This window comes from Hesperophylax consimilis, chromosome 27 (assembly GCF_061612785.1).
Source record: "Hesperophylax consimilis isolate HC1 chromosome 27, BYU_Hcon_1.0, whole genome shotgun sequence".
Taxonomy (NCBI): Eukaryota; Metazoa; Arthropoda; class Insecta; order Trichoptera; family Limnephilidae; genus Hesperophylax; species Hesperophylax consimilis.
In genome coordinates, this window is record NC_142862.1 from 15,232,859 (window position 1) to 16,386,291 (window position 1,153,433).

Consider the following 1,153,433-nt stretch of genomic DNA (forward strand, 5'->3'; position numbering starts at 1 on the left):
TGGGCGGTGGATGACGAAATTAGAACGTCTGAGGAAAGCATGGCACGATCAAGCTAATCAAACAATAATAATAATAATAATTGGATGACTTGTATAGCGCCGTTTTTGTGCAAAATCACATCAAGGGCGCTGTACAAACTTATAATACATTTCTGCAGTGATCTATGTTATTACTTTTTCTAACTATTTATGGAGAAAATATACAGTACAATACTTACCTGGTAGGTCACTTAATAAACATTATCTAATTGTTTATTGGCGAAATTTAGATACAGGATTTAGGACTTAATTGTAAAATTGAATATAACTGGGCTTTTTCTTAGGAATGGTATATTAAATTTAAGGGTACGACAGCTTAAAAATGTAAGTTTTTAGTTTAGACCTGAATTCTGTTGGTCTTGTTATGGATCTTAGTTCCGGAGGGAGTTTATTCCAAGCCTTCGGCCAAGATACTCCGAAAGCGCGATCACCAAACTTAGTATTTGGCTTGCTCTTAGGTTCTATCAGTCTGCCTACAGTGATGATGTTTCTGATCTAAGAGTTGAAAATACTTGAGTATGATCATCTCAAGAGTCAGAATAACATAAGAGTCGGTATCTACCTGTGTTTGAGACTTGGAGGAAATGATACGAAGTATATACAGATTTGTGTGGAAATCTATCCTCTCGGCCTACTCCTGTACTATAACTATAAACGGTGTGATGGTTGGTTAGTAAGTTGTACTGTGGAAGGCACGTATGGGTATCGCCGCTCCGTAAAACATTCATTGGGTAACCAATACCTCCGTCGTGGGTTACCCCAAGTAGTTCGCTACGATTAGTAACTTAGCAGGGGTGTCAGGTTTTATGGGGTGAGGTTGGTGTGGGTCTCAACAGCAGATGCGTCCGTCCACCAACTGCCGGCCGGATCGGGAAAGAACGGTTGAGGGAGACACTTTGACCTCTCCAGCCGGACTCTCTCGACCCCAACACCTTGCAGAGGTGATTTATATGTCCGTGACTCCTGGATACACTTACTCATGGATTCTTAACCACACCTCTTTTCCTTCCCAAAACTAGTTTTCCTTCTCAAAACTAGTTTTCCTTCCTTTCCTTAAAAATTCTCTCTATACCTATAGCTGAACATCCCCAGTGATTTGACGTTCAGAGCAAATACTGTTCTTAAGGCCTCCCATGTGGAGTTAATGTAAAAAGAAAAATAAAATACACAGAATAAAGAAGAACAATAGAAATGCATATATAGATTTGAATGGAAACGAATATCGCCACTGACTTAGTATCTTTTGGATCTAGCCCATTTAGCAAGCCTTCTGTCACTCTATCACTTACTTACCTGTAATATTATTTAATACCTGTAATATTATTAACTTCCAGAGGGCTTTTACATGTAGGTGGTAAAATTTTGATGACAGACAATTTTGAAACATAAGAAAAAAATAATAAAAATAAAATTACATTATAAAGAACATGCAAGAAACAAAAATAAAAAAATAAATAAAAAGAACAAGAACATAAATAAAAAATACAACGATATGACTGGTTTACAAAAAAACAACTTCTACTTAGGAATAGTGTTGGAATAAATCTTTTACGTAATCCACAAAATTTGTGGCGATGCCATACGTAGTAATGCAAAATCATGTGTTTTTGGTTTGAAAATTTGGTCGCCTAGAAATGTTTCAGATGTTTTAATTAAATACTGCGAGTAGAATACATCTTGGCCTTTGAAATAATCGAGTATTTTTTAGATAAGTCTTTTTATAGGTAAGCCTAGAAAAAAATTATGTAAAGGCCTATGAAAACTACTTTAAAGTTCAAAATCTCCTGCTTACGAACCCATTTTCGGTTACGATTTTATTGTATAATGTGGCAAATTAAGTTATTTACAAAATGATCGAAAAAAAATTAAATATTTATCCCTGAACATCCACAAAATAAAATAAAAGGCACTTTTTGTCCATGTTTTTTTCTTGCATAAATTAAAACAGGCGGATTGTATTAAGCGGGAATTTAAAACTTATCGCCATCTATGTAAGGGTTGTTATTGATAGCGGCTCAATTTTAAATATTAAGCGACGTAGTGCATCGCCATAAGTTAAAATTAAATATATCGACATCACCTAAGTATTGGTTTTCCATGGTGTGAAACCGTTGTATTGGGGAATTGGGCTTATGTGTGCTGCAGTGGAATAGTGTATTTTGTCGTGTTTTTATTGTCGAAATTCGTAAGTTTATGAGTTGCAGAAGTTTGCAAAAGTCGAATTTAGAGTTTAGAATATTGAATAAAATAGTTCAGTCGTTTATTTTACGCCTGTCTTCCAATGTGTGTATTCTTAAGATTATTTAATAAGAAATGATATTGTAAGTCTTTAAGTGGGATATTTAATTTAGAAATTTATAAAACGTAGAATTTTCTTTTGGAATTCGCTCAATGTTATTAATGTGAATTTTGTAAGAGGGAGACCAAACTACTGAGTATCTGAGCTATCTTATATCGCCATCCCATTTGAATTTTATAATGAAAACGAAACACAGTTCTACATAATGAGATTTATGCTGAAAATCCTCAGACTTTTGGATCTCGAAACACGCCCACATGGCAGTTATATTCTCTCATGTACGAGTATGTGTCTTTTGTATAATACTATTGAATTTGGCTGTACAAAAATCTTTACAGTCTTGTATATTTTAAAAAGCAAATGTTAGCATTCTACTAACATGACAGGTCATGGATAACATAATGTTAATGTGAATGTGAATGATTATTATTTACTATGTATTCTCTTTTTTTCATCATTATCTTGATATTTTATTTTTCTTATGTCTCCTTATATTTTTTTTTTTTTGTTTTTCTCATTATTTTTGATTATTGTAAAATAAATAGTGAACTTTACAATATGTGAACATTTACTCTCTTTACCAGATTCATCTTATAACATATTAATAATCAATAATAATTAATTAGATAGTTTTCTCACTAGAACAAACTGTGATGTGGTAATTTTAGTGTGCCCAAGTATTATCAATTTTAGTGTTCCCAATAATATCAATTTTAGTGTGCCAATGTAATATCAATTTTAGTGTGCCCCAGTAATATCAATTTTAGTGTATTATTTAGGACAAACTGTGATGTGGGATTTTAGTGTGCCCAAGTATTATCAATTTTAGTGTGCCCAATAATATCAATTTTAGTGTGCCAATGTAATATCAATTTTAGTGTGCCCAAGGAATATCAATTTTAGTGTATTATTTAGGACAAACTGTGATGTGGAAATTTTAGTGTGCCCAAGTATTATCAATTTTAGTGTTCCAATGTAGGTAATATCAATTTTAGTGTATCCAAGTAATATCAATTTTAGTGTGCCAATGTAATATCAATTTTAGTGTGCCTAAGTAATATCAATTTTAGTGTGCCCAAGTAATATCTATTTTAGTGTGCCCAAGTAATATCTATTTTAGTGTGCCCAAGTAATATCAATTTTAGTGTGCCCAAGTAATATGAATTGTTCCTTACTTCTTCTGAAGTCGATCAAACGTTTTCAAATATTGAACATCTTTCTTCAACAGTCTATTAGTCATAAGATCTTCATAAAGCTGGCGAAATAAGTTTTCTTTAACATCGGTTCTTGGAACAATTGAGCAATTTAAATATACTGAAAACAGTTTGGTAGGTATCTCTCATCGCTAATGATGGAAATCATAATCCCTACGAGATGGAAATAGTCGTGTTGATCTAAATATATCAAACTGACATCGCTTTACAAATTAAACAACGAATCAAAGTTTACTGTTCGTCCATACGGATATGAGAGAAGCATATCTTCCATAAAGTTCAGCTCTGAACTCTGAGACATCTTCATACAACAGGCGAGATATTTTTTGGTTCATTTCCTTGCCCAGATCATTACGTTCTAGCACACAATAATAGTTATCGATGGATAGATTGAATAATGAAGACGGTGATATTCCGCTGATCTAATCTAACCTTTTGTGATCTAATCTAGTCTCCTTCAACGGGAGCAATCTTCCGAACAGGCCTTCCATTGATATGCTTGGTGTAACTATAAGTGACCAGCTCAGGTATGGGGGCTCCATCGAAGCCAGAGTAAAGCTGGCCTCTCAGAAGCTGGGTGTACTGTACAGGGCCCGCAGATACTTTAATAGTACACAACTGCTGACCCTGTACAAATCGCAAGTGCGCCCTACTGTCGAAATTGGCAGCCATCTCTGGTCCGGAGCCCCTAAATACCTGAAAAAACCCTTGACTCTATGCAAAAACGGGCGGTCCGTTTGATAGATTCCCCAATCTTAACAAACGGACTGCAATCTTTAGAGCTCAGGCGTCAGGTAGGTATGCTGTCCTTGTTCTATCGGTATTACAATGGAAGATGCTCTGAGGAACTAGCGTCATTGATCCCTTCGGCACCGGTGCGTAGTCGGGATACACGCCAAACGCGCGCCCAACATTTGTACACGGTTGACATTTGTCACATGAGAACGGGTCGCTTCTACGATTCGTTCTTAAGTTCAACAGCTCGGCTGTGGAACGAACTGCCGGCCTCTGTGTTTCCTCCCTCCTACAACATGGGACTCTTCAAGACCCATGTTCACTCCTTCCTCTCCACAAAAAGACCCTCCACACAGCATCCCCAAAGATGACATAGGCCCTGAGGGAAATTATTTTCTTCAGGGCCTCCTGTGTGGAGTTAATTAAAAAAAAAAAAAAATCAAACCACGAAACTAGGTACCCCATAAAATGATCTGCAACCCTTCCCTTGAAAAAAGATTGGCAAGAATTTTATTTAATAAATCAAGTAGTATAGTACAAAATTTTTCAGACTCGCAACATACGTCAATCGATTTTGGTTGCCATATTTCCATTGATAGCTGGGAGTATTTTGTGCGGAATTAACATTGAAAAATCAGTTTCCCTTCCTTTTCTTTACAATACGTTTAACACAACATTCATAAAACCTCTAGGCCAGGAGACACCAATTACTTTCATTAGGGGTTCGTTTTTTTTAAATACATGACCGTCGTGGTCCGGAAGGGAAAAAGCCTAACAAACTCTCACCCTCCCCGGCTTAACAATTGAAATAATAAAGTGTAATATTTAAATATGTGTAGATACAATATCAATGAACGAATGAAACGAATGGGTTCTGGAACATTATTTTATTAAATAATAAACAAATGTTAGGAAAAAAATGAAGTTTAATTATAAAAATTACATTTTTTGCCTTGGACTATCCGTCTGAAGTTTGGACTAAAGTTTGTGCAAGCTATTGTTGTTAAATCTTGGAGATGTTCATCGTTAGGTCTGCTCCGGAATTTATTTTTAATGTAGTTCATCTTGTAAAATGTTGCTTCACAAACATACGTTGACCCAAACAAAGTGAGAAGTTTCAAGGTTATTTCTTTTAATTCTGGGTATTTATTACAATAAACAAATTTTATCCAAAACTCTTGACAAGAAACTTCCTGTTTTTGGTGTTTTAAAACTGCATTTTCTTGGAAATCGATCATTTCCATCTGGAGAGCAGCTTTATTACTCCTGAAAATATTTGCAGCTTCATTCATCACCGGGATGCAGTGAGTAATTGTTACTAAGGATTTCGACGACATTTTCAATTTTCTTAAAATCTATTTTGTGCGGACTTGTTAACACAAGGTCCGCACAAAATAGGTCGGCGTTCCGGATCCGGACCGCGGTCTGCCATTTGGTGACCCTTGCTCTAGGCCAGAGGTCCCCAAACTTTTTTGCCCCGTAGACCACTTGCCAAATATATTTTTTCCGTAGACCCCCTGCCTGCCGAATATTGAATATTCCTAAAACTATAACGTCCCTTGTGATAATCATTTATTTTTTTCGTAAAAAGATTCCCTTCCCTCGCCTGCCCTACAACTGGGTGACGATATAGTTCCTCTGTTTTTGCGTTGTGAAGACAGGGGCGCCCTTGTGATGTATTACACCAAATGAATAGCGCTTATTCCGATCAGTTCTTCGTGTCATATGAGATCCGATTCTTCAAAATTCCATTTCCACAGTCAAAATGTCCTCAAACTTAGTTTTGAAGTCTGTATGAAGTACATTTAAATGTTGAACGTCATCATTACCCTGGACGTTTTTATTAGTATTACGCAAACTGTGTTATTTATGTTAGGTGTATTGTGTCATATACGGAACTCTCGGAAAATATTGAGTTTAGGTAAATGGGGGTCCGTTCGTATGTACCCCCATTTGAATCTCGTGGACCCCCAATATTTTTTCTCGCTGACATAAACCCCCAGCAAGCCGATATCGACCCCTCGGGGTCCATATAGACCACTTTGGGAACCTCTGCTCTAGGCCTTGTGTATATTCGAGTATTTCTATAAATATGTCGAAAGTTGAGCGATCAAAGATAACCGAAGGTTGTCTTCTTCTTTTTCTTTAAAATACGCTCCACACAGCATCCCAAAACCTTCCTGTAGAAATGTCGATATAAAAAATACATTACAAAATTTTATCTTTTATTTTTAATGTGAGTAGGTACCGCACAAGAGTTCCAACTACTCACAACCTACTGGAGTAAGTGAACTATGGTATCCCCGATATTGGGTAGGAATGTTAGGTAGGAATTGAAATACGAATAATTTGACCAGATTTTTAATAAATTACTAATATGTTATCAGTAAGATTTGAACCCGTGGTGTCCGGAATCGTAGTAGAGGATCGTAACCTTTTAACTAAGGATTCCTTCGGCTGATATTATGATGTTAATAATATAAAGATTTATTCGATAAAAGCGATTAAAATCCGTGAAAACATTTCATTAGTTCTGGGAAGTGTCCCCAATAGAGTGGAATCTGCAAATATCCATCAGGCCATGTCAGTTGTCATCACATTCCTTAATCGGCCATAAGTCTAGCTACCGAAGCTTTTATCGTCTTATCGTCAGATCATTATTGCTTAATTATTTTGAGAATTTCGTCACTGCCCTGTGAGCTCGTCTGCTCTCTGCTCCTTCTATTGGTAATTAATAGTATTCATGTGTGTGTATATGTTTGTGTATGTTTGTGGTGTGTGTATGTTTGTGGTGTGTGTATGTTTGTGTGTGTGTGTAAAAAAAATCATCATCGGTTAGAATAAACTATTGCCAATTTTAGGGAGAATAGAAACAATTATTCCGCACAGAGTTTTGCGCGTCGTGTCGCCTTGCCATACTTGCTAGGCAAGAGTCGGTTTTACCCCACTAGGTGCTTTACAAATAAGTTTGCCTAGAGATGATTCACATCAAAAATACTACTGTTCCCAAAACTTTACTTCATTTTTATTTATTTTCATCGGCCGTATTCTCAAGCCTCCTCCGGTAGTTGTTTGGTTTCGGATTCCTTCTTGTTGGAATGAATACGGATAATTTAACAAAAGTCTGTCAAAATACTGTTAATCTATTAAAAATATGGTCAAATTATTAATTTTCTTGTTTAACTGGACTGCAGGCCTTCAGCGAGAATGAATTGACAGAGTTCGAGATTAGAATCAGTAAAAATTTAATGTTTTATGAGGACGGCGGAACACATGTTGATACAAATATTGATATTGATATTGGCATTCTGATATTGTCGCTTTCCGTTATGATATTTATATGTAAGTCCGTCCTCTAGGCCTACTCCTGCGGGGAAACGGCTTGATTGTTAGTTAGTTAGTTCGCTAGTAGTTCCGTGAACTCTGGCGGCGTAAAAAGGTACTGTACAACACGGCTACCACCTTGGGTTAATATTGATATTGCCCGGGGACGGAACACGCAAACAAATTTATTTTCAAGTCACTAGAATTAAAACGGAACCATTACCAGGGAGTACCTTAATAGGAGTAATTCACCGAATGGGGCTAAAAAATCTTATTGCAGTAAAACTGCGCTCTACAAATGTTATCTTATCATTAATCATACAAATCGATCCTTTATTCTTTTATTAATTTGTGAGTTGTTTACAATATGAAACAAGCAAGAACTATGTACTTGGGTTGCTTGAGGAGTGAAATTTACAATAATGTTGTGTTTTTATGACACCGTAAATAAGAAAAAAACTATCAAAATCCGGTTAAAACGGGATTGCAGGCCGTTTCCTGTTAAAATTTGAGTACATTCCTAATATATCGCAACACGTATTCATGCACGTGCAGTTGCGGAAATATTAGGATTTTTAGAACACGTGTTCCGATATCGTGATGATATATTCCATTTAAAAAAAAAGATTATTATGAAACCTATTAATTCTTAAGTTAAGGACCTGCAATCCCGTTTTAACTGGATAACGAATAATTTAAAGAGATTCTTAATAAATTATCAACATTCAATATTTGTAATTTTTCTCCGTATTTAATTAAACATGTTGACCGGGCAACTCAGGACAGAGGCTATTCAACGCACTTCAACACGTACTTGAAAAGTGATTAAAAGACATGAAAAGTTATATAAAGTCATGAAAAGTGATATAAAGTCATGAAAAGTGATATAAAGTTAGAAAAAGTCAGGAAAATTGATGAAAAAAGCTTGGTTAAATAGATTACATTATGTTCGGTTATTATCCATTAAAAATACGGATAGTAAATGATTTATTTTTTTTTTTTCTTTATTGTTTTCGTGTTTAATTCGTAGAACTACATTTAATTTTTTTTTCAATTTAATTAAAACCAAATTTCACTATACATTATATATTAAGCACCAAATTTCACTATACATTATATATTATTATATATTAAGTTCTGCAAGTATTTTTTAGAATTGTTATTATTACAGCTGTTTCGGCTTTCAAGGCCATTTTCAAACTGTCCATTTTCCAGGCCATTTTCATTTTCATTTTTTTAGGCCATTTTCATACAGTTTGAAAAAGGCCTTGAAAGCCGAAACAGCTGTAACAATAACAAAAACCAAAAAATACTTGCAGAACTTAATAATTTTATTATTAAAATTGATTTTAATTAAATTTAAAAAAAATTATAATTTTATGAACTTTTTAATTACAATGAATATTATTCGAAGAATGCAATGACGCGATGTAGGAGGAATTTTATCGAAAAATTTACTACAATTATGACTATTAATATTGTTAAATATGATATTTATGATCCGGGTCATCTAAATTTCTAATCAAATTTCAATAGGAGGTGATCAAATAAATAAATATTACTACAAATATAACGAATATATTCCAATACCGTTAATTATCAGAGTACACACTCATGGCGAATCGGTATTTTTTGTAATATAATAGCAAAATTATTATTTCATTAGCGCAAACCCGTTAAAAATCACGGGGTATTATGTTAGTAAATCGAGTTAATTAGTAAATAACGCTTTATTGGAAATGAAAAACGTGCAGAATACTGAAAAATCACAAATTCAGATAATCAGATAAAAAACGTATTTAAATAAATATATTATAATCATCAAATGACACTTCAATTCAAAACAACCAGAACGAGATTACCACCGCGGAGAGACCCCACAACATACAACTACAACCTACAACCACAACCTACAAATACAACCTACAACTACATCCTTCAAATACAACCTACAACTACACCCTACAACTACAGTCTACAACTACAGACTACAACATACAAATACAGCCTACAACTACAGACTATAACCACAACCTAGATCTACAACCTACAACTACAACCTACAACTACAACCTACAACCACAACCTACAAATACAACCTACAACTACATCCTTCAAATACAACCTACAACTACACCCTACAACTACAGTCTACAACTACAGACTACAACATACAAATACAGCCTACAACTACAGACTATAACCACAACCTAGATCTACAACCTACAACTACAACCTACAACTACAACCTACAACTACAACCTACAACTACACCCTACACTACAAGCTACAACCTACAACTACAGACTACAACCTATAAATACAGCCTATAGCTACAACCTTCAACTACAAGCTATTGCTACAACTTACAACTACAACCTACAACTACAATCCATAACTACAATAGTATATTTAATTATGAACATCACGGTTCTACAGCCCAGGGTCGGACGTAGAATTTGCCCCCCCCCCCCCCCCCAACACTGGTCGCGGTCCCTCTCCAATCGTCTCCTGACCTTACTTCTTGCCATCCTGCTTACAATCCTCTGAAATCTTAAAATAAAGATTAACCTTTAATTCAATAGTATTATTTACATGAATCGATATCAATGAACAACCTTCAAGGGTGAGAGCCAAATTAAAAACATAAAATTTAAAGTTCCTGACTTATTTCTTACGAAGAACTCTATTTTAATTGGAATACATTATTTAAATTGCGGTAATATCCAATAGTGGCAATAAAGCATCTCCGACGCTAATTCCAATGACTAGGGTCCAAAATACCAGGTGTTTGGTTTTTGGACAGTTCATCAGTATTTGATTTCAGAGACTTATGTTATTGCTGTATGTCCGTCCGGTTTGTGACTTATGGTTGATTATACTGGGAATATATTTATTTATTATTTATCAATAAACTATATAGTTGTTTCGTTAAATACATGTATTTGAATTTCTCTTTTGTTTCTGGGTAGGAATTAATGATTCAATGCAAATGCAAAGGCACATCAACTATATTGCCCCAAAATTGTTCAATTCTTTACCCAATTCCATCAACATGTGTCAAAACCTGAACTTATATAAGAAAAATGTTAAAAGTTGGATAAGAAATAATTTCGAAGCGAGTAACTTTTTTCTATAATTTAAGCTATCTGTTTCTAAATAACTAAAATACCACATGTCTTTCTGTAAATTGAAGATTAATTTCTGTAAATCAAAGAAATATACATGCATCTATGTTTTATGTGTGTGTGTGTGTGTGTGTGTGTGTGTGTGTGTGTGTGTGTGTGTGAGGGTGTGTGTGTGTGTGTGTGAGGGTGTGTGTGTGTGTGTTTCTGTAAAAAAAAATCACATTGATCTCTATAGATACTTTTTAGAAGTTTAAAAAAATATATATTTTAAACACCACTGTTTTATCCTTACACTAAAGGTCGGTCCTAACCGATCGGCATTTGGCGAGGTTATTGGAGTTTTCGACTCCAGTTTCTGGGTAGTATGGTTCAATGCTAGAAAAACAAAAATTCAGTTTTAAATGAAATTTTAATGTAGATATTATAGTATCTGGATTACGAATTATTTTAATAATTTCTTAATAAATGAGCATAAAATAAATAGTAATAGTAAGTTTTCTCCGTGCAGATCTTCACTTATACCAGAGGTTCCCAAACCTTTTTGACCCGTAGACCACTTGCCAATTTTTTTTTCCGTAGACCCCCTGCCTGCCGAATATTGAATTTTCCTAAAACTATTAACGTCCCATGTGATAATCATTTATTTTTTTCGTAAAAAGATTCCCTTCCCTTGCCTGCCCTACAACCGGGTGGCGATATAGTTCCTCTGTTTTTGCATTGTGCAGACAAGGGCGCCCTTGTGAGGTATTACATCAAATGAAAATGGAGCGAGATAAGCAACGAGAATTTCTTTCTGTAGCTGGCCCTACAGAACTCCCCCTTAAGTTCTATGTTAGCGCTTATTCCGATCAGTTCTTCTTATCATATGATATCCGATTATTCAACATTCCATTTCCACAGTCAAAATGTCATAAAACTTAGTTTTGAAGTCTGTGTGAAGTACATCTAAATGTTGAACGTCATTATTACCCTGGACGTTTTTCAAAAACAAGTTGGGGAACTAGGAAAATTCGCGGCTTCCAATATGCAATATTTTGGTTCAATATATTAATTCTGACGAGAACGGGAAAGTAAACTCTATTTATATACCTCAATAAACAACTTTACGATATATAAACAAACAAATATCAAATAAGTAATTTCTCCGTCTTTTATTAATATTACGTAAACTGTGTTATTTGTGTTAGGTGTAATGTGTCATTTACGGAACTCCTAAATATTGAGTTGAGGTAAATGGGGGTCCGCTCGTATTTACCCCCATTTGAATCGTGGACCCCCAAATCTTTTTTTCGCTGACATAGACCCCCAGCAAGCCAATATCGACCCCTGGGGATCCATATAGACCACTTTGGAAACCTCTGACTTCTACTGTCATGATAATGTACGACCATACAACTCGGAAAAAACGAAATTCATACGTTTTATATTCATAACTATTTAATATTTTTATGCATAAATGCTCTGACTCAGCTACCTGTTATTGCTATAAATTAGAATGCGTAAGAACGGTATAAAATATCTAGGTATTATTGACAAATTCCTGAGATTGGAAGGACACATAGATCTAGTCACAACAAAGGTTAAAAAGCATACGCACATGTTCAGGCGAATTAGAAATATTTTACGTAAAAAGAACTGAAACTCATTTACGCCATGTGTGGATCACTACTAGACTACGCATCCTTAGGGTGGGTGGGGGTGCAAAAACGTTTGTGCAAAAAAAAGCGATTCAGCGACCAGCCTCAGCTTCGAAATATCTACATTTGTAAATTACTGTAATGTGTTCATATATTCAATAAAAAAGTCTCAAATATGCACTTACATATATTTGTACAAATTTTGATATAAACTAATTTTTATTTTTATTTTTTTATTTTTTTTTAACAAAATAGGTAGACCAACAAAGCTGTCACATGCCAGCTTGTCTGCAGGATCCACCGAATCAAATATCTTAAGTCTATGTCTGCAACATATAAAAATATAACTTATAAAATTATGTACATTATCTAATATATCTCATTATCTAGTATAAAACAATATCTAACGATAACGAATGTTCATGATCCTCTTTCCCGTATTTTCCACCGTATTTTATCCTAGTCCCTACTTCAGTCAGTCAGGGCTGGCCCTAGCAGGCACAATTGGAGAAGACGGCTCCGGGCGCCGAATTGCCAAGGCGCCAAGGCGCTGATAAATATTATTGATTAGTGATCACCTACCTATGCGTCCACCGGTTTTGATAAGGGGCGCCAAAATTAAACTCGCGCCAGGCTCCGTTTAGCTCAGGGAGTTAGTTTACCTGTAAACTCCAGATAGAGAAATCTCTTCAGTGTTCGTGACGGTGATATCATCGCGCGATAGTATTCTGCTTCTAAAAACTAATTTTCCTATCATTTTTTTCGAGGACAACAATTGAAAAATCTTATCCAGATGAGTATGCTTCGATGTGTAAGAAAAAACAAAGATTTTACGAATTGTATACGGGAAAATGTGCAAATAAATAAAAAATAACAAAACGACAATTGAAAAACTGTGCTGCAAAATACGGTAGCATTGAATTGGTATATGAAACTCACGAGAAATCGTGGTATCAATTTTATTGCAATAAACAAATCATTCATTATTAATGGTGAGATTTCATTGAAATAAAACACTTCCCAAATAGGTACCTAACTACTTCTCAATAATGTTTATTGGATTTTAGAATAACTACTACCATCCATTTACTTTCATCGATACTTGGTCATGTCTACGACCTGTTTCTAAATTAAATATTAAATTTCGATGACATGACGTTTATTTGAAATGATAGATTTCATCATTTATTTTAAGTATTATTTTCTTAGAAAAATGGTGCTGATGTTTACGTATACCATTAAGCCATTCTTAAAAACCATTGCATTTTAACACTGTGAAAAACATTTTAATTGAAAGATTGCAATTTTTTATTGATATGTGACAAAATTCTTCATGAATGTAATGATTTTATATATATTTTTTTAAAAGTTACGTACAGTCTTCCAAAGTAACGAAAACACGACTAAGTGAATATTTTTTAAAAATGGTAACTTATGATCACATATTTTTGTTGTTGTCCCTCTCTAAATAAATATCCTCTCTTCTATCAAGCCTTATCTAACATTGCCTCCCCTCCATTCAACATCTTTTCTCTTCTAAGTCTGAATTATAATAAATATTATATTAATTAATTATCAATTAATAATTACCATAAAGTGGTATTAAAAACAATGTTACTATATTCTAATTATTATAATTATGTATATCAACAAAATATTTTATATAAATTCACCTTCTCTCTCAATAATTTGAATCGATAGTTTAGAACACCCTTGAAAGGTGAAAGCTAGAAGCATTTGGAAAAAAGTGATTACTACCCTAATTATAAGTGCTTTCTATACAAATTTGAATGGGAACAAATGTACCATTTAGTCCAAAGGTATATAACTATAATATTTCCATCCCATTTGAGTATCGTAAACACAGTTTTTTATAGGAAATTTAAGCCTCGATTAGGCAAATATTTGCATCATGAAAAATGCCCACAAGGCACTTCTTGCGGTTTTTTATTCTGTTATGGGTGAGAAAGTTTATTCTGGATGAGAAAGTCATACTGTATGAAAGTAAATGATTCTAACACATTTTCGAATTTGAACTATTAATTGGCACGTTGAAACGTTGGTTAAAGAAGGAGGTAGCGCAACACGGCATGATACCCCAAAAATAAATCACTATAATACTTTGAGCCCTGAAAATCTAAAATCAAATTGAATTATTGTGTCGTTAATGATAACTCCTAACGGTTCTCATATATTTCATTTAATATATGAATACTGCCCAAGAGTCCCAACTGCTCCCAGCCGTCTGGAGCCAGTGAGACTATGGCATCCCATTTGGGGTATGTTGTGAGGCTGAAGGGAGAGGGGAGGGGAAGGAGATGGGGAAATTGACGATGGGGGACGGCTTATGCCATTTCATGGTGGTCTCACGCCAGGGCGATACTGAGAGTATCTTCCGCTTTGAAATAATAAAGAATATCCTTTGGAGGATTGGTTTACATCGCCAGTTTAAATGGATTGATGGCTAAATGATTCTGCGGTTCTCCAAATCCGCAGAATCCGAGGTTGCGTGATTAATTTTAGTGTGAAATAACGAGAATTTGGATAATTCTAATTTAGTTTTTTATTTTAACAAAACTCACTTATAATAATTTTACGAAACAAATAATCGCGTATGATAGAGGAGGTTTAGCGTCAACCCGACGGCAAGACTGCTGAAGACAGAATAGTATTATTTACCGTGCGAAGTATCGCGCGCAGGTTTGCAATGATACCAGCCTCACAAGAATGTGGATAAAAATAATGTTAACAATTATTTTACAAGCAATAATTATTCGCCTGAAACACTCATCCACATTGAAAAATCTCCTGATAAAAGATACATGACGCTAACGGGACTCGAACCCGTGTCCCTTCGATTTCCGGTCGACAGCTCTGACCACTGAGCTATGGCGGCTTATCTCTTACCCGCGAAATTATTCAATATATACTAGTGTTTCATTCAACAATTACTGCTTGTTACATTTTTCACCTGAAAACAACCAACTTTATTTTATATGAGAAAGGCATTGTAAGTGCTAACTCTCTCTTATACTTGAACTTGTCAAATATTAATTATTATTTTTTTGAGTCCCGTTGGCGTCATGTATCTTTTATCAGGAGATTTTTCAATGTGGATGAGTATATATTGAATAATTTCGCGGGTAAGAGATAAGCCGCCATAGCTCAGTGGTCAGAGCTGTCGACCGGAAATCGAAGGGACACGGGTTCGAGTCCCGTTGGCGTCATGTATCTTTTAACAGGAGATTTTTCAATGTGGATGAGTGTTTCAGGCGAATAATCATTGCTTGTAAAATAATTGTTACCCTTTGTGCTATGCATAAAAAATCTTGTCTTAAAAACATTATTTTACCAAAAAAATAATAAAAATAATGTTGTTGTTATTTTCGGGAGATGCAAACTCCCTATAATTTACCCCATAATCCTAATACCAATAAGAAATCAGACAAGATAATTTGTTTACCGTACCCTAACAAGCAATAATCATTGTGTGTAATTTGATGTCTAGTGCTTGGTGCATATGTTTTTTTAGTGCATTTATGTGCACAAGTTATCAATTTTGTAATAAATTATTGTGATGTCTGAATGTAACTTACATTATTTCAAAAAGGAACAATCAAAATATTAAACCTACCTGCGACAAAATGAAATCATTTAAACCACATAAGTTGTTTCGCCTGATTTTTTAATAATGTAACTACTCCTTACCAACGGTCCTTAAGTTAATTAATTTAGACTGCGCGAGCCTGACTGCCTTTCCTGAACAACGCACTTTTTTGGACACCCAACTGATTTTGGATTGTAAAAAACCACCATGCCAGATTGTTTGAGTCGGCCATTTTATTCAACGTTTCGTAAAACTGATGTTTTCCATCTTCAATCTTATTATTTTGACGATTAATCTTCTCGGTGTAACGCTTCTATTGGACGGTCACCGCAGAGCAGGATTACCTTCAAATTTATTCCTAATTAATTATTATTGTGTCAAAGTGAATTTCAAACAAATTTAAAAAATGAAAAATACCGCCCTTGACACTTCGCATATAGACGACCTGCAAGTAGGCAAACCTACGCTTGAAATGGATCACACCTAATTTAAATGAACAATGAACTCTAGACCATGGTAAGCTTGTGTGGATTCAGAAAAATGAGATCGGCTGGATATGTGGAAAGATATAATATAATGTATCTTTATCTACAGATACATACACAATATCCTCGCGAACTATAAGGTCTCCCCGGTGAGTGTACCTTGACCTCAAGAAAAATCGATGACATTGTTGCAAACTTTATTTAGAGTCATGAGTTTTCTAACTTACTCAAAAAAACGACCTTAAAAATACCATCAGAACAGCTTTGTTTAAGGCGATGAAATACGTAGTAGTGCAAAATCATGTGTTTTTGGTTTGAAAATTTGGTCGCCTAGAAATGTTTCAGATGGTATAATTAAATACTGCGAGTAGAATACATCTTGGCCTTTGAAATGATCGAGAATTTTTTAGATAAGTCTTTTTATAAGCACAGAAAAAAATAATGTATAAGGCCTATGAAAACTGCTTTAAAGTTCAAAATCTCCCACTTACAAACCCATTTTCGGTTATAATTTTATTGTATTATGTGGCAAATTAAGTTATTTATAAAATGATCGGGAAAAAAATAAATATTTGTGCCTGAACATCCACAAAATAAAATAAAAGGCACTTTTTGGCCATGTTTTTTTCTTGCATAAATCAAAACAGGCGGATGGTGTTAAGCGGGAATTTAAACCTTATCGCCATCTACGTAATGGTTGTTATTGATAGCGGCTCAATTTGAAATATTACACGACGTAGTGCATCGCCTTAACGATTTATTCCACATTAGCTGGACGCGTACAAAAGCTGGTGTCAGGGATCCATGCATATTCATCAAATAAATGTATGAAATAAATCAAAAGAATTTGTCATCAAAACCTGAATGATTTCGACATATTCTATCATACATGCAGTACTCTTAGTAGATAAATGAAAGCTATTTTACTATGAAAAAAACATCCACTTACTTTGTTTATTTGTACATACAGTGTGTACTTTTCTAATCTCTCTCTGTCATTTTTTAATTACAAAATTTTACCTTTGAACTTCTAAAAAACAATATTTTTTCAGATTTATTTATATACATTTTGCACTATTCCTCATTTTTAAATATTTTTTTTCTCTTTAAATTTGTAAAAAATATATATTTATAAAGGTTTATTTATCCGTCGCTAGTAAACGTATTAAAATTTGTAGTTATTTAGTGATAAATTTAAGATGTCCACTTATTCTCTATACGTATTTCCCTCCATTGGTATTATGGACAGTGAGGAATGCATATGGTAGTTAGTCTCAGATTTTTTGCACCAAAATAAATCCTGACTTTTAGCATTCCGTAATGAAATCAGAAAACTTATCAATCAAATTCATCATTTAGAATTTTATATATAAATACCAAGTGAGTGAAAATATTTCTGTCCTACAATTTAAGTACATTCAGAACATTTAATAGAGTTTTAGGGTTCTAAAAAGTTGCTGGAATAGTCATTTTAAAACTTAGAACGCGTAAGAATTTATTTTGTATTTTTTTTTATAGCTTGAACATAAATATTGTAATGATGTTTTATATTGTCTTGTTAACTGTTGACTGTAACTGTGTTTTCTCATTAAGTTATTAAAATCATGGGACTCCTGGCAGATGTGAAACATAGAAATTGATATTAATTTAAGGAAGTGAAACCAAAGTAAACAAGTCTTCATGTTTTTTGAAAATATAACAATTATAATATTATTATTAAAATGTAATTTAGAATAGATCTTTTGTCAATTTTAATGAGAATAAGAAAGAATATAATGCACAGAGTTGCCACAATTAATATTAATTAAAAGGAAACTGGTGGAAGATGCTTGGAGCAGGACGGAAGGACTGATAAGTGGAGGCGGATGGAAAAATAATTAGTGGAAGAATGACAATTAGTAGAAAAAAGAGAATTAGTGGAATAAAGAAAATTAGAGGAAGAAAGAAATTAGTGCGAAACCCACCCCGGGATGTAGCGCAGTGAACTTACTTTCCTATTCACATTAAGGCGATGCCATACGTAGTAATGCAAAATCATGTGTTATTGGTTTAAAAATTTGGTAGCCTAGAAATGTTTCAGATGCTTTAATTAAATACTACGAGTAGAATACATGTTGGTCTTTGAAACAATACAGTATTTTTAGATAAGTATTTTTATAAACCTAGAAAAAAACAATTCTCGCATTTTCTCAGTTCTATACAAGTTCATAGACTTGAATGACTTCAATATTTGTGATTTCCTATTCCCGTATAGATTTCCCATAAAATTATAACCATCTCCCTTAACTTTAACGGCAAATAGCACTCTCTTTAGGGTGAATTGCCTAATACAAAAAAAATAATAATGTATAAGACCTATGAAAACTGCTTTAAAGTTCAAAATCTCCTTCCTTACGAACCCATTTTCGGTTATAATTTAATCGTATAATGTGGAATATTAAGTTATTTATAAAATGATCGTAAAAAAATTAAATATTAAAATATGCCTGAACATCCAAAAAATTAAATCAAAGGCACTTTTTGGCCATGTTTTTTTCTTGCATAAATCAAAACAGGCGGATGGTGTTAAACGGGAATTTAAACCTTATCGCCATCCACGCAAGGGTTGTTATTGATAGCGGCTCAATTTAAAATATTACACGACGTAGTGCATCGCCCTAAATTTTTATCACAAATAAAACATCTTTAATTCTCGTTGGTAGTCATTTCCATATTGCGAATTTAGTTAAGGCGTTCAACGCTTAATTTCGTTTTGTAAATTCTAATTCAATTGTTGTGCTCACTTCCTACCACAGTTCCCTACTTTGTCAATATTAATAAAACAATTAAATGTGATTTGCCTTAGATGTTTTTTGATTTAAATGTAGAGGAGCATGTACATTTTTTTTCTTTTAGGTACCTATACAATAGGTTAATATTACTTTAATATTGAGACGAAGACCATCCAATTTCAACAATAATTACATAATACCCGTTCCAGAATTTCCCACTCTTACAATGATGATATTTAATACATTTAATACCTACTTTTACCAATGCATACTAGTGTTAAGTAATGTGGTTTTCACAAGGGTTAGTGTTTTAAACTTTTCCACCCATCGAATCGCTTATTTTTTATACGTTTTGTTATGACTATTAAGAAAAAAATCCGTTATTTCCCAAGCTTAAAATTGGTACAGCATTTTCTCCCGACTGTTTCTAGGTAACGTAAATAAATTATCCATAGGATAATAGTGAAGATTAGATTATCTTAGAGACTTCGGGTACTATCCCTATTTATACCCATCAGCCTTCCTTTCCGGAATGCTAGGTATCGATAGTCTTGTCAACAGGAGGAAAGCTGCGTTGCTGATGATGGCCTATAACTTGTTGAACGGTCACATCAACAATCCAGAAATTTTGAATAAAATTTTATTTTACGTCCCTGATAACTTCGCAAGAGCGCGTAGACACAAACCATTCATTCTTCCGAGATGTAGGACTAACTTACCATCAGCAATGCCTCTCGGAAGAATGATAGGCCTTCTAAACTCACTAGCCTCTGACATCGACATTTTCCACCTGCACATCACTAAATTTAAATTGCTAATTAGGCAATTATGATTGTATAATGTATCTTTGTTAATGGATATTTTTATTCTGTAAATATACATGTAAAATATAAATAAATAAATAAAATAAATAAATAAATAATGTATATTAATAGAAAACTCGGATAACTTATCCAATATACAGCCCATAGCAACAGCGGGTTTGAGTATGCCGAATCGTAAACACGTACTTTGTAAATAAATTATCGTAAATCGAAAATCATCATATGGAGAAGCTATCAAGGGGATGGCGAAATACCCCTTAATGTAAGTAATACAAGAATACCAGATGCAATATTGTTAGTTAATTTTAGTAATTTTACCGGGTAGAAATTTTTTTTTACCGTAAACAACTTTTCCCACATTTTTTTGTTTACCAAATCCAAATTAGCCGCATTCAGACCGGGGTTAAAAGATTTGACTTCGATACATTTAGACTTTGGGAGTCGCCGCTCGGTCATTCGCACGAACGTTAGGCGCTTTTTGCTACACGCCTGACTGTCATTTACATTTAGAGTATAAAATACTCGTTTTTATCGAGCGGACGAAGAGCTGAAGTACCAAAACGATCCAAATCCGTATTGATTTCCTTACAAACGAGCTTAATTTTAAAACATCAGCCGTTGGTCAAAGATGCAGCCCTTCACCCAAGTCAAGAAACTTGCAGAATCTCTTGTAGGAGATCCATAGTACTAGCAGAATCTCTAGTGGGAGATCCATAGTACTAGCAGATTCTTTAGTGGGAGATCCATAGTGCTAGCAGAATCTCAAGTCGAAGATCCATAGTACCAGCAATATATCTAGTGGGAGATCCATAGAACAGGCAGAATCCTTAGAACGATAGAGGGCGATTAATAATATCAGCAGAATTTCTATTGGGAGATCTACAGGACTAGCAAAATTTCTATTGGGTGACCCATAGTACCAGCAGAATACCTAGTGCGAGATCCATAGTACTAGCAGAAACTATAGTGGGAAATTTGTTCTTGGTCGAATTAAATACATAACGGTGGCGAAAGCTATCGCGCTGATGAAAGATCATCATTCAGATTTGAAAATTTACTTAAAATGGCAATAGCCGTGTTTGTGACCAGATCTGAATACACAGGTAATTCCCAACTTCCCAATATCCTCCCTTCTCCCTTCAACCATATCCTTCATCCACAAATTATTGGAGTAGTCCAACTTGCTCCGGACAGTTGAGAGCAGTTGAAACTTGTGTGCAGTATTCACAAAAGTCATTAAAAATTGCATAGAAATCGAGTCATGTTTTGCTCGACCTCCTTTGTTTTCTATTTTGAAACATCAACCAGGTAAGAAATAATCTTGGAACAAAATCTGAGGCTGCTTAGTAGTTATAGCGAAGTCCTCTAGATAGACAGCTGTGGCTGCATTCTCGTATTCAATATCAATATGCACTTCACCCAAATCGCAGGGAACAACTCCCGTGTAAACACTACTGAAAAAGAAACTAGGATCATAAAAGAAAACACATCACACAAGAAATTCGTAATCTGAATAAGGTATATTTTTTATTATACCAGTTAATCTTCTGCATTCAAATTATTATTATTAGGACGGGTTGTTTCGGAGAATCTGAACAATTCATCAAATTTCAACGTTCATTTTCAAGTTCTGTGAAAGATTTTTTCAAGATATTTTTTTATTTCAGTTTTGTCAAGCAACTAGCCTACAATGATATAAAAACAGAACTTGAATAAGTCTTTCACAGAACCCGAAAATGAACGTTGAAATTTGATGAATTGTTCAAATTCTCCGAAACAACCCGTCCTTTAGTGTTGTGTTGGTTTTTGGGGTGTGTTGGCTTACTCCTCCTTCAAAGACTATTTATGATACCTTGATTAAGATTCAACACCTTCTGAGGTCTGCAAGAATAATGATTTAAAAAAAAAAACAGAATATAAGTTTACAAATAAAGCTGCTCTGAATGCGATAAGTTCAGGGCCGACCCTACTCGGACGCAATTGGAGCCATCTGCTCCGGTCGCCGAGTTGCCTAGGCGCCGAGGCGCTGATAATATCTAACACCTAACATTTATGACACATTGCCTTTGAGATTATTTTTCATAAAAACAGCGCTATACAAAAATACAAACCTTCCAAATATTAAAGATTGCTATTTGGTATTGATCAATGCCAGACGCCGTTTCGCTCAGGGTCGCCCCTGGGTAGGATATAATATGAAGCCCATTTAGAAACGACAATAATAGAAAGGCCATTTGAATTTGTAATAATCCTTCGGCCTTCGGCACGAATGCTCTCCACTATCTGCGGTCCTTGCTTAATCTTCATATCTTCGACCTTTCCGTCTTGCTCCAAACTTCTTCCTTGATCTGTCTCTAGGTTGCTTCCACGGTGGCACCCACTTCTTTGTGGCTTTTGGTGAATTCATTTGAATATGTAGTTACAGTAAACAAGGAAAATTCGCAAAAAATTTGCAAAATTTGGTCATTTATTTGAACTTTTCCCGTATAAAATTGCTGGAACACAACAATGTGTCATGCTCGACAAATAACAAAGGCGATAGAAATTTACAAGCACCCAATCAACATTAAAGGAGACGACACTAAACTTCTCTGTATCCATTAAGTTAATATACTATACCCATGTTTATGAATTATAATGAATTAATTATGGAACAATACAAATTAATTACTTACTTTTAAGTAGGTAGGTAAAGGTAAAATAGTGAATTGAATTCATCCAACATTGGCGCAACTTCAAACGCAGGGAGAGGCATGGGATGGACCGCCACATCAAACATTTGCGCAACTTCAAACGCACGGATAGGCATAAGATGGACCGCCACATCAAACATAATCTTACCATTCACTTGATCTTGCCATCTCTTCTTTGGACTTCCCCGACTTCTCCAATCATTCACATTCTTCTTAGACTCCTTTTTTCGTTCCGCTCTACTTGCCTAAACCATCTAAACGTCCCTTTCTTTCTTACTCTTTATGCTTAACATCAGCCTTGAATTATTTGCTTTTCTCCACATTTTTCTCACTTAATTCAAAGAAACAAAAATTCATATTTACAGGAAACAATTAGATATATTATTATCTTTAATTATTGAAGATAATATTAAAAACTATCAAAACGAAAAATGTGGAACAAACAAATCTGAAAAAGCTTCTAGGAATTGAACTTTAACTTTGAACGGGGGATAATCACGATGAGTTAATCCGACCGATACATGTATCGTACACCCTAAAGAAATCATGACAGACATAATACTGCTGTTTTTGAGGGTAGTTACAGCTGATAATCGTCCAAAATTTGAGGGTAGTTGCAGCTGATCATCATCAAAACTTTGAGGGTAGTTACAGCTGATCATCATCAAAACTTTGAGGGTAGTTACAGCTGATCATCATCAAAACTTTGAGAGCAGTTACAGCTGATCATCATCAAAACTTTGTGGGGTAGTTACAGCTGATCATCATCATAACTTTGGGGGGATAGTTACAACTGATCATCATCAAAACTTTGAGGGTAGTTACAGCTGATCATCATCAAAACTTTGAGGGTAGTTACAGCTGATCATCATCAAAACTTTAAGGGCAGTTACAGCTGATCATCATCAAAATTTTGAGGGTAGTTACAGCTAATCATCGTCAAAACTTTGAGGGTAGTTACAGTTGATCAACGTCAAAACATTGAGGGTAGTTACAGCTAGCTGATCATAATCAAAACTTTGAGGGTAGTTACATCGAGTAAGAAGAATCGACTGGTTGGCGACTGCACATGAAGAAAAATTAGTATGGTTGATTTATTGAAATCCTGTCAAAAACTTGATGGAAATCCATTTCCTAATAAATTATTAGTCTATTCAGGATATATCGGGACACGTGTTCATGCAGGTGTCCTTTTCCTAATAAAAACTTTTACTTAATATTACAATTATTAGAATTTTTGTGGTTGGCAAGATGCCGACATCCTAATAAAATATTCATGTTTTACCGACAGTTGGTTAGGAAACCTGTCATTTCATTCGCTGAAGGCCTGCAATCCCGTTTTTAACAAGAATACGAATAATTTGACCAGATTTTTAATAAATAATCAATTTTTTATATCAGTAAGTTTTCTCAGTACGCACTCATAATTGATAGAATTTACAGTGTTTGCGTTTGTGAATATATTATGTTATTTGAATATAATATGCTAAATTTTAATATTGGTTATTTGATTAATTTAATTTAATATTTTAATTTAAATAAAAATATATATTTGTATGTTTTTTTACGTTAACTCCACACAGGAGGCCTCCAGGAAAATAATTCCACTCAAGGCCTATGTCATCTTTGGGGATGCTGTGTGGAGGGTCTTCTTAGGAAAGGATGGATGGGAAGTTCTGGGAAGGAAAAATGTACGAGGGGTGGGTAGGAGTGACGGACGTACGAATCCATCCCACTGCTGATGTTCCGAGTGGTCAAAAGGACTTCCTCAACCAGTCTCTCTCTATTCGTCACCAAGTCCCGGATAAACCTCACCCATTGAACCCAGGCTCCTCTGCTAAGTTATCAAACCTAACGAACCACTTGGGGTGACCTTGAGGTGTTAGTTATCGAATAAATAGTACCCATAACTACCTCAAAAATTGTAAATAAAATATATATTATATTAGAGGTACCTGACAACCAGCTGCTTTCCGGGAGAAATCGGAATGTATAGCTGAGCAGTGACCCTATTATCAATAGAATAAATGTATGTAATATTCTAAAATTCATTTATTTTCATACTACTCGAGCGATTTTTGGAATATTTTACCAGTTTGCAAAAAAAGTTTGAACGATCGTCTGCGACAATGTACCAAGTTTATATAACCTAAAATATAAAATAAGCCGTGAAATATAGGTGGATTAATTGACTTTAAACTGCATTAAGCAGTTTCACATGTTTGCATAATATGGTATTATTTATACAATATGTTTAAGGCGATGCCATACGTAGTAATGCAAAATCATGTGTTTTTGGTTTGAAAATTTGCTGGCCTAGAAATGTCACAGATGCTTTAATTAAATACTGCGAGTAGAATACATCTTGGCCTTTGAAATAATAGAGTATTTTTTAGATAAATCTTTTTATAAGCTCAGAAAAAAATAATGTATAAGGCCTATGAAAACTGCTTTAAAGTTCAAAATCTCCTACTTACGAACCCATTTTTGGTTATGATTTTATTTTATAATGTGTCAAACTAAGTTATTTATAAAATGATTGGAAAAAAATTGAATATTTTTGCCTGAACATCAATAAAATAAAATAAAAGGCACTTTTGACCATGTTTTTTTCTTGCATAAATCAAAACAGGCGGATGGTGTTAAGCGGCAATTTAAACCTTATCGCCATCTACTTAAGGGTTATTATTGATAGCGGCTCAATTTAAAATATTACACGACGTAGTGCATCGCCTTAATGTAATATATATGTAAAGGAATATGTAATAATAAGTACCTACCTAGAAATGCCTAGGATTCCTTTGTGTTTGAATTATGAATTTTTATTTTATTTTATACGCTTTTCAAATGTCATTGATGTGTTGTCTTGGTTACACATTAAACAGAATTATTGTTTCGTCGCTATGTGGCTGACAGTTGAGTGATTGAAGTATTTAATATACTTTAAATGTCGTTTCTTTGTATTTCAGAGCAACATATGGTTTGATTTGTCTGGATTGCGCATAATTTTTCACTTGACCGAATCATTTTCTCTTTCAAATTTATTAAATATTACAATTTAAGGTTTTTGTCAATAAGTTATATTACTTTTAAAATATTATTAAAATTTTGAATAGCTACATCAAAAATAGACAAAATCTCTCCAATGGATGTTGCAAGATGGCCCCCAACGCATAGTTTGAATTGGCGCATCTCAGCACAAAAAGCATAATTAGCCAGGCAGAAATGGCCGGCTGGTTTAATATGTGGAATCACGTCGAAGATGAAGAATCCTGGCAGCCTGGTTCGTCTCCCGGGGAGGGCGGGCCGGGGGAGGGGCAAGGGGAAGGTGGGGTTGGTGGCTCAGGAGGGGTTTTTGTATCGGCGAATTTAGTCGTCTCAGCGGGACCGCATTTCCACGGGAAAGGGGTGGGGAACCTTTTAAAGATTTACATTTATTTTAGATTATAAAAATCCACAATAAATTTACTCTCCTCACAGGGAAAGTACAATTTATAAAAATGGTATTTTTCATGGTTACATGAATAGCTTAGTAGAACTAAGCGCACAAACAGACTGACGCAGATAGCGACTTTATTTTATACTATTTAGAGATTAAAATATGATACATTGGCGTTTTTGTAATTATTAGTATTAAAAATAGATAACTACGTATTGTTTACAATTTTCAAGTCTAATCTGACTTCTTTCATTTGGCATTGTTCATCGTAGTGAACATTAGAACTTAGATGCTGTATAACGTAACATTGGCAATGTTCACTATGGTAAACATTGTTTTTCTGAAAATCTGAAAATGTCAGATTTTTTTTCTATTTTTCCTCTACTTATTTTTGTCCCAGAAATACAATTAAATAGTATCATTAAAATTTCATTTTTGACATCCTTGCCAAATTAAAGGTCAATGGAGGACTGAACATCTAATTGTTCATTAAAAAAGTTCTCCAAAGCAGTCTATAATGGAGCTCATATACCAACCCTGATATATGATGGATGAAACTTGCAGAGGAAGTTGTCTGAATGCTGTGGAAATGAGATCCCTGAGGCGTATGTTAGTTAAAACGCTTAGATGGTTTGGACATGTACAGCGGATGAACAAAGAAAATAACGTGATGGGCGGTTTACACGATTGCTTTTCCAGTTTTCATATCTGTCGTCTTTTCATGTGAATTCAGAATGAAAAATGACGTACCGATCTTCGTACAGATTAAGATGGAAGACATTATTATTTAACATCTGTCTTTGTTCATTGTTTTACGTAACTGTATAATGTTTCGTGTTTATTTCGTTTTATAAATTGGTACCTATCTGAATTATTATTTAAAATAATTTAATAGCTATTATAGTAATTTATATATTTAAAACTGATCGTAAACATGCATTAGGACGGGTTGCTTCAGAAAATTTCAACAATTCATTAAAAATTTCAAAAATTCATTGAAAATTTCAACAATTCATTCAACATTTCAACAATTCATTTAATATTTCAACAATTCATTCAACATTTCAACAATTCATTAAAAATTTAAACAATTCATTCAATATTTCAACAATTCATTAAAAATTTCAAAAATTCATTAAAAATTTCAACAATTCATTCAAAATTTCAACAATTCGTTCAAAATTTCAACAATTCATTCAAAATTTCAACAATTCATTCAATATTTCAACAATTAGTTCAAAATTTCAACAATTCATTCAAAATTTCAACAATTCGTTCAAAATTTCAACAATTCATTCAAAATTTCAACAATTCGTTCTAAATTTCAACAATTTATTCAACATTCAATCAAGATTAAAATTCAAGGTTTTTAAAATTTCCATGCTAGTTCTGTTGTTATTTCATAATGGGCCGGTTATTTCATAGTTCTTGGATTATATTTTTCAAATTCTGTAAAACAACCCGTCCTTAGTGTTCGGCATTGTGAATTTGGCGTGTATTATTGATGATCTGTTGACAGCAGCGCAAAAGACAAATCAAATGACAGATGCAAGCATCAAATTGCAACATGGTTATGTATATTTTTTCCGATTTAGTACCGTCCGAAATTATTATTTCTTCTGTAATGGAAACTGTTTGTATGAAATCGTAAGTATAAAAATAATGATTGTGCAAAGTAAAGATTTCGTTACCGATATAGTTTCCATGTGGGAATCAGTATGAAAAAGCGTCGTGTAACACGTTTATAAGGAGAGTGTGCCAAGATTACCATTACCCGCGGAAAACTTTGTGTTAGTTAGTTAGTTATAAATTTGTTCGTATCAAAGAAACGAAACTTACAATGTTGTGCACCTGTGCCCGTGCACCAAATTTCCGACATCACTCATAACAATACCGACAAAAACTGCCATGCATATTTTAGGACTGAGTGGGAACTCGGAGACGCGCAGCACTCGGAATAACCGCTATTCGGACCTAGTCCCCGAGGAAGAGCGCTCCAAACAGGTCCCAGCACCCTGTATATAAGACTATTTATTTATATTGATCAATTTTTTTATTACATAAACTCCACACATATAAAAATCTATACGCCGAAGAAACCAACCAAATAAATCATATTTTTTTCATACAGTCAAAACTAACCTTGGGAAAAATAGCCAATTCGCCATATACCTACAAATGTCTCCAAAAAACTGAAATCTCTTGATCAACGACGAAGTTTTAGGTTCCTACTAATGGTTGATAAGATAATTCACCATTTTATTGATAGCCCGTACATTTTACAGAGTTTAAATTTCAGCTATTCATTAAGGCCCTGTAGTAAGCGTTGAAAGACGGGAGAAATGTAAATACTTCAAAGTGGTGAAGTATTTTTTGTCTATGAAGAAGAATTTTTGCCGAATATGCTGATTTAAAACTAAAAACTTTTTTATTTGAGTTATCTTGAAAAAGCGACTTAAAAATTTTGGCCCCGAGTATTGCATTTGTGCCCATAAGAATGATGATATTTCCACAAATGCTATTTTCTGCAGATATTGTTGATGATTCAACTTCAGACCATCATTTTCAGAACGGATCCATAATTTCAATCCATTCGGTTTTATAGATCCTGAGAAGACGGCTTTAGAAAGTTCGAACCCAAGTCTTGCTTTTGTGCCCGTAAGTAACATGATATTTCTAAAAAATGCTATTTTCTGCAGATTTTGTCATTGATTCAACTCTAGACTATAATTTTCAGTAAGTATCTAAAATTTCAGTCCATTCGGTTTTATAGATCCTGCGAAAACGGCCTTTAAAGTTCTAACCCAAGTCTTGCTGTGACAGTGATAATATTTCCAAAAATGCTATTTTCTGCAGATATTGTTATCTATTCAACTTTAAACAATAATTCTCAGTACGGATCCAAAGTGAGAAAGAAATTTCAGTCCATTTGGTTGTATAGTTCCTGGTAAAATGGCTGTTAAAGTTCGAACCCAAGTTTTGCATTTGTGGCCGTAAGAAACATGATATTTCCACAAATACTATTTTCTGCAGATATTGTCATCGATTCAATTTAAGACCATAATTCTAAGTACGTATCTAAAATTACAATCCTTTCGCTTTTATACATCCTGCGAAAACAGCCGTTAAAGTTCGAACCCATGTCTTGCATTTGTGGCCGTGAAAATTATGAAATTTCCACAAATGCTATTTTTCTGCAGATTTTTCATTGATTCAACTTCAGACCATAATTCTCAGTATGTTTTCGAAATTTCGATCTATTCGGTTATATAGTTCCTGGGAAAATTGCAGTTAAAGTTCGAACCCAAGTTTTGCATTTGTGGCCGTAAGAAACATGATATTTCCATAAATGCTATTTTCTGCAGATATTGTCATAGATTCAATATCAGCCAATAATTTTTATCACGTAATGGATACGTATCCACAATTTCAGTTCTAAATGGCTACGTAGATCCTGAAAAAACAGCCCTTAAAGTTCGAACCCAAGTCTTGCATTTGTGCACGTTAGAAACATGATATTTCCACAAATTCTATCTTCTGCAGACTTTTTCATTGATTGAAATTAAGACCATAAATTTTAATACGTATCTAAAATTACAATCCATTCGGTTTAATACATCCTGCGAAAATGGCTGTTAAAGTTCGAACCCAAATCTTGCATTTATGTCCGTAAGAAAAATATTTCCACAAATGCTATTTTCTGGGGATATTGTCATTGATTCAACTTCAGACCTTAATTTTCTGTTAGAGAAAATCTTCTCAACTCTCCAATCTTTCCCAATTATAAAGCCTGAATTACACCTGCCGAGCTCTCGGCCCGGTGCTCGGATGATGTGATCAGTACAGTATGGTACGATAACGGACGAGTGATTAAGTTGAGACAGTGGATATAATCATAATAAATTATAATAATAATAAATTGTTTTATAAAAATCCCTACATAAGTATGTACTCCAACTAGATGCTGATTAACAAATGTATCATTTATTATTATTATTTATTATTTTCTATCTTTTTCACAATGTCATTTAATGTAGTGAAATATTTAATGTATCAAAAAATATGTAAACATTTTTAATGTATCAAATACGTCTGTCTCGACACAGGTTTATCCTAGTGAGACAGACATCGAAAAAAAAACCTGTAAAAGAAACTTTATATTGATAATAAAAAAATAAAATAAAAATAAAAAAAATCCAGTCCTAATGACTCGGTCGAGTAATAATTCCCTTCACCTGCATACTCAACTCGGCGTTTCACTCGTTCGCCACTCTCCATAATTTTTCTACTTTCATACTTGGCACCTAATCTCAACGAACTGACTCGCCCACTATCTCTTCTACATGAGGTAGTTCTACCGAGTAACAAGGCGAGTGACGCGGCCAAGCACTCAGCAGGTGTAATTCAGCCTTTTATAGAATAAATTTTTATAGAAAAGATTTTAAAATTACATTTACAATTTTGTAAATTTTCTTTTTATCGTCTACTTTACAGTTTTCATTTTATGGCTTGAAGGATTTTACCAAACCACAGTCGATAAATAACTTAAGGCGATGCCATACGTAGTAATGCAAAATCATGTGTTTTTGGTTTGAAAATTTGGTCGCCTAGAAATGTTTCAGATGCTTTAATTAAATACTGCTAGTAGAATACATCTTGGCCTTTGAAATAATCGAGTATTTTTTAGATAAATCTTTTTATAAGGCCAGAGAAAAATAATGTATAAGGCCTATGAAAACTGCTTTAAAGTTCAAAATCTCCTACTTACGAACCCATTTTCGGTTATGATTTTATTGTATAATGTGGCAAATTAAGTGATTTATAAAATGATCGAAAAAAAATATATATTTATGCCTGAACATCCACAAAATAAAATAAAAGGCACTTTTTGGCCATGTTTTTTTCGTGCATAAATCCAAACAGGCGGATGGTGTTAAGCGGGAATTTAAACCTTATCGCCATCTACTTAAGGGTTATTATTGATAGCGGCTCAATTTAAAATATTACACGACGTAGTGCATCGCCTTAATACCTATGGTTACCCACTGGTCAGCTATTCTGGTCAGTTTATTGACCCGTATTAATTTGGCAATCGATGATAAGTTCAGATGCCAACTAAACACTACAATTTAGAATGCCAGGCGGTCTGTCGATCCGTCACTTAAGTAAATGTCAATCGACTATACAGCATATAAATTCGATGACTGTAGTTAAACTATCTCACCAAATGTCTCAAGTGGCCTTACAAATGAACATCTTTTAAATTTGACATTTTTGATAAACATCGATTACTGTAGTGTAAATGGTTATATTTTAGTAAGAGGGTGGGTATAGTATAATTTATGATTAACGAATACTTATTATGGAATACTAATAAGTAGAGAGCCTCAGTGGTCGAGGGGTAAGCTAAGATCTCGACTAGCAAGCAGAAAGTCGCGGGTTCAAATCCCGACATACGCAAGTAAATTTTATTTGATTAAATTGTGTTATTTCACAAATTACTCAATATTTCTAATAAAATATAGTATATTTGCGGTAGATACTCTAGTATCGCCCTGGTGTAAGACCACCATTCAGAATTGAAACGTTGTTTTAAATAGCTTTGGCCGTGTTTGGTGACCAGATCTGAATAGCCAGTCAATTCCCCAACTTCCTCCTTCATATTTCCTTCCCCGCCCCTCTACCTTCAGCCTTACAATAGACCCCAACTGGGGATACCATAATCGCACCGGTTGGGAGCGATTGGGACTTTTGTGATGTTTCACAAAAAAAAAATAACCAAAACATAGCTAAAGTTTATAAATCTAATAGGGACTTTTTTTGTAAACATTATCTACCACTTAATACGAAACTAAACAAAAAGAGATCTAATAAGATACAGCATTATAAAGGTTTTTGTCACATTTTTTTTCTTTCATATCAAAATGAAAATTAAGAAATTTTGACAGTTTTCTTTTCATAGAAGTAGGTATTTAAAATCATCCTGTACGTTAAATTAATAGTACACAACTGCTGCCCTGTACAAGGTGTCAGTGCACCCCACTATTTAATATGGCAGCCACCTCTGGTCTGGAGCCCCAAAATACCTGAAAAACCGTAGACTCTGTGCATGTTTCCTCCTTCCTACAAAATGGGTTTCTTCAACACCCATGTTCAATCTTTACTCTCCTCAAAAAGTCCCACCACACACTATCCCCAAATATCACAAAGGCATTGAAATAAATATTTTTTGTAATATACAGGGTTTTCCAATAAGAGGTGTTATTTTGAACTGCCCGCTATTTCGGTAGATGTTACTTTTGAAGCTGTCATTTTTTGACATTCGACAAGTAAAAACTACGTTTTTAATTAAAATGGCACGATACACGCTTCAACAATGCATTGAAATTATTAAAATTCACTTGAGTGAATCAAATGCAAATCATCTTGAGTGATGAGGTCCATATCCACCTCGGTGACTTCGTCAACAAGCAAAATTGTCGCATCTGGGGCTCGGAAAACCCAAGAGTTATTGCTGAAAAACCTCTATATCCTCAACGTGTGCGTTTATGGTCCGGCGGAGTTATTGGACCTTACTTTTTCGAAAATGAGTCTGGAGCAACAGTTACGGTGAATGGATTGCGCTATCGAGAGATGATTAATGATTTTTTATGGCCGGAATTGGATGGTATTAATCTGGACAACGTTTACTTTCAACAAGACGGCGCTACGTGTCACACAAGCAACGAAAACATTGGTCTTTTACGATTGAATATCAAAATAACATATCTTGTTGGAAAACCCTGTATAATAGTTAATGTAAAAAGAACGTTTATTGTAAACTTTTAGATGTAAAGAGAAAGTTTGGTGATGCCTCTTTCTAAATCTGTTTATGTAATATGTTTGACCATAACACAAAAAGTGATAAAATCGTTTTTTATAAAGACGTGTCATTTGGTGACAGATATAGCGCCACGTGGTTTATGAGATAAGTTGCAAACTATTCCAAAGCCAGTGGGACTATTTACCACTAAGCTATTATTTACTACATTTAAGGTACCTTGTGAAGCTGAGGGGGGAGAAGGGAGAGGAAGGTTAGAGAGAACTTGCCTATTCAATCATTTCAACGTTCGCCATAGCAAAGTTCAAATCTGATTAGTTGGCGTTTACCAGGGCATATTGAGAGTATCCACTTTGTAACCTGACGAAAAAACTATGTATTATTTCATAACTTATTACAAAAAAACTATGTATTGTTTCATAACTTATTACAAAAAAAACTTTGTAATATTTCATAATTTATTACAAAAAACTATGAAGCGTTCAAAAATAAGAAGACGATGATTTCGATGGGAGATATGTAAACATCCCAATATATAAAAAAATAATAATGATTCAAAGAATACTGTGAAATTATTTAATAAAACACCAATCGTTTAAAATAGAGCGAAAATCTCTCGATAAATGCCTAAGTTGCATTTAAAGATACACTGAGATTATATTCATACCTATAACATATAAAAAAAACAGTACAAAATTTTGAATCGAGGACTTTCGAATTCCCTACTTTCTTACAACCCTATTTTCTTCAGTCATATTTAACTGTATCATACTTTGAAAAAGAACTACCAGCATTATCTTCATTTTTTTAACTCGTATTTTTATTGGTTGCTATCTTTAAGCACGATCGTAAGATTCATCTCGAACTAAATGCAATCTAGATAGTGTCTTGGATAAATACATTTAATGTGTGACACCTATTGACTTTTCTGCAGGTCTAGATGGAAAATTTAATTTTTTAATTACTTAATGAGTAAACCCTCAAATTGTAATATTTAACTATTGAAGATAACATGAGCGATTTTCCAACGAAAATTTGAAACAGATAAATCAGAAAAAACAACGATCGCATCTAGGACTTGAACCCAGGTTTTTGAGAATCGCTAATATTATCTTCAGTTATTAAATATTACAATTTTTTTGTTTAACTCATTAAGTTTTTCAAAAATAGAAAAAAAAATAAAATTATTTTCGAAGCATACTTTTTCTACGGAATTTCATATAATTACTGTTTATAATGTATTTAAAACCATTCATATATAATTTTTTAGAAACTTCAAAACTTAAAGTTGATATATCTTATATATCGGTATAAATTCGTAATGTGGGGGCAATAACGCTGGTTCGACAAGTGGCTGAGTTTACAAATGCGTCTGGTTCCCAGTAATGCGTCGCGGGTGCAAGCGATATCTTTCGCGTATAAAGATCTTAGTAGGAAGAATTCAAACACTTTTAAAAAAAAAAAAATTTATAGTGAATACCTCACAAGAGTCCCAACTGCTCCCGTCTGGAGCCAGTGAGACTATGGCATCCCCAATTGGGGGATGTTGTGAGGCTGAAGGTAAGTGGGGAAGGGAAAGAGGAAGGTGGGGAAGTACCTGGCTATTCAGATCTAGTCACTAAACACGGCTAAAGCCATTTGGAGCAACGTTTCAATTCTGAATGGTGGTCTTACACCAGGGCGATACTGGTAGTATCTTCCACTCTGGAACGTGCCGCAAATATACTATATATTATTTTTAATTAATTAATTGTGAAATAACACAAATTAATCAAATAAAATTTATTGCGCACGCCGGGTTCGAACCCGCGACCTTCGGAATGGCAGTCCAATGCGTTACCACTGGACTATGCCGGCCGTCATGTCGGAAATGTTTGTCTTTCATTTAAAAACAAAATCTAAAATCCACAATATAACAATAAATTTAAATTATTTATTCCAAGAAATCACAACTTGCCATTAAAATCCTTTTATGAAGATTTAGCTAGAAGGCTTATAAAATAATTGATTAATAACCGATTAATGCTTATGGGCAGTTACTGAATAATAATATGCTATATATTGCAGAAGATTAGCAGAGGGGAATATCGTGTTTCCATTAAAACGACACAAATGGCTTTCCAGCAGTTTTTTAACGATGGGATTATCGGTATTTTATGCCTGTTTACGATGAACCCTAATGTGTTTTTACCACCAAGCTTAGAATGAGGTTCATGGAGGAACGACGAAAGCACAGATATATAATTATTTAGTCAATTTTAAATGGGACATTTAAATAAACAATATTTGCGAAATACTAACATCGATTGTGGGTAGATTATACAAACTGAAGTGTTTCGTTCCTGTGAATATTTAAAAAATCATTTATCTATCACTTGACGACTTTATTGTAAAACTAACTTAAATTACCTACAATCAGTACAAAACTAAATGGTTAAATTAATAGTTTCAAAACATATTTTTTCACAGAGACGAAACATTTCTAGAAATATCTTGCCTGTGCAGGCCTTAGTATGGGAAAAAATATTGATTCAGCATATATCTGAATTTGAATATAAAAATACATTGGAACATGAACACAACAGAATTCAGAAATATTAAAAAAATTAACGTGTTCAGCATTATAAAACAGTACTCAAAAAATGCACTACTCAATTTTAAAGAAAAATATGAGTACCTTGCTGAATAACACACCTACACTACAAGGACGAAATCCTCAAATCTATTAAACATTCCAAAATTAAATACATCTTTCGTCCAGAAAATCCACTATTTCCATGCTATAAAAATATTTAATGCCCTTCCTATTGAAATTAAAAACACCATGGATATAGAAAAGTTTAAAAAAGACATCAAATTATGGCTAACTAAACATGAAGATGAGGAAATCATTAAATTTATGAAGCAACCCCAACGCAACCTACAGACAACTAACATAAATACTTTTTGCTTAATTTTTTTTATATTGTGTGGGAACCACCAAATTAGAAGATGAGGAAATCATGATCAACACAAATACAACAAATTACATCACTTTATATCTATATTTTACCTAATATAGTACCTATCTTTTTTACTTTACTTTATATTGCCTTTAAAACTAAAAATAAAGTAAAAAATAAATTGAAAAAAAAGAAAGAATAAAGGTATGCTTGTTTCAAAATATAACAATAAATACGGAACATAAAAATTTGAAAATTCCCAAATAGATTCAGGTATATGCTGAAAACATGACTCATAAGTAGAAATACTTTATATTAATCATCACAATCAATCAATAGTTGTTATTTATAAGCAAGTAGATTTTGTGTTATTTTAGACCAGAGGTTCCCAAACTTTTTTTCCCCGTAGACCACTTGCCAAATTTTTTTTTTCCATTGACCCCCTGCCTGCCGAATATTGAATTTTCCTAAAACTATTAACGTCCCATGTGATAATCATTTATTTTTTTCGTAAAAAGATTCCCTTCCCTTGCCTGCCCAACAACCGGGTGGCGGTATAGTTCCTCTGTCTTTACACTGTACAGACAGGGGCCCCCTTGTGAGGTATTACACCAAATGAAAATGAAGCAGGATAAAGCAACGGGAATTTCTTTCTGTAGCTGGCCCTACAGAACTGCCCCTTAAGTTCTTTGTCAGTGCTTATTCCGGTCAGTTCTTCTTGTCACATGATATCCGATTCTTCAAGGTTCCATTTCCATAGTTAAAATGTCCTAAAACTTAGTTATGGAGTGCATTAAAATGTTGAACGTCATTATTACCCTGGACGTTTTTCAAAAACAAGTTGGGGAACTAAGAAAATTCGCGGCTTCCAATGTGCAATGTTTTGCTTGAATATATTAATTCTGACGAGAAAAGGAACATAGACTCTATTTATATACCTCAATTAACAACTTTACGAAATATAAAAATACAAATATCAAATAAGTAATTTCTCAGTCTATTATATTTGTGTTAGGTCTATTGTGTCATTTACGGAACTCCTAAATGTTGACTTGAGGTAAATGGGGGTCGGCTCGTATGTACCCCCATTTGAATCTCGTCGACCCCCAAATTTTTTTCTCGCTGACATAGACCCCCAGCAAGCCGATATCGACCCCTGGGGGTCCATATAAACCACTTTGGGAACCTCTGTTTTAGACTATTAATAATATGAATATTTTAGTATAAGTAACAACAATATTGTGTATATTTACGTCCTGTCGACAAACTTAATTGTGGTTTAACTTTAAAGAACAAATAGAAAAAAGGATTTCAATGAATGAAATGGGTTTTTGGAATGATCATAACAACAAAACTATAAAAACAGCCCTTCATAAGAACAATATATGTACAATCTTCTACTATTTATATAAAGAAGAGTGTCTGTGGCAGGTGGACGGACATCAGGCGGGCGGATAACGATGAAATTTTGCGCACTTGGCCTTCAAAATAAAAGGAAGTTCAGTGTCTACATCTGATTTCGAAATAACCTGTGTAAATCCCGGACAATGCCGGGAACTTCAGCATGTATATAATACAAGGAAGAGTATCCCGGTGTGGATTTATTTTTAAACAAATCTACAGTTTTATTCCGAAATTGATGAAATTTTACACAATTGACCTTCAAAACAGGAGGAAGGTAAATATTTACATAAGATTTTTAAAAAAACACCCGACACCTTTTTCACACCTCTTAAAGCAGAATTTCAATACTTCTAGATGAAATTTTCCACACTTGACCTACAAAATAAAGGGAAAATTATTACTGTCCACATCTGATTTCGAAAAATGATAAAAAAAAATTCCCGAATCTACGCGGAGAAAAATGACTGTATGACCATTTCCTACTAAAATATTAGTCATTAAGAAAAAACATGAACACGTTTTCACGCAGGTATTCTTGTCCGAATTAATGTAATTTGAAAGAACATTCGTTCCGACTTCCTCATAATATAGTCGTGCTTTACTGATGGTTTTTTATGAAATTTGATAAATCATTCTCCATAGGCCACCAGTCCCGTTTTTAACAGGAAAACGAATAATTTGACCAGATTTTTTATTCTTATCAATATTTCTAATCATTACGTTTTCTACGTGTATAATCTTTTTTTAGTTGTCAAATTAATTAGACCGGTTAGTAGCCGGTAGAGTATTGCAAAGCTATTGTAATCTGGTAAACGGGATTGCAGGCCCTTAACAAATAACGTAGGTCTCCCGATGAACTTTTGGTAACTATTATCTCCGTGTCGGAACACGTGTTCAAATTCTAATATTATCGCATTTAGTCATTATACAGGGTTTTCCAATAAGAGGTGTTATTTTGAATAGCCCGCTATTTCAGTAGATGTTACTTTTGAAGCTGTCATTTTTTGACATTTGACAAGTAGAAACTACGCCATTAATAAAAATGGAACGATACACGCTCCAACAACGCATTTAAATTATTAAAATTCACTTGAGTGAATCAAATGCAAACTTGAGTGATGAGGCCCATTTCCACCTCGGTGGCTTCGTCAACAAGCAAAATTGTCGCATCTGGGGCTCAGAAAACCCAAGAGTTATTGTTGAAAAGCCTTTTTATCACAGACATAGGAATTAATATACGAGAAGATAATGGCGAGGGGTAAAATCAACTGTTGAAGAACGAAGGGCGTAAGGCTGACTGTGATTCGTCAATAAATCAATCTGACAGTAAATAGGCATCTCGCATTATAATATCACCATTTACTTCTTAAAAGTAAAATCTGCTTTTGAATGAATAGACATTTTTACATGGGAGCGCAAATTACTCGCCACGTTATGAACAAATTTGCGAAGTCCAAATTCGGCAAAAAAATTCGGTTCTATTTTCAGAGTCGAATATTTCGTTTAAGTATTTAGTTAAGACACTTTTATAAATGTTCATAATTTACTTCCCAGCAACCAACCAGCTTTGTGTTTCGCGTCCAGACGTTTCTCGATGTGATAGTATATGTTTCTAAAACTGATCTATATTATACGATGTGAATATGCTTAAAATAAAGTAAAATAATGCTTTTATATGGAATGTAATACGACAATTGGGTTTATTCTCTTTTTCACATCTATTTTTACAAGTTTTCATAGTACAAGTCAACATTTTGTCGTGTTATTTCGTAAAATGAACCGATGATGCCTCGACCATAGTTCGCACAAGAATGATGACGTCACGTTTTCAAATTTCACTTGAGGCCATACGCGAGCCCAGCCGGCTCCAATGGAACCGGTATGGGGAGTGGGGATAATAAGCTTTTAATCACTTAGGGCAGGTCTACTAATATTCATATGTATATGCTTTTTATCCCCAACGTGTGACTTTTTTGTGCGGTTTATGGTCCGGCGGAGTTATTGGACCTTGCTTTTTCGAAAATGAGGCTGGAGCAACTGTTACGGTGAATGGATTGCGCTATCGAGAGATGATTAATGATTTTTTATGGCGGGAATTGGAGGGTATTGATTTGGACAACGTTTACTTTCAACAAGATGGCGCTACGTGCCACACAAGCAACGAAACCATTGATCTTTTACGATTGAATATCAAAATAACACCTCTTATTGGAAAACCTTGTATATTATCAAGGCAAATATAGGTGCATTAACACGTGCTTCGATATATATCGTCTTTACTAAAAAAATGCCCGCAATTCTGTTTTTAATCTGATTACCAATAATTTGAAAAGATTCTCAATAAATTAGCAATACTTATTTTTCACCGTGTAGAGCTATATGATATATTATGGATGATTACAAATACAAGAAAAGGAGAGAAAAAAAATTACTTCTTTTCATTTTTGAATGTACTTGTAAAATAATTCTTGTTTTTAAATGAAGTGATCGATCTATATGATATGATATATTATGGATGATTACAAATACAAGAAAAGGAGAGAAAAAAATAAAAAAAATACAAAACAAAACTTTACGAGAAAATTACTTCTTTTCATTTTTGAATGTACTTGTAAAATAATTCTTCTTTTTAAATGAAGTGATCGATCGTAGATCACTAAAATAAAATTTTAGTAGTTCACAAAAACCTAAAAAATTGGATAAATGGATATCTATTGAGAAAGATTCTTTATTTTTTTGTGTCCACAAAAATTTTCCTGTTAATTGTATTTTTTTCAAAAGTTTCATTTTTATTAATTTCCCTAGTCCATTTCTGATAATCAGGGACGGACTGGTCACCGCCGTTTCACTAGTTCATACATGTATTTTTTTAAATCGATTTACATAATTCTGTTTGTTTCCAATAAACTAAAATTTAAAAATAATATTATGAAGTAAGAAATACTAAGTGATTTTTTATGACTAATACGTTTTTGCTTTTTTTGTTGCATAAGCACTTTACCACCACTGAAAAAATAAACCGATCAATTTCACTTATTATTCCTGGGTGTACATTGTTAGATAACATTTCTTGAGATTTTCTGTTATGTTTAACACGGAGAATCTTATCAGGTAAGTACTAAATTTGTTTAAAAGCGGAAAATAATTCTTGAAATTTTGATTTTAGGTATCAAATTCTTACTGCTATTTCACAGAACACATAAACTTTGTATTGCAGATCTCGTCTACGCATTCTTACTGCAATAATTAATTGTGTGTGCTGCAATATAGATGCATGCAATTTGGTCCATATAAAGGGGAACAGCAGTCATGCCATAGCGAAGATTGCTTCGGAGTCCATGTGTGCTTTTTCTGCAATCAATTAGGCATTCCCCGATGGCCTAATGCCCCTTGGAGAATGCCGCCTGATCGGCTGCCCTTGCTTGTTGCATTGTATGCTGGTTTGTGAGTTTGTCTTACGGCAGAGCAGGCTGGGTTGTATTACATTTTCCAGGTATTGAAGGATATTAACAAAGATTGCTTACAGCAATCAATTAGTCATTTCCTGATGACCTAATCGGCTGCCATTGCTTCTTACAGGTTTTGCTGGTTTACAATAGGCCAGATTATAATATTACATTATCTAGGTATTGATTGTGTTGAGGTTTCTCAATTTTTTACTGCATTCAATTAGTCATTCCCCGATGACCTAGTGCCCCTTAGAGAATGCCGCCTGATCGGCTGCCATAGCTTGTTACATGCTGATTTGTGTGTTTATCTTACGGCAGAGCAGGCTGCGGCTGGATAATAATATTACATTATCTAGGTATTAATTGATTTGAGTTTTCTCAAATCATTCACCGACGACCTAATGCTCTTTGGAGAATAACGCCTGATCGGCTGCCTTTTCTTGCTACATTATATGATTGCTTGTGTCTTTGTCTTATAGCATAGCAAGTTGAGGGTAGGTTATTGTTATGTCTGCATTTATCATGCAGACTTCGGTGTTGGAAACTCTTTGAAATTAGTATAAGGTTCTTATTATAATTGTGTTTATTTGCATTACAATAAAAAGGTCTGGATTAAACTACACTGTTCATTACCCGAGGGTAGGTAATTCTCTGGCTCCTGAGGAGCTTGCTCTCTGACAATATAATCTCACAAGTACCTGTTACACCCTACCGACATCTGACGGACTCTGGAGTAAGCTTTATGACTAGAACCATCTACCGATTAAATACCCAACCTTATTACCATACATCACAATTATAATGTTAAATTATCTAGGTATTGATTGCTTTGAGGTTTCTCAATAAGGAATTGCAGTAAAGAACTGCAAACAATTAGTAATTCCCCGATGACTTAAGGTTAAACGCAACGCTCGTTGTATTCTACGTGTTCACAGATGGCGTTTATTAATTAATTTAGTTTAAATACGCTTTTGCAAGGTATTGCTTTACAATATTAAGACAAATCATTTGTTTGCGCCCGTATATACGCAATATGAATATGAATCAATAGTTTTGTTCGTTTAAAGACTTAATTCTTTCGAGAAAGGCACACAAATACAATATTTTACCGATAATTCAATCCAATATTGTATTTGTATGCCTTTCTCGATAGAATTGAGTTTTTATATGGACAAAACTATTTATTCATATTCATATTGCGTATATGAGGGCGCAAACAAATAATTTGTGTTAATACTGTAAAGCAATACCTTGCAAAAGTGTATTTAAACAAAATTAATTAATTAACGCCATCTGTGAACACGTAGAATACAACGAGCGTTGCGTTTAACCTTAAGGCGATGCACTACATCGTGTAATATTTTAAATTGAGCCGCTATCAATAATAACCCTTAAGTAGATGGCGATAAGGTTCAAATTCCCGCTTAACACCATCAGCCTGTTTTGATTTATGCAAGAAAAAAACATGACCAAAAAGTGCCTTTTATTTTATTTTGTGGATGTTCAGGCATTAATATTTAATTTTTTTTCGATCATTTTATAAATAACTTAATTTGCCACATTATACAATAAAATCATAACCGAAAATGGGTTCGTAAATAGGATATGTTGAACTTTAAAGCAGTTTTCATAGACCTTATACATTATTTTTTCTGGGCTTATAAAAAGACTTATCTAAAAAATACTCGATCGTTTCAAAGGCCAGGATGTATTCTACTAGCAGTATTTAATCATCTGAAACATTTCTAGGCAACCAAATTTTCAAACCAAAAACCCATGATTTTGCATTACTACATATGGCATCGCCTTAATATTACATTGTAAGCAAGTTTGAATGTTTGTCTTATGGTTGTTTACATTCCATAAATATAGTTTTACCAGGACGATGATGTTGAAATATTAACGTTTTTGTAAAATTCAGTGTTTCGCCAAAGCGTGATGTAGATTAAGCTCCTACCATTCCCAGAAGCTTTATCGGTCGTTTGCCAAACAAATAAATGAATTCAACCTAAATTTATTTGCTTTCTTTTGTACGAAATCTTCCATTCTTTGCACGACGCCTATTATAAGTCTAGTTTCTGATTTCTTCCAAACAATCTTATTGACTATTCCACGAAGTGAAACTGTCAAAAGCCTAAGCTTGGGATAATCCTGAATAATATCCGCTGGTGTAAATAAATAGATAAATATATTTTCCATTATCGGAACACGCTTGATGGACATTTTGTCGCTAACATCGTCGGATAAGCAGCGAACAAAGAAAGATCTTTTAGAAAAGTATTTTTTGTTTTCAAACGCAAATTTTGAAAGCTTCTGTATTCTCTTTTCAAATGTGGATTATATAAATGCATCCTGTGTTTTTTTTGTTCGTTTAGGGTATATTCATAAAGTAATACAAATTATTGTATTTAAAATGTTTGTATGCTCCTCGTTTAATTTATTTTTAAGATTACAATTTGTTTGTGTGTGCGAGAGTTATATTATATAGGTAAGAATAACAAAGAGTTAATTTTTGGTAAACACGTGCGCGTGTATTTACATAGAGCTACAATTAGAGGCTACTACGTCTAAACTTGTTCCACTATTAGAACGCGATAAGCGGTGCGCGTAGACCGGATTCGGTAGTTTAAATCAGAGCGTTGGAGAGTTGGAGGTCAGTTGGAGGTACTACACAAGCGGAACCATCCAAATGTAATAGATTAATCAAAGACTATATATTGCAAAATTTTAGTTAATATCTCAAAAGGTTTATTAATTAAGCAATCAAAACGAAGAAAAGGGTGGGTTTGAAGGGGAGGTATGTATTAAGTATGTTAGAGGGAACGCGCTAACATTTAAAAAAATATATATGATTAATAGGCGAAGTGAAAATTTTTATCAAAACATTACTTATTTAAAATAGAGTAAAAATCTCTTTGGACAAATATCTTAAGTAGTGTTTAAAAAAACGATGTGAATTTTTTCACACATATAACATGTTAAATAACAGAACCAAATGTGTTTTTTTCATAAATTTCGGAGTAAATTTTCAAATTTTTTCTGTCGAGTGAAATTCACAGAATAACTTTTTTGGCTATAAAACATATATATTTTGAGAAAACTTTAAACTTTGCTTTAAAGTTTTTTTACATTAGCTCGACGTACGAGGCTTCGAGGATTTTAATTTCCCTAAGAGCATTTTTTATATTTTGGGATGCTGTGTGAAGGGTCTGTTTAGGGAAGGGAAGGAGAGAAAGTTCTGTGAAGGAAAAAGGTATGAGGGGTGGATAGGAATCTGGGGGTCAGTGTGTCCAGGAGTGACGGACTACGAATCCATTCTTTCAACCTCGGTGCAAGGCGATGGGTCTAGAAAGTCCGGCCATTGAGGTCAAAAGCCTTCCCTCAACCAGTCTCTCGTCTCGATCCGGCCCGCCAGGCGTATCCACAGCCCAGACCGAAACTAACTTCTCCCCCATGATCCCGGGCACCCCTGCTAAATCAACAAACGAAGGTTACCACTTGGAGTGGCCCTTGGCAGAGGTGTTAGTTATCCAATAGTTAAACAAGGCGGCGCCGGCGGGACCCATACCCGCCTCCCTAATTCCCACTTCCCTGGTCAAGGAAAATATGTTAAATAATAGTACGAATATAAATACGAGTACAGTTATTCTTGATTCCTGACGGCCTCACCTATCCTAAGGCAGCGATAATTAGTGCATCTTTTCTTCAGTCCATTTCACTTTATAACCTGTTGTTAAACAATATAATCATTTGTAATTGTACACAAATATTTAGGGGTTGGTTCAGGTACCTGTAACAGATTTATGTCTGTGATTTATGACCATTGGACCAATGGTTGTATTATTGTGGAGTCGTTACGAATATGAATTATGACCTACAATATCTAAATTTACAATTCACTTCCAACATAATTCAAAACATTTAGGTTAGAAAAAAAAACAAGAAACTGCCTGCAATATTCCTAAAGTATACTTTTTGTTTACTTACTTGTAAGATAAATGTCTTTTGTTGAAATTTTTTCAATCTGTTTACAATTTCATTTTTTATTTTTATTTAATTATTGAAGACAATATTAGCGATTCTTAAACGAAAATCTGAAACAGAAAAATCATAAAAAGATACGGTCACACCTAGGACTCGAACCCAGGACTCTTGCCTTGCCGGGGCGCTGTCTAGATTGCATTTAGTTCGAGTTGAATCTTACGATCATACATAAAGATAGTTGCCAATAAAAATATGCGGTGAGAAAAATGATGGCAATGTCGGTAGTTCTATTTCGAAGTATGATACAGTTAAATATGACCGAAGGAGATAGGGTCTCATTAGCTCAGTTGGTAGAGCGGTGCCCCGGCAAGGCAAGAGTCCTGGGTTTGAGTCCTAGATGTGACCGTATCTTTTTCTGATTTTTCTGTTTAAGATTTTCGTTTAAAAATCATCTATATTGTCTTCAATAATTAAATATTACAATTTGAGATTTTACTCACTAAGTTATTCCAAAACACAGGGTAATTACCCTTGAACATTTTTTATATTTTATAGTATTGAAATTTGTGAAAAATATATATTTTTTTTAATTTACTGGCTTATTAACGGAGTTGAACTAACGAAGCTCTTAGAATTGAAAGAAGTTGTGTACGCAGCGAGTCAAATCCGTTAGGGCCAATGACACTACATTGATTCGGGCTTGGAGAAACTTGTTCACATAATAAGTTGGGAATAAAGACCTCATTAACTAATTAACTCATTTTTAGTGTCAAAAAGTAGATGTGGACTGCCAATACATATTTAGTTTAGTATTTCAATTAAACATTGTCAATTTATTAACATTTTATGTAGCTGAATGACGTTTGACGTTTCGGAATGACAATTCCTTAACAATACCTCCCATGTTTCCAGAGCATATCGATTTCTTATTTATTGCTTTATCAATACGGGAAAATAATTATTGTGGATACATTCACCATAATACGGGCATTTGCCTAGTTTGGGGTATGAATAAAAAAATTAAAAAATTCTAATGAAAGAAGATGAAGGCAAAAAAATCAGTGAAATAAAATACGAAAATGAACTCAATAAAATATTTTAGAAGTTGTATATAAAAAGGCACCGAAAATATTTACAGCATTGAAAATGGATATTGATTTCGGAAAAAAATTGGATAGCGATAAAAAACCTAATGTAACTATTAAAGTTTCATAAACTTGCAAAACTTTCAAAGTTTTCTTTTCTTAGAAGTTTAAATAAAATAAACCCACACATATAATTTCCTTGAATCACTGACTGCACTGATAGACTATGCATCTATGCAAAATAAGGAAGTCATTTTATGTGGGGACATAAATATTAATACTTTGGATTTAAGTAATGTGAAAACTGAAAAATATATCTCACTTTTGGATTTTGATGGTTTGGAGCTAATCATAATTTCACCTACAAGAGTTTTTACTGCCATTTCAAGCCATTTTGATCATTTATGAAAATCTAAATTTTGAACCATAGGGAGCTAGCTGTCTTCACTGCTAATATAACTTATCATGGTGCAATATCGCTGAGATTTATGAGCTTTAGGCCAAAGAAAATAACCAATGATAATGAAAAAATAAAAACCGTCGTAGATAACAATCAATATCAAATTAAAGGAGGAATCGTGGCATTCAGTCCTGTCATCACTAAATGACATTAAAAATGCATGTGGAAAGTTCTTCGTGGTAGTAATGTAAAAAAAATCTATTCCTTTGTCCTAAATTAATCGCATAATTATTGCACTTTTCATCTTTGTTCTGATTATTAGCAAAATATGTTATTTCACATGGTCACCATAGGTGTTTACTACATTATTGACATGGGCTCCTTCAGATTAATCATGCAACAATATTGTACTTTAAATATACTTTGTGTTATTTTTATTATTTTGTAGAGTTATCAACCTTAACTCAGGCTGGTCCTAGTGAGGTTAATAATTAAAATTTTAACTTTGATACCGTATGTAAGGAAATAATAAATAAATAAAAAATATCGATCTGCAACAGTGGGACTAAAATAAACGGTATATTGGACGCTAAACCGTACTATTCCTTTGTGGTCTTGGACAGAAATGATAAACAATAGGTAGGTATATTGGATGCTTCGCCGTGCTATTCCTTTGTGGTCTTGGACATAAATTATAAATAATAGGTATATTGGACGCTTCACCGTTCTGTTCCTTTGTGATCTTGGACAGAAATGATAAACAATAGGTATATTGGACGCTTCACCGTACTGTTCCTTTGTGGTCGTAGACATGATAAACAATAGGTATATTGCATACTTCGCTACACTGTTCTTTTGTGGTCTTGGACATAAATGATAAACAATAGGTATATTGGATGCTTCGCCGTGCTGTTCCTTTGTGATCTTGGACATAAATTATAAACAATAAGTATATTGGAAGCTTCACCGTTCTGTTCTTTTGTGGGCTTGGACATAAATTATAAACTATAAGTATATTGGACGCTTCACCATTCTGTCCCTTTGTGATCTTGGACAGAAATGACTTGAAAAACATGTACCGTTGGTACTAAACCGGAGACTAGAGATAGCAAATAGTTGGCACACGTGCCAAACGTGCCCGCGGCACACAGAAGAATTCTAATTAGACGCAAGTGAAAGTATAATTGCGTTCCATGTATTTAAAAATAAATTGACTAACTCACTTACCACTGAGCTGCTTTCCCGTACGTGAAGGCAGAGATAATAAACCGCCACACACTCCTTGCGTCGATAACATTCAAATCTACATTTTCTCATACACACTCTTCTGTTATTCCAACTCTTGAAACCCAATTCGACTCTGTTTTGATTAAACACTTCAAGCCACATTTTTTGAGAATGTTACTTTTCAGTGTTTTTCATAAAGAAAGAATAGTCTTCAAAGTACAACTTGGTGAAGTAATTTTTGCAGCTTAAAGCATTTTCAATACTAAACTAAATTTATGATTAAATTTTTTTTACGTTTTTTTCGTTAAAACCCAACTAATCCCTTAAATCTTTCATAACAAACAGAATTGAAATATTTAAAACAAAATTTAGAAAAAAAATAATTACTTTCACATAATCTTCAAGATTTTAATTAGTTTTGTAAATATTCTTCTTTATCGTCTCCTGTAAAGTTATCATTTTTGGGGTTGATTTTTTTTACCAAACAATTTGTTGATGCCACATCATTCTCGGCCATCCTCCACTTATTTTACCATTAATTTAAGCGTTAGATATCCTCCTGATCATTATTACTAGGGGCATCTGGAGGGGGGATGTGATTATTATTATTTTAATATTATGAGTATATTACCTGGCTATTCAGTTCTGGTCACTAAATTCGGTGAAAGCCCCATTTCGATTTCGAATGGCGGAAAATTCAAATATTTTTTTCAAAATATAAATTTGCTAAAAGCGTTCTACGAAAGCTCAAAATGTTTGATTTAATTTTTACTTTATGTGAATAATATTAAAATATTTTTCTTCTAACACAATCAATTCCAATTTCAAAAATCAAATCAAATCCCAGTTCTAAAGTTAATTTAACCCGAGTTACATATAGACACAGAGACACACTACCGAAATTATTATTTTCAATAATAATACAATTTTTTATGTAGTATAAAGGTACCATATAATATTTCCAAGGATTATACTTAACACGAATAGTTTAACGACAGAAATGCGCTTTTCAGAATTTATTAATGGTTTTTGTCGCAACTATTGTTCGGTATAGATCGCCAAAGACCGACCGCGCGTCCGGTTGATTTACGAGGTGCGTCCTAAAAGATATGACTGTTTTCCCAAATCCGAATATTTATAACCTCGGCGGCAGTCTCTCCGGCCGCCCCTCGGAATAATTACCTTAAAGTTTAGACCTACGCGAGGGTCGTCTGATAGTTTCCCGAGAACTCTACGTCACCGGCTGATTCATGGGGACTGCACAGGGCGAGAGGGGTGTTCTAATAAATACATGAAATATTTATTTGACTTGAATTATTTGTTATTACAAAAAATATCAGGCTCGGTCCGTCCATACATGCTGTGGATGCTCCCCATCCCTTGCCTTTTAGAGAAAAAAGATTTGGACTTGTAGCCGTAAACACCAATACTGCAATTTAAATATTTGAATATTTCTACAGCGACCTTAATGTGATTTTTTTTAACAAAAACGGCGCTGTAAAAAATCATACAAATATTATTATTATAAGACATCGTGCATAGTATTGTCCCGTTTCTGTGTACGCACAAAGAACGACACGATACAAACAGCGCGGGCGAGTCTAAATACACATACATTCTCAAATACTGTGAAACGCGTAAAACACACGGGCTTGAATTTGAGTCGAATTCATATTTAATATTATTAAACTGCGAAATACTTTTTAATCATAATTTAAATAAATAAAAAAGAATCCCAAAATTCTTGAGATTCTGAAAACCCGCAACTCGAGGAATTCTCCGTAAATTGGCAACCCAGATGTGGATGTTGTAGACAGTGTAGACCATATATATTACTCACGTAGACTGGTTTGATAAAACTCCGGGTTCAATCGTACCCACCAAACGGTGTGTTTAACGAGATGGTATTTTATTCGTTTTTAAATGCCGATTTACAAATTCTACGCATTAAAATAATACTTATGTTTTCAGAAACAGCGTTTGTTGATCTATATGAATATATTATTTTAAGCCATAATATTTTTCACGTCAGTTCCTTATTTTGCCACATGCCTGGCTGAGTTTCACTTGATGTTGGAGATTGCGATGGAAATTGTAAAGCAAAACACAAATCTTTAATATGTTACAAACATTCTTATTTTATTTTGTTTAATATATATAAATGGGTACTGTGATGTTATATAAGTACATATGGTTACAAAATATATTTATAATCGCAATCTCACCAAAGAAGAAACTGGTTCTTGTGCTTGGTGAGCGAGTTACACTAATTATAATGAAAACAGAATAACATGCAATGCATGTTATGCAATAGGTTAGTATATTCATATAAAAGGAACAATTGAAACTTCTGGGTTATCTATATGTGTAGTTGTACATATATAGTGTTCTGTTCTGCAGTATTAATTATTGGGCAATTAAGAGAGTAATTAAGAACATCTAAATACAGTGGAGATGAATATAGATTGATCATAAATATAAATAAAGGAAAAAACAAATCAATTAGTTTAATTACCCAGTTAGTAGAGAAATATTCAAGGTCCAACTAGGGAGGTAGACAATTTACTAATGCTTAAAATAATAAAGGCACCTACAGTATTATTTTTTTTTTAAATCCAGCGTACTACTAATATATGTATTAGAAATATTGGACAGCAAATGAATAAGTGAAAATATATAGAAAATAGCAATAGAATATAAAAAATAATAATAATCATCGGCAAAATAATCAATCAGTTAAACTTTGTTTTTCAAATTAAGAATAGCTTTTTTCACTTTTTATTAGAACGGGTAAATCGTTAAATAGCTTTGGGCTTAGGTATTTGTAATGGTCCTGTAATTTATTATATGGTAAATGAAAAAAAAACTTTGTTTTAAACCATTTTATTTGAGTTATATAGATCGAGCGGTTTCGGTTATATAAATATAATGTTTACATATATTTCCATTGTCCTGCGGAAGGTTGAGTGCAACCGAAACCGGTCCACCTATATAACTCAAATAGAGTGATTTAAAACAAAATCATTTATATAATGTCAAGCCACAAAGTGTTTGCTTTCTTCGATAATTATTCTATGATTTAGTGCATGTATTATTTATTTCTCATTCGAATTTTATATCGAAATGATAGCATTTTTGGTAATTTCGACACAATTTTATTTGTTTTAAAGTTCCTTGTTTGCATTTTGATCTTTAATATTGGAAATAATCCCTGAAAACAAAACTTATAGAGCACAGCTGATTACGGAGGCCATTGAAATTAATAAAAATCCCGTAAATATTAATAGAGACGATGGAGCTAAGCTTATACCTCTCCTTAAGCTTATTCTTGGTATCCGGTAATTGACGGCTACACCAGAACTAAACGAAGAAAAACACTTTGAAAATTTATACGTTAATGTTAGCTCAGAGGGTTGAAGCTGGCAACACGGTATCACATCCTTATACATAAGCTCACATTTCACCACAACCTCAAATAACACATCGGTCCTTATGATAGACACTGCAATGCTATCCTAAACGTTGGCTAAAGAAGGAGGAGAAGCAACACGGCATAACACCCAAAAACAAATAGCAAAAATCTTAATTATATTCTTGTTGTTAGTATATTGCTAGGTGAAAGTATATATTTAGCTGAAAGTGTCTATCCAAATTTTTTCTTCTCTAAATTTCGTTGGAATGATTTTCTTTACCTGCTTTTAAAACTCAATCCTTGAAAATGTACTGATATATATGTTTTTAATATGATAATAATGGACGGTTCATAAGAGCCTTTACTTCCGTTTTCTTCTGATTGTTTAAATGTTTGCATTATATTTATTAAATCTTAAAATTAGCATTTCGTTCAAGTGCTTCCAATAGAGAATAGAAAAAATATATATGCTGAACAAACATGGTGTCCTATTTACTCTTAACACGACCCTCGTCCAACAGTTGAAATGATTCATATCCCGTATTGAAAGTGCTACCAGGATACAAAATGCGACACTTTTCTGCCCATAATACTGCTTAACCTCGCTTTATGTCCGCTACCTGCGCTAGTGGAATGTCATAACGCACTTTTTTACTCATTTTAGAAAAGAAATACTTACCTAGAATTTTGCAAAACTTGGTGACAGTCTGTCCTTATTGCTAAAGTAGAAAAAATGGTTAACAGCTTGGAAGGTATAAGGTGTTTTATGGTGGTTTATCTTTGTGGGTGAATCATATATCACTAACGTTACGTATTTCCTTATTTACAAGGAGATATACAATTCTAAAAACTTGTCGCCATATCCCTGTTCCTTTTTTACGTTTATTACGAAATTGAGTCATGTTTTTAACTGGTGGTCGGTAAAAATGTGTCACAAAATAGATTTTTTTTGTGGAGGCAATCGCACCCGAGTGAGATACAGTTTCGGTAAAAGTAATATCAATCTTCAATAACTCGATCAAAGTAGCTATAGCGCCGTCATCTTTGTCTCATTTTAAATAGGAAGGATGAAATTTTATACCATAATGCACACAGTTAATCCTCGATTTTCGACATTCCGGATTCGACACGTGTCCATAATCATATCTCCAAGACTAATCATCCGACTAGAATGAACGAAGGAAGTATAGTGTAAGAAGAGTTTATATGTTTAGTTTATAAATTTATATGTTATAGTTTATAAACACTGGTCTGAGGCCTTCGACTCTTAGATCAGCAACATCAGCAGCTGTAGGCAGACTGATGGAACCTAAGCGCAAGCCAAATACTAAGTATGGTGATCGCGCTTTCGGAGCATCTGCTCCAAAGGCTTGGAATAAACTCCCTCCGGAACTAATATCCATGACAAGTCCAACAGAATTCAGGTCTAAACTAAAAACTTACCTTTTTATATATTTTATATACCATTCCTGAGAGAAAGTAGAGTTATATCCAATTTTCCAACTACGTCTTAAATCCTGTATCTAAATTTCGCTAATAAACAATTAGTTAATGTTACAATTTGAGATTAACACTTAATAGTGTTAATCTCAAGTGACCTACCAGGTAAGTATTGTACTGTATATATATTTTTATTTTTTTATTTATTCATTTAGATTTTACACACAGTACAATATGACACAAGATATAATTAAAATATTTTGTGATTATTGATTATTGTACCTTATCAGGTCGAAATTATTGGTTCCTTACTAGGCAAATTGCCCGTTCCAAGAAACCAAAAAATATGTGAAAGTAAGTGTGTGATTTGTCTATGTCTATAATATATCTCATTAATGTTTTAATTTGTGATGTTTAATCGTTACAATCTTATGATAGAGTCAAACTTGAGCTGTTGTGTATGTTTCAATTGTGTATGAGCAATAATTAGAATAATGGAAGATATATATAGTGTGTGATTAGTCTATTTCTATTTATTACGTGACGTTTTTTAACATTTTTTTTCAGATTCTCCTCTGCCCAGTCCAATCAACCATTTAGTTATTACTGGGCCTATGTATGAAATATTACAAGTTTTTATGTTTAATTCAGGGGGGATTTTATTGTACAATTTAGGTCCCAAGTATGTGTGTGTCTTTTGATACTTTGCCGTATTGCTCGTTGGGATCATAGATGGTAAGGTCATATCTTCATACATAGTTAGTAATAACGTAGATCATTGTAGAAATGTATTATATATTTGTACAGCGCCCTTGAAGCGATTTTGCACAAAAACGGCGCTATACAAATCATCCAAATTTTATTATTATTTCAATTCATCCTGGGCTCCAAGCTTTAACGTCCAAAAACTCACTAAAAACGAATGTGCAGTTCTGCCACGAATACAGGCAATTTTAGCGCGCGGATGTTGATTTCGTTGCTGCTGAGATGAATTTTAATGGAGTGCTGAAATGAATAATGAATTGGTAAATGAAGTAAGGAGGGTGTGCCAAGACATAGTTGTGTGGCGATCTATACTCTCTGCCTACCATTACGGGGAAACGGTTAGCTAGGCGTAATGGTTAGCTAGTTAGGTCTTGATCAACGTGGTAAACTTTAGTTTTTTCGTTTTGACTTTTATTTCTTTTATTCCTTCTAAACTTTTCGAGTATAAGCTTCGATGCATTTTAAAATCGAAATTTTTATCGACCAGTTAGAGCTAATATTAATCCCCTGGCGACTGATTTTTCATAAAATTCCGACTTCAGTAATTCACTTAATCGAGAAGGAAAGCTAAAATTAAAACAAAAATTTAAACACCCACAAAAATTGACTTTAAATAATGTGATGTAGATTCACCAGTTTCCCGCTTGTACTACTTTTTTTCCGGACACCGTGTACGAATAAAAGTGTTTGTTGGATTTGATTTTTATACAGGTTTTCCAATAAGAGGTGTTATTTTAAATAGCCCGCTATTTCGGTAGATGTTACTTTTGAAGCTGTCAATTTTTGACATTTGACAATTAGAAACTACGCCATTTATAAAAATGGAATGATACACGCTTCAACAACGCATTGAAATTATTAAAATTCACTTGAGTGAATCAAATGCAAATCATGTTTGAGTGTTGAGGCCCATTTCCACCTAGGTGGCTTCGTCAAAAAGCAAAATTGTCGCATTTGGTGCTCAGTTATTGATGAAAAGCCTCTCTATCCTCAACGTGTGACTGTTTGGTGCGGTTTATGATCTGGCGGAGTCATTGGACCTTACTTTTTCGAAAATGAGGCTGGAGCAACAGTTACGGTGAATGGATTTCTATCAAGAGATGATTAATATTTTTTTATGGCCGGAATCGGATGATATTGATCTTGACAACGTTTAATTTCAACAAGACAGCGCTACGTTGCACACAAGCAACGAAACCATTGATCTTTTACGATTGAATATCAAAATAACACCTCTTATTGTAAAACCCTGTACAAACAGTTTTATTCCGGAATCATTGAAACTTAGCACACTTGAACACAAGAGGAAGGTCTATATGAGATTTGGAAAAACCACCCCCATCCCCTTTTTCCACCCCTAAAAGCAGAATTAATCATGGACAACGCCGGGTACCTCAGCTAGTCTGAAATAAAATTATAAGTTCGAACATATCAATAAATTATTATACGAAATCGCGATGTTCTCGAGTCGGAAGCAATGTGTTCGCATCAAATTTTTTATTGCATGTAACTGTGACTTGAAATTTTTCTAAAGATCCGATGTCATATCGAGGCGATGGGAAGCGATCCGGGGATTTGTACGATAAGGACCAGTGCGAGATCGGGAGGACATAAGGCGGGAGGTGGAGGGTAGAAGATGTCGGGTACGGGAATAAAGGACAATGACAACAATAGGCAGTGGGATAAAGATATCGCTGCCAGGAGCGCATGATTTACTGGGAGATTTTATCTGACAGACCGAATGGTCTGATACAAACAAAAAACTGGGGAGATTTTATGTCTTAGCTTTCTCACACGAAAAAAATAACTTCGTGAAACTTTTCGTTTATCTGCATGCAGAAAAATTACAAATATAGAATATGGCTAATATATTGAGATTTTCTTCGAATTAGTCGTAATCTGATTAAAAACGTAATTGCAGGCCCTTAACGAATGAATTCATAGGTTTTCTAAAAAACTTTTAGTAAAATACGTATGTTTTATCACGGTTAATAAAAAATGAAATGTAGGTGGTGAAGAAACTGGACTAGCTGCTGGAGCGAGAAAGTGCACCGCGCCCACCAACAGTGCCAGCACGAGGTTCGTCATCCGTCCATGTATGTGTCTGCTGCTAATAAAGCGCTGACACAATATCCTCACATAGATAACAGACCTTGGCAGCACCGCTGTTACGTTCGGCGAGTCCATCATTCATCTCCATGTAATCTTGTGCCTGATGATTGTGTTATTTAGTGGTGCATTGTGCCCGCAATAAAAAGCGACGGTCGGGATAATAAATTAACCTGGTCTTAGCGAAACACTTGTTAGGGCCTTCCGAGTTTTTGACAATTCCGTTGAAAAGATCTGGCGTACCTACAGTTACCGATTCTCGTCACATGTTTATTGGACGAGGATCGTATATTCTTGGGATTCATAGGATTCTTGCTACAGAGTCTCCATCCACTATCTTCGTCGAATGTCACAGCGGTGCTGCCAAGGGCTGGTATCTATGAGAGAATATTGTGTCAGCGCTTTATTAGCAGCAGACACATACATGGACGGATGACGAACCTTGTGCTGGCACTGTTGGTGGGCGCGGTGCACTCTCTCGCTCCAGCAGCTGGTCCAGTTTCCTCACCACCTAAGACTCTTGATGCAGAGTCTCCATCTTCTATCTTCGTGTCACCTGTTCCTGTACTTCATTTTATTTAACTCAAATTCAATTTATTTTTGTAATATTTATATTTTTTGTAATAGCTGCATCAACTGTAAAGCGCCCCTGAGGTGATATCTCACAATTGCGACACTATACAAATTGTCCAATAAATAAATAAATGGCACAGTAAGAACATAGATCTATGGTATTCAGATCAGACCACATCTAACCGTCGTCCGTGTTCAGTAACCTTACTTTCACAATCGACGGTCTTCTAAACCCTGGAGCAATATTGACAGTAACATCATTATGACTGCTGGGTTTTGTTCTCTGCTATATTTAGCAGTACTTAACCAGGGCCATATTTAACATCTGTAGACCCCAAGATTGTTTTAGTGTGGGCCCTACCGTGCGCCTAGGGGGTAATTTATAACCTCTAGTTATCACTCCCGGAAATATTTTTTAATTTAATCTGCAAAAATCGCAATCAGAGCAATTTTATAACAAAAAAATTAAAATGCAGAAAATTTTATCATACCTTATTTAGAAAGAAGTAAAACAAAGAAATAATAAATAAATACAAGCAACAGAGCGGCTTATCAAAAACTATTCTCATATCTTGGTCCTAAAATATATTAAAAAAATCCCCTCACAGCTGAAACTGTGTGAATCGTCATCCTTCGGTCCAAAAATAACAAAATGGTTATTAGATCTAGGCAGGACTGATTCCGAAATATTACTAAAAAATGTAATCTGATAATTATTTATCACGAAAGCCTAGTTGTATCTTCGCTTTTACATACTTATTTTCTCTATTCTTAAATCCTGTATTCCTTTAGGATAATGTTAAACCTATTAATTTGACTGTCCTAAAACGAGAATCCTTCCTAGTTGGACATTCAAAATGTAATGTAATGAATATTATAAAAAATAAAAAAAAAAACAATTAGATTAAAAAAATCAGCCTCGTAAAAATCAATGTTTTTTTTACCATAATAAAATTAGTATGATCAAGGATTTAATCTTCCTACTCAGGACCTGGAGTCGAAAACTCTACCAACAGAGCCAAATACTGATCGGGTAGGACCGACATTTATTTCGTATATTAACTGCTGTAGGCATCAGATTTCAGAGAAATGTGTACATGATTGCCACTAAATGTTTATAGAATGCATTGGCAATAAAGTGGGCTAATTTACGCTTCTAAATTTTTGCATTCGTTGATTCATTACTTAAGACAAAGATGAAAATTAAATAGATGTATTGAAAAATGTATAAGTTGCTCGGATTTGAATTTAGAAAAAAAATCTTCAGTGTGTTCTTTATATTAGGTATATTATATAATCCGAGCAGCATTTATTGAAATACCCGTCAAACACATTTAGATCGCTTTCTATTAGACGGAGTTTCGAGAAAGCTTACTATCCACATGCACCCGTGGGTACAGTGTAGCAGGTATCGTATTAATCATGGTGACATATTTTCGATTCAGGAACGCACCAGCTCGCCGCGTGCTCGGCCATTTGTACAATTTGAATGTGTGACACCCGTTGCTACGACTTCGAAACCCTCTCTACCTTACGCTACGGCTACTGCGGTTGCACACATCTTCCGGGACACAGGACAAGAATAGGAAAAAACAAACGTTTATAATGTATTTATTCTGCAACATGATTTTGCATTTTGGGGGTGATTCATGAAACTGTGGTAGATTATAGATTCCTGACGGTGTGGTGAGGGGTCCGTTATACAGGGTTTTCCAACAACAGGTGTTATTTTGAATAGCCTACTATTTCGGTAGATGTTACTTTTGAAGCTGTCATTTTTTGACATTTGACAAGTAGAAACTACGCCATTAATAAAAATGGAACGATGCACGCTTTAACAACGCATTGAAATTATTCAAATTCACTTGAGTGAATCAAATGCAAATCATCTTGAGTGATGAGGCCCATTTCCACCTCAAAATTGTCGCATCTGGGGCTCGAAAAACCCAAGAATTATTGTTGAAAAGCCTCTTTCCCCTCCCCTCAACGTGTGACTGTTTGGTGCGGTTTATGGTCCGGCGGAGTCATTGGACCTTACTTTTTTTTAAATGAGGCTGGAGCAACAGTTACGGTGAATGGATTGTGCTATCGAGAGATGATTAATGATTTTTTATGGCCAGAATTGGATGGTGCTAATCTGAACAACGTTTACTTTCAACGAGACGGCGCTACGTGCCACACGAGCAACGAAACTATTGATCTTTTACGATTGAATATCAAAATAACACCTCTTATTGGAAAACCCTGTATTATTGCTATTTGATACATTCGTCTGTATGAGAGGTTATAACGAAGCTAAGAAAGGGAAGAAAAAAGAAAGAGGAAGGTCAGGAAACACCTGGCTATTCAGATCTAATCACGAAACACGACTATCGCCATTTCAAGCAACACAACGTGTCGATTCTTGAGTAGGTACTTCCTACTCGTCCTGATACCATAGCTCCGTCAGAAATCCTGGTCGTCGGAAGCAGCAAAAACTGTCAAACTGTGAGCTCTGGCATCATGAAATTTAGAAAAGTTTATCTGCCTGAAATTTCCGGAACGATTCAACATTTATTAGCTTGTAGTGTTATATATTTATTAGATAACAAACACCTCTGCAACAGGTCACCAAAAGTGATTCCGCTACGTTTTGTGACCTCGCAGGAGTGGCCGGGTTACTGCGTCGCGGGTCAAATCGAGAGAGACTGGTTTGATGAAAACCTTTTGAACTCTCCAGCCTGACTCTCTCGACCCATCGCCTTTTCACCGCAGTGGGATGGATGGATTAATACATTCGTTACTATTTCATACCCACCCACAACATACCTCAATTGAGGATGCCATAGTCTCACAGAGTCCAGACGGTTGGGAGCAGTTAGGACTCTTGTGTTTCACGAATAAAAAAAAATAAAAAAACTTTTAAAAAAATTTCCAAATTGGTCACGTTTTATTTTTCCTGACATCACGTAAATGTTATTTTACGTAGGTACAAAGTTGACAACCTGTGTATGTGTACAATTACAACAAACATCGTTCTTACATTGCACTAAAGTTATTGCCGGAGCGGTGTATAGTCAATACAGTCCATGTCTTCGTCACGGTGCTTAGAAGTACCTTTAACCGCATTCAGTTGCTCAGAGTCCTGTATAGAGGGTTCCTTGAACCAGAGGTACCTAACCGTGTCCAACTTTTCAAAATGGACTGTAAACACGACCCACCTAGAAGAGTTGGCTGCAGGGATTTTTACTCTGCGGATATCGAATAATATTTTATCCTTGCCGTATCACTAAAACCGAAATTACGGACCACCAAACAACTCATTGCTTCATCTACATTCATACATCGTCTCGTACATAGCTTTCTGTTATTCTGACTATTGACATGGGGCGACTCAAGTATTTGGTAATGATAATAATAATAATTTGACGATTTATATATCGCCGTTTTGTACAAAATCACCTCTAGGGCACTGTAGATTTCTTATATTCTTCTTACAATCCTTTCATCGTTCATTCATTCTACGTGCCCAAATCATGTAAGCGTCTATTACTTACGCATCTTACGCATTACTCATTACGTTGCCTTACATTTTTTGCGTAAGTCTTCAGAATACATGGTACAGGAAAATGTCTTAAATGCAACTTAAGTTCCTTTGTAAAGTTAGCCCTGATGGAACAGAAGTGTGATTCGAGTTCTACTTAAGGACAAGGAATAATTGTCCTTAACCTTAAAATTATCGAGTTTTTCGCTGTCTTCCTAGAGAACTTGTTTTGCATTTAACGAAAAAATCGTTAATTTTAATATAAAGTACAATTAATTTTCCAAAAACGTAACCGGAGTCAGTGATAAAGTCTTTAAATATAATGTTAAGGACAATTCCTTACCCTTAAGTAGAATCGGAATCGCCCTTTAAAATCGTTAATTTTAAGGTTAAGGACAATTCCTTACCCTTAAGTAAAATCGAAATCGCCCCTTAAAATCGTTAATTTTAAGGTTAAGCAAAATTTCTTACCCTTTAGTAGAATCGGAATAGCCCCTTTAAAATGTAAATTAATTAAAATTCCTCATCCTTAAGTAGAACTGGAATCGCCCCTTAAGGTTAAGGACAATTCCCTTTCCTTAAGTTTTATTTATTTATTTTTTTATTATTTAATAAATGTTTATATATTACATTTTTAGACATATTTTTAACTACCATACTAGGCTAATGCCCGTGTTATAGTAGAACTGAAAGAAAAGGTAGAATACTAATACGCCTCTGTGACATCTTTATTGTGTATTTTCTGCTTTTCTTCAGTAAAGCCATTCATGTTTTTCCGCATTGTAGTCAAACGCACTTAATTCTAGTAGTGCCCCATTCGGAAGGTTTATTTGCGTTGAAATGGAAACCAAACATTCACACCATCTGAGGCTTTTGATTTATAATATACCTATGCAAGAACTGTTGATATTTTCCTCGTCAGGTTCGTGGATACGGAAGAAGAAACAAGAAATTATTGGATGACATTATTTAAATTTACAGTTTAAAATCAAAAGTTCTTCAAACAACACAACAATGACGTAAGGCCTCCGTGGTTGAGAGGTAAGGCTCTCTACTAGCAAGCCGGAGGTTGCGGGTTTAAATCCCAGCGTGCGCAAATAAATTTTATGTAATTAATTTGTGATATTTCACAATTTATTTACTAAAATTAATATATGGTACATTTGCGGCACGTTCCAGAGTGGTAGAGACCATCATTCATTGCTTGAAATGGCTTTAACCGTGTTTGGTAACCAGATCTGAATTTTCAGAATCTTCCCCACTTCCATATCTACTTCCCTTTCCACTTCCCTCAGCCTCACAACATACCCCAATTGGGGATGCTGTAGTCCCACTAGCTCCAGACGACTAGGAGCATTCAAGCATTTGTATTAAAATAAAAATTAATAAAAAATGTAGATCATAAATGAATTAAACTCAAATCAATAATAAACAGCCTTACTAATAAACTTTTCTTTTACACAACAGATAAACAATCTTTCATGGTACACAATTTTTTTTTAATTACTTTATTAGTACGGATGTAATATACGCTACCCTAGGTACACGATGCCGTAGTCTCACTGGCTCCTTCGATCGGGAGCCAAAAAATATAGTATTTATTATAAAAAAAATTTAAAAACAAAAAAAAACGTTGCCACTAACTCGATTTTTGATGACACATGTTTTCCAGATCTGGACAACTTTCCAGATCTTGGGAATTTTTCAGTATCTAGGGATATTTTGCAGATCTAGGGAACTTTTCAAGATCTAGGGAACTTTTACAGATGCAGGGAACTTTTCCATATCTAGGGAACTTTTCCAGATCTAGGGAACTTTTCCAGATCTAGGGACCTTTTCCAGATCTAAGGAACTTTTCAGGATCTAGGGAACTCTTCGAGATCTAGGGAACTTTTCCAGATCTAGGGAACTTTTCAAGATCTAGGGAACTTTTCCTGATCTAGGGAACTTTACCAGGTCTAGGGAGATTTTCCAGATGTACGTTAATTTCCCTGGAAAACTCATCTCTTCTCAGCGGGCGCATCTAATAACTTCTATATTCCAAACTAAATCCATGAAATACGCCACTTCCTATAGGCTTTATGTAATGTTAATATTCAAGGTTTCTACTTTCATAAAATCATAACAATAGAAGGACATTCAGCTGGAATCTGACTACGAGACATTCACATTCCTCGACAGATCCCAAGGGCCTAACTTCGGTTATTTTACCTGTACACAAAGCACGAAATAGGCCCAGAAATGATATATCACTTTTATTATCATTTTATTTTTGTCCTCATAGCAGATCGGGTCCTTTTACCAAGACAGAGATTGACAACCTGTTGTTCGTGAAAATTGATTATTTAATAAAAATGTTTTAACACTACTTTATTTCATATATAAAACTGATATTTATCTATGTATAAAAAAAATAATTCATTTTTTGTTTGTCCCAAACTCAAACTGGACTGTTTTACTGAAAATTTTGTTCTTATTAGTGTTTATTAGAAGTGTTCATTTATTTATTGTTTATTTGTGGAAAAGAGTGATTCCAATAACATTTTCAAATATTTACAATTGATTATTTAGTATATTAATCTATTATATAGGTACATTTATTAAATCAGTTGCGAAGGATCCTCGTATTAAAAAAATACTCACTCTAATCTTGAATTCATTATAGTTTTACTGAAACATCTCTATCTCTGAAGGAAATTGGTTTTAAAAAGTTAAGAGAGTGGTTTTAGTGGTAGGAGAAGTCAGGGTCGCGCGAGGAAGACTGGACGCATTATATCTGCGCTGGAATGAGAACCGGAGTAGAATAAAAGTCGATAAAATTCAGTTGTTTTAATAGTAACAATGTGGTATACAGTAGTGAAGGGTACCAAAAGTTATATAAGGGGATCAAGTGAAATAAAAACTTATAAAAAGTTGACTTTTCAATTCTTCAGAATAATATTATTTCCACCTTCAAAATAAACCCAGTTTTCAGGAATTAGAATTCACAACCTCACAACTCCAAACCATTCATAACCCCGAGGAACGCTGTGTACATCTCAGCTAGTATATTATAAAACCAACTTAATACCAGAAAACCACGGCGTTTCACATACTTTTAACACTTCATACAGTGAATTTAATTTATTCAACTCAGCGCCTCACAATTTCAAACATAAAATAAATAAATATTAATAATCACACAATACATATTACTCTATACAGATTTTATCCATCCTCTTCCCCCTCACCATTGTAACCCTATGCATACATTGATGAAGGCGATTTCTGAATTTTCAGCCGCATTTTGGCACATCTCGACGGATATAGCAGCGATTTCCTCCCGAATTGTGAAGCCGATGTTTAAAAATATTTTCCTTTAGGTAGATTCGTTGTGTGGTGACGAAAGAACGGTCATGTTCTAGAAACGTGCGGACGGTGAGGCCCCGGTGTTGTCCGGACCAAACAATGGCAACAACTGAAAATGGCACGACCCTCCCGACACAATCAGGCCCCTCGCCGGTTCCTCCCCCACCACACGAGATATATCCGTCCCTCAAAATGCGCTGTCTGTTTTGCTGCTCCCCCTATATATATTTTATAGACCGATCCCTACGGATGAAAGTTATTTATATTTAAGATTAATAAAAACAGTAAGTTACCATTAAAATATTTTATGTAAAATGCTTTAAAAAATTTCTAGACGATGAATTTCAAAATTCAAAAAAATATTTATTGCACAAAAAGAGTACATCCTATTTCTTCCAGCTAACCCAACAAATACACATTATATTACATAACCCAACAATTACATGTTCAAATGTATGTAAATAAAAAATAAAAAAACAGAGGTATTTAATTTATGTAAGGTATTCATTTAAGGTGTAGTGACATTTGTTTAAAAGAAATGTTTTTTAAATTTAAGTATGTCGGTTATTTGTTTGATGCTACGTAGAAGGTTGTTATATACTTTAATGGCCATGTAGTGTGGTCCTTTTTGAAATATAGTTTTGTTTGCTTTTGGGATTAATAAGTTTTCTGTGAACCTTGTAAAAAATTAGTATTTTTAATTATTTTTTTTTAAGTAACTTCCCGAGAGATTAATTTTAGTAACGCGTCCGTTAGAAATAATTAAAGTAAGCCCCACGAAAGATAAATTTTCTAGACCTGCTTGATTAAATAGTAGGATATACAAAATATTTTATTTTCATATACATAGGCATTTCTTCTTTTTTTAAATGGTTGTCGACCCATGTCCGTAGTAATACATCAAGCAACAATGACAATTCTAGTGAACACCTAATCCTGACGTCTGGGACTTGACTGGATCTGCCTGGTTCTCTTTTCGCCCTCCTTTCATCCCCGACCCTTTGTCCACTCTATCTGCCCAGTACCTACCTACATATTATACAGAAACACCTCCGCGGGGCCGGCTCAAAGGTGCCTCGGATTATTATATCCACCGGGTGGTTACAAATAATGTTGTAACAATTTAACTTTTTTACTGACATTATTTGGAGTAAAAAATGTTTATGAAACTTTGGTCTCCGGTGACTTTTTTGATGTTTTTTTTTCTTTTTTTTTAATATTTTTAATTTTTCCATCTCGTCACACTGCCGAGTAACCAACCTCACATTGATCCTAGCCATCCAATTATACCTGATTTTTATGCTTTTGGTTGAAAGCGAAAATGACACCGGAGTTCAAAATTTGATTTTAATTTTTTACTCCAAATAACCAGTCAGAAATCACTGGTTAAAGTTAGTCAAATATGTCCCTTAATACCCTGAATTCAAAAAAAAATAATATTAAATAGTTAAAATTACATTCTTTAAAAGATAAGGAAATTTTTTGTTTTTATTAAAAAAAATCATTTTATTGCGATAAAAATGATTTTTAATCAACATTTAATGAATAATCCCGAGTAAATACAGAAAACTGTTTGATATAAAAATGTTTTGATTAGTTTTTATTTTCTGATTACAATTCTGCCGACTGATTTTTGCTGATGTTAATTTACTAACTATCAAAATATATATATTTGTGCTAATTACGCAACTTCATATTTATCTACATTATACATGAAGTATACAGCTTCATGTTTACTTACATTATACACGAATTACAGCTTCATGTTTATGTACATTATACACGAAGTACAGCTTCATGCTTATCTACATTATACATGAAGTACAGCTTCATGTTTATTTACATTATACCCGAAGTACAGCTTCATGTGTGTCTACATTATACACGAAGTACAGTTTTATGTTTATTTACTTTATACGCGAAGTATAGCTTCACGTTTATCTACATTATACACGAAGTACAGCTTCATATTTATCTACATAATACACGAAGTACAGCTTGATATAAACAATATTTAAAACGAATTATTTTTTTAACGGTAATATTGTTTGTATTCACCCAGTGCTCGGTAAACGGAAGGCATAAATCACCGCTTATTTGTGTTCCTGTAACAAAGTTGACTATACCTGGAGACAAACATTTATTGTCCCATCAACCTTCAGGACTCTTTGCTAAATAATCTGCGCCAAATACACAATGGGCTGACAGACCGATTCTTCCGCTCGCTGGGACTTTGTTACACTTCTCTCAATGAAGGCGAGGCATACTGAATAGGATTAAGAAGGTGGCTCTTGCATAATGGCAAATTTCACGGACGTGTGCATTTTTATGTTATTTAAGGGTAAGCCAAAAGAGAGCAGACTTTTATAGAAACGCATGCGGTTCCTGTGTGTAATACAAAATTTTTACCTTTGGATGTAACTAACTTGCCAAATAATTATCACACCGTCATCCCGTAGACCGCCGCAAAATTTAGTTTTTTTTAAAATAACTCCACACAGAAGGTCCTGAGGAAAATAATTTCCCTGTGCCATTTTTAGGCGTACTGTGTGGATCAAAAATATAATTTAGGAAGGGGAGGAACGTATGAGGGGTGGATAGGATTCCAGTGTGTTCAGGAGTGACGTATGGGTTAGGTCGAGATAGTCCAGTTGTTCTAAGAGTCTCCCTCAACAGGCCTCTCCGATCCGACCCGCCACGCATCCGACACCAAGACAAACCTCACCATGCACGGGCACCTCCGCGACGTCTAGCTTGCAACTTGGAGTGACCTATGGCAGAGGTATTGGTTATAAAAATAATGGTTACCCGGGCGGCGGCACCCATACCTGCCTCACAAATTGAAACCTTTCACACACTCCTTGATTCATTCACGTGCATGCATCGTCTCATACACACTATTCGGTTATTCTGACTCTTGACTTGATCCGACTCAAGTATTTGATTCCTTTGTCTACCGTGTCTTCCTCGAGCGTCTCCGACTTCTATTCCATTCACTTCAGCGTCATATATTAATTATTTTGGCACTCCCGTCTCCATTCATCCGCTCCGCATATCCAAACCAGCTAATTGTCCTTTTCTTAAGCTTGTTCACTAAGCTTTCTTTGGCCTTGCATTTTTTTCGTATCTCACTTATGAAAACTGTTCAAAATCAAAAATATTACACTATTCAAATATAGAATAAAAATAATCATTCTGTAATGCTGCGTATACAATTTCAAGCCAAAACGCGAGCCGAGCCTCGAATTATCGAAAAGAAACGAGACAACAGCAAGCGACGTTTTGAACCATTTGCTGTTGCTTGAAATATCCCTTTTTTTGATTTGAATATGAAATTTTCTTAACACAAACACATTAAAATCAGTTCTAATTTTTAAAATGTAACACACATGAATACATGTGCAATAATGCCGCAGAATGTTTTCTTTGAGATCTCAACCTTTGTCTTCCCGAATTATAAAATATCGAATATCAAATAAAAATCATCATAAAAAAGTCGTGAACAATAATTTTTGTACCTTCGATCACTGATAAACAGCAAGTTTTTGTAATAAAATGTCAAAAATGTGCATCCGTTGTATTTGCATTAGATTACCGACGTTTCGGCCCCGTTTACTCCATCCTCACAAAGAAGCAGGACGTGAATGGCGCAAGTAGACAATGGGACCTATTTGTATTCCCCATTTCTACAGATGTCCAAACTTACCGAAATAAAACTAAATGTTGGAGACGAAGTCACACTACTTTCTCATAGTTAAAAATTAAGTAATAAATGATTTCTTTTGTATTAATCTAAAGGCCAGCACTGTGATATTAAATGATAATTAAAATAATTATTGGATTATTTCTATAGATAAATTTAGGTAGGAAAATCACTTCAAGCGCACTTTACAACTAAATTTATTTAACCCGTAGCTGATCGCAACTTGTAACTAATAATCTACTAAATAAAAATGTAAATTTTTAATTTTATTGAAGACAATATCTTGGATGTGTCAAGAAAAAAAAAATTAAAATTAAAAAAAAAAAAAAAATTAAAAATTATAATAAAAAATTAAAACCTCAATTGATAGTACAATTAGAGGTTTTACTCGTTAAGTTAATCCAAAAAAAAAAATTTGATGTTCGTTTGTTCAAAATCTTAAATCACCGATTGCTTTGAATTTTTGACACAATTTTGCGTTCGAATACGCGTGTGTTTTTACATACTTATGTTATATAGATGAAACCTGTGACAGGTAAAAGCTTTTTTAAAAAAACAGCGCCATCTAATGGACTTAAAAGCAACACGTGATATTGTTTATTTATCTGCACAGACAAAATGCGCCACAGAAACGCGTGGCGCAGTACAACTAGCTTATTATATTGGTTTTAAAATGTTCAAAAAACTCTGGAAGCTCTGAAAGTCTTCCAGTTTTGCGTGGGTTATGTCTCAATGTTCTGAAGTTCAAATTTGAGTACGTAGGTAATAAAATATTATTATAGACATAAAATAGACCAAAGGTACCATTTGACTTTGTTAAATCTATTCTAGAAAATGATCAGAAATTCCATACTAGCTGAGAGTGGTGATTTTGGATTATCCATATCGTGGCTTTTGTCATAGATCACCTTCTTATAATCCATCTATGTATGTATTATGTACTTTATTTGATTAAATATAATAGTGTTTCTATTAATCTCTACACAGGAATTCCCTAGTAAGATGAGCAGCGGAAGATTCTATTGTAATATACCATTTTATGAATGAATGAATAATAATAATAATAATAAAATAATAATAATAGTAAAAAAATTTAATATTAATTAATTTTTAATTTAATATTACCATTCGTTATTTTGGCTACTGGCATTATACCTAGCTCTCTCATTAAAATTTTAGGCGTATTAGATCTATCAAAAAATTTATATATAAAGATGCAAAAGTCGGTAATTTTGAATATATGTAGGATAACGAAAGATTTTTTAAATATTTATGTTGAGGGATCAGTAGGATTTATAGGCCCTGTTAGGAGTTCTACCGAGCCGAACCCTCTGATATGAAAATATCTGGAGTCGGTGAATTATTTTCTCATTTGATCTCTGGTGAGTTGACGTGTTGTTCTTGTATTGTTTTGTATTTATTTTGCTTATATAATGCACTTACATAATGTTGATTGACTAGATGATCATTTGTGGAAAAGTGTGTGGAAGGGTTTAGTTTTTCCTGTGGGGAAGATTTAACCCGGACAATAAAATCGGAAGTTAAATTTTTTTTTTTTTTTAAATAAAAAATGTATGTTTACTTAAAACTCGCACGAAACAAACGTGAAAATATACAGGATGGTAAAAAACATCGATAATGGGACATTTTTTCACCTGAATCTCCCTCAACAAAAGAACGCATTTGTAGGTTTGGTAGAATCGTTTTTTTCTACGCGCTCCTTCCATTTGTAATAATAAGTTGTTCCATGTTTAAATAATAGAACGCAATCCGGAATCGCATCGTTCACAGTTCACGGTTTTGAATTTCAAAATTGGAATTGTTAACATTCGATTTTGAATTCGATCTTTTCAAAAAAAAAGAAAGAAAGTGGATATTTCGGGGAGTTATTCTCGGAACATGCGACCTCCTTGGTTTTTTGGTTAAAATAATTTTAAAAAAATATTCATTTGATTAAGTACCATCGCTGACCCATGAAAAATCACAGGATATTTTTATTAAAAACAAATTTTAATTAACTTCACAGGGGAGCCTCTGATGAAAATAATTTCCTTCTGGGCTTATTTCATCTGTGTGGATGCTGTGTGGAGGGTCTTTTTGAGGTAAAACGAATATAGGGTCTTGAATAGATCCATGTTGTAGGAGGGATAAAATACAGAGGCCCGCAAATCATTCCACAGCCGAAGTGTTAAATTCAAGATTGGGTCGTAGAAACGATCCATTCGCATGTGACAAATGTCAACAGACAAATGCTGATGGGCGCGCTGTTGGGGAGTTTCCCGACTATGCACCGGTACCGAAGGCATCAATGACGCTAGTTCCTCGGAGCATCTTCCACTGAAATACTGGTAGAACAAGGACAGCATTCCCATCAACTTGTGCTCTAAAGATTCAAACCCGTTTAAAGGGGAATCTATCAAACAGACCGTTCGTTTATTGATTTTTCCTAGATTATCAGGCTCCAGATCAGAAGTGTTCAAATGAACCAAATTCAGCTGTGTAGGATTTGTGAAGATTTTTCAGGTTCCAGGTCAGAAATGTTTACCAAATTCAGCTGTGTAGGATTTGCGAAGATTTTCCAGGCTCCGATCAGAGCTGGCTACTAAATTCAGCTGTGTAGGATTTGTGAAGATTTTTCAGGTTCCAGGTCAGAAGTGTTTACCAAATTCAGCTGTGTAGGATTTGCGAAGATTTTCCAGGCTCCGATCAGAGCTGGCTACTAAATTCAGCTGTGTAGGATTTGTGAAGATTTTTCAGGCTCCAGATCAGAAGTGTTTACTAAATTCAGCTGTGTAGGATTTGTGAAGATTTTTCAGGCTCCAGATCAGAAGTGTTCACGAAATTCAGCTGTGTAGGTATTTTGAATATTTTTCAGAGGTAGCTACCAAATTCAACTGTGTAAGATTTGTAAAGATTTTCCAGGCTCCAGATCAGAGGTGGCTACCAAATTCAGCTGTGTAGGATTTTTGAAGCTGAAAGTATTCATAAAATATTTGACTCAAGATGAAAAACTAATATTTTCGATTTCCTTTTTAATATAATTATGTTTTTTGTTGACAAATTAAAGAGAAGATCAGAAAATTACCCTTCGGATGAACACTTTTAGTAAATCTTGATAATTAGGAAACAACGCAATAATAATTTCAAGAAATTAAAAATGAAAAAAGCGCACACCCTTGAAAAACAAGATCTCTGATTTTATTTTTAAAATTAACCTAAGAAAATGTAACAAAAGAAATACATGTTTTAAATATGTTCTATATATAGAATTAAAATAATTTTCTGGTGAAAAAGTATATGATAGGTATATATAAAAAAACACACTTAAATTCACTACAAAGTCGAGTTCATTGGACCAGAATTACAATGACTTACAGACAAAAACAGAAATAAAATGAGTATTTTTGAGTTTTTCACTGGGGTTGTATTATGCGGTGAAATGAATTGTGAAAGCGAAGAGGGAGAAGTTACTCACACAACATATTAATATTATATCTAAAGTAGTGTTTTTTTTTTTAATTTTACTAACTTATTTTTTGTGGAAGAGAGCGAATCCAGTCTACAATGGATTTCTGATAACACCTCTTATGTTTTGTATTGAGGTACCTACGGAATTGACAGAGGAAGGCATTAGAAAATCAATGAATGTGTATGAATAATGTGTTTTTACTCCCAAAAAATTAAAAGTAGTTAGTGGGGTAGTTAAAATTTTGTACATTAAATATTTGGTGTATAAAATTTTCAAAAAGTCCTACATTACTCAATTTTACACACTTCCGTAACTCTTCCGCATTATGCCAGAAATCCGCAAAAATGTACAAATAATAATATTTATAAATATATTTATAATATAAATATTATTTGATTTGAATATGATTTGATTATAAAATAATATGATTTCTTCATATTTTATGTTCTAGAAACCCTTTTATTCCAAAGTGTCATTTAACCAGTGGACTGCCCGAAGGGTCTCCAGAGAACATGCGAACATTCTAAATTATCTTTGTTAGAATAATTTGCGATGCGATTTTGACCTTAATGCTTCGAAAAATGTATGAAAAACTAATTCAGCATCGTTTGGCCGTACAAAACTTCCACTAGGTATTTTATTTTTTTTATGTCTTGCTAGAGCAATCCCGATGAGTTACAAAACTCATTGTAGGACGAGAGGGACTTACAATACATAGATGGGAGTTACTAGGTACAATTTTACATTTGTATTTTGATATCAAAATCATAAGTTTCACATACAAAACAGTACAAAAATATCATAATTATAAGTTTCACATACAAAACAGTACACATATAGAAGGGAGAAAAGTAGAACAAACAAGAAGAAACAAAAAAAGAAACAGACAGGGATATACACATAAGCACAGAGCCAAGGTAGGATTTTAGAAAAAGGTACTTACCCACTAATACATTGGTAAATAGAGATTATGCTCGATTACAAATACAGGGGATAGAAAAAAAGAGAGAAAGAAACAAAACAAAGTACAACACAACAAAAATTACTTATTTCCGTTTTATATGTTTTTCAAAAATACTCTTTTAAGGACTTACGTACTTTGAATTTTTGGATTATGCTGGCTGTTTTTATACTTATCTGGAAGAGAGTTATAGAGTGTGCAGGCAATATAGTTAAGAGATTAAGTTTCCATTTTTAATTTTTATGAATGACTCCTGTATGAAAGCTTAAAAAATATTTCTTTTTATGGTCTGGCCTATAGATACATCAATGTCTGGCATTAATGGGTTAAACTTATAAATCTTCTTACAATATGCAAGTTTTATAAACAGAAACTTTTTAGCTTTTTGAAGAAACTTCCTCTCAATTCTACAATAATTTATATATTAGCGTCACTCGAAAAAACCGCGATCTTTCAGATCTTTGAATTATTTTAGCGACCTTTTTCTATATATTTATTTAATATATATAAGTGGGTACAGGATATAATATGAGTACATAAAAAATATAATTACATTACAAAATATATTTATGTTCGCAATCTCACCAATGAAGAAACTGGTTCTTGTGCTTGGTGAGAGAGTTACACTAATTATAAGAAAAATAGAATATCATTATGCTATAAATAAGTATATATATGATAGGAACAATATATAAAGAGACAAAACCTAAATACAGTGGAGATGAGTATAGACTGATAATAAATATCAATGAAGGAAAAAACAGGCAGTTATTTAGTTAATTATTTCTGAAAGAATAACTTCAGTTTTAGTAACTCAATAATAACTCAATTTATCACACATTTATCTGTAGAAACAGAGACTCATATTACATAACCGCTGATTTTGTCAGATCTTCCAAATTTTCTAGCGACCCTTTTCCCCAATATATCGATCAAAATCGCACATGTAACACTTGTTACAATAATGCCACATGTGCATTAGCAACACCGCGCGGCGCTTTCTACCAAATGTCTCTATTTTGTCAGCGTGTACGCACGTTGGGAGCGTGTCCGTGGCGCGGCCGGTGGGGTTCGGGCGTGGGGGGGAGAGCGGGGGAGCTAGTATCGCTAAATGGTGACGTTTATTGAATACTGATAGCCGAGACACGACGCAAACGTGTCCAGTGTGTTTTCGGCGGGGAGGTGAGGGCGAAACGAACCAGGGGTGAATTTAAATGTACAAATATCTGAGCCTCAATTTGATACACCCTATTAAGGGTTTGGGTTCATATTACCTCCAAGCGTATCACAGTAGGTCTGAAAATGAGTTAACATCAATTTCAACCAGCTAACAACCTCAATGCGTTTATTAGAGGTTGACAAGGAGTCAGTCTCGATGTCAAAGAGTCAGTCTCAATGTCAAAGGGTTAAATGTTAATCATCTCCATTAATTGATCTGAATTTTCTCCACTGACTCCAGTACCAGTCCCGGGGCTCTCAATCCTGCTCAAATATTCTTATATGCAGACTACAGTTCATCTGTTCATCGTCGTTGGACCCTTCAAAATCTAACGATGATTTTATACCCAATAACTTTCCGGACTAATACTCATATGTTAGTTTCTCTAATTATCTACTGAGAAACTCCAAGGCTCTAAAAAGAAATGTTGTGACTGAAATGACCACCGCGCAAAGAGATATCTTTCTGCATGATAGAAAGACCAACGAGTGGATAAGGAGCGAGTCTAAGATGGCCTACATAATAATAACAACCTCAAATTGAACTATTGTGGGCATATGGCGCAAGCAATGGTGTTTTTCTCTAAAATTCGTTTGTGCAGTTCAATTCACAATAAAAAAGGACACGAGAAAAACTTGTATAATAATTTTTCCAACTTTAAACAGCGCGCCATTCAAATTCCGTGCTAAAAAAATACACCCATCCAAATGATACTTGTACTACTCAAAAGCGAGTCCGAAATAAATCCCAAATCCTATAGGTGCGTTATAAATATGGTACCTAAGGGACCTTGCGTCACATTTCTTAGGTTCATACAAAACATACTAGTGGCGCCAGAGTGTTAGACCAGCAAATCTCGGGAATCTACTAGCTTCCTGAGTGCGCAGCACCTATGCCATTTGTTAACACCATTTTTTTTAAATTTTAATCTCAGATTGAACTCCCAATGAGGTAGACCACGAGCCATCACAGGACACAAGTAACAGGTGACCATTTGAACCATAATATCATTATAAATATATATAAAGAACACAATTTTAAACTTTTTTCCACTTGTTTTTATTTGACCGTGACCGGTTTCAGCCTGTTAGGGCCATCTTCAGACTGGTACCATTTTTGTCTTAACCTAGGGTTTATATACATAGGCAAATTACATTGAGGGGAGGGGTTAACATAGTAGGTTGGTTTGAATTATGAGGGGTTTTTCGTGAAATATGATATTTCCCAAATCAGTATTGTTATTAAAATCAAATGAATTTATCTTGATCACGGTCAAATAAAAACAAGTGGAAAAAAATTTAAAATTGTGTTCTTTATATATATTTATAATGGAATTCCACCACGAAATAACAGTTTCAAATATTAAAATATCATAATATCATTGGCTTAAGTCATTGATTTTAGCGTGCAGGTTGACGATATGTAGCGAACTTCAGGCTTTGGATGGATCGGCAAGATCGCCCAACCTGGAAAAAATTGAGAGAGGTCTACATTCAAAGCTGAACGCCAGATGACTCTTGAAAAAGAATAAGAATATTCTTCTGTTGATATCCTGGTTTATGTTGTTTTGTGGCGAGAAAAGAGTTCCAATGTAAAAAACTTTAATTTTCCCATTTTGCAATATTTGATGAGAATTATTTACATTTTACCCAGGTCGCTGCGTGTTCCCGTTATTCCTTGCAACATTCAGCACGAAACCGCGGGTCCCATACGGCACAAAAACTGGCCCCTCCGTCTGCCTGCCTGCCGGTAGAATGCGAGGAACATTGTTGTTCACATTTGAATGCCTTTAGCCTCCCCGGACTTTTGGTGCCCGGGGAATATATTCGCGACAATTGCCGTGCGAGAGGTACACCGAGAGGGTGGAACGCCGAGATACATTATTTGTAAATAAGGAAATGGGTGACACTATTGAAATTAGTATAATATGAAAAGGATTCAGGTGTTTTTTTTTTTTTTTTTTTTTTGTAATTATTTTTTATTTTTAATAATATGTTTACATGGTGCTATGTTTCATTTTACATCTTGTATTTTTTTACTACTCTTCCATTGAAAGCATTTGCTTGTGTATGGAAGGGGAGTGTACAAAAATGTTGTTGTTAGTTGGTACTTAAATAATTCTTTTTACATAAATGTATGTTTGCTGTAGTATTTTTTTTGATAGTAGTGAAGGATAATATATTAATTTATTAAATTTAAAAAAGAAAGGAAGTTATGGAAAACTAAGGATATTTGTGAGATTAATTAAGTGACAGTAGTTTTTTTTTTCAGAATATTTTTAAAATGTCTCTTGACAGAGAGCAGTATTCGGGTTTTATCATTAATGCTTCTGATTTCTTCTGGTAGACGATTGAAAAAAGTTCTTCCCTGGTAAGTATAATGATGTTGTGAAAAAGACGTATTTAGTTTTGGGCATAGAAAAACATGTCTAAGTCGCGTTCTGTTTTCATTTAAAAATTGATATTTATCTTTTTCTTTTATAATTTGGATTAATGAGTTTTTAATATATAGGTCTTTAAATGTAGGTACTTGAAATTCTTCAAACAGGCGTTCTGTTGGGTAGTCAAAGGATTTTTTTAATATAATTTTAATAATTGTTCTTTGTATAATTTCAATTGGAAGAAGGTTACATTTATACGCGGATCCCCAACTAATAATAGCGTATTGTAAAGTGGATTGAACTAAGGCATAGTAAATTAAATATAGATTTTTTATCGACAGAAAGTTTCTAATTCTTAAAAATATATATATTAATTTTCTAATTTTGTTTACTACTTGACATATTTGTTCCTTCCATTTCAGATTTTTATCAATAATTACTCCTAGATATTTAATTTTATTTGTTGTTTTTAGTACTGTACAGTTTGATTTGCAATAGTTTTGGCTGTGAATTTTAGTATTATTATGTATGACAATGTTAAAATTTTTAGGAGTATCATTTGTATGGATTGCAAATGGAATTACAAATGTCTTTTCTTTATTAAGTGACAGTAAATTAGTGTCGAAAAAATTCTTGAGCGTGTTGATGTCTTCTGTGGCCTTTAATTCTACATTTTCCCAATTCGTATCACTTATTATTAATACTGTATCATCGGCGTATGACGTAATTTGACCATGTAAGGGTTGAAAAAAAATATCGTTTACATATATAGTAAATAGAATTGGTCCAAGCACTGTACCTTGGGGGATTCCAAAGCTTGTAATCTCTTGATCACTATTAACACGATTGATTTTTACTACTTGAGGACGGTTTTTTAAGTAGTCGGTGATCCATTTAATTGCGTTGCCTTTTATGCCAATATTATTCAATTTTTTTAATAACATCTCATGGGATATGCTATCGAATGCCTTTCTAAGGTCAATAAATATACCCGCACATTTTTTACCTTTATCTAATGATTCGTAAATGTATGAAGTTACGTTAGCAATAGCATCTTGTGTGCTGAGTGATTTTATAAAGCCAAACTGGTTTTTGTGTAATATTTTATTATTATCTAGAAAATTTACCAATTGTTTTTTTACTATTTTTTCAAAGATCTTTCCTATATTAGAAATTAGACATATTGGGCGATAATTCGTTGCTTGATGTGGATCTCCAGATTTGTAAATAGGTGAGATTATTGTGGTTTTGTAGTTCATTGGAAAAATTCCATTTGTTAAACTTAAGTTTATTAAATGAGTGATAGGTTTTATTAAGTGAGGTTTCATAGTTTTTAACATGTGTGTCGTAATAGAATCAAAACCGGGGGACGAACCTCCTTTCATATTTTCTATTATTTTCGAGATTTCACATTCTGTTGTTGTTTCAAACATTGAAAGTATATTACGTTTCTGTATATTTTTATTTTTATGGTTTTCTTGGTTTGAAGGCTTATGAATATTTTTCGCAAGATTTTTCCCAACATTTGCAAAGAAGGAATTAAATATGTTTGCACATTGTTTAGGCTGTATATTGGCATCTATAATTTTTTTATCGTGTTCAATGTACTTAATGTTTTCTGTTTTTTTTTGTATTTTCTATGGCGAAATTAACAGTTTTCCACATTTGTTTATGGTTATTTTCTGAAGATAATATTTTATTTTTAAAATACTCTTCTTTACTTTTTTTAATATAAGATGTTAATTTATTTTTATATTTTTTATAGAAAATATATGCTTTTTCATCTCGGGGATTTTTTAAAGTTATTTTGTAAAGTTTTTCTTTATTTCTGATAGATATAATAAGTCCTTTGGTAATCCAAGGTTTTAAACATCTTAATTTTGATTTTATGTATGTTGTTATCTCAGTTGTCGAATTTTTAATGTGTTGTGACATAATATTTTCGAAGTTAGTCGAACAAATTTCAGTATCATCACTGTTTAAAACATTATTCCAATCTTCCTTTTTTAATTTTTCAGAGAGAATAGTCATATCTATTGTTGATTTTTTGGTTATTAAATTATGTTTTTTATGTTTAATATTATTATTATACAGAAGTAAGCATGAGTGATGATCAGTTATGTTAGTTTTCCAAACAATTGATTTTATTTTGTGAAGATCTTTAATGTTTACATTTGTCCAAATGTGGTCTAAACAAGATGGAGTATGTTCTTTTATTTCCCTAGTATTTTTATTTATGCAAGATATAAAATTTTGTTCAGTCATACAATTGATGTATTCATTTTTGTTATTATTTTCTATTTTTTCATTAATATTAACGTTAAAATCTCCTACGACAAAACAAAGTTTATTTTTTAATTTTAATAATATGTATTTGAGGTCATTAATAAATGTAATAATACTCGAGCCATGCGTTCTATAGATAGCTATTAGATGGTATATGGATTTGCCGAGTTTGAAATGTACTTCGATGCAGTTTACTAAGTGTATTGGATGTTCTATTATGTTAACAATACTAAATTTATTGCTTGCAAATATTATTATTCCCGAATTTTTATTGATGTCTACTTTGGTAGAAATATAGTTGTACTCAGGTAAGTGATAAGGCGGTGACTCAGCGTTCGTAAATGTTTCGGATAACACTATAAAGTCCGGTTTTTTAATTAAATTATTTATTTTTAGAATTAATTCATTTAAATTTTTTTGAATTGAACGGATGTTTATGTGCATAATAATTATATCATTGATGTTTTTAGAAATAATTTTGTTACACGAATCGGTACATATACATTCATATTCTTGAATTTTAATATTTAAATCTAATTCGTTACTTAAGAAATCATCCATTTAATGCATTTTCGGTTGTATTTTACAAAATTATTTAAAAGATTTTTATTCAATGTCGTAGTTAATTCTTTCTTTGGCTAATTTAAGCATGTAAGATCGGAACTTACATGTTTCGCTGTTTGTTCGGTGGTCTACTTCATTCATTTTACTGTTCAAGGAGTTTATTTCTTTCTTCTTGTTAGCTGAGTTGCAGTTAGCGCATTTGGGTGGCAGTTCCAGGGATTTACACTCGGAGATGGGATGATCTTCTGAACAGTGCTTGCATGTTGGTTTATTCATTCTATTGTAGCATTTTTGTGCTGTGTGTCCAAATCTTTGACAGTGGAAACATTGGGTAAGAGGATTGCAGTCTTCTACATAGATTCTCATGAATCCTAGATGAATTTTTTTTTTATTAATAAGATGTAGTCTCATTTCGGGATTTGTTTGTAGTATTAAGTTTTTGCTGTTAGTTTTTTTGTTTGTAATGATGGCCTTAACTTGTAATATTTCTTTATCTTGGTATTTTTCACATATCATTTTGATGTCGTTGTTTTGTTCAATGATGTCTTCTAAGAATTCTTTTTCGGTATAGTCTTTGTCAAGACCTTTGAATATTACGCATGGATCCGTTTTCAGAAGTACCTCCGCTATTATGGTTTTGTCGACTTCATTTATCTTATCTTTTAATTTTTTTGCGTCTTCTTTTTCTGGGCATGTTATTATAAGGTTTTTTTTTGTTTTTTTAATTTCGCATACTCGAATTCCCAACTGCGATATTTTAATCTTTTGTATTTTCTCTTTTATTTTTTCAGTGTCTTCTTCTTTTAAGCTTTTAATTATTATAGGAAATCGTTTTTCTTGCGTTTGTGATATTAAGTTTTTTACTGCAGAAGAGTATGAAAAAGGGTATTTTTGTGCTTGGTTTTTTTCTTGAATATCACACTTTTCTTGTAATTTAGCTAATTCTATTGCCATGTGCGATATCATTTCCATGATGTTATTTATTTCTTTCATCATTTTTGATTTGGTTTCTTTGGTAAGTTTATTTTCTTCGATGATTGTATGTAAGTCACTTATGTTTTGTTTCGCCTTTGTTATGAAGGCATGCGGATCAACCGCTTCCTCCATTTTTCCAGGTTAAAAAAATATATTTTCCGTAAATTTATGTATTTATATAATTTGTCTTGGATTGAAGGTGTTATTTTATTTATTCACCGCTTACGGCGCTCACTCGCGTCCAACACCGTTGGAGGTTTGGGCGACACCGAAACTACGTTCTATGGAAACCGAAGATATGTACCACAAGTTTGACAAGATAAGGAAATGGGTGGATGCATAGAAACTGGAGATATTCACTACTAGTGGTATGAAATGATATGATAAGGATTTAGGTGGTCCTATAGAAACCGAAGGTATTCACTACAAGTTTGACAAGATAAGAAAATGGCTGGTTTCATAGAAACTGAAGATATTCAATACTAGTGGTATGATATGATATGATAAGGATTCAGGTGATTCTATGGAAACCGAAGATATTCACTACTAGTGGTATGATAATTCTATGGAAACCGAAGATTTTCACTAATAGTAGTATGATATGATATGATTAGGGTTCAGGTGATTCTATGGAAGATGATTCTACCGAAGATATTCACTACAAGCTTGACATGATAAGGAAATATGTAGGTGGTACAATAGAAACTCTTATTCATTACAAATTTGAGATGATAATGATACCGGTGATTATGTGGAAATCTTACACATTAAATAAAATATTAATAAGAAACAGGTCACTGTGAAAACTGAAGATTTTTGCTACTGCTTTGACATGTTTTTGAATATTCTATCCCAAAATGTAAAAACAATTCTTCTTATACTGGAGGAGAGCTGGTGAACCTGAAAGTAGGATGCTGAAGTTATTCATTAAGTCGACGTCATCGGGAGTCACTTGGTCCACCACAGATGTGGCTCCAGGAAACCGAAGAAGAATACTTGCTTCTACGCCATGTTTTGTGATCATATCAACATAAGGATCATCTAGAATATGCGCAGCGACTATAATGTCAATAAATTAATAATATGGATACAAGGGCTTAGTCAAAAAGAATGTCTCTTGTGAAAATCCAAACTCAAGTTAACATTTAATACAGTGAACGAGGTGCTTCAACGTTTGTTTTGTATCCAACGTATTTCATATGGGCATGCAATATATTAATTTGTGAACCATTATTGAATATCATAATAGATTTGGAGTGTCTGAAAAAGCAGTAAAGTCATAACTTGACATGGTTGTGGTCGAAGGTAAGGCTCTCGACCAATAATCCGAAGGTTGCGCGTTCAAAACCCGCGTACACAAGTAAATTTTGTTTGATTATTTTGTATTTTTTCACAATTTATTCGTTTAAAATAATATATTGTATTTTGCGGCACGTTCCATTGTGGAAGATACTCTCAGAATCACCCTAGACCACCTTTTAAAATTAAAACGTTGGTTTAAATGGCTTTAGTCGCGTTTGGTGGCAAGATTTGAATAACAAGGTACTTCCCCACCTTCTTTTAGCCCACCTCTTTCTCCTACCCTATACTTTCAGCCTCACAACATACCCCAATTGGGGATGCCATAGTCCGTCCGTTTCCTACTTCCTTCTGCCTCACACGATTTCCCAAAGGAGGGATACCGTAGATCCACTGAATCCGGACAGTTGGGTATACGCTTTGCTAAGCGGTATGACAAAAAATTAAAAATATGCATTTGACGAACAGAAGATGGGCAGTAAACAGTTATTATTCATGTCGATCTTCTGTTCGTCAAAATATGCATTTGACGAACAGAAGATGGACAGGAACAATTATCGTACCTACATCATCTCTGCCTCCACTATCTGATAGAGGTGTGGTATTTGTAATTACGAAAATATTCATCTGAAAAAGAAAGTATTATTTACCGTTTGGTGAGGAGAAACGACTGAAAATCGTGGAAAATATTTAGGTAACATATTTTTTATATGTAACATTTTGTGAATTGATTTTCGTTTTAACTAGCGCTGAACCAAGAAAAAACACGGCATATTATAATTGTAGGATTTGTAAAGCTAACGGTATTTATAAAAAAATATTTGCCTTTCAAAATATCTTTCGAATGAACGAAAATTATTTGAAGAAAATTTAAAACAAACGAAATACACATTTAAAATTTAAACACACGAAATTCTAAGTAAGAAAAATATTTTTATACCTACTTTATTTGTCTGAATCGTTCCCACTATCAGTTCCAATTTTTAAAGTCAATGCAAACCCCAATTCTAGATTTCACTAAACTGGAGTTACACAGAGACACACAACCTAAATGCTTATTTTTCTATCTCTTCCATTGACTCCATCAACAGCCCTCCCTTCTGAAATACAACTCACAATTATATAAAAAATATATTTACTATCGATTCTTATGAACTAATTTCATGTTTGATTAATAATTTATATTAATTTGATGGCACAGTTTTTAGTTATTTTGATTTTTTGTAAACTAAACACTTAAACACTCTAAAATTTAAACCTGTTAAAAAACAGATTTTGGACATGTGTGATACCGTTAGGAGTAATTTAGTAGGTTTAATTCTCTCCACATTAATTCTGGATACATGATATTCACGCCTACGTGATTTGGTCATGACACCCTGTAATAGACAGTTCTATCGTACTATGCATTAATAGTACAAGTCAAAAACTCTGATGTACCTTTATTGGGTGATGGAATAACAAATGCCTATTTCCAAATTAAATATATTTGTGAGATTTTTTATTTTGATAGATTAAAAAAGAGAATTATCATTTTTTTAATTCAATCTATCAAAATAAAAATGATTTTAATCTTAAATTTCATTTTTGACTTGATAATTATTTCAATAGTACAGTGGTAATTATACATTACATTACGTATCGTACATATCCACATGTTTACAAAAATACTAATTTCGGTTACCGACTCAAATTTGGCTTGAATTTGTGCCATTTTCAAAATTGGAACTGGTTATGTGACGAATTCAGACAAATAAGTACGTATGCTACAGATGTTTTTACTAGAAAATTTTCTTTATATTCTGTTTTAAATGTATGAAAGTATTTGTTGAGATTAATGTTGACAAGTAAAGTCAGATTATCCAATAAGGTGCAGTGGTATTTGTTTAAAATAAATGTTTTTAGTGATGATTTAAATTATCGGTTATTTGTTTGATGCTACGTGGAAGGTTGTTATGTGGCCATGTAGTGTGGTCATAGACATATGAATATTAGTAGACCTGCCCTAAGTGATTAAAAGCGTATTATCCCCACTCCCCATACCGGTTCCATTGGAGCCGGCTGGGCTCGCGTATGGCCTCAAGTGAAATTTGAAAACGTGACGTCATCATTCTTGTGCGAACTATGCTCGAGGCATCATCGGTTCATTTTACGAAATAACACGGCAAAATGTTGACTTGTGATATGAAAACTTGTAAAAATAGATGTGAAAAAGAGAATAAACCCAATTGTCGTATTACATTCCATAAGTAAGCATTATTTTACTTTATTTTAAGCTTATTGACACCGTATTATATGGATCAGTTTTAGAAACATATACTATCACATCACAATGTAGCGATTCTCAAGTGTGCTCATCGTTGTTTACTGGGGTAAGTAAATTATGAAACATTTGTAAAAGTGTCTTAACTAAATACTCTGAAACTAACTACGACTCTGCAAACAGAAGAAATTTACTTTGCCGAATTTGAACTTCACAAATTAGTTCATAACGTGGCGAGTAATTTGCGCTCCCATGTAAAAATGTCTATTCATTCAAAAGCAGATTTTACTTTTAAGAAGTAAATGGTGATATTATAATGCGAGATGCCTATTTACTGTCAGATTGATTTATTGACGAATCACAGTCAGCTTCACCCCCTTCGTTCTTCAACAGTTGATTTTACCCCTCGCCATTATCTTCTCGTCTATTAATTCCTATGTCTGTGGTAGTTAGTTATTCTTACGACTTGTAGGTACCATGTCAGGTTTTTGTAAGTATCTACGCTGCGTAAATAAGAAAACCCATGCAACCCATTAGTATGGTGGTTTTACAGAATTTATGATATTCACAACTAAATTAAGGTTAAACGTAACGTTCGTTATAATCTACACGTTCATAGACAGCGCTAATTTAATTATTTTAAGAAAATATACTTTTTGCTAGTTATGCTTTAAAATATTATTATATATAATAAATATACAAGAAAGACATACAAATACATTATTGGATTATACCATCGGTACGATATTGTATTTATATGCCTGTCTTGAAATACTTGCGTTTTTGTGCGTATGACTGCTTTTTGTGCGTATGTACTGGCGTACACAAATAATTCCTCTTAAGGCGATGCCATACGTAGTAATGCAAAATCATGTGTTTTTGGTTTGAAAATTTGGTCGCCTACAAATGTTTCAGATGCTTTAATTAAATACTGCGAGTAGAATACATTTTGGCCATTGAAATAATCGAGTATTCTTTAGATAAGTCTTTTTATAAGCCCAGAAAAAAATAATGTATAAGTCCTATGAAAACTGCTTTAAAGTTCAAAATCTCCTATTTACGAACCCATTTTCGGTTATGATTTTATTGTATAATGTAGCAAATTAAGTTATTTATAAAATGATCGAAAAAAAAAATTAAATATTTATGCCTGAACATCCACAAAATAAAATAAAAGGCACTTTGTGGCCATGTTTTTTTCTTGCATAAATCAAAACAGGCGGATGGTGTTAAGCAGGAATTTAAACCTTATCGCCATCTGCGTAAGGGTTGTTTTTGATAGCGGCTCAATTTAAAATATTACACGACGTAGTGCATCGCCTTAATATTTCAATACATAAATTGTGAGTGTGTGTTTTCATAAATTAATTAAATTTACGCCATTTTTGAACGCGTAGATTATAACGTGCGTTACGTTTACCTCGATGCAAAACGACTAATTTTATATTACTCATTGATTTTCACTGTCAATTTAACTAGGGGTAAATTCGCATTAATGATGACTACTTGTAGCGTTAATATAAGAAGACTTCTACAAAAAATGTTATTCATCTCTACATAATATTATGTAAGTATCAATTAATATAAAGGAGAGTGTCTGTGGTGGGCGGGCGGCTTCATGGCGGACACCGGACGAGCGGCGTTTGTTTGATTTTATACAAATCAACAGTTTTATTCGGAGATTAACGAAATTTCGCGTACTTGACTTTCAACACAAGAAAAAGGCGACAGTCTAAGTTTGACTTAGACAGTCGACTTTGTTTAAAACTTTGTTCAAAACTCTGTTTAAAGCTCTGACAAAGCCGGGGCACCTAGTATGCAAATAAAAATAACTTCAAAAACGAGAATTTTCTTTTATACCTACATTTTAATATTTTAATAACATACCTCAATAATATTAATAACTTATGAAATTATTCGTTTTCCTATTAAAAACAGGACTGGAGACCTATAACCAATGAATTAAAAAAAATTCATAACAAACTATCAGTAAGGCACGAATATGTTATGAGGAAGTCGGAACACGTGTTCTTAAAAATAATTATATTTTTGCATCTCGTCCATTATATTTATTCGGACAATGCCGCCTGCGTGAACACGTGTTCACATATATTCCGAATTACTTATATTTTACTATTTTAATAATTTTAGGGAAATTCGATATTCGGCAGGCAGGGGGTCTACGGAAAAAAATATATTTGGCAAGTGGTCTACGGGGCAAAAAAGTTTGGGAACCTCTGCACTAGGCGAACCTGAATTAAGCCAAAGTTTTGAGAAAAAATAATTAATACACTCTCTGTGGTTTGCCAATATCACATATAATTTTAATATAAAATCTTTTTCAATGTGATACCGCTTTAGACTCCCAACTGCTGCGTCTGGAGTCAGTGAAAATATGGCATACCCAATTGAAGTATCGAGTGAGGCTGAAGATAATAGGGAGGGGAAGGAGATTGGGAAGAGGAAGGTGGGGGAGTACCTAGCTAGCAGGTTAAATCAGGTCACCAAACATAGTCAAAGCTATTTCAAACAACGTTTCAATTCTGAATGGTTGTCTTACACCAGGGCCAGACTGAGAGTATCTGCAACCCTGGAACGTGCGTCAAATATACGATGTATATTGTTTTACCTGAGTAATTTGTGAAATTTCACAAATTAATCAAATAAAATTTACTTGCGCACGCCGAATTGAACCCGCGACCATCGACTTGCTAGTCGTGAGCCTTTATTTACTAGTACCGCATTAATCATCGCCCAACATTCAATAATTTTTTTCGAAATTTAATTCAATTTAATAATTTCCTAGACTTGGGTGAGTTCACTAGTAAGTTGACGATTTTAAATTGATTAAAAGTTTTTATTTGTCTTGTTTCGTCGAATAAGTATTGAATAGTTTAGGTAATAAAATAAAATATTATTTCCTAGCTCTCTCATTTAAAATTTAGACGTATTAGATCTGTCAAAGAATTTATTTATAAAAATGCAAAAATCAAAAGTCATTTTAAATACATGTAGATTTTTTAAATATTTATATTGAGGGATCAGTAGCATTCAGTTAGTTAGTTTCTCTGCTATGAAAATATCTGGAGTCGGTGAATTATTTTCCCATTTGATCTCTGGTGGGTTGACGTGTTGTTCTTGTTTTGTTTTGTATTCATTATGCTTATATAATGCACTTACATAATATGGATTGACTAGATCATCATTTGTGGAAAGTGTGTGGAAGGGTTAGTTTTTCCTGTGGGGAAGATTTAACCCGGACATAAAGTCGGAAAAAAAAATTATATATATAGACCGATCCCCAAGGATGTGAGTTATTTATATTTAAGATCAATAAAAACAGTACGTTAGCATTAAAATATTTTTGAGAAAACGCTTTGAAAGTTTTATAAAATGTTTTTCTGCTATAAAATTATCGCAAGATTTTATATTTCTAATTCGATTTTGAATTAGTAACTTGCCGAAGGATTCCTCTAGAAACATCTGAGATTTTAGTAATAAGTTCATCAGACATAATTAAAATAAACCCATATTTTACAAGCAATAATTATTCGCCTGAAACACTCATCCACATTGAAAAATCTCCTGATAAAAGATACATGACGCCAACGGGACCTCGAACCCGTGTCCCTTCGATTTCCGGTCGACAGCTCTGAGCTATGGCGGCTAGTGCTTCTTTCAACAATTACTGCTTGTTACATTTTTTCACCTGAAAACAACCAACTTTATTTTATATGAGAAAGGCATTGTAAGTGCTAACTCTCTCACTAGATGGCGTCGAGACAAATTGTCTACATTTTTTGGTGAAGATACTAGAACTTGTCAAATATTAATTATTATTTTTTTGGTAAACTAATGTTTAAGACAAGATTTTTTATGCATAGCACAAAGGGTAACAATTATTTTATAAGCAATAATTATTAGCCTGAAACACTCATCCACATTGAAAAATCTCCTAAGGATCTCCTGGGAGATTTTTCAATGTGGATGAGTGTTTCAGGCGAATAATTATTTATTGTAAAATAATTGTTACCCTTTGTGTTATGCATAAAAAATCTTGTCTTAAACATTAGTTTACCAAAAAAATAATAAAATAAACCCCACGGAAAGATCATTTTTCTAGGCCTGTCAGGGCAAATTCGATCGTATGTCCATCCATTACTATAAGCCGCGCCTCGACTATTGTTTTCACATGACTTCATCACTTGTGTCGTTAAGATTCCAACTATATTTTAGAAATTTGCTAGGTCAAATTGAACCGTAGGTCTATCCAATATACAGGGTTTTTTGTGCATGACTTCTTCACTTATGTCGTTAAGTTTCCGACTTTATTTTAGGGTCTCGTCTTAATGTAAGAATAATAATAATAATAATAACATGGCATTTATATAGCGCAGTTTAGTGTTATTTCACTTCAAGTGTGCTTAACTACTCTAACATATAACAAACTTAAAAAATTGTAATTCAGTATTACTGGTTCTTAAAATTATTCCTACAGTGTGCCTTACCCAATACAGATCTAATATTATAACACAAAATATACTGTTTATACAAAGTGATGAGAAAACTTAGAATAACAATGATAGCAGGACAGGACGAAACAAAAATATTAAAACTAAAACATAATATAAAACAGGAGGCAGTTTGTGACCAGAAATGAGAATTTTCTGAGCAGACACTTAAAAAAGGTACAATAAGGAGACAACAGAAACCAAACAATTACCGAAGAATACATCATGTAAAACATTTTTATGAATCATCATAGGTAGTATAAGGAAACCTATTTACTTAGTATATATATTTGTTATTTTTACTGTTGGTTTCACTGAAAATGTTTTTGCATCACAGATCACCGCTTGTACAGTAATGACACTATAGTTTGATTGTTCTACTATACAATTGAAATGTTGCTTGAAGTGGCTTTAGCCATGTTTGGTGACCAGACTTGAATAGCCAGGAATTTTCCGACCTTTCTCTTCCCCACATCCTTTCTGTCCCCACTACCTTCAGCCTCACCATATACCCCATTTGGGGACGCCATAGTCTCACTGGCTCCATTGCAGACGTTTGGTAGCAGTTGGGACTCTTTGCAATAATTACATAAAAGAAAAAAAAAAGAAATTCAATTGGAATAGTTTGATCAATTTTCCCTAAGTAACGAAAAATTAAACCTAATTCATACACAACTAAATATATACTACAGGGTTTTCCAATAAGAGGTGTTATTTTGAATAGCCCGCTATTTCGGTAGATGTTACTTTTGAAGCTGTCATTTTTTAGCATTTGACAAGTAAAAACTACGTCATTAATAAAAATTGAACAATACACGCTTCAACAACGCATTGAAATTATTAAAATTCACTTGAGTGAATCAAATGCAAATCATCTTGAGTGATGAGGCCAATTTCCACCTCGGTGGCTTCGTAATCAAGCAAAATTGTCGCATCTGGTGCTCGGAAAACCCAAGAGTTATTGATGAAAAGCCTCTTTATTCTTAACGTGTGACTTTTTGGTGCGGTTTATGGTCCGGTGGACTCATTGGACCTTACTTTTTCGAAAATGAGGCTGGAGCAACAGTTACGGTGAATAGATCGCTATCGAGAGATGATTAATGATTATTTATGGCCGGAATTGGATGTTATTAATCTGGACAACGTTTACTTTCAACAAGACGGCGCAACGTGCCACACAAGAAACGAAACCATTGATTTTTTACGATTGAATATCAAAATAACACCTCTTATTGGAAAATCCTGTATGAGAGGAAATAAGATTTTTTTGTATGTTTGTTTAGTAACCAGTGGCGTAGCTGTAGCATTAACCAGGAAGATTGGTTTGACCCTGGTGGAGAGGCAAGAGTGAAGGTGGGATTAGAAAAAGTATTTATACATTTTTAAAAAAGGTGTAATACTTTTACTTAAATCCGTAATCTATGTATATTACGCTCCTAGTTGTCTTTCGGCAGGTGGACCGGACTCCAGCCACTGAGCTACCAACGCAACCTTCTAACCCTCCTGTCTCATACACCAAGTGGTAGATACTCTCAGTATAGCCCCCCACCACCACCCACACACCAAACACCAGATATGAATAGAAATAGGTATTTTGCAAACCTTCCTCTTGCCCATCTCCTTACCCATCCACAATAAGGGAAGGGGGGGAGGAGTTTAGTGGGTTCAACTGGCGCCGGTGAGTTTGGACTCATGGTATTCAGATAAAAGAAAACGCTCCCGGTCTTTCAAAATGATGAAATTGTCGCTTTTTTATTACCTCCCCTTGTTTTGTGACGAAACCTGCCAAAAACTTTCGTCTACTGATCTCCTTATCCTCCAACTCCTTTTAGCCTCGCGATGATGTTTCCTGATTCGGGATATCATAGTCCTTCTAGCTCCAGGCTATTTGAACTATTGTGCAGCTCCTGAGCCTTCCTTGAAAAACATCCCACCTGCCCTCAGGCCTCCCCACTTGCTAGTCTTACATTTCCCTCTCCTGGTCAAGTTCCCTCTGCCTATAATTCGACCAGATATTATTTATTGGTTGCGAGCAAGTCCATCCGAAAGCGGCGCTGGCTGCACCCAGTTTCGGCATCAGGCATCAGGCATCCGGGGTCCGGCGTCCAGAATTCAGCCAGCCGATGCCCGATGGCCAGCCACATAATCGAAACAGACATTAAGCACTCTCGCGCATAGCGGACGGGTAATTAAAAACGGCGGAATCTCGCCGTCGACTTTCTGCCGGGCGCGTTTTTTCCCCGCACGGGAATGGAGGCCGAACCCGCAGCATCTTCGTCCCTTGTCGGCCCGGCGTTCCGGGAACCGACAAATGACGACCGTCCGCCGAATGCCTGTTCGGCCTGTTCGGGTATGTCCGGAATGTCAATTTACAGAGTATCTCGGCTTCGTCGAATGCTTGTTGGTTCTAGTTCATCAAATCTGGCTTGTCAAATGCGTCGCTACTTGTTAACAGAACTATCCCAAACAACAATTACATTACATTTACTAATGAAGACCCGACCCACTCTCAGAAAGCTTCTTGGTTTTGTAGGATGCTTGCCGCTTCTAGTTTGTCAAATCAGATTGTCTATCAAATGCGTCGCTACTAAATTGTTGACAGAACTATCCCAAATAACAATTACATTACGTTTTCTTCTGAAGACCCGAACCAGTCACAAAGGCATTTTGAGTTTGTCGGATGCTTGTAGCTCCTAGTTCATCAAATCAGGCGCGTCAAATGCGTTGCTACTTGTTAACAGAACTATCCAAAACAACCATTACATTACGTTTACTTATGAAGAATCGAACCAGTCACAAAGGCATCTTAGGTTTGTCGGATACTTGCTGTTTCTAGTTAATCAAATCAGGCTCGCCAAATTCGTCGATATCTGTTAACAGAACTATTACATTACGTTTACTTATGAAGATTCGAACGAGTCACAAAGGCATTTTGGGTTTGTCAGATGCTTGCTGCTTCTAGTTAATCAAATCATACTCTCCAAATGCGTAGCTATCTGTTAACAGAAATATCTCACACAACCATTACATAACGTTTACTTCTGAAGACCCAAACCAGTCACACAGGCTCGTTTGGTTTATCGGATGCTTTTTGATTTTAGTTCAATAAATTAGGTTCGCCAAATGCATCTTTACTTGTTGACAGAACTATTCCAAACAACCATTACATTACATTTACTTATGAAGAACCGAACCAGTCACAAAGGTATCACGGGTTTGTCGGATGCTTGCTCCTTCTGGTTCAATAAATCAAGCTCGTCAAATGCGTCCCTACTTGTTGACAGAACTATTCCCTACAATTTTATTCCATTAATTATTTATTTATTAACGGACCATGTCTAATTTCAATAAAAATACATATTACACGAAGTTAATACACAGTGAAATATTACAATACAGGAGCTATGACAAAATAGGGCACAAAAACAATAAAGATAATGGTCAAGTCAATAAAGGAACAAGGTTTTGATGGAGTTCACGACTTCTGTCACATTAAAAAATTGAAAGGGCCTGACTTGAGTTAATAAGCTTATTTTTTAATACATTTACAAGCACAAGTCTTTGTCAGTATCATTGGCTTTGTCGGATGATGACTGATTCTTTCTTCTAGTTCATCAAGTTCTTCAAAATGCACAACTTTGATGAATGTGCTTCAAAATGTTAATAAACTCTCTCCATCTTCTTTGTTTTCATTTAAATTAAGCATTTTGTCTTTTAATGCGGACACGTCACAAAGCTCAGAAAAATATAACAAGCCCCTGGCCACGCCAAGTTTGGGGTAGATCAGAGATGGGCAAACTTTTTAAGGAAAGGGCCAGATAAAATAAAAAAATATCTAGGCGGGCCGGAAAAAAAATTTAATAAAATAATTTTTTATAAGTGATATAAGTACTTTATTTTTTAATTCTTACATCATGCATAATATTGAGTACATTTATATGCTAAAATGGTAAAAAAGTTAAAAAAAATGATTATTCTTTAGAAGAGTATGAAGGCGTATGTGACAGATGAAACTGTGGCTGAGTTTCTAAAAGTTTATCATAATCTGGTAAAAACTGGGATGAGCTGATTCGCAGTAGTGAAGCTAAATGGTGGTCAGTCAATCGGTTTCTAGCACTGTTTTTGCGAAGCTTCATAGTAGAAAACACCTGTTCACAGATGTAGGAAGATGCAAACATCGCAATTATCTTCTGAGCGTGAGATTTCAGGTTTGGGAAACTTGATTTTGACAGGGCCTTGTAGAACTCAATTTTGGAAACGTTGAGAAACAGTTGCTTCAATGCAGTGTTACATTGCAACTCAATCAATTCGAGCTGCAATTCTGGTTTGACTGATTCACAATCCATATTAAATGGCATGCTAAAAATGTCCAGGTCCTGTTCTATAACTTTGAAGTCTTGGAATCTTCGTTCAAATTCTTCATAAAGATATTTCACGCATTTCTCATAGTTCTTAATTTGGTCCTCCCTAACTGCAATAGTTTTTAGTCTTGGAAAATGGGTAAAGTCTTTCTTGACTAGTTGTTTAGAAAATAGATTCAATTTCATTTTGAAACTTCTGATATGACCCCAAATATTATTGATTAATTGATTTCTTCCCTGGAGTTTAAGGTTCAATTTATTGATGTGACTGAGAAGATCTGTAAAAAATGCAGTCTGAAAGCCATACAATATCTTTCATATGCATTCGCCATGCTACCGAACTGCAAAGCGCGAGGTTGTGTGCAAACTAACATTAGATGCAATAATACCGTACTTAAAACACAATGAGAAGGAAACCGTTAAGTATTCTATTCTATCTACGTAGAAAATACATTTTGTTCAATTGGTAAATTGTGGTAGGGTTATTCAAAACAATGTCGCGGGCCGGATTGACTAGCCTGGCGGGCCGGACTTGGCCCGCGGGCCGTACTTTGCCCATCACTGGGGTAGATGAAGCGTTTAGGATTGAATTAAAATCTAAAATCATTCTGTGTTTCAGGATCCAGAACATCTGAAGGCATACTGATTGATCCATGTTAACCTCTGCGTCTTTCTCATCAACTATATTATACTAGTGGACTCCGCATGGCTTCACTATTGCTAATGTCTTTCCCGGACGTCTTCGGCTTCTTCCACCATCTACCACTGTACAACACAATGTTAATTTTGATTTTAATTTGACTTCTTATCTCATTCCGGTACAGAGATATTGCGTTAAGTATTCCTCGGGCGTCACCGACTTCTTTTACCATTCAAACCACTCTCTAAACAGCCCTGCCACAAATAAAAACAAACTTTGAAATTTTCAGCGATATCGGTTGACTACATTTTGAAATTAGCGAGCGCAAACATACGCAGACTGAATTTTTATGTATTAAGAAGACTCTTCTATCTTCGTCGAACGTCACAGCAGCGCTGCCAAGGTGTGTTATATATGTGAGGATATTGTGTCAGCGCTTTATTAGCAGCAGACACATACCTGGATGAATGACGAACCTTGTGTTGGCACTGTTGGTGGACTCTCTCGTTGCAGCTGCTGGTCCAGTTTCTTCACCACCTAGGATTCTTGCTGCAGAGTCTCCATCTTCTATCTTCATGTCACCTGTTTCTGTTCTTCATTCTACTTCACTTAACTTCACTTTATTTTGATAATATTTATATTTTTTGCAATACCTGCATCAACTGTAAAGCGCCTCTGAGGTGACAACTCACAAAAGCGGCGCTATAAAAATTGTCCAATTATTATTATTATTATAGCGGTGTTTCAAAGGAACATCTCAGTGATCTCTTAGATCTTCAGCTTCTCACATGATCGTAAGAGAAAATCTTAGATAATCCGTTCATCACCAGTGGCCTTTTGTTAATTCATGCCTTTCTTAATATCATCGCTCTGTTTGTTTAAACGACTGCTTTTCATAACTATTTGATGACGCGATGAGAAAAACCTTGGCGGTCTCCCTTGGGTAGATTTTAAATGCTTGTAAATGGGGCGAGCTAAATTTACCTCTACCAGAAGGCTACGGCGACGATAGAACGAGATAATGATGTTAAGATGGTATGATAGAACCAAGAGTTTTTTCTTTCTCCTCTTTGGTTTGAACCCACGACTTTTGGATTCATAGTCGAGAGCCTCACTCCTCGACCACGAAAGCCGTCAAAATATTAGTCTAATGAATAGGTACAAAGTTTAATCTGCACATAAAAAAAAAAACTCGGACGATAAACACAAATGAGACAACTGTTACAAATCCGGACAGGAATATGGCGAGCCTACGTAAGTGCGTCGTTATTTGTTTAGCCAGGAAGGCTTGGATATTAAATAAATAATATGACTTCGTTAGTGACGTCGGTGTAATGTTTTCTTAATTGCGTTCAATTGTCCGTATGACGGACGGTTCTCGCTTCAAACCTTCAAATATAAGGACAACGGCTATAAAAAACAGAATAAAGAACGCCTGTATGATGTTGATATAAAAACCCGTTTCATAAATATATATTATTTACTAAACGATTTTGAATAAAACCATCTGGTTTACCTGTCATAAGACGATATGGTTATTTGAAGGGGTGATCACTAAGCAGACTATAAATAAAAAATATGCAGAGTGTTCGGAAACGAAGGGTACAATTAGAAAACTGGTGAATCGAACATCATATTTGTGAGTCGATTTTGTGGTGAAACTTTTTTTTATAAATGTGCCGAAAAGTGGAATACCGTTAATAGGCACATTTTATTTTAAAAATACTTTTAAGGCGAAGCTTAATGCCATATCACTATTTTGACTAATCTTTATAACGAATTGGTTTACATTGTGAATACCAAAATATATACTTTATATAAATTGAAAGTTTTCCTATCGTTTCGTTTGAGTAGAATACAAATAAAATAAAATAACTCAATAAAAAATATAAATGTCAACTGCTAAAAAAATATTTATTTCATTAGAAATGTATGAGCGCATAAAGAAAACATGTTTTTAAAAATACAGTTTTATAGCTAAGATTATCTGTGACAGTTTCTCTTGATTAACTTTTTTGCTTTCTTATAAAATTATTTACAAAATAAATAAAAACCAGTTTTGTTCTTGAAATCGAACGTTTCTAGACTCCGTTTGTCAAGCGATTTTAATGCCTATTACCTACAATATAAGGTATACCAAGAATAAACACATTTTCGGCTTGTAGCTTCCTCTTAATCAGTTAGCTGACAATGAGAAATAAAGCATTTTATGAGCTTAAGATTGGACTTTTTGATCGATCGATGTCGAAATTTATATACATTTATGTCAAATTTGAAAAAAACTTTCCGCGGTTTTTGCAAAACAGTTTCATGGCTTCTCTACGTGATTTAGAATAACCCGTTTTTCGTTTGTGCCACTAGTTTCCGGATACCGCGTATTTGGAAATACTTAACTTGATTGCCTGTGGGGTTTTATTTTATTTTTTAATCTCATCTGGCTGGGGCCAATGATGACATCCCCAATCGGGGTGTGTTGTGTGGATTAAGAGGATGGGTAGAGGTATTAGAAGAAGAAGAGGAAGGTGAGGAAGTACCTGGCTATTCACATCTGGTCACCAAGCAAAGCTTCGATCATGAATATTGCTTATTCACCAGTGCGATTTTGACAGAATGTCCTTCTCTGAAATGTTGCAAATTTACCCACAGCACAATATTTTTTGAATAATTGAAAGTGAAATTACACAAATAACACGTCGGAATTCGAATCCATCATCTCCGGATTCGTGATCGAGGACCTTACCTCGGAAGGAAGAAGAAGATTGGCTTTACACCAAACACAGTAGTTAATCAAAAACCTCAATGTCAAAAAGCGATCCCTTGCAGTAAAGTAAAAATTGTTTATTGAGAAACCGGACCTTACTTTGCAGTTGGGGTTTGCAAAACGCGCACTTTTTTCGAATCCCGCGGGATTGCGGGTTAAAATTTAGAAATTTCGCGAGGAATTAAGGGGTATTAAATTGAAATAATGCCAATATTTCATAAAAATTCTTTTATTATTTTACTTAACTAACTATCACGCCTTTTCCAGCAGGAGTAGACAGAGAGGACGGACCGCCAAACAATTCGGTCTTGGCCATCGCGTCTTGTCTCATTCACATTCATCTCTTCTATTATTCTGACTCTTGACATGGCCCGACTTAAGTATGTGATTCACATGGTCGTGCCATGTCTTCCTCGGGCGTCCCTGACTTCTGTTACCATTCACATTTTTGTAATATATTCTCACCTTTGATACTAGTATATTATAAAAAGTACATTGAAAATGTAATACACATGGTAAGTCATTTTAAGAAGACTTTTTGTTTTAATCATCTTTGGTACTAGTAATATTATGAAAAGATATCGAAGTATAATTGGTGGGATTACTCTGATTGCCTCCGTTCTCAAAAAGGGACATCTCTTTCTTCAAAACCGATTCCGGGACTTGAAGTTTCCTTTCCTTATACCATCTAGTTCAGTTCCTCTTTTATTCTCTAAGATTGACCAATGCTTATTTAATTCATTATTACTCTCAGCTTCTTCCCCTCCCCACTACGTTCAGTCTACACGGAGAAAACTTACTGATATAAAATATTTGTTAAAAATCGGTACAAATCATTCGTTCTCCTGTAAAAAACGAGACTAAAGGCCTATAACGAATCGTTTGACAAATTTAATTTTTAAAAAAATATCAATAAAGCACCAATATGTTATGATGAAGTTGGAACACGTGTTCTTTAAAATAATAATATTTTCGCATCTCGTGCTTTGTATTTATTTGGACTAGGCCATCTGCATTGAACACGTGTTCAGATATATTCTGAATGATTAATATTGTATTAGGAAATTCACTTAGAAGTATTCACACAAAAAAAATATAAATAAATATTCAATTTTCCGCAACACGCAAGCACCCGCAAATCAAAACAGCATGTTTTAAATGAAAATGATTTTTTTTTAAATTTCATTTCCACAATCCCGCAAATCATCATGTATTGCTGAAATCTCAAATTCCAGGCCTCCTTTCACTTTCAAAGTGAACAAACTAGTCCGTCCTCTGCAACCGCAATCATTATTAGTATATGGGGAAGTAGATGAGAAAGAGGATGGTTGGGAAGTACCTGGCCATTCAGATCAGATCACCAAATAAATCTAGGATGCCATCGCAAACATCTATCAAAAAACCAATCCATCGCGTGAATAAAGTGAGTGGTGTAAATTTAAATTTGTTTCTGTATCCAAGAGTCGTCGCAGACATCATTAATGTCGCTTAGATTAGGGATTAAAATAACTAAGGCGATGCACTACGTCGTGTAATATTTTAAATTGAGCCGCTATCAATAACAACCCTTACGTAGATGGCGATAAGGTTTAAATTCCCGCTTAACACCATCCGCCTGTTTTGATTTATGCGTGAAAAAAACATGGCCGAAAAGTGCCTTTTATTTTATTTTGTGGATGTTCAGGCATAAATATTTAATTTTTTTTCGATAATTTTATAAATAACTTATTTTTTCACATTATTCAATAAAATCATAACCGAAAATGGGTTTGTAAATAGGAGATTTTGAAGTTTAAAGCAGTTTTCATAGGCATTAACATTATTTTTTTCTGGGCTTATAAAAAGACTTATCTAAAAAATGCTCGATTATTTCAAAGACCAAGATGTATTCTACTCGCAGTATTTAATTAAAGCATCTGAAATATTTCTAGGCAACCAAATTTTCAAACCAAAAACACATGATTTTGCATTACTACGTATGGCATCGCCTTAAGATCATTTACAAATCAAATAAAACATACTTAGTTTGTTTTTTAACCTTTAAAAAAGTCATTGAAGAAGAATATAATTAAGAAACAGAACAAGACCATGTAAATAAAAATCGGATGTATATATCCAAAACACTATCTAGGTTACAAGCCAATTCTGTAGAAATTTATAATCATTCACAAAGATTGCTGCCAAAAATATCGAGAAAATTAGTTGCAATATGATATTATTAATTCTGAATTTGAAATGTGAGATCGTATTAAAATTAGATCTCAATGGTCGAATAGTTTATGACGTTATCCCAGTATGACAGTGATCCTGGGTTCGATTCCCAATTGAGACCGTTATCTTTTTATGTTTCTATCTGTTTCATGTTTCGTTTAAATTTAATGGTGTTAACTTCTTTTTCAATAATATAGGTATTACGTTGATGAATATTACCCTCAAAACCCTCTTTAATTGTAACAATTCTAAGACTGAGCATTTCAAACACTCGCTTGTACCTAGATTACATGAAATTAGTAATAGGTACGCAGATGTAGCGGATCTGTTTAACTGCACAGAAGCTAGGTACAAAAATGCTTTAATATCATATCTTTTAAATCATGACCAATAAAATGTAAGTCTACTCATAATTACGTAAAAAGTCAAATAAATATGTATATAAAATTAACTGCCTGGGGCAACTGAGGAAACTTGGGTTAGTAAAAATAGTCAATAAGGTGAACCAACAGCTCGGCACTTACCTACTTTCAACCAAAACCTGAAAATAAATGCATAATAATATCTTTATTTAGGAAAGTTTACACATTACAACTATACATACATATTATGGTGTACATTGATTTGTAACTTTTATATTTAAGGTTATAAAATTAACAGAAAAATACAAACATAATATTGTGAAGGTAAAAAGAAAATAAAAGTACAGTTGAGGTTTCTCAAATACCGCCTCACTAGGCTAGCCTGTGTTGAGGCAGAATTTTTCGTGTTAGTTCCTAATACCTTTGAACATACCTATACTTGTATTAAGATGTTTTCGCTCAATAATGTGGTGACTCCAATAACTGCGAATTTGGGTGAATGCACCGGTGAAGGCCCTATTCTTATTTTTGATCCAAATTTTTACATTATCTTTGAATTTTTTTGTGAATCACATTTTTATGCTGTCTGGAAGAATGTTGTAGAGTCTTGTTGCAAAGTATTTAAAGTTTCGTTGACCAAACGTAGTATGTGTTATCGGTAATTGTAATAAGATTTTGTTGTTGCTTCGAGTACATCGTGTATTTGAACTTCTTTCGTAGTAATTATGTATATTTGAGTACAGATGAGTAAGGATAGTTTTTACATATAGCTGCCGAACATCAAACGCATTAATAATATCAAAAATTAGATTCGAGTCTGTAATTATAGGTAGCCTTAGAATTATTTTTAAAATTGTTTTCTGAGCCTTTATGATTGGGTCTAGTGCAGATGAAGTGCCGCCTCCCCATGCTATGATACCATACTCAATAATAGATTGGCAGACTGCAAAATAAAACATTTTCAAGTGTTGAAAGCCGAGAAAGTTTCGTATGATTCTGAAAAAGTGCAAGGTTTTTCTTATTTTAACTATTGCAATATATTATATCATTTATCTATACTATCATATATTTCAATCAATACTAATCTAACCAAGTCTACCTTTTTATATCCATCTAGAGTTTCTGTTAAGGCGATGCACTACGTCGTATTATATTTTAAATTGAGCCGCTATCAATAATAACCCTTACGTAGATGGCGATAAGGTTTAAATTCCCGCTTAACACCATCCGCCTGTTTTGATTTATGTAAGAAAAAAACATGGCCAAAAAGTGTCTTTTATTTTATTTTGTGGATGTTCAGGCATAAATATTAAAAAAAAATTCTATCATTTTATAAATAACTTAATTTTGAACATTACACAATAAAATCATAACCAAAAATGGGTTTGTAAGTAGGAGATTTTGAAGTTTAAAGCAGTTTTCATAGGCCTTATACATTATTTTTTTCTGGACTTATAAAAAGACTTATCTAAAAAATACTCGATCATTTCAAAGGCCAAGATGTATCCTACTCGCAGTATTTAATTTAAGCATCTGAAACATTTCTAGGCGACCAAATTTTCAAACTAAAACACACATGATTTTGCATTACTACGTATGGCATCGCCTTAATTGTATATTTTTTGATGTCACTGTTTATAATTTACTGTATATGGTATATTTTTTACCGTTGATATTAAAATAAATAAATAAATAAAATTTATTAAAAAAAATATATTCCACTTAACTAAATTGATGTTTAAAAACGTTAAAAAAATTTCACCCACTTTTCTTCTAACTTGTTAACTTTCAATAGAGGGGATAACAGAAAATCTATTTTAGACTTAAACCCATTGAAAAACCTGTCCGTTCCGTGGATAAAGTAAGAAGTGTAAATTGAAAAACCAGGCCTTACCTAGAAGAGGTGTCGTTGCAGGCTTCTTTAATGTTGCTAGTGGGAACGAACTTAAGAACTAAGCTCACTTATAAAGCGAGGAAAAACTAGTCCGTCCTCTGCAACGCAATCATTATTATTATTGTCACAAGTAAGCAGTTACTTCACCTTGGCATTTGTCGCGACGCTTATATATATGACTGAGGATGCAGCACAGTAATGAAAATTTATAATGAAAATTATTTTTATAGTGCACTGAAGAAAAAAGCAAATAAAAGTGTGTTGTAGCCGTGTCCTTCTGCCCGAAATAAACTTATTTTTCCTTAATTAATCAAACATTTTCAAATAACGACCTACCTTGTTGAGTTGTTACAATCCTTGACTATAAATCCCGAAGTTACGTGTTCAAATCTCGGCGTAAAACATATTAATTTGAAAATATAATATATATTATATTTGCGGCAAGTTTCTAAACCAGGGAAAAAAGGTGTCTTTTTAAGACTAGAAAATACATTAAAATAAAGCAGAATCTTAGTGACGTTAAGTGAATAAAAATATGCGACGCGCTGCCCTGGAATATTGGACAGACCTGCGGTTAAATTTGCCTTCTCAAATCTCTAAAATATAGTGAGAATCTTAACGACATAAGTATTGAAGTCGTGTAAAAACAATAATCTGTGCGTGGCGCATACGGTCGACTTTGCCCCAGCAGGCCTAGAAAATCTATATTTCTAAATAATTAATTTAAATCGATATTACTAAAATCTAAAATGTTTCTAGAGGGATCCTTCGAGAAGTTACTAATTCATCGTCTGGAAAAAATATGAGAATATAAAAATCTGTTGCTTACAGCTAATTTTATAGTTGAAAAGGGTATTATAAAATGTTTAAACCGTTTTACACAAAATATTTTAATGGTAAGGTTTTGTTTTTATTAATCTTAATCATATATCGGTAACGATCTCTCTAGAAACATTTGAGATTTTAGTAATACGTTCATCAGAAATAATAAAATCGAGCAAACCCCTATTCTTAGAGTCTTAGAACTCTGGCATTTGGACCATTGTAGTTCAAAAAGTCTTCAGAAAGTTATAGACTTCTTGTGTATTTCCGCTTTGCAATAAAATCCCAATAAATGGAATTTTTCTGAACACATCTGGAAACTAAAATCAGTTTTTCAAATGTGATGAAATAAGCCTTCAAATTTATTTTTAGAAATAAACATATAATTGTTGAAATATGTAAACTTTTAAATAAAACATTTTTTTTAAATGGCTCACCTTACGTTTTTCATCTAAACACTGAACTTAAATTACGGAAAAAAATACACATATTTTTAGACTCATGTGTAGGGATTTTCCAATAAGAGGTGTTATTTTGATATTCAATCGTAAAAAATCAATGGTTTCGTTGCGTGTGTGGCACGTAGCGCCGTCTTGTTGAAAGTAAACGTTGTCCAGATCAATACCATCCAATTCCGGCCATAAAAAATCATTAATCATCTCTCGATAGCGCAATCCATTCACTATTACTGTTGCTCCATCCTCATTTTCAAAAAAGTAAGGTCCTATGACTCCGCTGGACCATAAACTGCACCAAACAGTCACACGTTGAGGATAGAGAGGTTTTTCAACAATAACTATTGGGTTTTCCGAGCCCCGGATGTGAAAATTTTGCTTGTTGACGAAGCCACCGAGGTGGAAATGGGCCTCATCACTCAAGATGATTTGCATTTGATTCACTCAAGTGAATTTTAATAATTTCAATGCGTTGTTGAAGCGTGTATCGTTCCATTTTTATTAATGGCGTAGTTTCTACTTGTCAAATGTCCAAAAATGACAGCTTCAAAAGTAACATCTACCGAAATATGGGGCTATTCAAAATAACACCTCTTATTGGAAAACCCTGTATTATAAACATTAGGTTACCTCACTTTTTTGTCGTTGGATATAAAAAAAAATATAAAAAACATTTTTATAAATTTCAGAAAAAATTATGAAACTTTTTTGCGGTCTGAACCATTGATTTAATAGACGTGCACATTTCAATTCCTATATATACTTCAGGATTTAAATATAATGTTTTCTCTTTCTAACACCGTTTACATCATATTTCTCACAATGATAGTAAGGGAGACACAATGATTTTTATTATACCAAAAGCGAACAAATTGCCTCTACGGGTAATCTATGAAATTCGTACGTTCTGTAAATTTCTAAATTCCATGAAAAGTTACAATAAGTTCAAGCACAGTGTGATTTATTTATTTGTACACTTTCAAGGGTAGGACTAATTCGCGTGTTTTTTTCGTTTTGCAGAGTGTTAAATAACCTATTATTATGAAAATGATTCTCTTTTTTATATTGAAATTTCCCAATCCTCTATAATTGTTTACTTTTCAGAATGATAGATTGGAGTCATTGTTGTATCTAGTTGTCTGTAATAAGTCTTTACTGAAGGCTAGAGGGGTAATTATTAAACCTTTCATTATTTTCTGTTGGTAAAGAGAGAACACTCAAGAATTGTTAATTATAAAGATTAACATCAAAATAAATTAAATTAAAAAAAAAAGATTTTGACTTAAATATTTTATTCATACAAATACTTTTCAATCAAGAATTTCATTTATATCATCTTGATTTTGATTTCTTGATGATTACATCAACATTTTTTTTTCAGTTAGCAAAATTTTTTATTTTGTAACTTTCCATGTAAAGAACTTAAATTTACAGGTTGCGCATAACCTGATTTACATGTCTCTAGGTGGGAACTCAACGCATTAGTTCACTAGGCTACATCTAAATATTAAATCTGTACAGGAATAAAAGTTCAAAGCAACAATATGTTTAATTAAATGAATATAACCAACTTTATTTTACAAACTGTCTATTTATTTATATAAATAAAAAAGTAAATGTTTGCGTGTGTTTTTATATAACTATACTATATAGATGTCATCTGTGACAGGTACAAAATCCTTTTTTAAAACACAGCGCCATATTTTGGACAAAAATTGTTTTTTGCAAAAACAGCGCAATCTGTTGGACGTTAAAGCAAAACGCGCTCTTGTTTCTCTATCTGCACAGACAGACTGAGCCACAGCAATGCGTGACAGAGTGCAGCATGTTTTTAATAAAAAATATAAGACACACTAATAGACAAATAATAAAAATAATTGCTTAATTTGTACAGCGCCGTTTTTTGTGAAAAATCACCTCAAGGACGCTGATATAAGCACTATAGATTTAAACATAGGAATAGGGAAATTAATGAATTATTATGGTAAAAAATTATTACATGAAATAAATAAAATTATATAGAATTATTGAATTAATATCATAAAAAACTTTAATAAATTAAAACAACAGAATCAAAGTCAAACTTAATTTAAAATGGCACCACAAAGTAATTTTGCAACTATTGAAGAAGCAACAATATTTTGTTAGGGAAAATTCATAGCACGTTCCTTGTAGGCATGTTTTTTTTCCATTTCTTCTAATGAAATACATCCACAATCACCTGCTATAATTACCCTTCCCTCTCCCGCTGGGTTTTACCGACCATGACGACTGTGTTAATACCAATAATGGTGTGAAATCAAATCATGTATTCCCCATACATTGTGCCTATGTAGGTATACTTCCTATCCCCTTGGTTATAATACACATCCTGCCAGTCCTACCTTTATAATGGAACTTTCGAATTAGGCGATGTTTTTTCATAATGATTCCCATATGAAAACTATATCGGGACCCATATACCAATAAGAACTAGTCGATTCAAATTTTTTTTTAATTGAAACAAAAATATCAGGAGTGAGTAATTTAGATTCTCCCTTATACCTAGATTGCATGCAATTGGCAATGTTTTCTCAGAAGTAGTAGATGTGTTCAACTACACGGAATATAGTTACAAGAAGGCTATAATAACATACCTCAAACACAATAATCAGTGTCAGGAATGATAATATTCTTCAGCATTGCTCCTATATCACATTTTACTAAATCTAAACTATTTCCTTCAGATATCTTATAGTAACATAATATGTATTATTTTATTAAAAATTATTATTTCTTATCCATAAGTATTATTGAATCACTGACAGCCCTGAATTGTTAATGCCAAGTTGGGATGCCTACTCAGCTATTCCAAGTACAATTTTGTAGGTAAACTCACTACTGACTATTATCAAAGGTAAACTCACTACTGACTATTATCAAAGGTAAACTCACTACTGACTATTATCAAAGGTAAACTCACTACTGACTATTATCAAAGACAACTCACACTTCGACTTATGACAGGTCTTACACAAGCCTAGTATAAATTAGTTCAACTTTTGTTACACTGGTATATATTTCTTTTGAATTATGCATTGTCTTACTGCACTTATATGAATAACTGCATCACTTGCAATAGTGTCTTTGTGTATACATTAATTGTTCTTTAATTTATTGCTATTATTATCCTGTTTACCACTCTACGCTTATAATTCGATTTTAACTGTATTGTAAAAGCCATTTTATGGCGTATCATAAAAAAAAACTTTATATCATCATTATTTGCATACTTGCGATTTAATACAGATAGTTGCCATTATGCCTGGTGTAAGACCAACATTCAAAATTGAAACGTTCCATGAAATGGCTTCGACCATGTTTGATGACCAGATCTGAAAATCCAGGTAATTCCCAACCTTCCTCTTACCCGTCTCCTTCCCGTCTCCACTACCTTCAGCCAAACAGATGCCATTGTCTCACTAGCTCCGGACGGTTGGGAGCAGTTGGGACTCTTGTGCGGTTTAACGTAAAAAAAAAGAATATATTTTTTTTAATTGGTTAAATCTTCCCCACAGGAAAAACTAAACCCTTCCACACACTTTTCCAAAAATTATCATCTAGTCAATCCACATTATGCAAATACATTATATAAGCATAATAAATACAAAACAATGCAAGAACAACACGTCAACTCACCAGAGATCAAATGGGAAAATAATTCACCGACTCCAGATATTTTCATATCAGAGGGTTTGGCTCGGTAGAACTTCTAATTGGACCTATAAATCCTACTGATCCCTCAACATAAATATTTAAAAAAATTTGATAGATCTAATACGCCTAAATTTTTAATGAGAGAACTAGGTATAATGCCAGTAGCCGAAATAACAAATGGTAAATTAAAAAATTATTAAATTAAATTATTATTAAATTATTAATTATTTAATTTAATTAATTATTTAATTAAGTTAAATATTTATATGATAATTTAATTAAGAAAATTGGTTAAGGACTGATGTATGAAAGGAGATTTGGAGGGTAGTTTGAGTGTAGAATGAATGGGTGTTAATATTGAAATGTATTAATTATTTAAATGCGTTATTCAAAGTGTCTGTCATTTACTTTTAATTAGTCAAAAAAAAGTATCTTGAAATGCATGCAATATTCCCAACACCAAACTGTAATACACGTTTAAAATAAAAATAAAACACATATAATAGTCTTTTTTAATAAATATTTTAAATACAAAACGAAATAAACACGCATTATTTCCACATAATAGAGTAACGTAAAACAATGACAGGCGAAAGAAATCGAACAAATCGAGCGAAAAAAATTGAACAAGTCTCTTTTTCCGTCACGAATCACAAATTTGGGATTGTTGATTGACTGTGGGATTGACTGATACAATGAAAATGACGTCACTAAAAATAGAGCTTTTTTATTCATATTATTTTTGATCACGTCTATTTATTATTTAGAGCAAAAAAGAGACAACAAGCATAATATGTGGGAAGTTATTCAGTTTTTTTTTTAAATTTTTTTACGGTTTGATCTTTCCAAAAAATTGCACCAGAAGTAAGAAAAACATGACCTTACTTTGAGCTCAAGGACACGCCAATAACACACTTTAGGTATATTTAATTCAATGGCTTAAAATATGACCATTCACACTTATTATATAGGGTTGTTATTCAGGGTGTTATTTTGATATTCAATCGTAAAAGATCAATGGTTTCGTTGCTTGTGTGGCACGTAGCACCATCTTATTGAAAGTAAACGTTGTCCAGATCAATACCATCCAATTCCGGAGATAAAAAATCTGTAATCATCTCTCGATAGCGCAATCCATTCACCGTAACTGTTGCTCCAGCCTCATTTTCTAAAAAGTAAGGTCCAATGATTCCGCCGGACCATAAACCGCACCAAACATTCACACGTTGAGGATAGAGAGGCTTTTCAACAATAACTCTTGGGTTTTTCGAGCCCCAGATGCGACAATTTTGGTTGTTGACGAAGCCACCGAGGTGGAAATGGGCCTCATCACTCAAGATGATTTGCATTTGATTCACTCAAGTGAATTTTAATAATTTAAATGCGTTGTTGAAGCGTGTATCGTTCCATTTTTATCAATAACGTAGTTTTTACTTGCCAAATGTCAAAAAATGACAACTTCAAAAGTAATATCTACCGAAATAGCGGGCTATTCAAAATAACACCTCTTATTGGAAAATATTATAGATGTGAAATAATAAAAATCTATTGATTTTAGTATATGTATATTGTACAGTTTTTTTTTTTCTCGATTAACGAATAATTCATAAAACACATTTTTTTATCTAAAAGTCCCCGCACGCCACTGTCAGCGCTTACAGTGGTTAGACGCGGCCGCTGCATAGTTAACGCTGCATAGTTGAGAATGTGGCCCCGAGTTAATTTCGCGGAAAAGGCGAAGGAAAAAGTAGCTCCCGTCGCGAAAAAAATCTCAACTAACCTACCCACTAGTATGAAGGCCTAACCCGCCACTGGCAGAAGGGGTACTTAACCGAGAGGACATTACTTAGCATTTTACTTTATAACCAATAGACTTCACGCAATCTTGATTATTCCGACTCGTCGCAACGCTCATGCGCTCTGGCGGGATAAAATGGTACTATGAAACACGGCTACCATCTTCACAGGATTAACCAAAGACGGATAACACAAACAATTTTACAGAAAGATGGGTTTGGTTGTTGAAGTGTTGAAGTTAAAATTGGTCGGTTTCACAAAAAAATATAAATTTAACCTACAAATCACCTAGAGCAATAACTGCTATAAGCTGGAAATCCATCATTAATTTGGTTGGCGAATATGTGTACCGGCGCCCCGGGAACCATTTATTGGATAACCAACATCTCTGCTGTAGCTCACGCTTAAGTCCTAGGTTCAATTTCTAGATGCAAATGTATCTTTTTCTGATTTTTCCGTTTTCAAATTTTCCTCGTATCAATACATAGTCTTCTGTTATTCTGATTCTAGTATAGAGCCGGCTCATGTGAGCGATTTGAATAACTGTGTTCACAGAGCGTCATATATATTCTCCTGGCGCTCCTCTCTTCGTTCATCCGCTCTACATATCCAAACCATCTAAGCGTCACTTTCTTAGTCATATTCATTATGCTTTTATTTTATTTCACAAGGTCCCAACTGCTCTCAACCATCTGGAGCCAGCAAGACTATAGCATACCCAAGTTGAGGGAAAAGTAAGGTGGGGCATTACCTGGCTATTCAGATCTGGTCACCAAATACGGCTAAAGCCATTTCAAGTAATGTTACAATTCTGAAAGGTGGTCTTACACCAGGGCGATACTGACAGTATCTTCCACTCTGGAACATGTCGCAAGTATAGTGCATATTATTTTTATGAAACAACAAAATTATTTAAACAAATAAAATTTACTTGCGCAAGCTAGGAATTGAACTTGCGACCTTCAGATTGGTAGTCAAGAGTGTCGACTACGAAGGTCGTCTTACGGAGGACGCTTACATCAGCCTTGCATTGTTTTCGGATCTCAACATATGTAACACGGTTTGTACATGCTTTTAACATATCATATGCCTCGGGACCTCATTTTCACAGCATTCAGTCTCTTTTCTTCCTTCCTCTGCCAGTTCCGTGCCTCACTGCTATAGTACAGGGTTTTCCAATACGAGGTGTTATTTTGAATAGCCCGCTATTTCGGTAGATGTTACTTTTGAAGCTGTCATTTTTTGACATTTGACAAGTAAAAACATTAATAAAAAAAGGAACGATAAACGCTTCAACAACGCATTGAAATTATTAAAATTCACTTGAGTGAATCAAATGCAAATCATCTTGAGTGATGAGGCCCATTTCCACCTCGGTGGCTTCGTCAACAAGCAAAATTGTCGCATCTGGGGCTCGGAAAATCCAAGAGATATTGTTGAAAAGCCTCTTTATCTTCAACGTGTGACTTTTGGTGCAGTTTATGGTCCGGCGGAGTCATTGGACCTTACTTTTTTGAAAATGAGGCTGGAGCAACAGTTACGGTGAATGGATCGCTATCGAGAGATGATTAATGATTTTTTATGATTTTATTGATCTGAACAACGTTTACTTTCAACAAGTCGGCGCTACGTGCCACACAAGCAACGAAACCATTGATCTTTTACGTTTGAATATCAAAATAACACCTCTTATTGGAATACCCTGTACATCAGAGCTGCAGGTGTATCAGCACTCCATTGGGAACTGTTGACTTTTATCAGCGACTAACTCAAATAACATACCGTAAGTATTAAGCTTTAAAATTAAAATAGAAAATACTAGGTGACGTGTACCCGGCGTGGCTCGGAAACTTTTCTCTACTTTCTATAAATATAATATGCATGTATTATATATACAGGGTGTCCGGAAACTCGTAGTACAAGCGGGAAACTGGTGAATCTACATCACATTTGGAGTCGATTTTGTAGTATATTTTTTTTTATTTGAGCTTTCGTTATCGAGTAAATCGAGTTTGAAGTTGATTTTTTTTTTTTTTTTTTTTTTTTTTTTAATCAAATTCTTATAAATTATTACTGAAGATCAAAGTACCCAACTAATTAAAACTATTTGAAAGTAAAACAAATGAAGAAACTCGGATTTGAAGCATTATTTTGAAATCACCCTTCATTTAACCCGGTGTAATCATAAAATATTTCTGCTCTGCAGGGTTAAAACATCTGTTATTCAACCCTAAACACCAGAAAAAACTTTAACCCTAAAATAGCCGAAAAATATTTTTTTTTGAAAATGCTCAAATCAAAAAACTTTATGTTTTTTTGGGTTCCCCATGTGGTGTAGATTCTCCAGTTTCCCGCTTGTACTACGAGTTTCCGGACACCGTGTATAAACCTTCGAGAAAAAATCTCTAAATGATAATGAAATAATGAAATGTCAAAATCCATTACGTAATAAACTAAGGAACTATGCGCACAAACAGACAGACACGGATGGCGACTTTATTTTATTCTATTTAGCGATTATTTAGCAAAAAAAATTCACAATTTGCTTTTTCAAATATTATGCAAAAAGGGATAGCAAAATTTTTCGTACCCATTGACCCCTCGAATTCACCAAGAATAACGACACTCGTTAAGGGTTATATTCGTCTATGCCATAAACGGACGGGTTCTCTTCCGCTACCGAGAAATCAATAAGCAGCCAACAAGCAACACTCGGCCATAATTACACAAAAATATTTCCCGACAATAATTAACCGGCAGTTCGCACATTATTTCTCACAATTTGTAATTCATTATTATGCGGAATAAGAAGAAATGATACCTAATTAAGTGTTATTACGTGCTTTTTAAAGCCGACGATATTATGAAGTTGGAGAGAGAGCTTGGAAATGTGAACTTTATAGAGGAACCAGAAGAAAATCAGAAAATCACCTTGGTGCAAGATGAAGAAAATAGAATTACTGTCATATGATTTGGGATTTTAGTTTCCGTCACTGTCCATAGATGGCTCTGGTAACAAAGTAAGTAACTAGTCGGTAAAGTAGATAGCTTTTTTTTTAAAAAACTGAACGAGTAAAACGATAAAATGTAATATTCAATTATTGAAGAATCAAACGAAAATCTAAAACAGAAAAAATCAGAAACATATACAGTCTCATCTAGGACTTGAACCCAGGGCCTTCGCCTTGCCTGCACACTGTTGTTATAAATAAAGATATTTGACGGCCGGCGTGGTCTAGTGGTATACGCTTTTGACTACAGATCCGAAGGTCGCGGGTTCGAACCCGGCGTGCGCAAATAAATTTTATTTGATTAATTTGTGTTATTTCACAATTAATTAATTTAAAAATAATATATAGTATATTTGCGGCGTGCTAAATACCCTGGCCGTGCAATACACTCGTCACCATTATAACGATTGCTTAGATTTAAAATATTGTCATCAATTATAATATTGAGAAAACTGAAACTGAAAGTTTGCAAACCTTTGAAAATTATATTTTGTGACATAAAAATAAGTTTTCATTTTCATATTAAAATATCTGACTGTGATTAATACAAATATTTTGACATCAACTTTCATTTGGCATAAAGATAAATAAGTATATTGTTTTTGAGATATAATATCTATGCACATAAAACATTGCCTAAAGGATTTACATTTTACACTATTTTCATACGTTCAAACAGGGTGGGGCAAAAGTAATGTCATAATGTGAATGTGCCATATGCTCTCGACTAGGAATCCGTAAGTAGCGGTTTCAAACCCCGGCGAGCACAAGTAAATTTTATTTGTTTAATTTTTGTTATTTCACAACTTATGTGTGGTAAAACCATGTATGATCGCGTGAGTAATGTGGAGATTCGCAGAGTGCAAGGCTGATTTAAGCGTAATGAGTAAGATTAAGAATGGGGCGCTTAGATGGTTTAGGCATATAGAGCGAATGAGCGAAGAAAAGAGTGTAAAATATATGACGCAAATGTGAATGGTAGCAGAAGTCGGGGACGCCCGAGGAAGACATGGCACGACTAAGTGAATCAGATACTTGAGTCGGGCCATGTCAAGAGTCAGAATAATAGAAGAGTATGTATGAGACGATGTATGTGCCGAGACCGAGTTATGTGGCGGTCAGTCCTATCTGCCTACCCCTGCGTTGAAATGGCGTGATGGTTAGCTAGTTAATTAGTTCACAACTTATTCATTTTAAATAACTATAAAGTACATTTGCAGCTCATTCCAGAGTGTGAGATACTCTTAGCATCGCTCTGGTATAAGACAACCATTCAGAAATGAAACGTCGCTTGAAATGGCTTAATCCGTGTTTGGTGACCAGATCTGATTATCCAGGTACTTTCCCACCTTCCTATTCCCCATCTTCTTCCTCTCCCACTACCTTCAGCCTCACAACACACCCCCATTGGGGATGCCATAGTCTCATTAGAGCCTAAAAAGAACAATGATCAAACGATGACGAAGAAAAACTGGACCATGCAAACGAATCTAAAAATTGTTTTTATTAGGGAAATGTCTGCAGTTTGAAGATTATCTTGATATTGGAGATAATAGCAGATAGGCAAGAGATAAATATCAAAGAGCAATAGGTGATAGTAGCAGAAGAATAAGGAGAAACTATTTTTAAAAAGCTTGCAATAATAAACAAACTAGTTCCCATGGACCACGACATTGACGACAACTATCCAGTAATAACTTGGTTCTACCAGCAAGCAACCAGCACAGGAGGTATGGTATGGCATACGGCATACCGCGACATGAGCTGCGCTATCCCCTGCCCGGCTCGCAGAAGAGGCATAGGTAGTTTTACCTAATATGAAGCGCCAATTACCTGCCCGTAGAGCGCGGTAGACCGACCGGTGAGCGGTGTCCGGTGTTGGCTACTCGGTCAAATTCTAGGAAATGCTGCCTTGGTAGGATGAGACTTGAAGTCTAGAGGATGGCGCAGAAATACTAATACTAGTGATGGTCACATGTAATCAAAATCAATTGATTCATGCATCTCCATCTTAAATATAATTTCTTAGGCATTCGATTAATTTGGTTAATATAAAAGTGATTTATTTTGGGAAATATTTCTGAAACGGAGAACATTACGGGAATTTTAATATAAACGCTCAACCACGAAGGTTTTTAGATTCACAGACAGTTTCAACTTTTTTCCCAATCTGCATGGTGAAAAAAATACAAATTAGTACCCCGTCACACGTTGCAGTGGCTCAGTCTTTCTGTGCAGATAGAGACACAAGAGCGCGTGTTGCTTTTACATCCAACAGATAGCGTTTGTGTTCATAGCAGATGTTTGTCTAACAAACTTTTTTTTTTCAAAAAAGCATGTTTTTACCTATCACAGGAGTAACATCGATATAACATAGGTATATAAAAACACACGCGTATTCAAATGCAACGTTGTATGAAAATTCTGCTTTAAAAGGCGAAAAAAGGGGGTTGGGTGGTTATTCTAAATATCCAGTATACAGAGAACTTCCTCTTTTTTTGAAGGTCAAGTGTGCAAAATTTCATCAATTTTTGAATAAAAGTGCAGATGTGTATAAAAATCAAATCCACACCTCCACTATAGACGCTATTCTTTATATATATGTAGAAAGATATTATGAATGTATATTGTTATAGATAAATAACAAATTCAAACAGTTAACACAACTTGGCCAGCCTGTACATTTCAGAGTTTAAGTCATAAACAGAAGCTTTTCTCTGAACGTTGTTCCAGTACTCAAGTACGAAGTCAGTTCAAAAACCCGATCGACATTACAACCAACCTAGCATTTTTCCAATGATTCCAAGTTATGGCAATAATTATAACTCCTCAGGCTCATTTGTTTGGTTTTGGGAACAAAAAGCTATTACCGTACAGTCAATTTGTTCGCTTTTAGAAACAACCATTCTCATAGAAATCATTATGTCTTCCTTACCGCTGTAATTATTTATTTATTAATTTTCGGGAAATCGATAGTTTACATCATAAGTATTGTATAGCTAAAATAAAACCAATTATGGATTTCCTCCTTGTGACTTTACCTCTACTGAGACAGCATAATATGGAATAAGTAAATTAAATTTGTGAGAAAGGAATATGAATTAAAAAATTTATACAAAACAAAAGTTTATATAAAACGAAAAATTTACAAAACAATACATTTATAGTCGTGGAGAGAGGTTGTAGATATAAATCAAATCATAATAGAGATATAAACAAAAGAGGCATAAACACTATTAGATACTATACACAAACCATCAGAGAAATATTATAGACCTCTTGTATTTGGTAAGTTCGCAACTGAAAATATCAACCTTGGATAATAATAATAAAAGTTTAGAAATATAAACTACACCGTGTTCTTTTCTAGAAAGGTTCTTTTTTAAGAAAAGGAAGGGAAGGTAAAAGGTATGAGCGTTATATAGGAATCTAGGGATCAGCGTGTCCAGGAGAGACGGACATATGAATATATACCTCTCACTGCGGCACAAGGCGATGGGTCGAGAGACCAGTTGGAGAGGTCGAAGGGACTCCCCAAACCAGCCTCTCCCGATCTGGCACCCCACTCAGCAGGTGGGCTGGCGCATCCTCCTATGGCATAGGAGTTGGTTATCCAATAAATGGTTCCCGGGGCGGCGGTATCCAAACACGTCTCCCAAATTAAAGTTTAACACATTTATGAAAAAAAAAAACTTTTTTATATTCACGAAATTTGTTTTATTTATGAAGACCGACCGGTTTCGCTTAACACGAGCAACATCAGGGTAGAAATAAAACTAATCAAAAAATACATTGTGTTTCCTTATTTATCTCACTAAAAATACTGTAAATTGTAGATCATGTGGGATATACTCTCAGTATACCTCTGGTGAAGGACCATCATTCACAATTGAAACATTGCTTGAAATCATTTTAGACGAGTTTGTTGAACAGATCTGAAAATCCAGGTAATTCCCAAACTTCCTCTACTTTATCTCATTCCCTTCCCTTTTTTACATTAGCTCCACAAAGGAGATTCTTGGAATCTGGAAAGGAAAGGAGGCCTATGTCATCTTTGGGGATGCTTGGTGGAAAGTCTTTTTAAGGAAAGAGTGAAAGTTCTGGGAAGGAAACAGGTTTGAGTGATGGGTAAGGAATCTGGAGGTAAGTGTGTCCAGAAGTGGCGGACCTATGAATCCATTTCTCCAAGGTAATGGATCCATAGATTTCCGCTGGAAAGTTCAAGAGGTATCCCTCAACCAGTATCTCTTGCCGCCAAGACGGAGACAAACCTCACCCTACAAACCCGGACACCTCTACTAAGTCATCAAATGTGGCGGACCACTAGGGGTGACCTGGGGCAGAGATGTTGATTGGGAAAATGACAATGTCTGTAAGTAAATGTAACAGAATACATCAATAATAACATAACTATTTAAAAAAAACTAAATCAAATACTACTAATACTATGATTAACAACAAATCCAAATAATAACACCTGATATTGTAAATAGAACAAAGCTTCAAATATATAAGCAAGTATGTAGATTGTACATTTGTATGTGCATACAATTATTCATTTTTGTTGCAAACCAGGAAAACTGAAAACAGGAAAATAATTTACTCGTAAGTTATGTACTAATATTATAAAAAGAAGAATTAAAAAAAAATTGAATTAAAAAAGAGTGAATTTTAAAGTGAAGAGACCGGGGTATCTATTCCAGAGTCTCTACCACGGATTACTCGCTATGCGCCATCTACGAACGAAAATCTCTACGACTTTTGTCATAAGTTCTATATTTATACATTCTTGAATGTCGCACGGTTGAAGAGATGGCTGTGTTGGCAACCCTGTGAATATTGTCTATGTTTCTGGTGTGTTTTTTAGGTTTCTATGGAGTTAATTTGAAATGTCAAAAACAAACCGTTGCCGCGTCGTTCTGTCAACGTTTTTATTTGCTACCGCACTTTTTCTGAAATGAATGGCGGTGGTGGATACATATCGAAATGCCAGAAAAATGGTTAAAACAACTTCGCAGAACTAAACGAATCCGACACCAACTTCGAAAAGCGCGCGGGAAACGATCTTTTTTTGTATAAGGCAATTCACCAGGATGCAATGAGATTTTGACAGTTTTGCCGATCTCTACTGCTTCGACCCACTCGTTGTTTAAGTCGAATGAATTTTGACGTATGGTGTGTACTTTCGGTGAGACTCAAGAATAACAAACTCTACCAGTGTATGTACTTTCGGCGGAAATTGCGAGCAATCGAGACTGGGAATAGATACCCAGATCATTGATGCATTATACTAGATTAGCCCCGTCTAGTTAAATTCATTTAAAAAATAACGCCTTGTAGCGTACGTCACAAATATGGAGATGAACTTAACAACCCAACTCTGTTTAAACTCCTTGTACAAGCGTTCAAACTCGTAAGCAAAACCACGGAGAATTTGTTGTCAGAGGTGTTGTAATATGGACATAATTCAAATTTAAATATTTGGAACTCGGTTATTTTTGTGATTGAAAAAATGAACTTGCCCAGCATAGCTGAGAAGCAAAATAGACCAGCAAAAGGTAAAACGCAATGCGCAGTGCCCATTTCGCATTGCGACATAATGCGTGGGCCTTTTCATAAATGTGCATGTGAACCAAACCAAAATTGTGTTGGGGTTATTTGTAAATGAATATGCCGTGTCTAGTCTAGTCTAGTCTAATTTAGTCTATGGACCAGATAGAAGAATTATTTTCGACTTGACTTCGAACTAAAGAAGAATTTAAGATTTTTAATGTTAAGTTTTTAAAGTCTCTGCCATTACGAAGAATGAAGCCAAGTCAAGTGAGAAAGAAAATTACATTTGGAAAAAAAAATTATGCCAAGATCATTAATTTTATTTACAGATGTGAGAGAAACATTGTTTTCTTATATTGAAAGTTGATTTATTCTAAAATAACTTATTATTTGGAATTTAAAAATGTTTATATAAAGTTTGTTAAGTTTGCACCAATCTGGTACTTTATTTGAATGTGAATACAATAATTTTAAGTTTTTAGAGCTTTAGATCGTCGGCGTAAAGCTACACTTTAACATTATTATCAGATACAGTAACGATATCATAAGTATCGGACCTAATTGCGACCACCTGTGGCCATAAATTTGTATGAGAGGTTAGAACTATTTCTTACTTGTAGAATTCCAATAATTTTTAAATACAGGATTTAATTTTTAAGTATTTACAATAATTCAGTGATACAAACATTTCATAAAATATAGTCCCACTAGGACACTCTTCTTGCCTCATTCACATTCATACGTCATCTCACACATATTTTTCTGTTATTCTGACTCTTGACGTGGCCCGACTCAAGTATCTGGTTCACTTGTTCACTTGATGCGTTGGTGAAATTTATTTATATTCTAGGGGGGTAAGTTTTAGGTTCTAGATAATTTTGAATTTTAGAGAAATTTCACCAGATTTATTTATTTTATTTGTGGTATTACAAATAGGTGTATAGTTACCTATGTCCTAATACAATTCTTATTACACATTATCAAAAACGGAATTACTACACATGTATGTATAAAAAACAGGTTTTTATAATAAATCAATATCATATTTCATAATTTTATTTTTTTTATGTTTTCTTATAATTTTATTTCTTCTGGTAATTCGCCGAATATCTTCATTACTCGTACATCAACGACTTTTAAATATGTTTTTTTCTGAAGGACAGTCTTATTATATTTCTTTTCTCAGTTTCGCGTGAATGTTTGTGTTGCCGGTTTTCATTTTTTCTTAGACATTCAATTGATATATCGTCATTAATTATTTTGACTGCAAAATTTAATTTGAAAAAATTCCTATATTTTGTGTTTTTCCCTTTTCCCTATAAAAGTTTTTCTCCCTAGATGTAGGGTAATTTACCATGATATTCCATCAATGCTCACCACTCGAATGTCCGAATGTGAGTGTGCCGTCGCGCGGATCGGCTCCGTGGACAGATCCGCCGAACAGATCCGTGTGTGAATTCTCCGCTACATCACATCCTTCATGCAATTGGTACCCTTGCAAGCTAATCACAAAAAAGTTTGTAATTAATGTAATTATACATGGAAATTGTAATTAAAAGTAACGACACATTTGGTACAGAAATTTTATCGACGTTAATTATTCGGTTAGTTATTTAGCTAAGTGACTTCTGTTTGGTAAGTAGGTAGTTAACAGGTACAAGAATTAATGTATTAATGTTGTTTGCCTTCTGTTTATTAAGACACAAGCTATTGAATGATGCCACTCATCACATTATAATGGCGGCTCGTCCCGAGACAGTTTTTGCGCGTTCTTAATGAAATGCTGAAATATCGCCAGCCAAAGTTACTCGACACTCTGAGGGACAGGTAAGTTTTGGGATGTTCCTTCCGCAGTTTTAGGAAAATACTGGAATAACTAACTAACTTACTAACTGTCACGCCGTTTCACCGCGGGGCTAGGCAGAGAAGACGAACCGCCAAAAAAACTCAGTCTTGCCTCATTCACATTCTTACGTCGTCTCATACATATTCTTCTGTTATTCTGACTCTTAACATGGCCTGACTCAAGTATCTGTTTCACTTAATCGTGCCTTGTCTTCTTCGGACGTCAGCGACTTCTTCTTTTGTTTATTGTTTATTGAGGTACTTTAAGTAGGTTCATAGTTATCTATGTCCTAATACAATCCTTATATACATATACATATAACTATAGTAACACATTTAAAATTAATCAATCACATATTTTCGTAATTTAATTTTAAATGTTTTTATGTTTTCTTCTGATTTTATTTCTTCTGGTAGCTCTCCAAATATCTTCAACGCTCCGTACATCAATGACTTTTGACTCTGTGTTTTTTTCCTGTAGGGGAGTCTCAATTTATTTCTTTTCCTCGTCTCATGTGTGTGTTTGTTCTGTAGTTTATCAATTTTTCTTAGGAATTCACTAGACGTATGGCCATTGATTATCATGCAGATTAAAAATATGGTATTAAAGTAAATAATTTGTTTAAATGACAAGATATTTGACTCCTTCAACATGTTTTTAATTTTTGTGTATCTATTTTTCTTCAATATGGTTCTAATTGCTCTATTTTGTACCATTCACGTTTGCGTCATATATTATCCTTACACTCCTTTCTTCTTTCATTCGCTCTACATGCCCAAACCACATAAGCCTCTCTTTACTCATTAGGCTAACAACGGCCTCGCATCATATCTCACACGTGGTTTTATCACAAATGCTCCTCAGGGATCTCATTTCTACAATATTAAGTCTACTTGTACCCTTCTATGCCTCACTTCCATACATCGGGGTAGGTAACAGAACTCCATTACTCCCTACTGGAAATAATGTAACAAATGTGTATTTGAGAATGTAACATTGACAAAAAGGCTTGAACTTTTTGACTTTGGTTCAAGATCGTGGCCTCAAATTCCGCTGTTAAAATATATTTTTAACATTATTTTTTTGGTAAACTAATGTTTAAGATAAGATTTTTTATGCATAGCACAAAGGGTAACAATTATTTTATAAGCAATAATTATTAGCCTGAAACACTCATGTATCTTTTATCAGGAGATTTTTCAATGTGGATGAGTGTTTCAGGCTAATGTTTAAGACAAGATTTTTTATGCATAGCACAAAGGGTAACAATTATTTTATATGCAATAATTATTAGCCTGAAACACTCATGTATCTTTTATCAGGAGATTTTTCAATGTGAATGAGTGTTTCAGGCTAATAATTATTGCTTATAAAATATTTTTAACAGATTATAATTTATTTTTTTGAAATAATTTATATTGGTAATGAAACCAGGAGTCATTTCCAATTATTCGTGTTTGATGTTGAATATCAACTATTTTTTAAATTTTAAATTAAAAATTATGCCAGAGTACCTACTTATATATCTATGCATTAGAATTAATGATTGAATTACCCTTGAATGATTTATTTTTCATATTTTTAATTCTTTAAAATAAATACGGCTTAATGCATTTGGACCATCCAGCTTCTGTGTCCATTAATAACTCCACTGATTAGGTATGCAAGTGGAGATATGTATTGCTGGCAGTGACTGGTCCTCTGTATATGGCCCGCTGCTTTGTCTGAAGCTGTTTTGCTTGTCCCGAGACCCGACCCTCAGCCGGACGGTTATAACCAACATAATAATTGAACAATTAAATGTTGATCGCCGTCAAACTTCAAATTAATCCTCTTTGTTGTAATTTTTTTTATTTTAATACTGCACAAAAGTCCTAACTCTGGTCCTAAGGAGTGGAAGATACTATCAGTATTGCCCTGGTGAAAAACCTTCATCCAGAATCGAAACGCTACTTAAGGCGATGCCATACGTGGTAATGCAAAATCATGTGTTTTTCGATTGAAAATTTGGTCGCCTAGAAATGTTTCAGATGCTTTAATTAAATACTGCGAGTAGAATACATCTTGGCCTTTGAAATAATCGAGTCTTTTTTAGATAACTCTTTTTATAAGCCCAGAAAAAATTAATGTAAATGCCTATGAAAACTGCTTTAAAGTTCAAAATCTCCCACTAAAAAAACGTTTTTTTTTTTTTTTTTTTAAATATTATAAGAAAAAAAAAATTAAGTTTTAGTAGTATACATTTATATTAAATTTACTCAATAGTAATTTATTATTTTATTTGTATTCTACTCAAGCAAAACCTTCAATTTATCTAAAGCATATTTTTGGTATTCATAAATGAACACCAATTCGTTATAAGGATTAACCAAAATAGTGATTTAGCAATAGCTTTGCCTTAAAATAGCTTTGGCCGTGTTTGGTGACCAGGTCTGATTAGCCAGATACTTCCATAACTTCCTCTTCTCAATATCGTTCTCCAGCCCATCACCTACGACTATGTTTAAGTATTAACTATGTATGAGGTTGAACTATGTACGAGTATATGTATGAAACATGTATAAGTATCAACTATGTATAAGTATGAACTATGTATAAGTATTAACTATGTATAAGTATTAACAATTTATAAGTATTAACTATGTATAAGTATTAACTATGAATATGTATGAGTATTAATTACGCATAGGTTTAAATATGTATGTATGACTATGTATAAGTATAAACTATGAATATGTATTAATTATAAGTATATGTATTTCTTTATTTTTTATTTATTTATTTATTGCATCTCACTATACATAAAACTTTTTTTTTCACATAAAAATCAACCTCACTAGGACTAAGCCTAAGGCGATGCACTACGTCGTGTAATATTTTTAATCGAGCCGCTATCAATAACAACCCTTACGTAGATGGCGATAAGGTTTAAATTCCCACTTAACACCATCTGCCTGTTTTGATTTATGCAAGAAAAAAACATGGCCAAAAAGTGCCTTTTATTTTATTTTGTGGATGTTCAGGGATGAATATTTTTTTTTCGATCATTTTATAAATAACTTAATTTTCCACATTATACAATAAAATCGTAACCGAAAATGGGTTTGTAAGTAGGAGATTTTGAACTTTAAAGCAGTTTTCATAGGCTTGTACACTATTTTTTTCTGGGCTTATAAAAAGACTTATCTGAAAAATACTCGATTATTTCAAAGGCCAAGATGTATTCTACTCGCAGTATTTAATTAAAGCATTTGAAACATTTCTAGGCGACCAAATTTTCAAACCAAAAACACATGATTTTGAATTACTACGTATTGCATCGCCTTAACAATTTACATTTGAGTCAAGCAAACATAAGAGTAATTACAAACATAAAGTAATTCTACATACAAACACAAAATATTTCAAAATTAAAGAAAAAATAAGTATTAGATGTGTTACCAGATGGGTATTAACTATGCATAAGTATTAACTATGTATAATGTATAATTATTCATAATATGTAAAAGCCCCTAAAGAGGGCGTTAATACAAAAAAAAAATGCGGGGAACGCATTGTGTAAAACGAACATTCTCTGGAACGTGCCGCAAATATAATATTTACTATCAATTACATGTGGAATAACATAGGTAATTACACATTTAATGTAGAAATATCATTTGTAAATCGGTAAAAGTCAAACTTATAGAAATTGCTCGTGTATGTTCAGTGTACATAAGAGTTTCAAGAGTTGTGCCAAATCTTTGTGACACTCTTTGTGAAGTTAGAAATTCCCTCCAGGTCGTCAGCCTGTCTCATTTGAGGGCCACCTCTGCGCCGCACCTCGAACCTATCACGATTAATTGCAATAAAATTCAACATTCAAAATTTGCTTTTCAATGGAAAGCATCCACTTAAATTTGATTTATAAAGGTATCCAGCTCAAAATCATTTTAGGCATATTGACCCACCTAGGTTTAAAATTATTATTGTGAATAATTCAAATTCATGTTCAAGCAGCCAAATAAAATAGAATAAAGAAAAAAGTTACAATAATAATAAGCATCGTCATAAATATAAATAATTTGCTTGGGAACGTATGCTCTTGCATTGTTAAAAACGAATAAAAATGAGACTTAACCCTTTGAATGTCCAGGATTTTCGATTGGCGTAATTATTATGACATAAGTGAAATCTCTAATGTAAAGACGAAATAATATATTAAAATGAAACCAGAATCTTAAGGACATAAGTGAAGCAGCCGTGCACAAAAATATGCGACGCGCGGCCCTTGTGTATTGGACAGACCTCCGGTTGAATTTGCACTATCTAAAATGCCCTATGTAAAAGATATTAATGTATTTGACAATAATCTGAACTTGACTCGACTCACTTCAAACGTAGTCAAACTATTTCTACCTAGTATAAATTATTATTAACAAAATTTTGATACGTTATTATTAATATTATAGGTGATTTGGAGGATTTTGGCAGATTAGTTTTTTAAAATAGATTATAGGTTCTGCATTGTAGGTAAAAAGCCCTTTAAACGTTTAAATAAAATAAAATTAAAAAAATTAAAAATGCATTTCTTTATTTTTTTTGCAATACACACTGTTGACGCAACTATTAATCTTCCATTAACATTGTCCTTGCAATTTTTCCCATCCTATTTTACCTACAAGTACCTGTCAGTATCTGACTATACCCACGCGTGTGTTTGACATTTTACAACAATAAAAGTGAATGTCAAACCAGTTTATTCATGATGATTTTATTGATATGGACTCAGGGTAGAAGGCCTGTGCAGAATCTCCTGTGAAGGATACCAATCATCAACATCTTTGAAGAACATCAAAGTGGTAAGTCGGATTCCTTCCTTACTCCATGTTCACCACCTCCAACCAATAGTTGTGTCAACTTCAAAGTTCACAAATAATATTTTTCACTCTTGATTTGCCTATTGTGATCACACAAACGTAATTTTTTTATTTATTTTTTATTACCATTATATAAATTTCAATAATAATAATAATAATAATAATTGGATAATTTGTAGAGCGCCGTTTTTGTGAAAAATCACCTCAAGGGCGCTGTACAATTTATTTCCTAGGATCTACATTTGTTATTTAGAAAAGATACCAAAACATACTTACCTGGCAAGTCACTTCCAACAAACACACTTATATTAAAAAGTTTATGCTTATAAAAGATAGAACTGCACGCAGAGGACACTATATCAAAAAACACTGGTCGTCGCATGATCTTAAGTCTGCTATAGTTTTTATTTTAATTTAAATGTATTTTAACTGTCAAGGGTTCTTTAAAGTTAGTGTGATAATAACTGAACAAGTATATTTATTTTATGCTTTATTTTTTTCAGTTTAATTTATAATCAATATATAAAAGCCCAATATGACATGTACATAAATAATTAATAATCGTAATAATCGACTAATCGTTAATCGTTTCCTGGCTTGCAGAGGGTTAAAAAAGGCGGCAGTGCGAATTCTTAGAGGCAGCAAAAAGGCTTCTATATGAATATTGAGGTCGATTGTGTCAGGTGATATTGTTTATGGGGAACCCTAGAGAGGTCTCGTGCTGTTAAACGCCGAGGTCTGGACAGGAGGGTTTCTCGAGGCGTCCGTAGCCTTACCCACCATATTCAATGTCTCCAAAGGTGGATATTGTTATTAAAATATTATATTGTGCAAGGTTAAATAATCAACTTTGATCATCAAGATCTGCAGTATTTTTGAATTGTATAAATTGTTAAATATATAAACAGGTAAAAAATTTGAAGCCACCTAAATTTTAAAAACTATCCACCTGTTTCGGAAAAGGTTACCAACTACCATTTCATCTTCAGAACAATATTTAAAAAAATGCTATTTTCAATTTTGTTCTGAAGATTGAAGGATAGATACTTCCGAAACCGGTCGAGATATATTTAAAATTAAATGATAAACTTGACATGCAAAGAATGACTCATATAAGATACGAATAAAAACAACATTCAAAAAACAGATCATGACCAAATAATATGTTAGATTATATATGTTTAAGTAAGGTTAGGTTTGTTCCTTCTTTATCTTGACTTTGTCAGTGTTCTATTTTGTCTCAGTTATGTTTGATTTTCTAACCCTAATTATCACAGTTATGTTTTTTTCTTGTAACCCTAAATGTCACAGTTCGGTTTTGTCATAGTTCGTTTGTCACAGGTCGGTTTTGTCACAGTTCTGTTTTATCTTGTAGTCCTAAATTTCACTGTTCCGTTTTGTCTTTTAACCTTAATTATCATAGTTCTGTTTTGTCTTATAACCCTTATTGTCACTCTGTTTTTTTTTTATAACCATAACTGTCACTGTTCTGTTTTATCTTGTAACCATAATTTTCACAGTTCTGTTTTGTGTTGAAACCCTAATTGCCACGGTTCTGTTTTGTCTTGTAACTCTACTTGTCACAGTTCTGTTTCGTCGTGTGACCCTACTGCAATAGTGCAATGCAATTCATGCATACATTAAAAAAGCTACAAAAGTCAAACTGTTCCAGCAACCTTGGAAATGTGATATATGAGCCTGTTTGTTGTTTCTAAGCAAAGCAACGTTTTATTATTATTGTATGGTGCGTGCGGATCGGGGCAGCAGAAATAGCATGGAGGGCTTAGCATTGCGCATATGAACCGAATGTGTTATGACTTCACTTGCAAGGAATGACTCAGAATGTCACGCATATTTATTTATTTATTAACGGACATCGTCCAAATTACAAAATAATAACACTAATACAGTAAAATTAAAAATACAGGAGTAGACAACGGTACATGAAAGCGAAGAATTATGGCAGATATAATAAAAGAAAATAAAGTGACAAGTCGAATCAAGTCAAGACTACGCCCTGGGTCAGGACCACAGGAAACTTATAATATTCCGTCAATTGTTTAGCGACTGGCAAAAATTGTTCAGACTTATCCCAAAAAAGTTAAGGTTTTGACACATTAGTCTACACATTCTGGACAATGGTGAATAGTATCCATAATTTGTCGAATGATGGTTGAGGAAGAGCAGTTCATTATTTCCAAGTCTGTGCGAGGGGATATTGAAGGGAATGAGTTGCAGTAGAGTAGGTGAATCAATAATACCTTTTATAATTTTGAAGAAGCAAATGAGGTCATTTCTTTCATGACGGATTTCCAAAGGAGAGAGGTTTAGAGTTAGTTCAATTTCATCATATGAGTATTTGCCTTTTTCTAATCCTAGCCTCCTAGCAATCCCTCTTAAGAACCGATGTTGAACAGATTCATTGCATATTATCTAAATTCACATTGAGCGATGTTGCATTATGTTTTTTTTATAAAAGGTATTATAATTTTTGCAATCTTCGTGCTCGATTTATTATTATTTTTGTTCTATTAGTACATTAGAAGTGTTTTTTTTTATAAAATATTATTTAGTAATGTAAGCCTCATTGGGTGCTTTACCTGTGCCGAGGACCCCATTTTACAATTGTATGTGACAAATTATGTATGTAAATAAAATGGACTGTTTTGAAATTACGTTTAATTAAACGAATTTAAAGGAAATATTGAGAAATAAAGTAATATAAATAAACTCTATAACAAAATCCCGAAGGAAATTGCTGTGATAGAAAATATTAATAAGTTCAAAAATGAATTAAGAAAATATGTCTATCTCAATTATTAATGTTTCTTTTTTTTGTGACTTTATTGAAATATTTAAAGAAAGATTATGTTTGCCAAACAATGTACATGTTTATATGTTTATAAAACTATTAGCACACACGAAGATGTGAGCTAACTTAAGATTAATAAATAAATAAAATAAATTATAAAAATAAAATAATTAAGGCAGTTATAAAACTAAGCAATTTGTTTATTGGTCCGGTTGTGTAAAATATGTGTACTATGTAGGCATTTTTTTTGCTGTATAGCCTTTTTTTATTTTTTTTTATTATGGCGATGTACTACGTCGTGTAATATTTTAAATTGAGCCGCTATCAATAATAACCCTTACCTAGATGGCGATAAGGTTTAAATTCTCGCTCAACACCATCCGCCTGGTTTGATTTATCCATGAAAAAAACATGGCCAAAAAGTGCCTTTTATTTTATTTTGTGGATGTTCAATAAATATTTAATTATTTTTCGATCATTTTATAAATAACTTAATTTGCCACACTATACAATAAAATCATAACCGAAAATGGGTTCGTAAGTAGGAGATTTTGAACTTTAAAGCAGTTTTCATAGGCCTTTACATTTTTTTTCTGGGCTTATAAAAAGACTTATCTAAAAAATACTCGATTATTTCAAAGGTCAAGATGTATTCTACTCGCAGTATTTAATTAAAGCATCTGAAACATTTCTAGGCGACCAAATTTTCAAACCAAAAACACCTGATTTTGCATTACTACGTATGGGGCATCGCCTTAATGTTACTTTGTGTTTGTTGAAATTTTGTTTTTTGGTCAAAAATGTACTGTAGTAGTGTTTTTAAGTATATTTGACGTTCTAGTAAATCAAACGTGTTGAATATTTCGTCAGTGACATTCATTCCGTGGTTTTATTTAAGTATTATCTTTATTTATTGGACAATTTGTACAGCGCCGCTTTTGTGAGATATCACCTCAGGGGCGTTTTACAATTGATGTAAAAATATGAATATTACAAAAATAAAGTGAAGTTAAGTTAAGTAAAATGAAGTACAGGAACAGGTGACACGAAGATAGAAGATGGAGACTCTGCAGCACGAATCCTAGGTGGTGAGGAAACTGGACCAGCTGCTGCAGCGAAAGATTCCACCGCGTCCATCAACAGTGCCAGCACGAAGTTCGTCATCCGTCCAGGTACTTTATGATGGTTATTTGTGTAATTTGGATATGATCGATATCTGAGTTAGTTGCTCCTCCCCAAGCAATTATACCGCATTCTATAATGGATTGGCAAAGTGCATAATATATTGTTTTCGTTGATTTCAGGAAAATGTCCATTGTTTTGAGGAGTTTATGCGTGACCTGTTTGATATGATGTGTCCATCTGAGGTTGTGGTCTATTATGATTACTAGTTATTTTACTTGGTCAGTTTTTTCTAGAGTAGGGCAATCGCAGATGTTGATGTCTTTGCAATCATGTGTTTTTATGGTTTTTTGTTTTATTTTTTGGTTGTCTTCTGGTATTTATAAAGTACGATGTGAATTTCGTTTTCGATATGTTTAGTATAAGTAAGTTTGTAGTAAGCCACGTTTTTACTTGCGTGATTTCCAATTTCTCTATATTAGATTAGCATTTTTATTAAGAACGTGAGGTCCAGGGATCGTAGGTTCAAATTCCAGAGTGCGAAAAAAAAATTATTCAACTTATTCGTGTTACTTCACAATTAAAATTTAATTCAACTTATTCGTGTTATTTTACAGTTAAAATTTAATTCAACTTATTCGTGTTATTTCACAATTAAAATTTAAATAAAACTATCTAACTACATCACGGCAGAGTAAGGCAGAGAGGATAGATGGCCACATGACTCTGTCTCGTTACACACTCCTTACTACATTGCTCTTCTGTTATTCTGACTCTTGACAAGACCGGACTCAAGTACGAGTATTTTAGTATACACGGTGTCCAGAAACACGTAACACATGCGAGAAACTACATCACATTTGTACATTTGTTTGATACTTTCCGGTTCGGTTCATGACGGTGGCGTCATAAGATACTACCTTTTTCTTCCAGAGTTCGCATGGTGAATTCTACTACGAGCTGTCAAATCGAAATAATCAATATTATGGTACCTACACGGAGAAAAACTACTTGAATATTGCTATTTTATTACGAATCTCAAATTATTCGTAATCCGGTTAAAAACGGGATTGCAGACCCTTGACGAATGAAATTATAGGTTTCCTAATAAACTTGTGTTATCACGATGTCGGAACACATGATCGTAAAAATTCTAATATTTTAGCATTTTGTTATCGTATATTATCAAGAAAAATGCAGTTCCATAAACACGTGCTGATGTAATCGGATGTATTACGAATTTAATAAAATTTTATCAGAAAACGGCCTGCAATACCGTTTTCAACCGGATTTTCAATAATTTGAAGATCTTTTTAATTATTAGCAATAATCATTTTTCTCCGTGAAAGTGCCCGAAGAAAGTTTGAAAAAAATATTGTCATTGAGATGGTGACATTTCTTTGGACAAATTGTAAAATTCCTTATTTGAAATTAAAAAGAGTAAAGTACCAACATACAAACCTTATGATTTCAAAGAAAATTTTGGTTTGATTTATTAAATAAGAGAAAGTTAGAAACATGATTTTATAGTCTTCACAGAGCTACTAATAGTTAGTTAGTGATTTTTTTCCATAGAAAGCAAATCCGTAATTTCACAATCAAAACAAGTTAGTTTTTATATTGCGGCGCGGAGGCTACAAGAAATTATCTTAAAACTCACAAAAATAAAATCACAAAGAAATCAAATTTTTTTGTTTCGTCGAAGTTGTCGGAATTCCGTCAATATTTAAACCCTTCCATTAAGTAGGCACCATAATAATATGTATTTCCAATAAATCATTAATCATCCGATTATAAGGCCTTGGGACTGTTAGAGCTATCCCACAAAAAGGACGGCATCAATTTGAAGGATATAACTCCGAAACAGCGGGTTGCTTTTTTTACCCTTCATTTAGGACCGACAAAGAGTTATGACTATTCCTGGATATGTCACAGAGACTTAAAAAATTGAAACCGTTTTTTAAAAAAAGAATGGTTGTCATTTTATTTCAAATTGAAACCGTTTGAAAAAAACGGTTGTCATTTTTTTAGGTTGTTGATCTTGATTTAGATTATTGTTTGATCGTGTGTTTTGAATTATCCATTTTTCGATCTTTAGGGCGGAAATGTTCGCATTTTTGTGGCTACGTTTGTGGTTTAATATTTATTAAAATAATTCTTGTCTGATTTATGTAGCACCATTTTTGTAAGTTTTTTTATTATAAAATTGCTATCCTTTTTATGCATAAATCTAGGTATGTACGTATTTGCGCAATCAATGAGTGTTTATTATGAAGCATCGGCCAGTGGTAGATATCCTCAGATCGCCCTGGCCAAAGACCACCATTTAGAATATAACGTGCTCGAAATTAAATTACTGTATTTAGTGACCAACCCAACACAGTGACAGTCCCAACCTTGCCCTTACCCCTGTCCTTCCTGTCCTCCGTCATCAATCTCATAACACATCCCAATTGGGAATGCCGTAGTCCCGCTGGCTTCGGTAGATTGGGAATTTTTTAATGTCCACATAATAAATAAATAAATAATATAGGAATTACTGTCTTTCTAGACGCTGTATCCAAAGTCGACTATACGAGTAGATTACCTTAGGCCTAAGCGCTTGATGGATTTCGAAGTGTCAAGTGATCAAGTCAGTGTCATCGAGCAATTTTGTGAATTTTGTGAATGTAGGCATATTTAAACAACAAAGCATATCTTAGACGAATGTATATGTAGTAAAGCTGAAGGTAGTGAGGAGCGAAAGGAGATGGGAAGAGGAAGGTGAGGGAGTAACTGGATATTCAGATGTAGTCATTAAACACGTATAAACCCATTTCAAGCAACGTTTCAATTCTGAATGGTGGTTTTACACCGGGGCGATACTGAGAGTATCTTCCACTCTGGAACTTACGGCAAGTAATGTATTCATGAAATAAAACAAATTAATCAAATAAAATTTACTTGCGCACGCCGGGATTTGAAACCGCGACCTTCGGCTTGCTAGTCGAGAACCTTACTCCTCGACTACAGAGGCCGTCAAATTACCTTGTCGGAAAACACAACAATATTATTTGCACCACTTAATTTATCAATGTGATGTAAATAATAATTTACAGTTTAATTTTCTTGCTCTTAAAATCTTCAATAATTTAACAATTATAAATAATATAAAGTCAATAGTTATAGCGCAGATTCAAGAAGGTGTTTGTGGATATTTTAATGAGTGAATATGACAGTGTTAATAATAGTCTGTTTCTCGAACTTTGTCTGTGGAAAGCAACGGAAAAGACAAATGACAGATGCTTTTACGTGATCTATGGTTATTTTCTAGGTGTTGACATTTTTTGACAATTAAGTACCGCCCCAAATTATTATTTCGTCTCTAATGGCATCTGGCAACTATCTAGGTATGAAAATAATGATCATGTAAAGTAAAGACTTTTCTTATGTGTCCCGAAATAATTCCTATTTACCGGATCTGTGTGAAAAAAAGCATCGTGTTAAACGCATATTATAATGGTTCATGACCGATCGCCTTTGTTTTTATTATCTTTGATGCCTGTCTATTGAGGAGTTAATTGCTCTCCATAGCAAGGAACAGTCTGGAGTTATCTCAGGTGGCTCCCAACCACCAGTGATTGAGAGGAAATTCAAGGAGGTGAAAAACTGCATTTAATATACGTGCAACTCCACCGGTGCTTCCTCTTATAGCACAATAATGTATTTGATTAACCCTCCGCCACTCGAGAGCGTGAATGCGGTTGGCCGTCCCACTCTCTCACCTCTCTGCACTCCTCCCGCATCTGCCTACCCGGTAGGAGAGTAGGCAGGAGGTAGGAGGGGACTAGCAGCCCCGAACACGGGGTCCTTTGTATAATCGTACGGTAGACCACTGCGCCACAATACGTAATTATTTTAAGGAAAATCGTATTTTTTGTAAGCCACTAAAAAGCACGTAAAAGACGAAAGATTTGCAATAAGGAAGTTGAGTGAAAAATATTTTGACTAATAAAAAATATGTTCATTTAGATCAAAAAATATCGATTCTAAATATATAAATATATTTCTATATTATTATTCTTAGAATTAGTTAAACGTTCTTGAAAAAGCATTCAATAGCAATAGAATATATACGCTCCACGATTGGTCGAAAGAATTCTGACGTCACATGTGTCGTGACTCGTACGTACAACGGATCACCTATGGTGCATCTCTTTCTATTACATGAGAGATGGTCGGTTTAGATGAGAGAGGTGTATAGGCCAAACGTTTATTTGGGGTTGTCAAATATATGTACGTATTTGTTGTTATTATTATATGAAATGGATTTCTAAAGATACATATTCGTATAGTGCTTTATAATAATATGTTGTTTATTGCATAACTTAGAAGTTTTTATTATTATACATGTCACATAACATGTGATACACTTCAGGCCGCCGGCCGCCCAGAAAAGTTTCACAGTGAACTGGGCTGTAAACCGTTATTTTACTTTTGGTCTTTACTTTTCTGCGCGGTGGTCCTGAATTCGCGCGGGGCACGTCAACAAATACCGTACCGGGCGGGAAAAGCAAATATTCTAACTTAAAATATTAATTTAACTATGAAATCTTAATCAATTTTTTTTTTTTTTTAAATAACATCAATTCTAATAGACAGTTAACATTGTTAAAAAAATTACTGGAATTCCTTGTTGAAGAATTAAATTTTTTTCCATACAAATTTTTTTAGCGACGTGGTTCTTACAGTTTGAATGACGTCACACCACACCCCGCCTATTACCGCTCGGATTCCGCTCGTTTTGGCGGGCTTAATAAAATTCAAACTTTGAGAATTAATTTAACTATGAAAACAAACTTTAAAAAAAAAAAAAAAATACTCGTATTTAAGTTTGAATGCGAACATTGATAAAAAAAAATAAAAAAAATGGACTCAACTTCCTTATTGGAAAAATATAAGGTTTTAAATTTTAAAAAATCAATGCATGAAAACTAACGATGCTTCTTAAATTTTTACTTATATTAGAAAATCACAACAGAAATATGTTATTTCTACGACCACAACATCGATATTGCACGGAGAAAAAGTTGTATTGCTGATTTATTAAAAATCTCGTCAAATTATTGGTAATCCGGTTAAAAAAAGAACTGCAGGCAGCTTTCTGATAAACTTTTTAGTAAATTCGTAACAATAGCGAAACATGTGTTAATGTACTTTTGTTTAATATATTATGCTGACAAACTACATAAGTTGTTTAGCGGGTTTAAATGTGAATAAATAAAAAAAAAAAAAAAAAAAAAAAAAAAATAAAATAAAATAAAATAAAATAAAATGATGCGAAAATGTTAGGATTTTTATAAATTTGTTATACATATATTTGTTGTATTTTATTTTATTACAAAAATATCAGAAAGCCTGTCAATTCATTCGTTAAGGGCCTGAAATCCCGTTTTTATCGGAATAACGAAAAATTTGAAGAGATTCTTAATAAATTAGCAATATTTTCTATCAGTAAGTTTTCTCAGTGTGTCCAAAAATTAAATTATGTTGGGTTATTTTGCGTGTTACGTTTCTTTCTTACAACTGTCACAACTGTAACGCTGTGCGAAACGTTTCCTAAAGAAGGAGAAAGCGCAACACGGTATAATAACACAAAGATTCATCAAGATAATATTTTTGGCCGTGAAAATTTCAAAAAAATTAAAATATAGTTGAAATGTTTAAATAATCATGTCCTAGTATTGTGTTGTAAATATTTGCAAGCGTTAAAAAATTATCATGAATTATCAATGAAAAATATTTATTTATATTTTTATTTGGCAATAAAAAGGGAAAAATTCTACTCGTAAAGTTTTACGAATTAGGAATTAGGGGTCCGTAGTTAAGCAAAAAAATATTGCAACAATTCCGAGCAATTTATTTTCAAGAAAATAAATAGAATAATAACAAGTGGAATATTCGTACGCTGATTTGTTTGTGTTCTTTTGTCGGAATGAAGGAAATGAGTAATTTCGTTTGCACACAGAAATGTTGTTGATATATTTCGGTGCGCTAACGGCTTATCGTAAACTATTATTAAAAAAAAATTTGAGAAAACATCGACGCACAGGTCCAACTAGTTAAATTGTTCGGACTTGATCGTCTTTTTGTCGTATCGGAATTAATCGAGTTGGTTAGCTCACTGCCTATACAAATATTTCTAGCCCTTTGACTCCTCCAGGTCCGGATAAAAAAATAAAATACATATTTTTTAGTGATTAAAAATAGATTCGGTACTTAATAAAGATAATTGAAAGAATTTCGATCATTTTTGTCAGGTTTATGTATTGTTTCTTTGCAATTATTACGGAAGTAACCTCATTCGTATCATCATCATCAGCCTTAATATACTGCTGCGTGAATGCCTTTCCCAAACAGGAGTAGGTACTCTCGATGATTATAAAAAACAATCAAACATAGCGAAGTAACGGATAACTTTACAATATTTTAAAAACTCCTTCTTAAACGTGGAAGACGTTGAATTTTTTTATTTATTTAATAAATATTTAAACGATGATGCATTACATTTTCTTTTGACTATCACACTAAGCTAATGCCCGTGTTGTGGTATTCATAAGAATGATTTAGTACTTAGCTATTAACCCGCTACTCAGTATCTCAGCTACCGACCGATTGGGGAAATTACTCTTATTATTATCGAAGAACCCGTGAATGCAATCTGTTAAATTGAAAATGCTTTGACTAGTTTATAGTTAGTGATAACATAGATAATTGCAGAAATGTATTAATAAAAATAATAAAAAAAAAATCACCTCAAGGGCACTGTACAATTTATTATATATTTATACAGCGCCCTTGAGGTGATTTTGCACGAAATCGGCGGTATTAAATAAACGTAAAATATATTATCGTGGAGGTTCAACCATGGTTCAATTTACCACAGAATAGAGTAAAACAACAATGGTAAAAAGTAGATCTCAGAACAGGTATACTACAGGGTTTTCCAATAAGAGGTGTTATTTGAATTGCCCGCTATTTCGGTAGATTTTACTTTTGAAGCTGTCATTTTTTGACATTTGACAAGCAGAAATTACGCCATTAATAAAAATGGAACGATACACGCTTCAATAACGCATTGAAATTATTAAAATTCACTCGAGTGAATCAAATCTTGAGTGATGATTCCCATTTCCACCTCGGTGGCTTCGTCAACAAGCAAAATTGTCGCATCTGGGGCTCGGAAAACCCAAGAGTTATTGTTGAAAAGCCTCTTTATCCTCAACGTGTGACTGTTTGGTGCGGTTTATGGTCCTTCATTAAATTGTGAAATAACACAAAATCATGAAAAAAAAAATTACTTTCGCACGCCGGGTTTTGAACCCACAACCTCTGGCTTGCTAGTCAAGAACTTTACCCCTCGACCACGGAGGCCGTTTATTCTGTTAATTAACATATTATTTTAACTAACATGTTTTCATCATCGAATGCAAAAATGCTTTTATATATAACATTATCCAAAAAATTAATAAATAAATAAATAGAAATATTTTATTCCAGGCTTCCAGGGGTATACATTTGTTCGTTTTTTACGCTTGTATTTATGTACTCAAGTGATGTCGGGGAGATTCTTTATCTAGCCGAGACCGAGGACCGTGGCGCATTCGTGGCATTTCTCGGCCCCGGCCCTAAACTGGCCCGGCCGGCATGGACACTCCAGGGCCCGAGTGCGGGACTAGGGCCCAGGACTTGAAAAGGCTTGACTAGGTCGAATAAGGAACTACAATCTCTAGTGCATTTAAGTTAGGGCTGCCACGCGACGAATTTAATATTTGTTATTTTATCATTGTATTTTCAACATGATCTAGATTTATAAGACGAGAGTTAATGATAATAATAAGTGTAAATAAATAAATAATAATTAATTACGAACCAAATTCATTTTTAGAAAAACAATTTTATAAAATATATTATGATAAAACTATACTAACAGACCGAACGATTAGTCATAATAGACCCGATATAGTTTTACAAGACAAAATTAAAAAAATAACTTATATCATTGATGTCGCTATTCCAAATTCCTGTAATATTCAAAAATCTGCTAATGAAAAAATAAGAAAATACACAGATTTAGGAAATGAAATAAAAATAATTTGGCATTCTCAGACTATAAAAATATTACGATTCGTTATTTCTGCTACTGGCATTATACCTAGCTCTCTCATTAAAAATGTAGGCGTATTAGATCTATCAAAAAATTTGTATATAAAAATGCAAAAATCAGTCATTTTAAATACATGCAGGATAACGAAAGATTTTTTAAATATTTATGTTGAGGGATCAGTAGGATTTATAGGTCCTGTTAGAAGTTCTACCGAGCCGAACCCTCTAATATGAAAATATCTGGAGTCGGTGAATTATTTTTCCATTTGATTTCTGGTGAGTTGACGTGTTGTTCTTGTATTTTTTGTATTTATTTTACTTATATAATGCACTTCCATAATGTTGATTGACTAGATTTATCATTTGTGGAAAAGTGTGTGGAAGGGTTTAGTTTTTCCTATGGGAAAGATTTAACCCGGACATAAAATCGGATGAAATATTATCTTTTTTTTTTTACAATTAGAAATTATGATATTTTCACTGGGATCTCCCGTGCTGAGGATTTCATTTACATATTATTAAAATTTAGTCGTATGGAAAATATAAAGTAATTATAAATTTATTAAACAGTGTTTTTTTTCTGAAATAATATAAACATTATATTTACATGGTGTTTTTTTGTTCAGTTGAGTGGTTTGGTCTGTATTTGGTGTCATATTATCTATTTCTGATCTCCCTACTTTGTATCCAGCTATTATTTGAGATTCTAAAGTCAAAGTATTGATTATGAGGTTTGAATGAGAGTGGGATTTTGCTGTAGAGTTTTATTACCATAGTATCGGAAGCTTTTTTGTCTGAATGTTGTATTTGTAGTTTCTTGTTGGATATATTTTTGACCCTGAAATTTATGTTTCTAATATATGTATTAGGTAGTTGTTATTTCGTGTGTTTTGTATTTATTAATGTAAAAGAGTATTGTTTTAGAATAGAGTTGTTTATGTAAGTTTCAGTTGTTGACAATAATGGATAACACCGTAATAATATGAAGATATTAAGAGGAATATTAATCATTAAAACCTAACCTCATGTAGACGTTCTTAGATTACTTTCACCATTTTTTTACCGCAATATCAAAATGTACATCGGATCTTGCTAATGACGGAATCATGTCAGCTGTTTTTTTAACAATATTCGATAGCTGGAATAAGTCTAGCTTGTTATGATTAGTATTTGTTAAGCCCCCTATAGACCACTCAATTTCTTTGATTCAACCATTTTATGTCAACCGTTGAGTTTTATGTACATTCTACGCGATGGTTGGTTCAATTTCGTCAGCCTCCTGTTTTTTTTTATAAAAAAAACGTAAATTTGCAATCACTTGTTAACAGTGATTATCGTTAACTTCTAACTCGAAAAGAAAAAGACAAACGTGGGCAAAAAAAAGCTCATGGAACGGAAACAAATCAGTCACGGGATAGTAAAAAGAATGATAATTTAGTCATTACATCATTTTTTATATGTTTTTTTTGTATATGTTTGTAAATAATTTGTATGTTTTTCTAATCTGTTTGTAAATAATAAAATTAGCTAGCGTTTCATTCATTGCATCATTTTGGATGCATTTGGCTTGAGTTATTTGTTTAACTAGTATAGTGCCGTTTTTATAAAAAAAAACCACCTCAAGGGCACTGCATAATTTATTACAAATTCAAAGTTTCTATCTTATTTTATTATTTACAAACAAATCCATAAAAACATACATATTATTTACAAACATATGCAGAAAAAACATACCTGGTTGGTAACTTCAGATAAACACACTTTTATTAAAAAAAGTTTACGACTTTGCACGCAGAGGACATTAAAGTTAAAACACTGGACATTGATTTTACATTTGCTGTTTAAGGCGATGCCGTACGTAGTAATGCAAAATCATGTGTTTTTGGTTTGAAAATTTGGTCGCCTAGAAATGTTTCAGATGCTTTTATTAAATACTGCGAGTAGAATACATCTTGACCTTTGAAATAATAGAGCATTTTTTAGAAAAGTCTTTTTATAAGCCCAGAAAAAAATTATGTATAAGGCCTATGAAAACTGTTTTAAAGTTAAAAATCTCCTACTAACGAACCCATTTTCGGTTATGATTTTATTGTATATTGTGGCAAATTAAGTTATTTATAAAATGATCAAAAAAAAAAATATTTATGCCTGAACATCCACAAAATAAAATAAAAGGCACTTTTTGGCCATGTTTTTTTCTTGCATAAATCAAAGCAGGCGGATGGTGTTAAGCGGGAATTTAAACCTTATCGCCATCTACTTAAGGGTTGTTATTGATAGCGGCTCAATTTAAAATATTGCACGACGTAGTGCATCGCCTTTACCCTCCAATACTAATGTTATTAAACTTATTAGAAGATTAGTGGCAAAAATATGGTTGATATTTTTTTAAAAGACTCGTATGTAAGATTGGCTTATAAGAGCAATTTAAATACCGTTACTTTATTGAATAAAAAAAGAGTTTTTCTTTAAAATCCAGAACATAAACTTTGAGTTTTTGTTTATCAATATTTGCAAGGTACGTTAATACAATAACATAATAATCCAGTGTCTCAGATTATAAATAAAACATATTAACCTTTACGAGAGTGTAACCACTCGTGTCTAATGGGGGAATTATAAAAAATATATAATTAGTTATAGTGAAGTGAAAGAGAATATAAAAAGACAAAATAGTAACATAATAATGTAAAGTTAATTTAATGTAAAACTAATATATGTATTAAATAATAGCATAAGAAAAGTAATGTGATATAAAGTGATGCTAATAATTATTTAAATTATTTTAAGTAATATTGTTTATTTTATTTTTAAATCTATTATAAGCAGGTTCTAATCTCAACTCTGTCGCTAGTTGAAGTACGTGTAGTGCACTAGTTCTTAGGTAATTAGTGTTGTGCAAAACTGGTATGCATTAATGGAGTGCACAAGTGACCCCTTTTGTTTTGCCTATCTCAAAATGCACCATGGCATTACGACTACGATAATCATATTATATCATAATTATACTTGCAAGTTAATTGTGGCAACCCTGTCGGAGGCTGCATCGAGTATGGACCCACAGCGGAGAGGGCTTAGATCAATAAGGGACTGATTAAGCAATGTGGAGGCTTAAATTAAATGGGATATCAGTCAGGACTAAAATGTTTGGGAAATGAAGATTAAAATAAGTATTAGGGGGACAATATTATTAGTCAAACTTGCCTTAAGGCTAAGTGGGGCTTTTAAATAGTACATACATTTACATATTTGTATATAAACTAGCACAGACTCGTGAAAAATCGCGAATTATCCACAAATCAGTTCAAATTTTTAAAAAGGCAATTAAAATATTTTTATGTTAAAAATAATATACTATAGGCAGATGTATCGCAGGCTATCTCCTGTCTGAATTCTCCAAACAAACGAATCCGATTTCGAAAAATTATGTTACGGACGATCTGAATTCTCGAAAAATAAGTTCCAATTTTGAAAATGACAATTTAAATTATTTTCAGTCACCCCAATCGAAATTAGTATTTTAATAAAGATTATCATTGTTACCAATTGAGGAAAGGGATAGACTCGGAGCAGTTAAGATAGTCGTCTTCGGATCCTATGGGATATTGATGATCAGCCGGAAAAACCCAGCGGAACTGCGTTTGTAACAGTCACGTATATCAACACTAACTTGAAAAAACTAACCCCATTTAAATAAAAACAACCTAACCTAACTTATCCATTAAAAATGACTTCTTGTTGCCCTACTAATGTCTTATACCGCTCAATCAATTACGGAATAATCTACATTACTATCTAAACATGTAATCTCTCGGAATTAATGTTACACTGTTTGACACACATCCTTCTAAGTGAACCCATTTGGATCAGAGGCAATCTAAATACATACGTTTTATTATTATATTAAACACGGTGGACCCATGCCTAAGCCTTGTGGTACACCCAAGTAAGCCAACCCGAATTTCAAGAACTGGTAAGTGACATTTTTGAGATGTGTTTAACTGGTATATTAGTGTGTATTGTACTGGTATGTATTGACTAACGGAGGAGAGAAAAATTCTAACCTAACCTAACATAACCTTCCCAAAGAAAGTTTTACTGACAGGATGAATCTTTGCTTATCTGTGTCCTAAACTGTGCGAAAGTTGTTTGTTAAATTTTAGGTACGAATTTGTTATAGGTATCATACCAAATATAGAACAGATTCTTTGCTTGCTTGCAAAATACTATTTATCGGTAACATTCCATATTCCTTTTCAAAGAACCAACTTAATCTTCTCTCAACATCTTGGCGAATATTATCATCTATTATAACATCCACTATAGTGGCAAGATTACGGAAATATTTTGCGATAACTTTTTAATTTTCATTTCCCTTACAAAATTCTTGAACCTTAAAGCAAACTTTAACTTGACTTAAATTCCAGCGACAAAATTTTTTCAAAACATCGGACAAAAACAAAAACATTTGTTCGGGGTCACAATTTGGTTCAATATTTATGGTAATATTGCGCTGGAGATCCGCATTTTCTCAAACTTTATCGTCTCTTGTTTTCTGTTTTGATGCTGATGTTGTTGTTGATGTTGTTTAAATAACTACTTCTTGTTTATGTTTACATATTATCGTATACCGTTATTGGACGGTGGGTATATGTAATTTCTTTGTATTTTTTGTGTTAATCCAATGACTGTTGTGTACATTGATAAACTAAAATAAAAATAAAATTATTTATTAGGTAAGTTTTTAGATTTTCACGGCCAAAAGCATTTTTGTTGTTTGTTTTTGGGATGTGTTATGCCGTGTTGCGCTAACTCCTTCTTTAGCCGACGTTTCGGACAGCGTTGCAGTGTCCATCATCAGGGCAGATCCGGTAGATCCGAAGATGTATTCTTTTTTTTCTTGTTCTTCACACATCTTCGGATCTACCGGATCTGCCCTGATGATGGACACTGCAACGCTGTCCGAAACGTCGGCTAAAGAAGGAGTTAGCGCAACACGGCATAACACCCCAAAAACAAACAAACAAACAAAATAAATGATTTATTATTTAAGTAAAGTGTGCGACCTATAAAGTAAGGTTAGGTTGGGTAATGTTTAGTCAGGGTTAGAATCGGTTTGTGTTAGGTGTCGCCTTAGAATAGACTTATGGTCGTTCAGTTCATTCATTCATTCATTCATTCATCGTGAATTTTGGGGGTATTCGAGGGAGTTTAATGGGAAAAAGATGAACAAATTCGCTTCAATGCCTACCTACATAATATACGAGTGGAGAGGGAAGGACATTTATATCTGGTCACCGAACATGGTAAACTCCTTTTTAGAGCGACGCGGTATCTGCCACTCTGAAATGGCACATAATGCAAGGTAACTGGATAAAACAGAACGGTGGAAATACAGAACATGGTAAAATAATAGGTTTGACAAGGTTCACGCGCCAATCAACCGAGCGACTCAACTGATTAACGATTCTGCATTGACCATCGACATTTCCACCGTCACTTACAGACAGTTCAGCAACTATCTTTTGACATATGTCACAAAATAGTAAAACTTCCCCCCATTACCTTTTATACTTCCATGTATCTCAAATTTGTGATCTTCTTTGTAATATATTGGTACATAACCGTTTTATGGATACCATAAAAAATATATATATTATAATGCGAAATGAAACTACACGTGCGAAAATCGCGATTTTGAGTTAAAAATGCAGAAACATTCGTCAGTTCACCAGCTTCGTCGTGTAAGACAACCACAGCTGATTTTTGTCTAATTTCACCGTTATCATTAAGATAATACAATAATTGCACAATTATTATATTATGTATTAATTCAAAAAGTATTGTTTCTAAGAAAATGTATCAATAAAGCCTGATTACAGAAAAAAACAACTATGTTTTGTTTGATTTTTTACAAATACATATTTGAATACATTTACCTTTACCTTAGAACGGGGTACCCCAGTAAGGTCACATTGTTTTCAACAGTTGTAAAAAAATAATTTAATAAAAATTTCACCGTTTTTCAAGGCATGTACTTTTGTTTTGCATTGCATTATCTGGGTATATTTAACAAAAATTCCTCTCAAATTCCCATCTTGAATTCAAATTCTTTCCCAGTGCACCGCAAAATCCGATATTGTTTAGTTTCGTGTTTCACTCAATTAGGGTGAATTATTCCAGGTAATCACAAGGTATCGACATGTTCACATATCCCCGGCTAAACGCCGCATACCGCGTTATGGCGCAGCCCCCCAGGTCGGTAGATTGGTGGGATGGTAGGTCGGTAGATTGGTATGTGTGCCGGGAGGGGATCCCTGACGATATGGTGGAGTCTTTTGTTGTAACATATGACTGGAATGCACCCGGCAAAGTTGTCATAAGTAGATACCTGCCTCTTAACCTCTTAGAGCAGCGATACCAAAACTTGTACATTCTAAATTATTTCTACATTTTATATCATATGATATCATATTTTCTATGAGATTAATGGGGAGAGACCAAAACATATTTTATCGTAATTATTAAGATTAAGAAAGGAACACTTTATTTATTTATATTTCATAGTTTGTTAAGGTATTTGTTCAACGAAGTTGTTGCCTAATTTTTATTTTTATGAAAATATATTATTTTAAATGAGTTAATAACGACAATAAGACTAGTTTCTCGATGTCTCAAAAATGGCGAAGATATGTATTGAGAACATTTGGTAAAACGAATTAAAATGGTGTCTCATGACGTCAGACGAGACAAGATGCTATTTATAATTTTAAAAAATTCAATATGTCCTCTTTGTCCACATTAACTATATTGGCCCAAAATTGTTTAATTCCTTGTCGAGTTCCATCAAGATGTGCCAAAACCTAAACTCGTATAAAATAAATTTCAAAAGCTGGGTAAAAAAGTATCTGGAAGTGAGAGATTTTTTTCTATAAATTATACTACGAATATGATACCTATATATGATAATATTACCTAAATCTAAATTTTAAAAAAAATTCTAACGTCTTTTTAAACTGTTTTTTTTATTAAATACGCAAAATAACTATATGTACTTTATTTTTTTTTCTTTATTCATATTTTTTTTTTCATTTAAACCATAGATAATGTAACCACCACTGTTTTGAATACATACCTTATAATGCCGACGCACAGGCTTTGCCTTTGTGGGATTTTTTCGTTACTGCCTAATATTTTGTATAATTTATATATGTACCTATATGTATCAAAAAAATTTCCAATAAAAACAAAAAAAATAAAAAAATATATGAAATTTCGATAACCAATACTACCTACAATTATGTCCTTGCGAAACGTAACAGAGAAGCAACTTTTTTTCTGCCTTGCCTACTTATATTTTTTAGCTAAAAGAGGAGAGCAAGTCGTACATATTAATCGTTTTAGAAAATTGGATATTTTTCACAGCTAACTCTAAAATTTTTTTACAGTGTGTTCTTTTTTTAATTCACAGTGTTCACGCAATATATATATGGGATTGATAGGTACGCATTCGCAAAGACTTGAGGTGGATAGGAAATCTCAAAATCCTGCAACAACCTACCCAATGTACCCATCCCAAAATGTCACCATGACTTCGTTTGTTGATGCAAGATGTCAATAAAGAGCTCTACGGAGCTTAGAATAAAATAGTGGCTCAGACAGGGAGGATTGATGACCGTGGAATAAATTAACCACAACCATGGAATAAATTATTGTGTTGCGTAGGGCTTATTCCAGCAACTTATATAGTGGGGTCACACAGGATTTTTCTTTTCTAAAGTCGAGTAACAAGTACGAAACATGCTGTATACAAGCAATGCATTTGTGTGACTACATATATTTATTATACGATCGATTATTAATATGAGAGTATGGAGTATGGTATGGAATGTATCGGGAGCATCTCCTATCCTCTTCCTATTTTCCTCTTCCTCTCCCCTTCCTTTAACACCAAATTAATTTTAAGATATTAAAACTTCATTTCCAATGAATTTTAACATAAGAAACTTCTGTGGCTTGACTTCAGTCAACTTGTATATTTATATCTATCATTGTATATTATTCTTGACTTAGTTATATATTGTATATTATAGTTATACATTGTATATTATAGTTGACTTCAGTCAACTTGTATATTTATATCTATCATTGTATATTATATAAAAGCTGTTTGTTTCTTACAAAATAAAATAAATAAATTATATACTTACCTTAATAATTCGTAACTCACATTGGTAAAATCAATCTTTTATTTCTTTATTTATTTATTTACGCCCTAATGGGCTTTTACAAAAGAAGTTAAACCGACTGTAACAAGAAAATTCTCCAACAATCGTCTTAATTTAACTACGTTTGCTACATCCGATATCCGCCCTCATCATATATTTCCGATCAATAGTCGAGTGGACAAACGCGTCGGTTTCCCATCCTGGCGTTGCCAAACCTCTGCAAGTCCTTCATCATCGCACAATGCAGTAACAGTTTTCAGCTTATCATATTGGAAGCAAGAGGAATTCTAAGCATTATCCCTGGAACGTTTTTCTTTATTAACTTAATGTAATAAAATATCATATTGCAATAAATATCCATAGTTTGGAAAGTGCTGCAACATAACATGAAGTTTGTCATACAAAATATAATTTTATATGCGCGTTGGGACGGCCACAACACACTGATCACCAAACAGAACTATACTTCTGAACTTAAAAAAAACTATCATAAAAAACACAACACAAAAAATATTAAAAAAATGTTAAATATACGAAAGATTTGGATAAGGGTTCGAGTCATCGCTAGGCGACTAATACACAAATACAAAATACCCAAACCACATAGAGTGCTTGTTCACGAGTAGAGATCACACAATTTCATCTTAGAGCATGTAGTTTTTACGATGTTGAAATTGTTACTTGTAAGTTACTAGACCCTTTTAGTGCCGTAAGTGCTTGTCTTGTTTACAAAGATTGCATAGTTGTTATGTTAGGACACGTAGTTGTGTGGTGTTGTAGTGATACCCTTTGGAAAGAGACAGAGGATCATTCATACGATTCCAGTTGTGGGATCTCTATTGAAATCGCTCAGGTAGTTTTATTTGAGTCGGATGGTTTTTCAATACTGTTTTCTTATATCTTACCAATTATTATTATTAATGAGAATAAAAAAATATTTTTATTGAAAAATCACCTCAAGGGGGTTTCAAAGATTAACTAGTATAAAAAAACTCAATATCTCTTTAATAATTCTTAAACTATAACAAGTCCATTCTCGTGCGTTAACGAAGGGGCTCGCTTGTGGTCCGGTATGTCTCCCAGCTGTGATGCTAATTCTTATGGACACACTCCATTGAAATATTGGTATAAGAAACACAGTATTCCCTCTAGTATTTAACGATGTTTCAAAGATTGCAGTTCGTCCGTTAAAATTTTCCAACCCAGCACAGAGCAAAGATTTATTTTCATAATGTATCCAAGGATCTAACGGAGCAGGTATTATAATGTATTTAATATTATGTATAGTATATTCCTCGATCTCGCACAAGAGTCTCAACTGCTCTCAACCGTATATGGCGTGGCGTACCCAATTGGGGTACATTTATACTGTGAAGCTGAAGCGATTGCGAATCGGAAGAACATGGGAAAGTGGAACGTGGGGACGTTCTTGGCTCTTCTGATCTAGTCACCAAACACACCTAAAGCCATTTCAAGCAAGGTCTCAATTTTGAATTTTTGTCTTTCACTAGATCGATACTTACTCTCTAGAACTGAGACTGAACTGAAGCTTCGACGGAGTCTCCGCACTTGAGCAACAATGTTAGGTTAGTATGGTGTAATATTTTATTGACTGAGCGCAGCAAAGTCCGGGTTTCACTCAACCCTTTGGCATTTTATCTTTTGTAAATTTGATTGTTACGATCCGGTTCCGGTTCAAGATGGTCGCTGTGTTTGGATACTGCGTTCACACAAGCATTCTACCAGTTGTCTAATCAGTATAATCGATATTATGGTTGCAAGAAAATTGCCACTGAGTCTGTAACATTTCTTTGTATAAATTGTATTATTCCTTATTTGAATAACATTAAATATTTATGGATTACAAATAAGTAGGTAGGTTTTAATTACCTACTTATAAATCTTATGATTTCAGAAGAAATTTTGGTTTTGATTTATTAAATATGATAAAATTAGAAACATATTTTTTGGACGCGAGGCTTAGTTTTCACAGAACTACTAGTATTAAAATGTAATACAATAGATAATATTTTTACTAAATACTATAAAAAAATAATAAAACTAAAACTTACCATTTAAATAGCTAATCAGTTAAGAAACAGATTGAAAAAAACGGCACCATACCATTCATTCAAGTCTGTATATCAGAGACGCATTGTTAGATAGTCTTATTAAGGACGCTTGAGCGAGGAATTATCCCAGATTGTCTCTAAATGAGTAGGCAGAAAAGCCAGGTCCAATCTGCCGAGTTGGTGATTATGCTGATCATTCTACGACTCGACGAAAGACTCCATCATTTTCGACCTCGAAATGACTAATTCAATTAATGTTTTGACGAATAGTTCTTTTAAACGTAGGTGGTGACGTAATTGATACACGAAAGTTAAATTACTTTTTTTCGATGTGAAGCACATATTAATTAATTAATTTACTGAAAAATTTGTATAGCGCCGCTTTTGTGAGATCACCTCAGGGGCGCTTTACAATTGGTGCAGGTATTACAAAAAATATAAATATTACAAAAATAAAATTAAGTTAAGTAAAATGAAGAACGGGAACAGGTGATACGAATATAGAAAATGGAGACTCTGCGGCAAGAATCATAGGTGGTGAAGAAACTGGACCAGCTGCTGCAGCGAAAGAGTCCACCGCGTCCACCAACAGTGCCAGCACGAGGTTCGTCATCCGTCCAGGTATGTGTCTGCTGCTAATAAAGGACTGAAACAATATCCTCACATAGACACCACACCTTGGCAGCACCGCTGTGACGTTCGAAGATAGAATATGGAGACTCTGCAGCAAGAAACCTAGGTGGTGATGAAACTGAACCCTTTATGATGTGACAATATAATTTAAAATAAAACAATTATTTTATAAACACCACTTTCATTTTTTATACTAAATGCCTACGTATCGCTACAAATTGTAGATTCATCAAGACGTAATAGGTGCATGTTCTACTAAAATCTAATACAACCTCCTCCACTGGACAATCATTATACGATGGCAACACTAAACTGGCGAATCTGTTTAAGAAGTATCAAACGTCAACCGGCTATGCAAAAATTAAAAATACTAACTTTGAAATACATTGGCATTCCGCATGTACTTTTTGACACTAAAAATCGAGTTAAGAGGAAGCTACAAGCCAAAAATGTGTAAAATTCTTGGTATACCTTATATTGTAGGTAATGGGCATTAAAATCGCTTGACAAAAGGAGTCTAGAAACGTTCGATATCAAGCACAAAACTGTTTTTTATTTATTTTGTAAATAATTTTATAAAAAAGCATAAAAGTTAATCAAGTGAAACTGTCAGAGATAATCTTACCTATAATACTGTATTTTTTTAAAGTTGTTTCCTTTACGCGTTCATACATTTATATTGAAAAAATATTTATTTTAATAGTTTACATTTATATTTTTTATTGGGTAATTTATGTTTCATTTGTATTCTACTCAAGCGAAACCATAGGAAAACCTTCAATTTATCTAAAGCATAATTTTTGGTATCCATAATTCGTTATAAAGATTAATCAAAATAGTGATGTAGCATTAAGCTTCTCCTTAATTAGTTAATGAGGTCTTTAGTCACAACTAGTGATATTTTAACAACTTTGTTTCTCCAAGCTGGAACGGAATCAATTGATCTCGTACACTGTTTCTTTCAATTCTAAGAGCTTGGTTAGTTCATCTCCGCTCATTATAAGCCAGTTATTTTGATTAACGAATGACATAATTTAAAAAAATTGTGTACATTGACAGGTAAACGAAGTTTATCTGATACCTTGGTGGCCGCGCTAGAAGCGACGGCTTTTGTCCACCGGCTGTCGAAAACACATGCTGACCGTGCTAATATCATGCAAATATCGCTAACTGACCTTAGAAGACCGATTTAGTCAACATCGTATTGATAAATGGTTTTATCGATCGACCGTGCTATACACTTACCCTGATCGGCATTAGGTAAAAAAAATAATAGTGATGTTCACAAAGTTATTATTTTGTTTCAAATTTAAACAAAATTTAACTTTTCACAGTACATACTTTGTTAGATACAAAATCTAAAGTTTCGAGAAAAATGTTCAATTCTTGAGTTGAGGCTGGGATGAGTCATATGCCAAAGTTAAATGTGGATTAACTTTGAGAAAGAGGTTATAATGCGGGGAGGGAAAGGTAAACCCAAATCGGTAGAAGAATAATTGATGAAGGATGGGAAGGAGTGGGAGTGGGGGAGTTTAATATCGAATTTCAAGGTTAAGTGCGAAAATTTCTAATATTTAAAAATTAATTCTGGTGGACCTGTATGTGAGTTTTGCTAGTAGCTCCGCAATTGCCTCGATTTTATGGTAGTTTGCACCAAAAATTGCTCTTAGCGTACTAAAATATATTTTATTTGTTTAGCAAGGAAATACATAATGTTATCTTAATATTATTCTAGCTTGTCGTTTAGTCACTTGCAAATATGTTTATTTTGCAAGTGACTAAACGACAAGACAAGTGAACCAATGTACTTGAGTCAGGTCATGTCAAGAGTCAGATTAACAAAAGAGTATGTATGTACGAGACGATGTATGAATGTGACCGAAGCAAAGAATGTGTGCCAAGACCGAGATGTTAGAATGTCCATCCGCTCTGCCTGCCCCTGCGGATAAACGGCGTGATGGTTATTTACTTAGATAGTTAGTTGCATAATACATATGACTGTGAAAAATTTTATGCTATTATCACGGAGAAAAATTAATAAAGCTGATTTATTGGAAATCTCTTCAAATTATTAGTCATCCTGTTAAAAACGGGACTGCAAGCCGCTTCTTGAAAAGTGTTGGTAAATTCGCAATAATTTCGGAACACGTGTTCGTCCACTTGCGTCGGTCTTAATAATAGATATATCATAGCGAAAGGCATAACGTGACAAAATATTGGATTGCTTAAAGTTTATCAGGATACCTGTCGATTTATTCGTTATTGGCCTACAATCCCGTTTTTAACAGGAATACAAATAATTGGATGAGATTTTTAATGAATTAGCAATATTTTTATCAGGATGTTTTCTTCGTGTACTAGACATATTAGTCTGTAAATAAAAGAGTGACTAGATTCTTATAGCCAGTGTACTCAGCACCTCCCTCTAGCACTTTATCCAACACGCCCCTCTCCACACCTTTCATTATGTACTGTCTGTACTGTGTAGGTACAAGTGCAAATAATCCGAAAGCTTCAGTCGTTCCGGCCAATTGTAAACTGAGGTGTCTGCAATTTATTTTACTAATAAACATTGTGTGCTTAGCTCTTTTGGCGAAAGACTTGAGTTAATGCTTTAGGCCAGTACCGGTTTGTTACGTATTCGTTCTAAAAGGCTAATTTAAGGTGGGTACTATTTATATTGTTGATAACATCGATATATTTACTCTAGATATGGCGTGTCATATAAATTCGGTCGAATAATTCGGCCAACCAACGAGTCATTTTATAACCAAACTCCCCATATGATTTCGTCGTCTCGCTTCGAAAGGGTTATATCTTGGGAGAAAAATTTTATCCTCACAGACCAACAAAAGATAAAAAACAATTCTTCTTATCTGCGAATCCTGCGAAATAATGTGCTTTTTTTGGCTACATGTTTTTGTAGCCCAATTTTTGGAACAAATAGTTTTGGTTTCGGTGTCATTTTCAACATCCACACGCCCTGTCTAGACTATGTTGGTCGATGGTTGATAACCCTTCTAATAAAAACTATACCCAATTTTTGTACCTACTCATTTATAAATACATCTATTTGAAATGAATGAATAAATAATTGAATGAAGTGGAATCTTAGATGTGGAAATTAACCTACTTCGCTCTATTTTTGCCATTTATCTTCTAATAAATGCTATAGAGTCTCCATCTTCTATCTTCGTGTTACCTGTTTCTCTTCTTTATTTTACTTAACTTAACTTCACTTTATTTTTGTAATATTTATATTTTTTGTATTACCTGCATCAACTGAAAAGCGCCCCTGAGGTTATATCTCACAAAAGCGGCGCTATACAAATTGTCCAATAAATTAATTAATTAATTAATCAATAGCAACGAAAAATCAATTTCTGCGTCCGAAGTTGTAAACTTTTTAATAAGATTGCATGTATCTGAAATAACCTTTCAGGTAAGTATGTTTTTCTGTTTCTGTTTTAAAATAAAAAAATCAGAAAGGGCCTAGGAATTGTGATTAAATTGTTCATCACCCTTGGGGTAATTTTTCACAAAAACGGCGCCATACAAATTATCCAATTCTTATTATTATTATAAACTGGAAAAAATGTGTTTGATGTAAGTGTAGAAATTACCTTTCTGTTCCAACAAGCATCACAACGACATGTTAAAAAGTATTCTCGTATCTTGGATAAAAAATATACAATAAAATCCATTCACAACTGAAACTGCGTGAATTGTCATCTTTAAGTTCAAAAATGGCAAAATGGTTGATAGATTTAGGCAGGCCGGGTTCAGAAACATTATTAAAAAATATCGTCTGATAATTTATTATGAGTGCCTGTTGCATCCGAAACTGTTTTCGAGTTATATCTTGAGATGAACATAAATTACTGTAAATTAATTTAAAACTATACGAAATGAATAATGTTTGTTGGAATTGGGTGATCATATTTATAGGGATGAAACAAGCTATGGAAAGAAGGAAAAACACTATGACTTACGAAGAAGCAACAGACAACACAACATAATTTATAAGAATTCCACCGCGATACCTCGAGGTAATTGTCACCACAAAACAACGAATGAAAACTTAAGCCATATTAAGCACTTCCAATACTTCCTTATTTTCAAAGATTATGTAAACGATAACCACAAACAACCTGCTTTCAGTACTTTAAAACTTCTTCTGTTTTTTTCCAAACAAATGCACTCGAATTTCAGTGTTCTAAATTTCAAATCCCTTTCGAGCAAGGTGATGATTGGAGATAGGTAGGAACTGGATAAATGACATTCCAGTAGGAACTATATATATTCTCATTTTAAAACCAAATAGTACCTATTTGTATCTTCGCTTTTAATTATTTTCATATATTTCGCTCTAATCGCCCTTGGTATATTTAGTAAATCAATTTATATAATACAAATTATTTTTGTAAATTTTATATTACGTATTAAACAACGGAAATTAATGCCAACAGTCAATGCTGCCGAGTTAAACTAATGTTGAACATGTTTTTTTAATGAAAAATTAATGTTTATAATTTAAGATTTTATGCAGAGCACAAAGGATAACAAATTATTATAAGCATTAATTCCCGTCGGCGACATTTATTTTTACTCGGGAGATATTTTCAATTTGTGTGGATATTTCAGGCGAGTAATTAATGCTTATAATAATATTGACTATGCCATAATGTATTCACGCCTGTATTGCTGCTATCCTCAACGTACTACCTGTTATTTTATTACATGTCATTTTGCACATATACAATATCCTATTACATTTTTTGGCCTGATATGTTACTTTTAAATTTTCTGTATTTACAAAATCTGATATAAAACCATGGAAATGCATACCTATGTCCAATTTTTCCTACTTACTTTGAGAGCTTATGCCAATTCGCAAAAAAGGTATAAAGACTGCCTCTGTCGTCTAGCAAAGCCTCTTCACTGACCCAGAGGTCACGGGTTCAATCCACAAGGAAGTTCAAGGACATCTTGCTTAAGTATGTGTGCGTTATGTCCAGTGGGGTAGGCAATTCAACAAACCGTTGCTAAACTAGATTGTAGTTATGATGAAAAAAAATTATAATATTATAAATTATTACTTACATAAAACTTTCACAATTTGTAAAATTTTCTATTTATTTTCTTATAAATGATGACTATGGCATAATTATAATGAGCCATTTACACGATGCTTTTTTTGACCAGTTTCCGAATATATTGGATCGGCTTTTTATATGGATTTGGGGTTTTATGTTGGTGGATTGGATTATTTTTGTACAGTTTTAGATGGCGTAAATAATAATTCTCTTCTATGTAATTTTTAAATAATGAGAAACACATAAGTTTTTTTTAAATTTTACATTAAATACTTTTAAGGCGATGCCATACGTAGTAATGCAAAATCATGTGTTTTTGTTTGAAAAATTTGGTCGCCTACAAATGTTTCACGTGCTTTAATTAAATACTGCGAGTAGAATACATCTTGGCCTTTGAAATAATCGAGTATTTTTAAGTCATTTTATAAGCCCAGAAAAAATAATGTATAAGGCCTATGAAAACTGCTTTAAAGTTCAAAATCTCCTACTTACGAACCTATTTTCGGTTATGATTTTATTGTTTGGTGTGGCAAATTAAGTTATTTATAAAATGATAGAAAAAAATAAAAATATTTATGCCTTAACATCCACAAAATAAAATAAAAGGCACTTTTTGGCCATGATTTTTTCTTGCATAAATCAAAACAGGCGGATAGTGTTAAGCGGGAATTTTAACCTTATCACCATCTACGTAAGGGTTGTTATTGATAGCGGCTCAATTTAAAATATTACACGACATAGTGCATCGCCTTAAAATATAGTAATATTTATTTATTTAACTGCAATCAAATCACAAATGTATAACAAAAACCAAATATTGGGAATCAACAAAGACACTGCCTACGTGTGATTGATGTAACCAAAAGTTAACATGTTGAAAATAAGATGGTGTAAAGCAATTTATTTTCATATGGGTACCGTCGTATTTTCGGTACGGGGACCGGTATAAGAAAAAAGCTTCGTGTAAAATCGCCCATTTCTCTTTAGCTTAGTGAATAGGTCTATCATACTATGAATCCAACTATTCATAACCGGTTAGTGATTAAGTTGACAAATGCGAGCATTTACCACTCAGGAGTCGTGAGTTCGATACATCCACAAGCTGGGTCCTCCATCACTACACAAGTAACATCTTCCACCTATTATAATCATGGTAACAGAGGTATTTAAAGTGTTATGATCCGGGAACGTTAAAAAATATTTTAACGTATGCAATTTTTTTAGAGCAATTAATGTGAAAAATGTACCCACTAAAAATATTATTAAAATGGATCGCAAGCTGGCATATTTACACATGGTATTAGAATTTATTTTTTAATTTCAAAAGGAATCAAATCTGCCAGGATTCAGCATCTTAACCACAACTCCACGGAGAAATCGCGGCATTACTGTCGCAATTCAAGCCCACTTACAAAACACACTGAACTAAACATTCGTAGAAGTGTAAATGTCTGCCATAGGTCACCTCAAGTTTGGTGATTTAGCATTCTTAGATTCTTTTAAATTCCTACCCAATCCTCATTTATTTTACCTTCTCAGTACTTCCTCTCCTTCCTTTCCTTAAAAAAGACCCTCCACACAGCATCCCAAAAGATGACATAAGGCCTTGAGGGAAATTATTTTTTGAAATTAACTTAATTTAGTCCAAGAAAGAATTTAGATGGGTATTTGAAAATGTTTCAAATAAAAAAAAATGTAATGTAAATGTAATATAATAAAATGTCCTATGTTTTTGAAAGGAAAATTTTGAGGCGCATCTTCGCACCGGTTCTAGAAAATGGATTTTGGCGCAGACGTTATAACAATGAGCTCTATACTCTGTTTAAGGAGCTAAACGTCACAAAGTTCATAAAACTGGGAAGACTTCGGTGGCTAGGTCATGTGGAGAGAATGACCGAGCATCAAGAACCAAAGTCCCTGCTGAGCTCAAGACCGATAGGGAGAAGGAGCCTGGGAAGGCCAAGGTTAAGATGGAGCGACAAGGTCCTCAAAGATTTGTCTGCCTTGGAGCTTCGAAACTGGAGAGAGCTGGCGCGGGACCGAGATGAGTGGAGGAAGACTCTTGAGGAGGCCAAGACCCACCAGGGGTTGTAGAGCCAAAAGTGATGATGATGATTTGAAAATGTTTCATCAATTTCAGCAATAAGGAAAAATCGAACTCACTTCTGACACAGACTGATCCGTACTCACTATGTATCGTATTGGTGAAAGACCACCGTTCATTAAAAAATAAATATGACCTTAACCGTGTTTGGTGACCAGATCTGATTAGCCAGGTACTTCCTAACCTTTGTCGTTCCCATATTCTTACCCTCTCCGCTCCCTTCAGTCTCACAATACATCCCAAAGAGGATGCCATAGTCCCAATGGCTCCGGACAGCGGGACTGGTACGGTATTCAAATAAAAATCCGTACATATTTGAAAACGTTTTATCATTTTCAGCAAAATTTAGAAGAAAAAAACTTATTTCGGTCGCACTGACACGCCCAAATCCCACTTTTATCGCTTCATATCTCCATTGACAAAACCCAAACTACCAAATTTAATAATATTGTTTCTCGTATTATTTTATGATTCCAGTAATGGCGTATAACTTTTGAGGGTCAAAAATGTATTTTTTCACTGGTTATTATTATTATTATTATTATTTTGAGGACCCGACATTAATTGTCATGTGTCCTATCCACGGGGTCCCGGATGACAAATGAAGCAATCTGAAATACCGGGGGGCGGTGTGATGTCATGTGACCAACTGAGAGCCTAGCGGGACCCCGAGGGATCCCGAATTACCTCCAGGGGAAGGCAGGGGAGGTTTTACCCACATTACTGGCAGGGGTAATTAATCAGACTAGAGGGACCGACCCTAAGAGGATTCCTAAGAAGTATGTCACTAGATTATAATAACCTTAATATCATCTTCACACAGGAAAGGCATAATTTTGCTGACTACCGATAACTACAGAATTTGGAATTTTACAAGTATGTTATTTGCGAGGCGGGAATGGGTAACAATGAATAACAATTCTTATATATAGGTCACCCCAATAAAACTGCTTTACTACGTTTGGTGGCTAAGCAGGTGGTGCCTGGGTTCGTGTTCCAGGTTTATCCAGGTCTTGTTGGCGTGCTGGTTCTGACCTATTGACCAATCCCGCCGGACTCTCTCGACTCAACGCCTTGCACCACAGTGGGAGGGATGGATTCATACATGACTCATGGGCACAAGATTCCTACCCAACCCTCATACCTTTTTCCTTCCCAGAACTTACACACCTTCATTTATATTAAAAAAATACCCTCAATACAGCATCCCCAAAGATGACATAGGCTCTGAGGAAAATTATTTTTCTTAGGATCTCTTGTTTGGAGTTATTTTTAAAATTAAAAAAAGTGTTATGGTTGGCAAATTTCTAAAAATATTTAAAAAATGATCGATATTTTCAGCTGGTGTAAGACTATCGTCCAGGTAAAACCCAACCTTCCTCTTTCCCAACTTCTCCATTCTCGCTGAGTATACCATAGTTCCACCGGCTCGAATGAGTTAAAACTCTTGTGCGGTAGTTACATAAAAAATGACATTATTATTATAAAGCTATGAAAATTAGAAGTACCCACACAATAAGAAATAATTTAAGTTTAATAAAATGTCGTATTCATTTTAAATCAACCGAAATTTGATAAATGCCTCCACCTTCTGAAATGATAAGATAACTTGTAAAGGATGATGAAGAATGGTGACATTTTGTGTTATTTGTCCATCCATTGTGCCGTGTCTATTGTAAAGACACTGGCGACGCACAGAGGTACGAAACGCAACCTTAGCTGGACGAAATTTATTTATTATTTACATTAGATTCAGAAAATTATAAGTGAAATAATTAATATTGGATATATGCGCAATGTATATACAATAATATGATAAGTGCAATGTGAGTCGATGATAAGCTGCATTTAATTAGGTTTGATACTTATGACACATTAACATTAGTTTCTAACTAGGCAGTGCCTGTTTGTCGCTCTAAGAAACTAATCACGATGTGCTAGGTTACATTTTACTTGAATATTGTTTGTTGTTCGGTAATATCAAATTTAAAACTATATTTTGTTGATTTATTTAATATTTATTTAAAAAACATGACATTTTTCAAAGTAACAATTTTTTATGGAAATATCCAAAACCGCATAAATATGAAGAAGGTTTGAAGTTCAACATTTCTATGATAAAAGAGCGTTTTTTGTATTGGTTTTCCTAAAAATTCACTAATGTTTTTATTGAATGCCCTTAAGGCTTTTACCAACATAATACATATAATACATATCAGCTGGTACAATAAATACTCATCATGATAAAAATATAATACAGAAATACATATCAGTTTCTTTTACAACAATTTTTTGTTTGTTTGATGAGAACGGTGAGAATGGAGAGGTTTGAATAAACCGAAAAGTCTATATATATTATATGTATTGGCAGTTATTTTTCGTTAATGGTGAGAGATATTAATAGTTAGTGCTACGGTTGTCATAGTGGAACAGGTGGGGGAGTCAAATACAATTAACAGGGACACGGATATTTTATAATACTTAACATTTGAGGGCAGTTGATGAAATTATTCAGTAATTTAAAAAAACATAAAAATAACAATAAACCGATAGAAGTATGACATGATTTGATTAATATGATGGTGATTTATTTTTGGATTAAAACGCAGTGTTTTGCTACTTTCTTAACGTTACATATCTGCCCTGATGATGGACACTAAAAATAAAATTCAAACTACGTTTTAGGCATGTCTTTATGCTTTAAGTGAGCACATTTTTAGGGTAAAATTTATCAAATTTTCTCCAGAGCAGATAATCTATGGCGTAGTCTGTTTTTCACCTAATATGACAAAGGCATAAATTTGCTCCTTCTGTTTTCACCCCAAATTGGTTTGGATTATAATTCTGGCAATATTAACGAAGCTTTTGTGGTTTATTTACCCAGTCCTATCTAAGAAATATTCCTCTCCGTGTTTTGGTGGCTCTCATCGACTCGAAACGTGCAGTTCTCTTCGAATTCTCATCTCCATTTTTATGTGATCTATTCCCGTCTTTCTCCAAGCATCCGACGGTGCTGTGCTTTTGTACACCTACTTTCATCGTCATGGTCATCGAAAATTGTTGCTATTTTAATTACGCGCGGATGTTTTTTTGGGAACGCTTAACATTTTTTCACTCGGGTACTAACCGGTTCTTGTATCATTCTATCAACCGGTGAGTGGCAAAGTTGGCATCTCTTCTGTTTCCCGTTCATGCATCCTGAGTTCAATTCCTCGGCTGTCTAAGTCCTTCATAATGTCACAAGCAATACTTTCCGCTTATTGTGACGGTAGTCAATGAAATTATTTAAATAATCATGCTAATCGAACAAAAATGTAGAACCGCTAACAAAAAGGATTTTCACATCGTTTGTACGAATAAAACAGTTACACGTGAACAGCCCGCTAAAGTATGTTCACCAAGTGTTGTATCTGTTACATATCTTCCTCTATTAATCCGTCTATGGTGAGTGGTAAGAGATTTTCAAATATTGTCAGTATTTTTATTTCTTATAGAACAAAAAAAAATGAATATAAGTGATTTTTTTTTTTTTTTTTTTTTTTCCAAAACAGTCAAATAAAGTCTTCCACATGCCATCACTGGTCACTTAGCCAAGTAACCGCCTAAACCTTCACCGACTTTAATTGTCCAATACCTACTGATTTTTAATATGTTTTTAGTAGAAAAAATAAACACCAAAAATGTTACCAGAGATCATGATTTCATTTTCCTTTTTTACTCCAAATAATGAAAGGAGTCACTGGTTAAAAGTTTAAGGTTTAAGACCTTCTATGTCATCGAATCAACTCTTTGTCAAAGCCGTATTTTTGGCCAGCTCTTGTCGCTATCCGGACTAATGTGCGACGGCCCATTCTCGTCTTTGCCAAAACACGAAACACCAAACACAGCATCTCGTGTCCGTGGACCAGCCTCTGGGACATCTTGTTTATGAGACAAGAGGCAAAATAATATTTGTTTTACGTCAGTGGATTCGTTTCTATTAACATAATTCACAAATAAATCATCAGAGCAACAAAGAAACACCAAAACGCAGCAAAGTGGAATATCGCATTGAATGGAGGAAGATAAAGATTGTTTTACAAGATATGTAAACACACACACTTATATTCGTACTTGTTTTTTTGTGTCAACTTTACACACGAATCTTTTTTCTCTGGACCAGTTAGTCTATGCCAACCATATTATATAGAATTTTAATCAAATAATAAATAAAGGCAATAAATATATTGCTAATAACTTATTATAAGCAATAATTAGTCGCCTGTAATATCAATACAAATTGAAAATAAATGCCGCCGACGGGAATTGAACCGGCACCTTCTGATATCCGGTCAGACGCTCTGAACCACTGAGCCACGTCGGCTTATTTCCAAACCTTGTCTTATAAACATTAGTTTATCATAAAAAAAAATAGTAAAAATATATTGCTTACCAAAATTCGTTTTTACACCCTAAACACTTAAAACGACAAAAAACACCAAAAAAAGAAACATTTACCAAAAAGCGCACGTATAAAATAGTAAATCGGCATCGCAAATAAAGAAGTGAACCAGATATTATATTAGATTAACAAAGGCGTGATATTTAGATAACATTTCAGATTAAGTTTGGGTTCAAATTTTTTAAAACGTTTACTACTTGTGAGAAAACGTTGTGATTTTTGGTGACCGGTACTTTATTTGACTAACGTTAACTTAAATACTCGTATATAAGTAACGTTTTAGTATAAATGGGGTGTCAAATTTTGGTGAAAATTTACCCATTTTGGGTAAAAAACGTATTTTTGGATGTAATTTTAATCCATTTGATAAGCATTTAAACATAGGCCATAAATAAATTCGGACTTTTTTTGTTGTTTTAAAGCGGAGATGGTTTACACGTAGTTCCCGTGAGCACTTAGGCCATAGGCCCATTGTGCTATCTTCCATTTTACCTCAATCCTTTAACAACAACCCAGTCCCTTTAATAAAGTCCACCAGGGTTGTTATTGGGAGTGGGGCTATGTCTTCTGGTTCTACTGTATGTCTCCCCAGGTATCTGAGCCTAGTTCCCACCAGGGCAGGACATTGGCACCAAAGGTGAATTGGAGTCTCTTCATCCTCTTCACATTTCCTGCATCTATTGGTGTTTTCTACTCCCAATATCTGCATGTGTCTCCTGAGATGGACTTAATAACCAACAATCTTCACAGGCGCTTTTTTAATTGCAACTTTTTGCTTGGTAGCTGCATGGACAGATGTGTAGATTTTTCACTCTGACGTCATAGGTTCGCTAGCAAAATGTTTCACATATTTTGATGGTGGAACGAGGTTGGTAGTTTGTCCATTATTTCGAGATGCAACTTTACAAAGGCCATTAAAAAATATGTATATATACAATAAATTTAGAAACATGTTTTAAAACATCTGTCTTTAATATGTTATACTTGCTGCAAGAGTTTGGGGTCACTTTAGTGCCTGTCATGTCTTGGGGAAGCTCTGTGAAAGGGTTTCTAAGTAGAGAAAGGAGTTCATCGTGGTTTTGGAGAGACCATTCCACAGCCAAACTATTATTATAAGGCACAAGAACGAGTTGTTTGTGTGCGGCAAGAATCAATCCAATACAAATTTTTGCGTATCGTTGTGTGAAAGTGTTGACGGTATTAATAACACTCTTCGCAGCACTTTCCGTTGAAACACAGGTAGAACAAAGTAGGAGATGAATAAAAGATGAAATCTTAAATGTTGTGCTTTTGAATGAACTATGTAACAAACCATCACGTCATTTATCCGCAGGGGTGGGCAGAAAGAATGAACTCTGTTTTAAAACTCTTTCCTTCGTTCACATTCATTCATCGTCTCATACATACTCTTATGTTATTCTGACTTCGACATGTACCGCTCAAGGAATTTGATTTACTTGACTGTCTTATGTTTTCCTCAGGCGTCCCCGACTTCTACTATTGTAGGCTTTCGCATTAACATAATTGATTAATACTGGTATTACATTCAGGAACTGTATAAACCTATGTTAGAACTATCAATAAACGCTTAATATTCAGTGACTTGTCTTACAAATTAGTCACCTCGGCATTCGAAACCTTGACCTTTCAGGGTAGCACTCAATCTCCTTCCACTGAACCAAAATGTCACAAGAAACAAGGATGTGTTTACGTAGTCTTTATTATTAGACAAGATAAAATATATATGGAAAACACGAACACATTTGACGAATGATGAACTCAAATCAACTTTATCGAACGTCTAATTCAAATGCCAGTGTTATAATGTATCCAGAGCAGACTAAAATTATATTAATGATTTTTTTGCCTCGTGGAAACGGCCGCGATCTGAAATTTTAAGAGATGCCACTATCTCCATGTTTCTTTGCAATGGCAATAAAAATAAGGAAGAATTACGTCAGGGGAGTTTTGGTTTATTGGTTTTAATCATTTTCCAAAAAACTCATACGTGTTCAGTATCGATAAGGTTATCATTTTTTGATATTTTAAGTCATAATTGTAATGTTTCGTGTTTGTTTACAAGTTCGATAGTATTTTAAAAAAATACTGTGATATAAAGTATAATATTTCGTTTAATGAACAAACTGGTGTGTATTACGGTTAGAATGGAAGATACTTTTATATAAAGTATAATATTACGTTTAATGTACAAACTTGTGTGTATTACTGTTAGAATGGAAGATAATTATATATAAAATATAATATTACGTTTAATGTAGAAACTGGTGTGTATTGCGGTTAGAATCATGTATTGTTTCATAGTACTTTCACACAAACGGAGTATTGAATTCCGAAAGTCTAAACTTAAAGGAAAAAGAATGGAAGATTATTTAGAATCTAGAGCTTGTATACCCTTTTTTACACCATTCTTTCACATCCGTACATTGATCAGAGACATACATTACCATTTATTATATATTCTCCGATCTACGTTCATTACAATAATAATATACACGGGAATTTCATTTTGGAGTAACCCTTTTTTATAAAGTGATCACCGCACAAAAGTCCCAACTATTCCCAACCGTCAGTAATGCCATGGCACAAAAAGGGCCTGACGGTAGTGGGGAAGGGAAATAGATGGGGAAGACACAAACAAAACACGGCAAAAGCCATTTAAAGCAACGTTTCAATTCTGAATGGTGTTCTTACACTAGGGCGATACTGAGAGTTCTTCCACTCTGGAACGTACCGCAAATATACGACCTATGTATTATTTTCAATGAGTAAATTGTGGAATAACAAATAACTACAAATGAATAAAATAATAACATTATTTTTTAATTTGTAAATATTTGCACACGCCGGGATTCGAATCCGTGACCTCCGGATTGCTAGTCGAAAGCCTAACACGTAGAACACGGAGGCCACTTGAATCTAAATGAAAAAAAAAACTTCTGCGAGAATCCTCTGTCGTTGCAGATAAATAATTGATTGCAAAAACCCGCATTTATTACAACTAGCTGACGGGTACCCGGCGTTACTCGACTCTCCTCAACTTTCTATCAATATAATACGCAGGTATTATATATGTAAACCTTTTGGAAGAAATTTTCTAAATGATAGTGAAAACCTTATCAAAATCCGTTGTGTAGTATAGAAGAACCAAGCGCACAAACAGACAGACACGGATGGCGACTTTATTTTAGTATAATAGAGATTACTCGATGGCACCAAATGTCCAAACTCACCAAGTCAATCTATAATTTTTTTATCGTTGACCTATTTCAATTAATGATGTGCTGCCTCACCACAGTTAAATGATCTTCGTTTTCCACTTAGGCATAATTTACAAGAAATTCACATATTTTATGATGCACATTATAAAATGGTGACACAAAACAAATTGCACGGCAAAATCCTAGAATAAAATCAATGATAATAAGAACGAAACTGGATATTTTGACACATTGCAACATTAATGGCTGGAAGCCGATTTATATGAACGTCCATTCTCTTAAATTCAGTTTCGTGTTGCTGTTTTGACAACAGCCTGCATTAAATTATTCAATAAATAACACTTTATTAAGGCGATGCCATACGTAGTAATGCAAAATCATGTGTTTTTGGTTTGAAAATTTGGTCGCCTAGAAATGTTTCAGATGCTTTAATTAAATACTGCGAGTAGAACACATCTTGGCCTTTGAAATAGTCGAGTATTTTTTAGATAAGATTTTTTATAAGCCCAGAAAAAAATAATGTACAAGGCCTATGAAAACTGCTTTAAAGTTCAAAATCTCCTACTTACGAACCCATTTTCGGTTATGATTTTATTGTATAGTGTGGCAAATTAAGTTATTTATAAAATTATGGAAAAAAATTAAATATTTATGCCTGAACATCCACAAAATAAAATAAAAGGCACTTTTTGGCCATGTTTTTTTCTTGCATAAATTATAACAGGCGAATGGTGTTAAGCGGGAATTTAAGCCTTATCGCCATCTACGTAAGGGTTGTTATTGATAGCGGCTCAATTTTAAATATTACACGACGGAGTGCATCGCCTTAAACATTTGCATTCACAAAATAATATTCTCCGTAGATTTGGCGCCTTCTGAAACCATTTTTTTGAACGAAAGAAAAATGTTCCTTTTGTAAATATTAAAAAAAAATTGTACTACCAGAATTATAAATGGTAAATGTTGGTTGTAAAAAGATTGAGGACTTATTTAGTATGGTAATTGAACCCACTGGGAATTAACCTTATGCATTTGTCTACTTAGGTACTAACGAGTGTTGTAAAATAAGTAGAATATAATTCATTAGGAATAAAATATAAATAAACTGTCTTCGTCGAACGTCACAGCGGTGCTACCAAGGTTTGTTATCTATGTGAGGATGTTGTGTCAGCGCTCTTTATTGGCAGCAGACACATGTCAGCGCTATATTGGCGGCAGACACATACCTGAACGGATGACGAACCTCGTGTTGGCACAGTTGGTCTAAATAACAAATGTAGATCCTAGGAAATAAATTGTACAGCGCCCTTGAGGTGATTTTTCACAAAAACGGCGCTCGACAAATTATCCAATTATTATTATTATTTGAGACAAATTATCACCATTTTTCAAAATCAAAGGTTTCTTCATCAAAAAACAAAGCATACTGAAAATTAAGACAGAATAATAGACAAATAAGTACCTAGCAATATAGACACAATATGGTAATACGCGGTGGGGTGGTAATTAATTAGTTAATATTGTAAAAAACAAAAGCAATTTGGGAGGCGGGCTTGGGTACCGCCGCCCCGGGAACCATTTATTGGATAACCAATACCTCTGCCATAGGTAACCCCAAGTGATTAGCTACTTTTGGTGATTTAGCAGGGCTGTCCGAGTCCATCGGGTGAGGTGTGTTAAGGATACGCCTGCCCACCAACTGCGTGTCGTGCCAGATCGAGAGAGGTTGGTTTGGGGAGACCCTTTGATCTACCCAACTGGTCTCTCGACCCATCGCCTTGCACAACAGCGGGAGGGATATATTCATATGCCCATCACTGGCAGACACACTGATACCTAGATTCCTGCCCAACCCTCATACCGTTTACCTTCCCTGAACTTCCTTTCCTTAAAAAAGACCCTCCACAGAGCGTCCTAAAAGATGATAATAATAATAAAAGCAATAAAACTTGGATGACTTGTATAGCGCCGTTTTTGTGCAAAAACACCTCAAGGGCGCTGTACAAACTTGATATAAACCTATCAACTGTACAAACTGTACAAACCTATCGCTGTACAAACTTGATATAAACCTATCAACTGTACAAACCTATCGCTGTACAAACTTGATGATATAAACCTATCAACCATCTCAGTTGAACCAACTTTTCGCTTTACACCTAATAATATGCAATTGTTTCTTTTGTAAACTTTTGTGCAATTGTTTTTTTTATTTTATTTTATTTTTTTTATTTTTTTTATTTATTTTATTTATTTTATTTATTTTATTTATTTTATTTATTTTATTTATTTTATTTATTTTATTTATTTTATTTATTTTATTTATTTTATTTATTTTATTTATTTTATTTATTTTATTTATTTTATTTATTTTATTTATTTTATTTATTTTATTTATTTTATTTATTTTATTTATTTTATTAAATTTATTTATTTTATTTATTTTATTTATTTTATTAAATTTATTTATTTGATTTATTTATTCATTTAGATTTACACACAGTACAATATGATACAAGATATAATTAAACTATTTTGTGATTATTGATTATTGTGCCTTATCAGGTCGAAATTATTGGTTCCTAACTAGGCAAATTGCCCGTTCTAAGAAACCAAAAAAGATGTGAAAGTAAGTGTGTGATTTGTCTATGTCTATAATATATCTCATTAATGTTTTAATTTGTGATGCTTAATCGTTACAATCTTATGATAGAGTCGAACTTGAGCTGTTGTGTATGTTTCAATTGTGTATGAGCAATAATTAGAATAATGTAAGATATATATAGTGTGTGATTAGTCTACGCATCCCCCGATTGTTACGGCTTAAGCCATTTAAAACAATTTTTCCATTCTGAATTATGTTATTTAAGCAGGTCGACACTGACAGTATCAAACATTTTGAAACGTGTCACAAGTACATGTTCCGCGGTCGAGGGGTAAGTGAAATCCCGGAGTGTGCAAGTAAATTTCACCTGACCATTTCGTGTTGTTTTCATAATTCATCCATTAAAAATAACATATTGTACACTTTCGGCACGCCCCAGAGTGGAAGATACTCTCAGTATCGCCCTGGTGTAAGACCACCATTCAGAATTGAAACGTTGCTTTAAATTTCTTTAGCCGTGTTTGGTGACCAGATCTGAATAGCCAAATACTTCCCCACCTTCCTCTTCCCCATCTCTCATCACGAGGTTCGTCATCCGTCCATGTATGTGTCTGCTGCTAATAAAACGCTGACACAATATCCTCTCATAGATACCAGACCTTGGCAGCACCGCTGTGACTTTCGACGAAGATAGAGGATGGAGACTCTGCAGCAAGAATCCTAGGTGGTGAGGAAACTGGACCAGCTGCTGCAGCGAAAGAGTGCACCGCATTCACCAACAGTGTCAGTACTATCAATTATAAAACGAAAATCGACAGTTTTGTTCAGAGTGTGAGGAAAAAAATCTGAAATCTATAAATATATCTGAAATCTATAAAATATATTTTCAAATGTACACACGGTGTCAAATGGTTAAGAATAGCTGATGCAATTTTTACTTACAAAAAAATAACATCATTTTGCAAGCAGAAAATTTACGTAATAATATATTCATCAAATTAATTTATCAATCGTTTAGATTCATCAGACTGACCCTGTCAGCATCGGACATTAACTATAAGTACCCGCATAGTACCAGATCTGTCTTACCGATTGTTGCGGCTCTTGACATTAAGTGGCTCAAGTATTTAGTTGACTTAATTGTGCCATTCATAACTTGGGCAAATAATAGAAGAATGATATCATAATGAACTCAGCTCTCGGCACCGGAGACTTAGGGCCAGTTGTTCCACAAAACTTGAACAATTTATCAAATTTCAAATTTAATATCTGTTAAAATTGTTTGATTCATTTTGGGTTATTATGCCACGTTTCTCCTTCTTTGACCAACGTTTTCGACAGCGTTACATATTCCATCATCAGGACAGATGTGTAGATTTCGGTGAAATGCGTTTATATACGTAAGAAGATATTCCGTTTTGCGCACGTTAATTCCCTTAGGGCCAGTATTTTAGTATAATAATTAATAAAAATAATATGGTTTTCGGCGTTTAGTTTTGGTGTAACCTTCAAACACCAAATAGCAAAAACAAAAAGCTTAGTCCCGTCATCTCTATTAATATAATGGGTTTTGTGGATTTCAATTGCCTCCATAATCAGGCTTGTTCGGTGCGTTTTGGGTCTTCCCAAGACTTCATGAACAAATCCAAAGTAATGGCCGGTTTTAAAAGTGCTCGACAATTGGCCATTGTGCCTACGTTCTGTGAAAGTTTTATTCAAGTTATGTTATTATTCCATTATGGACCAGTTCTTTCACAGAACTTGAATAACAACGAAACATGAATATTACTTTGAAATTTGATCAATTGTTCGAGTTCTGTGAAACAACTGGCCCTTAGTATCTCAGAACTGTGGGCTTGTGACTTATATAACGAACTTCATAATGTAGTTTAGTGCAAGTGTTCACGAATTTAATTTATTGAACTCCATATATAATTTATTTCTAAAAAAGAAATCATTACGTGTATTTGATTATGAAGTAGCGAAATCCAGTTAGCTCTGGTGTCATTGGTGAAATTTGTTTAGATTCTTTTGTTTGTATTTTCTAGGTCAAGATATCTATAATTCTAATGAGATATGGAGCTCTCAAATATAAAAAAATGAAGACGATTTTGGTGTTGTGATCAGTTGTAGTTAGGTACCCCTATTCCATATCTACATTTTTTTCTTTTAAATAAATAAAATGTAAAAATAAAAATTTTCATGTTGCTAAAATTAAATATACAAATTTCAGTTGTTTCTACATGTGTGTGTTGGTAAGTAATTCCTGAGACATGAGACGAACTATAACGTAGGCAGAAAAAATATAATATATCTAATCTAATATAATTATCTGAAATGCGTATTTCTTTTGTTCAAATGATACTTAGATGAATTATGAGAGTGATTGTACGTTACTGAAACAACGCGCTTGATTTTCACTGAACTAGGCTCAGTTGACATACTTATAAAAATCCAAGGGTTTTCCAATAAGAGGTGTTATTTTGATATTCAATCGTAAAATATCAATGGTTTTGTTGCTTGTGCAGCACGTAGCGCCGTCTTGTTAATAGTAAACGTTGTCCAGATCAATACAATCCAATTTCGGCCATAAAAAATCATTAATCATCTCTCGATAACGCAATCCATTCACCGTAACTGTTGCTTCAGCCAAATTTTCGAAAAAGTAAGGTTCAATGCCTCCGCCGGACCATAAACCGCACCAAACAATCACACGTTAAAGATAGAGAGGCTTTTCAACAATAACTCTTGGGTTATTGTTGAAAAACCTCTTGTTGACGAATCCACCGAGGTGTGAATGGGCCTCATCACTCAAGATGATTTGCATTTGATTCACTCAAGTGAATTTTTATAATTTCAATGCGCTGCTGAAGCGTGTATCGTTCCATTTTTATGAATGACGTAGTTTCTACTCATCAAATGTCAAAAAATGACAGCTTCAAAAGTAACATCTACCGAAATAGCGGGCTATTCAAAATAACACCTCTTATTGGAAAACCCTGTATATGCGACGACAAGTATTCGAACAAAAAAACAAATGACAAATGCTATGGGCTTCTTTTTTCAAAAATCTCCATAAAAGTGTTTCAATATTAAACAGTGCCATTTTCAGTGTCATCAGTGAATTTTCTAATTTACAAACATTCGACAGGTAAATTTCTATATATTTTTTATAAATACTTATATCATTATCACATACCAATATTTTCACGGGTCTGCGCTAGTATTAATATAAATTCTTTCCTTATATCGTCATCCTTTATATCGGCGGGAAATACATTTCGGTAAGTGACGTGTTATATGTTACTGTCCGTAAGACTTAGAATCCACAATTCCAAAACTTTAAGCCCACTTATACGACTGTACCTTCCTTCGAGTTTGACATCTTTCAAATAAAATCAATTGAAATAAAGATATTTTGGATATCCAATTGTTTTATTTAGTATAACCTCCCGGGGTGCACAGTGGCAGTCATTATATCGATGGAAGGTCCTTAAAACGTTTTTTAGCAGGTTTTCAGTAAACAAGAAGTCGTTTTGCATGAAATTCTTCTTTCATTTTTATGTGACATCTTCAGTAAAGCTTTATACAGAAATTCTTAAAATCCTGTGTTATGGGCGTTTCTTTTTCCATACCGATTACCATATGGAATCTATATGGTAAACCCATATGAAAAATACTTACTTAACCCAATAATTTTTTTAATTAAATTTCAATACACTTAACATATTTTTAATTACATAACAATAAATTATAAAGATAAGAGATAATTAATAATTTTATTCTTAGTTCTCCTCACTAGATGTTTGTGTGCTGAATCGGAATAGGTTTTGTTTAATTATGTATTGTTTGTTTCAGATCCCATTACTTTTTTTTGAATGTTGTATAATTCCCCTTCGTTGATTTCTTTAAGCCAGGTTTTCATTGTTTTTTTAATCATTTGCATTATTCTTTTTATATATTGCTATTGGGATTCAATTATAGAGCTAAAGGTATTTAGAGTTACTTTATCCAAAAGCAGTTTTAAATATGAATGTGTGTTTTCTTAGTTTTCTTTGATTTTGACTATGTTTGACAAAAGCTTCATTTGTATAGTATTTCATAGTTACCATTGGCAACACTTTGGACATAACGAAACGTCACAAGAAAACACATGTCATTTGTCTTGGCCATTACCGTCAAATCATCAATATTGAACAGTAATACACGTTCACAATCAGTAATAATTACATATCGTAGTTTTTTGGCAATGTTTTCAATAAACATGGAAAATTTTTGCATAATATCGTTACGTAAAACAATGACAAATTACATATGTCAAATAATGCCCGCCATCCTTAAGCTCTAGGAAAATCTGTAGCAAAATAGAACATGTCCTTTTTCGAGAAGATAACCCACATGAAATTTTGATAAAATCGTTGTAAAAAGCATCGTGTAAAACGTCCATAAGAAAAGACCGTACTTTCATATACGATACAGATTTCAAAAGACTCGAAATATTGATGTCATGAAGTGATTTTATTGGTCGTGAAGTTAAAACTCAAAATAAACACTAACCCATAACTAATTAACTAAGTAACTGGAGTGAATTAACCTTCGCACAACTGTGTCTTATTATATACTTCCTGCTTTATTCGCATTCATAATTCGTTATACTTCAATTTTACTTTGGGAGGCAATTACGGGTACAGCCGCCCCGAGAACCATTTATTAGATAACCAACACCTCTGCCATACTATTAGGTCACCCCAAGTGGTACGAAAAACGAATTATTTCACAACCACCTGAAGCTGGTGGCACTACGTCACCCTCAATTGAGGGGGACGTTGTGAGGCAGATGGATTAGTTTTCAGGTACTTAAGACCTCCGAACTACACACCAGAGACAGCTGAAATACTAATACCGGGGCGCACTTTCTCGATATTATATTTATATTACATCTTTATTTTTAATATTCATAAAATCTTCATTACCTATACCTCACAGCTTATCCTTACCTTTTCTTTGTGATTTCTCGAGGTGATATTTCCCAAGAATGGTGCTATATAAATTACCGACCTGTTAAATAAAAAAATTTGGTAATATTTTTAATGGTGGTGAGTAGAGTATAGAAAAAATATTCACAAATTATCTTTGTGTACATAATTAAAACACGAGATATTTTTTATTTTCTTTTATTAAAATTTTTTGAAGCCCAATGTACAATTTTATAAATAAACATAAAACATGAATTACTAACGACAAAATATTTAGAAAATATACATTTAATTTAACTGCTTATCAGTTCCATCCACAAAACAATAATATTTCTGACAAAATAATAACAATAAATTTTATTTTTTCTAAAAACCAGATTTCTCACAATAATTTTGACTAAAAATTTGACATACAAATTATATTTTTACACAATTTACAACAATTAAAAAATACATATATTTTACATTTGCACACATATGTGTAATACCATTATAAGTAATCAATAAATTGAATTTATTATAAATTAGATTATTTCAATGAGAAAAAGATTCTTAGACATTTCAAATGTAATATTTTACAACTTAGGCACCTATTTTTTGTATATCTATTGTACATTACATGTGTTATATCTTCCTTACATTAATATATGACACATTCTTAATATAATGTATATGATTTAGATATTAATATCTATTTAGTTTGTACATAAATAGTAAAATAACATCTAGAAGGAGTATAATTTATTCAAGTTTTAGAATGTTTGTGTTTGAATTTTGTTAAAATATCAATGATTTAATGGATTTTATCCACCCACGACTTGTCAAGTTGTTTTAAGAAATTTTCAGTGTGACTAAACCATTGTCATAACATCCTATAGCAATAAACCTTTTTATTTTAATAAAAAAGACAAAATTAAATACATTTCTAAACGTATTTGCTATTATTCAAGAACACAGCTAGTCTCAATATCATTAAAAAGTTTGTAATATCATCTGCTAACCTAGATTCGTTCATCCCGATATATAATTACTGATTTTTATGTTAACTTCACACAAAAGTTGCTTAGAGCCAGAGGATTTATGTAACCCACTATAGCAGTATATTGTGAAGCTTAAGGTGACATAACGGAGGCTGACGAACGTATTAATAAAATCTCAAATGTTTCTAGAGAGATACCTGCGGATGTAAGTTATTCATATTTAAGATTAATACAAATACCATTAAAATATTTTATGTAAAACGGTTTGATAAATTTATAAAACGTTTTTCACTACAAAATTAGCGGTAAACAACAGATTTATGATAATAAAACAATTATTATTAAAATGTACACAAAGAAATACATTACCAATAAAAAATTCACCATCATTCATTGATTCAATGCCAATTTTAGTGAGAATAGAAGCAAATACCGCACAGAGTTTTGGCGGCCACGCGGAAAGAATTTAGCGTCGTTCCGTGCAAAAGCGTCTTGCCACGCTTACGCGAGAGTCGGTATCACCCCCCTAGGCGCGCCAAAAGATGTTTCACACCAAAATAAAGAAGAAACAGAATTGAATCTAAAAGCATCTCGTGCAGTGCTGCGGCAAGGGTGTAAAAATATGTCAGACAAATTCGACAACAGTGGGCATACCGATGTACCTGTGAAAATGCAATGTTGGGAGGAAGAAGGCTGCGAGGGAAGAAGGTAAGAAGCAAGAAGGGCACCTGATATTATAACAGGCGGTATAGAAACTTGGACCCCTCACGGCGGACTCACGTACCGTACAATTTTACGGGAATATTATGCAAATTTTAATATTTTTTATGTCTACCCGATACACCTGCTGTCTTTTTTCGCTTTTTTCGTATTAAAAAAGCGACTTTAATCCGAGGAAACATAATCGTTACGATGCTAAATAAATACTTGCGCGGAGCGGCGATAAAAAAATAATCTATTACTGGTTGCCAAACATCAATTCCCCCAACTTTTGACAAATTAATTATTAGAAGTTTAGAAGTGATTATTAACCATTAGCAAACACATTTCGAGAGGTTTTAATCGGATAATGACGTACTTAACCGCGTCACATCATTTTATGGCAAAATTCCTTTATGCCTGTGGAATCTCATCACATCTTTAGCGGTAGCTAGGGGCATATTACGGTTATGGTGTGTAACAGAAGTCACCACTCTTTTAGCGAGGACATTAACTCGAATTAATCGACCACGTTGCAACATAAAGATTATCGATACACGATTCAAACATTCTAATACGCGGATGAAACGTGTCGAGATAACATGGAAAATTGATGAAAATATCTGAAACCTACACCCAAAAGGAGAATAATTGAAAACAAGATTTTTAGCATAATATTAACATAATTGATCAACTTACTAAATTCGCATAGAATTCGCTTCGAATCGAATCTTTGCTTAGAAACAATCTTACAGATGAATCGTTGCCTCGCACACAAAATGAATGAAAGAAGAAATAAGTGCAAGAAGAATATATGACTGTGAATGTAGGTAGAAGTCGATGATTCCCGAAGACCATTGCACGATCAAGTGAAATACTTGAGTCGAGTCATGCCAAGAGTCAGAATAACAGAAGAGTACGTACGAGACGATGTATGAAAGTGAATAAAGCAAGGATATTGTAACAGTTCTATTTGTCACGCCTGCAACTTTATAAGAAAGAACTGATACTGGATTTCGGCTGGCCACAAACACTTACACTAGGTTGTTTGCGCCACTCAGTTGTTGTTAAATTAAAAGAAGAAGAAGTTTTGACCGGAACCGTGAGAACGGATACCAGTATATCTTTTGCTGTTAGTTACCTTTCCAAAAATGTAATCATTACAATTTATTGAGTTGAAGCAAATTTCTGAGATTTCTCTATCTGAGTGAGCATGACTACTGCCTACTTGTCTCTCTATCCTGCTGATTTTCTCTTAGGTAAGCTCGGAACGAACCGTGGGTCAGAAGTGATGTCCACATAGCTTCAAATTTCTTCAGACTAATTCGCGGATGGTTTGAAAAGTCGGTTATCATGAAGAGTATCCATTTCTATATTCCCGATAGTTATAGACTGTTTAACTTTCGGCTTGCAGGGCTAACTTGCCAATGGTCTAATCTTGCTGTTAAATGAAATCAGTTCGGATATTGACATACTTATCCTCAATGAAGCTGAATTTAAACGGAATACTTTGTTGGTGCTCGTGTAAAACCAGCTTTTTATATTTCTATTGGTTTGTATAGGTACTTATTTTTTTATGTACTAGGTATGTAGGTATACTGATTACCAATGTTTGATAAAGCAATATCTTTAAAAAGCACTAAAATTGACAAATTTTGTTATGTTTCAGATTAAATAACTGTTCGTATGAAGCAGATACTTTGGGATGTGACATTATAATTTAAAATAAAAGAACAACTAAGTGAACACCACTTTTATTTTTTATACTTAATGCCAACTGGGTTTCGCAACAACCGTAGCTTCTTCAGGGTATATAACAGTATTATATGATGATGCTATGGTTGTAGCTAAACCCGGTCGGCATTGAGTATAAATAATAAAAGTGGTGTTTACTAAGTTTTTATTTTATTTTAAATTAAAATAATTTAATTGAATAGGGACGTTAAGATGGTCAATTAGTTATTTGAAACATATTATTATCTTTACGTAACTTTATGTGGCTATTTTCAATCGGAAGTACCAGTATCCATACTAGAAGTGCGAAAACATTGGTTCCCAAGTCTTCTACAGTGGAATGTCAAATACCTACTCGTAGAAGTATTAGTGACAATGGGTTATTATATTATAGGTAGTAATGTGATTTATTGGTAAACTGTGGGAATGTGGTAACCCTAGGGGAATGCTGACATTCTCTGACATAACAAAACTCATTTGTAATAAATTCCTTAATGGAGTTACCGCGTTCTTACGCGTTATAAAAAGCGCGTAAGATCGCAGCTTGATCGAGCTTATTGACACTTTATCAGTCTCTTTGTTGATCGCGGATAAAATAGCAACACTTGTCTTTCTAGAATGGTGTAGAAAATACAGTTTTTCTCGACCTTATTGTCAATTTGTCAATCTCTTTCTTGACTACAGACAAAATAAGAAAATATATTGAACCTGTTCACTCTGGTATGGTAGATACTTATAGAAATAGCAATATGCTCGAGCTTTTTGTCTATATCTTTATTGACCACGGATAAAATAAATAACAAACTTTGGAAGAGAACAGTGCAAAAAACGCTCCTTCATTCCATAAATGTTTTTTTGATCACTGATAATAAAAACAAAAACCGGATGGTTAATGTTGAAAAATTATTCGTTAGGATTCAATGCGAATTTGTCAACCTTTTTGCTGACCACGGATAAAATAACAATAAAATGATCTAAATCGGAATGGAAAACATTGTTTGTTGCGACTCTTCGCCAATTTATCAAGTAAAATACACACTTTCCTTGAGAGTATTGCTATTTCATCAAAAATCATCCTTTTTGCTGGCCACGGACAAAGCAACAATCACTGAATTAAGTACGGTTTACACATTTAGTCTGAAGTCAAATTTCGTCAATATTTTTTGCTGATCCCGGATAAAACAACAATCACTCTATGAAGTTCAGTTTCAGCAACACATTTACTTTGAAGATATAGTAATTTCGTCAATATTTTTGCTGACCCCGGATAAAACAACAATCACTGTATAGTACAGTTTCAGCAACACATTTACTTTCAAGATATAGTAATTTCGTCAATATTTTTGCTCACCCCGAATAAAACAACAATCATTGTATACAGTACATTTTCAGCAACACATTTACTTTCAAGATATAGTAATTTCGTCAATATTTTTAATGACCACGGACAAAATAACAATCACTCTATAAAATACAGTGTAAACAACATATTTTGCCTGAACTTACTACCTCCATTTTTCCAACATTTTTAATGACCACGAATAAAACCGCAAATACTAAACAAAGTTAATTGCAAACAGCACATTAAATTAAGCATGAACTTCTTGCCATTTTGTCAATTTTATTTTTGCTAAAGAATGATAAACCACCATTAATTATCATATACAGAACATCGTTTGGCTATATACTTTGCTATAGTTAAATGCCAATTATTTAATATTTTGTTGAGCAAGTACAGCATAACAATGATTTGAAATGAGTGTAGTAAAACTATAAACGACATAGAAAGTCAATGCACGGCCGTGTAAGAAAACTAGCGAAACAACTCTAACCCCTTTCAAAGAATAATAATGGCTTAAAGTGAAAGAAGCCATTAAACGTGAAAACAGCGCCTTCATTCGCTATATTAAAAGCTCTACAACAATAGGTAATGAAAAGACTGAGTGACGTATTTTATTGACAGGAACGTAGGCAGACATATATTATTGTGTGGTACTATAAACTAGGATTACCCGAAGCGTTTTGCCCACAGGGAGACATGTTAGAAAGATGCTGTCACTGGACCCACATCGTATAGATTTCTTCTGAACTGCACGAAGCACCAACTATATCACAAGTTCTCAAAGTGGTCTATATGGATACCCTGGAATCGATTGCGACTTGCTCGCTGGTGATGTCAGCGAGAAAAAAAATGGGGGTCCACGAGATTCAAACGGGGGTACACTTAAATGGACCCCCATCTACATCAAGTCACCATCAACATTGAGGCGTTCCGTAAATGACAAATACACCTAACGCAGATTTCTCTACATAATAGAAATTACTTATTTGATTCTAGCTGACGTGGACCCGGCGTTGTTGGGAGTTATCCTTAGGGGATATACATATAAGATCGTGAAATTTTTGTATGTCTTTTTAAGATATATAATTCCGTACTACATTATTTTGTTATAACTCATAAGGTTTAGCAAGCGTTAGCAATGTAAGCACCCAAACATTTTTTTACGACTTGATTACAAAACTTCGAATTTTCTCTACTTTCTCTAAATATAACAATCATGTATTATATGCATCCACCTTCCGGAAGAAATTGTCTAAATGATAATAAAAACCATAATCCGTTTCGTAGTTTAGAAGATCTAAGCGCACAAACAGACATACGCGGATAGTGACTTTGTTTTATACTATTTAGAGATTTCAAAAATTGTTTACTGTTGACTTTCCTTTTCTAGCAGGAATAAATTTTTAAATTTTTATTTAAAAAAAAATTAAATTTGAAAGACGTTTCCCAGCTCCCCAACGTGTCATTAACCGACGTCAAAGATGGTAACGTTTTAGCCTAAGTTCATAATTTAAATGCACTTCATACAGACTTCCAAACTAGGTTGACTACGGAAATACCGCACTGGATTATCGATCCACACCATGACATTGAAGAATCCAATTTCATATGACAAGAACTGGTCAGAATAAGCACTAAATAAGAACATTAGGAGCAGTTCAGAAAGAGGTATTAGCAGTTCTAACTTTAGAAATAATACTTGCTTTTAGAAGCAAGAAAGATTTTGATAGCTTTTCCATCTTCATACCTAGTGGAAAGGGGTCTTAGTGCGGTAGCCAATATTCTTACAAAAAACACATTTGACATGAATCTTTTAGTAAAATTTAATAGTAGGCAGACAGTGGTCTACGGAGAAAAATCGGCAAGTGGTTTACGTGGCAAAAAATAATTGGGAACCTCTGATCTATAATCATCTCATTACATAGGGGAGGTTGTTAGTTTGTTTGTTGATGGTAACAAAACATTTTGAGAGGAGTTTGCGGGACACGAAAAAAGATAAAGGATACATAAACATTATGACTTCTATGTATTGATTCTGTTGTGTTAATTTATAAAAGTTTTTGTTTAATACATAAATGTAATAGTTACCTGTTTCATAATTAAAAATAGTTATTTGTATAGTAATAACAATATATAATTAATCACCGCTCATTGTAATATTTTTGTCCATGAGGAGATAAATGAGTATATAAAACTGATTTTTAAGAATCTTTTCAAATTATTGAAAATCCGGTTAAAAACCAAATTGCAGGCCATTTGCTGATAAACTTTTAGTGCATTCGTAATAATATCGGAGCACGTCTTCATATAATGACGACATGCAAAAATGTTAGAATTTTAATAATAAATTGATATGTTATTAAAAGTGTATCAGGAAAATTCATTCTTGGAGGGTCTGCAATCCAATTTTTAACAGGATTATGAATAATTAGAAGATATTCTTAATAAATTTGTAATATTTTTTTATCATTAATTTTTCTATTTTTAGAAGAAACCAATGGTTTTGAAATATATCGATTAATTTGATTAAATCGTGGTGTATACAAAGTTATTTATTTTATTTAAAGTAACATTATCACGTCTGTGATCTCTCCCTGCTATGCAATGATGTGGAAGTGTTCAAAGACAGCTTCTTTTAACAGGAGCGCCTGTGATCTCTTCATTGAAATTGAAATTCATTAAAGTCACTTAAATATTAATAAATATGACGGACTGATAATTGACGGCTACACCAAAACTAAACGCAAAAACCCATCTTAAATTATAACGTATTACCAGCTCTCAGAGGATTGAAGTTCGCGACACGGTAACACATCTATAAACATAAGCACACACACTTCACGACAACCTTTACACATCTGCCCAGATGATGGACCCTGTAATGCTGCTAAAAACGTAGGCTTATGGAGGTAGTGCAACACGGCATAAATAACCCAAAAATATAACACTTTTGGACGTGAAGATCTCAAATCATATCTAATTGTTGTTAAATTCATTATATCAGCTAAAGTGTAAATAAAATTTCACGTTAAAAATTAATCAAAAACTTATTTTTCTATGCTCTTTTCGCCTTTTATGTGGGTAGATTAGTGTGATTTAGTAGACGCTTATTTCAAGTGCAGCAACCTCACCAAGGTTCACTATTTAATTTAGCAAACACAATTCTCTAGTTTTACGATGTACGCTGTTAAATTTAATGTAAGTACGCGGGTTCTACGTCAGGGTAATTTATACACCGAGACGTTGTTTAAAAACCGCAAGAACTTAGACAGGAATAGAGGTGTCACAAAGTAACAAGCAGACCGTGGTAGATACTCTCAGTAACACTCAGGTGAGAGACCACCATTTAGTACTGAAATCTTTTGTTTAAAGAAAGACAAACTATCCAAGGTTACGAAACACCTGACAATATATATTTTAAAAAACCTACGTCCACTGGCCGTTTAAAGTTGAAATCTTGCTTGATCAGGTGTGAATAGGATTTCGCCAACCTTCCCCTGCTTTTTTCTCTTCGTTGAGTCTTACAATACACCCCAAATTGTGAAAAACATAATCCCAATAGCTCCAGTTAGTTGAGTACGAAAAAATTGCGTTTCAAAACATGTGTATTACTTTTAAATCATGTATATTGATGTTAAAACATGTTTATTACTGTTGAAACATGTGTATTACAGTCAAATAATGTCTATTACGGTTAAAACATGTATTTTACTGTTAAAACATTGATTCTTTTATTGATGTTATTGATGAAAAATCACGGTAAATGCGGCAAAGAATAACAAAAGAAGTGCATTGTGGGTATTTTTCGTTATCTAAATGATTGCCCAATTTGGGCCTATGTTTCCATTCTCTATACTAATCTACGATTTCAGGCGAGTTTAAGTGAGACAGAACGCTGGGCGATTGGGCTAAATGGAACATTTCTAGTTTTCTGTGTTTTAAGGCAGCAAATGACGGAGGGTAGCTTTTGACTTGAGGGTCACTTTTAATTAATTCCGACGAATTCATAACCATAAAATCTTCTTTTTTAGATAGCGTGTATTCTTGAAATAAAATACAATTTTATAAATAAGTTACAATTTTGAAATGACAATAAAAGTATTACAACTATTATAATAGGTGTCTTCACATAATAAACTTATTTAATCTAAATTTTGAAATGACACATATATTTGTTTAAATATACGACAATTTCAAGAAAATTAGTATTTTTAATGATAATAAAAATACACCTTCAATTTCTTGTCGACTTTTATGCGTTTCGCATTACGCGCACGCAATTGAAAACAACCGCAATTTTTAGTTAAAAATGCAGCAAATTTCCTTGAATTCAACAACTTTGTTTTGTAAATATCTGCTATTTATCTTATTTCACCGTTATTTTAAAATATGTTTCTTTGCAATTATTACAAATTTAATGTACTTTAAATATAAAACGTATATTTCATTATTTTTTTTTGTAAAAAATAAAAACTCTTTTATACTGATTACAAAAAGAATCTGTATATTGCATTTTTTAGATTTTTGCCAAATATTTGAAAATTCGTCAAATAATCTCCAGAACTGAAGTACATGAGAAATGCAGATACATTTATTTAGTTACATGAGCGATTAGATCAGCTATAGTTGACGGCAAAATCGTGGAGTAACCAAGTAAATCTGACACGGATGAAGAACGAGTTGCGTCACGTGCGACATTTCAACGGTTTTAAAACGAAACAAAAAAATGGCGGTTTTACTTCTTAAGTGTTTAACAGCGGCGTTACTTTTCACACTCATTTATAACACAAATTGTTTTGTCTCTTTCATTGGTGCCGTTGTCGTTATTGTCAAATACCAACACATTCCGTGAGCCAGGGGAGATTAGAAGAAATAAATATCGATCGTGACACTAAAATTCATCAAATTATAAGTGATGTTATTATGGATTATATTAAAATTATGTAATGGGTCGATTTTTTTCTTTCTGAAACGGTCATCCAAACTAGCAAACAATTATTTGTCAAACTTTTACAAATCAACATTGAATCGAAGATCTAAGCCATAGATTGCAAATATTCGAAATTACAGCTCTGCCACACTAAAATTAATCTTTTTTTTGTTGTTATTTGTTTTGGGGTGTTATGCCATGTTACGCTTACTCCTTCTATAGCCTGTTAGGTCGGTAATTGACGGCTACACCAAAGCATAAATTTAACTAAAACCAAATTTAAATTTTACTGTAAAACCAGCTCGTAGAGTAGTGAGCTGGCAACACAATTCATTATTAACTAGCAAGCAATGACGTGCAGTCCACAATGGCTGAAAATCAGGGCCTGTCCTAAGAGAAACGAACCATTAAATAACTGTAGAATTTTTTATCAAGATCGTTTTTTTTGTAAATTTGTGAATATTTTTACTATTATATATTTTTTTGTCATAATCCTTCTATAGTGATATAGAACGTAAGTCAGTAAATCGGTCATTTTAAAGTATTTATTGCACAAATCATGTACAAACTTGAATAAACACACTTCGTCTACCTTTCCAGTATCCTTACATAGGTACAATCCTTAAAGTAAATGGGATATATTCTAGTTATATCTATACACTGAGATATGTACAGATTACATTAAATTAATACCTATATAATGTTACGCATATTAATTACAACTTGTATGTACAGAGTTCTAAGTACAAATAATACTAATACGACATTTTTTCCTTCTATCATACAATCCAAAAATTCTTTACATATCACATACATTTTAAAAACATTACAAACAATTGCGTTTAATGACTAATACCTAGTAACAAATTGCTTGTTTTTTGGAGCTTAATATTGTAATTATCGTATGGAAAATATTAACGTAATTACCTTCGTGATGTTAGAATAAAATTATTAGAAAATCTTTCCATATTTATCTTTATTAATGAGTTCATGTAGATTTGTGTCCAGAAGCTGTAAATATTCAGTTGTTATCTAAGAAGATTAATTGTTTCGGCTTTACGTAAGTAGGTTCTTCATATATCACGTGAGATTTGAACCTATCTGAAAAAATTCAGAGAAAAATGCTTCCTGAGTTAATATACCTTTTTCTATGTATAATTTAGAAATTAAATAACATTAAAATGTCCACATTGTTAAGTGACTCACTGATCTCAATTTTCGCATATTTTATTAAGTGCAGGCCTGTTTTTTTAAGTTACAACACAACACGTTAAGTTTAAAGTAACAAACCTATTTATTGTACAGTTCTATCGTCCGAACTGTTCCTCGCACCTTTTGATCTGTGAAGCCACCCGCGCTATCCTTTCGTTCAGAATTTTGACACTTTTTTCGGGGAGAGGGGGAAGAACATCCAACACTCCAGAATTGTTGTTTTCTTTAAACATCGTGTTTAGGATATGCCCAACTTTCCCAGAGTTATGCAGCTTTCTTATGATGTCAGCAGTAGATTTCCTGAACACGCACAGATTGTCCAAAAGAAGCGTGTGGTAAACTTCGTACTTTCCTAGCAATCTGTATCCATGTAAAAGACCAGACTCATTGTCGAGGAAGAGTAAAAGATTCGTGTCAACTTTTCTAGCCAAATTGTGCGCTGGCGCGTCCATTATATTAACATTCCACTGGAAATTGTATAGATTATTCACAATCCTATCCAAGTTTGCAGTTAGATAATCGAAAATAATCAGATCTGACCACTGAGCGAGCTCCACAAATGTGTTTAAAAGATCGTTGCCGATTTTAGCCTTCACCTGCTCGATGACTTGGCTTTTTTGCTTCTCGGGCAGCTCGTCCACTATTATGGCGAGCAGTTGTTTTTCTTCGTCTATGCTATTACCGCTCAGTTCTTCTTTTAATTTGTCACCTACGAAGAAACGTTCGGTCAATTTTTTTAGCAAAAGATCGCCGTTTTTCTTGGACGAAATGTCGTTTTGATCGCTTCCTCTTTTCACGATATTCAGCACGTCAAACTTGTTTAAATGTCGCTCCGAAGGTTTAAAAACTGCAGGGATATGGGCTGATTCGAGGTTTGGTATGTATTTAGTCATGACAACGGGACGGTTAGAATTCCACTGCGCCGAGCCTATATCGGTGGCTATATTTTTCCACAAAGGATCTGTCAGATTCACAATGCTCACTAGGGAAGGTGCGAGATTGGGAAGTTGTAATGTTTGAGCTAAGTAAAAACTGAATAGCTCCCCTTGAATCTGGTCAGTGTTCTGTCTGTACCTCACACAGGCTTGTCTCCCGTCTTCAAAAGTCACCAGACGATTCTGCATTCGACCGCACCCCGTTTCCATTTTTATCGCTGAAGTAGTCTTTATATAATTCACCCAGTTGTCATTGCTGCTTGGTCCATAACCATGTGGCAAAGACTTTTCCACTTTCGCTCCCCAATAAATATTATTGTGTAATAGTGTATTGTCACCGTTACTGGTATTGCTAGATTCTTGAGGTTTGGAATTAGCCTCGAGATTGCTTTCGAGAATTTTCTTTCCAAATTCCACAAAGAAGTTTCCCGTCTCGTTAGTTCGTCCCATATCTAGATATTTCAAAAGCGTGCTTTTAGTATTGATATCGTCGCTTATATTTTCGTATTTTGAGTCTTCGATTCCATTCACCATATCCTCTACGAACGACACACTCGAGAATATCTTTGGCTTGTTGAGCTTAGTATTTTTTGGTTTGGCTAAATAAGTTTTGCTTCGAGCTTTGTAGTTGTGGATAGTCGGGAAGAAGATTTTATTTCTAGTATATTCTAACTTTCCTGTTGGAGGGAGGAACACTCTTTCGGAAGCATTTAGATTCTCTTTGTCGTCATCATTAACGTCGTCTATTGTAAAGCCGGAAATGTAGTCACGACTTCCTGAAGTTTTATTGATTACAACTTCCTTCGACAAATGTTCGTCTTGAACGATAGCATCTTTGGTCAAATACAAGAGGGGGATTATTATTCCTAAGATAATTCCTAAGCCAAATGCTATGGAGACACTGAGCAAACACCAGTGCCTGTAGGAAGAGGTTGATCTTCTAAACCCAGAGGTTATGAGAGATGTTTTACTAAGTCTTGTACTATCACTTTGCTGGCTGATGATGTCCTGGCAGGATTCACTAATGGTGCTCTGTTTCTCCAGTTTCCTTTGCGTGTAAGGACTGTCTTCTATCCTCGACTCTTCGTCGCAGCATCTCAATCTGGACGAGAAGTATTCATTGAAGGATTCTACGTTTTTGTATTGAGGTTCTTCAAAGTTATTGTAATTTTTTGGAGTCCAATCCGTGTTTATTATGTCTCTATGGCAGGCTTCTGCAAAAAGGTGCATTTTGTCATTCTGTCCCAGAATTTTCGATATCTGTTCCTCGTCTGACATCACTGTGACAGTTGTGTGATGATCGTCTTCGAAATTTCCGTTGTTTTCCATGATGATATTTGGGATAATTTTCAATTTGTGTTGAGAAATTCTTTTCGATTCCATCCAATGTGTCGAATGGGGCAGCAGGATCTGAAAAGAAGGAAAATAAAAATTGTTAATTTAAATGGATGATACATTTGGGGATGTAAATCACTGTGAAAAAATGTTGGCACGTTCACATAATATGGGTAGGCATATTTAAAATAAAGTCACAATCATCCAGGATTAGGAAACGCATACTTCAGTACCGAAGTCGTAGATGATATTTGAATAATTGAATGACAGTATGCTATATTAATTTCGCTTATCAACCAGCTTCTCTCATAAAGTTATAAATAAACACACAACATAGACAACACATCCCTGCTAACTACGGTATAGTGAACCCTGTTATCGACTGGTAGCGCAGGATACCAATTAAAGAGCTTATTTTAATTTCGCTTGTAAATCAACTTGCATTATTTATTGGTGTATTAATGAACTCGTAATAGTCTACCACAAAAAACCGCACAATGATAAAGTAGGCTTTAGATTGACTAAGAACTATGTTGCAACTTTACCTAATCCATGCGAGAATTTTTTTTCTTCCGGTGTGTACCTACGTTGTCGTCATCAGTTTTCTATCAAATCGGTATAATAAAACACTGATACTCATGATCTGTGAAAACCTGACGTATTTGTCCACTCATACCACAATATTATTCCAACCTTTAATATGATTTTATTCAAACTTTGAACAATTCATTATATTTCAAAGTTGATTTTCAAGTTCTGTGAAGGTTCTATTCAAGCTCTGGTATTATATAAATATGAACCAGTTGCTTCATATAACTACAATAAAAACAGAACTTTAATATAATTTTCACAGATCTTTAATGAATTGTTTAAATTCTGAGAATCGACTGGTCCTTAAAGTCCTTGTTGTGTGCCTTGAAGAAGTTATCATTTGTTACTTGTTTGTTAACTGGGCGAGAATGCGTTGGTTCCCTTAACTGTTAACCGATTAGACCGTAATGAACTCTGCTATCAATGACACAATTGAAAGAACTTACATTATATATTTGTACGTTTAGTTTAATAGTATTATTAGTCTTGGATTAATGAATGAACCTCCACGTTATCTCTCGTCCGCAACACCTCCCCGCTAATGCTAATCATTAGCTAATGAGACCCGGCTAACGAACTAATGGCACGCGGCGTGTGGATTGAATAAGAGCGAGCAGACAGCGAAGGCTAACGAATGTAGGCCCCGCCCATTCCCTCCCACCAGCACCACTGGAGCCACCACTGCAACCCGTCCCACCGGTGAGGGGGGCGAACCCGAACTCCGTACGGAGGAAGAGGACGATCAAATTTAATAATAGCGGTTATTATTATTTCGCGGAGTTTAAAACTCGTTGAAATAACGGCACACCGTCAACGGTGCACTGAGCAGAATGTCGATCGCGATATAATTTTTTCACATTCCTTCATTTATTATCTATTTGTCTCATTTCTCTTTTTTATTTGATTTCTTTTAAATGCTTTCATTTACTATATCATTTTATTTCTTTTTTATTTTTTTTCGAATTTCCTCATAAATTAAGATAAAAACGTTAAATGTCCACCACCTCGGAACTGGCTCAACCTGGTGAGGTGATTTATACCAAATGTTAAAACTGTATTTCTAGTTACTTATGTAACTATACATTTTTTAATTAATAAACAATAAAAATTGATACTCAGCGTGATGGGCATATTATTTTGAACTATATACACGTCGATTTATTAAGTTTTTATAACAGATATTAATTCAAATTGATGCCTAAGTGATTAGAAATGAAATTCCAATGTAATATTAAATGAAAATTACCTCTACAATAGTTTCCGAACAATAAAAAAAATGAAAACCATAATAAGATGTGTATGATTTGAATAACGCCATTTTTGTGAAAAATCACCGTTATCAATCGTATACAATTACATTTTTCTATCGATTTGGATGTTTTATTTCCTAATTACCTTATAATGAAACAATTAAAATGACAACTGTAGTGGAAAAATATTTGTAATTCCTTTTTTTAAACGCTTCGTAATACAAAGTGGGCAAAAATAACATCATACTGTGAATGTGCCATAATTTTTGCAAATAGCGTTAAATGTCATTGTGCTTTGATATTTATGTTGTAGACAAATAGAGAATTAGTTGACAACAATCAATGGAGCGATACACACATGAATAACGTGGAATTATTGTTACTGCTTATTTGACTAATTTCCGGTCTGTTGTATTAACGCAGCTTGAATTTCGTAGTCGTTTTTCTCGCCGTCCTGCACCATGCGCGCGAACAATTAATCGTCTGGCTGAACGTCTTGTGCAAACCTTCCCGTGAAAACAAAGGCCAATTTTTTTCGTTTATAACAAAATAGCAGCTAATCAACATTATTACATTACTTTTGCACAAATATTTGAACATAATATTTATTGTGGCAGATTTCTACCAACCAAACTGTCATATATTTTTAACATCGTAAAAATGATCAAATTCTGTCCGATAAGAAATTATGCAATCAAAAGAATTTAGCAAATACCAATAAGAAATTAACTTAACTTAACTTAAATGAGGTTGGGCTCTTAACCGTTTGGTAATGAAAGTCATCAGAGGGAGTCTTGATTGAAATAAAACATTTATTTCAATTTAATAAATCATACTATTAGGACAGCTACACGGAGAAAAATGTCCGTGTTAAAAAAGTGTTAGGATGCTAATTTCCTGATACATTATTAGTAACATCGAAAACACGTGTTTTTTTCCTTATACATGTCATGACTGGATGTGACAATATCAGTACGTCAATATCAATATCAATATTTGTCAGAACATGTGTTCCGCCGTCCTCATAAAACATTCGCTTTTAACTGATACTTTATTAGGAACTATCAATTCATTCGATAGATGCCTGCAGTCCAGTTTTTAACAGCAAAGTGAATAATTTAACAAAATTTTTAATAAATTAACAGTATTTCATATCAGTAAGTTAGTTATGGCTGGTTTTGAGGATCGCATTGTTAGTCCGGACGGACTTTACGGTTCGAATCTAATACATCAATTTGGCCGGCGCAATCCTAATAGTTTGAGTCTATATCATTAAAATTACAAGGGTGAGACCGATAGTTATAGCGCTACACCCGCCCATTACATAAATAATAGCGTAAGTGTTACACACCGAACCCTCAAATTAGGCATTTGGAAAGATCTTCTCACCGTGGTTGAGTATTCAATAATATCTAACTAACTAACTATCTCGCCGTTTCTCCGCAGGGATAGGCAGAGAGGATAAACAGCCACACAACGCTGTTTGGACATGCACTCAAATTGTTTCATTCACATTCATACACCGTCTCATACATATTCTTCAGTTATTTTATTAACTAATTATTTGCCCCGTTTTCCCCTAGAGCCTACACGGAGAAAAATGAATAAATTGTACACATGTATTGCTAATTAATTAAGAATCTCTTCAAATTATTGGTAATTACCGGTTAAAATCAGTATTACAGGCCCTTAACGAATGAATTGATAGGTTTCCCTGTTAAAATAAGTAATCCTGTTAAAAACAGTATTACAGGCCCTTGACGAATGAATTGATAGGTTTCCCTGTTAAAATAAGTAATCCTGTTAAAAACAGTATTACAGGCCCTTAACGAATGAATTGATAGGTTTCCCTGTTAAAATAAGTAATCCTGTTAAAAACAGTATTACAGGCCCTTAACGAATGAATTGATAGGTTTCCCTGTTAAAATAAGTAATCCTGTTAAAAACAGTATTACAGGCCCTTAACGAATGAATTGATAGGTTTCCCTGTTAAAATAAGTAATCCTGTTAAAAACAGTATTACAGGCCCTTAACGAATGAATTGATAGATTTCCCTGTTAAAATAGGTAATCCTGTTAAAAACAGTATTACAGGGCCTTATCGAATGAATTAATAGGTTTCCTGATAAAGTTTTAGTTAAATATAGTATCACGATGACGGAAAACGTATTCATAATAAAGGCGTATGAACAGGTGTTCCGATAAAATAGGAATTTATTAAAAGTTTGTCAGGAAACAGCCTGCAATCCCATTTTCAACCAGATAACCAATAATTTGAAGAGATTCTAAATAAATTAGTGATACTCATTTATCTCCGTGTATCTACCATTCTAGTGTCTAGGGGAACTAACTTATTCAATATACTTCGAACGTGAACTATAGTAAATCCACATATGTTGAAAGTGGTTAACTTATGTTCCTAAAAAATATATTCATGGACATGTTTTATGCTACGAAAGCTATGACATCTGCTTATCATAACGTGTCAATCAACTTAACTGCTTGATGATTCTGCATTGACCATCGACAATTTCAATGTCACTTACAGACAGTTCAACGACTATCTTTTGAAGCGCGTCACAGTAAAACTGCCTCGTGACCTTTTTATACTTACGTGTACCTTAAATTTGTAATCTTTTCCATAATATATTGATGCACAACCTCCATAGATTAATAAAATAAAAATTAAATTACTGATTTAAAATTATCAATGCCACTACTTTTTAGAGAATGGTTAACCAAGTGATGGTTATGTCGTTGAGTGACAATAGACGTTCCGCAAATCTTGCAATACTTGTTGGGCTGGATGGGTTGTTTCAAAGAATTTTAACAATTCATCAATTTTCAATGTTGATTTTAAAGTTCTGTCAATGTTCTACTCAAGTTTTGTTATTATTAATGGCCAGTTTCAGAAAATTGAAATAATAAAAGTACTTGATTAGAATCTTCACAGAACTTGAAATTAAACTTTGAAATTTGATGAATTGTTCAAATTCTGTGAAATAACCCTCCTTAGTTTCAATATAGAGCAGAACTCTACTGATATCCCATTCCTCTTAGAATGCTATGGCTTTTATTTGCATGAAAACTTCAGCTGTAGTTGTCGCTACAACTTTTTCCAAGATACCATATGGCAGAACTGATGTTCTAACACAGCATGACATGACAAGAGAAATGGTGCTACTGATTAGCGAAATTTATAAATAGGGTACTGTAAATAAACAACCTTAATTAATTTCAAAAGAACCGAAAAAATAAAACCATGAACAGATAACGGAAACATCAAGCACAATCTCTCACATATTGTTCAACGAATTCACTGAATTCGATGCACTTTTTCATATGGCCAAATTTCTAGGTTACTGTGCTAAAACTTTGTGTTTCATATTCGGATAGTTGGGCTCTTTGTAAATGAACAAAAGATTGAAAAAAATATCACCTACATACTTCCGTGCAAACGAGAGATAAGAAAAGAACTGATGGTCTTTTCTACAAAGATTGTAATAAATTTTCAATATTCTTTTTCTATATGACACTATACTGCGACTGCTCGGAGCCGGTACCACCTCCAGAATTAATTGGTTCCACGGCAAATCACAACAGTAGCAATTCAACACACTTTTGAAAAGTGACATAAAGTCGTTAAAAGTGATATACATTGTCTATCCCATACCTAACCTACTTAAAATATTTATCTTTCATCACTTTTCAAGACTGACTCTATATCATTTTTCGAGGGTGTGTTGAATTGCCACTGTCCTGAATTGGCCGGTTACCAATCAATCCGATATATTCAGTGGTGTGTAGTTATTGTTTTCAGATTTTCACAATACGTTTCCTTGATAAGTCAACACAACGACAATTCACCACGCCTTTAAAAAGTGATATATATCATCAAAAGCGATGATAAAAAACTAACCTACGTAACCATAGTGGTATGGAAAGGAGATGGGGGAAAGGAAGGTGGGCCATTTCTTGGGATGAATTATATTAATTTGGACACAACTACAAAGCACTATGTAAATAAAAACTATGAGGGTATTACCACATTTTTTATTCTAAAAAATTAAGAAAAATATTACGATAGTGAAGGTATTTTTATTTTATTTTTATGTTGGTAAATAAAATTTCTATAACGATTTACAAAGTGCCATTTTATTTTTATTCGTGAAATCGGTGGCGTTGAACTTGTTCTTACTAACTTCATACGTATATAACGTTGTAACCAGTTGGAACCGTTTTGGAATGTGCGGTTTTGATCGTTTTTAAAAATCAATAATTATGAATGAAATATTAACATTGAACATTTTCAGTACAAATTTCAGAGTACGATTATTAAACGTTAATCTATCACACATTGTTTTACAACGGTATTCAAAGTTTGTGAAAATGCTCAATTACAAACATACGCCTGTAAAATTATGTAATTCAAAAATCAAATGGATGAGATATTGTATTTAATTTTAAACATCCAATGTAATCAATGATAAATCAATAACTGGTAAACATTACGTAAACAGGAAATAGATTCATGATGGACATCCACTCAATTGTGATATTAAAAAAACACTATGATATGACTGTACAACTCTTTCCTAGGGTCAACTAAAGTCAAGTATGACAACGGCTCACTTCATACGGTGACGTGTTTAAATTCCCATTTTTTTAAAGTAGGTATAGACAGCAACTTTACTGTCCCCATAGATAAAAAGACCCTCACTAACAAACGTGTTTTAAATTTTACACAACAACTGATAAACAACATTTTCGATACATAGATGGTTATTATGCAGTTTATCAGTTTTGTAAAATTTAAACCACGTGTATTATTACAGCTGATAGTATTTATATTGATTTAGGCTTCATGTGAACGGGTCGTTTCTCCGATTTGTTTTGTGTAAGTCGGCTCGCATGCAGAAAGAGCTATCAGCATCAATTTTCTTCCGTCATATAATGAAGACCTCTCCAAGACCCGCATTAATAAAACCCTATCGAGTGGCCTTACGTTAACCTCCCTAACAACACTGCGAAACTGGTTGCCGATATGGTTTCCCCATATTTACACCGTATAGTTAGTTAGGCGGAACATTAAAATTATTTAAAAAAAAAAAAAATTACCTGTCCTAGTGGTAGAAGATTCTAAAATATTGATGGCTCTCCACATCAGCATATCAAATTCTTGTAAAGTATTGCGCATTCTATGATTCAATCGAAGTTATAATTCACAAGTCAGATCACAATCAGAAAACAGCTCTACCGCCCATTCAATAATTTCATAACATTCGCAATTTGGGAGGCGGATATGGGTACCCCCGCCCCGAGAACCATTTATTGGCCAACCAACACCTCTGCTATGCCATAGGTCACCTCAAGTTCATCGCTACGTTTGGTGACTTAGCAGGAGTGACCGGGTTCATGGGGTGAGGTCCGTCTATGCATTGGTGGCGGCTGCGTCCACCCACCTACTGGTTAAGGGAGACTCTTTGACCTCTCCACCAGGGCTCTATCTACCCATCGGCCTGCATCGCAGTGGAAGAAATGGATTCGTACGTCAATCACTCCTGGACACACTGACCCCAGATTCCTACTCAACCATCATACCTGTCACCTTCCCGTAACTTCCTTTCCCTTATTTGTCTTAAAAGACACTCCACACAACATCACCAAAGATGACATTAAAAAAATAATTAAATTAGGCGTCGGCAAGATATTACACAGGAGTGATTTTAACGTACATAACACGTGGAGAGAATTATTACACCTACTGGAATTAAGCATTTAAAAAAACGGTTTTTTTAATTGGATCAAATTTAGAGTGTTAAAATCCACGCCAAATAAATAAAAAGTGAAAAACATAATAAAAATTAGGTTTGGTTAGGCTTTTTTTACACTTATAATTCAGTAGATAATCACCATGAGTAATTTCGTTCCTGTGTAATTTTGTCAGTGTAGTTTTAGTATGTGAAATAGGCGCGTGTGTAAACGGAGAAAAATTATTTGTAATTTATTAAGAATGTCTTCGAATTTTTGGTAATCCGGTTAAAAGCAGGATTTCAAACCTTTAACGAATGAATCAGGTTTCCTAATAAACTTTTTTTTCCTAATAATACATTATGGTTAGAGGCCTCCAATCCCGTTATTAACCGGATTATCAATAATTTGAAGAGATTCTGAATATATTAGCGATACTCATTTTTCTCCGTGTAATTTCGTCATGTAACTATTCAATAGTTTTAATTCATATTTGCTAAATTAAAAATTTATTTGCTATTTACGCGTATAATATTATAAGGGCAGTAGGAGGAAATCAAATATTGTCATATTATTGACATATTATTATTATTATTATTATTATTCATATTATTATCATATTATTGAATGTTTGTCTGTATTCAAACATAGTAATAACATGTTTTTATAACAAGAAAAAATATTGCAAAATATTTAATAATGCAGGTTCGGGGTTCGAATTCTGGACCCTAAGGTCACTAGACCGCTTCACCACGGAGACTCTCATTCTCCATAATTAAATGCCCGGTGAGTCTGTTTTGAAAATTAATTGAATTGGCTACACTACGTAGCCACTACCAACCTGAGAACAGTGGTGACCAACCTGAGACATGCGAACCTTTTTAGAAACGTTCAACCGTTCAGACTAATTTGTTCGCTTTTGGAAACATCTCATGTAGGTTTCATAGATATCGCTGGCTCCCTTACTGTGATGATGAGAAATATTATCTAAATGTTAGAAAGAGAAAAAACCACGCTTTATATTCAAATCTAGAAGTTACCAAATGAAAAACTAACTCGAAATAAAACTGTACGATATCATTGTTTTCGACCGCAATTTGAGAAAAAAATATAAAATTCGTGTAAAAAAGACAGGTGACAATAACGTTTTTAATATCATTTTTCTAATGAAATGTGTTTTTTATTTTTTTCGCGTTTTCAATTATTTTAATTCTTGTTTAAATATCTCAATTTTTTTTGGTCATTTTTAACAATAAAATTTGAAAGTATGTTTCATTACCTACCTAAAACAGTTTTTCGGATACGTTCAGAAATATTCCATTTATTTGGATTTTGTTGCAAGGCAAAAATACTCTTAACTTCTGGCAGAATATTAAAAAAAAAGTGCTAATAAACCTTGTTTTATGTTTCTAAACACAAAAAACCCTGGAATAGTAAGGTTTATCAAGTAGATTGATTCTGGGCAGACACTTTGAAGGAAATCGAAATCGAAAATCCCGAAATCTTGCATGGATCTTTTAATGAATCTCGAAAAACATACAAAACATTGTAGTCTCTTATTAAAGTAAATTATAATGAACGTGAACGTTCTATATTATACGAGGGTAGGAATCATGCTCTGAACTTGACCTTGGTTACAGTGGTATTTTTCATGATTCTGTAGTTCTCTGTAGCTCTGAAATAATACTACAAGTGCCATCTGTGTTTTACACAGCTAACTGACATCCAATAAATAACTGTATTATGGGGGTATTTCACCATTATCTTGATAGCTTATAATAGGGTAATGTATCTTAATAAATAATTAAACAAATGCTCTCGATATTCGAGTACCGAATAGTAAGCACGGACTTTCTAGATGATACTCCTTAATCTAGTATGATTTTTATAAAGCAGAAATTTGAAGCATAAAACCTTCGAAAAGCTAATCAGTCATGAAGATTTAAATATGAAATAATTCAGCCACTAACAAAGACAAGAAGCAGTGAAATTTGTTGTTCATTTGTCTACATATGAACTTTTAAAAGATTTTAAACGAGATAATTACAATTCAGCTCGTTAAACTAGTTAATCTAGTATCATTTTTATAATACAGAAATTTGATTAATGAATAATTAAACGAATGCTCTCGATATTCGAATGCCGAATAGTAAGCACGGACTTACTACATGATACTAGATTAAGGAGTATTTCACCACCTCAAGATTTTCTTGAAATACTTCTTAATCTAGTATAATTTTTATAAAGCTGAAATTTGAGGAAAAAAACCTTCGAAAAGCGAATCAGTCATGAAGATTTAAATATGAAATAATTCAGACACTAACAAAGACAAGAAGCAGTGGAATTTGTTGTACATTTGTCTACATATGAACTTTTAAAAGATTTTAAACGAGATATTTACAATTCAGCTCGTTAAACTAATTAATGAAATTTACGTAAAATTAATGTTTCCTATTTTTCTTCACTGGATTTATCATACCCATTGATCTAAATATATAAATATTTACACCATATATTTGTTTTAAAAAAATAATGGTAAAAATACACATTGTTCGCATGCCGAAAGTTTCGGATCCCTTCTATACATCATCATGCACACGATTACACACCTTAGGCGATCACGACTACTTTCGCCCTCCACATCCGATGCGTTTAACCTTTGCTCTTGCCCTGAAGCCACCGAAGGGTCCCGGGCGTTTATATGGTCCTAATCACCGGTTGATATATTAAGTTATAATCGTTATTGGTCCTTCTTTTGTGTACGTATCCTTTTATTTCTCATACAAAATTATATGCGCAAGTAATATTAAGGGACCAACGCACTCTGTTCCCTTTTTTCTATATTTATAATGTGTACTAGGATGACAGTTACAATTCTGCTGATGTAATGACGTCGGAAACGATGTGAAATTCGTGCTCGTATAATTATTTCACCGTATAGTTGTCCAAACATCTCAGCGTTCCAGATTATGTTGTACTTGTAAATAAATAGTTTTATAAGAAATTATATGTTATACAGGGTACCCGGGAGAAAAGTGTTCAAGTTAACGCTCTACCATCATGTAAAATCAGCTCCCGAAGTTAGCGCACTTTACCCCCGGACACACTGTATATGTATTGATAAAGTTTTGACAGTGTATAATAAATTTAACTCAAAATTCCGCCTCAATACTGGTTTGCCATAGATAAAGATCAGACAGAGATGTGCAACGTTGCCACTCTTCACTCCCATCGTTAATCATTTTTACTACGTATAGATTAATTTTAATAAATTATAATTACTCCATGCCATATTACACAAAATACTGTAATTACCATCTAATAATTTCTTGTTAGTATTAACTTAGTAAAGCACATCAGTTAATATTAACATGGTAAGGCACATAAGTTAGTATTAACTTGGTAAGGCACATCAGTTACTATTAACTTGGTAAGGCACATCAGTTAGTGTTAACTTGGTAAGACACATCAGTTCGTATTAACTTGGTAAGGCACATCAGTTAGTATTAACTTGGTAAGTCACATCAGTTAGTATTAAGTTAGTAAAGCACATCAGTTAATATTAACAAGGTAAGGCACATCAGTTAATATTAAAATGGTGAGGCACATCAGTTAGTATTAACTTGGTAAGACACATCAGTAAGTATTAACCTAGTAAAGCACATCAGTTAATATTAACATGGTAAGGCACATCAGTTAGTATTAACTTGGTAAGGCACATCAGTTAGTATTAATTTGGTAAGGCACATCAGTTTAAAAAAAAACTTACTCTCTACTCTTTACTCACTTTTAATTTGTACTGTTCGTGAAATGTAATATATTTTCACTGAAGAAACTAGTTGTTTAACGTATTATTATTATCATATAACGTAGTATTATCGATTATACGATATTATTTTATATTTCTCAGTATTTGCTCAGTTATAACTTCTCTGACCACCCTGTTGTATAACTGTAAGTAATTTTCTTTAAAAAACATAAGTTTGTGAGTAAAAAACTAACTTTAAGAACGATGATATATGTAATCTATAATACTAAAATTAACAACACACAGTCAAGATCGCCCTTAATGGGACGATTTCGACGGCCTTCGTGGTCGAGTGGTAAGGCTCTCGATTAGCAAACTGGAGGTAGCGGATTCAAATCTCGGCGAGTTGTGTCATTTCACAATTTATTAATTCATGGTAATATCCCAGTATTGCCCTTCAGAGAATCATGTAATCATCACTGCGCTCTACCCTGAGATACCTTTTACATTATAACCACGGACTAAAAAACCCTGGACGGAGCTATTCGAGAACAATTTTAAGTCGCGGAGTGAGGCGGAAGATGTATGAAAAATACCAAAAACATTTAATGACATATCCATTTCTTGTCTCGTCAAAAATCAAAAACAAAACAGAAGCCGTTACAACTGCATTAACAAAACAAAAATCAAATAATAATAGTTCATTACCGATTAGGCACCGCTTTGAGTACAAATCAGTTCAAAAGTAGTCATACAAGATGGCTGCCAGGCAATTTCCTCTCACCCTAGATTAGGGTTATTAGGCTTCAATGTCATTTATACAAAAGTAGTCATACAAGATGGCTGCCAGGCAATTTCCCCTCACCCTAGATTAGGGTTATTAGGCTTCAATGTCATTTATACAAAAGTAGTCATACAAGATGGCTGCCAGGCAATTTCCCCTCACCCTAGATTAGGGTTATTAGGCTTCAATGCCATTTATACAATATCGCACTAATGCTCTGTCCAGGGTTTTAGGTCCATGATTATTACGTTATTTAATAATTATAATATTTCCGCTTACCCTGGCATGGACAGAGCGTGATTAAAACTTAAATAAAGTTAATTAATTCTGTCCAAAAAGCGTGTTATTTAGTTTAGAAATAGCATTGAAATACACGGAAGCAGTCACGAAATAGTAAAACCCATTCATCGTGAAAAAACTGCTTCATTCACTAAATAGTGTTTTTGGTCTGGCCAGAAGAAAGATACAGAGATTCTGGGATGATGGGAGGTGACTTGCAGATTCATAGATTGTAGAAATGTAAGTACTGCAGGATCGTTACGAAAGTTTTACTCAATCTATCAATATTTTCGTTAATTATTCCAAAAGGATATAAGTATTGTTTAAGGCGATGCACTACGTAGTAATTCAAAATCATGTGTTTTTGGTTTGAAAATTTGGTCGCTTAGAAATGTTTCAGATGCTTTCATTAAATACTGCGAGCAGAACACATCCTTGCCTTTAAATGAATCGAGTATTTTTTAGATAAATCTTTTTATAAGCCCAGAAAAAAATAATGTATTAGGCCTATGAAAAATGCTTTAAAGTTCAAAATCTCCGACTTACGTACCCATTTTCGGTTATGGTTTTATTGCATAATGTGGCGAATTGAGTTATTTATAAAATAATCGAAAAACATTCAAATATTTGTGCTTACACATCCACAAAATAAAATAAAAGGCACTTTTTGGCCATGTTTTTTTCTTGCATAAATCAAAACAGGTGGATGGTGTTAAGGGGGAATTTAAGCCTTATCGCCATCTACGTAAGGGTTGTTATTGATAGCTGCTCGATTCAAAACATTACACGACGTAGTGCATCGCCTTAATGTAATTCACTAACTATCACGCCGTTTGCCTGAAAGGGTAGAAATAGGGGTCGAATCGCCAAACAATCTTGGCACACACTCCTTGCCTCATTCACATTCATACATCGTCTCATAAATACACTTCTATTATTCTGACTCTTGACACGGCCGGACTCAAGTAATATACTTTCTTAATCTTACTCATTACGCTTACTATAATATACTCTATATTTCTCAAACGGTCATATATGATTTTACCCCACATACGCCACAGTGATCTCATTTCTACAGCTTTCAGTCTTATAGCATTTTCAAAATCATTTTTTTTAATTCTTCAATCAGTTTTTATGCAACGGTTCGTTGGTATAGTTAAGCTAGTTTTAACCTCTCGAGTGCAGACAAAACAATATCATCAAATATTCCCGCTTGACATTCAATTTCAAATAAATTAGCTGTTTTTTAACGTATTCAAATTTAAATACTATCATTAAACATAGAAGAAAGATTCTTTGTGTATCAAATGCACCAACACAAACAATCCAACATTGACATGATGGCCTCTCGACTAGCAAGCTGGAGGACACGGGTTCAAATCCCGGCGAACGCAAGTCAATTACATTTGATTAATATATGTTATTTCACCATTTACTCATTTAAAATAATAATATTTGCGGCATGTTCCAGATTGGAAGATAGTTCAAGCATCGCCCTGGTGTAAGATCACAGTTCAGAATTGAAACATTGCTTGAAATGGCTTTGCCTTGTTTGGTAACCAAATCTGATTAGCCAGGTACTTCTCACCTTCCTCTTCCCCATCTCCTTCCCCTCCCCACTACCATCAGTGTACCGGCAGTTGGGACAAATATATATTTGTAACAAATTTGTTTTGAATTTAAGGGTCATTTTCAAAATTGGAACAAATTTTCGATAAAGTGGGAATCCACCATAATATTTAAAAAAAATGGAATTATAATATCCCATGATTTTTCATGTTCTGTGACAGATTCTTAAATTTTAATTTATTAATCATAATATATAACTTTTTCATCATTTGGAAGTGAATACATAACAAGTAGATACACAATCCCGGAGTCCATAAAGTGGAAGGGGTTTCAGATTATATGAAAAACGGTCTACGATTCGCGTTCAGTTCCTCAGCGAACACTATTCGTGATTCCATCGTAATTGGTGGATATACTGTAAAGAAAGCGGAAGATGATGATGTTACACTTCTATCTAACTCTTGGGGAGTAAATTGTGTTGTTCTATGAAAGTTGAAGTCACCAGTTAAACCGTAAGTACGAGTATTTACAACAGAAGAAAACGTTCTCGAAAAATTATATTTTTTCTTCGTTGAGATCATAAAATAGAAAAAAAACACCAAGTTATATGCAATAAAATACAGGGTTTTCAATAAGAGGTGTTATTTTGATATTCAATCGTAAAAGATCAATGGTTTCGTTGCTTGTGTGGCACGTAGCGCCGTTTTGTTGAAAGCAAACGTTGTCCAGATCAATACCATCCAATTTCGGCCATGAAAAATTATTAATCATCTCTTGATAGCGCAATCCATTCACCGTAACTGTTGCTCCAGCCTCATTTTCGAAAAAGTAAGGTCCAATGACTCCGCCGGATCATAAAGCGCACCAAACAGTCTCACGTTGAGGATAGAGAGGCTTTTCAACAATAACTCTTGGGTTTTCCGAGCCCCAGATGCGACAATTTTGCTTGTTGACGAAGCCACCGAGGTGGAAATGGGCCTCATCACTCAAGAGAATTTTAATAATTTCAACGCGTTGTTGAAGCGTGTATCGTTCCATTTTTACTAATGGCATAGTTTCTACTTGTCAAATGTCAAAAAATGACAGCTTCAAAAGTAACATCTACCGAAATAGCGGGCTATTCAAAATAACACCTCTTATTGGAAAACCCTATAAATACTTACATGTAAATAAATACAAAATATTTGATCAATAATTTCATCCACATGGCCGAAGCCCGTAGCAAGCTCCCGAATAGCAAGTAGGTTAATAAATGCATACTTGAACGTTGATGCAACATCACTTTGTGTTAATAATATGACATTAATTAAGTTCTGAATGAAAAAACGTGCTTGGCTAGGCTGACAAAACGGAAGAGAGTTTATTATATATCATAGACAAATTAAGTTCTGTATAATAATAATAAATAATATAATAATAATAATTGGATGACTTGTATAGCGCCGTTTTTGTTCAAAATCACCTCAAGGGCGCTGTACAAACTTATAATACATTTCTACAGTGATCTATGTTATTACTTAACTATTGATGGAGATAATGTACAGTACAATACTTACCTGGTAGGTCACTTGAGATTAACACTTAATTAACATTATCTAATTGTTTATTAGCGAAATTTAGATACAGGATTTAGGACATAATTGGAAAATTGAATATAACTGGACTTTCTCTTAGGAATGGTATATTTAATTTAAGGGTACGACAGCTTTTCCGAATAAATATAATGGACGAAATGCGAAAGTATTATTATTTTTATGAACACGTGTTCCGACTTCCTCATAACATATTCGTGCCTTATAAGAGTTTGTTATGAAATGTCAAATCATTTGTCCTAGGCCTCTAGTCCCGTTTTTAACAGGAAAACGAATAAATTGACCAGATATCTACGAGTAATAAATCAACAATATTTCATAGCAGTAAGATTTCTCTGCGTAGTTCACGATGAAAATGAGCGATTTTCAGACAAAGTTTGGCTGACGAAATATAGCACTTCCAATTATTTAAAAATCGGTAATTATTATTTGATGTCTTAGGACAGGCGCGAATAAATGTTTTTATTAGATGGTTTATAATTATTGATTAATATATTTTGATCTGGCAAAAAAATTATAAATAATCTCTGCAAAGCTTTTCCGTAAAAAAAGTTAGATTTTTAAAAAATCACTAGCCAATTTTTTAAATAATAAAAAAAAACTTAATTCCAAAATAACACTATGTATACCTAAAGAAATTTGAAATTCCTACATCTAAATTAAATAGACGCAAGTTTTTAACAAGTTTTTCGGTAAAGTTGTAAAGTTCCAACAATTAGACACCGACGATCGGGAAAGCAGGAAACCCGTCAAAAAACTAAATAGATACCGATTCTTTACAGAACCATCCAACGTAATCATGTCACCACTTAGTAGCGGGTACCTTACTTAGCGAGTAACCCGTGATTAAGTCATCAGATACCTGTTAGTAGGTAATCTGACAGGACCGTAAACCTAAACACGCCTCCGAATTAGCCTGAGTCTATAATTTATATATTATTTATGGTTCTAATAGGCCCCATTAGGCCAACTACTACCAGATCAGTTAGTGGTTAGATTAGGACAATCAGTCATATTACAATCACAACCTAATCTTGAGTTGAGTTGAGTTGAGTAAATAATCGGTTAATGGTTTGTATCGCTATTTGTATACGATGATTGTCTTGTTAACCTACAAATAACATTTTTTTAATTCATGTTTTTGCTCTGAGCTACTTGGACTATAAGATCCCTATTTGGGGTATGTTGTATAGTAAAACGGAGTGCGGGGGGGAGATGACGATGAAGAGGAAGGTTGGGAAAGAGATGGTTATTTAAATCTGGTTTATGGTTCTAACAGACCCGTTAGGCCTGTTAGTGATTTTGACTGTTAGTGATCAGTCAAATTACATTCATAACCTAATCGTTGAGTAAATTTTTTATTTTTTATTTATACATCTTAGGAAAAGTTGACAGCAAATCTTTAATTATACAATAATACAATAATAATATAATTAATTATGCCAATTATTAACTTTCCACTGATGAATAGTTAATGGTAAGGTGTACAATGTCATAGAGATGTTGTCTTAAATTAATTTCTTGTTTAGTTAGAAAATATTAAAACAAAGGATGGTGGTGGGGAGGAGGGGGATATAGGATAAGGATTAAGAGGCAAAGGACGGGAATATATAGGAATTGAACTTCTAGTCAGTGTTTTGTTGATTATTGAGTTTTTGTTTTATGTCGCGTAAAGTCGAGTTAAAAATGTCAATATGGTAATAATTTAAGTTAAAAGAATGTGTGGATCTGTAGATAAATGAGTTGTGTTTGGAATTGGTCTTACAATGAGGGAGATTAAAAGTAAACGACTGTCTGCTGTTGCCATTGGGAACATGGAATAATAGGCGTTGAAGAAGATCAGGACTATCGATTAAATTGTGTGTAATTTTAAATAACATTACCGAATCTGCTATATTTCTTCGGAAAGTTAACGTCTATATATTGAAAAACTTTGCAGAGTCTTCATTACTAATATGAGATCGAAAAGAGCGGAAATTAAGGTACCTTAAAAATCTATTTTGAACACTTTCAATTCTATTTTTATGTATTACATAACCTGGGTTCCACACTTGTGATGCGTATTCAAGGATACTACGAACCTATGAGAAAGATTTGTAAATGAGTTATAGTTGATACGGTGTCCATGTTTGTATAATTATATATTTAATTCCATTTACGCAAATTCATAATATATAACAAAAATGTAAAAGGAGCAAACGAAATGCAAAGAAACGATTATTTTTATAGGTTTAAAGAGAGTGAAAGACAAAGTTATTTTTACGTGGTCTGCTGAAATTGCTAACATGATTAGCTCAGATATAAAAGTTAGAAGGAATGAATTGAAAACACAAGTACTAATACGATCCATGGCGTATAAACACATAACAAGAATTTCAACTGCCTGGATTCACTGGTATTATGGTATCCCCAATTGGAGTATGTTGAGACGAAAGGGAGTGGTGAGCGGAAAAAGATAGCGAAAAGGAAGGTAAGGAAGTATCTGGCTATTCAGATATTGAAACTAAATATGGTTAAAGTCATTTCAAGCAAGGTTACGATTATGAATGGTGGTCTGGTCAGGACGATACGTAAAGTATCTTCTACTCTGGGTAGGAAATCTTGTAGTAGGTACCTAAAAGATATCAATGTTTAATTTCAAAATTGCGATGATCTTTGTAATTTTGACTGTGCAATCTGCTGTATTTGATAGATGAACTGTTTACCATTTTTCTGTCCTTACGTAGGTGAAATTCAATGTACGCCATATAATATCGTCAGGGATATAAGTCAAATTTTGAGGCTTTGCAATATGGACTTGTAGAAGAAAGCTAAAGGTATTAAGTAATAATTAATCATACAATCAATAATTATTGAAGAGGTAAAGGAAAACTGTATGTCTTGATCATAAACGGAGAAAAAAGATCCCGTTGAAAAATATTATTATTTCATTCAAAATATATCGAAATCACGTGTTCTTTTCCTAACAGATACCATGACAGAGTGCGACAATATCAATAGCATGTCAATGTATACGCCGTCTTCATAAAACATTCGCTTTTGACTGATACTTTGTCAGAATCTCTTTTAAATCATTCGTTATATGCATGCAGTCCCTTTTTTAACAGGAATACGAATAATTTTACCAGATTTTTAATAAAACAACAGTATTTCATAACAGAGTATCTTCGATAGTGAACAATCTTCAATCGTCAAGATTTATTGTGAGAAATACTACCTACATTTTGAGGGAAAACGTGTCGGAAGTTCGAATTCGTAAATAATAAAAATTTAGAAACAAGAGAAACTGAGCTGGATTGGGTTGAGTTTGCATTGCAGAAGACATTAAAAAAACTATAACAACAACAAAAAATCTGAAACAAAATTGTTTTTGATGAACAGGTGAATGCATCAACAGATGAATACATCAACAGACCGTAAACGAATGCAATAATTAGGTGCATGGCAATGGCTTGACAAGTGGTATTTCATAATCTCGCTTAATCTTTTAAGGACAATTTTAATGTGAACACTGCACAATAGTCCCAATGCTTCCAAAAGTCAGTGAGACTATGGCAGTCCCAGTCAGAGTATATTGCGAGGCTGAAAGTATTGAAAATTGAAAGAAAATGAGGTTGTACCTGGCTAGTAAGATATGGACACGAAACACGACTAAAGCCATTTCAAGCAAACTTTTAATTCTAATCGGTGGTCTTTTACTAGGGAGATACTGAGAGTCTCTTCCGCTCTGAACATATTTAATTTCAGCGAGATTCAACTACATATAGACAAAATTATATTTATTCTAAAACTCGTTATTGTCGATATGTACATACATCAAAATAATTTCATGAAATGCTATTGTAATCCCACCCATTATAACGCCGGCGTTTGCGACGTCTACCCATAATAAATTCATAATTTTTAATGTCACATTATATAATATCACTTGATAAAGCTTACCTCAAGTTCAGTCCAAGCGGTGGTCCGGCGATCCGGTAAACGAACACATCGGTAGTTGTAAGTTTACAAGGTGGTTTTACAATGACAAATAGCTACTGAAATGTCACCGTTCCGTTGCCCGTTGAATGTCCCAAGTCACGACAATTAACGACCGAAGTCACAACAAATAAAACAATCTGTTTACTGCGGCACAACACTACTCACAGACTGTGTACTAACGTCAAGTTCAAGAGTTATAACTTTAATTAATCAGTTATTTGGTTTATCGCAGCAATAAGCTCACTTAAATTAGTTAACTTGTATGTTTTAGGAATGTTAATTGATATTGCGATACGTCTTGATATCATCAGATAATATATAATATTGTAGGTACTCGCGTTAAGTATTACGAAATACAGTTAAAATGTTTGAGGTGATTTTAGCTGCAATGTCGGACGTAGAATGTCGAATATTCCAGTAAAAAGACAGCTTAAAGCAGTGGTAAGTGGCTGTTCAATCAGCCTTGATATCGCGGGCAGCGTATGTTATAATATTGGTGGAGTGAGCTCGGTATCGGATCCAATCTATGATATTTTCTTCAAGCATCGCCTTTAATGCTCCTCCCCGCGGCGAGTTCTGCCAACCGGTATCACCCGCAAATTTACCAAACTCTTGGCTTTTTGTTATCTTTTTTGGATACGGCACAGCCCTTCTTTCAATCGATGGCCGATCACAAGGAACACAACTCAAATATTCGCCAACAAACTCCAGCGGGTATTTTGAATATTGCTTTCAAAACTCTGCGGGATATTTTCATAAATTATGCCGGACGTTTCGGTGCAATATTTATAATGTTATTTCTTTACGCTATTTTACCGCACTCCTCTTCAATTTCTTTTAGATATGGGTACATTTATATTGACACACTTTTACATTTGCGTTATTTAGTGTAAGTTTATGAGTCTAACAATGTCAGTTTTAAAACAATTTTAGGTATGTCAGAGTTGTTATTAATATTAAAACTTTCATTATTTTGCAATTGTCACATAGGTATTTGTTCAATAGTCTCACACACGATTTAAACAATTAAAAATCCAAGTTTTTAAAGGCACATTCCCCGATAGTCCAGTGAAGTATTACACAATTACAAACCGCCAGAAACTTTGTCAATGTGATTAAAATCACAATTATTTTTAAACTGTCCGGCGGAGTGACGATCTCGACTACTGTCATCCATAAAACTCACGGCGTTTAATTAATTTAAAGTCACACTATTAAAAAGCTCCGGAACGGAGATATCACTACTAGTTTTTTGTAGAAAATAATGAACCAACGGACGCGGGAGACTTTAACAGAATCTCAGTAAGAAAATTCCCGAGAAACTAACAAAACTAGGCAGCGCGGGTTTAGGACCAAACGAACGTCCATCCTCCATAAAGGTCGGGACGGTATTGAAGAAATGAAAGAATGACAATCATAGAACCTGAGGTGAGTCTAGCCCGAGCGCCTCCAAAACGCCCTCCAGCAATTTACCACCTCATCGCGCGGCATTTTCAAAGCCTCCGATAGTTCACGACAGGCTTCTCGGCATACCTGTTATAAAGTAGATCCTTTTTACTAATCGGCACAACTTGAATGAATTGGAATGCAAGGCATTACGTGTGCGGGGATCGCATCATACTAAAAGGACCAATGTATGACACGGTGTTTCGAATCACATCATTACTCCATTTTATCTGGAGACTTCATTATTTTAATATTTATTTTTTATGATTAATATATTTTGTAATTTTTCAGTTTCATAAGGTGCAGTGCAGTAGCGTTTATTGCATTATGTTAAAATCAAAAGCATGGTACATGGGCAAACACATATACAGTGAAAAATAGTTATTCTATAGAAAAAACATCAATGGCAATGATCCGGGTGTATGAAAAATGGATTGTCAATCAGACGGACTACCCTCTTAGGTTTATCAAGTATTGTGGGGCTCCAGCCTAGAGGTGGCTCCCAAATTCAATTGCTGAGCGTATTTGAGATTTGTATATGGTTAGCAGCTATATATTGAAGAATCTGCAATATATACAAGACACCCAGTTTTGCAATAATATTTTCCATGATTTGAATAGTTTCCAGCTAATTGTTTAACTATAAATCATAAACAGTGACATCAGAATGTATAAAATTAACAGATACTCTAGAGTCCTAGATGGATATAAAAGTACGAGATTCAAGTACATACAAAACTGCATGCAAAACATGAAAAAAGTAGTCTTAGGTTAAATTAGTATTGATTGCAAAGATATGATAGTATAGCCTTCTTGTACCTACATTCCATGCAGTTAAATAGATCCGCCAGCTCTGTTTATCTATTACTAACTTCGTGCAATCTAGGTACAAGCGAGGGTTTAATCCTTCACAAGCGTCGGATATAATCCTTCTATTGAGATAATAAATTTAATTTAAATGTAATTATTATAACTGAGTTATTATTATTATTATGCTATTGTAGCCTTCTTGTACTTGTACATCAGTGTTGCCTACTGCATGCAATCTAGGTACAAGCGATTATCTAAATGTAGTCTTGTTGGTATGTGGAAGGTGATAGACTCAATAAATCAGGGCTGTCTATAATTCTAATAATAATTTTAAAAATTAAAGTCAAGTCGTTATTATTATTAATTATGGTTAGAGAAAGGTAGGTACTGGATAAATGTCCAGATATCCAAAGGGGAGATATCCAGAGTTCACCCCAGGCAAAAGCAACTTGAGAGTCTGTGCGAGGAGGTACTGGACGTACTGTAGACAGAGGTCACTGAAATAGCGCAGAACAGGGATACCCCGGGGCGCCTTGTCGAAGCGATGTTGATGATCTCGATGATATCATTGAATAAGATATATTTATTTTTGGAAATATAATCCATCTCACAGCGCGATAAATCCAAAGTCGTGTCGATTACATTCTTTAAAATCCTTCGCATTTGTACTAAAATTCACATTTAAACAAAAATGTATATTGTATATATTTTACCAATTTCCTTTTCCCACTATGCCACGGTGTAATCCATGTTATCTATCTGAAGTCTAATGTAACGAACGACAAAACATACAAAATGAATTTATGAGAAATCCTTATGGAAGTAAATAAAAAGAATCAACTAAAATGTCTGTCATATGATAAATATTTCCCTATTTGATGGCGGGCTCTCAGAATAGTCATAATATCGGACTGGTGACTGGTTACTGGTTACAACCGACCAGTCTAGTGTTCTTTGGGTTACCTCCTGAAAACTTCTGTGCTCCCGAGATTATTTATAAATTAGACTTTTATTTTCTCTTCGAAATCAAAAATACTGTCGGTGCGTGAAGTGAAATATTCCCTGCGTGAAGTGGAGTGAACTTCAATTTGTTTTGAAATTTAAAAAATTGGAGTTGACTGTAAATTAAGACACTTGATTAACTAGGTACCTACCTATAATCAAAATTATTATTTTAGGGCGGGTTGTTTCGGAGAATTTGAACAATTCATCAAATTTCAACGTTCATTTTCGGGTTCTGGGAAAGTTCTATTCAAGTTCTGTTATTATATCATTATAGGCTAGTTGCTTGACAAAACTGAAATAAAAACAGAACTTGAAAAAATCTTTCACAGAACTTGAAAATGAACGTTGAAATTTGATGAATTGTTCAAATTCTCCGAAACAACCCGTCCTTAGTTTTTTTTTATTTTTAGAGTTAATAATTCTATTCTTAAAATGTGTATTTCTTCGTGAAAGTTTTTTAAACTTTACTAACGGTATTCATTTTTGATCTAATGAAAAGTTAACAATGATTGTTTTTTAAAAAGGCGTTCAATGATCCTGACGCAAATCAGCTTTCAACTTACAACTTAATATTCCGTGAATTTTCTGCGCTAGTTAATTATTAATTACCGGTTTATTATTATTGTTAAATTATATATTTTACTTGTGATAACGCACGTGTGTGATATTTTCAAAATTGGCATGTGCTATTTGTTAAAATCATAACATTACGTAAAGATTTATTTTCAGACAACAATTTTTATTCTTTGTTTGTTCTTATTTTATTTTTAATCTGTAAAGCTGTCTTTTTATGTAGAGCCGCACAAGAGTCCCAACTGCTACCAACAGTCTGGAGCGTGAGACTATGGCATCTCCAATTTGAGTATGTGAGGCTGAGGCTCTTGTGTGTGGGGAGGGGAAGGAGATGTGGAGGAAGAAGGTGGGGAAGTACCTGGCTCTTCATATCTGGTCACCAAACCTGAATTGTGGTCTTACACCAGGGCGATACTGAGAGTATCTTCCAGTCTAGAACGTGCCGCAAATATACTATATATTATTTTAAATAAAAAAATTGTGAAAAACCACAAACACGACCAAGGAGGCGGTCTAAACTGTATTGTCTTTAGAAATTGTAGAATTTCTCAGTTTTAATCTTAGCAAGTTAAGTTACATTTTTTTCAATGTTAGGTTAGGTTATACACCAAAATCACGTGATATTATTTTAGTAAATCTAGTTAGATAGAACCTAAAAAATCACGAAATCCGACTTTAATTTCAAAGATAAACCTTAAGAAATGTAAGCGAGAATAATTTTCTGGTAAAAAAAATATTGCATTATTATGGGAAATTTATATAAAAGAAATCACGCAAAAAATATTTTCCTCGATTTATTGCGTTATTAAAATCAGTTTCAATTTCTGAAAAATGACAATTTTAAATTCAGAGCAAATCCGAGTTCTAAAGTTCATTGAACCAGAGTTACAGACAGACGCCAGTAATAAAATATCAATTTATGACTAAAAAACCCGATCGGGTTCACCCTGCTAACACTAGACAGCCACTTCACAGCCAACACTAGACCAGTCTAAAGATGCCTGTTATAAATTCATACAAAAGTTGATTTCCAACAGAAATGTTTAATAAATGGCAACAATTGTATGTGTTTGTAATTTGGAATATTCCGATATGTAGTTTAGTAAAACTTGTATCATCTGTCATTATTTCTACATCACCAGCTCATCACAGTCTTTGGGACCTACAGGTGTTAAAACTAATATTCTTAAATATGTAAGTCTATTTGAATTTTGTTTTTTTTTTTTAAATTGAATTAATGTAAATCTTGGAAGCGAAAATTATCACTTTTCCCGACATCCGATTAAGCTGAAACTCGGCAGATTGACTCATTGTTGATGATGATGCATTCTATTAACTTTTGGTGGCAATCACATACACACACGCGGACATTACAGCATTTAATACATGTCGGTCCTATTCAATCGGCATTTGGCGCAGTTGTGAGCGCGTTTGACCGTCAGTCTCAGTCAAACCAAAAAAGTCTCATAAATTGGCTACTTGCCGGCCCAAGAGAAGGTGCAACTAGGTTGAAAATTGAAAATAGATGTATTACAATAAAAAAGCAGTTTTTTTACCGTTGGCTTAACGTAGTCTAGTATAAACATCGGTTACTAAATTTTTAAATTTCAATTTATACTTTCAATACTTATTACATAATAACAAATAACTAATACTATACAGGATATCCCAAAACTATTGTTAACCCTTGAAGGGCTGACAGGCCAACTCATGACCGACTAGAATTTCATAATATGACTTAAGTAAAATGACTTCAGTTTAATCGACACATTGTCGAGTGCCACTGATACAAAATTCCACATTCTAAGATTGAAATATAATATTTTTGTGTTTACTATACATATTGTTGGCAGGTAACTGGTTTATCCCTTTTGTGAATTATTCCTCACCCAATCAGTTCCAATTTTGATAATCACACATTCAAAACAAATTTGAGTTCATTGAAACAGAGTTTCACAGGACAGACACAAAACCGAAATTAGTATCTTTATAAATAAAAATGTAAACGTTCGTTTGTTCAAAATCTTAAATGTCCGAAAGTTCTTGATTGAAATTGTTGATTGCTTTGAAATTTCGACACAACGTGTGTGTTTTCATACACCTATATTATATAGATGTTTTTTAAACAGCGCCATTTGTTGGACGTAAAAGCAACATGCGCGATTGTTAGCAGACCAAGCCACAGCAAGGCATGGCGGGGTACTACAAATCAATAAAAATCGACAATTAAATCCAAGGTAATTAATCAAGTATACTTTCCAATTTTATTGGAAAGAAAGTATTAGACACCGGAATGGGTTTGCGTGGAAACAATAACATTTTATTGACTCATTTCTCTACTAACTTTCTAAGCACCTGATCATTTTTCAATTAATTACATGTTTCGGATGATGATATAAACACATCACCTATTATCAATCTATTTTCTCTCTGTATAAATAAAAACGTAAATGTTCGTTTGCTCAAAATCTTAAATCTCCGAAAGTTCTTCGTCGAACGCTTTGAAATTTTGTCACAACTTTGCATTCGAATACGCGTGTGTTTTTATTTCCCTATATTATATAGATAGGTGTAAAAACAACACGCGCTATTGTTTCTCTATCTGCACAGATAGATTCAACCACAGCAATGCGTGGCGGAGTACAGCTAGTACTGTTCATAAAAACAGCTGAAAGTGGGGTTCAGCGAGTTATTAATAAAAATACTAATTTCAGTTGTAACTCTGTGTCTCTAAATGAATATTCAGAATCTCTTTAAATTATTGGTAATTCGGTGAAAAATGGGACTGCAAGCTGTTCCCCATACTTTTAGTATATTCCTAATATATCGGAACACGTGTTCATGCACGTGCATTTGCTTTGATAAGATATAATTTATTATTTATATACTGATGAAATGCCATATATTTGGATTTTCATGAACAACTGTTCCGACATCGTGATAATAGTTGAAGAGATTCTTAATAAATTAGAAACACCTACTCATTTTCTCCGTGTAGGAATTGCTTTGATTTTCAGAATTTGAACTGACTGACTAACCAATATATATTCTAATAATTCTGTTTTTGAATGTTTCTATGTTTCTTTGTTGTTTTTGAGTCGGCGAGACTATGTCATCCCTTATGGGATGTTGGTGAGGAGGGGAAAGAAATGAGAAAAAGGATTACACCAGGGCACTCTGGAAAAAATGCAAAATACAGTTATAATTTTTTGATTAATAAATTGTGAAATAACAAAATAAAATAAAGTTGCGCACGCCCCACGCTTTAATCCGCGATTGCTAGTCGAGAGCTTTACTTTAAATTCTACTGGTGCGCACGCCCCACGCTTCAACCCGCGATTGCTAGACGAGAGCTTTACTTGGCTTTATCACATCATATCAAACTGACTCCATATATACTGACTTCAGTAAAGCATTTGATAAAGTAAACCACAGAATCTTAATACGTAAATTAAAATTGTTGGGAGTGAGAGGGAGCATGTTTGAATGGTTTAAGAGTTATCTGTTGGGAAGGTACTTAGCGGTAAAGGTTGATTCATTCACTTCTTACAAATTTGCGGCATCAAGTGGAGTACCGCAGGGATCTCATCTGGGCCCAATATTATTTTGTTTGTTCATCAATAACATATTAAATATTTTTTAGCAAAGTCAAAGTTCTGTTATTTGCCGATGATTTGAAGATCTACAGAATAATTAAAGATGATAATGATCGCGCTATTTTGCAGTCGAATCTGAATAAACTATTTGTTTGGTGTTCAGAAAATGATTTGCAACTAAATATTAGTAAATGCCAGATTATTAGTTTTTACAAAGGTAAAAATCCTCTTCATTTTTCTTATTTCATTAATGGCGCTAATCTTCTTCGAGTTTCACAGATTCTAGATCTCGGTATCTTATTCCACGAAAGTCTACAGTTTAACTTACACATCGATGAAACTACTAACGATGCAATGAGAATGCTCGGTTTTATTTTGAGAATGGGGGCAAAGTTTAAAAATGTGTTAATTTTAAAACATTTATATTGCTCATTAGTACGAAGTAAAATAGAATATAATTCAACAGTATGGTCACCGTTCTACAAAGTCCATTCTCAAGCCTTAGAAAAGGTACAAAATAAATTTCTTCGATACATCAATTTTAAAATGAATATGTCCATCGAATTTATAAATTATAATAACTTACGTACCGAAACCAGACTTCTCAAACTATCGGATAGAAGAGTTCTAACTGATATATTATTTTTATTCAAAATTATCAAATCTCTCATTGACAGCCCTGAATTATTGGAATTAATTTATATGAATGTACCTGCCAGACAAACTCGAAGCATAGACACTTTTAAATGTAACAATAACCTCAATACTAACTACTCTTTGTACTCACCAATTCCAAGAATTCATCACTGCGCAAACAAATATTGTAAACTTATCGACATATTTGGTGTTAATAACTTTGAGAGTTTCAAAAGGCAACTAATTTTAGACCTTTTTGCTAGTTATTAACTTGTAATATTTATTAGCTTTAAAAAAAAAGGTCTAGCCTTCATACTTTGATGTACTTTACCATATTATTTTCTAATTACCTTATGAGTAAATTATATTTAACTATTTTATCCATGTACATGTTACACTTATATACATATACTGTCAACTTACTATGTAAAAGCCCGATAGGGCGTTAATAAATAATAAATAAATAAATAAATAAATTCTACTAGTGCGCACGCCCCACGCTTCAACCCGCGATTGCTAGTCGAGATCTTTACTTTCAATTCTACTAGTGCGCACGCCCCACGCTTCAACCCGCGATTGCTAGACGAGAGCTTTACTTTCAATTCTACTAGTGCGCACGCCCCACGCTTCAACCCGCGATTGCTAGACGAGAGCTTTACTTTCAATTCTACTAGTGCGCACGCCCCACGCTTCAACCCGCGATTGCTAGTCGAGAGCTTTACTTTCAATTCTACTAGTGCGCACGCCCCACGCTTCAACCCGCGATTGCTAGACGAGAGCTTTACTTTCAATTCTACTAGTGCGCACGCCCCACGCTTCAACCCGCGATTGCTAGTCAAGATCTTTACTTTCAATTCTACTAGTGCGCACGCCCCACGCTTCAACCCGCGATTGCTAGTCGAGATCTTTACTTTCAATTCTACTAGTGCGCACGCCCCACGCTTCAACCCGCGATTGCTAGACGAGAGCTTTACTTTCAATTCTACTAGTGCGCACGCCCCACGCTTCAACCCGCGATTGCTAGACGAGAGCTTTACTTTCAATTCTACTAGTGCGCACGCCCCACGCTTCAACCCGCGATTGCTAGTCGAGATCTTTACTTTCAATTCTACTAGTGCGCACGCCCCACGCTTCAACCCGCGATTGCTAGTCGAGATCTTTACTTTCAATTCTACTAGTGCGCACGCCCCACGCTTCAACCCGCGATTGCTAGTCGAGATCTTTACTTTCAATTCTACTAGTGCGCACGCCCCACGCTTCAACCCGCGATTGCTAGACGAGAGCTTTACTTTCAATTCTACTAGTGCGCACGCCCCACGCTTCAACCCGCGATTGCTAGACGAGAGCTTTACTTTCAATTCTACTAGTGCGCACGCCCCACGCTTCAACCCGCGATTGCTAGTCGAGAGCTTTACTTTCAATTCTACTAGTGCGCACGCCCCACGCTTCAACCCGCGATTGCTAGACGAGAGCTTTACTTTCAATTCTACTAGTGCGCACGCCCCACGCTTCAACCCGCGATTGCTAGACGAGAGCTTTACTTTCAATTCTACTAGTGCGCACGCCCCACGCTTCAACCCGCGATTGCTAGTCGAGAGCTTTACTTTCAATTCTACTAGTGCGCACGCCCCACGCTTCAACCCGCGATTGCTAGTCGAGATCTTTACTTTCAATTCTACTAGTGCGCACGCCCCACGCTTCAACCCGCGATTGCTAGACGAGAGCTTTACTTTCAATTCTACTAGTGCGCACGCCCCACGCTTCAACCCGCGATTGCTAGACGAGAGCTTTACTTTCAATTCTACTAGTGCGCACGCCCCACGCTTCAACCCGCGATTGCTAGTCGAGAGCTTTACTTTCAATTCTACTAGTGCGCACGCCCCACGCTTCAACCCGCGATTGCTAGACGAGAGCTTTACTTTCAATTCTACTAGTGCGCACGCCCCACGCTTCAACCCGCGATTGCTAGACGAGAGCTTTACTTTCAATTCTACTAGTGCGCACGCCCCACGCTTCAACCCGCGATTGCTAGACGAGAGCTTTACTTTCAATTCTACTAGTGCGCACGCCCCACGCTTCAACCCGCGATTGCTAGTCGAGAGCTTTACTTTCAATTCTACTAGTGCGCACGCCCCACGCTTCAACCCGCGATTGCTAGACGAGAGCTTTACTTTCAATTCTACTAGTGCGCACGCCCCACGCTTCAACCCGCGATTGCTAGACGAGAGCTTTACTTTCAATTCTACTAGTGCGCACGCCCCACGCTTCAACCCGCGATTGCTAGTCGAGAGCTTTACTTTCAATTCTACTAGTGCGCACGCCCCACGCTTCAACCCGCGATTGCTAGTCGAGAGCTTTACTTTCAATTCTACTAGTGCGCACGCCCCACGCTTCAACCCGCGATTGCTAGACGAGAGCTTTACTTTCAATTCTACTAGTGCGCACGCCCCACGCTTCAACCCGCGATTGCTAGTCGAGAGCTTTACTTTCAATTCTACTAGTGCGCACGCCCCACGCTTCAACCCGCGATTGCTAGTCGAGAGCTTTACTTTCAAACTAGTGCGCACGCCCCACGCTTCAACCCGCGATTGCTAGACGAGAGCTTTACTTTCAATTCTACTAGTGCGCACGCCCCACGCTTCAACCCGCGATTGCTAGACGAGAGCTTTACTTTCAATTCTACTAGTGCGCACGCCCCACGCTTCAACCCGCGATTGCTAGACGAGAGCTTTACTTTCAATTCTACTAGTGCGCACGCCCCACGCTTCAACCCGCGATTGCTAGTCGAGAGCTTTACTTTCAATTCTACTAGTGCGCACGCCCCACGCTTCAACCCGCGATTGCTAGTCGAGAGCTTTACTTTCAAACTAGTGCGCACGCCCCACGCTTCAACCCGCGATCGCTAGTCGAGAGCTTTACTTTCAATTCTACTAGTGCGCACGCCCCACGCTTCAACCCGCGATCGCTAGTCGAGAGCTTTACTTTCAATTCTACTAGTGCGCACGCCCCACGCTTCAACCCGCGATCGCTAGTCGAGAGCTTTACTTTCAATTCTACTAGTGCGCACGCCCCACGCTTCAACCCGCGATTGCTAGTCGAGAGCTTTACTTTCAATTCTACTAGTGCGCACGCCGAAGGCACCATAGCTTTACCTTATCACTATTCTACTAGTTGTCGTGTACCCGGTATTGCTCGGGGTTTAAATGGTTTTGAGGTTATGAATTCTAGCGTACCTAAAAAGTAACTTGGTGCTTTTTTTAAATTTCTGAACGTCCTCAAAATTATCAATGTTTTGTTTTTGAAAGGCAATGTATCCGGGAGCAAATATTTTATTAACGCTTTCAATTTTTATGGCCTCCGCGGTCGAGGGGTAAGGTTCTCGAATAGCAAGCTGGAGGTGATTATTTTTCGCCTTTTCACAAATTACTCATTTAAAATAATATAAAGTATAATTGGGACACGTTCCAGAGTGGAAGATACTCTCAATATCGTTTTGGTGTAAGACCACCATTCAAATTTGAAACGTTGCTTGAAATGTGTTTATCCGTGTTTGGTGACCAGATCTGAATATCCAGGTAATTCCCCACCTTCCTCCCTCCATCTCCTTCCCCTCCTCAAAACTTTCAACCTCACAACATACCTAAATTGTTATGCCATAGTCTCACTGGCTCCAGACGGTTGGTAACAGTTGGGAATCTTATGCAGTGTCAAATAAAAATAAAATTAAAAAAGCTCCATAAATCCTATAATTATAATATCCCATGAATTTAATGGGTATATGCTATTACTGTGGTAATTTTAGCAGATGTTTCAATGGTCTAAAAACACATTCAACATATTACAACATCAGATATACCCAGCCTCGAACTGTTCCATTTGCTCCTCCAGCCTCTCAAATACAGTTTGAAAACTTTTAATATAAACATAATACAAGTCGACTAAATCAATACAATGTTTATTCTCCAATATCATGTTGGAAAAGCTGTCACACTGTCTTGCAGCCTCCCAAATAGTTTGAAATTTTTTTTAAATAAACATAAGTCGACTAAATCAATAAAAAAAAGAATTTCAACAGTCTCAAAACACATTCAACGTGTTAGAAAAGCTGTCACAGTCCTGCAGCCTATCAAATACAGTTTGAAAACTTAAAACATATAATAATTCAAGTCGACTAAACCAATACAATTTATTTTCCAATAGTCTTAAACCACATTCAACGTCTTACAACATAATTACAACTGTCTACGGGGCCCTGAGACAAACGACGCCTGGCGCTGGTAGAAACTTCAAAGGCTTTATCTTAGGTTTTAAGTATTACCAGCGCCTTGGCTCCTCGACTCATTGGCAAGTCGGCGCCTGTAGCGGACTCCTATATTTGCGCCTGCACAGGGCCGGCCCTGCCTGCGTAGCCTATGAATTTCCTATTTGCTCCTACAGTCTCCCAAATATAGCTTGAAAAACTTTTAATCAAAATATCCAAGTGGACTTGAAGCACAATTTTTATCTTCCAGTGGTCTCAAAACACATTCAACATGTTACAACATAAGATAAACCTAACCTAACCAAGGACTAACCCATTTGATCTCGCAGCCTCTCAAATACAGTGCAAGTGCGTTTTATTATAAAAATAATACAAGTCGACTAAATCAGCGTAATGTTTATCTTCCAGTGGTCTCAAAACACATTCAACATGTTACAACATAAGATATACCCAACCGAACCTAGGACTATCCCATTTGATCTCGAAGCCTCTCAAATACAGTGCAAGTGCGTTTTAATATAAAAATAGTAAAAGTCGACTAAATCAGCATAATTTTTATCTTACAGTGGTCTCAAAACACATTCAACATGTTACAACATAAGATATACCCAATCGAACCTAAGACTCTTCCATTTGATCTCGCGGCCTCTCATATACAGTCTAAATCAATAGAATATTTATTTTTTGGTAGTCTTTAAAACACCTCCAACGGATATTTAATTTCATTTTTCACTATTTTCATGAATAAAATAACCCAGAAAACGTTGGAGAAGCAATGTTTCAGTCTTGCAGTCTGAAAAACAGTTTGAAAACCTATTTATATAAAAATAATACAAGTTGACTAAATCAACATAATGTTTATCTTACGGTAGCCTCAGAACATCTCCGACGTGTTGCGACATAAGATATAACCTAGAACGGCCCCAGTTGCTTTATCACTGCGATCGTTTTTGAAAATGATGTCAATTTGTAGCGGAGTGATGTTGCCTTCATGTCAAGGGGATTTCGCTTCGTCTTATGTCGTGAACCTTCTAAACGGACACCCAATAAAGTACGCGTTTACCCAAAAACTGGACGAGCGCGTTTTTTAGTGCAGCGAGCCCCGACAGGGGCGGCGCGTGGAGGCTCATCGCATTCTTCACTTTGAACTAAAATATAATACACAGTTATTATTATTTTTCACTCTTCAAGCCTCTGGCATATTTATCTAAAGATGCTGTCAGAAAGTCAGAGAATTTGAATTGTTGAACTTATCCGTAAACTAAAATCTATTTTTGAAAAGTGATTAAATACACTTTCAAATTTAATTTTTAAAATAAACATATATAAAATAAAATTTTAAAATTTTTAATGCAAACATAAAAAAGTTTTAAAATTGTTCACCTTACGTTTTTTCGAGTAAAAACACTGAACTAAAATTTTATTTTTATTTTTTTATTATCAATATAAAGTTTCTTTTACAGGTTTTTTTTTCGATGTCTGTCTCACTAGGATAAACCTGTGTCGAGACAGACGTATTTGATACATTAAAAATGTTTACATATTTTTTGATACATTAAATATTTCACTACATTAAATGACATTGTGAAAAAGATAGAAAATAATAAATAATAATAATAAATGATACATTTGTTAATCAGCATCTAGTTGGAGTACATACTTATGTAGGGATTTTTATAAAAAAATTTATCATGGATCTGTCTTGGCTGATGATCCAAGATTTGATGTCTGTTTTATATTTCAGAAAAAAATCGTTCAGTCTAATGGCTAGTGGGAGAGCATTATATAGCCTTGTTGCAAAATATCTAAAGTTTCTCTGGCCAAAAGTTGTTTTAGCGAAAGGGATTTGTAAGAAATTATGTCCTTTTGTTCTAGTATCACGAGCAGTTTGGATATTGTCAAAAGTAGTTTTGTGTTTGAAGAGGTATGTTAGTATGTTTTTGGCATAAAGTTGCCTAATGTCCATAACACAGATTTTCCTAAAGATTTCATCCGAACTGCTTGTGATTGGTAGTTTGAGGATAATCTTTATTATAAGTTTCTGAGCTTTAGATATTGGATCAATGGCGGCAGCGTTTGCTCCTCCCCATGCTATGATACCATACTCTATTAAAGATTGACAAAGTGCATAGTAGATTGTTTTGAGCTGGCTTAGGTTGAGAAAGTTGCGAGTTTGTCTAAAAAAATAAATGAATTTTCTAAGTTTGTTTGCTGTAGAGGTTATATGTTCTTTCCACTTTAAATTGCTATCAAAAATAATACCTAAGTATTTAATTTTAGTTACCTGTTCTAAATAAGGGCAATCACATATTATCGGATTTGTCAGGTTTCAAGCACAAATTTTAATTTGATTTTCTGGGTTTCTTAAGGAAGGATTAATACTAAATTCAATGTATTTAGTTTTGGTCACATTCATTGTTAGTGTATTATTGTTTAACCATCTTTTAACCACAGTTATGCCCCTGTTAGCTTTTATGTATACATAATTCCAATTGCTTGATTTGAAGAGGAGAATCGTATCATCAGCGAAACTTACAATTTTGGCATCTATTTGAAGATTACATAGTTCATTTATGTATATTAAGAACAGGGTAGGACCTAAAACACTTCCTTGAGGCACGCCGTAGCTAATTGATAATTGATTGCTATTGCAGTTGTTGATTTTCACACTTTGCTTTCGGTTTGACAGGTAATCGCTAATAATAGTAAGTTCATCACCATTTATACCAATATAAGATAGTTTTTGTAAAAGTTTAGAGTGAGAGATAGTATCGAATGCTTTGCACAGGTCTAAGAATATTGATATGCATTTTGATCCCTTGTCTAAGTTTTCATTTATAAAATCGGTAACTGTTGCCAGGGCTTCGGAGGTGCCTTTATTTTTCCTGAATCCAAACTGGTTGAGTGATAGTATGTTATTTTGTTCAAGGTATTCAATTAGTTGATTATTAATAGTTTTTTCAAAGACTTTAGATAGTGAATTTAGTAATGTAATTGGACGATAGTTCGTTATGTCCGCTCTAGAGCCTCCTTTATGTATTGGGATTATGATTCCGTGTTTTAGATTGTCGGGGAATCGGCCTTTTAGGATGCTTAGGTTAATAAGATTTGTTAAGGGAGTGGTTATTTCTGATACAAGTTTTTTTAAGGCAATATTTGATATATCGTCTAAGCCAGTTGAAGACGAGTTTTTTAATGAGTTTATGATCAATCTAGTATCTTCATTTGAAATTTGTTTTAGACTAAAATGCAAGTTGTTGGGCAAATTTGTATTACAGCTTAGTGAACTGGAGTTGGTATGGTTTACATCGATATTTTTTGCGAGTTGTTCACCTATTTTTGAGAAGTATTTATTTGCATGATTAACAATAATATTGGGATTACTAGAAAAACTAAATATTTTATCATTTACTTTTAGTTGTTTTAAGTCATTCGTAGGATTAGGTTGAGAGTGGGTGGCTTCTTTAAGTGTTTTCCAAAGTTTTTTAGGATCATTATTACAGTTTTCTATTTTCTGTTTGTAATATATCTCTTTAGCCTTTCTTATTATTTGGGTACAAATGTTTCTATATCTTTTATAAAAGTTTCGAAGTTGTATATCATAAGGATTGTTAATAACGTTTTTGTGGAGTTTGTTACGTTTACGGATAGATTTAATAATAGTGTGGTTAATCCATGGCTTAATTGGTAAAATATTATTTGGTATATGTTTTATAATTATGTTTGTATGTTCGTTAATGGTAGTCTGTAAGTAATTGATAAAGTACGTCCAGGCGTCTTCTGGATTTATAATGTTAAGTAATTCTGACCATGATTTACTCATCAGAGATTGACGAACACAATCATAATTGATTTGAATGATTTTTTTCTTATTTGTTGTGTTTTTATGTTTGTCTTTTCTGTTGCATGTTTGTATGGAAAGAATAGTGGTGTAGTGGTCGGTAAGTGTAGATTCATATACAATAGATATTACTGGGCAGTTGGATTTGACCATGATGTGGTCGATGCATGAAATGGAGTCTAATGTAGCACGTGTGGGAGTGTTTATGGTGCTTTGGAATCCATGGTAAGTGAGCGTATTTAAGTATTCTTGGCACTGAGGATGTTCGTTTGTGGGCAGAATATTTATGTTGAGGTCACCAGCAATAATACAATTTTTAATATTACATAATTCAGTTAAACAGTTATTAATTGATTTTAGGAATGGTGAAATATTATAAGAGGATGGAGAACGGTATATTGCTAAGATACATGTGTCATTTTTGAGAGTTATTTGCAAACAGTTTGCACCGCTGACTTGGATTTCCTTGACAGATAAACCAATCAGGTCAGTTCTGGTATAGACAACAACTCCATCATTTTGTTTAGTATGTATTGAAGTGCTGTAGTGATCATACCCTTTCAAAATTTTAGGAGCATAATTTTTTGGTATCCAGCATTCAGTAAGAATAATTATATGAAAAGAGGTTCCAATATTATCAAGTTGTAGCAAGAATTCGTCAAAATTCTTGGAAATTGATCTAATATTTTGCTGTAAGATTTGAAGAGAGGATGAGTGTGTTTGTAGTACATTTTTACAGAATTTAGGATTTGACGTCCTATAATTGGTAATACATTCCATTTTTAATAATATCCATTACAGTAAGGGTTTTCTCTAGAATTAAAAATCTACAATACCATTTTTTTAATGTCACTTTCATGTTTGACTTGAATGATTTTTTCCCCCGGACCCTTACGAACGAGTAATTTATTGGCTTTAAACCACACAAATTCGAATTTTGTTTCTTTAGCCTTTTGTTTTGCTTTCCACAGCAATTCCTTATAGTAAGGCGTAAGCACTTCACTAATATAAATAGGTGATTTTGGGTTAAGTATTTTGGCTGTATTTTTGAAAGATAAGACCATATCTCTCGTTTTCTGGTTGTAGAAATTAACTTGCAGTTTATCGGGGGCGTTAGTTCTGCGGTCCTGGGTCCTGGTCACAAGGCGTAGATCCTGCTGCAACAATGGCATACCAAGGGAATTGGCTACCCGAAGAACGGCTTCAGCTGGTTGTTCTCCCGGCCGCAATTCAACACCCGCCATTTCCACACAGTCGCAGAGATTATTTTGTTCCATAGTGGCTAGTCTGGTTTCCAGGCTTGAAATTCTTAAGTCATTCTTTATATTTATTTCACGTAAGGATTGTGTATCTTTTTGTAGGTCTTGTAGTACTTTAAAATTTGATAACAGATCTTCATATTGATTACTTATAAATTCGTTGCTTCTCTTCAGTTCCTTAATTTCGTCTTAATTACTGATAACAAATATAAAAAAAAATTAGACAAATAAATTATAAACATTGCTGTCACGTCACTTTTTATCATTTTATTAGTGGTAACAGTGGTGATAGTGGTTGTGTTAACGTGGGTTAGTGGTAATAGAGTTAAGTTATGTTGGTGGTAACAGTGGTTGTGTTAAAGTGGGTTAGTGGTAACACAGTTAAGTTGTGTTAGTGGTAACAGTGGTGCTAGTGGTTGTGTTAAAGTGGGTTAATGGTAACACATTTAAGTTGTGTTAGTGGTAACAGTGGGTTGGTGATAACGAAATTCGTATAAATTGTTCGTCTCCGTATGACCTAAACAGTTTCGAACACCTAAACAGCTTTTACAATAATAATAAACTCAAAACAACCAGAACCATATAGTGGAAACAAAAAAAAAATCAGATAAAAAGAATTAAAGAACAAAAAGGCAATATTAAAATAAATTTATATATTAAATAAGTACCACAGTAAAACATAATACACTATACCATTACAAATACATACATCAATTTATACAACCGTACCTCATAGAAGGTACTATAATTACCATTTTATTTTATTCAATTATTGAAGACAATATCAGCTATTCCTAAACGAAAATCTGAAGCAGAAGAATCAGAAAAAGATTCGGTCACATCTAGGACTCGAACCCAGTACCCTTGCCTTGCCGGGGCACTGTTCTACCAACTGAGCTAATGGGACCCTATCTCCTTTGGTCATATTTAACTGTATCATACTTCAAATAAGAACTACAAACATTGTCTTTATTTTTTCTCACCACACATTTTTATTAGCAACTATCTTTATGTAAGTGCTCCGGCAAGGCAAGAGTCCTGGGTTCGAGTCCTATATGTGGCCGTATCTTTTTCTGATTTTTCTGTTTCAGATTTTCTTTTAGGAATCGCTATTACTGTCTTCAATAATTAAATATTACAATTTGAGGTCTTACTCACTAAGTTATTCCAAAAAATATTTTTTTTATTTTATGTTACTATTACATGTTTTACTAATATTTTTTTCATATTTAGTTTATCAGTTCAACGTTATTTCATGCTTTAAAAACTTTCTGTATAATTGATAGCTGAAAAGGTATAGGTATATTATGTCCTTATAATCCATGTAAAATCCCTTCTGGGCGTAAAACCAAGTAAAATAAAAATATCAAATCATGTTTTAAAATAAATTAATTATAAATTGTATCTAATAAAAAAACTTAATAAATTATTTTATTCAAATTATTTTAATAAAATTGGAGTTTTTCAAATTGAACACAATATCAATAAACAGACAGTGTGAGTATCGAACGAGAAATCAAAATGACAATGTGACGCCAGAAAATAGCTTTCAATGTCCGTAGTAAGTTTGAGTGCATGTTCTAGTGAAGGTGCTAAGTAGAATCTTTGAAGCCATACAACAAAACGGTTTCTGACAAGACGAGGTATACCAATGAATGTTAAAGGTGAATTGTATGAAGAGCCGTCAATAAAAATATATGTAAAACTGGGGCAGCTCACCTATAACCTATTGTAATATAAAATGAGAAACACTAGAAGGAAGATAAAGAGCAAAGACAAATAGGACAAAATATGCATTGGGTAATGGGCAAGATAACGTTAAGACATATATAAATACCTGAACATGAAACAAGGTTTTGGTGCAGTTCGTGAAATACATAAATAAATAAATGTATTATTATTTAGTGTGGGAGCGTAGGTTCGGATCCTACCGGCTGCGCCAATATAATTTAATATTTTGTGTGAGGGAAGTATCTTGGATAGGAACAGGTCTTCATTGATGACAGTGTGTTCTAATAATATAGTCGTTTATTAAATTGGTACACCACCTAAGGAATACTATTATTGCGGACTAATGTCTAACTTGGATGATGGTATTGAAAGAGGCTGAGTGAAATCGCACTACTCTGTATTATGAAGGCTCACCTATTGTCGTCTCACTCTATACTAGGTAAATCTTTCTATCCCCATAAGTCACACCAAGATAAAATATTACGAAAAGTTTAATTGCGAAAATATATACAAAAAACCACTAGAGTTCGCAAACTAATTCAAGACCTTGAATTTAATTTAATTCTTGACAATGGGGAGTAAATGTTATATCAATAGAGATTGACAAAGAGTCATTATTTCCTAAATTATGGGAAAATATTAAACTGGATGAACTGCAACAAGGAGATGACCACCGAAGAGGCTTATCACCAAAAATGCTAATTTCGGTTGTGGGTGTGTCTGTGATTGTAACTGTTTCAATGATCATTTTCATCATCTTCAAAATTGGAACTAATGGTGTCAAAAATTCAGACAAACTATATAACGTACCTTATTAATTACTTATAACATTAAAGAGTTGCTGTTGTAAATATATATTTTAAATATCATTCTACAGAAATTGTATTCGTTCTGATGTGCTCTTTACATAAACTCCCAGCTTCACCAAACCTGCAACTATAATATCCCGTGATATTTCGCTGGTCTACGAAAGTTTGTAATAAGCCTACAGACATGATAAATCGGAGGAAGACAGCATGAGACCATTAGAAGACTAGACTATACCTAGAGTCAATAAGAAAAATAAATTCAAATTTTAAAAAAATGCCTTTATAACGATTTTATTAAATCGGATGATGAAACCACGAGCCTCCTATGCGCTGAGTTATTTTCATTAGCGAAATAACGACAAATTAATATGCAGAGACGGTCGACATTGATCCTTATTGACAGGGGGAATAAATGTCATATTGGCAAAGCCTCAATCATGTATTTTGTCACTTTTTACTACGGCGCTCTCGGCAAAGTGACCGTTTAGTAAAAAGAGGTAGCGCCAATAGAAAAATTTGTCATGTTTCGGGTAGGGAAAACGAAGACACTTTATTAAAAGTATAAAAATTATTATATTCATATTAAGATGACGTTCTTTTTAAACTAAGTCTCCTTTTTTATGCATTATTTAACTGGCATAAAAGGGTGTATAAATTGGTGAAAATAGAGAAGTATTTTAAAGATTTTTGATGAATCTGAGACCAAACTATCCTCGTTGATATTATATCTAGTTACTTAGTTCAGGGTGAAAGCAAAGTGCCAAGCTCCAGGAAACATATTACTCACCAAACAATTCTTGCCTACGTGTATTTTTACAAGCACTTCCTTTTTTAGGAATGACCAACGAAATCGGAAGGAAATTTAACCAGCCCTGGACCACGCGTGGTACAGTTTTTCATGTGTAGTCAAAATAATGTTCAAATTATAAAACAGTTTCATCTGAAATAGAGGCGGGGACAATAATGAGTCACAAAGTCATGTTCAGAGAGGCAAATGGCGCCTGAAGCGGCTTGTATTTTGGCGCCTTTTGCACAGAGATAACTTACTGATATGAAATACTGTTAATTTATTTTAAAAATCTGACAAATTGTTCCTTTTTTTCCTGTTAAAAATGGGACTGCAGATCTATTACGAATGAATTGAAAGAGTTCCTGACAAAGTATCATTCAAAAGCGGATGTTTTATGAGGACAGCAGGACACGTGTTCATACAAATACTGATATTGATATTGACATACTGATATTGTCGCATTCCGTCATGATATCTATAAGGAAAAGAACACATTTCCTCGATATATTCTGAATGACTAATATTTTATCAAGAAGTTCGCATGCGTCAATTTTTTAATGAGATCTTTTTCTCCGTGTGAAATCTAAATAAATGCTTATACAGGGTTTTCCAATAAGAGGTGTTATTTTGATATTCAATCATAAAACATCAATGGTTTCGTTGCTTGTGTGGCACGTAGCACCGTCTTGTTGAAAGTAAACGTTGTCCAGATCAATATTATCCAATTCCGGCCATAAAAAATATTGATCATCTCTCGATAGCGCAATCCATTCACCGTAACTGTTGCTCCAGCCTGATTTTCGAAAAAGTAAGGTCCAATGACTCCGCCGGACCATAAACCGCACCAAACTTGAGAATAGAGAGGCTTTTCAACAATAACTCTTGGGTTTTGCGAGCCCCAGATGCGACAATTTTGCTTGTTGACGAAGCCACCGAGGTGGAAATGGGCCTCATCACTCAAGATGATTAGCATTTGATTCACTCAAGTGAATTTTGATAATTTCAATGCGTTGTTGAAGCGTGTATCGTTCCATTTTTATCAATGGCGTAGTTTCTACTTGTCAAATGTCAAAAAACGACAGCTTCAAAAATAACATCTACCGAAATAACGGGCTATTCAAAGTAACACTTCTTACTGGAAAACCCTGTATTATTACTTTGATTACTGCTAGATCTTCTTGTGTTTTTCTATTCTTTTATCATTCAAACAATCTTTTTTATCAAAGCCGTACAACAGTCTCAACTGTCCAGAGCCAGTGGGACTATGGCTTCCCTGATAGGGGTACTTTATGTAGCGAATGCGAGTGGAGATAATAATGAGATGAGGAAGTCGTAGGGTGTAGTTAGTACTTGACTGTTCAGATCTGGTCACCAAATACGGCTTAACGTTTCGAATCTAAAAGGCGATCTCTTAAATATAGTATCGTTCTTAGTACGCCATGTTCTTGCACAGTTGTATCTCTCCTTGTGTTTTCCTGCATTACATCGTTCTTCTTTTTATTGAAAAAATTAAGAACAACCTTGCCTGAATTCAAGCCCTGATTGTTAGATACATGCACCTACACTGTAAATAATTTATATTTATAAAATATTTCAGTGTTTCTTTCAGATTTCACGACCCAATACTGCACTAGAAGATCGGTCAGTAGCCGAGTTAAAAATGCGTCAGGTTCCCACCAAGGCTAAGCTCTGCTAGCTAAATTCTCCATCATCGCATGAGCAACATTTTCCGCTTATAATGATGAGAGTAGAAATAATTCAAATATTGTACGGTTATTCGTAATATAATTCAATTATAAAAACAATGATTTAAAAACCGATCCCCTGTATTATGTTAAAATGTTACAAAAAATATGTATCTTCCAGTTTTCGCCAAAAATGTCCACCTTTGTATCGTCCGGTCTCCCTCCGACACAGCCGGCCCGTGCGGGGTAAAGGGGGATGGGATATAATGCATTCAATTTGAGATAACCCTAAAATGACCGAACGAAAATTATAACTGCAGTTTTTTTTTACAGTGTTATATTTTTATTTTCATGTTCAACGTTAACGTCCGCTTCCTTTATTTAATAATAGATTAGGTGTAGAATTACAGAAGTAGATGCATAACTACCTAACCTTCTGGGAAGAATGTTTATTTCTGTAAAACTAATAACCAAGACGTATGTTTGTTATTAGTGTTACAGAAAAATAACTAGGAATGTAACAATACTAATATGTACGTCGGAAGGTGAAGATAAATTATATTTTCATTTATTTTTTAAGGTTTTTTTCCAAAAGTGATAAAATTAAATTAGGTTTATTTATCACATATGTAAATTGTTTTTTATGATGTTTTTTTGAAAACCTAAGAACCTTTCTTAGGTTCATAGTTTGGATTTAATAAGAAAAGATAAAATAACCTTTAAACTTTTACTTCAATAACAATGGCCGCCAAGTGAACAATCAGTTTTAACGAAATAACTACCTATTAAAAATCATTATTTTCCATTTTCGGTTACAGAAATGGTTGCTTCTCGTTGTCATCAAAGTATTTTAACATAAAATTTGTCTATTAACCGTATCCCACTTTTTTTATATTTACAAATAACCGAATAACTGATGGAAAAAGCAAAAACAAACAAACACGGCGCAGAAAATATAAAGAAATAAAATATTTTACATGCTTTCCAGACCACGCTATAAGGGCGCTATATTCTCGGTCCCATTGGGATTGTACGGCGAGTCATATGCTAAAATAGGCCAAGCCATGATCAGAGATGTGCAAAATGGGTACCCAAAACCATTTGAAATGCAAAATGGAAATGGGTCAAAACTTTTCCATTTGAAAATGCAAAATGCAAAATGGTTTTTAGAAAAGCATTTCAAATGCAAAATGCAAAATACCTATTTTCAAAATGCATTGAAAATGCATAATGGTTTCTCAGGTCAAACAATTAAAATAATTACAGAAGTTTTAAACAATTTTGCCATTTAATAATGGACATCAATGTAGAACAAACATATTACATGATATTTAATCCAAAGACACCACGACTACAGATTATGAAACCACAAAAAAATTGCGCGGGACTAATGTTGCCAACGTAAAAACATAAAACTGCTTTCTAACATTTAATATTACAGCGTCATGGCCATGTTCAGTATTTGAATCGGTATTTTTTGTAATGGTATCACTCAATTGCCAGGGCTCCTACCAGGGAGCAACTTGACAAATGTAAATTATCTCTCATAGCGAGGTTGAGGACCGACTGATATTTGGGGCTTATGAAAAAAAGATGAGTGGAGATAGTAGGAAGAATGTTGGAAATAAGCATTTAAAATGGAAAATGCATTGAGAAAAGCATTTAAAATGCAAAATGCAAAATGGTTTTTAGAAAAGCATTTAAAATGCAAAATGGAAAATACCCATTTTGCATTGTGCATTTACATTTGAAATGGATTTATTTGAAATAAAACACATCTCTGGCCATGATGCGTACAGCGTAATCTGTCAGCCCCATTGATGTGTATTTCCCCAAACGTGCAAAATAATCGTTCGGAAGTAACAAATTTAATATCTGTATTCCGCAGCCAACCCCAGCTAAATAAATGCAACAAAAACGTGCGACACAAAAAAGTTCGGTCATTTGCGGGTTAATCTCAAACAGGATCATACTTGCATTCCTACAGACATTCCTCTGGACAGGAGGGTTGGGGTATATGGGACCCCGACTGCTCTGCCGCCCAGAGGTGGCTCGTCCCCGTCAACACACTGTACCCGCGGTATACAGTCTGTCAACAAATAGTAGGCAAAAATGGAGGACACGGCGATCATTTAAATGGTCTTAAATGGCAACACCAAGAGATAGTTGAAAGAAAGAAAAAGACTTTAAAAAAGCACTTGTTCAAGTGAATATTTTTCACGTCAATATCAAACGGTGTTCAGAAATTGGTGGGACTTCCTAAAAAGAGATGATTCCACATCATATTCTAAGTAAGTTTAATGTGTTAACTTGTTATTTTGAACACAATGTTAACTAACCAACTAACTAACTAACCATCACGCCGTTTCCCCGCAGGGGTAGGCAGAGAGGACGGACCGCCAAACAACTCGGTATTGGCACACACTCCTTTCCTCATTCACATTCATACATTACATCGTTTCATACATACTCTTCTATTATTCTGACTCTTGACATGGACCAACTCAAATATCTGATTCACTTGGTCGTGCCATGTCTTCCTCGGGCGTCTCCGACTTCTGCTACCATTCACATTTGCATCGTATATTCTTCGCTCATTCGCTCTACATGCCCAAATCATCACAATGTTATCATTTGTATTTTAGAAATGTACTTACCTTTGATATCAAATTACAAAAAAACAATGTGGAAGAACCCCGCTAATAAATGGATTTAGCTTTATTAATTCAAAAAATGATTTATTATGTCGGGGAGACGGAAAAATACGCACTTTTAATTTTAATTTCGTTTATTAAGTCACTTACGCGATATGTCAATTAGTATGCGGCGCCGTTATAGTCGCAGCCGACGGCGACTTTGTTCATATCAAGAGTTGGATTATATTCATAATATCGTATTAGAATTAAATCACAAACCAGTCTATACAAACCTAGCGTAGCCCACAAACTACTTGAAAACTGGGATATAACTCTAAAGGGGACGCGAGCAGGCGTTATTAAAGGTTCCCCAACATTTATAGTAACTTTTAGTAATAATATAACTAAATTCAAATATTAATTCAAAGTAAACATTCCATATTTACCGTGAAGCGGAATTCGTAACCTTTACCCCCCGCTGTTTTGGCATTAAAAAAAAACGTTAAGAAAAATGTATTATTGTGTTTTCACGTAAATGTTAATCTGTCAGATTGAAAAGCAACTTATTTGAATCTAGTATAGTTAGTTCGGTCTTACTCTGTGTTGCTAAATATTAAAAAAAATAGTTCCATTTTTAAAAAAATTCTATAATTTGTTGAAATATTGTTAGTAGGTACCTCATATATCGGATACCTTCCTCTGGCAATATCCTCTTGGCGTCATTCTGACAAAGGCGCCTATTACGAACTGCTTTTTGGCTATGGTCATATAAAATTGTTTTGGGGTACGCAGTCTGTAGTAGGCATATAATTGATACGAACACATTACTCAATGGAGTTCTACAAATTAAATCTGATAAAACTTTAAAAAATGCTTTTAATAATTTGTATGGTGTTTTTATTTTGTTCAAATGCATTATTTTTTTCATATTATTTAAAGGAATGGTTGTTTTAAATAAAGCATTAAAGAAAATTTGCTTAGGTACCTATACCTACCACTGCCACTAACCACTTCCTCCTGACGTGATACTGACGAATGTGCTTGTTATAAGTGACTTCTGCAATGCAGTATAACGCATTGAGTAAAGTAAGTTAGTGACCAACATTGTTGATATATTATAAATCGAAGATCTATTGATGTTATAAATTGAAAAAATCTTAAATACTCTTCTGTTTCCCTAAATTCCATACTCATTATCATTCATCTGTTAATTTTCAAAGTTCCTTCAAAAGTTGCATATTTGAAAACTGATGTACGTACTTGAATCATTTTTTTGTTATTTTCCATACTAGGTACCTATTGATGTTTGTATTTAGTCAATGTAGGTACCGCAACATGTACCGTATGATAATGTTTTTCTTTTCCACCATTACGGCGCGAATACATTTGCGAGCCGAAAGCAGCAAAGGGCACAAAACGCCGCTTGCGGTTGCTTCGTTCCTTTCCTATAATTTGAGGCTCCGCTCGCGTTTCGACTCGCAAATTTATACGAAGCATTAGGTAAATTTAGAACTTTTTTCTTCATGTGATGGCTAGGTGGTGATGGTGGTTTCAAAAAAAAAATTTTAAGTAAACTTGCCGTAAAACATTATATAGATTTGTAGGAAAAGTGGGTATGTTGATTGGTTACCTACAGATTGGTAGATTCTTGATATAAGTTTACAAATTTTCATTCAAAAGACTGACGGATTCTGATAGATTATGATGCAGATGGAATACGATATATAGATATTTTATAATAATCATTTGTTTTTTACAGATGCATGTTTTTAAAACAGCAGGACTGGGAGGATACTGACATTCCAGTCTATCATATTACGTGAGATCTAAACAGAGAGGGAAAAAAAGAAAATTATGATTTCCTGATAAGTTTAGATAAATAGTTTTTCGTCCCATTTCAAAGCTTTTCTAAATATATCGATACACCGCCTTTAATATTGTATATTGATGAATGTACATTGTGAACATCGCACAGTTCCAACTGCACAGAGCCGGTGTACGCAAGTAAATTGATTAATTTTTGTTATTTCACAATTAATATAAAATAATGCATAGTATATTTGCAGCGCGTTCTAGAGTGGAAGATACTCTCATAGCTCTCTGGTGTAATTTTTTTTTATGGTTTTAGCCATGTTTGGTAGCCAGATCTTGAATAGCCGGGTGCTTCTCCACCTTGCGGTATTTTTTTTTTTTTTTTAATTCCTTTATTTTTCCCAATTTTTACATTAATTACATACAATATTATATAAATCAATAAGAATAATGGGAACCCACTAAGGCGCAGCCTGTGCGTGGGTAATATATTTAAGTTATTATTTTATTGTACCTAGAAATAAATAAATTGTGGGCATATAAAATAAAAACAAGATTACATTTTGTATAAGCGTTTTGTATAAAAAGTGTTTATAATAGTGTATAGTGAAGTTATAAGTGTTTATTGTAATATATGTAATATATGGTGAATATTTTATGAGAAACATAAATTGATACAAATTAAATAAAAAAAAGTTTCAACTGCTGTATCGAAAAGCCATAATTTTAATTCTTTTAAATATTGAGGAAGTTTAGTAATCACTTGAATATTTTTCGGTAAAATATTGAAAGTACGAGGTCCAATGAAACTGCAGTGTGTTTGCATTTGTTTTGTGTTCGTTTGGGGAGTATAAAATACATTATTATTTCTAATGTTGGTTCTGTTTTCATTTATTTCGAATTTATTTTTGTTTTTAAAGATGTATTTCATAGTTTGCAAAATAAATAGTTTACGGAGACAGAATAGTTTAGATTCTTTGTATAACTCATCCGTTGAAAATGTTCTTTTCCGACTATACATAACTTTGATGATATAATTTTGAATTATTTGTAAAGGTTTGATATGTGCATTAACCTTCCAGCGGGCGCGTTGAGAAATTTCCCTTGAGCGGGCGCTTGTCGTAAATTTTACGTCATCTAGTTTTCTCCATGTAAGTGGTGTTTTCTTTATACAAATGTTAGGGAATTTCCTTAAGGTTATGAAAAATCATAATAGGCAGTACTTAAAAAAAATTATTTGATTTTCTTTAAAAAAAACGAAGCAACACTCTAAACGTGTTAGTATTTAAAAACAATTTATCTAGTCAGAATCAATATTCCCTTCCTTACAAATATTACAAACCACCTCACCTGAAGAATGGTTCTTGCATGTAAAGGACTGACAACGGCAACACTTCATTGATGCTGAGGATCTTTTCTTATCCAGTGCACATAACCGGCAAACACCGCATTTTGGAAAGCTTCTGTTTTCTTCTTCTGTTATCGGTTCAACTGCCCGACCGTAATTAACTTTGAGAAAAGCACTTATATCTTGGGGTAAATGTTTGACATTTGATTTGATTTGAATTGACTCTAGCATAGCTCGAAGCTCGATGCTTACGACTAAGTGGTAAGAGTGGGGGAAGCGATATGGCGCGTCTGTCGTAAATTTTACGACAGCGCGCCCGCTGGAAGGTTAAGCGCACCGCCCCATCCTATTATTCCGTATATGAGTGAAGATTGCACCAAAGAAAAATAAATAATTTTCAGTTTTTCAACATTGAGCACTTCTTTTAGTCTGTAAAATGTGTATGTAAGATATCTTAATTTACAGACGGTATTATTAATTTGTGACTGCTAATTTAATTTTGTATCAATAACAATACCTAAATATTTAATCTTTTCAACTTGAAATTCGCATTGAAATAAATCCAATCTGGAGTCTACAAGAGAATATTACCAGAGTCTTAGCAGAATCTGTTGGAGACACCTTTGTACGGATTATAATTGTTGTTCTAATTAATTCCGATAGATTCCAATAAAATTCTTAATAATGCTCACATACTTTGATGGATTTCAATAAACTACTAGAGGGACAACCGGATCAAAATGGAAAACTGCTCCGGTTCGTAAGATAGGTAGGTATAGTCCATAGTCCTCCGGTTCGTCAATTCATCTGACAACTGCATTCTTCTCATTACTTCTCAAATGGTTACTGAAACTAAGTCTTACCGGAACAATTTGGAATATTTGTCCGGTTCATGATTTACACCGTCCTTTCGACTACCCTTAAAAATTTCCCAGGGATCAGATTGAGCCGGATCAAACTAGAACACTTTCGTGAAATCCATAGTTCATACTGATCCGGTTCGTAATTTTTCAGTCCTTAGTTTCCACTGAATCAAAACGAAATAGTGCTCATTGCTCCGGTTCGTGAAGTCTAAAGTTCATTGTTGGGAAGTAAGAGCTTCATAGATGCTCGCACAGATGGCAGTGCATAGAGCTTGCGTGGAAGTCCGCAAGATGGAGCCAGTGGCCAGTAGTCGCCAGGGCCAGTGGCAAAGCTCTCAGAAAAACTAACTGTTTCAGATTCCAATTAGCAAGCTTCTAGTTAGGTCAACTATCGACTCACCATTATAATACGTGGAGTATTAATACATCCCTGATTAATCTAAAAGAACCATTTAATTGTAAACTCCTTCCAAGACGAGTTGGAGACTTGTTAGTACGAACACAACATACTGATTTTGTTTTTAATTTATTGAGGGCGTGGATTCAACTCCGGTTCACACAATCCATGAGATTTTGATTTCAAGCTGCTAAAAAAATAGCATTTGATGTTAGCACCCGTAAGAAAATATCACATTTATTTCAAAACACAGCATTATGGAAGTTTCCGACTTTGTAAGTAGGTTAGTATCTCCATGTTCTCATTTCAAACCCTTTCTAAATATTTGGGTACACCACCTTCAATATATATTTTTATGTGAATTTCGCACAGTCAGCTGTCCAAATCCAGTAGGACTATGATATCCCCAATCGGGGCATGTGAGAGGATGAAAGGAGGAGGTACGGAAGAGGAACATGTGGTAGTGGTGACTATTCATATCTTGTCACTAAACACGGCTAAAGCCATTGCAAGCAACGCTTTATTATTTCAGCAGTGCGATACCACTCTTGAATTAGTTCCACTGACTTGTCCCACGTATGTATTTTTTGACTTAACCTGCTTTCTCTCATCTATCTGTGATGCAAAATTAAAATTAAATAAAAATATACATACATAATAATTGTCAGTCATTTTATTACCCATTGAATATAATTTAAGAATGAAATTACATATTTTAATAATTACATTAATTATTATTTTACAGTTAAGTGGAATAATATAATTATATCAATATTATTTATCACTAGAACATTTACACACCTACATACATTTAAATTTAAAAATATGAAGGACGGGTTATTTCACAGAATTTGAACAATTCGTCAAATATCAAAGTTAATATTCAAGTTCTGTTATTATTCCGCAATGGGCCGGTTGTTTCACAGTACTCTGATAATAACAGAAATTGAATAGAACTTTCACAAAACTTAAATATTAACTTTGAAATTAGATGATTTGTTCAAATTCTGTGAAATAACCCGTCCTAAGTATCGTTTAAACAAATACTCTGTGAATATACTTAAGAATAAAGCATATAATTTCGAATGTTGTGTTGAAAGTTACGACTAAATTTGGGACATTTTACGAACAAATCGACAAATTTTCGAACGTATTGGCTATGAATTTCGTAAAGAGGTGTCATTTTTAAATACCTTAATTTATTTAAGAATGTAAATCTTGGAAGCGGAAATTAATCAACTTCCCGATAGCAAAATGCATCACTAGACCAGTCTGAAGATGCCTTTTACAAATTCATACTAAAGTTAATTTCCAACAGACATTATTAATAAATCTAATTTGGGCTTAATGGATAATTTTGAAAACCCAAATATTTTATGTGTTCGGAATTTGGAATATTCCGTTGGGTAATTTTATAACACTTATATTATCTGCCATTATTTCTACATTACCAGCCGATCGCTATTTTTGGGATCTACAGAATTATACAACCTATATTTTTAAATATGTATGTCTATTTGAATTTCAATTTTGTTATCGGTAATGAATTAATGCAAATCTTGGAAGAGGAAATTGACTCACTTCCCTACATCCGATCGAACTGAAACTCGGCAAATTGACTCGTTGTCGATGACAATGCATTATACGCATTTCTATGAAAGTACAGCAAGTTATACGAAATGAATGTAGGTCCTACCCACAGACATATGAATATATAGACTAGAAATTAAAGGTGAGGGGTAAAATCAACTGTTGAAGAACGAAGGAGGTAAAGCTGACTGTGATTCGTCAATAAATCAATCTGACAGTATATAGGCATCTCGCATTATAATATCACCATTTAGTTAATATTAATATCACCAAAAGTAAAATCTGCTTTTGAATGAATAGACATTTTTACATGGGAGCGCAAATTACTCGCCACGTTATGAACAAATTTGCGAAGTCCAAATTCGGCAAAAAAAAATTCTTCTATTTTCAGAGTCGAATATTTTGTTTACGTATTTAGTTAAGACACTTTTATAAGTGTTCATAATTTACTTCCCAGTAACAACGATGCGCACACTTGAGAATCGCTACATTCGACCAATGTTGGCTCGATGTGATAGTATATGTTTCTACAACTGATTCATATATTATACGACGTGAATAAGCTTAAAATGATGCTTACATATGGAATGTAATACGACAATTGGGTTTATTCTCTTTTTCACATCTATTTTTAAAAGTTTTCATATCACAAGCCACTATTTTGCCGTGTTATTTCATAAAATTCCTCGACCATAGCTCGACGCTAGTTCGAACAAGAATGATGACGTCACATTCTCAAGATTCACGGGAAGCCATACGCGAGCCCAGCCGGCTCCAACGGAACCGGTATGGGGAGTGGGGAATAATACGTTTTTAATCACTTAGGGCAGGTCTACTAATATTCATATGTCTATGGTCCTACCCAATCGGCATTTGGCGAGGTTGTTAACGCGACTGACTTCAATCCCTGTGAAGAAAAGTGCAATTCTCAGCCAAACTAAAAATTAGGATATTTTTTAATGTTTTATTAGACATTTAAAATATATTTTTAAAATATATTGGTTAATTTTTGAATAACACAATAATAATGAATATTTTCAAATCAAAATGTTTAGAGATATCCAACTTTGGCATACGGGGGGGGGGGGAGGGGGTTAAATTTGGTTCATATTCAAAACAAAATATTCCATCTCAATTTTGGTTTATGTCACACCTGAATCAAATCCGTTACACTTATTATGGCTTACACCCGCTTATGGAATGTTCGCATTAGTGCATACTTGAGCCATTTTTGGTTGTTAATGCATATTTGAGCCATTTTTGGTCATTAATGCACATTTGAGCCATTTTTGGTCATTAATTTATATTTGAGCCATTTTTGGTCGTTAATGCAAAATTTTAGCCATATTGGTCATTAATGCATATTTGAGCCATTTTTGGTCGTTAATGCAAATTTTAGCCATATTGGTCATTAATGCATATTTGAGCCATTTTTGGTCGTTAATGCAAATTTTAGCCATATTGGTCATTAATGCATATTTGAGCCATTTTTGGTCGTTAATGCATATTTGAGCCATTTTTGGTCGTTAATGCATATTTGAGCCATTTTGGTCGTTAATTCATATTTGAGCCATATTGGTCATTAATGCATATTTGAGCCATTTTTGGTCGTTAATGCATATTTGAGTCATTTTTGGCCAATAATGCATATTTGAGCCATTTTTGGCCGATAATGCACATTTAAGCCTTTTTTCATCAAATGCGTAATTCATCCACTTTATTCTTCAAACTATGAGCTGTTCAAATGGGAAATGGTGGATTTTTTGTCTTTCTGAAGAAACGGGCTATTTTTGGAAACAGTTTTTTTTCGGCAATTCAGATATTTCTTTATTTCAAATAAGATTTCTAGTAGAGATGGCCGATGGCCGGATTTGAATTAACTGTTTTTATTTTAATTTTCTTAAAGTCTTTTTGATTTTGGCTTCTGACAATCATTTAAAGAAGATTATGTTGTACTTTGTGGATTGGAAATTTTAATAAATCAACAACATTAATCACATAGATAACAGTTCGATCTCCAGTGTTATTTATCGTACAGAGTGAAAATTTTGTTTTGTTTCGTACTAACGGGTAAGAACCGACCTACATTTCTTATTATGCAAATAAAATTTAATATTTTTTGTTTGTTTTACCGTTTACAGTGGGGCTTTATAAATTATGTTGATTATTTAATTTGAATCACAGAAGTAAAATATGGGAACCATTATTGCTGTGAATTTATAATTAATAATATTATTATTTGGTGTTACCTAAAATTATTGAAAATATTAGTCGCACAAGCTTTCTTTAAAGCACAGTTTTTAGTTGTGTTTAGTTGCAACAATACTGTTTATTCATTAGTTAAGCATTGTTTGCATGGATTTATTTGGATGGATAATGATTGATAGTAATAAATTATTTATAACGATTGCCATAACATACACACATACCTACTGCGGTCTTTGACAGATGATTTCAGAATTAATTACTTCTTATTTTTCAAGAAAGGTTAGCATAGTTATTTTTAATGTGAATACCGCGCGAAAGTCCCAACTGCTTTCTACCTTCTGGAACCGGTGGGACTATGGCATCCCCAATTGGGGTACACGGAGAAAAATGATTGAAAAATTTAAAAAAATTGCTAATTTATTAAAAATCTCTTCAAGTTAAAAACGGGATTACATGCCTTTAACGAATGAATTCATGTTTCATAATAAACTTATAGTACATTTCGAATGCCTTATCACAATAATATTTACTTTGGTTCCATGATAACTTAACACAGTGACAATTCAACACACTTTTAAAAAGTGATACAAAGTCATTAGTAACGATGAAAAAAAAAAAAAAATTTAACCTAACCTAACCTAATTAACCCAGTTAATAAAGTTTTTGTTTCATCACTTTCCATGACTTTATATAACTTTTTAAAGATGTGATGAATTATCATTGTGATGATTTATTCGGTCACCATTTACTTTATATGACGATATAACATTATCCGATATTGTATAAATGAATTCAAAATGTACTAAAATCTTATCAGGCAACATGTTAAATTAATTCGTTAAAGGCCTGCAATCCCATTTTTAACCAGATTTTAATTTGAAGAGATTTTAAGTAAATTAGCAATATTCATTTTCTGTATATGTTGTGAGGATGAAGAGACTGGGGAAGGGAAGAAGATGAAGAAAAAAAAATACCTGACTATTCAAATCTCGTCACCAAACATTTCATCCCAAGCAACGTTTCGATTATGAATGGAGTTTTTTCACCGGGCCGACACTGAACATCACATATACAAATGTATGAAATTTTGTGTTTATTTAAATTTTCCAAAAATCTCAACACATTCTAAACTTATCTTAGGTGATTTTAAATTAAATTCATTTTAATGTAACTCATAAACCAAGGAAGCTACAATGCTCGTACCTGATTGTTACAAATAATTTTACAAGAAATATAGAGACAGAAATGTTGCTCTAATATATCACAAGTTTAAAGAAATATTTAGAATGTAGAAATATGTTGGAATAAACAATAAATAAAGTTTTCCTTCTGATAAATTGACATGTGTTAATCTGAAAGTTCAAAATAAAGTATTTTGAACTCGATTAACTTTTCAATTCGTCAAACTAAATACATACAAAATAAATAAAATGATTGCTAACTATTTATTACAAATTTATACTTATGAATAACTCAAATATTATTGCTGTAAATATGATTAATGTTTCTTTAACCCTTTCAAACCATATTTATATTTGATAATACATAGATATTCAAAACCTTTTCCTCCCTATATAATGAATAAAAAATGGCAGTTTACGTTTTCTAACTACCCACTATTTTTTCATTGAATTCTGGCTACTCATTAGCCATTAATGTTTATATTTTGACAGATGATTTTTTGTTTTACCTCCATTTCAGCACCATATAAATGTTTTTTTAAAGGTAAGGTATGAAGGTACTGTTTAAATTCGTAAAATTTTGATTTATTTTTGATACAGTATGTTATATGATTTGTCAATTAACTGCAAAACACCGTCTGAGACCTAATGTTTTTTTTGTTGGTAAAGTTAATGAATTCCGCTACACTCATGCATTTTTTTGTTTAATAACACTTGATGTCAACTTAATTATTACTGGAAACTACTATTTAAGTTGGGGGAGATGGAAAAACACGCAAAAATAGGTTATTAGGTTGTTACTTTGGGTTATTTTAATAATTTATGCATATTTCCTAACTTTCAAACTTAACTTTGAGAAAAAATTGAACTTTCATGCATCTCTTACCATCTCCCCGAAATAAATAGTTATTTCTTGTAGTAATTAAGTAAGTAATATTAAGTGTGAATTCGCTAACTTTACCTTTCGAATAATTCTATAAAGTTTCACCAAATGTGTTTTACTACTGCCAGTTTTAATTTGGGTCTGAAAGGGTTAAATACGAAGATTGGGAAGAGGATATGGTTCAGGAATATGTAATTAGTAAACGCCAGCGTTACATTTTCACGATCAATATATTTTACATGTATATAATTAATAACAATAGTAATTAGTACCATATTATGACAAAGTTAATAAATTAATTATTATTTCACATTCACGCTACTAAACATTCGCAACTTGCAAACCGACATTTTTTCTACATTAATTCACGGTCAGTCTAATAATGGAATATTTATCATTAGGTACACCAAATTATTATTGTGAAATGCTCTCTCTTGTATTGCTTCTTTACAATCTTTATTGTGGTGTGAATCAATCAATCTGAATTACATATAGGTGATGCATTAGCAACACAAACAATTCAAATTGCATGTATTAGTAACTCAGTCAGTCCAAGGTGGTGATTAGTAACGCAATCAATCCCCACTTAATGAAATAGTAACATTACAATTCCAAATCGGATGAATTAGTATCACAATCAACGCCAATCAATTGAAATAGCAACACAACACTCCGAAAGTACCAGCCACACTAACAATTGAAATTGCATTTTTTAATAGCTCAATCAATCCAACACTAATAAATTAGTAGCACTATCAATCTGCACTTGATGAAATAGTAGCATCACCAATCCAAATTGGATTAATTAGTGAAACAACAATCAATGCAAATTGATTGTGTCACCAATTAATAACAAATGAAATAGTAACACAACACAATCTAAAAGTGATGTAACAGCAACAAAAACATGTGTTATTAGCTCAATCAATCCGAAGGTGAAGAATTAGAAGCACAATCAATCTACACTTTATGAAGTAGAAAAATCACTAATTCAAACAGGATGCAATTGAATCGCAATCAATACTAATTTTTTTTTTTTGTTTTTTTTTTATATATACTCCACACAGGAGGCCCTGAAGAAAATAATTTCCCTCGGGGCCTATGTCATCTTTGGGGATGCTGTTTGGAGGGTCTTTTTTTGGAGAGGAAGGAGTGAACATGGGTCTTGAAGAGTCCCATGTTGTAGGAGGGAGGAAACACAGAGGCCGGCAGTTCGTTCCACAGCCGAGCTGTTGAACTTAAGAACGAATCGATTGAACTTAAGAACGAATCGATTGAACTTAAGAACGAAACGAACGAATTGATTGGAATAGTAAAACAACACCCCGAAAGTAAATGCATCGGCAACACAAACAACTCAACTTCCATGATTCAGTAGCTGCATCAATCCAAAGGTGATGAATTAGTAACACAATCAATCTGCACTTGATAAAATTGAAACATTATTTCCACAAATGGGATGAATTAGTATCACAATCAAACAAGAAAGAAATTGACTGCACAATCATAACATCAGTTTTTCACAATCGGCTTATTTCAATAAAAAATCCACACAGTTTTAATATAAACATTATTTTTTATTAATATGGCATGGATTAATACATTGAGCGTGACTCACTATATTCAATAATTACCCTTTTGAGTTTCTAAATAACTAAAATGCGAAGCTTTGCAGAGAATAAATGCTTTAAAAAATAATTATTGAGCAAAACGTTTGGTCTCGTAAGATGGATGAAATTTAAAATTTTTTTTATTCAAATATTCATTTTATTTTTGTCCTTGCCGAACAGCAAGTCACGCCCATATTGTTATCAGTAATTATTTTTATAACAGCAATAAATAAATAGTTATTATCAGCAGAGAATTCACAACACTATTGCAAGAACTATTTGTGACTTACGCGCTGAACAGATAATACCGAGAACCGCGATCTCATAAAAATCGTCGTCCACCCAAAGCGGAAATAATCTGACCTTCTGACAGAATACGCCAGAGGCCTGAGAGGAGCTAAGACTTTTCGAATCCTAGGCTATCCTAAAAATAAATTCGGACGCACGGACAAGCCCACAGGGCACTTCTACGGGTTTATCTGTGCAATGCGTTTAATTTTTTTCTATATAATAATTTGTCAGTGTTCCTGTCTACCTCTGGGTAGGCAGAGATGATAGAGTTCCACATGCGTGCACGTTTATTTGTTAAATATATTGATTACGAGACAGTTGTAAACTCTCGTGCATTCATCTTTGATTGACTATTAAACATTAAATTGTGCATTTTATTATTGAATAATGATTAAGATAAATACAAAATAAATATTTTTCTTGTAAATACATCATGTTTGTCAGTAGAGTGTAAAAGAATATTATCATATTATTATTGTAAGTATAATTATTTCAAGAAACCAAAGATCAATTCCTCATTCAACATGTAGTTTGCAATTCACCGTTTACGGACGCTTTAAGTTACTTTTTAGGATATAACTGCCGGGTATGTTTATTGTCAGCATGATTCTGATTTCGTAAGTCATAGTTTTAACCTGCACGTGGGGGCCTAGCAAGGTAATATCGATAATGAAACGTAATGGATACGACAAATTAAGTGCAACGAACGTGCGACTCAAGTCTTGTATGAGAGAGATGGCATGATGCAGATTGTTAATTGCCATCCTAATGTCATAGTAAAAACTGAATGAAAAGGGCCATTACAGTGAGCTAGTAAAAAGGAGTTTTCATAGCTCCTGAGCTAGTGATGGAAATGACGATAAGCTGAAAAATGTTACACTGACCTACAGATTCTGAACAGAAAAGATTAATTGCTAATTTCATGATGCCAGAGCTCACCGGTCTAGAGAGTTATGACGAGAAAAATGCACAGCTTTTATGTTTTTAATTAAATATTTATTTACAGTACAAAAACACGTAGGTTAAAATAATTCAGTTATTAAAATCAGAATTTTGCTGATAAATACAATATTGTCATTGCGCTTGCAAAAACGGCTATGTCCTGAATTTCAGCTAAAACGTTTTATACGCCAAAAATTTCTAAAAAAAGTCAAGGAATCTGGCCCAATCTCCGCTATGTGCATCAGTTTAGCTGTTATCGCACAGTACTCATTCAAACTTTGTTTTTCGATGCATTTGAATACAAAACTGCAAAGTTATTTACTTCCCCTGGGAAAATTTGATAAAACTCAAGTAGGTGGTCTTGCAAGCGTAACGACAATATCTAGTAAGGCAGAATTTTTTGAATTTTAGATTTTCATAAAATATTATGTGTTTTATCGACTCTTTATGCGTAAATAACTTTCGACGGAATATTAAATTTACAAATATAATTCCTGTAATAATTCTGATGCATTAAAAAAATCATACCAGTAATATTTCTGTATCTCAGACAAAGATACAGAATACAAATGATTCACCCAAAAATGACTACATATCGATAAGTCTGGTAAGTATGAAAACTTTACTACCAAGACATCCTTTACTACCTACCAAAGTTAAAAGTAAAAAAAATTTCAAGATGTCAACTATTTTTATAGATGTTTGGAATTTGTAAACTGATTACTAGGGTAAAAGTCATCAATCCGTGAGCCCAAATAGTTTTATTGTGATGGGCTTACCTTGTGTATTCTATATCTATGCATTTACCAAGAATACATACACATTGCAACTATTAGTGACACATACATTTTATATTTCGTTGTTAGTGACATTTCCATATTGAAAGCATAAATTGTTAAATTAGTGTCTTAAAACCAAAATGAGTAGAATATTAATAGTTTTTTTTAATGGCAAAGCTTATAAAAGACAATATACATTAGATAATAATTAGTTTTGACAATTCCTTAGTAAAAGTTTTAATATCTTTGTTACTCAACCTAATCTAAGAAAGACGTAATCCTTGCGTTTTGGCTTTGCTTAGACCACTAACACATTATTTTCTACTGACGATATCCACTAACGCACTTACAATGTGAAAGATTCGATATTATAATTATTTGTTCTTTAGAAGAACAGTCACAAACAAAATTATTAATCACTAAGATTTTTTTAATGATTTTTCATTTCAACGAATCACAAATGTGGACAATTTTTGTCAAATTTTCTCAACACAACAAACAAAAGTTGCTGTATTCAATAATATTTGTTATAAATTTTTTTTTATTTTGAAATAAGTTTTTCAACCAGATTTAAAAATTGAATCAGTGTAAAGGGAATTCTTCATAATATTATTTTGTTTACCATTATTTAGTAAGTGGATTATTTAATTAATAATTACATAAGACCATTTTCAAAATGCAAACAAAATTATTATGTAGAATTCACGAAACAGAAATGATTCACTTTTTCTACAAGTTACACAAATTTTTTTCTAACCACGATTTCACATACTATTTATATTAAAAAATCACATATTCTTCTAAACATACACAAAACATTTATGACACTTTCCGATTTAAATTGTATTAATTATTGTTAAAAAAAAGAAAAAAAAAAAAACAGGACACGTACCATAAAAATGCAAAATCTTTAAATATCGCTACAACGATTTTTCTTCCAATCCTGTTTCCGTCACAACATTACAACAATAAAAAACAATATAATACACAAAGAAAAAAACAAGTGTCAATAATCACGGTAACGTTGCATAATTATGTAACTTACAGGTAACGATAAAAAAATTACACGCATATCGAAAGTCTTTGATTACATGCACTAAAATGTGATTTCCACCATTTTAAAAGCAAATTCCTACATTTGTAAGTGGGTCACACCAACTCAGAAATGTTTTCCTGCACTTAAAAGTAAATCAACCAATATAATAGTGATGTCTCGCCAACATAAGTGGTTTCCACTAATTTAAAATTGAGTTTTGTGCACTTTGTGTGATGTTTTGCCAATGTTAAGTGGTTTACAAGTGTGCAAGATGCACTTAAATGCGTTTTTACATCTTTTTAAAAGATAATAAGAAAACCTTCTTTGAATTTGAAAGTGGTTCTTACACATCAAAAAGTGGTTTCAACACACTTATACAAAATTTCGTCACAATTGAAAATGGTGTCACTTAAACAGAAAACTTAACGGCATTTTCAGAATCGAAAATGGTTATGCACTACACACTAGCGTGGCTTTGTTACACCAGTTCCACTAAGTCTAATATGACACTTGGCAGCGACTGTCCGGGGAGCGGGGTGCGTACTAGCTGTCCTGGGCAGAGGCGTATGCGCCGGTGTTGTTGGAGCCCAACTTGTTCACTATGTTGTAGAGGAGGTCAGAGTACTTGTCCATGACGCACAGTTCTCCATTGGTTGCCGGGAGGGCTGGAAAAAAGGAGTATTATTAATGATATGTCGTTACTGACAACGTTAGTTATTTGTCAACGTTCCTGAGCACGACTGCAGATTCAAATGCACGAGTGTTAACAAATAACCGAACATCTTCTTGGCTTGCACCTGACTTTGAAACCTACTGGTGAAGATTGGCCTGGCATTAGCTGATACTGAAGACAGTTGAAGTGGGTTTGTTCTGACTTAACCCCTCCTCGTTGTGTTTCCTTTACTGTCATGGTGAAAAACATGATCTAAACGGTATTAGAAAGAGAAAACACCACGATTTATTTTCAAATCTAGAAGTTAACTACAGAAGAATTAGAATGTACACTTTATAAAACCAAAGGTACCGACCGCAATTTGAAAAAAATGTATGAAACTTTGCGAAATTTTTAGTGAAACAACAAAAAAAATTAAGTTTGAATTTGAATTAAGTTAAATAAAAAGGAAAGTGTTAGTATTCCAAAAATTATATGTTTATCTCTAAATAGTAAGAAACAAAGTCACTATCCGCGTCTGTCTGTTTGTGCGCTTAGTTCTTCTAAACTATGCAACAGAGTTCTTCCGGAAGGTTTATATATATATAATGCATGGATATTATATTTATTGAAAGTAGAGAAAAGTCTAGCAACGCCGGGTACACGTCAGCTAGTCTTTAAATCTATATCATCATCTTTCAAAAACAGCTTTTAGTTTTCAGATACATTAAGAAATATTCCATTTATTTGGATTTTATTGCAAAGAGGAAATACTCCGACCTTCTGACAGAATATGCCAGAGGTCTGAGGGATTAATGTACCTTTGCTGACCAGCTGGTCCAGTGTCCGGGACATAGAGTTGATGGGCAGCGAGGCGTGCTCGCTGTTGCCGTTGTCGTCCTCCAGCGAGGAGACCAAGCTGTCCATGCCCCCGTTGGGACGGCTACGCCCCGTGGCCTGTGATAGCATCTTCTGCGCCTCCACCATGGCCGACTCCAGACCTGAGAATTCAGATAGCCAATTTGGAAACATTCAGATACGATACACATAATAAATACACAGGGTGAAAAGGTAGTGTCAACAGGGAGAGATTCAATAAAATATACTTATACATACAGTAGAACCCCGTTAATTCGAAAAAACGCGTAATTCGAAATTTTCACCAGAAAAATATCCACAGAAAATTTTTTTCATACAAAATGGTTTTTTAATTCGAAATTCGTTAATTCGTAATTTATTTTTGATGTCTGCTGGATTTCGAATTAACGAGGTTCTACTGTAACAACAACAATGCAAAGCTAATTGAATATCACTCAGGACAAAACAATTCATTGCATCCCACATAATACTAATTTTATAGAGGACCAGAATATTTATTATAGATTTGTACCAGAATACGACGAGTAATACGCTAAGTGTAAGACGAAACTTTGTTTATGATATTTATTTTTAGGTAGAATAAAACGCTACCCGAGTTAAAGAATGTTAGGTAGAGCAATGAAATTTATCAGTAGCCGTTGCGATCTTTCGTGGGTTTTGCCTGAATATTGTGAAATGAAAGTTGTAGTATATAAAAGTATGATGTAATAAACACTGTGGGCTAGATTAATACTAGCTATATAACGTGAAATTTTATGAGTGGTTACCGTGCAGCATGTCGGCATTATCGGAGAACTTGTCCAAGTGACTCTGGTCGCGCGGGCTGTCAGAAAGGGTGCTGTACATCTGCACGATCTTGGCGGTGAGGCGCGTCAGCTGCTGGGCCAACTGCTGGCACGCCATCGGAGTCACTGCAACACAGACAAACAGACGGAACGGATTTTTTAATTCGTACATCATAAAATAAATTATAAAAATATAGCGCCAAATCATCCATAAATTAGTTGAAAAATTGTATAATAAATAAGATTGGGAATAAATGCACGCAAGAAGAAGATGGAAAAAAAACACATGCCATGGATATAAAATTGAAAAATTTAATAGCCCTCCATACTAGTGACCAAATTTTTGTAAAAGTATTGCTTGCTTTTATAACAATTTTACTACAAATTGCAAAAAAATCGAAAATGTTATGTAATATTGAAACATTTTTCTATAATTTTCATGTTTTAACCCTTTCAGACCGTTTGTGTATTTAAAAATAAATATAATTCTGAATTTTTTCTTCCCTATCTACAGGGAGGAAAACAAAATTGGCAGTTTTCGTTTTTCAATTGGCTTTGCATTTTCTTTTTGTGATTTTTTTAAAAATGCATTTCTTGTGATCTTCTTTATTCTTTGGCTAAATAATATCTTATACATTGAACATCTCAATATTTACCTGATTAAATTGACTATTTAGTCAAATCACAATCTAAATTGGTTGAATGAATTCAAATTTAAACATGGAAATCGAAATTGAAAGAAAAATGAGTTAATGTTTTTTTTGGCGTGTTATCGCTTAGATCTTCAATTAAATATTAGATAGTGTTATTAATTTTATCATGTGAATACCGTAAAAGAGGGACAACTGCTTCCCGCCGTCCGGAGGCTTAACATCCCCAATTGGGGTATGTTGCGAGGCTGAAGGAAGTGGGGAAGGGAAGGACACGGGGAAGAGGAAGGTTAAGAAGTACCTGGCTACTCAGATTTGGTCATAAAACGTGGTTAAAGCCATTTCAAGCAACGTTTCGATGGTGGTATTTCACCAAGGCTGTACTCAAATTATCTAGAATTCTGAAACTCAACAGTAAAATACATGAATGATTGAATCTTAGATTACACAGTACTTTAACAAGAATTCTGTCACTAGGGTGGAGGCTCGGTAACACATAAAATCACTGTCCAGAGAAGGGCATGCCCCACCACCAACCTTGTCCAGTGCTGGGGTCCAGGGCCGCATTCCCTCCTATGGACGGAGCTGAATGCTTCCTGGACGGAGCCGTCAGCCGATGGGTCACCTCTCGGGCCTTGGACGAGAGATCTCTCTCGCTGCCGCTCCGACCTACACGGGGAGAAGAGGGTTAATGGAAGATGAAGTGATGAAGACATGCTGTGTTAGATACATTTGACAGATACATTTAAAGGGTGATAGGTACTTGACGAGAGAATTATAGATATGAACTTTGATATTACCGGTTAGTAGCCGAGAAGACGAGTCCTCTATCATTGCACAAATAACATTTCCTCACTACAAATACAATTCTATATTGTTTTCTTTCAAAGAATATATATTTTTTGCTATTATATTTTATAATGTTTTGGTTTATTAAATAAATGAGATATTTCGAAGTAAGTAAGACAATTAATAGGCCGTGATTGACATGTATATTGAGTTTACTGCATGTGATGTTAGTCCTTATTTCAGAAGCGAGGATTGAGTTAACCCAGAGTTAATAGGCCGTGATTGACAGGTATATTGAGTTTGCTGCATGTGATGTTAGTCCTAATTTCAGAAGCGAGGATTGAGTTAACCCAGAGTTAATAGGCCGTGATTGACAGGTATATTGAGTTTACTGCATGTGATGTTAGTCCTAATTTCAGAAGCGAGGATTGAGTTAACCCAGAGTTAATAGGCCGTGATTGACAGGTATATTGAGTTTACTGCATGTGATGTTAGTCCTAATTTCAGAAGCGAGGATTGAGTTAACCCAGAGTTAATAGGCCGTGATTGACAGGTATATTGAGTTTACTGCATGTGATGTTAGTCCTAATTTCAGAAGCGAGGATTGAGTTAACCCAGAGTTAATAGGCCGTGATTGACAGGTATATTGAGTTTGCTGCATGTGATGTTAGTCCTAATTTCATAAGCGAGCATTGAGTTAACCCAGAGTTTCTCAAAATTAGCCCGCTCTTAAAAGATATTTCTAATAACATCTAACAGGTTGTTTCATTTTGTTTTTCTAACCTTGTTGTTTTTTTTTTAAGTTACATTGTAAAATAAAACAAAAATAATTAAAAAAAAAAAAACAAAAAAAAACGTCAACATAGTTTTTTTTTTTTTTAATTATTTTTTTTGCTTTCACCCATTAGGGGTGATGATCTTGCCCTAATATGGCCATCATAGGAAATGTTGAAGAAATACAACAACAAAAAAAAATTTCAATATCAAGTAGGTACCAGTCACCCTGAAAACAGAAGAAGACCGAAGTATAAAAGATTATTTCCAAGGTTGCCATGCAAATGAAAACAAAAACACAATACTTTTGTAAGGTTAACGCCTCAAGTTAAAGGTCTCCTTGATTAGCATATTATATAGTAGAAAATATTTGGTCAATTTCATCCGAAGTAAGATAAAATTAACCTTACTTCGGGCACACAGACACTCCCACAATACACTTCCACAGGTTTATCTCTTCAGTGATTGTTATGGATTCTGAACACGGGTTCAGAAGATATTTAAGATTCAAATGACCATCCCAAGCACAAATCATACACCAACTTTCCTGCATTACCACCAAATATTATAACTATTCCATGTACAGAAGGAACGTACACATGACTATTATTTTTAATTCAATATGAACCTGTTAACCCCTGGGTACTTTTGAGATTTTGTCATCAAGTTACTTTAGAAGATCTGTCAGATTCACGATTTATTTAGAAATATTTCCGTTTGACGTTGATTTTCAAAAAGATCCGCTGTTTTTTAATGTATCCCAAAATGGAATACCGTTTTTGAAAGCAGATAAAAGACTCTTTCAGATTATAATATTATAAATTGATTATAATATATGAATTAAAATTTCGATTTAAAATACAGAATATTTTTTCCAATATTTTTGTCACTTAAAAATAGTGTTCTTGTAAACTGTAAAAATAACTTGATACAAAACTAAAAACACATTTAATTACACAAACGAATTATAAAGGATATTGTCAGTACATTTTTTTTCATTTCATATAAAAGAAATTAATAAAAAATACACAAAGTTTAACAAATATTTCGCAACGTGAAAGCAATGGCGGTCGATGACTTGGATTTTTAAGATTCATTTGACGATGGAATTTATATGATTTATATATGATTGACTTTTAAATGCAAATACGAAGCGTGTTGTTGCCACTTTCGAACACTGCTTGAATCATGTACCTCCAATAGTACAAAAGGAGAAGTATCAGCTTTTGCTGTAAAGTACACGAAAATACTCCATTGCTGTCAGTGATCTGTTTGCAAAAGGACACTATGCAGATTCAAGACTTTAATGACGTTTTTAGACTTATTTGAGGTGGAGCACACATGGTGTTCAATTTGTAATATATATTCAAACACCTTTGTGAATTATGTGTATGTTCCCCCCATGCATAGATTTAATATAAGATGTAGATATGATTTAGTACTAACCCACAGCCCTCCGCTCGCCCTGTGCGTCCACGATGGAGCGGGGAGGTCTTGGGGGCACGGCGGGTTTACCGCTGCCACCCCCCCGACCTTCCGCCGCTCCTGCCTCCTCAGAACTGGAATCTTCTTGACCCACGGTGGAGAGATTCACTGCAAGTAATGGCAATTAATGGTTATTAAGTGTTGAGGATTATGTAATTACTTTAGATGGAAATACCATGGCGCGAGTCAAGGAGCCTTTTGCACACATCAAACCTTTTGAACAAAAGTGTTTAAAAGTCACTTAAATTTAGTGTACGGTAAAGTACCCAATATCTGGTACACTAACTTTTTGTTATTTATTAATGATGTTTTATATATTTTCGATGATGTTCATGTCCTAATGTTTGCAGATGATCTAAAATTATTCAAGGCAATAAGACATGTTAATGATTGCCATATATTGTCAAATAACTTGTCCAAACATTTTATATGGTGTCAAGAAAATAACTTGCAACCTAACATAAACAAATGTCAAATTAGAAGGTTTTATCAAATAAGGAATTCTATAATTTTTGGTTATTCTATTAGTGATATGTATATCATTAGTTTCTGTCTCTGAAATCAATGACTTGGGTATATGGTTTGATATGAAACTCAATTTTATAAATCATATCCAACAAAACTTATAAAATTTTGGGCTTTATTTTAAGATTATCTAATGATTTTCACAATATCTACACTATCAAAACATTGTATATGTCACTAGTAAGGATTCATATTGAGTATAATTTCACAGTTTGGTCTACAAATTATGAAGTTCATTCGCACACCATTGAAAGAATCCAAAATAAATACTTAGATATGTAAATTTTAGAATAGGTATTCCTAGAGAATGCCTAGATTACGGCTACCTTGATTATTCATTACATTTATTAAAATTATCCGAATGAAGAATTATTTGTGATTTAATGTGTTTGTTTAAAATTATTAATTCGTTATTGAATGCCCCCTTATTTCATTCCATGTTCCTAGCAGGACAGTTACAAGACAGTACCTACCATACTATTGTAGCAATTCTTCTACAACTTTGCAGTACTACGCGCCTATGAGACGAATCCATATACTCCGATGTTGTAGATATATTTAGATCAACAATATTCCGATATAAGTTCTCTTTATTACATTTTATGACTTCAAATAGAACTGTTTCATTTGGTGAAATTTAAACCATTATAAACAAAACAGAGTAATGACTCTGGATGTGCAAAATGTACTTGATCGATTTTTGTATCTAATTATCAAATGATATTTATTTTTTGTACTTAGGTATTAAATTTCTGCATTATTTTAACTGTATTATGTCTGTAAAATCCCTACGGGTGTTCAATAAATAAATAAATAAATTAATTAAAGAAAAACAAAAACATTACATGGTGATTAACCACTTATGGACCACGCCCGAGTATACTCGGGTGGCCAGAATTCGGAATTCATACTAAAGAAATTTTTAAATTATTTTTTCACACTATGCACCACCAAATCAATATTCAGTCCCATTTTGGGCCCAAAATGGCTTTTATATGAGGATATATATTTTGAGTAAATAAAATTCATTGATAAAAAAAAAGTGTTTTAAAAAAAAGAGATTTCCATTTTTAATTTTTAAATGATTACTGAAGGGGTTAAAATGAATAATAATAATAAATTTGTCTAATGACAAAATAATACATTTTTAAATGCCACGGAAATAACAAAATATAATAAATAATAAAAATTACACATTATTTTTATTTTAGAAAATGTGTTGTTTATGACACTGATAACTGGCATGACCAAATTCACTCCCAGATTCACTCACTGGCCAGATTTAGAGAAGATGTAACAAAAACACAACCACTCTTTTATAAAATCTGCTATTATCATAACTTGGGGGTAGATGGCGCCATTTTACAAATAAGACAGTGTTAAAAAACATATTGTAATATGGAGGCCTATTATACAGTTTTTATTGAAGACCTGCCACTTATTGGAGCCCTGTCAAGTTTTGGGTTCACCACCTTAACTAGGTACTCATCAATGTTACTTTATTAAGACAGTAACTTCCTGCAACCGATGGTATACTTTATAAACTAAAAATTTGTAAGTATGATATTGATTAAACGTTGAATATAAATTACCTGAGCTGTATGCTGGTTGCACCCCTCTCCGCCTGGCTGCAGCCGGTGCCACCTTGTTCTGTGAGCTGATGGTGGGGCGCATCAGACCCCCGCCACCACCGCCACCCCCTCCTCCTCCTCCCGCTCGCAGGTTGCTCCGCCCATTCATCCCGACGCCTGCTTCTGACTCCGAATCACTCTGGAATAACAGATTCACAATTATGTCAAACAAGCCTTTTATATTTTGCCTTATTCTCAGTATGGCCCTGGCAAAAACCACCAATCATAATCTAAACATTTCTTGATATGGCTTGTTTCATTACCAGATCTGAATAGCAAGAAACTCCTCACCTTCCTCTTCACCATCTGCTTCCCCTCCCCACCCCCTTCGGTCTCATACATACACAATTTGGAATGTTATAAACCCTCTAGCTCTGGGGAGTTGGAAGGCTTGCGCGGTATTCACATAATTCATTAACCCTTTAAATATTAGGAAACCAAATTCATATGATATTTGGGACCAAATTTGGTCATATGCATAAAATTCAAGTCATGTTTCACTTAATCCCCTCTGTTTTCTATATATTTTAACTTCTATCACATAAGAAATTGAGTTTGAACAAAATCAGCGTTCACCTTAGTGGTTATTGTTGGGACTCTTGTGCAGTGTTCACATATTTATATATTGATTTTCGGAAAATCAACAGTTTACATTTTTTTCAGTTTGTACATAAGTATTATATAGCCAAAATAAAACCAATTATGGATTTCCTCCTTGTGACTTTACCTCTACCTAGACAGCATAATAAGGAATAAGTAAATTAAATATAGAATTGTAACCAGCCATGGACTCAAGAATCTAATGAAGCATGAAGCCATCATAAGATTCCGTGGGTTTCTAAAGCTGCAACAGGCTGTCCATATTAATAAATATACCATAAGTATACAAAATAGGGTTTAAAACTGCCTATATTCAAATCAAGAATCAGAGAAACGAACCTGGTTGAGAACTCCGACGCTGCTGCTTCTCGTCATATTAGATGAGAATTGCTTGGAATGTCTTCCCGTTTGTGTTCTGGATCCTGACAGCTTGCTGTTACTGCCACCTATTGACGATTTGCCTGAAGCCGCTACAACATTAATAAATAAATTCCTTACAATTTGCACTTTGTCATTTTCAAGACTACTCATAAAGGTATAAAATTAGTATAATATCGTTGTGTGGCATGCAATAACACGAAAATGATGTGAAACAAATTGTTCAGGAGAAAGAAAAACCACAACACATTATGCAGTATTGTCAAAAAATGACCAACTTTTTAAAAATAAAAATATTCGGCATTTTGTGGATGAACATCTCTAGAGAAAATGATTTCAGAAAGAAAGGCATTAAAAATCACTTTTGGAAATTTGTCACATTCATGGAATTACACACTTAACAACGATATTGTATACTGTATTTACAGACATATAAAAGTTCACAACAATTTAAGAATTCTGAAAAAAAAATCTGAAGCCCATTTACCACCTTCATAAAATGCATAAAATAATAGCAGTAAGCTCTCATCAAATTCTACCAAACAGATACATTTAAATCAGAATTAAAAATTGCAAAATACTACGCATAAAAACCATAATATAATATAGGAGCTAATAAAATCTATGCGTAAGATAATACCCATTAAGAATAGTTGTTAATTATTTGGCAAAAACGAACTACAACACTACTTATAACAAATTATAATGTATATTCAGTCACAATACAAGGTAAATCTTTAAACATAATGCTGATACTATATATATAAATAAAAATGTTAATTTTTGTTTGTTCAAAATCTTAAATCTCCAAAAGTTCTTTACGGATTGCTTTGAAATTTTATTTTTATATAGATGTCACCTGTGCCATGTAAAAAACATGCTTTTTAGAAAAATAGCGCCATCCGTTGGACCATCATGCTTTTTTTAAAAACAGCGCTATCTGTTGGAGGTAAAAGCAACACACGCTACTGTTTCTCTGTCTGCACAGACAGACTGAGCCACAGCAATGCGTGGCGGAGTACACCTAGTGCTAATATAAAACTGTTGAAAATGTATAGATTTTATAAAAACCAACACGGCACTTAATTTAAAACTCATTCGAAATGCAATGATGTGACAAAATGTTGTTACAGATTTACATAGTTGAACACACTTGGTATTTATAGGAATTAAAAATAATTGACAGCTCTGCGCAGATATCCCTCGTGGTCTTCTTGTTTTTAAATATATCTGTCAATATCTTTTATATTATGTATAATATGTAAATGTTTCCACTTAAAGATCGGAACTGTGAGTCTTTTAGCACAGTCTAGGTATGCCTAAAGGTGGGGCTAAAGTCGAAGACTAACTTGTAACATTTGACTGTAATGTAATGAGTTACAACAAATCAGCACAGTTTAGACTAGTGAGCTCCGCGAAAACAATGAAAATCAGACCACTGTCGAACCAAGCATTCAAAATGAAGATTCGTGACTTTAATGTAACAAGCACGCATCAAAAGTAACGTTAAAAATAAAAGAAACAAGTTAGTTGCCGCCTCACAGGGTTAAGTGCAATAAAACCAGACTTTTTGTTTGATGTTTTGTGTATTCAATAAAGTGCCGTAATGTAAGAAACACGCATCGTTAAGTTACAAGTATATAAAACAAGTTTTCGCCTGAGAGGGTTAAGAGCAATAAAATCATATTTTTTTGTGCAATGGTTGTTGAGGGTGTGTGCTGCGTTTATAACATCTGATAGCTTTAAAATTACTTCACAGCGGGCGTAGGTGACACTGAAAAATAAATAAGTTTTGATACTAACCCAAGCTCGTTCTCGGCGAAGGGCTGGGTTTGAAAGCCAGATCCGAAAGTGAAATGGCTCGCCTCAGGCCAGAATTCTCATCGTCTATCAGAGAGTTAAAGTCGTTTGGGGCCAATCGGTTCCTTGATCCTTTTCCACACCACCAAATACGAACACAAGCGTGCAGCATGCCAGGGATGAGGATCAAACCAAGAGTTTTTAGAAAATTAACCAATTTTTTTTTGCCATTTTTGGTTGTTTTTAGTTTTCGTCGATTGTTTTTGGTCGGTATCCAAATTGATTATGTTAGGTTGGTGTTGTTAACGTTGGTGCGCGGTGGATGGATATGATGGAAAGAAAAGAAAAAAAACAACATTTTACAACATTTCTAATAAAAAATAGCAAAACTCGTTATTATAGCTCGACCACCAACAAAAAAAAGGTCTGTTATGTCCGTGTCACGTTGCAACTTATATTGTGTGTTTTTCCGATTTCAAATTTAGATTACAAAATCAAGCACGACTTTCATAGATAATAGAAACAAAGAGAGATGTGGCATGAAAGAGTGCCGACTGGCTTCAAGCTATGACCAAACTGAACGGATTATCAAAGCGGGGGATCCAATCAAAGTTATATGGTGTTCAGGTAGAAACAAAGGCGGGACGCCGCTATGCATAGATGCGATTTACAGTAGTATGGTTGAACAATGTTGGCAAAAGTAATGGTTCATGGCTCATCTTCCGTATTTCTATTATCTATAGGATACGCCATGAACGTCGTACATTGTATAACAAACTAGGACTCGTAGATGCAAGTGCTTTGGATTCCGTCGGTGAATCTTGTCATTTCTATACAAAATAACCGCATAGCAAGAACCGTGGACTTTTGTTTGCTAGTAGTCGAGCTGTAGTGGGCAATAACTACTATTCATTGATATAGAATATGCTAGATGAACCCTCTGAGTAATAAATCAATTTGAATTGAGCTCAATGATATCCCCTTTGTTGTCATAAAGTGTCGATGATCTTAAGAAAAAAAAATTGACCATCTATCCATTTCTTCATCGTCGTACGTATCTATCAATTTTTTAACTTATAATTCTATTTGGAATACCTTCGATGTTTTTATTTTTACTTTTAAATCACTTTAAATTATTATTATTTCACTTATCAGATTCATTTCACCCATAGACATATGAATATTAGTAGACCTGCCCTAAGTGATTAAAAGCGTATTATCCCCACTCCCCATACCGGTTTCATTGAGCCGGCTGGGCTCGCATATGGCCTCAAGTGAAATTTGAAAACGTGACGTCATCATTCTTGTGCGAACTATGGTCGAGGCATCATCGGTTCATTTTACGAAATAAAACGGCAAAATGTTGACTTGTGATATGAAAACTTGTAAAAATAGATGTGAAAAAGAGAATAAACCCAATTGTCGTATTACATTCCATAAGTAAGCATTATTTTACTTTATTTTAAGCTTATTCACACCGTATTATATGGATCAGTTTTAGAAACATATACTATCACATAACAATGTAGCGATTCTCAAGTGTGCTCATCGTTGTTTACTGGGGTAAGTAAATTATGAGACATTTGTAAAAGTGTCTTAACTAAATACTCTGAAACTAACTACGACTCTGAAAATAGAAGCTGCCTTACTTTGCCGAATTTGGACTTCGCAAATTAGTTCATAACGTGGCGAGTAATTTGCGCTCCCATGTAAAAATGTCTATTCATTCAAAAGCAGATTTTACTTTTAAGAAGTAAATGGTGATATTATAATGCGAGATGCCTATTTACTGTCAGATTGATTTATTGACGAATCACAGTCAGCCTTACTCCCTTCGTTCTTCAACAGTTGATTTTACCCCTCGCCATTATCTTCTCCTCTATTAATTCCTATGTCTGTGATTTCACCCTTCTGCAGACATCTTGAGTCTAGTACATTTTAGACTTTATTTCAAAGGCAATCATTCCCGGTTGATATTGAATTGGCAACGTCATTTTTATAAATAAATTTTATTTTTACAGCAGTAATAGGGTACTAAAAGACACCTCTAGTTATTCTATATCAATCAATGTGACTACAATTATTTGAAAGCAGTAGAAAAAATACTTTCAGTACACATTACTTGCAAAATAATGTTATTGTCAATAAAATTACAGAAAAATATCTGCTACATATATAAATAATTTAACAGCATATAAAATAAATGTTTATACCCATGCAGAAATATTTTACACAAATAATGTCATTTGCGGAGTTACAGTACCTTTTTGCACACTCTACATGTGAGGAGTCCTTTTTCAAAGAATAAATTAAAGAAAATCAAGTATAAAAGTGCGTGTCTTCATGAAATCTATTACATATAAGTAAAATGGTGAACATTTACCAGAAATCTTTTAAATAATGACTAAATAAATATAATGAATCTGTGTTCATTTTATACTGATTGTTTTGTGCGATACTTCCTTCAAATTGTTAAGCTATCGTTTCAGACACCCTTGTAGCTTCCGTCATCAGGGCAAATTGAGAATAGAGAACAAGAAGGAAAGCGCACTCAAACACGGCAAACATAAATCCCTTGACTCCCAATAGGCCTCTTGCATCCCATTTTTTTATTTTATTTTCCGGTTTAGGCAAATATTCTAAGACATTCTGTATTTTTTTTTTTTTTTTAATCGTATTTTTGAAACCATGGCGATTTTTTGAAAATTTTAATCCGAAAAATCGGACCATTTTTTCATAAACCGGAAAGACGGAACATAATTTATGGGTGCGAAAACAAAATAATTACATAGCCCAAAAACATTTAAAAAAAAAACGACGCATTTCACACGAATGGCAGAGGAGAATAACGAGGCATACCAAAAATATTACATCTCATAAATATTTTTTTCCTTGAACCTTCTTATTGATCATTAATCCTTATTAATTTATTTAAAGTTTTATTCCAGCAGTACTGGGAGGATATTGCAATCTCAGTCTGCCATATTAAATGAGATGACATATAATATAAATATACTTATACACAATATTATAGGATTGATGAATATATACGATTATAATGTTCAGTCACTTAATCCAAATATTTTACAATAAAACCTAATGTACATAAAATTAAATGAATTAAAGGGGAAGGTTTATCAACAATATGAAATATATAAACAAGTATAAAGAAGGTTCTCATAAAATATATTTAGTTGGTCGAAGTACCTATATATTCTATATGTACCAAGGTTGGTTTTTGTTTTTGCAATGAGACTATTTTTAACAGCTGCACATTCTAGTTATATAACATATAACTTGATATTGTACCTCTTGTTTGATACTATCCAAATGTTGCGATTTAAATTATTCTTGTACTCATAAACTCATAATAATATATTATTAAATTTGATTTTGTTAAAATCAGGACCATCACCATTATACTTCTAAGACAGCCGCCACGGAAGGATAATCTGTACGATTTTCACATCATAACATCTGTCACTTCTGAATAATATCTGTCATGTCAAAACGAAGTACTTCCAATTCTAACGCTGCGTTTTGTTACTGTTTTGTTATTTAATTAAACATGGATTCGTGTAGTAACCGTAGGATCCGAGATCGTAAAAATAATTATAAATATTGTATGGTTCCTTTGTGCCCAAATACTTCGGCGACTACTAAGGAAAAAAGATTTTTCGTTGTACCGCGAATTTCAGCAATTAGAAAACAATGGTGTATTGCAATTCATAGGTCCAGTCAATTGGGTGAACTGTCAAATAAAACCGTACGATATGTCTGTGAAGATCATTTTAATGTAAGTATATTTTTTACAATATTATTGTTTGAACACAATATTTAAAAAATACATATTTTTCTTTGTTGCATGCTTCACGAATAGTTTGCTGTACAGTACAGTAGGTTGAGTAGGTGGGTCTATTACCTAGTGACAACAAGCCTACACACATTACAATATTGTTACACTTTTGCAGGCTATTCTCAAATGAAGATACTTATTATATTTGCATTGTTAAGTTTGTATTGAATAAATACAATGTCTCTTGATAAGTTGTATTTTTATTTTCAGTTAAGCGTGGATGCTCGGAAATGGCCCCAACATCTAAGTAAAAGGGTGCTTTTAAAAAAAGGAACCATTCCTCATAAATTTGAATGTCAAATTGGAGCTGATGGGCGAGATCTACTCAATGTGGTGGATCAGCATCCAAGCTCATCTAAAGGCGGTGAAGTGTTTGTTGCAAGTCTCGAGCCAATGTCTCCTTGCCTGTCTGATGTGGATGAGTCTGTGCCACAACAGATCATCAATCAACCTCAAGACTACGTTGAACTGGAAGTGTCGTTTCCTCTCGAGAAGCCTCAATGCTCTGGACTCCAAATACTTCAACAACATGTGGATGGACCACAAGATACATCAAGCTCCGAAGAAAACTTTCACATGTTGATAGTTGAGAACGCAACTGATTCGAAAGCCATTCAATGCAATTTGAAAAAGAAATTCAAAAGTAAATTGACAAATACAGGAAAAGAACACAGTAGGGGTCCAATCGAGTGTTTAACTACTCGTGACGTAAGTACTTCTCCTGTGAAGCATAATAAAAATACCAAGAATGTACAACTAAAGCATGTCACTCTTCAGCCAGACAGTTCTGCCTCGGAATCGGCATCTGGTTCAGAATACTCCCAACAAGCTACGTCAGATTCGTACGTTGATAGTAGTTCAAATAGTGATTTCAAAAGTCTGTCATTGAAATTAACTCTGCAGCATATTGAAAACAAACCAAAGCTGTATTTAGGAATCCTTAAAGATTTTTATTGGATTGTTAAAACCCTAGCACTCCTTGAAAATATAAACATTTTAAATGTTTTAATCGTTTTAAAAAAAATTAAATTAAACTCTAGTTTCAGCATTTTAGGTGATGAATTTGGCCTTTCTGAGGCTCAAGCTTCAAGAATCTTTAAGCAAAGTTTACCGAAGTTATCTCGTCATCTTGCAGAACTGGTATTTTGGCCTAAGTCAGAAGCAATAGAAGCCTTACTACCAATTCCATTCAGAGCAAGATACAAACATGTCGTATCAATCATAGACTGTTTTGAAATTCAGATAGAGAAGCCATCAAATCCACTGCAGCAGGCACTAACTTGGTCAGAATATAAAAAATGCAATACACTCAAGTACCTAATATCAATCACTCCTGATGGCTTTATTAACTTCATTTCAAAGGGCTTTGGTGGACGTACTACAGATATGATGATTGTGGAAAAGTGCGGCTTCTTGGACAACTTGTCTGAAGGCATGTCGGTAATGGCAGATAGAGGTTTTAAGCAACTAGCTACTATTTTAGAAGGCAAACATTGTCAACTTGTGCGTCCACCAAGTGTTGTTACAGGTGTAAATAGCACTAAAAGAGAGGTGAAGTTATCCAAGCAAATAGCAGCCCTGCGTATACACGTTGAACGTGTAATAAGCCGGCTCAGAGAGTATAATATTCTAAAGCCACATTCTTGTATAGACTTCCATTTGACTCAACAAGTTGACCATATTGTTATGATTGCATGTGGACTCATAAATCTACAAAAACCAATAATTTGATCATATTAGTCTTATTAATATTATTAGTCTTTTAGTGTTTTGTGCTCTACGCTAATGTTTAGTTTAAAATGTTATGTGCGCTTCATTATCATATAAACTTTAACTTGAATATAAATATTCATAATATGTACCAGTGTAATTTTGTTTATCCTTCATGTAATGTATATAGAATAAGTCTAAAGTGTATAATATTATGTAATTATAGCGCCAGTATGTGTTTTTTATAAAAACATATGTTGGAGCTTTTACTTAGAGTTTATAGGCAATGAAGCCACCAAAAGGGATAATATCAAATACTGTAGAATAATTTATGTATAACACCTTCAACTTCTTACATTTACCATACATTCTGATTATGCTATACTAGCGCCTCCTAGCCCCGTGACTTCTGTGGGTTGGTTTTTTTTAATGCATGTTATTTGAAATGTTTTCTTTATTTTACGTTAATAAATTATATAAGTCGAAAATAAAATATTTAGTAACCTACATACGACCTTACTGTTCTTATGCTCACACGTAAAAAGAATATTAAAGCCCGCCATTAGGTTTGTTTGTATTGTCCCGAAGAAATGCAACATGCTACACTAGCGCCATCTAGCGGCCAGCGTTACCAGTCAGTGCAAGTACTGACTATAATAATGCTTCCAATATTTTACTGAGAGTGGATTGATTGCTATTCATTCATTACGCCTTACTTTTACATCAAGTTTATATAAATACAGTTGTGTTGTAGCAAAGTGATCATGTTCCACTTTTTAATACATTTCTATTTGTGTTAGAATTTCCACTTTGTAATCATTTTCTTACTTCCAATAATAAATACAAAAAAAATCTATGCGATAATACAATAACATGTGTACGTATTATCAAATAAATACTAGGTATAAATGTAAAAATATGTCTTATGTAAACTTTTTGTTTTTGTTTTTCTGTCACTTTATACAAATACATATTATACTATGGTGGATGGGATGAAAATAATATGATGCTATTGTACATAATCAATATAATCATGTATTATTATGAATAAAGAAGCGAGTGTAGTGCAGTAAATACGTGATTTATTTCAAATAATGTATACCTATACATTTTTTTTAAGTACAGGAAATATAGCTCTGGACCAAAACAGCATGGCTTTATTAATAGCTTCGACACAGAATTCTTCATCGTAATCGATGTGGAAAACATTTATTTTGCCAGATGATTCAAAGTTGGGTTCAGCAACACAAAACACTCCCTTGAATTTGTTCAGTACAAACATTTGTATTTGCATTTGTGCATAATACTTTCTGGCAACAACACCCTCAAAAAAGTAATTTTTCATTGTACTATGTTTGACTGGACACTTGACCTCAACAATATAATCATCAGTGACTGCATCCGGGGAGCCACCGATAATTGGTAATTTGCAACTGATTTTGAAACCACATTCTTTATATTTGTGTCCCAGTTGGTTTGCTAGTACCTTTAACACCAAAGGTTCTAAAAGCCGACCTCGTTGCATAGCCTTTGTGTCTGGAATCTTGGCTGCCCCTAAGATGACTTCAGTCAATGTTCCATCCAATGTTTTGCAGTTAGCTGCCTCGTATAGTTTGGATGCAGTAATTCTGCCATATCGCATTTCGTACCATAACGGGCAGTTAGCCTGCTTTCTTGTTAATGAAAAAACTTCCTCGAAGATATTTGGAGGAATATTTAGATCACATGTAATAAAATTGATGAAATCTGTAGCACTTGTATTGTGCAGGTTTCGTGTTTTCTTAAAAGCAGAAATCATCCTGTGCATGGACAAACAGTCAGTGGGCTTCGGATCCATGTAAAGTTGAGTCAGTTGGCATCGAAGCCCCTCCTTAAGACTCCTTTGGAGTACTGCTGCCAGGAAATCTCCATTACCTTTTTCCACGCTTTTTACTGCGTTCTTGCCAACTTGGGATGCCAGAATGAACTTTTGGGAGGTTCCGACACACGATAACTTTGATTTTCTCCAATAACAGTCGACAGATGTCGACGCTGGTTCTTCACTTCTCCTATGGAGCCATGTTAGAAATGCCAGTGCATGTTTACAGCCACCTGAAAGCAAAATGTTCCAAATATAAATTATTTGTCAACAGGTAGCTGGCAGAGACCCTCGCAATGATTCTGTGTTTGTTACATCACACAAGAGTTTGCTCTTCCCCACATCTCCATAGGGTAGAAGAGTGTAGAGGTTAGAGGAGAGAAACATATTTTACAATATAGCGACATACAGTTCAACTAACCTCTAGAAGCTGCACAGTCTTGACATTCTAAGACTTGTATTTCATCTTCCATCTCATCACACAAAAGTACAACAGAGTATGCTTTTTGGCGGACACGGTGCTCGGGGGTTATTTTTGCTTTCACTGTGCAGATAGGACCTTCTCTTTTTACCTGCACATACCCGATAGCATTATCACCATAACTTTCACGTGCAGACCTTTAAAATATATAATAATAACACGTTGAAAACAAAAGACAGTTGCATATAACTGAATGTTAACAATTGTCTTAATAATAATAATTGATGGAAACATAATATATAAGTACATATTAAATGTTGTCAAAATATATAACATAATATTCGTATATTAGAAGATACAGAAAAAATACTAACCTTTTTGTTTTGACATTTCTAATTTCGCTTCCAATGAAATTCATATTATTACTTAGAAAAGTAGCCATCATAAATGAATCTATGTTCGGCAAATTGTCAGACTGACCCTGAACAAAACCTACTTCAATCATTTCCAAATAATATATGCTTAATTTCTCAACAAAGTTAGCGGACTACAATACAAACAGCCAAACCCCAAACAAGTGTCAATATTCAAATTCACAAGTCGCCGGAAATCAAGGTGTTGCCATATAAAAAAAATAATCAGTGTGGAATTTTACAAAAATTAATTCAATAATATTGGAGACGGAACATTTTCAAGTGGTGACGTCACAAGCCAAAAATAACAGATTTATTTATTTTATTTAAAAAAAACTATACATTTCAAAATTTTTTGAGTAACATTTTCGTAATCTTAGTAGAGAAATCTATCCACTCATTTTTTTCCAAGTCATTAGAAAATCCTTGCAAGTGGCCTATTGAAAAACTTTGTTTATAATTATTTTGCATACTTCAAAAGATTCCACGGTAATGGCGTTTGTGAAAAAACTAATGATGAAACAGTAATTGGCGCAAAGAAGCAATGAATGATGAAGATTGAAGTGGTAAGCCACAATACACTAACTACTGTGGAACTGTGAGTATCAAACCAATTTCCAATCCCTTATAATAATCTATTACTTTTTACCTAAACTAATAATATTTGTAGCCATCTTCAAATTATTATAAGTCATTACATTTGGAAAAATGTTCACATCAATAATTAACTATTAACCATGCTATCGAAGCAGTTGAAAGAATTTCAGTAAATTAACAACACAACATCATATTTCATCGCATCTTTGAAAAAACTCCATTGAGAATGTAATTGTAGCTCCCTTCAATCTTCATTAAAAAGCTGTGGAATTATCATAAAAAACACCTACGGTGAAGAAAAATTTTGTAAAAATTATACACATCCAATAAAAACTTTTTTAAATTAATAAAAAGCTGCATCAAATAATAATCCGACCAGGCGAAGATGAAATAATAAGACGAACACTGAACATGTATCTATCTCTATCGAACATGCCTCATGCCTGCCAACCTTGTATAGAAACCGGCTTGAGAGAGAGGGACGGCTGCTGCAGGGAAAGCTTCCTTGCCAAAGCGCTGTTTGAAGATCCAATACTCTTCCCAAATGAATCGGAAGCTATTATAGGTTTTGTATGAACAGCCGGAACTTCGGAAACCGGGGTTTTAATATGGAAACCGGTTATTCTTCCTCTGTCGAACTTATTACGAAATAAACTAGAAATTTTGGACGGTTTTTTACTGTCGGCTCCGCCGCAGTATTTCGATGCGTAGAACAATCTTTTTGGGGAATTTGTACAGCTAGAACTCGTAGTAGACGATTCGTAATTTTCACTGTCGATATGAATGTCTGTTTTCGGTATGACGGTGATATTATAAACACGCTGTTTCAAATCCTTAGTTTTATCGCAATACTTGTCCATTTTGTGTTCAGCTGCGTTATTCAAAACTTCCGCTGTTCTTTTCGAATCGATTTCCATGTGACAATATCCGACGGTCACATAGTTTTCTACGTTATCTTCTGGCTTGATGTTTGAAACTTCCTCTGTCGGGACTTCGGTGTCGGGAAAGTTAACATCTTCCAAACATGAAGCCAGGTTGACATTCTCTGTGTCCAGCACGTCGGGTAAACTGAGATTTCTTTTGATGGATTTTTTGGCACTGTTATCTTCTTTGTCGCTTTCAAAATCATCATAAGTTAAACTGAAGAAGTCGGAAGCATCGAGAGTTCCTTTGGTCTGATGCTTCGAAGCCAATTTCTCAAAATTTCTAGATAAAATTTTCACAGTGCCTTTCCCATCACTGAAGTTCGCTTTCAAGGGTCTCATGCGGCATTCTTTCAAGAAGTTTTCATGAAGAATTTTCTTTTCTTCCAATTCAACCAGTTTATTAATGATGTCGATCTTTCTTTCAATGTCTTTATACATGTTTATGTCTTCCGGCCGCACAACAGAACCGAGACTCAAGTGTTCTTCACTCTCTGTATAACTGTGGGAAGCGTTCAGGCCGCTACCAGATGGTATTTCTCCATCTTTCGGCGAAGTCTTCAAAAACGGCATATTTTTATTAGATACACTATTTTTCGGGTGATTATTTGCCACTAGATTACTGTTGTTCGAATCAAACTTAGGACTATCAGTGTAGCTATCGTAATTCAAAGAATCCTTTGCGAAATTATCATGGGAGCGCTCATCCAGTACGTTGTCGAGAGAATCAAGGCTAAAATCAGACGCTCTATCGGATCTTTTGGGCGTGTATTCCAAACTGTCCATTTGGATTTCAGATTTATTATCCGAAACTTCTTTCTCACTGACGTAAACATGAAAAGTCTTTTCTTCCGCCTCTCCATTGTTCAATACTTTCTTCTCAATCTGAGAAACCAGAGTGTTAGAATTCTTCAATTGAAGTCCATCTATTTTAGCTCTAACCGTTGCTCCGAGGCCAGAATCCAAATTAGGATATTTTTCCATACAACTCTTGATTCGATTTCTGTTGGTCAGCTTCACGGAGGAGGTCCGTTTGACAGGCTTAGGTGGTTTATGTGGCACAAAGTCTACAACTTGTTTTCCATTGATGTTTTTGTTCCCCAATCCCGAGTTTCTCTCCAAGCTCTTGGTAGCAATGGCTTTCCCAGCTGGCTTGTGATGGCAATTATTATTCGCCTGCCGGTTGTTTTGGCTCTTTTCCATCTTTGTTTGGGCATGCTTTCTAATCTGGCTCTCAAACTTTTCCAAATTCTTTTGCACGTGGGACTTTTCCGTGATTCGTCTAGGAACGGGTTTCATCGAAGTGGCCGGCTCCATGAGTACCTCAAAGCTGCAGCTCTGGGACTTGCTGACACACTTAGTCTCCATGCCCTCTACAGAACAAACGTATTTATATTTATCTTCGCAGTCTGTTGATAGAGACTTCCTCTGATTATTTTTATACTCCTCATTTTTACTTTTCATGCTTGGTATTTCATCAGATCTTTTAGTAGTGGTTTGACCGTATTCTCTAATTTCTTTCCCATCAAAGTAGTAGGCGATATTCCTTTTCTGCGATGGGCATTCAATTGAGGAATCCTGTAAGCTTATAGACCTGGTGACAGCTTTGTGTGGTTCTTTTTCTTTTTGAATGTGAAATCCACTTGTCACATTTGCTTGCGTAGAAGCTACAACACTTCTCGGACTGTATCCCGTTCCTTCATTTTGCCTAAAACTGTTGTAATACATGTAAGTACCATGAGTGGTATTATTGTTAGGACTTGAGCCGTAGCTTTTGGAGGTATTTTCAAATTCGTAGCAACTCTGACTCGATTTCGGGATACATATTCCCGTTGGGTTTCCTGAAGCGATTTCCGGTCTCCTCACATGTTTTCTGTGTTCGAATAACATTTCTAAAGGAGCGCTCTTAGTGTACTCTGAATCGTCAGAAAGTATACTTTCCAAAGAGTTGCAATTAGTTTTAGACATCATTTGGTTATCGCTATCAGAGTGAAGCAGATCGTCCGATAAGACAGATTCTTGACTTCCACATGCCTTCATAAGCTGCCTTTGATTAAGGAAGAAGCTGGCACTGCTGTGTCGATGCTTCTCTAGATATGCTGCCTCCGTTTCGTAGCATAAATTCTCAAAAGAACAATTTTGCGAACTGTCTAACAATTGTTTGTCGCAAATCTTTCGTTGGGCAAACGCATTCTGATCACCGTATTTCATGAATATTTCATGAGACACACTCGAGCAGTTAGAATTCTCATCGCTCATAACTGATTCGTTAGATCTAGTAACGCATCGCTTAGTAAGAACGCTGTAGCAGCGTTGCATATTGTTATTCCTGCTATTGTTCAGCTGTTCTTGGCTAACGCTGGAGTAATAAGCATCTGCATATTCGTCCAAATTGGACGGCATGTTCTTAGGCAGAGTTAAACTCTTTTGCTGACGTTCGTAAGTCATCTGTATCGGGAAGTTGGTATTTTGAGCAATATAGTTGGCATTGCTCTCGTCGAGCCCGGCATATATTTCATAATCAGAAACACATCTTCTCGTGATGGATGAAACTATGGGATTATTTTTATGATGTTTTTTGCAAACTTTTTTCGATAAGACTTTATTTTTTCCCGCCTCTTGACTCAGACTGCAATCTTCCAAAGAATCTGAAGAGAAGTTACCGTCATCTTTATCGGCAAGTAAATTAGTAACTTCAATTACTTCTTCTTCTTTCTTAGTGCCAAACTTGTCAAACATTTTAGTATCTACTTTGTAATCGGACGCCCCGCTGCTCGGTTCATAATCATCCAAATCTCCATACTTCTTGGTGATTTCGGCAATCATCTTTTCTGTGTCGCTTTTGATGGAATCCACCAGGCTTTTGCCATTATCTTTCATAAGGTGAGAATTCGTATCAAAGTCCATGAAGTAGCTCATAGAATTTCTTTTCCTGACATCCTTTGCTGTCTGACTTCTAGTGAAAGTGGATTTCCCATCCAGAGTCTTAGTGTCTCTGCTGTTGGTTTCCAAGATTTGAGTCGAATCTCCCCATTTGCATTCTTCAGATACTGGGGAAACGGGACATGATTTATAATTCTTTAAAATACTTCTAGATTTATTTTGATGACCTTTATTCCCAGCTGTGGGAACTTTTAAATTATTTTGATTATCCAGAGTCGTACTGTTAAGATTCAAAGTGAAATTTCTAGATGGTGCCGGTTTATTACAAGTATTCGCATTGGGAAACAAGCGATCGAATACTTTTCCACAGTTGTTTTCTTCTTGCTGATTCGAAGAACGATCAAAATCCACCGTAAAAGCGTAGCCTCTATTGACTTTGGGAATATACTGGGAGTCTTTATTGGGATTATTATGACCTTGCACTTCACCGCTCCTGGTAGAATGATAATGATAAACGTTTGCATTAGATCGCCCTGCTTTATCGAATTGATCGTGTCGTTTATCTGCATTCGTTTTGTCGAATTGTTCGTGTCTTTTTCGTATGAATTCGGACGCAGTACAATTCAGATCGTCCAACTTCAACGTGTAATGTCTGTGGTTCATATTGGCTGGAATATCATATGGATTTTTATGCAGATCGTTATCTGGAATACTGTATGGGTTTTTGTGTTGTTTATTGTCGCAAGTGTTCGAAGTTCGATGGTTTTTATTACCGTCGGCAGTTAAACTATCGTAAAACTTTTCACTCGGTTGGTTGGTATTAAAGGGCCCGACGTTTTGGCTATGGTACGGTTGGTTTGGTAGATTTCTACTATTATTGTTAGAGGAAGCTTGAAGAATGTTAGTCGGACGGTTTTCTGGGGAAGGAAGAACCCAAAACCAGAATATGTTAGTACAGAGAAAACACCAAATCCTTAGCCACCAAATAACAAGGCACAGAAAATAGGATTATATAATACTGTATTAAAGCAAATATCCGTATAATTTTAATTCACAGACAAATATTAAGAAATTAATTTGTTTTATATAAACTGAAGCTCTTTGTTAACTCTCTATTTAATAATAGCAAAATTTACTTAATTTGTAATAATTTGTTCTTTAAAAATAAAACTATTTGTTTGATACTGGTAATTTGTGAAAAAGTGCAAAAGTGCAACAAATATTCTAACGCTTTGCTTTGTCTCTTTTAATATTCCAGACCATAATATTGCCCTTTACAATATTAAAATGACACAAATAAAATAAAATGATACACCTGATTAAAATAAAATGGTATATGAATAAAGTAAAACGGTATTTGAATGATGTGAAAATGTTGTGTGAATAATGTCAAATAATAATAAAAAAAGAAAACAGTACATGAATAACATAAGTAAATATTTGAACGAAAAACGGTATATGGTTAAAGTAAAATAGTATACGGATGGGGTTAAACGGTATATGAACAAAATAAAACGGTACATGGTAAGATAAATGGTAATGGCATAAAACAAAGTAAGAAAAATTAAAAATAGCGTATTCACCTGAAGTAGCATAACCCCTGCTATTGTTGGAGGCGAGGTTTTGTGAAATGGGCCTCTGCCTTGAAGCAGGAGGCCTAGAGTCGGTTTCACGGTCACCATTTCGATAGCTCAGATCCATTGTGGACTGGCTCGCTTTTAACTTTGATCGATAGCCCACCTGGAGAAGAAAATTATTTTAGAAAATGGCAATTGTTCTTTTTTGTGCCCTAAATAAATTGGCTATTTATTTGCATAAAAAATATTTCAGCTATTTTTTTCGCTTTTTTACCAAAATTTATAAAACTTATTGTGGGTTACATTTTATGTATATGACTCCCTCTCTCTCTAAAATATATCAATTTTTTAAGAGCAAAGAAGGGCGATTAGTCTGATTGATTGTATATCTAATGCACAGACGAAATGTAGGCACGCTAAGCCTGCTTTATAGGTATTTTAATAATAACTAAAGAAATTGGTTGCTTTATAATTTTTTTCATTTTTGACAAATATTCCAAAAGGAGCCAGTTACAACAATAACCAGTTTCTCAGATAAATAATGTCGAAGGTTCCAGTGACAGCAAAGGAACCGGTTTCTTGTAACAGGGACAGAAATATCAACCATCTCTATTACTTACACACCAAACAACTTTCATTGGCTCTGCCGTTTTGATAGTTCGTACAGTTTGGTCGTAGCTCGGCGACATTCAGCATGCAAACATGCTATAACTCTTTCTGTGTCTATTATCCCACATGAACAAATCCCTTCTTCCTTCCTTTACCAGTCTAACAATGTTGCTAACCAAATGGCGACGTAGTTCCCTGGATTGTACACAATACAGACAGGTGTGCTCCTATTATGATCACATAAAAATATCAATCAAATTAAAACTTACGCTTTCCAACTGTTTTTTCGTCTCTTCAATTCTTCTCGCCAACTCCTGTCTTCTGTTCACCGCGCCGGGATCGTTCAGACTCTGTTTTGCTGCACTAATAAGTGCCGCATTTCTCGGTGGCACTACCGGCGCTCTTCCAACACTGCCGCCGGTGTTACTGTTGTTGGTGTTACTGGTGTTTGTGGTGTTGGTTGCTGATGAGGTGTTGTTGTTGGCAGTGGACGTCCGGTTGTTGGGACTCTTGGTGTTTTGGACAGCGTGTGGTGACGTCTTGTGGTGTTGGGAGCTGATCGAAGTGTTGCCTGCGAAAATAAATTACGTAAATTTTATAGACTTATGATAACGTAATGGTTATTTTTAATAATAAATTTTGTCCAGCAAACCTTGGATATAAAATTCTATTTATTTGTGCTTTGAAAAAATGTTGATCAATGACCGGTAAGGTTAAGTTAGGTCAGTCCAAAGTGTCGAGTTTCCACCTAGACGTCATTGGTTCAATCCTCTAGCCATGTCCTCCATCATTGCACAAGCAATATTTTGCGCAGATAATGATGTGAGTACGGAGAAATCAAATGTTGTATGGTTATTCGGTTATTGGGAATGTTTGTCTTTCTCATTTTATGCCTAGTTTGTAACAAATGCAACAATTTTGTCTCTCATAATTAACAATTATTACAAGGGACAAAAATGATTGTCTCAGAGTGTTTTTCTGGCTGCAGACTTAAAATAAGAGAGGGAACCAGAAGACGAAAAAATGTTAATTCTCTAAGTGTAGATTTGCAGGTCAAAATTGACAGAAATAAGTGGAATATATTATTTTACCTCCCGGGTTTTCCAGTTCCGCACCGCTTAGACTCTCAAAGGCAGATTTGAGGAAGCTGGTCCTTTGTGCGATCCTCTCCAGAGACTCACAGCTTCCAGACAGAGGGTTCCTGTCTCCATTGTCGCCGCTGGGAGTGGAAACCTGCCAGATTGACAAGGGATGATTAATATAGGAGTTTAACAATAACAATACGGTGATTATTAAAGGCCTACAGTTTGATAGGCAATGAATATTACATGCTGGCATGATGTTCGAAAAGGAAAGTATTGTACTAGTTTACACCAATAGATTGACAAGCTAAAATAATAAGATACTAATTCCACAAGGAAATATATTAACACATATTGGAAAAGGATAAGGGTTAGTTCGCAACCACAGTTTGAAAGGGAATTTTAGTTTAGGCTAAAGGTTTAATAGGTTAATGTAAATCAAAAAAATAATAATAAATCACATTTGATTTATCAAGAAAGAAAATAAGTCATTATGGTCATATTATAATATCTGTCCTTAATTGATTTAATAAATATAAAGCATACGATTTGAAGTAATGAAAACAAAAGAAATGGTTTAACTGAAATACAAACATAACATGATATGAATTTCTAGAGAAAATTAAAAGTTTAAGTGGATATTTGTGTTATGAAAGAAAAATAAAAATAAAATAATACCATCAAGTGAATCTGAGGAAAAATCCACATCTTGTGTTGGTGCAAACGGAAATAAAACAAAAAGAAAATAAATACTTCAAAAACAAAAAAATTAAATGAGGGGTATACAATCAAAACTGCCACTACCCACCAATGCAAAATGTTCAGCATTTAAAAAAATATATTTGCAAATTTCCATTAAACATTTTTGGAGATTTTTTTTTTTAATAACCTGACATAATTTTAAAAACTCGTACTACCAGTAAGAAGAAAATGTTGCTTGTGTTGTAATGGAGGACCTAGCCAGCCGAAGAATTGAATACACAATGCCTGGGTGGGACCCAAACGCGATGTCAACTGAGCCACCGAACAGGGAGAAGGTTTTAGATTCGCATTTTGAGATTTGTTTCTGCTCTAAAACCAAATGTATTTTGAGATTTGTTTCTGCTCTAAAACCAAATGTATTTTTAGATTTTTTCTGCTCTAAAACCAAATGTATTTTGAGATTCGTTTCTGCTCTAAAACCATATATATTTTGAGATTTGTTTCTGCTCAAAAACCAAATGAATTTTGAACAGTGAAGGTTTTGCAGTTCTTTTTTTAACCTGAACATTTGTTAGAGTAGCGGTTTAGTACTTTGACCAGCATGGCGGCCATATGGGATTTGCGAAGTATTACTTACACGTTTTCTGGCACGTGATTAGTGCATTTCGAGAGTGGTGAAGTTTTTTGAACCTTGCCAAAAGTGGAAGAGACGCGGTTTCGCATTTGACCACCGTTTTAAAAGTCTTTTTCTTTGGTTTAAAGATTGGACGGTGTAGACTGTGTAGAGTTGAATGTGAAATATAGATTACTATGTAATCAATCATTAGGTCAAAATGAACAAAGTGTGGATATTGGCAGTTTTGCTTTTATACTCCTCAAATAATAAAATAGAGTTGGGCACAAAAATAAATTCAACATTCATTCGTCTCCCCATAAAAGTACAACTGAAAGACGGCTCAGATTCATAAGAGTCATGTTGAGGAATCTGAAGACATGACACAATGACAAACCTTGTTAATTCCTCAGGCCTGAGGTGTATTCTGTCGGAAAGTCAAAGTATTTCAGATTTGCAATAAAATCTAAATAAATGTCAAAATAAAAGTTAAAGAGTCAATTTTGTGGCAATTTTTTTTTTATTTAAGCTTCTGTTTTCTAGTAAATTGACTCCCAAAATTGGAATTTTTTAGGTCAAATTTAAAAAACTCAGTCGCTAGGGATTAATATCAGCTATATTGTATTTGAAAATGCATTGAATCATTGACCCTACCCCAAAAGTTTTTAACCCTTTAATTAATGATTAACATGATAAAAGAATAGGTAAGGTTTTCTTCAATGTTTTATTCGTCATGAACTGATTTTGATAGACGTGTCGTCAGGGATGGTTTTCCGTTAGTGGATCTATTGTGCAGTAAGTTGATAGGTTAGATTAGATTGTAGGTGGTTACCTATATCGCCGGCAGTGGCAATAATAATAATAATAATAATAAACAAAAGTCTCACCTCATCGTCATCCTCGTCAGAGTCTTGGCCGGAGCCGCTGACGGAGGTTGCGGAGACGGTCACCAGGGGGATGATGGGCAGAGCAGGTTTCTTGGCCTTACGTTGGGACTGACGTAATTCATCCACATCCATTGCATTCACCGTGTATTCACTGGAAATTATAATATAAGACATATTATTAGCTTTCTGGAAAATATTATGTCCTTTTGGAATACCAATTTACTTATCAATTTAAAAGGTAAGAAAATAGTAATACCGGGCATTTCAATTAAAAGAGGAATTTTTCAAGGAGACTCATTGAGTCCTCTTTGGTTTTGTTTAGCATTGAATCCTCTATCTAAAATGTTAATTAAAAGCAAGTTTGGAATAAAAGTTAAGGGTAATACAAGGGAGAGTAGTACAATTTCGCATTTATTATATATGGATGACATAAAATTATTTTCGAATTCTGAACAAAATTTAGAGAAAATGATCGAGGTAGTTAAAAACTTTTCAGATGATATCAAAATGACTTTTGGTTTAGATAAATGTAGAACGATCCATATAGAGAAAGGCAAAATTGTAGATGGGGACGAGAGTATATTTAGAAATTTCCAAATTACTAGTATGAAAAGGGATGAGGTTTATAAGTATTTAGGATACCCACAATCAAATAGATTAGACCATAGTAGTATTAAAAATGATATTAGGATTAAATTTCAAACTAGGATCAGGAAAATTTTAAAATGCAATCTATCTGCTAAAAATTTAGTAAAAGCAATAAATACTTGGGCAATACCTCTATTAACGTACTCATTTGGCATAATTAAATGGTCTAATACAGATTTAGATAACTTAGAAAGATTAATTAGAACTACGCTAACAAAGTTTAATTGCCATCATCCAAATTCAGCTATAGAACGAGTTAATTTACCTAGAAATTTAGGAGGTAGAGGTATAGTCAAAATAACTTCTTTGAAACATAATCAGGTAGAAATGCTAAGAACTTTTTTCCATAGGAAAGCTCATAGCTCAGAAATGCACAAAATAATTTGCAAGGCAGATAGAAATATTACACCTTTAAATTTATACGATGAGAATGCCAACATTTTTATAAATCCCAACCAGGAATTATTAGATTCCTGGTCAAATAAAATTTTACACGCAAAACACTTCAATTATCTCAACCAAACGTATGTTGACAAAATTTCGTCAAACAAATGGTTGAGTATTGGAGAGTTGAGCGCAGAAATAGAAGGATTTATGCTTGCCATTCAGGATAGAGTCATTAATACTAAAAATTATAGAAAGCATATAATCAAAGATACAAATCAAATTGATGATTTGTGTAGAAAATGTTTGGCTTTTCCGGAAACTATTGAACATATTATATCGGGATGTTCTATATTAGCACCGTCCGAGTATACATTTAGGCACAATCAAGTTTTAAAAATAATTCACCAAGATTTGGTAATTAAACATAACTTGATTGACTGCCGTAATGTAGTACCATATTATGAATACGAACCAAATTCATTTTTAGAAAACGAATTTTATAAAATATATTATGATAAAACTATACTAACAGACCGAGCGATTAGTCATAATAGACCCGATATAGTTTTACATGACAAAATTAAAAAAATAACTTATATCATTGATGTCGCTATTCCAAATTCCTGTAATATTCAAAAATCTGTTAGTGAAAAAATAAGAAAATACACAGATTTAGGAAATGAAATAAAAAGAATTTGGCATTCTCAGACTATAAAAATATTACCATTCGTTATTTCGGCTACTGGCATTATACCTAGCTCTCTAATTAAAAATTTAGGCGTATTAGATCTATCAAAAAAATTATATATAAAGATGCAAAAGTCGGTCATTTTGAATACATGTAGGATAACAAAAGATTTTTTAAATATTTATGTTGAGGGATCAGTAGGATTTATAGGCCCTGTTAGAAGTTCTACCGAGCCGAACCCTCTGATATGAAAATATCTGGAGACGGTGAATTATTTTCCCATTTGATCTCTGGTGATTTGACGTGTTGTTCTTGTATTGTTTTGTATTTATTTTGCTTATATAATGCACTTACATAATGTTGATTGACTAGATGATCATTTGTGGAAAAGTGAGTGGAAGGGTTAAGTTTTTCCTTTGGGGAAGACTTAACCCGGACAACTAAATCGGAAGTTTAAAAAAAAAATACATAATACACGTCTTCTTCTCGTCTAGCGGATAAGCTGAGTGCTACAGGCAAGATTCTGGATCCAGAACGCCCTATCTCCATAAGTTTATCTGTGACTGGCAGATCATAAACATTTTCAGCTCCTCATGTGGTAACAATTTCTCCTAACATCTAGGGTTTCAAGAAATCCACAGTGGATTTGCGAGTAGCTCACCATACTCGCCCCTATTTATGGTATTTTTACCCTTAAAAAATACTCCCAGCATACTTAAATATATTTTATTCGCTTGGCAAGGAAATAATGTATCTTAATATCATTCTAGCTTGTTCTTCCGTCACTTGCAAAAAATCTGTTACTCAACAATTATTGACAATATACGTAATAATACATAACCTGACCATATGTTCCGTATTGAATATGACCGTCCTGTTGTGGTTATCATTTTCTTACGAGGTTCTAAATAGCCTCCAACCAAAAATATGTTAATTTAAATAATATTTATAATTACCTAGGTGTCATTTCATCATTATTATCAGGGTAATAGATGATCCTATCGGACGCCTGCGTGTTGTGATCTGAAGATGATGTTCTCTCGCCGTCCGAAATGTCCTCAATGTCGCCATCGTGCTCCGTTGACTCGTGATCCTGAAAATTTACAAAACAATTTAGTTATTGTCATTAAAAAAACATAACTGGAGAAGGAGAGAAGTGAAATGTCAAATTGCATGTTCTCAAAAGATATTAAAAATATTGTGTTTAAATTGTATTTTGTTATAATATCTGTCAAAAGATCACAAGAAAAAATGGCACTTTTATTCATTTTACAGTTATTATTACAATATGTTGCCTGAAAATAAGTCACCTCTGTTTATTATAAAGCAATGTTACAAAACATCTGTAACTAGTAGTTCTGTGAACAGTTGATCTTGTGTAACGTTAATTATTCCGATTTTACATAACGCTCATAAGAACTTTGGCAGAGTAAAAGGGTACTATCCAACAAGCTACCATCTTGGCAGGATTGATCGAACACGAAACTAAAATGCAAATGCGACAGACGAAAAGCAAAGCTCTCAAGTTAAAACAGGGCTTGGTTACACTCAATTAAACTTGGTTAAACTTAAAAAACCTACATGTTCATAAAGCATATTGGTAACCAGATAAAACAGAACATGATAAAAAAGATTAGGTTAGGTTTGTTATTTTTCGTTGTTTTTCTCCACTTTTCCTCAATATTCTGTTTTGTCATGGAACCATGCATATTGTATACATCACTGTTGTATATTACGTGTATGTGAATGCACGGTTACTTATATGCAACTAAGCATGGCTTACCTCATACTTAAAACTGCCGAGAGAGGAATCGTCCGTGTGGTGTCTGATTCGGTCCAAGCGTCGGGATATTTTGGGGGCATTTGACACATTCTGGATTTTTCAAAAATGAAATAAAAACATAAAATAAAAACAGGAAATTATAAAACAATCATGCGATGAGATGAAAATGGTAGTTATGGGACTTTGGACAGTTGAAAACCAAAACAAATATACAAGTAACAATTGTAATAGGCTGTTTTCCCTGGGGAAATTACATATTTTTTAAATAAGTAAGCATAAATATAAAAAGTTTGTTGCAATGTTAAGAGAATGCAAGTCTTTTGCATGCATCTCGCAATTTAACAAATTCAATATTAATTTGTATTCATCATTGACCTTTCATTTCAGCTTTTTGTTTCATATCAAACAAAAAATATAGCATCTTGTATTATTTCTTGTAAGTTTTCTGCTTTGGACAGTCAGATATCCAGTTTACAGTTAAGATTACAAGCGTCAATCACAATTAAATGAGTCATACACTAAGGACAGATTGTTTCACAGAATTTGAACAATTCATCAGATTTCAAAGTTAATTTTAAAGTTCTGTGAAAGTTCTTTTCAAGTTCTGTTAATATTTATGTTTCGTGAAATAACTGACCCATAATGAAATATTAACAGAACTTGAATTGAGCTTTCACAAAACTTCCCGTCCTTAGTAAACTAGATATTTTTTCTTATTACATTAATTAATGAAGATAATGGTTATGTGTTGTTATTCAGATTGAAAATATATCATGCTTTTAACAAGGATAGAGAAATCATTATAATCGTTCTTTTTTTTTTTTTTAGGAGAGTTATTTAAATTTTTAAGCTATCAAAGTTGTTAATCAGTAAGTTATTAAAATTATTGCAAATTCATGCAGTAAATTTCATAAAATGTGTAGCAATTAATTCAACCCAAAATATCCATACCATTACCTGCACATAAATCTTCAAAAAATTCACACATTTTTGGTCAAATTAACACCACGAAAAATTTTTCAATTTTTTTGGTTTATTGCAATCTTTTGTGACAAGAACCCAAAAGTCAATTAATTTAAGACTACATATTTTTTGCCATGAAATCTAAAATCCCACTTTTTTACTTTACCAAACCACCATCCACACATAAAACAGCCTTCTAACTTCTAGAGTAAGACACTCAATAAAAAATGGTCCCTTCAAATACCTACCGAATCTATAAAAAAACATCTATGTAATTAAGTAAGGAAACAACAAAATATTTACTTCCAATATTTTGTGAATATATCCAATTCCGCTAATCAAGCAAATTAACAGTCACTTTCTCTGTCCCGGTTGCACTGTGCTAAAGAAAACCTCTTCTATTGAAACGGTTACAACTTTCAACCAATCAACAATCAAAAGAATAATAATTAATAAATCACTAAGGTCTAGTTGTTTCAAACTTTTGTCACATTTGACAACGTCACAATTCATTGATCAGCGCAATTTTTGCTATTTGAATGATCCCTGATAAACACCAATTCTACCGCATTTCAGATTTAATAAAATTGTTATTAGCTGAAAAACATTACAGAATGACCGTTGTGTTTGTTAGCTGATCACAATTTGTTCAAAACCTGAAACGCACTCTAAATGTAAAAAAAAAAACAAAATGGCACCAGTCGATGAATTATTATTGTGACAATGTCAAATGTGAATAAAGTTTGAAGCAAACCAACCTAAATAAACCAAATGTGTAGAAATTCATCACGAAGAAAACAGCGGACCCTTAAAAACTAAAGAAAGGGTATAGCTGGGTTGACAACTTTATCCATTGAGTACGAAATAGTATACCGATAATGTATAAAATAAAAATAAAAGCTTTGGAATAGTACATGCTTTAGGGAAGTAGTTGAATTAGTCATATTAAGGTGGCAAATGGCTAAGGTAAATCTTAGGGAAATATAAGAATTATTCATATTAGTATTACAATTAATCCAAATTGCTATAGGAAACCTTAGGTAAATAGTTATATCGCTCATTTTAGTAAGATCAACATCAAAAACTGCTACGGGAAATAGATACATTATTCATATTAGACAACCACCCCAAATTTCTATGGGAACCCTGAGGCACATAGTTGAATTATTCACATTAGCATTATATATACCCCAAATTGCTATGAGAAATCTTAGGGAAATAGTTGAATTACTCATATTAGCATTATACAGGGTGTCCGGAAACTCGTAGTACAAGCGGGAAACTGGTGAATCTACATCACATTTGGAGTCGATTTTGTAGTATATTTTTTTTTTTATTTGAGCTTTCGTTATCGAGTAAATCGAGTTTGAAGTTGATTTTTTTTTTTTTTTTTTTTTTTAATCAAATTCTTATAAATTATTACTGAAGATCAAAGTACCCAACTAATTAAAACTATTTGAAAGTAAAACAAATGAAGAAACTCGGATTTGAAGCATTATTTTGAAATCACCCTTCATTTAACCCGGTGTAATCATAAAATATTTCTGCTCTGCAGGGTTAAAACATCTGTTATTCAACCCTAAACACCAGAAAAAACTTTAACCCTAAAATAGCCGAAAAATATTTTTTTTTGGTTTTTTTTTTTTTTTGAAAATGCTCAAATCAAAAAACTTTATGTTTTTTTGGGTTCCCCATGTGGTGTAGATTCTCCAGTTTCCCGCTTGTACTACGAGTTTCCGGACACCGTGTATATGCCCCAAATTGCTATGAGAAATCTTAGGGAAATAGTTGAATTACTCATATTAGCATTATATATGCCCCAAATTGCTATGAGAAATCTTAGGGAAATAGTTGAATTACACATATTAGCATTATATATGCCCCAAATTGCTATGAGAAATCTTAGGGAAATAGTTGAATTACTCATATTAGCATTATATGCCCCAAATTGCTATGAGAAATCTTAGGGAAATAGTTGAATTACTCATATTAGCATTATATATGCCCCAAATTGCTATGAGAAATCTTAGGGAAATAGATAAATTATTCTATAAGCATGATAAATTACCCCAAATTGCTATGGGAAATCGCCGATCAAAAACTCTATATGAATTTTTTTAATACAACATGCATAAAAGCGATGCAAAACACAACACAGGCAACTAAAAAAACTAGAACCTCATTGTAATCTCTCTCGGCGGGAATCTTGGCATGTTGGTCTTCCATCCACGCATAGTATGCACTCTCCTCCGCCAACGCGATGTTGCGCATTATGGCCACTTTGGGGCTCGGGCGCAGGGGGGAGTAAGGGGAGCGAAATTGTGGTTTAGGTTCTGGCGATCGCTTCATGTCATTTAGCATTGAAAGATTGAGGGATCTCGGCCTTTCAAGCCTACGGTGAGGATTCAATCTTAACTGTTTTCAATTAATCCAATGTTCATTTTTTAGGTCATCGCGATTTATCAGATCATTTCCAGTTTTTATATTATTATTTCAAGTTTTCATAATATCATCATAATTTACGATTTCCAGCATACGAATTTTTGTGATTTATCATTTCCAGTTTATGGATTTTTTTAATTTATCCAATTCCAGTTTATGGATATCATGATTTATCAATTCCAGTTTTTGCATTGATTTTCGTTTTTGGAATGACATGAATTATCATTTCCAGTTATAGGATTATCATGATGAATCAATAATCACAATTTTCAGTTTGACACGATTTACGTTTATCAGTTTTTGGATCATTGTTTCCAGTTTTAGATTTTCATGATTTATCATTTCCAGATTTTGGATAATTATGATTTATCATTTCCAGATTTTGGATCATTATGATTTATCATTCCAGTAGTTGGATTATCATTTTTAATTATTTATTGACGAATTTATCATTTATAAAGCAGGATATTTCAGTAATAAAATTATTAAAATGTTGTTATTTTGAATGTAGCACATTTTTGTGGTGGGCAGAGTAGCGAGTGTTTTGTAGTATTGTCGTTAGTGTAATTTTTCAGCAAATTTGAAGAACCATCACCATTGTAAACAGAAGATTAGGTAAAGAAAAAATAAAAAGAACAAATAAACAAAAATGATTGTGTTAAATAAAGAAATATGGAAAAAAAATGGATATTGTACATTTTTTTTTAAATAACTGCTTTTACTGTTTGTAATGCAAAAGTTGTACATACTAATAAAGTATAGTGAAACCATTTTTTTTTTTACTTTATTAAAGTTTCACTAAGAATTAACACTTGAAAAAATAGACAGTCTGTTATAGTGATGTATTTTGGTATATTATTTTTCTTCTTTAGTCAATGTTTCAAATAGAGTTATGTCCATTGCCAATCTGCCCTCATGATGAACAGTGCAATGCTGTCCGAAACGTCGGCTAAAGAAGGAAGAATAATATTACAAAAATAAAACACTATAATACTTTTGGCCATCAAAATCTCTCTAATCATTCTGAAGGTTGTACAATATCCGTTTTTAATGCAAATACAATTATTATTAAATGAATTATTTACAACTGGATTAGGTATTGAAAATCTAAAAACCATCACAAAAAATAGAAACCCTCAATTTAAACATCATAAACAAAATAAAAAACAAAATGCTGTTTTTCTCAGATTTACAGGCATGTATGAAGAGAAGTAAAAAAAAAATATTGTTTTAAAATGTGTATAGGAACTTTACAAGGAAAAACTTAGCTAAAACCATATTTGAAATAAAAAAGGATTTTTTCTGCTTATGTCACTTTAGAGTTCTTCAAAGGTCAGAAAAGAAAGAAAGGAAACAAAAAATAATATTAATTTGGTTAAAAAAAGTGTACCTGTTTGTTGTTGATTTCAATCATGTTCTGTTTGGGTTCAGAATAAATACGAGTGTCCGTTCCACTGTCCAGTGAAGAGTCCTTAGAGCCGTCCGATTCCATCGGCCGTTCTGGAAAATAATAAAAAAACATGTTAGATTGTTCTTTTATCCATATCTCAATAAAACGGTTATTCACCAAAACGGTGGAGAACAAAAAACGTTACAATAAACGAGAAATGATAACAAATAGTGGAAGTCACTAAGTCGGTCTCGGCCCACACACTCCTTGCTTCATTCACATTCATACACCGACTCATACAAAAATACTTAACTAACTTACTCCCCATGAAAGGGGAGGTTCACATAGGTTCAGCTGAAAAACCAAAACCAAGTCTCCAAGTGAAATATTTAAATTTTATTTTTGGAATAACTTAATGAGTAAAACCTCAAATTGTAATATTTAATTATTGAAGACAATACATATTAGCTATTCCTAAACGAAAATTTGAAACAGAAAAATCAGAAAAAGATACATAAAGATAGCAGCCAATAAAAATGTGCGGTGAGAAAATGAAAATGTTGGTAGTTCTTATTCGAAGTATGATACAGTTAAATATGACCGAAGGAGATAGGGTCGCATTAGCTCAGTTGGTAGAGCGGTGCCCCGGCAAGGCAAGAGCCCTGGGATCACGTCCTAAATGTGACCGTATCTTTTTCTGATTTTTCTGTTTCAAATTTTCATTTAGGAATAGCTAATATTGTCATCAATAATGAAATATTTAACAGTGTTTTATTCAGTTCCTTTCCCAGTTTAAAATCAGTTTTGCCTAGTAGTAGATTCATGTGTCAATTCAGATTTAGAATTAAATTCTTTTCTGCAATTGACTTAGGACGGGTTGTTTCGGAGAATTTGAACAATTCATCAAATTTCAACGTTCATTTTCGGGTTCTGTGAAAGACTTATTCAAGTTCTGTTTTTATATCATTGTAGGCTAGTTGCTTGACAAAACTGAAATAAAAACAGAACTTGAAAAAATCTTTCACAGAACTTGAAATTGAATGAATTGTTCAGATTCTCCGAAACAACCCGTCCTTAGCTTCACTTCATTAATCGCTACGCTCCTCGCGACTGATTATGTGACAAATTGTGTCCGGGGCCCCCTATCGTGAATACAGTATCTGTACAGACTTTCTGAACGTCTCGTACAGAATTATTAATGAACAAAAGTATTTTGGTACATACTTTATCACTTTTCTGATATGTTTATGTACTTATTATCAATTATTTTAAAAGCAATAATTATTAGCCTGAAACACACATCCACATTGAAAAATCTCCTGATAAAAGATACATGACGCCAACGGGACGTCATGTATCTTTATTCTATCGGTTGGCGTCATGTATCTTTTATCAGGAGATTTTTCAATGTGGATGAGTGTTTCAGGCTAATAATTATTGCTTATAAAATAATTGTTACCCTTTGTGCTATGCATAAAAAAATCTTGTCTTAAACATTAGTTTACCAAAAAAATAATAATTACTTATTATCAGTTCCAAGATTGAAAATTAAAAGATAATTATACTTGAATAATTTTAGGCATTACTCAGGAATATCATTACATCACCCATGCACCGACAATGGGAATATGTTTGATAGTTCCAGGGATTAATTTGAAATGGGCTTCTAAGGTAAAAAAGTGAAGTATTTGTGTTAATAATGAAGATATATACCTGGCTCCATGTAATAGTCGGCCCGGTAGTCATTCTTCTCAGCTCGGACGGCCCACTTGCCGCGCACCACTGCCTGGGGCGGGCTGGGGGCTCCGAGGGAGCTGGCCTCGCCCCCGATGGTCTTCTGCGCCCACGGTGGGAGACGCCCCAGACTAAAAAGTAAAAAAAAAAAAATTAAAACATACAACGCGGAAAAGTTACGTGGTTTATCAAATTCTACAGTCTTCTTTCTGAACATCGATGCTACAACCCTCCTACATACATCGTTCTGATGTTTACATTTAGATTTATAAATAAAGGGACAATATTATAATAATACAGAAGGACGCCTTGGTCTCAAGCTGTAATTCGCTCAGAGTTTGAAATTATAAGAGAATATTTGATTCTGTATCAAAAACAGGAAATGGTTCCAAAATTACAAAACAGAAAGTTACTACTCAATGCTCTATTGATAAATCAAAATGACTACAGAGACATCTATTGACAATCTGTTATCTTAAAATCTTGATATCATAGTTTAAAACCTTTTTTACCAAAACCATTTGTACAGAACTTTAAAATTATACATAGATTATTATGCGTAAAGCAACTTAAGCTACTTTAGGACAAAAACAGGCAAGAAACGTAATAGCCTACGCAGCTATTACAAAACAAAGGCTTTCGCAACTCTCGACTTGGATGAGCTAAATCTCTTCACCTTGTTTGCTTGCTGGATTGTGTAAAATCTAAGCAAAAAACATTTTTTACTAAAACTACTATGTTGTATTTACAAATATATCTTCGTCAAGATTCATCGTTATAATTGTGTATGTAGTTCTAAAAAATTAGTTTAATTCGGTAGGAAGTTAAAAATTAATCAACTCGTTATATACGGAAGCCAATGCAGTTGTCATACAGAATACACTGTGGTATCCGGCTGACCCGAGCGTTCATTTCGTAGATTAGTGTTGGATAACTTACTCGAGCGGTGGTATAGCCACCTTGGAGGGTGTGTCCCTGGTGGCCAGCACCAGAGGATCCTCGGCGATCGAGGGGCCCAGCGTGGAGATGGGGGATCCAGCACGGTCGCTCTCGCTGTCCAGCGCTACTCCGTTTGAACTGGGAGGCCTTCTGGGGAACAAAAGGCAATCAATGCTATCAATAACAGAGAAATGTTTTGTACATAGTTTTTACTCAATATCAAAAAAATTAAATAGACCCCTCACAATACTCATACAAAATAAATACTAAAATTAGTATGGGAAACTAGTATTTGTTTTTAGTACTGACCTTCCCTGCCTTATGGCCTGCTGAGCCAGCCTGGCTCTCATGGTCACCACCATGTCATGGGGGACTCTCCACACAAAGATACAGCCATCTCCGGAGGCAGAGATGAGATGCTGACAATCTGCCGTGAACCTGAAGGTACAAATAACAGAACATGAAAGGTGAAGGTTTTTTTTTTTTAAGATAAAGACAAGACTGTTTTGGTTGCACTTGGAGCAACATGCTTTTTTACTTACTTTCATTTTCATATAAGCCACTTTGCGTCGCTATTTAAAAACTTTAAAACGACTGCAGCGCCCATCAATTTTTGTCTAATATTAAATGTCAGACTGTAAATGATTTGAAAATTGCAAAAAACATTAATTTTTCAATAAATTGACAGTGATGCTAAATCAACTGGTAGAACAAGGATGAAAGTAGACTGAATGCTGTAGAAATGAGATCTCTGAGGTGTATGTGTAGTTAAACAATGTATGATAACAAATATTTCTCAAATAAAATTGTATACAACAAGGACATACACAAACATAAAACAAGGACGTGCAATGAAATCAGGCTACCAAAAAAGGACAAGGCGAATACTCAGAATAGTATACTATATAAAGGGATGAAATGCTATAGTGTGCTTAACTTAAAGTCTGCACCAATTGGAAGGTTCAAGGTGTTGTGTAGGAGCCACATCAAGCAGGAGAAAATATAGCATATATGCATGTAACAATTAATTAGTAATTTGTAACCTTAAATGTACAAATTACTAAAATAAATTAATAAATAAAATGAGGAGATCCGGAAAGAATGCAAGGCTGATGTAGGCGTAATGGTTAAGATTAAAAAAGGGGTGCTTAGATGTTTTGGGCATGTAGAGAGGATGAATAAAGAAAGGAGTGTAAGGAGAAAATAATATGATGCATAAGTTAATAAGTCGGGGACGCCAGAGGAAGACATGGCAAGCTCAAGCGAATCAAAAATTTGAGTCAGGTCATGGCAAGAGTCAGAATAACAGAAGAGTATGTATGAGATGGAGTGTGTCTATCCTCTCTGCTTACCCCTGCGGTGAAAAACCGCGATATTTAGTTAGCTAGTTTATGTTTGCAGTTTGTTTTTATTTTTCTTCACTCTGTTCTGCTTTGTCACGGAACCTCTTTCAAGCCTACCTCAGTCCGGTGACCAGCTCGGAGTGGCCGTACATGGTGGCCATACACTCCCCGGAGTAATAGTCGTAGACGCTCAGGGACTTGTTGGTGCAGGACGTGGCCACGTAGATGCCGCTACGGTCCAACACCACCTACCAAATACACATCAAAATATATTAGTAAAATGATAATAATAAATTTCTTTGGTAAAGGTTACGAATTCCGCTTCACTCTTAATACGCAATATTTCACTTTCAAATAAATGGATTTAGCTTTATTAATTCAAAACATGATTTATTATGTTGGGGGAGACGGAAAAATAAGCACTTTTAATTTTAATTTCGTTTATTAAGTCACTTACGCGATATGTCACACGAGATTTCAAAGAAACAAAATAATGTGACATTTGCCGGAAATACCACAACTAGTTATTTACCTAGCCAGTGCGCGGGTTAGGTACAGTACCTACCTACTAACTAATTCAGTTAAAGAAAATAAAATCTTGAAAATATTAAATTAATATATATATAACCTAACCTAATCTAACTGTGATTTTCTATAGCAAAAAATGCCCCTTTAATAACGCCTGCTCGCGTCCCCTTTAGAGTTACATCCCAGTTTTCAAATAGTATGTGGGCTACGCTAGGTTTGTATAGACTGGTTTGTGATTTAATTCTAATACCTATTTTCCATGTTCTAACCTAACCTAACCTAAACGGAATACGTTTAATCACATTTTATTCTATTTGTTTGTTATTCGGGTTATTTTATTTAATTATCTGTTGATTATTTGTTATAAATAATACATTGACTTACATATTAATATGGATTAATTATACACGATGATATTATTTATTTAATATGGCAATACTAATTTTTTTGGTTGGCAGCAATATCTATGAAATATTTTGTAGGTATGAATTACGATATTATGAATATAATCCAACTCTTGATATGAACATAGTCGCTTTCGGCGGCGCCGCATACTAATTGACATATCGCGTAAGTGACTTAATAAACGAAATTAAAATTAAAAGTGCGTACATTACCGTCTCCCCCGACATAATAAATCATGTTTTGAATTAATAAAGCTAAATCCATTTATTTGAAAGGGAAATATTGCGTATTAAGAGTGAAGCGGAATAGGAGAAAATTAATATTTCTTTGTCTTATACATAACAAATGACAAAAATTTAACACTTGCAAATAAAATGGAGAGATGTACATATCGTCGCATTAATTCGTAGACTGCGTAACTCCAAATTTTTCGAAAATACGTTTTTAATGCCATCTGGTGTTAAAATTAGACCCGCATCGACTAGTAAAACTCGAAAATTTAAAAAAAAATTAACCTTTTAGATAAACACAAATTAGAAAACTGCGTAAAATTATGGTGCCATTTTTACTCGCCAATACTTCGTAACTCCTTAATTCAGTATTGGCCGGTGAGCCGTGCACGCTTGTTGTGTTTTTGACTGAGGAAATTTATTTACGGTGTAATAGTTTTACCGTGAAATTAACTGAGATAAGTTGATTAATCAATTTTGAACATTTTATAACCTTAATTTTAATTGTGAAGTCACGAATAGTGTTTTGTATCTGTAGTCTAAACTGACGTCTTCTGCACCGTGTGACGCTCTGCCGTAGCTCTCTTGTTAAATGTGCCTCTGCGGTTTCGTAAATACCTAATAGGTCCTTGTTCTGTGATTATCTCTTCTTCAAGGTCACCATCTCTTTGCAAGTGGATCTCCTCCTGATGCATATCCGGATCCGGTTCTTCACTGTCCTCTTCAAACAAACCCAAAATATTTACGGTGGAACGTGCGGCAATTCCATCTCGTCTCTCCTCAGACACAGTCCGTTCTCTGTCAGGCATCTTCCGCGGGTCAAGCACATGTCTTGGTATGCCATCTACTTCGATGTTGTTGACTGAAGTAAGTCCTGTCACCCTTCCATGCACGATGTGCATCTCCCATCTACTGGTTTAACCGCAAGAAGATCGCCCACTTAGAGCTCAGTCAATACTTCCTCTTCTTTATTCACTTGCGCAGAAGGGTGTCTCCACGAGTGTGAAGTGTGAACTATACTAGACAGCGCAATACCTCGATCATCCTGACTTTTTGCAGCCAAAGATTGTACTGAAACACTGCCTGCAGGGGATCGCTTCCACTTCCGGCTGCAGTTCTCTTTATTGTTTGATGATGTCGTTCAACTATACCGTTTCCAGCTGGTCGGTATGCCGCGCAAAATCTTTGACGAACATTCCATCTCTTACACTTATCTGTAACACTGTAGGAACAAAATGCAGTACCATTGTCCATGAGAACTACTTTGGGCGGGCCTCTTTCCCGAAACACTTCTTCCAAATGTCTGATAATCGAAGCTGCATTATCTGACTCGATTTCCCGCCACACGGCAAATCTACTTGGACCGCAATCGATAAATGTGAGTAAACATTTCCTACCGAAATGAGTAACATCAACTGCCAAGCGACTCCAGGTTGTCACAACATTAAGATTACCCGCTTCATGGGATGATGGTGGAGGGTCAATTGTCCTGCATTGTACGCAGGAACGCACGCATCTATCGACGTCCTTTCTTCTCGCCTCGGGATCGACCAGCCGGGCAAGATGAAGCGTTCACTTTACTCCAAAGTGATGCTGAGCATGAAGAGTTTCTACGCTTAAAGCACATGTTTGCTCACCAGTTCCACTTTCAAGTCTCTCCCACCTATCTTCACACTCTGAGGAGTCTCTTTCACAACGTTTCCTGTCATGGCTACTCTTTGCCCGGGTCTTGCAAACCCTAGTAAGTACATCAGTTTTATTTCTACAGGACAACAAGGGTGATCGACAATGTAAGATCAAATTCTTCTACAATCTCCTTCATCAACTCCAAGCGTCACTCAACGATCATCTCTGACACGACTACTCCCGGTCAGTGTAGATCTCACCCAGCACAAAACCGTCGCCGAATCTGTAATGATCTCCAGAGTTTGAAGATTTCACTTGAGAGTCAGATTTAATCCCTTAAGGAAGGAAAAGTACCAGCATTTACAACACTTAAAACAGACATTAGAAAAGGATTACCACTCCTTTAACGATAACCTTCCGCATCATTAAAATCATTAAAATGCATCTAAATAGACTGCCTCGACATACACATACATTGTTGTGTTTTATTTTGTAAATGTAAAATTCCTATCTCCCAAATTTTCCGCTAGGTTGTTCATAAAACTGTTCGCAGAAAAGTATGTATCTTTTGTAAAATGCGTATCTCCATTCTCGGTTTTTACGTAAACTTCCTAACTCCGATTTGAAATAGAAAGCCTTAACTTGCAAAAGTTTAATGATTGAAAATAAATTTCCAAATATATTATATGTTCGAAACATAAATAAAAAGAATAAGCCGTCTTTAATTTTTTCTCACTACGAGGTTTTTTGTGCCTCCTGTAAAATTTTACATTTGGGAGTTACGCATTCTACGAATTAATGCGACGATATACTTTAGGCACGCATAACAAAAAAATTTGGGGAGTGGTGAAAATCGCGTCAATGAAGAAAGACCATTTCAAGAATCAACAGGACATTTTGAATCTCTCCTCACTGACGCAAAATATACTGTCATCAGAAGAGATTTGGTTCGGGAGCAATATACTCCTCACCACCGGAAAAAACATTGGCGGGTAAATGTTATAGACAGGGAGATAGAATAATCTATGATGACGCTGTTTAAGATAGTCATCAGGAAAATAGACTTGCACGCTTCAAAATAGCCGAGTAGTCAATACAGCAGTCTGATAAGAGGGTGGTGGAAAGCCTTCCCTTCTGAGGTGCAAGGAATGAAGTTCGAGCATGCCCAGAAGAAATAAATAATAGTTGCTGAAACAATCTGCAAAAAATGGAGACTAAAAGGAAGAAAGTTACTAGAGTGTAGATATCTTCAACTTTCATTTTCTCCATCTTCTTCCCTTCCCCATTTGGTACGTACAAACTGACCAGGACTGCCGTCCGGTTATTCAGTTAGTTCATTGTTAGACATTACCTTGATGAGGCTACCCTCGTCCCCCAGGCTGGCCCGGAAGGTCTTGGTGTGGCGACCAGAGCGCGTGTTGTACACACGAACGGCGCGGTCTTGACACGCGGCCAGCACGTGACGCCCGCCCGCATCCACCTCCATGTCGTACAGGGTGCTACGCGCGGAGCAGTTGTGACCGCGCACAAACTGGCCGGGACCGCCGCCTGGAGACTGGAAGCATAATAAACAAAAACGTTTTTAGATATTTACTTACAGGTAAAGAGAATTTTTAGAATAGAACAAATAAGAACCAGATTCTTGGGAAATTATTATGAAACATAAGATTCAAGAGATGCCCAAAAGTTGAGGGGAACAAACTAACGTCAGCTGTCGGTGGGGTGGTCTTGGGCGCCTACCTTTCGGTGATTTGCGAATTAATGTAACCCACAGTCTACAGGCAACTCGCATTGCAGTTATGCTGCTAAAGCAAGTATTTTAGTCTTCGATAATGGCGCACAAATTATCCGCATCCCTAGCCGTAACTAAAAATCCCAGATTGGGTGCAAAAGGTTTTAATTATTAACAAAAAACGAATATTTTGTCAGAGTAAATAGTTTTCCCTTTCGTAATTATCATATAATTTACTCACCGCACTAAATTACCACCACTTTGTATTTTACTTCGCTATACTTACGCTATACGCTACGGGCGGTCCGTTTGATAGATTCCCCAATCTTAACAAACGGACTGCAATCTTTAAAGCACAGGCATCAGGTAGGTATGCTGTCCTTGTTCTATCGGTATTACAATGGAAGATGCTCTTAGGAACTAGCGTCATTGATCCCTTCGGCACCGGTGCGTAGTCGGGATACACGCCAAACGCGCGCCCAACATTTGTACACGGTTGACATTTGTCACATGAGAACGGGTCGCTTCTACGATTCGTTCTTAGGTTCAACAGCTCGGCTGTGGAACGAACTGCCGGCCTCTGTGTTTCCTCCCTCCTACAACTTGGGACTCTTCAAGACCCATGTTCACTCCTTCCTCTCCACAAAAATACCCACCACACAGCATCCCCAAATATGACATAGGCCCTGAGGGAAATTATTTTCTTCAGGGCCTCCTGTGTGGAGTTAATATAAAAAAAAAAAATTTAAAAAAAATTTTAAAAAATACTTAAGTTTTTATAGTATAAGTGTCACTTACTGACGCCTTAAAATCTGTTCAAACTTAATAAGCTTAAAGTGAAGTAAAATAACGCTTACCTGTGGAACGAAATGCAATATTTGTAATTACTGTCATTACGATTTATACACAATTTGAATGCATTAGAAACCATAATTACTGAGTTATTCCGTAAATATTCTGATGTACGTAAGCCGGGAGTTAAAAGATATAAAGATTATAAGACATATTTTATTCAATAAATGTGCAAACCCCGCTGAAGCCAAAATTTGGCCTCAGGGCGGCTCTATTTTGAAAGAGATTAACTTATATGTCCCAGACAAGTATACTCGTGGAAGGTCCCATACCCTTTTTTATGCTCCAAAAGCGAGGACTTCTGCCTATCAGAACGCCCCAGTCAACAGAGCGACTGAACTGCTCAACGAGTCTGCATTGACCATCGACATTTTTAACGTAACCTACAGGCAGTTTAACAATTATCTTTTGACGTATGTCACAAAGTAGTGAAACTGACCTTTTTATGTGTTTTGCTATACTTTTTGTCTAATTTGTAATCTTCTCCATAATGTATTGGTGAATAACCGTTTTACGGAGAACATGAAAAATAAATAAATAAATAAATAAATTTATTCTGACGTAGGCATTGAGGGCTCCCTCCATGTGAGGAGAGTGGGAATAATGGACAAGGAGGTATACATGAACGGGATTGAAGCACGGAGTGGTCAGAACGGAGGTATGGTTATTGAGTTAGTTCACCTCCTGCAGTGTCCGGAACAGAATGGTCTTGTCAGCCCCACAGGAGACCATCTGCAGGCTGTTTTCACTGGTGAGGAATCTGACAGCGGTGATGGAGGAAGAGTGGTCATCTAGGGTCTGCATGAAGTTGTAGTCCTGCAAAAAGATTCATAATACATAAAATTATGTAAACGTTTTGTGCTTGTGGTGCACCGAAAAAATATATTATAATAGGTGTCGCAGCCAGAGTTGACATAAATACAATATGTACTGGCACAGATGTATTTTTTTTATTTATAAATAAAAAAAATTACAATTATGGTGATTTTCTCAACTACCATACTAGGCTCATGCCTGTATTATGATTTATGTAAGTACTAAGTAAATAATATTTTGTAGAAGCAAATAAGAAAAATTAAGGGCAAGGGACATATTATAGAAAGAAAAAAAAATACATATAAAAATAATGATTAAACTAGATGATAAATATATATTTCAAAGAAAATAGCAATAATACACATATAGCGCCCTTGAGGTGATTTCTCACGAAAACGGCGCTATATAAATTAGCCAAATATTAAATATTATTATATATATCAGGTAACATATAATTTGCATTGCTGGCATACAGCGTGTTTCAAACTCTTTATTCAACTGACAAACTACATAAGTAGTTTAGCAGGTTTAAATGTTAATAAATAAAAATAAATATGCACAACTCAAAAAAAAAAAAAAAACAACTTCTTGCACACGCTATTCCTTATATGTAGGTTTTACTGCATTAAGCCTGTGACAGACCACGCTATATTGTCGTGGCTTGGTCTATTTCAGCATATCGTAGTGTATGTCGAGCGATGTGCTAAAATAGACCAACCCATGATGCGTAAAGCGTAATGTGTCACCTACCTTATACAAACATATATATTTACATATTTGTTTTATTCACATATAGATATTACAATAATACAGTTCATATTATAAAATAACCAAATATGAATTGAATGTAGAATCTGTCGTCTACCGTATTTAGATAGCGGGTCGCTCTCCCCATGAGCAAACTAGAATACAGATTTTTACAACTGCTCGACAAGTCAACAAGTTGTGGTGACATTCCCGAGTATGAGACTCTGGCACAAATAGGTAAATTTGTGCCAGAATCTCACTGTTCGATGCGTGTCTGTTAAAAAATATTTTATAAGTTACCTCGTCCACATGAAACACGTGAATCAGTCGGTCCCGGGAGGCGGACGCGAGCAGCCGCTTGCCGTTGCCCTCGCAGTATTCGAGGCAGAGCACTTCGGCATTGTGAGCCTCGAGACGGCACATCTCGCGCATGCTGTTCAGGTCGTGAATGCGCACATTGCCGGCACGGTCACCTGACGCCAGATGCGTACCATCGCATGATACTCGTATGCATCTGGTGAAATAAACAATATTAATTAATATGACACAATGTGAGAGACAAGTTCCTCATTGCACTTTACTGAAAGGCCCTCAATAGCTGATTCGTTTTTCAACTCTACGGAACGGACGCTCGAGTCAGATGACAACCGACTTATATTTTGAATGGTGCAAAGAATAATTACCTGACTCCATTTTTCCCATCGTATGATACAGGTTTGTCCTTTTCTCCAGCAGAAGAGAGGTCAACATCCCTCAGATAGGTGAGTTCGGGATCCATGTACAATACTCTTTGTAATTCCTGCAAAAGAAAGCATTCAATAATAATTATAGATTGGATTATTTATATGCATTTGTAAATTAACGTATGCAAAGCCCTGTCTCAGCAATTTTATTCTTCAAATAAGAGCTAAACACGTGATCTTTATATTTTGCAGTAATTCTGTAATAGAAATGGTTGATTTTCCTGTTCCGGTTATTCTGTCCTGGCGCTATCACTCGATTGCCGAATATCGCTGGTTTCTTTTACAAGTTTTTACCAAAAAATATTTTAGAGGAATCAGTTCCTTCCCCAGAGATTCGCTAGCCGTAGACACTAGCGATCTGCTTATTAATTGAGTAATGTTAAGTTAGGTTAAGTTCAACCAACAATAATATGATGAAGATACTCACGTCGCTGTAGATGTTAGCGCTCTGCTTGTTGGTAGGCAGCGTCCAGACCCGCACGGTGTCGTCGCTGGAGCAGGTGAGGAAGGACCCCGAAGGCAATGGGAGGACGGGGTCCCCCGGGTCCCCATTGCTTTCGGGGGGCACCTCCACGCCCCAGATGCAGGCAGAGTGGTACAGCGACGAGTGAGACTTGCCAACCTGGAAGATGACACTAAATATTATTACACGCAAAGTCTGAACTGTGTAGATTCTGCAATTTAATTCAAATACTGAACCTAATACAAAACAAATTGAATTAATTTTACAACACAGGACTTTGCAACCAAATCTATCCCATCAAGCGACACAATGTGTGTGTTTTAGCGAAACTTCAAGGATCACTTATGGGACATCCGCATAGATACAATTAAAAAAAAATAGCTCTACCTTAAAACCCTTTTTGTAACAGTGGTACTCGCCGTATGTAACCAACAGAATCCATCTAAATGCTTTCTTTTTTTAAGAGTTCCAACTGAACGAAGTCAGTGGAATTACGGCATTCCCAATTGGGGTACGTTGTGTGCAACCCAACCTTTGATACAGTGACCGGTCGGTGGCCGAGTTGACATCGCGTTTGGGTCTCACCCAGGCGTAGTGTGTTCAATTCCTCGGCTGGCTAAGTCCTCCATCACAACACAAGCAACATTTTCAGCTTACTGTGTTGATAGTAGGAGATTTTTAACAAGCGATCGCTCAAAACCTTTTTGCAAACTTGGCATTATCTTGGCAAATCACTCGAGTGGATAATACAACTCTATGAAAAAAATATGGGACTTGACAAGAACGCAATGTGCAAATGCCCATATTATAATGGTCTCTCTTACCCTCTTGATGTCTCTCACGTCCCACACGTACAGACTGTGATCGTTGTACACCACCGTCAGCCGCTGGTGGTTCTCATCGTAGGTCAGGGCGATGGCATCTGGGTACTTGGCATTGGCGGGATGGCTGAACATGTGACTGAAACATTACAAAGCAAAATCTTACAAACAATGTGTAACGGTAGGATAGACGCTGTAAGGGTCAGTATCGTAGGTCAAGGCGATGGCATCTGAGTACTTGGGATTGGCGGGATGGCTGAACATGTGACTGAAATTTTAGGGTACGTATACATTTGCGAATTGAAACGCAAACCGTACCACGAATTACGGGAAAGGAACGAATCAACTGCAAGCGGCGATTCGCGCCATTTGCGGTTGCTTAGTTTCTTTCCCATAAGTTGAGGTTTAGTTGGATGTATACGTAGCATAACAAAGCAAAATGTTACAAACAATGTATAACCGTAGAATAATAGGAGTAAGGGTCACCATTGTAATGTATAGATTATAATCAATATCTATCCATCCAATAATCCGATCAGCTAATTTGATAAGCTAATTAATATCAATATCATCAGAAGTTATTATAATGAAAGATACACCGAGAAACCAGTGTCATTGATCTGTTTAGCAACGGTACAAAGTTGAGAAACACGCTAAACGTGTCCCCAAAATTTTTACACGGATGACACATGAGAACGGTTCGCCTCTATGACTCGTTTTTGGGTTTTTTAACTGTTCGACAGTGAAATGATTTGCTGGCCTCTCCTAAAATGAGCGTGGGAAAATCCAAAACCAAACGTAAGGAAATCTCCAGAGCTCAAGATATTTTTTTGTAAATGTCTTGACGCTCCAGTGGTTCGCCAACGTTTCGGACAGTGTTACAGCGGCCATCATCAATGCAGTGTTTATGTATGTACACAGCTTGACGACTACACCTAAACTAAACGCCGAAAACCACATTAATTTAACTAATTATTTTACTGAAAAACTGATCTTAAGAGGGTAAACGCGCGCAATACGGTATCACTTCTACATACACAAATAAACAATTTAAACATCTACCTTGATAATGGATACTGTAAAGCTGTACGAAACGTTGGATAAAAAAGGAGGAATGAATGGGCTTCTCGTGTGGATATTTCTTTTAAAAAAATTGAATGTTAAAGGAATCTAAGCGAGAATAGGCTGTGATGGTCACAGAGTTATTTATACAGCTTTACTCTGTACTCATTACTATCCTGTATTCTACGTTACCTGATATTGAGCCCCTGGCTGACGTCCACGCCCAGGTAGTGCGTGCGCGGCAATGTGGTCACAAACTGAAGTGTGGAGGGGCTGAAGCAGCGCACTATGCCGTCCGCGCAGCCCACGAAGATGTAGTTCGTGCCCAGAGACATGCAATTCGCTGACGGGGTCTGGAATGCACGCACAAAACATGTATTATGTTCAGCGGTTTTCGGAAACAGTCTACAATAGTTGTACCGGACGTGTCCAGAGTGAACACCGATCTTTTTTAAATTATGTCATAAGAAAATAAACGTATAGGTCACTAATGTATTATCAATTTACTTTTCTTATTTTCTTTTACGCATACACAACTTATATCATCAATGACTGAATTTATCCGGTTAATGGAATAATGGTACCTGCCAAAGAGGTTCAACGCACTCAAATGCGGGACTATTATGAGGAATTAGGGTACCTTCTGAAGCCAAAATCTGACAAAGCATAGATATACATAGTTATTAGGCATAGTATTAACCCCCAAATATAATTGACTCACCCTAAGTTCCACCCACTTGTCTAGAAGGCGACGGTTGTTGAATTCGCAGAGCAGGCCAGAGCGTGTGATGGCATATGTGCTGTCGGCGCACGCCCCGCGACCGCACGCTACGTCGCAGAAGTCGTTGTTGCGCTGCTCGCCCAGAATAGCCGAGCGACCCATCAGGGGAACGGGTTCTTTGTACTGCAAAAGAAAACAAATGCACATGTAGATATAAGCAGAGGTGACTGCTACCTTATGGGAAAGAGAACCCTTTAATAGTGAAAATTTTAAGACACCAATAGTTTATTAAAGCGGACACGGTATACAGATAGTCCCACGAGCACTCAGTCCAGGGGCCCATTTTGATATTTCCCATTTCACCTCATTCCTTTGAGATTGCTTTCAGGTCCCTGTTTTCTCACCCGGACAACAAACTTTAGACTAATATTATGGAATTAAAATTTTTCATTATTATAGCCACACCGTGTAACACCGATTTTAGAAAAAATTATGGTAGATTATGCAAGGATATGATTGACTCACGGTTCTGACTGAATAATATTGTACATGAAATTTGGCACAAATAAATTTTTCTTAATATTTATATATATATTTTTTAAATTGCTAAAAGTGCATGTTACTTCTGCAAAGTTAAATTTCATTTTATTTTGATTTAAAATCTTATAAATGGCTTCGTCGATATGTAAATTTCAAAATATTTAAAAAAAGAAGTGTTCAAATATAACAACAAGTTTGACTATCAAATTGTTTTAGTATATAATATTACTTCCTGAACATAGTTTGAGGTTGATGTGAAAAATATTGTTAAAGTTGTACTCTTTTTCAATTGAACCACAGTGGTTCAATTGAATCAATTTTTTCTAGACTTCCTTGATTGGCGTAAGGATGTTTTTACTGTTATATGGTAAGCATTCATCCAACCAGCGAATTGCAAATTAAATAATCGCTGATGTTGGCACCACAATATTCATGTTGCAAAAGATTTTAGTGATTTAAAAAAATATGCAGATATGTATGTTTATGAGGTCCGCAAAAACTATTGCAATACTGATAAAATCTTTTTCACCCACTACAAATACAGTGTTGTTTTTTAAATACATCTATTTGAATTTTACTTCTGTTTTACGGAATGAATGAATGAATGCACATCTTGGAAGCAAAAATTAACCCACTTTCTGACATCCGATCGAGATGCAGCAGGTAGGTTCGTTGTCGTTGACAATGCATTCTATCAACTTTTGGTGGCAATCACATACACACACTTGGACATTTACGCATTACGCTGAAATTGGATAACATTACAGCAGTTAATATACAAAATAAATGTGGGTGCGAACCGATCAGCATTTAGCGAGGAAGGTTCAGTTTGATAAGTTTGTATTTTTTCACAATTTACTCATTTAAAATAATATATAGCATATTTGCATATATAAGTTCCAGAGTGGAAGATACTCTCAGTATCGCCCAGGTGTAAGACCACCATTTAAAATTGAAAAGTTGCTTGAAATGGCTTTGGCCGTGTTTGTTGACCAGATCCGAATAGCCAGGTACTTCCCCACCTTCCTCTTCACCATCTCATTCTCCTCCCCACTACGTTCAATCTCACAACATACCCCAATTAGGGTAGCCATTGCCTCCAGCTGGTTGGAAATTGTAGGACTCTTTTACGGTATTCAAATAAAAACAATATTTTTTAAAACCACAAACCAAACAAAAAAATTATTTAAAAGACTTAGGACGGGTTGTTTTGCACAATTTGAAAGATGATTTTCAAGTTCTGTGAAGGTTCTATTCGAGTTCTATTTTTATATCTCTTTAATAGGACGTATCTGTAAAACTCACAATGCCTTACGAGATCTAGATATTTTCAAGTGTAACTTGAAAACATATAAAATGCAACTTACTAAACTGATAACTTATTTTTTTACTATGTGAAATAATCCTATCATCTTAGTTTATTTTATTGTTTTTATTATAATCATGCGAAAACTGTATTACATACTACTAACTGTCTTTAATTTTTTTATAACATTTTGTAATTCTTTATAATGTTTATTCTCTATATTTCTTTGTCATTTATAAATATATTGTATAGGTGCAAATATTGCATCAACGACTAGAATTAATTTAACATTATTGGTAAAAAAATTAAAAAAATAGAATCATTATTTGCCTGTTGATTCACAAAACTGAAATGATCAAAGAACTTGAATAGAACCTTCACAGAACTTGAAAATCAACTTTTAAATTTGATGAATTGTTCAAATACTCTGAAACAACCTGTCCTTAATTTTTAAATGGTTGATTTTTACTCAAAATTAAATTGTAAAATCAAATAAAATTCTACCAACAAACTGTTATGTTTTCTCGGTCTTATAAACATGAATATTTTGTTAGAAAACGCTTCGAATTTTACGACTTTTCGCATAACTATCTCTAGTAGAAAATGCGCAGTTATTATTGCCATAAAAATGATTTCGAAAATTGATTGGCTGTCACGTCGTTACCTGCTGTTTTACTATTCATTGGTTTACGACGCAGGCTATGGCAGTATCTTGAATGTTTATGACAGAAACCATGCCATGATAAGTGGAAGATATTATTATTATGACATCATGTGATACGGAAGAAGAAATTAATAAAAGTGGAAATTTAAAATGTTTACTTTTGATTGCTTCCGTAGAGTATCGAGTAATACATGTTATTTAAAATATACAAAAAAATTAACCAATAACATTGACTGGAAGGAGATGGGCAAGATGAAGATCATGTTGAACCTTAGTATTCTCTCAGGAATCACACTGTCTAGAGGACCTTTCTTAACCCCTCTGGCTATTATGTCTGAAGATCAGAGTAATTCGGCTTTGCGATAAAATCAAAATGAAATGGAATATTTCTGAATGTATCCGAAAACTAAAAACTGTTTATGAAAGGTGATGAAATACCCTTTCAAATCTTATTATTAGAATTTAACCATAGACATATGAATATTAGTAGACCTGCCCTAAGTGATTAAAAGCGTATTATCCCCACTCCCCATACCAGTTCCATTGGAGCCGGCTGGGCTCGCGTATGGCCTCAAGTGAAATTTGAAAACGTGACGTCATCATTCTTGTGCGAACTATGGTCGAGGCATCATCGGTTCATTTTACGAAATAACACGGCAAAATGTTGACTTGTGATATGAAAACTTGTAAAAATAGATGTGAAAAAGAGAATAAACCCAATTGTCGTATTACATTCCATAAGTAAGCATTATTTTAAGCTTATTCACACCGTATTATATGGATCAGTTTTAGAAACATATACTATCACATCACAATGTAGCGATTCTCAAGTGTGCTCATCGTTGTTTACTGGGGTAAGTAAATTATGAAACATTTGTAAAAGTGTCTTAACTAAATACTCTGAAATTAACTACGACTCTGCAAACAGAAGAAATTTACTTTGCCGAATTTGGACTTCGCAAATTAGTTCATAACGTGGCGAGTCATTTGCGCTCCCATGTAAAAATGTCTATTCATTCAAAAGCAGATTTTACTTTTAAGAACTAAATGGTGATATTATAATGCGAGATGCCTATTTACTGTCAGATTGATTTATTGACGAATCACAGTCAGCTTAACCCCCTTCGTTCTTCAACAGTTGATTTTACCCCTCGCCATTATCTTCTCGTCTATTAATTCCTATGTCTGTGAATTTAACTGATAATGAAAAAACACACCTTTTATTAGACAATTTTTATTATAAACATTAGTCGCCTCATTATTTTTTTTGGTTTCATATAAAAATATAAGTTTCATAAATTTTTCTTAAATTGCAGTCGGAACCTTTGGCTTCATAGAGGTGTAAATACATTTGAATTATTATGTGGTTAAGGTCGCGTAATAAGCGTTCACAGATGGTTTGAAAGGGTGATATGTAAATACGAATACGAATGTAAAGCGAGCTAATATTAAAAAACGATGATAATTAAGAGAAAATGGTGAAAATATTTAATAAATCAATAATAGAGCAAAAATCTCTTGACAAATGCTTTAGTTGCATTTAAAGATTCACTGTGAATTTTTTCATGCCTATAACATATTAAATAACAAAACAAAACGTGTTTTTAATAATTTTCAGAGCTTACTTTGCGATTTTTTTCTATCGAGGGAATTTCGGCATAGCAAATATATAGATATTATTTTGAAGAGTTAACAAGAAACTTGTTATAAATCGGTAGAAATTGGGTATGCGGTGGCTTAACTTCTAGATTTGAACATAAAGCATGATGTTTTCTCTTTCTAACACCATTATATCATATTTCTAACCATGACAGTAAGGGAGGTACAATGATTTCTATGAGACCATATAAGCTGTTCCAAAAAGCGAATAAATTAGCCTGACGGGTTAAGCCTATTGACACAAAACTCAAAGATAATTAACCCATTGAAAACACACTGCACTATCCCAAAGGCCTATCTACACACTGCACTATCCGAAAGTCCCATCTACACACTGCACTATCCCAAAGGCCTATCTACACACTGCACTATCCGAAAGTCCCATCTACACACTGCACTATCCCAAAGGCCTATCTACACACTGCACTATCCGAAAGTCCCATCTACACACCGCACTATCCCAAAGGCCTATCTACACACTGCACTATCCCAAAGGCCCATCTACACACTGCACTATCCCAAAGGCCTATCTACACACTGCACTATCCCAAAGGCCCATCTACACACTGCACTATCCCAAAGGCTTATCTACACACTGCATTATCCCAAAGGCCTCTCTACACAATGCACTATCCCAAAGGCCTATTTATACACTCCACTATCTACCAGAATTTTTAAATACAATTTGTACAAATGCACAGGCCATCCTCAAGATAGGGCCGGCCCTAACGGCGCCTGGCGCTAGTAAAATTTTGGAGCCCTTTGCTAAAACCAGTAGACGCCTAGGTAGGTGAGCACTGTAATCAGTAATATTCGGATGATTTGAATTTTTGTGTAGTGCCGTTTTCTAGTCTCAAGGCTGATGCATTAGAACTGTCAAGTGTTAGGTATTATCAGTACCTTGGAAATTCAGCGCCCGGAGTGGACTGCTCCAATTGCACCCACATAGGGCCGGCCCTGCCTCATGATACCTATTACATAATATAGGATTGTCAAGTCGTCTAAAAACCACACCACAGAGGCTAAGGACGGGTTGTTTCGGAGAATTTGAACAATTCATCAAATTTCAACGTTCATTTCCGGGTTCTGTAAAAGTCCAATTCAAGTTCTGTTATTATATCATTATAGGCTAGTTGCTTGACAAAACTGAAATTAAAACAGAACTTGAAAAAATCTTTCACAGAACTGGAAAATGAACGTTGAAATTTGATGAATTGTTCAAATTCTCCGAAACAACCCATCCTTATACATCTGGTGGAATGTGAATTTTCCACTAGCTATAAAAACAGTAAACATTTTACATGTTGTATAATTTCTTGTGGTGTTAAAAAAAATCTTAATTAAGGCGATGCACTACGTCGTGTAATATTTTAAATTGAGCCGCTATCAATAACAACCCTTACGTAGATGGCGATAAGGTTTAAATTCCCTCTTAACACCATCCGCCTGTTTTGATTTATGCAAGAAAAAAACATTGCCAAAAAGTGCCTCTTATTTTATTTTGTGGATGTTCAGGCATAAATATTTAATTTCTTTTCGATCATTTTATAAATAACTTAATTTGCCACACTATACAATAAAATCATAACCGAAAATGGGTTCGTGAGTAGGAGAATTTGAACTTTAAAGCAGTTTTCATAGGCCTTTGCATTATTTTTTTCTGGGCTCATATAAAGACTTATCTAAAAAATACTCGATTATTTCAAAGGCCAAGATGTATTCTACTCGCAGTATTTAATTAAAGCATCTGAAACATTTCTAGGCGACCAAATTTTCAAACCAAAAACACTTTTTGAAGAAAACTGATCATTTTAAATATTATTTTTTCATGTAAAATCATTTAGAGATAAACGATTAGCAAATCCACTATGCAAATTCAACTGGTTTGGACGCTTGGAAGAATTTACATAACGATCTCTGATTCGATAATTAACGGAGTCTCCGTATAATAAAATAAAACCTTCCTGATCAAATGTACACTCTCATACGCAAAGACGGTCACGTAACCATTGGAATATTTTCACACTAATAACATGTTAAATCTACAACGTCCTATATAAAATTTATGCTCCTTGAAAATTATTCAGAAAGTAAATTTATTTAAAAAATTCTGATGCAAATGCGTATTTAAAAATATGTTATGAAAACTTGACTAAAATGCATAATAAGTACGGTACTATGTGTCATATTAAATAGTTTAATAAGTAAGGTACTAGCTATCATAAAGACCTCAACAGAGTTGTTTTCCCCCCATATTGCAGCCATGTTACCTAACAAAAATATTTTCAACTCAATCAAAATAAAATCTATTTATCGTACAACCAATATTTAAAATCATGATGAAAGAGAAAGGGGCCTTTTTGGCCCGGAGCTCTTAATGCCAATATTTCAAAAGTCAAAAGTCAACAGAGTTGTGGCAACTATTGGTAGGGTTAAAGATTTGGAGGGCTAAAAGCATATACCCAGTAGGGTGTATCGATTTTTAACTTTTTTTTTGTTTTCAAATTCCAAGTTGAAAAAAAGTTGCTACTAGGTACCACAACTTACCACAAAAAAATTTGGATTTTTAAAAAAATTTTTAGGTCTCCCGCACAAGGCCCAAAGTTTTAATTTTTTTCAAAAAAATTTCAAATTTTTTTAAAATTAAAAAAAATAAAATCGTGACTTTTGTGTTTATTCTAAGTTAAAAAACAGTAATATTAGGGAATAAAAATAAATAGGTAGTTTAAACTTAAAAAAAAAAATGTTTTTTATTTGTACACAAAATTACAAAATTTCATCAAAATTAACAAACTTTAGGGCTTGTGCGGGAGACCTAAAATCCATTTTTTATAAAAAAAAATCGTTTCTTACTTATTTTTATGCCCTAATATTACTGTTTTTTAACTTGGAATAAACACAAAAGTTACGATTTTATTTTTTTAAATTAAAAAAAAAATGATATTTTTTGAAAAAAGTTAAAACTTTAGGCCTTGTGCGGGAGACCTAAACATTTTTTTAAAAATCCAAAACTTTTTGTGGTAAGTTGTGGTACCTAGTAGCAACTTTTTTTCAACTTGGAATTTGAAAACAAACAAAAAAGTTAAAAATCGATACACCCTAATACCCAGCAATGTATAGAGTAAGGGTAAAGAAGAAAAAGAATGGCTGAAATTAAAATTATCAATACTAGTTATAACAGATACTGTGCTGGTATCTTTAAATCCCTGGGGATTGCAGGATTTAGATACTAAAAATGAAGAAAAAGCAAAACCAAACGAAAAAGAAGATAAAAAATGGAATAATGAAGAAACTAACCAGAAACGAAGAAAAGAGTAGGGTTTTTAAATCCAGTAATCCTGCAGGATTTGTGTTTGATCCCACAGTTTGCGGGACTGCGAGATTCAAAAAAATTAAATTTACACAAAAAACATGGTGTTTATATTTATAAGCAGTGGTAAATCTTTAACAATGAAAGAGGAACTGAACTTCTTGTTAAGAAGAGGGGATAGAGCCGCATCTCAAGATCGGAAACTTCAAGAGCTGGAATCGATTTGGAAGAAAGAGACGCCCCTTTTTGAGAATGGAGGTGTCAAAAGGAGATACCTTCAGTTAGCCTTTTTTATGATAATCCCACCAACTACCGTGGAAGCAGAGAGAACGTTTTCTGTTGGTGGGCTTTTGTGCACAAATGTCCGTTCATTGGGTGACAGGAATCTCAACAGTCTACGTTTTTACCATCTTATTTGTTTTTATCAAAGTCTTCGAATAGTTATTATGTTACCTTTTCCAATATCTTCGAATAATGTTACTATTATTAAAGAATGTTGGAATTTTCAATTTAATACCCCTTAAGGGGGGGTCTAGGGTTTTAAAATTTTATTTTTTGCATTTTTTAAAAATAAATGCTTAATATGTTAAGAATATTGGGTTCAAATTTCAAGTTGATTGGAGCAAAATTGACGAAGTTACGAGTATTTTTATACCTGTCGGATTTTAACCCCTACCCGACCATACGTATAAGCCGAGCAGAGCAGGAAGCTGAGAGACAAACTAAAGAAGGCAGGATTCGTCGTAGACAGGAGCAAAAAGGTGCTTTAGACATCATGGATGATAGCAACATCCTTTATGGACCTGGCATTGATGATTCAGTGTGAGGTAAGCCGATAAAATTTGCTTATAAACGTTTAATACCAGATTTTTTAGTGTTCAAAACTTTAAAGCGTTTTTCCCACAACTCACGTTTTCAAAGTCGGTGCCCGTCATAACTTCAAAACTACTGCACCGATCCTTTTGAAATTTTGAAAACTATTTCTGTACATAATTTACGAGGTAACACTGGAGAGTTTTTTTTAAAATTTGTTAATAATTATTATTTTACAATAACAAATTAGCCGATTTTTTTCACTAAAAATAGCGTTTTTCCCTTCAAAGTGTTCCAAAAAAGTGAAAAATTAAAATTTCGAAAAACCCTCCCAGCGTTACCTGGGAAAAACTATTATCTAACGAATGAACTTTAATTTTTTGATTTCAGATGACCCAGCACCGAGTTATGAGGGGCACCGCCATTCTACTTTTTTTTGAGACGCGTCCGAATAATTGCTGCCATTGCCGTATTTTTTAATATTTCTCCGTGAAAATTTTATACAATATTTTTAAAATGTCATACTTTACTGTACTATTAGATTTAATAAAGAGATTTTAACTGTGTTGTCACAAAAAATTCACAAAAAAATGCCTTTTTTCGTACGAATTAACCCTAGCCCCCCCTTAATAAAAATCCCGCAAATCCTCTAAATTCTGTCTAAATTCTAAGTAAAGACTTCTAAATTATATCCCGCAATCCCGTGGGATTCGAAAAAGGTGCGGGATTTGCATACCCTAGAATAGAGTAAACAGCAAGAATATGACAAAGAATAACTAAAATATGATGCAGAAACAAAACAAGAATACGCAATAAGAACATAATGAAGGAAAAATAGATAATAAATGTAAGTAAAAACGAAACGAATGAAAACAAGGAGAAAAAAATTAAGAGCAAGAACGTGATACCAAAGAATAATTAGAAAATGATACTGAAGAAGAAACAGCAAGTGAAGATGAAGAAAATGATGACTAAGAAGACAATGCTAAATAAGAAGACGACGAGAAGTAACTAAACTAGAAAAAGAGACCAACCTTTGCGCCTCTGGAGTACTCCAGGTACCAGAACTTGACGTGCCGATTGCCCACGGTGACGAAGTAGCCGCCGGACTCGGCGAAGCTGACCGCCTTCACCTTGGACGACACCTTGTTGGAGGCGAGCTTCAGGCCGGCGCGCCACTCCCACACGTTGACGATCATGTCGTGCTGCGAGCCCACGGAGACCAGGTACTTGGAGTTCACGGAGAAGGACTGCAACAGAAAGATGTCACATTATTAAAACAGTCAGAGCAACAAGAAGATGATGGTAGCTAGAAACCTATTTGGAACAGGGTGAAGACCAAGTAGTAACAGACCAGATTGAGATAACTGAATGCATCAACTTCACATTAAATGATAATTAAAAACCTGTAATGTACAGTTTGTTGAATAAGTTGGATATTTTTTACGTCAATTAAGAGAGATTCTAAGTGAGAAATCCTTTTGATGCAACGGAATCTCTAACTAGCTGAGATAGAATGTACTAAATTCGTCACAATTTTTTGGTGCACATGACAGAAAGTCATTCATCTTCAGTAAAAACAATGTTAGGGTCAGAACTGTATACTGAATACAAGCATTAATTTGTCGATTTGAGTAAAAGGTTAAACCATCAGCAACCGTTTGCATCCATATATCCCTCGGTAGTCGGCAATACATACAGAGGTAACCGGACAAAACAGAACATGGAAAAATAACATAGATTATGTTAGGTTTGTTGTTTATATTTTTTCTCCACTTTTCTTCAATGCTCTGCTTTGTCACTATTCTATTTTGTCATGGAACCGCAAGCCACAGCCTGGCTGTGTCGCAAATCTGGCTGACAAGATCAAATCAGGTGAATGGTGATAGCTGAATCGATGAAACTTGCTGTCTGCAACAAAAACAATGTTGGGACCAGAACCGATCCCAGTGGGACGCCAGCCACCATTAATAATTGGCAGCTTGCTGAAAAGGCCACATAGGTAACGGTGATTTCTGAGTCTTACCACGCAGTTGACGCCGTACTTGTGCGAGGGGAACTCTGCCAGCTGCGAGCCCCCGGCGGCCTGCTCCTGCAGGTCCCAGATGCGCACGCAGGGCGCGTGGCCGCACTCCCCCGTGGCGAGGTAGCGCCCGCAGCCCGAGAAAGCCACGCATGTGATGGTCTTGCGGGAGGCATTGAGGATGTGGCTTTGCCGGTTTTTGCGCGTATTGTACAGCACCACGGTGCAACTGAAACAGAACGAAAGCACAAGTTAATTAGGCTGAAGTAGTAAACTTATATTCGTATAAACACGGAAGATAGAAGCCTCTGAAATGTAAATACATATTTGTATATGTGCATTTTCAAAATACCCTGGATATATAGGTTCTACAAATTAGAAGTTTTTCGTTGAATGATAAGAATTATTGTGAAATTGTAATATGTAGCTATAAAACTAAGAAATCTCCAATACCTTGGCCATAAAGCAAGCGGCGGCGCACAGTGGGCTGAAAATCGCCTTTCATAGACATAGAGACTTGAATTTTCAAGGGTATTTTTTTGGCTAGAAATGGATTCTGCTGATCATTACTATGCTATAAAATGCAGTACGAAGCAATTGCGTGTACAAATGAAGGAGTTATAATTTTTTTAAGAAAAATTTGTATGGCGCCGACATTAAAAATGAGGCTATATCTGAAATCATAAGGTTGGCCGTTCTATCCTTACACACAGATAATACTACTATTTATTTGTATTTTTTTGACATACTTCATATTGTGGCGCAAGGTGCGATTTAAAAAAAAAATCCTCAAAGTTGAAAAAAACCCTTTTTAATGTTGATGATTCATTTTAATGCTTAAACGCTTTTAGGCTTGCAGTGTAAATAAAATATTGTAAACTAGACAAAGCATACTCATATGTAAAGCATTTAAGCATTAAAATGAATCTTCAACATAAAAAAGTTTTTTTTTCAACTTTGAGGATTTAAAAAAAAAAAATCACAAGTTTCGCCACAATACGAAGTATGTCAAAAAAATACAAATAAATAGTAGTATATTTGTGTGTAAGGATATAATGGTCAACCTTATGATTCCAGAGATAGCCTCATTTTTAATGTCAGTTCAATACAAATTTTTCTTAAAAAAATGATGACTCCTTCATTTGTACACGCAATTGCTTCATACAAAATTTTATAGCATATTAATGATCAGCAGAATCCATTTCTAGCCAAAAAAAATACACTTGAAAATTCAAGTCTCTATGTCTATGAAAGACGATTTTCAGCCCACTGTGCACAGTGTTTTGGCTTGCAGTGTAAATAAAATATTGTAAACTAGGCAAAGCATACTCATATGTAAAGCATTTAAGCATTAAAATGAATCATCCACAAAAAAAAGTTTTTTTTCCACTTTATGGATTTAAAAAAAAAAAATCGCACCTTGCGCCACAATATGAAGTATGTAAAAAAAATACAAATAAATAGTAGTATTATCTGTGTGTAAGGATAGAACGGCCAACCTTATGATTCCAGAGATAGCCTCATTTTTAATGTCAGCGCCATACAAATTTTTCTTAAAAAAATTATAACTCCTTCATTTGTACACACAATTGCTTCGTACGACATTTTATAGCATAGTAATGATCAGCAGAATCCATTTCTAGCCAAAAAAAATACCCTTGAAAATTCAAGTCTCTATGTCTATGAAAGGCTATTTTCAGCCCACTGTGCGGCGTTTCGCGCCACTTGCGTTTGCTTCGTTTCTTTCTTATAAGTTGAGGTTCAGTTCGGCAGTTCGGCTCGCGGATGTATACAAAGAATAAAGTTATGCAAATCTTGCAATACTTAGTTTTAATATAGTGCACAACTCTAAGTCCTTTCCTCCTGGAATGATATGGCTTATACGCGCCTGAAAACTTCAGCCATAGTCGTCGCCAAGACATGTTCAATGTACCACACGGCAGAACAGATGTTCTAACACAGCATGACATGACAACAGGAATGGTGATAGTGAATGAAAAACAGCAGATATATTTAATTACTCTTTTAAAAACATTAAAAACTTCCCAAAAAAATTATAATAATTTTAAAATAAGAAATCTTGTAAGGTTCAAATGGAACAAATAAATCAATGGTTGATATATTTGTCGTACAATGAATTTAAAAAATAGGTAATTAACGAAAAATACAAGATTTACCCGTTGAAAGAGAAGATTGATGGAAAACGTTGTAGAGGAAAATAATTCATGGCGGGTTCCGCAGAATTGTTTCGTGCAGCAGCCTGTAGGGGGATGAAAGCCAACCTTCGATAGCAGCAGAAGGCACCAGAAGAAGTTAAACTAAAAAGCCTACTTTAAGCATACCGCTGATGATAGATTCAATTTAATCGTGATTTTTAACCCACAACCTCCAGGTCCAAAGTCAAGGAACTCGCCAATTTACCACGGAGGCCGTCAAACCAATCAATTATCATATTATTTTCAAAGACTTATCTACATACCAATTAGCAAAGCATCAAAAACCCATATAACATGTAGGTAGTTAGGTACGTCAATTTGTACGTCTTAAGATATGATGTATCACCTGAATATATTTATATTATAAAGTTGGTTCCATATTTACGCCGAGGTAAACATCATTATCTCGGTAATGGGCGACCCTCAATTTTCCTTGCTTCTAAAAATAAAATACCACCAGTGATGTACAACCTTTAAAAGTGCCAATTTTTATTACATTCTTTCCCGTTTCTATGCATTTAAAAAAAAAATCGTCTTCGTGGAGTTTTTTGGGGAGAAGATACTGCATCGTAATTTCTAGAAATAAATTTTTTCGTAAATATTCTTGAAAATCTTTTTATTCGTAAGTTTAGTGAGAAAACTAATTCAAATTGGGAAATAAAATAGTTAAGAAAAAATCTTAACAAAATTCCTCAGCCAGGGTTCTCAAAATAGAATTAAAAAGGGTGTTAAGGGAAGTATTTGACTTACTTAAACGAGTGATTCCTGACAGTATTTGGAGTAAAAAATTAAAATTTGGTCTCCGGTGACTTTTTTAATGTTTTTTTTTCTTCAAAACCAATTGGCAAAAAATTTGTTCCACGTGGCATCACTGGTCACATAGCCGGGTAACCACCCGACACCTCACCCCTACCCTAATTTTCCAATACCTACTGATTTTTTACTGACCAAAATCACATTAACATTTTTTACTCCAAATAATATCAGGAATCACTGGATTATTTAATACATTATATTACGTCCCTCGACACCTTGTATAATATATTTTAATTATTTAGCCAAGTAGGCTGTATGAAATGGGCCCGCGGGCCTCACGAAGTGCGCTTGTGAGCCGCATGAAGCCCGCGGGCCGTGAGTTGAGCATCACTGCCTAAGATTATAGTTGGTAGCAAGCGACCGTATTATGACTTTGTGAAACAACCTCAGATATGTTTCTAAGCTTCTTTTAAAAATTAGGCGCTGAGCCAGAATGAAGAATGCGTCGAAAATTGAATTAATTAATATTTCACGATGTACGAGTATAATGGCCCTCCATGTTAGCGACCAAAATTTTTTGTAAAAGTTTTCCTATTGAATAGACGATCTACAAATAGCAAACAAAATCGGAAAAAATATGTCATTCTATCATAAATACGTAAAAACACGTGCGTGGATTTCATTTTTATACAGTACAGTTTTATTCCGAGATTGATGAAATTTTTCACACTTGACCTTCAAAACAAGAGGAAGGTCACTGTATACATAATATTTCAAAAAAACCACCCACACCCCCTTCTCCCACCCCTTAAAACAGAATTTAGATATTTGGCGATGAAATTTCGCACAGTTGACGTTCAAATTAAGAGAAAAATTACTATCTACATCTGAATTCGAAAAACTCTGTGTGAAGTCCGGGCAAAGCCGGGTACTAAATATATCACAAAAAAATTACTAATTCCCTGGGGACAACGGTATTTTAGGAAAAGCGCAATTAAAAATTTAACACGAAAATCGACAGAAAAATGTATTTTTAGGTATAGTGGTCACAGAGAGAGGTCGTACGTAAGTCACACGGAGAAAAACGAGTATGGCTGATTTATTGAAATCCTGCTAACAAGGTGATGGCAATCAACTTCCTGATTAAAATATTAGTCCATTCAGAATATATCGGAACACGTGAACACATGTAGATGCACTTTTCCTGATAAATATGATGACGAAATGCCACATTATTAGAATTTTTATGAAGACGCGTTCAGCCGTCCTCATAACACATACGCGTTTTACTGATGCTTTGTTAGGATATCTGTCAAATTCATTCGTTAAAGGCCTGCAGTCCCGTTTTTAACAGGAATACGAGTAATTTGACCAGATTTTTAATAAATTAGCAATATTTTATATCAGTAAGTTTTCTACGTGCATAGACGATCGTCCCGTTCCTTCTCACGCGAAACGAAAGAAGATATTACAATAATGACGTCACGTACGACCTCTCCCTGGGAACGATGATATTATTTTCGTTAACGTTATGAAAATCGTTTTTATTACACCCACATTAGTATTCCATGAAGATTATATATTTTTAAAATAAATAATGAAACGAGATTCAAAATCATTTAAACAAATTTACAACTTTAAACAGGTTTTTGGTTTTGATAAAAATGCGCCCAAGTATAATTAAGCAATTTACCTAAAAAATTACAGGAAATATTCGGCTTACAGATGTCCTCGAACCTAAGTACACATTAGTTTTCTTGCGAAATCCTGTTTTCATCGCATTATCAACTCTCAGCAATTTAGATAAATTCACGTAAATAATGCCCGTCTGCTCATGCCCATTTACGGCATTATGTAGGAATGAAAAGATTGGTAGGGCAAAGGAGATGGGCAAGAGGAAGGTTGGGGTACCCGTAGATCCAGATCTGTTCTAACTAAATACGGTTAAGGCGATGCCATACGTAGTAATGCAAAATCAAGTGTTTTTGGTTTGAAAATTTGGTCGCCTAGAAATGTTTCAGATGCTTTAATTAAATACTGCGAGTAGAATACATCTTGGCCTTTGAAATAATCGAGCATTTTTTAGATAAGTCTTTTTATAAGCCCAGAAAAAAATAATGTATAGGCCTATGAAAATTGTTTTAAAGTTCAAAATCTCCTATTTACGAACCCATTTTCGGTTATGGTTTTATTGTTTAATGTGGCAAATTAAGTTATTTATAAAATGATCGAAAAAAATTTAAATATTTATGCCTGAACATCCATAAAATAAAATAAAAGGCACTTTTTGGCCATGTTTTTTTCTTGCATAAATTAAAACAGGCGGATGGTGTTAAGCGGGAATTTAAACCTTATCGCCATCTACGTAGGGAATGTTATTGATAGCGGCTCAATTTAAAATATTATACGACGTAGTGCATCGCCTTAAAGATATTTCAAGCAACGTTTCTATATTGAATGGTGGTCTAACACCAGGGCGATATAGAGAGTACGATGTACATTTTATTGAGAATTATTGTTTATAGATGAATTATACGTAAAATAACGCATGTGGTCCCTGTCCCAGATAGGACAAGATGATATAACGCATGTAAATTTAATTTATTTGCGCACGCCGGGTTTTGAACCCGCAACCCGCTGATCCTGATCCAATGATATAAGCCAAATACTAAGTTTGGTGATCGCGCTTTTGGAGTATCTGGGCCGAAGACTTGGAATAAACTCCCATAGGAACTAAGATCCATAACAAGTCCCGCAGAATTCAGGTCTAAACTAAAAACTTACATTTTTAAGCTGTCGTACCCTTAAATTAAATATACCATTCCTGAGAGAAAGTCCAGTTATATTCAATTTTCCGATTATGTCCTAAATCCTGTATCTAAATTTCGCTAATAAACAATTAGATAATGTTAATTAAGTGTTAATCTCAAGTGACCTACCAGGTAAGTATGGTACTGTATATTATCTCCATAAATAGTTAGTAATAACATAGATCACTGTAGAAATGTATTATAAATTTGTACAGCGCCCTTGAGGTGATTTTGCACAAAAACGGCGCTATACAAGTCATCCAATTATTATTATTATTATTATTAAGGATCCGTAGTAGGCATTAAAAAATACGAAGAATATGGTTTGAAAGGGATTTAAAAATCATGATAAAGCCCCGCATACCCAATTTCTACCGCTCTATAACAAGTTTCTCTTTAACTCCTTATGTTTTTAAGTTCCAAAAAAAAAGTTATTTTTTAAGATAATATCTATACATTTGTTACACCGAAAAGTTAATTATATGAAATTCCCTCAGTAAAAAATGGCAAATTAAGATATGAAAATTATTAAAAACACGTTTTGTTCTATTATTTAATATGTTATAGGTATGAAAAAAAATACAGTGTGTGGCAAGCCTACGCACGACGTAAGTGAAACTTTTAGTATTCTTCTCTCTCTCTTTTCATTTCATTCTATTTATATTTATTTTTCACATATTTATAAGTAGCATGTGATAAAAAAAAATTAAAAGTTATAAAAATATGGGATTCGAACCCGGGTCCTGCATAACGAGAGTCGCGCGCTCTGCCTCTAGACCGCGAAGCTGAGTTTGGAGAGCGACCTAAAAAAGGTATATAATATTGACTAGGCTCCTATAGCGAAATGATCACGGTTTTTCATGACGGTCATGAGTTGGTTTTACTCCTGTCCTCGAAATTGCATAACGCGCGTAAAGAAGTTTCACTTCAAAAATTCAGTTTATCTTTAAACGCAACTAAAGCATTTGTCGAGAAATTTTTGCTCTATTTTAAACGAATCGTGTTTTATTGAATATTTTCACCATTTTCGCTTAATTATTATCGTTTTTTTTATATTAACTTGCTCGTATTTACATATCTCCATTACAAACAAACAAAGTGAATATTTACATAACATGTTTATTAGAATATTTGTATAATATGTTAAATAACAGAAAAAAAGTGTTTTTAATAATTTTCGGAGCATACTTTTTCTATTGGAGGAATTTCATATAATTATCGTTTCGACTCTACAAATGAATGTATAGATGATATTATCTTCAAATAACATATATTTTTTAGGAACTTACAAACTTCAAGAGAAATATATGTTTAAAGTTGCTCAATACATTAATTATATAAGCGTGAAATTGCCGTAAACGTTACAAGGTTATCATTGCGTATTACATTATTTATTGCAGATGGTTCAAGAAGTCGGGGGTGTTTGCGGAAGAAACCGGCATCGCTAATTGAAACCAATAATAATTGTTAAATACAGTAATGTCAAGATCGACAATAAATTGTTAAACGATGTAACTCTAAAACAGTCCAGTATTCTGCATAGGGTCTTGTATGAAAAACCGGTTCTGATTTTAATTATCTTCACGTGTCTGTTCCACAGTTGGTTTCCAAGGATATCCGGAAACCCTTTGATGAGTTATTGTGAACAGCGCACAAGAGTCTTAAATGTTCGGAGCCAGTGGGACTATGGCATAACTATTTGGAGTATATACTAGTCCCAGTGAAAGGTCGTGCGTGACGTCATCGTTCTGGCATCTTATTGAATCTAATCATTGGAAAGTACCTGGCTAAATATATTTTGTCACCAAACACGGTTAAGGCCATTTCAAGCTGTCTTTCACTTAATAAAAATTGAAAACTAGTCCATCGATGCCAATATCAAACCTTGATATTTAGTTCCGTATATCTAAAAATCACGAATCTTCAAATGCATCGAAATACATTATCAAAAATATGCTCATTTCGGTTGTCTGTGATGCGCGTTACTTACTCCAGCGTGACATCTAGTTCAATGAACTCAAATTTGTTTTGAACTTAAGTGTCATTTTCAAAATTGGAACTGACTGTGGGAAAATTCTAGACAAGCGACAAAACCGTTCTACGCGTCTGTCTGTTTGTGCGCTTAGTTCTTCTAAATTAAACAACGGATTTTGATATGGTTTTCTCTATCATGTAGAGAATTTCTTTCGGAAGGCTTATAGGTATATATAATACATGAATATTTTATTTATAGAAAGTAGAGAAAAGTTGAGTAACGCCGGGAATACGTCAGTTAGTTATTTCCCTTTTAGCTAATTAACCTTTTCAAAATTGGAAGTCAAGAATTCAGGCTATCAAGGGGCTGCGATAGTCAGAAAACAAATATGTGTATGTAATCCGATTTCCATTTTTTTTCTTTTGTTTCGTTCTATTTTTAAAAGTTATCGCATTCGTAGTCTGTATTTAAGAGACGGGCAATCTGTCATTGCGCAAGATATACGCAAAGAGATTACATTTTACACGCAATAAACGTGATGCGGCAAAGTCGGCGCCATTGTGATGACGAAATGATAATAATGAATAATGACTAAATTCACCAAGGTCACAATGTGTCAAAAGAAATTATTAATATTTTCGACTAGGCGGTGTCAGGTGCTAGTTCGATTCTCGAAAAAAATGGTTTAATTTAATTAATATCCAAAATAAAACCACAAGTTAATCGCTACGTTTGGTGACTTAGCAGGAGTGTTCGGGTTCATATGAGCCTTGACAAGGTATTACACACCTTCTGTGTGGCGGGCCGGATCGGAAAATGCCAGTTGATGTAGACCTTTTGACCTCTCTAGCTGGATTCTCTCGACCCATCGCCTTGCAACGCAGTGGGAAGGATTGATTCATACGTTTATTACTCCTGGATATCCCCAGATTCCTAACCACCTCTCATATTTTGTTCCTTCCCAGAACTTCCTAATCGGTAGATGGCGGTAGACATAAAGCCTATGCCAGGACCCGCCAGATGACGCTAGTGTATAGCAGGTACTAGCGATAGATATTATCGGCAAGCCAAGCATCTTCGCGCTCAGAGATTTACCTACCCTCGGGTAACGAATAGTTGTAGCTAGCCAGACACTTATTGTAACGTAAATAAACAGTATTATATTAAGAACCCTTTACTGATTATAAGAGTTCCCAACACCCGAAGTCTGCTTAAAGAAAGGCAGATATAACAAGATCGGAACATGATGTATGCAAGCAATGCATCTGTGTGAGCACTGCGTTTGTATCAACTCTGGGGGCCAAAGCCAATATTATGACATCCACATTCGAATACAACGATCCTTTGATCAATGAAATGAAAAATAATCTCATATTCAAAAATGAATTCTTCAAAGAACGCAATTAAGTTGGTACTAATAAAGCATACAGATCATAATCGTATGCAACAAACCAGTGCACTTCCTTCTATTGTGTTCTGTGACGAAGGACATCGCTGAAAGTGTTAATTACAAATAATCTTAGATTGTCTATACTCAATAGCAGGGGCGCGAAACCTTTTGAATCCACGAAATGCAATAACGTGCTTGTTCTTATAAATTATTGCTAAAACGATTAAACTGTGATAAAAATACACTGAAAAACAATGAAGAATAGCTTCCCCCCCACGTTTTCAATGTGTACTGGAAAATTGATAAATAATCAAAGTGAATCGATTCATGATAGATTACGGTCACATCCAAATTATTAAATGTAATCGAATCGATATCATTAAAATCCTGTAAAAAATGATGGCAAGCCATTTCCTAATAAAATATTAGTCCATTCAGAATATATCGGAACACGTAATCATGCAGCTGGGCTTTTCCTGATAAATATAATGAAGAAATGCGACAACATTAGAATTTTATGAACACGTGTTCCGACATCCTCATAAAACATTCGTGTTTTGCTGGTAGTTTCTTAAGAAATCTGTCGATTCATTCGTTAAAGACCTGCAGTACCGTTTTTAACAGGAATACGAATAATAATTTTACCAGATTTTTCATAAGTTAATTTAATGAAATTTTGTGTTCGTTTTCGTTTATTTAAATTACTTTTCTTAATGTGCTTTTAGTGTTACTTAAGACGATCAATTTCAGACAGCAAAATTATAAAAAAATTAAATGATTATTACTTTTGTATAAATGATAACGTTTAATATTGAAATTGAAACAGTTTTGGAAATAATCCATTAAAATATCCCAAGGTCCTGTTCAAAATGTTGTCATCTACCTTGTTCCTGAAACTTCCTAAAACTATCTACCTACGCCAGTAATTGCACAGACATATTATTGTAACACACGTGTCATATGGTTTATCAAAATATTATCGTTGCAAAACTAAGATCATATTGCATCTCTCGCATATTCGCCTTTGAACTCAAATCAATTTTTAAATCATGCATTCATGTGAGTGTAGTTTCGTGGTTTAGTGCCATCCATTACAAAATTGAGGTGTGCATCTACAAATTTTAAGTGATCCATGCGATGGGATTTTTCAAGAAACAACAATCAAAATGTAAAGCTTTATACATCTCTCCCCATTTTCCCAGTGATTTTAACCCGAACGAATTAACTTCTATTTTTATTTACAGTCCATTTAACCGGCAAATGAAGCAAGTTTGATCAGAACGCCTAAATTTATTAGAATTAAGTAAATTTAGAAAAAATGAAACAACTCGAAAAACCGAAACACAATCAAGGAATCAACGAAATCGTGCAAAAGATTTCACACCCCTGACCAACACCGATAGTTTTGAATAATAAGGTCTAGGTTAGGAGAAAACCCACGCCGAAATCAGAGGACGACTAGTCTCACAGACGATAATAACTAATAACACACAGTATATGGAGTAAGGTCAGAATGGTAGATGATGTACGCGAAATATGGAGATGTACATTGCATATATAGGAGATGCTCAGTACGGTCTGTCATTGTAAACAAAATGGACGGCGCTGTGATCGCTTAAATGGTGTTAAATGACAACACGTAGATGGTTGAAAGGAAAAATAATATACATTTAAAAAGACCTTATTCTGTAGTTTCTCCCACAGGGCCTATTTCATCTTTGGGGATACTGTGTGGAGGGTCTTTTTAGGAAAGAAAGGATGGGAAGTTCTGGGAAAGAAAGAGGTACTAGGGTGGTTAGGAATCTGGGGTCAGTATGACGGAATACATCGCTCCTAAAGCGGTGCAACGCAAGAGTCCGCCTGGAGAGGTCAAAAGGAAGGCCTCCCTCAACCAGTCACTCGATCCGGCCCGCCACGCAGCCGGTGGGTAGACGCAACCGCCGCCATCCCGCGGAAAAACTTCACTCCATGAACCCGGGCATCCCTGCTAAGTCACCAAATATGGCGAACCACTTGGGGTGACTTATGACAGAGGTGTTGATTATCCAAAAAAAATGGTTCCCGATGCAGCAGTACGCATACCCGCCTCCCAAATTCATGTTTATAAATTGCATGGAAAAACCATTTTTTGTGTTTTTTAAATATTTCCCGATGTTCTGGAAAGTATTACGCTTTACGCTCCGATAACTTCAGCAGAGCTAGACAGCACAGGCTTTTTATTTTTCCAAGAGTCAAAACCAACCTACCTATGATTATGCCTTTTGGGAGAATGACTACACTCAAAAAACCTTTCTTCTGAGGTCAACAGTTTTCAGTTAAACTTTAGTGACTTCAAGATTGCAATAAATGTTTTTTGAACTCAAGGCTGCCTCTACCGAAGTTAGTAATGAAATGATTTTAATCGTAAATTTTGTGAAATGTAATCGAATTCACTGTTTTCACAATAAATAAAAAAAATATATATTTTCAAAGATACCATTTATTAGATGATTAGCTGACGTGTACCCGGTGTTCCTCGACTTTTCTGTAATTTAAATGAATATAATATCCATGTATTATACAGGGTTTAAGAGGTGTTATTTTGAATAGCCCGCTATTTCGGTAGATGTTACTTTTGAAGCTGTCATTTTTGACATTTGACAAGTAGAAACTACGCCATTAATAAAAATGGAACGATACACTTAAAAATGGAACGCATTGAAATTCTTAAAATTCACTTGAGTGAATCAAATGCAAATCATCTTGAGTGATGAGGCCCATTTCCACCTCGGTGGCTTCGTCAAAAAGCAAAATTGTCGCATCTGGGGCTCGGAAAACCCAAGAGTTATTGTTGAAAAGCCTCTCTATCTTCAACGTGTGACTGTTTGGTGCGATTTATGGTCCGGCGGAGTCATTGGACCTTACTTTTTCGAAAATGAGGCTGGAACAACAGTTACGGTGAATGGATAGCGCTATCGAGAGATGATTAATGATTTTTTATGGCCGGAATTGGATGGTATTGATCTGGACAACGTTTACTTTCAACAAGACGGCGCTACGTGCCACACAAGCAGCGAAACCATTGATCTTTTACGATTGAATATTAAAATAACACCTCTTATTGGAAAACCTGTACTTACGTAAAAACTGATTAAATGTAAACTGTCGATTTCCCGAAAATGAATAAATAAATAAATAAACAGACAGATCAAATAAAAGCGCACTTATAGTAATTACAAAACAAATAATAAAAAATTAAGTGGGGACAAACTGAGTTATGCTATTTTTCCTGTTTATTGTAAATATGTCTAATTCTAAAGTCGAACATAGCCCCACATTTTAATCTACTATATTTTGTTCTAAAATCTTTGTTGCCGTAGTAATGAAAAATGTATAGATTTATTTTATTCAATTTTTAGAATTTATTGACGGACTGTACATACGTGACGCGGTGAGTGTTGATGTGTGATGATGATTTACCAGTATTACTGTTGCAGAACTAGATTAATTGCGTGTGATATCATCGCTATTATTTGTTGCTAAATCCTCTACTTACGATTATTTGTTTACAGTTGATTGAGTGTGGTTACTTCATCGGATCTACAATCGACACAGCTATTGTGTTTGAGACGATTATGTTATGTTAAAGAAAGATTAAACAGATTATATAATTAAATTTTAATTTTAAAAGTACTACTTTTCAGGAACATTTTTCGTTTCACAAACGTTCGGAGCCAGAGGGACTGTGCAATCTCCAATTGGAGTATTTAAACCGTTCGAGTGCCAAAAAATTCATACAGTTGCTTGTAAAATGCCACCAAAAAAACATTATTTTTTATGAAACTATATATTTTTTTAAAACCCCATAAATTCTTTGAATTTTCAAGGATTTCGATGATTTTTTCGGTGTTTTATTAAAGAATATTGGTTTAGAATCACGCGGAGGAGGATCCCGAAGTCCAGGCGTTTCGAAAAAATGAGAATTTTACGTACAGACGTACGCGCGAATCAGAACACGACTGACGCAATCGACGGAAATCGACGATCGGCAATCTTCGTTAAAACACGAATCGACGAAAGTCGACGATTGGCAATCAAACGGTTAAGGCTGAAGGGAGTGTGAATGGGAAGGAAAGTTGGAAATTACCTGGCTGTTCAGATCTGGTCACAAACACGACTAAAGCCGTTTCAAGTAGTGTTTCGATTCTGAATGATGGTCTTTCATCGGGGCGATATCTACTGTAAAGTACCTACCTATATACCATACAGGGTGTTACGAGACGTACTTGACTTACATGAATTAGCGATTCCTGACTTTATTTGGAAAAAAAATGTAGTATCCAGTGCCTTTTTTTAATTCACCTATTTGAATTTAAATTTTGTTTTCGTGAATAAATGAATGCAAATCTTGGAAGTGGAAAATAACTCACTTCCCGACATCCGATCGAGCTGAAACTCGACAGATAGACTCGTTGTCGATGACAATGCATTGAAATGCGTATATGTCAGCGTGTATGTACGTGATTGACATCAAATAAGTTGATAGAATGGACTGTCGTCGACAACGAGTCATTTGCCGAGTTTCAACTCGATCGGATGTTGTGAAGTGGGTTAATTTTCGCTTCCAAGATTTGCATTCATTCATACCCGAAAAAAAAAGTTAAATTCAAATAGATTTATTTAAAAATACATCATCTTGCACGCGGAAAACATTGTACGCACTAACTCTTAATTAATAGAAATTTAAATCATACGCAAAACCAAGCATGAAAATTAGAACTACATTTTTATGTAGACAGTACCTAGTAGTTTATTTGTCTTAATTTACTGTTGATAAATTGGACCCAGCATGGAAGCGAATTGGCTCTTTTCATGCTTCGACTGTAACGCCGCGTGCTGTAAAGTATTTACATACTTGAAACTATTTAATAAAAAAAAAACTGTGCAGAATTAGATACTATTAAGCAGAAAATAGATGATAAAATAAACGTCTCTAGTTAGTAATTAACTGCTAAATAAAGAGAAAATTAGCTTTTAGTCTTGCGTAACAGTCAAAATTGCTAGTGTTTGGCGTCGCATTATCTCTACCTTTGCTAAATAGAAGTTTATTTCATATTTGTAATAAGCATTTACTTTGTGGCTCGTCATAATTTATAAAAAAATATATAAATTTGTTTTAGACCACCTTAATTTTAATTGCACTCTACCGGTTTCGGAAGCACCCTTCCTTCGTCAGGAGAATATTAAAACTAACCTATGATACAAAATATTGACAGATATATACACAAAAAAATATAATTTAGGAGTTTGAGTGGGAGGTTAACAAAGGGGGACGGGAAATTGCGGGAATTCCGGCAATAACAGAGCAGTTTACTGGAAATATATCTAAAATGGGACTGAGACGCGATAGTGAATTTGTTTTATACTATTTACAGATGAATTAAATGTAAAAGTATCATAAATAAATGTCAATCTCGAAAGGTATAAAATGTCAAAAAATTAGGAATCAAAAGTTTTTCAAAGTATATTTCACAAATATTCTTGCCATTTCTGCAATCATCCGTGCATTCCGTTTCTATTTTTGTTTGCCCTGCAACGTGAGTTTCTGCAGCTGAACCGGAAGCAGTACTTCCGGTGATAACGAAAGGAGGCTTTAATTCAACCCGTACGGCCTTACCGTTTACCTCGGTCTAATTATTCTCAACTGTGATAAGATCGGAGCGAATTTACCTTTGGTATTTTGTGACCTTTGCGAATTTAAAACACACATAACTGCAATTTATTATTGTCCCTAAGGGTATTAAGTATTTACAGTGAAAATAAAACACACGTTACATCAGTTGAAGATTCATTCCGAATCAAAACGTTGCTTGAAATGGCATTATTAGTTTTGGTGACCAGATCTGAAGAACCAGATTCTTCCCAGCCTTCCACTTTCCATATCTTTCCATTCCTCAACTTTTAACCTCACAACACACCCCATCAATTGGGGATGCCATAGTCCCACTAGCTCAGGCCAGTCGGTAGCAGTTGGTTAGGATTCATGTGCGGTACTCATATAAAAATCTAAATAAAAACTGTTCGATATGTCGATCCAAATTAAAATCACTATCGCTAGAAAAATTCTATTAATTTCCGCTCCTTAATACACTTTCTGCAACGTGACCGGTTATAATTTTCCCAGTAGATATGTCCATATTTAAAATTTTCCTTACCAAAATGTCTTCAGGCAAAACAATCTCTGCCAAAATGTTCCTAGTTATTGGTAGCCCAGTGGAAAGATGTCAAATAGATAACCCAATAATAATCAATAAATCGGCTGTTCGTCGTCACTAAACGAGGCGAAATTTTTATTTATTTCGTGAAATCCCGAAGTATAGGATAGAAGGATAGGTTTATGCTGAGTTTGCTGACTGACTGTGCCAATATGACTTTTTACTAATTTCTAATTGGGAACATTTTTACTGAAAACATTTGAATTGGGGACACTTTTACTGGAAACTTTTGAATTGGGGACACTTTTACTGGGAACATTTTGACAGGGATCATTGTTACCAGGAACGTTATTACCTGGAACCTTTCTATAAGCCTTTGACTAAAAAAAAAGCCCTGGGTGCCTTTATATGCAGCGCTTCGCAGATGTTCGCAGAGGAAAGGGTGCATGGATTCGCTACTTTGATTCACCACAGAGCAGTCGGGACGAGTCAGCGCTACCGGAATTCGGAAAACACTCTCGTCCAGGCCGTCGCCCAGGTGCAGGGCGCGCTCCTACACCACAAATGGAGAATTTCCCACAAGCCATCGTAGTAAAAGTACTATGTTAACAATTTTATTTGACAAATATTCAATTTTATACCATGCAATCATCATGCAATTAATTTATATGTATGCTTTTATAGTATTGCGCTCAGTGCTTTTCATTTGAATTAAATAAACATTATTATTATTTACTGGACAAATTTGGATTTCAAGCACTTTTTACTATCAATCTGAACAGTGGATACCCAGTTGTGTCCAGGGACTAATTTAGATATAAAAGCAAACAAATATTTGAGGTTAATTTCAATATCACCAATGAATTTTACCGATCAATTTCTTCTTCTTTTAAGCAGTAACTTCTACTCTCTGCGGCGTGACATATAAAGGTAAAACAGCGTGAAGACATGCAACATTTAACTAAGCAAGACATTATTATCTTCTCATGTCGCGTGACTATTCAAATACGTATGATGATTTCAATTTTTAAAACTGTTTTATATTGTTGGTGGAATTCCACCGTGATAAATTATTATCATTGTTTTAAAAAGGGGAAATTTTAATTATGTAAATGGCAACACCATGGGCAGTTTCGGGCAATAAATGAGGGCGGTTTCGATATCGGTCAAAAATTGGCCGAAACTTCAGCTCAGTCGAAACCTGCGTTCTTGATGTCTATTTTCACTTTTGGCTTAATCAGGCCCCCCGTATATGCCTCTAGATTAACGTTAATATTATTTTGAAAGAAGCCTTAAACTTCAAAGCTTAGAATATTTTATTTTTATTTTTAGGTAACTTTTTCGTTTTAATTATTAGCTATCGTATTGCTTCTGTCTAACATAAAGGCCATTGAAAACTAGACCGACTTGTTTACAATAGTTAGTAGTTCTAAGATATTTGTATTTTTTTAAATTCCTAGTTATAGTACCTACAGCATACATTAAAGTACTGTTACATAACAACGAACCAAAAAGCGCTAAAATTAAACCAATTAAATTCATTTTACTGTGCATTTTCTATGAATTTCACTTTCGTTTTCGTAAATTTCAGCATCTGGTCGGAATAAAACTCAGCAGATTAGTGGCAAACATACACATACGCGGACATTTCTCAGAAATTGGATGACATTATTAACAATGAGTTTATTAACTCCTGGGAGTACAATGCTTTATATAATATACTATATTCTGTATTGTATACTTTTAATAAAAAAAAAATTAAAAAATACAGAAGTTGATACACGATATAAACATTGGTCCTACCCGATCGGCATTCGGCGAGGTTGTTGGCGCGGTTGCCTCCAGTCCCTGGGAAGGAAGGTAAAATCCCCAGTCAAACCAAGTTTGACTGTTTTAGTTTAAGAGCGAGCCCCTGTCAAACCAAAAAAAATCGAGAAAGAAATTGGCTACTAGCACTACGTCGAAAATTGAAAATAGATGTATTATAGTAATAAAAAACGGGTTGAATTTTTTTATCACATTTATAAATAAGTTTTGGTTTCGGTTTCAGCCGAAACTAGAACAGAAGCCGAAATGCAGTTTCGGTTTCGGCTGAACATCGTGTTTCGGTCACTAGCAACCATCCCTATGTGCTGCGAGTAGATAATAAATATCGCATGCAGGATCTCCGGGATTACCGGGACAGGCGTCTTCGGGATAGGTCCCAATGGTCGAGTGGGTTAAGACACCTGTCCCGTTAAGAGGAAGCTACAAGCCAAAAATGTGTATATTCTTGCTATACCTTATATCGTAGGTAATGGGCATTAAAATCGCTTGACAAACGGAGTCTAGAAACGTTCGATTTCAAACAAAATGGTTTTTATCACAGACATAGGAATTAATAGACGAGAAGATAATGGCGAGGGGTAAAATCAACTGTTGAAGAACGAAGGGCGTAAGGCTGACTGTGATTCGTCAATAAATCAATCTGACAGTAAATAGGCATCTCGCATTATAATATCACCATTTACTTCTTAAAAGTAAAATCTGCTTTGGAATGAATAGACATTTTTACATGGGAGCGCAAATTACTCGCAACGTTATGAACAAATTTGCGAAGTCCAAATTCGGCAAAAAAATTCGGTTGTATTTTCAGAGTCGAATATTTCGTTTAAGTATTTAGTTAAGACACTTTTATAAATGTTCATAATTTACTTCCCAGCAACCAACCAGCTTTGTGTTTCGCGTCCAGACGTTTCTCGATATGATAGTATAATATGTTTCTAAAACTGATCTATATTATACGATGTGAATATGCTTAAAATAAAGTAAAATAATGCTTATATATGGAATGTAATACGACAATTGGGTTTATTCTCTTTTTCACATCTATTTTTACAAGTTTTCATAGTACAAGTCAACATTTTGCCGTGTTATTTCGTAAAATGAACTGATGATGCCTCGACCATAGTTCGCACAAGAATGATGACGTCACGTTTTCAAATTTCACTTGAGGCCATACGCCAGCCCAGCCGGTTCCAATGGAACCGGTATGGGGAGTGGGGATAATACGCTTTTAATCACTTAGGGCAGGTCTACTAATATTCATATGTCTATGGTTTTTATTTATTTTCTAAATAATTTTATAAGAAAGCAAAAAAGTTAATCAAGTGAAACTGTCACAGATAATCTTAGCTATAATACTGTATTTTTTAAATGTTGTTTCCTTTATACGTTCATACATTTCTATCGAAAAAAAATATATTTAAGTAGATTGCATTTATATTTTTAATGAGTAATTTGTTTTTTATTTGTATTCTACTCAAGCAAAGCGATAGGAAAACTTAAAATTTATCTAAAGCATATTTTTTGGTATTCATAATGTGCACCAATTCGTTATAAAGATTAATAAAAATAGTGATTTGGCATTAAGCTTCGCCTTAAGGCGATGCCATACGTAGTAATGCAAAATCATGTGTTTTTGGTTTGAAAATTTGGTCGCCTAGAAATGTTTCAGATGCTTTAATTAAATACTGCGAGTAGAATACATCTTGGCCTTTGAAATAATCGAGTATTTTTTAGATAAGTCTTTTTATAAGCCCAGAAAAAAATAATGTATAAGCCTATGAAAATTGTTTTAAAGTTCAAAATCTCCTATTTACGAACCCATTTTCGGTTATTGGTTTTATTCTTTTTATAAGCCCAGAAAAAAATAATGTATAGGCCTATGAAAACTGCTTTAAAATTCAAAATCTCCTACTTACGAACCCATTTTCGCTTATGATTTTCTTGTATAATGTGGCAAATTAAGTTATTTAGAAAATGTTAGGAAAAAAATTCAAAATTTATCCCTGAACATCCACAAAATAAAATAAAAGGCACTTTTTGGCCATGTTTTTTTCTTGCATAAATCAAAACAGGCGGATGGTGTTAAGCGGGAATTTAAACCTTATCGCCATCTACGTAAGGGTTGTTATTGATAGCGGCTCAATTTAAAATATTACACGACGTAGTGCATCGCCTTAAGACAGTTTTTTTTGTCTGCGTCTTGTTCTATTTCATGCTTCGTTTAGATATATTAGTATTATCATCTTCTTTAATGATATACTACATTGATGAGTATAACCTACAAAATAAGTTATTTTTTTAAGTTGTTCCTGAAGGAGTCATTTACCCTTACCAATGTGTCAAAATATGATCGACGATCAAGCTATCTTTTATGAATTAACCGCTAATGCGCGGGTAGGGCGTCCTCAATACGGGAAAAACCACCATCAAAGCGAACGATGAAAACGTAAAAGGGAAGCGATTTTTCTCCTGTGATCGCATCGACGATATAAATTAATATAACGACGGGTTGTCGTAAAAGGAATACACTCCCGGTGTTAGGAGTGACGTGGGACGTCCATTAGGTTTTTAAAGGTAGGTAGGTACTAGGGGAAATATGGCGTTCGTAGTGGATTAAAATATAGGGTTTTCCAATAAGAGGTGTTATTTTGAATAGCCCGCTATTTCGGTAGATGTTACTTTTGAAGCTGTCATTTTTTGACATTTGACAAGTAGAAACTACGCCATTAATAAAAATAGAACGATACACGCTTCAACAACGCATTGAAATTATTAAAATTTACTTGAGTGAATCAAATGCAAATCATCTTGAGTGATGAGGCCTATTTCCACCTCGGTGGCTTCGTCAACGAGCAAAATTGTCGCATCTGGGGCTCGGAAAACCCAAGAGTTATTGTTGAAATGCCCCTCTATCTTCAACGTGTGACTGTTTGGTACGGTTTATGGTCCGGCGGAGTCATTGGACCTTACTTTTTTCGAAAATGAGGCTGGAGCAACAGTTACAGTGAATGGATCGCTATTGAGAGATGATTCATGATTTTTTATGGCCGGAATTGGATGGTATTGATCTGGACAACGTTTCACTTTCAACAAGACGGCGCTACGTGCCACACAAGCAACGAAACCATTGATCTTTTACGGAAATAATATCAAAATAACACCTCTTATTGGAAAACCCTGTATTACATTTTCAAAGAAAGCAAACACTCTGCGGCTTGACATTATAATTAAATATGTCTATTTTATTTGACTGACCGTAGCGAAGTTCTGTTTTAATTCGATCATATGAATTTTCATCTGTTTGTTTGATTGTTACGTTCCGGTTTCGGTTTAAGATGGTGGCCTTTTTCACGGTTCAAAAAAAAATTATTATTTCAAATGTGAAATCGTCGTGTTTATTAATTAAGTAGGTAGGTACCTACTAAAAAAGTTTGGTTTTGATTTAAAATAAGTGACAATAGATAACTTTTTTGGACGCGAGGTCTAGTACTGTTCATAGAATTACTAGTTAGGTATATTATTGTCTTCAAGAAGGTTGGGTCTAACCGAAACTAGTTGGTACATAATATTTATGCACGTACTTACTAACAAAATGGTTTAAAACAAAATATCGTCTTGTTGTGATTAATTTTTGAGTCATTATGCCGTGTTGGCCTTTCTCCTTCTTTAGCCAACATTTCGGACGGCGTTACAGTATGCATCTTCAGGGCAGGTCGTGAGACTGAAGAGAGCGGGGAATAAAAGGGTTGGGTTGGGTTAGCTTAGGTTAGGATCTTTAAATCTAGTCACCAAACACGGATAAAGCCATTTCAAGTAACTTTTCGATGCGAAATGGTTATCATTCACCAGGGAGATACTGAGAGTATCTAACACTCTGGAAAATTAATGTCAGATTTCTACTTAAGGCCCCGTAGTAAGCGTTCAGAGATGGTTTGAAAGGGAGATATGTAAATACGAATGTTAGAGGGAGCGCACTAATAAAAAAACAATGAAGCGAAAATGGTGAAAATATTTAATAAAACACTACTCGTTTGAAATAGAGCAAACATCCTTCTACAAATTCTTTAGTAGCATTTAATGATACACTGTGATTTTTTCATGCCTATAACATATTAAATAACAGAACAAAACGTGTTTTTAATGATTTACATTGCGATTTTTTTCTATCGAATAACAAATGTGTAGATATTATCTTAAAAAAATAACATATATGTTTTTTAGAACTTAGAAACTTAAAAAGTTTAAGAGAAACTTGTTATAAATCGGTAGAAATTGGGAATACGGGGGCTTAATTTAATAACTACACCTGTTTTCTGACGGTATGTACTCGTACATATGAAACTTTAAAATAATCCAACAATATATTTTTATCATAACTCTGTTAATAACTTTTATTTGCCTGTAAACTAAATAAACATCTCTGTATTCAGTGGCACTTTTCCCGCATAAATAAAAACAAAATTATTTTTTAAATACACTATCCATAGTACAGAAGTGAAGGTAAATTAAATGGGGTGGTTTAACTACAGGGGTGCAGTCCTTCGGGGTGCGGCAGGACTTTGAACTCAGTACTCGCCTAACTAGCTGTCTAAAATCAACCCCCTGTAAAAAAATAGACTATCCACCGATGCAATAAGAGGGATAGGTAAAAATAGGTTATTCACTTATGTATGAGTCACGATATGAACAAGGAGGGTAGGATTTTATATCAGACTGAAATGAAAAATGCTGCTCCTGATTACTATCGATAAAAGTACGATGGCAAGGTAGACGCAAGGGTCAACGATTTGTTTAGGGGTGGTAAAGCTAGCCTGTACTTTAAATATGGGAAGACATATTTTTTTTAAACACTGAAAAAATAATATTATTTATTTATAAGTACATGTTACATGATTAATAGAGCACCATACCAGGCAGCTGCCTGTTTCATGGTGACCAATGGAGGAACAGTTAGTTTGAATTTAAGTCTAGTATAAACATATTTTGGTAGACTATAATTTTTTTTTTTGAAAATTGGTACACAATGTTTTCAATAACTCACACAAAATTGCCAAAGTTTTCTAAAAAATAAACACAAATATATAAAGTGCGTACACATACACGCGCACATAAATACATACATACATATATGCATATACATATAGATACATACATACACACGCATACATATACTTACATACATGTATCTTCTTCCTCACACATGTAAACAATATATACACCTCTATCTGAGTATGAGAAGCAGGTTACCGACACTATCACACTCACTCATCAAGAAGTCCTCAAGCGCCTTCCTGAAACTGTCATATTTGGCAATTGACTTTATTTCTATTGGTAAATAAATTATTGAAGATTTTAGGAGCAAGAAAATTAAAGTGTGACTGTGCCATTGAGGTTCTTGTTGCTGGAATAATATAGTTGGATTGGTTGGAATATCTTGAGTTATAGGTTGATTCAAAAATATTTTTTTTCGTATGTTTGAATTTGTAGTAGGAGGATATGTGTTTGATGTATAGGGTTTTCATATCGATTACTTTGAAGTCCTTAAATAAGTCCTTCGTGGGGTGAATGCAGTGTACTTTGCAGATTTTCCACATAATCAATTTCCATAGTATATTCATGGAGAAAAATGACTATTGCTAATTTATAAAGAATATCTTCAAATTATTGGTAATCTGGTAAAAAACGTGTTTGCAGGCCTTACGAATGAATTAACAGGTTTTATGATAAACTTTTAGTAAATTACGAATTATTATCATTATGTCGGAACACGTGTTCATGAAAATTTGAAAATTTTTGCAAGGCAAAACAAGGCGATTTGTGTAAGGCCGGGAGGTCAAGAAGATCGAATTGATATCATTTTTTATATGTATTTTTAATTGTCAATTTATTTATTTTTTATTTCGACATTAACAGTACGTATACACACTTAAAATGTCTTGGTAATTTCGTCCGAAGAGAAAATAATTGTGCTTAATCCTTAGTAATGATGTAGGTATGAGTGATAATAACAAAAAATACTAAACAGGAGGAAGAAAGTGTGTGGAGAGATGAAGAGAAAAAAATTAAGTACCCGAAAGCTCACGAATTGTAATCGACTATTAATAAAAGTTTAATGAAAAATGAAGTGCAAATACTTAACGGTTTGGGTGCCAATCGTCGATTTTCGTCGATTCGTGTTTTAGCGAAGATTGCCGATCGTCGATTTCCGTCGATTGCGTCAGTCGTGTTCTGATTCGCGCGTACGTCTGTACGTAAAATTCTCATTTTTCCGAAACGCCTGGACTTCGGGATCCTCCTCCGCGTGATTCTAAACCAATATTCTTTAATAAAACACCGAAAAATTCATCGAAATCCTTGAAAATTCAAAGAATTTATGGGGTTTTAAAAAAATATATAGTTTCATAAAAAATAATGTTTTTTTGGTGGCATTTTACAAGCAACTGTATGAATTTTTTTGGCACTCAAACGGTTAAAAAAGAATTTATCACGGCCAGAGACTATGTTCACACCGGTTGGGGAATATTGTGTGGTTGAAGGGATTGGGGAAGGTAAGGAGATGGAAAGAACAAATTTGGGAAGTATCTACCTCTAGCTATTTAGATCTGGTCACAAAATACGGCTAAACCATTTCAAGCAAGGTTTAAATTCTGAATGGTTGTCTTTCACCGGGACGTTACTGCCAGTGTAGTGCGATCAAGAAAATATGCCATATCAAGTCAACCAAAACCACTCTTGGTCTGAACATATTTGTACTGTAAGTAATCAAAACTATTCTGTACCTACTCGAATGGTGCTTAAAAGCGGTTATCGAAATGGATTGTTTAACCCTTAAATGCATGATTTATTAATTTTTCTGGAAAAAATATATTTTGTAGATATTTGCATGCATATGCAAGGAAATATAAAGATTTTTTTTTTTGTAATTTTTAATGATATTTGATAAAAAAAAAATGTTGCAGATTTACAACACCATGTATTTAATAAAAAATAATATAAACAATTTACGTATGAAAAAAAAATAAAAAACCTAAAAAAATTTCTCAAAACTAATAAGTGTACCGGAAAATACGAGTTATTACATATAAGTATTGTATTATTGTATCTACTTACCTAAGAAAATCAAAATAATAACAGCAAAACCAAACTGTAATTCTAACCTCCAACCAATTTTCGAGAATCTTCAGTTTGTTAAAGAAAAAGTGACATTTGACATTCGCGAAAGAAAAAAAGGTGATGCCACTCGATAAAATATATTACCGTGAACATAAAAATTCTAAAACGGCATGCATTAAGTATACACCAAAGAGTTAAAGGTGGTTTGAACGGTATGTTGCAGTTTTGCAACAGTATGCATTTAAGGGTTAAGTCTCTCCGCACAGAGGGAGAATGTCGAAAATTCGAAGGTGTTGCAACTAACTAAGCCTAATAAAATGGTGTTCAATTTTATTCCAATATGTTAAGTTTTTTTTAAACTCTTTCGGCCACATTGTTAAGAAATTACATTACATCGACCCCGTATCTCTTTCCAGTGCTAAGATAAAGGGTAATAACGAAACCTATATATATAAAAACATCCAAATGTATAAAAGATTAGGTATATATAGTAAATGGTGTATTACTCACCCAGCCGGGTAGGCCACAATGTCCGAGTTGGGGTCCGAGCAGAGCGCCGCATTGCTGGTAACGGTGAGGCCGAGGACAGTCTCTAGCTTGATCTGTAACAAATGACAAACACCACTGTTAGTAAGTACAATCTTCCTCCCCCTCCCCACTTCTTTCAGCCACACAACATTTCCCAACCCCGTGATTACATCTTCCATCTGCGGGCAGTAATTTCATCTCACCGGGAATCACATAAAATATAAAGCGATAACACGATATGCGAACAATTAAATTATGTTAGAAGAAGTCGGGACACCCGAGGAAGACACGGCACGATCGAGTGATTCAAACACAAAAGAGAATGAAGCGAGGAGTGTGTGCCGAGGCATAGTTGTGTGGCGGTTCATTCCCTCTGCCTATCTAAGGGCCCGTTAACACTTCCGTTTTCAAATCGGAGGCGGGTCCCGTTTTAAAATCGGATGGTTTACGGCCCTGTTCACACTTCCGTTTTAAAAACGGATCCGTTTTAAAACCGGATCATACTCTACGAAAACAAATAATTGTCGATTCAACCGAAACATTTTATTTGCTAATTCTTCAGTAATGGTGCGCAATGGACGACGATGAAGCTCTTGTTGTCATGTGGTACTTATTAAAAAGAAGAAAAAAAAAAGGGAAAAGAAAATTTTGGGTGCACCCAATTATAGCTGAAAGATTTTCTGTAGGAATTTTCCAAGTGTTAATTGAGAAGTGATGAACTAGAGTTCTTTAATTATTTTAGAATAATAATGATTGGATTATTTATATAGCGCCGTTTTCACCGTGAGAAAATCACCTCGAGGGCGCTTAATGGCTGAAGAGAATGTCTATCACTTCCTTTAACCATCTACTGGAATGAGTTTCAGAGAGCTTAACATATCAAAATACAAAATTGAGAGAGTGCATTTGTCCTGAAGAAAAGCTATCGATATTTTAAAGTAAAAAAACAATAACAACTCAAATACTTTTTATTATGTGTTTATTAAACTAATACGCTCTTCCGTGCATAGTGCATCTCATTAAAGCTTTAAAATTTAAAAAAAGTAAGCTTTGATAAATTTTGATGTACAAAAGTTGGGTACACCAAGTGTATTGTTTTTATTCAGTTAAAAATAAAATATTACTATACTCTTTCTTCGATCAGTGGTATTAAATTATCGGGATTTATTTCCTTATCCATTATTGTAGTTTTGATTTATTTACATAACCAAATACAAGCACGCAGCGTCCCTGCTTCCTTGCGACTGGGAGCGGGCGGGGAGGGGTCGGGGTGTGGCGGGGACTCTGCCGGAACGACTGGACGACAAGTGTGAACAGCTCCATACAACACTATGAGCGAGCGTGTTCCGACACGATTTGAAAACGGACGCGCTGCGCTGGCGATCCATCCGACAAAAAATGTCGGATCCGTTTTCAAATCGTGTCGGACAAGTGTGAACATAGGAAAACCTTCAATTTATCTAAAGCATATTTTTTTGTATTCATAATGTACACCAATTCGTTATAAAGATTAATCAAAATAGTACTACTCGCAGTAAATTACAGCATATAAAATATTTTCAAGCGATCAATTATTCAAACCAAAAACACATGATTTTGCATTACTTCTTAGTGGAATAAAATAAAGTAATAAAACGTCATTGCTTAAAAGTTGCGACCAACAATAAACATATTTATTTACATTTACTGTACAGTTTTTACTACGATAAATATTAATATTTATTTTTCATTTGGTCTATTCATTTACATTTGGAAACCTCCATAACGCAATAAATCACAAAGAAAATAGAATAATAAATCAAGTAATAAAACCCGTGTATTTGGTTATTTACGTACAATAATTTCTAATTATTAAATTAGCGTTGAAGGCAATTATTATTCTATTAAAAATATGTACCCAAACGTGTTAGCGTTGAATTTATTATTCTTCCCGTTATAATTAATAATAATGGTTAAAAATTGTAATAAATTTGCATGATATTTGATAAAGAAAAGATCTAGGTATGCTAATAAATATTTTAAAATTCGTCTAAATTAGATGGGCAACATGGATTTACATACGGTAACGGTAGCAGTATATATATATTTTTTTTTGTACGAAATTTTGGTAATTTATTAATAATAATAGTATAAAATAAAGTCGCTATCCGCGTCTGTCTGTTTGTTCGCTTAGTAACTAAGTTATCTAAACCGCTTACAGTACTATTCAACCGCCTCTTGTTCCTTGGATATTTTCCAAGCCGCTGGAAATCGAGCTTCATTACACCTATCCTCAAAAAAGGAGACGACACTGACATAACCAATTATCGCCCCATTTGTATACAGTCAGTACTTTCTAAACTTTTTGAATCAATGGTCCTTGATGAAATCTATCCCAAATTAATAAAACTAATCGACCAAAAACAACACGGTTTTATCAAAGGTAGATCAACCGCAACTAACGTAACAATATTTCAAAACTTTATATTAGAATCTTTTGCAAAAAATAAACAAGTCGACTGCATATATACAGACTTTTCAAAAGCATTCGACAAAGTATCCCATAAACTACTAACCCGAAAACTATTTGCCCTAGGAGTAAGAGACAACATGCTAAAATGGTTCACTAGCTATTTAACTAATCGTAAACTATTTGTTAAAATAAAATCTTTGCTATCGAAAGCTTTCTGTGCGACCAGTGGCCTACCGCAAGGTAGTCACCTTGGTCCCGTTTTGTTTCTCATTTTCATTAACGATATAACAAATTGCTTCGACGATGTCGAGGTATTGCTCTTTGCTGATGACATCAAGCTATACAAAAAAATAACTGATGTAAATCATTGCCAAATACTACAATCAAATATTGATAAGTTTAAAGATTGGTGCGTACAAAATAATCTGTTTTTAAATGTAGACAAATGCAAAACCCTGACTTTCTGCAGAAATAAAAATCCTGTTTTATTTGAATATTCCATTAACAATACAGCTTTAGAAAGAGTCACGGAAATGAGAGATCTCGGAATTATTTTGGATGAAAAACTAAGTTTCGCCAATCATATCCACCAAATTGTAAACAAAGGCATGAAAACACTAGGCTTCGTATTAAGAACAACTAAAAACTTTAACTCCATACAAGCCATTAAACTGTTATACATATCTCTAGTTAGAAGCATAATTGAATACAACTCAGTAGTTTGGTCTCCCTCTTACAAAATTCACATTAATAACATTGAGCGAATACAAAAAAAATTTCTGCGTTTTATAAATTTTAAATTAAATATCCCACTAGAAGACTTACAATATCATTTCTTATTAAACACTCTAAAAATACACACACTGGAAGACAGGCGTAAAATAAACGATTTAACTTTTTTATTCAAGATTCTAAACTCTAAATTCGACTGTTGCAAACTTCTGCAACTCATAAACTTACGAATACCTACAATAACAACACGACAAAATACACTATTCTACTGCAACACACATAAGCGAAATTACATTGCGAACTCCCCAATACAACGGTTTCACACTATGGGAAACCAATACTTAGGTGATGTCGATATATTTAACATTAACTTTGCGAATTTTGTGGATTATGTAAAAGACCTATTTCAATACTATTCCTAAATGGAAGTTATATTTTTGTAAACCAGTCAAATCGCTGTATTTTTTAATTTATGTTCTTGATATTTTTAATTTTGTTTCTCGCATATACTTATGTAATTTTATTTTTATTATTTCTTTCTTTTCTTTCTTATGTTTCAATACTGTCATTAAATTTGTACCACCCACATGTAAAAGCCCTCTGGGCGTTAAATAAATAAATAAATAAAAAAAATAAATAAATAAATAAAAAAGTCTTAAACTAAGGCCTTAGTTCGTCTGTACGTAACGAATATTGATAGGAGTATGCACTATCATTTAGAGAATTTCTTCCGGAAGGTTTACGTATATAATACATGCATATTATACTTTTAGAAAGTAGAAAAACGTCGATGTTTTATAATCAAGTCGTAAAAATATTTTTTCGAGCACTACATTGCTAATGCTGGCTAAACCTTATGAGATACATCAAAATAATGTACTACGAAATTTTACACTTTAAAAAGGCCTACAGAAAAGTATGCAGTCTATCTCCTACATAGGGATAAACCCTGGCAACGCCGGATACACGTCAGCAAGTTAATAATAATGTAATGATCGAGACAAACAAATACAGGGTTTTCCAATAAGAGGTGTTATTTTGATATTAAATCGTAAAAGATCAATGGTTTCGTTGCTTGTGTGGCACGTAGCGCCGTCTTGTTGAAAGTGAAACGTTGTCCAGATCAATACCATCTCATTCCGGCCATAAAAAATCATTAATCATCTCTCGATAGCGCAATCCATTCACCGTAACTGTTGCTTCAGCCTCATTTTCAAAAAAGTAAGGTCCATTGACTCCGCCGGACCATAAACCGCCCAAACAGTCACACGTTGAGGATAGAGAGGCTTTTCAACAATAACTCTTGGATTTTCCGAGCCCCAGATGCGACAATTTTGCTTGTTGACGAAGCCACCGAGGTGGAAATGGGCCTCATCACTCAAGATGATTTGCATTTGATTCACTAAAGTGAATTTTAATAATTTCAATGCGTTGTTGAAGCGTGTATCGTTCCATTTTTATTAATGGCGCAGTTTCTACTTGTCAAATGTCAAAAAATGACAGCTTCAAAAGTAACATTTACCAAAATAGCGGGCTATTCAAAAAACACCTCTTATTGGAAAACCCTGTATTTAAAACCGATTGTTTCAATGAGGTAGGCATGTAGTTATAACGTTTTATGGCTTTTTACCTAATTAAAGTGTATATTTTGTCCGTGGGTGATATATTTTGATAGAATACACGGAAACTCTATTATTTACAATTCCTTGCCTCGCGCAGACAACACAACCAATCTGAGGGCGTGATTATTATTAAAGAAGGGGTAAGAACAAAAATACTTTTGGCTTTCATATTCCTATTGTTCGCCAGCGTATCCCTAAGGATTGATAATAAATAGCTATTCCGGGAAACTAATTATGGTAGATTATTGACCATTTCAATAAATATATAAAACACATTATCTGGTAAGACTGAAAAATTTACATTAACACATTTTGCAAAAAAAAAACAGATAATTTATTACGAAAATAGAATCAGCTGGCGCAAGGCGAAATTTTAGCGTCGGATCGTAAATTAAGAAGTTGATGGACAGCAAAGCCCGTCTTGCGTAATTCATTCCCGGCATGTCTTTTCAAGTATATATCATCATATAGATATTCATCAGTGTAAATTTTAAACATAATATTTTAGAAAAATAATTGACAGTGGAAACGCATTTACTTTATAAATCAATAAACCAAAAGTACAAATGAAGATCAAACATTTAATTTAAGTATTTTTCTGCTTGTCCCATAACTTTTGCCAAGGTCATAATCGAAATAAAATAAGACCCGCGAGTCACCATACATCACTCGTATATAACAATTATCTGCAATAAAAGCAAAATCTTATAGAAACGCCCTCGGAATGGTTTCTGTGGGTATTTTATAACTTTGATTGACTATGTTAGCATAAGCTTCCATGCATTGGAAATTCTCATTACGTATACATTTAACTGATTTACGTAATAAAAATCAAACCTATTCATTAAATTAACGAACTGGCAATTGGATGAATCGTGTTCGAATCACACAGCTGACCTGCTAACTCTATTCTACACGAGTTTTTTTTACTGAATTAAAAGTACATTATTAAGTTTATTACCTTTGCGATGCATTAAATTTTGTTAATACTACGAATCCAATAATTCTTAACATCAGTCCGACAGATTCTCGCTTAAAAGGATAAACGTCTATGACTTCCTGCCTAACTAATCTTCATAAATAGTTGACAAACAGCAACAATAAGAAAAAAACTCTCAAATCGTTAAGAGGAAGCTACAAGCCAAAAATGTGTATATTCTTGGTATACCTTATATTGTAGGTAATAGGCATTAAAATCGCTTGACAAACGGAGTCTAGAAACGTTCGATTTCCAGCACAAAACTGGTTTTTATTTATTTTGTAAATAATTTTATAAGAAAGCATAAAAGTTAGTCAAGTGAAACTGTCACAGAAAACCTAAGCTATAATTCTGTATTTTTGTAAAGTTGTTTTCTTTACGCGTTCATACATTTCTATTGAAAAAATATTTTTTTTAGTAGTTTACATTTATAATGCTTATCGAGTAATTTATTTTTTATTTGTATTCTACTCAAGCGAAACGATAGGAAAATCTTCAATTTATCTAAAGCATATTTTTTTGTATTCATAATGTACACCAAATCGTTATAAAGATTAATCAAAATAATGATTTAGCATTAAGCTTCGCCTTAACAATTGAGATGCTGAAGCCGTTAAGCCTGGTCTGCTGTGATAAAATGTTTTCAAAATACATGCATACACAAATGTTTTTGTTTTTCATGGGCCTCGGAAAGCAAAAACAATGTGCATGCTTACACACATGCGTATGGCCACGCCCCAATTTTTCATGTTTGTGCAAACATTTTGTTCAATGTATGAACAAACAATGAGACCTGGCTGTTGGGATAAGAAATTTTTTTTTAGCAATAACATTTTTCCATTTTTTCTAACAGCTACCTATTTACAAATTTTTTAAATTTGACAAAAAATACTATACCTATTTACTCGAAAACGAAAGAGCGAATCTAAAAATGTATTTCACAAAAACGAGTCCAAATGCGATACAGATTCACCAGTTACCCGCTTGACTACGAGGTTCTAGAGACAGTGTATCTTTTTTCTATTTTCATATACTAATATTATTAATAATAAATATCACAAACGTAAAGCTTTAACAAGTTCATTAGAGACACAGTTTAAGTTTCGACTTGCGGAATTCAAAATACTAAGTTTGTGCGAAAGCACTAAAAAACGATAAAATAAAAAATGGCGCTTTTTAAAAGAAAATATGAAACAGAAAAAAGATACGTTTACGATGATAATATATTACAATTTGAGGGTTTACTCATTAAGTTATCCCAAAATTAGATAAAATTATAATTTAAACGTTTATATGTTGGTTGGGAACTGCCCCGAACGCTAGCTGAGCGGTGTGTGAACGAAGCTAATTGCATGTGACTAATTAAACTTGTATTTTTCGTTCCTCATAATATGAATAAGACTGTAATCTGTACAGTAATGTTAACAATAATTATAAGTACGATTAGGTCTCGCTCTTTGCCCGAGGTAATTGCGGAGCAGGCAATCAAAAATTCATTAGAAAATTATTACAACTTAATAAAACTAATCGAGATGATTTAACGCAGAAGGCTCGACCAGGGCAACTCATTTCCACAAGGCTAGATTATTATTATATCCAGGGGTATTAAAATCGTTTAAAAAAAGATTAGTTAAATACGGATAAAATAAACATTTTCATAATCGAAACAATTTATTCGGACGACCTCTGTGGCTGAGGGGTTAAGCCCCCGCATTCCCAAATCTACATTTTATAAAATATTTCTCTTTACCTCTTTAAGTTTGTAGGTTCCAAAAAACGTTATTTTTAAAGATAATATCAATACATTTGTGAATATGTAATATTATATGAAAAATTCCCTCGATAGAAAAAAATCGCAAAGGAAGCTCCGAAAATTATTAAAAACACGTTTTTTCTGATAATATATGTAATATGTTATAGGTACGAAAAAATTAACAGTGTATCTTTAAATGCAACTAAAACCTTTATCGAGAGATTTTTGCTCTATTTCTCTTTCAAACGTTCGAACCATTCTCGCATAATTATTATTGTTTTTTTTTAAATTAGCGCGCTCCATCTAACATTCGTATTTACATATCTTCCTTTCAAACAATCTTTGAACGCTTACTAGGGGCCCTAAGATCTTTATCTCTGGATATAGTGGTCGCAAGTTCGAAACCCGACGTAAGCAAAAATTGCGTTGTTCTCAGATTATTAAAATAAAATAATATATGATGTAGTAGGTATATTTGTGGTATATTTCAGAGCGGCAATTTGGGGGGCGGTTAAGGGTATCGCCGCCCCGGCAACCTTTTATTGGATAACCAACACCTCTGCCATAGGTCACCCCGACTGGTACGCTACGTTTGGTGACTTCAGCAGGGGTGAAGATTGTCTAGGTCTTGGCGGCGAACGCGTCTGCCCACCTGCTTTGTGGCAGATTTGGAGAGACTAGTACAGGGAGATCTTTTAACTCTCTCGACCCATCGCCTTGGGAGAGATGAATTCAAATGTCCGTCACTTCTGGACACACTGACCCCTAGACTCCTACCCGCCCCTCATACATTTGTTCTTCCCAGAACTTCCTCTCCTTCCTTTCCTTAAATCTTCCTGCTTAAATCTCTTTATCCTTTTTTTTCATTCTATAGTTTTGCTGCACCATCAAGTTCTTGTCATCATATTTAGTTTCTTCTTCAACGTTATATTTACTGTCATCGTCTTCTTGCACTTCATTCTCTGTTTCTTCTTCAGTATCATTTTCTAATTATTCTTTTTTATCATGTTTTTGCTCTTCACTCTTTTCTCCTTGTTTTCTTTAGTTTCGTCTTTACTTACATTTACATCATCTAATTTGCCTTCATTATTTTTTGTAGTGTTGCTGCGTACACTTGTTTTGTTTCTGCATTGTATAAATGTAAGCTAATGTGAATAAAAATTAAATGTGGGTGTGTTAAATGTTTCGTGAAAAAATTCAAATGGGATGGCGATATACGATTTCGGTAAGTGTGAGAGAAACAAAACGCGTGCTAAATGGGCTAGGACCAAAATGTAAAAGGTAAAGTAAGTAAGTGGCGACATTTGTTTCCATTCTAATCTACATGGAAAGCATTTTTACGGTATTTTCTTTATTCGTTGTCCTGGAAAAATACCATCTGTGTTTAGTGACCAAATCTGAATAGCCGGACTCTTACCGGATATAAACTCGGGGTGGTAACTACTAGTAATATTACTGTAATGAATTGATAATAAAACTTTTAAAATATCCTCCACTCCGCATCTCCAAACATGTCTTTAAAGTGGTCGTTAGCCTGGTGGAAGACCACAATTCACAACCTCACCATAGGTAGAGCATTTATTGCATTGTGGCTTTTTTACGGTAAACATGTTAGATTTATTAAGGCGATGCATTACGTCGCGTAATATTTTAAATTGAGCCGCTATCAATAACAACCCTTACGTAGATGGCGATAAGGTTTAAATTCCCGCTTAACACCATCCGCCTGTTTTGATTTATGCAAGAAAAAAACATGGACAAAAAGTGCCTTTTATTTTATTTTGTTGATGTTCAGGCATAAATATATATTTTTTTAGATCATTTTATAAATCACTTAATTTGCCACACTATACAATAAAATCATAACCGAAAATGGGTTCGTAAGTAGGAGATTTTGAACTTTAAAGCAGTTTTCAATGGCCTTATAAATTTTTTTTTCTGGGCTTATAAAAAGGCTTATCTAAAAAATACTCGATTATTTCAAAGGCCAAGATGTATTCTACTCGCAGTATTTAATTAAAGCATCTGAAACATTTCTAGGCGACCAAATTTTCAAACCAAAAACACATGATTTTGCATTACTACGTATGGCATCGCCTTAAAATTGTTTCATGACTCGGTAAAGAAGTTAAATGAGAATGCAAAATGTTAGAATTATTAATAAACAATTTCAACGTAAAGCGGAGAGTGTACGTTTCTGAATGAGGCCGTCGGGAAACGGGTCACATAATCTCATCCCTTCACAATTCTACGACCCGACCCCCGGAGGCATGAACCATATTGCAATACTTCTACTCAGACTTCAATCCGGGATGTGCGAGGAAATGGATAACTGAAGTCGGGTTATGTGACAAAAATAAGATGCCAAAATTCGACATACTGATTTTTATACGTTATTTATCCATGCGGGCTAGAAAATCAAGGACAAAAAATATTGTCAAATTTTTTGTTAGGTTTTTTTCTTTTAGTTATCCAGTAATGTTGGCCTCACTGGGTGGCTTACCCGTGCTGAGGCCTTCATTTATAATATAAAAAATATATTCTACATAATACAAAAAAGATAAAATAATACATTTAAAATATAATGTTGTGTGTTTATGAGTGATGTATGTTTTATATTGGTTTTGTGTGTTACGTGTAGGTTTTTTAATTTTAAGTTATCAAATTTTGGTAATATTGTCTTTTTTGTTCTTTAATCCATTTTGTAATTTTGTGTCTGAATTTATTTTTGCTTTCCTCAATTTTAATTTCAAGTGTACGAATACAACGTGTCTTGTATTTTTAAAAGGTCATTGAAGATATGTCGTAATTTTTCAAGTTAACTAACATACTGTAGGTAAATTTCTTCTTTTGAAAAGCAATGATTCAGAGGCAAATATTTTTTTTATTTATATTATTATCGAATGTTGTCAGCACACGTTGGGCCAACGCGATGGCCCAGCGTGTGCAGGCCCACTTCAAAGGTACTAACATCAAAGGATCTTGGCACCAAGCCGCTAAAAGCGTTCACACGTGGGTTGGCGTCAATGTTTGCCGAATGCGGAGACTGAACGTGTACTAGGGACTTAATAAAATTAAAAACTGAATGCCTCCATTTTACAATACCTCAAATCCTCCATCGCTCAAGTGTTGACGTCAGAGGTGATATTTTACATTAAACGGATAGAGGGGGTTATTCGCTTTAAATTCGTACACGGACTACAAATTGGGTCAGATTTTCTGCAGCCCGGTTTATGTGGGCCAGGGAATGGTGCAGCGATGCACTGTGTGATGGGCTTGAGCGATTCGTGATGCAATCGTCTAATAAATCGATGGATTGATAAGAGGTTTGACAGGGATGGGCCACGGGGCAAGGACCGGGCCATTCAGCGAGGGCGTTCGTATTCGAAGTGTGATACAGTTAAGTAAGCTTAATGCTAAATCACTATTTTGATTAATATTTATAACAAATTGGTGTACATTATGAATACCAAAACATATGCTTTAGATAAATTGAAGGTTTTCCTATCGTTTCGCTTGTAATACAAATAAAAAAATAAATTACTCATAAAAAATATAAAAATAAACTACTAACAAAAATATTTTTTCAATAGAAATGTATGAACGCGTAAAGGGAACAACTTTAAAAAAACAGTATTACCTATAGCTAAGATTATCTGTGACAGTTTCACTTGATTAACTTTTTTGCTTTCTTATAAAATTATTTACAAAACAAATAAAAACCAGTTTTATGCTTGAAATCGAACGTTTCTAGACTCCGTTTGTCAAGCGATTTTAATGCCTATTATCTACAATATATGTTATACCAAGAATATACACATTTTTGGATTGTAGCTTCCTCTTAAATACATATGACCGAAGGAAATAGAGGAAATAGAGCAGCGCCCCGGCAAAGCGAAGGTCTTGGGTTCAAGTTCGACCATACCTTTTTCTTTTTCAAATTGTCTTCAACGATTAAATATTACAATTTGAGATTTTACTCAACAAGTTATTACAATCATAAAAGAAGAACATTTCACATCACGCACCGACAACCGAAACGATTATTTTGAATTATTTTCGTAGGGAGCAATCACTTTTATTTGAATGAGAATACCTCATCAACTGCTCCTAACCGTCTGAAGCCAGTGACAGAATAATACTCCCAATTATCGGGGTATGTTGTGGGACCAGTGGCGGCCGGTGGTCAAAATATATGGGGGTTCACCGGATTACAACATTAAGTCATAAAATAAATTAAATAAAGGTACGTACCTATTTATAAAGAAGTTCTATTCTCTGCTCCTTTTGTTTAGCGAAGACCTCTATCAATGCTTAACACTGATAGTGCGTTCAGTCTGTCCTGGCTCAACGTGTTTAAAAAAGATTTTATTCTTTTTAACGTTGAGAAACATCTTTAGCTTTCAACTGAGGTCATTCCAAAGGTCATGAATGGTGCACAAAAGTTTTAGTAATTTCACAGTCTCGGGAAAGTCTTCTAATAAACAAGTAGGTACTATAAAAAATTTGTAAAATTGATAAAGCGCCGTTAGCTTTTGAAAAATCGTCGCGGGCGTAAATTGCACAGAGTTCACTTTTACTGAACTTTATTTAGGAAGTCATACGTTTTAAACGTCACATTGAAATCATGTTCTGGGAAATTTGACCTGTATCGATTTTTATTAAATAGCTCATTATGGTGTTTAACTTAGGCACGGTAGCCTGAATTCAATTGCATTCTGATGTCAACTTTTCCTAAAACCTTTAAGCTCAAAACTTTTTGTAAATGTAAATGACAAGAATTATGTTTTTAGATTTTTTAAGAAAGGTGAGTTACATCAGTAACACCGCTGATTGTCCAAACTGAATCAACATCGTAAATTAAACACGTAAAACAAAATAAACTATTCAATTGATCACATGCACAGAGCTACGAAGCTTTGTTATACATTGTTTTGTCAAATGATCGCGTAAACTTCTTCGATCCAGATTTTCACTCTTGTTTTATTATCAGTTCAGATTTTAGGTGGACCGGCATTTTTTATTATCACTTTGTTTTCAAAACTCGACCTAGTGTACTTAATGTATTTCACATTCTTAATTTATACTTTGAACAAACACAAAAGTAATCATAAATTAGTATAACCTGCAATTGATATACCTTATTAATAATTGATATACAAGATCGATATAACCTGCAATTAAACTTAAAAACTTTCGCAGAGTAAGATTTTTTTTAATTCAACAGACCGTGCCCGGCAACGGCGAGTACCTACTGACTAAACTGATAATAAGTAATCTGACCATCACTCATCTCTTAATGACAAATTTTATCTTAAATGCTTGTATCGAAGAAGCGAAACATTCCCTGAAAATAGCAGATGGTAAATTAAAACCACGATATCGACAATAACATTAAACATACGCGTTTTAATTTAACTTTCTACTGAATAAACCGTTCCTTCTGATGTGGTGGTAAAACCCCGAACGCCGTCCAAGATATGGTATTATTTGCAAAGAATAGTATGAACTGGTATGTACCCACGCTTTCGACTGTTCCACAGAATATGCGACAAAGCAGTTAAATTTTGGATCGCAATCGAAAACGAACTGCTACGAACATAGGAACAAGTCAAAGTCGGTCTGCAAGTTAAGCGCGCTTAATAAGTAGGTACCTTTTGAATGAGATATTATAACCGAACCGAGTTTCGTATTGTGATTAGTCATGTCGGAAATCTTTTTGGTTGTTCGGCGCTCGGGAGCACATATTAGCTGGCCGCCACTGTGTGGGACTGAAGGTAGTAGGGAAAGGAAGGTTATGAAGTATTGGGCTACTCAGATTTGATCACCATACACGGCCAAATCATTTAAAGCAACGCATCGATTCTGAATGGTAGTCAGTATTTTACCAGGGCATAGCCAGAAATAAAACCATCACTACATGTTGACAATAATAAGGTCTAACTCAATTCATAAGACCGCTAGCCGAGTGTCCTGCCCACCTTCACGTCTATCGATCAACTAGAATATGAATTCTTACGGTTGATATTGATATACATATAGATTTGTAGAAAAACATGACAGTTGTTGTTCTAGTAATGCGTAAAATAAACAATATTTTCAGCAATCGGAAATATGTAATCCCTTCTTCTAAGCTAAACCCGCGCACAGTCGGATTGTATAATTTTCACATTTTCGAAAATATTTCATTCGTAGACAAAATAATACAGCATAATAATATCTGCGATCAGGTCCGCCTACCCAAAATCTTGTAGAAAAATAACAAAGTTGTAAAATTGTATTATGGTCGTTTTACACGATCGTATTTTTCGTTTAGTTTCCATATAGGTCTTCTTTTTATATGGATTCGGGATGAAAAAAATTAAATGATGATGTGTTCTTTTGGTATCGATTTTTGTACATTTTAAGATGTCGGTCATTATTTGATATCTGCCGTCTGTCATTGTTTTACGTAACTATTTTATGTGGAAATGTTACATTGTTTATTTAATTTTATACCAATATATATTCTAAGTATATAAATAAGAGTGTCCATGGCGGGCGGGCGGCGTGGATTTGGTTTTTTTACAAATCTACATTTTTATTCTGATATAGATGAAATTTTGCACACTTGATCTTCAAAACAAAACGAAGGTCCCTGTCTACATCTGATTTTGAAAAGCTCTGTGTAATGCTCGGGTAACGCCGGGGTCTTCGGCTAGTATATATTTTTAGAAAAAAAGAGTGTTTATGGCGGGAGGGCGGTGCGGATTTAATTTTTACAAATCTATGGTTTTATTCTGAAAGTGACAAAATTTTGCACACTTGACCTTCACGTCTGATATCGAATTGTGAAAAAGCCCGGGCAAGATTTTATCAAAAATATTAATAAAAATACTATAACATTACAAGAAGTGTTTATTACTGATGTGAATGTGTGCTACTGTTCGGTATTGTGAATTTCGCGGATATTTTTGATGATTTGTTGAGAGCAACGGCAAAGGCAAACGACAGATGCTTTCACGTGATCTATGGTTTTCTTCAATGTGTTGTCATTTTTTCAAAGATTTAGTACCGTCCCAAAATACCCTTCTCTAATAGCAAAATTATCTTCATGAAATCTTAAGTATGAAAATAAAGATAGCGGAAACTGTAAAGCAAAGACATAGTTTCCATGTGAGAATCGGTATGAAAAAAGCATCGTGTAAAACGTCCATAATGTTTGTTTGTTAGGGCCAACGTAAACACATTTGATTTATTTATCGTTCTGGTGAAGATATCTTGTTTTACTGACAAGTCTTTGTAAAGACTTCACGTTGTGCATTCATTAACATTAATATGAAATTATCTGACGATACACATCTATCTGATATCGCCGTGTGAGGTATTTACTAAGCACATGGAACTTCTTATTTTCTCAATATTAAAAACAATTAAAATAACCATTAATTCGTTGCTATAGAAAAAGATACCAGGGTATATAATACTACGGTCGATAACTTGTCATCGAGAGTTCAGTTTTTTGCGCATATTACAAAGATATTATGTAGCATTTATTATCATAATAATGTATATTACCCACACCAAGCCCATTGCAGCTTTATCGGTAATTCATACCTTACCATTGTGGTAATGCTAATAATGAATTAAATGCCATGAAAATCGCGCTGGGTTTGGCTCCAAAAAAATTCACTCCTTGCCTTTTAACTCTCAGGGTCACAAATCTCAGTTAAATAAACACGCACATATTCACCCCACACTAGAAAAAATAAGAATTCCATTCTACATTCCAATTAATTAATTGATACACATAGTAGAAGGTTTTGGGGCGCTATATAAATAAATAATACATTTCTACAGTGATCTATGTTATTACTTATTACTAACTATTTATGGAGATAATATACAGTACAATACTTACATGGTTGGTGACTTGAGATACAACACTTAATTAAAATTAACTAATTGTTTATTAGCGAAATTTAGATACAGGATTTAGGACATAATTGGAAAATTGGATATAACTGGACTTTCTCTCAGGAATGGTATATTTAATTTAAGGGTATGACAGCTTAAAAAGGTAAGTTTTTAGTTTAGACCTGAATTCTGTTGGACTTGTTATGGATCTTAGTTCCGGAGGGAGTTTATTCCAAGCCTTCGGCCCAGATACTCCGAAAGCGCGATCACCCAACTTAGGACGGGTTGTTTCGGAGAATTTGAACAATTCATCAAATTTCAACATCCACTTTCAAGCTCTGTGAAAGACTTTTTCAAGTTCTGTTTTTAGTTCAGTTCTGTCAAGCAACTAGCCTATAATGATATAATAACAGAACTTTAATAGGACTTTCACAGAACTTGAAAATGAACGTTGAAATTTGATGAATTGTTCAAATTCTCCGAAACAACTCGTCCTTAGTATTTGGCTTGCGCTTAGGTTCCATCAGTCTGCCTACAGCTGGTGATGTTGCTGATCTTCAAACTATTGGTTACCTATGTTGAAACACGTGTTCATGAAAATTCTTCATGATATAATGCAAATGCATGTGCATATTATCAATGTACGTGCATTTGCATAGATTAATTAGAAAAAATAAAATTTGCACATTTATGATACCAAAATTTCCAACTGCAAAATAAAAAAAAGTTAACTTTAAAATTCAGATTTTTTTAAAATTATTTTTATATGAAACGACAAAAAGTGAGGTTATAATAATGTTTGTAATACAATTGTCTATTAAAATGCGTATGTTTTATTATATTTTTTGATGATAAATTTTAGTTACAAAAAAAAAGGTAAACTATTTAAATTTCTCTTTTTATGTTTGCATTAAAGTTTTTAAAATTTCACAAATTTTGCGTTTAATTAATTTTAAAGCGTATTTCGTCACCTTTCAAAAACAGCTTTTAGTTTTCAGATACGTTCAGAAATATTCCATTTATTTGGATTTTAATTGCAAAGCGGAAATACTCCGACCTTCTAACAGAATATGCCAGAGGCCTGAGGGGTTAATATTTTTCACAAAAAACGGAACCATGCAAATTATCCAAATATTATTATTATCATGCCCGAAATTGGGGACGCCATAGTCCCACTGGCTTCGGGCAGTTGGGAACCTTGACTAACATTGAGACTCGAGTGAGTAATTGTAATTATTTCAAAAATCATCAAAACATACAATAGTCTCTGCCACACGTACACTTCGGAGCGGCGTGGAGCGGCGGTACCACGCGCCACTCCAGGCCGCCGCGCAGAAAAGTAAAATCCGAAAGTAAGGCAACGGTTTACAGCGCAGTCCATTTTGAGATTTATGCACTACGGCCTGCCGTCCGAATTATACGTGTGGCAGAGCCTATTATGTATTCATTAGAAAAACTTTAGCTAGAAAAAATGTTACTGTAGCAGCCGGAATTGGAGCTTCTGTTTTGTCGGCCCGAGAATAGACAATACGAATTGAATAAAATGTAGCAACATTAATAAGGTAGCCAATAATGAAAACCAGACTTGATAAATTATTTAAACTAAAATTCATTTAGCCAAGTCGTACTTTGTGAATAATTATATCCACCAGGCTATGTTATGTATCTCGCTATTAATAATCAGCCGTTAAGATACGTTTTCATTGAATACGTCTGATTAATTAGTGGAGAGGTTCATTGCAAATGAAACGCAGTTCCAGTAATGAGCGTTTGTTCAATTAAGAAATGTAAAGGAAAAATAACGCATAGTAAAGGTGAAAAAAACGGAAGAAGAATGTAAATTATTATTGAAAGGTGAATAAAAAATCCTGGCTGTTAAAAGTGAAGAATTAAGAAAATAAATATTACGATCAATTTAAGCCTTTAAAAATTGTAATGTGCAGGTAGACACCTACAAAACAATGTTTTGTTAATTAGTAGATAGGTGCCTACGAACAAATTTGTTAAAACTAGTACGTAGGTAACTACACACAAACAAAAAAAACTGGTAGGTAGGCACCTATTTACACCCCATTTTTTTAAAACTAGTAGGTAAGTACTTACACCTACAAAAAAATTGTAGGTAGGTACATACACCTACAAAACAATAAAAAAAACTAGAAGGTAGGTACTTACAACTACAAAACAATTTTTTTTAATCTAGTAGGTACCTATAAAATATAGTTAAAACGGAGAAAAATGAGTTATCCTAATTTACTAAAAATCTCTTCTTTTTTGGTAATCCGGCTAAAAACTGTAAACCTCGGGCGAGGGGTAAAGCTCTCGACTAACAAGCCTGAGGTCGCGTGTTCAAATCCCGGCGTGCGCAAGTAAATTTAATTTCACAACATACCCCGATTGGCGATGCCATAGTCTCAATGGCTGTTGGATGACGGTTGGGAACAGTTGAGACTCTTGGGCGGTTTCACACACAAAAAAAAATCAAAATTGAGCTCACTTCGGACGCACGGACACGCCCACATCACACTTCTACCGGTTTTCTTTTCCTTATTATCGACTGTTAAAATACAAAGCAACATCAATAATTTGATGGGCCGTTAATATAAAAGACACGAGTGGGAGACAAATCACTTTAGTATCGAAACGTTTATTTTATCACACGGCGATTTGCATTCGTCGGATTTATTGCAAAATCACAGTCGACCAGCGAATTCTGAATAATTTATTGCGCCGCAGGCAAAGTTATAATTACAATCGCTACCCCCGCGAATGTCGACATGAATAACATGGCCCCTGGTAATGCTTTATTGCCAGCCTGATTCTTGATGTATTACAATGTCTGCCAACGTCTTCATTACGATTTTGGTAGCAGAAAAATGTATTAAGTATTATATGTTTTATCTATTTTTGAAAATTGAATGTTGGTCAATTCAAAACAAAATGTAAATTATTATAAAAATGATGAAATTTATGAAGACAGAGTAGACACAAAAATACCATGAAGATAAACAATTTTTAAAAACGTGTGGCTAAGCAAACATGAAGAAGGGAAAATTATAAAAATTATGAAGACATCACAAGTATAACACCAACGTAATCTATATTCCGATTTGGAACAGGAATCCCTAGTGAGGAAGATGTAAATATTTGGTTATAACGATCACGGCAATAGCGAGTTCACGGCTATAGTGAGTAATTAATAATAATAATAATATCTTTATTTAGGAAAGTTTACACATTACAACTATAAATACATATTAGGGTGTACATTGATTTGTAACTTTTATTTTTAAGGTTATAAAATTAACAGAAAAATACAAACATAATATTGTGAAGGTAAAAAGAAAATAAAAGTACAGTTGAGGTTTCTCAAATACCGCCTCACTAGGCTAGCCTGTGTTGAGGCAGAATTATTCGTGTTAGTTCTTAATCCCTTTGAACTTACCTATACTTGTATTAAGATGTATTCGCTCAATAATGTGGTGACTTCAATAACTTAGAATTTGGGTAAATGCACCGGTGAAGGCCCTATTCTTATTTTTGAGACAAGTTTTTACATTATCTTTGAAATTTTAGTTCAGGCTTATCTTCATATAATTGTTGACCGTTATAAAGACGTCGATTCTGTCAACACAATTTCTGAATACATGAATGGGTCGTTGGGTCTAAAAAAACGAGTAGGAATTATTCTCGAAGTATGAAGTAACAAACAAAGAGGCGGCATAGCGTGACGGTTAGTTGCCCGGCGCACAACGGTGGCTGACAGGATTTTCTATCCCGTTAGCGACAGAAACATATTTCTTATAGAACCTGTGTAAAATTGTCAGCTATGTAAAACATTGCTATCCATCAGTCACTATGTAAAATTGTCATAAAATCTGCGAAAGTCATGCGAAATTTGAGATTTGCAAATTTGTTCCCTTTTTACGTCTTCTTTTGTATTACAACTCATCGTCAATTTTGTTTTAAAAACCAGTAAATATGTTTATGAATGTACCTAGTTACTTGTACCTACATCCCTGCACGGGGTAAATTTATGATAGTGATGCACAACTTTTTCAGCAGAGCTTTGTATATTTTGAAGCAGGCCGTAATCTACAAGTGGATTTTTTTTTGTTTTCGTTGAGGGGGAGAATATATTTAAGGTATCTGTTGATTTTTGTTTAATTTCGTGTAATGCAAACAACCAGTTCAATTTAGGATATGCAGCGTAAATTAACCAAAAATCTATAAAAAAATGTTCTCAGCCAGGGTTTCAGGAATTAACCCAAACATTTGTTCTCTATAGCCAAGCGGGCTGTATTAAATTGACATGCGGGCTGCAAAAACTGGGCCGCTGATTGTGCATCAATGGTTTGTGACAAGTAAAATTTTACAGCCGAAAAGCAAAACAATCCGGCAAGCTAGTTATTTATGACAAGCAGGATTTTACAAGGGGTACAATATGCACAAGCTAGTGATAATAAAATGGACCATTGATAGGTAGCGACGATATTTATAATGCATTGATTGTTTTGAGGAAGAAATCGAGAAACATGAAAGCCAAATTTTTAAAACAATCATTGATAATAAATTTGAGTAATAAAAGTGTATTTTTATAATTTGGTTTTTTAATAGTGTTTTTTTTTTTAATATCTACTCGTATTTTGAAAATATATGTACATTTGCGAATATATTGACAGTAGAGGCAGGTAGGTAGGTACACACGACTGTAATATAATTATACTTAATACTGTAACACATTATATAAATATGGAATATATTTTTTGAAGATTATTGAAAAACTGGCGAAACCGGGTAGTAAAGCTAGTTAGTTTATGAAACGAATATTCTAGGGGCAAGAGCAAAACCTCAGTACAACCATTGATGTCTGAATTTGTTAGCGTAAATAATTTTAAACTTCGGCCTCGTTCCTTTGATGATATGATAAAATCAAAGCGTGTGGGAAGAATAATATTGAACACCTGTAATAATTAATAATGTAACGTTCTTATGCAGAAATAAAAAAAAATAGTTCGAGACAAAAGAGAATACAAAAAAACGTTGACGAACTTAACCAATCCACTATGTAAAGTAGAAGAGACTACAAGATACGTTCGAGGAACTCAGTTGATGGCACGTCCAAAAGAAAGAACAATAAATACATATCAGACTGTACTGTCAGACAGACTGTCGCTGAACATATTCGATGGAGAGGCACATCTGTATTAAACCAAGTGACTTCCGATGCCATCGGCTGGCTGAATAACCCCAGCATCACCAAATATCTCCTACCTTACGAAAAAGAACAGCTTAGGCTGGATGCATATCAAAAACAAGTTGAGAAGAAAGATTCAGATTGGAGGACCTTCTGTGGCTTCTTTAGAGACTGTAACTTTAAATATAGGCATACATAATGACATTTCTAAACAAATTATTGGCAAAGTTGTTCAAAATGCGTATTTGTCTAAAATAGCTTCAATCAAATACGTAGAAAATACGTTTTTTAAATCGGTAGAAATATGACTTTTAGAAGGTATTTTTTGGCGAGAATTTCAAGCTTTTGTACAGAATTGTAGCGTAAGTTCATAACTAATAACCAACATACTCATAATTTTGATCGAAATTTAAAATCAAAAGAAACGAAAAAAGACTAGAAGAATTATGGTGGAACCAAGAAAAGAAAATAATATGTGTAAAGGTAAAAAACGCTTCTACGTATCCACACTTCGTACGAGTCCATTTTGGCAAAATTTTTCTGGATCCACGGTGAGGATTACACTGATGATAGGAGAGAGCACCAGAAGAAGAAGAGAAAAAGAGGAAAAATGACAAAAATAATCTATAAAACCCATCAAACAATCCGTCTGCCACTCGGTAGTTGTTGTTAAAAAGCTTAGTGTTCTACCACTCCACATTCTTTAGCCTTCCAAAAAGAAAAATACTATTTCAGATACCAGAGACCGACCTCCTGACCAAAATTGCCGAATGCAAATAGTCCAGCGGTTAATGTAAATATCTGTGTCAAATTTTGAATTCACATTCATAGCGTGTCTCAACCGCATACAATTTGGTCATGTCTTTTGTTTGTCTCAAAATAACAACTGCTGTTTAAATGTGTTGTTCATTTTGTTGATTACCAACTTTCAGAGAAGTAAACAGCTCTCAGGAGCAAATGGACGCTTTCCCAAGTAAGGGACCCTATAATAGTTGAATAATCTTGATACGTATCTCTAGAAATCGCGACCAATTCAGTTTATTCATATATTCAGTCCGCTATTCAGAATCCAGGTTACCGACTGTCTTTGGACATAGATATTCCTTAATTTTATTTCCATATTTGTGGATTCTTGGTCTAGGATACTAATGGTACGTAATACATCTACACTTCAACTGCAATCTCAAATAATAACGCTACCATTTAAGCAAAACGAATTGATGAATGATTCAATCATATTTCCGTCTTGTTTTTCATTTAAGGCGCGCACATAATTGACCAGTTTGAAATACGGAAGAAACCATAAAGAAAAATATTTTAAAAAAACACTCACAATTGCATAAAAGGAATCTAGCTTCACGGTCAGTCGAATAATGTGTGTTTTTTGCAGTAATGATGGCGGAGTTAGGAGTGACAATCGTTCCCTCATTCGCATTAGCGAGGTGGTCAAATTGCCCTGTGGGACGAACAACTCGTAACAATGATTTATTTTTAAGTTATTCTCAAAAATGTTATTATTCAGCGTTGGCTAACGCCGTTTGGTTTTGAATTTGCATCGACATATGGTCGGTCCCGGGTAAAATGTTATATTTCGACGGATAAAATATTTACATAGGACGAAAATACTCTAACACATAAAGGTATTACAGGTGTAATCCCCTTGGATATGTCAAATCTAGAACAAAGATAGGGTGGTAGTGGTAACCGGAGGCTTTTCGGTAGAGGTCTGACAAATCCGTTTTAATTTTTTTAATTTATCCGACAAATACGATTAAAAAAACGAGCAGTTGATAGCAAGACGATAAATATTATTTTACCAGCCCATTTTGAAAAGAAAAAGGTTCATCAACTCTGTTCTAGAAGAAATACTAGACTAACTTTTACAGCGCCACATCTGTGCAATATCACTTCAGGGGCATTTAAAGATGACGAAAAAGAAGACTTAGGAATTACCACAAATTGAATTGTTGTATTATATTCATTTATTGCTAACTAAAGATAAATCTATACTTTAAAACTTCATAGCTAATTCGAGAGTGTTCGCTGATAGATAACTGATATTCTGTTTTAACCTCATCTCTCTTCGAATCGAATCATTCATTATCTGCCAAAAATTCATACAGAGTGAACCGATAAAAAAATCACTTCAGTTAATAAATAATACGCCTGCCAATCGATAAGGTTTGGCCATCCGTTACAACCGGACACAATACATAGATCGGTCGGTATTCCCACGATCTAACCATAAATAATAATAGGTGTACTAAATAAACAAATTATAATCATTCAAAGAATCTATTAGGATTATAACAAGACGTACCTATTTAGAATTTGAATTTGTAAGTGGGTCGGATAAGTATGTATCGCAAAGGTAGCCGTTAAAAAGTATAACGTAAGATAAAACAATGGCAAAAAAAAAAACATATTTTATTACATTTATGGCAAGCATAGATTTTGGAGTACGACTACCTATTGGTGGAATGGATATTAGATGTTGGGTATACAGGGTGTTAAGGGACATACTTGACTTGCTTATTTGACCAGTGATTTCTGATATTAAAAAAATAATATTATGCGAAACTGCACAATAGTCCCAACTGCTGCCAACCGTTTGGAGCCAGTGAGACTGGCACCCGCAATCGTGGTATTGTTTGAGGCTGCAGGTATTGGGGAGGGGAAGGAGATAGGGAAGAGGAAGCTGGGGAAATACCTGGCCATTCAGATCTAGTCATCAAACACAAAAAGCAACGTTTTGATTCTGAATGGTGGTCTTACACCAGGGCGGAACCCAGAGATTTTCCTAAATGGTACGTGCCACAAATATACTATGTATAGTATATATCATTTTAATTGAGTAATTTGTGAAATATCACTAATCAATCTAATAAAATTTACTTGCGCACGCCGGGATTTGAAAAATAGCCGGCAGATGTGAAACATCGAAATTGATTTTTATTGAAGGAAGTGAAAATGCAAGTAAACAACTCTCCATATTTTTTATAGTAAAACCAATTATTTTATTATTATTAATTTTAATTGTATATATTACATTTTAAATTCATCATTATTTAGAATAAATTCATTTCCAAATTTAGTGAGACTAGAAGCAAATGTACTGCACAGAGTTTTGGCGGCCGGGCGGAAAGAGCAGACGAGTCACGAGGCTGGCCGAATGAAGCGTCGATCCGTGCATGAGCGTCGTCCCATCTTGCCACCTATGTCTACCACCTTTTACCCCCCTATGCGTGCCAAAATATGTTTTACATCGAAAATGTTTTTGAAATTTAGGTCTCCGGTGACTTTTTTGATAGTTATTTTTTTCTTCATTTTTTTTAAAGAAAGAAAAAATTTCTTCCACACGTTGTCACTGGACACTCAGCCAAGGAACGATCAATCTGCGGGAATCACCGGTTAAAGTAGGTCAACACATCCCTTAACACGCTGTATATGTAAGTATGTGTTTTTTAGGACAGCCTTATGAGATCATAATATATAAGTATTATCATAACATTGACTATGAAGTAGTAACAACCGATGTGGGGAACTGTGTTACAAATTATACATGTATTTTTGATGTGTTGGCAATATTTCAATTTGGACAGCAATAGATGAAAGGAAAATATATGGCACGAAAGTAATGGGTGTTTTACACGATGATTTTTTTCATCCAGTTTCCACGTGGGTTCTCTTTTCGTATGTATTCAGCATAAAAACGGACGTTTTCTATTTTGGCACCGATTTTGATAGCGGACATTACTTGACATGTTTTATGTAACTATATTATGTGGAAATGTTACACAGGCAAATTACTTCATGTGATCTATGTTTATGTTCGAGGGGTTGGCATTTTTTTACGATTTGGTACCGATCCAAAATATTATCTCTTCCCTAATAAAACCTATGTGAATGAAATATTAAGGATGAAAATAATGATAGTGTAAAGAAAAGATTTTTCATATGGGTCACGATTTGTCCATATGGGGTATGAAAAAGAAGCATGGTAAAAATGCCCAGGTGAAAACAAGTGAATCAAACGCCATACAACAGAGTGCAAAAAACAATGCAATTAAAAAAAAAGGTTTATAAACAAATTGTGAATAAGGCACAAGAGGTACTAGAGACAACTGATTACCTTAATTGTATGTCGTGAAGGATAAAGAGAGTGGTACGGGAAGGTTAAGAATTACTTTAAACGACTTTAGCCTTGTTTATTGATCAAATCTGAAAAGCCTAAAAGTACCTGGCTCTCTACCCTTATCCACCCCTTCCATTTCCAAAATCGGTGATACATAAACCCACTGGCCAGGACAAGAATATCGTGGGTGTCACAAAAAGATATAAAAGGTTATTTAGTCAGGTTCAAAGAAAGAAAAAAAACATTAATGAACTAACAATAAACTTGTATTTCTGTCTAAAAAGCACACGTAATTACAAGTATCTTCACGTGCCTTCGGGTAGCATGTTCGGCGATAATTTAAGAAGAAAACTAAATAAATTATCATCGTAGAGTTCAATACATCCTTCTTTGAAATTTATGTGGACCAAGGCACCGAGGCTAATAATTATTTCACTTCCACTCCACTAGATCTGGCTCGTCCGGTGATAAAATACCAGTGGCGTGCATTGCTTCATAACCAAAGGTTAAGCTGTGTACACATATATATTATATTTATAGAAAGTAGAGAAAATTCGATCAACGCCGGGTACACGTAATCTAGTTAAATGTAATTTGATAATGACAATAAAATAACAGTCATCTTCCGCTGACTGTTGAAGCCAACTGAATAAATAAGAGTACAAGTGCCTCACCCATTTGCATATTAATAACGTGTATTGTATTTGATTGGCTTATCTATTTAAGATAATTCATGTACCAATCATTCAAAATTTTCGTACGTTTTAGACTTGTTTGAAATTATTTTTTTAATGATCAACTAATGTTTATAATACAAGGTTTTATGCAAAGCATAAAGGATAACAAATAATTATAAGCAATAATTAGTCACCTGAAATATCAATACAAATTGAAAATATCTCCCGAGTAAAAATAAATGCCGCCAACGGGAAATTAACCCGTACCTTCTGATGTCCGGTCAGGTGCTCTGAAACCACTGAGCTATGTCGGCTTATTTCCAACCCGCCAAATAATTGGATATGTGCTAGTATCAATCAACATATTGATATTTCAGGCGACTAATTATTGCTTATAATTGTTTGTTTGAAATTATTCATCTTGAGAGAATGCTTATTTTTTCTTTAACTCAACGGTTTATAATTGGTAAAAAGTCCTTCGTATTAATAATAAAATATAATAAAACCTATTTTTAAACTTGCATTCCACTTTTTATTTCCATCTTAAGACTGGTACAAAATGTACCAGTTTTATTAATTTATCTTTATATTACTATCATTTAAAGGTTTGTCATTTATTTATTTATTGATTTTGGGTGTTCCGTAAATACATAAGATTTTTTTAAGTGATCCACTTTACTTTCATCTTCTAAAATATAGAAAAGGATGTACGTATATCCCAACCGCAATATTATGGCATTAAAGGTGTAGAATCTAAGTGCTAGCAACTAAAAGTTTTTTTAATAAAAATAATTATTATCAGGGTGCAAATTAAGTATTAATTTGCGCCCTGATGATTTTTGAGCTAAACGAAACCAGTCGGTCAATAAATTAATACAAAATCGTGGTTTTAAATAAAATAACTGTTTTATTTTTATTAAATATGTCTGACCACAAAGTGATTGCTTTCACAGAATTATTAAATAAAAAATCGCTTTATATTAGTCGCATTTTTTTGTCATCTTTTCTTAGGTTAGGCACGGCTTTTCAGCAATGAACTGTACGCCACTGTAAATTACGCTCAAAACTATTCCTCTACTTGGCTTGCGGTTGGGTTAGTGGGTTTCTATTCTAGTAGTCCTAAAACAAAATCTTAAGTCTGTATTCTGCGGTTTTAGACTTCTTGGTTCCGATGTCTAGGCATAAATTATATAGACCAATGGTTCGAGCCATGCTTAATGAGCAATGCTCGTTTTTATTGTGAGATTTGTGACTTAACCACAACCATCGAGACGATTGGGACGTCCAATAGATATAAATTGACCAAAAAATCTGATTCTCACGGCCCGCTAGGGTAAAATTTTTGTAGAAACTTCCAATGTCCACAATCGGGGCAGATATTATGTACTCGAACAAAATATTGTCAGACGGGTTTTCAAACTTTGACAAAGGCTAAAACATTGGTGATATGTGGCGAAAATATGAATAGTAAATTTTTTATTAAAAAAAAATGTTACCAGACAGCAAAGTGCACATAACATTTTTTACTCCAAATGTGCCAAGGAATAGCTGGTTAAAGTTTGTCGGGTACCTGCCGATACACCCTGTATATATTTTCTTCAAATGTATTTTGAATATTTCTTTGTGTTATAAAATGGAGGCCTCAGCGCGGGTAAGCCACCCAGTGCGGCCAACATTAATAAATTGTACTAAGAAATGTAAAATATTGTACCAAAATAAATAAATATTATTTGGTCAAATTATATAGCACCGTTTTCGTGAAAAATTACCTCAAGGGCGTTGAAATTGTTAACACATATTCCTTTTCTACCTTATACCCATTCTTGTTTGTCATTTACCTTTGTATATTTATATAATAATAATTCTAAAGTGTTGGAATACTAGAGTACCTCAAGATGAGATGAATATAATGAGGTCATATGATTAGAATAACAAGGATAATGGACCACTCGGGAAGCTGTAAACATCATCATCTCCTGACATCATCCAGTTCTTGCACCCACGTGTAACCAGTCACCAATCACCCCGTGTCATTATCATTATCTCGCTTTTTAAAACTGATTTTCTCAACCAACCGATACCAGTGGCGCGCATTGTTATATAATCATATGTACTCGGTGCGTAGTTTTTCATGTTCGGAAAATCAACACACCGTCAAAAAGTCGCGGCGATTTGAAACAAAAAAAATAATGTGAAATCGCACAAGAGTTATCAACTGCTCCCAACCGTCTGGAACCAGTGAGACTATGGTATCCCAAATTAGGGTATGTTGTGAGACTGAAGGTAGTGTGGAGGGGAAGGAGGTAAGGAAGACGAAGGTGGGGAAGTACCTGGCTTTTCAGATCTAGTCACCAAGCACGGCCAAAGTCATCTCAAGCAACGTTTCAATTCTGAATTATTTATTTATTTATATATACGCCTAAAAAGGCTTTTAAAAGGCTTAAGTGATACGTGATGCAGTACAATAAGAGAATATGTATTATACAGGAGATATTGACAGTAAATAGATGTAATCCATTTTAAAGAAGGTAAAAAAATACACACTTGTAAAATTGTGATTACAAGTATAATGAGCAAATATTAAAAAAATATGAAGCAATATTAGTAAAATGTAAGAGTAACATAAAGTAAAAAAGAAATTACAACAACACTACATATAAGACACATCATTAAAACTAATTTACCAACGCTACTCTAATTTGTAGGATTCAACAAAGTGTTGGTGTAGATTATGCTTAATTCTATATATGGAGTCAATAAATAAATCAATAGCACCCCCATACTTGTTGCCCAGATCATGCATCCTATTGGTCAGTGAGTGTGTCTGATAGTTAGTCGAGTATGTATTACAGAAGAATGTTATATTTTGTCTTGTATTCCTAGTAGGCACATGTAATAGTGGCAAGGCACATGTTTAATAGTGGCAAGGATGGCAGGACTATCAATTAAGTTGTTAATGACTCTGTGTAACACAACCAGGTCTGAAATAATTCTCCTGTCAGACAGTGTTATTATGGTCTTACACCAGGGCGATACTGACAGTATCTTCCACTCTGATGAAAAAACTAACCTTTAAACCAAACCTAACACAACCTATTTAACCTAGTTCATTTTTCATCACTTCACATCACTTTACATCACTTTTCAAAAGTCTTCATTAGGGTAGGCACAACTTTTCTCCCATCATGGACTGCTCGCCACTAACCGATACACTTAAGAACAAGAAATAATCCGATAGAAGTGTATTGTGGGTTTGTCTGTGATGCCGAAATAGAATAACTGATCAAACAGCACCGAAAAATTATTTTATCAAACTAACAGTAAATTTCTAAGCACTGCCTGTAGCCCAGGAGTCGAAAAGCCTTATTTAAATTGGCGACAGCAGTTTTCTTTCAAATTTTCAGCACCATTAATTTTCTAAATGTTGCTTGAAATGGCTCTAGTCGCGTTTAGTGAACAGATCTGAGGCACGTCGCAACCAACACACCCCATCTGTACTCTTTACTACCAAGCCCATATCGAAAGCATCGAAAAAAACACAAATTATAAACTATAATTGCACTTTTCAAATTACAATCCATCAATTTCGTGTATAATTCACGACGTTATTTTTTTATCAAATCTTATTACTTAAAATTCTGAATAATGACCTGGACTCTCCAGAGCTTACCAATTTAATAAAAAATCATATTCCATCAAGATCAACACGATAAACCAAAGATATTAGACGAACGAGATATGCTATGTTGGCCGCCGGACCGTAGGCGGAGTAGGTACTACCTAATTAGGGTACTTTGAATACTATCGGGACGTGTACGCACAGAAATCTGTTCTATGTATTAGTGCGGATACCTTAGCGTAAGCGAAGGTGTGCAGTAGTATTGGTGAACAAAACCGGCGACACTGGGCAAAACAATTGCACACAGTATAAACTGCTCATAGCACATCTCGTTCTTCTAATATCTTTGCGATAAACCAATATCATTTGTTAGAACAATAGAAAAAAATCATATTCCATCAAGATCAACACGATAAACCAATATCATTTGTTAGAACAATAGAAAAAAATCTTTAAAAAAAAAAATTTTTTTACTTAAAAAAGAAAGACAAACATTTCCGGGTTACGAATAACCTAACAGTATTTGAAAATCTCCTACTACCACCACAATAAGCAGAACATGTTGATTGTATCGTGGTGGAGGATTTAGCCAGCTAAGGAATTGAACTCACGACGCCCGGGTGGGACTTACACGCGATGCCAACTTAGCCGCTAACCATTCAAAAATATATAAGATATTTTTTCAACAATAGCGTTCAGAAATATCGAACAGAATTAACGCGTACGATTGTAAATTAATACGTAAGTATGGAATGTATCTCCAAAAATGATCCTATATTCCTCTTCCTCTCCCGCTTATCTAAAATTAGTTTTAGGTAACAATAAAACACCATGTTTAAACAATTTTAGCATAAGAAACTTTTTTGGCTTGGTTTCAATTAACTTAACATCTATATTTGTATTATATGTATAATTTCTAACTGCAATGTACTTACTACAACTCGTAATACATATAATATTAATTAATTATAAATAACTACAATAATGTAATGTACACTCCTCTACCAAATAAAAGCTAAAGCTTTTATTGAAGAGTGGTATTCGAATCTCTATATATGTAGAAACTCTATGTATATACGATTTTATATGCATTTACTTAACTTCTTTAATAAAAAATAAATAAAAATGCAGTTTGTTTCTTACAAATAAATACAGGAATAAATACATTATGGGATTCTATACTCCCACGGGGTCCGGGTAGTTAGGTCTCTTATGTGGTATTCACAGAAAAAATATATATTACAAAACGTCACTTTGCAATCAATATAACATTAATTATTATACAAATAGATGACGTCTTTGTGAAGTCATTCTTTTCCACTTTAAAACTGTCAAAACATAATAAATTTCATTGATTGATTCGCAAATGGTTTCCAAAGGATTGTCCGATCAATCATGTCGACCGTGACCCTGAGCGCAATGAGCAGGGGCGTGTCAAGCCACACCCCAATCAATCATCACGACTACAGTCAAGATACCAATAATACCAATAATGGCGGATTGGTCTGACAGCGAAAATTATGACAAATGTTCTACGGGTCGCTTGATATTATGATCGCCGACATAATTGATCGGAGCAATGCTAATTCAGAGAGACAAATCATAATGTAACAGAATCAGTTAATATCAATTTCATAAGTGGACGATTGGGTTTCATGACAGTACGTAATGCGGCAAGCGTGAATATTTTTATTTGGCACTAGCCGAAATCCCCGGCGTTGCCCGTTCTTTACACAGAAATCCCGAAAGAAAATTTAAAACTATTTATTTTAACCTTTCTGATAGAGAGAAGATTACCTTTGATAAATTAGGGATGGAATTTTTTAATAAAACGTCACGTCGTCATTTTAGTCCAGTTATACGTCATAATCAGACGTGTATTTATTTTTAAATATACCTACGTTAAAAACTAAATTATTAATTTAAACTAAACGATGGCGCGGGTTTCGCCGAGGTCAAAACTGGGTTTTATTTAACATCGCTGTGGCAACCCATCGATATATCAAAAATTAAAAACTACCCGACCTTTTGCAAGGAATTTCACTAAATTGACAGGATCATTTAACGACAAAACGAAAACCAACGAACATCGCCGTTTTCGTGAAAAATCACCTCAATGGCGCTGTAATGTAGATTATCGGTGTTTCCTGCGTAACTCTGATTGAATGAACTTAAATTTCCTTTGAACTTAAGTATCATTGCCAAAAGTGGAACTGAATGTGTGATAAATTTAGACAAGCGATAAAGTAATAATAGTAATAATAACACAAATGCCCTGATGATGGACACTGCAATGCTGTCCGAAACGTTGGCTAAAGAAGGAGTTAGCGCAACACGGCATAACACCCCAAAAACAAATAACAAAAATACTTTTGGCCGTGAAAATCTTAAATCATATTTAAGCGATAAAGTACTTACTTATTTTATAATATTTTAACAGAAAATTATTTTAATTGTAATTTTCGAAATTGGAACTGACTTTTCACGAATTCAGATTATCACGTGATTTTTCAATAACACAAGGGCTGATATTTTCAATTTGGAGCTTTATTTGATATTTTTTAACTACAGCAAAGGGCGAGTGGAAGATATTTTTGGAAAACGATCGTTACAAAAATTCGATTGAATGCCTAAAGAAGGTATTGAAATCAAAGCCAAATTTAAAAGCTTGATAAGACAACAGTGCTTTCATTCATCCAAAGACAAAGGACTGAATAGATAACGACCTGAAGACGAATTCGAGTGTAAGGAGGAAGGATCAATCTAATAATACAATAAGGAGCGAATGCGTGGTCCTGTAGCCAAGTGTTATTGACGTCTTCGCTCTTGACACGAAATCCTCTCGCGGCTCATCAAAGGCTTATGGCTCAGCCAACGCAAAAATTAAACCGTGATATTCAAGGATGAGATGGCATGATTTGGTAATACCAACAATGCTGGTACTTCTCGGAAATGCGGTCAAAAAACTCTAGCGTTCTGATCTCCTCGGTATTATGGACTCCTGGTATAGGTATCGCAGTAGTATAGGTATCGCAGTGGTACAGATATTGCAGCGAATGTTGAACAGAGCACTCACACACAGTTAGTTGCGTTGCTTGCATACGGCATTTTTTAAGAAATTTTCAAATCTTTTTGGAGTTAAGAGCTGTATGTAAATTAATATATATGTATACAAATATTCAGTTCGCCGAGTAATACTGGAACCGTTGTTTTAGACTAGAACAATTCTATTTTCGAAGTGCTTTCGGAGGACTGTAGTATTTCAGCATTTTGTAAGTAGGTAAATACTTTTATTAAATTGGCACTATTAACTCAATTTCGTTAAAAATGTGACTTACGGACTTTCGGCTCGAAGGTGCAGATAATACTCAGTGCAATCTATTTACTGCGTTATTACAAGACAACATGTAACATTTTTCTGCAATACATACACAACCAACTATCAGACACAATAGGATGCATGATCGGGGTAATAAGTTTAGGAGTACTATTGTTATATTTACGATTCCATTTATAGATTTTAGCTTAATCTAAATTAGCTCTTAGCTGAAGTCCCACAAATTATAGTAGCGAAGGTAATGTAGTTTTAGTGATTTGTCTTGTAGTATTGTTTTAGTTTCTTTGTTATTTTGGTTCCATGATAACTCCTCCAAATGACAATTCGACACACCTTTCATGGGTGATATAATGTCATTAAAAGTGATGAAACAAAAACTAGGTTAAATAAGTTACATATGTAACTATACAAAAACTAGATTAAATAGGTTACATATGTAACTATATAAAAACTAGATTAAATAGGTTACATATGTAATCTATTTAACCTAGTTTTTGTTTTAACACTTTTTATAGGTGTGTTGAATTGTTATTTTGATGAGTTATCCTGTCACCGTTTTCGATATATCATTAGGGGTATATACTGTTCTCATAATCTATAGCTGGGCGTAAAATCAAATTAAATTAAATTTTTAAGCTCAACCTTCTGTTTTGTCTATAATTTAACGGCCTCCGTGGTCGAGGGGAAAGGCTCTTGACTAGCAAGCCGAAGTTCGCGTGTTCAAATCCCGGCACGACCAAATAAATTTTATTTGATTAATTTGTGTTGTTTCACAATTTATTCATTCAGAATAATATGTAGTATACTAGCGGCACGTTCCAGAGTGGAAGATACTCTCAGTATCGCCCTGGTGTAAGACCGCTGTTTAGAATTGAAACTTAGCTTGAAATGGCTTTAGCCGTGTTTGGTGACCAGATCTGAATAGCCAGGTACTCCCCATCTCCTTCCCCTTCCCCTCCCCACTAACATCAGCCTAACAACATACTCCAATTGGGGATTTCATAGTCTCACTGGCTGGGAGCGGTTGGTACTTTTGTGCGGATTGCAATTTAAAAAAATTAATTCGTTAGGGTATAATCTAATGCAGATATGGAGTCACAATGTCTATAATTTGTACTTGCCATAATAGAAACAACATGCCTGCTTATTGACATCAAACCAGGCGCTCAGATTTAGTTCCTCATTCTCAACTTCAATGTTGATAGTAACGAGGTATGCAGCAGTGGTAATGCATGGAATGGATACCGGTTTCGCCTTTTAAGGTGTTTCTCAAGTGGGGCGCAACTCTCGAGTTACAGAAGGCGGACTCACAGTCAAACGGAATGGTACTAATGGAAGACGATGGATTCTAGGTAGAGAGAGATTTCAACGGTGTCAAATTCCACGAACTTTAGCTTTGCACATTTTCTGGAGCTACTCTGATTTAAGGCGAAACTCAATGCCAAATCACTATTTTGATTAATCTTTATAAGGAATTTGTGTACATTATGAATACCAAAAAAATATGTTTTAGATAAATTGAAGGTTTTCCTAGGGTTTCGCTTGAGTAGAATACAAATAAAATAATAAATTACTCAGTAAAAAATATAAATGAAAACTAATAAAAAAAAATTTTGTAATAGAAATATATGAACGCATAAAAGAAACAACTTAAAAAAAATACAGTATTATAGCTAAGATTATCTGTGACAGTTTCATTTTATGAACTTTTTGCTTTCTTATGAAATTATTTACAAAATAAATAAAAACCAGTTTTGTGCTTGAAATCGAAAGTTTCTAGACTTCGTTTGTCAAGCGATTTTAATGCATATTACCTACAATATAAGGAATATCAATAATATACACATTTTTGGCTTGTAGCTTCCTCTTAAGATATATATTTTTTTTATGATTTTTAGGACTAAACGTACATACGCCTAGCGTCAAAAACGTGCTGTATTAGCAAATTGTAGAAGATTATGTACGAGACTATGTATGAATGTGAATGAGGCTAGAAGTGTGTGCCAAGACCGAGTTGTTTGGTCCGTCCTCTCTGCCTACCCCTGCGGAAAACGGCGTGATGATTAGTTAGTTAGTTTGTAGTAATGGTGTACCGAATGTCAGTTTGAGTCCATGATACCGCACTAGAAGACTAGGAAGACTCACTAGGTTAATTAACTCCCTTCCAGCTAACTTGGATATTTTCCATATGTACGACTTTAAGCGCGAAATATTGTATTTGTTTTAACTGTATACTTTTGTATAATTTTTTTTCCATATTTTGTTTACCGCTTTTGCATATGTTTTAACTGTATACTTATGTATGAAATTTTCTTCCATAATTTGTTTACCGCTTTTGCAATGTATTGGTTTTTGTACTGTTTTTGCAAATAAATAAAATATATTACTAGAGTCTCGACTGCTCCCAAACGCCTGGAGCCAGTGAGACTATGGCATCCCCAATTTTGGTATGTTTTGAGGCTGAAGGTAATGGGGAGGGGAAGGAGATGGGGAAGAGGAAGGTAGGTGAGTACCTGGCTGTTCAAATCTGGTCACCAAACACGACTAAAGCCATTTGAAGCAACGTTTCAATTCTGAATGGTGATCTTACACCAGGGCGATACTGAGAATATCTTCAACTCTGGAACGTCCCGCAAATATACTATATATTATTTCAAATGAATAAATTGTAAAATAACACAAATTCATCAAAATAAAAATTGTTTGCGCACGCCGGGATTTGAAACCGCGACCTCCGGCTTGCTAGTCGAGAGCCTTACCCCTCGACCACGGATGCCGAGGCTTGTTGGATACAGTCATTAGATGGGTACGAATAATACCTTCTTCACGGTGCTTTGGACGTCGCATACCTTATACCGTGTTACAAAGTTGTTAAAATTCGTAAAAATACCTTTATTAAAGAAATACAAACATTCCAAGTCTACAAATAAAATAACTATATTTGAATTCCTCCGACTTCATTATAAGTCCTTATATGTTAAAAACGTTGCCCGTGCAATGAATAAGTGAATAAGGTCTTATGTACCTAGCTTCAATCATCCGCTAGCTAAATCCTGCATCATTGCACAAGCAAACATTTTCCACTTGTAACAAATGTCACACCCTAATACAATCATTATAATTTACCCAATTTCCGTAAAGCTTGTCTTTATTTTAAATTTAAAAACTATGATTTTTTTTACGTTTATTTTGATGTACGCAAATTTTTTCATACATCTAGTAGGAAAAATGCATTTCACAATAAAGCCTTATAACAATAAAGTCTAGTAAAACAATAAATATTCTTTGTAAGTACACACATCATAAACTATTACACATATTCAGCACATTTAATAATATATAGAAGTGCCAAAATGTGTGGCTTCCTTTACGGCTTTTGGAAGGATATTAAATAGTTTTAGTACTTTGTAAAGTACGCTGTTGTGTATGCAGGTAATTTTAGTTTTTAAATCTCGACAACGGCTCGTAGGATAATTGTGAACATTTTCATGTATATAATACATATAAGTTGGCGGATATTTAGGTTGCACGTTATATTTAAACTTGTACATATTCATGATACCTATACCATGCTCTTCAGACACATAAGACGAGACAATACCCTAAAATAAAGCCAAAATCTTAACGACGTAAGTGAAGCAGGCGTGCACAAAAATATGCGATGCCCGCCCCGGGTGTACTGGACAGACCTGCGGTCGATTTTGCCCAATCAAATCTCTAAAATAAAGTGGGAATCTTAACGACATAAGTGATAAAGTCATGTAAACACAATATTCGGCGAATGGCCCGGCGTAATCGACGGACTTACGGTCTACTTTTCCCTAGCAGGTTTAAAAAATCGATCTTTCCATGGGGTTTATTTTAATTATTCCTGAAGAACGTTTAACCAAAATCTCAAATGCTTCTAGAGGGATGCCTCGGGAAGTTACTAATTCATCGTCTAGAAAAATAAAAGCTGGTACTTACGGCTAATTTTACAGTTGAAAAACGTTTTACAAAATTTTAAAACCGTTTTACTTCAAATATTTTAATGGTAAGGTCCTGTTTTTATTAATCTTAATAATAAATAACTTACATCCGTAGAGATCCCTCTATAAACATTTGAGAATTTAGTAATACGTTCATCAGAAATAATTTAAATGTGAGCGTCGAGCAAATCCCCCTTATTAGAATCTCATGACACCTTAAAAAGCATTCATTTTGTGAACGACATTAAAAGTGTTTTAAAACCATCACAGACGACAGTAATTGTCGTGAGAATTTTTTAAAAGGAGCAATGTAAAATCTTCACAATTATTTTCGAATATCTACCCATGTGAATGAATCATTGCAAAAAACCTGCTCCAGAAATGAATCAGATCTGGCATTTACTTTAGCTACCCATTCAAGCCGAGGCATCGAACTGCATCGAACCGGGTCTTATTAAATCCGCAGACATCATTCACGTTGTCTCGTGCGGTAAAATAAACACCAAACCGCTTTTGCGGAATGCAACTGACACATGGGTCGCAAGGACGTAGCATAATGTAATATGCATGCACTGGGGAAGTACGATCCAACGGAATATGGTCAACAAGGTATTTCAACAAAGACACGAGGAAAGGTTGCCTTATTTCATATTCCGCTTCCTCTATCTGGGAATCCTTCACTCGTCTGTTTACCATACTTCCGGGGTGTATTACTTAATTTCTCAAAACAAATAAAATATATTATAAATTTAGAAAGCCCATTAAAAATGATAAAATTTTCTAAAATCTAAGATTAGAGAACATAAATCACTAGGACGGGTAGTTACAGAAAATTTGAACAATTCATCAAATTTCAAAGATAATTTTAAAGAGCTGTGAAAGTCCTGTCGAAGTTATTATATCAACATTGCCAGTTGGTTTATAAAACTGAAATAATAATAGAACTTTCACAGTCTTTGAAAATGAACTGTGAAATTTTATGAATTGTTCAAATTCTATGAAACAACCCATCCTTATAGTTTTCTTACAAGAATAACGCACAAGATTCTCAACTGCTACCAAACGTCTGGAGTCAGTGAGACTATGGCATCCCCAATTAGGGTTTCATGTGAGGCTAAAGGTAGTGAGAAGGGGAAGGAGATGGGGACGAGGAAGGCGGGGGAATACCTGGCTATTCAGATCTGGTCACCAAATAAGACTAAAGCCATTTCAAGCAACCAGGGCGATACTGAGAGTATCTTCCACTCAGGAACGTGCAGCAAATATACTGTACATTATTTTGGATGAATTAATTGTGAAAAAATACAAATTTACTTGCGCACTTCAGATTGCTAGTCGAGATCCTTAACTCTCGACCACGGAGGCCGTCAATAAAATAGCATATCCAATAACATGCTAACTGCACTGTTTTCAGTATTAAGTCCTCCGCGTGCAAAACAGTATATCTAAAATAATCAAATACATGTAATTGTAACTGTGTTCATCGAAAGTGATATGCCAGATAAGAGTATGGTCAATTATCCCAACCAACATGATAAATCCGAAAAAGTGTTTGTTTGTTTGTTTGTTTGTTTGTTTGTCCTTCTTTCACGTCACGACGGAGCGACCGATTGACGTGATTTTGCATAGGGATAGTTGGAAGACTGGGAAGTGACGTAGGAATATTTTTCACCCGGAAAAATATTTCATTCCTATGGGAAAATATTTTGTACAGTAATTTTTCAGAGCGAAGCCGCGGGTTAAAGCTAGTAAATATGTATAATATACATGGTTTTACTTATACAATCACGTAGAATCACCCTTCTAAGTTAGCGCACTTTACCTCCGGACACCCTGTATAATAATAATATGTAAGTAGTGTAGGAGGAAGGAATGCTTTAATTTGCATTACAAATATTTTTACTTGAAAATATTTTATACAACTGGTATCACTGCTAGAGCCAGTAGCTATAGCCTAGTAGCTGCTAACCGTAACTGGCATTCATTCTGTATCTAGCGTCCAAACCCCGCGGTTACTACTACTATTCCCCACCGTCGTTACACCGCAAGTTCCGTGTGAACCCTCTGTAAAAAATATTCTCGCAATAAATTTATCGTAATCATCATCTCCACAGCAAAAACTGGACACCGATTTACGGATTAGGAAGTTCTTTAAATATATTCCAACCTCTATGATGACAATAAACCTTTCTACAGTAGTATAGTATTATTTATGAATTGGTGGATGCAACAAAATCTATGGAATTAGTAGTATCCATGTAAAACCTATAAACATATTTATAATGATAACATGCGTGGGGTATCTCAGTGACCCCTTGTTTTGAATCTTGGCATGTCGAAGGTTAAAACAAAGTATGTGTATAAATCTTCAACAATATATGGTTAAGTTGGTTTGTATGAATTTAAGAAGTTTCTCCTCAAACCAAGAGAACATGTTATATAAATGATTGTTAATTATGCATTTACCTCATAAGCCGGTGTGTTGAGGCTGTCCTTGATAGCCGGAACGCTGTTCTTCGGAGCGATCAGCATATCTGCTTACTCTTGTGGAGACGTCCTACGGGTTAGGCATCGGTGACGCCACAAATGAACTTCACCAGTACGTTCAGTAACGCCACAAACACTTAATCGTTTTATTATAATATATGATAGTAAAATCACTATTTTAATTTATTTTTTTAATCGATCACATTATTTTATTGCATGAATAAGATTAACACTTTCGTAACAATAAAAAATTGACGTTTTTATTTTTTGGTTACTTTAGATTGCTTGCTTGGTCTAAACAAAATTACAATATATTTATTCACATTTTATTTATGATCGACGTCACCACCCATTCATAGAGAAAAACTATACGCTATTATATCGAATCTTACGGAAACATTAGAGTATCCTTTCTTTAGTTCATAGAATACCTGCAAAATTTCACTCTGCTGGAAAAATACCATTTAGAACCCACACATTGTTAGAAGCGGTTTCACGAACGTTTGGTTACTAACAGCGTAAGAAACCTCCCATCAGATATCAAACCAGCATTTTACAAGAACAGTACTGGTAAATTTTTAATGAACGGGAAGGATAAAGAGGTCAGTTTAGGCCACTCAGGAATTTACTTCAATGTAGTGATTGCCCCGCATTTTATAGCGGAAAAACGTCGCCTCATACTTACTTATACCCGCGTGTCAAAGAGAACCGAAAATGTTTAACCACTCCAGCGTTTTAGGGTCATATATGACCGGACGTCCATATAGGTATTTTTATCTTCTTTTCGTTAAAAAGAGAAATAATAATTCTTTCCAGTTTGTCTCAGATATTCATACGTATGAAACAAAATTAGGTGTCTTTGAACGCGAAATTCAAATGATTCATAAACTCAAAAATCTAATTGGGCATGAGGCCATTGTAAAATTCTGTGGGTTACAAAGACTGTGATACGCCGAACATGTTGTAAGAATGCTAGATGACATGACACAAAACAAATCACGACCAAGTGGGTGCTACAGTGGAAGCAATCCAGAGGCAGACCGAGGAAGAGGTGAACTGACTTCATGAAAGAGAGCAGAACGGAAACGAATGAAGAATGGAGGCGAATGGCAAAGAATCGCAGTCAGTAGAGAGCTATTAATAAGGAACTATGGTGAAAAATATTATTTCTTAAAATATATATAAAGATATACTCACACTGATCAACAAACGCCGATTCTGAATACATAAGTTTTATTTTATAATTATACGTTATCATATCGTGATTTCAAAACAGAAAGAGACTTACTAATGATTGGTCGGTGGGTTCTGAGAGAACTTACACTGCTACCTCATGGGTCGGCCAACCATACAACAAATTATTTAAAAAAACATTTTTTTTTTTTTTAAACTTCCTAATAATTTTAATTAGGATTTGTTGATTTCATTCCAAGTCTAGTAGCCTAGGCTTTGAAAAATGCAAACTTTGAAACTTATTTTAACAATGAAATCATTATTTGTAAAAAAAAAATTATACTTATAGTTGTACCTATTAAAGTTATAAGGTGAACAATAAAAAAAAATACTGTAATTCCTTATTGCGGAAGAGGTCATATCAAACAAGACAAGATTAACATGGAGACGAGACAGGAATGACGAGTGTAATTATGTAACGAAAGGCGAAGTTATAGGTCGCTAACCCGCAGAATCAACCGAATCAATTTTCAAAAGACATCTAAATTATTGTCAACACTCAAAACTAACAGTAAAAAAATGTTAATGCTTTACCAAGGGAGGAACGTGCCATGATTATCACGATCCTCAGCTATGAGGCACTACCATAATGACTAAAATAGACGATTATCACCAATGCACGACGATATAAATACTTGAACCGAATTTTAATCACGATCATCGCCAGGCTTATAAAAATAGTAATTACAATATTAATCAGTTGATTAAAACGGGCAGCGTTTAAACAAGCGTTGGATTCGTGGGCGTACCCGGATGACAGAATGCGTGTAGAGATTGCGCAATGAGCAACTCGCCGGCTAGGAGTTATACACATCTGCCAATAGTGAAAGTAGTACATTGTTATAATAAACGCTGTTAGATCTACTACTACTTCTAAACTGCGCGGAGGATGACGATAATGGACCCGCTGATGCGCAGCCTCCCAGCGGTGAGGTAACACACAAGTACGTTTGAGACGCCTGCATATGAAATTTACATGGATTCATTCAAGTTCTTCTAAAGCGGTCAGCTGTTAGGCAATCGTACACTTGCAGGTGTATGTAAATGTTGGCTCAACGAAATGCTCTATTTTATAATATTATATTCTGTAAGAGCTTGCGAGGATTTTGTTCTACAATTTTCAGTGTTTTGACGGTCCTTCACACTATCACACCAAAGTCTTATAATTGTAAAGATTTGCACGAGGGGATACATGGATGTGAATTAAGCAAAGAGTATGTGTCGAGACCAAGTCATGTAGCAGTCTATCCTATCTAACTACCTTTGCGAAGAAACGGTTTAATGATTTAAAAGGTTTTTTGTATGTTTATGTTGTGAGTTACGGTTGCCAGCTCAAATTATTGCAGAAATGTGTTAGAATTTATTATCTAACTGTTTTGTCGTGAGCTTTATGGTTTATTAAACACTGTGCATCTACCTACTGCATAATCGAGGAAACAAACGGCATCCATTTTAAATCAACACGTAACAATACATGAGAAGTTTAGTGCGTTTCCCAATGACCACCATTCCGGTAATACAAACTAATCTAATTAGACGTTAAAGTGAATACTATTTATGTGAGAAGACCCAAACAATGACAACGCCAAGACAATGAACGTCGTATTGCAAAATAAAGTATACAAAATTCTCGAGAGGTACGGAATTCCAGAAATAGCTTAATTAGGTGCAAAGTATTATATGGTCGCCTTTAATAGTTCTGGTATTTTATTAAAAATAGTGTGTGTTTTACTACCCGGTTTCATCCGAGTTTTAACAAGCTTTTTACGAAATATTCTACTTATTGAAACGATGTATAAGTAAACAATTTGACGACTTGCCATTTTTTTAAGCAAAATTGACAATTCAAAGCTCCACAACTGAAGGTAGAAACGACATTGCGAGCTGCCAATGGTGGGGTTAACTCGGCTTTTAAGTGTTTTTATTGCTTCAGAACAATCAGATGTTCTGCTCTTTAGTTAAGATAATATTAAATATTAAAGGAGTCCAACTAACGAACCTTGAGGCATCCATCAACCAGAATTCATACGGATAAAAAAAACCTGCTGATAGCTACATTGTTTCTTAAATTAACGGTGGAGTCTTATCTCTTTAAATTGACCAATATCAATTTTGTACATGTTTGATTCCTTTCACCTTAGACGGTTCTGAAGCAACGTAACAATGGTAATAGTTTTAGTTACCAAAGCAATACTGGACCATAAAGGTCAGGTTGCACTTTAACGATGGCGTTGGCATTTTATGATCTAATAATGATTTATACTTTCACTTGGATATGCGAAAAGCGAACAATAAACGGTTTATTAAATCCGTCAGCTTCGCTACCCGGTTTCGCATCGGAGTAAGTAGCCAAATCTATTAGCGGATTTCAACTTTGCAACCTCAAAACAATCGCGTTGATCTAGAAAAAGAATAAGCGGATAAAAATTTCAAAACGCCAGAGCTCACCGTTCGTAGGTTTTTGCTGCTTCTGAGAATTTCGTTCAATTGTAAAATAATTATATTATGGTGGTCTTACACCAGGGCTGAGAGTAGTCTTACTGAGAGTATATTCCACTCTAAAACGTGACGCAAGTGTATTATATATTATTTGAATTGCTATTCGAGAGCCATACCCTTCAACCCCGGAGGCCTAAAAGCACAGACATAGGAATTAATAGACGAGAAGATAATGGCGAGGGGTAAAATCAACTGTTGAAGAACGAAGGGGGTGAAGCTGACTGTGATTCGTCAATAAATCAATCTGACAGTAAATAGGCATCTCGCATTATAATATCACCATTTACTTCTTAAAAGTAAAATCTGCTTTTGAATGAATAGACATTTTTACATGGGAGCGCAAATTACTCGCCACGTTATGAACTAATTTGCGAAGTCCAAATTCGGCAAAGTAAATTTCTTCTGTTTGCAGAGTCGTAGTTAGTTTCAGAGTATTTAGTTAAGACACTTTTACAAATGTTTCATAATTTACTTACCCCAGTAAACAACGATGAGCACACTTGAGAATCGCTACATTGTGATGTGATAGTATATGTTTCTAAAACTGATCCATATAATACGGTGTGAATAAGCTTAAAATAAAGTAAAATAATGCTTACTTATGGAATATAATACGACAATTGGGTTTATTCTCTTTTTCACATCTATTTTTACAAGTTTTCATATCACAAGTCAACATTTTGCCGTGTTATTTCGTAAAATGAACCGATGATGCCTCGACCATAGTTCGCACAAGAATGATGACGTCACGTTTTCAAATTTCACTTGAGGCCATACGCGAGCACAGCCGGCTCCAATGGAATCGGTATGGGGAGTGGGGATAATACGCTTTTAATCACTTAGGGCAGGTCTACTAATATTCATATGTCTATGCCTAAAAGCAACTAATCGTGGAATCCAAGCGACGAGTCCGTAACGCAACAAGAAAAATTTGAACACTAAAATCATAAGTGTTTTGCAGCATTTGATCTGCAATAAACTCGACCAGTCAACAGTAGCAACGATCGGCGAACACAAAGCCGGGTTCAGACTGCGGAACCGCAACAGCAACAAGATGACCGTAGATAACAAACGCCAAGTGCTTGTACTATATTATATATATACAGTATACCGTCGAGTCAATCGTAAAACATCTCTTTCTTCACGGTTCTTGCCTGTACCTATTACAAAGCACAGTAATTCCTCTTTAGAGGATGTTAAAAGAGAGACATAAACTTCTTGAGGTTAATATTTTGTTTCATGGAAGGTTCGCTGTGACCTCTCTTTCTGTTAAATATCTCCTTTATAAGAAAGAAAGAGGGAATTAAAAAATTAATCCGTCAAAAAAGGATTTTTACCGCAATTCATCTATTTTCATTTTTCGACTTAGTTCCGCTCTTGTGTCGCCTAGTATTAATTTCGAAGATTTCTTTTTGTTGTTGGTTTGACTAATTATTGAACCTTCCTTCCCGGGGACTGGAGACAACCGAGCTAATAACTACGACAATCTCGATTGGGTAGCTTATATCTTAATTTATTTCGTGCACTAACTGCTGTAAGTTTTCCAATTTCAGAGTAATGTCGCGTATATGTCCACGTGTGTATTTTATTTTAATTTTAGCGACAGTATAAAACATCGTATGTATACAAAATATTATAATGAATTTGAATATATAAAAAAAAAAAAAAAAGAATTTATGATTAGTAAGTGTATTTCTCAGTTCTTCAAATCTTAGACAGTTCGTATGGGTACTTTGTTATGATGCAGGGCTAGACTCCTTTTGTTTTAATATTTTATTCATTAATTTATTCTGCATCATCACATTTATCCTCGCCGATTCTCTAACCTAGTTAGGAACTGGGCGATTGTCGCGGGTATTGGTTTTGGTAAAATTTCGAATCATAATTTAAAATTTAAAATCTGTACCGGGCGGAAACAGAAAAAAAAACAAAAAAAAACACTTCCTTGCCTGCAGAGAAACCAGAGGGTGGGCCTGATCTCTCGGCAGACGACAGTCACAGTTTTCCGGAGTGAAATTGTTTGGGAATGGTTTCCCTTTAATCGGAGTGGCGAAGTCTAATTTTATACGCGGAGATTGCATAATAAAATCGTATAAATGTTGTAAAATACGAAGTTCCATAGTGGAATTAGTTCCGTGGCTCGTTCGAATATTGTAACCACGCGGCATCATGAATCGCAAACGGAGTCAGACGTGTGATCTGCTTGAATCCGACCCATCCTTTATGGGATGAAGAAGCCAGTGGCTTAAAATATTGTGCCAGGTTCCCGGAAACCTAAGTATAGTATTCTTTCTCGCGGTTTGGCACTACGCCGACCGCATTTTCACCGGGGCCGTAGGGAGGCCTATTTTTCCTTACATAAAGGGAATCCTCGCCAGGATACACGGATGCGACCGCGGGCACCAGATTCCTCTTCCTCAGTCGCCAGATTACCAGTTTCCTGCCACGGACAGTCGCCAGGAGGCGGAACTGACTCTTCCTCTTGCTCCGTCTGGAGCCCCCTGGAGCTCAGCCTGATGAGGTGCTGCTCCAGCTCGAGTAGGATGTTACTTAATTAGCTAGATAGATAAAGCGTGGTCGGAACCTTGGGGGTAAGCTTATATCTAACTTTTATTATATTGTTTTCGTTATAACTCACACGGTAGAGTGTATAGACTTATATTGTATTCGAAATAATATACATTAATGTTACTCTAAACCTTCTTTCCTTGACTCTAAATTACACATTGTAACCTGACACATTTCTGGTTGCGAACCCAACCCCCTGAGAACCCTGGGATCACAAACATTCATGTGGGTATCTAACCCTCAAGAATTGGCGCTTCCAGTACTGGATAAAGTTTGTGATTCCACATTCATTATTATAACCTAAAATGTCTGGTGAGTATTGTAGGCTGCACGTAGCAAGTAACCATAGCAACTACTCTACGTAGCAACTTTCAGCATGGTCTTTATGATTCCTTTTTCAATTGTTTTCAGGTTATTTATGTACTTATGTAGATATAGCAGATCCCCAATCTATAACTCTATATTCGAGTCGAGAATTACATAATTCGTTTTAGTCCTTTTTCATGTCCTTTTCATTGACTACATTTCTTAGATTTTTAAAGAAATATATTAGGCTTGTGAGTTTTTTCGTGATAATAAGCGTGAATGCCACCAAAAGTTGATATAATACATTGTCATCTACAACCATTTTCCGCCGAGATTCTTCAGTTTCAGTTTTCGATGGTGGGAAGTGGTTTTTTTCACTTCCAAGATTCATTAATTCATTTAATTTCTACCAGTTAAATTTCAGACATGCTGACACCACCGAATTCAGAAAAGCAATGACCTAACCGTCTGAGGGGAAAGAAACTGACCCAGCCGCAGTGGTGGGAATAATCGATTTCACTACTATACACTAAGCAGACGTGTGTTATATTGTACTCCTCAAAAATCTCCGAAGAATCTTCTTTCAAAGGATTTTGCTCTACAAAATTTGAAAAGCTTCTTAACACCCAAAAGCCACCGGACTTCTTCGGGTTTGAAAACTTTGAGATAATCGTAATAAGCAGAAGAATGCATTATTTCATAAGAACGCCACGAATTTATGCATTATTTCAACAATACCAAAAAAGGGCATCCGATGCCAGCTACTTCATGGAATCATAACTCCGCATTAACGTTAATCGCTACCAGCGGACTAATCGTTTTAAATGCTGCTTTTTATAGGGAAATTTTAATATTATTTTTTATCACTTTCACGGGCGCTTTCTTTCTCTCTCTGATAATGTCTCGGATGTGAACAATGGAAAATGGAAACAGTCGTAAAAATCAACTGAAAAGATAAACAATATTTTGTGCAAATCATTGTTGAATTGTCTTGCGTGAATCTTTTTACGTGACTCACTAAAAGCTCGCGAACAATTTTCAGCTAGCATCGTCGTTTCCATTACCAGCTACAGCGCTTTGAAATATTCAATATTTGAATGTCAAGAAAATAAGACAAGACATTATTTTGTTTGTTATATATTCTGCACAAGAAGATTTTGAAAAAATGACAAAACTCTAGTCAAGTCAGGTAGGGATTATTCAATATTGCTAACACTATCTGATACTTTCTGATAAATTTCTTTTGCATAATTTTTAATTATTCAAACAATATGAATTAGAAAACACATAAAAAAGGTGCGGATACGACCTAAATACGAACTCCAATTTTGCTACCGGACCCAGCTTATAGTTTATTATTAAAAATTTCCTGAAAATGACAAACATTGTTTCGATTTAGAAAAAGAAGCCAGAACATAAACAGAACAGAAGGACGAAGAAGAAAGATGTAGAAGAAAGATGTGGAAGAAAGATGTAGCAGAAGGAACACCGAGAACGGATTTAATGACAATAACCTCCGAGAGGAGACTTAAATGATAATAATAAAATAGATTAGGAATAATGAAGTCGCTGTGAACCCAACCCAGTGAATCCGGAGATGAAGAACGAACAGACAAAAGAATCAGAGGGAGGAATGCGTAGAGAGCACGGGAGATTAGTCAACCGAACAACCGCTTTAACACGGTGCACAAAATTGCTCCGTTCACGGACGGTGGAGACGATTATGTGGTTTGGTAGTAAGACTGCAGCAAACAAGAGAAATACGTTAACTTGATTCAGAATATATTCTGCTCTTAGGATTGCCAGACTATGTTAACAGAGAATAATTTTGATACGCTTTCATCCTGGACATTTATTTGACTGTCAAAAATGTTCTTATAATAAGCGTTATTGATACACTTTCAGCATTATTAGTACACTTTCAACCGGGCCATTTACTTTATGTCAGAAATGTTGTGGATAAAGCATTTCAGGTGAGCTTACATCCGAGTCATTTACTGGACTGTCAGAAGTTGCTATTAGAATAAGCATTATTGGTACACTTTCATCCGAGTCATCCACATATTAAGTAACGTTTTACAGCTGTTTTGACTTCTTCAATGACATAAAAAACTTGTTTCACGATGAGTACTCGATGATGTATGACATTGAAATTAGCAAGACTCAAGATGACTAGGTACATAAATTATCAAAATTTGTTAGGTTGTTTCCCAAATATTGACACAATTTGATATGAATATAGATATTCAAGGTCAATAGAAACATTTTCGTTGATTTTTAGGGTGTTAAGTTGTTTCTTTGCCATGTCCTTCTTTACGGGAGGGTCCAACGATTCGGACACAACAAGGCTGGCCAAAACGTTGGCCAATTTGGTTTAATTAATTAATTTAACGCAATATGTAAAAAAATGTATTGTTCTTGATGGTTCTTCCCGGTTTCGAACTTTTATCAACCCTTTCCAATTATTCCAATTTAATTTCTCAATCGATCACCTCCAGATATCACAGTAGCAAAGATACCGTTCACTCTTTGGATTGTATTGTTAGTTTTTGCATAGCTTGTTTCGCTTCATAGAACCTTGGTATTTTACCAACTCTTACTCAAATAGTTGACGCCCAAATCACAAGACCACTATCCATTATTTCAGCAGTTATTTCTGTTCCTCGTGTCATGCTTGAGGGGCGATATTTCTGCTGCGGTGCTGTTTTGTGATTGGTGCCTTTGAATATCATTAGTACGGTTTTACAGATATTTCAGATAAGTTTGATTGATAACTTGGAAAAGTACGGAATAATTAAATAATAGAGTTAGCGTTGCAGTTTTTCACCGAGAAAGTTTTTTCATCTGATTTTCTTAAGTCAGCATGTTCTTCTGTTTATCCACATACAAATTTTCATGTTTCATCTTCCCAATAATAATTATCAAATATATGGTATGTTGGCTCTTTGCTTTTATGATCTGTACATTGTATATGCATATTCACTGTCCCTTTCCTTTCGTTCTGTTGATGAGCAAATGTTTCTGAAGAAACATCCATTATTTTTTATAACTCTCGATTAAAACATATTTAATTTAATTAATAAGTTTATAATTATTTTTCAATGTTTTTAGTTTTGCGATCACATCGTAACAACGGTACTTGATTAAGACATAGATAGATCTTTAAAAATCTGTAACGTTTCTAATATGCCTCTGTAAAAATTATTTTTAAAAATAAACCAATTTGTAGAAATGGATGGAAGGCATAATAAAAAACAAATTCGTGAACAGAATGGAGTGAAAAAACGAAAATTTAAGAAGAAAGGAATGTTTTCTAAGACTAAAATAGAACTTTAGACAACAACTACTGTAATCTCTGTTGAGGTTGAGATATTATTGAAAAACTAAAAATAAATAATTATGATCTGGCAAAAATGATTGCTTCATACACGAATTACAGTCTTAATGGTCTTAAGTGATCCAAATTTGGCCTGAAATATTAAGCAGCGAATCTCAATCAGAATTGCAGATTAGTTTTTCTTTTATTTTAATTTTAATACCACACAAGTCTTCCAAATGTCCGGAGCCAGTGAGCCTGCTTTAGGAGTGTGAGCACAAGTGTGATGCCCGCTTCTGGTAAACCGATAATCACTATATTTCCCTAAAGAGTCTTCAGGAGTTTCTCCCCTAGAAGGTTCATTATAACGTATATTCATTATGTGACAGCCATGTGATAGTGAGTTAAACTGCCCTAGCTATCCTTATTATTTTTTACTTTTGTTTCTCTTTGGATCCGTTGTTTTAATATATTTATATATTTGTTATTGAGTGTATAGATGTGTATGTACTAATAAAAGCTGTATAAGGGGACACTAGAAGGTCTAGAGTCGTTCATAATAATTGTAAATGTAGCTTCGTTTTATTTGAAAAAATTCTTGACGTATACGACGAAGGCGGTAAACAATCCGTTTCCTTAAACCGTCGTTAAAAAAGTGGTGGGGCCCCTCCAATGCCCAGAGCCAGTGAAACAACTTTATCTCAATTTAGATTTTAATGGCTGAAGGACTAGACGAAAGGGGAGGAAGAAGAGGAAAGTTGGGAAGAACCAGTTTTTTTCAGATCTGGTCACTCTGCCAAAGCCTTAAATGTTAAGTGAATACCGCACAACAGTCCCTAACGTTCGAAGCCAGTGAGACTATGTCATCTCCAATCGGAGTATGTTGTGGAGCTGGGGGGAGTGGGGAAGCGAAGGAGACGAAAGAGCGGAAGTTGGGGAAGAACCTACTTAAATATTTAAATTTGATCACCAAGCCATTTCAAGCAACAATTCTGGATTATGATCTTTTAACATGGCGGTACTGAGAGTATCTACCACTAATACCATGAATATAATGTGGTGATGTGCAATCTTTGGGTTCAAAGTCAGGGATCTTACCGCTCTGTACAGGAGGCAGTTAATTCAAAATTCAAAAACCGAATTATCAAATGGTTCAGACATTTACTTGGCATTCAATATTTATTCATTCAAAGCCGTGTGTGGTAATTCTGAAATCTTTTTAAATCTCCATATAAACACGCAAACCACAATTTTAGAACCTTTTAGGCATGATTTTGCAGTTTTAGGATAAAATGCGATACAAGCAAGGAAGCAAGCAAAATGAAGATACTTAATCAAAAGGTATCAAACTACACATAGACTCAAAGATCAAGGCACTTAAACAAAAGGATTTTTTGACTAGGGACCATGACATATTATTCAAACTTTGCTATTCGGAGAACAATTCAGAGCTTTTATAGTCACGATTCGTTCTAAATACGTGATCGCTTTTTGGCTTAGGTTGCCAATTCACCTGCCAATGTAAGGTACAGCGCTATGTCTCTTGTCTAAGTACAAACATGAATCTTTAAATTGACGAAAAAAATATTGAAACCCCGATGATATTTCTATTTGTCTGTTGTTCTGTTACGGTTTTTGTATTTTTTTTGTCTTGTTCAACACCTGTTATTAAAATTATCTAAAGTTGTCGATTTTAGAAACACTGTAAGTTTGTGTATATCACCCTAAAGTATAAGTACCCCCAAAACTGTTTTCGGCAAAAGCGTGCCTTTACCGGGGAGGAAATATAAAGTCTACACAGCGTTTTATATTAACCGCACACAGGAGGCCCTGAGAAAAATAATGTTCTTCGGGACCTTAGAGGTTCTTTTTAAGGAAAGGAGGGAGAGGAAGTTCTGGGAAGGAAAAATGTATGAGGGGTTGGAAGGAAACTAGAGAGCAGTGTGTCCAGGAGTGACGGACGAATGATCTATCTTTCCCGCTGCGTCGCAGGGCGATGGGTTGAGAGAGACCAGTTGGAGAGGTCAAAGGGTCTCCCCAAACCAGCCTCTCCCAATCTGGCTTGCCACGCAGATAGTGATTGGGCAAGCGCATCCTGAACACACCTCACCCGATGAACCCGGGCACCCCTGCTAAATCACCAAACGTAGGGAACCACTTGGGTGTTGGTTATCCAATAAATAGTTCCCGGGACATCGGTACCCAAACCCGCCTCCCAAATTGAAAGTTCAATTTTATTTAGTTCTAGTTGTCAACGGAGTTGTGCAACTTAATTATCAATGAATAGAATCAAAATGTGATAATAATCTCTTAATATCTTAATGTCATAATGGAGGGTATGACCGAGGGGACCAACTCTAGTACCTGGAGGACCTGCTGGTGGACGTGCGCTGCTCATCATATGCAGAAGTCAAAAGAGCCGCACAAGACAGGGAAGAATGGAAGAGGAGATTAGATGAAATTGCTGCAAACCAATCCCAGGATTGAAACCAGAGAGAGAGAGAATCAAAATGAACAATTATTTATCGCGCCAGAGCTCACCGTTCAAGAATGTTTTTTGCTTCAAAAACCACAAACAAAAGCCAGGTTTTCCGAGGTGCACAGATGAGGTGTGCAGGGTCACCGAAGGAGAAAAAACGTTTTATTAAATTTGTTTCGAAGAATGGTTCCACGGTCAGAGATTTTTTTCCAAAAATAATGGGCGGCGGAACAAAGTGGCTAATAAAGAATTCAGAGGTCCGAGATAATATTTGGATGATTTACACAGCGCTGTTTTTGCTTAAGGACGCTAAAATAAACTAAACCACTCCAAAAGCAAGCATGCAACCAAAAACATTCGTCTTATAGAACAGAGCAGTCTAGTTTCAACCCACTCGCTCCTTATTTGTTAAGACAAAGTGAATTTTTCACGTATGACCAACAGAGAAAGAGATACAAGTTTAAAATGGAAGCGGCCAAATTAGATAGAAGATAAATGATAATAACGTAGTGCTAGTCCAGATATGCTTCCTTGGAGTACACCGCTTCTGTAATCAGACAGACAAATAGTTTCCCTGGCTCCTAATTACTACGCTAATTTAACACGCCGTGCACTTATTTGTAAAGGTGCACTTTTGTATGATAACCAATGCATATTTTTTTATCTAGTTGCATTGAGTAATTATTAGATGTTAACATTGATTAATGAATAACAATGAATTGAATAATGCAGATAAAATGAGATCTCTGAGGGTGTTCTACGAATGAGGAGAATTCAAGGCCCATGTAAACGTAATGAATAAGATTTAAAGGGACACTACTTCCTAAGATGGTTTTGATAAAGACACACTGAGCCAACGTACGCGACGTAGGCAACGCGTTATACATCTAGACAACTCACGATCCTATCCTCCTCATGCAACGCCGAATTGCGCTATCTAGATCGACGTGGAACGTGTGAAAGAAATATGGTGGCAGTGAAAGGCCTTCCAACGAGGTGATTTGACGTTTGAGGTTATGTTTGTTTTGAAGTTTGGAGTTTTTGAAATTTTTTGCTCGTTTTGTTATTAAAATGAGAGATGAACAACTAGCAGATTTAGAAAAACGCAACGATGTGATTTATAATGTAAAATCCATTAAATATCTACATATTTGCGTTGTCTGCCTAAGACAAGTGTGCACGTCGGACTGGGAACGTAGTATTGCATACGTTGCGTACGTTGGCCCAGCGCGTCTTACCTTCATGCACGGTTATAAGGTAGCAATAATAAATAATTAGATAAACCGATAGAAGCACGTTGTGGGCGTGTTCGTGTTCCCGAAGTAAGGTCAATTTGTCTTTACTTCTGGCGAAAATTATAAATTTTTTTTTTTTAATTTTTGTACTAGTATTTAATTGGGAATATTATATTACATCAGACAAAAAGGTGTTCAAAGAGCATACTCATACATAAAAAAATTAAGATTTTATTTTATTTGGATTTGGGACATTTGGGAGTGAAAGATACTCTCAGAACCGCCCTAATGTAAGAACATCATTGCAACGTTGCTTGAAATGGCTTTGGCCGTGATTGGTACCAGATCTGAATATCCAGATACTTCCCCACCTTCCTCTCTCCCCATCTCCTTCCCCTCCCCAGTACCTTCAGCCTCACAACATACCCAATTGGAGATGCCATAGTCTCACTGGCTCCAGATAGTTGGGAGCAGTTTATTATGCATTTTCACATAAAAAAATTTAAAAAATTAGAACGCGTGTAAGTGTCCAAAAAGGTTTTAGATCGTTTTCACCGAAAAATATAACTAGGTTTGTTAAAATAACCAAGTCGAGAAAGTGCTGTAGGTAAATGATAAAAAATAATCTTTAATAGGATTACCTATATTCGTAATTCGTCTATTTCGCTTCAACGCGTTCGAAGCCACAGCTCGGCGTAAGAAACAATAAACCACTAATTTTCACAAAACAACTTGTTTTAAAATCTGACAAAGCCATTCTGAATTCGTCAGCATTTTGTAGTTGAATCGAATTATTTTAGCAACTGCACTCACCAAACTATTACCTTGGTATACAAATATTATTTGTGAAGCAATTCGGTACCTACTTATTTTAAATAGTTTCCCTTTCAAGCTACCATTTAATTATAAAAATCAAAAGGTGACATCTTAATAAAAAAAACCTGAACGAATATTAATTATTGGTTTACTAGATATTTATAATACTAAAGTGTTTAAAACTGTTATATTTTAGAAGCCAACTTGATTACAATTCTCTCGTCTGGAACCCACATTACAATATTCATGTACAAGCTATTGAAAGAATACTAAATAAATTCCTACGTTTTAAAATGGATATTCCAGCAATTTTGTTGAACCAAAACTCTTTTTAATCATATGTTAATGCTTAAATTGTCGGACAGAAGGATTTTCAATGACTTGGTATTTCATTATAAAATTATAAATTATGCAGTTGATAGTCTAGAATTGATTGCATTGATAAGCTTTCGAATTCCTAGAAGTCATATAATACTTGAAGTCGGGATTTATTTCAATGCAGAAATTCTGGGACTAACTACCATATTTATTCCTCATTGCCCAGAATACTTATGGAGGGAAATAATTATACTGAGTCAGTTGACAACTTTAATTTATCAATTATAAAATACAAAAGATTATTACTGAGGCAGTTTAGTTATGCATAATAAATACAGTATAATTTTTATTATTTATATGCATAAGCCCCTAAAAAGGACGTTAATTAATAAATAATTATAATTACAGGTGTAGTACGGTATTTATGTACAAGTCACAGTCTGACAAGAAACCACAAAGGTATGTTCGAGAAAGTGGTTACAACTCAACTTATGGAGAGGCCAAATCGAAAGCGGAGATAAAGAATTAATGATCGAACAGGGGGAAAGAAGATGGATGAAGATCAATCAGATAAACGGAAGGTCAGTAGAGAGAGAGAGAACGAAGTGTTTAGAGACTGCGGTAGGTTCATAGATAATTGAAACAAGGGAGATGGGCCATGAACCATGTTGGTAAACCACGGCACAGCTGTGCAACATCGTTCACCCATACTACGAGGGTGGTCTGAAAAGTTTCCGACCTAACAATGAAACAAGAATTTTTTTCTTAAGTTTTTTATTTTCTACATATTCTCATTGTAACTCTGCACATTTCACCCAGCGATGCTCCCATCTCTCTAACCCGTCCAAATAGTAATCAGCGTTTTCCAACAGCTCGATACTCATTTTTTTTCCATTTTCATAAAAACACACACATCGACTCACTCAAACGACTATCAACTAAAACTGCGAGGCCGAAACTTTGGTGAGTAACTGTCAAAAGATGCACAACTACATTCACTAGCTTTTATTGATGAGTACCGCCATCTTTGCGTTGAGGTCGGAAACTTTTCAGACCACCCTCGTACTGCGATTGGCATCTATGCACAGCGGGGGACTTTGTTTTTACTCATATCTTCACAAAACTCATAACGTTCATTGGCTCCGCCGCTTTGATAGTGCGTGCAGTTTGGTAGTAGCTCGGGGACAGTTGGCACGCTTCCATGCCATATATCCCACTATGTTAATCTTTTAGTATAGCTAGACATAATACATAATACGAATTAATTATTCAATAAGTCTTTGAATATTGTTTACACATCGCCTTTTAAGCATTATTTTCTTTTTGTATGTAAATACTCCTCCCATAAACACGAGCTACAGGAACTCGCCTTATTGAGTAATAAAATAATTAGGAAAAAACATCATACAATTTTGCATAGTGTTATAATTAGAAATGTTATATTATTTTGTAATAAATAAATAAATATATTTTTTAATAACACTTCGATTCAACTTATAAAAGACAATTACCTATTTGCATCGGAGGAGATGGAAAATACTGCATTAAAGTTCCATAATCTGTTAAAGTTTCAAAATGTCACGATCTTTAACAGTTCGGCCATGTTTTTTTCTTGTTTAAAGTATTCTTATTGAACGTGGCCAGCGATTCTAAAAGTTTACCCCCTTGTTTCTATTATCGATGTCCGAAACTGTTGTATGTTATACAAACTTTTATCCATGTTTCAAAAGAGGTATAAAAAACTGCCGTAGACAGTGCAAACATTAAACAAGGCCAAAAAAGTACGACTGAACATGAACCATAGTGATACTAGTAGTTCTGTGAACAGTACACTTCGAGTAATAATTAAATATTAAGTTATTAAAAAAATATACTTTTCTATTCGTTACGTACTAACCTACCTACTGTTCTGTTGTACTAATATTATTGTTGATTTTATGTACTCACCTAATTTATAAACAAATGTACACTATGCACACTTACCACGTATGTTTTAGTTAAGATTGCAAATTTCTTACAATAAATATAATATATATTATTATTATAAATGTCTATAAAGGAAAGTTCCCACGAATAGATTTTACAAAAAACGTTACCTACCTAACTACACTGCCTATCTAAAAAACGAATAAAAATTTGCCGACAAATACTCCACAACTCTACATTAATTCACCGGCCAAGAATGATGCACGAAACGAGAAAAAAACACAATAAAAACAAAACGTGGAAACGAGAGCGGGACCGGTCGACCTTCGAAGGAATTTGTACGGCTTGGAGTTTCTTGTAGCGGGTGGTGCAGTAGGGAGGAATTCCACCTGGGGAAACAGGTTACAAGCAGTGGCGGTTTTCTGTAGAATGCGTTTGTGCAGTGAACACCCATTTAAAAATGAGATTATGAGACAAACTTGCGTTAAAATTCTGTCTCTAAAATCGACGCGAAGGAAAAATGCGGACACACAGTAACCCTATATTCCCATGCTGTGCGTTATAGAATCAACACAAAATACTACTTACAAAAAAAAACCCAAACAATATAATCTCCCTGACGGTGAAATCTTACGTACGCCAAAACAAGACGATCGCCTGATTAAAGTCACTACAAATACTTTGATTTTCTCAAAAAATATGATCTTCAAAATTACCCCCTTGCTTATAAACGCGGTGTAAATATTTAAATAGTGAAAAATTTACTCATTGCCATGGCGTTTTGATTAAAACGGTCTTAAACCAGGCTCAAGGCCGGCTCTACCACACAAGGTTGAACGAGCTTGTAAGAATCTAATTAGTAAAACGGTTAGTATATAACCGTCGAATAGCTATATGATTTGTACGTATATATCTTCTCTGATTGGTATTATAATGTTAATAAAATAAACCACATTTCTTGCACACCCTACACTTTGTCATGCTAAGCTGTAGCTTATTCTAACACGAGGATTACCAGCGTCACTTGAAGGGACTCCCCCGACAGACTACCTTGTCTCTCCGTGTCTCCTGTTTGGCATTTTGGGAACTTCGCATTAGCCCACCTGTAATACCTTCAACTAATACCTGTCGTGCCGACTGTGCGCCTTCAGGTGTGAAGGAACGACGACTTGCTAAATATCTGCTTTACATCGTTAAAACCTACAACTGTTCATTTGCTAGCTTTCACGTTTGAGGTAAATTAGCTTGTGTTTGACTGCCAACTGCTATATTATGAAACATACTAATTTCGGTTGTCGGTGCATGAGTGCGTGATTTTGAAATGATATTCCTGCGTAATGAGTAAAATTATTCAAGTTCAACAAAATCTTAATTTTTAAAATTAGTTTGCTGTGAAGTATAAATCATATCGGACAAGCGATAAAGAAGGTACCAAAATTATTCTATTCATTAATAATTCATAGAAAATGTGTTTTTATTTTGCTTAAATTAATGTTTGACAGATCTAAATCTGAATCACTAATGATTTTTAAGTTTACTAACGGTGTTCATTCGAAACGTAATCAAAATTTTCAGCTTCACAAATACTACGATTATGGTATTTAGCGTAATGCAAAGTTTTTAGAATAACCGTAAAAACTTTTGGAATAGCAAGACAAGAGAATATTTTTCGGTGTGAAGCTTTGCAAGGACACCACTGTCGGAAGTGTATAAAAATGCACCGATGCACACAATTCTAAGTAAAGGTGTTGTTGCACCAACTATAGTAGTGCTAACTATGGGTATAATCAGTAAAGAAACGAAACACGAGAAAAAACAACAGGAAAAGGCATATTAAAAAGCACGAAGCCCAATTTTAATCAAGATATTTGAATATCCAATAATGAATTCTACAAGGTTTCAAAATCAGTTCTTTCCACACAAATTAGATAGATGGAGTTGGAATCATTACAATAGAGAACAAAGAAGAGTAAGAGAATAGGCAAGGTGTATACAAAACTTGTAGGAAAATAATTTATACTAAAGTAACTAAATGAACGATCTATCTTTTCGATAAGCAAAAAAAACATTTAAATTCAACGAAATAATAGACAGTCTGTTTCGGTTCTAACAATGCAAGGCCGTCATTGTCCGGACGATGCAAGAAAGTTGTCGAATCAAACCGGATGACTAAAACATCAATACTACAATAGACTGCATGCTGTCGAAATGAGATCACTTGAGTGGTATATATTTATAAGTTTCGCCCCGGTGAAAAATCACCATTCAGAATCGAAACGTTGTTTAAAATGGCTATAACCGTGTTTTAGCCTCACAACACCTTGGGACACGTTGGGAGAAGTTTCCTGTGCTATATTCGCATAAAAAAGGTCTCCAATCTTGGTTTCGCATCAAAAGGAGCGCGAAATACAAGATTACCTGGATTTGCAGGCTTTTAAAATGACGTAACTCCCACAGTACGTGAACAAGAAAAACTGCTCAGAAAAAAAAAGAAATTCTCTCATTTTTCAAATCGCTTTAATGTTGAACTCTCGATGATTTAGATACGGAACCGCCACTGCTACAAGGTGAAGACTGTTCTGATGATAGGCGAAATATTTAAGCCTAGACACATTACGATATACGCATCAACGCTTATTTGAGAGTGGCCTATACATATATATGGAGTCACACTACGCTATAATCTTCCTCGGGAGAAGGGGTCAGATCAATTGGGGAACTGCCGCGGAATATCATTATAGCACTTATAGCACAGAATCTGTTAGGTGTGACGGGTCTGAATGGGATTGTATGCCAAGCGATATGGTGTTATAAAAAACGGATTTATGCGTATAGCGTAATCTGTCGCCACTCTAAAACCAACATGATTAAAATTCGTAAAGTTAAAAACAACAGTAAATAATGCTTTGTACATTTCTTGGCCCAACTTGTTTTAATTGCCATACAAATAATACTCCATACAAATAATAACGACTTCTGCCTAACACGCACTCCAGATACAGGTTTCTCCATAAAAGATCAGCCATTAACTAACAACCAAATGATTGTGTCTTTCACTAAACAGAATAGCCCGAGGGGACGCTCCGTCACTTTCTCTTCATCCTTTCTACGACCTTTCGATTCAGCGGCGTGAACCCAGTCTGCTCATGCGCTGTTGTTAAACTTGATCTTGTCCGGAGAGTGAAACCGGAATAGGTGTGATTGATACAGCCCCTTGATCACGACATGATAAAGCGTGGCGTATTCAGACAATCTAACAGTTAGGCCTGCAATAAGAAACTTGAATGAAAAATTATTATTTAAATAGATCAACTAACGCTGATTTTCTAAATATATAGTTTTTATTATATATTATTGTACGAACAATTTATAAAACGTCATTTAAAAACGATTAAAACCGAAAGAGATTTAAACGCCCTGTGATTGGTCGGTGGGTTCTGACACCGCAATCTCACGGGTCGGACATATTTGTGCAAAGTTACGTTGCGTAGACTCGCACATGGGTTACCATTGCGGTACACAAATTATTTCAAAATCTTATTAAACATTTAAATTGGGTTTTTTTTAAATTTCATACGACCTTAATGTTAACCGATAAAACCGAGGTACGTTTGACGTCACGTGAACTCCATCAGATTTCGATCGTTTCGAGACCCTTAAGCTGGGTCCAGACATGTTCTTTTCTCCGTACCGTACCTCCGTTTCGTATCAGCGTCGCGATCAAGAACGCTAGTTTGGACGCCCGTTCGGTACGGTACGGTGGTACGGCGTCTCGATACGGATAGAGGTACGCTCCGATCCATCGCGAGTCGGTTTTTCGACCCGTTCAAAGGCGATACGGTACGGGTCTGCACCAGTCTGGACGTGTTCGCGGCGTTTTACATCTTTCTCTGTTTTTGAACAATTCTAACTCCCACCAACGTCGCCTTTTTTGTTTTTTTTTTCGTTATATTATTGTGAATAACAATGAAGGACGCGCAAGCAATCGTCAGATTCTCAAACACTTCCGCAGTCGACGACATGGTGGGAGGAAATGAACACGCGATGATCGCAGCGACGTTACGGAGATACGGGCTCTTGATCGCGACGCGGATACGAAACGGAGGTACGGTACGGACAAAAGATGATGCGTCCAGAGTTTTTGGATCGCGACGCTGGTACGAAACGGAGGTACGGTACGGAGAAAAGAACATGTCTGGACCCAGCTTTAGAATTTCCTAAGCTGTGCCGAGGATATTTTTGAGTAAAGAAAGTAGTGAAGGAAGGTAACACAAAAGCAAACCTTTCCACAGCTGACCTGTTAAGCGTAAAAACGACGCGTTGCACAATCAACTACAAATATATCAACCATGCACAGTTGCCTCAGAGTCTTTTGGCCATTCTTGGGGATACTGTGCAGGGGTCTAATTAAGGAAGAAAGGAGTGAACTTTGGTCTTGAAGAGACTCATGATAAAAGTAAATCTATTAATAAAGAAGAATGTCTGTGGCGTGCGGGCGGTAACGTGGCGGAAAAAAGGCGGACGGCGTGGGTTTGATTTCTACAAATCAACAGTTTTATTCCGAGGTAGATGAAATTTTGCACACTTGACACATAAAACAATAGGAAGGTCACTGTCACATCTGATTTGAAAAACTATGTGTAAAACTAGAGCAACGTCGGGGACTTAGCTAGTCATTCCACAAAAACGACAAGTTTTAATGCAACTACCAAAATGTCAGTTGCCTCAGAGCCTTTTTGCCACATTTGGAGATGTGGTGAGGGGTCTTTTTAGGGAAAGAAAGGAATGAACCTAGGCTTTGAAAACTCCCATGTCGTAGAAGGAAGTAAATATACAAAAGAGATTCATTGCACAGCCAAATCTGTTGAACGTAAAAAAACACACATATAACAAAAATGACAACCATGTGCCAATGAGTTCAATGGCGCTATTTCTCCGGAGTGCCTTTCATCAAATTACCGCAAGAAAAACAGAACGTTTCGACCTCATGTATAGCACATATATTTCCGCCCGTCATGTTTTTACCTACATACAATTCATATTTCTGTCCAAGTCTGTTTGTTTCTCAGGTATCCATGGATTTAGGGGCAGAGATTTTTAGACACTGTTTCCAAAACGAATAAATAATTACAGCCTTACTAAAAAAACGTGTTGTAAATATTACCCAGCGCGTAAGATCAGACAGTGAAAAACTTATTACCATGGTGTTTGTTTGATTAAAACGGACTTAAACCAGGCTCGAGGCCGACTTCACCACACGAACGTTGAACGGACGTGTAAGAATAGAATTAGTAAAACTGTTAGTGTTTTATGTTTGTGGTAGGTATTCACTTAAATTATCGCCCTTGTGAAAGACTATCATTCAGAATCGAAACGTTGCTTGAAATGGCTTTAACCAGATCTGGATGGTCAGGCACTTCCCAATCATCCTCTTCACTATCTCCTTCCCCTCTACACTCTAATTAGCCTCACAACATACCTCTATTGGCGATGCCTTAGACATACTGGCTCTAAACAGCAAACATTGCACATTGATGGTTACACGGAGAAAACTTACTGATATAAAATATTGTTAATTTATTAGAATATCTCAAATTATTCGTAATACGGTAATAAACAGGATTGCAGGCCTTTAACGTATAAATTGATAGGTTTCCTAATAAATTTACTCTCCCAATAAAGTAAAACACGAATGCGTTAAAAATAAAACATAAAAATTCGAATGTTTTCGCATTTCGTTATTGTACGAGGCGTATCCAGAAAGTAAGTGTACTGAATTTTTGTAGGTTACAAATGATTTTATTGAAACAGAAAAATTACATGGTTACCGTAGTACATATGTAAGCTATTTTTCGACATAGTCGCCATTCCTCTCAATGCAGGTGGTGAAGCGGGGTATCAACTTTTTGATGCCTTCCTCGAAGTAGTTTCCCGCCAACCCCTTCGTCCACTTCTCCACCTCCCCCTTTACCTCCTCGTCGGTTGAAAACCTTTTTCCACCCATGTACAGCTTCAGGGAGGTAAAGAGATAAACATCTGAAGGTGCTAGGTCAGGGGAATGCGCAGGGTGGTTTAGGACATCCCATTTAAACGAAGCAAGCAGTTCCTTCGTTGCGCTGGCCGTGTGTGGTCTGGCATTGTTGTGCAGCAGGCTGACTCCCTTTGTCAGCATGCCTCTCCTCTTGTTTTGAATCGCCTTCCGCAATTTTTTTAGGGTCTCACAGTATCTTGCAGAGTTGATGGTCTCCCCTTGAGGCAGATATTCAATCAAAATTATGCCTTGATAGTCCCAAAACACGGATGCCATAATTTTCTTGGCTGAAATTGTGGTTTTGAACTTTTTGGCGGAGGGTGAAGAGGTGAGAACTATTTTTAAACTCGCGATACCACTTGTACATACTCGTACGATTCATAGCTTTATCACCATATGCAGTTTTCACCAAATTATAAACCTCAAACGGAGGTTTTCCCTTCCAAACGAGATAACGGATGACGCCGCGTATTTCGCACTTGGCGGGAGATTGGATTGACATTTTTCACGAAACGTGTTGTCGCGTTGACACTTCTCAACGTACTGACCTTGAACCGGTCTCGTTGCGGAGGGGAAGAGTCAGGCTACACGTAAGTATAGCCAACATGTCGAAAATAAAATTCATTCGGTCGTGAGAGCCTCAGTACACTTACTTTCTGGATACGCCTCGTATATTAATCAGGTGTTCCGATATATTATGAAAGTACTAAAAAGTTTATTATGAAACGGTCTTCAATCCCGTTTTAAACAAGATTTTAATAAATCAGCAATACTCATTTTTCTCCGTGTAGGTACTCGCATAATACATGAAAGATTTCGCGAACAGGTTAAAAATTCTACTTCAGAATATTCCAGCCATATAAATTCGTGTACCAAATCACCTACTCACATCCGTTTCTCCGAAATTGATCACATTTGGTCTCGCCTTTTGTAAGAGCCAACTTGGCCTGTATAAAGTGTAAACATGCGGCCAACTACGCACCCACGTGAGTAAAGACCATTCTATGCTAATTGCATTTCCGAAAACTTGAAACCAAAAGACAGATGGCAGTCGGAATTATTATTGACAAATAATAGAGTTGCGGCCACTCCTCCATTTTTATCTTGCTCTTATACGGAAGAGAGAAAATGAGATAAAACAATACACCATAAAAAGGTTCACGAAAATAAGAAAGATTCGTCGACAAGTCCGACAAGGTGCAATTTGAACATCCGAGGAGCGCGTTTCCGGTGCATGATCTGCATTTAGGGTAGTTCGCACAGACCAGCGCAAATATATCAAATTTAAAAAATCTATTTGTGATCCCTACCGCTTTGCGCGGATAGCATACCAATACTGTACATCAAAGCTACAAGAAAGAAGAAGCGGAAAAAAGGCGAAGGTGTAGTTAGTAATTGTTTAAATATTAAAGGAGGTTAATCCTTAATTATTAACACATATAGCTTAGGTGACAGGTACGCAATTTATGAAGGATAACACATTCGAAAGAATTCGTAGCTAAACTTAAAACCTTAATATCTATAAATGGTAGAAATGTACACCCAAATTGCATAGCAATGCTAGCCGGTTAGCACTTACCTAAAGACACTTCTCTAAATATTATAAAATAAAGTCGCTTTCCACGTCTGTCCGTTTGTGCGCTTAGATCTTCTAAACCACGCAATTGATTTTGATAAAATTTTTACTATCATTTAGATAATTTCTTCCGGAAGGTTTACATATATACATGCATATTATACTTATAGTTTATAGCTTATATTTGTTATCAAGTCGTAGCAAAATATTTTCGGGCGCTTACATTGCTAACGCTGGATAATCCTTTCGAGATACATCAAAATAATGTTCTATGGAATTGTATATCTTGAAAAGGCCTACAGAAAAGTCCGCGATGGTATATGTCTATCTCCCATGGATAACCCCCGGAAACGCCGGGTACAAGTCAGATAGTCTAATATAAAATGTTAATAGTTGCATGCACTAGTGTGCAAATACGTCGAGCACTGTACAAAAATATCTTTCACACCCCGCAACATTGTGAATAACTCAATACGTATTTTTAAGCTTTTTAAGGCCATTTTTATAAATAATTAGATTGAGCCTGGTAAGTCATATATGTACAGCGCCATTGAGGTGATTTTCAACAATAACGTCGCTATACAAACTATCCGATAATAATATTATTATTATTATTAGGTATTGCAAACTGAATATTACGCTCTTTGGCGACAGTAAGATGGTGGGTTTGAATCAAACGTATTTAGTGGCCGTAAATTTTTGTTACATCACAGAATTTATTAGACCAAAACCCACAATAGATTTATTTTGCAATAAACATAGATATTTTTTTTAATTATCGAGTTAATATTTACCTAGATTTAAACGAAAATTTGATACAGTAAAATACACGGTCGCATCTAAGACTCGACCAACTGAGCTCTACTAACGGGACCCTATTTCCTTCGGTCAAATTTAACTGTATCATACTTCGAATAAGAACTACCAACATTATCTTCATTTTCTCACTTCACATTTTGATTGGCTGCTATTATTATGTGCGATCTCAAGATTCAACTCGAACTAAATGCAATCTAGATAATGTCTTGAATACATAAATCCTATTTTATTTTAATGAGCGACATCTATTGACTTTTCTGCAAGTCCATCCTTTCTTCTATCAAGGCTTATCTAAAATTGCCTTTCCTCCATTCAACATCTCATCTCTTCTAAGTCTGAAATCGACTCCAATCTTCTATATAATATTGAAATTTGCCAATTCCAACAAAAAATATATTTAAATTCACCTTCCCTCTCTCAATAATTTGAAACGATGGCCTAGAACCGAACCCTTGAAAGGTGAAAGCTTGAAACAATTGAGGAAAAAAAAAACTTGATTAAAACATCAAATTGTTTTTTTTCCGACATTATGTCCGGGTTAAATCTTCCCCACAGGAAAAACTAAACCCTTCCACGCAGTTTTCCACAAACGATCATCTAGTCAATCCACATTATGTAAGTGCATTATATAAGCATAATAAATACAAAAAAATACAAGAACAACACGTCAACTCACCAGAGATCAAATGGGAAAATAATTCACCTACTCCAGATATTTTCATATCAGAGGGTTCGACTCGGTAGAACTCCTAATTGGACCTATAAATCCTACTGATTCCTCAATATAAATATTTAAAAAATCTTTCGTTATCCTATTTAATATTACAATTTGAAGTTTTATTAATATTATTTGTTTACCTACGAATTCTACGCAGAGACATGCGGGACCAGTAGTCAAAGTCACCCGTTTAGTGACCACTAAACATAGAAAAGCCATTATCAAACACCTTGGCATAATAACCAAACGGCAATAGATTACAATAATATTGATTTATCGAAGGTTGCACAAATTCTAGTATTTTTATGCTGGCATATGGTGGTTTTGATTTTGCTTGTGTTCCCGGCGCCACACATATAAACCTTCGCGCGAGACCAAAAAATGGTGAATTGGTATATTTGGTGATTGGTAAATTGCACAAGGTATGCACGACCTTTAAAAAACACATTTCTAAACGCACACTCTTTTGCTCTATGCGCTCCGTGGGCGAAGTCGAGTTATTTGTTTGTTTAACAGTTCCAAACCGAGATGGTTGTGATGGAGTCTAAAATCAACAATTTAAGAATAAAGGTTTTGTATAGCGTGTTATGTTTATTTATTTTTTTAATTTAATGTACTTAAATATAAATTAATAATGATATTTGAGTTTTTATTTATTATTGTGACAGTTTCGATTTTTATGATGCCTAAAATGTTTTACTGAAAGTAGCGTATTGTGACAGTAGCTTCTCTATTCTGTAAGGTACTAAATCTGTTTTCCCCACATGAAATAATAATGTTTTCTTAATTGTTTAATAATGACGTGACCGTGACTTTTATAAATCATAAAAATGGAAATTGGGTGGGGATAAATAAGTCGTCACAAGGTGGACTAACCAAATTTTAAAAATGGCCCTGAAAGCCGAAAGAGCTGTCCCAACAATAAAAAACTTAACTTAGTAACATTTTGTGTGTGTATTCAAAAATAAGTTAGGCGACACATTACGCTATACACATCATGGCTTGGCCTATTTTCAAATTCAAAAAAATATTTATTGCACAAAAACACAAAGTACAAGGGGTATAGCTTATAGGTTACATCCTATTTCTTCCAGCTGACCCAACAAATACACATTATATTACATAACCCAACAATTACATTATTTCAGCGTATCGCTCACCATACACTACCAATGGGAATGTATGGCGAGCGATATGGTGAAATAGGCCAAGCCACGCAAATATAGCGTGGTCTGTTACAGGCGTAAATGTGAAAAAATACCAAAAATCATGACAAAGTAGGTGCCCCAGTAGAAGCGACCCAGAGGAAGCATAAGGAAGAGGGGGTTTCAGTGCGTGGACGATGATTATAGCAGTACGGGAAGGTCTGAGTGAGGACTGGAGGCGTGTAGCGAGTAAACACAGGAAGTGGAGCCCATTTGTGGCCAAATCCTGCGAGAAAAAATCTTCCAATATTCCTCATTCTTTTCTCACTTCACTCTCCTAATTTAGTCACAAAAAATGACATAAAGATCTACTAGCTCCGGACAGGGAGCCTCTTGTGCTGTGTAAAAGATCTGCATAGCTTTTCTGCCTAATTTAATTTTTAATTTAAAGACTACGCTCAAAGCACGCATCATTGTTTGAATAGAGAATTTAGAATCACAGCGTCGCAGTGAAGAATTACAGATACTACTGTATCTATCTGTAATTCTTACTGTATCTGTAGATACTTCTTCATACGTAAAATAAGTATTTTAACAGGCCGTACAATAAACTAACACTATTTAACATTCTGTAGCCGAGAAGTTAGAGTTAAGTATTTCGTTGTGTAATTGGGAATTTTATCTACAGCGTGAAGCCCACTCTTTTCGTAGGCAAATAGTGCAGCTCTTACATAATCCATGTTGGGCTAAGATAAAGCTGTCTATGTCAACATAATATATGTGGACATAGATTTTATATATACTGTGTCTTTTGTTTAAAAAAAATTCAGACACCGAAGAAAAGGATCACGCGAGAAGAACTTTTCATCGACGAACGCCATCATGTTTTTGGATAATAGAAAGCGGAAAATCTGCGACAACAGGTGAAATTTTAAACCGCTTTTGTAATGTTAGCATTCATGTGGTGTTCTCCACATACAAATGGTTCCAGCGGCTTCGGTCAAACTCAAGCATATTGTAGATAAGTTAGAGTGATAGATAGATACTCGAAAGAGTTTAACCGTGCTTAGTGACCAGATCTGAATAGCCAGGTACTTTCTGACCTTCCTCTTCCCTATCTTCTTAGCCTCACAACATACTCCATACGGGGATTCCATACTTCCGCTGGCTTCAAACGGGGATTCATACTCCAAATGGGAATTGTATACTTCCACTGGCTCCGGACATCTGGGATCAATAATTGGGACTCTTGTTCGCCTTCACAATTTAAAAAAAGTCGAAAATATGTTAAAAACTGACAAATTTTACGTAAAAAAACCTCGCTTTGGCTATAGCGAAATATGACCTATTAAAATTCTTGGTAGGCAAACTTGAAACGAACTTGAAGAATTTCCAAACCGGTCAAACTTAAGGTCGATTTTTCTCGCCAAATTCACACCTCATAAACTTAAGCAAATATTATGTAGTACTAAAATACATAAAATACAATATAAGCATAGGCGTACAAGTATAAGATATTTTTTGACAAACATTATTCTGCAAGGACATCCACACGCCTAGTTACATAGATACACATACATTAGCTATTTTATGGAGAAAACAAGATGTAAACACTTAATTTTATCTAAATTCTTGAGTGTTCAAGAGGTACCCACCTTATTATATCATTAAGAAAATATGAAGCAATGATTGGCTCGTCTATTAAATTGGATGTTTATGAGTAGCACATGCATTACCTACATATGGAAACATGTTTCCGAAATGACTAGAAACTTTTGAACATTTAACCCGTACTACTTACTACACGTACTTTCATCACATTTGTTCAGTTTGCGATGTTTTCTGTGTATTTCAAATCCGCTATATTCATCGTATTTTTTTTTAATTTTCCATAAAAACAAATACTGTTTTATAAATTGAGTCGTTTAATTTCTATACCCGCTATATCAACTTTCATTGATTCGGAGGAAACCGCAAAAAACTGTCACATCTCTAGCGTACGTAAGTAAATGCATTAAAAAATTTTATATAATGAATTGGAGTAATAAAATTTCGAAAAGCATTTATTTTTCTATATATGTCTAGCAATAATTAAGTAATTTCGATAAATAAAATGGATATAGCGGATTTTGATACTCACTTCGTGATTTTGAAAGTCAACTGAGGCGACATGGCGGGTTTAGAAACTCACGCGTAGATCATTTTGACACACTAGCGTGGCGTCAGAGCGGCGGCCATATTGTATTTTGGCAAAATAACTGCTTGTGATTCGTTGAATCCGATATAGCGGGTTTTGATAGTGACTTTCTGTATGATATAGCGGATTTGGTTTCTCACTCAGTTTTAACATGGTTTTTGGTCATGATAAGGAGGGTTTTGAAACTCAATTTTAGGCTCCTCTTGTTGCTCGCAAAAATGTGAACAAGATGTCATACTCAGATCATTTTGTCAAAAAATCGGATATAGCGGATATAGAAATTATAGGATTCAATTAGAAAAAATATATTGCGTTTAAAATAAATAAATATTACTATTTCTAAATAATTGAATTTTAATATCAAACGTCCAAAATGTTGTCAAAAACGCTAACCACACTTTTAGTTATTTTTTTACTCCAATCATAGAAAAATTGAGAGAACTAAGTTCATATTAAAAAAAGAACTAATTTTTAAAGTTAAACCGATTATTATGATAGCGGCGCGAAACATGAATTATTCAATTTGGATATTTTTAGGATTTAATTAATGGATTCCAAAATAAATAAATGAGGCAAACAGGAAAGAATTATTATGTCTCTTTTTAGTATGAAAAAATTAAGTATTTCCACAAGATAGAAAAATATATAAAAATACTTTCATAACATATTGACGCCCGGTCATATATGACCCTCAAACGCTAAAGGGGTTAAAAACAATTGAGCATCAAGAAGAAGAAGAGAAAGTATATATTAACATTATTTATTTCTCCATCACATATTGTTTACGACAATAAAGTCGTTGACAATGAGGTAGGAAATGTTTAATTGCATGTATATCAAACTAGGGACATATTCTAAATCTTAATTCTTTACTCGAACTCCCCATATTGCAGCCATGTTTCATCGCAAATAATTCATAATTCATCACAAAACCTAAATTACATCTATTTTTCAACAACCTATTATATTGAATCGTGGTGAAAGAGAAAGGGGCGTTTTTGGCCCGGAGCTCTGTATGCCATTATTTCAAAAAGTCAACTTTAAATGCTACCTTCTACACAAGCTGCTAGGTGTTTCGATGTCGACAAACAACAATAATTAAAAATTTAGTCCCCGACAACTTCCACCATTCACTTTCAAGATAAGAATTTAACAAATTACCAGATCAAATCATGTTTCTACGTCACAACATGAAGGCTAACAGGCATTTTTCATAAACGACCCAATTGAGACGGGACTAAATAAAGTCGGAATCTTATCGACGTAAGGGAAGAAGCTATGGACAAAAATATGCGACGCACGGTACTAGTGTATTGGACAGACGGTTGAATTTGCCCTAGCAAATCTCTAAAATAAAGTGATGAAGTCGTGTAAAAAAAAATATTAAGCGAGCGGCCCGGAGTGAAGGACGTGCCTACGGTCGAATTTGCTCTAGCAGACCTGGAAAATTGATCTTTCCGTGGGGTTTATTTTAATTATTTCTAATGAACGTATTACTAAAATCTGAGATGTTTCTAGACGAATACCTCGGGAAGTTACTAATTCATCGTCTGGAAAAATAAAATCTGGCGCTTACCACTAATTTCATAGTTGAAAAACGTTTTACAAAATTTTCGAACCATTTTACATAAAATATATTTTAATGGTAGGGTACTGTCATTATTAATCGTAAATGTAAATAACTAACATCCGTAAGTATCATTCTAAAAAAACATAAATGTTATCGTTACGAATTCTTCTAAAATAATTAAAATGTGGGCCTCGAGCAAATCCTCGTTATTAGAGTCTTGTGTCGCCTTGATACCGTGTAAAACTAATGCTGCCAAATGACGAATCGTGGGAAATGAACAAAGCAACCGCAAGCGGCGGCTCGAGAGTGTATACGCAGCATAACAGAAAGAGATGTTCCAACGGAGCTCTCAGTGGCAGGCTTTTTCAATCAACCAATCATAAAGGTTACTTTCGATGCCAAGAAAAGTTTCGCCGCTTTGGACATTTGAGCACAAGAGTCTGTCTCTCCGTAGCTCTCTATTAATTTATATTATTTCATTAATACATATTTAGCTATATATTTCCCGTATAGAGAGGGTGTTTCAATTAAAAATTGAGGCTCTCCAGTGCAAAAGGGATTCTCATGTCAATCACAAGTTTTAATTTTTCTAAAACTACATACAGCAAATCAGATTATTTATTTACGCTTCAAATTATATTCCACTCCCACTCCGTAAGTTATGTAATCGTACACAGTATCTGGAAACAAATCGTACAATCCGGAAACTTGGGAATCTACAGCACAGAGAATAAAAATGCATTTTTTTGGGCAACTACATTCTACACTTCGACACATTTTTCAAGAAATTAAACAGATGATATTATACCTCACATTCATTAATCTAATGCATTGTACATATAGTTTTGTGAGCGATGGGTGGATGCAATCTGTTGGCCATAAGATGATAATAGTTAAAGACTGTCTATAGGAAGTAATAAGAAAGATCACTGTAGACATATACTATATTTATTTATTTAATATTTGTATGTTTTTTACAATAAATATACAATTATACATATTATACAGTGTTATCAAGGTAAATAATAATAGCTTTTCCTCACCATAAAGAGACAAGGCTCTTGTGTTTGGTGAGTGAATCCTAGCTCAATTATATGGAATCATGTAAGTAAGTAAATAATATATTTGCAAAACCAAAGGGATAAGTAAGAAATAGGCAAGATTTATCAATAATACAGTTTCAAGATTTGAAGGAAATAATAATAAGAGTAAGATATGGACTTTTATAGTAGTTTTAGGTAATTTTTTAATTTTATTTTAAATTCCTGAATATCTTCAATATTTTTTAGATATAATGGAAGGATGTTAAAATATGTTATACCTAGATAGAGATAGGTATTTTGTGTGTGCTTTGTATTAATATAACTAATATAACTACTTATACAGCGCCATTGAGGGGGTTTTGCAAAAAAACTAAAAAATAATATTCCAACTTCAGACTCGATTTACTCGAAAACAAAAGCTCAAATCAATAAATGTTAAAACAAAAAAACCGACTTGAAATGTGATGTAGATTCATCAGTTTCCCGCTTTATCTACTACGAATTTCCGGACACGGTGTATAACTGGACCACCCACCAAGCTGCAGTCCTAAAAAAACCAAGAAACTGATCAACGTCAAATAAATGTTTATTAGTTCCGGAAAAATCGGATCGGTCGGTTGTAACAAGTAATAACTAAACGGGGTCAACGCACCATGGCACTTTATCTTCAGTACTAACTACAGTTTAACCTCTTCTGTCATTATCTCCTGACAGTTATTCAAACTAACTGTGATGGATTGTTTATTAGAATGTGACCTTAGCTCTTTCTTCGGTTTGTGAATTTGTGAATTAAATCACGTTATTAAAAAAAATGTGAAAGATCTCTCATTATCGTTTTGGTAAGAAACCACCATTCAGAATCGAAGCTTTTCATGAAATGACTTTAGTTATGTTATGAATATATGAATAGTTAGATACTTCCCATCCCCACTCTTCCCTTCTCCACCCCTCCGGTCAAACTAGCATCACAATACTGCCCGTGGTTTTTAAGTGTGATTTTGACAAAAAAATTACATTTACAAATGTTAATTTTGGAAATAACTAACATATTATTTTGTATTCCTCATCGCCCAGAATACGTAATTCAATGTATCACTAAAAAATTTAAAAATTCAGTTACGCATAAAAAGAAGAAAAAAAACTGTATATTTTTTACTTTTTTACCCTAAAAAGGCGTTAATAAATAAATAGCTTTTTTTTAAGTTGACAACCAATATTTAAAAGTAACTTCCATATAATAAAAATAATGAAATCTATGCCACTTTCTCTATAAACTTTCTGCTGATATTAAATAATATAAGTGTGATTTTACAAATTTAATATGTTATTTTATTACAAGAAATGTTGAGGGGGTGAGAGGGGTGGGAGGGATATAGGTTTAGGATAAAGGGGGTGACAGATTACGCTATAAGCGTTTAATATAACTCCATATTGCTCGCCATACAATCCCATACAGACCTGTTACACGTAAAAAGATAACGTGCTATAAGTGTGGGCGTGGCGACGAAATGCGCTGTGATCTGCTAGCCAGGCTATATTTGAAAATTATGAGACCCCTTCTCCTACTTACGTCAGGAGAAGGGGTCAGATGTAATTAAATTCGGAGAGTCGTAATTAAGCGGCTCTCATCTGTCAAGGTGACAGATCCCATACAAATAAATGATATTCCACGGCAGTCTCCCAATTGATCTGACCCCATCTCCTAGGGAGGATTATAGCGTAGGTTGACAGCCCAACATATAATACGTAATGTGTCTAAGGCTTTAAGGGACAAAGGACGGGAGTAGATGGGAAGGTAGATTTAGTTGTTTAGTTATGGCGCGATTGTGTGATGAACTTTCGCCTTAAGTCCCGTAGAGTCGAGTAAAAGGTTATCATAGTAATTTAAGTTAAATTAACCCACAGCGTTTGAGGGTCATATATGACCGGGCGTCCTAAGTACCGTAGAATCAAGTAAAAGATGACAATCTCATAGTAATTTAAGTTAAATTAACCCCCACAGCGTTTGAGGGTCATATATGACCGGGCGTCCTAAGTCCCGTAGAGTCAAGTAAAAGATGAAAATCTTAAAGTAAATTAATGTGTACGAGTACATGTAATAACCGATACAATGCTTAAAAGTTTCGTAGATAACTGATAAACTGTGAATCTAGAGGTCAGGGGTTCAAACCCCAGTGAGTATACGGAGAAAACTTACCGATATAAAATATTGTTAATTTATTAAAAATCTGGTCAAATTATTCGTTTTCCTGTTAAAAACTGATACCGCAGGCCTTTAACGAATGAATTAGCAGATTTCATAAGAAACTATCAGTAAACCAAGAATATGTCATGAGGAAGTCGGAACATGTGTTCTTAAAAACAAAAATCGCATTTCGTCCATTACATTAACTAGGACAAGGCCATCTGCATGAACAAGTGTTCAGATATATTCTGAATGACTAATATTTTACTAGGAAATGGGCATTCAGTCACATTTTTAACATTATTTGATAAATCATTCGTACTAATCTCCGTGTATAATTCCTTCCGCACCCTGAAATTTTCTAAAAGCTAGTGTGCATTATTATATGTTACTCGCACAAAGATCTTAAGGAACTTCGATTGACTTTAGGTTAGGTTAGGTTTACTTTTGAATTCTCTTGGCTGTGAATCTTGAAGTTAAGAATGAAATCTTAAATTGAATTGAATAATATGAATATTTCGTCGATTTCCGTTCCTTCCGGCGGAAGTGTCCGGCCAGTGTCGCTTCCGCTCGGAGTGAATGACCTGCACTTCCGGCAGCCGAAGCTTGGGTTGGGCACCGGGCACTTCACCATGGCACCATGGAAGGCAGGTTTGCCTGATTCTTCAATGTCAAGGTCCGGAACCATCGGCCCGAGGAAAAAGCTTTCACGCTTCGAGAATTCACTTTAAAGTAATTATTGTTGAACAAATTTCAAATCGATTTGGATTCAATAACCTGTCTTGTTTTTAAAAAGAAATACCAACATTCCTGAGTTAGGGATAACCTGACAATATTTTAATGCCTCTTATTGCCATCATAGATCTATGTTGAAAATTTAAATTTTGCAATGATGAAGGACTTAGCTAGAAGATTGAACCCGCCAAGCATAGATGGGAACCCGACGCTTTCGACCGCTTGTCTAACCTATCTTAATTTGCACAACAACATTAAAAAAAAGATTTTACAATACAAGACGGAAAATAGTAGAAAAGGAATAAAAACATTAATTTTATATTATACTAGATTCTGAAATACGAATGGAAATACCACTGAAGAAATAGGCCGGCATATTTCGTTATGATATATTATCAAGGCAAGTGCGAAAATATTCGGATTTTCATGAGCACGTGTTCCGACAGCGTGATAATACATTCGTAATTTACTATAAGTTTATCAGGAAACCTGTTAATTCGTTCGTTAAAGCTTGCGATCCCATTTTAACAGCATTGCCAATAATTTGAAGAGATTCCTTAATAAATTAGCAATACCTACAAATTTTTCTCCGTGTATGGCACATATTTTACAAGTATCAGTCGCGCAATAAATAAATAAGTCGAAGAGAACAGAAGTAGTTTGTTCTATTAAAATAATAGATTTATCAACAATATCCAAGGAATGGAAATATTGCAAGTCTCGAATATACGGATTCCTGTGCCCTGTAAGTCCGAAGTGGCAGACTACTTAACATATATTGTTGCCTTGATCAGGTCGTACCTTTGAGAGATCCACTATAACCTCTTTTTATGTTTAATATTTTAAGGTATTTTACCCATGAGAAATAGAAAGAGGTTCCAACGGAGCTATCGCTGATACTCCTGTATCCTAAACGCATCATAAGTAGATATTAATGGGAAGTTATGCGTGTGTCCGTTCGTTGATGTTACATAGAAAACAAACGATTTTCGCGGAGAAACCAGAAATTTTTATTAATTATAACGTATTATATCTATGATACGAAAAAGAAAATTTGTATAAATTGATGTCGACGAAAGAAAATATTCAAAGGATGGAGAAGGGATTAAAACAGCCAAATTAAATGCCATTGAGTAATAATTACTGGTACCTAGTACATATCTAGGTACTTACTACCGCAGAGAGTGAGATTAGGGTTTGCAATCCCGCAATACCGTATCCCGCAATCCCGCGGGATTTCAGCAATATAACAGATTTGCGGGATTTTGAAGGGCGGGATCGAAAAAAAAACTGAATTTAAACGAAAACAGGCTGTTTTGATTTGCATACGCTTGCGAGTAGCAATATTAGCAGTGCCAATATTTGACAATGAAAGATAAACAAATCTTTATGCTGGGAAGAGAGCATAGAACCGCATCTCAAGCTCGGAAACTTCAGACGTACATAGAATCTATTTTGATAAACCAGATGTCATTTTATCAACTCGAGCGATTTTTGGCATATTATGGCAAATTTACAAAAAAAAATGAGTGATCGCTTGTCATATTGTGTCAAATTTATAGAACATAAAAATCGAATCTAATATATATTATGAAAAGAAACCCTTTCTTCACAAACTGCCACTGAAACCCACCGGTGGTACCTTGGTGTCACATCGAAAGTAAGAGAGTTTGGTGGGGGTGGCTGAGGGTTGGTGGGAGTGGTTGACGAAAATATGTTTTTTTATGGAAAGGCCGAAAAGTTTTCTAAAATGACTTATTGATATTGATCCCAAATAATTCAAAATATTTATGAAATGTTGCTTTATTTCAATTGAACACCCCTAGTTAAAATCCGCGCGGTATTGCTAAATCCTATCCCGCGGGATTTGAAAAAACGTGCGGGATTTGTAAATCCTAAGTGATATGGTAATAGAATAGAATTTTGGTTTTTCCTACACTATTAAAATTATTTCAGTGTTCGAACTGCACAGTGTAGAATCACTCTCCAGGCTTTTAAGTCAATGTATGTGCAAACCCACGTTGGAACACAAATTCCTAGAATAATATTAAGTAAGTCGATGTGAACATCGGTGATAAAACGATGGCATCTTAAATTAACATACAAAGAAGATAGTGTTAATTTATAACACTGGACGCATTAACAAAATGTTAAAAACACGAGAACAAAGCACACGTTTCAAGCGATTAGGAGCAAAATAATTGAATGTAAAGTTTTACATTATTCTGAGCAAAGTTGCCTAGAACAGAAAGGTAAGAAATGGTATTCATTTAGAGTCAAATAAGTTTAGATTGATTAATGAAATAAACAGTGGCTCTGTCGTCATCACATTTTCAGTAGTTCTGTGCAAAATTGCATCGAAGAACAGTCGAGGTACCTCCCCACTTTCACAAAGGTGCGATTTAAGGAAACATTTTTATTTTAAAGAAAAAAGCTACTTTTTAAATTTGAAAATTAAAATCATGAAATTTTTAAGAAAAAATCATCATTTTAAATAAGTGACTTGAATATAAATCAATATTCTTGATATATTGCGCGTATATCCTTCGAAAACGAAAAAATGGTCAGTATCTTATCTTTATTAACAAAAGCTATAAAGCAGTCTGATCTTGGGAAATAAAAGGCACGTTATGCAAATATTCACGAAATCACAATGACCGTAGCGCCAATCCATATTTATCGAATTTGATGTTGCAAGATGTTCAGAAAGCAACTATCCCATCTTAACAGCTCGATTCTGTAAAAGGTGCGTATAAACACGCGAGCCGAACTGCCGATTTGAACCACGTTTGCTTGGTTCCATTCTCGTAATTCGCGGCTCGGCACGCGATTTTTTTCTCGTGCAGCATAATATTATAACCGCCGATGCTCAAAGTTTCGGGCATGTAGAAAGCAGTATTTATGACGCGGAAGTGAATGTAATAAGCGGTCGGGGACGCCCGAGAAAAACGTCGCAATGTGCACATTAGTAAGACCGCGTCGAGAGTCAGAATAACAGAAGACTATGATCTAATGTTGTGAGGCGGTTCATCATCTCTGCCGACCCCTTAGGAGAACGGCGTGATGTTTACTTAGTTACAACCATCTATGAAGATGGCCTTCGTGTTGTAATGCGCTACACACTAGATGACATATAATAATTCTAAGGCCAATGCGCAACTAGGATCATTTATAACAGGAAAATAAGCAAATTAAGTCAATACATTGTAAAATTTCACATTCGCTGGCAGATACATTTATTTGAACAAATTTGATGTTTTACCTTTTCCGTTTATCACGTCAGACAATGCTAAAACAAACAAAAAAATACGAAATATAGGGCGAGTCCAAAAATATTTAACTAACTAACTATCACACCGTTTCCCCCTCCTTCCCTTCCTCGCAATTTTCAGCCTTATAACACATCCCAATTGTGGATGCCATTGTCTCACTGGCACCAGGGACCAATTGGGACTCTTTTGCGGTATTCACATAAAAAATTAATATATATATATTCTCCTTAAACTCTTCGTTAATTGACTCTGCATCCCCAAACAATTTAAGCGTCTCTTTCTTGATCTTACTCATTACGCTTACACATAAAATATCAAAATTATTAATATTGATACATTGTACATAGCCGTTGTAAGGAGTGAGTTTAGTGTGGCCGTTATTATCATCACAATCTCTAGCCTCTGTTAAGTATGTTGTTGTCTCCGGAACACCCTGCAGATTATCAACACCGTGGGCGGGGCGTTTCTCCATAGAGAGCACCTTCAGCACTCCAGAGTGGGCAGGCCGCCCAAATCAAACCGATTCCGCTGATGACTTCAGAACCGTGTCCCCGGACCGGCGAGGGCCAAGAGTTTTTATGGCACCGGGTGGTAAGGAAGACCTTTCACACAGCTTCAACAAAGATCACGTAGGCCCCAATGTATTCTAAATATTAATTAGAGCACCTTGCATTCAAATATCAACAGAAAAGACACAGCAGACCAATATTTTTTTTTACATTTGTAAACTATTTTTTTTTCTTTATTAAATAATTAAATAATTAATCAATTTACAGAGTATAATCATTAATGTTAACTAAAATAATTCATAAAATTAGTTTACACTGCTTTTGATTTTTTAATGTTTCTCTTCTATAGAGCATCAAGATGAAGAATATTTTATTGTTTGTAATTATGGTTTAAGGAAATATTAATATTAAAATTTATAATCAATTAAAAAGATAGTTTCATCATTTCGGTATTTTTACATTGAACTTTTCTTTAATCTCATTTAGTAGGTGTTAATCGTTTTCGATTGTTCTGATATTTTCGGGTAGGCTGTTGAAGTATTTTTTTCCCTAGATATATGTAATGATGTTGAGCAAAATTGGTGTTAAATTTTTGTGTTGGAAATATATGTTTTTGACGAGTACGACATTCAGTTAAAAAGCTGTGATTTTGTTTTTCTTTTATTATTTGAATTATCATGTTTTTTCAGATCTAAGATTTAAGATCATTAAATTTTTTTTTGTATTAGGCAATTCACCTTAAAAAGAGTGCTATGTGTAAAATACTTCTTCAACAATTAGGTGTGTTGGATAATCTCTTGGTTTTTTCAATGTTATTTTTATAATTAAACGTTGTACAACTGTTTATCAGTGCTCGATGATTGAAAAAAAACGAGTTATGGTATAGGATAGGTAATCAAGATAACATAAGAAGCTATGAGTAGAAATTTGAATGATCATTTGTTGGTTTGTTTTGTTTACATATCAAGAGTAAGGATTTCTCAAAACCATCTTCATCCACTTTTCCCTAAGATAAATTTGCAAATAATCAAAATAATGAAACTAATATTCGAACAGATATCGAAGCATACACGGAGAAAAATGAATACTGCTGAATTATTGAAATCTATTTCCTGTTAAAATATCAATTTCTTCTGAATATATCGGAACACGTGTTCATGCAGGTATCATTTTCCTGATAAACATAATTACGAATACGTGTTACGCCGTCCTCATAACACATTCGCGTTTTACTGATATTTTGTTAGGAAATCTGTCAATTCTTTGGTTAAAGGTCTGCACTCCCGTTTTCAACAGGAATACGAATTTTTTGACCAGATTTTTAATAATTTAGCAATATTTTATATCAGTAAGTATTAGTACTTACACAGATGCATTGATTGTATAACGCATATTTAAAGACGTTGAAAAATAAGAAAAGATTTAAAAAAAACAACACAAGTTTTTACAAACTTTTATAATTCGAAATCATTGACCATCGTATACGCTTGTTGTCTTTTTCTCGCTAATCACTATAACAGTAGAGTAAGCAAGGCAACGAGCTGTTTCTCACTGACGTTTGGCAAGGACATCACTGACAAAAGTGAACACATAATGCACTAATAATAATGAACATAAATGTAAACTATTGCACAAAATTATAAATGTACCATAAAAAATATACTCACTGTTATTTTTTTTCCAAATGTACACTCCTCTTCCATCCAAATGATTCTTATGGGAGAGCAGTATAAATCATAAGATACCAAATAACCCACTGCAAAGCCGGAAAAAAGTTACATTAACAAAATAAAAAAAATACTATCCTAAGTATGTGTTGTTCGGGTCAAATTTAATTGCGCGACCTACACGCGATTCACAAAAATACTGAACACCCTGTAGAAAAGTGACTCAACTTCCAATTCGTGTAATATTTATTTACAATAAAAAATTGCGCAGTTCCAAGCAATAAATTTTATTGATTACAGATTATAGATTATGCAGTCGAACTTGAAACTAATGCGACTTTATAGAAAATTTCACACGTTTGTTTATTTTTACGGATGTTTTATGACAAAATAACAAGGATTTTATAATAAACTTGAAACAGGATTTACTTATTCGGAATAAGAATTTTTTTCGAACCACGTGGGTTTATTTTTGTTGCGCAGTTCATTGATGATTGCATTCTCGGGATATTAATGGTAAAGTTCGCGCTAGGATTTAATGGCTTTATTAAATAACATGTAATTAAAAATTTCACAATTTACTGCACACTTTTTAAGGAGGTCGATAATAATTATAGTTTAATTGCTTGAATGGCCGTAAAAATTATAATATTTTTTTACAGTATATATTAAACAAATTATACAATGGAAAATGATGCAGTGCGACACGTATAACAGCAGCAGATATCTCCCAGTATCGCCCTTTTCTGTGTGTATGTGTGAGGATGAATGTTGTGGGGAGGGGAAGGACTTAGGAGAGAGGGGTGGGGAAGTACCTAAATATTCATATCTGGTCACCAAACACGGCCAAATCCATTTAAAGCAACGCTTCAATTCTGAGTGGTGAACTTACACCAGAGCGATACTGCAAGTATATTCATCTCCGATCACTTCCACACAAACACCGAACACGGCTAAAGTCTTTACAAGCAACATTTCGATCCTGAAATTCAGCACACCTTGAAGAAGATATTATGCAAAGAAATCTTATCTATATAACAGACAATCCTATAAACCTGTTAAAAATGCGTTTCTTAACACAAACTACGTAGATTTAATCTTATTTTGCCTTGTTTTAATAACGAAGTTAATTTTTGTGTAACTTATTGCTTTTATTTAAAGTTTTTTGCGATTGTGTTAAGATATATATAAAGACATTTAAAAAAATTAATGCAAAAACGTACACGCTCAGATACGTACGTTTTTATAATTAATGAATGAATAAAAACAAGTATAAATCATGCTAACTTGAATTATAAGGTGGACGAAAACACCGAAATTCAGAAAGGCAATCGATACCATCATTCATACATTAAAACCAAAGATAATAGCAATAAGGGAGATGGGCCATGAACCATTGAAAACCTAGCACACAGCGCGATTCGCTAACATCGTTCGCCTGATATGTTTGTTTTTTAATAATTTATGATCGACTTTTTATTAATTGTACGAATAACCGTATACAATTACAAGATTCGATTTTACTTGTTCCATATTACATGAATACTAGCGCAGACCTGCGAAAAATCAGGGGATGTTTTAATTGTTAAGATTAAACCTAAGAAAATTAAACAAAAGAAACACACATTTCAAGTATAGAATTTTTGTATAAATAATTTCTGATAAAAAATTTACATTACTGTAGGTAGGTAGGTACCTACTGGGTAAGGTAGGTAGATAAGTGGTAAAGAAACGTATACCAAAACAAATATGGAAAAAATATTACAGGTAGGTAATTTATAGATATTTTGATTTATTACAATCAGTACCAAATTTGAAAATGACACTGGAATTCAAAGCTCATTTCCAGAGTTCATTAAACCAGAGTTACAGACAGACACACAAATAAAAATAGTGTTTTTGAAATTTTGAAATTCTTATTTTTTTAATGCTATTCTTTACAATTTTAAATGAGTATCTTTCCATAACGGTGACTACCATGTTTTCATAGATCCGTAATTAAAACTGTGTCCGAAAGATAACATGAATTTTATCAGCATTTTATGTACATTTTTTTTGTTTTGATAGAATATACAACCTAGGTAGGTAACTCAACTTAACTGCCGACTTTAGATCTAATTTTAATGAATTTGTTTTTTTTCTACTTAATTGTGTAATCTAATAGTTACCAACTTTTTTATCTGAATAACGTCTTATAAAGACGACATCATGGAAGAAACGCGATGATGAAGCATTTTGAGAACATAAAATTAATGTTTGGTACTTAATCTACACCGTATTATGTAATAATCGCCTCAAAATGAAAAAGACACAAGTGTAATAAAATAGTTTTGAAATCGCCTACAAAATGTATAACTTCAAGGTTTCCATGATAACTCAACACACCTTTAAAAAGTGACATAAACTCATTAAAAGCGATGAAAACATATAAACCTTACCCATGTTACCTATTTAATCTAGTTTTTGTTCCATCACTTTTCATGACTTTACATCACTTTTTAAAGATGTGTTGAATTGTCATTATAATGTGTTGAGTTACCGGTTACCATCTTCAAGACCCAATTTCAATCTTGCCATTCCTCAAAAACACCCCTCGACACAGCATGTCCAAAGATGAAGTAGTATTTCTCTCGGGGCTTCCAGGGCCAAAATATTTTGTCGTTCACATTGTAGGATAACCGGGCAACGCAGGACAGTAGCAACTCAACGCACTTTTGAAAAGTGATATAAAGTCATGGAAAGTGATAGAACAAAAACAAGGTTAGGTTTACGGGATTTTATCTTCGGGACATCACTTTTGATAACTTTATATCACTTTTCAAAAGTGTGTTGAATTACCACTATCCTGAGTTGCCATGGAACCCATTGTAGATAAATTAAGTATGCATATCTTCAGATCTCAACAGAAAATGTTAATAATACATTATAATTAAATACGGTGTTGCCATAGAAAAAAATATAAAAATAATTATCGCCATATTACTCCATCTCTAATTATGAATATTTTTTTTACATTAAGGCGATGCCATACGTAGTAATGCAAAATCATGTGTTTTTGGTTTGAAAATTTGGTCGCCAAAAAATGTTTCAGATGCTTTAATTAAATACTGCGAGTAGAATACATCCTGGCCTTTGAAATGATCGAGTGTTTTTTAGATAAATCTTTTTATAAGACCAGAAAAAAATAATGTATAAGGCCTATGAAAACTGCTTTAAAGTTCAAAATCTCCTTCTTACGAACCCATTTTCGGTTATGATTTTATTGTATAATGTGGCAAATTAAGTTATTTAAAAATGATCGAAAAAAATTAAATATTGTAATATAAATTAATAACTGAACATCCACAAAATAAAATAAAAGGCACTTTTAGGCCATGTTTTTTACTTGCATAAATCAAAACAGGCGGATAGTGTTAAGCGGGAATTTAAACCTTATCGCCATCTACGCAAGGGTTGTTATTTATAGCGGCTCAGTTTAAAATATTACATGACGTAGTGCATCGCCTTAACTCAAAAAACACAGAAGGCCCAGAGGAAAATAATTTCCCACAGGGCCTACGTCATCTCTGGGGATGCTGCGTGAATGTTCTATGGAGAGGAAGGAGTGAACTATGTTGTAGGAGAGAGGAAACACAGAGACCGGCAAATCGTTCTACGGCCGAGCTGTTGAACTCAAGAACTAGTCGTAGAAGCGACCCGTTCTCACTTGACAAATGTCAACGGTGTACATATGTTGGGCGCGAATAATAATAATACAAATTTATTAAAATAAGTCATTTATAATGGAGCTATTTCAGATTTTAGAATATTAGTTTTTGTGTGTGATTTTCTTTGAAAAAATGTATTATTGTTTACGTAACACAGTTTGTTTGCGGCTTGAGCAAGGTCACAAAGATTGCGCATGGCGAACGAGCAGTAGGTGCTTCACGGTGTAATCAAATAGCGATACGCCCATTGCTATAACAAACACATACATACGGCTTGAAGGTTAAAATACATAATATAATATTATGTATATGAAATAATTTACACAAAATTGTCTCATTTGAATATTACAATTTGGAAGAAAAAAACTTAAGGCAAAAATTAGTATTTTTAATTATTATTTTCATGCGTGTATAAATGATGACGTTTTTATATTAGTGTAATTTAACTAGCGCAGATCCGCGAAAAACAACGCGATATTAAATTTGTAGGATATGTAAAGGTCATTGTCATTGTCTTTCAAAAACAAACATTGTCAATTTTCTTAATAACATAACTAGCGGAAGTCTCCGGCGATGCCCGGGCTTCAACCCGATTTTTTTGAAATCAGATGGAGACCTCGACCTTCCTCTCGTTTTGAAGGTCAAGTGTGCAAAATTGCATCAACCTCTGACTAAAAGTGTAGTAGTAACTGTAGTAAAACTGTGTAAAAATCAAATCCAAATAAATATAAATAAAAAATTATTGTAAGCAAAAACTATTCGCCCGAAACTACAATGAAAATTGAAAAAATCTTCCGAGAAAGAATAAATGCTGCCCACTGCTGCTCTAACCATTAAGTTACTAGTATTATTCATTCAACAATATTAATCGCTTATTACATTTTTTCGCCTGAAAACAACAACTTTATTTTTTGTAGGAAAGGCTTCGTTAGTGCTCATAATCTCCCCCTAGGTGGCGTCGAGACATATTATATCTACATTTATTGGTGAAATATCTTGAAATCAAATATTACTATTTTTGTTTATTAGACAATGTTGTTATTCTTTATGCTATGCATAAAATCCTGTCTTATAAACACTACTTTATCAATAAAAAAATTATATATAAGATTAAAATATATAATATTACATTTTTGTTTACAAATAGAGAGACCTCAGAAATGAACCCTTCAAGTTTTGAATTGAATCACAGATACAATATTGTTTTTGTGTGGCTTTCTTGAAAAGTTGAGTTTATAGACGGACAACATTATGTATTCGTATTACGTACTAAGCATAACTTGCAAAAAGTATTTTTTTGTAAAATAATTAAATTACTCTTACCAAATCTCAGGGGGCCTACTCTGTATCTTTCGGGTTGACAAATCGGTAAGTTCGTGGTTTAACCTTTCCTTGCCGGTGCTGTCAACTGAGTGAACATCGTCTCTAATTAATAAAACATCTCTGAAAATATACTAAACACAGGGTTCAAATTTGTTGGTATTCCTCCGCATAAATATTTACCGAGTGTGTATCACCGGAGGAGTGGAATTTTTAACACCGTAAGGGAAAGATTAATACGGGTTTGTGACTTGGCTAAACCGGCAGCAGGAAAGTTTCGAAAGATACAGAGTAGGCCCCCAGGCGTTCTATTTCCACTCATTCTATAGAGGGCATTATGGCGTTTGAAGTTTGAATGCATTCCCTTGTAATAATTTCGTAACATCAAAACTAGATCTAGGGGCCTACTCTTTATCTTTCGGCTTAACAAACCAGTAAGTTCGTGGTTTAACCTTTCATTGACTCGTCTCTAATTACTAAAATACCTCTATAAATATCGCTATTAAATTACCCTTAAGGCGATGCACTACGTCGTGTAATATTTTTAATTCAGCCGCTATCAAAAACAACCCTTACGTAGATGGCGATAAGGTTTAAATTCCCGCTTAAAACCATCCGCCTGTTTTGATTAATGCAAGAAAAAAACATGGCCAAAAAGTTCCTTTTATTTTATTTTGTGGATGTTCAGGCATACATATTTATCATTTTATAAATAACTTAATTTGCCACATTATATAATAAAATCATAACCGAAAATGGGTTCGTAAGTAGGAAATTTTGAACTTTAAAGCAGTTTTCATGGCCCTTACCTTATTTTTTTCTGGGATTATAAAAAGAGTTATCCAAAAAATACTCGATTATTTCAAAGGCCAAGATGTATTCTACTCGCAGTATTTAATTAAAGCATCTGAAACTTTCTAGGCGACCAAATTTTCAAACCAAAAACACATGATTTTGCATTACTACGTATGGCATCGCTTTAACAAATCTCTGGCGTTACATTTCCACTCATTCTATAGAGGGCATTATGGCGTTTGAAGTTTGAATGCATTCCCTTATAATACTAAACATACCATTGTAAATATACTAAACACAGAGTATATATTTTTTAGGAATTCCCCCAAAATACATTAAATAATTACAATATATAAATATTCACCGGAGCACGAGGAATTTTTTAAGACCGTAAGGAAAGGGTTTATACTGGTTTGTGACGTGGCTAACCTGGCAGCACGGACGTTTTGAAAGATACAAACTAGGCCCCCTGCTTGACATTTGAAACTCGACACCGACCATCTTATGACATTAATATGACTTATGACACAATCTTCGCTCGTCCCGACACTTGTGACAAGAGAATAAGAGATGTGACAGACAAAGAGGAGGAGGTGTGGATTACATTGGTCACACGGAGCGTTGCGAACGACTTTCCGACCGTAGCTTGGGGCCAGTAATTGATACAGACAAAAATAAGTAGGATTATGTAGAAGTAAACTAGTTACTTACGCAATAAATAAATATAAAACAAACAAATTACCAGTGTTTGAACGAAAAATACTTCGAAAGTAAAAGGAAGTACCTGGCTATTCAGATCTGGCCTTTTCAATCCACGTTTTAATTCTGAGTGGTGGTCTTACACCAGGGCGATACTGAGAGTAACTTCCACTCTGGAACGCGCAGCAAATATACTACATATTATCATTAATTAATCAATTGTGAAGTATTGGTTTCACACTATAGTAAACCAATACTTAGGTGATGTCGATAAATTTAATATTAACTTTGCGAATTTTGTGGATCACGTAAAAGATTTATTCCAACACTATTCCTAAATAGAAGTTGTATTTTTGTAAACCATTAAAATCGCTGTATTTTTTATTTGTTGTTTTTCTTGTTTTTTTTTTTGTTTCTTGCATATATTTTTTAATGTTTAATTATTTTTATTATTTCTTTCTTACGTTTCAATATTGTCACCTACATGTAAAAGCCCTTTGGCCGTTAAATACACAAATAAATGAAACAAATAAATAAACACTGTTTGCTTCTTGCAAACAAATAAATACATCTTCAGAATGGTACAATTTTAAATAAATCTATAGTACGTTTATCATCTATCTACGTAGCTTAGAAATGATAGTTATTGGTTTTATGCTTCACGTATAATGATGAATATGATGATGATGATATCAATATCTTTAGGACCAATTAACACAAAATAAGAACTTTTATTAGTGATAGAATTCTGTAACAACTTGACCCTACTGGAAACGCTCGTAAAATAACGTGATCACCTGATATATTTAAGTTTGCTGTTGAAATCAAAATACCTGAGCGATTTTCTCATGAATAAACTCGAATATTGATCGAAATAAGAATATAATCACGTAAGCAGGCACTTTAGATGCATTTACTTGCATAACAGCGACGCAAGAACGTGAATACACAATATAGACGGAACAAATCGACCTTACCGCCCACCTAGGAATATCTGCATACGTTTATCTCGTTGTGAACGAATCCATAACGCAAATAATAATTGTAATATTATGACGTGTGTTGCAACGAATTGAAATAAATTGTGCTTGTTAAAAATGTTCCACTTAAGGCGATGCCATACGTAGTAATGCAAAATAATGTGTTTTTGGTTTGAAAATTTGGTCGCCTAGAAATGTTTCAGATGCTTTAATTAAATACTGCGAGTAGAATACATCTTGGCTTTTGAAATAATCGAGTATTTTTAGATAAGTCTTTTTATAAGCCCAGAAAAAATAACGTAAAGGCCTATGAAAACTGCTTTAAAGTTAAAAATCTCCTACTTACGAACCCATTTTCGGTTATGGTTTTATTGTATAATGTGACAAATTAAGTTATTTATAAAATGATCGAAAAAAATTAAATGTTTATGCCTGAACATACACAAAATAAAATAAAAGGCACTTTTTGGCCATGTTTTTTTCTTGCATAAATCAAAACAGGAGGATGGTGTTAAGCGGGAATTTAAACCTTATCGCTATATGCGTAAGGGTTGTTATTTAAAATATTACACGACGTAATGCATCGCCTTAACTAGGAATTTTAATCGTCATTGTTTTACGTTACTACACGGAAAAAAATGTGTACGGCTTTTTTTTATCAAGATACTGTTAAAAATTTGACAGCATGACCATTTTCTAACAAAAATATCAGTCAGTCAGAATATAACTGAACACGTATTCACGCAGGTGTCCTTGTCCGAATAAATATACTGGACGAGATTCTAAAATATTATTATTTTTAAGAACACGTGTTACTTCCTCATAATATACTCATGCTTTACTGATAGTTTGTTTTAAATTTTTCAAATCATTCGTTATAGGCCACCAGTCCCATTTTTAACAGGAAAACGAATAATTTGACCATATATTTAATGATTTAACTATATTTCATATCGGTACGTTTTCTTCGTGTACAGAAAAAAAAACTTTCAAAACAAGGTAAACAAAAGATGGCCTAAATTGTAGGTTTACCAAGTTCGGTAAAATTGTTTTATAATCGAAAGTCGAAAGTCAGCGCTTTAATCACCACCCCACGGAGAGTATCATTATTAGTAATCGGATCCTAAACCGCAGCTTTACGAGTGAAAGAGATTAAACCGCGAGACAGTTATTCCGTTGTGGATAAGTGGTGACCGACAGACTTACCTGTACAGATAGGTACCTATCTACTTCAGGTTACTCGAAGTTGTCTGTTGCATCCTTCTACTATTTAGTAATGGGGTCATAAGTGCGAGTCGATGTAATGGTACGTATACATTTGCGAACTTAGACGCGAACTGAGTCACGAATTAAGGGAAAGGAACGACGCAACTGCAAGCGGCGTTTCGCGCTATTTGCGGTTGCTTTGTTCCTTTCTCAGAGTTGAGGTTTAGTTCGGCAGTTCGGCTGGCGTATGTATACATAGCATAATACCTATAAACTTTTTAACATTCGTGCTCGCACGATTCTCACTAAGAACAATGTTTACTATACATTATTTATAGCCCTTACTTCCGCCAACGAAGCGGAACTAAACGGAGTTGTTGATATAAAAGGAGAAGTGTTGAGTTGAATGAATGAATTTCCTGGTCTCAGCATCCAACTTGTTTTGTGCACTTTTACTTATTTACTCGTAACAATGCTTTGATCGGATCAAGAGATTTTTTTTTATTCCTTTGCATTCTAAGTAGGTACAGCCAGCTTTGAAATCAAGGCAATACTCACTCGAGCGATTTTTGTTTACAAAAAGTTTTGAACTATCGCTTGCAATAATATGCCATTTATATAGAACCTAAAAATATGGGATAGGCAGCGAAATCTAGGAGGATTCATTAACTTTAAACTAGAGTTTAATGTTTCCATATTACAATTTTGATGAATTAATTAATTAAATAATATGGTAAATGTATCTGAAACTTCCGGCAACGAACAAAAAAAAACATTGGCAAAAACTCTTGAAAGCTATTTCCTCAGCAGTTTTATTAATGACTGACACATTCTTTCTTTGGAACTCCAAAATAATTTCTGCGTTTGTATGTATTTATTTTTCTTGTCTTTAATCTAATGTTGTTTTCCCGAAATGAGTTTTGTAAACTCACTAGGAATAATACATTTTAAATTTGTTATCATTTTGTAATGTATTATCTTGTAATAAATTAATAAAATGAAATAAATTTTTAAAATGGTAATTAAAATAATTTTCTGTTTAAAATATTATTGTAGGCAGGTACTTTATCTCTTCTCTGAATTCTCCAAAACAAAGATTCCAATTTTTTAAATGAAACTTAAATTCAAAGCAAAATTTCTAAAGTTTATTGAGCTGCGGTGGCAGTCACAAGCGAAATTGATATTTTTAATTAATTAATTCTGTATTATTTATCGTAGTTTTCGGGGCACACGAATTTTTATTTGAAACATCATTTACATCGGTGATATGGACGTGAATAATTGAGTAGTTATTTTCCATTCAAGTATAAAATAAACTCGCTATCCGCGTCTGTCTGTTTGTGCGCTTAGTTCTTCTAAACTACGCAACAGATTTTGATAGGGTCTTCACTATCATTTAGAGAATTTCTTCTGGAAGGTTTATATATTTAATAAATGCATATTATATTTATAGAAAGTAGAGAAAAGTCGAGCAACGCCGGGTAAAAGTTAATTTATAATTTTCCATTCAAGTATAAAATAAACTCGCTATCCGCGTCTGTCTGTTTGTGCGCTTAGTTCTTCTAAACTACGCAACAGATTTTGATAGGGTCTTCACTATCATTTAGAGAATTTCTTCTGGAAGGTTTATATATTTAATAAATGCATATTATATTTATAGAAAGTAGAGAAAAGTCGAGCAACGCCGGGTAAAAGTTAATTTATAATTTTCCATTCAAGTATAAAATAAACTCGCTATCCGCGTCTGTCTGTTTGTGCGCTTAGTTCTTCTAAACTACGCAACAGATTTTGATAGGGTCTTCACTATCATTAGAGAATTTCTTCTGGAAGGTTTATATATTTAATAAATGCATATTATATTTATAGAAAGTAGAGAAAAGTCGAGCAACGCCGGGTAAAAGTTAATTTATAATTCATAAGCGCTAAATGCCGTATAACGAAGAAAGGTATTTGGCGAAAACAAATTAAAATACGGACTTGGCCTAGTAATAAAGCTGTGACGAAGATGTAACGAATGATTATCGGTTGAAACTATCATTGAACTCTCAAGGTCAATGCAATCAAATGAATTATTATTACGTGTCTAACACTTTTGCATAAAATGACACAATAATGATCCAATCTTGCCTAACCTCTGACCCTTGTTAGATATGAATGTTTTAAAACAGTGGCCTTTCGTGTAGATTGTGGATCTGCGTGATCATGATACAAAGCAAAGCATTCAGTAAATTAAACAAACCCTTGCAAAGTTGATTCAAAACTACATTAAATCAATATGTTAACACGAACCTAATGTATGTTTTGTGCAAATGAGACGATTAAAATTCAAAATTTTGTTAATATGTTTCCATTTATGTTGGTAACTTCTCCTATCGGAGGTTTACTATCATCGGGGCAAGCATCACCCTGCAGAAGACCGCCCAGAACAACTGGACAGCAGAACTACACTGAGAAAACTTACTGCCATGAAATATTGTTAATTTATTCAAAATCCGGTAACATTATTAATTTTCCTGTTAAGGCGATGCACTACGTCGTGTAATATTTTAAATCGAGTCGCTATCAATAACACCCCTTACGTAGATGGCGATAAGGTTTAAATTCCCGCTTAACACCATCCGCCTGTTGTGATTTATGCAACAAAAAAACATGGCCAAAAAGTGTTTTTTATTTTATTTTGTGGATGTTCAGGCATAAATATTTAATTTTTTTCCGATCATTTTATAACTAACTTAATTTGCCACATTATACAATAAAATCATAACCGAAAATGGGTTCGTAAGTAGGAGATTTTGAACTTTAAAGCAGTTTTCATGGAACTTATACATTATTTTTTTCTGGGCTTATAAAAAGACTTAATCTAAAAAATACTCAATTATTTCAAAGGCCAAGATGTATTCTACTCGCAGTATTTAATTAAAGCATCTGAAACATTTCTAGGCGACCAAATTTTCAAACCAAAAACACATGATTTTGCATTACTACGTAGTGCATCGCCTTAAAACGGGACTGGAGACCAAATAACGAATGACTTGGCAAATTTCATAACAAAATAACATTACAGCACGAAGCGCCTATATAATTCAGATTTCAAAATCTTCCATGTTAATGTTTGGTTTTGTGTCCAAATTACGTGCCTTACAGAAAATATAACAACGAACCAATACGATTCAAAATATAATGGTACAGGTACACAATCATCGATTTTCCTCATCATAATTAATGTCACGTAGTCATTAATTAAACATAAGGCAGATGAGTCTCTGAGGCGTCATACGAGTATAAATAAAATGAATTATGTACCAAGGTCACCGCGGTGAGATGATCTATCTCAGTGGACTAAACTTATTGATGACTGCATCTAGTTTTTTCTATTAAGACATCAATTTTCCATAATGCAATGCGAAAATACTACACCAGGAGCGTAACGTTACTGATATAAATAATAATAACATGGCATTTATATAGCGCAGTTTAGTGTCATTTCACTTCAAGTGCGCTTAACTATAACAAACTTAAAAATGGTAATTCAGTATTAGTGGTTCTTAAAGTCATTCCTAAGTGTGCCTTACCCAATACAGATCTAATATTATAGCACTAAATACACTGTTTATACAAAGTGATGACAAAACTTAGAATAGCAATAACAGCAGGACAGGACAAAACATGAATATTAAAACTAAAACATAATATAAAACAGGAGGTAGTTTGTGCTCAGAAATGAGAATCTTCTGAGCAGACATTTTAACAAGGTACAATAAGGAGACAACCGAAACCAAACAATTACTGGAAGTTTTATGTAAGATTTTTAAATAATTTTGTTTTTAAAGCCCGTTTAAAATCTGGAGATTAGTAAGAGCTGAGGGAAGTCTATTCCAGATGAGCGGGACTGTCACACTAAAAGAACGATCATAGTAAACGGCTCGATTTGACTTAGAAAGTTCGATTAGACGATTACTAACATCTAGATCTGCTGACCTTAGAGTAAGCTGTCCATTGCTTAAGTTTTGTCGGACACATAGTTCCGAAATATAAGCTGGCGCCATTCCTTCCAATGCTTTGAAGGTCATTAAGCAGATCTAAAACTCTATTCTTTCAGGGCATCGAAGCCAGTGAAGGCGATCCCTTAGAAGTGGGGTTATACGACAATACTTAGATTCACCAAAAATCATTATCGCCGCAGCATTAAAAACTGACTGGATTCTATTGATTTGTTTCTGAGGTAGGCCGGCATAATATGCACTATTGCAATAGTCCATACGTGAGACGACGAACGAATTTATGAGTGACTTTGCTCCATCAGAGGGAAGGCATCTCGTGATTGATTAACTGTTACTGTATCTAATAGAATTAGCTCTGAAAGGAGACTTGCAGTGCTTAAATATGTGTAACAACCATCAATGTCTTATAAGGTAAATCCAAAGAGTATGGGGTAAATCAATATCAGTTGGGCTAAGCCCAGTTTCCAAATAATTAAACAAATAGTTTGTCACAAAAAAAAACAATTAAAGATAGTTCATCAGTTACAACAAAGTTGATTGAAATAATAGATTATTACAATAGAATGTTGATCGTGTACATATGCATTGATATACAACGGAAATAAATAAAATAATGCAATCTTATTCGAGTTCAAAATTAATGGCTAGATGCGTAGGTACATAACACTGCGAACTGAGCCATTGATTAAGTAGGACAGACATTTAATTCGTTCATTAACAGATGTAATGTCATCCAATTTCAGAGAAATGCGTATATCTTCGCGCGTGTATGCGTAATTGCCACCAAAAGTTGATATAGTGCATTGTCATTGACAATGAGTCTATCTGGGGAGTTTTTGCTCGATCGGAAGTCGGGAAGCGGGTTAATTTCCACCTCATTCATACATTCAAGCAAGAAAACAAAAGTGAAATTCAAACACGTGTATATAAACTGCACGGAGAAAACTTACTAATATGAAATACAATTTATTAAAAATTTGGTAAAATTATTCGGTTTTTTGAATTGAAGAGTTCCTAACAAAGTATCAGTCAAAAGCGAATGTTTTATGAGAACGGCGAAACACGTGTTCATATAAATACTGATATTATCGCATTCCGTCATGATATATATTAGGAAAAGAATACGTGTTCGCGATATATTCTAAATGAATAATATTTCATCAGAAAATTTGGTATGCTGTTACTTTTTTAACAGGATTATTTTTCTCCGTGTAGATAGAGTGAGGTATCTTTTAGTGGTTTAATTCGTGCTGAATCGAATGAGATTACTCCCAAGTAGATAGTATCAATATTTATTAAGATAAGACAGGTTTTTGGTAAAAAAAAATGAAAATAACAAGGGTTTTAACATTTAACCCCCTGGAGGGTTATTCCACCGCTTTATTTTGGGCGTAAGTCGTAGTGGAAAACAATCGTAAAACTTATATGTATAATATTATTACGCTTTATAATAATTAATCATTATTTATCATAGAAATAGAAAATTAGTACATACGTTCTAAGATAAATACTATGCGGTTGGGTACCATCCTCGCAGTGTACGTGTTTACAAACCATTGCTGGTACACATAATAACATTAAAGTGAGCCATTGTCTTGGATTAGTAATTAAAACTTAGTATTTACGATGGAAAAGTGCCCACATAAAAGCGGCTGTAAAAACGCATGGTAAAGGCAGAATTTCAATTTACGACAGTAGTTTTGTCACAAACTTCATGTTCCAAAATGGTTTTGCCGTACGGCGTCAGAGATGTGTATACGTAGTTGGGTTTTTAAGTTTCAACTTCAACAGTTCTTTTATAAAATAACAGAGGGCGCCACTTCCGCCTACAACAATCAAAACTGTACAGGCATTTAGATACTAATACTATTAGATAATTTATTTTTTTCTTTGTTAAAACAGCATGTCATCTGTCCAAAAAAATTCCCTATATAAGCTTCATCTATAGCTATTACCTTTCTAAATAAGAAATAAAAACATGATAAAATAATAATATATCATAAAAATCCTAGTTATTACCTACCATTCTAAATAAGAAGTAAGATATATTTTTTTTATTTTTCAAACGTTGACTGACGAAGAACTCCATCAGCAAAGGATTTTCAAAAGAGGGGTCCTACTTGATGTCTCATATCTCCAATATTTAAAAAAATAATTCGTCAATATTTCATATTATTCATAAAACTACTATGTATATTTGTAAAATAATCATATAATAATAATAATAATATTTGAATGATTTGTATAGCGCAGTTTTTTTATGGAAAATTACCTCAAGGCCTTTAAATTTATAAAATAAAGTCGCTATCCGGGTCCGTCTGTTTATGCGCTTAGTTCTTCTAGACTACGCAACGGATTTTGATAGGGTGCTCATCTTTTAGAGAATTTCTTCCGAAAGATTTATATTATTTTATTATAAAATTAGTGTAACCAAATCTGTGAATTATGAACAATTCAAAAAGTTAATTAAGTCCCTAAAATTGGATAATGATATATTGAACCCCTAATTTTCTTACACTTACTCAATCTGTAAAAAAATATATATTTTTTAATAATAATTTTAAGTCTTTAAAAAATATTTTTCTAATTTGTGTACCTGATATATTGTACCCTTAATTTTCTTACGCTTACTTAATCTGTAATAAGATATATTATTTTAATTGTCTTTAAAAAAACTATTTTTCTAATTTGTGTACCTGATATATTGTACCCTTAATTTCCTAACGCTTACTTCATCTGTAAAAAGATATATTATTTTAATTATCTTTAAAAACACACTTTTCTAATTTGTGTACCTATGTTAATATTATGTTTGTATTTACATCATAAGTTTTTGATTATTGTTTAAAAAAATCATTAGAACTAAAGGTAAATACTCCTCCCATAAACACGAGCTCCTGGAGCTCAACTTATAGAGTAGTAGAATAATAACGAAAAAAATATATATATAAGTCTGTATATTGTTATCATTTGTAATGTAAAATAATTTACAAGTAATAAATAAATAAATAAATAAAATAATATATATATAACTCATGCATGTTATAATTAATGAAAGTAGAGAAAAGTCAATGTTTTATAAATCAAGTCGTAAAAAATATATTTTCGGACGCTTACATTGCTAACGCTGGCTAAACCTTATGAGGTGCATCAAATAATGCACTATGGAATTGAATATCTTAAAAAGGTCTACCAATTTAACGTCATTTTATGTTGTATTTAAAAGCTGTGTTAATATTTATTTTTATACCTATTTTTCCAACGTTTAAAAATATTCCAAAACACTGTAGGTATACTATAATACATATCGAGCCATAATCGGCAGAACAGCGTAAGCGACAATTTGTAAATTATACAGGAGAAGGTTTTTTTTAATTAACTTTCTTAATTGATTCCAAAAAGGATTTAGGTTAATCAAGATTAATAATTTTTGGTTACTGCCTGTATGAAATGAAAATACTTTTTATTTAAATGCCTCCAGTTGTCGAGATAGTGGCGGTAACGCTGTTTTGCCTGTAACCCTAACAGATTTTTTCCCTCTCAAATGTCGCTTACGCTATTTGGAGTAGATTTAAAAAAAAAATTTATCATGCAATAGGCCATAAGTAACTACTAATAAAAAACATATATATTTTTAAATTAATATTCTTTTAATTATCTTGCTTGTACTTTACAGGGAAAATTAAGAAAAATTGTTATTTTCTAAAAACAATAAAAATAAAAATGTTATTTCCAAAACAATAAAAATAAAACAAAAATATTTTAACAAATAATAAACATAAGAGATACAACGTACATATTTTTATAATAGCACTTATATCGGCAATTTTTCAAAACTTTGTTGGTTTGAGCCACATTTTTCAAAACTATTCACATGTCTTCCTGGTCGGATTCAGGTAAGGTATCTTCCACTGTGGATCCATGTGGCAGTTCCAAAAATTCATGCCTCATCCTCTCAGGAATAATACCTTTCTCGCAGAGACCTTTAAGATCCCTATACTTGATCTCCGATATTGGCAATTTAGCACTGTACAGTGTTGGTGGCAGCGATTGAAGTATCGCGGCACTTGATCGGGCTCTGATTGTATTGTCCAGGTCTAAGAGCTCAATCTTACTCTCATTGACCCGGAATTCTGCATGTGACACAACAATGATTGCATTGGAAATTATGGTGGGCTATTCTGATGGAGCCCAAATCACCCTGCGCCTGATGAAAGTTTCAATTGTCGCATGAATGGAATCGACCGGCATCATGGTGTGACCTGGTAACGTATTTCTAAAGATTCAATGAAACGTTGCATTTTTCATGAAATAAGAGAGCATAGTTAACATTGCTCGGTTCTTATTTTGACCAGCGCAGCTATCACAGTACAATAAAATCTTGGAGTTCTTCCTCGCTTTTTCAATCATTTCCAAATATTTGTACATTATTGTGCAGATTTCATTACAGCCACGCTTGCCATCAGTTTCACCCCATAGAAAGCAATATCCATTCTTCGTTCCACTTTCGTAGATACTCTCATTATAGTATGCGTATTTTCGACTATAATACAACTTTACGCTTTCTCCATGGGGAGTGGTTAGCACCTTCTCGAGGTCAAAACTTGCGCACAAAATATCATTATCATTTTTGCTTTTAGCCTGATCATTAATGAAGATCTCTTTGCATTTTTCCTTTTCGCTGAGGTGACTTTTGTAAATATCCATTTCAGTTTGCTGAAGCTTCTCGTCACCGGACAAATTTTTCACTTTCTCACATAAAGAACACTTGTCCTTTTTAGGTAAATGAAAACCCAAGTTAAAATTCGTATTAAATATTTTTCTAAAAATATTCAGACTCACTATGTTACTATGCCCAGATTCATCTAATGAATTAACATTTTCAATGTATATTTTATACACAGTTTTCACATTACGCAAATCGGCAGGGAGATATCTTTTCGAAGATTTATTTCGACAGTAGTGAGATGGAACAGCGGGCAATTGTGTAATAAACTTTATTACCATGTCCTTTTTTTCTTGGTCCGTTTTGGTTCGTGCTTTCCTCTCATATCGGCTTTAGAAAAATTATTTTCTAAAATATTATTGCATGCATGCCTGATAGTCATTTGCCCGATGTCAAGAGTTTTCAAAGTTAATTGCTGACATACTTGAACTCTTTTCCTGTTCCAATTTATGAAATATTTATATGATGTGTTTCTTCTGCTATAATTTTTAGCCCTTTTTCTTTTGATTGGCTGTTTGTTTATACACAAAAGAAGCCAGTCCCTCTGCCGCTGGTTCCTGGCCATGCCCCAATAAAATGCATGTATTTTAAGGTGATCTTCTTCACTGAATTGAATGGCACAATTGTTGCCACATTTTTTATTTAAACACGGATTTGGTTTAACACTTTTGTGCTGTCCAGTAAATTTTTCTCCTCTCCTTCGCACTCTCTTTACTAATTTTGATTTCCTTAACCCAGCATATCCAATAGATAAATGTGGACCAATAACACTGCCAATAAGTAAGCTTTCATCGCATAATTTCTGCATCTGCATAATCGGAATCAGGCTTCCAAGACTCTTCTGATGGCTCGAAATCTAAGAATAATTCAGTATCGGAGAATTGAACAATTGGACTTAAATGTGCTGTTGCTGAAGTGTTCCCATCACAAACATCTATTTTCTGATTATGGGGCTCTTCGTCAATACATAAAATTGTTCTTAAATTATTATCGGGGGGTTCCAGAATATCCATCGAATCACTTTCGCTATCAGTGTAATCTACTAGATGGACGCTAACTGACAAAACTGGAACATTCTCTACCGCTAGGCGTAAGAACGTAACCGACCATATTGTCGCTTACGCTATCAAATGACGTCGGTTGCGCTGTTTTGCTCGCTTACAAGATTTGTAAGGAAGTTCATACGCTAAAAGGCACAGGTACCAAAAAAGCGTCAGGCGTAAGATAGAACTGTTATATTTTTTTCGCATACGTATTAGGTAACAGTGAACGGCTTTCGTTAAAAATCGTAATTTGACAAAAAACGTCGCTTACGCTGTTCTGCCGATTATGGCTCGATATAACAAAATTAAATGCACCATAGTAATGTTATTGTTTTAATTTTTATAAACACGTGACAACTTTTTATAGCATGATTTTTGTAAACACCTCTCCAGGGGCGCTTTAGAAACCTAGAAAATAAGTTTAAAACATAGATAATATTTATAAAGACAATTAAGATAAAAATGTTCACCTAACCTATCTTAAAGATGGTAGGTACGTATGTATTATTATTTATCTACGGATATTATTTTCTTAAAAGTGTAAAATATTGCATCTTGCTAATATCATATTGACATTGTTTACCACTATTTTCAATAAATAATTTATCAACGCGTTTCAAGCTAAAGGTTTCTTTATCAGGATACAAAGTATGCTGAAAATTAAGATATATAAGAATAGACGAATAAGTATTCACAAATAGGTACCATAAAAAGTACCACAAGTAGACAAAAATATTAACTATCACGCTGTTTCCTCGCAGGGGTATACAAAGAGGACGGATCGCTCTTATTCTTCTGTTATTCATGGCCCAACTCAAGCATCTGTTCACTTGATCGTGCCATGTCTTCCTAGGGCGCCCCCGATTTCTTCTACCATTCACATTCGTGTCATATATTATCTTTACACTCCTTTCTTCGTTTATTCGCTCTACATGCCCAAACCATCTAAGCATCCCTTTCTTAATCTCACTTACCCATACAATTTTTTTTTTTTTTTATATACCTTACGAGTAAATTATTTTCCCGTTTTCAGTGTTACTGGTTTGCAACAAAAATGAATAATTGTATGCATATACGAATGTACATACCTACTTACTTTATATTTGAAACTTTGCTTTATTTACAATATCAGGTGTTATTATTTGGATTTCATGTTAATCTTAGTATTAGCATTTGATTTATATTTTTTGTAAATAGTTATGCTATTATCCATGTATTATGTTACACTTACATATATATATATAAATTGTCAATTCCTCTGTTAATGCCCGATGGGGCGAAAATGAATACTAAATAAATCAATGCGAATCTCCGAATTACTCACGATCATACATGGTTTCATCATCCTACGCCACAGGGATCTTAAGTCCACCGCGTTCAGTCTACTTTCATCCTTCCTCTGCCAATTCCATGCATCACTGCCATACATCAGGGTAGGTATCAGTACTCCATTTTGGACTGATAGCTTAGCTTCTTTGGACACTTTTTTTCAGTTCGTTCTTTCCTCCATTAATGGAGTTACCTACATTTACCCTTCTTTCAGTATGTCTATTAGTCTTTAAATCTCTCGGAAGCATACTTCCCAAATTCACAAACTCATTCCCCTGCTCAAGTATTCACCATTAAAAACATTATGATGTTTTTAATCATCACATTAAATATGTTTCATTAATTTTTCTATCAAAACGAATTAAATCACAATTGTAACACATTGTCCTTAAAAATCTCAACAGGTGTCAATTTAAAATAAATTACATCGCAGACTTGTTTCATTTGACATCCCCACGAATAACTTACCTTTTTGGGTGAGACATAACAACATACTCAAAGAATCCACACCGTCAATGAATAATCAACGAAGAAATTAATACTGAATTCAGTCGACGGGCATAACCTTAAAGCAGGGTCGATCTAATGCTAAGACCACGACAAATTATTGTTATTATTGTAAACGGGCGGTGACATCAACGGAATAATTATCATTTTACACCAGCTTCAAGCTTTAGACCAGGCTGTATTATTACAATGCAGTTGGACCAAAGACGAAAATCAGACAAGATGAGCTCTACACATGTAAACAATCCAGATTCAAAAGCACGCTAACGTAGGTAGATTGAAATTATGATACATATTTATTTATACTAAACTGCATTGTTAATTTATTTTAATGTTTATGTTGCCCTGACAATGTTACGATAGTAAATGATGAAACTTATCGACATTGTATGTGTAATTTAAACATTGATCCAAACAAAGCAAAATTTTTAAACGCAGTGGATCATAAAATGTATAATTTTAATACTCAGATAAGATATCGCTAATTTTGATTTTGAACTAGATTCGCATTCCCATTAGGGATTGATTGTAAGAGAGGATAAAGAAAAGGAAATGAGCAAGAGGATGGTTCTTCTGACCCAGGGAAACTCTCGGAATACCATTTTGGGGAGTGTTGTAAGAATTAAGGTAATTCGGAGAAAGAAGAAAAGGAAGGTTGGCTACTCGGATCTCGTCTCTAGCATGGCAAAAGTCATTTCAAGAAACGTTGGTAATAGTGCCGAATTCCGTTGCAAGCTTAATGTTTAAAAACTTGATTTCAACTTAATTACTACAAGAAACAACTATTTATTTCGGGGATATAGAACAACATGCACGAAATAGATTATTCGGTTTTTAGTTTGGCTTATTTGAATATTATTTGCGTATTTCCTAGCGTTCTTGTGAGAAACGTCAGATGATAGAAAGAAATAAAAAAAAAATGCTTGTCGCACGAGAAATTTAGTAAGTTGATCGAGATAAATTGAACCCAAATGCATCCCCGACATAAATAGTTGTTTCTTGTAGAAATTATGTTAAAACTAATTGATGTTTTTTTGCGTATTTCATGCAACGAAATTCAACCAATTCTCCAGCAAATTTAAACGACCTCTCAGGGTATAATATATTTTAACTCTACACCTAAGTTAAATACGCCATACAAGAAAACAATACCCACGCTTAGTTTCGAACCCAAGACCTCTGGATCCAAAGACTAGGAGGGTACAACTCTACAACGAAGGTCATTGGTTCAAAGAAACAGCGAGCGACCATAAGTGACAGAGAAAATCGAAACATTTTGACAACCCACACATCAATTATCGAATGACGCTTTAAACTTAGTCTAGTGTCGTAATAACCAGACTAATCGATTTTAAATCAGTAATGCACAGTGCGAAAGCTCATCTTGCTCGATTATATCGACGTCCAGAAGTAATAATATGCACGTTTCAAACACAGACACAAAGTAGGCTTATGGTGCCACAAAACCACTGTAAAAGCTGAACACTAACGTATATACAATAAACAACAGTAACACAAACCGTAGTACTAAAAATTCAACACTAGTACAAGTTACAAGTCGAACAACTCAAAAACTGTGAAGGAAAAACACTGCACAAACCGTCGTAGTTATAAATTATTAACTGTTCGCTGTATTCAAATTTTTCAAAAATTAATGTTCTATTCTGAATTTGAATTTGAAAACATTCGATTATAAGACGGGCACGATCTAGCCAACCCAGCGTTAGGCCGCGACTGGTCTGCCATTGATAATGTTTATTAAAATGAACCAGGCCGCGGCTAGCGGCGATGTCAGTAAATAGCCCACTCGACGGAAAGGTCATTATCTTATTATTTAAATTTGTAAGATTTTTGTTTGTATTAGAAAATTAATACGTCATTTAAAGAAAATAATGAGAAAATATAAAGAGGTACAAATCGAAACTAGCAGGTAGCTTTTTTTGTAGCTGAAATAATTTAAGACATCTAAAAAATAATTACAATTAAATAGCCTAAAAGTCGATGCATATTTCAGCATAAATAAATAGGCAGTTTAAAGCAAAGCAATACGCAGGCAAGTACATCATAAATATTACATAAATGTTTTCGTTTGCAAAACAGATTCTGAATTAGATAAAAAAAGGTCAATTAATATTCCTTGGGAAGACTAGTCAACAGCCAGAACTATTATATATGTAAATTTAATACACGATAGAAAAAAATAAAGAATTTCTTGCCAATTATCCATCTACAAAATTAAAGCAGAAAATATGATTGAATATCTCGGGCAAAATAATCTCGAAATACAGGGTTTTGTATAAGAGGTATTATTTTGATATTCAATCGTAAAAGATCAATGGTTTCGTTGCTTGTGTGGCACGTAGCGCCGTTTTGTTAAAAGTAAACGTTGTCCAGATCAATACCATCCAATTCCGGCCATAAAAAAATATTAATCATCTCTCGATAGCGATCCATTCACCGTAACTGTTGCTCCAGCCTCATTTTAGAAAAAGTAAGGTCCATTGACTCCGCCGGACCATAGACCGCACCAAACAGTCACACGTTGACGATAGAGAGGCTTTTCAACAATAACTCTTAGGTTTTCCGAGCCCCAGATGCGACAATTTTGCTTGTTGACGAAGCCACCGAGGTGGAAATGGGCCTCATCACTCAAGATGATTTGCATTTGATTCACTCAAGTGAATTTTAATAATTTCAATGCGTTGTTGAAGCGTATATCGTTCCATTTTTTATTAACGGCGTAGTTTCTACTTGTCAAATGATAAAAAATGACAGCTTCAAAAGTAAAATCTACCGAAATAGCGGGCTATTCAAAATAACACCTCATATTGGAAAACCCTGTAGTATAAAATAAAGTCGCTATCTGTCTGTTTGTGCGCTTAGCTCTTCTAAACTACGCAACGAATTTTGATAGGATTTTCACTATCATTTGTTCTTTAAGGTTTGTGTATATAATGCATGCATGTTATATTTATAGAAAGTAGAGAAAAGTATGGGTTTATCATAGAATTCAAAACCTCAAACTACTCCAAATCATTCACAACCCCGAGCAACGCTGGGTCCACGCCAGCTAGTAATAAATACAAATTTTGCCTGAGTATGTTTGTGCTCGCAAAACTCGAAAAGCATTCGACTGATATCGCTAAAAAATTCAAAGTTTGTTTTTATTAGTGCCAGGAGTGTTTGGAGTGTGTTTTCAATGGTATAAGTCGGGGACGCCCGAGGAATACAACGCAATATCTCTGCACCATAATGAGATACGGAGTCGAAATAAAAGTCGATGTAATGTAGTTTTTTAGTAGTAACATTGTGGTATGCAGTAGTGAATGGTGGAAGAAGTCAGAGACGCTCCGAGAAAGACATTAGTAATGGCGAAGCACTGCAGGATCCACTAGTAAGAAATAAAGAAGCATAAAAAAATACCAAAGGCTTAAAATAACTAAGTAACCATCACGCCGTCTCTCCGCAAGGATATACAGAGAGGACAGACCGTCACACAAATCTGTCTTGGCACAATCATAGCTTCATTACACCCATACATATTCTTCTTATTGTTTTGACTTTTGATTTTTGTCCCAAACAAAAATAATTACAGCAATTTAATATAAAATTCTATATCCCCTTTTGCAAGGTGCCCCTATTCTATCATCGGTCACCTGTCCCATGCTCGCAGCAAAGCTGCGCCCGGTTGCCGCGCGAGTGCGAGCGGGACGACGCTATGCACCCGGATAGCGGCATCCCCGTCCAACCCGTTAGATATCGTAGCATACCTGTATTCCATAGAAAAATAATCATACAACCTGACGACATTAGCTGCCCGTATGTATGGTGTGCATGTACGTTAGGGTGGGCCGTTTACGCACGGAGGTTGCTGTTTTGAGATGTCGTTATTTTAGTTACTAAAACCGGATAAGAGTCCCAATCTTCTGCAGCCAGCAGGACAATGGCATCTCTAAATAAGTATGTTGTTATACTGATAGTAGTGTAGAGGGGAAAGAAATTCAGGGAGATGTATAGGTCGGTTGGAGTGTACATGACTATTTAGATCTGGTCACCTAACACGACTATTGCCTTTTAATTTTGTTTGTTTTTATTATATTCTATTACTTATTACTAGTGCAGACTCGTGAAAAGTCCCGGGATGGTCAGAATTCTTGAGAAATCAATTTTCTGTTAAGATATATTATAGGTAGGTACTTCATCGCTTAAAGGAATTCTTGACAGAATCAGTTTCAATTTTGAAAATGACAATTAAATTCAAAACAGATCCGAGTTAATTTATTTTATGTGAATACCGCACAAATCTCAACCGTCTGGAGCCAATGAGACTATGGCATCCTCAATTGGGGTATGTTGTTAGGCTGATGGTAGCGGGGAGGGAAAGGAGATGAGGAAAATGGGGGAGTACCTGGCTATTCAGATCTGGTCACCAAACACGGCTAAAGACATTCCAAGCAACATTTCGATTCTGAATGGTGGTCTTTCACCAGGGCAGTTCAAACCATCGTTCATCTTACCCATCTCTCTTGCACTCCAAACGGGTATGCCTTTTCCCACTCGCTCCGGGCATTTGGGTCTCTTTAAACTTTTGACATTCGAATCCGTGGTCTGAAACTTAGCCAAAAGTTGTAGGTATGAAATATTTTATCACTTACACTCTCCTGATATTGTATATCCCCATCCCATTTGAATATCGTAAACACAGTTTTGTATCGGAAAATTTATGCCTCGATTGGGCAAATATTTGAAACACGCACACAAGGCACTCCTTGTGTTATTCTTTATTATATGTTAATATGTTAATACGTTATTCATTCGGAAGTGCAACTTTTGAGTCACTTGACGACGTATCCAAATTTGAAAAAGTTTTTGACGTTCCATCCTAATGTACGAGTATGTGTAGATACCTATTACAAAGCAATGTGTGATTCGTCAAGTGTGTGTGTGTGTCACATTATCTCTGGTAAAGAACGGCAGTGCTGTCTATTTGAAGAGTTTAAGGTAGGTACCTAAAAATGAAATATGTATATAAAAGAGAAGAATCATAATTAATTCGGTAAGTAAGTACTATTTTTAGATTTTCATCTTTCGAAATGGATCCTAGGTGAAAAGGGTGTCGGGAAGAGGGAAGACTTATGTAGAATAGCGTTTCGTTTTTAATGCTACACGGAGAAAAATGAGCAACACTGATTTATTAAAAATCTCTTCACATTATTGGTAATCCTGTTAAAAACGGGACTGCAAGCCGCTTCCTGATAAAGTTAAGTAAATTCGTAATAATATCGGAACACGCCTGCATTTGTGTTAATAACATATCATGACGAAATGCAAACAAGTTTTTTATGAACAATTGTTTGGACATCGTGACAAAACATTGATATTTTACGTAATTTTTTTCAGGATATCTATCAATTCATTCGTTGATGGCCTACAATCCCGTTTTTATGTGAGTTTTCGCCGTATTCAATAGATAAACAGGTTCTCATGATGTCTAACAGTCAGGCGGTTTTGCAAAATGTAGAGTAGAGCGAAGACGCAGAATTCCAAAACTTTAACCTCATCTTCAGTCAGTAAAAATTTACAAGAATTTGATCGCTAGTGTGGGGGGCGGGTTAAGGCGATGCACTACGTCGTGTAATATTTTAAATTGAGCCGCTATCAATGACACCCCTTACGTAGATGACGATAAGGTTTAAATTCCCGCTTAACACCATCCGCCTGTTTTGATTTATGCAAGAAAAAAAAACATGGCCAAAAAGTGCCTTTTATTTTATTTTGTGGATGTTCAGGCATAAATATTTAATTTTTTTTCGATCATTTTATAAATAACTTAATTTTCCACATTATACAAAAAAAATCATAACGGAAAATGGGTTCGTAAGTAAGAGATTTTGAACTTTAAAGCAGTTTTCATTGACCTTTACATTATTTTTTCTGGGCTTATAAAAAGACTTATCTAAAAAATACTCGATTATTTCAAAGGCCAAGATGTATTCTACTCGCAGTATTTAATTAACGCATCTGAAACATTTCTAGGCGACCAAATTTTAAAACCAAAAACACATGATTTTGCGTTACTACGTATGGCATCGCCTTAATGATTTTTAGCTGCGTCAAAACCACGATCAGCTGTTTTTGAACATCTCTGGATTTTAAAAAGTGACCCAGGCTTGGTAGACTTGAAGCGAAAAGTTACTAGATAGGCAGGTGATAAATATATACGCTATATTTTTTGTAGCAGCGACGTAGCAATAGCAAACGCATGGCCGAAGGAGGCCCTTAAACACTAACCGTCTTACTCATTAGATTCTTACACGCCTGTTCAACTTTGGTGTGGTAAAGCTGGCCTCGAGCCTGGTTTAAGACCGTTTTACCCAAACAAACACCATGGTAGTAAGTCAAGTTGTTCACTGTTCTGACTACGCGCCGCGTAATATTTACACCACGTTTTTAGTAAGAGTGTTATCATTTATCAAATATTATTTAAATATATAAATTGAATCGTAATATTGTGCGTTGTTTGATTGTATATCTACATAATTATTGTCTTAAGCTAACGAACCCTAAGAATCCATCCACCCACGGCGCTGAAATTCATTGCTTTATAAATGTATAGGTACACTAATAGAATGAACCGAAAACAACATTTCCTAGTGCACGCCGGGATTTGAACCTGCGACCTCCGGCTTGCTAGTCGAGAGTCTTACCCCTCGAACGAAGTATTTATCTTGAACTTAGGTGCCTTCTGAATTGCCTTTAAAATAACATGTATAATTTTAATAATTATAGATTATTCGAGCGAAAAGTTCTAGAAAAAAATAAAATCAATTTATTAAACAAAAAATTGCTAAATGTTCCCCTTCTCCTTTTTTACATATAATTCTTACCCCCTCTCTGTTTTCTGCCTCCCCCTCATTCGTTTTTCCTCTTCTATATTTCCTATACATAATTTAGTAATAATTTTAGAATGTTTTTTTTATGAATCCGGTTAGTTTATATACTCAATTAAGCGGTGTTCAAACAAAGTTTAAAATTCTAAAAAGCAATAATTGTTGAACATGAATTATTTGGCGGGTTGGGAATAAGCCGACGTAGCTTAGTGGTTCAGGGCACCTGACCAGCAATCATAAGGAAGCGGGTTCAATTCCCGTCGGCGGCATTACTTTTATCTCTTTTACAATTTATATAGGTGTTTGGAGCTAATAATTATTGCTTAAAAATAAAGTTATTTTATTCAAATTATAATTATATATAACCACAAAGTGATTGCTACCAGTATAAGTTTAAATTGATTATATGGTACCTATTTCATAGAGGAAACCTTAGGACATTTTCCAAACTACCCGTATAGAATTTACAGGTAGGTACTACACTACACTATTTGTAGTATAGCTTGTATTACAAATTTATAAAGGGGCGTTTAGCGCCATTTTTAGTGCTTGCCCGAATTTTACCAGCGGGCTAGGAAATCGACCGCCCATTCATATCAGTGAATCAAGCTGCTGCCACACGCAAAGCTCACATCAACAGATAATATAAAGCACAATAGCGCTCGCCATACAATCCCATACAGACCCGACACACGTAAAAAGATAACGCGCTATAAGTGTGGTTCTGAACTTCGCTAACCGAATTTATTTTACGTAACCGCTCCCGACGCGATATTTGAAAAGTTATGCGTCCCCCTCTCCGCCGTAAAAAGGAGAGGGGGTCATTTTAATTACGGAGCTACCAACTAAGTTCCGTGTTCCCTTTGACAGCCATGACATAAGCAGCCTAATAATGCATTTCTTATGTTAGCTCATATCGTCATGTGTGCTAGTAAATTTAGAAACATAAAAAAAACTTTATTTGGCAAACATACTTAACATATATTTAAAATATAAATATAATCAATATTTGAATTTGAAGTAAACAAATTTTCGCCCTTTCAAAATTAATCATATTTTTAACTCAGTATGTTTATATGGTAATATCATTCGGTTTTTTGATAAAGTTGGACGGCCTGATACCTACATAGAGAAGCTTCTAGTTTGTTCGTTTGTTGATTGTTTTCAATTGTTTTCCTGGGTAATCTGGTTTGCTCTCGTCAGCTCTCGTGCTCTCTTCTCGTTCCCTGCCCTGGTGTTGGTCCTTGCCGCCTTTGCCTTCGACATTTTTGGAAATCGACGTGAGCTTATTTTACAATAATTTATTATATGTCGCTTTCGTCGATCGGCGTGCGAACTGCGAATTTCCTGATTCGACGGAGAGGTTATGTCAGGTTATGTGAAAATGCGCTATTTACGCGCAGATTGTTTAAAATCTAAAAAGTTTATAAATAGCATTTATAATTATATAGTTGGCGGCATCATCATCTGAGGATGAGCTGTCCAACAGATCCAGCAATAGGCGACAAGTATCATCCATTTCGAAAACGTGCTCAAGCTGTCAGTAAGTAAAGTTGTCACTTTGACAGATGAAATTATGTTCCTCGGCCGCTCTCGAATTCAACTGACCCCCTCTCCTACCATAGGAAGAAATATTTGATAGCGTCGTGTGTCGTTAGAAAAGATGATGCGCTGTACATTAACTTTTGATGTGAGCTTTGCGTGTGGCAGCAGCTTTAAGTGGCATATTATATCCATACCTTGGCAATGCATTATTGATGCAGTCCTCGAGATGTATCGGACCGTTATTGCAAGAATTATTGGTAGGAAGCCAACTGGCTGGGAAACCAGACACACCAATACCTACCGTGCTACGGTAAACGGTACACAAGGTGTGACTCTTCTAGTAGCCACTGTACACTGTACAATTACAGTGAGGTGTAAAGATTTATTATAATTTATATTAAATTAATAATTGTAAAATAAATTAAATTCATGAGATTATTTTTTACCAAAACTGTCATCGATTTTCGAGGGTCATTTTATACAGTTTCTGTATTGAGATAACGTCTCAACAGCCATTTAAAATATATATAGACATGTTTGGTTTTACATACTTTGATAGCTCCAGAATAAATGAATAATGTGTGTTGTAAAGTCGTCAAAGTAGAGTTCCATGGATTTTTTTTAATTTGAAGACAATCATTGATTCCTAAACACATATAACCGGAAACAAAGTGAATCGCCTACGGCGCTTACTTTTAACCTTCCAAGCTGAGACATCGAACTCGTGTTTAGAATGTTGTGCATTTAAAAATATAATATACTCGTAGAATAATAGGTATAACGTAGTTTGTGGCAATACAATCTATTTCATTTTATTGTACTTTGAAAGAAATACTTGATGAGTTAGCGACTTTATTTTATAGGGTGAACGCTCCTATAGTCAGCCTGTGCCTATTGTCAGCCTCTTTCATAATTTCGTGAAATAATAAGAAAAATGTGCACTCTATCACCATCTATGAGAATGTTCACGCACTAGTAACTAATGAACCAAACATGGTTTCAAAATGGCGGCTCTAACTTATTTTCTGTCCCTATATTCGACCGTTGCTTTCAAACAAGTGAAGACCTGTCAGACATTCTCCCGCGCGCCATAATAAATTTGCAGTTGACCACGGTTTCAAAGTAAGTTTAAAAACCCTGAATTTTATTAATATTGTTGAGTTAAGTGTTATTTTATGTTTCTGTGATTATTTTGCCTTGTTTTCAAGCATTCAAATTATGTTTATGATGTTTGATTTTTGCAATGTTGTGGTGGTTGACTTTAGGAACAAATTTTGTTAGAGCATCCTAAAGTCAGCCGGGGGGCTGTCCTTAGGCCATGTGTAGGTTATTTCAAATATGGAATCTAAGTGTGCAGTAGTGTTCTCTATCTTTACAATGTGATCTTACATACACAAATAAATGCATTAAAATAAAAACACCAAAGGTCAGCCGCCTCATTTTGTTTTGGGGTAGACGTGGCTGACTTTAGGAACTTAATGATCCAAATGTCAGCCATCAACGTGCTAATACACTTTATGGCATGGTGAATGATTTAATGTTGTATTTGAATTCTAGGTAGGTATTCATAAAAACGAAATTCAACATGCCGAAAGAGAAGATCGTCAAACCAAAGGGATATAAAAAACCCCTTCTACAATACGACCGAAGCAAAATTGAAGATGCTCTCCGAGCAATAAGGGGAGATCAAATTAGCATCAGAGAAGCCAGCAGAAAATATGGAGTTCCCAGGGGAACTCTACAAGATCGTCTCCACGGCAGAGTTCCTGATAAAACAAATATGGGTAGAGATACCACATTAACTAAAGAGGAAGAAGAGTCTTTGGTGCAATGGTTATCCGAATTGGCCAAATGTGGATTTTCAAGAAAGAAGGATGATCTTTTATACACAGTTCAAAAAATTATGAAGGATGACAAACGCCCAAACCCCTTCACAAATGATAGACCGGGAAGAAAATGGTACGACCTATTTATTAAGAGACATCCAATCTTGAATGAGCGTGTCCCGGAAGGTATAAGTAAGGGTAGAGCGGTTGTTACTGAAGAGTACATACGCAAATGGTTTAATGATCTCAAAAAGTATTTAAGTGACATCAATGCTATAGATCTTTTGGAAGACCCGAGAATAATACTTAATGGCGATGAAACCAGTTTTAGTGTTTGCCCTAAAACTGGAAAAGTTATCGCACCAAAAGGCTGGAAAAATGTATACGAAATTCAAGCCGGGAATGAAAAAGAAACTATAACGGTATTGTTAGTTTTCACAGCTGCAGGTGACACCTTACAACCGATGGTCGTCTTTCCATATGTTCGACCACCGCGAGATGTAATACAAAGTATGCCCGATGAGTGGTTTCTTGGTCGTTCGGAGACTGGTTGGATGAGGAGTGAAATATTCTTTGAATACGTAGCCAATGCAGTGAATTCTTGGTTGGAGAAAAACTCTGTTCCAAAACCAGTACTCTTGTTAGTAGATGGGCATAAATCCCACCTTACTCTTGAGCTGAGCAAATTCTGCAATGATAATCAAATAATTCTCTATTCATTACCCCCAAACACGACTCACTTGATGCAACCAGCTGGCGTCAGCGTTTTCCGGCCTCTTAAAGTCGAATGGCGAAAAACTATTAGAGAATGGCAAGGAAATTCGGAAAATTATAATTCAGTCTTGTCTAAGAGCACCTTTTGTCCATTACTGAACAAAGTGCTACAAAAAGATATGACAGATATTATTAAGAATGGATTTAGAAAATGTGGGCTGTTCCCTTTTAACCCGGATGCCGTTAACTACACTAAGTGTATTCAAAATACATTAGAGCGTGCGGAAAATACCAACAGAATTGAACAATTAACCACTCCAAAAGATGCGGTTACTTTTAACAGACAAGAAATAATAACAGCACAAAACGTCATCAAAAGCATAAAAAAACAATTAGAGGATGAGAACATAGATGCACTCCGTGTTATCGAAATTATCGAAGCTTCTTTTACTGAAGCAGACAATCGTGTTGTCACTATTGGAAACTACGTTTTAAATTCCAAAGGTGTTCTGGAACCAGATGCTGACCCTCAACCCTCAACTTCAGGCTATGAAGCAAATGAATTACAAATTAGTGATTGCATAGTAAATTGCGACCAAGAAGATGCTCAAAATAATTTATTTTTGTCTATTCCTGATGATGATTTTGAATCACTGGACATGACAAATCATTCCAATTTCTCTTTCCACTCAAGCCCTACCTTAATTATTACTAAGTCTGTAAATACACCACTGCCGGTGCCTGCAACAACACCTTTGTCGTGCGTAACCAACAAAATTAAAAGCGGAATATCTCCCTCCTTCAGCAATCACTTGTTCACTCCAAAATGTTTGCAATTTGGAAAAAGAAAATTGAAACCAGGAGAACCAATGCCGATGGCAATTTCGTCTGATGCTTGGAAGAATTACATGGCCAAAAAAGAAGATATAAAACAGGCACTAGTAAAAAAGAGGATTGAAAGGCAAGAAGCAATAAAAAAAAGAAAAGAAGAACAGGCTACAAAAATAGAAGAACTAACGAAAAGAAGGAAAGAACAAATGAAACGAAAAGCAAACACTGACAAATACAAGAACCTAGGACGAAAGACTGGAGAAACCAATAAGAAATTAAATGTAACATCTACTCAATCTAAAATTTCAAGCACTGGATGTGAAGAAGAATTACACAGTGATGTAGTAGATGATGATCTGAAAAAATCTAAAATTTCATGCACTGGATGTGAAGAAGAATTAATCAGTGATGTAGAAGACGATGATCTGAAAAATGTTGGTTGTGACATCTGTCCAAGATGGTATCACCTCAAGTGTACCCAAAAACACCTTATGCGAAAGTTGCTTCTAAAGAATTTACTTGCCCTATTTGTCTGCTTACTATGTAGATATAAATAAAATTGCTACTATTGAATACCTATTTTTTCAATTTCACGTCATATGTAATAATTTAAAACCCTCAGCCGTCGACTAGGCTGACTTTAGGAACTCGAAAGGCTGGAGATAGGCACATGGTGGCTGACTTTGGGTGATTTTGGCATTTAATTTTTGAAAGGCTTTTAAATCATTTTCATTGAAACAAATACATTTCCAATAATGATAAGTGAATAGTCTGTTCTTTGAACTATAATAAGGTGTAATTGTTAGAAACTTAAACGCTATTTACTACTTTTTAAACTGTAATAAATCAAGTAAATATCTTAAGAGGCTGACCTTTGGGACATTCACCCTACTATGAGTATTTAGAGATATACACAGAAGCCATCTTGTCTCGTTTTGTATGCCGTCCTAGTAGAGCTTGCTATAGAGTGGTGTTCATTTCAAGTATAATGTCGAACCACAAAGAGATTGATATTTATGTGACGACCTTGCAAGTTCTATGGGTTCTTCTCTTATTCTATTTAATACACACTAGCGTACGTAATATGATTCTGCCAATAAAGCCATATTATGCAAATATTGTCAATCTTCCTAGCAACGTTTTGTGATTTGATTTGCAAAGAAAATATAATATTGAAGACTGCTTGCAAATTTCAAAAGACGCCCTTTGAAAACTTTTCAAAATAGTTTCTGCCTGTTTGCACGAGGTTTTGCATAATTAAACACGGGGACTTCGAGACAGGAAACGACGGCGTATCCTTTAGGAGATGAATACATAATAACTTTGTGCTGGGACGACGGGATATAAAAGGTTTATTAATGACTTTCGACATTATTAAAAATTGCATTCGGCTTCGACGTCAGACCATAATTGGTTTGACGTTAATAATGCGATACAGGAACTTAATTCGTACCTACCAAAAGAAGTTAAATTATTTCAAAATCATACATTGGAATGGGTCAGAAACAGAGGTGTGATTTTAAATATTACCAAGTACTGGTGGACCAATGCTTTGCTATTGCTAATGTCTATCTCAGGTGTCTCCAAATTCCTTCGCTATTCATTACTGTATACTACAATGTTATTGTTAAACATTGTATCGACTCCATATCTCATTCCTGTGGATGTGTCAAATCACTATTTTGATTAATCTTTATAACGAATTGGTATACATTATGAATACCAAAAAATATGCTTTAGATAAATTGAAGGTTTTCCTATCGTTTCGCTTGAGTAGAATACAAATAAAAAAATAAATTACTCAATAAAAAATATAAATGAAAAATACTAAAAAAAATATTTTTTCAATTAATATGTGTGAACGCATAACAACTTTTAAAAAATACAGTTTTATAGCTAAGATTATCTGTTACAGTTTCAGTTGATTAAATTTTTTGCTTTCCTTTAAAATTATTTACAAAATACATAAGAAAAACAGTTTTGTGCTTGAAATCGAACGTTTTTGGACTCCATTTGTCAAGTGATTTTAATGCCTACAATATAAGGTACACCAAGAATATATACATTTTTGGCTTGTAGCTTCCTCTTAAGTATTCCTCGGGCGTCCCCGAATTCACTTTGAAATTTTCAGCGTAATCGGCCTAGCAGTTTTTGAGTCTATATGGCACAAAAATAAGAACCTTGCCTTTTATATACGTACAATATTTGGGTATATGCTTACTGAACATTAGGTACCTACAACTAGATTTAGACCACTTAGATTTGATAAAAAATGTGGTACAAAATTGTCCAAAAATGCGAAGCTGATGTATGGAAGTGGCAGTGGAAGGAAGAAAGCAGAATGAATGCAGTAGAAATGAGACCCTGAGGCGTATGTGTTGTAAAACCTTGTACGACTGCGTGATAAGTTTGAAGATTCGAAAAAAATGTAAGCGTAATGAGTAAGATTAAGCTTAGAATCTAAGGCTTAGATGGTTTTGGCATGTAGAGCGAATGAACGGAATAAGGAGTTTTAAGAGAATTATGAATGAAATCGCGAATATGAATGGTAGAAGTCGTGGACGCCCGAGGAAGGCACGACATGATCAAGTGAATCAGATACTTGAGTCGGGCCATGTCAAGTGTAGATAAAACAAGAGTATGTACGAATGTGAATGAGTGTGTGTGCCAAAACTGAGTTATTATTAGCTGCCTAACTCTGCGGAGAAACGGCATGATGGTTAGTTGGTACCAAAGATATTAGAAGAACGAGATATGCTATGTTGGCCGCCGGACCGTAGGCGGAGTACTACCTAATTAGGGTACTTTGAATACTATCGGGACGTGTACGCACAGAAATCTGTTCTATGTATTAGTGCCAACTGAAACGATACGTCATTAGCGTAAGCGAAGGTATGCAGTAGTATTGGTGAACAAAACCGGCGACACTGGGCAAAACAATTCCACACACTATGAACTGCTCATAGCACATTTCGTTCTTCTAATATCTTTGGTTGGTACATTACAAAAAATTGTATTGTTATTTAATTTTTTGTTAGTTAGACAAATGATTTATCGAAAAGAACGTTGTTCAAAATTGAGAATGCAGACTATCCCGTGATTTTATGAGCAGCAGAAGACAATAGAAAATACCCCACCTTCAATGAGGAATGAGGAGGCACCCACAGATTGGGAACATAGTTCTTTGTTGTTCCATTTACGTTTCTTTCTAGCTATCAATAGCTTGGAATCTGTCAACTGCAGAATGAATGGCTCTTAAAGTTGCAACAAGATGTCTATCACAACAATCCCTGCTTATAAGTCCTTAAGCATACATTTCTACGTCTTTCTATCTGAACCATTGTTTCTCGGAGTACCTACCTTAGAAAACTTAATCGTGACAACAACTACCTTTTAATTTTTTTTTATATGATAACTCTACAAGAGTTACTACTACTAGTACCTGGAGTCATAGGAACCATGGCTGTGTGGAAATGAAGTAGACGAGGAAATACATAACAATTTATATTTATGAATTGTGTCATTTCACATTTATTCGTTTATAATAATATACAGTGTATTTGCGGCACGTTCCAGAACGGAAGATACCCTCAAAATCGCCTTAAGAGGAAGCTACAAGCCAAAAATGTTTATATTCTTGATATACCTTATAGTGTAGATAATAGGCATTAAAATCGCTTGACAAACGGAGTCTAGAAACGTTCGATTTCAGGCAAAAACCTGATTTTTATTTATTTCGTAAATAATTTTATAAGAAAACAAAAAAGTTAGTCAAGTGAAACTGTCACAGACAATCTTAGCTATAATACTGATTTTTTTAAAAGTTGATTCCTTTACGCGTTCATACATTTCTATTGAAACATTTTTTTTTTGTAGTTTACATTTATATTTTTAATTGAGTAATTTATTTTTTTATTTGTATTTTACTCAAGCGAAACGATAGGAAAACCTTCAATTAATCTAAAGCATATTTTTTGGTATTCATAATGGAAAACAATTCATTATAAAGATTAATCAAAATAGTGATTTAGCAAGCTTCGCCTTAATAATAATGATTGGATTATTTGTATAACGCCGTTTTCATGAGAAAATCACCTCAAGGGCTTGGTGTAATACCTCCATTCAAAATTGAAACGTTGCTTGAAATGGCTTTGGCCGTGTTTGGTGACCAGATCTGAATAGCCAGGTACTTCTCAACCTTCATCTTACCCATCTAATTCCCCTCCCCAATACCTTCAGCCTCACAACATACCCCAATTGGGGATGCCATAGTCTCACTGGCTCCAGACGGACTGCGGTTTCACATTTAACAAAATTTAAAAAAGAGGTACATTAATGTGTGAAATCATCGGCATCCGGCCGGCTGCCGCCTCAGCAATCTTAAGGAGTACATCATGACAACAAGTCGGTTGGCGAAGAGTCCAATTAAACTGTTTTGATTAGCGTTTACTTGGGGGGGGTGACGTCACATTTTGCTACACATAAATAAAGTCATTTCAAACTACATACTAAGGACGGGTTTTTTTCACAGAATATGAACATTTCATCAAATTTCAATGTTAATATTCAAGTTCTGTTTAAGTCCCATTTAAGTTCTGATATTTATTTAGGACGGGTTGTTTCGTAGAATCTGAACAATTCATCAAATTTCAACGTTCATTTTCAAGTTCTGTGAAAGATTTTTTCAAGTTCTGTTTTTATTTCAGTTTTGTCAAACAACTAGCCTACAATGATATAAAAACAGAACTTGAATAAGTCTTTCACAGAACCCGAAAATGAACGTTGAAATTTGATGAATTGTTCAAATTCTCCGAAACAACCCGTCCTTATTTAGTCACGCCATGAAGGCTTATTCATGTATACAATGTTTAAAGTAAGCTGATCAGGTGTACATGTGTACAATAATGAGTGTATATTAAATATTACAATACTAGTTAACGTTGAGAGCTGTTGTACATTCGAGTAATAGTAAAAACTAATAACAAGAGTGCAAGACTCGCAATTAAATAATAATAGAACTTTAACTTTACTTTGAAATATTATGAATCTTTCAAATTCTGTTAAACAAACCGTCCTAAGAGAAATTAAAACGAGTTTCAAACATACCTAGCTACAAAAAAAATTATTTACATATTATTTTATTTTATGGAATAACTTATTTGCCAACGGAGTTGTTCCCAGTTTCGAAGCTTGCGCTTTATTTTTCAATTTATTTACAAAAACTTTAATGCCTGAGAAAGTCCTTCGGATTGGATAATAAAGACTAATAACTAATAACATTATGAAAATAATATTAATTAATGTGTGAAAGAAATTCAAACAACGCCACATTGTCTGTGTGGAAAATAAAGACGAGAGTGGGAACAAAATAAAATAACAAATTGTTTATGATTACATATTCTACCCCAGAAGCTCCGTCGTCTATCGAATTAAAAATTAGTATGCTAGTCGCCGGTACAGTTGCATAAAGACTCGCTGACCATACGTGGTGACTGCCTGCCTTTTAAAATCTGCTCGGGCCACTTAGAAGTGTGTTGTGGACGTATCCAAGTGCCTAAAGTAAGATCAATGTATGCTTACTTCTTGTGGAATTAATTAATTAATTGATCAAATAATATCCAAAATTCACTCATGAACAGTTACATAGATCTATCCAAATTGATAGGCTTGCGTTAGCATCAAATCTGGGTATCTTTTCGACGAGCTGGACGCAAACCACATGACCATATTTTTGGAACCAGGAGGATTCGAGAATGCTTTGAATAAACTACGACGTTAGTCGTACAGTGACCGCCGAAGAGCGCACATTGAAATTATCAAACCCTGCGCAGAAAAGTAAAGTTCTCTAAAGTTAGACAAAGGTATGCAGCGCAGCACATTGTGGGACTTTTCTATGCAGAATCTGAATGTTCGTTTTTAAACGAACCGCCTACGGTGGCTAAACATGAGGGAGGTGGGTAAATTATAACTTATCGAACTTTTGTTTGACCAATTTGGGATTTGGAGGTAAGTTTTTTTACACAGCCAGCAATTTGCGAGCCATTGTAAAAATGACCTGTAATTCGTAATCAGATTTTATTTTCAAGAACTTATTAATGATATTACAATGCGAGTTGCCTGTCGATTCATTCATTAGACGAGAGAGGGAGACGGTCACTGAGCCTCCCGCGATCCTCGCAACTAGGTTTGTTCCTCTTTCCCTGATTGCTTGGTCCATCCATTAGAATGATTGTGAGCAGTTATCAATTTCATTGGGCTGTTTGTTGCCAGGGAGTTGTATGTTAACTGGCAACACCAGTTTCTTTCCAAATCGATCGTATAAAAATCACACTTCTTGGGATTATAGGTTCAGTAGACGGGTCATACATACCTGGTATCTGCCTAGTATGTTTTAAATTCAGTTCTGGCTGGAGAACTCCAGAACGAGAATTTTAGAGTTTTATAGAAATATTTACATAAATGGTAGTTATTATATTATTACTATTATAGTTTTGTGCCCGTCGAAGAAAAGTAGTACCTTAACAAACAAAGCAAATATGAAGGTGCTATATATAAAAAAACTTTGGTAAATCGATATTTCGATTTAAAATATTCCACTGATAGTGCTGCCAATGGGTATCACTGCTTTTTTACAGTTTCATTGCGCGACCGATCGATATTTGTCAAATCAACAAGATAGTTAACTAAGTCCGCGATCTCCGTCAACTACATACTATCGTAATACGTTCCTAATCTTGGGGGTCGGGAGGTTTAAAAACTTCTAATACTGCTGTATTACAGCCGGTATACGCGTGAATAAGGTGTGAAAAAATTCACAATGTTTCTTTATAGGCTACTTACTTTAGAAGTTTGTCGAGAGATTCTACATTAAGGAAGTTATGCTTTATTAAATATATTATGATCTAATAACTCCCGATGCCGTCGACTGGCTAAATAACCTCAGCATCCCATTTTAACATCCGCAAAATCTCCTCAACCGAATATGAAGAAGCTTATCAAGCTGTAAGTATATTCCTATATTCATCCATGTTCTTAACAGAAATTCTTGATTTAAGCACCTTAGAAGTCCGCAGAAAAGTATTATTATGCAAACATTTTTAAAGTTAATCTCTAGAACACTAAATCCACCCATTTTGAAAGCAAATTCATATTATGTGCCTAACAAGTACACTCGTGGCAGATCCCATGCACTTTTTATGCTTCGAAAGCGAAGACTTCTGCCCATCGGAAGGCGACAATCAACTGAGCGTTGAACATCGACATTTTCAACGAACTTACAGAAAGTTCAGCAACTATTTATTTACTTATTTATCAACGCAGATTATAGCGGCTTTTACAAAAGAATAAAAATTGTTTTACATATGAATACAGAATATACATAGATAAAAAAAAATATAAATATAAAATATATAAAAGAGAACAATAGAAATAGTAGTATCAACATAAAAAAGTACAATGAGTAGGTTATTATAAATACAATACAACATGTTATAAAACCCGGATATTATGTAATGAGTGTTAAGAAATTAATACTTTAAAACTGTATTTGATTATAGTCAATCTGAGAAGCGCTGACGGACAGTTTTAATTAAGTAGTGTTTGTATGAGGTTAAACTAGCAATGTTTATGGGTTCATCCAAAACATATTTATTTCCAAGTACATGCAGGCGATTCATTATGGAATTGAGTTCAGCGTTAGATCCTGTATTGTTGCAATGATAGGGTAATTTGAAACGAACTGATCGACTAGGTACATGGAAACATATTAACGAAAGAAGTTCAGTTTCAAGTTCAACTATCTTTTGACACATGTCACAAAAGGGTAAAACTGCCCCAATGACCTTTATAAAAAGGTTACGGGGGGCAGATTGGCAAATTTGAGGTGAGTATAAACTTAACTCAAATTTGCAATCTTCTCCATGCACTGGTGTATAATCGTTTTATGAAGAACATGAAAAAATATACACAATATATTATCTTCTTTTATGATTCTAATCACGGCAGTTAATAATTCCCGCTAGGTGTCCCCTATTTAAAATAACTCCCAGGTAACACAAACGATAACCCGCGAGATAATAACACATAATTGCCCACAATCACGTGGTCGCTCTTCACCGCCGGACTTTTAACTTTGCCGCCTCTGAGATCAGAAGGCCGAGGGAGCCATATGGCTTTTAATTATCACCAATCAAAATGTTACTTTAAGGTAGTGCGACATCCTTTCTTGCGAGAATCATACAAAATTACTTTTTACTAAAAATATACCTATTTGAAGACATGGTTCAACAAAACCCAGTATTCACGTACAAACACGTCCTGCAGAACATGACATCACAGGTCAGCTGGACAGATTTTGCAATCGGGCTCGGATTCTCCAATCCAGGCCGCTCGCAATCGCCGTCGAAAGTACATACATTGGTCGGCGTTCTTATTCTTGAGTCTCGTCAAAATTACATACTTACATACGCCAAACGTCAAAAGTCATTCTACCCGTGGGTTGAACCACTCGTTGTTCGAGTGGAATGACTTCGTCGAGAATCGAGACCGTGATCCATCCACACGTACAGAAATGCTCCTGTGACGTCGTACTCGGTCGGACACGTCCGTAAGTGAGTACTAGGCTAAAGTCCCCAGTTTAATATTGGGTGCTGATACCAAACCCTGATATATGGCAGTAAGGAACGGAACAGAAAAGATGAAAGTAGATTGAATGCTGCAGAAATGAAATCCCTGAGGCGTATGTGTGTTTAAAACCATGTATAACAGTGTTACGAGTGTAGAGATCCGGAAAAATGCAAGGCTGGTGTTAATGGCTGGTAATGAATAATAATATAAAGAAAAGGGGCACTTTTTTTACGGGGTTCAGATATGTAGAGCGGGTGAACGAAGAAAGGGGTGTAAGAAGAACACATGGCGCGATTGTGAATGGTAAAAAATGTCGTGGAGGAAGAGCAGCACGACCAAGTAAAATAACACAAGTGTATGCATGAGACGATGATCGGAAACAAGGACGACTAGACTACAGGTCTGGGCGCATGACCGCAAAATTACTGTCTAAACCGCCATCATTGATCGTTACACGGAGAAAAATGATCCTGTTAAAAAAGTGATAGCATGCCAATTTCCTGATAAAATATTAGTCATTCAGAATATATCGAAAAAAAGTGTTCTTTCCTAATAAACATCATGACAGAACGCGACAAAATCAGTATTTGTATGAACATGTGTTCCGCCGTCCTCATAAAACATTCGCTTTAACTGATGCGTTGTTAAGAACTCTATTAATTCATTCGTTAAAGGCCTGCAGTCCCGATTTTCAACGGGTCTTTAAATTCTTTTTAAGAAAACGAATAATTTTACTAGATTTTTTAATAAATAAACAGTATTTTATATCAGAAAGTTTTATCCGTATAATTAAACTTCACTGTACAAAATGGTTTCATTTATTTAATATTCTTGCAGTAATACAACACACAAATCAATAAGTTGTCAACAACAACAACAATCATGTCAAATGTCAACAACAATCCATTTGCAAACTCGTTGCTCGATGGCACTGACTTGATAACGTGACACTTCAAAACCTGCACCCACTCTAGTCGGCCTTGGCATGTGTACGAATGACAAAAGAAGCGAAGAATCTTCATCTAACCCTTCGGGGAAACTGCGCAGGCGTGACAGTCAGTAACTTTTTTGTTGTTGTTTATAATTCGTTTTACAGTGTTTCACATTCAATAGGACCTGAGAACGCTTGGAGCGCGAAATAGTATCTCGAACAGACGATGTTTTTCAAACAATGCCACTATGCCTTTAAGCGCAACCTTCTCATTATTCGTCTCAGGAATGCAGGTGAAAACGGCCATAACGACTGCATTTAACATAATTAATGCCTTCCGACATAAAGCCTGCTGGCTTGAGCTCCACCCAGTCCGACTGCCCACGTGCAAGTAATGCAAACAGGCACGTGTCATTATCGCAGTAAGCCCAAATGACATGGGCGAATCACATATTGAAGTAAGTTCAAAATAAAACATGTAATACAATACTGCAAAGAGTCAACTGATAGGAACCAGTATAACGGTCAAAATCACTAAAGGTTGTTGGCTCGGGAGCACGTCGGAACTGAGTCCATAATCATCATCTCAATAATTAACCTAGAATGAATTTGAACGTATTGCGAAATGTTAATTCAAACGAAGATCAAAGCGTAAATCCGGACATATTTAGCAAAAGCCACCCAGAACCCAAAATTTCGTGAATCTCTTGTTTCAACATATACTTACATTTATATTGTTGCATTCCTTATGTTGCTGTACTATTCTCTGTAATTTAGTATGTGAATGGCACATGTTGTGCCGTATATGTGAAAATACATAAATAAATAAACTTTATTGTCTTTTGTTTTACATTTAAGTATTGTTATTGGACAGTTGGTATTTATAATTTGTTATTTCTTTGTATTCTTTTTGGTATCCCCTATCTTTTGTGTACAAACTGAAATACAACAGCATATTTTGTGTATAAACTGAAATAATCTTGTGTATAAACTGAAATAAAACCGCATTTTTTAAATTCTTAAATTTGATCCCCTAAACTGCAAACGCAGTAGTCAGCAGGTCATGTTCATAATATTAATTATAACACTAAAACACACATATAATGAGAAGCCACAATATAGAAAATAGATACAGAAGAATAACATTTCAAGGGACTACAATACAAAGACATAAAACGCAGATAGATATAACACAGTCAATATCCTCAAAGCCATTCACACCCTCAAAGGCATACAACATACTTAGGACAAGTTGTTTTGAAGAATTTGAACAATTCTTCAAATTTCAAACTTAATTTTCAAGTTCTGTGTTATTATTTCAGTTCTGTCAAGCAACTAGCATGTAATGATATAATAACAGAACTAGAAAATGAACGTTGAAATATGATGAATTGTTCAAATTCTCCGAAACAACCTGTCCTTAAACACTCTCATGGGCAAATTTATACAATTGAAAATTTTTCTCTTTTACTCGAAAATATATCGATTCAATGTAATAATGTTGCATATTCGTCAAATATCTTTTATTTAACATCTCGATTGACTTAAGTAAAAATTCAGATGTTCATAATATGTAAATAAGAACACAGAAAACGATAGAAAATTGCACCTAGTAAGGTTGTAGGTCGTTATAAAATCTTTGATAGATAAACATGACAATTTATAAGATAGACAAACATTCAACATTATTTGACTTCCTTTTATTACCATCATTATAAGCTGAAAACTTTGCTTGCACAATGATGATAAACTTAACAAGCAAGGTTAATCCGCGAGGATGGGACAGATGTTTTAAACCTAACGACATTACAAACAATGCATTTAAACCACTCGAAATCATAAGCTTACAATTTCAGAATAGAAAAGCAGTAAAAAGGCGATTTAAATTGGGCCTACACGCCATAAACAACAACAACTACCAAGAAAATAATATTACAAACCCAAATTGTAATTATTGTTCCTCGACAAATGGTCTCTTCTGCAACACAACACACAACAACTAAACAACATCCATTACGAATGACCCACAGCCCTAAATTCGTCATTCGACCTAAAGGAACAATGTTAACTGAGTTTACAAACTAAACCCATAACATCGCATTGGGCCTCTTCTGTGCACTTGCAACTATTGGCCTGTCTTAGATAAATTCAAGTGAAGAAATGCAATAAAAAGAAAACAAATTGAAATTTTGGGTCGTGACGGCACCATAAATAATTTAAAAAATATACTTTTTTACATTTGACACAAAAGATCATTTTCGCTATTAAAAAAAGTGATTTTGACGATTTTAACCAGGGCGCTAGTTGCTAATCGCAGAATGATTTTAATATTTTATTAACAAAACTAACTAACCATCACACCGTTTGCCCGGAGGGGTGGGCAGAGAGGGTAGACCGCCACACAACTCTGTCTTAGCATACACTCCTTGCTACATTCATGTGACGTCGCATGCCTACATAACTTATACTGATTCTTCACAAGACTCAACTCAAGTATTTGGTTCGCTTGGTCGTGCCATGTCATTGAAGTAATTTGACAAACTTTTTATAGTTTACTAGTGGATCCCCCGCAATGCTTCGCTATTGCTAATGTCTTTCTCCGGCGCCTCCAACTTCTTCCACCATTCACTACTGTATGCCACAATGTTACTGTTAAAAAACTACATTATATCGAGTTTAATTCGACTTTGTATGTCATTCCGGTGCAAAGATATTGCGTAAATTATTATATTATTCATATTGCGTTATTTCTCGGGCGTCCCCCTTCTTCTATCATTAAAACATCTCTAAACACTCCTTGCAATAATGACAACAAGCTTTGAAATTTTCAGCGATATCGCTCGACTACTATTCGAGTTTCGCGAGCCAAACATAGCCATGCTAAATTTGTATATATTAAGATTAGAAACCAGTTAGAATTTGACTCAACCATTTAGAATGCATTTTATAATAAGATGTCCTGCCACAGACCGCCTTCTGTGCAGGGAAGTTAAAATTTGTGGTTATATGTATTTTTGGATGAGAAATTTGAAAAAAAACGCCATGTTTTAATAAAATTTTACAAATTCAAAAAATTCATCAAAAAACATAATTTTGTAAAATAAAATGGCTACAATATAAAAATCAGACCACTACCAGATGACGTGTAAAGAATAAAGTTAAATCTGTGTCGCACGTCGTTCCATTTTCAATAGGTGACACACTTTCAGTAAGTTGCAGATAAGCGCTGCATTATCTTTATCGGTTAATTACTAAACTAAAAAATACCAGTTATCGTATATATTACGTAAAACTATTAAGTAAATTATGTACTAAACCTAGTATAAACAAAAACGGATGATTTTATGTACAAATAAAATAACAAATTATTATAAGCAATAGTTAGTCGTCCGGGAAATATAATAAGCAGTAATTGTGGATTGAAGTACCTATTAGTACATATTGAATTATTTGGCGTGTTAAAAATAAGCCGGCGTAGCTCAGTGGTCCAGAGCACCTGACCGGACATCAGAAGGTGCGGGTTCATTTCCCGTCGGCGGCTTTTATTTTTACTCGGGAGATATTTTCAATTTGTATGGATATTTCAGGCGACTAATTATTGCTTATTTGTTATCCTTTGTGCTATGCATAAAAAACCTTGTCTTATAAACATTAGTTTATCATTAAAAAAAATAAAAACAAAATGCTTAAGGGAGGTGAATTGATGGTTTTTGGTTTACTACGGATTGAGAATTATATTAGAAACATCGATTTATGTCATCAACCACTGAAAAGCTAAACATATAGATATAGATATCACAATATCAATGATGAGGTAAGTTCGATTGCTTTTGTCTCACAGTATTCCACGATTAAGGGTACCGTAGTCACACTACGTGGTGTCACAAAATATATTTATTTATAAATCAAATTCATTACATTTCTATTTTTCCTAGAGAAAGAAACACAAAAAGAAACTTTCGAAGAGGGAATGCATGCAAAACTAAATCTGTACTAACTAACCTCATGAATGATACTTACACCTAAACACCAAGAAAACAAACTAATTCAACATTGCCATTTTCGGCATCGATTCACAATTCCAAAAAGTAAAAATAAGTTTACAACAACTTTTGGCAGTACCCTACAAATGTAAAAACCAGTTTACAAGCTGATAGAACCAACCGCAGGTTCAATATCAGAGGGAAAGCGAAAACAGATAAAAAAGCATTGTTATTTGGTCCGAACCGGATCGAGCACAGTGCGGCCGACAAAAGCGGAGATAAATTAATGTCCCTTAGGACAGATATTTCGTCCACTGTGCGGCAGGTGACAGCGTCTGTCAAAATCAGATGTTTTGTATAATACAAGATAATTTGCGAGGGCAAATAATTATTTTATGAACCCATATTGTGTTATTAGACAAAAAAAATTGTAGCACATTTGCGGCACGTTCTAGAGTGGTAGAGTCTCTCAGTATTGCCCTCGTAAAATACCACAATTCAGAATTTAAACTTTGCTTGAAATGGCTTTAGCTGTGTTTGGGAACCAGATCTGAATAAACAGATACTACAAACCTTCATCTTCCTTTTCCCCGTGTCATTCAGCCTCACAACATACCAATTCAGTGACAAATGGTGAAAAAATATTGATGCTTGAGAGAAAGAAAAAATAATCAAGTATCAAAGCTTCATGGCTTTTTGACAGTTTCGTTGGCAGAGAAAAGCAGACAGAAAAGGCTGAACAAATTTCATAACGACAAACATTGTTAGTTTCGAAGAGCTGTTTATCATTACGCCAGTAGTCCGGGCTTGGTAAACGTGAAATCAATATTATGTAATGCTTCCAATGGAAGAGAAGTATAAATAATAAGATACAAAACAACCCATTGTAAAACGTGGATATTGTGTACAATTTTTTATTATTTTTTTTTATTTATTGACGCCCTATTGGGCTTTTAAGTACATAAAAATTACAAAATTTCATTTTTAAAAACAGTATAAAACAAACAATAGAAAATCGAAATAAAATATAATGATTTCTCATACATTATTTACATTTAAAAAGTGGTGGACTAATTTGGCCTTAAATGTTTTGAAGTTTAAATTAAATATGTCAGCGACATCACTAAGTTCATTGCCCAACCTATGTATTCTTTCTAACACAGAATTCGTAGGGAAGTTATTGTTGTAGAATAAAATATTCCGTCTAGTATATTTTGGAGGTATATGTAAAGATAGCAAGTTTATAGTGTCAGGGCAGTCTAACCTTGAATGAACAATTTTATATAATAAAAGGAGATCAAATATTTTTCGCCTTTCAGATAATTTCGATAAGTTAAGTTTACTGCGTAAATTGACATAATTGATTTCAATAAAATTTTGAATTTAAATAAAATTAATTAATATTAAATAAAATTAATTAATAAATTTTGAAATTAATAAAACGTAAAAATTTATTTTGAATTTTTTCAATTTGTAAACAATGAGAGTTGAAATGAGGACACCAAATGGTTGCATTGTATTCAACCTGACTTCTAACCAGAGACGTGTAAAGTAATTTTATAGTTTTTATGTTATTAAAGTCTTTAGCGATTCTGAGAATAAATCCAAGCATTTGTAATCCCTTACTGGTTAATTCCTATGTCTGTGCTGGTAATGCTATTAATAATAATAATTGGATAATTTGTAGAGCGCCGTTTTTGTGAAAAATCACCTCAAGGGATGATTCAAGAAGCGTAATTTGGAGTCAAAGATAACTCCAAGGTCATTGAATTCAAAAACTCTTTTTTATTTTATTAATAAAATTTAAAAATTTGAATCAATTTTTTTATATTATATAGATGTCACTTGTAACGGGTAAAAACATGTTTAAAAAAAAAAACAGCGCCATCTGTTGGACGTAAAAGCGTTTCTCTATCTGCACAGACAGACTGAACCACAAAAACGCGTGACGGGGTACAGCTAGTCTTAAATAAATATAAAAATATATAAAAATAAAAAGTAAGTTAACATTACACTGGTGGTACTTTTATTTCATGGAAGGTTCATTATATTTTAAGTTATGACAGTAGACGAGATCGTATAATATAATATCTTATGATAAAACAATTCGACAATGTTCTTATTATAACAATATAATACTATTTTATTCCCTATAATAAATACATATCTTTATTATAAGAGAATAAAATAGTATTATATTGTATTTTCTTATAATAAATAGTATTATATTGTTTTAATAAGAACATTGTCGAATTGTTTTATCATACGATATTATAAAACAATTCGACAATGTTCTTATTATAACAATATAATACTATTTTATTCCCTATAATAAATACATATCTTTAAGGAAATCCGGCGTAGGTGTTTCGCAGGCGCCAAATAAACCATTACTGCATACTATAAAAATAATAGTAGTTATGTACAATAGGAAATAAAAAAAGGAGCCACGATGACGCGCTGACTGTCTTGATTCAACAACGTCTTCTTCATAAGCATTCTTACGACCTTATTCAAGAACTAATCATCATAATTCATGAGATGCAACCTATTATCCTACATGGCTGTACAAAGATCGATACTTCAATAATGTATCAACAATGATGAATCGATTCATTTTGAAGTCTTCAGAAACATCATTCGCTAACCACAAATCGATTCATTAATTGAACGCAAAAAATATAAAATCACTCACCACAAATCAATTCGTTACTTTGAACGTAAAAACATAATATATAAATCCTATACCACAAACCGACTTAAAGAAATCCACAGTTGATTCGATTAATTCACTTTGATATAAATAAATACACAATAATTCGTTCACAGTGTATCGATTCATTTTGATTTTATTCAACTGATAAACAAGGAAAGTGTATTCCCTGCGGAAACGATGATATGCAATACGGGTATAAGAATCCTGGGATTTGCGCTAAGCAATTCAATTATCGAAACACCGTTTATTTATTTTTTTTAATTTTAGAAAAAATCACGATAAAGAAAGTATTTACTACATCGATTTTTAAATCGTTTTAGAAACGCCCCCTTTATATACGCCCGTGGTATCAGCACTCCATTGTGGACTGCTGGCTTCGTTTTATAACAATTTATAATTAGCGCCACTCACGTTCAGACCTCCAGCATTTCTTGTAAACATATTTTACAATTCACCAACTCATCCACCTAGTCCATTCCTATTCACTCCCATAGCCGCCGTGCCCACATGATGCACAGATGGGGCCTTGCAGAGTCGGCGATGTGTGAATGTGGTGCGGTGCAGACCACCGAACATGTGGTCAACGAATGCCCGCCCCATTCATTCCCCGGCGGGATTGATGAGGTTCACATGGCGACGCCTGAGGCCCAAAATCCCTCTGATTCCCCCACCATACGAAAGAAGAAGAAGATTCCTATTCAGAATTCACAACTACGTTGCACACTGTTTTCGTAATAATAATAATAATAACAACATAGCATTTATATAGCGCAGTTTAGTGTCATTTCACTTCAAGTACGCTTAACTATACAAACTTAAAAACGGTAATTTAGTATTAGTGGTCATGTTCTTAAAATTATTCCTACAGTGTGCCTTACCCAACACAGATCTAATATTATTACACTAAATCTACAGTTTATACAAAAGCGATGACAAAACAAAGAATAACAATAACAGCAGGACAGGACAACACAAGAACATGAAAACTAAAATGTAATATAAAACAGGAGGCAGTTTATGCTCAGAAATGAGAATCTTCTGAGCAGACATTTAAAAGAGGTACAATAAGGAGGCAACCGAAATCAAACAATTACTCTCCATAAATAAATTTTACAAGATGCATTGCGTAAGAACGAATCGTTCGAGCTCGAATCATTCTCACTATACCTATCATACAAATGGGAAGTAAAATATATCAGCTTCCTTCTCATTATATCCATGTAAGTAAGTCTATTGCTTCTGTTTACATCACATTCTTTGAATATCTACACCAAGTGCATAACTGTGAGCCTAAGCGATTATAGCCTTCCTTATAAACGCATCATTTTAGAAAACTGGTGTCCATAAACGGCTAGGAACATCCTTTTAAGAATGAAACAATCATAAATTAAACTGGAGTTGTTGCTGTATGCCGTATTCAAATAGGATATCCTTAATTGTAGATTAATACGTAATAGTCAGCTACGTCGTACCTTCTTCCAGATTATTCAATTACTAGTTTGATGCGCAATAATCAAGCTTAAGTTCCCCGCATAACCAATTTCTACTGATTTATAACAAGTTTCTCGTTAACTCTAAATTGTTAAGTTCCAAAAAAAAAACATTTTTCAAGATTCTAAACATTTATTATGCCGAAACGTTAACTATATGAAATTCCTTCGATAGAAAAAAAACGCAAAAGTAAGCTCCGAAAATTATTAAAAACACGTTTTATTCTTTTATTTAAAAAGTTATAGGCATGAAATAATGCACAGTGTATTTTTACAAAAACTTTTTACTTTTAGTAAAAATCCTTCTGTCCGACAATTTAAGTATATTCAGATCATTTAAGGGTGTGTAGTTTAACAAAACTGCTGAAATCCCATTTTAAAACTTATAAATCGTAAGAATTTATTTTGTAACCTTTTCCATCAAAACCTCCTAGATCGTAAGGCCGGGACACTCATTCAAAGCAGCCTCCTAACTTATATGAGATTCTACCAAAAAAATCGTTTTAAATTTATTCTTATTGATTAAAACGTTTTAAAATGCTTTAGTTAATTTTTTTTGGAGGATCCCATATAAGTTAGGAGGCTGATTTTATTCAGTGTCCTGGCCTTGTGATCTAGGAGGTTTTGATTCCAGACTGGAGAATTGTAATCAAGTTGACTTCTAACAAATGTAAAATTTAACTAACTATCTAACCATCACGCCGTTTCGAGAGGACGGACCGCCAAACAACTCGGTCTTGGCACACACTCCTTGCCTCATTCACATTCATACATAGTCTCATACGTACTATTCTATTATTCTGACTCTTGACATGGCCCGACTCAAGTATCTAATTCGCTAGATCGTGCCACGTCTTCCTCGGGTGCCCAAGACTTCTTGCAAGATAAATTATTTACATTCAAATGCCCAAAATATCAAATACTTTTATACACAAAGTTGAATGGTGCAGTCTTCTGATCAAAAAACGCTGTTTCTTATATATCGTTGATATGTTTTCAATGACATATTAAAAATGCAAGTATAGAGTAAATAACTAATTCAATTGATTGATTTATGTCAGTAATTTCAATACCAAATAAGGAAAAATTAGCTAAGCTGTCTAATCGTATCTGTCCATAACCAGTTTCTTAGTAATAAATCTATCATATTTCTGGAAGTAATAATAATTAACACACGTCAATCGACAAGGTGACAAGGTGGAAATATGAATTAATTACTAAGCAATCTAACTGAAATTAATTATAACAATTAAAAGAAACCTAACCTCAAAATAGGTTCTCGTTGATTTGAACTAAAACAATGAGACATAAAAATATGATGACATCTGACAGCTATGTTGGAAAAACGTTTAACACAAAGCTGGACTATCTGTCTATATATTATACTAGCTGGAGTCCAATAAAATCCACGCCGCCCGCCTCGACACTCTACATATTTGACCGGTCGGTGGCTGAGTTGACATCGCGTTTGGGTCCCACCCAGGCGTAGTGTGTTCCATTCCTCGGCTGGCTAAGTCCTCCATCATCCAACATTTTCCGCTCAATGTGGTGGTAGTAGAAGATTTTCAAATAGTGTCAGGTTAGCTGCTCTATATATACAAATGAGGGTGTACCGGTGTGGCTTTGTCTTTTAAACAAATCTACAGTTTTATAAATTTTCACACGTAGAAAACAATTTATATTATAATAATTAGAAGAAAATAACTTTTTTTTTAACACAACACATTGTATATATTTTCAGTATATAAATCCTACCAGTTTCGGTTATATATGTTTTTATAAAAACCTGACCCTGTTCAAGGTGAACCGAAACAGGTTGGTTTTATATTTTATTTTATAAGTGGTGTTAAAAACTACAGTTTTATTCCAAGATTGATGAAATTTTACACAATTGACCTTCAAAACAGGAGGAAGGTCATAGTCTACACGCGATTTCCAAAATCCACCCCACACTCCCTTTTCCCACTACTTAAAGCAGAATTTAGATACTACTTCTTGATGAAATTTTGCACAGTTGACATTCCAACTGAGAGGAAAATTACTGTCTACATCTGATTTTTAAAAACCTTTTTAAAACCCAGGCAACGCCGGGGACTTTAGCTAGTTCTAATACACAAAAATATACATTCACTTAGAATAAAAGATAAAAAATTACGAATACAGATTACATAAGTTTTATTGTGCATGGTTATTGGAATAATATAATATATAAAATAATAATATTAATAAATCGATGTTGAAAAATTATTAAGAAATCGACAAATCAAAACGCCCCTTACGTCATTCGAACCCCGCGGGCAGCGCTATTGCGTAGCATTGTTGATAGATTGACGACTATTGTGACGTCATCTAGTTTAAAATCGGGTATTGAGATTGTATCACTGCAAACCAGACCCGTTTACACTAGGCTCCAGAAATACACATCGGTACTCATGGTATTAGAAAAGTACGTATTTGAGAAAATAAATACATATGCAGGAAGTTAGGCGTTTGACAGGACATAGGATGCTGGCGTAATATTTGTTCATCAAATTTGCAATATACATTACATAGTTGCAAAAAATTGTCCTTATCTGTCGCATAATAGTGACAAAACAACAGGAAACCATTGATTATATGTATAAATAGAGTCTACATTCCTTACAAAATCAGTGTAAAATATTGTATCCGTGCGGCAAGTAGGAAGGGGGGTGTGGCAACTGTCGACGTCGCCCGAATCCTGCGGACCGAGAACGAGCTCAACGAACGGATTCGCCAGTGACCGCCCGCCACGCCACAACCGGAGCGTTTGGGTTACGGGCGGGCTAACTTCAAGTGATCCTTGAGTTTTTTTAAACATTAAACAGTTAATTTACACGACTACTGATTATAATAAAAACCCTATTTACCTATGAAAGGTTATACCACCTATCTTTTCGAGTACGACTTGTGCAGTTTCTCAGCGTGCATGTCGGCATTTTGAAGATATCGTCGAAGACCTGTGCCCGGCGAGCGCTTGTAGGGTTGTAACTGACTGAAACCCGTGGTATCTCAGAGCGGACGATTATTTACATGAATCAGCTGTAAAATATAATTCAGAACAATCTGTCAATATTTAAAAAATGTCTCATGATTCCTAATCCTTTTGTGTGATTATATTTTACGACTCTGAAGAATTGAATGCTTTCTTTTTTACTGAATACCTGCCGTAAAACAACATCATATTTGTTTTTTTGACTCAACCTGATACAAAGCAACGAAAACAAAAAAAATAGTGTCAATTTTAGCGATGACTACATGCCACAATAATTTTATTTTTTACAAAACCGATGATACACAAAAGAGATCACACATGTATTAAGATAAGGTATCGTTGTAAATTTATTTTAAACATTCAAATGCTAACAACATACACACTAGTTGTCTCTTTCTCGCCTTATAACATTGGCCAACCGGGTGGAAATGTAATATTACATAATATAGTCTTTACAATATTACACTGTACAGACAGGTCGGTCTTGTAAGGTGTCATATAAACAAATAATAATAAGTAAGGGTAAATAAGGTTAAATACTGTTTCTCAGTGACGTTTCGCAAGTTAGAGTCACTCAGAGATGGTATGCTATTTTTTTTATTTCCCTAGATTTGAGATCAAAATTTCCATAGAATATTTTTTATTTCCTCATAATTTTGACCTTTTGTAGTTAACATTTCAGAATTTCCCTAGATATTTGTGCTTTTTCCCTAAACATGTTTTATTTTCTCCTCGATTTAGGGAAATATCACTAGACACATATTTCATAATTTCCCTAGATATTTGTGCTTTTTACCTAAACATGTTTTATTTTCTCCTCGATCTAGGGAAATATCCCTAGACACATCACTCAACTCAACTCTATTTGCTCGACCTATAACTACCTAATACTAAATTAAATTCTAATCGACAAAGTATTGTTTGTTCAAAAACCTATAAAATAGAAATACAACATAATGACATCGTAACGAAGGTACAACGTGACACTGACGACAGTTGTACGGTCGACAACGTGAGGAATACAAAATAAAAATTAAAAAATAAAAAGTAATAGCTTCGTTCGTTAGCCCTCCTTTGGCAGCCTGCAAAATTAAATGTGTCAGCTGTAGAATGAAGATTACTTTATTATATCTTTGGTCGAAATCACATCCATAGAAACACCCTAATAAAATAAACACCTAAATAATAATTGAAATAAAAAAACATTTTTGTTTATTATTTAAAAAGTTTCACTCACCCGATCAGAGATGGCGACCTCCGTATTCCCGCGCTTTAGTCCGGGAGGCCTTATCACCTTGCTTGCCGGAGCGGCCGCCAGCGGTGCCGTCGTATATCCGGTCGGTATAAACCCCGCCTCCATTTCTTAGGTATGTTTCTTCGCTAGACAGAGGGAGACGGCACTACTCTGCTGCACGCGAGTGAGCGGGACGGCGACATAACGGATAAAAAAGGAACTAAATTTATAATGGTCACTTTGAAAGCATTTTTATGAAATTTCAATAGATGTCACTAATGATCAAATTCATTCAAAATTCACGAGCTAGTTTGACAGATTGTTTAATTTTTTCACTGTTTATATGAAATTATTTGTTTGAGGCTTATTTTTAAATGTAAAAACACTGCACTTTGATTTAAAAGCTTATTAATCTTTCACGTACACTTCTTTTTAAAGTCACCTTTCACTTTTATTTTCACTTTCCGATATTATGATGGACCGATCTTGTAGCAAATCAAGTTTTTCTCGTCACTGGAATCAAAGATTATTTATTGAATTTACACAATTCACTTTCAATATTATTATTTCGAATATTATAAGGGTTAGTCGGCGCAGTATTGTGTTTGTGTGTGTATTATCGAGTTGAGAGAACTTGTATTTGTGTCGGCATAAATATTTACCTATATCGTAATAATAGCATGTCATGTCGGTTGCCTTGCGTTCGATCACATTTTAATTTGTTTACGATGTGTTTTGAGTTTACACACCTGAGGAGAGCATGAGCTAATAGATAACGGACAAATAAAATTAATATGCATGTATGTAAAAGAAAACAAACACAAAAAAATGTAATGGCACCAATTACTCATAACGGTAATTCAAGGTTTATCTAGGATTTTTTATCGTTTTTCAGGCTATTTACGACATTTATTTTTATGAAAATTGTCGTTGTTTTTGTATTAGGGCCCCTAGCACTAGCACATTTAAGGTTTTATCGACAATATTTTTCATTTTTCTCATTATCGGTAACGACTGCAGATCGCAAACGAAAATCAACATTCTGTTTAATTTAATCGCCGTGAACCACATAGTTTGTTCGTTGGCGGTTTGCGATCTGCGGTCGTGCTCAGGAGGGTTAACCATAAATAAACCACCCGTGTTAACAAATAACCAACATTATAATCAACCTAATCTACCTTAATCAACATTGTCTAAAACGTGTATCGATTTTGTCGGCAGCTTATCGACAGCGAAAATCAAGTCAATCGCCGTGAACGATAGTTTTTTTCCGTTGGCGGTTTGCGATCTGCGGTCGTGCACGATAGTGTTAACAAATAACCAATATTGTCGATAAAGAGTTTATTGATATTGTCGGCAGCTTATCGACTACAAAGCGCAAACGAACAAACAAGTGCTAAAGTGGGATAAATTGAGCATATTTGCATGTGCATAAAGTGTCCGTTGTTTTTGTTCGTTGGCGATCTGCAGTCGTGCTCAGGATCATTGATAAATAGCCGAAATTTTCGATAAAACCTTATATGTTGATGGCCACGGAAAATAGGTTTAAAAATTATATATTCTTACCCGTACCACTGGTATTTTAATAAATAATAAAATTTGGATGATTTATACAGAGCTGTTTTGTAAATAAAAATCCCCTTAGGGAAGTTCATCTGTGATCAAACTAGAAAATACAGAGAATAAGTATTGTGATTGTTCCAACAAAGCCTACGTCTAGGGATTTATTTTTTGCGTTGGTATACTCATCGGTGGCAAACAATGCTACCGACTGCAAAGTTAGCCGCGTCAAGCTGTCACTTTAACTGCATCTAATTTGAGTTTGGAACAAAAATATGATAACATGGTACAGGTTAAACGCAACGCTCGTTGTATTCTACGTGTTCACAGATGGCGTTAATTAATTAATTTTGTTTAAATACGCTTTTGCAAGGTATTGCTTTACAATATTAAGACAAATCATTTGTTTGCGCCCGTATATACGCAATATGAATATGAATCAATAGTTTTGTTCGTTTAAAGACTTAATTCTTTCGAGAAAGGCACACAAATACAATATTTTACCGATGATTCAATCCAATATTGTATTTGTATGCCTTTCTCGATAGAATTGAGTTTTTATATGGACAAAACTATTTATTCATATTCATATTGCGTATATGAGGGCGCAAACAAATAATTTGTCTTAATACTGTAAAGCAATACCTTGCAAAAGCGTATTTAAACAAAATTAATTAATTAACGCCATCTGTGAACACGTAGAATACAACGAGCGTTGCGTTTAACCTTAATATTATCAAACAAAGAACCGCGGTCATACGCTTATCTAGTCACTTCTTATCGGTTCGAGATTTAACCTTTTTTCCCATCTCTACTGTTGATATTATATGACTAGATTATTCAGAGTTTGACTGTTGCATTGAAATTAAATTAATAAGTTGGCGTTCGTTGCTTCGAAAAAAAATGGTTTGATTTTTTAAATCGTTAAAATCAAAACGGTCAGAATTTGACAATAACGCAATGACCGATACTGGTCCCGAACACAACACTTCTATAACAAACGTTGGCCGGTGTGACGTCATAGACGTGATAAATCGACAAAATATGCATAATTTTAATCGCTGCAGAAATGTTATTCGTAAACGTAAAAATATATATTTTTTAAATGAGATAAATATTTAAAATAGTATCACTGGGTCCGTGCAGTTCGGACTCCTGAACAGTTTTATTTTTTTATTTCTTACTTTCAATAGGCCCACCCAGTGAATTCCATATCATCTGTTGACATATCTTTTGTTGACACTACGTAATGTGGCTGCGTTGCTGATAAGAATTTTTAATAGTCTATTGTTAAGCCGACAGTGATAAGAGGGGATAAAGCATTTCGTCGGTAGCCGCAGAGTTTAAATTCAAACGTGATTATGTAACTGAACCAGTTCAACGACCAACGCAGGAATATTAATTTGATATTATGAGCAATAATTATTAGCCGGAAAAAGAAATAAATACAAATTGAAAAAATCTTACAAGAAAAAATAAATGCCGCCGACGGGAATTGAAACCGCACCATTCTCATTGCCGGTCAGGTGCACTGAGCCACTGTGCTACGTTGGCTTATTTTAACCGTCAAATTAATCAATAAATACTAGTATTTTATTCAACAATGCTTGCTTATTCCTTGTCTTGTAGACATATATTTATCTTTAATAAAAAAATGTTAGTTTGTATCTATTAATTTTTAGCATAAATCTCTTCAAAAGCGCTGCCTGTATTTTCTCACGAAGAAAAGGCCACCTAGTATACACTCGAATAAGTATAAGGCGGTGCACTTCGTAAAAGTCCTCGAAACTAGAAAAAAATAACGTACTCTTTGTGACGCTGTTGGCGATATTACCACGACGTCCGCCTGTTACCGGTTTATGCAACAAAAAAAACATCTCCAGAAAGCTTGTTTTATTCTATTTTGTAAAGCGAGTATTAAAAATGATTTCCGGTCACACTCTTAACAACTCAATGTGTAACATTATACAATAAAACAAATCCGAAAAAAGTTTCGATATTTCACTTCAAAACATTTTTACAGGTATTTTATTTTTTTTTGACTGGCAAAAAAAATTCAGGCTTAAAACAAAAGCCAAGGTGTGACAATTCCACTCGCTGTATTTAATTGAGACATCTACAATGTTTCTGGTAGATCAAATTTTCACACAAAACATACGTTGCATTGTATCGCCTTACCGAATTTCTATTATAATTATGAAATCCTCATTCATTTTGGGCCTATCAGGGTTAACATGTTAGCTTTATTATGAAATATTTTAAATATTAAGCTTGTTCAGTGGAAAAGTGACACCAAAAGTACCTGACCACGAACTGATATTTCAATAATAAGCACAAAAATACACGCGAACTATTTAAAAACACGTAATACGGACTAGGTACTACTAGGTCAAAGGCTGCCTTTACACTCGTTAATAAAATTTACAAACCTATGTAAGTTTTTCATAAGTTACTAACAGGAGCGTTTATACTATATGCATCCAACTTATGTTAATTAATGCTCACGGAAGTTGTTCGGAAGTTTGACTTACGGAATTGCTCACAGCGACCGCTAAAACCCGTATTTGGAGTAAGATGGCTTCCTGTCAACAACGGGGATTGTCGAAAGGAAGCCATCTTAAAACCGGGTACCGCCGCCCCTGGAACCATTCATTGGATAAGCAGCACCTCTGCCATAGGTCACCACGAGTGGTCCGCTACGTTTGGTGATTTAGCAGGAGTGCCCAGGTTCATCGGGCACCACTGTGCAAAAATTCTATTCCAAAGTGTTGGAATAGAAGTCAGCTTGAAAGAAACCATTATATACACGTTTTTGTTCCGTTGACGGTGGAATTGAATGGAATTCTTTAATTTATCTGAATGACAGCAGCTGAATTCGAATTCAAATGAGTCATGTTTCAACAGAAATATTGAGATAATTAGAAAGGATTGGACCGATAATTAATAACAAGGATGCTCATTTTTAGAAAATAAATCATATCTCTTCGGTTTTTGGAATCTTCCGTTTACGTTTTCTTAAGTTTCTAGTGCTTATTTGAGTTTCATCTAATGTTATTTTTTATATTGTTTTCGGGAGAAAATAACGTGCATTATCCAATTATTCTAATCAGATTTTAGCTCATATAATAAAAATGCTAGTTTTTATAGAAAAATAAATTCTTCGAAAACCTATCTATTAATTTTTTATATCTCGCATCGGCGCGTTTAGGTACCATTTCTTATGGTAAGCGTCCCAACTTATCAAACTGATTTCATAAGCTGCGAGAAGGCTGTAAGTTCACGCAAACCTGTTGGAAAGATTATACCTGTCAAAATCTTAGGCCTCTTATGACTACTGTAACTCGCTATAAATTACAGTAAGAGACTTTTTAGTGTCGTTTATATTGGTAATTTTGTCACAAGTCTCTTACGTAAAAAACTTACGTGTGTAAAGGCAGCTTTACACTATGAACATTGATTTTCGCAAATGGGGCGAGGTAACTATTAACTATGTGTATGCACTAGTATTCGAGTGTCTAACGTGCTTTGCAATAAATGAATATAAAAAACAGCGTGATCGTGGCAAAAGGGAATTGTCCATATTTAAAAAAAAATTCAACTGTGTCAAAAATAACTACTCGTAAATACTAACAAAAATAATATACTGACTAATACGTGACTGGTTGAGGCGTAGTGCTGTTTTATCTCAAACGTTTTGTATTTCGTCTGTCTGTAAATTTGTTTGTACGTTACGTTTCCGTTTCAAGGTGCTGGAGCGTTTTCATGGTTCAGTAAAGATTATTTTTTTAAATGTGAAATCGTGTTTTTTATTTTGACTTTCTTACTGGCATTTTTTTTCAATATTATATGCCAGAAGTTTGAAAATAGAATTGTCACTGAGATAGTGACGTATTTTTGGAGAAATTGCATAATTACGTGCTTGAAATTTTAAAAGATTTAACATACAAAACATGGTTTACAATTAATCAGGCAAGTATTTAAGTACCTACTTACGGATCTTTTGGATGTGATTTATTAAATAAGAGAAAATACGAAACATGCATTTTGCAGGCGAGGTCTCTCATGTTAACAACATTCATAAATCAGTAGTTCCTACCCGAATTCGCCCGAGTTTCAAACGATTTTTCTTACTTAACAATAGATAAATAGGAACCGACAATGCCAAATATCCTGACTTTTTGACAGATAATTTAATATAAAAACTTCACATCTGATAATGGAAATGTGAGCAGAAAATAATTGAGATAAACTAGAAATTTCAAACAGATAAGGCTGTGCAAAGTTCATGACTCCATAACCCATTCTAGAGGATATTATGAACGCACACATTTCAAACGCGAATTGTCTCAAAATTATTGCTTCTAAAAATAATATACGGTTAGCTTAATGCCAAATCACTATTTTGATTGATCTTTATAACGAATTGGTGAACATTATGAATACCAAAAGATATGTTTTAGATAAATTGAAGGTTTTCCTATCGTTTCGCTTGAGTAGAATACAAATAAAAAAATAAATTACTCAAAAAAAACAACTTTAAAAAATACAGTATTATAGCTAAGATTATCTGTGACAGTTTCACTTGATAAACTTTTTTGCTTTCTTATAAAATTATTTACAAAATCAATAAAAACCAGTGTTTTGCTTGAAATAGAACGTTTCTAGACTCCGTTTGTCAAGCGATTTTAATGATACTCAATCATTGATTTAGTCTATGTACTCAATAAAAAATTTAAATGTAAACTACTCAATATAATAGTTTTTCAATAAAAATGTATGAACGCCTAAAGGAAACAACATTTTAAAAATACAGTATTATAGCTAAGATTATCTGTGACAGTTTCACTTGATTAACTTTTTTGCTTTCTTATAAAATAAATAAAAACCAGTTTTGTACTTGAAATTGAACGTTTCTAGACTCCGTTTGTCAAGCGATTTTAGTGCCTATTACATATAATATAAGGTATACCAAGAATATACACATTTTTGGCTTGTAGCTTCCTCTTAAAACCTAAGGGCAAAATTTGATTAAAAATCACGAGATATTTTCGTAGTTCGCATTCGACAGATAACGCAGAAAAGACTACAGAAGAGAACTGTACCAATCTATTTCTAAATAATGATTCGTAATCATCCATCTAATCATACGCTGTAGAGGGAAACTGTGGTCCGATCCATCACAGGGAGATAAACATCCAAATCTGAAACAAGAGAAAAGGTTTTATTAGATACAAAATTTAAACGCTGTTTGCTTTATCAAACACAACACATTTTTTTTGCAGATAGCGCAAGTTTTGCTTTTTTTACATTAGTACCACACAGAAGGCCCCGATCTAACAGGACCGGTGACCACTTAACTCATCAAAATGTCAATTCAACGATCAACCTTTAAAAAGTGATATCAAGTCATGAAAAGTGATATTAAGTCATGAAAAGTGATATAAAGTTATGAAAAGTGATGAAACCAAACCCAGGTTAAATAGCTTAGGTTTATAGGTTAGTTTTTCACCGCTTTTAATGACTTTATATCGCCTTTTAAAAGTGTGTTGAATTTTCACTTTGTTTGAGTTATCACGGAACCGTCATATTTTAAATGTATTTATTAATAAATTCATCATAAACACATCTGCCCTTATGATGGACACTGTAATGCTATCCGAAACGTTGGCTCAGACAACTAACACGGCATAATACCCCAAAATTAAATCGCTATAAATTAATTTTTGTGATTTTCTACCATACTAGGCTCATGCCCGTATTATCGTAGTCGTATATGATTTAAATTATAATGTAAAAAATAATAAAACATAAGCATATATTTCACCACAACCTTAGATTCAGAGATGTGCAAAATGGGTACACAAAACCATTTGAAATGCAAAATGGAAATGGGTCAAAACTTTTCCATTTGAAAATGCAAAATGCAAAATGGTTTTTAGAAAAGCATTTCAAATGCAAAATGCAAAATACCTATTTTCAAAATGCATTGAAAATGCAAAATGGTTTCTCAGGTCAACAATTTTGTCATTTAATAATGTACATCAATGTAGAACAAACATATTACATAGTGGTAAATCCAAAAACACCACGACTACAGATTATGAAACCACAAAAAATTTGCGCGGGACTAATGTTGCCAACGTAAAAACATAGAAACTGCTATCCAACATTTAATATTACAGCGTCGTGGCCCAATGTTCAGTATTTGAATCAGTATTTTTTGTAATGGTATCACTCAATTGCCAGGGCTCCTACCAGGGAGCAACTTGACAAATGTAAATTATCTCTCATAGCGAGGTTGAGGACCGACTGATATTTGGGGCTTATGAAAAAAAGATGAGTGGCGATAGTGGGAAGAATGTTGCAAAAAAGCATTTAAAATGGAAAATGCATTGAGAAAAGCATTTAAAATGCAAAATGGTTTTTAGAAAAGCATTTAAAATGCAAAATGGAAAATACCCATTTTGCATTTTGCATTTCCATTTGAAATGGATTTATTTGAAATAAAGCACATCTCTGCTTAGATTACACATCTGCCCTGATGATGGACACTGCAGTGCTGTCCGAAACGTTGGCTAAAGAAGGAGGTAGCGCAACACGGCATAATACCCCAAAAACAAATCACTATAAAACTTTTGGCCGTGAAAATCTCATACCTATTAAAATACGTGTCAAATTATACCAATTATTTTATATAAGACAAAAATTTGAATGCAGTTTAATCATGGTTGGTCTAGCCTAGTCATTCCCATACATCATTCATTCAGATATTTTCGGGCAGGCTGTTGAAGTATTTTTTCCTTAGATATATCTTAGGTATATGATGTTGAGTAAAAGTGGTGTTACATTTTTGTGTTGGAAATATATTTATGCTTTTGACGAGTACGACTTTCAGTTAAAAAGCTGCGATTTTGTTTTTCTTTTATTATTTGAGTTATTATGTTTTTTTGGACAAGATCATTAAATTTTAATACTTTAAATTCTTCAAACATTAGTAAAGTTAGTAGAGTTAGAATGTTAGTAAAGTCGTGAAAATCTCGAAACATTCAAATTATCTGCCGATAATTTTGTGGGGAATAAATTATTACGAAATTCCATAGCCACCCCCCACCCAATGGATTTTGTGGGGAGTCGGAGAATTAGTGTCTTCTCTGAAATTCGCTAGACCCCCCCACACCCCACGGATTAAAAAATATTAATAATACATATTAATATTGTGGGAACCCAGTACTGAGCAATTAACAAAGCCGGAGTCTACCCAAAACAGAAAAATCGGCACGTGGTCTACGGAAAAAAAAGCTTGGGGACCTCTGGTCGCTCTGGATGACAAGAATAGACTTTATGGTAACATTTTCAAATTCAAATTTAGTTTTAAAAAATTGTAAAAAGTTAGAGTATAATTTTTTTTAAACAGTGTTAGGAAGTCATGTATTCTTTTAAAAAAGCTCATCCCTTTTCAATTTTATCCAATATTGAACACGGATAGTAAACAGGGATAAAGTATTATTTGAGTTTATATCGTTGTATATTTTAGGAGCGATGAACCAGAATTGTCGCTGAGCGAATGCGGTTGCATACCAGAGGTGGCCAAACCCATCAGTGATGTAGGTACCACTTGCGATCTGTATAGGGCCAGCCGCCGTGTACTATTTAAGTATCTGCGGGCATTTTACAGTACAGAATACCCAGCTTCTGAGAGGCTAACTTTCTATATCTTTGATGGAGCCCATGTGCCAGAGCTGGTCACTTTGGATACAGCGAGCATGTCAATAGAAGGTTAGTTGGGAAGATTGCTTCGGTTGAAGAGAGAAGATTATCAAATCGATACCTTTATGGGGGTGACAGATTAAGCTATAAGTTCAAAGCGTTTTATATAACTCTATATTCCTCGCCATACAATACCAGGCAGACCTGTCACACCAAAAAAGATGATGTGTTATAAGTGTGTGTGTGTGTGTGTGTGAGGGTGTGTGTGTGTGTGTGTGTGTGTGTGTGTGGCGACGATATGCGCCGTGATCTGCTAACCAGGCTATATTTGAAAATTATGCAACACCCTCTCCTACCATAACAATTTACAGAGCGCCGTAATTACGCGGCTGTCATCTGTCAAAGTGACAGATCCCACACAAAAAAATGATATTCCGCGGCAGTTCCCCAATTGATCAGATCTCCTCTCTTGAGGAAGATTATGACGTAGTGTGTCACCCCAACATATAATACGTATATGCCACTCCCAAATTATGCGCGCATAATATAGCGTAATGTGTCTAAGGCTGAAGTCGTAACATCGTAAGTATATAAGCTAATTAATGTTCATAGGGATGTGGATCGTGAAAGATTTGTTATTCTGAAATACGGGTTGCATTACTGCAAAGTTTGAATACCCCGTATAATAATTAGAAATGGATGCAGTGAGTCACCTAGAGCTAGAACGAGATTAACAGCATTTTGAAAGTCAATATCTCTGGTGGTGAGTGCAACAATCCCGCGACATTGAGGGGCATACGCCATCAGATCAGGTACAAGTTCTGTGTTCTGTAGCAACTCTTGAAAAACTGGTCAGCAGGCAGATATTGTCTGCAATCTATGTGTTTAGACATTGCTAACTTTTACCTAGACAGTTTTATGTAACAATTCGTTTAGTACAATACCTACTGGGCCAATGTCAGATTTGTATATCGTTCTGAAATAAAGTTTTTTTTTATCGATATCTGGGTGTAAAAAACGCCGAGACAATATTTAGATTACGTACATTAGATATGTCATAGTTTCATCAATCTAGAGCACCTGACAGGTATTCTTAGATTTCAAATAAGAAATGTTTTAGAGTATTTTCCGTACCTAAATCAAATTAACAAAAACTGACATAGGCACATCTATATTACTTCCCACACATACAAGATGGAATATATTATTTCACAACAATAACTTAGAATTCTGTTATGGAGAGGGTACATAGGTTGGGCAATGAATTTATGGATGTCGCTGATATTTTCGGTTTATATATAGACACTTTCAAAGCCAAATTACTTCAGCACTTTTTTTAAGTTAGTGTGATTATAAAACTTTTCAAGTTTGTTACCTTTTGTGCTTTATTTATTTTTATTTGTGACTAGCAGAGACAAGGGGCTGTAAGACGTAAGAATATACGAGAATAAACGAGACAAGCGAAGATGCGAGAAGATGCAAATATATGTAAGGAGATAGGCGAGCCAAGAAGACGCAAGAAGAGCCAACAGAAACTGGAAGGAGCAAGAAGAGACGAGATAAACCAGGAAGAGCCAAAAAGAGGCAAGGAAATGTAAAGGAAAATGTAAAAAAAGTGCAAGGAAATGGGCAAGAAGATCGAAGACATAAAAAAATGTAAAATAAAAAAACTTTAAATTGTTGGATAATCTTGGAGTCGGTTTTTTAAGAATTATTTTAATGAGTCTTCTTTGAACTTCTTCCAGTGGGGCTAATATGCTCCTCCCCATTCTATTAGTCTGTATTGGCTAATTGATGGGCTAGCGCATACTAAACCTTCTGTAGCATTGGTTTTTGAAGGATATTTCTCAATTTAAGGAAAATGTGGTAAATTTTACGTATTTAAAAAAAATATTTTGTTCAATATGTTCTGTCCATTCAATGTGTTTATCTACTAGTAAGCCTAAATATTTAATGACATTCTTTTTTGTCAGTATTGAGCATTTTTTGCCAATTCTTATCCTAATCTTGCGTAATAGAGATCGTTAATTAAAGTTACATAGTTTATAGGCTAATGTGAACAACAGTTTTGGAGGATTTTAGGATTTGGAGGATATTGGCAGATCATCTATTTTTATTTCAAATTCCATGTTACCTACGTTTCGTAAACTCTTTATGTTACCTATATTTTGTTAACCTATGCATTGTTAAATATTATATTTCATGTAATCTGTATATTCTTATATATTATGTAAACTCTTTATTTTTATTGTATTTAAAAAAATTGCATTGTATGTAAAAGCCCCATGGGCGTTTCAATGAAATAAATAAATTTTGGTGAGTTGCAATTGTCAGAATATTTTATACGATATGAATAATAATTTTCGAATTTATTGTTGAAAGGTTTTGTCCGTTAGTGTGAGTTTAAGGATAGGTAATTGTCACCCAACCATTGTTTTAACCCGTTTATTTCTACATTTGGGCTTCGATGTGCTTCTTCCCAGGTTTTTTTTAGGTGCACCGCTTATCGCGTTCTAATAATTCAATCTGATTTATTTTATCTACACTCGTGTAGAACAAACATTCGAAAAAATTCCCCAATTCCTCGCATAAGTGCACAATATAATACAAAATGTTACAGCATTGACATGTTTGGTAATAACCTAAAGAAATATCGATATGAAGTAATGCGTACGATCGATTATTAATATGAGAGTATGGGGGTATTTCACTATCTCTGATTATGTTCTGACCAAGCACTAATCTGCGGAATAGTCATTTTTTCGTTTTCACTATATCTGAATAACGCTAACGCTCGGGTTAAAGTTAGATTTGACTAATCAGTGCTCGAACTTCACGTTAGGCGCTATTCCTCGAATCAAAGATGGCGTCAAAACATTCCGAGTTTAACAGCTGAGAAGTGAGTCGAATTTTGTAGAATGAATTTGAATGCTTGTATGATCCATCCTGAATTATTTGATTGTGTTCAAAATAAGAAACAATGTATTAATTCGACACGAATCTATCTAAAATGACCTGATAATCAACATAACATAACCAAACAAATGCACACTTCGCGGTGTACGGACTGTGACGCATGACAGCCGTGGCAGTAGATGGAATAACTGCAAACATTTTGCGATGTTGCCAGACTATTTCGAGTGTTATCTATCCGGAAGCTAGAAACAATGGTGAAACGGTCGCCGTTGAATAACGAAGTTATTCTGATCTTTAAATCCAGCCAACGGATAGCTAGTCAGATATTTAGCCCGACATAGTGAAATACCCCCTATGGAATGTATCGGGCATCTCCTATCTTCATATTTTCCTCTTCCTCTCCCCTTTCTTTAACACCAAATTAATTTTAAGATATTAAAACTTCATTTCCAATGAACTTTAGCATAAGAAACTTCTGTGGCTTGACTTCAGTTAACTTATATATTTATATCTATCGTTGTATATTATGTAAAAGCTGTTTGTTTCTTACAAAATAAATAAATAAATAAATAATAGTAAAACAAGTTTCGACGGGATATTAGTTTGCAATAGCTCCTCAAATTGTAGCTCTATGGGATAACATGGACCCAATGCCTTCGTTGTAAAATATATTTTAGAATATAATTCAGATTTACGTAAAAGCCAGGCCAGGCGATAAAGCTGTAAAAACGGATTTCCAATTATTTCAATAAACCACTTTGATAGGCTGAATCCGATTTTATTACCTAATTTAAATATGTAGTATAAACTAGCAGACGGGTGGTACTTAAATTTATGGCGGAATATAAAATATAGATTTTTAAAATAAATTTTACAATTTTTGCGCATCGCTAAATATCCTCCGTTACGGTCGAATAATTTTATTGTACCACTAGCTGACGTGTACCCTATGTTGCTCGGGGACCTTTTTAAGATTTACAATTAATTATTTAATTATTTTGATGTATCTCGTAAGGTTTTGCCAGCGTTAGCAATGTATGCGTCAGATTTTTTTTTACGACTTGATTACAAAATATCGACTTTTCTCTACTTTCTATAAATATAATGATAATATATTAATAATACACATGAGCAATTATGTACCTAAATATTATATTTTGCAAAAAAATGTATGTATTAATGTAACTATGATCTATATTAAAATAATAAAAAAAAAATAAAAATAAAAAAAATATATATATATTTCTATAAACCTTCCGGAAGAAATTCTTTGAATGATAGTGAAAACTCTATCAAAATCCGTAGTTTAGAAGAACTAAGCGAACAAACAGACAGACGCGGATAGTGACTTTTTTAATACTATTTCTATTTGATTGGGTTTGCTCGAAGTTCATATTTTAACTAATTCCGGCGACTTCGTAACGGTAATATATATAATATGTAGATATATTTAGACCGATCCCTAGTGATGTAATTTATTTTTATTTAAGATTAATAAAAACAGTACAATTAAAATATTTTCTTTAAAACGTTGAAAATTTTATAAAACACTTTTCAACTATAAAGTTAGCGGAAAACACCAGATTTTATTTTTCTAGACGATGATTTAGTAACTCCCCGAGGGATTCTCTAGAAACATTTGAAATTTTTATCTGAAAAACGTTCATCAGAAATTATTAAAATAAACTCTACGGAAAGATAAATTTCCTAGGCCCGCTAGGGCAAATTCGACCGTAGGTCCGTCCATTACGCCCGGCCGCGCGCCGAATATTGGTTTTACACGACTTCATCACTTGTGTCGTTAAGATTCCCACTTTATTTTAGAGATTTGATAGGAAAAATTCAACCGTCGGTATGTTCAATCAAAACCTCCTAGATTACAAGGCCGGGACACTGAATAGAAACAGCTTCCTAACTTGTATGGGAACCTCCAAAAAATGTATTTTCGTATAATTTTTTTAAAATTAACTAAAACATTTAAATTTTTTTTAATAAATACGAATAAATTGAATAAAAAATTTTAAACGAAAATTTTTGCAGAATCTCGTACAAGTTAGGAGCTGCTTTGAATGAGTGTCCCGGCCTTGTGATCTAGGAGGTTTTGGTCCAATACACCAGGGCCGCGCTTGGAATATATTGTGCATGGTCTCTTCACTTACATCGTTAGGATTCCGACTTTATTTTGGTGTATTGTCACTTCTTAAATTTACGTAGCAAAAAAAGTAGTTTGGGTCGAAATTTGTAATAATTGCAAACCGCGTTTGTATGTTTTATATAAAACTAGTTCGGAAATTTTCCTCCTGTTTAGAAGGTCAAGCGTGAAAACTTTCATCAATCGCGGAATAAAACTGTTGATTAGTATACAAATAAAATCCACGCTGCGCGCCCGGTGCCCGTGAAAATTGCAAAACATTACAATTGAATATGTGAAGAAACAATAAATAAATAACATTTCACCAAAAACTACCACCAGAATTGCCTAAGAAATCATTAAAAATCAAAAAATTTTATGGTATATAGATAAAACAAATAAAATGTATTTTTAAATCAAATTTTATGCTCTTTCCAATTGTTGCGCATCGCTAAATATCCCCCGTTACGGTCAAAGAATTTTATTGAATCATTTCTATTTGTTTGACAGGGTTTGCTCTAGGCTCACATTTTAATTAATTCCGATGTAATAATTAAAATATTTTTTTAACAGGTCAGGCGTACTAGCCGTACCTTTAAAAAAAATACAATTTGAGAATTTTAAAACGAAATTTTGTGTGAAAAACGAGCGTGTCCCTCTTAATACTTACCTGGATTAATATATCACGTGGCGTCAAAGAAAAAATATAAAAATTTTTTAGGCTTCTTCATAAAACCATAATATCCATTTGGCCATTAATCAAAATACATTCTCCAGTGCAGCATCGGGATGTTGAACGGCACAAAGAAATCATTTCATTTTTAATCTGTTCAAGATTAATTAACATAATTGATTAAAAACATGTAGATAAGTCATGCAGTACGCAACTCAATGCGATTGTGAGAAAGAAACAATGAACGATTGTCACGTTCATCTACAAAAGGCCTTGGAGATAAGAATGATATTATAAGCTGGGTTAATTGCTTAACTTAAAGGTTTTAATAAAGTATATTTAGGCCCGGTATATCAGTCGGTCCGTATCCTCGCTATATGACACAATCCTCACTCAAATTTAAGCGGGCTAAATCGGCCGCTTTTAAGCCTTGGTAAGCCGCAAAATACTTCTTATTTTATACGTCGAGGCGCTAGTAGTAATAAATGTCAAATATGACGTTTACGTGATTAATTACGTACTCCATCTCACCGAAAAATATGTAAATTGCCTGATTTTACCAGTATGGACTATTATATTCACCGAGCGATGAGGGATGTTATTAATTGATAATCATATTTTCAGGAATAGTGACTCCATCAAACAAATAATATTTAAAATTCAAACAGCACTATGCTGATTGAAGTAGGGAACTTTATCAAAAAATCAACTCGCTAATTAATCCTGTCTGAAACATTCGACATTTCGAAAACTCTCGATCTTCCGATGACAGTAGAGAGCACAGATGTACCACTCACGTAGACATTAATTTGGTGTAACATAGAAAAATTAAGCACATTTGTTTATTAAAATCAAAGACAACACGTGTTACTGATATCTAGGCTTCCGACCTGTATACGGATTACGTTCAAAGCCTCGCTAAGCTCGACATTCCAACCAAGCCTAGCTTTAAATCAAGCGATATACAGGGGCCTATGCCGTACGAGGGGCCGGTGGTGGAAAGATTTTTCAGTCACGAAGAGAGTGTTTTTTATGTCATTAAATGATAGTGGCGTTCATAGTGTTTAGTGACCTCAATTAGGTACTTTTCAATCAACCTTATCCCTGTCTCCTGTACTGACTATTAACATACCCCAATTGGCGATGTCAAGGTCCCAAAGACTATTTTAAGTAAATAAAAGTATATTAAGGTTACTCAAACGTCAATAAATAGTTTATAAGACGGCATTAGAATTGTCATTTTCAAACGAAACAGCTTATTATCGTTATTCATTTTAAAGTTATTATGGCCTGTTTGGCTTCCTCCTTCGGACAGATTGTAAATTGTTATGATATACCAAGAACTTGACGGTTTCACCAAAACTAAACACCATAAACCACATTCAATTTCTGATAACTTCTACTAACATAAACTTATTACTATGTAGTATTCTTATTATATTTATTTTATATATTGTTTTATTCTCTTTTCGTCTTTATTGCTTCATTAAGTTCACTTCTTGTAATATCTATTCTTTTCTTTTCTTATCATTATATTGTTAGTTGGTATATGTATATACTATTATATTATAGAGGGTCAAATTAAAGTAAGTATAATGTAGTTTCTTAATAGTAACAATGAGGCCGCAAAAGGTTAAATTTTAGTTAAAAAAATGAAACGCACTGTGAAAAATGGAACACCATTTTATTCAGCTTAGTTGCAACACTTTCGAATTATTGACATTCCCCTCCTCTTCAGAGGTAGTATCATATAAACAATCCCATTTCGACATCAACGTTTAAGCACCGTACGAGTAGATTAATAGTAAAATTTGGCTTATTTGTATAGCGCTGTTTTATCGTGAAAAATCACTATTAAGGGCGCTGCATAAATAAATACATATTTACATAATAGTGTAGTGAACATAATGCAGTGTGTGCCAAGACCGAGGTGCTTAAATTTTTTTTATACGAATATCGCAATTGCTCCCAACCATCTGGAGCCAGTGAGACTATGGCATCCCCAAAATGGGGTATGTTGTAAGGCTGTAGGTTGTTAGGAAGGAAAGGATGTAGGGAAGATGATGGCGATGGTGAGGAATGACGAATTTATGGAAAAGAGTTTTAAGAGGACATTAGACGTCAAAATAATATCAGTTATGGGCGTTTTTAGTGGGCGCGGCTATAGCCCTTAGAGTAATACTATAGCCCAAAACATTTCGTTTACGCCCCGCGTTGGTCAAAATTTCGCACAGTGTGACATAGTTTGATTTCACACGGACAAGTTTTATAATTATAAATTTAAAATGATAATAATAATTTTCATTATTGTTGGCATTAGTTAATGAATTGCATAATTTGCATGGTGTTTTGAAAATCGTGGTATCTACATACAGTATATAATCATCTGCAGTATGCAAGGCATCCCAAATAATCATAAATCACAAATACTTTTTTGTTATTATTTTTTTTCTTGATAGAACAATCCCGATGAGTTAAAAAACTCACTGTAGGACGGGAGGAACTTACAATACATAGGTGGGAGTAATTAGGTACAATTTTACATTGGTATTTTGATATCAAAATTATAAGTTTCACATACGAAACAGTACAAAAATAGAAAAATAAAATATTTTTAATAATAAAACTTTGACATAGAAAATAGTTCGTACATTACAGTTTTTTTACATCTCAGATTTTAGATTTTATTTCTTGCTAGAGCAATCCCGATGAGTTACAGAACTCATTGTAGGACGAGAGGAATTTACAATACATAGGTGGGATTTAATGGGTAAAATTTTATGTCAGTATTTCGATATCAAAAAACCTTCACCGTCCAATGCTTTGTTTTTCTTTTGAAATGGAAAAAATATGTCATCGGAAACCAAAATGAATGTACTTCTTATACTCCAAATTGAATAAGCTCAGGAATCGCTGGAAGTTTATCGAGTGCGTATACATTAGCGTGGAGCGACATTGCAAAAATCAAATCTCGGTATTGTAATAGCTGCCAAAAGATGCTTCATGTCATTCATATTCTCGTAAAAATACTTAAAAAAATCTAAACTTATGTCTTCATTCAACACCCTAGCGATTTCGTAACGTAAAAAACGTAAATTTAGCCTTTTTTTCCCAAAATCTGAGTACAGTCTCAAAAATATAAAATAATATCCATTATTTTCAATTGCATTTACCTTATTGAACATTACATGTTTTATAAAAAAAAAAAACACTGCATAAATTGCAGTTAAACTAGTGAGTTTGTGAGCGCTGTGGAGGTGGGGGGGATAATTTCGCTCCTATTGTTTCGTCGCAGAAACTAGATGCGACTTGCATCTAGTTTCGTTTCGGTTACCGCTGACCGTAGACGTGTTAGAATCCTTGTCCGATTAAATTTTAACACATATAAATGTTGTGAAAATGAATGCAAATTACACGAGAAGCAAAATTTTATGTCCAATATTCGGGGCACCAACTGAAATGAACTCTCAAGTGTTACCTACTGTCTCAGAAGTGATTAAACATTATTTGTTCTTACGATATGAGCGTAATCTTAACTCCACAAAAAAACCGTCAGTATTCGAAATAAAAAGTGTTATATCTGCAATTGTTGAAGGAATTTAGAAGCGCGCATCTATTCCCATTGTTTCACACAATTGAGTGATGAAACTGATCCAAGATCATTATAACGAATACTTAAAACTTAAAAATTGGCCAAAAAAAAGTGTCTTAAAATTGTCATAAAATCAAAATGAATAAACTTTTCGATATTGCTTCATGCAAATGTAACAATATGAATATGTCTTCCTGCGAAAAGACGCGCAAGGTACCCACCAAAGAACAAGCATTCCTTGAAGACCAAAGATCCTCGAGAAAAATGATGCTGGGAGCAATAGACACCGACACAACAAAAAAATTGCATCGGAAAATGAGGATGCAAGCTCGTTTATCTGAACTTGCTTCGAAGGTCAGCTCATCTACAGCATCAGCGACAAAACCACGTCAACCCTTTTTTGATGAAAACCAATCATTTTCTTCACATTCTTCGCAACCTCCAGAAAATTCCCGTATGATGTTAAAACTCCCCACTTTGGCCAGAATCTGCGATCAGTATGGTTTGTCAGACAGGTCGGCATCAGCTGTTGCAAGTGCTACATTACAAGATTTTGGCATGGTAACCGAAGACGACTCTAAAATGGTGATTGATAGGAGCAAACTCAGACGAGCTAGACAAACGTGTCGCACTTCTTTAATAAAAACATGGCAGATGTCGTCGGAGTCAACAAAAATTCGAAGTCTATATTTCGATGGAAGGAAGGATAAAACACTGTCTCAGGAAAAAATAGGGGATAGATATCATCGGAGAACGATTTCAGAAGAACATTATTCCATTTTATCTGAGCCGGGGTCTCAATATGTTGGACATGTTACACCATCATCAGGAACTGGCAAAAACATGGCAAAGAGCATGTTACACCATTTTAAAATGAACGGTTTTAATTTGAATGATTTATCAGCGATTGGATGTGATGGGACTGCTGTCAATACAGGCAAAAAAAATGGAACTATTAGATTCATGGAATTGGAATTAGGTCATCCGTTACAATGGTTTATCTGTCAGCTGCATGCAAACGAACTTCCCCTTCGCCACTTGTTTCAACAATGGTGCTACAACAGGTCCTAAAGGGTTTTCAGGACCTATTGGAAAACTTCTTTCAAGCAGCTCTAAAAACACCGTTATAAATTATTCACCAATACACTTTGAGATGCACAAACTCAACGCAGAGGAATTGTAAAATTTGAGCACGGACCAAAAATACTTGTACGAAATATGTTTTGCAGTTACAACAGGTCACTGCCCACCAAATTTAGCAAACCGTCATCCAGGTAGTATTTGTCACTCACGCTGGTTGACGACAGCAAACTCAATACTTCGATTATATATAGGAACAACTAACCCTTCAGTGAACCTAAAAATTCTTTCTGAATATGTTGTTAAAGCATATGCTCCGACATGGTTTGAGATAAAGAGGCACCCGTCGTGTAAAGATGGGGCATTACATGTTTTTACTATAATAAAACTCACCCGATATTTGAGCACCGATCTACGAGATATAATTAATCCAGTAATTCAAAGAAACGCCTATTTTTGCCACCCGGAAAATCTGCTACTATCCATGATAATGGATGACAACCTTATTGTAAGATAATTGGGTTTGAGACGAATATTAAAGGCGCGAGATAGATGTCCGAGTCCATCTGTTGTTAGAGACTTTATTATTCCAACAATAAACTTTTCAGCAAGTAAATATTACGATATTATCAACTGGCAGGAATGCGAAGTTACACCGCCACCGATACTATCCAAAATCAGTAATGACGACCTAGTCAAAATGATAAATAATTTCGGTGAAGAAAAGGACAGTATTGAATTTCCCAGATTTCCCTGCCACACTCAAGCAGTCGAGAGGTGCATCAAATTAGTTACCCAGGCATCGTTGTCTACAGTTGGGCCTGAAGCAAGAGATGGATTCATTCGGGCGACAATAAAATCTAGGCATATAATGCCCGAATTTCACACCAAATCTCATTTCAAAACACAATAAATATTATAAAACTTCGATAATGTTTAAAAAAATTCTCTTTGTTAAAGTATTTTATTTAATAAAAAAACATGTTTCTCAAAAACACGGAAAAAACAATAAAAAATCAATAATCCTCTTCAAAAAACCAAAAATAGACCCCGCCTTGAAACTATGGTAATTTTATTTTTATTTTCACATGTGTTATGCACTTTATTAGCTATAAAACCCCTAATAAAATTGTATTTTTGCTATGAATATCGCTTGTTTATAATGCTTGGCAGAGTTTTCAGCGACTTTTTTCATACAATTTTTTTCTAAATATAAATGTGCTGGTTGTTGAATAAAGGAATGTTTCGATCGAGTTGATTTTTTTAGACGAAAGAGGTGTTATATAAAGGCAACTTTTTTTTGCTATTACAGTACTGGCATCTTTAAAAAAAAAAGTCCCATACAACGTCACTCCACCCTAGTATACATGTATATACCTACATATTTAAAGATATATAAAATTAATTAAGCTGTCATTTTACAATTATGTTCTGTAGAGAATTTAGCCCAAAAATTTACTCTTAAGTGTTTATTTATGTAGTACCGTCTCAATTCCGTTAAGCATTTTCCTTGGTGCCGTCATTTTGTTCGGGATAAAACTCATTTTGTCTTCTGTTTTCCCATATTTAACTGAAACGTACGTATATATTAGCCAAGAGATTTATTATAAATTGGTTAAATTTTACCTTAAATTTGAAAATCATTTCAACGTAAGTAAGTGCAGTAACTTAGGGAGATAATTGTACAATTCTATCTACAACAAATGATCTAATAATCTAAACTTAAAAGATGAATAACTCTTTTTAATATTCGAATGACTTTAGGTACTTTATAGGTAACATATGTAGGATTGTTTTATGGAAAAAAAACTTTCGAATTTCCAAAATTTTATACCGGTCACTTTGTATAATACCTTATACTAGGGCAGACCCAGTTAATTCTTTATAAATCTGTTTGCATTTTAAAGTAAAGCAATTTTTGGTTAAAATATTATATTAGGTATATATGGCATGTCTGAGTTCTTCACAATCAGTTCCAATTTTTCTGTGCCCAAAAATTGGTGTGACTGAAACCCAAATAATATAATTTATATGTAAAAAGAAACTACATTGTTTATAATTATTATATTTGAAATACTTTTTATATGAAATAAGTTTTACTTGATAATCATTTTTAGGTGTTACAATTACAAATAAAAATCGCACATAACAGCGGAACTTTTTATTCAAAAAAATATTTAAGGTAATATTTAAATATTAAAATAAAGAAACTTAAGAATTAAAAAAACTTCTACCAAATAAACTGTTTTCATATTTTTTTAACAATGTCCAAATTTATCTGAAACATGACCACTGTGCACATTTTAAGTATAAACAATTGAAAAAAAGTAATGTTTTCTTTTATATTGGTGAAACATACAAAAAACCTTTACTCACTTGAGGAAAATTATAAAAAACAGAAAATTTCACTAATAGAATTAAAAGTAATCGTTTGATTAAATAAATAAATACGTAAAAGAAATCACCGTACATTCGGGCCGGAACAAAGACGACCTTTCCGGCTTGAGCTCTGGCCGACACTGGCCTGGAACGGTCTAAGTACTTCAGCACCTGCACACGAATACAGTTGCGTGCGTTACAGTATTAAAGTACTTACGGCTGTGTTTCCTTTAGCGGTATAGAAATTGGAAATTTCAGAGTGTTATATTTTGATTAATTCTTATGAATACATTAATAAAATCTCTAAAGTTTCTAGAGGGATTCGTCGGGAAGTTACTAATTCATCGTCTACAAAAATAAAATCTGGTGCTTGCCGCTTATCTTACAACATTTTACAATTAATAAAATGTACATACCTTTTTCCATAACATATTTAATGATAAGGTCCTGTTTTTATTAATCTTATATATAAATAACTTGCATCCCTTCGAATCCCTCTAGAAACATTTAACATTTTAGTAATAAGCTCATCAGAAATAATTAAAATGTGAACGTCGGGCAAATCCCCGTTATCAGGGTATTGTGTCACCTTAAGGTGAGTCTTTTGTTTGAATCTGCTAGCAACCTATATCGGTTGAATAACACTCTACCACCAGGTTTTATATTACTTGCACTTGTCACCTGTAATCTATATGTACTAGCATAGAAATAAATAATATTGACAAAATCTCTTCGTTTTCATTTTTATTTCATCGATGCATGCAAGTCAGATCAGACTAATCTTATCCAAAGATAATATGAAAATGTATCTATATATATTCATGGTCAAGCCGTTATAAGATGATAATGGCGAGCCTTATAGATCTGCAGTCAACGCGCGCCTTAGGATTGTCTCCAAATGCACGTCCTGTTAATATTCTAATATGATCATTGATGTATTTTTAGTCTATGAATATGATCCTTGCGTGGTGGTAAAACCGTATAGTACACCTCTATCATGTTACTGTTTTAATTTTCAACTCGACCAATTTGCATTTCGTTTGAATGTAAACTTGTTTGTACGTTCCGTTTCGAGATGGTGGCCGTTTTAATGGCTCAGCAAAGATTTTTTAAATACATCTAAGTTTTTGAATTATCGACTCCAGTCCCTGGGAAGGAAGGTTTAATCCTCAGTCAAACCAAGATTATATATATTCTTTATGTTTTAAAAGATGATTTTAAAATAGATGCATTGTAGTAAAAAAACTTTGTATTTTATGGGTAATCGTGAAATTGTCTATTTATTTGTACTTTATTATTCGCATTTTTATAGAACTAGGAATCGAACCCCGGATCTCTTGTCTTCAAAGTAAGTAAAAAAGAAAAAGTAGTTCCTGAATATTCATTTAGACTTTTGAAAAGTCAAGGAATCCCATATAAATAAAAATCAAATATGTTTATCCGAGACACTATTTAGGTTACGAACAAATTTTATATGAAACTTTGTTTCTATTTAAAAAGATAGATGCCAAAAATATGGGAAAAAATAGTTGCAAGCTGATATTATTAATTCTGAATTTGAAATATGAGATCGACAAATATGACACTTAATAAATATGTCCCAATGGTCAAGTAGGTTAAGACGCCTCTCCCGGTAAGATCCTGGGTTCGATTCGTAGTTGTGACTGTAATCTTTTAATTTATGTGTGTTGTTCTGTTTCATGTAGTTTTATTAGTATTATCTTCTTCTTCAATGATAAAATAACTATTGATTAAATTTTTTTACATTTTTATGTAAAAAAAAAAGATTTACAAGATTATTATTGCAATCAATTTACAATAATTAATCGATTGTAAGAATGAGATTATTGAATGAATAATTTCATTTGAAGTGATGCATATATTATGTTCATGTTGATCCAAAAATAGTGATGCAGGAAAAATTTAATTCGAAACAATGACCTTTACAAGGATAACTTGTTGTGACCACTTGAATGAGTCACGGTGCGGTTCTAACAGGGACGGGCGAAAAATCAATATAATCATTACCTAAGTGAAAACCTATTATTGGTTAAATAATGAACACTTACTACACCATACCTTGTAATTATTATAACTGTTGGTTTTCCAAATAAAATAAAAATAAATAAAATTTGATTATGCATTTGATGTTGAATAAGCAAGACGGACAAAGTGACCTCATAATTTCATGAAGAGATAATGTGGATTTGAGAGTCCAAAAAATCAAGCGAACATAAAAAACATTAAAAAAAAATAATACATCTATTTTTAACTTTCGTGAAATTCGTCGAAATGAGGTTGTGTGCGTGTGTGCCACCGAAATCTTTGATAGAATGCATTGTCAGCGACAACGAGACAATGTGTCGAGTTTCAGCTCGATTGGATGTCGGGAACTGGGTTAATTTCCACTAGATGCAATCACGCGGACATACACGCATTTATCTGAAATAGGATGACATTACAGTCGTTAATATACGAAATAAATGTCGGTCCTACTCGATCGGCGTTTATTATTAGTAAATAGCTGTACCCCACCACGCATTGCCGTGGCTCAGGCTGTCTGTGCAGATAGAGAAACAATAGCGCATGTTGCTTTTACATCCAAAACGTTTTTCAAAAAAAGCATAATCTCTTACTTGTCACAGGAGACATCTATATAATATAGGTATATAAAAACACGCTTAATCGAATGCAACGTTTTGTCAAAATTTCAAAGCAATCGTTAAAGAACTATCGGAGATTTAAGATATATAAGATTTAAGAGATTTTGAAGAAATCAACATAAACATTTTTATTTATATAGATAGATAGATGGATAGACTATGACAGTAAAAATAAAAGATCTATTAAATGAATTTCGTAAATTTCAAAAGGTTTGAGTTAATCGATATATAATCCTATCAAAAGAAAATATCTGTTTTAAAAAATTATAACAAAGTCGATACTTACGAAAAAACGATCATTGCGAAATGGATAACTTGATTTAGTATCTGAATGCAAATTTCTCGTCCTTGTTGCACAAAATACCAGCTGATAATTTCTCAACACGTGGGAAGATATAATTTATGTGGGCACGTGGAATAAGTTAAAATCATAGGAATGCACTTCTTTGCAATACAGTATTAGAATTATCGCCAAAAAACTGGAAAAGCTTGATAGAAGCTGGCCATATCAATGTGGGATACCAACGTTTAAAAGTGGAGGATCAGTCACCATTGGTCCAATGCTATAAATGTATGGGTTTCGGACACACCCAATTGTTCTGCAAGGAAGAAACGGCCTGTGTTCACTGCGGGGGCAACCACAAATTCGAGGCCTGCCCTAACAAAAAAGAGCAGCCTACATGTGCCAACTGTAATAATGTAAGTCATAAAAAAAAAAAAAAAAAAAAGTAGGGATAACGCGTTATCATTCCTTTCCCAAATCAAGATAGATTTTACATACGAAATACGTGTTTTACTGTGCAACACTGCTCAAGTAAGAAGTAAAAATGAGTGGGACAAATAATGTTGTTAGTGTAAACAAACCGAGGGTTTATCATCAAATTTGAATACCATTATCAATGTACCCATACTCATGTAAACAACAAACATTGTTGAACAACCCAAGACGGTAGATATAACCCTTTGTTTAAAATTATCAATTAAAAAAATGATTGCTTATTTAGAGTACAGCTGTCAGAAACGTTTTTTTCTTTGTTTATGTAAATAATATTACTGGCCGGGTCAGACCACTTCTTGACGAGTTGAGTCAATAATCAATTTGGTTTATTTTTTCATATAAATGATGTGTCTATCTCTTGATTTAACGTTCTTCCACAGCAGGGTTTGAAGTATTCGAATTCGGCGATTCAATTGAAGGTCTTGTATGTCGGGTACCAATAATTTAGGTAGGTTATTCGTATTTACAGACATCATTGTATGATCAATATCCATGAAAATCGACCAAGCAAAACGAAATATCAAAATCATCCCAATGGCGAAGGTCAGACGAAACGATTGATTTTTATTTTTGTGGATTCCGCACAAGAGTTCTTCTAACCAATGACATTATAAAAATAAATGACACATTATATTTATACTAATCAAACAAATAATGTAGCAACGCCCATGAAAAGAACAGAATACGTGCGTACGAATGAAATAGCTATACGAACGAGCCGCTAAAGTATGTCCAATGGACCTTTTTTACAATTGCTATGTAATATGTCATCCTTGGGGATGCTGTGTGACCAATATTTGGTCGATGGAATTGTATTGAAATTACCAGAGATGTGCAAAATGGTACCCAAAACCATTTGATATTCTAAATGGAAATGGGTCAAAACTTTTCCATTTGAAAATGCAAAATGCAAAATGGTTTTTAGAAAAGCATTTCAAATGCAAAATGCAAAATACCTATTTTCAAAATGCATTGAAAATGCAAAATGTTTTCTCAGGTCAAACAATAATAATTATAGAATGTTTAAACAATTTTGTCATTTAATAATGGACATCAATGTAGAACAAACATATTACATGATGGTAAATCCAAAAACACCACGACTACAGATTATGAAACCACAAAAAAATTGCGCGGGACTAATGTTTCCAACGTAAAAACATAGAAACTGCTATCTAACATTTAATATTACAGCGTCATGGCCATGTTCAGTATTTAAATCAGTATTTTTTGTAATGGTATCACTCAATTGCCAGGGCTCCTACCAGGGAGCAACTTGACAAATGTAAATTATCTCTCATAGCGAGGTTGAGGACCGACTGATATTTGGGGCTTATGAAAAAAATATGAGTGGACAAAGTAGGAAGAATGTTGCAAAAAAGCATTTAAAATGGAAAATGCATTGAGAAAAGCATTTAAAATGCAAAATGGAAAATGCCCATTTTGCATTTCCATTTGAAATGGATTTATTTGAAATAAAGCACATCTCTGGAAATTACTCATAATAAACGGAGAAAAATGAGTATGGCTGACTTATTTAAATGCTGTCAAAAATGTGATTGCAAAACATTTCCTAGTAAAATATTAGTCTGTTCAGAACACGTGTACATTCAGTTGTCCTTTTCCTTACAAACATAATGACGCAATATTACAAGATTAGAAATTTTACGAACACGTGTTCCGACATCCTAATAAAATATTAATGTTTTACCGACAGTTTATTAGGCAACCTTTTATTATTTATTTTTTGGTTTAAGGCCTGCAGTACAGTTTTAACAGGAATATGAATAATTTGACAAAATTTTTAATAAATAAGCAATATTTTAGATCAATAAGTCTTCTCGTCGCATGCGGGTCGTCTTGCAATCGATATCTCGATCGATGTTTTCGTATTTACTTTGTAATTAATTTAGAAATATAATGGAAATATCAAATGAGTAATAAAATTAATTGCTTTTAATCGAGATCATTATAACCTTACTTTTATTACTAAATAATATCCCGCAGTGAAATATATTAGTATAAATGTACGTATATAATATGTATAAGTATAACAGAAGTTTGATTCGAGGTGAGACTCGTATTGTAATATTCAATGATCAAGGTAGCTGACAGAATAACTTACAAAAAGTAATTCAGTAATGTTCATAAATCTCGAGGTGTCATTATAGCATGCGATCAACCGAGACATTTATTATGACAATAATAATTTGAGTAAACACGAGGTGTCGTCGATGTAAAATCGAATAATCGTATTTTGCAGCTCGGAGTTATGAATTCTGTTTCGGTGTTTTGATATTATTTTAAAAGAAATGCATTTATTATACAAAAACGATGAAATTACAATTTATTGGTGTGCCAATTAACAAATATACTCACTTTTAGCAGTCTACGTGGAGGATAACAAAAAAATTTATTCTAAAAACCTAATAAAGAAGTTTTTTTATAAATTGTAGATTTTCTAATGTAGATATACTAACTTAGTTGAGTCTTTTTCGTACTTTTATTTCCACAACGTGCGTGTATGAAAGTATGAAAAAGACTCGTTACGATGCGAGCTAAGCTAAACTAAGTTAGTACTGGCTTAGCTTCCTCCCCGGTGGATATTGCGCTTATAATCTAATCTAATATATATTATAAAAAGGAACCCGTGTTTCCCTACCCGCCTAATTTTGTAGTGGTTATGGTGGTAGATAGCCCTTGGTGTCACATCGAAAGTAAGAGAGTTTGGTGGGGGTGGCTGAGCGTGGATGGTAGTGGGTGACGAAAATGTGCTTTGTTATGGGAAGGCCGCGAATGCTTCAGATTATTTCAGAATGGGCCCGCTGACCGTGTTGGTGAGTCTAGAAGGTCCCAGAGAGTTCAGGAAGGTTCTCGAATGGTCTTGAAAGTTCTGCAAAGAGCAAATTCATAAAGGTTCTATAAGGTTCCAAACTGAGTAGAGGAGTGTCTCCTGTGTGAAATTGTTAAAAAAAATTACCAATCAAAATTACGAAACCACAAAGACGTTGCAGAAGTGATATTATATTCAATTTAAAATCTGCGAATTAACTCTTTTTCCAATAAACATTTCAGGTGTAGTTGTAGTGTAGTAAATTCGTTTACAACATTGCCACTTGGTGAGATCAAAAGTTCTAGTGGAAAATCCGCAAACAGAAAGGCGGTTTCGCTTGACCAACAGCTAGTTATTTTGGGGTTATGTCTGCTAAAAGCCATATTAAAAAACGTGTTATCGAAGCGAACCGTCGCTAATCTTCGGATCGGCGAACTGAAGTCGAAACCGTTGATGAAATTATTAAGAGTTCATTATTAGAGACGCATTGTGGGCATGCTGAATTTGTTCTACGGGTATTTTAATGGAGTCTGTTTTAAGGAGCTAGCAGCATTAATCCTCGGTGCACCGGTGCACGTGCGTGAAACTCTACGTAGGTACATGAGCGTACATTAACACCCGTTCGCAGTCGATGTTGGCTTCATGAGAACGGGCCGCTTCTTCTACTCGTTATTGTGTGAAGACTCGTATGTGGAACGAGCTACCGGCATCTGTTTTTCCTCCTTCATATAACCCATGGATCTTTAAAATTCGCATTAATAAATTCCTTCCTAGAGCCCCTACATTACTCTGCCTCACAATGCTGCCCAAACTGGTGGCGGCATAGCTCTCCTACCCTTACACTGTATAGACAGGGACGCTCTTGTGAGGTGTAACATAACAAAAAAATGATCGTTATCATGACAGTACCTACAACAAAAAATAATTTAGAAGAACTACCACAGTCCATGAAATGGTGCGTCCATACTCCAGATTGCTTCGTATAATTCCATCGAACATGTCCTCATCTTGAACATGTTAGTGTCATTTGGTCGCCTTTCTATGCTGTCCAGTGGTCACATCACATCGACACCGTACAACATCGCTTCTTGTGAAGAATGCGATGAAATTGAGAAAAAATTTGAAAATACCACAGACATAGGAATTAATAGACGAGAAGATAATGGCGAGGGGTAAAATCAACTGTTGAAGAACGAAGGGGGTTAAGCTGACTGTGATTCGTCAATAAATCAATCTGACAGTAAATAGGCATCTCGCATTATAATATCACCATTTAGTTCTTAAAAGTAAAATCTGCTTTTGAATGAATAGACATTTTTACATGGGAGCGCAAATTACTCGCCACGTTATGAACTAATTTGCGAAGTCCAAATTCGGCAAAGTAAATTTCTTCTGTTTGCAGAGTCGTAGTTAGTTTCAGAGTATTTAGTTAAGACACTTTTACAAATGTTTCATAATTTACTTACCCCAGTAAACAACGATGAGCACACTTGAGAATCGCTACATTGTGATGTGATAGTATATGTTTCTAAAACTGATCCATATAATACGGTGTGAATAAGCTTAAAATAAAGTAAAATAATGCTTACTTATGGAATGTAATACGACAATTGGGTTTATTCTCTTTTTCACATCTATTTTTACAAGTTTTCATATCACAAGTCAACATTTTGCCGTGTTATTTCGTAAAATGAACCGATGATGCCTCGACCATAGTTCGCACAAGAATGATGACGTCACGTTTTCAAATTTCACTTGAGGCCATACGCGAGCCCAGCCGGCTCCAATGGAACCGGTATGGGGAGTGGGGATAATACGCTTTTAATCACTTAGGGCAGGTCTACTAATATTCATATGTCTATGACCACATACAAACTTTATTTTACTCTGTTTCCGTGTTTTACGGATTAATTATATTTTCAACAGAGTACATCACAGTGACACTGTGTTTAATGTTGTGATATATTTACCTAATAATAAATATAGTGTCATTACACTGAGGCCCTTATTATTTTACTAGATAGCGTGTACCCGGCGTTGCTGGGTTATCCTCAGGAGATAGACATATACAATCGCGGACTTTTTAATATATACAATCGCGGACTTTTTAATATATACAATCGCGGACTTTTTAAGATATACAATTCCGTAGTAAATTATTTTGATGTATCTCGTAAGGTTTAGCCAGCGTTAGCAATGTAAGCGCCCGAAAAAATATTTTTTACGACTTGATTACAAAACATCGACTTTTCTCTACTTTCTAAAAACATAATATGCAAGTATTATATATTTAAACCTTCCGGAAGAAATTCTCTGAATGATGGAGAAAACCTTATCAAAATCTTTGGGTAGTTTAAAAGAACTTAACGCACAAACAGACAGACGCGGATAGCGACTTTATTTTATACCATTTAGAGATAAAAATAAATTATATTTTTTTTGTGAAAATCTTGCTTGAATAACATAAAAATTGAATAAATTTATGACCCACGTAAAGCAAAACGACGACAAACAACGTTTTTTTATAAACCATTTTGATCATGCAAAAACTCCAAAACTCTGATCGCCTATTCTAAAAATCTATGTTTTTGATAAAGTGACTCCATTATTATAAAGGTGCGATATTTTATTTTAAATTATTTAAATATACTTAACATATCCTGACGGCCTCCGTAGTCGAGGGGAAAGGCTCTAGACTAGTAAGCTGGAGGTCGCGGGTTCAAATCACGGCGTGCGCAAGTAAATTTTATTTGATAAATATTACATTTTTCTATTTAAAAATAATATATGTAAAGTATATTTGCTCTTCACAGAAAAGACGCGCTAATAATATGTTCGAGTTATTGAACCACAACCAAGTCCAGACTCGTTTTGATCAGCTCATAAAATTAGCCTTGTCTCCAGCGGACCGGTAGACTTGTATTTAATTGGTCCTCGCCAATAAAACAATGAGACGATTAGACACAATAAATGCAATGAGACGGGTTGAGCGATGATATTGGGACAATGGACCGACGATTAGTTGGGTTGATGTCGCGGCGGAAGGAGGCTTAAAGAGGGCTGTATTGTACCAAAAGGGAGGCACTTGGATGATGAAATAAGGACTTGCGGGAATTTATTATAGATGTTCCAGACAATGAAGCACCATAATAATATTTTTTTATTCCAGAAAGTATGCAGGGGTAGTGTAATACAAGAATATTTGACGGTATACTGTATCCAAGGGAACTCCATCTAGACCAGCGGTCGGGGAACCGGGGTAAATTACCCCAAATGGGGTAAAAATGTTTTTTTTTGGGGTAATAAGGAAATTTTTCTAGTTTGCTATTTCATAAACGTGTTAGTATTTTAACAAACTTAATCAATTCAGGTGTGTGCGTGAGAAGTAAGAGACCCGGCTATTTCGTGAATTATGTCAGGACGGTGAAACTGAATATACGGACCTACTTTATTATACAGAAGTAAGGTGGCTCTCTCGCGGAAATGTTCTCAATCGAATATGGGCTCTCAAAAGCGAACTCGAAATTTTTATGTTTAATCAAAATAATATTCTCGCAGATAAGTTTAAAAACCCCTCGTGGGTTGCACATCTTGGATATTTAACTGACATATTTGAGAAAATAAATATATAGAACAACGAATTGCGAAGAAAAAATATCAATATCATTTCAGCCAGCGAAATACTGTAAGCGTTTGGATTAAAGCTTCAATATTGGAGACAGAAGAAAGCAAAACAGAACAAGCTAGCTTCTTTTTCAAAGTAGCTTTGTTTTTGGAAGACTGTGAAAATATAACTTTTGATGACATCAAGGATACAGTTATAAAACATCTTACCAAACTCTGAGAGCGGTTCTCTGACTACTTTCCAGATCTTGATATACATACTTTCAATTGGGTTGTAGATCCTTTTAAATGTGAAATTGCTAACATACCAGAAGAACCTCCGGGTTTGGCAGAAACAATACTTGAACTTCGATCTAATACTGAAGAACGTATTCAATTTGAGAGCAAAGCCAATCGGTCGTCTTTATGGATGTCAAAAGCTACGAAGGCTTTCAAAATTGCACATGAGGAGGCGGTAAAAAAGTTGATGTCATTTGCAACAACCTATCTTTGTGAACAAGGCTTTTCCACTCTAATGAACTCTAATAAATGTAATCGATTAAACGCCGAAGACTGTATTCAAATTGCTCTTACATCAAAAAGTCCCAATTTTGAAGTAATTGTATCAAGCATGAAGCAAAATCATTTCTCCAAAAACTGAAAGGGAAACCTGAAAATCTGAATTTTTGTTTGATCCAATTTGAGAATTTTATTTTGTTTGTCTATTGCATACTTACTATTTTCATGTCACTTTTTTTTTATTTTCCGTGTAAGTTAATTCAATAAATAATGTTTATTTAAATATACATTGATTGTCTTCTTTTCAAAATGGGGGGAAGGGGTAATATCGACTTACGAAAAAATATTTTGGGGTAATGGTTAAAAAAGTTCCCCGATCGCTGATCTAGACAGCCATGGCAGTGATGATGGTATTCTTGGATTGGCGTAGTCTGCGCCATAAGCCATAATGTCATATGCAATATGCGGTGGGGGAGAAGTATTTTTATTTTTTTTCATTATTCAGTGAATTGTTTATTACAGTAATTGAGAATGTTTAGACCACCAAGCTAGGCACATGCCCGTGTTGTGGTGATTGATTATATATAAGCACATAAAAATAATATATCAAGCAAGAAATATAGCAGAAATGTAGAAAGTATACAATATAAAAGAAAATAATGAGTATAGATTTAAGAGAATAATTTGAAAGAATTAATGAAAAATTGAAATATAGATGAATTTAAAAAGAATAAAAAAGTATAGAATATAAAACATAATAATGAGTATAAAATTTAAAAGAATATAAGAAGTTAATGACTTTTTATTTATTTTTATTTATTTTATATTATAGAAACAAACAGTACATGATTTACAGAGATGAAACAATATACAGGAATAAGATACTTCATGTTGTGTACCTATGATATGTTTCCTTGGAATGTCTGCTAAGTGGTATGTTTATTCCTTAATTACCAGGTGACTTGTGTAGTTTATAGGTGTGTGTGTGACGTGTGTAATGTATATGTGAGTGTTTGTGTGTGTGTCTATATGTATGCGCATTGAATTCTTTAAATTAATGACATGATGCCACGTTTGAATTTGGGCAGTGAATCCGAAAAAATGTCAATGTTAGAGTTAAGACAAATATTATTTAGAGTATGAAGAGCTCGGTTAATTGTCGAATTATATGCTGCATTTGTTTTATAATTTAGCGTGTGGAATAGCACTGTATGTCGTGTACGTCTCAAAGGTATGTTAAAATTAATAAGGGACAGAAGTTCAGTACAGTCAATCTCATTGTTTAAAATTCTGTGTATAAATATTGAGTCAGCTACTGCTCGTCTTCGCTGCAAAGTTTCAAATGTACACTCAAAATTATTGTTGAATCTGTGGGTAATATATTTTATAAATTTGTTTTGGATTCGTTCTATACTATCTATGTAAAGTTTATATTGCGGATTCCAAATAGGCGATGCATATTCCAGTGTACTTCTGACCAGTGGCGGCTCGTGACTTTTGGGTGTACTAGAGTGCTAATACTTTAAAAAAACGGCATTTCTGATGTTGTTAGAGCTGAAAACGATTTTTATTTTTTTTTCGAAAATCGATTTTTTGTATGAAGATTTTCAGGAAATTTCAGTATAGCCGTGCGCCGCACGGCATTCCTGAAAATCTTCATACAAAAAATCAATTTTTCGAAAAAAAATAAAAAATCATTTTCAGCTACAACAACATCAATAATGCCATTTTTTGTAATATTAGCACTCTAGTAACCCAAAAGTCACGAGCCGCCACTGCTTCTGACTAATGCGAAATATAACATTACAATTGTACGCGGATTATTGAATATTTTACTTACACGTAGCACGAAACCAAGCATTTTATATGACCTATTAACGATAGAGTCAATGTGCTTATTAAATATAAGTTTGCTATCAAGGTAAACGCCGAGGTCTTTACATTCCGTTTTAGAGATGACAGGTTCATTGTTGAGTGAATATGAGTACTTAATTACGAGTTTGTTTCTGGTGAATGTAATAGTGTGACATTTAGAAACGTTTATATCTAGACAGTTAACTTTACAATACTTGCAAAGCCTATCTAGGTCACTCTGTAACGCTTCGCAGTCAGAAAGAGAACGAATAACTTTGAATATTTTCATGTCGTCGGCATAAAGTTCATATTTGGAATTTTGAAAACATGATCCAATGTCATTTATATAAATGTTGAACATTAGCGGACCTAGGTGGGACCCTTGAAGGACACCAGATTTTACCTCGATAGATTTTGAGAAGACACCGTTGATTAAGATTACTTGATTACGGTTACTAATGTAAGATTTGATCCATCTAAGTAGGTCACCGTGTATACCAAATAAGACAAGCTTTTTCAAAAGAATTGAGTGTATTACGCGATCGAAAGCCTTAGAGAAGTCTGTGTACATAGTATCAACCTGCTCTTTGTCATCCATCTTGCTATGCAAGAAGTTAATGAAAAGGGCCAGGTTGGATGTCGTAGACCGACCTCTCATGAATCCGTGCTGATTCGGTGTAATTATTGTGGAAATAGCCGAGTATAATTGATCAAAGACAATTTTTTCTAGAACTTTACTTAAAATAGGAAGTTGGGAAATTGGACGGTAGTTTTTAACGTTTTTTTTTTTTTTTTGACGGTAGTTTTTAACTTAAAAAATAAATATATATTTATATAAAACATCAAAATGAGTATGTATTACTAGGTAAGCAAATTAGAAAATATGTTAACTGTTATATAGGTATGTTGTATGTGCGAGTTACAGTGACATAATTATGCGGATAAATTATTCTTCAGCATTCACTCTGCTAATAATACTAGAGTGAAAAAATTATTGTCACAATATTGTTCTTAACATATACTGAAGCGATTCTAAGTACGTGCTACGTAGTACGTATCAGTGGTGTCAAACATTTTTTGATAATTAATGTAAAAAATAATTATTCTTTCTGCTAAATAAATAAATACATTTTTTTTTCTATACCAATAGATTTATACGTTTCTTAAAGAAAGTGCTTTGAAAGAGTTCACTCATACCTGCAGGAGAAGCGGAATGGTTGGCGATAGACGTTACTGTGGGTGACTTAGTTTATGCCAATGGAATCCAGTATGGTGTAGTATACACAACAGTCTACCCACAATTCTGATGTAAGTGCATACGGATATGCAAGAAACATACACCTATATGAACCTACAGCACCTATCTTCTGGTTGCGATTTACAAAGCCTGTTTCATTCTAGTCAGTGACGATTGATGTATGAGATATTTATATAAGACGTGAAAAGAAAAAATTGGTTGCACCTTTTTACCTCCAATTGATCTCCAACGCTTTAACTAAAACTACCGAAATCTAATAGTGATTAAAGAGATACATGCACGCAATAGCGCCTCCAATTGTATAACTAACTCTATGGTAATATCAGCTGTTGCTTGTGTAAAATCATTTATAGAGCCTAAACCATTTCAGTCACGGTGATGACTTTATTATAGGCGTTATTTGTTAACGGTCTCCGTGGTCAAATCACGGCGTGCGCAAGTAAATTTTATTTGATTGATTAGTGTTATTTCACAATTTACTCATTTAAACTAATAAGTATATTTGCGGCACGTACCAGAGCGGAAGATACCACCATTCAGAATTCAAACGTTGCTTGAAATGGCTTTGGCCATGTTTGGTGACCAGATCTGAATAGCCAGGTAGTTCCCAACCTTCATCTTCCCCATCTTCTTCCACTCCCAACTAACTTCAGCCTCACAACATACCCCAATTGGGGATACCATAGTCTCACTGGTAAATTATTTAATTTAGTTATTTGTGCATTAAAATTAACAAATTACTGATTAAAACTAACATTACATTTTGATTCTTACAATCGTAGTGTAGTAGATGAGGTTATTTATTTCCAGCGGCGTATTATAATTATACCTTTCTTGAATAAACTGTTTTGCGTATCGGCTTTGTCCTTTTTTGGAAGTCTGATTTCACTGCATTCCTTATTGTGTTATGTCTGTACACTGTACATGTCCCTTTGAAAACCTATACCATTTGTGAGGAAAAAAAATGCATGAAAATCAGTATTTCAAATACCATTAGAAGTACATTTTCCGTATATAAGACTATTGTCGGTGTATAGTCGGACAATATTGGATCGAAATATTTTTTGTAAGAATAAAAGAAGAAACATAAGATAATCTCCAATAACTTTGCGAAAATAACTTTAATAATAACAATAACTTTCACTTCGGTTGCAAGTTTTATACAGACAAGTCTCAAAAAAAATTGTACATTTTTCACATGTCGTTTGGCTCGAATACCCGGGTATCTAAATATCCAGGAGATAGGAGTGAATACTCTAAAGATCATTAACTTATTAATTGAGACGTGCATAATCAATGACAAATCAGAGGTCAGGTAGAGATACCGCCTTGGAATAACACACAAAAAACGTTAATGGGATAAAACGAAAATACTTGAAAAACTCGTTTCTTACAACACTCTGAATATTAATTTTAGCGAAAATAATCTTGAGGTGACACAAGACTCTAATAAAAGGGTTTGCTTGAGGCTCACATTTCATTTAATTTCGACGAATCGTTACGATAATATATATTTTCATATAGATACTTACGGATGTAAGTTATTTATATTTAAGAATAATAAAAACAGTACCTTACCATTAAAATAATTTATGTAAAACAGTTTGAAATTTTTTTTAAATGTTTTTTAACTATAAAATTAGCGGTAAACATTCGATAATTCGTTCATCAGAAATAATTCAAATAAACCCCACGGAAAGAACGATTTTCTAGGCCCGCTAGGGCAAAGTCGCCCGCAGATCTGTCCATTAGGTCGGGCCGCGCGGCGAATTTTTTTTACACGACTTCATCACTTATGTTGTTAAGATTCCCAACTTATTTTCGAGATTTGCCAGGGCAAATTCAACCGAAGGTCTGTCCAAAACACTATGACCGCGCTTCGCATATGTTTGTGCACGGCTTCTTCACTTACGTCGTTAAGATTTCGACTACATTTGAGGGTATTGTCCCATCAACCTAAACTCAGTAAAAGTCTCGCAAAAAATTATTATAAAGGTAATACTTAAAAAAACTGTACTTTTCCAACAAAATTGCTTTTTAAATTGTTTCCAGTACCAAATATTGGTGATATATTTAAGCTAACTTCCATTATAAAAATGTGTAAAGAAAAAAATAACACAGAATATCAAGAATTTTACAAACTGATGAGAAATGGAAATCAATTTATTACGCCAATCTTTAAAACAACTCAAATGCAAAACCATCATATTTACCAACCATAAAAAACTAAATAATCTCCCTTCCGAATTGCGCTGTATTACGAACCAACAAGAACAAATAAATAAAATCAAACTTTTTTTCCAAAAAAAAAAATTATAGTAAAAAAATATATATTTATAGTAAAAAATTTATAGTAAAAAAATATATATATATTATTATATATAGTTTACATTTAAGGATCTAAGTAAGAAACGTGGCTCCCTTATCAGGCACAAGAGCTCCTCTTTTCTGATAAGGTATACATGACCAATTATGAACCTAAATATTATATTTTGCAAAATATTTATAATACTTTTTACACGAACATTATTTTTAAACTTAAGATTTCACACAGGTCGTTGCCATTAGAGAAGAAATAATACTTATAACTATAAATCACATGAAAACATCTGTCCATAGCCTTTGCCGTTAACAAATCATCAAAAATAAAGTGAAATTCACAATACCTAAATTGTAACACACGTTTACAATCAGTAATAAACACATGTTGTTAAAGTATTTTTTATCAATATTTTAAATATACACGAAATAAGTGTGTTATATTTTCACAAAATAACATAGTTATGTAAACCAATGACGGACGACAGAAAATTTCCGCCATCTTAAACTGTGTGAAAAAGCCAAGCCAAGTGGAAAACGCACATTAATCCTTATTTCAACGTTACCCCGTTGGGATAGCGATATAGATCGCATTGCGTTGAAAAAGCTAAAATATTGTAACATTAAAGCTACATAAAAAGCAAACAATACGACGTGGGCCGATTTTTTATTATTTAAAAGTGAATTAAAAATAAAAAGGTATGTTTAAAGTAAACGCGTAAATATTGGACATTTTTGAATTATTTAAAAATACGAGTTATTGGTTATTCCACCGTTGCAAAACAAAATCGCTTCTCGTAAGCAAAACGATAAAAATAAATCAATATCGTATCAAAACATTCCAAACGATAACCTTGCGTTCTAACGCAATATGATAATATTGCGTTAGAACGGTGATATTGGCGATAGCCAATAACAATTTTAAAAACAAGACAAGTGAGACAAGGAACAGACTAATTGCGTTTGTTAGCATTATTTTTTTTTATTTTAAGCTAGCTGGAGTTTCCCGCGTTGCCCGGGCTATACGAAGAGTAATTTTATCTTATTTTGAAAGTCAAGTATGCAATATTATAAAAAAATCTTCTTTAAGGGGTGGGAAAAGGGGATGGGGGTGGTTTTTCTAAACTGTTTTCATCTTGCTTTGAAGGTTAAGTTTGCAAAATTTCATCAATTTTGGAATAAAACTGTAGATTTGCATAAAAAAACAAAGTTATGCCGCCACAGACATTCTTATTTATATATACTATAGATAGATAATTAGATATAAAATAGATGGATATTTTCCGTTAATTCGCAAATATTTTTTATTTTCCTAAAAAATCACGAAAATTCGGCATTTTTTTTCCGTCAACATTTCATAATTAAAAACAAAAAGCTCTCTCCATCGTACGACATATGTATAGGGTTGCCATCCGTCCCGATATATCGGGACTGTCACCTTTATTGAGCTATCTGTCCCGACGTCCCGACAAAAGCCTTAAATGTCCCGATTGAAATTACGCAATGAAAATTTTAATTTTCCGTGCGTCCCATAGCCCAGAGACTGTGGAATCGATTTTACAGTGTCAAGTCAATTATAACATGACTTGTACAGAGTTCTACAATTATGTTAAAAGGTACCCAGAATTGTTGAGAAAAGCGAAATCTTCTGAAAAGTATGGCCAGCCAAGTACTTCTGCTAGTACCAATTAAAGTAACCTATAAAACAAAATATTTACTTACTTATTATAAAATAAAGAAATTGTTTAAGTATTACAAAATTTTTATTTGTTCCATCCTGAAACGTCCCGACGAGACCCTGGCCGAATATGGCAACCCTACAAAATGTACCTACCTACCTATATCCCGTGATTTTAAACTAGATGGAGGAGGGAACAGGGGCCGGAGTCTGTTTACAAGTTTGTTTTTAGGGTTCCAAGAGGGAACTTAGTAATCCTCTAGGAACACATTGCACTGTATTTCAAGCTGAGATGGAGGCCAACTTAGCTTGTACACAGGAGAACATACGTATCGCGTACAGGAATAAGAACATAGGCATATGCTCTCATTGATAGCCAGGCAGCCCTAATGGCACTGGAAAGTAACCGATGCGACTCCAGCTGGTGATGGAATGCAAGACCATTCTTGAAGAACTTGCTACCATCAAAAAAATAACCCTGATCTGGGTACCAGGACATAGCAAGGAAAGGGGCGAAAGAACCACTTGCAGGATCCAAGCCGGTCGTAGAAGTAGCAGCTTGCTACACCGAAATACATATTGAAAGGTGGGTTAAATCCCGGCACTGGGTGGAATGGGAAAGGGCACCCGGAATGAGGCAATCATAAGTACTCATAAATGGACCAGACACAAGGCGAACCAGACAACTACTCAATATGGACAGAAACTCACTGAGGGGACTGGTAGGACTACTAACGGGACACTGCCATCTCAGGAGACACATACAGTTGTTGGGAGTGGAAAACACCAACAGATGCAGGAAATGTGAAGAGGATGAAGAGACTCCAATTCACTTTTGGTGCCAATATACCGCTCTGTTGGGGCCAAGGCTCAGATACATGGAAAGACACATTGCAGAACCAAAAGACATAGCCACGTATCCAATGACAACCCTGGTGAACTTTATAACAGCAGCCGGATTACTGTTAAAGGAATGAGGTAAAATGGGAGGTGGCCCAATAGGCCTATGGCCTAAGTGCTCACGGGAACCTTATGTCAACCGTCTAGTATATAAAAAATATTTTAAAAACTAGTAGTCCTGTGAAATGTTAGTAAATCTCACTATCAAAAAAATATGTTTCTAATTGTTTTGTTATTTAATAAATCAAAACCAAAACTTTCTCTGAAATCATAAGATTTCTAAGTACCTAGTTAAATACCAACCTTTTTAATATTATTATATATCCTTTTTAAAAATAAGTAATAATAAAATTTGTCCAAAGACACGACACTATCCCAATGACAGTTCTTCAAAATATTTAATAATACACTATCTAACTATCTAGCCACATAGGCAATGTTAGCCATCTAGTCAAAGTAAGGCTTGCTTGAATAATAAAGTGGACGCAGTTCCTAGATTTTGAAACGGAATTTTACAAATAAATTTACAGACAGACGAAATGCAAAACGGTCTAGTTAAAACAGGACAAACAGTCAAAAAGGTCATTCAGTTTAGTTACGTATTTTAGGCAAAGGCCGTTACTTCAGTTAGGGCAAGTGCTTCGTCGTGCTCTAAAGGGTGCTATCGGTAAATTCTGACACAAAACTCAGTCGCACAGTGGTAAAATTAATTAACTGGATATTTTTCAAATTACTAACCTTGCGGGTGAATTATCAACGTGACGCCGACGGGTGCATGAACCTACCGGTAAAGACATAAATTGAGAATATAATTGAAAAAAGTCGAAGTACAACAGAGCGTGTAGTAAAATTAATGCAAATTTATGAATTCTGCAAAATATTTACTTCCGAAATACATAGATTTACTTGGATATTGCATAATGCAACGGAGAATAATATTTAGTTAATTTAATGCGATCAACGGTTTGAGTATATTATAATATCTTAACCCTTGGGATGCCAGTGGTAAAATTCCAATCGCCCGCAGTGCGCCGGCTGACACTATTTTCGTTATAACTTCATACTTACTATATAAATATATATATTAGTATTTTAGTAGCCTGCTATTACTGCTAATGCTTTATTTATACGTCCGTTGATATTGAATATATAAATAAATAAACATACTTGTTTTGCGGAAAATTTTGTTTTTGTAAATTGTATCGTCTACCAGATGTGTTTATATATTAAAAAAAAATGTCTATCCTATGTAGATACCCCAGGAAAGCTACTTATATTTAGAGATTTTTTTCTTTAATTAACTATCACGTCGTTTCTTCGCAGGGGTAGGCACAGAGGACAGACCGGCAAATAACTCGGTCTTGGCACACAATTCTTGCTTCATTCAATTCCATACATACTCTTCTGTTATTCCTACTCTTGACATGAGCCGACTCAATTATATGGTTCACTCGATCGGGGGATCATCTTCCACGGGCGTCCCTGAATTCTTCTACCTTTCAAATTCACGTCATGTTATTCCTTCTTTCGTTCATCGCTCTGCATGCCCAAACCATATAAATGCCTCTTTCTTAATCTTACCCATTACGCTTACATCAGCCTTGCATTCTTTGCGAATCTCCCCATTTCTTACACGATCATACATGGTTTTACTACACACTCAGGGATATTTCGACAGCATTCAGTCAACGTTATAAAAAAATATTATACATATAATAATGACTTTTGAAAATGGGAATTATGAAATTGGACACAAATTTTTTGACGAACTTTTTCACAGATAAAATAAACATATTTGTAAGTGACGAAACAAAAAGCTAGAATAATATAAATACACATTGTATTGCCAAGCGAATAAAATATATTTCATTATGCTAGGAGCATTTTTTAAGGTTCAAAAATACAAGCAAATCCGTGGTGGATTTCCTGGCACACTAGGGGTTAATCACTGAAGCAAAAATACATCAAATTGGGCGTCGAAAAAAATATGAATATCAGTTCTAGGTTTAGAGTGTATAATTGGTTTTATATAAAGTATTACGTACAATAGCGTCTATATAATACGAAAATCACGCTAGACTAATGTAAGAAAGGGAAGCTGCACACGTAGAGAGATATAACACGTTATTATTTTATAAGATAACATTATGTTTTAAATCGTACACTCAGATGCGTGAATTCAACCAAAATGAACCCCAAAGTGTTTAAAGCGCAAGCGATTCTGTTAACTTTTTATGCAATTTCTCATGGCATAAAGGTTTAAATTGCATATCAAAAAATTCCAGCTAGGGCGAAATTCCAATGCCACCAGCGCACGATCGGTTTGTCAGCGTGAAAAAATTCTTGTCACTCGTGCACAAACGGTTTTCTAGAGGTCAAAGCATTTTTTATACGCCTGATTATTTTTTTTTCAGCTTTAAAAAAAAGGCAAAGATGTGTTCTACCTGCAGTATTTAATCAAAGCATCTATAATATATCTATGCGATAAAAATTTCAAATCAAAACACCGTGTTTTTGCATTTTGACATCGTGTAAAATGTGTACATTATTATAAATAATAATAAGGGAAGCATATTAAAAGCAATTAGGACAGAGCGTTGAAAAAAAATATCTGAGGTGATTTTCACAAAAATAGATCCATACAAATCATTCAAACATTATTATTAGTATTAATCTGGTCTGTTCTAATTTTACAAAGACAAGGTGCGACACTTCGGTCCGATGATCTTCCAATTTGAATCAATAACAGTCATTGTAATCGTCTTATTGTTCGTGACGATCCCCAGAACATTAGTCCACTTCCAAGAACAATCATTATTTCAATTTTATTTTTACTGCTCTAAATTACATTATTGTTGTATTATTTATCATTTGTATTGTATAAACGTCCATAAGATTTATAAATTCAATAGTAATGCAGCGATCACACGAGGACAGTACAATACTGTTTTGTCCCACTGTCCTAGTGTCAACAGTAGTTTGGAAGACATTGGAGGGGACCCACCCTTTCCCAACGGCTGTGTGAGGAAACTGATTGTTAACCTCCTTAGCCGCACACGTCAGGACTCTAATTTTTTTTGTAAAATAGGATACATTTATTTTAAAACTATTCTAGACCCTCCAATGTCCCTGCATGCATGATTGTTAGTACGAAATAATGAATGCATACTTACATTAATAGTAACACAAAATAAGAACACATCAGAGATGTGTTCGCCTGATAGTTTGGCATCTAAAATTAAATAATAAAGAAGGAGAACAATATTTACAAGTATGATTGAAACATAAAAATATACAAGCCGCGTATCGAGGGCAGTTTGGAAGACAGAACAATGAACCAAGACACTGTCACAGGGATAGACGGGAAGCTATCTCCGCAGGATAGTGTCTTACCCCCATCACCGCGCCCGGCCGCCTTGTTCGCGTGTAAACGCGTTTTGACAAAACAGTCGGACAATAGCCAGCCGCTCCGCGCGTACGTATCTCGGCTCTCGTATTTCGGCTTTAAAATGTGGCGTAAATGAAACACAACAATACATCTTGGTATAAAAGACCGATAGAAAGATAATATTGTTCGTGAACTCGCTCGTAATGCGCGTCGTCGTATATCCATTTTGACAGCGTTCCGCGTTTGAACTAAGGTAGAATTTTTTAATTGTCCCATTGTCCTGCCCTGCGGGTTCGAGTCCGTTCACGGAGCAGGGCAAAGAACTATTGTATTGTCTTCAGTAATGTCCTCGTGTGATCCCAGCATAAATAACATGTTCCCTTCAACAGTTTCCCGGAGCCACATCTGAACTTAACCAAGTGAAGGACGATTCCAAATACACCTAAGGATAATAAGAATTTGTAATTTACCTTAAAACCAGAGATGTGCAAAATGGGTACCCAAAACCATTTGAAGTGCAAAATGGAAATGGGTCAAAACTTTTCCATTTGAAAATGCAAAATGGTTTTTAGAAAAGCATTTCAAATGCAAAATGCAAAATACCTATTTTCAAAATGCAAAATGGTTTCTCAGGTCAAACAATCAAAATAATTATAGAATTTTTAAACAATTTTGTCATTTAATAATGGACATCAATGTAGAACAAACATATTACATGATGGTAAATCCAAAAACACCACGACAACAGATTATGAAACCACAAAAAATTTGCGCGGGACTAATGTTGCCAACGTAAAAACATAGAAACTGCTATCTAACATTTAATATTACAGCGTCATGGCCCCATGTTCAGTATTTGAATCAGTATTTTTTGTAATGGTATCACTCAATTGCCAGGGCTCCTGCCAGGGAGCAACTTGACAAATGTAAATTATCTAGCGAGGTTGAGGACCGACTGATATTTGGGGCTTATGAAAAAAAGATGAGTAGAGATAGTAGGAAGAATGTTGCAAAAAAGCATTTAAAATGGAAAATGCATTGAGAAATGCATTTAAAATGCAAAATGGTTTTTAGAAAAGCATTTAAAATGCAAAATGGAAAATACCCATTTTGCATTTCCATTTGAAATGGATTTATTTGAAATAAAGCACATCTCTGCTTAAAACGAACGACTTTTTCGCTGTCATCCGAGTTAACCGAAAATGCAATTGTTCATTTTAAGGATAACAGTTCCTTGTCCTTAAGTAGAACAGGAATAGCCATTCAGATGAACTAGATTGGTCGAATATCCTAAGCATACCATTATGAATGACGTCCACCAAACGAGAAGAAGAATAAACAAACCTAAGGATAACAGTTCCTTATCCTTAAGGCGTATTAACCAGCGACCGAGAATTCGAATTTCGTCAAAAGACAGTCTCACGATCGGAAGTTTTTTAGAACGAGACAGAAATACCATATTCATTCCACTGCCAGCCGTATACTCCGCGCGGCGGTCGAAACCTACAGCATGGTTCCGATGAAATAACAATTATTGTGTTTGAATTTTCGGTTGTAGCTTTCTTCCTAATAAGTAGTTACATACATATTTGTAAATTATACGTCGGAGTGCGTAAACATAAATAAATACAAATGTAGTGCGTTGACATAGTAGGTACAAAATAGGTAGGTATTTGAATAAACTTTTTTTTTTAATTTTTCAAATATTTTTATTCACTTGTTTTTTTTTAAATTTTATTTTACATAGGTTTTACAAAAGTGATTAACATTAAGTTTGATTGTAAAAAATCTCTCGTCTTACATATTTATCCGTTTGTAAGATAGGTATTACCAGTAAGTTTTATTTCTAATACTTAAAGTAATTATATCAAAATAACCTTGTTTTTTTTCTTCTAAAACAAGAAGCTCAATTCACAATATGACATTATTAAACTGACAAAAAGTAACACTAAAAATACTAAATATGTTGAATTATACCAATGTAATAGGGAATTGGACAATAGAATAGAAATTATTAACAAAAACATGATTTGAATCGCACATCACGATTCAAAACCGTAATTTGACGGGAATCATATACGCATAGACTAGAATGCGGCATTGCCTGCTCTTTTGTAGCCAGTTAAATATATTTATATGAGGAAGATTTCGAAACAGAAATTGTACAGCTTAATGTGTAACTAAGAACATTTTATTACAAATAAGTTTACATGGAAATGGAATTAATCTCCTTCGAAGTACTGTGCTTGACTAGAGATATACTTATCCCAACGTTGAATCCATGACTGGAAACATTTTACCACGAGTTACCCGACACCGTGTGTACAAGGTACTGTTGCATACGTGTTGCTCGCGCAACGTCGGGTAGTAAATTATGGTTTATGATTATCGCGGTAATTACAGTTGAATCGGTCACCGTAATATACCATGCATTTCCCGACACCATAATAATAATAATAATTGGATGACTTGTATAGCGCCGTTTTTGTGCAAAATCACCTCAAGGGCGCTGAAATCACCTCAAGGGCGCTGGTATACAAGGGTATGGTTTTGTGCGTGTAACTCGCGTAATGCCGGGAATTATTGATATTTTATAATTACCGCGATATTCACGGTTTCAGTCACCGTAATTTCACCACGAGTTTCCCGACACCGTGTACACGTGGTAATGTTGCATGCGCGTAAATCGCGCAACACCGGGTAATAAATGCTTGTTTATAATTACCGCGGTAATTAGAGTTGAATCGGTCACAGTAATATACTACGCGTTTCCCGACACCATGTATACAAGGGTATGGTTTTGTGCGTGTAACTCGCGTAACGCCGGGAATAATTGCTAGTTTATAAATACCCCGATATTGACGGTTTCGGTCACCATAATATCCATGATTCACAATATATTGTAGGTATTACCTATTTATATAATAAAATAATAATAATATTAATGTAAATTACACATACCGACGGAATTTTAGAGACAATATTTACTTCAGAATCACAACCATTCGTCGGTAGGTGATTATTTTCCCTGAAAATTAAACAACACAAAATTATCGCTAAATGTTATAAAAAATATATGCGTATTTTGACTGATTCGTTTGAACGACCCTGTAGCATATAGAGTACGTACAATGTACAAGGATAATTAAATATGACTAACCCTTTTTTTTCTGCAAATATTTCTCCCATGTACGTTTTTGATGACGAAATTTTTGTTTTCTTATAAAAATTTTGTCCGATAGTATTTTTCTCCTCATTTTTAAACGAGGAATTTCGTTAAAATGTTATCAAGTAGACTGGCGTGGAATAGACGTCTGCTCGCCGCGCTGTCGCAGCGGGGAATGATAAAATTTCGGCTTGCGCCGAGGTAATCAGAAACAACGAACAAACAATAAACGCGAATCGAAATTAATTACTATTATATACTTTAAGAATATATTTCTTGGTCATAAATTATTTTTAATGTTTCAATAATATCATAGTAAATTATTTTTGTAAAAAGATCTCAACTATACCAATTTGTAAGGTCATAAATAAATAGTCAAATTGAGGGATTTTCGTCACAAAACGCGTCCTCGGATTTATTTATTAGTAATTTTATTTGAAATAAAAACAAAATTCTTATACATATATATGATAGATAATTTATTGATTGTTTATACTGTATTATTATATGATTTGAAATATTTGTTGTATGATACAACTTCGCCTTTGAAAATGCAACAAATCTGCATATCGTCCAACGGTAACACTTTATTATGGTATGAAAATAATATCATTTTCTAAAATTTTACAACTTACTTTACAAGATAAAATAACGATCTTTCGAAATCAATTTGTGTTTTTTTCTAGAAAAGTGTCCATACGTCTAAAAGTGACCTCAAAAATGCCAAATTTCAGGTCAAGTCTACCTATTTCGCCTTAAGTAGAACAGGAATAGCCATTCAGATGAACTAGATTGGTCGAATATCCTAAGCATCCCATTATGAATGACGTCCACCAAACGAGAAGAAGAATAAACAAACCATCACCACGCGGAAATAAATAATAACATGCCTTTTTTTTCACGTGGATTTTCTTCTTCTTGAATAATACGTTTGAAATGCGCTGTATGCAAGAAATGCATCTATTGGAGTACTGTGTTCGATTTAACTCTGATTGCGAAACATACAAAATGGTTTTTTTTAAATTATAAATGAGTTTGTGTGCGATATTAAAACTTTTTTTCTTATTCAAGAATAATAAATCGTTTTTTTACCAACTGATGGTACTTTAAAAGTATCACAATAATCACAGTTTCTAAAACATTTGTCTAATGAAATACGTGCGTTTTAATACATTTTTTCGTTAACAGTAATTCTAGTTACAAAAAACGAAAGGTGAGCCATTTTAACTTCTTTTGTGTTCGATTTCAAAATTTTAATACATAAAAAATTAAATGCTTATTTGTAGTAATAAAATTTTGAAAGCGTATGTTATATAGCGAATACGTTCAGATAGGCCAGTGCAATTAGCGCCAAAAAGGTTCAATCGTAATTATTCCGGCAGTCCCAATTTTTTTTTATGTTTTATAAACTGATCCCCTGATTTAAAATCTGAGTTTCCGACCTTGGCGCACCTGTGCTAAAACAGCCATGTGCATTTCAGTCGGTTTTTTTAAACCAGCTGAAATCGCGCCAAAATCTAGTTTTTCCCAAATATCTCATTTCCAATGCCAATTTCGGCTAAAGTAGCTTAACAAATATAGTAGAACATATAAATACCTACAACTTTTGTGAATGAATTTTCTTTTATCTCTAATAGGTACCGAGGTAGAAAGTCATAAAAGTGCATATTTTTTTGAAAAAACAAGTTTTTTGGGCGACTAGGTTTGGTTTTTTTGTAAATACCTCGTTTCCAGTACAATTTTGTGAAAAAATTATTGATACTAATTTTGTAGAAAATAAAATTTCATAAAAGAAATAGGTATATGATTTATGTTTTTTATCTCAATTACATATCCATGCTCTAATCCAACAAAACCAGACCAAAAATTGAAACAGAGGTAAAGTGTTTTAAACTTGGCATCCCTAGATTTTATTTTTCTTTAACATCACGATAACGATCTGAAAAGTTTGAGAATCACAAGATTTCGCAGCAAAAAAACTTCGCGTACGTACATCTCTGGTAACAAACCTTTTCTTGCTCTTCCATCTACGGTCACGCCGCATCCGGTCGACGCAACCCGCACTATCCGTCTATTGTTCCAAACTCCCGACTTGCAACAATACTACCGATTTGCATTTTAACACGGCGGAGATTCTCGTTACGAAATGATTCTTTAGATAAGACGTTCTACAATTTTTTTTTCTGATAACAAAAGGTAACAGTGACCCTGGGATTGAAGAGTTAATTTTCACTGTGGCCTCTTATATAGGCAAATGACTATGAGACGTTACATTTCTCTTTCAAAATCCGGTGAAGCGAAGCTTTTGTTGACATGAATAGATTAATTTGTATTTTATGTAATTGTGGACACGTCAAACTATGAAACGAAAACAAAAAAATGTCAAAAGTGATCGCTAAAGACAGACAACCAATTACCTGCACAACCAAATACTAAATCGACCGCCGTACGCCGGCTGACACTATTTCGTAATAACTAATTTGCAAAATGGTGTTTTGTATATGTGAGTTTTTGTGTGTGTGTCTGTTTGTATGCGCATTGAGTAGTTTAAATTATTGACATGATGTCACGTTTGAATTTGGGCAGTGAATTCGAAAACATGTCGATGTTAGAGTTAAGACAAATATTATTTAGAGTATGAAGAACTCGGTTAATTGGCGAATTATATGCTGCATTTGTTTTATAATTAAGCGTGTGGAATAGCACTGTATGTCGTGTGCGTCTCAAAGGTAAGTTAAAGTTAATAAGGGACAGAAGTTCGGTACAGTAAATGTCATTCTTTAAAATTCTGTGTATAAATATTGAGTTAGCTACTGCTCATCTTCGCTGCAAAGTTTCAAATGTACACTCAAAGTTATTGTTGAATTTGTAGGTAATATATTTTATAAATTTGTTTTGGATACGTTCTGTACTATCTATGTAAAGTTTATACTGTGGATTCCAAATAGGCGATGCAATTGTACCGTCTTATCAGATAATGTGTGAACATATTTATAAAACCACTAGCTGATACACGCCACGTGTTGCTGAAGCTCAGTCTGTCAATGCAGATAGAGGAACAATAGCGCGTATTGCTTTAACGTCCAACAGATTTTTTTTTTAAACATGTTTTTACCTATCACAGGTGACATCTATGTAATACAGGTATATAAAAACGCGCGTATTCGAATGCAGCGTCGTATTAAAATTTCAAAGAATCGGCGAAGAACTTTTGGAGATTTACGATTTTGAACAAACGAACATTTACATTTATGTAGATAGATATATAAATCCACTTGTACCATTTCAGTCATATTATGGCATGTTTGGAAAATGTCTTGAGCGATCGCTTGGACATTATGTGCCAAATTTATAGAACAAAAAGTATGAGATAAATGGTGAAATAAATGTAGGTAGATTCCTTGGCTTTAAAAGCGCTTACTGCACAATTCTTACGTTTCTATATAAATATTTTAATGAGGCTATTTGGCTATAGCTACTTTTATTCGGAGAAACGTTTTTTTTCTCAGTAATGTTATAAAAAATATAATATAACGAAGTATAATATTAGAGTTTTCCTGTAGGTATATAAATTCAATGCTACGGCTTTTGAAAATCGGAACTATGACATTTTTGCCAAGCGTTTTTTCACAAATAAAATAAACATATTTGTAAGTGACGATACGGCAAGATAGAATAGTATTAAGACAGATTATTTCCTTGCCAAGCGAATATTTTAGTATGTTAGGAGTATGTTTTAAGTTTCAAAACACCATATAATCGAGGCACGTCCAGTTAGCAAATCTTCGGTGGACTTCTTGGTACACTAGGGGTTAAGGCAATAATTAAAACAAATAGAAAAATTCTAAATCAAGAAAGGTCCTACACATTTACGAAAGTATGTGTATAACATTTCCTTACTGCAGCATACATTTCGAACGGTTTAAATTATCGGTCATTGGATGTCATTAGTAAACAAAAAAAAGTAGTAAATCGGGACTTTTTTGTGTGAGTAAAAAAATTTAAAGAAAGTGATTTGCGTTGATAAATGAAAATGATAAATTATTATCATAAAAAAAATTATGGTCACCATACAGTTGTAAGCCTTTGATTTTTTCAAAAAATAAATAAGAATTCTTAATATTATCTTCGAATTTTTTAAACAACTTACGGGAGTTTTGATAGTAAAATTCATAAAGCATTCACGCTAATTTTAGAAAATATAAGCCATTTTTCATCAATATCAAAAAGACAGGTTCTTTCCTATTTTCTCGCCCTCCCACACCACCTTCAGCCTCACCACATGCCCCAATTGAGGATGCTATGGTCTCACTGGCTCCAGGCGGTTGGGAGCAACAACTCTTGTTCCGTATTCACGTTTAAAAAAAACTTTAACTTTAACTCTTCTCCCTCAACTGTTTTAATAAAATAACAATTAAATAATACATTCCATTCGTTACTTCAAATTTACCCTAAATTGTTTTCATAATGTCACAATTAAATAATACATTCCATTCGTTACTTCAAATTTACCCTAAATTGTTTTCATAATGTCACAATTAGATAATACATTCAATTCGTTACTTCCCATCAAAGCATCTTCTCCCTCAACTGTTTTAATAATATCACAATTAGATAATTCAATCAATTCGTCACTTCCCATCAAAGCATCTTCTCCCTCAACTGTTTTAATAATATCACAATTAGATAATTCAATCAATTCGTCACTTCTCATCAAAGCATTTTATCCCTCAATTGTTTTCATAAAATCACCATTATTCGGGAGTCATATCTACGCAATGACATAATTACAAAAAAAGCTCTCATACAAATCACCGTGAGAACTTTCATAGGTCAAAAGGTGTATAATGCAAGTAAAATAAGTACCTATATAACACAATTAAACATTCCTTGACAAATAAAACGCTACTGTAAGATTTGTGCACTGACCTGCAACTGTTATGCAATATGAAAAGTTAATTTATTCAGCACAGTTACGACTTACTGAAGTTATTAAAATGTACCATAATACTGGAAGACGGTCTCGGACTTATTATGAATTCTGGCGCAATGGTATCACCAGAGGAGGCGGAATCTCAGAGTGTATACATTAAAATATCAAGCCGTAAAAAATAAAAATAATCTATTTTTAGTATTTCAAAATATTTTTTTTTTTCCTTTGACTGAGGATTGTACCTTCCTCCTCAAGGACTGACTAAAATTAGTGAACACCGCTGTTACTTAAGCCCCAGCATACCCAATTTCTACCGATTTATAACAAATTTCTTTTTAAGTTTTTAAGTTCTAAAAAAATATGTTATTTTTGAAGATAATATCTATACTTTTGTTATGCCGAACCTGACGGTTCGGTATAATTATATGGAATTCCTTTGATAGAAAAAATCGCAAAGTAAGCTCCGAAAATTGTTAAAAACACTTTTTTTTTTCGTTTTTTTTTTGTTTTTGGGGTGTTATGCCGTGTTTCGCTAACTTACGAACAGAAAAAAACGTCAAATATGATTTAAAATTTTCACGGCCAAAAGTATTTTTGTTATTTGTTTTTGGGGTGTTATGCCGTGTTTCGCTAACTCCTTCTTTAGCCAACGTTTCGGACAGCATTGCAGTGTCCATCATCAAAAATAACACATCTGCCCTGATGATGGACACTGCAATGCTTACCGAAACGTTGGCTAAAGAAGGAGTTAGCGAAACACGGCATAAAACCCCAAAAACAAATAACAAAAATACTTTTGGCCGTGAAAATTTTAAATCATATTTGACGTTTTTTTCTGTTATTTAATATGTTATAGGCATGATAAAATTCACAGTGTATGTTTAAATGCAAATAAAGCATCTGTCGAGAGATTTTTGCTCTATTTCAAACGAGTCGTGTTTTATAATATTTTCGCTTAATTATTATCGTTTTTTTTATTATTAGCGCACTCCCTCTAACATTTGTATTTACATATCTCCCTTTCAAACCATCTTTGAACGCTTACTACAGGGTCTCAACGTATTCCAATAATCGATTTGTTCATATCGTGTATGACTTTTGTCGATCTGGCTTGTACTTCATGGTTTTCTGTGCGTCGGTCGCTTGCAGTATATGTAGGTGAAATTAACCATATTAAATTAAAAAAATAATGAGGGAACTTTTCGATAGCACCTCGGTCGAATAGCTCAATGCACTTGAAAGTTTGTTATAAGCGCGCCGTTACCTCACAGCGGGCGAGTGGTGCTCCGCCCGCCATTATTGCCATCGGAAATAAAGTTGGGGGTTCAATACCCGGAACGACGCACTTCACTAAGTACGAGGAATGCATCCAAGCATTCGCCAAATCTCTTATTTTTTATTGTTTCAACACAAAACAAATTTATATTTATAATTATTTCTGAAGCAAGCCTTTCTTTTTATGTTCCAACTGCTCCCAACCGTCGAGAGCCAGTGAGACTTTGGCATTCCCAATTGAAGTATGTTATGAGGCTGAAGGTAGAGAAGGAAATGGGGGCGATGAAGGTGGGAAGTACATGGCTATTCAGTTATGATCACCAAACACGGCCAAAGCCATTTCAAGCAACGTTTCAATTCTGAATAATGATCTTTCACCAGAGCAATACTGAAGGTAAGGTATCTTCTACTATTTTCGGTATATTAGGTGAGAATATTTTTTCTCAAAATTTCAGCTAACATTGTCATTTCCATCGTGCTAGCTTCGGAGCTTCGAAATATCAGTAAAAAAAATAGGACAATGCGATTTATTTATTGTCATGGCCTCATATTTTTTTTAACTGTTTGACAAGAAAAGTGTTAAAATATCGAATAATTAATTCGGAAATCTGAAAATGAATAAAATGAAACCATTCTGATGATTATATCATCAACCTATTATTATATTAATTAAGTGTGGTTTTAAAATAGGGTAAAAAATGGAATAATTACACATAAACATTACCGGTTACGGTTAAAAACAGTACTTACGTAGGGGCAAGTAATCAAGTTTTAAACAAAAAAACTGTGAGAACTTTAAATTTCATGTTCTTTTTAATTACCCACATACCCATGGGTAAAGAGTTACTAACGTACTTAATGTTTATGCGTACATAATTGGGTATTTTCGCCAAAAACAATATAATGCATGGTAAACTTCAGGTCCATGGGAAAAGTGATGAAATATGTTCGTTTAAACATAATGTTGGTCTAGATCTGAGATTAACTGTGGATTAATTTATCGATGCATAGGTTCACAGGTACACCACCAAAGGTAGATAAACCAATATAAGTTTCTTGTGGGCGAGTTCGAGTGTCAGAAGTATGGGTATTTTTTCCTTACCACTACTGCCTAGCCGAAAGGTATAATAAATACGTAAATTGTGGAGCGTTTTTTTTCCTTCAAAACTCAATTAAATTTAAGATATTAAAACTTTATTTCCAATGAACTTTAGCATAAGAAATTTCTGTGGCTTGACTTCAGTTCACTTGTATATTTATCATTGTATATTTTGTAAAAGCTGTTTGTTTCTAACAAATAAATTATTTTATTAAATGAGCATTTGTTTACTATGTCATTTTTCAGGATGCTCTGTGGAGAGTATTTTAGGAGAGGAAGAAGTGAACACGGATTTTGAAGAGACCCGTGTACCTATAGAATTTACATATAAATCATTTTAGTATTGCTTGAATTAGCAGTATACTAATTGACGTTCAGGGCCATTTTTGAGTGGTGAATCTCAAAGTTACACATAGCATCTCCCATAGAGTTGCCGAATATTGTTATTCTGTTCAAAATTATGATGTAATTACTTGATAAATACCTTCACACGGCCGTTGGCGTCGGCGACACGGTATTTGATTTTACGACTTCGAATATGATTGTAGCCGCTTTTATGGAAATTCCTCACATAACAGTAGTGAATAAGAAAACAGAGCACCAACGACACAAAGGATTGGATTATATAAGAGAAGCAGATGAAGAACGTAGAACCATTCAAATTTAGTAAAATTAAGCGGCGTGGACTCTTTGTAAGTTTTAAGTTAAAATCGACGTTAACAATCACGTATATTTATTTGAATAAATAAATGATAATTCAAACATACTAAGGAAGGGTTGTTTCGGGGAATTTGAACAATTCATCAAATTTCAACGTTCGTTTTCGGGATCTGTGAAAGTCCTATTCAAGTTCTGTTACTATATCATTACAAGCTAGTTGCTTGAAAGAACTGAAATAAAAACAGAACTTCAAAAAATCTTTCGCAGAACTTGAAAATGAATGTTGAAATTTGACGAATTGTTCAAATTCTCCGAAACAACCGGTCCTAAGATTCCAAAATGATAAATATTTGTATTTGTTTCTCTTTAAAAACACCAACCCCTTAAAATCGCTTTTTTATAATCAATATGTATGTTAAATTTAATACCCGACTCCACCTGAGTTTCAACTCATTATTTTTTCCCAATTGAAAAAAAAAAGTGAAACGAACAAAATGGCGTCGTCTTTCATATTTTATTTTTGAAAGAGCATTTTTCTAACAATGTTGCACTAGAAGCGGATTCCCGTTCTTTACCATTGGCTAGGAACATGTCCTTAGTCCAACAGAATTCAGGTCTACACTAAATACTTACCTTTTTAAGCTGTCATACCCGTAAATTAAATATACCATTCCTGAGAGAATGTCCAGTTATATCCAATTTTTCAATTATGTCCTAAATCCTGTATCTAAATTTAGCTATAAAAACAATTAGTTAATGTTAATTAAGCGTTAATCTCAAGTGACCTACCGGGTAAGTATTGTACTGTAAATTATCTCCACATACAGGGTGTATCGGCACGTACCCGACAAACTTTAACCAGCTTTTCCTTAGCACATTTGGAGTAAAAAATGTTATGGGCACTTTGCTGTCCGGTAACATTTTTTTTTCAATTAAAAACAAAAAATGATTAAAAAAATCCACACTCCGTCACTGTCATTGGCATTGTTTCGCGTGTTCAACAGCTGTTATTAGCAAGTGTGTCAAAAAGCGTGTTCGCTCTTTCATACACACTAAATAATAATAGCTAAAAATGAGACGAATGGTGCCATGCCATTTCGTTGTGATCGTAAAAGCGCGCTAATGTAGGTACGTACGTATATTATTCAACGAAACTCGAATAAAATATTGCCAGGTGGGTTTTCAAACTTTGACAAACGATAAAACAGTGGTGACATGTGGTGAAAATTTGATAAATACATTTTTTATAAAAAAAAATGTTACCGGACAGCAAAGTGCCAATAACATTTTTTGCTCAAAATGTGCTAAGGAATAGCTGGTTAAAGTTTGTCGGGTACGTGCCGATACACCCTGTATAATTAGTAATAACATAGATCACTGTAGAAATGTATTATAAATTTATACAGCGCCCTTGATGTGATTTTGCCCAAAAACGGCGCTATATAAATCATCCAATTATTATTATTAGTGTACCTATCCATCTTATTTTGGCTTTTGCATAGACCGGAGACCATATCTCACTCGCTCTGGTTTGTGGAAATGCGCGGGGTAGGTATATCGGATACATTGTCCTTGAGCAGGGATGGAAAACTAGAAGCCGCCTCATGGTGCAGAAAAAAAATATAAAAAAACTATAGTGCATCTATTTTCAAATGTCTCTCAAAACTTAAAAAATGGTGTGTGTGAGGATTGAAGCTTCCTACGCAGGAACTGGCGTCGACAACTTTACCAACATCGCCAAATGCCGATCGGGTACGACCGACATTTATTCGTATATTAACTGCAGTAAGGTCATCCGATTTCAGGGAAATGCATATATACGTCCGCGTGAGTGTATGTGACTGCCACCAAAAGTTGATAAAATGCTTCGTCATCGACAAAGAGCCTATCTGCCGAATTTCAGAGCGATCGGATATCAGGAATTGAATTCAAAGACTATTCAAAAAATATGTTTGATAAACTTCCTTACAAAATTGAATTCAATCCATATCCTCAATATAATTTACATCACTTCAAAGGCCTCAACGATCGTAACAGTTTTGCATACGATAAAATGAACGATACACACCGTGGTTGGTTACGCTGGTTACTAGATTTCTATTTACATTCGCCATTTTTTTACAATAAATATTCTCGTACCTCTGTTCACGCCATGAGAGTTGCTAACTCCCATGTGTCAGCGACCTGTCATCATTATAAACATATTTTACCACCAGTTAACGGGCCTCCACAATAGTGAATACTGCACGACTGGTCAGGGATATGGGAAAGATGAAGGTTGTTATTAGAAGTAATACCGAATAAGAATCCCAACTGTCTAAAGCAGTCATTTCCAAAGTGGTTTACATCGACCCCCAGGGGTATCTTTTTATCTGTAATGTTTATATTTTCATTCATAATTATTGATTTGAATAACCGCACATTCCGAAACGGTTCCAACTAGCTACTACGTCATCATGACATAGAAACCGCCAATGTCTGGTAAGACGACTGTCACCAACGTTGACAAAATTCATACAATAATTCGATTAAAAAGCCAAACTATCAAAACGTCTCTGACGTCATTCGACCGTATTTGCAGCGCCATTGCGAGGTTCTATAGAATAAAGCAACACAAGCAACGAAACCATTGATCTTTTACGATTGAATATCAAAATAACACCTCTTATTGGAAAACCCTGTAGTATTACTTAGGAGGTACATGTAATGGAATGTATACATTTGCGAACCGAAACGCGAACCGAGCCACGAATTACGGGAAAGGAACGAAGCAACTGCACTTGACGTTTCGCGCTATTTGCGGTTGTTTCGTCCATTTTCTAAGGATAAGGTTCAGTGCGGCAGTTCGGATCGCGCATGTATACGTAGTATAATGAAAACGTATTTTAAACGTCAGGGCAGTCAAATCTTGAAACAATTTTTGTACAATAAAAGATGATCAAACATTTTCCACCTTTCAGATAATTCGATGAATTGAGTTTAATTCGTAAATTCACATAATATATTTCATTTTTAGGAATAATTTTTCAAATTAATAAAGCGTAAAAAAATTAAAATGATGAGACCAAATGCATGAATTATATTTTTATGTATGGTTAACGTTTGTTTGTCTTAGTTGTGTAAAATTTATATTTATCTAAAGGCTATATGTCTTTTGTTGAAAAGCCTCTCTATCCTCAACGTGTGACTGTCTGGTGCGGTTTATGGTCCACCATTTTGAAAATGAGGCTGGAGCAACAGTTACGGTGAATGGATCGCTATCGAGAGATGATTAATGATTTTTTATGGCCGGAATTGGATGGTATTGATTTGGACAACGTTTACTTTCAACAAGACGGCGCTACGTGCCACACAAGCAACGAAACCATTGATCTTTTACGATTGAATATCAAAATAACACCTCTTATTGGAAAACCCTGTATAATATATTTTATGAGAATTATGCTTTCTCGTAACTATTAATTTAGTATAGAAGTCAGTTTAATTTAAAATTACACTAAATACGTAGCGCTTGTGGTGAACGCACAGAATACACGTAATCTTTATAAAGGCAGTCAGAAAAGGGGTCCCCCAGTTACCTGAATGCATGGGAACTCGGTTACCTAGTGCACCCATCAAACAATAGGGTTATGTGCAATACATGTGTTATCAGTCAACGCAGTCGGTAAAATAAATACTTACAGCCGTACTAAAAAACGTGGTGTAAATATTACACGGCGCGTAAGGTTAACATAGTGAAAAACTTGGCTGATTACCATGACGTTTGTTTGGTTAAAACGGTCTTAAACCAGGCTTTACCACACCAACGTTGAACGGGCGTGTAAGAATCTAATTAGTAAGACAGATAGTACGTAAGTTCATAAGTCTTCTCTAAGACAGGTTAACCAATTATTTAGAAGTTTCCCATCAAATGGCCGAATAACGGGAAACTATTATTGGGTAAGTGCGTTGCTGGCCTCCGTGGTAGCGGGATAAGGTCCTTTACTACGAATACGGAGGTCGCGGGTTCGAATACCAGCGTGCGAAAGTTTATTTATTTAAATTATGTTATTTCCATAGACATTCAAAAATTGATAGACCAGCCAATCAGGGAAAGGGGAGCAAATCAAGTACGCGGAGCGCGATAGGCGGCGCACGTGACCACTTTTCTTTCTTTGATTTGTTAAGAAATGTATCTGACAGTATACTCCTACATAGTATATCTCGAAAAAAATACGATAAGGTATTTTTATGTCGACTAATAAATTTTCTATAACGATTTAAAATGTGCCATTTTCGATTCGCCACCAAAACGACATGTCATAATGACGTTGTAGCCAGTTGGAACCGTTTCGGAATGTGTGGTTTCAGATCGTTTTGAAATCAATAATAATGAATGAAAATATCAAATGACACATTTTTAGTACGATAATCATAAACAGAAGAATAAACTTAAATTCTTCCACACAGTTTTAACGATATTCAATTATATTAGTTTGTGAAAATACGCCATTGAGGTTGGCGACACATTACGCTACACGCATCATGGGTTGGCCAAATTCAGTGTATCCAATGCGAAATCCTGAAATAGGCCAAGCCACGCGAAAATAGCGCGTTTATAGCGTGGTCTATCACGCTACGTTTTAATTTTTAGCATACGATAATATTATAGTCTTGCAAATAATGCATACATTTATTATTATTATTATTGTGGTAGATGGTAGAAGGAGCGTGCTGGGAATGCAAAGTACTGCCCAGTGATAGGACAAGATAGATGATTGAACCCAGAAGCCGCTAACCTACGGCGAACACGCGACCACTAATATCTAATACCCATCATTCCGTCAAACGACATGTCTTCAATCACTGTACCGTTGGATTTCACCATTGAATATTACCATTTATGTTACCATTACTGAAAGGAAAATAACAAAGATCCGAGTTGCGGTATTTCGTGCGACGTGACAAGAACTGTCAACCAGAAAAAGAAAAGTAAAAAATAAAGAAATAATGGTCACGGAGCTCAAAGGCAAAAATTAAACCATCGTAAAGGCCGAATCTACATTGCGGATTTTTACAAATATTACATTAAATTTGCGTGGGTGCCTAATAAAGAAGTTAAAAGCTTATACCGAAGGTCAATGTCCTTAATCAAATAAATATGTTGTAGAAAATCAAGCGGTATATAATTTTTTGTTGTTGTTTATTATCACTTATTCTAAATCACTATTATAATAATCAGTTTATTATAAATCACTATAATTGTTTATTCTTGGTTTGATCTTCCTCCCCAAGGACATAAGCCAAGAACGCCAACACTTAAGCCAAATTCTAATAGCAACAACATTTATTTCGGTGACCGCGTATGTCATCAAAATGACAATTCAACACACCTCCAAAAAATGATATAAAGTCATGAAAATTGATGAAACAAAAATTAGGTTAAATATGTTACATAAGTAACTATTAAACCTAGTTTTTGTTTTTATGAAACAAAAATTAGGTTAAATATGTTACATGAGTAACTATTAAACCTAGTTTTTGTTTCATCACTTTTACTGACTCTATATCACTTTTTTAAGGTGTGTTGAATTTTCATTTTGATGAAATATCAGGGAACCATTTATTTCATACATTAACCGCTGTAATTTTTTATTTATTATTTAATAGGTGACATTATATTTATAATGTAACCCATTTTTTGTGCACGAGTGCATTGTCATTGACAACGAGTCTATCTGTCGAGTTTCAGCTCGATCGGATGCCGAGAAGTGGGTTAATTTCCACTTGATTCATTCAATCAAGAAAACAAAATAGATGTAATTAAAAATAGAGATTTCTTAAAATCAAACTGAGCGCTCAGGTTTGTAATACATACTTCAATACAGAATGTAAAATGAAATAAATAAAATTGTTCGTTCAATAAATAATTTAATTATGTAAAATTCCGATGTATAAAATAATGGAAATTTTATAAAGGAAGATAATTAGAATATATTTTCTCTCATTGGAGGTTTAAAATCAAACAATAAATAAAGGAGTTGAAAAAAGATAGCGGGAGTATGCAGGAAACCATTTTCAACTTCAACGCCATTGTGCAAATTTAATTGAGAAGAGTTGTTGGTGAACATACCTCAGCCCAAAAACGTAGCGAATCACCTAGAGTGACCTACGGCAGAGATGATGGTTATCCAATAAATGGCTCCCGATACTTTGTCGAAATTATCTCAGCTTTTACTGTCAGGTATTTCTAGATCAACACAAATACATTCAGGTAGCAATGCAACTGTCATCAACCATAAAATATATATTTCAATTTCAGTGATCATTTCACAGAGTTAGAACTTACTATATTCTATAAGATTTGAGGAAATACCATAATGTCTACCGGGCAACGTCGGGTAATTTACAGCTACCTACTCATCAAACGTGGAAACGACCCATAAGCAACAATCAACATTTACAAAAATCTGTAAAACCATCCGAACGAAGTAATAATAAACGGTTAGTTTCTGATGTTTTCTGTTCAATTATCTAATATCTAATTGCTCGTGTCTGGTGTATGACAGTGATGGATTATTTTAACGGAACATGATTACAGTTATTATATAACTATTTTCCAGAAAAATGTTACTTTTTAGGAAACGGTTGGCGAAAACATTAAAATCTATTTTTAGCTTGTACAGTTAAATTTATAATAGATTTCAGAATGAGAATTGTTAGTTATAAATTTTAACCTTCTTAAAAATATTGTACTGTTAAATCAATGTTTATTACGCAGAAGCTCGTGAAGAGACATAGAGCTATCCATATCGACAACCAAGCAGAATCGGTACGACAAACTAAGCTGTCGATATTAGTTTACCAATTTTGCTAGCATGCCCAGCTTTGCTTAACATATCACAAGTAACATAATGTTATCAATCTCGGTAAAAACATCACTCTATGATCGCAACACAATTTGGTGGGCGGGTTTGGCTACCGCCGCCCCGGAATTATTTATTAGATAACCAACACCTCCTCCATAGGTCACCCCAAGTGGTTCGCTACGTTTGGCGATTTAGCAGGGGTGCCCGGATTCATCGGGATGCCCACCTGCTGTGAGGCGTACCAGATCGAGAGAGGCTGGTTTGGGGAGCCCTTTTGATCTCTCCAACTGGTCTCATGACCCATCGCCTTTGTGGGAGGGATATTCATATGTCTGTCACTCCTGGACACACTGATTCCTAAATTCCTACACAACCCTCATAATTTTTACCTTCCTAGAACTTCGTCTCCTTCCTTTCCTTAATGAAGACCCTCCACAAATCATCCCAAAATATGACATAGGCCCTGAAGGAAATTATTTTCCTCAAGGCCTTCATGTGGGGTTAGTATTAAAAAAAATTAAAACATTTTACCTGTGGGGTCAAAGGAATGTTTCGAAATGTCAAAGTTGAACGAGATGTTCTGCTTGTAACAGAAGGGTACCCGGCGTTGCTAGGGGTTATCCTTAGGAGGTAGACATATACCATCGCGGAATTTTCTGTAGTGCTTTTTAAGATATACAATTCCGTATGGTTAATACATACATATGGTTTAGCTAGCGTTAGCAACGCGTAAAAAATATTTTCGGGCGCTTACATTGGTGCTAACGCTGCTAATCTAAAAAGGTCTAACAAACTCAAAATTTCATCACAAAATATATATTAAGTCCCCGAGCAACGCTGGATACAGCTATATCAGCTAGTTTAAAAATAATCGTAAAAAAATATTGCGAAAAATCTGTCACAGTTAATTTTAAAAGTTTATTTTTTTAAATTTGCAAAGATAACTTATTTATATTTTTTTACAGTGAATATTGAATATTGGTATACACATGTTAGAACACAGTTGATTAACGAAGGCGCCTAACACAATTCATCACATCGTTGTCATTGTTCCGTTTCACGAATATTATATTATTTATGTTATTTTTAATAATAAGACCAAAAATTCCAAAAGAAAAGTAGGTCAGCCATGATTTGTATAAAAATGCACTGCGTTTGAACAGACAAATGCAATTGCATAAATCTAAATACATTGCGACAGTAGAACAATGGGTCTTATTTTTATTGTTTTATATAATCACGAACCATGAGTTAAGACTGAAAATTTAACATATTTTGTTGCAGCAAAATGGTTAAAAAAACTTTATTAAAAATAGGAACCAACATATTTGTACATACTCGTGACAGATAACGCTTTCATGCCCAGACAGTCCGAACAACGCACGTGTGCCATTCCTAACTAGCCAATTAATTAATTATTGACATATTTAATTATTTATAAAGCCTTTTATATGGAAATAATGTAGCCATAGGTCACCCCAAGTGGTTGTCTGCATTTGGTGATTCAGTAGTGTTGCCCGAGTTCATGGGATGAGGTTTGTCTTAGAGGCGGATGTGTTTGCCCACCTACCGCGTGACGGGTTAGATCGGGAGAGACTTGTTAAGGCGAAAATTAATGCCAAATCACTATTTTGATTAATCTTTATAACGAATTGGTGTACATTATGAATATCAAAAAATATGTTTTAGATAAATTGAAGGTTTTCCTATCGTTTCGCTTGAGTGAAATACAAATAAACAAATATATTACTCAATAAAAAAATATTAGTGTAAACTACTAAAAAAAACATTTTTTCAATAGAAATGTATGAACGCGTAAAGGAAACAACTTTAAAAAAATACAGTATTATAGCTAAGATTATCTGTGACAGTTTCACTTGATTAACTTTTTGCTTTCATATAAAATTATTTACAAAATAAATAAAAACCGCTTTTGTGCTTGAAATCGAACGTTTCTAGACTCCGTTTGTCAAGGGATTTTAATGCCTATTACCTACAATATAAGGTATACCAAGAATATCGAAATTTTTGGCTTGTAGCTTCCTTTACCTTTTGGGAGACCTTTTGACCTCTCCAGCCAGACACTCGCTCGACCTATAGACCCCCAGATTACTACTGACCCCTCATACCCTTTTCCTTTCCCAGAACTTCTTCTCTTTCATTTCCCTAAAAGACCCTCCAAATACCATCCCCAAAATGTCATAGGCCGCGAGGGAATTATTTTTCATCAGGGCTTCCTGTGTATATTTAATGTAAAAAATATATTTTGTATTTTATTAGTAATAAATTGAAAATGTCCACTGACTCGGCATACTTATGACCCTCCATTCGTATTCTGGCCAGTGAGAAGCACATTATACTATGGTAGTTAGCCCCGGAATTTATGCACATAAATAAATCACGACTTCTAGTATGTATTACATAATGGAATCCGAAAGTTTATTAGTGCAAGCGATTCTAGACTATCAAAATCATAATTTAAAATTTTATCAATTGCCAATTCTTCTTAAAATTTAAGCATATTCAGATAATTTTAAAAGAGTGTTATAGTTGAACAAAATTCTTGGAATATACATTTTAAAACTGAGAAACTAAAAATATATATTTTTTGTTTATTTATAAATAAATATTTAAGCCGTCAAAATGATAAAATAACGTGAACTAAACTTTCCCATCTCCTTTCCCTCCCCTCTACATTCAGCATCACAACATCCCACAAATAAATGCCACAGTCTCACTAACTCCAGACACTAGGGAGCAGTTGGGACTCTTATGCGGTTTCACATAAAAATATATATTTGTGACTATAATAAAATTTTCGGAGGTAGTGCATCACCCCAAAAAATAAATCATTATAATACTTTTGGCCGTGAAAATCTCAAATCATATCTAACTGAACCAAATGTTTGCGCAAACAAAAAATGGGGGCGTGGCTGGCTGTGCACAGATCTGTACGAAGATGCTATGTTTGGTTCAATGTTTGTGCAAACATGTCTCTCAGGAGACACGGCTTCAGCTGTATTCGGTATTCAGCTATACACAGAGTTATGAGTTATTAGCAAACAATATGCAATACAACTCCAACGTCCATATTCATTTGCATATTTCTGTCAGATTATACCTTATAATAATACTTTGTCGAAAATCTTGAATTTGTCGTAAAATACTTCTTTTCTGAAAAACTCCGTTTTAATGCATCGGAATGACAGTAAAAGCAATAAATTCTACTAGGCCCAAGAACAAACTAATAAATGCTGTTGATTCTTATTGTTCGGAAAGTTAGATACAAAAGATTTTTTTGTCGCGAAATTTTAGGAATTATATGTAACGGAAACATCTAGATTGCATCAAACGTAGATCTCAACAAAAAGCGCTGAATTATCTACATGCAGTGTTTGAAAAAAGACAATATTACCAAAATTTCATAACATAAATAATAAATCCTATACGTAACACACAAAACTAATAATAAATATACCGATTTTTTACTTACTCTTTCATTTTATGTCTTTTTATTTAAATTTTATTTTACTTTAATTTTAAATCTAAATTTTTAGTTTAAATTTATCTTAATTTTATGTTTTTTTTTCATCAATATTTTTTGTGCTATAAAATGCAGGCCTCAGCACGGGTAAGAAACCCAGTGAGGCCAATATTACTAAATTGTAATAAAAAATGTAAAATATTGTACAAAAAAAAAATAATAATAAAGAAAGTGCGTAAAACTGTCCAAAGAAGCGAAGCTAGTAGTCCACAATCCTAATATATGGCAGTGAGGCGTGTAACTGGCAGAGGAAGGATGAAAGTAGGCTGAATGCTGTAGAAATGAGATCCCTGAGGCGTATGTGTTGTAAAACCATGTATGATCGTGTGAGAAATGTGGAGGTCCACAAAGAATGCAAGAGTAAGATTAAAAAATGGACTCTAAGATGGCTTGGGCATGTAGAGCGAATGAGCGAAGAAAGGAGTGTGATGAGAATATATGACGCAAATCTCGGGGACCGCCCGAGGAGGACATGGCACGATCGAGTGAATCAAACACTTGAGCCAGGCCATGTCAAGAGTCAGAACAACAGAATAGTATATATGAGACGATGTATGAATGTGAATGAGGCAAGGAGTGTGTGCCAAGACCGAGTTGTTTGGAGGTCCGTCCCCTCTGCATACCCCAGCGGAGAAACGGCGTGATGTTTATTTAGTTAACTGCTTAAAGCATGCCTATCGCCCATCAAATAATATAAAATCCCCCCTTTCAATTCTTTACTCCCCACAAAGTACTTAAATCGCCCACTGGTGGGCGATAATGCCCAAGTGGCGAATCACTGCACTAAACCAATACATCAGTGATTCATTAGTATAGAATCTCAAAAAGTCAAAAAAACTCTACATTTCTAAGGTTGTTTTGCACATTTGCTTCTCGGTCGGTATCCTTTTAGAGTTGTTTGGCGAGATTATTTATTGTATTGGTTCCCGAGTTAGTTCATCCATTACCTAAAATCTATATAACAAGTGACTAACCTTGGCAGACATAAAACGAATAAGATTGGTCAACGCTGAAAAGAGTAATCTCATATCAAAGTGAAAAAACTATTGAAGGGGGATTGTTTTCCGTAGCGCGTTTTAATCTAAATCGGGGAATAAAATAGGGGGTTCCAAGATAATTCAACACACCTTTAAAAAGTGATATTAAGTCATTAAAAGCGATGAAAAAACTAACCTGAATACCTAATTTAAGTAACCTATTTAAACTAGTATTTGTATCATCACTTTTTATGACTTTCTATCACTTTTTAAAGGGGTGTTGAATTGTCATTTTGGCGAGGTATCCGGTCACGAAAATGAGGTTCAAGGCACCAGGTGCAGGTACACCAGGGCGAAGCAAACATGGAGGGTCGCATTGAAAATTTACGTCTAATAATAGGTCGCTAAATAAAATATAATTGTTTCGATAGACGAGCGTCAAACTTGATTACGAGGTCAGCGAGAATGCATTGAAAGGGGGAATAATTTACAGCGGTATAAAATGAGGGATGAAGGATCGGCATTGAAGGTTACACCCGCCCTGTCCCACCCCGGTATAGGTGACTTATGGTCACCCCTTCGGAGTTCTCGCATGAATCTAATTTTTGAATAAACGGCTCTACAAAGTATATAAATGAAGCTAGACCTTCAATGTCCCCGCATACGGTGTTAGGAAGCGGTATGCGAGCGCTTACAGGTATTAATCCAAGGACAACACAGAACAATGAGCATCAAACAATCAAGTAACAAGTGTCAGGCAAATAGTTGGTGGAGGGAACCCACACTCCAGTACCTGTAAGCACAAAAAAGAACAAAGTGAAATAATAGAGTGACGGGGGAGTTTCGCCGAGCCACGTCTGGCAGTCCTGTTGAGAGATTGGTGGTGGTTGGGGTGACTGGTGCAGGTCAGGACTTCCACACCCCTTAGCCGACCACCCGGTGGTGCCCTGAAGATAAGTATGGGAAAAAGAGGGATAAACCCTAAAGAACCTAGGGGAAAGAAGCGTCAGGAGGTCGGAGGCAGGGTGGAGGTTACCCCAATCCGCACAGTCACCCCTCTGACCACCAACGCTCCTCAGGGGTGGCGCAGGTGATTGGCGGAGTCCCCCGGTAAAAAAAAGGAAATAAAAGAAGCTCCAGCAAAGTATGCGGGGACGAGGCCCGTTGTCCAACCCCTATTGGGGAGAAGTAAACAATACAAGACAAACAACGGAGTTCAGTTCTAGCCTGTAAACTCGTTGCCGTTACTGAAAAAAGAAAAGAAAAAAAACATATAAAAGAAGAGAAAAGAAAAGAGAAAAGGAAAACAATAAACAATCCAAAAGTGCCAAAAAAAACAAAGTTGAAAGTGTAAAAATAAAATCTGCATAGTCTGTAAAGAGGACAGCATGTGAAGTATAAGATAACAAAAAAGTAAAACATAAGAAAAGAAAACTGAAAATAAGAAGAAAAATAAGAGACAAGTTATTTAAAAGAAATGTAAGCGAAAGAAAAATCATCTGCAGCAGCTGGTACAGTAAGGAAAGAAAAATAATAAAAATAAGAAGAACAGAATAGCATAAACAATAATCGGAGATTTGTAAAAGAATTAGTCATGGAGCAGGAGCAATACACCAGGGGTTCTCAGTTATCACGCTAGTCAGCGACTCTAAGCTCAGACCATCTCTCAACCCAGATCCTAGTAAACTTCCTCAGACATTCGAAATTAACTCTGTTAGAAACAAGATCGGTGTTCCACACCGGTCTAATGGGGACATTCAGACCGTCTATCATTTCGTCTCTGGCATCCTTCAAGATCTCACAGTGCCACAGAATGTGCTCGGCCGACTGGTAAGATCTGTCCTCTATATCGACACCGATCTGTCCTCTATATGACGGATCGGCAATTCCTCATTCAAAAGAATTTGCAACTTGCGTATAACCCCTCAAGCTTCGGGAGGACATTACTAGCCACAAACCTCATATTCGACGCCGGAAAGGCGAAAGGGCGTAAGGCGTTAACTCATTTTTGACAAAATTGTCGCTTATTCCCTTTTGCCTTTCCGGTGTCGATATAGAGGACAGATCTGACCGGGGCGTCATAGATCGTAATTTTTTTTCTATAATGTGTAGGTAGATATGTGATTTGTTCGTCGTTGGAAAGATAAATGATTATTATTCTTCTCACTTTGTCTCCATGATTAAAATCAAGGATAAAATCAAAAAAAAAGGTCAAAATTGTATGATTACAAATTGGCGGGATTTTTTCATTGACATTTAAAAGCAAAAAAAGTATTTATATATTTTTATTATTTAAAAGGGATAAAAAGTGAAATGACAGTTTTCTTACTAATTCCCTAAATAAAAGGATTGTGTTTTCTATATATATAAAATTCTTTCAAAATTATGGACGTTTCGAGTCAAAATGTTCCGGTAAGTTTTTTGTTTACATTTTCATGTTTGATATTAAAATATTATGTTTTAGAAATATAAACGTTCATTTCAAATATAATTTTATATAGTTTCTAAAATAGTATTTCTTTTTTCAACTTCAAAAATAAGAAATATGTATCACATTTAAGATACCTCGAGAGAATTCTGAAATTCAATGAAATTTCACCGTGTCGTCGGGACTTGGGACTTGTAGGTAAAAATCTTTTAAATCCTGGAGGGTAAATTAACTTAACTTTCAATTTAGAAAAATGATTGAAGAGTAATTTACGAGTTTTTTTTGAGTGGCGTAAATTTTTGATCAGCGAGCCCAATTTTTGTCTTTTAAAAAAGTCATCAAATTGGGACTCTTCCTGGTTATTCTATTTCATTGTCTTTTACCACAGCGGTATTCGCGAAGTCTTAGTAATTTGTCTTTTAGGGTTCCGGCACACCGCGAATCTCGAATTGTGACTTTAGGAATGATGAAAGAGTCATATAGTCCAAGTGGATCCAAGTTATATTAGTTGTGGCACATTTTACGATATTCGAACATCATGCATGCAACGTGATCATTGCGTCAACTGGTTTAATGATAATATTGACGGCCTCCGTAGAGAGGTAAGGCTCTCGACTAGCAAGCTGGAGGTCGTGTTATTTTACAAATTACTCATTAAAAATAATACATAGTATATTTGCGGCACGGAGTGGAAGATACTCTCAGTAATAATAACTTTGCTCTCCTTAATAACTTTGCTTAAAATGGCTGTGGCTGTGTTTGGTAACCAGATCTGAATAGCCAGCTACTTCCCCACCTTCCTCTTCCCCATCTCCTTCCCCTATCCAGTACTTTCAGCTTCACAACATACCCCAATAAGGGATGCCATACTGTCACTGGCTAGAGACGGTTGGGAGCAGTTGAGACTCAGAATTATTTATTTTTTCACCTTTTTTTTATTTTTTGCTAACAGTCAAAAAGTAAAAGAAGTAGAAAAAAGTAATTTTTTTTCTCAATATATCATTATAATGGAATTCCACCACGAATAAATTGTCAGCATCAAAAAATATAAATATTAAAAACTTGTTGAACCCTCTCTTGTAAATGTTGAGAACTTTGGAGGCAGATCATTCAACGCACTTGGTTCATATTTTGTAAATGGCCTACCATTAAATGACAACTTACATTCACTTGAAAAAGCCCCCTTTGGAAAAAAAAACTACCTAATACAATAATCTACGTAAAGCGCTTTTGGTGTGATTCAACCCCCAAACAGTGCTTTATAAAGGTGACCTATTATTATTGATACGCATTTAAACAAAAAAACTTACAATTCCTCAATTTAACCAGTTTTTTTACAAATGACCACAGGCAAAATCAATATGGTCTAACTATGTAAACCACTGAAAACATAGTTCCTAAGAAAACGGATGTCGTAAATTTACAAATATATTTTTTTAATAAATAATATATTTTTTTAATTGTCAGTTTAGAAAAATAGACCTTATTTCGGGCTCACAATCACGCCAACAACACATTTCTGTCTGTTCATTACTTCAGAGAACAAAGCCTAGTCACTTACATCGATTTGCTGCATCCACTCCAGTAACATAACTCAATCAAAATCATTTTGTCTTTTAAAGTCTTTTGTTCCGAGTGACGTGATTCCTTTGTTTGTTGTTTTTATTCCGTTCCTTCTGTTGATTGTTTCTTTAAGTATTCCTGTGGTTTTATTTAGCGTTGTTTAAGCCGCTCATCTGCCTCTATTTCCGTCTGTCTAATGTCTGAATCGGCCGCACCGAGCTCCGCTAAGCGAAATTTAATTACCCCCAGACACTGAATTGGATAATCTCTAGAAATGTGATTTATTTCGATTTGAAAGAAAACTGATGACGCCAAATTAAATAGGAACTATCAACTCCCAGGTCCCGGACAGGCCAATGAAATTGATTATCTGACCAAGGAGAGAATTTCGATACGATACTATTGTACCACATCAGCCAGGAGTACTCTTGTCCCGGTGCGACCGGTACACCAGGGGGCACTGGAGTTTAATCGACCTTTCAACATGGCAACCCAATAAGCTAATATTGAAATTTAGGATGGGCAGGATTAAAGGAACTGATTGAGTGTTATTTTTTTTCTTCATATCTTTCATCTTCTTGCCTCTTTATGGTTCTTCCTGGTCCTTCTTGTCTCTTCTTGGCCTCTTCTTACATCTCCTAGCCTCTTTTTGGCTCTTTTTGCCTATTCTTGTCTCGTATTTGACTCTTCTTGGTTCACCTTGGCTTTTCTTGCATCTTATCGCCTTTTAGTTCCTCTCTTCTCTGATCTTGTTTCTTTTTGACTCTTTTTGCCTATTCTTGTCCCGTATTGCCTCTTCTTGGCTCACCTTTGCTCTTCTTGCATCTTATCGCCTTCTGGTTCCTCTCTTCTCGGATCTTGTTTCTTTTTGTCTCTTCCTGACTTTTCTCATAATTTCTTGCTTCTTAAAACAAAGGGCCAAAAGGGCCCCTGATATAAAAAAAAAAATACGGAGAGCAACCTAAACACGTCGTATCGACTAATATTTGAATGCCAATTTCAGCCGAAGTAAGGAAACAATGAGCTTACTTCAGGCACACGGACACTCCCATAACACACTTCTATCGGTTTATCTATTCAGTGTCCACAGTACACAGTTTATTTTAGGGCTTTAATTAGTAGTTTGCAGTTTTGACTGTTGTGAATGGTTTATTCCGCCTGCTTATCTTAAATGCATCTCAAGATGTGCACATGGTTCATAAATAATCCGCATCAAGCGAATAGCCATTGGTCCAATAGCTAGCCACTATTTTAAATCACTGGATACAATAATATATGTAGTATAAAACCAGCGATTTACGCAATGTTACGGTACAAAGTCCGGTTAGTACAGCTGAGTGTATAAATGTGTCGGGTTCCCACTATGCTAGCTAAGTCCTCCATCTTTGCACAAGCAAACTTTTCCGCCTATAATGATGGAAGTAGGAGAAATTATTATTCGTAACTCGTAACCGGGATCTCGTAATCTTCAAAATCTAATCTAACAATCTTTAAATTTGAAACTCGTAATATTAAAAAAACATTACACAAAAACACGTGAAAAATCAGGAGATATTATAATTGTAGAATTTGTGAATATTAGCTTATATTTAAAAAAAAACTATATTTGCTTCAGGATCATCGCTTTCAAAAAAATGTACCTTTAGAATGTAAGTAAACTTATAAAATTACGACTTTTATTCAATGGCATTATAAAAATACGAGACACGTTAAATTCGGTGACCGGATAAATCATCACATATTTAAAAAGTTATATAAAGTCATGGAAAGTGATGAAACAAAAAAATTATTAACTGGATTAAGTAGGTTAGGTTAGGTTAGCTTAAAAAAAAACATCGTTTCTAATGACTTTATATCACTTTTTAAAAGTGTTTTGAACTGTCACTGTGTTGAGTTATCATGGAACCATATTTTATATATAATCAACCACCACAACACGGGTATGTGCCTAGCTTGGTGGTCTAAACATTCTCAATGACTATAAAGTCATGGAAAGTGATGAAACAGAAACGTTATTAACTGGGTTATGTAGGTTAGGTTAGGTTAGGTTTGGTTAAAAAAATAATTTTTTCATCGTTTCTAATGACTTTATATCACTTTTTAAAAGTGTGTTGAATTGTCACTGTGTTGAGTTATCATCGAACCGTTAAATTCATACTAAAGATGTAGAACCGCTTATGAAAAGGATAGCCATTCAAAGAATATGAGTACGAATGAAATGTCTGCATGGACGGTCAGCTCAAGTATGTCCACTGGACCTATTTTAGTAAAACCACGCATGCTATATCAGTGACGTATCTTCACTCTATTAATAAATTCATCTAAGCATCTGTTAAACAATTAAAGAAAGAAAAACACACATTACAAATAAAAAATTACACTTTAATAAAATAATTTTTATAGTATTTGCTTATCAGTTTCAATTGGGAAAATTAGAAATTCATTCATTCATTCATTCAACGCATTACGCAGGAATATCATCACATCACATACTCATGCACCGACAACCGAAATTAGTAGGTATTATTAACAATAACACTCGTTTTTCAGCAAGGTTGTGTATATCAGAACTACATATTAAGTTTCGCAATAGTGTTGACCCTTGAGAAGCAATTCGGTAGAAAATAATAGTACCTATTCTACAGCATGGGGCAAAAGTAATCACACTATTGGAAAACGCTATAACTTTTTCAAATGGCGCCAAATGTCACTTCGGTTTTGACATTTGTGAAGTAAACAAACGCAGAATACAAATCGACAAGACATGAATCGGTTTACCAAAAAAAAACAAATTTCACAAGCAGTACCAAAAATAATCATTAAAAAAAATTACAGCAAAAGAACATCGGGTGATTACTTTTGCCCCACCCTGTATATAGGGATTGAAAGCCACTTTTGAATAATGCGCATACATTCTGATAGTTTGTTCGGAAATCTGTCAATTCATTCGTAAGGCCTGCGATCCCGTTTTTAACGGGAATACAAACAATTTGACCAGATTTTATAAATTAGCGAAAATTTATATCAGTAAGTTTTCTACGTGTAATTTAATAAATTGACGCCACGTCAAAACCGGACCTTTCTTCAAATGAATTCTACAAAACGATTGTTCGATTTCCCACTTCAGGCCTCATTCAGACTTGGCAAAAAGTGTAGCTTGGCGTCTTTTTATGGTCAATAAAATGTCTCAATTGGCACGAAGCGCTACTATTGGACAGCGGCAAAAAATGCTGTCTTTTAACAAACGGTCGTAGGTAGAGTGTGAACACAGCATAATCACCAAAAGTTCAACGTGTTCTACTTATTTAAAGAGTTCATAAAACCAAAGACGTGCTGTTATTCTTTCCGATTTCTGATATTCGCGATTTTCGGAAAACGAATTTTGGTGACCGAAAATTTAATTTATCTAATTTCTGTTTGTTGTGGTTGAAAATCCAAACAAAGAACCAAACTGCTCATATTAAAGCCAAATTAAGACCAGTAGTCATCTACGTTCGTAAGAGGTAATGTTCGACTAAATATTAGTTTTATTAGTATTTTTAGTTCATGTAAATAACGAATAGATAATCATAATTTAGGAATATGCCTAATTATTCCCAATATCTTATGCGTATATAAATATCGAGGATTATTTAAAAACTAGTGTGAAAAAGACGTCACAACTTTGTTGTATTTTATGTTTATTTTTTAAATCTTTTTTATTTATGTTATACTGTTGTTTTCTATTTAATTTATGATCTTGAAAAAGCCTAGTAGTGCGATTCTGAAGCGACCCAGGGTACTGGTTACGTACCATTTCCAAGAAGCACTAACATACAAAAACGTTATATGTCCCGCCAACTTACAAAATAATATTTAATAAGAAAAAGAGTTGAGACAAGTATATTATACTAGTCGCAACTCTTTTTCTTTTTATTATTTCAAAAGGATTTGTATTACTAATATTCTATACAAGATTTTAGCTCCGTTTTGGTTCTCTAACACCTAACCTCATTTGAGGATTGGAGCGGGTGGGAAGGACTGAAGTTCGAGGTCTGGAGTTGAAAGGAGAGAGCATTTGTGGAGAAGACCAAATCGAAACCAGAGATCTTATAAAATATCCAATCGATGTATGTTTTAATCAGATTAACCACGAAATATTGGGAAACCCTGCTTAGAAAGTCAATTTGGGATTCCATACAAATCGTGCAAAATTCGGTTTTGCAATAACTTTCAATTAGATAACTGAGAAATGTGACTCTTTTACCATCTGGCATTCTCGCCTCATCTCTCGAGACTTAGATTGATGACGAAAGGGAAGAAAAGTACATAGGTGCAAACGCGTTTAGTCGTCTCTTAATTACTTCCTTCTCAGAAGACGGTCGACAAAGAATCGTTGTGGTTAGCAGAAGGAAAATTATCCAAGTCTTTACACAAAAGTGTTTATCGAAACAGCTTTGTCAACAAAGGAAGGCAGTCGATTGGTACGTTGGTAATACTCTTGTGCGGTATTCATATAAAAATCTGGATAGTCTAGTGTAGTGTAACAAATAACATGTAGTCTATTTATTGCAATAAAAATATTGGCGGAATTTTTAATCACTGATTTCATCAGAAGGCCGAAGCAATCCAAGTTAAACTAACTAAACACAACATTCATTTTTCAGAAGGGCACAAAATAACAATAATATCATTTCATACGCTGATCAATTCCTCGGGTCAATTTATTAAATGCATATTAGCAAAAAAAATAATCAATATGTTACAATTACGAACTATCTACCCCTGCCGTGTTTAATGCTGCGTCTGTTTATGTGGAAACCCGATGCATTTGTCCACTCAGCTACTAACTGATCTGTTAGGAACGTAACACCCTAGCCAGGAGCACTATTGTCCCCGTGGGACCGGGGCACGGCATTTTTAGCATTTAAAATACGTGCTCTGAGAAATGAAAAGCACATTAGATAGTATAAATAAATGGTAGTATTTACGTAGACAAGTTGACAGAAATGCAGATATCGTTAATTTAATACACCAACAGTAGCTTTTGTAGTAGTTTTTGTAGCTACAAAAAAGCGCTTATGCAAGCATTTTTCAACGGGCGCCAAAAATCATAATTAGCGCACATTCTGTGAGCTTATTATACTCTATTTATAATACTCACTGCTAAATTATTCAACACAACAATAGCATTTACTTTGCTTCAAACATTACCCCTTAAAAAAGTTATAGTGAAATTATACAACTCAAAAACAGCATTTCCTTTGCGTAAAACTTTACCACGATCAAACGTTATAACTAAATTATACAACACAACAACAGCATTTTCATTGTCCCTTTTAAATTTTACCCCTTACAAAAGTTATAGCTATATTACTATACTAATATTCTTAATTTAAAAACAAAAATTACGTAACCGATGCATAGAAACTAACTCGTGCGTTTTATGTATGTATATAAGTTTATCTAATTCGTAAAATTAGAACGGAATCACGCACTGCTTACACTGGTGGCGATAATGTTCAAATTGTCACTTGACCCTGGCCTCCGTTTCGATTTATGCAAAAAAAACGCTAAAATCGCATGCTTTATTTTATTTTATGAAGCTTGGGCACAAAACACGTTAAAATGTTTTTTCAATGTCAAGGAGTATTAAAAAGACGATACTTATAGAATAAACGCAAATCTGAAAAAGGGTTCGTAATTCGTAAGTAGAAGATTTTTACGGGCCTTTTGTCTACCCTTATAGACTTTAAAAAATGCACGCTTAAGGAGAAGCTTAATGCTAAATCACTATTTTAATTAATCTTTATAACAAATTGGTGTACATTATGAATACCAAAAATATGCTTCAGATAAATTGAAGGTTTTCCTATCGTTTCGCTTGAATAAAATACAAATAAAAAAATAAATTACTCAATAAAAAATATAAATGTAAACTACTAAAAAAAACATTTTTTCAATAGAAATGTATGAACGCGTAAAGGAAACAACTTTTTAAAAAATACAGTTTTATAGCTAAAATTATCTGTGACAGTTTCACTTGATTAACTTTTTTGCTTTCTTATAAAATTATTTAGAAAATAAATAAAAACCAGTTTTGTTCTTGAAATCGAACGTTTCTAGACTGCGTTTGTCAAGCGATTTTAATGCCTATTACCTACAATATAAGGTACATCAAGAATATACACATTTTTGGCTTGTAGCTTCCACTTAAATAGAGCAAAACTTATGTTATGATTTACTTGCTGTATTTAATTGAAGCATCTATAATATTTCCAGGCGCTAAAATTTAAAAAAAAATTCTAAAAACACATTATACTTTTGTATTATTTATGTATTTCTATTTTTCTCCATTATGCAAATTTGAGGTTAGACCACTCTTTTGCTAGTGCCCTCACTGCTTTTTAATTTTTTTAATGTGAATACCGCACAATAGTCCCAACTAGAGCAAGTGAGGTTATAGCATCCCCAATAAATTGTGGTATGTTGTGAGGCTGAAGGTAGCGGGGAGGGGAAGAGGAAGGTAGGAAGTACTTGGCTATTCAGATGTAGTCACCGTTAAATCCATTTCAAGCAACGTTTCAATCTCGAAAGGTATCTTTCACTCTGGAACGTATCGCAAATCTACCTTATATTATTTTAAACGGTTTACTTGTGAAATATCACAAATCATCAAATAAAAATACTTGTGCATGCCGGGATTTGATCCAGCGACCTCCGGATTGCTAGTCGAGTGCCTTACCCCCTGACCACGGAAGCTTTCGTTGCTGGTAATATGTTAGTAAATGCTAGTCGTGTCCTTAACATGTCTTATTTTTATAAACAGCGTTCCAGGCTGCAGGGAAACAGAACGAACACAAAAATAAACTAACCGAACGCTGCAGTACATATTATCCTGCACACTTGTAGCGCACATAATATCAAAATTGTTACAGTGTGTCAATAAATTCTATGATTTTAATAAAATGGAATTAAAATTTGTCATTACTGAGATAAAACTGATTTTAGAACAAATTATAATAGTTTCAAATATGAGGTTATGTTTGACTTTCGAATCTGACAGATGGGGGTAAACAGGAAAAATTACAATGCCGAAAGTGCTAGCTTCTTCTTGATTTAAGGCGAAGCTTAATGCTAAATCACTATTTGGATTAATCTTTATAACGAATTGGTGTACATTATGAATACAAAAAATATGCTTTAGATAAATTGAAGGTTGTAATATCGCTTCGCTTGAGTAGAATACAAATAAATAAAAAAAATTACTCAATAAAAAAGTGTAAATATAAACTACAAAAAAAAACATTTTTTCAATAGAAATGTATGAACGCGTTAAGGAAACAACTTTAAAAAATACAATATTACAGCTAAGATTATCTGTGACAGTTTGTCAAGCGATTTTAATGCCTATTACCTACAATATAAGGTAAACCAAGAATATACACATTTTTGGCTTCTAGTTTCCTCTTAACATCACAATCAATCACACTAATTTCGATTGTCTGTACTGTGCGTTAGTTTGTCCGGTGTGAAGCCTGGTTCAATGAACTATAACTATCTTTGAAGATAAGAATTGGAAAAGATTGTAAGAAGAATTCAAAGAATTCAAAAGTACCAATAGATAATACAATATTTTAAAAATGATTGATGAAATTAATGAAAATTAGTTTATTGCCATTTTTAAAATTGGAACTGATTTGTCAGGAAATCAGACCATCCCGTGATCTTTCATATGTACCTACATAACAATATATAAATACAAAAAATAATAATAAGCGTTAAAAATAACGACTTCATGTATTAAATGTCCTTAGAACATGATTTAGAATCTTCTCTTTTCAAATCCGACTAATTTCTGAACGCCGTTTGACAATGATGTGAAAAATACTTGGAACACAGTGCATTTTTAATGTTTCATTAGTTCTCCGTGGTGTTACCATAATCATTTAAAAGACTTCAGCGTCCTCCATTTTTTAATAATTATTTGTTGACAGACTGTACATGCGTAATATCTTGAACACGGTGCATAAGAAGTGTCTAAATATCCAGTACATTGCAGGCAGCAACAGTTAATAATATGATGATCTTGGCAGTGATGCAAGTATGCGACATTTCGCGTTAGACAACGTCTTGTGGTTCTATTCGTTTTGATCCTTTTTGGTGTGTTGTTTGGTTATTCTGTTTTCCAAAACAACCGGGTGACGAACTACGACTTTGTGCAGAGTTGAATAAGGAGCATCGGCAAAAAAGTTTTTTTAATATTTTAGACCAGATCTGAATAGACGGGTATATCTCGACCTTCCACTTATTCTTCCCCTCCCCCAAATCTAAATACAAACTATACTATTTTTTAATTAGCTGATCCAAATTTAATTTGATATCTGAAACAATGAAAGTATCAATAAAAAAAATTAAATTAAATAATAAGTAAAATAAAAAATAAAAAATTTAGGCGTATTAGATCTATCAACAAAATTTATATTTAAAAATGCAAAAATCAGTCATTTTAAATACATGTAGGATAACGAAAGATTTTTTAAATATTTATGCTGAGGGATCAGTAGGATTTATAGGCCCTGTTAGAAGTTCTACCGAGCCGAACCCTCTGATATGAAAATATCTGGAGTCGGTGAATTATTTTCCCATTTGATCTCTGGTGAGTTGACGTGTTGTTCTTGTATTGTTTTGTATTTATTTTGCTTATATAATGTTGATTGACTGGATGATCATTTGTGGAAAAGTGTGTGGAAGGGTTTAGTTTTTCCTATGGGGAAAATTTAACGCGGACATAAAATCGGAAAAGATTAAATAATAATCAATTTTCAAAGTTGATTTGCACTGTGGAGGTTCTATTAAAGTTCTATTATTATATCATTGTTGGCCCAGTGGCTTCACAAAACTGAAAGAATAACAGAGCTTGAATAGAACCTTCACAGAAAATTTGTGAATTGTTCTAATTCTGTAAATCACAACCTCTCCTTAGTAAGCACCACTATTACTTTTATACATAATGCGGAACGGATTTAGCTACAACCGTAGATTAAACTCACCTTTGTAAAAAGGTTAGTTTAGCTCTGAATGCTGTCAAGTCTGTGATCATTCTTTGTTGTGATACCACAAACAGTTCTCCAACTCGTCGTGGAAGAAGATTTTAAAGAATAGGTTCTTTATATTAAATCAGGGATTTATTCAATACTTCGCGTATTACAATAGTGACTCGATAGTCGACCTAACTAGGAGCTGGCTAAATGAGATCTAAAAACACCAAGTTTGTCTGGAAGCAGCCTAACTGTCCCTAGCGACTACTGACTACTAGCTGCCATCTTGCGGACTTCCAAGCAAGCTCTTTGCACTGCCCTCTATGAGTGCATCTGTGAAGCTCTTAGCTAACTCACTTCCCAACATTCTTAAATCAAGTGGGAGTCTATTCCAGGCTTTAGGTCCTGACACTCCGAATGCAAGCTCACCGAATTTAGTATCTGGTACCTACCACATACATATAACACATTTTTTTCTACAGGGTTTTCCAATAAGAGGTGTTATTTTGATATTCAATAGTAAAAGATCAATGGTTTTGTTGCTTGTGTGGCACGTAGCGCCGTCTTGTTGAAAGTAAACGTTGTCCAGATCAATACCATACAATTCCGGCCATAAAAAATCATATTAATCATCTCTCGATAGCGCAATCTATTCACCGTAACTGTTGCTCCAGCCTCATTTTCGAAAAAGTAAGGTCAGATGACTTCGCCGAACTATAAAACGCACCAAACAGTCACACGTTGAGAATAGAGAGGCTTTTCAACAATAACTCTTGGGTTTTCCGAGCCCCAGATGCGACAATTTTGCTTGTTGACGAAGCCACCGAGGTGGAAATGGGCCTCATCACTCAAGATGATTTTCATTTGATTCACTCAAGTGAATTTTAATAATTTCAATGCGTTGTTGAAGCGTGTATCGTTCCGTTTTTATTAATGGCATAGTTTCTACTTGTCAAATGTAAAAAAATGACAGCTTCAAAAGTAACGTCTACCGAAATAGCGGGCTATTCAAAATAACACCTCGTATTGGAAAACTGTGTATAGTAAAAAAAAAGTTTTAAAAAAGTAAGCAACATTTTCCACTTCTAACGATGATACCTACCTAGTAATATGAAATCAAATATTGCCAGGTAATTCTTTATTCGTAATCTGAAATGTTTATCTTTCTTCATAAAACCATTTCCCAAGGTCGCAAGTTCACTCTGACACAGTAAAATGAGATTTGATTGTGCGCATCGGGGAGTGACTTAGCACTCACGGTTTCCATCACAATTGACTCACCATTCGTGCTCCAGTTGCCACAGTGTGACGACGCGGGAGTGGCGTGCCACTACCACCTTCCTCTTCTGAACTCTTGGCAGAGGGAATATTACTAACAATTGATTCATTGTTAGCCAATCTCACGTTTTCGAGTAACAGTTTACAATGAAACGGCGTTACCGGGTTACGCGAATTTGACATACATAATGAATGATAACACTTGGCTAAATTATACAGCACCATTTTGGTGAAATATCAAATCAAGGTTTTCACCTGTTTCTGGACACCGATAGCAAAAATAACCATAAACTTATTTTTTATGTGAATACTGTCCAGGGATTATTGTCCTGTATTGCCAGTGGAACTATGGCATCCCCAATTGGGGTATGTTGTAAGGCTTAAGGGAGTAGAAAGTAAAGGATATGGTGGAGAGGAAGGTTGGGAGGTACTTGGCTAAACAGATCTGTTCACCAAACACGGTTTAAGCCACTATTGTGACGTCATCTGGTTAAAAGCGTTTTTACACTTCAAATCAGGTTCGTTTTCTTAGGACGTGTTGTTTGTTTCAAAGAATTCGAACAATTCATCAAATTTCAAAGTTGATTTTTAAGTTCTGTGAAGGTTCTATTCAAGTTCCGTTATTACATAATTATTGGACATTAGTTTCACAAAACTGAAATAGTAACAGAACTTGAATAGAATCTTCACAAAAATTGAAAATCCACTTTGAAATTTGATGAATTGTTCAAATTATGTGAAACAAACCGTCATTTAGAGACGACTTTCAAAATAATATCATTTAAGCTAAAAGGTGTGTGACTAAATGGAGTAGAGACATCGATGAGATTTACAAAGAATATCTATAACAAACCTATTGATAAGATAACAAAACTAACATGATTATTATATTCCAATTTGTAAGATTACGGAGAAAAATAGATCATTGAAGTTTTCATTTGCAGAATCAGATAACTGAGAATGTATTAAAATTCTTTGAAACGGAATTTTTTTTTTTGGGGTGGAGCCCCGCAATACTTGATAAACCTACTTAATTCTGTGCAAAGGAGGGCGGTCCGTTTGATTGACAATCCATTGTTTACATACCGATTGCTATCTCTAATGCACAGACGCAATGTGGGCATGCTGAGTCTGTTCTACAGGTATTTTAATGGAGCCTGCTGTAATGAGCTAGCAGCAATGATCCCCGGTGCACCAGTGCACGTGCGTGATATTTGACGTTCATACCCGTTGATGTTGGTTTCATGAGAACGGGTCGCCTTTTCGACTAGTTTTTGTTTAAGACGGGTCGTATGTGGTTCTCTTTTTGCTCCTCTTTCCTTTAATCCGGGCCTCTACAAGACCCACTTTAATAAATCCCTTCCTACATCCCCTACCTTAACTCGCCTCACAACGCTGCCCAACCGGGTGGCGACATGGCTCCCCCGCCTTTACACTATACCGACAGCAGAAAAAGAAATCAGGACAAAAATATGAGGTATTATCTTCTTTTTTGTGATTTACATGATTTTTATGATCGCAAGATTCAACCCGAACTAAATGCAATCTAGACAGCGTCTTTGGATAAACATTTCTAATTTTAATTTTAATGTGCGACATCTATTGACTTTTCTGCAAGTCTAGGATTTTTGTGTATTATTTGCGATCATACAAATAAAGTCGCCAATAAAAATGTGCGGTGAGAAAAATGAAGGCAATGTTGGTAGTTCTTATTCGAAGTTTTATATAGTTAAATATGACCGAAGGGGATAGGGTCCCATTAGCCCAGTTGGTAGAGCGGTGCCCCGGAAAAGGTAAAGGTCCTGGGTTGGAGTCCTAAATGCAACCGTATCTTTTTATGATTTTTCGGTTTCAGATTTTTGTTTAAGAATCCCTAATATTGTCTTCAATAATTAAATATTACAATTTGAGGTTTTACTCACTAAGTTATTCCAAAAAATAAATAATTAATATCTTATATTTGGAAACATAATAAATGTACATTTATTGTAGCGCTCAATAGAAAGGAATTTTGAAGCCGAAAAGTTCCACATTGATGGATTATATTTAGATAAGACATGAATCGTAAATCTAGATTCCACTTAATTTAACTTCAATTGACCTCCAACTCTCGTAACGCTTTAACTTAAACTACTGAATCCGGTCTACGCGCACCGATAATCGCGTTTTAACAGCAGAACACGTTTCGACATGATATTACGTAGTACCTACGTAAACGGAGAGAAATCGATTATTGCCCTCACGATAAATTGACAGGCCGTATTAATAATTAATTAATTAACAATGTTTTATCGATTTACCTTGATAATGACGATACTAAGAATTTCATTGTAATGCAAAAAAATATACTGATTTTAATGAACAAGTGTTCCGACATCGTGATAATATGTTCTTAATTTACTAAAAGTGTATGAGGAAACCTGTTAATTCACTCGTAAGACCTGCAATTCCGTTTTTAACTGGAATTATCAATGATTTAAAGAGATTCTAATTGTGAAGCTCTATGCACTAACCCTAATTCAAGACAAATATTTCATGATGCCGGAGCTCACCAACTGAGAGTTTTTTCTGCTTTAAAATAAAGATAATCATCGTTAGTCCGGTTCGATTTATGTGATCATTCGTTTCACACTCGCTGATTTTATCGTAATTCAGATGCAGTCGTGCAAATTTCATGTCGCCAAAACTTACCATTTCCTGATTTGTTGCAAAGTTAAGATAACCAACCACCGTTAGTCAGGTTCGATTTGTTGTATACAATTATTCGTATTGCGGCGTGCGTATTTCCTTTTTCGTGTTCAATATGGGGCAGTCCGGCAGTACTGCCTCGAAACACGCACGGGTTTGTTACACTAATTCTCTTTCTAAACTCCAGTACTGCCTCATATTGAACACGGAAAAAGAAATAAGCTTGCGGCGTTCCCACAAGCCGACTTAATCTTATATATAACACTCAACCACTGACCGGTCAGTGGTTGGAGTGGGCATAGCGCTTGGGTCTCACCCGAGCGTCGCGCGTTCGATTCCTCGGCTGGCTAAGTCCTCCATCACAACACAAGCAACATTTTCGGCTTTCTGTGGTGGTAGTAGGAGATTTTCAAACATTGTTGGGTTATTCGTAACCCGGGAATGTTTGTCTTTCTTTAAAAAAAAAAAAAAAAATAAAATAAAATAAAAAAAATATGAAGAAAATAATAATACTAATAATTAAATAAAAAATACACAGATTTAGGAAATGAGATTAAAAGAATTTGGCATTCTCAGACTATAAAAATATTACCATTTGTTATTTCGGCTACTGGCATTATACCTAGCTCCCTCATTCAAAATTTAGGCGTATTAGATCTATCAAAGAATTTATATATAAATATGCAAAAATCAGTCATTTTAAATACATGTAGAATTACGATAGATTTTTTAAATATTTATATTGAGGGATCAATAGGATTTATAGGTCCAGTTAGGAGTTCTACCGAGCCGAACCTTCTGATATGAAAATATCAGGAGTCGATGAATTATTTTCCGAATTGATCTCTGGTGAGTTGACGTGTTGTTCTTGTATCGTTTTGTATTTATTATGCTTATATAATGCACTTGCATAATGTGGATTGAATAGATGATCATTTGTGGAAAAGTGTGTGGAAGGGTTTAGTTTTTCCTATGGGGAATATTTAATCCGGACATAAAGTCAGAAATTTAAATTTAAAAAAAAAAAGAAAATACACAGATTTAGGAAATGTGATTAAAAGAATATGGCATTCTCAGAATATAAAAATATTACCATTTGTTATTTCGACTACTGGCATTATACCTAGCTCATTCAAAATTTAGGCGTATTAGATCTGTCAAAGAATTAATATATAAAAATGCAAAAATCAGTCATTTTAAATACATGTAGGATTACGAAAGATTTTTTAAATATTTATATTGAGGGATCAGTAGGATTTATAGTTCCGGTTAGGAGTTCTACCGAGCCGAACCCTCTGATATGAAAATATCTGGAGTCGATGAATTATTTTCCGAATTGATCTCTGGTGAGTTGACGTGTTGTTCTTGTATTGTTTTGTATTTATCATGCTTATATAATGCACTTGCATAATGTTGATTGACTAGATGATCATTTGTGGAAAATTGTGTGGAAGGGTTTAGTTTTTCCTGTGGGGAAGATTTAACTCGGACATAAAGTCGAAAAATAATAAAAAAAAAAAAAAAAATAGTAAAAGATAATGTTCATTCTGCATTTAAAATATAAGATCGACAATAATTAGATACCGGTAAAACAGAGATCCAGGGTTCGATTCCCAGTTGAGACCGTTACCTTTGTATTTTTCTGTGTCTTGTTCTGTTTCATGTTTCATATAGATTTTTTACCTTTTTTGTTTTTTCTGTGTTTTACTCTGTTTCATGTTTCATATAGATTTTTTAATATTATCTTCTTCTTCAATGATATATATTACATTGATGGGTAGAATCTTCAAAATTTATTAAGAGAGTTAGTTAGTTAGTTAAGTTAGTTCAATAAAATTGATTAAATATTATTTCAGATGTTAGGCAGGTACCTACTACCGTCAGATTTCGGCGGTCAAGCACCCCGATTTATAATCAAATTCGTACTGGCAACTACTGGCAATGTGCAAGAGACGAGAGCCATTCTCATTCAAGCGAGACGGATATACATTAATCACATCTCTTATAGTCGAGTTCAGTAGTACCTACTTGGTTACTTGAAATAATTGCGAGATTCACACTAAATTTATGCTATGCTATAATATTATATCGGTTGGTTGGCGATTTTGGTACAAACCACCTCAATCCAGGCCAGGACACTGAAACACGTTGGCCTCTTATTTAAATAAGATAGATTTATTATTTGTTAATGTAGGTAGAATTCGTAACATAATTCTGAGGATCTAATTAATATCAATAAGATTCAAATAATTTGATTCGGTGTCATTTGAACTATTAACTGTTTTATAATCACACTGGTACCCGGGTTCGACCGAGTTCCAAACAAAACCTTTTACAGGGTGCAGGGATATTAAAATCCAAATAGCATTCAAATGCAAATGGTAGCAGAATCGGGGGCGCCTACAGACATAGGAATTAATAGACGAGAAGATAATGGCGAGGGGTAAAATCAACTGTTGAAGAACGAAGGGAGTGAAGCTGACTGTGATTCGTCAATAAATCAATCTGACAGTAAATAGGCATCTCGCATTATAATATCACCATTTACTTCTTAAAAGTAAAATCTGCTTTTGAATGAATAGACATTTTTACATGGGAGCGCAATTTACTCGCCACGTTATGAACAAATTTGCGAAGTCCAAATTCGCCAAAAAAATTCGGTTCTATTTTCAGAGTCGAATATTTCGTTTAAGTATTTAGTTAAGACACTTTTATAAATGTTCATAATTAACTTCCCAGCAACCAACCAGATTTGTGTTTCGCGTCCAGACGTTTCTCGATGTGATAGTAACAACTGATTCATATTATACGATGTGAATATGCTTAAAATAAAGTAAAATAATGTTTATATATGGAATGTAATACGACAATTGGGTTTATTCTCTTTTTCACATCTTTTTTTACAAGTTTTCATAGTACAAGTCAACATTTTGCCGTGTTATTTCGTAAAATGAACCGATGATGCCTCGACCATAGTTCGCACAAGAATGATGACGTCACGTTTTCAAATTTCACTTGAGGCCATACGCGAGCACAGCCGGCTCCAATGGAACCGGTATGGGGAGTGGGGATAATACGCTTTTAATCACTTAGGGCAGGTCTACTAATATTCATATGTCTATGGGGGCGCCACACAGTGGCCTGAAAATCGCCTTTCATAGACATAGAGACTTGAATTTTCAATTCAATGCTTTGCATATGAGTAGGCTTGCAGTGTTAAAATATTGTTAACTATACAAAGCATACAAGATGCATTTAAGCATTAAAATGAATCATCAACATTAAAAAGTTTTTTTTCAACTTTGAGGATTTTAAAAAAAAAAAATTCAAGTTGCGCCACAATACGAAGTATGTCAAAAAAATACAAATAAATAGTAGTATATCTATGTGTAAGGATAGAATGGCCAACCTTATGATTCCAGAGATAACCTCATTTTTAATGTCAGTGCCATACAATTTTTTCATTTTCACTGTGCGCCATGGAGAAGACATGGCATGATCAAGTGAATTAAATACTTGAGTCGGGCCATGTCAGGAGTCAGAATAATAGAAGAGTATTTATGAGACAAGGTATGAATGTGAATGAGGCAAGAAGGATGTGTAGTTAGTTAGTTATGTCTTTTAAGCAGTTAAATTTATATTTCAAGGCTCCATAGCTCTCGATGAAAATGACTTTGCGAGTTGAAAACAGTTCAAATCACATCCAGAAAATCCAGACTGAAAAAAATTGTGCTAATTGTATAACTTGATTATAGAAAACCGAAAAATAACAGAAAACGAAAATAACAGAAATAAGAGAATTTAACAAAAATAACAGAAAAATTCGGTACCCCTGTAGATCTCTAAGGTCCATTGTAAAATATATACAGATAACAAGTGTAAATCAAAATCTACAGAAAATTTACTTAGGTTATTGTTGCATTTCCGATTATTTGTGATTTATACCTCCGAACGGGGTCGCGAAACGTAATAATGGGGATGCTAAAAAAAAATAGTACCAATCCATTTTTTTTAGTACCAAGTAATTTTCCCTGACAAGTAATTAGACAGGGCTTTACAAGTTATGGATCGTAACTGAAAAAGATAAATCACTGCTATTAAAAAAAATCCCTGATGAAGTTACTACCATAATATTATGTATCTACATATCTACGTGGCTTTTCCGCATTGACAGCCATAAAAACTAAATAAACAACCGGATTTGAGAGTGGCTATTTCTAATATATAACCAAGAATCAATGTTTTGACTCAAAGTGTGCAGACACACACACTAATTATGCACCTAATTTGATTGAATAAAATGTATGTTTTCCTGTCCCCCCTCCCATTATTAAAAAAAATTGTATGAAATAATAGAAAAAAACACTGCTAGAACTAGTTGTTTCCTTGACATCGACCTGAACCAATCTTTACGTACCCTGTAAATATGACGATTTTTTTCTGGGATTGCTGAACAGATTGCGGACTGGTGGCTTAGATCAAAATACTACACTATACTACAAATTAATTTTGCATTCAAAGTATTTGCAAAAGGCATAACTTTGTGGCTCGCCATAATTTACAATATAAACACATTAATATGTTTTTGACCACTTCATTTTAATTAATTCAACCGGTTTAAAAGTACACTTTCTTCATCATTTCAAAATAACTTATAAGAATACTGACAGAGATATATATTTTTTCTAGGTGTTGAATTGGAATGTGAGCAAAGGGGAAGGGGTACTTAAGGGATTTCTGGGAAGAATAGGGCGGTTTAGTGGAAAATGTCCTAATATACTTTTGACATATTTTTTAACGCAAAAACAGTAAAAAAATTAAAGTCTCATACCGATGGTTTTTTATCGTGTAAACTGTAATTAACAATTAACATGAAACTAAAAAACACATTTACTCAGGCAAAAAAGTACCATCGCTTCAATTTTTTTTTGTTCCATATAAAAATATTTATTAAAAAATTACCTGTACCCCACCACGCGTTGCTGTGGCTCAGTCAGTCTGTGCAGATAGATAAACAACATATCTTGTTGCTATTACGTCCAACAGTTGGCGCTGGTATTTAAAATAATGTTTTTACCTGTCACAGGTGACATCTATATAATTAAAGGTATATAAAAACACAGGCGTATTCGAATGCAAAGTTGTGTCAAAATTTCAAAGCAATCGGTGAAGAACTTTTGGAGATTTACAATTTTCAACAAACGAACATTTATATTTTTATTTATATAGATTTGAAAGCCTTGACAAATATTTTTCAAACTAGCTGACGTTTACCCGGCGTTGCTCTACTTTTCTCTACTTTCAATGAATATAATATCCGTGTATTATATATATAAACCACAGACATAGGAATTAATAGACGAGAAGATAATGGCGAGGGGTAAAATCAACTGTTGAAGAACGAAGGGAGTGAAGCTGACTGTGATTCGTCAATAAATCAATCTGACAGTAAATAGGCATCTCGCATTATAATATCACCATTTACTTCTTAAAAGTAAAATCTGCTTTTGAATGAATAGACATTTTTACATGGGAGCGCAAATTACTCGCCACGTTATGAACTAATTTGCGAAGTCCAAATTCGGCAAAGTAAATTTCTTCTGTTTGCAGAGTCGTAGTTAGTTTCAGAGTATTTATTTATTTATTGATTGGATGATTTGTATAGCGCCGCTTTTGTGAGATATCACCTCAGGGGCGCTTTGTTAAGACACTTTTACAAATGTTTCATAATTTACTTACCCCAGTAAACAACGATGAGCACACTTGAGAATCGCTACATTGTGATGTGATAGTATATGTTTCTAAAACTGATCCATATAATACGGTGTGAATAAGCTTAAAATAAAGTAAAATAATGCTTACTTATGGAATGTAATACGACAATTGGGTTTATTCTCTTTTTCACATCTATTTTTACAAGTTTTCATATCACAAGTCAACATTTTGCCGTGTTATTTCGTAAAATGAACCGATGATGCCTCGACCATAGTTCGCACAAGAATGATGACGTCACGTTTTCAAATTTCACTTGAGGCCATACGCGAGCCCAGCCGGCTCCAATGGAACCGGTATGGGGAGTGGGGATAATACGCTTTTAATCACTTAGGGCAGGTCTACTAATATTCATATGTCTATGATATAAACCTTCCGGAAGAAATACTCTAAATGATAGTAAAAATCCTATCAAACTCCGTTGCATAGTTTGGAAGAACTAAGCGCACAAACAGACAGACGCGGATGGTGACTTAGTTTTATACTATTTAGAGATGCTGTTTCATAGAATTAAACTGTTTTAATCATATAACTCACCGTTAAAACAGAATGAGATTGCATAACTTTTCTGAGAACGTGTCAGACTGGGAGATGTATATCCCAAAAATCTCTACGGGGGTTGTAATTGCTTATGAAGAATATCTCCGATAGTAAAATAAATATTAAAAAAAAAACATTGCTTATGTGGAGGGCAGTAAATATGCCAGCATAATCAAACCAAAATGTTTAAAATATACGACTAAAAACAAAGCAAAACAAACAAATTCAATAAAAAGCATGTGCACACTAGGTGACTCAACAGAAGGTGTAAAAATAAAACTATCAACAGTAAATAATGAAGGTAAGTTTGTTCAATACGCACGGCTGATACGGGACCATTTTCAGGTGTGTATTTCATAGGTAATATACCTACGTAGCCAAGAAACGTCATTATTATTTCCGATTATCGGCTGATTACGCATAAGAAATAAGGTAGATTTCAAGGTTGAATTTCTTCAATAACTTCATAGTTATTAAAGGTATCGCAGTCAAAGTTGACACGAATACAGGTAGGTAGTCACACAGATGCATTGCTTGCATACATCATGTATTGTTTCAAGCTTATTATTTGACTTTAAAAAAAAGAAAATTCCGGTTAAATTTTTCATTTTTAGCACCTATAGCTCAGACCCGTGAAAAATCGCGGATATTTTAATTAAAATTTTGAAAAAGACAATTAAAATGATTTTATAAAAATATTATATCATAGGTAAGTACCCACTTTATCGGTCCAATTTTAAATATGACACTCAAATCCAGAGCAAATCCGAGTTATAGAGTTTAATGAATCAAAGTTACAGACAGACACAACCGAAATATTATTATGATAAAAATGAATATGCTGTATTTCCACAAAGCTCATTTAAAGATGTTATTTTCCTCGCAAACTAATAGTAGTAAAATTTTTAAATTTGACATTTCGAAATGTTGAAAAGAAAAAATATATATACCATGCATTTTATATATGATATATTGGTATATTTTTTAACAACATTTTAAATGGAGGGTCAATCTAACTGTCGCCAAATTCTAATTTGTTTGCGAGGAATGTATGTACCAAAATATTATAAATTTAGCTGATACCCTACATTAATGGTTGTTCATCAGTGGTGTAAAATTTAAAACACGTTTATTAGTAAGGGGTTTAGTGAGAAGGTCTGAACAGATAGGCGCCTTCCGTTTTCTCCACTAATCCTTGACAGTAAATCTTGTAGTTCTAACTACAACATGACAGTTTTGGTCATACTCTGGTAAAGAAACGATTTATTTTTAGTCCGGAATTGTAGCTGCTCGGGCGTGCGCCGCTGGCTGCATATTCATTATTAGTTTATATAATCATTATTAATTTATTAACGCCATTTTAAGGAATTTTACATATGAATAGTAAAAAATAAACAGTATCTCTAAATACAGGGTTTTCCAATAAGAGGTGTTATTTTGATATTCAAAGAAAAATGCCATTTTTTAATATAAATGATCGAATGTTTATTTCATTATAAAGAGGAAGGTATGCCGTTAATAGTGAAAAATAACATCAGTCAAGTGACCACCACGACCACGCCTACAGGATCATATCCTTTTCACGAAATTTTTTCATAACCAAATCGCAAAGTGGCTGCCTTATGTCCTCGATAGCCTCACGAATTCCATCTTTGAGGTCTTGAATCGACGCTGGGCTGTTGGCGTAGACCTTCTCTTTCACGTGGCCCCAAAGGAAGAAGTTGCAAGGTGTTAAATCACAAGATCTCACGTGATCACCTCTTCGAGAGATAACACGGTCCGGAAACTTTTCCCGTAAAAGATCAATGGTTTCATTGGTTGTGTGGCACGTAGCGCCGTCTTGTTGAAAGCAAACGTAGTCCAGATCAATACCATCCAATTCCGGCCATAAAAAAATCATTAATCATCTCTCGATAGCGCAATCACCAATTTCACCTCTTATTGGAAAACCCTGTATATAAAACATGTTTATTATATTTATAGAACGTAGATAAAAGTCTAGCAACGCCGGGTGCATGCCAGCTAGTTTATCATACATAACTGATCTGCTAAGTAATAAATTGAAGATATCCACCGACATAATTATACATTATTTGCCTCTATTAATATTCGGGGCAGTGAGGAATACGTTAAGCATCGATGACACGGGGCTAGTTTACAAGCTACAAGCCAGCGAGTTCGCTAGCAGCTTGTAAACTAGCCCCGTGTCATCGGCTTTTTTACAATCTGCTAGTTGACTATCCGATTGTAAAAAAGCAGCGAGTAAAATAGAAAGACGGGCTAATTTACTCGCCATTCGCTGGCGTGTTGGCTTATAACCCTTTCAGACCCTGTACTCACTTTTGTGAGGGTAAGTTACTGATTTAATTTCTGATGGTGCAATGCTTCTATGGGTGTGTGACCAGTCTCGATCGTTTGTGAGCATGGCTGGGTACTTGAAAAATATTTTTTAATTGGGTAAAATTTCTATGCGGTGGCAACACCAGGATTCTTTTGTTGCACTTTTATGACAGTTCGATAAAGTCTTGTCGGTCTCCCTGTTTTTGCTCATAACTTTGCTTTTATTCAATTTCTTTAAATTGTTATTGAAGTTATCGTTGGTCAAGAGTGTAGTAAACAATAGTGTAGCTCTATTACAAGTTAAAAGTGTATTTTGTATTGATTAGATACATTTGAATTTTACAACTCACGTTTGTGAGCTCTGGTTCTCTACCCTGCCAATGTAAGTAATGTATGGGATAAGATATTTGTATTCATTAAATAAAATGCCTTTGTTTTTACTGTGTTTTTATGATTTGTATTTTATTTACAGACCATGGAGAATCTTATAAATGATCCAGATGCCATTACTGACTTGCTTATGAACGGAAATGAATCAGATATTGAGTTATTTAGCGATGATGATAACGAAGATGAATGGACCCCACAAAATAGAACCGTAAGCAGTTCATCTGATTCTGAGCCATACGAAGAACCGGATAATCAACCACCAGCACAAAGAAACTACCAGTGGAGGAAAAGATCTTTTGTGAGAAAGACAACAACACCAACATTGAAAGTACCATCTCAAGTAATATCACCAGTCGCATTCTTTGAGAGGTATTTTACGCAGGAGCTTTTTGAGCTGGGAGCGAAACACACTGCACAATATTATTTAAATAAAACTGGAAACATACTGAAAACTTCTGCTTCTGAAATAAAAAAGTTTTTTGGTATAAATGCCCTGATTGGCTGTATTAAATTTCCGAGGATCAAGCTATATTGGCATTCTCGATTTCGATTTGATCCGATTGCATCAGCAATGAGTCGTGACAGATTTTTTATGTTCCGCGTCAATTTACACTTCGTTGACACATTTGCTGAAAATGCAGGCCATGCTAATAATATTTTTTGGAAAATTGATCCAGTGATAAAAGCAGTGAGAGACAGATGTCTTTCTGTTGAGAGAGACTTTGGGTTTTACTCAATTGACGAGCAAATGATACCATTTCTAGGAAGATGTGCCGTTCGCCAATTTGTAAGAAACAAACCTCGTCCAACCGGACTGAAAAATTTCGTAATGACTGGTTCCAATGGAACAGTGTTGGATTTCGAGATATACCAAGGTGCGAATACACCATTACCCGATCGAACATTAGGTCTAGGTCCTGCAATAATTTTGCGACTTGTTTCAACTCTGCCAGAAGAAAGCTCTGTCTTATTTGATCGTTATTTCACAACAATGCCTTTATTTGATAAACTCAAGGAGAAAAAAAATTATGGCACAGGCACCCTTATGCCTAACAGATTTAAAGGCTTCAAGTTTACCCCAGATAAACAAATGAAGAGAGGGGATTTTGAAGAAATATGCCGATCAGATGATGCTGTTTCTATTGTGAAATGGAAAGACAACAAATCTATTCTAATGGCATCTTCCTTTGTAGGTAGTACGCCCAGTACGCAAGTTGAAAGATGGGATAAAACTGAAAAAAAACACATACAAGTTCAGTGCCCAGCTGTTGTAAAACTATACAATGAAAAAATGGGTGGAGTCGATAGTTGTGATCAAAGTCTGGAATGTTACAGGACTTGGGTCAAGACAAAGAAATGGACGTTAAAAGTAATTATTCATATGTTTGACTTAGCTATCGTAAATAGCTGGAATGAGTACAGAAGAGTTTGCAACGAAAATAATTACAGAAAAAAAGATATACTGGACCTGCTGGATTTTAGGCTGACGATTGGAGAGTATTTGCTTGGAGGACTGCCACCCAAACGAAAGTTTGATGCAGATGCTGAAACGAGCACCCAAACAATACAGTCACCTTCAAAAAGATACCAACCAGCTGCAATTCCATTTGAAGACAAGAGGTACGACGGGTATGAGCACTGGCCCATTGTCGAATCTCTCAAAGCTCCAAGGTGTTGCAGACTGGAGGGATGTTCAAAGCGATCTCGCACCAAATGTATAAAATGTGATGTCTACTTATGCCTATCAAAAGATGTCAACTGTTTCTTAAAGTTTCATCGCAAATAATCATTGATTTTTGATAACTTACTTCGAATATTTTGTTAAACCAGTATCTCTTTTTGGAAATTGTTGAGACCCAGTACTCACAATTGTGAGTATGGCTTTTCCAAGAAAAATTGATTAATAAAAAATATTAAAAAAATCTTTTTTTCTTTTTTTGTTACCCATAATCACATTACTACAACGAAAAACTAAAAATTGTTTGTCAACTAGGCTCGGGTCTGAAAGGGATAAGCTAGTTAACTAGCCGTGTGTCATCATCGCTGCTAGTAACTAGTTGCGAGTATCTTTGCGTTTTGGCAGTCAGCAAAAAATGTCAACGGAAGTAGTTCGCGCGGCAGTAGTTATCTTAGCTTATGCTATCAAGAAGGATTTACAACGAAAACTTGGATTTTTCAATGTTATTTATTTCTTGTCTGTATACGTCTTTTATTGATTTTATTTTTGTCTTCAGTTGCTTCACATCCATACCGACAGTTAGATGTTTTTCGTTAAGTTTAATTAAGAGGTATTTGAAAATTTCATCCTTTACTTTTGTGTTACAATACTCTTTGTCTTTTATATTCCATAAAATAGGGTATTGTTCGTAGATGTTGAGAAACTCTGTAATATCACGCGTGTTCCACTTCATTTTTCAACTTAAAAAAATAAACGATAGAATGCAAACAACACGTCACGCAAAATAACACGTGATTCCAACTCGCTAGCTAGTTCGCTACTGAGCGAGTGGAAAGTTTTGTGTGTCATCGACACTCGCTAATTCGCTTACTCGCTAGCTTGTAGACTCGTCGACTAGCAGCTCGTAAACTAGCTCCGTGTCATCCACAGACATAGGAATTAAGTGTCATCGATGCTTTATGGTAGTTAGACCCAGAATTTCTGCACTAAAATAAATCTCGACTTCTAGTATTACGAGATCACTGCATAAATGGTTTTTTTTTTGTTTTTGTTTCGTCTTCATTTCTTTCACAAACTTTGCTAATAACAATGCAGATTTAAATTGTTTTTTTCTTGTTTATTTTTCTATATTGTACTATGAGTGTTAATAACAATCATGTACATAAATGGCACTTGTGCCGTTAATTCTAAATAAATAAATTATGTAGTGGAATCCGAAAGCTTATCAATATAATCAATTTATGTATTGGAATCCGAAAGCTTATCAATGGAATCAATTTATCAAATGCATAATTTAGGACGGGTTGTTTCACAGAATTTTAACTATTCATCAAATTTCAAAGGTGATCTTCCAGGTTCCGTGAAAGTTCTGTTTTTATTGAACTTGAATAGAACCACAGAATTTGAATTTTAACTTTGAAATTTGATGAATTGTTCAAACTCTGCGAAACAACCCGTCCTTAGAATTTTATATAAAAGTACCAAGTCAGTTAACATTCTGCTGTTGGACAATATAAGCATATTCATATCGGACGGTCTCCGTGGTTGAAGGGTAAGGCTCTCGACTAACAATCCGGAAGTCGTGAGTTCAAATCCCGGCGTGCGCAAGTAAATTTTATTTGATTAATTTCATCTCGCAATTTATTAATTAAAAATTGCATAAATAATATCTGTGACACCTTCACGAATTGAAGATACTATCAGTTTATGCTTAAAATGGCTTTAGTCATGTTTGGTGACCAGATCTGAATACTGACACTTGCACTTCTCCACACCTTCATCTTTCCCATATCCTTCCCCTCCCCCCCACCTTCAAGCCTCACAACATATCCCAATTAGAAGATGCCATAATCTCACAAGCTAACATTTTTTTAAAAAAAGAGTGTAACCATAGACATATGAATATTAGTAGACCTGCCCTAAGTGATTAAAAGCGTATTATCCTCACTCCCCATACCGGTTCCATTGGAGCCGGCTGGGCTCGCGTATGGCCTCAAGTGAAATTTGAAAACGTGACGTCATCATTCTTGTGCGAACTATGGTCGAGGCATCATCGGTTCATTTTACGAAATAACACGGCAAAATGTTGACTTGTACTATGAAAACTTGTAAAAATAGATGTGAAAAAGAGAATAAACCCAATTGTCGTATTACATTCCATATATAAGCATTATTTTACTTTATTTTAAGCATATTCACATCGTATAATATAGATCAGTTTTAGAAACATATTATATACTATCACATCGAGAAACGTCTGGACGCGAAACACAAAGCTGGTTGTTTGCTGGGAAGTAAATTATGCACATTTATAAAAGTGTCTTAACTAAATACTTAAACGAAATATTCGACTCTGAAAATAGAACCGAATTTTTTTGCCGAATTTGGACTTCGCAAATTTGTTCATAACGTGGCGAGTAATTTGCGCTCCCATGTAAAAATGTCTATTCATTCAAATGCAGGTTTTACTTTTGAGAAGTAAATGGTGATATTATAATGCGAGATGCCTATTTACTGTTAGATTGATTTATTGACGAATCACAGTCAGCTTCACTCCCTTCGTTCTTCAACAGTTGATTTTACCCCTCGCCATTATCTTCTCGTCTATTAATTCCTATGTCTGTGAGTGTAACAAAATTGTAATGTGATAAAAATAACACAGTGACGTTGGAAAATTATAAACGATTCGTTGCATTAATTGGTTACGAAATTGCTTATCAAATAATAACATGGTGCCGATGACGGCAACACAGAAAAATCAATAAAAAATATTTTTCTTTCATTATTACCGTTTGACGTACATAAAACAAACATTATTATTAAATACTAGTGGATCCCGCAATGCTTCGCATTTGCTAATGTTTTTCTCCGACTGACTTTTTCCACCATTCACTACTGTATACCACAATATTACTAACTACATTACATCGTCTTTAATTCGACTCCATATCTCATTTCAGTGCAGAGATATTGCGTATTTCCACTATCCAAACTACTCTCTAAACTTCTAAACACTTCTGGCACTAATAAGAACATACTTTGAAATTTTCAGCGATATCTGTCGACTACTTTTCGAGTTCTGCGAGCACAATCATAAACAGGCTGATTTTAATATATATATATATATATACAAAGAACATTATAATGTATACGCGATGACTATTGGCTAACTTACAATCACGACGTTTCACCCACATTGAACGGCAGAGGATAGACCGTCATACAACTTTATATTGGCACACTACTTTATATTGGCACACTAATTTATATGGGCACACTACTTTATATTACACATAACTTTATATTGGCACAATAATTTATATTGGCATACAACTTTATATTGGCACACTACTTTATATTGGCATGCACCTTTATATTGGCATACAACTTTATATTGGCACACAACTTTATCAAAAAAAATACTTTAGCCAAAAAAAATACCCTTGAAAATTCAAGTCTCTATGTCTATGAAAGTCGATTTTCAGCCCACTGTGCGACGCCGCCGTCGATATAAATATGCGCTCCGCATGCCAAAACCATCTAAGCGTCCCTTTCTTAATCTTACTCACTAAGCTCACATCCGCACTTCATTTTTTCCTAGATCTCCACATTTGTAAAAGAGATCACATTTCTACAGCATTCAGTTCAGTCTACTGTGTAACTGTTCACGGTCATTTTTTTACATCTCCACACAGGATGATGCCACGAGGAAAATAATTTCCCTCGAGGGCTATGATGTCATCTTTAGGGATGCTTTGTGGAGGGTCTTCTTGGGGAGAGAAATAAGAGAATGTTATGAGAACATGTTCTAGGAGGGAGGAAACACAAAGTCCGGAAAACCCTTCCACAGCCGAGCTCATAAATAAACTAGCCGAGCTGTTGAACTCAAGAAAAAATGGTAGAAAGATCCGTTCTCTAGTGACAAATAATGTCAAACGTAAACAAACGAATAATAATCATTTCACTTACCTACAGATGCAGATACAGATCCACAACTGTATTGTGGATAGCTAACAGCAAATGTATAAGCAGGATAAATTATTATTGCTTTCGTCAAAATAATTTCATAAAATTCACTTGTGAAGCAGTTTTTTTATTTATTTATTGAAAATCCATTGAAAAAAAATTGAAAATCATCAAATTACAAAAAAATATATTTTCAATTCCAGACAAACGATAAAATACGTACATTTGTATAACATATATTATTTTACATTTACAATTCGATTATTTGTATTCTATATTTGAAAAGAATACTTTTTGATTCTGTACAAACAAAATTTCAAAATCAGTTTTCATCTTGCAAGTCAAGTTGCATTCCGTGATTTTTCACGGGTAACAACTAGTAATATAATTGTGTATATATATGTGAGTGTGTTGTATAATTTTAAGTTCGAAGACAATGGCGTAAATAATATAATTAATATAAAACTGATAACTTGATAACGAATTGTTATCTATAAATCTGTAGTATTTATCCCACAGTGACATGTTGATAAACGTCAAAATAACAAAAACCTCTTGATTATGAAAATTCATGTAAATAACAGATGAAAAAAAACAAAATATTATAAGCAAAAGTATGTACACACCTGATTATTTGAATACTGCCAGTGGATAGGGTGTCGAAAAATAATTTGATTTGTATTATTTTATCGACCGTCATAATTTACATCTGCGCTTGGACAATAAAACATTTCACACCGTTTTAGACGCACCAAATACTAAACTAATCCTACTTTATTAAGTGAGCTACCTGTCGTTATCACAACCAATAAAATAACACACGGATTCGGATATAATGAAAGGGTAGCAGCCCGTCTACGTTTTAAAATATTAAATAAACAAAGAATGGCCGGGAACACTTGACGGACACAATTCTCAGACACTTGTTTTAGATTATTGAGCACTACATTTAAGGTAACTTACACTTTATAATCAGTAAACCACAAAACAATAGCTTAAATCACTGGACGCGAATAACTATCGATAAACGCGACTTCGCGACAGTTGACTTGACGGATGGAGATTTAACCATAGACTAAATGACAATGTAGATAAGTCGTCTGTTCAAATAAAAATTGCAGATTATCCGATTCAGTCTAGTGATGTCCCTAATCGGAACATTTTGAAAATCTAAATATTTAGAAAATGTATACATTCTAATCGAAACATCACAGTAATCGAATGAATCCCTCGGAATTCAGCGGGAGCAAATCCCAAAACCAATATTTTTCATTACTAGCAATGATTTGTTTTCATTAATGTTCTATCAACAATGCAGCACATTGTTATTATTTTTTTTTAATAAGCAAATAATACGAAACCAAGATACGAAAGTATCGATTTGTCCACGAACATTAAATTATATAAAATATATATTATTTATAACACATATTTTTTATAATATACTAATTTAGTAAGGTGGTAAATCATAAAAAAATTAAATATCTAGATTGTTTAAATAGCTAAACAAAATGATCGATTGTGCCCATCACTAATCCACTCTTCCACAATCTAAGGCTGGCCGCATACATACGTTTTCCGTATTCGATTTCCGAATTCGTTTTCCGTATTCGGAATTCCGTGAGACTAGCGCAAACGTTCGTTTTTCTTCATTCGGAATGTATAAACGTCAGGTACCAGTGTTGCCAACAAGGGCGATATATCGCCATTTAGGCTACTCAGAGCGAGAATCGGCGTCGAAAAAATCTAAAAGGCGACTGGTCGCCAATTAAGCTACTTCAAAAACATCAAATTTAAACATGTCCCGAAATTCTCTAGCCACCCCCCCCCCCCACGAAATTTTTATTTTTACGTAAAAACATCAATTTTAAACATGTCCCACCTAACAGCAAATTCGGCTACTTTACGCTACCTTATGTATGAGAAACGGCGATATTAGGTCAAGATCCGTTGGCAACACTGTATTACGAACGGAAATTTCCGTACGTTTGCGTCGGCACAAACAAACTGTATGCAATAGCTGCGTTCCACATGACGTCATTAGGTTTTTTCCATTCGGTTTCTCCGAACGCGCCGGCTCGCATTCGGAACGTGCGTAAGGAATTTGTTCCGTTCGGAACTAAAACGAACGTGTGCGGCAGTTAATGTATTTTCTACTGATTCCGTGCATTCGGATGTCCGAATACGGAAAACGAATTCGGAAATCGAATACGAAAAACGTATGTATGCGGCCAGCCTAAACATCTATAAAGAAGAATGAAGCGCAACACGACATAATAACATAAAATGTATCACCATAACAGGCATCCAGTATTTTTATATCAGTAAAGTATAGAAATAATTATTTTCATTATAAATTGCTAGGACAGCCCTACATTTTTAATGTCAGTTTCTTCGAAAATATTGTGTAGATTTGTGGATACAAATAGTACATTTAATAAAAATTAAAAGTTCCTTTCATTCTATGGAATCGCAAACACACGACTTTTGGACGCAAGGTTATGGTTTCACAGAAAAACTAGTTAATATTTATGTAAAACTACTGTCTTTACGCAACTTCGGTTGAACGGATTTTTTAATAATAATGTGTAGAATATGTAGCCTTTTTAGGCGTGTAAATAAATAAATATTATTTCACCTGGAATATAATCGATACTTGCGATAAATGCCGATTAAGGATCGATTATCATCGGTATTCCCTAGCTGTTAATATTCCATAGATAAGCATCAAGCCGCCGCTCCGCGATCCGTGTTCTTTTTGGCTTTACGATTCTAGATGTGGTTGTCAAATTACTCTCGTTAAAATAAAATATTTTCAGCGCATAGTTTGAGTTTAGAGCGTGATTATCGGTTCCCAGTCACTAAGCAAACGTGTAAAAATGACGGAAGAAATAGGAGACATTGTAAGTACCAGTATTTATTGAGTATTTCAACATCGGTTATTCGTAATCTATGTTCGGCTTTGTACACAGTTCATGGCTTGTACGCTGATTATACAAATCAATTAACACGGTAATATGGCCGACATAAGTGCACTGCATACATATTCCTTCCGTTAAATCAAGAGATTTAATATGAGGACTAGTTATTTGTTGTTAGTTATTTCTGTTCTTCTCCCTCCTTGTGTGTAATAACATAAATATTATCATAAAAACATTTTTTGTATTCTGCATCAAAATCATAAAGTAGCAGGAGCGTCAATGTGCATTTGTATTAACCCATCTGCATAGGTAAATTCTAAAAAATATATTATTTAATGAGTAGTTTTAGGCAAATTTATTTTCAACTATTAAGCTGGTATTCAGTTCGTAATAGTCAATTTAGGTTATGTTACATTAATAATATTTGCGAATGTATTTCATTTGAATTAGAAATTTTATTTTAATGAACTAAATTTGAATAAATATTTAAAATGGTCAACTTTTAGGATTGCTGGCCACGCAATCTCAACAAACATGTATATTTTTAATACATATTGATTCAACTTTACTATATAAGACAACTATTTGCTTTTGGGGGAATGGAAAATACTGTATTAAAAATTAAAATTACTAAAAAGCCAAAAAATTTCCACTAATATATCAACTTTCCTAACATTTTCTTTTACCTTTATGTTGCATTTTTTTCAATCTATTTTACTTAAAAATATATACAAACTTGGAAACTTGAAATATCCCTGCAAAACCCCTGCGAGCAAATAAAATAAATAATTTCATTTGTTTATTGGGTCCTGCCACCAATCAGGTTCTTCCAAGTGTGCCTTTTCATTGTCACCTTCAGTCACTGAAGATATAAACCGATATAACTGTGTCCTTTCCACTTGGACCATTTAAAAAAAGACTTTTGTTAAAGATATATGATTCTTTTACGTGACGTTTGTTCCCAGGACTGGGGCAACGAGAGACTATCGCGTGCCCAGCGTCAGGTGGAGACCAACCCGTACGATGTAGACTCCTGGTCCCTGCTGGTGCGGGAGTCCAGCGGGAGGACCATCGGCGAGGTGCGGGGGCTCTACGAGGCTCTGGTCAGCGCTTTTCCCTCCACCGGCAGATACTGGAAGATGTATATTGAGCAGGAGGTACGTTTATAGGTTTATTTTTAAGATGATTTTGCTGTTTTTGTTTGTTTATGATGATTGGTTGATGCTGTTTATGATGATTGGTTCATTTTATTTTCCTCTTAGCATTTCTACTATCCTAATAAATTGCCTACACATCATTACCTTACGTATAAGCATGAGACGATGTGTGAATTAGGGTGAGGAGGGGTGTGAGTGGTGCGGCAGTCGGTCCCAGAAGAGTCAAGAAGAGGTGAGAATATGCATAAAGATGCTAGAGGATCCGGGGCGTGCCAAAAAGATCCAAGCAGTGCCAAGGCAAGCCAAGGAATGCCAAGGAAGGGCGAGAAGAGCTCAACATTGGAGGTTGCCCACCACTTTCCCACGGCGTTTTAAAGATGGTTTCCTCCTTCACCGACAACAAGACTTTATTTATAAAATGACTGCGAGAAGAGTCAAGACGAATCAATAAGAGCCAAGAAGGGGTGAGAAGATACAAGAACAGCCAATAAGGGCCAAGAAGATTCAAGAAGAGCCGAGGCAAGCCAAGAATAAACAAGAAGAGCCAAGGCGAACCAATGAGACCAGAAGAGCCAAGGGGGCCAGAAGATACAAGAAGAGACAAGAAAGACCAAGAAGAACCATAAAGAGGCAAGAAGATGAAAGATATGAAGAAAAAAACAACACTCATTCAGATCCTTTTTTTCCTGCCTATCCTAAATTCCAATATTGGCTTATTAGGTTGCCATGTATACCGGCCGATACTTGACGATATTTCGGCCTCTTTCCAAGAGTTTTCTTCAATCGTTAATACTGTATCATCCGCATAAGATATAATCTTTCCGATGATTGGGAGTTCAAAAAGTTCATTTACATATATGAATAGTATTGGGCCCAACACAGTTCCTTGTGGGATTCCAAAGTAATTTTTTTCTGTATCACTTAACTCGTTATTTACTTTCACTTGCTGGGTTCTTTGATATAGATAAGTATTTATCCACGATTTAGCTTTGTCAGTTATTCCTAAATTATTTACTTTGTTGATTAATTTTGATTGAAGTGAAACACTGTCAAAAGCTTTACGGAGGTCAATTAATATACTTAAGCATTTTTTCCCTTTATCCAATGCTTTATAAATAACTCTAGTTAATTCCGCTATTGCGTCTTGCATGCTCAATTTTTCTCTGAAACCGTATTGGCTGGGGTTAATACATTTTTTGTTTTCCATGTAATCTACAATTTGTTTCTTTATTACTCTGTTGTATATTTTAGCTACATTGGATGTTAATTGGATATTTGCCCGATAGCAAATGGTTCACATTGCCGACAATCTTACACAGATGGCGCCATAAAAAATATTTGTAGGAAATTCCCGCCCCTTTGTTTGTTACTACTTACTTTGACAATAATTCTTGAATAATTTAAAACTACTTTTCAGACCCATTCACGTATTCAGAAATTGTGTTGACAAAATTATTTGCTCGGTATATCAGGGAATCGACCTCTTTATAACAGTCAACAACTATATGAAGATAAGCCTGAACCAAAATATGGTTTTGTAATTGCTCATTATAGCCGTGAACTCGCTATTGCCGTGATCGTTATAACCAAGTTCCACTGTATAAAAAATTAAAGACTTTGGTCGAGTTTGATTGAACACAAAAATAAAATTTTAAAATACTAAAATGGCTACTGCCTACACTAGTAGCTAAAATCCAATAAAAATAGCACAACAAGCCAGTTATACCAGCAATGGATAGGCAGAAAAATTCTTAAATCTGTGTATTTTCATATTTAAAACGGTCCGAAAGGGTTAATAAGAACCAAAACCTTAAAATTTTTTAAAACAAAGTGTTTTCAAGCTGCCAAATATTTGCTCTGCATCATTTCCCATATTGCATTGTCAGCATTTAGCAACATTAGATCACAATCTTGCCAATGAGCAATAATGTGGTCACAACCACTGTTTTGCAAGATTGTTATATAAAATATTTTGTCAAAAACGAAAACACAAACAATTAGTTGGCAAGGTTGACAACTGTATACACACAGCCTTGAGTAGAGTTGTTTAATTTCATTAATTATTGTCTTATCAAACATCTTTACCAGTTTTATTAATGTCCAATTATCATTTTATCAGTGACGTAAGATGTTTTGTATATTCTACCATCTCTATTATACTAAAATAAAGTCGCTATCCGCGTCTGTCTGTTTGTGCGCTTAGTTCTTATAAACGCAATGGATTTTGATAGGGTTTCACTATCATTTAGAGAATTTCTTCATGTATATTGTATTGTATTTATAGAAAGTAGAAAAAAGTCAAGCAATGCCGGATACACGTCGGCTAGTTTAATACTATTGGCAAAAATTGATTGTGCTGCAATCGCTTAAAAGGTTTTACATGGCAACACAAAGATGGCTCATAGGTAGAGATGGCAAAATTTCGTTTTAACTAAAAACGCGAAAAAATATTTATGTTTCGAAAATAGGGAATTTATAAGTTTTCTTTGCGTTTCAAGGCATTTGAAAGTGTTTCCAGTGATTTCTATTTCGCGAATTAACGCGAAAAACGTGATTTTGGCCGTATTTCAGCTAAATTATTCTATTTAGCGAAATAGGCACGAATTTCCCGAAAATACCGGGTATTAAAATAATATGTGAGAATTTCAAAAAAACGATATTTACATTAAGATTTTTTATAATTTTATTACTATTTTATGTGTAAATATTAAATATTTTTGTACTGTAGGCTAAAATTGCTTTTTGACATTACACAAATTATGCGAAATAAATTACGCCTATTGATGTTAATCGCAATCTGCATTTGTTGTGTTTTTGTTTGACCCGTACTTAGAGTTTCCTTCCTTATTAATTTAATATTAAAATTAATTATTTATAATCTTTCACATGGAAATACTTGCAAATGAAGGTTAAACATATATTTTACCAAAAATACTTAAAATATGCGCTAAAAACATTCAGGAAATAAATTTTTTTCTATTTTGTTACAAAACGCTAAATTATGCCTCAAATTGCTAAATTTCCAATCGTTAATGCTAAAAAATCTGAAAATTAATGCTAAATTTTGCCATCTCTACTCATAGGAAAATGAATGCAATTTTAGTATCACAATGGTCCAAGTGCTAATTTTTTCTATTTTTTTTTACCAGTGTTCAGAAATTCCGTGTGGATAATTTATATATCCAGACAAATTTATGTTTAAGCTTTTTTTATTATTTAATGCTTTGCAAGAAAGATAATTATTTTGAAAGGATTTTTTTTGTATTTCTAAAACGAATGTATCAAATTAGTAATGTCTTTTTTTTTTTTTTTTAATTTTCATTGCCAAATTCGAATGTGAAGAACAAATTTCAAATACAAAGTGAGTAGCTTGGTGTTGCCATAGTAATATTTTATTATTATTATTTTTTTTAATTTTTGTAAAAAAATTATAATAATAGAAACAAATATTTAAGTCGGGAGAGATGTAAAATTTGCACAAAATAGGTTATTAGGTTCTTAATTTGGGTTATTTAAATCATTCAAGCATATTTTTTAACCTTCAAACCTAACTTTGATTGAGAAAAATGGAACTTTAATGCATCATTTAAAAAAAAAAAAATTTTAAGAAATAAATTAATTGCATATAAAATATTATTTACATTAGTTTTCTACATATTAAGAGATTTGCATACTACTCTTACACAGAAGCGTCAGCTTGTGTTTGGAAGATGAGTGTACAGTACATTATTGTAGTTATTTGTAAGTAATTAATAATATTATAAGTATTCGTTGTAGTAAGTACATTAAAAAATATTTATATTACATATTTTGTAGATGTGATATAAATGTAAGTAATATTTTATATACAGGGTGTATCGGCACATACCCGACAAACTTTAACCAGCTATTCCTTAGCATATTTGGAGTAAAAAATCTTATGTGCACTTTGCTGTCCGGTAACGTTTTTTTTTAATAAAAAAATTATTATTCATACTTTCACCACATGTCACCACTGTTTTATCCTTTGTCAAAGTTTGAAAACCCATCTGGCAATATTTTATTCGAATTCCGTTGAATAATGCACGTGTGCACCTATATTGGCGCACTTTTACAATCACAACGAAAGGGGTGCTTATAACAGCTGTTGAACACGAAAAGCAATCCCAATGACAGTGATGTAGTGTGGAAATTTTTAATTTTTTTGTTTTTAATTGAAAAAAAAATGCTACCGGACAGCAAAGTGCCCATAACATTTTTTACTCCAAATGTGCTAAGGAATAGCTGGTTAAAGTTTGTCTGGTTAGTGCCGATACACCCTGTATAGAAAATGAGTGATATCGGTTATTTTTAAAAGCATTTTACCATCTCCCCCGACATAAATATACTAGTCCCAGCGAAAGATTGTGCATACATTCCAGTATCTTCTGATTTTTTTATTTTCAAACAATACGTGCGAGAAGGAAGAGGATGAACATCGATGACATCTGTACGAGCTCTGGCTGGGCCTAGTTTAATAATTTTTCGTAATAATAAAGATAAATCCAAGTATTTAATAAATAAATTTTCAGTATTAAGCGTGAGGCGGAATTTATTGTTATTTTTTTCTAGTACAGCTTATCGCAACATTAGTAATAAGCTAGTCACTAGTCGTTACCATGATTGATGATGTTTGTTTGAATAATGGAGTTTTTTTTAAGCTAATTTGTCAGGTGATGTATAAATTAGTATTGATGCTTTTAAATATTAATGGTCATCAAAGTTTTTATGTCATTTTCATATTTGATGCAGTAATTTTGCATTTTCATGATGAATATTATAATTATTATTACACTTTGAACACTTCATAATAGACAGGTTCTTTTCTGTGTTCTTTTTTTGCCTTTTTATTTAGTTTCCACACTATTTACAAAAAAAAAATTACAAACTTAACGTAAATATAAAATAGGTTTTACACAAAGTTTTTACACCAACTCTTTTTTTTGTTATTGAACAATATGTCGCAGTTGATGTTGACTGATGTTTTTGTGTAAGACGACTTCTATGTTGAGCGAACTATTGGCATCTGTTTTCCCCCCTTCATATAATGCAGACCTCAGAGGAAGCTACAAGCAAAAAATGTTTATATTCTTGGTATACCTTATATTGTAGGTAATAGGCATTAAAATCGCTTGACAAACGGAGTCTAGAAACGTTCGATTTCAAGCACAAAACTGGTTTTTATTTATTTTGTAAATAATTTTATAAGAAAGCAAAAAAATTAATCAAGTGAAACTGTCACAGATAATCTTAGCTACACATAATACTGTATTTTTTAAAAGTTGTTTCCTTTAAGCGTTCATAATTTCTGTTGGAAAAATATTTTTTTTATCATTTTATTTTTTATTTTTTTATTGAATGATGTATTTTTTATTTGTATTCTACTCAAGCAAAACGAGAGGAAAACCTTCGATTGTCTAAAGCATATTTTTTCGTATTCATAATGTACACCAATTCTTTTTAAAGATTAATCAAAATAGTGATTTGGCTTTAAGCTTCGCCTTAATCTCCATCTCTAATCTCCAGACCCGCATTAATAAATCCCTTCCTACAGCCCCTACCTTAACCCGCCTCACAGTACAGTCCATGCTAGCTTTTTGTTTGACAAGCCCCCAAGAAGGCTTTGAAGCAGAGAATGGATGGTTACCCCGAGAAGATTTCCTCTTGGTAAATATTTATATGTTATAACCTAGTCGAATTTAATGTTTCAAAGACTCAATCATGTCCGATTATGTTTAAAAGGGATCTAGTCTCCTTCAACGGAAGCAATTCTAAATCTGGTTCTTGAACATCTGTACAGGTTCACAATGTCTTTTTATCTAATTATTCTTTTTAAATAATATGAATACTTTCATAAAGTGATGTGAAGATATCATTTTAATTTAATAAGGAATATATACTAAGGTAACTACTGTAAAATGTAGAAACAAATTTATTAATTTGGAGTTGTGGGAGAATTTCTTCTCATGACAACTTATTTTTTGTTGTTGTTTTTTTGTTTTTAAGTTATGTTTTAATTTTATTATTTAATTTAAAATGTTGGTCTACAAATTAAACTTGATAACAGTAAAAAAAAATTTTTTTAATGATTTTATTTGTTTTGCTTTTTTTTTTCAAAAGCATCATTTTTTCCTATTATGTTTTCAAAGGACAATATTATATGCTTTTAATAAAGTCTTACAGATGATTTACTTTGGTACTGTAGTTTTCTTTTTTAAATGTTCTATAATACATGGTTTTTTGTCCTTCAAAACATGGTAAAACATGCCTTTTTTACCCCTGAAACACGGTTTTTTATTTTTGGGATATTTCATCACTGAAACCACCGTGCTCCATGTAGGTCCTCAAATTGTTTTGGTTATTTTGGGATATGGCATCACTGAAACCACCATGCTCCGTGTAGGTCCTCAAATTGTTTTGGTTATTTTGGGACATGGCATCACTGAAACCACCATGCTCCGTGTAGGTCCTCAAATTGTTTTGGTTATTTTGGGACATGGCATCACTGAAACCACCGTGCTCCGTGTAGGTCCTCAAATTGTTTTGGTTATTTTGGGACATGGCATCACTGAAACCACCATGCTCCGTGTAGGTCCTCAAATTGTTTTGGTTATTTTGGAATGTATGTTAAATTTGAATTTATCTTTCTTTCAGATGAAAGCCAGAAATTTTGAACGAGTTGAAAAGGTTAGTTGTAATTTTAATGTTACTCTTATAAACCCCTGTTAATTATTTTTTCAAACCCAATTTGAATTTTTTTTTCTTTGCAATGTAATAAAGTTTTCATTTTAATTTACTCCGTGAAAAGTACTCTTGATATTATATTAAAATGTAATAATTATAATTGCAAATTCAAAGGGACTTCACCACCTCTAAGGAAACTGCCGATTAGTGCTACTTGTCGAGTAGCATATGTTATCTGTTTCACCGTCGCTGAGTAACACTGCCCTTCAAGTAAATGTCTGTTTTTACAGTCATGTTAATCCTGTGATTAAAGTTCTTTGATAAAGTAGTTACTTAACACTTTACCCAGGGGTGGTGGATTACCCTCCTAATTGAATAAATCTTCACTTTGGTTGGGTTCTTTGTGTTTTAATTTATAAATTATTAAAAAAAATCACTTTGCTCTGAAAATTTTTAACAGATTTTTGCAAAACCAAAGCATTTTATATAATAAAATATTTATTTTTATGTAAGGTATACTTGTTGGTAGTAAACAATCTGTGATATTATATTTTAACTAACTGAAATGACTTTTTCCAGCATTTATGAGCCAGCCCTCCATATTTGTATATGTATCTTATTTATTTTACAAAAAAAAACATCAGAGTACAACGTGAAATCCTATTGACGTATTGAAAAATTTCTCCCTGATGTTAAAAATGTCCTAAAATAAATGAAAAAATACATTTAATTTGTTTTTATGCAAAACATCTATAAACGTGTTATCAAACTTTGAAAATAAAATTTTGCATTGCTTGTTTTAAAACATTTCAAAATTAGTAGAAAAGAATGATAAATTGATTTTACAAAAACGCTAATGCAAAATTATACTTTTGAAGTTTTCTTTTACCCTGAGTGAGATTGTATATTAAATAAAATGTGAAAATATTTAATTATTTATTTGTGCGATTGATCATTTTGTAGGTAGTAATTATTATGGTATCAAATCTATATCTATCCTGATAGTTCCTTTGTCAATATATTGTTACCAACCCAGAAGTAGACTGAATGCTGTAGAAATGAGATACCTGAGGTATACGTGTGGTAGTACCATGTTTGAACATGTTACGGTAAATGTGGAGATTTAGAAAGATTGTAAGTCTGAAGAAAGTGTAGTGGATGGTATAAGAAGTAAGGGTCATCCGAGAAAGACATGGCAGGACCAAGTGAATCAATTGAACCAAGTGAAGTCTTGTCATGTCAGACTGTAACTGGGCATCTTCGCCAAAGTCTGTACATGTTTTTATGCTTTCGATTACGTTACTTTTACGTTTTATTTTTAAGTTAAAAGGACGTTAAAAAATAAATAAATATGGTCACAGAATGGAACTAATGGATTCTATATCACAAATTTTAAGTGTGATTTTTTCAATGTTGCACGAAATTTATGTTAAAAATGTATATTTTCGAAAAATATATTATGTAAGCTATTTAAGAAACCACCAAATTAATCTTACACACCTAAAATCAATTAAAAAAATTTGATTTTGTTTCATTGAATGTAGAAATGCGCATTGTAAAAACACGCTACCTTATGCTCTAAATAATTAATTAAAAATGTATACAGTTTCGACAGTTGTTGTATTTAACTTACTCAATAAAATAAATTTGTTAAAAATATATAATTTTCCAATATTCCATAATATGTAACTATGAAAATTCCAATCGAAATCGTCGGACATTTCAAAAACACAATGTACAAACTTTGACGAAAATTAACTGTACATAATAATATAAGTTATAAGACAGGAAACAGTGGACTGAATGACCGCAGATAAGAGAACAGTTTGTGTAAAATGCAATATTATAATCAGTGCTAACATAGTCGTTCAAAATTGTAGCTCGTGTCTCGATAGGTATTGGATTAGTCATTGTTATGATATGGAGCCTCTGGATGTCCTTCCTATCCTACAGTACTTCAGTGACCTTGTTAGTTGCCTCGTATTTGCGAAGTATGAGATTTGGCAAGGCTGATAAGGACATTGAAAGAATGATGTATGAAAGAAAATCCATTAATGGAAGACTGAACTAGTCCTGGGTCGATTGTGAACTATCTGATCATTTTAACACGATTACTTTCTAAAACAAAATTCGATCATTTAATGAACTTGATAAACGACCATAGATGTATAAATTTTGTAGACCGGGCGTCTCGAATCTCGTTCTTGCCACAGAGATGGTTTGTACCTAATATCAGTAAACCTTCCCACCACAGGGAACGTGCTTCAAAAGTGATTGTTTGAAGAGTTGCATATAACTGTACAGAGTTGTATAGCTATATAAAGAGTTGTATAACTTTATAAAGAGTTGTATTACTGTATAGCTGTACATCTATATGAAGAGTTGTGTAACTGTATAGCTGTGTATCTCTATAAAGAGTTGTATAACTGTATAGTTGTATAACCGTATAGTTGTATATCTTTATAATTGTATAACTTTATAGTTGTATAACTAAGAGTAGTATAAGTTTCATATAATAAGTGCACCAGTCTACGGTAACTGTAATCTAGAAGTGTCAGTCCATTTCAAATTAACCATTTCTATTTCGACTTGAGACACCCGATCTACACGATTTATACGATCCGATTGGTACTTTTGACTTCAAAGATCAGATACTTTCGACCCAATCACTTCGCCAGTGGGTCGGGATCGACCAGGTTTCTGTAAAATGATTGATCAACCCAGCTGTAGACTGAACATGTTAGTCAGTAATACTAATAATAAGTTGTCCAATGTAGCAAAGTTATGAATCCACATCGGAGTGCTTATACCAACCAGAGAGGAAGGATGAAAGTTGACTGAATGCTGTAGAAATGAAAACTATGTGTGTGGTAAAACCAAGTATGACTGTGTTATGCTGCGTATACATGTGTAAACCAAAGCGCGAGCTGAACCATGAATTATGTGAAAGGAAAGAAGCAACCCCACACAGCATTTCATGCCGTTTGAGGCTTTTTCGTTCCTTCCCTATAATTTGTGGTTCGGCACGCGCTTCGTAATGTATACGTAGCATTACAAATGTGGAGATTACGATCAGATCACTAGAGGCCGGGAATTCACAGACTGCTATAAGCAATTGTTATTCGAAATACACAAACTCCTGTTGTTTTGCAAGGGTTTTCTTCTATGAGAACTGCAAATCGCTATGCAGTTACAGGTTGAAGCTGTCAATATCGACTGCCTGAAGCAGTTTGTGTATTCCCAGTCTAAATGGTCTACATCACAGAATAAAGAAGAACACAAGAAATGCCATATGGACGTGTTTCGTGATCCAAATATTTGGCCAATCAGGCCTTAAATTTCCAATACAAAACTGTGTATACGAAATTCAAATGGGATGGAGATCTACGATGTCAGGCGAGTGTAAGTGAGATAGAGTTTGTGCTAAATGGAACATTTGTTTCCATTCAAATTTGTATGGAAGGCACAGTTTTCTTCTTTATTCTATGGCCTACATCTACTTTGGAAAAACCCTTCAAAGTCATGTAACGAGAAGTGTTGGGTATCAGTGTATCAATATTGATGATGTTACTTAACTATACAACCCAAAAATCAGCCAGAATAAAACTAATAAAGCCATGAAAAGTTTGCGTTAATAATCCATAAATGTTTTTGATAGCAAGGCACTAAACTAAGCCATTAACCATTTTAAAAAAAGTACTCCAAACCAACAAGGTATGGTCAAATAATATCCTATTAGTAGATTGCCTAAGCTTTTGAAGAATACCGCTGAACTCCACTAGTGGTTTCAGTTGAAATGAAATATCCTTATTGACATGATTGCTGGTGGGTTTTGCTAATATCATTTATATATAAATGATCATTTAAAAGTATAAACATGATAATAATCAAACGCTGAAACCATATCATTTAACAGACAAATTATATTCATTAAGGTACGGACACACATGCTCATAAATAAACATGCTTAAAACTAGCTCTTCTACTGTACGCATTTTCTTCTGTTAAGCATACTCCATGCTCAAAGCAATCAATTTAACAGACATGCTATTTAAACACTGGCTCCCTGCCAAAATGCAAGCTTTTGACCATAGATATTCAAATTGATAGACCGCCCAGTCAGGGAAAGGGGAACAAACCAAGTATGGCGGAGCACGGGATGTCGCTTGACCGTCTCCCTTTCTGTGATTTGTCAATAGATGAATCTGACACTACACGAGCAACTCACATTTTAATATCACTATCCAGTCTTCGAAAAAAAATATACTTGTGAAAAACTAGACCTTTTTTTAATGGCGTGTACGAATCAAACAAATCTACAAATCTTAACTAAAAAAAGTTCAGGCTTGTTTTCAAAATTGAATATTTTGTTGCACTATTTAGTTATATACTTTTAAAAATGTGTTATAATTTACCCACCTCACTCATTTTTAGCGTCACTACGCCAGGCGGTTAATTTAAAATCGAGCATTCAGATTCTGCGAAGAAAAGTCCTACAGTGTAATGCTCTGTAAATCTTTGCCTTACTATAGCGATTCTGCGCATGGGTTGGTTATTTCAATCTGCGCTCTTTGGCGGTCAATGTACGACTGATGTCGTAGTACAGGGTTTTCCAATAAGAGGTGTTATTTTGATATTCAATCGTAAAAGATCAATGGTTTCGTTGCTTGTGTGGCACGTAGCGCCGTCTTGTTGAAAGTAAACGTTGTCCAGATCAATACCATCCAATTCCGGCCATAAAAAATCATCTCTCGATAGCGCAATCCATTCACTGTTGCTCCAGCCTCATTTTCGAAAAAGTAAGGTCCAATGACTCCGCCGGACCATAAACCGCACCAAACAGTCACACGTTGAAGATAGAGAGGCTTTTCAACAATAACTCTTGGGTTTTCCGAGCCCCAATGCGACAATTTTGCTTGTTGACGAAGCCACCGAGGTGGAAATGGGCCTCATTACTCAAGATGATTTGCATTTGATTCACTCAAGTGAATTTTAATAATTTCAATGCGTTGTTGAAGCGTGTATCGTTCCATTTTTATTAATGGCGTACTTTATACTTGTCAAAAGTTAAAAAGTGACAGCTTCAAAAGTAACATCTACCGAAATAGCGGGCTATTCAAAATAACACCTCTTATTGGAAAACCCTGTATATTCAAAACATTCTCGAACTCTCCTGGTGCCAAAAATATGGTCACATAGTTTACCTCCAGCTTGTGGAAACAATACCCAGATTTCAAGTTAGGGTAAGTCTTATCAATTTGGATGTCTGGTCAGAATTGAGATCGAAACGAAACTAGCATGCTCATAAGCAAACCTCTTCAGACGTGCTAAGAGCATGCCCCCTTACACCCGCGCCAGTCAACTGCCGGCTGTTGATTTGTAAACATGCTTAATACTAGCAATGTTTTACACTAAGTAGCAATTGCTCAATAATAGCATGCTTTCGTGCTACTAATGAGCATGTCTGTCCGTAGCTTTAGTTTGCAAGAAGAAATTAAATAACCCCAGAGTCTGGAATTAGAAAATGATTATTAACCCATTTAAATATAATAATTTGCTAAATTTCAAAACAGTTCTCACAACAACAACAAATCTGAATATAGAAGAGATTGTGATTTTCAGTAAATATTATTCATACAAGGACAAAACTGAAGCTGAATTTAAACGTAAAATGAAGGGTTGGTGCATTATGTCTGTGTTTCATTATATTCCTTATGTTATTTGTAGCTTTTCCAAAGATGTCTCATGAAGATCTTGAACATAGAACTGTGGAGATTGTACCTGAATTATGTAAAGGAAACCAAAGCCTCACTAGGGACCTATAAGTGAGTATAATTTATTTTACGAGACAGTCTTTTTAATATCCACTGAAGAGATAAACCGATAGAAGTGGGTCTGTGTGAACTGACTCGCCCTCTGTCTATTCAACATGTGATCACCTCTACTCTGCAATAAGTTACTCGGCCGAGTAACAAAGCGAGTGACTCGTCCAAGCACACGGCAGGTGTAATTCGGCCTTAACATTGGTAAAATTTAAAAAAGTCGTATAATATGTGTATTTCTGCTTCTCAATAAATTTAAAATAAATGGAATATTTTTTAACATATCTGAAAACTAAATAAAAACTGTTTTTGAAAGGAAAGAAATATGCTTTAAAATTTTATTGTTAGAAATAAACACATAATTTTTGAAATATTAAAATTTTGAAACTAAACAGTTTTAAAAATGGCTCACCTTGCGTTTTTCGTCTAAACACGGATTACTGATAGCGGAAAAAAAACTGTTCTTTATTCGACAATATTATATTGCAACCTCACTTTTTTGTCATTTCTAATAAAGATAATTATTAAAAATTTCACAGTTTTATAAATTTTTCTCAAATTGCGGTTGGGGAACCTTTGGTTTCATAGAAGTGTACATTTTTAATTCTCCGGTGGTTAACTTCTAGGTTTTAATATAATGCATGGTGCAGCGCCCTTAAAAACGGCTATATAGAGATCATCCAAATATTATTATGGTGTTTTCGCTTTCTAATACCGTTTAGATCATATTTCTAACCGTGACAGTAAAGGAGACGAACGATTTCTGAGAGATCATATAAGCTGTTCTGAAAACCAAAAAAATGACTACGGGAAATAGCTTTGTTTTCACAAAACCGAACAAATTAGCCCGAGGGATTAAATAAATAAAAATAAATGAAGATGACACTATTAGGTATATTTTCGGTAAAAGTATCAAATGTCTGCCCTACACTCCAAGACGTCTCACCGGGACATTTGGCAAGACTTAAATTTTTAAATTCCAACTGCTCTTGACTGTCCTGAGCCATTGGGACCATGGCAACCCCATTTGGGATATTTTGTGAGGCTGAAGGGAGCGGGGAGGGGAAGAAGAGGGTTGGGAAGTACCTGGCTATTCAGTCATCAAACATTTCACTGTCGAACCCTAGGTGACAGGTACTCTTCTCGTATCGCACAGTTCTGCTTTGATTATTACTGGTTGTATAGCGGTTGAGCCCCTTTAGGGTTTGGGCTGCCGAGAGTGTAGGTCACAAGAGTGGGTAAGACACGATTTCAGAATGAGTTTGTGTGGGGTACTCAAATACTGAGAGGTGCTGAGGTGTCCCACCTCAAATGACATGAGGTGTGAAAGACCCAAAAAGGAGCTAAAATTTTGTACAGCCAAAGAATATTTTCGTATCCTGGGATACGGCTCTAACACAAAACCTTTTGTAGCAATAGAAAGAAAAAGAGTTGGGACAAATATATTTTGTGAGGTGGAGGGACATTTTTGTATGGGATGTAGTGCATCTTGTAAGAGATACTCAACACTAGTGTAGAGCAGGCATTAGATGTTTCTACTCATTGAATTACCATATTTATGGCTCAAAGTTGTAGTGGTATATAATTTCAGTATTAAAGACCACCATTAAGAACCAAAACGTTGCTTAAAATGGCTTTAGCCTTATTTGGTGAACAGGTCTGAATAGCCAGCTACCGTCCTCTTTCCCTCCCCACTACTTACAGCGTACTCCAACTGGGGTTGCCATAGTCTCATGGGTCCATTACAAAAAATACTAATATACCAGCTTATAATGCACTGTGGTGTTGCAATTTTAATGCTGGAATCTGGATTCAAAGGATGCAAGATTTGTTCCAGATGTAAATATTCTCACAGGGATTCCAATTCCAATCTATTAAAAAACATGATTCCTTGACAAAACAGAACATTGAAGAAAAACAAACCTAACCTTACCAATTATTTTATTGTGTTCTATATTTTGTCACTATATATTGGGCGCTTTTACAATTCCCACGGTTACGGCACGGCAACTGCGCAAAAAAGTATAAAATGCACATTCATTTTCACAGTAATGCTGCAGCTCTTTTACACACTAAACAATAGTGAGACAAAGGAACCAAAGGAAAAATGCAATCATTATTATACATCTGCCTCACTTGTATTACATAGATGAAACACCGTTGCCGCTACCATCGCCATGCCATTGCCGTGGGAATTATAAAAGCACCCATTCTGTTTTACCTAAGAATAGGCAGGCTATAAAATATTGCCAAATTTTTTGTACCTTCGTCATCGATAATAAAGATTTGAATATTGTACTGTCTTGAGTTTTCACATGGTTTCACCATCCACAGAGAAAAGATGGCCCAAGCCTACGACTTTGCCCTGGAAAAGATCGGCATGGACATTCACGCATTCCCAATATGGTATGACTACATACAGTTCCTCAAAAGTGTTGATGCCGTTGGATCATATGCAGAAAACCAGAAGATTGGCGCCGTCAGAAAGGTCAGTATCCATTTATTTATTTAAAAAAAATATATATATATTATATCTGATACTATTTGAATTCCTTCTGTTACCTTCATTATAAGCCATAAATGTTGCTCTAACAAAGGAGCAGAGACCAAACTTCACAAACTATCGAAGCCAATGAAAGTTATTCATTTGGTGTGTAGGTAGAAACGAAGGGTGGACGCCGCTATGTGCATTACTATGGGTGTTGGCCACACTTTTGGGTGCGTGGTTTTCTTACTAATAACGGTTTATAGCCCATCTCTCTTCTTTCTATTATACAGGGTGTATCGGCACGTACCCGACAAACTTTAACCAGCTTTTCCTTAGCACATTTGGAGTAAAAAATGTTATGGGCACATTGCTGTCCGGTAACATTTTTTTTCAATTAAAAACAAAAAATTATATAAAAATCCACACTCCGTCACTGTCATTGGCATTGTTTCTCGTGTTCAACAGCTGTTATTTTATTAGCAAGTGTGTCAAAAAGCGTCTTCGCTCTTTCATACACACTAAATAATAATAGTTAAAAATGAGACGAATGGTGCCATGCCATTTCGTTGTGATTGTAAAAGCACGCCAATGTAGGTACGTACGTATATTATTCAACGAAACTCGAATAAAATATTGCCAGATGGGTTTTCAAACTTTGACAAAGGATAAAACAGTGGTGACATGTGCTGGAAATATGAATGATAAATTTTTTATTAAAAAAAAATATTACCAGACAGCAAAGTGCCCATAACATTTTTTTACTCCAAATGTGCTAAGGAATAGCTGGTTAAAGTTTGTCGGGTACGTACCGATATACCCTGTATATTATGTACATATCATATTATGGATCTCTGTGATATTTTTTACACAGTAGCAGTTAATCTGGAAAGCTCGAAGCAGATGGCGCTGGTGTGGTTCGATATCATTTGCCTGACAGCTACGTAATACGGTTTAAGAGATAATGTTTTTAGGATTTTAATGCATTTTTTTAAACACGGTTTGTACGGTGATGCTTTAGTTCATCGCGTCCCATACTGGGTCAGAAAAGGAGTTGAATGAATGAGTCACAAGTCCCTTTAAAACGTGAATCAATGCACACACACACACACACGCGGTGATCCCTTGTAGCAAATGATTACCTTTTTTAGTGGCGATACGTATACTCAGTTGTTACTGATCTCGGAACGATTAGATATGTAAAGTGTAACACTTTACGGCAGTAGTTCTTCTCCAATAATTATGTTGTGATTAGGCTGGAGTTGATCAATGACTTCTTTAAAACACTGATCACGTTAACATTCATCTCTGCACAAAACGGCGAACATCACTTGTAATGATTACTGCCTTTCAAAGCGTTTTACGACGGTAGATATCTTCTACGTGTTGAAATGTCAGAAGTTGAACGATGACTCATTCTGCAATTAGCTGCGTTCTATACAAATCGAGCACGGATCCAATGGTACATGTTGGACCCTGTTCGGCGTTTGGCGAAAGCCGAACGATGCTACCGGTGTGATGTAATTACAAGAATGAGCAAATGTTGTGACTAAACACGGTTGATAAATATGGTGGTTGGAGTGTCAAGGAGTTATTAATATAAATATATATTTTTTCATATTTGAAAATATCCCACTACCACCACAGTAAACGGAAAATGTTGCTTGTATCAAGATGCAGGACTTAGCCAGCCAAGGAAATGAACTCACCACGCCTGGGTGGTGAGTTCATTGCCAGTGGCCTGACCGATGAATGAATTGAGAAATATAAATGCAAAAGTAATTGGGAAAGAGGAAGAGTTGGTTTGTTTGAAACCGCAAACTATTTAAAATATTTCTTTTATGAACTTATGTATCAACGTACACTTAAAAGAATAAAATGATAAATAAATTTTATTAAAATAGCGTTTTCATCAAATTAGACTTACGATTATAACAGTTTTCAGAGGCATCACATAGTTTGATTGACGAGAATCTTTTTTGGTTTATATTTATTTATTTTTAAGAAATAATTCTCTTTTTTCTTATCACTTGGAAACCTATTTTCCGATGTTCTCTAGAAGTATAAAGGCAATACAATACAGTATTGAGACATTTTAATTACTATTACGTTGCATACGAACAATGGGAGCCATGATATCTGACTACACCAGCTTTACAGATTACATGCTATTGAATAATACAATACATGTTTATATTTTGATAGGTATACCAGCGAGCCGTCATCAACCCCATAATCGGGATAGAGACCATGTGGAAGGACTACATTGCCTTCGAGCAGGGCATTAATCCCATCATAGCGGAGCGTATGGCCATGGAGCGCTCTCGGGACTACATGAATGCCCGCAGAGTGGCCAAGGAGCTGGAGGGGGTCACCCGGGGGCTCAACAGGAACCTCCCCGCCACACCTCCCACCCTGCATCCTGAAGAACTGAAACAGGTATAGTTGTCATTTATTATGATAATTTCGTTGCCGGTGACCTACCCGGATATTTATTATTTTATTTTTTACGTAATATGTCCATGTAGAATGACTTTGTCAGTCTGAATAAAAATACTCTATATTCTTTCTATTCCTCAGGTTCAGCTATGGAAGAAGTACATCCTTTGGGAGCGGGGAAACCCTCTCCGGTCTGAGGACACAGCCCTGGTGGCGCGAAGAGTGATGTTTGCAGTGGAGCAGTGTCTGCTGTGCCTGGGCCACCATGCCGACGTCTGGTACCAGGCCGCACAGTTTCTGGACCACTCCTCCAAGCTGCTGCAGGAGAAGGGGGTAAGGTCTTTTATATTGTTCTTGAGTTGCTGCCACATCCCCATTCCAAATCACTGATGAACCGAGCTCTTACACTCCTCACAGCCCTTTGCTGCATGGAGAGCCAAGGACACAGATGCCTGTGACATTTGATCATTCCAAGCCTACATTTCAGATAGTCAAAAGTCAAACAACATAATGAATTGAGATAGTTATCACAGATCCTAAACCCCATCACTTATATTTTCACCTGTATATTTTATATCAGCTAACATGAACAAAACATCCGTAATCCATGTACGTGCAAAGTTTAACATCAGTATTTTCTTTGTCTAGGACGTGAATGCGTCCAAGCTGTTTGCGGACGAGGCGAGCGCAGTGCTGGAGCGCGCCACCTCTCCGGGCGGTGGCCTGCACAAGAACACGCTGCTGTACTTTGCGCACGCTGACTTCGAGGAGGGCCGCGTAAAGTATGACAAGGTGCACCAGATCTATAACCGATTCCTGGAGATTGCCGACATCGATCCCACCCTGGTGAGTCAGGAGTTTGACTATGTTGATGTGATGATACTCGTGTTCTCTTAGTCAGTAGGTTTACTTATAGTATTCCTAATCTGTTGAACTCTTTTTTTAGAAAGGAACTGTTTCTATTTGGGATTCTCATTAAAATATTGTGGTATCTGTGCAGATAGTGTACATTTGTTTACAAGTTAGGTGAGTAAATAAAATTAACAATAGAAAATAATAGTATATATAAACAATAGGTAGTATGTAACAAATAGAAAAATTCATTTTACAAGTTAATTTAAATACCTACACTTACATTACAATATACACTTACATTACAATATAATCTAATATATATATATTTATATTATAAAAAGAAACCCGCGTTTCCCTGGCCGCCTAATTTTCTTCCCAACTAGCCACTGCCACCCACCGGTGATTATGGTGGTAGATAGCCCTTGGTGTCACATCGAAAGTAAGAGTGTTTGGTGGGGGCGGCTGAGCGTGGGTGGGAGTGGGGTAGAAAATGTTCTTTGTTATGGGAAGGCCGCGAATGCTCCAGATTATTTCAGAATGAGCCTGCCGACTGTGTTGGTGAGTCTGGAAGGTTCCAGAAAGTTCACAAAGGTTCTCAAATGCTCTAGAAGGTTCTGGAAGAAGAAAGAGTGTTTCGGTGAGTCTAGATGGTTCCGGAAAGTTCGAGAATGCTCTTGAAAGTTCTGGAAGGAGCCACAACAACGCGTAGCGGGGTACAGCTAGTCACTCAACAGTTTTGTTAAATCAATATTTTAGAATTTGGGTGAGTTCACCGGTAAAGGCCCTATCATTACTTTTGATCCGAATTACAATGTTATTTTTGAAATTTGATTGCGCTCATCACATTTTTTATGCTCTCTTCAAGAATAATTTATAATTTTGTAGCAATGTACCTAATATTTCTTTGACCGAAAGTAGTATGCGTTGCAGGAATTTGGAGTAAATCTTTGTTATTGTTTCGAGTACAGCGAGTATTTAATCTTTTTGCGTAGTATTTATGTAAGTTTGTATATAAATGCGTGAGTTTCTTTATTATATGTAAATCTGTTTCAGGCCTACGTACAGTATATGAAATTCGCACGTCGAGCCGAGGGCATTAAATCAGCTAGAACTGTCTTCAAGAGGGCTCGAGAAGACCCCAGGTGTGTTATCTACTCATTACGAATTATTATGTAGTCGACATTTCCAAGCACTCTTTTTTTTCACAGCAATGATGCTTCTCTTCATTAGGAGATATTCGTTAGTCGCATATTCGGTGGTCTGCACCGCAGCGCATTCACACATCGCTAACTCTTTAAGGCCCCCACCTGTGTATTATGTGGGCACAGCGACTGTGGGAGGACCTTATTCTATTGATGGCGGAGCAGAGTTTACGAGGCAGTGATAATCCAGGCTGTTTAATGATTCCCCTTGGCCGGGAGACCTGTCGGTCTTCGGCCCCTTATGTAGCGGCATAATTTCTTAATTGGAGTAAAAAATATAGACAGCATTTTGGTCTCCGGCCGCTTTAAAATTTTTTATATTCACCTAAAAACATAAAAATGAGTGGGCATTTGACAGTTAGTGTAGGGGTGAGGGTCGGGTGCTTATTCAGCCGAGTGACCGTTGATGCCATGTGAAAGATATATTTTTTGTATATAGCGATTTAAAAAAATATATTTTGACAACAAAAAAAGTCACCGCATAATTTCATTCACATTTTTACTCCAAATAAGGTCAGGAATCGAATTGAGGAATCGAATGGGGATGTTTGTCTTGTAATAAATTCTTACAACGAAAAAATTGTGGAGGGTAACATGAAGTGATGTAGATGCTAGCATAACTATAAAATTCTGCTAACCGTCTTTCATCGTTATTCACACAAATATGTTGTGCGCATTATATTGTGTGTCATTTGTGTCTCTCTTTCTGTCACTAGTGTCGCTTTGTATTATTTGGTCATTGGAGTGAGTTTTTATAAATTTATGCGGATATTATGTATCCTTCGAGCGATGGGGTATTTACAAAATAAATGCCTTGATCGATGGAGATTTCCGGGCATTCAGTTTTTGATTTGGTCGCGCTCATTAAAAAAATCACACATCCGAATATCAATACGGAAACATATGAAATGCTTACTGTGGTTTAGAACCAATGAATCCACCTATATTTCATTGTTTATCCTACATTTATAGGTTTTATAACTGAACTGTTTGCGAGAATTTCAAAATAATTTTGAAAAATTGTCTATGTAAATTCAGACAACCATCGCTCAAGGCCTAGAGCGATGAGGCCTAAATATGGGTAGCCATCGTTCGACTGGTTATTTACCTATATTTATATATTAACTCCTCAGCCTAATTTACAGCTCACATGGTCTCATAGGAATCGTTTCTCCCTTATTATCATGGTTAGAAATATGATCTAAACGGTGTTAGAAAGTGAAAGCATCATGTTTTGTATTCAAATCTAGAAGTTAACCACAGAAGAATTAAATTGCACACACTTCTTTATTTCTAGTGATAAAATTTTAAAGCGTATTTCAAAAACAGTTTTTAGTTATTGGAAACATTCAGAATTGTTCAATTTATTTGGATTTTATTGCAAGCGGAAATATTCCGACCTTCGGACGGAATATGGCCTGAGGGGTTAACTGAGTTTTTATAACTGGATTGTTCTCACGTTGTGAGAACATATGCAAGAACCCAGTATAAATAAAAAATCTTTATAAGCGGGAAAACCTTATAAGTGGGATAATTCAGGCCATTTTTCAAATTCAATTTTCAAGAGACAGAAAAAAACAAACCTCTTAAGCATGTAGGGGAGTTTCACTGTAAATATGTAATAGAATAATGCATTATTTTATTTGCAGGTCTCGTTACCACGTATTTGTCGCCGCTGCTCTTATGGAGTACTACTGCTCCAAGGACAAGAACATCGCCTTCAGGATATTCGAGCTCGGCCTCAAGAAGTTCTCCCACAGCCCTGAGTATGTGCTGTGCTACATTGACTACCTCTCCCATCTTAACGGTGAGGACGAAACATACATTCATTGTTGCGCTTCGTCATTCATTAGCCAACGTTTCGACAGTGTTAGAGTGTCCATTATCACAGCAGATGTGACAGGTGTGCCCAAAACGTGGCTAAAGGAGGAGGAAGCGCAACACATCATATTACCCCAATAATTAACTACGATAATTTTATTTTTTATTGCATGTCAGATTACTTATCCAGTTGCAGTATTTGATTTCTTATTTTCACATTCTTCATTGTGGAAAATAATTATACAGAAAACGTTTTTAAAAGAGCATTTAAATCGTCACTCTCTGCAAATTTTTTTAGGAGTGCCAAAAACCGTTTTTCTTTCGCCAGATACTATACATTTTATTACATGTTTCGTCAATGGTGTTTTAAATACTCATTTTTTTTACCCCATTAGCGAAACATTTAATAATGAAATGTATAAGAATTCAGCCAAACAATTTTTTTTTTAAATTTACAAATATGAGATCCGCCTGTTTGCATTGAGAGCGACGAAACATAGTGTTTTGGTGTTTCATTTCCAACTGATAAAAATCAATAAATACTCCAATAATAAGTTATATATTTTAGGTAAAATATGAATGGTAGTTAAAAATTGATGATACTCTTGAACATGCGTACTTGCCTTCTTTCACATCGTTCATTCATCAGATACATAGACAATCTCTGACCTACGTTCATTACACGGAACGTGCATTGTGTTATAAATTTCATCCAATAGCACCATTCCTCTTGTCATGCTACGCTGTGCTTGAACATCTGTTCTGCTGTGTGGTATCTTGAATGAGCCACACCATTGCAAGAGGAATGGGTTATCAATAGAGTTATGAATTATATTAAAGCTATGTATTGCAAGATTAGCAAAACTTACAGGCTAAATCTATTTGTTGCCTCATTAAGTCCATATGGTGCTCATGCACCTTAGTATGGAACTTAGTCAAGGTTCATACCTTGACTAAGTTCCATGCGTCCGCATATAAACTACATGAGGATTTTTTTCTGACTTTGTTCCTGCAAAATTTATATGTTTAGTTTGGTGTGGAGTCCATACACCTCCATGCTAATAAATTGAAACCCACATAAGAAGTTTTCATGCTTACGAAGTTTTATTTTTTCGGTACCTTGAAGTTTGAAATTAGTTAGAGGCCATTAGGTCAGACATGATTCGAGATTTTAACGATCAAAAGTATTGTTCGATGGCATTATAAGAAGTATTAGCTTGAAAATCTCATGTCATGTCTGATCTGAAATGACCTTTAACTCATTTCAGGCTTCAAGCGACTGAACAAATAAAACTTCTTACGAATGAAAACTTCTTATTTGGGAACTTCTTAAGTAGGTTTGAATTAACCACATTATTAGCACAATTTAAAAACCACCATTTTTATTATGGTTCTCAGAGGACAACAACACCAGAGTCCTGTTTGAGCGTGTTCTCTCTTCTGGGAACTTGGAGCCAGAGAATGCCGTGGACATCTGGAACCGATTTCTGGAGTTTGAATCCAACATCGGGGACCTGATCAGCATAGTCAAAGTGGAGAAACGGAGGTCTGCCGTTTTGGAAAAGGTAAGATTCTTACCATTACATATATTTTTTTAATTCATTTTTCTCTCCTATTTGTATGTGTGTACATGTGATGTGTGTGATTGCACTAACCTCCCCACATTCCACAGTTTCCACTGGTTTCGGTGTAACTGTGTTTACTACGGGGCAGAAACAGTATTGTGTAAATAAAGTCATAGCTATGTTAAAAATAACAAATTGCAATCAGAACCAACAAAATATAAAAATAAATTGGTTTTACTTCCTCACTTATATATTTGATATGATTGCGCTAGCTGAGAATGTTGACATTTACATGTATAGAAATTCCTGGCAGAAAAAGCTGTGGAAATTTCATGATTTCCAGAGCTCACCGCTTGAGAGCTTTTTAATTTCAGAAAAAGATGTTCTGCTTTCTAACTGATATTAGCTGATGTCACTGGTGTTGGGCAGGCTAAGAAAAGTTTTGCGAAATCAGATGTAGACAATAATTTTCCTTCTATTTTGAATGTCAAGTGTGCTAAATTTCATCAAGAAGTATTAAAATTCTGCTTTAGGGGGTTGGAAAAAGAGATGGAGGGTGATTTTTCGAAATCTCATGTAGACAAGTGACCCTCATCTTGTTTTATGTGTGCAAAATTTCTTCGATTTCGGAATAAAATTCAAATCCACGCCACCCGCTACAGACACTCTTCTTTATGTATATTGATATTACATATTTATGAATTTTGAAATATAAAAACTTAATGTGATGAAATTGGTTTTTGTTTATAGATAAAAGAGTTTGAGGGAAAGGAGACGGCCCAGTTGGTGGACCGTTACAAATTCCTGGACCTCTACCCGTGCACGGTGGCTGAACTCAAATCCATTGGGTACACAGAAGTAAGTTTAAAAAACCAATCACTTTTCACATTATGATCTCTAATTAAAGTTATTTTATACCAGATCGGCGACTCCCAAATTTGACTTTTTTGGCCCGACTATTTAAAAAATATTTTCGCTCTCTCGCTAATCCGCCACTCCATAAACCAGGCAAGTGTCCAATTAGTGAAAGCGGCAGTTTAATCGCAATAGGCGAATCAAGAGTGGACTGTAAAAATTAATTGTGAACTTGGAAGTTGATACAACTATGGTTGGAGATGGTGAACATGGAGTAAGGAAGGAATCCGACTTACCCCTTTGATGTTCTTCAAAGATGTTGATGGTTGGTTTCACTCACAGGAGATATGATTTATTTCACGCACAAGCTTCCATAACATCCAGGTTAGATACGAAACACACTGAGGGAACCGAATATATTCACTGCACAGGCCTTCTACCCTGAGTTGATATCAATAACAGCACTGAATACAAATAGATGTTCATCAAACAGGCTCCATCAATAAACTGCTTTGACTTTTACTTTCATTGTTGTAAAATGTTACACAAACACGTGGGTTTAGGCAGATAATTATAGGTATGTACTTGTAGGTAAAAATGGGATGGAAAAATTGCAAGGACAATGTTAATGGAAGATTAGTAGTTGCGTCAACAGGCAGATTATAGTGTATATATTTATGTATATATGAACAAATCAATTAGTTGCTGAGTTAACAAATGTCTCGGAATCCCACCCAGTCTAATTTATGTCTTTAATCTTTTATCTGTTAAAATCTTATATTATTTTTTGTTCTTAGGTGGCAGGCATGTCCAACCGCCACCTTGGCCTGGGCCCCCTGCAGATTCTGCTGGGATCCGGCGCAGGTGGCAATTCTTCGGAGGCGGTCATCGCGGTGCCCGACACTGCGCACATGCTGCCCTACAAGCCCAAGATCAACGCCATGCCCGGCGAACACCCCGTGCCCGGTGAGTGTCCCATTATTGAATGTCGTAGGAAAGCCAAACTCCGTCGCTATGGCTATTCGATCATCTGTCTGTTTAGTATCCTATATAGGCTTGGGTTAAACTGTTTGTGCAGAACAGACTTTGGAACTTGGAACAATACAATACAGTTAGACCGACATACCAAATATTATACCGATTCCGGCGATACAAAATTTTTCGTAATGTCGGATATTATGATGAATACTAAACCTGAACGATATCAATATTCCAGCGATATCAATTTTAGAACACAATTCGATAAGCAGCAAAATATCTGGCGGTATTGTAACATTTTCGCTGTTATGAATGTATTAGGCCCAGACCTAATCCTATACACTGCAGGCTAGGCTACTATTTGTCTGTTGAGTGTCTATACACAGTTAGGCTAGGCGAATTATGTACTGTTAAAAGGGAAAGCCAAACTACATCAATATGACTAAGCGAATATCTCTTGTCTGTTGAATGTCCTAATCACTGTTTGGCTAGTCGAACTACCATTTAGTTTTTAAGTTAATCTCCATCACTATGGCTAATCAAACACCCCTTGTCTGTTTAGTGCCCGTGCACCGAGATGCTAGGCAAACTACCGTTAAGAATTTAAGCCAACCTCCATCGCTGTGGCTAGGTTATCATCTGTCTGTCGAGCGTCTTATTTTCAGTTAGGCCAAGCAAATTACCAGATATTTTATTATTTACGGCTAGGTGAACACCTCTTGTCTGTTGTAGTGCACGTGCACCGTGACGCTTACCTTAAATTAAATTGTTGTCGATGTATCTGCTTTTAAAATCTTAATATTGACGAAAGACATATTAGAGGAAGAAGTCGCACCTCATGCCTTTGTATCCTACATGACCAGTACGAGTGCAGATTTGTTGAATTATTCCGGACTGTAGCCTGCAGAGTGAAGATTGCCCTGATGATGCTCGATCTCTGACAGGATAAAGCATATTTTTTGTTTATGTGAATACTACACAAGAGTCCCAACTGCTCCCAACCATATGGAGCCAGTGAGACTATGGCATCCCCAATTGGGGTATGTTGGGAGGATGAAGGTAGTGGGGAGGGGAAGGATAGGGGAAGAGGAAGATGGGGGAGTGCCTGGTCATTTAGATCTGGTCGCCAAGCAGTCGAAAAGTCAAGAAGTCGAGGAGGAGGAAAAAGAAAAAGAATTGCATTTCATTACTGATAATATTATATTGCCTTGGTTTTTTTTTGTACCTTTATTCTATAACTTTGCTATTTCATTTGATCAATATAGATGAATTAAGGACTATTTTGTAATCACCTACTTAAGTAATTACGCAAGTACTTATAAGTGACAATTCATTGTTATCTATCATTATTCATCTTCACTTATTTGATTGATGGTGAATGACTCATAAATCAGCACCCGGTATTTACATAAGTTATTTTTATAGGGTTTAATTTAATGGCCCAATTTAGTTAATGTATTGTGTCAACCCTCCTCTGCCAGTTCATTAAATTATATTGTTAATTTGTGTAAACAAATAAAGGTAAAGTTGGATGGTTCAATTGGTAGATCTTACACCGAGTCTTCGTCTTTCCAAAATGCTTTTTTGAGATTTAATGCATTAAATGATTTGATTATTATTAACATTGGGTTCATATTTAATATGTGATAATAGACCTTAACCCTTAGAGCAATTTTGGGAGATATTTCTCCCTGTCGTCAAACACCCATAGTCTTTTTGGGAGATATTTCTCCCAGGCTGATACGGGCTTATGAAATTGATGCTATCTCTTTATGTATTACGGTGAAATATATGATTTAAACAGTGTTAGAAAAGAAAAAAAAAAGATTTAATTCTATGAAGCGACTTTTAGCGTTTAAAAAATGTTTGTTAAGGATTTAAATTTTTTTACTTAATATATAATAAAAAAAAAGTGAAATAAAAATCACTTTTATAATAGGTCTAATTAAATATGTTTTTTAATTTCGTCTAAAGTGGTAATTACAGGCTACACGATAAAAACCATTGGAAGCGACTTAAAAATATTTATCCATGTTTGCTTTCAAAGTTTTAATATTTTTAATTGCATATGTCGAAATAATATTTAATTTTAAATTATCCTGATGAAGCCATTGGCTTTGAAACATGTAGATTATTATTGATTAAAAGTGGTGTATACAAAGTTTTTAATTTTAATTATTTTTTATATGAAGATTTTCAGGATTCTTTCAGTTTGAGGTGGTGCAGCATCCTCAAACTGAAAAAATCTTCAACGTGTTGTTATTTAATTTATTAAAAAAACAGTTAATATATAAAAGAGTTCTGCTGTGTAATTATTATTATTATTAGTATTATTATGAGTGACAGCTGTTTCGCCTTCTGAAGGCATTATCAAACTGTGGTGAGGCCACCTACAGATGATATATTTATTTATATTGTTTCCATATACAGTTTACCGGACAGCAAAGTGCCGATAACATTTTTTACTCCAAATGTGCTAAGGAAAAGCTGGTTAAAGTTTGTCAGGTACGTGCCGATACACCCTGTATATGTAGGTGCTTATACTGAAGAACAAATTGATTTTATTTTTATTACCTACACCATTATTGATTTCCGAGCAAAATATCAGAAATTATAAATGGTTTATAATTAATAATTACCTTTTAAAATTTCTCCCCATTATTGTATTGTTTAAATTGGACTAAAGGTCGTTAAATCAAGTTGTTTCCAAATTATTAATTTTGATGACTCGGGGATTTCTTTTTCTTGCATTATTATTTTTGTATTTTTGTGTTCTGTAATAATTGAACTCTGCTTAGACATATATAGGAGTTTTCGAGTGAATTATATTTTTTAGTGGCCTCGCCACCGTTAAATGATGCCTTCAGAAGGCGAAACAGCTGTCATGCGTAATAATAATTACACAGCAGAACTTGTTTATAAATAAACTCTTTTTTTATTTTTATAAATTGAATAATAATATTATTGAAAATATAAAAGAAAAACAAGGATTTCAATGGAGTTATACAAGTTAAGTTAATAGATGAAAAATCTTCATAAAAAAATAAATAATTTTGAAAAAAAAAAAAAAAAAACAAATATATATTTTCGGCTACAACAACATCATTAATGCCGCATTTTTAAATCTTACGACTATAGCTCACTGAAAAGTCAAGGACGGTCACTGATTATGAAGGTCTATTTTTCATAGAAAATATCAAATCTATGTCGTGGTCTTTGAAGGGTTAATACTGTATTTTTGATTGATAGAATCATTAAGCTCGTGAAGTTTATTTATGAAGTAAAACTTTCAAATATCTGCTTGTCATTACTCAATTTAGTGAAGTTGAGCAGTATAAAAGACAGAATTGTCATGTTACGTAGCTAGAGTTATTCTGAATAAGGCAAAATGTCTGTCTACATGCGAAAAGAGATTGAATCTGAGAACTCGCCCTTATTCTGGTCCATATCGCCAGTTTACTATGTCGTTCGCATTTTAGGCCTAGCACCGTATTCTGTTGTAGTCGAAAAGGGAAAATCTCACTATCGACTCACGAAATTCTCTCTTTTCTATAATATATTCGTCATATCCGTCATTTTTCTGTTCTTGATTCCCGTCGTACAGTTTCAAAAATTAAATTTGGAGTCGAAAAATCTTGACAAAATTTCCATATATTCTGATTTTTATCGCACAACAAACGGATTCATAATATGTATAGTATCTGTAATATGTGCACTCATAAGTAGGCACGAAGTGTGTCAGTTACTCGATGAAATGAGTGACTTTGACGAAGATTTGGGATATCTTGGTATCAAAGTTAACTACAAAGGACAGTTTAGAACGTATTTAATTGGGGTGGCTATTACGTATGTCTCTGTGCTTTCGTTTTTTATTTCAGATTTTGTCATGTTTGTTTTTATTGGGAAAAGTAGCTTTTGGTACTGGGCTGCCTGTATTTCATTCTCGCTGGTTAATTTTTCGACCTTTGTTAATTTTGTGGCATACGTGTACATGATCATTGCAAGGTAAGTAAATAACTAAATAAAATAATTAATTAAACTGATTCTCCATTGTAGTTTAACTAAGAGAAATCAGTTAACTCTACTGATAGCAATACGTTATACAATACCGTCTACTAGTCGTTTATACTTTTACAAGATTTTTTTTTACATTAACCCCACACAGGAGGCCTTTAGGAAAATAATTTCCCTCAGGGCTTTGGGGATGCTGTGTGGAGGGTCTTTTAAAGGAAAGGAAGGAGAGGAAGTGCTGGGAAGGTAAATGGTATGAGGCATGCGTAGGAATCTAGGGATCAGTATGTCCAGGAGTAATGTACGTGTGAATATATCCCTCCCGCTGCAGCGCAAGGCGATGGGTCGAGAGTCCAGTAGGAGAGGTGAAAGGGTCTCCGCAAACCAGCCTCTCCCGATCTGGCACGCCACGCAGCTGGTGGAATACTCTGACAAGCATTTTGCATTTTATTCTTTGATTTTTGCTACATACATGGAACTTTATTCGCCGAATTACTTCAATGTATCAATATCCATGTTCCCAAAAAATCATGCCGACATTTCTCATCTTTTTACTTCAATAACACCAGGACACTAGCTTACCAAAATTCTCCGATTCCGAGACTTCACAATCTCGGAAACAAATATTCTGATCTGGGTGATATATTTCATTTGAAAACTAATCAGTATAAATGTTGTATATTCTCACTTTTATTCTTCTAGACACATAGACCTATGTACCCATATAACTTCTCCGCTTCTACTGTTTTGTTTTGTTGAATCTTTTAAATTCAATTATATGCATGAGGATTCATTTTTGCCATTATGTTTACATTCTTCTTTATTGTATTAATTTTTAAGTGTTTACTCTGATACAAAATGCTTGTATATTTTTTTTAAAGAAAAGCCCACTAGGGCGTGTAATAAATAAATAAATAACGAAACAGATTCATTGGCCGCCCGAACATGGTCTTTAGTACTACTATTAAGTGCATGCGCATTATCATTCATCTCATGTTGATTGTTTCACAAAAATATTAATGAGTTCCCAATTATTTTGCAATCTTTCAATAATGTATTGATACGTTTCAGATTAAAGATTCTCAATGACTACATTCTGCGACTATCTAAAAGCGTGGTAACCCGACCGTTGCCAAGATCAAATCTTTGGACCACGAAGGGCAGCCTTGGCACTGCATCCTCAACATCTAAACAAACCAATAAGAGCAGAGCTGATCGTAGAAAAAGCATCACAACTGCAAAATATGACTATAATCCTTTAAACACTCTGTGCGAATTGCACGACCGACTGTGCGAATGGTCAAAACGACTAAACTCCATATATTCTATTCAGATTCTACTAACGACTGGTACAGCTTTTGTTGTTTTGGTCATTCAGCTGTACTTCTTCTATTTGATGCTGAGCAAGAATGACCTCTATGCCCTGACACTGCAGAAAGCGTGGACCTCGGCAATTTGGGGAATTATGTTCTTCCTGCTGATTTTTATTATGTCCTTCTTCTGCTCGAAAACAAAGGATATGGTATTTATTTTTCGTTGTACAATTCGCTTTTCATATAACGATTGAAGAGTGTGATGAAGTGTGGATGATATTTTACAAGAAATGAAAGACGTGAACCTGGATCTTGAAGAGATCTTGATTGTAGAATGGAGGAAACGAGAAAGATGGCAAATAATTTCACAGCCCAGTGAGCACAAGGAGTTGTATAAACAACCCATTTTTTTTGTGAAAAATGTCATCCGATTGACTTGTTTTCCCGCTGTGCATTGGTGCCAAAAGAATCAATGACACAAGTTCTTAAGAGCCCCTTCTATTGAAATACGAGTAGCACAAACACAGCATACCAACCTGACATCTGTGTTTTAAATAATCTATCAACCAGTGGCGGCCTGTGAGTTTTGGGTGTACTAGAGTGCTAATATTTAAAAAAAATGGCATTTCTGATGTTGTTATAGCTGAAAACGATTTTTTATTTTTTTTAGAAAATCGATTTTTTGTATGAAGATTTTCAGGAAATTTCAGTATAGCCGTGCGCCGCACGGAATTCCTGAAAATCTTCATACAAAAAATCAATTTTTCGAAAAAAAATAAAAAATCGTTTTCAGCTACAACAAAATCAATAATGTCATTTTTTGTAATATTAGCACTCTAGTAACCCAAAAGTCACGAGCCGCCACTGCTATCAACCAGTTTGCCTGTTTTTTTGCCGTTCATGAGTTTTTTTTATATGTAGTATGTCGTGGGGTAATTACTACAACTAAGCAACTCCGAATCAGTATTTTTGAGCTATGCACAAAAACCGTGCCGTTATTTCGTCGTCCATTTATGCCACAAACACATAAGTGTTGTGGCATAAATGGGCAACTTGTAAATGCTGACTTCTGAGCTATCTAGTTGTAGTAATTGCCCCACGATAATGCATAGCTCGGAAAACAAACTACGCACATATAGGATAATAATTTTGTAAACTTTTTAGGCGGATGAGTCAGTCACTTTACTGCACCAAATAAATCTTGATTTGAGAGACGATGAAACCAGAGTAAGTGTAAGTACATATTTTTTAAATACAACAAAGTAATATTTAATACCCTTTTGAAAGTTTATTTTTATTTTTTCGATTATATTGTTCTAAAATATCTTGATCCAAGGTTACTTTGCTCCATTTTTCTCAAGTCCATTGAATAAATGAAAATAAAAATTATTATTTGAGTTTTAAATATTTTGCCAGCCAAAAAAAAATAAAGTTTTAAGCTAACTAACAATTACGCCGTTTCATGCAGCAGTAGGCAGAGAGGATGGACTGCCAAATAACTCGGTCTTGGGACACACTCCTTGCCTCATTCACATTCATACATACTCTGTTATTATTCTGACTTTTGACATGGTCCGACACAAGTATCTGATTCACTTGACCGTGCCATGTCTTCCCCGGGCAATCCCAACTTCTGCTACCATTCACATTTGCGTCATATATTCTTCTTACACTCCTTTCTTCGCTCATTCGCTCTACATGCCCAAACCATCTAAGCACCCCTTTCTTAATCTCACTCATTATGCTTACTTCAGCCTTGCACTCTTTGCGGATCTCCACATTTCTCACACGCAGTGAAACCCCACTATATTACATCACTTTATTATTTGGAACAAAATGTCATGAATTATCATAGACAAAATGGTTGAAAGATAGAAAATTATTTTATTCAAATTTAGAATGTTACCAGCGATGAAATAAAAAATAATGTTGCAATGCTTTAAACCTTTTTTTAAAAATCTAAACCTTTTTTTTATTTTTTGGAGCAAAGAATGGGAATCATTGGGAGCGGGGTATCCTACAACCAATATTTAAAATCATGATGAAAGAGAAAGGGGCCTTTTTGGCCCGGAGCTCTGTATGCCATTATTTTAAAAAGTCAAAAGAGTTACCCCGGATTACCATATTACTTTACCTCAGAAGGAGTTTAAAAATGAATTATGTATTATCAAATCTACTATTGAGGGCCATTGAGCAGTATTGAATTTTGGCTTGTATTGCAGGTAGAGATGTTCTGCCTACAAATGTTCCACCAGAGGATAGAGTTCACTGCCTGCGGCTTCTTCCCAGTGGACTTCTCGGTCTTGTACATGATCATGGGCGCGGTGACCACTTACTTGGTGTTTCTGGTGCAGTTCGAAATGGCCAGCAGGAGTGCGGCCAAACTGGCATAGAGTACATGATAATCTTCACATTGTGCACCAATAAAAAGTTGTTAAAATCTTATGTTATTTTTATTTATATCAGGGAATAAAAAAGGGAATATGACAAAAGGTAATTTTTGGGGAATCTTTGCTATTATTGCTTTGCTATTGTTATTATTCCATTATTGGCCAGTTATCCCTGTGAATGAAATAATAATTGAATAGAACTTTTACAGTACTTGAAACTTAACTGTGAAATTTTATGAATTGTTCAAATTCTGTTGAACAATCGGCCCTAAGGACGGGTTGTTTCGGAGAGTTTGAACAATTAATCAATTTTCAACATTCATTTTCGGGTTCTGTGAAAGTCCTAATCAAGTTCTGTTATTATATCATTATAGGCTAGTTGCTTGACCGAACTGAAATAGAAACAGATCTTGAAAAAATCTTTCACAGAACTTGAAAATGAACGTTGAAATTTCATGAATTGTTGAAATTCTCCGAAACAACCCGTCCTAAGTGTTTATTACTGATTGTGAAGGTGTATTACTGTTTGGTATTGTGAATTTCACATGCATTTTTTATGATTTGTTGACGGCAACGGCAAAAAGCAAATGCTTTCATGTGATCTATGGTTATGTTCTAGATGTTGCCATTTTTGAGGATTTATTAGCAAAAAAATGATTGCGTGAAGCAAAATTTTTTCATTTCATGTCCCGATAAAGTTTCCATATGGGAATCGGTATGAAAAAAGCATTTTGTAAAACACCCGTTACTGTGATTGTGATGTAAATACTGTTGTCAAACGCTAAATATTAATATGCAACATAAAGTAGCTCAAATGTTACCTTTTCAAAATTGGTTATAGACTGAATTCGTGATCGATCGTTCCCCGAATTTCATTTTTCCCACATTTGTTGTTTATTTCTTCCAGTCCCGAATTAATTTCATACAAATTGCAAAAATAGATATCATCCATCATTCATCTATGTATTGTTTTACCGCATTCATCGTTTAAAGCACTCAGTTTTTGTACTAAATATTTAGCTCGATGGATCGTTTTTCAAAATCTGAACATACAAAACTCATATTTCGTAGCTAAATGCTTGGTTTCAATTAACGATACTTGTAAACAACGACCGGTAATCGAACTTTGTGACATTAGTCATTAGTTGTCGTTAGGTTGCTGTGGGATCAAACACGATGGTGTGCACTTTTTAATGTGTGGAAAATTTTCGTAAACTATAATGACACATTGACATTAAGAATATGAAAACTTTACCCGTAAAATATTACGCAAAAAAAAAGGCACAGATGTCTAAAATTTGTTTTTAAAGGACCTTGACGCAGCAATGGGCGTATAACTCCGAGAAGAATGTAGTATTTTTGTTATTTCCGTAACCATTTGTTTCATGTATTTGTTGTTTTTTCAATTTTTCAAAAACGATCGAGGTTACACTGTATCAATATGTAGATCAATACGTTCATGTTAACAATGCTCAATCGCTGTAGAAACTTACAAAAAAAAACTGACAAATATAATCTAATAATATTTATCACTAGTCTGATTGCCATGACCCAGTAACTAATGTATTAATAAATTAAATGACATAATTTAGTCAATGTATTGTGTCAACCCTCTTCTGGCGTTACATTCAATAATATTGTTTTTTTATTTTTTTGTTGACAGATAATTTATTTTATTTTTTATATATCAATTATTTTGCAAAAACAGTATAAAAACCAATACATTGCAAAAGCAATAAAGAAAATTACAAAAAAATATTTGTGAAGCTAAAAAATTAGTTCCACTTTTTTACCTCCAATTAGTCTAATTTGTCCTCCAACTCTCCATCACCGAATAAACTACCAAATCAGGTCAGGATAATAGTGGAACAAGTTTCAATGAGATATTAGTACGCAATAGCGTCTCTATGACTATCCCGTGATGATTCACGGGTCTGTGCTGGTTTTTAATATTAGCTTAGAGATTTTATTACATTTTGTTTAATTGCTAAAATCACTTCATTGTTTTTTCTGATATACAGAAAAATTATGAAATTTATCTTCTGAGGGTTAATATCATGGAAATCGAAATGAATAGACATGCCGATCAAGGAAAGGAGAATAAACCAACTTGCGCGGACCATCCAAATTTCAGTGTATCTGACAGGTAACTTGCATGTAATAGCACCATTCGATCCTCGAAAATAAAATCTTATTTTTTTTATTTTAGTGTATTGGGGAAACAAACAGTTTTACAATTTTATATAAATAATTACATTTTACATGTTGCATTAACCAGTGAAGTTCACATGAAATATTCCCTTTTACAAAGGCTCAAATTGCTGGTTGCGTAAAAAACTTAACTACATATCCCAAATCCAATATTTTCTTACGTTATTGATTTAACCACTTTTATAAATGTGTCATAATTTGAAAATCTCACTCAATTTTAGCGTCGCTACGCCAGGCGATTAGTTTAAGAACGAACATATATATCCTGCGCCGAAAGTCCCACAATTATGGACAGCACTGCAAACTTTACTTTTCTGCGCATGGTCGAGTTATTTAAATGTGCACTCGTCGGTGGTCATTGTACGACTGATGTCATAGTTTATTAACCCTCCTGGTGCCAAAAAATGGTCACGTGGTTTGCCTCCAGCTTGTCGAAATGACACCCAGATTTCATATTAGGGCATGTCTATTAATTTGAATGTCTATGGTTTTTATATATTTTTTTATTAATGGATTAAAAAAAAATGATCATGAATTAAAGCACTTAAAAGGATGTTAATCATTACTTGTTTGATAAACGAATTTGGAATTATTTATAGACAGAATTGCCATGTCATGTAACTTAAAGTTATTCTGATGTTGAAAAATATTTACATGTCAACATGGGAAAAGAGATTGAATCCGAAAACTCTGAATTATTCTGGTCCATATCGCCGGTTTACTATGTCGTTCGCATATTTGGCCTAGCACCTTATTCCGTCAAAGTGGAAAAGGGAAAAGCTCACTATCGCCTCACGAAAATGTCTCTTCTTTATTATATATTTGTCATTTCTATGTTCTTGCTGACCTTTATCCCTGTCACACAGTATCAAAAATTAAGGGTGGAGTCGGAAACACTCGACAAAATCTCAAAATATTCAGATTTGTATCGCACGATAAACGGAATTATTATGAGCTGGAGTTCTTTGATATGTGCATTTACAAGTAGGCAAGAAATGTGTTGGTTACTCGATGAAATGAGTGACTTTGACGAAGATTTGGGAAATCTCGGTGTTAAAGTAGACTACAGAGGGCATTACAGAAAGTATTTAATCGGGGTGGCCATTACATATATCCTGATGTTATCGTTTTTTATTTCCGATTTAATTATGTTTGTTTTTATAGAATGCAATAGCTTCTTTTATTGGGCTGCCTGTATTTTTGCCTCCTTCCTTAATTTTTCGACCTTTGTTAATTTTGTGGGATACGTTTACATGGTCATTGCACGGTGAGTACCCATATAAAATAGTTTCCTGTTGTAGCCAGGCACCGTAACGAATTATTCTAATACTCTCGTCATCTCTCGTGTCACAAATGTACTTGGGATAATTATAAAAATGATGAAAGAGTTTTGAGACTATTTTAATTTGTTTATTTAGAATAACTATACAATCTTATGGAAATAATTTAAACAGGGACAAGGAGTCGTGCGGTTTTGTGCCGTGACAAGGAGAATGCCCTTTAGGTGATTTTGCACAAAAATGGCGCTGTATAAATCATCTAAATATTATTATTATTAAGACGTTGTTGTTGCTGTCACGAATCAGCTTATTGTGCAGTGCTGTCACTGATCAGATAATGTGACATGCATATAAATGTTTGAATAATTCATTATGATGTCTGGTTACACCTTAATTTGACCTATTAATGATCTGTTTCTCTTTGAATGGTGCTATGTGTTCTCTCATGTGAAATTATGGTAAATCATCACTATAAATTCACATGAGAGAACACATAGCACCATTCAAAGAGAGACAGATCATTAATAGGGCAAATTAAGGTGTAAACAGACACCATAACGAATTATTCAAACATTTATTCAGATTTGTCTGAGGAAAATCATTTGTTTAATTTGTGCAGAGATGTGCTTTATTTCAAATAAATCCATTTCAAATGGAAATGCAAAATGCAAAATGGGTATTTTCCATTTTGCATTTTAAATGCTTTTCTAAAAACCATTTTGCATTTTAAATGCTTTTCTCAGTGCATTTTCCATTTTAAATGCTTTTTTTGCAACATTCTTCCTACTATCTCCACTCATCTTTTTTTCATAAGCCCCAAATATCAGTCGGTCTTCAACCTCGCTATGAGAGATAATTTACATTTGTCAAGTTGCTCCCTGGTAGGAGCCCTGGCAATTGAGTGATACCATTACAAAAAATACTGATTCAAATAGGTACTGAACATGGGGCCATGATGCTGTAATACTAAATTTTAGATAGCAGTTTCTATGTTTTTACGTTGGCAACATTAGTCCCGCGCAAATTTTTTGTGGTTTCATAATCTGTAGTCGTGGTGTTTTTGGATTTACCATCATGTAATATATTTGTTCTACATTGACATCCATTGATGATGGACGTTATAACGCTGTCTGAAATGTTAGCTAAAGGAAGAGGAAGTGCAACAATTAATCATAAGGCCATTAGGTCGCCCACATACAATCAAAAATATTGTAAATATTTTTAATATTAAGCATTTGCACACCGTAATATCGATGAATTGACAGACGTAATATTGCCAATTTTGTATTGACATTGTGTGTGAAGGCGGATTTAAATTCAAGCACAAATGATAAATATTCACTCCGTAATATCGATGTATTGACAGACGTAATATTTCTAATTTTGTATTGACATTGTGTGTGAAGGCGGATTTAAATTCAAGCACAAATGATAAATATTCACTCCGTAATATCGATGAATTGACAGACGTAATATTTCTAATTTTGTATTGACATTGTGTGTGCAGGCAGATTTAAATTCAAGCACAAATGATAAATATTCCAAAAATAATGTTACAGATTTAAAATTCTCAACGAGTGCATTCTCAGACTGTCTCGAACCATGGTAACCCGATCGATGTTGAGATCAAATCTTTGGACCACAAAGAGCAGCCTCGGCGCTGCATCGTCAAAATCCAAAATATCCAACGAGAGCAGAAAAAGCATCACAATTGCAGAATTCGAACATAACCCTTTGAACACTCTGTGCAAAATGCATGACCGACTGTGCGAGTGGTCTAAACGACTAAACGCAGTATATTCTATTCAGATTCTGGTGGTAACTGGTGTAACTTTTGTACTCTTGGTCATTCAGCTGTACTTTGTTTACCTGATGCTGAGCAGGAATGACCTCTATGTCTTTACCCCGCATAAGGCATGGACATCTTTAGTATGGGGATTTCTGTTCTTCATGCTGATTTTCACCATATCATTCTTCTGCGCGAAATCCAAGGAAATGGTATTTATTTTTCTTTGTGTTTTTCACCGTTCATTGAAGATTTGACCATTATCACATTAGATAAGCTCCAAATCAAACAATCTAACCCCACACAGGAGACCATGAAGTAAACCTATGCAACCCTCTTTTCAAAGAGGGGAATCAAAGAATTTTGTAAGAAGGTGTCAAGTTGTTTAGCTGGTAAATAATCCCACAGTCAACTATGGTGCTTATTCTTTATCTGTTCTAATGCGGCGAATACCAACCGTGTATAAATGTTGAGTACGCGTCTTTCGTGTCTCCGGGCTGTGCGCTAATGCGGAATGGATTAATAATGCTTTTTTAGAGCACCATTATCATTGTAATACCGGAAGAACAAATACAGCATTCTATGTTCTAAAAATTTAATTCCATCCATTAGACGAGGAAATTTATCAAACAACTGTCTGTTTTTGCAGAGTCAATTTAAATGATTTCATTGAATCTAAATAGTCGTCTTATAATTTAGATTAGGATAATGATTTTATTAAACTTTTTAGGCGAATGAGTCGATCACTTTACTGAACAAAATAAATCTTGATTTGAGAGATGATGATACGAGAGTAAGCGTAAGTAGACATTTTTATTAAATGAATCAAAACAGTCTTATGAATTCTTATCAAATTTAAGTTAATCAAGCTCTTATGCGGAAAAACAGCATTATCGAAATTAAAAATTATTGAAATAAAGCCTTTTTTGTGCAGAGTCATTCAAATTATGCGCCATATATTAAATGATTGTAAGCCCCCCCCCCGACTGTCCCTACACGGCACGACATGCATTTATACATACCAAGAATAAATCTCAACCGACAGTACAAGGCCTATGGTGATGGCCGGCAGCGCTCTCAGCACAAGTCGGTCATTACTTAATTGAAACTGACGGTTCGTGCGATCGGCGTTTGGTACATTTGTCATTGTTATAGTGATGTTTTATTTCGGCATTGTATTATATGTCAATATGTTGCAACATGTCTGGAATTTTTAATTTTCAAGTTTTATGAAAAAAATAATTTAGTAATCTGAAAAAAATATAGTTATGTGGAAAAATGGCATTATTTTTTTACTTTTGTGTGTATTGTATTCAAAACTTATGAATGAATAAAGCGTCTTGTCTATTAATTGAAATACTTTATTACATACAAATTTATTTTACTTTCAATTATGTTTGCTACAAATTAAATTTATATCTCAGAACTCACTTTTTCACAAAAACAATTAAATTTATATCTCAGAACTCACTTTTTCACAAAACCAATTAAATTTATATCTCAGAACTCACTTTTTCACAAAACCAATTAAATTTATTTCTCAGAACTTACATTTTCACAAAACCAATTAAATTTATATCTCAGAACTCACTTTTTCACAAAACCAATTAAATTTATATCTCAGAACTCACTTTTTCACAAAACCAATTAAATTTATTTCTCAGAACTTACATTTTCACAAAACCAATTAAATTTATATCTCAGAACTCACTTTTTCACAAAACCAATTAAATTTATATCTCAGAACTCACTTTTTCACAAAACCAATTAAATTTATATCTCAGAACTCACTTTTTCACAAAACCAATTAAATTTATATCTCAGAACTCACTTTTTCACAAAACCTGAGGGCGTAGCCGCTTCTTCCGCATAAGGGCTCAATTATGAAGTTTAATTCCTGCTAGAAACAAAGAAAGAATGAAAAAAGCTGTATAGCTGTCGTAAAAAACATTATTGAGTAAATTAAGGTTAAATATTACTATAACTCAATCAATTAAATATTTATGAAATTTTGGTATTGAAGACTGGCTCGTGTTGCAGGTAGAAATGTTCTGTTTGCAAATGTTACACCAGAAGGTAGAGTTCACCGCCTGTGGCTTCTTCCCGGTAGACTTCACAGTCTTGTACATGACCATGGGCACGGTCACCACCTACTTGGTGTTCCTGGTGCAGTTTGAAATGGCCACCAGGAGTGCGGTCAAACTGGCATAGAATACAAAGATGGTATTTTAAGTTGTGTCTAATAAAGTGTTGTTCAATAATATGTCACGTTTGTTTTTATTAACTCTCATGCCCTAAATATATATCACCAAGATAAAGCGAGGGAAAAACCTAAACGCTTCCAAACAAAATTGTTATAAGTTTTAAATTTTTATAACTTAACCCTTTGGACACTTAAATCAACCAAAACCGCCCGACTTGAATACTATTTTTTTCGATACCGATTTTCACTGACTTGGTATTTCTATATAAAAAAAAAAGATTCATTTGATAGTCCAGAATTGCTTGCATTGATAAGCTTTCGAATTCCACTACGTATAATAATAATAATAACATTACACTTATACAGGGTGTATCGGCAAGTACCCGACAAACTTTAACCAGCTATTCCTCAGCACATTTGGAGTAAAAAATGTTATGGGCGCTTTGCTGTCCGGTAACATTTTTTTTCCATTAAAAACAAAAAAAAAAAAAAAAATCCACACTCCGTCACTGTCATTGGCATTGTTTCTCGTGTTCAACAGCTGTTATTAGCAAGTGTGTCAAAAAGTGTCCTCGCTCTTTCGTACACACTAAATAATAATAGTTAAAAATGAGACGAATGGTGCCGTGCCATTTCATTGTGATTGTAAAAGCGCGCCAACGTAGGTACGTACGTACATTATTCAACGAAACTCGAACAAAATATTGCCAGATGGGTTTTCAAACTTTGACAAAGGATAAAACATTGGTGACATGTGGTGAAAATATGAATAATAATTTTTTTATTAAAAAAAAATGTTTAAATGTGCTAAGGAATAGCTGGTTAAAGTTTGTCGGGTACGTGCCGATACACCCTGTATAGCGCAGTTTTGTGTTATTTCACTTCAAGTGCGCTTTACTATAATAAATATAAATATAATTAGTAGTCATGTTCTTAAAATTATCCCTACAGTGCGCCTTACCCAATACAGATCAAATAATATAACACAAAAATGTACATATTAGAAGTCGGGATTTATTTGAATGCAGAAATTCTGGGACTAATTAATTCATTATTATTAATTAATTATTCCTCATTGCCCAGAATACTAATGAAGGGAAATAATTATAGTGAGGCAGTTTAGTTATGTAAAATAAATATTCTTAATAATTTTTACTATTCATATTTAAAAAGCCCTAAAAAGTGCTAGAATTTGGATGCAAACCAATGTTGCTTTAGTAAATAAATAAATCAACTTAGTACCTTTTGGTTCTAGACCATTTAGCACGCACTCTATCTCTCTTATGCTGCGAATACATTTGCGAGCCGAAATGTGAGCCGAGCCTCGAATTATGGGAAAGGAACGAAGCAACCGCAAGCGGCGTTTTGCGCCATTTGCTGTTGCTTCGTTCCTTTCCCATAATTCGAGGTTCGGCTTGCAAATGTATTTGCGCCATTATGACATGATGTATTGCCATTCCATTTTTTTCTGAGCTTTAAAAGACCGGCAATATGAAGATAAACATTAAAAGAAAGAAGAGAAAAGGTTGACTTTATTGAGACTTTTTAAATTTTATCTGGACATTATAGTTGCCCTGGCATACAAGTGAACACTAAAAAAAATTACAGAACACTTTTTGCATCCAATTCTAGGAAACACTTCCTTGCAAATAGAGTAGTGGATGCATGTCATCGATTCTATTAATATAAACCAATTTAAAGCTCGATTGGATTCTTATTTGGAGAGAAGAAAGGATTAACTTATTTTTAATTTAAAACAACTCAATTACTGTTAAACTTCTTGTGAAATCATCACCTGAGTGCTGCCTTCTCATTAAATTATTATTTGAATATTACGATGACGTGGAAAACAGTTCGGCATATTAACACTTTCCAGGCCATGCCCAAACCCTGTTCTGTTTGCATTTTTCCAGTTGTATAGACCGGTCGGTGGCCGAGTTGACATCGCGTTTGGGTCCCATCCAGGCGTAGTGTGTTCAATTCCTCGGCTGCCTAAGTCCTCCATCACAATACAAGCAACATTTTCAGCTTACTGTGGTGGTAGTAGGAGATTTTCAAATATTTCAAGTTATTCGTAACCTGGGAATGTTTGTCTTTCTTTTTAAAAATTTAATATATGAATTAATGAATATGTGCCAAAAAGCCCGGCCGGATGGAGTATGTTCACTTAAAGGAATCTGACCAGTCGGGTGATAACTGCGTCATGAACTGCATTCAGATGTGGCCGGATACGCTAATACGCGTGCAAATTCGCGGCCTGGAAAGTGTTAAATTTAAGCAAAGTATGGTCAGACTTTTGGATCAAAAAACACACCAATATGACATTTTGATGTTCTTCTTTATTCTATGTGTAAATGCGTAATTTGGCTATTTCTACTTTTTATTATCAAACTCCAGTAATTTACTTAATTTCTAAATTCCTTGTTAAAGGTTTACGATTCATACAATGAATGAATAAAATATACAGCACGATTAGTGTAAAAATATTTTCCCACCTTTCAATATTTGTTCAAACAAGATCATCGTTGGCAATTCTCACTTAACTATTAATAACGATTAATCGTTTACTGGCATCTATAGGGTTAAGACATCCCTATGATATAAAGGATCGAGGGACCTTTTTTGTTCAAAGCACAGGGTTATTTATCTTTTATTAGATTATGAATCATAAAGTAAATAAGAATATTGGATTGTAATTCGATTTATTTTGTTATAAACAATTCCGTAGTTCAACTGATGAGTCTAAGAACTTGCGACTGTTTGTGTATATCCAACTTAATTATTGAATAATTACTAGCATACTTGCATTTTTGTTTTAACTTCTCGAACACCAGTGTATCCTTAAGGATACGTTCAAAAATCATTTTTCTGAATATAACTAGCTATTCTGGGTAAACTTCACATGGTAGATTACATACTTAGATTAGATTATTTGGTAAGACAGTACAATTTACAAATACATATTTTTGTAAACTAACAAGTAAGTTATGACGAAAATAGAATAAGATGGCTAACGGCAAAAATTTTGCGGCCAAGAGTTTAATTTAAGAGGCAATTTAAAGCTTTAATTTTTGGTTTACAAGAATTTGGTCATAAAAAAATTATGGCTGTTTTTTTAAGAAGGGTTGTTATAATAACAATAAAATTCTATTTAATATGTTTTCTCATTTAATGTTTGCTACATATTACAAGGGATATGAAAATATTTTTTTTTGTGAAAAGTGGTGATATTTTGAAAAGTGGTGATGTTTTGAAAAGTGGTGATATTTTGAAAAGTGGTGATATTTTGCAGCAAAATTTATGTTATGTTCCCTTTTTGGTATTTTTCAGTAAAAAAGTGGCATGACGGTTATTGAAGTGAAACTTCTTTACGCGCGTTATGCAATTTCGAGGACCGGAGTAAAACCAACTCATGACCGTCATGAAAAACCGTGATCATTTCGCTATAGGAGCCTAGCCAATATTATATACTTAGTTTAGGTCACTCTCCAAACTCAGCTTCGCGGTCTAGAGGCAGAGCGCCCGATTGTCGTCGTGAAGAACCGAGATTCGATCCCCGCTATAGCTAATTTTTTTTTCTTTTTGTGATTTTTTTAATAATAATTTTTTTTAAAGTGATAAAATGCTCTCGTGCTGTGACTTTTCTTTTTGTGATTTTTTTAATACGAGGAAAAGTGATAAAATTAATGCTCTCGTGCTGCGACTTTTAGATATTTTGACTATATGATATTTTGGTCGAATACGTAATAACCGCGGTCTAGAGGCAGAGCGTTCGACACTCATTATGCAGGACCCGGGTTCGACCCATATTTTTATAACTTTTAATTTTTTTTATCAACGATTTGTAATAATGTGGTAAAAAATTACATAAATTTGTTAATTTACCTTTACTTTACGGTACCTATATGATATTTTGGTCGAAATATAGCTTACAAATCGAGGCGGTAGAGTCGCTCGGTATTTTGATTAATTATTTTTATTTATCAACGATTTGTAATAATGTAGTAAAAAATTACATAAATTTGTTAATTTACCTTTACTTTAATTTACGGTACTTATATGATATTTTGGTCGAAATATAGCTTACAAATCGAGGCGGTAGAGTCGCTCGGTATTTTGATTAATTATTTTTATTTTGAATCATTAAAATTACTAATCAAGGCCGATAACGACGCGTCGCGCGAAATATCTCTCCTCGCGGTCTAGAGGCAGAGCGTTCGACACTCGTTATGCAGGACCCGGGTTCGAATCCCATATTTTTATAACTTTTAATTTTTTTTTATCACATGCTACTTATAAATATGTCAATAGACAGAAAAAAAGACAGAATGAAATGAAAAGAGAGAGAGAGAAGAATACTAAAAGTTTCACTTTCGTCGTGCGTAGGCTTGCCACACACTGTATTTTTTTTTTTAATGTAAATCTAAAAAAAGAATGACAATTCACAGCGTTTACGAAGGTAAATTAGTTGCATTCCATTTTATTGGTATTCAAGCTTGTCAAAACTATAGAAAAACAAATATTTCGATTCAATGCCAAGGAAATCACGCATTTCGTAAGAAATTGCCAAAATGTGCGTCTCTAGCTATTACTTAATAATACAATGTGAATAATAATATTTTGTCTCTTATTTGCAGGTGGCGTATTCCCCATGCCCCCGAGTGCGGCCGTCCTGTGCACCACCCTGCCTCCCCCCTCTTGCTTCGGGGGCCCCTTTGTCGCCGTGGACCAACTCATAGACATCTTCAATAAAATACAGCTTCCCGATCAAGGTAACTCTACATTATACGGTTATACCTAGTTCCGTGGGCGAGGGGTAAAGTCTTCCACTACGAATCTGGAGATTGCGGGTTTGAATCCCAGTATGAAATCCCTGATGAAAGATAACCATTCAGAATCAAAAAGTTACTTGAAATGTCTTTTAAAATTTTAAACATGCGTAGCCGGGTAATTCCCCACCTTATTTCTGTCCCCACTCTATTTAGCCTTACAGTATACTAGTCTCAGAGGCTACTGTTAGTAAGGAGCAGTTGGTACTCTTGTGCAGTATTTTTACTTAACACGTCCTCTTACAAAATGGTCCCGTTTTTCACTAATGTGATGTTTGTTCTGCAGTACCCCCTCCAATAATGGAAAATGGTTGTGACACGAAGCTGTTTGACATGGCGCGCTCCGTCCATTGGATTGTGGATGATGATGGCATCTCTTCTGTGCAGCACAGGAAGGTGAGTCACTTATTCCTAAAGTGCTTATATATTGTCCAACCATCAAGCCCGCCAAGCAACTACTCACCACTCATTGAGAGAGCTACTAGAACTAATAAAAGGATACTGTCAACGACATTGCAAAACTTGAAGACACGTTGTAGAGTACTAAAAGATTTGGTAAATGCCGTACTTTCGTTTTACTACTAAACTGTTACCCGTCTAACCAAATTGCGTAAATGAGTGCCAAAGTGCCCTCGTGTGTGATGGGAAAGTGTTACATTACACGACAAACACTAGTAAAAGCCAAGGAATAACATTTAATTCGTAAATATATTCAAATTATTTTTATAAGCAATAATTGTTCGCCTGAAACACTCATCCACATTATAACAATTAACAATTATTATACAGCGAACAATTATTGCTTATAAAAATAATTGTTATCCTTTGTGCTATGCATAAATAAAATCTTGTCTTTAAAACATTAATTTATCAAAAAAATAATAATTAATATTCAAATTACTTATCGTTATAAATGATACAATTATTTCAAATGCTTCTCGAAGATTTTCAACTCCATAAGGCTAGCATTACACTTGTAAGTTTTTTCGTAAATTTACGACTTCTAGCCAATGGGCATCTTGCATTTTGAAAATCCAATGCGGCCCATTGGCTAGAAGTCGTAAATTTACGAAAAAACTTACAAGTGTAATGCTAGCCTAAGAGAAAGTGAGATAGCGAGTGTTAGAAGACCAACCTACTGGCAGTAGGTCGTCTCACACAGCGTTCTGTATTCGTCTTAGTGTAAGCGTATATTGTCATCTCAATCACACCCGTGAAGTAGAATGTAGTATTCGCCGCAACTTTTAAGTATGTAAACACTGCCAGTCCTATATCTATTTCGTTTATACACACATATTCTATAAATATATATTTTTGGCATACAAGAATGAATGTTTGAATTAAGAATTACTGAAAACGTAAGTGTGTTTGTGACATGCAACATCGTGTGTTAATTTTGGGAGACAACAACGTGTCTATATATTTGTAATGTAATTGTCACGGCTACTTCAGGAGACACACGCAGTTATCAGGATAACGCTAATAACTATATGAAGTGTGAATAGAAGTCTCACCTTGACGGGAAGAAGACTCAGATACGTGGGAAGCCATTTTGTGTAAACAGGAGTCATGGCCAAACACCCAATCACAATCCGGGTGAACTTATTTAAAGAAACTGTGCTACTGTCAAAGGAATAAGATGAAACATGAAACACAATGGCCTATGGCCTGAATGATCATAAGTATGCAGATCATTTCCTCTTAACCGGTTCTGTGCTATAAGCGCGTTCACACGCTCTTCGTTGCCGTGTACGAATACAAGATTAGAGCGTTTACTCGCCCTTCTTTATTCCTTTGTTGCTTGGTTATTCATGTATTTAGAATGATTTTAAAATGGAAAACATAGAGACATCTATTTGTATGATCGAGAAAAACTTTAATATTACAGTTTGTTAATGTTATCGACTTTACAGTGATCTGATTTTTTGCCAAAAATTCACGGCCAGCCGTGCACAGCCATACTAATTAATACTCTCCGGCATTAAAACGGTTAAATTAATAATCCTAAGGTGTCCTACAGTAAAGTGCACTAACTTGTTGTGTGTCTTTTGTATTAGTGTTTACTCACTACACTTTGATTAATTCTCATAATACATTGATAATTTTGCATTACACATTGATCGTGTCCTTTACATGTGGACAATTTCTTATTACACATTCGTCATTTCTCAATACACATTATTTGCATCACACATTGATCGTTTCTCATTTCACATTGAAAATTTTGCATTACACATTCCTCATTTCTCAATACACATTGATAATTTTGCATTACGCATTGAATGTTTCTCATTACACATGGATAATATCTTATTACACATTCATCATTTCCCAATACAAATTGATAATTTCGCATTCCACGCTGATTGTTTCTCAGTTTACATTGATAATTTCTCATTGCACGTGGATAATTTCACATTACACATTGATAGTTTCTCATTACACTTTAATAATTTTGCATTACAATTTCTCATTACAGAGACGTAAAAGAGCTGGCGATGATTCAGACGATGATGACTTGAACGCCACTCCACCTGTCAATGACATATATCGCCAGAGACAGCAAAAACGCCATGCCGCATCATAGACACCCACATATCATCATCTCCATTGTCTATGAGTGTTCAGACAGAATAATACCATTATTGTCATTGAAGATGGATGCTAATATGTAAATGTAACATGGAAAGAAAAAAAACATAGGAAACTGACTTCAGAAATTACACAATTTTTGTGGTTGTCTATGAATGCGGTGAAAGTTATTATTATTGTTTATTGTCATTTTCATATATATTTCGAAAAATTAAAATACTGCCTAAAACAATCATCTTCTTATAGGAAAGTATGACAAAATATACCTCTTTTTTAATAATAAGATGTCATACATAATAATTTATTGTACATCATTTTATAACAAAATGATAATAGGTTGTTTCGATTTAATTTACATAGACCACTGTAATATTGTTGTCTATGGAAAATCTAGAAGACGACATAGACAGAAGGCAAAATAGTTAATTTAGACTGACATCTGTGGTTAATTTTGTATAATAACGATTATTCTTGTCTTAATGAGTAACAAAACTATGTAGCATAATGAATTTATATATTTTTATGTACTGTTTTAAACCTTGTCAGAATGTAATTTTGTATATTATTATTCGTCCACCTGTTGAAAGGGGTTTTTGAATTTGGTAGCATTCCTCATAATCACTTGTGATTTCTTTCAATTTGTGTATTTTTAATGAGAAATAGTGTATTTTGGTTGCAAGATATGGCTAATAAAATTAAATTTATGATAATATTTTTTTCGTTTTCAATTTACTAAATTATGTATAATCTTCTTCTAATATACAAAGTTGATTGTCTGTTTGTGGCGGGCAGGCGTATACAAATCTGCAGCTTTATTCCAAGGTTGATGAAATATTGCACACTTGACCTTCAAAACAAGAGGAATATCACAGTCTACAAGAGATTTTGAAAAACCACCCCTCCCCCTTTTCCCACCCCTTAAAGAAGTAATTAGATACTTTTCGATGAAATTTTGCACACTTGATGTTCAAAATAAGAGGAAAATTACTGTCTACATCTGAATTAGAAAATCTCTGCCTTAAGCTCGGGCAGCACCGGGAACTTAAAACTTTCTTGACAAATTTAAAACACCAAAGCACAATACTCAATAAAACTCAAAGTTCAGAGCTCAAAGCTCAAGGCACATAGCTCAAACCCATAGATGTGCAAAATGGGTACCCAAAACCATTTGAAATGCAAAATGGAAATGGGTCAAAAATTTTCCATTTGAAAATGCAAAATGGTTTTTAGAAAAGCATTTCAAATGCAAAATACCTATTTTTAAAATGCATTGAAAATGCAAAATGGTTTCTCAGGTCAAACAATCAAAATAATTATAGAATTTTTAAACAATTTTGTCATTTAATAATTTTTTTTTTTTAGAACAAACATATTACATGATGGTAAATCCAAAAACACCACGACAGCAGATTATGAAACCACAAAAAATTTGCGCGGGACTAATGTTGCCAACGTAAAAACATAGAAACTGCTATCTAACATTTAATATTACAGCGTCATGGCCCCATGTTCAGTATTTTTTGTAATGGTATCACTCAATTGCCAGGTCTCCTACCAGGGAGCAACTTGACAAATGTAAATTATCTCTCATAGCGAGGTTGAGGACCGACTGATATTTGGGGCTTATGAAAAAAAGATGAGAGGAGATGGTAGGAAGAATGTTGCAAAAAAGCATTTAAATTGGAAAATGCATTGAGAAAAGCATTTAAAATGCAAAAAATGAATTACTTATTCAGATTGGAATAACAGGGGAGTATGGTAAAGATATTTATTTTATCTGTGAAAAAGCGCATAGCAAATTCCGTGTCAAATGTCATAATAATTCTGATTTTCAAAAGTATGTACTACGTTTATTTATACGAAAGCCTCATATGAAGAACGCTTATTTGGCTGGAAAATATAATAAAAGTCAAGAATATTTTTGTATTTCTCAATATATAATATTTTTTTATAACATTAGAGAGAAAAAATATTTATTTCTGAATATAAGTAGCTATCCCGGGGAAACTACATAGGCTAAATAAATAAAATTTAAATAATATATAAACACATTATCTGGTAAGACGATACAATTTTCAAGAACATCATTTTTCAATAATCAAGTAAGCTATTACGAAAATAGTGTCAGCCAGGGCATGGCGTGCAGCTCAGCATATTACTCTGGCACATAAATATTAACATGTGAAAATAGTTCGTTCATCATTGATACAAATTAATATAATATACAGCTTAGGTACCGAAATTGATCCCTGAGGGACACCGGCACACATATTGTTCGCCCACTCATTTTTTGTAATATTTTTACACAAATTTTAAGTCAAATGTTTAATTTAATTATGTAAAATAAATTTAGTGGGTTTCCTCTGATTCCAATATGTAATTGCTTCTAGAATTTCCATTAATTTTTTTGCAGATCAATTATAATCAAACCATAGAATAAAGAAAAACACTAGAAGTGCCTTCCATACAAATTTGAATTGAAACAAGTGTTCCATTTAGCCAAACAGCATCCATCTCACTTACACTCGTAGTCCAGTCAGCCTGTGTCGTAGAACACCATTTAGACCAACTAAATAGTATAAAGCTAATTTTTTCCCCATCGACTACTACCATTTAGACAAGTGTTTAGAAAAAAGTCCCCACCCCTACCCCCCTTGCTTCCCCCCCTGTGCCCCCCCAAACATGAAAAGTGTAAGGGTTTCGTAAATCGCGTCTATCTCAATTATTAAACAACATATCGGATTGAAATTTTTTTTATTCTCTTTGCTGTAACATTTTCTACAAAAAAAGTTCAGTTAACTTTCGTCGTAACTTTTACCGTTTGTTTGTAATTCATATGATAAGGTAAAAATTTGTATATTTTTTGGCACATAATTTTATATTTTGTCACAGAACTTTTCAGGCCGACATTTTATGAAAAAATATTTCCTACAAAAGTTGTAGTCCCTGTTATTACCTTTAAAATGATATATTTTAATGTGTACTTTATGGCTAGGAAACGCCAAATATCAACCGTGAAAGTCGGGATGTGACATCAGAGTGTACTGGCCTTGAGGAGGGGGTTTCGGGTTGTTGCATGCAGAGTGACTGATGTCAAGGCCATAAATAGGTCAGTTACGGAAACCCGCCAGACAGAAAGGGTCGCGTCGCGAGAGTCCGTGTTTCACAGTGATTGTGTTTTATGGTTTGTGTTTTACGGTTTGTGTTTGTTTTTGTGAACCAAAATGGAGGGCGAGTCATGTGTTATTTGCAATGAACCTTTATCTGTAAGTCAAAATGTTACAGTTACTTCTAAGGGGATTAAAACTTTAATCGAATCTAGCCTTCAAAGGAAGGACGGCCTACAGTGTAAATTCGAAACTCTTCCGACAGTCAGTATACACAAAGAATGTCGTAAAGTGTATACCCGTAGTAGTTCAATAAAAGCTTACATAGCGAGCTCCAAAAACGTTGAAGATTTTGAATCAAACAGTGCGCCTATAAAACGTAGGTCTAATTCTCAGAAGTTTAATTTAAAAGTGAATTGCTTATTTTGTGGAATGGATGCGGTGGTAAATATAAAGACTCCAACAGAATATAGGAAACCGGTCCATTTAGTTCATACTTTAACTATAAAACAAACTATATCTAAATATATTGAAAATAGGAATGATGATTGGGGTGATTTGGTTAGGTCCAGGCTAGAAGGAGTTGTAGACCTCGTAGCTGCTGAGGGGCGTTATCATTCCGACTGTTATGCTAGGTTTTCGAAACAACCCACTCAATCATCCAGTACGTACGCAGGTCGTGGTAGACCAGTTGACGATTTATTAAAAGAATCATTCATAAAAGTTTGTGATTTCATTGAGGAAAACGATGATTGCCAGCATAGTATTTCTGACCTTTTGCAATTGATGAAAAGTGTGTCAGGCAGAGACCAGGTTTATGAAATTAACTACTTCAAAACTCTATTACTTAGGCACTTTGGTGAAAGACTTCTTATTACAAACATAAAACATAAATCCTCCATCGTTTGTTTAAGAGATGGGGCGGGCAAGGTTTTGTCTGAAACTTGGTACTCTCAAAAGAAAAGCAATAAAGATGATGAGATTAGGAGAATCGTTTCTACAGCAGCAGCTTTGATAAGACAAGAAATTCAAAATCAAGTGTATGATGACTCGACTTACCCCAGTGTTGAAGATATAAGGTCAGGCGGGAAAGATGTTGTTCCACAACTTCTAGATTTGTTTTTAAACGATCTAACGAAGAGAAGAAGGCAAACTTCAGACGAAAGTATGGACGTAAAACGAAAGAGGACTACCATAAATCACATGATATTAAAACTGTGTAGGCCTAGGTCTTTTCAATCACCTGTCCAGTCTGCTTTTGGATTATACTTATCTAGACGGTATGGCTCTAAACATTTAATAGATATTTGTTCATCTCTGGGATGTTCAACGTCATACTATGAGACAGAAATGTACTTACAATCGCTGTTAAAAGCAGGCGGGCCCCAAATTGAGGAAAGGATTTTTTTCCAATTTGTATTTGACAGTATTGATATCAACTTAAGAACTCTTGACGGTAAAGACACATTTCACGCTCTCGGAGGCATACAGTGCGTAACTCCAAAAACAGCTGTGTCGAGTGATGTCCGAGTTCCACGTGTTAAGACATGCGACTTTGAAGGTAAATTCAATGTCCCAGTTTTAATGTATACTAAAAAGGCGAAAAGTGGCTTAAAGTCCTTAACAATAGAAAACATTTCTGAAAATATGCCCACTCAATGCTTAGTCTCAGCTCGTAACATGCTTTGGTTATGTAGTTTTGCTTTTGTGCCAGTTTCACTACCTGGATGGTCTGCATACATGCGAAACTGTTACGATGGTAGACAAAACTTTGAACCATCTTATGTACTGGCTTTGCCTTTTATAAACATAGATCCAGGAAATCCGACTGCTATTTATTCTGCCCTTAGTTACGCTTCTAAAGAGAGCAAGTTAGCTGGCCAGCCGTGTGTTGTCACTTTTGACCAACCACTTTTCCTGAAAGCAGTAGACATTGTTGCAAGTTCTTCTACAGAAAGTGAAATATCTGGAGTAATCGTCAGACTAGGCGGATTCCATCTTCTAATGAGTTTCCTTGGTTGCTTAGGAAAGTTTATGGAAGGTAGTGGAATCGAAGAAATGTGGACCTCTGTTTATGGAAAATCAACGATTCCTCACCTTATGTCAGGACATGCTTACGCAAGGTCTTATAGAGCTCACATGATGACCCAGGCAGCTTTGATGTTACTGCTATTCGAGGAATGTTCATCTCTTAAAGAAATGATTACAAACGACTTTAATGATATTCATATCCAAACAATTAACAAACAAACAACTGTTGAAGACGCCATGAGAGAGTGTAAAACAAATGAAATAATGACAAGACTAGAAGAAGTGTATGAAGATTTGGTTAAAACTAGTAGAACTTCAAAACTGTGGCTACAAGAGTTTAAATTGGTGAATTTGGCTCTAGACTTTATTCTGGCAGAGAGAATCGGCGATTGGAATTTGCACATTAATACAGTCAAGCAAATGATACCGTATTTCCATGCTGCTGGACATTTGCTCTACGCCAAATCCGCACACATATACTTACAACAAATGTTGAGTCTACAATCGAAGATGTCAAATGAAGACTTCGAAAGGTTCGTCAATAAAGGTTTTTTTACAGTTCGGCGTACAGATGGATTTTTTACCGGTATCTGGACAGACATGACCATAGAGCAGACATTAATGCGATCATCAAAATCCATAGGTGGCCTTACTCATGGACGAGGATTAAGCGAGAGGACGCTAACCAAGTTCATTGCTTGCGCTCCTGCATCCCTACAAATTTGTGAGGCTTTCGAGAAGTTCTCTGGCTGCTTGACTCAGTTTGACGAACAGCACACTGAACTTAGATGCAGTAGAAGAGAAAGGGACTTGCAAGATATTAATAAATTTCTCCACCAGCACCTGAAGAAGTTATAAACTTAGTTTCCTGCAACTGCAAAAAGGCTTGCAAAAATAATTGTAGCTGCTTTAAAGCATCACTTGATTGCACAGAAATGTGCGGGAGCTGTGGTGGATCATGCAGCAATGTAACTTTGGTTGAAGTCGAAGAAAATGAAAAACCTCTCATGGAAGTTTAGGATATGATCAAATTAAGATACCGCAATTATTTTGTTCTAAAATAACATCTTTAAAAAATATTACATGCATTTTCAAACCAAAAACTATTTAAAATACCTATTTTCGCTGTATACAAGGACTTATTATTATTTGAAACAAATTTAAAAAGTGGGGAATTTAGGTTTCACCGAGAATCGATTAGTTTTATTTATGGAAAATGCAATAGTGTACCTTGAAGATAAAAAACACTATCACTATACAACAATATCTGCATTGCAACGCCGCGCCGGCCGGCCCCACCTCGACCGAACCCGCCATGATAATCTCGCTGGATATCCAACAAAGTAAGTACTATTTTATATCATTTTAAAGGTAATAATAGGGGCTACAACTTTTGTAGGAAATATTTTTTCATAAAATGTCGGCCTGAAAAGTTCTGTGACAAAATGTAAAATTATGTGCCAAAAAATATACAAATTTTTACCTTATCATACGAATTACAAACAAACGGTAAAAGTTACGACGAAAGTTATGTGAACTTTTTTGTAGAAAACGTTATAGCAAAGAGAATAAAAAAAATTGCAATCCGATATGTTGTTTAGTAATTGAGATAGACGCGATTTACGAAACCCTTACACTTTTCATGTTTGGGGGGGCACAGGGGGGGAGGCAAGAGGGGTAGGGGCGGGGACTTTTTGCTAAACACTTGTCTAGATGATAGTAGTCGATGGGGAAAAAATTAGCTTTATACTATTTAGTTACATATAAAAACACAGGCTGACTGGACTATCGCCTGACATTGCACATCTCCATCCCATTTGAATTTCATAAACACAGTTTTGATTGGAAATTTAAACCTTGATTAGGCAAATATTTGGATCATGAGACATACCCACAAGGCACTTCTTATGTTATTCTTTACTCTACATATGTAAAGAATTCCAATGTATTTTATATATTTGACTCAATACGTTTTTGGGACGAAATAGTTATCTTCTTTGCCCTATTTAAAGGTTCTTTTTGCACTTCATATTTAATATTTATAGTGGTAATGTAGTGATCTGCTGTAGCAACCTCGCATACACACCCTGATAGCAAGTCCACACTTTTATGCCATTACTGTAGGTATAACATATATTTGGTCTATACACATGGTACATATATACACATGTTAAATATTTTCAGTTGTTTTAAATACTCTCAATTGTTATTAGTTATTATACAATATTATGTTCTTTCTATTTTGTTATTTACAATATACATGTATCTACATAATAAATAAATAAAATAATAATACACAAATGTGTTACGCGTTCATCAACAGTTAGTTTTCTTCTATATATGCATTTGATCAGATAATTATGGCTTGCAAGAGTACTTCCGAAAGTAATTACCAAAGGATTTTGTGAATTCATTGAAAATTTAAATTAACATCTCCGAAGAATAAAAAAAATTCACGAGGGCTTATGAAATGGAACCCGTCAATTTTCCCTTTCCCAAAGTTCGGCGGTCGATATAGAATTGCTAAAATATTTATTTGGAAGAGAAATTACATCAACAACATTTTCAAAATAATATTATTCTAGAAGTTTTTCTTTAAACACCAGATGAACTAGACTATCAGCGCCATTTTGAATTATTGACAAATAATAAAATTATTAGTCAACTGTTAGGCTAAACCAGGGGTCGACAGACTTTCAAGTGAAGTTGTCAGGAAACAGGATAACAAATGTTTCAGAGAGCCATAACATCCGAGGGGGGGAGGGAATTAATTTAATTTTAATACAGAATTTAATAGAATTGAAGAAAAAAGACCCTGGTTCCCCAGAATGGTTGGCTAGAGAAATTTTGAGATATGAACAAATTAAGAGAAATAACCGGTTCTTTTCCAGTATCTTTTACGTCAATGAGTTCGGTATAAAATAAAGAATATCTGCAAAAACGAGCTAAGAAGCTAAACCATTTTTTTGGAGCTGATGACCTGGATTTAGAGCTAAATCTAGTTCTAAACGAGCTGCGTTAACGAACCCTGTTCGAGTCAAAGTTCTTTCGACGGCTTCACCTCATAAGGTTAGTTGATTGGGGGGAAAACGTCATCGTTCACTGTGTTAGATGACTGAACAAATCCTGAAACAAGCGTATCTGGGACTGTTGAAATGTGGAAAAAAAAATTGCAGTTTGCAAATTTGATCGTAAATCAAATGTGACAGAGGTAGTTATTCTATCCTCACCCTTGAAAAAAGTGTGAGGGAGGCCTATGCCCAAAAGTGGATGCGAGAAGGCCCATGAAGAATAGATATGGATGGGAGACAACTGATTTGGTTTATTGCCCAAGGGTCGAGTAAAAGCATGCAAAAATCAGTTCCTAGCTATGGACTTATTCTCAATATACCAATCCACGCTTTCCTTAATGGCTAATTTGAAATTTGTAAACTGGAAATTCGGTAGTAAAGAACGGAGTTTTTTGTTTGAGGCAGTCTTCTTGTATTGTCCATCAGCTTGGGTAGTGTCAAATTCCAGGGTTCCATTGAAGCCAACAGACTCCTGAATCACTTTTGCAGCTTCTGCGATGGAGACTTCATCTTCTTCATCCACTGGAAACAAAACAATCATTAAGATTATAAAACTTTTGCCCTAATTTTGAAGAAATCAAGATAAAACCTTTAAACCTACACTAAAAGATGGATCATACAGGATGAGACCATTGTAAGATTGTGTAGGTTCCAAAGAATACTAGTGTGGAGTACTTCAGAGACAGACCAAGGAAGAGGAGGTTAGACTGTGTGGAAAAGGATTGGAGCAGGACAGGACTGTAGCCAGTGGAGAAGGATGCAGCATCTTAAGTTCAGGTTTGGTTCGCTAACTCGCCTGATAGAATGATGGGCTCCACACTTTCATAGTCTCTCAGCACCCACACAAACAGCTTGGCCAGGTCCAAGGAGTAAATGAACTGGCGCAGAGGTTTCCCAGTTCCCATCACGGAAAATTTCTCATCACCTAAAAGAGAATTAAATCAATGAATACAGTGCAAGTAAGTACACCTATTTATGGAAGCACGTATTTTAATTCAGTTTGACCAGAAAATGTTTAACAAATTTTAGTATATTTAAATGTGATGTTATGATTGACTCCCGAATTTGATAGTTGACTTTGGGCAGGAAAAACGGTATAACTCAATTTTTCTTAATAGTTTAATTTATTTTTTATGTTTCTTCCATACCTTTGGTTTTTATTTTTTATTTAGCATCTAATAAATGACACATTTATATATGAATTTAAAAAAAAACTCATTTCTGTGCATGTCTACCAGTGATAAAAAATAGAAAGTTTGATATTGGACTTCTTTCAGAATTATGCACCACAAAAATTTTCTGAATACCGTTTAATGTGAATAATGTTCACTTGAGTCGTAGTAATTTTTTAAAGATACATTATTGTCCTTTCAACATCATGTTGTTGTCATTTAAAACCAAATAAACAATTACAGTGCCCTCCATCACCACACATATTTTATTGAGATCACTGAAGGAAGGTGTCTTTTAAATTATCTCCTCGGATATATACAGAAAAAAGAAGACCTCTCTCTTTGGCGTCTACCATCTTCCTGATGAGTGCGGGGATGACGTGGCTGCTTTTGAGGTTAAAGTTGTCATTGGCTCCAAACACATTGCACGGAATAACTGAAGTAAACATGCAGCCGTGCTGTTCATGGTAAGCCCTGAAACGGAGGGAGCCCAAGTTAGATGGTTATATAAATACAGTAGGCTCTCACTAATCCCCCCACCCCAAAAACCGGCATGTGTTCAATTAGTAAAAGCGACAGATTAAAACAGGTATTTCATAAAAATAAACAAACACCGCCACACTCCCATCATAATAAGTGGAAAATATTGGCAGAGCAAGGACTGTGCTAGACAAAGGATAGAACCCACAGAGCCTGAGACGCTTTGAACTGCTGGACTATATTGTCACAGATACCAATAAAGAATACATAATACAGTTAGATCTGATTACCTATTGGAAATATCTATCAATCTCTTGGCATAGCTGTAACCAAAGTTTGAAGGGTGCGGTGGGCCATTGTGAACCTGAAAATAATATAAAAATTAATTATAAATTAGGAATTCCAGTCGAAGATCTTAACTCCACCTTTTTAATGGACTTACTAAACTTGACCGACTTATCATCAGGCGCATAATGACTGATTTAGTTTGTCCTTTCAAAATAGCGAATGGCAGATTGGACGCCATGGATTTAACGAAACTTATTACTTTTCGAGTACCCACGCGTAAGACAAGACAGACTGCTTTCAATAATCTTCCAAAGTCTGCTAATTATTATTTCTAAAAGTTGTCAATTCAGGGGCTACACAGACTAGGTAATAATTATAGTTCAATCGATGTTTACCGCCACTACTCAGCGACCAAACTAAAAAAAAACAATATATTAGAATATTTACACTAACTTACACTAACAATATATATACTAACTAACCATCACGCAGTTTCTCGCAGGGGTAGGCAGAGAGGACGGACCGCCAAACAACTCGGTCTTGGCATACACTTCTTGCCTCATTCACATTCATACATTTTAACTGATCCACAAAATTTATTTTTTCTTACATGCACACTTTATCTTAATATAAATTTTTCTATGTTCCATAAAACACCCAATCGGGCGTAATAAATGTTTGTTGATTACAAATTTGCTTTACAACAAACCATTCTTCTTTATACCAATACAAATGTTAAGCTATTTTTTGTATAATACCCAATCATTATACAATCTAAATTAGAATATGCTTCTGCTGTCTGGGCCCCATACCAACAAAAATACATAGAATTATTAGAACAAATCCAGAAAAGATTTCTAAGATATTTTTATATGAGAACGCATGGTGAATACCCATGATTTATGCATCACATAGATTTGCTCTCCGAAACGCACTACGAAAGTCTCCAATCTAAGAGAAATAGGACCCTTCAAGTAACAGCTTTTAAAATCATGAACTATTACATTGACAGCCCATACCTCTTGGAATGCTATAAATTGTTTGTACCGAACAACTACCGTCAGGGTCGACGCCACGACTTGCTCTGTAGGAGAATTATTTCAGACCTGGTTGTGTTACACAGAGTCATTAACAACTTAATTGATAGTCCTGCCATTCTTGCCACTATTAAACTACATGTGCCGACTAGGAATACAAGACAAAATATAACATTCTTCTGTGATACATACTCGACCAACTATCAGACACACTCACTGACCAATAGGATGCATGATCTGGGCAATAAGTATGGGGATGCTATTGATTTATTTATTGACTCCATATATAGAATTAGGCATAATCTACACCAACACTTTGTTGAATCCTACAAATTAGAGTAGCGTTGGTAAATTAGTTTCAATGATTTGTCTTATATGTAATGTTGTTTTAATTTCTTTTTTTACTTTATGTTACTCTTACGTTTTACTAATATTGCTTCATATTTTTTAATATTTTCTCATTATACTTGTAATCACAATTTTACAAGTGTGTATTTTGTACCTTCTTTAAAATGGATTACATCTATTTACTGTCAATAATCTCCTGTATAATACATATTCTCCTATGTACACTGCATCATGTATCACTTCTATGAAAAAGCCTTTTTAGGCTTATATATATATATAAATAAATAAATTCCACACGGAAGAACAGACGTTATAGCCCAGCATAACATGACAGGAGGTATGGTGCTGCTAAATGATACCCCTAGGTCTCTCGACATTTCCAACATTGGCCTTGAAGATTTCAAAAGTCATTTTAGGCAAGAACTCTAAAATATCAGTTATTGCAAAATGTTTCATTTAAAGCTTTGTATATTATATTATAGGATTACATCAATCTGTAATGCACAAAAAAAAAAAAAAAATTATAAACATGTGCTAAATACGAAGATGCTCAACAAAAAAACATTTCATATTTATTTTACTAACAACAATGTTATTAAATATTGTTCTGCTTCAACTTTAATAGTACCTATCTTGTACTCTTATTATTATTTATTGAACAACTATTACTTTAATGCACAAAAACTCTCGGCGATAACTAGTATTGTACCTGCTTATATTGTCCATACTCGGCCTATTATGTTATGTAATATACACTCATTATTGTACTTCTGATCGATCACCTCCCCTTAAGCATTGTATACATGTAAAAGCCTTCATGGCGTGAATAAATAAATAAATAATAGTCCTTTGTGTCAAGTACAGCAACGGGCGAATTCTAATACAATTAAATACAGGTAGGTACATTTTGGACTTGATGGTGTTAAATGTCTTACCATAGTTTCATCGATCGGATAGGTAGTCTTGTCGGGGAATATGCAGGTAGACAGGCAAGACACCACTTTCTTAACTCCAAATTCCAAGCTCGTTTGTAGAACATTGTCGTTAATTTGAATATTACTTCTCTGAAACATAAAAAAACCTTTTATTTAACAATCTCCATAAAAACAGGTGGCTTACTCCGTATCTTTCGAAACTCTCCTGCTACCGGTTTAGCCACGTCACAAACCTGTATTAACCCTTTCCTCACGGTGTTAAAAAAATCCACGTCCTCCGGTGCTATACACTCTGTAAATATTTATAAATTGTAATTACTTAATGCAATACTTAAATCTAATGCGGAGGAATACCAAAAAATTTGAACCCTGTGTTGAGTATATTTACAGGGATATTTTATTAATTAGAGACAATGTTCATTCCGTTGACAGCACCGGCAAGGAAAGGTTAAACCACAAACTTACTGGTTTGTTAACCCAAAAGATACAGAGTAGGCCTCCTGGTGTAGATTTATTTATTTGTTTTAAGGAACATAAACAGTCTTATATTAATTTAATATACAAAGGAGGATGGAAAAGAAACAGACCAATTATAAATGTACACAGATGGTTGATTTGGTAATATACAACTAAGTATAAATAAGTAATGAATGCAGACTAAAATATAAAAAGCAGGACTAAGTAACAAATTTAAAGGCCGAACTAAGTAACAAGTATAAGTATAAAATGGAATTAGAACAAATGTAATACACCTATATAATGCATTATATAGGGTTTTCCAATAAGAGGTGTTATTTTGAATAGCCCGCTATTTCAGTAGATGTTACTTTTGAACAGTGGCGGCTCGTGACTTTTGGGTGTACTAGAGTGCTAATATTATAAAAAATGGCATTTCTGATGTTGTTAAAGCTGAAAATGATTTTTTATTTTTTTTCGAAAATCGATTTTTTGTATGAAGATTTTCAGGAAATTTCAGTATAGCCGTGCGCCGCACGGAATTCCTGAAAATCTTCATACAAAAAATCAATTTTCGAAAAACAAAAAAAAATCGTTTTCAGCTACAACAATATCAATTAAGCCATTTTTTGTAATATTAGCACTCTAGTAACCCAAAAGTCACGAGCCGCCACTGCTTTTGAAGCTGTCATTTTTTGACATTTGACAAATAGAAACTACGCCATTAATAAAAATGGAACGATACACGCTTCAACAACGCATTGAAATTATCAAAATACACTATTATTAATTATTAGAATTCCATCCAAAAATCATCTTGAGTGATGAGGCCCGTTTCCACCTCGGTGGCTTCGTCAACAAGCAAAATTGTCGCATCTGGGGCTCAGAAAACCCAAGAGTTATTGTTGAAAAGCCTCTCTATCCTCAACGTGTGACTGTTTGGTGCGGTTTATGGTCCAGCGGAGTCATTGGACCTTACTTTTTCGAAAATGAGGCTGAGCAACAGTTACGGTGAATGGATTGCGCTATCGAGAGATGATTAATGATTTTTTATGGCCGGAATTGGATGGTATTGATCTAGACAACGTTTACTTTCAACAAGACGGCGCTACGTGCCACACAAGCAACGAAACCATTGATCTTTTACGGGAAAAGTTTCTTTGAATATCAAAATAACACCTCTTATTGGAAAACCCTATACAAGAATATATGTGTTTTTAAGTATACAGGACGGATGTGGGAGTGGGAGACAGGTTTTGGCGTTGTAGCGGGATGGGGCAGTTATCATAAAAACAATATATAAATTAATGATGTTATGTTCCGATAATACTTTTGGCCATGAACAATAAAAATACGTCTTAAAAACATACATCTATTATTTTAAGTTGATTGTCACAGGCGGGCTGGCAGACGGCGTGGATTTGATTGGTGTATAAATTTACAGTTTTATTCCGAATAGGTAGGTTGATGAATATTTGCACACTTGACCTTCAAAACAAGAGGAAGGTCACTGTCCAAGTCTGATTATGAAAAACTCTGGGTGAAGTACAAGCAACACCGGGGAGTTCAACTCGTAAATAAATAATATTTACAAGGTGCTGAAATTTGGAAGGTGTGGAAAACAAGGTGTGAATAATAAAGTGATTTGTTCGTGAAGGACGTGTTCTTATCAGTGCTCTGAATATTAACTGTATAACAGTGTTGATATGGCGACAAGATCGACCCAAGCCTGGGAAACGGTCACCGCTGCCATTAAGGACCTCACGGACCAGATTAGTGGCCTAAAAAACATCATAACAGAGCTACATAACAAGGTTAGTGATCAATCGAACCTTATTGTTGCACAAAATACTACCGTCGCCAAACTGTCGGCGAAGATAGTTGCACTGGAAGCCGCCAGCGCCTACGGCACGAGGGAGCACGCAACCAGTGGGCCGTCTACCTCGGGTAATTCTACGGAAGGATCAATCCCGATCAAGTCTTCATCTAGCGGGCCATCGGCCTTGGACGAATCGGCTGAAGGTACAAACTCATCAGCATCTCCGACAAATGAGGAATATCTCGGGAAATCTAACCCGGACGAAAAAATAAAGAAAAGGAAACCAAGAAAAAATAAAGCTAAGCCACTGAATGAACCAATCAATTCTAAACACGTTGATGATCAGAGTGAGTGGCAGGTGCAAGCACGAAAGCCGCGACATCGTACATCCCTCATAATAACGGGCACTAAAAAAGAAACGGCGTTGCGAGCAATAGAGCGAAAGCATTATATCCACGCTTGGCTCTTTAGCCTAGATACCGATAGCACACACGTGCACGCATTTCTCAAAACCATTGAACCGGACTCCGAATTTGATATTGTCTCATTGAAGGCAAAAGGGAACTACACCTCCTTCAAAATAGGTGTCCCGGAAGAAAAGAAAGATACATTCCTAGATGCCGCCAACTGGCCGGCAGGTATCGCTGTGTCTAAATTTAAATTCTTATCACCATCAAATAAAGAAGGTGGCACACAATCAGGTAAATCTTTACCTACCTAAAAATGGCAAAACTAGCGTTGAAATACCAAAATGTGCGTGGTCTAAATACGAAAATAGGTGAATTTTCGAACAACGTTATTTCACAAAATTCTGAAGTTATTGCTCTAACTGAAACATGGTTGCAAACCTCTGTATTCGATGCAGAACTGTTGTCCACCAGCCAGTACACAGTACATCGCCGGGACCGAGAGGGGCAACGAGGGGGAGGGGTACTGCTCGCAGTACGTAAACCGTTAAATTCAATAAGAGTAAGGGAGCTAGAAACAGATGGTGAACACCTCTGGGTAAAAGTCTGTAAAGATAACTTTACTGTGTTTATATGTGTAGTGTACTTCTACTGCACAGATGACAGCGAAAATAGACGTATTTTCTATGAACATTTAGACAATAAAGCCAATATATTATTAACCCTTAGAAGCCGGGTAATATTTTGTAAATATCTCAAAGCCAAATATAATATTGAAAATTATACATGAAATAATTGACAGGTATCTACAATATCAATATTTTACTTAGGTATTTTCATGGACAGTATTAAAATGCGTTCAAAACTTCTAAAACCTAGTTCTGCACACTGTAGATTGCAGTGCACCTGAATAAAGTCATGATTTCACTGAACTGCTATTGTAGTTGGTCGGATCCTGAGGGTTAAATAAGAACATAATAATTTTGGGTGATTTTAACTTAAATAATAAACCCGAAGACGTCTTAACTGATTTTTCATATTTCACAAACTCGAATGGACTGACGCAGTACAATAAAGTGAAGAACAGTAGCGATAACATTCTCGATCTTATCCTTAGCAATATAAATGTGTGTGACGTGATGAGAAGCGAGGAACCACTGGTGAATGAAGACCAGCATCACCCGACGCTGGACATTTCCGCGCGCCTATCAAGAGCGGTTCGGTGCAGACGAAGACCCCGCCAAAACGATCGCCGCGCCCCCCCGCCTTCGCTCCACAATTATAATTTCCACCAATTTAATTATAAGCGAGCAAACATAGAACTGTGCAATAATATTCTTTCGCATTTTGATTGGACATTTTTGTACACCATAAAATCTGTAGACAAAGCAGTGAAATATTTAAACAATGTACTGTTTAGTATTTTTGAATTATGTATACCAAATAACAAACCCAACATCACAAACGATGTATATCCGATATGGTTCAATAAGAGCATTATAGATAAACTGAAAAGAAAGGAATCGCTAAGAAAAAGATATCTATTGCACAAAAAGCAATCCGATTATCTGATATTTTCAGCGAGTAGATCCGAGCTAAAATCTGAAATAAAATTTGCTAAAAAAACAATACATGGAAAATGTTCAGAATGGGATCAAAGACGACATAAAGTTTTTCTGGAACTATATTAGGTCATAAAAAGTTAACCCAACCTCACCAACATGCTTGATTGAGGAAGGCGTAACTTTTACTAACCCTAACACAATTGTAAATAAGTTTGCTGACTATTTTCATTCCGTCTATAGTCAAGTAACCCCTAAACTTGAAACCAATTTCCCAACAGCATCACCCTGGAACGTTGGAGATATCTCACTCGGATTGACCAACATCCAGGAAATAGAAACTTGTATCCGGAATCTCCGACCTGATAAGGCTACTGGTCCGGACGGTATTCCTCCTTCAATAATTATAAAAATCTCTCCAAATATCTGTGTTCCCCTTGCGTACATATTTAATCTCTGCATCATGTCTTCCACATTTCCACAGTGTTGGAAACTAACGAGGGTCAGCCCCATTCACAAAGCTGATGAAAAGACTGACGTCAGAAATTATAGACCAGTTGCAATACTGTCAACAATTCCAAAAATTTTTGAAATGATTATCTGTGATAAAATCAGTCCACAAATCACGCCTTTCTTAAGAGGTAATCAACATGGCTTCTTACCGAAGAAATCAACGGTTACCAACTTACTCTCTTACTCTCGACGGGTAGCACAAGGCCTAGACTGTAGGCATCAGACGGACGTAATTTACACGGACTTCGCAAAGGCATTTGACCGAGTAGATCACGATATTCTAATAAAAAAGATGCATAAAATAGGTTTTAATCAACCCTTACTGACATTTTTTGCGTCATATTTAAAAGATAGAAGTCAGTATGTAAATATAAATGGATACGACTCCCATAAGTTCGCAGCTCTGTCAGGAATTCCTCAAGGATCGAATCTCGGTCCCATGTTATTCCTTATTCTGATTGATGACATTCAGGATTGCATACGTCACAGCTCATGTCTACTATTCGCAGATGACATGAAACTGATGAAGGAAATCGAATCAGATTATGATTATTCGAAACTGCAGGCCGACCTCGATTCAATCATGATATGGTCGGTAGAAAATAAACTTAACTTCAATATTAAAAAATGCGTTGTTATGACTTATAGTCGTTCACAAAATCCAGTATTCTGCCAGTATAGAATGAATGGTGAAGTACTTACACGCGTAAACATCATCAAGGACCTTGGGGTGATCTTTGATCCCAAGCTGACATTTTCAAACCACATAGTCCAGCTTACCTCGGCTTGCTCCAAAACTCTTGGTTTTGTAATTAGAACTTGCAAACAATTCAATAACAAAGAAGCAAAGACCTCCATGTTCAACGGAGTGGTCAGAAGCAAGCTGGAGTACGCCAGTACTGTCTGGATACCTTATCAACTTAAATACATAAATATGATTGAACAAATTCAAAAAAAATTCCTAAGGTATGTTTACATGCGATCATACGGAATATATCCGAAATTCATGCATCACGTGGAACTGCTAAAGGAGACAAATTACCAAAGCCTGGAGACTAGGCGTAATGCCGGACTCATGGTATTTGAATTAAAGTTACTAAAAAACCTTATCGATAGCCCATATCTCCTGTCATGCTGTGGATTATTCGTTCCTGATAAATACTGTCGAAATCGTAGCCACGACCTATTCTGTATACCGCAGGGTCGGACAGATGTCATTGCCCGACATAGCATGACAAGAGGTATGACCTTACTAAATGCCCTACCAGCGGATATAGATGTGTTTAATATCACTATACCATGTTTTAAAAAATATATGTACATGTATTGTTAGTTTTAATAAAATTGTACCATAATTGGACTTACCTGTCTGTCGTACAATAAAAAAAAAATAATAATAAAAAATAAAAAATCGAAGTGAAGTTTAAACGTAATGGACGTTATAATCTACGCTTTCATCCAAGACATTAATTTAATTATTTTTATTAAATATGCATTTTGCAAGTTATGCTTTACATATAAATAATGATATAATATGAATATATGCTTTTTTGTATGAAACCTCAATTCCTTCCAAAAAGGCCTATGAATATAATATTGTATAGATGATTCAATCCAATAATAATAATATTTGGCTAATTTATATATGTAGCGCCGTTTTCGTGTTAATCACGTGACAATTTGTGGTGGAATTCCACCATAATGACATATTTTTTTTACATTACCTCCACACAGAAAGCCCTGAGGAAAAAAAATCCCTCAGAATCTTTGGTAATGCTGTGTGGGGGTCTTTTTAGGGAAAGGAAGTTCTGGGAAGAAAAAAGGTATGAGGGGTGGGTGGGTAGGAATCTGGGGTCAATATGTGCGGGAATGACAGACGTATGAACCCATCCCCCCCACTGCGGTGCAAGAGGATGGGTTGAGAGAGTACGGCTGGAGAGGTCAAAGGGTCTCCCTCAACCAGTCTCTCCCGATCCAGACGCATCCGCCACCTTCTGATTGCCGGTCAGCTACTCTACCCATTAAGCTACGTCGGCTTATTCCAAATCCGCCTAATAATTCAATATGTACTAGTAATTCTTCATTCAAAAAATTATTGCTCATTACATTTTTCCCTGAAAACAATCATTAGTTATTTTTAATGATAAACTAATGTGAGAGAGAGTTTTTTTATGCATAGCACAAAGGATAAAGTATTATTTGAAAGCAATAATTATTAATCTGAAACACCAATATTAATTGAAAAAATCTTCGGAAAAAAAATACATGCCGCCGACGGAAATTGAATGCGCAGCCTTCATTAGTTTATCATTAAATAAAACATTACATAATTATTTGTTTTATATTAGGGATTAGACAAGTACTAACCAAGAAATCTAGATTGTGTGACATATTCTGAAAAAGTCCCCCCACCATGGCAGCCAGGTGAATTACGTGAGTAGGTTTGTATTTGTCAAACAGTTCCTCCGTTTGTTTCTTATTACTGCAACCAAACAGAAAACATTCAAACATAAAATAGGGCAAGCACAAGTGGTATTACAATGAGGTGTTTTACAGCAATGTTTACAGAAAACACAATATTATTTGCAAGAAGAATTATCATTTTTTATATATACATATTATAAGATAAGGCAAGTATGTAGTAATGTAAATTTAAAGACAATGGATTTTATTACATAATTTATAATAAGATTCTACAGAACTGGTAGAATTTTTTTGGTAGACTTTTACACCAAAGACTGTTAACCCTCCAGGCCTCTGGCATATTGACCGTTACATTTCTGAAAGATGCTCTCAGAAAGTTGGAGAATTTGTGTGTATTTCCGATTCTCAATAAAATCAAAATAAATGGGATAATTCTGAACGTATCTGAAAACTAATAACTATTTTTGAAAGGTGATGAAATATGCCTTCATATATTTTATTCCGACTTTATGTCCGGGTTAAATCTTCCCCACAGGAAAAACTAAACCCTTCCACACTCTTTTCCACAAATGATCATCTAGTCAATCCACATTATGCAAGTGCATTATATAAGCATAATAAATACAAAACATTACAAGAACAATACGTCAACTCACCAGAAATCAAATGGGAAAATAATTCACCGACTCCAGATATTTTCATACCAGAGGGTTCGGCTCGGTAGAACTTCTAATTGCACCTATAAATCCTACTGATCCCTCAATAAAAATATTTAAAAAATCTTTCATAATCCTACATGTACATATTTAAAATGACTGATTTTTGCATTTTTATATATAAATTCTTTGGCATATCTGTTAGAGAGTTTATGAGAGAGCTAATAATGCCAGTAGCCGAAATAACAAATGGTATTATTTTTATAGTCTGAGAATGCCAAATTCTTTTAATATAATTTCCTAAATCCGTGTATTTTCTTATTTTTTCAGAAACAGATTTTTGAATATTACAAGAATTTGGAATAGCGACAACAATGGTAAAAGTTATTTTTTTTAATTTTGTCATGTAAAACTATATTGGGTCTATTATAACTAATCGTTCGGTCTGTTAGTATGGTTTTATCATAATATATTTGATAAAATTCAAAAATGAATTTTGTTCGTATTCATACTATGGTACTATATTACGGCAGTCAATCAAGTTATTAGAACATAACTCTATCAATAGGTTAAGCTTCTCCCTTAGCCGCTGTGCCCACATGATGCACAGATGGGGCCTTAACACGTTCACGGGCAGTGAGACATCCTACTTTGGCACTATTTTTTTGTATTAGATTTTTGCGATTGCTCTAGCATTTCCGTCATGATACGTACCATCCAACACCATCAAGAGTAAACACTGTTTTATCTTTGTGTGCAGAAAAGGTCTCATTTGACAGTAAGCGATCTGTGGTTGTGTCAGCAGTGACAGTAAGAAATAGACTACCTATATTTTATAAGGATAAAGCAACTGCTCAAGCATATCTGACAAAAAAACTCAATAAACTTCGAATGCTATAGCATCCGCGACATAATTAAACTACCCAATGCGAATGCTATAGCATGCTCGTCCGGGAACGTGTTAAAGAGTCGGCGATGTGTGAATGTTGTGCGGTGCAGACCACCGAACATGTGGTCAATGAATGCCCGCTCCATTCATTCCCCAGCGGGATTGATGAGGTCCACATGGCGACGTCTGAGGCCCTAGACTGGCTCGCAGACCTAGATGTCCCCCTCTGACCCCCCCACCATACGAAAGAAGAAGAAGATTTTAATTTAGTTATAATATGACCATCAACAAAGAAACTTACCACAGGTTGGCAGCTTTTGAGCCGATAAATATCCAGGTTTCCTTTTGCGAGGGCTGCTTGCCATCTTGCTTCTCTTGCTGAACCACCCTCTCAATGGCCTTGCCCACCAGCCCCGTGCCGCCGGTCACCAGGATTACCTTCTCTGCCATGCTGCAGAGGAGTCAAAACACAAACTATTATCTTAAAAATAAAGCGCAAGATACCTTCACATCAAAACACTGTGCAAAATAGTTCATAGATAATAGAATCAGATATAGCCGATCTATGACCAAACTGCATGGACCAATTCGACAAACTCTAAGCGTTAAATCCAATGAAAGTTATACGTTTGGTGTAGTTAGAAACAAAGGCGGGGCTTAGCTGTGCGTAGATGCGATTTTCATTAGTATGGGTGGATGTTGTTGGTGACGATGCATTGTTCTTGCAGTTTCTTACCAATCTCTTTTGTTGTCAACAGCCCAAAGTCATTATGTTGTGAGCCTGGCTATTCAGTTTGGGTTTAGTTAAAAAAAAAAAAAAACTAGCCTAAAAATACCTATTTAAATATTATTGTGTCAAAAGGTGGCGAGAAAAAAGAGTAAAATTATCCGTTTGTTGAACATTATAAAAATGCATTATTTTCATTAATAAAATGTGACCATTAACTGTTTCTACTTATCTGAGAGTCCTTACTGCCCATAGTCAGTGAGATCATTGAATCCCCAATTTAAGGAATGTTGTCAGGTTGAAGGAAGTGGGGAGGGGAAGTAGTAAATTTTTGAGATATGCAATTCCGTAGTACATTATTTTGATGTATCTCACAAGGTTTATCCAGCGTTAGCAATGTAAGCGTCCGAAAATAATTTTTTTTGACTTAATTATAAAACATAAACATTTCTCTACCTTCTATAAATATAATAATGCATGTATTATATACATATATATATAAACCTTCCAATAGAAATTATTTAAATGCTAGTGAAAACTATGTCAAAATACATTGTGTAGTTTAGAAGAACTAAGCGTACAAAGACAGAAACGGATAGCAACTTTATTTTATACTATTTAGAGATAAACATCGATCGAAAATAGTTTCAAGATTGAGATAATAGATAAGCATTTAAGATAATAAACTACGTTTGAGAGATAAAACCTTTTAGCTTTATGCCCATATCAGATTATACAGGTAGTTATTTCAAGAAGAGCGTGCTGACATAAGTATTTATTTATTTATTAACGGACATCGTCCAAATTACAAAATAATAACACGAAAACAATAAAATGAAAAATACAGGCTTAGACAAAGGTACATGAAAGCAAAGACATAAGGCAGATATAATATAAGAAAATAAAGTGACAAGTCGAATCAAGTCAAGAATACGCCGTGGGTCAGGACCACGGGACACTTATAATATTCCGTCACTTGTTTAGCGACCGGCAAAAATCATTCAGACTTATTCCAAAGAAGTTAAGGTTTTGACTTGAGTTGACCAGTCTACACATTCTGGACAATGGTGAATAATATCCAAAATTTGTCGAATGATGGTTGAGGAAGAGCAGTTCATTATTTCTGAGTCTGTGCGAGGGGATATTGAAGGGAATGAGTTGCAGTAGAGTAGGTGAATTAATAATACCATTTATAATTTTGAAGAAGCAAATGAGGTCATTTCTTTCCCGACGGACTTCCAAAGGAGAGAGGTTTAGAGTTAGTTCAATTTCATCATATGAGTATTTGCCTTTTTCTAATTCTAGCCTCCTAGCAATCCCTCTTAAGAACCGATGTTGAACAGATTCAATGCGTCGAATGTGGACAGCATAAAAAGGAGACCAGATTACACAAGCATATTCAAGATGGGGGCGAACCAAAGAGCAGTAAAGAGTTCTAAGGGTATTTACGTTTTTGAAGTCCGAAGTGATTCTAGTGATGAAACCAAGTAGTTTGAGGGATTTATTAACGATTGCAGTTATGTGATCCCGAAAAGAAAGCTTGCTATCTAGAGAGACACCAAGGTCTTTAATAGATGTAACAGTTGCTAAGCAAATATTATTAAGTTTGTATTCGAAGACAATCGGTTTTTTTGATCTATAGAAGGACATAATTTTGCATTTATCGACATTTAGTTTTAAACAATTAATTTTACACCAATCATAGAAAGGGTCGATATCCGATTGGAAAAGAAGGCAGTCATCGTGATTTTTTATTATTTTTAGAATCTTATTGTCGTCCGCAAAAAGCCAAAAGCTTGTATGAGAGAAAATACTAATAATGTCGTTTATAAATAAGTTAAAAAGAAGCGGCGCTAGATGTGCTCCTTGAGGTACGCCGGACGTTACTTCAATAATAGTAGACACAAGGTTGTTTAATTTAACTCTTTGTTTTCTATTGCTTAAGTAAGAATTAAAGAAGGATAGCAAGGGGTTTCTAATACCGATAGCATATAGTTTGGCCATAAGGATTGAGTGGTTTACTTTGTCAAAAGCTTTAGAGAAGTCGGTATATAGAACATCTATTTGTGGGTTATTTTCTAGGCCATTGACGATGGAATTGGTAAAGGATAGTAAGTTAGTAGTAGTAGATTTAGCAGATCGAAATCCATGCTGTTCCTCGATCAGTACGTTTTTAAAGATAGGTGTGATTTTCTTCGTGATTATTGACTCAAATATTTTAGGAATATGGGATAATATCGATATGGGTCTATAGTTTTCTACGTTCGACTTATTGCCGGATTTGAAAATAGGTCTGATATAAGAAACTTTCCAGGAGTCCGGAAAAGTGGCAGATGATATTGACAAGTTATATAACAAACAAATTGGCTTAGATATAGTAAATTTACATTCCTTCAGTAATATTTCTGGAATATCATCAGGACCAGTGCTTGTTTTGCTGGGGAGATTTTTTAAGGAGTTAAAGACATCTATGAGTGTGATTTGGCAATTATTTAAATCAATAGTATTAGTATAGTTGAGTGGAGGGATAGTGCACGAGGTATCAGAATAGACGGAGGAGAAGTGTTCAGCGAAAAGGTTAGCAATGTCGAGACCGTTGGTAGCATGATTTTCATTAAAGAACATACTTGGAGGGAGATCATTATCATCAGTGCGTTTTTGTTTAACAAATTTCCAGAATTGTTTAGGGTTAAGCTTTAATTGTGTCTCAGTGAGTTCGATGTAGGATTTGTAGCACCTAACAGATTCGATTTTGGATAGTTCTCTTAGCTGAGAAAATTTTTGATAATATGCTAAGTTGTTCGTATATTTGAATAATTTGTGTATTTTCTTTTTCTCGATTATCAACTTCTTTAGTGTCATGCTGAACCAAATGGGAAACTTAGGCTGGGAATAAGTTCCCTTAGGTACAAATAAGTCTATGGCATGAGTTATATATTCGTTGAATTTAAATGTAGCATCGTTAATATTGATGTTCGATTCAAGAAATGTCCAGTCAGTTTGGGCGAGATATCTGTTCATGCTAGTATAGTCACCTTTGTTAAATTTGTAGTGGTATGTAACCGTTGATTTTAAGGTAACATTTTTGAAAGGATTAGTGAAGTTGATATCGAGTGGTGGGTGATATTTATCTATTGGTGGTAATGAGTCAGAAGCTTCACTAACACAAACGCTAGGCGTGTTAGTAAAGATCAGGTCAAGACAGTAACCTTGACAGTTATGGATCGAGTTTAGTTGGAACATGTTCAAGTAGGCAAATAGATTCATTATTATGGAAGCTTGAAGAGAAATATTACTAGGAGTTTTCACACCAAGATTGTCATTAAGCCATATTACCTTCGGTAGATTGTAATCACCGCAAATAATTAATGAATCGGCATTTATGGAAATACGTTCAACAGCTTCAGTATGTGACTTGTAGATATCTGTTGAAGAGGATGGGGGAATGTAGATAGAAGTATGACAACAATTGTTTAAATTTTAGAATAGTTTGTAATAAATTGTAAGATTCTTACATTGGCTGAGTTCCAGAGCTGCATTTTCGATTAATGGGGAATTATAGCTATTACGGTTGAATTGTGAATTTGGGCGCTAGTGTGGAAGGGCCTAAACATAGATATCCAAATTAATAGACTTGCCCTAACATAAAATCTCTTTGTAATGCATATAATATATCCCAATTGTTTATAAGCTTCTTCTAAAATATGTTCAGTATGGTCCTTAAATAACATTTTAGAATCTAGCAGTACTCCGAGATCTCTGATTGATTCTACTGGTTGTATGGGTACATAGTTTAATTTGTAAGTATAATTAATCGGCTGTTTTTTACGTGTAAATGTAATAATGTTACACTTTTCTGTATTTAGATAAAGTTGATTGATATCGCATATCGCATAAATATTGTATAAATTCACTGCCTTCGTTAGTAAAACATATTAGGATGTCTAATACCTGAGGGATGTCGTCTAACGAAGGAATATGGCGAATAAATTACAGAGGAATATAAAACATGATAAATGCCGGTTGTTTATATAAGTATGTACGGTTTCGTCACTTTCTGTCAGAAAATCAATCGCAATACAATATTGAACTGATATTATGATTTTTGTTGTTTGTTTTTGGGGTGTTATGCCGTGTTGCGCTAACTCCTTCTTAAGCCGACGTTTCGAACAGCGTTGCAGTGTCCATCATCAGGGCAGATCCGGTAGATCCGAAGATGTGTCTTCGGATCTACCGGATCACCCCAAACACCCCAAAAACAAACAACAAAAATGCTTTTGGCCGTGAAAATCTAAAAACTTACCTGATATTATGATGTAAAATTCGAATAAAGACATAAAGTTTTAAATTATCTGTAAACAAGCGTGGAAAGACATCAAATATGTGACACGACAAAATAAACACAACGTTAATTTCATACTTCGTGGCGCCACCGCACGCACCACACGATAACGATTAAAAGCCCGTTAATATAATTTATTATCTCGCAAGCATAAAACATACCCAACGATGAAATTAATGGAAATATGTGTAAAGAAATAAAGCACTCACTTTGAAAGGTTTTTCGAATTCGAACAACTCTGAACGATATGGTATCACACGAAATCTTGACGTTTCGTTAGGGTTGCCATATGTTCTAAAATACCCAGAATTGATGTTAAAATTCCCTACAAGTTGCTTTACCTCCGAATTGAAAAAAAAAATCGATTGAATATAGTATTTATTTTTTTATTATGTATTCATTTTAAAATTTAATCTTTCGTTCTGGCTTTAAAAAAAGAAATTTGTTTGAAATTTTTTGCTCAAGAAAACGAAATTATAGTACATTCTCACAATAATTGTAAATATTATTTTTCGTTATGGTTGGATAATCAAGAAATTCTCAGAATACCCGAATTTTCCTCACAAAATGGATGTCCCCGCAAAATAACCAATTGATTTGGGGAATTCTCCGCGAATGGCAACCTCGTGTTTCGTCATAGACCTTTTTGACGTTTGCAAAACTTCTTTTTCCGGCCATTGAGTTAAACTGTATGCTGAGAGGTAAATGCTCTCATTCTGAGTACCTACATAAAATTGAAAAAAAATATGTAAAAAATATTTCATTAACTTGATATGTCCCTAGGTATCCATGTGACTTGAATTCACAGAAAGGCCAAAGCAAACACGTGCGCCTGCATCTGTGACTGTGATTTTACACGCAGACGGAGGCGGCAGTCGGATATTATTAGACCGTATTTAGTAAAGAGCCTTGCCGGAAATCGCAATAAAAATTTAGAAAGCCAACTCAAGCAATACACCCATTAGTCGGCAGATTTATCTCTAGACCCTCATTAGGTAGTAATTCTGAAATGGGAACGTTAAGCCAGCGACCCGGCAATAAAACAAACCTTCGCCCAAGGCTGGGCTAAATTGTAATTGTTTGAAGGTCATATTTAAAAACGTAATTTTAAAATATTGAACATTAAGTATAAATCTAGATGTAAGAGTAATTGTCAACTTAGATTAGAAATTTAATTGCAACCAGATATTAATTAAGTGTATGCATGCATAATGTTAAGATACTTAAATATAGTATATTAAGATTTTGAACCGTAAGTTAGTACGAATCAGCCAGACAGCGCAATCTAGCGGTGAGAATGGCGATGCCAGCGCCACGGACTCAACCAACGCACCGAAGTGGTGTAAAGCGGAACCACTATAGTTCCAGCACCGCACCACAGGCGTGCCACAGTCGCCGGATCGCGCGGGTGGCAGTGTTGCCAAACGTACGAGGTTCCTCGTACAAATACGAGATTTGTGGCCTTCCGTACGAGGTACGAGGAGACTATCAACCTCGTACAATTATGTACGAGATTTTGATAATACCTATGGCTATACGAACATTTTACATCACTATTATATAACAGTAAAACTTAGTGCCATCTATCAGAACTTGTAGGAACTTCTTACACCAAAAATTACATTGCCGTATTTGCGCGATGATTGTCTATGGTAGTTATCCCACCAACCGAGAAATCCCCGAATAATAAAAATATTGAAATCCCTGAATAATAAAACAGTTCGTTCGTTCTTCGCATTAGTCGTCGCTATGACACAGAGCGCAAATTTCTACTATCTCTGTTTTTTACGAGTTCCATTTGTTGCATGCCGGCCGTGTTTAGTTGTACTACGATTTTTATTGTTAAATACCTAGTCTTTTCGTTGTTTCGTCCAATTGTTTAGCGGTGTAATAGAAGAATCGCTATGAGTGATAACAACGAAAACAATAACAATAAAGATTTTTTTTAATACCACACAAAGGGATGTTTTATTTAGTAGGAAACTTGCAATACTTTATTTCACTGAGTAAAAAGTCCTAAATCCTACCCCCCCCCCCCCCGAAGCGGGTTTTGTTTGCCAAGATCTTGTTATGTTCAATGCGAAATGTAGGGAAATTCTAGGGAAATTTCGCCTCGAAATCTGGGGAAATAATTATTTTGGGCATACCATCTCTGGTACGAGGTTTGAAAGTCAAAGTACGAGATTTTTAGCTGCATCCGTACGAGGGATTTTTTTTTACGGTTGGCAACCCTGGCGGGTGGATACAACTGATTCAGATCTGACAGTCACGCTCTCGCCTCTCAGGAGTCACCATCTCGCGTCCGCCGAGAAACCTCTTGCCCTCCCCCTTGGAGCGGTCACTGAGGCTTCTCCCGTAACCCCGCGAACTTCCGCCCAGGAAGCCAGAGTAGTCGCCAGACTTCCGCCCAGGAAGCTGCCCTCTCAGAAGTCGCTGCCTGCCGACTCCGCCCTTCGGAGCCGTGGCCCAAGCTGAACTGATTCCGCCCTTCGGAACCAGCCCAAGTTGCCGCTTTTTGTGTATCAGTGATAAGTGCGAACGTGGAGTACGCGGTTCCAGAATCATCGTAAAGGGAAGTGCCTGAACAATTTTTGCATATTTATCTCGTAACGTGACCCAACTTTTAAGACATTGAATGAACAATAATTTAGGATTAAGAAAAAGGACAATTAATTTTAAGAATTACAATTTAAAACTATCATTAAGCTAGATTAAGACTAACCCTTCTTTATACATTTTTTTTAAATAAATTTTAATCGTGTTCGAACTTAAGTAACTTCTTTTTTTTTGTACTCGTTCCTCCTTATCTTTTACCTGAATAATATTAATTATTAACTTCCCTTAAGTAGAGTTATAACAATTGGCGGCCCTGAACGTGGGGCTTACCGGCTTTTAGGCTGGTAGAAGTATAAGTGCATACTTCCGATTCCCGACCCTGAGATTAGAGCAATTAATTCAAAAGGAGGAACGATTTTCATAATTTGTAAAATAATTTATTCGCCCACAGCCTCGTTAGAATCTAGGATAAGATTTTCAGGTTATTTATAATTTTGTTTAATTTTAAGTGGCAATTTTGATTTATGTTTTACAGTATTTTTTTCGTCTCTATAATATGTACATCCGGGTTTAATACTTCCCATATCAAAAGAGTATTTGGCGCCCAAAAATCTTAGTAATAGTTTAGGTACAGATTTGTTTTAATTTAGGTATTGCTTTTTTTATTAATTTAGGTGTAGTTTTAATTAATTTAGGTATTGATTTTTTTTATTAATTTCGGTATAGATTTTTGAAAATTAAATTAGGTATATATATTTTTAAAATTTAGGAATAGATTTTAATTTTAGACAATTTAGAATATTTTGAACAATGGCGTCAGCTAGCACCCGGACTACGCGAGCGGCCACAGCAGAAGTTAGTCAGGCGGCAGGAGCGGTAGAAACTCTCCCACAGCCTCCCCCAAGAATGGAGAACAAGGGTCAGACCACGTGCCAACCGAGACTTCTTGAAGACCGATTTGGAGGTCTAGCGGAAGAAGATCCGGAAGTATTTATTTCCGCGTGCGAGGAGTATTTTAATTGTACAAGCTGCTCACCTGCAACGAAGGTCGAGAAGGCAGTTAACAGGTTGCAAGGGGAAGCGCAAAAATGGTGGCTGCCACATTCACGCGGACGGTGGAGTTGGGAAGATTTTACAGCCCAGCTACGCAGGCGCTACGGCGTAGATGGAGCCAGAACATCGCTTATTGTCACGTTGTATGGGGATCAACAACGGAGCAACGAGAGTGGCGTATGCTTCTTACGACGGAAGCGAGCCGTTTACGAACGCGTTTTTGGACAAGCGGGCATGGACGAGTTGTGCCCAGAGCTAATAGGGCTGATGACGCCCCGCTACAGGGAACTGCTGGAGGCGGGCCTTATCTTCGGGGCTTACACGATGGAGACTCTTACCTCGCGTGTTAACCTCATAGATTTTCCAAAGGAGCCACTATTCCGTACGCCGCCACCCCAACCTCAGGAGAGGGGAGATAGACGCGGTAACGACCGCGAGAGAAGAGAACCGCGAGACCCCTGGTGTCAATATTGTCCAGGGAGACATTGGAATAGCGATTGCCCAGAACGTCTGCCCCGCAGGGCGGGAAACTGGCAGAGCCCGGGCGCCGAACAGGTCGGACAACGTCGCGCCTAGGGCCCCCAGAATTTTACCAGCGTACCCCACGAGAAGGGCGAACTGGACCACAAACCACTCAAGAGTCCCCTCAATGTTCCTTTGCCTACGTTTCAGTCAGGGAACCCCCATCTCACACGCGCGCGCCCATTACACCGGATAATGCCACTACTATTGCGCAATTTAATTTCACACCTCAAGAGCCACTGGCCGGGCCAAGTGGCCAGGATATGTACTTAGTCTCTACTACGTTAGACGGAGCACCCGATATATTGCAAGAAAACACCCAACACGCACTTCTGACGAATATTACGCAACATGAGTTTAACCACGTGCCGCCGCTAATAAGTACGTACAGCCCGGATATACCTAACCAAGCGGTCATAGTATCAAATATGCCCGAGATGGAAATTCATTCCACATATCCAACGTGCAACACAGCCACAGCCGAAAGTGTTACCCTCATGCCTCGTATTCGAGTTAAGATTCAAGGGCGAGATTTCGAAGCACTCATCGATTCGGCAGCCTCCCATAACCTCGTTAGGGCCGAACTAGTTTCAGTCGATAATTGCGAGAAATCCTCGCTTAACACAATAAACTTGGCCCACGCATCCGCGTCAATGGCTATTTTAGCGAAGACAACGCTGCACTGGACCATACAGGAAAGGGAGCTCGAAGATAATTTCTTGGTTATAGACGGATTACGGGAAGCCCTAATCTTAGGAAACGCTTGGCTTACCGCTCAGAGAGCCGTGGTGGACTTCTACAGGGGATGTTTGCACTTTGGCCGTGGCGAACGGCTGAGTACGCACCTAATCCCACGACGCCAGCCAACCAGTCAAGGGAATGCTGAACTGCCAGAGATACCTAACCTCCCCGACGCCCAGAAACGGGCAGTTACCAATTTATTGACTGAATTCGAAGAGCTTTTCCGGCCATATGCAGGGCCAGCGCCTCTGCAACCACACGTCATTCACCTAAAGGATAAAAAACCAATTCGCATTGCCCCGCACCGATTGTCCGATGCAAAGAAGAAAGCGTTATACGATCAGCTAGAAGGAATGCTGGCGGATGGAGTGATAGAAGCCAGTAGATCGCCATATTGCTTCCCCGTCGTGATGGCTCCCCGGAAGGGACGGAATGGATTCCGATTTTGCATTGATTATCGTCGTTTGAACGAAGTTACCGAAGGAGAAATATCACCACTACCTATTATCCACGAAACACTAAAGGATCTCGGGACAGCCAAGGTGTTCACCACCTTAGATTTAACGAAGGGTTATTGGCAGGTGCCGATGGACCCAGAATCGAAGCACCTGACTGCGTTTGCTACCCCTGATGGTGCATGTTACCAATTTAGAGTTATGCCTTTCGGGCTCAAGGGCGCCCCAGGAACGTTTCAACGTCAAATGAGTCAAGAGGTACTTGCCGGCTACCTTAGAGAATTTTGCATGGTTTATATAGACGATGTAGTGATATTCTCTCCCGACTTACAAAGTCACCTGTACCACCTGAGGCTGGTCTTCGAACGACTCCAACACTTTGGGCTCCGTTGTGCCCCAAAAAAATGCAACCTAATCGCTGAAAAAATCGATTATTTAGGCCATACGGTCAGCGCCAGGGGTAACCAACCACAACCTATTCATGAGCAAGCGATAGCTGCCGCCACGCCTCCCCGGACACGAAAAGAGCTAAGAGGATTTTTAGGATTATGCAACTGGCTGCGGGAGTACGTCCCTCGATTTTCGGAGCTAGCATCCCCAATGACAGACCTGCTTAACACACGTAGGAACTTCCGTTGGACCCCAGCCGCCCAGGATGCCATGGAGAGGATCCAAGAAGCGCTTAGTGGCCCGCTCACGCTGGCTCGACCGGATTTTGGCCGAGAATTTATTATTCAAACGGATGCGAGTAAGTTTGGAATATCGGCTGTGATGTACCATTCCCGCCCAGATGGAGGGAGAGACGTTATTTCCTACGCTAGTGCAAAGTTTACTGAAGCCGAACAACGTCTACATTCCAACGAACAAGAAGCGTTGGCAGCCGTATGGGCGATCAAGCGATATAGGCCATATATCGAAGGTAGACACTTCAGACTTCGGACTGATAACCAGGCTCTCACGTGGCTGCATAACGCTAAGGACCAACGAGCCAAACTGATGCGCTGGGCGTTGCTTCTTCAGGAGTTCGATTTCACGCTGGAACATTGCCCAGGGAGGAATAATGAATTACCCGATGCCTTATCTCGCCAGCCCAGCGATACGTACATAAATCCCGACATAGAGGAATTGGACCGAATGATGTACCCCACGCGCGACAACGGCACTGAAGAATCAGGTGCTCAGGTGATGCACGTGGAAGTCGCTCAGGAGAGCGACTCCCCACTCCAGGAGGTGGAAGGCCAGGACCGGGAGAGCAATGACACGCCGATCAACTTAGCTTTAACAGAAGAAATCAGAGAACGACAGAGAACGGACCCAGAAACTCAACAGAAACTTAGGCGGCTACGCCAAATTAGCGCACGACATGCTCCCAGTGCACAAGATCGTCGCTACATGCGAAGTTACGAGCGAATGGGCGATTACCTCTGGAGAAGAAGGAACCACAACGAGCCCCAGTTGGTAGTACCAACCAGTATGATTAGCAAAGTTATCACCGCCTACCATAATAGTTCTGTGGCCGGACACCCGGGAGCAAGGGAGACCCTTAGGGCGGCTCAAGCCCACTATTTCTGGCCTAACATGCGCACTGATGTAGAAAAACATGTTCAAGCATGCATGGTGTGCTTAACTACACGAGCCCGGCCAAGACGCCCCGCGGCTCCTTTTGGCAGTACCCAAGCTTCAAATCCGTTCGAACTCGTGGCCATCGACTTGATGGGACCATATCCCACGACCGCCAGAGGGAAACGATTCATCTTAGTGGTTACGGATCTCTTCACTAGATGGGTTGAAGCCTTCCCGATTCGTTCGAGTAAAGCCCCGCAGTTAGTAACGCTGTTAGAGACAGAGGTTTTCAACCGATTCGGTTACCCTCGAGCCTTGCTCACCGACAACGGTCCCCAGTTCAGAAACGCCTTGTGGAGCCAAGCCATCGAGCGTTGGCAATGCCTGCATTGGACTACAGCCATATACCACGCCCGAGCAAACGTTACGGAACGGCGCAATCAAGAAATAAAAAAAGGATTACGAATCTACCTTCAAGGACAGGCTCACGCGCAATGGGATACCCATATACCCACGCTCCTCGGGGCCCTGCGCGGCCGCCAGAACGCCGCCACAGGGATAACACCTAACCAAGCTCTTCTAGGTTACGACCTCCCCCGACCCGGCGAGTGGATGGTGCACACGTCTGATGAATTTACGAACCCGGCAAGTACCGCACGCCAGCGCGCAGAACAAGACCAAGCAATCAGGGACTCCCAACGAAAGTACAGTGAGGGCTATGCCCCGCCGGTTGAAGAGAGATCTAACTACGAGACGGGTCAAAAGGTCTTTATGATGGAACACCCTCAATCAGATCTGGCAGCGGGATTCCACGCGGGTTTTGCCCCCACGTGGAGTGGACCTCATAAAATTCTAATACCTACCGGCCGAGGCAATATCTACTGGATCGAACGCAGAGGGAAACCATGTAAGGTACACGCGGACCAACTGCGTCCAGCACCCAGGCCAGAAGGACAGACGCCAAGCGATACCTAGTTCTTATATAACTTATACCAATATCAATATCGTAATAGTAATGTTAAATTTAGGTTGTTAGGTTAAATGTCGTAGCAATAGTAAAGTTAATGATAGCTAATAAGTTAGTTATAATCTCCCTGTGAATTCAAGTCAAACAAACCGGGGGCGATTGATATGTCCCTAGGTATCCATGTGACTTGAATTCACAGAAAGGCCAAAGCAAACACGTGCGCCTGCATCTGTGACTGTGATTTTACACGCAGACGGAGGCGGCAGTCGGATATTATTAGACCGTATTTAGTAAAGAGCCTTGCCGGAAATCGCAATAAAAATTTAGAAAGCCAACTCAAGCAATACACCCATTAGTCGGCAGATTTATCTCTAGACCCTCATTAGGTAGTAATTCTGAAATGGGAACGTTAAGCCAGCGACCCGGCAATAAAACAAACCTTCGCCCAAGGCTGGGCTAAATTGTAATTGTTTGAAGGTCATATTTAAAAACGTAATTTTAAAATATTGAACATTAAGTATAAATCTAGATGTAAGAGTAATTGTCAACTTAGATTAGAAATTTAATTGCAACCAGATATTAATTAAGTGTATGCATGCATAATGTTAAGATACTTAAATATAGTATATTAAGATTTTGAACCGTAAGTTAGTACGAATCAGCCAGACAGCGCAATCTAGCGGTGAGAATGGCGATGCCAGCGCCACGGACTCAACCAACGCACCGAAGTGGTGTAAAGCGGAACCACTATAGTTCCAGCACCGCACCACAGGCGTGCCACAGTCGCCGGATCGCGCGGGTGGATACAACTGATTCAGATCTGACAGTCACGCTCTCGCCTCTCAGGAGTCACCATCTCGCGTCCGCCGAGAAACCTCTTGCCCTCCCCCTTGGAGCGGTCACTGAGGCTTCTCCCGTAACCCCGCAAACTTCCGCCCAGGAAGCCAGAGTGGTCGCCAGACTTCCGCCCAGGAAGCTGCCCTCTCAGAAGTCGCTGCCTGCCGACTCCGCCCTTCGGAGCCGTGGCCCAAGCTGAACTGATTCCGCCCTTCGGAACCAGCCCAAGTTGCCGCTTTTTGTGTATCAGTGATAAGTGCGAACGTGGAGTACGCGGTTCCAGAATCATCGTAAAGGGAAGTGCCTGAACAATTTTTGCATATTTATCTCGTAACGTGACCCAACTTTTAAGACATTGAATGAACAATAATTTAGGATTAAGAAAAAGGACAATTAATTTTAAGAATTACAATTTAAAACTATCATTAAGCTAGATTAAGACTAACCCTTCTTTATACATTTTTTTTAAATAAATTTTAATCGTGTTCGAACTTAAGTAACTTCTTTTTTTTTGTACTCGTTCCTCCTTATCTTTTACCTGAATAATATTAATTATTAACTTCCCTTAAGTAGAGTTATAACAAACTCATGTTGAAAAAGAAAGGGGCGTTTTTGGCCCGGAGCTCTGTATGCCATTTATTCAAAAAGTACTATATAGATTCAGATAAGATTCATTTGAAATATTTCGTAATTTATAAAACATTGTTTCCCATGGAAACTCAACGCAATGGAAGAAATACTATCTATGCTTATTTCAGCGGCGTAGCTACATAGGGGCTACGCGGAGCAGTGTCCCGGGGCCCTCAAGCTCGGGGGGCCTCGAATCCTTACCAGAAATCTCGATCGAACTGAACTTTTGGAAATTTCTCCCATTTTCAAAATAAATATGACAGGTTGCAACTTGCAACCCCACTTTAATCATGACAACTTAGTTGAGAAATTCAAAAGTTATGCCTAGGGAATTCCCCTAAATTCTTTCTGTAGGTTGGCAGTGTTGTCAATTTGACGGATAGTGATATGTGTATGGATATGTGCATCATTCCCCAACGACACTTGTAGCGTATTAAAATATGGATAAAAAGAAAAAACCCAGTGGTGCATTTAAACGCAAACAACGCCAAGAAAGAGAAGATAGTAAACAAAAATTGCCCAAAATTGACAAGTTTTTTAGTCAGCCTTCTTCAAGTACATCTGGCCAAAATATTTCTATTGATAGTGACTCAAATAATGTGGTAACTGCAGTGTTGGTTGAGAAGCCTATACTGAAGAAGATTCGACAATTATTGCAGTTGGAGATACCTCCGCCGCCGATCATGTGAACGTGGATGATGTTTGCATGACACACATAAGAGCGGAGGGTTTGGAGGAACCACAGACCTCTACATTTTTCGAAAATGTGTACGACAAATCTTCTTATGACTTGGGAAACTTCACGAACAAAATATTGAGTGATAACGAAAAACGTCAAATTCTTGATATGGGGCCTTTACAGCCTTCAGGACCTTTTCCAACAGACATCAACCAGAACAATAGGTGTTTTTCAAAATCGTACTACTTTTCGTGTTCTAAATATGGGCCTGTTAATCGTTTTTGGTTGTGTTATTCCAAAATACTAGACGCTGCCTATTGTCAACCCTGCTGGTTATTTGCTTCACAAAGGAATAATGTTTGGTGTACGGGAATTCGAGATTGGAAGCATTTTTTTTTTTTTTTTTTTTTAAAAAGAAAGACAAACATTCCCGGGTTACGAATAACCCAACAATGTTTGAAAATCTCCTACTACCACCACAGAAAGCCGAAAATGTTGCTTGTGTTGTGATGGAGGACTTAGCCAGCCGAGGAATCGAACACGCGACGCTCGGGTGAGACCCAAGCGCTATGCCCACTCAACCACTGACCGGTCATAGTCGGTCGTATTTATCAGAAAAAATTAAACAACACAGTTGTTCGAGTGGCCATTCGGAAGCATGTGCTGTGTATGAATTTTGGAAAAAAACGATACTAATATTATCGACAAGGAACTTGAAAATTTTGATGAATTAGCTGCTGATCACCGATTTCCAAACCGAGAAAAAATATTTAAAATTGAGATTTTCAATAATGTACTAGACACAGTAATATCTCAATTAGATACACGCTTTATTGGTATGAGTGCAGTCTGTCATATATTCGATTTTCTAACACCAACATTTTTATTACATGTTGATGAAGCAGCTTTATTACAAAAGTGTGACGAATTCCAAAGAAAATATTCAGATATAATAGGCCCTAGTTTTTCACTTCAATTTATTAATATTTACCATCTAGTTTTACCTCAACTAACTCAAGCATGGACTGTTCACCAATTATGTAAGGAAATAATGAGCAAATATGGAGTGCTAGAATGCGACCTAACGGAAGTATTTACAGCAATGTTATTATTCTTTACAGTTCCTGTCACTTCTGCACCAGCTAAAAGGTCATTTAGCAAATTAAAAACAGTAAAAAATAATTTAAGAAATAAGATGGGCCAAACTCGACTCCGACATTTATCGCTAATAGCAATTGAAAACAAAATCGCATAAAGCCTGGATTTAAACGAAGTCATTGATACTTTTGCGAAAACTAAAGCTAGGAAAAAATTGTAAATATAATTGTTATTTAGTCAGTTGGTAGGCCCGACCTTTATTTAATAAACCCTTGAATCTTCTCTATTTGGTTTTATTAGCCAAACCTACACAAAGTATTAATTGTAATTTATGTTGTTAATGTTTAATATTTTTATTACCTGCACTGCAGTCTGCAGTGCACAAAAAAGAGCTTAAGTAGCCTAGCATTTTTAAAGTGTTTGTATATTTCATATTTTTATTTGATAAAACCTAATCAGTTTACATAACAGTGGGGCCACATTTTTTAATTTGCCCCAGGGCCCTTGGTTACCTAGCTACGCCACTGGCTTATTTATGGAAATTTCTGAAAAATTCATCCATTAATGGCGTCTATAAAAGCTGAAATGTTATGCTGCGTATACATTTGCGAACCGGACCTCGAATTATGGGAAAGGAACGAAGCAAAGCAGATGAATAATTCGAGGCTCGGCTGGCAAATGAATTCGCCATCTTAAACAACAAAACTGAACATTCTGAAGTGCGATTCCGGCACCTACAAGAAGATCAAAAACAATCCTACTAACAAGATTGACTTAAAGACAAGGGAATTAGTCAAAGCATCTAGCATCAGAAAAGAGGATTGGTCTAAGCTTTTTGTAAAGGCCTCTAGAACTCCTGCCCTGTACGGTCTCCTAAAAATACACAAAAAGGGAATCCCAATGAGACCGATTGTCAGCGCTATTGGTGCACCTACATACAAACTGTCCCAACACCTCTCGAGATTACTGCAGTTGCAAACTGGAAAAACCGAATCGTGGATTAAGGATTCAACAGATCTGATCAGTAAGCTTAAGCAGGTTAAGACTGAGGAAGGAGATATTTTGGTCAGCTTTGACGTCGAGTCTCTTTTCACAAATGTGCCTCTAGAAGACTAAATGACAATGCTCAGTGAGATATATGAGGAAGACATTTGCAAACTTTTTGAACACTGCCTCAAAACGGGATACTTTGCGTTTCAGGGTGAACTTTTTGAGCAAGTGGAGGGAGTTGCAATGGGCAGTCCGTTGTCGCCAGTAATAGCCAACTTCTTTATGGAGAAGTTTGAGGAAGTGGCACTCGATACAGCTTCAGCTGTCCCTAAAGTATGGTGGCGCTACGTCGACGATGTCTTCGTCATTTGGCCTCATGGAACGGAGAAACTTAACGAATTCCTGGACCATCTTAATTCTCTCCACAGCATAATTAAGTTCACAATGGAGCTGGAAAACCAAGATAAAATCCTGCCTTTTCTAGATGTGGAGGTGATGCGAAAACACGATGGTAGCCTAGGACATACCGTATATAGGAAACCAACTCATACGAATCGATACTTACACGCTGATTCGCACCACCACCCAGCGCAGAAGAGAGGACTTATCCAGACGTTGGTGACCCGAGCGACCAGAATATGTGAAGAAACAAAACTTGGAGCAGAACTTAAAAAGCTGACCGATGCACTGGAGCGCAACGGTTACCCGGCAAGTCAGACAAGGCAAATTTTAAGAGCCAAATCTACAACAAACGAAGACAGAACAAGACTCAAAAGGCTGTGCTTTCCTGCCTTTCGTTCACAATGTGACAGACAGAATTGCTAGGCTGTTGAGAAAAGAAAACATCAAAACTGTCTTCGGAACCACCACCAAAATCCAAGACCTACTGAGGTCTGCAAAGACTAAGTTTCCTCTGGAAGCAGATGGAGTGTACAAACTCAGCTGCTCTGGTTGTGACAAGGTTTATATAGGCCAGACAGAGCGGACGATTTCCAAAAGGATAGCAGAACATTTTCGTGCTTGTAAACTTGGCCACCCTGATAAATCGGCAATCGCCGAACACTTTATTGAAACCGGCCATTACTTTGGATTTGCTCCTGAGGTCCTGGGAAGACCCAAAACTTATAGATCACGCCTGATTATGGAGGCAATTGAAATCTACAAAAATCCATTTAATATCATTAGAGACGACGGAGCTAAGCTCAACAGCTCTTGGTATCCGGTAATTGACGGCTACACCAAAGCTAAACGCATATAACATGTCTAAGTATACTCTAATACCATATAATAATACAATATAAAACCATTGAATTTATACCTTGATACTGGGTACATTTGCTTTAACCGCTTTCAATCGGTTTTCTAATTCTAGAATTCGCCACAAGACGTCGCCACTTCCGTTGGCATTTCGCACTTGGACGGGCCCCAGGCTAACGTAAATACTGTGCTTTAACTTAAATTGCAGTTCCCTTGTACTGTAATAAGAGTACATAATTGCAATCAATAAATTAAATGAAGACCTACAAAATATAGCGAAATGGCTGAAATTAAACAAATTAAAACTGAATGTCAACAAAACAAAATATATGGAAATAGGCAACAAAACGCATAACACAGAGTTAAAATTGACAATTAATTACGAAAAAATTGAAAAAGTAAATGAAATGGGTGTGATACTAGATTCAAAACTAACATTCGCAGCAAATTTTGAATATGTGCTAAAGAAGGTATCTAAAAAAGTCAATTTTCTTAGAAGATTAAGAAATAAACTAAATGGAAACACTACAGAGCTGATTTATAAAACTATAGTTGCTCCACATTTAGATTATTGCTCTACTATGTTGTATTTGGCCAATGAAGGAAACTTGAACAAGCTAGATGTTATACAGAATAGAGCTATGAGATGTATACTAGGAAAAGGAAAATACGCAAGCATAGATCAAATGAGAGAACAGCTAAATTCGATTTCTATAAAAAAGAGACTATTATTTAATGTGTTAATTTTTGTACATAAAATCATGAACAACCAAATGCCAAAATATTTTAAGGATGAAATTGTTTTTAATAGAGATGTTCATAATTACGAAACCAGAAATGTAAATAGGATTAGATTGCCACATATGAAAAAAACAAAATCACAGAACTGCCTAATGTACAAAGGACTAAAAATGTATGATGAAATGCCTGAAAGTCTGAAGAATGAAGGAAGAATGAATGTATTATATAACAATTACACATCTTCGGATCTACCGGATCTGCCCTGATGATGGACACTGCAACGCTGTCCGAAACGTCGGCTAAAGAAGGAGTTAGCGCAACACGGCATAACACCCCAAAAACAAACAACAAAAATTCTGGAGTAGGTTATGTTATCTGAGTGTGACCCAACAATCAAAACTCAGTCAAATCTGTTGGTACTTTGGTACCTGCCACGCCATCGACAGCGCTCTAGCCGGCGAGTGACACAGTCGTGCATAGGAGACATTATTGGATTTCGTGCTCAAAAGTAAGTATTTACGACATTTCAGTTTATGTTATAACACATTTTACTCTCGTAGCTTGACTACACATTTTTTCTATTATCTTCATCTATTTTAGAGTATTTCTGTTGAATTGTGGCGTTAATGTCTATTTTAAAACCTTATTTTTTCCTTGAAGTACGTTTGAAACAACATGTCTGGGGATTGATTGCAACATTTCAATTGTCCACATGTTTCAACCGTCCATACCGATAGGAAATTTCAAAGTTAAAGCGAAAGTTTTGAACATAGGTCAAAAATTCAAATCATAATTTCTTCCCACCAGATGTATTTCTGTAATCTTGAATATGGTTGATGACGTCAATCTTATTGGACCACATTCGACATCACACGACCTCACTAGACGATACCCAACCTCATTGAATCATACGTGTACCCCCGTACGTCACGGATAGACCAAATAATAAACGCATATGATTGGTCATCTATGCAATATGTTGATATCAAAACAGTTACTAATAATTTTTATGCTGTTTTGGAAAAGTTTATTAGCATGTATATTCCAACCATGATGTGTAAACACATATCCAAAATGGTACTCCAAATAACTTATAAATCTCCTAATCACCAAAAAACTTAAACATACAAAATATCAATTATATCAAAAAAATTCTGATTATAATGAATTTAATGATTTAAGAACGTCATGTAAATCGTACCTTTGTGAATGAAATTCAGAGCCCCAGCGCGCTTGAGGTGATTTTGCACAAAAACGGCGTTATATAGGTCATCTAAATATTATTATTATTTTAATAATAAATAATGTTTGTTATTTTTGAAAATACTCTAAATCACTCAAAGAAGATGATTCTGTTTTCCCTAGCATTATGCACCTAAATGGAAGCCATTGCAATAATACTGATGGAATTGTTAACTTGTTTGCAAAATTTTTCAAAACTGTTTGTTCAGCTGACTCAAATAATGCTCGAATAATAACAACAATAATTTCTTACTCAAATATTTAAAAGTGGCGACAAGTCTTTTGTTGAAAATTACAGACTTATATGCATACAATCGTCGATACCGAAAGTTTTTGAAAAGTTAATTCTTCATAAAATATGTTCTTGTGTAAAATTTAATATTTCTTCATTTCAACACGGTTTTGTCTCTGGCCGAACTACTCTAACTAATCTTACACTATACGAAAACTTTATCTCATGTGCTCTCGCAACAGGCAACAAGTCGACTCAATTTATACGGATTTTAGTAAAGCGTTCGACAAGGTTTGTCATAAAATCCTTACAAATAAATTGTCAAAACTTGGAATAAGTGGTAAACTATTACACTGGATTAAGGATTACTTATCAAAACGTATACTGACTGTATGTATCAAAGAACACTTGTCTTACGAATTCGAAGCCACTAGCGGTATGCCTCAGGGTTCACACTTAGGACCAATATTATTTATACTGTTTATAAACGATGTCACTTCTATTTTCTCTGATGTTCACATATTATTATTTGCTGATGATATGAAAATATTTAAAATTATTAAAAATATCAATGACTGTTTGTCCCTACAATCTAATTTCAAAAAATTTGCATTGCAATTTTGTGGTGTTCCATTAACAAACTTACACTCAATATTAAAAAATGTCAAATTATGAGTTTTTTCAGAATAAAAAACCCCATCAAATATAGTTATACACTGAACAACCACATTTTATTATCTGTACCTGAAATTAGGGACCTCGGTATAATCTTCGATAGTAAATTATCTTTTACTAATCACATTAATATCATTACTAGTAAAGCAATGAAAATGTTGGCTTCATTACTAGAATATCTAAAGATTTCAAAAATATCCATACATTAAAATTACTTTATACAACTCTAGTCAGAAGTCAATTAGAATATAATTCGTCTATATGGAATCCTTCCTACAAAAACCATGCAAACTCCATTGAAAGAATCAAACACAAATTTCTCAGAACAATTAACTTCAAATTAGGAATTGCCTCTGATGACATTGATTACGATTCATTATTACAATTAATGCATCTCTTATCGTTAAAACATAGAAGAATACTTAATGATCTAATTTTTTTTATTTAAAATAATCAATCACCGGTTTGACTCCCCTGAATTAACTTCGTTGATAAACTACCTTGTTCCCTGTAGACCAACTAGACTCAAGTCACCTTATTATTGCAACAATACTGGAACTAACACAGAAAAAAATTCAATAATCCATCGCTTGCACAGATTAGGCAATGAATATTCCAACATCGATCACGCTGATTGTCTATTATCATATAAAAGATGCATAAAACAAAAATTGTCGAGTAATACCATACCATCATAATGTTTATGTACTTCAGATTAAAAACTACTATTACTCGATAGGTAGAAGCTGATATCAGTGCATTATATATCATAGTCATCATAGGTACTATGTAAAACTTTATCGGACTGTCAAGCAGTGTCGCACATTATTATTATACACGCGATTCTCCCATTTATTACTTTTGTTTCCTTTTCATATTATAATAGTATATATTTTATTTTTTTCATTTTCTAGTAGTATATACCTTTCTAAAATTTTTTATTTTATTTTTTACAAACTCTTAATGCCTTTCAGACATTTTATAAGCACTTAATTCTTGCTTATACTACTTTATTGTATATTATTACATATAATTTCTTACTTTGACTTAATACTATCCTACAGATTGCTACTTATATTTTATTTATATCTCTTTTTTTCATACTTTTAACCTTACTACTATTTACTGATTATACCATTATACTTCCATTTATATTGTTGCATTCCTTATGTTGCTGTACTATTCTCTGTAATTTAGTTTGTGAATGGCACATGTGGTGCCCTATATGTGAAAATAAATAAATAAACAAGAACTCTGGATGAAACTCTTGATATTTTACAGTGTATCTATCATAAGTCTCTCTGGAGCAATAACTAAAATTAAATCTCCGGATAGCTTCAAATCTGCGAACCGGATAATATCCCCACAACATTTGTCAAAGAATGTATCAAAGTAATTGTTCTTCCATTAACCAAACTTTTTAATCTCTCTTTATCTTGTGGAATTTTTCCTATTTCCTATTTTTCCTGACAAGTGGAAAATCAGTTACTTGACTTCAATTTTCAAAAAGGGTGACAAAAGTGAAGTTTGTAATTACAGACTAATATGTATTCAATCCACCACACATAAACCATTTGAAAGCCCATTACTGGACAAATTAATTACACAAATAAAACCTGTAAAATCACCTCATTTGTCAGGCAGAAGTTCTCTTGCCAATTTAACTATACATGAACATTATAAAACTAATGATTTCAAAGGAAAAAAAGTGGACTCTGTTTATACTGATTTTAGAAAAGCCTTTTAAACAGTTTCCCATAAAATACTTATTTGGAAACTTAGAGAAAATTAGAGAAGCTCGGTGTACGGGGCAACATATTAGCCTGGTTTAAGAGCAAATTGTTAAAATAAAATCCTCCCAGTCAGAAAAATTAATGCAACAAGTGGGGTCCCACAGGGTTCACACCTTGGTCCAATGTTGTTCAAATATTTCATGATGTATTTATCTTACTTTTTGATGATGACCTCAAAATTTTTTTTAATTGTTCAAAATATTTATCATTATAATATTCTTCAGGATAATATTAACCGATAGTTAATTTGGTGCAATTAAAACAGACTTAATTATCTAAAAAATGTCAAATAGTCAGGTTTTTTTGATAAAAAAATCCTGTGATCTTTAATTACAATATTGATAACAATACTCTTGAGACATTTTAACACAAATTAAAGACTTTCAATTAAGGCATCACTTTTCAATGAAGTCTTTTTTTGCTAACCACATGGAACGGAAATCTCTAACAAGGGCTTACAAATGTTGGGATTTATAACAAGGTTTACTAAAAATTTCAACATATTAAGTGTATTAAACTGTTATGTTTTGCCTTTGTTAGAAGTCAACTTGAATACATTTTTCCCGTCTGGAACCTACATTACAATATTCCCGTAAAAGCTGTTGAAATAATACAAAATAAATTCTTGCGTTTTCTACGTTTTAAAATGGGTATTCCAGAAATTTTGTTGAACTACAATACTCTTTAAAATAAAATGAATAATATGCTTAAATTGTCTGACAGAAAGATTGTCACTGACTTAGTATTTCTATATAAAATTCTAAATTGTTCATCTGATAGTCCAGAATCGCTTGCATTGATAAGCTTTCAGATTCCACTACGTAATACTATGTAGAAGTCGGGATTTATTTCAAATTCGGGTACTAACTACCATATGTATTCTTTATTGCCCAGAATACTTATAAAATCCAAATGCTTCACGCAGTGCCTAAGGTGACGCAGCGACAGTTCAAAGCTCAGATACTCCACAATCCAGAGTCAAGTTCTGTTGCAGTACTTGAAGCGGCTGCTCCAACTACTTTGACAAGCTCGGTAACTTCGCAGCCAATATCTGCTGTAGAATCTGAAACAGTCGTTCCGTCTCCCCAGAGAGGCTCAATGACTCCAGAACCAAACTTTAGCACAAGATCAAATAACATTTGTTACGTATTCGTCGAGAGGTTTGGTGAGTTTAACGAATAATGTACTGTCTTTACCTACAGCTTCTTGTACCCTTGAGATTAACACGACTGACCCTCTGAAATCATTTTCACAGAATTATGTATATGAATTACCTGTCGGTTTTAGTCCGGATATCAATTATTTCAACTTGTCCGTACCTTCAACAAGTAAAAAAATTATGCCAGAAAGCGTGCGACCATTCCCGCAAGCGCTACACAGGAAAACAACTACCACAGGTTTAAAAAAGAGAAAGTCCATTATTTACACAGACACGACGGAAAAAGAAAATATAAGAACAGAAACCGATGAGAAAGAAAGAAAAATGCCAGCACAATAAAAAAGAAGATGAATAATACAGAGAAGAAGAAAAAGAAGACAACAACAAAATTAATAACTCTTCGAGACCTTATAAAAATTCGAATTGTTTATTATGTGGTGAAGAATATAATTTTAGTAGACCAGGTGAAATTTGGGTATGATATGTAAATATAGATATGTTATCATTAATTATTGTTGATGTGCCCGAGTCTAATAATTTTATAAAGATGTTTAATATCGTAAGTTTTATTAGTTTATCTGACATTAGATAACTTCAGTAATGCTGATTTTTATATAATGCCATAAGAAGTAGGTAGGTACCCCATAGTTTTATGCCATTCTTTACACATATAATTTGTATCATTTAAGGCCCTGCAAACCAAACGGATTTATAATTTTGTAAACGCCCACCGCCAATAGCTTCAATAGCTGCGCATAGGAGTTCCATAGTCGTTCAAAGATAGGAAATTATTATGTACTGTATTTAGTATTACCAACATCTTTTGAAATCATTCAAAACTAACATTACCAACTAGAGACAGATAGTCTTCATGTGTGGTGCAATTAACTAAAGCCGCAATGCATTTAGCTGCATATATAGGAGGGTTCAAGTACACTGACGATTATTTGACGTAGGCCGATAATCGTCAGTGTACTCGACCCTTCCTACATTTAGCTGCCGTAGGAAGGGTCGAGTACACTGACGATTATTTGACGTAGGCTAATAATCTTCCCACTCGGTGAACGATTGCTAGAAATATTATTCTGTTCACGACATCGGCGCACGGAAAATGCCAATAATTCTCATCCTGTGAGATATAACTATTAATTATTTTTTTCACATAAATATTAAGTGAAAATATTAAATTAAACATGAATAGAGCTAACATCTATCGACAATGTCTCGAGAAGCATTTCAAGAAACACTGTGATTTTTTCATATCTGTAATGTGTTAATTAAATAACAGAACAAACCTGTTTTTTTAATTTTCGGAGCATATTTCGCGATTTTTTTCTATCGAGGGAATTTACCCTTTTAGCATAATAAATGTACGGAGATTATCTTAAAGGACAACAAATATTTTTTGCAGAACATGAAAACTTTAAGTGATCAAGGAAAACTTGTTACAGTTCAGTAGAAATTCGGAATGCCGGGTCTCAAGTGTTGACTGAATTTTTTGATAAGAGGTCATAAATAATTATAATGATACTTCTAGTATTAGACAGTGTTTAGCTGCTGTTTGTTGCCTTAATATATATTATTTTCTTGTTCAATAGATCAGTATGATCCGTTTACTGATCGTTTCCTTTCGGTATATACTATTTACTTGTTTAATAATAAAAGTAATAACAGATGTAGATAACTTAGAAAGATTAATTAGAACTACGCTAACAAAGTTTAATTTCCATCACCCAAATTCAGCTATAAAACGAGTTAATTTACCTAGAAATTTAGGAGGTAGAGGTATAGTCAAAATAACTTCTTTGAAACATAATCAGGTAGAAATGCTAAGAACTTTTTTCCATAGGAAAGCTCATAGCTCAGAAATGCACAAAATAATTTGCAAGGCAGATAGAAATATTACACCTTTAAATTTATACGATGAGAATGCCAACATTTTTATAAATCCCAACCAGGAATTATTAGATTCCTGGTCAAATTAAATTTTACACGCAAAACACTTCAATTATCTCAACCAAACGTATGTTGACAAATTTTCGTCAAAAAAATGGTTGAGTATTGGAGAGTTGAGCGCAGAAATAGAAGGATTTATGCTTGCCATTCAGAATAGAGTCATTAATACTAAAAATTATAGGAAGTATATAATCAAAGATACAAATCAAATTGATGATTTGTGTAGAAAATGTTTGGCTTTCCCGAAACTATAGAACATATTATTTGGGGATGTTCTATATTAGCACCGTCCGAGTATACATTTAGGCACAATCAAGTTTTAAAAATAATTCACCAAAGTTTGGTAATTAAACATAACTTGAGTGACTGCCGTAATATAGTACCATATTATGAATACGAACCAAATTCATTTTTAGAAAACGAATTTTATAAAATATATTATGATAAAACTATACTAACAGACCGAACGATTAGTCATAATAGACCCGATATAGTTTTACATGACAAAATTAAAAAAAAATAACTTATATCATTGATGTCGCTATTCCAAATTCCTGTAATATTCAAAAATCTGCTAATGAAAAAATAAGAAAATACACAGATTTAGGAAATGAAATAAAAAGAATTTGGCATTCTCAGACTATAAAAATATTACCATTCGTTATTTCGGCTACTGGCATTATACCTAGCTCTCTCATTAAAAATTTAGGCGTATTAGATCTATCAAAAAATATATATATAAAGATGCAAAAGTCGGTCATTTTGAATACATGTAGGATAACGAAAGATTTTTTAAATATTTATGTTGAAGGATCAGTAGGATTTATAGGCCCTGTTAGAAGTTCTACCGAGCCGAACCCTCTGATATGAAAATATCTGGAGTCGGTGAATTATTTTCCCATTTGATCTCTTGTGAGTTGACGTGTTGTTCTTGTATTGTTTTGAATTTATTTTACTTATATAATGCACTAGCATAGTGTTGATTGACTAAATGATCATTTGTGGAAAAGTGAGTGGAAGCGTTTAGTTTTTCCTATGGGGAAGATTTAACCCGGACATAAAATCGGAAGTAGTTAAAAAAAATAATTTCTCTGGTGAGTTGAAGTGTTGTACTTGTATTGTTTTGTATTTATTATGTTTATATAATGCAATGCATAATGTGGATTGACTAGATGATCAATTGTGGAAATGTGTGTGGAGGGGTTTAGTTTTTCCTGTGGGGAAGATTTAACCCGGAAATAAGTCGGAAAATTAGAGTCTTTTCCAGAATATATGCAGGGTTAGTGCAATGCAATACATTCCATATTTTAAAATAGCAGACAAATAATAATAAGAATGCACAGATAGACATTGCGGAATAGAAGTGAAAAATGTGTGCAAGCAGCGGTTTTTATTTATTTCTATACATACATTACAGTGTCTACCAAATATTAACATTTGTATATAATACATAAATTTACAACTGTTGTTAATATGGTGTTTTTTTAAAAAAAAATTTTATGCTGGGTGTGATGTAGGTTTGAGTAGGTGACACTGTGGTGGGTAGTGTTATATGTTTCGTGAACACCTCACTGGGAGAACCTGTGCTGAGGTGTTTACGTGGTTATGTTTAAATGGAACATGTATTTATGTGTATTGGTTAAATTTACGTTTACGGTTTACGGAGGATATTTGAACATATCCCGTCTCCAAAAGGCCATCAGGCAACCATGGCAGTGATGGAAGTGTTATTTGACTGGCGTAGTCTGCGCCATAAGCTTCCCACGTGGTGGCGGAAAAGCACTCTGAAAGAGTGCACTCGTCCCTCCAGGAACATTTCCGTAGCGCTGCAGTATCTCGGTAGGCGGAATAGTTGGAGATAAGCATTATTGCAAGCGACTTTTAGCTTATGCCATTGGGATGCAGTGTAATCTACCGACAGTTCTGAGGTGTACAGCGAAGTGCGTTGAATAGTATTATTTTGACATTTGTATTGCAAAAGTGATAACGCCTTGACAGCATAAGTGCTCTAACGGATATCACTCTTCGTCTTACCATATCCTCGATGTCTTTCAGGTCGTCTGTGATAATATGTCCCAGATATTTGACGCTATGACTTACATCGATTTTCCTTCCGTCTACCATACTAAAGGTGTTTGCATGATTTCGTTTTTACATTTGAAAACCACAACGATTGACTTGGACGTATTATATACGTATAGTGCTGGAGACATGCTTCCTCCTTGCCTTACGCCACTTTTCAAATAAAATGGGTTGGATAACTCGCCAGACCATTTCACCACATTTTCTTGTTGCGTGTGCCAAATTGAAAGAATCGCCATTATACTGCTATAATATTAATATTATATAATCGCCGAAACTGCTCTTTTCCTGAGTTTTCCCCAGAGTTTATTGTGAAAAACACGATCAAACACTTTTCTTAGATCTAGAAAACTGGTATAGATTGTCGTTTTACTTAGTTTATAATAGCTGATGGTTTCTTTTAAGGAATATTTTGCCATAGATGTTTAGAGTGCAGATTTAAATCCGAACTGGTTATCCTCTGTCTCTAGATGGTCTGTTACGACCGTTGATAAAGCTCACACTTTGTACTTCTTGTTTAGTAATAATTTGTACCTTGAAGATGCTTGAGTAAAGCGAAACCGGTCGGTTCTAAAATTTATTTAAAACTCGTGGTTTTTTAAAACAAAAAGCATTTTATTTTATTAAATATGTCAAACCACAAAGTAATTGCTTACTACAATAATATAAAACTATGATGATTACGCCAAATACTCAAAATTAGTATAATCAAGAGCACTTAAACACAAACAATTAAAATATATTTACAGTTGTTTCATTTCAAGACATCTTCCTAATAGTGTTTAATATATTTTAGAGATGTTTAATCACTATTCACGATCTCATTGCGTATTGCTATTGTATTTTTGCTGCTAGGCCCTGCGGGCGGCACTTCATTGGGCTTTTCTTAGTTTAAGTGATACTAACAAGAGTTACATTTAATAGCTACATATTAGGTCATTCACAGAGAGAGAGGGTGAATATATATTATACATAGATTATTACAATATAGCGCCCCTGAGGTGATATCTCACAAAAGCGGCGCTACACAAATTGTCCAATAAATAAATATAATGTTAACATTTTATTGCGTACATTTGCATTGATATACAACGGAAATAGATAATATAATGTAATCTTATTACCTAATATGAAGATTTCTTCTGGAAGCTTATTACTTTGTGATGGCATTATTTACTTTATTAAAACACAAATAACTTTGTTTACATCACTTTATTATATACAACCACTACATGCTTCATGAACGAAGTTCACCTCATAAAGAGTAAATATACTCCGAAGTCAAAAATTAAATATAGATTAAAATTGGAAAGAAGAAGCGGAAGGAGGGGGGAGAGGTTAGAGTGGGCGGGGTTTATCAGAATTAGGAATTACAATATCGTTAGACGGAAAAGACCAGTTGAGTGGAAAAATATTTAAAAGAGAGTTTTTTTTTTTAAATCTTGTTTATTATATCTGCTTTTATATTAACATGTTTTCTAATTTCTAAAAATATAAATTATTTATTTGCGATGCTTTATATCCTGTGTGAAGTATTTTAAGACCCGAAAAAACAAATAGCATATAACCATAAAACAATATATTCACAAAACAAAAAGCATTTTATAACGGTTATTATAATAAATTGAAAGTTGAAATACTAAATAAAAAAATTAAACATGATCTACAAATGGTAAATTTACCCTATTTCTAAAGATAGATATAAACAATGGCGTAGAATTCTATTTGTGGATAACGATATTTCCAAAATTATAAATAAAAACTTTCCTGGTACACTACTAACAAAATGAAGAAATATATTCTTAATAATAAAGATATCGATAATCAAACAAAAAAGTCAGGAGTTTATAAACTCAATTGGGATGATTGTAATTTCTTTTACAAATGTAGAACCAATAGAAACTTTGAAGTCAGAACTAAAGAATATCTCGAAGCTCTAAATGGAAATAGTGAATCTGAGTTTGATCATCTTTTGAATAATGATCACACTAGATAAAAATTCATGTCTTAAAATACTTCACACAGGATATAAAGCATTGCAAATAAATAATTTTCAAATTTTAGAAATAAGAAAATATGTCAATATAAAATCAGATATAATTAATAAGCAAAAAAATTATAAACCCTCTTTTAAATATTTTCCCACTCAACTGGTCTTTCCGGTCTAACGATATTGTAATTCCTAATTCTGCCCACTCTTACCGCCCACTTTTACCCCTCCCCCTTACTTCCACTTCTTCTTTCCAATTGTAATTTATATTTAATTTTTGACTTAATTGTATACTTACTCCTGATGAGGTGAACTTTGTTCATGTAACATGTGGAGGTTGTATGTAATTAAGTGATGTAAACAAAGTTATTTATGTTTTAATAAAATAAATAATGCCATCACAAAGTGATAAGCTTCCAGAAGAAATCTTCATATTAAACGCTTGTTAATGGTCCAGTAATTTTGCGTTGGTTAGATGCATATTTAAATATACGCTCCAGTAATTTGGTTCGTTCTTATACCGCCAGAGGGGCAGAGTGCTCGAATTTTGCCTGCAGATCCCCTTTCGGGATTTAAGCGAAACATACTATTTGAATTCGACCAATCAGAGGGCCTACATCGTCCAGACGCAAGGGTATTAATACTATCAGATACTTAACACTGATTAAAATTATTACAGTTATTCCAAAGAATTTTAGCGTTTTAAGGCACCGTAGTAAGCGTTCAAAGATGGTTTGAAAGGGAGATACGTAAATATGAATGTTAGAGGAACCGCGCTAATTAAAAAAAAGATAATAATTAAGCGAAGACTCGTTTTAAATAGACCAAAAATCTCTTGAGAAATGCTTTAGTTGCATTTAAAGATACACTGTGAATTTTTAATGCCTATATCATATTAAATAACAGAACAAAACGTCTTTTTTAATAATTTTCAGAGTTAACTTTGCGATTTTTTTTCTATCGAGGGAATTTCATATAATTAACGTTTCGGCAAAACAAATGTATATGTAGGGTAAATTATAGGGAGTTTACATCTCCCGAAAATAATAACAACATTACTTTTACCTACATTCATGTGAGACTGGTATCACTGTAAGCCTGCGCGCGATACCTCGCGCGGCAAATATTTCATTCTCTCTCCAGTGGTCTAGCCGCCGGTTTAGCCCTAAATCTCCTCTAACGCACGCGATCTGTTTTTTTTTCTTAAAATTATTGTAACGTGAGTTTTGTTAAAATAAAAACTAAATTGAAAATATCCGAATTCTCATTTTTACACACCGAGAGTAACCTTGGATTCTGCTGATTGGAGAACCACAGAATCATTCAGCCAACAGCCCGTTTAAATTGGCGATAGTCACTATCCTCCAAATATATATATTATCTTAAAAAATAACGTATATTGTTTTTGTAACTTTAAAACAAAGAGTTAACGAGAAACTTGTTATACATTGTATGCGGGGCTTAAATACCAACTGAAGTTTTTTAATCGTAGGAATTAACTTTTAGAGAAATATGCACTTGAAAACCAAATTTCTATAACTTTGGGGAAATGATTGATTTAATGAATTACGCAGTTCTTTTTATATCAATAATATATTTAATTAAACTGTAACTATCGAATATTTTTATAAAATTTACGTATATATTTATAAAATGTAATTAAATCTAAAAAAAACAGTCAAAACAAAAAAAATCAACAAACAAACCTCAGTATTAGAAATTATCGTCAAGGGACAACTCTGTACATAATATGTATTAAACTTATTCTAGTAAAAGTTATGTTTTTTATTATCTTATAGTTACACTTACTTTAGTTATTTAAAAATTCGTCCACTTGAAAATATATTTAATGCGGTTCCATGATAACTCAACACAGTGACAATTCAACACACTTTTAAAAAGTGATATAAAGTCATTAGAAACGATGAATTTATTTAACCTAACCTAACCTAACCTACATAACCCAATTAATAAAGTTTTTTTTCATCACTTTCCAAGAATTATATATCTTTTTAAAGATGTGATGAATTATCATTGTGATGATTTATCCGGTTACCATTTAATGCATTGGTAACTGGAAAAACCTAGTAAGTTCGTTTTGTATTGGCCATTGAATGATGATGATATTTTTTTACGTAACTCTACACATAATTCCCCGAAGAAAATAATTTCCCACAGAGCCTGTGTTAATTCCAGATTTGAGCTGTTTAACTCAAGATCGAGTCGTAGAAACGACCCGTTCTCATCGAGAATATGTCAAATGTGTACAAATTGTAACAAGTAAAATCTTTACTGTACAATTTTGACAGACTGTACCTTGGCGATCTATTTTCAATAAAGTCTGTATTTCAGAAGTGACTATAATCCACTGCAGAATGTTTTGTCTACAACGTGTACAATATGATGAAGTACGGAGGTAATAATTAAATCATTTGAGGAGGAGAAGAAGAAAGACAAGATCCATATCTGATTATTTTCCTTTTGTTTGCGTATTTGGAAACCTTATTGTCAAGTCAGAGCAAAGAGTTGACCCAATGTCGAAAATATTACTTGAATGTAACATGTGTCGAGAATAAATCATAATAAGTCATAAAATAGCATAAACTCCATTTCTGTAAGTTAGTGAAATAGCCCTTCAAATTTCACTGTCTGTTTTGCTGCACCCTGTACCTAGGGTTCAAGCCCCTTTCATAGAAATATAGCAAAACAATATAAATTATCTTGTTTTTGTTAGAAATTATCTTCATAATAGGTTTTTATTAAAAGTATAAGTAATATACGGGTATATAGTTTATATATATGTAAGAAAGTAGATATTATAATATATAAGAAAACATATTATTTTGAAAACCTTTCAAGAAAAACCTTTTTATAAGAGAAATGTCATTAAAATTAGATTGAAATTTATAAATATGTATTCATTTTATATCATTAAAAGTACACAAATTTGAAAGAACGATCAAAAGTTACTGAGGAATGCTACCAACATCTTCAAAAACCCCGTTAGCATGTGAACGAATAATATGTAATAAACACAGTGACACCTCGACAAGGTTTAACATTACATTTATTATACAGCTTGCAAACATCAGTTCCTTGCTGTAGACCTGTTCTCAATATACCAATCTACGCTTTCCTTGATGGCCGATTGAAAATCAGTGAACTGGAAATTTGGCAGCAAGGAACGGAGTTTTTTGTTTGAGGCAGTTTTTTTGTATTGACCATCGGATTGGGTAGTGGCAAACTCCAGCGTACCCTTGAAGCCAACCGATTCCTGAATCACCTTTGCAGCTTCTCCGATAGTAACTTCGTCTTTCTCGTCCACTAGAAAAAAATAATAATAATCATCCTTGGGGCATTATAAATTATAAATAGAGAAATACTGATTAAAATATTTAGATGTAACTGCAAAATAAATAAAAGCACATTTTAAAAATCGGAAACAAGTAAAAAAGTTAATAATCAATTTTTAAAGCCAATGGAGTACAATTTAGGAGTACCGCAGGAATAATTCCTTGGACCTATATTGTTTATACTTTGTATTAACCAATGGAGTATAATTTAGGAGTACTGCAGGAATCATTCCTCGGACCTATATTGTTCATACCCTGTGTTAAAACCAATGGAGTATAATTTACAAGTACTGTGGGAATCATTCCTCGGACCTATATTGTTCATACTTTGTATTAAAACCAATAATTTAGGAGTATAATTTAGGAGTACCGCAGGAATCATTCCTCAGAACCAATATTGTTCATACTTTTTATTAAATGACATGGTAGAAATATTCTTAGTGCAAAGTACGACTAATTACCGATAAAGCACTGATTTAAATTATTTGACATAATTACGAAGAATTGTTAATTATTTTAAATATTGAATTGGAAAGTGTATCAAGATGGAATAAAAAAGGACAAAATATGTGATAATTGGACATAAGAAGACGTGCAGTGAAAGCAAAATTAAAATTAATGGTTGAATTATTGAACATGTTAATTATACAAAAAACTTAAAACATAAGAGTTATATTACATTCAAAGCCAACCTAACCTAACCTTGAATACGCATTCTGAGTATATGCTCAAGAAAATTGGGAAAAGGATCTCCTTTTTTGGGAAGAATTCGTCAAAAAATTTTCAGAAAATCTACAAAACAATATACAACTTTATTATTACTCCACATTTTAACTACTGCTCAGCGATTCTTTTCTTATATGATGAGAGAAAACCAAAGACGTTGCGAACACTTCAAAATAGAGCAATGAGAATAATACTGTGCTAAGCAAATTTTTTAATGTAACTAAGATTTTAAAGGAGCTAAATTGGCAGACGAAACAGATTCTGGCATTGAACGAAATGACATTATTGATTCATAAAATAATAAACGACCTATTACCGAAATATTTTTCAAATACAATTATATACAACAAGAACATTCACAGACTCTAACACAAAGACGTTCAATGAAATTAGACTACTAAAAAAGAACAAAGCCAATACCCAAAAGAGTTTATTCCACAAAGGGATAGAATATTTGAATTCGCTGCTAGACACCACACAATTAATAAATTGTAAGAACCAAATTAAGTTGAAATATAAAAAAAAATAATATCATATAAATATCAATTGTAGGTACGTGAGTTATAATTCGTCATTTGTAAACATAAATGCAGAAATGACTGAAATTAAACAAATAAATAAATACCTGAAAGAATGATGGGCTCCACACTCTCATAGTCTCTCATCATCCACACAAACAGCTTGGCCAGGTCCAATGAGTAAATGAACTGGCGCAAAGCTTTACCGGTTCCCATCACAGTGAATTTTTCATCACCTACGAGAGCAGTAAATCAATTTACGTGTTCTAAGTAAGTATTTAACATTCATTTCAGAAGGGAATTCATCCCTGATTGCTGGAGATTCTACGGCTCCATTTTGTGCTCTCGTATTAGCTCCCACGTCGTATTAAATATTATATAATTATTGTAAATGTAATTTATTAATTAAGCCTGTAAGTCATTCATTACAAATCCTTCAAAGATCATGGACCTGAAAGGTGCTTTACAAAATAAAATATCTGATTACTCAATTGATCAACTCGCTAAGGAAACTATAAATCAGTAACGAGTTTGAAAGTATCGGCAGTTAATGATACTAATAAGAAAGTTCGATTCATATTTTCAGACCACTTTTCATCATTTGAAAGGGCAGAAGCTCCCATCTCGATCTGAAAGTCGGCCAGTTCATTGTTTTGTGGTAATACTAGTTCAAATCATTCAAACTCATCTAAAAAAACACAAAAATTAACTTTATCGATATTTCTGGTCACCCTTGGTTCTCCAGTTTCTTGGCTTCTATCGCTTATCTCCCAGTCACTCACGGAAGAACTCTTCCTCTGCAATAAGCAACTCCTGGCCTCTGTCGTCGGGAAACCCCTGACTCCTCCATGATGCCGTCTGCTGAAGGTGGTCTCTGGATCCGAGATATTCTCTTGACTGCCAAAAACTCAGATGTCTCCTTTAAATGATTTCCGCCTTGGATCAACACAGAAAAATTACCTCTCTCTTTCGCTTCCACCACTTTTCTGATGAGTGCGGGGATGACGTGACCTCTCTTGAGGTTATAGTTGTCATTGGCTCCAAACACATTGCACGGAATAGCTGCAGTAAACATGCAGCCGTGCTGTTCATGGTAAGCCCTGAAATAGAGGGAGCCCAAGTTAGACACAGTTACATCGTGACGAATCAGAACACAAATGATAGTAAAACTATTTTCACCTGGCCTATTATTTTATGAAGTTCATTTTGTCAGTGTTCTGGTTTGTCTGATATATAAGACATATATTTTTAAGTTTTTTTATTGTTTATTTCAGATTTCGAGGAGGGTGGTAAAATTCCACTAGTCTCATAATAATATAATAACAACATACATTAAAGTAAAAATGAAACTACTGTACAAAGAAAACATAAAAAAATAAAACTGTTAGAAATCTAACTCGTCGAACTTAATTTGGCGATTCCTGAGCTTATTTGAAGGAAAACATGTAGATTTCGTTTTTTTTCCAGTGACAATCGTCCCATTGACTGTGAAAAACTGAAACTTACATTTTCAGCCCAAATAAGCGCGAGGAATCGTTGATAGTCTGATGGTACTTTTACACTCTGTCCTTTAGAATAAATAAATTATTAGTGAAGCTTTCGATTGTACCAAAAAGTTTTTTTTTCAAAAGAGGATTACCTATTGGAAACATCTACCAATCTCTTGGCGTAGCCGTAGCCATAGTTTAAATGGTGCGGTGGGCCATTGTGAATCTGAAAATAATGCAAAACTTGTATAGTATTTGTGGGTACACTAAAGGTGTCAGGTACAACATCAAAGGCTAAAATCTAGTACAGATGCAGGTATAGGAATAGGCTTGATGGTGTTAGATAAATAATGAGTCTTACCATAGTTTCATCTATGGGATAGGTAGTCTTATCGGGGAATATGCAGGTAGACAGGCAAGATACCACTTTCTTGATACCATATTGAAAACTTGTTTGTAGAACATTGTCATTAATTAGAATATTACTTCTCTGAAACAAAAAAAGGAATTCATTTTTATTTAACAATCACCCCAAGTTTCGACAGTTATCATAAAACACGACAGCAATGTCTGCACAACCTCCTGTAAACCAGATACCATAATAACTATTTTTTAATTGTAACAGCAGCTACTACAAAATTCTACACATGCAACGCGCATCACATTGGAACCTATGAGTAAGAAGGCGAATGTCCGCTGCATCAACCTATCTAGAATAATAGCGAAGCCGCCAACCTACCTACTCGCGATTTGCCGGTTTGTTCTCGAACGAGTTGAACTAAATACACTCGGTGACAGTCGACCAGTCTCGTTCAAGTGCCCAGCTGGAATTGACGACGGTTCACCGCGCTCCCCGCTCTTGCAACGGTGCCTACAGGAACCTACAAGCGTATTCGGCTTCACCCGCGGTTCGATCTTCCAAACATCAGACAAAAATCAAACATTAAAAACCAAACATCAGACCCAACCAGGTCCACCGTACCCTTGGCTTACTTCACACTGGCGTACCAGGAAGACCCATGGTATTCACCAGTGATGAACACCACCTGCAAGTTAGGTCTTCACCGACGCGGTGTTGAGAAATCGACTTCATTGCCGTAATCATGGACCACGGATTTACATCTGACTGCGTAATTCAACTATCTCAATAAAACCGCTGCTAGGATACCACATTCGCCTTTTTGGAGGGAATTATTTGAAAAATCCATGTATTTTCAAATATACCTACTAACGCGTAAGGTTTGAATGGGGGTAATTAACAAATATTGTAAGTTGAACATAGTATTATTGTTTGTTTTGTATATGGATTAAATAAATACACACCAAGAAGTCTAGGTTGTGTGTCATATTCTGGAAAATCCCTCCCACCATGGCTGCCAAGTGAATGACGTGAGTAGGTTTGTATTTGGCGAACAATTCTTCCGTTTGCTTCTTATCGCTGCAAACAAACAGAAAAATTTGAAGATTAAATCAGGGTATGCACCAGCACAACTGGCGGATAGCCCTAAAGAGCCTAGGAGCCACGCACTTCTTAAATGTCGGCCAATCTACAATTAACAATTATCAACCAATAATAATACCAACAAAAAAAACGGAACAAAAATAAAAAATCGATCGCCAATTTTTTTGTATAAACAAAAATAGTTTCTTTTATGGACAAACTCCTTACGGTTTTTTCCCCGCCATTTTACCGGGAAGTTTCTTTTATGGACAAACTCCTTACGGTTTTTTCCCCGCCATTTTACCGGGAAGAGCTTGTTTTTTTCACTATGGATGCCATTGTCTCGGACGAAAAACGGACTAGCCCAAATATTTTATTTGAATTCGAGAATTTACCAAACTGATACTCGGAAGAATTCAAATATTCACAAAAATGGACTCGCCCAAGTGTGTTGAATTTGAGATATCTAAAAAAATTACCCAAATGATAGTCCAGGGGAGGAATACTGGAAACGTGATAAAGGAAACAGTTACAATCAGAAGAAGAGACCACTACATTACAGATAGACATGATCATGAAATTAAATTTTACTAAATTTACTAACAAGATGATGTGTAATGTTTACTAAATTAAAGTAAAATGGTAGAACCTGTAGACAAGCTACTTTGTGGCAGCTTTGGTTTACTATTTTTTGTTTTTTTTTTATTATTAAATTTCCAGTTACATCAAGTTTTATAATAAAAGTAATAAATAAATAGATACAATTTATAGGAGAAAGACAAGGTAATGAAAGATTGAAGTCGGCGGGCGATAGTGTCACAGCTATCGAAAGTGACCGCGGCAACGACGCGACGCCGCACTTTGGACGGAATGAAAAAAAAACGCGAATTAAGTGGTTTTTGCAAATGTTATTTTTTTTAATATTTATATTTTTTTTAGTGTAGTAGAATAGTTTCTGCATTTTATGTGTTAATTTAAATATGTCAATAGGGCTTGATGGAAGTTTGGCAACGCTGCAAAGTGTGTCGTAAGTTGAATGTTCGGCATCGCGTTTTTCAGTTCACTCCTACGCGTGAGCAGAGACGGTTGTGTAATAAGTGACGTTTGGATATATTTACAAAAGTTTCTTATGGCTGACATTCCTCAAGGTATTCTTAATTTAATTTACTAAACTATATATCAATATATCATGTGTGTGAGATTTGAACCAATATCTAATTTTACACTATTTTTGAATTTTTTTGCTGTTAAATTGCATATTTCAATTAGCATTTAGAAACAAAACATCGTTTGTTCCCATTTATGAATATATAAGTATTGTAGACTGAAGTCACACCTTTAATGTCATATATAAATTCTGATCATCTTTTGTCCTTCCTTGAACAATTTTGTTATTTTTAGGAAGGCCTATATGCATTCCCCGGAGAGAATTATTCGAGGCATTAAAAGAACGGGGTATATTAAATGCCACTTCTGTGATATCAAAATAGTTTTTAATTAATTACGTAACACAAAAATACCACATAGCGGCAGGTTCTAACATTTTGAGCCCTACATTTTACAAAAACATTAAGAATTTTTCACTACAATTAATGACGAAATGGAGAAAAAGCCATTTATAATAAAAAATTAATATTTTTACTTAAAAATAGTTATAATTTATTAATAAGATTAAAAAAAATATTGCACTAATATTTAGCCAGCAAACAATTAATTCGTGTTTTTTCTTCATTCCGTCCACTGTGCGCCGCCCGTGTCAGTGAGGCGGCGACACTGACCAAAACTGACGCAGTATCACTGACGCTACTGTCGCTGTGCTCGAAACTCTATCTTTATGGGGATAACTAGGGTGCGTAATTTTTGGTAGTAGTCTGCACAATTTTTTTTTAATGACTGACAGCATTTTTAGTACCAGCATCCACTAGTAAGCAAAATTATTATTGTCCGGCCAATCGCAGTCTTCGGGACCTATCAAATCTTTCAATCAATGGTCTCATGTTCTAAAAGATTTTGGAGTTCTTGATTCATCTTTCTCCGTTATGATTAATTTGTCCAAATAATCCTTTTTTGAAAATAAATTAGTTTTAATATGACCACCAACAAACAAGCTTACCACAGGTCAGCATCTTTTGAGCCGATAAATATCCAGGTTTCCTTTTGCGAGGGCTGCTTGCCATCTTGCTTCTCTTGCTGCACCACCCTCTCAATGGCCTTGCCCACCAGCCCCGTGCCGCCGGTCACCAGGATTATCTTCTCTGCCATGCTGCAGAGGGTCAAAACACTATCATCACTATACAAATATAGTATAAGTCAGCTTCCCTCCAAAACACAACGGAAAATAGTGAGTACACATTGAAGACATAGGACTCTGAAAATAATAAATCCACTTCTCCACAGGGCCCCAACGTCGGAGGGGGGAGGCTGGGTGCCAAAATGATACGCATTGAGAACACAAGAATATTTCACATTTTTAGTGGAAAATGTTGCTTGTTGATAGAGCCTTAACTAGCCATGCTTTGAACTCGCGACGCCTGGGTGGGAATCTGACGAATTTGTCTACTAGGCAACTAGCCGGTTAAATTGATAGTTTTAAAAGTTTCAACTTTAAACAACACACAAATATTTCCGTTTGAGAAAAAACTAAAGGATTTTCGTCTAAATGTTGTTAATTTTACTATTTTAAGAAAATACGCTTTTTAGAAGTTATACTTTTAAATATTAAGGCGAAGCTTTATGCTAAATCACTATTTTGATTAATCTTTATAACGAATTGGTGTACATTATGCATACAAAAAAATATGCTTTAGATAAATTGAAGGTTTCCTATCGTTTACACCAATTCATTATAAAGATTAATCAAAATAGTGATTTAGCATTAATCAAGCGAAAACACGAGCAAAGCCCATAATATGTATTTTTAAATGTAAGTAATGTTAGTTGTAAGTAAGACAGTAGTTATAGGCCTTAGATGTAAGACACTAGATATAAGTCTTAGATGTAAGTCAGTAATTTTAAGTCAGTAGTTATGAGCCTTAGTCGTAAATCACTAGTTTATAGTCGGTCATTAGTTATTATGAATCCTAGTCATAAACCAGCTGTATTTACTATTCAATAAGTATATTTGTACAGCGCCCTTGAGGTGATTTTTCACGAAAACGGCGCTATACAAATTAGCCAAATATTATTATTACCTGAATTTGGTCGCTAGCATGCACGGTGTCTTTAAATAAATTTTAAATCGCAAAATTTTAACGCAATCCTAAAATGTTTCTTGTTACAGAAAACACGTTTTAATGTTGAGTTTTTCTTTTATGTCAGTTTACAAAAAAAAACATTTTATTTATAAACAAGTTCTGCTGTGTAATTATTATAACGCGTGACAGCTGTGTCGCATTCTGAAGGCATTATCAAACTGTGTTGAAACCACTTACAGGCGATATTTTGAGGTATGTTATTCCCATATAGGTAAATACATTATAAATTAACGAAAAACAAATTGATTTCATTTTTATTACCTAAGCCATTATTGATTTCCGAGTAAAATATCGGAAAATTATCAATGGATATTCACAATTACCCTATTGATGTATTGTTTAAATTTTACTAAATATCGTAAAAGTAAGGTGTTTTCAAGTAAATAATTTCATAATTAAATTAAATCAACCGAACTATAATAACATCACTGCTTTTGCGAGTCTATATAATATATACAGGGTGTATCGGCACTAACCCGACAAACTTTAACCAGCTATTCCTTAGCACATTTGGAGTAAAAAATGTTATGTACACTTTGCTGTCCGGTAACATTTTTTTTCTTTTAAAAACAAAAAATAAATAAAATTTCCACACTCCGCTACTGCCCACAGTATAGGGGTAAAATAATTGGCAACGCCGCGCTACTGTCATCTCTTTCACACATATTCTGTCTCAAGTCCCGTGTGGTTCCCGCCACCCCGTCTCGTATCAGTGGTCAGTGCTGTTTTGGGAGTTCGCATGTCATCAAGTTTCTAGTTTCGTTTTTGTTTTGTTATCTAAGTTTTTACTGTTGAAATATGCCCCTCAATTATCCACCTGCCGAGCAAGCAGATATTGTTTTTGTTTATGGATTTTGCAATGGAAATTCACGAGCAGCCGTAAGGGAGTATCGCATGAGGTTTCCTGGAAGACGCGTCCCACACCATGCTACCTTTGTCCAGGTTTGTACCCTATCAATTGTTTATTGAAACTATTTACATTCATTGATAATGCCAAAAAGCGCTTTTGAAATTTAAACTGGGAACATTAAAAACATAACAAGGGGCCACCAACTTTAAAAATGTAAATTGTACTTTAGGTGATTTGTGTTCAGTGGTCACTAAACGGCGTTTTAAAAAGTTAATTAATTTTAATCTCTAATAAATGCATCATTCACTGCAATTGAATTCACTCCCTTTCTCACCATGGGATTATTTAAATTACTTGAATTCAATTTCACCCCTGTGAATCCAAGATATCAACCGTACCTAGTTAAGAAAATTATAATTTAAAACACTTTGTTATACATTTTACTATAAAAAAATGAAATAAATGAAGAGAAAACGTAAGTTTTCTGATATGTGCCTAAAATAAGTGTTCTTTAAAAATAAAATGAGTGAAAAAGCCCGCGATTGTTTATTTGACATTATTACTGAGCTGAATAATAAAAGCAGTTGTTATTTGTTGTTTTGTTTCAGATGTATCAACAATTGCGTGACTGTGGCATCGGACGGATTGAAGGCGCCGGCGGAGGACACAACATCGTTCCTGTGGCAGTTGAGGAGAGAATCCTGAACTTAATTACCGAAGACCCCACGCTGTCCGTGCGTCGGGTCGCTCTGATGATAGGACACAGGGAACACATGGCGGTATGGAGAGTTCTGAAGAAGCACGGGCTCAAACCTTTTCACTATAGGCGCTGCCAAGGCCTCATGGAGAATGACCACTTTTCCAGAGTCGTGTACTGCAGAAGAATGCTGCATAATGTCATAAGAGATGCAGACTTCATGAAAAACATATTGTTTACCGACGAAGCACAGTTCACTAAAACAGGAGTGCTAAATGTGCACAACTTGCACCATTGGGCTGAACAAAACCCCAAGCTTGTTCGGGAGTCGTCGAGCCAGGACAGATTTTCCATCAACATGTGGGCAGGAATCCTGGGAAATCAAATACTCGGTCCAATCGAGTTGCCTCCCAGACTAAATGGACCGATGTATTTGGAGTTCTTACAAGTGCAACTGGGCGAGATTCTGGAAGATGTGAACCTCGAATTACTACGGAGAATGTGGTTCCAGCACGATGGAGCCCCACCACACTATTCGATTGCCGTGCGGAACTACTTGGATGTCGAGTTTCCTGGTCGTTGGATAGGCCGTGGAAGTCCGGCCATTGCTTGGCCACCAAGATCACCCGACCTGACCCCCCTGGATTACTACCTGTGGGGGGCTCTCAAGGAAAAAGTGTATGCTAAGCCAATAGCCTCAAGAGAGCAACTGCTCGAACGAGTGATGGAAGCCGCTGCAGAAATTAAAGCAAATCCTGCAAACTTAAATAATCAAAATATAACAAGACTACACGCTTGCATCGAAAATAATGGTAGTCACTTCGAACAAATGCTCCAATAAAAAAATTAACATAAACTACATGTCCGCATTTTCATTTATTATTTATTGGTAAAATTCTCACAATGTCATTCATTTACACATCAATATTACCTACATATCAATATTTAATAAAATCTGTAGAAGAGTATGCCCGTCGGCATTCAACAAGTTTTTCGACAAGTGTGTCGAAAAGCGTCTTCTCTCTTTCCTACACACTAAATATTAATGGTTAAAAATGAGACGACTGATGCTTGTAAGCGCGCCAATACGTAAAAACAACGAAACTCGAATAAGAATTGCCAGGTGGGTTTTTTAATCGCTTTAATCTGACTTTAAACAATAATTAAACACGTAAAAATTATTTAATATAATATTACAGTACAGTACTTTGAACCTTCGCAATAAATTTATTTGATTTTAAGTTTAGTTTGTAGAACTCCATTTCAATTTAGAGATTTTTTTTATTTTAACAGTCTTATTAAAAAATTTATAAAAACAGTGTGTTTATAAACAAGTTCTGCTAGTTGTAATTATTATTACGCGTGACAGCTGTTTCACCTTCTGACGGCATTATCAAACTTTGGTAAAGCCACTTACAGACGACGTAAGTGATAACTTTCTTTTTTTATTATTCTGGCTTTATTGATTTCCGAGTAAATTGTCGTAAATTATTATTTGCTAATCCCAATATTATTTGCTAATGCTAATAATTAAGTGAAATTTTAAACAATGCAATAATAGGATTATTGCATTGTTAATTTCACTTAATGTCGTTGGTATTTCCAACTGATGACTCAGGGGTTTATTTCCCTGAATAATTAAGTATTTTGGGGTCTAATTATTATGCATTTCATTACATCCGATAATTTAAACAATTTTTATGTTGAATTGGGGTAAGTTTTATGGCTAAGGGAAGGAGTGGAAGGTGAGGAAGTACCTGGATATTCAGATCTGGTCACCAAATACGGCTAGTCATTTCAAGCAACGTTTAAATTCTAAACCTGGATATTCAGATCTGGTCACCAAATACGGCTAGTCATTTCAAGCAACGTTTAAATTCTGAACCTGGATATTCAGATCTGGTCACCAAATACGGCTAGTCATTTCAAGTAACGTTTAAATTCTAAACCTGGATATTCAGATCTGGTCACCAAATACGGCTAGTCATTTCAAGCAACGTTTAAATTCTGAACCTGGATATTCAGATCTGGTCACCAAATACGGCTAGTCATTTCAAGCAACGTTTAAATTCTAAACCTGGATATTCAGATCTGGTCACCAAATACGGCTAGTCATTTCAAGCAACGTTTAAATTCTGAACCTGGATATTCAGATCTGGTCACCAAATACGGCTAGTCATTTCAAGCAACGTTTAAATTCTAAACCTGGATATTCAGATCTGGTCACCAAATACGGCTAGTCATTTCAAGCAACGTTTAAATTCTGAACCTGGATATTCAGATCTGGTCACCAAATACGGCTAGTCATTTCAAGCAACGTTTAAATTCTGAATTAATTAATCAATTACGAAAAAGCGTGGGGTTAAGAATATTTTTTTTAAATTATAGTTGTAATTTATTGTCGATTTTTTAAAAAAATTGCGATATTTTAAATAAAATTTAATAATTATTGTTTAAATAAATTAGCAATCTGGCAGCATTCATTTGCAGGTGGTCAATCCAATGCAGTCATGACGTTTGTGTGAGTGCTTTCCTTTGTCTCAGTGTGTTGCGCAGCAGTTTTATATGAACCGTTTTTTGATTCATCGGGATTTTTTTTAAAACTATACATTCTTTGTACCTTCAAATTAGTGGAAATAAACTTAAGTGTGTCAAGCTGCTCGTTATATTCCGGTAATTCTGGAAGGCTTTTAACATAAGCAATAATATTCATAAATCACATTCCGCGAAGTTGTAAATAACTAAATTTATTAAAAAATATACGTTGTAGGATAGCCTAGCAAGTAACATTTTGACAGAGCACTTACGGTGATTTAAAAAACAACGGCGCTGTTCAAATAATCCAATTATTATTATTGATAAGTACCTAAGTGAGGAAAATTGTTTTTAAAAGTGCTCAGAATTATTGGACTTCGATTATAAATTCAGGAAATCTACTAATTAGTTTCTTAGTTTCAAAATTAGACTATTTAATACGTGAAACGCGTAAGAGGTGAAACCAAAGCATTCCAGAGGTGAAACAATTTAGATACAAAAATAAAACTGATGTGTACAATACAAGAAGACAATCAGTGATTCGCATACGAAAAATGTGAATAATCATTATTGTTAAATAAAATATTTCTTTTCTGGTACTGGATTATGTAATACGGGCTTCGTTCGCAGCAACACGCGAGAGTTGCGATGTTGCTTTCAAATTTTGACAAAGGATAAAACAGTGGTGACATGTGGTGAAAATATGTTTAATTAATTTTTTATTAAAAAAAAACGTTACCGGACAGCAAAGTGCACATAACATTTTTTACTCCAAATGTGCTAAGGAATAGCTGGTTAAAGTTTGTCGGGTTAGTGCCGATACACCCTGTATAGAAAAAATATAAAAATGAATGTTTGTTTGTTTTGTTTTTTTTTGTCTGTCTCCTATAGACTCAAAAATTACAGGACTTATGTCGCTGAAAATTTCAACGTTTGTTCTTATTAGTGTCGGGAGTGTTTAGAGAGTGGTTAAATGGTAGAAGAATTCGGGGACGCCCGTGAAAGACTTAACACATTATCTCTGCACTGGAATGAGATAATAATATGGTAATAAGTAATAATATGGTATACAGTGGTGAACGGTAGAAATAGTAGGGGACGCCCGAAGAAGACATGAATCAAATAATTATTTGTGATAAAATAAGAAGTAAGTAATGAATGTGAAGAGGAGTAAGGAGAATATACTCGTGACATGAAAGTAATGGTTGAAGAAATCGGGAACGCCCAATAAAAAAATGGCACAATCAAATGAATCAAATACTTATTTGTGGTAAAATATGGTGTTTGCACAGACATAGGAATTAATAGACGAGAAGATAATGGCGAGGGGTAAAATCAACTGTTGAAGAACGAAGGGGGTAAGGCTGACTGTGATTCGTCAATAAATCAATCTGACAGTAAATAGGCATCTCGCATTATAATATCACCATTTACTTCTTAAAAGTAAAATCTGCTTTTGAATGAATAGACATTTTTACATGGGAGCGCAAATTACTCGCCACGTTATGAACAAATTTGCGAAGTCCAAATTCGGCAAAAAAATTCGGTTCCATTTTCAGAGTCGAATATTTCGTTTAAGTATTTAGTTAAGACACTTTTATAAATGTTCATAATCTACTTCCCAGCAACCAACCAGCTTTGTGTTTCGCGTCCAGACGTTTCTCGATGTGATAGTATATGTTTCTAAAACTGATCTATATTATACGATGTGAATATGCTTAAAATAAAGTAAAATAATGCTTATATATGGAATGTAATACGACAATTGGGTTTATTCTCTTTTTCACATCTATTTTTACAAGTTTTCATAGTACAAGTCAACATTTTGCCATGTTATTTCGTAAAATGAACCGATGATGCCTCGACCATAATTCGCACAAGAATGATGACGTCACGTTTTCAAATTTCACTTGAGGCCATACGCGATCACAGCCGGCTCCAATGGAACCGGTATGGGGAGTGGGGATAATACGCTTTTAATCACTTAGGGCAGGTCTACTAATATTCATATGTCTATGGGTGTTTGCGATGAACAAAAAAAGGGGGGTAAGGAGAATGTATGACGTGGAAGTGAGTGGGACGAGAAGTTGAGGATGCCCAAGGAGCATGTTGAAGTGAACCAAACACTTATTACAATACAATAATGTTATTTCCACAATAAAAATGCACCCAGTCTTCATGTAGGTACACTTGGATTTTCAACCTAAAAACTTTACCCCAAGCCAATCATAACCCCGAACAACAACGGGTACACGACAGCTAGTAAAACATAACATATAATTGATGTCCTGAGAGATATCATCTAATTACGAATATTTTCGGAGTATCTGGGCCGAAGGCTTGGAATAAACTCCCTTCAGAACTAAAATCCATAACAAGTCCAACAGAATTCATGTCTAAACTAAAAACTTACCTTTTTTAGCTGTCATACTCTTAAATTGAATAAACCTTTCCTGAGAGAAAGTCCAGTTATATCCAATTATGTCCCAAATTCTGTATCTAAATTTCGCTAATAAACAATTAGTTAATGTTAATCTCAAGTGACCTACCAGGTAAGTATTGCACTGTATATTATCTCCATATATAGTTAGTAATAACATAGATCATTATTTTTATAAGCAATAATTGTTCGCCTGAAACACTCATCCACATTGAAAAAATCTCCTGATAAAAAATACATGACGCCAACGGGACTCGAACCCGTGTCCATTCGATTTCCGGTCGAAAGCTCTGACCACTGAGCTATGGGGGCTTATTTCTTACCCGAGAAAATATTCAATATATGTTAGTGTTTCATTCAACAATTACTGCTTTTTACATGTCATTTGCATCACAATAACATCGTTGGTTAAGAAAATAATGCTCATCAACGTGTATATTTTATAATTATTTGAGTTGTATACATTTGTACGGAAAACTGTGTTTAGGAAGTTTCGTATTTTTAAATAACTTCAACATACCTTTGAGACGTATGTACACGACATACAGTGCTATTCCACACGCTTAATTATAAAACAAATGGAGCATCTAATTCGACAATTAACCGAGCTCTTCATACTCTAAATAATATTTGTCTAAACTCTAACATTGACATTTTTTCGGATTCACTGCCCAAATTCAAACGTGGCATCATGTCAATAATTTAAACTGTTCAATGCGCATACATACAGACACACACACACAAACACTCACACATACATTACACACATTCCTATATACTACACACGTCACCTGGTAGTTAAGGAATAAACATACCACTTGTAATGACAAGGAAACATATCATAGGTACTCAACATGAAGTATTTTATTCCTGTATATTGTTCCATCTCTGTAAATCATGTACTGTTTGTTTTTATAATATAAAATAAAATAAAAAATAAATAATGAGATTTTTTGGCATCTTTTTTATAATTTTTTCTGTGTTTTTAGAAAAAGTAATTTTGGAGTACAGTATTATTCGGCCAATGAAATGTATATATATGTAATTTTTTTTGTACAAAGTTGAAATTATTTGGAAAAGTAGGTTATGATACGATAGATGGTCTTTACATGAAATATTTTGGAAACATGACATAACCCAACCCAAAGTGTTAATTTAATCAAGAATTATGTTAATTTGTATTTGAAAATGTTTGTAGATATTTAATGAGTCTGAATATTGTTAACACATCGCCTAGCAAGCATCATTTTTTTTTTGTATGCAAATACTCCTCCCATAAACACGAGCTACTGAAGCTCACCTAATGGATTAGTAAAATAATTATGAAAAAACATAATATAGTTTTGCACAGTGTTATAATTTAAAATGTTATGTTATTTTGTAATAAATAAATAAAAAAATATTTATAAAGAACACCGAGAAAACCATTGATAGAAAATATAATATCCACACAATAAAACATGATGCTTACTCGAATCAGGAAAAAAAGGTTTGATTTGTTGCTAACTATACTCTACTGGAAAACGTTGCTGATTGAACTCTCAGTAGTAGAAATAAGTCGAAATTTCTAGGTATGCTTTGACAGTATCCAAAGATATCGATAAAACACACTTATCTAAATCGTGAACGAATATCGTGTTACATTCTCTATTTGAAGAGTCGTAAATGTATACCATGTCCATACTAAAAATAAAAGTGTCATGAAATACCTATTATTGAAAAAAACTGATGGTTGTAATAAAAAAAACTAGGTAAAATACCTATGAGGCTATAAGAAACAAGGTTATAGAAAAAAAATACAAAGGTTTTAAGCCAGAAGTCTCACTATAAAAATGTGGTATGAATCCTCACGAGACCACCTTTCTTAGCATAAATCCAATTTGAGTTAATTCGGTGACATTGTGACTTCGTAATAGAATCAATAAGATTTTACAAAATAAGTCAACCAATTTTTTATTCATATGAACTTAATAACTCAACCATATTAAATGACCTGGGCATCATTTTCGACTCTAAATTAAACTTTATATCTCACATAAACTCAATTAACAATAAGGGAATGAAAATGCTTGGATTCATTCTTCAAAACCCAGAGGCTTCAGAAATATTTAAACCTTGAAATTTTTGTATACATCTTTAGTTCGAAGTCAAGTCGAATATAACTCCTCGATCTGGTCCCCACATTATAAAATACATTCAGATTCAAAAGAAAAAATTCAACACAAATTCCTAAGACAAATTAACTTTAAACTCGGTATTCCCATTGAACGTACAAACTATAATTACTTAATGAAAAAAATAAATTTATTAAAACTCTCAGATCGAAGAATTATATCCGACTTCATATTTATGTTTAAATTTGTAAATGGTAGTGTAGACAGCCTTGATTTAATTAACCTCATTGAATTTCATGTAGGTACCCATAAGAGCTACTCGTTCTAAAACCCTCTTTAATTGTAACAATTCTAAGACTGAACATTTCAAACACTCGCTTGTACCTAGATTACATGAAATTAGTAATAGGTACGCAGATGTAGCGGATCTGTTTAACTGCACAGAAGCTAGGTACAAAAAGGCTTTAATATCATATCTTTTAAATCATGATCAATAAAATGTAAGTCTACTCATACTTACGTAAAAAGTCAAATAAATATGTATATAAAATGAACTGCCTGGGGCAACTGAGGAAACTTGGGTCAATAAAAATAGTCAATAAGGTGAACCAACAGCTTGATTGGCACTTACCTACTTTCAACCAAAACCTGAAAATAAATGCATACATTTTAGCTATTGTAATATATTATATCATGTATCTATACTATAATATATTTCAATCAATACTAATCTAACCTAGTGTACCTTTTTTTTTTTTTTTTTAAAAAAAAAAAAAAAAGAAAGACAAACATTCCCGGGTTACAAATAACCCAACAATGTTTGAAAATCTCCTACTACCACCACAGAAATCCGAAAATGTTGCTTGTGTTGTGATGGAGGACTTAGCCAGCCGAGGAATCGAACACGCGACGCTCGGGTGAGACCCAAGCGCTATGCCCACTCAACCACTGACCGGTCGTAACTGACCACTAACCTATAAGTTTTGCATGTACTTGTATCTCTAACTTTTTATTTCCATCTAGAGTTTCTGTTAATTGTATAATTTCTGATTTCACTGTTTATAATTTACTGTACATGGGATATTTTATACCGTTGATATTAAAAATAAATACATCTGACATTTCGACTCCAAGGCCCGGGTTTTTGCTATAAACCTTATTTTATTCTCACAAATGTTCTTTCGAGAATTTTTTCATTACATCCTTTCGAGACCATCATTCCTAGTACGAGTAATTCCAAGATATCAATCCATTAGATATTCTGAATTGGTGGAGATAATATAGATCCAGCGTCCAGTGAATGTGTTTTTTTGGTACATTGTGGTAACACTCGATGGGATTGTCAAATCATTTCTGCTACGGCTGCTATCTGGTTTCATATGTGTGTTCGATTTTACTAATATTATATTATTTATTTTTGTGCACATTAGTTAGTTACGACTTTTTATTGAAACTTTGTCGCACGTTTAGAGCATTAAAATCTTTAAACATGGATCAATTCACCAGGATTCCTGAAATGTATATTAGTGATGACTCTGACTACCCACTACGAACTGCTTTCTGCGCAATTAGTGGTGGGTTGATTACTGTAGCTCCTGATCCCCCCAGCCAATAATACTGTAGATTAGTTAGATGAAGTTATGCTGCCCATAATACTGTAGGTTAGTTAGATGAAGTTACGCTGCCCATAATACTGTAGGTTAGTTAGATGACGTTACGCAGCCCATAATACTGTAGGTTAGTTAGATGAAGTTATGCTGCCCATAATACTGTAGGATTATTATTTATTTATACGCCCATTGGGCTTTTACATACATAGGTAGTTCATAAAAAATAATATTCTGAAGATTGTAAGTTCACAAAAGTAATAGTAAAAATACCTATAATCATATCCATTTGACATATTATAACAGCAAGTAAATAGTAAATGCATACAATAATTATTTGTAGGTATAAACCTGTTGTACAAAAATAAGAATAAGAATTTTCCTACTCCTAAGTTATACAGACTTAAATTAGTCAATAAGAAATCTAAAGTTTATATGTAAATGCTATGTAATGGCAGCAGTAACATGATACCATACGACACATAGTGTATGAGGCCTTTGAGTTGGCAGTATTGTTAACAAATATACTGCGTTTGACAGGTTGTCGTGGCCTGCTAAATCGAGGGCGATCGGTCAGCCATTTTACATAGTTTATATAAAAAAAAATATTGTGAAGATTATAAATAAGAATAGTAAAGCAATAATATAACATTCACCATTTGACATATGAAACCAAGCAAAAAGCAAATCTAAACATGATAGTTTGTAGGTATAAGCCTGTTGTAAGAAAATAAGAATTTGCCTAATTCTAAGGTATAAAGACGAAAATATTTATAAAAATGTTAAGTTTATATGTACATACTAGGTAGTAGTTGTATTAACATATAATCTATGCGACAAATTAAAGCTAGTGTATATATATTAAAATGTATTCATTCATTTAAACATCTATTCACGAACTAGCGGGCTCCATAAGCCAGCCAGTTCGTAAATTGATAATTAAATAAAAATAATGTAAAATTTTTGCTAAATGATTACAGTAATTACATGTGAAATAATAATAGGAGTGTGTGCCAAGACCGAGTTGTTTGGCGGTCCGTCCTCTCTGCCTACCCCTGCGGGGAAACGGCGTGATGGTTAGTTAGTTAGTTAGTTAGTTAGTAATTGCAAGAAAACGACACCTATTATTAATGTCAATATTGAGAAAATAATTCAATAAGAGGTGCAATAGCTATTGTTTATTGTTTTATTTTAAAAGTTCTAATAGATTGGTTTTAAATTTGGAAACCGATTGGAAATGATAGACATCGATTGAACTACATTTGTTTCCAAGTGTATGAAGTCTTTGAATTGGAGAGTTTACGAAGTAATTATTGGCAGATTTGGTAACAAAATGTAGAGCATTTAAACGGGTATCTCGGGTAGGTATACGCAAATTAATTAAGCTCGTTAAATCGAGGGCGTCCAGGTTGCCATTTGATATATTGAAAAGGCAAACTAAGTCACTCACTGTGCGTCTTGTAGTTAAATCGCTTAGGTTTAGTAATTCCATTAGACATGTATAATTAAGTTCTTCGATTGGTATTCCAAGTTTGTAATTCATAAACCTTTGAAACTTATGTTGTAGGTACTCTTTCGATTTTTTACTGATGAGTCTTATGAAATGGAGCCCAGATTGTTGAGTTGTACTCCAAATTACTTCTTACCAACCCAGTATAAAGCAATTTGAAGGAATTAATTGTTTTAAATTCTTTTGTCGTCCTCAGAATGAACCCCAGCCATTTCATGGCCTTGTTGGTTATTTCATTTATATGAGGAACAAAAGTTAATTTACTGTCAAATAATATACCAAGGTCATTAATTTGTTCGACTCTTTTTAGGAAATTGTTGTTGATGCTATATTGATATTTAATGGGATTTTTGATTTTCAATCTACAAATACATCTAAATTTAATTTAACAATGTGAACACGGTCTAGTGCATCACAGATCACAGGAACAAAGACCTATGCAATTAGTTTTTTTTGTTTAATTTTTTAATTGAATAATGAAGTGTTGGCAATTTGAAGAGATATTTTAAATAATTTTTTGGAATTATTTCAAAGGCTAACTTAGTAGTTTCACGCTCTAACAAAAGATGTATCGCATCTCTTCCGACTTATTCGTAATTGACATTCCATGAGCCGAAATTATTGAAATATTTTTTCTTACAAATCGTGTGTTTACATATTGAAAAATTCATGTTAGAATATAAATTTATAGTAGTTCTTATCGACTAGGCCAATGTAAAATATTATGGAAGTCATAATATTTTATATTGCTCCAAGTAGGTACAACAAACAGCAATTTTAAAGTAAATAAAAAGCAGAATTCATGCTTAGTAAATTTTACGACTACTTAATAATTATTTCATGAATCCTAAAAATTTGCAATAAATGATCAAATGTAGATGCATTCAATGTCTCTTTAGCTCTATATGCAGTTTACATGTCTTGATATTAAAATTCGGAGATTTAATTTTTTGAGTGATTATATAGCAGAACGCTCCAGTGGCTAAAACTATTTTTTCTACATGGTTTTTTGTTCAAAAACACATTTTATTTATTTGTTCTTGGAATAACTTAATGAGTAAAACCTCAAATTTTAATATTTAATTATTGAAGACAATATTTTCGATTCTTAAACAAAAATTCGAACAGAAAAATCAGAAAAAGATACGATCGCATCGAGAAAACTTAAATTAAATCTTCTAATTAATAGAATATTGCATTCCCTTCAAGACCTTCAAGTAGGTATTTGTTCCTGTGACCTGTGATGCACTAGATCGTGTTCACATTTTAAAATTAAATTTAGATGTACTTGTAGATTGAAAATCTTTAAAAACTAATGTACATATCGATGCTTTAAGAAATGTTTTGAATAATATAAATTTAAGACAAATAGGTTCTAGCTATCTAACTAACCTACAGTATTATGGGCTGCGTAACTTCATCTAAGTAACCTCCTCCCAAAAAATATTAACCTGAGTCAAACACAGAAAGAGTTTAAAAAAAAATTTAAAATTTGGATTTATTCAAATGATCGAGCATATACTGGTGCCCTCACCCAAACGCCTTGTCATTGATAGTTATTATAGTATGTATTGTGCTAAAACTTGCTGTATTTGTATTGTGTATATGTTAATAAAAATGTAACCTAAAATAATGTATTGCTGTATAGGAACCTATATTAAACATCTATAAGTAAACCATAGACAAAATGCTAGAAATAATTAACACAACTTAAAATATAGTATATTATGCTATATCTATATAACACTCATACATATTTACTTTTTCTTCTATTAGAAACTGTTCTAATATTGTAACATTAGTTTTTCAACTATGTCATTGTTACTAACTTACATATAGGTATTTTACTTACTAATGAAATATTATATATTCTGTAATTTTTTTTGATGAAATAAACAAGATTTAAATTTAAAAAAAAACCTACAGTATTATAGGAAGCGTAACTTCATCTAACTAACCTACAGTATTATGGGCAGCATCACTTCATCTAACTAACCTACAGTATTATGGGCAGCGTAATTTCATCTAACTAACCTACAGTATTATGGGCAGCGTAATTTCATCTAACTAACCTACAGTATTATGGGCAGCGTAATTTCATCTAACTAAGCTACAGTTTTATGGACAGCATAACTTCATCTAACTAACCTACAGTATTATTATTATTATTACCAATCACATTAGCTATTTATATAATAAAATTAAAAAACTAAGTTATTTTTTCAAAACTATCAGGAATGTGCTCATTAAAAAAGACTTAATCAAAATCTACATGGCTCTCTGCCAATCACTGTTAGAATACGGTATTATCGGATGGGGCAGTGCAAATAAAAACATACTAAATCCACTTATTAAATCTCAAAAAGCCATAATGAAAATTATACTGAAAGTTCCTGTAAGAAATAGCACTAACGAAATCTTCACCAATCTTAACATCATGTCAATTAAACAACTATATTCTAAAACTATACTCATTTACATTCATAAGCACAAAACACAAGAAATAACAACAAACACGTACAATAGAAACACTAGATCTCATGATCAAAAACTTATCCAACAAATAATTACTAATACAACTTTTGGGCAAAAAAGCTTCTTATATCATAGTTTTAAACTCTACAACAAAACACCACTCACACTCAAAAACCTCAACACTTTAACATTTAAATCTGAAATAAAAAGCTGGATACTTAACATAGGAAGATCTGAAATAGAAAATTTACTGAAATGAAACACAGACTAAAACAGAATCAACTGATCTATACCAAAAAACATTTCATATATATAACTATATCAAAAAACACTTCATATATATATAGTTATATATAGTTTTTTGATATATATATATATCAAAAAACATCTTACTTATTTTAAAATTATTAAAAAATATATATATATATATATATATATTGCATGATATTTGTTCATAATTAAATTTATTTGTAACTTTGATGTAATATTAATTTTCTTAAAATTAAATTATACATAATATGAAAATGAAATCCTCAGCACGGGAGATCCCAGTGAGGATATCATTATATCTATTTGCTACACAAAAAAAAAGATAATAAAACACTTATTATTATTATTTTTATTATTATTATGGGCAGTATAACTTCATCTAACTAACCTACAGTATTATGGGCAGCATAACTTCATCTAACTAACCTACAGTATTATGGGCAGCGTAATTTCATCTAACTAACCTACAGTATTACGGGCAGCGTAATTTCATCTAACTAACTTACAGTATTATGGGCTGCGTAACTTCATCTAACTAACCTACAGTATTATGGGCAGCGTAATTTCATCTAACTAACTTACAGTATTATGGGCAGTATTACTTCATCTAACTGACCATAGTATTATGGGCTGCGTAACTTCATCTAACTAACCTACAGTATTATTGGCTGGGGGATCAGGAGCTACAGTAATTAACCCACCACTAAAGGTGCAAAAAGCAGTTCTTAGTGGGTAGTCAGAATCATCACTGTTATTTTTATACATCGTTATTGGATGGCTGGTATTTATTCTTTGTAATTTTTTTAATCCAATATTATATTTTATAATTTATACAATACAAATATAAATAACCTCAATACTAGATGTCATAAGGAAAACCTCTGGGTCCATTTTGTGTTTGGGGTTGCTGTATTGAGGATTGATTTAAGGACTAAAGATGGTCTTTAAAAGACCCATATTGGGGAAAATACAAAAGTCGACAGATAATTCCACAGTAGGGCTTGCTGAGTTTTGTGTTGTGTGATTAAATATTTAATTTCATGTTTTCGTATTTATCATTTAAAATTAACTTCACTTTTCTTATCTCCATGTGTAGAATCCTTTACATCAAATTCGTGTCTGTGTGTCACCTTTCTTGTCATCTTTTCTATGTATTGTCTGTCTATGCTCCGTTGTGTCTATGTATTTTTATGTAAAAACAACGGGTTTGGGTTAAAATTTGCAAATCATTGTGATTATTGTATCATTACCTTTTACAAAATTCGCTTTCATTCGAGATCTAAAAGCCTTTGAGTTAACATTCTACACCTTGAAGCCTCTTAGCTCACAACTCAAATCTTTGCAAAAACATCTGAATTAAACGCAATAAATCAATCTATTAAAACACAAGTGTTTTTAATAACAACCATCTCGCAACATCCATCTATCTCTGTGCGTATCACTGCGCAAAGATACGAAGGACTTCAAGAAAAGCAGCTCGCCTTACAACCGACTGCAGAAGTACTGGAGACTATCGCAGGGACCGTCCAGAGCCAAATCGTTAGAACAGATCGTTCTATAAATACCAACTATCCATGTTGGTATCTTTGTATATATATTTAAATTCATATTTAAAAATATCTTAAAATCCCACATTGCAAGAACGGTTCCATGATAACTCAACACAGTGACTATTTAACACACCTTTAAAAACTGATATAAAGTCGTTAAAAACGATGAAAAAAATAATTTAAACCTAACATAACCTAACCTACTTCACCCAATTAATAAAGTTTTAGTTTCATCACTTTCCATGACTTTATATAACTTTTTAAAGATGTGATGAATTATCATTTAGAGGATTTATCCGGTCACCAGCAAGAACACATGGATAAGCAGGTAACGATTTTCTGACATACCCATTTAAAAAAAATTAAATAGAGAACCTTAGAGTGAAACAAATATTTTCATTGCATTTGTCAAATAATGCTGTAGTCATAACTGTCAGAACGGCAGAACTTTGTATCGTTATACAACTATACATAAACGTTAAAATGTCGTGGTCGCATTTGAATAGGCTACGAAAAGCGTGTTTGATGAGAAGAAGAAAGAATTCGTATGAAAAAGAAAAGAGACGTTCGATTAAAATAGCCCACGGAGAAGAAGTTGAAGAGATCGGATGTTGTGAAAAATTTATAAACTCACTGCCGCGAAAAAAAACATATATTTGTATGGCAAAGTGTTGGAGAAAGCTTAAGTATCCGCGAAGATTTGTATGCTTTTTCGTGATAGGTATCCTGTTCTTTCTGTTCGGTGTTTTGTTGTCGTATCTCTTCTTTGCCTTGTTGTTTTTCCAGCTCCATGTGTCGATCCATCTAACCACGCTGATTTGTTTGCTCCTCGGGCTTGTTCTCAGTTTGGGATTGGCGTTCAACTCTAAAGTAAGGTATTTATCCGTGGGTAACAGAGTACACTTTGTATCAGTTAGATAACAATGAGAAACAATTATTATAGTAACCGGAAAAGGATTATTATTCATTTTATCAGTTATAATTGGAGGTCTCGGGTTCGAATCCCGGTGTGCGCAAGACACTTTTATTTGATTAATTTGTCATTTCACATATTATTCATTATTTGTTTGTCTATTTGCGGCACGTTCCAGAATAGCAGATACTCTCAGTATCGCCCTGATGTAATACCATAATTTAGAATTGAAACAATGCTTGAAATGGCTTTATTTATTTATTTATACTAGGTTTTTACAGATGCTCTCTCATAAGTGAGAACTATCCGGTTACAAAAACTTAGGTTAAAAAAAGTTAAGTTACAGACAAAAATCTACAAATCACATTCATACAGGTAAAAATGCAATTAAATACAGGTTGCGTACAATTAATAAACCAAACCATGACAAATAATACTAGCGAGTTACAGTGATACATAATATAATTATCTAAACATTGTCCACTCCCTGCTTATCTACGGAATCATAGGTTGGGGCGGATCTTATAAAAACAACCTAAACTCAGTAAAAGTCTCGCGAAAAATCATTATAAATGTAATACTTAAAAAAAACTCTACTTTCCCAACAAAATTGCTTTTTAAATTGTTTCCAGTACCAAATATTGATGATATATTTAAGCAAACTTCCATTATAAAAATGTGTAAAGAAAAAAATAACACAAAATATCAAGAATTTTACAAACTGATGAGAAATGGAAATCAATTTATTACGCCAATCTTTAAAACAACTCAAATGCAAAACCATTATATTTACCAAGTTATAAAAAACTACAATAATCTCCCTTCCGAATTGCGCTGTATTAGGAACCAACAAGAACAAATAAATAAAATCAAACTTTTTTTCCAAAAAAACTTATAGTAAAAATATATATATATATATAGTTTACACATAACATAATATTATAACATAGAATCTAAGTAAGAATCGTAACTCCCTTATCAGGCACAAGAGCTCCTCTTTTCTGATAAGGTATACATGACCAATTATGAACCTAAATATTATATTTTGCAAAATATGTATGTATCAATGTAACCCATATGATCTATATTAAAATAATAATAAAAAAATACATATTGTTTAGCAACAGCAGAACATTATTTTTTAATCTGTATAGATTATCGACGAAAATATCTACTTCAGCACACTCAATCTTATTATACAGTGGGCACATTTGGGTCAGAGGGTTAAAATAGGCGATATTATTTTTAATTATTGAAGACAATATTAGCGATTTTTAAACGAATATCTGAAAGAGAAAAATCAGAAAAGGATACGGTCACATCTAGGACTCGAACCCAGGATTTTGCCTTGCCGGGGCACCGCTCTACCACCGAGGTAATGGGACCCAACCCCCTTCACCCGCGATAAGAAAATGTCAGATTTAAAATTGTCGAAACTTGGATTTTCTTAGTTTCAAAAACTTTTATACAATTTGCCGAACAATTTTCCGAGCAATTTTCGGAGATAAATTTTCCAATATTTCTGGAAGATATTTTAATAAATATTATATATCACATAATTTTAATGTACCTATGTAGGTACTACCTACTGTAAATGTAATGTAGAGTTATTGGAGATCTTCAAAATCTTCAATCATCTCATGGATCGTTCGGTAAAAAAAAAACTGAAAATGATTTTATTTTAACATTTTCATTTGTATTGATTATTTATTAGGTCTCCAAAAGGGTGAAGCCGTGTTAATGTTTTTGTTAAAAAGCTGTACGGGAGTTTAGCTCGAAGTCTAAATGCCAACGTTTGGTTACATAGTTGAAATTTTATAGCTCTCAACAGATTTGGCTAAAAAATGCAGTAGGGGAGGTTAGCTGTTGAGAGATGAACCCGAATTTTATTTATTTATTCATTTTCGGGAAATCGACAGTTTACATTAAATTAGTTTGTACATAAGTATTATATAGTAAAATAAAACCAATTATGAATTTCCCCCTTGTGACTTTAACCGAGACAACATAATATGGAATAAGTCATTTAATTTTTGTGAGAAAGGAATATGAATTAAAAAATTTATACAAAACAAAAGAATATATAAAACGAAAAATTTACAAAACAATACATTTATAGCCTGGAGAGAGGTTGTAGGTATAAATCAAATCGTAATAGAAATATAAACAATAGAGACATAAACATTAACACAAGCCATCAGAGAAATATTCTTTTATGGACCACTGGTATTTGGTAAGTTCGCAACTGAAAATATCAACCTTGGATAATACGCTAATGTAATTATTGCATAGTCTGTTCAGGCAAGAACTCTGCTTAGAGTTCGTTTTGCTTTGATCAACACTGAACAGGACACAAGCGTGTTAAACCCGCAGGTACATTGAATGGAATCTTGTTTAGCAACTCTGGGCATTGAATATTATTGTTAACTACTTTACACAGGAATAGTGCATTCTTATGATGCCTACGTAACTCAGTGAATCAATTTTAAAGTATGAAGCTGCCTCTGCATAATTCTTAAATCTTACAAATGACTTGTAACAAAGATATTGTAACAAATATACAATTTTGGCGGAGTTTTTTTATTCCTTGAGTTCCAACTGGCAGTAAATTTTTCAGTTAATGGTATTTAGAAAACTAATTTTTAATTAACAGTAAATTTTAGCACGCATTCTAATTGACTTTGTGTGTACTGTCCTTTACTCTTATAATTTAAATTTAAATTTCGTGTTACTGATTTTATTTTGGACGTAAGTCGGTTAATAAATTACTAAATATGATCATGATCTGCTGGAAAGGTAGACGTACACATCAACGTCAACTTATAGCCATTCTGTCAACTCACAAGGAAGGCAACCTTTGTCAATTTTATGATGTTACTGATTACCCAGCAACGCCTGCGTTAAATACAGACGGTGGCTTCAATGTCGAAAACGACTGGGTTTATTTATAAATGTAACGATATTATTCCAGGTGCTACATGTGCCTAGTGGTCCCCCAGCTGTGCTCTAAGAAAGGACGCACGGCCATGATAGCCTACGCCTATGTGCTCATACTGACGGGTCCCACCCTCAACACCCTCAGGAACATCGGCAAGGTAGCAGAGGCCTTGCTCTGCAATGAGGTCACTCAATATCTTACTTCGAGCTAATGAATATTCTTATTTAAATCTGCTGTACAGTAGTGAATCGCGTAACGAGCAGACACAGGGTGAATGTAGACTGAATGCTGTAGAAGTTACTTACAACTCTCGTCATATTTTTTGATTCCCTGCCATCATTTAAGAAAAAACATTACCGGTAACTTAATCAACGCATATTCACGACGCTAACACTATTCAGAGATAGGTACACGTTCACATTATGAGCGTCGGCCCCAGGAACCGATTTTCATTTTATATTTAAACATTAACCCACACAGGAGACCCCGATAGGAAATAAGTTCCTTTTAAGAGGAAACTACAAGCCAAAAATCTGTATATTCTTGGAATACCTTATATTTTAAAAATGAGTCTAGAAACATTCGATTTAAAGCACAAAACCGGTTTTTATTTATTTTGTAAATAATTTTATAAGAAAGCAAAAAAGTTAATCAAGTGAAACTGTCACAGACAATCTTAGTTAAATACTGTGTTTTTTAAAAGCTGTTTTCTTTATGCGTTCATACATTTCATTTGTAAAAATATATTTTTTAGTAGTTTACATTTATATTTTTATTGAGTAATTTATTTTTTTATTTGTATTCTACTCAAGGGAAATGATAGGAAAACCTTCAATTTTTCTAAAGCATATTTTTTAGTATTCATAATGTACACCAATTGTTAATAAAGATTTATCAAAACAGTGATTTGGCATGCTTTGCCTTAAGGCAGAATATGTCATCTTTGGGGATGCTATGAAAATAGTACACATTGAGGACACAGGTTTATGTATTATTACAAATAATACAAAGAACCTTCCGGTTATTTGCTAAAATGATACAGATTCCGAATTTTAAATTTTTTTTTTATGTAAGTGGAAAATGTTGCTTTTTCAATGATATGGGGACTTAGCTAGCAGTGGTTCGAACTCGCGATGTCTGTGTGGGAATCCGACGCATTTGTCCAATCGGCTACTATTCAGTTAAGATAATATGTTTTAAAGGTTCATGTTGTATATAATTCTAAAATATGTCCTTTTAAGAAAATACTCAAGAATTTTCGTCTCAATATTGTAGGAATTCTGATTCTCCGAAAAATAGAAATCCAAAGAATTTCATGGTTTGCCCCTCGACCTAGAAAATTTATGGACTTAGCGAACTAAAAAAATATGTTAATCTATACACAATCCCAAATGAAAATTGAGATATTTAGAATCTATTTAATTAAAACTTTTGAACATGTTCTCATTTCTCCAAATTACGATTCACGGCCTCAGACGCGGCCCTGTTCATAAACTTGTGCAACGCCGGCTACACCTCTGCTCGTATAAAATTTAAGCTGCACCCCCTCCCTAGCTTGGAAGCTGGTGACGACACACACATACACTTACACACCACGTATATTTTTTTATGTCAAATCATTCCGTACAGGTATGTTTAATCACCATTTATAACCCACTATAATCACCCGCCAAATATAGGGTTTTCCAGTAAGAGGTATTATTTTGAATAGCCCGTTATTTCGGTAAATGTTACTTTTGAAGCTGTCATTTTTTGACATTTGACAAGTAAAAACTATGTTAATAATAAAAATGAAACGATATACGCTTAAAAAACGCATTGAAATTATTAAAATTCACTATTATTAATTATTAGAATTCCATCGAAAAATCATCTTGAGTGATGAGGCCCATTTCCACCTCGGTAGCTTCGTCAACAAGCAAAATTATCGCATCTGGGGCTCGGAAAACCCAAGAGTTATTGTTGAAAAGCCTCTCTATCCTCAACGTGTGACTGTTTGGTGCGGTTTATGGTCCGGCGGAGTCATTGGACTTTACTTTTTCGAAAATGAGGCTGGAGCAACAGTTACGGTGAATGGATTGCGCTATCGAGAGATGATTAATGATATTTATGGCCGGAATTGGATGGTATTGATCTGGACAACGTTTACTTTCAAAGAGACGGCGCTACGTGCCACACAAGCAACGAAACCATTGATCTTTTACGGGAAAAGTTTCTTTAGATATCAAAATAACACCTCTTATTGGAAAACCCTGTATTTCATACAGACATTTCATTGGTACAAATCCTTGTATTAATTTCGAAAACCTTGTAAGTTTACCACTCATTTTATCTTTGGATTAAAATAAGTAGTTTAATTCTTATGGCACGAGTGGAATAAAACCGTGTGGTACAACCAAATTTAGAGTTTGGAAATATAAACACAATATCAGGCCGCTTTAAAGTTTGGACATGAACAGGAGAAGGTGTTGGAAGAATATTAGACGTGCAAGTAAATAGAAGAAGTAGTCGAGGAAACCCTAGGAACAATACAGTCAATTGAACCAAACAAAGGATGGTATGCATGAGACGTTGCATAAATTTGAATGAAACAAGAAGTGCGTTCCATGACAGAGTTGTGTGGCTTGGAATTTTATTCTCTCTACAAGCCCTGCGGAGAAATGGCGTAATGCTAATTGATTAATTATTTCTACAATGTGCAGCCTCCTTGTTACGTTGTCTTTAACTATTTATTGTCGGTCTTTTCTGACAACGCTTTTACATTTGATTTTCATAACGGCTTACTTGAACATCAGAACATTCTGCATGTTAATAGATCAAATATAATAAAGCACTTGTCAAATAGTGGAATTATAATAACAGAATGGTGTTTTTCTAATTGCAGGAACTATTGAAGAATAGGTTTGAACAAATAAAGCATGCTATAGAGGCGCCGTTCATCGCGTTCAAGAAAGAAGTTCAGAGGATCGTTCAAATTATAAAAGATGAAGTTAAAGTACTGCTACAACCATTGCAAGAACTGACCACAGTCGTCACTAAGATAAGTGAGTATAACTAATAAGCCGTGGGAAGTCATGTTATTACATTTACTCATACATTAACCATGTTCACATAACGACGCGAAATTTCTGGAAGTTAGGCAAGAGTTAGAATTAGAACAAGAGTTTTAAACTATTCGCCACGTGCTATGATTATTTTTTTAAATTTATTTTTTATTTTTTTATTGAATAAATAGTTAATACATATCAACAAACAAGTCTTGCTAAGCCAATTGAATTGGCTTGTCTACAGGTGCTTAAAGTTTAGTTACATATACATTTTTATAAGTTATAATTTACATCTTATATCTACAGAATCAACAATTTTTCATACATATTAAACTAAATATTTTTTTCCGATAGCCATATTTTCACCTTATATTTAACCTAATTCATAGACTTACATTGCTTTATCGTGTCAGGTAATAAATAAAATATCTTCGGTATGTTGTATTCAAACGTTCTCTGTCCGTATTTATTATTAAATTTCGGAACTATCAACCCGTCATTGCAAGATTGCAACAATAACATTTGGCTGTCATCAGTTGTTTTGTTTTGCTCTATCTAAAAATAATTTTATACCATTCTTTTTTGCTTTCTGGCAAAAAAAAGTGTAGTGTGTTTTGCCTTGAGGTTTCTTCTCCCTCCTGATCTTCAGGAGTCACCTTTCGCTGCTGATTTCCAGATATTTATAAACTTTTTTACTTCTGTCATTTTCCATACTATTGTTGTAGTTGCTTACTGTTGTGAATAATGGAGGAAGATTTCCCTCCTGGACCCCCTACAAAGCCCCCAGATCCCTCTCCGGACCCCCCAGACGGGGAAAATGTAGAAATTTCTGACAGTGATTCTGTCATTTTGACTTCTACCAAAAAAAGGAAATTTACTCCTTCTTCCCCAATAAAACTTGACTCGCCTTCGACTTCACAGTCCCCACCAGCACTTTCTCAACTTCCTCCAACAAACTTTTATTCTCCTCATTCCCGTGGCCCATTCATAGTATACGCCCAAAAAACTGATCAAGGAAAAACCATCCACCCTCTTGAATTTGGCAAATTCCTATCAAATAGCAAGAATCTTTCAATCAAGCCTGGAGGTGTAAAAGCCGAGGGTCGCTTCCGAATCTCCGTCGAATTCCTCTCAGGGTCAGCTGCCAACAGTTTCATCAAAAATATCTTCATTTCATCTAATTCAAAGATCAAGGCATATATCCCTACTTTCAATGTCACTCGCATGGGCCTGGTCAGAGGTATCTCGACCGATCTGTCCATCGCAGAAATTCTGTCTTCACTTTCAACCCCCCAACTCATTGGCAATCCCATAAAAGCCAGGAGGCTAAATTACAAGGACTCCTCTGAGGGTATAATTTCTTGGAAGCCCTCCCAATCTGTCGTTATCACCTTTGAAGGTCAATCTCTTCCCTTCCATATATATTTATTCTTCAACTCATTACCAGTTGAAATGTATACTTATCCCACAACTCAATGCTTCAATTGCTGCCGTTTTGGTCATACCAAAGCTGCATGCAGATCTCAACCCAGATGTTTTAAATGTGGAGAAAACCATGCAGCTGACCAATGTCCTTCTTCCTCCTCACCTAAATGTTTTAACTGCTCAGGCTCACATACAGCCATCAACACTTCTTGCCCAGAACAATCTCGCCAAAAAAATATTAAAATTTCTATGGCCTCTCAGAACTTGTCTTTTCTGCAGGCTTCTAAACTATTCCCGCCTGTCAAAAAATCATTTGCTGAGGCTTTATCCTGCAACTCCTCATCCAACCCTCATCCAACCCTCTTCCCTCCTCTACAACAACTTCTTCTCGTTCAACTAAATTCACATACAAAAATGCTATCTCTAAACCGGCTCCTGGATACGATCAGCAACAACACAACTCACTGCTCTTAAATCCCAATGGTTCATCTCTTTCAAATGCCATAAATGGGTGTGCAAATAATTATAATCTCTCCTCAATGAACTCTCATAAACTTTCTGAAAAACTCTCCCAAGACAATTCTTCATTTATCCAAACTCTTACTATGCTTCTAATTGACCTCATTTCTTCTCAAACTAATCTACCGTCCAACGCTGCTACTATTATTTCCACATTGAAATCATTTATTCAAAATGACTCTTCTGGATGTCAGAATACTTCAGTGGAATAGCCGAAGTGCTATTTCTAACAAATCTGATCTCCTTAACCTATTAAATTCCAACTTTATTTCTTTGGCTGCTATCTCGGAGACTTGGTTTACTCCATCCACCCACTTTAATGTGGGAGGGTATTCCTGTCTCCGAGACGACCGCCCAGAAGGTACGGGCGGCGGTGCTGCCCTTTTTTATTAAAAAATCAATATCATTTTCCCCAATAAATAATATCAAACCCCCCAATGCTGACTTCCAAATGGTTGCAGCTAAAATAAAGGATACATCCTTTATTTCAGTCTATCTTCCCCCAACAGCCCACTTCAATAAACAAATTTGGTTGCAAATCGTAAGTCAACTAAGCCCTCCTTTCTTTATATTGGGCGATTTTAATGCCCATTCCCCCGTCTGGGGTTCTGCTTTCTCCGATCGAGATGGTCGAAGTTTGATGGATTTCCTAGATCAATCCAACCTTTTCCTTTTGAATGACGGATCTTCTACTAGGATCTCACGCCCCAGCACAAACCCCAGTGCAGTGGATCTCTCGATATGCTCTACTAGTCTAGCTTCTCTCACCTAGTGGGTGGTGTCCCCCGACCCTTGCTCCAGTGATCATTTCCCGATCACCATTACTTATCAAACTTCTTTCCAATCAGACAAGTCTCATATTTCGACAAAGATTAAAACAAAACACACCAAATGGGATGAATTTAACTCTCATATGGACAAGTTCCTACTCAATTTACCCGCCACCGATATATTTTCCGTCAAAGATGTTTATAATAACTTCAAATCAATGCCCATAACTGCAATAAATAAATCAAATCCTCCCCCTAAAACTAAATCTCTCAAAAAACTCCCTCCAACTCCCTGGTGGGATGAGGAATGTTCCAAAGTAGTAAGAATTCGGAAAGTTAAATCTCTTTCCTATCGTTACAATATGACTATGGAGAACTATCAAATACAAAAACTCTGAATCCAATGCCAAAAGGGTATTGAGGTCAAAAAAAAGATCCGGATGGTACAACTTCTGCAGTTCAGTATCTCCGAACACTCCAATTTCGGAAGTTTGGTCTATGATCCGAAGATTTCGTTCCTCCTTCAGTTCACCTTCTCCTCGAGCGTCTCATTCTAAATGGATAGATGAATTCTTGGACAAAATTGCCCCCCCTTCTGTACCTAACTTAGACGAAATAACGCCCATCTATAATACCCCTATGTCTAATCATTGGCTCGACTCTCCATTCACCTTAATTGAGCTAACAAATTGTTTATCAACAGTCAAGGACTCATCTCCAGGCAGAGATGGTATACCTTACAGCATAATCAAAAATAGTAATGATAATGTTCTAAACCACTTCTTAAGCATCTTAAATAAAATCTTCCAGACTGGTATAATGCCTGATGACTGGAGTTCTCAAATAATCATCCCTATTTTAAAAAGAAACAAATCACCAAATTCTGGATCCAACTACAGGCCAATCGCTCTTTCATCCACCCTCAGTAAACTTTATGAAAAATTAATTAAAAACCGATTAGAATTTTTTGTTGAAAGTAAACAGCTTCTCTCTCCATCTCAATTTGGATTTAGGAAAAAAAATCCAATCAGGATAACCTTGCCATCATCAGCACTTATATTAATTTATCAATTTCTAAACAGGAAGTTTGTCTTGCCGTCTTTATAGATATAGAAGGCGCCTTTGACAATGTTTCCATCACAATCCTTAAAAAAAAACTTCTAGGCCTTGGCCTTCCCCCCATGTTTGTACAATCTATTATTAATATATTTCTTGATAGAAAAATTTTCATTGAACTTCCAGATATTTCTCCTCAAAGTAGGTCTATTTGGAAGGGTTTACCACAAGGCGATGTATTGTCCCCCTTACTGTATAATTTTTTTATTTTTTATTAAAAGTATACAATACAGAATATAGTATATTATATAAAGCATTGTACTCCCAGGAGTTAATAAACTCATTGCGGTAATGAGTTTATTAATTTAATTAATTTTAATATATACACATATGATATGCATGTCGCTATTCCCCCACAAGTAAAAGTTATTGAGTTCGCAGATGACATAGCTTTCTTCTTATCATCCAAAATCATCCCTCTCGCCGTCAAATATCTTAACGAAGCCATGAATGCCCTTTGCACATGGCTCACGTTAAATGGTCTTGAACTTTCAATCCAAAAGACTCAGTGTGTCACCTTCTCAAACCGCCATAAAAACCCCCCCGTTCAAATTTTATCTAAAAATTCTCCAATCTCCAACGCTTCTGAAGTAAAATTTTTGGGAGTAATATTTGATAGGAAACTTAAATGGTCTTCCCATATTAATAATTTAGTTACTAAATGCGAAAAAAATTTAAATATCATCAGATCATTATCGGGCGTTTGGTGGGGAGCTCACCCTACTTGCATTAAGTTGCGTTACAACGCACTTATTCGAAGCCATCTCGACTATGCCTGCCCACTTTTTAGTACTGCCTCAAAAAATGTACTTGATAAATTAGACAAAATTCAATCTAAATCTTTGCGAATAATAACTGGAGCGATGCAATCGTCACCCATCAATTCCCTTCAAGTAGAATGTTCTGATCCTCCTCTTTATTTAAGGCGTCAACTATTTGCTGACAAATTTGTTCTTAAATGTTTAAATTCTAAATGTCATCAGGTTATCCCCAGCGTCTCGTTGTTCATTGACTCAACCCATTCATCTACAATCAGAGCTTCAACTAAACCTATTCCTGACATCTCAAAATTTAAGTCTCTCTCAGAGCTCCACATCTTCCAAAATGATCTACTTCCCTTATACAAATTAAAATATAGTCACGTCACCCTATCCCCAACAATATTAGAAGGGATCGGAATCCTTAAAAGTCATTCCAATCTCCCGGCCCGAACTGTCAATAATATGTTCAATGACATTATTTTATCTAAATGGCCCAACTTGTCTCTTTTATTTACTGATGGATCCAAATCTCCTGACTCTCCTAACTGTGGTATAGGTATTAACGTTTACAATAATAATTCTAATGACAGAATATTTCATTCAATTTCAAATTAATTTTCAATATTTTCAGCCGAGTGCATTGCATTAATAGAATCTCTCAAATATATAATCAAAAATAATTTTTAACATTCCCTCGTTCTCTCTGACTCTCTCAGTTCCCTCCAAAAACTTAAATCCAGTCCTCTTCTTCATCCTGATGATCACTTTGTATGCCTTATTCGAGAGATGATAGCCTCCATTCAAAGCTCTGGTAAAACTGTAACTCTGATTTGGATTCCTGGACATGTTGGTATCATGGGTAATGATATTGCGGATGCCTTGGCAAAACAAGGATCGTCCAACCTTGTTGTTACCCTCGTAAACCACATTCCCCTATCTGACATTTTTTCCATCATCAAAGATAGATCCCGCAATGTTTGGTCGGAGTATTGGCACATTGCTAGTCAATCCAAGGGAGCCTGCTATGCCTCAATACAAAGGACTATTCCATCAAAACCGTGGTTTCAGCAATTCCCTCATTTTTCCAAAAAATAAATTTCTTCTCTCATTCGAATGAGGATCGGACATTGTTCCGTTCCTTTCCATCTTTTTAAAATTCACGTCGTTGACTCCCCAGATTGTACATTCTGCGGTCTAGAAGTGGGAACTTTACATCACATATTTTTTGGTTGTCCCTCTCTAAACAAATATCCTCTCTTCTATCAAGCCTTATCTAAAATTGCCTCCCCTCCATTCAACATCTCATCTCTTCTAAGTCTGAACTCGACTCCAATTTTCATTATAATTTTGAAATTTGCCAATTTAAATAAAATTAATATTTAAATTCACCTTTCATTTCTCAATAATTTTAAATGATGGCCAAGAACACCCTTGAAGGGTGAAAGCCAGAAATAATGGAAAAAAACCCGTCATTGCGCGTGAATCTAGTACTGTATTTATGTTCTAATTTTTATGCTGCGGGGTAAATATATACTGAATTATGATTTTTTGCCTTAGAATAGCCTTAACAGGTAAAATTTTGGCACTCTGAAACAGCAACGGTGTATTATGTCTCTGTTTAAAAATATTAGGGACGACTAGTAATTTTACAATTGCGTTTTGTACAACTTGGACTTGTTTCAGATTGGTTATAGTAGTATTTCCCCATATGGTTAATCCATATCTTATAATAGATTCTGCCATTGACATATAAATTATTTTAAGTGTTTCAATTGATAGGACAAAATTTAATGTGTACATTCTGCCAGCAATTGGTTTTAGTCTTTTACAGGTTTTTTTTTGTCCCATTTGAAAAAGCAATCTACTGTAACACCAAGATAGACATATTCCGTAAATAATTCTAAGCTTTCACATTTAGTGACGCAGGCGGTTACAACACGTACATGCTTATTTCTAACGTGGGTAGTTTGCCTCACGAAAGTTGTTCCCCACGCGCAATGATTATTGCTGAAGGAGGGGTTTACTCCACACATAATGTAACCGTAGTGATGCTACCCAGAATATTCGGGAATGTTCGCCCATTCAAAACGCATCGTACCTAGAACCCTCAAGCGAACCATTGTGGGTATGGAGCATTTACCTACACGTCAGAATATTGTCGATGTACAGGGCAGCTATAAAACGAAGCGCATCGAGATGTGGTCAGTCAGTTCCATGTAAAGCATCTTTAGATAATCCATTTCGTCATTACGTTAGAGTCTGTAAACTCATGTTTAGGAACTCTGAACATAAATAATATCCAAATCCAAATGTGGTCAGTCAGTCATCAATCAACATTGGAGGGGACCCACCCTTTCCCGACGGCTGTGTGAGGAAACTGATTGTTTAACCTCCTTAGCCGCACACGTCAGGACTCTAATACTATTTTTTTTGTAAAAAGAAGCTAAATTTATTTTAAAGCGATTCTAGACCCTCCAATGTCCCTGCATGCATGATTGTTAGTACGAAAAAATGTATGCATACCTACATTAATAGTAACACAAAATAAGAACACATCTGAAATGTGTTCGCCATAGTCATCAATCAACAGTGACCAACCTGTGGGCCCTGCTAACGCCCGCTGCATAAATAAACCACTCTTGCCCGCTGCCTACTTAGCAGCCGCTATGGCCGGCCTTCGCGCCGCGCCACGCTTCCTACCTCACCGCGCTGCTACAGGCCACGAACTTACTCTACTACGCCCGGCTTTACTCGGACCTAAGGGAGAAGTTCCGGATTATTATAGACTCCGCGGGATTACATCAGCGCTCTGATATCGTCACTGGCCTACGCTCCCCACGCGCCTAGACCCTGCGACACCTTCGCGGTCAGCTCCTTGGCCCAGCGGCTTCGTCCCTGGCCTGCATCTCTCGCGCATCTGCTGACCAGGTCAATCATGCCTTCGGCTATCCTGTTTCACACTGGAGTACCTGGAAGACTCCATGTCATCCCCAGCGCTGAACACATCCTCTGGTCCGGTCACCGCCAATGCGGTGTCGAACCACTGATTTTACCGCCTCGACCACTCCACCGCCGTCATAGCCGCTTACACCTGGTATCATCGTCATCGGTCCGGAGTCATCTCACCACTACGCTACAGACTCACTCGAATAAACGCTGTGACATCACAACCACTATCATTCATTGTCTCACTACCGAATCCCAAAATAACTATACATCTCGTTTCCGTTCTCAATCCATTTGGGACTTGGTCCCGTTGCACAATGGGGCCGATGACCCCGAAAGTTGGCATCAAATCAGTGGTTGCAATGATATCAAATCTTTTTCGATTTTTAGTTCCGTATAGACATGTTGATAAAAATAAGTGAAAAAAAATGTTCGAAAAGTCACGCATACTTAGTACAAAAATATAAAATTGAATAATATAAGTTAAATTAAATCAGTCAAAGACTAAGTTTGGCATCTACAATCAAAGCGAGTGCTTCATCACCACTCAATACCTTTTTGTTTTGGGTTTTATCGGTAAAAGCTTTTCTGTAATTATTTGCTCTGGTCGGCCTACTTAACGTAACGTCTTTGACTACAATCGATGCTGCTGCTTTACCTGCCAACCGAAAACTCATGTGGGTAGCAAAGGCTAACTCAGTACTAGATGTTTTAGATCGCAATAGTATAGTTTTATGACGTTTCGTACGCTCAGACGACATATCAAATGACAGTGTGGGTCGACCTCTTTTCGTTTTTACTATTTCTGGTAAAGGTTTATAATTCTTAAATATAACGAGGCTTTCGAGCTAATCTTTATTATTTAATAATAAGAAGTCATGGATTCTGTGACACTTCAACCATTTGGTTTTAAATTTAGAACAGAATGCAGCTATTTCATTAAAAAGTTCTTTTTTGAGACAATGAGTTGACAATGAGTTGACAATGAGTAAGTTCTAAGAGGTGTTTTTTCAGGAATTTTACTTTTTCGTCAAATTTCTTAACGCCAGAATTCTTTATAATCATGTATAATTTGAATCTCGTAAGAACCACGTCAGAAATTGTATCTAAAACAAAACACAATGATTATTAGACTACAACTGTTTTTTTATGAAAACTGATAGTCCTCACGTTCAAGTACTATAATTTAAAAAAATGTGCATACTAGCAACTACTTATAATTTAATTTTGTAGCTAAGATACTGAACTATATAAAAAACAATTAAAATATGACGGGATCTCGTGGAACTCTAAACTATATACCTACCTCTATGTTTAATATATTTACAAGAAAATATTTCATTCAAATAGGTGTTTGTTTTAATTTAAATTTATGACATATAGTATGAGGATATCAATAACTACTATAATATAATTAAAGTACATACCATAAGACATCGTATCCATATTGAATTGGATCTGTACACTTGATAGGTTTTTCTTTTTATAAACTTGAAAAGTATTGAAATTTACGCGCTTTCGAAAACCTTCACAGTCACCCGCACAAAGATCAAGTTCAAACTGATCTCTTCCAGTCAGTATCGCGATTAGGGCGACATCCTTCGGGGTAATTATGCAACACTTAATGAACTTCATAACTAGCGTACTTGCTTCATTGTAAAGAACATTTGATTTTCTGAATTTCATGAAGTTACATGAAGTCACCCCAATGTGCGTTGTCTTGAAGGAAAGTGTGGAGATACGGAAATGTCCAGTTTTCTAACAAATCAGTTGTGAGAGACAAGACTTTTCCTCCAGTATCGGTTATATATTATGATACAAGGACTACAGTTATTATATACATTATTTAGCGATTAATGTCAATGGGAGAAATATAGAGCGTAAACGAAATTCAGATAAATACACGGTGTCCGAAAACTCGTAGTACAAGCGGGAAACTGGTGAATCTACATCACATTTGAACATTTAAAATAATTTGTCGTGTTTGTATTTTGAATTGGAGATCGGAACATCACTACATATTGTGAGTACCTACCTATGCTAATAATAATTCCTATCCGTTGCGTCGACGTCTCAGATCGAAAGACGAAAAAATTTTAACCCTGAAATAGCCGAAAAATATTTTTTTTTTGTTTTTTGTTGAAAATGCAAAAAACTTAATGTTTATTTGGGTTCCCCATGTGGTGTAGATTCTCCAGTTTCCCACTTGTACTACGAGTTTCCGGACACCGTGTATAGATATGGTAAGGAGTTTATAGGCCCATTTCAGATATCAAACTTCTCTACCAGTCTTCTGTTTTAAGGCCAAACTGGTTATTCAGGTTATCTATTTCTACAAGAATTTTTATTCACTTGTGTAAAATTAAGATTCTGGCACAGAATGTTCAATGTTTGCTGATGACACTGCTTTGTTATTTGAATGTACTGGAGACGTTGACGAGTTTGATAAACATGTTAACGAGACTTGTCAATCAATAGCAAACTGGCTGTTATCACAAAATCTGTCGCTTAACACAAACAAAATTGAACTTCTAAAATTTTGTCCAGTACAAGCTACACATATAAACATAAATGTTAACTTTAATAACAATCATATCGAACCTTCCCAGACTTGTTCACTGCGGGGAATACAACTAGATGCAAATATAATCTGGAAAGAACATGTATCTAAAGTTTCAGCAAAAATCAGTAGCTTTTCTTTTGTTCTAGGCACCCTTAAAAATATCTTAAACATCGAGTCAGTAATCACCGCATACTATGGATACTTATAATCAATGATAAAATACGGAATAGTTTTTTGGGGAAACTCAGTAAATGCCAAAGATATTTTTACCATCCAAAAGAGGTGCCTACGAAAAATTACAAACTCTGATCACCGGGATTCATGAAGAAAAATTTTCAAAAATATCAAACTTCTGACAGTGACGGACATACTCGTATATGTAATGGAGTTATTCCTGTTAGTTCGATCATCTCCAGAAAAGTTCTCACGAAAAAACTCAACACATAAACACGCTACAAGGTTCACAGAAAACTTATTAATCCCAAAAGCAAACAAAACTATATTTCAAAAAGGACCACACTACATGGCCATTAAAGTATATAACAACCTTCCACGTAGCATCAAACAAATAACCGACATACTTGAATTTAAATCATCACTAAAAACATTTCTTTTAAACAAATACCACTACACCTTAAATGAATACCTTACATAAATTAAATACCTCTGTTTTTTTTATTTACATACATTTGTTAACATGTAATTGTTGGGTCATGTAATATAATGTGTATTTGTTGGGTTAGCTAGAAGAAATAGGATGTAACCTATAAGCTATACCCTTTGTACTCTGTATTTTTGTGAAATAAATATTTTTTTGAATTTGAATAACCTCGGTACAGACATAGTTCTAGTGAGGTCAGTGATAGAATTGTAAACATTAAATGTAAGACAAAATAGAAACATAAAACAATTCACTAAATGCTGTGTTCCAGTCCACACCATCGAAAAAGCCGCAGAGTGGCTGTCCTCCATGATGCACGTGTGTAACAAGACGCTCGGCTCGCCCTACAACAAGTGCATGCGTTTCTTCGGCGTGATGACGGCCGATTGCCAGAGCAAGATGGGCCCCACCTTCCTGTACCGCTGCAGCAAGGAGTACTTGGCCAGGATGGTCTGCTACGTGGTTAAGCCGCTGCCCTACCTCTGCGAGCTGATCAAGTACGCCGAGACTGATGCGTCGGCGAAGATACGACACAGTAAGAGATATCAGATATTACACAGCATTCACTCAAATCCATTTGCTGATGCCACTTTTCTCCAAAACTGATAAGTAGGTGTAAGACAAATACAAAGCTTCATCTCAGTTTGTAATTTTCTACCACCTTCGTGTTTCCATATCGCCAGAGCTGAGGGAGTGCTTTGCCAAGATCCATGACGCGTTCTTCGTAGACGTGCAGTTCCACCATCACTTCACGTTGGTCACCAACACCTCCAGCAATCCTGGGGTTGTTAAGGCCAAGATCCTTAAAGATCTGCACGACAAGATCGCCCAGTTCGAGTTCTCCCTCAGCTGGTTCGGATCCATCTCCCTCATTTTCCTCGCCATCTTGTTCTTCCGGTAAGTTCAATACTTCTGGTAGGTATTCTAATAATAATCGTAAATGCAATGCAATGCTTGGAGAATATTTTACGGTCTTCTGTTTCCATTGGCCATCAACGAAGGCTCCATCCAGATAGCCATGGCTGAAATTATTGTATTTTTGGATTGGCGTAGACTGACGTAATTTGACGGTTTCAGTGGATGAGGGGTAAGGCTCTCGACTAACAATTCGGAACTCGCGGGTTCAAATCCTGGCAAATTTTATTTTACACATATTGATAAAATATATGATCATCTCACAATTTATTCATAAAAATAATAAATGCTATATTTGTGGCACTTTCCAGAGTAGAAGTTTTTCAAATATTGAAGACAATATTAGTGATTTTTAAACGCAAATCTGAAACAGAAAAATCAGAAAAGGAAACGGTCACATCTGGGACTCGAACCCAGGACCCTTGTCTTTCCGGGACAATGCTCTACCAACTGCGCTAATGGGACCCTATCCTCATCGGTCACTTTTAACTGTATCATACTTCGAATAAGAACTACCAACGTTGTCTTCATTTTTTTTCACCGCACATTTTTATTGGCAACTATCTTTATGTATGATCGCAAGATTCAACCCGAACTAAATGCAATCCTAGACAGCGTCTTATAGATACCTATCAGGTCCTGGGTTCGAGTCCCAGATGTGACCGTTTCCTTTTCTGATTTTTCTGTTTCAGATTTGCGTTTAAAAATCACTAATATTGTCTTCAATATTTAAATATTATAATTTGAGGTTTTACTCAATAAGTTATTCCGAAAAATAATAAAGAAGTTTTTCACATTATCGTCCAGTAAATCGCCCTGTATTAGTGTAAAATCACCATTCAGAATTGAAACGTTGGCTTGAAATGGCTTTAGCCGTATCTGGTGACCAGATCAATGACTTCTCCACTTTGTTTTCCCATTTTTTTTCCCTAGTCACTAACTTCAGCTTCTCAAAATACTCCAATCAGAGATGACATAGAGTCTCACCGGCTTCAGTTGGGACGCTTGTGCGGTATACACATAAAAATACTGCACTGTAAGCTTCTGCGGTTGCGGAGAAGTGATGCTCTGAAAGAGGGACCTCGTTTTTCCACATAGGCATCCAAATTAATTGACTTGACTACATATAGTACCATTACATTATAATACTGTACAACTATGATCTCGACAACGATTGTAAAATCTCAAGCATAACGGTCGTATTTTTATACTTTTCAGCTGATCAGAATTAGATCAAAAGCAAAAATAGGCCGACAATCGGCATTTAACGAGACCGTTTTTATTTCTTTATTTTTTATGTATCGTATTATAAAAAAATATTATACAGTGCCAAGGAACATTTTTCCCTATTCCTTGCGTCAAGTGCGGGTCGAGGGGCATAAATGAGGCGATAATCTTTTTCACCCGGTGAGCGGACTGCCTTTTGCTACTGTACGAATTATTTTTTTCCCTTTTTATACAAGGATTAGAGAGAGAAAAGTTCAAATTTCTCAATACAATAATAACAATGTAATGTATGTAGGAATGTTGCTTCTGTTGGTAAAATCGTAGAATCAGTTACATATGCCAGAAATTCGTGCAGTGTCAGAAATATGGTATTTTACATTACAAACGTAATAAAAAAATCTCACAAAGACAAAGCTTGTGCGTGGGTATTTGGTAATTTGATCACATTTCTGTGATTTAAGAATTTTAGATGTTAATACTCGTAAATGGAGCTGATGGTTGGTTATAAAATGTGATGAAGTCGGTAATACTCCTGAAGTCTCATACGTTAATCCACAAAAAATATTGTTAATTCGTATCGCTTTTATCGTACCTCACGTAATTGTTCTTTTTGAAGGGAATCTTTGAATGTTGGTGGGTGTGTATAAATGTGAATTGCAGGGTGTGGTGGTACTACCATAAATGGATGACCAGGAACCGCTACGACAACCGCTACATCAATTCCTTCTTCCGGGAGATAGACCTGCAGCGCGCCAAGATGTCTCTGGTCACTATCCTGCCGCTTTCGGAGCGAGAGAGGCCTTTTTATGTATCGGTAAAACTCAAATTTTACTATTATTGTGAACATATGTGCATTTATTATTTAGTGTGATGCTTGGCTTTTTGCCAGACGGAAATTTCTTCCAAGTTTCACCGCTCGCCGAATGCCCCACGTCCCACGTCACTAATATCTGGCTTGTTTATTTATAACCACCGATATATAATAACAATATATTATCCCTTTCATATCAAATTATTCTTTAGATTATCCCTTTCAAATTAAAAATAACATCACTTTTCATAATAAAGTTCCCAATGCAAGTTCTCTACAATATTAAATAGAGCACAAAGTTATCGCTCAAATCCCACGTTGTAATTTGTTATTTTTAACGGTAAACTGTAATCCCGAAGTACACAATTCACAGAATATAGAAATGAACTATTCAGACTTGTATTATGTTTGTAAAAGCTCTACGGGCGTTCATTACGCGTACATAAAATGAATGAATCTAACAACCCAACTTGATGTAGACTCGTTGAACAAAACTTCTAAAAACGTGTGCGAAACCAGCGAAGATCGTTCATTTTGTGGCAAAAGTGTTGTAGTAATTTTTTGCGTGACATGGTTATTTTGCTAGAAAGAAAAGTAAGATGTTTTAATCAATTGTTACTTTAATCAATACGTCGCGCCGCACAGTGGGCTGAAAATCGCCTTTCATAGACATAGAGACTTGAATTTTCAAGGGTATTTTTTTTTGGCTAGTAATGGATTCTGCTGATCATCCACACATCGTATAGTTTACAATATTTTATTTACACTGCAAGCCTACTCACATGTAAAGCATTTAAGCATTAAAATGAATCATCAACGTAAAAAAGATTTTTTTTTTTTCAACTTTGAGGATTTGAAAAAAAGCGCAAGTTGCACCACAATACGAAGTATGTCAAAAAAATACAAATAAATAGTAGTATATCTGTGTGTAAGGATATAATGGCCAACCTTATGATTCCAGAGATAGCCTCATTTTTAATGTCAGTGCCATACAAATTTTTCTTAAAAAAATGATGACTCCTTCTTTTGTACACGCAATTGCTTCATACGAAATTTTATAGAATAGTAATGATCAGCAGAATCCATTTCAAGCCAAAAAAAATACCCTTGAAAATTCAAGTCTCTATGTCTATGAAAGGCGATTTTCAGCCCACTGTGCGCCGCCGCGAAGTTTTTTATCTATAAGGTATTCGTGTACTTATCAATAATAAAGCATTAATTATAAAATATTTCTAATTGCCTCAATTTCGAGTTTGAAACATGATTTTCATAAATCTATCTAGGGAGCGTTGCGGGGAACTTGCTGGAAAACGAGTTTGCTGCGTGCAGACCAACAAAGGGTAAAAGCAATGTTTCTTTCGGCTGCGAGGTAATGCACTTTGTTTTGTCCAATCTTTTGGTTCCAGTTTTAGTTAAGGACCACACGACCTGTCTAGATAATACTTGATCGATGCTTGTAACTCCTCGCCAATAATTACTGCTTCATTTTTACCACTTTGTTTATTAGTTTTTATATCTATGAAAACGTTGTGTTAAAAAAATAATCAAATATAGATGAGTATTAAAATTGTTTATTCGGTAAAGTAATGACTTATATTCTTTAAAAATGCAACTGGAAACAATAATATTGTACCTATCCATATAGCGTAGTAAACATAGCTCATGTACCTTATGCAAAATAAAGGTAGGTAATCTGCCGCGGACGTAAGAACCTGAAGAACCACAATATAACTCATATTTCATAATATAAAATGAAGGATGTTTTTAAAAGTTTAAAAATTTGAAGTATACAGCAATACAATAATAATCAGTATTGCCGTATACTTGCGGTACGTTCCAGAGTGGAAGATACTCTTCAGTGTCCCTGGTGTAGACCACCATTCAGAATTTAAACATTGCTTGAAATAGTTTTAGCTGTGTTTGGTGAACAGATCTGAATAGCCAGATACTCTCCCACCTTCTTCTACCCCATCTCCTTCCACTCCCCGCTATCTTCAGCTTCACAACATACCCCAATTGAGGATGCCATTGTCACACTGACTTTGGATAGTTGGGAATTTTTGGCAGTTTCACTTGTTTATGTATATTTTTATTTAAATGGACTCTGGTACCTTAATTAACAGGTGGTTAGAATAACCTGTACATACCACGCGTTACTGTGGCTCATGTCTGTCTGTGCAGATTGAGAAACAATAGCGCGTTTTGATTTTTTGTCCGTATTTAATGGGGTTGTTTTCCAAAAAAACCGTCACAGTTGTGCCAAAATGTCAAAGCAATCCGTGAAGAAATTTCGGAGATTTAAGATTTTGAACAAAAGAAAATTTATATAAGATTCTAGACAGCTAACGTCATCTATGGGTAACCTAATAGACAGATCTAGTGCCATCCATGGGAGAGCTCATATACTCAAGGATATTACAGTTTCAAGATATATCTATATAAACTATTGCTTTTCAGATGCAATCATACAAACTCCTTGAGAGCGAGAGAATCAAACTAATTCAGTATTGTATCTACCTCTTAATCACGTCAGTCAAAATGGGAATCCATATCGCTACTGACTATTGCCTCTACTGGATCCTAGACCGTGCTTACTACTATGGCTTGATGGCGACTAATGCTCCAAGTATGAAACAAAATAAATTATTACATATCGGATAAAATTCATTTTCATTTTTGCAGATTCATAAATACTTTTAGTCAATGAACCATTTTTAGCCTTTTTAAATATATCCATTTGAATTTCACTTTTTTTTCGGTAATGAATGAATGCAAATCTTGGAAGCGGAAATTAACCAATTTCCGACATCCGATCGAGCTGATAGATTCTTTTTCGACGACAAATAATAATATTTGGGTAATTTATATGGCGCCGTTTTAAAATAAATAGTATAAAAGCCGCTGGACAAAGAAAAGGCGCTGGGCAAAGCAAAGGCGCTGGACAAAGCAAAGCCGCTGGACAAAGCAAAGGCGCTGGACAAAGCAAAGGCGCTGGACAAAGTAAAGCCGCTGGACAAAGCAAAGGCGCTGGACAAATCAAAGGCGCTGGACAAAGCAAAGCCGCTGGACAAAGCAAAAGCGCTGGACAAATCAAAGGCGCTGGACAAAGCAAAGCCGCTGGACAAAGCAAAAGCGCTGGACAAAGTAAAGCCGCTGGACAAAGCAAAGGCGCTGGACAAATCAAAGGCGCTGGACAAAGCAAAGCCGCTGGACAAAGCAAAAGCGCTGGACAAAGCAAAGCCGCTGGACAAAGCAAAAGCGCCGGACAAAGTAAAGGCGCTGGACAAAGCAATGCCGCTGGACAAAGCAAAGGCGCTGGACAAAGCAAAGGCGCTGGGCAAAGCATCCTATGAACTTTTTGTGTCAATCACGGAATCCTCGATATATAATTATAACCATTTTTACCAAGAACCGATTTTATTATATTTTTACATTAAGTACTTTAATCGAACTAACTTCGAACAAAAAATTGACATTTCACCAACCACTATGGAGAATGTTCACGTAATATACAGGTGTCCGGGGTGAAAGTGCAGTAACTTCGGGAGGTGATTCTACATGATGGTAGAATTAAAAAAAGAAAAATAACCTTTTTTGAAATTTCATCTTTTAGATGCACTTTTCAGCTACAAACGAAAAATTGCGCCGACGTGTGCGTACTGCATTATTATTGCTTTTGGATCATTTGAAATCGACCGGCCGATCCTAGAACTAACAACCGCTACCCCCCGTTTACGCGTCACTGGCAAATAATAAACAACGTCACCAGTCTCGCGCTCGACAAGCACACAGCGAATTTATCGGGTAAGTGTGTACCTCCACTAAGGATTTTTAGTAGGTATATCTTTTTGTATGGAAAAAAAAGTTGGAATTTTGGAAAAAGTTATTTGTCTTTTTTGCTCCTACCATCATGAAGGATCACCGTGCGTTCGCTAAGACTTGAGGTGGATAGGAAATCTCAAACCCTGCAACAACCTACCAAATGTACCCATCCCAAAATATCACCATAACCGGTATCAAGTGACATTATGCGCATTATTCTCATTTGGAGTTCTGCAGAGCTCGGTGGTGAGTGGTTTAATTATGGCTCAGTGTAAAATAATACTCCAAACACGGAGGATGTATGTTGTCCTTTAGTTTCGAGCTACGCCAGCGGAGAGATGATGGTGGTAGGCTCCGGGTTCACGGCCCCCATCCTGATGGCCATCTCCAAGCTGGTGTCGAGCCACCACTTTCTGGCGGACACTAACTCCATGTCGGACTGCTTCTCGAGGCCAAGCGTTCCGGACTATAATTGCTACATTCATATTGGTACATTCACATTTCATTTCTGTTGCTATTTGTTACTGTCGATTACCTCAATCCGGGGCCAGTTGGACGACTATGGTCCCCGAAATGTAGAGTGCAGAAGAAGAAGACTGTGAAGTACCTGATTACTTAAAGTTAGTAATAGATACGCAGGGGTGGCTTATCGATTTAACTGCTTGGAAGGTAGGTACTAGAAGGCTATACTATCATATTATATTTTCAATCAATATTAATTTAACCTATGTCTACTTACATGTGTTGTATGTACTTGTCTCTTTTATATCTTTATTGATTTGACTTTATTGATGATTTCATTGTACGCCTCATTTTAAAATTATTTTTGGTATTTTCGTTAATTATTTTTGGATCGAATCACCATGTTTGTATTTGTATGCCTTTCTTGAAAAAATTATGTTTTTCTAAGGATACAGCCGTTTATTTATATTCATATTGCGTATAGTCCAGTCAGTGGGGGATAAAAAAGGGCTCCACCTTGCAAAAGGTTAGGTAGTGGCGATTTTCACATATGTTGTTAAGATTGGGACTCTAAAGAAAAAAAAAAGTTTTCGACCTTGGGGGGGTCGAGCTCGACCCGCCATCTTGGATTGAAGGTGCCAAAATTTGGTTTTTTCAAAATAATTATGAAGTGGTTGATTTTACAACCAAATTGTTGAAGGCAAACTTAAAGACAACTAAATTACCTACATTTTTTGTTAGTCTAATAGGTAACGAGTTACAGCGGTTGAAAAGAGAAAATTTTGACAAAAAATTGTAAAACTCCAGTTTTCTTGATAAGTTTTGTACGAACATATTACACAATATCATTTTAACGTATTTCTACGTTACAATATACTTATACTTAGCATCATCCGTGTGCTCGATGACGTTGATTTGTTATAGTGGGATCCTAGTCTACAGCTGACTTGGCAACACTGATTGAGTCCTGGTTACAGAACGTTGCCTGGATGCTCATTAGGGTGGAGTGACGTTGTATGGGACTTTTTTTTTAAAGATGCCAGTACTGTAATAGCAAAAAAAAGTTGCCTTTATATAACACCTCTTTCGTCTAAAAAAATCAACTCGATCGAAACATTCCTTTATTCAACAACCAGCACATTTATATTTAGAAAAAAATTGTATGAAAAAAGTCGCTGAAAACTCTGCCAAGCATTATAAACAAGCGATATTCATAGCAAAAATACAATTTTATTAGGGGTTTTATAGCTAATAAGGTGCATAACACATGTGAAAATGAAAATAAAATTACCATAGTTTCAAGGCGGGGTCTATTTTTGGTTTTTTGAAGAGGATTATTGATTTTTCATTGTTTTTTTCGTGTTTTTGAGAAACATGTTTTTTTATTAAATAAAATACTTTAACAAAGAGAATTTTTTTAAACATTATCGAAGTTTTATAATATTTATCGTGTTTTGAAATGAGATTTGGTGTGAAATTCGGGCATTATATGCCTAGATTTTATTGTCGCCCGAATGAATCCATCTCTTGCTTCAGGCCCAACTGTAGACAACGATGCCTGGGTAACTAATTTGATGCACCTCTCGACCGCTTGAGTGTGGCAGGGAAATCTGGGAAATTCAATACTGTCCTTTTCTTCACCGAAATTATTTATCATTTTGACTAGGTCGTCATTACTGATTTCGGATAGTATCGGTGGCGGTGTAACTTCGCATTCCTGCCAGTTGATAATATCGTAATATTTACGTGCTGTAAAGTTTATTGTTGGAATAATAAAGTCTCTAACAACAGATGGACTCGGACATCTATCTCGCGCCTTTAATATTCGTCTCAAACCCAATTCTCTTACAATAAGGTTGTCATCCATTATCATGGATAGTAGCAGATTTTCCGGTGGCAAAAATAGGCGTTTCTTTGAATTACTGGATTAATTATATCTCGTAGATCGGTGCTCGAAAATCGGGTGAGTTTTATTATAGTAAAAACATGTAATGCCCCATTTTTACACGACGGGTGCCTCTTTATCTCAAACCATGTCGGAGCATATGCTTTAACAACATATTCAGCAAGAATTTTTAGGTTCACTGAAGGGTTAGTTGTTCCTATATATAATCGAAGTATTGAGTTTGCTGTCGTCAACCAGCGTGAGTGACAAATACTACCTGGATGACGGTTTGCTAAATTTGGTGGGCAGTGACCTGTTGTAACTGCAAAACATATTTCGTACAAGTATTTTTGGTCCGTGCTCAAATTTTTCAATTCCTCTGCGTTGAGTTTGTGCATCTCAAAGTGTATTGGTGAATAATTTATAACGGTGTTTATATAGCTGCTTGAAAGAAGTTTTCCAATAGGTCCTGAAAACCATTTAGGTCCTGTTCTAGCACCATCTAAGTGTTGAAATAAGTGGCGAAGGGGAAGTTCGTTTGCATGCAGCTGACAGATAAACCATTGTAGCGGATGACCTTATTCCAATTCCATGAATCTAATAGTTCCATTTTTTTGCCTGTATTGACAGCAGTCCCATCACATCCAATCGCTGATAAATCATTCAAATTAAAACCGTTCATTTTTAAATGGTGTAACATGCTCTTTGCGATGTTTTTGCCAGTTCCTGATGATGGTGTAACATGTCCAACATATTGAGACCCCGGCTCAGATAAAATGGAATAATGTTCTTCTGAAATCGTTCTCCGATGATATCTTTCCCCTATTTTTTCCTGAGACAGTGTTTTATCCTTCCTTCCATCGAAATATAGACCTCGAATTTTTGTTGACTCCGACGACATCTGCCATGTTTTTATTAAAGAAGTGTGACACGTTTGTCTAGCTCGTCTGAGTTTGCTCCTATCAATCACCATTTTAGAGTCGTCTTCGGTTACTATGCCAAAATCTTGTAATGTAGCACTTGCAACAGCTGATGCCGACCTGTCTGACAAACCATACTGATAGCAGATTCTGGCCAAAGTGGGGAGTTTTAACATCATACGGGAATTTTCTGGAGGTTGCGAAAAATGTGAAGAAAATGATTAGTTTTCATCAAAAAAGGGTTGACGTGGTTTTGTCGCTGATGCTGTAGATGAGCTGACCTTCGAAGCAAGTTCAGATAAACGAGCTTGCATCCTCATTTTCTGATGTAATTTTTTTGTTGTGTCGGTGTCTATTGCTCCCAGCATAATTTTTCTCGAGGATCTTTGGTCTTGAAGGAATGCTTGTTCTTTGGTGGGTACCTTGCGCGTCTTTTCGCAGGAACACATATTCAGATTGTTACATTTGCATGAAGCAATATCGAAAAGTTTATTCATTTTGATTTTATAAGAATTTAACTTAACATAATAATGCACACTTTTTTTGGCCAATTTTTAAGTTTTAAGTATTCGTTATAATGATCTTGGATCAGTTTCATCACTCGATTGTGTGAAACAATGGGAATAGAAGCGCGCTTCCAAATTCCTTCAACAATTGCAGATATAATACTTTTTATTTAGAATACTGACGGTTTTTTTGTAGAGTTAAGATTACGCTCATATCGTAAGAAAAAATAATGTTTAATCACTTCTGAGACAGTAGGCAACACTTGAGAGTTCATTTCAGTTGGTGCCCCGAATATTGGACATAAAATTTTGCTTCTCGTGTAATTTGCATTCATTTTCACAACAATTATATGTGTTAAAATTTAATCGGACAAGGATTCTAACACGTCTACGGTCAGCGGTAGCCGAAACGAAACTAGATGCAAGTCGCATCTAGTTTCTGCGACGAAACAATAGGAGCGAAATTATCCCCCCCACCTCCACAGTGCTCACAAACTCACTAGTTTAACAGCAATTTATGCAGTGTTTTTTTTTTATAAAACATGTATGTCCAATAAGGTAAATGCAATTGAAAGTAATGGATATTATTTTATATTTTTGAGACTGTACTCAGATTTTGGGAAAAAAAGGCTAAATTTACGTTTTTTACGTTACGAAATCGCTAGGTTGTTGAATGAAGACATAAGTTTAGATTTTTTTAAGTATTTTTACGAGAATATGAATGACATGAAGCATCTTTTGGCAGCTATTACAATACCGAGATTTGATTTTTGCAATGTCGCTCCATGCTAATGCTCATGTCTGCAGATGTTCTTTTCGATGAAACAATGCCAGTTCAAGTTTCACAAGAACGATTTTTAGCCAATGAAAATAACAAAGTCCGTCTGATTACGATGCTTACAAAGCAATTTATACAGGATGATTTTACAGTTAAGCATCAGGCTGAAGAAGATGCTGATGAATTGATTGTCAATACTGCGATTTCCTTGTGTTCATCATATGACGCTGTTTTCATTATTGGCGAAGACGTTGATCTCCTAGTTCTGCTGACAGCATTAGCACCACCCAAAAGTAGTATTCCGCGAATAGTGTGAAATACAAAGAGGCGGCTGAGAATATTCTGTTTCTTCGTGCCTTTAGCGGCTGCGATACAACATCGTCCTTCTTCAACCAAGGAAAAAAAAAATTTTGTTCGCTTGTGCAAAACGACACAAGATTCAATGCCATGATAGGAATCTTCAAACAACATGATGCAACACCAGAAGACATAGCAGTTGCAGGAACACGCTTTCTTGTTGCTTTGTACGGGGGTGACATGGATAAGGAAACCTTAGAAGAAGTCCGCTACAAACGTTTCGCAAAGTCGATAACAAAAAGCAAATTCAATCTTGCCTCTTTGCCACCAACGAACGACGCTGCACGATACCATGCATTTAGAACGTACCATCAAGTCCAAAAATGGTATGGAATCCAAAAAAATCCAGAAAACTGGGGCTGGAAACGTAACACCAACGGGCTTGTTCCAGTAAGAATGACAAAGAAACCAGCACCCGAGACTTTATTAAAATTTATTTCATGCAATTGTAAAAAAGGATGCGGCGTTGCATGTAGCTGCAGGAAAGCTGGATTGAAGTGTTCTATTGTATGTGGGTGCTGTAATGGTCAAACATGCCGAAATTCGCCAGAGGTTCACATCGATGTCGAGGACGAAGAAGAAGAGATTTTGTCAATGGAAGGCCAGAATCTCAGTATCACAGGCAATGAGTTAGATGATGACATTGATGACGAAGACTGTTTTTAAGTAACATAATTCATAGTAATGTAACATAATTTCGAAATCTACCATCGCTGGGAAATATGTGGAGTAGACCTACTCGGGATACCACAATAAAAAAATGCGCCATGTTCTCTTCCTCATGGTGGTGTGGAATAACAAAATTATTATAATTATGTAATGAATAACCCGAAAAAATTACAAAGCTGGGAATTTCATCATTTTTTAGAAAAATATTCACATTTCCGCCACTGTAACTCGTTACCTATTAGACTTACAAAAAAAAACTCTGAACAAAAAATGTAGGTAATTTAGTTGTCTTTAAGTTTGCTCACTATAATTTGGTTGTAAAAATGACCACTTCACAATTATTTTGAAAAAACAAATTTTGGCACCTTCAATCCAAGATGGCGGGTCGAGCTCGACCCTCCCAAGGTCGAAAACTTTTTTTTTTCCTAAGAGTCCCAATCTTAACAACATATATCAAAATCGCTACTACCTAACCTTTTGCAAGGTAAAACTCCCCACTGACTGGACTAGTATGTACACTGTACAGGCGCAAAAAATAATTCATCTTAATATTTTAAAGCATAACTTGCAAAAAGTGTATTTTCTTGAAATAATAAAATTAAGATTACGCCAACTATGAACGCATAGATTATAACGAACGTTTCGTTAACCCTTAAACAAAAGGCGAAACTCATCGAATTGCAGGTTGTTATTGATCGAATGGATGTTACTGGTTTTATTTATTCATATATTTCACTATATTTATAATAAAAAAATCTCACTGTTGGGAAGAATAAGAAGATTCCTTAACACAGTTTCCAGTAGCAGCATTATATTCTTATCCAACGAAGGTTTAATGAAACAAATGACAATTCTACAAAATAGAGCAATGAGAACCATATTGAAGAAAAATAGATACACATAAATTAAGAACATGTTGAAGGAGTTAAATATCTTATCATTTAAACAAATTATTTACTTTAATACCATATTTTTAATCTACAAGATAATCAATGGCCATACGTCTAGTGAATTCCTAAGAAAAATTGATAAACTGCAGAACAAACACACACATGAGACAAGGAAAAGAAATGAATTGAGGCTCCCCTTCAGGAAAAAAACACAGAGTCAAAAGTCATTGATGTACGGAGCGTTGAAGATATTTGGAGAGCTACCAGAAGAAATAAAATCAGAAGAAAACATAAAAACATTTAAAATTAAATTAAGAAAATATGTGATTGATTCATTTTAAATGTGTTACCATAATTATATGTATATAAGGATTGTATTAGGACATAGATAACTATGTACCTACTTAAAATACCACAATAAACAATAAATAAACAATAATAATTACACGTCACGTCACGTCACACAAGCGTAAGAAAATGCAAAAAATATATTTTTAAATAACATTTAAATGTGCCGAACAATGACATCAGAAAGTATAAAATGAATACAAGCTTTAAAAATATATAAAAGTAAGGACGGGTTGTTTCAGAGAACTTGAACAATTCTTCAAATTTCAAAGTTAATTTTCTAGTTCTGTGAAAGATATTTTTAAGTTCTGTTTTTATTTCAGTTCTGTCAAGCAATTGGCCTATAATGATATAATAACAGAATATGAATAGGAATTTCACAGAACCCGTAAATGAACGTTGAAATTTGATGAATTGTTCAAATTCTCCGAAACAACCCGTCCTAAGAGATACAGGTTCAAACAAAACATACAAGTAGACACAGGTTAAATTAAAATTGATTGATAAGATAATATAATGCTATAGCCTTCTTGTACCTACCTTCGGAGGAGTTAAAACGAACCGCCACCCATAAATTAGCCACCACCTATGCTTCTCCATTAGGTACTGACTTCATGTAATCTAGGTGCAAGCGAGTGTTTGAAAGGTCCTGGAATTGTTACATTTAAACAGTATTTTGGGACGAGTAAAGCAGGACTGTTTATAATACCATTAGCACTTTTGAACATAAAGATTGTAAGAAACATTAAATTTCAAAAGTATTCATTTACTAGTAAAAAAGAACGATGAGTTTCTCAAATACACACACAATTTGGGAGGAGAGTTTGGTTACCGCCGACCCGGAAACCATTGATTGGATAACCAACACCTCTGCCATGGTGATTTGGTGATTTAGCATTGATGCCCGGGTTTATTGGGTGGGGTGCGTTCACGATGCGCCTATCCACTAGCTGCGTGGCGTGCCAGATCGGGAGAGGCTGCTTTGGGGAGATTCCTTTCACCTCTCGAACTGGTCTCTTGACCCATCGGCCTATCTCCTAGACACCCTGTTCCCTAGATTACTACCCAACCCTCATGTCCTTTACCTTCCTAGAATTCAATTTAATTCAAAAAAAAATCCTAAGGTATGTTTACATGCGATCATACGGAATATATCCGAAATTCATGCATCACGTGGAACTGCTAAAGGAGACAAATTACCAAAGCCTGGAGACTAGGCGTAATGCCGGACTCATGGTATTTGAATTAAAGTTACTAAAAAACCTTATCGATTGCCCATATCTCCTGTCATGCTGTGGATTATTCGTTCCTGATAAATACTGTCGAAATCGTAGCCACGACCTATTCTGTATACCGCAGGGTCGGACAGATGTCATTGCCCGACATAGCATGACAAGAGGTATGACCTTACTAAATGCCCTACCAGCGGATATAGATGTGTTTAATATCACTATACCATGTTTAAAAAAATATATGTACATGTATTGTTAGTTTTAATAAAATTGTACCATAATTGGACTTACCTGTCTGTCGTACAATAATTAAAAAAAAAAAAAAAAAAAAAAAAAACTTCCTTACCTTCAAAAAGACCCCTCACACAGCATCCCAAAATACGACATGGAGGGAAATATTTTCCTCAGGGCTTCCTGTGTGGGATTAATGGAAAAAAATATATTTAAAAAATATATAAATGGTATAAGAACAAAGTACCAACGGAAGGAGGTTACGTAAATAAAAAACGTGATTATTTTCTTGTTGTACAGTTTTCAAAAGAAATGTTGATCCGGTGCCGGTGTTCAAGGAGTTAATAATATAGAATCACTGTTCCAGCCTGCATTCTGCTGTACTGCTGGGTAACTGTTCTGGCCGAGCCATACATTCTGCGTTTGAGGAACCACGTCATGTGCCACAACTATCCGGCTAGGGCTAGGCAGAGAGCGCTGTGGCTTTACAGGGACATCCTGAGACACAGAGGTAATAATATAATCTAATTCTATTCTAATTTAATAACATAATTTGTGCGTGATTTCCAGCCAGCCACCATGAATCATCTTCGTTTTCTTCTTCACGAGATTTCTTCAACTTTCCAGATTTGCCATTACTTGGCGGCTCTCACCCAGCGTGATAGTTTTATCATTAGTTAAACTGTGTTTTTAAGCTCTATTTTTCTTTAGAAAACAAAAATCACATTCGATATATTTATATAAATATCGTAATATTTTCTAACCTTGTCTGACGGTACGTCCTGCCACTCTTTCCCCCAGCCAAGGACGATATCAACGAATGATACTGTGATTACAAAGGTCATCTGTACGTCATGCCACATGCCCATCGGTTTAATTGTCACTATTAATCTTCCTTTAACATTGTCCTTGCATTTTCCCATTCCATTTTTACCTACAATTACCCATCTATCTGACTTTACCCACGTGTTTGTGTGACATTTTACAACAACGAAAGTGACTGTCAAAGCAGTTTCTTGGTGGAGCCTGTTTGATGAACATCTATTTGTGATCAGTGCTGTTATTTATATCAACTCAGGGTAGAAGGCCTGTGCAGTGAACATATTCGGTTCCCTCAGTGTCTTTCGTATCCATCCTGTATGTTATGGAAGCTTATGCGTGATATAACTCATATCTACTGTGAGTGAAACCAACCATCATCAACTTTGAAGAACATCAAAGTGGTAAGTCGGATTCCTTCCTTACTCCATGTTCACCATCTCCAACCATGGTTGTGTTAACTTCCAAGTTCACAATTAATTTTTTACAGTCCACTCTTAATTCGCCTATTGCGATCACAGGTATTAATAACAATGACTCCTATGTGACTTTTAGATACTACAGCAAAAATCTTGCGAAGGCAACTCCGCAGCGCATTCATCACAGACAAGAGGAAGACAGAACGGATCACGGTTCGCGAATACATGATCGCCTTCATCCCGTGAGTATTCACTCTTCACTCCACACTTAAAGCCAGGGGTGTCGCTAGCTTCTTAGCTATGGGGGCAGCTTATATTTTTTATAAAGCTTACAGGGAAGGAACAAGGAAGTAGTCAGAATAAACTAGAAATATTTACACACAAGCTGAGGTCTACACGGCGTTCTTCGGATGAACAGAGCCGCCTTAAGTGTGCGCACTCCGATTTATTTTTTTACACTAACTATACACAGGAGGCCCTCAGGAAAATCATTTCCATCATGGCATATGCCTCAAGAACTCATTTCCCATCGGGGCCTCCTGCTTGGAGTTAAAAAATAAAATACAAATCGGCCCCTGACCAAATGACCCACTCGGTTTGTGAGGTTTATTTATTTATTTTATTTATTTATTTATATATAATTTGTACATTTATTTATAACAATTACAGGTAATAAAGCCTAAGACGTTATAATTGTACCATTTATGCAGTGTATATGCAATGTCAAAAATCTCGCAAATGCGCTATAGGACACAAAAAATAAATCTAATTTCTTATCTACCGCATTCAAAAAGCACGTAGCTCTCCCCACAGGTGAGTTCATTAATAAATTAGTGCGGCTTGCTCTACTATATAGAAGATTGTGATGACGTCCTCGAGAGTGAGACTCTGGTACAAAAAAATTTAATTGGGCCAGTATCTCATTATTAGATAAGTGACCGTTTATTAGTTGGAAAAAATATTTAAGCAAAGCAATACCTCTACGTGTCTCTAGGGAGTGGTAATTGGTCATGCCTAATATATAAATCGATGGGTAAAGCCAAGGGTAACGTCCATAGAGCCGCGAGAATAAAAATCTTAAAAAATTTTTATGGACTCTTTCAATGCGTAAAGTGTATGTTAATTCATGTGGAGCCCAGATGATCGAGTTTGATTCAAGTACACTTAGGACTAGTGTGTTATATAATAACGTCAGTGTTTTTGTGTTACGAAACGGATATGAGTTTCTAATTACGAAGCCGAGAAGCCTGTATCCTCTGCTTATTAAATCATCGATGTGTTGGTGAAAGGTTAGTTTGCTGTCGTAAATAACTCCTAGATCTTTGATTTGATTTAGGTGTTGGAGAATAATTTCATTGATTGTATATTCAAATACATGCGGTTTCTTTGATCTTGTATACGAGACGATATTGCACTTGGGTGTACTGAAGTTTAAGCCATTTATTTTGGCCCAGTTTGAGACGCAGTCGATATCACGTTGAAGGAGAATACAGTCAAGATGGTTTTTTATTGAACGATATAGTTTCAAGTCATCTGCAAATAATAAATACAGCGAATGTGTGATGACTGAACCAATATCGTTGATAAAAATCAGAAACAGAAGTGGTCCAAGGATAGACCCCTGAGGAACTCCAGAAAAAACTGTGAATTCCAAAGAGCTGGAACCCTTATAATAAACAAACTGTCTACGATTTCGAATATATGAAGCAAAAAAACAGAGTAGTCTTTTGGAAAAACCAAATGAAGCTAGCTTATTTAGAAGAATGTCGATGTCAACCTTGTCGAATGCTTTTTCCAGGTCGAAATAAGCAACATCCACCTGTCCCCGATTGTCGAGAGTTTGTGATAAGAAATCTGAGATGCATAAGAGGTTTGATGTTACTGACATCTGGGGTCTAAAACCATATTGACGGTCATCAAGAATTGGATTAACGTGATTAAGTATATATTTATGTAGAATTTTCTCGAATATTTTCATGATGGAACATAGAACGGCAACTGGTCGATAATTCCGGATATCGCGTTTGTCTCCCTTCTTGTAGATAGGGGTTATTTTAGTTAATCTCCAGATGTCTGGGAGAATCCCGTTTTTTAGGCAAACATTGAAGAGATGACATAATGGTGGTATTAAAAGGTCGGAACAACCCTTTAGTATAAATGTTGGAATATTGTCAGGACCGATGGAGTGAGGTTTCTTTAAATTTGAGAGTGCGTCCTTAACATCTTTTTCTGAAATACTGACCAGGTCGAATGAGGGCCCAATCTGTACAGTGTGAAGGGTAGAGTCAATATTGAGAGTTGGTTGGACATTTTTGTAAACAGATGAAAAAAAGGTCGCAAAACTATTTGCGATTTTATCATCAGTAGTCAATTCCTCTCCGTCAAGAATCATAGACTTAAATGAGTTGTTGGATTTTTTTAGATCCTTAATGTACTTCCAAAACTGTTTGGGATCGATAGATAATTTTTCTTCCATTGAAGTTAAATGATTTTTAAAAGCTTCACTGATTTCATGTTTTACGATGGAGCGATAGGCTGAAAAACTAGCATAGTCCAAGTTGTGACGTGTTTTTTTCCATCGCTTATGAAAAATATGTTTAATTTTAATATTTGAAATAATACTATCTGTGTACCACTTAGGATATACTCTGTGTGCCGTAGTGCGAGGTGTGGAAATGGGTATACACTTGTCGAATATATTGTAAATTGAATTGTAAAAATTTGTACATAATGCATTTATATCTGTTGAACTTTGGCAGACCGGTTGCCATGAGCATTCAGAAAGAAATTCATATAATAAGTGGAAATTTCCTTTGTTGAATCTCCATGCGTTTATGGTTCTAGCTCCATGATAGGAGGGAACTTCTATTGAACTTGGGTTTAGACATGAATTTGCAACACCTGAGTGAGTCTCACTAATACTTATAGACAAAGCAGGGTGGTGCTTGTCCTCGTTTGTAATAGGGTCATGACATTTCTCAACACACTTTATAAGATCCTTGGCATTACATAAAACTATGTCCAGAGTGTTATTATAATCATTACATATCAAGTTATATTCTTGCAAACCGTAGAAACATTTAAAATAGTTAAACATGTTCACAATATTGGAGTTACAGGAAGGGAGGTTCAAATCACCTAATATTAAGATATTTTTGTCACTGAGAAGATTATAATTACTTTCTATTTTTTCGAACATGTTGTAGTATAACGAAGTTGAAGAACGAGGTGGCACATATATCACACATACGAAAACAGTTGAAGATTTCAAGGATAGCTTCACCCACAGGGATTCAGTGTCGGGGAGGTCCATTGAAGAAATCCTCTCAGCATGGGTTACAGAATCAGCACGAACAGCCAGGACGACACCCCCCGCTCGTGTGAGGCGGTCACGACGAAAGACAACATAATTTTCTGGAAATAGCTCTGAATTATGCACACTTGGTTTCAGCCACGATTCAGTGATTGCTATTAAATCTAAGCTATCTCGAGCAAATAGGTTGTTTTTAAATACTGCCAATTTCGTATTTAGCCCTCGAACGTTTTGATAATAGATAGAGAGGTTAGAATTACTTCTCACTCTTAGAGTGTTTCGTTTTATCATTGGTTGCAACATTTCTCCGAAAAAACCACTCATTGAATGCAACATGATTTGGCCATATGTTCGGGTCCATATAAAATGAAAGCTTCGATTCCGGGACTCCAATCCGGAATGAGGCGTAGTCAGCTTTGGCTGTCAATTTGACAACATCGTAAACAATTTCTTTGTTTATATTTAGAAGGAAATTTACAATATCCTCGACCGTAGTGTTGACATCGAATTGCCAGGCATGAATATACTTGCGCCTTTCAACGGCTATGAGGCCTTTATGCTCAGTCGCGGTACCATGAAGTACTGGTCGTCTTTTTTTCCTATGCGTGACTCGGCGCCAATTGGGGTTAGCCGAAGTGGAGGTATAGGCTTCTGTTTTCGATTCGGATTCTGCTGTATCGGTTTCTGCAGTCATCGATGTTACAGTATCGGTAGGTTGGGCAACGGGAGTTGACATCTTCTTCGGCTTAGATGGGCCGGACATCGGAACCGATGGATCTGGAACAGAGGATGCCATTGAAGCATATGTTATAGCAGGTTGAGGGTCTACTTCCGATTTGCCCTTTTTTGTAGCAGATCTCGTGGTAATCTTACGAGCGTTGGGGCGGCCGACTAAGGCAGCTTGGGTTGTGGCAGGCGGTGGGCTAGCCGCTCTGTTTGGCTGTACGTCGCTGGGCCCCGTTGAGAGGTGCGGGGCGGAGGGGGACGAGCGTAGTAAAGTAGTGACCGCTAGTGCGGCGGCGGCAGGCGCGGCGGGCAAGACGCGCGGGTCCGGGGGGATCGGACCTGCGGCGTTCGACGAAGAGACACTGCATGTACATGTACACATTTTAACACTACCGACATACGTTGTCAGTAAATTTTTAAGGGAATTCTGTTCCCTTTCAAAAAACAACATTTTGTCACTCAAACTTTCAATCGTTTTCGTTAGTAGGTGAAGCCCAATCAAAATTTCGTTACTGTCACCCATTTCGGTTAATTATCAAGCGCTGATAATAGGAAACAGAAACAAAATTGTAGCGCGACAAAAAGACGTGCGTTCCGGGCGATATAGAATAATCGTTTTATGTGTGAGCCCTAGGCGGAAGTCCGAACCTAACCGAGTCAATGTGTTAGATCTGGTACTAAACATGTCACATTTATTATAAAATATAACATATTTGTAGTTTTGACGCCAGTTATAACTGTCTTTTGTTCCTTTAATTTTTTCCCATATTTGTCTGGCCACCCTTGCCCCCACTGCCCCCCTGCCAACGATAGGGTTGCCAGATGTCCGGTTTTGGACCGGACAGTACGGTTTTTTGAACGGCTGTCCGGTCTAGATTTTGGAAAACCAGACAATAGAATGTCCGGTTTTTTTGAAAATACGCGACATATATACCTCACGAGATAATTTACAGAGCAAACGCCGTGAGCGATTCTGGCGGGTGGTAGCATGACTAGCTCAAATCTGTTGAAAATGGTACAATATGTGTGCAGTGTTCCCGTCTCCAATGCCTTCGTAGAAAGAGTTTTTAGTGTAAAGGGTAATGTATGGACTGACGAAAGAAATCGACTAGGTGTGAATACCTTAAACAACGAATTATGTGTTTTTTTTTCAATTTAAATGTCAATTGCACTGAATTTAAAGATACAATTTCAGGCAATAAACGATTATTTAAAGCTGTAGCATATAGTGCCAAATGTGTTAAAAAGTGATTTTTTGCATACCAATAGTAATAATAAATATAAGTTTTAATAATTAAAATAAAATAACTTTGTTTAAATACCACTTTATTGTATATATTTATAACCAACCGGTTTCAGTTCAGCCCGAACCTTCATCAGGGTTAATAAAAACATATTAAATTAATTACAGAGGTGTATGGGTACTTATAGTTAAGCTGGAAGAGGGAGAGAGAACATCAACTTTGGTGGGGGTGGAAGACTTAGGTAGGAGAGAGGGGGTAAACATAGGTGCAGGAAATGGAAATATATTTAAAATGGGGCTGTTTGTTAAATCTAATTGTTTATTTAGTAAATTGATTTTATTGACTTTAAGGGATTTTTTTATATCTCGAGTGCTTCTAAATTGTTGAGGCGTAGACCTATCCCGTCAATTTACTAAATAAACAATTAGATTTAACAAACAGCCCCATTTTAAATATATTTCCATTTCCTGCACCTATGTTTACCCCCTCTCTCCTACCTAAGTCTTCCACCCCCACCAAAGTTGATGTTCTCTCTCCCTCTTCCAGCTTAACTATAAGTACCCATACACCTCTGTAATTAATTTAATATGTTTTTATTAACCCTGATGAAGGTTCGGGCTGAACTGAAACCGGTTGGTTATAAATATATACAATAAAGTGGTATTTAAACAAAGTTATTTTATTTTAATTATTATAATTATGTATACCCACAAAGTGTTTGCTACAAGTGAAAAATTAATAAGTTTTAATGTTTACTAAGTGTTTCATTGTGTTCATCCTCAGGAATTTCTGGTAATTTTCTTTTTGTTTTGGTCAAAATCAAAGGGGTTTATGATTATCAAAGGACCCTTTGATTTTCGATAAATTGTACCAAAAAAAAATCAAAGGACCATCTGGCAACCCTAGCCAGAAGCCCATGCTTCACGCTTCACACATGTCACAACGCTTTCATGTTATGTTTCAAACTTCACGCTTCGTGCTTCAGTCTTCACAACTAACACTCATTTTTTCACGAGTTCTTACTAAAATTAAAATGAATAATAATGAAGCCCTATGATTTGCACAGGTGTTTATGGTTGAGAAATAAACTCACTGCAGAGCCGGAACCGAGTTGCCTGATGTGTGCCCAAGTAGAAGAAGACTTGATAGAGTGAGACAACATTAACACTAGATGCTATATTTTATTGTAATTTGAAAAGTATTAATTGAACTTTTAATTCCCTCTTATGCTTGTTACCAGGTGTCCCACCATAAACTGCATTGGGTTGTTCTGTTCCAATTGCTGGACCGATTTGGGACAAAAATGTTCCATCTGCAAAACGCCCAAAGAGTACGGAGATAGTGACTTTAGTGAAGAAGTGTAAGTTTATCGTATTAATTTTTTTTTGTATTCTTATTGCAGCGTACTGTTAGCTCACCACACCTGGGGGCCTACTCTGTATCTTTCGGGTTAACATAGAAGGAAGTTTGGCTTATAACCTTTCCTTGCCGGTGCTGTCAACTGAGTGAACATCGTCTCTAATTAATAAAATATCTAAATAATTATAAGCAATAATTACTCACCTGAAATATAAATACAGATTGAAAATATCTCACGAGTAAAAATAAATGCCGCCAACGGGAAAGGTAAGGGGACAGGTGCTCTGTAACCACTGGGCTATGTCGGCTTATTTCCAACCCGCCAAATGATTCAATATGTACTAGTACCTCAATCAACAATTACTGATTATTATTTTTTTTCCACCTGTAAACAACCAACTTTATTTTTGTAGGAAAGGCTTTGTTAGTGCTAAATTTCTCACTAGACATATGATATCTTCATTTATCGGTGAAATATTTTTGACTTGTCAAATATTGTTATTTTTTAATGATAAACTAATGTTTATAAGACAAGGTTTTAAGCATAGCATAAAGGATAATAAATAATAAAATATCTCTCTAAATAAACTAGACACAGAGTTCAAATTTTAGGTATTCCTCCTCAATACATTTATGTATTTCATTAAGTAATTGCAATTCTTAATATTTACCGAGTGTATAGCACCGGACGAAGAGGAATTTTAACACCGTAAGGGAAGGGTTAATACGGGTTAGTGACGTGGCTAAAACCGGCGCTAGGAAAGTTACAAAAGATACAGAGGCCCCTGGAGAGCTAATGAACCATTTATTTATAAATTTAAAAAAAAAATTGTCACTCGGGTATAAATAAACGCCATGATCGGAAGGACTAAAAGAATAACCCTGACGGGACGATTTGCAGATGTGAAATTAAAATTGAGTCCTAACTGTTCCCAATAGTCTGGAGCCAGTGAGACTATGGTAACCCCAGTTGGGGAAATGTGGAGGAGGAAGGTGGGGAAGTACCTGGATATTCAGATCTGGTCACCCAACACGGCCAAAGCCATTTCAAGAGACGTTTCGATTCGGAAAGGTGGTCTTACACCAGGGCGATACTGAGAGTAATTTCCTTTCTGGAACGTGCCGCAAATATACTATATATTATTTTAAATGAGTAATTTGTGAAATAACACAGTTAAATCAAATTAAATTTACTTGCACACTCCGGGATTTGAACCCGCGACCTTGCTAGTCGAGATCCTTACCCTTCCACCACGAAGGCCGTCAAAGCGAAAATGAAAGTAAATAAACTTTTATTTTTTGGTAATAAAGCAATTATTTTATTATTATAAGGATAATGCACATAAACATATATATTATAAATTAAAAACATATAGATTTATACAATACGGTTATTATCATTATCATTAGTTGTATCGTAAAGGAATCATTTTTCAATGAAGAAATACCATAGATTACTCAATAAATTATTGATGATTCTAGTAAAAATATTGATTTTGAAGAATGTCTTACTGCACAACAAAAGACTTGAAATGAAGAAAAATATTTGAGATTAGCTCCAGGTTAACAGAAAATCCCACAATATTTCTCTTCGATGAGTCTTCCTCGCACAGAGTTTTGGCGGCTGGAGGAAAAGAGCCGATAAGTCACGAGGCTGGTCAAATGAAACGTCGTTTCGTGCAAGAGTCGGTTTCGATGTTTAACATCAAAAATATAGTTTTACATGAGGAGAGGCGTGCCAAACAATGCTTTTGCAAAGTAATTAAAATATCACTTTTTTTTATTCTTAACGAAACATTCTCGGTTTTAAATCTTTTCAAACTCCTACTACCATCATAGTAATATTTTGGCTTGTGCAACGATGGAACATTAGCAGTGAAATTGAACCAGCAATACTTGGGTGGGAACCGAAAAATATTCAAGTGATTACTTAACTTCCTCAATACTTAAAAGAATTAAAATTATGGCTTTTCGATACAGCAGTTTAAACTTTTTTTATTTAATTTGTATCAATTTATGTTTCTCATAAAATATTCACCATATATTACACTAAACACTTATAACTTCACTATACACTATTGTAAACACGTTTTTATACAAACCGCTTAGACAAAATGTAATCTTTTTTTATTTTATATGCCCACAATTTGTTTATTTCCAGGTACAATAAAATAATAACTTAAATATATTACCCACGCACAGGCTGCGCCTTAGTGGGTTCCCATTATTCGTATTGATTTAAATATAATATTGAATGTAATTAATGTAAAAATTGGGAAAAATAAAGGAATTAAAAAAAAAAAAAAACCCAATGCATTTGTCAACTCTACTACTAATATGTTACGTATTAGTTCTAACTTTGGTTTTACCAGAAGCTAATAACAATGTCTCCGAGTATGCGGAGTAGTAGCAAACTTAGTTTGAAATGAATAAATTTATAAAGATATCAGCCAATAAAATGATTAATTTTTACGTTAAGAAAATGAAGATAATGTTGGTAGTTCTTAACTTTAAACTTTTGGTTGGTTTGGTTGGTTGTGCGTAACGCGTAACTAAAAAATGATGTACATCATTGATATAAACTCTGAAATTTGGATTGGCTTTGAAATTGAGTGTCATTTTCAAAAGTCAAAGTTTGACGAATTCAGACAATCTTTCAGTGCGCACCTATAATACAGGGTGAGGCAAAACAGATATTTTAGTTTTTGAGAGCTATTAAAAAAAAATGAGGTTGATTTTATTTTATTCGGTACATCATGCGGTTTTATGCATCAAGTTCTGAAGATGACGGCTCCCAGCAGCGATTGATGAAGGCGATTTTTGAAGTTTTCGGCCGCATTTCGGCACATTTCAACAGGTATAGCATAGATTTCCTCCCGAATTCGATCCTCAAGTTCTTCCAAGGTGTGAGGACATTGATGTCAATGAGTGAGGCCGATGTTTAAAAACATTTCCCTTCAGGTAGCACCACAAGAAGAAGTCGCAAATTGCCGCTGAAAGGCCCGCCGGGTGGCGACAAAATAAAGGCCAATTTCAAGAAGCTTGTGGACGGCGAAGGCCCGGCGTTGTCCGGACTAAACCACGGTAACGACTGAAAACGGCACGACCCTCTCGACACAATGAGACCCCTCTCAGACCCCACCACACTTGATATACCGGCCCTTCAAAACTGCAATGTCTGTTTTGCTGCAGCTTGTATAATATTTTAATAGAAATTAGAAATTTTATTTTAACTATCATTTTCTAAATTTGAACTGATATATCGAGAATTCAGAGAAGCGATAAAGATTTTTTTGACCATTCTGTTGCCAGTTCGTGTTTTGATGTGTTCTTTACATAAACTTTCAGGTTCGCAAATCCTAAATTATTATAATATTCCATGATTTTTTACAGGTCTGCGCTAGTATGTAAATAAAAGTCTAAACTATTTAGTTTTATTTCAGAGATTCATCAGACGAAGAAAGAAAAAGTCCTCGAACAACGAGACCCGAATCCTTGGTCGAACGTCCCAACTCAAAACCAGGTAAGAAACATTAATTTGGTCCACCCCAAAGATATTATAATATCTTTGGTCCACCCTGTTCCGTACTGCCTTCCTTAACATTTCAGGTTTATAAAAACAAAAAAAGTGTTAAAAAATATCTTTTTATGTGTTTTTATTTCCAAATTTAATTACATACAACTAATAATACATAACGAGGCGCCAGGCCGTACAGATAGGTTGTAGATTGTAGATCTTTGGTTCCGATCATATGTTGGAATTACATGCGATTATTACACGTGGTTAAAATTTATGTAAATTTATATAACGCAGGAAGAATTTATTTTTTTGCTAAAATAGCACAGGATTAAGGCCTGGTATATCAGTTAGTCTTTAATCCCGCTACGTACGAAATTCCTCTCTCAAATTTAAGCGGGATAAATCGGCCGCTCTAGCCTTTGTAAGCAGCAGAATAGTTCACTATTTAGACGCCAAGGCACTAAAATCCATGTCAAGGATGACGTTTACATAAGTAACTAATTAAATACTCCATCTCACAAAATTTACGCACAGGGTTTTCCAATAAGAGGTGTTATTTTGATATTCAATCATAAAAGATCAATGCTTTCGTTGCTTGTGTGGCACGTAGCGCCGTTTTGTTGAAAGTAAACGTTGGTCAAATCAATACCATCCAATTCCGGCTATAAAAAATCATTAATCATCTCTCATATAGCGCAATCCATTCACCGTAACTGTTGCTCCAGCCTCATTTTCTAAAAAGTAAGGTCCAATGACTCCGCCGGACCATAAACCGCACCAAACAGTCACACGTTGAGGATAGAGAGGCTTTTCAACAATAACTCTTGGGTTTTTCGAGCCCCAGATGCGACAATTTTGCTTGTTGACGAAGCCACCGAGGTGGAAATGGGCCTCATCACTCAAGATGATTTGCATTTGATTCACTCAAGTGAATTTTAATGATTTCAATGCGTTGTTGAAGCATGTATCGTTCCATTTTTATTAATGGCGTAGTTTCTACTTGTCAAATGTCAAAAAATGACAGATTCAAAAGTAACATCTACCGAAATAGCGGGCTATTCAAAATAACACCTCTTATAGGAAAACACTGTACATTGCGTAATTTTATCAGCGTCAGTCACAGACATAGGAATTAATAGACGAGAAGATAATGGCGAGGGGTAAAATCAACTGTTGAAGAACGAAGGGGGTGAAGCTGACTGTGATTCGTCAATAAATCAATCTGACAGTAAATAAGCATCTCGCATTATAATATCACCATTTACTTCTTAAAAGTAAAATCTGCTTTTGAATGAATAGACATTTTTACATAGGAGCGCAAATTACTCGCCACGTTATGAACAAATTTGCGAAGTCCAAATTCGGCAAAAAAAATCGGTTCTATTTTCAGAGTCGAATATATCGTTTAAGTATTTAGTTTTAGACACTTTTATAAATGTTCATAATTTACTTCCCAGCAACCAACCAGCTTTGTGTTTCGCGTCCAGACGTTTCTCGATGTGATAGTATATTATGTTTCTACAACTGATCCATATTATACGATGTGAATATGCTTAAAATAAAATAAAATAATGCTTATATATGGAATGTAATACGACAATTGGGTTTATTCTCCTTTTCACATCTATTTTTACAAGTTTTCATAGCACAAGTCAACATTTCGCCGTGTTATTTCGTAAAATGAACCGATGATGCCTCAACCATAGTTCGCACAAGAATGATGACGTCACGTTTTCAAATTTCACTTGAGGCCATATGCGAGCACAGCCGGCTCCAATGGAACCGGTATGGGGAGTGGGGATAATACGCTTTTAATCACTTAGGGCAGGTCTACTAATATTCATATGTCTATGGCGTCAGTATATTTTATTATATTCATCGAGCAATGAGGGATTTCGATGTTATTAATGGATAATCAATCATATCTAGACAAATAGTCTGGTAAGGTACTATAAAAGATAAGATTAAAATTCGACGGCCTTCGTGGACGAGGGGTAACACTCTCGACAAGCAAGCCGAAGGTCGCGAGTTCAAATCCCGGCGTGAAAGTAAATTTTATTTGATTAATTTGTGTTATTTCACAATGTATCCCTTTAAAATAATATATATTTTTTCGTAGTGATAGCTGATAGGTGCGGTCGCGGATCTATTTTTGCACTTGAGTAGGTACAATACAATAACAATAGTGAGATGCTGACATTTTACCCTGTGTGTTCTTCAATATTATATTCTTCAATATAGTCGCCATACCAAATACAGTGCCTGTTGAAATATAATGTAATCTCTTTGTGACTGGTACCTGATACCTCAGACAGACCGAAAATTTGGTGCATTTGGGCGGACCTTGATAAAATAAGCTTTGAACATTATTTTAATTATTAAAAAATGTACAGGTACTTCAGTCATGAAGGTCAGTAGTCATTATTGATACATATTTTTTTTAACGACTGGAGTTTCTTATTAAGAAAGCATTATGGAATTAGTTACAACATAGCATCCAAAATTTTGCTTTTTTGATTGGACAGAAGTATTGTCTCACTAACCTCGTAGCCTTTTAAAATTTTAAGTCACTCTCATAAAAAAAATAGCTGACATCTGTTGTCGATGAACTGAATTACTATGCAGGATTCGAGGCTTTTGGAAAGTACGGTCATTTCTATTCCATAACTTGTGTTGTTTTCTTCAATTTTGTATAGATGGTGGTAATTTCACGTTGCGTGCTAGGTGGAAATTAAAGCAAAATGTAAGATTTTCGCATTGGATAGACGAAATGAATGAAAACGATTCGTTATATTACAACTCGTTCCTGCTCTCAACAGCTCGGCTGTAGAGTGAACGGCTTACCTGCTTTTGAGTTCCATCCCTCCTATAACATGAGTCCGCTTCTTCCAATCATTCAAGACAGTACAGTTTACCAAATTAATGGTGACATCATCCTGCGTCCGTGTCGAGTTATTTTAATCGTATTTTTTATTAAATATTTTCTTCGGGTTCTCCTATTCGATGAAATCTTTTATTTTCTTGTTATTTATCGCACCAAAATAACCCCTTTGACACTTGGTTTGTGACGCATTTGCCTTTTTTGTAGATATGATTACAAATATATTAACTGACAAATGAGCGATATGTTTTGTAGAGATGATTACAAATATATTAACTGACAAATGACCGATATGTTTTGTAGAGATGATTACAAATATATTAACTGACAAATGACCGATATGTTTTGTAGAGATGATTAAAAATATATTAACTGACAAATGACCGGTATGCTTTTGTAGAGATGATTACAAATATATTGACTGACAAATGACCGGTATGTTTTTGTAGAGATGATTACAAATATATTGACTGACAAATGACCGGTATGCTTTTGTAGAGATGATTACAAATATATTGACTGACAAATGACCGGTATGCTTTTGTAGAGATGATTACAAATATAGTAACTGCCAAATGACCGGTATGTTTTTGTAGAGATGATTACAAATATATTAACTGATAAATGACCGGTATGTTTTGCAGGTGACGCTGGTAAAGAGCCGGGCACGAGTGGTTTGGGTCCCAAAGTCAAGCCTGATAAGAAATAGTCTTCATTCATCAGTCGCCAGTCGTCTTAAAGAAATTAAGATTGTTGGGTGAACTCGAAACTGAGATATGTTAACCTAGGAACTCTTTGAAACAATTTCAAAATGTCTGAACTTATGCCTGCCTGAAAAAAGCAGATTAAAAGTGTGTTCATGTTTGTTTACGTCCAATAACTGAATTTAGTGGAGTTTGTGATACTTGTTTCTTTGCCCTTGTTTCTATGTTGTTAATTCTGTAGAAAGAGAGGACTCCAATACTGTTCCCACAATGTACAGCGCTGCAAACTTTTGCCTTACCATAGCGAAATTTTCTGCGCAGGATTTGGTTATTCAAATGTGCGCTCTTCGGCTCAACCTGTATTTTTGTTATTAAGGCGAAGCTTAGTGCTAAATCACTATTTTGATTAATATTTATAACGAATTGGTGTACATTATGAATACCAAAAAATATGCTGTAGATAAATTGAAGGTTTTCCTATCGTTTCCTTTGAGTAGGACACAAATAAAATAAAGTAATAAAAAATATAAATGTAAACACCTAATTTTTTTTTTCAACAGAAATGTATAAACGCGTAAAGGAAACAACTTTAAAAAATACAGTATTATAGATTGTCTGTGACAGTTTCCCCTGATTAACTTTTTTGCTTTCTTATAAAATTATTTACAAAATAAATAAAATCCACTTTTGTGCTTGAAATCGAATGTTTCTAGACTGCGTTTGTGAAGCGATTTTAATGCCTATTACCTACATTCGTGACAATATAAGGCATACCAAGAATATACACATTTTTGGCTTGTAGCTTCCTCGTAAACGAATTGCCGACGCAGCGATGCTAAAAAGGAGTGAGGTGGGTAAATTACAACACATTTGTAAAAGTGTCTAAATAATGTAACAAAATATTAAATTTTGGAAAAAAGACCGAACTTTTGTTTGCCGGATTTGGGATTTGCAGTTAAGTTTTTTTTCGCAGACAGAAATTTGTGCGCCATTGTAAAAATGACTGGTAATTTGTAAGCAAATCTTATTCTCGAGAACTGAATAGAGATATTAAAAATCGAGTTGCCTGTATAATGTCACATTCATTTATTGACAAATTACAAAAAGTGAGACCACGCCGCCTCCTGCGCTCCTCGCAAATGTGTGTGTTCCCCTTTCGCTGATTGGTTTGTCTATCAAATTGAATGTCTATGAACAAAGGCAATTTAATAAATGGAGCAGGTAGATACCGAACGCTTAAAGTCCCGATACGAAAGCAAATATATGGCACATGGCAATGGCGATGAGGCAAGGAAGTTACGTATGAAGGACAGAATAAACTGAATGAAGGAGACATAAAATGCTTTCATAAATTTCAAATTTTCCCACAAGTAGTATGCACATCATTTGTAATTTATAGGAGTTTTTCATAACATATTTATATTTGTGCCTACTGTGTGTATATATATATTATATACAGGGTGTATCGGCAAGTACCCGACAAACTTTAACCAGCTATTCCTCAGCACATTTGGAGTAAAAAATGTTATGGGCGCTTTGCTGTCCGGTAACATTTTTTCTCCATTAAAAACAAAAAATAAATAAAAAATCCACACTCCGTCACTGACGTTTGCATTGAATCTCGTGTTCAACAGCTGTTATTAGCAAGTGTGTCAAAAAGTGTCCTCGCTCTTTCGTACACACTAAATAATAATAGTTAAAAATGAGACGAATGGTGCCGTGCCATTTCGTTGTGATCGTAGGTACGTACGTACATTATTCAACGAAACTCGAACAAAATATTGCCAGATGGGTTTTCAAACTTTGACAAAGGATAAAGCATTGGTGACATGTGGCGAAAATATGAATGGTAAATTTTTTATTAAAAAAAATGTTACCGGACAGCAAAGTGCCCATAACATTTTTTACTCCAAATGTGCTAAGGAATAGCTGGTTAAAGTTTGTCGGGTACGTGCCGATACACCCTGTATGTATACCATGAAGTATATGTATGTACTTGTACATTTGACTAATGTTTCACCTGCTTTTTTTCCTCATCATTTATCGCTATGCCTTTTTGTCAAACTGAATTTACTTAAATTAGGTACTTCAAAATTATTTTCGCCTCGTTCTAGTCTTCTACAATCATACTTGAATTATAGAGTTTAAAAAAATACTAATTTTATTTTATCTGTCATTTTCATAATATTGTGTTAACCAAAACCCAGCTAACAACCACTGTATCAGACGTAATCGTGTGACACACAAGACTAAGGCCAACCACTATGAAAATTGCCATCTCAACACAGGCGTTTCACACCTAGTGAGATGGGTAATACGACATTACTGTAATTAAATGTTATATTAAAATAATGAAATAAATAAATAAATTAAATAAACTTGTTCATCTCTGATAAATTAAAATTTATTATAGCATAAAAAGCGTTACCTCTGTTATTCGAAAAATGTGTTGTTTTAAAAAATAAACTTAATCTAACAGGTAAAGCCTCAAATCCATTTATGCTAACGATTGTTTGCTTGCCAACCAGTTTTGCCAAAGTTAACAAGTCTATTGTAATTCACATTCTTAGAGAGACATCATTTTATTGACATGGTATCCTAATCTGTTCGCGATGTTTAAGCATCGACCATGGGACTACCAATAAGGAAAACATAATAACATTGATAAGGATAAAAGTAAAAAAAAAACAACAGTCACATAATCAATATTTATTTATTTATTGGATGATTGTTATGTGTTATTTTATTATACTGTATCTTCTATTATTAAAATAATAAAAAAATCTCTACGCATGGTAGAAAGAAAGACAATCTCTTATATTATTCTAGACTCTTGACAAGATCCAACTCTAGAAAAAGGTAACCGACGAGTTCATCGAAAATCAATTCATCGAATGATCAATTCATCCCGAAGGTCGCGGGTTCGAACCCGGCGTGCACAAATAAATTTTATTTGATTGATTTGTGTTATTTTCACAATTAATTAATTAAAATAATATATAGTATATTTGCGGCACGTTCCAGAGTGGAAGATACTACCAGTATCGCCCTGGTGTAAGACCACCATTCAGAATTGAAACGTTGCTCCAAATGGCTTTAGCCGTGTTTAGTGACTAGATCTGAATAGCCAGGTACTTCCCCACCTTCCTCTTTCCCTTCCCCACTTACCTTCAGCCTCACAACATCCCCCAATTGGGGATGCCATAGTCTCACTGGCTCCAGGCGGGAGCAGTTGGGACATATAAAATGTCATATAAAAATTCACAAAAAAAAAAAAAAATCGAATCGCCAATTCATCGAAAAAAATGGTAGATATTAGAGAGAAATGCTAACCGGACCGGGAAGTCAAAAAAGCATTGGTCAATAAAAGTTGACAGTAAATTTATATATAAAAAAAATTGATAGTAAAACTTTGGACAAGGAAACTAATTTACATAAAAGATTAATTAGTAAAATTGTTTTTATACACAAATATGAATATGTTAATTATAAAACAGACGACGAGAACCTTAGTAATTTGTATAAAAATATAATTAAAAATATATAGTTTTTGTATTATGAGATACGATTGGATTGATTTTGTAATTTTAATTTGATTAATTTTTATTTACAGTAATTTTATATTATTTAAATTTAATATATAATGTGTTCAGCACAAAGCTCGTGTATTCTCTAATACAGGGTACAGGATTTAGTACAGGGTTTTCCAATAAGAGGTGTTATTTTGAGTAGCCCGCTATTTCGGTAGATATTACTTTTGAAGCTGTCATTTTTTAAAATTTAACAAGTAGAAACTACATATTAATAAAAATGGAACGATACACGCTTTAACAACGCATTTAAATGATCAAAATTCACTTGATTGAATCAAATGCCAATCATCTTGAGTGATGAGGCCCATTTCCACCTCAGTGGCTTCGTCAACAAGCAAAATTGTCGCATCTGGGGCTCGGAACACCCAAGAGTTATTCTTGAAAAGCCTCTCTATCCTCAACGTGTGACTGTTTGGTGCGGTTTATGATCCGGCGGAGTCATTGGACCTTACTTTTTCGAAAATGAGGCTGGAGCAACAGTTACGGTGAATGGATTGCGCTATCGAGAGATGATTAATGATTTTTTATGGCCAGAATTTGATGGTATTAATCTGGACAGCGTTTAATTTCAACAAGATGGCGCTACGTGCCACACAAGCAACGAAACCATTGATCTTTTACGATTGAATATCAAAATAACACCTCTTATTGGAAAACCCTGTATATAAGGTATTTAAATTTAACATATAATGTGTTCAGCACAAAGCTCATGCATTCTCTAATAGTATATAAGTATTTTTTTTGTTTTGTTTTTACATACATACCTTATTATGTGTAACCTGCGAACTTAGAAATTGATTCTTTTCAGCTCTGAGGAATCCCACAGTTAGTAGGTGAAACGTAAGTTTTTTTATAGGATTGTTCTACATTAAAATATCCAACAACCGACGAAAGTATTTTTTTTATTTGTTTTGGATATAAGAATTCTATATCAACAAAAGTTGAAAAACTACACTTAATCTAATAACTGTCATACTTGGTGTAGATATTGATGATTTTTACATTTCACATTCAGAAAATACGCCAGGTATTATTATTGTTATTACTTATTATAAATGTTTTTATATAAAGGTGTATTTCACGGTTTTTCCTATCTAAGGGTTCGATTTCAAAATATTGCAAAATATCTATATTATCTTATTTTCTGATGGTAAAATGTAAAAATTACACTGTGCAACACTGAAAAAATCCTAAGAATATATACTGTACGCTCTAATAGAGAATTCAATGAGAATGAATTGGCGATTCGATGAATTGATCATTCGATGAATTGATCAATCGATGAATTGGTTTTCGATGAATTGGTTTTCGATGTATTGGTTTTCGATGAACTCGTTTTCGATGAACTCGTTTTCGATGAACTCGTTTTCGATAAACTCGTTTTCGATGAACTCGTTTTCGATGAACTCGTTTTCGATGAATTTGCTTTCGATGAATTGATTTTCGATGAACTCGCCGTGAACCCTCGAAAACACATGTCCCTGAAGCGTATCGTCTGATGATACCCCTGACCTTTTTTAGTAAAAATATTTAGATGATTTCTACAGCGCTTTTCTTGTGAAAAACATCACCTCAAGAAAGCTTTAAGACTTTATTGTACTTATACGTCATATTTCCGTTTTAAGTGGCCAAATGAAGAGAATAAGAGAAATTTGAGCTACCGAACCAGACACATGGCTGTAATACGTTGGTCTGATATCACTAAATAACTTATGCGTATACATCATACAAGTCATATGATGGTAAAAATATGATCTTAGCGGTGTTTGAAATAAAAAACACGCTTTATATTCAAATAAAGAAGTTAACCACAAAATAATTAAAATGTTTACCTTTGTGAAACCTAAGATTCCGACCGCAACTTGAATAAAACTTATAAGACATGATTTAAAAAAAAATAAATTTATGCTTAACAAAAATGAAGTGAATTCAACGTTTGCAATATATTTATTTGTCTAACTAAATTAGTATTTATAAAATTCAATATCATAAAATGATACCAATTAATTAATTCCTTCCCTCTTATTAAGTCCTCTTCCCTCGTGGGGCCTTCGGGAAACCAAGGCGGAGTGGATTCTTTCGCCATGGGGCCTTCAGGGAACCATGGAGGAGTGGAGAGGTGAGATGAGACCCTCTTTCGTCGTGGGACCTTTAGGGAACCAATGAGGAGTGGAGAGGAGAAATGAGGCCACCTTAGTGAACTCTTCCCTTGTGGGGCCTTCAGGGAACCAAAGGGGAATGGAGAGGAGAGATGAGGCTCTCTTCCTTTGTGGAACCTTCAGGGAACCAAGGGGGATTGGAGAGGAGAGATGAAACCTGGTAATACACATTCTGGACCAGGAGACATAGCCACATATCCAATAACAACCCTGGTGAACTTTATAAAAGGGACCGGGTGACTGTTAAAGGAATGATGTAAAAAGGGAGATAGCACAATGGGCCTATGGCATAATAGCTCACGGGAACTACATGTAAACCGACTCCGCTCTATAAATAAATAATAAATCTATAAATAATCAAAACAGACGGTTGGCAAAGCGGAAAATTTAACGCCATATTCAATGCGCATGTTCAATGTGTGTGAGAAGCGAGAAATGCCCTATTCCGAATGTTACGTCCAGTCGAAGTCGATATATGAAAATGGTCGATCAATTTCTGAAACCAACTAAATAGAATATTTTACATAATTTATTTTAAAAATAATAATATGAGAAACGATAAACAACGGGAGGAGGAGGGCAAAGAAGGGGAAGGGATGTCACGGGGTTTTACATAACATTTGATCCACAAAAAAATGATGTTATTCATTTAAAAATTGGTAATAATATTATAAAGCTTCTCAGAAAAATAATCTAAAAGTCAAGCAATTTTTTTCCGTGTCTCCACGTAATCAATTATTATAATGATATTATTTATAAAAAATGTCTAAAACCGCAAATTTACACAAACAAATATAAAACTGGACGTTGTACCTCATATTTAGTATCGGGCAATGACATACTAATTCGTAATGAATTGCGCACAACATGTCATTTTAAACTTATAATCATTAAGGCGATGCCATACGTAGTAATGCAAAATGATGTGTTTTTGGTTTGAAAATTTGGTTGCCTAGAAATTTTTCAGATGCTTTAATTAAATACTACGAGTAGAATACATCTTGGCCTTTGAAATAATCGAGTATATTTTAGATAAGACCTTTTATAAGCCCAGAAAAATATAATGTATAAAGCCTATGAAAACTGCTTTAAAGTTCAAAATCTCCTACTTACGAACCCATTTTCGGTTATGATTTTATTGTATAATGTGGCAAATTAAGTTATTTATAAAATGATCGAAAAAAAAATATTTATCCCTGAACATCCACAAAATAAAATAAAAGGCACTTTTTGGCCATGTTTTTTTCTTGCATAAATCAAAACAGGCGGATGGTGTTAAGCGGGAATTTAAACCTTATCGCCATCTACGTAAGGGGTGTTAATGATAGCGGCTCAATTTAAAATATTATACTACGTAGTGCATCGCCTTAAGGTATATATTATTCAATGTTTGGAATTACGTTAATGGGACAAAAAATGTTAACAATGAATGACGTTTTCTTGGAATATAATGATGGCTACTAATCATTCGGTTACGTATCTTCTTACACACATGCCAAACAAACAATTCGCATTCAAACCACCGAAGAGATAAATCTAGAAAGTGTGTTGTGGGCGTGTCCGTGTTCGCTAAGAAAACTCATTAATTATTATTTCTGGTAAATTGATCAGACATTTAAAATAAAGTAATTCTTTCTTCAGAATTTTATTTGCAAAAATGCAATGTGATGCATGGTTTTTCTATCTTTAATGCAATGTTTTGCATGGTTTGTCTCTCTTTAATGCAATGTGATGCATGGTTTGTATGTCTTTAATGCAATGTTTTGCATGGTTTGTCTATCTTCAATGCAATGTTTTGCATGGTTTGTCTGTCTTTGATGCAATGTGATGCATGGTTTGTCTATCTTTAATGCAATGTTTTGCATGGTTTGTCTCTCTTTAATGCAATGTGATGCATGGTTTGTATGTCTTTAATGCAATGTTTTCCATGGTTTGTCTATCTTCAATGCAATGCTTTGCATGGTTTGTCTGTCTTTAATGCAATGTGATGCATGGTTTGTCTGTCTTTAATGCAATGTGATGAATGGTTTGTCTGTCTTTAATGCAATGTGATGAATGGTTTGTCTGTCTTTAATGCAATGTGATGCATGGTTTGTCTATCATTAATGCAATGTGATGCAGGGTTTGTCTATCTTTAATGCAATGTTATGCATGGTTTGTCTATCTTTAATGCAATGTTATGCATGGTTTGTCTATCTTTAATGCAATGTCATGCATGGTTTGTCTGTCTTTAATAACGTATACGCATTTCGGACGCAATCGGACGAAATTACAGGACTTATTATATGAAATAAATGTCGGTCCTACCCGATCTGCATTTGGCGAGGTTAGTAGAGTAATTGACTCCAGATTCTGGGTAGGAAGTTTCAATCCTCAATCAAACCATTTTAAAGTTTTAAAATGTGTTTTAAAATAAATGTTTTATGGTAAAAAACATTTTTTTTTTGCGGTAAGTTAAACGTCAGACAAATGCACACACATAGAGGCATGAAAAAATAATTTGAGGTAGTTATTCATACTATGATGCTAAACCACCGATAAAGCAGTTTTATGTAAGAAGATCATTATTTCTGAATTGAGTAGGTACCATTCTAAGTAAATTTACGATAAATTAAGACACTTATGGGGGCTCAGATGTCACTAAATTGCGCTTCATGAAGATGCATTTTTTTTTAAAATTATTTAATAACGAGTGATACCTATGCATAGTTTTTTTCGCTAAATTAATCCTCCTTAATAAATTAAAATAAAATATCCAATTACGTAGGTTTACTTATTTTCCTCATTGGAGACATTGACAATATGCAAACCAACAGAAAATAACATTACTTCGTTATGCAAATCAATGTCATTTTGCGAAAATTTGAATAAGTGAGATTTAATAGCTAATATTTTATCATTTTATTTATTTATTTATATCATGTGATTTCCATTAACAATTTTACTGTTTTTTTTTTAAGTGATAATATACTATAAAGTAATATTCATCATACCTACCTACATTTCGCAATTAGTTTAAAAAAACTCATTTCCGGAAAGACAAAATTATACAGTTATAAGGAAATTATTTTTACATAAGAATACGAATTTAAAGAGGAGTGTGCATAGATCTTAAAACATACTTAACATATTTAATTGAAATCTATTTCATAAATAGGTACATTAAGAAAGGTATACAGAAGTTAGAGAGTTCCAACAGAAGGTTGTGTCTGCTGAGAAAATATCCTTTTAAAGCTTTTGGCAATTTTTTGTACGTTTCTTACTGAAAGTTTTCGGTTACTAGGTAATGCGTTGTATTGTGTAATGTCTATATACGATCTATTGTAAGGAGTTAATTCCAAATTTAGTCGGGTGAGTGCATGACGATAAGTGAATTAATTTCGTAATCGAGTTTTGTGTTGGTGTATGTCGGAATTAAAGAAAAATAACATATTTGAAGTAGTAAATACAATAAGAATATACCTAAATAATTCTGGTCAATTTTGTAGGTATGTCTTACAAGTATTTTCAGGCGAAGAGTAACTACTAATCAATGTTTGTGGATTGAACTTTCTCCATTAAAGGTTGGGGAGATAAGGAGGATACATGGAACATTTTAATGAACTTATTTAAGTCAAGGGTGAACTGAATTATTTTACCTTCAATAGCAAATAAAATAAAACAAATACCAAACGAGACAAAACTTTCAAAGTTCAGGGCCAGTACAGAACATTTGAGGTGAAGGTCTTTCGAATAAAAGTTTATCTGGTAGGTCTTACTTTGTGATGACATCATCGATGAATGAAAGTCAAATTACTTTGTTTACACCACTTTAATAGAAACAAAATCTTTGTTTTGAAAACAATGTTCTCTACGTTAGAATGATTCGTATTCTAAAGTTAAATAGGAATAGATTAACGATGGGCGAGGGGTTCGAGAGGCAAACCCAAATCGGCAGAAGAATTGATGATGGAATGGACGGGGTAGGAGAGGAGGAGTTAATTTCATGTTGAATATTTGAGATTTGAAAGAGTGTTAATATTAAGTCAAATATAATTAATATTCTGAAATAATAATGTTTTTTTCTTCTATTTAACCCTTGTCAAGGCCCCACCGTTACTATAGCGAAGAAGATTCAATGAAAAATAGATGAGAAAAAAAAATAATTATTAATAAAACATAATGAGAAATAAGAATTTATAAACTCACCTGTAATGATTGTTCCGCCTTCTACATAGGTAAAACAGCACGTAACGTAAACATCAGAGTGAAGGAACATATCGGAACTTGCCAATTATTTCATATCAACAGACCATAGTTTTAATAAAATAACCGGTACTAGTCTATTACATAAAAATGGTAAAGGTATTAAATTAGATAATCTAGAATCGTTAGAAATTAGGAAATCTTTGAATACTAATATGTCTGACCATTTATTAAATAAAGAAATAAACATTTCTAATAAAAAAAACACACTTTATAGCCCCATATTTAATCTGTTTCTCTCAATCCATTCCACTCCATAATTTTATATATATATGTTACATTGTGTTTTCTTATGCCCTTAAAATTTATTGTTATATGTTTCATTCTGGTAAAAATTATTATTTTCTGTAATTTGTTATTATATAAACTATAGCGTTTTTTCATTACCACACCCATATATTGCTTTCTCCATCACACATATCAATTAACAATTTTGTCTTCTCTTTCATGTATTTTGTCTCTGTCTTTTATATACTCTTACTTTTTTATATTATATTCTGTCTCCCTCTGTCCTCCTATATATAAGCCCATTCTCTATCTTAGTTTTTAGTTTTTAATTAACATCCTGATGAAGCTTAACTGAAGAGAAAACCGGTATATGTGAAAATTAATAAAAAATTAAGTGGTTATTAAACAAAGTTCAGGGTTTTCCAATAAGAGATATTATTTTGAATAGCCCGCTATTTCGGTAGATGTTACTTTTGAAGCTGTCATTTTTTGACATTTGACAAGTAGAAACTACGCCATTAATAAAAATAGAACGATACACGCTTCAATAACGCATTGAAATTATTAAAATTCACTTGAGTGAATCAAATGCAAATCATCTTGGGTGATGTGGCCCATTTCCACCTCGGTGGCTTCGTCAACAAGCAAAATTGTCGCATCTGGGGCTCGGAAAACCCAAGAGTTATTGTTGAAAAGCCTCTCTATCCTCAACGTGTGACTGTTTGGTGCGGTTTATGGTCTGGCGGAGTTATTGGACCTTACTTTTTAGAAAATGAGGCTGGAGCAACAGTTACGGTGAATGGATTGCGCTATCGAGAGATGATTAATGATTTTTTATAGCCGGAATTGGATTATTGATTTGGACAACGTTTACTTTCAACAAAACGGCACTACGTGCCACACAAGCAACGAAACCATTGATATTTTACGATTGAATGTCAAAATAACACCTCTTATTGGAAAATCCTGTATTTTATTTAATTATAGAGTGTCTAATCACAAAGTAATTGCTTCCTACGAAAAAATAAAAAGATAATTTTCGATATATTATAATTTTGAATGCGAACAAACAACAAATTAAAATTGGCTCGCCTTTCGTTTTTGGTTACTTAAATGACTGATGATGAAAAAATATTTGAATTTTATTAGAAAAATGTTATTATCACTTCACTTTCTTGAAGTTTCATATAAAAATAATTAATACAAAATTCACGAGATTTCATCATTTTTTTAAAAATTGCTCCCAGAAAGGATCATAATACGTCATTAACTTCTAGAGTTCAATGTAAAGCATGGTGTTACGAGTATTTTCTTTCAAAGACACCGTTTCACACAAAGATCATATTTTTCACCAAGCAGAAAGGGTGATACAATAGACCATATGAGTTGTTCCCAAAAGCTAACAGATTACCCTGAAGGGCTAAATTATACCTACAGCCTTACTAAAGAAAAACTACTTCACATATGTTAAACGGTGTTTTTGATACACATTGTATAAAAGCTGTAAACGTTTTACATTCATTAATTCACTTATGAAAAAATATCTTTAACTCTATTTTTTTGGCAACAGTGTAATTGGGACGTGACAATGACTTCACGCATGTGCATTGTGAAATTCTTTAAGCACGAAACCCGCGGTTGACAGCTGCTTTTGCGTCTCCTTATTATCTTCGTAAATTGTGTTTTGTTCATAAAATTATCAATTTAATATTACATTATTGTAATTAAATATATTTACAGCTTATTTGTGTTCTTTTTCGTCAGCTTTATTACTATATAATTAATTATTTAATAAAAGCATTTGTAATCTACTTTTAGGTCATAAAGTTAGGTAAAACGCTTATGCCAGTATTCAAATTGAATTTTATTGTCTATATTTTGCAAGAACATGTTTTATAACATAAATGCCTAATGCACGTGTTGGTAACCATGTGTTGAAGAAATAAACGTTTTCAAATATGCAAAGCAATGAGAAAATTAAAAGCCAGTATTTTTATTTTCACATATTTTTTAGTATGAACGAGATAAAAAGTAAAGTTTCGATAGTTCTTGGAATATTTCCGGCCGCTTTCTTGTGTATGAAATATAGAAAGGGGAACGGAATGGAACTCTGAGAGGATGCCACAAGAATAATAAAAGTCCTACATTTGGTCTTGGTGTCCTCAGTGTTCTCTCTCTCTACCAGCAAAAAAAAACTCCACCAGGGAATTCCACGTAATGTGGGATTGCAACCTAGGAACCTGAGGTCAGTGGCGCGTCAGAAAAGGTACTGATTTGGTACATCGTGTCTCCTGGTGACAAAGGTTATAGGACGTGTAGGCATGGAGTAAAGATAACAATCGGCTATATTCCCGAACAAGTAGGTGACAGGTTTTTTGCAAACTCCTTAAATAAAATGACTGTGCTTTTTGAATTCTGTTTCTCGGAAATTTTGCGAAGTTTTTTTCAAAAATATTTGTGGTTAGTTTTTTTTTCAATCTTTTTCATGTTTGAAATTGAAATATTGCACTTATTTAAAGTATTTAAAATTAAACTCTATTAGTTTATTTTCTGTAGTTTTTAAAATGATATTAGTTTTTACAACATCTTGAAAATTAAGAAAACTATAGCGCATTTCGAGAAAAAAGGTACATTACAGTTAAACAACCCCCTTCGATTAGATGAGCAATAAATATCTCATGCATCTTTACACGAACTATTTTATGTCAGTTTCTATTTTACGTTTCAATTAGTAAGGTTTTCACATACACGGTCGTTTATCAATGGAATAAAATTTACACCACGTTTTTTAGTAAGACCGACTGTACTTGATTAGCAACTTTTTACTACCTGTATTATTGTGTGATTTTTATATTAGTACTTAAGGGGTTATATACAGTCAGGGGGCCCAAAAAAAAGGGATTTTTCAAAAAAATTTCCTGATAAGACTTTTTAATTTATTAAAATAAAAATTCTTACCCATATTATGGCAACTTTAAACAGTATTTTAAGAATTTTTGTTTGTAAAAATAATTATTTTGAAAGCTGCTATAGCTGTTCTCCAGAAGCTCCCCTCAAAAAAGGCATTTTGCGGTGACCATTATATCTCTGGACTGGATTATCTAAAATGAAAAAACCAAGCGGATTTCTTTATAATAATAAATATTCCTCTAATTGATCGAAGGACAGAGCAAAATATTTTTTTTGACAAAATGGCGGCTTTTCAAAAAAAAAAACGACTTTTTACCAAAATTTTGGCCTTATATTCTTTATAAAAAAATGTGTATTTATCGGTGAGAACAGGCTTTCGATTAATAACTTTAAAATATACTTGAAAAGCTTGTGTTAAAATTTGAGACTGATCAGTTCAGCCGTTTCCGAGTAATCTTGGTCACCGACTTTAAAAACACAGTTTGAAAAGTACTTTACATGGAGTAAAAAAATAATTTTTTAAACTTACATCGAGTCGTCTATTCCAGGGCCATATAATACACCCTCCGCCCCTTCGGCATCTTCTAATAACTCGAGTTGGTGTTGTCTGCGGACCATTCTTCCCTCTCGTGTGCTATCATGTGCTCTGCGGTCGGAGACGGCCACGCTCTGTGTATCCTCTCTTTTGGCGTATGAATGCGCTTTGGGCCCAAGTAAAACCCTTATTGCATTCATGTAATATAATAATGATGTTGTAACTTCATTAAATATGCCAGCAGCATGTATGCAGCGTTTTCTACAGTTTTGAAACCGGCCTGAACTATTTTTGGAGAGATTTTCCATATCAGTTGATTGTAGCTCTCGTTGTTGTTTTGGGTAAAACCACCCACACATCTTTCTAATAATTTCTCATTGCTGAGATCTGTATAAATGGGAAGTATAGTCTCAGCAAAATATTGTGGTGATGATGGATGATCATGCTTGAAAGTGGGTAATTTATTGGCAGTACTGCTCGTTGCCAACTGCACCATGACTCCGGTCCGGTCGGGCACTTCTCGTGTTGAGGTTTTTGTCCGTTGAGCAATAATGATAATATGTGGCCCAGATAGCATTATACATTTTTTTGACGGGATCACAATTTTTCCTAATTGCTAAGCCATAATACACTGTCAACTTGTCGATAATTTTACCACTAAGTTTGCCTTTTCCACCAAAAGTTTTTTTTTGTACTTTTTTCGTTTTTATTATCAACTGTTTCCATATTTTTATTCACACAATCTCGGTGTCACTTGCCCATTCTCTTCTCTACGTGTCCGATACATTTTTTCTTTATAACTTCTTGATCGCCGTCAGGTGCACCTTTTAAAACCCCCGAATACGTTTTGGAGTCACGGTCTCCGCTCTGACACGTCTTTACAAATTTGCGTGTAACTTCGAAAATAATAGCCGGATTAACTTGAATTTTTTTGTGTGTGTATTTAAATAAATGTTCATTACGAAAATGAAATAAAAAAAACGTTTTTTTGAAAATTCTAACTGTACATAACCCCTTAAGAAACCACTGTGCATGTGTTCTATTTTGAGTTAAATAAGTAAATAAAATAAGGTAAGAGTAAATTAAAGGTTTAGCAAACTAAAAGTTGTCTGTGTTGTGTCTCTTTTATTTTTATTATTTATAATGAAGTCACGTGATCGCTTAAGCTTAAAGGATGACGCGAGGGTTTCAAGGTGAAACTCACCTTCTCAGGTTTATTGAAAAAGACATCATGTCTTTTTCCAGAGGAGCCTGTGATGTTTTGGACACTCACATAAAATAAACGAAACGAACGTGCTCAAAAAAAAAATTTTGTTTAGACAACGACGGGAGATTTATTGACAGACAGGCCTTAAGTGAACACATTCCACAGGAAGGGATAAAATACAGGGAGTCGAGTTTTGAACTTGGGTGCATTGACAGCCCCGAGAAATGGATACAAATCAGAAGTGTTGTTTGAAATTACAGTTAATTATTGAATTCAAATGGTATTAGAGAATATTGCGGAATATTGAATTAAAGTGAAAGATTATTGATCCGGTGTTTGTGTGAAGTGAAAGTGGTTCGACTCAGTGAGAAAACAATTAATAATAATGACAATAATAATAATTGGATAATTTGTAGAGCGCCGTTTTGTAAAAACCCACCTCAGGGGCGCCAGGTGTTGTGCAATCGCGATTGTGTTATAAAGTTGTGTTGATTTAAACGTGATTTCGTATACAGTTCGAACTAGATTGCTTGTCTTAAAAACATGAAAATAATAAAAATAATGATTGCGTTTTTAAAGCAGAGTGAATGTACTTAAAGGCAGGAAGTGTTTAATCGGGCTAAGTTATTGATTTGGCGAGATGGCATTCTATCCACGGAGACCGAAAACCAGAGAATCAAATAGATTATTAACTGTGGGTTCGAATCCTAACAGATTAGGGAGGTACAATTTTATTTACAGGAATATTTAATTACCCTTTTATAAGCGTAGGGAGGAGGTCGAAAATTAAAGTGATTTAGCTATATAGTGTAACCAGGTAAGTTTCACACGAGGATTTGGAGGTGACTAACAGGGTGAGTTTTTTTATATTATTTATTAAATTTCAGAGGACCCTTTTAATAATAGGATACAACCGAGGTACAGGAACCGAGTTTGCAACGCCTGCAACCCAAATAATCTTCCCATAAGAAGGGATACGCTAGACGCATTGTCAATCAGCTGTGAGCGAGAGACGAGTCAATGACCTTTTCATATATAGGACAAGGCGCGGTGTACAGTCAGTCAAAGGGGAAGTTTTGCTAGCGTATGCCGTCCCAAATTGAAAGCGATCGGATGCAACCAGACGGAACAAAATGAAAACTTTTCTTCTGTTATTTGACTTTCTAATTTAATACTTTTCATCTATTGTTTGACTTTCTAAGTTACGAGTTGGGATGCACAAAAACAAATCTAAAGTCAAAAGAGGGAGATGGTAATCTCCGAAATAAAACTACCAACCGAACAACTTTTCTCAACAGGTATCTTTCGAGAGGTAGGCAGCCTCTTTAAATTAAATGCAAAACATCAAACCAATTATCCGTTTATACCTTACCTGAGAGGATAGGTATTCAGTAGGAGTTACCCATACCTAATACACGAGGATGCTAGTAACCTCATAAAATAAATACTGGAACCAAATATTAAAATACAGACAGTCCTCATCCCAAATTTGGCATATCGAGTAGACCTTACATATATCTCACATGATAATTGGCTGAATGGGTAGGCACACAACCTATCGTTAATAAGCAGGCAGAATGTCGACAAGATCGTCGTGTGTTATCTATGTATTGACCTAGAAAGGGATGTAAATCCCCGACGGCGTGGGAGTTACAACGTTTTCTGGAGGTGGCACGTAACTTAGGACCTTGCGTGTCACATTTTCGCGACTAGATTCGTGACAAGGGATGTCATGGTTTTCCCCTTCTACACTCAGTAAAGTAGATTTTCCTGGAGGTGTTTGAGATTGGGGCAATTCTGAAATTGGTGATGAGACCTGGTTTTCTTTATTCTGGCGTGAAGGTTGCCGATTTGGAACAAGGGGAGACCCGGCCGGTTGTGATATCCAGACACGCAGATATCGATCGCCTTGCTCAAATTATCATCCATCAGTTTTGTTTGGTAAGAGGAGGAGTCAATCTTAGCTTGAAAAAAATTCATTTCCTTTCCTCTCCTTCCCCTCCCAAAATATATACATGGATGGCGCCGACAACTAACACCATAAACTTATCGTATGTATATCACATATATAAAATCTAACACTTTATTATATTCACATTACCCTACGATAGGTAGAATCGAGTAGCTAGTGGGGGGGGAGCAGGCGACTTAGAAGATAAGGTTTATAAAATGGTTTTAAAACACAGCGGTAATGGATTCAACTCACTCTATCTCAAAAGAACCAAGGGATACCACACATACATAAATAACTAGGTTTCTAAACCGAGAAACAAAAACCCAACACAACGTTCGGTGAAGCCTTTTTATACTGAACCGTCACGTGAAATGAGTACGTTCAAGGTCGTACGTCACGTAGACAAACTAGGATGTACACACTTGAAGGGGTGTGTAATAAAGAAAAGACGGCAGGGAGGACCTTCCTACCCCGGATATATATATAACCAAAGCCTTATGGAAAAGTTACCTACGGGACTGAAGGAAAAGTTTGAAGTAAAAAGGGCAGATCATTACAAGCCGGACCATGGAATGTACTTCTGTACTGACACGAACTCCTTGTTTCATCCACGTCGAACTAACACTTTAGATATTGTTGTTGTTTTGTTAAGTGAATACCGCACAAGAGTCCCAAGAGCTCCTACCTGTCCGGAGGCAGTGAGACTATGGCATCCCCAATTTGGGTACGTTGCGAGGCTGAAGGTAGTTGGGAGGAGAAGGAGATGGTGAGTAAGAATGTGGGAGAGTACCTGGCTATTCAGATCTGGTCACCAAACATTGCTAAAGTCATTTCAAGCAACGTTTCAATTCTGAATGATGGTCTTACACCAGGGCGATACTGAGAGTATCTTACACTCTGGAACGTGCCGCACGTATACCATATATTATTTTCAATGAATAAATTTTGAAGTAACATAAATTAATCAAATAAAATTAACTTGCAACCCGCGTTGAACCCGCGAAATTCGGCTCGTTAGTTGAGAGCCTTACCCCTCGACCACGAAGGCCGTCGTAATAATGCGATTCCTCGTCCCTTAGTTCATCTGCTCTGATGATGTACACCGTGAGGATGTCCGAAACGTTGGCCATGGGAGGAGGAAGCGTAACACAGTTAATAACCAGAAAAATTAATCAAAGAGTTTTTGAGAATCTGAAATCATTTCATCTGAAGACTTTTTAGATTTTTATTTTCAGAAGGTAAAGATCCTCTTAAAACTGATTTATTTATGATCTTTAGTTGCAAAAAGAAGTATCTGGTATTATCGAAAATAAAACAGGTTAGTTCAGGTAGAGAGGCACCTGTTTTTGGTTATTGATTCGGTTTTTAATTCATTCCTATTTTTATTACATATTTATTATGGTTATACGTGACCGCTGCAGCATAATTTTTTTAAATAAATAAAAAGCTGTCTTACAGTGAGTTACAAAATGAAATACTAAAGTATCTACCCATGTAGTTTAGTTATACGCTTCATTGAACACGTACAAGTATTTCGGAACGAGTGAAATTCGCTATCCCCTGTATATAATAATTGTAATTCTACCGTGAAACATTAATACCCTATTATTTCTAGTCACTAATGATGGAAGACATAGCAGTGTTTGATTATGTCGTAACACAGCAGCTAAACTAAAATCAAGTGTCATTTGTCAACAATTTCAATGGTAGGGTAGGTACTTAAGCCCCCGCATTCCCAATTTCTACCGATTTATAACAAGTTTCTAGTTAACTCTTTAAGTATTTAAGTTCAAAAACAAATATATGTTATTTTATAAGATAATATCTGTACATTTGCTAAGCCGAAACGTTAATTATATGAAATTCCCTCGATAGAAAAAAATCACAAAGTAAGCTCCCTAAATTATTAAAAACACATTTTGTTCTGTTATTTAATATGTTATACGCATATAATTATAATAAATTCATCATAATTATAATAAGTTTCAGAAATATTTTAATTTTAGAAATTTGATTTTTTTTCGATGGTATAATTACATGTACAATATGGTAATCATTAAATTACATGCACAGTATTGTAATCAGTAAATTACATGCACAGTATGGTAATCATTAAATTACATGCACAATATTGTAATCATTAAATTACAAGCACAATATTTAATTACATGCACAATATTAAATTACATGCACAGTATGGTAATCATTAAATTACATGCACAATATAAAATTACATGAACAATATTGAATTACATGCACAGTATGATAATCATTAATTTACATGCAAAATATTAAATTATGTGCACAGTATGGTAATCATTAAATTACATGCACAATATGGTAATAATTAAATTACATGCACAATATTAAATTACATCCACAATATGGTAATCATTAAAGAATCTGAAGCGGTGTCTTCTGATCCTTCATTACACATTACATGGATAGAATCATCTTCTTTTTTACAAACATTATTGATCAAAATGTCGAAAAATTTCACAAAAGTTTAAAATACACAATCCTATTATTTAAAGAATTTTCAACAAAATTGTCGATTCACCTTTCTATTCGTTCATACAATTGAAAATTATAATAATAATTCCCAGAGAATAACCAAAAAAATCTGACATACTGTTTTTTTTAACATTAGCTCTACACACGAGGCCTCATCTTTATAACATCTTTGGGGATGCTGTGAGGAGGGTCTTTTTAGGAAAGGAAGGATGGGAAGTTCTGGGAAGGAAAAGGGTACAAGGGGTGGGTAGGAATCTGGGAGAATCTGTATCCATTCCTACCACTGCGGTGCAAGGCGATGTTCCGAGACAGTCCAGCTGGAGAGGTCAAAACGTCTCCATCAACCAGTCAAGACCCGGATAAACCTCACCCTGAGTCACCAAAATGCTTGTCACCAAGTAGTAAAATACTTGAGGTGACTTATGGCAAAAGTGTTGGTTATCCGATAAATGGTTCCAGGGGCGGCCGTACTGGATTGGTACAACATAAACGTTGAATTTTTAAAATTTGAATTTACGCACATTTGCAGAAGTTACTAAAGTACTAAATTCACACAGTAAAAGTCAACTTAAAAAATAATATGTACCAAATAACATATTTTCCGGTAATATAAAACTGTGTTCACAATGTGACATTATTAATGGATTAAAACTGACAAGAACTATAGTAAATATATTGAATTATATTAATATAATAGTGAATCGTAATTTCAACAGAAATTATACACGAAAACATGATATAAATCACACATAACATGTTGAAAATCAATGTTGTTATTTTCTCGTGGAAAACAGCGTATGGCGCGTCAAGTGCATGCGTTAGTCTGCTAAATGGCTATATTTTCAGATCTTACGCAGCCAGTCAAAGATACGTCTATTAGTAATAATTCGAATTAGAAATTGTACGGTCAGTATTATACAGTGTGTAACAAAAACTCCGTTTAACAGCTGTCAAGTGTGTTTTTATTAGTAAGGCTTTTAGTCTTTAATTCGACTCTATATCCACTTAACTCATTGGAATGAGTTAAGTCTTCCTTGGGCGTCACTGACTTCTTCTACTATTCACATCACTCTCTAGACACTCTGAAAAACATAACATCAGTAGGAATTGGACAGGTAGGGTCGATGTGAGAGGTTTGGGATGTTACTCGGCTTTTGAAAAAAAATAATAAAATCAAAAATGTTGCCGGAATTTTCACTAACATTTTTTACTCCAAATAATGTCAGGAATCACTGGTTAAAGTGAGGCAAGTGCGTCCCTTAACCCCCTATACAGGGTGTATCGGCACGTAGCCGACAAATTTTAACCAGCGATTCCTGAGCATATATGTATTTAAAAAATGTTAAAGCCACTTTGCTGTTCAGTAACGTTATTTCATAAAAAAAATTACTATTACACATGTCACCACTGTTTTATCCTTTTTCAAAGTTTGAAAACTCATCTGGCAATATTTTATTCGAATTCCGTTGAATAATGTACGTATGTACCTACATTGCCGCGCTTTTACAATCACAAAGAAATGGCACGGCACCATTCGTCTCATTTTTATCTACTATTATTTAGTGTGTACGAAAGAGCGAAGACGATTTTCGACATACTTGCTTATAACAGCTGTTGAACACGAAAAGCAATGCCAATGACAGTGATGTAGTGTGGAAATTTTTAATTTTTTTGTTTTTAATTGAAAAAAAAAATAATGTTACCGGACAACAAAGTGCCCATAACATTTTTTACTCCAAATGTGCTAAGGATTAGCTGGTTAAAGTTTGTCGGGTAAGTGCCGATACAACCTGTATAGATAGGTAACAAACTAGTTAATTTTGTTACTTTAGAAGGGTTGAGTTGAAAATATCATTTATTCATTACCTAGGTAATGGGACAATGCGCAAAAAATATTATTTGATTCCTTCGTTAATTATTCCTCTTTTGACCGCTTCGATTATTTGTCAGTTCCTCGCTGAGCCGCATGAGCAGATAAGTTTGTAGATCTGCACAGATTGACACACTAATCCACGCAGTTACATCTAACACCAACACTGGAAAGAAGGCCATTAAATAAATTACAGCAGTATATGTAAGTAAGTCAGCGATAAGTAAAGTTACTTCACTTTCTACGCAAGCGGTTACAAGGTCACTGGTCAGTGTGTATAATAATTATATACTATTGTATGGAATAATAATCAACTTTCCTACCCAGCGTTTCGTTTGGCAATAACTGGAATATGTGGTTGATTACCTATTAAAACTGATGTATTAATCACATATCGTAACACGAAACTCAGGTACCTTCCACTTTCCTACAATACCAATAACTAAATAATCAATTTGTCATGCGTAAATATGACTCAAGTGGAATATTTTGAACCTCGGCATAGTGGACCGATGGCACAACAAACAAATTTATTGTGTATTATAGCATATTAAATGGTCATTTGTAAAGTGACATAAATAAATAGCATTTACGCTACTTTTTAAATGATAGCCTTATGATAGCCTTATGATTTTTGATTGCACTGAAATTTCAGTTATTGTAGAACACAATTTCTGAGCGCATTTTTAACGGAATTTTTGTAATTATAATTGAAATGATCCCAATCTGAAATTAATCATGAAGACGATTTTACCTGTGTTAGTAGGCATTTTGGTAGGATCTTGATTTTTTTTAAACAAATGCATAATTTTTTAATTTTATTTTATCTAATCACATTTTATAGCTTTCGAAGTAAAATTCACAAATTAAAAATTGTATACACACTACTTGAATTCATTTTTAACGATATTCAACAATAATTTATTATAAAGCTGCGTTTACACCAAAGTCTTTTTTTCCACAAGTTGCGGCAATTTGTTGCGTTTTCTACAAAATACAGCAACTTTTTCTGTCTTGTGTGAAGAGTGGAGAGAAAAATCTTCCACTAAATTTTAGTTTCCCGCGGAGTGTCGGTAAAGATCAAAGAAAGTTGACAACTAAAAGTGGAAGATTTGGTGCTGCGCGCTTTGCGCTAGCAACTTGTAGGAAACTAGTGAGCTGTTCCCTCTCCACGCAAACTTACAAACTTCAATAACAAACAGTGAAATGGTTGAGTTTGAGATTTTAAACAAATAACCAAAAAACGTAATGTAACTGCTGGCTTTTCTTGGACAGGTACTGCTTTCCTGTAGTTTGTGTCACGTTTCTTCATTTTATGTCCGATCATTAAAATCAAATACTCGAAGTCACTACTGGTCATTCTCAGAATGTTTTTGACACTCCCGTCGCACAGTGGGCTGAAATTCGCCTTTCATAGACATAGAAACTTGAATTTTCAAGGGTATTTTTTTGACTAGAAATGGATTCTGCTGATCATTACTATGCTACAAAATTTCGTACGAAGCAATTGCGTGTACAAATGAAGGAGTTATCATTTAAAAAAAAAAATTGTAATGCACTGACATTAAAAATGAGGCTATCTCTGGAATCATAAGGTTGACCATTCTATCTTTACACACAGATATACTACTATTCATTTTTATTTTTTTGACATACTTCGTATTGTGGCGCAACTTGCGATTTTTTTTTTAAATCCTCAAGTTGAAAAAAAAACTTTTTTATGTTGATGATTCATTTTAATGCTTAAATGCTTTACATATGAGTATGCTTTGTCTAGTTTACAATATTTTATTTACACCTCAGCTCATCACTCAACGGATCGACGTCATCTTCTGCGAGATAATGCCCAATTCTTTACACTACTGCCTTTCGCGCCAATTCTTTGGCCACAAGTTTTCCATTTGTTGTTCTAAATTTGAGAAGAGCAACTTTTAGTTGTCAACTTTGGTGTAAACACGGCTTTATTGCACATAAATTGTACTTAAAAATACGAATACCAACGGTGGATTTCCACAATTAACATTTGCACCTTATTTGGAAGTACTTACAACTTGAAACACAGATAGTAAGAACATTTAAAATACTTTACAAAACTCGTTCCTAAAAATATTATAAGTTCTACTGGGGCGCAGTCGGATGCAAGTCGCGGTATGTGACTTTTAGTTAAAAATCAGGTATTCTTTAATTTGAACACAAAATTCGGCTGGGATCTACTGAGATAAGAATAGTAAATGTCTATTTTATACAGATTTTTTTTTAATTATGAAGATAAATTCCACATTCTCGAATAAAACTGAATATGTTAAAATTATAAATCAAATTTTGTTTTTTTTTAACATGAAATAGTCTACTATTTCACTATGGATGTCTTATTTAGTGAAATGACAGCCCTGCACACAAAAATATATGCTGTCGATTGATGCATTAAAATCGAACTAAAAAGCAGTCGGAAATTGGAATATCTTATCACCGGTTCCATGATAACTCCTCAAGATGAGAATATAACACACCTTTAAATGGTGATATAAAGTCAATAAAAGTGATGAAACAAAAACTTTTTTTTAGTTTTTGTTTCATGACTTTCATAACTTTATAACACTTTTTATAGGTGAGTTGAACTGTCATTTTGAAGAGTTATCCCATCGCCCTTATTACCTCAACTTTGGTGACTCGCCGTTCGATCCTCTTGGCTTGTGACTACTTATATAATACTATCTAACAATCCCTTAACGTGTTCCAATAATTGATTTGATAATTTTTGTCAAGCTGGTTTGTTCTACACGGTCTTCTGTGCGCGGAATTGTCGAGCTGTCTTGTTCTACACGATCTTCTGTGCGCGGAATTGTCGAGCTGGCTTGTTCTACACGATATTCTGTGCGCGGAATTTAATTTCCCAAAACGAAGAGTTTTATATTTTTGAAATTATTATCTTTGTTAATAAAGATTTAATACTGAAAAACCAATAATAACAATTACTCGTATAATTGATCGAGGGTAGGGAATTTCTGTTTTCACTTTGGTTGTACGTTCCGTTTCTGTTTCAAGATGGTTGCCGTTTTAGTGGCATTTGTTCAATATTATGGTATCTACCTACCTACTTGAAGAAGATTGAAAAAATAATTGTCATTGAGATAGTGACGTTTCATCGGACAAATTGTATATTTCCTTATTTTTAAACATTTTAGATAGGTACAACTTTAATTGAGTTATTTTTTATACACGGTGTCCGGAAACTCGTAGTACAAGCGGGAAACTGGAGAATCTACACCACATGGGGAACCCAAAAAAACATAAAATTTTTTGATTTGAGCATTTTCAAAAAAAAAAAAAAAAAACCAAAAAAAAATATTTTTCGGCTATTTTAGGGTTAAAGTTTTTTCTGGTGTTTAGGGTTGAATAACAGATGTTTTAACCCTGCAGAGCAGAAATATTTTATGATTACACCGGGTTAAATGAAGGGTGATTTCAAAATAATGCTTCAAATCCGAGTTTCTTCATTTGTTTTACTTTCAAATAGTTTTAATTAGTTGGGTACTTTGATCTTCAGTAATAATTTATAAGAATTTGATTAAAAAAAAAAAAAAAAAAAATCAACTTCAAACTCGATTTACTCGATAACGAAAGCTCAAATAAAAAAAATATATACTACAAAATCGACTCCAAATGTGATGTAGATTCACCAGTTTCCCGCTTGTACTACGAGTTTCCGGACACCCTGTATACAAATAAAATGTTAAAATCTCTATTTATTTATTGATCAAGCCAGCGGAGTCTTTTTTTAACTCGACCATCTGTTAAGTTGTTTGTTACGTTCCGGTTCCGGTTCAAGATGGTGGCCATGTTGGATATCCCTTTTTATCAGCCAGCGTTCGCATGATTTCGGTTCCTACTACTAACAAATCGTAATACCCTACACGTACTTACTGAATATTAAAATTTTGTCAAATTATTCGTATTCCTGTCAAAAATGGGACTGCAGGCCTGTAACGAATGAATCGACAGGTTTCCTAACAAACTGTCGGTAAAACACGAACATGTTATTAGGTTGTCCGAACTCGTGTTCATAAAAAAATCTAATACTCTCACATTTCGTCATTATATTTATCATGTATAGGAAAGCTGCATGAACACGTGTTCCGATATATTCTGAATGGACTAATATTATATAACTAATATTTTATTGTGAATAAATATAATGGACGAGATGCAACAATATTATTATTTTTAAGAGCACGTCTTCTGAATTCCTCATAACATATTCGTACTTTACTGATAATTTGTCAAATCATTCGTTATAGGCCTCCAGTCCCGTTTTTAACAGGAAATCGAATAATTATGACAAATTTTTAAAAAATTAACCATATTTCAAATCAGAAATTTTATCTACGTAATCTTCACAATTAGCACACAATCAAATATGGTTTTGCCACACATACTCCTCAGGGATCTCATTTCTACAGCCATTCAGTCTACTTTCATCCTTCTTCTGCCAATTTCATGTCTCACTGACACAAATCAAGATTTTATAGACTTTTAATTTAATAAAACAAAGACTATTACATTGATGTATTTAGATGAGACATGAAGCGAAAAAACAGTTTCCGCTTTTTTCCAACTCTCCCAACTAAAACTACCGAACGCGGTCTACGCGCTCCGCTTATCAAGTATCGACGAGATATTAGTATGCAGTAGCGCCTCTTAACTCCTTGAGGCACGAACTTTTTTTTCTTATTTTTTACCTTTTTTTTTTTTTATGATTAATATTGATAATTGATATTGATGTAACTTATAATAACGAGGAAAAAATATTTAAAAAAAAATTGGACTGAAGGCTTTTCAGGAATGAGGTGGTCAAAATTTTATACCACAGTACACATGGGAAAAAAATATTAGGTTCAAATCAAAAGTTTATTAGAAATAAAAAAAGGCCATTTTATATGACTAATTGTGGAAATTTTCAAAACAGTTTTTATCTTTTTTTACACAAAGGGGTACTTTGCAAACACAACATATCCAGTTGGAACGTATGGGCCTGTCTTTTTTTATTTATTTAATATAAACGGTATAAATATACCATAAACAATGATAACATGTCACAGTTAAAATCGTAGAAATATTTTGAAAAAAGAATTACAAATATATGTGGCATTTGAATGTGAAATGACATTAGAGAGTAAGTAAACAAGAGATACAAGTACATAAGTTTCTATAGTGCAAATAAGGTAGAATTAGATTTAATTAATATTGTTTGAAAAGATTTGATAGCATAGCCCTCTTGTACCTACCTTGCGTGCAGTTAAATAGATCTGCCACATCTGCGTATCTATTACTAACTTCATGCAACCTAGGTACAAGCGAGTGTTTCGAATACTCAGTCCTGATATTGTTGCATTTAAACAAAATTTTAGAACGAGTAGCTCTCGTGGGTATATGAAATTCAATGAGGTTAATTAAATCAGGACTGTCTATACTACCATTTACAATTTTGAACATAAATATTAAGTCGGATATAATTCTTCGATCTGAGAGTTTTAATAAATTTAGATTTTTCATCAAGTAATTATAATTTATATTTTCAATGGGAATACCGAGTTTAAAATTAATGTGTCTTAGGAATTTATGTTGAATTTTTTCGATTGAATCTGAATGTAATTTGTAGTGGGGGGACCAGATCGAGGAGTTATATTCGACTTGACTACGAACCAGGGATGTATACAAAATTTTTAATGTTGAAATATTCTTGAAACCTCTGGAATTTCGAAGAATGAAGCCTAGCATTTTCATTCCTTTATTATTAATATTATTTATATGCGATATAAAGTTTAATTTAGAGTCGAAAGTTATCCCCAGGTCATTAATTTCTTCGACAGAGGTAAGGATTGAGTTATTGAGTTTATATGAATGAATAATTGGTTGATTTATTCTGTAAAATTTAATTGAATAACACTTATTTATGTTCAGATGAAGTTTGTTAAGAGAACACCAATTAATTAACCTGTTCAAATTATTTTGTAGACAGATACAATCTTCAGCGCTTTTGATTATTTTAAATATTTTTAAATCATCTGCGAAAAGTAACGTATTAATATCTTCATCAAATATATTTACAATATCATTTATGAACAGTAAAAATAATATTGGGCCTAAATGAGACCCCTGTGGTATACCACTGGTAGCTATAAATTGATTGGAAATGAACAAATTGATTTTTACAAGTAAAACTCTATCAGTTAGATAGCTAGCAAACCATTGTAAAAGTTTTCCGTCAATACCGAGCTTACGTAGTTTGATCAGGAGAATTTTATGGCATACTTTGTCAAAGGCCTTGATAAAGTCCGTATATATGGAATCGACTTGAGTTCTGTTAGCTAATGCGTTTGATATATAGTTTTCATATAACGAGAGATTTGTCAGAGTTGATCTACCCGACAAAAATCCGTGTTGATTCTGAACAATGAGATGGTTAATCCATGGTGAAATTTTATCAAGTAATAGTTTTTCAAAAAGTTTAGGAATTACAGATAGCTTACATATTGGTCTATAGTTAGTAACATCACTTTTATTACCCTTTTTAAATATAGGAGTTAGATAACAACGTTTCCAAATATCAGGGAAGCACCCTGTGTCAAGAGATTGATTAAACAATAGAAAAATCGGCTCAGCCAGTGAAGTAATGCAATTTATCAGGATATTGGGATGTACATTATCAGGTCCAGCCTTTTTGTTTTTGTCTAAGGATTTGATTTTACTTATAACGTCGTTTATGTTGATGTGTATGGCAGGGATATGTATGCTCTCGTTAAGCGACGAAGGTGGTATATAATTGTCTGGGATATCTTCGTCATAGACGCTTTTAAAATAATCAGCAAAATAGTTAACTTTTACATTCATGTCAGTACTACTCTTTTCTTTGAAGTGCATTGAAAGGGGTAAACCTTGTTTATTTTTTCTAAGAGAGTTAACGTGAGTGAAAAAGTTTTGATTATTAGAAGGTATAGAGTTTTAGATTCCATTTATATAATTGAAATATGAATTTCTTGATAGTTTTTTACATTGAGTTCTATAGTTGTGAAATATCTTGTAGTCGATAAGAGAGTTCGATTCTTTAAAGTTTTTGTGTGCAATTTTTTTACATATAACTAGGTTAATTAGCTCGCCACTGAACCATTTTGGGAACTTCGCTTCCTTGAAGTGTGAAAGTGGTACAAAGCTTTCAATGGCCTTATTAATAATTTTGTAAAATAATTCAAGATTATAGTTAATGGTATTATTATGGTGAAGAAATGACCAGTCTTCATTTGCAAGATATTGATTCATGTTAGAATAGTCCTTTTGTACTACAATTCGCACAACGACGTGAAGTAGTATGTTCTGGCCGGTGGGCGCTATTTTTCAGACGTATTTCAGGGTCCACGTAAGGCTTATGTCTCTTAATTTCCACCACCTCCGATGTGGACCCACGCTTTTTGGTGCATTTCAGCTCCTCTTCAGCCAAAAGTCCTCTGTAAACTTGCCTCCTGAAATCTTTGAGCCTCAATGGATTGTCTTTGTCAGCCTTACCCAACTTGCAGAGCTCTGTGTAAACAATGTAAGAATTTACAATTGTTGCATCTAAAAAGTGGAAAAATAAACGATGCCACCATTTTTTAGACTTTCTGTTTATCGAGTAAACCGCCTTCTTTTGATCAAACTTGTCCACATAATTCATGCAGTTGTTATAATTATTTAGAGCCAACGGACATGGCACCCTTGTGATCTCACCAGTTTTCTCTTTACGGTTGACATGCATGGCATCCTTTGGGTTGTGAAAGTTTGAAAGGAGGTGTACAGCTCTTCTATCTCTCCATTTTATCATGGAAATTCCTGTATCACTCACGTACCAGTCATATTCACCTCTTTTTAGGTTTTTATCATCCTTCATCTTAGGCAAATATTTTCTGGTTGATTGGACAGTTCCACATGAGCGAATATTCATATCTTTCAGCTGTTTTTGTAGGGGGTAGCAATTAAAATAATTATCAAAGTAAACTGTGTAGTTACGACCTTGAATAGATTGACAAAAATTTAAGACAACTCTTGGCCCTAAGTTAGACTCAGCGTAGTCACCAATTTTTCCTGTGTATATTTCAAATTTTAAGTTGTATCCATTTTCTGCACACATCATCCAGATCTTATAGCCTCTTTTAATGGGTTTTTTGGGCATTTATTGCTTCAATGTGCTGCGGCCTTTGAATTTGATCATGCTCTCGTCAATTGCCAAAGTAGGTGATGGCTTGTAATTTCGATCAAAGGTGTTTGACAAGCAGTTCAACAAAGGCCTTATTTTATATAATTTATCGAAATTAAGTTGACCTCTAGCAGGCATCAATGAATTGTCGTTGAGATGAAGGTTTGACAACAGCCAGCTGCTCATTTTTAATATCAGTGCCATACAAATTTTTCTTAAAAAAATGATAACTCCTTCATTTGTACACGCAATTGCTTCGTACGAAATTTTATAGCATAGTAATGATCAGAAGAATCCATTTCTAGCCAAAAAATACCCTTGAAAATTCAAGTCTCTATGTCTATGAAAGGCGATTTTCAGCCCACTGTGCGTCGTGAGGAATCACGTGATACGCGCTCACTCTACTATGTACCGTGCTCCTGGAACGAGACGTAGTGCGAATCACGTGACATCCTAGGCTTTACCTAACTACTCGTTGCGACGTGTGAGAGAAAAAAATATTTATGTTTTAGGAATGCTAGTTAAAATCCTTCGGGAAAGTGCTGTTACACCCTGTATTTATACGCAATATTTTAACCCTTTATTAATGTCAAAAGAATGATTTGTTTTCAAAATAATGTGTTTCGGAAATTCTAGACATTTTATGTATAATATGTATTTCTTACATTCGGTTCTGAACAATATAGATATTAAAATAGTAGTTTTAAAAAAATCTTTAATTGCATTTAATTAAAAATGAATGTAACTTTATTTATTTGAAATTGGACTAAAACCCTTGTGTCCCTGTGATATACTAGATATACTAAAATAAGACAAAATGTAACGTTCTTCCGCAATACGTACACAAACAACTATCAGACACTCACTAACCAATATGATGCATGCTCATATCATAATCCACGTAAAAGCCCAGCTGGGCATAAAACCAAGTAAAAAAAAAAACATATATTAAAAAAAATATTAATGCACGGCACAGTAACCCACAAAACGACCGAAACGCCACACGACACCGCACCGCAGCTGGGGCAAGCGAGACCACTGAGACCAGTGGGTCCAATGAGACCAGTGAGCCCATTGAGACCAGTGGTACCAGTGCCAGTGCAGTAGTGCCAGTGCAGTAGTACCAGTCTCGCTATGGCGAAACGTTCCCCGAACTGCGATACTAATAATTTCTCAATCCCTTTTCACTCGATGCTTTATTTTAGATTGCAAAACCCCGCCATTAGTCGTTGTTCTATAGAGCTTCAGTTGACTTAAGTGTAGAGAAGTCAATATACCGATGAAATCATGACAACTAAACTGGTTTCGGTTACTATTGAAGGTAAATAGTCACACAGCTTTTTGCGAAATGTTTCGCGTTGTTTGTAGGCAAAAACAATGGAGAGAAGAGTCAGTATTTTTCTTTTAAATTCAGACGATAATCTATTCGTTGTGAGATCTCATCATATGAATTTATGATGAAAAAACATCTCTAACTTGTTACTAAATAAGTATCTAATAATTAAATTTAAATAAGTTATTATGGTTTTTTAATCGTAAATTCATAAAGTTTGAAAACTGAGTATTTGTATACGGGTTACGATGTTTCGAAATGCGTTTCATAAGTCGACTTATCGATATCTATGGGTATCGATGGATATACTTGATCGATGTACTTACCTACAACAACGATTTAAAAAATAAATATTGTCGTAGCAAGAGGTGAGGGAAGTGCACGCCGTATTAGGTACAGTACACCACCGAGAAGCACAATCAACTAACGTGGTTCGATTAACGAAATGAAGAGTTCGACCTTTGAATCGAATAGTTCGACTAACGAATATTATTATGAAGGAGTTAGACTAAAGAATTAAAGAGTTCGACTAACGAATCAACGTAGGTCGATTAACGAATCGAAGTTTTTAACTAACGAATCAAATAGTTTGACTAACGAATCAAAGAGTTTGACTAACGAATCATGTAGTTCGACTAACGAATAGATAAGTTCGACTAAAGAATAAAGGGTTCGACTAAAGAATCAAAGTGTTGGACGAACATAGAGTTTGACTAATGAATCAAAGAGATTGACTAACGAATCACAGAGTTCGACTAACGAATCGAAGAGTTCAACTAACGAATCAAAGAGTTCAATCAACAAATCGAGAGTTTTACAAATGTTTAAAAGGTTTCGACGAACCAACCGTAGAGTTCGACTAACAAGGATGACAAATCCTCCATTCCTATAGAATCACGTAAGAATGTGTGTTTGTCAGTTACAGGTATGCCGGACCCACACTTCGCTTCAGGCTTCAGTCGCTCCTTATTCGCCGTAAGGTGAACACTACAAACTTGTTTTCTGAAAGCCCGACGTGAGTTCACAGCTTCATAAAGTGTTTTTTTTTCATTTTGAAATCGCCAGTGTTTGTTTGCAGCAAGTTGATAAAAGGTATTATTTTTTGTGACTTTGTTGTTTCGTATTTGACCAAAATTCGTGTCTTAATATTTTCATCACTTTTTTGTGTTTTGTTTGTTTTTCTCTCGAAAGCGAATTCACATAGTTCACAGGTACCAACATTTAGGAAATATTTCTCGGCGATTTTAAAATGTAGAAAAAGAACTGAATAAAATACTAAACTGTGTCCTGACGACACTTTTAATATTAACTTACATTGTTTCCAAGTAAACCACGCTTTGATAAAAAAAACACCTTCTTAATTTTAAAAGGAAACTTAAAAAAAACGTTATTTAGGAACATTAAAGTGATTGGACAATATTCTTTGGAAAGCGAAATAAATTGAAATGTACTACCCTGTTAACATATTATTTATTTAGAACAACATGTAATGGTTACAAGCTATTTTTTTTTAACATTAAGGCTCATGAGAAATTTTATTCTCACATTTGAGATCGGGAGTAGTGTCATTACAGTTTTAATTTAAGTAGGTAATATGAATGTTATATTAATGTTATGGGACATAAACGAAATAATAATGCATTACATTGGTTTAAAATTATTTACGTTTTTCTCCACATACCTAGTTCCAACAGAAAACAATTAAAATTACTTGAAAAAATAAAGGCATTATCGTTCAATTTTTTATCAGTAATTTGCAAAATCAACTGTCGCCCGAATCTATATGTTTAAAAATGACTCTCTTTGTTTGTCCCCTATAGACTCAAAAAATACTGGAATAATTTCACTGAAAAATTTTAATTTCGTTCTTATTAGTGTTAAGAGTGTTTTGAATGGTAGATGTGAAGTCTTCCTCGGGGACACCCGAGGAAGACTTAACGCGTTCTCCCGGCATTAGAATGTGATATGGAGTCCAATTAAAGACTACATAAAATGAATTTATTAAACAGAAAGTATGTGGTATACAGTAATGAAGACTTAACGCTTTATCCCTGCACTATAATGAGACACAGAGCCGAATTAAAGTCAACATAATGTAGTATTTTATCAATAGCATTGTGGACTTAACGCCCGAGAAAGACATAAATCAAATTATAATTTCTGGTAAAATGAGGCATACGTGATGAATGAAGAACGAGGTGTAAGAAGGATGTATGCATTGGAAGTGAATGTTTTAAGAAGTCGAGGACTCCTGGGGAAGACACGGCACAATCAAGTGAGACAAATACTTACTACAATACAATAATATTATTTCCTATAGGTAAATACTTAATGCCGATCGGGTTTCGCTACAACCGTAGCTTCATCAGGGCAGTATAATACTAAACATCTAAAATCTAAATTAACATGTGTTGATATCACGGTGAGTGGACAGTCTGAGCTACAGTGGAAGTATAGGGCCCTATACTCAGATTGTTCCCTATTGACAAAGAGCACTCGCCTCTCAATCTCCCACCTATCCCTACCTCTTCCACTGTAGCTCAGACTGTCTACTTACCGTGATATCAACACATGTTAATTTAGATTTTAGACGTTTAGTATTATACTGCTCTGATGAAGCTACGGTTGTAGCGAAACCCGGTCGGCATTAAGTATTTACCTATAAGTGATGTTTACAAAGTTATTGTTTAATTTTAAATTATAATGTCACTTCACAAAGTAACCGCTTCATATGAAGAAATAATATTATTTCCACCTAAAAATTCATCCAGTTGTCGTGTACATTTGTGATTAGTAAAAATGACGTTGCCTTCAAAATAGACTAGTAATAGCCATTTATCACCAGACAGCCATTTATCGATGGGTTTTTTGGACTCATATAAAATATTAAACCTCAAACAACAAAAGTCAAACACACTTCTTTTTAAAACTTTAAAGAATATGGTGATAACTTACTAATATAAAATATTGCTAATTTATTAAGGGTGGGTTGTTCCACAGAATTTGAACAATTCATCATATTTCAATTTTAATTTTCAGTTATGTGAAATTTATATTCAAGTTCTGTTATTATTTCAGTTGTGAAAAACTGGCCAATTATGACATAATAACAAAACTTGAAAATAACCTTTGCACAACTTGAAAATAAACTTTGAAATTTTATGAATTTTTCAATTTCTGTGAAACAACCCTTCCTTTCTCAACAATCTCTTAAAATTATTCATAATACGGTTAAAAACGGGATTTCAGGCCTTAAACGAATGAATTGACGGGTTTCCCAATAAGCTTTAAGTAAAACAAGAATGTTTTTTCGCGACGTCGGAACACGTGTTCATAAAAATTGTAATATTTCCGCATTTCGTCATCGTATAATATCAGGACAAACGCAGGTGCGTGAACGTGTTCCGTTGTATTATGAATGTAATAAAAGTTTTCTAGGAAACAACCAGCAAATATCAGCAATATTAATTTTTCTCCGCATAATAAGGAAAATGAATCTAATAATACTCGGAATAACAATAAAATACCCATTCCTCTAACACACACCACAAAATATGGGATAAAATCTCTTAACTATATTGCCTACACACTCTATAACTCTTTTCCAGATATGTGTGAAAACAGCATATACACAAAATTCAAAGTAAACCTTTAAAAGAATATTTCTTAAAAACATATTAACACGAAAATACGTAATTCTCGTCGTGTTGTATTTTGTCTTCTTTCTTTTTTTGTCTATTTTCCTATCGTCTGTATTTGTAATCGTGCATAATCTATTTTTACTAATGTATTAGTGGGTAAGTGCCTTAAACCTTAACCTTCTTGTAAATTTCTACTTTGGCTTTGTGTTTATGTGTATATCCCATTCTGTTTCTTCTTGTTTGTTCATATTAACCTCCCATTTTTCTATTTTTATACTGTTTTGTCTGTGAAACATTGAATAATTTTGATACCAAAATACAAGCGTAAAATTGTACCTATTAATTCCCACCCATGTATTGTAAGTTCATCGCGTCCTACAATCGGGATTGCTCTAGCAAGAAAAAAAATCAATAAAAAAAAAGATTTTTTCGTCAATGTGCGAAGTACGGGAGTCAAGACACCTTTAAGTTAACTCGGATAGAACATCAACCACGTTATATTCATTTAATATGTCTGATTTGAGGCTTCACACTTTAACGACATCGGGCGACAGATGCGAGATTTAATAATTTTTAACAATCAGGGATTCTTGCATAAACGACTCGTGTCAAGGTCTCTCAACCTGTTTGTAGCAGTTCTTCTGTCTTCTCACGACTTTTTACTAATTTCAATGTCTGGTTTGTTGGATAGCTCACATTTTGTCACCAAGTGGAATATGACGTCACAAGGCTGTTAAATAATCCCATTACGAAGATTTGTGTAAATTTTAAAGCAACGTGGCTTTTTTCAAACAATTAATATTTTTTTGGTAATACATGAAAATAAATGAGAGAGTTATTTGAAAGGCGGGATTAGGTACCGCCGCCACGGGGATCATTTATTGGATAACCAACAGCTTTGCTATAGGTCACCTTAAGTGGTTCACTGTGTTTTGTGAATTAGCAGAGGTGTCTGGGATTATAGGGTGAAGTTTGATCAGGTCTTGGTTGTAGATGCGTCTTACCACCTGTTGCATGGCGGGATGATTGAGGGAGACCCTTTTACCTCTCCAGCCGGACTTTTCTGACCCAACGCCTTTCACCGCTGTGTCAGGGATCGATTCCAACCTTTTTCCTTCTTTGGAGTTCTTCTCCTTCCTTTACTTAAAAAAAGCGTCCACACAGCATCCCCAAAGACGATATAGGCCCTGAGAGAAATTATTTTCCTCAGGGCATCCCGTGTGCAGTTAAAAAAGCACATTTACTAGTATTAGATTCAATTGATCGTGCCATGTCTTCCTCGGGCACCCCTGACTTCTTCTATCATTGTTTGATAGTTGTGTTTATCTTCCTTTTTTTATATTAACTCCACACAGGAGGCCCCGAAGAAAATAATTTCCCTCAGGGCCTATGTCATCTTTGGGGATGCTGTGTGGAGGGTCTTTTTGTGGAGAGGAAGGAGTGAACGTGGGTCTTGAAGAGTCCCATGTTGTAGGAGGGAGGAAATACAGAGGCCGGCAGTTCGTTCCACAGCCGAGCTGTTGAACTTAAGAACGAATCGTAGAAGCGACCCGTTCTCATGTGACAAATGTCAACCGTGTACAAATGTTGTGGTGTATCCTGACTACGCACTGGTGCCGAACGGACGCTAGTTCCTCAGAGCATCTTCCATTGTAATACCGATAGAACAAGGACAGCATACCTACCTGACGCGTGTGCTCTAAAGATTGCAGTCTTCCCCTAGTTGAGAAATAATTTAGACAGCCTTACTGTGTCCGTCATTATTACTATCACACATAAATCTACAAGGATTATAATTAATTTTGACCGACGCTTAAAAAAAAATAACAAAACATAGATCTGCTGTATTGTTTTTTTTCTAAACTATCTTTGAACGCTTCTTGATTTAATGCATACCTATACCATGGTCATAACAATAATTGGCATTCAATTTTTTTTTACACAAAAGAATAATAACACGATATAAAATTTGTAAGGAGGTAGGTATAAATTATTATTCAAGGACCATCATTGATGGTTATGAGATGTATCTCAAAACATTTTATTATTTTGCAAAAAATATTTTTCACTCTGATGGAGGTCAAATAATAAGTAGCTTCATAATCAAACTGTATGATGTCTTTAAAGCATATTCTACATGTCATTTTTTAATTAAAAAGCAAGTCTATGATTCAGATAAAGTGGAAAATTTCCGTTACCAAATAACAGTGATTTTAAAAGTTTTGTAATGTCATCAAAAGCAATGAAAAACTCAGCTATAAACCTAAACTATGTAACCTATTTAAACTTTTTTTGTTTCATCACTTTTCATGGCTTTATACAGGAGACCCGGGAAAAGTGCGCTAACTTTAGGGGGTGATTCTACATGACAGTACAAGTAAAAAATATGAACTATTCTTTTCAAAATTCCAACGTTTAAAGGTATTTTTAGGTAACAGTTGAATTGTTTTAATGTAAAAATATATTTGGATGGGAAAAAATGTTGGAATTTCAAAAAACGTTAGTTTGGATCAATAACTTTTATAAACTAATACATTTATGTATGAATCAAAAACTTTTATAAATTAACATTACATTATTTTTAATAATAATAACTAATTATTCTTTTTTATGTATTTCTTTGGCATTCACTATGTAACAATTTCTAGACATTTTTTGTTTTTAATGAGTTTTTATTATTCACAATGTACATTTGTTACGTATAAAGTAATAATAAAATATTTATACGTAACAAATGTACATTGTGAATAATAAAAACTCATTAAAAACAAAAAAAAACTAATTATTCACTGATCATTGTAATATTTTTTCCATATGTACTTTAATTGTCTATACGTGAGTCTATTTTTGCAGTTATTATTTTTATTTAAATAGTTTAGTTTGTTATTAGTTGCGCAAAGATGAATATTGTCAACCTTTAAATATGATTGATTATAGGTAACTTTTTTTAAACAGCGGTTTTTCAAGTTGCCTCGATATCTCAGTGGTTAAAATAATCTTTCTGGAAAACAGGATGTCCATAGTTCAAATCTCGTAGCGGGAATAACCCATTTTTTACGTTGGTGTCCTATGTTTTCCTAACAATCCATCACATATTAATAATAATGACTGGATCATTTCTATAGTGCTGTTTTCCTGAGAAAATCGCCCCAAGGGCACTTTATAATTCAATTTATATATATTCCCTATAACTTATAATTAATAACTTCTTACAGTTAGGGTATATTACTAGTGGCCTGTGACTAAGATTAATAAGTGGTGACTTACAACTAAGAATAATGTATAACTAGTGGCTTAAAAGTAGTACTATCTTTTTGCCGAGTCGGCTGTATTACGACTTACCGGTGCTGTCAGTGGTTAGTAATTTATCTGTCTTCTATATTTATGGTGCTGTCAGTGGTTAGTAATTTATCTGTCTTCTATATTTATATACCGGTCAGTGGTTGAGTGGGCATAGCGCTTGGGTCTCACCCGAGCGTCGCGTGTTCGATTCCTCGGCTGGCTAAGTCCTCCATCACAACACAAGCAACATTTTCGGCTTTCTGTGGTGGTAGTAGGAGATTTTCAAACATTGTTGGGTTATTCGTAACCTGGGAATGTTTGTCTTTCTTTTAAAAAAAAAAAAGAAAAAATATAAATAAGATTGTCTATGGTGGACAGCGGGCGGGTGGCGTTTGTTTGATTTTTATGCAAATCTAGAGTTTTATTTCGAGGTTGCCGAAATTTTGCACACTTGACCATCGGAACAAGAGGAAGATTACTGTGTAAGTAAAAAAAAAACTAAATACTCTATCTAAAAAAATTCTGAGTATAGCCATAGTAACACCGGAGACTGATAGTATTTATATGAGGAAAAGCGACTGTGGCTGACACCGTGCGGGTGACGTGGATTTGATTTTTATACAAGAGAACACTGTCTATATTAGATTTAGAAAAACTCTGCGTAAGCCCGAGCAACGCCGGGGACTTCAGCTAGTTAAATATAAAACAGTTTAAGGCGATGCCATACGTAGTAAAGCAAAATCATGTGTTTTTGGTTTGAAAATTTGGTCGCCTAGAAATGTTTCAGATGCTTTAAATAAATACTGCGAGTAGAATACATCTTGGCCTTTGAAAAAATCGAGTATTTTTAGATATGTCTTTTTATAAGCCCAGAAAAAAATAATGTATAAGGCCTATGAAAACTGCTTTAAAGTTAAAAATCTCCTACTTACGAACCCATTTTCGATTATAATTTTATTATACAATGTGGAAAATTAAGTTATTTATAAAATGATCCAAAATTAAATATTTATGCCTGAACATCCACAAAATAAAATAAAAGGCACTTTTTGGCCATGTTTTTTTCTTTCATAAATCAAAACAGGCGGATGGTGTTAAGCGGGAATTTAAACCTTATCGCCATCTACGTAAGGGTTGTTATTGGTAGCGGCTCAATTTAAAATATTACACGACGTAGTGCATCGCCTTAAGTGTAAAAAAATGTTATATGATTTGAGTAGGTAATCATGTATTAACAACTGAGCAGCTAGTAAAATTTACACAGTTATAAAAGCATTCAAGAATGAAATATTGTGTAATATCCTCTTCAATTCGCCATTCATTCATTGCCTTAAGTATTGGTACAAATAATCAAGAGTCGAGACAAAAAATATTATGATTCGAACTGGCGTAAAAAATAACGTGGCTTTTGAACTTGATGACTTGGATATGCGGTTTTTTTTAATCGAGTCCACAGTTCAGGGTGCAATCCCAAAACGTACCAGAGTCATTGGACGTTTTGAAGCAAATTGGGCACTTATAAAAATACTTACATTATTAAAATTTTAATTCGTGAAAGCACAAAGGTAAATAGGTGTATTGAAGCAACGTATTAAAAATCATTACACAAATACATAGATAGGTAGGTAGTAGATATAAATGTTTCATTGAAGACCCCGCATTAGAAATATCGAACGATTAATTAAACATATTTCATATTTGTAATAAGCATTTACTTTGTGGCTCGTCATGATTTACAATAAAAGATATATTTATTTTTCGGAATAACTTTATTGAGTAAAACCTCAAATTATAATATTTAAATATTGAAGACAATATTAGTGATTTCTAAACGAAAATCTGAAACAGAAAAATCAGAAAAGGAAACGGTCACATCTGGGACTCGAACCCAGGACCCTTGTCTTTCCGGGACAGTGCTCTACCAACTGCGCTAATGGGACCCTTTAGCGCAGGGTCCCATTAGCGCAGTTGGTAGAGCACTGTCCCGGAAAGACAAGGGTCCTGGGTTCGAGTCCCAGATGTGACCGTTTCCTTTTCTGATTTTTCTGTTTCAGATTTTCGTTTAGAAATCACTAATATTGTCTTCAATATTTAAATAAAAGATATAAATTTGTTTTAGACCACTTTAATTTTAATTACACTCTACCGGTTTCGGAAGCACCCTTCCTTCGTCAGGAGAATATTAAAACTAACCTATGATACAAAATGTTGACAGATATACACACAGATAATTATGTGTATATATCACATCTTTTATTGTAAATATATTTCCTTGAGTACTTTTTTTAGCTCTTAATAATGTTAGTTTTGAAGATATTTCCTGTACAATTGCAGGTGACCGGATAAATCATCACAATGATAATTCATCACATCTTTAAAAAGTTTTAAAAGTCATGGAAAGTGATGAAACAAAAACTTTATTAACTGGGTTAAGTAGGTTAGGTTAGGTTAGGTTAAAATAATTTTAATGACTTTATATCACTTTTTAAAAGTGTGTTGAATTGTCACTGTTGAGTTATCATGGAACCACAATTGCATAGCCAAATAAGTAATAATTTTAAGTTTCCTCGATAGAAAAAAAAACGCAAATTACGTTACAATCAGAAAATAAAAAGGAAACACTTCTTGTTACAGGTATAAAAAAATGCACAGTGTTTGTTTAAATGCTTCGTCGAGAAATTTTTGCTCTATTTAAAATATTTTTGCTTACGTGTATTAATTATAATCTTTTATTTTTTATATTACCGCGCTCCCTCTAACATTCGTATTTAAATATTTCCAGTTTAAACCATCTTCTTCTTCTTTTTGAACGCTTACTACGTCGCCTAAATATCTGTTACTACAGACCAGTGCATCGTATGCAAACTTCAGACTGAACACGTTGCAATTTTGATGTTAGAGCATAAATCATATAATATACTACACGCAGACCCGTGAAAAATAACGGGATAGTCCGATTTCTTGACAAATCAGTTCCAATTTTTAAAATGACCATTAAAATAATTTTCTGTTAAAATGTTATATTTTAGGTAGATACATTATCGCTTGTCAGCATTCTTCACACAATTAGTTCCAATTTTGAAAATGACACTTATATTCAAAGCAAATTCGAGTTGCTTCAACCGGAGTGAAGCAGAACACACAGTAAACCGCAATAGTATTTATGATTATTTTTACCGTTAAAAATATTTGTAATATCATCGATTAAGGGCAGTTTGACGAACTGACATGTCTGCCAATTTGAGTTTATAATTACCAAGCCAGTGTTATTTACAATGTTTATCGTGAATCTATTTGAAAATATTTGATTTTTTTTTAATTATTTTATTTGTATGTAACATATGATTTATTTATTTATTCATGTCTTGAATTTGAATTTATTTTTAATTGAATATTTTTTATTATTAAGTTGTTTATATGGCCGTATTGCCAATATAAAATTGGTTATTAAAAACTCTATTTGGCAAAAATGGTAGCTAGTCACTTGTCGCTCTTAACCGACGATAAAACTCTCTTTCGACAAATTATTTTAATTCACAATAACAAACAAACCTATAAACATCACGTTATTTACTTCTCGTTCCCCTATTTTCTTTTTAAAAATATGTTTATTTAAAAAATGTGACATCATTTACAGAGAATATGTTACATGTACATAGTAATTATAATACATAAGATGTACCACAATACTAAAGACAGGTCTGTGTACCAATATCTAAATTTCACATTGATCTCATTGATATTTTCAACTCCACTTTTCAGAAATACTGTTTAGAATCATTTTAATTTGCAGTGAAAATGATTAATTTTGAATATTGCTAATTTATTAATCACTCGCGCGATTTTTGGAATATGATGCCAAGCTTGCAAAAACATTTTGAACGATTACTTGCCATAATGTTTCAAAATTATAGAACCGAAAAGTGTGGTATAAACATAGATCTTCAATTAGAGGCGCTGCTGCATACTAATTATCTCGTCGAAACTTGTTCCACTATTAGGACGCGATAAGCGGTGCACGTATACCGGAATCGGTAATTTTAGTTAGAGCGTTGGGAGAGTTGGAGGTCAGTTGGAGGTCAAAAAGCGTACTCTATTTTTACGCTTCATTTCTTATCTAAATATTAACATTAATGAGTATAAACGGTGAAAACTATGTGGATTCATTGGATTTAAACTGCAGTAAGCAGTTTAATATGTTTCCATATTAATATTTTGTGGAATGGTATCAATTAAATAATATGGTAAATGCATATATATTTCACCAATCGCTCGAATAGTTAAGAATCTCATCAAATTATTAGTCATCCTGTCAAAATATTACACCAATTTTTTAACAGGATGACTAATAATTTGATGAGATTCTTAACTATTAGAACGATTGGTGTAATATTTTGTGGAATGGTATCAATTAAATAATATGGTAAATGCATATATATTACACCAATCGCTTGAATAGTTAAGAATCTCACCAAATTATTAGTCACCTGTTAAAAAATTGATAGGTTTCCTGATATTTTTTTTGTAAAATTTGAATGTATTTTCACGATGTCTTAACGTGAAAATACATGTAAAAATTCTTATATTCTCGCATTTCTTGGTTGTATATCATCAAAGCAGATCCATGAACTCCAGGGCAGGTCCAATAATTGTGTTCCGATATATTAGAATTTTCTAAAAGTTTATCAGGAAACGGCCTAAAATCGCGTTTTAGCCAGATTACCAATAATTTGTGTACAATTTAATAAGCAGAAAACGTTGATTGTATAGTGATGGAGGAGACTAAACTAGCAGTACACCGGAAGTTAACAACATCAAACTTTTTTTAACGTACCTATTCTATTGAAAGCTTCTATGCAGTAATACTTGAATAAATAATACAATTATTACATGGTACCTAAAAAATTTGCAGGAAGTATTTTCCGCTGGCAATACGTTTAAACGTGCAAAATATGGAACAAGGTTTCCTCGCGCGTTGATGTCTTTCTTGCTTCAAATAATCATATACCTACTTCATTCCGCGACGACCATATTATGATAAGTTATTGTAATTCTTCTTGTATTTGAACGTCACATTCAAATATATTTATTTATGATTCATTAATCGACAGATGCTAGCAGTGATTGGTATGTCACTAAAGGTTTAGGCATGAATGATGAAATCAAAGACAGTAACAGTGATTACGATAGTGAATTATTTATTATCTGTGTTACAATATGATATTTGCCAATAATGCTTTGTAGGCAATAAAACGATTATGACATATCTATGCTACTAACTTCGTACATGTTCTTTATGGGCTTTTACCGATGCATTTAGGGCTTTATTCAACTGTTATGTACGTGACGAAACAATAATCATAGCTCTGACATTTACGAATGATCTTGCGTGTGACATAAAACGTTTAACTTATATTTTATTAATTACTGAAACTAATTCGTTGGTTTGATCGAAATTAGAACTTTTATGAGGTTTATTGAAAAATAATATTCATTTTCAGACGCCGATATTTTCTATTTGTCCTTAGTTCTATTTACTAAATGCATATTGGAAAAAAATAAATCAAATTGTTAATTACGTACCCCCTCCGTCTGCAGTGTGTAAGATATCCGAGATATCACAGTTATTTTCACTGAGGTGTTTTCATTAAGGCGTGTAAGATGGTGACCGGATAAATCATCAAAATGATAATTCATCACATCTTTAAGTTATATAAAGTCATGGAAAGTGATGAAACAAAAACTTTATTAACTAGGTTAAGTAGGTTAGGTTAGGTTTAAATTTTTTTTTTCATCGTTTCTAATGACTTTATATCACTTTTTAAAGGTGTGTTGAATTGTCACTGTGTTGAGTTATCATGAATCTCAGTTAATTTCATTGTGATGAAGTGTTTTTATGTTTTCTTCTGTGTGAATTTTATGTGGAAACTTCACTGGTTAATGCAACATGTAAAATGTAATTATTTGTATGAAATTGTAAAACTATTTGTTTCCCCAATACACTTAAATAAAAAAATAAAAACACATGAGTACATTAATACGGTTAACGGTATTTTCGCACATTTAAAGGTGTATTTTTAATAAATTTCTCAAGACGTTGCACTACGTCGTGTAAATTTTTGAATCAAGCCGCTAACAATAACACCCCTTATATAGATGGCGATGAGGTTCAAATTCCCACTTAACACCATCCTCTACTTTTGATTTTTTTCAAGAAAAAAACATCGCCAAAAATTACTTTTATTTATTTTTTGATCATTTTATAAATAACTTAATTTGCCACATTATACAATAAAACCATAACCAAAAATGGGTTCGTAAGTAGGAGATTTTGAACTTAAAAGCAGTTTTCATAGGTCATACATTATTTTTTTCTGGGCTTATAAAAGACTTATCTAAAAAATACTCGATTTTATTTCAAAAGGCCAAGATGTATTCTACTTTCAGTAGTTAATAAAAGCATCTGGAACATTTCTAGGCGACCAAATTTTCAAACCAAAAACACATGATTTTGCATTACTACGTATGGCATCGCCTCAACAAGCGAAATTTCGCATAGCAAGTGACGCAGAAAGGAGAAGTCGCATCATCACGTCCCGTATGACGTTAGTTTTTTATAAAATCCGCATATGTCATTATATTTTTTTATGTTAGCTCCACACAGGAGACCCTAAGGAAAATGATTCCTCTTAGGGTCTATTTCATCTTGAGGGATGCTGTTTGGAGGCTCTATGCAGAAAAGCAAGGAGAGGTAGTTTCGGGGAAAAAGAGTATGAGGAGTGGGCAGGAATATCCGCCCCACTGCAGTGCGAGGCGATGTTCCGAGAGAATCCTGCTGGAGAGGTCAAAAGATCTCCCTCAAAATTGTTTCTCCCGATCTGGCCTGCGACACATTTGGTGGGCAAACACATCCGCCACCAAGACCCGAACAAACCTAACCCCCATGAACCCGGGCTCCCCTACCATTCAATATTGCTTACTAAGTCACCAAACGTAGCGAACCACTTGGGGTGACCTAAGTCAGAGGTTTAGGTTATACAAGAAATGGTTCCCAAGACGGCGGTACTCATATCCGCCTCCAAAATTACAATAACAATTTTTGTTAATTTCTTCGAAAATCCTTGCATTGAATTTTTTTATTTTTTATTAATTTATTTCACACCAAGGCTTTTACATACATATATATAAAAAATATTTACGATTTTATACATGAAAATAGTGCAGGCAACTATTTAAAACAATTGCAGAAAAATAACTATAAACTCAAAATATCACTGAACTTGATACAGCATGCAGGCACAAAACATAAAAAAATCCAAAATATTTTTTTCTGTTTCAGTTGACAAAATTATTATGTGTTAGTCAAATCAAATCAAATACCTTTATTAAAATATTAAACTACTTGATAAAAAAACTTCAATAGGGTATGCTTATACATATACAGGGTGTATCGGCACTAACCCGACAAACTTTAACCAGCTATTCCTTGGAGGAAATCTTTAACCATCACATTTGGAGTAAAAAATGTTATGGGCACTTTGCTATCCGGTAGCATTTTTTTCAATTAAAAACAAAAAAAATAAATATTTCCACACTACATCACTGTCATTGGCATTGTCTTTCGTGTTAAACAGCTGTTATAAGCAAGTATGCCGAAAAGCGTCTTCGCTCTTTCGCACACACTAAATAATAATAGTTAAAAATGAGACGAATGGTGCCGTGCCATTTCGTTGTGATTGTAAAAGTGCGCCAATATAAGTACACACGTGCATTATTCAATGGAATTCGAATAAAATATGGCCAGATGGGTTTTCAAACTTTGACAAAGGATAAAACAGTGGTGACATGTGGTGAAAATATGAATAATAAATTTTTTATTAAAAAAAAACGTTACCGGACAGCAAAGTGCACATAAGATTTTTTACTCCAAATATGCTAAGGAATAGCTGGTTAAAGTTTGTCGGGTACGTGCCGATACACCCTGTTTTGAAATTGATGTACTAAATATATCAACAAGAATCAGAGTCCAAACGTTATAATCTCTCTTGCAATAATATGAAAGCTTGACGTTTTAATAATTCCATCAAGCTTTATGATAATTTATAACAGTTTTTTTATTATTATCACGTAATAAAAGTCCTCGTTTATATTTTTCGAACAGAATACTTCAAAGCTGTATCAAATTTGCTAATGATTATCTCTCACCTGTAGATATTAAGCGCGTTGTTTATAGATTTGCCAATAATAAATACTCTTATTCTTCAACGCACCAAAGCTGATTTCCAACTAAGCCGGTATTAAAAAAATCTAACAATTTTCACAGAAATTGAAAATATTAGGTTGCCTAATCCTTTTATTAAAATGTTAAAACGCGTGTTAATTCATTATAAGAAGTTGTCACAAATAAGAGGTTTTGTAACTTTATGTGGACAGGCAGTGTCTCTCGTAATATTCATTCCGTCCCTCATTTATAAGAAGTTGTCACAGATAAGAGGTTTTGTAACTTTATGTGGACAGGCAGTGTCTCTCGTAATATTCATTCCGTCCCTCATTTATAAGAAGTTGTCACAGATAAGAGGTTTTGTAACTTTATGTGGACAGGCAGTGTCTCTCGTAATATTCATTCCGTCCCTCATTTATAAGAAGTTGTCACAGATAAGAGGTTTTGTAACTTTATGTGGACAGGCAGTGTCTCTCGTAATATTCATTCCGTCCCTCATTTATAAGAAGTTGTCACAGATAAGAGGTTTTGTAACTTTATGTGGACAGGCAGTGTCTCTCGTAATATTCATTCCGTCCCTCATTTATAAGAAGTTGTCACAGATAAGAGGTTTTGTAACTTTATGTGGACAGGCAGTGTCTCTCGTAATATTCATTCCGTCCCTCATTTATAAGAAGTTGTCACAGATAAGAGGTTTTGTAACTTTATGTGGACAGGCAGTGTCTCTCGTAATATTCATTCCGTCCCTCATTTATAAGAAGTTGTCACAGATAAGAGGTTTTGTAACTTTATGTGGACAGGCAGTGTCTCTCGTAATATTCATTCCGTCCCTCATTTATAAGAAGTTGTCACAGATAAGAGGTTTTGTAACTTTATGTGGACAGGCAGTGTCTCTCGTAATATTCATTCCGTCCCTCATTTATAAGAAGTTGTCACAGATAAGAGGTTTTGTAACTTTATGTGGACAGGCAGTGTCTCTCGTAATATTCATTCCGTCCCTCATTTATAAGAAGTTGTCACAGATAAGAGGTTTTGTAACTTTATGTGGACAGGCAGTGTCTCTCGTAATATTCATTCCGTCCCTCATTTATAAGAAGTTGTCACAGATAAGAGGTTTTGTAACTTTATGTGGACAGGCAGTGTCTCTCGTAATATTCATTCCGTCCCTCATTTATAAGAAGTTGTCACAGATAAGAGGTTTTGTAACTTTATGTGGACAGGCAGTGTCTCTCGTAATATTCATTCCGTCCCTCATTTATAAGAAGTTGTCACAGATAAGAGGTTTTGTAACTTTATGTGGACAAGCAGTGTCTCTCGTAATATTCATTCCGTCTCTCATTTAAAAGACTACCAGAATCAAAGCATTGCTTGAATTAGTTTTAGTCGTATTTGAAAACCAGATCTGAATAACCAGGTGCACGGAAAAAATGTGTAATGCTGATTTATTAAAAATCTCTTCAAATTATTACTCTTAAAAACGGGACTGCAAGCCGCTTCCTGATAAAGTGTTAGTAGCCTGCGTTTGTCTTGATAATATACTCGAATGATGACGAAATGCAAAAAACATTTGTATTTTACTTAAAGTTTATCAGAATACTATCAATTAATTCGTTGAAGGCCTTCAATCCCGTTTTTTACAGGAATACGAATAATTTGAAGAGATTCTTAATAAAAAAGCAATATGTTTTTATCAATAAGTTTTACCCACCTTCCTCTTTCCCGTCAGCCCAATTGGGGATGCCATACTGGTTTCCATTAAGAGGGGCAGCTTGAACTCTGGTGCTGTATTCACACAAAAAACCTTTTCTTTGTGGAATGTTAGGTGTTATGAGGAACGAATTCGCGGCCTTTTTCATACAAATCTTGAAATTGGATTTTAGGCCAAAATACTTGACCAAACTGAATAATATTTAATAAAATAATTAAAACACTATTTTTATCAATAAAATGGTGCCACAAAGTGAATGCAAAATTTGAAGAAGTGAATAATATTTTTTTAAATCAAAAGATTCAGCAAATATGTGTGATATTTGCTGCTTTATTTATTTTTATTTCAGATTGTAAAATACAGTCCATTAAAAAATCGGTTTTTCACGATTTTAAGGCTGGCCGCATACATACGTTTTCCGTATTCGATTTCCGAATTCGTTTTCCGTATTCGAACATCCGAATGCACGGAATCAGTAGAAAATACATTAACTGCCGCACACGTTCGTTTTAGTTCCGAGCGGAACAAATTCCTTACGCACGTTCCGAATGCAAGCCGGCGCGTTCGGAGAAACCGAATGGAAAAAACCTAATGACGTCATGTGGAACGCAGCTCTTGCATACATTTTGTTTGTGTCCACGCAAACGTTCGGAAATTTCCTGTCAGTAATTCAGTGTTGCCAACGGATCTTGACCTAATATCGCCGTTTCTCATACATAAGGTAGCGTAAAGTAGCCGAATTTGCTGTTAGGTGAGACATGTTTAAAATTGATTTTTTTACGTGAAAATAAAAATTTCGTGGGGGGGTGGCTAGAAAATTTCAAAAAAATAAAATTTGTCCCCAGAAAATAAAAAAAAAAAATCATGGGGGGGTGGCTAGAGAATTTCAAGAAAATATAAAATTTGTCCCCAGAAAAATAAATTTCATGGGGGGGGGGGTGGCTAGGGAATTTCGGCACATGTTTAAAATTGATGTTTTTGAAGTAGCTTAATTGGCGACCAGTCGCCTTTTAGATTTTTTCGGCGCCGATTCTCGCTCTGAGTAGCCTAAATGGCGATATATCGCCCTTGATGGCAACACTGGTACTGACGTTTATACATTCCGAATGAAGAAAAACGAACGTTTGCGCTAGTCTCACGGAATTCCGAATACGGAAAACGAATTCGGAAATCGAATACGGAAAACGTATGTATGCGGCCAGCCTAAGGCAAATTTGCAATTATTTAAGAGTTAATGATAATTATTAAAAACAAATGTATGCCCTATGTAAGTATAATGAAATATGAAATAAAAATTATTAAAAGAGCATTTTGATGGCTTACATTCAAATTACAAACGACGCGACGTTTGAACTCAAATTTATCGTGTATAATCATGTATACTTCTTAAAAATGTTTTATTTAATATATTTTACAGATTTTTTAAAAATAACCTGTAACTCTGTTAAAAATTGGCAAATTTGGCTCCAAAATTGAATTCTTTGATGGCCGATATTTACTACACCTTTTGATTCAAAAATAATTATTCAGTTTGGTCAGGTATTTTGGCATTAAATCCAAATGTATGTTTTGTATGAAATGGCCGCGCAGCCGTTACTTACTATCAGACGAAATAATACTGAGCGGTCAATAAATATAGAAATTTAATAAACAAATACCTTTTGTGTTCCTGATAGATTCACAAGGGAGCATCGCTCAAAAATGCACGTGTAAATCTATCAGAGCTAGTTCCTCTCGGAAAAATGAAAAGTTCACTTGTATGACCTTTCACTAATGTAATGCAACGCTTGAACAGACCTAAATTTCAATGGCCATAAACTGAAATGCAATGTTGAAATTGACGTAACACTCCAACGCATCGCATCAATTTAATTTAAAATTTGTTTACAAATATGGGCATATATAAATACAATAATAATAATAAACATATGAAGTTAGTACAAATTAATCAACCACAGTCGTGGAGTAAGTACATTTAATTTCTCAATGTGGAGTTGATACATCTGTAGAATAATGAACATGTTTGTTCATATTCAGATGTATATTATCTTTATTTTCTGTGAAAGTATCTCGTGTAGAATTGATAACATCCTTATTTCTTGCGTAACTTCTCTGTACGCATCTCAGAAAATATTGTGTTTTGTTGCCCCATAACTAGAGACACCCATTCATAGCTTTAATTTTTAAGAAATGTAGCATTAATTATTGAAAAAATAGCTCTTATAGCTTTAATTTTGCGTTTTCATAGCGTTTATAGCTAAATAGGATAACGTCAAGGAATGGGAGTCGACAAGAGGGGAAAAAACAATTAAATTAGCAAAATCACTTGAAACATGTTTATGGTATTATTGATTGAAATTCAACATGGCACATGTTTCTACAGTAGAGTTTGTTATGTTCGTTCTACGATCTGTCAATACAAGATTAAAGCGATTAAAAAATACAGTGTGTGGCAAGCCTACGCACGACGGAAGTGAAACTTTTAGTATTCTTCTCTCTCTCTTTTCATTTCATATTATTATTATTCAGAATGCTGTACATTATAGTTTTAAAAAGCATAAATTTATTTATAGGCGTGTTGTTAACAAAATGAACGTTTAACTAGATTCCTAATATTGACATATTTATAAGTAGCATGTGATAAAAAAAAATTAAAAGTTATAAAAATATGGGATTTGAACCCGGGTCCTGCATAACGAGTGTCGAACGCTCTGCCTCTAGACCGCGAGGAGAGGTATCTCGCGCGAAGAGAACCGCGTATACAACGTGTACTCCTCAATTCACTTTTCCGCACAAATTTTCGTTTTCAAACACGGAAAATGAATAATATCACATAACGTCTCGTTAACGCTTTATATAGGGTCGAATCGAAGATATATCGGCAGTGTGAAGTCATATCTGTCGTTTTTCAAAATACTTCCGTATATTTGTCCGTTTTGGAAAAGATCTATCGTGTTTTAACAGTCTCATACCCGTATGGAGTCTGAATTTGAAAAAAATTTCTAAATTTTGAAAAACTCACTTACGGCTGTGTTTTTACTAAAAAAACTTGTCACGCATGTCTGCGAGGGTAATTAGTCGCGTTATCGGCCTTGATTAGTAATTTTAATGATTCAAAATAAAAATAATTAATCAAAATACCGAGTGACTCTACCGGCTCGATTTGTAAGACCTATTTATTTCGATTTATTTCGACCAAAATATCATATAGGTACCGACCGTTACTTCTAGCCGAGTGAACACCTGCTGGTCTAGAGTCTCACTAAACGGATTTAGACATTTCGGGAGACTCTCGGTTAAAATTAACAAATTTAGGTAATTTTTTACTACATTATTACAAATCATGTAGATATCTTCTTATATGTATGCCTGACAAAGTCGCAGCACGAGAGCATTTTATCACTTTTCCTCGTATTAAAAAAATCACAAAAATAAAAAAAAAATAGTTAAAGCGGGGATCGAACCTCGGTTCTTCACGACGACAGTCGGGCGCTCTGCCTCTAGACTGCGAAGCTGAGTTTGAAGAGTGACCTAAACTAGGTATATAATATTAGCTAGGCTCCTATAGCGAAATGATCACGGTTTTTCGTGACGGCCATGAGTCGGTTTTACTCCGGTCCTCGAAAATGCATAACGCGCGTAAAGAAGTTTCACTTCAAAAAATCTTTTTTATTATTGCTAAAAACACCATTTATCGCTTTAATTCGCGAAAATATCGTTAATGCTATGAATGGTTGTCTCTACCCAAAAAGAAAGGTTTCAATTCCCTATTTCCCTATTCTATGGTTAACTATAGTGCTAAGATCTGAAAATTCCGCGTCCCTTATAAACTAGCCGAAAAATTAATAGGAGTTGTTTAAAGCCACAATAAATAGATTAAATTAAAGTTTAAACCTTCTACGTTTTGTGGGATCAAAAGTTTTAAGTTAAGATTTCAAAGTGTGAGTGATTTTTGCGCAAAAACTAATTAAAGTAAAAAAATATAAAATGTCAAGTTGAGTGACTTTGTCTATGCAATAAAACAAATATTAAATAGTGCTTGCCACCATCAATTTTTCATCAAGCATAATTAAAGAGGGGCATTTGTGAACTTACTAAAATAGTTATGTCTAGCACACGTAGCAAAACCCCAATAATTTCGGAAGATAAATTGAACATGGATAAGATTATTGAATACATTGATAAAAAATTTGAAACCCTGAAAAGAGATATATTTACAAAAATTGATTTACAAACTACAGAAACTACTAAAAGTATTGATTTTATCAGTGCTCAATACGATGAGATGTTAAAAAAAATCGAGGTCTCAAATAATTTAAATCGAGCGATTCAAACAGATTTTGAAAATATAAAAAAAGACCAAATGGAAAAAAATATGATAATTAAAAAACTTGAAATCCGACTTTCTGATTTGGAAACGTTATCAAAATCTAATAGTTTGGAAATAGCAGGAATTCCACAACAAAACCGCGAACAACCTTTGGAAATTGTTAAAAAAGTTGCTGCCGCAGCTGGAATCCACCTCTTACACACTGATATAACTGACGTCACGAGAGTCTCAGACAGACGAAATGAAGCCCCTCCTAAACTTCTTGTGACCTTTTCCGATAAAAGAAAAAGAGATTCCCTCCTTGATAAGAAAAAGGAAATAAATTATAATGAAATCAAGGATCTGGCGACATCTCGAATCTTCATCGGGGAAGAATTAAGCCCGTATCATAAAGAAATCCTATGGAAAACAAAACAATTATCAAAAGAAAAAAATTACCAATATGTATGGTACAAACAGGGTAAAGTTATGATACGCAAAAAACAAGATGATAAAATTATCTACATTAAGCACCTTGATGATATGGTGAACATAATTTAGTGAATAATATGAACAACATTACTTAATCCACTTAATAATTTAAATTGAGAAAATGAATAACGCACTAACAACAAACATACCGAACATATCATCCATAAACAATAATTTTAACATAATGCACCAGAATATTAGAAGTATCAATAAAAACTTTGACGAACTACAAATATTGATGAAAAGTTTAAATTTAAAATGGGATATTATTATTATTACTGAATGTTGGCTAACTGATAAATACTACCCCCTACAAATTGGTAATTATGTCCCTTACTCTACAATAATGAACAACACAAAAAATGATGGTGTCATCGTATATATTAAAGAAGATATAGAAGCTGATGTCAGAGAGATCTGTATCAATAATGCAAACTGTCTAAGTATATCAATCGGTAATGACACAACAATACTCGCAATTTATAGATCTCCTTCTACACAAAATCTAGAACCATTCCTCAACTCCTTATCTAATCAACTAAGTCTACTAAAAAGAACTAAAGATGTATTTATCATCGGTGATATAAATATTGATATTCTTGAAAATGGCCATCCAAAAAAATTTGATTATATGCAAACACTAGCATACCATGGATATAAAAGCCTAATTGATAAACCAACACGTGTATATGAAAGCAAAACTTGCATTGATCATATCTTTTGTAAAACTAATAGAAAAACTCAAGCCATTATTTGTACTACCACACTGACAGACCATTATACAATAATTCTATCTATTACAAAAAAAAATACATATGTAAACCAAAAAAAGAAATCACTCCTAACGAAGTCTGAAACAAATTGGGAAAACGTCAAATGCGAGTTAACAGTGAATGACTGGACAAGCCTTCTGGAAAAAGATGATACTGATACTGCTTGGAGTTATTTTATAGAAGTTTTACAGAACATTATCCTATCAAACACCAAAACCATAGAAAAAAAGTTATCTCATAAAAATTTACACATTAAACCTTGGATTAGTCAGAAAATTATAAACTCAATCAGAAAAAGAGATGAACTGCACAAAAAAGTCAAAAACAACCCTTATGATATCCTAACACTTCGATTCTACAAAAGATATCGTAATACATGTAAAAATGTAATACGTTATGCTAAAGAAACATTCTATAAAAACAAAATTGATGAATGTAATAATGATTCACGTAAACTCTGGCAGATCATAAATGAAATAACTAATGCTAAAGCCTCACATAATGACTATAGCATTAAGGAATTAAACATTGATGAGATTCCCACATCTTTTACAGAACACCCGGACAAACTTCTTGACTTTATAAACAACTATTTTTGCAATATAGGCTCAAACTTAGCAAATAAAATTAAACAAAATTCAATTAGTACTATCGAAAATACAGTGAGGATTGACGATGTAAATCAAGAAAACAGCCTCAATATTGTCAAGATAACAAGTGATGAAATAAGAAATATTATAGCCTCCCTAAATATAAATACTTCATCGGGAAATGAACTGATATCAAGCAAATCAATTAAATATCTACAAAATGAGTTAATCCACCCACTGACGTATCTTATAAATCTGTCAATATCAAATGGTATTTTTCCTGCTTGTCTTAAAATTGCTACGATCATTCCAATATATAAAAACGGTCCCAAAAATGATGTATCAAACTATCGACCAATTAGTATTTTAACTACACTATCAAAAATATTAGAAAAAGTTATAAAAAAACAAATGCTTACATTTTTGGATTCTAATAAAATATTATCATCTACGCAGTATGGTTTTAGGGAAAACCTGGGTACTGGTGACGCTATAGCTAATGTAACAAATACAATTATTAGAAAATTGGATGAAGGCAAAAAATGCCAAGCAGTTTTCATTGATCTTCAAAAAGCTTTCGATACCATTGACCACGAAATACTGTATTTAAAACTAAAAAAAAATGGAATAACCGAAACAACCCTAAACCTACTTAGAAGTTACTTAACGGGAAGAGAACAATTTGTACAAATTGGTAAAAGAAGGAGCAAAACTCTACCAATTAAGTACGGTGTACCCCAGGGAAGCGTATTAGGACCTATACTATTTCTAATTTACATAAATGACCTTATGAATCTTCCCATCAAAGGAAACATAATGAGCTTTGCAGATGACACTGTAATTTTATTCCATGAACAAGATTGGACAAGCACATATAAGGAGGCTGAACATGGCCTAACTGTTCTTCAAAACTGGCTTAAAGCAAACTCCCTTACATTAAATGTGAATAAAACCAAATATTTAATTTTCTCCAAAAACAAAAGAGGACAACCAATGAATGAGCATATACTCAAACTACATGAATGTCAAAAAAAATTTCCTCAATGTTCCTGCTCGATTATAACTCAAACCAAAAGCATAAAATATCTTGGTATTGAAATTGACGATAAACTACACTGGGATTCACACATTGATCGAACTTCAAAAAAATTAACTAAACTCATCTACTTCTTCAAAAAATTACGGAACATTTTGTCAGCTAGGGATTTAAAGAGAGTTTACTATGCTTTATGCCACTCCAAATTGGAATATGGAATAATAGGATGGGGCTCAGCAGTATCAAAACATATAAAACAGCTGAAGGTAACTCAGAATTGCATCATAAAGACCATACTAAAGGTTCCTATAAGGACGTCAACAACAGAAATTTTTAAACAATTTGACGTTCCAAGCATACAGAAAATCTATGCCAAAAACATTTTGGTACAACACCTCAAAAATAATTCTCAGGAAAACACCTCACATACTCATAAAACCAGAGCCAAACAAACAGAGATACTAACTATACCAAAGTGTAACTCTACCTTTGGACAAAGAAGCTCTGAATTTTTAGCAGTAAAGGTATATAACAAACTCCCACTTAGTATCAAACAAATCAAAACAAAAAACAACTGCATTAAGAACATTAAATCTTGGCTTAAGGAATTACCGGAAAAAGAACTTACTAGCATATTTAAAACATCGTCGTAGAAGTTTCTGGAAACCCTTACCCAAAACATGGAGTCATACCATAGAAGTCGCTGAATAACTTATCCAAAACCTAGTCCCCCTCAGCACAGGATCTCCTAGTGAGGAGGACTATGAATATAATCAACATCTATTTTTTTATATATATATATTCTTATAAAAATGTAAAAAAAATGTATAATATAGCTACTAAATAAATAAAAAAATAAAAAATAAAAATTGGCAAACATGCGCAAATGAACGATAAACACATTTAGGAGATGAAATTCATATGAATGAAACTAGTTTCGATTTCCACCCGCAGAGACAAAACCCTAAAATAAAGCCAAAATCTTAACGGCGTAAGTGAAGCAATCGTGCACAAAAATATGCGACGAGCGGCCCTGGTGTATTGGACAGACCCGCGGTTGAATTTGTCCTATCAAATCTCTAAAATAAAATAAGAATCTTAACGACATAAGTGTCGTAATCAAGTCGTGTAAAAACAATATTCGGCGCGCGGCCTGGTGAAATGGACGGACCTACGGACGACTTTGCCCTAGCAGACCTATAAAATCGATCTTTTCGTGGGGTTTATTTTAATTACTTCTGATATTAAAATCTTAAAATATTTCTAGAGGGATCCCTCGGGAAGTTACTAATTGAACGTCTTGAAAAATAAAATCTGGTTCTTAACAACATTTTTTATGGTTTTATAAAATATTTTAACGGTAAGGTCCTGATTTAATTAATCTTAAATATAAATAACTCCCTTTATAACTATCTTCCACTCTGGATATAGATTTAAAGCCGCGACCTTCAAATTGCTAGACGAGATCCTTAGCCCTCGACCACGGAGGCCGTCATTACGTGTTTTACAAGATATAATCGTTACGAGATTCATGCCTTTATTGACGGCAGTGAAAAATATAAGTCTCAATTTTGCTATGATCGCAGAATACCGGCAGCCTTGGAAACCCACGAAACATAGAATGAAAGTAAAAGCGATAATTACCGTCTCAGTCGACAGTAGGTACCAACAGTACAAATAGCAGAATACCGAATTTTCACCAATTATCACCCGTCAGGCGAAATGAAATGGGCCAACAATTATTACTATTGAGCAGTGATGAATGGCAAAAATATATTGTAAAATTATACAAACTTTAATATTGTTTATTTTTTATTTGACAAAACAAGCGTTCTCGTGGTTGTATTGTGTATGTTGAGTTGTGAGTCGAGTTAAAATGGGATTTTTTAAGAGGAAGCTACTAGCGAAAAATGTGTATATTCTTGGTACACCTTATATTGTAGGTAATAGGCATTAAAATCGCTTGACGAACGCAGTCTAGAAACGTTCGATTTCAAGCACCAAACTGGTTTTTATTTATTTTGTAAATAATTTTATAAGAAAGCAAAAAGTTAATCAAGTGAAACTGTCACATATAACCTTAGCTATAATACTATATTTTTTAAAAGTTGTTTCTTTTACGCGTTCATACATTTCTATTGAAAATAAAAAAATATTAGTTTACATTTATATTTTTTATTGAGTAATTTATATTTTTATTTGTATTCTACTGAAGCGAAACGATAGGAAAACCTTCAATTTGTCTAAAGCATATTTTTTGGTATTCACAATGTAAACCAATTCGTTATTAAGAATTATCAAAATAATTATTTAGCATTAAGCTTCGCCTAAATGCGTGTATTTACAAAGCCTTTACCATTTCAGTCACGATGACGACAATCATAAGTAGCTTTTGTTTTGGCGCAAAATCATTTACAAAGCCTCATCAATTTCAGACTTAATTTTATTACTGATATTTGAAAATACGTAATGAAAACAAAGTCTATTCTGATGCATTCATGGTTATGTTAGCTTGGGTTGGGTTCGATTTTGAAAACTAAAGCTAATTTCGTGGGGTTACCTACTACTACAATGTTGGTTGTTTTGAAGTAAACTCAATTTTAAAGTTTTATCTTCATTTTTAAGTCAGGATTTTGGGAAATGATGTTTATGTTAAATTTTAAAAAATCATTAGTTTATTGTTTTTTGAATAAACATGCTTATTTTACAATAATTATAAAAAATGAAGTTATAAAGTTTTATTAAAAAAACATCACAGCTCTAAACCTATTTAACTACATAAGAGCGAGATCCAAACCTATTTCAGACATAGATTATAATACATAAATATTAAAATCATCGCTAACTCAAAAAACCAAAAACCGTGGTTGTTAACTTTTTGCAGTAACCCACGATTATATATCTTTATCAACGTGTCTCAAATGGTATAGGCTTTGTAAATACGCTTCAGGGTTATAAATATTTGAATTGAATTACTACTACTTTGGCTATTATAAACGGAAAACGTTGCTTGTGCAGTAATGGAGGAGACTAAGCTAGCAGAGGATTCAAACCCTGAAGTTCGAGGGAGAACTCTACTTCAAAAGACTCATTTAACTACATTTCGTCGATGTACTAGAGACGACAGATTGATTATTGTTTTGTTAATTTTGAGTTAAGTTAAGAATGTCAATTAAGGCGATGCACTACGTCGTGCAATATTTTAAATTGAGCCACTATCAATAACAACCCTTACGTAGATGGCGATAAGGTTTAAATTGCCGCTTAACACCATCCGCCTGTTTTGATTTATGCCAGAAAGAAACATGGCCAAAAAGTGCCTTTTATTTTATTTTGTGGATGTTCAGGCATAAATATTTAATTTTTTTTCCATCATTTTATAAATAACTCAATTTTCCACATTATACAATAAAATCATAACCGAAAATAGGTTCGTAAGTAGAAGATTTTGAACTTTAAAGCAGTTTTCATAGGCCTTTACATTATTTTTTTCTGGGCTTATAAAAAGACGTATCTAAAAAATACTCGATTGTTTTAAAGGCCAAGATGTATTCTACTCGCAATATTTAATTAAAGCATCTGAAACATTTCTAGGCGACCAAATTTTCAAACCAAAAACACATGATTTTGCATTACTACATATGGCATCGCCTTAAGTATTTTTTAACATTACAAATACCTAACAAGTTTCAGTTTCAATCATAGATCACGAGAAATCATAAAATATTATTGCATCGTTGCTACCATCACCTCGGAGCATTATAATTTCTCAACATGGTGTGGAGAAATTCCTGTCAATCACGCCAGTACCAGTTTCAAGGATATCGGTATCATTTCGAGAGCGATTAAAGTCTTGCTGGGTTTTCAATATAGTAATGCGCGTTTTACTTATTAATTATCTTCGATATTACTCTGTTATTTTGTTGTTGTTGTTAAGTTTAAATTATGATTTCGTAAGGTTTCATATTTCAACGATTTACCGGTCGACAGCGTGTTAGCAGTCATTAAAAAAATTCTGATGTGAATACCGACAGTATGCAGTCCCGTCTGCATGAAGTCAGTGGGACTATTCCATCACCCACTGAGGTATGTTTTGATGCTAGCAAGATTGGAGAGAGGGAGGAGATGTGGAAAGGAAGGTTGGAAATGTGCTTCTAAGAACTACAATCAATTTATCTAATTGGCATAGGTACGCAGTCGGGAGGCACGAATGCGCGAATGGTACGTGATTATTTAAAACCATGTACGATAATTTTACTAATATGTAAAAATCTTATGTAATGAACCGGATTGAGATGCGTGGATAGTGTGGACATAAAGGGCGAATCAGCAGTGAAATGAGAAGTGTTTGAATGAAGTAAGGAGTATGAAATATTGTCTTGCTTTCTATCGCCTCTGCCTTCAACACGAGAATCATTAGATTATACAAAACATGCAATGAAAACTAGAATAATGAATGATTAGTTATTATTATTAATCAATTAGGCGCTAGATCATGGTTGAGGGTTCAGCTCTCCACTAAATACGTCCTCCTTCATTGTACGAATAAGAAAGCGAAGAAATTTAAATACTGTCAGGTTATTTGTAACCTGGGAATATTAGTCTTTCTTTTAAAAAAATGTGGAAAAATACGAATTTACCCAACAGTTTTAAAGCTGCGTTCGTTCCACACGCACAGGCCTGAGTGAAACGTATAAAACCTTGATGGATATTTTATTATAAGCAGTTTGTTGGACCCATGGTAACCAACCACGACCTTACAAAACGAGATTCACTTGTTCAATTCTCCAGTCCCCTGTGCCCTGTGTCCTTGACTTTTACGTCTTCCACTATTCGGCAATTGGTGTATTATTTCAAAATTTACTATTTCATTCCGCTCGTTTTGCATAACCAATAATAATAATACATTCTGTCGAGTCGATGATCATTCTAAAATCATGTGGCAGTTTATTCTAGGCTTTAGGTCCTGACACATGTTCTTAAATGTAGCCATTAAGAGTATAAAGTCCTTTTCATTGTTCCTTGGACATATTACGACAATACCTATACTGTGGAATAATAATTATTGTTACAATGCTTCTCGTGTGGTTCTCATGACTAACGATATAATATCATCGGAGAATATGTTAAAGCTATGATAGATTTTCATATGATTAAGTATGCAGGCACGAAGGCTCCATCGAAGCCAGAATCAAGTTGTCTCTCAGAAGGCGGGTGAACTGAACAGGGCCCGCAGATAATTTAATATTACACAACTGCTGACCCTGTACAAATCGCAAGTGCGCCCCATTGTTGAATTTGGCAGCCACCTCCGGTCTAGAGCCCCAAAATACTTTGAAAAAAATCTTGACTTTGTGCAGAAACGGGCGGTCCGTTTGATAGATTCCCCTCTCTTGACAAACGGATTGTAATCTTTAGAACACAGGCGTCAGGTAGGTATGCTGTTCCTATTCCATCGGTATTACAATGGAAGATGCTTCGATGAACTAGCGTCATTGACCCCTTTGGCACCGGTGCATAGTCGAGAAACACGCCAAACGCGCGCCCAACATATATCTGCAGCCTTAGTTCCAGACGGGACGTCGCATTATTGTTGATGGCTTACAAGCTTCTGAATGGTTTACTATCAATTCCAGACATTCTGTCAAAAATAGGACTTTATGTCCCGGACAATTTCACGAGAGGCCGCCAACACAGGCTTTTAATTCTTCCGAGGTCCAGAACTAACTTACCAATGGTGATTCCCCTGGGAAGACTCACTAGGTTATTTAACTCCATTCCAGCTAACTTAGATATTTTCCATATGTCCTACAACGACTTTAAGCGCGAAATATTGTATTTGTTTTAACTGTATACTTATGTATAATTTTTTTTCCATATTTTGTTTACCGCTTTTGCATATGTTTTAACTGTATACTTATGTATAAAATTTTCTTCCATAATTTGATTACCGCTTTTGCAATGTATTGGTTTTTGTACTGTTTTTGAAAAAATAAATATGTACACGGTTGAAATTTGTCATATGAAAACGGGTCGCTTCTATGACTCGTTCTTGAGTTCAACAGCTCGGCTGTGGAACGATTTGCCGGCCTCTGCGTTTCCTCCCTCTTACAACATGGGTCTTTTCAAGACCCATTTTCTCACCTTCCTCTCCTCAAAAAGACTCTCAGAGATGACACAGGCCCCATGGGGAATCATTTCCCTCAGTAATTTGTTTTTGTTTAATTCTTAAATTGTTTATCCTTTTTAAGAACATTATCTACAAAATGTTACAATTTTAGTGCATTTTATAACATATTGCGTTAATAAACAATGGAGGTACCTAAATTCTTAAATAGAAAAAAGAGAAAAACGAGAGAAAAAAACATAAATATAATAATTGTAATGTATTGGTCACAATGAAACAGGCAGTACCCTAGCATGGTGATTCATCGTATCAATATCTTATAAATGACAATTAAATACCATAAATAATAATAGGAATACAAATTAGGTTTTATACGAGAGGCAAAAAAGCTTAGCTATAGAGCGAACGCACGCAGAAAGGAGTTTACAGATGAATTTATTTATTTATTGCATCTCACTATACATAAAACACTTTTTTTTCACATAAAAATCAACCTCACTACGACTAACCCTGTATCGAGGTTAAGAATTTACATTAGAGTGAAGCAAACATAAGAGTATCACAAACATAAAGTAATTCTACATAAAAACATAAAATATTTCAAAATTAAAGAAAAAATGAGTGCCTATTAGATGTGTTACCAGATGGGTAATTTGAGAGTATATTGTAACAATATTTGAACCATAACTAATCATTAATAATTATTCAAAAGAAGAAGCAAAGTAGATAATAAAGACAGATAGGGTGATATTCAGTTTTTAGCAAATGGGACTTATATAAAATCTTATTATTTAAGAAAGGACAAGGATGAAAAATATTAAGACAATCGTCTGTCAATACATAAACCTTAATTAACTTTTTAAAGATTTGGAAGAATATTAAACATTAAGTGGTGCCTGATATAAATAATTCAATGAATGGTAGAATAAGTCGGAGACGCCAGAGAAAGACATGGCGTATCATAATCAAATATTTCGGAGTCAAGTCAAGAGTTGGAATAACAGAAGGTTATGTATGAGACGATGTATGGATGTGAATAAAGCAAGGAGTGTGTACCAGGACCGAATCGTTTGACGGTCCGTACTATCTGCCTACCCCTAAGTGAGTTGACATGATGGTTAGTGAAAGAAAATGTTTAGTCCCTGATGACGCCGGGTATTTATCTCTAATGCGTTATTTATTTATTTATTAACGGACATCGTCCAAATTACAAAATAATAACACGAATAAAGTAAAAAAAAATACAGGAGTAGACAAAGGTACATGAAAGCAATGACATATGGTAGATATAATATAAGAAAATAAAGTGACAAGTCGAGAATACGCCGTGGGTCAGGACCACAGGACACTTAAATATTCCGTCACTTGTTTAGCGACTGGCAAAAATCATTCAGACTTATCCCAAAAAAGTTGAGGTTTTGACTTGAGTTGACCAGTCTACACATTCTGGACAATGGTGAATAATATCCATAATTTGTCGAATGATGGTTGAGGAAGAGCAGTTCATTATTTCTTTTGAGTTTTTGCGAGGGGATATTAAAGGGAATGAGTTGCAGTAGAGTAGGTGAATCAATAATACCATTTATAATTTTGAAGAAGCAAATGAGGTCATTTCTTTCCCGACGGACTTACCAAAGAAGAGAGGTTTAGAGTTAGTTCAATTTCATCATATGAGTATTTGCCTTTTTCTAATACTAGCCTCCTAGCAATCCCTCTTAAGAACCGATGTTGAACAGATTCAATGCGTCGAATGTGGACAGCATAAAAAGGAGACCAAATAACACAAGCATATTCAAGATGGGGGCGAACCAAGGAGCAGTAAATAATAGTTATGACGATGTGTGGTTCGGAGAAGTAATTTACGTAATCCATTTTCCTTAACATTAAGAGACAATGCCAACATATAGTTTAATAACAATAATTGACTAAATTATATAATTAATTTGGTATATTGTAGTAGGGACCTGTGTCAAAGAATGAATAATTGATAAAATTAATCTTACATAACCTCCTGTGCTAGTGTCATGACTATTATGAGATGATATTGTTAATTTTGAATTTGAAATATGACATCGACAAATATGACGCTTAATAAATAGGTCCTCATGGTCAAGTGGTTTAAGACGCCTTTCCCGGTAAGACAAGAGATCCTGGGTTCAATTCCTAGTTGTTACCTTTATCTTTTTATTTTTCTGTGTCTTGGTATAATTCATATTTCGTTGAGTTTACTAGTATTATCTTCTTCTTCAATGAAAATGACTATTATTTCCTATGTGTGTGCCTCTATTAATTTTAATATATTTAGGAATCAGTTACAGGAACAGTTATACAGGATTTTCCAATAAGAGGTGTTATTTTGAATAGCCCGCTATTTTGGTAGATGTTACTTTTGAAGCTGTTATTTTTTGACATTTGACAAGTAGAAACTACGCCATTAATAAAAATGAAACGATACACGCTTCAACAACGCATTTAAATTATTAAAATTCACTTGAGTGAATCAAATGCAAATCATCTTGAGTGATGAGGCCCATTTCCACCTCGGTGGCATCGTCAACAAGCAAAATTGTCGCATCTGGAGCTCGAAAAACCCAAGAGTTATTGTTGAAAAGCCTCTCTATCGTCAACGTGTGACTGTTTGGTGCGGTTTATGGTCCGGCGGAGTCATTGGACCTTACTTTTTTGAAAATGAGGCTGGAGCAACAGTTACGGTTAATGGAGTGCGCTATCGAGAGATGATTATTGATTTTTTATGGCCGGAATTGGATGGTATTGATCTGGACAACGTTTAGTTTCAACAAAACGACGCTATGTGCCACACAAGCAACGAAACCATTGATCTTTTACGATTGAATATCAAAATAACACCTCTTATTGGATAACCCTGTATATAATCGGTTCTTATATAATTACATATTCACTTTTTAATGTAAATAAAATGAATAAAGTGTTTACCACTTTTTAAAATAACCAATATTATATATACTAAGTTATTTATTTCATATATATAAATAAAAATATAAATGTTCGTTAGTTCAAAATATTTAGTCTCTGAAAGTTCTTCACGGAATATTTTGACATTTTGACACAACAACGTTGCATTCGAATACGCGTGTTTATACCTATATTATATAGATGTCATTTGTGACAAGGAAAAACATGTTTTTACAAAAAAACATCGTCATCTGCTGGACAAACATGTTTTTTTTAAACAGCGCCATCTTTTGGAAATTGGGAATTCCCGTTGGCAGCATTTATTTTTACTCAAGAGATATTTTCAATTTGTATTGATATTTCAGGCAACTAATTATTGCTTATTGTTATAAAATTAGCGGAAGCACAAGATTTTATTTTTCTAGCCGATGAATTAGTAACTTCCCGATATATTAATCTAGAAACATATGATATTTTAGGAATACGTTCATAAGAAATAATTAAAACACTCCTCACGGAAAGATCAATTTTGTAGGTCTGCTAGGGCAAATTCGACCGTAGGTCCGTCCATTACGCAGGGTCGAATATTTTTTGACACGACTTCTTCACTTATGTCGTTAAGTTTACTACTTTATTTTCGAGATTTGCCAGGGCAAATTCAACTGTAGGTCTGTCCAATACACCAGTGCCGCGCGTCGCATATTTTTGTGCACTGCTTTTCACTTACGTCATTAAGATTCCGACTTTCTTAAATCTTATCTTTCTTTATCTTAAGTAAATCCTGATGAGGTGAGCATTACTCACGAAACATATCAGTTATATCTAAATAATAAAAGTGGTTAAAACTAAGTCATGTCATGTTTGATGAAAATGTTTTTTTTTTCAGATAATAATAGAGATGGCTGAACCAGATCGTATCGCGGAAGTGTTCTCCGGGAAGGATATCCTCATCACCGGGGGGACAGGCTTCCTTGGGAAGGTGCTTATTGAGAAACTTCTCAGGTATGTTTAACTTTCAATTAGTCTGTAAAAACCGCATAAGAGTTCCAATTTCCCAGGGTTACTACCGGGAGTATTCAAATAAATATCAGGATTAAATAGTGGCACGTGTATTTCCAATTGTCCTCTGCGAGCGGAACTGTATCTAAATTTCTCAAATTAAAAATAAACAGTGTTAATCTAATTATGGTCCTGCTTATTTTCCGCCTATAAGCAATACAAATAATATAGGTATACATTTTAACGCAGCATCACCTTCATCGGTCAAATGCATTGCACATTGCGCCTATTGCATCTATTTTTGTATTATTGATCGACGAACCGATGGATGCAATCTGTTATTCGATAGAGCAGAGGTTCCCAAAGTGGTCTATATGGACCCCCTGGTGTAGAAATCGGTTTGCTGGGGGTCTATGTCTAGCGAGATAATATTTGGGGGTCCACGAGATTCAAATGGGGGTACATACGAGCGGACTCCCATTTACCTCAAGTCAACATTTAGGAGTTCCGTAAATGACACAATAGACCTAACACTAATATAATAGACTGAGAAATTACTTATTTGATATTTGTATTTTTATATTTCGTAAAGTTGTTAATTGAGGTAAATAAATAGAGTCTAGGTTTCCTTTTCTCATCAGAAATAATGACGTTCAACATTTAAATGCACTTCACACAGACTTCAAAACTAAGTTTAAGGACATTTTGACTGTGGAAATGGAATGTTGAAGAATCGGATATCGTGTGACAAGAAGAACTGACTGGAATAAGCCCTTACAAAGAACTTAAGGGGCAGTTCTGTAGGGCCAGCTGCAGAAAGAAATTCCCGTTGCTTATCCTGCTTCATTTTCGTTTGGTATAATTCCTCAAAAGGGCGCCCCTGTCTGCACAGTGTAAAGACAGAGGAACTATACCGCCACCCGGTTGTTGGACAGGCAAGGGAAGGGAATCTTTTTACGAAAAAAATAAATGATTATCACATGGGACGTTAATAGTTCTAGGAAAATTCAATAATCGGCAGGCAGGGGGTCTATGGAAAAAAAAATTTTGTCAAGTGGTCTACGGGGCAAAAAAGTTTGGGAACCTCTGCGATAGAGCATTAAGGAAATATATATATATATATCTATAGGTCGAGGGGTAAGGCAATTAACTATGTAGCAAGCGGGAGTTCGCAGGTTCAAATCCTGGCGCCTGCAAGTTCCAGGGACAAGACACTCTCAGTATCGCTCTGGTGTAAGACCACTTTTCATAAATGAAACATTGATTTAAATGGTTTTGGACGAGATCTGAATTGCCAGGCACTCCCTTACCTTCCTCTTCCTCGTCTCCTTCTCCTCCCCACTATCTTCAGCCTCACGATATAAACATACCCAAATTGGGGATGCCACTGTCTCACTGGTTCCAGACGATTGGGAGGAGTTGGGACTCTCATGCGGTATTCAATAAAAAATATATTAACGAAACATGAAACAGAACAAGACACAGAAAAATAAATATGTAACGGTCTCAATATAATATATTACATTGTTGTGTACCTATAATCTTCAAAAGTTGTTTAAAATAAAGTTCTTCCGATTAAAATTGATTTCATATTAATGTATTAATACGAGTTGATTTATCCAATAAACGGTGCTGTACAAATTATCTAAATATTATTTTTATTATTATCTCCATTTGGGGTTTTTATGAGGCTGATGGGGGTGGGGAAGAGGATGGTTGATGGTACCTGGCAGGACTGGTCACTTAACGCAGCAAAACTAAAAGCATTGAAAGCAACATTTCGATCTTCAGTAATGATTTTTCTCCAGGGCGATAGTCCCACAGAAAGAAAGTACGTACGCCATCGACGACCATCCTCTTCCTTCGCACACGTCTTAACTAAAAACGAAAAAGACAGAAGATACTGGAACGATGAACTTACGGCCTATCTCTGGGACTTCTTTATCTACACCTCTGGAAGGGTATTTCTTTTTTAATGTTAATACCGCGCGAACCAGTGAGACTATGGCATCCTCAATTGATGGTAGTGGGAAGGGGAAGGAAATGGGGAAGAGAAAGTTGGGGAAGTACCTGGTCATTAAGATTTGATCACCAAACACGGTTAAAGCCATTTCAAGCTGCGTTTCTATTCTGAATGGCGATCTAGTATAGGTGTAGGCACTACGTACAACTTATTATTATTATTACCAATAGCAAGTCAATTGAATTAGTTGTCACCTATGATCTGGGGCCCCAAAATAATTTGAAAATCCTGATTCAATGCTGTGCAGAAATGGGTGGCCCTTTGGATGACTAGATTTTAGATTACAGGCGTATGTGGATATGCCATACTTGTTCTACTGGTAAGGAATTAGCATCATTAATCCCTTCGGCACCGGTGCATAGTCGGGAAACAAAACAATAATAATAAAATAATTTTATTAAAAAATATTATTTCTTATCCAAAAGTATCATTAAATCGTTGACAGCCCTGTTTTGCTAAAGCCAAATTGCGATACTTGCCCAGCTATTCCAAGAAGAATTAATTTTGAAGGTAATAATAAACTCACTTCTAATTACTCTATTATAATATTTTGCTAGATTATAAATGTTAAAAAGTCACTTTTTCATACATATTAATATTCTGTTCAAATAAAATATTCTCTGTTATTATAACATTCTAGGCCTTAATAGAATTTATTTTATATTAATTTTACTATTCATTATCATAAACACCTCATACCTCGATTTCTGTCAGGTCTTATACAAACTTAGTATTCATTCAACTATTACTACACTAGTAATAGTTGAATGAATACTAATAATACGGAAAATTTCATCTCTATTTTAAACGAGTCGTGCTATTTTATTAAATATTTTTATGATTTTCGCTTAATTATTATCGTTTTTTTTTAATATTGCCGCGCTCCCTCTAACATTCGTTTATACCTACATATCTCGCTTTCACACCTTCTTCTTCTTTTTTTAACACTTTTTTTAACTACGGATTGCATTTACAAAGAATTGATTTAGGTCGTCCGTGAGTGGCATTTTCAGGCAAGTAATGCTTTCGGAAAGCGCAACTGCTGTCACTTATAAAAACATAGCGGAACTTCGTATTTGATTTAGGTAAATAAGTTTTTTAATAATTGATTGTTAATTTTAAATAAAATCTAATCAGTCCCAGATTTAAGATTAAAATATTCAAGGTTAATCATTAAAATTATTAATATTTTTTATATTCTGTAATACCATTGGGATTTGACGTGATCAATCAACTGTAAAAGCACTTCATAATAATGCCTTAACCGAGAGACAAAATTCTTCACATTTGTAATGAAAACGACCGTCAATACTTCATCAGCTCCTATTGAAGTGCAAATATAATGTTAAGAAGGCCTCGCGAGTCACCCGCCCAGCAGCCAAAAGCATTGACTTCTGGGTGTGAAGGTCACAGGTTCAGTTCCTATTGAAGTGCAAAATAATTTCAGAGATATGTGCACTGAAAAAAAGCTTCTGTGGACATAAAAAATATATGTAATGACATCTAGCAGACGACCTCCGAAATGCATTTTTTGCTCACCTAACAAAAACATCCGGAAATTTATTAAAGTTCATGAATATGAAAATGCCTTTACTCATTCTAGCATTATTCTGTAGGTATTTGCAGCACTTATTTATTTACGTAATAAATTTTTTCGACTGATTTGACAAAACTGACTTAATATCTAATTGGAACTAGAGTAGGTGCACTAATAATTATTAGCTCTGCTCCCTGCGGGCGGCACTTACTTGGGCTTTGCCCAGTTTAAGTGATACTAACAACAGTTACATTTAATAGGTAGAAATTAGGTCAATAGGTAGATATATAATAGTAAGACATTGTGTAGTAGTCAGAGCGCGGACAGTAAGAGGAACACCCTTCACCCCAACATAAATCTCGTCAATGAGAAAAATGTTTCCTCTCCCATACCACTGAAATGATTTCATTTTTAAATCGAAATTAAATTGCAAAATATCAACATATTAAATATAACTTTGCTGAAATAATATTATACTCTTACCAAAAGATTGTAAAAGCAATTAATTTTTTTTCAATCTACTAAGAACTATTTTATTGGGATAAGTCCTAAAATATCTACATATTTGGGTGAAAAAAAATTACGCTCTTGCCAAAAGATTTTCAAAGTAAATACATGTTTTTAAACTTGAAACTCCTTCAGAATCTATATAGATTATGATATTTTTATTACATGAAAAAAAAGAATTTTTTTGTATAAAATTGTAAATTATCAGTTGGATAGCCCTGATATATTAACGTTGATTTGCTTTCATGTTCTTACCATTAGATGAAGGCTCCCTCGCGTGTATTATTGTAACAATTGTACTACGGTTTCAGGCTACAATTCTGTTATAAATAGATTACACACCATTGGTAACTCTTATGTTATGTTAGCTGATGTTTTAATATGCCTTTATTTAAGTAGATCACTGCATAACAGGTTTTCACTTTCTTAATTTTTTTAATTAACTTTATACTGATAAATATATTTTTCTTTTGTCTTTTTTTCTTATATTATCGTATAAATTTCGTCTTATATATTTTTTTATTTCTTTTTTCGGTATTGTAATAAAATTGTAAATAACTATCTTGCATGTAAATGGAATTTGATCTGTTAAATCAAAATAAATAAATAAATTACAACAATGTCGAAACAAATCTTGTTCACAGTAAATAAATTCCGACAATAGTAAAAATAAAGACCTCCTACGTACTTCATCGCGCAGTTTTCCAAACGTAAGTCATTTTTTTTGATTGGTGTAAAATTTGGTGGGTGACAGTGACCATTCTTCTATAGTAAAATTGAATCTATTACAATAGGAATTAAAAATAATAATTGCACGTATTGTTTACAGTAACGGCCGATAAAAATATCTACTAAATAATCTGTAACTGGAAAGTGGAATCACCTAGAAGTCCTAGCTAGACTAATCAAGGCCAAGGGCCTCGATTCTCGACGGAGTCATTCCACTCGAACAACGAGTGGTTCGACCCACTCGTTGTTCGAATGACTTTTGAAGTTTGGCGTGTGTAATTATGTACCGTCGACGAGACTCAAAAGTAAGAATGTCGAGCAATGTACATTAGCGTGTGTCGCTCTCCATAGAGAGAAAAAAATTGCCTTATTTTTAAACGCCTGGGGTCTCAAAAGTTGCGTATGATCTGTAGCTATTCGAAAACGTAAAAATAAATGAAATTGGTGTTCACTATTAAGCTCGCTAAAATGGCCGGAAGTTTTGAAAAAAAATTGATTTCGTGATTTGGGAAAAAAATAAAACAATGGGTCCATATTGTATATTTTGCAGCACACTTAATTTTATTTCCATAACTGCAGTACAAAGATAGAAAAATAAATATTTTTTCATGCATATGTGATGTGTTTGTTAAAAATATAAAAGGGGAAAATAACACTTTTTATGGTTAAATTCAAGATACTAAACAATAACGTACAACAACATTTTTGACCAAAATACAACGAATAAAAAATAATGGATGCTCAAAATTGAATGATAACATATTGTTAAAACAGTAATAATTTAAAATCTTGCTTAGAATTAAAATTTGGCATTGTGTTTCTTGAATGTTGCTTGGCGTAAATATAACCTTTTCTAGCATTGTAACCAGCAACAGAAGAAGACGCCTCTGTGGTCAACTTCACACACCTATCCACTGATTGTGTGTGGCAAGGAAATTTAGGAAAATCGAACCTATTTACATTTCCTTCGTCACACAATTTAAGTAATTCGTCCGTTTTTACGTTGCTCAGGAGTGGAAGTTCTGTCAGAATTAAATCTGTGGCCTGGCAGTCAATTAATTCTATGTAGCTATTGCAGTTGAAATTAATTTTTGGAATTATATACTCTCTCACTCCTGAAGTTTGAAGGGCCCTATATTTAATGATCCTTCTACATCCTAGCTCCCTTATACATTTATTGTCATCGGTTAACATTGATAGAATAATGTTTTCCGGGTGTGCAAAATATGCGTTCCTCTGAATCACGGGGTCGACAATAGCTTTCAATTCTGCTGAAAGATATCTGTAAATGCTAACCATTTTCCAGAGATTACGGGCTCCATCTATACAAGAACTATTGCACTTTATGGTAAACCATGTTGGAACATATACTCTCACAATAAAGGTGGCCAATATCTGCAAATTTTCTGTTGGGTTTTTGCGTTGCAACATATAGCCGTAATATTCTGTTTGCAGTTGTTAGCCACCTGGCATGAGACATTTTCCCTCGTTGTTTCCTTGCCAAATCTACAGTTATCATACCTTTTGACACAGCCAGACACATATTATATAAATAATTTTGGTCCATGCTTAATTTTTCTGTTATATTTTCCAGGATGGATGATTGAATGGGAACAAACCGAATAATTTTCATTTTCTCACAATTTTTTAAGTTTCTTCCGATTGGTCCCAAGAAACCTACAGGTCCGCTAGTCGGTCCATCTAATGAAGATAGCAGATGTTGCAATGGTAGTTCATTGGCGTGCATCCGGCAGATAAGCCATTGCAATGGCTTTCCAAGTCTCTGTTCCATTCTTGAAATGATTCCATTTTTCCGGCCAGTGTTTGTATTTGTTCCGTCAAAACCAACTGCAACAATTTTCTCCATTTGACGATTTTCCTCTTCCAAAAGAGAACATATGGCATTTTCGCTGTCTTTAGCAGTACCAGATGATGGCGTAACGTGTCCGAGATACACTGATCCTGGCTCCTGCACAAGCGTTATGTGTTCATCAACTTTTATTGGTCGATAAAATTTACTTCCTTTCTTAATAATAATCATTGTTTTGTCCACATCGAACAATAAACCTTCGATATTTGTCAATTTACGGCTATTTAATAACATATCTCTAGTTTGATTTCTAGCTCTATGATAATCTACTATGATCTATAACGGAAGACGGACCAGCTTCATTTACATCTTGTAAAACCGCAGAAGCAATGGCAGCTGCTGCTCTGTGTGAAACGCCGTATCGATTACAAATTTGAGATAACTTCGTCAAGGGATTCTTCATCTTCGATTATTGTATATTTCGAGGAGATAATGTATCATGAGCCACTGCAGATTGATGATCTTCACTTAGCGTTGGTTCCTCATCAGAATCTGAAAAACTGTTGGAACTAACAACTTAAACTTGAAAAAAAAACAAACATCTTATTGTGGCAGGAGTAGGGGTACAGTGGTAGGAGAAAGAGGTGGTGGAGCAGACGAAAGAAAAGGGGAGATGTTCATTTGAGTCTTCAAATATTAAACCAAGTCCAATAATTGAAAATTAAAGCAAATTAAATGGCAATGGAAAACGTTTTAGTGGATTTTTATCATTTTTTTGTTAATTTCTGTATTTTTGTAGATTTACTTGCATTAATAAAAATTATTTTTTTATTTAATTATTTGTCAACTATACGCAGTTTTTAATAATAAACAAACGTTAAAAGGTTAAATTATTGTGAAAAAATATTAATTACCATTATTAAAAAATACATGTTTTGGGTTTTTTTCTGTTTTTCAATGCATTTTAGCGAGCTAATAACCATTTTTTTTTAAATAATTTTAAATGTAGTTCTCATTTTCTTTGTAAGACGCAACTTTTGAGACATCAGGCGTTTCTGAATTCAAAAGTTGAAATAATTGACACACCCTAATGTACATACTTTCGACGGCGATTGCGAGCGGCCTGGATTGGAAAATCTATACCCTGGTATAACGCTGTGCCATTCGCATCTACTGCTCGTTCGACAGAAATGACGTCGGAGCATGATTTGAATGTTAAATTTATTCTGGAGTTGGCGAAACATCCATGTTTATATAACTAAATTTACCAGAATACGTTAGAAAGGACTTAGATAAAGGCGTAGATTGATATTGGAAAGAAAAGTCAATTTGAGATCATTCACTTGTAGTCCCTTGGTAGCGACTAATGCCTTACAATTTACTTTTATTTGATTGAATTGGTAAACCCAAAATCTAATCTTTTTGCTTGTAAATATACAGAAGAACAATATTATTGTCTTCGTCGCTAAATTTACTTGACATCGTATTAATTCCACAGCCTCACTTGAAAAAATCAAGTCCAATATAATTCTGGTAGTCTGTGTGCAGAAATTAGATTTAAATAGTAGATTATTGCGTTGCGTCACAGTCAAGTAGCTTGTAAGTATCTCTTTGTACGAAGGGCCTTAAAACAAGCTATTAGGATGCATATGGTACTTAAGGTAGGATGATTTCATACATCATACATGTCAGAAAAAAGGGTGTATATGAAGGAAAATATATATAACATATTCTAGCGAAACAGCACAATTTTCTTTAATCTATACTTGCAGAGGCAAATATATTAGTTATGGGTAAATAATATATTATAGTGTATTAATCATAACGAAGGTATTACAATTTTGTTATTATGCACATACGTACATTTTAACAACCATTATAATAAAATCTAGGTAGATAAAAGTGTCATATATTGCAGGTCTAGTTGGCCTTGAGTACAAAATGCAAAAAAACTAGTCATTGGCCAGTCACAAAGCGAATTTAAATGTTTTTTTTTAATAAATTTGTACTTTCGGATTTTTTTCTATGTCTGTTTTCGAATATGTATTGATTTTAAATCTGTGTAGATTTAAAATCTGTGTTCGAATATGTGTAGATTTTAAGTGGCATTAAACTTGTGTTATTATAACGTGCATTAAAAAGGAGTTTTACATAATTATTAGGTATTGCCATTATCAAACAACAAAAAAATATAAGAGAGAGAGCCTCAGAGAGTCGTTATAGAAATAATCAGAACCAAATTAGTGTTTGCTAAATAAGATTTACCTCTAAATCAGTTGATGGTTGCAAACCTTGACCTGCATAAATTCGCTTTACCATTGGTCTTTGAGCTGTCAATCTAAAATAACACACTTTTGAAAATTAAACGGTTTTTTTTACAACCTTATTCATACTCGGGACGCGGAATATGTTTATCCTTAGTATAATATCGGCTATGTTAATTGTTTAATTTCGAAAATACGCTCTAACGTTCATGAACGTGAAAATGTGTTATTAGAGAAATACAAAAAAAAAACAAATCAAAGTAATGGTTTCAACGCGGTAGCAAGACAAGAACCTATTCTTTTTAATTACCCCCTGACGGGAAAACTGATAGAACCATGGAACTACCATTTCCATACCCTTGAGAATCTGTGTACCCAAGTGATTTTTTTTTCATACTTCGGCTGAAATTAAATAGATCAAAAATCTTCAAATATCTGAAATCTTTTTTGAACAGAAAATCAAATTCATTTTTCCGTCTGTGGCATTGGAGACGAAAGATTTAGGTCATCGAATTCGGTATAGAATACCTTTCGCTTCTAGGGATTATTTTTTCTGTGGTTACGATAATAATTCAATAATCCTGTCCATGTTTTATTTTTTCTTATTAATAAAAATATTCAACTAATACCAGCACTTTTATTTTTAGAGTTAGTTCAAATATTTTTAAAATTTAAATTTAAAAACCTATTACGTCACTAGGAGCCTGATGGCGGCACAAGAAGGTTACTATTTGTATCAGGGTCAACTCTGTAATAAAATGAAACTGACTCATTTATAGTAATTCTATGTTGTATTACGGTGAGATATTAGAAAGAGATAACATATATATATATGTGAATAACGCACAAGAGTCCCAGCCGCTTCCAACCGTTTGGAATCAGTGAGACTATGGCATCCCCAATTGGAGTCTGTTGTGAGGCTGAAGTTGGTGGGGAGGAGAAGGAGATGGGTGAGAGGGGCGTACCTGGAAGATCTGGTCATCAAACACGGCTAAAGCCATTTCAAGTAACGTTTCAATTCGGAATGTTGGTATTACACCAGGGCGATACTGAAAGTATCTTCCACTCGTGAATTTGCCGCAAGCAGTGGCGACTTGTGACTGACTACTGGGTGTACTAGAGTGCTAAAATTACAAAAAAATATTATGTGTTGTTGTAGCTGAAATAATTTTTTTTTAGAAATTTCGATTTTTTGTTTGAAGATTTTCAGGAAATCCGTGCGGTGCTCGGTCATACCAAAATTTCGTGAAAATCCTATCTTTTTCAGCTACAACAACATCAATAATGACATTTTTTTATAATATTAGCACTATAGTACACCTACAAGTCACGAGCCGCCACTGGCCGCAAGTGTACTATATAATGTAAGGCGTACCTGGAGTAGAGTACTTAAGTGTACCAGGTTCGCATAAACCATCCCACTCAACTAGCATTAACTTTGGTGTGCCACAGGGCAGTGTACTCGGTCCCACACTTTTTCTCATTTATATCAATGACTTATGTAAACTATCTATTATTGATGGCAATATAATCACTTTCGCCGATGACACTGCCCTAGTACTAAAAAGTAAGACATGGGAAGAAACATTTCATAGAGCGGATCTAACATTGCAAATTATTAAACAGTGGTTGGATGATAATCTACTCACCCTAAACATTACTAAAACGAAATATATAACGTTTAGTCTTAATATTCCGAGTCAGCCTTCAATCAATCGTACACTAAAAATACATTCTTGTAGAGATAACTCTAGTTGTCTGTGCAATCCACTAGAACGAGTAGATTCCATTAAATATTTGGGTGTAATAATTGACAATAAACTACGATGGGAAGATCACGTAATAAATGTTACAAACCGTATACGGAAACTGGCATATATCTTCAGGTCATTACGAAATATTCTAAATAAAAATACACTAAAAACAGTATACTTTTCTTTATGCCAATCAATTATATCTTACGGTATAGTAGTCTGGGGAGGATGCTCTAACACGATATTAGATCCATTAATTAAAGCTCAAAAATTGATAATGCGGACTATTTACAAAGTACACTATATTCACCCCACGAAGGACTTATTTAACGACTTCAAAGTACTCAACATAAAATCCTTATACGTCAAAAACATATCCTCCTACTATAAATTCAAACATACGAAAAAAAATATTTTTGAATCGACCCATAATACAAGATATTCCAACAAATCCAATTATACTATTCCCCCAATAAAAACCTCAATGGCACAAAGACAATTTAACTTTCTTGCTCCAAAAATATTCAATAATTTAACGTTAGAAATAAAATCAATAGCCAAATACGACAGTTTCAGGAAAGCGCTCGGGAATTTTTTGATGTGCGATTGTAATAGTGTTAGTAGCCTATTCCAAGTACTCAGATAGAGGTGTATACTATATTGTTTATATGCGTGAGGATGCGTCATTTGGTTGTATGTATACATGTGTTGTTATATGTATATAGGTATGTCTGCTGCTATATACACATGTGTGCTTGTATGCACACATATTAAAAATTATATATATAATTATGTACATTTTTACAATCTAATGCTAATTTACTTATTTCTCCTTTCTAATTTTCTTCTACTTTTTATTACAATTTTTCCAAAATTTTAGCTTCATCTATAGTTACTTATTTCATATGTTTACACTAGATTTCATATTTCATACAAAGTAATTACACTCAATTGGTCACCATGAAACAGGCAGCCGCCTAGTATGGTGATTCATTATATCTACTTTATGTAAATTTCGAAACAATGTAACATGTATTAAATAAATAAATAAATAAAATAATATTATTAATTAATAATACATATTTGGAAGTTTTAAATTTTTGTCTAGCGCAATTTTTTTGATAAAGTATTATGTGTTAGGTATTATCAGCCTCTTGGCATTTTGCCCCCCCGACCGGAGTGCTTCAATTGCGTCCGCATAGGGCCGGCCCTGCCCCAACTTACTTCTTATAATTCCATCGAACATGGCTATCTTGATTTTTAACCTGTTTTTACTTGTGTTGAATTGTACGACCTGAAAACCATATACTTGGTAATTAAGCTGTCATTTTTTGTGGTGCAGATCATGCTACGACCTGAAAACCATATACCTGGTCATTAAGCTGTTATTACTTGTGTTGCAGATCATGCTACGACTAGAAAACCATATACTTGGTCATTAAGCTGTTATTACTTGTGTTGCAGATCATGCTACGACCTGAAAACCATATACTTGGTCATTAAGCTGTTATTACTTGTGTTGCAGATCATGCTACGACCTGAAAACCATATACTTGGTCATTAAGCTGTTATTACTTGTGTTGCAGATCATGCTACGACCTGAAAACCATATACTTGGTCATTAAGCTGTCATTATTTGTGTTGCAGATCATGCTACGACCTGAAAACCATATACCTGCTGGTCCGCCCCAAGAAGGGCAAGGAACCGAAACAGAGACTGGAAGAAATCTTCAGCAATCCGGTGAGCGAACTATATTATTTCGTCTTATTTTGGCCTGATAAAATATGTTTATCTATTAAATAAATTAATAACTGCTACGTCATTATTAAACAATTAAGATAACATTAATGTGGGGAAAACAGACTTCAAAATACCCTCACAAAATATGAAATCTATTGTCACAATTATTTTATCAGTAATTTGGTTTAACCGGTAATAAATTATTTTTAATTGGGAGGAGGTAAAGTAGAATCATATTAATAAGTCGTCTAAACGTGGCCACAGAAAACCACAGTTTGAAAATGGCCTTGAAAGCCGAAACAGCTGTAACAATAACAAAACCCAAAAAATACTTGCAGAACATAATAATTATATCATTAAATTTGATTTTAATTAAATTTAAGAAAAAAATAAATGGAGTTCTACGAATTAAACACAAAAACGTTAAAAAAAAATTAACTAATATACCTAGTCATTAAGTTTTTTTATGGCACGAACGGCAACGAAAAAAGTTAGAGCAAAAAAACAAGTTTTGTTTTATAATTTTTTTAAATTAATTTAAGTTGAATTTTATGAGTTTTTACACTATACCAAAAATACTCGTACAACCAATTATGGATTTCCTGCTTGTGTTAAGAAATAAACGGAATTATACTCGTGTACAACAAAATACCATAGAATTATAATAAAATAAGAATGTACATAAACTAAAATACATTTACAACAGAAAAGTTACTCATGACACGTGAGAATAATACTACATATTTATGAACTTTTCATATTTATTCAGCTCGCAATTGAAAATGTCCACTTTCTATATATTTTTTCTTTCTATATCTATATATATATATATATATATTGACGTGTACCAGGCGTTGCTGTGGGTTATCCTTAGGAGATCGACATTTATGTTACAATCGCAGACTTTTATGTTATGCTTTTATTTATGGCATATACGGACAGCGGCATATTTAGAGATTTTAATTTATTGGGGAAACAAACTATTTTATATAAATACTCGTAATTTATTATAATTATAATTTTTTTACTAATTATTTTTACCTGAAATGACAAAAAGGTGAGATAGCAATATTGTAAATAATTACTTTTTCTAATAAAATATGTATTTTTTTCAGTAAATCATTAAATATATCAGTAAATTTGAATCAGTATTTTGACGAAAAAACGTATGGTGAGCATAGACATATGAATATTAGTAGACCTGCCCTAAGTGATTAAAAGCGTATTATCCCCACTCCCCATACCGGTTCCATTGGAGCCGGCTGTGCTCGCGTATGGCCTCAAGTGAAATTTGAAAACGTGACGTCATCATTCTTGTGCGAACTATGGTCGAGGCATCATCGGTTCATTTTAAAATGTTGACTTGTACTATGAAAACTTGTAAAAATAGATGTGAAAAAGAGAATAAACCCAATTGTCGTATTACATTCCATATATAAGCATTATTTTATTTTATTTTAAGCATGTTCACACCGTATAATATAGATCAGTTTTAGAAACATATACTATCACACCGAGAAACGTCTGGACGCGAAACACAAAGCTGGTTGGTTGCTGGGAAGTAAATTATGAACATTTATAAAAGTGTCTTAACTAAATACTTAAACGAAATATTCGACTCTGAAAATAGAACCGAATTTTTTTGCCGAATTTGGACTTCGCAAATTTGTTTATAACGTGGCGAGTAATTTGCGCTCCCATGTAAAAATGTCTATTCATTCAAAAGCAGATTTTACTTTTAAGAAGTAAATGGTGATATTATAATGCGAGATGCCTATTTACTGTCAGATTGATTTATTGACGAATCACAGTCAGCCTTACTCCCTTCGTTCTTCAACAGTTGATTTTACCCCTCGCCATTATCTTCTCGTCTATTAATTCCTATGTCTGTGATGGTGAGTCATTTTTAAAACATTTTATGTTTGATTTAAAAAAATATACCTATGCTTAAAAGAAGACTGTAGGGTTAAAACTTTAAACATCACAACAATGTGGGTAAAAGGTTGAAAATAAGCATTTACTGTTGATATTAGATAAAAGTTTTATTAAAGAACGAAATATTAAAAACAAAATTATAAACGCCTCAAAATCGACAGATTCGTAACAAGTAATTAATTTTAGTTCTCAGCTTTCACTGTAGTACTGTGCGTTAAATTATGTGTTGTAACAAACGTTTCACCACAGCAAAACAAACATCCTTTTTCTTAACAATTTCTGACACACACTGCGTCATTTGGCAATGAATTCAAATGTATACAAAGTCTAATATTTGGGACATTGTGACATTTCCTAGAAGGCACCTTATCCATTAAATATTCGATAATTTAGAAAAAAGAAATGGTTATCACAGCTTACCTATGTCATAATAGGTATTATATGCCGTGACATAATATATGTTTTTATAACTAATCTTTTTTGTAATTTTTTTTCAAATTTATAAATTTCATACACACTTTTTTCACACGTATAATAATTTCTGATAGCTGGACTCCGGGCAGTTTTTTACAACCAATCTTTTTTAATGATTGAAATAAAATTCCGTAGCGTGTTTTATGTAAATAGTATATATGTTAATTTTGTTAAAATGTTTGCATCACCTGATCAAAAATAGTTTTTTGGTTTTAATTTTTTTATTTCAACTAAACGTGTTTAACATTAAAAGAGATTGTAAATTGCCCTCCACGTTTTTCAGGGTTGGTTTTTTTTTATTTGTTGCAAAGTTTGTACATGATTTACATATAAACCATAGTATAAGAATAAATTCTAAGTTTCGCAATTCTCCTTAATAGGATTTACTGATCTGAGGCGGTCTGTAGTAGTTTTTAGTGAGACCATGGCATCACGAATTGTGGTACGTTGTAAGGCTGAAGGTATCGGGGAGAGGAAGAGGTGAAAGAGGAAGGTGGTGAGGTACCTGGCTATGCAGATCTGGTCACCAAACACGGTCAAAGCCATTTCAAACAACGTTTCTTAATGGTGGTCTAACACCAGGGCGATACTGAGAGTATCTTCCACTCAGGAACGTGCCGCAAATATAATATCTATTATTTTTAATGAGTAATTTGTGGAATAACACAATTTAATCAAATAAAATTTACTTGCGCACGCCGGGATTTGAACCCGCGATCTACAGCTAGCTAATCGCGAGATTTGCTCTTTAACCACAGAGGCCGTCAAATTAGTAGTTACAGTAATATTACCATAGACATATGAATATTAGTAGACCTGCCCTAAGTGATTAAAAGCGTATTATCCCCACTCCCCATACCGGTTCCATTGAGCCGGCTGGGCTCGCATATGGCCTCAAGTGAAATTTGAAAACGTGACGTCATCATTCTTGTGCGAACTATGGTCGAGGCATCATCGGTTCATTTTACGAAATAACACGGCAAAATGTTGACTTGTGATATGAAAACTTGTAAAAATAGATGTGAAAAAGAGAATAAACCCAATTGTCGTATTACATTCCATAAGTAAGCATTATTTTACTTTATTTTAAGCTTATTCACACCGTATTATATGGATCAGTTTTAGAAACATATACTATCACATCACAATGTAGCGATTCTCAAGTGTGCTCATCGTTGTTTACTGGGGTAAGTAAATTATGAGACATTTGTAAAAGTGTCTTAACTAAATACTCTGAAACTAACTACGACTCTGAAAATAGAAGCTGCCTTACTTTGCCGAATTTGGACGTCGCAAATTAGTTCATAACGTGGCGAGTAATTTGCGCTCCCATGTAGAAATGTCTATTCATTCAAAAGCAGATTTTACTTTTAAGAACTAAATGGTGATATTATAATGCGAGATGCCTATTTACTGTCAGATTGATTTATTGACGAATCACAGTCAGCCTTACTCCCTTCGTTCTTCAACAGTTGATTTTACCCCTCGCCATTATCTTCTCGTCTATTAATTCCTATGTCTGTGAATATTACTAGTATTTAGTTAGATTTTGAGAGTTTTTATGGGTTGTGAAATAGTTTTGTTGGGTCGTCTTTTTCGTACTGGACAGTGGAAATTAATGTTTTGGTTATGAACAACAGCATGATTTGTCCCTTCGTCATTCATTGAACATTCGTCTATAGTAGCCAATTTAATTTGTGTGCAATGATTGGTGTGGAATGATCTGCCGATGTCGTATTTTTTACCTCTTACAACAGACATGAGTCTCTCTTCGAGAGTTCCTCCATGATGACTTAAGATTGCCCAAGCAAGGCCGGCCCTAAGCCAAACGGCTAAAATTCGTTCACAAAAAAAGAAATAATCTAGGATAATAAAATCACCATACTAGTCGAAAACGTGTCCGTCACTACCAGTGTTAATTTGAATGAACATTGAAATTGATTTACAATATTCTGGCAAATAACTGTGAACAGTGAATTGGACTGATATTATTATTATAGAACACATCTTAATGCGTATTTGTAATTCGAGTAGAAAACATTGATATCGCACCTTAAATTAAGTAATCAATGACGGCGGAAATTCGATGAAACTCACAATCAGCAGATGTCAAAATATTTATCGTTGTTGTGGCGGAAATAAGAATTTCAACAGAACGGAAAAAATATACGCCACAGAAAAGATTACAAGCTATAAGAAAACAAAAACATGGCTTTTCTAAATCGCTACCGTTACTATAAAAAAATTCACAAAGTTCATTTTAATTTGAATTAACACTGGGGCTGAAAGGATTAAGACTGTTAAGTGTTAGGTATTATCAGCGACTTGGAAATTCAGCGGGCAACTCCAATTGCGCCTGCATAGGGCCGGCCCTGCCCCAATGGAACTCCTGAGAAGCTCTTAGAACAGAAAGACATTCTCTAGAGAGGGTAATGTAAATTTATACGAGAAAAAACATAAAAATAAACGCCCGGGTGTCCTTCATCGAAGTAATCTGATAAATCTGAAAATCTTGTATCCTATTAAATAAAAAAGTTTGATTGTATTTTGATCTCTTAGGTCACAATAACATATACTACTTATAATATGACGATTAGTTTCGCGATGCAAAAACCGACAATGTCACATTGGAAAAACCTTTTACGTCTTCGTTGTGTGTTGTGTGTCATTAAAACTGTTAGTTTATGTGATTCTAGTTTGGGAACCAATTAATTTTATTTTTCTTCCACTATGACAGCGATTATAATAATATTATCATTTAATTATTCAGCACTATTTTTTTTCAGAGACAATTCAGCTTAAGTAGGCTTAAAAATGGTCATTTATTGTCATAATTCACTCAAGTGCACTTCTTGCTTAAAATTGCTCCTCCGTTATATTTAAAACGGAAAGCAACCTGATTGAGAACTAAATCAAGAATTAAAACGAGAACAAGTATTTAAAGAAAGAAACAAGTCAAACAATTCAAAGTATGCAGAAATTGTAGATTCAAATCCAAAATTGATATATGTAATATTGAGTTAGTTCTTGGGGGTAATCAATAATATTCGAATGAATGGTGACCGTATAAATCATCAAAATGATAATTCATCACATTTTTAAAAAGTTATTATTAACCCAATAAATTTTATTAATTGGGTTAAGTAAGTTAGGTTGGGTTAGGTTTAAAAAAATTGTTTTTATCGTTTCTAATGACTTTATTTCACTTTTTAAAGGTGTGTTGAATTGTCACTGTGTTGAGTTATCATGGAACCGATTTATATATATATTAATTAATGAAATTCATATGTGTAACATTAAGTTTGTTCTTAGGCGTCAACCCGTAAAAACAAAGGATTTTTACTACTAAACATCTAATTTTATTGATTCAATTGGTCACAACAGAGTTAAAAGTAAGAAATTTGCATGTGTATACTCAAATTAGATTGCAATGGTAAGCACAAACTCAATTAACAATCCTACGTAATTGAGTATTTCATTTCGCCAATAATGGGCGCTTAATTTCATCGACCTGCAAACCAGTTTAGTGATTATTTACCTGACATCAATAATACCTTTGTTTCCACAGTTAACTAGTAAGTATTTCGTCAGGCGGTATTGTGTGTGAAATTGCATTCATTTGGAATTTGGCTCGAAACCATTTCGCTTTAATATTTCATTTCATTTCAGAAGCATTTAATGTACATAAGTGTGTTGATAATATTCAAAAAAACTGTATTCAATTTTGTTTGTTAACTAAGTTTAGTACTTATGTATCTTATTATAGTTAAAAAGATAATTAAGGTCTTTGTATTGACAGACGATTCTCTTAATATTTTTTCATCCTTGTCCTTTCTTAAATAATAAGATTTTATACAAGTCCCATTTGCTAATAACTGAATGTCACCCTAGCTGTCTTTATTATCTACTTGTTTCTAGTCTATATTTTGTTTTTATCTGTAGTATTACTTTATGTTTGTGATTACTCTATGTTTGCTTCAGTCAAATGTAAATTGATAACCTTGATCCTAATGAGGTTGATTTTTATGAGAAGAAACGTGATACGTACAGTGAGATGCAGTAAATAAATAATACTATTTTTGGGGTGTTACGCCGTGTTGGGCTACCTCCTACTTTAGCCAACGTTTCGGACAGCGTTACAGAGTCCATCATCAGGGGAGATGTGTAAAGATTGTTTTGAAGTGTATGCTAATGCATGTATATGTGATACCATGTTGCCAACGCCACTCCTCTAAGAGCTGGTATTACAGAAAAATATTTTTATTTTTTAAATTTAAAATGGTTTTCTGCGTTTAGTTTTGGTGTAGTTGTCAATTAACGAATAACAAGAACTATCAAGCTTAGCCCCGTTGTCTTTTTTAATATTAGTGTGATGATTATGACTTTCAATCGCGACCGTAATTTGGCGTGTTCCATGTGTTTTGGGTCACCTCAGGAATAAATTCAAAGTAATTGCCGGTTTCAATTAAATACTCGGCAAATGCCGATTTGTCATGATGAAGTGGAATCTCTGAAAAATCTCGAAAATTCACTATTTGGAATAACTCACCTATTTCTCATCTTCCATTGGATTAATCGTTTTCGCAAAGCTATTTTTGTATTGCGCATTTACGAAAATAATATTTTTCACTTGCACCTCTAATGTAAATTTCTTGTCTCAGACACGACATTATTAATAAACATTTTATAAATACTTTCAGCTTCATAAATCCAACAATTAAATAAGTATTTATAATTCAATCTAACATTACGCTGTAGTAAACATGAACATCATAAGTTTTTTAGCTGTAAAAACGCAATGTTTTAACTTCCTGGTGTAATCATAAATGATTGTAATGTCGAGCTAATTTTTCGTAATCCTAGATATCAATCAACAATATCCTTGAACCATACCTCAGAATAATACATAATTATGTATAAACATCTCTAGGTACTATCATTACGACATCTTCTCGATTCTCTGACTCCAAGAACTGATTGTTCTTAACTAGTTGTAATTGTTTACACTTCAACGGGTCGGAAAATCACATTCCTTTTTTGTTCAGATCTAATCAATCATTGATAATCATTGAAGAAAAAGATAATACTAATAAATTGCACTAACCTCCCCACATCCTGGAATAAAAATTATTATTATTATTATTAAATTAAAAAGGTAACGGTCTAATCCCAGGATCTCTGTCTTACCGGGACAAGTCTCAACCAACTCGGCCATTGGGTCTTAAATTAATTAGATAATTAAACATTTAACTATTTATTTAAATACAAACGGCACGACATGTGCCATTAACAAACATATATAAATATAATTAAAAGTACAAGATTTAAAGTATAAATTTCAAAGTACAATATACTCTATAAAGTGTAAAGGTTAAATATAAAGTTAAGTATAAAGTGTAAATGAAAAATCTAAATTATTTTTATAAGCAATAATTATTAGCCTGAAACACTCATCCACATAGAAAAATCTCCTGATAAAAGATACATTTGGCGTCATGTATCTTTTTCAATGTGGATGAGTGTTTCAGGCTAATAATTATTGCTTATAAAAATAATTGTTACCCTTTGCATAAAAAATCTTGTCTTAAACATTAGTTTACCAAAAATATAAAGTGAAGTATAAAGTATACGTTACGGTGTAAAGTTAAATATAATGTTAATTATATTTAACTTTATTTTTTTTATAAAGAATAAATTATAAAAAAAATATTTACAAAAGTTAAGAAAAATAAAATATTGTTAATAATGACTTAGAAGAATTATTTGTCAACTGTGCCAAACATAAATGATTTTCAATTATCAAAGTAACGATAATGTAAACAATAATTTATGCTTGATTACTATTCCTGCATACGTAAAAACTATTTTTTTATACATCTTTTATATGATAACAGACTTCCTTCATCATTGATATCAAAAGTATTAAAGTATGAAAATGACGTAAAATAATAAGGTAAGTTGAGCCGTTTTCCCTGTAAGATAGAGATCCTGGGTTCAATTCCCAGTTAAGACAATTACCTTTTTATTTTTCTGTGTCTTGTTCTGTTTCATATTTCTTTTAGATTTATTACTACGTACTATCTTATTCTTCAATGATAAATATATATTGCATTGATGGGTACAACCTTCCTATTCCAATAAAATAAAAAAAAACTACGCAAGCTGTAGAAAAATTGGTGGGTTTGGTTGAAAAACAATTACAATATCCCAACCTACCTTACTATTTGGAAAAAAATTACAATATCCCAACCTACCTTCCTATCCGGAAAACAATTACAATATCCCAACCTCCCTTCCTATCTGGAAAACAATTACAATATCCCAACCTACCGTCCTATCTGGAAACAAATTACAATATCCCAACCTACCTTCCTATCTGGAAAACAATTACAATATCCCAACCTACCTTCCTATCTGGAAAACAATTACAATATCCCAACCTACCTTCCTATCTGGAAAACAATTACAATATCCCAACCTACCTTCCTATCTGGAAAACAATTATAATATCCCAACCTACCTTCCTATCTGGAAAACAATTACAATATCCCAACCTAACTTCCCGTCTGGAAATTTTCTTTCGGGTTTTGAGATACAATTTGGGTCTTGAATATATTAATTGCAAAATTTAATTTCTGTCCTAAACGACAAACAGAGAATTGTCCAGGAGAACAATTTTACTGATTTTATTCACCAAGAAGAATGACTAGAGGAAGAGGTTACGAGTAACTAAAGTGTTAATTTACGAATGTTTTATTTTACAAGTCGAACATATTTGGTTTGTATATTTTATCTTAATTAAAAGAAAAGCGGCATTTAAGACTGCTCATAGGCTTAGGTAGATCACGGGAACCAGTAATTCTTTAGCCTAACCTAACCTTACCGAAGTTGTGACGTTTGAGATTGTTTTACACCCGCAATTTCAATAATAACTTCAAAATAAAAGATATAAATGTCTAGAATCATTAGAGAATTTATTGAAGATAATTTTTAACGTAAAACTGTATCCACCAAATAGATATATAGGATAGATATACGCTTAAAACAAGATAGAAATATAATATTTATGTAAATATTATATCTCAATGTAAAACTGTGCTAAGTTGTTAGCACAGTTTTACACTGAGAGCATCACTTGGTTTATCGTTTAGAACTAATTTACCTTGTCCACTTAACTCGATTTATTAAAAATAAATATTTCGAGTTTAGGGAAAGATTGATGTGATGCTATTGAACCCGAATATGAAAAAAAAAGTCGTTTAAAACAGTTTTACACTAGATAGACGAATTGTTATCTCGTAAATAAACTAATAAAAAATTTCTCTATGAATATTTTGAGGTATTTAAAAAAGATGTTTTGTAATGACGTATATTTTATAATAACGATCATACCCATATTATAATATTATGATTGGAAATTAATTTTTTTGCAAGCAAAAAAACATGCACATTAAATAATATTTACCATGTTTTGATCTCGTCATTTTGTAAAAAAATATAATCACGTCTTAAACAATTTTCTTGGTAAATATGAAACTATTCGTGTTTTGTATTATTTTTACATGTTTAGATTCGTTGGGAACTCTTCAAAATGACAATTCAACACACCTCAAAAAGTGATATAAAGTCATTAAAATTGATGAAACGAAAACTAGGTTAAATACGTTACGTTAGTGGTTATTTTTCATCGCTATGACTTTTTAACGGTTCGTTGAATTGTCATTGTATTGAGTTATCATGGAACCGTTTAGTTCTTTACATATATGTTTTTGTGATGAGTATTCTTTCACCTTCATACTAATATTGACACAAACGAAAACAATTAAAGCGTCGGAGAAAAAACACTTGGAAACATTTCCACTGCAACCTTTATTGTTTTTCCACTTAAAACGTTGAGATAATTATTTCACGTGGAATAGACGTCACAAGGTTACATACGTTGAGTAATTAATGAGCAATTATTATTTATCGTAACAATACATGGATGGGTACCCACGTCATTATAAAACCATGATTTGTCAAACATGCGGTTAAGAACAGAAATCAGAAACCTTTTATAGTCCATGTACCAGAGAATTTTTTGGTGTTGATTCAATTTCCAAAATGTGTGTAAAGGTACATCGATATCAATAAAATAAGCATTAAACATAATTAATCCTAGCACGATTTTAATTTCAGTGCGCTAGTGCGGATGCGCAGTTGGTAAATAATTAAACATAATATGACTTATTAAAACATCTCAAAACTTCCGCTATCCCCAGTCTGAAGATGGCTGTGATTGGCTGAAACCGGTAACCGTCATAAATAAAAAAAGTGCACAGAGAAAAATAAGTATTACTAATTAATTAAAAATCTCTTAAAATCATTGGTAATCTGGCGAAAAACGGGATTGCAGGCCGTTTCCTGATAATCTTTAGTAAATTCCTAATGCATTGGAACACTTGCATGAACATGCACGTGCATTTGTATTGATAATATTTAATGATGAAATGCGATAATTTTCCGACATCGTGATAATAATATATTCGTATTTTACTTAAAGTTTATCTGGAATCCTGTTAATTCATTCATTAATGCAATCATGTTTTTAGCCGGATAACCAATATTTTGAAGAAATTCTTAACAGTAAAGCAATTCTCATTTTTCTCCATGTGGATATATGTTTAAATCGTTGTAATGGAATTACATCACTAACTATTGCATCAAAAATAGAAATATGATTTATAAATTTAAATAAAAACTTGTATTTTAATTACAAATGTAATATCTACAGCACAATAAAAACTTAACATAAATAATAATAATTAATAACAATAACAAAGCTATCATGTAAATGCCGCCATTCTTTCTTGGTAAAATCTTTCGTGCGAAAAGATGTTGGAACGATTATGTCAAGTCATCTATGAGTTATCGCCTTGCTTGTCTCTTGTGTGTATTACCCAACGGTAACAATGAAAAAAAAACAATTATTAAATATATGCCTTAAAAATAAAAGATGTTGGAACGATTATGTCAAGTCATCTATGAGTTATCGCCTTGTTTGTATTTTGTGTGTATTACCCAACGGTAACAATGAAAAAAAAATCATTATTAAATATATGCCTTAAAAATAAAATAAAATATTTTTTTAACTTACGGTTTGACTTTTACGTAGCTGTGCTACGCTTCGAGTGACTTTTGGGTGTAATAGAATACTAAAATTATATATAGTGCTAACACTCAGTAATAGTGTACTAACATAATGCATTGAATGCATTATTGATGTTGTTGTAGCCGAAAACTTTTCTTTTTAAATTTGGTTTTTTGTATGATTATTTTTTCGGTCGTGTTTTAATTTCATTGTTTTAGCTTTAAAAAGGTTGAGAAACGGTGATTCCCAATCCAAACGGCTATTCAAATTACCTAAATTAAAACATAACATTTTAGTAAAGTTAAATTTAATAACATCAAAATTACACATTGTAAAATTACCTTCAAAACTTACATTTTAAAAAATCTGGAAAAAAATTTGGTCGTGATTGAATAACAAAATGATCCTTCAAAATATAAAAATGGTTACCGTTTTTGGCCCCGTAATAAGCGTTCAAAGATGGTTTGAAAGGGAGATATGAAAATAGGAATGTTAGAGGGAGCGCGCTAATATTAATAAAACGATAATAATTGAGCGAAATGGTGAAAATATTTAATAAAATACCACTCGTTTGAAATAAAAAAATCTCTCTTACAATGCTTTAGTTGCACTTAAAGGTACACTGTGAATTTATTCATCCCTATAAAATATTAATTAATTAACAGTACAAAACGTGTTTTTAATAATTTTCGGAGCTTACTTTGCGATTTTTTTCTATCGAGGAATTTCATATAATTACCGTTTCGGCATAACAAATCTATAGATATTGTCTTAAAAAAAACATATATTTTTTTTGGAACTTAAAATTTTTAAGAGTTAACGAGAAACATGTTACAAATCGGTAGAAATTGGGTTTGCGGGGCTTAAATTAGTGGCTAAAATCCATTTTTTTAAATGTTCGCAAAGTCAGTTTGCCAATTTCAAAGCCAATTGTGTAGTAACAAAATCTTAAATCTATATATTTTCATATATACACACGGTCCGAAAAGGTTAACCCCTTGTACGCATAATTCGTATTATTTGGTCTACCCATGGCTTGGAACAGATATCAAAAATAATATCTTTGATATTAGTGTATGAGCTCACCCATATGACAATAGATTAGTCTAATAGGTTACCCATAGATGGCGTTATATTTTAGAGACCGAGTGTGTGATAACGTATATACGGGTGGATTATAAAGTCGTGGTCCATATTATTTCAAGCGAATGCTATTTAAGATATAAGAGTACAAAAAATATTTCACGTTAAATAAATTAAGAACTCATAACATTATCGATAAAACCCTTGTCGATCGACCGTGCAAGATACCCAGAGCCCATTGTCAATCAATCACATTAAAAGTCAAAGTGTTTTATTGAAGCCGTAGTTTGTGAGAAATCCCAGAGACAACATTCAGAATTCTTTAACTCGAGCAATATTACCCAGTATCGAAATACTTAATATACGTCTATAGTATTTTACCACACAGTTAACAATACCCTATTGTATTTATTTTGTCGTCACTTCGCGTATATTAAAAGTTGCATCACATCGATTATTGCATTTTCCATGCAGAAGATCAACGTGTTGAGCTAGATCTGCTAGATGCATACAAAATGAGACGCAATTTATAATATCGCGTCAACTCAAAGTAATGATATCAATAAATCATTTGTTACGTCTCTTCCGTCTTTGAAATTAATGAGAGAAGAATTCAGGATTTCTAAAACTGATAGCGCTATTAAGTCGTCATGAAAACACGGAGCATTTGACGTAAATATACTTTAGTGTTATCCAGTAATTAATAAATTGCCTTCTTTAGATGATTTTTCATGAGACAAGCTTAGTGCTCGAGAGGCCCCGCCCTAAGGCCACCACCTCGGAGTGGGGGGTTCCACCCCGATGGGATATAAGTTCCTTAATAAAAAACGAAAGCATTTATTGGTTTGCCATCGATGTACAATGTTGGCGTTTTTAGACCATAACAGCTAAACGAGGCCAGTAAACCGGTTAAAACAGCACAGTTTCGCATTAATAGCCGGAGTTGGTTGGTTACATAGCGCAGAAGAAAGTAGGCTCAATGTGACATCATTACGCGAGGAAGCCTGATCTGACTGATGTGACTCAATGGGTTCACTTGCACTGATACTTGGTACAAGGTTGCCAGAAATTATTACGATATATTCAGATTGTTTTATTAACTAGCCATGATGAAATCTTCATTAAACAACTCTATTCTAAAAAAATACTAATTTATATAGAAAATATACCCTTCTATCTTACTTTTTACTATAATTATTTTCATTTCTTTCTAGAGCAATTGCGGTGAGTTACACAACTCATTTAACTCATGCACAAAATAACACTAACAGACCAGTTAGACAAGCGTATAAAGAAAACTTAAAAACTCCGACAATAAATTCAAGCTTTGGACAAAGACACTACCAATGCCATGCTATAAAAGCTTTCAAAAGTGTAAAACTTGAAAATAAAATTGAGGAAAATAAAAATAAATTCACACACAAAATTACAAAATGGATTAAAGAACAAAAAAGGCAATATTACCAAAATGTCATAGCATAAGATAAAAATAAAACCTACACCTAACAGACAAAACCAATATAAACACACATCACTCACAAACACACAAAATTATTTTCAATGTTATTATTTTTTAATTTTAAATATATTATTATGTATTATGTATTTTTAATTTTAAATGTATTATTTTCTCTTTTAATTTATTATGTAGATTATATTTTCATATTATAAAATGAAGGCCTCATCACGGGCAAGCCATCCAGTGAGGCCTACATTACTGGAAAACTTATAATGTAAAAAATATTGTACCAAATAAAAAAAAAATAAAAAAAGGATGGGAGGAACTTACAATATATAAGTGAGAGTTAATAGGTACAATTTTACATGAGTAATTTGATATCAAAATTTCAAATTTCACGTACAAAAATAGAAAAAGAGAGGTTAAATAGAACAAACAAGAGAAAAATACACATAAGTACAAAGTCAAGGTAGCAATTTACAAAGAGGTACTTATATCGTTAGAGGTACGTATCCGCTAATAAAATAAAATAAAATTATGCTTGAGTAAAAATACAGGGGATAACACTGTATAATATGTATAAATTGTATATTTATTGTAAAAAACATACAAATGTTAAATAAAAAAATAAAAAAAACAGAACAAAACACGACAAGAAAATTACGTATTTTCTTTTTTTAATGTACTTAAAAAATATTCTTATAAAGCGTAATTCGCTTTTTTTTTAAATAGTCTTGCTGCTTTGTACATATCTGGAAGAGAGTTATAGAGTGTGTAGGAAATATAGAGAAGATATTTTATCGCATATTTTGTAGTGTGTGTTAGAGGAATGTGGATTTTATTGTTATTACGAGTATTGTGGTTGTGGATGTCTTGATTGTAAAGTGGCTTGATATAAGTGTGGGTTGACTGTGGGGTAATTTTTAGTATGGTACTATCGATATCCTTGACATGTGTGTCCCATGGAAGACCAGTAATGTTTCTGAGAGCTCGGGTTTTGGACCACCTGCAGATCAGCTATCAGTTTCTTTAAGGCAAAGCATCAGATACAGCAGAGATATGATCGATGCGAATGTACCATGGCAAAATACACTGAAGTTAGTAAAGGAATGGGTAGTAATCCTACAAGCCTATATAGTACAGAAGTTATGGGGGTAATTTTCTCTTTCACATGATTTATGTGGAGATCCCAAATACTGATACCAAATACAGACGGAACCCACTCATCTGCACTGAAAAAACCATGTATATCTTTATTTTAGAAAAAAACGCTTCATAATATATTTATAATTACGTTATATTATTTATATAACTAAATTTTAATTATGTTAATGAAATCCTCAGCACGGGAGATCCCAGTGAGGATATCATGTTCTCTGTTTGTTACAAAGAAGAAAGGTACTAAAACATTTATTAATATTACGATTAGTATTAATGGTGTCCATTTCAGCGATGACACTGCCAGTCATTCATTTCAGGGATAATACTGCCAGCCCGCCTGTGGACACTAATTTGTCCACAGTCTGGCAGTTTCATTTCAGAGATAATACTGCCAGCCCGACTGTGGACACTAATTTGTCCACAGTCTGGCAGTGTCATTTCAGGGATAATACTGCCAGCACGACTGTGGACACTAATTTGTCCACAGTCTGGCAGTGTCATTTCAGCGATAATACTGCCAGCACGACTGTGGACACTAATTTGTCCACAGTCTGGCAGTGTCATTTCAGCGATAATACTGCCAGCACAACTGTGGACACTAATTTGTCCACAGTCTGGCAGTGTCATTTCAGCGATAATACTGCCAGCACGACTGTGGACACTAATTTGTCCACAGTCTGGAAGTGTCATTTCAGGGATAATACTGCCAGCCAGACTGTGGTCACTAATTTGTCCACAGTCTGGCAGTGTCATTTCAGCGATAATACTGCCAGCACGACTGTGGACACTAATTTGTCCACAGTCTGGCAGTGTCATTTCAGCGATAATACTGCCAGCACGACTGTGGACACTAATTTGTCCACAGTCTGGCAGTGTCATTTCAGCGATAATACTGCCAGCACGACTGTGGACACTAATTTTTCCACAGTCTGGCAGTGTCATTTCAGCGATAATACCACCAGCACGACTGTGGACACTAATTTGTCCACAGTCTGGCAGTGTCTTTTCAGGGATAATACTGCCAGCCAGACTGTGGTCACTAATTTGTCCACAGTCTGGCAGTGTCATTTCAGCGATAATACTGCCAGCACGACTGTGGACACTAATTTGTCCACAGTCTGGCAGTGTCATTTCAGCGATAATACTGCCAGCACGACTGTGTACACTAATTTGTCCACAGTCTGGCAGTGTCATTTCAGCGATAATACTGCCAGCACGACTGTGGACACTAATTTGTCCACAGTCTGGCAGTGTCATTTCAGCGATAATACTGCCAGCACGACTGTGGACACTAATTTGTCCACAGTCTGGCAGTGTCATTTCAGGGATAATACTGCCAGCCAGACTGTGGTCACTAATTTGTCCACAGTCTGGCAGTGTCATTTCAGCGATAATACTGCCAGCACGACTGTGGACACTCAATTTTGTATTTATAATTTGTTTGTAGGCAAGTCTAATTAGGGATCTGAAGAAAAAATAGGTAAAGAAAAGATAGAGAAAGAAGAAACTGATGGAAATAAATTAAAAATTCGTTACTTCCATGATATAATATAGTTTCTATTGTGTTGTTTTTCCCATTTTCATAACTTTTCTTGTATGACACAAAAAAGATTTTGGAACCTCTCGACAGAAATAGAAAAGGTACTTCTTAATTATAATGAATAAATACTAACCACACATTCTGTAAAAAAAATTATTATTATTATATTATTCATATAATTTACAAGGAATTTCTTCCAACAATTCCCGATTTATAGTGGGAATATTATTATTATTTTATTTTTTTTTGGTTTTAGGCATTTCACCCTGAAAAGAGTGCTTTGTGCCGGTAACAGTTAAAAATAACAATTTAATCATTGGACTCATTTAGATCGCTAAAACAAATTAAATGTTGAATTCATTCAGGTTAATAAACTTACATAAAGCTGTATGAACACGAGAATTGTTAAGAGATAAAAGGTATGAAATGTTAAGGGGGGACTGGTGTGTGATTTTAATAAGACGGCGGTATATGTTCTTGAAAGATGAATGATTTTTACAGTTAAAGAAAACGTGGTCGAGGGTTTCCTCTTCCACACCGCACTGGCAGACCGGATCATCCAAAACTCTAATTCTAGCCAAGTGGGATGCAATTGAACAGTGACCAATTCTCATTCTCGAAATACATGAAATGAATCGTTTTGACAGTTTTTTACCGTGAAACCATGGCTTAGCAGGGATATGGTTTTGAATTCCAGCATAGAAAGATCCAGTTATTATTTTGGAGACTGCCCAATTTTCTTCCCAGGCACGAGTCATGTTGGATTTAAGAATCGGGAAGACATCGGAGATAGGGATTCTAAAATTTAGTGGGATAGTTCCGGAATCTGAACCAGATTTGGCGAGAGAATCGGCCATCTCATTACCCTCTATACCCAAATGGGCAGGGACCCAGGCCAATATCGTCTCAAACCCAGATTCACTTAGAGAATTGAGGAGATTTTTAATTTTACATATAATATTGTCTTCCGGATAACATAGAATATTTGACATAATTTTAGTTAGAGCACTTAGCGAATCAGTACATAGTAAGGCTCGATGAATGTTGAGAACCTGGATTTGATTTAGCGCTTGTTCAATTGCAAAGCATTCAGCTGTAAATATGGAAACTTCTTTCGGTAATTTATAAGTGAGATTGATGTTGAATTCTGGACTATATATCGATGCTCCACATCTTTTATTTTCAAATTTGGAACCATCAGTGTAAAGGATGGAAAATCCAGGGAATTTTGAAGCCACAATGCTTTTAAAACAGTCATCCACATTATGAAATTTATTTGGGGAAGATAAAATATTCTTCCGAAAGTCTGATGTTATTGTGTTCGGCATAAAAGTGATTGCCTTAAATGGAATATTGTATATAGGAAGATTGGGAACTTCTTGAAGATATTGGAGGGAAGATGACAGAGAATTATAGAGATGAAAACTTTTAATTAGGAGAGGAAAACATTTTTTTTTCACTCAATCTTTTGTTAGACTTCAAATTAACACTTAGCAGATTAAGACTTTGTTTAATAGGATGATGTGATAACGATAAAGCCTTGAAAATATATTTATTGGCAAGGAATTGCCTTCTGAAATATAATGGAGGCTCCCCACATTCCACCTGAAGCGCATTAATTGGAGAAGACTTCATAGCTCCAATAATCATTCTGAGGGCTTTTGATTGAATTCTTTCCATTTTCTTATCTAAATATTTAGGGAGGGGGTCAAAAAGGAATGTGCCGTAATCCAAGTGGCTCCGAACTAGGGAATTATACATTAATTTAAGAGTGGTAGGATGAGATCCCCACCATACTCTGGAAACTGCTCGCATCATATTAAGTCCCTTTTCGCACTTTGTAGAAATTATCTGAATGTGTGGAAGCCAGGAAAGTTTATGGTTCAAAAGAAGACCAAGGAATTTGATTTGAGTAGCGGTTTGTAGAGGCACATTATCAAAAGAGATTGAGAAGTGGGGAATTTTTCTTTTGCGCGTGAAAGCTACGACCCTTGTTTTAGATGCCGCCAGATTCATCCCATTTATTGACAACCAGCTTTTAATATATTGTAAAGCCAAATTCATTTCCTTAGCTGCAAGAATAATATTTTTATGTAACAAATATATAAGGATATCATCCGCAAAGTAAAGTCGCTTGATAGAAAAAGGAATTACTGAGTCTAGGTCACTAATATAAATATTAAACAACAGAGGACTGATAACAGAACCCTGGGGTAAACCTCTCCATAGTTTTCGCCTTAAGCATTTAGAGGAAGACTCAATAATAATGGACCTATCTGTGAGCAAATTAATAATAAATTGGACTAGTTTCGGGGGGATTTGTTTTTTAATTAGTTTTTCTTTCAAAACATTCAGTAAAACATCATCGTAAGCTGATGAAAGGTCAAGGAATGTGGCCAATGTATAAGAATTTAGGGATTGAGAAACTCGGATATCAGTTGTGAACAAACTTAAATTATCCATTGTAGATTTCTTTTTCCGAAAACCATACTGATTTGGTGAGATAATATCTTGACTTTCAACAAACCACTCTAGTCTGTTTTTTATCAAACGCTCCGCTACTTTCATCAAACACGATGAAAGAGCAATAGGTCGATAAGACGAAATTTCAGATGGATTTTTTCCAGGTTTTAAAATGGGAATGATTTTTTGAGTTTTCCAAACATCCGGAATTAGTCCTGTTTCAAACATATTATTAATAAGAGATAAGAAATATTCAACCGCCATATCAGAAAATGATTTAATGAAACTATAAAATATTCCATCGGGACCCGGAGAAGAGTCAGAAAGGGCTCTTATCACTCGTTTCATCTCATCAATGGAGAAAGGAGCATCTAGCCAGTTAGAGTGAGATGGATACGGCTTAATAGAAGGCATTTCTTCACATCCGGCAACTGATGGGGGCGCTATTTTATCCGCAAATCCTATAAGAATTTCTTCTGATATATGTTTGATTCTCGGCGGAGAATACGATGATCCGAATTTTTTTAAGCTAGACCAAACTGAAGACTGGGGAGTTTCCGGAGACAGGTTCTCACAGAACTTCCGCCATCCAGCGCGCTTCTTATTTTTCAAAATTCGTTTGGTTTCTGCCTGGGCTTTTTTAACTGATAAAAAATTTTCTAGTGACATACACTTACGAAAAGAGGAAATTGCTATTTTTCGAGAGTTGACGGAGCGAGTGCATTCCTCGTCCCACCACGGAGTAGAGTGTTTTATTTTAATGTTCGCCTTGCGTTTCGGGATGGATTTTTCTGCTGCATTTATAACCATAGAAGGAAACGTCTCACATTGTATTCTGATGTCTCCCGGGGACGATTTTGTTAAATTAATAAGGTTATCTAGTTCAGAAGAGAAAGTGCTCCAATTCGCATCTTTCGTTCTAAATTTGAGATTATTTTTAACTGGGGGGGAATAAGTGTTAAATTGATGGTGGAAGCGGATTATAATTGGGAAATGATCACTAGAGAGGGGATCGTTTAGGATGTCCCAAGAGCATTTAGATGCTAACGAATACGAACAAAGAGATATATCAACAGCACTTTTCCTTTGATGAGGGGGGGTGAATCTGGTTGGAGATCCGTCATTTAAAAAACATAGGTTATGGGAATCAATAAAATCTAAAAGATTGCGGCCAGAACGATTTGTTATTTCGCTACCCCAAGAAGGGGAATGTGCATTAAAATCTCCAAGGATCATATAAGGGGAACAAATCTGGCTTAAGATTGGTGCCCATTCATTTTCAATAAAAGTCGTAGAGGGAGGAATATATATTGACAATATTGTGATATCAGATAAGACAGCTGCTATTATCTGGATATCGTCGGAGGGAGTATGAATATTAATTTCTTTAAAAGGGATAGAATTTTGGATTATCAGAGCCGAGCCGCCTTTACCATCCAGTCTGTCGTGTCTGAGACAATAATAACCTGGAATTCTTAAGTGAAAGGAGGGTTTTAACCACGTTTCAGAAATGGCGGCTACTGAAACGTCGTGTTCGTCGAGTAATTGAATTAGGTCAGATTTGTTAGCGAAGAGGCTTCTACTGTTCCACTGAAGGATTTTGTTCAGTTTCGAAGCCATTGGGGAGGCAGGATAATAAAGATTTAATGTAATCGGCAGCGTTGGACGGTACAGTATTGTTGTTTGTAAGGATAGAAATTAAAAGGGTAATTAAAGTGTGTATAAAAGAATTATTATTCATTATTTCGGGGGGAGCAGGAGGGGAAGAATTACCATTAATAGCACACCCATTGGGCGTCTGGGATTTGGCATTCCCATTCGGGCTGGCCAAAATATTATTCAATTGTTTTTTATCAAGGTAAGGTGTATATTTTGGGTTGGGTTTGACTGGCTTGAGAATAGTTTCTCTGTGAGAACATGACGTTGAATTCAAAAAGGTGGTTGTTTGGAAAGGAGCTGAGGACGATGTCATCTCTGCGAACGATTTTTTCGCAGGAGAGATTAACTTTGAGGCCTGGAAGTACGAAATGTTGTCGGTAGCCATTTTATGTTTTATGTTCTTCTGTCTTGTTAATTCCGGACAGGCTAGACTGACCGCGGTATGTGCACCCGAACAGTTAATGCAAATGGGATCATTGGAAGATTTCGGACATTGATCAAATGGGTGAGCTTCTCCGCAATAGTAACAACGTGGGGGGGAGCGGCATACGGATTTCGAATGTCCGAACCGGCAGCAGTTGAAACATTGAATTGTTGGAAATTTATAAACTTCGACGGGAAGCGAGGTATAGTAAATTAACACACGAGACGGTAGGGATTGTCCCTCAAATGTAACAACAACAGACTGGGAAGGTTTCCAGATCGTGTTTCCGTCAGTAGAATCCTTGTAGTTCAGTCGACGTACTTTTAATACTTTCGGGGTTCCGTGAGAATTATTCAAAGCATCAACAATTTCAGCCTCTGGGATCTCCGCGGGAATTCCTCGCACAAGACCCATTCTCGAAAGGTTAAATGTAGGGATGAACGATTTATATTTATGATTTGAGAGTGAGTCAATTTTTTTTACAAATCCATTTGCGGAAGCGGCAGTGTTAAACTCGATAGATAATTTATATCGCCCTTCCGGTTTAATTGAACCGTTAACAATACCAAGGTTATTATTTTTTGAGTCAAATACGAATTTTCCAAAATCTAAAGGATGAATAAGTTTTCCCTGTTCAGTTCTCTGAACATTAACGGTAAATGGACCGGAAGCTGAAGCAGGATAAAGTAATTCAGTACTTTTTGCATTATCGCTAGTTAAAGTACTTGGCTGGATGTTAATATTGGTGTTAAGGTCGTTAGGGGTCGAGGTTTGTTGAACCGGCGGTATAGATTTAACTTTCGATGGAATGTGAAGGCTTTGCGATGGTCGTCGTTTACGAGAAGGGAGCGTAATAGAAACCTGGCTCGTATTAGATTCCGAATCAGAAAAATCCAATATCGACCCTGGGTCGGGAGGTCTGTCTTCATCTTCCTCCATTATATAAAAAAAACTTAACTTTTAAAAATTAAACTGAAAAAATAATACGCAGTCTATTTCATTGACTGTACAAACAAAAACGGATTAGCCGTAAGCAGGAATGCAAACAAATAGGTAAACGATAAACAATATTAAATAAAATGTAACAATAATCTCTTATCTGTACGCAGCGCAGGAACGGGCGAACGGCACTCAGCAATAGTAAGGTACACACAACCACTGTTGACCGCGGCTCGAATCGGACTCCGAATATTATTTTCAAACGTTCATAGTGATAGACCACAAATCTCACGTGTGGTGTATTTTTTGAAACAAGGAAGAGCTTGGAATAAAATAACAAGTTTCTAATAGATCAGAAGATAATCAGATAAAAATAATCAACAAAATAACACCTTTATAATAGATCAGAAGAACAAAATGCAATAAAATAACAAGTTTCTAATAGATCAGAAGAACAATATGCAATAAAATAACAAGTTTCTAATAGATCAGAAGAACAATATGCAATAAAATAACAAGTTTCTAATAGATCAGAAGAACAATATGCAATAAAATAACAAGTTTCTAATAGATCAGAAGAACAATATGCAATAAAATAACAAGTTTTTAATAGATCAGAAGAACAATATGCAATAAAATAACAAGTTTCTAATAGATCAGAAGAACAAAATGCAATAAAATAACAAGTTTCTTATTATAGATCAGAAGAACAAAATGCAATAAAATAACAAGTTTCTAATAGATCAGAAGAACAAAAGGCAATAAAATAACAAGTTTCTAATAGATCAGAAGAACAAAAGGCAATAAAATAACAAGTTTCTAATAGATCAGAAGAACAAAATGCAATAAAAATGTGTTATCTAGTAGCCCTAAAGCTAGATAACAATATCTGTGTTTACAAGCACTGTCTGAATGAATGTCTTCGTGCCGCAGGAAATTGCTGAAATTACGTGTGACTGCGCAGTCATTTCTAATAACTATTATATATTTTGTATGGATGGTCAGTTATGCAGATACAGCCTCAAGATCTAACTAATAGATCATTTTGTATCTCGAAAGGTTAGTGATTTTTTTAATGATTTTAAAATGTTATTCAATGTTGTGCAATGTATCAATTATAAACACGTACCTACGTACACCCTTTTCGTTCTTTTCTAAGCACTGACCTGATAACCCAAAAGTGTGATATATACTTATCATGTTTGTAAGAAAACTGACGTCACCAATTTTGCATACAAAATCATTGATAATTCCGTTCGTCTATTTTTAAATAATTTAAAAAAAAAAGTAAAATTTGGGTAGCTATGTACATAACATTTTATCATATCTACAATAAACATTTTTTTATAAATCTACACCCATTAAAATTGATATATTAAGATAAAATATCTTCGAATAAATAAATTTGCCTTAATTACATAAATCCATTCAACCAAATGTGATAAGGAAAATTGCAAAAAAAAAAAATTTACTTACAATAAATATTAAATTTCCAGTTTTAGTGTTTATATGATTTTATTATCAATTTTTGTTGTTGTAATGTGAATGTTAGATTTTAAAAACATAATTTCTGGTAATACATTGTAACTCGGCTATCAGTCTATGATACAACAATCTTTTTATAAACTACTTTCATGTTCAGCGAGTCGTAATATATTTTCGATGTTTTTCAAAGAATTTCAAAGCTCAAAACAACATAACATTTTTTTTCAATTTTCGATTTTGAAAAAAAATTGCATCGTCCTCCAAACGGCTGCGCAAATTTTTTGGCAACAGTACTGAAAACATCACTTTTCTCTCTTCATAGTATCGTTTTTGTTGTAGACTCAGTAGATACCACCATTTTATTATTGGTAGTAAACGAGAGAATAAAACGACTGAAGCTGTTACAAAAGAGTGTGTCTAATTTACGGAATTGTGACAAAAATCTGGTCTTAGCACACCGCCACCGTTCAATAAACAAGAGTTAAAGATTTAAGAAGGCAGTTGGGTAACCATTTTTGGGAACTCAATTTTTTTACATCACTATACATTTTACAGGTTTTGTAAAACTTGCATAAGGTGAAAAACAAAATAAATTCATTTTTCAACTAAAGACCACAGAAGCAGAGAGGATTGACCGCCACGCAACAACACTCACAGCATACATTCCTTGCTTCATTCAGTTCACATCGTTCATCATCTCTTGCATACTCTTCTGTTCAATTTTTTTAATGTTTGACCAAAAAATTCCAACTTCGGGGGTGACCACAACGTCTTACGATATCTCACTTTTTATTGGACAAATCACGGATACAGACATTTTTTTTTTCTTTACTCATAAGTTTATGTCCATAGTTTTTTTACATGCTCTAAGACTCCCACACCCGACATATACCCGTATGATTATAATCGAAATTTATGTATATCCTTTTATATATGTTGTACACTGTTTTGTTAAACACAATGAATTAGAATAATGAGGAATTCTATAATTTGTTTCACGGTTAAGTGAATAATATTAATAAATAATGCTGGAAAAATTTTGAACACCAAATTTTTTTTGCATAATTTTTTTCATAAAATTTTCTTGCGTGAAAATTACAAAAATAGCTGGGAAAATTGGGTCGGGAAAATACATAAGGTTTTTGAAACTGAGAAATTGTAAATTTTTATTTTGACATTATCTCATCGGGATTATGTTTGAAAACTTCAACGCTTATTTTTTAAAATAACAGAGGGCGCTACTTCCTTCTAAAACAATAAAAACTAAACAGTCATTTAGATAATAATACTATCAAATGTTGATTTCCTTAAATTAAATAAATAAATAACTTTACTTGTTAAACGAAGGAGTATATACACGGTGTCCGGAAACTCGTAGTACAAGCGGGAAACTGGAGAATCTACACCACATAGGGAACCCAAATAAACATAAAGTTTTTTGATTTGAGCATTTTCACAAAAAAAAAAAACCAAAAAAATATATTTTTCGGCTATTTTAGGGTTAAAGTTTTTTCTGGTGTTTAGGGTTGAACAACAGATGTTTTAACCCTGCAGAGCAGAAATATTTTATGATTACACCGGATTAAATGAAGGGTGATTTCAAAATAATGCTTCAAATCCGAGTTTCTTCATTTGTTTTACTTTCAAATAGTTTTAATTAGTTGGGTACTTTGATCTTCAGTAATAGTTTATAAGAATTTGATTAAAAAAAATAAAAAATCAACTTCTAACTCGATTTACTCGATAACGAAAGCTCAAATCAAAAAAAAATATACTACAAAATCGATTCCAAATGTGATGTAGATTCACCAGTTTCCCGCTTGTACTACGAGTTTCCGGACAACCTGTATATCAGCAAAAAGAATGAATTAGATTGACCAAATTAATAATAAAGTAAATTAACTTAATTAATAGGATAATATAAAACATAACTACAGAATTCTCCTGCATCCCAACTTCTTACAGATTAGCATAGCAGCAGGTGAATAAAAACATTTTAATATTTAAGAGAAAAAAAATATGAGAAATTATATTATCTTTTTGGGAAATTGAGAGAATTAATCAAAAATTTTGTTCAACAGGGACATGAGAATAGTACATAATATAAGCAAAGTACGTCGAAGTTGTTATTGTTGTTTTTTTTTTTAATTTTTTGAACATGAAGGGGGGGTTCTTTCAGAGAATTTGAACAATTCTTCAACTAATTTTGTGCTGTGCTGTGAAAGAGTTTTTCATGTTCTGTCAAGCAACTAGCCTATAATGATATTATAACAGAACTTGAATAGGACTTTCACAGATCCCGAAAATGAACGTTGAAATTTGAAGAATTGTTCCAATCCTATGAAACAACATATCCTAAATGTACTTCATGTACCGAAAAATATGTCAGAATTCTTCAGGTGTTGTTTTTGATTATTGATTTCTTCTGATTCGATCCCTGACTCTGGCATTTGTGGAATAAGTCGTTAAACCCGGTTGTTTTGGAAAATAATTTAAAGTTTATTAGTATGAGTAAGTCAGACAGAGATAACATCGTTTCAGACTCATACTTTCGCTGACGCATCATAATATATATGCCCATGAGGTTCCATTAAAATATTCTAACCATCTAATCAGCTATTTCTAAATCTTGTTAATTAAATGTGAAACGGTCTTGTATTGTATTTGGTTTTCCACGTTTGTAATACAGCTTGTCTCAGGAATCTCATTTATACCGCGTTCAATCTTATTTCGACCTGTCCTAATCTATACCAGGGTTAATATTAAAACTACATTGAGGACTGCAAGCCTTGCTTGAGTTAATTTACAAGGCTAAAAAAAATGAAAAATAAAATAGCATAATCTCCCGAATCAGATTCAACGCATCTATGCAAGATTTTCAGATAAATAAAGGATGGTTCATAAAACTTTGTTATTAAATAAATATTGTGATAAACTAATCAAATTAGCTTAGGAGTGCTAATTTTGAAAAAACACTTTAAAAAAAACACTTAAAAAAAAATTATTATGCAAAATGATTCTATAATTTTTTAATATTTTTTTTAGTTTTCAATGATTTTATTGCAGAATGTATTCAAATTTAAGTAGGTATATTTACAAGACGCTGGTGGCCTTTTGGGTCAATTAAAAGGGAGGTTATATAAGTGGCCATTATTTAAATAATTAACATGTGAAATGTATTGGAAAAATCCTTGCAAACGTGATTAATGCAATCTCAAATTTACTTGCAGATTTATTTCTGAGAATTGTGTTACAAAATACTTCCTTATTTGTCCAATCGCATGTATATATTGTTGAATGTATAATCCACAACATACACACCGTGTTACACGCTCTATAAATAATTGATTCGTACACTTTATTTTACACTTTTGACAGGTTAAATTTAATTTGTCAGTTGTAAGTGGCTCATTGCTTTTTGGACGGAACCAATGACAGAGGAGAACCAAACAATAAAGAAATTTAATTAATATTTGACCACTAAACGTTATAAAAATCAACCTGTGAAAAACATTTTTTTATTAAAATACCTACTATTTTCAAATGTCTTTAAAAACTTTAAAAAAATAAAATTGGTTTGACTAAGGACTGAACCTTCCTACCCAGAAACTGAAAAGATTGAATAAGACCGACATATATATTAACTGCTCTAATTACTTCGAATTTCAAAGAAATGCGTATACGGATATATCCACATGTGTATTTGTGATTACCATCAAAATTTGATGGATTGCATTGTCATCGACAACGATTCTATCTGTCGAATTTTAGCTTGATGGGATGTCAGGAAATTGGTTAATTTCCATTTCAAAGATTTGCCTTCAAAAGTGAACTTCAAATAATACATCAATGATAGAATGCTAAAATTTTGCAAACTTTTTTAAATACATCTATCTGGTGGCATTGACGAGTATGCATAATTTAATAATATTAATTTGTTGGAATATATTCGACTGTTTAACGAAACCTTTGAATTAAACTCAATATCTACTTTATATTTCTGGTAAATCTTGGAACATTTGAAACTGGTTTACGTTGGACTACTTTTTGGTCAATGGGCTTTTTCTGAGTTGCGTACTTTACTATAACTACGAAGTACGTGGTAGATCTGATATTATCAGAAAGCATAATAATAATTCACTATGCAATTTATTCTTAAAAATTTTCTTGGTCTTGCATCCATTGCGAGTGAAAATAGTGAAGGTAGGTAAAATTTTTTTTTTATGCGAACACAGTACAAGAGTCCCAATTTCTCGCGATAATCCAGACCCAGAAGGACTATGGTATCCCCAACAGGGTATTTTAATTGTTTTTTTAAAACAAAAAAATGATAACGACGCCATTTTTATGTTTGCAAATACATTTTGTAGATACAGAAATGGTACATGTTATAGATTTTAACGATTTAAAATGTGCCATTTTTAATTGGCTGCCGTAACGACGCAGCCTCAACTGCTCCCAATCATCTAGAGCCAGTGAGACTATGGCATCCCCAATTGGGGTATGTTGTGAGACTAAAGGTAGTGAGGAGAGAGAGGAGGTGGGGAAGAGGAATATGGGAAAGCACATGCCTGTTACCTCAAAGATCTAGTCTCCAAACACAGCTAAACCCATCTCAAGCAACGTTTTAATCTTAACGCTGGTGTTACACCAGGCACCTATTCTTAAATGTATAATAGGTTAGGGACTATCTTACAAAAACATCTAAACGATGAAAGAGAAAGGGACCTTTTTGATTCGGAGCTCTGTAGGTATGCCATTATATCAAAATGTCAAAAAAGTGCAAAATGCCGACGACATATTTAAGCATGTCTCCATTATCTATCAAGAAATAAATTTACTCCACCTAATTTTACACCAACAAAAATGTATAAAACCATTATATTTACCAAGCCATAAAAAATACAATCATCTCCCTTCTAAACAAATTGAAATCAGTAAAAATTTAGAAAAGAGTTTATCTTTTCTTATAAGGTATACATGACCAAATACGACTTATAATATTTGGTAAATTATATAATATATTTACAATGGAACTAGAATTCTTTATATACAGATAAAAATAATAAGAATTAAAAATAAAATAATATATAATGTCATCGGCATTTGGTACTAGTGAATTAAAAAGTGATTATATTGAGAAGGTAGAATTGTTTAAGTATTAATATTATTATCGAAGAAATCAAACACTTTGTGGTTTGATATTATTATTATTATTAATGAAAAAAACTTTGTATTCAACCACTTTATTGAGTTATATGGGTCGAACGATTTGGGTTGTACCATACAAGGGATTTTATATTTCCATTGTCCTGAAGAAGTTTGAGTGTAACCGAAACCGGTCGGCCTAAATAACTCAATAAAGTGGTTTAAAACAATGTTAAAAAAACATTTTTATTTTTATGATGATTTTCATAACAATAATTTTTATCATAATTTTATAAATAAATATTCTCGCTAGAAAGTCGAGAATCTACCACGCAATTATCATATTACTCAGCACCCGACTGTTGTTGAGTAACAATATTTTTATTAAGGTCACGATAAATTAGACGCGTCCGTTGCGTAAATTCACTTTTATAAAATACCTACTCTTTTACCTCATACCTGATTCATTGTCAAATTCTTTTTCGGAACCGGTTTCAGCCCCTTTTCACAAACGCAGAACTCGCCACGGATTCGAGCAGTTACTTAATGAGCGTGTCACTTATTGATTTTATGACGCGAAAAAGCATCACTAATTTAATCACTTGATTATCTTTTTATGTGTCAGGTGAAAAATAACACACAAGGTTACAAATTACAGAAAATACTGTTGCCTAAATTACATTACTATTCTAATTCTATAATTTTATCGATTAGCTACGAATTTAATTACTTTCTTATCGACATCGAGTGGATATTTGTCAATAGTTGACAATTGGATTTTACTCGTGCACGTTGTGGAATTTTTTTAGGTTTAACACTGCTCAGGTATTCCCTAGAAGTGCAGGAGAAAAAGAGTTTTTAAGTTTTAAAAGGCAGGCCATTTTCTAATAAACTATTTGTATTTTCCTAATATATCGGAAAACGTGTTCATGCAGCCGCGTTTATCCTGTCATTATATAATGAAGAAATCGCCATAACACATTCGTGTTTTACTGATAGTTTATTAGGAAACTGTCAATTCATTCGTTATAGGCCTATTAAGAATCTCTTAAAATTATTTGTAATCCGGCTAAAAACGGGATTGCAGGCCCTTAACGAATAAATTGTTTGGTTTTCGGATAAACTTGTAGTAAAATACGATTGTATTATCGCGATATGAAAATCCTAAGATTTTCGCACTTCGTCATTATATTTTATCAAGACTAAACAACCTGAATGCAGGTTCATGATCACGTGTTCAGATGTATTAGAAATTTACGATAAGTTTATCAAAAAACGGCAACTTATTACGTTTTTTACCGGATTGCCAATAATTTTAAGAGTTTCTTAATAAATTAGCAATACTCATTTTTCTCCGTGAAAGAGAACGCGGATGTCGCCATATTTACAACGTTTCGACTCCCAAATAAGTGAAATTAATTATTTTTTCACTATTTAAGAAAAACTTTTTTAGCACACTAAATTCGCCAACATAACACATACAACCACACACAGACACACACGCACACGTACACACACACAAACACTCACACACACCTCTCTCCTTCCCCAGCACACTAATTAACTTAACTTAAAAATGTAACTTAACCGTAAATGTATAATATACCTCCTATGTATATATGTCAGCGACATGTCATTGGTACCAATTATTATACTAACTTTTATAACTTTGTAACTATTGTCATCTATGTAATTATGTACTGTTTGTTTCTGCAATAAACAAAAATAAAATAAAATAAAAATAATCACAATATTTAATTTCACAATTTTTCAAAATTTTCATTCTTTGAAATTGTTTAGAATTTCGAAATTTGAAATTGTTTCGATTTTTGAAAGTCTTGGTGGGAAAAGGTAAAAAAATATATACTTACATACATCACCTGAGGTAAGAAAATAAGTGAGCTTAGTTCATGCATACCGACACAAACACACCTCACTTCGAGCAACTGGTTAAATTGAAATTAAAACTTTCGACATAACGTATTGGAGGAATATTAAAACTAACCTATTCGGACCGAAACGAATAATCTAAGTATCAAAACTGCACTTGTTAAAAGAATTAAACGAACAAAAAATTATAAAAATGAACGATCATGTATACAAATTGAGAAACCTTTTGGTTTTTTTGCTGTTTCCAAATGACCAGCAACAGCAACCGTCTCGCCCTTGGCCTTGAAGCAAGGTGGTTGCAATCTTTGACCTCGGGCAGTAAAATATTTTGCCCGGTGCTCAAATACAACAGTGACCGAATCCAACTCACTGACCGGGAAAGTTCGGCTAAGAAATAGCAATATTTCATCATAATAAGTAAGCATTAGCCACTTATCCACAGTTACAGGCCACAAATGGAAAACATAGATAGAAAGATGAACGATTGAATAAAGAAGAAGTCTAATGAAGCCGACATTATCATTACAATATGTTATAACAATTACAATCACAAGCATTTGCGCGACTTGCAGAAGACCATTAAAATCAAAATATCATCTTATGGCATCTTTGGTTGGGTAAAACAAGCAGAGGTCACACAAATCTAAGATAGGCTGATGATTTTAAGAGAACAACTGGCTTCGGATGGGTGATAGCTGCCAATAATCAGCAAATCTAGAATAAATCGAGGAAGGTCTGTGTGAAAAGTTGGATGCCAAAAAGGCTTATGAAAAAAAAGTAGTTATAGGCTTCCCATTTGGTTTACACTACTCGCTAAGGGGTGTATCCATATTCTGGTACCTACCAACCGAGCATGTTTATTGATCAACAAAATTACGCTTTTCGCAATTACATTTCTTTTCCAATCTTCTCCTTTCTTTATTTGGTAAAGGTGATACTACTGTTTATTCTGCCATGCGACAGCATCGGTGTCACTTCATTCAACACAGATGAGCCTCTGTGAAACTGGTGGAGGGGACATTCGTCTTCGTCATGTTCTGCAGTTCTACTTTTCTAATTATATGTCACTCTTATTGAATATGTATGTTTTTTAGGCAGATCCAATGAACCTGCTTAGGAGGTATCATCAACTCCCGCGTACAATTGATATGTATTACGACTATTAACTAACCTTGACTCTTTCATTCTTCCAGCTCTTCGACACAGTAAAAGCTCAGCACGGTGGGGTTCATAACCTGATCTGCAAGATGAAGATCATCGCTGGAGACGTTTCCACAGTGGGATTGTCCCTATCTGAACAAGACAGGGCGCTGCTCTGCGAGAACGTCAGCATCGTGTACCACGCAGCGGCCACGATCAGGTAAAATCATCAATATCTACTACATTTCAATATCAATCGTTAGTGTGTCACCTAACAGGTGTTTTGACAAGCAATAGATATTTTTTTATCAATTTTAAGTAGTTATAAGATGTTGCACTAAGTTCGTCCCAACGCTCAATAAACTAGCTTTGCGAAGTTCATTTTTCAAACACGAATTTACGGAGGTTAGCAATACTTGAGGTATGGGCTCTCGTTGATAATTTAATCGGCTATACGAATAATAAAAAAAAACTTGTTAGATTGCTTCGAGGTGGCGTATCGATTAAAGTAACAATTGATAAAAATCTTACATTTCTTTCTAGCGAAAGAACTACGCCAAGCAACACATTAAGACAACACTTGTGGCACAAAATAAACGTATAACAAGTGTATATCAAGTCGGGTGGTTAAGTTCGTCTATATATATTGTGACGCGATGCTTCTCAGGCTCACTGTTGGCCGTTAAAATTAACAATACTGAGTCGAATTTGCATTTATATCTAGGCTTTCGAAGCGAGGCATCGGAATTCGATTGGGAGTTTTATTATGAAATAGGTGGTGTTATTTTTAGATTAAAATTATGAAAAAGGACTAATCTATTGTTATTATATATCGATGCCTGAATGCTATTGGGCTTGGGAACTAGTTTTGATAAATATTCGAGGTGAAATTTGTTTGCGCCGGTAACCTCACACAAGAGCGACGACTCCGACTGCACTGATAAGTTTGTGAATTAAACTGGTTCCTTTTTTATTATTTTAAAAATGAAAAAAAATTATTACAACATAAATAAAACTGCTTTTATTTCTTAAATAATAAGATGGTAAACACTCGCGATATTTTTTACATTCTTTGGAATTGCACTCTGAGCGTCTTGGATCAACGCTTGCTTATCCACTCAGCAAGTAAACCAAAATATAAAAATGTCGAAGGAACACCTACTTCAAGCTTTGCTTTCCTTTATGAGCCGACCTTTAGTGTACACAGATATAACATGAAGCAACAAAATCAACGCTGAAAAGTTTTAAGATAAAGTCGGGGTCACTTAACGAACCCATTATGGCCAAGGACAGCTAAATGTCAATGTCTCCTGACAACATCATTTTAATTGTTGTTTTTTGCTAATTATGTCGACATCTGATTATACTGATTTCATTTTGCAGATTTGATGAGGAACTGAAGAAGGCCGTGCTGCTCAATACCAGAGGAACCAAACTGATGCTGGAACTGGCGAGGGAGTGCAAAAATCTCTTAGTAAGTCAGTCTTTTACTGATTGGAGCTGAATTCAATAATTTTTACTAACGGACACAGAAACCTTAGAAATTGTCATGTTAAGTGCAAAGTGGTTTACTTAATGTGACCAGTATGTGGAGAAGTGCTAAATTCTGACACTCAGCGGACTCACTCTAAAAAACAGAACAAATATTCTAGGATCATTATAGATGGGAATTTGTGTTAAAGTACATGGATTTTTGGTAATACTGAAACGATTTAATATTAAAGCATTTCAATTACATTGTGCATTTGTTGTTAATTTAATTTTCTTCTTTACGAAGTAAGGGTTCTTCCAAAATCAGTAGATGCCAGGATAAACAATATTTGTTTTCTTTAGTATGAATCAATCAAAGCCCTTTTACGAAGTTCAGCTAAAATATATATATCATGTGATAATTCTAGCAGTCACACCAGAATGTATTAAATGAAAAAAGGTTGCTGAAAAAAGATTCATCAATCTAAAATTGAGCATCATAGATCATAGGTAATGCAAAATATCAACTCCTGTAGACGGCTGACCTCTGCTGTAAATGTATGATTAGGACAAGTAGTACGTACAGAGTTTTCGCTATGAATGACTATGCTGCTGGCTTTATCCGATATCGGTTGGGATAACAGTCACATCACATATCCAAACCGCTTCATTTATGCATATTACAAGCCAATCGATTTTTTCTTCTTTAGTAAAGTTGTACTGATTAATAGAGGTATCAATAGATGGCACTGATTGCTAAATTTGTGAATTGTATCGAAAGGCACAGCCTTTTTCTACACCAACACAAACGAGTCTTCTCTTGAATACGCGTTACACACATACATACTTTAGTGTAGATTACGGCTAACTTTTATTCAATGACATGTGCTTTATTTTCATATCTAGTTCCTGCTTTGACTAGTTATATTTGCGTTGTGATTTCTTGTAATAATTTAAAAATATTATGTTTTTATGTAGCAGGGTAGGCAGTGTTTATGTGCTTATATGAATTGCAGGCCTCTAGTTAGAACTCTTACATATCTACACTGAAGAAAACGAACACAGAATATATTGACAGACGTTTTTCGTTGTTGAAATAAACTAGTATTTATTTACTCACTTACACAGTTCCCAGTAATTTACTCCACGCCATCATTTACCGTAAGAAGCAGTGCTTGACTATCGCCTTTATCGTGTTCTACAGCAACCATTAAAATAATTACATAATATATTGCTCGATATTGCCGTTCATGATTACATATCAATTATTATTGTGAAAGATAAACTTTCATTAGTAAATAACTTTGCAATTGACTAGTTATCACAGTTATTGTCGGGTAATCTGGGAAGCTCGAAGCAGATGGCGCTGGCGTAGTTGGATATCATTTGGATGATACGACAGATATATTTTTAAGAGTTTAAAGGCATTTAAAAAAAGATCGATAAATACGATGACTGGAGTATGTCTAGTGTGTCTAGGCATACTTTTGAGAGGAAGCTACAAGCCAGAAATGTGTATATTCTTGGTATACCTTATATTGTAGGTAATAGGCAAAATCGCTTCACAAACGGAGTCTAGAAACGCTCGATTTCAAGCACAAAACTGGTTTTTATTTATTTTGTAAATAATTTTATAAGAAAGCAAAAAAGTTAATCGAGTGAAACTGTCACAGATAACCTTAGCTATAATTCTGTATTTTTTAAAAGTTGTTTTCTTTACGCGTTCATACATTTCTAATAAAAAAAATATTTTTTAGTAGTTTAAATTTATATTTTTTGCTGAGCAATTTATTATTTTATATGTATTCTACTCAAGCGAAAGAATAGGAAAACCTTCAATTTATCTAAAGCATATTTTTGGTATTCATAATGTACACCGATTCGTTATAAAGATTAATCAACATAGTGATTTAGCATTAAGCTTCGATGAGAAATATCTTACGATACAGCACGCGTCAGAAATATCAATTTTCAGACGATTTACTGAAAAAAAAAATTTGAAAACTGAAGTTTTGAAATGACGTTTTTTGTTATTTTTAATGATAAACTAATATTTATAAGACAAGGTTTTATGCATAGCATAAAGGATAACAAATAATTACAAGCAATAATTAGCCGTAATGATAAACTAATGTTTATAAGACAAGGTTTTATGCATAGCATAGCTAGATAACAAATAATTAGAGGCAATAATTAGTCGGTTTCAGAGTACCTGACCGGACATCAGAAGGCACGGGTTCAATTCTCGTTGGCGGCATTTATTTTTACTCGGGAGATATTTTCAATTTGTATTGATATTTCAGGCGACTAATTATTGCTTTTAATTAGGTGTTTTTTGTATTTATATCGCTATTAAATTAGCCTTTTGTTAAAATTAGATATACTTACGATTATACCAAATTCCGGATTCATCACATAATCTGATACAAAATGGTTATTGCTAACTAACTAACTAAATAACCATCACGCCGTTCCTCCGCAGGGGTAGGCAGAGATGACGGACCGCCAAACAATTCGGTCATGGCACACACTCCTTGCCTCATTCACATTCATACATCGTCTCATACATACTCTGGAACGATGACAAGTTACCGACATTTTTGATAAATTTATCGATCGACCGTGCAAGAAACATTGCGCCCGGCTACAGCGTATAGGTAACATTTGTTTCCTACCACTACAGGCAGAGTAAGCTTTGAATAGAGGAGCGTTTGGTCAGAATTTAAAACATGTTCAGCTTCTTTTCTTGTATTTTATCTTGTAACTAATCTGTAAATCATTGATCTAATATTATGACACGTGTACTCTTCCAGCTGTTCTGCCACGTGTCCACCTCGTACTGCCACCTGCACGAGAAGCTGTTATTGGAAAAGCCCTACCCCCCACCTGCAGATCCGCACAAGATCATCAAGTGCGTGGAGTGGCTGGATGATGATGTAGTCACCGCCATGACTGACAAGTAATACAACCATTTAAATATCTATCCATAAGGACAGGTTTCAAACTCGTTGCTGCAGAGAAAGAATGAAAAAAAATACAGGTACCTATCCCGAAGTTGCGACTCTTGGGGTATTGAGAAGAACGGCTGTGCGGCATTTTTCATACAAAAATTAAATTTGGATTTCAGGCCAAAAAACGACGGCCTCCGTGGTCGAGGGTAAGGCTATCGACTAGCAATCTGAAGGTCGCGGGTTCAATTCCCGACGTGTGGAAATAAATTTTATGTGATGTATTTGGGTTATTTCACAATTCATTCAATTGAATTATTAATTTAAAAAATAATTTGACCCTAACAACTTTGTAAATGTAATGAAATTTAAAATATGCATTCTTAAAACAGCATTAAATTTAAATTATACAGTACGACCGATTTAAGTTGAAACACAAATTTGTTGTGTAATTAAAAAAAATTGACCCAAAAAACGTTTTTTTAAATATTTTATTAATTTATATCATTATATTCTAGTAGTATGTAGAGAAAGATATATTTTTTTTAATAAATACCATTAATTCACAAAAAAATCATGAAAAATTAATTTCTGCGAAGACCTATATTTTTTTTAAATAAAAACACAAATAAATAAAGTACTACGTATTTGTTATACCTTTTCATTACAAAAATAATTTTTCAGTTGGGTCAATTATTTTGGCTTCAAATTCAAATTCAAGTTTCGTAAGAAAAAGGCCTTCCCCTTGAGATGTTTTGCGCTCCTTCCTCCTCATTAAGCTTACGTTTCGGATATCATTGTAGACCTCGGGAAACAGAAATAGTTCAGGCCAACCAATACGTTAAAAATACTTTTGGCAATCAATCAAACACAACATAGATTTTCTATGTTAGTATAATATAAGTTAGTATTCCTTACGGGTTATCAGTGGGATGGCTAGGGTAACACTAGAGGAAGGGGGGGAAAAGAGATTTCCGTTTCCAATGCACCCATCAAAAATAGCAGAGTGACCGCCATTGCTCTCTTATAGAAATCTCTTTTCGCCTCCTTCCCTTAGTGTTGCCCTAGTCATCCCACTCATAACCCATAAAGAAACGATTAATTAGTACGGATTGTAGTGCGGCGGGTTGTACTGCGGCAGATTATGTTATAAAGCAGTGTTTATTCCACTACTATGAGTAAATAACAATTTTAATAATGCTTCATAACGACAGCCTCATACTATCCATCATTAAAGCAGATGTGTAGAGGGAGTGCATTGTGTTTTAGTAACACCATGTCATAATAGTTAATCCTCTTCTACGGGATACAGCATCTCTTATTGGAAACCCTGCCTTCATTAGAAGCATGTTGAAACAACAATATTGGTATTAGCTTTATACGGTATTCCCAGAATTGGCCGATGTATTGTAATGAAATATAATAAACTTGTATTTTCATGTAAGTATCTCTAATGTAACTCCACATAATGTATGGATATTACCTGTCCAGAGCGAGGATGAAGCACTTGACTGTTAAATATCACAAAGGACAAACAAAATAATTCATATTCCACGAAATATATCAACCAAGTTAATGTTTATGCTATTTTGATAATCCTGGTAGGCATTCAACCTTGCAGCATTTTATTATGAAAGGCTAACGATTTAAAAAAGTTTATTATGTTATTTGGTCAGTGATCAACTTTAGAATAAAATTATCAATATTGTTGGTGACCTGTCGTGTAAACCACTTTTTTCCTTGTTCCAATCCACATTTCATCCGTTTGCACCTAATGTGGCAAGGATTTTGGCAATATGCATTATTTATCTTTTTTTCGTTTTCAATTAGAAGTGATTGACTGAAACCAAATACCCAGTAGGAAAAATTATCTTTATGCGAGAGTCCTTCACATTTCAACTACTAAAATTTAAAAATGGTTTATTTAGTGTCCCGATTGCGAACCTTGGGGTATACCGTTAAACTTGTTTGTTGTAATTTTTATATAATATGTTTTAAATATAAATCAATGATGATGTGATAGTATAGGTACATAATATAAATCTATTATGATCTACTTACTTATTCGTGTAGAAACTATTTAGAAAGGCCTATGTTACTAAGTACGAATAAAAGCAGTTATTATTGCTTGAAATTGAATGTTTATTACAATTGTTTTGCACTTCAAATACAACAAACAACGTAACTAAAACAAGTTCAAATAAAGAAAAAACAAGGTCTCAAATAAAAATTGAATCACGGATTATCTTTAAATTGTTTTGCCTATCATGGACAACAATTAGTATACTTACTCATTCGGCTTGCTTCTGATAGTGCCAATGTCAGATTTTATTGTTTTGCCTATCATGGACAGTAATTAGTATACTTACTCATTCGGCTTGCTTCTGATAGTGCCAATGTCAGATTTTATCGTTTTGCCTATCATGGACAACAATTAGTATACTTACTCATTCGGCTTGCTTCTGATAGTGCCAATGTCAGATTTTATTGTTTTGCCTATCATGGACAACAATTAGTATACTTACTCATTCGGCTTGCTTCTGATAGTGCCAATGTCAGATTTTATTGTTTTGCCTATCATGGACAGTAATTAGTATACTTACTCATTCGGCTTGCTTCTGATAGTGCCAATGTCAGATTTTATCGTTTTGCCTATCATGGACAACAATTAGTATACTTACTCATTCGGCTTGCTTCTGATAGTGCCAATGTCAGATTTTATTGTTTTGCCTATCATGGACAACAATTAGTATACTTACTCATTCGGCTTGCTTCTGATAGTGCCAATGTCAGATTTTATTGTTTTGCCTATCATGGACAACAATTAGTATGCTTACTCATTTGGCTTGCTTCTGATAGTGCCAATGTCAGATTTTATTGTTTTGCCTATCATGGACAAAAATTAGTATACTTACTCAATCGGCTTGCTTCTGATAGTGCCAATGTCAGATTTTATTGTTTTGCTTATCATGGACAACAATTAGTATACTTACTCATTCGGCTTGCTTCTGATAGTGCCAATGTCAGATTTTATTGTTTTGCTTATCATGGACAACAATCAGCATACAGTATACTTACACATTCGGCTTGCTTCTGATGGTGCCAATGTCTGATTTTATTGCGATTTCTCCTCAAAATTGGGTTATCTTCCGAATTCTAAAATAGCCTTTCGATTTTGATATGATTTTTTTTATTACTCTGTGGATATTTTAAAATCAGGATTACTGAAATACGAAGTTGAAATGAAGTCGAAATTAATTGACTCTCACTAACCTAGTATTTTATTTTATTTTTCTTTGGTGTTTCTTCTCTTTATTCTCATTGTACTTATATCAATTGTATCGCGTCAGCAATATTATTTTTACGTATTTATTTTTAGGGTACACTTATTATATTCCTATAAAGTAAAGATATCCTCATGTGTACACCGTATACTGCAGCTTCCTATCTATTCTTACCAATGAGCAATGGAGATTAATCTCTAATGACTGGTTGTTTTGTGTGAACTATGTGTATAATCTGTTGTTACCTAGTGCCAGACTAGCGTAAACAATACTAGGAGCTCGAAACCAATATGAGAAAAGAAATAATGGTAATTATTATATTTTTCAGAATTCTGGACACATTGCCCAACACCTACGCCTTTACCAAGGCGCTGTCCGAAGGACTCGTAGTCGAAGCAATGAAAGATATCCCCTGCATGATCCTCAGGCCCTCCATTGGTAATTATTCCGATTGTTTACTTTATTTTATATCAATTTAAGCCTACAGTGAGAAGCCGTAACATGGCAACGTCTTAGATTCCCTACAGAACGCACGAACTTAAATAGCGAGCGGTTACGGCACGAAGATATCGTAAAACACCTCCTCATCATTCTACTTCGGGAAGAGATTGATGAGCCATAACTTAGTTGTCTTTGACGATTCCGATTACAGCGTCACTGTAACGTGGGTAGCCAGAAATGTGAGAAAAAAGTGGATGGTTTGAAAACTCAGCTATCATGGAGAGCATTCATTTCTACGTTCCCGGTGGTTATCTCCGTCACCTACAGCATATACTGATCTATCTCATAGCCTGCAGGACTAACTTGCCAATGAGCACCTTGTCTACCTTGAGCACTCACACAGAATGGCTCAACATAGCCCAAAAAGGAGTACTAAAGACAATTCTAAAATTTCCGGTTAGAACTCCGACAGAAGAAATATTTTAAAAGTTCTTAGTCTACAATGTACAAAAACTTCCGATAAAATAGATAATATTCTGATCTGAATACTCCACTGCTCAACATAAACACTCAACCAGAGCAATAAGCAAAATATACTGGTTACTCCCAGTTTGAATAGATCTTTTGGACAGAGAAATATTAAATTCTATGCCACGAAATTATGCAATGCTCTATCTACCCATTCAAACCAAAAAAATAACCCAAATTAACATATTCAAAAGTTAAAACATGGCTGAGAGAACAAAGTGATCACCAATTTACAAACATTATGAAGACGATGTACAACTTGAAACTAAATACAAAAGTTTAAAAAACTACACCCCTCCTGGACTGTGAAAAACTACAGGCCACCTCGGAACAAGAAACCTTAGTAAAGAGGACTGTGAAAACTACAGGCTGCCTCAGAACAGGAAGCCCTAGTGAGGAGGACTGTGGAAAAATTTGAATTTATACTTTATTCTTTATTTTTATTCTTTACACCTACATCACTTTACAAACTTTTCCATTGAAACTAATTAAAATGGGGTGCCAGTGGTGGGGAGATGTTTAGGATTAATGTATCTGAAAAACGTATGCTCTGTAGCTTCTAGTACAGTTAAAACCTACCTTTCGTATTTATGTAATTATCCTTTATAAATTTATTTACAAAAGCATAAAAATGAAAATTTAGTTGTGTTTTTTAAATCATAAATTAAATTGAATTGAATCATTCATTCATAATCATAAAGACTAAGGATGGGTTGTTTCGGAGAATTTGAACAATTCATCAAATTTCAACGTTCATTTTCGTGTTCTGTGAAAGTCCTATTCAAGTTCTGTTATTATATCATTGTAGGCTAGTTTCTTGAAAAAACTGAAATAAAAACAGAACTTCAAAAAATCTTTCACAGAACTTGAAAATGAATGTTGAAATTTGATGAATTGTTAAAATTCTCCGAAACAACCCGTCCTAAGGACTTGTTATTTCACAGTTTTTGAACATTTCTTCAAATTTAAAAGTTTAATTTCAAGTTCTGTGAAACTTTGATTAAAATTCTGTTATTATTTCAGTTGTGGGAAGTATCTTGCCCATAACGGTATAATAACAGAACTTCTGTCAAACAACTAGTCCTTATAGATGTGATTTGCCTAGCTATTCAATTAAACTTTAGCTACACCACGGATGAAACCACGGGGTCAAAAGCATTTCTGTCTGCTATTTAATTTATGTAAGTTACGCAAATAGATAGTATGCATACAAATTATCAATAATAGTACAACGAAGATATTATTACGCTTTAACCTGTCCTTGGAATTGGATTAAGAGCAAGCTAATTTATTTTACTAGTTTGTACCAAATCAGGTCACACGTTATCCATCACATAATGTAGATTGTTAAGTGCAATTTGCAAAAACGGCAATTGGTTTACAAAATCCCAATTAAAATTAATTGTCCAATTACATCACTAGAAATTACTCGACAATTACTCTTTTTATCGATTATTTCGAGCATTTTGTAATAAGTAAATGCATTTGTGCGATTTTCGCAAAAATCGAGTTTATTCAGAGCAATAATAATTAACATTTTATTGCAACCGCCTGAACATGTGTTGTGAATTTAGGTTGGGTGCTGAAATTTAAACTGAATTCATTGAACATCCTTGAGTTTATGCATAATATTATTATTAGGCCGCCAAAAAAATAAACAACATTCCTCTTGTGATCTTGAAAATTGAAAGAGTGTGTAATTTTCCTGACATTTCCTTAATACTAATTTACTAATTACTGAAATGATTTCCTTATTATTTCAGTAATTCCCATTTGGCAAGAGCCTCTCAAAGGATGGACTGACAACATTAACGGACCCGTGGGACTCCTGATTGGTAAGAAATATTCTAATGTTGTCTATTTATTATACTGATCGGTTAGAAATATTCTAATGTTGACTATTTATTAAACTGATCGGCAAGAAATATTCTAATTTTGACTATTTATTAAACTGATCGGCAAGAAATATTCTAATGTTGACTATTTATTAAACTGATCGGCAAGAAATATTCTAATGTTGACTATTTATTAAACTGATCGGTTAGAAATATTCTAATATTGACTATTTATTAAACTGATCGGCAAGAAATATTCTAATATTAACTATTTATTAAACTGAACAGTAAGACATATTCAAATGTTGACTATTTATTAAACTGATCGGTAAGAATTATTCTAATGCTGACTATTTATTAAACTGATCGGTAAGAATTATTCTAATATTGAAATTTTATTAAAATTATCGTCTATTTAACGACCTAAGTGGTTGTGTTTTTTTTTAACGTCATCATGATGGAAAAGATGTTTTGTATGGGGTGATTTTCAAAACTGGGGTGATTTTCAAAATCTCCTGCAAACAGTAACCTTCCACTTGTTTTGAAGGTGAAATGTGCAAAATTGCATCAATCTCGGAATAAAACCGTGGATATGCATAAAAATCAAATCCAAGCCAACCGCCCCAGATACTCTTTATATAAATAGATAGATAGATATTCCTTGAGGAAGGGATTCAAAAATACATACTTTTTCTTATTTATATTGAAAACTGTTTCTAGGTGCTGGAAAGGGAGTAATCAGATCTATGTACTGCAACTCTAACGAATACGCCGACTATCTTCCCGTTGACATAGTGGTCAATATTATGCTGGCTTGCACGTGGAACTTCATTGGAAATAAGTTAGTAGTCAAATCTATGCTCAATTTTATATATTTTTTACATAAAGGTGAAAATCATCAGCCGAATTAACAACATTCTACACTGAGATATCTTTACAATAATAAAATTTTCGCAATTTTAACGTGAACACATTTAAAAAAAGGTTCCCATCCTAAGGTCCTGCCAGAGTTACCGATGATTATTGTCACCATATATTTAAATATTCCTCGTGGCCCAAGGGTTGTGGCGCCAAGCAGCATGTATATTGATGTTCCATTTTTCCCATAAATTATGCCCAGCGACGAACGAAAGAAATACCACTTACGCCAATTTTTTTGAGTAAAATATAAATGCGTAGTTGTCTGAGAAAAATAAGGCCAAGGCGAGGGAGGAAGCGCAATACGGCATAATAACCCACAAATCAATCATGTTAAGGCCATCTTTTTCGTCCCATAGTTTTCAATCCGTTTGAACTTTCATAACTAATAAACTGTGACTAATATATATAATTACAAATATTTATGTACTTTTAAACAGGGACATCGAGAAAACCGTATACAATGTCTGTAGTTCCCAAGAGGTGAAGGTCTCTTGGCAAGAGATGATTGACATAGGAAGAAACATTGTCACCAACAAGATTCCGCTCAACGGTGTGGCCTGGTAAGTTCACAATCATCAATTATATCTAGAGATCAATAATAACCGGTCAGTGGCTGAGTTGGCATCGCGTGTGGGTCTCACCCAGGCATCTTGAACTCAATTCCTTGGCTGGGTAAGTCCTCCATCACGACATAAGCAACAATTTCCGCTTACTGTGGTGGTAGTAGAAGATTTTCAAATGAATATTTAAAAATCCATGTCTGACAATGCAGGTTATTCGTAACCCGAAATGTTTGTCTTTTTTTGAAGTAAATAAAATGTATTCTTTAATTTTTGTTTGGAAAACAAGCAGTTCACAATATTTTTATAAGGTATCATAAAATATAAATTTATGTAATAACTTAACTAATAACAGGTTTTCACTCGTGTGTTAATTATTATCAGTTATTACAAAAGAAAAAAGGTTACAATAGCCTATGGTATGGGATAATGCGAGGAAGATGGAAGGGATAGATCTACACGGAGAAAACTTCCTTATAAAAAAATATGGCAAAGTTATTAAGAATCTCTCCTAATTATTCGTATTCCGGTTTAAAACGGGATTGCAGGCCATTAACGAATGAATTGATAGGAATCCTAAAAACTTTTAGTAAAATACCAATGTTTTGTCACGATGTCGGATGTTCATAAAAATCCTAACATTTTCGCATTTCGTCATTATGTATTACTGAGACAACGGCAGGCACATAAATAATTGTTCCGATATTATTACGAATTTACTAAAAGTTTTCAGAAAGCGGCCTGCAGTCTCGTTTTTAACCGGATTACCAATGTCAGCCTATGTAATCTGTGGGCGTCTCTGCTTCGCTTGTTATTATAAACCAAATGTTCATATTCGTAGGTATCCTGGAGGATCAATGAAGAGCTCGCGGACAGTGCACAACATCTGCGTATTCTTATTCCACCTCCTGCCCGCTCTCTTCGTGGATGCCCTTCTCTTCCTCACAGGAAACAAGCCAGTGTGAGTTCAATCGATCACACCATCTACTCTATCAACTGAACCTACTACATACATTTGGGCAAATTCTTCCAGAAAGCCAAAAAAACTGAGTAAATTGTTTCCGCAACAAAAAAATACATTTTAATAGAAGTTGAGCCGAAAATTTGCATAATTTTTTGGCTTTCTTATGGTTTTCTTTGCTCACCTATTTTCATTTAATGAAATAAATGTGTTGTAATCGACCGACTTGCCTGCAATTACAATCAACAATGGATTGGAAACGATTGAAACAATTTGATAAACGCGATTTTTTCTTCCACAACACCATTTGCAATCTGTCTTTACAATGGATCTCGTGTTTCCTTTCATTACGGGGAAATTCTAACATGAATTAGCATACACAGTATATTTTGTTGTAATAACTAGATATCACGGTTTTCTTATTAACTATCAGTGGTACGAAGTCAATGTTTGACAGAGTGATAAGTCTCTGGGCAAAGACTTTTGCTGATACGCCAAATCCAATAAAATTAAAAATGTTTTTCCTCATGTATATATGAAATATTTTTAATAAGATTCTCTCAGTAATAGACCTAGTGAGAAACCACTGTTAAGAAAAGTTTTATTAATACCTAAAAATGATTGTTAATTTTCATAAACAGTCAGGTACTTTTATAAGTATTTCTTCCCAACCCCCGCGTTATTTTACCATTCATTTCAATTACATTGTCTTCGAGAAGTGGGGATTTATTAATTATTTTGAGTGATTCGTTATCTTTACCAACTGAAATTATTGAAGTAGGGTTTTGCGACTTTTGTTTTTAATTAGAATACTGCTTCTGCTCGTGATAAGCGAATAGTATTCGATGTCACAGTGAAGGGTCGAACTTTTTGAAGATTCTCCGGGCACGGTAAGGTCTCTAAAATGTATAACTTTAGTTGTGTCCCTCAGCAAACCTCACCACCTAACTACAAAAAGGAAACAATTTTTTACTATTCCTAATCAACTAATCTTTCTCTTCCTCCAGTCTAATGAGGGTGCAGCGCCGCATCAACAAGGGGTTCGAGGTATTCGAGTACTACGCCAACAACCAGTGGGATTTCAAGTCGGACAACATCATGGGCATTCGGCCTCTCATGAACGCCCGGGAAACGAAAACCTACAAAATCGACGGAATTGGTAAGTCGTTTTTCACGTAAATTTGTATAATCAAATTCATTTCGCATCCATGCGTATTTAAAATAGTTTCTTCTCTTATTTTATATTCAGCCTTATCTTGTGACAAACGTTAATCTTGTGTTAAATTCCCAACTTATAGGTTTAGACATCAACGATTACTTTGAGCAGTGCATCTACTCCACCAGAAAATATATCCTCAAGGCGCCCGAAGGCAGTCTGCCCGCTGACAAGAGGCACATGAGAGTGTAAGTATATCTAATTGAAATTAGTTTAATAGTTACATTCGTTAGATTATCTCAAATGAAGGAGATCCCACTTATTATCGGTAAATTCAAATCGGCATCGAAATTAACATCCAGAAATTCAGTTCACTTGTATTTGGGATAATGTTTAGAAATGTGTAAAAGATTATTAGGCTGATACATTCTTCCGTTGATCAATAAAAATGTGTTATAATGTAATAAAATACCAAATATCGGAGTTATTTCATCGGTAAAATTTGTAAAAATAAACAAAGAGCAGTGGACCCACATCAGACCCTTGCGATACTCCAGGTGAAGGGGTTATAGAATTAGATTATTTTTATCTCTCCTTCAAAACTCATAAACTTTTGGATGAAAACAATATAATATATGATACCTTTAACTAAATGTTGTTTAATCGCATAATAAGACATATTATCTGATGAAGTTGTTGCAAAACCGGCACTCATTTCTAAAAGTGTGAAATGCGCGAACACACACGCGCATTTCACACTTTTAGCATGCGTAGTAATCCAGTTTCTATTGAGTGGAATCTACTGTATGCAAATTGGTATTGCTGAACAATGTATCGACATTCATGTGATATTTGAGAAGCAGCAAGATTTTGAATGGTTTTTAAAAACTTTTTTTTTGCAGCATGTACTTTGTGGACCGACTGACCAGGCTCGCCTTCTGGGGTCTGATACTCTGGCTGATGAGCGATTATATCTGGATGCTCTACGACTACATCTTCAAGGGAGAGATCAGGTCCTCGTACTCTCCTACTCCCAGCGCGGTCCCCATTATGGAGATATAACCACCCAGCTTTTTATGCATCTTACGAACTAGATTTATTGTTTAGGGAATTATTTTTAAACGAATTCGGGAACTTTCTACAAATTATGTAAATAAAAACGTAACATTTTCAAAATTATAAAATCTCGAAAACTTAGAAGGTCTTCCGGAAACAAAACAAAGTTATTTCTAACTGACCAAAATTTTATACAACTATGTATAAATATTGCGCTGAGAAGTTATGCCTTTCTTTTTTCTATATTCTTAGACTAGCTTAAATCCTAATAAATACAGTGATCTTCCTCTTATTTTGAAGGTTAAGTGTGAAAAATTTCATCAATCTCGGAATAAAATTGTAGATTTGTTTGAAAATCAAATCCACAATCCTCTGTATAAATAGATAGATTTTTTTTGATGGACCGTTGCACATTGTAACCAATCTTTTTGCAACATGTATTCTTTATGAAAAAGAGTAAGAGATTTCAGAGGATAATTCTATTTGCACAATATATACGCTGAATGCATCTCAGATTTTAAACTGCTGGGGTTTTAAATAGTCAGTGGAAAGTTACCAGAAACACCTCTCAAAGAAATTGTTATATTATGTTTTGATAATGATAAATATTTCTGTATGTTATTAAGCTCAGATTTTCTAAAATATTTCTCAAGTAGTGGGATATTATAGCTTTTTAAGATCAAGGAACAATAATAATGATAATTTTAATATGATTTAGGGTCTTCTCAAAATATATAGGTTAAACAACCTTTGAAATGATTACGTTCACGTCAGTATGAGTGCATGCATTCACATGTGCTTTTAAAGAGTTTTGTTGCGACAACCGATGTTGCAAACAAAGTAAGAACTCAACAGTTCTGTTTTCTGTGGATTAAAAAAAATATATTAATCAATGGATAAAGCAATGGGCAGCATTAATTATGTCTTATGTAGGAATTTTTTACATCGAGTTTGTCCTTAAAAATTATACACTTATAAGTACATGTTATATTGTTGACCGGTATCAATATTTTTTTATAAATTATAATATGTTTTTAATATACATTTTTGTGTTTTATTATTCATCGAGAGTGTGAAAAAAGAAAATTAATTTTCACGAATTCCGCTGCACGCTTGTTGTGTTCCCACAAACAGTTTTCCAACTCGTCGTGGAAGGAGATTAGAAATAATTGGTTCTTTGTGATAAATCAGGAATATATTAATACTTCGCGTTTACAATGGTGACTCGATAGTCGACCTAACTAGAATGGATAATGGAATCTGAGACAGGAAGTTTGTCTGGGAGCATTCTAACTGGTCCTGGCGACTACTGGCTACTAGCTGCCATCTGGCGGACTTCTACGCAAGCTCTATGCACTGCCCTCTATGAGTGCATTTGTAAAGCTCTTACTTCCCAACAACGCTTAATCCGCTAAAGAATTATAAACAGCACTTGATTTCAACATAATGACTACAAGAAATAACTATTTATGGAGTGGGAGATGGTAAAACATGCATTAAAGATCCATTTTTCTCAATAAAAGTTAGGTTTGAAGGTTAGGAAATGCGCTAAAGTGGTTTCCATTCGATATTTAAGTTGAAATCAAGTTTTGTTTTTTTAAAGCGCCTTTGCATGCAGCGGAATTCGACAAGTTTACTAAAATAAAAAATCAACTGATTTCTATTTCCTTTCTCCTGATCTTCCAGAGTTTTTTTTCCTTTCTGGGACAAATTATTGATCTTATTGACTTGGTCGATAGAATCACCCCTTTTAGATTTTCAATAAACGTTGTAAGTGTTAAAGTATATAATAATGAAAAATATCTTGAATATTAATTTATTTCGAACGAAAGTATCAATTACGCCTGACGTTAGATCTGTAAAATTATTAGCTTCAGTGCTAAGCAAATTGCGGAATCATGATTCGGCAGGCGTAGAGAAAAACCGAAAAGCTTGGCAAATACATAATGCTATACACGAGCCGAACTGAACTCGAACCCGAATTCGTGTTTCGGTCGTGTTTCGGTTCGCAAATATATACTTAACATATAATGCTGTTGAGATAAATAGAATTTTTTTACTTTTCGACGACATCTATCGGAAATTACTCATACCTACTTTTAAATCACTTCACTGTGTATCGTTAGTACTTGTACGCAAACATAGCACTTATTATCAAACTTATAATTCCTATTATTTGAGCTGAATAGCGTCATCTTTGGCAAGTTTTATGAACGTATTTTAGGAAAATTCAAGAACTTTATACTGCTGGCAAGCTTAGCTTTTAAAATTATTCTATATGATATTTTGGTTGAGGAAAGTTTTTCATTGGCAATAATTTATTACCTAGGTAGAGACAATCATACAAGATTAATCAGAGATCACACGTTCAAACTCCGGCGTAAAAATGATGTGAATTTTTCGCCCTGGTGAGTGACATCCTATCGATATCGAAGGTTGTATGTTTGCTAATCAGATCTGTAACAATAATCCAACCTGCTTTTATCATTATATTGGGAAATCGTTGCTGAAGCAACAATGCAGGACTTATCTAGTGGAGGATCGAACCAACATACTGAATAATCCTTAAAGTACCTTTTATCAAGTTAAAATGTAGTACGTGTACACGGTGTCCAGAAATTCGTAGTACAAGCGGGAAACTGGAGAATCACTTACAGCACCCAAAAACTTATTTTTTCTATCTGACCATTTCGATTTTTTAAAATTTTTTCCATTTTTTTCAAAATTAAAGGATTAAAAATGTATTTTAAAATGTATTATAAAGCTGATATTAATACCCTAGCGACCGATTACTTTTCACTTCGGACTCAATTTACTCGAAAACGAAGGCTCAAATCCAAAAAGCGATATCAGTAAATCTACGCCAAATGTGATTTATAATCCCCGCTTGTACTATGAGTTTCCGCACACCCTGTATAAGCATTATTAGAAATCAAGTGCACTTTAAAGATTTAAAAAAAATCTTCAATGAATTAACTAAAGGGAAAAGTAATGTTATCATGAATGTATGGAAAGGTGAAAATTGTGGTTCTAGTGCAATTGTGGTTTTAAACGCTTTTAAATGGTTATCGCCAACTATACCGCCTACCGAGATACTGCAGCGTCACAAAAAATTTCCTGGGACAAATGCACTCTTTAGAGTGATCCAAAAATACCATCATCACTGCGATGGCTGCGTGGTGTCCTTCCTGAAGAACCTCTGGAGTTAGGAGACTGTCAAATATCCTATAATTTACATTCAATCTTTTTTCCACTCCTTTTCTGTGTTTTGTTATTTTACTTGTGTTATCTTTTTAATTTAAATTTGGAATAAACTATCACATTTTTTTATTATTTTAACTCTAAATCAAAACTTTCTCATTACTATCAACGCTGGAAATACTAACTCATGGGGATTTCCACGACTATTCAGAAATACTACGAAGCGGTAACATACATACATAACTATAATATATCTCCAGTCGTGAGTCTACTGCAAGTTGCACGCTGTAATAATCTGCACGCGACTGCAACCTAACTGCATCGTGTGACGTAACACAAACACCCGAGAGTCAGTACCACTTACCACCGTCCCCGAGTACCAGAAGTTTTTCGTGTGTATGCATTAACACTGACTAGACAATCACAAGAAGGGAATTCTATTACAAATTTAAAGAAACCATATAGTGTTCGCCTTTCGAATTCTAAGTACACATAAATGTATCAAATAAAGGTTTTTATCGATAATGTAGTTTATTTGCTCCCAAGCACGAATGCAGAGCGCCAAATTAAACAAAAGTCGTGCTCGGGAGTGTTACCAAATCACCGATATAGCCGATAAAACTTTTATATACTTGAATTGCGAACAGAAATAAGAAAATCATCATTGTCGGAGACATTAACCGCAATATTCTAAATGATTACTCATCCTATGACAAAGATAATAATTATCTGAATATGATGGCAGAATTAAATTGTATTTCGTGTATTATAGACCTTCGTGCATAGATCATGTGTTCACAAATATTCAAGATATAAAAAACATAGAATCTGCAGTCATACAAACGACAATCACAGATCATTTCGGGTGCATTTTTACCTACAATTACGATAAAAATGTTTGCCAATACAAACTCTAACTCCGGAGAAGGACAACGGCCGACGCAAAACGCTCAACATAAATACCCTAGTACATAATCTAGATAAAGAGAAATGGCACGGCATCTTCAATTGTAATGACACGAATAAATGCTTCGAACTATTTGAAAAAAAAACTATCAACGCACGTAAGTACTGCACAATTCATTGATTCCAGAAAACAATCATCAAAATTTAAACCGGTTGAGCCATGGATAACTTTTGGATTAATTGTATCAATCAGACACAAAAAAGCACTATACAAAAAATTTATCCGACAACCTACAAATGAAACACTAAAGAATCACCTAAAAGCATACAAAAACAAACTTACTTATTTAATAAAAAACACAAAAGAAAACTATTTTCGGCAAAAATTGGAAGCAACGGAGAGCGATGCAAAAAAAGTCTGGCATGTTGTAAATGAAATCATAGACAAGAAAAAACACAAAAAAATGAAATACATAACATCACACATAACAATATCAAAATACGATGCAAAGAAAATCCTTTAGATGCCGCTAACATATTCAACAACTTCTTAGCAAATGTAGGCAAAAACCTTGCAAATCAAATTCAAAAAGTACCGTCCAATGACTTACAGAACCTTAACATTAATATCTCAAACAAAATTGACATGTTTCACCTTACTTCAGCACAGGAAATCGAGCAAATCATTTCAAGCATGAAGGGATGATCAGCACCAGGTTTCGATGGAATTACTGTCGAAACACTAAAAATTATCAAAAAACATATCTCAAAACCCTTAACACATTTGTACCGGACAGTAGATGGATATACCTAAATAATTATTAAATAATCAAGAAAATTAATATTTGTCTGATGTAACGCATTGTACGATGAAGAATCCTTTGTTGTTTAGTCGCACTACAAACCGTGGGACCTTAGCATATGTTTAGATTTAAGAATAATTGCTCCACATTTACACGTGTAGAAATTATTGTATTCGAACCACGTGTCATATCGCCAGTTCAAGGGTGAATTAGTCGCACGACAAACCGTGGGACCTTAGCATATGTTTAGATTTAGAAGTAAATTGCTCCACATTAACACGTGTAGAAATTATTCAATTTGAACCCAATAAATACGCCAACAACTGGCTCAACCAGTCAGTTGTCTGACGACTTTCGCAAGTTGTGTTTCTTTTCAAATCCTTACCCAAGGTACCCCCAGAGGAAACCGGCATTTACAGTCAATGTCACTGGCGTAGGTGTCCAGTACAACATTTAAACAACATAAGTCTCCAAAGCGGAATATTCCCAACTGTATATAAACAAACCATCATCACTCCAATTCATAAAACTGGCAACCCAGAAGAAGTGTCAAATTATCGTCCAATATCGCTGATCTCAAACATTGCGAAAATCTTTGAAAAAATTATCAAAAAAGATTGACTGAATTTATTGACAAAAATGACGTAATTCACGGGAACCAATATGGATTTATGAAAAATAGAAGTACCCAAGATGCAATTGCCAAATTATCGAACATAATCCAGGACACATTAGACAAATCTTTGAAATGTCTCGGAATCTTCATAGATCTTAAAAAAGCTTTCGATAGTATTTCTCATGATAAACTTATTGAAAAATTGAATTGTGTTGGGATAAACGATAAAGCTCTAAAATGGATTAAAAGCTATTTATTTGAACGATGCCAAGTAGTCAAGATAAACAACTCACTTAGTCTACCACTAACAAGTAATTTCGGGATACCGCAAGGCACAGTCCTAGGCCCCCTACTATTTATAATTTATGTCAGCGATATTTTCAAACTACCACTTATCGCAAACATAATATCGTATGCCGATGACACAGCTATCATAGTGAATGGGATCGACTGGAATATAGTAAACGAACAAGCAAATAATAGCATGAACACATTGAAACAATGGTTTGATTCAAATCTTCTCTCATTGAACACTAACAAGACATACTATATACATTTCTCAATTAACAAACTACAAATACTCCCTAACACTAAAATAATTATTCACAATAACAAATGTAATAAAAAACATACGTATCCAAGGCTGTTCAATATTGAACCCAGTATCAGAAATTAAATATCTCGGAGTGATAATATAACAACATATGAAGTGGAAAAGACATATCTGTGAATTGGTTAAGCGTATCAGAAAGTGTGTATACATATTCATAAGATTAAGAAATATTTTAAAAAGAAATAACCTAAAAAGAGTATACTACGCACTAATCCAGTCGTTAATTCAATACGGAATTATTGGATGGGGGGGTCATATAATAAGATTCTAACCCCGATCAATGTGGTCCAGAAGCTAATCCTCAAAGTAATACTCGAGAAACCCTCCACGTATCCAACAGAAACGCTATTTACAGATTTCGGGGTGCCCCGAGTAGAAGATATATTCAAGAAAAATGCAATTATCCAAATTTATAAAGATAATATAAACAAATAATTTGAAACCCACTTATCTAAAAGATATCAATACAAAACAAAATTCCAAAATGTAATACCAAACAAATGCAAAATAACTACAAATATTAAGGAATAAAATACTTCAACAACCTTCCGATTGAAATAAAGAAATTAAAGGATATTAACATACTTAAACCAAAACTGAAGTTACTCTTTCAGAAATAATTAATTATTTTTTTTTTTTTGGTAAACTAATGTTTTTAAGACAAGATTTTTTATGCATAGCACAAAGGGTAACAATTATTTTATAAGCAATAATTATTCGCCTGAAACACTCATCCACATTGAAAAATCTCCTCATAAAAGATACATGTCCCGTTGGCGTCATGTATCTTTTATCGGGAGATTTTTCAATGTGGATGAGTGTTTCAGGCGAATAATTATTGCTTTAAAAAAACTAAATAATTGCCTGTTTTTCCCTTCATTGATAATATGTAGGTATTATCAGTCTATACTCATCTCCACTGTATTTAGATTTTGTCTCTTTATATATTGTTCCTATCATATATATACTTACTTATGGCATAATGATATTCTATTTTTCTTATAATTAGTGTAACTCTCTCACCAAGCACAAGAACCAGTTTCTTCATTGGTAAGATTGCGAACATAAATATATTTTGTAATGTAAATATATTTTTTATGTACTCATATTATATTCTGTACCCACTAATATATATTAAATAGATAAATAAAAATAAAAAAGTTAGGGGTCTAACACAAAAAAAACGATAACTTAACAATATTGGATCGGTAAGCTTGACTGACAATGATTTTGCACACGAAGAAAAATGAGTACGGCCTTTTTTTATCAAGATGCTGTTAAAAATGTGACTGCATTACCATATCCTAATAAAATTCATTTAGAATATATCTGAATACGTGTTAACGCAGGTGGCCTTAACGGAATAAATATAATGGACGAGATGTGAAAATATTATTATTTTTAAGAACACGTGTTCCGACTTACTTATAAAATATTCGCGCTTTACTGATAGTTTGTTTTTAAATTTGTAAATTCATTCGTTATAGGCCTCCAGTCCCGTTTTTAACAGGAAAACAATTTTTTTAATAAATGAACAGTTTTTCATATTAGCAAGTTTTCTCTGTGCGTCGATTTCCCGATAGGTTGTGCTTGTTAGGCGTGTCGATAGCTAAACCGATATTATATTATTATTAGCGGGTATTTTTTATGGATCGACGTTCCTAAATCTCAAACGGCTACGTTAAAATACAAATAAATTGATATATATATACAGTACTTACAAGACACTGTCAGTCTGCAAGTAATTTTTTACACTAAAAATGGAGTTACTCCGATAATTATGTCTATAGCCATAACGAGTGATATTATGAACAACATTCTGAATTCGTTTCTCCAAGCTTGAGCGGATTCAATAGATGGCGTGCACGATGGCTTTCAATTCTAAGAGCTTCGGTAATAAGGATTACAATAATTTTGCATACCGTAAGGCAGTGCTCCGCAACCGGTGTGCCGTGGCACACTGGTGTGCCGTGAGTCGGACACAGGTGTGCCGCGGTCAAATTCAATGTATTTGACATTTTACAATATATCATTACGTATTTAATACGCAATGACAAAATATTTTTCATAATATTGTCTATTTTTCATTGTCTGCAGATACTGTTAAAAGACGTATTCACAATATATTAGAAACACTAATTAGAAAACTGTTATTGTCTGAAAAATTTGCACTTAAGATCAACGAAACAACCGATATTAAAAATAAAGCACAGTTGATAGCTATCGTACTTTTCGCTGACGAACTTTATTTATTTTGTAAGGAGGTTCCAGAGCAAACTACCGGTGAAGAATTTTTTCAAGTAACCGATGATTTCTTCAAAATATTTAATATTAAATGGAGCAATTGCATTGCTGTTTGCACGGATGGCGCTGCGGCAAACAGTGGTAAAAAGGGTTTTGTCTCTTGTGTAAAACAAAAAAAATCCAACGTTACAATTTACACACTGCTACATACATCGAGAAGCATTGATGGTCGAACTTTCGAACACGATGAATGAATGCATTAAACTCAACATAATTAAATCAAGTGCCCTAAACTCGCGAAACTTTGGAATACTCTGTGCAGAAATGGGAGCCGAATATGAATCCTTATTGTTTTATACTGAAATTCGTTGGCTATCCCGAGGCAAAGTTTTGGCTAGATTGTTTGAGCTTCGTCACGAGGTGTGTGAGTTTCTTTTAAATCAAAATATACCCAAACTATATAAGCACCTCGATGATAATTACTGGATAGCCAAACTTGCATACATGGCTGATATATTCGAGCATTTGAATGAAATTAATAACGAACTTTGGCAGAAAGAGTGGCAAAAAGGATGTTTGGAAATGTACCAAAGGATCAACCATAGTACAATTGAAAACAAACAATTAACTGTGGATCTGGCCCAACAACATTTAAGTATGCTTCAGCAGAAATTTGATCAGTATTTTTATTCCATTAATATGGAACAATACGATTGGATTCGACATCCTTATGCAACCAATGCAATATATTCTACGGAAGCACTGCCTCTGCAAATTCGAGTGGAATTTACAGATTCAAATAATGACATGACATTAAAACTTCACCTCTACGAAGATCAATTAGATGTTTTCTGGATTTACGTTAAAAAATAATATCCTCACATTTCCGTCAAAGCATTCTTAACACTACTTCCATTTTCAACGACATACTTATGTGAGCAAAGTTTTTCAATGCTTGTATTAATTAAAAATGATAAGCGGTCATGTTTAAAAGGTCTTGACCAAGAACTTCGGGTTGCGCTGTCAAAAATCTAGCCGAATATAAAACTTTTGTGTTCATTGAAACAAGCGCAGGTTAATTTAACAATTAATCGCTCATCAATTTATTATTATTTTATAATAATTATTAAGATTGCGTAAAAATAAATATGTTATAGTTAAAAATTTTCAAATAAAAAACAAGAAATTATTGTAAAATTTGTGTATAAATTTAACATCTATATATTTTAGCTTTTGGTGTGCGGCGGAATTCTATGAAGAAATTTGGTGTATCGTAGGTGAGAAAAGGTTGCGGAGCACTGCCGTGAGGTATTGACAGATAACCGAAATTCAGTGACAGCTAAGACCCCGCGCTTATTTAGGTGGTTTGTCTCTGCCGGCTGTCGGAATCAATTGCCGTCTGTACTCAACATACCGTCTTACGTCGCCTAAGGGAATGTATACATTTGCGAACCGAAACGCGAACCGTACCACGAATTATGGGAAAAGAACGAATCAACTGCAAGCGGCGTTTCGAGCCATTTGCGGTTGCTTCGTTTCTTTCCCATAAGTTGTGGTTCAGTTCGGCAGTTCAGCTCGCGGATGTATAATTGGAACCGAAATATTGTGACGTCATATGATTGCCTAACTATATCCACCAACGAAAAACTTTCAGAGTTTTTCATTGGTGTTTATTATAATAAGTAGGCTCCAAATGAGAATTGTACTGTCTGTACATTGGCATGTCTATGGTTTTTTAAGACCAATTTGTTTCATACAAAAAGCCACAAGATATCGATCTACTGAGTGGTTTATCTATGGACGTTTGAACTATCGATCGATTGTGCTAGATACCCAGATAGGCCAATGAAATTAATTATATGTAAAAGAAAGAAATTCGAAATTCGAAGGTGTTTCTTCAGCTCCACACAGAGTAAGATAAAATGGCATGCAGATACGCAGGACACGCCCGCATTACACATCTTTGGTTTATCTCTTCAGTGAGTGGTATGGTATGCAGATATGGGCATCAACTGATTGGGCGGCTGCCGCAATACACTGAGAGAGAAAGCAGTTTACGTGAATTATACTGCTCTGGAGCCGGTGTACCAGTGACTACTTGTAAGTACCATGGGAGTAAGTGCATCATGTTACGGAGGCGGAAAGCGAGATGCATTCACTTGACTGCAGGCGTGTTCAAGAAGAAAATTATATTTTTTTAAGTTTTAAAACGTAGTTTTTTCGATAATCAAAATCCATATTATATTATTTTCAAATTATATTTTGTCAAAATTTGATATTTGAGTTAATGATGCAGAAATGTAAATACTCTGTTACCATTAAATAAAATGTGAATATCTAAAATACACATCAATCCTTATTTTATTTTGAGTAGGTACATATCGAAACGAAAGCAACATTACATTGCAGGACAGGTATGTTTGAAGTTTATAAATACATCTTCCAGGTCCTATTATTTGACGGCCTCCGTAGTCTAGGGGTAAGTCTAAGGTCGTGGGTTCAAAACCCGGCATGCGCAAGTAAATTTTATTTTATTAATTTATTTTTACTCAAAATATTTATATATTATATTCGCGGCACGATCCTCATCTGGAAGACACTCTCTGTATCGCCCTGGCGTAAGACGACCATTCAGGATTGAAACGTTGCTTGAAATGGCTTTGACCGTGTTTGGTGACCAAATCTGAATATCCAGGTACTCCCCCACCTTCCTCTTCCCCATTTTCTTCCCCACCCCTCAACCTTCAGCCTCACAACATACTTCAATTGGGAATGCCAAAGTCTCACTGGTTCCAGACGGTTGGATGCAGTTGGGACTATTTTGCGGTTTAACATTAAAAAAACATCATTACAGAAGACAACCGAAAACAAATATTCATAAAACTAGCTTGAAATCACTCATTGTTGTAACTACAACCTTAATAAATATGAAAAATGAAAAACACAGTAGTGCCTAGTTTAGAAGAACTAAGCGCACAAACAGACGTTTTTTTATACTATTTAGAGACTAGCTGACGTGTACCCGGACATTGCCGGGGGTTATCCTTAGGAGATAGACATATGGCATCCCGGACTTTCCTGTAGATCTTTTTAAGATGTGTAATTCCGTGGTACATTATTTTGATGAATCATCTTAAGGTTTAGCCAGCGTTTTAATGCAAGCGCCCGAAATCATTTTTTTACTACGATTATAAAATATTGACTTTTTTCTACATTCTATCATTATAATAGGCAGATATTTTATATATAAACCTTGCGGAATAAATTCTCTAAACGAAAGCAAAAATCCTATAAAATCCGTTGCGTAGTTTAGAAAAACGATGCCCACAAACAGGCAGACGCGGATAGTGACTTTGTTTTATACTATTTAGATACTAACTGTACCCCGCCACGCGTTGCGATGGCTCAGTCTGTCTGAGCAGATAAAGGAACAATAGCGTGTGTTGTTTTATCTCCAACAGATGGCACAGTTTTTTATGTGTGTTTTTTCATGTCACAGGTGACATATATACAGGGTGTATCGGCACGTACCCGACAAACTTTAACCAGATATTCCTTAGCACATTTTGAGTAAAAAATGTTATTAGCACTTTGCTGTCCGGTAACATTTTTTTAAAATAAAAAAATCCACACTCCGTCACTGTCATTGGCATTGTTTCTCGTATTCAACAGCTGTTATTAGCAAGTGTGTCAAAAAGCGTCCTCGCTCTTTCATACACACTAAATAATAATAGTTAAAAATGAGACCACTAAATGTGCCATGCCATTTCCTTGTGATTGTAAAAGTGCGCCAATGTAGATACGTACGTACATTATTCAACGAAACTCGAATAAAATATTGTCAGATGGGTTTTAAAACTTTGACAAAGGATAAAACATTGGTGACATGTGGTAAAAATGTGAATAGTATATATATTTTTTTACATTTACATTTTTATCTTTGTTCCAGTAAATTTAGATATAATCTATAACCCTTTCTTTCTATAATAATATGTAAAGGTTTAGGCTTGAAATATTTTTGTTGTTGTTTTATATTGTAAATATTTTATTAAATTTAATAAGAAATTGTCCTTATACATAAAATTATAAATAATGATAAATTTGAGAAGAATAAGTTGAACACCTCTGTAAGTAGGGTTCTCAGTACTTAGTTTCAGTAAGTGCAGTTTAAATCCTGCATTTCCTCACATATCACCATAACCGCTAACTATAACAACCTGTTCCCACCACTTACCTACTTCCTACTCGCTCATACAACTTTCATATCCAATTCTATTTATATTACTTACCAATACCAATCAGATGCAGGTTTTATTTTATCGGTTTGTGCACTAAATACGAGTGCACTTATTGTATTACATAATACTTTTGGTTGCGTGCGTAAAGTGAAATATTCCTGCGTAATACGTAACGCTTTTCAAGTTCAGAGAAATTTTAATTTTCAAACTTGGAAATGATAATAAATTTATAAATCATATCAGCAAGCGAAAAATCAGGTAGCGTAGAGACATTAGGTGGCTAAATTATTACGCATTTGCAAAACGGACTAGTAATTCGTATACAGATTTATTTTTCGAGAACGAAATGTTGATATTACAATGCTACTTGCCTGTATACTGTCAGATTAATTTATTAACAAATCACCGAAAGTGGGATGGTCACGCCGCCTCCCGCACTCCGCACAAATTGTTTTTTTTTTTAATTATAATACCCACAAGAGTCCCTACAAAGTAGTGGGGAAGCGAAGGAGATGGAGAAGAGGCAGGTGAAAGTAAATAGCTATTCAGATGTAGTCACCAAAGAATGGTGGTTTTACACCAGGGTGATACTAAGAGTATCTTCCAATCTGGAACGTTCCGCATATATAATATATATTTTATTTAAATGAATAAAAATTGAAATAATTCATTAAATAAAATTTACTTGCGCACACCGGGATTTGAAACCGCGATTTTCTGATTACTGGTTGAGAGCCTTACCCCTCCTTAACCTTGTTCTCTTCACTGTATTCCTCTTTCCCTCATTGGTTTGTCTATTCATTTGAATGTCTGTGAATTATCTTATTGTTTCGTTTATATCAGAGGTTCCCAAACTTTTTTGCCCCGTAGACCTCTTGCCAAAATTTTTTTTTCCGTTGACCACCTGCCTGCCGAATATTGAATTTTCCTAAAACTATTAACGTCCCATGTGATAATCATTAATTTTTTTTTCGTAAAAATATTCCCTTCTCTTACCTGCCGTACAACCGGGTGGCGGTAAAGTTGCTCTGTCTTTACATTGTGCAGACAGAGGCATTGTCTTGTGAGGTATTACACCAAATGAAAATGAAGCAGGATAAGCAACGGGAATTTCTTTCTGTAGCTAGTCCTACAGAACTGCCCCTTAAGTTCTTTGTCAGTTCTTATTGTCACATGATATCCGATTCTTCAACGTTGCATTTCTATAGTCAAAATGTCGTCAAACTTAGTTTTGAATTCTGTGTGAAGTCCATTTAAATGTTGAACGTAATGACGTTCAACATTTAAATTACCCTGGACGTTTTTTAAAAACAAGTTGAGGAACTAGGAAAATTCGCGGCTTCCAATGTGCAATGTTTTGCTTGAATATATTAATTCTGACGAGAAAAGTAACGTAGACTTTATTTATATACCTCAATTAACAACTTTACTAAATGTAAAAATACAAATATCAAATAAGTAATTTCTCAGTCTATTATATGTGTTAGGTGTATTGTGTCATTTACGGAACTCCTAAATGTTGACTTGAGGTAAATGGGGGTCCGCTCGTATGTACCCCCATTTGAATCTCGTGGACCCCCAAATTTTTTTTTTCGCTGACACAGACCCCCAGCATGCCGATATCGACCCCTGGGGGTTCATATACACCACTTTGGGAACCTCTGGTTTATACAATGTAGTACCCGTATCCATTGTTTTTTTTTCAAGTTACAGGAAGAACTAAACCCTGCCTTGTCTTGCAAACTGTAGTAATGTCACCTGATTTTTTTCTAATTCTGCTTTTTTTGTAATAATATTTTTCATGCATAATTTTTTTGTTTGTTATTTTTATACGTGTATGTGGTAAAGACAGTTAATAAATATACACACGCATACATGATTAAGGTTTTCTATGATTTCCCTTAATACAACAGGCGAATGCGGAGGAATTCCTAAGAATCGGCCATAGCCGACTCCTTCCTACTCCCAACACAACAAAAACAGACATGTATGTAATATGTGGCAGCGGTTGGCTACTGTTGCTGATGCTTGTGTTGATGGTGAAGCAAAAACATGCAATTTTAGTACGGTTTTTAAGGAAACAATCCTAGAAAATACGAGACCTCTAAGTCTATAATAGCCAGGTAACATTTTAAACACCCATTTGAGGTAAAAATTGTGAGGCGCATATGACGCCGTTCAATTTGTTTAAAGAACATTAACTTTAACTTTAGTAAATTTAAATGATTCACCATTTCATGAAAAATAAGAATTTAGAAAATGAAAAAAAAAAACACACACAGACACATTCATATGTGTATGTATATAAAAGTACCTACGATAGAATGGATACCATCATATATTATATAATGTATGCATTTTTTTACTATCGTGTAAGTACAATTTTTTTTTTTTAATTCGCCTGCGTATCAAGGGAAGGGTAGACATGGGCAGGCGGGGGAGGGGGTTGTCATCGGAACATTGTCACTGGAGATGTTTGGGTTCGGATTTGGATCAAGTTTGTAGAAAAATGATTTGGCTAGGTCTAATGTGTATTGGAGAGATTTTCCTGCCTGAATTAATAATGCTGTTTCGGATGAACCAAGGGCTTTTGCGAATTTTCTAAGCAAGACATTTTGAACGGTTTCAAGCCTCTTAGTGTTGACTGTGGCCCAAATTGGGGCGTCTTAGGTCATGATGGGTCGTAATTTTGATTTGTAAATGAGAATTTTGTAATGTTGTAATGTAATGTTAAAGCAGGTACAATTGCGGCTGCGTTTTTAGTTTTTTTTAAATTTTTGTTGATCACGGTCGGCCCTGAGCCAAACGGCGCCTTGCGCGTGTACAATTTTGGCGCTCCTTGCAATAACCTGTAGACGCCTAGGTAGGTGATCACTGTAATCAATAATATTTACATTTGTGTAGCACTGCTTTTATGAAAAATAATCTAAAGGGTGATGTGTTAAGACTGTTAGGAGTTAGGACTTATACGCGTCCAAGACTTATACAGGACTGCTCCAACTGAGCCTGCATAGGGCTGACCCGGTCTTTGATGTGTGTGTTCCAGGTGTGTTTTTTGTCGAGTGTGACTCCAAGATATTTTTCCAGGGTATGGATTGGCCGTTGTTTTCCAGGGTATGGATTGGCCGTTATTTTTCCGGGGTATGGATTGGCCGTACTTGGAGACGGGACTCCAAGTAGGTACGGGACGGGAAGAGTGTTGCGAACCTTTCTTCGTGAGAAGAAAATGGCAGCGCTCTTGGTATGAAAATAACGGGTAATTAAATCGAGGATTTTCCAACCACTCTATAGAAATTTCTGCTGATTCTGGTACATCCAATTATAGTGCTTGAAGTAAATATCTAGTCACAATAATAATGGATAATTATGTTGATATTTAGCATCAAATGTATATTCAAAGTGTTTAAAAGAGTTTTTCGTAATACCTTCCAAAAAATTTCGTAGCTGGTATTGCAAGTCGACGACTAAATTAAAACTAATATTTCGTATTGCTTTTTGAATTCCCACAAACCATAAATAGACTTTTTTAATACAGAATCATAAACAAAGAAGTTCACGTCATTTGCATTTCAGTGAGAAAGATAACACGTGTTGTTTATTGATTTTAACAAAAGTTTCTGGGATGTCTTTCTTTGATATTTCTTGTGGAATATTTTAAGAAAAGTTCTGAAGATAAATTCCATGTGAAGGAAATGTCATTTAAATAACCCGGAGCCAGTGGGATTGTGGCTTACGGAAGTGGTATGGAGAAAGAGAAATGAAAGAGGAAGTTTCAATTAAACCTGGCTATTAGAGGCAATGCTTAGATTCCGAATGAAGATATTTCACCAGTGTAGGCTGGCCGCATACATACGTTTTTCGTATTCGATTTCTGAATTCGTTTTCCGTATTCGGACATCCGAATGCACGGAATCAGTAGAAAATACATTAACTGCCGCACACGTTCGTTTTAGTTCCGAACGGAACAAATTCCTTACGCACGTTCCGAATGCGAGCCGGCGCGTTCGGAGAAACCGAATGGATTAAACCTAATGACGTCACGTGGAACGCAGCTATTGCATACAGTTTGTTTGTGCCGACGCAAACGTACGGAAATTTCCGTTCGTAATTCAGTGATGCCAACGGATCTTGACCTAATATCGCCGTTTCTCATACATAAGGTAGCGTAAAGTAGCCGAATTTGCTGTTAGGTGGGACATGTTTAAAATTGATGTTTTTACATGAAAATAAAAATTTCGTGGGGGGGGGGTGGCTACAGAATTTCAAGGGGGGGGTGGCTAGAGAATTTCGGGACATGTTTAAAATTGATGTTTTTGAAGTAGCTTAATTGGCGACCAGTCGCCTTATACATTTTTTCGGCGCCGTATCTCGCTCTGAGTAGCCTAAATGGCGATATATCGCCCTTTTTGGCAACACTGGTACTGACGTTTATACATTCCGAATGAAGAAAAACGAACGTTTGCGCTAGTCTCACGGAATTCCGAATACGGAAAACGAATTCGGAAATCGAATACGGAAAACGTATGTAAGCGGCCAGCCTTATAATAAACGTTTGATTTGGTTTTGTATTATAAATAAAAGTGGGTAAGGGATGGAAAAGAGAAGATAATGTTTTGAAAATTTGTGGAAATGAAGCACTGTGCTCGTTTGAATACAAAATGGAAAAATACCTACAAGGAAATTTGTGGAAATGAAGCACTGTGCTTGTGTAAATATAAAATGGAAAAATACGTACAAACAAATTTGTGGAAATGAAGCATTGTGCTTGTGTAAATACAAAATGGAAAAATAAGGACAAAGAAATTTGTGGAATTGAAGCACTGTGCTTGTGTGAATACAAAATGGAAAAATACTGAAAAAGAAATATATTAGATGAAAAAATACACTTTGTAAAACACCACTTTTAAAAGTGGTGTTTTACAAAGTTTATTTTTTTCATTTAATATATAACGACACATCACAAAGTGTTTCCTTCGTTAAAAAAAAAAAAAAAAAGAAATATGTGAAAATGAATCACTGTGCTTGTGTAAATACAAAATGAAAAAATCTTACAATCAATTTGTGGAAATGAAGCACTTTACTTAATACAAAATGGGAAAAAAAACTGATATAGAAATTTGTAGAAATGAAGCACTGTCGTTATGTGAATACAAAAAACAAAAATATTGAAAAAGAAAATTTGTTTTTCCAATGTTCATTTTTTATCAACGGGTAAGAAAATGCCTCTTTACAGACTGTGGAAACATTTGTGATGTATATTTTTTTACAGAAATACAAATACATCATCCCATCCTTTACCTTTCTCATCTTCTTCGCCTCCCGTGAACCTCCATCCTCACAACATACCGCAATAATTGAGGAAGCAGTAATAATAAAAAGTTGACATTGATAAAAAAAATATATTTCTAATATATTAAAAATACTTTTATCAATATATAAGCCGGCACTCAAAAGTAATAAGAATAATTCCAATAGTACCATCACACGTAATATATTTTATTAGATTTAACCCTTAAATGGAGGAAAACCATATTTTCTTTCGTTGTTGAGTTGAAAATTCAAACTATTATTAATTAGGCCATTATCAACATTTGGCCGACCAACAATTATTAGAGAGACTATTGACTAACAATTATTGACTACAAACACATCTACAAACTTTCTCAAAAAACATATCGTAGCCTGGATAAAAAAATCAAGATATTCACTTTATTCAAAAGATTTTAATTCCAAACCAAACATAACCAAAATATAATAAGTAAAATTAAATATTATATACGTTCTTCAAGAATTATCCAAAAATACATTCACTCACATATAAATGTGTGTTTTCATGTTTCAATATATGTTTGTGAAAAAAAAAATTACTTTCTACCACAAAACACAAATACCCGTCACCCTTTATCACAAACACGTTAACACCTCAGCACAGGTTCTCCTAGTGAGGTGTTCACGTAACATACAGTATCACCCACACACAGTTTTACCTATATCAACCTATGTTCTTTATTTTTTATACCTTTTCTCTGTACTACAGTATAAACCACTGTAATCATTTGTAAAATGTGTATTCAAGAATAGACATAAATAAATAAAATAAAATAAATAAATATATCTATGTCCCAATTACACTCGAATACGTGCTTATATTATTTTAGTTTACCCCGTTTATTTCTCGTACATAACACGCCATTTGCCGCAGAAGTGTGCAAAGATAATGTGTCACAAAACGACTCTGTCTTTAATTTTTTTAAATATGGTTTTTTACCTGTGGTATCATTGTTTACATATTAATTATTAAGTATTATAAGTATTGAGCTAGGACTTGCCTTTGTTGAGGGTAATCATTTTACAAAATAACACAAAGTGATGTGTATAATGCAAGGAGAATATTGTTACATGAATGTTTCATATAAATAATAGGTACCTACTAAGATGAAGGAACTTATTTCAATAATGTAGTAAACATGTGGTGACCATGTGAAATAACATATTTTGCTATTAATTTAAAAGAACAAAGATGAAAAGTAGAAGAAAAAAAAGCAATATATTATGCGAATAATTTAGGACAGGAATGAGAGAAAAATTATTCGACATGTTTTGACATAACTATCACAAACAACTTTCCACGCGCTTTTTGAAACATTTTATGAAAAAATTGCAGCTGAATTAACATCTCGTTCATATTAACATCACAATTTGTACAAAACATTCATGCATCACTATTGTTCTTGAATGACATATACATATTGACAGGACTGACTGCCATGATTCCTCCATTAACATCTTGTGATGACAGGACTGACTGCCATGATTCCTCCATTAACATCTTATTATGACAGAACTGATTGCCATGATTCCTACATTAACATCTTGTGATGACAGAGCTGACTGCCATGATTCCTCTATTAACATCTTGTGATGACAGGATTGACTGTCATGATTACTCCATTAACATCTTGTGATGACAGGACTGACTGCCATGATTCCTCTATTAACATATTGTAATTACAGGACTGACTGCCATGATTCCTCATTTAATTAGGCCTTGATTGCCTTTATCTATGACGGTTTTAATTTTTTTACTATCATTGGCTATTTTCTTTAGACTTATGCCGGGATCACCCGAGGACAGTACAGAAGACAATACATAGTGTCCTGTCCCTGCTCCGTGAACAGCCACGACTGTGCAGGGCAGTACAATGGGACAATGCGACAATTCTACCGTTCTTCAAACGCGGAACGCTGTATATATTCTTATACAAAATCGTGAACAATCTTGTTGATTCATCATATCTGCTAGAAAAGATTGCATTTCGTTTCCCTGAATACAAAACCAGATCGAACAACTTATTTAGAACACCACACTGTAAAGCCAAATATGCGCAAAACTCTGTAAAACTCGGACGTATCTGTAAAACTCACAATGCCTCTAGAGATGTAGTCATTTTCAACTGCAACTTGAAAACATATAAAATGCAACTTACTAAACTGATAACTTATTTTTTATTTAGTTTTTATTATAATCATGCGATAACTGTATTACTACTAACTGTCTTTAATTGTTTTATAACATTTTTTAATTCCTTATAATGTTTATTTTTTTTTATATTTCTTTGTCATTTATAAATATATTGTATAGGTGCAAATATTGAATCAACGACTAGAATTAATGGAACATTATTGGTGTAATATTGTAAATAATTGCTCTTTATGCTAAATATATAAATGACTGTTTGTTTCCTAAATAAAATAAAGAGTTACCTCATAATATGTGTACTTTGGTGATATGGTCTGGGATATGAATACATTTTTTAAATATTTTTTGCAATTGAAGATATTTAAATCAAATAGAATGTTATTATATTATGATGAACACAATCTTACGAGACAAGCATTTTGATTCGAATTTGTTTACAGTATTTTTCATTAAAAATAATGCACGAACGCGTGTGCCGCGTATGTAGGTACTTCCAACTCAATTCTGTCTAATAATCCATATTATTCAGTGATGTTGTTTACGATTTATATAATAACATCTGAAAATTCTTTACGTACACTTAATGAATCAATTTTTGAAAAACACGTTAGCAAATATGTTAATGTCCAAAGAAGAGAAGCTAGCAGTCCAAGGATAGAAAGGATGAAAGTAGACTGAATGCTGTAGAAATGACATTCCTGAGGCGTATGTGTGTTCAAACCATGTATGATCGTGTGAGAAATGTGAAGATCCACAAAGAGTGCAAGGCTAATGTAAGCGTAATGAGTAAGATTAAAAAAGGGGCGCTTCGATGGTTTGGGCATGTAGAGCGAATGAGCGAAGAAAGTAGTGTAGGGAGAATATAGGGAGGAAGACATGACACGATAGAGTGAATCAGATCTTGAGTCGGGCCATGTCAAGATTCAGAATAATAGAAGAGTATGTATGAATGTGATTGAGGCAAGGAGTGTGTGCCAAGACCGAGTTGTTTGGCGGTCCGTCCGCTCTGTCTTCCCCTGCGAAGAAACGGCGTTATGGTTAGTTACTTAGTTAGTTAGATTGTAACAAGATAATTATTATAAGATCCATTGGGCAAGAAACGTATTTCAGAATTATTTTCTGAATCCATTTTATTTTGTTGTTTGATGTGACGATTTTGGTGAATTATTTTTAATTTCTTGTTATTGATCCAGGAATTTTGGGTGTTCTATTTGATTATTATGACATTTATATTGATAATTACTAAAGTTTTCATTAAACCGATAAATGATTTAAAATTAAAATTAAATAATTATTGAAGACAATATTAGCGATTTCTAAACGAAAATCTGAAACAGAAAAATCACAAAAGGATGCGGTCACATCTAGGACTCGAACCCATAAAATTATTATTTTTATTTTTCTTTTCTTTTCTAAAAAACTGGTTATTCGGACAATAAATAGATAGCTATGCTATTTATGTCACCTGTAAATTGATAATCATTTAGGTTACTTATGGTTCATACAGATTGGCATAGTTGGCCAATAATTCTTTTAAGTCATTATTAACAACCTTTTTTCTTTCCTTTTGTAATTGTTTTTTATAATTTATTATTTATGCTTAACATAACTTTTTATTTAACCCTTACACATTATACCGTATATTGACAGCTTTCCCTGACAGCTTTCAAGTGTACAGAAAGGACAGAGATAGTGGTAGTGGCCACAGACAAGGCGGAGGCTGCCTTTTGGCTGTCAAAACTAAGTTTAAGGCCGAACACATGCCTGATCTGGAAGCTGACATCGAAGACTTGTGGATAAAAATTACAATCGATTTGTTTGTTACTTTTATATGTGTAATATATTTTCCACCGGTATCAACTCTGGAAACATATCAACTATTCTTCGATAAGTTTCACGAAAACGTGGATCTTCTCGGAGGAAGGAATATTATTGTTTTGGGAGATTTCAACATCCATTCAGCGCGTAGCGGCAAGGATGTTGAAAATGACCTCAATTTTTTATGCGAAGTGTTTGGGCTCACCCAGAACAATGGTATTCCCAATTCTGAGTTGAGGATGTTGGATCTAGTTTTGTGTAACATTGAATTAAATGTCATACATAGCGATTCTCCCCTCGTATATGAGGACAAATATCACCCCGCATTAGAGTTCCGGTATTCTTGTAAAAAGCCTCCGAAGACTACCAAATTACCTAAAACTACAGACGGCACTTTGCGGGGATGGATTTTTGGTAGGGGTGATTTTGTCAAACTTTATCAGATGATGAGCCAATTGGATTGGCATGAACTTTCTAAATTCGATACCGTTAATGAGGCGCTACACCATTTTTATTCATGTATATATAATGTATTTGACGCTTGCTTCCCTAGGAAACCTCCCAACATAGGTGGACGTAGGTATCCGAAGTGGTTCACTAGAGATACCATCAGGAGCATTGAGATAAAACATGCTCACCATAAAAAATGGAAAGCTACTGGTGACCAAAATGAGTATGAAATGTTCAGTAACCTCAGAGCAGTTGTTAGAAGAAATGTTCATATAGCATTCCGAACGTATGTCAACTCAATAGAAAGTGATATCAAGCATGATCCCAAGGCATTTTGGGACTACGTAAAATCACTGCGCAAAGATGGTGGTATAACAGACATCATGATGCATGGTGATCGGGAAGTTAGAGAAGCGGATATAGCCAATGCATTTGCAACTCATTTCCAATCAGTGTACAGTAATGAGCCTCCATTACTAAATCCCATTTCTGCTTCCAAGATGAATGTGAAGGGAGCTCAAAACATTGATATAAGTCATATTGACGAATCAGATGTTAAATCTTCAATTAATAACATGAAACATACACATTCACTTGGGCCAGACTTTCTTCCAGTATTTTTTTTAAAAGGATGTGTTGAATTTTTAAAAATGCCACTTAGTTTTATATTCAACCTATCTTTAGATACTGGTGTATTTCCTGATTCCTGGAAAGTCTCAAAAATTTGTCCCATATACGAGGGAGGATTCAAAAGTAGATCAAAGACATCTGTCGAAAATTTCAGGCCAGTGGCAATACTTTCCGCCCCGGCTAAGTTATTCGAATCGATAATTCATAAACATGTGCTGTTTCAAGTAGAGCCTTTCTTAATATCGGAACAGCATGGGTTTAGAAAAGGTCGATCAACAGATACTAACCTACTGGTACTCACAGATTATGTTTCCAAATCTTTAGATAAGGGCTACCAAGTAGATTGCTCATATAATGATTTCTCGAAGGCATTTGATACCGTAAACCATGACATATTATTGAATAAATTGTCAACTATAGGTTTTTCTTTACGGTTTCTCATATTCTTTGCAAGCTATTTTACTGGAAGAAAGCAATTTGTATCTCATGGAATATTCATGTCAAAATTATTCCTTGTACTCTCAGGCGTTCCACAGGGCTCTAATTTAGGACCGCTCCTCTTTCTAATTTTTATTAACGATATTACAGAAAATATTCTGCATTCCAGGTCACTTCTTTTTGCTGATGACCTAAAACTATTCTTGGAAATTAAAACTTTAGAAGACTGCATTCGACTCCAATCGGACATTAATAGAATTGTTGACTGGAGTAAACGGAATGGGATCGAATTCAATGTTTCTAAATGTTTCATTCTTTCTTTCACAAGGGCACGTCATACTTGGTTTTACCGGTATACCATGAATGCCCGAAGTTTAAAACGTGTCTCCACTATGAAAGATCTTGGCATCATGTTTGATAGTAGGCTGACATTTCATACTCATATCGAAATGACGTGTAGTGCTTCACTGAAAATGCTGGGCTTCGTCCTACGCACTGCGATGAATTTTAGAGACACCCGGGTTCTCCAAGTGCTATACATTGCGTTGGTTAGGAGTAGGCTTGAGAGTGGGTCGGTGGTTTGGAGCCCACATCAGGTGAAGTATTCCCTCATGTTGGAGAGAGTGCAGAAGAAATTTCTGAGATTCCTCTACCTGAGGGAGTATGGCTACTACCCGTGGCTCTATCCTACTGACTTTCTCTTGGGCATGCTCGGTATGAACCATCTACGGGTCAGAAGAGATGTGCATATTGTATCACACTTCTTCAAACTGATTCGTGGATGGTTAGTAAATCCGACTATCATGGAGAGTATTAGTCTCTATGTTCCTGATGGTTATCTCCGTCACCGACAGCATAGACTGTTTTATCTCCCGGCCTGCAGGACTAACTTGCCAATGGTCATGCCGGTGGGGAGAGCAGTCTTGCTGTTGAACAGAATTAATTCGGATATCGACATATTTAGCATCGGTGAAGCTGCCTTTAAAAGGCAAGCTCTATTGATGCTGGTATAGTTTATACACCACTTATTATGTAATACCATTTTACAAATGTACTTAAAAACGAAATAAAATGTAATTTTGTAATGTTTTTAAAGGAATAAACTAATTGAATTGAATTGAATTGAATTGAATTGAATAATTTACACTTTATACTTTACACTTTATACTTTGTACTTTATACGTTATGCTTTATACTTTACACTTTATACTTTATAATTTATACTTTGTACTTTATACGTTATACTTTATACTTTATACTTTATATTTTATACTTTATATTGGACTGGAATGTGTGTCGTGTTCGTGACTTCATTGGACTTACAGTGTGCTCCAAGTGCCAAATGATCGGACATTCCTTCAAGTTTTGCAAGGACCAGCAAAGATGTGGACACTGCGCAGGCGAAGGTCACGCCCGGATAAACTGCCCAAAAGCCGCCGCCGAGCCTGTCTGCGCCACCTGTACAAGATTTGGGAAGCCCGCTGCACATCCGACTGGAGACAAGGACTCCTGCCCGGCCTACAAGGCTGCCCTTGCCAAGGACTTTGCAACTATTGATTATGGCGTCTAATTACATTGAAGAAGATGACGAGGTAGATTACGAAAATACTCATAATTTCTGTGATTGGCTAAAGTTTCATAGCAACTACAATATGGAAAATATTAATATTGTTCAGTTGAATGTTAGATCGATTTATAAATACTGGGATACTTTGAATGTCTACTTAAATACTTGTTGGAAGCATATTCATGTGTTAATGTTATGTGAAACGGCTATAACACCGAATCTTGTCTGTCTGTATAATATTCCTGGATTTAATTGTTACAACTATTGCCGAACTAAAAAATCTGGAGGAGGTATATTGCTATATGTTCGAAATGAATTCACATTTCAACAGAAAACAATAGAAACAAATCATTTTGAATGTGTGCTTGGCTCTATGACACTTCCAAACAAGAGTATTTTAAACATCATAGCAATATACCGCCCCCCCAACTCTAGCCAACCACAATTTCTTAATGAAATATCTGCCATTCTGCATACTATAAGCCCCAAAGAAAATGTTTTACTTATAGGAGATATTAATCTAGACTTGTTAAATTGTCAAAACCCTATTATTATGGCATATGAAAATATAATGTCGGATAATTATTTAATCAAATGTATTTGTGACGTAACTAGAGAAGCAGTTTTAGCAGGAAAAGTTACTCGTACTTGTTTAGACCACATATTTGTCCGATTTAACAGTGGATGTAAACAAAGCGATTCTCTTTCCTCATGTGTATGTAATAATATTACTATAGCGGATCACTTTTTAACTGCAGTTAATATTAAATATAGTGCAAGGAAAGAAGCCCCAGAACACGGGGAAAGAATTTCGTTTTTATCGCAAAACAAAATCGACAAAAACATTCATAATTTTAAGTGGCACTCCTTGCTTGAGGAACAAGATTGCAATATACTATATAGTAAAATTAAAAACAACTTTAAGAATTTGTATGAACAGAGTAAAATCGTTATGAATTATAAACCCAAAAAAAGACCTCTGTCAATAAAACCTTGGATAACTTCTAATATCTTAGAAAACATTAAAAAAAAAGATTCATTATACAGAAGGTGGAAGAATTTTCCTAGCAATCAATTCTTTGAATTGGAATATAAAACTTTCAGAAATAAGGTGACAAAAGAAATTATTAAATGTAAGTCTACCTTTTTTAACAATAAATTCAAAAATTATTTTGGAAATACAAAAAAAACTTGGGATGAAATAAATAAATTATTAGGACGCAAGTCCAAAAGTAGTTGTGACGAAATAATCTCGAAATATATGTTAAATACGAATAATGAAGAAACCGTAGCAGATAAGTTTGTTGAATATTTTACAAATAGTGTTAGCTCTATGATACATAAATGTGATTATTTAGCATCGACCGTCAGGCCAAATGAAGTGCAACATAGTATGTACCTACCCAGAGCTACCTGCCAAGAAATCAATATTATTGTTAGCAAATTAAACAATTCAAAGTCACCAGGGATTGACAACATTCGAATGTTTGACATTAAGACACATATTAATATTTTAGGGCCTGTTATAACACACTTTATCAATTTAATTTTATCGCAAGCAGTAATACCAGATGAACTAAAAAGTAGCATCATTAGGCCAATTTACAAAGGGGGCAAACATACAGATATTCAAAATTATAGGCCAATAAGCATATTGCCAGCCCTAGAAAAAATACTTGAAAAATACATTTCCATAAAACTTAATAAATATCTAGAATCTTTCTCTTTGTTGGATCCCAACCAATATGGATTTCAAAAGAAAAAAAGTACGGAAATGCTGCTTCAGGAATTTTCAAATCACATAAATTATGAATTAAATCTAAAAAAACAAGTTTTGGTTTTATTCATAGATAACTCTAAGGCATTTGATACCATTGATACAAATAAACTATTAGAAACACTGGAGGCAATAGGAATTAGAGGAAAGCTGCTAGTTTTATTAAAAAATTTACTAACTGATCGACAAATAAGAGTAAAAATTCTTAAAAAATTTAGCAAAAGAAAATATATCTCAACAGGTGTTGCACAGGGGTCAATTCTAGGGCCAACCCTTTATATTATTTATGTCTCAATTATGAGAAAATTGTTTTCATTTGTTAAACATTTTGTATATGCAGACGATACGGCGCTCGTAATATCGCACGAAGATCTGGTTACTGCAATGAACCTTATGCAACATGATTTTATTGCCCTACTGAAATGGTCGCATGATGCAGGCCTCTTTATAAACGCCAAAAAAACTAAAATTATGCACATCAGATCTCCACACGCCAGATGTAATGTAATTCCTTCATTATATACACACACATTTGACTGCATACATAAAAATGTTGCACAGCCCTGTTCATGTGAAACCATTGATTTTGTCAAAAGTTATGTATATTTGGGTGTTACTATTGACTGCTACATGAAATGGGATGTACAAATTGCTAATGTTTGTAAACGTCTACGAGCTATTGTGGGTAGGATTTATAAAATAAAATATTTCGTGCCTATAAGTACTTTAAAGTTAATCTACTTATCTCTGGCTGAATCCACTATACGTTATGGAATTACTTCTTGGGGACATTCTTGTAAAACTAATGTAAGCTATATACAAACATTACAAAACTCCATTATAAAATTGTTAATCCATAAATATGACAATCAACACAGAAGTAACATTAAATTAATATACAAGTCTCTGAATATTTTACCTGTCAGAGGATTATTGTTTTATAATATTGTAAGTCAACATGTTATATTGTCTGATTCATTGTATAGGGAAAGAGTTTGCCATAAACATAACACAAGATTCACTCAAAATGAAGGACTGGTAGTTCCGAAATGTACTAATAAATATGGTGAAAGAACTTTAAACTATATAGTACCCAAAATGTTTAACTTATTACCAATGACAATTAAAAATAATAACATGTATACTGCTAATGTTAAATATAATCTAAGGAAATGGTTATTGGATAATAATGATCTATACTGATACCCCTGAAATGGAATTCATATTCTTAGAAAATGGAAAAACAATTATTTTGTAATACCTGACTACCTACCTCTATTTATGAAACTATTGATGTACTTGTTGATAATACTAATTTGTTCATACATTTATTTTTACTTGCTTATTTTATAAGGCTTTTATGTTTTATGTTGATAATACTAATTTGTTCATACATTTATTTTTACTTGCTTATTATATAAGGCTTTTATGCTGCTATTTAAACTTTTCTGCAATGTAACCAATTTATGTAATTATGTACCGTTCAAATTGTATCTTATGAATGTATAAATGTTGTCTCTATGTCCCTGCTGACAAACTACATAAGTAGTTTAGCGGGTTTAAATGTGAATAAATAAAAAAAAATAAAAAAAAAAATACTTTATACTTTATACTTTATACTTTATACTTTAGCTTTATACTTTATACTTAATACTTTATACTTTATATTTTATACTTTATACTTTATACTTTATACTTTATACTTTATACTTTATACTTTATACTTTATACTTTATACTTTATACTTTATACTTTATACCTTATACTTTATACCTTATACTTTTTAACGTTATATTCATGTCAATCTCTTGTACGTGAAATTATGATTGACTACAAGCCATATGTGAGATATATTTTTCAAATTCGAAATCATTTTTTTTCGCATTAAGTTTGTGATATTTTACGAATCATTTTTATATGAAACACTGTTTACAATAAAAAATAATTGGTAATCGGCATCGACTCTGTTTATCAAATAAAAATTAAAATATTTTTAATTGCACGTGTCCGTTAGTAATAATAAAATCTTAAAGTCTTCCATGTGCTTTCGAAAACAGTACTTTAGTTTGAGATACGTTCAAAAACAACGAATCTGTTAGCAAATTATTGAACCTCCGTGGTCGAGGGGTAAGGCTTTCGTCAAGCAATCCGGAGGTCCCGGCTAGTAAATTTTATTTGATTAATTTGTATCATTTAACAATTTGTTCCATTAAAATAACATATAGTATGGTTGCGGCACATTCCAGAGTCGAAGATACTCACAGTATCGCCCTGGGTCTAATACTACCATTCAGAATTGAAATAGCTTAAATCGTGTTTGGTGACCAGATGTGAATAGCCAGGTACTTTCCCACCTTCCTCTTCCCTTCTCATCCCCCTCCCACCTACCTTCAGCCTCACAACATACCCCAATTGGGGATGCCATAGTCTCACTGGCCCCAGACGGTTGGGAGCAGTTAAGACTCTTGTGCGGTATTTATATAAAAATCCGGTAATATTTTTAAACAAATCATCACTGGTCACTTAAAGTGACTTGAAGTCAAAAATGTCAGATGGGCTAATGCATTGTTTCAATATTTCAATAACAATAATTTAAACGATTTAAACCTATATCTCACTAATTTTCCATATGTGTCAATTTCTTCTCTAAATGTATGCATAATGTCATGTATTATTCCTAAATGTATGCATTATGTTATGTATTATTCCTAAATGTATGCATAATGTCATATATTATTACTAAGTGTATACATAGTGTCATGTATTTTTTTACTAAATGTATGCATTATGTCATGTATTATTACTAAGTACATTATTTTAGATGCGTTTAACTACTTGCATTACATTTACACCAATCATCTAATATAATTATTTTTTTACTTTCTCACTGCAATGTACTTACTACAGCACATACAAATACATGCACCTATCATAGTATTACTTACTCATAATAAATAACTACAATAATGTACTGTACACTCCTCTTCCAACCACAAGCTCGTGTAGAAACCCAATGCAAGTATTTTATAAGTACTTACCTTATTTCTTTAATTAAAATAAACACATTTTTTGTATTAACGTAGGGTTAAGCCACCAAGGGGGGAGGGAGAAGCACTGGGTACCTAAGAGCGGGCAAAGAGAGAGGGGTCAGTTTGTTCCGAGCCTTTTCCCAGTGACATTGTGCGCGGGATATTACAGCACGGCACAAGGTACTTATCATCATACTTTATTACATCACAAACATACATTTTTCATTTCACTTTTTTTGAACTTTTAATTCGCCATGGTATGAAAACTTTATCATCTTTTTCTATTTTTTTTCTTTGAACTTAACGCCCTTAAGTCAAGGGACATCCTTTCGGTTTGGTCTGACTGACCTGTCTATTAGTTATCAGACATATAAAGTTCAGTTGTCTGTGCTGTGCGTTAGTTAGTCCTGCGTGAAATCTGGATCAATGAATTTAATTTTGCTTTGAATTTCAAAATTTTAAATGCTTCAGACTAGCTATAAGGTAGGTAGGTACCTACCAAAAATGTATTTTTTTTAACAGAAAAATTATTTTTTATCTGATTTTAAAATTCACTGGAACATAAACATTATAATGATCTTATACAATCCATTAACTTTTTGAACAAGTCCTTGCTTCTAAGAGGGCAAATGACAGTTTTTCAAATTTCAACACCAATACTGTTTTTTATTAATAAAATATGTTTGCTCTTTTTTATTAAAAAAAAATAGGGGTAAGAAAACAGTTTTTAGGCGATCAATAACAACCCTTATGTAGATGGCGATAAGGTTTAAATTCCCGCTTAATACTATCCGCCTGTTTTGATTTATGCAAGAAAAAAACATGGCCAAAAAGTGCCTTTTATTTTATTTTGTGGATGTTCAGGCATATATTTTTAATTTTTTTTCTATCATTTTATAAATAACTTAATTTGCCACATTATACAATAAAATCATAATCGAAAATGGGTTCGTAAGTAGGAAATTTTGAAATTTAAAGCAGTTTTCATAGGCCTTATACATTATTTTTTTCTGGGCTTATAAAAAGACTTATCTAAAAAATACTCGATTATTTCAAAGGCCAAGATGTATTCTACTCGCAGTATTTAATTAAAGCATCTGAAACATTTCTAGGCGACCAAATTTTCAAACCAAAAACACATGATTTTGCATTACTACGTATAGCGACCTTTTCTTGAATGTCGCTTATTCTTGAATGTTTTATAAAATATATTATTCATCAGTATTCATTTAAATAAATGTGAGTTTCTCTTTGAATACTATTATAACATTCATAGATAAGAATATATTTTATAAAAATAAACGAACATTTAAAAGAAACACGAAGTGATTTGCATTGCTTGCTTATAAAGTAAGTTATTGTCGATTCAAACTCCACATACATACGAAGAGGGATGAATTGTTTTTTGTTTCATCGTATATATTATTTACACAGCAGGTAGGACAAGTTTTTAAAATAATTATCTAATAATCTCTCAAATAATTTCTAATCTTTGATGGCTTGTTTTTATAATTTAAAACAAAAATAAATTAAATATCCCACATCCGTACTATATATAATTGCCACACATTTAGATTAAAAAAAAAATTATATTCAGTTTGGTTGAGTATTTAGGAGTCATATTCAATATAAATATTCTTGGATTTTTTTATTATTCAGTCTCGTTTTTGGTTCGTCCCTGAAGAAGTAAACATATTTCTAAGAACCTCGTGAAAACCTAATAAATAGTTCTTTTTGAAAATAACGGAGGACGCCACTTCCGTTAACAAAATCCTAAGCTGTACATCAAGATAATAATCATCAGATCTATCAGATGAATTATTGACCTTTTGCAATATATGTAAGTATCGTTCTTTTGTAGTTGTCATAAAAGAATACGGATATTTTAAACTAACTAACTAACCATTACGCCGTTTTCCCGCAGGGGTAGGCAGAGGAGACGGACCGCCAAACATCTCGGTCTTCGCACACACTCCTTGCCTCATTCACATTCATACATCTTCTCATACATACTCTTCTATTGTTCTGACTCTTGACGTGGCCCGACTCAAGTATCTGATTCACTTGGTCGTGCCATGTCTTCCTCGGGCGTCCCCGACTTCTGTTACCATTACGTATTTTTAACTAGGCAATAATAATTATTTTAGTTTTAAAATTTTTCTCGCATTGAAATATCATAGATTTGTTTTCATTGTATACACCTTAGAGTAGATTACCGTCATTTTCATTGTATAGACCGTGGAATAGATTACTGTAAATTTCATTGTACACACCGTAGAGTAGATAACCGTCATTTTCATTTTATAGACCTTGGAATAGTATACTGTAAATTTCATTGTGCACACCGTAAAGTAGATAACCGTCATTTCCATTGTATAGACCGTAGAGTAGATTACCGTCATTTTTATTTTATAGACCGTGAAATAGATTACTGTCAATTTCAATATATACACCGTAGAGTAGAATGCCTTTATTTTGACCCTAGTTTTTTAAATTTTTTTTCATAACGTAATAAAAATTTTCACTCTTGTGTTGTAAAAGTGTGTTTTCGTTGGACATTTTATTTGATTTCTTTAAAATTATTTGATTAAAACATCCTTAACGTTATTTTTTATTTGACGTATTTAAAAAATATATAAATTTATGTTAATAAATCTTAAACAAAAAAAGAAAACTTCTAATTTCGAAATTTTTCTGATTTACAAAAAGTCAACGGATCGTCTGAATTCTTGATTCTTGACAAATCATTACCATTTTTTAAAAATAAATAAATAATATTTTATAGGTAGCTACTTGATTGTTTGTCTGTATTCTTCACACAACTGATTCAAAATGCTTGTACCAAAATATGACAATAAATACGGGCAGCGAACTTTGGAATACAACGTGCCCAAAATATTCAACATGTTACCAAGCAATATAAAAATGGCGAATTACCTGAGAAATTCAGATGTAAGCTGAAAACATGGCTACTAAGCTGAGATACTCTTTTGTAGTAATACTATTGTTTATGGCTGTGGTTAGTGATACATATTATGTATAAGTTGTATTGTAATTAGTAATGATATTTTTTACATATGTTATATTGTAATTGAACATGAACAAACTGCTTAATTGCGGTTTAACTGTATTGTACTTTGAAGAACAATAAAAGAGAAGCATATTTGTGATTATGTTTTATAATTTAAGGCGATGCACTACATCGTGTAATATTTTAAATTGAGCCGCTTTCAATAACAAGCCTTTCTTAGATGGCGATGAGGTTTAAATTCCCGCTTCTGTGGTGTGCCAGGAAATTCCAAGCTCAATTTAATTCCAAAATCAAAATCAATTTTTTTTTGTGTCGCATTAAATAAGTATATGATAACAATTCTTCCAGATTTCGGTAGTTTATACAACTTTTGTTACTAATAATATTATTTTGTATAAGAAACCTGTAAATAAATATTGCTAAAAATAAAATTATTCATTATGACGTAAAAATTTTGACATTTCTTACGAAGTTAATTTTCATCACTTTTCTTGGGTGAAATATTATAAAAATTACACCATAATAATGTAGATAAAACTATCTTTCTGATGATACCTCAAATCTATTATTTCCACAATCAATTTATATCAAAAATAATGAAAGAAGACGCTTTGACACTAAAAACGCGGCACATATTTCGTTGGCATTCCACAGAAAAATTCTTTGTAAAAAATCTGAAAAGCTAGAAGTCATTCCGGTATTTGCTGCGTAAAGAACGAGAATAGCCCAAGCGATTGTGACCTTATTCTTCATACAAATTCCTTATACATAAGGGTCAAAATCGCACATATTTTTTTTTTTTTTAAATTCGTAGATAATGTAAAGCACTCACATATGCGGTCCCGGCATATGAGGAGTTTAACACCATCCGCCTGTTTTGATTTATGCAAGAAAAAATGGCCAAAAAGTGCCTTTTATTTTATTTTGTGGATGTTCATTTTTTATATTGTAATTTTAATTTTTTGTTGATCATTTTATAAATAACTTAATTTGCCACATTATACAATAAAATCATAACCGAAAATGGGTTCGTAAGTAGGAGATTTTTAACTTTAAAGCAGTTTTCATAGGCCTTTACATAATTGTTTTCAGGGCTTATAAAAAGACTTATCTAAAAAATATTCGATTATTTCATATATTCTACTCGCAGTATTTAATTAAAGCATCTGAAACATTTCTAGGCGACCAAATTTTCAAACCAAAAACACATGATTTTGCATTACTACGTATGGCATCGCCTTAAAGAACAAATAAATGGGGTACCTAGTAGGTACAAATCCCTATTAAGGATTCGCTATACCTTTCGATTAAATAATTATTCAGTTTGGTTGGGTATTTTGGCCTCAATACAAATGTTAAGTTTTGTATGAAAAAGGCCGCGGAGACGTTTCTCTTAAGACAGACAGATTAATTATAGTTGGCATAATAAATTCACAACAATACAACATTAATTTTAATGAATATAAATAAATTCATTCTTGTCCTCGTCCCGAAAAAAACCGAAAATATAATTTAAAAATCATATATGGGAGTACAACATGTAACCTTAATAAAAATAAGAGATTGACTGATTTTTACGCTTTCACTGTTTTGAAGGTTGTATTACACAGTATAATTGAGCTATATGATACTTGACAATATTTTTTATGTTTCGAAGGTTGTTTTTGAACCTTTTTCGCACTCGCTCGAAACGGAATTTAAATGAATTTTTATTGTGTATTTAGCCGTAATAGCAAAGCTGGTTATGGAACAATAGCTAGTTAGTCTTTTTATTATAAATTTTAAGATGTACTTGTGTTATTTTTTTTAACTCTTTCTTTAACTTTTCGGATAACGTTACAGTGTCCATCATCAGGGCAGATGTGTGATTGGATAACCGGATAAATCATCACATCTTTAAAAAGTTATGAAAAGTCATGGAAAGTGATGAAACAAAAAACTTTATTAACCGGGTTATGTCGGTTAGGTTAGGTTAAAAAAATTGTTTTTCATCGTTTCTAATGACATTATATAACTTTTTAAAGATGTGAAGAATTATCCGGGAACCGTGCTATGATAGATTTTTTTTTTGATTTTATGGATTCTTTCGTAATTCTCCAACTAGCTAGGGCCTATGACAATACCCTTTCATGTTTCTAGCTGACTGAGTACTGCGGCTCATTTGGCCTTATTACTATTACCATCTAATGGTTTTATTTACTTGACTGATTTTACGTTACAATTTACTTGTGTGCTTAAGTACGTCTGAGCGATACCGTGTTGCCAGCTCCAATACTCTACCTGCAGGTTGAGCTGGTTTTAAAGTAAATTTTTTAATGGTTTTCTGGGTTTAGCTTTGGTGTAGCCGCCAATTACCGGATACCAAGAACTATTGAGCTTAGCTCCGTCGTCGCTATTAATATTAATGGAATTTTTGTTAATTTAAATTGCTACCGACCTCTGTGAGTTTTGGGTCTTCCCAAGACTTCAGGAACACATCAAAAGTAATGGCTGGTCAATCCAATGCTCGGCGATTGTCGATTTGTCAGGATGGCCGAGTTTACATGCCCGAAAGTATTCTGAAATCCTTGTTGGAAATAGTCCGCTCTGTCTGGCCTACATAGACCTTGTCACATCCGGAACAGCTGAGTTTATACACTCCATCTGTTTCCAGAGGAAACTTAGTGTTCGCAGACCTCAGTAAGTCTTGCATCTTGGTCGTAGTTCCGAAGACAGTCTTGATACTTTTTTTTCTCAATAGCCTGGCAATTCTGTCTGTCACATTGTGCACATAAGGCAGTAAGACTCTTGTTCAATTCTGTCTTCGTTTAATGCAGATTTGGCTCTTATGATTTGCATTGTCTGACTTGCTTAAATCATATTTTAAGATTGTAATTGCTTTTACTTTAAACGTGAAGCAAATCATTTTAAAGGCCGAACAATTTGAATGTATTGTGGTTTTAAAACTGCATCGAAATTGTTTGTGGGTTTTACCCGGCGGTAGTCCTGCGTTACAGTATATCACTACACAGGTAAGAATATCTTAAAAATGATTCCACTGTACATTGATTTAGTTGTTTGACGGCCTCATGATCGAGGGATAAGGCTCTCGATTAGCAAACTGGAGGTCACTGGCTTAAATCCCGGCGTGCGCAAGTAAATTTTTGTGATTTCATAAATTAATAAATAATAACAATTTCCATTATATTGGCGACATTTTCCAGAGTGGAAGATACTGTCAGTATCGACCATATCGACCACGATATAGAATTAAAACTTCGCTTGAAACGTGACAAGATTTGAATAGCCAGGTACTTCCCCCCCTTCCTCTTCCCTATCTCCTTCCCCTTCCCACTACCTTCACCCTCACAATATACCACAATTGGGAAAGTCATAGACTCACTGGCTCCAGACGGTTGGGGATAGTTAGGACTGTTGTGCGGTTAAATAAATTATAAAAACGTTGTACTTACTTTTAACAAGAAAGCAATACATTCTGGAATAAAAAACGTTTTCACACAATAATGTATAATTATGTACAAATTACATTAAAACGAATTTGATTTGTAATTATGTACCAATTACATTTACACGAATTTAATTTATAATTGGGGCGTAAATGCATAGATAAATAATAAATAGGATGAGAAAAAAACATATCTCTCTATCTATTTCTGTGCGATTACTTTATTATTTTATTTGTATTTATTTATTGCGCCATAACATGGAGCAGTTTTCTGCACTGCGTTAGCCGTTAACATTAGCCGTTAATAGGGAAATGGCGTCGCAGCACGAGACGAGCTTCGCGGCGCCTACATACAGGCAATATTCTTAACATCTAAGCTATGTTTGCGTTGACAACAGGCGCTGCAAATAGCGTTTTACTGCAATCAGCTATTCGTACACAAGTTGAATCTTATTCGCATATTATTGTCAGGCTGAAGGGAGTGAGAATGGGTAGATGATGGATGCAGAGGAAAGTGGAAGAACCTGACGATTCAGATCTGGTCATCAAATACCGTCTAAGTCATTTCAATCAACGTTTTGGTTCTGAATACGAGATATCTTTCACTATGACGTGCAAAAGTATTGATAATAATAATATAAAGTAAAAGAGTTTGGCATTCTCAGACTATAAAAATATTACCATTTGTTATTTCGGCTTCTGGCATTATACCTAGCTCTCTCATTCAAAATGTACACGTATTAGATCTGTCAAAGAATTTATACATAAAAATGCAAAAATTAGTCTTTTTAAATAATGTGGGATTAAGAAAGATTTTTTAAATATTAATATTGATAAATCAGTAGGATTTATAGGTCTAGTTAGGAGCTCTACCGAGCCGAACCTTCTGATATGAAAATATCTGGAGTCGTTGAATTATTTTCCCATTACTTGCATAATGTGGATTGACTAGATGATAATTTGTGGAAAAGTGTGTGGAAGGGTTTAGTTTTTCTTGTGGGGAAGATTTAACACGGACATAAAGTCGGAAAAAATAAAATAAAATATGTGGGTGATTTGTATAGCGCCGTTTTTGTGCAAAATCACCTCAAGGGCGCTGATATCCCAAATCCTCCCAACCGTCTGGAACCAATGAGTCGATGAGAATCAATTCAATTAATAATTTTCAAAACATTACGAAATTATTCATTTTGTAAAAAAAAATAATAAATGTGAGACATACATTGAAAAATCAATTATAATTATATTTCACCAAGATAAATAATTTTGCAAAAATGTTTTTCTTTTCCTCTTTTGTGAAAAAATACATTTTTTTATTCTTTTCGTGTAGCCGAATTACAACATAGAATAAACTGACTAACAATGTGGTAATTAACATAAAACAGAACTACAGTTAATCAAGCAAGTACTGAAAGCATTACTTGCTTCAAATATTAAGGTCACCTAGAACTATGTAGGTAGTTAGTATTCAAGTACACTCTTTCAATTCCATTTTATTCATTAATAATGTAGCGATGTACGAAGTCGGGGTGAGTCGAAATTATTTGAAGAAAATGAGTTTAATTTTAGTAATACTCGGAGAAAACTGACTTATATTGTTAATTTATTAAAAATATTGTCAAATTATTCGTTTTCCTGTTTCGTTATAGGCCTCCCTACAACGAAAGAATTGACAAATATCATAAAAAACTATCAATAAAGCACAAATATGTTATGAGGAAGTCGGAACACGTCTTCAAAATAATAATAGTTAAAGCATCTGCGTGAGAACGTGTTCAGATATATTTTGAATGACTAATATTTTAAAAGCCGTACTCCTTTTTCTCCGTGTAATATTTGAATACTATTTGAGAATTCGAAGAGAGAGAAGGTCGTGAAGTACCTAGCTATTCAAATTTAGTCACTGAAAATGGCTGTTTTGAAGACAATATTACGATTCTTAAACGAAATTTAAAAACAAAAAATGATACTATCCCATTTAGGACATGAACCAAAACCTCCGGCCCAAAGGGCCGGGACATTAATTCAAAGCAGCCTCCTAACTTATATGGTATTTTACAAAACATGTGTTTTAATTTTTTTTTCTATTTATTCTTCTTAAAGTATTTTTTTCAGTTTATTTTTTTTATTGAGCTTCCTGAACAAGTTAGGAGGCTGATTAGATTCAGTGTCCTGGCCTTGTGATCTAGGAGGTTTTGCTTGAACTCATGAGCCTCGCCTTGTCGGGGCGCCGCTCTGCCAACTGAGCTAACGGTACCATATCTAGAGAAGAATATCGAAACCATAAAAACGTTTGATTTTGATTTGTAAATATCTTTGTATCCTGATGAAGGAACCATTGGTATCGAAACATATTGATATTTTTTATTAAATAAGGTGTTAACGTAGTAATTTATTTTCATTTCAAAACAGTGATTTTGCTATTATTGCAGGAGGGATTTTATTATATGTTAATTCCTGAGTTCCCTCAACTCATTGAAAGCTCTGGTCATCTCAATGCGATTTTTGATATCTTATGATGGATCACTTGTATCATTATACGAGTACATATCAACATGGGGTATTTATGAATGTGTCTGTTTATAATCTATGTATTTCTTCTCTAGGAAGGGCGAACAGCTATGGCTGGTACTATGGCGGTAGTCCATACAGAGAATTCCGAGTATATTGGGTAAGCAAATAAATATCGGTGGTCAATTGTCAATTTAATGTTTTGTGTCTGATTCCGTCATCCCACTGGCTCGATAATGATACGAAATCGACAAAAACAGGAGACAGTAAGCAGAAAAGTAAAGTTCACTATGGTTTGCAGAGCAGCCATTTTGGGATTTTTATGCGCAGGGTGTCCGATTTTTGTCGATTTCGTGCAGTTACCGAGCCAGTGTGACGACGGGCTAGCAAGAAAATGTGGAAAAAATGTAGTATTTGCTTCAATTAAAATAATTTAATCAAATGGTCCTTCGAACCAAAGATTTCAAAATCATATGAAACTTTTAAATTTATTTGTACGGACTGTGATTGCAAGATTAAACTACTTCCCCGACAAAATACTATTTCATACCCAAATAATACTAATGAATGAGTGCTTTCAGTGCTTTGGAATCAAAAAAAACTTTGGAATTAAATAAATAGGTCACCTCTTTTCTCTTTCCAGATCTGAACCATCGAAAACCACCTCACAAAAATCTGGCGCATGTTTCGAAAACAATAACAATTACAACAGCTTCGAACCCTTAACAAAATCAGAATTCAATATCAAAAATATGGGTTTAAATATTGAATCAGAATACAATAACAACGTGGCAGTAAAAGATTATGACAACAATAACATAGAAGACAAAGAGGCCACTAGAACAAAGGATAATGTGTCTGATGATACACTTTTGAAGCCATTGCCTGGTAGCGTGAAGCATTTCTACTATGACACAAACGTTTTCATCACCGGAGGAACCGGGTTCCTGGGCAAGGCTTTGCTGGAGAAGTTGTTGAGGTCTTGTGAGGGGATCAAGTGTATCTACATCCTAATGAGGCAGAAGAGAGGACTGAATGTGGAGCAGAGACACAAAGAGCTGCTGAAGAATCAGGTCAAGATCTTCTTAATACCTTTTATTATTCCTATACCAACTAACATTTGTCACATCAGACTTCGATCACTCCTTCTTCGGTTCAACAGCTCGATTGTGGAATGACTTGCCGGTCTCTGTGTTACCTCTCTCCTTCAACAAGGTTCTCTATAAGTCCCAGGTTCATTTCTTCCTATCCTCAAAAAGATTCTTCACAAATCATCCTCAAAGATGACTTATTATTAATGCTAATCAACCCAAAAATCAATCATCATTATACTTTTTGCCATGAGAATCCCAAATTATATTGTATTATATCGTGGAGTTACTGCCAAAACTTGTTAACTAACAAATACATGTTTTAGAGTGAATTCTATTTTGAAGAATGATCTTCATTTTGAAATCAGGGTTTGGCGAAAAAATGTTAATCTTAATTTGAAAAAAATCATTAGAGCTTTGTTTCAAGCATGCTTATTTTTAAGTGCTTTTACAACATTTTTTTGTCTTTAATAATAAAAAAATAAAGTTATAATGTTACAAAAAAGCTACCGCTTTTAAACCTACTTAAGGATATAAGAGGGGACCCAAATTTATTTCAGACATAGATAATTAAAACATAAACATTAAAATCATCGCTAACTCAACAAACAAAAAAATGTTAGCAAGTTTTGGCAGTAACTCCAGTAACCCTACGATAAATATATTTGTTTTTGCAGATATTTGACAGAATCCGCAACAAGTGGCCCGAGAGGCTGGAAAAGATTAGGCCCGTGGAGGGGGACGTGTCGCAGGCCGACCTGGGCATGAGCCCCGCGGACAGCAAGGTGCTGCAGGAACAGGTCAACATCGTCATACACTCGGCGGCCACCATCAGGTTCATCGAGCCGCTCTCGGAGGCCCTCACGCTAAACACGCTGGGCACCAAGAGGCTGATCGAACTCTGTCACAAGATTAAGAGTTTGAAGGTATTATTGCACTTACCTACCAATAATTCATACTATTTGATGAAAGTTTGCAATTACTTCAGTGCGTAATAATTATCATCATCCGATGCCCTGATTAAAAAGATACAAAAAAATTTTCATCAATTCTTTTTTTACTAATTTAGACTTCGAATTCCTTTAGAATCTGTAATCTCCAGAATTTAAACGGGCTTTAAAACGAAATTATTTAAAAAATCTTACCATTCATAAATCTTAACTTCTTTTCAATATTTTATAATAAGCCATATTCTCAAACTTCCAGTAATTGTTTTGTTTGTTGCCTCCTTATTGATCCTTTTTTTAATGTCTGCTCAGAAGATTCTCATTTCACAAACTGCCTCCTGTTTTAGTTGTAATGTTCTTGTTTTGTCTTGTCCTGCTGTTATTGTTATTCTTTGTTTTATCATCACTTTGTATAAAATTTATATTTAGTGTTATATTATTAGATCTGTATTGGGTAAGGCACACTGTAGGAATAATTTTAAGAATATGACCACCAATACTAAATTACCTTTTTAAGTTTGTTAAATGAAATGACACTAAACTGCGCTATATAAATGTTATGTTATTATTATTATTCTGATTTTTTTACTAAATTCTTTGTTATTTTTGACATTTTTCGATATTATATTTTTATGTAAAATTGTAAATTATCAGTTGGATAGCCATGATATATGTATTAATGTTGATTCACTCTCATATTCCTACCATTAGGTGTAGGTATTATTGTGACAATTATACCATTAGATGGTTTCCTAGTATGTTTTATTGTGACAATTTTACTAAAATTCTGTTATAAACCGATTACTCGCAGTTGGTAACTCTTTTGCGAATGAAGCTGATGTTTTTAATATGCCTCTATTGAAGTATAAATCTGTATTTAAAAAAAAAATGTAGTGCACATTTTGAAGAAGCCACCGCTTAAAAAAGTTTTTTTATCAATCTTATAATGTTTACTGTCTTTCTTTCTTTCTATATTTTATATTATTTACTAGCTGAACTACTTTGCTACGTTTGCTACTACATCCAACAGATGGCGCTGTTTTTACCTGTCACAGGTAACATCTATATAATCCCGACAACCTTTGAATTACTCTTACAACCTCGTTACAGGCGTAAATTGTTTCGTGTGCCATGTTCGAGAAAATATTTAGCAAAGCGCCAAGCCTAGGAGGAAACTCAACGCTTTGAAGCACTCGAACAGATCAGATTGCTTCGGAATGACCTTAGTTTGCGCAATTCCAACTGCATTGCAGACAAATCTCTCTTCGCATAGCCAAACACCTTTTCCCCTAATTTCGACAGTCGACCAACTAACGTTTGATTGAAAAGCTGCCATCTTAGTACATATTTGTATTTCTCAGAGCATAGTCCACGTGTCAACCGCCTACAGCAACTCGCACAAGAACAGCGAGATCCTGGAGAAGTTTTACCCGGTTGAACACGACCCTGACTCGCTTCTGCAGTGCTCCGCCGCGCTACCCCAGGAGCTGTTAGACATAATCACGCCAAGGATTCAGGTACTAGCTTCACTGACTTTATACGCCTTAATTCCTCAGAGCACATGTCCAAACACCGCCTACATCAGCTCGAAGCTAAGGCCTAGAACTACTGACAGCCTCCCTTCATAGCATCAAAGTCAACAGTTACCGCATGGTAATATATTCTAAGAAGTAGGTCGATTCGAAACGCCAGCCCCCTAAAACGTGACCCTTAAATGCACTATTGTTTATAAATTCAAACCTTTGATTCACGTTTCATTCCAAATTTTCCAAGGCATTTAACCGTATATCTCACCAAGGGCTTGTCAGCATCCTTGTGCACGTAGATTATAGATTTATTGATGGAGAGTTCGGTTCAAACAGGTGTTGAAGATGTTATATATAAGTCATTCAATAAATACTGGAGCCCCGCAAGAAAAAATTCTGACTAAGAAGTTGTTTTTGTTGTGCCAATGACGTGTTGTTGAGGTCACAAAAAAACTGTACATGATAGCCTTTTTACCATAAATCCCAAAAGGTCACATAAAATCAACGGCTTGGAGAACTTTGAAGCGGGAAGATAGGTGGTTATCAAGACAAAGTTTCCTATCGGGGTAAGAATAACTTTATGAATTTAACTTTTCAAATTGACAATCATGTATGATCAGTGGCGGCTCGTAACTTTTGGGTGTTCTAGAGTGCTAATATTACAAAAAAAAAACTATGATACCGACTTATAGGTATTTTGTATAATGATCTCATTGTATCTAAATGAGCTAGTTTTATGATCTTCCGTGTCCTAGGGCTCCCATCCCAACACTTACACCCTGACCAAGGCTTTGGGGGAGCAAATCATTCTGAAGTACGGCGCGGGGCTGCCCATATGCATCATACGCCCTTCCATCGGTAAGTTTGTATACTTTACACACAAATATGAACATGTAACACAATGTAACTTTTCGATAACCAAAATTATATGCGAAATTTCAAAGAGCAATTAATTTTATACTTCTACTTGACAATCTTGTCCGGTAGTTCTTTGACAACTTTGTAAATCAAATTTATGAACAACTCTCTATTTCTTCATGTGTACCAGCATCGTTTTAATCAGACAAACGACCTCGTGAATTTAGATTTATTTATTTGAATAGATCAAGGAGATCGTTTTGAAAGTAAATACATACTTAATACTGATATTAAATAAGGATTTTACTGGAAAAGCTTGAGGACTCCATCGTGAAAAACGGAGGAAGACAATTTATGAGCCCCACGAATCACCAGAGTGGAAGATACTCGCATTATCGCCCTGGTGTATGAGCACCTTTCAGAATTGAATCGTTGCTTGAAATGGCTTTAGACATGATGTTCCTGAATAGCCGCATACTTACTCATATTCCCTGTTCCTCATATATTTCCCTCCCCACTACCTCCAGTCTCTCAATATACCCCAATAATTGGGGATGGAATAGTGGCTTCAGATGATTAGAAACGCTGGAGACTCTTGTGTTGTATTCACACAAAAATAAATCACGAAATGCGTCCGAAACGTCAGCATCCGCGGTTCTCTAAGCGTCACAGGACTTTAGGGAGTGGAGAAAACTAATACTAGGAAATGTAATGAAGAATCAAGATCAGTAATGAGGGATCAACTTAAGAAATAGATTTTTCTGTAAAATTTTTCATGTTTCATAATTTCATTTTTTTAATATCGCTTTATTCATTCAGAAAAACACAATTATTTGCTTTGAAACATCGAATCGAAGAAATGATATCTTCATTACTTTGTTCCGTTTTTCGTGAATTATTAATAAGCGAGGCTCCCCATACTAATACCTTTGTACAGTAGTCAGTCCAATTGGTTTGTCTGACATCGCCTTCTCTTTCATATATAATTCATTCGTTACTGGGATATCGATCCATACAGTCAAGTAATTATGTATTGTTATCTATGGTTTCTCTGCTCTTGAACAAGGAAATACAAATATGTTATGATATATTTGTTTTCCTTATTGCTATTGACGTCCTTAGTGGTCGAGGGGTAAGGCTCTCGATTAGCAAGCCAAATGTCGTGTGTTCAAATCCCGACCTGCGCAAGTAAAATTGCGGCACGTTTCAGAGTGGAATATACTGTTAGTATTGCCCTGGTGTAAAACCGACGTTTAGAATTGAAACGTTACTAAACCCAGGCTAAATTCGTTTGAAGTAACGATTCAATTCTGAATAGTGGATTTACACCAGATCTGAATAGCCAGGTACTCCCCCATCTCCTTCTCCTCCCCACGAACTCCAGCCTCGAAACATACTCCAATTGGCTCCAAACGGTTGGGAAAGATTGTTTAACAGAATTTGAATAATTCGTCAGATTTCTGTTCCGTTTTTACCCATGTACTGTGAAACAAACGGCCATGATGAAACATTAAGGACGTGTTGTTTCAGAGAATTTGAACAATTTTTCAAATTTCTAAGTTAATTTTCAAGTTCTGTGAAAGTTCTTTTCAATTTCTGTTATTGTTTCAGTTCTGTCAAGTAATTGGCCTATAATGAAATAATAAGAGAACTTGAACAAGACATTCACAGAACTCAGAAATGAACGTTGAAATTCTATGAATTGTTCAAATTCTCAGAAACAACCCGTCCTTAATGTTCGTTATTCTATGAAACAACCCGTCCTTACAGTCAGTCACAGCCGAATTTAGTGTTTTTGATTATTTACAAGTACCTACTTGCCTAACGTTCCGGTAAAGGAAATTATCTTTACGTTTTAAAGACTAAGGGATGTAAAATTAAACCCAGTAAATTTGACTCAATGTTCGATTATTATTATTGACTTCCTGGTATTAATCAATTTAGAATCTAAGGGATGTAAAATTAAACCTTGTAAAATTGACTCAATGTTCGATTATTATTATTGACTTTCTGGTATAAATCATTTTGGAGTCTAAAGGATGTAAAATTAAACCTTTTAAAATTGACTCAATGTTAGATTATTATTATTGACTTTCTGGTATAAATCATTTTGGAGTCTAAAGGATTTAAAATTAAACCTTGTAAAATTGACTCAATGTTCGATTATTATTATTGACTTTCTGGTATAAATCATTTTGGAGTCTAAAGGATGTAAAATTAAACCTTTTAAAATTGACTCAATGTTAGATTATTATTATTGACTTTCTGGTATAAATCATTTTGGAGTCTAAAGGATTTAAAATTAAACCTTGTAAAATTGACTCAATGTTCGATTATTATTATTGACTTTCTGGTATAAATCATTTTGGAGTCTAAAGGATGTAAAATTAAACCTTTTAAAATTGACTCAATGTTAGATTATTATTATTGACTTTCTGGTATAAATCATTTTGGAGTCTAAAGGATTTAAAATTAAACCTTGTAAAATTGACTCAATGTTCGATTATTATTATTGACTTTCTGGTATAAATCATTTTGGAGTCTAAAGGATGTAAAATAAACCTTGTAAAATTGACTCAAAGTTCGATTATTATTTTTGACTTCCTAGTATAAATGGTTTTAGTAATTTTCAAATGCTTTTTTTCCAGTTACTGCTGCTTACAAAGAACCTTATCCTGGATGGATAGACAATCTCTTTGGAGTCACTGGTAAAAAAAAACTTTATTTTCTAATGAGCTCATTTCTATTGAATAGACGAAGTATTTTATTTAAGAAAGTGCCTAATAATTTCATAATCCCGTAAAATCTCTTTAGGTGGTTCCTCGGAGATTTCTATTTAGGCCCCGTAGGAAGCGTTCAAAGATGGTTTGAAATGGAGATATGTAAATACGAATGGTAGAGGGAGCGCGCTAATTTAAAAAAAAACGATAATAATTAAGCGAAAATTGTGAAAATCTTTAATAAAACACGACTCGTTTGAAATATAGCAAAATATCTCTCCACAAATGCTATAGTTGCATTTAAAGATACACTTTTCATGCCTACAAAATATTAAGTAACCGAACTAAACATGTTTTAAATAAGTTTCGGAGTTTATTAGCTACTGAGGGAATTTCATATAATTAAAGTTTCGGAATAAAAAATGTATGGATATTATCTTCAAAAATAGCGTATATTTTTTTTGGAACTTAAAAACTTAGAGTTTTTATTTTTATTTTTATGTGACACCTCACAAGAGTGTCCCTGCCTGTGCAGTGTACAGACAGGGGAACTATGTCACCACCCGGTTGGGCGGCGTTGTGAGGCGGAATAAGGTAGGGGCTGTAGGAAGGGATTTGTTAGTGCGGGCCTTGAAGAGGCTCGGATTATAGTGAACGGGTGTTCAGTTCATGTCCGTCGAGTTTCACGCACGTGCACCGGTGCATAAGGAATCAATGCTGCTAGCTCCTTGGAGCAGGCTCCATTGAAATACCTGTAGAACAGACTCAGCATGCCTACATTGCGTCTATGCATTAGAGAAGGCAATCGGTCTGTTAACAACAGATTGTCAATCAGACGGATCGCTCTCCTTTGCACAGATTCAAGCAGGTTTATCAAGTATTTTGGGGCACCAGCCCAAAGGTGGCTCCCAAATTCAATAGTTGGGCGGACTTGAGACTTGTACAGGGTCAGCAGCTGGTCACTGTTGAAGAATCTCCTAGCCCTGTACAAGATGCCCAACTTTTTGGAGCCCTGATTTACTCGGGCTTCTATGGATCCCCGATACTTGAGCTGGTCTGATATAGTAACTCCAAGCATTTCAATGGAGTCTTTATTGGGGAGAGTGCTCCCATCAAATTGCACCAGACAGTCATTGATCTCCCTCTTTGCCGAAATCAGACACGCTTGGGTTTTTGAGACGTTAAAACTGACCAAGTTGGCCTTACCCCAGGCACGAACCATCTCGAGGTGGTGGTCAATTTTTTGCTTCAAAACTTCCCGAGCTGTTAGGACATCATAGGTGGAAGGCAGCCTGTCAAAAAGATAACCCTCGTGAACGGTGCTGTCATCAGCGTAGCAGTGAATTGGTGCACATTCAACGAGATCGTTGATGTGCAATAAAAACAGCGTCGGAGACAGCACAGATCCTTGTGGCACCCCCGCATTGATTTGGTGCGGTGAGGAAGAAGAGCCGTCAACCACAGTTTGAATTGTTCTTCCCCTCAGAAAGTCTGCAATCCAACTATGCAGGGTTGGGTGGATCCCATACGATGGTAACTTCCCGATAAGCGCCCGGTGCCAGACTCTGTCAAAGGCTTTGGAGATATCCAACCCAACGGTTTGAGTTTCACCAAAATGTTCCATGTACCGCCCCCAAATATGCGTCACATATCCGAGTAGATCGCCACACGATCGGTTTCGACGAAATCCATATTGCCGATCGCTTAGGATATTGTTATTCTCGAGATATGTGAGCAATTTGTTGTTAACCACCCTTTCTAATACCTTCGAGAGTATGGAAGTGATGGCTATGGGGCGGTAGTTAGAAGGGTCGGAGCGGTCCCCTTTTTTTGGGATTGGGTGGACGATTGCCTTTTTCCAAAGATCTGGCACCTTTGCACCTTTGAGAGAGAGCCTAAATAATTTCGAGCACTGGAGTCATTTCTGCAGAACACCTCTTGAGGACCGAGGCAGGTATTCCGTCCGGCCCACTGGCTTTGTCGACTTTCAGCTCGTTCAAGACTCGGAGAACCTCTCTGTTCCGGATCTTCGGTTCCTCCATTTGAAAACCGCAGTGCGAAATGGAAGGGGGAGTCTCTCCGTTATCTTGAAGAGTTGAGTTTTCCGCGAAAATTTTGCCTAATAATTCAGCTTTCTCGCGGGCCGAGTTAGCCAGCCAACCATCAGGCTTGGTCAGAGGTGGGAAAGTGGTTCTGCAGAAATTTCTTCCGATCGAGCTAGCCAGTGACCAGAAAGCACGGCTACCAGTGGGGCAGTCAGCCAGCTTTTTCGCAATTCTCTGGTCTTGATCGCTCTTAGCTCTATTTAGAACTCTCTTACAATCCCTTGCCCTTTTTCGGTATTCCGAAAGGTTATTCATGGAGCTAATCTTCCGGAGTGCATTAAAAGCCGTATTTTTGAGTCTGACAGCTTCAGCACAGCGATGGTCAAACCACGGTTTTGTGCCCGCTCCAGAGCATTTGACGGAGAAGGGAATGTAGCAATCCATTGCTGATGTGATTAATTCTCCTACCTTGCGTGCACAAATTGATGGGTCCTCGGAGCTAAAGCATACAGTACTCCAAGCAAAGGTGCCGAAGAAAGACCGCATGCCGTCCCATTTTGCTGCCCTGTAGTGCCATACCTTTCTCTTTACATGTTTGTCGGGTTGACGGTTCATGGAGAATGGGACAGAGGTGGTAATCAGGTAGTGGTCAGAGGATCCTAAGGGCGCTGTCACCTCCACTCTGTACCCGAGTGGCTCACTAGTGAGAAACAGATCGAGTAGGTTGGCTCGATGTGATGGGATGTTTGGTATTCTAGTCGGAGATTCTACGAGTTGGCTTAGTCCATGGATAAGAGCAAAGGATTCCGCTGATCTACCGGCAGAGTTTGTTGGGCCCAAGAACTTCAGGCATTGTTCATTATGAACATTGAAGTCCCCCAGGATTACAAACTCGGCCGATGGGTAACGGGGCAAGAGAATATCTACAGTGTTACTCAAGTATTTAAACAACTCAACAGTGTCTGATTCGGCAAGGTTTGGTGAGCGATATAGGCACGCATAAATTCTCATCGTACCGGTGAGATCCACACGTACCCATAACACTTCTGTTTTGCGCTTTCGATATTTGCGAGACGAGCGCAGCTGATGTCAGCACGGTTGTAAAGGCAGACACCTCCTTTTGGCCTGAAAAGGCTTTCCAGATGATATCCTGGGCAGTTCAGATAGGAGGTATCTGGGGGCTCGGCAATCTGTGTTTCCGTAAGGAAGAGGAGATGGGGATTTTGTGAGAGAAGGTGGTGGTGGATGGGAGTTAGGTTGGTGTACAGACCGCGAATGTTAGCGAAATTCACCTTCATCCTCGGTCCACACTGAGGACTCCTACTATTCGCTGTCGCTGAGTTTATATTAATTTGTTGTGATTTCATATTTTTAAGTTTGTTTTATTTGTTTGTGGGATTTAGGATGGGTTGGGAAGGATTAGGTTAAAAAGGTTTGGTGGGGAGTTGGAGAGTGGAGCAACTGGATACACCAAATGTAAGGTATGTTCTTCTGACTGCGGTTCCAGGCAATGGGCAGGAGAGTCCGGCTGTGGAGGTCGCCCAGTGCGCCCCAAACGCAGGATGCTGGGTCCTCACCGGTCACGAACCGGCACAACATCAGCGGCAGGGTTTTTTCGCTGGCTAATGGGGCAGCCCACCCTTGGTCGTGAGCCCAAGGGTCGGACCCCTGTACTATCCAGCGGCCCGGACAGCGATAACCGGTTTACTGGATCTCCCTCAACCGGCCTCTCCCAGCCCAGCCCGCCCCTCAGTAAGTAGGGCGACCCATTCATCAGTGTGATCCAGAACGCACAACCCTCCATGAGCCCGGGCACCCCTGCTAAGTCACCAAACGTAGCGAACCACTTCAGGTTACCTGTGTCAGAGGTGTTGGTAACCCAGAGTATGGTTCCCGGGGCGGCGGTACCCATTGACCACCTCCCAAATTAAAAATGTTGACGAGAAACATGTTATAAATCGGTATAAATTGGGTATGCGGGGGGGCTTAAGGCGAAGCTCAGTGCCAAATCACTATTTTGATTAATCTTTATAGCATGTGATAAAAAAATTAAATGTTATAAAAATATGAGATTCGAACCCGGGTCCTGCTTAGCGAGTGTCGAACGCTCTGCCTCTAGTCCGCGAGGAGAGGTATCTCGCGCGACGAGAACCGCGTATACATCGTTTTCAAACACGGCAAATGAATAATATCACATAACGTCTCGTTAACGCTTTATATAGCGTCGAATCGAAGATATATCGGCAGTGTGAAGTCATATTTGTCGTTTTTCAAAATATTTCCGTATATTTGTCCGTTTTGGAAAAGATCTATCGTGTTTTAACAGTCTCATACCCGTATGGAGTCTGAATTTGAAAAACATTTCAAAATTTTGAAAAACTCACTTACGGCTGTGTTTTTTACTAAAAAAACTTGTCACGCACGTCTGCGAGGGTAATTAGTCGCGTTATCGGCCTTGATTAGTAATTTTAATGATTCAAAATAAAAATAATTAATCAAAATACCGAGGGACTCTACCGGCTCGATTTGTAAGCTATATTTCGACCAAAATATCATATAGTCAAAATATCTAAAAGTCGCAGCACGAGAGCATTTTATCACTTTTCCTCGTATTAAAAAAATCACAAAAAGAAAAAAAAAATAGTTAAAGCGGGGATCGAACCTCGGTTCTTCACGACGAGAGTCGGGCGCTCTGCCTCTAGACCGCGAAGCTGAGTTTGGAGAGTGACCTAAACTAGGTATATAATATTAGCTAGGCTCCTATAGCGAAATGATCACGGTTTTTCGTGACGGTCATGAGTCGGTTTTACTCCGGTCCTCGAAAATGCATAACGCGCGTAAAGAAGTTTCACTTCAATAAAAACCAGTTTTGTGCTTGAAATCGAAAGTTTCTAGACTCCGTATGTCAAGCGATTTTAATACCTAAAAATGAGGAATACCAAGAATATACACATTTTTGTCTTGTAGCTTCCTCTTAAGGCGATGCACCATGTCGTGTAACATTTGGGATCGGGCTGCTAACAACAACACTCCTTGTGCAGATGGCGATAAGGTTTAAATTTCCACTTAACACTAGTCGCCTGTTTTGATTTATGCAAGAAAAAACATCGCCAAAAAGGGTATTGTTCTAAAGAGCTTAATTTTCCAAATTATTTACAAAACCATAACCGAAAAAAGGATTCATAAGTAGGAGAATTAGAACTTCTTCTTCTTCCTAGCACTATCCCAACTCATTGCCTAGGTAGGCTGTTGGGGTCGGCTCTTCTCGTTCTCAGGTTAAAGCTTCTTCGGTTCTGAGTCGCTTTCTTAGCTGTCGCTTTCATCTAGGCCGTTTCTCTGTAGGATTTTGGAGCATTGGGTCATCCAGGAGTTCTTTGGTCTACCTCTGGATGACTGTCTTTGAAGCTCTATAGACATTGCCTGCTTCACTGTGTGGTCTGGTGGTCTCCGTCTTATGTGCCCATACCATCCTAACTGTCGTTCCTCTAGCTTACTGTTTATGTCAGTGACACCCAGGCTACCACGAATGCGTGAGCTTTTAATTTTATCTTTTAATGTTACTCCTGCTGTCCATCTAAGCATTCGCATTTCTGCTGATTCGAGTTAAGGAGAATTAGAACTATAAAGCGGTTTTTATATTTCCAAGTCCAAGATGTGTTCTATTAACAGTACTTAATTTAAGCATCTAAAATATTTCTAACGTGTAGACTGTGATAGAAAATGGGAGTTAGTTCCATTGGAGTTCTATGGGAGTCTCTGGAAAATACCTTGGAAATCCATCCTAGACTAGAAGATCCGTTGGCAATGCGTTTGAGCTTCTAGAAAACTTTACATAATCGAATAAGTTCAATGGAATGGACAAACTAATCATCTAACAATTGTTTGTTTGCAGGAATACTCATGGAGATTTCTCGTGGCACTATCAGAAGCGCCATCTGCCGGGAACAAGGCATCATGGACCTTGTGCCGGTGGACATTGCCGTCAACTCCTGCATAACGGCTGCCTGGAATCATACCAAATACAAGTAACACCGTCATTCCTTCAATATAACTTTCTGTTCAATTTTGTAAGACCTTCTCTATGAATATGTTGTGGTATTGGATTACTCCGAATATTCATGTATTTGATCTGAAAGTCATTCCGGTAAGGTTTAATCAAAAAATTTACCCCTATTTAAAAAAGGCATCACTATATAGATGAGAAAGCCGACACACAGAAAATTATTGCGAGATTCCGGGGTAGAGAAAATATCTTTACAAAGAACTGCAAATTCACACGATTTACTGAAATGGCTCCACCTTTTATTGAGATCTAAAAAGCCGCTAGTAACCATCCTTTCTTCAGACTCTAGACAATTTTTCTCAAAGCATCTTTAAAAGAACTAGCATTGTTTTGGTTACGCATAAACCCAAGGAGATCTCAACAATGGCGCCCAACGGGGGGCAAAAAATTACTTAAGGCGACACAATCTAGCAACATACACTTTTTAATGAATTACGGCGAATTCTTAACTGTAATATATTTATTTCAAAGCGATTCTTACGGATTCAAATTATTTATATTTAAGATTAATAAAAAAGTACCTTGCCATTAAAATAGTTTACGCAAAACGGTTTAAAAAATTTATAAAATGTTTTTCAACTGTAAAATTTTCGGTAAGCACCAGATTTTATTTTTCTAGACGATGAATTAGTAACTTTACAAGGCATTCATTTAGAATCATCTGAGATTTAAGTAATACGTTTATCAGATGTAATTTAAATAAACGCCGCGTAAAGATCTATTTTTTTAGACCTGCCTGGGCAAATTCGACCGTATATCCATCCAATACGCCGATCCGCGCACCAAATATTTTTTAACACGCCTTCTTCACTTACGTCGTTAAGGTTCCCACATTGTTCTAGAGTGTTTGCTAGGTACATTTCGACCGTAGGACCGTCGACTACACCGGGGCCGCTTTCTTTACTAACGTCGTTAAGATTACCATTTTATTTGAGTGATTTTCGTCGTTTTACTGGAATCCAGCTAACGATGGATGGGATTTATTCTAGGAGAAGCGAGCCGCTGATCTACAACTGCACCTCGGGAGGCACGAACCCGCTGACCTGGTACGAGTTCTCGCAGTTTGCCGTGAAGCACGCGCGCGAGTCTCCTACCAAGTACGTGATGATGTACCCCAACTTCAACTACACCACTAATCGCCTGGTCAATCTGTTCTGGGAACTCACCACGCACTACCTGCCCAGCATCGTGTTCGACATCATCATGAAGGCGCAAGGAAAGAAACCCATGTAAGTTGAACAGACTGCACATCCCGATAAAGCCCAACTCACTTTCATCGTTTCCAGCCAACATACAACTGTACTTTATAATGTGACATTCTTACTTAGGTAATATTTGGAGGAAAGGTCGAGGACGCCTTTAGCTTTCCCGCCCTGTAATAAGAAAGTTACTCTCATCAAGGACTCTATTTTTATTGAAGTGAAACTTCTTTACGCGCGTTATGCATTTGCGAGGACCGGAGTAAAACCGACTCATGACCGTCACGAAAAAGGTCACTCTTCAAACTCAGCTTCGCGGTCTAGAGGCAGAGCGCCCGATTGTCGTCGTGAAGAACCGAGGTGCGATCCCCGCTTTTACTATTTTTTTTTTCTGTTTGTGATTTTTTTAATACGAGGAAAAGTGATAAAATGCTCTCGTGCTGCGACTTTGTCAGGCTTACATATAAGAAAATATCAACATTTTTTTAAAGAATTTTTAAAAAAATTACATAAATTTGTTAATTTTAACCGATAGTCTCCCGAAATGTCTAAATCCATTTAGTGAGACTCTAGACCGGCAGGTGTTCACTCGAGTAATTGGCTAGAATTAATGGTCGGTACCTATATGATATTTTTGTCGAAATATAGCTTACAAATCGAGCCGGTAGAGTCGCTCGGTATTTTGATTAATTACTTTTATTTTGAATCATTAAAATTACTAATCAAGGCCGATAACGCGACTAATTATTCTCGCAGACGTGCGTGACAAGTTTTTTTAGTAAAAAACACACCCATTATTAATTAATATACGGACAAATATACGGAAATATTTTTAAAAACGACAGATATGACTTCACACTGCCGATATATTTTCTATTCGACCCTATATAAAGCGTTAACGAGACTACTCTACTAGATCCTCGAGTAGGATCCCAGTAGGATCCCGGTAGGATCTTCTCTTATGAAATGCACGAACCACAACAGCACAGCATAACTATATATTCAAGGGTGTAAAATTATTTAATAAATTACCCCTTGATATACGATCGGAAGAAATCTTCGAATAATATAAAAAAAAAAAAAATTAAAATACTCTTGTACCACCTCATAACTTTACTTATTGTCTAGAAATATGTTTTTGCCTTTTAAATTCTTTGAATCATTTATTAACTAACCTATATTTTTATTACTTTTATTGTTATTTTTTGTTTTATTACTAATATTTTTTGTTTAATTTAAACAAATGTTAAAATATTTTTGTTGTCCTCTCCTAAACACAAGCAGCTGCTTTATTAGGAGAGTGATTGAAATATTTGTGTTTATATTGTTATAAAATTGTAAATCTTGTTTATATGTTTCAATAAAAAATAAAAAAAAATAAAAAAATTATGGGTTAGTATTTGTGTAAGGGTTAGCAAGGCGAATTTTGAGAAAAGAGAAAAGGAAACATTACAGTAAATAGTACTAGAACTATACGGGAAAGTGCAAATAACCAGACATCAAATATCATTAAAAAAACGGGAGGAGGCGCAATAACGGAAAGAAAATCACCTTAAATTGTGTAGGAACAATCATCTATCCTATATATATAAAGTTCATAGTGAACTGGCTAAATATAGGTAACATAATCCTCATATGGATGTAAGCACAAATTAATAACAATAAAATAAGAAAAAAACACTAAAAAGAAATGAAATCACAAAGACAAGAGCAGAAGTTGGAAAAACCTACACCAACAAAACAGAATAAAACCGATTTAATACTTGTGTCATAAAATGAATGACAACCGTTAGAAGTGCGTCCTCCTTACACCTGCTAATAATATATTTTATGTAAAACGTTTTTCAACCATAAAATTAGCTGTAAGCACTGGGTTTTTCTATACGATGAATTTGTAACTCTAGAAACGCTCTAGAAACATTTGAGATTTTAGTAATACGTTCATCAGTAATAATTCAAATAAACACCACGGAAAGATATTTTTTAGGCCTGCTACGGCAAAGTCTACCATAGGTTATTACACGACTTCATCATTTATGTAGTTAAGATTCAATGTGTTTTAAATTTTAAAATATAAGAAAACAAATTTTCACGATTTTAGATGCAATTTTTTGTGAGTTTATAGTAATTATTGAAAATCTATATATTGCCAAGCCAAATTAGTATAATGAAGTATAAAATAAAATAAAAAAATATATTAAAAAAATCGTTTTTGAGTCGAACTTTTAATTTATGTTCGACTAAAATATATGTTCCACGTGGTAGAACCTCCAAAAAAGCTGTCATGTAACAGCTTTGTATGTTTTTCACCTGTTTTTGTAAAAACTCAATAATAATATTCATGCCCGTATGTTTGAACAAATAACAATTTAAAAAACCCTTTTTGCAGTATGATGAAACTGGCAAGACGCTTCAAGATGGCCACACTGACCGGCGAGTATTTCGCCATGAACCAGTTCACCTTCGAAATCGATAACATGAAGACCCTGTTGAAGGATCTGGAGCAGTTTGACGAGCACACCGAGTTCCTTTGCGACGTGAGCCCGTTAGACTGGAACGCCTACCTCGGCTGCTATCTGATGGGAATCAGGAAGTTCATCTTGAAGGACTCCATGGATTCAATGCCGGGCGCCAAGCGAAAAGTTCAAAGGTACCAACCACAGACATAGGAATTAATAGACGAGAAGATAATGGCGAGGGGTAAAATCAACTGTTGAAGAACGAAGGGAGTAAGGCTGACTGTGATTCGTCAATAAATCAATCTGACAGTAAATAGGCATCTCGCATTATAATATCACCATTTAGTTCTTAAAAGTAAAATCTGCTTTTGAATGAATAGACATTTTTACATGGGAGCGCAAATTACTCGCCACGTTATGAACTAATTTGCGAAGTCCAAATTCGGCAAAGTAAGGCAGCTTCTATTTTCAGAGTCGTAGTTAGTTTCAGAGTATTTAGTTAAGACACTTTTACAAATGTTTCATAATTTACTTACCCCAGTAAACAACGATGAGCACACTTGAGAATCGCTACATTGTGATGTGATAGTATATGTTTCTAAAACTGATCCATATAATACGGTGTGAATAAGCTTAAAATAAAGTAAAATAATGCTTACTTATGGAATGTAATACGACAATTGGGTTTATTCTCTTTTTCACATCTATTTTTACAAGTTTTCATATCACAAGTCAACATTTTGCAGTGTTATTTCGTAAAATGAACCGATGATGCATCGACCATAGTTCGCACAAGAATGATGACGTCACGTTTTCAAATTTCACTTGAGGCCATACGCGAGCACAGCCGGCTCCAATGGAACCGGTATGGGGAGTGGGGATAATACGCTTTTAATCACTTAGGGCAGGTCTACTAATATTCATATGTCTATGGTACCAACTCAATAAAACGACACAATACCCTAAAATAAAGTCTTAACCCCCGCATTCCCAATTTCTACAGATTTATAACAAGTTTTTCGTTAACTCTTTTTAAGTTCTAAAAAAAAAATATTTTTGAAAATAATATCTATACATTTGTTATGCCGAAACGGTAAATATATGAAATTCCATCGATAGAAAATTATTAAAAACACGTTTTGTTCTGTTATTTAATATGTTATAGGCATTAAAAATTTCATAGTGTATCTTTAAATGCAACTAAAGCTTTTCCCTTTCAAACCATCTTTGAACGCTTACTACGGGGCCTTAATGACGTAAGTAGATAATCGCGGCGTATTGGACGGACCTATGTACGGTTTAATTTGTACTGGCAGGCCCAGAAAAAAAAAATCTTTTCGTGGGGTTCATTGTAATTAATTGTGAAAAGCGTGTTACTAAAATCTCGGATGTTTCTAATTTAATCCTAGAGTTACTAATTCATCACCAAAAAATAAAATCTGGTGCTTACCGTTAGTTTTATAGTTGAAAAACGTTTTATAAAATCTGGTGCTTACCGTTAGTTTTATAGTTGAAAAACGTTTTATAAAATCTTCAAACCGCTTTACATAAAATACTTTAATATTAGGGTACTGTTTTTATTAATCTATAATACAAGTAACTTATATCCGTGGGTATCGGTCTGAAAAAAAAATTTACAGATACGAATTCGTTGAAATTAATTAAAATGTGAGACCTCGAGCAAACGCCCGTCGTGTAATATACTCGTATAATGATGAAATATGTGTTTGTTTATTTGTACACGCCCAATTAGGGCTTTTACATATGATACAATTAAAAATACATTTGATATAATCAGAGAGTAAAAGAGATATAACAATAAAATATGTACCAAATAAAAAAATATTAACTTAACAAATAAAGAAATATTAACTTAATTAACTTAGAAATATTAATTAAAGCAACAAACAGAGTAAACTACAGGATGCACATTCCTATAAATTTGGATACATTGAAAATTTATAAACATTACAAAGCTATCAAGATAGACATACAGATTTAATAACAATGTTTTTATAAGCTGATAGACATTCAGTACCGTTGGTGTTCATGTGATATTTATTCCCTGCACTGTGCAGTCGGTTCATTACTGAATTTATTTCTGCTTTGGTACCTGCAATGTTACAATGGTAAGGTACCTTCTGACGAACCATTCTACTAGGCACATGAAAGTCAATCAGCCTAAGGAGTTTAGGGGAGTCAAACATGTTAATAAGAATTTTATAAAGAAAAAATAGATCAGAACATATTCTTCTATCTTTTAATGTGGCAAGGCATGACTTTCAACAGTGAGGTGTAGTTAATGTTTTCTATAGGAATTTCTTATCTATAATTTATGTTTCGTAAAAATTTTTGTTGGATTCGCTCGATAGATTTTTCATGAATATTGTAAATTGGATTCCAAATGGTTGAGTTGAGTTCTAAATGGCTTCTAATGTGTGGATGAAGAATGATTTAATAGCTTCTTCCACACAACACACGTGAGCTGTTCCCAACTAAATAAAATAATTCAGTCAAAAGGTTAATATAAAGTATTTGAAATCAATTTATTGTGAGTATAATAATATTGTATTCGGGCCTTCCTACCAAAGTATTAATTTATGTGAAAACTTAGAAGAAGTATTTGGACTATCTTGAAAGCAAGTTGTCGGTGTTTTTCGTGTATAAAATACGCTTTCGTGTATAAGTTCGGTTTGTTGTGTCGATAATTATCTCGGGGTATCGCGGTGGAACTCACTATATTGTGATTGTGTTGTGTACTTCTTTGCAGAGATACAATGGCATAGAATAAAGAATAATATAAGAAGTGCAAAGAAGCGAAGCTAGCAGTCCACAATGGAGTACTGATCCTAATCCTGATGTACAGCAGTAAAGCATAGAACTAGCAGAGAAAGAATGAAAGTAGACTGAAACTAATGCTTTAGTAATAAGATCTCTGTGGAGAATGTGTGGTAAAATAATGTGGAATGAATTTTTCAGATGGATTTCCTATTAGTATTTAATAATATTATTTATTTATCTAGAATTTGTGCCATTTACATCCATGATAGTTATTGACGTCATGTCACATACTCCGTTTAAAGTTTGCCAAGTTCAAATTATTGTCAAATACATTTATATTGTTTGTATCTGTTACCAAGACTGTGTAAATGTTGTAATGGAAAATGAAAACTATAGTTGGAATGAGATGTATGTATGTAAAATGTTGATATTTGCCTAGTTGTTCGTGTAGGTATGTGTAGATTTATAAATGCAGGAGTTCACAACAATCGAATTTAGAGTTGAATAATTTTAATAAAAATGTTAGGTCGTTTATTTTTCTTCTGTTTTCTAATGTCGGAATATTTAAAAGATTCAATAACGACAGGTAATTTATGTGTTCTAAAGGGATGTTAAGTTTAAAAATTACGAAGCGTAGAAATTTTCTTTGAATTTTTTCAACATTATGAATATGTACATTGTAGAAGGGCGACCAAACTATGGAGTTATGCTCCATCAGGCTTCTAACTTTTAAGTTTTTAATTGTTCTTAATATAAATCCTTATGTTTTCATACCCTTATTCACAATATGTTGAATGTGGGCCGTTAAGTTATGAACTTGCTTAAATGCTTAAATAAATGTGTTTTTTCCTATTAGGTTATACTGGATTCACCGCTTCATACAAATCACCACAGGCTACTACGTCATGAAGATGCTATTCCGGATGAGATAGAACCCACAGGGATAAGCAGAGGAGAAACAGCAGACGATTATTCACATACATATCATGCCAACTTGTTCATATGTCATTGAAGAAAGCAAACACTTTGTGACTTGGCATTATACAGGGTGTATCGGCACGTACCCGACAAAATTTAACCAGCTATTCCCTTAGCACATTTGGAGTAAAAAATGTTATGGGCACTTTTCTGTCCGGTAACATTTTTTTTAATAAAAAATTTTTCATTCATATTTTCACCACATGTCACCACTGTTTTATCCTTTTTCAAAGTTTGAAAACCCATCCGGCAATATTTTATTCGAGTTTCGTTGAATAATGTACATACGTACCTACATTGGCGCGCTTTTACAATCACAACGAAATGGTATGGCACCATTCGTCTCATTTTTAACTATTATTATTTAGTGTGTATGAAGAGCGAAGATGCTTTTTGACACACTTGCTAATAACAGCTGTTGAACACGAGAAACAATGCCAATGACAGTGACAGAGTGTGGATTATTTATAATTTTTTTTTAATTGAAAAAAAATGTTACCGGACAGCAAAGTGCCCATAACATTTTTTACTACAAATTTGCTAAGGAAAAGCTGGTTAAAGTTTGTCGGGTACGTGCCGATACACTCTGTATAAATTAAAAATATTTCACTTTGTTTTAAACCAATTTATTTGAGTTATATAGGTCGACCGGTTTATATTTCCTGTTAATATAATAATAATAATAAACTGTTTATATTTCCACTGTCCTGAAGAAGGTTGAGTGCAACTGAAACCGGTCGACCTAAGTAACTCAAATAATGTGGTTTAAAACAAACTTTAAAAAGAATCATTTGTTAATATGTCGTTTTATATTTTCAAGACTAAGAACAAATAATTGTTTAAATTGGTAAATTTACGGGAAATATAATTATAGAATCTCATGGCCAATAGTCGTCGTATGACACTCCTGGGTTATCGTCCACCCCGATGGTGAATAATACAAGGTTGTCCAAAACCTTTGTCCAGGAAGGAAGTGGAGCAAAATGTGGTGCAGAACCTTCAAAGACAGCTTTAATAAATAATTTTGTATTGTCTTATTTGCATTGGTGTTGTTAACTTGGTGGATGTTTAGAACTCCTTTAGTCAGAAGAATGAGCTACAAAAATGCTACCTTACCCAGAATACCCAGTGCCGTATTTAACCCTTAAATGCATGACTTTTTTTATTTAAAAAAAATATATATTTTTGCATTCATTTTATTAATTAAAAATAGGGAAAAATAATTAAAAAAATATTTATCAATAAATTTTGTTTATTTTGAGAAAAACGTTATTATATCATATGTGAAACACTATGCATCCATGTCTTAAAAAATGCTCTTACCTAATGTTACAAAAATAATTTTCATTGAATAAAGCGAACTAATTTATGACTTATACTTAAAAAAAGAAGACAAATAAAAACATGGGAAAGTATTAATTTAAATGAAATGCCGTAAAACAGTTTTTGTTCTTATTAAAACATAGAGGGACTTTGTACTTTTTGTAGTGGCAGTACGTCAGACCATTGCAGGTAGGAAGTCGACACCTCTGCCTCTTTTCGTGCCATGTTGACCAATGAGATACCTCATCGCTTCTTATGTCTTTTGGTGGGACATTTAATTTTGGGCCTTTTTTCTTCTTCTGTAAAACGGGCTCTAAACTTCCACTTGGCCGACCAGTTCGTTTGTTGGTAAACTTAGAGTCAACGGTGCATAAAGATCGAGCAATTAGGGTTTTAAATTGGGCGAGACGCACAGTATTTTTTGTATTGGCATTTTTTTGATCTTGTACTCTTCTATATAGAAACCAAGAATTTACTATAGTCATATCAACTAAGTGGTATAACACCCTCATATACCATCTATTGCTTCTCATCGCAATTTTATGGCATCCCATGACACTGTCCAGTAAGTCAACTCCTCCCATATGTCTGTTGAACTCTATTATAGCAAATAGGCAGTTAACTGTGGCCTTAGTTTTCTTTTTTTTTGTCATAACGTTCAACAGTTTTCATTGGAAGTTCCCCTGCAAAAGACGATAGTAACGTGACCACCTTGTTATCCTTCCAAACAACATTAGACATTTCAACGCCTTGATACGATCCATTAAATTCCGAGCTTGTTCCTCGTGGAGCATTTTTCATTATTTTTTCATCTGGTAGCTTACATTCAGGGATTTTATTTCTCCTAACTGTCCCAAGAGATGCAAATCAGCCGCAGTAATATTTGCAGGTCTTGAAACACCTTTTTGCAGAGCGTAGAGATTTGACTGTTCTAGTATTTTATTGATAATAGCATCTGTAAAAAATATTTAAAAAAATCGAATGGGGTTTCCAATTCCATCATATCCGAGGGCAATTGCCTGTTTCCTGTAAATTCCATGTCGGAGTCTTCAAGCTGCTGGTTTTTTTTCTCCACAAAATTGACGATTTCACAACTTTTGAAGTAGACGAAACGGGCGTTGTCGTTGTAATATCAGTTTGGCCACTAGATAAAACATTAGGTAGATTATCACCGTCAACATTATTTGGTAGATGATTCTCAACCGGATATCTTCAGGTTCACTTTGATCATCTGAATCGTAATTTTCTACGGCGCAATAATTTTCATCAGCTATACTGTCATCATCCGTAAAATCCATTCCATCTTCACTGTCAGATAAGCGATTAATTATTTCGTCCAACTCCTTTTCGGATAAACCCCTCTTTGCCATTTTGAAACAACGTTATGCTATAATTAGTAATGACTAAATACAAATGTCAAAATATGGTCTCAGTGCATAGTGTTACATATATGATATAATAACGTTTTGTCATATTTAGACTGTCAAAATACATAATACACATTAAATTTATATTTAAAACACATAAACATACCTTATTATTTGTGAAATAATATAATTACGATCCAACTCGTCGAAAAACACTATATTTTGATTTAATACTGTACATCAAAATGCACACAATCTGTAACCTCCAACCGTCAAGTTTAAAATCAAAATTTCAAATTATTGTGTATCATCTATTGTAATTTTTCGACAGCATTATTATGCAGAAATAATGTAAAAACAATACTGTAATACCAATACCCACCAACAGATGTCAAAATGAATAAGAAATAAAAAAAAGCTAATTATATCAGATGTGTTACACTATGCAGTTAAGGGTTAAGATCTAAAGACGCTGCAAAAATCTAATTTCGGAGCAATTTTCTAACTAAAAACCTGAAAAAAATTATTAAAAGTTTTTTTTATTAAAATGTAGAGAATTTCACTCCACCGTTAATTTAGACCTTAGTGAAATGGTGAGATAAAAATGAATAACAATTATCAGTAGGCTTTTTTTATATTTGATAAGAAATGGTAGTCATGACACCTTATAAGTTAACTTGGATATAGATTAGTGATTTATATAGATAAATAGTGAATAAATAGATTAGTATAATATTTTCACAAGTTAACTTTAAACAATTTGTGGTGCGGGCCTCTTTGTGGTGCAGGCCCACAGGCTTATAGTAAATACGGCCCTGGCCTGATCGTTATTCTCAAATGGTAATTATAAATTCAGCAAGGTTTTTTTATCATTTAATACAAATAATTTGTGTTTCGTTTGGTTTTGGCAAATTCATCAAGGAATTAATCGTTTTCATTAGAGGTGCGTGTGAGATTCAAAGTGCTATTTTAGAAAAAGCTACCAAAAGTTTTAAATACTCTACATAAACAAATGAATGGTTCAAAATAATATGGTAGGACTATTCAGTGACTTTCATATGCGCCTGTTAACACCAACATGTGTCATTTCACGAATAAAAGGACCAGTCGTAAAATGACTTACTAATTGAATCCAAGTCTATACACGTTAAGTAGAGTAGTGAACGAAAACAATGACATGTTTTGAAGGATCTTGTGTCCTAGTTTATCGTCTTAGCACAGTTCCCGCTAAGCAAACACGTAAAAAGGAAGCTGTAATATGGCATCAAGGGATTGTGACCGGGTTTTCCAGCTTAACACACATCCCGACATCACGTCAAGTCTCTACGAGTACATACGTGAAGGGTTGTCACTGTTTTCTCCGTGATTGTGTCCCAGTTTTCTTGTACCGGGTCCCGAAAGCTTACGCCTTGCGAGGTAAACGGAAGCTTTAACACAGAATTAAGGGGATGTTACCTGGTCTACTAGCTTACCACAAATCCCAGCGTCTTGTCGTCAAGTCTATAGGCGTAAACGAAAATAATGGCGAGCCATGAAAGGTTGTGGTTTTCTTAGTTTCTAAGAAAGCTTATCACTACGTCTGTAGACGTATAGAATTGTTATTTTTTATTGTGTGAGTTCGTACAACTATTTAATGTTTAAAATATAGTTGTAAGATAATCATTGAAAGTGCCTTTAAAATAGTTTTAGTTCTGTAAAATGCCTTTTCACAGCCAACAAGTTGAATGTAAGAAGTATTTTGATAATCTGTGTAGCAAACTGTTTTCTCCTTTTTTATTAATAAAACTTTTGTACACACAATTCATGTTTTACAGTTGGTTGTTTTATACTACTCTTCCATTAGAACCACTATGCTTGTGGATGGAAGAGGAGTGTACATTTGCAAAAAAAAACATTTTAACTGTATAAAATTATGGTACATGTATAATTTTGAGAAGTGGTAAATAAATTTCTATTCGAATTATGTTTTTTTTTTTAAATTGGTTACATCGCAATCATGTTTATGAATTTCAAAGGAATACATATTTATATATTTAGAAAGGTAAGACAGTTGGTAAGTTTCCGCTGAATATACATGGAATTTTCTAATTCTCTCTCGATTATATTGTGTTTGAAGATGAAGACTTTTGCGTGATATGTTTTAGGGCAAGAGATGATCAGTTTATTATTTGATTCTTTTTGCACTCCATATAATACATAATGTACATCGAGGGCCGGTCCAGTGCGGGCGCAATTGGAGCTGTCCCCTCCGGGTGCCTAATTGCCTAAGCGCTTAGTAACTAACACATCGCCCTTGAGATTATTTTTCATAAAAAATGATTTACACAAAAAAAAAAAAACAAATTATCCAAACATTATTGATGACACTGTCCTAGGTAATCACCTACCCTACTTGATTACCTAGGACAATGTAATCATTTTCTCAGGTAATCACCTACCCTACGTGATTACCTTGGACAATGATTACATTGTCTTAGGTAATCACCTACCCTACGTGATTATCTAGGACAATTTAATCATTGTCTTAGGTAATCACCTACCCTACGTGATTATCTGGGACAATGTAATCATTGTCCTAGGTAATCACCTACCCTACGTGATTACCTAGGACAATGTAATCATTGTATTAGGTAATCACCTACCCTACGTGATTATCTGGGACAATGTAATCATTGTCTTAGGTAATCACCTACCCTACGTGATTATCTAGGACAATGTAATCATTGAATTAGGTAATCACCTACCCTGTGATTACCCAGGATAATGTAATCATTGTCTTAATTAATCACCTACCCTACCTGTAATCATTGTCGTACTTACGGCCGAGGCGTCTACTGGCCTTGACAAGAGCCTCTGGCGCCGTTTGGCTAAGTGCCGGCCCTGCATATATCGATAAAATCCTATAATCTACGGTTATTATCAGAATTACAATCATTACATCACTAGAGTTAAGATTAAGTTTTACACTTTACACAAAGTTTTTGTTATTAAATTTTTACGTCACTGGGTTTTTTTTACCGACCCCATCAGTCTCGCTCTAAAACTGAGTATAATCTTCACGAACAAGTAGCCGCTGATTAACTTCATGAACAGGTCGAGCCAATATAATCTGAAACAAATTGAACAAATAATAATCAACAATAATATGATGAGTGCTTTATGAATGGAGAATAGTTTTAGCGTGGATCTACAAATTATACTATGGAAAAATAATATTTAAAAACTTACACTAAATGTCAACAAAACGAAATAATTAACATTTTCTATAACGGCCAGAGGACAATCAGCTAAGGATTATGCTCTCAAAATACATGATTGTCAAGGAAAAAACTTAACGCAATCATGTCACTGCCCCACCATAACACACTCCAGAAACATAAAATATCTCGGCGTTGAAATCGATGAAAATCTTCGATGGGACACTCACATAAAAACTCACATTACAAAGAAACTTACAAAGCTCATGTACTACTTTAGAAACGTACGCAATATACTAAATAAAAATGATCTATATAAAGTCAACTATGCTCTTTGCCAATCACGCATAGAATATGGGATTATTGGATGGGGATCTGCCTCAAACCTTCACATGAAGCAGCTCGTTAAAACACAAAAAGTAATAATAAAAATAATCCTGAAAGTACCCATAAGAACGCCATCAAAAGAAATTTTTAAAAAATTTAACGTGTTCAGCATTATAAAACTGTACTAAAAAAATGCACTATTCAATTTTAAAGAAAAATATGAACACCTTGCTGAACAACACACCTACACTACAAGGACGAAATCCTCAAATCTGCTAAACATTCCAAAATTAAATACATCTTTCGTCCAGAAAAACCACTATTTCCATGCTATATAATTATATAATGCCCTTCCCATTGAAATTAAAAACACGATGGATATAGAAAAGTTTAAAAAACATCAAATTATGGCTAACTAAACATGAAGATGAGGAAATCATTAAATTTGTGAAGTAACCCCAACGCATGTCAAAAAAATACAAATAAATAGTAGTATATCTGTGTGTAAGGATAGAATGGCCAACCTTATGATTCCAGAGATAGCCTCGTTTTTAATATCAGTGCCATACAATTTTTTCATAAAAAAATGATAACTCCTTCATTTGTACACGCAATTGCTTCATACGAAATTTTATAGCATTACTATGCTTCAGCAGAATCCATTTCTAGCCAAAAAAAGACCCTTGAAAATTCAAGTCTCTATGTCTATGAAAGACGATTTTCAACCCACTGTGCGCCGGTGCGTCTAATAGGTCTATTTATTTATTTATTTATTTGGTACATTATTTTGTTACAATTTATGTTTTCCAGTAATGTAGGCCTCACTGGGTGGCTTGCCCGTGCTGAGGCCTTCATTTTATAATATGAAAATCTAATCTACATATTACATTTAAAGAGAAGATAATAAATTTGAAAAGAAAATAATAAATTTAAAATTAAAAATACGAAATACATAATAATACATTTAAAATTAAAAAATAATACAATGAAAATAATCTTGTGTGTTTGTGAGTGATGTGTGTTTATGTTGGTTTTGTGTGTTACGTGTAGGTTTTATTTTTATTTTATGCTATGACATTTTGGTAATATGGTTTTTTTTGTTCTTTAATCCATTTTGTAATTTTGTGTGTGAATTTATTTTTATTTTCCTCAATTTTAGTTTCAAGTTGTAAACTGTTGAAAGCTTTTATAGCATGGTATTGGTAGTGTCTTTGTCCAAAGCTTGAATTTACTGTCGGAGTTTTTATGTTTTCTTTGTACGCTTGTCTAACTGGTCTGTTAGTGCTATTTTGTGTATGTTGAAATTTATTTTTTTTGTCAAAAATGTAGTTTAGTAGTGTTTTAACGTATAATTGGCGTATATCTAGTACGTCACAGCTGTTGAATATTTGGTCTGTATCAGTCAGTCTTTGTTTTTTGAGTATTACCTTTAAGATCGTTTTCTGTGCGGTTTCTATGTAATTGATAGCCGAGTTTGTTGCTCCTCCCCAAGCAATAATTCCATATTCTATTATTGATTGGCAGAGTGCAAAATATATTGTTTTCAATTGTTTTATTTTATATATGTTTCTTATGTTAAGGAAAATGTGGATTGTTTTGAGAAGTTTATTTGTGATATGTTTGATGTGAGGTATCCATCTAAGGTTATGGTCAATTACGATTCCTAGATACTTTATTTGTTCTGTTTTTTCTAGAGAAGGGCAATCGCAGATGTTGGTGTTTAAACATTTGTGTATTTTTATGGTGTTTGTGTTGTTTTTTGACTGTCCCGTGCTATTTATACTGTATGTTGTGAATTTTGTCTTTGATATGTTAAGTGTAAGTATCTTTGAGTCTAGCCATGTTTTCACTTGCGAGATTCCCAAATTCGCTATGTTATATACATTATTCCAATCCTTAGATTTGAAAAGTAAAACTGTGTCAACAGCATAGCTAACTATTTCACCGTCTATTTTCTTGCTGTAAAGTTCATTTATGTAAATAGTAAAAAGAACGGGCCCTAGTATGCTTCCTTGTGGAACTCCATATGTAATCGACAGTGGTTTACTAATATGGTTATTAATTTTGACTTGTTGAGTTCTGTTACTCATATAACTTTTTAATAGTTGAAATTCCTTGCCTTTGATACCCATGTTTTCTAATTTTTTAAAAAGTGAATTGTGGCAGATTGAGTCAAAGGCTTTAGCTAAATCTAGATATATCGCTATGCATTTGTACCCTTGATCTAAGTTGCTATGTATATAATCTATTGTACATGCCAAAGCTTCTTTGGTGCCTATTTTGTCTCTAAATCCATATTGGTTATCCGAGATTAATTTGTTTTCTTCTAGGTATTTTATAATTTGGTTTTTTAATACTCTTTCGAAAATCTTTGAAATCGAGTTTAACAGAGTGATTGGTCTATAGTTAGTTATTTCCATTTTGTCTCCGGATTTATAAATGGGTATAACTAGTCCTTTTTTAAGAGTACTAGGAAAGCAGGAGTGTGTTATACTAAGGTTGATTAAGTGTGTTATAGGTATATAGATATGATTCTAATGAAACGAATGCCCCAAAAAACCAATTTTTGCTAAAATGTCACTAACGCCCTTTTGGTTTAGGATCCTCGATATGATAAGGCTGGGCGAATTTTTAAACCAAAGGAAGTTCTGCTGTCAAAAGTTTAGAACTATTTGAGGAATTGAAGAAATTATCAGCAATGGATAGCAATGGGGGTATTTTTACAATTAACTATGAATACCGTTTAAGTGTGTTAAAGATTTTAAGTTTATTTTTGTGATTATGGTTATCCTACTAAAAATAAGTATTTTTCATTCATAATTATTGATTTCAAAAACGATCTAAAACTGGACATTCCGGATTGATTCCAACTAGCTACAAAATCTTTATGACATAGAAACCGCCAGTGTTGCCGGTATGAAGTCAACGTCGCCGAATTCATAAATAAAAACGAACACGTCGTTTTAGCCGCAAACCGAAAATGGCGCATTTAAAAATCATTGTTTGTGTCTGCGTATCAACGGAAGGTATTATTTTTCCAATATTTAATATCGTATTTTTATAATTATTTTTAGATGTTAGATGTAGGTACAAAAAATAGAAGATTAAAAATGCCGTAATCAGCAATAATTACTTTACCATGTTTACCATGGTACTTGGTTGGAAGACTGTTATTTTTGAAATCACTGAAAAAACTTACGGATATAAAATATTGATAATTTATTAAGAATCTCTTCACATTATTCGGATTTTGGTTAAAACTGGACTGTAGGGACTGCAGGCCTTTAACGAATAAATTGGTAGGCTTCCTAACAAACTATCAGTAAAATGCGAATCTGTTATAACGATGTCGGAACACGTGTTCATAAAAAATATGATATACTTACATTTCGTCATTGTGAATTATCAGGACAAATGCAAGTGCAATTTGCACGTATTCCGACATATTATTAATGTATTAAAAGTTTATTAGGAAACGGCATGCTATCCCGTTTTTAACGGAATTTTAATAAATCAGCGATAGTCACTTTTCTCCTTATTAATAAATAATTTTTTTGTTAAAAAACTTGCCTTCTAATTTTTGTCTGAGCAGCCTTCATCGTATCCGGAGTGTCCTTCAGTAAGTACTTCCTGATTCCCCGAGTATATACTCCGATGTAGGTCTCCCAGTGGATGGCTTTCACGTCACTGAAGAACTCGGCATCATCTTCAGCAGTCCTCAGATCATTCACCAGGCAAGCCATGTTATCGTTCCTGAAGATGAACTGGTTCATGGCAAAATGCTGGCAGGACTCGACGGCTTGCTTGAATTTATTTAATGTCTTCGTGGAACTAGAAGCAAATTAATGATAATCACTATCACTTCTGAACCTTTTTAAAAAAACTTTATATTTCTCATCATATCTGACTTCTGGGTATCTAGTACGGACGATCGATAAAACCTTATATCAATACGATATTGACTAAATCCGCCAACTATGGCTAGTTAGCGATATTTGCAAACGATATCAACAATCGATAAGAAATGTTCCGACGGCCGATAGACAAATTTTAACGCGGCCTTCATGTTTTCAGATAAGCTTCAGTTAGTTGTCAATACACATCTTATTAAATTATGTCGCTCGTAGTGCAAAATTACTGACTTATTAACGAACGGAGTTAAACTAAAAAAAAATACAGTGTGTGGCAAGCCTACGCACGACGGAAGTGAAACTTTTAGTATTCTTCTCTCTCTCTCTTTTCATTTCATTCTCTCTTTTTTCCTGTCTATTGACATATTTATAAGTAGCATGTGATAAAAAAAAATTAAAAGTTATAAAAATATGGGATTCGAACCCGGGTCCTGCATAACAAGTGTTGAACGCTCTGCCTCTAGACCGCGGTTATTACGTATTCGACCAAAATATCAAATAGTCAAAATATCTAAAAGTCGCAGCACGAGAGCATTTTATCACTTTAAAAAAAATTATTATTAAAAAAATCTAAAAAGAAAAAAAAAATTAAAAGTTATAAAAATATGGGATTCGAACCCGGGTCCTGCATAACGAGTGTCGAACGCTCTGCCTCTAGACCGCGGTTATTACGTATTCGACCAAAATATCATATAGTCAAAATATCTAAAAGTCGCAGCACGAGAGCATTTAATCACTTTAAAAAAAATTATTATTAAAAAAATCACAAAAAAAAATAGTTAAAGCGGGGATCGAACCTCGGTTCTTCACGACGACAATCGGGCGCATTGCCTCTAGAACGCGAAGCTGAGTTTGGAGAGCGACCGAAAGTAGGTATATAATATTGGCTAGGCTCCTATAGCGAAATGATCACGGTTTTTGATGACGGTCATGAGTTGGTTTTACTCCGGTCCTCGAAATTGCATAACGCGCGTAAAGAAGTTTCACTTCAAAAGATCTTAGAATTGAAAGAAGTCTTTACGTGGTGAGTTGAATCCTTTCGCGCCAATGACGTTACATTGGTTCGGGCTTCAACAAGTTTGGATAAAGATCTCATTAACTAATTGTCTGCCCCTTTGAGTCAAAAAGTATGTGGACTGCCAATTCACATTAAAGTTAGTATTTCGATTCAACATTGTCAATGTATATATGCGACTTATGCCAGATGTGTTGGTTATCCAATAAATAGTTCCCGGGGCAGCAGCAGCGTTACCTAATTATTTCGTGTCAGCTATGGATATCGGTATAAAACCGTCGATAGTTGAGCCTATCGATCCGATATTATTAATTTATCAATTTGATCATGCTAGACCCCAGAACTAGTAACGTGAAGACAACGAACGGATTTGTCGGTAATGAAATTAGTAAATCGATATAAGTACCACCAAATAGATTCGGTAGACGATTTCCAGATTCTGAATTTATTTATTTATTTATTTATTTATTTACGGACAAATATTCCATTAACAACATATTAATTACACGAATAAGTTTTATAAACAGAGATGACAGTGAAAGGAGAGCATATATAAATGAGGAGCGAAGACAATAACAATGACAATAATAATATAAAAGTAAGAATGGGAGATAATAATAAGTCAAAGCATGAAGATGGTTCAAAGGGCATTAGAAATTACACATTGCGTATTGACTGTCGAAAGTCATTTAGGCATATACCACAAAATTCAATGCTTTGAATTGGCGAAGACGCGAGTTATTTCTGAAAATACTCTGTATATTTGTGTGTAACATCCACATATCACTATCAACTTGCAAGATCGGCGATTATTGTTATTCCCAGTGAAAATGGTACCACCAGCGTCAGGGCCGGCCCTGAACCAAACAGCGCCTGGCGCGAGTAAAATTTTGCAAACAGTAGAAGTCTACCTAATATTGATTACAGTGATCACCTACCTATTGTTAATTATTAATATTCGGATGATTTGTGTTTTTGTCTAGCGCCGTTTTCATGAAAAATAATCTCACTTGTTATTCAGGTGTCAGGTTCAGCGCCTTGTCAATTTGGCGCCCAGAGCGGTCTGCTCGAATTGCGAAATGACTAATAACTCTTACACGCCTTCCACAGTTCCTTCCTCACAATATATTCTACTTACATAGGCTTCTTCCCCTTACATACTAGGAGCAAGTCTATTATGAGACTGGGCACATAATGCATAGTAAGTTCCCAGAAGCGGTGCACCGCAGGGCTGCTGGTGTTAACGAAGTTGGGGTACATCAGCACGTGTTGGGTTGGGCTTCCTCTGGCGTGATGGAGGACATACTCGGCGAGCTTAGCCCATGTAATCGGGTTCGTGGAGCTGGTGGAGCAATTGTAGATAATCGGCTCTGGTGTCCTGGAAATAAAAATTGTTGTTAGGAGATGGAAAGAGTCTTGTTACGAATCTTCCATCAAGACGAATGAGTGAAGAAGGAGTAACCACAATTCTCCAAACCTCGAGTGGAACTATGCAGAGCATGTGGCATGACTAACACGAACACATAGCAGCATCGAATGGCATATTTTCGTTGTGAAAAAATAGATGTGGACACAAATGAGGCGGGCTTTCGATTTGAGGGAAACTGCGGGCTTCGGATGGGTGAGGTCCGCCAAGAATCTAAATAAAAAGCCAAAACTTGAAAAAAATGAGGGAGGGAGGCCTACGTCCAAAGCGAAGCAAAGAAGAAAATCATGGAGGTGAAGAAAGTTACTAAAAAAGGTATTTTGAAGGTTTCCATCACAAAATATTACTATTGGCGGTTATTTAATTTTACACAGTTAATCATTCATTTCAGGGTTGTATTACGTCCACAATTATTAACGGATTAAATTATATGAAAAAATCGCGTCGTTGAGTAATTTACTTTGTGTGTACTATGTTGATAACATTTTTCTTTTCATTGAAAAAATATATATATTACAAAGCTGAAAGGGACACGTACCTTTTTTTATTATATATCGAGCAATTGTTTAAATTTTACCTAAACCAGCGCAACAACCATTAGCGACAAGCGATGTTGTATTTTATGTATCTTCCTTGTGTACATAATCAAACTTCCAATAATGGCACAGAATGTTCAATGTTTGCTGATGATACTGCTCTGTTATTTGAATGTACTGGAGACGTTGACGAGTTTAATAAACATGCTAACGAGACTTGCCAATCAATAGCAAACTGGTTGTTATCACAAAATCTGTCGCTTAACACAAACAAAACTGAACTTCTAAAATTTTGTCCAGTACAAGCTACACCCATAAACATAAATGGTAACTTTAATAAAAAACATATCGAACCATCCCAAAGTTGTTCACTGATGGGAATACAACTAGATGCAAATATAAACTGGAAAAAACATGTATCTAAAGTAGTAGCAAAAATCAGTAGCTTTTATTTTGTTCTAGGCACCCTTAAAAATATCTTAAACATCGATGTTTAAGATATTTATATCGAGTCAGTAATCACAGCATACTATGGATACTTATACTCAATGATAAAATACGGAATAGTTTTTTGGGGAAACTCAGTAAACGCTAAAGATGTTTTTATCATCCAAAAGAGGTGCCTAAGAAAAATTACCAACTCTGATCACCGGGATTCGTATAGACCAATTTTAAAAATATCAAACTTCTGACAGTGACATGGAGTTATGCCTGTTAGTACGATCATCTCCAGAAAAGTTCCCACAAAAAACTCCACACATAAACACGCTACAAGGTTCACAGAAAACTTATTAATCCCAAAATCAAACAAAACTATATTTCAAATAGGACCACAATACATGGCCATTAAAATATATAAGAACCTTCCACGTAGCATCAAACAAATAACCGACATAGTTACATTTAAATCATCACTAAAAACATTTCTCTTAAACAAATGTCACCACATTGTCCTTCAAAAGAACATGCAGAGAAATTGACAGATGAAATCAATAAAACCCTTAAAAAAACATGGTTGCAGAGGAATTAAGAAAGAAAAATCCAAAAATATTCATAAGAAATCTTCAAGTAGATTTAACTGAAGAGGACATAATTGAGGCAATAAAAACACAAAACGATGGAATAAAAGATATCATGAATAGCGATACTAAAAACACGATTAAACTAATAAAAATGTTTAAACCAAAAAACCAAAATGGACTCACTAATTATATATTTGAAACCAGCGGAGCAGTAAGGTCATACCTCATGGAAAAGGAAAAAATTAACATTGGTTTTAGCAGAGTACGAGTGGAAGATGCCAGCCCCTTGACGCAATGCTACCATTGTCTCAAATTTGGTCACACTGCATTAAAATGTTTTAATAAGGACAAACGTGCGACGTGTTTACATTGCGCAAAAGATCACGAATGGAAGGAATGCCCTAACAAAAACACTGAAGAAAAATGTAGTAACTGTGCACATCAGAACACCTTATTCAAGATGACCCTAAATACCAATCACAAAGCTAATAATACTAATTGTTCTTACTACAAAAAGATGATACATATCGCTCAAAGTCGTATAGACTATGATTAGGTATGTATTATAATTCTAAAAAACAATTACAATGCTAATCACAATTTTTTCATTTTTTAACTTCATATTATCATTTTCATTTATGCATCGTAATGTATATAATTTATTGAGACATAAATATTTCATATCCTTGCCGAAAAATTTTGCCATTTATGTTACAATGCATTATCCCATTGCCACAGTGTTAAACGCTAGTATACTGAAATCTATGATTATATCGATGTTCGCGCACTCTTCGTGTATTCGTATGTGTAGAAAAAGTTCAATATGTAATTATTGGTGCCAATTAGTAAACCTACCTTGTTCTGTACAAAACTATAATCTAACCTGGAACATATCGGAAATACTTACTGCTATATTGTTATGTATCTATCGTATTTATATTTATAAATCCCAATACATGTTTATATATTATTGCTGCCAATTAAAATATTATTCTATATGGGTGACTTGAACTGTGATTTTGATACAGCAGAAATAGATTATGAACGCACGTCAATTTTTGAAAACTGGGCTACAAAAAAACATGTGTTAGGAAATAATAAAATAACTGCCCTCAACTTAAATATACGATCTTTATCTAAATATTGGGACACTTTACTATTAATTGTTTCTAGCTCTTTGAGAAACATCGACTTAATTTCGCTATGCGAAACGTCTATTAATGAAAATAATATAAATCTTTATAAATTACCGGGATTTAATTCGTACCATTTTTGTCGAACAAAAAGATCGGGTGGCGGTATTATTGTGTACGTGAAAGATCACCTTACATTTGAAAAAATAAATATTATGACTAATAATTTTGAATGCGTTTACGGAACCATTTCAGTAAACAAACATATTCGCTTACATCTTTTAGCAATATATAGACCGCCTAATACAAAAAAATAAATTATTTCTTGATGAGCTGGAGACAATATTGGGTAATATTGATATAAAAGAATCCGTATTGGTTCTAGGTGATACGAATATTAACTTATTAAATGTACACGAACCCATAACTATGCAATATGAAAACCTCATGTCTCATTTTGGAATGACCAGATGTATAAATGATGTGACTAGAGAAGCGATATTGACTAACTATGTAACGGCTTCATGTTTAGACCATATCTATGTAAGAGTGAAGGAGACGACCGAAATCAGTTCATGCGTATGCGATTCAATAATAGCTGACCACTACCTAACTGCAGCTAGTATTAACTTCTGTTACTATGATAAATGTACCGTCGACAAATCGCACCAAGAATATTACACTGCACTATCGGACAAAAGGATTGATTTATTGATCGAAATCACCGATTGGAATGCAATGTTAAAATTGTCTGAACCAAACATTATTTATGCAGAATTAAAATCGATTTTTAAAAATATTTATGAAAAAAGTACCTTTACAAAATTAAAAACAAAAAAATTTCGAAATAACCAAAAAACTTGGATGAATGACAGTCTCGCTGAAAGTATTCTAATACGAGATGCCATGTGGAAAAAGTGGAAAAACACGCCTAATAATAAAAAATATGAAATCGCTTTCAAAAAATATAGAAATAAACTTAATAAACAAATATTAAACACAAAAAAGGCATACTATAATAACAAATTTAATCACTGTTTCAAGGACATTAAAAAAAACATGGAATGAAATTAATACAATTTTGGGTAGGAAAAATAAATCTGGTTGCGATGAAGTCGTATCTAAATATTTCCTAAAGTCACAATCTTCTGATGCAGTGGCAGAAAATTTTGCTAACTTTTTTGATGAAGGAGTTAATAAGTTGTTACATGAATGTGATTTTCGAGCGTCTAAACACTTGCAAGAATCCCTACCGCATTCAATGTACTTACCTAGAGCTAATGCTAAGCAAATTGAATATATTATCGGAGGTATGAAAAATTCAAAGTCACCGGGCATAGATCTAATTCGTATGTTTGATTTAAAAAAACATGTCAAATTACTTAGCCCTGTTATTGCTCACTTTATCAACAGAATAATCGATACCAGCCTCATCCCCGATGAATTAAAAAATAGCATTGTAAGACCTATTTTCAAAAATGGAGATCACTCCGAAATTAACAATTACAGGCCAATTTCTATTCTCCCGGCACTAGAAAAAATTTTAGAAAAATATATTTCGATAAATTTAGATAAATATTTGAATAATTTGAATATTATAGATGAATGCCAGTACGGGTTCCAGAAAAAAAAAAGTTGTGATAAATTGCTGGAAAAATTTTCTGATTTTATAAATTCTCAACTTAATTCTAAAAAACATGTACTGGTGCTTTTTATTGACTACTCAAAAGCTTTTGACACTCTCAGCCATATACAATTAATTAAGGTTCTTGAAAACATTGGAATCCGGGGTAAACTCCTCTCATTTTTTAAAAACTACTTAACTAATAGAAAAATGAACGTAAAGATTTTAAATGATATGAGTAAAGGAAGACATATTAAATCAGGAGTACCGCAAGGATCAATTTTAGGTCCAAAATTGTACATTATATATGTTATTGTTATGTCAAAACTCTTTAAAAAGGCCTTTAGATTCATTTTTGCTGACGATACTGCACTTGTAGTATCCAATGAAAATCCTATCATAGCTATTCAACAATTGCAAAGTGACTTTAACGAGCTACTTAAATGGGCTCATGATGTTGGTTTAATTATTAGTGTTAAAAAAACAAAATTTATGTATGTAAAATCACCAAGCCTAGGAATATGGAATATACCCAAAATAATTGCTCATAATTCTGAATGTATTCATAGAAAAATTGAAAATATTTGCCACTGTGAAACAATTGACTTTACTAACGAATATACTTATCTGGGACTAATAGTAGACAATAAATTTAAATGGGATAAACAAGTGGCTAAAATATGTAACCAGCTCAGATCTTTTGCAAGTAATTTTTATAAACTGAAATTTGTTTTGCCTCTTTGTACTCTTAAAATAATTTATTTTTCTATGGTCGAATCCATACACAGATATGGCATACGAACTTGGGGGCACTCAAGCAATATTTATATTAAAATATACAAAACTTACAAATTGCTATAATAAAAAAAATTGTACCACCGAATATCTACAGACAAAGAAGTAATCTAAAACTACTGTATGGTTCTGAGGGCCTACTTCCAATAAAGGGTCTTCTTTGGTACATTATTATAATGGACAATGAGGGAGATAGCAAATATAAAAAGCAACCGGTGCATAATCACACAACAAGATTCACTGAAAATAAGGGCCTCATTATTCCAAGAGTAACAAATAACTATGGAAGCCGAACGCTTAAATATTTAATACCAGAGATTTTCAATAAATTTAATAATTTTCTTAAACCTCAGAATAATGAGAGACCCTGCCCCAAAAACACTAAGCGTTGGCTAATAAGCGACGAATCAATGTATCTCTGAACTTTATTATTGATGTATTCCTGAACATCTCAACGTACCTGCCTAAATAATTTGTATATAGGTAGGTACTTTGATATATATTATTTTGTGATATTGTTTATTGTATAATTTTGTGTCATACATGTATTAAAAATTAAAAAATGTTTATATATATTATTTTTAGAACCTACAGACAAGCCGTCATGTGTGACAGCTTTGTGGGACTGCATAAAACTTGTATCTTTAAAAATTTATAATAAATAAAAATAAATAAAAAAAACACCTTCAATGAATACCTTACATAAATTAAATACCTCTGTTTTTTATTTCTGATTTTTATTTTTTATTTATATGTAATTGTTGGGTTATGTAATATAATGTGTATTTGTTGGGTTAGCTGGAAGAAATAGGTTGTAACCTATAAGCTATACCATTTGTACTCTGTATTTTTGTGCCATTAATATTTTTTTGAATTTGAATTTGAATCTTATTATGGCAAAAATGTGTTGTTTTTTGTCATATTTATTTTTATAATTATTACTTTTGCTGTAGAGGTGATGAAGGTGGTGGTAGATATATGTTACATGAAAAGAGAAATGGATATAAGCCATCCGGATTCAATTATGGGTAATATTTATTATATATTGTATATTTATAAATACGGAGAAAAATGAGTACCTACTTACTAATTTATATAAAAAGGGGATTGCAGGCCCTTAACGAATGAATAAACAGGTTTCCTGTTAAATTTTTAGTTAATTTCGAACATATTTCGTACCATCATCAGGAAACCATGTGTTCTCAAATCATTTTCATCCCAAAAGTTTAGACTGCAATTTATTTCAGGTCCTTTATAATCTCTGAGCATTATAAAATAATTTTGTAAATTCTTAAATTTTTGCTCAATAGTAAATATGTGTACTTTTGTTCAATATGTACGTGAACAGAATCCAAAAAGTAGAAATGTGAAAAAAAAAATCATTTTGTGTTATTTATTAGTCCTTTACCTGATTCAGATCTGGTTTAGCAAAAAAATGTTGGTTTGGTGACGGCTTTGTATTCAAATTACAACACCTCGGTAACAAAATGAACGCACTTCATTGGTTTCGTATACGACTTTAGAATCTTGTACGAAAAGTTTGCACCAAGTTGGATTGTTAAGTTCATCTCCATATCTTGTGACGCGGGCTGTTTAGGCTTTCCTATTGGCTGATGGAAGAGAAAACTACATTACGGGATTTGAGGGATAACTTCGTGCTCTGTTTTAGATTGTAGGGAACATGCATTTATATTATCTAGGATTTCTAAGCAAGGCGGCGGAATTCGAAGAGGAGTTGTATTGTTAAATTACTCCAACGTGGGGTTATTTTCAACATAACCTACATTCCATAGCAGAGCGGAGAGTCGTCTAGAGCAGTCTGTACTCGTAGATTTATTATATTGATATGCTCATAATTTACAGAGTAATGCGCGATCGATTGCAGAACAACTTTGTTCTCTCTCAGCATACAGTTTGGCAAACGCGTCTGGGACAGGGAAACCTGGAGGCACTGCGTCGGATGGATGGTTCCCCGACCTGGTTGGGACAAGGGAAGAGGATGCAGGTGAAGAAGTGTCATTGTAGCTGTTTGTAATAATAAGGGTAGAGTTACTTGTAATTGGTGTGGTGCCAGGCAACTGCGATACAGGCGTTGACAGCCATGTCCACTGGAATCAGGTCCACGATACCTTCCTCCCGGCACAATCCACTTCTGATTGTCCCTCTTGATACCTCAATAACGGATCCTAAAAAATTGATTAATTTCAAACAGTTCAGGAGGGATGTAGCATATCTATATCCTGGCCATGAAAGGATTATATAATATTAAAAATACTAATTTCGGTTAACATTCTGTGCGGAATAATAAATTTGTCACTTTGCAGTGATAGAGTGAGACGGTAATAAATATAGGTTCATATAAGTCTGCCGTAAGTTGCCTCAAGTGGTTCGCTACGTTTGGTGACTTAGCAGGGGTGCCCGGGTTCATGGTCTGATCCATCTGCTCACCAACTGCGTGACGGGTGGGACCGGGTGAGGCCGTTTGAGGGAGACACTTTTTGACGTCTTCGGTCGGACTCTCTCGATCCATCGCCTTGTATCGCAGTGGGAGGGGTGGATTCATACCTTGCTCCTGGACATAATGACCCCCAAATACCTACCCACACCTCATGCCTTTTTCTTTCCCAGTACTTCCTGTCCTTCCTTTCCCTAAAAATACCCACCACATCCAAAATACCATCCCCAAAAACGACAAAGGCTCTGAGGGAAATTATTTTCCTCAGGGCTTCCTGTGTGGGGTTAATGTAAAAAAAATGTATATATATATATTTTTTTTTTTAAACTATTTTTTTACGTTAAGCCCTCCCCACAAAGGAGGCCCTGAGGAAGTGGCTTCCGCTAGTGACAATAATTAGGCGTAAACAAGACAAAAGGATTTTCTTCGCCGGGGGAAGCGTATGCTAGGTTTTTTATTGCATCCACTAGATCTGTACTAGATATTTGCCATACCTTTTCATTTCAAAAATATTTATTCTGTTTGGTTGAGTACTTTAGCCTCAAATCCAAATTTAAGATTTGTATGGAAAAGGACGCGCAGCCGTTCCACGCGAAGTACGAAATCACTTTCAATTTTTTCATATGTACATACTATAATATTCGATATTGGTTATCGCTTGGTTCTTTGTATCGATTCGTAATACATTTAGCTAAAAAAACATGTTTGCTTGTGTCAAGTTGGAACAAAATAATAACTACTCTTTTTACTCAAAACAAGTTAAAGAATATTCGGTTAAAGTCTGTTCTCTTACTAACTGTATGTTGTATGGCCATCATTTAAAAAAAAAAATCATTAAATTGACCTCTATGAACCACATGCTTGATTTTAATTTTACCTGTAGGGCCATAGAAATTGTCAATCCAACCTGGGAACGGTTCTCGGTAAGCCCCAACAACTGAAAAAGAAAATATGAACTTACTTTCGTACGTATGCTCATACACAGTGGTCTAAAACTATTAAACCACTAAAATTATTACACACACAGATAATTCAATTTTTTTTCTTGTATATTTTAATTAAGTATTAAATTTTATTTATGTGCTATCATAATTATTAAACTTTTTTATTTTTAATTCAGGGTTGCATGATTTCTTAATCAACAGTCATGTAGTTCTAGTTCGTGTTCTTAAATATTAATAAATTACGACTGAATTTGGTTGGAGCGGTTTATTATAATGCATCAAAAAATAAACGTAGAAACACAAGCAGAACGTTTCACAAAGGAAAGTCGAGATATAATTTCACGTGCGTAACGTAGGCAATTGACTCTGCATCGGTGTCAAGGTTGCTGGTACTGTACTGTGTACTGGTCCGCGCCAGGTCGCTTTAAATAACTCGGCTGCGGACGATGGAAGGTTCGCGAGACTACCGAAAAATTGACGAAACCTAGCATAATCCAGATTGTTCGGCGGCGCCGTAATAATGCCTAAGCGATAGATCCTTCTGGTGAACGCCGCCGAATCCAAACACACGCAAAGTACTAGCGTAGGTACTTCGGCGAGCTCCATGCATTGGACACTACATACATATACGTGCCTATAGATATGGAATTAGCGGCCGACACAGTCATATGAAAAAAAATCAACGGATGTCTATTAAATAAAAAAAAGAAGTGGCAACACGAAGTTACTTGAAAAGTAACTACAGCAGTAGGTACTCTCGATTCATTGCTTTGCGATGGGAGGGATGGATTCATACGTCCGTCACTCCTGGACCCACTGACCTCCACATTACTACCCACCCCTCATACCCTTATCCTTCCTAGAACTTGCTCTCCTTCCTCTTCCTAAAAAGACCCTCCGCACGGCATCCCTAAAGATGACATGCCCTGATAGAAATTATTTTCTTGGGGGCCTCATGTGAAGAGCTGACGAAAAAAAACCCTTTTTAATCTCCAGTTCTGTTAAAATATAACATGGATTTTTGCAAGTCTTTTAAACACTATTCTGAATTTTTTTAATATTCTTGCCATATATTTTAGTATTTTTATTTTTTAAATGTTTTAAGGGTTATATTTTTAATGTTCTTACGTGTATTTTTAAATACTTATTTGGATCATTATTTTTATTTTATTTTATTTTATTTAATACATGTTACATTATTTTGAAATTTACATAAAGTAGATATAATGAATCACCATACTAGGCGGCTACCTGTTTCATCGTGACCAATTGAGTGTAATTGCTTTGTATGAAATATGAAATATAGTGTAAACATATGAAATTAGTAACTATAGATGAAGCTAAAATTTTGTGAAAAATTGTAATAAAAAGTAGAAGATAGAAATTAGAAAGGAGAAAGAAGTAAATTAGCATTAGATTGTAAAAATATACATAATTATATATATAATTTTTAATATGTGTGCATGCAAGCACACATGTGTATATAGCAGCAGACATACCTATATACATATAACAACACATGTATACATACACCCATATGACGTATCTGAGTACTTGGAATCGGCTACTAACACTATAACAATCACACATCAAAAAATCCCCGAGCGCTTTCCTGAAACTGTCGTATTTGGCTATTGATTTTATTTCTAACGTTAAATTATTGAATATTTTTGGAGCAAGAAAGTTAAATTGTCTTTGTGCCATTGAGGTTTTTATTGGGGGAATAGTATAATTGGATTTGTTGGAATATCTTGTATTATGGGTCAATTCAAAAATTTTTTTTTTCGTATTTTTGAATTTATAGTAGGAGGATATGTTTTTGACGTATAAGGATTTTATGTTGAGTACTTTGAAGTCGTTAAATAAGTCCTTCGTGGGGTGAATATAGTGTACTTTGTAAATAGTCCGCATTATCAATTTTTGAGCTTTAATTAATGGATCTAATATCGTGTTAGAGCATCCTCCCCAGACTACTATACCGTAAGATATAATTGATTGGCATAAAGAAAAGTATACCGATTTTAGTGTATTTTTATTTAGAATATTTCTTAATGACCTGAAGATTTCCAGCCAGTTTCCGTGTACGGTTTGTAACATTTATTACGTGATCTTCCCATCGTAGTTTATTGTCAATTATTACACCCAAATATTTAATGGAATCTACTCGTTCTAGTGTATTGCTCAGACAACTAGAGTTATTTCTACAAGAATGTATTTTTAGTGTATGATTGATTGAAGGCTGACTCGGAATATTAAGACTAAACGTTATATATTTCGTTTTAGTTATGTTTAAGGTGAGTAGATTATCATCCAACCACTGTTTAATAATTTGCAATGTTAGATCCGCTCTATGAAATGTTTCTTCCCATGTCTTACTTTTTAGTACTAGGGCAGTGTCATCGGCGAAAGTGATTATATTGCCATCAATAATAGATAGTTTACATAAGTCATTGATATAAATGAGAAAAAGTGTGGGACCGAGTACACTGCCCTGTGGCACACCAAAGTTAATGCTAGTTGAATGGGATGGTTTATGCGATGGTAGCTTAACACATTGCTTTCTGTCTGTGAGGTACGATTTGAACCAATCAAATGCCTTATTCTTTATTACGATTTTTTTGAGCTTGGCTAGAAGGATTGAATGAGATACTGTATCAAATGCCTTAGCTAAATCCGGAAATACTGCCAAACATTTATCACCTTTGTCTAAGGATTGTGTTATATGTGATGTTAGTTCTAAAATAGCTGAATCTGTATTTAGTCCTTCTCTAAAGCCATACTGGTTTGACGAGAGTATGTTATATTTTTGTAAGATGGTCAATAAGTCTTTTTTTACTATTTTTTCAATAATTTTTGATAGTGATGATAATATAGAAATTGGTCTGTAGTTTGTTATGTCAGTAGGATTTCCGGACTTAAAAATTGGTTGAACTAGGGCAAGTTTGAGTTTGTTTGATTAAATTTTATTGCCTTATTTTTTCGTGAATATTTGTTTATTTTTAAGGTTTAATAGGGAATTCCTTATTCAGTTAAATTTTGAAAAAAAATCTTCTTAATTAATTCACCTTCTAACGTAAACACCAGTTTTTTTACAAATGTCAATTAAAATTTTTTAATAATTTTAAAATTTGCATTTTTCAAAACCCGCTAAAACGATCGAAATCTTACGGGCTACGTATGACGTCATACGTACATCGGTTTCGTCGGTTAATAGTAAGATCAATGCCATTCGGGTCGGTATGAAATCAACGAATCCCAATTAAAATATTTAACAAGATTTAGTGACCGACCGACCTGTGAAGTAGTGGTCTAAGATCAATCAAGTGCCGACCAATCATAGGGCGTTTAAGTCTCTTGCGGTTTTAATCATTTTTAAATGACAATTTATTAATCAACATATAATTATACATAATTACACTTATGTTTTCACAATCAACGTTTGTTGATCTATATAGAGATATGTTTTTAAGCCACCATATTTTTTACACTGGTTCCTTATTCTAATTTTATTTAATTAAAATTATATGATTTTTTCTTATATTTAATGCAGAGTAACAATATTTAATAAAATACTAACAATTATTCCTAGCCGTATCAAACAGAAGTCTAGGAGACGGATAACGAACTAATATGAAAATAATCTCTCTACTAGAAGAAAAAACGAAATTAGACTTCCCTTTCGAAGAAGTCAAAATCCCAGAACTCATTACTATATATTGAAGTGAAATGACACTAAACTGCGCTACATAAATGCCATTTTTATATCCGGGTTAAATCTTTCCCACAGGAAAAACTAAACCCTTCCACACACTTTTCCACAAATGATCATCTAGTCAATCCCCATTATGCAAGTGCATTATATAAGCATAATAAATACATAACAATACAAGTACAACACGTCAACTCACCAGAGATCAAATGGGAAAATAGTTCACCGACTCCAGATATTTTCATATCAGAGGGTTCGGCTCGGTAGAACTCCTAACTGGACCTATAAATTATACTGATACCTCAACATAAATATTTGAGAAATCTTTCGTAATCCTACATGATTTTTGCATTTTTATACATAAATTCTTTGACAGATCTAACACGCCTAAATTTTGAATGAGAGAGCTAGGTATAATGCCAGTAGCCGAAATAACAAATGATAATATTTTTATGGTCTGAGAATGCCAAATTCTTTTAAATAATAATTTAATTTCTCATCTCCTGAATCTATTATTTTTTCAGAAACAGATTATTGAATATTACAGGAATTAGGTTATTATTATTATGAAGATCTAAAATACTGAAAAATACCGACCAATATAAAAGAAGAAGAAAATGTACTAAAATTTAAACTAGAAGTGATGAAACATGTGAAGTTAATTTTTTATACTTTGTATAAAATATTACTTTGAAAATTTATTGTAATTCGTATGTTATTACGTATGTTAATATGTACTACTTTAAGTTAAATAAATAAATAATATATGTACCCATAATAAATTTAGTGTTAATACAGGGCTGGGTTGCCGGTAATTAAATGAAATATGATGCACTTACTAATGGAAGGCCTGAAAATGCAAATCGGTAGTCCTTCTCCATACTTCAAAACGATTTGTTCCGCCAAGGCCTTTGTTAGGGTATAAGTATTGGCATGACACCCCTGAAAAGAAAGTTTCATAATTTTTCAGTACCTCCAGATTACAGAAACTTTGATCGACGACCAATAGTTGTTATGTTGTTTGTTTTTTTTCTATTATGTTATTGGAGTGTTTAGCTTTGTTGTCACTTTTCTTAGCAAGTTAAAATTTGTATTGAAACGTAAGGTTAATGAAAAAAGTTGAAGATTGACTTTTGAATAGAGCCGAGATTATTTTTTCTTCATGTGACAACATTTCAGATAGCCCTAAAGAATAAAAAGTATCTGAGACATTTGAAAAACTGTCCTTTTCTATGGTTTTAACCTCAAAGTAAGTACTGAAAAAGTCCAAAACTTTACGCTAGCAAATACGCCACTCTACACTAGAAAAATGTTAAATTCGTACTGAGTTCTTAGGAGAGCTGTGCAGATAGGGAGCTGTATAATAAATTATGAATAATTTACTGTGACTTTTTGAGTGATTAAAGCCAACAACTCTTGGGAGAGGTTGGCGGAGCACTGCAGCAGAAAGTCAGCATCAAGTTTCACTGGATAGAACTTCTCCAGGATTTCGAAGTTCGTGTCCGAGTTGCTGTAGGCAGTGGACACGTGCACAACGCTCTGGAAACATAATAATCAACATTATACCTTGATTCTCTTCAGGAATTTTAAACGCTTCTTTTCGCTCTACCATCAGAACATCGACCAAAATCAAACCAAATATATTTATTATGACATGTTATGTTTTCATCAACAACTTAACATCTAGAGTGGTGTCGCCGCTCTCTTCGTCTCTTTCTCACACATTATTGTTCAATATAATTAGAGGTTACAATCAATAGTATTTCGCACCATTGACAGTAATTTTTGCTTTGGACTTCCCCGTGGCTAGTTACGTCATTCCTCTCACCCCCTAAAATATTAGTCCAATTTTCGATAAGCTGCCCTTAAACAATTGAAAAATATTATAAAAGGAAAAAAAAAATTATTGCGTAATTTTTTTGTTAACTTGATAGTTCAAAGTTCTTCAGCTCGTGTTGAAAATAACGTGGCAAGCTGAAAATAATTGCGTTAACCGAGAAATTTCAGATTCAAAACTGCGCAAGTTTGAGATGTTTTAGCGTCACATGCAAATAGATGTTCTTCTCTTGATATTGAGAAGAAAATTTTACTGTTTAGGCCTGTCCTCCTACTTCGACTGATAATGACACTTCTAAATGAAAAGTTAAGGTTGAAACTAAGTAAATAAAAGTAAACCTTATCGAAACCTCATACGACCACATCCAAAAAATAGGAAGGTTCGCAACACCTCTGAACCGAACATGGACCAAAAATATTGTAACGAAAATGGAAAAAGTCAAGTCGGAAACAAGTCAATTATCTTATTTTTAATCATTTTAATTTTTCATCAAGTGGTAATTTAAGGTTTTTTTTATGTAAACCGAGTTAATTTAAAGTAACTTAACTATGCTGACTATTTTCAGTGGAATTGTAGAGGATTTTAAAGTGAGGGAACCAAATAGAAGAATTACATTCGACTTGACGCTAACTAAAGAATAATATAAAATTCTTAATGTTGAAATAAACTTAAATATTCTTAAAGTCTTGTCATTTTCATAAGAACGAAGCCAAGAATTTTTTATTATTTATTGATGTGTAAACAAAATTAATTTGAAATTAAAAATAATGCCAAGATCAAGATCGTTATCATTGACACAGGCGAGGGAAATATTTTCAATTTTAAATTGATAATAGAAAGGTTAATTAATTCTGAAAAACCTTATTATCTGTCATTTACTAATGTTAAGATAAAATTTGTTAAGTTTGCACCAATACAGACATTTTCAGTTTATATAAATTTAAAGAGTTTTAGATCGTGGGCGAAAATCAACACTTTGATATTAATATTTAGATACAGCAAAAAAGGTTTAAAAATGTAATGGACCTAAATAGGGCCCTTGAGGTACACCGCTTGTGGCCATGAATTTATATGACTGGTAAGAATTATTTATTACTTAATAAAATAATTCTACTAGTTAGGCAGCTCTTCGTCCATTCTAATAAATTAGCCTATATTCTTTTATTAAAAATAATCTTATGGTTTATTTTGTCAAATGATAATCAATCGTAAAATATCATCATTTTCCAACCTCAACTGGAAATATAATAGCCATGTAGCAGGATTTTCACCGTGTTAATCGCAGTATCTTCGGACTGCATCATTAGTGGAAAATAGAAACCGGAATAACCCACAGATTATATGAAGAGAACTTCAGGCTTCGAAGAAATGAAAAGACAATCTATACCTTAATGTGTTTGATTCTGTGGCAGAGTTCCAAGATCCTCTTAGTACCCAAGGTGTTAAGCGTGAGTGCCACGAAGAGGGGTTCATCGAACCTGACGGTGGCCGCGGAGTGTATGACGATGTTCACCTCATCTACCAACAGCTCGCAGTCGGCGGGGCTGAGACCCAGCTCCGGTAGGGAAACGTCTCCGGACACCACCTTTATCTTACTAAGTCTCTCGGGCCATGCCTCACGGATTCTGTCAAAAATCTAAAGCAAACAAACATGTTAATCATTTGCATACATTTGGAAACCAGAGAATTATTATTTTGCATACTTAAGGAAATAAGTACGATAGACGTGTGCAGATTATTACACTTTTTGGTTAGGTTTCAAATTAAATAAATGGCTTACATTATAATACTTGGTGAACATTTCTTTATTCTTGAGAAGCAATTTAATCATAGTTGGCATACTATGCACCAAATTTTTGCAGATGTTTTTTTTTAATTATTTATTTGTTGGTTGAATGAATTCCTCTATACTTGAATGAGTTCCTCAATATGATTTCGCTTGAATTTTAGAATTTTCTCAAATTCTTTCTTCACAATCGAATAAATATCGGGTACATTTGTGTGTAAATATGAAAAAAAATAAATGAATATTTTTCTGTAAAACGTAAAATTGTAATACGTAATCATTGAAGACTAGAATATTAAAGACTCTCAAAAGAAAAAATTGAAATGAAAAAGAAAGAAAAAGATTCAGCCGTAGAGTTGAACCCAAAACATGCTGGTGAAGTGCTCTGACCACTGAGCTAAGTCGACCATATCAACTTATATCATTTTCAACTGCATGATTCTTCGACTGAGAGCCATCAACATTATCTTCTTTTTCTGAAAACATATTTTTTGCTATTACATTTTTACGTCTACCTGAATTAATTAAATGATCAAATATTACACTTTGAGGTTTAACTCATTATTCCGCTAAAAAAATATAAATTCAATAGTTGTGGCACATTAAAATTGAAATAGGTATATGACAAAGACACTTTCTAGATTGCAATTTATTTCAGGTAGATTCTTACAATCATACATAACATAGGAATATGTCAAAGACACTGTCTAGATTGCAATTTATTTCAGGTAGATTCTTACAATCATACATAACATAGGAATATGTCAAAGACACTGTCTAGATTGCAATTTATTTCAGGTAGATTCTTACAATCATACATAACATAGGAATATGTCAAAGACACTGTCTAGATTGCAATTTATTTCAGGTAGATTCTTACAATCATATATAACATAGGAATATGTCAAAGACACTGTCTAGATTGCAATTTATTTCAGGTAGATTCTTACAATCATACATAACATATGAATATGTCAAAGACACTGTCTAGATTGCAATTTATTTCAGGTAGATTCTTACAATCATACATAACATAGGAATATGTCAAAGACACTGTCTAGATTGCAATTTATTTCAGGTAGATTCTTACAATCATACATAACATAGGAATATGTCAAAGACACTGTCTAGATTGCAATTTATTTCAGGTAGATTCTTACAATCATACATAACATAGGAATATGTCAAAGACACTGTCTAGATTGCAATTTATTTCAGGTAGATTCTTACAATCATATATAACATAGGAATATGTCAAAGACACTGTCTAGATTGCAATTTATTTCAGGTAGATTCTTACAATCATACATAACATAGGAATATGTCAAAGACACTGTCTAGATTGCAATTTATTTCAGGTAGATTCTTACAATCATACATAACATAGGAATATGTCAAAGACACTGTCTAGATTGCAATTTATTTCAGGTAGATTCTTACAATCATACATAACATAGGAATATGTCAAAGACACTGTCTAGATTGCAATTTATTTCAGGTAGATTCTTACAATCATACATAACATAGGAATATGTCAAAGACACTGTCTAGATTGCAATTTATTTCAGGTAGATTCTTACAATCATATATAACATAGGAATATGTCAAAGACACTGTCTAGATTGCAATTTATTTCAGGTAGAATCTTGCAACCATACAAAAATAGCTATATGTCATATATAATAGCTATATGGTATATGTCAAAAACACTATCTTTGCAATTTATTTCAGGTTTCTACCTATTCTAATATTGCAAATCATACAAAAATAGGTATATGTCAAAGACACTATCTTTGCAATTTATTTCATGTAGAATCTTGCAATCATACATAAAATAGGTATATGTCAAAGACACTGCCTAGATTGCAATTTATTTCAGGTAGAATCTTGAAATCATACATAAAATAGGTATATGTCAAAGACACTGCCTAGATTGCCATTTATTTCAGGTAGAATCTTGCAATCATACATTAAAAAGATAGCAGACAAAAATGTGCGTTGAGAATATAATGACAATGGTGGTAGCCAGATCTCAGTCGAAGTATGATACAGTTAAAAATGACGCACGTCGGTATGGTCGAATTAGCTCAGTGGTATTTATTTTGTATTTCACGTTTTTCATTTGAGAGTCGTATACATATTGTCTTCAATGAAACAATGTATATAAAATTTTACACAACTGATAAACAACCATTAATGTGGGTTGCTCATCACTTGTGTACAATTTATTCTAAACACGTATTAGTAAGTGGGTAAATATTTAAGAGATGATTTACGCAAAGAAATAAGATTCATGCAGAGAAACAAGTTCTATAAAAGTTCTAAAAACAATTTCAATTATTACTTCACTCTATGTTTGCAGATGGTGTAAAGACTGAGATTTATGTTTATTCTGTGTGAGATTTATGACAAGTTTCTCGTTAACTCTTTAAGTTTTTATGTTATAAAAAAAATGTATGTTATTTTTGAAGATAACACATTATTTGATATTTTAATAATGAAAATTTAAAAATATTTCATTTCAATTTGTGTTATTTAATATATTGAAGACACGAAAAAATTCACTTTGTATCTTTAAATGTAACTAAAAGGTTTGTCAAGAGATTATTGCTCTATTTCAAACGAGTCGTGTTTTATTAAATATTTTCACCATGAGACATACCTGACTTAGTCCCTCGCTCTACGGTTCGGTAATCAATCGACATAAACTGAGTGCTGTAAACTGTAAGACCAGAAAATTAAGTTTGCTATATATAGTAAGGAAACGGTCTGCAGCGAAGTTCTGTGTGAAAATTTCTGCGCTGTCTCTTAGAGCATTTGATTTGTGTCGATTGAACGGGACGGGCTTACTAACCAGTTATTCTTGAGGTGTTTGCAGAAAAATGTAGACTTTCATTTTGGTCTCCGGCGACTTCTTTATTGGACAGTTAGGACGGCAGTGTTTTTTTTTTTTAAATTAGCCCCAGTCAGGAGCCCTGAGGAAAATAATTTCTCTCAGGGCCTGTCATTTTTTGGTATACTGTGTGGAGGTTCTTTTTTAAGGAAAGGAAGTACAGAAAGTTATGGGAAGGTAAAGAGGTTGGGAAGGAATCTAGGGATCAGTGTATCCAGGAGTGACGGACATATGAATATATCCCTCTCACTCCCGTGTAAGGCTATGGGTCGAAAGACCAATTGGAGAGATCAAAGAGTTTCACCAAACTAGCCTCTATTACACAGGAAAGAAAAAAAATAAAAAATTGATAATAGGTAAGTGTTGATAATTAATACAAAGCATTTACCTCACTGTCTAAAAGCGCCTTGTGTCGCTGCTGCAAATCCTGTCCCCTCTTCTGTCTCAGCAAAATGTAAATAGTCTTAATCCCCTCGCAGGACCTTAGCAATTTCTCCAAGATGGCCTTCCCCAGAAACCCGGTGCCTCCAGTCATGAACACACTGGTTCCGAAGTAGAAGTCTCTGACACTCCCGGGTAGCAAGTTTGAGAACCTCTCTCCCAGGTCTGTGCCCCTTTGTTCTCCTGGTATTCCTACATCTTTGTTAATGATATAGTTTGCTCCGCTATTTGCAACTTGTTTTATGGTCTTCATATTTTCATTGAATAATTCAGAGTTGCTTTCAATAGCGCATTCTTCGGACATTCTGACAGGAATTCTGTAAGTGAGAGATTTAAGGTAAAACCTTTATAAGAGTCAAATGAAAAATAATTAATAAACAGTTATGCTGATTGTTATTCAGGATAGCAATCAACAGAAGAATAATTTGCCATGTCTCATCTTTGGGGATTCTGTGTGGAGTGTCTTTGTAGGAAGAGGAAAGAGTGAACGTGATATTATTTTTTTTTCTCCTTGTTTTATCTTATTTCCATTTTTATAATTTTTTACTTTATTTTATTGTTTCCCTGTTTTACTGCATTTCATGTAATATGGCAGACTGCGATTACACTATCCTCCCAGTCCTGGATTAAAAACTTTAAAAAAAATAAAATAAAGACAAAATGAAGCACAGAGGGGGGGGGAATCGTTCCACAGCCGATTTCTGTTGGGGTTCTTCTCATTTAGCCAAAAATTTATAAATCTTTCCAATGACAAACAAATCACATTTCTACGTATTATAGAAAAAAATAGGTCAGATGTGTCCTTAACCCATCAGCATACCTGCCGCCAAGATTGGGGGGCTGCACTTTGTTCGCATCAGTATATTGCCCGCCCCGTTGGGGCGACTAAAACTTTTCCCACATACTTAGAATGTTCACAATAAAATTATAATCTATATAAAAGCATAAAAATTGTTTAATTTGGAAAAATATGGGGTGCAATACTGCACAGTAATGATCCTTCTCAAGTATGCACAGATGTCACAAATAAAAATTAGTATGCCGATGGGTTAAGAGGCTCTAATAGAATATGATGTTTGTGACTAGTAATAGGTCAGATATGTCCTTAAGAGGTTATAATGGAAAATGATGTTTGTGACTAGTAATGTCCTTCCGACGCTTGAAGGGTCAAGAACATTACTAGTCACAAACATTATATTCCTTCGAGGCTCTAATGGAATATGATGTTTGTGACTAGCAATGTCCTTCCCACGCTTGAAGGGTTGAGAAAGTATTTGTTAAATTTTTATCAATATTTTCATTCAATCACTCAAAATTCTTTAAAATTGTTGTTTTTTTAATACAATTCTACAGTTTTATATGAGTTTAATGTCACTCTTGACCTTCAAAACAAAAGAAAGGTCACTGTTTACGTGATATTACTAAAAACTACCCCAATCCCTTTTCCCGCTCCTTAAGAGGAAACTACAAGCCAAAAATGTGTATATCTTGGTATACCTTATTTTGTAGGTAATAGGCATTAAAATCTCTTGACAAACGGAGTCTAGAAACGTTCGATTTCGAGCACAAAACTGTTTTTTTTTATTTATATTGTAAATAATTTTATAAGAAAGCAAAAAAGTTAATCAAGTGTCACAGATAATCTTAGCTATAATACCTACTGTATTTTTTTAAGTCGTTTAGTTAAAAAAATATTTTTAGTAGTTTACATTTATATTTTTTATTGAGTAATTTATTGTTTTATTTGTATTCTACTCAAGCGAAACGATAGGAAAACTTTCAATTTATCTAAAGCATATTTTTTGGTATTCATAATGTACACCAATTTGTTACGAAGATTAATCAAAATAGAGATTTAGCATTAAGCTTCGCCTTAATGCAGAATATATCCCGGTAAACGCTGGGTGCTTCAACTAGCAACTTATACAATTGGAAAACATAACATAAATATAATAACATAAATATAATATATATATATATATATATATATATATATATATATACATATATATATATATATATATATATATATATATATATATATATATATATATATATTTGAAAATAACGCTGTTAATTTTAGATATGATTTGAGATTTTCACGGCCAAAAGTATTATCGAATTTTATTTTTGGGGTATTATGCCGTTTTGCGTTACCTCCTTTGTTAGCCAACGTTTTGGTGTAAGAGATTACACATCTGCCCTGATTATGAACACTATAATTCTGTCCGAACATTGGCTAAAGAATAACACGGCATAATACCTCAAAAATAAATCACTGTTAAGTTTAGTCTCACTTTTGTTATTTTTTAAAATTATTTTATCTGTCTACATTTCGGAATACATCTTGGAATTTACAAAACATAAATCGGAACAAATAACAACGGCAATATTTTCGTATTCCTGTTAAAAACGTGACTGCAGGCTTTTATCGAATGAATTGACAGGTTTCCTAATAAACTCTCGGTAAAACACGAATATGTTACGGGGATTTCGGGGATATTTTCGCATTTCATCTTTATATTTATTAGGATAAACGCAGCTGCGTGAACAATTATTCAGATTTATTACGAATGTACTGATACTTTCTTTGGAAATGGCCAGCCATCACTTTTTTAACAGGATTTTAATAAATCAGCCATACTGAGTTTTCTTCGTGTACGAACACAGTACAGAGCACTACTGTTACACTTCCGTAATAAACCTTTTTTATATACTCACGAATTCAACAAAATTATAACGCATTATAATTTTTTTGTCTCGTGTTTAGGAAAAACCTTAATTCTTCATGCGATTAGTTCACTGCTCGTAAATACTTGAAAAAAATCATTACAGATAAAAAATTTCATTTTTACGAACTAATTTTTTTAATTATTTTAATTGGAGGAGAGAAAATTTCATAACTAGAGTTTTTTTTCAAAATCGAAAGAAAAAAACGATTAACCTTCCTATTTTACTTATAAATTTAACGGGAAAAAAATTAATGAGCAACTATTTCATAAAATGTTTTAAAATTAAATTAATGACTGAATTTAATTAAATTAATTAGTGAATTTAAAAATTCCTTGGTTTTTAATAATTTTCATCCCAGTTTAAATATTTATTATAAACATTACCAATGGTTATGAGATTCTACAAAATAAAAGCGAAAACTATTCATGAATGACGTCAAAAATTTTAAAAAAGATTTGTCAAAAATGTATCTTGTTTCCAAGCAGGTCATTCGTAACCCGGGAATATTTTTTCTTAAAAAATAAGTGAACATTTAAGACACAAAGCCTATTTTTTCATTTTTTATGTATATACAAGAATCTCAGTTGTTTGGAGCTAGTCATCTGATATGCCAGGATATGTTTTGAGGCTGAAGGGAGTGAGAGTGGGAAAGATACGGGGAAGAAAATGGTCGGAAAGTACCTGGCTACACTTTTTTCGTCTCTAAATATGTCTATACTAACGGCCGTTGTTCCCAATCCTACTGATCAACTGTTGAGCCGACTTTGGCGTTTTTGGCTCAACATTGCTCAAACGCACAACTACGCTATTTCCAACGGAAAGGTGACTACTGAACGATCAACAGATTTAAGGAAGCCAAACTACTGGATTAAGCTTGCCTCAGTAAATGACTAGTTACAAAAAGTTTCGCCAGCGTGAAAAATATTCGTGACACCAAGACACGGTGGCATGAAAGTCAAGCTAACACTTTATTTTTAACATATTACATAGGTTTGGTTTAAAAAATATATATCGGTTTAAGTATTGCATAATTAAAAAAAATAATACATGCATTAATAATCAATTCAATAAATAATTCGTCAATTTTAATTTAAGATTGAAAGTTTTTACTTTGATGTCATTTTACTGTCTATGAAAGTGGGTTAAGATAACGGTAAAGATGTTTGGAAATAGGCAAATCGAACGTTACTGAACAAATCCCTTAGCTGTTCGGAGCCTAAGGTTGATCATTCGAATAATTGGGCGCATCTGCTGAGTGTGTCTGCCATTTTGGATGATATAAATAATATTAAGAGCCCTGAAAATGTCGCGATTGCGATAATGTTTATGCGAAATTCGCAATTTTCGGGAAAACAACGCAAATTTTCGTATTTTTCTTGCGATTCGCCGGTATTTCGGTATAAGAAATTTATATCATTATAAAATAAAACACAAACACTTTGTATTTAACCACGAATTTATTATTTCATATATCGACCGGTTTCACTTCGACCAAGCTTCTTCAGGATATAATAATAACTAAATGCTAAGACAGAGTTATGGCTTATATATAAGAGTGACAGAGGGAGAAAGAACAAAATTAGAGGGAGACAAAATATTTGACATAGGTAAAATGGATAATCAATTAGTGGGAGGGAGACAACAATACAATAATCAATTACTGGGGGGGAAACATCAATACACATCATATACATATATATCTTTCTACACAAATAATAACCTCGCCAAATTGTTAATTAATACTAAGGATAAAGAAGATAAGTTAAGCTTCTCCGGTATTTATAAACTTAGCTGCAGCGATTGTCCTGCGTTCTACATTGGAAAAACAGCACGTAATGTCAACATTAGAGTAAAAGAACATTTACGCTGCTTAAATGGAAAAGGTTTCTCTGAGCTCGCAAATCACTTGATCTCAACAGATCATACATTTAATAAAATTTCAGGAACTCGCATCTTACATAAAAATAGTATAGGTATAAAACTAGATAACTTAGAAGCTTTAGAAATTAGGAAATCTTAACTAACTAACTAACTAACCATCACGCCGTTTCCCCGCAGGGGTAGGCAGAGAGGACGGACCGCCAAACAACTCGGTCTTGGCACACACTCCTTGCCTCATTCACATTCATACATCGTCTCATACATACTCTTCTATTGTTCTGACTCTTGACATGGCCCGACTCAAGTATCTGATTCACTTGGTCGTGCCATGTCTTCCTCGGGCGCCCCCGACTTCTGCTACCATTCACATTTGCATCGTATATTCTCCTTACACTCCTTTCTTCGCTCATTCGCTCTACATGCCCAAACCATCTAAGCGTCCCTTTCTTGATCTTACTCATTACGCTTACATCAGCCTTGCACTCTTTGCGGATATCCACATTCCTCACACGATCATACATGGTTTTACCACACATACGCCTCAGGGATCTCATTTCAACAGCATTCAATCTACTTTCATCCTTTCTTTGCCAGTTCCATGCCTCACTTCCATACATCAGGGTAGGTAATGATCCTGTTAAAAATGTGATAGCATTCCAATTTCCTGATCAAATATTAGTCATTCAGAATATATTGAGAATACGTGTTCTTTTCCTAGTGAAAATCACAACGAATTGCGGTTTTAGGATAGTTTTTTGTTTCATCACTTTTCAAAATTGTGTTGTATTGTCATGGAACCATTTATTTATGTAGCAGACAGACAGAAATTCGTCATCATTATGAAATTGTAATTTCAATCAATTTGGATGGCGATATACGATGTCAGATAAGTGCAAGAGAGACAGAGCGTGTGCTAAATGGGCTATAACTAAAACGCACAATCAATGGTAACTTTTTTGGTATTTTTCAGAAAAAAAAATGTTTTTTGAAATCGAAAAATGAATTACAGTGAGCAGCTTATTCGACGACAAGTTAGCTACTATCCATTTTAAAACATGTCAACATCATGGACTAGGAAATTTTAATAATGCGTGATATAAATTTTTTCATAGGAAGCAATAACTTTGTGGTTAGACATTATATTATAAAATAAAACACAAACACTTTGTATTTAACCACGAATTTATTATTTCATATATCGACCGGTTTCACTTCGACCAAGCTTCTTCAGGATATAATAATAATCTTTAAATACAAATATGTCAGAATACTTACTTAATAATCAAATTAACTTATCAAATCAAAAAAATACACCCTATAGTCCTATTTTTAACTTATTTCCCGCAATCCATCCTAACCCATGATAGTATATATGTGTTGTAGCGTGATTCATTATTAATATTATCATATATCTAAATATTGTCCTTTAGTTAATGTAAAATACAACAAAATTTTTTTTTTTTTTTTTTTTTAATATCTCATAGATTACAGTTAACTGTTGTTTGTTCATTTACTTGGGATTATGATGTGTATTGATGTTTCCCCCCCAGTAATTGATTATTGTATTGTTGTCTCCCTCCCACTAATTGATTATCCATTTTACCTATGTCAAATATTTTGTCTCCCTCTAATTTTGTTCTTTCTCCCTCTGTCACTCTTATATATAAGCCATAACTCTGTCTTAGCATTTAGTTATTATTATATCCTGAAGAAGCTTGGTCGAAGTGAAACCGGTCGATATATGAAATAATAAATTCGTGGTTAAATACAAAGTGTTTGTGTTTTATTTTATAATATAATGTCTAACCACAAAGTTATTGCTTCCTATGAAAAAATTTATATCACGCATTATTAAAATTTCCTAGTCCATGATGTTGACATGTTTTAAAATGGATAGTAGCTAACTTGTCGTCGAATAAGCTGCTCACTGTAATTCATTTTTCGATTTCAAAAAACATTTTTTTTTCTGAAAAATACCAAAAAAGTTACCATTGATTGTGCGTTTTAGTTATAGCCCATTTAGCACACGCTCTGTCTCTCTTGCACTTATCTGACATCGTATATCGCCATCCAAATTGATTGAAATTACAATTTCATAATGATGACGAATTTCTGTCTGTCTGCTACATAAATAAATGGTTCCATGACAATACAACACAATTTTGAAAAGTGATGAAACAAAAAACTATCCTAAAACCGCAATTCGTTGTGATTTTCACTAGGAAAAGAACACGTATTCTCAATATATTCTGAATGACTAATATTTGATCAGGAAATTGGAATGCTATCACATTTTTAACAGGATCATTTTTCTCTGTGTAACGTAACCTATTTACCCTAGTTCATTTTAATCACTTTCATGGCTTTGTATCACTTTTCAAGAGCGTGTTGATTGATAAAGGCAACAGTGCGTCTTTATTCAGGCAATCTCATTATAATTTCCCGTCATCATCATCTTCAAAAAATGTAATAACGCCAGCTGCGTTTTTTTGCAGCTTCATGGATTCATGGACAACATTCAAAATACGCCAGTTTCTCACGATTACTTGCGAAGGCCAGCGAAAAAACTGCAATAAAACTTTTTTTTCTTATCTGGCTTCTTCAACTCATTAAATAACCTAAACTCTTTTATTTCAAAAAAGGGCTTTGCAAATACCGCGGGATTTTCGGGATAGAATTTTTAAGAACGGGTTTTACGGGATTTTTACTAAGGAGATTAAATTAAAATAATGCCAAAATTTCAGAAACATTTTTTTTTCTCTGTTTTCAATTATCTTTGACAGGCAACGTGCACCAAAATTCAACGTCAACATTTCAAGGGCAACAGGCCAGCTCACGACTTATCTGAATATCTGAATATAACCTCAGTAAAAAGTCGCCTATTTTCCAGATATTCGCACTTTTACGAATTTACGAAAAATCTTCACCTTTGGTCGGTTTTTTAATGCCACAACTATAATTTCCATATTTTATAATTTTATTTCTGTCACGCAGTCTTATTGATCACAGTCCAAAAGTAAAGTACATTTGGTGTGCAGTAGTAAATGGAAGAAAAAAACACAATATCTCTACATAACGATATAGGTACATGGACGAATTAAAGACGACATAATGTAGTTTTTACCGCAGTAACATTATGGTAGACAATAGTGAATGATGGAAAAAGTCAGTGACGCACGAGGAAGACTTAGCATGTGTTCTCTGCACTGGAATGAGACACAGAGACGAATTAAAGTCGATATATAATGTAGTTTATTTAACAGTAACAATGAGGACTTCATGATACTACACGAAGCGAATGGTAAAAAAGTCAGGGAGGCCCGAGAACGAATTTGTGGTAAAACGAGGCGCACGTGATGAACGAAGAAAGATGTGTGAGGAAAATGTATGACGTGTATGTGAATGGTAAAAGTCAAGGACGCCCGAAGATGACATGGCACAATCAAGTGAAACATTGAAAAATAACTTTTTACAAGTTATTACAATAATATTACTTCCATCATAAAAATGATTTCAGTTTACATTAGAATTCACAAGCCCGATCAACGCCGAGTGCATGTCAGCTAGTATATTATAAAACAGACCTAGAAAAGGTGAAATTGTAAGTCATTATAAAAAGATATTGAAAAGGTAATTTTGTTTGTTTATATTCTTGTTCTATCTAGTACTAGCTGCACTCCCCGGCTTTGCTCGGGCTTTACACAGATTCTTTAAAAATCAGACTTAGGTTGTGATGTTCCTCTTGTTGCAGAAGTGTGTCATCAATCTCGAAATGAATTGATTTGTATAAACATCAAACAAACGCTGGCCGCCACAGACGACCTTTTTTACACAAATAGTTGAAGTGAACTATTTAATAATAATAGTAATAATAAGGTGTTTATTCCGGTATGTGGGGAGATTAGTGCAGTCCCACACATTCCATATAGAGATACAAAAAAATATATAATCAAAACAAAAAGATAGAACAGAAAGACAAAGAAAAGAAAACAAAATAAATTGAAAATAAAATAGAATAAAATGATAAAATAATAGAATAATAGAGAGTTGAAGCCTTTAGGGAGCCGTGACTATATTAGGCGCTAGTATTTTTCTCCAGTGTGCGTCAATGCTGGAGGATGGAGTGAGGCGGGCTTCCATAGTGAGGATATTTCCAGAGCTTCTTATCCTTTCCCTCATTCCTGCCACCCTGGATCTAATAAGGGCTGCATATCCGGGAACTCGCCCCTCCGTGAACATACGGGAAGCGCTGCAGTATCTGGGGAGACAAAACATTGTGCGGAAGGCGTTGTTGTATTGGACCCGTAGTCTTTCTATACTACTCTTTTTGTAGTTTGCCCATAGTTCGCACGTGTACAACGTTGCGCAGAAGGAAAGGAAGAGCGTCCTTTTTACTGCGGTACTGCAAAGGCGAAATCTTCTGCTGAGCATGTTTGCTTTAACGCTGAGAGCTCGCCTTTGTCTATCGATATTAATGATTTGGTGTAGTTAATAATGGTTTGGAGTAAAGTTTTGGGGTTGTGAGCTCTAGTAAACTGGGTGTAGATTAAAGATGGAAATGATAATATTTTCAATAATTACATTTTGTAGGTATTTCATTCACTTCATCGTGCCATGTTTTCCTTGGGCGTTCCCGACTTCCTCCTCTATATTTATTTAAATACAAACGGCACGACATGTGCCATTAACATAAATATAAAAATTTAGTTAAAAAGTACAAGACATAAAGTATACAGCATAAAGTTTAAAGTATAATATACGGTATAAAGTGTAAAGGTTTAATATAAAGTAAAGTATAAAGTGTAAAGTATAATTTTTGGTGTAAAGTGTAAGGTTAAATATAAAGTTAAGTTAATTATAGAAAGTAAATTATGAAACAAAATACAAAAGGTAAGAAAAATAAAATATTGTATTACTTCATAATTCAATATCCTTATCAGATAAACCGACGGTGCAATCTCAGATATATTACACGCGAAAAATTATGCACAATTATGCACATTCAAGAAAAATAATAACTACATGATTATATAAAAAATGAAACAAATTATATGAAAATTGAGAAGCATTTTCGCAGAGGAACATCTACCAAAACTTTTTTTATTTGTTGGAGATTTTTAGTGAATAAAGCACTCGGATTAATATTTAATGCTCATTCTACTAACATGATGAATAACAAGAAATCTCAATTCATTTGTTAAAAGCTATATTTATTTAAAAAGGTAGCAAAATAAATAACTAGGTATTTAAAAAAATATATCAGTACATTTTAGTTCTACCATAAAATTATTGTTAAAAAAAAAAACTTATATATTCCATTATTGCAATAAACAAATGATTTTATTTTCATATAACAAAATTAAAGTTTGCCTTATCTTTCACAGTACCTAATTGGACCAAAAAATATATTATGATTTAAGATTTTCACGGCCAAAAGTATTTTTTATTTATTGTTTTTGTGTTTAATTCGTAGAACTCCATCAATTTTTTTTTTAATTTAATTAAAATCAAATTTAATAATATAATTATTAAGTTTTGCGAGTATTTTTTGGTTTTTGTTATTGTTACAGTTGTTTCGGCTTTCAAGGCCATTTTCAAACTGTGGTTTAGCCACGTTTAGACGACTTATTAATATGATTCTATTTTACCCCCTCCTAAATTTTAAATGATTTATTACCGTTTAAACCAATTTACTGATAAAAATAATTAAAAATAAAAAAAAAAATTAAAAAAATTTAAAAAAATTATTAATTAAAATTAAAAATAAGTGACAATAGATTTCATATTCTGTGGGGGTATTTTGAAGTCTGTTTTCCCCACATTAATGTTTTCTTAATTGTTCAATAATGATGTAGCAGTTATTAATTTATTTAAATGTGTTATATTGTTTAGGTTTTGTGAACATACTTAGAAGCGGGGAATAAATAATTTTTCCTTACTTTATTAATTAATGTTATATTAGGGTCTTTGGTTATTTTATTGATTTCTAATTGTTCAAGTAAATTTAATCTATTTTTGTTATTTGTTATTGGGGTGTTATGCTGTGTATGAACTCCTTCTTTAACGTTTCGGACAGCATTGCAGTGTCCATCATCAGGACAGATGTGTTATCAGGATAACGTTATCATATTATAAAAATTCTTTAACAACTACCGTCGATATGTCCATATAAAAAAATGCATAAGCAATACATAGGCAAAAAAAAATGGGAATAAGAAATAATTATTAATTTATCATAATCTTGATATAATTTTTACAGTAATGTAATATTTCTGTATTCAGATACACTGATATAAAATATAATAGCACTTTCAAATGATCTATCGACCTAATTATATTATATCACTATTATAAAGGCGTAGTTACGAAGAAGTTGAGCTTTGAGCTTAGATTTTTGAGATTTGGGTCTAAGCTTCGAGCTTTGAGAATTGGTGTTTGAACTTTGAGTTATAAGCTTTGAGTTTTTAACTTTAGACTTTGAGCTTTGAACTTAGAGCTTTGAGCTTTGGGCTTAGGGCTTTGAGCTTTGGGCTTTAAGCTTTTTTTAATTTTTTATTTTTTATTTGGTACAATATTTTTTACATTATAAGTTTTCCAGTAATGTAGGCCTCACTGGGTGGCTTGCCCGTGCTGAGGCCTTCATAGCTATAATAATAATATAATATATATAATTATAGCTTTGATCTTTGTTGAGCTTAGTGCTTTTGGTCTTTAATTTAGAAAGTTTTATGTCCCCAAATATGTATCAAAATAATTATAGGAAAAGGGGATGGGGTGGTTTTTAGAAATCTTATTTAAACAGTGACTTTCCTTTGTTGTTATTGTTTTGAATGTCAAATGTGCAAAGTTTCATCAATCGGAGAAAAAACTGTAGATTTTTGTAAAAAAAATCCTCACCAGACCACTAACTTTTTTTTTATATTTCGAAAATTGCAATTTAATACATTATAATTTAAAATAATAAGAATTTTCAGAAGACTTTGATTTAATAACTGCTGCTTACTCCACAGGACTCAGGTTCCACAGTAATTTAAGATCAGTTGAAAACATAGAGTATTTTATTTATTTATTTAGGAAAACCAACAGATTTTCTACATCTTGATATAATACACACATGACAGGCTTTCACTTAAATATAAAATTAAAACAACAAACTAAGGGTCCAGTACACGTGGGCTAAAAATATGTACAAAAAATAAAAATTTGTATATATGAAATAAAATTAAAATAACATAGGATATAAGAACACAAATAAATGACAATATATCAATTTTATCCTCACTGACAACACCAATAATGACTAATATATAATATACCTACAACTAAACTGAACAAATATTTATAAAATGAATCACATGCAACTGGACAGGGTTCATATAAACAACATGTTAACTTGCAGTATTTTATTAATAATTATTTAATAATATCTAAGATATACTTTTTTAAATGTTCCTAAACTTCACGAAAATATGTCAATATCATTAAAATTCTTATTACGCTCTGAATATAAAAGCGTTTTGTCTGAGATTAGTAGAATACTTTGAAGATGAAAAAGTGATTTGTCTCTAATAAAACTTCGAAGGTAGTTACTGATTTCTGGGCATTCTGACGCTTGCAACTGGCAAGCATGTGATTCATTTTAAATTTAAATCAAAACAACGTGTTTTTGGTTTATACTTGATTTTTTTCTTTCAATCCGCACATGAAAATCCCGCAAAACCGCGGGATCAAACATTGCTGAAATCCCGCGGGATTGGAAAACCAACAATCAACTAGCATTCAACCTTCAACATCTTCGCAAACTAATGGGGTTCAATCTTTTAATACTTTGCAATTATTATTGCAAACAACTTTTTTCGTGTTCATATTATGTGCCTACCCACGTCACACAACGCGTATCAATGTAATAATAATGTTAATAATGAGATTGTAAATTTATTCCTTTGTTGCGATTTTTTTAAATGATTTTAATCCTTTTAGAGGCCCTAGACAACGCACCTCTACCCACTCACTGACAAGGTAGGCATTGAAGTGTGACCTATTTACGATAAAACGTCGTCATAAAATAAATGTATGATCTTTGTGGGCTCGTTACACTCTTACAACCTGCAATTTTATTGAGAGAATGATGAAATTTAGCAAAATTGTCTCTCAAGATGATAAGACTGTCTCCAAGAAATTTAATTAAATTGACTCTCAAGATAATACCACTATCCACGAAATTTAGTAAAATTGACTTTCAAGATAATAAGACTGTCTCCGCGAAATTTAGTAAAATTGACTTTCACGATAATAAGACTGTCTCCACGAAATTTTAGTAAAATTGACTTTCAAGATAATAAGACTGACTCCACGAAATTTTAGTAAAATTGACTTTCAAGATAATAAGACTATCTCCACCAAATTTATAAAATACACCCCATCCCCTTTTTCCACACACTTGTCGTTCAAAATAAGTAAAAAATTAATGTCTTCGTCTGATTTCGATAAAATTGCGGAATGCCCGGGCGACGCCGGGGACATATACACAAAAAAAATTAAATATGTATGTATGCAAGTATAACATATTTTTTCAAATCATAATGCTATTTTCAAAGATTGGCTATTTACTAATTACTATTATTTTGACAGCTATACCTATCTATAAAATAGCCAGTAAACATACGTCATTTTTTTTAATTTTCCCAAAGATAAAATCAATAAAAATAACAGATCTGGCGGATTATCTTACAGATTATTTTTTATTATTAATTAATTGTAACATGGTTTTATTATTTTATTTTTCATATTAACTTCACACAGGAGTCCCCGAGAAAAATGATTTCCCTCGTGGCATGTACCGTCTTTGGGGATGCTGTGTGGGGGAATTTTTTGAGGAGATCCGTGGTTAAGGAGAGAAAAACTCAGAGGCCGCAAAATTGTTCCACAGCCGATCAATTATCCAATTATTATTATTATTATTATTATTATTATCTGTAGATCACGAGAACGACTCATACTAATGTGACAAACAGTGACATATATCAACCGTGTACAAACGTGTTTGACGCGTTTCCCGACAACGCAACGATGCCGACTCTAGTTATACTCCTTGGACCATCTTCCATTGAAATATCAGTAGAACAAGGGAAGCAAACCCCCAGACGCCTGTGCTCTACAGATTGAATCCGTTTGTTTAGAGAACATTAATAATTCGGACAAATAATGCAGATTACTTGAGTAGTATCAATTTTGTAACATACTCTCCGGAAATAATATTATATCTTCAAACATAAACAAATTATAAAAAAGAAATAAAAATAATAACTATGTAGAACTTTGGCTGTCATTGGAAGCAAGTATACAACATACCAGAACTAGACGGTCCGGGGTTCAAAATCAACGAGTTACGACGCACAGAACTTATTGAAAAAAATCGAAGGATGTTCATAATTTCCACAATCTCATCACTTAAATAATTATAAAATAGATAAGCAGCGTATGACGTGGGTGACTACTTATATAGATACGAAAAAAACCCGTAAAAAAGATGAAACTTTTAAGTCAAATTTGAAAAAATTGGTTGCTGAGGGATTTAAATCAGCTGTTTAATTTCATTTAAAATGCATCGGCAATTGGCCATGCTCCAAAAGTTTTGCCGAAAGAAAGGAAAACAAAAATTGAAATCGTAATGCTCAGATCGTTAAAAAAAGTAAATGATAATATTCCCTACGCGACTTAGATTAACCAGTTTCCCGTTAATACCACGAGTTTCCAGACACCGCGTATAGATACATATATAAATAATGTAAAGAAGGAAAGAAAGTTCTGAGAAGGATAAAGGTGTGTCAGGAATGACGGACTTATAAATCCATCCGTCGATGAGTCGAGACTGTCCGGCAGGAATGGTCAAAGTAACTCCCTCATCGGGCCTCTCCCTATCCGGCCCGCCACGCAGCAGTACCTTGTCAAATCTCTCCCCATGAACCCGGGCGTCCGTGCTAAGTCACCAAAAGAAGCGAACCACTCGGGCTGACATATGGAGAGGTACTTATTCCGGCCTCGTATTTATATCATCTTCGGACATGTTCAATTGTTCAACCTTTAGCAGCGTGATATTACGTTGAAAGTATTTTATTTTATAAGACATATTTACAAAGAGAGAATACTCTTTTTACCGTTCTTGCCTTACTGGGAATTAATATTTAAAAGTTGTGTTTTTAAATGAAAAACGTCTTTTTAATTAAAAAAAATGTGATAAAAAAAGGTTAAAAAACGAATTTCTCAGCAATATAAATGCCCGTACCTACATTATTGTATTAGATGAATGTTAGCATAAGTTCACCTCGGTAGTACACTACTCATCGAACGTTGGACTTTTATTAAAATTGTTGTGCTATTAGTTTTTTAGTGCTGCTTTTTAAAAAATCGAAACGGACTCAAAGTGTTGTGAATTTTGATGTGAAAATAACTGGAATTGCTTAGTCGTGGTACATATTTTAATCATTTACAAGGCTTATTCTTTTTAATCCTTCGAACCTCGGAAGAAAATTACTAGCCATAAATATCATATTACATAAGAACGTCTGAGAGACAGATCTGAACAGGGAGTCCAAACATTATTAAAGTATTTCTTTTCCTTAATGCGGAGATATGTGATTTGTTTGTCATCAAAAAGATAAATAATTATTCTTCTCGGTGTGTCTCAAATATTTATATTTGATCACATGGATAAAATTCTAAAAATTGTAAAAGAGTAAATTATGACGGGATTTTTTCGTCCACAAATTTAAAAATTATACGTATATAATTTTTTTATTCTATAAACTTCATGAAAAGTGAAGCGAAAGTTTTATATAAACTTTTTCCCTATACACAAGGAATGTGTTTTCAAAAAATCAGTTTCGAGTCATAATATTTCGAGATATTTTTTTTTGTTAACATTTTCATATTTGATATTAAAATTTCATAATTTAAAAATATACATGTTTTTCGATACAAATTAATTTTATTTAGTTTATTAAATGGTATTCGTTTTTAAGACAACTTCAAAATAAGAAATATATAGCACAATTAAAATATGTCGGAAGCACTCCGAAATTCCGAAATTGTAGGTTAACATATAAAAGACTGAAGGTTAAAATTCATTAATAATCAAAACCTCCTACGCCGGTACACTCAATCAAATCAGCCTCCTTGTATGGAAACATCCAAAAAATGTATTTTTATTTATTTTTTAAGTTTCCCTAAAATATTTTGAAATTTTTTAATACATTAGAATAATTTGAAAAAATAAATTGAAGGTAAAATTTTTGTAAAATGCCATACAAGTTGAATTTGAGTTGGCTGCTTTGAATGAGTATCCCGGCCCTGTGATCTTGGAGGTTTTGGTTCGATACGGCCAGTCGCCAGTCTCTGGGCCCTGTCTCAGGTACTAATTTACACTGATCTCCAATGAGTACACAGTCACTTTTAAAGTAAGACAGTTGACAACAATTATACCGGTAATGGTAAAATTTTAGGATTGGGTAGGTAGGACAATTGCAGGATTTGATATTGAGGTTTCCTATCCATTTAGACTTTGCAAATAAATGCATACTTACTTCCATATACTTTGCGCGAATATTCTCCCTGCCTTGGAGTAGTCGGAAGTATCTACAGAAATTGTAGATATTTTCAACATAAAATAATGAATTAAAGTGCAAAACGAAATAAGATGAACTGTATATTAAACTTATAAATAAGCGATTGACATTATATGGAAAAATATAATACAATATATAATAGTAAAAATATTTGACTAATTTATATAGTGCCGTTTTCACCTCAAGGGCGCTGTATAAATATATTTATTAAATAATAAATACAACTGGCTTACAACTAGAATTTTTAATAACTAGTGACTTACATGTAAGACTTATATCTAGTGACTTACGACTAAGGCCTATAACTACTGTCTTAATGACTGACTGTATGAATGATTTGTACATATGTAGAAACTTACAGCGAAGATACTTACATTTTAAAATACATCAAAAAATACTCTTGTAAGTTTTTAGATTCTCACGGCCAAAAGCATTTTTGTTGTTTGTTTTTGGGGTGTTATGCCGTGTTGCGCTAACTCCTTCTTTAGCCGACGTTTCGGACAGCGTTGCAGTGTCCATCATCAGGGCAGATCCGGTAGATCCGAAGATGTGATGTTTAAACTACCGGATCTGCCCTGATGATGGACACTGCAACGCTGTCCGAAACGTCGGCTAAAGAAGGAGTTAGCGCAACACGGCATAACACCCCAAAAACAAAAAAAAAAAACAAAAAAAATACTCTTTCTAATTTTACTAGCGCCAGAAGAAGTAAGTTCTATAATATTAGGGTGTTTCTTAATTAATTTTAGAACACGGGTGCAAAATGCGCCCAATGGTTTAGCTGGATTTATAGAAAAGTATACATATAATCATGTGTAATTTGCAAAAGTATACATATAATCATGTGTTATTTGCAAAAGTATATATATAATCAATGCAATATTTGGATAAAATGACGGATTTATGGAAATGAATGTCTAAAATTGAGTTTTTAGTTTGGATCTAAATTCTTTTAGGCTTGTTATACATCTCAATTTACATATTTATATTTATTTATAATATATATATATATATATATATATATATATATATATATATATATATATATATTTAAAATATATATAAATGTATATTAAATTAAATAAAGAAAAATTATTACATATAATAAATTATTACATATAATAACTATAAAAACAATATTTTTGGGTAGTTCCTCTTCCTTTCCGACTTTTTCTAACAACAGCTCTTATAAAAGTAATTTGGCATATAAAATTACCTAAGCAACCAAACCTAACACATCGAATAAATGGGCTACTGTGGAGAGAATTGTTCTTTTACATATAGTTTTCTTCTCCATGGCACATAACACAAATCAAAACAATCAAAAATGCTACAATTACCGAGAAATCTATAGCTGCGACTGTGGCAACTGTGCGAGCAAATTGACGCCTTCACTTATACTTATATTTACATATAATAATTAATTGCAACTTTCGCCGCTTTCGGAAAACGATTTTTCTCATCGTTGGCTAGCTGCCTTTTAGTTCGCATTGCTAATAATGGTGAAGAGTTGATGAAATCCAATTTGAAGAAAAGTTGAAGGTCTTCGTGTAATTTATTTTTTATTAACCATGGCTTTCCGTTACCATTTATATGTAAATGCATTTGAATAGCGAAAATTAATTGATAGTGTAAATATAAATTGGAAGTTAGGACCAGTATACAAAATATCATTAAGTGACAATCCTGAAATGATCATTGTACTGCATGTAATGTACTTTGTAATGTATCTTATACAACACGGGTTTTAGTTGTTGATTTATCTTTACGATTTACTGCGTGATGAGAAATGAAATATATCCTTATCCATATTATAATATATCCTTATCCATATTTTAATATATCCTTTCCATATTATAATATATCCTAATCCATATTATAATATATCCTTATGTATATTATAATATATCCTTTCCATATTATAATATATCTTTATCCATATTATAATATATCTTTATCCATAGTATAATATATCCTTATCCATATTATAATATATCATTTCCATATTATAATATATCTTTATCCATAGTATAATATATCCTTATCAATATTATAATATATCCTTTCCATATTATAATATATCCTTATCCATAGTATAATATATCCTAATCCATATTATAATATGTCCTTATCCATTGTATAATATATCCTAATCCATATTATAATTTATCCTTATCCATAGTATAATATATCCTAATCCATATTATAATATGTCCTTATCCATAGTATAATATATCCTTATCCATATTATAATATATCCTTTCCATATTATAATATATCCTTATCCATATTATAATATATCCTTATCCATAGTATAATATATCCTAATCCATATTATAATATGTCCTTATCCATTGTATAATATATCCTTATCCATATTATAATATGTCCTTATCCATAGTATAATATATCCTAATCTATATTATAATATGTCCTTATCCATAGTATAATATATCCTAATCCATAATATAATATGTCCTTATCCATAGTATAATATATCCTAATCCATATTATAATATGTCCTTATCCATAGTATAATATATCCTTATCCATATTATAATATATCCTTATCCATATTATAATATATCCTAATCCATAGTATAATGTATCCTTATCCATATTATAATACATCCTTATCCATATTATATCCATAGTTGTTGATTTATCTTTACGATTTACTGCGTGATGAGAAATTAAATATATCCTTATCCATATTATAATATATCTTTATCCATATTTTAATATATCCTTTCCATATAATAATATATCCTAATCCATATTATAATATATCCTTATCTATATTATAATATATCCTTTCCATATTATAATATATCTTTATCCATATTATAATATATCCTTATCCATAGTATAATATATCCTTATCCATATTATAATATATCCTTTCCATATTATAATATATCCTTATCATTAGTATAATATATCCTTATCCATATTATAATATATCCTTTCCATATTATAATATATCCTTATCCATATTATAATATATCCTTATCCATAGTATAATATATCCTAATCCATATTATAATATGTCCTTATCCATTGTATAATATATCCTTATCCATATTATAATTTATCCTTATCCATAGTATAATATATCCTAATCCATATTATAATATGTCCATATCCATAGTATAATATATCCTTATCCATATTATAATATATCCTTTCCATATTATAATATATCCTTATCCATATTATAATATATCCTTATCCATAGTATAATATATCCTAATCCATATTATAATATGTCCTTATCCATTGTATAATATATCCTTATCCATATTATAATATGTCCTTATCCATAGTATAATATATCCTAATCCATAATATAATATGTCCTTATCCATAGTATAATATATCCTAATCCATATTATAATATGTCCTTATCCATAGTATAATATATCCTAATCCATATTATAATATGTCCTTATCCATAGTATAATATATCCTTATCCATATTATAATATATCCTTATCCATATTATAATATATCCTAATCCATAGTATAATGTATCCTTATCCATATTACAATACATCCTTATCCATATTATAATATATCCTTATCCATAGTATAATATATCCTTATACTATACCTTATCAGTATTAGATGAAGACGGAAGTGCATACCTAAAATTTCACTTTTCCAGATATTCAGAAACTACTTTATTATACTTAACTCCGATTCAATTATTTATCTCTAAGGGTGAATATACAATAAACCTTTCTGGGTCATCTCGTTCGACAGACTCGAGGTACTCGGCTTGAAATGTGATGTAAAGAGTCACCAGTTTCCTGCTCGTATCACTTGTTTCACTTGTGTTTTTGTACACACCCTTTTCACTTGCGGAAAGATTCCCCCTTTATTTTAATGTGTTTGCTAGGGCAAATTCGTGCGTCGTATATGTTTGTAGACGCCTTCTTCACACACGTCGTTAAAGATTCCGACCATATTTTAGGGTATTAAAGGTTGCAACTGAACTACAAATGAGGAGCACGCCTTTAAATTTGTTCTGTGTTGTATTGCGCTGTGCTACATTTAAAACAAAGTTTAATTTAATCTTATCGTTTTGCAGAAATCTACAAAAAATGTCTAACGATTCCATGTTTGAAAGCAACTATGAAATCCTAGACAGAAACATGAAGACCACCAAGGCGGTAGCGAATGACGAACCGAACTTTATCATTAATAGTAAACGCGATGAAGGAATACCAGGAGTGCAAAGGGCAAGAGGGACAGACCTTGGGCAAGGGATCCCGAGCCTGTCGCCGGGGAGCGTCAGAGATTTCTACTCCGGGACCAGCGTGTTTCTGACTGGAGGCACCGGGTTCCTGGGAAAGGCCATCCTGGAGAAACTGCTAAGGTCCTGCGAGGAGATTAGGACTATTTACGTTTTGCTCAGGCAGAAGAGGGGACAGGACTTGCAGCAGCGACACAAGGCGCTCGTGGAAAGTCAGGTAATTAAAAACAATATAAATAGTATTCGAACAATAATTATACACAACTATTGACCCTGCACTATTGAATTTGGCAACCACCTCCGGTCTGGAGCGTTAAGATACTTGAAAAAAGCCCTTGACTATGCAATCTTCAGAGCACAGGCGTCGGGTGGGAATGCTGTCCATTTTCTACCGGTATTTCAAGATGCCCTTAGGCACCCGTGCAAGTCAGAAAACACGCCAAACGTGCGCCCAACATTTATACACAGTTTACATTTTACACTTGAAAACAGGTCGTGGAACGATTTGCCGGCCTCTGTGTTTGCTTCCTCATACAACATCGGTTTCTTCAAGACTCATGTTCACTCTTTTCTCTCCCCCGAAAGATCCTCCACACAGCATCCCCAAAGACAACATAGGCTATTAGAGATTATTTTTTTATTATTATTTTCCTCAAGGTCTTCTGTGTGGGGTAAATGTAAAACAAAATAAAAAGCACACATATATTTCAGATTTCGCCTGTTTGCGGGGCAACCGTATTGCCAAAGACGCTATGGAATCCACCATATTATGGTCATTTCAAAACGTGCGGCTGATATATACAATTATTATTAGGAACGATAAGTACAACAGCTCTCTTCCAATTCCTGTTGAGAAAATCCGTGTTTGTTTAGTGGGTTTTATATTGAACATTTCTGCCCGCCAAATAAATGTAATTGTTATTTTTTAGGTTTGAATGGCAAAAATATGAAACAATTTTGATGATGTCATAGGGTGTCGTATTGTGATTGGAAACACAGTCGTCCGGCAGATTTGAGTAGAAGCCTCTGTTTTTACCAATTAACAGTACCCTTTCCGTAGCCAATGGACTGTTTGCCAAATCTTATCACTTTTTCTTGTCTTGTCTTCCCACTTCTGACCACGTTCAATGAGATTGAATGAAAAAAATAAGAATACATCTTGTTTCCTTTTTATTTATGAAAATCATTAGTGTGTTCGTTTGATTTAGATTTTCGACATAATCCGCAGCGAATGGCCCGAGAGGCTGAGCAAGATAAAGCCGGTGTACGGCGACGTTTCGCTACCAGAGCTGGGTCTCAGCCCCGCCGACCACATGCAGCTGGTGGAGGAGGTCAACATTGTGATACACTCCGCGGCCACTGTAAGGTTCGACGAGCCCCTCACCGTGGCTCTTACCCTCAACACCCTGGGCTCCAAGAGGATGATAGACCTTTGCCACAAAATCAAAAACATAAAGGTATGGTGGTGAGAATGATTTGTCGGTCTCTGTATTTGTCACTCCCTCCTACAGCATTGTCTTTTCAAGGCCCAAGGTTCACTCCCTCCTTTTCCCAAACAAACCCTTCACATAGCATCACTAAGGCTGGCCGCATACATACGTTTTCCGTATTCGATTTCCGAATTCGTTTTCCGTATTCGGAATTCCGTGAGACTAGCGCAAACGTTCGTTTTTCTTCATTCGGAATGTATAAACGTCAGTACCAGTGTTGCCAACAAGGCCGATATATCGCCATTTAGGCTACTCAGAGCGAGAATCGGCGCCGAAAAAATCTAAAAGGCGACTGGTCGCCAATTAAGCTACTTCAAAAACATCAATTTTAAACATGTCCCGAAATTCTCTAGCCACCCCCCCATGAATTTTTTTTATTTTCTGGGGACAAATTTTATTTTTTTGAAATTCTCTAGCCACCGCCCTCCCCCACGAAATTTTTTTTTTCACGTAAAAACATCAATTTTAAACATGTCCCACCTAACAGCAAATTCGGCTACTTTACGCTACCTTATGTATGAGAAACGGCGATATTAGGTCACGATCCGTTGGCAACACTGAATTACGAACGGAAATTTCCGTACGTTTGCGTCGGCACAAACAAACTGTATGCAATAGCTGCGTTCCACATGACGTCATTAGGTTTTTTCCATTCGGTTTCTCCGAACGCGCCGGCTCGCATTCGGAACGTGCGTAAGGAATTTGTTCCGTTCGGAACTAAAACGAACGTGTGCGGCAGTTAATGTATTTTCTACTGATTCCGTGCATTCGGATGTCCGAATACGGAAAACGAATTCGGAAATCGAATACGAAAAACGTATGTATGCGGCCAGCCTAAAGGTCGACAGTTTAACATTGCACAGGTTTTTATATCTTTATTTTTGTCAAAGCTACAGTTTTAAAAACCATGTCGTTTTCAATGAGAGCTAAAGAATCTGAATATCGAAAACATTTCAAAATAAAGATTGAATTTGTTTCCAGAGCATCGTGCACGTTTCCACCGCCTACAGCAACTCGGATACGAACGTTGAGATCTTGGAAAAGTTCTATCCGGTGAACTTTGACCCCGACTTCTTAATGCAATGCTCCACCAACCTCTCCCAGGAGATGCTGGACGTCATCACTCCACAGATCAGGGTACGTTATAGACACTCATCTGTCTTGCAGAACAAGAAGCAACCGACGCAATAGTTTACCGCTAAAGACCACAGCGAGGTCTTGAAACTTTTGTAACAATGTATTGTATCATACGTGTCCAGAATTATGCTAGATGATTTTGTCCAAGTTGTGTCCGACCACTATCGTTACAGATTCTGTACAGACCTGTCTCGTACGGGTATCATCTCTAGGTTTATGCGGAGGAAAATAATTATTTTTCTTTTCAGGGGCACCACGCCAATACATATACCGTCACAAAGGCACTAGCGGAACAAATAATATTGAAAAATGGAGTGGATCTGCCAATTTGTATTCTCAGGCCTTCCATTAGTAAGTGCATACAAATAAATCATTTCAGTATTTTTTTATATTACAGTCACAGCAAAAATAATATAACACATCGTACGAGAGCTTCATAGAAATCTTTCAAGGTTTTTTTTTCTTTCCAGTTACTGCTGCTTACCAAGAACCATTTCCCGGCTGGGTAGACAATATCTCTGGCCCTACAGGTAAAATTTACATTATTGTATTTTATGTAGATTAAGGCTGGAAATATGGCGACCCGTTCGTCAGTCGCTTGCTATGATATGTAGGTGAATAAATGAAGAGCTGTAGTGCCACGCGATGCTTACAAAAGCTGGTTGGATAGTCTTTAATTTGAGATGTTTTTAATTATTAAATTCGATGTATGATTATTTAAAAATACAAATTTTCTTCACTTCTCATTATCACCTCTAATTATTATAATATTATTATGCTTAACCTGACGAAGAAACCATTGGTTTGGAAACATATCGATCCTTTTGATTGAGCAGTTGTGCTTACGAAGTATTTTATTTTCATATAATTAAAATGACGAACTGAAGAATGAAATTATTAATATATTACATGGTGTTTGTGATAGTGGGATTTTGTTGTAGAGTTTAGTACTAAACCATAGGAAGCTTTTTTAACCAAACTTGTAATTGTTGGATATGTTTTTGACAAGTGTTTCTAGTTTTCTAGTGTTTCTAATATACATGTTGCTTGTTATTTCTTGCTTTTTGTATTAATGAATATAAAATATCATGGAACTGCTCAAATGTCATAACTCGAATAAACAAAATGGTGCTGATCGTCATATTGATAATCATGAAATAATGCGATGGCGATTAAAAATAAAAATACGAAAACAAGATATGGAGTTTTGTAATAAGACTATAAGTGAAATATTTAGGTAAAATAGTTTAAAATTTGAGGATACATTTTACCACTATCGTGAAAATGGCAAGGTGACATGATTTTTTTATGTTTAATGCAGGCAACTCAATGAGTGGTAGTTGATTTGTAAACAAATAAATAAATTTGGGCACAAAAAACTAAATTTCCAGCATTTTCATTAAGGTATATATCAAATTTTGTTGAGACTTTAATAGATGCTTTTCATTCATCACACACATGAAAATTGTTAAAGCATCAAAGTTGTTTCAGGACTCATGACCGAGTTATCCAGAGGAACAATCAGAAGTGTGCTGTGCCGGGCGGAAGGCATCATGGACCTGATCCCAGTGGACTTGGTAGTTAACGCGTGCATCGCAGCGGCCTGGCACCATACGAATTACAAGTAAACTTTTACCACCATACCAATTACAAGTAAAACTTTTGAATCCACTTTACGATATCTATAAAGAAAATATTGAAAGTATTCAAAGGAAATTTTTTGCGATGCCTCAATTACAGAATGAGCGCACCTAAACGCGGGTACAGAAATATGCTCTCGAGTTATAACGTCTCCACTCTATCTAACCGGCGAACATACCTTGATCTCATGACTCTGTATAAAATTTGTAACAACGTTATTGACTGTCCCGACTTACTGAAATTAATAAACATCAAAGTACCACCCAGAGTAACAAGGCTTAACGACTTATTCCACATTAGCAGGACGCGTACAAATGCTGGTGTCAGGGATCCAATCAGAAGAATGTGCGAATCACTTAATCAGAATCAAAACCTCAAGGATTCTGACTTATTTTTTGATACACGCACTACTTTCTATTTATATATATAGAAAATAGAAAGAAATGCGCAATATCCTTACAAGAATTGACAAATTATTTTTGAAAAATTTGTAAAGTAATATTCTTATGTATATATTTTTCCCCTATTTATAACTCAAAATATTTGTTTTTATTAATATTTTTTTAACTGCTGTTTAAGTCAATTCGTGAGAAATAGTTTGGATGCTTTACAAATTTGAGTTGATGTTTTGTATATTCTTGTCAATATCTGTTTTTTCTCCTAAATAAAAAAAAACCTTTTCACTGGCGCCCAACGTCGAGCAATCGTACACTTTTTTTTATTAAAATTCCTTCTTTTTATTTAATTTATATATTCTCTCTAAAACCAAACTGATTGCTAGAAAGTATATTATATGTTTCTAAGAATTATACCAATCTCGACTTAGCCAATCTCTCTATTACTTTTGAAATAGTATTGAGTAAGGATATAGGTCTGTAATTATTGACATCTAGATGATCTCCACCTTTAAAAAGGGGAATTACTTTAGCTTTATTACAATCCATCCATTGGAACATCCCGCTCTCGAAGCTAATATTTACAATGTGAGATATGGGACCAGCTAATTCGGATACATGCATTTTATACACCATAACATGACCATAACACTTAAAGAATCAATACCGCACGTGAAAGACATTTTTAAATCATTTATCACATTTGTGACTTCAGAAATGGTAGTTGGTTTAAAATAAAAATTGTCCCCTGTAACGTGAAGTTCAGATTTAAAATCATTCACAAGACACATCTCACTAGTTTTATTAGCACTGCACAAATTATTAGCGAAGCTTGGACCAATGTCACTGAAGAAGTTATTTACATGATTAGTAATTATATTTGGACTCTCTTACATTGAAGTAATTTATTTATTTAATAATTAAACAGTTTACAATGTATAATAATATTTGCTAACAATAATGATATATAAAAATTAGTTTTCACAATTATTTTTTTTGAATTTTTTGATGTTACTCTTTTATGGAAGCAGACGCTTGTGTTTAAAAGAGATGCTGAGTATTGAGATGAACATTATTTATGTAAGTATTCTTATTAATAATTTAAGGAGTTAAGAACATTAAAAATATAAATGTATATCAACAATGTACAATTTAACGATGTATAACGTTACATTATTTATTTGACGAATTTCGTTATTTTGATTTTTTTACATTGAAATGTTCTTTGATCGCTTTGAGTAGGGTTTTGTCATCTTCGATTTTTCTGATATTATCAGGTAGGTTATTAAAGTATTTTTTGCCTAGAAATGTGTAATGATGTTGTGCAAATGAGGTGTTAAATTTTTGTATTGGAAATATATGTTTTTGACGAGTACGTCTTTCAGTTGAAAAACTGTGATTTTGTTTTTCTTTTATTATTTGAATTATTATGTTTTTTCGGATAAGATCATTAAATTTTAGTACTTTAAATTCTTCAAATATAAGTTGAGTTGGATAATCTCTCGGTTTTTTCAATATTATTTTAACAATCAGCCGCTGTACAATTTCAATTGGTAGGAGATTAGTTTTGTATGCGGATCCCCAACTTGTTACACCGTATTGGAGATTCGATTGTACTAATGCGTAGTAGACTGAAGTTAAATTTTCCAATGATAGAAAGTTACGCAGTTTTAGAAAAATATAAATTAATTTCCTTATTTTGTTAATGGTAAGGTTGATTTGATCTTTCCAGTTTAGGTTTTTGTCCATTATTATTCCTAAGTATTTAATTTTATTTGTAATTTGTAGTGTGGAACAATTTATTGTACAGTGATTTGTATTATGTTCTTTAAAGTTAAGTAATGTTATTTTTCCATACAATCGTTTTAATTTTATGAAGATCCTTTAAGTTAATATTTGTCCAGAAATGATCTAGACAGGATGATTTTCGACCATGAATTTCACGGGTATTTTATTACATACAATTTAAGTATTCATGTTTAATTTTATGATCTCCCGTTATTATGCAATTCTTATTTTTGAATTTTGATATTATATGCCGGTTTTTGTTCAATAAATACGTTAGCATTAGATTCATGGGTTCTGTATATTGCTATTAAAGAATAATTCATTATGTTGTTGCTAAGTTGAATTTCTTTGCAGTTGAGTCTATATTGTGTTCCGAAATTGTTACAATGTTAAATTTATTATGTACCCATACCACGATTCCACTGTTTTTATTAACATTAGTGTTTGTTTGTATGTAAGTATATTCGTGTAAATTGTAATGTGGTGAGTCACTATTTGTATACGTTTCCGTTAACACTATAACTCCCGGCTTTACTTGAAGATTATTTATTTTGAGAATAAATTCTTCAATGTTTTTTTGAAGGCTACGTATATTAAGGTGGATTATTTCTATACCAAGGAATTTGTCTGTGATGATTTCGTTGCACTCTTTTGCACTATGACTCTTGAATTCACTGATTTTGAAGCTGTTTTCCAGTTGTATGTTAATAAAGTCATCCATTTTGTCGAATGTATTAATTGATGTTTTTTTATTATTTTCTTTTTACTGGTATTCAATTTTTTGAATTTCCATATTCATCATTCTTTTTCGGTAGGTACATTTAACATCATTTGCTTTATGGTCCGTAGTTACATTTGTTTTGTATATCGTATTTGTTTTGGTACAGTTGAAACACCTTGGGGTTTTGTCCTTTTTCACGCAATCCTTAAATGTATGTTCTTCGCTGCAATACATGCATCTTGGTTTATTCATTTTGTTAAGGCATTTGATAGAGGTGTGTCCAAAACCAAGACAATGGTAACAATGCATCAGAGGGTTGCAGTCCTCGATATGGGCTCTTACGAATCCTATATTTATTCGCTGTTTCTCAATTAGTTCTTTACGAATTTGGGCACTTGTTTCGATAATAACATTGCACAGTTTGTCACTCTTCTTGTTTTTTTTTTAATTTCTTCACTTTAATTTGATCCAAATTTTTGATATCTTGATTTTGACTAATAATGTCATTCATGAAACTTTCTTCGCATTCTTCGTTGTATTCAGCACTCACGCCTTTAATTATCATGCATGGTTTCTTTTTTTCAATATTTTTGGCAATTATGCCAAATTCAGTTTTATTAATTTCATCTCTCAATGTTTCGGCGTCCGTTTTCTTTGGACAGGTCATCAAAATCCGGTTTTTTGTTGTTTTTTTTAAGCTGTTTATTCCAATCCCTAATTTCGAAGCTGATATGGATTCAGAAATGCATTTTTCAATTTCTTCCGAAGTTTTTTTGTCTTCTGCCGATATAAGAATGGCATAATTAGGTTCGTTTGTCCAATGTTTTTTTTCTTTGGTCATCTGGGCATAGGATGGTGCCTTAGTATTTTTATCGATAATTTTTTCAATTTTATCTACCAGTAGGTCGTTACGTTCTATTAATTTGTCTTGAAGTTTTATTATTTTTTCTTTCATTTTTGATGTTTCTGATTTTACTTCATTATCCAGTTCAACGATAATCTTTTAATGTTGTTTTTTGTTTTCGAATCAGTCACGGTTTGAATTTTTTGTACTTCATTTTTTATTAAGATATGTAATTCTTCCCCGTCATGAATGGGTTAGGGTGTTCGATGTAATGACAGTACTGCGATACGGGCTCCCGATACGATCATTATTGTTGCTGCTATACGTGCTCCCGTTGTGAGCGTTAGCATGATACTGACATGATAATATTATTAATTTTCATTTTTTTTATGGTAGTTTGTTCCTTTTGTAGGTTGATAGCCTCCTTTATAATCTTCCACTGTTGTTTAATGTTACCATTGACTTCATCCAATTTTCATTTGTAGTATGCTTGTTTTGTTGTTCGTATTATCTTTGTACACCTATTCCGATATATTTTATAGTATTCCAACAGTTCTTTGTTATAAATTTATCTTCTACGTTTATTGCGCAATTTATCACGTGTTCTGAGGAATTTGATTATTCCAACATTTATCCATGGTTTTAGATATTTTCTGTAATGTTTCTCAATTTGTACTGATATACAACTTTGCACAAAAGTTTTTAAACATTTAATGAAATTATCTGTTGCCAGATTGACGTCGTTCATTGATAGTACTGTATCCCAGGATTCCTCCTTTAATGTGTTCTTCAAAAGGTTGTTGTCAACAACAAGTTTTAGTTTTTCATTACTATTTGAAATATTTTTAAGAGTTAAGCTCATAAACTCCATCAAAATTGCAAAATGGTCTGTTATGCCAGTATTAAAAGCCGCTCCCTGTGGTTTTAATTTTGATTTCGCCATAATATGATCAATGCAGCTTAATTTGTTAGGAGTTACTCTTGTTGGTGAGTTTATGATGGGATTAATACCATGAAATGCCAGAAGTGATAGATATTTTTGTGTTTTTATGTTCTTCAAATCTAGAGTATCAATATTTAAGTCCCCATATAATATAAACTCCTTATATTGCAAGGATACAGAGTCAAGCAATTCATCCAATGAATCGAGAAAGTTATCTATATTAATCTGAGATGGAGATCGATATATAGCTATTAAACATATTGTATGGGAAAATTGTATTTTTAAGCAGTTGGCATTGGGGAGAGAAATTTCCTCAACAGTTACCTGAATGTTTTGCTTTATATAGATAGCTACTCCATCATTTTGCAAATAGTTCATAATTGTTTTGTAGACTACATACTCAGGAATAATAGGCATATTAATCAAACTGCCCAGCCAAGCTTCTGTGAAGACTAGTACTTCTAGACGATGATTAATGCAATCAAGCATAGAAACAGTTTCATCAAAATTTTTGCTTAAACTTCTAATATTCATGCACAATAAAGAAAATTTTGAATCCCTCAAAACTTTTTTGCAAGAATGTGAACCTTCTAATTATTGTCTGCCAAATCAATTATGTTGTAAATATCATCAATTTTTTTTAAAAATAATAATGACAGTCTCTGAGTGATGATTAAGACAATTGATTCAAGTCATCCGCGTGTTTAATGATTAGAACTCTTGAGGATTGTTCCGGGTTCTTTTTCACACAAATTTTATTGTTACGAAACCATGCAAATTGAAACTGAGCTTCTTTAGCTTTTTGTTTGGTTTTCCAAAGAAGGTTTTTTGAATAAGAGTATAAAACTTCCCAATGAATACGTTACAGTCCTTCAATTGCTTTATTTTTTTGCGTGCCTTAAGAAATTCAGATTGGGACTTTTCATCTTTGAAAATAATGATCATCCTCTGAGCTCCAGGTTTATTGATAGATTTATCAAGATATTGAGAAACTTTATTGATTCTACCTGGTTTAATCGGAATGTCAAGTTTTATAAATCTTTCAACGGTTTCCACAGAATTTTCACCCATCAAAGTTTCTACCCCAGACAATTTAGCACAATTATAGCTTATGTTTTTTTGTTCCATTTCCGCAACACGAATTTCTAAATTTTCAATTTTTAAATCTTTGATAGAATTTGCGTTTTCTAAGTAATCAACATTTTTTTTAATTGCATCATGTTTCCAATATTAATAGTGATTTCATCATATTGTCGACTGATAAATTCAATACTTTTTCTCATATCGGATATCTCCGATTCAAGATTTTTTTTCAAAGTAGTCGATTCGAGTTCAATTTTGGCAAAAACTTTTTGCTTAAAATCGTCCATTTTTTTGTCCATGTATTTAACAATTTTTCTAAATTGATCCTCATTAGATGGAGAATCCAATGCCTTTGATCTAGTTTGCACTAGATTCTGATTGCTAGGCATTGTATATAATTAAAATAATGTGACTCTCAACTGGCAAATTAAAGATGGTCACCCCACAGACTTTATGCTCACTGGTAAACAAAGTGTAATATAGTAGGTACAAATTTATTGTTGTGAATATTAAAAGTAGTAAATAGTGGAATATCACAGAGCAGACGTCTTCACTCAACAACAGTATTGTCGCAACTGGATTGAACGGTTGCTTTTTTAGATCCACCTAGAAAGGAGATCGGGGAGAAATATGTGAAGGCTCATAAAATCTGGCGACGTGTATGATATGCATTTAACCTCAAAAATGTTCTTGCACGTATTGGCTCTGATGGGTGTGACAATCCTATTGGTCACTTCTGTTTCTTCACAAAAGTCTCCAGTTTTCTCCGGTTCTTTCTAGATCTCGAGACTGGTTTGGCCAGCCATCATTATTATTCCAATTTATTTTCCTATTGTTCAACATGGTCCATTTGAAAAAGAAAGCAAATAAGTTCTAATACATAGTATTTTATTTGATTATTTTTGTGTTGTTTCGTGATTTGAGCGCCCTTTTTTTATTTTTTTATGTGACACCTCACAAGAGCGTCCCTGCATGTGCAGTGTACAGACAGGGGAACTATGTCACCACCCGGTTGGGCGGCGTTGTGAGGCGGAATAAGGTAGGGGCTGTAGGAAGGGATTTGTTAATGCGGGCCTTGAAGAGTCTCGGATTATAGGAGGAAGGAAAAACAGATGCCGGTAGCTCGTTCCACATACGAGCCGACTTACACAAAAACGAGTCGTAAAAACGGCCTGTTCTCATGAAGCCAACGTCAACCGTGAACGGGTGTTCAGCTCGTGTCCGTCGAGTTTCGCGCACGTGCACCGGTGCATCAGCAATCAATGCTGCTAGCTCCTTGGAGCAGGCTCTATTGAAATATCTGTAGAACAGACACAGCATGCCTAAATTGCGTCTATGCACTAGAGAAGGCAATCGGTCTGTTAACAACGGATTGTCAATCAGACGGATCGCTCTCCTTTGCACAGATTCAAGCAGGTTTATTAAGTATTTTGGGGCACCAGCCCAAAGGTCGCTCCCAAATTCAATAGTTGGGCGGACTTGAGACTTGTACAGGGTCAGCAGCTGGTCACTGTTGAAGAATCTCCTAGCCCTGTACGAGACGCCCAACTTCTTGGAGGCCTGATTTACTCGGGCTAATATGGATCCCCGATACTTGAGCCGGTCTGATATAGTAACTCCAAGCATTTCAATGGAGTCTTTATTGGGGAGAGTGCTCCCATCAAATTGCACCAGACAGTCATTGATCTCACTCTTTGCCGAAATCAGACACGCTTGGGTTTTTGAGACGTTAAAACTGACCAAGTTGGCCTTACCCCAGGCACGAACCATCTCTTACGAATCATCATCATCTCCTTGAGGTGATTTCTCATGAAAACTGAGCTATATAAATTATCCAAATATTATTATTATTATTAATCATTTAAAATAATATTTTGTATATTTGTGGCAAGTTACAGAGAGGAAAATACTTTCAGTATCGCCCTGGTGTAAGACCACCATAGAGAATTGAAACGTTGCTTGAAATGGCTTCGGCTGTATTTGGTGACCAGATTTGAACTTCAGTACTTCCCCACCTTCCTCTTCCCAATCTCCTTCTTCCCACTACCTTCAGCCTCACAACATACCCCGATTGGTTATACAGTCCGTAGCCTCATTGGCTCCATACGGTTGGGAGCAGTTAGTACTCTTGTGCAGTTTCACATATATTTTTATTATTTTAAATTACAATCGTGCATTCATGAAACTTCGGTCTTTTTCACTTATTTTTTTTTCAAACACGAGTTCAAAACAATTTAAAGACACCGTTTTTGCCATCGCCGCCGACTCAAATCCCCATCTCCTCAAATTATGGGAAAGGCGAATGTTGGTAAAGCTAAAAGCGCCCGACTGATTTTCCGCCAGGTGATGATGGGTTTTCGAAACATTCCACCTACACATTATCCATGGATGATTTTCCATCAATGGAGTGACGGAATCCATAGACTTATAGCCCTCAATAAAGCACAAAATATGGTTGACCAAACATTATCCATTTTTAGGACACCAGAGCCGATCATCTACAACTGCACCTCCAGTTCCGTGAACCCACTGACATGGGGCGAGCTCGGCAAGCACACCGTCCACCAAGCCAAAGAGAGTCCCACCCAATACGTCCAGCTATACCCCAACTTCGGGTTCACCAGTAGCCCCGCGGTGCATCGCTTCTGGGAGCTTACCACCCACTTTCTGCCCAGTCTCATCTTCGACGTGTTGCTGAGAATACAAGGGAAAAAGCCTATGTAAGTATTTATTTATTTATTCATGTTCTCTGTAAAACGGTTATACACCAATATATTACGGAGAAGGTTACAATTTGAATAACATGACACGCGTCAAAAGATTTTTGCTAAACTATCTATAAGTGACGTTAAAAATGTCAATGGTCAATGCAGAATCGTTAAGCAGTTAAGTCACTCTGTTGATTGGCGAGTTCTGATAGGCAGAAGTCCTCGTTTTCGGAGTATAAAAGAGTGAGTGCATGGGTTCTCCCGCGAGTATGGAAGGGATTTAGGGACATATAAGTTAACCTCTTTCAGTGGATTAAGTAAATTTCCTGTGGTTCAAGACAAGACAAAGCGCTGAATATTGACATCCGTCTTCTCCTCACGCGAAAAAGTTTTTGGGATGCGCACCGAGTTTATGTGACCGATTATCTTGAACGGTAAATTCCTCTCTGTACATACAGACTCTCACAACACCTTAGAGGCAGTCTGGCGCTAATATTACAATAATCTTGCAACATGACGACGCTCGTCCACACACCTCACGCGCAACTGAAAAGGCTCTGTGAAACCCGAAGTTCGAACCAATTTCACACTCTCCTTATCCCCCCGATCTTTTTTTAATTTTTTTTTCCTCTACTCAAGAGAGACCTCAAGGGTAATCATTACACCTCGGAGGATGAGGTGAAGGCAGCTGTCAAGTCCTGGATTCGAGAAAAGTCGGAAGAATTTTTTAGTGACAGAATGAAAAAACTTGTTACACTTTAGGAGAAATTTTAGCCTTAACGGTGACTATGTTGAAAAATAATTATTTGATTTATAAACTTAATAATTGTAAATTAAAGTACTTTTTGTCCGATTTTGCTATTTGTTTTTGTTCGCGCTCTACAAGCATGGGTGCATTACTTTTCAGTCTGCCCTTGTATCTTTGGCTCTTTTAAATTTGACGACTCTGCATTTCTGGATGCTAAAGGTAAGTTGTTCATAATATATTATATTAAAACAAATATGAAACTTTTTTCCACTTTAATTTTGGAAAAAAAGTTTCATATTTGTTTTATTATAATATATTATAATGGAATTCCACCATGAATTGTCAGTTTAATAAATAGAAATATTAGTAAGTTGTTCAGTTTCGACTATTTGACAAGTAAATCAAGGTCATTCTGTAGAAGAATGGAATCGATGTGATTTTTAATAGCTTTAAAAAGTTTTATATCATCAGCAAAAAGGAGATATTTTGAGTGGTTAATGGTCTTGCCAATGTTGTTAGTGAATAGAAAAAAGAAGAGGGGTCCTAGGTTCGATCCCTGGAGAATACCGGAGTTGGTTTTGTATTCCCTTGAAAGAAAGTGTCCGTAACTGATGACGATTGTGCTAGCTACAAATGCGAGAAAAAAAATCTGACAGAATGCGATGTCACGATGTCGATTATTTCTCAGAATTATAGAAATATCTTTCTCAAATGGATTTATTGCAGCATCGGGAGAAGATACGGAGTTGGCGGGTTCATCCACATTGAACGATTTCGGCTTGGGTGCCGGTGGCGTGAATTGTTTTCTAATTATTTCGATTTCTTTTTTAATAATCGCTATATTTTTGAGGAGACTGGCAATATCAGCTTTCCGAATCCGTGTAATGATGATCGGTAGCTTGTCAAGCTGACGAGCTACTAACACCGGTAACTCATTCTCTTCAGTTTCCTTCATACTTTTGATGATGTCAAGGATATCTTTACGTTGGCGGTGGTTACCTATCATTATATCATTAGAGTGCATGTTTTGCACGGTCAACTTCTTCATCTGTAAAATTGTCACAGTATAATAACATATAGTAGTATTTAGAAATATGTGTAGGTGTAGGGGTAGAAGAACATAAATCCCTAGAAATAAGAACACTTCTCCGCTGCAGAGTGTTCTTTTGACGACTCGCTGGGATAATTTTGAAGTTTCTCCTTAAAGTTTCTCTATATTTTGGAGAAACTTTGGTGCTGGATAAGGTTGCTCAGATTCCATGGAGAGCCATAAGAATTAATATAAAATCAATTTAATGAGCTAGGCATCTAAAAGAGACTATCAACTCTTTGTCTACAGCGTGTCCTAAAATAATTTGGACAACTGAGAACTCGAGCCTGGCAAAACTCGTGGTCACCGGAACATCTGTGTCCGTGACTCATTAACAGGCCTGGCTCTGAGCCAAACGGAGCTTGGCTCCAGTAAAAAACGCAAGGGCACAAGGTTATTATTAGCTCCTTGGCAGAGTAATAGAGCTTAGTAATGAGGAAATTGAAGAAATACATTAGATCTGTAGATTGAAGCCCTCGCTTTTTGCATGTGGTTTCGGAAGATCACAAGCTCGAATCCTGGACGCATATTTAACGATTATCTAGTGTTTTTTTGCTATTTAACAATTATTAATATTGCTTATATATAATTGTTTTATTTCAGATCAATGAAGATAACAAAACGTTTCAAAACCGCAATCGACAACTTCCGCTTCTTTACCACCAACCAGTTCTACTTCAGAAACGGCAACATGGCTTGCCTGGTGAACGACCTGAAGACGACTCAGGAATATTCTACGTTCTTCGCGGACGTGAAGCCGATCCACTGGGAGGCATACGTCGGCATCTACACTAGGGGAATAAGAAAGTTCATTCTGAAGGATACTTTGGAAACCATGCCGGTTGCTAAGGGCAAAATTAGAAAGCAAGTTATTTTGTCCTTTTTTGATTTTGTCTTAATTAGATTTTATGTCTGACAGCCTAATTCGTAAATTTGAACCCTATGATCCCTTTTATTTTATAAATAATTATTTGATACCAGGGGGAACATCTCCTACCTCCTCCCTACTCCCCACTCCCTACTCCAATGCCTATCCCAATGTCAGTAATATTTCCTCAACTTTTATTGCTCTGTATCTGAACCTAATGGTGTTTCTATTTTTTCAGGTTATATTGGGTGCACACAATCATTAAACTGATCGGCGGATACTTGTTCGTCAAAGCATTACTGCGTTTTAGTGCGAGACTAACCTTAAACCGTCTAAACAAGTGATGAGCAACCCGCGGCCCACGAGCCCATTTTGTACGGCCTACTTGGCTAAACAAAATATTTAAAAAACGGTTTCTGTTAGCGGAAAATCTTCAAATTTTTGAATCAGCATACACAAGAATATTCTTAAAGACAACATTTTGTGGTTCAACCTTAACTGTAGAAAAAACTTCACCTATTTAAGATTTATGTTTCATGCATTTTAACCTTTTAGGCCTCGGAAGGACATTACTAGCCACAAACATCATATTCCATTAGAGGCTCTGAAAGACAGATCTTACCGGGGCGTCCATACATTTAAAGTATATTTTATCTTTTTTATATATAATGCGTAGATATGTGATTTGTTCGTAATTGGAAAGATAAATGTGTAATTCTTCTCAGTTTGTGTCAAATATTTATACATGGATAATTTCATTGGCGTTTGGAAGTTAAAAAATTATTTATATTATATACACCGCATAAAAAGTGAGTTGACTGTTTTCTTACTAATTTCCTACACAAAGGGAAATAATAATTATAAATATTGATATCTTTCAAAATTATGGACGCTTCGAGTCGAGAAGTTTTTTTTGTTATCATTTTCATGTTTGATATTAAAAAAATATTTTTTAGAAATTTCAATGTTTATAATACAAATATTTCAAAGATAAATTGATCTATTTTGTAAAATGATATTTCTTTTCAGGACAACATTGAAAATAAGCAATTAGACTCGCGAATTATTCCAATAATTTCAAAATTAAATAGAATCAATCAAAAAAATGCATTACTTCAAATCCACAAAGATAAACTAATAATAGACTGATTGAGCACCAAACCGAGAGAACCACGGGACAAATAATAATCCCTAAACTCAATACAACAACGGCACAACACCATTACACATACTCAGCCATTAAATGTTTTAACAAACTCCCTAAAGAAATACAAAAATAAATGAAATTATGATAATTTTAAGAATAAACTTAAAATACACTTTACCTCAGACTAATTTGGTTGTTTGTTATATTATTGTATAAAAAATCAGCATTAAAAATATTTGTATATATACACCTAGGAATTTTTTTTTGCAACACTTAGCGTATGTTCATTTTTAATTTATTTTGTTTTATTTTTTATTTTATATTATAGAAACAAACAGTACATGATTTATAGAGATGAAACAATATACAGGAATAAGATACTTCATGTTGGGTACCTATGATATGTTTCCTTGTAATGTCTGCTAATTAGTATGTTTATTCCTTAATTACCAGGTGACGTGTGTAGTATATAGGTGTGTGTATTATATTAGGGTGTGTTTGTGTGTGTATGTGTGTCTGTATGTCTGTATGCATGTGAACAGTTTAAATTATTGACACGACGCCACGTTTGAATTTGGGCAGTGAATCTGAAAAAATGTCAATGTTAGAGTTTAGACAAATATTTTTTAGAGGGGCATAATTTTTAAGTTTATATGTATGGTAGTATTCCTAAAATAAATTAATGTAAAATACTTAAAACGACACTCCCTCCCTAAACACGAGTTACTCTCAATTAATGGGGTATTAATTAACAGCTTGGAACATACGAGTATACTACATACTTACCCTCATGCAGATCATTTTTATAAGCAATAATTATTAGCCTGAAACACTCATCCACATTGAAAAATCTCCTGATAAAAGGAGTCCCGTTGGCGTCATGTATCTTTTATCAGGAGATTTTTCAATGTGGATGAGTGTTTCAGGCTAATAATTATTGCTTATAAAAATAATTGTTATCCTTTGTGCTATGCATAAAAAATCTTGTCTAAAACATTAGTTTACCAAAAAATAATAACTCATGCAGATCATTTGAAATAACATACTGTTGTGCATAGTCATTGGACGGTTAGTATATATATATACTTTATTATTACTTCGTAAGTTTCTTAATGTTAACCCTCTGTCGGCTGTACACTTAATGATGTTCTTATTTTCTTCCATCAATATGTATAACTAGCTGACGTGTACCCGGCGTTATTGGGGGTTATCCTTAGTAGATATACCAGACATATACCACCGCAGACTTTTATAGGAACTTTTTAGATATACATTATTTTGATGTATCTCATAAGGTTTAGCCCGCGTTGGCAATGTAAGCGTGTGAAAATATATTTTTACGACTTGATTACAAAACATCGACTCTATAAATTTGCAAAAAGGTCAGCCACAAAAACCTGTAATTTTTATTCAAAAATCATTTATTTACAAAAAAAATATTTATTAATTTATGTGTTGTTTTTACATAGTCACCTGTGTCCTAATACAATCCTTGTACATATTTTACTTTTTAAAAACACTTGTTTTTAGTATGAATCAATCACATATTAATTTACGCAATTTGAGTTTAAATTTGTTTATATCTTCTTGTAATTTTATTTCCTTTAGTAATTCGCCAAATATCTTAATTGCTCCGTACATCAAGGACTTTTGAGTCTGGGTTTTTTTCTCAAGAGGAGGTGGCCAACCACTTTCCCGCCCTGGTATAAGTAACAAATAGTTACTCCGCTCAAGGTTCTCAAAATGACTTCGTTTTTGGTTTAAACGAAGCTAAATTTAATATGAAACGAATCTAAACCGTTACCCTCGAGACACTTTAGGAGGTATTGTCTAAACCCCACAATGTTCCGCATATTATTACATGTATTGATTTAACTTCAGACCATAATTAATGTTACGTATCCAGAATTTCAGTCTCTTCGGCATGGTAGATCTTGAGAAAACGGTGTTTAAAGTTCGAACCCAAGTCTTACATCTGTGCCCGTAAAAATCACGATATTTCCACAAATGCTTGTTGTTGGAGATTTTGTCATTGATTTAACTTCAGACCATAATTAATAGTACGTATCCAGAATTTCAGTCTCTTCGGCATGGTGGATCCTGAGAAAACGGCGTTTAAAGTTCGAACCCAAGTCTTCAATAACAAAAGTTCAATAAGATAAGAGAGAAGAGCTGCCAGATAGTGCATTTCAATAGTCCCCGGCAGTCCCAATGAGAATGTGCACGGAATGTGGATTTCTAAATAGTCAATTAATTTATTTTGCTCGTCTCGTGTCTGTGTTCAGTGCCAGCCCAATGCGGGCGCAAATGGAGCAGTCCGCTCCGGGTGCCGAATTTTCAGGCGCTGATAATACCTAACACCTAACAGTCCTAAATCATTGCTCTTGAGATTATTTTTCATGAAAACTGCGCCACCCAAAAATAAAAATCATCCGAATATTATCGATTACAGTGATCACTTACCTAGAAGTCTACTAGTTTTTCAAAAGGTTGCCAAAATTTGACTTGCGCCAGGCGCCGTTTTACTCAGACCCTGTATGTGTCTGTGCTGCAAGTTTTTAATTTCTTATAAATTCAATTGATGTATGGCCACTAATTATTTTGTAGATAAAAAATATATTATTGAAGCATGTAAATGATTTGTTAAAATGACAAAAATATAATTAGTAAAAAAAATTAGAGTAAAAAACTTAGTTTTTTACAGCTTGATTTTTTAGTTCCATGTTTGTGCGGTCTGAAAAGTAAACGTAGACAAAAAAGAGCGTGGTGTAAAAAATTTACTCATTGCCATACCAAGTTGGTTCAAATGAAAAAGATTGTAACTTTAAAGAAAAGCCATTTGGTCCAGGTGTATATTTTTCACATTTTGTATACTTAAAAGGTTTTCAGAAATTAAATGTGCTCTCCGAAAGGAACTGATTCATATTAAGCTCTTATTGTTATGAAGCCCTTTATTTAAAGAGAAGTAACATTGTACCTACCTAATCAGTGTCTCACCAGTACAGGTGTGACAATAACAAATCGTTTATGAACATATTTGTATTTACCTTTTACCCATTCTTATTTGTCATTTACTTCTGCATATTATTTAGCTTATTCATGTTGTTATTATTATGTATTTAAACTTCCATGTATGTAATTTTTTGGGCACCATGCCTGTTTTATGTACTTAAATAAAAATAAATAAAAAGCTATTCAAATGTCATTTCAATTTCAAACTTACTTTTATATAAAAAAAAAAGAAAACAAGGATATAACCACAAACCCAATGTATGAATTTATAGACAAGTGCTTATCCGGTCACACACAGGTAAAAATAAACTATTATTACAAATTACAAATAATACAAGGAAAAGAAAATTAGAGAAAAAAAGAAATGACCTTACGTTTTTTTTTTGTTTGTTTTTGGGGTGTTATGCCGTGTTGCGCTAACTCCTTCTTTAGCCGACGTTTCGGACAGCGTTGCAGTGTCCATCATCAGGGCAGATCCGGTAGATCCGAAGATGTGTAAATTTTGGTTGTCGAGTTTGTGCTTATTTATTTGTGGCCTGGGCCACAAAAATGCTTTTGGCCGTGAGAATCTAAAAACTTACCTGACCTTACGTTTGTTGGACAAGGTACTAACTGGCTTTTTTTTCAAAAATGACCTTTAAATGTAAAACCATTTATTTTTCTCATTGCTATATAGCAACCCTGATGAGTTAACAGAAACCGCAAAAATACAATGGATCTTTACAAACATTTTTTCACCTTTTTCTGAAAACATGCGATTTTTACATGATTACTAACTTATGCATTTTTCCGCAAAAAATAGTAGTTTCCAATGCTAAATGACCTTATAACTATATAAAAATAGTAGTTTCCAATGCTAAATGACCTTATAACTATATAAAAATAGTAGTTTCCAATTCTAAATGACCTTATAACTATATAAAAATAGACGTTTCCAATGCTAAATGACCTTATAACTATATAAAAATAGTAGTTTCCAATGCTAAATGACCTTATAACTATATAAAAATAGTAGTTTCCAATGCTAAATGACCTTATAACTATATAAAAATAGTAGTTTCCAATTCTAAATGACCTTATAACTATATAAAAATAGTAGTTTCCAATTCTAAATGACCTTATAACTATATATGAATAGTAGTTTCCAATGCTAAATGACCTTATAACTATATAAAAGCATTTAAGTCTTCAGTTACCTCCATAACTTATCGAGACACTTGGCTTGACGCAACTATATTTGATGGCAACAATCGACTAAATTAAAAGTGTAATTTAATTGATGATCTGACCAACTCTCTTTTCATTCGCAGCCTTACTAAAAAACGTGGTATTCAATTTATAAACGACTGTATATGTAAAAACCTTACTAATTGAAATGTAAAGTAGAAACTGACGTAAAATAGTTCGTGGAAAGATATATACATTGCTTATCCAGCCAAGGAGGGTTGTTTATCTGTTGTATAAACTTGAAATAATAATAATTTCGGATTTTTTCCAAGGTATTTTAAATGTTCTATCCATATATTTCTTCATTTTGAAGTTGTTGTGAAAACAAATATCATTTTAGAAACTATGTAAAATTACCATTTATATTTTTTTATATTTGAAATTTACATTAATACTTGAAAATTGCAATGTTTTAATTTCAAACACGAAAAGAGTTGAAAAAGCTTATTACAAACATGTTTTAATTAAAACGTCGAAAATTTTCAGAGAATTAAAAGTTTAGAAAACACAGTCATTTTATTAAAGGAATTTGCAACAAAACGATCGTTTTACTTTTTTTATTGCGGTAACACAGTTAATAATAATAATAATTCTCAGAAGATAACCAAAAAATAAAGACATTTTGGCACAATACAAACGTAGATTTTTTAAATTTGTATTTACACAGATATGCATAAGGCATTTATGTTATTAAAAAAACATCACTTTCAAGAAAATCTTAAAAAATTCACGCGGTAACAGTCAATTAAAAAATATGTCTGAAATACCTTTTTCTGACAACATGAAACTAAATTCGCAAAATGACTGACAAAAAATAGCACAAATAATAGTAAATACATTAATATAATAGTAAATTGGTCATTAGAATTGAAATTTTGAACAAAACCACGCATTGAATCACATATCACAAACCACAAATGTTGAGAAACATTTTTTATTAGCAATAATTCGAAATAGAAATCTTTCAGTTTTTGTACAATGTGTAAGAACGTGAAATGATTTTTTATTAGTAAGGCGATTGAAGTTTTTCGGTTTTCAAACACATGTTTACTGACGAAATTCATTATTTGCTCCTGGAAAACTTTTAAAATACTTAGTCAACTGTTTTCATAATAAAAGGTCTGGCATAATTTAAATTTAAGATTTTAATAATGTGTTTTGTGTTCTGTTTACATACTTTGAAAACATCAACCAGTAAAAACAAAGTTTTTTTACTATTTACGCAATAGATCTGTTTTAAAATGTCTTTTAAAACTTACTTACTAAAAACAATTTTTTAAATTAAATTGGTTTGACTGAGGAGTGATCATTTCTTCACAGGAACGAGAGTCGACAATTCTACCAAACCTCGCCAAAAGCTGATCTGGTAGGACCTATTTTTTTCATATATAAACTGCTGTAATGTCATCCGATTTAAGAGAAATGAGTATATATATCCGCGTGCATGTACGTGATTGCCACCAATTGATAGAATTGAATTGTCATCGACAACGATACTATCTGCCAAGTTTCAGCTCGATCGGATGTCGGGAAGTGGGTTAATTTCCGCTTCCAAGATTTGCATTCATTACCGAAAACAAAAGCGAAATTCAAATAGATGTTTTTAAAAATATAATGAATGTTTATTTTTATTGAAATTCGCAAAAACACACATTTCAAAACAAAAACAAAACAAATAATAAATAATTAAAAAATTTCTAACATATTTTAGTGAATTCAGCATACCTACTTCTGGCATTTTTACAATTTTTTTTTCTAAACCCTTGCGTTTTGTCTGCATGTTTTGGTGCATTCTTCATTTTGAGCTAAGATTGTATTTGTCGTTTTGACGGGAGGAATTTACGATTAATAAGTGAGAGATATTAATAAGCATAATAAGCAATGAATAACTGAAAATAGCTTCTTTATTACTAATAATTTCTATGCTAGATAAAAGTAAACAAAATAAAATTTTGAATCCAATGAACAAAACAAGAAACCAATGAAAATAGACAGCGCGGTAAGATTGCATCTGATAAAGCCTAACGACACTCAATCAAGTATCTTCAGTAGTATAGTGGTAAGTATCCCCGCCTGTCACGCGGGAGACCGGGGTTCGATTCCCCGCTGGAGAGAATTTTTTATCACTTTTTTGTACTTATCTTTTTTTTTTTTTTTAAAAAGAAATACCCACATTCATTCCCAGTTTACAAATAACCTGAAAATTAATATTTTAATTCCTCCTACTACCTTCTAGTGGGAAAATGTTGTATTGACAATAATGATGGATTCTAAACAGTCGTCTTTCACAACGGCGATACTCAAAGTATCTGCCATTATCTGTCTCAAATATACAAGACAGTTAAGACATTATTTATTAATTAAATAAAAAGAATTTGCTCACTAACAACATAATTATAGTACGATACGGATTGACCTAAACAGGTTCATGGCGGTACGGAGCAATAACAATAACATTGATATTTTGACAGATGCCGACAGGCAAGTACTAAGTACCTACACTGTTTCTCACTGATTTTTTTCCCTCTGGCAGCACCGGTCTCCAGTTTGCCGAAAGAAAACAAAAATTTCGACAGTTCTACCGAAAATTCAATTTGGGAGTTTTTTGCTAAATTTTCTTCGATTATAATTTCACCCTCCCGACAATGGGCACAGTTCACGCCAAGGTAGCTCAGAATTTTCATTTTTTTGTTGAATATTGTTTATTTCTTCCAACTGTCATGTTACACAATACCTTATTTTTTAGGTTAGGCATTTATTTTATCTGTTATGAACATATTATTATATTTACTAGCTCTCTCTTCTTAAATTTTTACAATTATTCCTACCGGTATAATGAATGTTATAATTTGACACGGCTCGTAGTTTGGTGATGAGTGCAATATTTCTGGTCTGTTATGACAGATTCTTAGATCGATTTGTAGCACAAATACTTATTCAAATATAATATTCTTGAGTTATTTTTGTAGTTCACATAATAAAACGGTAATTATTTCTCCAACCGCCGCACTTTTAGGCACATATTATGGAAATGATATAATACACTTAGTTTCAACATTTACTACAAGAAACAACTATTTACATGCACAAAATAGGTTATCAGGTTCTTAGTTTGGGTTAATTAATTAATTTATGCATATTTAGGTTGAAAATAAACTTTCGCAAGTGTCACTCCATACAAAAAAAGTCCGAAATGGGGGTAAAGGGATTGTTTTACAAGGTGATTTTGAACTTTGATTGAATAAAAATTGAATTTTTTTATTTTAAACAGAAAGTCAATCATTCCCGGGTTACGAATAACCTGACAATATTTGAAAATCTCCTACTACCACCACAGTAAGCTGAAAATTTTGCTTGTGTTGTGATGGAGGACTTAGCCAGCCGAGCAATTGAACACATGACGCCTGGGTGGAACCCAAACGCAATGTCAACTCAGCCACCGACCGGTCATAATGCATCTTTGACCATCTATCCTGATGTAAATCGTAAACATTCACATCGATATACAATCGAACTTGATTATAAAGATCACGGCAATAGCGAGTTCACAGCTATAATGAGGAATTACAAAACAATGTTTTAGTTCAGGCTTATCTTCATATAATTGTTCACTGAAATACCCAGCAAATAATTTTGTCAACACAATTTCTGAATACATGAATGTGTCGTTGGGTCTGAAAAAGTAGTTGGGAATTATTCAAGAATTTCCTATCCCATTAGGGACAGATTCATATTTGTATGGCACTACCTGTGTGAGATTGTCGGCTATGTGAACCATTGTAAAATCGGGCACAATGTAAATTTGTCATAAAATCTGTGAAATTTGAGCTTCGCAAATTTGTTCCCTTTTTTCGTCTTCTTTTGTATTACAACTCATCGTCAATTTTGTTTTTAAAAACAATAAATATGTTTATGAAGGTAGTGTAGCGCCCTTCGTGGCAGCCGGACTCGTCTTAACGCGTCCTAAGCGTCAACCGCTTTGTGTTTTTTTAGTATTTTCAAGGGAAATGAAGCAACATCCCTTTGAAATTATTTTAAAATCAATCAATCAACATTTTAATTAAACTTATCAACCATTTATTACAACTTTATAATATGTGATTTGAGTGCAGTGTGTTACAAGTGAATATTCGAAAAGAACGTCGATCGGTAAATGCACCCCAGATGTTTTCACCCCAGACGGAATTCTCGGAAACTCTGAAGGGCCTAGCAAGTGTTAGCAAGCTAAGCCCAGGGTAATTTATTATTCTGACCGTCGCCTTTTATTGCGGGCAGAATGCACGGCTTCAATAATCACCAGGTTGGATTCGCCGAACGTCTACGTGAGGTGTCAGCGCTTTATTAGCAGCAGAAACATACCTCGACGGATGACGAACCTCGTGCTGGCACTGTTAGTGGACGCGATGGACTCTCTCGCTGCAGCAGCTGGTCCAGTTTCTTCACCACCTAGGATTCATGCTGCAGAGTCTCCATCTTCTATCTTCGTCAAACGTCACAGCGGTGCTGCCAAGGTCTGGTATCTGTGAGAGTATATTCTGTCAGCGCTTTATTAGCAGCAGACATATACCTGGACGGATGACGAACCTCGTGCTGGCACTGTTGGTGGACGCGATGGACTCTTTCGCTGCAGCAGCTGGTCCAGATTCTTCACCGCCTAGGATTCTTGCTGCAGAATTTCCATCTTCTATCTTCGTGTCACGTGTTCCTGTACTTCATTTGACTTAACTTAACTTCACTTCATTTTTGTAATGTTTATATTTTTTGTATGGTATCTCACAAAAGCGGCGCTATACAAATTGTCCAATAAATAACAAATAAATAAATACCTCGTTACGACTACCTACATCCCTGCACGGGGTAAATTTATGATAGTTATGCACAACTTTTTCAGCAGAGGGGCCGCTTTGCCTATTTTCAAAAATGCCGCTACCTACAAGCGGATTTTTTTTTTCGTTGAGAGTGAGGGGGTTGATAGTGAAATTCAAGAGTTAAAGGTTTGTGTTATGCAAACCGGTTCTTCAAATTTGATTCCATTTAGGAAATGCAGCATAAATTAACCAAACTCTATAAAAAAATGTTCTCAGCCAGGGTTTTCAAGAATTACCCCAAACACTTAGATTTTTCTCTATAACTAAGTGGGCCATATGAAATTGACACGTGGACCGCAAGAATGGGGCCGCGGTTGTGCATCACTGGTTTGTGACAAGTAAAATTTTAAAGCCGAAAACCAAAACAAACCTCGCAAGCTGGTTATTTATGAAAAGTGGGCTTTTACAAGCGGTAGGTACAGTATGCACAAGTAACTTATAACTAACAGCAATCTGAGCAGACACACAGCACTGGCTGATGATGAGAGTTTACAGAGATTAGATTTGTCTCTTTAATTAATTTCGTCATGATCACAACTTGGATGTTGAATATTCCAGGAAGAAGGCAGCAGACCACGTTTCAACGCCGGAGGGGATGAATATGAAATGCTTAGCAAACTGCCGCCCGTGGAGCACCAAGCTCCCAAAGTCAAATACGGTGAAGTTCCAGTAAGTTATCAACCACGGGGGATATTTTATCACCTCTGAGTAAACTTCCGAGTGGCGTATATTATCTGTTTCACCAAAGCTGAGTAACGCAACCCATCAACTGAATGCGTGTTTTTAATCCAATGATAGTTACTTACTTGACGAATAGTCACTCAACAGTTTACTCAAAGGTGGTGAAATACCCCTTAGTCATTATCTGCCACTAATTACCAAGTGAAATGTTAATACTGAAGCAGTTCCAAGATTTCACTTCACTCGCCATATATGTTATGTTTCAACTAGAGAAGTAATTGTCTTTGTATCATCATCCAAAAATATCCCATTCCATTTTTGTAAATAACGTTGTTTGGCATTAAGCCCTTGAGTTGTTTACCATCAAATCGACGATTATTTTGAATTGTTGACTTTTAAACAAGCATAACGTTCATGCTGATTACGATTTGATCAAAAACTGAAACTGATCAGGAATGAGGAGATTTTAGTGGATTGAATAAAATGTATGTATGTTATTTGCTTCCAGGCGCGAGTGGACAAGGTTTGTATAGACGGGTTGGGCAGAACAAAAGACGACATCATCAATGAGTCCATCCAGGACCTGTTTGCAGCAAAGGACTTTGAGGAAGTCATCATTAAAGCTGATCATGTGAGCTACAATACTTGATCTTCCCCTATGTTTTTAAATGTGATTACCGCAATAGATTCCCAAGTGCCCGACTGTTTTGATGAAGAAGAAAGTAGCAAGGTAAAAGAGGGAGAGAGAAACATTGAGTAGTACATAAGTACCTGGCTATTCAGATCAGATCACTAAACGTGGCTAAAGCCATTCTAAGCAAAATTTCATTTGTGAATGCTGGTATCTCTTCAGGGAAATACTAAGGCAATGGCGCAGCTATTGCATTCTCATGGGTTTGGTATGTAGAGAGTACTAATAAATGTAAATATTTTGGATGGCATTCATTCAACGGTCAAAAGGATGGCTCTAAATTAAACATTGTTATTATATAGGTAAATAATGAAAACATCATATTATCGTCGTCGGCACCCATCGCTCATAAGTGGAGAGCTGAGCCACTCTGATGAAGCCACGATAATGATGTTTGTTGATTTTGGTGTCCTGCCCCAGAAGCTGGCTAGTCGGCGGTGAAGCAAGGCGGGGATGAATGCACTCTCCCTTCAGTGAACATCGTAGCGGCACTCAGAACCTTGGTAGTTGCATAAGTAGCCTGTATGCGTTGTTGTAGAACACCCTCAGCTCGTCTCATTGCGCTACTGGGTATTGTATACACATCTCAAATGTATACAGTGCAGTTTAGTATGTCTTCAGTGGTAGAACCGCCTCGAGAGCATTCCGGCCCAAACATTAATTACTCTTCTTTGACGTTCCATATCTTCTATATACTTTATAAGGATATGTCTCCGGTGTTTAACCTGTGAGGCTACGAGCAGTTCATTTCATTCTAGACAGATTGGGGGAATATTTAGTGGCTCCTTGTTATGTTTGAAAATGAAGATGACTGACTTTTTGTAATTGTTTAACAACTTATGTGAGTTTGTGTATTTTATAAATTTATATATTTTTGGTTTATTACTGAGCATTGTTTGTTATCAAATTGTTCAATTTGTCATCCGTTTTCTGAAAATACTGTTATTTAAAATTATTTTTCCAACAGGTCAGATCAAAGCTGGACTCCATGGGATGTTTCAGCAACGTGGGGATTTACATCGATGTTTCAAAAGGACCAGATGCCTCTCCCGAGGGACTTGAGGTCAGTTCATCCAATATATCTGCTTTTTTCTATGTCTACATTTTCATCTTCTACAAATTGATATTGTAGCCACTCCGGACATAGCAGCGCCCCCATCTGATGATATCCACTCTGTAATAAAGTAACCATTGTCTTAAACAGTCGATAAATTCCTTGAGATTTAGATACCTCTATCACTGACTAATCACTACTACACTCCTTTTTTAAGTGAATACCTTGCTCAAGAATTCCAACTGCTCCCAACCTTCTGGAACAATTGATACTATGGAATCCCCAATTGGGTTATTTTGTGAGGTTGAGGGTAGTGGCGAGGGGAACGATATGAGGAAGAGGAAGGTGGGGAAGTACCTGGCTATTCGGATCTGGTCACTAAATACAACTAAATACATTTTATGGTCCTTAACGGTGGTCTTTCTTTGCACAGAATCAAGTATTTTGTGGCTCCAGCCCAGAGGTGACTTCCAGTTTCTTGAAACTGTATATGTATGTTAATTGTAATGGGTTTTGCAGGTGACATTCCACGTGAAGGAGCTGTCCAGGGTGATTGGAGGAGTGAACACAATGGTTGGAAAGAATGAAGGCTCCCTTGTGATAGGTTAGTACCTTTTACTTCATTCTGAATTGGCATTTAAAATAAAAATTTCCTTGATGATCTAAAAATTCCAAACAAAAAAAGCTGCACAATTTGCATTACTCCAGAGCTCGTTGTTTGTAAGGTTTTGTCATGCATAGAATATGACCTTTTTTGATTTGCTGATGAAATAAACTATCATACACATAGAGATATTAAACAGTTGTTTTATAGCATGTGGTATTTAGTTCTCTAGCTGTCTTCAATACCAGTGTAATTAGTACCACAGAGTGGGTAACTATAGTTCTGTGAACAGTAAACCCTGCGTACAACAAAAGTATGTTTCTAATTGAAACTAAAATTTCCCCTGAAATCATAAGAATTATAAGTAGGAACATACATATGTACTTAATTATAAGCTATAAATATTTTACGAAACATTTATTTATTTCAAATAAGAAACTATAAAATTTAAAGAAATCCCCATGACAATTCTTTATTCGAAATTTCGTCAGGCCGGTAGGTACCATAATATTGATTATTCCGAGATTGATAGCTCGTATGTAGTGGTAACCAGAGATGTGCAAAATGGGTACCCAAAACCATTTGAAATGCAAAATGGAAATGGGTCAAAACTTTTCCATTTGAAAATGCAAAATGGTTTTTAGAAAAGCATTTCAAATGCAAAATGCAAAATACCTATTTTCAAAATGCATTGAAAATGCAAAATGGTTTCTCAGGTCAAACAATCAAAATAATTATAGAATTTTCAAACAATTTTGTCATTTAATAATGGACATCACTGTAGAACAAACATAGTACATGATTACCAATGACAATTAAAAATAATAACATGTATACTGCTAATGTTAAATATAATCTAAGGAAATGGTTATTGGATAATAATGATCTATACTGATGCCCCTGAAATGGAATTCATATTCTTAGAAAATGGAAAAACAATTATTTTGTAATACCTGACTACCTACCTCTATTTATGAAACTATTGATGTACTTGTTGATAATACTAATTTGTTCATACATTTATTTTTACTTGCTTATTATATAAGGCTTTTATGCTGCTATTTAAACTTTTCTGCAATGTAACCAATTTATGTAATTATGTACCGTTCAAATTGTATCTTATGAGTGTATAAATGTTGTCTCTATGTCCCTGCTGACAAACTACTAAGTAGTTTAGCGGGTTTAAATTTGAATAAATAAAAAAAAAAATAAAAAATGGTAAATCCAAAAACACCACGACTACAGATTATGAAACCACAAAAAATATGCGCGGGACTAATGTTGTCAACGTAAAAACTGCTATTTAACATTTAATATTACAGCGTCATGGCCCCATGTTCAGTATTTGAATCAGTATTTTTTTGTAATGGTATCACTCAATTGCCAGGGCTCCTACCAGGGAGCAACTTGACAAATGGAAATTATCTCTCATAGCGAGGTTGAGGACCGGCTGATATTTGGGGCTTATGAAAAAAAGATGAGTGGAGATAGTAGGAAGAATGTTGCAAAAAAGCATTTAAAATGCAAAATGCAAAATGGTTTTTAGAAAAGCATTTAAAATGCAAAATGGAAAATACGCATTTTGCATTTCCATTTGAAATGGATTTATTTGAAATAAAGCACATCTCTGGTGGTAACCACCATCATGCAAACTCGACTTTACTACATTCAGTCAACAAAGCTCGTTTGTCTGATTGCAGGTCTGAAGCTGCCGAACCTGGTAGGGCGCGGGGAGAGGATCCAGTGCGAATACAGCCTTGGCAACAGGAAGTCATCCAACTTCTCCCTCTCCTTCATGAAGCCATACCCCAACAAGAAACTACAACCCATGTAACTTAGTAGCTCCTCTCTTTTGATACTTTCTGGATTCAAAATACAATATCTGTCTATTTAGCTGTTGACCACTCAAGCGATGGCATATTTACAAAAAAACATACCTCCGAATGTTAATACTGACACATATACAAATTTGTATGTTTATTAACCTCTCAGACAAAGACTTTTATCTACTATGTGTTCCTTTGAGAACTGTCAAAACGTGATAATTTTTGTGTTATTTACGAGTTTTGCTAAAAGCTTCATAACTCACGTTTTGGGAAACGTAGCCTCATTCTAAAAAATGTTTTGGAAAGATTATGAAATCCACTATAGCATTGTGTTGTTATACGTAAATATTTGCGTTTCTAAATGTACATTTTATGAAAACGTCAAAAATATGTAAAAATCGCTTACAATTATTTCAAAACCTTGAAAAATGTACTTTTTTCTGAGTATCATAAAGAAATAACACTTTATATATTGAAGAAATATAATTAAAAACTATTAGTCACCTCAAAATATTAACCGTCCAAACTAAAATATTTTTAATAAATTATTTAGAAACGCAATAAATTATGAACAAACAAGATGACAGATTCAATCGGCTTAGATAATGCAACTCTACATTCCATAGATCTTGAATACAGACGCGTAGCGTTATTCATTATTGATACCCTGTTTTTTAAATCATGGCAATCCGTATACTAGTGATGGAAATAAATCGATTTTTGTAAAATCTCGCGCATTTACGTGAAAAGACGTTCTAATGTCTTGACCGCTATTATCATATTTACGTCTTTTGACGTTCTAATGTTCTGAGTGGTTAATGAATGAGCAGAGGGAAGATCTTGTCGTTGCGCCCGTCCACCGTCATGATGTGGCGGAGGGCGAACTTCATGGTTTTGACCTGCATTTACATCAATCAGGATTGAGATTTATACTAATGGCAATTAATTGTTCCTTGCCCCCTCCCCCTCTCTACCACTTCCTCCTTCGACTTCAGTGTGAAATCGGTCGCTGCATTAAAATATGTATAAATTCAATTTCTTGAAGAAAATTATAAACTTTGCGGGAGACTTAAATGTTTTTGGATTTGGTAAAACAATTTGTGGTATATGTGAGTCCATAAAGACAACTTTTTATCAACTTGATTTTGTAGACATTTTTTTTTTTCGATACACCCTAATGTATATTTCATATTTTCTAAGTACCAATGTTAGTGTGTATTATATATTATTATAGCATAAGTTTTTATGTTTTAGTTTAAGTGCCAGTATAATCCAGCACGTAGGGGAGTTCCCGTGGTCAGGCTACAAGCAGCTGGACAAGGGCCTGTTGCTGGACATTGGCTTCAAGAGTGCCGCCAAGGTAAACCAACAAATACATACACTATGGTTGGCTTGTTTCAACCACTTAACTCATTCTCACTAACCAAATGGTTCAGTTAACATCAAGGCATCAATTATTAATAGATACCTGCGGCCCCAGCACCGTCAAATCGATTATTTAATAATATCAGATCGATAAGCCTAACTGATGACTATTTTATATTGATTTCCCGAGCACAGTGCACTTGTTAGACATTTCGATGTTCTCAACTAAATAAATAAGAAATCGTCCTACAATAGCAATACTAGGGGGTGTTGTCTGTGGATCAGCATTTCTAAACGTCAAAAGCAATAATTTGCCGATATTTATGATTATCGTTTATTTACATCTTTTCTTTTTTTAAGATATTGTAAAAATATTTAATACACTCAGCTTAATATACATTTGCAGTCTGCATGTACTTTTTGACACTAAAAAGGGAGTTCATTGATTAATGAGGCCTTTAGCCATAACTCGTGAAATTCTGAACAACTGCTGAATTCTGTTTCTCCAAGCTTGAACGGATTCAATTGATTGCATATATGACATCTTTCAATTCTATGAGCTTCATTAGTCTGCCTCCGTTCATTAATAAATAAGTCTGTAAGTTTACATAATGAATGATATTATTAAAAAAGTTGGATGTATTGATAGTTAACTGAAGCTTATCTGATACAAGAGGCCATGTTAAATTAAGCGACTTTTGTCTTAAGGCTATCGAATATATTTTATATCAATTTTTAACTGTGCTAATAACCATAGATGACGGATTTAGTCAATATCGTATTGATGTAGGGTTTTATCGATCGACCGTGCTAGGGCCCCTGACTCAAACAGTGTTGTCCTGTTGTTGATATCCAGTTCTTTCGGGCCAGTCCTGCAATATTTGTAATAATTAATCATTTATTTTATAATTCTAGACTCAGCACAATCTGCAGTGGGAGGGACTCTTCAGGGAAACAAACGTCCTATCTAGAAATGCTTCCTTCGCCGTTAGAGAAAGCTCAGGTCCGTAGAAATCAAGTGCACATCTCTAATAACATTTTTAAACTTTTTCATCAAAAGCATAAGGGAAATGGCTAGTGGAAGTGTACTCAAAATGCCACAAAAATGAATTTTGCCTAAAATACTGGCGGTATTTCCAGAGGGTAGAAATTCAGTCTACCGGCTGCCCCAGATTAAGTTGGGGAAAGCAACTCAAGAGGATGGGCCTTCAAAAGACAGAGGCCGCTGAAGTAGCACAGGTGAACACACACTCCTGAAGGCGCCTTGTCGAAATGATGAGTCGGACCTGACCCGAATACGATTGTTGATAGTAACATTAAATGCACAATAAAAGATAGCGACTTATAAAATGTTGTCAATATAGTAAACATTGCTTCCGTTATGCTCGGAGATCGACAGTAAATAATGGATGAGAAGGTTACTTACTGTAGAAAGATATGATGGCTCGACTAATGGGGATTATGATATTTTACTGCGTGAATATTTGAATATTACGTACAGAAACGTTAATGTTTTGCGTACATTATTCGCAGTTGCGTTATTAGAAGGTAAGAACTGTGGCCTGTTGCAGTGACCGATTTCAAACTGAAGTCGAAGGAGGAAGTAGAAGAGAGAGGGGAAGTTTACAAAGAACAATTCATTACCATTAGTATAAATCTTTATAACGATCAAAACAAAAAGCAATTTGCTGGGTAGTACCTTTAGCGGCTTAGTATTGGTTACTTTAAAGAAGTGTATCAATTTAATGTAATTGCAGGTCCCACCATGAAGTCCGCCCTTCGCCACATTGTGACAGTGGACGGGCGCGACGACAAGATCTTCCCCACGGTCGGCAGCCTGGTGCAGTTCACCTCGGAGCTGTCGGGCCTCGGCGGCTCCATGGCCTTCCTCAAGAACGACCTCTACCTGCAGCACAACATCAAGCTGAGGGAGGAAATCGTAAGTTCATTCAATCATTCTGTTTGATGCAACAAGACAAACAAAATAATATTTTAAGGACCTTGCTTTGTAGCCGTTTGACTATGTAATATATAAATATATTTTAAATATCCCAATTTGAATTGCCACTAAAAACATTCCTTTTAACTTCTTGATCGCTGACGCTGATTCTATTTTTGTAATAACTTACTCATTTTTTGCAAAATTATGTTTTTGCAAATTTTACCATCTTACCAGACAATGTGTTTATATGTTTATAAAAATAGTACATAATCTCCCAAGAGTAGTTTCCCCAGAATAGTAGTTATATTCAGGGAAATGATTTTTTTATTAGAATCTTTAAGGATACACTGTAGAGATGAGCCATTCATGAAAGAGCTGCACAATTGAGCTAGCTCTATTTGATGAGCCGCATTCGTTCGACTCCCAGTAAACCGTACCACGGCTCAATTAAACAGTTATGTACTCATTTTTATCAGGAGATATTTTAGAAAAATAATGCCATTAACAGAAAGTAGACTCTTTGAGCCGTATGAAAATATGGAGCTGATACCGTCGCTCCCGCTTTTGATAAAATAAGTCAGGATAAAATAAAACAGGGGAGGGGATTATTTAATACGGTGCCGTCACGGAGCATAAATCGTTTTTGAGTTTATGTGCACTGAGCGAGTATAATAATTATAAGTTTAATAAATAAATAATGTCGTTTGAATGATTGTTTCTATTGTGAAGTCACCTTTAAATAAAGTCTTTTAAGTCTATTTTAGCGCCCAACAAACAACGGGAACAATTTTTGACAGCTGCTGTTTTGAGATTCTAAGTCATATATAATAACGTCACTTTGCCATGTTGTTTTTTTTAATATCTGGCCGAGTAAATAAAATTAATTCTTCGAAATCAGTTAAAGAAATTACCTAAACCAAATCTGTCTTCTATTTTCAATTCCTGATTTAAATTTAATTTTCGAGGTCGAAAGTACGGTTGATCCCAAAATCTGTGTTTCTTCCCTGGTGCAATAATTTCTGCGATCGCTAAAACTGCAAGAACGTCTTCCTCGTCAAAACTCATGTCGACAGTTGACAGCGAAAATGAGTGCACACACGTCTTCCTCATCAGACATCTACAAAATAATGACAAAATGTCTTTGGCCACTCCCACCGCACCCCAATGTTTCAACAAAGGAGGAGACGGAATGTGGGCAAAAACAAAAATGTTTGCGATAATGCTTGATTTATTGTTTATGGAAATGGTCGCAGGAGGCCCGCTTTAAATATACCCTTCGTCCTGTGTTATTTTGTACAATAAAGGTTTTTTGAATTTGATGCATTAAACAGTGGACGGGCGTGATGACAAGATCTTCTCCTCGGTGCAGTTCACCTCGGTTATGTTGATTCAATTGAGTATTGAGTGTGTTCTAATGTGTTTGCAGGTAATCCAGGGCGCCCTGCAGATAGGGCTGCTGAATGACTTCCACGGCACCAATCTGACGGAGCACTTCTACGTGGGCGGCCCCCAGAGCATACGCGGCTTCCGGGAGCGCGGCGTGGGGCCCCAGTGCGAAGGGAACGCCCTGGGAAGCAATGTTAGTACCCTTCATCAAAAATAAATCACGACAATACTTTTGGCCGTGAAAATCTCAAATCATGTCTACTTTAATCCCTTGGGCAATTTCGGAGATATATTTCCCAGCCTAACACGGTCTTATAAAAGTTATGCTTATGAATATGTATTGTAACAGTTCTCCTATGTCAGAGGCTTTAGGGGTTCAGAAATTCTTACATTATTAATATTAGAGTATCAAACCACTTCTTCCATTTACATAATGAAATTTTTGACAAGCAATACATACCTATTATGTGCAGTGTCAGAAAACTCCTAGTTCAAGCGGTAAACACATGGAGTCAATTTTGTGGTACATATAACTTTAATTAATTTTTTTATTGAAACATTAGAATAATGTTTCAATAAAATCGGTTAGAATATGAATCGGTATGAATCGGTTAGAATAACAACATTTAAAACAGTGCGCACGTCAAATAATCGCTCCACAAAAATCGCTCAAATTCATAGTTAAAATCTCACCAAAATCAAACAACCGACGGTTGGTGTTTACCTGAAAAACCAGTGAAGTGATTCATCCAATTTAGTTTAGTCTAAACGGCCTAGTCATTACAATTTTAAGTGATTAAAGTGACAATTTGAAGTGACAGTGACCGCCTTGCTAACTCAATCAAAACCTTTTATTACAACAAATACAAACGGACCTGTGCCCTCACAATTAATATTATAATTATTTATCGATACGTCACAGGCGGTCAGTAGCCTGGTGGTATAAACGTTTCGCCAATTCTCTCCGTGGAATACGGGAAGTCAGTTCAAACCCCACAGTTTCCAAAAAAAAAAAAAAAAACTTTGCTGCTTTTTTTTTTTCAACCGCATTTTTTTGTTCTTTTAAATTTAATTTTAATATAATAAATTATATATATATAATATAATATATAATATAAATAATTTAATTTTAATATGGTATAAACGTTTCGCCAATTCTCTCCGTGGAATACGGGAAGTCAGTTCAAACCCCACAGTTTCCAAAAAAAAAAAAAAACTTTGCTGCTTTTTTTTCAACCGCATTTTTTTTGTTCTTTTAAATTTAATTTTAATCTGCATTGTAACGTGTGATATTTTTGAAACCCTTTAAACAAAAAAATATAGAACATCTAATTAAACAATAAACTTATTTTAAAAAATACACAATGAGCAGCACCAGAGGCAAGACATCCATTCTGGATAGCGAAGATAAAATCATACAGTTCCTAGAAAAAAAAATGGACGTAATGAAAAAAGACATAATGTCTCAAATAGCTATTCAAAACATTGAAAACCAAAAAAACATCGATAGCTTAAAAAAAGATATGTCGGAAATTATAGAAAAAAAATTCTCTGCTGAATTAAAAGATGTAAAAAACCTCAAGAACCAGCTGTGCGAACTCACCAAGACCATTGACTTTCTTTCACTAAAAATCGATGACTATGAAGTAGAGAGAAATAAACTACACAAAAAAATTAAGGAAGTGGAAAAAGAAAACAAAAATTTAAAATCTGTTGTAAATCAATCTCTACAAAACTGCCTTGAAACATCGCTCGAAATCAACGGAATCGAAACTAAAAAAGAAGAAAATCCTAAATTACCTATTGAATGCATCTTTAAAAAAATAGGGTGTGAAGATTTACTAAATAATAATTCCATAATAAACATTTACACCAACTCACTAAAGAAATGTATAACAATAAAGATGGCTACAAAAGAATTGAAAGACAGGATCCTTTCCCAAAAAAAGAAAGCGGGATATTTCTCCGCCAAAGATATAAATCACTCCACCTCGATAAACCCTATCTACATAAATGAAAAGCTGACGCCACAAAACAAGCAATTACTCTGGCTAGCGAGAGCAACAAAGGCGATGGGTTACCAATACGCGTGGACGAAGAACGGGAACGTCCTTCTCCGCAAAAATAAGGATACTCCAATTATATACATCAGAGACGCGAGCGACATACCCCTTCAATAACCTGGACTCCCTCCTGTACCTTCAAAGATGACCTCCGGACTCAACTAAAAATGGCCCCTTCAGAAGAAAACAGCATCCCTGAAACTCTTGAATGTGACAATTTTGAAGATGTAAACACACTTTTCTACGACACATCTTTCAACATACTAAACATGAACATCAGAAGCATTCGAAAAAATTTTGATGATTTCTGTATCCTTTTAAATTCGTTAACCTTCCAAATTGATTTTATTGCACTCACTGAAACACAAATGCGTGAATGTACCCCTTTCAACTTACCAAACTACACTACTTTTTCAATTCCGTCTAGACACACCTCTCACGATGGCATAACCATATTTTACAATATACACACCATATCCAACATTAGCATAGACAACACTCATTTCAAATATGCAAATGCCGTCCATGCAACCTTCTCCTCCAAAGGAAAAAAATACTCAATTTTAACAGCATACCGCTCCCCTTCTTTATCCCCAATTTTGTTTACACAAGAAATCAAAACTTTTATCAACAATAACAGCTCTAATCAATTCGATTTTGCATTTTTTATGGGTGATATTAACATAAATATACAAAACGCTGTATTAAATCCGACCGCAAACGAATATCTAAATGTTCTATACTCCACAGGATACCTATCATATATAAACAACACTACCAGACCTAATCATCCAAACGATACATGTCTTGACCATATATTTCTAAAAACACACAAAAATTTCAAACATAAATCCGCTACATTAAAAATCGACATAACTGACCACTATCCCACCTTTTACGGCCATCATACACCAAATTTATCCATCTCTGTTGAACCGAAAAACAAAGCAATGATTAAAATCAACTATTCAACTTTAAATAACTTACTGAACGAAGAATCGTGGATCGCTGTCCTATCTAATGACAACCCAAATTTGGCTTTAAATACCTTCTATGAAATACTTCAAAATTATATTAAAAAAAGTCAAGAAACAATAGCACCGCCAAAAAGTAAGCACAAACACATAAAACCGTGGATTACGCGCGGACTAATAATCTCAATACAACACAGAAACAAACTTTTTAAGATCTATAAAAATCACGAAAAATATTGCACATCCAAAAACGAAGCACAGAACCACACCAAACGGAACGAATACATTTTATTTAGAAACTACCTAAACTCAATCATAAAAAAACAAAAACAACAATACTACTCTACACAACTACATAATGCTCATAACGACTCCAAAAAAACATGGCACGTCATAAACGAAATCTCAAACAGGAACCAAAAAGTTCATAAAATTCCTCAAAAAATCATTACTGACAATAACACAACCATCGAAGACGCTGAGAGCATTGCAAACAATTTCAATCACTTCTTTACAAACATCGCCTCAACCCTCATAGATGATAATCCCAGTCTTAGCATTCACTCGAATCAAATTCCTCCCGGCCTTTCAGATTCTAATGTCACTACATATGAACTATCTACATTCAACGAAATAACAGAACTTGAAATCTCAAAACAAATTGACAACCTTAAAGAGAAGTCTGCAAATGGCCCAGATAACATTAGCAATACCACAATTAAATCAATTAAAAAGCATATAATCATTCCAATACATCATATTTTCAACAACTGCATCAGGCATAGCATTTACCCCAATGACTTCAAACTCTCTCACATCATTCCAATACATAAATCCGGATCTCAATTCAAAACAGACAACTACAGACCTATAACTTTAACTTCTCAATTATCCAAAATCTTCGAAAAGTGTTTAAAACGACAAATTATGAACTTTCTAGAATCTAATGATATCCTCTCAGCTAATCAATACGGCTTTAGAACCAAACTATGCACCGATGACGCTATCTTTAGCTTAACCAAAAGCATATACTCTAACCTTGACTCTAACACTAAAACGCTAACCATTTTCTTGGATTTAAAGAAAGCGTTTGACACAGTCAACCACAGAATTTTATTAAAAAAAATCTCTAAAGTCGGTATTAAAAACAAAAGTTTCATGTTATTAAAAAGCTATATATTGAATCGCCAACAACGCACAAAAATAGGAACAAGCTTAAGTACCTATGACTTGACAAAACATGGTATTCCTCAAGGAACTGTCTTAGGGCCACTACTCTTTCTAATCTACATCAATGACCTATGCAATATTGCAATACCAGGTAAAATTCTCTCTTTTGCCGATGATACTGCAATAACAGTACAAGGTAAAACGTGGGAAGAAACAACCAGTAAAGCCAACAAATGTATTGCAACAGTCAAAGATTGGCTTGATAGAAATCTCCTCAGTCTAAATTTGAATAAAACTATCTTTATTCCCTTTTACAATTCCCAAAAGTCATCCCCTAAAAATAATCTTAATCTGAAGTTCCACAACCCTAATTGTAACTTTGCGACATGCTTAAATTGCGAAGACGTGAAATTCGGACAATATATCAAGTATTTAGGAGTTACTATAGACTGCCAACTCAAATGGACTTACCATATAGAAAAGACGGTCAATAAACTGAGATACCTAAGTTACATTTTCAAACGAATGAGCAACATTGTCAATATAAGAACCATGAAACTTGTTTATGACGCGTTAGTGCTTTCATCTATTTCCTATGGAATAATTGCCTGGGGAGGAACTTACAATAATCACGTAAAACCCTTAGAAATCGCTCAGAAATCCATCATTAAAACAATGTACCAAAGGACCAAGACATATCCCACCAACCAGTTATTTCAAGAAACAGAAATCATGGAACTAAGACGGATCTATTGTATTCAATGTCTCAAATTTATATTTACGCGTCCTATCAATTTCACCAAAAACACAAATCGCTCGAGCCAGAGACATACCACATGCGTGTTCACAGTCCCTCACTGCAAAACTAGGCTGGGCCAAAGGCACATCAACTATATTGCCCCAAAATTGTTCAATTCTTTACCCAATTCCATCAACATGTCTCAAAACCTGAACTTATATAAGAAAAATGTTAAAAGTTGGATAAGAAATAATTTCGAAGCGAGTAACTTTTTTCTATAATTTAAGCCATCTGTTTCTAAATAACTAAACTACCACATGTCTTTCTGTAAATTAAAGATTAATTTCTTTAAATCAAAGAAATATATACATGCATCTATGTTTTATGTGTGTGTGTGGGTGTGTGTGTGTGTGCGTGAGTGTGTGTGCGTGTGTCTGTGTGTGCGTGTGTCTGTGTGTGCGTGTGTCTGTTTGTGCGTGTATCTGTGTGTGTATGTGTGTGTGTGTGTGTGTGTGTGTGTGTGTGTGTATATGTTTGTAAATTTAAAAAAAAAAAAAAAGAAAAAATAGAAACTTCTCTAAAAAAAAAAAAAAAACCAATCACATTGATCTCTATAGATACATTTAACAAGTTTAAAAAAAAACTATATTTTAAACACCACTGTTTTATCCTTACACTATAATACCCACGCTCAGGCTTCGCCTTTGTGGGATTTTTTTGTTACTCTTTCATTCTATATTACTATGTATGTACCTGAATTGTATATGTATCAAAAATTTTGTTAATAAAAAAAAAAAAAAAAAAAAAAAAAAAAATTTTTTATAAAATATAATATATTTGGTAATGTGAGCATCACTGGGTGCTTTGGCCCCCATTTTACAATTTTATATGACAAATTATATAGGTAAATAAAAATGTGCTGTTCTGAAATTATGTTTTAAATTAATTTTAGTCCAAAGTTGGGATTTGTTAGTTAAATTTGAAAAAATATCAGTCGCTGGGGGTTAACATTAGCTGTTTAGTGTTTTTTTTTATATACGTCGATGCTTAGACCTTTTTAACCCTTTAGTTGTCGAAAGAAATTGAAAAAAAAAAAGTTCTTCATGTGATGTAGCTTCATCAGTTTCCCTCTTGTACTTGAGTTTCCGGACGCAGTGTATATTAATCTCATTGCTTATAAAATCCCATCAAAAAACATGAATGTTTATTATGATGTATTTTTAAAAACATGTTTGTACATAATCTTCTATTTATTAAGGAGGATGGTTGTTGAAGTTTTGTTTGATATTACTTCGTAGCGTATTTTACAAGTTTACTTGACTTATATATTTATGAATATTGTTTTAGTAGTGAATTCTGTTTATTTTCAGTGTGATTACTCGAATACCAGCATCAAGGGAGTGAGAGTAAGGATCTGTTTGAGAATTACTGCCGTGAAACTCTTCTCTGCTGCTTTTTCATATTCACATTACGTCCTCACAAAACACATGCATAACGTGATCAGACTCGTGTTCACTGTCTTGCAATTAGAATCAAATTGTAGCCTTTTGGAATCACAGACTCTATGTGTGTGAAATTTGATTATTGATCTTGTTTTGGCAGTCCTTGTTTGCCCGGTATCCCAAAAGTATGCAAAATTTCATCAACCTCCGAATAAAACCGTAGATTTGTATAAAAATCATATCCGCACCGCCCGCCCAGTGTCCACCACGCAACTTCCCACCACAGTCACTCTTCTTAATCTTCCCATCTTCAAGAGAGATAGTCTCTGAGAACCATAGATTAACTAATAAATCTTTTGCCTTTTGCTTAATATTTCCTTGAAGGGGAAGTACATACTCAAATGATTATATATAAAAACAAATGTATAAATTTCTTCCGATACATTTTTATACTTTTATGCTGAAATCAATCAATTTTACGTATTTTCGGTTATTTCTCGTACTTATGAATTACATTGTACCAGGGATATCAATGTGTATCCAATAACATGTCTATGTTAGGAGCATCTTGAGAAGGGTTTCACTGTATGTATTTTTTGATTTTGAAAATGTGATTTGAGTTTTGCTAAAGTGTTAATACGAGTGTATGTTCATTTGGCAGCATGAAAAGAACCGAAAAAGCTACTCACTCTGCCACCAATCAAATATTACATTACATATTTATGTATTTTATTATTTTTCTCCCTGTAAATTAATTTATGTATTTGACCCTTTGAAAAATTCCTTGTGAATTGCTTTGATTTTTAATTCATAATATTATGTATGAGCGTAGGCACTTATGTTTGTGGTTAAAATTATTTCTTGAGTTGGTATATTCAGTATAATACAGGGTGAATTTTATTTGATGTTTCTCACAAAGCTCCTTTCCTTTTAAAAGATTTATGCATTTTCATAACGAAGACAGGATGCTGTGCTTATTTAATATTTTTCTCCTTATACATTCGCTCTACTTGAAATGATTCTTTGTATATTATTTATGATTGTATGTATTTCTGCCTCCCACAATTTTGCATCAAGCCTTGATAAAGTTGGATAACGAAAATGAAAATGCCAACGTTGGCAGATAGGTAATGTCACAAATGAAAAGAAAAATATTTGGTCGCATAAAACTGGGAAAAATTACTCAAATGCCAGCACTTGAGAAGACCTCAGAAAATAATGTCCGTCTGTCAGCAAATACGTATTCTCTATTAGTTTTCCTTTTGCCCTTTCCAGTAATACTCCGATAATAGTTACCACTTAACGTTTTAACCGGACATCGCCCATCTTCGTCCATTAAATCAAATGTAACTCAAATATATATTGAATTAACCCTGAATAGTTTTTCTAGGATTACCTAAATTATAGAGTACGTTATGTAAAAATCAACTACAATATTGCACAAAATTCTCGTTTGGGGTAAAGTATATTACCTTCCTCCAGAGCAGGAGGGTTAAGGAAGCAACACTTTGATGGTTCGGACATGTCGAGTGAATGGATAGATGAAGAAGGGTCAGGAGAATGAATGACAACATTCTCCAGTCAGAATATCTTACGAGCAGTGGTGGACCGTGTGACAAAAATCACGCTAACATCTCCTCCACATCTAGCTCAGAATAATACTTAAATATATTGCTGTTTTTATACTTACCAATTCGTATGTTCTGCCTTCTCGCCAATTCGTGTCGTTTGGGTGGGGACTAGGGAGGTGAATTTAATTAAGAACATCTAATAATTATAAGTCTCGATTTTAATAGGGTTTGTCAAGTGTTAATACTAAATCTAAATTATCCTTAGATCTACTTACATCTATAACTTAACTAGTTGTCATATGGTTCGGATTACTTCTTCACTATTCGCATTGTCATTGTTCACTGTAGTTACACTGTTGTCACTGAGTTGATTTTGTTCGATGGCCTTAGTAAGGCCGAAGTCCTAGGTGGCAGCTTCTGCAGTTCTGCAGCTCAGGCCCTCCCGGCCGCGTCTGATCACCGCACTTTCTTCGCCTCCCGCCCAACATTACGTCGCCGGGCGGAGGATAATACTTGAAAATCACTTTCTCTAACTCGACTGTAACTTCTTCATCCGCCGCCCAGCATCACACCGCTGGGCGGGGAGCGCGTACTTCACCACCACTCCTGTCTCGGTCTCCTCTCTCTCCCGCCTCGATCTTGACTGTCTTTCTATCTTGAGCTCGTAGGACCTGTCGCCCTACCCCGCACTTCTCACTTCTTTCTTTACAACCCCCGTCTGTCAACACTTTCTTTGTCTTTGGGCGCACACTGCGGGACATACTTAGTTTAACGTTCAAATTTATTTGTGACGAAATTTGATTCGTCACAACACCCCCTTCGTTACAAAAGAAAATTATGGTTTCCTACAAACATAATTTTCTATTTCCCTTTTCCCATATGACAACCTTCTTAACTCTAAACATGGTAAATCTTAAATTATAAACAATTCAATATTCTAAATTTAACATTTCTTATCATTACTTATCCTCATCATTTTTTTCTCTTTTTCATCATATCTCATTTTCAACGACAATCATTTTCGCTACACGCTCTTTCAAACCCACAACAAAACTCAAGTCAAAAAATTTAGCCTATCAACATAAAATAACATGAAAACAATAAAAGTGACAATAAAACACATTAAAATCAACAATGAATACTATCACCTCGACTAACATAAACACTTTTTATTTTAACCAAGCGATCTAATCCTCTCCAGACACTTGAGGATATAAACCTTTCAATTTTTGTTTACAAATTTCTTCCCAAGCATGTGACCAAAAACTAATGACAAGATTTTAAATGACAACATGAAATGACACCATTATTAATGACAATATTATTAATGACAACATAAAATTTTCAAAGAATCAGGATAGGGAAGGAGTTGGGAATTCATACCTACCACTTCAGTTTAATCTCCCCTCAGTTCTGCTGGCATGTCTGAAGTATAATAGAATTCCATACTTACATACGCATAACTCCTTATCAATACACGTTGATCACTTTAACCTAAACCTTAGTTGTACTTTGCAAAAGAGGCCGTTACTAATCTTTATTCACTCCTCATTTACCTAAATCTATTAACGCCTACATCGTCGATAACAAAAACAAGAAATCTGGTGTACATACAAAGTACATCTGAAATGAAATGGATGATATAAAAACTAAACAAGATATGGTAACAGAGTTGTAGTGTATCTCCCGACGTGATACACAATGAAAAATTGAGCGCCAGATAGTTTCTATTACACGGAGAAACCACCAAAACCGGATACTCTGTCTCTCATTCAACCGCTTTTAAGATGCAACCTCAACATGTCACATTTTATCATCCCTGCTGGCCAATGCTTCAATGCATCATCCCATTTTATTTAAATTTTTCGCACTTTTACATAATTTACGGTCTTTTATCACGCGCGCAGAATTCTTTTCAGATATCGAGACTTTTAGGTACACACATACTAATTTCAACGAACGCGCGTATTTGTTCCACTCAAATCATGGAACGTTCAGTGCTCGCTTTTGTTTTCGCATTTTCGCTTGTGGACGCACTTCTACCAATACCGGTCTTTTATCACGCATGCAGACTATTCAGATATGGAGACATTTAGGTACTCTCATAGTAATTTCGTCAAACATGCATATTTGTACCACTCAAATCGTGGAACGTTCAGTGCTCCTTTACGTTACCGTTCGCATTTCACATTTTTTAACTTGTGAACGCACCTCTATCAACACCGGTCTTTTATCACGCACGCAGATTACTTTTTAGATATGGAGACATTTAGGTACTCTCATACTAAGTTCATCAAACGTAAGTATTTGTACCTCACAAATCGTGTCGGTGGTAAGTGCTCCAATTCGTAACTAACGCAGTTCGTCATCACATTCGCACGCGCCCTTTTATTTTCTCATCTGCGCAGACTACTATCCGAAACATTGCGAGACTTTAGATACAAGTTAATGTACGGTTTCGCCGAACGAAGATATTTGTTTTTCTCAAATCGCGTTAAGTGAATGCGCCTAACCCTTTCTCTCCCCTCTCTATCGGTCGCCTTCTGCCATCAATTTTTAATTATCGGATTTTTACCGAACACATAAAATTGATCGAAATTGTGGTATGAAAATGAATTTCTCCGAATGACATATAGAAAATACATTGTTATTCTTATGCCGTTCATACACAGCAATTCTAGATTTGCTGACTCAGCTCACCTCACTTCTTTGATTTGATGACCTTTGTCAACGGGACAAATATATAATCCTTACTCGGGGTCAAACACCCCTGCCTAAAACTCAACAAAAAATGAACTCGAATGGGTACCCTAAAATCATTATCCTTAATACATTTTAACAAATAAAAAATAGCCACTTGACATCACCCGCCTTACTTGTGTTGAAAATATTACTCCGATAAATGGTTAATTTTAACACAGTCCCAAATGTGTCAAAACGCCGAATTTTAGAATGATTTAACTGCCCTCCGACAAAAAATAGCACTTGACATGAGACGCATATTACGCATCTGACTTCGTCACAGTACATTTGTTTACACTATGCAAAAAAACGAAACACCCAAACAACGGTAGGTAACTCGAGACAAAACATGACAAGGGCGAGAAACAGTGCAGAAGATTAAATATAATAAGAACATGCAAATATTTACCTTGTTTTCAGGGATGGGTTTTAGGAATGTCAATAACATTAGTGATAGATATAGTAAAATATCTAAAACCGCTTCACATTGGGCGCCATTTTGTAACAATTGATGTTAACACATCTTGTCCGCAGCTAGCTCAGAATCATACTTAAATATGTTGCTGTTTTTATACTTACCAATTCGTATGTTCTGCCTTCTCGCCAATTCGTGTCGTTTGGGTGGGGACTAGGGAGGTGAATTTAATTAAGAACATCTAATAATTATAAGTCTCGATTTTAATAGGGTTTGTCAAGTGTTAATACTAAATCTAAATTATCCTTAGATCTACATACATCTATAACTTAACTAGTTGTCATATGGTTCGGATTACTTCTTCACTATTCGCATTGTCATTGTTCACTGTAGTTACACTGTTGTCACTGAGTTGATTTTGTTCGATGGCCTTAGTAAGGCCGAAGTCCTAGGTGGCAGCTTCTGCAGTTCTGCAGCTCAGGCCCTCCCGGCCGCGTCTGATCACCGCACTTTCTTCGCCTCCCGCCCAACATTACGTCGCCGGGCGGAGGATAATACTTGAAAATCACTTTCTCTAACTCGACTGTAACTTCTTCATCCGCCGCCCAGCATCACACCGCTGGGCGGGGAGCGCGTACTTCACCACCACTCCTGTCTCGGTCTCCTCTCTCTCCCGCCTCGATCTTGACTGTCTTTCTATCTTGAGCTCGTAGGACCTGTCGCCCTACCCCGCACTTCTCACTTCTTTCTTTACAACCCCCGTCTGTCAACACTTTCTTTGTCTTTGGGCGCACACTGCGGGACATACTTAGTTTAACGTTCAAATTTATTTGTGACGAAATTTGATTCGTCACAACCGTCCCTCGGGTCAATAAATCAATGACCTTCCAAAATTATAAGATGACAATAAATCATAATATTATACAACAACTGGTCGCACTCGAATTTATTTGAAAATGTACCGCGAGATAGCGGGCATTAGTGACATCTAACATCTCGAATGGAAACTCCCTTTCCCACTCACCTATGATTGGCTTGGTCAATTTATTAAATGCCTGGCTATGGTATCTTTATGCGCCATACAATTAACGAGATAGCACTATGTCGTACATTAACATGCTGAAGACAGCTTGGGTCATTGCCATGGCCGTGAGGGAGACAGAGCAATTAATATTATGTGTTTGAAAGAGACAGTTTGATAAACGTAGGTTAGTTTTGCATATTGCACGCTTGTCGCATGAAACAATTTACTATATTAAAAGTAATTTGACTTTTGAATATACATAATATCAGGGTATATCACAATATCAAATAAAGATTAGTCGCACATATATTTTACCCCTAGGGTCGTCTCTGCATAATAGGAGTATTTATGAATCAGGAGTGTATTTCAGTATTTCTGCGTAGTCCTGTGGAAAAAAGGGCATTATGCTAAGTTATTTATGAATACACACATACATAATGTGCATATGAAAGTTCAGTTGTGAGACTTGAATGAATCCTTCATTTCTTTGTCGACTTTCAGTTTATCATATCAATGTGTTTGTGTAATTGCAGTTCTACTGGGCATCCGGATTGCATCTTTATACCCCACTGCCCTTCCGGCCGGGCAAGGGTGGCTTCGGGGACCTCTTCAGGGCACACTTCTTCCTCAACGCTGGCAACACGGGACCCGTTAACACAGGTACACTGTCCTCAGTCAACTGTCCACTGTTCTGTGTTCACTGTCCTCACCGCATCGTTCATAACCACTGCTGCTTACACAACACATTCACTCAGTTTATTGGATCAATTAAATTAAGAACTTCTCTCACAGTTGCTGGTTCCAGTAAAAATTAACCCCCGTCGAGCTATAATTTAACATAAACGACTTTCAAAGCTCCGCCGGAACAGTTTTACTGCACAAGAGTCCCAATTGGGGTGTGTTATGAAGCTGAATAAAGTGGGGAGAGGAAGGAAATGAGGAAGTATCTGGATATTCAGATATTGTCACCAAACAACCATTTCAAGAAACATTTCGATTAGAGAGACAAACATTCCCGGGTTTGGTTACGAATAACCCGACAATATTTGTATTCCTCCTACTTGCATCATTATGGTAGAAAGTGTTGCTTATCCATTGATGGAGAACTCAACTAATAGACTATATATTATGTCCTGATTGCTTTTAACTATTCGTCCACTAACAGTTCTATTAAAGTTAACATACTAAATTCTTAGGAGAACTGAATTTATTCCGAAGTATACTAATAAATTTAAAATGATGGAAATATGCTTTCGTAAAGTTAACTTTTTAAAACTAAATTTAGTGTAAATGCTAGAAGCAGAACTGCACATAGCAATATAATATAACAGTGCACAGAATGGTAGACAAAGAAATTCACACGGCAGTTAATTGCACCAAAGGGGTTAATAAGATCTTATCATTTTTTAAAATATTTTTTTTCATACAAAACTCTCTGCAATGCAAAACCATTTACATTTAGCAATAGATCTAGACTAGTGTAGTAAATATCTCTATTTAGCTATCATCATTATATTTTAACGTGTTTCATGCACTGAACAGAAAAACCCTGGAAGTGTGATCTACACTCATTTGAAAGGAATTTACATAAGACCTTTCGACGAGGGTATTGAAATTGATTATCTTCATCAGAGAATAATTTCGATATTAGATCAATTTCAGCGGAAGTAAGATTGAGCTTACTTTAAACACACTTCTATCAGTTTATCTCTTCAGTGGTTGATCCATATCACCTGCCCAACTACCATTAACTTAATGATAGATTGCCTGATGGTTTGTCCTGTTGGAGCTCTTCCGGTAGGATGAGTTTTTTGCGTGAACCATCCTGCCGTGAGTCCTGCTAGCAGTACTTGATTTGTGTGGAAATACTTCCTGGTCCTGCCAGCAGTACTACACAAGCTCCATCGTGTGACGACTGATGGTCTGTCTATGCAGTGTGAAAGAGAAATAAATGCTCTTTATTTTCATTCAAATTTGTACCTTACGCTACATAGGATAACAGAGCTACAATAAAAAATTGCATCCTTCTGGAACTACTCCGGGTTCTTCCGGGCAATCTGTCATTAATATAATTGCTCAGCGCATGTAACAATATTTTTCCATCTCGCTTCCGTAAGGCCGCCAACACACTGAAGGAGGGCTGACTTTTGAGAGTGATTTTGAAGGTGACGCCAAATCATTATTAATTATTCATTGTGTTTCGTGTTTGTGATGCAAATGTTTCAATGTTCCGGATACTAAACCATAACTCTAATTCTAATACGTGTAATAATATGACAAATAATGCAAACTATGGGTTTCGAAATTTCTATTTTATATTTATAGGTTAATTTATTGCAATCAAAATATGTATAATTTTAGCTATTCTCAAACTTTCTTTAAAATATCTCCATTGATAAGTTTCATAGTTCGGTTTGCTGGTTGTGCCGTTTAATTCAAACTCCAGTTTGATGAACTTCTTTAAATTTTAAATCCTTTGCCTTATGTACTGTTACCAGATTATCAACAATGAAAACAGAAGATGTACATGTAAATAGCAATTAGGCAAATATTATGCTAGAGCACTTTTATACATTTCTTTCCTGGTTCATTCGTATTCCATTCTTCTTTCGTGTAGCTTGTAACCCTGTTTTTGTCTCGACCCTCTATCTAATATCATTTTCGTACACGAGACATGTGTATCGAACATGATTTTTTTTTGGGGATAACACATAAGAATCCCAACTGCCCAGAGCTAATGGAACAGTGGCATCCCTAATTGGGGTATATTGTAACGCTGAAAAAAAGATTGAACTGATTGTAAAGCTGGGAAGTACCTGGTTAGTTCTGATTACTAAATCTGGTCACTAAACATGGCCAAATCCATTTCAAGCGACATCGATTCTGAATGGTGGTCTGTCACTACCGAGTAACTACCACTGTCACCAGAACAATACTTTCAGTATGTACCACCATCATCAGGGCGATACTTTGAGTATGTACCACCATTACCGGGGTGATACTTTGAGTATGTATCAATGTCACCAAGGCAATATTTTGAGTATGTACCACTATCACTAAGGCAATACTTTGAGTATGTACCACCATTACCGGGGTGATACTTTGAGTATGTATCAATGTCACCAAGGCAATATTTTGAGTATGTACCACTATCACTAAGGCGATACTTTGAGTACGTATCAATGTCACCAAAGCAATATTTTGAGTATGTACCACTATCACTAAGGCGATACTTTGAGTATCAACCACTGTCACCAGAGAGATACTTTGAGCATCTACCAATGACACCAGGGCGAAACTTTTACAATGAATTGGAGAGTTGATGTTGACCACGTAAAGGTGCTGAGGTTCTTGCCGTTCAATTGCATGTGACGTTGCTTCGTGGAGCATTTCTCTGCTCCTAGAGAACTGGGTCTAACGAGTACTCTTTTTATTAGGTGTAGTTATGTCATCATATTGTGTATATAAATTGGTTTTGTAATGTTCCAGAGCAAGACATGGAGAAGAACCTGGAGTCGATCACGAAGGATGTGCGTCTGGCCAGCGGGCTGGGCGTGGCGCTCCGCATCGGCGGCATTGCGCGCCTCGAGCTCAACTACTGCTTCCCGCTCTGGCACCGCCCTGGGGATGTGGTAGCGCCCGGCATCCAGTTTGGTCTCGGCATCAATTTCTTATAGACCACTTCACTCTGATCACTGCCACACACCAGTGCCCGTATCACGAGTCCGACAGAGTTTCACTTAAATTATAATATCATGGAAGCAGATAGGGTAACTTGGCAATACAGGATGTGCTCTGATTGCAGAAGTGTGATAGCAGTATAAAGATTGCAGTGTAATGGTTACAGATCTTCATACTTGTCCTGTGCAGATAGCTGATAGAAACTAACAAATCAAGGAGGCTGCAATAGCAGGATCTAACAAATGAACAAAGATTTTTAACAGTTACTTCTTTTTATAAACTTTGAAGGATATAAATATGTAACACGTGCAAGAATATGATAGATTCACAGCTATGTACATGTACAGAAGAAGTAGGAAATAGCCAATGTTCGGAAAGATTGTGGTAATTTTGGGATTCCAACATAACCCTAAAAAATACTCGTCCAAAATACTGACCACCTCAAATTTTGCAACCTAGACTCCGGTATTGCCAACTTACAGTATCCGAGTAACGCATGTAGCTTAAAAATTATCAACTGTTCATAACCTATCTGTCATTCTAAAAAAATATGGAATACTATTTTTAACAAAGCAATAAAATTGGAAAACCTTTTGATGGAACATAGAATTAATTAAAAACTCTTTGAATATGTTTGTTTTGTTTTAAACTTCCTGCAACAAGACAGACCGAAGTCCTGGATATAAAATCCCTTCATGTATTACATGTTTTATAAATCAGTCAACAATCACATATCAATCGTCAGATATGTACCCACCACTTGGTTGAAGATCTCCCAATACTTCTGCAATTCATTTATGAATTATTTCATAAATGCTCTTATGCTACGTATACATCTGCGAGCCAGACTGCCGTACTGAACCTCAACTTATGCAAATGAAACGAAGCAATCGCAAATGGCACGAAACGCCGCTTGCAGTTGATTTGTTCCTTTACTGTTTGGTTTGCAAATGTATACGTACCCTAATAATTCATATTTTATCCAATGGACTCGAAACCATTTAGAGGTTATGGTGATGGTATTCCAAATAGTTTCATAATTTACACAAATCTGTACAAAAAACTATGTTTGTATGAAGGACCCTAACTTGTAGGAACTTGTGTGTATTTAAATTTGATTGTAATATATTTTCTGAAGAGACAAATGATTTGTAGGAATAAATTATTGTTAATGCTAATGTACATAATGTATCTTCTAAATACAGAATAAAGTATTGTTATTTCTTGTTAATGGCTTATTTTTTTATATTCAACCAATGGCTAAACTTCCTGTAAAGTGGGTTTGCGCAGTAAACTCCCATAAAACGATAAGAAAATAAGGCAAACTTGTATTATAATTTTACCACACCTTAAACAGTGCGCTATTCAAATTTAATTCTAAAAAATCCATCTGTCTGTATTAATACCTTACATGCATTATGAATTCAGCGACTATTGTACTTTCTGTTCTAAGAAATAGCTCATATAAAAATACTAGTGACACTTCAGCTGTCAACTGTGCGAGCACGCAAACCTTGGGAATCTGTTAGCTGCCCGGGTGCGCCGTGTGTGATTTTTGTTGCCAATTTGTACGTAATAATGTTTTGCAAGAATCTATAGATTTTTATAGTGCGAGTAATAAGTTGTTATTAACCTCTCAGGTCTCTGGCATATTGACTATGTCTTAAATATGCTGTCAGAAGGCCAGAGAATATAATGTCAGAAGGTCATAGAATGGTTTGAAATAAAATCCAAATAAATGGAATATTTCTTAAACTAAACTCTTTTTTGAAAGGTTAAGTAATAAGCTTTCAAATTTTACTGTCATAAATAAACCTATAATTTTCTAAATATTTCAATTTTGAATGCAAACATAAAAAAAGTTCAATAAATGGCTCACCTACGTTTTTATTTCTGTCACCTCATTTTTTTGTAGTTTCGTATAAAAATAAATTCACAAAGTTTTATAAATTTCTTTTTTCAAATTGCTGTCGGAACCTTCAGAGAGGTGCGCATTTTGATTCTTCTGTAGTTTACTTCTAGATTTGAATATAAAGAGTAACGTTTTCTCGTTCCAACACCATATAGATAATTTTTCTCACTATGACAGTAAGGGAAACACCGCGATTTCTATGAGACCATTATGAGCTGTTCCAAAAAGCAAACAAATTAGCCTGAGATTAAAATAAGTTAATTACTGAAGATGTTACTTTTTATATAAAGAGTTTCTTGCCTAAATTGTGATTGTCTTTGTGAACAGCTTTTTATAACCAATATATATTCATTATCCTCAGACCTCTTGAATCGCTAAATTGAACCTTTTTGCTACGTCGCTAATCTCTGGTTCATTGTTGCTGAAATTCCTCTAGATCTAGGGAAAAATATATTATAAAACAATTTTCCTTTGCAACGGGCTTCATACGAGCGAGAGTTTGTTTTTAAAAAAATTCTGATAAAAAATACATCAGTTTTTGGGAACGGAATACGGGATCATAACTAAATGCTTTACTGGTGTGGAATCGGGAATTTTTTACCGGTTGCAAAGGGTTATGGAAAAGACCAACATAAATAAATATGTGTTTTATGTATATATTAGCCAGACCCTTGAAAAATCACTGGAAGATTTTATGTGATTTTAAACAACTACTGTCACTGATCAATAATAACAAAAAAATAAGAATTAGATGGTAGCCTGGTATACGGTGTGCTGTGTACAGAAAATAAGAATTAGATGGTAGCCTGGTATACGGTGTGCAGAAAATCAACCCATACCAATCGGTATTTGCACGCTGAATAGCGTCACCATCAAGTGTGGAAAAAAGGACTAATTAAAATGTTTAATGACACGAGCAACCAGAATTCGCGAATACAACCAGAATAAGCAAAGAGAATATCGGATCGTAGCTAGCAAATGATTAACAAACTTAATTTTTGATGGGTCCGTCAATTTTTGACAGATTTTTTTCTGTCAAACATTAAAAAAAAGAGAAATACACATTTGAAACAAAGGTACCTACGTTATCGCTTGGCTGACTTGATTTATAATTTCACTTGTAATTTGGAAAATTAAAATTAAAAGTTAATTGAACTTAAATAATTTTACACGCTACGCAGAAATACAATTTCCAATCATGCACTCTTACATCACAACAACAATGAGTTTTTTTTTATGCAATGATTTATAGATGAGAGAATTTTTTCTCCCTTTTTTACCTCTGATTATACTCCCAATGAGAGAGCCTCGAAGATGATGTGAGCAATTCTTTGGAAGTGGAGTGATTTGGCTATGATGTCTGGTGGCACCGTATACATGTCAAGCTGCTGTGTTGAACATCCTTTACAGTCTGTTAAAATGTATAGACGACCAGCATATAAACTATTGCAGCAGTCTAATCTGATTCTTAACAGAATTATTGAAAGAATTTTCCACTTGAATTCCATTTGTCTAATATAAAATGTACCTACTAAATTCTACTATTCATCGATGAATACAAACATCCACTTCAGAATAACATATTTTTTCGTCAGCATCTAGAGTTGTGACAGTTTACTTAGTAAATAAATGGCTGGCCAGCCCTCAACCTCGGAAGGACATTACTAGCCACAAACATCATTATTCCATACATTAAAAAAATATTTTAATCTTTTTTCTATAATGCGGAGATGCGGAGGTATAATTATTATTTTCAGTTTGTCTGAAATGTTTATACATACTTGATTCCATGGATAGAATTGTCAAAGATATGATTACAAATCGGCAGGATGTTTTCGTCGACTAATTAAATTCCCTTCACAAAAGGAATTTGTTTTCTAAGGTGACCGGGTATGTCATCACACCTATTCAACACACCTACAAAAAGTGATATCAAGTCATGAAAAGTAATGAAACATAAACTAAGTTACCAGAGATGTACTTTATTTCAAATAAATCCATTTCAAATGGAAATGCAAAATGGGTATTTTCCATTTTGCATTTTAAATGCTTTTCTAAAAACCATTTTGCATTTTGCATTTTAAATGCTTTTCTCAATGCATTTCCATTTTAAATGCGTTTTTGCAACATTCTTCCTACTATCTCCACTCATCTTTTTTTCATAAGCCCCAAATATCAGTCGGTCCTCAACCTCGCTATGAGAGATAATTTACATTTATCACGTTGCTCCCTGGTAGGAGCCCTGGCAATCGAGTGATACCATTACAAAAAATACTGATTCAAATACTGAACATGGGGCCATGACGCTGTAATATTAAATGTTAGATGGCAGTTTCTATGTTTTACGTTGGCAACATTTGTCCCGCGCAAATTTTTTGTGGTTCATAATCCGTAGTCGTGGCATTTTTTGAATTACCATCATGTAATATGTTTGTTCTACATTGATGTCCATTATTAAATGACAAAACTGTTTAAAAATTCTCTAATTATTTTGATTGTTTGACCTGAGAAACCATTTTGCATTTTCAATGCATTTTGAAAATAGGTATTTTGCATTTTGCATTTGAAATGCTTTTCTAAAAACCATTTTGCATTTTGCATTTTCAAATGGAAAAGTTTTGACCCATTTCCATTTTGCATTTCAAATGGTTTTGGGTACCCATTTTGCACATCTCTGTAAGTTACATAGGTTAGATAAGTAACTATTAAACCTTGTTTTTGTTTCATCACTTTTAATGACTTTATATCACTTTTTAAAGGTGTGTTGAAATTTCATTTTGATGAAATATCATGAAACCGTTTTATAAATACACTTACTACTTATGAAAATAAACTTTTCTCCAGCAGCGACCTGTATAAGTAGGTTATATACTACTCCAAATAGAGTCAACTTTTCCTCAATAGCTACCTATATACCTAAGTAGGGTCAACTTTTCCTCAGTAGCTACATATATAAGTAGGTTATAAACTACTCCAAATAGAGTCAACTTTTCCTCAGTAGCTACCTATATAAGTAGATTATCTTCTACTCCAAATAGAATATTTTTTTCCCATGCAGCTATCTATATAAGTAGAGTATATACTATTCCAAATAGAGTAAACATTTCCCATGTAGCTACCTATATAAGTAGGTTATATACTACTACAAATAGAGTCAACTATTCCTCAATAGCTACCCATATAAGTGGGGTCAACTTTTTCTCAGTAGCTACATGTATAATTATGATATCAACTACTGCAAATAGAGTAAACTTTTCCTCGGTAGCTACCTATATAAGTAGGTTATATACTATTCCAAATAGAGTAAACATTTCCCACGTAGCTACCTATATAATTAGGTTATATACTACTACAAAAAGAGTAAACTGATCCCAAATAGAACAAAACAAAAAATGTATCACAAACACATAAAAGTGTGTTTTTAATATATTATATTTTTGCACTTTCTCAAAACACAAATGCCCAACTATCACAGTGTGAGTGAGTCCTTTTCCCTTTTTATGTGAATTAATACCACACAACAGTTTTAACTGCCCGGAGCTAGAGGGACTATGGCATTCCTAATTTAGGTGTGTTGTCAGACTGAAGGAAGTGGCGAGGCGAAGGATTGGGGAGCGGAAGGTTATAAAGTACCTGGCTATTCAGATATGGTGCCTAACTAAGCATGGCTAAAACCATTTTAAGCAAGCATCAGGGCGATACGAGGTAGGTATAATAATTGTACTATTTTAAATTTTATATGAAATAATTAATATTTCGTTTGCTCCATTGAGTTTTGAACCCGCTACCTCTGGGTCCAGAGGATGCTTACCGCTCTACCATGTGGGTCGTCATAATACCAACGAATGTTTAAAACAATCTTTTCTACCTAAAGTAAAATTATTTGTACATATATTGTATCAAAGATATTTATTTTAAGTTAAATACACATTTTTTTACAATCAGGTTACAAATTTAAATAGTTACATTAGCATACTCAAATTAGATATTAACACAGCATTTTTTTTCATTAACTCCATGCTGGCGTGTCATCTTTGGGGATGCTGTGCGGTGTATTTTTAGGAAATGAAGGAGAGGAAGTGCTGATAAGGAAAAGGGTGTCCATCCCTCGATGGGTCCGACTGGATAAGTGAAAGGTGTCCCTCAGCCGGCCTCGATCCGGTCCGCCATGCAACTGATGGGTAGAGGCATCAGCCGCCAAGATCTGGACAAAGCTCACCCCATGAACCCGGCCACTCCTGCCATGTCACCAGAGATGTGCTTTATTTCAAATAAATCCATTTCAAATGGAAATGCAAAATGGGTATTTTCCATTTTGCATTTTAAATGCTTTTCTAAAAACCATTTTGCATTTTGCATTTCAAATGATTTTCTCAATGCATTTTCCATTTTAAATGCTTTTTTGCAACATTCTTCCTACTATCTCCACTCATCTTTTTTTCATCAGCCCCAAATATCAGTTGGTCCTCAACCTCGCTATGAGAAATAATTTCCATTTGTCAAGTTGCTCCCTGGTAGGAGTCCTGGCAATTAAGTGATACCATTACAAAAAATACTGATTCAAATACTGTACATGGGGCCATGATGCTGTAATATTAAATGTTAGATAGCAGTTTCTACGTTTTTACGTTGGCAACATTAGTCCCGCGCAAATTTTTTGTGGTTTCATAATCTGTAGTCGTGGTGTTTTTGAATTTACCATCATGTAATATGTTTGTTCTACATTGATGTCCATTATTAAATGACAAAATTGTTTAAAAATTCTACAATTATTTTTATTGTTTGACCTGAGAAACCATTTTGCATTTTCAATGCATTTTGAAAATAGGTATTTTGCATTTTGCATTTGAAATGCTTTTCTAAAAACCATTTTGCATTTTGCATTTTCAAATGGAAAAGTTTTGACCCATTACCATTTTGCATTTCAAATGGTTTTGGGTACCCATTTTTCGCATCTCTGCATGTCACCAAGCGTAGCGAACCTCTTGGATTGACCTATGGCATCGGTGTTGGTTATCCAATTAATGATTTCCGGGGTCGCGGGACCCATACCTGTCTCCAAAATTAAAATCGTAGGTGTCCAATGTACCTACTTAAAGGAAAAAATCTTGAAATATATTTATTTAAATGCCATCCTACAAAGTAATCGAAACTATTTTACCGGCTACTTTTCTTACGTTTAATAATTCACTCTAGTTCCAAAATGTTTACCTATTTCTGCAAACATTATTTAGGGAAATCTACAAAGTGTACCTAGATATTAAGCAAACAATGCTTCAACACTGGAGAGGAGACTAGTGTTGATAGAGTACACGGAGAAAAATGGGCAATGGTGATTTATTAAAAATCTCTTCAAATTATTGGATATCCTGTTACAAACGGGGCTGCAAGCCGCTTCCTTATAAAGTGTTGTAAATTCGTAATAATATCGGAACACGTGTACATACACCTGCGTTTGTCTTATTTATATTTTATGACGAAATGCAAAAATGTTACGATTTTTATGAACACGTGTTCGGACATCGTGACAAAACATTTGTATTTTACTTAAAGTTTATTAGGATACCCATCAATTCTTTCGTGTATGGCCTACAATCCCGTTTTTAACAGGAGTACGAATTATTTAAAGAGATTCTTAATAAATTAGCAACATTTTTTTCATCAGGAATTTTTCTCCGTATAAGGCTGCTTTTAAATTATACAATTATATTTAGGCGTCATTATAGACTCAAAGCTGAACGTTTCAAATAATGCAGACTATACAATTGAAAAAAATTGCTATAAAAAAATAATTCCTTGGCAAAATACGAAACAAAGTAAATAAAGAAACATGTCAGATAATACATAACACAATTATATCACCACATTTTAATTACTGTTCAAGTATTCCTTTTCTCTGCAACGAAGAGAAAATGAAAAAAATGCAAATACTGCAAAATAAGGCAATGCGAATAAAAAAGCAAGCGCAACATATACCCACGGATAAGAGACATGTTACATGAGCTAAATTTTATGACGGTAAAACAAACTATATATTTTAATGTATTTTTTATACATACAATTAAAATAGGGATAATGTCTAAGAAACTGAATAGAAAAATAAATTACAACCACGAGATAAAAGGACACGGGACGAAAAATGCAAGGAAAATCAGATTGCCAGAAAGAAAAAAATCAAGCACTCAGAAATTTCTCATGTACCAGGTCGTCCAACTATATAACATAATCCTGAAGGAAGTTACTGAGATTGAGAAGGTCGTTAAGTTAAGAGGAATTGAGAAAACTATATTTTTCTCAAATATTGTTTTTTTTGTAACTTATAAAATGTACTTACATTTAAATATTTAAAGATCCATTGTTTGCACACGACGATGTGAGCTAACTTAAGGCGATGCCATACGTAGTAATGCAAAATCATGTGTTTTTGGTTTGAAAATTTGGTCATAATGACATCTTGGCCTTTGAAACAATCGAGTATTTTTTACATACGTCTTTTTATAAGCCAGAAAAAAATCATTTATAATGCCTATGAAAACTGCTTTAAAGTTCAAAATTTCCTACTTACGAACCCATTTTCGGTTATGGTTTTATTGTATAATGTGGCAAATTAATTTATTTATAAAATGATCGAAAAACATTTAAATATTTATGCCTGAACATCCACAAAATAAAATAAAGGACACTTTTTGGCCTTGTTTTTTTCTTGCCTAAATCAAAACAGCTGGATGGTGTTAAGCGGGAATTTAAGCTTTATCGCCATCTACGTAAGGAGTGTTAATGATGACGATTCGATTCAAAATATTACACGACGTATGGCATCGCCTTAAGATTAATAAATAAATAAACGAGAGTAAAAGCAATTCGCAATATGAAACGCAATTTTATTTTAATCACTTTAAAATACGGTTTTCCTGAATTAACCGCATGAACAGTGTTAGTGCTATTTCAAACGTTCAGGCAATTCGGAACACTGCAAATTCCCAATTTGCACTGATATTTTTAATTAAAGGAATCTGAGTTGACATGTTGTACTTAAGCATCTCAAGTAGTATTTTGTGGACGATGGTGTGTGATTTCTGAAAGGTCTCTGACGGGATTTTGAGAAGGTTTCTATGAAATATTATCCAAGATGGAGTCTTATTTTAATTTGTTTTTATAGTTACCAAAATATTTCTAGTTTAATTACAAATTTTCTGGGTGGAAGAAACATCAGAATACGGCACTCTTTAAGGTGGAAAAATAATAATAAGTAGGTACCTACATATTAATATTTCCTCTCTATCTTTTATTCGGTTGTAACTTAACCTCTGTTTCCTAAATATATGAGAAACAGGTCAGGTTACAACCAATTGAAGGAATTGGAAGGTGGTGGGAGAGGAAAAGAGGGAAGAACCTTTCCCAAATGGAATATTCTTTACACCTCAACTAACTGATAATCCTTTTTTACGATGTAGAAACATAGGATACTTAAACGAAATGCAATAGATACCCGTTGGGTTGGTGCTGGATATGCTCGGCCAGACCGCACCAATCTGGAAGAGAATGGCATCCAAAGCAGGCAATCAACTACCTACCAACAAACCGACAATTCGAACCTGGAGAAGAGAAAGAGTGGCAAAGTGTTTTGACAGGAGAAGTAGAGGAAGATGTCGATGTTTTGGAGTGACTAAGTATTACATGCCTACAGAAAGTCGATGTCCTCCGTGCGTATTTCGAAAGAGTACAACCAAAACGCACCCATAGTGTAGTACATATACTAGGACCGTATTATTTCAGAAGAATTAACAAAATAAATTGTTCGGAAAGTGTACACGATTTGTGCGTACTAATCACGTATGCTTCCTACCCTCGACTAATGCGCGAGTATTTTGAAAATATACCTACAAGACCAGAACTCTCCCATAGTATAGTATAATGACGCTGTATGCTTTAAGAAGTTTAAAAGCATAAATTCTTTCGAAAGTAAACACTGCGTTCTAACACAATATACCTAAACAATATAAAATGGGTTCTCGGATTTTAGGTTGGTTTTTTTTCGTCACTACATATCACACAATCGATTTGGTTGGAAAAAAATGATGTTTGAGGTAATAAAGTTTATTTAGAAATTAGCATCTAAAATCTGTAACCTACTTAGAAAAATGACACAATAATTTTATTTATGTTGTTCACAGAAAGTTCACACTATTAGTGCGCAATAATGGTAGTGGTGTTTTTGTTAGTTATACTACACCACTACAGATTTAAGGGATAACCTATAGGCGTATGATCTTTGAAAATATACACGATTGCTGCGTAAATGCTGCATGTTACCTCAGCACGGGCAAAGCACCCAGTGAGATCCACACGTTATGTTATTGTTTCTTTTATTAAAAAATAATAACAGAGTATACTTTCCAATACTGCGTCGTCCTGTTTAGTTTTGAATGTATACCCGATAAGTACGCACATCTTCGTTCTAACAATATATACTTAAAATACGCGTCCCCCAAATACCCTGCAGGTCCGCGAGAATTGGAGGAGCCTGGTTCATCAGGACAAGTGACGGTCACGATTTTCAGGAATTAAGAAACGGACTCAGGAAAAATCTTTTAAACTTTATAATTAGAGCAAAAATCAAACACATCCGCACAGACTTCCAGCGATTGCAGCGATGCCGCATTCTAAAAGTGCCTTCTGTTTCAGAATCTGAACTGAGTTAATACTCGATTGAGAATCTATTTCAATGTTGATGAAGTGGACAGGATATGAGTTTTCATACAAAAAATTGAAAAAACGTGTTTATTTTTTAAAAGGGAGGGAGATTTTTTGAAAACAGATATTCGCGTTTTTTTTCCACGGGAAACAACGCGAAAATTAGCCATGGGCATTACGCGCATCCGGCAGGGGGTCTGACGAAGGGAAGTGACTCAAATCGAAACGCACCTATTATTATTTTCAAAGCAGAATCAGGGTTGGCAATCACATACTAACTTTTAAAAAACTTCGCATATCTCTAAGTGTTTTTTCAACGAATCTGTTTATATTGGATTAAGTGACTTCCTTGTCTGTGTTAAAGAAAGCTAAGGACAAAGCACTTGTCATCAGATGATGCGCAATATTCTAAAACATATTTGACTCCCGAAAATAATTATTGTTTATAGAAATATTGTTTCGTCAAAAAAAATTTCGAACAAAAACCACAAAAATTTTCACAAAACAAATCATTTAATAAAGTGTTTTCCAATAAGAGGTGTTATTTTGAATAGCCCGCTATTTCGGTAGATGTTACTTTTGAAGCTGTCATTTTTTGACATTTGATAAGTAGAAACTACGCCATTAATAAAAATGGAACGATACACACTTTAACAACGCATTAAAATTCACTTGAGTGAATCAAACGCAAATCATCTTGAGTGATGAGGCCCATTTCCAACTTGGTGGCTTCTTCAACAAGCAAAATTGTCGCATCTGGGGCTCGGAAAACCCAAGAGTTATTGTTGAAAAGCCTCTCTATCTTCAACGTATGACTGTTTGGCGCGGTTTATGGTCCGGCGAAGTCATTGGACCTTACTTTTTCGAAAATGAGGCTGGAGAAACAGTTACGGTGAATGGATTGCGCTATCGAGAGATGATTAATGATTTTTTAAGGCCGGAATTGGATAGTATTTATCTGGACAACGTTTACTTTCAACAAGACGGCGCTACGTGCCACACAAGCAACGAAACTATTAATCTTTTACGATTGAATATCAAAATAACACCTCTTATTGGAAAACCCTGTATAATATAAGCCCTGACGAAACTTGAGATAAGCGAAACTCAGTTGGCTGTCATTATTGATTCAAATAAAAAGTGGTGCATTACAAATAATGTTTTTTCATTTAATATTTACTAATAATTGATAATCAGAGAAATTTAAATTATGTAATACCGAAGATATAAGCCGTCAAAGTGTGGAGATTTGCAGCTGTCCGAAAAGTGTGTGACATCACAGTACATGCGCGGGGGTATTGCAGAACTGCCATTCGAATTACGAATTGTACTGAATCGTGTCCCGTGTGACGTCACGAGACACAATTGCATTCGTTTTACCCGAGTTCACTTTGAAAGTTCTTTTGGAGATAAAACAAATTAAAACTAAGTTTACTGCGGTTCCTAAATCTTTAAATATAATACACATAAAACAAAAATTGTAAATAACCTCATTCCTCTAACTGTTCCTGGTTTACACACTTCAGGGTGAAGATAGATTTGATAATAGCCAAACTCCGGTAGAATAATAATTTTAGTGAAGAAAAACCAATTTATCAATTGCCTTAGTAATAAGGGCTTCACTAAATAACACATTTTAAATTTTACACAGCTGATAAACAATTGTTTCCCACACTTACATGGTTGTTTATTTATTAGTAAGATGGTAAATGTTTGTGCCGACCCTGACTGAGTATTGTGTAACCCGAACAGAGCAGAATGGGGTAGAATGCAACTGATGGGGTAATGTTTTTTATTGACTTTTGATTTTAAACAATCCATTCATCGCTGCAGGCGATGGCAGCCAGCCACACTACTCTACTAATATACATTGAACACTAAATCCCTAGAAGTGTCATTTACCTACACAGGATGGATTGTTTCGCAGAATTTTAACAATTCAACAAATTTCGAAGTTAAAAAGTTCTATTTAATTTTTATAGTTATTATTTTGTCATGGGCCGATTGTTCCACAGTACTTGGGTGATAACAGAACTTTCACAGAACTTGAATTTTAACTTTGAAATTTGATGAATTGTTCAAATTCTCTAATACAAACCGTATTTTGTAAGAGAGCTGAAGATTATGGCTTCGTAATTTACGTGGTTGGTACGAGCGCAGTTCCGTAGAGATGTTCCGGGCCACAGCCTGTAGAAGATGTAGTAAAGATTTCCCTGATGAGTTCCAGAAGAGAGTAACATAAGATCAAGAAGAACGAATATGTATAAAAAAAAACAAAACAAACAGATTTCGACAGACCAAAGAAATATAATCAATCATTCGTTCAAGAAAGTGAGAATTTCAATTTTTGAAAATGTTTTTATTGATTTCAGCAGTCGTAACTACATCAGTGGTCAAGAGGTAATAAAGATTCCCAACAATCCGGAGGTTGCGGGTTCAAATCAATCAATTAAAAAAAATCTAATTGATTTGTGTTGTTTCACTTATTCATTAACATAATATACAGCGTATTTGCTGCACTTTCCAGAGTGGAAGATACTCTCAGTATCGCCCTGGTGAAAAAGGACCTTTCAGAAATGAAACGTTGCTAGAAATGCCGTATTTGGTGTCCACAGAATAGCCAGATACTTCCCCTCTCATTCGCTTACGGCCTACTTCGGGCTCACGGACACGCCCACAAAACACTTCTACCGGTGATCGGTTCAGTGGCTACAACCAATAGACCGTATTTAACTGTAACCAAACACCAGAATAAAAAATAATACATACGAACCTACTAGATTTCAGTTCGTTAATAAATAAGCTGCGAAGGGATGGGAGACACTTTTTTAAATCGATTTTTTTAAGAACAAATTTTATAAAATTTCGGTTTTGTCCGTAACCCTGATTAAATAAACTTTAGTGAAATCTAGAACTTTTGCTTTTAATTTAAGTGTTGTTTTCAAAATTGGAAAGTGCAACATTTTGAAAGTGATAAAATGGGTACCTTCAGAACATTATTTTAATTATCTTTTTCAAAATTGTAATTGATTGGACTGCAGGAATACGGGCATGGAGCTAGTCTGAAAGTCGATATTCATGTAAAAACTTTTGTACTAAAACATTTGTGTATAAAGAAAACAAAATCCTTTTATTTATCATGGATCTTTTTATGCTGTTTTATACAGTTCAAGAGTCCCAACTGCTCCGAACCGTCCGTAGCCAGTGAGACTATGGCATCCCCAATTGGGGTACGTTGTGAGGTTGAAGGTAGTAAGGAGAGGAAGGAAATGCAAAAAAGAGGGTGGGAAAGTATCTGACTATTCGGATCTGGTCACCAAACACGGCCAAAGCCATTTTAAGCAAAGTTTCTATTCTGAATGGTATTCTTACACCAGGGCGATACTGAGAGTATGGCAGGTGGGTACCGCCGATTTGGGTATGGGAACCATTTATGATGTTGGATGACCAACACCTCTGCCATGCGTCACCAGTGTTTCGCTACGTTTGGTTACTTAGCAGGGGTGCCCGGGTTCACGGGTGAGGTTTGTCCGAGTCTTGTCGGCGGACGCGTCTGCCCACATATCAGGCGGGATCGGGAGACTGGTTGAACATCGAGTTGCACCGCAGTGGGAGGGATGGATTCGTACCTTTCTCAGGACCCGAGGGGAATTATTTTCCACAAAAAAACTGTGCAGCTAATGTAAAAAAAATAATAATAAATAAGGACAGTTACAACAGGGATTTGCCTGGCTATTCCGATTTGGTCACTAACACGCTTTGGGTCACTGGTATTGACCAGACTATTCGGTCTTCATTTTTACAATACATATTGTACTCTTTAGCTATTTTAGACGAGGTCCTAACGGGCCTCCAAGTTAGCGACCATGTTTTGTAAAAGTATCACTAACAATACGAAGGGCGTGCTTTTGAAGATATAAGGGCTGGAAATTTCGCCCTCTAGAACAGTCCAGAACATTCGAGAGTATTCGAGAGCGTTCCACAACATTGTGGAATGTTAGGGAATAGTCTGGAACGTTCAGGAACATCCCAGATCATAATGAACTAAAAACGGGATGACAGGCCGTTTCCTGGTAAACTTTTAGTAAATTCGTAATCGTGACAATACACATTGGAATCTCTAAATAGTATAAAACAAAGTCACCATCCGCATCTGTCTGCTTGTGCGCTTAGTTCTTCTAAATTATGCGACGGAGTTTGATAGGGTTTTCACTATCATTTAGAGAATTTCTTATATATATATTATATATATACATGGTGTCCGGAAACTCGTAGTACAAGCGGGAAACTGGAGAATCTACACCACATGGGGAACCCAAAAAAACATAAAGTTTTTTGATTTAGGCATTTTCAAAAAAAAAACCAAAAACAAATATTTTTCGGCTATTTTAGGGTTAAAGTTTTTTCTGGTGTTAAGGGTTGAATAACAGATGTTCTAACCCTGCAGAGCAGAAATATTTTATGATTACACCGGGTTAAATGAAGGGTGATTTCAAAATAATGCTTCAAATCTGAGTTTCTTCATTTGTTTTACTTTCAAATAGTTTTAATTAGTTGGGTACTTTGATCTTCAGTAATAATTTATAAGAATTTAATTAAAAAAAAAAAATTAAAAAAAAAAAAAAATGAACCTCAAACTCGATTTACTCGATAACGAAAGCTCAAATAAAAAAAATATATACTACAAAATCGACTCCAAATGTGATGTAGATTCACCAGTTTCCCGCTTGTACTACGAGTTTCCGGACACCCTGTATATACATAATACATGGACAACGCCGGGAACACGTCAGCTAGTTAGAGAAAAGTCGAGCAACGCCGGGTACACGTCAGCTAGTTAGAGAAAAGTCGAGCAACGCCGGGAACAGGTCAGCTAGTTAGAGAAAAGTCGAGCAACGCCGGGTACAGGTCAGCTAGTTAGAGAAAAGTCGAGCAACGCCGGGAACAGGTCAGCTAGTTAGAGAAAAGTCGAGCAACGCCGGGTACACGTCAGCTAGTTAGAGAAAAGTCGAGCAACGCCGGGTACACGTCAGCTAGTTAGAGAAAAGTCGAGCAACGCCGGGAACACGTCAGCTAGTTAGAGAAAAGTCGAGCAACGCCGGGAACAGGTCAGCTAGTTAGAGAAAAGTCGAGCAACGCCGGGTACACGTCAGCTAGTTAGAGAAAAGTCGAGCAACGCCGGGAACAGGTCAGCTAGTTAGAGAAAAGTCGAGCAACGCCGGGAACAGGTCAGCTAGTTAGAGAAAAGTCGAGCAACGCCGGGAACAGGTCAGCTAGTTAGAGAAAAGTCGAGCAACGCCGGGAACAGGTCAGCTAGTTAGAGAAAAGTCGAGCAACGCCGGGTACACGTCAGCTAGTTAGAGAAAAGTCGAGCAACGCCGGGAACAGGTCAGCTAGTTAGAGAAAAGTCGAGCAACGCCGGGAACAGGTCAGCTAGTTAGAGAAAAGTCGAGCAACGCCGGGAACAGGTCAGCTAGTTAGAGAAAAGTCGAGCAACGCCGGGTACACGTCAGCTAGTTAGAGAAAAGTCGAGCAACGCCGGGTACACGTCAGCTAGTTAGAGAAAAGTCGAGCAACGCCGGGAACAGGTCATCTAGTTAGAGAAAAGTCGAGCAACGCCGGGAACAGGTCAGCTAGTTAGAGAAAAGTCGAGCAACGCCGGGTACACGTCAGCTAGTTAGAGAAAAGTCGAGCAACGCCGGGAACAGGTCAGCTAGTTAGAGAAAAGTCGAGCAACGCCGGGAACAGGTCAGCTAGTTAGAGAAAAGTCGAGCAACGCCGGGAACAGGTCAGCTAGTTAGAGAAAAGTCGAGCAACGCCGGGAACAGGTCAGCTAGTTAGAGAAAAGTCGAGCAACGCCGGGTACACGTCAGCTAGTTAGAGAAAAGTCGAGCAACGCCGGGTACACGTCAGCTAGTTAGAGAAAAGTCGAGCAACGCCGGGAACAGGTCAGCTAGTTAGAGAAAAGTCGAGCAACGCCGGGAACAGGTCAGCTAGTTAGAGAAAAGTCGAGCAACGCCGGGAACACGTCAGCTAGTTAGAGAAAAGTCGAGCAACGCCGGGAACAGGTCAGCTAGTTAGAGAAAAGTCGAGCAACGCCGGGAACAGGTCAGCTAGTTAGAGAAAAGTCGAGCAACGCCGGGTACACGTCAGCTAGTTAGAGAAAAGTCGAGCAACGCCGGGAACAGGTCAGCTAGTTAGAGAAAAGTCGAGCAACGCCGGGAACACGTCAGCTAGTTAGAGAAAAGTCGAGCAACGCCGGGAACAGGTCAGCTAGTTAGAGAAAAGTCGAGCAACGCCGGGAACAGGTCAGCTAGTTAGAGAAAAGTCGAGCAACGCCGGGTACACGTCAGCTAGTTAGAGAAAAGTCGAGCAACGCCGGGAACAGGTCAGCTAGTTAGAGAAAAGTCGAGCAACGCCGGGAACAGGTCAGCTAGTTAGAGAAAAGTCGAGCAACGCCGGGAACAGGTCAGCTAGTTAGAGAAAAGTCGAGCAACGCCGGGAACAGGTCAGCTAGTTAGAGAAAAGTCGAGCAACGCCGGGAACAGGTCAGCTAGTTAGAGAAAAGTCGAGCAACGCCGGGTACACGTCAGCTAGTTAGAGAAAAGTCGAGCAACGCCGGGAACAGGTCAGCTAGTTAGAGAAAAGTCGAGCAACGCCGGGAACAGGTCAGCTAGTTAGAGAAAAGTCGAGCAACGCCGGGAACAGGTCAGCTAGTTAGAGAAAAGTCGAGCAACGCCGGGAACAGGTCAGCTAGTTAGAGAAAAGTCGAGCAACGCCGGGAACAGGTCAGCTAGTTAGAGAAAAGTCGAGCAACGCCGGGAACAGGTCAGCTAGTTAGAGAAAAGTCGAGCAACGCCGGGTACACGTCAGCTAGTAAATAAATAAATTTCTGCCTTTTTTGCACTTTTATTTGTATAATGTATGTAAATCTTCCGGAAGAAATTCTCTAAATGATATTGAAACCCCTATTAATATCCGTTCAGAAGAACTAAGCGCACAAACAGACAGACGCGTCAGCGACTTTATTTTATACTATTTAAATATTTGTATTTGCCAAATCATAGTAAAGGAAAAGTGTTGAAAAAATTGAAACGTTGCTTGAAATGACTTTAGCCGTGTTTGGTGACCAGATCTGAATAGCGAGGTACTTCCTTACCTTCCTCTTCCCCTCACCACCTTCAGCCTCACAACACACTCCGATTGGGAATGCCATAGTCTCACTGGCTCCAAACGATTGGGAGTAGTTTGGACTCTGGTGCGGTATTCGTATAAAAAATAAAAATGGAACCGATTGAAAAGTGTATTTATGTTATTTTAGCTATGGTCTCCAATTAATTAGAGATCGTAACTCTTCCTCAAGAATTTGTAGCCAGCAGGACTAGTTTGTATTCTCAGATCATAGAATAAGATTTGTATTTCATATTGGACCAATACAGGGTGTCCGGGGGTAAAGTGCAATATCTTCGGGGGGTGATTCTACATGATTTTATAAGCAGAAAAGATAAATAAATTTTTTCGAACGTTTTAAGGTAGTTTTTAGTTAAACTGTTTTTAGTGAAAATATTTCAATGGAAAAATATTTTAGTTTGAGAAAAAAAATTGTAATTACTAAAAAGTTATTTAGTTTTTTTACTTCTACCATCATGTAGAATCACCTCCCGAAGTTATTGCACTTTACCCCCGGACACCCTGTATAAATAATAAAAATTATTGGTGTACTGCAAAAAAATGTATTATAAAGAGACACAATATATTTTTTCTGGATTTTAAAAGGCAAACAGAGTTATCAGTTAAAAATCAGAGGTATTGCATGTCGCATTGCTCCTGCAGTAGTTTTTGCAGCTTTTTTCGCGGACAGCTGTCAGCTGGCTTTACAGTTTTTTTCACTTCGCACAAAGCCGTGCAGAAGGGTGGAGGGTGGAAGGAGGAGAGAAGAAGGGTGAAGGACGGGAATGGTAGGGGTTGCGCGGACCCCTTTTTATTTTAGAACAAAAAAATCACTCGTCATCGGCGCGATGCAACCGCTGCCATGGACCTAAGGAGCCTAGACACATACTCAGTAGCGTGTAGGGCTACTCAACTGAACCAAACTATCGTATATTTACGATATTTTTACGAAAATTAAAGTTTTTGAACAAAATCATGTCGTTTGAACGAGAGAGCAGGTAATAAATAATGTGCAACAACAAATGTTGTGAATTATGGATACTTGGAGGAGGTGAACAAGTTTGTGTATTTGGGAAGTACGAGTATGTTTTAAATATTTATATAGTTTTGTATCAGTGATCGACGAACCGGTGGATGCGATTTGTAAGCCATAAGTTGAAAACAGTTTGTCTATAGTCAGTAATAAGATAGAGCATTGTAGAAATATATTATATAATAATAATAATAAGTGTTTATTCCGGTATGTGGGGAAGTTAGTGCAGTCCCACACATTCCATATAGAGATACAAAAAATATATAATCAAAAACAAACAGAATAAATTGAAAATAAAATAGAATAAAATGATAAAATAATAGAATAATAGAGAGTTGAAGCCTTTAGGGAGCCGTGACTATATTAGGAGCTAGTATTTTTCTCCAGTGTGCGTCAATGCTGGAGGATGGAGTGAGGCGGGCTTCCATAGTGAGGATATTTCCAGAGCTTCTTATCCTTTCTCTCATTCCTGCCACCCTGGACCTAATAAGGGCTGCATATCCGAGAACTCGCCCCTCCGTGAACATACGGGAAGCGCTGCAGTATCTGGGGAGACAAAACATTGTGCGGAAGGCGTTGTTGTATTATATACTAGCTGTACCCCGCCACGCGTTGCTGTGACCTGTCTGTGTAGATGGAGAAGCAATAGCGCGTTTTGTTGTACGTCCAACAGATGGCGCTGTTGAAAAAAGTATGGTTATACCTGTCACAGGCGACATGTATATAATATAGGTATACAAAAGATTTAAGATTTTGAACAAACGAATATTTACACTTTTATTTATATAGAAGATGGATTTGTGCAGCGCCCTTGAGGTGATTTTTCACAAAAACGGCGCTATACAAATCATCCAAATAGTATTATCAGTATTACTAGAGATAGTAGGATAACATAGAATAAAAAAGAAAACTTCCTTCCATAGGAATTTGAACGGAATAAAATGTGCCACTCACTTGGTTCTAGACCATTTATTTATTTGTGTTGTATATAGTCTTTATTCATTCATATTTTAGTGTTAGGAATTTTTACATCATTGATCAATAAACGACATTCAAAATTGAAGACCATATTAAAAAAAGAAAAAATTGTTTTTGGAAATATTTTCTATGTTTACATTTAAACACGAAATGATTAACAATGCCAATTTTATGTGAATACCGCACAACAGTCCCAACTATTCCCAACCGTCTGGAGCCAGTGAGACTATGGCATCCCCAATTGGGGTATGTCGCGAGATTGAAGATTGCGGGGAGGGGAAGGAGATGGGGAAGAGGAAGTTGGGGAGTACCTGGCTACTCAGATCTGATCACCAACCACGGCTAAAGCCATTTGAATCAACACTTCAATTCTGAATGGTGGTCTTACACTAGGGCGATACTGAGAGTATTTTCTCTTACCTAATAACAATCAAGGAAAGTGATGTTATTTAGTTCAAACTGCTGTTATTCAATTCAAACAGAAAGCCAAACTGAAAAATAAATAAATTTGATGAATTTTTTTTAATAATAAGGTTAATATTAAGGATATTCGATTTGTTTCTCTTACACTTGCTGAAATTATATCGCCATCGAATTTAAATTTCATAATCATGGTGAAATACAATTCCGTATGGAAATGTAGGCGCAAAATGGGCTTATATTTGGAACACGAAACACGCCCACAAAACACTTCTAGTGTTATTATATTCAAAGTAGGTAAAATACAGGAAACTACGTTAATGGAGGACTGAATGCGATTGGCGTTATCAAAAAATTGTCCGAAGAGTCCACAATGGAGTGCCGATACCAACCCTAATGTTTGGCAGTGAAAGTTGAAAGTAGACCGAGTGCTGTAGACATTTGATCCCTGAGGCAAATGTGTGGTGGACACGTGGAAAATGTGGTGTGACGCAAAGAATGCAAGGCGTAAGAACATAAGAGTAATGTAATGAGGTGGGTTTGGGCATGTAGAGGATGAACAAAGAAAGGAATATATATGATGCAATTGTGAATGGTAGAAGTAGGGGACGCTTGAGGAATACATGGCACGATTAAGTGAACCAAATACTTGTCGGGCCATGTCAGGAGCCAGAATAAGAGGAATGTGACTGAAGGCGAAGCATTAATCTTTATAACGAATTGGTGTACATTATGAATACCAAATAATATGATTTAGATAAATTGAAGGTTTTCCTATCGTTTTACTTGAGTAGAATACAAATAAAAAAAATAAATTACTCAGTAAAAATATAAATGTAAACTACTAAAATTTTTTTTTTCAATAGAAATGTATGAACGCATAAAGGAAACAACTTAAAAAAATACAGTATTATAGCTAAGATTATTTGTGACAGTTCCACTTGATTAACTTTTTTGCTTTCTTATAAAATTATTAACAAAATAAATCAAAACCAGTTTTGTGCTTGAAATCGAACGTTACTAGACTCCGTTTGTCAAGCGATTTTAATGCCTATTGCCTACAACATAAGGTATACCAAGACTATACACATTTTTGGCTTGTAGCTTCCTCTGAAGCAAGGAGTGTGTGCCAAGACCGAGTTACGCCGTTTACCCCTTTGGGAAACGACGTGACGGCTAGATGATTAATAAAATAAATACCAACTCTACATTTGACACTTACTAATCTTCTAATAAAAGTAATATTAATAGTAACGGAGGGTAAAATAACAAATCACGCAATGTCCAGTGTTTCGACTACAGTAACCGCTGCGTGCAAAGTCGAAGTTTTTAATAAAAGTGTGCTGAAGTGACCTTCCAGGTGAGCAAGTTTTTTCTGTATTTGTTTGTAAATAATAAAAGGGAATATAAAACAAATTGTACAGAGCCCTTGAGGTGATTTTAACAAAAACGGTTCTGTAAAAATTATAATTTATTATTACTTAAGGCGATGCACTACGTCGTGTAATATTTTAAATTGAGCCGCTATCAATAACACCCCTTACTATGGCGATTAGGTTTAAATTCCCGCTTAACACCATCCGCCTGTTTTGATTTATGCAAGAAAAAAAAACATGGCCAAAAAGTGTCTTTTATTTTATTCTATGTTCTATTTATTATATGTTCATGCATAAATATTTAATTTTTTTCCGATCATTTTATAAATCACTTAGTTTGCCACATTATACAGTAAAATTAAAATCGAAAATAAATTCGTAAGTAGGAGATTTTGAACTTTAAAGCAGTGTTAATAGGCCCATACATTATTTTTTTTTTCTGGGCTTATAAAAAGACTTATCTAAAAAATACTCGATTATTTCAAAGGCCAAGATGTATTCTACTCGCAGTATTTAATTAAAGCATCTGAAACATTTCTAGGCGACCAAATTTTCAAACCAAAAACACATGATTTTGCATTACTACGTATGGCATCGCCTTAAGACTAGAGGTGCTATTGCGAACTAATATCTCGTCGAAACGAGTTCTACTATTACACCGCGATAAGCGGTGCGCATAGACGGGATTCGGTCATTTTAATTCGAGCGCTGGAGGTCAAATCGGACTTATTGGAGATAAAAAAGTGGAACCTACTTTTTCGCTTCATGTCTCATCTCAACATAATACATCAATGACTTATATCGATTTCTCTCTTCAGTATCCAACTCCAGACAAACAAACTTTTGAAATTCACTTATCTTCTTGTTTACTAAGAACAACTTCAATGGCACATTTTCGCCTTATTAAATGTGAATCCAAAGAGTCCGAACTGGCCCTAAACAGTCGCCAATCGGAAGCGTGTTACGAGGCTAAAAGGAGTGGGAAGATGAAGTACCTGGATATTCAGATCTAGTCACTCAACCTGGCTAATGCTATTTCAAGCAACTTTACCATTCTAGACGGTGATCTGATACAAGAGCAATACTGGGAGTATATACCATTCTGTAAAGGAGCGCAAATGAACTATATAAATATATCTACATATAGGTATATTATTTTGGCATAATCAGGATAATCGCTCCGCTTGGTCGTGCCAGCTTTCTGTGGTTCTAACACCGACCACTAACGAATGTTGAGAATGGTTTCACTGTCTTCGAATACGTGGTTTATCATTTCGTGATCTAGACATATACACAAAAGCTTCTTGAAGGGTTGAATATATTTATATATTTACGATATAAGTAAGGTACCTTTAAATACAGATTTTTTTTTTACAAAAATGTAATATCATTTAAATGAAGTAGATTTTACAATCAGGCTACAGGAGACTGGAGAGGAAAATAAGATAAATAATGTGGCTAAAGATGAAAATACTGTATAAAATATGCGGCCAGATAACAAAATACGGTATAAAATATATGGCTATAGAGGAAAATAAGGTATAAAATAATGTGGCTGAAATGGAAGATAGTGAATAAAATATGTGGCTAGAGAGGAAAATAAGGTATAAAATATATGGCTATAGAGGAAAACAAGGTATAAAATAATGTGGCTGAAATGGAAGATAGTGAATAAAATATGTGGCTAGAGAGGAAAATAAGGTATAAAATATATGGCTATAGAGGAAAATAAGGTATAAAATAATGTGGCTGTAATGGAAAATAGTAAATAAAACATGTGGCTAGAGATGAAAATAAGTTATAAAATAATGTAGATGTTAAGGAAAACAGTGAACAAAACATGTGGCTAGAGAGGAAAATAAGTTATAAAATAATGTGGATGTAAAGGAAAACAGTAAATAAAACATGTGGCTATAGAGGAAAATAAGGTATAAAATAATGTGGATGTAAAGGAAAATAATGTACAAAATATGTGGGTAAAGAAGATATAAGGTATAAAATATCTGTCTGTAATGGAAAGTAATGGAAATAGTGAATAAACCATGTGGCTAGAGAGGAAAGTAAGTTATAAAATAATGTGGATGTAAAGGAAAATAATGTATAAAATATGTGGCTAGAGAGGAAATAAGGTATAAAATATTTAGCTAGACAGAAAACAAGTTATAAAATGTGACAACTAATCATTTGGCCAGTCCTGCATCTATCTACATTGGAGAGACACATCGATAGAAATGTGGCGTGGGCGTGACTGTTAGCCCGAAGCAACGGTAAGCATTTTGATGTAGAAAAGGTGCAAAAAAAGTTTATGCGATACCTCTACATGCGAGAGTTCGGATATTACCCTTTATTGTATCCCTCTGATTTTCTTGCCGGAATGCTGGGGATAGAACGTCTAGACGTTAGGAGAAATATTGCAATGGTGTTAGTGGCGCACAAGCTGCTAAATGGGCACATTTGCAATCCAGATATTCTGGAACGAATTTATTTTTATGTCCCTGATAATTTCATCAGAGCTAGACAGCACAGATTATTTATTTTTCCAAGGGGCAGGACCAACCTACCAATTATCATGCCTTTGGGGAGAATAACTACTTTGTTAAATCACATTTCTTCTGTGATTGACATTTTCAATTTGAACCAAAGAGAATTTAAGACGGCAATAAGCATACTATTTAACAAATCTGGTTAATCAGATAGTATTGATGTATTTACCCATGCAAATAAATGTATGTACTGACTTCTTATAAACTGTAATTTATAAACTGTTATTTGTGAAATGTAAATGGAATATACTGTTTTTCACAATAAATCAATAAAATAAAATAAAACAAATAATAAATTTTATTTATCTGTCTGAGATCTAGGAGACGAAAGGTATTATGTAAACTGTAGACATCACTTTTAGGCCACACTTCTAGAGATAATCTATTCAGTGGATATAACAAAGTCATGGATTGATAGCCAGCGAACAATGCAACATTTAGATTACAAAATACAACGATACCCAGTACACAAGTATAACTACATATTATGTAGGTACAACAATCATTGAAAAGCGTTCATTATTATTTCTACAATAGATTTCCGCACGTATTTTGAACGTCGAATCAGCCCAACTGAACAAAGACAGAAGATAAACACGTGTTCATTTTACAACCCAATTTAATGAATTGAACAACAATCATTTCAAAATTTTAATAAAAAAATTATAATTCTGTACCTATTTAAAAAAATGAAGAGACAAATTTCATCAATTTTGTCAGTGGAACATAACAAACTGTACCGAAAACTTTGTAGTCGGTGGAACCTATATATTGGGATACCAGTGCAAAATAAATTCTTAACATTTGAATTTTATTTAGAACAATGAATAAAATTATTACTTTATTCTAATTCAATTTTAAATTAATTTTAAAAACATAATATGTAGTTATAAAAAATATATAAATATTATTTACTGTATAAAAAATATTTAAATAATAATGAAAAAATCAATATGCATAAAATTTAAATTCATGAATTACACACAATCAGTATAATATGTAATATACAGGATTTATCAGGTTGCACCCGACAAAATTTAACCAGTGATTCCCGATCTACAGAATTTGCCAGACAAACTTTTACCACTTTTAACCAACGATTCCCGATCTTCAGAATGCGCCCGACAAACTTTAACCAGTAATTCCCGAACTTCAGAATGTGCCCGAAATTCAAATTTTAACCAGTGATTCCCGATCTTCGGAATACGCCCGACAAACTTTAACCAGTGAATTGTGACAACAATTCAGAAAAGCGATAAAGTACCTACTTATAATAACAGAAAATTATTTTAATAATTATCATTTTCAAAATTGGAACTAGTGGTGGGGGACAAAGTACCTACCCACAATATAATATATATTTTTACCAGCGTTATTATAATTCTACATGTATAATGTGATTTTCTTTTGTTTGCATTTCTTAGGGTTAATCTCTTGACAAGTAATGTCAGATTTCGCGCTTTTAAGGGTCTTCACTTTTTCAATTTTCAAGAAAGCGTTTATTACTAACTAACTAGATTTACTAACATAATATCTCTTGAGTTTTCACGGATTTGCACTAGTTGCATCATAAAAGCAAAATCCATTACGTTTTAAGAAACAATAACATCGATAATTCTAGGTCCACATCCGTCCTCCTGCAAAGTTGTCTGTGTCGAGCTGTAATCAAAATAAAATAATAAAAATTTAATTAAAATAAAATAAATCCTGTTTTATATCACTTTCTTCTTCCATTTCTTCTATATTCTGCTGTCTACAAGTTGTCTTCCTCCAAACAGCTGCCCGGGAGAAAGGTTTAGCTAGCCTGCAATTAGAGAGGGCAGCCTTTATTTTAATAGCTGATCAAACCAATTGTATCACGCCAGCTTCTAACCGATTCTTTCATGCTTTTATTTCATTTATGTTTCACATTTTTTTAATTTATAATAAGGGCATCCATTTTTTTAATAATAAAAAGGAATTTTAAATTTTGTGTATTTTTTTCCATTTTTGTATATTTTTTTCTTGGTGCCAATAGGGTTTTAACTCCTTTCGTTTATTGTACATTTGTTGAAAGTTAGATTTGAAAGCAACGTTTTTAATTGTGTTGATTTAGTAGACTTTTTTTCCAATTTAAAAACATTTTTTTTCAAATCAATCAAAATATAAATTACAATGAATAATATGTTTTAATTTCGCTGGTTTATTAATAAGAGAGTAATTCAAATGAAATATTTATATCCAGTCGAGCGATTGGTTGTATATATACATTTACCATATTATTTAATTAATAACATTCCTCAAAATATTAATATGGAAACATATGAACTAACTCAATAAAGCCAATGAATCCAACAACATTTTGCCGTTTCTCTTATATTTGTAGGTTCTATAAATATGGCACATGACAAGCGATCGCTCTAAACTTTTTGCAAACTTGGCATAATATGCCAAAAATCGTTCCAGTGGACAAACTACATGCCTTCTCATATAATCTTATCATTTTTTGAAATCTACAAAAATATTAAGATTTCTTCTAATACTTACCTAAGTAAACATGCATCCCCGTAAATCTAAAACATTAGATAATACATTACAAAATTACTTAGGTTAAATATAATATACTAGTCTTAATTTACAATGTATTTTTGATAGTTCGATAAATTTTGCGACTAAATATGAATAATATAATTCTGGTGCTGCATTATCAAATCTCTTTCATTACAATAATTCATAGAGAAACTTCTCGGATTACAATCATTCGTTGCTAAGATAGCTGCACCATTCTATCCATGCTCCATCGCCTAACCTCTTTTATTACAAAATTTCAATGCAGTTGTGTAATTATTGATAAGACTCTTGAATGAAACCATTCAATTGCAATCTTCCCCAACTTCCTCCTCCTCATCTCATTTCCTCTTGCACTACCCTCAGTTTCAAAACAAATCCCAACTGGGGGTTGCATACTGGCTCTAGGATGTTCACATAATAAAATAAAATAAAAATATCTTTGGCTCTTCCATTACGCCAATCATTGCAATTCATTATTTCGGAGTATCTCACATTACAATACTTCATTGCAAGTAATTACTGTCAAGCCTTTTTCATTAAGACACTTCTTCATTGCAATTAATTATGGCAGAGTCTCTCACATTACAATTTATTCCAAATATGTACTGCCAAACCTCCCTCATTACGACACTTATTCGTTGCAATTCATTATTGCTGAGTCTCTTACATTACAACATTACAATACCCTTTCATTGCGACACTTCGTCATAGAAATTTGTATCGCCAAGCCTCTTCCATTACAACAGTTAATTGCAATCAAACATTATTCATCAGCCTCTTCCATAGCAATACTTTATTCCAATAAATTCATTATTACCAAGACTCCAACATTGCATTACAATGAATTATTGTAATTTTTCTTCCATTACAACACTTCTCCACGAATCGTTGATTTACCTCTTCGGTTACTATTATTAGTAACTACACTTTATCATAAAGCATTTTCCATTCCGGCATTTCATCACAATTAAATATTATCAATTCGATTACAACGCTTCGTTGCAAATAATTAGTTCCAAAAATGTTTTTTTACAACACTTAACTTAGTTCATTACAACACTGCATCGCAACATTTTTTACCAGAATCTCCATTACAACACTTGGTCGTTTGTAACCGAGACTCTTCCATACAACACTTGTACTAAAACACTTCCTTGTAAATAAAAAATATTAGTCAAACCAATGAATTTAAATGAACATTGTGTCATTGGTAAAATCTGCATCCTTCATAATATAAACTTTAACAGTCGCTAACATAAAAAAAATAACAATGACATATTAATAATAAAAATATACATAAATCTAGTGAAATACATTCGAATTTTGAACATGCTGCTAGGCCTGTCCTACGCCTCCTGGTGACTGGCGGATAGCGGAAGATTGTCGTAGTTACCAGACAGCTAGGAAAGTTAGCAGGTCGTACAGTCGCCTTAAAATGGTGTAATACAATACTATACAACCTACTACCTCAACTAGACATCGGCGGTTCAACCTCCCCCCTTTCCTCCTACCCCTTGGCATACTGAATGAGCTAGACGCAAAGCACATTGGACCACTGTTCACTTTTCACAAAAAATCACTCGAAAATATACCAATCAACACCTCATAATTGTTATTATGACAACAAATACATTTTACATTACTGTTACTATTTTTATACAGGTGAGTGAAAAGATGGTTCTAGTGTGATGTCATGTCAACAACTAAACATATTTTTTTATTTATTTATTCCAATAGGATCACATCATTGTGTGCTCCAATAAACAAACGTGTCATTAACATAATATGTATATAAATCTTGTCACTTGTTTATAGCAACTATTGGAAACTGTATTAAGACAAAGAAAAATCGAAAATGAAAATATACAATATCACTATTTCAGACATAATAAAATATCTTATTAGCTTCGCATCTATTGCAGTCTATGTAGGTGGGCTATTGTATAAAACTGATAAATTAATGAAAACTTCTGCCAACCTAACGCTGCTTTGTAGGTGTGACTGGATAATCACAGATTTTACATGTGATGTAGATAATGTTATGACTGTAGATAATACAAGTTGTGACACTCGTGATGCTTGAAATATGCATGTGTATGGCAGTGATAATCAACACGCGGCCGCCACACAGTGGGCTGAAAATCGGCTTTCATAGACATAGAGACTTGAATTTTCAAGTGTATTTTTTTTGGCTAGAAATGGATTCTGCTGATCATTACTATGCTATAAAATGTCGTACGAAGCAATTGCGTGTACAAATGAAGGAGTTATAATTTTTTTAAGAAAAATTTGTATGGCGCTGACATTAAAAATGAGGCTCTCTGGAATCATAAGGTTGGCCGTTCTATCCTTACATACAGATAATACTACTATTTATTTGTATTTTTTTGACATACTTCATATTGTGGCGCAAAGTGCGATTTCTTTTTTAAAAATCCTCAAAGTTGAAAAAAACCCTTTTTAATGTTGATGATTCATTTTAATGCTTAAATGCTTTTAGGCTTGCAGTGTAAATAAAATATTGTAAACTAGACAAAGCATACTCATATGTAAAGCATTTAAGCATTAAAATGAATCTTCAACATAAAAAAGTTTTTTTTTCAACTTTGAGGATTTAAAAAAAAAAAATCACAAGTTTCGCCACAATACGAAGTATGTCAAAAAAATACAAATAAATAATAGTATATTTGTGTGTAAGGATATAATGGTCAACCTTATGATTCCAGAGATAGCCTCATTTTTAATGTCAGTTCCATACAAATTTTTCTTAAAAAATTATGACTCCTTCATTTGTACACGCAATTGCTTCATACACATTTTTATAGCATAGTAATGATCAGCAGAATCCATTTCTAGCCAAAAAAAATACACTTGAAAATTCAAGTCACTATGTCTATGAAAGGCGATTTTCAGCTCACTGTGCACAGTGTTTTGGCTTGGAGTGTAAATAAAATATTGTAAACTAGACAAAGCATACTCATATGTAAAGCATTTAAGCATTAAAATGAATCATCAACAAAAAAAAGATTTTTTTTCAACTTTAGGATTTTAAAAAAAAAAATCGCACCTTGCGCCACAATATGAAGTATGTCAAAAAAATACAAATAAATAGTAGTATTATCTTTATGTAAGGATAGAACGGCCAACCTTATGATTCCAGAGATAGCCTCATTTTTAATGTCAGCGCCATACAAATTTTTCTTAAAAAAATTATAACTCCTTCATTTGTACACGCAATTGCTTCGTACGACATTTTATAGCATAGTAATGATCAGCAGAATCCATTTCTAGCCAAAAAAAATACACTTGAAAATTCAAGTCACTATGTCTATGAAAGGCGATTTTCAGCTCACTGTGCACAGTGTTTTGGCTTGGAGTGTAAATAAAATATTGTAAACTAGACAAAGCATACTCATATGTAAAGCATTTAAGCATTAAAATGAATCATCAACAAAAAAAAGATTTTTTTTCAACTTTAGGATTTTAAAAAAAAAAATCGCACCTTGCGCCACAATATGAAGTATGTCAAAAAAATACAAATAAATAGTAGTATTATCTTTATGTAAGGATAGAACGGCCAACCTTATGATTCCAGAGATAGCCTCATTTTTAATGTCAGCGCCATACAAATTTTTCTTAAAAAAATTATAACTCCTTCATTTGTACACGCAATTGCTTCGTACGACATTTTATAGCATAGTAATGATCAGCAGAATCCATTTCTAGCCAAAAAAAATACCCTTGAAAATTCAAGTTTCTATGTCTATGAGAGGCGATTTTCAGCCCACTGTGCGCCATACCGTTTCGTACGGTCCGGTTTACGGGAAAATAATAAACGGTTTCTGTACTGTTTTCTAAGCCTTCGAATTCCCAATTTCTACCGGTTTATAACATATATCTGTTATATATAACTCTTTATTTAAGTTCCGAAAACAGAGTTTTTTTTTAAAATATCTATACATTTATAATGCTGAAACGGTAATTATATAAAATTCTCTCGATAGAAAAAAAATCGGAAAGGAAGCTCTGAAAATTATTAAAAACACGTTTTGTTCTATTATTTAATATGTTAATCGGTCTTTTAAGAATACGAAAAATATCTTATTATTTTTAGCGGCTAATCCAAATCTTAAACGAAAGACTAAACCCTTTTAAGGCCCCGTAGTAAGTGTTTATATTTGGTTTGAAAGGGAGAAAAGTAAATACGAATAAAAAAGTACAATAATTAAGCGAAAATATTTAATAAAATACGTCTGGTTTGAAATTTTTATAAAAAAATTCACAGTGTATCTTTAAATGTAACAAGAGAATTTTTCGAGAGATTCTTGATCTATTTCAAACGAGACGTGTTTTATTAAATATTTTCGCTTAATTATTGTACTTTTTTATTCGTATTTACTTTTCTCCATTTCAAACCAAATATGAACGCTTACTACGGGGCCTTAAAAGGGTTTTGTCTTTCGTTTAAGATTTGGATCAGCCGCTAAAAATAATAAGTTATTTTTCGTATTCTCAAAAGACAGATTATCGTGGTTCCACCTTAATTATTAAAGTTCGCAGTAATGGATGATGCATTTTTAAAGTTCACATTTTATAAAATACCAAAAGTTTTCTTGATCAAATTTTGTACTCTCCGAACAAACAAAATCAACAGAGTTAATTGGTTTGACTTTAAAGATAAAAAATTCGCATGCGGAGCATTATTTCGCTGTTAGATGATTATTTTATTAAAAAATACTATTTTAGAAATTATAATAGGTTTACGACACCACCTACTGCAAATTTAAGCACGTCAAGCTGAAGAATAAATTTTAAAAAGTGGATAAATTGTCCCTTCGGTTAAAAAGGTTTCTTATCACTGGTATAGACTGCAGGTTTATAGAGTGGGGAGATAAAACAGCATTTTTTCATTTAATTTGACCTTAGTAGACGAGAAAGCCTTCGCTCAGATAGAAATACTATATTTTGTTTGTTTTAATACTGATACGGATTACACTAATAATATTAACAAAAAATATAACAGTTCGACCAATAGTTATCAATTCATTTCAATTAAAATTTCCTAACCCTATTACCTAACAAAATGCATACAGTTTCAAAACGTTCTCATTAGAATAATCTAAAATGTTTCCGATAAAAAATAGACCATCATGTTCATTTTTTATTACTATCATTGATCACTCGTGAAACAGGTTTTAAAAAAAATTAAAATTCAATAATTTTTTTTTTTAAATTTGCTTGAATAAAAAGTATAATGTTTTCTCTTGTAACTTTTTAAACCAGCTTCATATTTAAAACACTTACATAATGCTATGTCGTTACCTAACAAAAACATAAAAAAACAGAACAAAATAAACAAATATCAATACTTAAATTTAAACACAACTGTAAACGACATAATACTACTTGTACTTATAATCTAGGTCAGTAATTATTTTTGAATACAAAAATATGAGAGTAATTAATATTAATAAAAAACTATCGATTACATAGAAACAACAGACAACATTAATATTATCGATTAACACATTCGTTATCAGAGCAATATAATATATATAAATAAGTAGCTATGTACCCGTTCTCGAAAGTGTTATATTTTTTAACGCCACCAAATTTATAACACTAATTAGTTTTTTCAGCAGTTAAAGACAATGTTTTTAAAGTAACAGATAATGGAACAGTGCACTATCGTCGAGTTTGCCCCCACAACTGATCCCCGTATAACCGGACTTGTGAAAGTGGGGAAAATATGTAAAATTCCCTTATTTGTAAATACACAAGTTCGGATCTACGGGTTGCAGTTAAGGGGAATTTTTGTCTTTCCTCAAAAATAGGCAAAACGAAGCATTTCTAAAGTTGTCTTCATCGCAGGAATTTCCCGATGGAATCCTCTTCAGTTTGTTGTTAATTATTTTGATTCACTTTATAAAAATACAAAAGTTAGTAGTAGGAATCAGTTAGTTTAGGAATTGTTGAAAACAAGTTAGTTATCAAGTTATTTGTGGGAATTGGCAAAAATATTATGATAGTGAATATAATTAGGCTTACTAAGTCGCTAATAGATTATAAAATACATATTTATGAATTTTTGTTTTTCTCATCATTGTAATTTAAAGAATCAGTCTTCAGATTTCAATTTCAGAGAATTTCAGAGGTTTTGGTGTGATGGTGAAAAAATAAAGTGCCAACAAAAGCCAAAGCAATAATTGAAAAATTATGGCTCCAATTTTGAACATTTCTGTCGGGATTTGCAAAACTTGTCACAAACAAGTCATTATAATGAAATATTGAAAAAAGTTAAAACGTTTTAGTTGAGCTTTGAATTAATCTTGCGTTTAGTATCGCCTTCCAGGAACTTTGTTATGTTTCGGCTGGCCTCTGGCTGGTTTGTGCCTGCCTGGGATATATCTGAAATAAAACAAAAACAATAGTTAAAAATAAATTCATTCTTATCACATTTAAAAAATGTTAAAATCTTCTTATTTTAGAAAAGAACTATTTATATTTATTTTAAGTAATAATATAGTACAAGATAATAACAAAATGTTGGAATAACTTCATGAGTGAAAGCACAGATTTGAATATTTAATTATTGACAATGTCCTGAGTTCAAAAGCGACCGTATCATTTGAGATTTAATTATTGACAATGTCCTGAGTTCAAAAGCGACCGTATCATTTGAGATTTAATTATTGACAATGGTCTGGGTTTCAAATGCTACCGTATCTTTTTGAGATTTAATTATTGACAATGTCCTGGGTTCAAATGCGACCATATCTTTTTGAGATCTTCTGTTTCAAATTTTTGCTTAAAAATCGATAATATTGTCTTCAATAATTAAATAATACATTATTCCGAAAAAGTTTAATAAAACTCATTTCGGAAAATACATTATAAAATTTAAAGGAAATTATTTTACATAAAAATGCGAATTTAAAAGGGAGTGTACATAGATTTTAAAACAGACTAGACAGACGTGAAAATAATTAAATATTTCATAAATACATTAAGAAAGATATACAGAAGTTAGAGAGTTCCAAAGAAAGATTGTGTCACTGCTTAATGAAGATGCTAAGAAAATATTCTTTAAGAACTTTCGCCAATGTTTTTGTTGTTGTCGTATAAAGGGATGACTACTGTGTTAAACCTCTTATGAGGTTATCCACTTAGAAGACATGGAAACTTGTGAGAAGTCTTATGCGACGCGACAAGTATATGGGACGCTTGTATAGTTAATGGAAAGATAAAGCAGAGTCAAGAAAGCGTACTGTGAAGCTAATGACGCCCTATGAAGACATGACACGATATAGTGCATTAAATACTTATTTATTAAGAGCGTTTAACAGAGTGATAACAAAAATAATACATATTTCATAGAAGAAAAATAAACGTAAGGTCATATTTATATTTACAAATTGTCTCATCATGCGTTGTATCTAATATTCAAAAATAAATAATTATATTGCGTTATAAATATTAAAGAAAAAAATACATCGTAACAAGTAGAAAATCGAGAATAGTAACAATTTTTAATCATTTTGGGTTATTAGTGCAAATAAAAAAAAGCTAGAATAATATCTGCACAAGTGATGGGCAATATAACGTATACATGTGACGACTTGTGTTATAGTACTGTAGTGTGACAGATAAATAAAAAGATTCCATCCGATTATGTAAAACCTTCAAGATGGGAAATAAGAAAAAGCGAGAAAGGACAAAGCCTCCGGTCTCCCTGGCAACGCGGCTCCAGACTCCAGACGCACATAATCGAGTCGCGGGGTCAACGCCCGCCAAGAGCACTCCACCACCCCCACCACAAATAATAATACACCCGCTATATACTATATAATGCATACGAGTACATATACCCATGCACTGTATAGTATATAGTATATAGACGCCTACCTACAACTGCACAAGCGTTTTTTAGTTTGTCCCGGGTTCACTATTTTATTTTTATTTTTTGTGCATTTTGGCAGACAGAGTGGTTCGAAAGGTAGCGATAAATAATACTTTTTAATAAATTCAAATTGATATAAGTGTGATCAGAAGATCGACTTTTGCAGAAAATACTGGCGGCAATAAGTGACTGAAAAATATAATGACTTAAAAAACATATATATTATTTTATATTAACTTCACACAGGAGGACCCGAGGAAAACACTTTCCCTAAGGGTCTATGTCATCTTTGGGGATGCTGTGTGGAGATTTTTTAGGGGATAGAAAGGAGTGAACATGGGTCTTGAAGAAAAATCGTTCCACAGCCGAGCTGTTGAACTCAAGAACCAGTCGTAGAAACGGCCCGTTCTCATGTTACAAATGTCAACAGTGTACATACTTTGGGCGCGCATTTGTAATGTTTCCCGACTACCCACCGGTGTCGAAGTAAACAATGAAGCTAGTTCCTCGGAGCATCTTCCATTAAAATACCGGTAGAACGTGGAGATCATACCTATCTGACGCCTGTGCTCTAAGGATCAGTCATATATTCATTTAGATCAACTAACCCGGATTCTGAATATATAGGTTAAAATTTATATTTGATTATACGTAGAATTCATAAATCATCATTTTAAAACAATTAAAAACCGTAAGCCCTGTGATTGGTCAGCGGGTTCTGCCAGAACTTACACCGCTACGTTACTGGTCGGTATGCATTAAAATGCGGAAAATTTTGTGCAAAGTTGCGTTGCTTACTCGCACATGGGTTATCACTGCGGTACACAAATAATTTCAAAGAATTCATGTTTTTTGGAAATCTCATAAAATATTTACATTGGGACATGTTGATTTAATACCGACCCGAGTGGGATTGACCTTACTGTTAACCGACAAAACCGAGGTACGTATGACGTCACGCGTAGTACCCAGTCAGATTTCGATCGTTTCTGTGGGCTTTTTTTAAAATGCAAACTTCGAAAATTATTTTAACTATGAAATCAACATTTATAAAAAAACATCACTGGCGTTCCTCATTACAGCGAGAAGACGTCCGGTTGATCGCCCTAGACAAATTTGGTGAAAGTAACAGTACTCCAGATGTTGTGCGAGGAGAGGCTGGCTTGCAATGGACGGAGGCCACTGAAGAAGCTCAGGACTTGGAAGAAGGTGGTGAAGGAAATCGTAAAGGAAGTCGAAATGTTTCGCGTCGCAGCGCTATGTATTTTAACGCTGAACGGAGAAAACTCAATGATATTATTAATTTGTAAAATCTGGTCAAATTTTTCGTTTTCTTGTTAAAACTGGGACTGGAGGCCTATAAAGAATGAATTGATAAATTTGATAACAAACTATCAGTAAAGCGCGAATATGTTATGAGGAAGTCGGAACACGTATTCTTAAAAATAATAATAATAATATTTTCGTATCTCGTCCGTTATATTTATTCGGACAAGGCCACCTGCGTGAACATGAATTTTAATATATTCTGAATGACTAATATTTTACTAGGAAATAATTATGCAGTTACATTTTTAACAGTATTTTGATTTAAAAAAGCCGTACACATATTTCTCCATGTGTCATGTCTGGGTTTGTGATGTTGATTGTTAAGTTTGATGGACAATACAGAAATGACTTTACGGTGGTCATAAGGAGCGTTGATAAAAATTGAAATAAAGGCAATCGAAGGTCATATCTCCTACCGTTTTAGCGATTTGTGCCTACATCTTTAGAAAAATCTTTGGCTCTAGGTCCAAATAAAATGTTACACAATAATGATCAGCGTAAAGATACTCTCATGAGCGAAGCGAAAAGTCACTTTTTTTTCTTTAATAATTCTTTTTACTTGAAATAGCGTTATCGATCAAATGTTCCAGCATTCTCCACCCAACATTATTGGGTATATACAGTATTCACCCAACATAATCCAACCCAGAAATTACTTAGTCCCACCTGTTTGGGCAGTTGGGACTCACAAGTGCGACATAACATAAAAATATACATACATAGAAAAACAGGTAAGGTTCAGGTCAAACCAAAAAATGATTATTCGTTGATTTTGCACGTAGTTTCGTGCTTCCCTGTAGGCGAGCGATCAGCCTCCATTTGGCCAAACCAGTTCAATGCATTACGGCACAAAGGATGGCTGGCTTTAGTATTATTTTTAGATTTTAAACAAACCCTCGCTCGTGTATAGGTTGCCCGATACCAACACAACGTGAATATCATCGCAAGTCTTTCCAGGACCGGCCCTATGAGGGCGCAATAGGAGCAGTCCGCTCCGGGCACGGAATTATATCTAATACATAACACATTGTCTTTGAGATTATTTTTCACGAAAAAAGGCGCTACACAAATATACAAATCATCCGAATATTATCGATCACAGTGATCACCTACCTAGGCGTCAACTGGCTTTGACAAGGGGAGTCAAAATTTTACTCGGGGCGAGGTGGCTTTTCGCACAGGGCCGGCCCTGTTGCCCGAACTTTCACCGAACGCTGTTGGATGAGCACAAAGATATTAGAAGAACGAGATGTGCTATGAGCAGTTCATACTGTGTGGAATTGTTTGGCCGAGTGTCGCCGGTTTTGTTCACCAATACTATTGCAAACCTTCGCTTACGCTAAGGTATCCGCACTAATACATAGAACAGATTTCTGTACGTACACGTCCCGATAGTATTCAAAGTACCCTAATTAGGTAGTACTCCGGCTACGGTCCGGCGGCCAACATGGCATATCTCGTTCTTCTAATATCTTTGGATGAGCACCATTCCGTAATGCAGTTATATCATCTTAAATCAAAATTTATGTTATATTGTTCCAAATGTTGTGCCAATTTGTTGTTCCAAATTTTCCACGACTCTGGAAGCTTTCTTCGATCATCAACTTTCACTTAATTTGCCGCTTTATAGCGTAGGTACTTATTCAAACAGTTAGTTATTCGGGGAATTTTTTAAACATCCTCCGCGCAACGGCGCCTACGTTATTGGGGATGCTATATGGAGGACCTTTTTAAGGATAGGAAGGAGTGAACATGCGTGTCAGAGATTCAGGAGGAATACAGGAGGAAGGAAACGCATAAGTAGGCGTGCTGTCAAGCATCTAAACGAATTGTGAAAAAAATCTGCTAACATAAAAGAGATGATTGGCCCTAGTTCTTCGGAGCATTTCACTGAAATAGCAGTAGAAGTAACACACAAATCCGGGTCGACGCTATGTTCCAAAGATTGTAAATCGTTCGTTAAGAGAGGGATATCTAGTCTAGATTAGATATTAGGTATCAAGGAGCTCCGTACCACAGGTGGTCAACAAACTTAACAGTGGGGTGCACTTTCGATTTCTACAGGGTAACCAGTGGTGTACTATTATATTAACTGTTAACTCTATAAAGTACACCCAGCTTTCGAAAGGCTAACTTAACTTCTTCTGGGCTAAGTTCCTGGGCCGGATACTGAGGTACATCTGCGGAAAACCACAGAAAAGGAAGACAGATGGTCTTCTTTCATCGTTAGGAAACGTTGAGACTTAAACTCCGTTATCCGTGAGACGGCATCCCACATGGTCGACCACACGTACCTATTGTATTAGCGCGCATGTATATAGTCGGTGCGATGTACCCGCGAACAACTTGTTCATCCCGACAGACCGAGGCCGAGACGTCCCGACGTGTCCCGAGTGATCCCGAAGCCGGCCGAAGTGGAAGCCTCCTTGCAAGGTTGCAGATCCGGGGCGTGCGGAGATACGAGGGCACCTACCTGTGCCAAATATTGGCAACGGTGCGCGAAGGCCTTGAACTCGCTGCTACCCTTCTTTGCAGGGCCAGGGCCGGTGGATATGACATGTATGTTATACATGCCTACTTAGACCTCCACTCCTAAGTCCTGTGTATAGGATTGTACTCGAGAACATGGCACAAAGTTCTGAAGACGCAGAAAAAATCATATCAGAATATGAATTAGGTGCAACATGTGGTTTTTCGCAAGGATCACTGGCGGGATCTAATTTAATTTAAAATGGCAAGGAACATCTAATGAACCAAAAACATTTATCTAATTACATTCATACATATTCAAAGGTGAGATCAAAGCAAGAAACAATACATAATATATCATGTATTTTTTGTTTTATTAGATGGCGTTCATTTGACCTTCTCAGAAATGCTTGCTTGTATTTGCTTGGATTTACTATTTCGTTTTAAAAAAAAAGTCGCAGGAGACATTATAGGTACTAATCTGATTGAAGAAATTGAATTTACTTTTCAAATTTTGATTTTGAATTTAAAAATATCAACCGAAAACTGTTGTGCGAAAAATCAAGCGGCTGGTTTCAGATTTATTTTAATTCAACTGGAAAACCGTAAAATAACTTTTACATTTAGATATACTTTTTAGCTAACTCGAGGCTTTGACATATTATAAGTATTGGTAAAACATGGGTGTTAGCAGAAATCAGTACACGCATATTTCTCATTTATCACACGTCATTTAGCATGTTTTATTACCGTACCTACATATTGTGCATGATTGGCAAGATTGAATGTACATGTAATGTTTGAAAGAGTCGAGTACACTATACGCATCTTGCAGAGTGCATCCGTCCACCTGTCTCCTCTGTACCAGTTTCATCTCGTATCTGGTATCCCCCTCTGTCTGGATCCTTACAACGTTTGCTCACTGTTCATTTATTTAAAATTGGGGTTTTCAATATACCTGACATAAAAATCATTTATAAATTTTTTAGAAAATATATGATAATCGTCTAGAAACTGACCGATTCAAGTCACGACTTAACATATAAACTACTATGTAACAATGTAACTAGTGTGGATTGTTGACTTTTGGTACCTTTCTGTAAGAGTAATCAATCCTAGACGACTCTAATAAGAATCTCGTTTAGTTTTACGGGACAGAATTAGACGATTTCCTTACATGAGAACTGAAAAGTAAAGAGTTTTTAATCAATACAAAAACATGACATTATGACGTATCAATAGAATAATTATGTAAGGGCCTAGAATAAAATAAATGTTCACTAACAGTGTCTGTGCGTGCTGCGCAACTCTGGTCCAATGAACTCAAACATGTTCAAAATTGGAAATGATTATGTGAAGAATTTAGACAAGCGATAAAGTACCTACCCATTAATATAATATTTTCAACAGAAAATTATTTTAATTGTAATTTTGACAATTCAATTTGATTTGTCAATAATTAAGACCATCCCGTGATTTTTCACGTGTCTGCGCTAGTAAGATAATAAGAGCGGACACCGTGATAAAAAAGATATTAACCATACCAACCTATAAAAAAATAAAGTTAACCCGTAGTGCGAAATACACTATGCAGCGGCGGACTGAACTTTAAGCCAATGACCCTAGCCGCGCCAGTTTGCAGTCCGCCATACCGTGTACCTCTTACCCTGCTCCCTGTGTGGTGTATAGCCATTACCTTAAGTCTGTACCCCAATCCCTGGTCCTTGTTCCCATGGAGTTAGTTAGGAGAGTGGAGCAGAGGTCGGAGAGGAGTGAAGCGGGTCTGATAACGCAAGAGCTGGTACGTTTGGCGCAGGGGCGCATCTAGTGATTGATATATAGGAAAAAAGATAAAGACGGGAAAAAATAATACTATTTAAATAAGTTAGGTGCATCATATTAATGATAAAATGAACGTGGAGGAACGTCACGTTGGCGTCGTGGCACAAGCGCCCGGTATAGCAGTGTGATTGAAGAGCAGATGTAATGGAAGATTTTTACCTGTGGATCCCAATATAAATATATTTGTCAGGGTTCTGTCTCTGAAATAGTGTTCAATGCTGAACCGCATCCGGTGTAAACATGATGCACAAAGTGGGAACCAGAGGCGTTAATTCCATATAGGCACTACTCACTTAAAATTATAAATAATTATCTAATTATCGCAATAACTCAATCCCCACTTTCGAAAATACGCGCGAGGTCGAATCGCATCACCGCGCGGTGCCCTACTGTAACGTGTCAATAAAAAATGTTCTATATAAAATTACATTTGAGCGTAATACGCATTCAGGGGATGACTCGTTTGTGTTAGTGTCGAAAAGGTCGTGCCTTTTGGTACAAATTACAAATCTAGAAATCAGTGCCATAATAATAATAATAATAAATTGGACAATTTGTATAGCGCCGCTTTTGTGAGATATCACTTCAGGGGCGCTCTATTGGTACTTCTATTAATTAGTGCAACTTTACTAATGAAATAAAAATAATATTATGTTGGCTTTATTTCACGCAATTATTGTGCGTTCGAAAAAAATCAATTTTTATATATCCAGTAATTGGTTTGTAATATTATGCATTAATAAAGCGGTTATTTGGATATTTGGTGTGGGTGTAATCCAAACCAACATGTGTGGTTACTTTTTTTTAATACGAATTAATTGGCTTTTTTTTTACACCACGATTAAAAACTCTGTGCACGCCACTGGTGGGAGAATATAAGCTGCATTGTGTAAACGTGGAATGATTTAAAACACACAGTACAGTACATATTGTAAAAAATTGTCCGTTTTCAGACTAAATAGTAATATGGTAAACTATAAATAATAATATTGTAAATATATATTTTTGGTAAGCTCTTGTAGTTTAAACTCTAAACTCTTCTTGTAGTTGCCACTGCCCATTACTTTCCTACACGAATAATAAGGATAAGAGACTTCATTCAAATGATGTTCAGTCTCTTGGGAGAAACAATCTTGGAGGTGAACAGTTTGGCCGGGGTGTTGTCAATGGCTCGATACGCCACTGGCCACACCGCGAGTGGACGCAGCACAAGTGAGAACAGCAGATGCCGTGCGGCAAATCAGAGTAAGTGCTTCGCACTGCACAGCACAGTACAGGATGCTGTTAGTTTATCCGACGATTTGTTTTACGACGTTTTGTGTTTAAACAAGCGCTCGAGCGGGGTACCTAACTATAACAGGCGAGGACTGGATTCTTGTGTACTAACATAAGTTATTAGTTATTAGTAGACTTCAGCTGATATTAATATGCATGCAATAGTGGGAGAAACTCTCAGCATCTCCCTGGTAAAAATCACCATTCAGAAGCGAAACGTTGCTTCATACGACTTTAGCCATGTTTGGTGACCAGATCTGAATAGCCAGGTGCTTATTACACTTCCTCTTTCCCATCTTAATCCTAAGCTTAAATTATTACCACGTTGACCCTTTTAACTGACTGTACGGACATAACCCCTCTCCTCTCCAAATATTTTGTGACAAATTTTTCTTAGAACTTATCTTGTCAAACTTTACTCATATCATCTACTATTACTACAATGGAGAATTTACTACAATGGAGAAAATTTATAATTGGCATATTTTTTTTAATCAATAAAGGTATGTTAATTTTAAGATTTGTTTTACTTTCCCAAAAAATAAAATCTTCTTACCAATTCTTTTTTATTATTTTTTTATTATTACAAATAGTTAAATAAATACAAATGTTTGACTTTCTAACTAAAAACAAGCTATATAATATTAACACACTTAACAAAAATAATTTTACATAATAATAACAATAAAGCATAACATCTCATCTGAACAATCACTCTCTACATTCTGTTAGTTTATTTTAAGATCAAACAGTTTTTTCTTAAATTAACTTATACGTTTCTCCGTTTTCTGGCTATCGGGAATATGCTACTCTTACTTCTTTCGGCTTCACAAATAGGGGATGCAAAAATCCACTGGTTCCCGGCAGTTGGGCCTCATGGGCAGAATTTAAAATTAAAAAAATAAAAACATACGAAACCGGTTTTGTTCGGGCGACCCAAAACGTCGTTAAACCATCAAGAAATAATGAAAAACGATCGAAAATCAAATAAAACAGCTTTCGCAGCGGTAAAATTCTTTAAGGCCCGTAGTAAGCTTTCAAATATGGTTTGAAAGGGAGATATGTAAATACGAATGTTAGAGGGAGCGCGCTAATATAAAAACAACGATGATAATTAAGCGAAAATGGGAAAATATTTAATAAAACACGACCTGTTTGGAATATAGCAAAAATCTCTCGACAAATGATTTGGTTGCATTTAAAGATACATACACTGTGAATTTTTTCACGCCTATAATATATTAAATAACAGAACAAAACGTGTTTTAACCCTTAAATGCATGATTTATTAAATTTTCTGGAAAAAAAATATATTTTGTAGATATTTAATGCATATGCAAGGAAATATAAAGAATTTATTTTATTTGTAATTTTTTAATGATATTTGATTAAAAAAAATTGTTGCAAATTTACAACACCATGTATTTAATAAAAAATAATATGAACAATTTACGTATGAAAAATAAATAAAAATCCTAAAAAAAATTCTCAAAACTAATAAGTGTACCGGAAAAATACGAGTTATTACATATAAGTATTGTATTATTGTACTAGTTACCTAAGAAAATCAAAATAATAACAGCAAAACCAAACTGTAATTCTAACCTCCAACCAATTTTCGAGAATCTTCACTTTGTTGAAGAAAAAGTGACATTTGACATTCGCGAAAGAAAAAAAAGGTGATGCCACTCGATAAAATATATTACCGTGAACTTGATAATTCTAAAACGGCATGCATTAAGTATACACCAAAGAGTTAAAGGTGGTTTGAACGGTATGTTGCAGTTTTACAACAGTATGCATTTAAGGGTTAAATAATTTTCGGAGCTTACTTTGCGATTTTTTTCTATCGGGTGAATTTCATATAATAAGGGTTTCGGCATAACAAATGCGTAGATATTATCTTTTAAGTTATAAAAATAACTTGTATATTTTTGGGAACTTATAAAATATAAACTTACCAACTATGCGGGGGCTTAAACGTGAGAACACAAAACCCAAAATCATGACGCACATTTTACACTCCACTCCTTGAGTTTAAAGTTAGTTATAAAAGTAAGTAAGTTATTTCATTTTAGTTATAAAAAGAAATCTTTTAATCATTTTACTGAGATGTATGAATTCACAACTCCGTAGTGAATACACTTTTGTTTTTATATGTATATGTTTCTTAATACATATTTAGCTTTCCGTAATCCACACTATTAATTTGAATTTACCTTAATTTAATCAAAAATCATAATTTATTGTTAACTATGTAACACAACTGTATTACTTGTTTACTACTTTTGTAAAAGCCCATTAGGGCGTAAATAAATAAATAAATAACAATGCACGAATTTTCTTCTACATCGGTGTATGAGGTTCATACATTTCAATTAATGATAGTTATTACGATGAAACATTATCAAACACGACAATGGTCGAATTAAAACAGGAAAACGAAAAAGTCGGGTTTCGAACCTGCGCCTCTGGTGTGCATTCTCATACGGAGAGACACGGACATAGGTAACTTAGTTTCCGGTATGTTACGGTAACTTACTAATAATATCCCCTGGTAAAAAACTCCCCTTCGTCTACCTGTTAAAAATCACCCCCTGTAAAATAAAGATCTCCTGAAAATAGATCGATGCTTTTTAGATGCATTGTCAAAATATGGAGAAGACAAAAAGAGGGTGCGATTTTTTCTTTTATTGCACAATTTTTTTTGATCTTCTTTGTGTTTTTACGCGTCTTCCTGTTAAAATTCGTGAGAATTTGGGAAAAGAACCGTTAATTTGTCTTTTTACGCAAAACAACAACAAAAAGTTTTTTATTGGGAGTTTATAAATGTGCGATTCCTTTGAAAATTTCGTGGGAATATTGTATATTTTTTTATTAATCTTCTCAACCGTTTAAATATAAACATAATAACTGTATTCTTTACATCGAAGGAAGAGATTTCTGTGAGAATCTTAACTCCCTTATAATTTAAGTAATTGATTTCGAACGAAAGTTTTGGGAAGAAAATAATAAATTTGTGGAAGGGGTGGAAATTGATATCGTTCATTAAACTTTGTTAAATATTATTATTATTAAAATTTTAAAAAAATGTGGATGTAGTATCGACTTCCGACGGCAGTGTTCACTCATTATTCATAGCAGTTTAGGCTCCGCAGTAAGCGTTTTAAGATAAGAAGATGGTTTGAAAGGTACATCTCTAAATAGGTGACCGGATAAATCATCAAAATGATAATTCATCACATCTTTAAAAAGTTATATAAAGTCATGGAAAGTGATGAAACAAAAACTTTATTAACTGGCTTAAGTAGGTTGTTTAGGTTAGGTTCATTTCATCATTTTTATAAACTTTGTATCACTTTTTGAAAGTGTGTTGAGTTAGCGTGGAACCCTCTAAATAGTATAAAACAAAGTCACTATCCGTGTCTGTCTGTTATTTTGCGCTTAGTTCTTCTAAACTACGCAACGGAATTTGATAGGGTTTTCACTATCATTTAGAGAATTATATATTTATAAGGAAGGTTTATTTATATGTATACAAACATATTACATTCATAAGAAAATAGAGAAGAGTCGATGTGTTATTTTATTTATTTATTCTTGGATAATTTATATAGCACCGCTTTTGTGAGAGATCACCTCAGGGGCGCTTAATCAAGTCGTAAAAAAAATATTGTCTGGCGCTTTGATTGCTAACGCTGGCTTAACTATTATGAGATATATTAAAATAATTTACTGCGGAATTGTATATCTTTTACAAAAAAAAAACAAAAAAAATGTACAAATATTTTTTTAAATGTCTTTTTTATTTTTAATTACACACTCGGTGTTAAGCAGAATTTGAGTGTGTCGAGAAAAACAATATCAACGGCGGGGTTAATTATTTTTATCACGAAAAGTCACCTGCCGCCACTGCTCATATCTTATATATAATATCTTTAGAGTTTAGAGTAAAAATATACAGTAGAATGATTTGAAAATGATAATGTTCATAAATATATTCAAAGAATATCCTTGGCGACCTTCAGAGTTCGCTGATTCAAGCAGGTAAATAAAAATAGGATGATTCGAAACTCGGAATAGCATTCTCAGAAAAAATCCTTGTAAAAAATACAACGGATTCTGAGAATTGGAGATCTAATTCTACGAAGGACCTCTTTTCCAACTCTAGACTCATGTTTACTGTTAACTTTATTTGGCTCAATGGTCCAACAGGAAAAAGTATAAGAACAAAACTATTGTAGGTTTTTGGGTCAATGAACTAAAAAATAGTCCAACTTTTTTTTCTGTACACTGAAGAGATAAATGTATAGAAGTGTGTTGTGGCCGTGTCCACGTGCCCAAAATGAGCTAATTTTTACCTACTTCTGGTGAAATTGATCACATTTTCAAATAGAGAAATTCTTTCTTGAACAAATTATTAATTTCGTTGGTTTGTCGGGGCTTGGGAATCGAAAAGTCTTATGTAAATTGGCGGTGGCTCTGCAGTAATTACAGTTTTTTTAAATACATCCACATATTTGAATTTGGATTCAGTTTTTTTGATTGAATGAATGAATGAAGGCATCTTGGAATTGGAAATTAACCCACTTTCCGAGTTGAATCGATGAGAATGTGTTCATCAACTTTCGGTGGCACTTTCACAGGGTTGATACTAACAGTATCTACCAGTCTCTCTATTGTATTTTTTCTGCAATATTAGTATTATATTTAGCCTATTGTATTAGAAGATATGGTGGATAATCTAAAACCAAACCTTTATAATAGTAAGTAGATATATAAAAAATGTACCGTTATTTTTTCGTTTGTTCAGATTATAGCGACCTAGATTCAGAATCCTGATTGTTTGTTTTTTTGCGCCGCGGGCAAAACGCCCGAAATAGCGGTCGTCCTTGCGCAAAAAAACCAAGGAGGACTAGGCGTGGAAGGCGGAAGCCCCTCTCGGGTATACCTGGCTAAGGTATTCCGACCTAGTCGCTTGTTTTTTATTCACACATCTGTCTTCGGAGCGAAAAGGAGATATCCTTTGATATATTGGAGATATTGGCCGAACCTGTGAATTAAAAATAAATGACGAAGATATCTGCGATTTGGGATTTAGGAATTAGGAACTGGCCTCATAGTAAACTCACAAATTCAGTGACGTATTTTTGTAAAAGATTATTTAACCTTCTAATCAATAGCACAAATTTAAACAGGACCTACTGAATTTCATCTTTCCACTCCCCCTTCGCATTTCCTGTATATTACGGCACATAATAGAGTCACCGGAATGAAGTTAGTACCTCAAAAACGCACCTCAATTAGCTTTGTGGCCAACGATATACACCTCACAACTCTTTCACAGCATAAAATCACAATAATTCGACAGCTGTTTGTATACAAGAAATGATCAAATACAAAGTACAACTGGGTATTTCCAGTTTCTAAGTATAGTGTAGCATAGAACGTACCTAGACTGTGAAAATAGTGTATCGCCGATGGCAACGATATCGTCTGTCTGTATGTCCGTTTGTTTGTCTGTCTCGGCGTCTAGTGCTGGTACAAGAGACCTCTCACTGCAACAGCCAGATGTTTCGTAACAAACCGTCTAGCGACCGGCTAGACGATTTGTAACAAATACAAATCAATACAATACCATTGTAGTATACTCACTTATGTAACAATGGCCAATTCACGAATACCTACGTGTCCAGAATATGAGAGTATCTATAGGCTAATCGGAGTAAGTGATTTTTTGAAGTTGTGCAGTTGTCTTTGCTATCAAAATGACTCCAGAACTGTTTTACGGTGGAGCCAGGTTGGGATACCTGACAAGAAGTCGTAGATGGTCATTTTCCTCAAAGTTTGTATACCTATTGCGTTTCTGACATGTTTTATGATTTTGATAGTTTTGTGTTTTGGAGTATTGGAACGTTATATATTTTTAACATGCAAATTTATTCATTTAATTTATTTAATAAATAAATAAATATTGGACAATTTTTATAGCGCCGCTTTTGTGAGTTATCACCTCAAGGGCGCTTTACAGTTGATGCAGGTATTAAAAATATATAAATATTACCAAAATAAAGTGAAGTTAAGTAAAGTAAAATGAAGAACAGGAACAGGTGACATGAAGATAGAAGATGGAGACTCTGCAGCAAGAATCCTAGGTGGTGAAGAAACTGGACCAGCTGCTGCAGCGAGAGAGTCCACCAGCAGTGCCAACACGAGGTTCGTCATCCATCCAGGTATGTTTCTGCTGCTAATAAAGCGCTGACACAATATCCTCACATAGATAACAGACCTTGGCAGCACCGCTGTGACGTTCGACGAAGATAGAAGATAGAGACTCTGCTGCAAGAATCCTAGGTGGTGAAGGAACTGTACCAGCTGCTGCAGCGAGAGAGACTACCGCGTCCACCAACAGTGCCAGCATGAGGTTCGTCATCCGTTCAGGTATGTATCTGCTGCTAATATAGCGCTGACATGTGTCTGCTGCTAATAAAGAGCGCTGACACAATATCCTCACATAGATAACAGACCTTGGCAGCACCGCTGTGCAACCGTCGAGCATGTATATATTTATTATTAATTACTAGCTGTACCCTGTCACGCGTTGCTGTGTCTCAATCTATCTTACAGATAGAGAAACAATAGCGCGTGTTGCTTTTAAGTCCAACAGATGGCGTTGTTTTTTTTTTTTAAACACGTTTTTGTCTGCCACCTGTGACATCTATATAATATAGGTACATAAAAACATACGCGTATTCAAATGCAACGTTGTCAAAATTTCAAAGCAATCGCGATGTCCACTGAATCATCAGCCTCCATTAGTATTCTGGGCAATAAGAAGTGGGTACATGTTATGATAGTTAGTCCCAGAATCCATAGTAACTTGCAAAGTGACGGAATGCAAAGCACTAAAATTATAAAAATGTATACAAACTTTGGCGAAAATTCCCACATGCTAGTTTTAAATATTTTTATATTTAAATTTTTTTATTCGATTTTTTTTTGCACAGATTCCACACAAGCTGTTATTCCATTCGGTTATGGATTCGGTATGGAAAATAACAGCACTTGTTCAATTTTTTATACCGATTTTCGTCCAGTTTTTAATTTAACAGTTGTCATTATTTGCAACTATTATATTTTACGTATTATGTGGAAATGTTGTATGTTTATTTTGGAAGTACATATATTTAAAATATCGATAAAAATATTATGTTTATTTACCGAGAATTTAAAATAAATTTTATAATATTTTATTTTACGTTTATGGCAGATACTTGATAATGGCAACACCTTTGACATAACCATATTATTATGATCTATAGTAATGTTAAAGGGATTGCCATTTTTCGGAGATTATTATGGGTACCGAAAATATTATTAAGATCGGTATGAAAATAAGATTTAGCTTAAGGCGACGCACTACGTCGTGTAATATTTTAAATTGAGCCGCTATCAATAACAACCCTTACGTAGATGGGGATAAGGTTTAAATTCCCGCTTAAAACCATCCGCCTGTTTTGATTTATATATGCAGGAAAAAAACATGGCCAAAAAGTGCCTTTTATTTTATTTTGTGGATGTTCAGGCATAAAATTTTTTTTTCGATCATTTTATAGATAACTTAATTTGCCACATTATACAATAAAATCATAATCGAAAATGGGTTCGTAAGTAGGAGATTTTGAACTTTAAAGCAGTTTTCATAGGCCTTATACATTATTTTTTTCTGGGCTTATAAAAACACTTATCTAAAAAATACTCAATTATTTCAAAGGTCAAGATGTATTCTACTCGCAGTATTTAATTAAAGCATCTGAAACATTTCTAGGCGACCAAATTTTCAAACCAAAAACACATGATTTTGCATTACTACGTATGGCATCGCCTTAACAGTCGCTCGATCCGATTGAGTTTGATAGTCACAGCTGAAAGTGATTTACTCCCATTTTTAACAAAAACAAGTCAGAAATGGCTTGAGTTTTGTTTAGTGACCATATCCGACGGGTTATATACACCTTCAAACCTTCTAAATACAGCGATTCCGGGTGGTTGGGACTCTTTTGCGGAATTCAAATAAATAAAATACTGTTAGCCGTTACAACCTCAAACCTGATAATAAAAAAATACTTGCAGGTTGAAATTCAACGATTTTACTTAAACCATGTCAATTTCGTTAGTAATGAAACTCGACCTCATCAAAAACAAATCGCTTCAAAATATCTTCACATACATACTTACGATGACCTATAAGACACTAACATGTCCCAGAAATAGTATGCCATGCGTTGGTATATACTATTCAGCATATAAGCTGCCTCAAGTCAAAAGTGACGCTGGTTTTTTCGCGCATTTTCTAACTCGGTCAAATCTCTAGTATGCTCATTTTTTATAGTCCGGAATACCTGTTACCTGCTTTAGTTGTTGTGTCTACGTCTGCGTCTGCGCTCTGTCGTAACAACTAATGGCTAACAACCAACAGCAAACGGCGAATAGTGCCATTACCATTATACTAATCATTATAATGCTGTCTAGAGTCTAGAGCCGACTGTCGTCAGTCAGCTTGACTTGAGCTTAGTCTGCGCCGTGGTTTAGAAAGCGAACGCAGCGCGCATGCTCAGACTAAACAAATCGACGTGGGACCAATTTAGTATTATTATATTATAATGGCTCGATGTTTTTATGCCGTTTGTTTTGTCGTTCAGTTCGGTTTTGCATGGTAATATCGGTAATACTGTCGTGTCCCGTTATATTTCAGCGTTGCCAAATTATACCAACGGGGCTGGGTCAGAATTAATAACATTGGAGAGGTCTATAATTAGAAGTTCCCGGTTTGAACCAGTTTCTTATTTGACAACTCACTAAATATCCCCTGGCTGTTGCTGTTGCTGTTACTGTTACTGTTAACTGTACTGCACAGAACCCGGAGAACTTTGATATAGATTGGACGAAAACGGGAAACTGTTAAAGTAACTGATAAATACATAGATCAAAATTAATCGTTAATAGTAATTAAGAAAATATATAATTCAGTTTCACATGAAAACCTGGACTCTAAACAAGTGAAGATATAATATGGGCGCATTTCCAAAACACTACAGATTTAAGTTCACCGAAAGGTCAAAGCTTGCGAAAGTTTATAGACATAAAAATATGAGAATGTCGTGTACACGCGATATCCCAATGAACGACAAATACAAGATTACCGAAATGAAAATCAAGGGAAAGATTGATACAAGTCTTTAGTAGAAGAAAACGTGGCACATTGCAAATACAAATCCTGTAATAGTGTAAGCCTTTAAAGACACAAGATTGCTCGATACCTGCTATAATCAGAGGTTCCCAACCTTATCCGGCTCACAGCCCACTTTCCAACTTTATATTTTTTTGTAAACGCCCGCCCCCCTCCTCTATCACCCATAAAAAAGTATGGTAGCATAGATGTAAAAAGCGCCGCAGACGAATTTTTTTTTAAGTGAAAATAAAATGTTTTGAAATACATACCACGAACCGGTTGGTGGCGTGATAGCTATTGGTTCCTGCACGGGTAATGCGGGCTCGATCCTCTATTAGTGTAGTCCTCCATCATTGCATAAGTCACATTTGCCATTTTTAATGATGGAAGTAAGTGGTTTTTTTTTACATTTTGAGCTTATTTGTAACCCGGAAATGTTACTTTCTAAATTAAAATAAAGAAATCCATAAATAATACCTTCTCACTATTGAACAGATCATACCCAAGATTTTAGCAATAGTGTACTGATGACTTATTTGAATTATTATTTTTTTTTTAATTTCTCTGACCACTATTTGAGCCCTTCGCAGCCCCCATTGTAGCCTTTCACCGCTCCCCATTTGCTCTTGAGGCCACCGCCTCCCCCACACCGCTCGGGATCTTACCAACGCCCTCAGGGTGGCGATATCGCCCCTGTTGGGAATCACTGGTCTGTATTCGAGGGTTTAGGATCACAGGGGCCTAACTACAAAACTGGTGTTTTAAGTTAAGCTTGGTTTCGATAATGCCATAAACGTTTTTATTAGTGATACGAAGCTCTATCTTGTATTTGCATATGAGCATTCTAAATTTTATTTGCGTTTATCTCAAAACTTTGTAGATAGGCCCCTGTGATCCTACACCCCCGTATTATGCCCTCAAATAGAATCCGGCAACATAACATGAAGAACTTAAGGCTTGGAGAATAATATAAAAAGAATTCTACACAAGTAAAGCACAAATGTCCGATTCCTTTTCCGTTCATGTTCCGGTTCATTATTACCTAAGTGAATTTCAGCAGGTTAATGGTCTATATTCTATATCGTATCATTTCTTTTTCTGATTTTTTGTTTCAAATTTTCGTTTAAGAAGCTCTAAAATTGTCTTCAATAATTATATATTACAATCTAAGGTTTTAGTAATTAAGTTATTCCAAAAAATAAATAAATTATTATTATTATTACAGGTCGATAGTGGTAGTATCAACATAAAGTACAAGGTGACAATTAATAAGGCTTGAGATTTGACTTGAATTGTCAAATGATAAAAAAAGTTGGGTAAGCGCGATAAGACAAGCGTAGCTACCGCTAATCGCCCCATTGCACTGGCTCCAGATGTTTGGGATCAGTTGGGACTCTTGCGCGGTTTCACATAAATTCACATAAAAAAGAGTAAAGATGAAGCTTACTGACACAATTGTGTGAAGCACTTAATGCTTACATTAAGGAAGTTCGCTTAAAAGAGAAAGAAACGATAAAACTGCTTTAGCTGTGTTTAATAGCCAGATGCGAATGTAGATAAGTACTTCTCATACTTCCTTTTCTCCTTACACTCTTCCTCGCAGCATTCTCACAAAAAGGTGTACCTTAGTCTCACTGTATCCTGGCACTTGGAACTCTGTTACGTCATGAGAAATCTACGTGCCATAAACAAAAAAATTGTATCTCTTTTTCCTCCTTCATATAATCCGGGCCTGTTAAAGACCTCCATTAATAAATTCCTTCCTACATCCCTTACCTTAACCCGCCTCATAACTCTGCCCAACCGGGTGGCGACATAGCTCTCCTTCCTTTACATTCTATAGACAGGGGCGCCCTTGTTAGGGGTCACATAAAAAATAAAATAAAACTACAATACAGTTTGTTTTGTCTGGCACTAATCAAATATTGAAAAAAAACTAATCCTATCCTTTATCGCTTATCATAATCAAACACACCAACTAAAAAATAATCGCACAGTGGATTTAGTGTATTCAACAGCACCACTGAGCAGACAGTTCCAAGTTTTCAAGTGTGATCTACGCTGAAAGAAAACTGACGTCGCCAATTATTTACATTAGAACTCTCGACTCATAGACCTCAGACGAGCCAACGAAAAAAAAGGAGTTTGAGGAGAATGTGACATAAATTTGAACGTAAGAATAAGTCAGAGACGTCCGAGGAAGACATGGCATGATCTAACATAAGTATATGTATGAATTCAATCTGGCTAACACCCCACTGCCCACTCTAACCAACCCTCCGAGGAAACGGCGTGATCGTGATAGTTAGTTTCTAAAGAATTTAGATATTGAAAATTTTTGAATAACTTCACCAGAATTGAAAAAAAATTTGCTAACTTCAGGCACACATACACCCTCATAGCACACTTCTGTGTTCAGTTAACAGCACTCTAATAATAGATTTGTAAAATACCGATACTACTCTTATCGTAGTAGTATCATGGTGATATTTCGGGTAATGATGAGTCTGCCTGTTTTTAGCTGCGGCGGGCTGCCCCAAGGCTTCGGAGAGGGACCTCCAGTAAGGATAGGGCCGGGGGGAGAGAACGCGGACACAGCGGAGGGCTAGCCTTCAAACAAACCACCCTCACACACATTTATTTTACATACGAAAAAATCACATTGTTTGGAGAATCTGGGCCCACTGTTGCTATGAACTCCTCGATGCCAAGCAATCTCTACTAGCCTAACTTTTTTCCTGAATTTTGTTGATGGGTTTCATGGTTGTTTAAAATAATTCCTAGATAAATATGTCAATCTAATGATTACCTCAGTCAACCTAAAGTTTTCAAGGTTAATGTTGACAATAACAGCAAAAACACAAAAAGGCCCAAAATCTTACATTATATATTGTTTACACTTAAAATAACTATAGTACTCACCGTGAAATAGACAGTTGCCTAGTGCAGTGATTAAATGTATCAATGTCTTATAAATAAATACCAAGTCTTAAATACCATATATTTTATAAAATAAATAAATAGTTGATTCATCCCGTCACATTCTTTGACACATTTCACAAGACACGATTATCACTACGATGATCGTAATTGCTAAGCCATTTAAGTCCATCAAACTTAGATAAATAATAATGAAGCAAGGAGTATGTACATAGACAGTTCTGTGACAGCCTACTCTTTCGGTCTACCCTAACCGAGAAACGGCGTGATGGTTAGTCAGTTAATTAAACTTAAAGAGGACTATTTTTTTAGATCGCAGAATCCAAGTATTGGAATTTTTATACTAACTGGTTATAAAAATAAATAATTATATATAAAAATAATATATGTACATCTTACAGCGCCCTTGAGGTGATTTAGAACGGCGCTATATAAATTAGCCAATTATTAAATACTATTACTTTTTTTTTGAAAGAAAGACAAACATTCCCGGGTTCCGAATAACCTGACAGTAATGTAAAAATCTACCACTACCACTACCCGCCACTGACAGGTCTTATCCTTTCAGTAACACACCTACGTTGATTTGGTATACCCAAAGATTATGGAATATGTATTATCTTTGGGTATATCTAATCTATATCAGGACAAATCTACCGCAGCCCAAACCGTACCTAGGTATTTGCATGATTGTGTGAAATCTCCACTATAAAACTAAAATCTTAGCAACAAACCAAACAACGAGACAAGGCGTTTGACGGAAAGAATAAGAGATATTCCCCGTCTCACGCTCCAGACATCTTACGAAATATTAATAAATATAATATGCAAGTATTTGGTAATATCGCGCACGTTTTTCATTTCTATACAACGTTGTGCCGAAGCTTTTGTGTGTCATTGGCATACCGTCTGGAGGTCTCGAATTTCACATAATAATAACACACTAAAGGTATAAATAATCAGTAACTGTTGTAAATAAATATTTAAAAACACCCATTCTAGTTTTAACCATCCGTTGTATTCGAGTAAATGGAGCATTGCGTAAGTAAGATCAGATATACGAAATAGTGGACAGGATAGGAAACCGAAAAGGTTACGTGACAAGGTTTTCGTCATGTGAGATCACAGATCGAAAAATTGTGATTTTTTTACTGTGACTGGCCGAAAGTTGCGTGAATACTGTTAAATAGGTTTAGAACACTGAAATATCTTGGCCAAACTTGTGGGACTAAATATGCAAGGTCGACCAATTATTGATAATACAGGGAACAATAAATTTATGGAAGACGGCCGCACATCATGGCTTCGAAACTTGCTCGTCTGGTTCGAGTGCAATTCTCGTTTAGTTTTGATTCGGACTGTATAGACGACTGCTGAGATAATTGATGACAGCACACCTCCGATAGGAGAGAGCAACAGAATCAGATGATTAAATATATATCGAACTGAAAAGAAAACAAATCAACCGGTAATAATAAAGTTGTTTACTATAAAACATCTATTTTTTATTAATAGATGTATATAAAAATAAAAATGGTTTGGTGTCACTAAGAATTTAGCCTCCCTACCAAGCTACTGGCTCTAAACTGCTGTAAACTTTAAAATGTCTTTAAAACTTAAAAAAAATGGTTTGACTGAGGATTGAACCTTCCTCCCCAGGAACAGTAGTCAACCGTGCTAACAACTGAGCCATATCTTGATTGGGTATGACCGACATTTATTTCATATATTAACTTCTGTAATGTCATCTAATTTAAAAGATGCTCGTATGTCCGCGCCTGTTTGCGTGATTGCCACCAAAAATTGATAGAATGCATTGTCATCGACAACTGGTCTACCTGCAGAGTTTCAGTTCGATCGAATTTCGGGAATTGGGTTAATTTCCACATCCAAGATTTGCTTCATTCGTGGAATTACGTACACACATGTGGATATACGTACATGCATTTCTCCGAAATCTGATGACATGACATTACAGCAGTTAATATACCTACGAAATAAATGTCGGTCATACCCGATCGGAATTAGCGCGGTTGACTCACTCCCTGGGAAAGAAGGTACAATCCAGAGTTAAAAAAAGTTAAAAAAATACATTAAAATAGTATTATGGTAAAAAAAAAAGATTGTTTTTACGGGTTGATTTAAAAAAAAATTACTGTATAATATGTAGATAAGACAATCATACCGGAAAAGGTATATCTTGTGATGATAAAATGCAAAGCAATGTCATCTTGACAAATGGGCGAATGAAGCCGCATATTTTGTCGAAGCGTTGAACTGAGATGCTAAGCAAATAATCAGCACTCTATTTCAGGTGAATTTGTATCAATAATTTATCTTCCTTCCTTCATAAAAAAACCTAATGCGTTTGACTATATTCTAATTCGATATCAGTTTATACAACGGAATTCTTTTTATGTTTTTATTGTTACAATAATATACATAATTATATTATTAAAAAGACGAATAACTTAGTTTATATCACTTTATTTCAAAATTAAGTGATGTAAACTAAGTTATTTGTATTTTTTATAGTGACATCACAAGGTGATAACCGGTTAGAAAAACCTTTTCTTCGAAAAAAATAAATAAATGTTATTTCAAACATTATATGATAATGTGGGCCTCACTGGGTATTTTGCCCGTGCTGTGGCCCCCATTTTAAAATTTGATAAAATTCAATATGAAATAAAATAATAAACGCGGTATAGAGTTACGGTTAACGATTGTATAATACAATGAAGTGTGCATTGTAATGGCGTTGTCTATTGGATATATATATACATATGTTTCATTCTTTTACGTTACATATATTTTTTTGTAAAACTGCCTTTTTTGTTCTTTAATCCATCTTTTAATTTTGTAGCTGAAATGTTATTTATTTCTGTCATTTTTTGTATCGAGTGAAAGATTTTTGAATGCTTTCATTGCCTGTTATTTGTGGGGTCTTTTTCGGAGTTTTTACGTTTTTTTGTAAGCTTGTCTAACTGGTTGATGATAGTTTTTATGTGTCAAAATGTAGCTTATTAACACAAATATTACACATTTTACAAAATTGAGATCGATTCACATAAAAATTAAATTGAAAAATAAGACATTATTAGGATCGCAACTGACCGGAGCCAGCGAAACTGTGACGTAAGGCTGACGAGAGTGTAGAGGTAAAATGTGGGGAAGGAAAAGGGAAAGTGAATAATTTAGAAGCACTTAATATTATACCTCACTATTTAGATCTAGTCATTTGACAAATTTTAAGCCGTTCCACGAAACAGTTTGTAAAACAAATTATAATAGCCAAGTGTAAACCCAGGCACAAACTAAGGTTGGGTGTAAGTTGTAAGCCACCTAGCCACCTGTAGCCTGTAGGAACTCTTTGCACAGACCACAGCCGGAATACAAAACGCAGAATAAACAACATTGCATAATAGAATAATAATAATGAGACGCGAAAAAAATCGTCTGGCGAAAATTTAAAAATTGGGCCAACGGAGTTGCGACACTCGACCACTCGCTCGCGGTGATCGATGGTCACAGTCTCATCGCCTCGCGGGTACGCGCTGCCTATGGAGGGGCGCTTAGAATGTGCGGCTAGACTCAGTCTAGACGGTTGGGGCAACGACCTGCGGAACGGCGCTTGCTCAACTTGTGTGATTTTGCTGTGTTTTTTTTTATCCGATGGAGGGGTTTTGCAATTTGGAGTTTCTCAAACAGTTTCATCAATTTATCTAAATAACATAAACTTATATATTATAAAGCCTGTATAAATCACACTGCGTTTGGATTATAATTTGATTTCATTCAATATGTTTCAATACCTCTAAATGTTATTAGAAACAATTAAACATCTTTCAATTCCTTTCTTTTTTATACATTAAAAATGTAAATGTCTATGTTGACGGTATATATATTAGTTACCAATACTGACAATAAATAAATATATAACAAAGGTAAACTGCGAAAAATGTAAATAACATAGAACGTGAACTGACCTTTATTATTTAATTAAGAAATCAACGATCATCAATGGAATTCCTGTAGATTCCAAATCCACAAGGTTGAAAGTTATTTGATCCAATGTGAATGCTGTAACAAAATAGAAAAATACATTAAAATAGGATAACCAAGTGGCGATCTAAATAAACATAATTATAGTTTAGTTGGGCATAAGTTGGAAGTGTACATGAGGCAAAACGATTCCCTAGTATCTATTGTATAACACGACGGAAATTTGTGGTTTGGTGATAATAGTTACAGAGTTTTGTTTTTAAGTATGTAAATCGAGATTGAAATTGGATATATATATTTATATATCCAATTTCAATCAAAATTCTTATGGGGTTTTCACAAAGATTAGATATTGTTTGCAGTTCGTTTTAGAGCGGAAGACATCCTAAGCTCAGCATTGCTTTAGTGAGAGTCGCGAGGGACAATCATCATTCTGAATAAAAACATTGGCGTTGACTGAAATTACTCACATATTTATCTTTATCTTTAATTAGCCATATTTTGTATCCCCAAGCAACTACTTCGTGACGTTCCTCTTCCCCATCTCAATACACAATATTATCCAACCTGCGGTTACATATATTCACTGTTACTCTAATCTGATCCAACGTCCATAGTTCCTCTCGTGTGTTACATTCAATAGACATTTTTTAACCGTATAAAGTTTTGTAAGAATGTGATACATTATATCTGCTATCCTACACATCTTTTAGCGATGCTCGCGTAGTTGCTGAATGTAAATGGTAGGTACAAAACGTCTGCACAGTTTGAGAGGCAGCCGACACCCCCACCCGCTGTCTGTCTAGGTCTAGCAGCTAGCTGGTTGGTTGGTAGGTAGGCTGCCGGGCCGATTGCATAACACCTAAGAAAACTTACAAGTGGCCGGGGCTTGCAACACACCTCACACCACCTTGGATGGCTTCTCCCGCTCCCTGCTGCCTGTTCCTTGTCCCTCGCTAGTGAATAGTTATGCAACTGGCCTAAAGTGACCGCCTCCTATATCCTAAACCAGACTGCAATCAGGGACACCTACTACTAGCGCAGTCTTCACGTACCTATAGACAGGTTAATCTTCAAGATAAGGGGAAATGAGTACTTAATTCGGAATGGAGTGATTAATTCGATTAGTGGCGTAGCCACCATCCTGGCAGCCTGGGCTACTTATTCTAAATATTAGTTAATTAATAGTATTTAGCGGCAAAACCTTCTCTGTCAATAGTCAAGAAGATTATGGTATCTTGGATTCGATACGTGATCGAAGCTGTACGTGAAATCTAAACCTGGGAAAGATAATACACCTACTGTGGAATATAAATTTAAGAAGTTAAGAGCGTAAGAGTGAGGCATACATTATTTTTCATTAACTCCACACAGGGGGGCAATGACATCTTTGGGGATACTTTACGGGGGTCCCATGATGTGTTGACAACTCTTTGCACAGTCAAGCAGTTGAGCACAAGGACGAGTCGTTTTTCTTACAGTAAACGTCAACGTTCTAGGCATAAAAATGTGTGGCACGCTGTCCAAGTGTCGCGGGTAACGAAAGGATCAACGACGCCAGCTTTTCGGGGCACCTTTCGTTGAAATACTGGTGGAACAAAAACAGCATTGTCGTTTGGCGTGTAGGTATGTTTTAAAGACTCGGTCCGTTAAAATAGGAATCTATCGAGCGGACGTCCGTTTTGTACTAAGTCGCGAATTTTTTTTTGGTAAGCGATCGTACACATACTTGATTAGAGATGCAGGCTCCAGACAAAGGCGGCTGCCAACTTAACAATGGAGAACTTGTATAGGGTCGGCGGGTTTGTACTATTATGTCACCTGCGATCTCCATCCAATAAGCCTAGTGATATTCTAACGCTGTGGAAGATCATTGTAGATTTATTTGAAGTAAGTCTGCCTCAGCACACGAGAAGAGAAGGAAGGGGCCTTCTTCAACAATAATAATGTTAGCTGACTTCTTTATCTCATCTCATCTACGAAAAAGAAACCTCGAGACTCTCGACACTGAATCTGCCAATCTGAAGTAACTTGCCCACTTTTCTCGACATGACATTCTTTCGTTACGTCATTTCGCAATCGGCCAAGCGTTATCTCCAAGCCAACTAATTACCTTAATGATTCCCTGTACCTGGTATCTCTGCCTTTAAAGCTGTTTGGAGATTGTGAATTTCTGGGCAATCACGCCATTATCTTTCATAATAACACTTAAAAAATACCCTCAATGTTAGACTAAAACTCTTTCCGCAACTTTGATTTTGAACTTTGAATAAGTAAATAATTTCTTTATTTTTGAATCGGTGGATATCGTAAAGCCGGGATAAGAAAATCCTTTTTATAGAATGCAGTTACAAGAAGCATTTTCTCGGAGAGAGAGATCACAACGGATACGTGTATAGAGCCATTTACTCCAGATTCATTTCCGGTCACTACGCGAACAATGTACACGGTTGTATTTGTGGTACAATGTTCGCAATCACCATACATCTTTTCAGTACAATGTTATCCTACTTTTATATTTACATTTAGTATATATATATATAAATTACAAACAATACAAAACAAAATGAACCTTTGTCTGTACAACTGGGAAGGATTCCCGTTTCAGGGCAGCCAAATTGTGTATTTAGTACATAATATTCTTACAATGGAATGGCGATGCTGTCAAAACAAATTTTGAGAACATTGTTGATTGCATTCGAAGTGACAGGATGGTTTCTTTATCCTTGAAAGAATCGCAAAGATGTAATTTATTACCAGGGTCAATTTGGATAACATTAGTAATTGCATTCAGAACAGATGAATGGTTTCTTTCGGGACATCACAAGTCTGAGATTCTTTCCAGGGCATTTTGGAGAACATTTACAATTGTATAGTTAGAATTTCCACATTTATAAATCAGTATAAGACATATGAATCCTATAGTACTATATTTTTAGAATTTCTTAGGTGATAGAAATTACACATTACTTACTTCCATAGAAACTTCTAATATAATTTCAGTACGATGTTATCGTACTTCCATAGTAAGTTCTATTATATTTTCAAGTACAATATTATCCTACTTCCAAAGCAAGTTCTAATATAATTTTATACAATGTTACCCTACTTCCATAGCAAGTTCTAATATTATTTTCACTAATTTCAGGTGATCCTCGTGTTCTAACGCCCACCAAGAATTACAGCTTCCTGCATTTCAAGGTTGGCCCGATTTGGTCATGCCTCGTGAAAAAGTGGTAACCGTTTCTTAATCGCGTTCGAAATGCCTTCCTCGTCGTTTGGACGTTTCCCAATCGGTCATGCGTCTGCCGACGTCACTCGTATAAATTACAAGACCACTTTCGATTGGCGGATCTCGTCGCGAGGTCAATGGACATTTGACCTAGACAAGGATTCTGCACAAAGCTAATATGGGTCACTAGTCACTAGATGCTAGACTAACTAGATACTAGATGTACAGCGGAATAGATTGATGCCCATTAGATAATACTAGTGAGTTTGTACTGAAAATAATAAATAGAAATATTATTATTTGGGTTAACTAGGCAGTAAGTATATTGCCTACTGCCTATAGTGCCTTATAAGTTATCATTGGCTTTTCGCAACGATATATGAAGGCAAGTATGTCGATGGTAACGATAATTTTCCAAATTGAGGGTGAGTTTAAGAACTGTTGGTACAATTCCAACATACATTACAAGATGCACAGAAAGCCCTGACATTTTTCTTGAGGCCTATTTAAAGTCATATTTTGAGATTGAGGAGTAGTGAACCTGGGTTATGATGAGACTATTGCGTAGAAATAAAAAAGGAGGAAACAACTAAAGCAGTCCGCAAGCAAGATTTTCAGTTCCAAAACGATTGATTTTCATGCATGACAATTTTAATAGGAATGGAATCTAGAATCGAAGCTAAAACCGAAAAGACGGACTTTACCAAAACCTCCTAGATCACAAGGCCGGGGACACTGAAACAAATCTGCCTCCTAACTTGTATGAGAACCTCCAAAAATGTATTTTTATTTATTTTATTAAATTAATTAAGATGTTTTAATAAATACGAATAAATTGAAAAATAAAAATAAATTGTAAAATCCCATACAATTTAGGAGGCTGCTTTGAATGACCTTGTGATCTGAGAGGTTTTGGCTTTTCACGTGATTTTTTTTTTCGAAATCAGATGTAGGCGTACCTGCCTCTTGTTTTGAAGGCCAAAATGAAGTGTGCTTAATTTCACCAATCTATATAAATAAAAATGTTCGTTTTTTCAATATCTTAAATCTCTGAAAGTTATAAACGGATTGCTTTGAAATTTTTACGCTACTCTGCATTCGAATGCGCATGCTGTTTTTGAAAAAGCAGCGCTACACAGCCATCTGTTGGACGTAAAAGCAACATGCGCTATTGTTTCTCTATCTGCACAACAGACAGACAGAGCCACAGCAACGCGTGGCAGGGTGCAGCTAGTCTCGGAATAAAACTGTGGATTTGTACAAAAATCAAATACACGCCTCCAACCGGTCCGCCACGGGGGACACACTCTTTTTTTTATACAAGATTTCGAGGGACGTACTGGAATTACATCACTTTTGTGATTACTGACATTCTTTGGAGTAAAAAATGTTTATATATGTTTAATTTAGGAATCCGGTGAACTTTGTGATATTTTTTTTTCCAAAACCAAGCAAAAATAACTATCCACATTTCGTCAATGGTCACTCGGCATAGTAACCAACCAACCCCTCTGCCCGATCACTGTCCAATACCTACATTGATGTATTGTATTTAGATGAGACATGAAGCCAAAAAATGGGTTTCACTTTTTCTCCTCAAACTGACCTCCAACGCTTCAACTAGCATCAGCATCCTAATAGTGGAACATATTTCGGCGAGATAAGCAATATCGGATTCCAAAATTTAATTTGCATTTTAACTCTAAATCATGTCAGGAATCACTATTTAAAAGAAGTCAAGTACGTCCTTTAAGGCGATGCCATACGTAGTAATGCAAAATCATGTGTTTTTGGTTTGAAAATTTGGTCGCCTAGAAATGTTTCAGATGCTCTAATTAAATACTACGAGTAAAATACATCTTGGCCTTTGAAATAATCGAGTATTTTTTAGACAAGTCTTTTTATAAGCCCAGAAAAAAATAATGTATAGGCTTATGAAAACTGCTTTAAAGTTCAAAATCTCTTACTTACGAACCCATTTTCGGTTATGATTTTATTGTATAATATGGCAAATTAAGTTATTTAAAATTAAATATTTATGCCTGAACATCTGAACATGTTAAGCGGGAATTCAAACCTTATCGCCATCTACGTAAGGGTTGTTATTGATAGCGGCTCAATTTAAAATATTACACGACGTAGTGTATCGCCTTAACACCCTGTGTATTTTCTTCTTCTTTATATTGCATCTTTTATGACGTTAGAAAGATTATATACGTTTAATCTAAATCTAACTACGGCACGAAAAATGAGATGATATTTACGAACGAAGCGAATTTAAAATAAATTACCTAGCAAGAAGACAATCTTTAAAGATTTGGAAGAAAATGGATTATTTTGAGATGTTCTATACATAACCTACGTAACGTGTATAGGTCGGTAAATGGGTACATATCAAATTATCCACTTCAATACGCACAACAGGAGATGAAGACCACTGACAACGGATCCAAAGGTCCAAAAAGAAGGGAGATTATAACAGGTTATATGTTTGGATGACTAATAAAAAATAAATATTTAGCGGTTTACAGAAAATTGCTTCACACTTTTTCTACGTATACGGAGAAAAAATGACTATTTATAATTTATTGAGAATCTCTTCAAATTATTGGTAATTGGTAAAAACGGGATTGAAGGCCTTACGAATGAATTAACAGGTTTCCTGATAATTTTTTAGTAAATTACGAATTGCATTATCATAATGTCGGAAGACGTGAATATTTTAGCATTGCAACGAAAATTCTTTGTATCGTCATGATAGGTATATTATCGAGACAAATTGTAAAACATTCTTAAATTTATGTTTTATTAATAAGGTCTGTTAATTTATCGTGAGGGCATAATCCATTTCTCTTCTTGTACCTAATAGTCGGTACATTCTTCAATGTTATGTCCCCAAAAAGACAGGATGAAATACAGATGAAAATCATATTTTCATAGCCAGCCTTCGGGCTGGTTTGACATTTCGATGTATTAGTTGAATTGTCACTAGTTATAAGTTATAAGTCTTAGTTGTAAATCAATAGTTATAAATCTTAGTTCCAAGTCACTAGTAATAAATCTCAGCTGTAAGTTATTAGTTCTAAGCATAAGTTTTAGGTTAAATAAATTAAGTTGTAAATGGACTTTGAGGTGATATTCCAACGAAAACGCGGTACATAAATAATATAATAATATAATAATTAATAATTATTACTGTTAAAAAAATATGAAAAATTTTAGGACATATTTCAACAAAAATGGTGCTGAAAAAATCAGTCAATTATTATTTTTAGATATTATAAAAATAGATTCATTTTTACCAACAGCGCAACGTTATTATACAACAAAAATAAAGAAAGTCAAATTTCAAGTGTGGTTTTGCGCTCCGATCGGGGTTACCTCTCAGACTGCAGGGCACCGCGCAGAAAGTGTGACATCCACCGTACGCCGTGGTGAGACTGGAGCGTTGAAATTTGCGCAATCGATTGGCGGACACCTTTCCGCTAGGGGCCGCCGTCTGGGTCAATGACCGTCTGAGAGAGAGCGAGTAGGCGGCAGACCGGCTGGGGGGGAGGGAGACGGAGCGCGGTACAGAGGAAGCGAAGCAACTACTCATGTTTAACTTACATTATAAATACATAGCTAGGTACTACACTTGTAGAGATCAAATTTTCTCCCCCAAGTGCATGGCATGTACACGTAGAATGAGAGGATAGAGATCCATTCCAAACTGAGAGCAGCTTTTATTATTTTTTTAATGAAGTCATCTTCTACAACGACCTCGCGTTTTTTTTACAAATTATGTATCATATTAACTAGAGCACGCTGACGACCGAAAATTTTTAATAACATGAAAATGCTAAAGATTTCATAAGCCGTTTGAGTTTTGCGGCAGGCCGAAAAGCTTGTGACATCACGGGACATGCGCGGCGGTACTGCAGAACTGCCATTCGAATTATTAATTAATTAATTAATGTACTAAGTTTGATTTCAAGGAACACTATTGCATTGCATACATTTTAACTTTGACTTTGAAAGCTCGTAACTTCGTCATTTTGAGAGATATCGAAAAACTAATTAAATGTCGTTATACAACGTTACTCTTTACGTATGACACATTTTAATCAAAATAAACCAAATCAGAATCATTTAGGAGACGAACTCATTGAAGAAAGATGAGCTTTTCCTGGTTACAAATAACATAACACTATTAGAATTCCTGAATACATCATTATAGTGCTTGCATGTAGCTTGTGCAGTGGCGGAGGACTTAGATAGGAGCGGATTGAACCCGTGACGCGCTGCAGTGGGAACCAACTGCAATTAAGAGGAAGCTACAAGCCAAAAATGTGTATATTCTTGGTATACCTTTTATCGTATATAATATTTATTAAAATCGCTTGACAAACGGAGTCTAGAAACGTTCGATTTAAAGAAAAAGTTGTTTTTTTATTTATTTTGTAAATAATTTTATAAGAAAGCAAAAAAGTTAATCAAGAGAAACTGTCACAGCTAATCTTAGCTATAATACTGTATTTTTTAAAATTGTTTCCTTTACGCGTTCATACATTTCTATTGAAAAAATATTTATTTTAGTAGTTTACATTTATATTTATTATAAAGTAATTTATTTTTTATTTGCATTTTACTCAAGCGAAACGAAAGGAAAACGTTCATTTTATTTAAAACATATTTTTTGGTATTTATAATGTACACCAATTCGTTATAAAGATGAATGAAAATAGTGATTTAGCATTAATCTTCGCCTTAAAATGGGTACTCCAACAAGTTGTTTCCTTTACGCGTTCATACATTTATATTAAAAATATATATTTTTTAGTAGTTTGCATTTATATTTTTTATTGAGTAATTTAATTTTGTATTTGTATTCTACTCAAGCGAAGCGATAGGAAAACTCTCAATTCATCTAAAGCATATTTTTTGGTATTCATAATGTACACCAATTCGTTGTAAAGATTAATCAAAATAGTGATTTGGCATTAAGCTTCGCCTTAACCGCTCGACCATCTGACTGATCTATAAAATAGACAAACAAAATTGGCTATATTTACAACACTTTTGCTATTTTTGCGTACTTTACAGCTTAAGGCGATGCACTACGTCGTGTAATATTTTAAATTGAGCCGCTATCAATAACAACTCTTACGTAGATAACGATAAGGTTTAAATTCCCGCTTAACACCATCCGCCTGTTTTGATTTATGCAATAAAAAAAACATGGCCAAAAAGTGCCTTTTATTTTAATTTGTGGATGTTCCAGGTATAAATATTTAATTTTTTAGATCATTTTATAAATAACTTAATTTGCCACATTATACAATAAAATCATAATCGAAAATGGGTTCGTAAGTAGGAGATTTTGAACGTTAAAGCAGTTTTCATAGGCGTATACATTATTTTTTTCTGGGCTTATAAAAAGACTTATACAAAAAATACTCGATTATTTCAAAGGTCAAGATGTATTATACTCGCAGTATTTAATTAAAGCATCTGAAACATTTCCAGGCGAGCAAATTTTCAAATCAAAAACACATGATTTTGCATTACTTCGTATAGTATCGCCTTAATGAGACCGATTCATTAAAGTCGTTCTACCTCCTTTTCTTTTATGGTACATACATAATTGTAATATATATATTACAAAAAGTCATCGATCATAAATTTTTTTGCATTTGTTAAAATTTGTGATTTTTTTTATTGACATTTTTATATGAAACGAAAAAAGTGAAGTGCCAATAATCTATGTGTGCAGTAAAATGTGTTTTGAAATTTAGTAAAAAGTGGTATTTCTTTAGTGTTTTTGGCACTGAACAGATAAACTGTAAGAAGTATCTTAACTTCACTTTATTTTTGTAATATTTTTTTCGTAATACCTACATCAACTATAAAGCGCCCCTGAGGTGATATCTCACAAAAGCGGCGCTATACAAATTGCCCAATAAATAAATAAAGTATGCTCCAGGCCAGTGTTCCGGAAAGCGTGTGCCGCGGCACACTGGTGTACCGTGGTCATCAGTTGGTGTGCCGAGGAAAAATTCAAGGTATTGTGAAGATAATAAGAAAGCAAATGGGAGCAGATCATCAGTCACTTCTGTTCATACAGAAGTACGATGGCTTTCTCGCGGAAAAGTGCTATTTTGGATTTACGAGCTAAAAATGGGTCCCAGACGTTTTTAGAGGACCAGGGTTCAAATTTTGCTTCCGAGTTTAAAAAAGAAGAATGGGTAGTAAAACTTGCATATCTGGCGGACATATTTGCTCATTTAAATGAGCTCAACGGAAAAATGCAAGGCAGGAATTTTTATATTTTAACATCTTCGGACAAAATTGAAAGCTTTCGCGCAAAGTTGGTATTATGGATCAGCCACGCTGTCAGTGGTAGTAATGAATTATTTCCAAATTTCATGGCCTGCCGATTCAGAACAAAAGTGCAGGCTTTGATAGGGAAACACTTGGAGCTATTAGCAGAAAAAATAACTGTTATTTTCCTTAGTGTGGCCTACAACCTATGGACTGGGTACGAAATCCATTCTCGGATAACATTTCCCTTGGACACTTACCGATAAACGAGCAGGAAGAATTCATGAAGTTAAAAACTGATCGGACATTAAAACAAAAAAATTTCCAAAGTAGAGCTAGCACATTTTTGGCGGCATATAAAAAGTATCCACTGCTTTCAAAGCATGCTGTTGAAAATATATTATCATTTGCCACAACCTACTTATGCGAATTGGGATTTTCAACTCTCACTACTATTAAATCGAAAAAAAGAGGACGATCAATGAAGAGATGAGAGCGGCCTTATCAACGATCGCTTCAAATTTTCATCGCCTGTGCTCAGTTAAACAGGCTCACATTTCTCACTAAACATCTTTTCATATTAGGTATATTGATTTTAGTAATAAATAAATATTGCTTTGGTGTACCACTAAACTTTCTTGATTTGATAGGTGTACCTTGAACACAAAAAGTTTGCGGAACACTGTTCTAGGCCATAGACACAAGAGTGGCAACTGCTCGCAATCGTCTAGAGCCAGTGATACCATGGCATCCCCAATAGGGGGAGGGGAAGGAGATGGGGAAGAGGATTGTTGGGAAGTACCTGGCTATTCATATATGGTCACCAAACACGGCCAAAGCCATTTCAAGCAACGTTTCAATTCTGAGGGGGGTCTTACACAAGGGCGATACTGAGAGTATCTTCCAGTCTGGAATGTGCCACAAATATTATTTTAAATGAGTAAATTCTGAAAGGCGAATTGATCAAATAAAATTAACTTGTGCACACCGGGATTAGACCCCGCGACATCTGGCTTGCTAGTCGAGAGCCAATACCCCGCGAGCCCTACCGGCCGACTAGCGCCTTCTATCATAATTAGATTTCAACAGGGCTATCTTCACCTTTCAAGTTATCGATGTAGGTGACCGGTAAAGTATTAGAATAATATAACAATGGACAATTAACAAGTACCATTTGTAAACACAGAGTTAGTAGTCACAAAAGGAGGAAACATACATTTAAGGCGATGCACTACGTAGTAATGCAAAATCATGTGTTTTGGTTTGAAAATTTAGTCGCCTAGAAATGTTTCAGATGCTTTAATTAAATCCTTCGAATACAATACATCTTAGCCTTTGAAATAATCGAGTATTTTTTAGATAAGTCTTTTTATAAGCCCAGAAAAAAATAATGTATAAGGCCTATGAAAACGGCTTTCAAGTTCAAAATCTCCTACTTACGAACCCATTTTCGGTTATTATTTTATTGTATAATGTGGCAAATTAAGTTATTTATAAAATGAAAAATATTAAATATTTATGCTGGAACATCCACAAAATAAAATAAAAGGCAATGTTTTTTTCTTGCATAAATCAAAACAGGCGGATGGTGTTAAGCGGGAATTTAAACCTCATCGCCATCGTAAGGGGTGTTATTGATAGCGGCTCGATTTAAAATATTACACGACGTAGTGCATCGCCTTAATGAGGACTGTACCTTCCTCTCCAGGGACTGAAGTAACCAAGCAAAAACTGTGCCAAATCTCGATTGGGTAGGACCGGCCTTTATTTCGTTATAACTGTATAACTGCTATAATGTCATAATATACGTATATTATATCATAGCACGCCTATATCATGTCCGCGTGTGTATGCGTGATTGCCAATTGATAGAATGCATTGTCATCGCCAACGATTCTATTCGTCGAGTTTCATCTCGATCGTATGTCGGGAAGTGTTTTACTATTTCCAAGAATTGTATTCACGAAAACAAAATCGAAATTCAAATAGATGTATTTTAAAATAACCAATAATAATTACGTATTATTACTGTTTTCATTTCTTTGTCATGTATATTATCGAGGCTTCTGACTAACATAATTTTATCATCTGTTTTTAAATTACAATATTAAGGTGATGCACTACGTCGTGTAATATTTTGAATCGAGCCGCTATCAATAACACACCTTACGTAGATGGCGATAAGGCTTAAATTCCCGCTTAACACCATCCATCTGTTTTGATTTATGCAAGAAAAAAACATGGCCAAAAAGTGCCTTTTATTTTATTTTGTGGATGTTTAGGCACAAATATATAAATGTTTTTCGCTCATTTTATAAATAACTTAATTTGCCACATTATACAATAAAACCATAACCGAAAATGAGTTCGTAAGTAGGAGATTTTGAACTTTGAAGCAGTTTTAATAGGCCTATACATTATTTTTTTCTGGGCTTATAAAAAGACTTATCTAAAAAATACTCGATTATTTCAAAGGCCAGGATGTATTCTACTAGCAGTATTTAATTAAAGCATCTGAAACATTTCTAAGCGACCAAATTTTCAAACCAAAAACACATGATTTTAAATTACTACGTAGTGCATCGCCTTAATGTATTGTCATTATAAGATCTAATGTTCTCTAAAGTCCTTTATGTAAGAATTCACTTTAAAATATATTACAATTTACATGTTCTAACAAATTTCACAACTCTTGATATGGCATACAACTCAGATGAAGTTAATACATTCTGAACTTCGGATGGGTTTGAGGTCATACCTATTGTTAATTTTTATTATATTACTTCGTTAGGGCCCCGTAGTAAGCGTTCAAAGATGGTTTGAAAGGGAGATATGTAAATACGAATGTTAGACGAAGAGCACTAATATTAAAAAATGATAATAATTAAGCGAAAATGTAGAAAATATTTAATATTTAAACACCACTCGTTTGAAACAGAGCAAAAATCTGTCAACAAATGCTTTTGTTAAAGATAAAGATACACTGTGAATTTTTTCATACCATAACATATGAAATAACAGAAAAAATTGTTATTAATCATTTCGGAGTTTGCTTTGCGATTTTTGGGGGGATTGGGCATGCGGGGGCTTAACATATGTTAGATATCTTCAATTTATTCACATATCGAGCACATTGGAAAATTATATCATTGGAAAGGCTTATCAAACACAATAAATATTCTTCTCATTGGTGCACGTCCTGTCCTTATCTAAAAAGAGATTCTCATTTCCAATAACGTTTTATTATTATAAAGGTGTAATTGTAATAAAATACATATAACTAAATAAGTTAAGCGTATATCACCGTATTACAGTTTGATAATGACTTCAAAGGTCGAAACGACTATCATCTATCGTGCAACAAGCAACGCTATAATATTTATTTTTTCAAAGAAAAGAAACACGCTGTGGCTTGACATTATAATTAAATTTAAAAAAAATCTATGTACTTTTGAACAACTTTATTAGCATACATAGGTAGGTATACGTGTTAACTAATTTCGATTAACTCAACCTTCTTCGGGACAATATACATATACCTACATATATTTTTTTAACTCCACACGGAAGGCCCTGAGGAAAATAATTTCTCTCGGGGCCTAGGTCATCTTTGGGGATGGTGTGTGGAGGGTATGTGTGTGGAAATACCGCACAATTCAGAACCGAAACGTGCGCTGCTTGAAATGGCTTAAGTCGTATTTGGTGACCGGAGCTGAATAGCCAGCTACTTTCCAACCGTCCCTTCCTCTTCCAGCCTTCTTCCCCTCCCCACTCCCTTCAAGGTCACAACGAAATAAGGTATGCGTGCAGAAGAGTTGTGTCTCCACCTGAGAATACGATTTGGCGAAGGTGTCGAAGACAAAGGAAGAAGATGGACTCCAGCCCGCTGCGAGATGCACGCTGCACACAACTCACAAGACTGGACAACCTGGACAAGACTGCAACAGGCACTTCACTACCTACATACTCCCGAGACACGTAATGCACACTCCGAGACAAAATGGGAGCACTCCTTGATCGGAGACAGTGGGAGCAGGGATGGATCATCACCGGTCACTAGGTAACGACCTGAAAGATGAATTATCTGTTATCTCTCGTACCCAATGCGTTCCTTTGTGTCTCCACCTGACGTAATTAATTAGTTTCAAACAATAAATGAACAGTGAAAAGTACAATCAACGATGATTGCAGACACAATAAAGGCTGGCGATATAGGCGGTGCCGGTGATACATCTATGATGATGTCTACCAAATAGCCTCCCAGCCACCACAATGCCCTCCAGGCTGGGTATAGTGTGAGTGTAGTGTGCGGTAGATGTGTTTAGTATTTAGCTGTGTGCAGTTCATCAGCCACAACAGCCGCTGATACAGACAGAATGACATAGTGGCACAGAAAGACACTTCCAACTAGTCCTACCATTATGTAGGAACTCTGTCACTTATTTATATGAATGCAGGGTCGAATTAAAGCGTTACTGAAGTATTAAACTATAAATAGCTAGGTAAGTATAAATTTTTAACCCCTAGTGTGCCAAGAAATCTACTGTGGATTTATTAGTACCTCACCGCAATTGCCTCGATTTTATGGTATTTTGAACCCTAAATAATGCTCCTAGCATACTAAAATATATTTTATTGGCTTATCAAGAAAATAAAGTATATTAATATCTTAATAATATATAAAAATCACGTGAAACTGTGTTCGTACACGCTAATCTCCGAAACCGCCCAATCGATTTCAATTTTGTGAATGTGTATGGTCGGTTCCAGATTGAAACATAGGATAGTTTTGAACACGATAGGTGGCGCTGTTGTTAAGATCTAAAAAGGATTTTTTACCGATTTTTTTCGAGGTAATTCAAATATTTTAATGCGATTTTATGGATTTATTATAGGAATTTTTATATGGTCGTAATTAATTTTTAAGTCGTGTTAGCTTTATATTCTAATATTGGCAAGACAGATTAAGGCGATGCACTACGAAGTGTAATATTTTAAATTGAGCCGCTATCAATAACAACCCTTACGTAGATAGCGATAAGGTTTAAATTCCAAAAGGTGCCTTTTATTTTATTTTGTGGATGTTCAGGCATAAATATTTAATTTTTTTTCGATCATTTTATAAATAACTTAATTTTCCACATTATATAGTAAAATCATAACCGAAAATGGGTTCGTAAGTAGGAGATTTTGATAGATAGATAGTTTTCATAGGCCTTTACATTATTTTTTTCTGGGCTTATGAAAAGACTTATCTAAAAAATACTCGATTATTTCAAAGGCCAAGATGTATTCTACTCGCAGTATTTAATCAAAACATCTGAAACAGTTCTATGCGACCAAATTTTCAAACCAAAAACACATGATTTTGTATTACTACGTATGGCATCGCCTTAACAAAAAATATTGTTCACCAAATCGCACTACATTAAATTAATTGAATAATATATTTATCGAAAGTGTTCCACTGTGACAGACATATACTTCAAGGCAGTTTTAAGAGAATAGTACATAAACCGGCCGTATTTTTACTGATTTTCAATCTTACTGAACAATAATCGCAATCTGCAGAAATTATCGATATCAAATGAAACGTCAAAAGAATATATACGATGGATGTGACTTGCGCATGTATTCTATGTATTTTAAATGCATAAAATATCCGACAACAGATAAAAGGCGGTCTATATAAAATGAGGTCTATATAAAATGCGGTCTACATATAGGGTTTTCCAATAAGAGGTGTTATTTTATTATTTATATAAATTAAATTTTTATTTATTTTATATACATAAACACACACTTGCCACCAACTACACATCACTTCTTATCACTTGTGACTTTCTTATAACTTCTTTTATTTTATTATGTATATAAATTTAAAATGACAGCTTCAAAAGTAACATCTACCGAAATAGCGGGCTATTAAAAATAACACCTCTTATTGGAAAACCCTATAAAAGACGGTCTGTGTCAGGACAACGTCTACCCAGTCCTACTAGTATATATTTTTTATTAGCTCCACACGGAAGTATCAGGTCATATTTGGGGAAAAAAGGAGGGAAAGTCAGAAAAATGTAAGATCGGTGGGTAGGAACTAGGGTCAATTTATCCAGGAGTGAAGGACATATGATTAATCCATCCCTCCCACTGCATTGCAAGGCGATGGGTCGAGAGAGAGTCCGGCGGGAGTGGTCAAAAGGTCTCCTCAACCAGTCTCTTCCGATCTGAACCGCCACGCAGTAGGTGGGCAAACGCATCAGCCGGCAAGACCTATACAAACCTCACCTGATGAACCAAATAGTGTTAAATTTGAATTGATGAGCGGGCCTGTCAAACTAACGCATACAGGAACACACTATTCGCACGAGTTTAATCAATACTATTATAATTCGAACTATTCGCACTAATACCAACAAACACCAAAACCAACACTCGCTCGTTTGTCAAAATAATTATTTGCACGCTTCAAAGTACAGACACAAATCAGGGCGCATGCGCTAAATCTGATCTATTCTACTCTGTACTATGTCGTCTACTCTAGTGACAATGAATCCATTGGACGTTTATTGGAAACGGTAACAGGGTTGCCAAAAATATAGATACACCGATAGGAAACTTACCCAACTAAAAGTAAATTAAATAGATACTAAAAGTTAATTTAAATTAATACAGGCGTGCCTTGTCCGTAGTAGGTCGTAACATACTTAGATTACATGCGCTCACTAAATTGTTCAGCAAATCGCGGCAATTATCATAAAAAGAACTGACCAGTATAAAAAAAACATCGGCATAGAAGTCTCGTAAGTACTTACTAAATATATATACTAAGAAAATATTCTATATCAATTCTATAATCTTATATAAAATGTCATTTATTTTGAACGTCAAATGTGCAAGAAGTATCAACATTCTGAGGTTTAAACTCTAAATTCTAACATCGACATTTTTCGTTAATTCACTGCCCATATTTAAAAGGAGCATCACTCATGTCAATGATATAAACTGTTCAATGCGCATACATATACACACACACACTCACACATAAACACTACATACGTCGCTCGTAAATTACTAAATATAAATACCACTTATGAGACATTACAAGGAAATATATCGTAGGTACCCACCTAGAAATATTTAATATCTGTAATTTGCTTCATCGCTGTAATCAATCTATTGTTTTGTCTTTTTTATAATATAAAATTTTAAAAAATAAATTTGAAAAGAGGATGTTTTTTAGTTATTTAGATGTCTTTTGTCAAGTGTGCAAAATTTCATCAATCTCTGAATAAAATTGAAGATTAACTATTTTTAAAAAGAAAAACAAACATTCCCGGGTTACGAGTAACCAGAAAATATTTGAAAATCTTCTACTACCACCACAGTAAGCTAAAAATGTTGCTTGTGTTGTGATAGAGGACTTAGCCAGCCGAGGAATTGAACACACTACGCCTGGGTGGGACCCAAACGCGATGTCAACTCAGCCACCGACCGGTTTAATAAAGATTTATATATTATTTATTTATTTAGCCCCCCAGTGAGACCCGAGATTTCTCTATTAACTGGGTAAATGAAATGTTCAATGCATATCACGTATAATAAAAATTATCCTGTATTTACTTTATTTATACAAAATAAAAAATATATATAAAAAAAAAATTTAAAAATTTAAAAATACAATATCACGCCGCCTGGGACACTCTTCATTATATAAATATATAGATCATAAAATTTTAAAAAATTTAAGCAGAAATTTATGAAATTTAAAAAATATTTCCACACAGGACATTATAAAACGATGTAGGTACCGAGTAAAAAATAGTTATTTCATGTGACTCACGCGTCCGTTTCACCTCCAACTATCGGAAATTTCGTAAGGTGAAAGGAAATGACAGCTCGGAAGGAGAAATGAAAGAGGAAGTTGAGAAATTACGAGTAACTGATTTACAGATCTAACGCCATTTCAAGAACAAAATCTAATTCAAATTGATTGTCTCTCACCAGGACTATACTCGTCACTAAAGTTTGTTCCTCAGTGATGGATATCAAGGACATTACTGTTTTAAGTTTACACCTAAATATGCACCAATACACACAATCCTAAATATGTGCGTTCGCGTCAAGTATAATGCCTGAATTACACCTGCCGAGTTCTCGGGCGAGACTACGTTCGGTCGAGTGATTGGCTTAAGTGATCAGTAGTCAGCACTCGGCCTAGTAGCGGGCGAGTGATTACAGCCCAGACAAGGCCCAACGAGTCGGTCGAGTAAGTACCCCCTCCATCTGCATACTCTACTCGGCGCTTCACTCGCTCTGAGCTCGGTCAATGCGATCAGCTAAGTCAGTTAGAGAAATAAAAAAAATTACATATTTTTTTCGGAGTGTGTGATGTTTGTTGTTGTAGAACAATATTTTTTCTCGTTGTCCTGAAAAGCGAAACTATGTTAACAGCACTTTAAACTAACCTCAATGAACTGACTCGCCCACTGTCTCTTCTACACGTGATCTCTACTCTCCAATAAGTTGCTCGGCCGAGTAACAAAGCGAGTGACTCGACCGAGCACTCGGCAGGTGTAATTCGGCCTTAATTGCGCGACCGTTAACGATTCTCGTACGATAGAAATAACAAATGAGTTACAATTATTTTTAAATTATAAAACCATTGCCTTTTCTCTATTCCAAAAAAACTGTAGGTAACTACAGTCAGAGAGGGTCAAAACACATCTCCAGCCAACGAGGGTAAAATGTAAATTTGTTCAGTAAATCTTTTCTTTACGTTAGCTCCACACAGGAAGTACTGAGAAAAATATTTTTCTAAGGGCCTATGTCATCTTTGGGGATACTGTGTGGAGGTGTTTTTTTAAGGAAATGAAGGATTGGAAGTTCTGGGAAGAAAAAGGTACTGATGGTATATCGGAATCTGGGGGTCACTGTGTCAAGGAGTGACGGACGTATAGATCCATCCCTGCCACTGCGGTGCAAGGCGACGGGTCGAGATAATCCGGCTGGAGCGGTCAAAAGGTCTTCCTCAACCGTTCTCTGCCGATCCGGCCCGCCATGCAATAATAGGTGGGCAGACGCATCCGCCGCCAAGACATGGGAAAACCTCACCCCGCGAACCCGGGCCTCCCTGCTAAGTAACCAAACTTAGCGAACCACTCGGGGTGACCAGTGGCCGAGGTGATAACTACCTGCATCGTGAATCGTTGCTTCACTAATTTGCACAACCCTGTTACAAATTATTTATTTCACGCATACATCTACTAATATCTATTATAATGATGCGAGTCTAAACTAGTGAATAATAAATTTGTCTACGTATATTGTGTAACTTAGGTACAGTTAGTATCGGCAGACAAATCACACACACATAACCGTTACGGTACCCAAAGCCTATCTGGCCTGTAATAATCTACACGAAAAAAATAATAATATTGCTGATTTATTAAAATCCTCTTAAAAACGGGACAGCAGGCCATTTCCTAATAAAATGTCAGCATTATCCGAATATATCGAAACACGTGTTCATGCACTTGCATTTGCCCCGTTAATATATTATGACGAAATTCGAAAATAATAAATTTTATTTTTTTGCAAAATTTTATATCAGTAAGTTTTCTCCGCATTGGCATTAATCATATCTCCAAATGTGCGATATCCGATTCCAAAGAAAACTGATTTATTTATTAATGGACCGTGTCCAATTACAGAACGTTACATATTATACGATAAATGTTTCAATATAGGTGATTAAAAAAATACAGCTATGACAAAAATAGGGCACAAAAACAATGAAGATAATGTCGAGTGAAAACAGGAATAAGGCCACATCAATACAAAATATTACTCGCCTAATGACTGACGAAAATCAAGACTTACACCAAAAAATTCAAGGCCCTGACTTGAGTTGACAAGTAATAATAATAATAATAATAATAATTGGATAATTTGTAGAGCGCCGTTTTTGTGAAAAATCACCTCAATGGCCAGCATCATATATATGGTCATTGGTGATTGGTATCCATAATTTGTGAAGTGTTGATTGAGGAGAAGCAATTTATTAGTCTACGGGAAGGAATATTGATAGGGATGAGAGTTGCAACAAATTAGGAAAGTCATATCACTATTTTGATTAATCTTTATAACGAGTTGGTGTACATTATGAAAACCAACAAATATGCTTTAGTTGAATTGAAGGTAGAATACAAATAAAAAAAATAAATTACTCAATAAAAAATATAAATGCAAACTACTACAAAAAATATTTTTTCATTAGAAATGTATGAACGCGTAAAGGAAACAACTTTAAAAAATACAGTTTTATAGCTAAGATTATCTGTGACAGTTTCACTTGGTTAACTTTTTTTCTTTCTTATAAAATTATTTACAAAATACGAAATCGAACGTTTCTCGATTCCTTTTGTCAAGCGATTTTAATACCTATTACCTACGATATACCTACGGTATACCAAGAATATACACATTTTTGGCTTGCAGCTTCCTCTTAATAATTTCGATGCAAAATGCAGAATACTAATACTAATGTCGAAAGTTTGTATATAATAACCTCACGACCTTAAGACCCAACAATATTTATTATTGCTCAAGAAAGCTTAAAAGTTAAAATCTACATCAAATTTCGAGTCGATTTTGCCAAATAACTTTATTGATTTGAGCTATCGTTTTCGAGTAGGTATATCTAGCCCAAATTTGCATTTTTATAATGCTAGGCCGTTAATATCAGCTGTTGAATGTCTTAAGGCGATGCACTACGTCGTGTAATATTTTAAATTGAGCCGCTATCAATAACAACCCTTACGTAGATGACGATAAGGTTTAAATTCCCGCTTAACACTATCCGCCCGTTTTGATTTATGCAAGAAAAAAACATGTCTAAAAAGTGCCTTTTATTTTATTTTGTGGATGTTCAGGCATAAATATTTAATTTTTATCCGATCATTTTATAAAAAACTTAATTTGCCACATTATACCTATAATAAAATTATAACCGAAAATGGGTTCTTAAGTAGGAGATTTTGAACTTAAAAGCAGCTTTCATAGGCCTTATCAATTATTTTTTTCTGGGCTTATAAAAAGACTTATCTAAAAAATACTCGATTATTTGAAAGGCCAAGATGTATTCTACTCCCAGTATTTAATTAAAGCATCTGTAACATTTCTAGGCGACCAAATTTTCAAACCAAAAACACATGATTTTGCATTAATACGTATGGCATCGCCTTAAACTGAACATGTGAAAATTTTAATCTTGAATCGGAAATAATTAGTGAGTAAAATATTCTGATAATTTATGTTTTCGTAATTTTGATAAATTTCATGATAATATTGGTCATAGGTCTACGAATGAAATATTAAGCACGGGTTGTTTCAGAGTATTTGAACAATTCTTCAAATTTCAAAATTAATTTTCAAGTTCTGTGAAGGATCTGTTATTATTTCAGTTCTGTCAAGCAACTAGCCTATAATGATATAATAACAGAACTTGAATAGGACTTTTACAGAACCCGAAAATGAATGTTGAAATTTGATGATTTGAAACTGTTCAAATTCTGTGAAACTACATATCCTTAATATCTCTCTTTGCGAAAAAATAGTAGGTAATTTATGAAATTTTACGATGAAGGTTCATTCAATAGTCGAGTAGTTGGCCGAAATATTATATATTTTTAATATGACTTAGACACAGGAGTCCGGGGGTTAAGTGTTAACCTAAAAAGTATTATTATTGATTATTGAAGTATTATCATGATTATTGGAATATCGAAGAAGTTTTAGAAAGCGCATTTTATATATTGTCAAGATAAATTCGTGATGTTTTTATTTAATGAAAAGGTTTGCGATATAATTTAAATCATTGTTTACCACTCCTGATACTCCCTCCAATTGTGTATAATAATATTAATAGACTGAAATCGGTAACGGTCAAAGAATGAAAAAATAATTAAATTGTTTCAACATAATATAATAATGGAATTCCAGCACTAATTATTATCTGTATCAAAAATTTAAAATGAATGTATTTTAAAATATCTCTCGTATGACTGGCGATAACACAAAGAACTTGAATAGAACTTTCAAAGAAATTGAATTTGGAAATTTGATGAAGTTGGAAATTTGATGAATTGTTGAAATTGTGTGAATCAGAATTAATTTATTACATTTTTATTGGACAAGTGGAGTGATAAACGCAGAGAAATGTCTTATGTGCGTCTCTGTGTGCCTGACGTATGACCAATTTTATCTTACTTCGGATGAAACAGATTAAACTTTTTTAAGTATCGTAATTCTTTATTCCAACAGGTTTATCAATATCGTTGGATCCTGTTGGGCCTAGGAGTTGAAATGTCTAATGTATGCACAGTGGCGTTATCAATTTTCTATCGAATGGGTATAGATCACTCTTCGGGAGATTATCAGTATAGTGAAATGAACAGATTGGAGGCAGACGGTATTTCATGCTGACACAAATAAATAAACAATGATAATATATATTATCGCAAAAAAATATACAGGGTGTTTGTTAAGAACTTGATTTATTTTAACCAGTGTTTTCTGGGGTCATTTGAAGTAAAAAAATTAGAAGACTTTTTTTCAGCTAAAAACATTTAAAAGGTCAGTATGCATTGGACAGTTGTGGTATGGGTGGGCGGCACAGACATAGGAATCAATAGACGAGAAGATAATGGCGAGGGGTAAAATCAACTGTTGAAGAACGAAGGGAGTGAAGCTGACTGTGATTCGTCAATAAATCAATCTGACAGTAAATAGGCATCTCGCATTATAATATCACCATTTACTTCTTAAAAGTAAAATCTGCTTTTGAATGAATAGACATTTTTACATGGGAGCGCAAATTACTCGCCACGTTATGAACAAATTTGCGAAGTCCAAATTCGGCAAAAAAATTCGGTTCCATTTTCAGAGTCGAATATTTCGTTTAAGTATTTAGTTAAGACACTTTTATAAATGTTCATAATTTACTTCCCAGCAACCAACCAGCATTGTGTTTCGCGTCCAGACGTTTCTCGATGTGATAGTAACAACTGATCTATATTATACGATGTGAATATGCTTAAAATAAAGTAAAATAATGCTTATATATGGAATGTAATACGACAATTGGGTTTATTCTCTTTTTCACATCTATTTTTACAAGTTTTCATAGCACAAGTCAACATTCTGCCGTGTTATTTCGTAAAATGAACCGATGATGCCTCGACCATAGTTCGCACAAGAATGATGACGTCACGTTTTCAAATTTCACTTGAGGCCATACGCGAGCACAGCCGGCTCCAATGGAACCGGTATGGGGAGTGGGGATAATACGCTTTTAATCACTTAGGGCAGGTCTACTAATATTCATATGTCTATGGTGGGCGGTTATTTGGCCAGTGACGACAGGTGTAAGATTTTTTTATTTTTGAAAAAAAAAAATCACCGGAATTTTTTCTTCAAAATGAGGAATTATATGTTGCAACAAGAACCCCAAGCCTGTGTGACAATGGCTTCCCCAATATCGTGGGGTTAAGGATTATAGGAGTCAAGAAAGATAAAGGTTGATGGCCTGGTTTCAACCTACAAGTATAGATATTATAGGAACTGAATCAAAACCCTATACCCTGAAAATTTTCTAAAATTCTTTAGAATTCCATGACACAATCACGATTTCCCATTATAAAAATTTTCCAAGAAAATTTCTCGAGATTACTATGAAAATGTCCGTTGTTTGTTACCCGTACACGCGGAGAAAAATGAGTATTGCTGATCCTCTCTTCAAATCATTGATAATCCGGTTAAGAACGGGATTGCAGGCCTAAAAGAATGAATAATCCAGGTTTCTTGATGAACTTTTAGTAAATTACGAATATATCAAGATGTCGAAACACGTATTCATGAAAATTCGAATGTTTTCGCATTTCGTCATGATATATTAAATTCAAGGTAAATTCCGTGACACTAATCCTCCTTTTAAAGATCCCGCAATCCTGAAAATTCCCACTACCACCAACATATTTCCGTTGTCCTTAAATTTTCCCGGAAATTACAAATTTTTCAAATTATTTTTGCATTTACTTCATAGCGCCCTATATTAAATCCGTCAGGGTCTATATCATCTTTGGGGATGTTGTGCGGATTTGAATACTTATAATTTCGACGTTTACTCTAAATTCAGACACAAATCCGATGATCACTAATATTCTGGCAATTCATAATATGAACTCACTAGAGGTGATGTGAACCAAATGATATAGTGAAAGAACTTTTTTAAAAATGTAATGGTCGATTTTTATAATGAAACTGGATTAGTATTTTTAAAAAGCATGAATGTTTTTTGTACGTACATAAAGTAACAGAAAAAAATGAATCGAGTTAGCGATGAATATTTCATTTGGTTAATTTTAGCCTTCATGGGCTCGTATTATTATAACGTTTCCTTACAAAAGCTATACGTTAATATTAATTAATTCGCTGATACCCTTAAAAAAATCCCAACGCATCTTTTGTTGGGGTTGGGGGTTGGAACCACCCGCCAAACAAGTTACAAAGTTTTCCAATTTTCAATCGTCCAAAATAATTTGATAGCGTGTGTAAAAAACAAAGTCCTTTCTTTCCCAGTACCCCACACGTAATTTTACAATTCAGACTATCCACATTTTTCAGGTTTTCAATATTTAGCATTAGGAGAGGCCTCAAAGCTCTGATAGACGGAGACGAAAGGCGGATGATTCGGAGAGTAAATAAATAAATAATAAATTATGCTAAATTAATCTAAATGATCCGTCGCGCGGCGCACGGGTCCTTGCTACCTACCTGTCTACCTGTCTATCTGCCTAGCTGCCAACTTCCTAAACACTAAACATGAATACATTATATTTATTCAGCATTTATTCGGGGGGAGTTAGCCAAATCGGTCAGAGGCAGTGGCGGCTCGTCACTTTTGGGTGCACCAGAGTGCTTATATTACAAAAAGTGGCATTATTGTAGTTGTTGTAGATGAAAACGATTTTTTATTTTTTTTTGGTAATTCAAATTTTTTTATTCAGATTTTCAGGAAATCCATGCGGCGCACGGCCAAACTGAAATTTCTTGAAAATCTTTATGAAATTTTTTTAATTTTCGTATCTCATTCCAGTGCAGAGATAATGCGCAAATTTTTCTTCGGGCGTCCCCGACTTTTATGCCCTTCTACCATGCCCTATATACTATATTGTTAGTATTATAAAACTACATTGTTTCGACTTTAATTCTACTCCGTATCTCATTCCATTGCAACAAATCACGACTAAAGTCTTCCTCGGGCGTCCCCGACTTGTTCCGTCACTCATAGTTTTTGAGACTATAGGGGACAAACAAACAACACTCATTTATATACATACATATATATAAACTTATTTTTTTCCGATTTTATGTTCGGGTTAAATCTTCCCCACAGGAAAAACTAAACCCTTCCACACACTTTTCCACAAATGATCATCTAGTCCAGGGGTCTCCAAACTACGGCCCGCGGGCCGTATCCGGCCGCCAGTGTCTTCCTTCCGGTCCGCGACATCTTATGACCAGTGTCATCAAGGACCCGCGACAGCTAATGGCTAAGACCTTGCTCAGAAGGGGCGAAAACTCCGCAAATTTTTTTCTTGCGAATAAATAAATATGCTCGTTGGCGAGGTACTTGGCACCAATACATTACGTCCACAAGTATCGCGCGAATATATCAAGAGGATTTTTTTTGAAAAATCTTTATTTGATTCGCAATGATATCAAGGTCTGAGAAACGAGTATCAAAAATTATCTTCAAAGCTACGTTATCTAAAGCTATATTTTCATCCCTGAAAATACTATTGTCTACCCCCCCCCCCTCCCTAGGGCAGAAAATATGGGTTTTAATAATATGGGTCTGATCTAGTCAATCAACATTATGCAAATATGATTTAAGATTTTCACGGCCAAAAGTATTTTTGTTATTTGTTTTTGGGGTATTATGCAGTGTTGCGCTAACTCCTTCTTTAGCCAACGTTTCGGACAGCATTGCAGTGTCCATCATCAGGGCAGATATGTTAAATAACACATCTGCCCTGATGATGGACACTGCAATGCTGTCCGAAACGTTGGCTAAAGAAGGAGTTAGCGCAACACGGCATAATACCCCAAAAACAAATAACAAAAAACATTATGCAAGTGCATTATATAAGCAAAATAAATACAAAACAATACAAGAATAACACGTCAACTCACCAGAGATCAAATGGGAAAATAATTCGCTGACTTCAGATATTTTGATATCAAAGGGTTCGGCTCGGTAGAACTCCTAACAGTGCCTATAAATCCTACTGATTCCTCAACATAAATATTTAAAAAAATTTCGTTATCCTACATGTATTTAAAATGACTTATATATATTACGTAGAATAATGTTCTCGGTTTACCCGCGTAAAGTAGTCCTTAAAATGACTTTTTAATTTCTGACGTTTCGGACAGATCTCACTGTCCATCTTCAGAGGCTTTATGTCCTGAATTTCGTCTCAAACTGAACGCTTTCGCGTGTCTGTTCGGTCCAGAAGTCAAGATACAAGTGGGTGCTTATCAATTCTTATGTCTAGGACGAAGTATGCGTGTTGATAGTGATTTGACGGTAGAGGGGGTGGGAGCGGGGTTGGCAATATCAAGTAGTATGTGTGTAGCGACCTGATTGGGTTGCTTTGAACTTGTTGGAAGTGTTTCTGAGAATTTTGGAAATGCCGGTTTTGGGTTATTTTGGTCAATTATAACTTTCCAGTCTTACACCCGTGAAAACCTTAACAATAACATATATATATATTACATACATACAAACATAGATACATTATTGCATTTTTATTATTTTTTGAATTTTCTTTTAATTAATACTATTTTGTTCATTGGCGTTGTCCTTTTTTGGTAGCCCTGTTGTACAAAATTGTAATATGAAAAGTATTTTGCTAATAGGTTATTTTTTATTGTATGTATAAATAACATCGCGTTGATCTGTTTCACTTTTAGCCAAATTAGTTCCTTAGTTTTGAAAATCTATTTCGCCTAAGTATTATTCTCATTGCTCTAATTTGGAGAATTTGCAACTTATTTTGTTCTCTGTCGTTACACAAAAAAAAATCATTAAGTGACAGACCACCATGTTCAGTAATCAGACCTGAATAGCCAGATACTTAACCTAACCTAACCCAACCAACCTTCTTTTTCTCCCAATAGTCCCTTGAGCGTCACAACATTCCGCAAATATTGGGGATGCCATAGTTCCACTCGCTCCGGGCAGTTGGAACACTTGTGAGCATTTACACAAAATAAGGAGGAAGGGCAAAAAGGTGAAAGATTTTATTAAATATTTATAAATTATTTTTACTATTTCAAATTTACTAGCCATTGTGTCTGTGCATAAATTTAGTAGACAGTAGAAGTATAGAGAAAAAAATGCGAGGAGAATCATCTCAAGTAACTTTGCCAAGAGAGGCTAGAGCAAGTAAGATACCAGACACCAGACAGACACACCCGAGGAGGGAGTATGTATCTAAGTTAAAATCTAACCAACTGATAGATGAGATAATATCAGAAATAGTAAATTAAATAAATTACTGTAACCATGTAAAATTAGGTATCTAAACAAATTCATTATTTGCAACTTCTTTTTCTCGGGAAAAGCGGCACGATCAAGTCGAGTCAGTGACCGCGAAGCCAGCAATACTTGCAACGGAAAAACGCATTACGTCAGAAATTGACAACGACACATCAATTAATAAATGATTAAAAAATTGTACACATTTTTAAAGGTGAATTTCTAAAAAGGTAATTCTAAAAAGCAACGCAACGAACTTTTGTAATTTGTCTTTCTTCGCAAAAATAGACATTTTGAGACGCGTTTTCACAATATATCAGTTTTGTCTCATTAGAATAGCAACAAGGTTTTTTTATTATTAACTTCACATCATTATAATATTTATTATAATTGCAAGATTTGTGAAGCTGTACGTATTTGTAAAATATACGACTCGTGATCATATATCAAATGTTGTTCATTTATTTTTCACCAGATTCAATCAGAAATTTACTTTATAATGAACACTGTAAAAAATTTAAGCAAAAGAAATACGTATTCCAAATACAGAATTATTAATAATTATAGATAGGTACCTACTCCATTTCTTATCTAAATTCCCATAATTAGATGCAATTTTGAAAATTAAAGTAAATTTAGATTCATTGAACGTGAATAATGTTACGCAGGAATATTTAACTCATCGAAAACCGAAACTAGTATTATTTATAATATCACTAACAGGAATGGTAGTCCCAATAGATTATCGTACCGGAGTAGGGTTCCGGATTGCTCCGGTTAAATTCGAGCAATGTAACATAAATAATTTTGAAATTTTTTTCATTTTTTGGCTTGTCGTATAAGATCTATATAATATGCCTTCTGCTTTGTAGAATTGTTACAACGGCATAGATTATCACATTTCACTTGGTTATTTATAAAGTAATGTTCAAACAACTTCCTACGTATTTTAACGCCATGTGTAAGAACGACTCCGAACTTTCACCGCTGGTCTGCGAACTACAAACTTACCTGGATTCTGATTTGACACCTGGACAAGATAAAACATGCTCAAGTTTTTTAAAAATATATAAATTAAGTTGCAAATAATAAGTAAAAACCAAAAAAAAATTAATATAATGGAGTATTAATAAATTTATAATAATTGTGGCAAATTAACTATGACACCTGTCACCAGTCTATTTTATATTATTTATTTAAACAACACAAAAAAGCGTAAATCATTTTTAAATATATTCATTTGAATTTCACTTTAGTTTTGGGAAATGAATGCAAATCTTGGAAATAATAACTCACTTCCCGACATCCGATCGAGTTGAAACTCTGCAGATTGAATCGTTGTCGATGACAATGCATTCTACCAGCTTTTGGGGCAACGATATACACCCACGCTAGCATATAAGAATTTCCTGACAGATTAAAACAGTGACTAATAAAGATTTTTATATGAAAAGGAATTTTCACAGAAAATATTTATTTACAATTTTTATGAAATTCTGATATTATTTTGTGGTTTTATCCCATAAAAGTGGAATAGATAAGTTTATTAGTAGATAAGAATACTGATAAGTAGATATTTTGATAGAAAAAAGAAACAAAGATTCTTTGAGACAAAGTTTTGGGAAACTAATTTGTTTTCAGCTGATCAGACTGTCAGACGCTTGAAATCGATATAATAAACGCGTGAGGTGATATTTCACAATAAAAATAAAAATAAAAAATATTCCACCAGTGAATATTAACAATACAAATATAATTATTAAATAAAGATCTAAGAAAGAAGCCTACCTCTTTTCTGCTGATGTTAAAATCTCCACGACCGCAGCACTGATGCGAATAATGTTGCACTTTGTAAAATCACTAAAAACACTGCGATTCCAAAACCAGTCACCAAAAGTGTCTATTAAATGTGAAGTTAGCTAGAGAATGCGCCAGTATTGCAATGACTTGTAGAAGTCACGAGTTCACTCCCCGGGGCCGGCGACTCGACTGAGCGTGGAGAGAGTTACATCCCCACTCTCCGCTTTCCTCGCTCTCTCTCGCTCTCTCTTTCTCCATCTGCAGGGCGACCGCCACTTCTTCTGCCTTCCACTTCCACCTCCACACAATCTCATCCCCCCACAGACTGTACAATACGGATCTGCCCCGTCGCCCTTTTTTGGTTTTTGTACAAAAAAGCATCATTCATGGGCAGAAATTAAATATAATATAGTTAAAATGTGCACTTTTATGAAACAAATGATTCCGACAGCAATTTAAAAAAATGATACTTTAACGTTTTTTATTAATTATTTTTATATGAAATGACAAAAAACTGAGGTGATAAAAACGTTTGTAATACATTAGTCTAATACAATAAGTATCTATAGTTATTTATATGTAATTTTTTGATATCACTAATTTATGTTACAAAAACGTAAAGTGTGTAATTTTTTTTATGTGTACATACTAAATTTGAATATTTCAAAAACATTTTAAGTTTTCAGAGACGTTCAGAAATATTCCATTTATTTGGATTTCATTGCAAAGCGGAAATACTGAGGAGTTAAAGTGTCCGATATAACTGAAACTGTCTAGGTACTTATTGAAATATGTTTGGGTAGATTTTAAGAATTTTTGATTCCGCTTTGGATATTATCTATTTCATCGCAACCTAAAATAATTGAAAAAAAAATATAGGATAATATCTCTTTTTTAATAACCACTTATTAAAAAGGCGCTATACAAATCATTCAAATATAATAATTATTATTACCACTAACCCGATGAAAAAACCAGAAAGTACTTATATTTTTAAAATAATAAAAAAAAACGAATTCGCGAAGTTAGCTAATATAAAACGAAAACGTTCAGTTTTATATCTAATTTACTTTACTATTCCTAGTACCTACTGCAATGCACTATTACCAATAAATATGTTTTAAATTTTACACAACTGATAAACCATAGCCTATGAAAACTGCTTTAAAGTTCAAAATCCCCTACTTACGAACCTATTTTCGGTTATGATTTTATTGTATAATGTGGCAAATTAAGTTATTTATAAAATGATCAGAAAAAAATTAAATATTTATGCCTGAACATCCAAAAAATAAAATAAAAGGCACTTTTTGGCCATGTTTTTTTCTTGCATAAATCAAAACAGGCGGATGGTGTTAAGCGGGAATTTAAACCTTATCGCCATCTACGTAAGGGCTGTTATTGATAGCGGCTCGATTTAAATATTACACTACGTAGTGCATTGCAAATGATGGTTATTATCAGTAGTGTAAAATTTGAAACACGTTTATTATTAGCAAGGTTGTAACTAAATAATATTTTTGGTTTTGTGTATATTACTAGAATGGCTGATAATGGTGATCAATAATTACTTATTATGGTAGAAGGTAATCAATAGGTTCTGTATTCTGGATTCTGACATGCGATTGAGAATTTTTTTTAATGAGAATACCTCACAAGAGAATGGAGCCAGTGAAAGTATGGCCTCCCCATTTGGAGTGTGTTGTGAAGCTGAAGGTAGTGGAGTGGGGAAAGAGATAGAAAAGTGGAAGGTGGGAAAAGTAACTAGCTATTTATCAAGTCACCAAGCACGGCTAAAGCCATTTCAAGTAACGTTTCAATTCTGAATGGTGGTCTTACACTAGGGCAATACTAAGAGTATCTTCCACACTGGAACGTTCCGCAAATTATACTACCTATATATTATTTTAAATTAATAAATTATTGTGAAATAAATTAAATGAATCAAATAGAATTTACTTGCGCACGCCGGGATTTGAACCCGTGACCTCCGGACTGCTAGCCGAAAGCCTTACCCCTCGTCACGGAGGCCGTCTTTTTGTTGATTGATTAATTTTAAAAAACGAGATACCAAGATACTGTTAAAATGTGACTGCATGAGCATTTCCTAACAAAATATTAATCATTCAGAATATTTTTGAACACGTGTTCACGCAAGTGGCCTTGTCCTAGTAAATGTAATGGACGAGATCCGAAAATATTATTATTTGTAAGAACACGTGTTCCGACTTCCTCATAATATATTCGTTCTTTACTGATAGTTTGTTATGAAATTTGTCAAATTATTCGTTATGGGCCCTCCAATGAAAGGTAGATACTCTTAGTATCGCCATGGTAAAAGTCCAACATTCAGAATCGATACGTGTCTTGAAATGGCTTTAGCCGTGTTTAGTTACCAGATCTGAATTGTCAGGTATATTCCTCTTCCTCGTATTTCCACCCTCCCCACTCCCTCAGACATTCCTCACAGCAAAACCCAATCGGGGACGAAATGAAACAGAATGGTTTCGGAAGGTTTCACATAAAAGAGGAAATAAAAGAGGAAAAAAAAGAGGAGTCCCAATTACTGTGAGACTATGGCATCCCCAAATGGAGTATGTCGTGAGGCTGAAGGTTTTGGAGAGGGGAAGGAGATGGGTGAGAGGAAGGTGGGGGGAATACCTGGCTATTCATATCCAATCACCAAAAACGGTCAAAACCATTTTAACCAACTTTTCCATTCTGAATAGTGGTCTTACGCCAGGGCGATACTGAGAGTATCTTCCACTCTGGAAATAAATGCACAAGAAGCTAATATTTTCCGTTTTATCTTCAGGTTAATTACTAGGTGCATACCAGAAAAGATCAAATCATAAGGATTTATGAGCTCCCTGTCCATGCTGTGTTTTTTATACTTTTTTATCTGAGATAGATTGCCCGGAATTACTAGAAAGAATTCAATTAAGAGTACCCATCAGACAAACCAGACAAAATCACACATTAAACATCCCTCTATGTAACACGAACTCAAAACAAAATGCTTTTATTCACCGTGCTTCATACAATTTTAATACTTCATACAGTGAATTAGACTTATTTAACTCAGCACCCCACAATTTCAAACCTAAAATCAATAAATAATTATACTATCATTATAATTTTTTTTATAATTACAATAGTTAGTTACATGCTACACATTACACAGACTAGATCCATCCCATACCCCTCCCTTCCGCCATCCCATCCCTATAGGCTAATGTTACTTTTTTTCTTTTTTATATATATTCACTAAATAATTAAAATTAATAAAGAAAACCTATTATTGGTTAAATAATTAACACTTAGTACACCATACCTTGTAATAATTATAACTGTTGGTTTTTCAATTAAAATAAAATAAATAAAATACCGTACACGAGTCCCTACTGCTCCCAACCTTCTAGAGCCAGTGAGACTATGGTATCCCCAATTGGGTTATGTTGTGGGGCCGAAGGTTGAGAGGAGGGGAAGGAGATGGGGGAGGGAAAATTAGGGGAGTACCTGGCTTTTCAGATCTGGGCACCAAACACGGCTAAAGCCATTTCAAGCAACATTTCAATTCTGAATGGTGGTCTTACACCAGGGCGATACTTAAGTATCTTCCTCTCTGGAACGTGCCGCAAGTAAACTATAAATTATTTCAAATGAGTAATTTGTGAAATAACACAAATTAATCAAATAAAATTTACTTGCGCAAGCAGGGATTTGAACCCGCGACCTCCAGCTTGATAGTCGAGAGCCTTACCCTAATTATTACCAACTTAATCAAAGTAGGATAAACTAATTATTGATACAGATTGTTAAAATTATTTTTATATTTCATGAAAAGTTACACCTACTGCTTGAAAGTGAGTTATTTTTAAAATGCAAAATGTTGTTTAAGGCGATGCACTACGTCGTGTAATATTTTAAATTGAGCCGCTATCAATAACAACCCTTACGTAGATGGCGATAAGGTTTAAATTCCCGCTTAACACCATCCGCCTGTTTTGATTTATGCAAGAAAAAAACATGGCCAAAAAGTGCCTTTTATTTTATTTTGTGGATGTTCAGGCATAAATATTTAAATTTTTTTCGATCATTTTATAAATAACTTAATTTGCCACATTATACAATAAAATCATAACCGAATGGGGGTTTGTAAGTAGGAGATTTTGAACTTTAAAGCAGTTTTCATAGGCCTTTACATTATTTTTTTCTGGGCTTATAAAAAGACTTATCTAAAAAATACTCCATTATTACAAAGGCCAAGATGTATTCTACTCGCAGTATTTAATTAAAGCATCTGAAACATTTCTAGGCGACCAAATTTTCAAAACAAAAACACATGATTTTGCATTACTACGTATGGCATCGCCTTAAAACATTTTTTTTTAAATTTTGAAATTGTTTCTTGCGTCATATCCACTTAACATCATAATTAAACTCAAGGAATTATTAAACTTTTAATTATTTGATATAATTGAGGCGTGATTTTTTTAATCACATAAGATAGATAAAAATGCCATTAGATATTGGAAAAAAACAGCGCTGTACAGATTATCCTATTATTATTATCAATTAATTTGTTCATAATAATCGAATCTTATCTGAATCCATTTAGATTCCATCTGTAGTTACAACTTGACCCTGCGTCGTTTTCTTCGTGGGAAGATTGAAAGGGAACAATGACAAGACGCAACGTACGTTTAAATTTCATTGCCAACATGTATACCAGACAAGAATCCCAACTGCACGGAGACCATGTTTTCCATGGAGTACGTGGAAAGTAAAGGAGATACGGAAGAGGAAGTTTGAGAGGTACCTGGATAAACAGATTTGATCACCAAACATTGCTAAAGCCATTTCAAGCAATATTTTGATTATGAATAGTGGACCTACACCATAACGATACTGAGAACTTCGGAAGGTGATTCTCTACATGATGGTAGAAGTAAAAAAAAAAAAACTTAATTTCCTAAATTTCAACGTCCAAGGTATTTTTGGTACAAAAGTTGAATTGTTTAAATGGAGAAAAAAAATGCTGTTATGGAAAAATATTTTCGTATTGGGAAAAACAACGGAATTATTTATATTTTTTACTTCTACCATCATGTAGAATAACTTCCCGAAGTTTATGCACTTTACCCCCGGACACCCTGTATAAAGAAATGTGTTTGTGGCGGGCGGTGTGAATTCGATTTTTATAAAAAATCTACAGCTCTTTGAGATTGATGAAATTTTGCACACTTGACCTTCAAAACAACAGTAAGGTTACTGTCTACGTGAGATTTCGGAAAACAAACCCCCATCCTCTTTCCATTCCTCAGTAGAATTTTGATACTTCTTGATGTAATTTTGCACACTTGACGTTTAAATTAAGAAGAAAATCACTGTCTACATCTGATTTTGAACGGGGAACTTCAGCTAGTAATACTAGGTTCATTATGCATTAGCCCACTCATTCTACAATAAGATTGGTTGGGGAGAAACATATAAAACCAACTTAGCCCAACTGGAAATAATCCAAAAAAGGTAAAAATAATCTCATTAAAATAATTCTAAAAAAAACCATCAGATTATTCAACTCGTAAATTATTCAACGAATTTAGAGTTTTACAATTTAATAGAATCTATCAAAAATGCATTACTTCAAATACACAAAGATAAGCTAATAATAGAGTGATTGAGCACCAGACCGAGAAAACCACGGGACAAATAAAAAATCCCTAATCACAATACAACAACGGCACAACACCACTACACATTACACATACTCAGCAATGAAATATTTTAACAAACTCGTTAACGATATACAAGCTGAAAAAATAATCAGCATATAAAATGGATTTGTGCATTTTGTTATTTTAAAATTATTATTTAAATCTGTTATTCAGCACTTATATTTCATTAATTTGCATGTCCGTGTTTATGGTAGTATTCCCCAAATTATTTAAGGTATAAATTATTTAAGGTAAGGTAGGTATAGATAATACTCCTTCCCTAAACACGAGTTTTTCTCAATCATAGAGGTATTAATTATCATCAAGAAACATATTATAATATATATTTACCCTGAGTTGTGAATGCTGTGAATGAGGAATACTTGGAGCAGGTGGATGAATTTGTGTATTTAGGAAGCATGTTTACGAGAGATGGGAAGGCTGACAGAGATATTGAAAGAAGAGTAAATGCAGGTAACTCCATTAATGGAGGACTGAACGCAGTTAGTGCTAACAAAAAATTGTCCAAAGAAGCGAAGTTAGCAGTCCACAATGGAGTGCTGGTACCTACCCTGATGTATGGAAGTGAGGCATGGAACTGGCAAAGAAAGGATGAAAGTAGATTGAATGCTGTTGAAATGAGATCCCTGAGGCGTATGTGTGGTAAAACCATGTATGATCGTGTGAGGAATGTGGATATCCGCAAAGAGTGCAAGGCTGATGTAAGCGTAATGAGTAAGATCAAGAAAGGAACGCTTAGATGGTTTGGGCATGTAGAGCGAATGAGCGAAGAAAGGAGTGTAAGGAGAATATACGATGCAAATTTGAATGGTAGCAGAAGTCGGGGACGCCCGAGGAAGACATGGCACGACCAAGTGAATCAGATACTTGAGTCGGGCCATGTCAAGAGTCAGAACAATAGAAGAGTATGTATGAGACGATGTATGAATGTGAATGAGGCAAGGAATGTGTGCCAAGACCAAGTTGTTTGGCGGTCCGTCCTCTCTGCCTACCCCTGCGGGGAAACGGCGTGATGGTTAGTTAGTGAGTTAGTTAAAAAAAACAAATAGGTACTATTTATAAAGTAAAAGTAAATTTGTTTTTCGAAATCCCCTCCCAGTCTTCCCATCCGTCTGCTAAGGACATTATTTAAACTACATTGCTTCTGGAAAACAACTACGTATTGAGAATACATTTTTTCGCAATCGAATAATTACAAGGACAGTTATTCATTGTGACAGGAATTATTTGTTCTAACACTGTCAATTTTATAAATCTGACTACTCCCATGGGCAGGTGGCGGACGAAAATAAATCGGTATATTTATGGCAAATAATATTTTTAGATATCAACCTACGTAATATCTACGTTTGAAAACAACAAGCCACACGTTTAGTGACTCAGCAGGGGGGGCGGGTTTATAGGGTTAGGTTTTGACCAGATCTTGGCGACTCCGAGATTCATACACACCTCCCAACTTCCTTTCCTTAAAAACGTGTGGAGTTAATGTAAAAAAAACGGATACTTAATATTGTAAGATGAGTTAGATAAGTAAAAGTAAGTCACCTAAATATATTTTTTTAATAATATTTATGAGATTTTCTTCTTTATTTTTGCACAGTACGAATCTAGATGTAAGAATAAACCAAAAAAAATTACAAACATTTAACGCAAGACACCATAATGTTATTAAGTAAAAATAGTAGAGAATGACGGTTCACACCTACCCATTTAAATACAAGTTAGCACCGCAGGCCAAACTTCTGTTTCTAACGAGGTGAAAAAAAATCAACCACCAGTCCTAACCCCAAAGCGATAGTTACGTCACTGAACTGATAAACTATAATAAGACATTTATTTAAATTAAAAATCCGCATTGCAAAACAGTAGACGGCGAGGATTGTACGCTACACAAAACTTTTGGCAAACAATTTCTTCCCCGTGAAACACTTCCGTCGGTAAAATCGACATAACCTCACAATTAAACACGAAAAACTTTGCTTTCATTAGTGGTGCAATAAATTATTGATGCTTTAAAAGACACAGTAGATAAACACAGAACACAACACGTCTAGGCGACTAAAAATATTATAAATTTTTCGAATGCACTCGTTCCAACTTCAAATTCCAAATTGCCACTCAAAAAGAAGAAGAATTGTGATAGTGCGTCTCTTTCCCCCGCAGGAGGGGCTATGCCTCTCTGTCTCAGGAATTCCGCCTGGGCCTGTATGCACATCCCACATGGCGGCGTGGCCGATGCGAGACTGACTTTATTAACACATTTCGCAAAAAAAAACACAAAAGTCATAAAATGTGAAGCGACCACTGAAATAAAAAAATGAATAGTAAAAAAATTGCTCTTTTTTAATCAGTTTTCAAAACGTTTCTAAATTCGTAGCGAAAAATCTGATTGGAAACAAGTTTGGTTCGAGTCAGATCAAGTTAGAACTGATTTCATTCTATTTTGCGCAATGAAGATCCCAAACCTGTAATATAATGCCAATAAGAAGTTTTACAATAACACTTTTGTACAAATTGACCACCTCCGATTTAGCCCCCTACGCTCTAAGGGTAGACTTAAAAGAAATAATAATCAGCTCTTTCATAGATGGCGCTAATTTAATAAATTCAGGAAAAAAACACTTTTTGCAAGTTATGTTTCAAAATATAATGATTTGTTTGCGACTGTATATACGCAATATGAATATGAACAAATAGTTGTCCGTTTGCAAACTCAATTCTAACATGAAAGGCATACAAATACAATATTGATTGTACAGCAAAAATTGTAATCCGGATTATCGTGTTCTAATAGTGGAACTAGTTTCGACGAGTCATTAGTACACAATAGCGCCTCCTAGAAGAATATGGTACATTAATATAAACCTGTAGGTTTCCCAAGATTTTTTTTTTTATTGATACATTAGATTTTTAAAAATAAAATAGGATTTGGTAATGTGAGCCTCACTGGGTGTTTCGATAAGTAAAAACATGGTTATTTTCATAAAGCCTGCTTAATAGAATATTATTTCAAAATGATTCGACAAAACACGGAGTTTAAAGTTATTTCTGGTTTTGTAAAGTACCTTTGTAGTGATATTTAATAAGCTTTATGTAAATCTATCTCAATTTCTATGTAAAATACATTAAAACACAACACCAATATACATACAAATAAATGCGAACATGGTTTATATTAATCACAATCGTGCACGTATGATTTTATATAATATCCTATTTTATGGTACTGAGATGAGTGGAGAATTTTACTATCTCTAACAGCAATTCCCAATTGGTTATTAAGATTAAAAAGTATGTATTAACACATATTTTTTAATAAAAAAAATTAAAAAACACACACAATGGCTTTGAGATTACTTATGTATATTATTCATAGCATTGAGAGGTCGTACGTACGACATCGACGATCGACCTAAATTGCTTACATTTAAATCTTTTTACACATATCTTGTATAAAAACAAAAAAGATATAAGATACTGGAATGATGACGTCACGTACGACCTCTTTCTGTGACTAATATATATAGCTTATCTAATTTACAATACTGTTACAAGACCTTTAAAATACATGTTGGCAACAATAAAATTATAATGCTAGAAAGACAGGTTATAGATTAAGATAGGTACCCCAGATTAAATTATTAGGAAGGATGAAGAAATGCAATAGATCACAGATAGTTCATGTACAAGTGTATTTTACTATCCAGAAATAAGAGTGCCTGATCTACAAACAAAACTTCTTGACCCTGAGAGAAAAAAAAGTAATAAATTAAGAGAAAATAATTTAAAATCATTTTTGCTAAAGGGGCATGGGCAGTAAGCATGTTATAGAGTTTAGGAAATACTTTTAAGTTTACTCCCATTTTACACAGTCCCAAGCCATACAGGAAATATAATATAAAGATTTGCGTGAATTATTAGGTAAAGGGGCAGATTAGAACGTTAGAATGACCGGCACACAGTCAATAACTAGGAAGAGGCTGGAAGAAACCGTTTCATATCTGAGGATGCTCTGTAGAGCGTCTTTTTAACGTAAGGGAGTAAATCTAGAGCAGGAGGAAGAAAAAACATTCAATTCACAATCGAGTTATCGAACACGATAAATTAAAAAAAAACGACCTGCTCTAATGTGGAAAATTAGACTAGATATGCAGCTGAATTAAAGCACGATGAAAACGAATCAAATGATCAACATCATTTATAGAGAGTGATCAAACGTATCAATTTAAATTGATAAGTGCCGCTATCATGGATATAATAAATATCACAAATTATGTCACCGGTGTCATGTTGTGAACACCTATTCGAGGAAATAAAACACAAAGTAGAGTTCGATGAACTATAACAGTGTTGGCAGATATTGACAGTTTGTACCTTTTGTTCGCAATATCTATTATCTCGCCGCTGATAGCCAGCAAGGCCGCCGGTATCTTGTAATTATTATGATAGCATTGATAGCCCGAGCCATTAAGAGCGTTTTGCCCTACTTATTTCCTGACGTCATGCAGAATATACATTTCGCCAAAAATCTTTGTTTGATTTGATGTTGAAATGTGAAATTGTTTTAGACGCCTTTGAATATTTAGAAACTTTCAAATTGATTTTTAAAAACCCATGTAGATACCTTTTAGCGAATGAAAAACATAGGAAATCATGAAAAACACTTGGGTAGATATAGTACGTTCGGGTAATATGGCTTGGTTGGCCAACACGGCTCACCGCACTTTCTACGAAACGTGGCAACGTAGCGAATGGACTATCCCCGCACTTCGGTAACCACCTGCTACACATATCCTCAGTGTGACTTGAGACTCAATGTGACGCGAATGTGATGAGCGGATTTCTACTTTTACAACTTTCGAAGTAATTTTTGTTAAGTTTTTGATTATTATTATCATTTTAACTTAATTGCAATACGTATTCCAATTTCAACTTCAACGGTGTGTTAAGATAATTTGAGGTTATTTTTAAAACATGGGTTTTGCGGGTAATATGCCGCAACGATGTGGGCCAATATGGCCTGTTAGGTCATATTACCCTCGTACTATTTTGACTTTACATACTAATAATAAAAGATTATGGCTCCCACAGTAAGTACCAGATTCTAATAAAAAACGCAAAACACGAAGCCAAAAATCCACGAGAGAGGCCATTGAAGATGTAAGAAGCAAGAAAATGGAAACTAAAGCTTCTAAGCAGTACAAGCTGCATTTAACAAGTCTGAGATGTTTGGCACCGAACAAAGAACTTCCAGCTGAATTGGTTACATGCGCGAAGTTAGGAAGAAAATTGACTTCTCTCTTTAAGCTAGAGAAACAGCATGTCAATTGTTCAATTGTGCATTGGCAATGGAAGCTATTTGGCTTAGTAAAAAAAGACGCCCCCCCCATATATTTTAAGGCTTTTACATAAAAGTGATACATGATGTAGTGTAAATAGTAGAATAGCTGTATTATACAGGAGATACTGACAGTAAATAGATGTAATCCATTGTAAAGTAGGTACAAAATACACAGTTGTAAAATTGTGATTGTGATAAAAACTAAATTTAAAAAAAAAGAAACTAAACATGAAGCAATATTAGTAAAACGTAAGAGTAACATAAAGTAAAAAAGAAATTACAACAACACTACATATAAGACAAATCATTAAAACTAATTTACCAACGCTACTCTAATTTGTAGGATTCGACAAAGTGTTGGTATATATTATTATTAACCAGGTCTGAAATAATTCTCCTGTCAGGCAGTGTTATTAGATGCAATCGATTCATCAAACTTACATAATTAATGTAATCAATAGGAATTCCGAGCTTAAAATTTACGTACTTACGAAATTTGTGCTGAACTACATATTAATGTATATAAATAATATTACGCACACAAGTATTATCCGTTTGAACTAATAATAGCGATTACTGATAATGACATGAATGATGTGATAGCTAGGGTTCAAAGCCCACTTCACCTGCCACAAAGCTCAATCCAACCAAAATATTATTTTCAAATTTTGCAATCAATAAAACTGTTGCCCAATTCAGTCTCGAAACTTTCATGTCGCACCGTAGACAAAAAAGCCCGGCCGAAAAACTTTTAATACCTTTTGAGAACGTCCGCTCTATGCAGCTACCACGCCTTCCGATAAAACTGCATCCGTCTCTTTTATTCCCTATGCATTATGCAGCTAACTGCATTCTGTCCCATCTTTCCCCAAAAGAAGTTAATCCTGAGAAATATTATCACATTCCAAATTAGAATGAAATTTAAAATATTTTTATTAAAGCGAACGTTTATAAATTTTCATGCCAGGAACGAAAAGCGGTGCATATGCAACGGATGTATAGCCGTCTCATGCTGTAGCATCGGATACAGCAGTGAGTGAAAAAGACAGATACATTATGCAGTCAGTCCCACTATTAAAATTAACGCCTAGACATCTTGCGTCTCCCTCACAAACGAGGTTTCCTCATAGCGCTGTCTTTTTCGCACATTTTCCGATGCAGACGCTGGTTGTTTCTTTCACACGTGTCGTTCTTTAGTTTCCGACCATTTTCCAATGCAGACTATTGATATCTAACTCACACTCGATGTTTTACATATCTCGCTGTCTTCTCGCACATTTTCCGATGCAGACGCAATGCGTCTCTTTCTCTTCTGAAGCATTTTGCAGAGCGGTGTCTCTTTTTGGCCCAGACGTGTTTCTGTGTCGCTTTTTCGCATTGCTAGACGTATAAGCTGGTTTCTTCCGTACAAGAAGCGAATAACTGGGATCGACGAGTAAATTAAAGGCACTTTATAACAAAAAGCAACAAATTTGGGTAGAAAGTTGATGGGAGCAAGCTTAATAATTTGACTTTTTGCTAAATTGACTTTATTCATAGCCAAAGAAAAGAAAAACTGCCACCAAAACCTCAAACGCTCCAATTTTATATATTAGAGCAGAAGCAAAATTACAACAAAAACTATATAATTTCAGGATAATACTTTATACAACTGACCAAACAACATTACTTTTTTACCTATATCGATTGAAATTACCACAAATATTTTAATGGAACTTTGCTTGCAGTGAGCGTGTTAACGCACGCGCTCATATTCGAATTTATTTTAATTTTAAATTTATTCCCGATTGGTCAATGACGCCTTTTGCTCTTTGTAGCGGCGCACTATTCAAATATAGGGTTTTCCAATAAGAGGTGTTATTTTATTATGAATATACATTAAATTTTTATTTATTTTATATACATAAACACACACTTGACACAAACTACACATAACTTCTTATCACTTATCACTTTCTTATCACTTCTTTTATTTTATTATGTATATAAATTAAAAATGACAGCTTCAAAAGTAACATCTACCGAAATAGCGGGCTATTCAAAATAACAACTCTTATTGGAAAACCCTATAAATAAAAACATTACGAGAGATATTTGAAGATTTTTCAGGAAACGTTTAAATGTGTGGATGGGACTTGCAGGAGACATTTAAATAATTTGCAGGAAATAATTATATGCATGAATGGGACTTGCAGGATACATCCGAAGAAATTTAAGGAATAAAGTGTACGGATAAAGATGCAGGAGACATTTACAGAATTTTCAGGAAGTAATTTTGAACAAATTTCAGTAAATAATAAGATACGTGGATGGGGCATGAAATTGAATAATTTGCAAGAAATAATTAAACGTAGGGATGGGAGTTGCAGGAGACAATTGAATAAATTTGCAGGAGACATTTTAAAACCCTTTTAATATTAAGAAACCAAATTCATATGTTTGGGAACAAATTTGGTTTCCTAATAATTAAAGGGTTAATAAGTTTTAAGAAAAAAAAAATGTTGGTATGGAAGGAGACATCTGAACCTCCCTAAAATTTAAGGATTTTCAGGAAAAAATCAAATGTTTGGTTGGGATTCACGTAGATACCTATGGATAGGAATCTCAGGAAAAATAAATATTACCAATGAATGATTTTCATGAAATAATCAAATAAGTGGACAAGAATCACAAAAAACATTAAAAAAACAGGAAATAATTACATTTATGGATGGGAATCCAATTAATATCTTCCGCTCTGGGACAAAAAAGTATTATTTTTAATTGTAAAACACAAATTGATTAGGTAAATAAAATGTACCTGCTTCTTTATGTATATACCTACCTACTCCATAACCTATTCATTGAAAAGGGTTAAATTGTATTTATTACAAAATCTCATTGAGTTTGCCACACTGGTCATCTTCACTACTGCATTTCAAATTCAAATATTGTTGGGAAGAATTTATCTGCTTAGCAACACGGGTGAAAGTTGCAGACACCGAGTTAAAGAAGGCAGAATCAATATACAAATCAAACCAAATGCTCTTGTTAATGGTTTGACCCTTTTAAAAAAAGGATCCCACCGTGCGATCAATGAATCTACATCAGACCAGCTTCGCGATTTTTTGTCTCATCTTACACCGTATAAAAATCATACGTACATCTCTGTCACACTTGAAATGATAATACTATGACGTCCTCAATACGTACATAGGTCTCAGTTTAACAGTCAATTAGATATATGACGCATTTCAACGATTTATATAAATATTCAAGTATATTACCGTTATTATAAGAATAAAATTTCTTCTGCTTTCATTTTAATTATAGTTTTGTCTTATTCCTTATATCTATCTTATTTTACCGCCAATTTTCCGAACATTTTCCAAAGAGCGGGAGAAACGAAGACGCCCGAAGCGCCGTTCGTGTTCGCTCTGTCTATAGCGTGCACGTGTACGCAGCGTCCCGCTCGGATTGCCGACCGCATCCGACCATTGCCGAACGCTTCCGAAGTTTTGGAGCGAAACTGAAAGGCGTTTGACAGCGTTTCGCGCTAATCTTTTTCGGTTTGAAAACGAATTCGATATACCTAAATACATTGGCAAAATTATCTTTGGGCGTTTTACGGTAAATAATTTGAAGAAATTCTTTAATTTGGATGACAGATGGGCACAATTTGTAGAGAAATGGCCAAATAATTTTACTAAAATTATTATACACTTTAAATCTTTAGATCTGTCAAAGAATTTATATGTAAAAATGCAATAATCAGTCATTTAAAATACATGTAGGATTACGAAATATTTTTTAAATATTTATATTGAGGGAACGGTAGGATTTATAGGTCCAGTTAGGAGTTCTACCGAGCCGAACTCACTAATATGAAAATATCTGGAGTCGATAAATTATTTTCCCTCTGGTGAGTTGACGTGTTATTCTTGTATTGTTTTAAATTTATTATGCTTATATAATGCACTTGCATAATGTGGATTGACTAGATCATCATTTGAGGTAGAGCGTAGAAGGGTTAGTTTTTCCTGTGGGGAAGATTTAACCCGGACATAAGTCTGAAAAATTGTTAAAAAAAAAAATTGTTTTGCCCCACAGAACACATAATCCCAAGATGTGTGTTCAAAACCGATTTGCATAAAAATGGATGTAGCCAATAAACATAAAACTTTTGACTCCTAGGCCCCACACAGGTCATAGAAATTGTTTCTAATTATTCTGTTACTCCATAAGGTGGAGCTCCAGGAGCGCGAGTTTATGGGAGGATTAAGTATATGCAAATTGAAAATAATGCTTAAAAGGCGATCTGTGAACAATATTCAAAGACGTATTAAATAACTACAAACGTAATTCAACGTACAAATTTACAACATTCAATATTAAAAATAACTACAAACATAATTCAATATATACAATTTCAGAGAATTAGTATCATAACAATAGCCAAGTTTTTTTAAATTTAATAAAGTGCTAGATAGTATAAATGAAGTAAACTGTTTACCTATCTTACGTCTATGGTATTCGATCGAACATAAATTTAAAATGTGCCTACATTATCATTCTATCTTGACATAGATAATAGGTATGAGCGAAAACTTAGGTACCTACATAGACATATGAATATAAGTAGACCTGCCCTAAGTGATTAAAAGCGTATTATTCCCCACTCCCCATACCGGTTCCATTGGAGCCGGCTGGGCTCGCGTATGGCTTCCCGTGAATCTTGAGAATGTGACGTCATCATTCTTGTTCGAACTAGCGTCGAGCTATGGTCGAGGCATTTTATGAAATAACACGGCAAAATAGTGGCTTGTGATATGAAAACTTGTAAAAATAGATGTGAAAAAGAGAATAAACCCAATTGTCGTATTACATTCCATATGTAAGCATCATTTTAAGCTTATTTACGTCGTATAATATGAATCAGTTGTAGAAACATATACTATCACATCGAGCCAACATTGGTCGAATGTAGCGATTCTCAAGTGTGCGCATCGTTGTTACTGGGAAGTAAATTATGAACTATATGCAAGTCTCCCTAAATGTCAAATCAACAAATTACAATCCGTTTTCAACGCCGCGGCAAGGCTTATCACCGGAGTATCTAAATACTCCCACATTTCAGAGCATCTCAAAAATCTGCACTGGCTCAAATGTCCTGAAAGAATCCAGTTCAAGGTATGCTGGATGGTATTTAAGTCACTTAACGGAATGGCTCCGGCTTATTTATCAGAATTGTGTATTCCAGAAGATTCCAACTCCCGACAGTCAACCCTTAGGTCAGCAACGTCATCAGCTATCGGAAGGTTGAAGGAACCAAAGCGCACACCAGATACTAAGTTCGGTGAGCGTGCTTTTGCCGTGTCAGGACCTAAAGCCTGGAATGGACTGCCACATGATTTGAGAATGATCGCAGACTCGACAGAATTTAGGTCTAAACTTAAAACGCACCTTTTCAGACAGTCGTATCCATAATTTCAGAAACCTCCACTTTCACAGTTGACGGCAATTTAAATTTAAATTAACAAAATGTAAAAAATACTAAAAATAAAATAAAATAAATAAAAATAACAATTAAAAATAAATAAATAAAAATGATAACAACTAACAATTTGTAGGCTTTTAAGACAGTTAAAATACATTTAAATTAAAATAAAAACTATAGCAGACTTAAGATCATGCGACGACCAGTGTTTTTTGATATAGTGTCCTCTGCGTGCAGTTCTATCTTTTATAAGCATAAACTTTTTAATATAAGTGTGTTTGTTGGAAGTGACTTGCCAGGTAAGTATGTTTTGGTATCATTTCTAAATAACAAATGTAGATCCTAGGAAATAAATTGTACAGCGCCCTTGAGGTGATTTTTCACAAAAACGGCGCTCTACAAATTATCCAATTATTATTATTATTATTATTATTACTTATAAAAGTGTCTTAACTAAATACGTAAAAAAAATCGACTCTGAAAATAGAAGAATTTTTTTTTGCCGAATTTGGACTTCGCAAATTTGTTCATAACGTGGCGAGTAATTTGCGCTCCCATGTAAAAATGTTTATTCATTCAAAAGCAGATTTTACTTTTAAGAACTAAATGGTGATATTATAATGCGAGATGCCTATATACTGTCAGATTGATTTATTGACGAATCACAGTCAGCTTTACCCCCTTCGTTCTTCAACAGTTGATTTTACCCCTCACCTTTAATTTCTAGTCTATATATTCATATGTCTGTGGGTACCTACATCTATTTAAAATATTCTAATAAAAATACGGCTTACCCAAAATTCCGGAACAATGATGTGATTTTGCAAGGTTAATCCAAATTCTGAAAACAAAGAGAAAAAAATACTTTAGAATAATTCACATTGCACTTTCAATATCATTTATTATAGTTATTCATCCTACCATTAATATGAGCTTCAAAAGAATCGAGTTATTTCAAAAGCCGAAAAATGTTGTAGCTGTCCGTAGCGGAGAGTTATAATGTAGATATAATATGTTCCCAGTAAGTTAACTGGCGAAGAAAACTGAAACTACAGATTTATGTCAATGTATACAGGGTATATCGGCACGTACCCGACAAACTTTAAACAGCTATTCCTTAGCATATTTGGAGTAAAAAATCTTATGTGCACTTTGCTGTCCGGTAACGTTTTTTTTAATAAAAAAATTAATATTCATATTTTCACCACATGTCACCACTGTTTTATCCTTTGTCAAAGTTTGAAAACCCATCTGGCAATATTTTATTCGAATTCCATTGAATAATGCGCGTGTGTACCTATATTGGCGCACTTTTACAATCACAACGAAATGGCACGGCACCATTCGTCTCATTTTTAACTATTATTATTTAGTGTGTGCGAAAGAGCGAAGACGCTTTTCGACATACTTGCTTATAACAGCTGTTGAACACGAAAAGCAAAGCCAATGACAGTGATGTAGAGTGGAAATTTTATTTTTTTTTTGTTTTTAATTGAAAAAAAAATGCTACCGGACAGCAAAGTGCCAATAACATTTTTTACTCCAAATGTGCTAAGGAATAGCTGGTTAAAGTTTGTCGGGTTAGTGCCGATACACCCTGTATAAATTATATTCTCTGTATAAAAATTTTACTGAAAAATCCTAATAACCTTCTAACTAAAACTATTCTTTTTTACTACTAGTTGAAGTAGTCAAGTGTGCAAATTTTTTTAACCTCGAAATAAATCTATAGATTTGTATGAAAAATCCAGGGCTGCCCGCCACAGACACTTGTCTTAATATACACGGTGTCCGGAAACTCGTAGTACAAGCGGGAAACTGGAGAATCTACACCACATGGGGAACCCAAAAAAACATAAAGTTTTTTGATTTGAGCATTTTCAAAAAAAAAAAAAAAACCAAAAAAAAATATTTTTCGGCTATTTTAGGGTTAAAGTTTTTTCTGGTGTTTAGGGTTGAATAACAGATGTTTTAACCCTGCAGAGCAGAAATATTTTATGATTACACCGGGTTAAATGAAGGGTGATTTCAAAATAATGCTTCAAATCCGAGTTTCTTCATTTGTTTTACTTTCAAATAGTTTTAATTAGTTGGGTAGGGTAGGGCGGGGCTAGTTGAACATGATTTTGCTAATTTGACCCCAGACTCGAAACTCATTATTTTTGTTTTTTCAATTTATTAAGATAGCTTCATTATCTGGCTTTATAATGTTATTCATGAAATGATATAATACGTTGATCTAATGGAAGATATTTTAATTTTCACGCAGAAGGAGAAATGGTTCAACTTGCCTCATAGGTGGGGTTAGTTGAACCACCCCACGGGGCTTGTTGAACAATATAGTGTCAAATATGTATTATCATTCACACACATGGTTTGATAAAACAAATTGACTTATTTAAGCAAATTTATTGAAATAATGAAAAAATACAGAATTAGGTTACGATTATTTTATTTAAAAAACGAGTATAATAAAACAGGTATGTTTTCTTAGAATTATTTAATCGATAAAATCGGAAATAAACATTGGAATAGTTCCAGATGTGCACTTTTGGCGTGCCCAGAGCAAGAACAGAACAGAACCAGAGCAGAACCCACTCTTCTCCTGGAAAGCTCTCTTAATAAATCTCATCACAAATCAGGCAAGCATTTTCTTAACAATTTTCGGATGATGAGTCTGACAATGTGAAGAGTTTTTTCTTAGTTGCCTTCTTTTTTTGCCTTATCTGTTCCTGTCTTTTGCTTCTTAGATTGCTCTTGGGCAAGAGAATCCTTTTCAGGAGTGTCTTTTAAAATAGCAGCTATACTTTTCTTCCTCGCTGTTTGCAGCTGTTTTTAGGCTCTGCCTTTGGAAATGGTCTAACGGTTTCAGGTGAAAAGTAAACGCCACTTCTAGATGTAAAAGCTACAGTATTGTTGTTGATATTGGGAGAAACATTCTCTTTGCCTGTTGTAGGTATACCGTGTACGCATCTAGAAAGTTAAAAAAAATCGGTAATATTAATGAGTGAAATGAATGCACTACATATAAAATTACAGTAAGGAATCTGAATGGGGCAATTTGAACCAAATGGTTCAATTAGCCCCACCCATGTTTTATTACAAATTTCATCGGATAACTCATATACTACTAAATGTATTACAATTTTACAATTGACAAGATATAGTTAAGTAAACACCAATTTCAAATTGTCTTACCTTGACTTGGTATCTTTTTCCTTGGTATCTATTCTCAAAAAAGCAGTCATTCGTCTTTTTTTACTTTTGGAGCAAAAATCACACAAAATCCCCGTACACACGCTACGGATGCCATGTGCCTACTGAATGCTTGGTGGCGCGGTCCCCACACTTCTAGCTTGCTAGAACATGTTCAGCATTCTTCGTAAGTCTTTCGGCTCCGAAGATATTGGCGTGGCCCAACTAGCCCCTTGGTTCAACTAGCCCCGCCCAACCCTACTTTGATCTTCAGTAATAATTTATAAGAATTTGATTTTTAAAAAAAAAAATCAACTTCAAACTCGATTTACTCGATAACGAAAGCTCAAAAAAAAAAAATATACTACAAAATCGACTCCAAATGTGATGTAGATTCACCAGTTTCCCGCTTGTACTACGAGTTTCCGGACACCCTGTATAAATATAAGATAGATTTTCGTCTACGTCTAAAAAATGTAGAATGCAAAGGTTCCCAAACTTTTTGAAAGACTTCCAATAAAAATCAAGGTAAAGTCAAAAAATACCACAATAAAATGACCCTTTATTCTCGCCGTTGAACTGTTTCTTTAATAGATGAGCACGAATCTAACAAAAGACAGATTGTCCTAGAATAGGTAGGTGTGTAATATAGTAGGTACATAAGATATATATCTCCGTAATATCTGTTTTTTAAAACATCTATTGTAATTTCGATTTTGTTTTCTGAATGAAGTGGATTCTAGGAAGTGGAAATTAACCAAATTCATTCTACCAACTTTAGGTACCCATGCACACGCAGATATAAACGCATTTCTCTGAAATTGGATTTCATTACAGCAGTTAATAACGAAATAAATGTCGGTCCTACCCAATTGGGATTTGGTGCAGTTATTGGAAGGAAGTTTCAATCCTTGGTCAAACCATTTTTTTGTTTTTAAATTTTAAATGATATTTTAAACGTTCAAAGCAGTTAACCCTTAAATGCATGATTTATTTATTTTTCTGGAAAAAAAATATTTTGTAGATATTTACATGCATATGCAAGGAAATATAGAATATATTTTTTGTAATTTTTTAATGATATTTGATTAAAAAAACAATTGTTGCAGATTTACAACACCATGTATTTAATAGAAATTAATATGAACAATTTACGTATGAAAATAAAAAAACCTAAAACAATTTCTCAAAACTAATAAGTGTAGATACCGGAAAATAAGAGTTATTACATATAAGTACCTATTATATTATTGTATCTAATTACCTAAGAAAATCAAAATAATAACAGCAAAACAAAACTGTAATTCTAACCTCCAACCAATTTTCGAGAATCTTCACTTTGTTAATCAAAAAGTGACATTTGACATTCTCGAAAGAAAAAAAAGGTGATGCCACTCGATAAAATATATTACCGTAAACTTGATAATTCTAAAACGGCATGCATTAAGTATACACCAAAGAGTTAAAGGTGGTTTGAACGGTATGTTGCCGTTTTGCAACAGTATGCATGTAAGGGTTAAGATCCAATTGAAGGGAAAAAGTTTAATCCTCAGTCAAACAAAAATATTTATAAATACTTTTTTTTAAATAAATTTAATCTAGTCTACATGTAGGTATTATAGTTTTAAAAACTTATCTACCTAAAATGATTATTTTTATAATTTCAGAATCAATGGGATGGACCACAGATATAGGTAACTACAAAAATTTTCTTCGCGATCGAAAACATATTCACTTAACAAATTAGTATTAGATAATGTAGGTGTAAGTAATAGAAAAAACCAAGAAAATTTTATTGCAGGGTGTACCTACACAAAAAAGGGAACCCAATTGGGACTTGGCGCAGTTGTTTGCGCGGTTGACTCCAGTTCCTGGGGAGAAACGTTCAATCCTCAGTAAAACCAAAATAAAACTTTGAAGTTGGCTACTAGCCGGCCCAAGAGGCCCGAGAGATGGCGCAACTAGGTGGAATATTGAAAATAGATGTATTATAATAAAATAAAAACTTTGTTTTTTACAGGTTGATTTTTTATAAATAAATTGAGCGTGATAATCTTATCTTTCCATTTGGTGAGAAGAAGAACTGACTAACCTTAGAATAAAGAAGAACATAAGAAATGCAATATGGGCGTGTTTCGTGATCCGAAAGTCTGGCCAACGGGTCTCAAATTTCCAATACAAAACTGTGTTTCATCAACATTAGCTGTCTCCCGCAACGCTTTGCTGTGGCTTTTTCCAGAACTTTCAAGAGCATTCTCGAACATTACGGAACCTTCTAGACCGACACACTCCGCCTCTTGGTTTGGAACCTATAGAACCATTTTTAACTTTCTCCTTCCAGAACCTTCTAGAGCATTCGAGAACCTTCATGAACTTCATTCCGAAATAATCTAAAGCATTCGCGGCCTTCCCGTAACAAAGCACATTTTCGTCACCAACTCCCACCCACCGCCACCAAACACTCTTACTTTCGATGTGACACCAAGGGTGGATGGTTGTGAAGAAAATTAGGCGGGTAGGGGGAAGCACGCTTTTCTTTTTATAATATACTAATGGGCCCGGGCAGACATTGTCCTGCCGCAGACCGCCTTCTATGTAGACCGCATTTTACGAGTATATAGACCTCATTTTTTGAAGACCAACTTGTTGTCGTTGTTGTCGGATATTTGATGAATTTAGATATTGTTTTGACGTTTCATTTGATTTCGATCATTTCAGCAGACTGTGATTGTTCAGTTCGATAGAAAATATAAAAATGCGACCGGTAACGTTCTAAACCTACTCTTAAAACTGCCTTGAAGTACAGGTATGTCTTTCACAGTGTGTTAGATTGCCGTTCGAATATAATGCATAGAAAACACTTTTCGAATTAATTATTTTATTAATCTCATATTCAAGTGTAATAAATAAAATTAAAATTCATAATTGGTGAAAGTTAAATGTTATAAATGAGGTAAATAAAGAAAGTTTAAACAAATATTGTTGTTTTAAATAAAAAAAATAAAAAAAAAAACGCAAAAAAAAAAAAACAAAATTTAGATCTCAACAACAACGCCACCTATCGTATCCAAAAGTGTCCTATATTTCAAGCTGGAACCAACTATACACATTCACAAAATTTCATTAAAATCGGTTGGGCGGTTTCGGATATTAGCGTGTACGAACACAGTGGCTATATATAAGATTTTTATATATTAAGATATATATTAGATTATTGAATTCAAATGGGGCGATAAACGATCTCAGGCAAGTAAGAGAGTGCTAAAGAGGCTAGAACCAAAAGAAATTAAGCGGCAACATTTGGTTTCCATTCATATATTACATGGAAGGCATTTCTAATGTTTTCTGTTCGGTGTGATGAACGAACAAACTTTTTGATGTTGTATTTTATACCAAACATCTTCGAAGGGAGGAGTTAGTGAGGGTCGTCAGTGGGATGCTGAGGTAATTCCAACCCCACTATGTATCTATATAGGTACACCAACCGATAATGCATCTAATCTAATTTATAAGGAATGTAATGTTATGTGTATAAAACAGCTATATATCACTCAAATACTTTGTCGATTTTTTGTCAATATTAAATTTGCTGAAAGAACACAACAAAAGCGGACAACTAGAATTAGCTCTACATTGAACTTTGTGGCTGTACATACTAAAACTTCTTTTGGTCAAAGAAATTATTTATATCAGGCACCACTTATGTTTAACCCTTAAATGCATATCTACTGTTGCAAAACTGCAACATACCGTTCAAACCACCTTTAACTCTTTGGTGTATACTTAATTCATGCCGTTTTAGAATTATTAAGTTCACGGTAATATATTTTATCGAGTGGCATCACCTTTTTTTTCTTTCGCGAATGTCAAGTGTCACTTTTTCTTTAACAAAGTGAAGATTCTCGAAAATTGGTTGGAGGTTAGAATTACAGTTTGGTTTTGCTGTTATTATTTTGATTTTCTTAGGTAATTAGATACAATACTTATATGTAATAACTCGTATTTTTCCGGTACACTTAGGTATTAGTTTTGAGAATTTTTTTAACGTTTTTTATTTTTTTTTCATACGTAAATTGTTCATATTATTTTTTATTAAATACATGGTGTTGTAAATCTGCAACAATTTTTTTTTATCAAATATCATTAAAAAATTACAAAAATAATAAATTCTTTATATTTCCTTGCATATGCATGAAAATATCTACAAAATATATTTTTTTCCAGAAAAATTAATAAATCATGCATTTAAGGGTTAATATTCTTCCAAATCATATGTAAGTCTACCAATTCCTTAGTTAAATTTAAAAATTTAATTAAGATTTTTGTATTGACAGACAATTGTCTTAATATATTTTGTCATCCTTGTCCTTTCTTAAATAATAAGATTTTATATAAGTCCCATTTACTAAAAATTGAATGTCACCCTATCTGTCTTTATTATCTACTTTGCTTCTTCTTTTGAATAACGATTAATGATTAGTTATGGTTCAAATATTGTTACAATATACTGTCAAATTACCCATCTGGTAACACATCTAATACTTATTTTTTTCCTTAATTTTGAAATATTTTGTGATTACTCTTATGTTTGCTTCACTATAATGTAAATTGTTAACCTCGATACAGGCTCAGTCCTAGTGAGGTTGATTTTTATGTGAAAAAAAAGTGTTTTATGTATAGTGAGATGCAATAAATAAATAAATAAATCTTGCCACAAGTGCGGGAAACTTGGATTTTGAAACCTTTGTAAATCCTAAATTAAGTAGAATAATTGTTTTGTGTTAGTCGCGTCCCAATGAAATTTAAATAGCATGGTAAACACAGCCGGATGGCACCGGGTCCAAAAAAATTTCAAATGCAAAAAAAACACGTCTTTTAAAAAGGACTAGAGATGATCCTGTTATAGAGAAGTATACGAAGAGGACTGGACTTGAGAACTAGACTGGACAGGAATGGGACTTGAGGACTGAGAAGCAGATTTTAGATGTCAAACAACATATCGTCAACAGAACCGAGATCCGTAAGCCACCAATAAATGGACAGCTGCCCAGAGATGTAGAAGAATAATAATTTTTGTTTTTTTTAAATATTATTTTATTAGTTTTACTGCATACACCCAGAAAAAATGAGATTTTCTGATTTATTTATTAACATCCTGTTAAAAAGGTGATGATAGCAAGCCATTTCCTAATACACTATTCATAATATATCGTAACACGTGTTCATGTAGCTGCGTTTATCCCGTTATTATATAATAACGAAATGCGAAAATATTAGAATTTTTATTAACACGTGTTCCGACATCGCCATAACACATTTGTATTTTACTGAAAGTTTATTAGGAAATCTTTCAATTCATTCGTTAAAGGCTTGCAGTCCCGTTTTTATATCATTAATAAATTAGCAATATTTAATATCGGTAAGCTTTCTCCGTATATGTTATCATTGTATTATTGTAAAAACATAAGTGTTGTTTTTATTATGTTACCACCATTAAAGAAATATCGATATGAAGTAATGCGTACGATCGATTATTAATATGAGAGTATGGAATGTATCGGGAGCATCTCCTATCCTCTTCCTATTTTCCTCTTCCTCTCCCCTTCCTTTAACACCAAATTAATTTTAAGATACTAAAACTTCATTTCCAATGAACTGTAACATAAGAAACTTCTGTGGCTTGACTTCAGTTAACTTGTATATTTATATTTATCATTGTATATTATATAAAAGCTGTTTGTTTCTTACAAAATAAATAAATAATATTGCCGGGTATTTGCCTAGTTTGGGGTATTAAAAAAAAACTTAAACAAAAAAAGAAATGGTCCCTCGAAAAAAATATCACTTATATCATAAAAAGAATAACGCATAACATAAGAATAACACATAACATAAAATTTGTGACATTCGCTTAGAATAGCCAGGTAGGTAGGAATCTGGCCTAAAAAATCTCCATAGACAAAAAAACACGCCTAGGAATATGTAAACATCTTTGGTAAACAGGCCCAAAAAAAAACGTCCCTTTTTCTATTTTGAGCGGGCCCTTTCGCCGCATTTCGGGCGTGGCCTTCTATGATTGGACGGCTTTAATCATCTAGCGCCGCCTGTGTGTTTTTTTTCCAACTATTATTATTTTCCCTAGGCGGGCAGGCGCTATGATTTGTGTGAAGGGATATTGCACAACGCCATTAGTGTTTATGTAGTATTTGTTATTTATCTGAAGATGGGAGATAGGCAGTCGCCGCTATCGCATCGTGTGGAAACAATATGGCGGGCTGGAAACCTACTGCCAGTGCCTACTTATCTATTTAAAATACATATTATTTAAAGTTTACGATAGCATTCTTTATCTTTGAGTGTTCAAGTAACCTACCTAATTGCAAGCAGGTAAATGTGGATTAGATACTTACCTACCCGCTAAATTAAAGTAGCTAATGAATAATCATGCTTTTTTGGTAGACAGTAGCAGTGGTGTGGTGTGTGCTTATGAATAGGCAGTCGGGTGCAGCCCATAATGGCAGGAAAGCTTTGTCCCTTAGGAAAACTAAAAAGGAGTCATATATTTTCATCAATTTTACGCTCATTCACGCAGTTGGCCACAACAATCAGACTTCCAACTGCTCCCAACCGTCTGGAGCCAGTGAGACCATGGAGGCTGTTGTGAGGCTGAAGGTAGCGGGGAAGAGGAAGGTGGAGGAGTACCTGACTATTCAGATCTGGACACCAAACACGGCTAAAGTCATTTCAAACAACGTTTCATTTCTTAATGGTGATCTTACACGAGAGCGATACCGATGCTGTTCCACTCTCTGAACGTGCCACAAGTATAGGTAGGTACTATATATTATTTAAAATTAATAAATTGTGAAATAACACAAATTAATCAAATAAAATTTGCGGATTTGAACCCGCGATCGACTTGATAGTCGAGAACGTTACCCCTCGACCACGAAGGACGTCGATACCTATATGTCTATAATCTTGCTTGCAAAGCTGAAAATGGGTCTGACATCTCTTACTTATTCTCTAAATATTTCATGTCTGTCTACAACAATAATGCTCGAAACATCCAGATCCTACCGGACAACCCCAAAGAGCTCTGTGTTGCTAGCATTAATAATATTGAAGTCGACCAGCATCATATACAGAAACACCTTGAAGATTTAGATCTCAAAAAAGGCGCAGGCCCAGATAAAATTCCCCCTTTCTTCATAAACAAATGTGCCCGCAGCCTATCTAAACCGCTATCCATAATTTTTAGTCGCTCCCTTAAAGAGGGAATAGTCCCAAACACTTGGAAAACGGCATTTGTAACTCCCATCTTCAAGAATGGCCAAAAATCTAACGTCGAAAATTATAGGCCAATTTCAAAGCTCTGCATCTTTAGTAAGGTTTTCGAAAAAATTGTGTATGACCAGATGTTTTCGGCCTTGAGATCGTCACTCAATAATAACCAACATGGATTTATGAGGGGGAAATCTACAACCACTAACTTAACGGCATTCACAGAATTCTTACAAGATAACATGGATCAGCGTATACAGGTAGATACAATATATACAGATTATAGCAAAGCTTTTGATTTAGTTATTCATGATATTTTGCTGAGAAAACTTTTACAAATCGGTGTACACGGAGACCTCCTCAGATGGCTCTCGTCCTATATTGAAAACCGTAGCCAAGCAGTAGTTGTCGGTGGCTATAAATCGAACTGGGAAACCGTGCCGTCGGGAGTACCCCAGGGGTCATTATTGGGACCATTACTCTTTAATATATATATAAATGACATTGGGAAATGTTTTCACCACTCCAGAACTTTATTATACGCAGATGACATGAAAATATTCTCCCCTGTCACGTGTATCAATGAGTGTACCCGCGTGCAAGAAGATCTAAATCGCCTAAATATTTATTGTGCAGAACACAACCTGCAAATAAATGTAAAAAAATGTGGCACCATCAGCTTCACCCGAAATAAAAATCCCATTTCTTTTAATTACTCCCTTAACGGCACAATACTGAGCAAAATGACAGAGGCTAAGGATCTGGGAGTAGTGTTAGATTCAAAATTACTTTTTGAGCGCCATATCGAATCCATGGTTGCAAAAGCTTCCCAGGTACTTGGATTTGTACTCAGAACATGCAAAAATTTTAAAAAAGTAAATACCATGAAAATGCTGTACTTTGCGTATGTACGCAGTTCTCTGGAGTACGCCTCTCAAGTCTGGAATCCCAGGTATAAGTCACACATAGAAAGGATTGAGAAAGTGCAATATCGTTTTCTACGATACCTTGATTTTCGGGCCTATCGTCCTCATCTGAGTCACGAGGAGTCAGCAGCGTTTTTCAGGATTTCGTCACTGGAAAGTCGTAGAAACTCCGCAGACGTACTATTTTTACAAAAAATTGCCACCTCTGTGATAGATTGCCCGGAATTACTAGAAAGAATTCAATTAAGAGTACCCATCAGACAAACCAGACAAAATCACACATTAAACATCCCTCAATGTAACACTAACTCAAAACAAAATGCTTTTATTCACCGTGCTTCATACAATTTTAATACTTCATACAGTAAATTAGACTTATTTAACTCAGCACCCCACAATTTCAAACCTAAAATCAATAAATAATTATATTATCATTATTATTTTTTTATTAATACACATACGTACATGTTACACATTACACAGACTAGATCCATCCCATCCCCCTCCCTTCCGCCATCCCATCCCTATAGGCTAATTGTAACTTTTTTTCTAACATAAACATTATATATGTTCACTAAATAATTAAAATACCTTAGTGAAAACCTATTATTGGTTAAATAATTTAACACTTACTACACCATACCTTGTAATGATTATAACTGTTGGTTTTCCAAATAAAATAAAATAAAATAAAATATTTTGCTGATATTTTAAATCTTATAAAAGATTTCCTGATAAAGCGTCTTAAGATTATTCAGGTGGAAGTGTTTTTCTTACATTGTTATAAAAGTTGTAGGTAGGTGGCAGAGACGGCAAAATATTAAAGAAAATTGTTGTTAATATTGAAGTGGAAAATCCTTAAAAAAAACACTGTTCTTCTAATATTTAGACATATATGTATATATATCTATATACAGTCTAAAGTAATGGTGTTTGAAAGAGAAAGTACGAAAACAGTGTGCAATATAGCTGTGAATGAGGAATACTTGGAGCAGGTGGATGAATTTGTGTATTTAGGAAGCATGTTTACGAGAGATGGGAAAGCTGACAGAGATATTGAAAGAAGAGTAAATGCAGGTAACTGCATTAATGGAGGACTGAACGCAGTTGGCGCTAACAAAAAATTGTCCAAAGAAGCGAAGTTAGCAGTCCACAATGGAGTGCTGGTACCTACCCTGATGTATGGAAGTGAGGCATGGAACTGGCAAAGAAAGGATGAAAGTAGATTGAATGCTGTTGAAATGAGATCCCTGAGGCGTATGTGTGGTAAAACCATGTATGATCGTGTGAGGAATGTGGATATCCGCAAAGAGTGCAAGGCTGATGTAAGCGTAATGAGTAAGATTAAGAAAGGGACGCTTAGATGGTTTGGGCATGTAGAGCGAATGAGCGAAGAAAGGAGTGTAAGGAGAATATACGATGCAAATGTGAATGGTAGCAGAAGTCGGGGGCGCCCGAGGAAGACATGGCACGACCAAGTGAATCAGATACTTGAGTCGGGCCATGTCAAGAGTCAGAACAATAGAAGAGTATGTATGAGACGATGTATGAATGTGAATGAGGCAAGGAGTGTGTGCCAAGACCGAGTTGTTTGGCGGTCCGTCCTCTCTGCCTACCCCTGCGGGGAAACGGCGTGATGGTTAGTTAGTTAGTTAGTTATCTATATACAGGGTGTCCGGGGGTAAAGTGCCCTAACTTCGGGAGGTGATTCTACACTATGGTAGAAGTAAAAAAAATAAATCGAAAATTCAACCTTTTTTTTCAATAGAAGAATATTTATTTTCACATACAAAAAATTCAACTTTTTTACCTAAAAACTATCTTAAAACGTTGTAATTTCTTCTAAAATCATGTAGAATAACCCCCTGCAGTAAGTGCAATGTATATTTTTTTGTTTCTGAACTGTTCACTTAAGGTGCAATTCTATTGTAATGAATTAATAATAAAAAATTGTAACCCTTAGGGTAGGTGCGTGGGGGGATAGACAGCTTGCTAATATGATGCTTTAAGTGCAAACTCTATTTACAAGTAGGTAATATGTTTATGGGAGTTCGTTTTGACACAACGTCACTAGTATATAAAACAAATTTGCTTACATCCTATTTCTCACAGATTAAAAAAAGGTTTAGGGTTAAACATTATCTCATATTTAATTGTTTGACACTAACTTCTACACTCAAGACTTTTCCATATTTTTTGGATTGTTATTTCAATTAAGTGGCTATTTTTGTCTACAACAACATCAATGGCGCCATATTTTTTAATCTAAGCACCCTAGCCCTAGCACACTCAAAAGTCAGTGGTCTCTCAAGTTAGAAGTCTGAACTTATCGCTATTCGTAATTAAAGTTTCTTTCAAATAGACCCCGCTTAAATAATGTAATGAATTTGATCCTTTAAGTAGGTACTGAGATTCCATGAAAGAATTGAAAGAAAGGAGATTACCGTCATTGTTCTTTAACCTTCCCAAAGTCACTAAAATTAATATCGTCCATGTATAATTTTAAACAGAGAAATATAATTTTGTTTTTTGTATTCCTAGAAAACCTATAAACACCTAATCTACCATAAGAAGTAAAGGTTACTAGATTAAAACAGATTTTTTTAAATATGTAATGGAACCATACCACATTTGTTTCCGCCATTATAGTGACTGCTCCGTGGGCGATGCGCACCATCTCACTCCCTCGCTCTATTACCAAAACTGCGTGCGGGCAAGGTAATCTACGTTGTACGTTGCTCTCCGTTTTTCGCGCCCGTCCCCTCACACGCGTAAGTGAGTTAAAGTTGGGCCTTCGACCGGGGGCCACCTCCGTTGACAAATGAGGACAGTTTTTATAAAATTAACCATATACGTATTAGTTAAAAAATTTACGAAAAAACATTAAAACAGCTAGCCACAAGAATAATTTGCGATTAAATTTATGAATATCAGCCACTGAAATGATAAAATGCATGGGGTAACAGTCAACCCTCATAACAACCAAGTTTTGTTTGGCATGTCATAGTTAAGCACTCACTTTAGGTATATGTGCAACAACGACATGTGCACCGTTGTACAATTGCACACCCGCTATAGGCTATATACTAGGTACCAACACTACCAAAAGTTCGCGTTCAATTACCTGGTACAAGCAAGGGCACGAAGAGCGCTGGAAAGAGGCGGACAACGGGCTGTCCGTTGCTAGTCACATAATGCAGAGCTCGGGGGCGATGGTTGACCTCAATTTTGACACATGCAAATGGATCCTTTCAAAGAAAGCTGGCTAATTGCCAGGTAGTGAAATAAAAATGCAAGGGATATACAACCAAATATATATTAAAAATGCACATTGATGAAGGGTATTCCAAAATTACTTTGCAGTTCAGGTATTTAGTTGTGCAACATAGTGACAAGCACGAAAATGAAGGCGATAGCAGGCAAATTGGTACCTACATCAAAAAATTAGAATATTGGATCAACATTTTGTGCCAAAATATCGGAAGATCTGGGAGAAAAACTTAGTCTAGAAGTCTAGATAGTCGTGAGGCGATCAAGAACGGTAAGAATTAACAGCATTTATTGGATATTATGGTGAACCCTACGTCGCTTTCTTTGTACGCGCTATGATTTATGAGGGGGGGACAGTGAAGAAAAGTATTCTTGAAAAGTTAGAAATGGGCCCAACGAGGTTCAGTACCTCTGGTCTAGATTCTAGATGATGTTTACGATCATAATGGATCTTAGGCTGCAGAAGTTGGACGGAAAATTATAGCAAGCACAACTGAACAACCAAACCAAGTTAAAAACATACCATCTTACTCATAAGGCTAGCATTACACTTGTAAGTTTTTTCGTAAATTTACGACTTCTAGCCAATGGGCGCATTGGATTTTCAAAATGCAAGATGCCCATTGGCTAGAAGTCGTAAATTTACGAAAAAACTTACAAGTGTAATGCTAGCCTTATAGATAGAGGGGAAATACGGAGGGATAAAAGAACAGGTTAGTAGAAAACCTTACTCATAATCAAGCGCTTGCGTACTGCGCATACCGGCCGTAATAGTATTAGTGGCTGACAGATTTTTAAACCGCTCGACCCCCAGGATTAGGGACGTATTACTATCGTTTTAAGATGGATATCGCGGACTTTGTTAACAATATGGTTGATTTGACAAATATCGGTCGGTCGCTCAATAAAAATGTAAAAAAGCAGTAATACCCATTGGCAGCACTATCATAGGAATATTTTAAATCGATTTACTAAAGGAAATGACTCCAATAAACTTGAAAGTAAAATCACGAAATTGTTTATTAATTTAATCGAGTTGGAAATGATGACAGTTTTGGTAGAGGGTAAGTGGTGGACAGAGACACATATATGTAAAAGAGCGAGATGGATATAGGTTTGGCCAGGCCAAATTGTCGTAATATCAGTAGCCGAGCGAGTTCACCGGCAAGACAAGGCAATAATGTCGACAAGAATTGGTAATACACGACAACCTTGCCTATAAATACGGAAATCTTGTCGGCAAGAATTTGCCGTAAAAACTTACGGGTTAACCAGAGCCTTTAGGGTAATGGAGCTGCATTTAAGATTTATAGAGAAAATCTGTTGAAAATTTGAATTTTCCCGCTACTATGGAGGGCTGTTAAAAGACAGTGAGGTCTATTTATTTATTTATTAATCGTTTCTTTACATTGTATTTTTTTTTAAGTTAGAATTTTTAACCTTACTAGGACAAGCCTGTGTTGAGGTTAATAATTTTACAAAATATTTAAAAAAAAATAGTACAAAGATTATAAGAGATTTAAAATAGTACAAATAGTAAAAAAAAATAATACAAATATTAAGATAACGATATTGTTACATTGACGTTTCTACGAATTGGATACCTACATGGTACCTATCAGCCTATTCATTACAGTATAATCATAAGTATAATGTTGTTAACATGTAGGGTAACCATGATATTTAATTGCAATTAAAATGTAAGAAACTATTATTTTTAAAAACAGAGAAGAAAGAAAGAGAGAAAAAATAACTTACATTATAAAAAGAAAAGGATGAAGAACTTTGAGAATCAGTTTTTGGGCAATATTAAGTGGTTCTATTACGGTCTTCAGGCAGGAACCCCAGCACATTATATTATACGAAAGTAGGCACTAAATTATAGCAAAATACACTGTTTTTAATTTTTCCTTCTCTAGTACATGTCTGAGATCTTTAAAAATATAGATAAGTCTCCTAATTTTATTTACTAACATTTCGACATGATCATTCCACCTCAAAAATTTATCAATTTTTACCCCCAGGTATTTGAGGCTGTCTACACTTTCCAAGGAATTGCAGTTACACTTTGCACAGAATTGTGAATAATCAAATTATGAGAGGTAGATGGGTGACTTGATATTTTTGTGTATTTAAAGTTAAAATATTATTACTCAGATATTAACTACTCCTAAACCTGTATCACATTTTCAAAAAATTCACTCCAATTTTTACCCTCAAATATTAAGGCAGTGTCATCTGCAAAACTAACAATGTTACCTATATTCAGTAAGAACACGCTATAAAACCAACCGCCTTCGATTTCACAGGGTCTGGTAAAGGTAACCTCGCGTGATCTGGATAGTGCTAGTCTCTCAGTTCCGCGGTTAGCAACAGTGAACGCCGATGGCGGAGAAACTACATTACTGCACATCTGGTCTGCACACAGCACACAGTGCATATTGCATGCAGCGCATACCGCATAGGTACAGTCATACAGTCATACAGTCACGTCAAGGCGGTACGCGGTGCCTATATACCAGCCACTGAACAGACATACTGATAGAAGTGTGTAGGTACCACGTACCACAATAGTACGTCGACCGATCGATCCCTATGATTGTGAATTTTGTAAATATTAATGATAATTGAATTTTGAATTAATAACCATGCATGAAAATTCTGGTCGTACACGAAGAAAAATGAATTTGCTGATTTATTAAAATCCTGTTAAAAACGGGACTGCAGGCTGCTTCCTAATGAACTTTAAGTATAATCAAAATATATCGGAACACGTGTTCATGCACGTGATTTTATCTTGATACTATATAATGACGAAATGCGAAAATATTAGAATTTTTCACGTGTTCCGACGTCGCGATAAAACATTCGTGTTTTTTATTTATTGTTTAGGAACATTTACAGACTATTAACATGAAAAAAAATCATTAGATAAGCGCTGCAAAAAACGTATACCTATGTAAACAGTCCACTTAAAAATGTTCACATAGTGCACAGTTTAAATGTCATTATACACTATGAATTAACAAAAAAATATAAACAGCAAAACGTGAGCAAAAGCATAAAAAAGAGATATCAAAAACAAAACATACAGATCAATATATGATACAAAAAACAAAAGCAACAGAAAACAAACAAAGTAAATAAAAAACAAAGTAAATAAAAAACAAACAAACATTCGCAATCTATTGCTAAATTGCTTTTTAAAATAAGCGAGACTATTTTCATATATATCTATGTAGTTACACTCAATAGAATTCTACAGATGACACATTCGAGACAATGGATTGAAGCCTGCAATATTGTTCTTAAATAATTCTAGATGGAATATATTCTGACTCCTTAGATTACGTCTATTAGGAACTTTAATAAGAATATTGCTCACACAATGAGTTGTTTCAAGCTTGTCATGAATAATTTTGTGTAGACATATTAAGTCAGCAAATTATCTTTTACTGAAATGTTATTAGTAAACCTGTAAATTCATTCGTTAAAGGCCTGTAATATATGTATACGGAGAAAACTTACTGATATGAAATAATAATAATAATATTTTGCTAATTTATATAGCGCCGTTTTCGTGAGAAATGACCTCAAGGGCGCTGATTGTTAATTTATTAAAAATCTGGTTAAATTATTCGTTTTCCTGTTAAAAACGGGACTGGAGGCCTATAACGAATTATTTGACAAATTTTATAATAAACTATCAGTAAAGCACGAATACGTTATGAGGAAGTCGTTACACGTGTTCTTACAAATAATATTTTCCCGACTCGTCCATTTTTTTATTCGGACAAGGAAACCTGCATGAACACGTGTTCAGAATCTGAACTATTTTACTAGTAAATGGTCATGCAGTCACATGTTTAACAGTAGCTTGATAAAAAAAGCTGTACCTACCTACTCATTTTTCTTCGTGTATTACGAATAATTTGAAGAGATTTTTAATAAATTAGCAATATTTTGTATCAGTTTTCTCCGTACACAGGAGTTACTCGAAGGATACATCGATATTGCTAGATGGGCATTTTCGCCAAATTTGTAAACCTACATGTGTTTTCATGTGATCCATTCCATTACTTTTCCCTTAAACTTTCCAGCAATATTATTTCGGAATGGAAGTAACGGATTCTACCAGAAATGTTTAACGTGATTGTTTTCAATCAATGTTGTTACAAATTTATATAAAAATTGTATATTTTCCAACGATAATGTAAGCTAGTTAAGACACAACAAAATTAACCTTACACACCTAAAATTGATTACGAAATAAGACTTAGTTCGAATTAATGTAGAGGTAGGACATAGTAAAGAAACTCTTCCCGTTGATCTAAATAATTGATTAAAATGTAGGTATACGGGTTCGAGAGTTGAATTTAACCCTTAATTTAACCTTTAACCATTAAACCCTCCGACGTTTGAGGGATATATGTGACCGGGTGTCAATATTTTATAAAAGTGTTTTATCTTTTTTTCTATCTATATTCTAGCAAGTAGTTGATGAAAATCTTAGATGTGACCTACTAAACAAAGGAATTACGGCAAAACTCACAAGCTTTATATTTCTTTAAAAATCTAAGAAATGTGATAAATAAAAAGGACATGAAAAAGTCTATTAAGTTTATGTCATTCTCGAATTGGATATGGAATTATAGTATGGGGATCTGCTATATCCAAGTACCTACGTACATAACCTGAATGTAATTAAAAAAGGAATCATAAGGACCGTACTGAAAGTACCCATAAGAACGCCTTCGATTGAAATTTTCAATAGTTTTGATGTACCAAATGTACAACAAATATATGTTATTGAAACACAGACATAGGAATTAATAGACGAGAAGATAATGGCGAGGGGTAAAATCAACTGTTGAAGAACGAAGGGGGTTAAGCTGACTGTGATTCGTCAATAAATCAATCTGACAGTAAATAGGCATCTCGCATTATAATATCACCATTTAGTTCTTAAAAGTAAAATCTGCTTTTGAATGAATAGACATTTTTACATGGGAGCGCAAATTACTCGCCACGTTATGAACTAATTTGCGAAGTCCAAATTCGGCAAAGTAAATTTCTTCTGTTTGCAGAGTCGTAGTTAGTTTCAGAGTATTTAGTTAAGACACTTTTACAAATGTTTCATAATTTACTTACCCCAGTAAACAACGATGAGCACACTTGAGAATCGCTACATTGTGATGTGATAGTATATGTTTCTAAAACTGATCCATATAATACGGTGTGAATAAGCTTAAAATAAAGTAAAATAATGCTTACTTATGGAATGTAATACGACAATTGGGTTTATTCTCTTTTTCACATCTATTTTTACAAGTTTTCATATCACAAGTCAACATTTTGCCGTGTTATTTCGTAAAATGAACCGATGATGCCTCGACCATAGTTCGCACAAGAATGATGACGTCACGTTTTCAAATTTCACTTGAGCCATACGCGAGCCCAGCCGGCTCCAAAGGAACCGGTATGGGGAGTGGGGATAATACGCTTTTAATCACTTAGGGCAGGTCTACTAATATTCATATGTCTATGTATTGAAACTATTTAAAAGTACGGAACCCTCTACCACACCGCGTATTAATTTCATTTAAAAATGTAGTTTGTCCGAATGTGGTTATATGCTATGCATAAAACCTTGTCTTATAAACGTTAGTTTAAAAAATAAATATTAAAAACTTATAATATTTGACAAGTCAAAAATATTTCACCAATAAATAAAGATATCATATGTCTCAACGCCATCTAGTGAGATATTTAGCACTAACAAAGTCTTTCCTACAAAAATAAAGTTGGTTGTTTACAGGTGGAAAAAATATAATAAGCAGTAATTGTTGATTGTGGTACTAGTACATATTGAATCATTTGGCGGTTGGAAATAAGCCAACATAGCCCAGTGGTTACATCAAGAAAAAGTTGGTGACAACTGTCTCGAAAAGAAAACGAACACAAAATATTTGGGCCTGATTGTAGATTCCCAGCTATCGTGGGATCTCCACATAAATCATGTGAAGGAGAAAATTACCCCCATAACTGGTTTATTATTTAGGCTTCTAGGATTTCTACCCATTCATTTACTAACTTCGGTATATTATGTCATGGTACATTCACACCTATCCTATCTCTGCTGTATCTGGGGCTTTGCCTCAAAGAAACTAAAAGCTGACCTGCATGTGGTCCAAAACCGAGCTCTGAGAAATGTTCTTGGTCTTCCATTCACACATGTCAAGGGCATCTATTCAATATCCGGTATACTTCCAATCATAGTCCTAGTCCTTCCCAAATATGAAATCAAGACAACCATCCTACAAATTACCCAACAATCACCCTAACATCAATCTACTTTACGATTGAGGCATCCACAACCACAATACTCGGAATAACAATAAAATCCGCATTCCTCTAACACACACTACGAAATATGGAATAAAATCTCTTAACTATATTGCCTACACACTCTATAACTCTCTTCCAGATATGTATGAAAACAGCCAGCATAATCCTAAAAATCAAAGTAAGGCTTTAAAAGAATGTTTTTCAAAAACATATAAAAAAGAAAATACGTATATCCTTGATATGACATCCACAACCACAATTCTCGGGATAACAATAAAATTCGCATTCCTCTAACACGCACTAGGAGCTATGGAATAAAATCTCTATTAATAAATAAAAAAAAACTATATTGCCTACACACTCTATAACTCTCTTCCAAATATGTATAAAAACAGCCAGCGTATACAAAAAATTCAAAGTAACGCTTTAAATGAACATTTTTTTAAAACATATAAAAACGAAAATATGTAATTCTTGTCGTGTCGTATTTTGTCTTTTTTCTTTCTCTCTCCTTTCCTATCCCCTGTATTTGTAATCGAGCATAATCTAATTTTACCAATGTATTAGTGGGTAGTAAATTCCTACCTTGGCTTTGTACTTATGTGTATATCCCTGTCTGTTTCCTTTCTTGTTTTTTTCTTGTTTATTCTACTTAACCTGCCTTTTTCTAATTTTGTACTTTTTTGTATGTGAAACTTATAATTTTGATATAAAAATACCAATGAGAAATTGTACCTATTAACTCCCACCAACGTATTGTAAGTTCTTAGCGTCCTATTATTATTTTATTTCGATGTATATTAATATAAAATAACTTCTCATTCCTGTCAATTTTTTGCCTAGGTATTAATTACTTATGCATTTTTTTATGTGGACATACTAACGGTAGTTGTTAAAGATTTTTTATAATATCTGATTTGGTTCAATTAGGTACTGTGGAAAGATAGGGAAAAAATGGCTGGGACCACCCTTAATGGATGAAAGCCAAAATAAATAAAAATAAATTGTTATATGAAAATAAATTCTTCGTATATTGCAATTATAGAAGAAATAAATTTTATTTTTATAAAAAACAATAAATTAATTGTAGAAATAAAATGTACTGACATTTCGCTTTTAAAACTTTTTTTTAAATACGTAGATATTTCTCTTTTGCACATATTCGTAATTTTCAAACTTTTTATGAATTGAGATTTCTTATTATTAATCATGTTAGGTGAATTTGCATTTAAAGTTTATCATAAAATATTAATCCGAGTGATTTATTCACTTAAAACTCTCCAACGAAGAAAAAAGTTTTTGTGGATCTCTGTGAAAATGCTCCTCAATTTTCATAAAAATTTGTTCCCATTTTTTTATATAATCGTTTAGTTCCTATTATTTTTCTTGAAATGTAACTGTGCATAATTTGTTGCGTGAAATATGACAGTCTGAGATTGCACCGTCTTTTTATCTGATAAGGATATTGAATTAGTGGAAGTTCTTGTTAGAAAAAGTTCTGAACGCCGGAGGAATTTATGGCACGATCAATTGAATCAAATAATTATATGTGGTGAAATGAGGCGTATTTGAAACGTGTGTAAGCAGAATGTATGCGTGGAAGTGAATGGTAGAAGAAGTAGAGGTCACACGAGGAAGACATGAAACAAATAGGTATCTATTATATCTGTTATAGGTAGATAAGTATGAGGCTGATGTCAGTGAAATGGTGAGAAGATGTAATAAATGGAGAGAAGTCGAGGACGCCCGATGAAGACATTGTGAAGTAGATCAAATACTCGCAAAGTGAAATTATTATTATTTCCATCTTGAAACTACACCCAGTTACAGCTACACTACAGCAAAACCCCATAAGTTTACTCCAAACCATAATGACTTCACCAAACCATTAAATAGTTCACTTCAACTATTTATGTAAAGGAGGTTGTCTGTCGCGGCCGGCGTTTGTTTGATTTTTATACAAATCAATTAATTCCGAGAGATTGATGAAATATCACTGTCTGATTTCTTCACTATCTGAAGTCTGATTTTTAAAAACTCCGTGTAAATCCCGAGCAACGCCGGGGGGATTGCAGCTAGTAATCAATAAAAATAAAACATATCATGTATTATTATGTATCGTAGGAGGGGTACCGCTAAAGGGATTCAATCAATTGAGCACAGTCGATGGATTTATAGCTTCCCCGTTTGGGGAGTGTTGTCAAGTGGATTGAAGTGAGGGAGAAAAGGATAAGATAAGGTTGTGAGACTGAAGGAGACGGGGGGGGAATGGAATGGATATGGTAAAGTATCTGACTATTCAGATCTAGTCACTAGAGAAAGCAATAGTCATTCAACGCAACGTTTCTGTTTTAACTCCCGGTGTCTTCAAATAAAAACTCTGGGATCAACAATAGGCAGTGTGGACTTTTATTGTATTTATTCATTTATTAACGCTCTTTTTATGGGATATTTTTACATATGAATAGTAAAAATGAAAAATTAATACGGTCCATATTTATTATACAAAACGAAACTGCCTCAATAACAATCTTTTATATTTGTCAAGTGATAGATTACTATCTATACTACGTAATACTTTACGTAGTGAAATCCTAAAGCTTATCAATGCAAGCAATTCTGAACTATCAAATGCATCATTTAGAATTTTATATAGAAATAGAGTCAGTGAAAATTCGTCTGACCTACAATTTAATCATATTCATTTAATTTTAAACGGTGTTTGTAGTTCAACAAAATTGCTGGAATACCCATTGTAAAAGTTTGAAAACGTAAGAATTTATCTTGTATTTTTTCAATACATGAACATTGTAATAGGGTTCCAGACGGGAGAATTATACTCAAGTTAACTTTTTAACAAAGGCAAAATAATTGTCATAGATTATGGTGAGCTTGGACAGCCATTACGCCAGTGTCCTTAATTAAAAAGCGGTAGGTAGGTACTGAAGGTATTTATTTTAAATTGACGAATGAATGTTCTAGGACTATTTAAAATGTGCCATTGTCGATTTGCCGCCAATGCGACATGTTCGTTTTTAATATCCATAATTTATTTAAGCTGCTAAAGTTTTAAGAATTATTTAACTGTGAGATGATTAGTGGATGTCATGAACTAGTTAGCTATCTAACTGGATATTCTTACGGCTGTTGGTTTTTATGTTGGTGACAATGTCACCAGGTACCTACAAATGTATTTTTTGTATATCAGTTGCTCATTATCTTCGCTATGTAGGTACCATGATTCCACGCTCAAATTTAAGCGGGGTAAAACGTCAAAAACAATACTTGTATCTAAAAACCTAATGTCAATAATCTAAATATCACGTCACTAAACAACTCTATTTATACTCACAATAATAAAACATTTGATCTATTAACCAAGCAACCGAACTAAATCACCAGATCCTTCAATCAAAGGTACATATATCCAACAAGCAAACATGAACACTACATTTGGATGGAGAAATTTCATTTACTACGGCATAAACTTTAAAACAGATTACCACTCTCTTACAAATATAATACAATTCAATGTATTCATAAAACAGTGCTAGTTTTTCTCTGTGCAGTAGGTACCAGAACATTTGATTTTATGTTGTGCTGTCCACGAGCAGAATGTTTGATGTGTTGAGGTATGTTAAAAATATCAATATTTATTTATTTCTACCAAAAAGCAGTTCAAGAACGACTTTCCGACACGTTCCGGCACCAGTGCCCCGATGAAAGTTTTTACGGCACCAGTATTGAGATTTTGTCACCTAAAAAAAAGTTAGAACACTGCCCCGTTTCCTTGGGGAGCCGACTCAAATGAGACGTTCAGTTACCTAAGTAAGGTTTTTAGATAGGAAATATAAATTAGGCAGAAAATAAAACATTGAAATCGATAGATAAATATATGTATGTCGTGGTGTCAAAGCTACATGTTCGTACATTCAACAAGGGTTACCCTAAGGACGGGTTGTTTCGGAGAATTTGAACAATTCATCGACTTTCAACGTTCATTTTCGGGTTCTGTGAAAGTCCTATTCAAGTTCTGTTATTATATCATTATAGGCTAATTGCTTGACAGAACTGAAATAATAACCGAATTTGAAAAAATCTTTCACAGAACTTGAAAATTAACTTTGATATTGGAAGAATTGTTAAAATTTTTCGAAACAACCCGTCATAAGAAAAATGAATGATAAGAAGAAAGTAAGGAAAAACATAATTTTTTTCATGAATTTGGTAAGGAACTCATTTATTCAGTTGGCCACAAAAATCGACGAAAGATGATAATAGAATGAATAGACATTTTTAATTATTCAAACCCTAACTTGTAAAACTACCCACAGCCTAACTTTCGTGCATTGCTACGTCACTGATCGATATATAGGCATGCTCCTTTGACCTATTAAATTCCAAAAAATAAAAGAAGACGCCATATCGCATGTTCTCAAAGAACATAAAATCCCTGGAATTAAGAGCGATTTGTATCGATTAAAAAAAAACCGCGTGACTCCCAGGCTATTGATATAGATTATCGCTTCAAGAAATAATTTCGGTATTTGAACAATCTGAGGATAAAAATGCAACAACCCTATTTTCCAAATATACATTTCCCGGGGAAAAATAATGTGCCACGTCATTCTTTATATTTATGAATAATTAAAAGAAGCGTCTGTGAAACCGAGAACAAGGCAACAGGGTAGGTAGGTGCCTACCGGCTATCTACATACTAGGTTGGTTGGTAAGTAAATAGGTAGATAGGTATCTACCGGTTACATACAATGCTCAAGGTAGGTTGGTAAGTGCCTACAGTGGAATTATCGACTTGCTCCTCCGTTGCACCAGACGCAGGAAGCGAGCGAGTGCTAGGAGAGGCGTTGTCTATGCCCCTGCTTCGTGCATTTCCCCGGACGCCATCTTGCTTTCCGCAAACATCGTTAGAATCGACACCCACAATATCCAAATGTTCCCTTTTCAAACATAGTAGTTAAGAATTTTAAATTGAAAAACTAAACGAGTTATAATTGATGCCACGACACATGGAACAAAGTTTTCTTAAAACAGTTGTAATAAAATAGGTCAAAAAGATATTTATCCAAATGATTTTAAACGATTTCGAACGTGAGTAATTTTACTTATACAACGTATAGATAATTTAAGTTCAATTCAAGGTTTATTTTAGTTTGGATATTGGACATATTTCTATAAAAGCATAGTTTTTTAATGTGAGACTTCTTGCAGAGTTTCTCTGCTGCTCTGAACTTAATTACTAGAGATAAGAGAAATTAAGATAACAATGACGAAGCGAGTGAACTATATAGGTATATCAGACCACAAGGAACAGATTACATCACGATTCTCAATTATTATTACGTACACCTATCAAAGATGAAAACCTGGCATTAAAAATTGCAAATTCACAACAGTTTTGAATAAATTGAAAATAAACATACCTATGCCTGAAAAAAATTAAAATAGGTAGGTATGTACCTCGCCTATATAAATACAATGCTTGATTGGCCTAATAAAAATGGGTGACATTTTTAACTGCATTGTAGATAAAAAAAAACTCTAGATATCTTGCTATATTATGTACGTAATATGTTAAAATATAAGATTGTAGTGTGATTTAATTTACCTTCAACGAAGATCGGCCATGTTGGATTCCGCGTTGAGAAATGTCATCCATTTTGATGCTAAAACCACGCCACTTCTGACATCTTCTGATGCAACTCATTTCATATTCAGCACCACTTTATACAGCTTACATGAGTCAGCATTCAGATATTACATAGCAGAGAGATATGCGAATCTTTCCACAATTCAATAAAAAAGAAAATTAAAATGAATCCGCCAGAGTTGAGAATTTAAAATATTTGATTCTAAAAGGAAATGCATCCCACGAAAATGGCGTTGACTTTTTCTTGAAGTTTATTTTCAACAATTTTCCTCGTGACAACACTATGTTCGAATTATACTTTATTGTTTAAATTTAGTTTTGTATTAGCTGTTACCTAATTATATTATATCGCTATTATTAAAAATATAACTTGGTAGTCTAGAGAAAAGTATTTAGTTTTATATCTGTTTGGTTTGGAACGTTTTAATTCGATTTGAAATAATTCACAGCTTCAGTACGCGGCTCGGCCGCGGGGCGGCGTCCTCAAACAAAGGCCGATGCCTTTAGTCGATGCACTTTCTTCGTGCAATTTTTCATTGCGAGCACAAAGAAACGAAATAACGCACAGCATTTACAATAATTCACCGGCAGCCATTTTTGGTCACCGCGATGCTATTGGGGCGATCGATTGATGCGGTGATACCAAAATCAATGGTCGCCTGTCATTAAAAATAATTAAAATCTTCCCTGGCGACGGACGCGCGAAGCAAAAAATCAAAACGAAATTCGTAACTTTCCACAGAGAGTGGGTGTTTTAATTTGGGCTGCGTTCACAGTGATGGTATGGTTTTAATTAGGTAGACACCTAATTTTGCTGCGGCGTTAATTAGAAATCGGCGGTATTTAGAGCGATTTTTTTAAAATTGATTTTAATGGTTGTCGCGGGTCGGCGAGGGCTCGCTTGTTGCCGGCTTGGCTCGCAGGGCAAAACTGAACTGACCTATCCCAAAAGGCGAGTGGCGCGCGCAATGATATTGTCGGTAGGTAGGTACCTTTGCCCCCCACCATGAGATTTAGCGTCATTGCGATTCATGATGTGTAAGTGCATGAAGCAGTGGCGGGCCGTAATGGGGAATCTGCCTTTTAAAGCGTAATAAATAGGACGAAGGTCGCACAGAACTGGCAAGATATATCGAGAATCTACGGAAGAAAACTTGCCCTAGGTAAGTAGGTAGGTACCTACTAGCAAAAAATAAACTAGCTAATAACTAAAGTCAGTGGAACTATGCCACCCACTATTGGCAAAATATGCACAAAATGGGGAGGAAAAGGGTGAATGATAAAACTGAATCATTTTATTTCACCACGAGGCTTAATTAAATACATTGTCCATACAAATAATCATAACCGTGATCAAACCCTCTAACACGTTCAAACACGTAATCATAACCCTCTTTGCATCCGTTTCTTTGTAGATTTCCATAGAATCAATGTGGAATCTGACAAGAGAAATAAACTGGAACTTGTTGTAAACAGCGAAAAATTGATTAGTGATTTTAGAATTTGTGGGAACAATTGGTAATAGAAGCGTGGATTAAAAACAATAACTCATTCGGATACCAAAACACTAGTCAACTATTGCTATGAATAAAAATGAAAATAGCACAAATAAAAAATCACGGTACCTACAGAATATGTACCCACAATAGAACATTTGTTCCGGATAATGGGATTCTTGTGTTGCATAAAAACTTTCCACCATCTGACATTGGCACATGGACGTAATCAGATACAAACGTCTTCGAAGTAATAATAATCGCCGTAGATACTAAATGACCATAGAAATAAATAAACTAATGCCAATAGGTAGCCACTACAGTTAACTAACTACATGACCTTGATTGCCACCGATATGCATTAA

At 34.4% G+C, this 1,153,433-nt stretch overlaps 12 protein-coding genes, 2 non-coding genes and 1 pseudogene across 21 annotated transcripts; 9 read left to right on the plus strand and 6 right to left on the minus strand.

The window, feature by feature from the left end:
- Positions 1 to 175,255: 175,255 nt before the first annotated feature.
- Positions 175,256 to 200,114, minus strand: fj (four-jointed box kinase). Its single transcript, XM_089647720.1, has 2 exons — positions 198,720 to 200,114; positions 175,256 to 179,289 (listed from the first exon to the last, which is right to left on the minus strand). Exon 2 carries the CDS (start codon positions 179,260 to 179,262, stop codon positions 177,040 to 177,042), a length of 2,223 nt encoding a protein of 740 aa, XP_089503846.1. The 5' UTR covers positions 179,263 to 179,289; positions 198,720 to 200,114; the 3' UTR covers positions 175,256 to 177,039.
- Positions 200,115 to 234,329: 34,215 nt separating this feature from the next.
- Wdr62 (WD repeat domain 62) lies at positions 234,330 to 558,232 on the minus strand. Of its 4 annotated transcripts, XM_089647945.1 has the most exons (34): positions 558,130 to 558,232; positions 459,174 to 459,683; positions 326,025 to 326,116; positions 301,237 to 301,462; positions 300,245 to 300,460; positions 290,919 to 291,101; positions 290,390 to 290,550; positions 289,139 to 289,274; positions 288,279 to 288,473; positions 287,792 to 287,907; positions 287,409 to 287,622; positions 286,227 to 286,361; positions 284,313 to 284,516; positions 280,290 to 280,420; positions 279,139 to 279,267; positions 278,830 to 278,979; positions 277,870 to 278,021; positions 276,157 to 276,266; positions 274,503 to 274,739; positions 271,362 to 271,451; positions 270,535 to 270,671; positions 267,856 to 268,006; positions 265,663 to 265,804; positions 264,841 to 265,142; positions 263,969 to 264,125; positions 259,031 to 263,302; positions 249,728 to 249,856; positions 247,886 to 248,016; positions 246,908 to 247,085; positions 244,752 to 244,898; positions 242,280 to 242,411; positions 241,075 to 241,218; positions 240,250 to 240,429; positions 234,330 to 239,441 (listed from the first exon to the last, which is right to left on the minus strand). In XM_089647945.1, the coding sequence occupies exons 2-34, from the start codon at positions 459,294 to 459,296 to the stop codon at positions 239,320 to 239,322; spliced, it is 9,324 nt and encodes a 3,107-aa protein (XP_089504071.1). In that variant the 5' UTR covers positions 459,297 to 459,683; positions 558,130 to 558,232; the 3' UTR covers positions 234,330 to 239,319. The 4 variants fall into 4 exon arrangements, with proteins under 4 accessions (XP_089504071.1, XP_089504072.1, XP_089504074.1 ...); XM_089647946.1 differs by lacking the exon at positions 259,031 to 263,302; XM_089647948.1 differs by lacking the exons at positions 259,031 to 263,302; positions 274,503 to 274,739.
- Positions 432,458 to 432,531, plus strand: TRNAA-AGC (transfer RNA alanine (anticodon AGC)). Its single transcript has one exon. It is a non-coding gene; the product is annotated as a tRNA-Ala (tRNA).
- Positions 558,233 to 559,928: 1,696 nt separating the features above from the next.
- su(f) (cleavage stimulation factor subunit su(f)) lies at positions 559,929 to 609,295 on the plus strand. The gene is made up of 16 exons (XM_089648186.1): positions 559,929 to 560,069; positions 561,053 to 561,244; positions 567,917 to 567,949; positions 573,674 to 573,771; positions 576,103 to 576,256; positions 578,459 to 578,692; positions 578,834 to 579,025; positions 579,341 to 579,538; positions 580,601 to 580,689; positions 582,399 to 582,556; positions 583,969 to 584,135; positions 584,886 to 584,993; positions 585,788 to 585,956; positions 605,800 to 605,934; positions 606,278 to 606,387; positions 608,471 to 609,295. The coding sequence occupies exons 1-16, from the start codon at positions 560,046 to 560,048 to the stop codon at positions 608,576 to 608,578; spliced, it is 2,169 nt and encodes a 722-aa protein (XP_089504312.1). The 5' UTR covers positions 559,929 to 560,045; the 3' UTR covers positions 608,579 to 609,295.
- Positions 591,459 to 593,853, plus strand: LOC149410649 (putative gustatory receptor 2a). The gene is made up of 3 exons (XM_089648187.1): positions 591,459 to 591,501; positions 592,457 to 592,525; positions 593,515 to 593,853. Exons 1-3 carry the CDS (start codon positions 591,469 to 591,471, stop codon positions 593,683 to 593,685), a joined length of 273 nt encoding a protein of 90 aa, XP_089504313.1. The 5' UTR covers positions 591,459 to 591,468; the 3' UTR covers positions 593,686 to 593,853.
- A 6,143-nt stretch (positions 609,296 to 615,438) lies between the features above and the next one.
- Positions 615,439 to 650,865, minus strand: LOC149410650 (GDP-L-fucose synthase-like). Of its 4 annotated transcripts, none has more exons than XM_089648105.1 (8): positions 650,138 to 650,865; positions 630,080 to 630,229; positions 628,177 to 628,291; positions 621,053 to 621,181; positions 618,735 to 618,808; positions 618,299 to 618,438; positions 617,589 to 617,717; positions 615,439 to 617,314 (listed from the first exon to the last, which is right to left on the minus strand). In XM_089648105.1, the coding sequence occupies exons 2-8, from the start codon at positions 630,226 to 630,228 to the stop codon at positions 617,079 to 617,081; spliced, it is 972 nt and encodes a 323-aa protein (XP_089504231.1). In that variant the 5' UTR covers position 630,229; positions 650,138 to 650,865; the 3' UTR covers positions 615,439 to 617,078. The 4 variants fall into 4 exon arrangements, with proteins under 4 accessions (XP_089504231.1, XP_089504233.1, XP_089504230.1 ...); XM_089648107.1 differs by lacking the exon at positions 650,138 to 650,865 and adding an exon at positions 635,397 to 635,464; XM_089648104.1 differs by lacking the exon at positions 650,138 to 650,865 and adding an exon at positions 635,057 to 635,184.
- LOC149410651 (DC-STAMP domain-containing protein 2-like) lies at positions 649,384 to 734,594 on the plus strand. Its single transcript, XM_089648302.1, has 13 exons — positions 649,384 to 649,444; positions 693,628 to 693,787; positions 704,823 to 705,086; positions 705,235 to 705,448; positions 707,354 to 707,507; positions 710,403 to 710,841; positions 711,642 to 711,815; positions 719,972 to 720,115; positions 720,979 to 721,084; positions 727,192 to 727,275; positions 727,366 to 727,485; positions 730,928 to 731,007; positions 734,530 to 734,594. The coding sequence occupies exons 3-13, from the start codon at positions 704,861 to 704,863 to the stop codon at positions 734,592 to 734,594; spliced, it is 1,806 nt and encodes a 601-aa protein (XP_089504428.1). The 5' UTR covers positions 649,384 to 649,444; positions 693,628 to 693,787; positions 704,823 to 704,860.
- On the minus strand, positions 663,000 to 671,244 carry LOC149410652 (GDP-L-fucose synthase-like). Its single transcript, XM_089648103.1, has 8 exons — positions 670,782 to 671,244; positions 669,704 to 669,853; positions 667,473 to 667,587; positions 666,511 to 666,639; positions 666,302 to 666,375; positions 665,623 to 665,762; positions 664,770 to 664,898; positions 663,000 to 663,389 (listed from the first exon to the last, which is right to left on the minus strand). The coding sequence occupies exons 1-8, from the start codon at positions 670,799 to 670,801 to the stop codon at positions 663,154 to 663,156; spliced, it is 993 nt and encodes a 330-aa protein (XP_089504229.1). The 5' UTR covers positions 670,802 to 671,244; the 3' UTR covers positions 663,000 to 663,153.
- Positions 734,595 to 748,249: 13,655 nt separating the features above from the next.
- On the minus strand, positions 748,250 to 749,046 carry LOC149410653 (uncharacterized; annotated as a pseudogene).
- Positions 749,047 to 766,334: 17,288 nt separating this feature from the next.
- On the plus strand, positions 766,335 to 859,973 carry LOC149410654 (putative fatty acyl-CoA reductase CG5065). Its single transcript, XM_089648165.1, has 14 exons — positions 766,335 to 766,456; positions 799,364 to 799,479; positions 811,748 to 811,841; positions 843,825 to 843,991; positions 845,155 to 845,245; positions 848,055 to 848,200; positions 851,802 to 851,911; positions 854,206 to 854,277; positions 854,998 to 855,118; positions 855,636 to 855,758; positions 856,600 to 856,719; positions 857,727 to 857,878; positions 858,018 to 858,123; positions 858,778 to 859,973. The coding sequence occupies exons 2-14, from the start codon at positions 799,376 to 799,378 to the stop codon at positions 858,935 to 858,937; spliced, it is 1,566 nt and encodes a 521-aa protein (XP_089504291.1). The 5' UTR covers positions 766,335 to 766,456; positions 799,364 to 799,375; the 3' UTR covers positions 858,938 to 859,973.
- Positions 859,974 to 898,480: 38,507 nt separating this feature from the next.
- Positions 898,481 to 918,349, plus strand: LOC149410655 (putative fatty acyl-CoA reductase CG5065). The gene is made up of 9 exons (XM_089648303.1): positions 898,481 to 898,801; positions 899,497 to 899,745; positions 901,128 to 901,283; positions 902,048 to 902,150; positions 904,799 to 904,858; positions 910,808 to 910,940; positions 911,968 to 912,207; positions 914,567 to 914,827; positions 918,274 to 918,349. The coding sequence occupies exons 1-9, from the start codon at positions 898,481 to 898,483 to the stop codon at positions 918,347 to 918,349; spliced, it is 1,599 nt and encodes a 532-aa protein (XP_089504429.1).
- Positions 918,350 to 921,684: 3,335 nt separating this feature from the next.
- LOC149410656 (putative fatty acyl-CoA reductase CG5065) lies at positions 921,685 to 952,832 on the minus strand. Its single transcript, XM_089648385.1, has 10 exons — positions 952,781 to 952,832; positions 950,084 to 950,453; positions 946,404 to 946,652; positions 944,563 to 944,718; positions 944,019 to 944,121; positions 939,404 to 939,463; positions 938,125 to 938,257; positions 930,674 to 930,913; positions 928,180 to 928,440; positions 921,685 to 924,194 (listed from the first exon to the last, which is right to left on the minus strand). Exons 2-10 carry the CDS (start codon positions 950,438 to 950,440, stop codon positions 924,086 to 924,088), a joined length of 1,668 nt encoding a protein of 555 aa, XP_089504511.1. The 5' UTR covers positions 950,441 to 950,453; positions 952,781 to 952,832; the 3' UTR covers positions 921,685 to 924,085.
- A 12,236-nt stretch (positions 952,833 to 965,068) lies between these two features.
- On the plus strand, positions 965,069 to 990,399 carry LOC149410657 (putative fatty acyl-CoA reductase CG5065). The gene is made up of 10 exons (XM_089648384.1): positions 965,069 to 965,219; positions 970,468 to 970,849; positions 971,841 to 972,089; positions 973,104 to 973,259; positions 973,508 to 973,610; positions 973,730 to 973,789; positions 974,751 to 974,883; positions 983,155 to 983,394; positions 985,824 to 986,084; positions 986,327 to 990,399. The coding sequence occupies exons 2-10, from the start codon at positions 970,481 to 970,483 to the stop codon at positions 986,430 to 986,432; spliced, it is 1,677 nt and encodes a 558-aa protein (XP_089504510.1). The 5' UTR covers positions 965,069 to 965,219; positions 970,468 to 970,480; the 3' UTR covers positions 986,433 to 990,399.
- Positions 990,400 to 993,516: 3,117 nt separating this feature from the next.
- TRNAD-GUC (transfer RNA aspartic acid (anticodon GUC)) lies at positions 993,517 to 993,588 on the plus strand. Its single transcript has one exon. It is a non-coding gene; the product is annotated as a tRNA-Asp (tRNA).
- A 419-nt stretch (positions 993,589 to 994,007) lies between these two features.
- On the plus strand, positions 994,008 to 1,022,913 carry LOC149410659 (sorting and assembly machinery component 50 homolog). Of its 2 annotated transcripts, XM_089647835.1 has the most exons (13): positions 994,008 to 994,140; positions 996,901 to 997,011; positions 997,532 to 997,654; positions 998,682 to 998,777; positions 999,288 to 999,372; positions 1,001,073 to 1,001,202; positions 1,002,453 to 1,002,558; positions 1,003,479 to 1,003,566; positions 1,004,321 to 1,004,502; positions 1,005,932 to 1,006,084; positions 1,012,208 to 1,012,243; positions 1,018,565 to 1,018,691; positions 1,021,521 to 1,022,913. In XM_089647835.1, the coding sequence occupies exons 1-13, from the start codon at positions 994,120 to 994,122 to the stop codon at positions 1,021,706 to 1,021,708; spliced, it is 1,446 nt and encodes a 481-aa protein (XP_089503961.1). In that variant the 5' UTR covers positions 994,008 to 994,119; the 3' UTR covers positions 1,021,709 to 1,022,913. The 2 variants fall into 2 exon arrangements, with proteins under 2 accessions (XP_089503961.1, XP_089503962.1); XM_089647836.1 differs by lacking the exon at positions 1,012,208 to 1,012,243.
- Positions 1,022,914 to 1,153,433: the final 130,520 nt, after the last annotated feature.

Coding starts and splice junctions, on each gene's coding strand:
- fj (XM_089647720.1), bottom strand. CDS start 179,262: ATGGAATCGAAAAGAATTTCTCAACACAAATTGAAAATTATCCCAAAT.
- Wdr62 (XM_089647945.1), bottom strand. CDS start 459,296: ATGGAGGCGGGGTTTATACCGACCGGATATACGACGGCACCGCTGGCG. Junction 249,857..259,030: donor CAAGCCGGTTTCTATACAAG/GTTGGCAGGCAT, acceptor GGTGTGGAAAAG/GATCAAGGAACCGATTGGCC. Junction 247,086..247,885: donor GCGTCGGAGTTCTCAACCAG/GTTCGTTTCTCT, acceptor CTGTTATTCCAG/AGTGATTCGGAGTCAGAAGC.
- LOC149410649 (XM_089648187.1), top strand. CDS start 591,469: ATGTCCTTCTTCTGCTCGAAAACAAAGGATATG. Junction 591,502..592,456: donor GCTCGAAAACAAAGGATATG/GTATTTATTTTT, acceptor TAAACTTTTTAG/GCGGATGAGTCAGTCACTTT. Junction 592,526..593,514: donor ACGATGAAACCAGAGTAAGT/GTAAGTACATAT, acceptor CTTGTATTGCAG/GTAGAGATGTTCTGCCTACA.
- LOC149410650 (XM_089648105.1), bottom strand. CDS start 630,228: ATGGCAGAGAAGGTAATCCTGGTGACCGGCGGCACGGGGCTGGTGGGC. Junction 628,292..630,079: donor TCAAAAGCTGCCAACCTGTG/GTAAGTTTCTTT, acceptor GTTTGGTTGCAG/TAATAAGAAACAAACGGAGG. Junction 618,809..621,052: donor ATCCGATCGATGAAACTATG/GTAAGACATTTA, acceptor TATTATTTTCAG/GTTCACAATGGCCCACCGCA.
- LOC149410652 (XM_089648103.1), bottom strand. CDS start 670,801: ATGCTAGCGACCAAATTCAG. Junction 667,588..669,703: donor TCAAAAGATGCTGACCTGTG/GTAAGCTTGTTT, acceptor GTTTGTTTGCAG/CGATAAGAAGCAAACGGAAG. Junction 666,640..667,472: donor CACACAACCTAGACTTCTTG/GTGTGTATTTAT, acceptor TTTTTGTTTCAG/AGAAGTAATATTCTAATTAA.
- LOC149410651 (XM_089648302.1), top strand. CDS start 704,861: ATGATGCACGTGTGTAACAAGACGCTCGGCTCGCCCTACAACAAGTGC. Junction 711,816..719,971: donor TAATTGCTACATTCATATTG/GTACATTCACAT, acceptor TCACTGTTCCAG/CCTGCATTCTGCTGTACTGC. Junction 727,486..730,927: donor AGTGACTTTAGTGAAGAAGT/GTAAGTTTATCG, acceptor GTTTTATTTCAG/AGATTCATCAGACGAAGAAA.
- LOC149410654 (XM_089648165.1), top strand. CDS start 799,376: ATGGCTGAACCAGATCGTATCGCGGAAGTGTTCTCCGGGAAGGATATC. Junction 854,278..854,997: donor ACCCGTGGGACTCCTGATTG/GTAAGAAATATT, acceptor AACTGTTTCTAG/GTGCTGGAAAGGGAGTAATC. Junction 855,119..855,635: donor TGGAACTTCATTGGAAATAA/GTTAGTAGTCAA, acceptor ACTTTTAAACAG/GGACATCGAGAAAACCGTAT.
- LOC149410655 (XM_089648303.1), top strand. CDS start 898,481: ATGGGTTTAAATATTGAATCAGAATACAATAACAACGTGGCAGTAAAA. Junction 902,151..904,798: donor CATCATACGCCCTTCCATCG/GTAAGTTTGTAT, acceptor CTTTTTTTCCAG/TTACTGCTGCTTACAAAGAA. Junction 912,208..914,566: donor GCGCAAGGAAAGAAACCCAT/GTAAGTTGAACA, acceptor CCCTTTTTGCAG/TATGATGAAACTGGCAAGAC.
- LOC149410656 (XM_089648385.1), bottom strand. CDS start 950,440: ATGTCCGAAGAATGCGCTATTGAAAGCAACTCTGAATTATTCAATGAA. Junction 928,441..930,673: donor TGTAAGGGGAAGAAGCCTAT/GTAAGTAGAATA, acceptor ATTTGCTTCTAG/TTCCACGAAGACATTAAATA. Junction 924,195..928,179: donor GCTCAGACAAAAATTAGAAG/GCAAGTTTTTTA, acceptor AATTTGTTTCAG/ATTATATTGGCTCGACCTGT.
- LOC149410657 (XM_089648384.1), top strand. CDS start 970,481: ATGTCTAACGATTCCATGTTTGAAAGCAACTATGAAATCCTAGACAGA. Junction 973,790..974,750: donor CAATATCTCTGGCCCTACAG/GTAAAATTTACA, acceptor AAGTTGTTTCAG/GACTCATGACCGAGTTATCC. Junction 983,395..985,823: donor ATACAAGGGAAAAAGCCTAT/GTAAGTATTTAT, acceptor GTTTTATTTCAG/ATCAATGAAGATAACAAAAC.
- LOC149410659 (XM_089647835.1), top strand. CDS start 994,120: ATGGGCACAGTTCACGCCAAG. Junction 997,655..998,681: donor TCATCATTAAAGCTGATCAT/GTGAGCTACAAT, acceptor TTTTTCCAACAG/GTCAGATCAAAGCTGGACTC. Junction 1,018,692..1,021,520: donor CACGGGACCCGTTAACACAG/GTACACTGTCCT, acceptor GTAATGTTCCAG/AGCAAGACATGGAGAAGAAC.